The 1,153,433-nt window shown below is 46.8% G+C and overlaps 1 protein-coding gene and 1 long non-coding RNA gene across 7 annotated transcripts; one reads left to right on the top strand and one right to left on the bottom strand.

Annotated features, from left to right (window-relative positions):
• Window positions 1–503,189: 503,189 nt before the first annotated feature.
• LOC147102691 (protein shisa-6-like) lies at window positions 503,190–1,134,775 on the top strand. Its single transcript, XM_085963410.1, has 8 exons — window positions 503,190–503,312; window positions 503,716–504,740; window positions 562,367–562,524; window positions 629,395–629,505; window positions 975,714–975,839; window positions 1,092,162–1,092,224; window positions 1,128,274–1,128,426; window positions 1,131,022–1,134,775. The coding sequence occupies exons 2-8, from the start codon at window positions 504,181–504,183 to the stop codon at window positions 1,131,606–1,131,608; spliced, it is 1,758 nt and encodes a 585-aa protein (XP_085819536.1). The 5' UTR covers window positions 503,190–503,312; window positions 503,716–504,180; the 3' UTR covers window positions 1,131,609–1,134,775.
• On the bottom strand, window positions 733,355–848,561 carry LOC147102692 (uncharacterized). 6 transcript variants are annotated; one of them, XR_015073062.1, is made up of 5 exons: window positions 848,454–848,561; window positions 758,410–758,527; window positions 757,971–758,097; window positions 746,579–746,691; window positions 733,355–733,710 (listed from the first exon to the last, which is right to left on the bottom strand). It is a non-coding gene; the product is annotated as an uncharacterized LOC147102692 (long non-coding RNA). The 6 variants fall into 6 exon arrangements; XR_015073065.1 differs by lacking the exon at window positions 757,971–758,097 and adding an exon at window positions 739,440–739,655; XR_015073060.1 differs by lacking the exon at window positions 757,971–758,097 and having other exon boundaries at window positions 848,454–848,560.
• Window positions 1,134,776–1,153,433: the final 18,658 nt, after the last annotated feature.

The raw sequence follows: 1,153,433 nt of genomic DNA, 5'->3' as shown, positions 1-1,153,433 counted from the left end.
GCATCACTTTCCACTTGAAAAGGGATCTTCTCATCCACGGCACATACCACTGCCTTCTCAATGTCCCGTTTGATATTAAGGAAAGCCTCCTGAGCTTCCGCCGATAGCGGAAAAGATGTCGACATAATAAGAGGTCGGACTTTATCTGAGTAGCTAGCCACCCACTGGGCATAGTACGAGAAGAATCCCAGACACCTTCTTAAAGCTTTTACAGTGTGAGGTAAAGGTAATTCCTTAAGTGGGCGTAATCTTTCAGGGTCTGGCCCGATTACCCCATTCTCCACAACGCAACCAAGAATACACAAACGTGTAGTATTGAAGGTACACTTGTTTTCGTTGTAGGTCAGGTTTAACCTCTTTGCAGTCTCTAGGAACTTCGCGAGATTTTGATCATGCTCCCGTTGGTCACACCCACAGATGGTAACATTGTCCAAGTATGGGAATGTTGCTTCCAACGCGTATTCATCCACCATACGATCCATCTCCCATTGGAAGACGGATACCCCATTCGTGACTCCAAAGGGCACCCGGAGGAATTGGTACAGGCACCCATTAGCTTCGAAGGCCGTATAAGGTCGGTCTTCTATTTTGATGGGGAGTTGATGGTAGGCAGACTTTAAATCAATGGTGGAGGACACGCGGTACTGAGCTATCTGGTTCACCATCTCAGAAATACGAGGCAAAGGATAGGCGTCTAATTGGGTATACAAGTTTATAGTCTGGCTATAATCGACCACAAGTCTTTTCTTCTCATTAGTTTTAACCACCACCACCTGGGCACGCCACGGGCTACCACTGTGTTCGATGATTCCCTCCCGTTGAAGCCTTTCCACTTCCTCTTTTATAAATGTTTTATCTTCTGAACTATACCGTCGACTCTTAGTCGCTATAGGTCTACAATTTGGAGCAAGGTTCGCAAACAAAGAAGGCGGACTTACATTTAAAGTAGAAAGGCCGCAGACTGTGAGTGGAGGCTGGGATCCACCATACTTAAGGGTAACGCTCTCATGCTGACACTGGAAGTCTAAGCCTAATATTAAGTTCACACACAACTGAGGTAATATGAGGAGTTTAAAGTCCTTATACTCCGTATCCTTAACGGTCAATGTGACTTTACAATATCCAGTTACCTCCGAAGTAAGGGATTTGGACGCCATCACAATTTCACTTCGAGTAGGATACACCTTCAATGAACAGGAGTTAACAAGGATCGGGTGTATAAAACTTTCAGTACTGCCACAGTCTATCAAACACCCAGTAGGATGACCATTAATCTTGATGTCCATCATAGATTTTGACAAGGAACACGGTATGGTCTGGTCAACCATAGCCGAGGCTAGAGTAAAATGATAGGCGGCAGCAGAGAAGACCTCGGGTATAGGATTACCCTTACACACTTTACTAAAATGTCCCTGTTTCTTACATTTAAAACAGGTAGCCTCTCTGGCTGGGCAACTTTGCCTGGGGTGTTTAGATTGGCCACAAAAATAACACTTAGACCCATGGGGCACAGCCGCAACAATAGGATTAAGTGGGGGCTCCATTGTGTTATGGATGCCTCCATACTCGGAACACACGAGGCTGAGAGAGATGCATGGGCTGATGCATACACTTCTGAATTCTTCTGGGCTACATCTAACGATCGAGCAGCAGCGACGACCGTTTTTAAAACTAACGAGTCGTTCTCGAGGAGTCTCTGTCTAATATAATTAGATCGGAGGCCAGATATGAAAGAATCGCGGATGGCTTCTTCCTGATACACTGTGGCAGAGACAGCCTTATAGTTGCAACCCTTAGCCAAAGCCTTAAGGTCCTGCAGGAAATCGTCCAGAGATTCCTCGGGTAATTGCCTGCGAGTAGACAGGAGATACGTGGCGTATACTTCGTTAACCGACTTAAGGTACTGGGCTTTAAGAGCTGCGAGGGCCTCTTCATATGTAGTAATACCTTCAATTATAGAGTAAGTTTGATGACTTACCAAGTTGGTTAGAAGACCCAACTTGTTAACCGTCGAATCGAACGATGCAATGAAGTGTTCAAAACATCGCAGCCAATGCGTAAATTTCTTCGACGCATCTGCTGAATGCGGATCGATATCCAGACGCTATCGACCGAGCCCTTGGTAGAACATACCAGAAGAGGGGCGGGGCCAGGGAGGAGCATTAGTGGTTCCCCCCGGTGGAACATTCCAGACATTACAAGTACAACAACAACAACAACAACAATACAAATACCAGAACACAGAGTTATTTCATCACATCCCCAGGGCCTGATAATCTGCATCCTAGTGTACTTAAGGAAGTGGCCCTAGAAATAGTAGACGCATTGCTGGTCATCTTCCAAAATTCGATAGACTCTGGAACAGTTCCTATGGATTGGTGGGTAGCTAATGTTACCCCACTATTCAAAAAAGGTGGTAGAGAGAAAACGGGGAATTATAGACTGGTAAGCCTGACATCGGTAGTGGGGAAAATGCTGGAAACCATTATAAAAGAGCAGAGCACTTGGAAAACAGTGACAGGATCGGACAAAGTCAACATGGATTTACAAAAGGTAAATCGTGCTTGACTAATCTACTGGAATTTTTTGAGGATGTAACTGGTAAAATAGATAAGGGAGAACCAGTGGATGTGGTGTATTTGGACTTTCAGAAGGCTTTCGATAAGGTCCCGCATAAGAGATTAGCGTGTAAAGTTAAGGCACATGGGATTGGGGGCAAGGTACTGACTTGGATAGAGAACTGGTTGGCAGACAGGAAGCAAAGAGTTGGAATAAACAGCTCTTTTTCCGAGTGGCAGGCAGTGACTAGTGGGGTAGCGCAGGGATCGGTCCTAGGCCCCCAGCTATTCACAATATATATAAATGATGATCTAGATGAGGGAACTAGGTGTAATATCTCCAAGTTTGCAGGCGACACAAAGCTGGGTGGGCGGTTGTGCTGTGAGGAGGATGCCGAGAAACTCCAGTATGATTTGGACAGATTGGGTGATTGGGCAGAAGCATGGCAGATGCAGTATAATGTGGATAAATGCAAGGTTATCCACTTTGGTGGCAAAAACAGGAAGGCAGATTATTATCTGAACGGCAATAGATTGGGAGAAGGGGAAGTGCAACGAGACCTGGGTGTCCTTGTGCACCAGTTGCTGAAGGTAAGCATGCAGGTGCAGCAGGCGGTTAAGAGGGCAAATGGCATTTTAGCCTGCGTAGCGAGAGGGTTCGAGTACAAGAATAAGGATGTCTTGCTGCAGTTGGACAGGGCCTTGGTGAGACCACACCTTGAGTATTGTGTGCAGTTTTGGTCGCCTTATCTGAGGAAGGATGTACTTGCCATGGAAGGAGTGCAGCGAAGATTCACCAGACTGATACCTGGGATGGCAGAAATGACGTATGAGGAGAGATTGGGTCGATTGGGCTTATACTTGCTGGAGTTTAGAAGAATGAGAGGTGATCTCATTGAAACTTATAAAATTCTAACAGGACTGGACAGACCGGATGCAGGAAGGTTGTTCCCGATGGCCAGGAAGTCCAGAACCAGGGGTCACAGTCTAAGGATAAGGGGTAAGCCATTTAGGACAGAGATGAGGAGGAATTTCTTCACCTAGAGTGTGGTGAACCTGTGGAATTCTCTACCACAGAAGGCAGTGGAGGCCAATTCATTAAATATATTCAAGAAGGAGTTGGATATATTTCTTAAGGCTAAAGGGATCAAGGGATATGGGGAGAAGGCAGGGACAGGGTACTGAATTTGGATGATCAGCCATGATCTCATTGAATGGCGGAGCTGGCTCAAGGGGCCGAATGCCCTACTCCTACTCCTACCTTCGATGTTTCTATACAATACAAAACTGACTACATTCCACAGATTGGTGGCCACCGTCAAAAAGGCCACAAACATGGATTATGCAGGAAATGAAAGAATTCGCAATGGTGATGCTTTACTAAAGCTGGGTTAAGATACATGATTAAAAGCTCCTCTGATAGGTCAGCAAGTGAGTAGCTAAGCCATACAAACTGGAAAGGATCCTGGTTCGATCCTTGGCCTTGCTGAGTTAGCTGAGCTCACCCATGGTAATGTTAGGAGGACTACACTGGGTCTTAGCCCCCCTGGATTGGGGTTGGATAACAGCCAGGATTCTTACTCCTGATAGCTGCCTAGGAAATATTGCTGGAAGTGTGCGGACAATGGGTCGGGACAGGATGGGGCTCATTTCTGATACCTCCCATGGAAATTGCATGCTGATACTCACTGTTACGGCTCATACATGAATACTGGTCATCTAGGCGCGATACTACAGGGGTCCAAGGAATCATATCCAAGCAAGGATTGAATGCCATAGTTTAGAAGAGGGAGGAAAAGTAAAATAATTATTGTTAGGGCAATGTAATGAGCTTTACACTGCATCTGAGCATGGTATACCTGATACAGGACTACTTGATGCTGGCACTAAAATTAATAATTGTTGAAGACAAAAAAAAATTATAAATTATAAATAAGGTTGCCTCATGATGCCAGGTAAGTATGTCATGATTTTATTTATTATACTTTTGCATCAGACATACCCCCTTCGACATCTCAGGGCCACCACTGCGAAAGACCAAGAGAGGCTAATAATCAGGGTTGGGATAGTTCTGTAGGGCAAAATTCCACCGCAGGCTTAGTGGGACAGGACTCTCACCAGGCACATGGCTGTCCAATTGTCATTCCGAACTTTGCCCACTGAACCCACACTGAAGAGACAAGCAGAATCCCAATAAAATACTTATGCAACACACTTAATTTAAAGGAACACAGGATGGAGCCATCTGCTTCATCTTTCATCTAACAGCGTATCCTCGACAAGCCACAACAAGAATTTTCTGACTTGGAAAATTTTTCAGGTTTGTTCATAAAGGCATGAATAAGAAGAAAACATTACACAGAATTAGAACCGTGAAAATCTTACTTGTTATCCACAGGTTAGGTCAGCGATTCTTGGAAGCCTTGTGCTTATTTTTTTTTGGTTTTGTGGTTATTTCCCAGGCTTGAAATAATAGCTCTAGCTACAAATTCCTAAATTCTCCAATTCTGGCCTCTTGCATATCCCCGATTTTCATCGCTCGGTCACTGGCGGCCGTGCCTCCAGCTGCCTGGGCCCTAAGCTCTGGAATTATCTCCATAAAACCTCTCTACCTCTCTCTCCTCCTTTAAGGTTTCCTTAAAACCTACCTCTTTGACCAAGCTTTTGGTCACTGGTCCTAATATCTCCTTATCTGGCTCGGTCTCAAATGTTGTTTGATAACGCTCCTGCGAAGCACCTTGGGACATTTTACACTGTTAAAGGTGCTATATAAATACAAGTTGTTGTTGTTGAATGCATTCTAACATTTCAGATACCAAAGCATTAGACGCTAATCTTCCACTTTTTCTAGTAAAATGGTTTAATTAGTGTTGTAAGGTTCGCAAAATTTCAAAAAATTTCAACAGCCCCCGAAGATTATTTGATTAAAGAAAACCTGGTTGGAATGTACCTTAAAAACCCAGGGCATCAAAGATGGCTGCCAGGCCTCGTGGCAAAAGAGAAAGACAGCCTATCTGAACATCTCCCATCACTGGCTGAAGTGCTTGAGGTACTTAAACTGTCAATCAACTGCAGTTTAGGAAGTTCAACATTGAACAAAGGATTGTTTGTTTACAAGCTCTCAACAGTGCTGACTCAAGGGCTTAAGTACTTGAAGCTGTCAATCAATTGTGGTGGGACTGCAACCGCAGGACAATGGATTGTTTACAAAGCACTTGAGTACTGTTTACCGAACACTTATGTTTGTTTACCCAGCACTTGAGAAATCAGTGGGACATTTCAAACTGAACAGCTCTATTCACAAACCAGTCAAATGAATGGGAAACGCATTCAAACCCATTACAGTCAATGGGGACAGATTGGCCTCTTTTGTGTGAGCCCAGATACATCCAGATTTGGGCGCGAAGATAAGGGCTCCCAAATGGAGTGTAAAGATAGCCCCTCAGGAAGCCATTCTCTCTCTCTCTGCCACCTCGCCTCCATGCCCTGCTTACCAGAAGAACAGCTCAGCAGCCCGCCCAAAGAAGTGGGATACCAGCAGTTACTTTTGAATTACTGGGGTATCTCTACTTCGGGGCGGTGAAGAATTCAAGGCAGGTCGCAGGGGCATGGAGCAGGCGTTTACTGGTGAGCATAAACTTTCTGGCCCATTACAAGGCAACCTAGATAGGTATAAGGGGTGGGAATTAAAGGGGAATTTTGTTAAAATTGTCATTTTTAGTCAATTTTCCCTCGATGTGTTCGTTTCTCCTCCCCGTTAAGTAAAAGTGTGCTGTATTAAGTAAAGGCATGCTGTGTTAAGTAAAAGTGAGCTGTATTCATAATTATTTTCACTGTACAGCAATTTATTCTTTATTTTTCATAAACGTTGGTCTTCTTTGCACCCAACCACGAGTCTCATTTTGTCTATATCGCTACTGAAATAAGTCCGGCGGTCAGAACCAGAAAGGGAAGCGATTCGAAACCACACTGGGCCTAGAGCAGCTCAGATACGCCTGACTGGCCAGGCAATAACCCCAAAACCAAATACCCCTCCCTTTCTACAAAATGGCGACCACGGCAGGACCGTCGGCGACAGTATGTGATGTAGCAGACAGTGGTCTGGGTCTGGAGAGAGCAGCAGTTATTGGTTTTCTTTTTATCACACTGATCTGTTTGTGGTTAAGTTCCTGCAGGCTTAGGGAAGTTAAAGCAGAGAGTTGGGATAAGGAAATGGAGATTGAAGAATACCAGGCCAAGATAGAGCACCTAGTGGACCAGTTTAGTGAGGGCAAAAGCCACACGAGGTACGAGTTAGAGTACCTGAAGTGCCTAGTTGCAGAGGCCAAGAGTAATGAGATGAGGGTGCGGGAGGAGAACGCCCGCCTCATACAAGAAGGAAGAGAGCAGGAGGAAAAGGTTAGGGAGGTAAAGGCAGCGTATAAGCTGGCCTGCGACCAAGGGTTTGAGGAAGCAGATCATGGCCCATGTAGGGAAGAGATAGAAAGCTTGAATATGGCTTTAAAGAGGGCAAAGGGGATGATATGTCTTATCAGCCCAAAGACAGGTCAGTCGGATTTTACCGGCAACCCAAATAGAACCGTCCCACAGGCAACACCCAGAACAAAGTTGGTCAGGGAATCAGGGGTCCCACGACCGCCACCCACAGCTCCGAGCTTTCAGGAGCTCTGGCAGCGAGGGGGGGTGGAGGATGAGGTTGTAGAGGAAGCACAGCAGGCCCCGCTAGATAGGCCGGGACCAGGACCATTGCACCCCCTCCGACAGCAGAGGTACGGTCTGCCCGTTGATGAAGATGACCCAGGGGCCATCCAGAATCAGTTTGTGGTGCCGTATGGCACCCACCAGCTCAGGGACATGCTTAGCCACATCCCCAAGCTCGCTAAAAAGGGAGACCCCTCACTGCACTTCAGGGAGATAGAACAAGCAGCTTGTGTTAATGACTGCGATGACGCAGAGCAAGCAAAAATGCTGCTGTTTTCCCTGGGAGGTGATCTCCTCCAGGCCCTATCTGGCGAGTGCAAAAGGGGACAGAAGGATTATGAGGATCTGAGGAATGAGATAATGGAGGCCATGGGACTCAATGATGGTAGTCCGTTCGCCCGGGTAGAAAGAACGGTGCAGCTCCCAGGGGAGTCCCCGCAGGCGTTCGCAGACAGGCTGTGGCCAGTCTACCGGAGCGCATGCCCGGGAATGCCAGGGCGGGCAGCACTGAACCCAGTCCAATTGACTCACTGGCTCCGTTGTCTTATGACAAACAGCCTACCCCAGATCCAAGCCCAGGTCGCGGCTTGGTTTGATGCCCGAAACCCCCAGACCACCGAAGAAGCGGTGATCCGCTGGCTCACAGTAGCATTTAGAAACTTGAGGTGTATCGAGATGCCCCAACCCAAGGGAAAAGTCCATGAGGTTAAACCTGGAGGCCCGAATAAGAAAGAGTGGCACCAGGAGGGGAACCGTCCCTCCCAGGCTAAGTTAAATTGTTATGGGTGCGAGAAAGACGGTCACTGGAGAAAAGACTGTAAGAATCCCTGGAAAGATAACAAGGGAAAGGATCCCACAGCCCCAGCCCAAAAGGCAGGGCCAGATATCCCTCCCGCTGCGAATTAGTAATTTTTACAGTCCCTACGATCTCTCCTCCTGGCCAGCCAGGGAAAAATAGCTGCCACCACCGGTGCTGTAGTTCCCTCGGCCCCCTCTGCCGCCACACAATGACTAGAGCCCGCACAACCTGTCTACCTGTGTGACCTCCGGTGTGACGGATGGAAGAGACTGCTTGTACAGATGGAGGTAGAAAGGGTTAAAGGGACCTATCTGCTCGATACGGGAGCATCATGCACCATGATCCATGCAGCTAGTCCCACAACCTCACCTCTGTCTAGCGGGGTTCCATACGCCCTATCGGGGTTCACCGGTAAGGAACAGGCGGGAGTATTCTCCAAGCCGCTCTCAATCCACCTGGGCACGATCCGGACCAAATGGACATGCATCCTGGCAAGGTGGGAGGCGGAGGGAGGGAAGGGGATCCTAGGAGCCGACTTCCTGGTGGGCCACGGGGTCCTCGTGGATCTCCGCAATCATTGCTTTTGGGGAGCCAACACGGGTGAAGAGGGAGGTGTAGTAATCATCCGAAGCAAGGAAGGGAAGGGGACCCTGTGTACTGTGAAGCCTAAAGAAGGTTACGACCTCGGGCTCATGGTCGATGGTGTCCTGGGGGAATTTCAGGCAGTCGTGCAGGCTAATCTAGCTGCGTTTGCCACGCATAAACATGACTGCGGGAGGGTCACAGGGTTTGAGGTTAAAGTGGATGGGGACCCCATGGCCCGGTCCCAGAAGCAGTATAATTTCCCCAAAGAAGCAGAACCCGACATGGAGGCAGCCATGTCCTCTCTAGCACAACAGGGAGTGTTGAGGCCCATAGCCACCCATGTTAACTTTCCGCTTTGGCCGGTCAGAAAACCGGACAATACATGGAGAGCCACGATGGACTATCGGGTGCTTAACAGCAATATCCCAGCCTGTGCACCCACAGTGGCAGCAGTTGCCGACCTGATAGGAAGTATTCCAGCATCCGCGACCACTTTCACGGTGCTGGATATTTCTAACGGGTTTTGGTCCATCTCTTTCAGGAGGGAGGATCAGTACAAGTTTGCTTTTACCTTTAAGGGGCAACAGTACACGTGGAACTGCTTGCCACAAGGTTTTCATAAGAGCCCCAGCATCTTCCACCAGTGTACGGCAGATAGTTAAAAAGATTTTAGCCAGCCCACACAGTTGGTTCAATACGTGGATGACCTGCTCCTGTTCACTGATTCAGGAGGGGAGCACGGCCCACTATTAGCCAAACTGTTGGCGCTGCTCGGGAAAAGGGGTTTCAAGGTAAACCCAAAGAAAGCGCAGTTCGGCCAGCAGGAGGTCAAATTCCTGGGTCTGACTGTCCGCACTGGAGAAAGGGCCATAGATAAAGCTAGGAGGGAAGCGGTACAAGAGTTACCGGTCCCTAACACAGTCAGGGGTGTGAGGTCGTTTCTAGGGCTAACGGGGTACTGCAGAGACTTCATTGAGGACTATGCAGCCACAGCAGCCCCTCTGCTCCGACTCCTACATAAGGGAGTGGAGTGGCTTTGGGATGAGGGTTGCCAGGCAGCGTTTGTTAAACTCAAGGGAGACTTGCAGACCACACCAGCTCTAGGGGCCATAGATGGGGGGAAATAGTTTTTCCTGGAGGTAGCGGCTAGTGGGGATAGCCTGAGTGCTGTGCTGCTCCAAGAGCGGCACGGTAGGCTAAGGCCCGTGGTTTACTCCTCCAGAGTACTCAGTGATGTGGAGAGGAGCTACTCAATATGCGAATGGCCCCTTTTGGCCACGTATTGGGCTGTGAAAAGATCCTTGATCTTCACAGGCACCTCTCCCATCACCCTCCTCATACACCATACACCCACCCAGATGTTTCTGGATGGGAGGATTAAAGATGGGACAGTTAGCAGTGCCCGCATTGCGTGCTGGACCCTCCTCCTCTTGCAGATGGATCTGAGGGTGAGGGGCCTTTGCGAGCCAAAGCTCGTGGCCAATATGGTATATCCTGGAACAGCCCATCAGTGTTCCATAGAAGGGGTATGGGAGGTGAACATAGGTTTACGGGCTGGGATACATCCCTCAGGCCGCGAGATCTATGTAGACGGTTCCAGCATGGTATCTGCTGGCAAACAACTCACAGGTTGTGGAGTCTATGACCCAACGGCAAACATTGCCTTGGCAATCAAGCTCCCCAGTACCACGAGCGCCCAACAGGCTGAACTGTCCGCGGTGATGTACGTGGTTACCCACCCAGAAATCTTCCCTACCCCATACACGATTTGCTCTGACAGCATGTTCACTTGCAACTCATGTATGGAATACCTGGCCATCTGGTCCCATCGTGGGTATACCTCCGCCGACGGGAGGCCCTTAACAGTAAAGCCCCTGCTGGAGAAAATCCTGGCAGCCATGGGGGAGGAAGGCGAGGTCTTCATCCACAAAGTGAAGGCCCATTCCTCCACAGAACCCCGTAGCCAGGGTAACCAGCAAGCCGACATGCTGGCCAAGGAGGGTGCTCACACAGGCACTTTTTGGGACCCGTATGAGTCCGGGCCCGTGGCGGCAGTTAGAGGCAGGGATGGAACCCAAGGGAGCTTAGGGGTAGTGTTAGCCCCGGACCTTAAAACGGTCCAAGCCCAGGACCCTGTCCTGAAAACTGTCATTAGCGCAGTAATGGAGGGCAGGAAGTTAGAAGGCCCTTACGGCGCAGCCCCCCTCTCCATAAGGGAAGGCATGCTGTTCAGAGAGGAACAGTGGGTAGTACCCCAGCAACACCGGAGGGAGTTCCTTCAACTGGCCCATGAGGGTCCGGGAGCGGGACACCCCGGGCCTGAGACCACCTGGCAACGGGTGGAACAGGCGGGATGGTGGCCAGGACTCTGGGAAGACGTCCGCAAGTTCTGTGCTAGCTGTCTTGTGTGCGCCACAAATAACCCCGACCCCCACAGAAGGAAAGTGCCCATGGGACACGTTAGGAGGGTAGAGGGACCATGGCAGTCGATCCAGATCGACTACATCGGGCCCCTGCCCACCGCCCAGGGAGGCTACAAATATTGCCTCGTCCTGGTAGACGTGTTTTCCAAGTGGGTGGAAGCCTTCCCCTGCAAAATGGCCACAGCATTAGGGACTGCAAGGATCTTGGTACGAGAAGTGTTCTCGCGGTGGGGACTACCCCAGTTTGTGGAGTCCGACCAGGGAACCCACTTTACCGGCCAAGTCATGCAGAACACCCTTATGCTGCTTGGCATCAAGGGGAAGTGGCATGTAGCTCACAATCCACAGTCCTCAGGGATTGTGGAGCGCATAAACTGCACCATTAAGGAAAAGTTGAGGAAGGAGACAGTGGAGTCACCCCAAAAATGGGCAGAGGCCCTGCCTCTAGTCCTCATGGGGATCCGGGCCAGCCAGTCCAAGAGTACAGGGTATTCCCCGCACGAACTCATGACCGGTAGGGTTATGAGGACCCCCACCCATGTCTTAGCCCCAGTCCTTACTGAAGGGCAACTTCGAGAAATAAATCAGGACAAATTCGCCCGAGCACTCCTCGAGCACCTAAAACAGATTTATGGGCAGGCAGCAGGTAGTATGGGGAAGCAGCATCGGAATAACCGGTTGCTGCTCGAGCCTAACAAGAGTCATCAGTGGGAGAGAGGGGACCAAGTGATGGTCAGGAACTACGCCCGGGTGGGGAGTTTAGAGCCACTGTACATGGGACCCTATAGTATAGTCGATAGAGCCAGCCCCATGGTTTATGCAATAAAACTGCCCCGGCTCACAAAATGGTTCCATGTGAATCAATGCAAATTGTTTAAGCCGGAGGCAGGGAAACAGGCAGCTGGGATTGAACCTGAGATTAGAAATCCTCAGCCTGCAGCGCGTACCCTCACACAGACTGCACGCGCAGGCGCAGTCATGTGCGTGAAAGGAGAAGTTCCGCAGCACTTGGCCCAAGTGATTCCCCCTCTCTTATGGGACTCCGGGGAGGAGCCTGAACCAGGTTTTAAACCTGTTTACAAGTGCAGTTATTATGAATAACATGACACAGACAACAGAGAGTAACTAAACAGGTCTTTAGTGATTGAGGGTCAGAGCGGGAACTGAGATACATATTACTCCACAGGGTTTATATACCGGTGTGGTCACTACCGGTACTACAATCTATAGGAGCTGTTAAAAAGTAGTCCTTCACCTTAAGGTATCCTCTTAAGGTAGTACAGGTTACATACACTAAAATTCCTCCCCTTTTAGCTTAACAGTGGACACCCCATTAATACAGTACATGAATATATATACATATATACAATTTACACACAATGAATATTCAAAGGTTCAGTCTCTGAGGAGGCTTCCGGATCCGTGCTGGATAACGCCTTTCAGGGATCTCTTGTTCCCGTTGCTGGGGTGACTCATTCAATTGATCTTCTATGGATTCAACATCACCTAATACAACCGAGTCCGAGGTAGATGCTACAGGCTCAATAAATTCTTCAACTGGTGTCTCTGCCAGAGACATGGGGTTGACCCTTGTTCTTGATCCCACAAGTTGGTCAGCATGACGTCGTATTACGTTCTCCCCAGTGTCTACCGTGTACATCAAAGGCCCCTGCCGTGCACAAATTGTTCCAGGTTGCCATTTATCATTTCTATAGTCCCTGGCCAACACTGGTTGTCCTATTTCAAAACTCCGAGTGGCCTTTTCATTTATGTGTTGGAATTGCTTGTGTTCAACTTCCCGTCTCACATTGGGTTTTAACAAATCAAACCAGGACCGCAACCTTCTGTTATAGAACATGATGGCAGGGCTTTGATTTGTCACTGCATGCGTCACGTTTCGATATGCCATTAGGAAATTGTCCACCTTGTGTTGTAGTGGAATATGATCTTCACACATGGCCTTTATTGCCTTTTTGAATATTTGTACAAATCTCTCAGCCAACCCATTTGTAGCCGGATGTTATGGGGCAGATATATAGTGTTTCACCCCATTCTTTTTCATGAATTTCTGGAATTCTTCTGACACGAACTGTGGTCCGTTGTCTGAACAAATTTGCTCGGGCAATCCATTCCTCGCAAATATAGTTCTCAAGACTGCAATCCTCTTCTCAGTGGTAGTGGTCGACATCTTGGTCACTTCTGGCCATTTAGAGTGTGCGTCTACTGCTATCAAAAACATGGAATCCATGAATGGACCTGCAAAGTCAATATGCACGCATTGCCATGGAGCTGAAGGCCATTCCCATGGATGCAGCAGTGCAATTGGAGGTGCATTCTGAACATTTTGACACCCTGAGCAGCTTTTTGTCAGGTCCTCTATTTATTTGTCTATACCTGGCCACCACACATAAGCCCTAGCAAGGCTTTTCATCTTGACTCCCCCCAGATGACCTTCATGCAATTCTTTTAAGACTCTCCCCCGTAATTTAGGAGGAATAACCACCCTTGTTCCATACATCAGTGTTCCTTGACATACGGACAGCTGTTCTCGTCTGGCTGAGAATGCTGGTAACAGTGGTTCGCCATGTGCTGGCCATCCCTTCACCGTCAAATCGTAGACCCGAGACAGTGTCGGGTCATTTCGGGTCTCTCTCTCAATACCCGCATTGGTGACTGGCAAGCATTCGATGATGGTCGCGTGGAATACCTCGACAGGATCAACTGCCGGTGCCTCTTCCGCTGTAGGTAGTGGCAGGCACGACAGCCCATCAGCATTACCATGTTGCTTTGTACCTTTGAACTCAATATCGTATTGATGTGCCCCTAGGAAAAGGGACCATCTCTGAAGCCTCTGCGCCGTCATTACCGGAACACCCTTCTTAGGATTGAATATGGAAACCAATGGTTGATGATCTGTCAGCAGTGTAAACTGTTGTCCGTGCAGGTAGTGGTTAAATTTCTTTACTCCCCACACGAGGCTGAGGGCCTCCCTATCTATCTGAGCATAGTTGTGTTCAGCGGAGGTCAATGATCTGGATGCAAAAGCGACTGGCCTTTCCGAGCCATCTGGAAGCCTATGTGAGAGCACCGCCCCGATACCATAGGGAGATGCATCACAAGCTAAGCGAATAGGCAGCGTTGGGTTAAAGTGAGCCAACACTTCCTTAGACGTGATCAACGCCTTGCTCTTCTGAAAAGCCCGCTTACATTCATCGCTCCACTTTCATGGTATTCCCGTTTGCAAGAGGGTGTTTAGTGGGTGTAACACCGTAGATAAATTTGGTAAAAACTTGTGGTAGTAGTTAACCAGCCCGAGGAACGACCTCAACTGTGACACATTTTCTGGTGCTGGAGCCTTGACTACTGCCTCAATCTTGTCAGGGGACTTATGTAACCCCTCCTTGTCAATAGCGTGGCCGCAGTACGAAATTTGCTTCTGAAAAAACTCGCATTTCTGGCGATTAGCTCTTAGCCCATATTCTTTCAATCTGATGAGCACCTGTTCCAAATTCGCGAGGTGATCACTATCATTATCTCCTGTAACCAGGATGTCATCCAAGTAACACTGTGTCCCTGGAATTCCCTGCAAGACCTGTTCCATGGCCCGTTGCCAAATAGCCGGAGCCGATGCCACTCCAAAAACCAGCCTATTATACTGATATAAGCCCTTATGCGTGTTGATCGTGAGATACTGTCTCGACACTTCATCAACTTCCATCTGCAGGTACGCCTGCGCCAGGTCTATCTTGGTGAAGTGCTTGCCGCCAGATAGCGAAGCGAAGATATCTTCAATCCGCGGAAGCGGATATTGCACTGTGTGAAGAACTGGATTAACAGTGACTTTGAAATCACCACAGATGCGAACCTTCCTAGGTTCACCAGGCGTGTTGTTCAACGATCGCTTCATGACAGGAACAATGGGTGTAGCCCACTCGCTCCAGTCCACTTTGGACAGTACTCCTGAACGTTCTAACCCTTCCAGCTCTGCTTCCACAGCAGGTCGTATCGCATAAGGCACCGGTCTGGCTTTGAAAAATTTTGGGCTTGCATTTTCTTCAACCTTGATGGCTGCAGTAATTCCTTTCAGTGTCCCAAGTCCCTGTTGGAACACCGCCTTAGCATCGTCTAAGATTTTGGACAGTCGTCCAGGTTTGACGTCATCCTCCTTACTGGCATCCACAGTCAGTGTTCGTATGGAATGCCAATCCAGTTGTATTTTCCGGATCCATTCACGTCCTAGTAGTGGCGGACCTCCATCAGGTAACACATATAAGTCAATTTCCTGACTTTCTTTACCATTGTAGACCACGTTTACTTTTATTTTTCCTTTGGGGTATACTTTTTGCCCCGTGTATGTTTTCAATACAATCTTCGTATCCCTCAGGGGAATGTGCGAGAATAACCTTTTGTAGTCTCGCTTATTTATGACCATTAAGGCCGATCCTGTGTCCAATTCCATCTTCACGTGGACTCCTGCTATCTTGAGCATGACCCAGATAGTTTGGTGGTCTGCTGTGTTGCCCACATTATGTATCTTCAGACAACCCAGTTCCTTGCTGCTGGAGTCTGAATCAGTCTTCTGTTCATCCGAACTGTTCTCTGTCACTTTATGTACTTTTTTGTACTTCTCCTGCGGTACTTTTTGCTGTTGGTCTTCTTTCCTGACCGGCAGACTCTCGCTATGTGACCAAGTTTGCCACATTGCCTGCATTCTTTGTCTTTGAACCAGCACTGGTTCTGGTCATGCGTTGTCCTACCACAACGATAGCACTTTACTGCACCCAATGCCATTTCATTGGTGCTGAATTCAGGTGGCTTTTGCTGTATTTCCGCAGCTCCCCGTGCTGCTGCTTCGTATGACACGGCCACGCTGAAAGCCTTGTCCAGTGTCAACTCTTTCTCTGAGAGTAGCCTTTTCTGGGTTCCTTCGCTCAGGAGACCGCAGACGAATTTGTCCCGTAGGGAATCTGCCAGTCCTGCTCCGAACTGACAGTGCTTTGATAGCTTGCGTAATTCCGTAAGGTAATCAGCGTTACTCTCATCTTTATGCTGGTTCCTCTTGTAGAATTTAAATCGTTCTGCTATCAGCAGCGGTGTAGGGTTTAGGTGCTCCTGCAGGATAGCAACAATAGCCGTGAAACATTTTTCTACCGGTTTATCTGGGGTTATCAGGTTCCTCAATAACCCATACGTCTTCACACCCATCAAGTTTCATAGGGTTAGTGCTTTCTTATCATCCGGCACTTCATTCGCTCTACAATAAACTTCGATGCGTTCCACATAAGTGGACCAATCTTCCACATCATTGTCGAATGCAGTAATGTTGCCTGTTTTCGGCATCCTAGCTGAGTTTCTTCTTTCCCTTCGGATATTATTATTATTTTTTTTTAATTTAAGATGGCGGCTCCCGTGCTCGTCTTCTTCTCCGCTGGCTCAAGATGGCGTCTTTTCCCGCGCTGCTGCTGCCCACGCCTCACAGCGGTCCTTCCTGCACTTGTTTTTCCCTGTATGTGCGCTTCCTTGAGCTGCTGTTGTTGTTGTTGTTGTTGCCACGCTGCTTCCTGCGGTCCTCGTGGCAATGGAGCGCCTTTCTGGCTGCTGCGCGTCTCTGCCCCGCGATTGCAGTCTGGCCCCTGACACCGGCTGTGGTCTTGTTCTCTGCCCTCTATGCTTTCCTCCCCTTCTCCCTCCGACAAGCTCGGCCGTCTTCCCCCGCACCGCTCGATCGGGCTTACCCACCGCTGCCTTAGAAGGGTTGCGCACTACCTGTAGCCAGCCCTTATGCTGGACTTCGTGGCCAGGAAACCAAGCCCGGTTCTCGATGGCCTCCCTTGCGATGCACCACTCTGCAGGATGCTGAGGGCAGATGCCCTTGGTCAGCGCCCGTGTTCCAGGACGCAGCCTCCTTCCAATGTACCCCAGATTCAGTACTGGGGGAGGTGATGCAAAACTGCTGCTAGGTTCGATCAGACTCGTCGCCACTGTTGAGTCTGTGTTTACAAGTGCAGTTATTATGAATAACATGACACAGACAACAGAGAGTAACTAAACAGGTCTTTAGTGATTGAGGGTCAGAGCGGGAACTGAGATACATATTACTCCACAGGGTTTATATACCGGTGTGGTCACTAGCGGTACTACAATGTACAGGAGCTGTTAAAAAGTAGTCCTTCACCTTAAGGTATCCTCTTAAGGTAGTACAGGTTACATACACTACAAAGGGGAAGACTCTCAGCCACCGGCAGCCGGTGGCAAGGGATTGCCCATCCCCAGCCTAGGTTTGGGAAGGGAGGGACCCAAGGGAGAAGGTCCCCAGCCAGCAAGGACTGTGACCCGAGCTAAGGGTCCGCCCGCCAGGGTACCCCCACCAGCGACACTCCCTAGGAGGTCTCTTCGGGTACCCCAGCCCAAGAAAGTATGGTCACCCACTTTCTAGTGGAATAGGGCGGACTCCTGAGTCAGGGGGAAGCCAAAAGACAGAAGTCCCCTATAAAGTATGTGCCTATACTTAATGCAATAATGACGAGACAGCTTGGAAGATTCAACGTAGGTCTTTACTTAATACCAACAGGCGGGAAAGTGAGGGGAGATCAGTACCCACAGTACTATTTATACCCCTATGGCCAGGAGTGGTACTATGGTATCACTACGCCCTACAAAGTAGTGCTGCCCTGGCCATAGGTTTAAAGTAACATACCTATTACATACACAACATTCCTCCCCTTTTAATTAAAACGTACCCGTGCAATTAAGTCAAATAGATGCCCCATAACTAGGGCTAATAACATTTGGTAACACAATATACATAACATATTTACATCAAGAGTTGTCTACTTATATATATATAAACAGAAACATGTTATAGATTCAGTCTCTGAGGAGGCCTCCTGTCTCGACTAGGATAACGTCTTTCTCTAGTCGGTCTCGGTGTAGGCGGTGGTACTTCCATCACCCCTTCATCGCTGGACTCGTCGGTGTCTGATGGCACACCCTGTGCCGTGGAGATCACTGGAGTGCTGAACTCCTCGCAATCCTGAGACCTCTGTAACGACGAGCTGGGCCATGATTCCGCTGTAACAATGTGCTGAGACGTTTGAGGTAGTGAATCAGTTGGGTTTCTGGACTCCACAAGTTGATCAGCATGTCGTCTGATTATGCCTTCCCCTGTCTCAACTGTGTACATCAAGGGTCCCTGACGGGCCTTTATCGTACCAGACCGCCACTTTTCATTTCTATAATCACGGGCCAACACTTGCTGCCCCACCTCGAAGCTCCGTGTCTGTCTGTCAGGAGCCCTACGAAATACTCGGTTTTCCACATCTCTCCGAATGTTTGGTCTGAGCAATTCAAGGCGAGACCTTAACCTGCTATTAAAGAACATGACGGCGGGGGCCTGGTTGGTCACCGTATGTGCAGCATTACGGTATGCGAATAGGAAGTTGTCCACCTTGTGTTGTAGTGGCAACCTTTCCTCCCCCATTGCCTTGATGGCCTTTTTAAAAGTCTGCACAAATCGCTCTGCCAGCCCATTTGTAGCCGGATGATATGGTGCGGACGTATAATGTCGCACTCCATTCCTTTTTAGGAATGCTTGAAATTCTTCTGCCACAAATTGTGGCCCATTGTCCGAACAGACTTGCTCGGGCACCCTGTTTCAGGCAAAAATGGTCCTTAAGACTGCGACCGTCTTTTCGGCTGTCGTTGATGACATCTTTATGACCTCCGGCCATTTTGAATGGGCGTCCACTACAATAAGGAACATCGCATCCAGGAAGGGGCCAGCGAAGTCCACGTGGATCCTTTGCTACGGCATTGAGGGCCACTCCCACGGATGTAGTGGGGCTTGTGGTGGTACGTTCTGTACCATCTGGCACCCTTGACACACTTTTGCTACTTCCTCAATGTCCCTGTCAATGCCGGGCCACCAGACGTAGGCTCTGGTGAGGCTTTTCATTTTGACACCCCCCAGATGACCTTCGTGTAAGTCCTGCAACACTTTATGTTGTAATTTTTGAGGGACCACCACCCTGGCTCCGCACATCAATGTGCCCCGGCAGACGGACAACTGGTCCTTCCTTGCCGAAAACGCCGGCAATGATGCGTCACCCTGCGCCGGCCAGCCTTTCACGGTTAATTCGTAAACCCTTGCCAATGTCGGGTCGTTCCGTGTTTCCCGCTCGATACATTGGCTGGTGATGGGCAAGTGTTCCATAACAGCCGTATGATATATTTCCACGGGGTCCTGTACTATCTCTTCGATCTCGGCAGGCAAGGGTAGCCGCGACAGGCCATCCGCATTGCCATGTTGTTTGGTACCCTTATATTCGATAAGGTACTGGTGTGCTCCTAAGAACAGTGACCATCTCTGTAACCTTTGGGCCGTCATCAGGGGCACCCCTTTTGTTGGATTAAATATCGACACCAACGGTTGATGATCCGTCAGTAGTGTGAAACGTTGCCCATGCAGGTAGTGGTGGAATTTTTTTACACCCCACACCAGACTGAGGGCCACCCTGTCGATTTGCGCATAGTTTCTTTCGGCTGTAGTTAACGACCTTGAGGCAAATGCTATTGGCCTCTCCGTCCTGTTGGGAAATTTGTGTGACAACACTGCCCCTATACCGTACGGGGAGGCGTCACATGCCAACCTCATTGGCATTTTTGGGTCAAAGTGTGCGAGCACTTCCTTGGATGTAATGAGTTGTTTACCCTTTTTAAAAGCAGCCTCACACGCTTCGTCCCAATTCCAGGAGACTCCCTTTTGCAGCAATGAATTTAGTGGATGTAAAATGGACGATAAGTTCGGGAGGAACTTACGGTAATAGTTTATAAGGCCTAAGAATGATCGTAACTGAGATACATTCTCAGGGGGCGGGGCTTTCACTACTGCCTCGATCTTTTCCGGGGACTTATGCAGGCCTTCCTTATCTATAATGTGACCACAGTATGAGATACGTTCCTGGAAAAACTCACATTTCTGCTTGTTCGCCCTGAGTCTGTATTGTTGTAACCGCAGAAGTACTCGCTCCAGGTTAGCGAGGTGGTCGTTATCCGTTTGTCCTGTCACCAGGATGTCATCCAGATAACATTGCGTTCCTGGAATGCCCTGTAGGACCTGTTCCATGGTCCTCTGCCATATTGCCGGGGCGGACGCCACACCAAATACCAGGCGATTGTACTGGTACAATCCCTTGTATGTGTTAATCGTTAGGAGCTTTTTTGAGTCCTGCTCCACCTCCATCTGTAAATAAGCTTGACAAAGGTCAATCTTTGTAAAGTGTCTACCCCCAGCTAATGATGCGAAGATGTCCTCTATCCGCGGCAGCGGATACTGTACCGTGTGCAGGACTGGGTTAATAGTTATCTTAAAATCCCTGCAAATGCGAACCTTCTTTGGTTCCCCCGGTGTGTTATTTGCAGATTTCTTTATAACTGGGATGATGGGCGTGGCCCACTCGCTCCACTCAATCTTTGTAAGGACACCTGCACTCTCTAAGGCATCCAGTTCTGCTTCCACCGCTGGCCGAATGGCATAAGGCACCGGTCTGGCCTTACAAAACTTGGGGTTTGCATCTTGAGCAATAGTTATTTTTGCACTAATGTCCTTTAAGGTCCCCAGCCCTTGTTGGAAGACCTCTGGCGTTTTTGCCAATAGTTTCGACAACCTGCTTGTAATGGTTGTATCATCCGTGGTGGTCTCTACTTTTAACTCGTGTATCGACTTCCAGTCGAAATGGATTTTTCTTATCCATTCCCTACCCAAAAATGGTGGTCCACCGTTTGGTAGGACGTATAAATAAAGTCCTGGCACTTTTCTGCCGTTGTATTTAATTGTTACTTGCATTTTTCCCTTCGGGTAAACTTTTTGTCCCGTATATGTTTTTAATTTAATTTCCGTATCCTTTAAGGGAATGCGTTTGAACAGCCTATTATAATCTTGTTCATTAATTACTGATAGGGCTGAACCCGTGTCCAGCTCCATATTAACTTCGACGCCTGCTACCTTCATTTTAACCCACATTGTGCTGTGGTCCTCCGTTTTGTCTACACCATATAACTTGAGACATCCCAGACCTTTAGGCTCTGCTTTTGTGCCTTCCTGTGACTCGTCTGAGCTACTGTCAGACATCTTATGTACTTTTGTCCTTGCCTTGGTACTGCTCGGATTGCCCCCACAATTGGGTTTCGTACCAGACCGACAAACTTTCGCTATATGCCCATTTTTCCCACACTGCCGGCATATTTTATCATGAAACCAACAATTACTTTGGTCGTGGGTGGTTTTGCCACAATGGTAGCATTTACCTTTGTGAAATGTCACCTCATGGGTGTCATAGCCGGTTGTGTTTTGTCGTATTTGAGCAGCACCCTGTGCTGCTGCTTCGTGGTCCGATACTATTTCAATCGCCTGATCTAGGCTGAGCTGTTTCTTGGCTAGCAACCATTTACGTGTATTCTCATTTAACATGCCACAGACAAATCTGTCTCTGATCGCGTCCGCCAATATGGCTCCAAACTGGCAATGTTTGGACAACCTTCTGAGCTCAGCTAAATAGGCTGCCTGTGACTCATCATTCCTTTGGTCACGTCTGTAGAAGTGGTACCTTTCCGCTATAAATGGTGGCTTAGGGTTTAAATGTTCCCTTAACGTATCAACAATTTGGGCGTACGTTTTGTCTGCTGGCTTTTCTGGAGTAAGAAGATTCCTCAGCAGACCGTATGTTTTTGCCCCCATAAAATTTAATAAGGTTGCTACCTTTTGGTCATCTTCCACCTTGTTTACTATGCAATAAAGTTCATGCCTTTCGATATAGGCATCCCACTCTTCGGTGTCCTCAACAAATGCTGACAACGAACCTTCTTTAGCCATTTTAAACTTTTGAAGAGAAAAATAAAACTTTTCCCACTTTCTCCACTAGATGACGTTTTTACCGCCTTTTCTCCCTCTGCTGTCAATGACCTCTCTCCAGCATCATTATTTTTGGCCCTTGCAGCTCCCGTTATTGCCACTGCCGCTATTAACAATGACCTTCCCCTCTCGTGGCCCGCTAGTCCTTGTGGCTCCATTTGTTCCCCAGATCGCCTGCCCGTTCTGGCCCTTGCAGCTCCCGTTCCCCGGGAAGGATTTCAGTTTACCTGGCCTTGGGTGGACTTTTGCCCCGTGGCTGGAGCACCCGTTCAGCCTCTTCTCTCAACTGCCGCAGCCTCCGCTGGAAACCTCTCTCTCTCGCTCCGTTGCTGGCGCTCCTCCCAAACCCGGAGTGCTGGGCGGCCTCCTTCGGTTGACGCTGGACCCTGCAATCTGGCTGGTAAGAAGCCTCTCTCCGTACTGCTACCATTCCTTTGTTGCACCGTGTACTGGTGAGTTCGAACCTTACTCGTCGCCAGTATAAAGTATGTGTCTATACTTAATGCAATAATGACGAGACAGCTTGGAAGATTCAACATAGGTCTTTACTTAATACCAACAGGCGGGAAACTGAGGGGAGATCAGTACCCACAGTACTATTTATACCCCTATGGCCAGGAGTGGTACTATGGTATCACTATGCCCTACAAAGTAGTGCTGCCCTGGCCATAGGTTTAAAGTAACATACCTATTACATACACAACATCCCCAACCAGCAGCCATAAGCTGCGAGGGACTTAAAGTTGGGATCTGTCCAGCTTCGCTGCAGGCAGTAGCCTGCAACAGTCCAAACAGGGATTAGGCTGGCCACCCGGAGATGGGCGGCGCTTGTATATAGCTTTGTTCAAGTAATGTGTATAGAGGATTAAGTTAGAATGTGTTAATTTTAATTTTATATTGCAATTCGGTAGTGTTAAGTATTAGAGTATAAGTTTTAAGTATGGTACCGTTCCAGAGTGTTGCCTATGTGAGCCGAGGTTGCGGGACCCGATCACATTCCCCCGAGCCAGGGAACCTGGCTAGAAGTTTTTTTTAAAGTCTTTTTCAGAGTTTCGGAAGGTGCAGAGAACCATCGTGTCTTTGGACGCTCGGGGAAGAGAGCACCCCTAGCCCACGAAGGGAGGGGTCTGCAGGAGGCAGATGCCCACGAGGGGAGCTGGCCAGGATGACTGGGATCCAAGGCAACCCAGTATTCTAGTGAGACCAGATTCACGTATGGGGAGGCCTCCCTCCAGTGCCCGAGGATACGAACCGTCACCCCAAGAAAGATGTTTCAGGAATTCTGTAAATTTGACTTTTCAGAGGTCAATAAGACCGAATTGTAACTAATCATGGGTGATGGCAGACGCTATCCATGAGGAGTAATTTAAATTTTCTATTCAGTTTCACACACTAGAACACATTGATTGACGTGTAGAATGTGTAACAATACTTGGCACATTATTGTTCACAGCAATTAAACTGTTATTGGAAATCCAGATTAAGATTAAGAGTTTACAAAGGGCTTGTTAATTATTTTATATTTGTATTATGTACTGGTCCCAACTCCAAAGGAAATAATGTGTGAATTTGGTTCCTAATTGTGAGATTGTACTATTTGTCTGGAGTCAATTGAACAAATTGCATATGCTTGTGGATTGTTGTGTTTGTACATTGTGGAAGTTTGAAATACATTTATGACTGAAGAATGGTGCCATTTATTAAAGTGTCAGGCAATTGCATTATAAAAAAAAGAGAAAAGGAAAAGGGGAAGCTCGCTTTCTTCGGTTTTGTATTTTTAACATATGTTTTGGCTTGGTGGTAATCTCATTAAGGATGTTGTATTGTGTTAAAACTATGTCACAAGTGGTGCAGGGGCATTGGTCCCCTCCATGCTTGAATTATTGTAAATACTCAGTGGTGCACGGGCATTGGACCCCTCCATGCTTGAATTATTGTAACTAATCATGTTTTTCTATCGATAGATGCCTACCGTGCACTGCGATGCTCTCTGAGGAAGAGGGATGGAGGTGTTAAGGGATCAGAGATAGATATAGATAAGTATAAGGGAAGGTTGTTTGTGGGGGGTCAGAAATTCTGGCTCACCTTTAAACAGGATACTACAAGCAAGTTTTAGTATCCTGGGGGGACTGTAAGGTTCGCAAAATTTCAAAAAATTTCGACAGCCCCCGAAGATTATTTGATTAAAGAAAACCTGGTTGGAATGTACCTTAAAAACCCAGGGCATCAAGGATGGCTGCCAGGCCTCATGGCAAAAGAGAAAGACAGCCTATCTGAACATCTCCCATCACTGGCTGAAGTGCTTGAGGTACTTAAACTGTCAATCAACTGCGGTTTAGGAAGTTCAACATCGAACAAAGGATTGTTTGTTTACAAGCTCTCAACAGTGTTGACTCAAGGGCTTAAGCACTTGAAGCTGTCAATCAATTGCGGTGGGACTGCAACCGCAGGACAATGGATTGTTTACAAAGCACTTGAGTACTGTTTACCGAACACTTAAGGTTTGTTTACCCAGCACTTGAGAAATCAGTGGGACATTTCAAACTGAACAGCTCTATTCACAAACCAGTCAAACGAATGGGAAACGCATTCAAACCCATTACAGTCACTGGGGACAGATTGGTCCCTTTTGTGTGAGCCCAGATACATCCAGATTTGGGTGCGAAGATAAGGGCTCCCAAATGGGGCATAAAGATAGCCCCTCAGGAAGCCATTCTCTCTCTCTCTGCCACCTCGTCTCCATGCCCTGCTTACCGGAGGAACAGCTCAGCAGCCCTCCCAAAGAAGTGGGATACCAGCAGTTACTTTTGAATTACTGGGGTATCTCTACTTCGGGATGGTGAAGAATTCAAGGCAGGTTGCAGGGGCATGGAGCAGGCATTTACTGGTGAGCATAAACTTTCTAGCCCATTACAAGGCAACCTAGATAGGTATAAGGGGTGGGAATTAAAGGGGAATTTCGTTAAAATTGTCATTTTAGTTAATTTTCCCTCGATGTGTCCGTTTCTCCTCCCTATTAAGTAAAGGTGTGCTGTATTAAATAAAGGCATGCTGTGTTAAGTAACAGTGAGCTGTATTCATAATTATTTTCACTGTACAGCAATTTATTCTTTATTTTTAATAAACATTGGTCTTCTTTGCACCCAACCACGAGTCTCGTTTTGTCTATATCGCTACTGAAATAAGTCCGGCGGTCAGAACCAGAAAGGGAAGCGATTCGAAACCGCACGGGGCCTGGAGCAGCTCAGATATGCCTGACTGGCCAGACAATAACCACAAAACCAAATACCCCTCCCTTTCTACAGTGTGACGTATTTATTCCTGGTGTTTTAGAGCATCACTGTGCCGAAATGAGGACATTTAGTACAAACTTAGAATGACGGCAGTAAGCGTGTGTCGCCCACACAGTGGTGTTTAAAACAGCAGTTGGGGGAGGTAAGCTGGGAAAAGCACTAAATATTGAAAGTGCCTCAGTAATTGATACAAAAGCGATGTATCTGCTTTGATAAGAATATTAGTGAAGGTGGGACCATTTGCAATGATCTTTCATATTTATGACTCCATTACTTTATTAGGCTGTCTTACTTGATTGACAGAAACAGCACTTCCCAATATTTTGCGAGAGACATTAGTTACTAAACTACCACTTAGTCAAGTCACATGATGAGAGCTTAGGTCATTTAAATTCAGTTGAACTGTGAGTATTATATGTGTTTTCTTTGAATGTAAGGAAATGGAAGGTGTCGTCGACAGTGCTATCAAGCAACACTTACTCACCAATAACCTGCTCACCGATGCTCAGTTTGGGTTCAGCGATACACCACTCGGCTCCAGACTTCATTACAACCTTGGTCGAAACATGGACAAATGAGCTGAATTCCAGAGGTGAGGTGAGAGTGACTGCCCTTGACATCATGGCAGCATTTGACCAAGTGTGGCATCAATGAGCCCTAGTAAAATTGAAGCCAATGGGGATTAGAGGGAAAGCTCTCCACTGGCTGTAGTCATAACTAACACATAGGAAGATGGTTCTGGTTGTTGGAGGTCAATCATCTCAGCTCCAGGACATCACTGCAGGAGTTCCTCAGGGCAGTGTCCTAGGCCCAACCACCTTCATCTGCTTCACCAATGACCTTCCCTCCATCATAAGATCAGAAGTGAGGATGTTCACTGATGATTGCACAGTGTTCAGTTCCATTTGCAACTCCTCAGATAATGAAGCATTACGTGGACGCATGCAGCAGGACCTGGACAACATTCAGGCTTGGGCTGATAAGTGGCAAGTAACATTTGCGCCACACAAGTCTCAGGTAATGACTATCGCCAGCAAGAGAGTCTAACTACCGCCCCTTGACATTCAACGGGATTACCATCGCCAACTCCCTTACCATCAATATACTGGCGGTCATCACTGACTGGAAACTTAACTGGACCAGCCGCTTAAATACTGTGGCTACAAGAGCAGGTCAAAAGCTAGGTATTCTGTGGCGAGTGTCTCAACTCCTGACTCTCCAAAGCCTCTCCGCCATCTACAAGGCACAAGTCAGGAGTGTGATGGAAATCTCTCCACTTGCCTGGATGAGTGCAGCTCCAACAACACTCAAGGAGCTCAACACCATCCAGGAAAAAGCAGCTCACTTGATTGGCACCCTATCCGCCACCTTAAACATTCACTCCATCCACCACTGGCATACCGTGGCTGCAGTGTGCACCATCTACAAAATGCACTGCAGCAACTCACCAAGCATTCTTCAACAGCACCTCGCTAACCCATGGCCTCGACCAGCTAGAAGGACAAGGGCAGCAGGCACATGGGAACACCACCACCTCCAAGTTCTCCTCCAAGTCACATACTATCCTGACCTGGAAATATATCGCCATTCCTTCATCGTTGCTGGGTCAAAATCCTGGAAATCCCTCCCTAACAGCACTGTGGGAGAACCTTCACTACACGGAATGCAGCAGTTCAAGAAGGCGCTCACCACCACCTTCTCAAGGGCAAATAGGGAAGAGCAATAAATGCTGGCCTTGCCAGCAATGCCCACATTCCAGACTGATTAGATGAAAGTCTTCTGTCTATTGGCTGTAATAGTTTAACATGAATTGTGTTTGGGCATTTTTAATTCCAATTCCTGGTTAACCTTGGCCCACAATACAAAACTGACTACATTCCACAGATTGGTGGCCACAGTCAAAAAGGCCACAAACATGGATGATGCGGGAAATTAAAGAATTCACAATGGTGATGCTTTACTGAGGCTGGGTTAAGATACATGATTAAAAGCTCCTATGATAGGTCAGCAAGTGAGTAGCTAAGCTATACAAACTGGAAATGGTCCAGGTTCGATCCCTGGCCTTGCTGAGTTAGCTGAGCTCACCCATGTTACTGTTAGGTGGACTACAATGGGCCTTAGCCCACCTGGATTGGAGTTGGATAACAGCCAGGATTCTTACTCCTGATAGCTGCCCAGGAACCATTGCTGGAAGTGTGCGGACAATGGGTCAGGACATGATGGGGCTCAGTTCTGATACCTCCCATGGAAATTGCTTGCTGATACTCACTTTCAAGGCTCATACATGAATACTGGTCATCTAGGCGTGATACTACAGGGGTCCAAGGAATCATATCCAAGCAATGAGTGAATGCCGTAGCTTAGAAGTGGTGGGAAAAGTAAAATAAATATTGTTAGGGCAATGTAATGAGCTTTACACTGCATCTGAGCATGGTATACCTGATACAGGACTATTTGATGCTGTCAATAAAATTAATAATTGTTGAAGACAAAAAAAAATTATAAATTACAAATAAGGTTGCCTCATGATACCAGTTAAGAATGTCATGATTTTATTTATTATACATTTACATCAGACATACCCCCTTCGTCATCTCAGAGCAGCCACTGCGAAAGACCAAGAGATGCGAAAAATCAGGGGTGGGATAGTCCTGTAGGGCAGAATTGCACCGCAGGTTTAGTGGGACAGGACTCCCACCAGGCACATGGCTGTTCAATTGTCATTCCAAACTTGGCCCACTGAACCCACACTGAAGACACAAGCAGAATCCCAATAAAATACTTATGCAACATACTTAATTTGAATTTACACAGGATGGAGCCACCAGTCTTCATCTTTCATCTAACAATGTATCCTCGACAAGCCACAACAAGAATTTTCTGACTTGGAAAATTTTTCAGGTTTGTTCATAAAGGCATGAATAAGAAGAAAACATTACACAGAATTAGAAACGTGAAAATCTTACTTGTTATCCACAGGTTAGGTCAGTGATTCTTGGAAGCCTTGTACTTATTTTTTTTTGGTTTTGTGGTTATTACCCAGACTTGAAATAATAGCTGTAACTACAAATTCCCAAATTCTCCAATTCTGGCCTCTTGCACATCCCCGATTTTCATCGCTCGGTCACTGGCGGCCATGCCTCCAGCTGCCTGGGCCCTAAGCTCTGGAATTCTCTCCATAAAACCTCTCTACCTCTCTCTCCTCCTTTAAGGTCTCCTTAAAACCTACCTCTTCGACCAAGCTTTTGGTCACCGGTCCTAATATCTCCTTATCTGGCTCGGTCTCAAATGTTGTTTGAATACGCTCCTGTGAAGAACCTTGGGACATTTTACTCTGTTAAAGGTGCTATATAAATACAAGTTGTTGTTATTGAATGCATTCTAACATTTCAGATACCAAAGTATTAGACGCTAATCTTCCACTTTTTCTAGTAAAATGGTTTAATTAGTGTGACGTATTTATTCCTGGTGTTTTAGAGCATCACTGTGCCGAAATGAGAACGTTTAGTACAAACTTAGAATGGCGGCAGTAAGCGTGTGTCGCCCACACAGTGGTGTTTAAAACAGCAGTTGGGGGAGGTAAGCTGGGAAAAGCACTAAATATTGAAAGTGCCTCAGTAATTGATACAAAAAGCGATGTATCTGCTTTGATAAGAATAGTAGTGAAGGTGGGACCATTTGCAATGATCTTTCATATTTATGACTCCATTACTTTATTAGGCTGTCTTACTTGATTGACAGAAACAGCACTTCCCAATATTTTGCGAGAGACATTAGTTATTAAACTACCACTTAGTCAAGTCACATGGTGAGAGTTTAGGTCATTTAAATTCAGTTAAACTGAGTGTATTATATGTGTTTTCTTTGAATGTAAGGAAATGGAAAGTGTCGTCGACAGTGCTATCAAGCGACACTCACTCACCAATAACCTGCTCACCGATGCTCAGTTTGGGTTCTGCCATATGTTAGATCCGTGGTTCAGTGGATAAAGAATTACACGGATGCTGTACATAAACAAACAACAGGTCTTTACTGGAGGAGGGTCATCTCTAGACTGGAGTACAGAGGCATGCGCACAGCTTATATACCGGTGTGGTTACTGCCGGTACTACAGTATACAGGAGCTGTAAAAAGTAGTTCTGACTTAAAGCACATACGCTACAATTCCTCCCTTTTTAGATTAATAATACCCCCTTAATATTCAAATAACAATTACATTTTTACATGTACATTCAATAACAAAAAGTCCATTTATAGATTCAGTCTTTGGGGTGGCTTCCTGACCCTTTCGGGATAGCGCCTTTCCAGAGGTTCTTGTTCTTGGTGCAGAGGCGATTCTGACCCCTTTTCATCGGGTAGTTCATCGGGTTCCACTGCTACTGTGTCTGAAGTAGATGCTACCGGTATGTCGGGTTCATCCCCAGGTACTCGAGACATGGGGTTGACGCCTTCCTGTGATGCTAAGATCTGATCGACGTGGCGTCTCACAATGTTCTCCCCGACATCCACTGTGTACATTAATGGCCCCTGCCTTGTACATATCGTTCCGGGTTGCCACTTCTCTGTTCGATAGTCACGGGCCAAGACTGGTTGCCCTACATTGAAGCTCCTTGTCGGCTTCTCGCTGATGTGCTGGAATTGTTTGTCCTCAACATTTCTTCGCACATTTGGTCTGAGCAAGTCCAGACGAGATCTCAACCTTCAGTTAAAGAACATCATGGCCGGGGTCTGGTTGGTAACTGCATGTGTCGCGTTTCGGTAGGCTAATAAGAAATTGTCCATCTTATGCTGTAGTGGAATTTCCTCGTCGCACATGGCATTTATCGCCTTCTTAAAGGTTTGTATGAACCTCTCAGCCAATCCATTGGTGGCTGGATGATACGGGGCAGATGTGTAATGCCTTGCCCCATTCCTTTTCATGAATTTTTGGAACTCGTCGGACACAAACTGTGGTCCATTATCAGAGCAGATCTGCTCTGGCAAACCGTTTCTGGCAAATATGGTCCGTAGGACTGCAATCATTTTCTCTGTAGTGGTCGAAGACATCTTTATCACCTCAGGCCACTTTGAATGAGCACTCACTGCTATTAAGAACATTGAGTCCATGAATGGACCAGCGACATCAATGTGCACCCGTTGCCATGGAGAGGAGGGCCAATCCCATGGGTGTAGAGGGGCATGTGGTGGTGCATTTTGGACCTTCTGGCATCCTAAGCAGCTCTTAGTTAGGTCTTCGATTTGTTGATCGATTCCCGGCCACCACACATAAGCCCTAGCAAGGCTTTTTATTTTCACTCCCCCCAGATGACCTTCATGTAGCTCCTTTAGCACTCTCTCCCTTAACTTGGGTGGAATCACCACTCTGGATCCACACATCACTGTCCCCTGGCATACTGACAGCTGTTCTCTTCTGGATGAGAATGCTGGCAACAGTGAGTCACCATGTGTTGGCCACACCTCACCGTCAATTCATATACCCGTGACAGCGTCGGATCATTGCGGGTCTCCTTCTCTATATCCGCATTTGTTACTGGCAATCATTCAATTATTGATGAATAAAATATCTCGATAGGGTCCACTGCTGGTGCTTCCTCCACCGTAGGCAGTGGCAGGCGCAATAGCCCATCAGCGTTCCCATGCTGTTTCGTGCCTTTATATTCTATTTCATATTGATTCGCCCCTAGAAATAGGGACCATCTTTGTAACCGCTGTGCAGTCATTACTGGCACGCCCTTCTTAGGATTAAAGATGGAGACAAGTGGTTGGTGGTCGGTCAGCAAGGTGAACTTCTGCCCATGCAGATAATGGTTGAATTTTTTTACTCCCCATACTAGGCTGAGGGCCTCCCTGTCAATCTGGGCTTGGTTGCGCTCGGCTGAGGTTAGTGACCGAGACGCAAAGGCCACTGGCCTCTCCAACCCGTCTGGGAATTTGTGCGACAGCACCGCTCCAATGCCGTAGGGTGATGCATCACATGCCAAACGAATTGGTAGTGCTGGGTTGAAATGGGCCAACACCTCTTTTGATGTGATCAACTCTTTACACTTCTGGAAAGCTCATCTACGTTCGTCATCCCACTCGCATGGTACCCCTGTTTGCAGTAGGGTGTTCAGTGGGTGTAGTACCGTAGACAAATTTGGTAAGAACTTGTGGTAATAGTTTACCAGCCCGAGGAACGACCTCAGTTGTGACACATTTTCCGGTGCTGGAGCCTTGACTACTGCCTCAATCTTGTCAGTGGACTTATGTAGCCCCTCTTCATCAATGACGTGGCCGCAATACGAGATCTGCTTCTGGAAAAACTCACAATTGTGGCGATTAGCTCGTAGCCCATATTCCTTTAATCTGGCGAGCACCTTCTCCAAGTTAGCGAGGTGATCACCGTCATTTTCGCCCGTGACCAAGGTGTCGTCCAAATAACACTGGGTCCCTGGAATCCCTTGCAGGACCTGATCCATCGCCCTTTGCCAGATAGCCGGAGCCGAGGCTACTCCAAACACCAGCCGGTTGTATTGATAGAGACCTTTATGAGTGTTGATCGTAAGGTAATGTTTCGAAGCTTCTTCTACCTCCATTTGCAAGTACGCCTGGGCTAGATCAATTTTGGTGAAGCGTTTACCACCAGATAGCGAGGCGAAAATATCCCCAATTCGTGGAAGCAGATATTGCACCGTGTGAAGGACTGGGTTCACTGACACCTTAAAATCCCCACAGATGCGGACCTTCTTTGGTTCCCCAGGCGTATTACTCAATGACCTCTTCATTACAGGGACGATGGGTGTAGCCCACTCGCTCCAGTCCACTTTGTACAGTACTCCTGAACATTCCAACCCTTCCAGCTCTGCTTCAACCGCTGGTCTGATCGCATAAGGCACTGGTCTGGCCTTCAGAAACTTTGGGCTTGCATTATCCTCTATTTTAATTGTTGCTGTTATTCCTTTTAGTGTTCCTAGTCCCTCCTGGAACACTTCTTTTGCGTCAGATATCATTTTTGACAGTCGTCCAGGTGTGACGTCGTCATCCTTTTTGGCCTCCACCTTCAGTGCCTGTATGGAATGTCAATCTAAATGTATCTTCCAGATCCACTCATGTCCTAGCAGTGGTGGTCCTCCATTTGGTAATACATATATATCCATTTTAGGTATTTTCTGACCTTTATATGTCACTTTCACCCTTATTTTTCCTTTGGGGTAGACTTTTTGCCCCGTATATGTCTTCAAGACAATCTCTGTAGCTTTCAAGGGTATGTGTGAAAATAGCCGCTTGTAGTCTCTTTGATTTATGACTGTTAGAGCTGACCCTGTGTCCAATTCCATTTCCACTTGGACTCCGTCTATCTTGAGTGTAACCCAGATATTCTGGTGATCCTCTATTTCGGTTACATTATGTAGTTTCAGACAACCCAGCTCCTTGCTTCCGGAGTCTGTGTCACTTTTCTGTTCGTCTGAACCACTGTCCATTACCTGGTGTACCTTTTTGTACTTCTCCTGTGGAGATTTCTTACTGTTGGTTTTCTTCCCAGACCTGCAGACTCTTGCTATGTGTCCTGCTTTCCCACACTGTCTGCACACTTGGTCCTTGAACCAACAATCTTTCTGGTCATGTGTTGTTCTGCCGCAGCGATAGCACTTCCCTGTTCCATAGGTCATTTTGTTGGTGCCATATTCTTGCGGTCTCCGTTGTATCTCTGCAGCGCCCCTTGCGGCTGCTTCATGTGATACTGCCATATTGAAAGCTTTGTCCAGCGTAAGGTCCTTTTCTGATAGAAGCCGTTTCTGGGTTCCTTCACTTTGTAGCCCACACACAAACCTGTCCCTTAACGTGTCTGCTAGTCCCGCTCCAAACTGGCAGTATTTCGATAGCTTGCGCAGTTCCGTTAGGTACTCAGCATTGCTTTCGTCTTTGTGTTGGTTCCTTTTATGGAACTTAAATCGTTCTGCTATCAGCAGCGGTGTGGGGCTTAAGTGGTCCTGTAGGATTTCTACTATGCTTACAAAATCCTTGTTTACCGGCTTCTCTGGGGTTATTAGATTTCGCAGTAACCCATAATATTTTGCACCCATGGAATTTAACAGAACCAGTGCTTTATTAGCATCTGGCACTTCATTCGCCCTGCAGTACACCTCAATACGTTCCACATATGTCGCCCAATCTTCGACTTCATTGTCGAACGTAGAGATACTGCCACTCTTCGGCATCCTTGGTTGTGCGTTAACTATCCCCAATGGCGCCTCCCGCGCTTCCCCTTCTTCTCCGCTGGCACAAAACGGTGTCTCCCGCGCTTTCCTTCCTTCCCGCGCTCGCCCGTCTTCTCCGCTGCGGCTTCGCAAAATGGCATCTCCCGCGCTCTTCCTTCTTCTCCGCGGCTCAATGGCGCCTCCCATGCTCTCCCTGCTTCTCCGCGGCTCAATGGCGTCTCCCCTTGCTTCGCCCCGCGGACCCTGATCAGCCCGTGATCCCTGGCTGTGTCTGTGCATTCTTCTCTTGATATTTGTCGACGCTGCTCAGTCTAGAACCCGGCTGTTTCTTACCCTCTCTCTCTCCGGTTTGCAGTATTTTTCCTCAACGCCGCTCGGTGATCAATCCCCGGCTGCGCCCTGCTCTCTTCACCCTCTTTCTTACCCCGTCGACGCTGCCCGGCTCTCTCTCTCTGCCGTCGGTCGGCTCCAGCCGCCGCTGCTCGGGAAGGGTCTGCTCTGGACCTGTCGTCGGTCTCTTACTGCTCGTTGTGGCTGGGGAACCAAGCCCGGCTCTCCACAGCCTCCCCAGTGAAGTTGGATCTCTGCCTGACTGCTGGGCGGTTGCTCGTCCCTGGACTCGACTATTTTTTTTTTATGCTGCAGGTAGATTCGCATCAACACTCGTCGCCGCTGTTAGATCCGTGGTTCAGTGGATAAAGAATTACATGGATGCTGTACATAAACAAACAACAGGTCTTTACTGGAGGAGGGTCATCTCTAGACTGGAGTACAGAGGCATGCGCACAGCTTATATACCGGTGTGGTTACTGCCGGTACTACAGTATACAGGAGCTGTAAAAAGTAGTTCTGACTTAAAGCACATACACTACACCATACACCACTCGGCTCCAGACCTCATTACAACCTTGGTCCAAACATGGACAAATGAGCTGAATTCCAGAGGTGAGGTGAGAGTGACTGCCCTTGACATCACGGCAGCATTTGACCAAGTGTGGCATCAATGAGCCCTAGTAAAATTGAAGCCAATGGGGATCAGAGGGAAAGCTCTCTACTGGCTGTAGTCATAACTAACACAAAGGAAAATTGTTGTGGTTGTTGGAGGCTAATCATCTCAGCCCCAGGACATCGCTGCAGGAGTTCCTCAGGGCAGTGTCCTAGGCCCAACCATCTTCATCTGCTTCACCAATGACCTTCCCTCCATCATAAGATCAGAAGTGAGGATGTTCGCTGATGATTGCAAAATGTTCAGTTCCATTTGCAACTCCTCAGATAATGAAGCATTACGTGCCCACATGCAGCAGGTACTGGACAACATTCAGGCTTGGGCAGAAAAGTGGCAAGTAACATTTGCACCACACAAGTCTCAGGTAATGACTATCGCCAGCAAGAGAGAGTCTAACTACCGCCCCTTGACATTCAACAGGATTACCATCACCAAACCCCTTACCATCAATACACAGGCAGCCATCTCTGACTGGAAACTTAACTGGACCAGCCACTTAAATACTGTGTCTACAAGAGCAGGTCAAAAGCTGGGTATTCTGCGGCGAGTGTCTCAACTCCTGACTCCCAAAGCCTCTCCACCATCTACAAGGCAGAAGTCAGGAGTGTGATGGAATACTACCCACTTGCCTGAATGAGTGCAGCTCCAACAACACTCAAGGAGCTCAACACCATCCAGGAAAAAGCAGCTCACTTGATTGGCACATCATCCGCCACCTTTAACATTCACTCTCTCCACCACTGGCGTACCGTGGCTGCAGTGTGCACCATCTACAAGATGCACTGCAGCAATTTGCCAAGGCTTCTTCAACAGCACCTCTCAAATCCGCAACCTCTTCCACTTAGAAGGACAAGGGAAGCAGGCGCATGGGAACACCACCACCTCTAAGTTCTCCTCCAAGTCACATACTATCCTGACCTGGAAATATATCGCCGTTCCTTCATCGTCGCTGGGTCAAAATCCTGGAACTCCCTCCCTAACAGCACTGTGGGAGAACCTTCACGACATGGGCAGCAGCGGTTCAAGAAGGTGCTCACCACCACCTTCTCAAGGGCAATAAATGCTGGCCTTGCCAGCGATGCCCACATTCCAGACTAATTAGATGAAAGTCTTCTGTCCATTGGCTGTAATAGTTTAACATGAAATGTGTTTGGGCAGTGTCAATTCCAATTCCTGGTTAACCTCGGCCCACAGTACAAAACTGACTACATTCCACAGATTGGTGGCCACAGTCAAAAAGGCCACAAACATGGATGATATGGGAAATTGCAATGGTGATGCTTTACTGAGGCTGGATTAAGATACATGATTAAAAGCTCCTATGATAGGTCAGCAAGTGAGTAGCTAAGCCATACAAACTGGAAAGGACCCAGGTTCGATCCCTGGCCTTGCTGAGTTAGCTGAGCTCACGCATGGTACTGTTAGGAGGACTACAGTGGGCCTTAGCCCACCTGGATTGGGGTTGGATAACAGCCAGGATTCTTACTCCTGATAGCTGCCCAGGAACCATTGCTGGAAGTGTGCGGACAATGTGTCGGGACAGGATGGGGCTCAGTTGTGATACCTCCTGTGGAATTTGCTTGTTGATACTCACTGTTACGGCTCATACATGAATACTGGTCATCTAGACGCGATACTACAGGGGTCCAAGGAATCATACCCAAGCAAGGAGTGAATGCCATAGTTTAGAAGAGGGAGAAAAAGTAAAATAATTATTGTTAGGGCACCTCAGCCCCAGGACATCGCTGCAGGAGTTCCTCAGGGCAGTGTCCTAGGCCCAACCATCTTCATCTGCTTCACCAATGACCTTCCATCCTTCATAAGATCAGAAGTGGCGATGTTCACTGATGATTGCAGTGTTCAGTGTTATTCGCAACTCCTCAGATAATGAAGCAGTCTAATTCCGAATGCAGCAAGACCTGGGCAACATTCAGGCTTGGGCTGATAAAAGGCAAGTAACATTTGCGCCACACAAGTCTCAGGCAATGACTGTTGCCAACAAGAGTGTCTAACCACCGTCCTTTGACATTCAATGGCATTACCATCGCCAAATCCCTTACCATCAATATACTGGCGGTCATGACTGACTGGAAACTTAACTGGACCAGCCACGTAAATACTGTGGCTACAAGAGCAGGTCAAAAGCTGGGTATTCAGCAGCGAGTGTCTCAGCTCCTGACTCCCCAAAGACTCTCCACCATCTACAAGGCACAAGGCAGGAGTGTGATGGAATACTCTCCACTTGCTTGGATGAGTGCAGCTCCAACAACACTCAAGGAGCTCAACACCATCCAGGAAAAAACAGCTCACTTGATTGGCACCCCATCTGCAGCCTTAAACATTCACTCCCTCCACCACTGGCGTACCGTGGCTGCAGTGTGCACCATCTACAAGATACACAGCAGCACTTCACCAAGACTTCTCCAACAGCACCTCCCAAACCCATGGCCTCAACCACCAAGAAAGTCAAGGGCAGCAGGCGCATGGGAACACCACCAGCTCCAATAACGCATCCAAGTCACACACCATCCTGAGCTGGAAATATATCGCCATTCCTTCATCGTTGCTGGGTCAAAATCCTGGAAATCCCTCCCTAACAGCATTGTGGGAGAACGTTCACTACATGGACTGCAGCGGTTCAAGAAGGCGCTCACCACCACCTTCTCAAGTGCAAATAGGGAAAGGCAATAAATGCTGGCCTTACCAGCGATGCCCACATCCCAGACTGATTAGATGAAAGTCTTTTGTCCATTGGCTGCAATAGTTTAACATTAATTGTGTTTGGGCAGTCTCAATTCCAATTCCTGGTTAACCTCGGCCCACAATACAAAACTGCCTACATTCCACAGATTGGTGGCCACAGTCAAAAAGGCCACAAACATGGATGATGCGAGAAATTGCAGAATTCGCAATGGTGATGCTTTAATGAGGCTGGGTTAAGAAACATGATTAAAAGCTCCTATGATAGGTCAGCAAGTGAATAGCTAAGCCATACATACTTGAAATGATTCAGGTTCGATCCCTGGCCTTGCTGAGCTAGCTGAGCTCACCCATGGTACTGTTAGGAGGACTACAGTGGGCCTTAGCCTGCCTGGATTGGGGTTTGATAACAGCCAGGATTCTTACTCCTGATAGCTACCCAGGAACCATTGCTGGAAGAGTCCGGACATTGTGTTGGGACAGGATGGGGCTCAGCTGTGATACCTCCTGGGTGCCCTTGTGCACCAGTCGCTGAAGGTAAGCATGCAGGTGCAGCAGGTGGTTAAGAAGGCAAATGGTATGTTGGCCTTCGTAGCGAGAGGGTTTGAGTACAGGAACAAGGATGTCTTGCTGCAGTTGTACAGGGCCTTGGTGAGACCACATCTTGAGTATTGTGTGCAGTTTTGGTCGCCTTATCTGAGGAAGGATGTTCTTGCCATGGAAGGAGTTCAGCGAAGATTCACCAGACTGATACCTGGGATGGCAGGAGTGACGTATGAGGAGAGATTGGGTCGATTGGGCTTGTACTCGCTGGAGTTTAGAAGAATGAGAGGTGATCTCATTGAAACTTATAAAATTCTGACAGGACTGAACAGACTAGATGCAGAAAGGATGTTCCCGATGGTCGGGGAGTCCAGAACCAGGGGACACAGTCTAAAGATAAAGGGTAGGCCATTTAGGACAGAAATGAGGAGGAATTTCTTCACCCAGAGAGTGGTGAACCTGTGGAACTCTCTACCACAGAAGGCGGTGGAGGCCAGTTCATTAAATATATTCAAGAAGGAGTTGGATATATTTCTTAAGGCTAAAGGGATCAAGGGGTATGGAGAGAAAGCAGGGACCGGGTACTGAATTTGGATGACCAGCCATGATCTCATTGAATGGCGGAGCAGGCTCGAGTGGACAGTACCTTATCCCCAAACCCGTGTGCTTTAATTTTGCACGCTAATCTCTTATGCGGGGCCTTATCGAAAGCCTTCTGAAATTCCAAATACACCACATCCACTGGTACTCCTTTATCTATTCTACCAGTTACATCCTCAAAAAATTCCAGTAGATTAGTCAAGCATGATTTACCTTCTGTAAATCCATGTTGACTTTTTCCGATCCTGTCACTGTTTTCCAAATGCTCTGCTGTTACATCTTTTATAATGGACTCTAGCATTTTCCCCACTACCGATGTCAGACTTACCGGTCTGTAATTCCCCATTTTCTCTCTACCACCTTTTTTAAATAGTGGGGTTGCATTAGCTATCCTCCAATCCACGGGAACTGTTCCAGAATCTATAGAATTTTGGAAGATGACCAGCATTGCATCTAATATTTCTAGGGCCACTTCCTTAAGTACCCTAGGATGTAGATGATCAGGCCCTTTAATCTCGTCAATTTCCCTAACACCATTTCCCTACAAATACTGATTTCATTCAATTCCTCCCTCTCATTAGACCCTATGTTCCCTGACATCTCTGGGAGGTTATTTGTGTCCTCCTTTGTGAAGACAGAACCAAAGCATGTATTTAATTGGTCTGCCATTTCTTTGTTCCCCATTATAAATCCCCCTGATTCTGCCTGCAAGGGACCTACACTTGACATCACCAATCTTTTTCTCTTCACATATCTATAGAAGCTTTTACAGTCAGTTTTTATGTTCCCTGCAAGCTCACTCTCATAATCTATTTTCCCCCTTTTAATTAATCCCTTTGTTCTCCTTTGCTGAATCTTAAATTGCTCCCAATACTCAGGTTTGCTGCTTTTTCTGGCCATATTATATGTCCTCTCCTTGGATTTTATGCTATCCCTAATTTCCCTTGTTAGCCACGGTTGAGTCATTTTTTTTTGTTTTATTTTTATGCCAAACAGAGATGAACAAATTCTGTAGTTCATCCATGCGCGCTTTAAATGTTTGCCATTGCCTATCCACCGTCAACCCTTTAAGTAACATTCCCCAATCCATCCTAGCCAACTCGTGCCTCATATCATCATAGTTTCCTTTATTTAAATTCAGGACCCTAGTCTCTGAGTCAACTACTTCATTCTCCATTTTAAAGAAGAATTCTATCATATTATGATCGCTGCTCCCCAAGGGGCCTCGCACAAGATTGCTAATTAATCCTTTCTCATTACATAATACCCAGTCTAAGATGGCCTGATCTCTAGTTGGTTCCTTGACATTTTGGTCCAGGAAACCATCCCGTATACACTCTAGGAATTCCTCTTCCATGGTATTGTTACTAATTTGGTTAGCCCAATCTGTATGGAGATTAAAGTCACCCATGATAACTGCTGTGCCCTTATTGCACACGTCTCTTATTTCCCATTTAATGCCATCCCCAACCTCAGCATTACTGTTTGGGGGTCTGTATACAACTCCCACTAACATTTTCTGCCCGTTGGTATTTCTCAGCTCTGCCCATACAGATTCCATATCATCAGAGCTAATATCCTTCCTTACTATTGTGTTAATCTCCTCTTTAACCAGCAATGCTACCCCACCTCCTTATTCTTTTTTCCTGTCCTTCCTGAATATTGAATACCCCTGGATGTTGAATTCCCAGACTTGGTCATCCTGGAGCCATGTCTCCATAATCCCAATTATATCATATCCGTTTACCTCTATTTGCACAGCTAATTCATCCACCTTATTACTAATGCTCCTCGCATTAAGACACAAAGCCTTCAGGTTTGATATTTTAACACTCTTAGTCCTTTTAGAATCATTATTTACTGTGGCCTGTTTGATTTACACCCTTGATTTCTCCGCCTTCCACTTTTGCTTTTCTCCTTCCTCTCTTTTGTTTCTATCCTTGCTTCCCTTTCCTCTGTCTCCCTGCACAGGTTCCCAACCCCCTGCAATGCAATGCACTCAGAACTAACACAAATTACAATGCAGTGAAAAAAATGCAGCTTTCAGCCCTTACTGCCTTTCAATAAAAAAATTGCCATTAGAAAGAAGTCTGAAATGGGATTGTTCAGCATCTAAAGCTGAATTCACTTCCGACCCAAAAAGAATGGGAAAATTGCTTCAGCACTAACACAAATGGCTCAGCAAACCAGGGAAGGGGCACCCCGTGTCTCGCACACAGCACTGCAGCTTTGTTGTGGGGGTCAACACTGCAAGAGAAGTCCTCTACCTACAGGGGCCAGGAGGCCCTCCAGAAAGAATGATGTGGGACAACATGACCGAGGCCGCCACTGCCAGCAGTGTCACCCCTCCACCACCTGGCTCCAGTGCCCAAAGAAGCTTCATGACCTCAGACCAATGGTCAAGGTCAGTGAATACATCTTTAAAAGCCATCGCCTACCAACTGCACCACTAGCCTCATGCACACTGCTCAATGCATGACTTCCCCCCAAATCACTCACCTACCAACCATCTGTGCCAATCGTGAGGCACATCTGCCATTCCTAGCCTCACCTCACCCCCTTGGAGGAGAGGGTGCAGGCCATTCTTGGCAGGGGCATAGCTGAGTCCTTGGCCAGTGAAATGCAGCCTGCTCAGCCAATAGGTGGACCAGCAAGGCCATTTGCACTGTCCCCCACTGAAAGTCAGCAGCGTTCCACCAATTATGCTGCAGCCACCGGGGTAGCACTGTTTGACATCAGCAGGATAGGCAAAGGCATACACAAGACAGTCACTAAGATAATGCGTAAGGGTGATGAGTTGATTTCTTGATGTCATATTGGATGGATAAATGTATAAAGTTAGATTGGAAAGTTTGCTCAGTGGTGGCTTTTATTTCAGCATCGTAGCCAGGAGAACACTGTGATGGTCAGTAACAGAGGGAAGGTAAGGTGTGGGACTAAGGTTGAAAAGGGAATTGGGGTTGTGATCACTGGGACCGCAAGCGGATGATTTCATCCCGGATATCCCGGCCACAATGGGGCTGTCTGGGATGCATCCTTCTGTCTGCTTTCTCCTCTTCCGCTTCCTCCCCTTCTGCTTCTTCCTCTTCTGCGTCTTCCTCTTCTCTCTTCGAGCGGATGTTGAAAATCTTAAATGACAGCATAAATGCTGGAAATACTCAGCAGCTCAGGCAGCATCTCGACCTGAGACTTGAACGCTCTTTCTCTCTCCATGGATGTTGCCTGACTTGTTGAGTATTTGCAGAATTTTCTGTTTTCTCAGAGGCCTTCCTTTGCCATCCGTGGCCTTGAAAGCATCCAGCAGCAGCCCCTACACACTTAGAAAACTTTTAACATCTATTGCAGCAAGTCATTACTTCAATAAAATAAAAAAAAACAGCCCAAAAGCTTAAAAGCAAACTTACCTGAAAGATGTGTGTGTCCCTGTAAGAGGTGCTGACAGCGCCTCTGTCAGTCTCTTTACATGCTGGGTTTCCCTGGCATGATTATGACCCAGCATAGAACTCAGCGCTAGGGTTGGCCGTGGTGACATTAAGTAGGCATTGCATGCCGACTGATCTCACCAATTGGCCATTCTTTTTTTAATGGGCGATACCTGTTACCGGCAGCGCTATGGGGGGGATCAAAATGGAGGACACCGTGTGACCTGGCACTAGCTGGTGGATGAGTAGCCGCCGCCGCTCTTTTGCCATTTTTTGACGGTATGGGTGGCGTAAAACCCCCAAATTTTTGCACTAGAAATCAGGGGTGGATAGTCCTGTCGGGCAGAATTCCACCACAGATTTAGTGGGACAGGACTCCCACCGGGCACATGGCTGTTCAATTGTCATTCCGAACTTGGCCCACTGAACCCACACTGAAGACACAAGCAGAATCCCAATAAAATACTTATGCAACACACTTAATTTGAATTTACACAGGATGGAGCCACCAGTCTTCATCTTTCATCTAACAGTGTATCCTCGACAAGCCACAACAAGAATTTTCTGACTTGGAAAATTTTTCAGGTTTGTTCATAAAGGCATGAATAAGAAGAAAACATTAAACAGAATTAGAAACGAGAAAATCTTACTTGTTATCCATAGGTTAGGTCAGTGATTCTTGGAAGCCTTGTGCTTATTTAAATTTTTTTTGGTTTTGTGGTTATTCCCCAGACTTGAAATATTGGCCAAAACTTCGGGTCCCCATGGGTGAGTACGCGCTGGGTACTCACGCGTAGGCCCAACAAAAGTGCCGGTTTCGTGCATACACTGCGCATGCACGGGAAACTGGAACTTCCATTCCCTTAAAGGAAGGGGTTCACAGGTCAAACGCGTGCGCTGGAGAGGCAGCGCGTTCGCCTGGAACTTCCATTTTTTTTGCAGGTTTCTCCGGGAGGGTAAGTCTCCAGCAGCTACGCTTGTAAAAAGCAGTCGCAGGGCCTGCTTTTAACAAGGTAAGTGGTGAATTAAGTTAAATTAAAACATTTTTTCCACAGGTTTATTATTTTTAAATACTTTAAAGAAAGTTAAGTTTATTTTTAGCCCCGTTAGAAACTGTAATTAATTTTTTCAAAAATTAAAATTTTTGTTTAAAATACTGTAGTTATTTTATGTAATTTATAGTTATTTTAAAAATGTGATATATTTTTTAATTTATTTGAAGTTTTAGTGATGTTTTGGGGCTGAATTTTATTCATAGATTTGACAGCTCTTCCTGTCAAAACTATGAATACAGATTCCCTGCTACCATTGGCTCTCCATGGCCCACGTGATCCCAGGGGACGCTTCGAACTAACTGCGCCCCTGGGATACGCAAACACAGCGTGCTGGCAGTTGGAGCAGGCCCAGGATTGGAATCCCACGCGGGCCCACAGCACAACGGCTGGGGCGCTAGGTAAGTGCAGGTCGGAGGCTTGCACCCGCGGGAAGCCTCCGACCCGAATTTTTGGCCCGGGGGGAAAAATTCGGTTGCTTCAGGGGGCGGTAACGGGCTGCGAAGGAACTAGTGCCCGGGCGCAGCACCGCTGATGCCCCCCACGAAATTCAGCGGGAGGTTAATGGCGGTGTTAGCTGGTAGCGCCCCGCGGCGCTGCACCTCCGGCGATGACGTCATCGCCGTGGGAAGCGCCACACTCACGCCCTGGCCACAAACTTGGCTCGCGCACCCTGACCTACCGCCGGATGCTATGTCCGACTGTTAACCCCTCGCTTCTGTGAGGAGGATTTACCCCTAAATTGGGGTATCAGGGTTCGCTGCTTTAGGAGACTCAACACGCTGGTCAGTCTATCACTTCCTCAGTAATACACAAAGTCAGAAACTGTAAAATAAGTAAAGTTTTATTAAGGTACCTGGACTTCACTCTGAGAAACCCAATTGTGTTTGCACACAAGTATGCCTCCCAAAGAGTGCGCCCCGAGACTCACGGGGCTACAATATTTATACATTTTCATAAATTGCAAGTCATATGAAAACAGAAAACTAGGCAATCACGCGCTCCACAAGTCACTTGTTTTTTACAGAGTTTTGTTTAAAATTCACTTTAGCTTTCAACAAAATTTGGCCCTGAGACTGTCTCTACTCTGTTCTATAAACATTCTGTTTCGTCCTTTATCTATGTGTATTGCATTCCCACAGTCCTGTATCAGCTTTTTACATTTAAACCATTCACTGCATGTCAAGTAGTCCATCATGCTTTGCGAATCATTGATAAGGCTGTATGGGATTAATCCAGCTTAACATTCCCTCCTTTTATCATTACATGATAACCTCGACCTTTTCTCTACATGCTGGGCAGGGTGTCAACTATTCCATACATACATTACATATTCAAAGATTATATTTTTATCCTTTATAGTTTCCTCCGAACATATACAACATATATGGTTATCCGAGTCAATAGCCCTACTTCAGTTGGGAATTAAATGCAATATACAATATGAAAGACAAATTTAGCATGCAATCAAGCAAAGGTAACCCGTTATCAATGTCCAGGGGTTGGGTCCATTCTTGTCCCATTTTATCTTAGTATTATGCCGAATCTTCGTAAATGCTATCACCTTCCTCTAATTCTTGCAGCTCTTCCATGTTAATCCTAGTCCAGTCCTGTGTGACATTGACACTTCCTTGAGGTTTATTGATTATAATCATCTGCTTTTCACCTCCTGATCCATACTTAATCAGTCTGTTAATTATCACCGAGACTAGTACGTATGAGACAACCAGACAAATGACCCATTCCAATATTGTTCTAAACAGTCCTCCAAATAGTCCATCTAATAAACACAACGGCCCCCATCCACAATTTCCCGTTGTGTGATCAATGTCTCCGGCCTCCTTTCCCTTTCTTTCAATTTCATCAGTTTCATTTTGGATCTGCTTTGAGAAATCACTAATGTCCGTACAACATTCTGCTCCGATAACTGCGCATGCTCCTCCTTGTGCATGTAAAACATAATCTAGTGCCATCCTGTTTTGTAGGGCAAACATTCTTATTTGGCACATTTCCTTATTGATCAGTTTCAACGCCATGGCTATGTCTCTGGCAATATCCTCCACATCCTGTGCCAAATTTCTTATTGCATCTAATGCCATCATTACTCCATAAGATGGTACTAAAGCTCCTAGGAGTCGGCTCCACCAGGTTTGGTGGTGTGTTTTGAAAGGATCTGAGCCCAAGAGTTTGCACATGGCGAAATTAGTCCCATAATTTATTTTTTTCCATTGACTGTAGGTTGGGTCTTCACTCGGAATTTCATCTTCAAGTCTGAAGGCTGGAACAATAAATGCTATAGCACATCTTCCTTTAAAACTATTTGGTAAATATGGGTATCCAGTATGATTGCACACTCACATAGTCCCTTCAAGTGCTGTTAAAGAACACTGGTATGATCGTCTGGCTAGGTTCTCTAGATCCCATTCTGAAGTTTGCAGACAATTAGTAGTTCCTTTTGATTTATCGTGGGGTTTGGTAGGCCACATAGTTTAATTGTGTTGTCCCTCTCTTTTTCCATTTATGGAGATGATGGTGGCACAAAATGTGGGGAAAAGCGCCCCTACCTCCACTTCACCAATTTTTGATTCTATACACCATTCGAAATGCGGTACGATTGTTATTGCTATACCTTCTACTTTGGTACATTTCTTGCAGTTATCGGTTCCGGTGCAATGTTCTTCAGACCAGGGTTGTATTCTGTGCCTTGTCAAGTTGCACTTTTTATAAGAAGCATATGTAAGTTTGGCTTGTTTATGCATTAAGTCGCATATCAGACAGTCGTCAGATGTGACTGCCATCAATGGAAAACCTCACGGCGTTCCTACTGGCCTTGGAGTACATAGTTTTGATTTATTCTTCCATGGGTGGTTTTCTATAGTTTGTGCCTTTTTGGAGATATTTTGTATCCACTCGAGCCACTTCTGGTATAGATTTTCTCCTTGAGATGCCAGGAGTTTCCTTCCTCCTCTTTTTATGAGGGCACCGTTTATATCTATTAGTGCCGATAACTGTACTCGATTCTGACCATGACAGCACTCATTTACGTGGGTTTGATCATAAACGTATACATCCTTATGGGACCAATTTCTTCCGGGATCATACATATTCTGCCACCCTGGGAAATTATAAGAATTTTTCCATCTTGGTTTATGTACAGTGATGTTACATCGGCTATCATACTGGCCTTCGTGGTTTCCAGTTTTATTTAAAGAGTGTTCGGTAAAATTACATAGACACCAGTGTGTTCCCGGTACATTTACACACGTCTGGCCTGTAAAATTTGAGTGATGTGATAACACCACCTGAAAGGGATCAAGTGGGCATATAGTTGTATTTTTACATCCGCAAGAAAATTCAGTGCACCCATGCTGTTTGGAGCGGCGATTGATGCATTGTCCCTCTGTCGCTGTTGAGGTTATGTCCATTATGACAAGAGCAGTGATGACAACTTGTAGTGTGAAGCGTGAATCCATTTTGTCTTTCCTTCCACCTTCACTGCGGTATGTGTGGTTAACAGTACTTGATAGGGTCCCTTCCACCTGGGTTCTAATCCTTTTCGATAGAAGTTCTTTACGAAGACATAATCACCCGGTTTGAGTCGATGACAGGCATCCTCTGGTGTTGGTTTAGTCACGGCTGTTACCTATTAATGAGACAACTTTAAAGCAGAGGTTAGTGACATACAATAAGACATCATCTGATTGTTCATTACATGAATATCTATTTGTCTGTCGTCTTGGATGGGAGCCGAGAACGGGGTTCTTAAAAGTTTTCCGAAGATAATTTCTGCTGGTGCTAATCCTGTCTTTCATTGGTAATACTTCTGGCCATTTTAATTTGGTTTCTACACAAAGTTTGGCCAATTTTAGTTTTAAGGCTCCATTAGCCCTTTCCACCAGTCCTACTGATTGTGGATAGAGCGAGCAATGTAAATGCTGTCTAATATTGAGAACATTGCAAAGTTCAGCATTAATTTCTGCAACAAAATGTGGTCCGTTGTCAGAACTCAATTGTATTGGCACTCCGAACCTTGGCACAATATCTTTCAGTATTATTTTGCACACAGTCTTTGCGGTATTGTTCCTTGTTGGGAAGGCTTCTATCCATTTACTAAATACATCAATGATAACTAGTACATATTTATATCCATAAGCTGATTCTAATTGTACAAAATCTAACTGTAGTATTTGAAAAGGGACCGTCTGGGATAGGAGTTGTTGCTGTTACTGTTGGTTTGGCTTTTCCTGGGTTGTGTTGCTGACATATCAGACAGTGATCAATTGTCTGCTGTGCCACTTTTTCCCAATTTGGGTTGTACCAAGAATTTTCCAATTTGGAGCAACTATCCTTCCCTTTGGGTCGGCATATAGTTGTGTCAAAGGATCCTTTTTACAATTTTCTTTTATCCACTTTTGTTTTTCAATTTCAGGAGCGTCCTCCTGGTGCTTTTTGAACATCTTCCAACGATGGCGCACAGGAGGGATACTTCCCTCCCTCCTTTTGTTCCAACTGGGGCATTTGTTTTTGGTCCATATACATAGCGGCATATTTTGCTGCTTCATCTGCCTCATCTGCCAATCTATTCCCCTCGGCAACCTGTGTATGTAACCGTGTGTGTGCCTGGCATTTTACTATGGCTAATTCCCTGGGTAGTAATACTGCCTGCGTCAATCTTTCTACCTGTACTTGGTTCGATATGGGAGTTCCAGATGTGGTCAGAAAACCCCTCCTTTTCCATATTATTCTGAAATCATGCGTTACTCCGAAGGCATAGCTCGAGTCCATATAAATATTTACTGTCATCCCTTCTGATAATTCGTATGCTCTTGCTAGTGCGTGTAATTTTGCTTTCTGTGCTGACCAATGATTTGGAAGTTTACCTGATTCTACCACATTTGGTGATTCTATAATTGCGTATCCTATCTGTCCTTCACCTGTATCTGATCTAGAGGCCGATCCGTCCACAAAGTACTCATGGTCTGGGGTATTCAAAGGCACGTCCTTTAAATCAGGTCTGATTATTGTTTGAGTCTCAATTTTCGTTACACAGTCATGTATTGGTTCTCCTACATGTTCTGTGGGTAGTTGTAAGAATTCAGCTGGGTTTATGTTTTTTGCAAAGTTGAAAGTCAACAAGGGATTCTGTATTAACTTGATCTCGTATCTACTTATCCTTGCCGACGTCATGTGTTGTGTGGATAATTTGTTCAGTAATGATTGTAAGGCGTGACTACTATAAATTTCCACTTTTGAGTGTAAGGTAATATTTTCTGCTGAGGTCACTGCATGATAGGCTGAGGCTATGTCCTGTAGACATCTAGGGAGGGCTCTCTCTACTGGGTCTAGGTTAGTGGCGAAGTATGCCACCGGTCTCTGCCTATCTCCATGTTCCTGAGTTAGGACCGAATGTGAACATCCATCGGTAGTAGTCACATACAACCTAAATGGCCTATCATACATTGGTCTTCCTAAGGGCGGGGCCTCTCTTAAGGCTTGTTTTAAAGAATTAAACGCATCTCTTTGTGCTTCTGATAGAACGAACGGTTCTCTAACCTGTGATCCTGTTAGTATAGTTAGGGGCCTCGTATGTTTAGTGATTTCTGGTATCCATCTGTCCTGCAGAAATTTATTAATCCTAAAAATGCTCGTATTCCTCTTTTAGTGGTAGGTTCCGGATGTTGGGATATTGTTTGGGTCCTTTCTGAGAGCAGGACTTTTTCATCTGGTGTCAGAATGTGCCCTAAGTATGTTACATGCTTTTTGCAAAATTGAATCTTTGCTTTTGATACTACATACCCTTCCCTTGACAAATGGTTCAAAATGAATTTTGCATCTATTTGACAATCCATCGCTGTTGCCGGGACTGAGCTGAAGCCAATAATCCCCCCAATCTCACCAACGTTTGAGTGATAGTTTCATCATTCTCTGATGCTTCATCGTATGGCAATTGTTCAAAAGCTTGTTTCGTAATTAACATATCCTGCTCTACTTTATCCACAGCTGCCTTCGCGTCTTTAGCCGATTTCTCAGCCATCGGGTACATTCTCATTTCGTAGTTCATTGCACATTGAACATTAGTTAACATACACACGCACCATGCAACTTCAATCACAACTTCTAGCCGCAGTCATGATCGCGAGAGAGAAAGAGAGAGAGAGAGAGAGAGAGAGAAAACGCGCAGCCTGTGACCTCGAAGAGGGAATCACAGGCTTTTAAAGGGACAGCACACTGAAGATGAATGAGCACACACTCGGCAGGTTTTTTTATTATTCTTAACTACATCTTACACTCTCAATCACTTTCCTTTAATTACCATACATATCTCATTCATGAGTCCTGGAGGAACCTTACTGTCCAGTACAATATTTAAGATCGAAAACATAGATCAAACGTTCTCACTTGATCCAAGTTATTAACACTTTTTTATTTATCATTATTTTAGAGGATATTTTATTTTCCCAAAAGTAACCCAATATATAGTGCCTGAGTCCATTTCGTCATTTCAAAATTATCCCAAAATCCAAACAGCAGTATTATTGTACCGGCAGGTTTTGTCAATGTTCAATTTCATTTCTATCAATTTATCCTCCATTTCCAATTTCAGAAACAAGTAATTCTCAGGCTAGGTAGCTTACACAGTGTTTTAACATTAGTGACAGAAGTGCTGCAATTAGTTTACAAGGTAACTTCCATATAACAAAAGAAAGAAGAGACTCCATTGTGACTCTGCTTAGAGCCCAAGGTTAAGTTATCAAATCATAAATTCCTTCTGTCACTGGGGAAATATTAACTTAAAATTAAGAAACTTAAATTATTTAACGTCCAATATTTTTAAACTTCATACTAAAGTTGGGTTAACTCCTTTGCAGGATTCTAAGAAGGTGGAGCAAAACATTATCAAATGCACGTCATTACGTTACTTCACGTAAACTTAAAAAAACTTTCCCGATTGAAAAAGACAGTTGTGTTTTTACACTTTAACCAAACATGAACACGGAGGTAATATGGACAAAGACGGGATTGAGCAAAATTCACAAGCTAAGTATTATTCAATGCGGTCTACACAAATTCACACCAACCAGAATGGCCCACGTGATCCCAGGGGACGCTTCGAACTAACTGCGCCCCTGGGATACGCAAACACTGCATGCCGGCAGTTGGAGCAGGCCCAGGATTGGAATCCCACGCGGGCCCACAGCACAACGGCCGGCGCGCTAGGTAAGTGCAGGTCGGAGGCTTGCACCCGCGGGAAGCCTCCGACCCGAATTTTTGGCCCGGGGGGAAAAATTCGGTTGCTTCAGGGGGCGGTAACGGGCTGCGAAGGAACTAGTGCCAGGGCGCAGCACCGCTGACGCCCCCCACGAAATTCAGCGGGAGGTTAATGGCGGTGGTAGCCGGTAGTGCCCCGCGGCGCTGCACCTCCGGCGATGATGTCATCGCCGTGGGAAGCGCCACACTCACGCCCTGGCCACAAACTTGGCTCGCGCACCCTGACCTACCGCCGGATGCTATGTCCGACAGGGTCAGGGGGGCGTTTTTGCAGCTGGGGCGACGATAATTAAAGGGCAGGTGCCGGGCGGCCATTTTCTTTTGGGCCGCCCTGCCAGCACCTAGCCCCTCTCTCCTCCTCCTGCGGGGTACCGGCCACGATCCATCAGCTCGGCACTCGTCTTGAGTGCCGGGCTCTTTTGCCAGCACCCCGCTCCCTGGTGGCCCAGTAGGGCCCCGGTGCGCGCAACGCTGGGCCACTCTGCTTTAACCAGGGGACAGTGGCCTGCAGTACCGTGGTGTTGCTGCACGTAGCGCCGCGATATTCAATGGAAGCACCCCAAGAAGGAGGGGGAGCATTTCCAGTAGCGCCCCGCCTCCTGCTTGGGGCACTACCATTGAATTTCTGGCGTGGGGGCGCTAACTTTATCGGGGCACTAAAAGTAGCACCCGGTTACGTTATCGCCCCAAAGGGGGCGCAAGCCAATCTCCCCTCTCCAGCTGGTGTTTTAGAGGAACACTGTCCCCGAAATGAGGAAATTTAGTACAAACTTAGAATGACGGCAGTAAGCGTGTGTCGCCCACACAGTGGTGTTTAAAACAGCAGTTGGGGGAGGTAAGCTGGGAAAAGCACTAAATATTGAAAGTGCCTCAGTAATTGATACAAAAAGCGATGTATCTGCTTTGATAAGAATAGTAGTGAAGGTGGGACCATTTGCAATGATCTTTCATATTTATGACTCCATTACTTTATTAGCCTGTCTTACTTGAATGACAGAAACAGCACTTCCCAATATTTTGTGAGGGCTATTAGTTACTAAACTACCACTTAGTCAAGTCACATGATGAGAGTTTAGGTCATTTAAATTCAGTTGATCGGAGTGTATTATATGTGTTTTCTTTGTATGTAAGGAGATGGAAGGTGTCGTCGACAATGCTATCAAGCAGCACTCACTCACCAATAATCTGCTCACCAATGCTCAGTTTGGGTTCCGCCAGGACCACTCGGCTCCAGACCTCATTACAACCTTGGTCCAAACATGGACAAATGCGCTGAACTCCAGAGGTGAGGTGAGAGTGGCTGCCAAGGCTGCAGGAGCCAATGGGAATCAGGGGGAAAACTCTCCACTGGCTGGAGTCATACCGAGCACAAAGGAAGATGGCTGTGGTGGTTGGAGGTCAATCATCACAGCCCCAGGCCATCACTGCAGTAGTTCCTCAGGGCAGTGTCCCAGGTCCAACCATCTTCAGCTGCTTCATTAATGACCATAATAAGGTCAGAAGTGGGGATGTTCGCTGATGATTGCACAGTGTTGAGTTCTATTCGCAACTCCTCAGATAATGAAGCAGTCTATTTCCGAATGTGTTAAATCCGTGAATTTTGATGTATGGTGTCCTTCAATAAATCGACAGAGACTGCAGAGGAACAATCAACAGGTGTTTAGTGGATGAAGGTTGCTCTAAAACTAAAGTACAGATCCCTACTCAGGGTTTATATACAGGTGTGGTCACTGCCGGTACTACAGTATACAGGAGCTGTAAAAAGTAGTTCTCCCCTTAAAGGTACATACACTATAATTCCTCCCCTTTTAGATTAAGAGTACCATAACATTCATTTAACAATTAACACTTTTAACATGCAACATTAACTGCAAATAGTCCATATATAAATTCAATCTTTGGGGCGGCTTCCTGATCCTTTCCGGATAGCGCCTTTCCTGAGTGTCTTGCTCTTGGTGCGGAGGCGATTCTGGCCCCTTGTTGTCGGTTGGTTCATCAGCTCCCGATGCTACTGTTTCTGGGGTAGATGCTACCTGTATGTCGGGTTCATCACCAGGTACGCGAGACCTGGGGTTGACTCGTTCCTCTGACTCTAGGATCTGGTCAACATGGCGTCTCACAATGTTCTCCCCAACATCCACTGTGTACATTAGTGGCCCCTGCCGTGTGCATATCGTTCCTGGTTGCCATTTCTCTGTTCGGTAGTCGTGGGCCAAGACTGGTTGCCCTACATTGAAGCTCCTTGTCGGCTTCTCATTGATGTGCTGGAATTGCTCATTCTCGACATCTCTTCATACATTTGGTCTGAGCAAATCCAGACGAGATCTCAACCTTCGGTTAAAGAACATCATGGCCGGGGTCTGGTTGGTGACTGCATGTGTCACATTTCTGTAGGCTAACAGGAAATTGTCCATCTTATGCTGCAGTGGAATGTCATCATCGCACATGGCCCTTACTGTTTTTTTAAAGGTTTGTACGAACCTCTCAGCCAATCCATTTGTGGCTGGATGATACGGGGCGGATGTGTAATGCCTTACCCCATTCCTTTTCATAAATCTTCGAAACTCGTCGGACACAAACTGTGGTCCGTTATCAGAGCAAATCTGCTCTGGCAAGCCATTCCTGGCAAATATGGTCCGTAGGACTGCAATAGTTTTCTCCGTGGTGGTGGAGGACATTTTGATCACCTCAGGCCATTTCGAGTGCGCATCCATGGCTATTAAAAATATTGAGTCCATGAATGGACCAGCAAAATCAATATGCACCCATTGCCATGGAGATGAGGGCCACTCTCATGGGTGTAGAGGGGCATGTGGTGGTGCATTTTGGACCTTCTGGCATCCTGAGCAGCTCTTTGTCAGGTCCTCGATTTGCTGATCGATCCCCGGCCACCACACATAAGCCCTAGCAAGGCTTTTCATTTTCACCCCTCCCAGATGGCCTTCGTGAAGCTCATTGAGCACTCTCTCCCTTAACTTGGGTGGAATTACCACTCGGGATCCACACATCAAGGTCCCCTGGCATACTGACAGCTGTTCTCTTCTGGATGAGAATGCTGGCAACAGTGAGTCGCCATGTACTGGCCATCCCTTCACCGTCAAGTCATATAACCGAGACAGTGTCGGGTCATTTCGGGTCTCCTTCTCTATACCAGCGTTAGTTACTGGCAAGCATTCAATTATAGTCAAATGAAATATTTCGACAGGATCCACTGCTGGTGCTTCCTCCGCAGTAGGCAGTGGCAGGCGTGATAGCCCATCAGAGTTTCCATGCTGTTTCGTGCCCTTATACTCGATATCATATTGGTGCCCCCTAGAAAAAGGGACCATCTTTGTAGCCGTTGCGCAGTCATCACCGGAACGCCCTTCTTTGGATTAAAGATGGAGACAAGTGGTTGGTGGTCAGTCAGCAAGGTGAACTTCTGCCCGTGCAGATAGTGATTGAACTTTTTCACTCCCCACACTAGGCTGAGGGCCTCCCTGTCAATCTGGGCGTAGTTACGCTCGGCTGAGGTTAGTGACCGAGACGCAAAGGCTACTGGCCTCTCCGAGCCATCCGGGAATTTGTGCGACAGCACCGCTCCAATGCCATAGGGTGATGCATCACACGCCAGCCGAATTGGCAGTGCTGGGTTGAAATGAGCCAACACCTCTTTTGATGTGATCAATTCTTTGCACTTCTGGAAAGCTCATTTACATTCGTCATTCCACTTCCATGGTACCCCTGTTTGCAGTAGGGTGTTCAGTGGGTGTAGTACAGTAGACAAATTCGGCAAGAACTTATGGTAGTAGTTCACCAACCCGAGGAACGACCTCAGTTGTGAAACATTTTTCGGTGCTGGAGCCTTGACTACTGCCTCAATCTTTTCAGGGGACTTATGTAACCCCTCTTCATCAATAACGTGGCCACAATACGAGATCTGCTTCTGCAAAAACTCGCATTTGTGGTGATTAGCTCGGAGCCCATAATCCTTCAATCTAGTGAGCAACTGCTCCAGGTTGGCGAGGTGATCACTGTCATTTTCGCCCGTGACCAGGATGTCATCCAAATAACACTGGGTCCCTGGAATCCCTTGCAGGACTTGATCCATTGCCCTTTGCCAAATAGCCGGAGTTGATGCTACCCCGAACACCAGCCGGTTGTATTGGTAGAGACCTTTATGAGTGTTGATCGTGAAGTACTTTTTCGAGGCTTCTTCTACCTCCATTTGCAGGTACGCCTGGGCCAGATCAATCTTAGTGAAGCGTTTCCCTCCAGATAGCGAGGCGAAAATATGTTCAATCCGCAGAAGCGGATATTGTACAGTGTGAAGGACTGGGTTCACTGTCACCTTAAAGTCCCCACAGATGCGAACCTTCTTTGATTCCCCAGGCGTATTACTCAATGACCTCTTCATTACAGGAATGATGGGTGTAGCCCACTCGCTCCAGTCCACTTGGGATAGTACTCCTGAACGTTCCAAACCTTCCAGCTCTGCTTCGACGGCTGGGCATTAAAAAACTTTGGGCTTGCATTTTCCTCTATTTTGATCATTGCTGTTATGCCTTTTAGTGTTCCGAGTGCCTCCTGGAACACTTCTTGTGCGTCAGTTAACATTTTTGACAGTCGTCCAGGTGTGACGTCGTCATTCTTTTTGGCATCTACAGTCAGTGCTTGTATGGAATGCCAATCTAGCTGTATCTTCTGGATCCATTCATGCCCTAGTAGTGGTGGTCCTCCATCTGGCAATACATATATTGTGGCGTACCGATCACAGAATGGACACAATCCGCTTTCCGGTCTGTAGACTATAAATCAGGCGTCATGCCTTTAAGAAGGATCACACCTTTAAGAAACTTGATCTGCAACATAGTTAAGCCCAGAGCGGGGGAGGGGCAGTCGAAGCTGTGCACTGATGAAAGAGAGTTGTACTTTGTGTAGTCTCTGACTCCATTTTGTGTTCAGCATGCAGCCTCAACAATTAAACCTTTTCTGTTGAACCTCTCCGAGTTCAGTATTTTTTGCTAGGAGTACAAAGACTCCTACATTGGTGACCCCGACGCTCAGGATGACTCCTAAGCATAACCATGGCTGACACAAACGCAGTTTCTGTGAAGCTACCGGAGTTCTGGGAGAACCTGGCCACCGCCTGGTTCCTTCAAGCCGAATCGCAATTCCGACTCCGCGGCATCACCGCCGACGCAATGATGTACGACTTCCTCCTCGCCTCCCTGGGCAGCTCCACAATCACAAAAGTCTGGACAACACTACAAAACCCTCCGGAGGAAGGCAAGTACGCACATCTCAAGGCCGCGCTAATTAAAAAATTCACAGCCTCCCAATTCGTGCGCAACTGCCACCTCCTCGACCTCCCGGGCCTCGGTGACTCCACGCCGTCAGACTTGCTCTCACACATGCTTGCTCTGACCGACGAGAAACCGCCCGGCTCCCTCTTCCGCACGCTCTTTATCCGCCAACTACCTCCCAGCATCCGCCCGGCGATCGTGGCATCCAGCCTCACGGACCTCGAGGCCCTGGCCGATGAAGCCGATAAGCTCCTGTCCGCCAGCTCCAACCACACCGTCACCCCCGACCTGGCCTCTGCAGCGTCAGCGCGCGCTCCACCCTCTATCGCGTGGCCACACAGCTCAGCCACGAGGCCCCCCAGGCCCCCACGTCCCCCATGCACTCCGACCCAGGGCTACTGCTACTTCCATACCTGGTTCGGCGCACGGGCACGCCGCTGCAGCCATCCCTGCACGTTTCCAACCGCCCCCACACCGGCCTAGACGATGGCCGTGGGGCAAGCAGGCACGCTGCTGTACGTTACAGACAGCGCCTCCAGACGCCGTTTCCTATGCGACACGGGCGCGCAGCGCAGCATCATCCCCGCATCCACCCTCGAGATCCAGCGAAGCGGCCACGGCACCGACATCCGGACGTATGGCACCCGCACCGTCACCATCAACCTCGCAGGCCACCGCTACCACTGGGAGTTTATCACCGCCAAGGCGCTCTCCCCGCTCCTCGGTGCAGATTTCCTGTGCGCCCACGGCCTGTTGGTCGAAATGCCTCAGCGCCGCCGCGTGGACATGAACGCCATGTCACCTGTCCTGGGTGCCATGGTCCCCCCACAACCCGCCAAAATGGCATGGCAGTGCCGCGCCCGCTCAACGGATGACTACTCAGCACTCCTGGCTGATTTCTCAGCACTCACCAACCCGACCTTCTCTGCGAAGGTTGCTAAGCACGGGGTAGAAAACTTCATCCCCACCACAGGCCCACCGGTGTATGCCCACGCTCGCAGGCTGGACCCGGCCAAGCTGCAGATCGCGCGGGCCGAGTTCGCCACAATGGAACAGCTCGGCATCATCCGCCGCTCCAACAGCCCCTGGGCCTCCCTACTCCACATCGTCACCAAACCCGACGGGGGATGGCGCCCCTGTGGGGACTACCGGCGCCTAAACAACGCCACCACGCCGGATCGGTACCCCATACCGCACATTCAAGACTTCTTGGCTAGACTGGCCGGCCGCTCAGTCTTCTCCAAAGTCGACCTGATGCGCGGTTACCATCAGGTGCCAGTCCACCCCACGGACGTTCCCAAGACGGCCATAATCACCCCTTTTGGGCTATTCGAGTTCCTCCGAATGCCCTTCGGCCTCAAAAACATGGCCCAGGCCTTCCAGCGGCTCATGGACTCGGTCCTCCGGGACCTGAAGTTCCTCTTTGCCTACCTGGATGACATCCTGGTAGCTAGTTCCTCCAAGCAGGAACGCATCGAGCACCTCCGCACCCTGTTCCAGCGGCTCAGTGAGCACAGGCTCATCCTCAGCCCAGCCAAGTGCCAATTCGGCCTCAGCAGGATCGAATTCCTCGGCCACCACATCACGCAGGACGGAGCCATTCCCCTGCCCGCCAAGGTGCAAGCCGTCCAGCAATTCCCCCGGCCTACCACCATCAAAGGCCTCCAGGAGTTCTTGGGGATGATCAACTTTTACAACCGCTTCATTCCCGGAGTGGCCTCCCTCATGCGGCCCCTATATGAAGCCCTCCGGGGTAAGAAAGACAGAATGGCGATCGAGTGGTCAGCGGACATGTTGACCGCTTTCGACTCGACCAAAAAGGCGTTCGCCGACGCCACCATGCTCGCTCACCCACAGCCCAACGCCAGGCTGGCCATCACCACGGACGCCTCCGACCTCGCGGTCGGTGCCGTGTACGAACAGTGGGTCGACGGGGCCTGGCAACCGCTGGCCTTTCTCAGCCACCAACTGCGCCCCCCGGAGGCCAAATACAGCGCCTTTGACCGCGAGCTCCTCGCACTGTACCTGGCAGTCCGCCATTTTAGATTTCTTCTGGAGGGCCGCCCCTTCGCCGCGTTTGTCGACCACAAACCCCTGACATTCGCGATGGCGAAATCTGTGGACCCATGGTCAGCCAGGCAACAACGCCAGCTCGCCGCGGTGTCCGAATTCACCACGGACATCCGGCACGTCTCCGGTCGAGACAACGTGGTGGCCGACTGCATATCACGCCCCGCCGTCCACGGCGCCCACCTGGCAGTGGACTATGCTCAACTGGCAGTGGAGCAACACAACGACCCCGATCTGCTCTCCGCGCCCACAACCCTCCCAGGGCTGCGACTGACCGACATCGCCTGCGGCCCGTCCGCCGTCACAGTCAAATGCGACAGCTCCTTGGCACAACCCCGCCCCGTAGTCCCGGCGTCCTGGCGAAAACGGGTGTTCGATATCGTCCACGGCCTCTCACACCCCGGCACCCACGCGTCCATTAGACTGGTGGCCAACCGATTTGTCTGGCGCGGCCTGTGCAAAGATGTGCGTGTCTGGGCCAGATCCTGCATAGCTTGCCAGCATGCCAAAATCCACCAACACGTCAAAGCCCCACTCGAGGAGTTCACCGTGCCAGAAAGAAGGTTCGACCACGTCCACATCGACCTCGTCGGCCCCCTGCCGCCATCACAAGATCACACGCACCTGCTGACAATCATGGACCGTACCACCCGCAGTCCCGAGGCCATTCCACTGACGTCCACCACCACTGCCGATATTGCGAGGGCGTTCATCGGTACCTGGGTCGCTCGCTTCGGCGTCCCCTCCAACATGACGTCGGATAGAGGCCCGCAGTTCACCTCTGATCTGTGGGCCGCCATCGCCCGAAACCTCGGGGTGGCCATTCACTGCACCACGGCTTACCACCCCCAAGCCAACGGACTGTGCGAGCGATTCCACAGGTCCATGAAGGCGTCCCTCCGCGTCAGCCTCGAGGACGAGGCTTGGATCAACCGTCTCCCGTGGGTGCTACTCGGCCTACGCTCCGCGGTCAAGGAAGACCTGTGAGCCTCGGCGGTGGAACTCATGTACGGCCAGCCACTGCGCGTACCCGGAGAGTTCCTGCCCACCACTACGACCCCCTGGTCGGCTGATCAGCAATGCCGCGCTTTCGCCAACCGAGCACAACAGTTCGCTCTGGTACCCACCGGCCGGCATGGTGAACCAGCAACCCGCGTACCACCTAGCCTGCAAATGACCAAATTTGTTTTCGTGCACCATGACGCCCACCGAGGACCTCTACGGCCCCCATACGATGGACCCTACAAGGTACTCCAGACGGGGAACAAGTTCTTCCTCCTCGAAGTGGGCGGCAGAACTGACAAGGTGTCGGTCGACCGGCTCAAGCTGGCGCACCTAGAGCCCGACGAACCCGTTCAAGTGGGCCAACCCCCACCGCGGGGCAGACCGCCTAAGAGCCTGACGCGTCCGACCACCCCGCTCCCGACACCAACCGCCAAGAGCCGTTCTGGCCGTGCCATCAAGCCGCCACGCCGGTTCATACACTCCCTACTAGCGGATTCTGGGGGGAGCTGTGTGGCGTACCGATCACAGAATGGACACAATCCGCTTTCCGGTCCGTAGCCTATAAATCAGGCGTCATGCCTTTAAGAAGGATCACACCTTTAAGAAACTCGATCTGCAACATAGTTAAGCCCAGAGCGGGGGAGGGGCAGTCGAAGCTGTGCACTGATGAAAGAGAGTTGTACTTTGTGTAGTCTCTGACTCCATTTTGTGTTCAGCATGCAGCCGCAACAAATAAACCTTTTCTGTTGAACCTCTCCGAGTTCAGTATTTTTTGCTAGGAGTACGTAGACTCCTACAATATGTCCATTTTTGGTGTTTCCTTGCCATTGTATATCACGTTCACCCTTATTTTTCCTTTAGGGTAGACTTTTTGCCCCGTGTACGTCTTCAAGACAATCTCTGTATCTCTCAAGGGTATATGTGAGAATAGCCGCTTGTAGTCCCTTCGGTTTATGACTGTTAGGGCTGATCCTGTGTCCAATTCCATTTTCACTTGGACTCCGTCTATCTTGAGCGTGACCCAGATAGTTTGGTGATCCTCCATTTTGATTACATGATGTAGTTTCAGACAACCCAGCTCCTTGCTTCTGGAGTCTGTATCACTTTTCTGTTCGTCTGAACTACTCTCCGTCACCTTATGTACCTTTTTGTACTTCTCCTGTGGAGATTTCTTGCTGCTGGTTTTCTTTCCCGACCTGCAGACACTTGCTATGTGTCCTACTTTTCCACACTGTCTGCACACTTGGTCCTTGAACCAACAATCCTTATGCTCGTGTGTTGTTCTGCCGCAACGATAACACTTCACTGCTCCATATGACATTTCATTTGTGCCATATTCTTGCGATCTCCGTTGTATCTCTGCAGCGCCCTGTGCGGCTGCTTCGTGTGATACTGCCATGCTGAAAGCCTTGTCCAGTGCAAGATCCTTTTCTGATAGAAGCCGTTTCTGGGTTCCTTCACTTTGAAGCCCACACACAAACTTGTCCCTTAAGTATCTGCTAGTCCCGTTCCAAACTGGCAGTGTTTCGATAGTTTGCGCAGTTCCGTTAAATACTCAGCATTACTTTCGTCTTTATGCTGGTTCCTTTTGTGAAACTTAAATCTTTCTGCTATCAGCAGCGGTGTGGGGTTTAAGTGGTCCTGTAGGATTGCCACTATGCTTTCAAAATCCTTTTCCACTGGCTTCTCAGGGGTTACTAGGTTTTGCAGTAAGCCGTACGTTTTTGCACCCATGGAATTCAACAATACCAGTGCTTTCCTGGCATTTGGCTCTTCATTCGCCTTGCAGTACACTTCTACGCGTTCTATATATGTTGCCCAATCTTTGACTTCATTGTCGAATGCTGTGACACTGCCACTCTTCTGCATCCCTGAGTGTGGTTAGACTGGCTAAAAATGGCGTCTCCCGCGCTCTCCCTTCTTCTCCGCTGGCTCAAAATGGCATCTCCCACACTTCCTTTCTTCCCCCGTGGACGCTGCTCAGCCCTTGAAACCCCGGCCGCGCTCTGCGCGTTTTCCCTTCTCTCGTTGACGCCGCTCAGTCTTCAACCCCGGCTGCGCCCTGTGCGCTTTACCCTCTCTCTTACCCCATCGACGCTGCTCGGCCTTTTTCTGTGCTGTCGGTCGGCTCCAGCCGCCGCTGTCCGGGAAGGATCTGCGCCGTACCTGCTGCCAGTCCGCTGCGCTGGATCGTCGCGACTGGGGAACCAAGCCCAGCTCTCCACAGCCTCCTCTGCGATGTTCAAGTCCTCTCCAGATGGTCGATGCCCGCACTGGTGGAATCGGCCTTCATCTACAGAGTTGCAGGTAGGTTCGAAACGACTCGTCGCCACTGTTAAATCCGTGAATTTTGATGTATGGTGTCCTTCAATAAATCGACAGAGACTGCAGAGGAACAATCAACAGGTGTTTACTGGATGAAGGTTACTCTAAAACTAAAGTACAGATCCCTACTCAGGGTTTATATATAGGTGTGGTCACTGCCGGTACTACAGTATACAGGAGCTGTAAAAAGTAGTTCTCCCCTTAAAGGTACATACACTACAGAATGAAGCAAGACGTAGATGACATTTAGGCTTGGGCTGATAAGTTGCAAGTAACATTTGCACCACACAAGTGCCAGGTAATGACTATCTCATATAAGAGAGAGTCTGACCACTGCCCCTTGACATTCAACGGCGTTACCATCGCCGAATCCCTCACCATCAACATCCTGAGGGTTATCTTAGGCCGGAAACTTAACTGAACCTGCCACATAAATACTGTGGCAACAACTGCGGGTCAGAGGCTGGGTATGTTGCGACGAGTGTCTCACCTCCTGACTCCACAAAGCCTTACCACCACCTACAAGGCACAAGTAAGGAGTGTGATGGAATACTCTCCACTTGCCTGGATAAGTGCAGCTCCAGCAACATAGAAGAAGCTCGATGCCATCTAGGTAAAGCAGCCCGCTTGATTGGCACCCCATCCACCACCTTAAAGATTCACTCCATCCACCACCGGCCACCATGGCTGCAGTGTGTACCATCTACAAGTTGTACTGCAGCAACTCGCCAAGGCTTCTTCAGCAGCACCTCCCAAACCCGTGACCTCTTCCACCTAGAAGGACAAGGGCAGCAGGTGCATGGGAGCACCATCACCTCCAAGTTCCCCTCCAAGTCACACATCATCCTGACTTGGAAATATATCGCCGTTCCTTCATCGTCGCTGGGTCAAAATCCTGGAACTCCCTCCCTAGCAGCACTGTGAGAGTAACTTCACCACACGGACTGCAGCGGTTCAAGAAGGTGGCTCACCACGACCTTCTCAAGGGCAATTCAGAATGGGCAATAAATGCTGGCCTTGCCAGCGATGCCCACATCCCAGGAACATTTAAAAAAAAGGTGACATCATGGACTAGCACACTGTCATATCACTTGTGTTTATATCCATTCCAGACTGATTAGATGAAAGTCTTCTGTCCATTGGCTGTAATAGTTTAACATGAATTGGGTTTGGGCAGTCTCAATTCCAATTCCTGGTTAACCTCGGCCCACAATACAAAACTGCCTACATTCCACAGATTGGTGGCTACAGTCAAAAAGGCCACAAACATGGATGATGTGGGAAATTGCAGAATTCGCAATGGTGATGCTTTACTGAGGCTGGATTAAGAAACATGATTAAAAGCTCCTCTGACAGGTCAGCAAGTGAGTAGCTAAGCCATACAAACTGGAAATGATCCAGGTTCGACCCCTGGCCTTGCTGAGTTAGCTGAACTCACCCATGGTACTGTTAGGAGGACTACAGTGGGCCTTAGCCTGCCTGGATTGGGGTTGGATAACAGCCAGGATTCTCACTCCTGATAGCTACCCAGGAACCATTGCTGGAAGACTGTGGACATTGGGTCAGGACAGGATGGGGCTCAGTTGTAATACCTCCTGTGGAAATTGCTTGCTGATACTCACCGTCAAGGCTCATACATAAATACTGGTCATCTAGACGCGATACTACAGGGGTTCAAGGAATCATACCTGTAATGTATGTACCTTTAAGGGGAGAACTAATTTTTATAGCTCCTGTATACTGTAGTACCGGCAGTGACCACACCTGTACATAAACCCTGAGTAGTGATCTGTACAGTCAGTTGCAGTTTGAACCCTCATTCAGTAAACACCTGTTGATCGTTCCCTGCAGTCTTTTGTCTGATTATTGAAGGACACAACATTAAGATACACGGATCTAACATTGGCGACGAGGTAGATTCGAACCTACCTAAAACTCTGCATCACCTCCCAGGGATTCGCTCCTGGAGAACAGTGGAAGGAGGTCGAGTCCAGAAGCACGGGCGTCGACCACGGGCAACCGCCCAGTCATCCAGCGGAGATTTGAGCATCGCAGGGGAGGCTGTCAAGAGCCAGGCTTGGCTTTCCAGTCACGGAGGTCCAGCGAAACGGGCTGGCAACAGGTGCTGCGCAGACCCTTCCCGGACAGCGGCGCCGAGAGCCGACCGAACGGCACAGAAAAAGGCCGAGCAGCATCGACGGGGGAGAGAGAGAGGGCAGAGCGCATAGGGCACAGCCGGTGTTCAGGACCGAGTGGCGTCAACGGGAGAGAGAGACAAGAGAGAGCAGAGCGCAGCCGGTGTTCAAGGGCCGAGCGGCATCAGCGGGGGAGAGAGACGAGAGAGAGCGGAGTGCGGCCCGTGTTCAAGGGCTGAGCAGCGTCAACGGGGGAGAGAGGCGCGCAGGAAAATGCGAGGCGCTTCCATTGCCACGAGAACCGCAGAGAGCGGCGTTGGCAGCAGCGCAGGAGCAGCGCATGAAACCCACAGGGCATTGCCATTTGCCACGAGGACCACCAAGAGCGGCGTTGGCAGCAGCGCGGGAGACGCCATTTTAAGCCACAGCGGGGAAGAAAGGAAAGCGCGGGAGATGCCATTTTAAGCCGCAGCGGGGAAGAAAGGAAAGCGCGGGAGACGCCATTTTAAGCCAGTCTAACAACACCCAAAAATGCCGAAGAGTGGCAGTATCACAGCATTCGACAATGAAGTTGAAGGTTGGACGACATATGTTGAACGCATAGAAGTATACTGCAAGGTGAATGAAGTGCCAGATGACAAGAAAGCGCTGGTATTGTTGAATTCAATGGGTGCAAAAACGTATGGCTTACTACGAAACCTAGTAACCCCAGAGAAGCCAGTAGAAAAGGATTTTGAAAACATAGTGTCAATCCTACAGGACCACTTGAACACCACACCGCTGCTGATAGCAGAAAGATTTAAGTTTCACAAAAGGAACCAGCATAAAGATGAAAGTAATGCTGAGTATTTAACGGAACTGCGCAAGCTATCGAAACACTGCCAGTTTGGAACGGGACTAGCAGATACTTTAAGGGACAAGTTTGTGTGTGGGCTTCAAAGTGAAGGAACCCAGAAACGGCTTCTAGCAGAAAAGGATCTTACGCTGGACAAGGCTTTCAGCATTGCAGTATCACACGAAGCAGCAGCACGGGGAGCTGCAGAGATACAGCGGAGACCGCAAGAATATGGCACAAATGAAATGTCATACGGAACAGTGAAGTGCTATCGCTGCGGCAGAACAACACACAACCATAATGATTGCTGGTTCAAGGACAAAGTGTGCAGACAGTGTGGAAAAGTAGGACACATAGCAAGAGTCTGCCGGTCGGGAAAGAAAACCAGCAGCAAGAAATCTCCACAGGAGAAGTACATAAGGTGACGGAGAGTAGTTCAGACGAACAGAAGAGTGATACAGACTCCGGAAGCAAGAAGCTGGGTTGTCTGAAACTACATAATGTGATCAAAATGGAGGATCACCAAACTATCTGGGTCACGCTCAAGATAGCAGGAGTCCAAGTGAAAATGGAATTGGACACAGGATCAGCCCTAACAGTCATAAACCGAAGGGACTACAAGCGGCTATTCTCACATATACCCTTGCGAGATACAGAGATTGTCTTGACGACGTACACGGGGCAAAAAGTCTACCCCAAAGGAAAAATAAGGGTGAACGTTATATATAACGGCAAGGACACACCAAAAATGGACCTATATGTATTGCCAGATGGAGGACCACCACTACTAGGACGTGAATGGATCCGGAAGATACAGCTAGATTGACATTCCATACAGGCACTGACTGTGGCTGACAAAAAGAATGACGACGTCACACCTGGACGACTGTCAAAGATCCTAACTGACGCGAAAGAAGTGTTCCAGCAAGGACTCGGAACACTAAAAGGCATGACAGCGATGATTAAAATTGAAGAAAACGCAAGCCCAACATTTTTTAAGGCCAGACCGGTACCTTATGCGATCCGCCCAGCCGTTGAAGCAGAGCTGGAGAGTCTGGAATGTTCAGGTGTACTGTCCAAGGTAGACTGGAGCGAGTGGGCTACACCCATCGTCCCTGTGATGAAAAAGTCATTGAGCAGCACGCCTGGGGAACCAAGGAAGGTTCGCATCTGTGGGGACTTTAAGGTAACAGTGAACCCGGTCCTTCACACCGTACAATATCCACTTCCGCGGATTGAAGATATTTTCGCCTCACTATCTGGAGGGAAACGCTTCACTAAGATTGATCTGGCCCAGGCGTATCTGCAAATGGAGGTAAAAGAAGCATCAAATAAATACCTCACAATCAACACCCATAAAGGTCTCTACCAATACAACCGGCTGGTATTCGGGGTAGCATCAGCTCCGGCTATTTGGCAGAGGGCAATGGAACAAGTCCTGCAAGGGATCCCAGGGACCCAGTGTTATTTGGACGACATCCTGGTCACGGGCAAAAGTGACAGTGATCACCTTGCCAACCTGGAGCTGGTGCTCAGTAGATTGCAGGAATATGGGCTCCGAGCTAACAGCCCCAAATGCGAGTTTTTTAGAAAACAGATCTCGTATTGTGGCCACGTTATCGATAAAGAGGGGTTACATAAGTCTCCAGAGAAGATTGAGGCAGTAGTCAAGGCTCCAGCACCGGAAAATGTGTCACAACTGAGGTCGTTCCTCGGGCTGGTAAACTACTACCATAAGTTCTTGCCAAATTTGTCTACAATACTACACCCACTGAACACTCTACTGCAAACTGGGGTGCCATGGAAGTGGAGTGACGAATGTAGATGAGCTTTCCAGAAGAGCAAAACACTAATCACATCGAAAGAGGTATTGGCCCATTACAACCCGGCATTACCAATTCGGTTGGCATGTGATGCGTCACCCTACGGCTTTGGAGTGGTGCTGTCGCACAAATTCTCGGACGGCTCAGAAAGGCCAATAGCCTTTGCGTCACTATCACTAACCTCAGCCCAGATTGACAGGGAGGCCCTCAGCCTAGTGTGGGTTGTGAAAAAGTTCAATCACTATCTGCACGGACAGAAGTTCACCTTGCTGACTGACCACCAACCACTTGTCTCCATCTTTAATCCAAAGAAGGGCGTTCCGGTGATGACTGCGCAACGGCTACAAAGATGGTCCCTTTTTCTAGGGGCGCACCAATATGAAATCGAGTATAAGGGCACGAAACAGCATGGAAACGCTGATGGGCTATCACGCCTGCCACTGCCTACTGCGGAGGAAGCACCAGCAGTGGATCCTGTCGAAATATTTCATTTGACTATAATTGAATGCTTGCCAGTAACTAACGCTGGTATAGAGAAGGAGACCCGAAATGACCCGACACTGTCTCGGGTATATGATTTGACGGTGAAGGGATGGTCAGCACATGGCGACTCACTGTTGCCAGCATTCTCATCCAGAAGAGAACAGCTGTCAGTATGCCAGGGGACCTTGATGTGTGGATCCCGAGTGGTAATTCCACCCAAGTTAAGGGAGAGAGTGCTCAATGAGCTTCACGAAGGTCATCTGGGAGGGGTGAAAATGAAAAGCCTTGCTAGGGCTTATGTGTGGTGGCCGGGGATCGATCAGCAAATCGAGGACCTGACAAAGAGCTGCTCAGGATGCCAGAAAGTCCAAAATGCACCACCACATGCCCCTCTACACCCATGGGAGTGGCCCTCATCTCCATGGCAACAGGTGCATATTGATTTTGCTGGTCCATTCATGGACTCAATGTTTTTAATAGCCGTGGATGCGCACTCGAAATGGCTTGAGGTGATCAAAATGTCCACCACCACCACGGAGAAAACTGTTGCAATCCTACGGACCATTTTTGCCAGGAACAGCTTGCCAGTGTAGATTTGCTCTGATAACGGACCACAGTTTGTGTCCGAAGAGTTTCGAAGATTTATGAAAAGGAATGGGGTAAGGCATTACACATCTGCCCCGTATCATCCAGCCACAAATGGATTGGCTGAGAGGTTCGTACAAACCTTTAAGAAGGCAATAAAGGCTATGTACAATGACAACATTCCGCTGCAGCACAAGGTGGACAATTTCCTGTTCGCCTACCGGAATGCGACACATGCAGTCACCAACCAGGCCCCAGCCATGATGTTCTTTAACCAAAGGTTAAGATCTCGCCTGGATTTGCTCAGACCAAACATACGAAGAGATGTTGAGAGTAAGCAATTCCAGCACATCCATGAGAAGCCAACAAGGAGCTTCAATGTAGGGCAACAATCTTGGCCCGCGACTACCGAACAGAAAAATGGCAGCCAGGAACGATATGCACACGGCAGGGCCCACTAATGTACACAGTGGACGTTGGGGAGAGCATCATGAGACGCCATGCTGACCAGATCCTAGAGTCACAGGAACAAGTCAACCCCATGCCTCGCCCATACGTACCTGGTGATGAACCCGACGTACAGGTAGCATCTACCCCAGAAACAGTAGCATCGGAAGCTGATGAACCAACCGACGACAGGGGGCCAGAATCGCCTCCGCACCAAGAGCAAGACACTCGGGAAAGGCGCTATCCAGAAAGGATCAGGAAGCCTCCCCAAAGACTGAATTTATAAATAGACTATTTTCAGCTAATGTTGCATGTTAAATGAGTGTTATGGTACTGTTAATCTAAAAGGGGAGGAATTGTAATGTATGTACCTTTAAGGGGAGAACTACTTTTTACAGCTTCTGTGTACTGTAGTACCGGCAGTGACCACACCTGTATATAAACCCTGAGTAGTGATCTGTACAGTCAGTTGCAGTTTGAACCCTCATTCAGTAAACACCTGTTGATCGTTCCCTGCAGTCTTTTGTCTGATTATTGAAGGACACAACATTAAGATACCCGGATCTAACAATACCCAAGCAAGGAGTGTATGCCGTCTGGTGAGGAGAATGTAGAGGAGGGAGAAAAATTAAAACAATTATTGTTCGGGCAGTGTAATGAGCTTTACTCTGCATCTGAGCATGGTATACCTGAACTGAGTGTATTGCATGTGTTCTCTTTGAATGTAAGGAGATAAGCCGTACATTTCTGCACTGTCAGGAATGACTTGCTCTACAGGCAAAAGCTGTCTTGACACCCACAATGACAATTTTTAAAAATAAGTTGGTTGTTTTGTACTCTGAAGTTACTTTCCTTTAACACATGAGAACTTAAACTAGAAAAGCCAGATAAATAAGCAAAGTTTTAATGATTTTTAAAAAAATCACAATTGCTGGAAATTTGAAATACAGTATAAAATAATGCACAGAAGGCCTGTCAGCACCTGAACAAAAAAGAAAAGGCGGGGCAATATTTTGGTTGTGATCCTTTTTCAGAGTTCTGAAGTTTTAAAGTGCAATACAGATACGTACTTGCTTTCGCTGTGCTGTGCAAACCAGATTAGGTCACAATCCATGTGAATAGTTTGGGTTGGGATTGACCATTCACTGGCCTCGGGAGCACTGAAATCTAATCTGATAGCAGAGACAAAGTAGTATCAGAAATAATGGCCATCCTTCTGGGGAGTGTTTGTGCCCCCAGACACAACTTAGGAGCAATCAGCCCAAACAAAATTGATGTCTTTCGTTCCAAGAGTATTCAGTACAACAAAATATAAGAGTATTTTACCTTATCTTGTAAATTATGTAATTCCCTAACTGTTTATAGGGTAAAGCTGAGTTACTGTGGGGTTCAGGATGTTTGGGGGTTAAATTGTGTATCGTCCCGTCTGGGGCGCTAACTTTTGAAAATTTAGCGCCAGGCGATAAGGATTCCGAACTTCTACTAAATTAAGTGTTAGCGCCCCAGGAAGGAAGTGGGGTGCTAAATCAAGCACTAATGACCTCAGTGGGGCGCTACAGGGCCGCTACCAGCAGAGGACTAATGAATTTCAGATGCAATGCATTCAGCAATGATCCTTCACACTGGTTCCTTCCAGCTCTTAAAGGGGAGGTTGCATCATTGTGCAGATCCTCATTATCAGCATTGCTGGCTTTGAGGCGACCTGCAAGCAACTGAATTCCCTGATGGCTATGGCTATTCCCACTCCCAGGGAGAGAGCTCGTCGGTTCACAGACATGGCATTGGAGGCTGGAGTGGAACGAAGGAGGGCAGTGCTGTTCCCATCGCCTCAGGTGTTCAGGGCAATGTGGAGGGAAGTGGCCCAGGAGGTCTCAGCCAGTAGTGTGGTGAAACGCAGCCTGACACAGTGCCGCAAGAAATTCAATGACCTCAGTCAGGTGGTCAAGGTGAGTACATGCTTCAACAGCTCTTACATACCAGCATCTGAACCTCAGTCTGTGCACACTGTGCAACCAACCACACCGCCACCACTCACCCACCAAACATCTTCACCTACTCAAACTCACATCCACATCTCACGCCTTGCCTACAATCACAGCTATTCAACGACGGCAGGCATATCTCCCAAACACATAGCTGCACTCTGACTCAAACACATTTGTTTCTCCTGCCAAGATGGCCCACAATAGGAGGGAGCAGCAGAGAACAGGCGGGGGTGATGCGCAGCTCCAGCAGCTCTCAGGCCTGGAGGAGTGAGTGCTGTGACTCATTGGGCAGCAGGTGATGGGCGTCATGGCCATCGGCGACGTCGGCCCCACTGGGGGCAAAAACGGTATCTTTTGCCCCCTCCTTCTCTTATCCCACTTCCCCCTCACACCACAAACCTTTCCCACTTTCCACCTCCTGATACTGTCTGCATTCCTTGCTCCATTCCTGAACCCCTGCCCTCTCCTTAACGCGAGTCTTGTGCCTTTATGCTTTCAGATAATCAGCAACTGGATGACCAGCCTGTCCCTGAGCCCCCCACTGAGAGTGAGGAAGGAGAAGAGGAGGATGAGCAAAGCACCACGTCACTGCATCTCTCACCCGCAGGCACCACCTCAGATACTGGCACTATGCGATCTTTAGAGGCAACTTTAGTAGAAGGGTCTGCACTGGGTGATGCACTGGGGATGGGGGTGAGGGGGGGCTGCAGCAAGGCCAGAGGGAAAGGGTGGCTTGGGAGCCAGCTCCCCGGAGGGCGAGTTCACGCGCGAGTTCTGCGGCACAGGACTCAGGTGAGGACTCAATGGGGAGGCATTCACAAGAAGGGTGATGGGCATGCACACGGAGATGATAGGTGCAATGGCAAGGGTGCCCGAGCGTGGAGGAGTCCATCTCCAACATTGCACAGAGTTCTGCGCACACCATGGAGCCCATCATTTCCACTGTGCAGAGGATAGTGGACTCCCAGAGAGACCGTGCAGATCCAAACCTCAAGACGCATGTCATGGCTGATGTAGCAGCTTCCAGTGCAGCACAAGCAGAAGCGATGCAATGTCTTAGTGCTGTAATGCAGTCCATGGTTGCTGCCATCAAGTCTCAGACTGCTCACATGCAGTCTCAGCTTGATGCCACAAAAGCTCTGACTGTTGCTATCGTCATTGGGTCCACCACAGTCCACCAGGGATCTCACGGTGTCGCAGCAGGCCAGCAATCTGTGCTCCAGCAGGTTGGTAGGGATGCTGAGATGCTGCCCTGGGGGAGTGGCAGTGGGTCAGTGGAGCAAGAGCCTGCTGTCCTCTCTCAGGATGACAGCATTCCTGATCCCGCCACTGCCACTCCACCATTGCTCTTGTCGCTGCCTGTCATCCAGCCAGCCCAGACTGCCGCCGCCCAGCCTGAGGTGGTGCAATCTACAACCGGGCCTTCCAGGCCCAGAGCTGGTCGAGGGCATCCTGCAAGGCCCTCTGTAGTCCCTGGCACCGACACTCAGTAGCCTTCCACCAGCCCTGCTGCAGCCACTGAGGAGACACTACGTAGGAGCACTAGATTAGGAAAGGGGATTGTAAAGAGGGGAGGCAAGGGTTTGCCCAAGGGGGATTAGTCAATATTGTTGTTGTATATATGTGGTTAATGGCTTTTGATAAATTTATTACTGGAATGTTGCAGATTTGGTGCTGTGTCTCATTTCAGTTCTGGGGTGTGGTACGGAATCACAAAGTGATGGAATGATGGCGACGAGCTCAGCAACCGGAACGAGGACTCGAAGTCACTGGAAACGAAGTCTGATGAGGCGATCACGGACCGACCTTGCAGAACACCGACTGAGTGGCGGCCTCCTCCGTCGCTGCTGTTCGTGCTCCTGTTCATCCTCCTCCTCCTCCACCTCGTCTCCCTCTTCCTCCTCCTGAGGTGGTGCGGCGATGCCTGGTGGCAATGGCTGCGCCCTCATGATGGCCAAGTTGTGCAGCATTAAAGAGATGAGGATAAAAAGTGACACCCGCTCAGCAGAGTACTGGAGGGCTCCTCCCTAGTGGTCAAGGCAGTGGAACCGTTGCTTGAGCACTCCGATGGTCTGCTCAATGACGTTCCTGGTGGCAGCATGGCTCTCATTGTATGAGTGCTGGGCACGAGTGTTGGGGTTGTGGTGGGGAGTCATGAGCCAGGTGGAGAGCGGATAGCCCTCGTCTCCCAGCAGCCAGCCACGAGCTTGATGTGGTGGCTGGAAGAGTGCTGGCACACTGGTCTGGCGCAGGTTATGGCATCATGGCTGCTGCCAGGATAGTGGGCATTGATGGTCAGGATTCACCGTGTGTGGTCGCACACCAACTGCACATTAAGTGAGTGGTAGCCTTTGTGGTTATGGAATACCTCAGGATTGTTATGAGGTGCCTGCAAAGTGACGTGAGTGTGTAGGATTCGCAAAATTGAACTTTATATTATAAAAGGGTCAAATGGCAGAAGAGGCCATGATTTTAAAGACTGTTTTAAAAGAAGCCCAGAAAAAGTGGCATACAAAATGGCCACCATACCACGTGACCGGCTTATTGGGACATTTTAAAATGGTTCCTGCGAATCCTCAGACAGCTTTGTGGATTCAACCCACAGTAAGTTCTGGAAGCCGTTTCTGAGAAAGCGAAACCAGACCCCCACATATACATATGGATTAGATGCAGATCCAGTCAAGATCGGCCTGGAGACAGAGGCCATCTAAATGTTGACCCAGACAAAAGGGGACAATTTCATATTCATGAGAACAGCACCAAGGACTAGATAATGAGATCAGCAGGACATTAAAAACAATGAAGGTCATTCCAGACCAGAGATGGGCCTTTACCGGCCATCTAAAATATTTTAAAATATAATAACTACCCCGCTGTGCTCCCAGCCCGCCAAAAGTTAAACAAAGACTAACCTGATTTTGGGCGGGAAGTGGAAGCTTCTGAAGGAAAAGTATAATTGGAGGAGTTGAAGTTGTTAGAGAGTGGAATTCGACAGTTGCTGAGTTGAGTTGGAGTGGAGTTGAAGCTTCTTCGGAGTGGTGGGGTGAGCCTCAGCTTTTTGAGCTCAGCCCTGGAGCGTTGGCAGCCGGTCCAGCTTTTGAGCTGGGTAAAGAGGAGCTGGTTTGGGAGAAGATCAGCGAACTCCTCTCCACCATCGGAGGAAGAAGAAGACTAAGCCGCCATCAAGAAGACCGTTCGAGCCGGCATCCCGCCCCGGGGTCAAACATCGGGAGATCATCGACCAACCCCGGGCCGTTGACGAAAAACGAGTGGCCCTCTCCCGACTCGGGAGAAGAGACAAAAACAAATGGCAGAACCAGCCGGTGTCCAGCCGCCCCCGACCCCCACCTCAGGAGAGGTGTGGCGCAGCTCGCTGGGGCTCCACGATCCACGTGGAGACTGTTAAGTCTGTGTGTGTTAAGTCTGTGTGTTATAGTGAGAATTACTACACAGACCACAAGAGTAAATTTTAACAGGTCTTTACTAGTCGAAGGTCAGGGCGGAACTGCCCAATAAATCATTACACAGCACTTATATACCGGTGTGGTCACCACCGGTATTACAGTATACAGCAGCCAAGATAAAGTAGTGCAACTCTTAAAATAGTTCTCCTAAAGGTGGAACGGTTACATACACCACAATCCTCCCTTTTTAGCTTAACAGTATATATTCCCCATTAAACATAACATACTAACATATATACACAACTTCATGTAAAAACAGTTCACAGATTCAGTCTCTGAGGAGGCCTCCTGACTCGGTCCGGATAACGCCTCGGTGGTGTAGTAGTTTTCGGTGGTGTAGTAGGTTCTCGTTGCTGGGGTGACTCATCTAATAGTCCTTCACTGGACTTAACAGCTTGAACTTTCGTAACTTCAGAACCAGCATTGCTGACTTCTAAAGGCTCGAGTACCTTGGGAAGTTTTTCTACTTCCAGACTGATTTGGCTCAGTTCGGAGGGACCACGTGCGTGACCTGGTAGGGGTGATAATGGTTCAGATGAGTCATCATCTTCTGCTTCTTCTCTATTGTCTTCTATTTCCTCCATCACTTCAGCTTTTGCCTCTGCCACCAATTCCCTGAGTGGCTTATTACTGCTGACACTGCTCACAAAAGGGTGCTCTTTCTTCTTAGCTTTCAACTGATCGATGAATTTGACATATTCCCTTTCTTGCTCAGCTTTGATTCATTTGGCCTCATCGCGCAGACGGTTTGTGTGTTCCTGATCCATTTTCTCAATCAGCTGCTTCTGCTGTCTTCCCAGATTCTCCAACTCTGTGTCAAAGAACTTTTTCTTTGCATTCATCTCTTGCTCAAAACGGCGAATCATTTGTTCTAATTGCTGTTGTAGTTTGAAATTGAGTTGAGTTCGAGCCTCAGAAATGTGCATGTCTGTAGACTGGACAGACTCAGAATTCTCTGTCAAACTATGTTGTTGTTGTTCAGTGGAATTCTGTTCTGATACTTTGTTCTCTTCTGAAGCATTTATGCACTCCTTCGCTTTTCCATCATTAGTCTGCAAGTCCATTTTAGACTTGTCTTTTGCACATGGGCTGGTCTTACCATCATCAGTTCCAGAGTCTGAGCTGATTGTCTTCACCGAGTTCTCACTCTCTGCTTTGTCACTGTCACTGCTGCATATGCCCTCATCCAATATTCTGGACAATCGTTCAGGTTTGACATCTTTTTTTCCGGTCGAGTTCTCCGCCCTTATATCCTCCGTTTTTCCCTCCCCTACTTCACAGCCAACGTGGCCGACTTGCTGCTCGTCGCTGATCGGCTTACCCACCACCGTGATAGAAGGGATGATCACTGCCTGTTGCTGATGGAAGGCTTCGTGTCAGAATTCTTCCTTTGCTCTGCAGACCCGAGTCTTTTCTCAGCAGAATGATGAGGGCGGATGCCTCTTCTCGACGCCCGTTAAACTGCCTTGGATGTATCTCTGCCGCAGGGTAAGATCGTACTCGTCGCCACTGTTAAGTCTGTGTGTTATAGTGAGAATTACTACACAGACCACAAGAGTAAATTTTAACAGGTCTTTACTAGTCGAAGGTCAGGGCGGAACTGCCCAATAAATCATTACACAGCACTTATATACCGGTGTGGTCACCACCGGTATTACAGTATACAGCAGCCAAGATAAAGTAGTGCAACTCTTAAAATAGTTCTCTTAAAGGTGGAACGGTTACATACACCACAGAGACGGGACGCCTGAAAGGATCAAACGCAGACTGGTTCAAAACCTTGCACTTCCTAGTTGGATTGGTGAGCATGTTTCTGGCCCTTCACAATCAGATCTAGATAGTTTTAAGGGGGTGGATTTAAGGGTACAATTAACATGAGTTGTTGTCCCTCGATGTTCCGTGTGTTTCCTTATTTCATGATGATTTTTGTAGAGTATAAGATGCCTGTATTTGTCTTAGTTAGTATTGTGTCGTTATGATTTGTTTGTGTTTTTCCCTCCCATGTACTCTCTTATCTGCTTGCATTTGATTTATTTTTCCTTATGCAATAACATTTCATTTCGTTTCATCAAACTTGGTCTACAAGAGTTTTCTCTACATTGTAGTTCCTGCCCCAAGGACCAGAGTATAGAATCTAAGGGGTGAGTGGGTCGAACCACTCAAGGTTTTACTATGCAAGAGAGAGAGGCCTCTAGAGAGAGAAACCTCTGCGATCTAAAACCCCTTACAGGTGCAGTCAAATGGCGCCCTGCACCATGGGGAAGCCCGCTATCCTGGTAAAGCCACATGCACACTCACGCTGCTTCTATCTGGTCATGGGGAAGGAAATGTAATCCCTTCTCCTTCTGTACAGAGCATCTGTGACCTGGCGAATGCAGCAATGGACGGCAAACTTGGAGATGACGCCTGTTGCACACTGGAATGATCCGCTGGCATAGAAATTGAGGGCGACGGTGACCTTGACTGCCACTGAGAGAGCTGTGGTGGTCCTGATCTCAGGCTGGAGGTCTGGCTGCAGGAGGTGGCAGAGCTCTGTGACCACGTCCTTGCTGAAGCAGAGCCTTCTAACACACTGGTCCTCAATGAAATTCATGTAGGAGAACTGCTGCTGGAATACCCTGGGTGGGTAAGGCCTCCTGTTGAGAGCCCTGTTGGCCCTCCTACCTCTGGCCACATTTTGCACTCTTTCTCTGTGCCTCAGTTGCCTCCGATGTTGATGCTGGAGGGCGAGGTCCAGTGCCATTACAGCCCCCATGATAGGATCCAAATATTGTACTTTCAAATCTCCCCTCAATGAAACTGAAGAATCTTTATGTCCTAGAACACTCGCTAAAATGCAAAACATGCAAATTGGTCAAAAGGCCTCTTTGCCGATGTGAAACTAACAATGCAGCATTGTTGGCTGACGAAAACTAAACTGGATGTGGACGCCTTTAAACAGCGCTCCCCCCGGGAACATCCGACTAAAAGCCGCCTCCTCTAACCCCCCCCCGCCACCCCCGGAGGCGCTAACAGGAGGCGCAAAGCAGCCCAATTTCTAGCCCTTTATGTCTGCATGAGTGATGTTGCCTGGATTAAAAACTACTGGACTCAAAACACAGATGAATTTTGAACTTATTATTGGAGAAAATAACATTGAGAGCAGACGCAAACTGAATTTATAAAGTGCTGAAGGGCATGGACAGTTTATATAAGCAGGCTTTTCAACTTAAACTAAGATTTGCAGGACTTGGAGAACATGAGTACAAAATTTTCAAGTGTTAAGCAAGACCAGATAATTGTGAGGCATGGGGAGGAGGGCGAGAGGTGGATCACCCTGTGAGGGGACAGTAAGGGATGTTTGGGCATTAATATATCAATACAGCACATACCTACCACTGAGCCACAACTAGCATGTCACCATCTCCTTATAGAAGCTCACTACCAGTGGTAACTCAACTCTTCCAATGGCATAGTATAATCTTTACATAATATAATCTTGGAATTAACCTTTACATTCCAAGCTGTCAGCAGCCCCAGCTTCAGAGGCAGTGCTGTAGTGTCGGTGTAGTGAAGTTTCTGCTGCCGGACGAATCGATGTTCCACTGCTTCTGCCAAGTTGAGAGATTGAAAGTTGCGACTGTAGCCATCAAACAGCTGCAGGAGAAATAGTTCTGGTTGCTTTGCATAGCGCCACTGTAAATGCCCTGAAAGTGAACGTGCTCACGATCGGCGCAATTCTTCCCCCTCTGCAGGTGCCGATTTAGGAATGGGCAGGTGTTTTTGTTAATCTATTGGCTCTTCCGCAGTGTGAATGGAGTAGAACGCACAGCATTGGCAGCCCCAACATATCATAAAACTACTTCCGCTTGAAGAAACACTAATAAGGAGCATTAGACGAACTGATGTTAATTTGCAACCTTAACAGCTTCTGAGGAGCCACAGAATTGTTTTGACATGGAGAATAATGTGTATCAGATAGCACCTAAACACTGGGTTTCAGGGATGTGTAATTCTCATCACACAAGTGGCCATTATTTCTAATGCTACTTTGCCATTGCTATTGGATTTGATTTCATTGCTCCTGAGTCCTGTATCTTGTTAGTCCTTACCCAATCTAGTTAATACAGGATAGTGAAGGCAAATATTTCTATTTGTTGGGAACCCAAATATCAACAACATTTTGGCCCTCAAAATGGCTGCGTTAGCATAGCCCAAAAGATAAACAAGTTATCCAAAATTACCACAGATTTTAGACACCAGACAGAGGAAGCCCATGCTCTGAGTGAGTGTCATCAGTTAGTCATTTTATGCGTTGGTTTCAGCACCATGATGGTTTATTTTGTGTCCCCCTTGTTAGGTACCCATCTGCATTGTTGCCCATGTTATAGCACAGAGCCAGCTTTAAAAGTTTTCCTCTCTGCCTTAGCTTTGTTAGTGAGCAATAAATGATAAATGTGCAAATATTTTCTGGATTTACTTCACTTGAGCAGCGCACTAATGTGTGAGGAGAGGCACATGGGGCAGGGGCATGCAGGGAGCATGGGTGATGATGTGATAATTATGTTGTGCCAGTGCGATGGGCCTCTGCAATCAAATGAGCTGATGGTGCTGAATAAAGCCTGGTTGACCATTGACATAGTTTTCTGCCATGCTTGGTGTGTCACTCACGATGCGCTGGGAGTGTCAAAGCAGGATATTTTCACAAGCAATGCAACATCCTCTTCAGCGCACAGGCACTGCAGTCGCCTCATTTAAATGAAAATCAGCTTGTCCATAGCTCCTAAACCCCTTTGTCCACATTTTGGGGCACCGGGTGCCTCAGGCGTACTATAGGCCTCTGGGTCCCATTTTCTGGGGACCCAATGCACTGAAGTACATTGGGTGCCTGCCATTGTATTTTTTTTTATTCGTTCATGGGGTGTGGGCATCGCTGGCAAGGCCAGCATTTATTGCCCATCCCTAGTTGCCCTTGAGAAGGTGGTGGTGAGCCGCCTTCTTGAACCGCTGCAGTCCGTGTGAAGGAGCTCCCACAGTGCTGTGAGGGAGGGAGTTCCAGGATTTTGACCCAGCGACGATGAAGGATCGGCGATGTATTTCCAAGTCAGGATGGTGTGTGACTTGGAGGGGAACTTGCAGGTGGTGGTGTTCCCATGTGCCTGCTGCCCTTGTCCTTCAAGGTGGTAGAGGGTCGTGGGTTTGGGAAGTGCTGCCGAAGAAGCCTTTGTATTATCAGCCCCAGTGCGTCATAAGAATGGATCTCACCAGCATGCAATCAAACATTAGTGTCATCTCCTGGAACTAGATCCATAGCCAAGGAGAAGAACCTGAACGGCATTAGACTCATCAGTCACCTGAGAACTCATTTTTAATGTGGAAACAAGTCATCCTCGGTTCCGAGGGACTGCCTAAGAGGAAGAAGAAGAAGATTGCCTTGTAGGCATAAATCCTCACACCTAGAAACATAGAAACATAGAAGATACGAGCAGGAGTAGGCCATTCGGCCCCTCGAGCCTGCTACACCATTCAGTGAGATCATGGCTGATCATCCAAACTCAGTACCCTGTCCCTGCCTTCTCCCCATATCCCTTGATCCCTTTAGCATTAAGAAATATATCTACCTCCTTCTTGAATATGTTAATGGCCCAGAAATTCGGGTCTCCACGGGTGAGTACGCATGGGGTACTCACCTGTAAGCCCAATGGAAGTGACGGTTTCGTGCATGCACTGCGCATGCATCGGAAACCGGCATTTCCGTTCCCCCGAACGAAGGGGTTGAGAGGTGGAATGCGTGCGCCGGAGAGGCAGCGCATGCGCATTGAACTTACGTTTTTTTTCCAGGTTTTTCCGGGAGGGTAAGTCTCCAGGAGTTACATTTTTAAAAAGCAGGTAAGTGGTGAATTAATTAAAATTAAATTAAAACATTTTTTCCAGAGGTTTATTATTTTTAAATACATTAAAGAAAGGTAAGTTTATTTTTAGCCCCGTTAGAAAATGTAATTAATTTTTTCAAAAATTTAAATTATTGTTTAAAATAGTTATTTCATGTAATTTATAGTTATTTTAAAAATGTGATTAAAAAAAAATTGATTTGAAGATTTAGTGATGTTTTGGGGCTTATAGTATTTATAGGTTTGACAGGTCATCCTGTCAAAATTATGAATGAAGCATTCCCTGCTACCATTGGCTCTCCATGGCCCACATGATCCCAGGGGACGCATCGAACTAACTGCGCCCCTGGGATACGCAAGCACTGCGCGCCAGCAGTTGGAGAAGGCCCAGGATCGGAATCCCACGTGGGCCCACAGCTCAACGGCCGGCGCGGTAGGTAAGTGCAGGTCGGAGGCATGCACCTGCGGGAAGCCCCCGACCCGAATTTCTGGGCCATTGAATTGGCCTCAACTGCCTTCTGTGGTAGAGAATTCCACAGGTTCACCACTCTCTGGGTGAAGAAATTTCTCCTCATTTCTGTCCTAAATGGCTTACCCCTTATCCTTAGACTGTGACCCCTGGTTCTGGACTCCCCAGCCATCAGGAACATCTTTCCTGCATCTAGTCTGTCTAGTCCTGTTAGAATTTTATAAGTTTCAATGAGATACCCTCTCATTCTTCTAAACTTCAGCGAGTATAAGCCCAATCGACCAATCTCTTCTCATACGTCATTCCTGCCATCCCAGGTATCAGTCTGGTGAATGTTCGCTGAACTCCTTCCATGGCAAGAACATCCTTCCTCAGATAAGGCGACCAAAACTGCACACAATATTAAAGGTGTGACCTCACCAAGGCCCTGTACAACTGCAGCAAGACACCCTTGTTCCTGTACTTGAACCCTCTCGCTACGAAGGCCAACATACCATTTGCCTTCTTAACCGCCTGCTGCACCTGCATGCTTACCTTCAGCGACTGGTGCACAAGGACACCCAGGTCTCATTGCACTTCCCCTTCTCCCAATCTATTACCCTTCAGATAATAATCTGCCTTCCTGTTTTTGCCGCCAAAGTGGATAACCTCGCATTTATCCACATTATACTGCATCTGCCATGCATCTGCCCAATCACCCAAACTGTCCAAATCATACTGGAGTTTCTCGGCATCCTCCTCACAGCACACACGCCCACCCAGCTTTGTGTCATCTGCAAACTTGGAGATATTACATCTAGTTCCCTCGTCTAGATCATTAATATATATTGTGAATAGCTGGGGTCCAAGGACCGACCCCTGCGATTCCCCACTAGTCACTGCCTGCCACTCGGAAAAAGCCCCGTTTATTCTAATTCTTTGCTTCCTGTCTGCCAACTAGTTCTCTATCCAAGTCAGTACCATACCCCCAATCCCATGTGCCTTAACTTTACACGCTAATCTCTTATGCGGGACCTTATCGAAAGTCTTCTGAAAGTCCAAATACACCACATCCACTGGTTCTCCCTTATCTATTCTACCAGTTACATCCTCAAAAAATTCCAGTAGATTAGTCAAGCATGATTTTCCTCTCACAAAAGGAAATTTTACACGCAATTGCAAGGCAGAAATCTAATACAGAGGGAAGTTTTGGCTTTTAAAGCATTTTTTGATATTTAAATTTGTCAGAAAGTGCCTTAGAAGGCAGAATAATTGTAGTGTGTTGCAAGATGGATGCTTGCGGAAAAGGAGCAGCAACAAGCTAGGCACCAGGCGGAGCAGCTAGTCACCAATGGATGGATCAGCCTTTCATCAAGGAATTTTAAGACCTGCACAGGTCCCTCAAGGAAATGCAAAAAACAGAATTCAGAGCATCGTAAATAAATGTAACCTTAAGTTGATCCTTGGTCTCCATTATTTGAATGTTTTATTTTTCCCACAATTCTAAATATTTTTGAAGTTAATTAAAAATAAAGCAATGGGGGTAACTTTCCGCTTTGGGCGCAGACACGAAATTGGGTGCAAATTGCACTTGAAATGGCACTGGTTTGATTACAGTTCAAGTTTCCACTAAATTATCCATTTGCACAATCACGAACATGATATCTTCCCCGAACCAGAGCAATCGGTCAGCGTAATAGAACATAATCTTCTTTTTCTTTGCATCAAAAAATATTAATTGATGTGTTTAAGAGTGGCAACCTGGTGCAGTCTTATTAATACAGCTGAAAAATGGGTTTATCACAAAAAATAAGCAATAAAAAGAAGAGAGTCTCGTCCTCCACCTGTGAGGAGACTGATTTCAAATCACTGAAAACGACTCAAAAACTACACTGAACCACTTATTAGTTTCATTGGTGTGCACTAGTCAGTTTCTTAGTAAATGAAATATTTTAAAATTTGTAACAACTTTTAAAACCTGCCGACTAGTGCCTGTGCGCCTAAGAAAATGAGCTCAATGTGACGGCCCTCCTCGAACAGCCGCAAACGGGTGTAATCGGCGGAAACTCGCCGTGCTCGTTATTTCATTCTGGGGGCGTAGCCAGTTTTGTGGACTGGGCCGGCTTCGGGCTAAACGATTTTTAAACCAGCGTCAAAGATCGCGGAAACTCGATTTACGCTTCACGTAACTTATATTTAAAATTCCCCGATACTTTCGCTGGTTGTGCTGATTTCACTTGATTGTGCTGGTAAAACTACCGCAAAATTAACGGAAACTCTAACCCCGTAGGTTCAAACTTTAGTGCTAAGTGTTAAGTCCGTGAATGATTGAGACACGGACCAGCAGGAGTGAAAATAAACAGATCTTTACTGGTGGAAGTCAATAACGAAACTAAACAACAGAGGCTCTCTAGCGCCTTTTATACAGGGGTGGTCACTGCCGGTACTGCAGTCTGAGACCAGTTATTCTCTTAAAGGTACATACACAACAATTCCTCCCCTTTTAGATAAACAGTACATAACATGCATTTAACAACGAATGATAACGAATTACAATCACAATTACTGTTGCTAGATACATTGGTTAAGTTTAAGCAATTATAAGTTCAGTCTTTGAGGAGGCTTCCTGATTCTGTCTGGATAACGCCTCTTTGGGGTATCAGGTTCTTCTGGCAATGTTGAGTCGGAATCAATGTCGTTGTTTGGTTCATCTGCTTCCAATATTACCGGTTCTGTGGTAGCTGCAATTGGAACGTCGATTTCATTACCAGGTGTATCAGATCGTGGTGTGGAGTTGACGTTTTCCAGTGACTCTAGAATCTGGTCAGCATGGCGTCTTACAATGCTCTCCCCAACGTCCACGGTATACATGAGAGGTCCTTGTCATGTACAAATCGTTCCTGGCTGCCATTTCTCAGTGCGGTAGTCCCGGGCCAAAACTGGTTGACCTATCTTAAAACTCCTGGTCGGCCTTTCATTCATATTCTGAAACTGCCTGTTCTCCACATCTCTTCGGACGTTTGGCTTAACCAAATCCAAGCGGCATCGTAGTCTTCGATTGAAGAACATCATGGCTGGCGTTTGGTTGGTAACCGCATGTGTCGCATTCCGGTAGGCAAACAAGAAGTTGTCCACCTTGTGTTGTAGGGGTATATCTTCATTACACATTGCCTTGATAGCCTTCTTGAATGTTTGGACAAACCTCTCGGCCAATCCATTAGTGGCTGGATGATATGGGGCAGATGTGTAATGCTTAACACCATTGTTCTTTAAGAACCTCCGGAACTCTTCAGACACAAACTGTGGTCCATTGTCAGAGCAAATCTGTTCAGGCAGCCCATTCCTGGCGAATATGGTTCGTAAAACTGTGATAGTTTTTTCCGTGGTGGTTGAGGACATTTTTATTACCTCTGGCCACTTTGAATGTGCATCCACCGCAATTAAAAACATCGAGTCCATGAAGGGACCAGCAAAATCAATGTGCACCCTTTGCCATGGAGATGAGGGCCACTCCCATGGATGCAGAGGAGCTTGTGGTGGGGCGTTTTGGACCTTCTGGCATCCTGCACAGCTCTTGGTCATCTCTTCAATTTCTCTATCGATTCCCAGCCACCACACAAACGCTCTGGCTAAGCTTTTCATTTTTACCCCACCCAGATGACACTCATGAAGCTCATTGAGCACTCCATCCGTCAACTTAGGTGGAATTACTACTCTGGATCCACACATCAAGGTTCCTCTGCACACTGACAGCTGTTCTCTTCTCGGTGAGAATGCTGGCAGCAGTGGTTCGCCATGTGCTGGCCATCCCTTCACCATTAAATCATAGACCCATGATAGTGTCGGGTCATTCCGTGTTTCCTTTTCTATGTTTGCATTCGTCACAGGGAGACATTCGACTATGGTCGAGTGGAATAACTCCATTGGATCCACTGCAAGGTCTTCTTCTTCCACCGTCGGCAACGGTAGACGTGACAATGCATCAGCATTTCCATGCTGTTTAGTTCCTTTGTACTTGATGTCATATTGGTGTGCCCCTTGGAAAAGGGACCATCTCTGCAGCCGTTGTGCTGTCATTATCGGTACGCCCTTCTGAGGGTTGAAAATGGAGACAAGAGGTTGATGATCGGTTAGTAGAGTAAATTTTTGACCGTGCAGATAGTGATTGAACTTCTTCACCCCCCACACTAGGCTAAGGGCCTCTCTGTCAATCTGGGCGTAGTTACGCTCGGCAGAAGTTAACGAGCGTGACGCAAAAGCTATCGACCTCTCCAAACCATCAAGGAATTTATGTGACAGTACCGCCTCAATGCCGTAGGGAGACGCATCACACGCCAACCTGATTGGCAGTGCTGGGTTGTAGTGAGCCAATACTTCCTTTGAAGTGATTAAGTCCTTACTATTCTGAAAAGCACGCTTACAATCATCGCTCCATTTCCATGCTACCCCCGTTCGTAGCAGGGCGTTCAGTGGGTGCAGAATTGTCGACAAATTCGGCAAAAACTTATGATAGTAATTCACCAATCCGAGGAATGACCTCAGTTGCGACACATTTTCAGGCGCTGGGGCCTTAACAACCGCTTCAATTTTGTCAGGGGACTTATGTAACACCTTTTCATCAATCACGTGGCCACAATACGATATCTGTTTCTTAAAAAATTCGCACTTGGGGCGGTTGGCTCGCAGCCCATGTTCCCGTAGTCTAGTGAGCACCTGTTCTAGGTTGTTAAGGTGTTCACTGTCATCTTCACCTGTTACAAGGATGTCGTCCAAGTAACACTGAGTCCCCGGAATCCCTTGCAGGACTTGTTCCATCGCTCTTTGCCATATCGCCGGAGCCGATGCTACTCCGAATACCAATCGATGATACTGGTAAAGACCTTTGTGAGTGTTTATCGTGAGATACTTCCTAGAGGACTCTTCAACCTCCATCTGCAAATATGCTTGTGCTAGGTCAATTTTTGTAAAACGCTTCCCTCCAGTGAGGCGAAGATGTCTTCTATCCTTGGAAGAGGATATTGTACTGTGTGAAGGACTGGGTTCACCGTCACCTTGAAATCCCCACAGATGCGATTCTTCCTTGGCTCCCCGGACTTATTGCTTAACGTTTTCTTCATGACAGGAACGATGGGTGTCGCCCACTCGCTCCAGTCGACCTTAGACAACACGCCCGCCTTCTCCAGATTCTCCAGCTCTGCCTCGACGGCTGGGCGAATTGCATATGGTACCGGTCTTGCTTTGAAAAACTTGGGAACTGCATTCTCTTCTATTTTTATCGAGGCGGTTACGCCTTTAAGCGTGCCCAGTTCTTGTTGAAATACTTCTTTGGCATTAGCTAAGATTGTTGACAATCGTCCAGGAGTGACGTCTTCATCTTTTTTACCGTCCACCATCATTGCATGAGTGGAATGCCAATCTAAGTTTATCTTCCTGATCCATTCCCGTCCCAATAACGGTGGTCCACCATTTGGCAGTATGTAGAGATACAATTTCCGTATTTTCTTGCCGTTGTATTCGACAGGCACCCTTATTTTTCCTCTGGGGTATACTTTTTGCCCCGTATACGTCGTCAAGACGATGGATGTCTCTCTCAAGGGTATGTGTGAAAATAGCTGCTTGTAGTCTCGTCGATTCATGACGGGTGGCGCTGATCCTGTATCCAATTCCATTTTAACTTGGGACCCTGCTATCGTGAGAGTGACCCAAATGGTTCGGTGATCCTCTTTTGCGATTACATTGTGAAGTTTGAGACAGCTTAGTCTCCTGTTTCCGGATTCACTATCGCTCATCTGGTCTTTGGAACTACTGTCCGTCATCTTTTGTACTTTCTTGTACGGTTCCTTAGTAGCCTTTTTGTTGTCACTGGTCTTCTTCCCAGACCTACAAACTCGTGCAATGTGTCCAATCTTCCCGCATTGTCTGCATATTTTGTCTTTGGACCAGCAGTCCTTCTGGTCATGGTTAGTTCTGCCGCAGCGATAACATTTTGGAAATCCCCGTGTCATTTCGTGGGTGCCGTATTCCTGTGGTTTTTGTTGAATTTCTGCAGCTCCCCTGGCTGCTGCTTCATACGATACTGCCACGCTGAAAGCCTTATCTAGCGTCAGCTCTTTTTCTGAGAGTAATATCTTCTGTGTTCCTTCACTCAGGAGTCCACAGACAAATTTGTCCCGTAGGGTATCTGCCAGTCCTGCTCCGAACTGGCAGTGCTTTGATAGCTTGCGTAGTTCCGTAAGATACTCAGCATTGCTCTCATCTTTGTGCTGAGTTCTCCTGTGGAATTTAAATCTTTCTGCTATCAACAGCGGTGCAGGGTTTAAGTGTTCCTGTAGGACAGCAACAATTTCGTTAAAACTCTTCGCCTTCGGTTTGGCTGGAGTAATCAGGTCCCGCAATAGGCCGTACGTTCTAGCGCCCATTAAGTTTAGCAATATCGATGCCTTTTTCCTCTCCGCTATATCGTTTGCCTCGAAATAAACCTCGACTCTTTCCACATACGTGGTCCAGTCCTCTAATGTATTATCAAAAGCAGTGATACAGCCAGTCTTCGGCATCTTGCAAATCTAAAATGGCACCTCCCGCGCTTTGCCTTCTTCCCCGATTTAACAAAATGGCGCCTCCCGCGCTTTGCCTTCTTCCCCGCTGTTGTTAGCGCTGCTTTCCATGGTTTCTTGCGCGTATTTTTTTTCTTTTATTATTTTCCCGTCATGGAGCGGACCCTCTGGGACACTTCCCTCCCTCTTCTGAGGTCCGAACGCTGCCCGGCTTCGAAACACCGGCCGCGCCCTGTGTGCTCCACCCTCTCTCTCTCTCTTTGCTTCCCGACTCGCTGCCCGGCCCCGTTGAAAAGCCACCCGATCGAGCTTCAGCCCGCTGCAGCCCAGGAAGGATCAGAGCACTACCTGCCACCAGCCCGATTAGCTGGGAAACCACGGACCGAGGAACCCAGCCTGGCTCTGGAAAGTCGCTCCTGCAAGTTTTTAACCCGATGATTGACGGTCGACGCCCGTTTCTCGAGTTTCAATGGACTCTTTTTTTTTCTTTCTTATGGCTCCGACCTTCAACAATAGCGTCGGAGCTGCTGCCGAGTTGCAGGTAAGTACGTTTCTTACTCGTCGCCAGTGTTAAGTCCGTGAATGATTGCGACACGGACCAGCAGGAGTGAAAACAAACAGATCTTTACTGGTGGAAGTCAATAATGAAACTAAACAACAGAGGCTCTCTAGCGCCTTTTATACAGGGGTGGTCACTGCCGGTACTGCAGTCTGAGACCAGTTATTCTCTTAAAGGTACATACACAACACTAAGCAGTGACTTTTATTGATGTAAGAGTATATCCCCTGGCACTCTACTTTCTCCCAACCTATGGCATCCATTATAGAAACATAGAAGATAGTAGCAGGAGTAGGCCATTCGGTCCCTCGAGCCTGCTCTGCCATTCAATGAGATCATGGCTGATCATCCAAACTCAGTACCCTGTCCCTGCCTCCTCCCCATATCCCTTGATTATGGCTTTATTGCAGTAGGTAAGAGGCTTCACACTAAGTTAGGAGGCATAGATGGGGGCAGGAAGTTACAAAGGGATGCAAAGCATTACACCAAAACTGATGTGCAAGAGGGCCACGCAAAATTGGTCTTCTTGCATCATCAGGACGAGATCGGCGTGCTAAGGTTGCCAGTTGCACCCCAAAGGGCACTGCTCCTGAAGAAGATAAAGATCGGTTGACCAGGATGCTGGCACCAGACCTACGGTGAGTTCAGGAGAGGGGGAGAGGAGATTTGTGGCTGGGGAAGGGGACGCGAGCAGTTACAGCCTCCAATGGTCCCTTTAAAGACCTCTAATTTGGTTGCTATTCGCCTGAGAAAACTGACCGCAGTATGCAGGGCATGTGCTGCGGTCAATCGCCAACCAGATTCACAGAGGGTTTTAAACAGGTGTTAGCCCCACGAGCGGGCGTCCTGGGATACTGCAGGGCGCCCTAAACAATATGGCATGTAGAGCATACCTGGCATGGAATGAGCAGACCATATTGGAGCCTTCAACACCAATCTTTTTGCCTGAAAAAACAGTGCTGCCTAGTCCAATATCTAGGCTTTATTTTTCTGCAAAGAAACAATTGTATATATTACAGGTGTGGAGGTTTTACAGAAGCCACGGGAGGCCGCAGTGCAGTGTGTATGTTGTGAGGCATAATTGTATAAAATTCTAAGGCCTAGAAATTGGCCTCCTTAGCGCCTCCCGTTATCACCTTCAGGGGGCGACAATGGGGTGCCAAGCATTTACCGACCGGGCGTGGCGAAAAGATTGACTCCTGCTATATTCGGCGGGAGGTTTGTGGCTGCGGTATGGCGTTGTGCCCTGATCTCCTTCGCCCGGAGATCGTGACGTCATCGCCGTGCGCATTGCCCCGGTAGCGCCCCGGACCCAAACTTCGATTCCGCCCCCTACAGCATCGCGGGGCAAAAATACCGGCAGCTGCAGGAAACGTTCATCGGGCAGCCAGGCGCTTCGGGGGTGACACTTAAAGGTGAGGTGGCCGAGGTAAGTAACAAAAATTCTGAAATTCTCTTTCTCTCTTTTTTTCATGTTTCTACTCCAGTGACCGATCAGCCCGGCACTCTGCTGCAGTGCATCGGGCTGATCGGGCCGGATCATGGCTGCTGTCAGGAACAGGTAACTTTTCCCCTTGCAGAGCCTGCAGCGATGGTGTAGTGTATGCACCCGTCTACCTTTAAGAGAACTATTGTATGTAACTGTCCACCTTTAAGAGAAATACTTTAGGTGTTGCACTACTTTGTTGGCTTCTGTATACTGTAATACCGACGGTGACCACACCGGTATATAAGTGCTGTGTCAGGATTTATTGGGCAGATTCGCCCTGACCTTCGAATAGTAAAGTCCTGTTTTAAGTTACTCTGGTAGTCTGTGTATTAATTAACTAAACAACCCACAGACTTTACAGTGGCGACGAGTCCGATCGTACCCTGCGGCAACAATACTTCCGAAGCAGTTAACGAGCGTCGAGAAGAGGCAACCGCCCTCGTCATTCTGCTGGGAGAAAACTCGAGTCTGCAGAGCTGGAAAGGAGGAAGAATTCAGAGACAAAGACTTCCATCAGCAACAGGCACTGACTGTCCCTTCTGCCACAGTGAGGAGTGAACCGATCAGCACGAGAAGCAAGCCGGCCACGGTGACTGTGAGTAAGGGAAAAGTAAAAAGAATAACCGGAGGATAAGGGCGGTGCACTCGACCACGGTCGAGGGGGAAAGGAGCCGGACAGAAGTCGGGCCCAGAGGCGCTGAGACTGGGGCAGCGTGGAGCAAGGAAGCTGCGGTACAGACAGGCTGGGGACGCAACGGCGTCGTGAGACAGCTAGACTGCGACCGGCGAAAAAGGCCGGGCAGCGACCGAAGCCACGAAGCGCTGCGACCGGGAGCGTAGGCGCGGGAAGATATAAAAACTCAGCCGCAGCCGGGGAGGGAAGCACCGGACTGCGAGAGGGCTGGGAGGCGTGATTGGGAGCCGAGCGAGCGGGAGAGAGACAGAGCCCGAGCAAGGGGAACTGAGCGAGAGCCAGCCCAGCGGCTGAAACTGTTCACCGTCAACGGGGTGTACCCAGCACCGGTTGCCCTGCCGAGAAAAGGGAAAGCACTGAAGCCGACGCGCAGGCTGTGAACCTGAAAGCCAGCGGCCGTCGCCCGTGGGGAAAGTGTACCCCTCCCGCCAGGGGAAGAAACGCGGGAAGCCGCCATTAGGTGGAGAAGAAGACAGAAGCGGGGAACCGCCATTGAAGTGGGCGGGGAGAGAAGATAAGCGCGGGAAACCGCCATTTTTGCGGGAACCGCCATCCTGAAAAAAAAAAAGAAGAAAATTTAAAGAAATAATCCGTTGTGTTATCAGGAAGAGAGGAAGATGCCTAAGCGTGGTAACATCAACGATTTTAATTCCGAGGTAGAAGACTGGGCCACGTATGTGGAACGCATTGAGATCTATGGTGAGGCCAATAAAATAGAAGAAGATGACAAAGCTATAACTTTGCTAAACTCGATGGGCGCGAAGACATACGGGCTCTTGAAGCATCTACTAGCACCAGCTAAACCGGCGGATCAGACTTTCGATGATATTGTTGCTGTCCTGAAGGATCATTTTAACCCCGCACCACTGATGTTAGTGGAACGATCCAAATTTTACGCGAGAACGCAACGGAAAGAGGAAAGCAACGCGGAGTACCTGATTGAACTGCGTAGGCTAGCGAAACACTGTCAGTTTAGGGAAAATCTGGCAGAGGCACTCAGAGACAAATTCGTGTGCGGAATGTCGAAGGAAGAAACACAAAAACGACTGCTCGAAGAGAACGATCTTACACTTGATAAGGCTGTCCTTATTGCTGCATCGAACGAAGCCGCAGCGAAAGGAACGGCGGAAATGCAGCTAAAGGCAGCGGCACTCAGTGTGCAGCAAATTACTTCGGGTACAACGAAATGCTATCGTTGTGGGAAGACAACACACGACCAGAACCAATGCTGGTTTAAATACCAGGAATGTAGGAAATGTGGCAAGCTCGGTCACATAGCTAAGGTATGCCGGTCAGGAAAGAAGACCAACAATAATGAGTCACCACAAAAGAGGTACAGAAAGGTACATGAGGTGACTAGGAAGAGTCCGGAAGAACAGAATTCGGACTCACACTCCAACTGCAAGGAACTGGATAGTCTGAGAATTCACAATGTGAGTAATGAAGCTGACCGACAAGCTATCTGGATCACACTACAGATTGCAAAAGTCGAAGTGAAAATGGAAGTGGACACCGGATCGGCGTTGATGGTCATGAATAAGCATGATTGTAAAAAGTTATTCAAGCATATTCCCCTACGGGATACGGAACTAGTATTGCAGACATACACAGGGCACAAAGTATACCCCATCGGAAAGATAGAAGTTAAGGTGAGATACAAGGACAAAGATCACCAAAGGATGGACCTGTATGTGTTGCCTGAGGGAGGTCCACCACTTCTGGGACGGGAGTGGATCAGGAAAATAAAGATAGACTGGCATTCACTAAACACCATGACGGTAGATTCCGGAAAGGAAGATGTCAAACCTGAACGGTTGTCCAGAATATTGGACGAAGCTAAAGAGGTATTCCAGCAAGGACTGGGAACACTGCGAGGAATTAAAGCAAAGGTTAAGATTGCAGAACATGCAAGCCCAAAATTTTTCAAAGCCAGATCGGTACCTTACGCGATACGACCTGCTGTGGAGGCAGAACTGGAAGAACTTGAACGATCAGGGGTACTGTCAAAAGTGGACTGGAGTGAGTGGGCCACGCCCATTGTTCCCGTCATGAAGTCTTCACCAAGTAACAAGCCAGGGGGACCGGGGAAGGTCCGCATCTGCGGAGACTTCAAGATCACAGTGAATCCGGTGCTTCACACGGTACAATACCCGCTTCCGCGGATTGAAGATATCTTTGCTTCGTTGGCTGGAGGGAAACACTTCACCAAGATAGACCTGGCACAGCCATACTTACAAATGGAAGCCGAGGAAGAGTCGCGTCAGTACCTCACCATCAACACACACAGAGGCTTGTATCGTTATAATAGACTGGTTTTTGGGGTAGCTTCGGCTCCAGCAATTTGGCAGAGGGCCATGGAGCAGGTATTACAAGGAATTCCAAGCACGCAGTGTTACTTAGACGATATCCTGATTACGGGAGAAGACGAGGAAGAACACCTCACAAATTTGAAACTGGTGCTCACTAGGTTGAAGGAATATGGCCTTCGAGTTAATCGCAAGAAATGTGAGTTCTTCCAAAAACGGATCTCGTACTGCGGTCATGTCATTGACTGAGAGGGGCTGCACAAGTCACCTGACAAGATAGAAGCTGTCGTGAAGGCCCCCGCTCCGGAAAACGTATCACAGTTAAGATCATTCTTGGGGTTGATTAATTATTATCACAAGTTTCTGCCGAATCTATCCACGGTGCTGCATCCGCTGAATGCTCTGTTGCGGAAAGAAGTACCATGGAAGTGGAGTGAGGAATGTAAAAAGGCCTTTCGCAGAAGCAAGGCGTTGATTACCTCTGAAGAAGTGTTGGCTCATTTCAACCCAACGTTACCTCTTCGTCTAGCTTGTGATGCTTCCCCCTATGGAATTGGAGCAGTACTTTCACACAAGTTACCAAATGGCTCGGAAAGGCCAGTGGCATTCGTGTCCCGATCATTGACCTCCGCGGAGCGAAATTATACTCAAATAGATAGGGAGGCCCTCAGCCTTGTGTGGGGCGTAAAGAAATTCAATCATTACCTGCAGGGCAAGAAGTTCACATTACTGACAGACCATCAGCCGTTGGTGTCCATATTCAACCCTAACAAGGCCGTTTCCACCATGACAGCGCAAAGGTTACAGAGGTGGTCCGTGTTACTTGGGGCACACCAATATGACATCGAATACAAAAGGTCCAAACTGCATGGGAATGCTGATGGGTTATCGCGCTTGCCATTGCCGATAGTAGAAGAAGCGACTACAGTGGACCCGGTAGAGATGTTCCACTCATCCATAGTGGAATGTCTACCAGTAACAAATTCGATGATAGAAAACGAAACAAGAAATGACCCGACTCTCTCACGAGTCTATGATTTAACGGTGGAGGGATGGCCAGCACAGAGCGAACCAACGCTGCCAGCATTTTCGCAGAGAAAAGAACAGCTGTCAGTGTGTCGAGGAACCCTGATGTGTGGATCTAGAGTGGTGATTCCACCCAAACTTCAACAGAAGGTGTTAAAGGAGCTGCACGAGGGACATCTGGGTGGAGTGAAAATGAAGAACCTAGCAAGAGCGTTTGTGTGGTGGCCAGGCATTGATGGGGACATCGAAGAAACCACTAAGAGCTGTCTAGGATGCCAGAAGGTCCAAAACGCGCCACCACAGGCTCCTCTGCATCCATGGGAGTGGCCCTCATCTCCTTGGCAAAGGGTACACATCGACTTTGCTGGTCCATTTATGGACTCAATGTTTCTAATAGCGGTGGATGCACACTCCAAGTGGCCGGAGGTAATAAAGATGTCCACCACCACCACGGAAAAAACCATCACAGTGTTAAGGACCATGTTTGCTAGGAATGGGCTGCCGGAACAGATCTGTTCTGATAATGGACCGCAATTTGTGTCCGAAGAATTCAAGAAATTCTTAAAGAGCAATGGGGTTAAGCACTACACGTCAGCCCCATACCATCCCGCCTCCAATGGATTGGCTGAAAGGTTTGTCCAGACCTTCAAGAAGGCCATAAAGGCCATGGGTAATGAAGCCATTAACTTACAACATAAGGTGGATAGCTTCTTGTTGGCGTACAGGAATGCAACACATGCGGTCACAAATCAAACTCCCGCCATGATGTTTTTTAATAGACGACTAAGATGCCGGCTGGATTTGCTTAAGCCAAACGTCAGAAGGGACGTAGAGAACCGGCAATTCCAGGGCATGAATGAAAGGCCAACTAGATCTTTTCAGATAGGTCAACAAGTGTTGGCCCGGGACTACCGTACCGAGAAATGGCAGCCTGGAACTATTGGAAAAAGGCTAGGGCCGTTGATGTATACGGTGGACATTGGGGACAGTATAATAAGGCGCCATGTTGACCAGATCATAGGGTCAGCCACAAATGGCCAACCTACTCCACCACCTTACACGGTTAATGTTGAGACAGAGATACCCAGAACACCTACCTCCGATCTGGTAATACTGGAATCAGATGAACCTGACACTGTCCTTCAAGCCGAATCGACCTTGCCAGAAGCACCTACTACCCCGCCGGGAGTTACGACACCACCGAGGCGTTATCCGGACAGAGTCCGGAACCCTCCAGAGAGACTGAATCTGTGAACTGTCTTGCATAAAGTTGTATATATGTTATAATGTATGTTTAATGGGGAATCAGTATGTTGTAAGCTAAAAAGGGAGGATTGTAGTGTATGTACCCGTCTACCTTTAAGAGAACTATTGTATGTAACCGTCCACCTTTAAGAGAACTACTTTAGGTGTTGCACTACTTTGTTGGCTTCTGTATACTGTAATACCGACGGTGGCCACACCGGTATATAAGTGCTGTGTCAGGATTTATTGGGCAGATTCGCCCTGACCTTCGAATAGTAAAGTCCTGTTTTAAGTTACTCTGGTAGCCTGTGTATTAATTAACTAAACAACCCACAGACTTTACAGATGGCCCTTCCCTTTAAGGGAGGGAAGGAGCCTTTGAACGCGGCAGCGCTGCACGGCCCAGTGTGCAGCACTGCTGAAGTCTCCGCCTGGCCTGCTGCCAAATGCGCCCCAGGAATGAAGTGGAGCTTGATTTAATGTTCCACTTCCTTCCTGGAGCGCAAACCCCAAATTTTTTAAAAGTTGTAAAACATTCGTGCCTGGCGCTAATTTTTTCAACTTTTAAAAGTTTGCGTCCCAAACTGGACGGTACCGAATTTCTCCCCTAAGTACAATAGCAAACTATTGCGGATGCTGGAAATCTGAAATAGCAACAGAAAATGCTGGAAAGACTCAGCAAGTCAGGCAGCATCTGTGGAGAGAGAAACAGAGTTAACGTTTCAGGTCTGTGACCCTTCGTCAGAACTGGAAAAAGTTAGAGATGTAACAGGTTTTAAGCAGGTGCAGAGGCAGGGAAAGGGGGAGGGGAAGAAAGAACAAAAGGGACGGTCTGTGATAGGGTGGAAGGCAGGAGAGATTAAATGTTGCAAATGGGGATGGCAGAATCATCAACAGCTGCCGCCTGAAAAAATAGGGGCAGAGGTGATGGTCTGAAATGGTTCAACCCGATGTTGAGTCCAGAAGGCTGTAAAGTGCCCAATAGAAAGATGAGGTGCTGTTCCTCGAGCTTACGTTGAGCTTCATTAGTGAAAGAGGCGGAGGACAGAGAGGTCAGAGTGGGAGTGGAGTGGAGAATTAAAGTGACAAACGACCGGAAGCTCGGGGTCACACTTATGGACCGAACGGAGGTGTTCCACAAAGCGGTCACATAATCTACGTTTGGTCTCCCAAATGTAGAGGAAGACCACCTTCCATCCTATCACAGACCTTCCTTTATGTTCTTTCCTCCCCTCCCCTTTCCCTGCCCCTGCACTTGCTTAAAATCTGTTACATCTCTAACTTTTTCCAGTTCTCTGATGAAGGGTCACAGACCTGAAATGTTGGCTGCGAATTTAATTGCGCTGAGGGGGTGGGTTTGGAGGTGGGACCACTGTCAAAGTCGCAAAGATTGACAGCCAATAGGAAACCCGCTGTCTCCCAGGTGTCGGGTCTATCAGCGGAGAACTGACCCGACACCAAGCGGTGGGGGAAACAATTCAGCTACTTAAATGGCTTGTTGGGAAGCGACAATTTCAGAGTATTTTGAGGCTTACTTGTAATTTTACCTTCTCTCACATGGGTTACCCGCTGCTCGGGGAACTCGCCAGCTCAACCTGCCGTGTTTTGAGTCTGCTCTGATGTTTGTGAAAAGCTGACAGTTGCAGAAGATGTGTCAAGGATGCTATGCTACAGATGGTGAGTTTCAGAGCAAAGCAAATGTTGGTTACTGCATTTTTAATACATTTACAGATTTCTTTAGCTTACAAGTTTTTAGATCCAACTGTATGTCCAGTGCCACCTCATTGGGAGTACCTCTCTCACCAGTGACAGATCGCTTCTGTCATCTCACCTGCAGCTGCCATCTATTCCAGCAACATTGGAGCCAATGAAACAATCAGACCTTGGTCCTCCGAATCCTTCCACGATCAGCCCCAACACCAACATCACCAGGCACACCAACATCACCAACAACATCACCAACCTCATCACCAACCTTCGCCACCATCACCTGATGCTGCACTGGACACAGGGCACCAGCCCCTGACAACATTGCTGCCCAGGAGTGTAATGATCAGTAACCTGTCATTCTGGAATGGTACACTAGGTGGTGCTGTATGTATATAAGAGTGGGCTACCCACGATGCACTCGGCTACCCTGCTCGCAGCGCCAGGCCTCTACAGATACTGTACCTAGTCCACATGTGCTCAATAAAGTGTCTAGCAAAAGCTAGCTGTTCTTAATAAAAACGACTAGTTATTAATGAACATAACATGGTACCAGGATTGGTAAGATCTGCTGAATATTGTGCAACGCGACATGGAGAATTTGAAGCCACCAGAGCGTTTGAAACTCACAGGAAATGTCGGCTACAATTGGCAGACTTTTAAACAACAATTCGAACTCTACATTGCTGCCATCGGGTACGGTACGAAGCCAGACGCAAGGAAAATAGCGTTGCTGCTCATGGTTGCAGGCCCACAGGCGATAGAGGTATTTAATACATTTGTATTTAATCCAGAGGAGAACAGAGAAAAATTAGACAATGTGCTAAAGAAGTTTGATACACATTGTTCTCCCAAAAAGAATGAAACCTATGAGAGGTACATCTTTCGTTCTCAGACACAGCAGCAAAATGAGACTTTTGATAGCTTTTTGACTGATCTGAAACTGAAAGCACAGACATGTAATTTCTCTGAGCTGAAAGCATCCATGATTCGTGACCAGATTGTGTTTGGTATTCATATTAAAAAAAGTCAGGGAACGTCTGTTGAGAGAAACCAAATTAACATTGGAAATTGCTGTGAAAATATGCCAAGCTAGCGAGCTAGCTCAAAAGCATGCCAAGACTTTCAGTGAAATCAATGATGATGCGATTGCAGTAAGTGCTGCTGTCAGTGCTGTGTCCTACAAGGGGAAGAAACATGGGCAGAACAGAAGTCAAAAGCAATCAGAGGAAGGAATTTTTAATTGTAAATGCTGTGGTTACAAACACCAGTTAAAACAATGTCCAGCATTTGGAAAAATGTGCACAAAATGTCATGGAAAGAATCACTTTGCCAAACAATGCTTTTCAAAAGTAAAAACTAGGAAAGGGCAACGAGTTAATGTAATTGAGGACACTGATTTAAGTGAGACATGTTTTGTAGGGATGGTGTCATGTGACAATATCAAAAAGGATACAGAAAATGTGCAGCCCTCAGGAATTAACAATGCTGAACATAAAGTTAATGCAGTAAAAGAGGACAAATGGATGATCCCACTGCATGTAAATGGAGCATTAGTTACATTGAAACTAGACACTGGGGCAAAAGCAAACTTAATCAGTATGAGTGACATTAACAATAAGAAAGAAAAGCCCAAAATACAGAAAAAATCAGTACTACTGAAGGACTATAATGGACAGAAAATAGATAGCTTAGGTGTATGCAGCACATTGTGACTTTCAACACATCACATCCAGTCCTTTGTATGCTCAGTTGAATGGTAAGGCAGAGAAAGGTATTGAAGTTCTCAAGCAGCTACTGAAGAAAGCGACAGAAAGCAAGTCTGATCCTTATCTCGCCCTGCTGAGCTACCGAGCCTCACCTTTAGACTCTGGTTCTTCACCTGCTGAACTCCTAATGGGTCGCAAGTTGCGTACCACGCTACCCTGCTGTGAAAAAGAAAAGCAGAGTAAGGAACTGAGACAGAGACTTCAACTGTTAAAGCTGAAACAGAAATCATACTATGACAAGTCACCCAAAACTCTGAAACCATTGACAAGGGATGATGTTGTCAGGATTGAGGATCCAGATGCATGGAACAGGAAAGCTACAGTTCTTGAGGAAGTAGGACCAAGGTCATACACTGTTAGAACTGAGGAAGGACAGATCCTCAGGAGGAACCGCCGTTCCCTCCTAAAAACACAAGAGACTATCAAAGAGCAAATCGATGACAATGCCGCAACTGAATCTTGTCACTCACCACCAGAACAATCTAACACAAATACACATACAGGCTTTCATGAAAACACATCAGACTTACCTGTGCTGAGAAGATCCACACGTGAAGCAAAAAAGCCTGATAGATTTAATCTTTGAGTACAAAGAAAACTACATTGAAAATGTATTGACTGTTGAAGATGTTTATGTTGTTATTGATTGATATTGATTGATACTGATTTTGTTTAACTTCAAAGAAAGGGAGATGTACTGATCAGTAACCTGTCATTCTGGAATGGTACACTAGGTGGTGCTGTATGTATATAAGAGTGGGCTACCCATGATGCACTAGGCTACCCACAAGGCAGCAGTCAAGATAGAGGCCTCTACAGATACTGTACCTAGTCCACATGTGCTCAATAAAGTGTCTAGCAAAAGCTAGCTGTTCTTAATAAATATGACTAGTTATTAATGAACATAACAAGGAGGCCAGCGATGGCATCACCATGGCCAGATTTTCTTCACTTGATGCTGTAAACCCTGGCTGCCACATGATGCACCAGGTTGACACCATCCCACACCAGCACTGTGAAGCATCCCTTTAATGTCCAAGCCATTCCATGCACACACATCACTATAGCAGGGGGAAGTTATGACTGAACAATCGCCGGAACTCAGTAAGACATTTCTCAAGGTGCGCTCAGATCTGTCCAATAAGGGCCACTTTTTGAAAAAGAGATTTCACTGTCTGACAACACTTTACCAGAAACTTCACATGGAATTGGCTAAAGCTCTCACGTGCCTACCCTTGTGTGTTGTTAGTTGGTATGCTTGCAGTAGGATGAGGGTGAGTGTGAGGGGTGGCTAGTGAGATGGGGAAGTGATAAAGTAGATAGAGAGGGTTGGGTGGAGGTGCAAGGTAAGTTTGGTGTCCTGGGGAGGTCTCTTCTGCCCTTGGAAGGGAAGAGAACCTCCCTGCGTGCTGTGACTCCCACCATAAGCATATGGAGGGAGTCATTGTAGAGCCTGGGTGAAAGCGTTCACCTTTGTGCAGTGATTGTCAGTGTTTGCAGCACCTCAATGCTGTCAAACACTGAAAGAACAACTGTCAAACTCCATGTGGACGTGGTCCCTTTAAGGAAACCGGCTGATGACGTGTCATCAAATGACGTCATCAGACCCGCTTTCTGTCAATTGGCCGGGAAGCCTGCAGGGCGGGCTTAACAAGGCCAATCAAGGAAAAAATCACATCTGCAGAGTGGAGGCAGCTGGGAGAGGGACCGGAACCTGGAAACCAGCTGACCCACCCCCATCCCGCCTCCTCCATTAAATTCATAGCCGTTAACTCTGTTTCTCTCTCCACGGATGCTGCCTGACCTGCTGAGTGTTTCCAGCATTTTATGTTGTTCTCCCCCTAAGTACCTTGTTAGCAGTTCGTAGAGCCAAGTGACTGTTTCTGTATTTTTAGTTCTATCTGTGCTTAACAATAGTTAATCATTAATCTTTCTCACATGAAGCTGCATGTTTCCCTATTGTGACATGTTTTAATTTGTGACCATTTCTAATGCTTCTGAAATACCTTTCTTTTGTGTTCCTCTTCCAACACATTACTAGATAAATTCATGTTAACAATGCTCTTTTATGAAACTAATTCGGAAAACCTTTTTGGATATTCTTACATGATAAGATGGCGGAATTGTCCCCTTGTTAAATATAGATACGGGAGCCAATTTCCCCCCACTTTGCACCCAGGAATGCTTGTTTCCCAGGTAAAAAGCAGAGGATAGAAACCCTACATACTTCCAGGGGTTTCCCTGAAGCGGGTCACAATGCTTGGCTTAAAATGGGCACTAGCATTGCAGTTAGATGCTAATCAGTTGGGAGTGACAGCACCACGACTCCCACTTTATTTTCCTGAGTCTCCACTCAGCGGAGGCCCAAGTCTAGGGCACCCACAAGCAGTGATCCTTGCTGCTTTTGCCCAGCCCCCTCGGATCAGAGGATCAGAGAGGGAGCTAAGCCCTGGAAGCCGACAAAAAGGCAGCTACTTTATTTTTTCATCGGGTCAGCGGTACATCCAACAGGGCTGGAGACCTTCGAACTGCAGCAGCCATTGCTTCCTGCCCAGGTCTGTCCCTGTGCCGGGGTACACTGGACCTCTACAGGTGGTCTGAACCAGGAGAAACAGGCGGGTTCTGATCAGGGTAGAATAGATGTATTTTGGGTGCCCCTGGGAGGGGGGAGGGGAGGGGAATCAGCTCCATTATGTTTACAATCCTGCAGAAACTCTTCAGTACCCAATAAATCTTTCAGTATCCCACAAGTTTCCTTCCAAGTCTCCTTCAGGACCTAAAACATCAACCATCTGATGACCGGGGGATTTGGTATTTTTAACTTATGGATAGCTTTTTATATTGGCCCAGAAATTCGGGTCTCCATGGGTGAGTACGCACGGGGTACTCACCCGTAGGCCCAATGGAAGTGCCGGTTTCCTGCATGCACTGCACATGCGCGGGAAACTGGCACTTCCGTTCCCTTGAAAGCAGGGGTTCAGAGGTCAAACGCGTGCGCGGGGGAGGCTGCGCGTGCGCATCGAACTTCGTTTTTTTTTACAGGTTTTCCCGGGAAGGTAAGCCTGCAGAATTTAGAAATGTAAAAAGCAGGCGTAAGGCCTGCTTTTTACAAGGTAAGTGGTGAATTAATTAAAATTAAAACATTTTTTCCACAGGTTTATTATTTTTAAATACATTAAAGAAAGGTAAGTTTATTTTTAGCCCCGTTAGAAAATAAAATTATTTTTTTCAAAATTTAAATTATTGTTTAAAATAGTTATTTCATTTAATTTATAGTTTATTTAAAAAATGTGATTTAAAAAAAAAATTATTTGAAGATTTAGTGATGTTTTGGGGCCGTAGTATTTCTAAGTTTGACAGCACTTCCTGTCAGACTTATGAATGGAGCATTCCCTGCTCCGATTGGCTCCCCATGGCCCACGTGATCCCAGGGGACGCATCGAACTAACTGTGCCCCTGGGATACGCAAGCACTGTGCGTCGGCAGTTGGACCAGGTCCAGGAACGGAATTCCACGGGGGCCCACAGCTCAACGGCCGGCGCGCAAGGTAAGTGCAGGTCGGGGGCTTGCACCCGCGGGAAGCCCCCGACCCGAATTTCTGGGCCATTAGCCTCCCACTTCTATACTGTGCCCTCTCCAATATCACCGTAAGTATTCCATTTTTGTTGGGGGCTTTCTCCTTTGGATATTTTTCCCCAACCGATTCCTCTCTGTTTCAATGGGCACACCTTTATAAATCAACTAATCTGACATTTTAATATTCCTTGTTCCGACTCATGTCACGACATCAAATGTAATGACCTTCTGATTCCTGGAACACAGTTTTTGCCCAAACTCTAAACTTTCCACAATCTTGGCGTTGCTGTTTCCTTGTCCCTGCTTTAACATGTGTCAAGCAGTGGCCCTGAGTTAGCTCCATGAGTTGCCCATCCCTTTGCTGAGAATTCCGCTGTAATTCCATTTTTAATTTCGAGTCATTGAAATCCCTCATAATTCTTCTGATGCCCGCTGTACGTGGATCAATAATTTGACATTGACTTCTTCCTTCTGCACCCACTCCGATCCCTCATTATTAGAAGCTAAGGGGGAGAAATTGACTGTAGCCCCGTTTGGGGCGCCAGCCTCGCCAGGGCACTAAAAGTAGCGCCCCGGAAGCATTCGCAGCCGCCCGCCGGAAATTCAGTGGCAGCGCCCCAAAGGGAAGCGCCGCGCTACTGGAGGCACCCTGCATCCCTCTTGGGGCGCTGTGACTGAATATCGTTGCGCAACGTGCTGCAGCGCCACACGCTGCGGCATGTCGCGCTGCGGTATTGCAGGCCTTCCTCCCCTTCTTAAAGGGGAGGGACCTTGTGCAGTGTGATCTGGAGCCCAGCTGGGCCCCCGAGGATCGCGAGTGCTGGCAAAAGAGCCCGGCACTGAGGAGAAGTGCCGGGCTCTTGCAACACAGCCAGCACTCTGCGGCGGCGGGGGGGGGCGGTTCAGGAGGCCGGGGACGGGAGCGCAGGCAGGTGCTGGCAGGCGGCCAACAACAAAAATAGCCGCCCCACACCTATACTTTAATTTGCTCCTCCCCGGCCGCAGGTAGGCCCCCCTGAACCGGTCGGACATAGCGTCCGGCGGTAAATCAGGGGGCGCTTCCAAATATCGCGGCCGGGGCGTCAGCGGGGCACTGCACACACCGATGACGTCATCGGTAGCGGCGCAGCGCTAACGGCTAGTGCCACCACTAGCGTCCCGCGGAATTTAGCGGGAGGCGCGGGCAGTGGCTTGCGACCCACTTAGCGCCCTCTTAAGGCGCTAACGGGTGGTGCCGCCAACTGAATTTCTCCCCCTAAATCTCATCTTCCAATAACTTTCAAATACTCCGTTTTTTGTGATGCTGGTCATTTCCCAAATTCTTATAACCTTTGTAAGTATTTTAACTCCCGTTATAAGAAACTTAGCTGTAAGGAGAATGGATTGAAGAATAAAATGATACACAATGGAGTCTCAACATATTGAAGTTGAAGGGACCAAGGGAAAATATCACTATCAAATCTTTAAAATGTGATAAATCTCAGTGCATCAAAAGGTTGAACTATCACAGCTTTGTTCGGGTATTTTCCCCATATTGTACATTTGTACTGTCATGTTATCAATAAACTACTAAAAGGTGTATTTTTTTAAAAACTCGTTTCAGTCTAACAAAATAAACAGCTTTATTTTAATAGTTTTACAGCAAATTATACCTGGTTTATCTAAAGTGATTTAAACAGTGAATAACTGTATAATAAAATAGCAACAGAATAAAGTAACAGATTAAACAGGTTTCAACAGTTACAATGTGTTACAGTAAGTAAGGCGCTAATCAAAATAGTCAATTATCTTTGCTTGCCTTCTGGCAGTCACTTTTCTTGTTCAATTATTCTTTGCACAGACTGCAGTGAACTGAGGCATGTTCCGTAATTTAACGTTAAGAGAAAATCTGAACGGTTTGGTCACTATTGCCAACCTCTCACTTGAGTTGATGATCAGCTCGTCTCCATTTGTTATTGTCCTCTCCTTCAGTTTTAAACCTTGGAACGGTGACAGCAGATACGAGTTTTGTGTTTTGTCAGCGCAGCACAGGCCTTGACATCACCGGCCAATGTATGTAGATGACAAAATCAATGTTTTCTGCAACTCTCATGTCCTCATAGCACATAGTATTTTGTCCTTGTACGAGATTGGTCAGGCCTCAGTTGGATTAATGTGTCCAGTTTTGTTCTTCTTACATGGTGGGTGATATTGAGGCTTTGGAAAAGGTGCAGAGGAGGGCCACTAGTCTAATTCCAAGTTTAAAGCATCTTGGTCATCAAGATCAGCTAAAAGAGCTGGGACGCTACACTTTAGGAAAGCGTAGACTTAGGGGTGATCTGTTCCTTTGTAAGGGAATAGATTGTGTTCGAGTTGACAGTTTGCTCCAATTAGGTTAGGGAGGACCAGGGGTCATAATTTCAAGTTATATAAAGTCGGATCTAGGTTAGATGTCAGGAACAATGTTCCCTGGAATTTCTTTTTGGGTCGTGCAGCCCCTTTGACGGGATGCGTGGCCCATTGAAAATTCCGTGTATGCGTGGTTTTTACAATTTAAAAGCCGGCTCACTGACTGCTCGGGATCCCTGGAGCTCTGTGCGGCCATGCGGCCATGCAGCTTAAAAGGAGCATTGGTCAGGAGGTGGCGCTTTTCCCAGAGAATAGTGGACCTCTGGAACAGGCTGCCAGCTCGTGTGATGAACGCCGATTCGCTGAATTCCTTTAAACGAGAGCTGGACCTGTTTCTGACTGGGGTAGATATCACCCATTACAGAAGGTAGGTATTTCAGGGAATTATAAGGATCGGAGAGATCTCCTGGACTAGTTCCGGTCACCTAGGAGGGTTGGAGAGGAATTTATCAAATTATTCCCCCAAAATTGGCCTGGATTTTTATCTTTTTTTTGCCTCTCCCAGGAGATCACATGATTTTGGGTGGGGTGGAAAGTGTAGATATTGTGATACACAAAGATTTACAATTGTGTCCGACAGGTTGGATGGACCAGAGGGTCTTTTCCTCTCCATCACTGTTCATAGTTACATCACCTGCAGGAGCAGGCTCTTCCATAGTCGTTTCATTCATGAAGTGATGGCCTACTCAATCCATCTTTCAGAAGAGACGTTAAAATGAGAAACTCTCTGCCCTCTCAGGTGGACGTAAAAGATCCCTCCTATTTCTCATCTACATGCTGCCCCTCGGCGACATTATCCAAAAACAGGTCAGGTTCCGCATGTACACTGATGACACCCAGCACTACCTCACCACCTCCCTCAACCCCTCCACTGTCTCTAATTTGTCAGTCTGCTTGCTTAACGTCCAGCACTGGATGAGCAGAAATTTCCACCTAATATAGGGAAGACAGAAGCCATTGTCTTCGGTCTCTGCCAGAACCTCTATTCCCTAGCCACCGACTCCATCCCTATCCCTGGCAACTGGCACCAAATCCGCTCCATCACCAAGACCGCCTACTTCCACCTTCGTAACATCGTCCGATGCCGCCCCCGCCTCAGCTCATCTACTGCTGAAACCCTCATCCATGCCTTTGTTACCTCGAGACTTGACTATTCCAATGTACTCCTGGCTGGCTTCCCATCTTCCACACTCCATAAACTTGAGCTAATCCAAAACTCTGCTGCCCGTATCCTAACTCATACCAAGTCCCATTCACCCATCACCCCTGTGCTTGCTGACCTACATTGACTCCCAGTCTGCCAATGCCTCAATTTTAAAATTCTCATCCTTACTTTCAAATCCCTCCATGGCCTCGCCCGTCCCTATCTCTGTAACTTCATCCAGCCCTACAACCCTCTGAGATCTCTGTGCTCCTCCAGTTCTGGCCTCTTGTGCATCCCCGATAATCACTCTACCATCGGTGGCCGTACCTTCAGCTGCCTAGGTCCTAAACTCTGGAATTCCCTCCCTAAGCCTCTCCGCATCTCTACCTCTCTCTCCTCCTTTAAGATGCTCCTTAAAACCTACCTCTTTGACCAAGTTTCTGTCCTAATATCTCCTTATGTGGCTCGGTGTCCAATTTTGTTTGATCACACTCCTGTGAAGCACCTTTGGACATTTTACTACGTTAACAGCGCTATATAAATACAAGTTGTTGTTGGCAATATTTCAAAGAAGAGCTAGAGATTTCTCCCCAGTGTTTTGGCCCATATTCATCCCTCAACCAACATCACAACCTCGGGCCTTCGCAAAGTGCTTTACAGCCAATGAAGTACATTTAAAGTGTAGTCACTCTTGTAATGTAGGAAATGTGACACGCAATTTGTGGACAGCAAGGTCCCGCAAACAGCAATGTGATAATGACCAGATCATCTGTTTTAGTGATGTTGGTTGAGGGATAAATATTGACCAGGACAACGAGGAGAACTCCCAAGCTCTTCTTCAAAATAGTGCTGTGGGATCTTTAACGCCTACCTGAGATGAAATATCGTCCTCGGTTTAACATCTCACCTGAAAGACGGAAGGCAGGGAAATCAGCCAGTTTCCCTAGGCCCGTCCCCTGCCATCATATCAATGCAGTGGGGCTATCAAGGGTTTGGTGGCCACGATCCTTGCTGTGGGATGGGGGAATAAGTGTGCAGGAGGAAATTTCCGCATACCAATTTCAAGTGGCCCGGTGGCATAGTGGTTAGCACTGTTGCCTCACAGCGCCAGTGACCCGGGTTCGAATCCGGCCTCGGGCGACTGTCTGTGTGGAGTTTGCACATTCTCCCCGTGTTTGCGTGGGTTTCCTCCGGGTGCTCCGGTTTCCTCCCACAGTCCAAAGATGTGCGGGTTAGGTTGATTGGCTATGATAAAAATTGACCCTTAGTGTTAGGGGGATTAAATACGTGGGGTTACGGGGATAGGGTGGGATATGTGTTGGTGTAGGGGTTACGGGGATCGGGTGGGATATGTGTCAGTGCAGGCTCGATGGGCCGAAATGGCCTCTATCTGCACTGTGGGGTTTCTGTGATCTGTGATCTGTGATCTGTGAAGTGGGATAGGTCTCCTGGACCCATTTTCCCTCCTCTGCCATCACTAGCAGGGGAAAATCCAGCCCTAAAAGTGAAGCAGGGCAATAATTGATGGTTACATTTCTCTTTTGTATGGCCTCGCCTTGGTCAAATTCCTGGAGACAATTTGCAAAAAGCTGTGCCTCCATTCAAACCCTCTTGTTGCTTTTTGTATATCATTTGTGATGTGTAGAGTCTTGAAATGTCGAGGATTTTCAAATTTGCCAAAGTTCATTGACAACCCATTTCTCATCACTCATGCTGCCACAGGCCATGATCTCAGGGCATTACTTTATGTTTATCCCACCTGAGCATTTGTCCCCTGAGAAGAAGACAAGCTCCTCCTTAAAGACATCCTTTGGGAAACACAAAAATATGTGGAGAGTTTGGTATGATGCAATCTTCAGTTATTTTCAGTGTGGTTGGTTGGACTAACCCTAATCATTCTAAACAGCCAGTGTGTTACCTGGGGCTTGCAACAGTGCCAAGGCTTTGATGTATCACAATTTTCAGTGTTTAATATATGGGGTCGCCACTACAGAAAGCATTTTGGTTGAGCGTTACCTGTAAGGGAGTGCAAGAAGTAGAACATAAGAACATAAGAAATAGGAGCAGGAGTCGGCCATTCGGCCTTTCGAGCCTGTTCCGCCATTCAATAAGATCATGGCTGACCTTCTACCTCAACTCCACTTTCCTGCACTATCCCCATATATCTTGATTCCCTTAATATTCAAAAATCTATCGATCTCTGTCTTGCATATACTCAACGACTGAGCTTCCACAGCCCTCTGGGGTAGAGAATTCCAAAGATTCACCGCCCTCTGAGTGAAGAAATTTCTCCTCATCTCAGTCCTAAATGGCCGGCACCTTATTCTGAGACTGTGACCCCTGGTTCTAGACTCCCCAGCCAGGGGAGACATCCTCCCTGCATCTACCTTATGAGAATTTTGTATGTTTCAATGAGATCACCTCTCATTTTTCTAAACTCTAGAGAATATAGGCCTAGTCTACTCAATCTCTCCTCATACGACAATCCCCCCATCCCAGGAATCAGTCTGGTGAACCTTTGTTGCACTCCCTCTATGGCAAGTATATCCTTCCTTAGGTAAGGAGACCAAAACTGTACACAATACTCCAGGTGTGGTCTCACCAGGGCCCTGATAGGTTCAGCTTGATGCATAGAGAAGGTAGCAGAGCTCTCTCTCTCTCTCTCTATATATATATATATCTATATATATATAAATTACAGTTAGTACTGGGAAAAATATAAAATATAACTATACAGTACTGTTAACTCTTTTTCCAGATGAAGGTGCTCTCACATACCTTGGATTTAGACAATATTGTTGAGGCAAGTAGTTTCCACAGTTGGAGATTCTTTAACAATCCCAGGAATTTCTACACTTAACAACAACAACAACATGCATTTATATAGCGCCTTTAGCACAATAAAACATCCCAAGGTGCTTCACAGGAGTGTAATCAGACAAAAATTGATACCAGGCCAAAGAAGGTGACATAGGATGGGTGACTACGAGCTTGGTCAAAGAGGTAGGTCTTAAGGAACGTCTTAAAGAAGGAGAGAGAGGTGAAGGGGCAGAGAGGTTTAGGGAACGAATTCTAGAGCTTCGGGATTTGATGGCTGAAGGCACGGCCGTCAATGGTGGAACGAAGGAGGTGGGAATGCACATGAGGCCAGAATTGGAGGAACGGGTATTCTCACAAGGTTATAGGTCTGGAGGAGGTTACAGATTTAGGGAGAGGCGAGGCCATGGAGGGATTTGAACGCAAAGATGTGAATTTTATAATCGAGGCGTTGGTGGACCGGGAGCCAATATAGGTCAGCAAGGACAGGGGTGATGGGTGAATGGGACTTAGCCCTGCAGGCAGCAGAGTTTTGGATGTGCTCAAGTTTATGGAGGGTAGACAAAGAGAGGCTGGCCAGGAGAGCATTGGAATAGTCGAGTCTGGAGGTAATAAAGGCATGGATGAGGGTTATGGCAACAGATGGGCTGAGGCAGGGGCAGAGACAGGGCAATGTTATGGAGGTGGAAGCAAGGTTTTTGGTAATCACGTGTTTGCAATGTGCTGTCCAATAATTGCAACTTTGTAAAAACAAGGACAAAGAAAATGGTAGTTTGTGACTGGATCTGAGTGATAAAAAATTATTTCTTCTAAGTATTTTGTATTCCTCTCTGAAGTTTGTGAACTCAGTTCAACCTTGGGCATTTGGCACGTTTTTGAAATATAGGTATGTAGACTTTGACCTTGTGCGATGGTGTAAGACGGATGATAACGAATCGACAGCCCGTTTTACTTCTCTCCCCATTTTTATTTCTATTGACTTCAATGGAAATAAAATCATGAGAGATGTAAAACAGGCTGCCAATTCGTTATCACCCATGTTACACTATAGCACAGTGTCAAAATCTACCCCATACAGTCAACTGGGAGAAATACAACGAACTAGTCACTTGGGAAAAATTCTACTTACCTTCACAATGTCACCATTCCTCTTTCTAGTTATGATTGTATAGAATTAAGGATTTATGTACACTGATCAATAATAATCTTAATTATTAACTTGTTCTTAATATTTCATAAAGTAGAATTTAATTTTATTTGTTCGTCTAATCTCACATCATCCCTTTTGGGGATGGTTGAAATAATTAATACGTCAATTACCTCAGAGAAGATGTTCTTGTAGGAATTAGCGAATTCCTACGAATAACTGAGATCGACACCAGAGAACGATTAAACAGGTCTTTACTCAACGGAGATGCCACGAGGACTGACTGGGCAGTCCCATGGTTTGCGACGTGACGTCATCGCGTTTGCCCGCATTTTCCCACGCTCTTAAAGGGGCCACGCCCCGTACATGCAAACTCTATATACAAAACACAGTAATGCCTAACACAATGGTACAGGTTTAGGCTGGTGTTAGAACCTCGTTAAAGAGAATTATATACAGTTAGCCAGAGTCATTCAGTGGCTCTGCCACATGCACCCCCCCAGAATTCGCTTTAATGGACAAAGTCAAACGGTGAGGGGGTCTGACAAGCCTGTCAGAACGACTCCTGTACTCTCGAGGCGGAGGCTGCTGGGCGGCTGGCGGTCTGGCGGGCGGTCGCACTTGGTCTGCCGTAACGACGACGGGTGGCCGACCCCGTCTCGGCGGTTGTGTTATCTCGACGGGGCGGTCGAGGTCCAAATGGCGGATGGCCAGAAAAAGGGCGAGCAACTCCCGGTCGAACGTGCTGTATGCTCTCTCGTTCTGCTGTAGTTGACAGCTGAAGAATGCCAACGGCTGCCACGTCCCGTTCAGCCACTGCTGTTGCACGGCACTGACTGCATTGTCCGACGCGTCGGTGGTGAGGGCGATGGTGGCTCCTGGCAGCGGGTGCGCCAGCATAGTCGTGTTGGCTAAGGCGCTTTTGGTGTCGGCGAACGCTCGGGCCATGTCATCCGTCCAGTCTACCGGGTTCTTGCCAGTCCTGCCCTTGAGGGCCTCGTACAGGGGCTGCATGAGTAGTGCCGCCTTAGGCACGAAACGGTGGTAAAAATTTACCATGCCTAGGAATTCCTGCATGGCCTTTATGTTCTGCGGGCATGGAAAGGATGTCACCGCCTCTACCTTCGAAGGTAAAGGAACCGCTCCCTCTGAGGTGATGCGATGCCCCAGGAAGTCAATTTGGTGCAGGCCAAACTGACACTTGGCCGGGTTGATAATCAGGCCGTGTTGGCTGAGGCGTCGAAAAAGGGTGCGTAGGTGACAGGTATGTTCTTCCTTAGTAGGACTGGCAATTAGAATATCGTCCAGGTAGACGAAGAGGAACTTGAGGTCCCGCAGCACGGAGTCCATCAGGCGTTGGAAAGCCTGGGCGGCGTTCTTCAACCCAAATGGCATCCGTATAAACTCGAAGAGGCCGAATGGGGTGATGACTGCGGTCTTCTGGACGTCTTGTGGATGAACTGGGACCTAGTGGTAGCCCCGGACGAGATCGACTTTTGAGAACACGGTGTTCCCTGCCAAATGGGCAAAGAAATCCTGGATATGGGGGATCGGGTACCGATCAGGAGTGGTGGCGTTATTTAGTCATCGATAGTCGCCGCATGGCCGCCATCCGCCACCAGGCTTCGGGACGATATGGAGGGGTGAAGACCAGGGACTATTCGACCGGCGAATAATCCCTAACCGTTCCATGGTTGCGAACTCCGCCTTTGCGACCGCCAGCTTGCCAGGTTCTAGGTGCCGGGCCCGCGCGTAGACCGGGGGGCCTTTGGTGGTGATGTGGTGTTCCACACCATGTTTTGTGGCTGTGGAGGAGAACGTGGGTCTTGTCAGGTCGGGGAATTCGCTGAGCAGGCGAGCGAACTCATCAGGAGTCGGGAACGCACAGGAGACGGTGCGTGACGTAGTGTTACTACGGTAACACAGAAGATAATTAAAAGTTGCTGCGTTGATCAGCCGCCGGTTTCTAACGTCCACCAGGAGGCTGTTGGCGCACAGGAAAACCGCGCCGAGGAGGGGCTGGGAAACTTTGGCCGTAAAAAACTCCCAGTGAAAACGCTGCCCCCCGAGGCACAACTCCACTCGCTGTCTGCCGAAGGTCCGAATTGTGCCGCCATTGGCCACTTCAAGGGCGGGGCCATGATTCCCCGTCTGCACATCGAGGGCGGACGCGGGTAAAATGCTGCACTGCGCTCCGGTGTTACACAGAAAACGACGACCGGAGAGAGTATCGGTGATGAAAAGCAATTTTTTCGCATTGTCGATCGCCATCGCAGCCGCGGGGTGCCCGTTAGACCCATTCCTCGGTGGCCACAGTGTCAGATGATGCTGGGTTTTTTGGGGGGGAAAACTGCAGGGAGGGCGGCAACGCTTCGCTTTCACGCCGAACTGCGCGTGGTAGAAACACAGCCCAGCAGGCGGACGAGCTGGGGCGGTGTCTGCGGGGGATGGGTGCCTCGTGGCGGCACAGTACTGCCGAGTTACAGCAAAAATGTTGTCAGCCTCTGCAGCGAGTGTTGCGCAGTCTTCAACTTCAGATCTGGCTAGGGCAGTGTTGTGTATGTACCTTTAAGAGAATAACTGGTCTCAGACTGCAGTACCAGCAGTGACCACCCCGTATAAAAGGCGCTAGTAAGCCTCTGTAGTTTCAGTTTTTCCCGATTGACTCCTTTCAGTAAAGACTTGTTTTGTTCAACTCCTGCTGTCCGTGTCTCAATCATACACGGACATAATACTGGCGACGAGCAGATACGAACTTACCTACAGTCTGCACCACCTCCTGGGATCCATTCCTGCAGCAATGTGAGCAAGGTCGAGGCCAGAAGGAAGAAAGAAGCAGTAGAAACAGGCGTCGACCGTGGGCATCCACCCCTGTGTTAGCGGAGTTGAAGATTGCAGGAGAAGCTGTCGAAAGCGGGGCCTGGTTCCTGTCGACGGTGCTTCAGCTAATCGGGCTGGTGGCAGGTAGTACACTGATCATTCCTGGGCTGCGGCGGTCGGGAACTCGAGCGGGTTGCTTGCAACGGGGCCGAGCAGCGTTGTCGGGAAGAGGAGAGAGAGAGGGTGGAGCACACAGGGCGCGGCCGATGCTACGAAGCCGGGCTGCGTATAGACCCGAGAAGAGGGAGGCAAGAGTCCCACAGGGTTGTTCCACGACGGGAAAATAACAAAAAAAAGAAATATTAAGTGCGCAGGAAACCGCGAGGAGCTGCAGGTTGCAACGGAAACCATGGAAAGCAGCGCTAGCAACAGCGGGGAAGAAGGCAAAAGCGCGGGAGACGCCATCTTAATCAGCGGGGAAGAAGGCAAAGCACGGGAGGCGCCATTTTGTTAAATCGGGGAAGAAGGCAAAGTGCGGGAGGTGCCATTTTAGATTTTCAAGATGCCGAAGACTGGCTGTATCACTGCCTTTGAAAGTACAATAGAGGACTGGACCATGTATGTGGAAAGAGTCGAGGTATATTGCGAGGCAAACGAAATAGCCGATGAGAAAAAGGCATCGGTATTGCTAAACTTAATGGGCGCTAGAATGTACGGCCTATTGCGGGACCTGATTACTCCAGCCAAACCGAAGGTGAAGAGCTTTAATGAAATTGTTGCTGTCCTACAGGAACACCTAAACCCTGCACCGCTGTTGATAGCCGAAAGATTTAAATTCCACAGGAGAACTCAGCATAAAGATGAGAGCAATGCTGAGTATCTTACGGAACTACGCAAGCTATCAAAGCACTGCCAGTTCGGAGCACGACTGGCAGATACACTACGGGACAAATTTGTCTGTGGACTCCTGAGTGAAGGAACACAGAAGAAGTTACTCTCAGAGAAAGAGCTGACGTTAGATAAGGCTTTCAGCGTGGCAGTATCGTACGAAGCAGCAGCCAGGGGAGCTGCGGAAATTCAACAAAAGCCACAGGAATACGGCACCCACGAAATGACACGGGGATTTGCAAAATGTTATCGCTGCGGCAGAACTAACCATGACCAGAAGGACTGCTGGTCCAAGGACAAAATATGTAGGCAATGCGGAAAGATGGGACACATTGCACGAGTTTGCAGGTCTGGGAAGAAGACCAGCAACAACAAAAAGGCTACTAAGGAACTGTACAAGAAAGTACAAAAGATGACGGACAGTAGTTCCGAAGACCATATGAGCGATAGTGAATCCGGGAACAGGAGACTAAGCTGTCTCAAACTTCACAATGTAATCGCAAAACAGGATCACTGAACCATTTGGGTCACCCTCACGATAGCAGGGTCCCAACTTAAAATAGAATTGGATACAGGATCAGCGCTAACCGTCATGAATCGACAAGACTACGAGCGGCTATTCTCACACATACCCTTGAGAGAGACATCCATTGTCTTGACGGCGTATACGGGGCAAAAAGTATACCCCAGAGGAAAAATAAGGGTGCCTGTCAAATACAACGGCAAGAAAATACGGAAATTGTATCTCTACATACTGCAAAATGGTGGACCACCGTTATTGGGACGTGAATGGATCAGGAAGATAAGCTTAGATTGGCACTCCATTCATGCAATGACGGTGGACAGTAAAAAAGATGAAGACGTCACTCCTGGACGATTGTCAACAATCTTAGCTAACGCCAAAGACGTATTTCAACAAGAACTGGGCACTCTTAAAGGCGTAACCGCCTCGATAAAAATAGAAGAGAATGCAATTCCCAAGTTTTTCAAAGCAAGTCCGGTCCCATATGCAATTCGCCCAGCTGTCAAGGCAGAGCTGGAGAATCTGGAGAAGGCAGGCGTGTTGTCTAAGGTCGACTGGAGCGAGTGGGCGACACCCATCGTTCCTGTCATGAAGAAAACGTTAAGCAATAAGTCTGAGGAGCCAAGGAAGGTTCGCATCTGTGGGGATTTCAAGGTGACGGTGAACCCAGTCCTTCACACAGTACAATATCCTCTTCCAAGGATAGAAGACATCTTCGCCTCACTGTCTGGAGGGAAGCGTTTTACAAAAATTGACCTAGCACAAGCATATTTGCAGATGGAGTTTGAAGAATCCTCCAGGAAGTATCTCACGATAAACACTCACAAAGGTCTTTACCAGTATCATCGATTGGTATTCGGAGTAGCATCAGCTCCGGCGATATGGCAAAGAGCGATGGAACAAGTCCTGCAAGGGATTCCGGGGACTCAGTGTTACTTGGACGACATCCTTGTGACAGGTGAAGATGACAGTGAACACCTTAACAACCTAGAACATGTGCTCACTAGACTACGGGAACATGGGCTACGAGCCAACCGCCCCAAGTGCAAGTTTTTTAAGAAACAGATATCGTATTGTGGCCACGTGATTGATGAAGAGGGGTTACATAAGTCCCCTGACAAAATTGAAGTGGTTGTTAAGGCCCCAGCGCCTGAAAATGTGTCGCAACTGAGGTCATTCCTCGGATTGGTGAATTACTACAATAAGTTTTTGCCGAACTTGTCGACAATCCTGCACCCACTGAACGCCCTGCTACGAACGGGAGTAGCATGGAAATGGAGCAATGACTGTAAGCGGGCCTTTCAGAAGAGTAAGGACTTAATCACTTCAAGAGAAGTATTGGCTCACTACAACCCAGCACTGCCGATCAGACTGGCGTGTGATGTGTCTCCCTACGGCATTGGGGCGGTACTGTCACATAAATTCCTTGATGGTTTAGAGAGGCCGATAGCTTTTGCGTCACGCTCGTTAACTTCTGCCGAGCGTAACTATGCCCAGATTGACAGAGAGGCCCTCAGCCTAGTGTGGGGGGTGAAGAGGTTCAATCACTACCTGCACGGTCAAAAATTTACTCTACTAACCGATCATCAACCTCTTGTCTCCATTTTCAACCCTCAGAAGGGCGTACCGATAATGACAGCGCAACAGCTGCAGAGGTGGTCCCTTTTCCTAGGGGCACACCAATATGACATCGAGTACAAAGGAACTAAACAGCATGGGAATGCTGATGGATTGTCACGCCTACCGTTGTCGATGGTGGAAGAAGAAGACCTTGCAGTGGATCCAATGGAGTTATTCCACTCGACCATAGTCGAATGTCTCCCTGTGACGAATGCAAACATAGAAAAGGAAACACGGAATGACCCGACACTATCACGGGTCTATGATTTAATGGTGAAGGGATGGCCAGCACATGGCGAACCACTGCTGCCAGCATTCTCGCCGAGAAGAGAACAGCTGTCAGTGTGCAGAGGAACCTTGATGTGTGGATCCAGAGTTGTAATTCCACCTAAGTTGACGGATAGAGTGCTCCATGAGCTTCATGAGGGTCATCTGGGTGGGGTAAAAATGAAGAACTTAGCCAGAGCGTTTGTGTGGTGGCCGGGAATCGATAGAGAAATCGAAGAGATGACCAAGACCTGTGCAGGATGACAGAAGGTCCAAAACGCCCCACCACAAGCTCCTCTACATCCATGGGAGTGGCCCTCGTCTCCATGGCAAAGGGTGCACATTGATTTTGCTGGTCCCTTCATGGACTCGATGTTTTTAATTGCGGTGGATGCACATTCAAAGTGGCCAGAGGTAATAAAAATGTCCTCAACCACCACGGAAAAAACTATCACAGTTTTACGAACCATATTCGCCAGGAATGGGCTGCCTGAACAGATTTGCTCTGACAATGGACCACAGTTTGTGTCTGAAGAGTTCCGGAGGTTCTTAAAGAACAATGGTGTTAAGCATTACACATCTGCCCCATGTCATCCAGCCACTAATGGATTGGCCGAGAGGTTTGTTCAAACATTCAAGAAGGCTATCAAGGCAATGTGTAATGAATATATACCCCTACAACACAAGGTGGACAACTTCTTGTTTGCCTACCGGAATGCGACACATGCGGTTACCAACCAAACTCCAGCCATGATGTTCTTCAATCGAAGACTACGATGCCGCTTGGATTTGGTTAAGCCAAACGTCCGAAGAGATGTGGAGAACAGGCAGTTTCAGAATATGAATGAAAGGCCGACCAGGAGTTTTAAGATAGGTCAACCAGTTTTGGCCCGGGACTACCGCACTGAGAAATGGCAGCCAGGAACGATTTGTACACGGCAAGGACCTCTCATGTATACCGTGGACGTTGGAGAGAGCATTGTAAGACGCCATGCTGACCAGATTCTAGAGTCACTGGAAAACGTCAACTCCACACCACGATCTGATACACCTGGTAATGAAATCGACGTACCAATTGCAGCTACCGCAGAATCGATGATATTGGAAGCAGATGAACCAAACAACGACATTGATCCCGACTCAACCTTGCCAGAGGAACCTGATACCCCAAAGAGGCGTTATCCAGACAGAATCAGGGAGCCTCCTCAAAGACTGAACTTATAATTGCTTAAACTTAACCAATGTATCTAGCAACCGTAATTGTGATTGTAATTAGTTATCATTTAGTTGTTAAATGAATGTTATGTATTGTTTATCTAAAAGGGGAGGAATTGTTGTGTATGTACCTTTAAGAGAATAACTGGTCTCAGACTGCAGTACCGGCAGTGACCACCCCTGTATAAAAGGCACTAGTAAGCCTCTGTAGTTTCAGTTTTTCCCGATTGACTCCTTTCAGTAAAGACTTGTTTTGTTCAACTCCTGCTGTCCGTGTCTCAATCATACACGGACATAATAGGCAGTTTGGACCTATTCAGGCAGTTGGCTGAGGAAAATCTCGCGGAATAGGAAACATTCCCGTTCTGAGCCCAGGAGTGTGAGCATTTGGCTCATCAACTCTGAAGGCTTGGAGTCCCCGAGCTCGGGCTTAGCGAGTAATCGACGGGCGCGCTCCGATTTTGTGAGCCCGAAAACCTGCAGTAACCGTGCCTTGAGGGTTTCATACTTGCGCTCCGTTGGGGGGTTTTCGAGGATGCTGACGATCCGAGAGGCGGTAGAGCTGTTGAGTGCGGAGACCATGTAAAGATACTTGGTCTGATCCACATCGATGTTCCTCAGGGCGAACTGGGCCTCGACCTGAATAAACCACGAGGGCGCTTGCTGCTCCCAGAACTGCGGTAGCTTTAGGGAAACGGCGTTCACTTCCATGCTGTGCTCTTCTTTTGTGAAAACAAAAACGGGGTCACCAATGTAGGAATTAGTGAATTCCTACAAATAACTGAGATTAACACCAGAGAACGATTAAACAGGTCTTTACTCAACGGAGATGCCACGAGGACTGACTGGGCAGTCCCGTGGTTTGTGACGTGACGTCATCGCGTTTGCCCGTGTTTTCCCACGCTCTTAAAGGGGCCATGCCCCGTACATGCAAACTCTATATACAAAACACAGTAATGCCTAACACAATGGTACAGGTTTAGGCTGGTGTTAGAACCTCGTTAAAGAGAATTATATACAGTTAGCCAGAGTCATTCAGTGGCTCTGCCACATTCTCACATTGCTTTCTTCATGATCTCCTCCAGTAATATTTAAAATAATGTAATCATTTGAATCATTTTGATCGAGAACAAATAGTTACATAAGAACATAAGAAGTAGGAGCAGGAGTAGGCCATACGGCCCCTCGGGCCTGCTCCGCCTTTCAATAGGATCATGGCTGATCCGAACCTAGACTCACGTCCACTTCCCTGTCCGCTCCCCGTAACCCCTAATTCCCTTATCAGCTAGGAAACTGTCTATCTCCGTTTTAAATTTATTTAATGTCGCAGCTTCCACAGCTCTCTGAGGTAGCAAATTCCATAGATTTACTACCCTCTGAGTGAAGAAGTTTCTCCTCATCTCAGTTTTGAAACGGCAGCCCCTTATTCTAAGATTATGCCCCCTAGTTCTAGTCTCACCCATCAGTGGAAACATCCTCCCCGCATCCACCCGATCAAGCCCCCTCACAATCTTATATGTTTCGATAAGATCGCCTCTCATTCTTCTGAATTCCAATGAGTAGAGGCCCAACCTACTCAACCTTTCTTCATAAGTCAACCCCCTCATCTCTGGAATCAACGGAGTGAACCTTCTCTGAACTGCCTCGAGAGCAAGTATATCTTTTCTTAAATATGGAAACCAAAACTCTACGCAATATTCCAGGTGTGGCCTCACCAGTACCCTGTATAACTGAAGCAAGACTTCCCTGCTTTTATACTCCATCCCCTTTGCAATAAAAGCCAAGATTCCATTGGCCTTCCTGATCACCTGCTGTACCTGCATACTAACCTTCTGTGTTTCATGCACCAGGACCCCCAGATCCCTTTGTACTGTAGCACTTTGCAGTTTCTCTCCATTTAGATAATAACTTGCTCTTTGAATTTTTTTGCCAAAGTGCATAACCTCACACTTTCCAACATTATATTCCATCTGCCAAACTTCTGCCCACTCACCTAGCCTGTCTATGTCCTTTTGCAGGTTTTTTATGTCCTCCTCACTCACTGCTTTCCCTCCCATCTTTGTATCATCGGCAAACTTGGATATGTTGCACTTGGTCCCCTCCTCCAAATCGTTAATATAGATTGTAAAGAGCCGGGGTCCCAGCACTGACCCCTGCGGAACACCACTAGTCACTGATTGCCAACCCGAGAATGAACCATTTACCCCAACTCTCTGTTTTCTGTTAGATAGCCAATCTTCCACCCATGCCAGTATATTACCCCCAATCCCGTGATTTTTTATCTTGTGCAGTAATCTTTTGTGTGGCACCTTGTCAAATGCCTTTTGGAAGTCCAAATACACCACATCCACTGGTTCCCCTTTATCCACCCTGTTTGTTACATCCTCAAAGAATTCGAGCAAATTTGTCAAACATGACTTCCCCTTCATAAAACCATGCTGACTCTGTCCGATTAAATTATGCTTATCCAAATGTCCTGTTACTGCTTCCTTAATAATGGACTCCAACATTTTACCAACCACAGATGTTAGGCTAACTGGTCTATAGTTTCCAGCCTTTTGTCTACCTCCCTTTTTAAATAAGGGTGTTACATTAGCAGTTTTCCAATCTGCTGGGACCTTTCCTGAATCCAGGGAGTTTTGGAAAATTACCACCAATGCATCCGCAATCCCTACCGCTACTTCTCTCAAGACCCTTGGATGTAAATTTGTCATTTAAATATGTTAAAATTGCAAGGAAATATAAAACGTCAGCTGATACATCCTGGATTCAGGTACATTTTAAATCATTTATGCTGAAATACCTCTTTACCTCTGTTCAAAGTGTAGTACGGGAAACTCTCTTTTTACCGGCACCTAAAAAAACCGGAAATCTCTCTTAACCGGCAAAGTTCAGGAGTAGTTTCAGGTAAGTTTTACTTCATATTAGTAGCCGTGTAACCGGGGTTCCTGGATTTGTGGCCGTGTAACTGGGGTTCCTGCACCTGTTGCCATGCAACAGGGACGCCTGGATCTGTGGCCGTGTACGCGGCTCTCGTACCTTAGTAAGTATACCTCTCTGTAATCTCTGTAATCTGGACTTTTTGATCAACCGGCACCACGCCGGTCCCGTTGGTGCCGGATAAAAAAGAGTTTCCTGTAACAACCAAATGTGACCGACTTGTATGGAGTATATTATATGTATTACTTTACAGGACAGTCATTTCAGTCAAGCAAGACAATCCTGTATTCGCTACTAATAAGATGAAACACACTTCCCCCAGCTCTCCCAGATTTTTTTTTTGTGGGTAATCTCAGAGGATGAAGTTCATCAATAGCCTTATATCTAAAGAGACAACAGCATTATGAAAGTATGCAGCTTCTGTAATAACCAATTAGGCTATCTTAACCAGTATCTATCGAAACAATTTGTCAGACTCACAGCCTATGCATTTCCAACTGCGTTATAGGTTGAGATATGTCCACATCGGCCTTCATCACCAGACTGGAATGTTTTCTTGAGAAGATTAAAACGGGAGACTCCATGATTCGAAAAAACTGATAGCCGGACTAGACCGACAAGAATTCTCACTGGCCTATGATCCAAAGACTTTGACATGACAGGTCTTTTCACAGAAATCACAGAAACCCCACAGTGCAGATAGAGGCCATTTCAGCCCATCGAGCCTGCACCGACACATATCCCACCCAATTCCCCACAACCCCTACACGAACACATATCCCACCCTATCCCCGTAACCCCACGTATTTAATCCCCCTAACACTAAGGGTCAATTTATCATAGCCAATCAACCTAACCCGCACATCTTTGGACTGTGGGAGGAAACCGGAGCACCCGGAGAAAACCCACGCAAACACGGGGAGAATGTGCAAACTCCACACAGACAGTCACCTGAGGCCGGATTCGAACCCGGGTCCCTGGCGCTGTGAGGCAACAGTGCTAACCACTATTGGCTGATGAATAATAACCTGTCAAGTTTTAGGTTTAGAGGAGAGGCAATCGCAGAGGTTATGGGATCATAATGTATGAGATGGGAAAAGGCCATTCAACCCAATCATGATAACAAGCCACATACTGTTTGCACAGCCATAAACTTATTTAATATCTGAGGGAGGTGAATAACCAGAGGTAAAATTTCCAAGTAGATAAGACTGTGTGCAGCTTCTTCCTGATCCCTGAAGGTAATTGAATGAAAAATCCCAGAGTGCAATCTAAAATTGCAATCTACGTTATTCAGTTTTGATTGGTTACCTTTTGCAGATTATACTCTCATTGTTCTGCTGAAAGCAACACACCAAATGCCTTTTCGCGTCACACACTTTCTTACATTTTTAAGTATTTGGGTCTAGGGTTGACTATCGCCCAAGTCCAGGATCTGATTCATAGTTGTCTATCTACCAAAACAGTTGCCATGTCAACAAAACTAGAACCATAGTTTTCTACAGAATGTTTGATTACATACAGCTGTACTTCAATTCCTTCTGTAGCTAGCTATTCATCTACCTCCTTTATAATGGAGTTAATCACAGCATTGCTTTTGATGCGTCTATTATATGAATCTATCACTCAATGGAAAAAAACATTTCTTCCGATCTTTAGTCCTAGTGCGACCTGTCAATTCTGTATTCATGTTCTTTTAGTTCTGCAATAATACTGTAGCTTAAGTTAAAAAAATACTACTTATATTTCGGTTACCTATATACGTCAGCATTTTGAAGTCATGAATTATGTCTCCTCGCAATCGTTTTACCAATGAAAACAAATTAAATTTGGAGAACTTTTCCTCATAACTTAAGAGTTTTAAATCATGGACTTATTCCAGTTACTCCTTTCTGAATCTTGCCAAATGCAGGGGACCCGACACTGTACAGAATATTCCAATCGTGGTCTTACCGCTGAGTTTCCCCTGTTCTGACATACAATCGAATTCCATTGAAATGTATCTGAGTACTTAGAACCATAGAGGTTTACAGCTCATAAGGAGGCCAATTAGCCCATAGTGTCTGCTGTTTCTTTTCTGGAGCAATCCAAAACTAATCTTGCTGTCTTCACATAGCCCTGTACCTTCCTCAAATATTAAATCAATTTTCCCTTACAAGATGTAGTGGTCCTTTTCTCAACTATTCCTGTGTCAAAACATTCCAGGGTCCAACAAGCTGTCTGCTCACTATCTTAATAACAATTTTAAATTGATGACCCCTCGTTACTGACTCTCGAACCAGAGGAGAATTTGTTAATGACAGGATATTTTCAGTGAAAGCCCAATAATCAGATCCAAATAATTTTGGCTTGTCATCCTTGGCAATGGACACACATCAATTAAGTACATGTTCCAAGTTTCCTGCAACAACCCAATTGCCATTGGCCTACCTGACAATTTAATATGACCAAATCCATTGAAGTGCTATCAATCTGTCATTCACTTGTTACCTGACTCAGGCTCATTGAGTTACAACTGTTGAACTGATCTTATCTCTTCACAAGCTATAATATATGGACTGGATAGGTCTTCAAAGAGTCACTATAAGGTTACTGTTATAGGTTTCGGGTTTCAGGAGTTACACCTTAGGTACTGACTCAGGTACAGAGGTGTGGACAACTCCCATAAGCACTCTGAGTGTCATATGCCCAGGAATGTTCCCGTACTGCCCAGTATCTAATTACAAAACCCTTGTGCTCCAACCTGGACATTGTACCTTTTGCATATCCGCTTATGTGCAATTCTCCAATCTTTTCCAGTCAAAGCAAATTCCACTCCTTGAACTGAATTTCATTTATCTCAATGAGAAATAGGAGACAATAATAAACGGGAATGGTAGTATAGTGGTAATGTTACTGGTCAAGTAATCCAGAGGCCTGGACTAATGATCCAAAGATATGAGTTCAAATCCCACCATGACAGCTGGGGAATTTAAATTCAGTTAATTAAATAAGTTTGGAAATGTAAAAAAAAGCTAGTATCAGTAATGGTAACCATGAAACTATCGGATTGTTGTAAAAACCCATCGGGTTCACGAATATCCTTTAGGGAAGGAAATCTGTCCTATATGTGACTCCAGACGCACAGCAATGTGGTTGACTCTTAACTGCCCTCTGAAATGGCCCAGCAAGCCACTCAGTTGTAACAAACCGCTACGAAACAAAATAATAAGAATGAAACCAGATGGAGCACTTGGCTCTGGCTACTGACAACAGCACACCCAGCCCAGTCAACCCTGCAAAGACCTCCTGACTTAAGCCAAAATTGGGAGAGCTGTCCCACAGACTAGTCAAGCTCACAGTCGTACTCACAGAATCATACCTTTCAACCAATGGCCCAAACTCCTCCATCACCATCCCTGGGTATGTCCTGTGCCAGGGGTGGTGACTGTTATGTATTATGTGTTCTATTGTGTGTTCTCCTCCCACCTGTGGTGGTGCTGTCACAGGAGATAAATGGTTGGGTGTTCTCTGTTAAGTTTAGCTCTTTTTGTTCGGAACTTTCCAGAACTTCCTTTCCTTCCAATAAAGCACTTCATGTTTGAATCTCTGAGTTCTGAGTCCTAAATTGTGTCTAGGTAGAAAGGTACCGACACAACAAGTAGCAACGAGGAGCGGATGAATCTGCATACGTTACGGGTGCAGTAAGTAAACAGAAAATTTAATTTGAAACGTGAGATGGCTACTATATTAGGAAACATCGGTGATTTTGATGAAAATGTGGAGCAATGGAGCACTTATACAGAACGTTTTGACTATTTTGTATTGGCGAATGCGGTGGCAAATGAAAAGGTCATGCCTACCTTTTTGAGTGTAATCGGGCCGAAGACATTCAATTTACTTCGCAGCCTCGTGCAACCAGATAAGCCAGGAACTAAAACATATAAGCAACTAGTGGAAATTCTTGGAGCACATTTTTCACCAAAATCTCTGGTTATTGCTGAGAGATTTAGATTTCACAAACGGAATCAAGAGGAGGGGGAATCAGTGACGATGTTTATTGCTGCTTTAAAAAGGTTGTCAAAACACTGCGAGTTCAAGGAGGTGCTGAATGACACCATTAGAGACAGACTTGTGTGGTCTGCAAAATGCAGCCACACAGAAGCGCCTTCTTACTGAGGACAACCTTACTCTTGAAAAAGCCATTGAAGTTAGTGTCTCCATGGAGATGGCGGAAAAGGAGGCTCACCAGTTGAGTTCAACAGGGAGAGTTCACAAGGTGTCGTCTGAGCCTAAAGGTGCGTGGAACGGCACATGTTACTGTTGTGGGAAAACGGGCCATCACGCTTAATGACTGCTGGTGTACGGAGCTGGAATGCCGAAATTGTGGCAAAAAGGGTCACATTGAATGCGCCTGTAGAGGTAAAAAAAGAACAGACAGAGCTGGGAAGCATGGAAGCAAAATGTCTGTATTTGGACAAGAGAGGGAAAAGAGTGTTCATTCAGTGCAGTATGATGGAACAAGCAAAACAGAGGGGAGCGACACCTCTGAGGAGGAAGAGCTGCACATACTGATGGTTGCAGGTGATTTAAATGGCTACTGGGTGTCACCACTGGTGGAGGGACAATCAGTGCGGATGGAGGTGGACACAGGCGCGGCTGTGTCCCTTGTTTCAGACACTGTCTACAACAAAATGCTAAAGCATCTTACCCTTCAGCCAACAAACATTGTGCTAAAGACGTATACCGGCGAACCTGTGGCCATGAGAGGCGTAATTGAGGTGACAGTTAAATTGAACGGACAGACTGCAAAACTGCCACTATATGTGGTAAAGGGAAATTACCCATCGCTACTGGGATGTGCGTGGCTAGAGAAAATCACGCTGGACTGGCCTGCAGTCTGCATGATGTCAAAAGGGGAGTCAGGTCAGACTGCAGTGTTAAACAAACATGCAGAATTCTTCAATGGGGAACTTGGGAGCATGAAAAAGATCAGCGTGAGACTGGACATTAAACCTGACAGCAAGCCGAAGTTTCACAAAGCCCGACCTGTACCCTATGCAATTAGGCCAAAGGTTGAGGCTAACTTGGAGGCCTTAGTCGAGAATGGAGTCCTGGAGCCTGTGAGCGTGAGCAAATGGGCCACACCCATTGTTCCTGTCCTGAAAAAGGATGGATCTGTTCGAATCTGCGGGGATTTTAAAGTGACTATTAACCCGGTGCTGTCTGCGGAACAGTACCCTCTTCCCCTCATTGATGATCTTTTTACGGGCCTGGCCGGAGGGCAAAAGTTCAGCAAAATAGACTTATGCCAGGCTTATCTACAAATGCATGTTGATGACAAATCAAAGGAGCTGCTGACAATTGTGACACACAAGGGGCTATACAGGTACTGCCGCCTTCCGTTTGGAATTACGTCGGCCCCTGCTCTAGTCCAAAGGGCAATGGATCAGATTTTGAGTGGACTGCCAGGAGTCCAGTGCTACCTGGACGACATCCTTGTCACTGGGACAAATGAGGAGGATCACCTTCTGAACTTGGATGCGACACTACAACGACTGAAAGAGTACGGACTCAGAGTTCGTAAAGACAAATGTGAATTCTTTCAGTCTTCAGTTGAGTACCTGGGGCATGTGATTGACGCTACTGGCCTGCATAAGGCGCCGTCAAAGGTCAAGGCGATCGTGGAGGCCCCAGCACCCCAGAATATGAGCCAGTTACGTTCATTTCTGGGGCTACTTAACTACTATGGGAAGTTTATTCCAGACTTAGCAACATTGCTGAAGCCGTTACATCAGTTGCTATGTCAAGGGAAAACATGGAAATGGACTGAACTGTGCAACGAAGCTTTCGCCCAAGCAAAGAAAGCATTGCTGAAATCGGAGGTCCTGACACACTTCGACCCAAAGCTACCCGTGCAGCTAGCATGTGATGCATCACCATATGGTGTGGGAGCAGTCATATCCCACATCATGCCTTCAGGTGAAGAGAAACCTATCGCCTTCGCATCATGCACCTTGAACAAGGCCGAGAGTAACTATGCGCAGATCGAGCGCGAGGCCTTGGGAATCGTTTTTGGAATTCGAAAATTTCATCAGTACCTCTTTGGGAGAAGGTTCACACTCCTGACGGACCACCGTCCATTGACTTCAATCTTCGGGCCCCACACCGGAATTCCATCTCTCGCTGCAAGCAGGATGCAAAGGTGGGCTTTACTGTTGTCAGGACACACATACGACATCAAATATCGCAAATCAGACTTGCACGGCAACGCAGACGGTCTCTCAAGGCTACCCTTGCCTGTTACTCCCCCAGAGCCTCGTCAGATAGACATCTTCTACTTTAGACAAGTGGAGGGAGCACCTGTCACTGCAGTTCAGGTGCGAAGGTACACCCGCAATGATCCAGTCCTGTCTGAGGTAATGGACGATGTCATTCAAGGGAGAGCTATAGGATATTCTCCTAGTTTGAAACCTTATGTTTCAAAAAGAAATGAGCTCTCCGTCCAGGCAAGTTGTCTTCTTTGGGGGTGCCGGGTCATCATTCCGCCACCTCTGAGGGAACCTATACTGCAACAATTTCATACAGGCCACAGTGGGATGGTTCGGATGAAGGAAATGGCAAGAAGCTACTTCTGGTGGCCAGGTCTCAATGGGAATATTGAGGAGAAAGCCAAAACATGTTCCCCATGTCAAAGGGTCCGGAATGTTCCACAGCTGGCAACCCTATACCCCTGGGATTGGCCTGCAGAAGTGTGGCAGCGAGTACATGTGGACTTCGCCGGTCCTTTCGAAGAGAAGATGTTTATGGTGGTTGTGGACGCTCGTAGCAAGTGGCCGGAGGTCGCTGTGATGAGGTCTACCACGGCAGAGAAAACAATTGAGAAACTTGGTAAGATGTTCAGCCGTTATGGCTCACCGGAACAACTCGTAAGTGACAACGGTCCACAATTTGTATCACAGGAGTTTGCAACCTTCCTGCATGTGAATGGTGTCCAACACATCAGGTCTGCGCCCTATCATCCCTCTACTAACGGCCAGGCAGAAAGGTTTGTGCAAACTTTGAAGCACGCCTTGAAGGCATCGCCAGGTCAGGGCTCAATCCACCAACGTCTGAACAGCTTCCTGCTTTCCTACAGGAACGAGCCGCATGCCACAACCAAAACTTCCCCCGCTTCGCTCATGATGAAGAGGCAGTTGCGGACAAGTTTTGACTTACTCAAACCTCCAAGGGCAGAACAGGTTGTCCATCATCAACAACAAGCTCAAGTTGAAAAGAGAGAGAACAGAGCCAAGGAGAGACGGTTTCACCCTGGAGAGCACGTCCTAGCTCGAAACTACAACACTGGACCGAAATGGGTTCCTGCTACGGTGATCGCGCAGACGGGCCCTGTGTCTTACACGGTTGAGACTGCTGAGGACGTCATCTGGAGAAGACACACATATCAACTGTTGCTAGGAGCAGAGACAGCCACAGAGGCTCCAACGGCTGGTTGGCCTGAACTGTTTCCGGATGATACCGCAAACCAGCATCCTTTGCCACAGTGCTCTTCTCCAACACAGGAAGTCAAAGAGACTGTTCCACCTGTGCAAACTCCTGACTTTCGACTGACACAGGCACCTTCTCCATCCAGGCCTGTGTCAATGCCTACTGCTGTAGAATCCAGCGATGACCGCCGGTATCGTGTCAGAGAGCGGCGGCCTCCAAGACGCTTGGATCTGTAGGCTTAGTGACTTACCCACAAGACTGGGGCAGAATAAACCCCAGGGTAAATTCAGGGTTTGAGGCAGTCTACCTCTACCCTAGGTTCATTGAGTGCATTGAAAGTAACTTACCTGTTGAGGAATAATGTGGACCTTCCATTTAAGAGGGGAGGAAATGTTATGTATTGTGTGTTCTATTGTATGTTCACCTCCCACCTGTGGTGGCGCTGTCACAGGAGATAAATGGTTGGGTTTTCTCTGTTAAGTTTAGCTCTCTTTGTTCGGAACTTTCCAGAACTTCCTTTCCTTCCAATAAAGCACTTCATGTTTGAATCTCTGAGGTCTGAGTCCTAACAAAGAGAGCTAAACTTAACAGTGACACAGTGGTATACAGTCGGGTAGGGGTGGCCCTGGGAGTCCTCAACATTGACTCCAGACCCCATGAAGTCTCATGGCTTCAGGTCAAGCATGGGTAAGGAAACCTCCTGCTGATTACCACCTACTGCCCTCCCTCAGCTAATGAATCAGTACTCCTCCATGTTGAACACCACTTGGAAGAGCACTGAGAGTAGCAAGGGCACAGAATGTACTCTGGGTGGGGGACTTCAATGTCCATCACCAAGAGTGGCTCGGTAGCGCCACTACTGACTGAGCTAGCTGAATCCTGAAGGACATAACTGCCAGTCTGGGCCTGCGACAGGGGGTAAGAGAACCAACTCAAGGGAAAAACCTACTTGACCTCGTCCTCACCAATCTACCTGTTGCAGATGCATCTGTCCATGACAGTATTGGTAGCAGTGACCACCACACAGTCATTGTAGAGACGAAGTCCCGTCTTCACACTGAGGACACCATCTACTGTGTTGTGTGGCACTACCACCGTACTAAATGGGATAGATTCAGAACAGATCTAGCAGCTCAAAACTGGGCATCCATGAGACGCTGTGGGCCATCAGCAGCAGTATTGTATTCCACCACAATCTGTAACCTCATGGCCCGGCATATCCCTCACTCTACCATGACTGTTAGATCCGTGTATCTTGATGTTGTGTGCCCTTCAATAATTAGACAAGAGACTGCAGGGAACAATCAACAGGTGTTTACTGGATGAGGGTTACTTTAAAACTAACTGTACAGATCCCTACTCAGGGTTATATACAGGTGTGGTCACTGCCGGTACTACAGTATACAGGAGCTGTAAAAAGTAGTTCTCCCCTTAAAGGTACATACACTACAATTCCTCCCCTTTTAGATTAACAGTACCATAACATTTTGATCACCTCAGGCCATTTCAAGTGCGCATCCACGGCTATTAAAAACATTGAGTCCATGAATGGACCAGCAAAATCAATATGCACCCATTGCCATGGAGATGAGGGCCACTCCCATGGGTGTAGAGGGGCATGTGGTGGTGCATTTTGGACCTTCTGGCATCCTGAGCAGCTCTTTGTCAGGTCCTCGATTTGCTGATCGATCCCCGGCCACCACACATAAGCCCTAGCAAGGCTTTTCATTTTCACCCCTCCCAGATGGCCTTCGTGAAGCTCATTGAGCACTCTCTCCCTTAACTTGGGTGGAATTACCACTCGGGATCCACACATCAAGGTCCCCTGGCATACTGACAGCTGTTCTCTTCTGGATGAGGATGCTGGCAACAGTGAGTCGCCATGTGTTGGCCATCCCTTCACCGTCAAGTCATATACCCGAGACAGTGTCGGGTCATTTCGGGTCTCCTTCTCTATATCAGCGTTAGTTACTGGCAAGCGTTCAATTATAGTCGAATAAAATATTTCGACAGGGTCCACTGCTGGTGCTTCCTCCGCAGTAGGCAGTGGCAGGCGTGATAGCCCATCAGCATTTCCATGCTGTTTCGTGCCCTTATACTCGATTTCATATTGGTTCGCCCCTAGAAAGAGGGACCATCTTTGTAGCCGTTGCGCAGTCATCACCGGAACGTCCTTCTTTGGATTAAAGATGGAGACAAGTGGTTGGTGGTCAGTCAGCAAGGTGAACTTCTGCCCGTGCAGATAGTGGTTGAACTTTTTCACTCCCCACACTAGGCTGAGGGCCTCCCTGTCAATCTGGGCGTAGTTCCGCTCGGCTGAGGTTAGTGACCGAGACGCAAAGGCTACTGGCCTCTCCGAGCTGTCCGGGAATTTGTGCAACAGCACCGCTCCAATGCCATAGGGTGATGCATCACACGCCAACCGAATTGGTAGTGCTGGGTTGAAATGAGCCAACACCTCTTTTGATGTGATCAAATCTTTGCACTTCTGGAAAGCTCATTTACATTCGTCATTCCACTTCCATGGTACCCCCATTTGCAGTAAGGTGTTCAGTGGGTGTAGTACTGTAGACAAATTCGGCAAGAACTTATGGTAGTAGTTCACCAGCCCGAGGAACGACCTCAGTTGTGACACATTTTCCGGTGTTGGAGCCTTGACTACTGCCTCAATCTTTTCAGGGGACTTATGTAACCCCTCTTCATCAATAACGTGGCCACAATACGAGATCTGCTTCTGGAAAAACTCGCATTTGTGGCGATTAGCTCGGAGCCCATATTCCTTCAATCTAGTGAGCACCTGTTCCAGGTTGGCGAGGTGATCACTGTCATTTTCGCCCGTGACCAGGATGTCGTCCAAATAACACTGGGTCCCTGGAATCCCTTGCAGGACTTGATCCATTGCACTTTGCCAAATAGCCGGAGCTGATGCTACCCCGAACACCAGCCGGTTGTATTGGTAGAGACTTTTATGAGTGTTGATCGTGAGGTACTGTTTCAAGGCTTCTTCTACCTTCATTTGCAGGTATGCCTGGGCCAGATCAATCTTAGTGAAGCATTTCCCTCCAGATAGCGAGGCGAAAATATCTTCAGTCCGTGGAAGCGGATATTGTACAGTGTGAAGGGCTGGGTTCACTGTCACCTTAAAGTCCCCACAGATGCAAACCTTCTTTGGTTCCCCAGGCGTATTACTCAATGACCTCTTCATTACAGGAACGATTGGTGTAGCCCACTCGCTCCAGTCCACTTTGGACAGTACTCCTGAATGTTCCAAACCTTCCAGCTCTGCTTCGACAGCTGGGCGGATCACATAAGGTACCGGTCTGGCCTTAAAAAGCTTTGGGCTTCCATTTACCTCTATTTTGATCGTCGCTGTTATGCCTTTTAGTGATCCGAGTCCCTCCTGGAACACTTCTTGTGCGTCAGATAGCATTTTTGACAGTCGTCCAGGTGTGACGTCATCATCCTTTTTGGCATCTACAGTCAGTGCTTGTATGGAATGCCAATCTAGCTGTATCTTCCAGATCCATTCACATCCTAGTAGTGGTGGTCCTCCATCTGGCAATACATATAGGTCCATTTTTGATGTTTCCTTGCCGTTATATATAACGTTCACCCTTATTGTTCCTTTGGGGTAGACTTTTTGCCCCGTGTACGTCTTCAAGACAATCTCTGTATCTCTCAAGTATATATGTGAGAATAGCCGCTTGTAGTCCCTTCGGTTTATGACTGTTAGGGCTGATCCGTGTCCAATTCCATTTTCACTTGGACTCTGGCTATCTTGAGCGTGACCCAGATAGTTTGGTGATCCTCCGTTTTGATCACATTATGTAGTTTCAGACAACCCAGCTCCTTGCTTCCAGAGTCTGTATCACTTTGCTGTTCGTCTGCACTACTCTCCGTCACCTTATGTACCTTCTTGTATTTCTCCTGTGGGGATTTCTTGCTGCTGGTTTTCTTTTCTGACCTGCAGACTCTTGCTATGTGTCCTACTTTTCCACACTGTCTGCACACTTGGTCCTTGAACCAGCAATCCTTATGGTCGTGTGTTGTTCTGCCGCAGCGATAGCACTTCACTCTTCCGTATGACATTTCATTTGTGCCATATTCTTGCGGTCTCCGTTGTATCTCTGCCACACCCCATGCTGCTGCTTCATGTGATACTGCCATGCTGAAAGCCTTGTCCAGCGTAAGATCCTTTTCTGATAGAAGCCGTTTCTGGGTTCCTTCACTTTGAAGCCCACACACAAACTTGTCCCTTAACGTATCTGCTAGTCCCGTTCCAAACTGGCAGTGTTTCGATAGCTTGCGCAGTTCCGTTAAAAACTCAGCATTACTTTCATCTTTATGCTGGTTCCTTTTGTGAAACTTAAATCTTTCCGCTATCAGCAACGGTGTGGGGTCTAAGTGGTCCTGTAGGATTGACACTATGTTTTCAAAATCCTTTTCCACTGGCTTCTCTGGGGTTACTAGGCTTCGCAGTAAGCCATACGTTTTTGCACCTGTAGTGTATGTACCTTTAAGGGGAGAACTACTTTTCACAGCTCCTGTATACTGTAGTACCAGCAGTGACCACACGTGTATATAACCCTGAGTAGGGATCTGTACACTTAGTTTTAGAGTAACCCTCATCCAGTAAACACCTGTTGATTGTTCCCTGCAGTCTCTTGTCAAATTATTGAAGGACACACAACATCAAGATACACGGATTTAACATTGGCGACGAGAAGATTCGAACCTACCTGCAACTCTGCAGAAGGAAATTCCATCATTGCTCTGAATTCTGTTGTAAACGGCTCTTTGCCAAGGTGATAGTGAAGAAAATACTGCTATTTCTTCAGAGAGTCCAGAAGCACGGGCGTCGACCATCCAATGGAGACTCCAGCGAAACGGGCTGGCAACAGGTATGGCGCAGACCCTTCCCGCACAGCAGCGGCTAGAGCCGACCGACGGCACAGAAAATGGCCGAGCAGCATCGACAGGAGAAGAGAGAGGGTAGAGCGCACAGGGCGCAGCCGGTGTTCAGGACCGAGCAGCGTCGACGGGAAAAGAGAAAGGGTAGAGCGCACAGGGCGCAGCCGCTGTTCAGGACCGAGCGGCATCAACGAGAGAGAGAGGCGAGCAGGAAAGCACGGGAGACGCCATTTTGAGCCACAGCGGAGAAGAAGGGAGAGCGTGGGAGACGCCATTTTGAGCCGCAGCGGAGAAAAAGGGAGAGCGCGGTAGACGCCATTTTGAGCCAGTCTAACCACACCCAGGGATGCCGAAGAGTGGCAGTGTCACAGCGTTCGACAATGAAGTCGAAGCTTGGACGACATATGTCGAACGCATAGAAGTATACTGCAAGGCGAATGAAGTGCCAGATGACAAGAAAGTGCTGGTATTGTTGAATTCAATGGGTGCAAAAAACATATGGCTTACTGCGAAACCTAGTAACCCCAGAGAAGCCAGTGGAAAAGGATTTTGAAAACATAGTGTCAATCCTACAGGACCACTTAGACCCCACACCGTTGCTGATAGCGGAAAGATTTAAGTTTCACAAAAGGAACCAGCATAAAGATGAAAGTAATGCTGAGTTTTTAACGGAACTGCGCAAGCTATCGAAACACTGACAGTTTGGAACGGGACTAGCAGATACTTTAAGGGACAAGTTTGTGTGTGGGCTTCAAAGTGAAGGAACCCAGAAACGGCTTCTATCAGAAAAGGATCTTACGCTGGACAAGGCTTTCAGCATGGCAGTATCACACGAAGCAGCAGCATGGGGCGCGGCAGAGATACAACGGAGACCGCAAGAATATGGCACAAATGAAATGTCACATGGAGCAGTGAAGTGCTATCGCTGCGGCAGAACAACACACGACCATAAGGATTGCTGGTTCAAGGGCCAAGTGTGCAGACAGTGTGGAAAAGTAGGACACACAGCAAGAGTCTGCAGGTTGGAAAAGAAAACCAGCAGCAAGAAATCCCCACAGGAGAAGTACAAGAAGGTACATAAGGTAACGGAGAGTAGTGCAGACGAACAGCAAAGTGATACAGACTCTGGAAGCAAGGAGCTGGGTTGTCTGAAACTACATAATGTGATCAAAACGGAGGATCACCAAACTATCTGGGTCACGCTCAAGATAGCTGGAGTCCCAGTGAAAATGGAATTGGACACAGGATCAGCCCTAACAGTCATAAACCGAAGGGACTACAAGTGGCTATTCTCACATATACCCTTGAGAGATACAGAGATTGTCTTGAATACATACACGGGGCAAAAAGTCTACCCCAAAGGAACAATAAGGGTGAACGTTATATATAATGGCAAGGAAACACCAAAAATGGACCTATATGTATTGCCAGATGGAGGACCACAACTACTAGGACGTGAATGAATCCGGAAGATACAGCTAGATTGGCATTCCATACAAGCATTGACTGTAGATGCCAAAAAGGATGACGACGTCACACCTGGACTACTGTCAAAAATGCTAACTGACGCACAAGAAGTGTTCCAGGAGGGACTTGGAACACGAAAAGGCATAACAGCGACGATCAAAATAGAGGAAAATGCAAGCCCAAAGCTTTTTAAGGCCAGACCTTATGCGATCCGCCCAGCTGTCGAAGCAGAGCTGGAAGGCTTGGAATGTTCAGGACTACTGTCCAAAGTGGACTGGAGCAAGTGGGCTACACCAGTCGTTCCTGTAATGAAGAGGTCGTTGAGTAATACGCCTGGGGAACCAAAGAAGGTTCGCATCTGTGGGGACTTTAAGGTGACAGTGAACCCAGTCCTTCACACTGTACAATATCCGCTTCTGCGGATTGAAGGTATTTTCGCCTGGCTTTCTGGAGGGAAATGCTTCACTAAAATTGATCTGGCCCAGGTGTACCTGCAAATGGAGGTAGAAGAAGCCTTGAAACAGTACCTCACGATCAACACACATGAAAGTCTTTACCAATACAACCGGCTGGTGTTCGGGGTAGCATCAGCTCCGGCTATTTGGCAAAGGGCAATGGATCAAGTCCTGCAAGGGATTCCAGGGACCCAGTGTTATTTGGACGACATCCTGGTCACGGGCAAAAATGACAGTGATCACCTCGCCAACCTGGAGCAGGTGCTCACTAGATTGAAGGAATATGGGCTCCGAGCTAATCGCCACAAATGCAAGTTTTTCCAGAAGCAGATCTCGTATTGTGGCCACGTTATTGATGAAGAGGGGTTACATAAGTCCCCTGAAAAGATTGAGGCAGTAGTCAAGGCTCCAGCACCGGAAAATGTGTCACAACTGAGGTCGTTCCTCGGGCTGGTGAACTACTACCATAAGTTCTTGCCGAATTTGTCTACAGTACTACACCCACTGAACACCCTACTGCAAATGGGGGTACCATGGAAGTGGAATGATGAATGTAAATGAGCTTTCCAGAAGTGCAAAGAATTGATCACATCAAAAGAGGTATTGGTTCATTTCAACCCAGCACTACCAATTCGGTTGACGTGTGATGCATCACCCTATGGCATTGGAGCGGTGCTGTAACACAAATTCCCGGACGGCTCGGAGAGGCCAGTAGCCTTTGCGTCTCGGTCACTAACCTCAGCCGAGCGTAACTACGCCCAGATTGACAGGGAGGCCCTCAGCCTAGTGTGGGGAGTGAAAAAGTTCAACCACTACCTGCACGGGCAGAAGTTCACCTTGCTGACTGACCACCAACCACTTGTCTCCATCTTTAATCCAAAGAAGGGCGTTCCGGTGATGACTGCGCAACGGCTACAAAGATGGTCCCTTTTTCTAGGGGCAAACCAATATGAAATCGAGTATAAGGGCACGAAACAGCATGGAAACGCTGATGGGCTATCACGCCTGCCACTGCCTATTGCGGAGGAAGCACCAGCAGTGGACCCTGTCGAAATATTTTATTCGACTATAATTGAACGCTTGCCAGTAACTAACGCTGATATAGAGAAGGAGACCCGAAATGACCCAACACTGTCTCGGGTATATGATTTGACGGTGAAGGGATGGCCAACACATGGCGACTCACTGTTGCCAGCATTCTCATCCAGAAGAGAACAGCTGTCAGTATGCCAGGGGACCTTGATGTGTGGATCCCGAGTGGTAATTCCACCCAAGTTAAGGGAGAGAGTGCTCAATGAGCTTCACGAAGGCCATCTGGGAGGGGTGAAAATGAAAAGCCTTGCTAGGGCTTATGTGTGGTGGCCGGGGATCGATCAGCAAATCGAGGACCTGAAAAGAGCTGCTCAGGATGCCAGAAGGTCCAAAATGCACCACCACATGCCCCTCTACACCCATGGGAGTGGCCCTCATCTCCATGGCAACGGGTGCATATTGATTTTGCTGGTCCATTCATGGACTCAATGTTTTTAATAGCCGTGGATGCGCACTCGAAATGGCCTGAGGTGATCAAAATGTCCTCCACCACCATGGAGAAAACTATTGCAGTCCTACGGACCATCTTTGCCAGGAACGGCTTGCCAGAGCAGATTTGCTCTGATAACGGACCACAGTTTTTGTCCGAAGAGTTTCAAAGATTTATGAAAAGGAATGGGGTAAGGCATTACACATCCGCCCCGTATCATCCAGCCACAAATGGATTGGCGGAGAGGTTCGTACAAACCTTTAATAAAGCAGTAAGGGCCATGTGCGATGACGATATTCCACTGCAGCATAAGTAGGACAATTTCCTGTTAGCCTACAGAAATGCGACGCATGCAGTCACCAACCAGACCCCGGCCATGATGTTCTTTAACCGAAGGTTGAGATCTCGTCTGGATTTGCTCAGACCAAATGTACGAAGAGATGTTGAGAATAAGCAATTCCAGCGCATCAGTGAGAAGCCGACAAGGAGCTTCAATGTAGGGCAACCAGTCTTGGCCGGCGACTACCTAACAGAGAAATGGCAACCAGGAACGATATGCACACGGCAGGGGCCACTAATGTCCACAGTGGATGTTGGAGAGAACATTGTGAGACGCCATGTTGACCAGATCCTAGAGTCACAGGAACGAGTCAACCCCATGTCTCGCGTACCTGGTGATGAACCCGACATACAGGTAGCATCTACCCCAGAAACAATAGCATCGGAAGCTGATGAACCAACCGACGACAGGGGGCCAGAATCGCCTCCGCACCAAGAGCAAGACACTCAGGAAAGGCGCTATCCAGAAAGGATCAGGAAGCCTCCCCAAAGACTGAATTTATAAATAGACTATTTTCAGTTAATGTTGCATGTTAAAAGTGTTAATTGTAATTAGTTGATATTTAATTGTTAAATGAATGTTATGGTACTGTTAATCTAAAAGGGGAGGAATTGTAGTGTATGTACCTTTAAGGGGAGAACTACTTTTTACAGCTCCTGTATACTGTAGTACCGGCAGTGACCACATCTGTATATAACCCTGAGTAGGGATCTGTACAGTTAGTTTTAGAGTAACCCTCATCCAGTAAACACCTGTTGATTGTTCCCTGCAGTCTCTTGTCAAATTATTGAAGGACACACAACATCAAGATACACGGATTTAGCAACACCCATTGAATTCAACAATACCAGCGCTTTCCTGTCATCTGGCACTTCATTCGCCTTGCAGTACACTTCTATGCGTTTGACATATGTCGTCCAATCTTCAACTTCATTGTCGAACGCTGTGACACTGCCACTCTTCGGCATCCTTGGGTGTGGTTAGACTGGCTCAAAATGGCGTCTCCTGCGCTTTCCTTTCTTCCCCGCTGACGCTGCTCGGCCCTTGAACACCGGCTGCGCTCTGCGCGTTTTCCTGCACGCCTCTCTCTCTTCTCGCGTCGACGCTGCTCGGTCCTGAACATCGGCTGCGCCCTGTGCGCTCTACCCTCTCTCTCTTCTCCCGTCGATGCCGCTCGGTCCCGAACACCGGCTGCGCCCTGTGCGCTCTACCCTCTCTCTTCTCCCGTCGACGCTGCTCGGCCTTTTTCTGTGCCGTCAGTCGGCTCCAGCCGCCGCTGTCCGGGAAGGGTCTGCGCCGTACCTGTTGCCAGCCTGTTTCGCTGGAGTCTCTGCTGGATGGTCGACGCCCGTGCTTCTGGACTCGGCCTTCTTCTTTCACTGTTCTCCAGGAGCGAATCCCTGGGAGGCGATGCAGAGTTGCAGGTTGGTTTGAATCTTCTCGTCGCCAATGTTAGGTCCGTGTATCTTGATGTTGTGTGTTCTTCAGTAATTAGACAAGAAACTGCAGGGAACAATCACCAGGTGTTTACTGGATGAGGGTTACTCTAAAACTAACAGTGCAGATCCCTACTCAGGGTTATATACAGGTGTGATCACTGCCGGTACTACAGTATACAGGAGCTGTAAAAAGTCGTTCTCCCCTTAAAGGTACATACACTACAATTACCATCAAGCCAGGGGACCAACCCTGGTTCAATAAGGAGTGTAGAATAGCATGCCAGGTGCAGCAACAGGCGTACCTATAAATGAGGTGCCAAATTGGGGAAGCTGTAACACAGGACTACATGCATGCTAAAAAGCAAAAGTAGCATGCTATAGACAGGGCTAAGCGGTCCCACAATCAATGGATCAGATCAAAGCCCTGCAGTCCTGCCACATCCAGTCGTGAATGGTGGTGGACCATTAAACAGCTAAAGGGAGGAGGAGGCTCCATAAATATCCCCATCCTCAATGATGGTGGAGCCCAGCACGTGAGTGCAAAAGACAAGGCTGAAGCGTTTGCAACCATCTTCAGCCAGAAGTGCTGAGTGGATGATCCATATCGGCCTGCTCCTGAGGTCCCCACCATTACAGAAGCTAGTCTTCAGACAATTCGATTCACTCCACATGATATCAAGAAACGGCTGAGCGCACTGGATACAGTAAAGGCAATGGGACCTGACAACATCCCGGCTGTCATGCTGATAAATCATGCACATGTAAGGAGTGTGATGGAATACTCTCCACTTCCCTGGATGAGTGCAGCTCCAACAACATGCAAGAAGCTTGACACCATCCAGGACAAAGCAGCCCGCTTGATTGGCACCCCATCCACTACCTTAAACAATCACTCCCTCCACCACCGGCGTACCGTGGCTGCTGTATGTACCATCTACAAGATGCACTGCAGCAACTCACCAATGCTTCTACGGCAGCACCTCTCAAATCCGCAACCTCTTCCACCTAGAAGGACAAGGACAGCAGGTGCATGGGAACACCACCACCTCCAAGTTCCCCTCCAACTAACCCACCACCCTGACTTAGAAATATATTGCTGTTCCTTCATCGTGGCTGGGTCAAAATCCTGGAACTCCCTCCCCAACAGCACTGTGGGATTACCTTCACCACATGGACTGCAGCGGTTCAAGAAGATGGCTCACCACCACCTTCTCAAGGGCAATTAGGGCTGGGCAATAAATGCTGGCCTTGCCAGTGATGCCCACATCCCATAAACGAATAAAAAATAAATAAAAGTAAACCACGTGCCTTGTCCATTTCATGTTTTTTTAGCATACCTTTCTCTCATTAAATTCTAAGTTGTGGCGTACCGATCACAGAACGGACGCAATCCGCTTTCCGGTCCGTAGACTATAAATCAGGCGTCATGCCTTTAAGAAGGATCACACCTTTAACAAACTCGATCTGCAACATAGTTAAGCCCAGAGCGGGGGAGGGGCAGTCGAAGCTGTGCACTGATGAAAGGCAGTCGTACTTTCTGTAGTCTCTGACTCCATTTTGAGTTCAGCATGCAGCCTCAACAATTAAACCTTTTCTGTTGAACCTCTCCGAGTTCAGTATTTTTTGCTAGGAGTACGTAGACTCCTACATTGGTGACCCCGATGCTCAGGACGACTCCTAAGCGTAACCATGGCTGACACAAACACAGTTTCTGTGAAGCTGCCGGAGTTCTGGGAGAACCTGGCCACCGCCTGGTTCCTTCAAGCCGAATCGCAAATCCGACTCCGCGGCATCACCGCCGAGGCAACGATGTACGACTACCTCCTCGCCTCCCTGGGCAGCTCCACAATCACGAAAGTCTGGACAACACTACAAAACCCTCCGGAGGAAGGCAAGTACGCACATCTCAAGGCCGCGCTCATTAAAAAATTCACAGCCTCCCAATTCTTGCGCAACTGCCACCTCCTCGACCTCCCGGGCCTCGGTGACTCCACGCCGTCAGACTTGCTCTCACACATGCTTGCTCTGACCGACGAGAAACCGCCCGGCTCCCTCTTCCGCATGCTCTTTATCCGCCAACTACCTCCTAGCATCCGCCCGGCGATCGTGGCTTCCAGCCTCACGGACCTCGAGGTTCTGGCCGACGAAGCCGATAAGCTCCTGTCCGCCAGCTCCAACCACGCCGTCACCCCCGACCTGGCCTCCGCAGCGTCGGCGCGCGTTCCACCCTCTATCGCGCGGCCACACAGCTCGGCCACGAGGCCCCCCAGGCCCCCACGTCCCCCAAGCCCTCCGACCCAGGGCTACTGCTACTTCCATACCCGGTTCGGCGCACGGGCACGCCGCTGCAGCCATCCCTGCACGTTTCCAACCGCCCCCACACCGGCCTACACGATGGCCGTGGGGCAAGCAGGCGCGCTGCTGTACGTTACGGACAGCGCCTCCGGACGCCGTTTCCTATGCGACACGGGCGCGCAGCGCAGCATCATCCCCGCGTCCGCCCTCGAGATCCAGCGAGGCGGCCGCGGCCCTGCGCTGGCTGCCGCCAACGGCACCGACATCCGGACGTATGGCACCCGCACCGTCACCATCGACCTCGCAGGCCGCCGCTACTACTGGGAGTTTATCACCACCAAGGTGCTCTCCCCGCTCCTCGGTGCGGATTTCCTGTGCGCCCACGGCCTGTTGGTCGACATGCCTCGGCGGCGCCTCGTGGACATGAACACCATGTCACCTATCCTGGGCGCCATGGCCTCCCCCCAACCCGCCAAAATGGCGTGGCAGTGCCGCGCCCGCTCAACGGACGACTACTCAGCACTCCTGGCTGAGTTCCCAGCCCTCACCAACCCGAAATTCTCCGCGAAGGTTGCTAAGCATGGGGTAGAACACTTCATCCCCACCACAGGCCCACCGGTGTATGCCCATGCCCGCAGGCTGGACCCGGCCAAGCTGCAGATCGCGCGGGCCGAGTTCGCCACAATGGAACAGCTCGGCATCATCCGCCACTCCAACAGCCCCTGGGCCTCCCCACGCCACATCATCACCAAACCCGACGGGGGATGGCGCCCCTGCGGGGACTACCGGCGCCTAAACGACGCCACCACACCGGATCGGTACCCCATACCGCACATTCAAGACTTCTCGGCTAGACTGGCCGGCCGCTCAGTCTTCTCCAAAGTTGACCTGGTGCGCAGTTACCATCAGGTGCCAGTCCACCCCACGGACGTTCCCAAGACGGCCATAATCACCCCTTTTGGGCTATTCGAGTTCCTCCGAATGCCTTTCGGCCTCAAAAACGTGGCCCAGGCCTTCCATCGGCTCATGGACTCGGTCCTCCGGGACCTGAAGTTCCTCTTTGTCTACCTGGATGACATCCTGGTAGCTAGTTCCTCCAAGCAGGAACACATTGAGCACCTCCGCACCCTGTTCCAGCGGCTCAGTGAGCACGGGCTCATCATCAGCCCAGCCAAGTGCCAATTCGGCCTCAGCTGGATCGAATTCCTCAGCCACCACATCACGCAGGACGGAGCCATTCCCCTGCCCGCCAAGGTGCAAGCCGTCCAGCAGTTCCCCCGGCCTACCACCATCAAAGGCCTCCAGGAGTTCTTGGGGATGATCAACTTTTACAACCGCTTCATTCCCGGAGCGGCCTCCCTCATGCGGCCCCTATACGAAGCCCTCCGGGGTAAGAACGACAGAATGGCGATCGAGTGGTCGGCGTTCATCTTGACCGCTTTCGACTCAACGAAAAAGATGCTCGCCGACGCCACCATGCTCACTCACCCACAGCCCAATGCTAGGGTGGCCCTCACCATGGATGCCTCCGACCACGCGGTCGGCGCCGTGTACGAACAGTGGGTCGCCGGGGCCTGGCAACCGCTGGCCTTTTTCAGCTGCCAACTGCGCCCCCCGGAGGCCAAATACATCGCCTTTGACCGCGAGCTCCTCGCACTGTACCTGGCAGTCCGCCATTTCAGATTTCTTCTGGAGGGCCGCCCCTTCACCGTGTTTGTCGACCACAAACACCTGACATTCGCGATGGCGAAATCTGCAGACCCATGGTCAGCCAGGCAACAACGTCAGCTCGCCGCGGTGTCCGAATTCACCATGGACATTCGGCACATCTCCGGTTGAGACAACGTGGTGGCCGACTGCCTATCCCGCCCCGCCGTCCACGGTGCCCACCTGGCAGTGGACTATGCTCAACTGGCAGCGGAGCAAAGCAGCGACCCCGATCTGCTCTCCGCGCCCACAACCCTCCCAGGGCTGCGACTGACCAACATCGCCTACGGCCCGTCCGCCGTCACAGTCAAATGTGACACCTCCTTGGCGCAACCCCGCCCCGTAGTCCCGGCGTCCTGGCGAAAACGGGTGTTCGACATCGTCCACGGCCTCTCACACCCCGGCACCCGCGCGTCCATTAGACTGGTGGCCAACCGATTTGTCTGGCGCGGCCTGTGCAAAGATGTGCACGTCTGGTCCAGATCCTGCATAGCCTGCCAGCGTGCCAAAATCCACCAGCACGTCAAAGCCCCACTCGAGGAGTTCACCGTGCCAGAAAGAAGGTTCGACCACGTCCACATCGACCTCGTCGGCCCCCTGCCGCCATCACAAGGTCACACGCACCTGCTGACAATCGTGGACCGTACCACCCGCTGGCCCGATGCCATTCCACTGACGTCCACCACCACCACCGACATCGTGAGGGCGTTCATCGGTACCTGGGTCGCTCGGTTTGGCGTCCCCTCCGACATGATGTCGGATAGAGGCCCGCAGTTCACCTCTGATCTGTGGGCCGCCATCGCCCGAAACCTCGGGGTGGCCAGTCACCGCACCACGGCTTACCACCCCCAAGCCAACGGACTGTGCGAGCGATTCCACAGGTCCATGAAGGCGTCCCTCCGCGCCAGCCTCGAGGACGAGGCTTGGATCGACCGCCTCCCGTGGGTGCTACTCGGCCTACGCTCCGCAGTCAAGAAAGACCTGCAAGCCTCGGCGGCGGAACTCGTGTACGGCCAGCCGCTGCGCGTACCCGGAGAGTTCCTGCCCACCGCCACGACCCCCTGGTCGGCTGACCAGCAACGCCGCGCTTTCGCCAACCGAGCACAACAGTTCGCTCTGGTACCCACCGGCCAGCACGGCGAACCAGCAACCCGCATACCACCTAGTCTGCACATGTCCAAATTTGTTTTTGTGCGCCATGACGCCCACCGAGGACCTCTACGGCCCCCATACGACGGACCCTACAAGGTACTCCAGGCGGGGAACAAGTTCTTCCTCCTCGAAGTGGGCGGCAGAACTGACAAGGTGTCGGTCGACCGGCTCAAGCTAGCGCACCTAGAGCCCGATGAACCCGTTCAAGTGGGCCAACCCCCACCGTGGGGCAGACCGCCTAAGAGCCCGACGCGTCCGACCGCCCCGCTCCCGACACCAACCGCCAAGAGCCGTTCCGGCCATGCCATCAAGCCGCCATGCCGGTTCGTACACTCCCTACTAGCGGATTCTGGGGGGAGCTGTGTGGCGTACCGATCACAGGACGGACGCAATCCGCTTTCCGGTCCGTAGACTATAAATCAGGCGTCATGCCTTTAAGAAGGATCACACCTTTAAGAAACTCGATCTGCAACATAGTTAAGCCCAGAGCGGGGGAGGGGCAGTCGAAGCTGTGCACTGATGAAAGGCAGTCGTACTTTGTGTAGTCTCTGACTCCATTTTGAGTTCAGCATGCAGCCTCAACAATTAAACCTTTTCTGTTGAACATCTCCGAGTTCAGTAATTTTTGCTAGGAGTACGTAGACTCCTACAAAGTTCGAGACCTGACCTGCATTTTCAGCTTCCAGCTCCAGGCCAGGAGTTGTGTCTTGCAGTCCTTTGTTCAAAAACTGACTGGTCTTGAGTCCTTTTAGTGGGCAGTGATAATGACTTCCTCTCTACTAGTAATTTGTCTGTGGGCATAACAATAAAACCGAGTTGAACTGCTCCTCCTTGGGTGTGAGTTTAGAAAGAAAGAAAGATTTGCATTTATATTGTGCCTTTCATGACCACAGAATGTCCCAAGCACTTTACACCAACACTTTTGAAGTATAGTCACTGTTGTAATGTGGGAAATGCGGCAGCCAATTTGCGCACAGTGCAAGATTCGCAAAATTTCTACATTTCCCCAAAGGTTATTAATAAGAAAAGGGACCCTGCATGGACATTTTAATGAAAAAGGGTACCCAAGATGGCGTCCGCGCCACGTGGCAGAAAGCCTGTGAGATTTTTAAAACTTGGACTCTGTGGCACAGGCAGCTCATGGAGAAATCGAAACCAAAGCTGCAGGTTCTGTGAGGAGAGACTTTGCATTTTGAAAACCAGACAGGACTTTGAATTATGTAGTAGACCAAATTGGAGACAGATCAAAACCCAGTTAGCCCTAAAGTTAAGACCATCAAGCAGTTTGCAAAGATAATCGGGAACAGCTTAAGGAAGCCATCAAGGCTGGACAGGCCTTTTAAGATGTATTAATAACAAAACAAGTCAATTATCAGGCCAGTAGATGCAATTACCGGCCATCTAAAAACAGTTAGAGTAGATTGCTACCATTATTTAAAATAGCCCGCCAAGATTGGGACAAAGAACTAATCTGATTTGGCGCGCAGATAAGGGCCATCTGAAGGAGTATAATTGTAGGCCCACTGGCAACCTTCTCTCTCTGCTCTCAGCCTTTGCTCCGGCTCTGGCCCCTCACCCTCGTGGCTACTGCTCTTCCCCCTCCCGCGCTTACCGCCCGGCCACTGCCCGTGCCTTCCCCATTCCATCAGGGACGCCCGGCATCGCGCCAGGCGGACACGGACAAACCAGGCCAGGCGAGGCGGGATGCAACGAGGCGAGGTGGTGAAGAAGACGAATGGAAAGACGATTGAAGAAAAGCTTCGAATAATCAGGCCTTCAATCCAGCTCACCTCCGACTATCTTCATGCAAACTCCAACTGCCGGCCGAGGAAGAGGAACCATCATCCCTGCGAGGTAAAGTACCCAAGCAGAGACTTTAACTTTGGGGTACTTGTACCTGGACAACGCCCTTGCGGCACCCTGAGGCCACGTGATGACGGCAGGCTCCAGAGGGCACAAAGAGCGAACCCCAAACCCCACCGCTGTTTTGAATTCAGCAGGTCTTTTGGATTGGTGAGCATGAATTCTGACCCCTCATAGCTTAACCTAGTTAGGTATAGGGAGTGGGATAAGGATAAGGGGATTGTTAAGATAATTGTTTGCCCTCGATGTGCCGTGTGTTCCCCATTCCCTGTATAAGTATAGTTATTTTGTATTTTGCCAGTAACAGTTTATACTAGTAATTTTTTTCCATAAGATTGTGTTAATTTCTTTTTCAATAAAAATCTTGGTTTTGCTTACATCCAACCACCTGTCTACTCAAGTCTTTTCTGCACTGCCGCCTTGTACCTAAGTCCGGTGTCTAGAACCCAGGGGCGTGGGAACGATTCGAACCGCTCATAAACAGTCAGAGGCATAACTGACTGGGCGTACGCGCCACCCCCTACAACAGCAAGCTCCCACAAACAGCAATTTGATAATGACCAGATAATCTGTTTTATCTATGTTGGTTGAGGGATAAATATTGACCGGGGACACCCTGATCTTCTTCAAAGTAGTGCTATGGGATCTTTTATATCCACTGGAGAGGGAAGACGGGGCCTCGGTTTAACATCTCATTCGAAAGACAGCGCTGGAGTGTCAGCCTAAATTTTACGCTCAAGCCTCTGGAGTGGGACTTGAACCCACAACTTTCAGAGGTGAGAGTGTTACCACTGAGCCATGGTTGGCTCATTTAAAGAGAACGTCTTCTGCTGCTTTTATTATGAACGGAGGACACCCTAGCAAATAGATGTGGGATGAGGCAATTGATCCTCACTGCTGTGAATTTCACAAAATGGCCCATCTGGCTTCAATGACTGGAGCCTGTGACTTTCTTTTTAACCCGCATGAACACCTGCACAAAATTCAGTCCTAAAATCCTTTCTGTGAAGAATAAAATTATCAGAAATTCTGAAACATGACAGTTACCAATGCAAATAATGAGCATGAACTCAAGCACTGGTGCCATTGGATCCACGTCAATAACTGCTGCTGCTCTCACAACATCATTATCTTCAATAGAATTCAAACCCACTTCCTCAATTAAGCCATTAGAAATGACAAAAGATCAGGTTTATTCGACATCATCTGTAGTGGTTCTCAAACAAATTATTTTATTAAAATGAAAGCTATTGATCCTTATTATAGAGATAGTGATGCACACACAGATGGATGTGGGCCCAGTAAGTGCACACTAAGAACAGAAACTATCAAATTATATCAAATGATATTGTTCTGATTTTTTGTTAGGCTGAGGCATGTAGGACTTATTTCATTTGGGAACCTTTGAGCCCATCTCGGGGAGATTACATTTGTAATCCACCCTCAAGCTGGCTCCACATCCTGATAAGCGGACAGTGCTTTCTCATCATGTTTCACGAAACGGAGCAGATTTTAGTGAGTTTTCTAATTATGGCTTGTAAATGAAAAATCAATGAAAATGGCTTAACTTCAGACTTAGCATTGGATAGTAATTAAGAATGCGTTAGTACTAATTATGAGCTGTCAGACAGTGGGATGCATTCTAATACTATCAACGTGTTGCTGATCCTAGCTGCAGGAGCCTGACAAATAAAGTGAAAAGTGTCTCAACTGCGCCGCAGGATATCTGTTCCGACATACCCAAGCATGTCAAATCTCAAGGACAGTCTTTTATTTCCGAGATAATAAATGGCATATAGATGTACAGCTGAGATGCAGCATCACGGACTTGATTTACTGCTCATGCATTTCCTTATAATGGCAAACTGATGCCACTCAAGGGATAATGCTTTGCAAAGATATGAAACTGCACGCTTCATGTGAACAGAATATTATGAAGGGGTAACGTGTAAGGTATACCCAGGTAGCACTCACAATACAAGTATGATGAGGAAACAACCTCTTTGGTACTGTGTTTTGTCTTATCATCAGGCATAATAGGAAGATAAAGGGGTGTTATGTGACAGGGAGAAGAATGGCTTATCAGTTGCAATGTGTTATAAGTATGCTCCAATGTATTTTAAGAACATGGTTACACATGATTTTTCATTTTAGAGTTGGATTTTTTGCTGCTTTATTCAAGTTGCATAATTTCTGATTACGAAGTTTGTCAGCCCAATTATCTAGCTCATAAATAATATATTTGAAAAGCAATTCCATTATGGAAATGCTAATTTATCTGTAACTTCATGCTTAGGTTATAAGGTAAAATGCATTAAGCATCTAAATAGGTCACCTATATGTATTAGAAGTGGAAGTGTGACTGCAAAATCTGCAGCCCAGGTTTGCAGAGGTCAGGATCTGATTGAATCACTCCTAGATTTGACAGAACCTACGTTAAAGAATTACTGTCACCATCATTAAGTGATGACTAACGGCATGCATTGTGTATGTGTCATGATAGTGACTGTCGTTCTATGTGCCTACATATGCTTAGCCCATTGATAGTGCCACTAACTAGGGGAATCAGGGGATCAAGAGTATGAAGCAAGTCTAATTCAGTAATCATAGAATCATAGAAAGTTACAGCACAGAAGGAGTCCATTTTGGCCCATTGTGTCCGCGCTGGCTGGCCAACAAAGAGCTATCCAGCTTGATCCCACTTCCCAGCTCTTGGTCCGTAGCCCTGCAGGTTACAGCATCCCAAGTGCACATCCAAGTACTTTTTAAATGTGGTTAGGGTTCCTGCCTCTACCACCCTTTCAGGCAGTGAGTTCCAGACCCCCACAACCCTCTGGGTGAAGAAATTTCCCCTCAAATCCCCTTCCACCAATTACTTTAAATCTGTGCCCCCTGGTTTTTGCACCCTCTGCTAAGGGAAATAGGTTGTTTCTATCCACTTTATCTAGGCCCCTCATAATTTTATACACCTCAATAAGGTCTCCCCTCAACCTCCTCTTTTCCAAGGAAAACAAACCCAGCCTATCCAGTCTTTCCTCATAGCTAAGATTCTCTACTCCCGGCAACATCCTTGTAAATCTCCTCTGTACCCTCTCTAGTGCAATCACATCTTTCCCGTAATGTGGTGACCAGAACTGCATGCAGTACTCTAGCTGAGGCCTAACTAGTGTTTTATACAGTTGAAGCATAACCCCCCCTGCTCTTGTATTCTATACCATGGCTAATAAAGGCAAGCATTCCATATGCCTTCTTAACCACCTTATCTACCTGGCCTGCTACCTTCAGGGATCTGTGGACATGTACTCCAAGGTCCCTTTGTTCCTCTACACTACTCAGTGTCCTACCATTTAATGTGTATTCCCTTTCCTTGTTAGCCTTCCCCAAATGCATTACCTCACACTTCTCCGGATTGAATTCCATTTGCCACTGTTCTGCCCACCTGACTAATTTATTGATATCTTCCTGCAGTCTACAGCTTCCTTCTTCAGTATCAACCACACAGCCGATTTTAGTATCATCTGCAAACTTCTTAATCATACCCCCTATATTCAAGTCTAGATCATTGATATATACCACAAAAAGCAAGGGACCTAGTACTGAGCCCTGCGGAACCCCACTGGAAACAGCCTTCCAGTTACAAAAACACCCATCAACCAATGCCCTCTGCTTTCTGCCTCCGAGCCAGTTTTGAATCCAACTTGACACTTTGCCCTGGATCCCATGGGCTTTTAACTTCGTGACCAGTCTGCCATGTGGAACCTTATCAAAAGCCTTGCTAAAGTCCATATACACTACATCAAATGCACTACCCTCATCTACCCTCCGTATTACCTCCTCAAAAAATTCAATCAAATTTGTCAGACACGACCTTCCTTTAACAAATCCGTGCTGACTATCCTTGATTAATCCGTGTCTTTCTAAATGAAGATTTATCCTGTCCTTCAGAATTCTTTCCAATAATTTTCCCACCACCAAGGTTAGGCTGACTGGCCTATAATTACTTGGTCTATCCTTTTCTCCCTTTTTAAACAAGGGTACCACATTAGCAGTCCTCCAGTCCTCCGGCACCACACCTGAATCCAGAGAGGATTGGAAAATGATGGTTAGGGCCTCTGCTATTTCCTCTTTTGCTTCGCTTAACAGCCTGGGATACATTTCATCCGGGCCTGGGGAATTATCCACTTTTAAAGCTGCTAAACCCCTTAGTACTTCCTCTCTCACTATGTTTATTTCATCTAATATTTCACACTCCTCCTCCCTAATTGCAATGTCTGCTTCACCCCTCTCCTTTGTGAAAACAGACGCAAAGTATTCATTGAGAACCCTACCGATGTCTCCCGCCTGCACATACAGATTACTCTCATGATCTCTAATAGGCCCTACCCTTTCTTTAGTTATCCTCTTACTCTTAATATATTTATAAAACATCTTTGGGTTTTCCTTGATTTTACTTGCCAAGAATTTTTCATGCTCTCTCTTTGCTTTCCTACTATCCTTTTTAACTGTACCCCTGCACTTTCTATACTGCTCTAAAGATTCTGGAGTATTTAGTCCTCGGTATCTGTCATATGCCTCCCTTTTTTCTTTATCCTACCCTGTATGTCCCTAGACATCCAGGGGGCTCTAGATTTGTTAGTCCCACCTTTTTTCTTTAAGGGCACATATTTGGTCTGAATCCTTCAGATCTCCTCCTTGAATGCCTCCCACTGCTCTGACACTGATTTACCTTCAAGTAACTGTTTCCAGTCCACTATGGCTAAATCCCCTCTGAGCTTAGCAAAATTTGCTTTTCCCCATTTTGGAATTTTTATTCCTGGTCTATCCTTGTCCTTTTCCATAACTACCTTAAATCTAACTGAATTATGGTCACTAGCACCAAAATGCTCCCCTACTGATATGCCTTCTACCTGCCCAGCTTCATTCCCTAAAACTAAGTCCAGAACCACCCCCTCCCTTGTTGGGTTTGCTACATACTGGCTAAAAAAGTTCTCCTGGATGCATTTTAGGAATTCCGCACCCTTTATACCCTTCACACTAATTTTATCCCAGTTAATATTGGGTTAGTTGAAATTCTCTACTATTACTGCCCTATAGTTTTTGCACTTCTCAGAGATTTGTCTACATATTTGCTCTTCTATCTCCCTCTCATTGTTTGGGGGTCTATAGTACACTCCCAGCAGTGTTATCGCCCCTTTTTTGTTTTTCAATTCGACCCATATGGCCTCGTTTGATGATCCCTCCAACATATCATCCCTCCTCACAGCTGTTATAGTTTCTTTAATCAATACCGTGACCCCCCCTCCCTCTTTACCTCCCTCTCTATCCCATCAGAAAATCCTGTAACCAGGAATGTTGAGCTGCCATACCTGCCCCTCTTTCAGCCACGTCTCTGTAATGGCTATAATATCATAGTCCCAAGTACCTACCTGTGTCCTCAGCTCATCTGCCTTGTTCGCTATACTCCTTGCATTGAAGTATATACCATTTAGTACAGGCAAACCTCCTTGATTCCTCTGTCCTTCCAATTTACTTTCTACATTTTTGTTTCACATGCCTGAAACCGGCACCTGCGAGGTCCCTATGGGTGTGTACACACCTCGTACACACCCGTAGGAATCGTAAAATTTGGGCCATTATCACTACTCCTCATGTAAAATTGGACCAGATATGATATTAATCCACTGCAAACCCATCACCTTGTGGTGGTCTTGCTCCTGCCAGCCCAGTGAAGAGCAAATAGGTTGATTGTTGTTTTTGAGTGCCATATTTGCAATAATATGAACATTAATATGAACATAGGAACAGAAGTAGGCCAATCAGCTCCTTAAACTTGTTCCGTTATTCTATTAGATCATATCTGATCTGTACCTCAATTCAATTTACCCACCTTTGATCCATATCCCTTGATACCCTTACCTAACATAACTCTATTGAGCTCAGTTTTGAAAATTTCAATTGACCCAGCATCCACAGGATTTTAGGGGCGAGGGTGCCAGATTTCCACTACCCTTTGCCTGTTTCCTGATTTCACTCCTAAATGGCCTAGGCCCAATTTTACATTACGTTCCCTTGTTCTGAATGCCCCCACCAGATGAAATAGTCTCTCTGCATCTAATCTACTGTAATCCTTTATCATTTTAAAGAACTCGATCAGATCTTCACTCTAACCATGAGAAAGCTTGGCATCTCCCCAATAAGAAACAGTTGCCAATCTAGAGAAACTTCCAACAACAATATTTAGTCTCCAATTGACCTCAGCACCTTTATTTACCACTTCCCCAGAGCGAGGGCTTAAGCTGTGGCCTTTAAAAGATGGATCTGGTTAGCAGCTAGATTTCATAACTGTGCTCCAGAACTCAGACTATCTGCCAGCAAAACTACAGATCAGCTCGTTTCTTTTGAGATATACCATCCTTGGCAATTCTCATCAGTATATGTATTGAAAGATGACTCGCACAGAATTCAACCTCAAACATGCATTTTAAACAATAGCAAACCCAAACCTCTGTGCCCCATACCTTTCAAAATTCCCCCAGGCCACACACCAGGGTGGTAGAACATGGACTGTTCATGGATTCCCAATGCACTGAGTTCCACCAGTCACAATGGGGGTGATTATATCCTAACTCACCGGCGGTTGACCCACAGGATCAGGACGACCGCCGGTTTTACACGCCGCCCAATATTACTTTCCAGTGTATTCAATGGAGAGTAAAATCAGGCGGGGTGTAAAATTAATGGTGCTCCCGGTCCCGTCATTTCCCGATGTGCGGGTTAGACTAAAATTGTCCCCAATGTCTTTCAATGTGAACAATAACAAAAATAAAATTAAACTTGGAGTTCAATTTTGGTGTCAATTAAATAAAGCATTAAAAATGTATGAAAATGGCACAGCTGTTGCATATCAAACCAATTGAATAATTTTCACCGTGAATAGAATGGGAGACCACTGGAAACGTAAGAAAAGTGGTAACACTGAAAAAAGTCTAATCTGGAGTATTCATTATTACATGCAGGGATAATCACCTCCAGGAAAGAACTAAACTTCTGTGAAGAGTCAAGATGACAAAGGATCTGTTTAATCAGGCACCACGTTCTTGTGAATGCAACAGATGGGTTGCGTATATTTGCAAAACTACTTTAAGTTTTCCAAATTATCTCTCCTCCTCTTTAAAGGTGACTGGGGCAGTTTCTCAAATGAGCTGAATAAATGTTGCGCAAGTGTTGACATGCATTTTTAAAAGCAGCTCACCGCCCAAAGTCTTTTGAACTGTTTCTGTGAGAATATATTTATTCAAAGAGGAAATGCTAATGATATCATCCGGGAGTTTGCGTGGGGGAGTTTGCATGGGGAGTGTTATCCCACCTCAACAGGGAGAGAGAAGCAAAAGTGGGGGAGAGTGAGAGAGAAAAAAACAGCAACATTGAAATGATAAGACAGGTAAGACAGCCTCTGTGTGCTCGGACTCACTGTGAATAATCTTGTAAGGGGTGGTGTGTGCGGTCAGCTTTACCTCTGACTCCCTGAGCGGTTCGAATCACTCCCACTCCCTTGGTTCTAGACTTTGGACTTATTTGGGGGTTGTAATGAAATTGCAACAGACACCTGAGTTGGTCAAAAGAATTGAGATTTTTATTTTGAGACAGGAAAATATACAACACAATAAATCTTATACTCTAAAAGGGGGAACACTTTGGAATATGCGAGGGAGAATTACAATGGACAAAAATACCTTACCCTCCCAATCCCACTATCCTAAATAGGTTGAATTCCAGAGGACCAGGAAATGCTCACCAAACGACTTTCTTGACAGATTGTAGAGGTTCGCGATTTCGGGGTTCTCTTTAGTTGTGGCGGTTGGGGACTGCCATAACCCAGACGTGGTGGAAGACTGCATCTGCATTGGGTTTTCAGTCTTCGCCTGTCCACTGATGCTGTTAGATGCATAGTTGGATTTATCGGGTGAGTACCCAATTTCCTTTGGTTAGGTATCGTTTTTAGGGTCTTTTGTGTCAAATCTTACCCAGGGGTAAGTCAGGCTAGCCTAGAGTGGAAACAAGTTTGTGGATTTTCGACTTCTTGGTGGTTGGTTTCTTGTTGGTTGCGGTGGCCCACTATTACCTGGTTGGTGGTAATATTGTTCGTTGTTGGTTTCTTAAGGCCTTTGGTTGCTGCGATTTCCTTTTCCTTCTGTTTCGTTCTTCTTTCCTCAAGTCTCTGATCCTCCGACTAAGTACGGTGATGATGATATCTTTTCTGAACCGTACTTTCTCTCTCCTGTACTGAACTTGAACCTTCTGGAGCTGTGTCCTCAACTATGACTGTGCTGTGCTAGCAGGCCTTAATTATACTGTTTTGAGACCTGGCTTATCTGACCACCAAATCTCTGGTCCTTTGTTAATTTTGGCGGGCTCATTATTTTTAATATGTTTAAATTCTCATCGAGTTTCGGGGATGGTCCCATCTATTTTGAATTGGCTTTTAACTGGTTTCGGGATTGCCTTAAAATCAGTTAAAAAGGTGCAAAGTGTTTTGGAAATCTTTCTGAGTGGTTTCAAACTGTTGTTTGATTGTTTTCTTCCTGCTGGGGCCATGGTCTCTTTTTCCAACTAGTGGCATGTATTGTATTATTCATGTTCTTTGTGGCCCTGTGAGTTTCGGCAGGAACAGTCTTTTCCGGGGGCTTATTGTCTTTATGTAGAATGGCTGGGATGGCCCAGAACATTCCCAGATGATCTGGCCTTTCCAATACTCAAACTGTCTGTCCCACCCATTCCTTTCGTGGCAGCTTTTTCCACAGGCCTGAACATGCCTTTTAAACTAGCCAAATCTTCCTGGGGTTTTGACTTTAGGTCCCCTTTGGCCCAATATTATTTCGAACAGTCCAATACCTCTTCTTTTCTTACTCTGGGGGAATTTGTGTAATTTTGTGAGCCTTACAATCTACAGGAGGTTCACATGTAATAAAAGTCTTGCAACTAGCACATAGGTTACCATGAGCGACGCCATGGGATATCCGCTGGTCAAACAAAGTTATTCAAACAGAATCAACATAAATAGACCAAAAGGATGTTGCAATTCATCAAAATTATTGGGAACTGATTGGGAAGTTCTTTTGTTACGCTACAATAATAGTTTTAAACCTTTCCCTTGGATCCTGAAAGAAATATTGCATTTTTATTTGTTTTAAACAGATGTTTGTGATAATTAGGGAGGATGATTGGTAGTAAATTCTGATATTTAAATAAATAAAAGTTATGACCATTTTTTTCCCCTGGCTTTTGAAATCGCATGTTATGATACGTAAAGGTCGCAGAATGGAGAAAAGTGGAATATCTGATGAGTGAGTCAGACCTGAGAAGCAGTTATGAAGATCTCCCAATGTATAAATCGGTTTTCTTTTTTGTAATTCATGATCCAACCTCAAGCCTTATCATACACCATCGCACATCTGTTATTTTCTATCCTATAATAACAGCAGTAATCTTTGGGTATTCTTATGAAAGCATCACAGAATCTTTGATTTTATTCAGCACAATAGAAGACAATTCAGCCCATTGTGCCTGTGCTGGTTCTCTGAAAGACCCATCGACCTAGTCCCATTCCCCTGTCCTTTCTCCGTATCCTCTTCCATTTCTTTTTCAAATATTTATCTACTTCCCTTTTAAAAGCTAATATGGATTCTGCAGGACATTCTATGTGCTAACAATCTCCTATGCAATAAAGGTTCTCCTAGCCTCTCATTTTACTTTTTTTTTCATTTGTTTTCAGGATGTGGGCAAGGCTGCATTTATTGGCCAACTCTAGTTGCCCATAGGCATTGAGATTCAACCAAGCAATGCGGAACTGGAGTCACACATAGACCAGACCAGGTTCCCTTCCCTGAAGCGCATTAGTAAACCAGTTGGGTTGTTAAGACAATCTGACCTCTGAGTTGCTAGAACAGTTCCATAATCACTAGGCTACTGTTAAGTCTGTGTGTTCCAGTTGTATTAAGATCAATTACTGACACAGACTACAAGAATAAAGTTTCAACAGGTCTTTACTAGTTGGAGGTCAGGACTATACTAAATACAATATCACTACACAGTACTTATATACCGGTGGTCACCACCAGTATTACGTATACAGCAGCCAAAGAAAGTAGTACATCTCTTAAGGTGGAACAGGCTTAAGTTCTCTTAAGGTGGAACAGGTTACATACACCACAATCCTCCCTTTTTAGCTTAACAGTCATATCCCCATTTAACATAACATAATAACATATATATATATATAACTTCAGGTATAAACAGTTCAAAGGTTCAGTCTCTCAGGAGGCCTTCTGATTCGGTTTGGATAACGCCTTTCAGTGGTCTCTGATTCTTGTTGCTGAGGTGACTCTTCTTGTTGGTTTCTTATGTATTGGATGTCATCATCAGGTACAGTCCCTGCCGAGGTAGATGCTTCAGGTTCATTAACGTCTTCCACAGTTGTCTCTGTCGCAACCATGGGTTCGACCCTTGCTCTTGATTCTACCAGTTGATCCGCATGACGCCTTATCACATTGTTACCAATATCTACTGTGTACATCAGAGGTCCTTGTCTGGCCCGAACTGTTCCGGACTGCCATTTTTCGTTTCCATAGCCCCTTGCCAACACTAGTTGTCCTACGTCGAAACTTCGAGTGGACTTGTTATTAATATGCCGGAACTGTTTGTTTTCCACTTCCCTCCGCACATTTGGTTTTAACAAGTCCAACCTGGACCGCAACCTCCTGTTATAAAACATCATGGCAGGACTTTGGTTAGTCACTGCATGAGCGGCGTTCCGATATGCCATTAGGAAATTGTCCACCTTGTGTTGTAACGGAATCTGATCATCGTTCATGGCCTTTATTGCCTTTTTGAATGTTTGGACAAATCTCTCGGTCAACCCGTTTGTCGCCGGATGATATGGGGCAGAGGTATAATGTTTCACCCCATTCTTCTTTAAGAATTTTTGGAATTCTTCCGACACGAACTGTGGTCCGTTGTCCGAACGTATCTGTTCTGGCAATCCGTTCCTTGTGAATATTGTTCTTAACACTGCAATTGTCTTCTCTGAAGTAGTGGTATTCATCTTGATCACTTCTGGCCATTTGGAATGTGCGTCCACCGCAATTAGGAACATGGAGTCCATGAATGGACCAGCAAAGTCAATATGTACGCGTTGCCATGGGGCTGAAGGCCATTCCCATGGGTGTAGTGGTGCGATCGGAGGTGCATTTTGCACTTTTTGGCACCCAGCGCAGCTTTTTGTCAACTCCTCTATCTGTTGGTCAATGCCCGGCCACCATACATAAGCCCTAGCAAGACTTTTCATCTTAACTCCCCCCAGATGACCTTCATGCAGTTCCTTTAGAACTCTTTCCCGTAACTTGGGAGGAATAATCACTCTTGTCCCGTACATCAAAGTACCATGGCAGACGGACAGCTGGTCTCGCCTTGCCGAGAATGCCGGTAACAAAGGATCACCATGTGTTGGCCATCCCTTCACTGTCACCTCGTAAACTCGGGACAGTGTCGGGTCGTTCCTGGTTTCTCTTTCAATACTTGCATTGGTGACTGGTAAACACTCGATGATGGTCGAATGAAATAACTCAACAGGGTCAACTTTCATCGTCTCTTCCGCTTCAGGTAGTGGCAGGCGCGACAGCCCATCAGCATTGCCATGCTGCTTTGTACCTTTGAATTCTATTTGATATTGATGTGCCCCTAGGAAAAGGGACCATCTCTGGAGTCGTTGTGCTGTCATCACCGAAACACCCTTCTTAGGGTTAAAAATGGATAGCAACGGCTGATGGTCTGTCAGAAGTGTGAATTTTTGGCCCTGCAGGTAATGATTAAACTTCTTCACTCCCCATACAAGGCTGAGAGCCTCCCTATCGATCTGCGCATAGTTGCGCTCAGCGGAGGTCAATGATCTGGATGCAAACGCGACTGGCCTTTCCGTGCCATTTGGCAACTTGTGTGAGAGTACTGCCCCAATACCATATGGAGAAGCATCACAAGCCAACCGAATAGGCAGTGTTGGGTTGAAGTGAGCCAACACTTCCTCTGAGGTGATCAATTCTTTGCTTTTGCGAAATGCCTTCTTACAGTTTTCGCTCCATTCCCATGGTACCCCCTTCTGTAAAAGAGCGTTCAGCGGGTGCAGTACCGTGGATAGATTCGATAGAAACTTATGGTAATAGTTAATCAATCCCAGAAACGACCTCAACTGAGAGACATTATCCAGAGCGGGAGCCTTTACAACTGCCTCTATCTTGTCAGGAGACTTATGAAGCCCCTCCCGGTCAATGACATGACCACAGTACGAGATCCACTTCTGAAAGAACTCACATTTCTGCCGATTGACTCTAAGTCCATACTCTTTCAGTCTGTTGAGCACCAGTTCCAAGTTTGCGAGGTGTTCTTCATCACCATCACCTGTAATCAGAATATCGTCCAGGTAACATTGTGTGCCTGGAATTCCCTGTAATACCTGCTCCATGGCCCTCTGCCAAATTGCCGGAGCCGATGCAACTCCAAAAACCAGCCTATTATACCGGTACAAACCTCTATGCGTGTTGATCGTGAGGTACTGGCGTGACTCTTCTTCAACCTCCATCTGCAAGTACGCCTGCGCCAGGTCTATCTTGGTGAAGTGTTTCCCGCCAGACAACGAAGCAAAAATATCCTCAATCCGCGGAAGCGGATACTGCACCGTGTGAAGCACCGGATTAACGGTGATCTTGAAATCTCCACAGATGCGAACCTTCCCTGGTTCTCCTGGCTTGTTGCTCGAAGGACGTTTCATAACGGGAACAATGGGCGTAGCCCACTCACTCCAATCTACCTTAGACAGTACACCTGAACGGTCTAGCGCTTCCAGTTCCGCTTCTACAGTAGGTCGTATTGCATAGGGTACCGGTCTGGCTTTGAAAAATTTTGGTTGTGCATGTTCATCAATCTTGATGTTTGCCGTAATTCCTTTCAGTGTTCCCAGACCTTGCTGGAACACCTCTTTAGCATCATCCAATATTTTGGACAATCGTTTAGGTTTGACATCTGTTTCCCCGGAATCTACCGTTAGTGCTTTTAAGGAGTGCCAGTCCATATTCATTTTCCTAATCCACTCCCATCCCAGTAGTGGTGGACCTCCTTCAGGTAGCACATATAAGTCCATTACTTGGCTTTCTTCGCCCTTGTGGACCACTTTTACCTCTATCTTTCCGATGGGGTACACTCTTTGCCCCGTGTATGTTTTCAATATAATCTCCGTATCCCGTAGGGGAATAGGTTGGAATAACCTTTTGTAATCTTTCTTATTCATGACCGTCAATGCCGATCCAGTGTCCAATTCCATCTTTACTTGGACTCCTGCTATCTGAAGAGTGACCCAAATTGTCTGGAGATCTGCATCCTTACCAACGTTGTGTACTCTTAAGCTACCCAGTTCATTACTGCTAGCGTCTGAATCTGACTTCTGTTCGTTCGAACTGGTCTTTGTCACCTTGTGCACCTTTATGTATTTTCCTTGCGGTGACTTTTTGTTGCTGGTCTTCTTTCCTGACCGGCATACTTTAGCTATGTGGCCAAGCCTGCTACACGTTCTGCATTCTTGGTTTTTAAACCAACACTGGTTCTGATCGTGTGTTGTCTTTCCACAACGATAACATTTTACAGTACTCAAACCCAATTTATTTGTACTGAGTTCCGGTGACCGTAGCTGCATTACTGCCGTGCCTCTCGCTGCGGCTTCGTGTGCTGCTGCCATAGTGACCGCTTTCTCAAGTGTCAGCTCATTCTCCTCGAGCAGTCACTTTTGTGTATCTTCTTTTAATAATCCACACACAAATTTATCTCTTAGCGTGTCTGTTAGTCCCGTTCCAAACTGACAGTACTTTGCTAGCTTACGCAATTCCATTAAATATTCAGCATTGCTTTCATCCTTCAGCTGCCTTCTGCTGTAAAATTTAAATCGTTCCGCTAGCATCAGCGGCGTGGGGTTTAGATGATTTTTCAGGACAGTAACAATCTCCTCGAACGTCTTATCCGCCGATTCATCTGGTGATAAAAGGTGTTTCAATTGCCCGTATGTCTTCGCACCCATTAAGTTCAATAAAGTTAGTGCTTTCTCTGCATCTGGGATTTTATTTGCTTTACAATAATTTTGTATGCGTTCTACATACATGACCCAATCTTCGATGTCGCTATTAAAGGTATTAATGTTCCCATGTTTAGGCATCGTTGCAATTTATTTTATTATTTAAAATTTTTTTTTTTATCCCAAGATGGCGGCTTCCCGCTCTTGTCTTCGTCCTCCGCCTACAAAATGGCGGTTTTCCCGCGCTTGGCGGTCTTCACCCACTGGCTGCAATGGCGTTTGGCGTGCCGCTGCTGCTCCCCTTTCCCAGCGGTTAGTAACTCCCCCGACGCTGTCTCCGTTTCACCGCGGCTCCCTCGGGCATTCGCGCTTCCCCGATGTCGCGCCTCGCAGCCCTTCTTGCAGCCCGGTTATTAGCACCGGCTGCGTTCACCTTCACCGCGGCTCTCGCGCCTTCAGTCACCCCAGACGCTGCGCCTTTTTGGCCCGAAAGCGGCCCGGCCCTTATCACCAGCCGCGATCGATGTCCCCACGCTGCGCCCTTCGGCCCGAATGCGGCCCGGCCCTTATCTCCGGTCGCGATCGATCTCACCGCCCTTATTCCTCCGTCTTCCTCCCCCCGTCTGTACAGCCAACGCGGCCGACTTTCTGCTCGCGTCGCTGACCGGCTTACCCACCACCGAGGTAGAAAGAAGATAGCTGACTGCCGCTGATGGAGGCTTCGAGTTCAGGATGTCTTCTGCACTCCGCGTTCCTCGATGCCTGCCGCGCGACGTGTCTTCCAGCAGGGTGATGAGGGTGGATGCCTCTCTTCGACGCCCGTTCTGTGGACGAAGCCGCCGTGGATATAAACTGCCGCAGGGTAAGAATCGGACTCGTCGCCACTGTTAAGTCTGTGTGTTCCAGTTGTATTAAGATCAATTACTGACACAGACTACAAGAATAAAGCTTCAACAGGTCTTTACTAGTTGGAGGTCAGGACTATACTAAATATAATATCACTACACAGTACTTATATACCGGTGGTCACCACCGGTATTACGTATACAGCAGCCAGAGAAAGTAGTACATCTCTTAAGGTGGAACAGGCTTAAGTTCTCTTAAGGTGGAACAGGTTACATACACCAGAGCTACCATTATCCTTATGATCTTAAATTTATTACCAATTCACCGAGTAGTAAAAAACATTTTTTTTCTGATTTATCTTATTAATAACCTTGATCATTTTGACCACCTATAGTAGGTCGCCTCTTAAACTTCTTTGGTCCAATTCTCCAGCCTCTTATCGTACTAAATTCTCTCATCAGCCTAGAATTTCTGCTAGTTTGCACTCATTTTATCAACAGAATCTGGGTGAAATTGTCCGAACCAGTGCAAAAGATAACGGAAACTCAAGCGTAAGCTATGTCAAGCGTAAATCGAGTTTCCGCAATCTTTAACGCTGGCCACACCTCCAGATCGAAATAACCAGGTTGGTGAGTTTCCACTGATTGAGCCCATTTGTAGCTGTTCAACGAGGGTTGTCACATTGAGCTCATTTCCTTAGGCGCACAGGCACTAGTCGGCAGGTTTTCAAAGTTTTTACATGTCAAAAAATATTTAATTTACTAACATGCATGCTAAAAAGCAGAAGCAGCATACTATAGACAGTGCTAAGCGATCCCACAATCAACGGATCAGATCAAAGCTCAGCAGTCCTGCCACATTCAGTCATGAATGGTGGTGGACCATTAAACAACTAACAGGGGGAAGAGGCTCCATGAATATCCCCATCCTCAATGATGGTGGAGCCCAGCACATGAGTGCAAAAGACAAGGCTGAAGCGTTTGCAACCATCTTCAGCCAGAAGTGCTGAGTGGATGATTCATATCGGCCTACTCCTGAGGTCGCCACCATCACAGAAGTCAGTCTTCAGCCAATTCGATTCACTACACGTGATATCAAGAAACGACTGAGCGCACTGGATACAGCAAAGGCTATGGGCCCCGACAACATCCCGGCTGTCGTGGCTGAAGACAAGTGCTCCAGAACTAGCCGCACCTCTAGCCAAGCTGTTCCAGTACAGCTAAAACACCGGCATCTATTCGGCATTGTGGAAAACTGCCCAGGTATGTCCTGTCCACAAAAAGCAGGACAAATCCAACCCAGCCAATTACCGCCCCATCAGTCTACTCTCAATCAATAGCAAAGTGATGGAAGGTGGCATCGACAGTGCTATCATGCGGCACTTACTCACCAATAACCTGCTCACTGATGCCCAGTTTGAGTTCCACCAAGACCACTCAGCTCCAGACCTCATTACAGCCTTGGTCCAAACATGGACAAAGGAGCTGAATTCCAGAGGTGAGGTGAGAGTGAATGCCCTTGACATCAAGGTAGCATTTGACCGAGTGTGGCATCAAGGAGCCCTAGTAAAACTGAAGTCAATGGGAATCAGGAGGAAAACTCTCCACTGGCTGGAGTCATACCTAGCACAAAGGAAGATGGTTATGGTGGTTGAAGGTCAATCATCACAGCCCCAGGACATCGCTGCAGGAGTTTCTCAGGGCAGTGTCCTAGGCCCAAACATCTTCGGCCGCATCATCAATGACCTTCCCTCTAACATAAAGTCAGAAATGGGGATGTTCGCTGATGACTGCACAGTGTTCAGTGCCATTCACAACTCCTCAGATAATGAAGCAGTCCATGCCCACATGCAACAAGACCTGGACGATGTTCAGGCTTGGGCTGATAAGTGGCAGGTAACATTCGCGCCACACAAGTGCCAGGCAAACACTATCTCCAACAAGCGAGAGTCTAACCACCACCCCTTGACATTCAACGACATTACCATCGCCGAATCCCCCACCATCACATCCTGGGGGTCACCATTGACCAGAAACTTAAGTGGACCAGCCACATAAATACTGTGGCAACAAGAACAGGTCAGAGGCTGGGTATTCTGCGGTGAGTGTCTGACCTCCTGACTCCCCAAAGCCTTTCCACTATCTACAAGGCACAAGTCAGGAGTGTGATGGAATAATCTCCACTTGCCTGGATGAGTGCAGCTCCAACAACACTCAAGAAGCTCAACACCATCCAGGACAAAGCAGCCCGCTTGATTGACACCCCATCCACCACCTTAAACATTCACTCCCTCCACCACCGGTGCACCGTGGCTATAGTGTGTACCATCTACAAGATGCACTGCAGCAACTCGCCAAGGCTTCTTCGACAGCACCTCCCAAACCCGTGACCTCTTCCACCTAGAAGGAGAAGGGCAGCAGGCGCCTGGGAACACCACCACCTCCAAGTTCCCCTCCAAGTCACACACCATCCTGACTTAAAAGTATATCGCTGTTCCTTCATCGTCGCTGGGTCAAAATCCTGGAACTCCCTGCCTAACAGCGCTGTGGGAGTCCCTTCACCACACGGACTGCAGCGGTTCAAGAAGGCAGCTCACCACCACCTTCTCAAGGGCAATTAGGGATGGGCAATAAATGCTGGCCTTGCCAGCAATGCCCACATCCCATAAACTTATATAAAAAAAGAAACTGACTAGCGCACACCAATGAAACTATTAAATGCTTTAGTATAGTTTTTTAAGTAATTTTCAGTGATTTTAAAATCGGGTTACTCACAGGTGGTGGACTAGACACTCTTACTAAAAATGCTTTTTTTTTCCTGATGAACCCATTTTCAGCCGTATTAATAAAACTTCACCATATTACCACTCTTAGATAAATATATCAATAAATATTTTTTAACGCAAAGGAAAAGTAAATGATTACGTTCTATTACGCTGACCGATTGCGCTGGTTCATGGAAGATTTTACGTTAGTGATTATGCAAATTCATTTTAGCAGAAACTTGAACTGTAACCTAACCAGTGCAATTTCAAGCGCAATTTCAAGCGCAATTTCCCGCTTGCGCCCAAAGCGGAAACTCTACCCAGCATGTGTAAAATCTTAGTGAATCTCGTCTGCACCCACGCCATGATGTTGACATCCTTCCTAAAGTACAGCACCCAAGAGCAGTGCTATTTTTTTTAATAAAGTATACAAACAATTTTCCAATGCTTTTTTCATATCACGGTAATTGTAATTTATTTCCCCCCGATGACTGCCTTTTATGCCCAGCCATCCCATGTTTACTCCTTTCTGGCAACATAAGAAGTGTACGCAGCAGAAAATATTCTTTGACCCATCAGCTTGTTTCTTTAAACGTCAGATTTTGAATGGTGGCTTCATCTGTTTTGAAGTCTTGCCCATTATTTTAAGGACTTGGTTATACGGAGTGCAGTTGTAAAGAAAAAAAGACTTACATTTCTATCGCGCTTTTCACAGCCACCAGATGTCTCAAAGCACTTTACAGCCAATGAAGTACTTTTTTGAAGTGGAGTCACTGTTGTAATGTGGTAAAAGGCAACCTTCTGTTCTTTATGACCATGACAGTAAGCATAACACAGCACTTAAGCCATTTTTAAGGCCTCTTAGTGTTTGTGAATATCTCCTCCAATAACATGGGGCATATTTTCTACTGGGTGCAGATTGGAACAAAAAGGTAGCTGTGAGTTACAGATGAGTCAGAGCAGTAACAAGCAGAAATGGGCTATCAAATCCATTTCGAGCACTACTCATTATGTTGCTCCCATTGTCTAAGGTTGAAAGACAGTTAAGAAAAGAAAGCTTTTTCAGGACTTTAAATAACCGTGAAGACCTTGTTAAAGAGCAATCACTATTAAATCATGCAACCTTCTGAAACAGGGAATAGAAGTGAACAGTCAGCCACAAGTTCATTCACTGCAGTGTGTATTACTTCATTCAGCTGCTTAAAACGCTAACACTTGTGATGTCACCTCTTGTGTTTGTCCTTGCTCTCTATTTAAGATGACTGACAACATCTGTAAACTCATTCCTTTGAGTGTTTGAGGGTATAGACTGGGGTTTCCAGCTGCGGTCAGATCGGGTTAGGAATGCCAGCTGGAGTAGGCTGGGTCAGGTTAGGTTGGGGCTCCCAGCTGCAGCCAGATCGGGTGGCGGGAGTGTTGCCAGTGAGAATGGAGCAGGATTAGCCAGGCAGGTCAGGGCAGATTGCATTTTGGTCATTATTAGGGATAACATAATGGCAGTAGAAAAAAGTGACACAGCTATCAGCAAAACAAAAATAGAATCCGTATGGATAGAGATAAAATATAATAAAGGAACAATCACACTAATATGGGGTAGTCTACAGACCACCAAATAGTGGAAGGGAGGTGGAGGAAGAAATATGCAAACAAATAAGGGAAATGAGTAAAAGACATAGGGGGAGAAATTCCCCTTGAGCCCCATTTGGGGCGCTATATCAGAAAAGCTGGAAACGTCACCTCTTCCAGCCTCCAAATTTTAATTTGATTTGTTAAGTTTTAGTTGAACTTTTGTTTACAGTCCAATTTGGGTTTTTTGGGTACAAACAAAAGAGTTACCTCTTCCAGCCTCTCTGAAATTCCCATTTTTTGCTCCAAGAGGGAAGTGGAGCACTAAATCAAGTGCTCCACTTCCTTCTTGGAGCGCAAGAGGAGGGGAAGTTTGCGACCCGGGGCGCACCCAGGGCAATGTGCTCATCAGCTCCACAAGTGGCCAAGCGTTGCACTGCCACGTTGCATGGGCTCATCCCTGAATTAAAGGGAAGGGCCCCACGCTGCGAACTCTGCAGTTTTTGTAAACTTACCTGGACCACCGGGGAGCAGATGTGTGGCGCGATCAGCCCGGCGCTCAAGCAGAGTGCTGGGCTGACTGATCACGGCACAGACCCTGCGTCCAGAGGCGCAAAAAAATTTTTTTTAATCGGACTTTTTTTCATGGCGGCCGGCCACCTCACCTTTAACATCCGCCCCCGCTAGCGGCCAGCAGCCCTGCTCGCATGCCCTGCAGCAGTCGTTGCCATCACCCGGCACTGCTGCAGGGGGCGAAGGGGAATTTTTGTGCTGTGGCGCTAGCAGGGTGATATGTCTGGAGATGACATCACGATGTCTGGGCGGATGAGATCGGGGCGCAACCCTGTAGCGCCGCTGCTAACCTCCCGTGGAATTTGGTGGGAGGCACGGTCCGTGCCACGACCCGGTGAAAAGGTCTTTGCGCCCCATTAGCGCCCCCCACGGGAGGCACAAAGGAGGGGAATTTCTCCCGCATAGAATAATAAGCATGGGGGATTTCAACTCCCCTGATATTAATTGGACAGAAGAGGTAGGTAAAGGGGATAAGGGAATGGAGTTCTAGCAATGTGTACAGGACTCCTTTCTAACCCAATATGTAAAAAAGCCCAACAAGGGAGGATTCATTATTGGATCTAATAATGGGGAATGAACCAGAGCAGATATGAGAAGTAAAAGTAGGGGAACATCTAAGCAACAGTGACCATACCATAATATGCTTTAAGATAATAATTGAGAAAGACATAGTATGACAAAGACCAGGGTAATAGATTGGAGAAAAGCTGATTTTGAGGGACTGAGAATAGAATTTGGGAAAATAAAATGGGCAACAATATTGGCAAACAGTGACATAGAACAACAATGGGAAACATTTAAAACGGTGTTCAACAGAGTCTTGGAAAAATATAATCCACTAAAAAACAAAAACAAGCTAAACACTAATGAGACACCGTGGATGAATAAAGCCATAAGGGAAAACTTGAGCGTAAGGACAGAAGCATACTCTAAGTACATGGGCAGCAAGGGAGAGCATGACAAGAGAGAATATGAAGAGATTAGGAGGGAAATCAAAAAAACAATCAGGAAGGCAAAGAGGAACTATGAAATTAAATTATCAAGGAACATAAAACAAAATAGTAAAATATTTTATAGGCACATGAATAAAACAATGAAGGTCGGGATGAGAACAGGGCCACTAAGGGATGGACAGGACAATACCACAGGCAACGATAGAGAGATGGCAGAGATATTTAATAATTACTTTGCTTCAGTATTTACCAGGGAGATAGAACAGGTGGCGATGACATTGGATGATGAGACCAGTAACAAGATAACTGTTTTTAAAATAAAACGAGGAGATATATTAAATAAACTAATGAAACTCAAAGAGGATAAAATCCGTGGTCTGGACGATTACATCCACGCATTTTAAAAGAATCTAGGGAAGAGATAGCAGAGGCATTACGACACATATTTAGTAATTCGTTAGAAAAAGGTGTAATGCCAGAGGACTGGCGGATAGTTAACATAATACCGATATTTAAGAAGGGAGATAGAACATGTCCAGGGAACTATAGACCAGACAGCTAAACATTGGTGGTAGGAAAAATAATGGAATCCCTACTAAAGGAGAAAATGGAAGAAAATCTAGAAACCAAAAATATAATAATAAATAGTCAGCATGGATTTCAAAAGGGAAAGTCTTGCTTGACCAACCTAATTGAATTTTTTGAAGAGGTAACAGAGAGAGTAGACAATGGTAATGCAATAGATCTAATTTATCTAGGTTTTCAAAAGGCCTTCGATAAGGTACCCCATAATAGACTAACAAATAAGGTCCGAGAATGCGGAGTCAGGGGACAAGTAGCAGAATGGATAGCTGGCTGGCTTCAGGACAGAAAGCAGAGAGTAGGGGTAAAGAGTGGCTATTCAGAATGGCAGAAGGTGGGAAGTGGTGTTCCACAAGGATCAGTGCTGGGACCACTGTTGTTCACAATTTATATTAATGATTTAGACTTTGGAATCAAAAACACAATTTCTAAATTTTGCGGACGACACCAAATTGTGGGGGGATAGTCAATACTGAGAAGGACTGCAACAAATTACAACAAGACATTGGCCCAGAAATTCATGTCGGGGGCTTCCTGCGGGTACAAGCCCCCGACCTACACTTACATTGCGCGCCGACAGTTGAGGCCTGGCCCTGCGTGGATTTCCTGTCTGTGGCTCGGTCCAGCTCCCGGGGCGCTGTGCTTGCGTGATCCAGCGGCGTAGTTAGTGCGATGCGTCGGCTGGGATCACGTGAGCACTGGGCAACCAATCGGAGGAGGGAAAAGTCCATTCATGAGTTTGACATAAGACCTGTCAAATTCATGAAAACTCTGGGCGCCCAAAACAGTACATAACCTTCAAATAATTTTTTTTTTAAATCACACTATTTAAATCAACTATAAATAACATTAAATAACCATTTTAAACAATAATTTAAATTTTTGAAAAAAATAATTTTATAAAAAATCGGAGCTAAAAATACACTTACCTTACTGTAAAGTATTTAAAAATAATAAACCTGTGGAAAAAATGTTCTAATTTTAATTAATTGACCACTTACCTTTTAAAACGAAGTCCTTACGTCTGCTTTTTTAATGTGTAAAAAGTGGTGGTCTTCACGCACGGGCAAACCTGACAAAAAAAAGAAAGTTCAACGCGCACGCTGCCTCATACGTCGCACGCGTTTCACCTCTTAACCCCTGCTTTCAGGGGACCGGAAGTGCCATTTTCCCGCGCATGCGCTGTGCATGCAAGAAACCGGCACTTCCATTGGGTCCACGCGTGAGTACCCCGTGCGTACTCACGCGTTGGGACCCGAATTACTGGGCCATTAATAAACTTGCAGAATGGGCATATAATTGGCAAATGAAATTCAACACAGATAAATGTGAGGTATTACATTTTGGTAAGAAAAATAGGGAGGTCACATATTATTTGGAATATAAGAATCTCAGTGGGGTAGAGGAGCTGAAGGGATAATTACAAGTCCTAGCCCTTTCAGGCTACCCCAGATCAGATGTATTCCCCAGACGTTCACCTTCAACTTAAGTTAGAGATAGCCGAATTCCATAAGACACTTAAATGTGTCTAAAGGTTCAGGCTATCTCTCCCTAAAGGAAAGGAATGACTGAAGATGTTACCGTCCTCCAGATAGCACTTTTAATAAGTTTAACTAGACTATAACCTTCCGGATATTATGAAGGTCCGGAATAACCCCCAGAATTCTGCAACTCTTTACAAAAGAGTGTACAGAAATTGGGTTCGCGAGTTTATACAGAATTACTCTTTGAGACAATTCTAAAAATATAGTTTTATTTAAGAGCCGACATTCATTTAACAGCTGTTGAATCAGTCGCAACATTAACAATTCAAACTACAGATAGCTTACATTTCTTATTTCTCAGAGATCCTTATTTTCAAATCTTTACTTCGTTACATTTCTACATTCCTTACTTATTTCTAAATCCAGAACATCCACCAAAATGAATTACTTTGATTTCCCGAGACGCATAGTTAAAAACTTACAGAGCATGCCTGTGAAGTTGAGAAATGCTTGGCCTGTTCAGCAAGTTCTGACTTTCTGTTTGAAAAGCTCTTATTCTTATACCCCTCTTGCAGTGGTTTATTCTTTGAAGTTCTCTGCTGATGTCAGCTAATTGTCTTTATTGAGACCTCTGTTGAATGCTTTCTATTCTTACTGTCAATTGCATGCATAATTATGTCTCTACCTTTAGGTGTTTCAAAAACCATCATAAAAACAATATGACAGCTATGGTTTCTGTTTGATGTCATTCTTACAAAATTCTTTCATTCAATTCTTAATATTGGCTTTATTGTTATTTTGCAGACATTGTGACTCTGTTGTGTTCCAAGTTCAATATAAACACAATATAATTGCTTGGTGCATCTATTGAAGTCATATCTTCAAAGTGTTCTTGTTGGTATCATATTTACTATGTATATATTAAAGACACTTCAACTAGGGTGTTTCATGCATTTCTAGCTATCTCAATTGGTTGCATATTTAATCATGTTTCTAGTCTTCCAAGTTTAACATAAAAACTATTTGACCAGCAGGTGTTTCTTTTACTTGATGTCATCTTTTCAAAGGCACTTGCCTCTTTTAATGTTTGTGTTTCTGTTCAATGTGTTGGCTGGTAACAGCTTAAACGGGGCATTTTCATTGTGTTCCCTCCAAACTCTAGACCTTTCGGAAGCGCCAAACTGCCACTTCAATGGGGTAATTGTTTTAGTATATTTAACTAATTCCCATTTCAAAGCTTGTTTGGTTTTTACAACTTTGTTAAACAACTGATTTTTATCTCCGAAGCCTGTATTTCTGTTTACAGCTTATGTCTCTGTGGTTTTTTAGATTTTTAAACCCAGTTTCTCATGTATTAATATCTTAATATTGGCTTATTCCTTCACAGAGCAAAGGGATCTCGGAGTACAAATACACAGATCACTAAAAGTATCGACACAGATTAACAAAGCCATTAAAAAAGCAAACCAAGCACTAGGGTTTATTTCTAGTGGGACAGAATTAAAAAGTAGTGATGTTATGCTAAACTTGTATCGAACCATACTTGGAGTACTGCATCATATAGTTGAAAAGGATATAGAGGCACTGGAGAAGGTGCAGAGAAGATTTACAAGGATGATACCAGAAATGCGAGGCTATACCTATCAGGAAAGGATGAACAGGCTGGGTCTTTCTTCTCTTGAAAAAAGGCTGAGGGGTGACCTAATAAACGTCTTTAAAATCATGAAAGGTTTGATAGAGTAGATACAGAGAGAATGTTTCCACTTGTGGGGAAGAGCATAGCTAGATGCCATCAATATAAGATAGTCACCAAGAAATCAAATAGGGAGTTCAGAAGAAACTTCTTTACCCAGTGAGTGGTGAGAACGTGGAACTCGCTACCACAGGGAGTGGTTGAAGCGAATAGTATAGATGCATTTAAGGGGTGGTTAGATAAGCATATGAGGGAGAAGGGAATAGAGGGTTATGCTGATAGAGTTAGATGTGGAAAGTCGAGAGGAGGTTCGAGTGGAGCATAAACATGCGGCGTGGACTAGTTGGGCCGAATGGCCTGCTTCTGTGCTGTATCCTATGTAATCCTATGTAATGACATCTTACAGGACCTCTATGTTGTGTTCTTAAAAAACAAATGAGAATTGCAAAATTAATTCAGCAAACATTTTGAATACTTCACAGCTGGAAAAATAAAATATTCAGCATTGGGGTCAGTCACATCCTAATTGCGAAGAGTCTCAGATGCCTCAGGATTGGCCAGTTTCCTGCTTCTTCCATTTTAAAATTTGTGTTGGGCAAAAGCAACCAAAGTAAAGTCGAGACACTGGCCACCAATAAACACAGCCAAAACATTAACTTGGAATAAAAGGGGAGCATACATCCAATAATCTTTCTGTTGTGAAGTCATGCTTGAGAGTCACTTTTCATTTACAAATACATATTTTATATTTTTAATGTGTACTTTTCATAGAATCCCACATCATTGTAAAATCAACTGTCTGTACATAGAGCAAGACAAAGATTGAGACAGATGTAGGATTTTGGCATAGTGGAGACATTCTTTTAAAAATTTGAACAAATGGAAGGTTTAATTATTGGGATAAGTCCTCACAATGCAGAAGCTAATCCATTTTTACAGGTTGGTACCATATTAAATTCCTGCAGTGTATTTAGACAGAATTAAATAAATCTGCTTTGTAGATAGAGTTCAATTAAAATATAAAATAGGTCCAATTAAATACTTTTAAGCATGCCAGCACTATTTTGTGATACACTGTTGTGGAGCTTGAAAATGCAACTTAATCTATCTGTGATGCAGAGCAGTGCACCTTGAATACATATTGGGCCATATTTTCCGATCAGAGGCTTCCCGCATGCGGAGGCCTCCGATCTGGAAAAAATCTACACATTTACCTGAGGGCTCCCGAGGTGCATATAGTTCCGATCTTGGGCCTCTCCAACTCCAAGTGCACAGGGCCCACGTATCCCAGAGGCGCAGGCGGTTCGCAAGCGTCCCTGGGATCACGTGGGCCATGGGGAGCCAATCAAAGACGGCAATCTCCCTTCATACACCTGACAGATAGAACTGTCAAATATATGAATGGAGATCAATGAAAAAACATAGTAAAACTTTAAAAACATTTTTTTTAAATCACCTTTTTAAAATTAGTTGAAATTACAATAAATTAAATATTTTAAACAAAAATTTAAATTTTTTGAAAAAAATAATTGAAGTTTTATAAGGGGCTAAAAATAAACTTAACTTTCTTTAAAGTATTTTTAAATGATAAATCAGTGAAACATTTTTTTTAACTTTTTCAACTCTTTCTTTCTGGTAAAAGCAGGCCTTACGCCTGCTTTTACCAGGCATAAGATTTCTAAGGGTTTCCTGCGGGCGGAGGTTCTCCAGAAAGCGGAACTCTCCACCCGCAGAGGCCCTTCTCCAGGGCAGGCGTCCAATCTGTCAAGAGCATTCTTGACAGATCGGAAAGGCCGGTTTTCACTGCATGCGCTGTACATGCCTGAAACCAGCATTTCTGATGTCCCTATGGGTGGGTAAACAGCGCGTACACACCCGTAGGGATCGGAATATACGGCCCATTATGTTATAGTCTATGTTTGAGCTAAATTTTCTGTTTGGAGTTAAAGAGGAAAAAACCCCACAAATGCCGGAAATCTGAAATAAAATCAGTAGGAGCAGCAGTATGGTCTACATCTGAAACAGGAAGATAGATCAACCCTTCAGGTGGCTTCTTCAGCACTGACATGACTACATAGGCAAGGCCTATCATGGGATAGACCATAATAAAGGCGGGAGGAGGAAAGGGGAAGAATACCACAAGGAGGTCCAAAATTCAGAACTGTTAACTACTTTCACAAAGAAGCTGCAAATGGGTTTAATGCTCTGTAAATAGACTTTAAAAAGCAGGACTGGTTGGCTGAAACTTGAGAGGTGTGAGGCAGTCCATCCGATTCGGGCATCCTTCATACACACCCAAACCACCTCTTATGGTTAGAAAGAGACCACAAAATAATGGTCCCCTCCCAGCATCGTACTCATGGCAGTGACCGTACTCTGTAGGTGGACAGGGCCCCTGATATCCCCTTGATTCAGCTAAACCCCCAAGGACTCATCATATCATTCTGATCACCAATCAATGCATAGTTCCCAAAACTCCAACAATCTTCAATGTACTAAATGTATTCTACAGGATATGCTGCGTGACAAAATTATACAGTGATTTTGTCAAATATATGCAATAGGACAGATTTTCTGCTGCTTGTGCTTGGGCGTGAAGAATTACCTGGGTGTAGTACATTGAGGGAAGTCAGGCAAGGAGGATCACACACTTATAAACACCCGATTATCAGTCTATTTAAGAAACAAAGTATTTGCATTTATATAGTGCTTTTCACGACCTCAGGATGTCTCAAAGCGCTTTACAGCCAATGGTGTACTTGTGAAGTATGGTCACTGTTAGAATGTAGGAAACGCAGCAGCTAATTTGCACACAGCAAGCTCCCACAAACAGCAATGCGGTAATGACCAGATAATCTGTTTTTTTTAGTGCGGTTGGTTGAGGGATAAATATTGGCCAGGACACAGGAGAAAACCCTTGTGCTCTTCTTCAAAATAATACCTTGGGATCTTTTACATCCCCCTGAGAGAGCAGACGGGGCCTCGGCTTAACATCTCATCCGAAGGGTGGCACCTCTGACAGTGCAGCACTCCCTCAGTACTGCACAGGGAGTGTCAGCCTAGGTTATGTGCTAGGTATTTTGTATTACAAGTCAGCCTTTATGAATTTGATTGCAGAAAAATAAAACAGAAACTGCAAACTTTCATGTTACTCATAAGTAGTTAGAAACAATAAATTTTTTAAAAAGGAACTTAATAACCAATTTCTTGCCTTTCCTTGGCTTATTTCTTTTGCCAAACACTCTTTATTTTACAAAAGAGAACATTTGTAAAATGCCTTGTCATATCTCACAGTGTTTCACATACAATGAACTACCTTAAATAGGGGGTTGTTATGTAAGCAGAAGTGGCAGCCATTTTGTGCACAAAAAGCTGCAACAAGATGAATGGCCAATTGATTTGTTTTCTGGTGTTGAGTGACACATGAATACCGGTCAGTGCAGTTATCTGAATGAGCAGACAGGTCCTTAGTTTAACATCTCATTCAAAGGACATGTCTCCTGATGATTCAGCACTCTCTGGACCACACTGATGTATCAGCAAAGATAGTGCTCAAATCCTGAAGTCGGGTTTGAACCCACGACCTTTTGATTTAGAGATGAGCAAATGTGGCATCAAGGGCAGTCTAGAAGAGTGCAAAAATCCTGGAGAAAATGGTACATTTTCAATCATCTCAAAACAAACTCTTGTGTTAGGGGGAAATCTATGGGTGCAGAGCAATGTAGGCATTTTCCTAAATATGGAATACCAAAGTTTAGGGCTATTGTGTTATGCCAATTATAATAAAATAATAATTTATACAGAGCCATTCCTCTATGGATGCCAATATACTAATAGTGCAACATTACCAAGTGGTAGTGGCATCTGTTATCATACAGAATTATTTATGTGTTGGCATAGAGCAAACAGTATTTTACACTGGCAAAAAAATCAGCTTAAATTGGGCCGAATAAATCTAAAAAAAAAATTTTTGTTTCTACATCTGAAAAAGCACAGACACGTAGGGAGCGAGTTTCTCAGCCCTGAGGAGGTGGGTATGGAGGCGGGACTGCCGGGAAAATGGCAGAAAGTGGCAAACCCGCCCCCAACCCGCCTCCATGCCATCTTCCCAGGAGGCGGGTTGCCGTCCCGCGCTGGGTCCCATCTCCTTGGAGGTGGGAAGGGATTAAAGCCTATTAACTGCCTGTTAACAGGTAGTTAACAGGCAGAAAATAGGATTATCCTGTTTTTGCCCTCACAAGTGCGGGCTTCTCGATGGCACCAAAACCCGCCAGGGTCACTGAGGTGCGTAGTGGGTCTGCGGGGGTCAGTGGGGTGCAAAGGTGTGGTGTGAAGGTAACTGATGGATGCAAGTGTGGAGAGGTGAGTATCTGAGGTAAGTCCTAAGTGTTTTTAAAAGTGTACTTCCTGCAGGCTTCAGTCGGTTTCTATGCCGATATTCTTGCACCTCCGTGTTGGAGATGAGAGATGTCCGTTGCATTCTCAGATGCAACATGCACCTCAATTCTGTAAAAGAAAGAAGGTTGATGAGTTCTTGTATGCAAGACCTCATCAAACTGCAGAGATTGTCACTGTGTGACAGCTTCACAGAGCTGTCAAACGATGACAATTCATCTGTCAAAATTTTTGACAGATGACATGTCATACGTTGATGTCCTCTGCAACCGGCTTTCCCTTAATTGGCCTGCTAAACCCACTGGACAAGATCAATCAGGGGAAAATAGCGTGGGTTGGCCACAACTCAATGGAGGTGACTGAAACCCGACAAGCAGCAGTCCCGCCTCCAAGCCGCCTCCATTCACAAAATGGCCCCCTTAGACTGCAATTTTGCCATCGGAGGCAGGATCGCGATGGGAGAGGTTGTTGGCAGGTCCCAGTCCCGCTCCTGGCTCCAGCCGCTCTGTGAAAAGGATTTTCTCCTGATTGGGCTTGTTAAGCCCGCCCTGCGAGGTTCCCGACCAATTAAAAGGAAGCGGGTCTGATGACGTCATTTGCTGACGCGTCATCAGCCAGTTTCTTTAAAGGGTCCATGGCCGCATTCATTTTGACAGTTGTGCTGTCAGTGTTCTACAGCATTGAGGTGCTGCAAACACTGACAATAACTGCACAAAGGTACAGGGCTGCACCCAGGCTCCCACATGACTCCCTCCATATGCTTATGGAGGGAGTCACAGCACGCAGGGAGGTTCTCTTGCCTTCCAAGGGCAGAAGAGACCTCCCCAGGACACCAACGCAGCCTGATTGCACATTGCACAGGAGGACACAAGCAGGGATCAACCCTTCAGGTGGCTTCTTCAGCACTGACATGACTACATAGGCAAGGCCTATCATGGGATAGACCATAATAAAGGCGGGAGGAGGAAAGGGGAAGAATACCACAAGGAGGTCCAAAATTCAGAACTGTTAACTACTTTCACAAAGAAGCTGCAAATGGGTTTAATGCTCTGTAAATAGACTTTAAAAAGCAGGACTGGTTGGCTGAAACTTGAGAGGTGTGAGGCAGTCCATCCGATTCGGGCATCCTTCATACACACCCAAACCACCTCTTATGGTTAGAAAGAGACCACAAAATAATGGTCCCCTCCCAGCATCGTACTCATGGCAGTGACCGTACTCTGTAGGTGGACAGGGCCCCTGATATCCCTTTGATTCAGCTAAACCCCCAAGGACTCATCATATCATTCTGATCACCAATCAATGCATAGTTCCCAAAACTCCAACAATCTTCAATGTACTAAATGTATTCTACAGGATATGCTGCGTGACAAAATTATACAGTGATTTTGTCAAATATATGCAATAGGACAGATTTTCTGCTGCTTGTGCTTGGGCGTGAAGAATTACCTGGGTGTAGTACATTGAGGGAAGTCAGGCAAGGAGGATCACACACTTATAAACACCCGATTATCAGTCTATTTAAGAAACAAAGTATTTGCATTTATATAGTGCTTTTCACGACCTCAGGATGTCTCAAAGCGCTTTACAGCCAATGGTGTACTTGTGAAGTATGGTCACTGTTAGAATGTAGGAAACGCAGCAGCTAATTTGCACACAGCAAGCTCCCACAAACAGCAATGCGGTAATGACCAGATAATCTGTTTTTTTTAGTGCGGTTGGTTGAGGGATAAATATTGGCCAGGACACAGGAGAAAACTCTTGTGCTCTTCTTCAAAATAATACCTTGGGATCTTTTACATCCCCCTGAGAGAGCAGACGGGGCCTCGGCTTAACATCTCATCCGAAGGGTGGCACCTCTGACAGTGCAGCACTCCCTCAGTACTGCACAGGGAGTGTCAGCCTAGGTTATGTGCTAGGTATTTTGTATTACAAGTCAGCCTTTATGAATTTGATTGCAGAAAAATAAAACAGAAACTGCAAACTTTCATGTTACTCATAAGTAGTTAGAAACAATAAATTTTTTAAAAAGGAACTTAATAACCAATTTCTTGCCTTTCCTTGGCTTATTTCTTTTGCCAAACACTCTTTATTTTACAAAAGAGAACATTTGTAAAATGCCTTGTCATATCTCACAGTGTTTCACATACAATGAACTACCTTAAATAGGGGGTTGTTATGTAAGCAGAAGTGGCAGCCATTTTGTGCACAAAAAGCTGCAACAAGATGAATGGCCAATTGATTTGTTTTCTGGTGTTGAGTGACACATGAATACCGGTCAGTGCAGTTATCTGAATGAGCAGACAGGTCCTTAGTTTAACATCTCATTCAAAGGACATGTCTCCTGATGATTCAGCACTCTCTGGACCACACTGATGTATCAGCAAAGATAGTGCTCAAATCCTGAAGTCGGGTTTGAACCCACGACCTTTTGATTTAGAGATGAGCAAATGTGGCATCAAGGGCAGTCTAGAAGAGTGCAAAAATCCTGGAGAAAATGGTACATTTTCAATCATCTCAAAACAAACTCTTGTGTTAGGGGGAAATCTATGGGTGCAGAGCAATGTAGGCATTTTCCTAAATATGGAATACCAAAGTTTAGGGCTATTGTGTTATGCCAATTATAATAAAATAATAATTTATACAGAGCCATTCCTCTATGGATGCCAATATACTAATAGTGCAACATTACCAAGTGGTAGTGGCATCTGTTATCATACAGAATTATTTATGTGTTGGCATAGAGCAAACAGTATTTTACACTGGCAAAAAAATCAGCTTAAATTGGGCCGAATAAATCTAAAAAAAAAATTTTTGTTTCTACATCTGAAAAAGCACAGACACGTAGGGAGCGAGTTTCTCAGCCCTGAGGAGGCGGGTATGGAGGCGGGACTGCCGGGAAAATGGCAGAAAGTGGCAAACCCGCCCCCAACCTGCCTCCATGCCATCTTCCCAGGAGGCGGGTTGCCGTCCCGCGCTGGGTCCCATCTCCTTGGAGGTGGGAAGGGATTAAAGCCTATTAACTGCCTGTTAACAGGTAGTTAACAGGCAGAAAATAGGATTATCCTGTTTTTGCCCTCACAAGTGCGGGCTTCTCGATGGCACCAAAACCCGCCAGGGTCACTGAGGTGCGTAGTGGGTCTGCGGGGGTCAGTGGGGTGCAAAGGTGTGGTGTGAAGGTAACTGATGGATGCAAGTGTGGAGAGGTGAGTATCTGAGGTAAGTCCTAAGTGTTTTTAAAAGTGTACTTCCTGCAGGCTTCAGTCGGTTTCTATGCCGATATTCTTGCACCTCCGTGTTGGAGATGAGAGATGTCCGTTGCATTCTCAGATGCAACATGCACCTCAATTCTGTAAAAGAAAGAAGGTTGATGAGTTCTTGTATGCAAGACCTCATCAAACTGCAGAGATTGTCACTGTGTGACAGCTTCACAGAGCTGTCAAACGATGACAATTCATCTGTCAAAATTTTTGACAGATGACATGTCATACGTTGATGTCCTCTGCAACCGGCTTTCCCTTAATTGGCCTGCTAAACCCACTGGACAAGATCAATCAGGGGAAAATAGCGTGGGTTGGCCACAACTCAATGGAGGTGACTGAAACCCGACAAGCAGCAGTCCCGCCTCCAAGCCGCCTCCATTCACAAAATGGCCCCCTTAGACTGCAATTTTGCCATCGGAGGCAGGATCGCGATGGGAGAGGTTGTTGGCAGGTCCCAGTCCCGCTCCTGGCTCCAGCCGCTCTGTGAAAAGGATTTTCTCCTGATTGGGCTTGTTAAGCCCGCCCTGCGAGGTTCCCGACCAATTAAAAGGAAGCGGGTCTGATGACGTCATTTGCTGACGCGTCATCAGCCAGTTTCTTTAAAGGGTCCATGGCCGCATTCATTTTGACAGTTGTGCTGTCAGTGTTCTACAGCATTGAGGTGCTGCAAACACTGACAATAACTGCACAAAGGTACAGGGCTGCACCCAGGCTCCCACATGACTCCCTCCATATGCTTATGGAGGGAGTCACAGCACGCAGGGAGGTTCTCTTGCCTTCCAAGGGCAGAAGAGACCTCCCCAAGACACCAACGCAGCCTGATTGCACATTGCACAGGAGGACACAAGCAGGGATGTCGTCAGAAGGACCAGGCTGCAGTGGCGCAAACCTTTCATTGATCTCAGTAGATCATGAAACGTTACTGCAAATCCATACCTAACCTCATCCTGCTGAGCCATTCATCATATCCCCATCACTCTGCCTCCCCTACAGTACTCCTGCACATCCTTACTCACACCAACTTATCTTGCACCTCCACCCATCCCTCTCTATCTACATTATCACATCCCCATCTCAGTAGTGTAAGCCATTCTCTTACTATTGCTCGGACCGCGAGAATTACAAAAAGTGTAACAATGACAGATAAGTATGTGATCAATAAAATTGGTCTTTATTCACACTACAGTTCAAAATTCAAGTGTACATAGAAGCATTATCTCGCAATCAATATGCTCCCAGTTTACCGTACATAAACGGTATTCCCAGCAACTTATATGCAAATTCCTAGCGATTTATATCCCAAGCCAACTATATATAAAAGTACTCTTTAACAATATCTAAGCTCTATGTCTGACTTTCATATATACTCCTTTATCGCTGGGTGATCGGTCCAGAAAAGTCATGGGTTGCAAACATAATCTGGCAGCTTTCTTTGTTCTTCTTTTCTTCCTCTGCTTCCTTCTTTCTGAATTTCCCGCCTCTGGGTCACCAATGTAGGTGTCTTCACACTACTACGAAAATACTGCGGTTGAAACTGACAGTTAAACAAACGTGGTTTAATGTACTGAAACAGTTATAAACAAAAGAACACAGGAGAAACTCCAAACAGGTCTATACACAAGCTGGATCCACGAGGACTGATTAGAAACGCCCTACCCCCCTGACGTCATGACATCATCACGTTTCCCGCCGTTGGGAACGTCACGTGACCCGCGTGATGACGTCATCGCGTCAGATCGCGATTTTATCGATCCTGCGCTGTTTAAACAGCGCACACACTTAAAGGTAACAACTATGATTAAAGACAATTATAAACATTACTGCAAGAGTCTCTTGATGGCTTTGCCACATACGCCCCCCCAGAATTGTCTTTAACAAGGAACGTCAATCGCAGAGGAGGTCGGACAAGCCTGTTTGACCGACTCCTAAATTCCCGGAGAGGAAAACGCTGAGCAGGTGGCGAACTGGCAGGTAGCACGGTGTGGGTAGGTGCGGCGGTAGCTGGCAGCCGGCCCCGGCACGGGGGCTGAGCAGGTTCGACTGGCTGTTCGAGGTCCAGGTGCGCAGGCTTGAGGCGATCGACGGAGATGTGCTCCGGCTTGTCACCGAAGTCGATCACGAAACTCTTGTCCCTGGCCTGTAGAACCTGGAACGGACCCGCATATGGAGGTGCGAGCGGGGTGCGATGGGCGTCTTGGCGTACAAAGACGAATTTGGCCTTTGACAGCTCCACGGGGACATTGGAGGAAGGCAAACTGTGCTGTGAGGTCAGAACAGGTCTGAAGCACCGAGCCGCATCCCGGTGGGCCTCCCGCTGACCGGCTGCAGACCACGGCCGCGTAGGTGACGGCAGGAATTCACCCGGAACCCGAAGTGGCTGGCCGTAAACCATTTCCTCGGCAGAAGACTGTAAATCCTCCTTCGGCGCTTTGCGCAGTCCCAGCATAACCCACGGCAGTTTATCAACCCATGCCGCATCCAGAAGGCTGGCCCTGAGCGACGCCTTCAATGAACGGTGGAACTGCTCGCACAACCCGTTTGCCTGCGGGTGGTAGGCCGTTGTGCGATGGAGTTTAGTGCCGAATGCGGAGGCCACCGCATTCCATAGTTCTGACGAGAATTGCGGCCCGCGGTTGGACGAAATATCCGCCGGAACACCGAAACGGGCTACCCATGATGAAATGAAGGCTCGAGCGACATCCGCAGAGGTGGTAGACGTCAGGGGAACTGCCTCTGGCCACCTCGTGGTGCGGTCCACCATCGTCAGAAGGTGTGTAAAACCACGGGACGGTGGAAGTGGACCCACTAGGTCGACGTGAATGTGGTCGAACCGCCGCTCTGGCACCGCGAAGGTGGCCAGAGGGGCCCTGACATGCAGTTGCACTTTGGCCCGCTGACAAACCACACAAGTGTTCGCCCAGTCACGGACATCTTTGCGTATGCCTCTCCATACGAATTTGGAGACCAGCAGCTTCTGCGGCGCACGCACCCCGGGATGCGACAGCCCGTGAATGGTGTCGAAAACGTCTCGGCGCCAGGTCGACGGAACAATCGGACGTGGATCCCCCAAGGAGACGTCGCAGAGGACAGTGGTACCTGCCGAATGGAATGGTACATCTCTCGGCTGAAGGCTGGTGGGGTCAGAACGAAAAGCTTGAGTCTCCGGGTCGGCAGCCTGGTCAGCTGCCATTCTCGCATAATCAATGCCTAATTGAATGGCCTGGACGGTGGCACGGGAGAGGCAATCCGCTACGACGTTGTCCTTGCCAGCCACGTGCCGGACATCGGTGGTGAATTCGGATATGTAGGTCAACTGTCTTTGCTGACGAGCCGACCACGGTTCGGCAGTCTTGGCCATCGCGAACGTCAGTGGTTTGTAGTCGACAAACACAGTGAAGCGGCGCCCTTCGAGGAGGAATCGGAAGTGGCAGATGGCCAAAAACAAAGCTAATAGCTCTCTGTTAAAGGTACTGTACCGGCGTTCGTGCCGCCGCAGCTGGCGGCTAAAAAATGTCAGTGGCTGCCACGCACCGTCGACCCATTGCTCCTGGACAGCCCCAACGGCATAGTCCGACGCGCCCGTTGTGAGGGCGATAGTAACTCCCGGCAGGGGATGTGCCAACATTGTCGCGTTCGCGAGCGCGGCCTTCGTATCCCCGAAGGCGCAATCCATTTCTTGCGACCAACCCACGGGCTCCCTTCCCGTCTTGCCCCTGAGGGCCTCGTAAAGCGGCCGCATGAGTTGTGCGGCCCTGGGGACGAACCGATGGTAGAAGTTAACCATCCCCAGGAACTCCTGTAAGGCTTTCACGGATTGCGGCTTCGGGAATGCCGTGATCGCCTCCACCTTAGCTCGAAGCGGCGTCGCTTCCTCGGAAGTTATGCGGTGTCCTAAAATGTTGAGTTGCGACAGGCCGAAACGGCATTTGGCCGGGTTTACAATGGGGCCGTGCTGCTGAAGACGACAAAAAAGAACACGGCGATGCTCGAGGTGTTCCTCCATTGTGGTGCTGGCAATCAGAATGTCATCCAAGTAGATGAACAAAAAATCGAAATCCCGCAGAACCGAATCCATAAGGCGCTGGAACGCCTGCGCCGCGTTTTTAAGCCCAAAGGGCATGCGGAGGAACTCAAACAGTCCAAAAAGGGTGATGACGGCCGTCTTTTGGACATCCTGGGAATGCACCGGTACCTGATGGTACCCATGGACGAGGTCGACCTTAGAGAAGATCGACTTCCCCGCCAAATGCGCGGAGAAGTCTTGTATGTGCGGGATGGGGTAACGGTCGGGCGTCGTTATATCATTGAGGCGACGATAGTCGCCATAGGGCCGCCATCCCTCGCCCGGCTTGGGGACGATGTGGAGCGGTGAAGACCAGGGACTACTGGACCGGCGAATAATCCCCATCCTCTCCATCACGGTGAACTCCACCTTCGCCGCCGTGAGCTTGCTGGACTCTAAACGTCATGCCCTGGCGTAGACGGGAGAGCCAGTCATCGAAATATGGTGCTCCACCTGATGCTTGGCGGTCGAAGCTGAAAAGGTGGGCTTGGTCAGTTCGGGGAAATCCCCGAGAAGGCGGGAGAAGTCGTCGGGAGGTGGCTGAGCGCAGGAGACCGAGTGCGGCGCGGCCGTGCTGCGCGCACATGAAATTCCGTCGAGCGTGGTGGCGCTAACGAGGCGATGATTCTTCACATCCACCAACAGGCCGTTGGCGCCGAAAAAGTCGGCACCCAAGAGAGCCTGCGAAATTTGAGCGGTGACGAAATCCCAGCTAAAACGTTGGCCACCAAAACAGACTTGTACCTGTCGGTTCCCGAAAGTGCTAATCGCATCCCCGTCTGCCGGACTGAAGGTCGAGGACCGAGGCGGGAAGTATGCTGCACTGTGCCCCCGTGTCGCACAAAAAACGACGGCCCGAGGTGGAGTCGGTTAAATACAGAAGATTCCCGGAATCGCCGATCGCCATCGTGGCCGCGGGTCACGCCCCGGTTCCGGTGTTCTTGACTCGCGGCGGTCTGTTTGACGGTTTGGGCGCGAAACTGCAAGGCGGGCGGCAGCAGCGGGCTTTCAGGCCAAAACGAGCGTGGTAATAACAGTAACCGGTCGTTGGAGGTGTCGAGGCGGGGCACTTCGGGGCTGGGCGTTGCGCAATGGCGCGGTATGGCTGTCGGACCACATATATTTTATCCGCCTCTTCGGCGAGCGCGATGCAATCACCGGCGTCCAACCTGGCGAGGGCTGCTTGGACCTGTTCGGGAAGCTGACTAAGAAACAGCTTGCGAAACAGGAAACATTGGGGTTTGGACCCCAGGAGCGTTAGCATGTGGCCCATTAGTTCCGAGGGTTTGGAGTCACCTAACCCGGGTAGTGTAAGTAGACAGCGAGCGCGCTCCGCCTTTGTAAGGCCAAATACCTGCAGCAGCTGTGTCTTGATGGCGACATACTTGTCAGCGGTTGGGAGGTTCTCCAGAAGGCTGATGATCCTCGATGCCGTCGAGCTATCGAGGGCGGAGACCACGCACAAATATCGGAGCTGGTCCTGCACGATGTTGCGGAGCTCAAATTGTGCCTCAGCCTGCACAAACCAGGAGGCCGCCTGTTGTTCCCAGAATTGGGGGAGCTTCAAAGCCATTGCATTGGCTTCCATCATTGGCCTGCGTTCCGTGTCCACCACGAAAAACGTTCGCGAGGTTTTGGGGTCACCAATGTAGGTGTCTTCACACTACTACGAAAATACTGCGGTTGAAACTGACAGTTAAACAAACGTGGTTTAACGTACTGAAACAGTTATAAACAAAAGAACGCAGGAGAAACTCCAAACAGGTCTATACACAAGCTGGATCCACGAGGACTGACTAGAAACGCCCTACCCCCCTGACGTCATGACGTCATCACGTTTCCCGCCGTTGGGAACGTCATGTGACCCGCGTGATGACGTCATCGCGTTAGATCGCGATTTTATCGATCCTACTGTAGGAGTCTACGTACTCCTAGCAAAAAATACTGAACTCGGAGAGGTTCAACAGAAAAGGTTTAATTGTTGAGACTGCATGTTGAACACAAAATTGGCGTCAGAGACTACACCAAGTCCGACTGCCTTTCATCAGTCCACAGCTTCGACTGCTCCTCCCCCGCTCTGGGCTTAACTATGTTGCAGATCGAGTTTCTTAAAGGTGTGATCCTTCTTAAAGGCATGACGCCTGATTTATAGTCTACGGACCGAAAAGCGGATTGTGTCCTTTCTGTGATCGGTACGCCACACAGCTCCCCCCAGAATCCGCTAGTAGGGAGCGTACAAACCGGCATGGCGGCTTGATGGCACAGCCGGAACGGCTCTTGGCAGTTGGTGTCGGGAGCGGGGCGGTCGGACGCGTCGGGCTCTTAGGCAGTCTGCCCCGCGGTGGGGGTTGGCCCACTTGAGCGGGTTCATCGGGCTCTAGGTGCGCCAGCTTGAGCCGGTCGACCGACACCTTGTCAGTTCTGCCGCCCACTTCGAGGAGGAAGAACTTGTTCCCCGCCTGGAGTACCTTGTAGGGTCCGTCGTATGGGGGCCGTAGAGGTCCTCGGTGGGCGTCATGGCGCACGAAAACAAATTTGGCCATGTGCAGGCCAGGTGGTACGCGGGTTGCTGGTTCGCCGTGCCAGCCGGTGGGTACCGGAGCGAACTGTTGTGTTCGGTTGGCGAAAGCGCGGCGTTGCTGGTCAGCCGACCAGGGGGTCGTGGCGGTGGGCAGGAACTCTCCGGGTACGCGCAGCGGCTGGCCGTACACGAGTTCCGCCGCCGAGGCTTGCAGGTCTTCCTTGACCGCGGAGCGTAGGCCAAGTAGCACCCATGGGAGGCAGTCGATCCAAGCCTCGTCCTCGAGGCTGGCGCGGAGGGACGCCTTCATGGACCTGTGGAATCGCTCGCACAGTCCGTTGGCTTGGGGGTGGTAAGCCGTGGTGTGGTGAACGGCCACCCCGAGGTTTTGGGCGATGGCGGCCCACAGATCAGAGGTGAACTGTGGGCCTCCATCCGACGTCATGTCGGAGGGGACGCCGAACCGAGCGACCCAGGTACCGATGAACGCCCTCGCGATGTCGGCGGTGGTGGTGGACGTCAGTGGAATGGCCTCGGGCCAGCGGGTGGTACGGTCCACGATTGTCAGCAGGCGCGTGTGACCTTGTGATGGCGGCAGGGGGCCGACGAGGTCGATGTGGACGTGGTCAAATCTTCTTTCTGGCACGGTGAACTCCTCGAGTGGGGCTTTGACGTGCTGGTGGATTTTGGCATGCTGGCAAGCTATGCAGGATCTGGACCAGACGCGCACATCTTTGCGCAGGCCGCGCCAGACAAATCGGTTGGCCACTAATCTAATGGATGCGCGGGTGCCGGGGTGTGAGAGGCCGTGGACGATGTCGAACACCCGTTTTCGCCAGGACGCCGGGACTACAGGGCGGGGTTGCGCCAAGGAGGTGTCGCATTTGATTGTGATGGCGGACGGGCCGCAGGCGACGTCGGTCAGTCGCAACCCTGGGAGGGTTGTGGGCGCGGAGAGCAGATCGGGGTCGGTGCGTTGCTCCGCTGCCAGTTGAGCATAGTCCACTGCTAGGTGGGTGCCGTGGACGGCGGGGCGGTATAGGCAGTCGGCCACCACGTTGTCTCGACCGGAGACGTGCCGGATGTCCGTGGTGAATTCGGACACCGCGGTGAGCTGGCGTTGTTGCCTGGCTGACCACGGGTCCACAGATTTTGCCATCGCGAATATCAGGGGTTTGTGGTCGACAAACGCGGTGAAGGGGCGGCCCTCCAGAAGAAATCTGAAATGGCGGACTGCCAGGTACAGTGCGAGGAGCTCGCGGTCAAAGGCACTGTATTTGGTCTCCGGGGGGCGCAGTTGGCGGCTGAAAAAGGCCAGCGGTTGCCTGGCCCCGTCGACCCACTGTTCGTACACGGAGCCGACCGCGTGGTCGGAGGCGTCCATGGTGAGGGCCACCCTGGCATTGGGCTGTGGGTGAGCGAGCATGGTGGTGTCGGCGAGCACCTTTTTGGTCGAGTCGAAACCGGTCAACATGTCCGCCGACCACTCGATCGCCATTCTGTCTTTCTTACCCCAGAGGGCTTTGTATAGGGGCCGCATGAGGGAGGCCGCTCCGGGAATGAAGCGGTTGTAAAAGTTGATCATCCCCAAGAACTCCTGGAGGCCTTTGATGGTGGTAGGCCGGGGGAACTGCTGGACGGCTTGCACATTGGCGGGCAGGGGAATGTCTCCGTCCTGCGTGATGTGGTGGCCAAGGAATTCGATCCTGCTGAGGCCGAATTGGCACTTGGCTGGGCTGATGATGAGCCCGTGCTCACTGAGCCGCTGGAACAGGGTGCGGAGGTGCTCAATGTGTTCCTGCTTGGAGGAACTAGCTACCAGGATGTCATCCAGGTAGACAAAGAGGAACTTCAGGTCCCGGAGGACCAAGTCCATGAGCCACTGGAAGGCCTGGGCCGCGTTTTTGAGGCCGAAGGGCATTCGGAGGAACTCGAATAGCCCAAAAGGGGTGATTATGGCCGTCTTGGGAACGTCCGTGGGGTGGACTGGCACCTGATGGTAACCGCGCACCAGGTCGACTTTGGAGAAGACTGAGCGGCCGGCCAGTCTAGCCGAGAACTCTTGAATGTGCGGTATGGGGTACCGATCCGGCGTGGTGACGTCCTTTAGGCACCGGTAGTCCCCGCAGGGGCGCCATCCCCTGTCGGGTTTGGTGACGATGTGGAGTGGATAGGCCCAGGGGCTGTTGGAGCGGCGGATGATGCTGAGCTGTTCCATTGTGGCGAACTCGGCCCGCGCGATCTCCAGCTTGGCCGGGTCCAGCCTGCGGGCGTGGGCATACACCGGTGGGCCTGTGGTGGGGATGAAGTGTTCTACCCCGTGCTTAGCAACTTTCGCGGAGAAGGTCGGGTTGGTGAGGGCTGGGAACTCAGCCAGGAGTGCTGAGTAGTCGTCCGTCGAGCGGGCGCGGCACTGCCATGCCATTTTGGCGGGTTGGGGGGGGCCATGGCTCCCGGGATAGGTGATATGGTGTTCATGTCCACGAGGTGGCGCTGAGGCATGTCGACCAACAGGCCGTGGGCGCACAGGAAATCCGCACCGAGGAGCGGGGAGAACACCTTGGCGGTGATAAACTCCCAGTGGTAGCGGCGGCCTGCGAGGTCGATGGTGACAGTGCGGGTGCCGTACGTCCGGATGTCGGTGCCGTTGGCGGCAGCCAGCGCAGGGCCGCGGCCGCCTCGCTGGATCTCGAGGGCGGACGCGGGGATGATGCTGCGCTGCGCGCCTGTGTCGCATAGGAAATGGCGTCCAGAGGCGCTGTCCATAACGTACAGCAGCGCGCCTGCTTGCCCCACGGCCATCGTGTAGGCCGATGTGGGGGTGGTTGGAAACGTGCAGGGATGGCTGCAGCGGCGTGCCCGTGCGCCGAACTGGGTATGGAAGTAGCAGTAGCCCTGGGTCGAATGGCTTGGGGGGTGTGGGGGCCTGGGGGGCCTCTTGGCCAAGCTGTGTGGCCGCGCGATAGAGGGTGGAGTGCACGCCGACGCTGCAGAGGCCAGGTCGGGGGTGACGGCGTGGTTGGAGCTGGCGGACAGGAGCTTATCGGCTTCGTCGGCCAGGGCCTCGAGGTCCGTAAGGCTGGACGCCACGATCGCCAGGCGGATGCTGGGAGGTAGTTGGCGGATAAAGAGCGTGCGGAAGAGGGAGCCGGGCGGTTTCTTGTCGGTCAGAGCAAACATGTGTGAGAGCAAGTCTGACGGCGTGGAGTCACCGAGGCCCGGGAGGTCGAGGAGGTGGCAGTTGCGCAAAAATTGGGAGGCTGTGAATTTTTTAAGGAGCGCGGCCCTGAGATGTGCGTACTTGCCTTCCTCCGAAGGGTTTTGTAGTGTTGTCCAGACTTTCGTGATTGTGGAGCTGCCCAGGGAGGCGAGGAGGTAGTCGTACATCATTGCGTCGGCGGTGATGCCGCGGAGCCGGAATTGTGATTCGGCTTGAAGGAACTAGGCGGTGGCTAGATTCTCCCAGAACTCCGGCAGCTTCACAGAAACTGCATTTGTGTCAGCCATGGTTACGCTTAGGAGTCGTCCTGAGCGTCGGGGTCACCAATGTAGGAGTCTTCGTACTCCTAGCAAAAAATACTGAACTCGGAGAGGTTCAACAGAAAAGGTTTAATTGTTGAGACTGCATGTTGAACACAAAAATGGCGTCAGAGACTACACCAAGTCCGACTGTCTTTCATCAGTCCACAGCTTCGACTGCTCCTCCCCCGCTCTGGGCTTAACTATGTTGCAGATCGAGTTTCTTAAAGGTGTGATCCTTCTTAAAGGCATGACGCCTGATTTATAGTCTACGGACCGAAAAGCGGATTGTGTCCTTTCTGTGATCGGTACGCCACACTACGCTGTTTAAACAGCGCACACACTTAAAGGTAACAACTATGATTAAAGACAATTATAAACGTTACTGCAAGAGTCTCTTGATGGCTTTGCCACAATTTCTTTATAGTGCCTTTCTGCCGGCCTCCCTCGTATATCACCATCTGTCTGCCTCTGATAGGTCAGATTCACTCCAAACCTTCCTTGATAGGAGCTCCTTCTGCATGACACGTTCATGTTCCTGTGATGTGTGTGCGGGCGGGACTTCCTCTTCACCCGGTGTTTCTCTTTCCTGTCCATGTAGTCTCACAAACAAAGGACCATATGCTGACCATCAGGCGGACCAATTTGTTCACAATTTCCAATCGGCACACGGTAGCAGCGGTTTTATTACGGTTTTTAGAATCTTACAGTAGCCACCCCTCGCACTCACCCTCATCCTCATCCTAGTGCAATCATATCAACTAACAACATACAAGGGTAGGCACGTGGCTGTTTTAGCCAATGTTCATGTAAATTTTCTGTTACTGTGTTGTCAAACATTCAAATCTATATTTTCAACACTTTACCTTATTGGACAGATCTGTGCTCACCTTTGGAAGTGTCTTAGTGAGTTCCAGTGAATGTTGAGACATAACTTTCCCATCTCCTCAATTTTGTGAGTGTGAAAGGAATGGCTTTGACATTTTAGGGGTGCTTTATGTTGCTGGTGTGGGGTGGTGTCAACCTGGCGCATCATGTGGCAGCCAGGGTGTACAGCATCAAGTGAACTAAATTTGGCCATGGTGATGCCATCGCTGGCCTCCCGGGCAGCAATGTTGTCGGGTGCTGATGCCTTGTGTCCTGTGCAGCATCAGGTGATTGCGGAGAAGGTTGGTGTTGTTGTTGGCGTGCCTGGTGCTGTTGGTGTTGGGGCTGATCGTGGAGGGATTCAGAGGACCAAGGTGAGATTTTTTCAAGGGCACTGATGTTGTTGGAATAGATGGCAGCTGAAGTTGAGATGACAGAAGCGGTCTATCAATGGTGAGAGAGCTTGCTCCAAGGAGGTGACAGTGGATAGAGCATTTACTCCAAACACTTCCAAACTGCATACAGCTCAAAAGTGTCTTCCAAGTCCTGAAGGCTCAAGTTTCTGACATTGGAAAGTGATCAGCTGTGAAATGGTAGCTTTCATTCCACTTTTGCAGCTGTCGCCTATTCACAGCAATGGGGAGACATAGAGAACCCGACCTACTTACCTGACGTGATCTCCAAACAACGTGGACCTCGTTAAAAAAGTGGTAAAATAGAAATAGGCTGGCAAAATAATAGTAAACAAGCACTTAACAAGCATTTAACTATCTTAAATGCCTCCCCCACCACTTGGTGTCGGGTCTGTTCTGAAATCGCAGACCCGACACTTTGGAAACTTAAAATGGAGGCGGGTTCGGAGCGGGCTCCCAACCCGCTGTCAATCATTTCGATTTTGACTGTGGACCCGCCTCCAAACCTGCACTCTGAGTGCCGGCAAAATTCAGCCTTTAGCTCTGTTTCTTGAATTACAATGGGAAACAGATGGTTGCTTGCTGAAACATGACATGGCTTCCCAGTGCACAGCTCCCACTGTTCCAGTGCTGCAGTTTCAAAATCACGACCAGGATCCCTGCTACCAGTGACATGAGAACAGGAGCAATGGAAAGCTGCATTTGTGAAAGGTGGTCGTCTCCAGTTAATGCCAAGCCGGCGCGATTGCACTGCTAAGCAACCCCATATCTTCAATAACCCACAGCCCCAGGTGAAAATCAGATATAGTAAAATGAAGTAAAATCAGTCCTCCGTTAATTAATCTCCATTAAGATGTGTTTTGGTTAATCACCAAATTTACACAGGTCAGTGTGACAGCAGTAAAAAACACAATTCAAAGCTTTTGTTTTTAACTCCAGAAAATGTCTTTCTTTCTCCCCCCTCCTCCTAAAGACTCTGAGATGGTAATGGCGTCACAAAGGTTGTCCTTTGCTACCTTGGCCAAATGGCCACTCTTCAATTGCAGTGGGTGCCGGCAGGGTGCTTGATCATGAGAGGGTATTATGGCAGAATCTGATCCTGTCCTCACACAATGACCTCACGTGCACAGTTTCCAGCAAGATTCAGTAGATTTAAGTCAAGAGGGGCAACCCTAGCTGACTTCACCACTCCCTAGACAGGGGACATGGGCAACCAATAGTAGCACTTCAGCTGGAGTTAGCTACCTCAGCACAGACTGGGGATCAAGCCTGGGGCCTCCCTGGTCTGTATGGCTCAGTCCTGCACTGGGCAGTCGTTTTATCTGTTGAACCACTGGGGCATTTGTCAAGTTTTTTTCTTAAGGGACTTATTTTTGTGATTGTACACTGCACCATTTAAAGATTTAGTAAGATTGGGAAAGTTTTTAAGTGTATTACATGTCAAGTAAACAATAGGCAAAAAAATTGGTATATCCAAGTACTCTCACAGACATTCCTACCTATTGGGAATTTGCATTTACTTGCTACACTTATAAATGCTGTATTCGTGAACTAAAAAATATCATGGTGGATGGGGAGTAAGTCCATGAACAGTTCAGAATTTGACTGATTTTTAAAAGACTTAGCCAAATGGAACTGTCAACCTGATCTTTAATGGAGATCAACCGATATGGAGTTTCTTAATTATAAATGTCAGGCTGAATTGAGAACCTATTTATATTCAAGCTGCTAATTTACTTTGGTGGTGAACTAGCAGCTGTGAATTTGTAGTGGTCGTCAAAAGGCAATATGTTCATGAGCTGCAAGTCAAAACCTAGGGTGCAAATCTACTCTTGGTTCCTCAGTTGTCATTTGATCAATTTTCCAATTTCCATCCCTAGCTGAAGACATTGACTCATGCTACTGTATGGTTCTGTGGACCTGCACCCCTCGCGTACCTCTTCAGGGGACCATTCTCTATGTGGGAGCCCAAACAGCAAGTGTTGGGAGTGTAACATTTAAAAAGGAGGGAGGGGGAAGACACACATCACAGTTGAGCCCAATTCAGGAATGAGAGTATGAGAATTTATAGTCATTTGCTTGACACCATTTAGTTTTCAAGTGTAGATTAAGCATGATATGTCAGTCTGATAGTAATAAAAGATACAATTAAAGGGGTATTCTCTTTACAAACTACAGAACACCCATGTTTTATGCTCTCTTCCCCTAAAGGCTCTGACGTATGGTTGCACAGGTGCCTGCTGCTCTTGGTCAAACGGTGATTTGTCAAACGCAGAGAGTGCTGGTGGACTGTTTGATCACAGGAGGGTTTTACAACGGAGCCTGCTCCTGTCCTCAACCAATGCCCACCTATGCAGTTTCCGCCAGGAGTCAATGGATAGCAGTCAAGAGGAGTACTTGAGCAGACATTTCCATTCTCTACACCAGGTAACACCATGACTAAGGCTTCATTACCTTCAGGTTTTAACGCAAGAGCGTGACAATTAGTGGAATGAGAACAGCCCATCCTAACTAGTTACAGTGAGTTGGTAGGTTCAGCCACAATGATTGTTAGTCCATAGTGATCCTCAAAATGAAACTAACCTCTCAGCCCCTCACCTAATTTGCATTATTTCTAATTCCGTATATTTGCCTGTATTATGTCCGCGTATAATTGAGACACGGACTGCAGGAGTTGATTATAACAAGTCTTTACTGAATGGAGACAACCTGGAAACTGAAACTACAGAAGCCTGCTAGGGCCTTTTATACAGGGGTGGTGACTGCCGGTACTGCAGTCTGAGACCAGTTATTCCCTTAAAGGTACATACACAACAATTCCTCCCCTTTTAGATAAACAGTACATAACATTCATTTAACAACTAAATAATAACTAATTACAATTACGGTTGCTAGATACATTGGTTGAAGTTAAGCAATTATAAGTTCAGTCTTTGAGGAGGCTTCCTGATTCTGTCTGGATAATGCCTCTTTGGGATATCAGGTTCTTCTGGCAAGGTTGAGTCGGGATCAATGTCGTTGTTTGGTTCGGCTGCTTCCAATATCACCGATTCTGCGGTAGATGCAATTGGTACTTTGGTTTCATCGCCAGGTGTATCAGATCGTGGTGTGGAGTTGACGTTTTCCAGTGACTCTAGAATCTGGTCAGCATGGCGCCTTACAATGCTCTCTCCAACGTCCACGGTGTACATTAGAGGTCCTTGCCGTGTACAGATCGTTCCTGGCTGCCATTTCTCTGTGCGGTAGTCCCGGGCCAAAACTGGTTGACCTATCTTAAAACTCCTGGTCGGCCTTTCATTCATATTCTGAAACTGCCTGTTCTCCACATCTCTTCTGACGTTTGGTTTAACCAAATCCAAGCGGCATCGTAGTCTTCGATTGAAGAACATCATGGCTGGAGTTTGGTTGGTAACCGCATGTGTCGCATTCCGGTAGGCAAACAAGAAGTTATCCACCTTGTGTTGTAGGGGTATATCTTCATTACACATTGCCTTGATAGCCTTCTTGAATGTTTGAACAAACCTCTCGGCCAATCCATTAGTGGCTGGATGATATGGGGCGGATGTGTAATGCTTAACACCATTGTTCTTTAAGAACCTCCGGAACTCTTCAGACACAAACTGTGGTCCATTGTCAGAGCAAATCTGTTCAGGCAGCCCATTCCTGGCGAATATGGTTCATAAGACTGTGATAGTTTTTTCTGTGGTGGTTGAGGACATTTTAATTACCTCTGGCCACTTTGAATGTGCATCCACCGCAATTAAAAACATCAAGTCCATAAAGGGACCAGCAAAATCAATGTGCACCCTTTGCCATGGAGATGAGGGCCACTCCCATGGATGTAGAGGGGCTTGTGGTGGGGCGTTTTGGACCTTCTGGCATCCTGTACAGCTCTTGGTCATCTCTTCGATTTCTGTATCGATTCCTGGCCACCACACAAACGCTCTGGCTAAGTTCTTCATTTTTACCCCTCCCAGATGACCCTCATGAAGCTCATTGAGCACTCTATCCTTCAATTTGGGTGGAATTACTACTCTGGATCCACACATCAAGGTTCCTCTGCACACTGACAGCTGTTCTCTTCTCGGCGAGAATGCTGGCAGCAGTGGTTCGCCATGTGCTGGCCATCCATTCACCGTTAAATCATAGACCCAGGAGAGTGTCGGGTCATTTTGTGTTTCCTTTTCTATGTTTGCATTCGTCACAGGGAGACATTCGACTATAGTCGAGTGGAATAAGTCCACTGGATTCACTGCCAGTTCTTCTTCCACCGTCGGCAACGGTAGGCGCGACAATCCATCAGCATTCCCATGCTGTTTAGTTCCTTTGTACTCGATGTCATATTGGCGTGCCCCTAGGAAAAGGGACCACCTCTGTAGCCGTTGTGCCGTCATTATCGGTACACCCTTCTGAGGGTTGAAAATGGAGACGAGAGGTTGATGATCAGTTAGTAGAGTAAATTTCTGACCATGCAGGTAGTGATTGAACTTCTTCACCCCCCACACCAGGCTGAGGGCCTCTCTGTCAATCTGGGCGTAGTTACGCTCGGCTGAAGTTAACGAGCGTGACGCAAAAGCTATCAGCCTCTCTGAACCATCAAGGAATTTATGTGACAGTACCGCCCCAACAGCGTAGGGAGACGCATCACACGCCAGTCTTATCGGTAGTGATGGGTTGTAGTGAGCCAATACTTCTCTTGAAGTGATTAGGTCCTTACTCTTCTGAAAGGCCCACTTACATTCATCGCTCCATTTCCATGCTACTCCCGTTCGTAGTAGGGCATTCAGTGGATGCAGGATTGTGGACAAATTCGGCAAAAACTTATGGTAGTAATTCACCAATCCGAGGAATGACCTCAGTTGCGACACATTTTCAGGCGCTGGAGCCTTACCTGCCACTTCAATTTTGTCAGGGGACTTATGCAACCCCTCTTCATCAATCATGTGGCCACAATACGATATCTGTTTCTTAAAAAACTCGCACTTAGGGCGATTGGCTCGTAGCCCATGTTCATGTAGTCTAGTGAGCACCTGCTCTAGGTTGGCAAGGTGTTCACTGTCATCTTCACCTGTCACTAGGATGTCGTCCAAGTAACACTGAGTCCCCGGAATCCCTTGCAGGACTTGTTCCATCGCTCTTTGCCATATCACCAGAGCTGATGCTACTCCGAAAACCAGTCGATTATACTGGTAAAGACCTTTGTGAGTGTTTATCGTGAGATACTTCCTAGAGGATTCTTCAACCTCCATCTGCAAATATGCTTGTGCTAGGTCAATTTTTGTAAAACGCTTCCCTCCAGATAGTGAGGCGAAGATATCTTCTATCCTTGGAAGAGGATATTGTACTGTGTGAAGGACTGGGTTCACCGTCACCTTGAAGTCCCCACAGATGCGAACCTTCCTTGGCTCCTCAGACTTATTGTTTAATGTTTTCTTCATGACAGGAACGATGGGTGTCGCCCACTCGCTCCAGTCTACCTTAGATAGCACGCCTGCCTTCTCCAGATTCTTCAGCTCTGCCTCGACGGCTGGGCGAATTGCATATGGTACCGGTCTTGCTTTGAAAAACTTGGGAATTGCATTCTCCTCTATTTTTATCGAGGCGGTTACGCCTTTAAGAGTGCCCAGTTCTTGCTGAAATACCTCTTTGGCGTCAGCTAAGATTGTTGACAATCGGCCAGGAGTGACATCGTCATCCTTTTTACCAGCCACCGTCAGTGCCTGAATGGAGTGCCAGTCTAAACTTATCTTTCTGATCCATTCACGTCCCAATAACGGTGGTCCACCATCTTGCAGAATGTAGAGATACAATTTCCGTATTTTCTTGCCGTTGTATTCGACAGGCACCCTTATTTTTCCTCTGGGGTATACTTTTTGCCCCGTATACATCCTCAAGACAATGGATGTCTCTCTCAAGGGTATGTGTGAGAATAGCCGCTCGTAGTCTCGTCGATTCATGATGGTTAGAGCTGATCCTGTATCCAATTCCATTTTGACTTGGGACCCTGCTATCGTGAGGGTGACCCAAATGGTTCGGTGATCCTCTTTTGCGATTACGTTGTGAAGTTTGAGACAGCTTAGTCTCTTGTTCCCAGATTCACTATCGCTCATCTGGTCTTCGGAACTACTGTCCGTCATCTTTTGTACTTTCCTGTATGGTTCCTTAGTAGCCTTTTTGTTGTCGTTGGTCTTCTTCCCAGACCTGCAAACTCGTGCAATGTGTCCCATCTTTCCGCATTGCCTGCATATTTTTTCCTTGGACCAGCAGTCCTTCTGGTCATGGTTTGTTCTGCCGCAGCGATAACATTTTGCAAATCCCCGTGTCATTTCGTGGGTGCCGTATTCCTGTGGCTTTTGTTGTATTTCCGCAGCTCCCCTTGCTGCTGCTTCGTACGATACTGCCACGCTGAAAGCCTTATCTAGCGTCAGCTCTTTCTCTGAGAGTAACCTCTTCTGGGTTCCTTCACTCAGGAGTCCACAGACAAATTTGTCCTGTAAGGTATCTGCCAGTCCTGCTCCGAACTGGCAGTGCTTTGATAGCTTGCATAGTTCCGTAAGGTAATCAGCATTGCTCTCATTTTTATGCTGATTTCTCCTGTGGAATTTAAATCTTTCTGCTATCAGCAGCGGTGTAGGATTTAGGTGTTCCTGTAGGTTAGCAACAATTTCATTAAAACTCTTCGCCTTCGGTTTGGCTGGAGTAATCAGGTCCCGCAATAGGCCGTACATTCTTGCGCCCATTAAATTTAGCAATACCGATGCCTTTTTCTCATCGGCTATTTCGTTTGCCTCGCAATATACCTCGACTCTTTCCACATACGTGGTCCAGTCTTCTATTGCATTATCGAAGGCAGTGATATCGCCAGTCTTTGGCATCTTGAAAATCTAAGATGGCACCTCCCGTGCTTTGCCTTCGTCCCCGATGGATCAAAATGGCGCCTCCCGCGCTTTTCCTTCTTCCCCGCCAAGTTAAGATGGTGCCTCCCGCGCTTTCCCGCAGCTGCCGTTGCTGCCAACGCCGTTGCTGGCGATTATATTTATTTTACTATCCTGTAATGGCGACGCCCTATGGTCTTCGCGCCTCCCCGATCGCTGTTGCCAACACTGCTCTCCGCGGTATTTTTATTTTTCTATCGCGCTTCAATATTTGCTCCATTAATTGAAGAACCGTTCCCGTCGTGGAGCGGACCCTTTGGGACACTTCCCTCCCTCTTCTTAGGTCCGAACGCTGCCCGGCTGCGAAGCACCGGCCGTGCCCTGTGTGCTCCACCCTCTCTCTCTCTCTTTGCCTCCCGACTCGCTGCCCGGCCCCCGTTGCAGAGCCACCCGATCGAGCTCGAGCCCGCCGCAGCCCAGGAAGGATCAGTGCACTACCTGCCACCAGCCCGATTAGCTGGGAAACCACAGACTGGAGACCAAGCCTGGCTCTCAACAGTCTCTCCTGCACTTTTCAATTCGATGATTTGGTGGGCGGTTGCCCACGGTCGACGCCCGTTTCTCGAGTTTCTTTGGATTTTTTTTTTTTTCTTTCTTCTGGCTTCGACCTTCAATAATGTCGTCTGTTCGTTTCTTACTCGTCGCCAGTATTATGTCCGTGTATAATTGAGACACGGACAGCAGGAGTTGATTATAACAAGTCTTTACTGAATGGAGACAACTTGGAAACTGAAACTACAGAAGCTAGCCTTTTATACAGGGGTGGTGACTGCCGGTACTGCAGTCTGAGACCAGTTATTCCCTTAAAGGTACATACACAACAGCCTGTACCAGAAACCTGCAAAGCTCCCTTTTAAGGGAAACTACCAGCACAACACTAACCATATTAGACTGGACTCTGTTCCACATACTGATCAGTCCATGCAGAAACCTACTTTTCCACAACTTATCTTAAAATTTCCCAGACCTCCAGAACTCCAGTCCTGTTTCTAAGGCTTAATTGAAAGAATTTTGGAATCAAATCAATGGGCACCTTTATTATTATATTACTTTAAGAATGGGAGTCTTTCGATCCCACAGTTTCTTTCCCCTAATGTTTATGATTTGAGCTCCCTGAGTCTGGTAATCACTTTGTTAATCCATTTTGCACACTGTCAATCACATTGAAAACTACACTCCTCGTACAAGCTAACTGTTTACGCATATCTGGTAACTTACAGGTTATATATAATTTTTTTTAGTCAGCCTCCTGTATATGTGTGATATGCCTGTATATATTGAATGTGTATCATAGCAGCTGAACTCTTTATAATAGGACAGTAAGAGCCTAGAGATAGAATCATAGAATCATACTGCACAGAAGGAGGCCATTCAGCCCATTGTGCCTGTGCCGGCTCTTTGAAAGAGCGATCCAATTAGTCCCACTGCCCTGCTCTTTCCCCATAGCCCTGACAGTATCTCCTTTTCAAGTGTTCATCCAATTCCCTTTTAAAAGTTACCATTGAATCTGCTTTCACCACCATTCCAGAACTTAACAACTTGTTGCGTAAAAGAAAATCCTCCTCATCTCCCCCCTGATTCTTTTGCCAATTATCTTAAATATATCAGATGTAGGAGCTGATAGTTACTTGTGCAGAATTCCGGAGACAGCAGCCATGTAAATAGTGTGCATCTCCTGCAAAATGATCTCCAGCTCCAGTTCACACCAGAGTCAGCATTAACGTGCAACACTTCAACCGGAAAACTAATAAGTATACCTTAGCTGCTTGATTTACATTAGATTTATTTCATTTTAATCTGCTGATGGCTGACAGGATTCAATCTGACCCTGAATTTAAAGTATAAGAATGGAGGCTGAGGTATTTCCTTATGTTTAACTCTGGAAACCTAGATTTCAATTCAGCCTCCAAATAAAATCACTTCTACCCAATGGCTACTGAAGATCAAAAGCGAACTCACAACCGGGCATCATGGGGGCGTAAATAACTGGCAGACAAAAGTGTCCAGAACTAGGGGGCATAGTCTCAGGATAAGGGGTAGGCCATTTAAGACTGAGATGAGGAGGAATTTCTTCACTCAGAGGGTGGTCAATCTTTGGAATTCTCTGCCCCAGAGGGCTGTGAATGCTGAGCCTTTGAGTATATTCAAGGCTGAGATAGATAGATTTTTGGACTCTAGGGGAATCAAGGGATATGGAGATTGGGCGGGAAAGTGGAGTTGAGGTTGAAGATCAGCCGTGATCTTATTGAATGGCGGAGCAGACTCGAGGAGCCATATGGCCGACTCCTGCTCTTATTTCTTATGTTCTTACCTGAATTCATAAAAAAAGTGTGCTGAGCCAGGTGTTAGCTGCCAGCTGGAATAGCGATGGAATGGGATGCTTCTGAGGCCGTCATTCACTTGCTCATTAAATTCCAGTGCAACAGGAAAATTAATGGCTGCAAACGATCTGCAAACAGGCAAGGTGCACATATAAAGGGACACATGCATTTGTAGATTTTGAAAACACGTTTTTTTTTAAAAGGTACAGAACACATCATATTTTAAATGGGCAATAAATGGCGGGTATACAGCTTTATCTAGTTTGCCGTATGTCCAACAGGAGTTGACACGAATATTGTGTTACTAGCCTGGTTAACGTGAACAAGGTACATTAAATGATGTTCGCTTTAACTGGCCAGGTTTTATTTCCTGTGCACTTTCAAGTGTCCTCTGCAACTTGGAGAACCACCGGTATGTGCAGACACATGCATGGACTGCATTCTGCATGTACCTAGCGATGCAAAGTGGCGCTCTAAGTTTCGGATGAGGTCCACATGCTCGGTGTACCCAGCCTGTATAATCTGTGCAATTGTATCTACCTAATATTGCATCATCTACCAGCTGAAGGGGTCGGACTTGCATTGTAGGTATCGGATGGCTCACAATGCATTCCATGACATTGTGATGACGTGATACATGTTGCAGTCAGGGTAATGTATCAGCATTAAATGTTATGGTGGAGGTGACATAATGGTCGAAATGTTGCTGGAGTGGGGCATGCCCTGTTAGACTTTTTCCCTTCAGATCGAAAATTCTTTGCACCATAACTTGCTGGAAAGGCAACGGGGCTTCTGGGATGTCAGTGAATGGTGGGAACAACAGATTTAAGGATTGAGAATGAAACAGAGGAATGAGGCAGAAGGAAAATGGGTGAATTAGAATCAAATCAGGTATAGAAAGAGAAATAAAGAGAAGGAAAGAAAGATTGAATTAAGAGAGAGAAAAAAGAGACAGAAAGGAAAAATAAGAAAAAAAAATTAAAAAATTAAAATTTCTAAGAAAAATTTACTACATGCAGGAATGAGACTGAACAGTTTAAAATGTTCCCTTTCTGGACCAGGGAGGTTGATTGGCATTGCATTAACAATTGTCATGTTGTTAAAAAGGTACTTACGCACTTAAATACCAGCCCTAACTTTCTGCAGTGAGTTTAATGAGCAATTAATGTGCAAGTCCAGCAAATTCTTAAAAATAATGGGGAGGCTAAGGATGAGATGCTGTTTGTGCGAAGCGAAAAGTGGAGCGGCGTAAATCGACCAGCAAATTCGGGGGATTCACACCTCACGGTGCATCTCTTAATCCCCTGAATTTGCTGGCCAATTTGTGCCTTAAAGAAAGAAAGAAAGACTTGCATTTATATAGTACCTTTGATGACTACTGGACATCCCAAAGTGCTTTACAGCCAATGCAGTACTTTTTGAAGTGTAGTCACTGTTGTAATGTAACGTCCTGAGCCTCCCCATTATTTTTAAGAGCTTGCACGTCGTTAAAGCGCCGTTATTTTTCCAGCAAGGTGTCGCCTAATGTTACTCCATTATTCAGACTATGACTGGGACTAAATCTCAATGAGAGTTGCGCAGCAGCAGAACAGATACAACACAGTAGATTTTAGCTATCCAGCAGCTGACCAGCAGAGCACACTGGTTGGCCGTCCGATTGTGCCGATGGCCAGCCTGGTCCATTTTGAGGGCCGGGCCTCATTACCATATGGCTGATGGGCTGCGGCCCCAAATGAGCGCCCCAGCCCCCAGTACCAGGCTGGCGCAATATTGAGCAGCCCAGCAAAAGTGACCCAGGAAACTATAGACCCATCAGTTTGATGTCCATTGTGGGTAAAGTTATGGACACCCTTACTACAGATAAGATGTTTGGCTAAATTTGCTGTTGATACAAAGCTAATGAAGGCGGTAGACTCCAAAGCTGAACAGGGTAAGCTACAGGAGCATTTGAATATACTTGGGAATTGGGCACACAGGCGGCAAATGAAAGTCAACATAGAGAAATGCAAAGTGCTTCACATGGGGACAAAAAAATCCAGGAAGGGATGATTCATTAAATGGAAAGAAAATAATATGCATGGAAAATGAAAGCAATCTAGGGGATCCTGAATGACAATAAATTGAAATGATCGCAACAATGCTCGGTGGCAGTGAGTAAAGCAAATCAGATGTTGGGATGTATTAAAAGGTGAATTTTGAGCCGAAATAGTGAGGTAATCCTGCCTCTTTATAAATCATTAGCTGCAATATCCTTCTTGAACTGTGGCGACCACACTTAGAGTACAGGTAGACTATCCTTTATCCGAAAACCTCGGGACCAGCCGAGTTTCGGATAAAGGAGAATTTCGGATTTCGGAAGGTGGGTCGGCGGGGGTCCGCGGGGGGGGGTCGGCGGGGGGTCGTGCGCACGACTTACGCTGACGCTCAGCGTAAGTCGGTCGGGGCCGGCGGGGTACGCGGGGGGGGGGGGGGGGTCGGCGGTTGTCGGGGCTGGCGGGGTCGGCGGTTGTCGGGGCCGGCGGGGTCCGCGGTTGTCGGGGCCGGCGGGGTCCGCGGGGGGGGTCGGCGGCTGGCGGGGTCCGCGGGGGGGTCGGCGGTTGTCGGGGCTGGCGGGGTCCGCGGGGGGGTCGGCGGTTGTCGGGGCTGGCGGGGTCGGCGGTTGTCGGGGCTGGCGGGGTCGGCGGGGGGGTCGGCGGTTGTCGGGGCTGGCGGGGTCGGCGGTTGTCGGGGCCGGCGGGTCCGCGGGGGGGTCGGCGGTTGTCGGGGCCGGCGGTTGTCGGGGGGGTCGGCGGGGGGTCGTGCGCACGACTTACCCTTTATCCTAACTTCCGCAACCGGAACCCTCTAAAAACCGAAGGTTTTTTCGTTCAGCGTAAGTCGTACGCACGACTTACGCTGAACGAAAAAACCGAAGGTTTTTAGAGGGTTTCGGTTTTCGGAAGTCCGGATAAAGGGTAGTCTACCTGTACTATGTACCGTTCTGGTCGCCACAGTTCAAGAAGGATATTGCAGCTATTGACAGGACACAGAAGAAAGCAATTGGAATGACTGAGGGGATGGAGGGATTGGATTATCAGGAGCAATTATGTAACTTGGCCATTTTCTTACTGGAAAAGTAAAGGTTGGGAGGTGATACGATTGCTGCTTTTAGGATTCTAAAGGGACAAGATCATGTAGACCATGAGAAATTATTTCACCTTGTCCAGAACAATAGAACCAGAGAACAGGGTCTGCGCTTGAAGGGGGGTAAATTCAATACCAATCTGCAGAAACATTATCTCAGTAAGCAAGTGGTAAATCTATGAAACAGGCTCCCTGGAGATGGTGGAAGCAGTTAGTATTGATTCATTCAAATGAAAATTAGATAGATTTCTTTTCAAAAATAGTATTTTGGAATATAGTGTATGAGTAATTTGCGACATGACGGCCTAGAAATTCAGTGCCCTTAGCACCGATTTTGCGGCGCTAGAGGGCCTAGTGCTGCAATTGGCGCCGGTTCCTAAATTGCCTGGCGCCCTTCCGCGGCGGTAGACCGGTAGCGCTGCGCCGGCACCGATGACGTCATCGGTGTGCGCAGCGTCCCGGTTGCCGTGGTAACCCGGCCCCAAGCCGAAATTCAGTTGCGGCCGCCTCGCCAGTGGCAGCCGCAACTAAGACTCCGGCAAACGAGTGTTGCCGGAGTCTGCGCCGGCGCTTTAAGGAGGCGCGGCGGCCGGCTGCTTTCCCGCCGGCCGCCTGCCCGCAGCTCCCTCCCCGGACTTCTCCCCCCCCCCGGAACAGATGCAAGCCCGGCACTTGTCCGAGGTGCCGGGCTCATTTTTGAAGAGATTTGCGCGGGCCGCGGCCGGGTGCAGGCAGCTCCTCCTTAACGGAAGGAGGAGGCCTGCACTTCCCGAGCCTGCCGCACCGCAGCGGGCGCCGCAGCACCGGAATAGCGCCACAATGCGGCGCGTTGCGCCAGTTTTCAGGCGCTAAAACCCTTCAGTAGCGCCGGCAGCCGTTTGGGTGCGGCGCTACTGAATTTTTGGCGCGCGCAAAGGGACTTAGCGCCGGCGCTAACTTCCGGCGCTAAAGCCCTGGCGCAGCGCAAACTCAATTTCTAGGCCGACATTTGGTAAGTGTAGCATGCTTGGGAGGAACAGATAACTTTGGACCTATGGTTCCCAAAGCTCTCCACCACCGGAGGTTTCCTCACCTCATGTCTGGGTCTGTTGTAGACTAATTCATAGAGATTGATTGCTATGGTTAGTCAACAACTCCATTATCATTGTATCTTGCAACTACCAGGATGGTAGAAGCCGAATTAGATGGGCCTTGGTCATTATTCGTCTAACATTTTTGATGTTTCTATGTTCCAACCCAGCCAGCATCAAGGTAGGACCAAGTGGGAGGGGAGTCGTTAATGGAAGGAGGGAGAACTGGGTGCAGCAGTGGTCCATATTATTTTAATGGAGCCCAGAGGAGCACCCGGAGGAGATCATTAAACATTTACCGTTTTGGTTCCCCTTCGGCTGGACCATCAGGTAAGCACTGCACACGTTCTGCCCAGTTGTGTCTCAACGTGGCAACCAGAGTTCTATGTCTGTCACAGGTCCCCGATTTGCATAGTAAAAGGGCCCACCACCTGCATCAGGTGGGCGCTCCGGCCACCCAGTGATAGGCTCTTCTGAAGTTGGTGTCGGGAGCGGGAACAGGGCGCCAAGCTTCTCCCCACCATTTTGGGACTGCTGCCACCCTGTTTTCGCTCAGCAGTGCCCGTGAAAATCTACCCCAATGTCATCATACATTACGTGTGGTGCATTTCTGCTGCACTTGGCATCAATTTGACATGCAATTCAGGGTACAAGAAAGACCTTAATCTGTACAGAAACTATTGAGTACCAAATGGAAATGAACGGTCAGCTTGCATTGTGGGCTGTAAAATGGTGAAGTGTGGTCTTTGACCAAGCCAACAGCACCGGTCCAATATTTCAAGAATTAACGTGAGAAAGATGCACTGATAACAATTATCTGGCATTCTTTATCCACTATCGCAATTCCTCTCACTGAGCTGTCTGAATCCTCAGACTGAGACCCTCAAGAGTTATGGGGTTTATGACTGCTCAAATGCCCCGTGAGTCCTGCTACAAATTGCTTTCTGCCACGCACTAAAGATCTGTGTTCCGCAGGATATTTGCATATAATTCTATGTTGGCTTGACACAAAACAAGGTGGAAAAAGAACCCCAGGATTGCTCAGAGACTGACAGGAACAGCATTGGTCTCTGTTGTAGCATGAGGTACTTTATAATGGTACATCTGCAGGAAGTAAATTAGCTCCCAAGTGACTTCTGTTTTCTATCTTGCTATGGCCTGCAGCCATATTTCATACAGATAGTGACTTTTTAACTCCATAGATTGCTTTGGGAACGAGTGCTGCTTCACCTATGTAGGCAAAGAACAGCATTCTTCTGAAAAGCTGAGATGATTTTGTCTACCATATTAAAATAACAAATCAGCGAGAGGTGTGATGCTTTTATGCCGAGTATGATGCCTTAGTGTTGAAAACATTCACTATTAAAACTGCCACTAAGATACCATTTCTTCCACAATCGACCTGATCCAGCCTGACTGATTCATTTGCCAGATGGTATCTAGGGACCAGCAACCACAGTCGCCATGATGCCAAATGGTATTATTAGCAGTGACTGGCCGAGAAGTTCGATTGCGCCCAAGGGTACAGGAGAATTACGCACATTCCATGCCAGAAGTGCACCATCTGCAATAATGGATCAGGTTACCCAGTGGGTGCCCAGGGCGCGTGCTTGAAGCTGGTGTTCGGCTCATAGAAAAGTCAAGGCTGTAGAGCAGAGGAGCGATTTGGGTAAAATCAAGCAGATTGTGTCAGGAAGGGACAGAGGGGGAGAAATTGGGTGAGTAGCGCCACCTGTTAGTGCCTAAAGAGGCAGTCAATGACTGCATCGCCACTGGCTGCGCCTCCCGCGATATTCAGCAGGAGCACTAATGGTGGCATTAGCCTTTAGCGCTGCGCCGCCACCGATGATGTCATTGGTGTGTGCAGCGCCCCATTCACGCCCCGATCGTGATATTTGGTAGCGAACGCCGCTGTAGCGCCGTTCGCTACCTGTGCCCAGTTCACGGGGCCTTGCTGCGCCGGCAGAGGCGCAAGTTAAGGTGGAGGTGCGGGGCGGCCGCTTTTTTGGCGGCCGCCTGCCAGCACCTCCGTCCCCGGCCTCCTGGTCACCCCCCCGCGGCATTGCTGGCTGTTTCCCGAGAGCCCGGCACTTCTCCTTGGTGCCGGGCTCTTTTGCCGGCACTCGCGATCGGGGCTCGCGCTGCTGCAGGCCCCTCCCCTTAACAGTGGGAGGAAGGCCTGCAGTACCGCAGCGTGCCGTGCCGCAGCGTGTGGCGCTGCGGCACGTAGTGCTGCGAAATTCACTTGGCCTCGAGCCACGCCCCGTCTCCCTCTAGGGGCACTTCAACTGAATTTGCGGCGATCGTTAATGCAGCAATCGCGGCGCAAATTCCAGTGCCCAGGCGAACTTTGTGCTACTTGGGCGCCTCAGGCCAATTTCTAGGCCAGAGAGTTTAATAATGGCAATAGGGCATTAGGGACTAAGGCCACATCAGGGGAAAATAGTAAAAATTTAAAATTAAAGGCACTGTATCTGAAAGTACAAACAAGAGAGATGAATTAATGGCACATTTAGAGATAAATGGGTTTGATCTAGTAGCCATTACTTAGACGTGGTTGCAGGGTGACCAAGGTTGGGAACCAAATATTCCAGGGTACTTGACTTTCAGAAAAGATAGGCAAAATGGAAAAGGAGGTGGGGTAGCCCTGATAATAAAGGATGAGATAAAGGCAGTAGGGAGAAAGGATCTTAGCCCAGAAAATCAGGATGTAGAATCAGTATGGGTGGAACTAACAAATAACAAAACAAAGTACTGTGTACAGCTTTGGTCTCCTTACCTAAGGAAGAATATACTTGCCTCAGAGGGGGGTGCAACAATGGTTTACTAGATTGATTCCTGGGATGAGAAGGCTGTCCTATGAGAAGAGATTGAGTAGAATGGGCCTATATTAATTGGAGTTTAGAAGAATGAGAGGCGATCTCATTGAAACATACATTCTAGAGGGCTTGACAGGGTAGATGCTGCAAGGCTGTTTACACTGAATGAATAGTTTAGAACTACGAGTTATAGTCTCAGGATAAGGGGTCGGCCATTTAGGGCTGAGATGAGGCGAAATATCTTTATTCAGAGGGTTGTGAATCTTTGGCATTCTCTACCCCAGAGGGCTGTAGCTGCTAAGTCAATGAGTATATTCAAGACTGAGATCAATAGATTTTTGGGCACTAAGAGAATCAAGGGATATGGGAATAGGGTGGGAAAATTGAGTTGATGTAGAAGATCAGCCATGATCTTACTGAATGGCGGAGCAGGCTCGATGGGCCATGTGACCTATTCCTGCTCCTGTTTCTTACGTCCTTATGTTCTTATGTTTCAGGCTCCTTTGAGAAATGGCTTGCGGAAGGGCCCAGCTGAGGATGACCACCAGAGTCAATCCATGCATGGGATCATGATCCTTAGTTGGGAGGCCAAATGCAGGAGAATTACTGAGCCCAAAGGTTTTTGTTGAATCCGTGATTCTTTAAGTATGATTTTCCCAATAACTAGACGGAGGCTGTAACTTAACAATCAACAGGTGTTTACTGGAGGAGGGTAGTCTAAAGACTAACAGTACAGAGGCATGCTCAAGGCTTATATACAGGTGTGGTCACTGCCGGTACTACAGTATACAGGAGCTGTAAAAGTAGTTCTCTCTTAAAGGTACATACACTACAATTCCTCCCATTTTAGATTAACAGTACCCATAACATTCAAATAACAGTTAACACTTTAACATGCACATTAAACTGAAATAGTCCATTTATAGATTCAGTCTTTGGGGCGGCTTCCTGATCCTTTCTGGATAGCGCCTTTCCTGAGGTTCTTGTTCTTGGTGCAGAGGCGATTCTGGCCCCCTTTCGTCGGTTAGTTCATCAGTTTCCGCTGCTACTGTTTCTGAGGTAGATGCTACCGGTATGTTAGGTTCATCCCCAGGTACGCGAGACATGGGGTTGACTCGTTCCTGTGACGCTAGGATCTGGTCGACGTGGCGTCTCACAAGATTCTCCCCGACATCCACTGTGTACATTAATGGCCCCTGCCGTGTGCATATTGTTCCGGGTTGCCATTTCTCTGTTCGGTAGTCGCGGGCCAAGACTGGTTGTCCTACATTGAAGCTCCTTGTCGGCTTCTGATTGATGTGCTGGAATTGCTTATCCTCAACATTTCTTCGCACATTTGGTCTGAGCAAATCCAGACGAGATCTCAACCTTCGGTTAACGAACATCATGGCTGGGGTCTGGTTGGTAACTGCATGTGTCGCATTTCTGTAGGCTAACAGGAAATTGTCCACTTTATGCTGTAGTGGAATTTCATCATCGCACATGGCCCTTATCGCCTTTTTAAAGGTTTGTGTTGTGTATGTAATATGTGTACTACTTTGAACCTATGGACAGGACTGCACTACTTGTAGGGCGTAGTGATACGCAGTACCACTCCTGGCCATAGGGGTATAAATAGTACTGTGGGTACTGATCTCCCCTCAGTTCCCGCCTGTGGGCATGAAGTAAAGACCTACGTATAGTCCCTACCTCCAACCAGTAAAGACCTGTTTGAGTTATACGTTTAAGTCTTTGTGTTAATTGTTCAATACAATACACATACTTAACACTGGCGACGAGTCAGGTTCTTACCCTGCGGCAGTTGAAGAGAGGTTTCAAACATCACCACCCCACTAGAAGCGACAGGCTTTAGGACTCTGAAGCCTCCATCAGCGACTGAGCACTGGAGTGCAGCAGCCATCCTGACAGCTTCCAGCGACTGACAGAAGTCTTTCTGCAGTTTCCTTGTTCAACCTAGGTGGTGGGGTAAGCCGTGCAGCGTAGGCTGCAAAGACAGGGCTGGGGAAGTTGGAGAAGATAAGGGCGATCGCAATCCCTGATAAGAGCCGCGGTGAAACGCGCGAGCGGGTAAGCCAGAGCCCGGGAGGGAGCGAGCAAGAGCCACGCGAGCGGGTGAGCCAGAGGCCGGGAGCCGCTTCAAGTGCGAGGCGCAGCGCGGGCCAGCGATCGGGACCAAAGATAAGGGCCGCACTCGGACTGAAAGGCGCGGCGGCTGCAGAAGCTCAAGGTGCGAGAGCCGCGGTGCACAGCGCGGGCTATCGATCGCGGCGAAGATAAGGGCCGAGAGCCGCTTCGGTCGGGAGCCACTTCGCGATCCAGCGATCGCATCCGCTGATAAGGGCCGCACTCGGGCGATCGCGGCGGAGATAAGGGCCGCACTCGGGGGCTGAAGGGAGACGGCGTCGGGGGACGGGTGAAGACCGCCAAGCGCGGGAAAACCGCCATTTTGTGGGCGGAGGACGATGGCAAGAGCGGGAAGCCGCCATCTTTGATAACAAGTAAAGAAAATAAAATCTGAGAAATTGCAAATCTACAATGCCTAAACACAGGAATATTAGCACCTTTGATAGTGACCTCGAAGATTGGGCCATATATGTTGAAAGAGTAAAAAATTATTGTAAGGCCAATAAAATTCGTGACCAAGATAAAGCTCTAACATTATTAAATTTAATGGGTGCGAAGACATACGGGCAATTGAAACACCTGTTATCACCAGATGAACCGGCGGATAAGACGTTCGATGAGATTGTTACTGTCCTGAAAGATCATCTAAACCCCACGCCGCTGATGCTAGCGGAACGATTTAAATTTTACGACAGAAGGCAGCTACAGCATGAAAGCAATGCTGAATATTTGCTGGAATTGCGTAAATTAGCGAAATATTGCCAGTTTGGAACGGGACTGACAGATGCACTACGAGACAAATTTGTGTGTGGTTTATTTAAACAGGATACACAAAAGCGACTGCTCGAGGAGAATGAGCTGACGCTTGAGAAGGCGGTCACTATGGCAGCAGCACACGAAGCCGCAGCGAGAGGCACGGCAGTAATGCAGCTACGGTCACCGGAGCTCAGTGCACACAAATTGGGTGTGAGTTCTGGCAAATGTTATCGTTGTGGAAAGACAACGCATGATCAGAACCAGCGTTGGTTTAAAAACCAAGAATGTAGAACTTGTGGTAGGCTTGGACATATAGCTAGAGTATGCAGGTCAGGGAAGAAGACCAGCAACAAGAAGTCACCGCAAGGAAAATACGCAAAGGTACACAAGGTGACCGAACAGGAGTCCGATTCAGACGCTAGCAGTAATGAACTGGCTAGCTTAAGCTGTAATGAACTGGCTAGCTTAAGAGTACTCAACGCTGGTAAGGGTGCAGACCTCCAGACAATTTGGGTCACTCTTCAGATAGAAGGAGTCCAAGTAAAACTGGAATTGGACACTGGATCGGCATTGACGGTCATAAATAAGAAAGATTACGGAAAGTTATTCCAACATATTCCCCTACAGGATACGGGGATTATATTGAAAACATACACGGGGCAAAGAGTGTACCCCATCGGGAAAATAGAGGTTGCAGTGGTCCACAAGGGCGAAGACAGTCAAATAATGGACTTATATGTGATATCTGAAGGAGGTTCTCCACTACTAGGACGGGAGTGGATTAGAAAAATGAATATGGACTGGCATTTCCTACAAACAATAACGAGTGAGAACTCGGTGAAGATAGTCGGCCCAGACTCTGGAACGGATGATGGTAAGCCCAACTCAGGTGCAAAAGACAAAGTTTCAGCACAGAATTCCACTGAGCAACAACAACATAGTTTAACTGTGGATTCTGAGTCTGGCAAGTCTACTGATGTGCCCATTTCTGAGGGACACCGGGCTCGAACTCAACTCCATTTCAAACTACAACAGCAATTAGAACAAATGCTTCGCCGTTTTGAGCAAGAGTTGAATGCAACGAAAGAGTTCTTTGATATAGAGTTGGAGAATCTGGAAAGACAACAGAAGCAGCTGATGGAGAAAATGGAGCAGGAGCACACAAAACGTCTGATGTCAGAGGAGTTAACGGTCAGCCAACTCCTGCATATGCTGAAGGACAGGACTCTGAAATGGGAAAAACTTGAACACGAACTTCAATATTCAAACAAAAGGGGTTCGGAGCTCTCAAAGGTTATTGGAAGAGCTGAGGTGGCAACACAGACTGAGATGACTGCAACAGAGCAGCCCTTGGATGCCAAAAGTACGCTGACTCACGTCAACGTAGAACAACAGACCGCTGAAACAGCTGCTCCGGTAGAGGGATTGAATAGTCCGATCAATCAATCTCCAAAAGAAGTTGAAGTAGTAAAATCTCAAATGAGGTCATTAGTAAACGACTTGCTGAAAGCCCAGAAAAAGCTGGATGAAGAGGTACGCATGAAGAAGTCTCTTCAGGAAAGATGTCTGGACTTGGAACAAAAGCTGGGTATGGAGGAAATAGAAGACCCTCTCGCTGGCCTAGATCAGGACGACACCGAATATTACTATGTCCTGTCCTGCCCAACTTGTAACTTCGACTCCCACCATACAGAAATCATGGAGGAGCACCGAAAGTCTACGGAACATCGGGAGAAGGTGGCTCTACTACGGAAAAAGGAGGAAGAGAAGGAGGAACTGCGCATGCAGCTGGCAGCTGACAGTGGAGCCCAGAGAGTCTCCAAGAAGCAGAAAAGGAAAAGTCGAAACAGAAGATGACCCATCTGAACCATTATTACCTCTACCAGATCACACACGTGGTCCCTCCGAACGGAGCCAATTCAGTTCGGAAGTTCAAACTGTTAAATCCATGGAAGGACTATTGAATGAGTCACTCCAGCAACGTGAACCGACTACACCACAGAGATTGAATCTGTGAACTGTTTTCCGCAGAGACTGAATCTGTGATCTGTTTTGACATGAAGTTATCTATGTATCGATGTTATTCTGTTATGTAAACCTGAAGTTATATATGTATATATGTTATTACGTTATGTTAAATGGGGAGATGACTGTAAAGCTAGGAAGGGAGGAATGTTGTGTATGTAATATGTGTGCTACTTTGAACCTATGGACAGGACTGCACTACTTGTAGGGCGTAGTGATACGCAGTACCACTCCTGGCCATAGGGGTATAAATAGTACTGTGGGTACTGATCTCCCCTCAGTTCCCGCCTGTGGGCATGAAGTAAAGACCTACGTATAGTCCCTACCTCCAACCAGTAAAGACCTGTTTGAGTTATACGTTTAAGTCTTTGTGTTAATTGTTCAATACAATACACATACTTAACAGTTTGTACGAACCTCTCAGCCAATCCATTTGTGGCTGGATGATACGGGGCGGATGTGTAATGCCTTACTCCATTCCTTCTCATAATTTTCCGAAACTCTCCGGACACAAACTGAGGTCCGTTATCAGAGCAAATCTGCTCTGGCAAGCCATTCCTGGCAAATATGGTCCGTAGGACTGCAATCGTGGTTGAGGACATTTTGATCACCTCAGGGCAATTCGAGTGCACATCCACTGCTATTAAGAACATTGAGTCCATGAATGGACCAGCAAAATCAATATGCACCCGTTGCCATGGAGAGGAGGGCCACTCCCATGGGTGTAGAGGGGCATGTGGTGGTGCATTTTGGAACTTCTGGCATTATGAGCAGCTCTTTGTTAGGTCCTCGATTTGTTGATCGATCCCCGGCCACCACACATAAGCCCTAGCAAGGCTTTTCATTTTCACCCCTCCAAGATGACCTTCATGAAGCTCATTGAGCACTCTCTCCCTTAACTTGGGTGGAATTACCACTCGGGATCCACACATCACTGTCCCCTGGCATACTGACAGCTGTTCTCTTCTGGATGAGAATGCTGGCAACAGTGAGTCACCATGTGTTGGCCATCCCTTCACCGTCAAATCATATACCCGAGACAGTGTCGGATCATTGCGGGTCTCCTTCTCTATATCCGCGTTAGTTACTGGCAATCGTTCAATTATCGACAAATAAAATATTTCGATAGGGTCCACTGCTGGTGCTTCCTCCACTGCAGGCAGCGGCAGGCGTGATAGCCCATCAGCGTTTCCATGCTGTTTCATGCCCTTATACTCTATTTCATATTGGTTCACCCCTAGAAAAAGTGACCATCTTTGTAGCCGTTGTGCAGTCATCACTGGAACACCCTTCTTTGGATTAAAGATGGAGACAAGTGGTTGGTGGTCAGTCAGCAAGGTGAACTTCTGCCCATGCAGATAGTGGTTGAATTTTTTTACTCCCCATACTAGGCTGAGGGCCTCCCTGTCGATCTGGGCGTAGTTGCGCTCGGCTGAGGTTAGTGACCGAGATGCAAAGGCTACTGGCCTCTCCAACCCGTCTGGGAATTTGTGCGACAACACCGCTCCAATACCATAGGGTGATGCATCACATGCCAACCGAATTGGTAGTGCTGGGTTGAAATGGGCCAACACCTCTTTTGATGTGATCAATTCTTTGCACTTCTGGAAAGCTCGTTTACATTCGTCATTCCACTTCCATGGTATCCCCGTTTGCAGTAGGGTGTTCAGTGGGTGTAATACTGTAGACAAATTTGGTAAGAACTTATGGTAGTAGTTCACCAGCCCGAGGAACGACCTCAGTTGTGACACATTTTCCGGTGCTGGAGCCTTGACTACTGCCTCAATCTTTTCAGGGGACTTATGTAACCCCTCTTCATCAATAATGTGGCCACAATACGAGATCTGCTCCTGGAAAAACTCGCACTTGTGGCGATTAGCTCGTAGCCCATATTCCTTTAATCTAGTGAGCACCTTCTCCAGGTTGGCGAGGTGATCACTGTCATTTTCGCCCGTGACCAGGATGTCATCCAAATAACACTGGGTCCCTGGAATCCCTTGCAGGACTTGATCCATCGCCCTTTGCCAAATAGCCGGAGCCGATGCTACCCCGAACACCAGCCGGTTGTATTGGTAGAGACCTTTATGAGTGTTGATCGTGAGGTATTGTTTCGAGGCTTCTTCTACCTGCATTTGCAAGTACGCCTGGGCTAGATCAATTTTGGTGAAGCGTTTACCTCCAGATAGCGAGGCGAAAATATCCTCAATCCGTGGAAGCGGATATTGTACCATGTGAAGGATTGGGTGCACTGTCACCTTAAAATCCCCACAAATGCGGACCTTCTTTGGTTCCCCAGGCGTATTACTCAATGACCTCTTCATTACAGGAACGATGGGTGTAGCCCACTCGCTCCAGTCTACTTTGGACAGTACTCCTGAACGTTCCAACCCTTCCAGCTCTGCTTCGACGGCTGGTCGGATCGCATAAGGCACCGGTCTGGCCTTAAAAAACTTTAGGCTTGCATTTTCCTCTATTTTAATCATCGCTGTTATGCCTTTTAGTGTTCCGAGTCCCTCCTGGAACACTTCTTGTGCGTCAGTTTGCATTTTTTGACAGCCATCCAGGTGTGACGTCGTCATCCTTTTTGGTCTCAACCTTCAGTGCCTGTATGGAATGCCAATCTAATTGTATCTTTCGGATCCATTCACGTCCTAGTAGTGGTGGTCCTCCATCTGGCAATACATATAGGTCCATTTTAGCTATTTCCTGGCCTTTGTATATCACGTTCACCCTTATTTTTCCTTTGGGGTAGACTTTTTGCCCCGTGTACGTCTTCAAGACAATCTCTGTAGCTTTCAAGGGTATATGTGAAAATAGCCGCATGTAGTCCCTTTGGTTTATGACTGTTAGGGCTGATCCTGTGTCCAATTCCATTTTCACTTGGACTCCGTCTATCTTGAGCGTGACCCAGATAGTCTGGTGATCCTCCATTTTGATTACCTTATGTATTTTCAGACACCCCAGCTCCTTGCTTCCGGAGTCTGTATCACTTTTCTGTTCGTCTGAACTACTGTCCATCACCTTGTGTACCTTTTTGTACTTCTCCTGTGGAGATTTCTTGCTGCTGGTTTTCTTCCCTGACCTGCAGACTCTTGCTATGTGTCCTGCTTTTCCACACTGCACACTTGGTCCTTGAACCAACAATCCTTCTGGTCGTGTGTTGTTCTGCCACAGCAATAACACTTCCCTGCTCCATATGACATTTCATTGGTGCCATATTCTTGTGGTCTCTGTTGTATCTCTGCAGCGCCCCGTGCGGCTGCTTCATGTGAAAGTGCCATGCTGAAAGCCTTGTCCAGCGTAAGATCCTTTTCTGATAGAAGCCATTTCTGGGTTCCTTCACTTTGAAGCCCACACACAAACTTGTCCCTTAACATATCTGCTAGTCCCAATCCAAACTGGCAGTGTTTCGATAGCTTGCGCAGTTCCGTTAAGTACTCAGCATTACTTTCGTCTTTATGCTGGTTCCTTTTGTGGAACTTAAATCTTTCTGCTATCAGCAGCGGTGTGGGGTTTAAGTGGTCCTGTAGGATTTCCACTATGCTTTCGAAATTCTTATCCACTGGCTTCTCTGTGGTTATTAGGTTTCGCAGTAAGCCATAAGTTTTTGCACCCATGGAATTTAACAAAACCAGTGCTTTCCTAGCATCTGGCACTTCATTCGCCCTGCAGTACACCTCAATGCGTTCCACATATGTCGCCCAATCTTCGACTTCCTTGTCGAATGCAGTGATACTGCCGCTCTTCGGCATCCCTGGGTGTGATTAAACTGTCTAAAATGGCGTCTCCTGCGCTCTCCCTTCTTCTCCGCTGGCCCAAAATGGTGTCTCCCACACTTTCCTTTCTTCCCGCGCTCGCCCTTCTTCTCCGCTGCGGCTTCTAAAATGGCATCTCTCGCGCTCTCCCTTCTTCTCCGCGGCTCAATGGCATCTCCCGCGCTTCCTTTCTTTCCCCCGCGGACGCTGTTCAGCCCTTGAGCCCTGGCTGTGCTCTGCGCGTTCTCCTGTGCGCCTCTCCCGTTGCCGCCGCTCGGTCCTGAACCCGGCTGCTGCTTTACCCTCTCTCTTTTTTTGTTTTTCCTCGACGCCGCTCGGTTTTCAACCCTCGGCTGCACCCTGTGCGCTTCACCCTCTCTCTTACCCCGTCGACGCTGCTCGGCCTTTTCTGTGCCGTCGGTTGGCTCCAGCCGCCGCTGTCCGGGAAGTGTCTGCGCTGTACCTGTTGCCAGTCTGTTGCTGGATCATCGTGGCTGGGGAACCAAGCCCGGCTCTCAACAGCCTCCCCTGCGATGTTCACTCTCTGCCGGATGACTGGGCGGTTGCTCGTGGTCGACGCCCGTGCTTCTGGCCTCGGCTTTCTTCCACCGCCCTCCCGGAGCGAATCCTTGAAAGGAAATGCAGAGTTACAGGTAGATTCGGATCGACCTCGTCGCCACTGTTGAATCCGTGATTCTTTAAGTATGATGTTTTCCAATAACTAGACGGAGGCTGTAACTTAACAATCAACAGGTGTTTACTGGAGGAGGGTAGTCTAAAGACTAACAGTACAGAGGCATGCTCAAGGCTTATATACAGGTGTGGTCACTGCCGGTACTACAGTATACAGGAGCTGTAAAAGTAGTTCTCTCTTAAAGGTACATACACTACAGTTTTCACCACTTTTCTTGAGAGTGTAATTTTGGGACAGGGAAGAAATGACTCCTCAGGAAGTCTTCTTGGTTATGCTTATTGAGCAATCATGTGAAAAGATGAAGATACACACTCTAGGGAATTCTGAGTAAGCTCTCTAAAAAGAAAACAAGATCATTAGTTGACCAGGTTGTCACCTCGATTCTCATAGACCATCAAATTAAATTCATTTATTCTATTTATGCTTTTCATTGTTTTATTTAAAATAATAATGGAACGTGAAGGTGTCATTCTTATAGCTTAGTTGTTGTGCAATTTACTATGAATCTATATCTTCATGGTCCAGAATCCAGGGGTACGCTATGATATACCTATCAATTCATCCAATGAAAAGCGACGAGTTAAGAAAGTAACTATAGGTTTTTATTGGCTAAATAACAGAGCCCACCCTCGTGGGTGATCGGATACAACAAGGAGGAATGCCAGCCAGTCGACTACCTTTATACCTGGGCAGGTAGGTGGAGTCATGGGCGGAGTCAGCAGTGGTCAGCCCAGGTATAGCAGCGTGACAAGAGGCGACCTCGTATAGTGATACAACAGTGTGAACAGTGATAACCATAGAGTAACGATATAACAGTGATAACTATAGTGTAACGATAGTGAACGATAAAAGTGGTTTACCACATTCACCCCTTGTTTAGATTTGAGTCCGGCGGGGTGAAGTGTACTACCAGTTCTGGTATGTCAGTCTGTCCGGAGGCCTCGTAAGCCTTTCTGATCGTCGCAGCGGCGGTGTTGCATTATCCGGTGTTAATGCTGGTGTCTGCGTGGTCGGCGAAGGCTCGTGGGGTTCCGGCATGCCGTCTACCTGGTCTGGAATTGGGGGGGTGGTGTGGGGGGGTGAAGGTGGTGTCTCCGGAGTGCCCGAGGGTGCGAGGTCTCGTAAGGAGACTGTGTCCTCCCGCCCGTCTGGGTATGCCACATAGGCGTACTGGGGGTTGGCGTGCAGGAGGTCCACCCTCTCGACCAGGGGGTCCATTTTATGGGCCCTCACGTGCTTTCGCAGCAAGATGGGCCCCGGAGAGGTCAGCCAGGTTGGTAGCGTGGTTCCCGTAGTCGACTTCCTGGGGAAAGCAAACATTCGTTCATGGGGGGTGGCGTTGATGGCAGTGCAAAGTAGTGACCGGGTGGAATGCAGCGCTGCCGGGAGGACTTCCTGCCAGCGGGAGGTTGGGAGGCCCTTAGACTTTAAGGCTAAGAGGACGGCCTTCCATACCGTCGCGTTCTCTCTTTCTACCTGGCCGTTCCCTCGGGGGTTGTAGCTGGTGGTCCTGCTTGCAGCAATACCTCTCGCTAGTAGGAACTGACGGAGTTCCTCGCTCATGAAGGAGGAGCCCCGGTCACTATGTATATAGTTTGGGAACCCAAACAAGGCGAAGAGGTCGTTCAGGCATTTAATGACCGTGGTACTGGTCATGTCTGGGCAGGGGAAGGCAAAGGGGAAACGGGAGTACTCATCAACAATGTTGAGGAAGTACACATTACGGTCAGAGGACGGGAGGGGCCCCTTAAAGTCGATGCTCAGGCGCTCGAAGGGGCGGGTGGCCTTGATCAGGCTTGCTCTGTCCGGCCTAAAGAAGTGCGGTTTGCACTCGGCACAGGTCTGGCAGTTCCTGGTCATGGTCCTGACCTCCTCGATGGAGTAGGGCAGGTTGCGGGCCTTAATGAAGTGGTAAAGTCTGGTGACCCCGGGGTGGCAGAGGTCGTTGTGGAGGGTCTGAAGTCTATCACTTTGCGCGCTGGCGCATGTAATTCGTGACAGAGCATTGGGGGGTTCGTTCAGCTTACCTGGCCGGTACAAGATATCATAATCGTAGGTGGAGAGCTCGATTCTCCACCTCAAGATCTTGTCATTCTTGATTTTGCCCCTCAGCTTGTTATTAAACATAAAAGCGACCGAACGTTGGTCGGTAAGGAGGGTAAATCGTTTGCCTGCCAGGTAGTGCCTCCAGCGTCGTACCGCCTCCACAATCGCCTGGGCCTCCTTCTCGACCGACGAGTGTCGGATCTCAGGGCCCTGTAGGGTCCTTGAGAAGAAGGCCACCGGTCTCCCCTCCTGGTTAAGGGTGGCGGCTAGGGCGAAGTCGGATGCATCGCTCTCGACTTGGAAGGGGATGGACTCATCCACTGCGTGCATAGTGGCCTTGGCAATGTCTCCCTTAATGAGGGAGAAGGCTGCGCACGCTTCCTCCGTAAGGGGGAAGGATGTGGACTTCATGAGGGGTCTGGCTTTGTCCGCATAATTGGGCACCCATTGGGCATAGTAGGCGAATAGCCCCAGGGTTCTCTTCAGTGCCTTTGGACAGTGGGGGAGGGGTAGCTCCATGAGGGGGCGCATTCTTTCGGGGTCGGGGCCGATGACTCCGTTCTCTACTACACAGCCGAGGATGGCAATGCGCGAGGTGTTAAACACACATTTATCCTTATTGTAGGTGAGGTTCAGCCGTTGGGCCGTACGGAGGAATCTCTCCAGATTAACATCGTGGTCCTGCCAGTCGCGGCCGCAGATGGTGACGTTACCTAGATAGGGGAACGTGGCGTGCAGCCCGTTCTGGTCAACCATCCGGTCCATCTCCCTTTGGAAGACCGAAACCCCATTGGTGACGCCGAAGGGAACCCTAAGGAAGTGGTAGAGGCGGCCGTTCGCCTCGAAGGCTGTATACTGGCGGTCCTCAGGGCGGATAGGGAGTTGGTGATAGGCCGACTTAAGGTCGATGGTGGAGAATACCCGGTACTGCGCAATCTGATTGACCATATCAGATATGCGGGGAAGGGGGTATGCGTCCAGCTGGGTGTACCTGTTTATGGTCTGGCTGTAGTCGATGACCAGGCGGTTTTTATTGCCGGTCTTAACGACCACGACCTGGGCACGCCAGGGGCTGGTGCTCCCCTCGATGATGCCCTCCTTCAGGAGACGCTGCACCTCAGAGCTAATGAAAGCTCTGTCCCCGGCGCTGTACCGCCTGCTCTTGGTAGCGACGGGTTTGCAGTCGGGGGTGAGGTTAGCGAACAGGGAAGGTGGCAGGACCTTGAGGGTGGATAGGCCGCAGGTGTTACGCGGTGGGCGGTTTAAAATCTGCTGGTTGTCAACTGTGAGTGGGGGGAGGGGTCCGCCGTATGCTAGCGTGACGCTTTGGAGGTGGGATTGGAAGTCTAGGCCTAGTAGGACGGCAGCGCATAGCTGGGGCAGGACGAGGAGTTTAAAATTTTTATACTCCGTACCCTTAACCGACAGGGTCACAACACAGTAGCCGCTGATGTCTGTGGCGTGTGACCTCGATGCCATCGAGATCCGGTTGCGCGTTGGCAGGACAGGGAGGGAGTAGTGGCTCACCGTGTCTGGGTGGATGAAGCTCTCCGTGCTTCCACTGTCGAACAGGCAGGTCGTGGCGTGGCCGTTTACTTTGATGTCCATCATCGACTTGGACAGGTGATGTGGGCGGGCCTGGTCCAGTGTGACGGAGGCTAGTGTATAGCTGAGCGAGTTGTTGTAGTCTGCGGTTGAGGCGGTAGTCGGGTCTAGAGGCACGGTGGCGGTCGGGCGTGGTGGGTAAAATGGCGTCTCCCACGAGGTTGGACAAAATGGCGGAGAAGATGGCTGCCCCCATAACTCACATGAGGCACTGCTGGTGTCGGTTGCCTGTATCAAAGATGGCCACCCCATGACTCACATGTGGGGATGCTGGCCTCTGTTGCCTTGAAGGAAGATGGCCGCCCCCACAGCTCGCATGAGGCACTGCTGGCCTCTGATGATCCACCTCTGCAGGCCTTAGCGAAGTGGCCTTTCTTCATGCAGTTTGAGCAGGTAGAGTTCCTGGCTGGGCAGCGCGACCTCGGGTGTTTCGCCTGGCCGCAGAAGAAGCAGCCGGCGGCCCGATCGCGGGGGTCCGATGTCGGATCCGGTACCGGGGGTGGCGGTCTCGATCGGGTCCGGGACGCCGACACTGAGGTAGGTCCCAGGTGGGTTGGTGCGGGGGGTATCGCGGTCGGGGTCGGTCCCAAGTCCCAGGGTCGCGAGTTACAGTACCTTGAGTATGCCTCGAGGTCCCGATGGGCCACCTCTAGAGAGAGAGCGAGGGCTGCAGCTTTGTCCAGGTTGAGGTCCCTTGCTTCCAGTAGTCTTTGCCGTGAGTAGTCGGACCGCAGGCCTTTCACGAAGGCATCGCGGACATTGTCTTCAGTATTTTCTGCCGCCGTTACCGCTTTAAAGTTACAGTCTCTGCCGAGTGCTTGTAGCACCCGTAAAAATTCCTCCACGGGCTCTCCTGGCTGTTGCGGGCGGGATCTTAGGAGGTGTCTGGCATACATGGAATTTACCGGGGTTTGGTACTGTCTTTTCAGCCGGTTGATGGCGTCCTCGTATGTTTTAAGGTCCCGGATGAGTGCGAATACTTTAGGGCTCACTTGGGCGTTCAGAACTCTTAGCATGGATTTCTGAGGCACGCCGGATTCTCCCAGGTAGGCTTCGAAGCAGCTCAGCCAGTGTTTGAAGTCGAGGGCTGAGTTTGCTGCCTGTGGGTTTAGATCCAGGTACGGTGGTCTGAGGGCTCGCAGCCAGGCCGGCTGCTGTGGCTGTTGTAGCTGGGCGTCTGGCTGGTCGCTTGGCTGGTCGTTTGACTGCTCAGGTGTCGACATTTTAAAATTTAGCCAATAAAATTGATATACCTATCAATTCATCCAATGAAAAGCGACGAGTTAAGAAAGTAACTATAGGTTTTTATTGGCTAAATAACAGAGCCCACCCTCGTGGGTGATCGGATACAACAAGGAGGAATGCCAGCCAGTCGACTACCTTTATACCTGGGCAGGTAGGTGGAGTCATGGGCGGAGTCAGCAGTGGTCAGCCCAGGTATAGCAGCGTGACAAGAGGCGACCTCGTATAGTGATACAACAGTGTGAACAGTGATAACCATAGAGTAACGATATAACAGTGATAACTATAGTGTAACGATAGTGAACGATAAAAGTGGTTTACCACACGCTAATATTGTGGTTAAGTACGGGACTAGTAATCCAGAGAATGTGATTTCAAATCATGGCAGTTTGAGAATTTAAATTCCAATTCTGGAAATAAAATGTTGGTATCAGTAAAAGTGAGCACGAAGCTGTCAGATTGTCGTAAAAACCCAACTGTTTCATTAAAGTCCTTCCTTTAGGGAAGGAAACCTGCTGTGAAGTACTTTTGAAGTGTAGTCACTGTTGTAACAAAAGGCAGCAGCCAATTTGTGCACAGCAAGGTCCCACAAACAGCAATGTGATAATGACCAGATAATCTGTTTAAGTGATGTTGGTTGAGAAACAAATATTGGCCAGGATACTGGGCAATCCTCCCCAATAGTGCCTGAGATTTTTTTTCTCCACTTGAGAGTGCAGACAGGGCTTTGGTTTAACATCCGAGCTGAAAGACCACACCTCCGACAGTGCAGCACTCCCTCAGCTTCAATTTTGTGCTCAAGTCTCTGGAGCGGGACTATGAACCCATGATTATCTGACTCACAGGCGAGATTGCTACCACTGAGCCACAGCAGACAACTACAGGGCATTGTTTCTAAGAATCCATGTAGTTATGGAACAAAATACCCAGAAAAGGTACAAGAAACAATATTTCAATAGTATGTCAGCTTTTGTTTGCTAGTAGCTTCATGTTATGAGGAGATGCTGTCTGCTTAGATCAGTACCTTCTCTCTCCCCTTCTATAGAAGGCCCATGCCATGGACATTTCTAAGGCAAGGGGTAGGATTTTCATTGGGCTGTGGAGGCGGGATTGGAGGCGTGTGGTGGGTTAAAATTGCAAAAACTAGCGGGCCTCCATTCCGCCTCCAAGCAATTTTCAATAATTCGTGTCTAATGGTCCCACCTCCGTCCTGCCTCCAAGAGGCGGGATAGGCCGTTAAGGCCCTTAACAAGCACTAAATTGCCTCTATAATGCCATTTTGAAAGGCCTTTGCTATTTTAACCCTTTTCCCATGTGAAACATGCCTGTTCTGAAACACGATGGTGAAACCTGGCGGGAGCACAATTGGATTGCTGACTCTCAGCTGCAGGTCAACCATTAAATAGAAGATTTGATCAGCCATCATTTGCAGGTGGCAGGACTTTGTTGTCTCAGGTCTGGGGGAAATTTTAGAAGGCATAACCACAGCTGTGGAAGTTTGGAGCCTGACACCCATCTCCAGTGTGACCTCCTGGGAAACCCCTCTCACCACCTTGACTGAGCGCTTCCTCAACTGAGGCATATACCAGAAGCATGGGAGCCATTTATTTCCTTCCCTTCTGGACATTAGATGAGGATGAACACCAGCCGCGGTACCGGCAGAACCAGGAACAACAGCAGCACCAACAGCAGCAGCACCAACAGCAGCAACAACAGGAGCGCCAAGCTGCTGCTCACCCACCTGCAGCTGCACAGGCCAGAAGGGGCCAGTGCATGTGTAGTGTATGTACCCGTCTACCTTTAAGGGAACTATTGAATGTAACCGTTCACCTTTAAGGGAACTACTTTAGGTGTGGCACTATTTGTTTGGCTTCTGTATACTGTAATACCGATAGTGACCACACCAGTATATAAGTGTTGTAGCAGGATTTCTGGGGCAGATTCGCCCGGACCTTCGAATAGTAAAGACCTGTTTTGTTTGTTACTTCTGAAGTCTGTGTATTTATTAACTGCACAAACCACAGACTTTACAGTGGCGACGAGTCCGATCGTACCCTGCGGCAAGATTACCAAAGCAAGAAGAGCGTCGAAGAGAGGCAACCGCCCTCGTCGTGCTGCTGGAAGAAAACACGAGGCTGCAGCAGGAGAAAGGTGGAAGACTTTAGCAACAAAAGCTTCCGTCTGCAACAGGCACTGACTACCCTTCTACCACGGTGCGGAGTGGGCCGATCAGCAGGGAACAAGGCGGCCGAAGAGACTGTGAGTAGGGGAAGGTGTAGAAGTATCCGGAGGATAAGGGCAGAGCACTCGACCTCGGTCGAGGGGGAGCTGTGCCGGCCAAAAGTCGGGTCCAACGGCGTCGGGTGACAGCCGGACCGCGATCGGCGGGAAAAATCCGGGCAGCGGCCGCAGCCACGAAGCGCTGAGCCTGCGAGTAGGCGCGGGAAGAGAAACCCAGCTGCAGCCGGGGAGGGAAACACCGGTCTGCAAGAGGGCTGGGGGAGGCGAACGGGAACCGTGCGGGTGAGAGCCGGGTGCGGAGAGAGAGACTGCGAGGAGCCAGTCCAGCGGCTGAGCTGTTCTCCACCAACGGGGTACTCAAAGCCGGCAAAACCGAACGTGCGGGAGTGGGTGAGAGACACAGCCGAAAACGGGGTGAGAGACTGCGCGAGAGCCAGTCCAGCGGCTGAACTGTTCTCCACCAACGGGGTACCCAGGGCCGGTAGCACCGAACGTGCGGGTGAGAGAGCGACAGAGCCGGGTACGGAGAGAGAGACTGCGCGAGAGCCAGTCCAGCGGCTGAACTGTCCTCCGTTAACGGGGTGTACCCAGCGCCGGTAGAGCCGTGCGGGCGGGAGGAAAAGACATAGCCGAGTAAGGGGAGCTGTGCGGAAGCCAGCCAGCGGCTGAACCTGTCCGCTGTGGGGGAAGCGTACCCCTTCCACCGGGAAGAAACGCGGGAAGCCGCCATTAGGCGGAGAAGATGCCAGAAGCGGGAAACCGCCATTGAAGTGGGCGGGGCGAGAAAGGAAGCGCGGGACACCGCCATTTTCGCGGGAAAACCGCCATCTTAGAAACAAACAAATAAATAAGAATACTTAAAGAAATACTGGTGCTGCTCCCAAGGGAAGAAAAATGCCTAAGCGAGGGAATATTAACGACTTTAATTCTGAAATAGAAGACTGGGCCACGTACGTGGAACGCATCGAGATCTATTGTGAAGCCAACAAAATAGAGGAAGACGACAAGGCGATAACATTGTTAAACTCGATGGGCGCAAAGACATACGGGCTCTTGAAGGATTTACTAGCACCAGCTAAACCGGCGGATCAGTCTTTCGAAGAGATTGTGGTTGTTCTGAAGGACCACTTGAACCCCAAACCGTTGATGTTGGCTGAACGATTCAAATTCTATGCAAGAACACAACGGAAAGACGAAAACAACGCAGAATACTTGGTCGAACTGCGTAGGCTAGCGAAATACTGCCAGTTCGGAGGGAATCTGACAGAGGCACTGCGAGACAAGTTCGTAGGCGGATTGTCCAAGGAAGGGACGCAAAAGCGCCTACTAGAAGAGAACGACCTTACACTTGACAGGGCTGTCCTTATAGCCGCATCACACGAAGCCGCAGCGAAAGGAACGGCGGAAATGCAACTAAAGGCGGCGGCGCTCGGGGTGGACCAAATTACCTCGAGTACAACAAAATGCTATCGTTGTGGGAAGACAACACACGACCAGAATCAATGCTGGTTTAAGAACCAAGAATGTAGGAAATGTGGCAAACTGGGTCACATCGCTAAGGTATGCCGGTCAGGGAAGAAGACCAACAACCAAAGGAAGCCATCACAAGAAAAGTACAACAAGGTATACAAGGGGGCTGAGAAGAGTTCAGACGAACAGAATCCAGACTCAGATCCAAACGGCCAGGAGCTGGGTAGTCTGAGTATCCACCATGTGAGTAAGGAAGCTGACCTACAAACTATCTGGGTCATGCTAAAAATAGCTGGAGTCCAAGTGAAAATGGAGTTGGACACTGGATCAGCTGTATCAGTCATAAATCGAGGGGATTACCACCGGCTATTCTCACACATACCCTTAAGAGATACCAAGTTCGTATTGCAGACATACATGGGGCATAAAGTATACCCCATGGGAAAAATAAGAGTCAAGGTGAGAGATAGGAGTAAAGAACACCCAAGAATGAACTTGTATGTACTACATGAGGGAGGACCACCACTTCTAGGACGGGAGTGGATCAAGAAAATAGACATGGAATGGCACTACCAACAAGCAATGACGAGTGAGGACTCGGTGCAGACAAGCAGCTCAGACTCTGAGCCGGAAGACGATAAGTCCAGCCCACGTATGAAAAACAAGGTTAACATGAACTCACTGACTAAGGTTGGAAAAACGATGGCGTGCATAAAGACAGAGAATTCTGAGTCTGTTCAAGTCACAGACATATGCATTACGGAGGAACACCGAGCTCGAACTCAACGTTATTTCAAAGTACGACAACAATTCGAACAATTAAGTTACCGTCTCGCACAGGAGATGAAAACAATGAAAAAGTTCTATGACACCGAATGGGAGAGTCTGGAAAGACAACAGAACCTGCTGGCTCAAGCAGAGAGCGACCATAGAGCCATCGTGACCAATTACCGATCACACCTCCCTTATGATGTTCAGGAGTTAGAATATTTGCATGATCTAGAGATACAGCATAAAGGCAAACCACGCTACACTGAGGATTTTGTTCTGCAATTGGAGACGGAGCTAGTGCAGGCAAGGTTGAGAGAAGCTGAATCGCAGTGTGCACTTAGAGATGCAGAAAAAAATCTTGGACATGGAAAAGAGAAATGCTTCTTTACCTGATGTGAATAATGTGGCCATGTTGCAAGAGGAGCTTATCACTCAGTTAAATGAAAATAAAGGGAAAATGACTGAGATAGACTGCAAGAATAAAGAAGATTTGATGGCAGTGAGACTTCAAGAGGCAGATAGCATAGCAGCCTTGGCTGAACTCCAACAGGAAATTGCGAAAGAAGCAAATGAAGAGGAATCTTCAGGAAGCCGGGATCTTATTCCAGTTCTTCTCTACGACTCCTTACAAGCAGAGTGTGAGAAGTGGAAAGAACAGTATGAACAGGCCCAGGCTACAATTCTGGAGGGGATTAACTCGGCAACCTCCGAAAAGCTAGTTTCAGTAGAAGTATATGAACAACTAAAGGTTGAACATGAGCAAGAAGTCCAAAGGCTGCAGGAAATTCTTGATGAGCTCAAGGCCAAGACAGACTCATCGGTAGAAGTTCCATCCATAGATGAGAATTTAGCGGTGAAAGACATGGCAGAACATGAAAGACAAGATGCCCAAGAACTCATAAAAATATTGGAGGAAACCCAAGACAAATATGAGGCGGCAATGACCGAGGTTCAACGACTTGAAGAGCAGAGTCAACTGGGAATCCTTTCAGTGGAAGGGAAGGAAACTGTAAGAAACACAGAGACTGTAAGAATGGGCTCTGAACATGAGCTTGGGAGCATCAAGGCGCAACTTCTTCGAGCGCTTGAAACCAAAGTACAAGAGGAAAGGAAGGTGAAAGCATTGGAGGGAAAGGTGGATGAAATGGTGAAGACTCTGATCCACAGAGTCCCCGTGGAAGAGTTAACGGTCAGCCAACTCCTTCACATGCTGAGAGACAAGACTCCACAATGGGAACACGAGCTTCAATCTGCAAAGGGAAGGAATTCGGAGCTCCCAAAAGTTACAGAAATAACTGAGGTGGCAACACAGATTTTGTGTTACAGTTTACTCTATGAAGAGTTCGTTGAATCACGTCAATGTGAACAGAAGAATGTTGAAACAGCTGCTTCAGTAGAAGGATTAAATAGCCTGATACCGCAATCCCCGGTGGAAGGGAAGGTATTGAACTCACAAATGAGGTCAATAGTGAAGGAATGGCAGACAACCCAGGAAGAGCGGGATGAATATGAATGCATGAAGAAGTCTTTTCAAGAAAGATGTCTAGGGAAGGAACCACCGTCAGCTAACGTCCAGACGGGTGAGGAGGAAGAAGAAGGCTCTCTCGCTGGCTTAACTCAGGACGAACCCGAATATTACCATGACCTGTTGAGTGACACTGAATATTACGAGGATGTGGTCTGCCCAGCTTGTGATGAAAACTCCCAAAGTGCTGAAATCCGGAGGAAGCACTTAAGGTCTAAGGAACATAGAGAGTTGGTGGCGCTACAGCTGGCAGCCGAGAAAGGAGCCCCGAGAGTTTCAAAAAGGCAGAAAAGAAAAAGAAGAAGCAGAAGATAATAACTGTCTAAAATATTAGCACTTCTACCATCTCAGGCGGAACACTACGAAAGGAGCTAAATTCGTTGAAAAACTGGAAAATGTCAAGACAGCCAGTTGGTTGTAAAAGTCCGCACTGCTGGTTCAACAGGACGAAAGTTCAAGCTGCTACGTCAAGAAAAAGGCTATGGAGGAGTCACGCTAGCCAGGTGAACCGGCTACCCCATAGAAATGTTGTTCGGAACGAGTCAAGATCAGAGACTGAATCTATGAACTGTTTCCGCAGAGACTGAACCTGTGAACTGTTTCCACCGAGCTTATATTTGTAAATTGTTTTATATGACATTGACTCCACCAAGATTATAGCTGTAATTTGTTTTATAGGAAGTTGAAGATATGTATGTTTAATGGGGACTCTGTAAGTAATAAGCTAAAAAGGGAGGATTGTAGTGTATGTACCCGTCTACCTTTAAGGGAACTATTGAATGTAACCGTTCACCTTTAAGGGAACTACTTTAGGTGTGGCACTATTTGTTTGGCTTCTGTATACTGTAATACCGATAGTGACCACACCAGTATATAAGTGTTGTAGCAGGATTTCTGGGGCAGATTCGCCCGGACCTTCGAATAGTAAAGACCTGTTTTGTTTGTTACTTCTGAAGTCTGTGTATTTATTAACTGCACAAACCACAGACTTTACAGCATGGAAGCCCGTCGGCACAGGAGATACCTCCAAACAGGGTCTACAGACACAGGGTCAACTACCTCAACATATCTGAGCAGCAGTGCCAAAGGCGGCTCTGACTTTCACGAGAGGTAGTGGGTGACACCTGCGCAATGCTACAACAAGACCTGCAGGCCAGAGGACCAGGTGGACAACCCTTACCAGTGGCCGTCAAAGTCACCACCGCACTCAACATTTTTGCCTCAGGCTCATTCCAGGGATCAGCAGCAGACATCAGCGGCATCTCCCAGGCGGCCGCACACACTTGCATCATGCAGGTAACCGATGCCCTCTGCCATCGCGCACAATCACATCCATTTTACCAAGGATCGAGCAAGTGTCACGGCGCGTGCGGTTGGATTAGCTAATCTGGCAGGCTTTCCAAGGGTGCAGGATGTCGTTCACTGCACACATGTGGCCCTTAAGGCACCCCATCGCAATCCAGGTATTTTTGTCAACCACAAGGGCTTCCACTCCCTTAATGTTCAGCTGGTGTGAGACCATAAGAAGGAATTTTTGCATATTTGTGCCAAGTAACCTGGCAGTTGCCATGACTCCTTCATACTGCACCAGTCTAGTGTGCCTCCACTATTCAGTCTGCCAGACCAACTTAACGGATGGCTACTTGGAGACAGGGGCTATCCCCTGAGGACATGGCTAATGACGCCGTTGAGGAGCCCACCCAATGAAGCTGAGGAGAGCTACAACTCCAGCCACATGTCCACCAGAGCCATAATCAAGCAAACCATCGGTTTGCTGAAGATGTGCTTCAGATGCCTGGATAGATCAATTTTAATTTTAATTCAATTTTATTTAATTTAAATTTAATTTTAATTCAATTTTTTATTTGTCATATATGCAGCAGATGTGTGTACTGCACAATGAAATGTTGATTTTTACAAGTCCTCCCAACATTGGAATAAATATGGCATAACAATGATAAAAATACTAATAGATCAGGTGGAGCCCTGCAGTAATCAGCAGTCAGGGTCTCCAGAACCATCGTGGTTTGCTGCGCACTTCACAACATGGCACAGCGTCGTGGCTTGCAGATTCCTGAGGACCAAGTGGCTCCTCACATATCCTCCTCAGATGAGGAGGAGGAGGAGGAGAGCGAAAACGAACATCTTGCAGAGGCCCATCAACCAGCGGCAGCAGTACATGAGAACATTGCTGCCCAGGATGCAAGGAACGCACTCATCTTGGCCAGATTTGCTTAGCCTAGCCAATCAAGCACTTTTGCCTCGCAGCTTCTTACCTGAGCATCGACAATGGCCAAGGACCAGCGGATTCCTTGCAATTTGGCCCCCATACTGACAATTGCAAGTAATCCTAAGCCCTCAATGTGAAAATCCGATTCGCGAAATGACACATGCCACAACTACAGCAGTAGCCATCAGATTTTTTATTTACATTATTCATCTGATGGCTTTTTCACAGAAAACTTCAAATTTCACCCAAGTGACTATTTGTGCAGTATCTTTCTCTTACGCGTGCTCCTACGTGGTGCTTCCCCTGTGGCTTCAGCAGATGTGGAGGCCCCTTGCTCGCTTTCCTGCTGCTCCTGTCTCGACACCTTTGGTGGGCGTCCTCTGAGGTTGTGAACCTGTGAGGGTTCATCAACAGTCTGCTGCTCCTGCGGCTGTGCAGGGGTTGAGATGCCGATCTCAGTTGGGTGAGGACTCTGGTGGGGCTCTGACAGAGGTCTCTACAGTGGCATGGAGGTGTGAGTGCTTGGAGAAGACCCCCCACTTCCTTGATGTCTGCCACTAACTTCCCTCTCATGGGTCAGGTCCCCCTCAGCGCTTGAAAGTGGCTTGAGAGCACCTTGCTGCACATCAGGGGGGCCGTGGGGACCCATATCTGCACTGGCAGTCCTACTCAGAAGGACTTCCATGAAGGTCTGGTTTCTATGTTCAATAGGTGCCCATCGCTGCTCCAGCGATGTCATTCTATTCTGATCACTCACCATGTTTTCTACACTCTGGCGACTTATCACCTCCATGGAGGTTGCCATCCTTTCCATGGTGATGCGTTCATGCGCCAATGACTCCACAAAGGCTATGCTCATGTTCGCCATGGACTCCTCTATTCGCTCCACACTCACAGCGACCCTGGAGACAAAACCTGCCAGAGACTCCTGCATCCGTTCCTGGAGTTCCAGCACTGCTGATCTTATGGATGGACCCAGAGGCAGAGGTTCGACATGCAGCTGAGCCAAGCTGGCAGAGTCCTGCACCCTCCGACTAGGACTCTCCACTGCTGTCCCTGTCTCCACAATCTGCTGATGCTCACTTGTGAGCTGTGATACACCAGGTGACCACTACTCTATGTCCCGAAGGTCCCACCGAGCTGTGAGTGTCTGCGCTGGTGCTGGGTGCGCTGAATTCTGCTGATGCTGCGCCCTCAGAGGTTGCAGCTTCCTCTGAGGAGTCTAGAGGCTCAGGCTGTTCCTCCTGGCTAGTGGGGATGGGTGCTTGCGATGGTCCTGTGAGGGAGTAAAGGAAAGAGTCAGAGATGTGATGCCAAGGTTACATGCACATTGCATATTGAAGATGTTCATAAGTCCATCTGTTAGAGCTTCAGAATCATTATGAGTGACTCATGTAATGTCAGTGAGAGAGATGGAAAACTATTCTGTCACCAGCTTGCTGTGATGCACCCGTCTGTCCGTCCCCCACGTGCGCATCTTCCTCCACTCCTACGATCTAAGGACTGCCTCCTCCCAGGGGGTGAGGTGGGCTATTGAGGGTGGCCCTCCTCCTGTCTTCACTCTTTCTCACTTATTGTGAGCTCTCTTTTCCTGCAATGAGGGAGACAAGTGGAGGTTGAAAGAGAATGAAGGAGTAAGTGTAGAGATTCCATAGCCTAGATACTTAGGAGACAAAGATGGAGTGAGGTGGCAAGACCAAGGGCCCTCCCTGTGTGTTGTCAGTTGTTTTCATAGCATCACAGTGATAGGGAGTGTGAGGGCTGCATAGTCGAATAGTTAGGTGAATGTGACCATAGAGAGGGAGGGAATGGGTAAGGGTGCATGGATGTCAGTGTCAAGTGGGATGTGGAGGAAGAGATTGCAAAAGCTGAATGCTGGTGAGGAAAGGCAATGGGGGTCAGATTGAGGGTGATGGGAAATTCATACTCACATTTCCAGTGTGCAGAAGGTCATGAAATCTCTTCCTGCACTGAATCCAGGTTCTGCGGGATACTGATAAGGAGTTGACCTCCTCTGCCACCTGAACCTACACAGCCTTGGTCTCCTGGGGAGGCTTCTTCCTCCCTGAAGAAGGGAAGAGCACCTCTTTATGAGCTCTTGCTCCCTCAACTAAAGCCTGCAGGGCAACGTCGTCAAATCTTGGAGCAGACCTTGGTCTTTCACAGGCCATTCTGCTTCCAGGTCCCTGTAGCATGAAAGGACAAAAGGTTGGCAGTGTGCAGAAGAAGCAAGGCTTCTTGCAGACCTTAAATGCAGCAGCAATGATGACATCATCGGAGGCGACTTTCAGACTGGAAAAACTCATTTGCCATGGGTTCCCACACGCTGGAACTCAATTGGCCAATTTAAGTTAAATTCGCATCAATCTCCCACATCGATTTAGATTCGGGTGGATAACACGAAATGTGGATTACACGACCCCAACCCGCCCCTGAATTAAAATCCAGCCCGAGGAGTCAGTGCTACCCTTTGATTTCCAGGAGAGCGTTAGATGTATCAGATCCTCAAGATGGTAACTATTCATTTCCATGTAGTGCTCCACCTAACATCATGAGAGGGAACTGAACAAAACTCATCCGGCTGCCAGGCAGCGCTGGAACTCATCGAGATCATTTGTGGTTGGTGGTCAGGCACTCAATGCTTCTTTCACAATGTGTTTTTTTGAGAAGCAACGTGATTGGTGTAACACGATAGCAAAATACTGCAGATGCTGGAAATCCGAAAAAACAGCAGAAAATGCTGGAAAAACTCAGCAGGCCAGGCAACATCCGTGGAGAGAAATTAGAGTTGACGTTTCGGATCAAAATCCTTTATCAAGCCTAAAGAGGCACAGGGAATGAAATAGATTAAGAGGCCGGGCTGGGAGAGAACAAAAGAGAAGAGACATTAAGAGGTATTCAAAACGAGACGAGAGGGTGATAGGACTAGTGGAGACAAAAGACAGCTCTAGATTAGATAGTCGTCGTTGTTGAAGGATTTCTGGCCGCGATTAACGCTCCTTCCGTGACCGTAACCATCTTTGTACCAGCCATTAGGGTGGTTAGTCCTATGGCAGGAGGGTTTTACGGGCTCCCACAACCCATACGAGGGGGGGGCCACCCACACCCATGGACGCAAGTATCCCGCTGGATGTTAACCCAGAATTTAGAGCTGGAGCTCCGACTCCACTTGCCGGGACTGTCTGGAGTGGGGTTCGAAACCCTACACCTTCTGGCCCAGGGGTGGGGATGCTACCGCTACGCCAAAGGCCCACTCCCGATTAGATAGTGATGGTGTAACACAATGGCACTTCAACGCACTGTGCTGTGCAACACTGGGGGACGGATTCACATCTATAATTTCCTTCATGGAAACTTCTGCATGACACTTAAATGTATGCACGTTGAAGCCAAGTGTTCTTCACTGTGAAATAGGAAATTCAGAGTTAGAGTCATCCCATATTACTCTCAAACACTTCTTAGATATTGGTAATAGAGAAACAAAGGCAGGAGTTTGGTAAAAAAAATCAATCTTTCAGTTGAGGAGAAACCCAATGGGGAGAAATAAAGCATTATTGTGAATCTTAACTTTTTGAAACCTTTGATTATTCTGCGGGAAACAAGAATTGTAGCTACTAAAGCTTCAATGAAGGCAATAAAATTTAAAATACTGTGCCATAAAAATGTATGCAAATGACATAGTATTGCTTCTGCAACATTTATGCAGGGTGGTTCAGCATCCAAGCACAAAGATCAGTTGCGGCCATGCACAATTCACACCTCAAGGTTTGTGTCTCAGAAACATGCATCAAGCTGTGACTTATGTATCTGTTGTCAAGATACTTATTTTGAAAATAAATGTAGTCATTTTCCCTCCTTTCTGCAGCAATTTACTCCCCTCCCCTCTCCGCCCCCTCAGCTCTTCCTATATTGAAGATATTAATTCCATGGTTTCACAGACATGTGTTGCCCTCTGGTGTTTCTCCCCAATGGCCGTCCTTCATGTGTGAGCCTAGACGGTGACTGTCAGCAAGCTGTTGCACTGAGCAAGGCATCGCAGCTGAGCCTGATCCTGGCCTCACAGATGTCCGTAAACATGGACCTCCAGCAGGGGGTCACAAGGTAGCAATTAGCAACTTTCTTCCCTTAGGCCAGAGGGGCCGAGAGCAATTGTAGTGCTCCAGCACCACCCGCAGCCAACATGCATAAACTCAACACATAGAGTCATAACATACTAAACCTAAGATCGTCCTGATCTGTAGGACTCAGCTATTGTCTTCCCCAGCTGAACCATTGGGGGAGAATTAATTTTTACCCCTAATATATACTTGCAGTTATTATATCACAGTCATTAATTCTACAGTGCACATCAACAACAGGGAGTGAAACAGCTGTTTTACTGTTGGAACAAAGCTGGAACCAAAATATATTAAAATCACCCTTAAAAGTTCAGAGTATACGGAGTATTAAATACAGTAGTGCTATTTCAAGGATGTAATCTCATCACAGGATTCTGATGACACTTACAGACCTCTTGAGCCTTGCTGTCGTGGCTTATAGTGTCACCCAACATCCCTAATGAGATTACTGCCTTATAATGCCTCCAAGGTATCAACTATTCTCTATTAAAATGATAGCCCTTCGAATCAGTGAAGATTGAGTTACGAAATGACATTCACTATATTACTTCACCTGTGCGGAGACAATGACAGAGATGGCCAGGTTCTACAAAAATCAAAAGGAAACCTAAGTATATCTCCCAATGCAACCATCTCTCACTGCGTTCTCTATTAAAACAAGTATTGGAGGACAAATGCAAGTTATTTTTCGGTTGACTTCTGGGGATTGTCTTTTTTCAAAGGACTTTTATTTCAGAAAATGCTTGTCTCTGGTGCAACTAAATATACCAGCAATTTCTGAGCAATCAGTCTCAGAAAGAATTCCTGCTTCCCGACAACTGCTGAGAGTTTTCTATTCAAACAAGACTTGGGCACAACCAGGAGGTTGGAATAGAATGAATAATCATTGACATTTGTCATCATGAAAACACCCAATGGTTAATAGACATAGCAGAAATTCATTAAAAGCATTGCATTGGTCTGTGGGCCAATGATATCACTGTTCGAGGTTTGTGACTTTGAACAATCTGGATGAATTAATCTGGTACTCTTAATGCCTTCACATATCAAGCATAGCGAAAAAGGTACAATCTTAATGTGAAACTTCTCACAGCAAAAGAATTACTCCCAAAATTATGGGACTGTGTAGATTTATTGTGTGGTTGACTATGCTGATCTCAGCTCCTGGTTAATTAAATGATCAATTAAAGGGGGGTGAGAGAGAGAGAGAAACAGAGAGGGAGAGAGAGAGGGAGGTTTGTGATAATAGTTCGACATGTGTAAGGGGTCTTTTTAACGAGCTTGTGGTGTGCGAGATCGATTCTTGATTTCACACTGCTCATGAGCGGTTTCGAAGCGCTCCCCCCTCACTGATTCTAGACACTGGACTTATTGCCAGACTACCTTGATGTGTTGGCCCAACTTGTGACTCGGAAGACAAATGGCTCAGGTGAGACAAGGTAAGTTTTAAAATTAATGGTTTCTTTATTTATAAGGAGAATAAAAACACAGGGAACAAAGAAACAACACAGACAAAATCATTAACACGCCTCCCAATGGGAACTAAAATTTAACACACAAGAATTACTTTGACTATCTTAAAATACATCAATTCATTAGCTGCGGTATAATAAAACAGGGGTGGGGAAAGCGCGCGGTACAACGAAGGATAAATAACACTCCCGATTACAAAGCCCTTAATATTAAAACCCTCCCGTCTCTAAAGTATCCCTCTACTAGGTCAGCTAGGTGGAGTTGGGCCTCTATGCTCACCAGGGTTTTAAAACTGTCCTCGACCTTGGTGCTCCTGTAGCTTCCGGGATCCCAATTGATCTTCCTTCTGGGACGGGCTCCTGAACCTGCTCTCCTGCTCAAACTTGTAGAACCTCCGTGCTCCTCGAACCGTAATCGAACCTCCTAATCGGACCTCTCCACTCGAACCGTTCAACTTAACCTTAACCTCTCGTTGTTCTCTGCCTCCGATCGTACCTTCTGCCCGTCGATTTTCCCCCAACAGTTATACCGTTTCCTTGCCCTTATCTTTGGCACCAAATCAGGGGTTTTCTTTTGTCAAAGTTTTGGGCCGGCTACTTTGACAAAAGCTGGTACTTTAGTTTAACGACTTTAATCGTGGCCGAAACCAAACTGATGGGTTATGTCCCGTGTCCCGCTGAGTTTGATGCAGATAATGGGTCTTGTCTGTGCTCTGTGATTTCAGTGATGGGTTTACGTTTATCTGGCGATTAACATGACCTTTTCAAGTGCAAGTCCTTTGTTTTTGACTTCGGTACTGCTGCTACCTTTATTACCATATCAATTGCAGTCAGTCTGGAATTTTCCAATCGGTGGTGACTCAGGTTTCTTTAAGGTATTGCAGTGGTATGTCCTTCTGAAATGAGTCATATGATCTGCCGACTCCATCTTGTGCTCTTAAAAATGTGGCCATTTCAGGGGTTTTAAAATGTAGGCTGTATTTTCCTGGATTTTGCGAATCCTACAGTCCCCCCATGATACAATGGACATCTCGAATCGTCTTTTTGTATCATGAATGTTTTAGGGTGAGCATAAATCCATTCCCTCCCCAGCTGACCTTCCCCGTAGTTTGCCTGACTATGGAGTGTACCTTGCACACGCACTTTCCTCATCCCGAAAACGGAGTTGAGTAGATATCCCCCACCGGAGAAACATTTATATTACATGCAGACTCGCATTAGAGTCATAACCCGACGCAACACAATCTTTATTATAATACACAAAAAAAACAGATGGGAAAATAAGGTAGTTACACGGGCGAGTCCCCGTTTATGCTGACATAGTGGTCCCGCTAAGTCTGCTGACTAGGGAACTCCCTGTTGTGTCCCTTCCTCCTGCACTGGACACAGACCAGGTACAGAACGATCCCTATCTGGCCCACCACTAAAACGTGTGAAGCCAGTCTGACCCATGATGGGATCTCTATATTAACAAAGAGGTCCCACCACGGTGGAACCACTATGTCTAGGATTTTTGCCCCTATGTCGATGGTCTTCTGCTCTAAAGTATAGAAGTGCTTTTGGGAGACAGTAACTGCTTTCAGCAGTTCGGTTAGATGTTCTGGGAGAGGGGGAATTATGAAACCAAAGTGGGCCACGTACTTCTGGAGATCGATGAAGTTCTCCTTGACAGTGAGGTGAACAGTGGATGGCTCAGGGATCGGGATAATCCGCAGCTGTGCCACTTGAACTACTGCCTTGGGTTTGAAACAGAAGCTGCTTTCACTGACCGCGCACCAGCCGTGCTGTCCGTGCCGGTAGTGGGATGCTGCAGTGGCGACACAGTATGTCCCACCTCCTATGTATGCCACCTGTGGGGGAACATGGCCCTGTGCCATGGCTTCCATGGTGCAATTGATAGGGTTAGCGTCAGCAGAACTGAACCCGCACTGTGGTGTTGAATAGGCATTCAAGTGCTGGGGACACAGGATTATGTGTGCTCCCCGGCTACGGCACCCCGAGAGGTCAGTACCCGTCGTAGCATGCTCCCACTTAATGACGTAGGGTGGGACCGCTGCGAAACGGACGTGTGCTCCCCCCCGAATGACTCCAATGTTCACCACCCTATACACCGGCGCAGGTCGGGCCGCCCTACTCATTACTGGGATCCGCACGACGGCCCCCATGATGGTGTGGTTGGAGCGACCACAGTCCACGGGGACTGGGTAGGCCCCAGAAGCGAGCCGGAGCTGGCACGGACTCAACGCATTCTCAAAGGGGCGGAGGGCTGCGAGGTGCTTGTTGCTGATCCAGGAGGGGACCAAACCCTGTTTTAAGTCCTCCAGATTGCTGCGGCCCTCGCCCAGCAACCATGCCCCATACAGTACGCACACCTCATTCTGGGCAGCCTGATCTGAGGCGTTCCTGTCCTCCCTAATGAGAGCGTTGACCGTCCGAGCCTGCTTCTCCAGCTCTGCTATGGTCTCCTTTAAATGGAGAGTCATAGCCTGATCCTCATGGAGCTCCGAACCCACCACCCGGTTTTCGTCCGTGATGATCCCCTTCAACTGGGTCTTTAACCCGTTAACCTGCCATTGTAATTCGATGTCGTCCATACTATTTATGATGGATGACCCAGTGTTGAACCCTGTGAACCAGTCGTTCACGGCGCCCCTTCTTTGTCTCCCCACTTGCTCCCATTCCTTGTGGCCCTCGGTGTACAGTTCGGTTCTATTGACCCCCGCGAAGTCAAACTCATAAAACTTCTGCAGGGTCTCTTTCAGCAGGGCCTGATACAGCCTTGCCGTTTCTACAGGGCACCATTCCGGCAGGTGCACCTCGGTCAGGTTGAGGATGACCGAGGCCACCGCGTAATGGACCCCCTGATAGGCCATTTGGTCAGTGGGAACTAATACTAACCTGTTCCCTGGTCCCTTGGTGGTGGTGGGGCATCCCTCTGCTACCGTCCGTGGTGTCTGGGTCGTGGGCAGGGGCTGTCGGGGGCGGGTCACTAGCTCAGTGGCATTAACCGCGATTGGGGAGTAGGGGACCACGCATGCGTCCAAGCGCGATTCCCAGTCTATCCCCCTCCCGTTATCTTGCCACTGGCTGTGGAAAATGATGGAAACACCTGTGGGGCAGACTTTCTCTGAACCCCACATACACACGTAAATCCCCTGATCGGGTTCCCACCATTTATCCCAGCACACTGTCAACCCTCCCTGGGTCCCTGTGATAGTCCGGTGAGTGTCGTTCCCTAACCTTTCCCACTTTACTCTGGGGTTCCCCATGTCCCTGCTCAGCTTCCTGAGCCACCACCACCTATCCAGGGGGACGTTCCCCCTGCAGGTTAGGCAAATACGCTTCCCCGCGGTCACACTAATCCGCGTGGCCTGGATCTTGATCCGAGGACACGACAGAGAGACCTCTCCGTAGGCGAAGCCGGTCTCGCTCGAATATTTCGTGGAGTTCGACCCCAGCCATCCGGGCCAGTTGCCCTCGTGGGTGTACCCAGCGACTTCCTCTGCTTCGCGCAGGCCCTGCCCGTCGTGGGCCAGAGGCGCAGTTTCCCCGGAGCAGCCAAAGATACGGTGATCCTCCGTCTCTCCCCTCCAGGCGACGTTGAGGCCCACCAGGGCCGCGAGGATGATGCCTCCTACTGGCATCACCTTGTTACTGTCTGGCGGAGAGATAAAAAAAGGTTTCGAGCCGGTCTCCCTGGGCTCCTCGGCTTGGGTGCGGGGTGAGTGGGTCCCGCAACCCTAGCTCACCTAAAACTTGCCACATTCTATCGCTCCAAAGTGCTACCATACTTCCAGAAGACCACTTACTTATTTACCAATATTACAATTAAACTAACCTTATTACCCCAAAACTATATATATATATATACATCTGCCGCCCGTCTCCGGACGGCCAGCTTATAACTTGTGGGGACCATCGCAGGCCTCCCCCTGCTGCGTTCCCACATCGGTCTCAGCTGCTGGTCCCTGGCCGCCCGTGGCTGCTGGCTGTGGACCGTTTAAACTTCCCGCAGCTTTCTTCCGGGGGGTCCCTTTTGTGGAAGCCGGCGACCAAACCTTCCTCGGTTGCGGTTTCCTATTTGACCGTCTGAGGGTCACCACATGTGAAGCTTCCTTGTGGGTCGGACCCTTGGCTGGAGCTTTGGCCCTGGCTGCAGTTCGTGGCTTCCCCACGACTGCCGGCTGTGGGCTTCCTCCCGTAGGCTCCGCCTCCCTAGGCTCTGGGTCAGCGGCAGGCACCTCTCCGCTACCTGGGACTCCAGGTCGAGAGTCTCCGCCCCCAGACGCCACCTCTCTGATGCTGTACTCAGGGGCAAGACCTAAGACCTCCGGCTCCTCCCGTTCACGGCAGTCGGGGGCGGGACCTTCGTCCTCCGACTCGGCTTCCTTCCTAAAAACCGGGGCGGGACCTAACCTTGCTGGCTCCCCCCCTCTCCCGTGACCAGGGACAGGACCTAGGACCTCTGGCTCCTCCCCTCTCCTGTGACCAGGGACAGGACCTAGGACCTCCGGCTCCTCCCCTCTCCTGTGACCAGGGACAGGACCTACGACCTCCAGCTCCTCCCCTTCTGGGTCCCAGAACAATGGGGGAGTCTCCCGTGTGGACAGGACAACTCCTCCCCTCACGCAGGCTGCTCGTCCTGCCTGTGTGACCTGCGGCTGCAGCCCCCCTGCAGTTTTAAACTCTCTGCTGCCTTTTCCAGCCCCCGCTGCCTGCTTCCCTGCCTCTGGCTTAAACAGTTTGCACTGATTGATGTGAAACCATTTTGTGCGCTGGGGCAGTTTCACAGCATACACCATGGGGCTGGCTTGATCTATGATGCTGTAGGGACCCATGTAAAGTGGCTCAAGACTCCCCACACGGGCGTAGTTCCTTACCATCACTAGATCCCCTACCTCCCAGCGATGGGTTTTACTGGGCTCCAGCAGCATCCTATTTCCCCTGGTGCTGCCTCCCCATGTTACCTGCGGCCCCCTCATAGACCCTTTGGAGGCGTTCAAGGAGCGTGCGGGCGAATTTATCCCGATTCACCTCCCTTAGCTGCCCTTCCGTTAGAACTGGGGCCAGGACATGGGTGGGGGTTCTCATGACCCTTCCGGTCATGAGCTCATGCGGAGAGTACCCCGTACTCTTCAATTGGCTGGCGCGGATCCCCATGAGGACAAGAGGCAGGACTTCTGCTCACCCTTGGGGCGAACCCATTATCTCTTTCCTCAATTTTTCTTTTAAGGTGCGGTTCATCCGCTCCACAATCCCAGATGACTGTGGATTGTGGGCCACGTGCCATTTCCCCTGAATGCCCAGCAGCATCAGGGTGTTCTGCATTACTTGGCCGGTAAACTGGCTTCCCTGATCGGTCTCCACGATCTCGAGAACACCTCCCGCACCAAGATTCTCGCAGTCCCTAACGCTGTGGCTGTTCGGCAGGGGAAGGCTTCAACCCATTTGGAGAACACGTCCACCAGAACGAGGCAGTACTTATAGCCTCCCTGGGTGGCGGGTAAGGGTCCGATATAGTCGATTTGGATTGACTGCCATGGTCCCTCTACCCTCCTAACGTGTCCCATCGGCACCTTCCTCCTGTGGGGGTCGGGGTTATTTGCCGCGCACACTAGACAGTTCGCGCAAAACTCCCGGACGTCCTCCCGGAGTCCTGGCCACCATCCTGCTTGTTCCACCCGCTGCCAGGTGACCTCAGGCCCGGGGTGCCCTGCTCCCGGTCCCTCATGGGCCAGTTGAAGGAATTCCCTCCGGTGCTGCTGAGGCACCACCCACTGCTCTTCCTTAAACAGCATCCCCTCTCTTATGGACAGGGATGCTGCACTATACGGGCCTTCCACTTTCTTCCCCTCGCTAACTGCGTTAAATACCCCTCTCAGAGCAGGGTCCTGAGAGTGGACCGATTTGAGGTCCGGGGCTAGCGCTACCCCTACACTCTCCTGGATCCCACCCCTGCCTCTTACAGCTGTCACTGGTCCGGACCCGTAGGGGTCCCAGAAAATGCCGGTCTGGGCACCCTCTCTCGCCAGTACATCAGCTCGCTGGTTCCCCTGACCGCGAGGTTCTGTGGAGGAGTGAGCCTTCACCTTGTGGATGAAGACCTCACCCTTCTCCCCCACGGCTGCCAGAATCTTCTCCAGCAGGGGCTTTACCACCAAGGGTCTCCCATCCGCGGAAGTGAATCCGCGACGGGACCAGATGGCCAGGTATTCGGTACACGAATTGCATGTGAACATGCTGTCTGAGCAAATCGTGTACGGGGTAGGGAAAACTTCGGGATGGGTAACCACATACACCACAGCAGACAGTTCTGCCTGCTGGGCGCTCATGGTACTGGGGAGTTTAATCGCCAACGCATTGTCTGCCGTTGGGTCATAAACCCCGAACCCCGTGAGCCGCTTTCCAGCGGATACTGTGCTGGAACCATCTACGTAAATCTCTCGGCCGGTGGGATGTATCCCAGCCCGGAGACCAACGTTGACCTCCCATACCCCTTCAATGGAACATTGATGGGCTGTTCCAGGGTAAGCCAGGTTGGCGGCTAATTTGGGCTCGCACAGGCCTCTTACCCGCAGATCCATTTGTGCGAGGAGTAGGGTCCAGTGCGCAATGCGGGCACTGCTTACTGTCCCATCCTTAATCCTCCCATCCAAAAGCATCTGGGTGGGTGTGTGGTGTGTGAGGAGGGTGATGGGGGAGGTGCCTGTGAAGATGGCGGATCTCTTCACAGCCCAGTGTGTGGCCAAGAGGTGCCGCTCACAGACCGAGTAGCTCCTCTCCACGTCGGTGAGCACCCTGCAGGAGTAAACCACGGGTCTCAGCCTGCCATGTCGCTCCTGGAGCAACACAGCACTCAGACTGTCCCCGCTGGCCGCCGCCTCCAGGAAGAACTCCCTTCCCCCATCTATCACTCCCAGGGCCGGTGCGGTCTGCAGCTTCCTTTTCAGGAGCTCGAACGCGGCCTGGCATCCTTCATCCCACGACCACTCCACTCCCTTGTGCAGGAGTCGGAGTAGTGGGGCTGCCGTGGCCGCATAGTCCTCCATGAAGTCTCTGCAGTACCCGGTTAGCCCTAGAAATGACCTCACACCCCTTATGGTGACGGGGACCGGTAACTCCTGTACCGCCTCCCTCCTAGCCCTATCGATGGCCGTTTCTCCGGCGCGGACGGTCAGACCCAGGAATTTGACTTCCTGTTGACCGATCGGCGCTTTCTTTGGGTTCACTTTGAACCCTCTTCTGGTCAGTAGTTCCAACAGTTCAGCCAGCAGTGGGCCGTGCTCCCCGACCATGACGGTAAACAGGAGCAGGTCGTCCACGTACTGTACTAGCTGAAGGGGCTGACTGAACTCCTTCAGGCTGTCCGCCATGCATTGGTGGAAAATGCTGGGACTATTATGGAAGCCTTGTGGCAAGCAATTCCATGTATACTGTTGCCCTTTGAAAGTAAAGGCAAATTTATACTGGTCCTCCCTCCGCACAGGGATCGACCAGAACCCATTGGAAATATCCAGCACCGTGAACGTGGTCGCGGATGCAGGGATACTCCCAATGAGGTCGGCCACTGCTGCCACTGTGGGGGCACATGCGGGGATGTTGCTGTTCAATACCCGATAGTCGACCGTGGCTCTCCAGGAATTATCCGGTTTCTTAACCGGCCAGAGCGGAGAGTTCACATGGGTGGCGATAGGCCTCAGCACCCCCTGCTGTACCAGCGCTGATATGGCCACCTCCATATCAGCCTCTGCTTCCTTTGGGAAGTTGTACTGCTTTTGAGGCCAGGCCATGGGATCCCCATCTACCCTAACCTCAAAGCTCGCAACCCTCCCACAGTCGTGTTTGTGCGTGGCGAACGCACCTAACTGAGCCTGCACCGCGGCTCTAAATTCTTCTGGGATACCCTCCATCATTTCACCGAGATCGTAACTCCCTTTCGGCTTCATGGTACACAGGGTTCCCTTCCCATCCTTTCCCGGGATTACCACCATTCCACTTTCCCTTCCGGTGTTGGCCCCCCAAAGGCAATGGTTCCTGAGGTCCACGAGGATCCCATGGCCCACGATGAAGTCGGCCCCTAGGATCCCCTTCCCTCCCTCCGCTTCCCATCTCGCCAGGACACATGTCCACTTTGTCTGGAGTGTGCCCAGGCGGATCGAGAGTGGCCTGGAGAACGCACCCGTCTGCTACGCCCCGGTGAACCCCGATAGGACGTATGGAACCCCGTTAGACAGAGGTGAAGTGGTGGGATTCTCCGTATGGATCACGGTGCATGAAGCTCCCGTGTCCAACAGATAAGTCCCCGTTTCCTTCTCTACCTCCATCTGCACGAGCGGTCTCTTCCATCCGTTGTACCGAAGCGCACATAGGTAGACGGGCTGTGCAGGCTCCAGTCATTGCTGGCCACTTTGGGAAGGGGCTGGGGGAAACGCCGGACCGGTGGTAGCTGCTACTTTTCCCTTGGTGAGGACAAACGATCTCACCGAAGCCAGCAGCGCCTCCAGCAGCTCTGGAGGAACAGTTGACTCCGTCTCTCTCTCTGGGGCAGGGGTCGGGGGTGTGGCCTGGGCTTGGGCTGGGGCTGTGGGGACCTTTCCCCTTGTGTCCTTCCAGGGATTCTTACAGTCCCTGCGCCAATGCCCCTCCTTCCCGCAACCGTAGCACGTTTGTCTGCCTTGGTTGGGACGGCTCCCTTCCTGGCGCCACTCTTTACGGGGCTGGTCACCAGGCCTGACCTCACAAACCTTCCCTTTTTGCTGGGGTGTCTCACTATCCCTCCCGTTTCTAAAGGTGACGGTGAGTTGGCGGATCACCGTCCCCTCTGTGGTCTGAGGGTTTCGGGGGTCGAACCAGGCCATTGCCTGCGTTCGAACGCGGGGCAGTGAGTTATTCATCAGGCACCTGAGCCAGTGGACTAACTGGTCCCTGTTCAGGTGCTCTCGCGCCGGCATTCCAAGGCACGCACCCCGGTAGACTGGCCACAGCCTGTCCGCGAACGCCTGCGGGGATTCCCCGGGGAGCTGGACTGTTTTCTCCACCCGGGTGAACGGACTCCCTTCGTTCATCCCCATGGCATCCAGGATCTCGTCTCTCAGCCCCTTATAATTTTCCTGACCCCTCTTACACCCATCGGGTAGCGTCTGGAGGAGATTGCTACCCAGGGAGAACAACAGCATCTTGGCCTGCTCTGCCTCGTCGCAGTCGTTAACACAGGCCGCCTGTTCTATCTCCCTAAAGTGAAGATGTTAAGTCTGTGTGCTATAGTGATAATTACTACACAGACTACAAGAGTAAATTCAACAGGTCTTTACTGGTTGGAGGTCGGGACTATACTGAATACAATATTACTACACAGTGCTTATATACCGGTGTGGTCACCACCGGTATTACGTATACAGCAGCCAGAGAAAGTAGTACATCTCTTAAGGTGGAACAGGCTTAAGTTCTCTTAAGGTGGAACAGGTTACATACACCACAATCCTCCCTTTTTAGCTTAACAGTCATATCCCCATTTAACATAACATAATAACATATATACATATATAACTTCAGGTATAACAGTTCAAAGGTTCAGTCTCTCAGGAGGCTTTCTGATGCGGCTTGGATAACGCCTCTCAGTAGTCTCTGATTCTTGTTGTTGAGGTGCCTCCTCTATTTGGTTTCCAATGTATTGGGTGTCATCATCATCAAGTACATTCCCTGCCGAGGTAGATGCCTCAGGTTCATTAACGTCTTCCACAGTTGTCTCTGTCACAACCATGGGTTCGACCCTTGCTCTCGACTCTACCAGTTGATCCGCATGACGCCTTATCACATTATGACCAATATCTACTGTGTACATCAGAGGTCCTTGTCTGGCCCGAATTGTTCCGGACTGCCATTTTTCGTTTCCATAGCCCCTTGCCAACATTGGTTGTCCTACGTCGAAAGTTCGAGTGGTCTTGTTGTTAATATGCCGAAACTGTTTGTTTTCCACTTCCCTCCGCACATTTGGTTTTAACAAGTCCAACTTCGACCGCAACCTCCTGTTATAAAACATCATGGCAGGACTTTGGTTAGTCACTGCATGATCGGCGTTTCGATATGACATCAGGAACTTGTCGACCTTGTGTTGCAGCGGAATCTGATCATCGTTCATGGCCTTAATTGCCTTTTTGAATGTCTGGACAAATCTTTCAGCCAACCCGTTTGTCGCCGGATGATATGGGGCAGAGGTATAATGTTTTACTCCATTCTTCTTTAAGAATTGTCGGAATTCTTCCGATACAAACTGTGGTCCGTTGTCCGAACAGATCTGTTCTGGCAATCCGTTCCTTGCGAATATTGTTCTTAACACCGCAATTGTCTTTTCTGAAGTAGTGGTATTCATCTTGATGACTTCTGGCCATTTGGAATGTGCGTCCACCGTGATTAGGAACATGGAGTCCATGAATGGACCAGCAAAGTCAATGTGTACGCGTTGCCATGGGGCTGAAGGCCATTCCCATGGGTGTAGCGGTGCTATCGGAGGTGCATTTTGCACTTTTTGGCACCCAGCGCAGCTTTTCGTTAACTCCTCAATCTGTTGGTCAATACCCGGCCACCATACATAAGCCCTAGCAAGACTTTTCATTTTAACTCCCCCCAGATGACCTTCATGCAGTTCGTTTAAAACTCTTTCCCTTAACTTGGGAGGAATAATCACTCTTGTCCCGTACATCAAGGTACCATGGCAGACGGACAGCTGGTCTCGCCTTGCCGAAAATGCCAGTAACAGAGGATCACCCCGTGTTGGCCATCCTTTCACTGTCACCTCGTAGACTCTGGACAGTGTCGGGTCGTTCCTGGTTTCTCTTTCAATACTTGCATTGGTGACTGGTAAACACTCGATGATGGTCGAATGAAATAACTCAACAGGGTCAACTTTCGTCGTGTCTTCTTCTTCAGGTAGTGGCAGGCGCGACAGCCCATCAGCATTGCCATGCTGTTTCGTACCTTTGAATTCTATTTGATATTGATGTGCCCCTAGGAAAAGAGACCATCTCTGGAGACGCTGCGCTGTCATCACCGAAACACCCTTCTTAGGGTTAAAAATGGATACCAACGGTTGATGGTCTGTCAGAAGTGTGAATTTTTGGCCCTGCAGGTAATGATTAAACTTCTTCACTCCCCATACAAGGCTAAGAGCCTCCCTATCGATCTGCGCATAGTTGCGCTCAGCGGAGGTCAATGATCTGGATGCAAAAGCGACTGGCCTTTCCATGCCATTTGGCAACTTGTGTGAGAGTACTGCCCCAATACCATATGGAGAAGCATCACAAGCCAACCGAATAGGCAGTGTCGGGTTGAAGTGAGCCAACACTTCCTCTGAGGTGATCAATTCTTTGCTTTTGCGAAATGCCTTCTTACAGTTTTCACCCCATTCCCATGGTACCCCTTTCTGTAAAAGAGCGTTTAACGGGTGCAGTACCGTGGATAGACTTGGCAGAAATTTATGGTAATAGTTAATTAATCCTAGAAACGACCTCAACTGAGAGACATTCTCCAGAGCGGGAGCCTTTACAACTGCCTCAATCTTGTCAGGAGACTTATGAAGCCCCTCCCGGTCAATGACATGACCACAGTACGAGATCCGCTTCTGGAAGAACTCACATTTCTGCCGATTTACTCTAAGTCCATACTCTTTCAGTCTGTTGAGCACCAGTTCCAAGTTTGCGAGATGTTGTTCATCACCATCACCTGTGATCAGAATATCGTCCAGGTAACATTGTGTGCCTGGAATTCCCTGTAATACCTGCTCCATGGCCCTTTGCCAAATTGCTGGAGCCGATGCCACTCCAAAAACCAGCCTATTGCACCGGTACAACCCTCGATGCGTGTTGATCGTGAGGTATTGGCGTGACTCTTCCTCAACCTCCATCTGCAAGTACGCCTGCGCCAGGTCTATCTTGGTGAAGTGTTTCCCGCCAGACAATGAAGCGAAAATATCCTCAATCCGTGGAAGCGGATACTGCACCGTGTGAAGCACCGGATTAACGGTGATTTTGAAGTCTCCACAGATACGAACCTTCCCTGGATCTCCTGGCTTGTTGCTCGCAGGACGTTTCATAACGGGAACAATGGGCGTAGCCCACTCACTCCAATCTACCTTAGACAGTACACCTGAACGTTCTAGTGCTTCCAGTTCCGCTTCAACAGTAGGTCGTATTGCATAGGGTACCAGTCTGGCTTTAAAAAATTTTGGTTGTGCATGTTCATCAATCTTGATGTTTGCCGTAATTCCTCTCAGTGTTCCCAGTCCCTGCTGGAACACCTCTTTAGCATCATCCAATATTCTGGACAATCGTTCAGGTTTGACATCTGTTTCCCCAGAATCTACCGTTAGTGCCTTCAAGGAGTGCCAGTCCATATTCATTTTCCTAATCCACTCCCGTCCTAGTAGTGGTGGACCTCCTTCAGGTAGCACATATAAGTCCATTACTTGGCTTTCTTCGCCCTTGTGGACCACTTCTACCTCTATTTTTCCGATGGGGTACACTCTTTGCCCCGTGTATGTTTTCAATATAATCTCCATATCCTGTAGGGGAATATGTTGGAATAACCTTCTGTAATCTTTCTTATTCATGACCGTCAATGCCGATCCAGTGTCCAATTCCATTTTTACTTGGACTCCTGCTTTCTGAAGAGTGACCCAAATTGTCTGGAGATCTGCATCCTTACCAACATTGTGTACTCTTAAGCTATCCAGTTCATTACTGCTAGCGTCTGAATCTGACTTCTGTTCGGTCAAACTGTTCTTTGTCACCTTGTGTACCTTTGCGTATTTTCCTGGCGGTGACTTTTTGTTGCTGGTCTTCTTTCCTGACCGGCATACTTTAGCTATGTGGCCAAGCCTGCCACACGTTCTGCATTCTTGGTTTTTAAACCAACACTGGTTCTGATCGTGCGTTGTCTTTCCACAACGATAACATTTGACAGAACTCAAACCCAATTTGTTTGTACCGAGTTCCGGTGACCGTAGCTGCATTACTGCCGTGCCTCTCGCTGCGGCTTCGTGTGCTGCTGCCATAGTGACCGCCTTCTCAAGCGTCAGCTCATTCTCCTCGAGCAGTCGCTTTTGTGTATCCTGTTTAAATAAACCACACGCAAATTTATCTCGGAGTGCCTCTGTCAGTCCCGTTCCAAACTGCCAATATTTTGCTAGCTTACGTAATTCCATCAAATATTCAGCATTGCTTTCATTCTGCAGCTGCCTTCTGTCGTAAAATTTAAATCGTTCCGCTAGCATCAGCGGCGTGGGGTTTAGATGATTTTTCAGGACAGTGACAATCTCATCGAACGTCTTATCCGCCGGTTCATCTGGTGATAACAGATGTTTCAATTGCCCGTATGTCTTCGCACCCATTAAATTTAATAATGTTAGTGCTTTATCTGCATCAGGAATTTTATTTGCCTTACAATAATTTTGTATGCGTTCTACATACATGGCCCAATCTTCGATGTCACTATCAAAGGTATTAATGTTCCCATGTTTAGGCATCGTTGCAATTTATTGTATTTTTATGTTATCCAAGGTGGCGGCTTCCCGCTCTTGTCGTCGTCCTCCGCCCACAAAATGGTGGTTTTCCCGCGCTTGGCGGTCTTCAACCGTCCCCCGACGCTGTCTCCGCTTCACCGCGGCTCTCGCGCCTTCAGTTTCCCCAGACGCTGCGCCTTTTAGCCCGAACGCGGCCCTTATCTCCGGTCGCGATCGATGTCCCCGCGCTGCGCCTCTCGCTCGAAAGCGGCCCGGCCCTTATCTCCGGTCGCGATTTATCTCACCGCACTTATTCCTCCGTCTTCCCAGCCCCGTCTGTACAGCCAACGCGGTTGACTTTCTGTCGCGTCGCTGCCCGGCTTACCCACCACCGAGGTAGAAAAGAAGAAAGTTGACAGTCGCTGATGGAGGCTTCGAGGTCAGGATGTCTTCTGCACGCCGGTTTCTCGATGCCTGCCGCTCGACGTGTCTTCCAGTAGGGTGATGAGGGTGGAAACCTCTCTTCGACGTCCTGTCTGTGGACGAAGCCGCCGTGGAAATAACTGCCGCAGGGTAAGAATCGGACTCGTCGCCACTGTTAAGTCTGGGTGTTATAGTGATAATTACTACACAGACTACAAGAGTAAATTCAACAGGTCTTTACTGGTTGGAGGTCGGGACTATACTGAATACAATATTAATACACAGTGCTTATATACCGATGTGGTCACCACCGGTATTACGTATACAGCAGCCAGAGAAAGTAGTACATCTTTTAAGGTGGAACAGGCTTAAGTTCTCTTAAGGTGGAACAGGTTACATACACCACAGAAGAGAAGGGTCCCCCTTCATGGTGAGCTTGGGGATGTAGCTCACCATGGAGCGCAACTGTTGCGCACTGTGTGGCACCAGGAATTGGTTCTGGAGGTCCCCAGGTTCCCCGTCCTCACCGGGTGGTCCGTACCTTCGTTGTGTCACGGGGTACACCGGTCCCGGTCCCTGATTCTCTCTCGGGCTATCCTGGTCTACCTTGAAGTCTTCATCCTCCACCCCCTCCTTATCCCAGACCTCTGGAAAACTAGGGGCGATGGGTGGTAGCTGTGAAACCTCTGGTTCCCTAACCCGTGTTGCTCTGGGGGCTGCCTGCAGGACTTCCCTGCTTGGGTTGCCGTTGAACTCAGCCTGGCCGACCTTGGGGCTAATGAGGCATATCACCCCCTTTGCCCTGGCCAACGCCATATTCAGGCTTTCTATTTCCTGCCTACAGGGGCCGTGGTCTGCCTCCTCAAACCCCCGAGCGCAGGCCAGCTTATAGGCTGCTTTTACTTCGCCTACCTTTTCCTTCTGTGCCTTTAGTTCCCCCGTGAGGTGGCTAATCTCCGTCTTTAATCACCTCTCTTTCCCCCTGGATTCTCTTGCCTGATATGCTACGTGTTCTGCCCTGAACCTAGCGCTCCCCTCCAGCTCAGCTATCTTGCCCTCCAGCCTTTCTACCCTGGCCTGGTGCTCACGCTGCACTTCAGCGGCCTGGCTTTCCATGTGCTCTACCTTCCCCCGATGGTCCCGGACCATCGCTGCCCTCTCCTGGCTTACAGCCTCCCGGGCCACTAGCACCTTCCCTTCCACTGCAACTTTTTCCTGAAGCTCCCGGGACAAATGCCTTATTTTAGTTTCCTTACTGGCCACTGCTTGGTCCAGTATCAGAACCTGCTTTTTATATAACACATAAGCCATACCGCTTTTTCAATGCCTTTGCGGCGCTCTTTACTAGCCGTCCACTGGGCGGCTGCCTCTAGGGGACGCTCGGCCCCTAACAGGTCGCATACCCATTTTTTTGCAACGTTTACTTTACCACACACGTAGGAGGATAACCTGTCCTCCATCACATCTGTCTCACCCGAGTCTTTGCCCACCACACAAGGGGTCTGTAGCCAGTGTCCTGCCGTGGTCGCCAGTCTGTAAGGGGTCTTTTTAACGAGCTTGTGGTGTGCGAGATCGATTCTTGATTTCACAATGCTCGTGAGCGGTTTCGAAGCGCTCCCCCCTCACTGATTCTAGACACTGGACTTATTGCCAGACTACCTTGATGTGTTGGCCCAACTTGTGACTCGGAAGACAAATGGCTCAGGTGAGACAAGGTAAGTTTTAAAATTAATGGTTTCTTTATTTATAAGGAGAATAAAAACACAGGGAACAAAGAAACAACACAGACAAAATCATTAACACGCCTCCCAATGGGAACTAAAATTTAACACACAAGAATTACTTTGACTATCTTAAAATACATCAATTCATTAGCTGCGGTATAATAAAACGGGGGTGGGGAAAGCGCGCGGTACAACGAAGGATAAATAACACTCCCGATTACAAAGCCCTTAATATTAAAACCCTCCCGCCTCTAAAGTATCCCTCTACTAGGTCAGCTAGGTGGAGTTGGGCCTCTATGCTCACCAGGGTTTTAAAACTGTCCTCAACCTTGGTGCTCCTGTAGCTTCCGGGATTCCCGATTGATCTTCCTTCTGGGACGGGCTCCTGAACCTGCTCTCCTGCTCGAACTTGTAGAACCTCCGTGCTCCTCGAACCGTAATCGAACCTCCTAATCGGACCTCTCCACTCGAACCGTTCAACTTAACCTTAACCTCTCGTTGTTCTCTGCCTCCGATCGTACCTTCTGCCCGTCGATTTTCCCCCAACGGTTATACCGTTTCCTTGCCCTTATCTTTGGCGCCAAATCAGGGATTTTCTATTGTCAAAGTTTTGGGCCAGCTACTTTGACAAAAGCTGGTACTTTAGTTTAACGACTTTAATCGTGGCCGAAACCAAACTGATGGGTTATGTCCCGTGTCCCACTGAGTTTGATGCAGATAATGGGTCTTGTCTGTGCTCTGTGATTTCAGTGATGGGTTTACGTTTATCTGGCGATTAACATGACCTTTTCAAGTGCAAGTCCTTTGTTTTTGACTTCGGTACTGCTGCTACCTTTATTACCATATCAATTGCAGTCAGTCTGGAATTTTCCAATCGGTGGTGACTCAGGTTTCTTTAAGGTATTGCAGTGGTATGTCCTTCTGAAATGAGTCATGTGATCTGCCGACTCCATCTTGTGCTCTTAAAAATGTGGCCATTTCAGGGGTTTTAAAATGTAGGTTTTTTTTCCTGGATTTTGCGAATCCTACACATGGACAGACTACATTATTATGTCCGTGTATAATTGAGACACGGACTGCAGGAGTTGATTATAACAAGTCTTTACTGAATGGAGACAACCTGGAAACTGAAACTACAGAAGCCTGCTAGGGCCTTTTATACAGGGGTGGTCACTGCCAGTACTGCAGTCTGAGACCAGTTATTCCCTTAAAGGTACATACACAACAATTCCTCCCCTTTTAGATAAACAGTACATAACATTCATTTAACAACTAAATAATAACTAATTACAATTACGGTTGCTAGATACATTGGTTGAAGTTTTCCAGTGACTCTAGAATCTGGTCAGCATGGCGTCTTACAATGCTCTCTCCAACGTCCACGGTATACATTAGAGGTCCTTGCCGTGTACAGATCGTTCCTGGCTGCCATTTCTCTGTGCGGTAGTCCCGGGCCAAAACTGGTTGACCTATCTTAAAACTCCTGGTCGGCCTTTCATTCATATTCTGAAACTGCCTGTTCTCCACATCTCTTCTGACGTTTGGCTTAACCAAATCCAAGCGGCATCGTAGTCTTCGATTGAAGAACATCATGGCTGGAGTTTGGTTGGTAACCGCATGTGTCGCATTCCGGTAGGCAAACAAGAAGTTATCCACCTTGTGTTGTAGGGGTATATCTTCATTACACATTGCCTTGATAGCCTTCTTGAATGTTTGAACAAACCTCTCGGCCAATCCATTAGTGGCTGGATGATATGGGGCGGATGTGTAATGCTTAACACCATTGTTCTTTAAGAACCTCCGGAACTCTTCAGACACAAACTGTGGTCCATTGTCAGAGCAAATCTGTTCAGGCAGCCCATTCCTGGCGAATATGGTTCGTAAGACTGTGATAGTTTTTTATGTTGTGGTTGAGGACATTTTTATTACCTCTGGCCACTTTGAATGTGCATCCACCGCAATTAAAAACATCGAGTCCATAAAGGGACCAGCAAAATCAATGTGCACCCTTTGCCATGGAGATGAGGGCCACTCCCATGGATGTAGAGGGGCTTGTGGTGGGGCGTTTTGGACCTTCCGTCTTCCTGTACAGCTCTTGGTCATCTCTTCGATTTCTCTATCGATTCCCAGCCACCACACAAACGCTCTGGCTAAGTTCTTCATTTTTACCCCTCCCAGATGACCCTCATGAAGCTCATTGAGCACTCTATCCTTCAATTTGGGTGGAATTACTACTCTGGATCCACACATCAAGGTTCCTCTGCACACTGACAGCTGTTCTCTTCTCGGCAAGAATGCTGGCAGCAGTGGTTCGCCATGTGCTGGCCATCCCTTCACCGGTAAATCATAGACCCAGGAGAGTGTCGGGTCATTTCGTGTTTCCTTTTCTATGTTTGCATTTGTCACAGGGAGACATTTGACTATAGTCGAGTGGAATAACTCCACTGGATCCACTGCCAGTTCTTCTTCCACTGTCGGCAATGGTGGGCGCGACAATCCATCAGCATTCCCATGCTGTTTAGTTCCTTTGTACTCGATGTCATATTGGTGTGCCCCTAGGAAAAGGGACCACCTCTGTAGCCGTTGTGCCATCATTATCGGTGTAGTGTATGTGCCTTTAAGAGCCCCATGTGTACTGTAACGCCGGTAATGGCCACTCGGGCTATATAAGCCTGTATATTGTGTTGTATCAGTTAGTTCCCCTCCAGACTTTGTTTAGTAAACACCTATGAAACCAACTCCTGTCTTCAGAGTCTCTATCAACACACAGACACAACAGTGGCGACGAATTGGAAACGGACTTACCTGCAATTCGGCAGCACCTCAAGGACATCGATTCCTCTGGCGTCCAAAGCTGAAGGAAAATCAAGAAAAAGAAAAAGCTGTGGTTTCCCTAGCTAGCCAAGCTGGTGGCAGGTACTGCAATAATCCTTCCTGGGCGTCGGGCTGGGGCTCCAGCGGCTGGCTCTACAGCTAGGCCAAGCAGCAGCGGAAGCAAGCAGTAACAGATGGGGAGGGAGCACTCGGGAGACGGCCGGCGCTGCAAGCAGGTCGGCGTTCAGGCCTAGAGAGAGAGTCCGGCGGGAACGAGTCGCCAAATGTAAATAAATAAATGAAAAGAATGGAAACCGCGGGAAACAGCGTTGTCATCGGCAGCATCGGCGGGGAAGCGCGGGAAGCACCATATTGGCACCATATCTTTTCTGCAGAAAAGAAGCAAAAGCGCGGGAAGCGCCATTTTATTTCTAGGATGCCTAAGTCTGGCAATATTGATGCTTTTGATAACGAGATAGAGGATTGGACCACATATGTGGAAAGAGTGGAGATATATTGCACCGCAAATGGAATAGAAGATGAAAAAAAAGCTTCAGTACTGCTAAATCTAATGGGCGCAAAGACATACGTGCTGTTACGAAATGTAATCACTCCAGCCAAACCAAAGGACAAGAATTTTAAAGAAATTGTTGATACCCTACAGGAGCACTTAAACCCAACACCGCTGCTGCTAGCGGAACGATTCAAATTCTTCAAGAGAAATCAACACAAGAATGAAAGTAACGCTGATTACCTCACCGAATTAAGAAAGCTATCAAAACACTGCCAATTCGGGGCAGGACTAGCAGATTATATTCGAGACAAATTCGTCTGCAGTCTCTTAAGTGAAGGAACACAGAAAAGGCTGCTTTCTGAAAAAGATTTAACACTGGACAAGGCTTTCAGTATGGCCGTATCATACGAAGCAGCCGCAAGAGGAGCTGCAGAGATACAACAAAAGACACAGGACTTTGGCACCCATGAAATGACACAGGGTTTTGAGAGATGTTATCGCTGCGGCAGATCCACCCATGACCAGAGGGACTGCTGGTTCAAGGACAAAGCATGCAGGCAATGCGGAAAGATTGGACACATTGCACAGGTATGCCGATCTGGACAAAAAAAATCTACAGACAGGAAAAAAAAATCAAAAAAGAAAAGTACAGAAAGGTACAAATGATGACGGACAGTAGCTCCGAAGACCAGAAGAGCGATAGCGACTCCGAAAACAAGAGACTAAGCTGTCTCAAATTACATAATGTAATTGCCAAAGAGAATTACCAGACCATTTGGGTTACCCTCACGATAGCAGGGTCCCCAGTTAAAATGGAGCTAGATACAGGATCAGCTCTGACCATCATAAATTGATGGGATTATGAGCGGCTATTTCCGCATATACCTTTAAAAGACACATCCATTATCTTGAAAACATATACGGGGCAGAAAGTATACCCCAAAGGAAAAATAAGGGTGCCTGCTGTATACAACGGCAAGGAAATACAAAAGTTGTATGTATACATTCTACAAGATGGTGGTCCACCGCTGTTGGGACGTGAATGGATCAGGAAAATACGTTTAGACTGGCACTCCATTCAGGCACTGACGGTGACCAGTAAGAAAAGAAACGATGATGACGTCATACCTGAACGATTAAAAGACATCTTGGCCAACGCCAAAGAAGTGTTTCAAGAGAAACTAGGAACCTTGAAAGGCATCACCGCCTCAATAAAAGTGGAAGATGCAGCAATTCCCAAGATTTTTAAGGCAAGACCGGTGCCATACGCAATTCGTCCAGCAGTCGAGGCAGAGCTGGAGAATTTGGAAAAGGCAGGCGTATTATCCAAAATAGATTGGAGCGAATGGGCAACACCCATCGTTCCAGTCATGAAGAAAGCATTGAATAATGATAAATCTGAAGAACAGAGAAAAATTCGCATCTGTGGAGACTTCAAGGTGACTGTAAACCCGGTCCTTCACACGGTACAGTATCCTCTTCTGAGGATAGAAGATATTTTCGCCTCACTATCCGGAGGGAAACGTTTCACCAAAATTGACTTGGCACAGGCATATCTACAGATGGAGGTTGAAGAAGCCTCTAAAAAATATCTCACGATAAATACACACAAAGGTCTGTACCAGTACAATCGACTGGTTTTTGGAGTAGCATCCGCTCCAGCTATCTGGCAAAGAGCTATGGAGCAAGTCCTCCAAGGGATTCCGGGGACTCAATGCCACCTAGACGACATCCTTGTAACAAGAGAAAACGACAACGAGCACCTTGCCAACTTGGAGCAGGAGCTCACTAGGCTAAGAGAACGGGGCCTACGAGCAAATCGCCCCAAGTGCGAATTTTTCCAAAATCAAATATCATATTGTGGCCACATAATTAATAAGGAAGGGTTGCATAAGTCACCTGAAAAAATTGAAGCGGTCATAAAAGCCCCAGCACCTGAAAATGTTTCACAATTAAGGTCGTTCCTGGGATTAATAAATTACTATCATAAATTTTTACCGAACTTATCAACTCTTCTACGCCCTCTTAATGAACTGCTACAAACAGGAGTAATTTGGAAATGGAGCGAAGACTGTAAACGTGCCTTCCATAAATGCAAAGACTTAATCACGTCCAAAGAAGTTTTGGCTCATTACAACCCATCACTGCCAATCAGAATGGCGTGCGATGCATCCCCTTACGGCATAGGAGCAGTGTTATCGCATAAATTCCCTGATGGGTCGGAACGGCTGATAGCTTTTGCGTCATGCTCATTGAACTCAGCTGAGCGTAACTATGCCCAAATCGACAGGGAAGCACTCAGCCTGGTATGGGGAGTGAAGAAATTCAACCATTACCTACACGGACAAAAATTTACCTTGTTGACTGACCATCAACCCCACATCTCCATATTCAACCCTAAAAAGGGTGTTCCCATTATGACAGCGCAAAGGCTACAGAGGTGGTCCCTTTTTCTAGGGGCACACCAATACAACATAGAATACAAAGGATCAAAACAGCATGGGAATGCTGACGGGTTATCGCGCCTACCGTTGCCAACGGTAGAAGAAGCACCTACCGTAGACCCAGTGGAGATTTTCCACTCTACCATAGTCGAATGTCTACCAGTAACAAATTCTGCCATTGAAAGGGAAACTAGAAATGACCCGACTCTCTCACGGGTCTACGATTTAACAGTGAAGGGATGGCCTGCACATGGCGAACCACTGTTGCCAGCATTCTCGCAAAGAAGAGAACAGCTGTCAGTGTGCCAAGGAACCTTGATGTGTGGATCCAGAGTGGTGATTCCACCCAAACTCCAGGATAAAGTTCTAAAGGAGCTTCACGAGGGGCATCTGGGTGGAGTGAAAATGAAGAACCTAGCCAGGGCGTTTGTATGGTGGCCAGGTATCGATGGAGACATCGAAGAAATGACCAAGAGCTGCCTAGGATGCCAGAAGGTCCAAAACGCTCCACCCCAAGCCCCTCTGCATCCCTCATCTCCCTGGTAAAGGGTACACATCGACTTTGCTGGTCCAATTATGGACTCAATGTTCTTAATCGCGGTTGATGCACACTCCAAGTGGCCGGAGGTAATAAAGATGTCCTCCACCACCACGGAAAAAACCATCACAGTATTAAGGACCATATTTGCCAGGAATGGGCTGCCGGAACAGATCTGTTCTGATAATGGACCGAGTCAGGAAGCCTCCAGAGAGACTGACTTATAATTAATTAACTGCAGCAATGTGTAGATTATTTTTCTTGTAACATGTAATTAATAATTACTTAAAATATTATGTACTGGTTGGCTAAAGGGGAGGAATTGTAGTGTATGTGCCTTTAAGAGCCCCATGTGTACTGTAATGCCGGTAATGGCCACTCGGGCTATATAAGCCTGTATATTGTGTTGTATCAGTTAGTTCCCCTCCAGACTTTGTTTAGTAAACACCTATGAAACCAACTCCTGTCTTCAGTGTCTCTATTGACACACAGACACAACAATCGGTACGCCCTTCTGAGGGTTGAAAATGGAGACGAGAGGTTGATGATCAGTTAGTAGAGTAAATTTCTGACTGTGCAGGTAGTGATTGAACTTCTTCACCCCCCACACCAGGCTGAGGGCCTCTTTGTCAATCTGGGCGTAGTTACGCTCGGCTGAAGTTAATGAGCGTGATGCAAAAGCTATCGGCCTCTCTGAACCATCAAGGAATTTATGTGACAGTACCGCCCCAACACCGTAGGGAGATGCATCACACGCCAGTCTTATCGGTAGTGATGGGTTGTAGTGAGCCAATACTTCTCTTGAAGTGATTAGGTCCTTACTCTTCTGAAAGGCCCGCTTACATTCATCGCTCCATTTCCATGCTACTCCCGTTCGTAGTAGGGTGTTCAGTGGATGCAGAATTATGGACAAATTCGGCAAAAACTTACGGTAGTAATTCACCAATCCGAGGAATGACCTCAGTTGCGACACATTTTCAGGCGCTGGAGCCTTAACTACCGCTTCAATTTTGTCAGGGGACTTATGCAACCCCTCTTCATCAATCACGTGGCCACAATACGATATCTGTTTCTTAAAAAACTCGCACTTAGGGCGATTGGCTCGTAGCCCATGTTCACGTAGTCTAGTGAGCACCTGCTCTAGGTTGGCAAGGTGTTCACTGTCATCTTCACCTGTCACTAGGATGTCGTCCAAGTAACACTGAGTCCCCGGAATCCCTTGCAGGACTTGTTCCATCGCTCTTTGCCATATCGCCGGAGCTGATGCTACTCCGAATACCAGTCGATTATACTGGTAAAGACCTTTGTGAGTGTTTATCGTGAGATACTTCCTGGAGGATTCTTCAACCTCCATCTGCAAATATGCTTGTGCTAGGTCAATTTTTGTAAAACGCTTCCCTCCAGATAGCGAGGCGAAGATATCTTCTATCCTTGGAAGAGGATATTGTACTGTGTGAAGGACTGGGTTCACCGTCACCTTGAAGTCCCCACAGATGCGAAGCTTCCTTGGCTCCTCAGACTTATTGTTTAATGTTTTCTTCATGACAGGAACGATGGGTGTCGCCCACTCGCTCCAGTCTACCTTAGATAACACGCCTGCCTTCTCCAGGTTCTCCAGCTCTGCCTCGACGGCTGGGCGAATTGCATGTGGTACCGGGCTTGCTTTGAAAAACTTGGGAATTTCATTCTCCTCTATTTTTATCGAGGCGGTTAAGCCTTTAAGAGTGCCCAGTTCTTGTTGAAATACCTCTTTGGCGTCAGCTAAGATTGTTGACAATCGTCCAGGAGCGACGTCGTCATCCTTTTTACCAGCCACCGTCAGTGCCTGAATGGAGTGCCAGTCTAAACTTATCTTTCTGATCCATTCACGTCCCAATAACGGTGGTCCACCATCTTGCAGAATGTAGAGATACAATTTCTGTATTTTCTTGCCGTTGTATTCGACAGGCACCCTTATTTTTCCTCTGGGGTATACTTTTTGCCCCGTATACGTCCTCAAGACAATGGATGTCTCTCTCAAGGGTATGTGTGAGAATAGCCGCTCGTAGTCTTGTCGATACATGACGGTTAGAGCTGATCCTGTATCCAATTCCATTTTGACTTGGGACCCTGCTATCGTGAGGGTGACCCAAATGGTTCGGTGATCCTCTTTTGCGATTACGTTGTCAAGTTTGAGACAGCTTAGTCTCTTGTTCCCGGATTCACTATCGCTCATCTGGTCTTCGGAACTACTGTCCGTCATCTTTTGTGCTTTCCTGTATGGTTCCTTAGTAGCCTTTTTGTTGTCGTTGGTCTTCTTCCCAGACCTGCAAACTCGTGCAATGTGTCCCATCTTTCTGCATTGCCTGCATATTTTGTCCTTCGACCAGCAGTCCTTCTGGTCATGGTTTGTTCTGCCGCAGCGATAACATTTTGCAAATCCCCGTGTCATTTCGTGGGTGCCGTATTCCTGTGGCTTTTGTTGTATTTCCGCAGCTCCCCTTGCTGCTGCTTCGCACAATACTGCCACGCTGAAAGCCTTATCTAGCGTCAGCTCTTTCTCTGAGAGTAACCTCTTCTGGGTTCCTTCATTCAGGAGTCCACAGACAAATTTGTCCCGTAAGGTATCTGCCAGTCCTGCTCCGAACTGGCAGTGCTTTGATAGCTTGCGTAGTTCCATAAGGTAATCAGCATTGCTCTCATTTTTATGCTGATTTCTCCTGTGGAATTTAAATCTTTCTGCTATCAGCAGCGGTGTAGGATTTAGGTGTTCCTGTAGGATAGCAACAATTTCGTTAAAACTCTTCGCCTTTGGTTTGGCTGGAGTAATCAGGTCCCGCAATAGGCCATACGTTCTTGCGCCCATTAAATTTAGCAATACCGATGCCTTTTTCTCATCGGCTATTTCGTTTGCCTCGCAATATACCTCGACTCTTTCCACATACGTGGTCCAGTCTTCTATTGCATTATCGAAGGCAGTGATATCGCCAGTCTTTGGCATCTTGAAAATCTAAGATGGCGCCTCCCGTGCTTTGCCTTCGTCCCCGATGGATCAAAATGGCGCCTCCCGCGCTTTTCCTTCTTCCCCACCGAGTTAAGATGGCACCTCCCACGCTTTCCCACCGCTGCCGCTGCTGCCAACGCTGTTGCTGGCGATTATATTTATTTTACTATCCTGTAATGGTGACGCCCTATGGTCTTCGCGCCTCCCCGATCGCTGCTGCCAACGCCGCTCTCAGCGGTATTTTTATTTTTCTATCGCGCTTCAATATTTGCTCCGTTAATTGAAGAACCGTTCCCGTCATGGAGCGGACCCTCTGGGACACTTCCCTCCCTCTTCTTAGGTCTGAACGCTGCCCGGCTGCGAAGCACCGGCCGTGCCCTGTGTGCTCCACCCTCTCTCTCTCTCTTGCTTCCCGACTCGCTGCCCGGCCCCGTTGCAGAGCCACCCGATCGAGCTCTAGCCCGCCGCAGCCCAGGAAGGATCAGTGCACTACCTGCCACCAGCCCGATTAGCTGGGAAACCACAGTCTGGAGACCAAGCCTGGCTCTCGACAGTCTCTCCTGCACTTTTCAATTCGATGATTTGGAGGGCGGTTGCCCCCGGTCGACGCCCGTTTCTCGAGTTTCTTTGGATTATTATTTTTTTCTTTCTTCTGGCTTCGACCTTCAATAACGTTGTCTGAGGTGCTGCCGAGTTGCAGGTAAGTTCGTTTCTTACTCGTCGCCAGTATTATGTCCGTGTATAATTGAGACACGGACTGCAGGAGTTGATTATAACAAGTCTTTTCTGAATGGAGACAACCTGGAAACTGAAATTACAGAAGCCTGCTAGGGCATTTTATGCAGGGGTGGTCACTGCCGGTACTGCAGTCTGAGACCAGTTATTCCCTTAAAGGTACATACACAACACACAAAAGGCCTTCGATAAGGTCCCACATAAAAGATTAGCATGGAAAATTGAGGCTCATGGGATAAAGGGGAAAGTTTTGGCGTGGATAGGGAACTGGCTGTCAGATAGAAAACAGAGAGTTGGAATAAACGGCTCATTTTCTGAATGGCAGGCAGTAACAAGTGGGGTACCACAGGGATCTGTCCTGGGCCCCCAGCTGTTCACAATTTACATTAATGACCTGGATCAGGGAGTCGGATGCAGCATTTCCAAATTTGCAGACGACACTAAACTAGGAGGTGGGGTGGGCTCAGAGGAAGAGACCAGGAAGCTCCAGAGCGATTTGGACAGACTGGGCGATTGGGCGGATAAATGGCAGATGCACTATAATGTGGACAAGTGCGAAGTTATCCACCTTGGGTGCAGGAACGGGAGGGCAAATTATTATTTAAATGGCAATAGATTGGGAGAGGGGGAAGTACAGAGAGACCTGGGTGTTCTTGTACACCAGTCACTGAAGGCGAGCATGCAGGTGCAACAGGCGGTCAAGAAGGCAAACGGTATGCTGGCCTTCATAGCAAAAGGGTTAGAATACAGGAACAGGGATACCTTGCTGCAGCTGTACAGGGCACTGGTGAGACCACACCTCGAGTACTGTGTACAGTTTTGGTCGCCTCATCTGAGGAAGGATGTTCTTGCCATGGAGGGGGTGCAGCGGCGATTCACCAGGCTGATACCAGGAATGGCGGGAATGACCTATGAGGAGAGACTATGTAGTTTAGGGATGTACACACTGGAGTTTAGAAGATTGAGAGGGGACATCATAGAAGTGTATAAAATTCTGACAGGTCTAGACAGACTGGATGCAGAAGGAATGTTTCCCTTGGCGGGTGAGAACAGAACTAGAGGACATAATTTAAGGATAAGGGCTAAACCATTTAGGACAGAGATGAGGGGGAATTTCTTCACTCAGAGAGTGGTGAACCTGTGGAACTCATTGCCACAGAGGGCAGTGTACGCCAGCTCATTAAATATATTTAAGAGGGAATTAGATATATTTCTACGGGCAAAAGGGGTTAAGGGTTACGGAGAGAAGGCGGGGACGGGATACTGAATTAAAGGATCAGCCATGATCTCATTAAATGGCGGAGCAGGCACGAAGGGCCGAATGGCCTACTCCTGCTCCTATCTTCTATGTATCTATGTATCTATGTATACATCATAATAAGCGTGATCAGGATTTTAAACTGATCATTTAAATCTTCCACATAGTTCTGGTCTCCATATTATAAAAATGATATCGAGGCACTGGAGAAGGTGCACAAACAGATACTAGAACTGAGTGGTGGGCATGTGGTTCCCACTCGGGTGGCTAGCTTTACCCTGGGGCACTCTCATGCTCCTCGTAGAAGCTGCATATAGAGTTGGAAACTGACCCCTTCCCGTTTCCCATCCTCTCGGGCAGTGATGGTGTGTGGTACAAGGAGATGAAAAGGGCGAAACAGAAAATAAACACCTAATACAAAGAAAAACTATTTGCTATAAAACAGTGAATCATTCTAATGTAATCAATTCTACTTTTCTAACAGACCTCCTTAACAATAGACACAGTGGTAGACTTGTCAGTTAAATAATACTTGTAAACAAATCACATCCACTAAGGAGAAACTCATTTGGACAAATTACAATCCTGCAGCTATTGCTGGATCAAAGTCTGCTGTGAGGAAATCTTTAGTGAATCTTGCTGAAATTTCCGGCCTCTTCTCGCAATCTAACCCTCAGAGCACGAATCATTCAATGTGATTATTTCATTCGAGTATATACAAACCCTGCAACGCACTGGCACTTGTCATCTGATGTTATCTTTCCCATTACAAATCTGTGATTCTCACGAAAGGCAAATTTGTTTGACAGTAGAAATGACCGTCAAAGTTCACACGAAAAAAAATGAGCGTAACATTTGTACCATCGCAAAAAGATCACGCTTGTCTGTTATGTCGCATTATTAGTAGTGTTGTGTATGTGCCTTTAAGAGAAGAACTGATTCTATACTGTAGTACCGGCAGTGACCACCCCTGTATATAAAGCCATAGCAGGCTTCTGTATTTCAGTCTTGAATTACTCTCTGTTCAGTAAATAACTGTTTTATTGTTCTCCTGCAGTCTGAGTATTATTTATACTCGGACATTACACTGGTGACGGGCAGGTTCGAACTCACCTGCAGTACTGCATCACCTCACGGGGATCTTTACCCTGAAGAGAAGCTTCTTGGAGGTCGAAGTCAGAACGGCGGGCGTCGACCGCGGGCAACTACCCAGGGATCCATCGGAGAGTTGCAGGGGAGGCTGTGGAGAGCTGGGCCTGGCTCCCCAGTCGAGGTGTTCCAGCAAGTCGTGCTGGTAGCAGGTAGTGCGCTGACCCTTCCGGACTGCGGCGGGCTCGGGCTCGATCGAGCGGCTCTGCAAAGGGGCCGTGCAGCGTTGTCGGGAGGAAGAGAGAGAGAGAGGGTGGAGCGCACAGGGCGCGGTCGGTGCTCAAGAACAGGGCAGCGTGGAGAGGATAGAACGCGGGGAAGGAAAAGTGATACGCGCCGAAGCCGCGGGTCACTGCCATTACCCTGTAGAATGCCAGGAGCAGCGTGGCAGCAAGGGGAAGAAGGAAAAGCATGGGAGGTGCCATTTTATTCCATTGGGGAAGAAGGAAAAGCACGGGAGGCGCCATTTTATTCCATTGGGGAAGAAGAAAAAGCGCGGGAGGTGCCATTTTAAATCACTCAATGTAGTGTATGTACCTTTAAGAGCCCCTGTGTACTGTAATACCAGTAGTGACCACTCGGGTATATAAGCCTGTATAGCGTCTTGTATCTTTTAGTTCACCTCCAGACTTTGTTCAGTAAACACCTGTTAAATCAACTCCTGCATTCCATGTCTCCATTAACACATGGATACAACAGTGGCGACGAATTGGAAACGGACTTACCTGCAATTCGGCAGCACCTCAAGGAGATCGATTCCTCAGACGAAGGTGAAAGAGAAAAAAAAAATAAAAAACTGTGATTTCACCAGCTAGCTGGGCTGGTGGCAGGTACTGCACTAATCCTTCCTGGGTGGCGGGCTGGGGCTCGATCGGCTGTCTCTGCAGCAGTGCCGAGCAGCGAGTCGGAAGGCGCAGGCAAACAGAGACGGAGGGTGGAGCACTCGGGATACAGCCGGCGCTGCAAAGCAGGTTGGCGTTCGGACCAAGCAGAGGGAGGGAAAAGTCCCAGAGAGTCCGGCGGGAATGAATCTCCAACTATTAAAAATATCTGTGTAAATAAAAACCACGGAGAACAGCGTTGTCAGCAGCGGCAGCTGCGGGAAAGCGCGGGAGGCGCCATTTTTTTCTCGGCAGGGAAGAAAAGAAAGCGCGGGAGGCGCCATTTTTGATTTTCAGGATGCCTAAGACTGGCAATATTACTGCTTTTGATAGTAATATAGAGGATTGGACCACATATGTGGAAAGAGTGGAGGTATATTGCACAGCGAATGAAGTAGAGGATGATAAAAAGGCATCGGTACTGCTAAATCTGATGGGCGCAAGGACATACGGGCTGTTACGAAACTTAATCACTCCAGCCAAACCGATAGACAAGAATTTTAAGGAGATTGTTGATAACCTACAGGAGCACTTAAACCCAACACCGCTGCTGATAGCGGAACGATTCAAATTATTCAGGAGGAATCAGCACAAGAATGAAAGTAACGCTGATTACCTCACCGAATTAAGAAAGCTGTCAAAGCACTGCCAATTCGGGGCAGGACTGGCAGATTCTCTACGAGACAAATTCGTCTGCGGCCTCCTAAGTGAAGGAACACAGAAAAGGCTACTTTCTGAGAAAGATTTGACACTGGACAAGGCTTTCAGTGTGGCTGTATCATACGAAGCAGCAGCAAGAGGAGCTGCAGAGATACAGCAAAAGCCACAGGACTTCGGCACCCATGAAATGACACAGGGTTTCGAGAGATGTTATTGCTGCGGCAGATCCACCCATGACCAGAGGGACTTCTGGTTCAAGGACAAAGCATGCAGGCAATGCGGAAAGATGGGACACATTGCACGTGTATGCCGATCTGGAAACAAAAAATCCACTGACAGAAAAAAAAATCAATAAGGAAAAGTACAGAAAGGTACAAATGATGATGGACAGTAGCTCCGAAGACCAGAAGAGCGATAGCGACTCCGGAAACAAGAGACTAAGCTGTCTCAAATTACATAATGTAATTGCCAAAGAAGATTACCAGACCATTTGGGTTACCCTCATGATGGCGGGGTCCCCAGTTAAAATTGAGCTAGATACAGGACCAGCTCTGACCGTCATAAGTCGACGGGATTACGAGCGGCTATTTCCGCATATACCTTTGAAAGACACATCCATTATCTTGAAGACAGAAAGTATACCCCAGAGGGAAAATAAGGGTGCCTGTTGTATACAATGGCAAGGAAATACAGAAGTTGTATTTATGCCTTCTGCAAGATGGTGGTCCACCGCTGTTGGGACGTGAATGGATCAGGAAGATACGTTTAGACTGGCACTCCATTCAGGCACTGACGGTGACCAGTAAGAAAAAAAATGATGATGACGTCATACCTGAATGATTAAAAGACATCTTGGCCAACGCCAAAGAAGTGTTTCAACAGGAACTAGGAACCTTGAAAGGCGTCACCGCCTCAATAAAAGTGGAAGATGCGGCAATTCCCAAGTTTTTTAAGGCAAGGCCAGTGCCATACGCAATTCGTCCAGCAGTCGAGGCAGAGCTGGAGAATTTGGAAAAGGCAGGCGTGTTATCCAAGGTAGATTGGAGCGAGTGGGCAACACCCATCGTCCCGGTCATGAAGAAAACGTTGAATAATGATAAATCTGAAGAACAGAGAAAAATTCGCACCTGTGGGGACTTCAAGGTGACTGTAAACCCGGTCCTTCACATGGTACAGTATCCTCTTCCGAGGATAGAAGATATTTTCGCCTCACTATCCGGAGGGAAACGTTTCACCAAAATTGACTTGGCACAGGCATATCTACAGATGGAGGTTGAGGAGGCCTCTAAAAAGTATCTCACGATAAACACACACAAAGGCCTGTACCAGTACAATCGACTGGTTTTCGGAGTAGCATCAGCTCCAGCTATCTGGCAAAGAGCTATGGAGCAAGTCCTGCAAGGGATTCCGGGGACTCAATGCTACCTAGACGACATCCTTGTAACAGGAGAAAACGACAACGAGCACCTTGCCAATTTGGAGCAGGTGCTAACTAGGCTGAAAGAACGGGGCCTACGAGCAAATCGCCCCAAGTGCGAATTTTTCCAGAAACAAATATCATATTGTGGCCACATAATTAACGAGGAAGGGTTGCATAAGTCACCTGAAAAAATTGAAGCGGTCATAAAAGCCCCAGCACCTGAAAATGTCTCACAATTAAGGTCGTTCCTGGGATTGATAAATTACTATCATAAATTTTTACCGAACGTATCAACTCTTCTGCACCCTCTTAATGAATTGCTACAAACAGGAGTAATTTGGAAATGGAGCGAAGACTGTAAACGTGCCTTCCATAAATGCAAAGACTTAATCACGTCCAAGGAAGTTTTGGCTCATTACAGCCCATCACTGCCAATCAGACTGGCGTTCGATGCATCCCCTTACGGCGTAGGAGCGGTATTATCGCATAGATTCCCTGATGGCTCGGAGCGGCCAATAGCTTTTGCGTCACGCTCATTGAACTCAGCTGAGCGTAACTATGCCCAGATCGACAGGGAAGCACTCAACCTGGTGTGGGGAGTGAAGAAATTTAACCATTACCTACACGGACAGAAATTTACCTTGTTGACTGACCATCAACCCCTCGTCTCCATATTCAACCCTAAAAAGGGCGTTCCCATGATGACAGCGCTAAGGCTACAGAGGTGGTCCCTTTCCCTAGGGGCACGCCAATATGACATAGAATACAAAGGATCAAAACAGCATGGGAATGTTGACGGTTTATCACGCCTACCGTTGCCAACGGCAGAAGAGACACCTACAGTGGACCCAGTGGAGATGTTCCACTCAACCATAGTGGAATGTCTACCAGTAACAAATTCTACCATTGAAAAGGAAACGAGAAATGACCCGAATCTCTCACGAGTCTACGATTTAACAGTGAAGGGATGGCCAGCACATGGCGAACCACTGTTGCCAGCATTCTCGCAAAGAAGAGAACAGTTGTCAGTGTGCCGAGTAACCTTGATGTGTGGATCCAGAGTGGTGATTCCACCCAATCTCCAGGATAAAGTGCTAAAGGAGCTTCACGAGGGGCATCTGGGTGGAGTGAAAATGAAGAACCTAGCCAGAGCGTTTGCGTGGTGGCCAGGTATCGATGGAGACATCGAAGAAATGACCAAGAGCTGTCTAGGATGCCAGAAGGTCGAAAATGCCCCACCACAAGCCCCTCTACATCCATGGGAGTGGCCCTCATCTCCATGGCAAAGGGTACATATCGACTTTGCTGGTCCATTTATGGACTCAATGTTCTTAATCGCGGTTGATGCACACTCCAAGTGGCCGGAGGTAATAAAGATGTCCTCCACCACCATGGAAAAAACCATCACAGTATTAAGGACCATATTTGCCAGGAATGGGCTGCCTGAACAGATCTGTTCTGATAATGGACCGCAATTTGTGTCCGAAGAAATCAGGAAGTTCTTAAAAAACAATGGGGTTAAGCACTACACGTCCGCCCCATACCATCCCGCCACCAATGGATTAGCTGAAAGGTTTGTCCAGACCTTCAAGAAGGCCATAAAGGCCATGGGTAATGAAGACATAAATCTACAATATAAGGTAGATAACTTCTTGTTTGCGTACAGGAATGCAACACATGTGGTTACAAACCAAACTCCCGCCATGATGTTTTTCAATAGAAGACTAAGATGCCGGCTGGATTTGATCAAGCCAAACATCAGAAGGGACGTAGAGAACCGGCAATTTCAACGCATGAATGAAAGGCCAACTAGAACCTTCCAGATAGGTCAACAAATTTTGGCCCGGGACTACCGTACCGAGAAATGGCAACCTGGAACTATTTGCACACGACTAGGACCGCTGATGTATACCGTGGACATTGGAGAAAGCATAATAAGGCACAATGCTGACCAGATCATAGAGTCATCCAAAAAGGGACAACCTACACCACAACTCTATACGCCTAATGATGAAGCAGAGATACCCATAGTATCTACCTCCGATCCGGTGATACTGGAACCAGATGAACCCGACACTGGCGTTCAAGCCGAATCGACCTTGCCAAAGAGCCTACTACACCACCGAAAACTACTACACCACCGAGGCGTTATCTGGACCGAGTCAGGAAGCCTCCAGAGAGACTGACTTATAATTGATTAACTGCAGCAAATGTGTAGATTATTGTTCTTGTAAACATGTTAATTAATGATTACTTAAAATGTTATGTACTAATTATCTAAAAGGGGAGGAATTGTAGTGTATGTACCTTTAAGAGCCCCTGTGTACTGTAATACCGGTAGTGACCACTCGGGTATATAAGCCTGTATAGCGTCTTGTATCTTTTAGTTCACCTCCAGACTTTGTTCAGTAAACACCTGTTAAACCAACTCCTGCATTCCGTGTCTCCATTAACACACGGATACAACACTCAAGATGCCGAAGAGTGGCAGTATCACTGCTTTTGACAACGAGGTAGAAGACTGGACCACATATGTGGAAAGAATTGAAGTGTACTGCAAGGCAAATGAGCTGGCCGATGGAAAGAAGGCGTCGGTATTATTAAATTTGATGGGCGCGAGAACGTACGGCCTATTGCGGAATTTAATTACCCCAGCTAAACCAATGGAGAAAAGTTTTGAAGAGATTGTTAATAGCTTACAGGAACACCTAAACCCTACACCGCTGCTGATAGCAGAAAGATTCAAGTTCCATAAAAGAAACCAGCATAAAGATGAGAGCAATGCTGACTTTCTTACGGAACTACGCAAGTTATCGAAGCACTGCCAGTTCGGAGCAGGACTGGCAGACACCTTGCGGGATAAGTTTGTCTGCGGGCTCCAGAATGAAGGAACCCAGAAACGACTACTTTCGGAAAAGGACCTGACGCTAGAACAGGCTTTCAGCGTGGCAGTATCCTACGAAGCAGCAGCACGGGGAGCTGCGGAAATACAACAGAAACCACAGGAATACAGCGCTAACGAAATGGCGTATGGAGCAGAAAAGTGCTATCGCTGCAGCAGAATAACCCATGATCAGAAGGACTGCTGGGTTAAGGACAAAGTATGCAGGCAATGTGGGAAAATGGGATACATAGCAAGAGTCTGCAGGTCGGGAAAGAAAACCAACACCACAAGAACTACTAAGGAAAAGTACAAGAAAGTAAAGAAATTGACAGACAGTAGTTCGGAAGATCAGGAGAGTGATAAGGACTCCGGGAGCAGGAGACTAAGTTGTCTAAAGTTACACAACGTGATCGCAAAGGAGGATCACCGAACCATTTGGGTCACCCTCATGATAGCAGGGTCCCCAGTAAAGATGGAATTGGACACAGGATCAGTCCTAACTGTCATGAATCGACGAGACTATGAGCGGCTGTTCTCACACATACCCTTGAAGGACACGTCCATTGTATTGAAGACATACACGGGGCAAAAAGTCTACCCCAGAGGAAAAATAAGGGTGCCAGTTGAATACAACGGCAAGGAGACACAGAAACTGTATTTATATATACTAACAGATGGAGGACCACCATTATTGGGACGTGAATGGATCCGAAAAATACAATTGGATAGGCATTCCATTCAGGCGCTAACTGTGACTGATAAAAAGGATGATGACGTCACACCTGGATGACTGTCAAAAATTCTAACTGACGTGAAAGAGGTGTTCCAGCAAGGGCTTGGGACTCTAAAAGGAGTAACGGCAACGATAAAAATCAAAGATAACACAAACCCAAAATTTTTTACGGCCAGACCGGTATCTTACGCGATCCGCCCAGCCGTTGAAGCAGAGCTGGAGAGTCTGGAGCGTTCGGGTGTGCTGTCCAAGGTGGACTGGAGTGAGTGAGCCACACCCATCGTTCCTGTAATGAAGAAATCATTGAGCAGCACGCCTGGGGAACCGAAGAAGGTTCGCATCTGTGGGGACTTCAAGGTAACTGTGAACCCAGTCCTGCACACAGTACAATATCCACTTCCACAGGTAGAAGATATTTTCGCCTCACTATCTAGAGGGAAACGCTTTACAAAGATTGATCTGGCCCAAGCATATCTACAAATGGAGGTGGAAGAAGCGTCTAGGAAATACCTCACGATAAACACTCACAAAGGCCTTCACCAGTACAATCGACTGGTATTCGGGGTAGCATCAGCCCCGGCTATTTGGCAGAGGGTGATGGAACAAGTCCTGCAAGGGATCCCGGGGACCCAGTGTTATTTGGACGACATCCTGGTTATGGGCAAAAATGACAGTGAACACCTTGCCAACCTGGAGCAGGTGCTCACGAGATTACAGGAATATGGGCTACAAGCCAACCGCCCCAAATGCGAGTTCTTCAGGAGACAAATCTCGTATTGTGGCCACATGATTGATGAGGAAGGGTTGCATAAGTCGCCGGACAAGATTGAGGCTGTAGTCAAGGCTCCAGCACCGGAAAATGTGTCGCAACTGAGGTCGTTCCTCGGGTTGGTGAACTACTACCATAAGTTCTTGCCGAATTTATCCACAATTCTGCACCCACTGAACGCCCTACTGCAAACTGGAGTAACATGGAAATGGAGTGATGAGTGTAAGCGTGCCTATCAGAAATGTAAATGCCTAATCACTTCAAAAGAAGTATTGGCCCACTACAATCCAACACTAACGATTCGGTTAGCATGTGATGCGTCTCCCTATGGCATCGGAGCAGTGCTGTCACACAAATTCCCTGACGGTTCAGAGAGGCCAATAGCCTTTGCGTCGCGCTCGTTAACCTCAGCCGAGCGTAACTATGCCCAGATTGACAGGGAGGCCCTCAGCCTGGTGTGGGGGGTGGTGAAGAAGTTCAATCACTATCTGCACGAGCAGAAATTCACCCTACTGACTGATCATCAGCCCCTGGTCTCCATTTTTAACCCAAAGAAGGGCGTTCCGGTGATGACAGCGCAACGGCTGCAAAGATGGTCACTTTTTCTAGGGGCACATCAGTATGACATAGAGTACAAGGGTACGAAACAGCATGGAAATGCTGATGGGCTGTCGCGCCTACCGTTGCCTACGGTAGAGGAAGCACCTGCAGTGGACCCTGTTGAGATATTCCATGTGACCATAGTCGAATGTCTACCTGTTACAAACTCAAGTATAGAGAAGGAAACCCGAAATGACCCAACACTCTCTCGGGTCTATGATTTGACGGTGAAGGGATGGCCAGCACATGGCGACTCACTGTTGCCAGCATTCTCGTCAAGGAGAGAACAGCTGTCAGTGTGCCGGGGGACCTTGATGTGTGGATCCCGAGTGGTAATTCCACCCAAGTTGAGAGATAGAGTGCTCAATGAGCTTCATGAGGGTCATCTGGGAGGGGTAAAAATGAAGAGCCTAGCCAGGGCGTTTGTGTGGTGGCCGGGAATCGATAAAGAAATTGAGAATATGACCAAGAGATGCACAGGATGCCAGAAGGTCCAAAACACTCCACCACAGGCCCCGCTACATCCATGGGAGTGGCCCTCATCTCCATGGCAACGGGTACACATTGATTTTGCTGGTCCATTTATGGACTCAATGTTCCTAATCGCTGTGGACACCCATTCAAAATGGCCAGAGGTCATCAAAATGTCCTCCACCACCACGGAGAAAACTATTGCAGTCCTACGGACCATCTTCGCCAGGAATGGCTTGCCAGAACAGATTTGCTCCGACAATGGGCCACAGTTTGTGTCAGAGGATTTCCGGAGGTTTCTGAGGAATAATGGGGTGAAGCATTACACATCTGCCCCATATCATCCAGCCACAAATGGATTGGCTGAGAGGTTTGTTCAGACCTTTAAAAAGGCCATAAAGGCAATGCATAATGATGACATACCACTACAACACAAGGTGGATAATTTCTTGTTTGCTTACCGGAATGCGACACATGCAGTCACCAACCAAGCTCCAGCCATAATGTTCTTCAACCGAAGGCTAAGATGTCACCTGGATTTGCTCAAACCAAACATAAGACGAGATGTTGAGGATAAGCAATTCCAGCACATAAATGAGAAGCCAACCAGGAGCTTCAAGATAGGGCAACCAGTCTTGGCCCGCGACTACCGAACAGAAAAATGGCAGCCAGGAACGATATGCACACAGCAGGGACCACTAATGTACACAGTTGGAGAGAGCATCATGAGATGCCATGCTGACCAGATTCTAGTCACAGGAACAAGCCAAACCCATACCACGAGCAGGTGCACCTGGTAATCAACCCGAAGTACAGATTGCATCTACCTCAGAAGCAGTGGTATTGGAAGCTGACGAACCAACCAATGACAATGAGCCAGAATCAACTCCGCCGCAAGAACAGGATACTCGAGAAAGGCGCTATCCAGTCAGGATCAGGAAGCCTCCTCAAAGACTGAACTTATAAATGATTATTTCAGTTGATGTATATAGTACAGAGAAAATTGTAATTGTAATTAGTTATTATTTAGTTGTTAAATGATTGTTATGTACTGTTTATCTAAAAGGGGAGGAATTGTTGTGTATGTGCCTTTAAGAGGAGAACTGATTCTATACTGCAGTACCGGCAGTGACCACCCCTGTATATAAAGCCATAGCAGGCTTCTGTATTTCAGTCTTGAATTACTCTCTGTTCAGTAAATACCTGTTTTATTGTTCTCCTGCAGTCTGAGTATTATTTATACTGGGACATTACAAGTAGTGTTGTACTTTTACTACTTCCACTGACAGCCTGCTACTTCTACAATTGCCCCGCTTGTGACACTCCTGGTAACGCAAGATTTCACCCATGCCATTTACAGTCCTTACATGCCTCACCGAAGGAACTGCTGAGAGACTCAAAGAATTACCAGCATTCCATGACTTGAACATGCCATCTTCCGCCAAATGATACTCAACAGTGAACTGCTTTGTAGCACTTCAGGAGAAATGTCTTTATCGAGAGAGTGGTTAGAATAGGGAACTCGCTACCACAAGAGGTAGTTGAGGTGAATAGCATAGATACATTTAAGGGGCAGCTAGATAAACACACGAGGGAGAAAGAAATAAAGGGTTAAGCTGATAGGGTTAGATGAAATGGGGTGGGATGTGGCTTGTGTGGAGTATAAACACTGGCATGGACCACTTGGGCCGAATGGCCTGTCTCTATGCTATAAATTCTATGTAACTTCCTACAACTGTCTTCATTAGGAACAGCCAGGAGCAGCATTGACTAAGGTCTTCATATGAGGACTATGTGGCATAAAGCTGTTAAATAAGTTGCTTAATACATGAATAAAGGTAACAAGCATATACTTGGCAAACAATAATGCACCAATCTCCCCCATTGGGGTAGAATCAGAGGCCATCCATTTAAATTGAGAAAGCGGGGCATAAAGTTGGATGTGTGGAAGTTTTATTTTCTTCAGTATGAATTTTTGTAATTATCTGAAATTTGTGCCCTTTCATTACCTTCTCACCAACCATTATGAATTTCACACTTCATATAAAACACCAACAAATCATAATTGAGCAATTTTAAAAAAAGTATACATGAGAAGAAATGAAATGAGTCCCTGCTGTTTTGTTCGCCCCGAGATAACTGGGAAAGTTGTTAAGAAAACAAGTAGCTGCTTATAAAGCAGCTTCCAACAATAACAATAATTAGCATCTAATCAGGACAGATTTATTCACTTCTGCACAGGCAGTAGCTCAATAACCTGCCTAAAGAAACATCACAACTGACTCCAGACTACCTGCAATGAATTCCTTAGGAGACCTACTATCCTTATGAAAGACCATGCTGAGAGATAATGCTGCATCAGAGCTTCTGTAAAAGCATCTAAAAATTATGGCCCAGATTCTGCAGTCAGCAATGAAGGAACAGTGCACACTGCACACTGCGCTGACAGCTACCCACAGAGATTTTGCGGGCTTTTGAGCAGAGACTTGCTGTCATTGGGCATCTGATTCAGCGCGGTGCCCTCTACAGGGGATCTGTGGCATCTGTGAGCAGGTCAAGCAACAGCGAGGCTCTTCAACCAATCAGATTGAAGAATCCTCACTGAGACACGCATGGCAGAATTTTGCGGGGGGCCAGCGGGCGTGATCGGTGTTGGGCGGGTGGGAAAATGTTTTTTTTTTGACAGCAGGTTGGGACCCCGCTGTCAACTCGCCACCACGCACCTTTCCCAAATGTCGGGACTGCCAGCACTGAGCAGACCCGACATGCAGCGGCGGGGGAGGCAATTGAAATCATTAGTGGCTTGTTTACAGCCACTTAACAATGCTTTCCCCCCCGCCAGCTTTTTGATTTTGACAGGTCGCCCACTGGTTTCCCGTTGAGCCTAGACTTCGGCAGTGAAGCTGGGGCAGGAGGTCAGTGGCCATTGAATCAGCTGATGAGTTGACAGCTTCAAATGTCAAGTCAAAGCTCCCAGCTGAATCAGATATCTCCTCTTAGCCACTAGCTTCTCTAAACTTCAATTTCCACTACAGATTCAGAATGCTGCAAGTCATTACACAAGTCTCCATCCAGTCTGACCTCATTGCCTCTCCCACCATTGACAGATCGCTTAATCTCTACTTCACCTGCCATCTATTCCATCAGAATCGGTGCCCTTGAAACTATCTCACCTTGGTCCTCAGAATCCCACCACAATCAGCCCCAACACCAGCAGCACCAAGCACACCAGCAGCACCAACAAAAACACCAACCTTCTCCGCAATCACCTGATGCTGCACAGGACAGAAGGCATCAGCACCCGACCACATTGCTGCCTGGGAGGCCAGGGATGGCCTCGCCATGGGCAGATTTACTTCACTTGACGTTGTACAACCTGGCTGCCACATGATGTGCCAGGTTGGCACCACCCCACACCAATACCATAAGGCATTCCGACAAAGCCCAAGCCATTCCTTTCACCCTCATGACCATTACGGGGATGGAGTGGGGGGGGGGGGTTGGGGTACCGTTATGTCTCACCATTCACTGCAACTCACTAAGCCACTTCCAAAGGTGTACAAAATCTGTCCAAGAACGCAAAGGCCTAGAAATTCAGTATCGCCATGTTTGGGGCGCTGCAGCTGGGCGTTCGCTAAATTTAGCGCCCGGCGCAACTTAGCGCCACCTTCGCTGAAATTGAGTTGCATCGCCCCAAGAGGTTGCTGCTGCGCTAAAGTAGGCGGTGCACGACTATCATAAGGCGCTAAGCCGGCGAGCCGAGATGCTACCAGCGAGGGCGGGCGCAGCGCAGGTGCGGTGAGTTATCGATTGAAGGCAAACACGCTGGCGCCGGTCAGCTCTTAAAGGGGGAGGGTCGATTTGGTTTGCAGCCACGCCCTGCACACTGCAGCCCTGAATCTAGGCCTGGACAGACCTGCTTCGACAACGCCACGCCCACGACCATGGAGAAGGCCAGGGAGTGAGCACAGCGCTTTAGTGAGGGTGCCCTGAAGGTTCTGGTTGGCGCAGTGGAGCGCAGGCGACCTGTCCTCTTCCCTGACAGTGGCAGGAGGCCGCTGCCCAGCGAGTACAGGAAAGCTTGGAGGGAGGTGGCAAACAGAGTGACCTCCAGCAGCATGGTCCCTAGGACACCCACGCAATGCAGAAAGAAGTTCAACGACCTCACTCGGGTTGTATGGGTGAGTACCCTTTCCAGTATCCTCTTCATCCCTGCATGTGCACATCACTTTATGGCCAAAGGGTCCTGAAAGCCCCAATGCCCAGCCCTCATCCAACACCTATGGCACTCTCATGAAAATCACATGCACATTCACCACTTTACACACTGTCAGGGCTATTCCACCATGGGAGGCAGTGCAGGCAAGATCAGGGCTTGAAACTGTCAGGGCTATTCCATCATGGGAGGCAGTGCAGGCAAGATCAGGGCTTGACACTGTACTCAGAGCCCGTCCTTTCTCTTGCAGGGCAAGCTGGCGCACAACAGGAGGCAGCAGCTACGGACCGGGGGAGGCCGTCCTGAACTTAAAGACTTCAGCGACCTGGAGCAGCGAGTGGAGCGGATTATGGGAGGCCGGCTGATTGGCCCCGTCGCCACTGGAGATGCTGACCCCGTTCTGGACAGCAATGGTAAGGTCACCACCTTTTTGACCTCTCTCTTTCCACTTGCGCCTCACACCAGCATCCTTTGCCACTCTCGAACCAATGCAGTGCATTGCAGCACTCATGCCTCCATCACTGCCGCCCTGTCCTCACTCTAAAGCAACTCTTGTGCCTCCCTGCTTTCAGATGCTGATTCGCCAGGTGAGGAGGCGGGCCCTCAAGCTGGCACTGTGAGTGAATCGGAAGGCGAGGAGGAGGAAGAGGAAGCCGGACCATCAGTGCCACTCTCAGCTGAGGCAGCCCATGGCCATGATGGGGACACGTCTTCCCTGGAGGGGAGCAGGGGGGAAGGGTCTGATGAGGGTGAAGCTCCGGGGCCCAGCGGGCTGCAGCAACGCGGGAGGGGTAGGGAAGCTCGGTGGCCTTCTCCCCAGAGGGTGAGTTTGGTCTCCAGTTCTGCTACAGTGAGCACAGAGGAGGAGCGGCCCCTTGGTGAAATGGTGCCAAGGCTGAGCGCAGGCACATTGAGCTCATGGCTGCAGTGGCAAGGATGCCTGACTGCATAGAGTCACTGGCAAGGAGTGTGCAGGAATTCAGGGCAGCACAGGCCAGAAGTCTGCAGGAATTCGGGGCATCACAGGCCAGGAGTCTGCAGGACGTCACTGCATCACAGGCCAGGAGTCAGCAGGACGTCGCTGCATAACCTGCGGCTTTCAGCCAAGTGCTCAGTCATGCCATGCATTCACTGGCTGGTCTGATGCAGACACAGATCAGGGCCACATGGGCACTAACTGCTGCCACCCTCGCTGGATCGGCCAGGAATCACCGGGGCCCTCGCCATGCCGCAGCAGCCCAGCAGTCTGTGCTTCAGCAGATTGCTGCGCATGCTTCAGTGCTGGCCCGTGCGAGTGCCAGTGTCTCGGCCGACCAGGGAGTGCCTGTGCTCTGTCAGGTTGGCAGCATTCCTGCAGCCAACACTGTCACTCCTCCACTGCAGCTGCCACCACCCGTAGGACAGACTGCTGCCGCCCAAGCAGAGTTGGAGCAGTCAGCAGCCGGGCCCTCCAGGCCCAGAGCTGGTCCAGGCCGTCCCCCAAGGGCATCTGCCGACTCACTAACTGACCCTCAGCAGCCTTCCCCCAGCCTTGCTGCAGCCACTGGGGTTCCATTGAGGAGGAGCTGCAGGGCGGGAAGGGGCCAATCATGCAAGCGAGGCGGATCACCCTCGCAGGCCTAAAAGTAGGAGGTGTGGCAAAATGTTGAGTTTTTTATGAAGGCCGAGAATGTTGTGTTTGTTTGTTATGAAGGCCGAGAATGTTGTGTTTGTTTTTTATGAAGGCCGAGAATGTTGTGTTTGTTTTTGTGAAGGCCGAGGATCATGGTCATTTTTGTTTAACTGTTCTGTTTATTTTCTCCAGGTTGTGAGAGCCAGTTATGTGTCTGACTGTTTTTTGGGGGGTTTCTCTGTATTTGGTTGTCATGCGGGAAGGGCACAGAGTTTGTTAAATAAAAAATTGTCTTTATTCAGATTGTCCATGTTTGCACTTTGAACTATTTGTTGCCTTGACCGCCTCAGGGTTTGCGGAGCAGCTCCATTCATGTTCTTTCAATGGCACAAGCCATTCCCTGAGAGGGGGCCTAGAACCGACTTGCAATAAGCCGCTGACGGATGGCCCTTGCACTTTGTGCCTCCCTCCCGTCTTGGTGCTCCTCCTCCTCCTCCTCCTCCTCCTCTGGTGGTCCTCCAATGTCTGCTGGCAGTTGCTGAGTCCTGAGGAGAGCCAGGTTGTGCAGCATGCAGCACACTACAACGAAATGGGAGACTCGCTCAGGTGAGTACTGTAGGGCTTCCCCGGAATGGTCCAGACAGCGGAACCATTGCTTCAGCACGCCGATTGTGTGCTCAATGATGTTCCTGGTCGCTTGATGGCTGTCATTGTATCGCTCTTCAGCAGGGGTGGTGGGCGCATGGAGAGGGGTCATCAGCCAGGTGCACAAAGGATAGCCCTTGTCCTCGATAAGCCAGCCTCCTGGGTGAGCCGGGGCTTCGAAAATGTCTCCCACAGAAGTCTGGTGCAGGATGAAGGCGTCGTGGCTGCTGCCTGGAAAGCGGGCATTGACAGCTAGTATGAGCTGCCTGTGGTCACACACCAACTGCACGTTCAGCGAATGGTAGCCCTTCCGGTTGCGGTAATCCTCGGCATTCTCTAGAGGCGCGCGCAAAGCCACATGCATGCAGTCAATGGCGCCCTGGACCATGGGGAAGCCCGCTCTTCTTGCAAATCCCATTGCACGCTCTTGCTGCTTGTCCAGGGTCATGGGGAAGGAAATGTACTGACGTCTCCTTCTGAAGAGGGCATTCGTGACCTGGCGGATGCAGCAATGCACCGCAAACTGGGATATATTGGCAATGTCCCCAGTAGCGGATTGGAAGGAGCCGGTGGCATAGAAGTTGAAAGCCACTGTCACCTTCACCGCCACCGACAGAGACATCCTGTGTAATGTATATACCTTTAAGGGGGGAACTACTTTTTACAGCTCATGTATACTGTGGTACCAGCAGTGATCACACCTGTATATAGCACTGAGTAGTAATCTGTACAGTTCAGTTCCAGAGTGAGCCACGTTGAGTAAACACCTGTTGTACCGTTCTCCTGCAGTCTTGTGTCTTACTACTGACGGACGCAACATCCTGCTCCTCAGCTGAGGCTGCAGATCTCTATGAAGCAGGCTGCAGATCTCAGTGACCACCTCCCTTCTGAATCGAAGCCTTCGAATGCACTGCTCCTCAGACATGTTGAGGTAGGAGAAGTGCTGGTGGTATACTCTTGGAGGGTAAGGCCTCCTGTGCCGACACCTGTTGGCCCTTCTCCATCTGGCCATGATTGGCACTCTCTCTCGGCCTCTCTGAGCCCTTTCAATGCAATGCAGAAACCCAACGTTTCCACCCATTGCAGCCCCCATTATATGTGACCACTCAAGGCTATGGCACTGAAAATAAATCCAACTGCAAAGCTCTGGCCTGAAGCCAGAAGTACCTGTGTGAGCGCTGAGTCAAAGCAGAAAGCTCTCTCCCTTTGTCTCTCTCCAAATCTCTCTCTCTCACACAGAAGGAGTGAAACAAAATGGCTGCCACCAAGAATGCAGGAAGAGTCCCCTTTAAATAGCGTCCCCCCCCAGCCCCACAGCGACTGGGAGCCGTTCCACTCAACCAGTCGCTGGGCGCGCCAGACGCAAAGAAGGGGTCGCCACTGAAGTTCCGGTTCGGGGTGCACCAAGGGCGTTGCACCATGAAATGACGTCAGGATCTGCGCGCGCAGCTGAGCGGATGCTGCGGTTTTGCGCCGCCGCTAATTCTTGACTCAAGTTCACAAGAGGCGCAGATCGTGCCGCGCCCAGGCGCTAGCCACTTCGCGCCCCACTTCTCGCCCTCTTAAGGCGCTAGCGGCTGGCGCTAACAACTGAATTTCTAGGCCAAAGTGTTCAAAATATAGATTTCAATGTGTGACACCACATTAACAGAAACTTTACCTGAACATTGGCTAAAACACCCAAGTGTCTACCCTTGTATGTTGTTAGTTGGTAAGATTGGACTAGGATGAGGGTGAGTGTGAGGGGTGATTAGTGAGATGGGGAAGTGACAATATAGGTAGAGAGGGATGGGTGGAGGTGCAAGGCAAGTTGGTGTGAGGAAGGATGTGCAGGAGTAGGGTAGGGAAGGCAGAGTGATGGGGATGTGATGAGTGGCACAGCAGGATGAGGTTGAGTGTGGCTTTGCAGTAACATTTCGTGATCTACTGAGATCATTGAAAGGTTTGTGCCACTGCAGCCTGGTCCTCCTGACGACATCCCTGCTTGTGTCCTCCTGTGCAATGTGCAACCAGGCTGCGTTGGTGTCCTCGGGAGGTGTCCTCCGCCTATTAGAAGGGAAGATGGCCTCCCTGCATGCTATGACTCCCTCCATAAGCATATGGAGGGAGTCATGGGAGAGCCTGGGTGCAGCCGTGCATCTTTGTGCAGTGCTTGTCAGTGTCTGCAGCACCCCAGTGCTGTAGAACACTGACAGCACAACTGTCAAAATCAATTTGCATACGGTCCCTTTAAGGAAATCGGCTGATGACGCGTCGTCAAGTGATGTAATCAGACCTGCTTTGTTCAATTGGCCGGCAAACGCGCTGGGTGGGCTTAACAAGCCGAATCCAGAAAAAATTATTTTGGACAGCGGGCTGGAGCGGGCAGTGAGGCTGGGAGCCACCACCGACATCACCCACCACGGACCCACCGAGTTTGGTAAAATCCAGCCTGCAGAGTCTAAACCTGGAAGTATAAACCAGGAATAAGAAATTAGATTTAAATCATGTACACAAAGCAAAATAAAGATTGAGAAAGAAAGATGGGATTAAGGGAGAGAGACAAAAGAGACAGACAGAAAAAAATTTTTAAAAATTGTTCATATCTCCAACATTAATTCTGAAGGAATGAGACTCCACACTTGTAAAATTAAAGTTTCAAGTGCAGAGAGGTTGGTTGGCAGTAATTAGGACTGATCACACCTTTAAAAATTTACTTACACCTGAATGCACCAGCCCTAACCTCTTCTGGCATGTTTAAAAGAAAGAAAGACTTGCATTTATATAGCGCCTTTCACGACCACTGGATGTCCCAAACCTTTTTACAGCCAATGAGGTGCTTTATCAAGTGTAGTCATTGTTGTAATGTAGGAAACGCCGCAGCCAATTTGCGCATAGCAAACTCCCACAAACAGCAATGTGAAAATGACTAGATAATCTGTTTTAGTGTTATTGATTGAGGGCTAAATATTGTCCAGGACACCGGGGATAACTCCCCTGTGTTGTGTCTGTGTATAATAAGACACAGACTGCAGGAGAACAGTACAACAGGTGTTTACTCAACGTGCTCACACTGGAACTGATCTGAACAGATTACTACTCAGTACTATATACAGGTGTGGTCACTGCCGGTACTGCAGTATACAGGAGCTGTAAAAGATAGTTCGCCCCTTAAAGGTATATACATTACAATTCCTCCCCTTTTAGATTAACAGTACCATAACACTCATTTAACAATTAAATATCAAACTAATTACAATTAACACTTTTAACATGCAACATTAGCTGAAAATAGTCTATTTATATATTCAGTCTTTGGGGAGGCTTCCTGATCCTTTCTGGATAGCGCCTTTCCCGAGTGTCTTGCTCTTGGTGTGGAGGCGATTCTAACACCCTGTCGTCGGTTGGGTCATCAGCTTCCGATGCGACTGTTTCTGGGGTAGATGCGACCTGTACGTTGGGTTCATCACCAGGTATGTATGCGTGAGGCATGGGGTTGACTTGTTCCTGTGACTCTAGGAACTGGTCAGCATGGCGTCTCACGATGCTCTCCCCAACGTCCACTGTGTACATTAGTGGGCCCTGCCGTGTGCATATCGTTCCTGGCTGCCATTTTTCTGTTCGGTAGTCGCGGGCCAAGACTGGTTGCCCTACATTGAAGCTCCTTGTTGGCTTCTCATGGATGTGCTGGAATTGCTTACTCTCAACATCTCTTCGTACTTTTGGTCTGAGCAAATCCAGGCGAGATCTTAACCTTCGGCTAAAGAACAACATGGCTGGGGCCTGGTTGGTGACTGCATGTGTCGCATTCCGGTGGGCGAACAGGAAATTGTCCACCTTGTGCTGCAGCGGAATGTTGTCATTGTACATAGTCTTTATTGCCTTCTTAAAGGTTTGTACGAACCTCTCAGCCAATCCATTTGTGGCTGGATGATACGGGGCGGATGTGTAATGCCTTACCCCATTCTTTTTCAAGAACCTCCGGAACTCTTCGGACACAAACTGTGGTCCGTTGTCGGAGCAAATCTGTTCTGGCAAGCCATTCCTGGCAAAAATGGTCCGTAGGACTGCAATAGTTTTCCCCGTGGTGGTGGAGGACATTTTGATGACCTCAGGCCATTTCGAGTGCGCATCCACGGCTATTAAAAACATTGAGTCCATGAATGGACCAGCAAAATCAATATGCACCCGTTGCCATGGAGATGAGGGCCACTCCCATGGGTGTAGAGGGGCCTGTGGTGGTGCATTTTGGACTATCTGGCATCCTGAGCAGCTCTTGGTCAGGTCCTCGATTTGTTTATCGATTCCCGGCCACCACACATAAGCCCTGGCTAGGCTTTTCATTTTTACCCCTCCCAGATGACCCTCATGAAGCTCATTGAGCACTCTATCCCTTAACTTGGGTGGAATTACCACTCGGGATCCACACATCAAGGTCCCCCGGCACACTGACAGCTGTTCTCTCCTTGTCGAGAATGCTGGCAACAGTGAGTCGCCATGTGCTGGCCATCCCTTCATCGTCAACTCATATACAGGAATTCGGGCAGGAATTTGGACATGAGTTTAGGTGCGGATCGGTCATGGCCCTGTGGGTAGCGGGGCGGGCCCAGGGGCCGTGTAGCCTGATCCTGCTCCTGTTTCGTGTGTCTAATTCTGTTAGATTCAGGAGATAGTCCTGTCATAGTGGATTGGCGGTTAGGATCAGATCAGCCATGATCTTATTGAATGGCGGAGCAGGCTCGAGGGGCCAATTGGCCTACTCCTGCTCCTATTTCTTATGTTCTTATGTTCTTATACCCGAGACAGTGTTGGGTCATTTTGGGTTTCCTTTTCGATACAAGCGTTAGTTACCGGTAGGTATTCAACTATAGTCGAATGGAATATTTCGACAGGATCCACTGCTGGTGCTTCCTCCGCAGTAGGCAGTGGCAGGCGTGATAGCCCATCAGCATTTCCATGCTGTTTCGTGCCCTTATATTCAATCTCATAGTGGTCCGCCCCTAGAAAAAGTGATCATCTTTTTAGTCGTTGCGCAGTCATCACTGGAACGCCCTTCTGCAGATTAAAAATGGAGACAAGAGGCTGGTGATCAGTCAGCAAGGTGAATTTCTGCCCATGCAGATAGTGATTGAACTTTTTTACTCCCCACACTAGGCTGAGGGCCTCCCTGTCAATCTGGGCATAGTTACGCTCGGCTGAGGTTAGTGATCGTGACGCAAAGGCTATTGGCCTCTCTGAGCCGTCTGAGAATTTGTGCGACAGCACTGCTCCAATGCCGTAGGGTGAGGCATCACATGCCAACCGAATTGGTAATGCCGGGTTGTAATGGGCCAATACCTCTTTCGATGTGATTAGTGCTTTGCTCTTCTGGAAAGCTCATCTACATTCGTCACTCCACTTCCATGGCACCCCAGTTTGCAGTAGGGTGTTCAGTGGGTGTAGTATTGTAGACAAATTTGGCAAGAACTTATGGTAGTAGTTTACCAGCCCGAGGAACGACCTCAGTTGTGACACATTTTCCGGTGCTGGAGCCTTGACTACTGCCTCAATCTTCTCTGGGGACTTATGTAACCCCTCTTTATCGATAACGTGGCCACAATACTGTTGTGTATGTACCTTTAAGAGAATAACTGGTCTCAGACTGCAGATTATTATCTAAATGGCAATAGATTGGGAGATGGGGAAGTGCAGAGGGACCTGGGTGTTCTTGTGCACCAGTCACTGAAGGAGAGCATGCAGGTGCAACAGGCGATTAAGAGGGCAAATGGTATGTTGGCCTTCATATCAAGGGGGTTCGAGTATAGGAATAGGGATACCTTACTACAGCTGTACAAGGTGCTGGTGAGACCGCATCTGGAGTATTGTGTACAGTTTTGGTCGCCCCATCTGCGGAAGGATGTTCTTGCCATGGAAAGAGTGCAACGGCGATTCACCAGGCTGATACCTGGAATGGCGGGAATGACCTACGAGGAGAGATTAAATAGTTTGGGCTTGTACTCACTGGAGTTTAGAAGATTGAGAGGGGATCTCATCGAAACATATAAAATTATGGCAGGCCTGGACAGGCTGAATTCAGAGAGAATGTTTCCAATGGCCGGGGAGCACAGAACCAGGGGCCACAGTCTAAAAATAGCAGGCAAATCATTTAAAACAGAGATGAGGAAGAATTTCTTCACTCAAAGAGTGGTGAGCCTGTGGAATTCCCTGCCACAGAGGGCTGTGAAGGCTAATTCAATAAATATTTTCAAGAGAGAATTGGATATATTTCTGAAGGCTAAGCGGATTAAGGGTTACGGAGAAAAGGCGGGGACGGGGTACTGAACTGGTAAGATCAGCTATGATCTCAGACGAAGATCAGCCATGATCTCATTGAATGGCGGAGCAGGCTCGAAGGGCCGAATGGCCTACTCCTGTTCCTATCTCTATGTTTCTATGTTTCTATGTACCGGCAGTGACCACCCCTGTATAAAAGGTGCTAGAGAGCCTCTGTTTGTTAGTTTCACTATTGACTTCCACCAGTAAAGACTTGTTTGTTTTCACTCCTGCTGGTCCGTGTCTCAATCATTCACGGACTTAACACTGGCGATGAGTAAGAAACGAACTTACCTGCAACTCGGCAGCACCTCAGACGACATTGTTGAAGGTCGGAGCCAGAAGAAAAAAAAAAGAGTCCAAAGAAACTCGAGAAACGGGCGTCGACCGTCAATCATCGGTTTGAAAACTTGCAGGAGAGACTGTCCAGAGCCAGGCTGGGTTCCTCGGTCTGTGGTTTCCCAGCTAATCGGGCTGGTGGCAGGTAGTGCTCTGATCCTTCCTGGGCTGCGGCGGGCTGAAGCTCGATCGGGTGGCTTTTCAACGGGGCCGGTGCTTCAAAGCCGGGCAGCGTTCGGACCTAAGAAGAGGGAGGGAAGTGCCCCAGAGGGTCCGCTCCACGACGGGAAAATAATAAAAGAAAAAGAATCAATATTTAACGTGCAAGAAACCATGGAAAGCAGCGCTAACAACAGCGGGGAAGAAGGCAAAGCGCGGGAGGCGCCATTTTGTTAAATCGGGGAAGAAGGCAAAGCGCGGGAGGTGCCATTTTGTTAAATCGGGGAAGAAGGCAAAGCGCGGGAGGTGCCATTTTAGATTTGCAAGATGCCGAAGACTGGCTGTATCATTGCTTTTGATAATACATTAGAGGACTGGACCACGTATGTGGAAAGAGTCGAGGTATATTTCGAGGCAAACGAAATAGCGGAGGGGAAAAAGGCATCGATATTGCTAAACTTAATGGGCGCTAGAACGTACGGCCTATTGCGGGACCTGATTACTCCAGCCAAACCGAAGGTGAAGAGCTTTAAGGAAATTGTTGCTGTCCTACAGGAACACTTAAACCCTGCACCGCTGTTGATAGCAGAAAGATTTAAATTCCACAGGAGAACTCAGCACAAAGATGAGAGCAATGCTGAGTATCTTACGGAACTACGCAAACTACCAAAGCACTGCCAGTTCGGAGCAGGACTGGCAGATACCCTACGGGACAAATTTGTCTGTGGACTCCTGAGTGAAGGAACACAGAAGAAGTTACTCTCAGAAAAAGAGCTGACGCTAGATAAGGCTTTCAGCGTGGCAGTATCGTATGAAGCAGCAGCCAGGGGAGCTGCAGAAATTCAACAAAAACCACAGGAATACGGCACCCAAGAAATGACTTGGGGATTTGCAAAATGTTATCGCTGCGGCAGAACTAACCATGACCAGAAGGACTGCTGGTCCAAAGACAAAATATGCAGACAATGCGGGAAGATTGGACACATTGCACGAGTTTGCAGGCCTGGGAAGAAGACCAGCGGCAACAAAAAGGCTACTAAGGAACCGTACAACAAAGTACAAAAGATGACGGACAGTAGTTCCGAAGACCAGATGAGCGATAGTGAATCCGGAAACAGGAGACTAAGCTGTCTCAAACTTCACAATGTAATCGCAAAAGAGGATCACTGAACCATTTGGGTCACCCTCACGATAGCAGGGTCCCAAGTTAAAATGGAATTGGATACAGGATCAGCGCTAACCGTCATGAATCGACGAGACTACGAGCGGCTATTTTCACACATACACTTGAGCGAGACATCCATCGTCTTGACGATGTATACGCGGCAAAAAGTATACCCCAGAGGAAAAATAAGGGTGCCTGTCGAATACAATGGCAAGAAAATACGGAAATTGTATCTCTACATGCTACCATTATTGGGACGGGAATGGATCAGGAAGATAAACTTAGATTGGCATTCCATTCATGCAATGACGGTGGACGGTAAAAAAGATGAAGACGTCACTCCTGGACGATTGTCAACAATCTTAGCTAACGCCAAAGTGGTATTTCAACAAGAACTGGGCACGCTTAAAGGCGTAACCGCCTCGATAAAAATAGAAGAGAATGCAGTTCCCAAGTTTTTCAAAGCAAGAATTCACCCAGCCGTCGAGGCAGAGCTGGAGAATCTGGAGAAGGCGGGCGTGTTGTCTAAGGTCGACTGGAGCGAGTGGGCAACACCCATCGTTCCTGTCATGAAGAAAACGTTAAGTAATAAGTCCGGAGGGCCAAGGAAGATTCGCATCTGTGGGGATTTCAAGGTGATGGTGAACCCTGTCCTTCACACAGTACAATATCCTCTTCCAAGGATAGAAGACATCTTCGCCTCACTGTCTGGAGGGAAGCGTTTTACAAAAATTGACCTAGCACAAGCATATTTGCAGATGGAGGTTGAAGAGTCCTCTAGGAAGTATCTCACGATAAACACTCACAAAGGTCTTTACCAGTATCATCGATTGGTATTCGGAGTAGCATCGGCTCCGACGATATGGCAAAGAGCGATGGAACAAGTCCTGCAAGGGATTCCGGGGATTCAGTGTTACTTGGACGACATCCTTGTAACAGGTGAAGATGACAGTGAACACCTTAACAACCTAGAACAGGTGCTCACTAGACTACGGGAACATGGGCTGCGAGCCAACCGCCCCAAGTGCAAATTTTTTAAGAAACAGATATCGTATTGTGGTCACGTGATTGATAAAGAGGGGTTACATAAGTCCCCTGACAAAATTGAAGTGGTTGTTAAGGCCCCAGCGCCTGAAAATGTGTCGCAACTGAGGTCATTCCTCGGGTTGGTGAATTACTATCATAAGTTTTTGCCGAATTTGTCGACAATTCTGCACCCACTGAACGCCCTGCTACGAATGTGGGTAGCATGGAAATGGAACGATGATTGTAAGCGTGCTTTTCAGAAGAGTAAGGACTTAATCACTTCAAGGGAAGTATTGGCTCACTACAACCCAGCACTGCCAATCAGGCGGGCGTGTGATTCGTCTCCCTACGGCATTGGGGCGGTACTGTCACATAAATTCCTTGATGGTTTAGAGAGGCCGATAGCTTTTGCGTCACGCTCGTTAACTTCTGCCGAGCGTAACTACGCCCAGATTGACAGAGAGGCCCTCAGCCTAGTGTGGGGGGTGAAGTAGTTCAATCACTATCTGCACGGTGAAAAATTTACTCTACTAACCGATCATCAACCACTTGTCTCCATTTTCAACCCTCAGAAGGGTGCACCGATAATGACGGCACAACGGCTGCAGAGATGGTCCCTTTTCCTAGGGGCACATCAATATGACATCGAGTACAAAGGAACTAAACAGCATGGAAATGCTGATGGATTGTCACGCCTACCGTTGCCGACGGTGGAAGAAGAAGACCTTGCAGTGGATCCAATGGAGTTATTCCACTCGACCATAGTCGAATGTCTCCCTGTGACGAATGCAAACATAGAAAAGGAAACACGGAATGACCCGACACTATCACGGGTCTATGATTTAACGGTGAAGGGATGGCCAGCACATGGCAAACCACTGCTGCCAGCATTCTCGCCGAGAAGAGAACAGCTATCAGTGTGCAGAGGAACCTTGATGTGTGGATCCAGAGTAGTAATTGCACCTAAGTTGACGGATAGAGTACTCAATGAGCTTCATGAGGGTCATCTGGGTGGGGTAAAAATGAAGAACTTAGCCAGAACGTTTGTGTGGTGGCCGGGAATCGATAGAGAAATCGAAGAGATGACCAAGAGCTGTGCAGGATGCCAGAAGGTCCAAAACGCCCCTCCACAAGCTCCTCTGCATCCATGGGAGTGGCCCTCATCTCCATGGCAACGGGTGCACATTGATTTTGCTGGTCCCTTCATGGACTCGATATTTTTAATTGCGGTGGATGCACATTCAAAGTGGCCAGAGGTAATAAAAATGTCCTCAACCACCACGGAAAAACTATCACAGTTTTGCGAACCATATTCGCCAGGAATGGGCTGCCTGAACAGATTTGCTCTGACAATGGACCACAGTTTGTGTCTGAAGAGTTCCGGAGGTTCTTAAAGAACAATGGCGTTAAGCATTACACATCTGCCCCATATCACCCAGCCACTAATGGATTGGCCGAGAGGTTTGTCCAAACATTCAAGAAGGCTATCAAGGCAATGTGTAATGAAGATATACCCCTACAACACAAGGTGGACAACTTCTTGTTTGCCTACCGGAATGCGACACATGCGGTTACCAACCAAACTCCAGCCATGATGTTCTTCAGTTGAAGACTACGATGCCGCTTGGATTTGGTTAAGCCAAACGTCCGAAGAGATGTGGAGAACAGGCAGTTTCAGAATAGGAATGAAAGGTTGACCAGGAGTTTTAAGATAGGTCAACCAATTTTGGCCCGGGACTACCGCACTGAGAAATGGCAGCCAGGAACGATTTGTACACGACAAGGACCTCTCATGTATACCGTGGATGTTGGGGAGAGCATTGTAAGATGCCATGCTGACCAGATTCTAGAGTCACTGGAAAACGTCAACTCCACACCACGATCTGATACACCTGGTAATGAAATTGACGTTCCAATTGCAGCTACCGCAGAACCGGTAATATTGGAAGCAGATGAACCAAACAAAGACATTGATCCCAACGCAACATTGCCAGAAGAACCTGATACCCCAAAGAGGCATTATCCAAACAGAATCAGGAAGCCTCCTCAAAGACTGAACTTATAATTGCTTAAACTTAACCAATGTATCTAGCAACAGTAATTGTGATTGTAATTCGTTATCATTTAGTTGTTAAATGAATGTTATGTACTGTTTATCTAAAAGGGGAGGAATTGTTGTGTATGTACCTTTAAGAGAATAACTGGTCTCAGACTGCAGTACCGGCAGTGACCACCCATGTATAAAAGGCGCTAGAGAGCCTCTGTTTGTTAGTTTCACTATTGACTTCCACCAGTAAAGACTTGTTTGTTTTCACTCCTGCTGGTCCGTGTCTCAATCATTCACGGACTTAACAAATACGAGGTCTGTTTTCTAAAAAACTCGCATTTGGGGCGGTTAGCTCGGAGCCCATATTCCTGCAATCTAGTGAGCACCTGCTCCAGGTTGGCAAGGTGATCACTGTCATTTTCGTCCGTGACCAGGATGTCGCCCAAATAACACTGGGTCCCTGGGATCCCTTGCAGGACTTGTTCCATTGCCCTCTGCCAAATAGGGGGAGCTGATGCTACCCCGAATACCAGCCGGTTGTATTGGTAGAGACCTTTATGAGTGTTGATTGTGAGGCATTTTTTTGATGCTTCTTCTACCTCCATTTGCAGATACGCCTGGGCCAGATCAATCTTAGTGAAGCGTTTCCCTCCAGATAGCGAGGTGAAAATATCTTCAATCCGCGGAAGTGGATATTGTACAGTGTGAAGGACCGGGTTCACTGTTACCTTAAAGTCCCCACAGATGCGAACCTTCCTTGGTTCCCCAGGCGTGCTGCTCAACGACTTTTTCATCACAGGGACGATGGGTGTAGCCCACTCGCTCCAGTCTACCTTGGACAGTACACCGGAACGTTCCAGAGTCTCCAGCTCTGCTTCGACGGCTGGGCGGATCACATAAGGTACCGGTCTGGCCTTAAAAAATGTTGGGCTTGCGTTTTCTTCCATTTTAATCGTCGCTGTCATGCCTTTTTGTGTTCCGAGTCCTTGCTGGAACACTTCTTTCGCGTCAGTTAGGATCTTTGACAGTCGCCCAGGTGTGACGTCGTCATCCTTTTTGTCAGCCACAGTCAGTGCCTGTATGGAATGCCAATCCAGTTGTATTTTCCGGATCAATTCACGTCCCAGTAATGGTGGTCCTCCATCTTACAATACATACAGGTCTAGTTTTGGTGTTTCCTTACCGTTATATATAACGGTCACCCTTATTTTTCCTTTGGGGTAGACTTTTTGCCCCGTGTACATCTTCAAAATAATTTTTGTGTCTCTCAAGGGTATGTGTGAGAATAGCCACTCGTAGTCCCGTCGGCTTATGACTGTTAGGGCTGATCCTGTGTCCAATTCCATCTTTACCTGGACTCCTGCTATCTTGAGAGTGACCCAAATGGTTCGGTGATCCTCCGTTGTGATCACATTATGTAGTTTCAGACAACTCAGTTCCCTGCTTTCGGAGTCGTTATCACTCTTTTGTTCGTCTGAACTATTCTCCGTCATCTTATGTACCTTCTTGTACTTTTCTTTGGTAGGTTTCTAATTGCTGGCTTTCTTTCCAGACCTGCAGACTCGTGCTATGTGTCCTACTTTTCCACACTGTCTGCACACTTTGTCTTTGAACCAGCTATCATTCTGGTCGTGTGTTGTTCTGCCGCAGTGATAGCACTTCTCTGTTCTATATGACATTTCCTTTGTGCCATATTATTGCGGTCTCTGTTGTATCTCTGCAGCGCCCCGTGCTGCTTCTTCATATGATACCGCAATGCTGAAAGCCTTTTCCAGCGTAAGGTCCTTTTCAGATAAAAGCCGTTTCTGGGTTCCTTCACTTTGAAGCCCACACACAAACTTGTCCCTTAAGGTATCTGCCAGTCCCGCTCCAAACTGGCAGTGTTTCGATAGTTTGCGCAGTTCTGTTAAATAATCAGCATTGCTTTCATCCCTATGCTGGTTCCGTTTGTGAAACTTGAATCTTTCTGCTATCATCAGCGGTGTGGGTTTAAATGTTCCTGTAGTATCGTTACTATGTCTTCAAAACTCTTTTCCATTGGCTTCGTTGGGGTTACTAGATTTCGTAATAAACCATACGTCTTTGCACCCATTAAATTTAACAATACCGACGCTTTCTTGTCATCTGACACCTCATTTGCCTTGCAGTATACCTCTATTCGTTCGACATATGTAGTCCAATCTTCGACTTCATTGTCAAATGCGGTGATACTGCCACTCTTCGGCATTTTGGGTGTGGTTTAAAATGGCGTCTCCCAATGGCTTAAAATGGCATCTCCCGCGCTTTCCTTCCTCCCCCGCTGCTGCCAATGCCGCTCCCGGCGGTTCTCGTGGCAATGGCGGTGCCCTGTAGGTTTCACGCGCTTCTCCTGCTCTGCTGCCAACGCCGCTCTCGGCGGTCCTCGTGGCAATGGCGGCGCCTCGCGGGTTTCTGCGCGTCTCTCTCTCCCTCTCTTCGACGCTGCTCGGCCCCTGAACACCGGCTGCGCCCTGTGCGCTCTGCCCTCTCTCTCTCTCCCCTGTCGACGCTGCTCGGCCCTTTGCTGTGCCGCTCGGTCGGGCTCTAGCCCGCCGCTGTCCGGGAAGGGTCTGCGCACTACCTGTTGCCAGCCCGTTTCGCTGGACCACCTCGACTTGAAAGCCAAGCCTAGCTCTCGACAGCCTCCCCCGCAATTCTCGAGTCTCTGCTGGATGACTGGGCGGTTGCCCGTGGTCGACGCCCGAGTCTCTGGCCTTGACCTCCAATCCACTGATCTCCAGGAACGAATCCCCGGGACGTGATGCAGAGTTGCAGGTAGGTTCGAACTTGCCTTGTCGCCAATCTTGTGTCTGTGTATAATAAGACACAGAGTGCAGGAGAACGGTACAAGAGGTGTTTACTCAACGTGCTCACACTGGAACTGATCTGTACAGATTACTACTCAGTACTATATACAGATGTGGTCACTGCCGGTACTGCAGTATACATGAGCTGTAAACGATAGTTCCCCCCTTAAAGGTATATACATTACACCCTGCTCTTGTTCGAAATAGTGCCATGGGATCTTTTACGTCCACCTGAGAGGGTAGACGGGGCCTCAGTTGAACGTCTCATCCGAAAGACGGCACCCGCAGCACTGCACTGGAGTGTCAGCCTAGCTTTGTGTGCTCAAGTCCCTGGAGTGGGACTTGAACCCACAACCTTCTGACTCAGGGGCTAGAGTGCTACCCAAATGCTATAAGAAAGCATGTACGGAAAGCAGGAAGCAGCTACATAGACGGAAAGAAAATAACTTGCGTTATTTATGGCCTTTTACGTCCATCTGTGAGAGCAGACGGGGCCTCAGTTTAACGTCTCATCCAAAAGACGGCACCTCCGACAGTGCAGCACTCCCTCAGTACTGCACTGGAGTGTCAGCCTAGATTTTTGTGCTCAAGTCCCTGATGTAGGTAACTAGGAGGTAGCTAGTGGGTAAGTAACTCAACTTTACACCCTTACATTGATTTCAATGCCAAGTCAATCAGCGAGGTACTGTTATAGTGCAGCTTGTGGAGGAACAGGGTAACTCAACCCGCAACCTCCGGATTTCTGTGTTTAATTGCGCATAAGCATACTCTGGAGGTTGCTGTCCGATTTATTCCTTAATAATGGTGAGCGCTGTTCACCTCACCGTTATTCTCAATGCAAAATCCGGGCCGAACTATTAAATTTGGTGTATGGCCACAGGTTTCATTGAAAACTCATTGGAAGTACCTGCTACTTCTGTAAATGGTGCTGTGATAAATGTTTTCAATGTTAAAGGTATTACACACATTGTATGCTATTTTATAATGAGAGTATCTCACCTGTGATTGCACAAACTGGCAACCAGCTTCCCACAAATCACTCAAATGCTTTCTAAAACATTTTTCATTCTCCATTTTTTCTCAATAACTGTAATTTTTAATATACAAAATAATGATTTAAACAAAATCAACAATTCAGAAAATTGCACTTTTCCATTGAATTGTCTTTTGTGTTTTTTTTAATGCATTTATTAAGGTGTGCACTTTTAGGCCTCAAACTCTCCCAAGAGTCTGTGTTTGGCTGTGGTATTTTTAACTTTCATTTGATCACTCCTTCTCTCCCGCAACCTCTGCATCAAGCTACTTCTCATCCTTGGTAACTTCAACCTCCATCTAAACTCACCTTGCTCTCTCTGCTCTAAGTTCACAGCCTTCCTGCCCTCCTTTAACCTATCCTTCCATATAAATTCCTCTACCAATATTCATGGCCTACCCTTGCCATATCAGGTGGCCCCTTATTGTCTCAATCACAGGCAAGACTATCTTTGATCTCTTCTTTACTGGTCACATACCCCTTTCAACCCCACATCCTTCTGCATCTGCTGCTGGAAATAACTCTCCCAATCACTTACAATGGCCTTTCCAAACTCCCAACTGTCAAGCCTGTGGCCCTCAATTCACCACAAAAGCTCTGTAGCGATCGAACTGCTCAATCACACCCAGACTTCCACCTTTGTGCTCTTGTCCCCAGTAAAACCCTTAGGGGGGAAATTCAGTATCGCCCTGTTTGAGGCACAATTATCAACTGGACGCAAAGTTTAGCGCCTGGCGGTAATTATCGCCTCCGACTGCAAACTTGGCTTCTATCGCCGTTGGAGGTGATTGGAGCACTAAATCAGGCGCTACACACCTCTCTTAACGTGCTAACGCCGAGGAGTGAGGCACTACCTCAGAGCGCTGGCGAAGCTCATGTCAGTTAGAAATGGAACACAGACACACTGGCGCCGGCCAGTTCTTAAAGGGGAGGGTCGATCTTGCTCTCCATCCACACCCTGCTCATTGCAGCCTTGAATCTCGGCCTGGAGAGACCTGTACATCAAATCTGTTGGAAAGAACAAAGGAGAGGCCCAGGGAAAGAGCTCAGAGTGCAGCCCCCAGAGTTTCTTCTAAATCGATGCAAGGAAGATCAAATCAAAATGAACCTGCAAAGTGCTGCTCAGTACCCAAAACTCCTTCAAACAGCGTTGAATCTCTCCAGAATCTCTCTCTCTCTCTCAGAATGTGTGGTGCAAAAATGTCACCGACAAAAAAAGGCAGGAAGCGGTCACCTTTAAATAACGCTCCCCCAGTTCCTTCCCGACTACAAAATGTTCCCCTCAACCTGTCGTTGCTAGCGGCAGGCAGTAAGACCAATATCCGGTCCGGGGCACTACCGGGGCTCGACTGATGTCACGATCTGCGGGCGCAGGAGATCATGGCGGTAGTGTTTAGCGCCGTCGCAAAATGTCTGGTCAATTTCGCGAGCCGTGCCCAGGCGCTAGTTGCTTTGCACCCCATTAGCGCCCGCTTAGGCTCATGGACTTCTTTGTCACTAAGATTAAAACCACCCAGTCAGCTGTCTCTGTTGCATCCCTCCCTTCCCCTTGCCCACTAACCAAAGCATTCCCCTAGGTTCCCCCCGTCCTAGCCCTGAACCCATACCTTTCTCTAGTTTTTCTCCTATCTCTCCTCATGCTCTCGCCGAGCTCACCTTGTCTATGGGCCCCACCTCCTGCTCGCTTGACATTATTCCGATCCTTGTGTTCAAATCCCTCCAAGGCCCCGCCCCTCCCAATCTCTGTAACCTCCTCCAGCCCTACAATGCTCCAAGAACTCTGTGCTCCTCCAACTGAGCTTCTCAAGCACGCGACGCAGCATTTAAATCTGGCGACGCGGCGGCTTACAGTGCAGCTAGGACCAACCTAAAAAAGGGGAGCATGACTGCCAAAAGGAAACAGACACTGCGGATAGAGGATCATTTCCACAACAACTCGGACCCCCGGCGCATGTGGCAAGGCATCCAGTCCATCACTGACTACAAGGGCAAAAACACCAGCCCCCCGGTTAGCGATGCCTCCCTTCCGGAGGAGCTTAACAACTTCTACGCTCGCTTCGACAGGGAAAACAGGGAGCCGGCTACCAAAACCTTGCCACCCCCGGAAGACCAGGTGCTCACTCTGTCGACCTCCGACGTAAGGGGTGTTCTACGTGGAGTGAACACACGAAAGGCTGCTGGACCGGATAGCATCCCTGGATGGGTACTCAAGGAATGTGCTGATCAGCTGGCTGATGTCTTCACCGCCATCTTCAATCTGTCATTGGCCCAGGCAGTAGTCCCTACATGCTTCAAGACCGCTACCATTATTCCTGTGCCAAAACAAACGGCTGTGACGTGCCTGAACGACTATCGACCTGTCGCACTCACACCCATCATAATGAAGTGTTTCGAGAGACTGGTCCTGGCTCACATCAAAGCCAGTGTTCCCGCCTCTCTTGACCAACACCAGTTTGCCTATCGTGCAAACAGATCAACGGAGGATGCAATCACAACTGCTCTACACTCGGCACTGAATCATTTAGATGGTAAGGAGACCTACATCAGAATGCTGTTCATAGACTACAGCTCAGCATTCAACACTATCGTCCCCAACAAGCTGGCCACCAAACTCCAAACTCTTGGCCTGAACACTTCCCTCTGCAACTGGACCCTGGACTTCCTAACAAACAGACCCCAGTCTGTCAAATTAGGTAACCACACCTCCCCCCCCCCGACCCTGAACACGGGGGCCCCACAAGGATGTGTGCTGAGCCCCCTCCTCTACTTCCTCTTCACCCACGACTGTGTTGCTGTTCATGGTTCCAACACCATCATCAAGTTTGCGGATGATACCACGGTAGTAGGCCAGATCACCAACAACGATGAGTCAGCCTACAGGGAGGAGGTCCAGCATCTCGTGAAGTGGTGCGCCGATAACAACCTGGCCCTTAACATCAAGAAAACCAAAGAAATCATTGTGGACTTCAGGAAGTCTAAAGGCGGAAGTCACACCCCCATCCACATCAATGGGGCTGTGGTGGAAAGGGTGGACAGCTTTAAGTTCCTCGGAGTCCACATCACGGAAGACCTCTCCTGGTCCCTCAATACCTCCTCTCTGGTGAAGAAGGCCCAGCAGCGCCTATATTTCCTAAGGAGGCTGAAGGGATGTAACCTGTCACCCCTGATCCTCTCTAACTTTTACCACTACACAATAGAGAGCATCCTGACAAACTGTATCACAGTATGGTATGGCAGCTGTAGCTACTATGACCGGAAAGCCCTGCAGCGGGTAGTCAAAACTGCCCAACGCATTACCGGCACCCGGCTACCGACCATAGAGCACATATACCAGAAACGCTGTTTACGGAGGTCACGGTCCATCATCAAAGACCCTACCCACCCCAGCCACAGTCTGTTCACCCTCCTGCCATCTGGGAGACGCTACAGATGCATTCGCACCCGTACGACCAGATTTAGGAACAGCTTCTTTCCCAGGGCTGTCATCCTACTGAACATCCTACTGAACTCCACAAATAAACTCTAAAGCCTGCACATCTGCCAATGCACTTTATTATGGTTATATTTATGTTAATGTATTACAAGCCAAATGTATGTTGAATGTTTAAATGTCTTAACCTAAATGTACACTCTCGGGAGCCGCAAGCCTACATTTCGTTGTACTGCACTTGTGCACTAACAATGACAATAAAAGTTGATTTGATTTGATTTTGATTTGAACTCTGGCCTCTGGTGCATCCCCATTCCCTTCACCCCAAAATTGGTGGACTTGTCTTTAGCCATTTAGGCCCTAACATTGGGAATTCCCTTCCTAAACCTCTCCACCTCTCTACCTCGCTCTTCTTCTTTAAGACGCTCCTTAGAACCTACCTCTTTGACCAAGCTTTTATTCACCTGCCCTAAAATCTCCTTCTTTGGCTTGGTGTCAATTTTTGTCTGATTTCTTTCCTATCAAGTGCCTTGGGATGTTTTCCCATCAAAGATGCTATATAAATGCAAATTGTTCTTGCAAAATTTTCAGTATGTTACAGCTACTGTTCCACTTCTTCTTGAGTGTTGAATACATTGTGTGGCTGTTAAAACCTAAGTTACAGTCGAGCGAAGTGAATATTCTACCACATTATAAAGTCAAGGAAAATCACTGAGGGTGTGTGAAAAAACAGAGAGCTAAAATAAAATGAGGAGGATGACCGTTTCGATCCCTGGGCATGGTGCACATTTACTGAGATATATCAGTGTGTAACATATTTAGAAAAAATAGAGCAGGAAGGGTTGGTGGAATAGCTGTTTTAATCAGAAGTAACATAATGGCAGTAGCAAGAAAGGAGATAACTAACAAAGAGATAGAACAGAATCTATATAGATTGAGATAAAAGATAGGAAAGGATTGGTCACACTATTAAGGGTCTGCTACAAACCACCAAATTGTAGAAATGAAGTGGAGGGAGAAATATGTAGACAAATATATAAAATAAGTAAAAAATGTAAAATCATAATCCATGGGGATTTCAATTGCTCTCAAGGAGAAGGGGTAGAGTTTTTACATTGTGTAAGACCCCTTTCTGACCCAATATGTAAGAAGCACAACAAGGGAGGAAGACCTAATAATGGGAAATTAAACAGAGCAGATAAGAGAAGGAAGCATAGGTGTTAATGATTAATGTTAATCTAGGGATTAATGATCACAATACACTACGGTTTAAGATAATGTTTGAGAGAGATGTAGTACAAAGATCAAAGTAATAGATTGGAAAGAATGCCAAAATGAGGGAAACTAAACAGGAAAAAAATATTAACAGGCAAAGAGGTAGAACAACAGTGGGCAATATTTAAAGGAGAGATTGATAGAGTTCAGGAGAAATAAATTCCACTAAGAAATTAGAACAAACTAGCAAAGAATGAGATGCCATAAATGGGTGAGGGTAAAATTGAATCTAAAGAATAAGGCATGTGCAAAGTACATAAACAATAACAAACAATAACAACTTGCATTTATATAGTGGCTTTAACGTAGTGAAACATCCCAAGGCGTTTCACAGGAGCGTTATCAAACAAAGTTTGACACCAAGCCACACAAGGAGATAATAGGGCAGGTGACCAAAAGTTTGGTCAAAGAGGCAGGTTTTAAGGAGCGTCTTAAAGGAGAAAAGAGAGGTTGAGAGATGGAAATGTTTAGGCAGGGAATTCCAGAGCTTGGGCGCAGATATCTCAACAACAACAACAACTTGTATTCATATAGCGCCTTTAACATAGTAAAACGTCCCAAGGCGCTGCACAGGGGTATTTTAAGACAAGAAATTTGACACCGAGCCACATAAGGATAAATTAGGGCAGGTGACCAAAAGCTTGGTCAAAGAGGTAGGTTTTAAGGAGCGTCTTAAAGAAGGAAAGAGAGGTAGCGAGGCGGAGAGGTTTAGGCAGGGAATTCCAGAGCTTAGGATCTAGGCAACAGAAGGCACGGTCACCAATGATTGAGCGATTATAATCAGGGATGCTCAAGAGGGCAGAATTAGAGGAGCGCATATATCTTGGGGGGTTGTGGGGCTGAAGGAGATTACAGAGATAGGGAGGGGTAAGGCCATGGAGGGATTTGAAAACAAGGATGAGAATTTTGAAATCGAGACATTGCAAAATCGGGGGCCAATGTAGGTCAGCGAGCACAGGGGTGATGGGTGAACGGGACTTGATGCGAGGTAGGACACAGGCAGCCGAGTTTTGGGGTTTATCTTTGCATTCCAGAATGATTCTGGAATAGTGAGCAATTTTGGCAGACGAGAGCAGGACCCGATAATGCTTTATGTGGTCCAGCCAGATCTGGCAGTGAATGGCTAAACCAGTTGTCTGCCATATCTGTTCAAGTCTGCACCCCATGCAGAGGAGAGGATAATGAAAGGGAATATGAAATGCTTACAAAAGAGATTAAAAAAAGACAATTCAGAAGGCAAAGAGGAAAGATGAAATGAAAATATTAAAGAATATAAAAAGAAATCGTGAAGTATTTTATAGGTACATAAGTAACAAAAGGAGAATTAAAATACAGAAAGTATTAGGAGACATCGGTAGAATAGGGTTAATATATATTTTAAAAGAACAGCAAAGAATCCCATGCATTTGTCTTCTCTACTGAAGTACTCAGTGGGCCTCTGCTTATCATGCTTGAGACTCTGATAGAGAAATCACTAATTGTATCATTGGCGACTCGCCCATTGAAGGCTGGTCAGGCGACCTTGGGAAGAACAAGCTAAGAGGACTGAGAAACTGAAGAAAAACAGAATAGTGGAATGTGAGATCATCCTGTAGTTAGAAGTCTGTGTAATTGGCCATATATGGAACTGGTAGCTAAGAAAGGTATAAAAAGGTGGCAAATTGTAACAAGAATTTGGATTTGACCTGGGAAGTTTGAGTTCAAGAGTTGTATACTCAATAAACATTGTTTCCCCAACTAAGGTACCTTGATATCTTAGTTGTAGATACTTTACCTTATTCGAAGGATTAAACCTTGAGAAAGTGAAACTTGGCTTGAATGCATATTGTCTTACTGTCATCAATTGAACTCACATAAATATAGCTAGCTAACAATAGATAACAATTAATCATGCTCTCTCTCCTCTGAGTTCACGAGCCTCCTATCCTCCCTTAATCTCTCCCTCCATGTAAACTCTGTAATTCATATTCACGGCCAGCCCCCGACCTTGCCATCTCTCATGGCCTCGCTACTCCCATCGTGTCAATCGCAGATAAGGCCATCTCTGACCACTTCTTCGTATCACTCTCCACCCACATCCCCCTTCCACACTGCCCACCAACCCTACTTCCTTCTGTGTCTGCCCCTGAAAAAACTCTCTCCCAACTCTCTTACAACTGCACTTACGAAACCCCAACTGTCCAGCCTCTGGCCCTCCATTCACCATGACATTTCTGCAGCTACTGATCTGCTCAACCACACCCTCACCACCACCTTTGATGCCCTAGTCCCTATTAAAACAATTACTCTCTCTCACCCTGGCCGTTCCCCCTGGTTCAGCCCTCATCTTCGTTCCCTTAAGTCCAAGGGGCGCAGACTTGAACAGATATGATGGACAACTGGTGTAGCCATTCACCGCCAGATCTCTCTGGACCACATAAAGCATTATCGGGTCCTGCTCTCGTCTGCCAAAATTGCTCAATATTCCAGAATCATTATGGAATGTAAAGATAAACCCGGCTCCTATTCTCTACTGCTAACCATCTTCTTAAACCCCTCTCCCCTGTCTCCTCCACCCACACCTCCGACAACAAGTGTGAGGAGCTGATGGACTTCTTTGTCTCTAAGATTGATACCATCTATTCAGCTGCCTCTGCCACTTCCCTTCCTTCCCCTAACCCATCAGGCCACACTTCCTCTAAGGTTCCCCCCTGCCCTAGCCCTGAACTCACATCTTTCTCCAGTTTCTCTCCGATCTCCCCTTATGACCTCTTCGCGCTCATTTTGTCCATGAGACTCACTTCCTGCTCTCTCGACCCTATTGCCACCATACTGCTGACAACCCAACTTCTTTTTCTGGCTCCCATGTTTGTTAACAGTTCTGTCTCCTCTGGTACTGTCCCCCTCTCCCTCAAATCTGCCGTCATCACCCCTCGCCTCAAAAAATAACCCTTGACCCCTCCGTCCTTGCAAACTACTGCCCCATCTCTAAAATCCCTTTCCTCGTCAAAGCCCTTGAACGTATTTTCACCTCTCAAATCTGTGCCCATCATTCCCGCAATTCCATGTTTGAATCCCGCCAGTCAGGTCTCCACCCTTGCCACTGTACCAAAATGGCTCTCATCAAAGTAAAAAATGACATCCTTTGTGACTGTGACAAAGGTAAACTGTCCCTCCTCATCCTTCTTGACTTGTCTTCAGCCTTTGACATGGTTGACCACTCCATCATTTTCCAACGCCTCTCCACCGTCGGCCAGCTGGGTGGGACTGCACTCGCCTGGTTCCATTCTTATTTATCTAATCGTAGCCAGAGAATCACCTGCAACAGCTTCTCTTCCCACTTCTGCATCGTTACCTCTGGTGTCCCCCAAGGATCTATCCTTGGCCCCTTCTTATTTCTCATCTACATGTTGCCCCTTGGCAACTTCATCCAAAAATACAGCATCAATTTCCACATGTACGCTGACAACACCCAGCTCTACCTCACGACCACTTCTCTCTACCTCTCCACGGTCACTAAGTTGTCAGACTGCTTGTCCGACATCCAGTTCTGGGTCAGCAGAAATTTTCTCCAATTAAATCATGGGAAGACCAAAGCCATTGTTTTCGGTCCCCGCCACAAACTCCGTTCCCCAGCCACTGACTCCATCCCTCTCCCTAACATCTGTCTGAGGCTGAACCAGACTGTTCATAACCTTGGTGTCATATTTGATCCTGAAATGAGCTTCTGACCACATATCCGCAGTATAACTAAGATCGCCTTTTTCCACCTCCATAACATCGCCCGTCTCCACCCTGCCTCAGCTCATCCGCTGCTGAAACCCTCATCCATGCCTTTGTTACCTCTAGACTTGACTAGTCCAATGCACTCCTGGCTGGCCTCCCACATCCTACCCTGTGCAAACTTGAGGTCATCCAAAACTCGGCTGCCCGTGTCCTAACTCGCACCAAGTCCCATTCACCCATCAATCCCTGTGCTCGCTGACCTACATTGGCTCCCGGTTAAGCAACTCCCTGATTTTAAAATTCTCACCCTTGTTTTCAAATCCCTCCATAGCCTCGCCCCTCCCTATCTCTGTCTCTTCTTCTCCTTCTTAGGCAGTCCCTCGGAACTGAGGATGACTTGCTTCCACATTAAAAATGAGTTTGCAGGTGACTAATGAGTCCATTGCGGGACCTACAGGCTCTGTCACAGGTGGGGCAGACGGTGGTTGAAGGGGCGGGTGGGTGGGGTGCTTGGGTTGACGTGCGCTCCTTGCGCTGCCTGCGCTTGGCTTCCGCTTGCTCCCGGCGAAGAGACTCGAGGTGTTTGGCGCCTTCCCGGATGCTTCTCCTTCACTTTGTGCGGTCTTGGGCCAGGGATTCCCAGGTGTCGATGGGGATGTTACACTTTTTCAAGGAGGCTTTGAGGGTGTCTTTGAAGTATTTCCTCTGCCCACCTGGGGCTCTCTTGCCGTGCCGGTGCTCCGAGTAGAGAGCTTGTTTTGGGAGTCTCATATTGGACATACGGACAATGTGACCCGTCCATCGGAGCTGATTGAGTCATAGAGTCATAGGGCTAGATTTTCAGTATAGACAGCTTTGGGGCGCTAACCTTAGCGCCCGCCCGAAGTTAGCGCCCGCCCCAAAGTAGCGCCCCGTTGCCGGAAATTCAGTGGCTTCGCCCTAAGAGATTGGTGGAGCGCTAAAAGAGGCGTTCCACTCCTATCTTTAGGCGCTAAGCCGGCGGTCCAGAGGGATAGCGCCCAGGCGGGGCGCAGCGCGAGTGCGGTCATTTTTGGACTGACAGCAGACCCCGTGGCGCCGACCAGCTCTTAAAGGGGGAAGGGACGAATTGGTCTGCTGCCACGCCCTGCACACTGCAGCCTTGCAAAGAGGCCTCAACACTGCTGCTCAGCCCCAGGGAGTCATGGCAATGCCAGAGAAGGCCCGTCAACGTGCCCTGCGCTTCTCAGAGGGTGATCTGGACATAATGGTCACAGCTCTGGAGGTGAGGCGCAAGATCTTGTTCCCAGAGAGTGGGAGGAGTCCAACCCACCACGACTACACCAAAGCCTGGAAGCAGATCGCCCAGAGGGTGACGTTCACCGGCGATGCCCCCAGGACCCACAAACAATGTCGTAAAAAATACAACGATCTGACCAGGATTGTGAAGGTGAGTAGCCTTTCCAGTCTCCTCCTCATTCTTGCATGTACACCTGACATGATGGGCAAAGGGAGCTGAAAGTCCTATTGGCCAGCCCTCAGCCAGCAGCATTGGGACAGTCATGAGCATCACATGGCCATTCGGCACTCTACACTTTGTCCACGCTATTCCACCATGGGAGGCAGTGCACACTACATCAGGGCTTCACTCTGTCCACGCTATTCCACCATGGGAGGCAGTGCACACTACATCAGGGCTTCACTGCGCACTTACAGCCCGTCCTTTCTCTTGCAGGCTAAAGTAGCGTTTAATCGCCAGGCGCGTGCCAGGGGTGGCCGTGCCAAGCTGCAGAAGCTCACTCGGCTGGAGGAGCGCGTGTGTGTGCTCATGGGAGCCCGTGTGATTGTCCCCACAGCGTGCGGAGTATCCGACCCTCCACTGCCCGGCAATGGTAAGGACCTCGCCTTTTGGCCCTCTCGCGTCGCACTGGCCCATCCGAGCTACCTCCTTTGCCACTGTCCCACCAAGGCGCTGAATGCCACCAGTCCTAACTCCCTCGCTGACGCCGTCTCCTCACTCTGAAGCTACTCTTGTGCATTCCTGCTTTCAGCTGGTGACGACCAGGACCCTGAAGCTGCCAGTGACAGCACCTCCGACCAGGAGGAGGAGGAGGAGCAAGCCGGACCTTCGGGGGAACAGTCACGTCCCGCAGGAGAGGAGGAAATGCTTGACACCTCCTCACTGGACGAGTGCCTGGAGGAACTGCCGCAGGGCAATGCAGCTTCTGGGACCAGTGGCGTCCAGCCACCCAGGAGCCGTGCGCGTGGCCCGCGGCCTTCCCCCCAAAGGGGGGAAGGATCAGAGGGTAGTGCTGCTGTTCGGCACACTCGCCGCCACCAACGCGGCAAGGGTCCCCTAGTTCGGCCCCCTCTTCCCCAGCGGGAGAGTCGCGACTCCAGTCCGGACACCTTCACCTCGGAGGAGGTGCGGAAGCTGGATAAGATGGCCGAGGATTCGGACCGGCGCCACACGGAGCTCATGAGCGTGGTGGGGCGCATGCCTGAGGCCATCGAGTCGCTGGCGACCACTGTGCGCGAGTTCGGGGCAGCAACTGCCGCGAGTGGCCGCATGCTGACTGATGCCGTCAAGACCCTGACGGCTGTGATGCGCGCGCACACCAGGACCACAGGGGCACTCACTGCTGCCACACGCGCTGTCTCAGGCAGGCATCGCCAGGGCAGCCGCCGCGCTGGACCATCCCAGCATGCCGCCCCTCGGCTGATTGTTGCGGATCCTGCAGTGCGGGCCCGGCCGAGTGCCACCGCGCCACAGCACCAGCCAGCGCATCCCACACGCCAGCTGGCCCACATTGCGCCATCCGTCGCCGCCATTCCCCCACTGGGGCATCAAGGGCAAGCGGCTGCAGCTGATGGTGGCCAGGCTCAGGTGCGCCACTCAGCAGGCGGCCCCTCGAGGCCCAAACGCCGTGTAGGCCGCCCCCCAGCAGCATCTGGCGGAAGGGCATCTGAGCCTCAGGCACCTTCCCCCAGCCTCGCAGCAGCCACTGGGCAGAGCTTGCGAAGGAGCAGCAGGCCGAGCAGGGGAGGCAAAAGGCTGGGCAAGGTCTCGCCCTCGCGGGCCACTCAGTAGAGGGTGTGCGCAGCTTTCCTTTTATATGGCGGTGGCCATCTTTATTTTGCCCATGGTTGTGTTGTTGGAGGGCTTATTTTTTGCGTTAGGCCGACGTTGAGGCCCGGTTTGAAGAAAGGTGGAGTGACTCCTCCCCAGTTTGTGGGAGTGAGTCGTTTGTTGGGCTTTTTGTGGGGCCCGTTTATTGTTTTTGGGGATTCATGTGGGAAGGGCTTTTCATTTTTGTGTAATAAAAAATTATCTTTATTCATGCAGTCTCCATGGTTGTTCTTCTTCGTGTTTGTTGGCTTCGCCGGCTGAGGGGTTGCGGAGCAGCTGCATTCATCTTCCCTCATGGCCCCTGGCCATTCCCTGACAGGGGGCTTAGAAGTACCGTGTAATAAGGTGGCGTCATGCGGCCCTTGGCCCTGGTCGCTCCCTCCTGGGAACGTACTCCTGCTCCTCCTCCTCCTCCTCCTCATGCTCCTCCTGCTCCTCCTCCTGAGGTGCTGGTCCAACGTCAGGTGGCAGTGCCTGAGTCCTGTGGATAGCCAGGTTGTGTAGCATGCTGCAAACCACCACAAATTGGGAGACCCGGTCCGGCGAATACCGGAGAGCTCCTCCGGAGTGATCAAGGCAGCGGAACCGCTGCTTGAGGACCCCAATAGTTAGCTCGATGATGTTGCGGGTAGTTTGATGGCTCTCGTTGTAGGCCTCTTCAGCAGCGGTCCTGGGCGCGCGGAGCGGGGTCATGAGCCAGGTACACAAAGGATAGCCTTTGTCCCCGAGTAGCCATCCTCTTGGGGGAGGCTGTGCCTGGAACATGTCATGCACAGTACTCTGCCGCAGGATAAAGGCATCGTGGCTGCTGCCTGGGAAGCTGGCATTGACTGCCATGATGCGCTGCTTGTGGTCACAGACCAGCTGCACATTCAGAGAATGGTAGCCCTTCCTGTTGCGATACTGCTCGCCATGCTCCAGAGGGGCCCGCAAAGCCACATGCGTACAGTCAATGGCGCCCTGCACCAAGGGGAATTCCCCGAGTCTGGAAAATCCCAATGCGCGCTGATGCTGGCTCTCCAGGGCCATGGGGAAGGAGATGAATTGGCTTCTCCTTCTGAACAGTGCTTCGGTCACCTGGCGGATGCAGCGATGCGCGCCGTACTGGGAGATGTTTGCTATGTCCCCAGCAGCGTATTGGAAGGAGCCGGTGGCATAGAAGTTCAATGCCACCGTCACCTTCACTTCCACCGACAGAGACGTCCTGCACCTGAGCTTTGGCCGCAGATCTCGGCGAAGCAGGTGGCAGATCTCTGCAATCACCTCCTTTCGGAATCGGAGCTTTTTAACACATCGCGCGGCACTCATGTTTAGGTAGGAGCGCTGCTGGCGGTATAGCCTGACTGGGTAAGGCCTACGTGGCCGACGCCTGTAGCCCCCTCTGCCTCTAGCCAGGGCTGCCCCTCTCACAATGCGTCTGCGAGCCCTACGGACATGGAGCTGCAGCTCCGCGTTGGCACCCCATGCAACCCCCATCAAATCCTGGCAAACACTCTAATTTCCAAAAGGCCACTTGCAGCGCTCTGGCCTGAGTCCAAAAATACCTGAGCTCTTGCTGCTTGAAACCAGTTAGCTATCCTCCTTGTTGTGTCTCCAGAAATGCGTTGCACAAGAGTGTTTTCTGAAAAAAGGCTGGCCTTTATACTGGAGAGTACGTCCCCTTTAATTTGCGCCCCCCGGGGCCCGCGCTGGTTGTGTTACGTTCCTTTTTCCAAACGCTCTGGCCGCCAGCCGCACAATGGGGCGGTCCGACTGAAGTTTGGAATCGGGGCGCACAAAGGGCGTTGCACGAGGATGTGACGTCATTTTCTGCGCGCGCATCCGGGCGGGCGCTAAACTTTGCGCCGGCGCTAACGGGCAACTTAATTTGGGGCGGGGCGCAAACTGCGCTGCGCCCGGGCGCTACACGCCTAGCGCCTGAAAAACACTTCTCTTAAGGCGCTAACTGCTGGCGCAAGCGACTGAAAATCTAGCCCAAAGAGTTATACAGCACAGAAAGAGGCCCTTCGGCCCATCGCGTCCGCGCCGGCCATCAAGCCCTGTCTAATCTAATCCCATTTTCCAGCATTTGGTCTGTAGCCTTGTATGCTATGGCATTTCAAGTGCTCATCCAAATGCTTCTTGAATGTTGTGAGGGTTCCTGCCTCTACCACCCTTTCAGGCAGTGGGTTCCAGATTCCAACCACCTTCTGGGTGAAAAAGTTCTTCCTCAAATCCCCTCTAAACCTCCTGCCCCTTACCTTGAATCTATGCCCCCTTGTTATTGACCCCTCTACTAAGGGAAAAAGTTCCTTTCTATCTACCCTATCTATGCCCCTCATAATTTTGTATACCTCAATCAGGTCCCCTCTCAGCCTTCTCTGCTCCAAGGAAAACAACCCCAGCCTGTCCAGTCTTTCTTCATAGCTGAAGCGCTCCAGCCGAGGTAACATCCTGGTGAATCTCCTCTGCACCCTCTCCAAAGCAATCACATCCTTCCTATAGTGTGGCGACCAGAACTGCACACAGTATTCCAGCTGTGGCCTAACCAGCGTTTTGTACAGCTCCATCATAACCTCCCTGCTCTTATATTCTATGCCTCGGCTAATGAAGGCAAGTATCCCATATGCCTTTTCAACCACCTTATCCACCTGTTCTGCTGCCTTCAGGGATCTATGTACATGCACACCAAGGTCCCTCTGATCCTCTGTCTTTCCTAGGGTCTTACCATTCATTGTGTATTCCCTTGTCTTGTTAGTCCCTCCAAAATGCATCACCTCACACTTTTCAGGGTTAAATTCTATTTGCCACTGTTCCGCCCATCTGACCAACCCATCTATATCGTCCTGCAGGCTGAGGCTACCCTCCTCGCTATTTACCACCCCACCAATTTTCGTGTCATCTGCGAACTTACTGATCATACCTTTTACATTCACATCCAAATCATTAATGTAGACCACAAACAGCAAGGGACCCAGCACCGATCCCTGCGGTATCCCACTGGACACAGGCTTCCAGTCACAAAAACAACCTTCGACCATCACCCTCTGCCTTCTGCCACTAAGCCAGTTTTGAATCCAATGTGCCAAGGCACCCTGGATCCCATGGGCTCTTACCATCTTGACCAGTCTCCTGTGCGGGACTTTATCGAAAGCCTTACTGAAATCCATGTAAACCACATCCACTGCACTACCCTCATCCACACACCTAATCACCCCCTCGAAAAATTCAATCAAATTGGTCAGACATGATCTTCCCTTGACAAAGCCATGCTGACTATCCCTGATTAATCCTTGCCTCTCCAAGTGGAGACTAATTCTGTCCCTCAGAATTTTTTCCAATAATTTCCCTACCACTGATGTTAGGCTCATTGACCTGTAATTCCCTGGTTTATCCCTACTACCCTTCTTGAATAATGGTACTACATTAGCTGTTCTCCAGTCCCCTGGCACATCCCCTGTGACCAGAGAGGTTTTGAAAATTTGTGTCAGAGCCCCTGCAATCTCCTCCTTTGCCTCACACAGCAGCCTGGGATACATTTCGTCCGGGCCTGGGGATTTATCCACTTTTAAGCCTGCTAAAACCGCTAGTACCTCCTCCCTCTCGATGCTAATATGTTCAAGTATATCACAGTCCCCCTGCCCGATTTCTATGTCTACATCGTCCTTCTCCATAGTGAACACAGATGCAAAAAATTCATTTAAAACCCCACCTACATCTTCTGGCTCCACAAACAGATTGCCACTTTGGTCCCTAATGGGCCCTACTCTTTCCCTGGTTATCCTCTTGCCCTTAATATACTTATAAAACACCTTAGGATTTTCCTTTATTTTGCTCACCATTGTTATTTCATGGCCCCTCCTTGCTCTCCTAATTTCTTTTTTAAGTACCCCCCTGCACTTTTTATACTCCTCTAGGGCTTCCTCTGTCTTTAGTCCTTTGTATCTGCCAAAAGCCCCCCTTTTTTTCCTAATCCATTCTCGTATATCCCTTGACATCCAAGGTTCCCTGGGCTTCTTGGTCCCACCCTTGACCTTTACGGGAACATGTTGCCATTGTACTCTCTCAATTTCCTTTCTGAAAGACTCCCATTGCTCCGATGTGGATTTTCCTACATGTAGCTGATCCCAGTCCACTTTGGCCAGATCCTGCCTTATCATATTAAAATCGGCCTTCCCCCAATTTAGAACCTTTATTTCCGGTCCATCTCTGTCCTTTTCCATGACTACCTTAAATCTCACCGAATTATGGTCACTGTCACCAAAGTGCTCACCTACTAACCCTTCTACCACTTGCCCGGCCACATTCCCTAGAATTAGGTCCAGTACCACCCCCTCTCTTGTAGGACTTTCTACATGCTGGCTCAAAAAGCTCTCCTGGATGCACTTTAAGAATTCTGCACCCTCTAAGCCTTTCACACTCTGACTATCCCAGTTAATATTGGGGAAGTTGAAATCCCCCACTATTATTACCCTATTATTTGCACATTCCTCTGAGATTTGCCTACATATCTGTTCCTCTATCTCCCCCTGACTGTTTGGGGGCCTATAGTACACTCCCTGCAAAGTGCTTGCCCCCTTTTTGTTTTTAAGTTCTACCCATATGGCCTCATTAGAGGAACCTGTTAATATATCATCCCTCCTTACAGCAGTAATTGACTCCTTAATTAATATTGCGACACCCCCTCCTCTTTTACCCCCCCCCCTGTCTCGCCTGAAGATTCTATACCCCGGAATATTGAGCTGCCAGTCTTGCCCCTCCCTCAACCATGTCTCCGTGATAGCAACAATATCATACTCCCATGTGTTCATCAACACCTTCAGTTCATCCACCTTATTCGCAAGACTCCTTGCATTAAAATAAATGCCATCCAGCCTTGCCCTACTCCCTTGTGCTGTTACATATTTGCTCTGCCTTCCAAGCTGACTTGTTTTTTCCTCTATATTTGGCCGTACATCACCCCCTATTATAGCTCCACTCTGTATCCCATCCCCCTGCCAAGTTAGTTTAAACCCCCCCCCCCCCCAACAGTGCTAGCAAACCTCCCCGCAAGGATATTTGTCCCGTTCTGGTTCAGGTGCAACCCGTCTGTGGTCAAAGCTTCAATGCTGGGGATGTTGGCCTGAGCAAGAACACTGACTTTGGTGTGCTTATCCTGCCAATGAACACTCTCTTCCTCAGACGACCAAAGGCTGCACTGGCACACTGAAGGCGGTGTTGGACTTCATCATCGACGTCTGCCCTTGTAGGCTCCCGAGGTATGGAAAGTGGTCCACGTTGCCCAAGGCCTTGTCATGGATTTTGATAATTGGGGGGCAGTACTGTGTGGCGGGGGCAGGTTGGTAGAGGACCTTTGTCTTACGGATGTTTAGTGTAAGGCCCATGCTCTCGTACGCTTCGGTGAAGATGTTGATGATGGTTTGGAGTTCGATCTCCGAGTGAGCGCAGACGCAAGTATTGTCTGCATACTGTAATTCGATGACAGAGGATGGGACGACCTTGGATCTGGACTGGAGGCGATGGAGGTTGAACAGTTTCCCGTTTGTTCTGTAAATTAGCTCCACTCCAGTGGGGAGCTTACTAAGGGTGAGATGGAGCATTGCAGCAAGGAAGATCGAGAAGAGCGTTGGTGCAATGATACAGCCTTGTTTGACACCGGTTCATACGTGAATTGGGTCTGTGGTGGAACCGTTGGTCAGGATCACGGCTTGCATGTCATCGTGAAGCAGGCGGAGGATGGTGACAAACTTTTGAGGGCAGCCGAATTTGAGGGGGACACTCCATAATCCCTCATGGTTGATGGTGTCGAAGGCTCTTGTGAGGCCAAAGAAGGCCATGTCCAGCAGTTGGCACTGTTCCCTGCATTTCTCTTGTAATTGACGTGCGGTGAAGATCATGTCCATTGTGCCCCTCAGTGGGCGGAATCTGCATTGTGACTCTGGGAGGAGCTCTTCGGCCACTGGGAGAAGGTGATTGAGGAGGATTCTTGTGATTACTTTCCCGGTGGCAGACAGCAGGGAAACTCCTCTGTAATTACCGCAATCAGACTTGTCACCTTTCTTGAAGATGGTCACAATTATGACATCTCTGAGATCCCCTGGCATGCTCTCCTCCTTCCAGATAAGAGAAATGAATTCATGAATTCGCACCAGTAGTGCTTCTCTGCCATGCTTTAGTGCCTCGGTGGGAATTCCATCTGCTCCTGAGGCCATGTTTTTCTTCAGTTGTCAGATGGCCTTTTCAACCTCATGCCGGGCTGGGGTTGTGCTGAGATGGTGGCGGGTAGCATGCTGTGGGATGGAGTTGAGGACACTCGCATCGAAGACAGAATTGCAGTTAAGGAGATCTTCGAAGTGCTCCTTCTAGCGGGCACTGACTGCCTCTCTATCCTTGATGAGTACCTCTCCATTCTTGGCTCGCAGTGGGGTAGGGCCCTGGGTGCTTGGGCCATAGATGGTCTTGACTGCGCTAAAGAATCCACGCACGTCGTGGTTGTCGGCTAGCTGCTGGATCTCCTGCGCTTTCTCCACCCACCATCTGTTCTTTAGGTCGCGAGTTTTTTGTTGGACCTCGGCCTTCAGGCTTTTGTAGAGCTGCTTTCTTGCTCTCGAATTCTGTTGCTGTTTCCAGATCAGGAATGCCTTGCGCTTGCGGCTTATGAGCGCCTGGATCTCCTGGTCGTTCTCGTCGAACCAGTCTTGGTGTTTCCTGGTCGAGTGACCGAGCGTCTCTTCACAGGTGCTGATTATGGAGGCCTTGAGTGCAGACCAGGCTCTGTGGGCACTCTGTGACTCTGCATCACTGGGAGTCATCATGACTCTTCGGCTCACCCTAGCCCGGAACCAGTGCGCAGTGGTCATCAGTGCGTACGCCCCAACACTGAAAGCCACAGACGAGACCAAAGAGGAATTCTACTCCAGCCTCGAACAATCCCTGTCCCGAGTGCCAACGGGCAACAAGCTGATCCTCCTTGGCGACTTTAACGCCAGAGTTGGAAAGGACACAGACCTCTGGGGAGGTGTGATCGGCAGAGAGGGGGTAGGGAAAGCCAACTCCAATGGTACCCTCCTCCTGGCGAAATGCTTAGAACATGGCCTTGTCATAACCAACACCTTGTTCCATCAGAGAGACAAGTACAAGGCTTCATGGCAGCACCCTCGCTCCAAGCACTGGCATCTGCTGGACTACGTCATCGTCCGAGCGAGGGACCGCAAGGGCGTCCGCATCACCCACGCCATGACAGGAGCTGACGACTGCTGGACAGACCACCGCCTAATCCACTCTGTCATCTTCATCAATGTAGCCCCAAAACAGCAGTGGCAACAGAAACAATGCCACAGGAAAATTAATGCTGGAGCACTCAATGACCCAGCTAAGAAAGCCCTATCTCTGTAATCTCCTTCAGACTCACAACCCCCTGAGATATCTGCGCTCCTCTAATTCTGCCCTCTTGAGCATCCCTGATTATAATCGCTCCACCGAAGGCTGTGCCTTCTGTTGCCTAGACCCTAAACTCTGGAATTCCCTGCCTAAACTCTCTGCCTCGCTACCTCTCTTTCCTCCTTTCAGACACTCCTTAAAACCTACATCTTTGACCTAGTTTTTGGTCACCTGCCCTAATTTCTCCTTATGTGGCTCGGTGTCAAATTTTTGTCTTTTAATACTCCTGTGAAGCGCCTTGGGACATTTTGCTACTCTAAAGGTGCTATATAAATACAAGTTGTTGTTGTAGGGCCATGAAAGGATGAGCAAGATAAGCTAATATTGAATTACCAGGGACAATGAATAGATACTTTGTAGTAAGCAGTGTTGAAGCTGCAGAGCCGGAGTCTGGGGACTCTGGTCCCCAAGCCAAGACTCCCACCCCCGAGGCCGCGGCCTACTGCTCAGGCCTGCACCTGTGAGCCTTCCCTACAACTTTTCCTGCTGCTGAGTCCTGAGCCCTCCAGCCTGCCTCCCAGATCACTAGCGATGGGAGGACAAGGGCCCTCTGGTGCGCATGCGCAGAAGGACGCAGGAGTCCGTGCAAATAATCACACTGATCATCTGTAACTTACAGCATTTTAAACACAAATTGGGCTTCATTTAACTACTGCTTCTTGATTTATCCAATCTCTGCTACACTTTTCAATCTTAGTGGTGTGCTGCATTGTAGCATTTAGCCCATTGCCTAGGTTTGTCAATAATGAAGAAAATCAATGCTAGTGACAGTAGCATCTTGGCTTTCAAGTTCCACGCTATGAATCATTAGTGAGCATCACAGGCCAATCTAATTATGCATTCAGAAGCACACAACACAGAAGACAAAAATGGGTGGTGTATTTTAAGTACTTTTAACAATTTTCCTGTGGTCAAGGAGAGGTCCTCAGCTTATTAGATGAATCATCATTCCTAATTGAGCCAGCATATCTTACAATTCTGTATCCCAAATATGTGCAATATGAAGTATCAAGGTGAAGTATGTGCTGTTCAAGATCTTCATTTGTGTCAGTTCAAGCCTTGAATTTTACAAGACAAGTTTAATTCCTTTGCAAATGGCTTTCCACTTTCTTTGAGAGCTGTTCAATTTAAAATCAGTGATCCAAAGTGAGATCAAGCGATTAACTATAGATGAGTTCAATTTCACCCAGAATGTGTCTACTTTGGAAACTTGATGAAACTCCTCAGAGACAACTTCAAGGAATCACTCTCTTGTCCATTTCCACAGCTCTCGGCCAGATGTGTGAGAAGGATATTCTTTAAATGCAAGAATTGTGTCCAAAATATTTCCTGATATTAATGCACGTCAATTTTTATTAAAAGAGACAAAGACCGAGCCCCCAAACCTCCCTGACACGTCTCCCATTCATCCAGACCGACTTAAATCTAAACTTCCTTTTTTTTAAAGAAATGATGCAAAATAGGTACTTCCATTGCACCTTATTGAACATTTATTTTGTAGCCGCTTGGTTTCCTGCCTTTTTCGATCCCCCTATGCTTTTCTGTGAATTTGGATAAAAGATTAGTCTTGTAGTGATGATTTATTTGCCTTTATTCGTGTTTCAGAATCATGTTGCATTTTAACATTGAAAAGCGAGTGATTTACTTCAGTTCAGATTTGGCATTGGTGAGGTTGATGAAAAGGATAGATTTCAAAGCATCATTAAAGGAGTGACAGAAGTGAACTGTACAGAGGAGCTTTCTCCCCTAGGGTATGGATGCAGTGTCTTAGTAGGTATATTTCAGTGGAACAGGAGAAGGAGGGCAAAGCTGGGAGCGTAGATGACATAAGAGCACCTGACTCAGAGCAGGTACTACCCCAGGTGGCAGGTGCAGCGTAACAGACCGAGCTACCTGGGAATAGTGGAGAGGAAGAGGAGGCTCAGATGATTAGTAAATCTGCTATTAAGAACTGCAGGGGTGAGTCAGCTATCTGCCATCTGTCTACAACTACCTACAACTGTACAGGGTGCTGGTGAGACCACACCTGGAGTACTGCGTGCAGTTTTGGTCTCCTTATTTAAGGAGGGATATAGTTGCATTGGAGGCAGTTCAGAGAAGGTTCGCTAGGTTAATTCCTGAGATGAAGGGGTTGTCTTATGAAGAAAGGTTGAGCAGGTTGGGCCTATACTCTTTGGAGTTTGGAAGAATGAGAGGTGATCTTATTGAAACATATAAGATTCTGAGGGGGCTTGACAGGGTAGATGCAGAGAGGATGTTTTCCCTCGTGGGGGAATCATAGTTTCAGAATAAAGGGTCGCCCATTTAAAACGGAGATGAGGAGGAATTTTTTCTCTCTGAGGGTCGTAAATCTGTGGAATTCTCTACCCCAAAGAGCTGTGGAGGTGGAGTAATTGAATATATTCAAGGCAGAGATGGACAGATATTTGAGCTACAGGGAAGTCAAGGGTTATGGGGAGCGGGCAGGAAAGTGGACTTGAGGCCAAGATCAGGTCAGCCATGATCTTATTGAATGGCGGAGCAGGCTCGAGGGGCCAAATGGCCTACTCCTGCTCCTATTTCTTACGTTCTTATTGTTAAATCCATGTATCTTGATGTATGGTGTCCTTCAATAAATAGACAGAGACTGCAGATAACAAACAACAGGTGTTTACTGGATGAGGGTTACTCTAAAACTACAGAACAGATCCCTACTCAGGGTTTATATACAGGTGTGGTCACTGCCGGTACTACAGTATACAGGAGCTGTAAAAAGTAGTTCTCCCCTTAAAGGTACATACACTACAATTCCTCCCCTTTTAGATTAACAGTACTATAACATTCATTTAACAATTAACACTTTTAACATGCAACATTAACTGCAAATAGTCCATTTATAAATTCAGCCTTTGGGGCGGCTTCCTGATCCGTTCTGGATAGCGCCTTTCCTGAGTGTCTTGCTCTTGATGCGGAGGCGATTCTGGCCCCCTGTCGTCGGTTGGTTCATCAGCTTCCGATGTTACTGTTTCTGGGGTAGATGCTACCTGTATGTCGGGTTCCTCATCAGGTACATGAGACCTGGGGTTGACTCGTTCCTGTGACTCTAGGATCTGGTCAACATGGCGTCTCACAATGTTCTCCCCAACATCCACTGTGTACATTAGTGGCCCCTGCCGTGTGCATATCATTCCTGGTTGCCATTTCTCTGTTCGGTAGTCGTGGGCCAAGACTGGTTGCCCTACATTGAAGCTCCTTGTCGGCTTCTCATTGATGTGCTGGAATTGCTTATTCTCAGCATCTCTTCGTACATTTGGTCTGAGCAAATCCAGATGAAATCTCAACCTTCAGTTAAAGAACATCATGGCCGGGGTCTGGTTGGTGACTGCATGTGTCGCATTTCTGTAGGCTAACAGGACATTGTCCACCCTATGCTGCAGTGGAATGTCGTCATCGCACATGGCCCTTACTGCTTTTTTAAAGGTTTGTACGAATCTCTCAGCCAATCCATTTGTGGCTGGATGATACGGGACGGATGTGTAATGCCTTACCCCATTCCTTTTCATAAATCTTCAAAACTCTTCGGACACAAACTGTGTTCCGTTATCAGAGCAAATCTGCTCTGGCAAGCCGTTCCTGGCAAATATGGTCCGTAGGACTGCAATAGTTTTCTCCGTGGTGGTGGAGGACATTTTGATGACCTCAGGCCATTTCGAGTGCGCATCCACGGCTATTAAAAACATTGAGTCCATGAATGGACCAGCAAAATCAATATGCACCCGTTGCCATGGAGATAAAGGCCACTCCCATGGGTGTAGAGGGGCATGTGATGGTGCATTTTGGACCTTCTGGCATCCTGAGCAGCTCTTTGTCAGGTCCTTGATTTGCTGATCGATCCCCGGCCACCACACATAAGCCCTAGCAAGGCTTTTCATTTTCACCCCTCCCAGATGGCCTTCGTGAAGCTCATTGAGCACTCTCTCCCTTAACTTGGGTGGAATTACCACTCGGGATCCACACATCAAGATCCCCTGGCATACTGACAGCTATTCTCTTCTGGATGAGAATGCTGGCAACAATGAGTCGCCATGTGTTGGCCATCCCTTCACCGTCAAGTCATATACCCGAGACAGTGTCGGGTCATTTCGGGTCTCCTTCTCTATATCAGCATTAGTTACTGGCAAGCGTTCAATCATAGTTAAATAAAATATTTCGACAGGGTCCACTGCTGGTGCTTCCTCTGCAGTAGGCAGTGGCAGGCGTGATAGCCCATCAGCGTTTCCATGCTGCTTCGTGCCCTTATAATCTATTTCATATTGGTTCGCCCCTAGAAAAAGGGACCATCTTTGTAGCCGTTGCGCAGTCATCACCGGAATCCCCTTCTTTGGATTAAAGATGGAGACAAGTGGTTGGTGGTCAGTCAGCAAGGTAAACTTTTGCCCGTGCAGATAGTGGTTGAAATTTTTTACTCCCCACACTAGGCTGAGGGCCTCCCTGTCAATCTGAGCATAGTTACGCTCGGCTGAGATTAGTGACCGAGATGCAAAGGCTACTGGCCTCTCCGAGCCGTCCGGGAATTTGTGCGACAGCACCGCTCCAATGCCATAGGGTGCTGCATCACACGCCAACCGAATTGGTAGTGCTGGGTTGAAATGAGCCAACACCTCTTTTGATGTGATCAATTCTTTGCACTTCTGGAAAGCTCGTTTACATTCGTCATTCCACTTCCATGGTACCCCCGTTTGCAGTCGGGTGTTCAGTGGGTGTAGTACTGTAGACAAATTCGGCAAGAACTTATGGTAGTAGTTCACCAACCCGAGGAACGACCTCAGTTGTGAAACATTTTCTGGTGCTGGAGCCTTGACTTCTGCCTCAATCTTTTCAGGGGACTTATGTAACCCCTCTTCATCAATAACGTGGCCACAATACGAGATCTGCTTCTGGAAAAACTCGCATTTGTGGCGATTAGCTCGGAGCCCATAATCCTTCCATCCAGTGAGCAGCTGCTCCAAGTTGGCGAGGTGATCACTGTCATTTTCGCCCGTGACCAGGATGTCGTCCAAATAACACTGGGTCCCTGGAATCCCTTGCAGGGCTTGTTCCATTGCCCTTTGCCAAATAGCCGGAGCTGATGCTACCCCGAACACCAGCCAGTTGTATTGGTAGAGACCTTTATGAGTGTTGATTGTGAGGTACTGTTTCGAGGCTTTTTCTACCTCCATTTACAGGTATGCCTGGGCCAGATCAATCTTAGTGAAGCATTTCCCTCCAGATAGCGAGGCGAAAATATTTTCAATCCGCGGAAGCGGATATTGTACAGTGTGAAGGACTGGGTTCACTGTCACCTTAAAGTCCCCACAGATGCGAACCTTCTTTGGTTCCCCAGGCGTATTACTCAATGACCTCTTCATTACAGGAACGATGGGTGTAGCACACTCGCTCCAGTCCACTTTGGACAGTACTCCTGAACGTTCCAAACCTTCCAGCTCTGCTTCGACGGCTGGGCGGATCGCATAAGGTACCGGTCTGGCCTTAAAAAACTTTGGGCTTGCCTTTTCCTCTATTTTGATCGTCGCTGCTATGCTTTTTAGTGTTCCGAGTCCCTCCTGGAACACTTCTTGTGCGTCAGTTAGCATTTTTGACAGTCGTCCAGGTGTGACGTCGTCATCCTTTTTGGCTTCTACAGTCAGTGCTTGTATGGAATGCCAATCTAGCTGTATCTTCCGGATCCATTCACGCCCTAGTAGTGGTGGTCCTCCATCTGGCAATACATATAGGTCCATTTTTGGTGTTTCCTTGCCGTTATGTATAACGTTCACCCTTATTTTTCCTTTGGGTAGACTTTTTGCCCCGTGTACGTCTTCAAGACAATCTCCGTATCTCTCAAGGGTATATGTGAGAATAGCCGCTTGTAGTCCCTTCGGTTTATGACTGTTAGGGCTGATCCTGTGTCCAATTCCATTTTCACTTGGACTCCGGCTATCTTGAGCGTGACCCAGATAGTTTGGTGATCCTCTGGTTTGATCACATTATGTAGTTTCAGACAACCCAGCTCCTTGCTTCCGGAGTCTGTGTCACTCTGCAGTTCGTCTGAACTACTCACCGTCACCTTATGTACCTTCTTGTACTTCTCCTGTGGGGATTTCTTGCTGCTGGTTTTCTTTTCCGACCTGCAGACTCTTGCTATGTGTCCTACTTTTCCACACTGCCTGCACACTTGGTCCTTGAACCAGCAATCCTTATGTTCATGTGTTGTTCTGCCGCAGCGATAGCACTTTACTGTTCCGTATGACATTTCATTTGTGCCATATTCTTGCGGTCTCCGTTGTATCTCTGCTGCGCCCCGTGCTGCTGCTTCGTGTGATACTGCCATGCTGAAAGCCTTGTCCAGCGTCAGATCCTTTTCTGATAGAAGCCGTTTCTGGGTTCCTTCACTTTGAAGCCCACACACAAACTTGTCCCTTAACGTATCTGCTAGTCCCGTTCCAAACTGGCAGTGTTTTGATAGCTTGCGCTGTTCCGTTAAAAACTCAGCATTACTTTCATCTTTATGCTGGTTCCTTTTGTGAAACTTAAATCTTTCCGCTTTCAGCAGCGGCGTGGGGTCTAAGTGGTCCTGTAGGATTGACACTATGTTTTCAAAATCCTTTTCCACTGGCTTCTCTGGGGTTACTATGTTTCGCAGCAAGCCATACATTTTTGCACCCATTGAATTCAACAATACCAGCGCTTTCCTGTCATCTGGCACTTCATTCGCCTTGCAGTACACTTCTATGCGTTCGACATATGTCGTCCAATCTTCGACTTCACTGACGAACGCTGTGACACTGTCACTCTTCGGCATCCCTGGGTGTGGTTAGACTGGCTCAAAATGGCGTCTCCTGCACTCTCCCTTCTGCTCCGCTGCGGCTCAAACAAAATGGCATCTCCCACGCTCTCCCTTCTTCTCCGCTGCGGCTCAAACAAAATGGCGTCTCCCGCGCTCTCCCTTCTTCTCCGCTGCGGCTCAGATGGCGTCTCCCGCTCTTACCTTTCTTCTCCGCGGACGCTGCTCGGCCCTTGATCACTGACTGCGCTCTGCGCGTTTTCCTGCGCGCCTCTCTCATTGACGCCTCTCGGTCCCGAACCCCGGCTGCGCCCTGTGCGCTTTACCCTCTCTCTCTCTTTTTTTGTTTTGTTTTCGTCGACGCCGCTCGGTCTTCAACCCCGGCTGCGCCCTGTGTGCTTTACCCTCTCTCTTACCCCGTCGACGCTGCTCGGCCTTTATCTGTGCCGTCGCTGTCCGGGAAGGGTCTGCGCCGTACCTGTTGCCAGCCCGTTGCGCTGGATCGTCGTGACTGGAGAACAAAGCCCAGCTCTTAACAGCCTCCTCTGCGATGCTCAAGTCTTCTCTGGATGGTCGACGCCCGTATTTCTGGACTCGGCCTTCTTTTTTTTTCTTCTTTACTGTTCTCCAGGAGCGAGTCCCTGGGAGGTGATGCAGAGTTGCAGGTAGGTTTGAATCCACTTCTCATCGCCACTGTTAAATCCGTGTATCTTGATGTATGGTGTCCTTCAATAAATAGACAGAGACTGCAGATAACAAACAACAGGTGTTTACTGGATGAGGGTTACTCTAAAACTAACAGTACAGAGCCCTACTCAGGGTTTATATACAGGTGTGGTCACTGCCGGTACTGCAGTATACAGGAGCTGTAAAAAGTAATTCTCCCCTTAAAGGTACATACACTACACTTATGTTCTTATGCCATGTATTACAATACCTACTGCACTACTTCATTCAGTTACACGGTGCTAGAGGTGTAAATGTAAGTTTTGCTGTAAGTCATGAACCTATCTGTGATGGATATGAGTGTGTTGTAATTCTAAGCACTTCCTCAGCTGAAGCAATAAGACAGAACCTGCATTTATGTAGCATCTGTCACATCCTCAGGGCATTCCAAAGTGCTTCAGAGCCAAGGAAGTATTTTTGAAGCGTAGTCACTGTTGTAATGTAGGAAAATCCAGCAGCCAAATTGCATGCAGCAAGGTCCCACAAACAGCAATGAGACAAATGATCAGATCATCTGTTTCAATGCTGTTGGTTGAGGGATAAATGTTGGCCAAGACAACTTCAAATCTTCAAATAAAGCCAGGGGGCCTTTTACATCCACATGAGTTTTACATCACATGTGGAAAAACAGCACCTCTGACAGTGCAGCACTCTTTCAGTATTGCACTGAAGTATGAGTCTAAATTCTGTGCTCAAGTCTGGAGGGTGGGGCTTGAACTCACAACCTTCTGACTGAGAGGCAAGTGTGTTACCAACTGATGCAAGGATGACAGTAGTAGTGGTGAAGGATGGCTGCATAGTTAACTGGTGAGCTGCAGGAGATGGAAGAAGGTAACTTGGACAACAAAGGAGCTTTGGTTTGTGTTTGGGGCATTTAATTTGCCTTCATTGGTATCTTGACTGTAGCTCTTTTCCCTGTTCCTCACTGAGTTTTTGAGTTCTGGTAAAGGGTCTACACCTGTAAATTAATCTTCTGTTTGAAGGATGCTAACAAACCTACTGTGTATTTTCAGCAATTTCTTTTCTTAAAGCAGTACTTCATTAAACTGCCAATAAATCTTTACAGTTTGCTTAAAATAAAAAGATAATCCCAATTCTTTTGCTGATAGTTCATAAAATATGTGTTTTTTTTATATGAGTGAGGATTGAAATGATTCCTATGACATATGGTAGCTTTAGCACATTTTTATGCAGGGTCCAGGCTGCTAGTGCAGCACACCTCCAACATTAAGTTGAGTAGGAGAGAAGATGTAGTATATCAATAATTATTCTTGGGTGATGCCAAGTCTGTGTTTTAAAATCTGTATATTGTAAGCGGAATAAAAGATTGAGAAGTTCCACATTTTCAAACTTCTGGGGAAAAAAATGACCTCAAGTAGGAGACTATGCAGTGAGTTTTGATTTAAGTAGAGAGGCTACAGCAAGGAGGAGTGTAGGTCGGTCAATTTATTCAAGAAAGACAAATTGGAGCATTGTCTCAGTGGTGAGAAACGAAGCTGTTGAGGAGCAAAGGGAATTAGGTGACCATGTACACAAAGTAGTGAAAGCTAGGGGACTAGTACAATCAAATAGACGGATAGCATATTGGCTTTTATCGCAAGGGGGTTGGAATTCTAAGGGGAGGAAGTTATGCTTCAGTTGCATCAAGCCTTGGTCACACCTCATCTGGAGTACTGCCTTCAATTCTGAGCACCGCACCTCAGGAAGAATATACTGGCCTTGGAGTGGGTACAGCACAGATTCACCAGAATGATACCAGGGCTTAAATGGTTAAATTATGAGGACAGGTTGCAAAAACTTGGCTTGTATTCCCTTGAGTATAGATGATTGAGGGGTGATCTAATCAAGGTGTTTAAAATGATAAAATGATCCAATAGGCTAGATACAGAGGCCGTGATTTCCCCAACCTCGGCGGGTCCATGGTGGGCGACGTCGGTGGCGGGTCCCGGCCTTACAAAATGATTTTCCCCTGATTGGGCTTGTTAAGCCTGCCCAGCGTGTTTCCCGGCCAATTGAAGGAAGCGGGTCTGATGACATCATGCGTCATCAGCCGGTTTCCTTAAAGGGACCGTGCACAAATTGATTTTGACGGTTGTGCTGTCAGTGTTCTACAGCTTTGAAGTGCTGCAAACACTGACCAGCACTGCACAGAGGTGCAGGGCTGCACCCAGGCTCTCCCGTGACTACCTCTATATGCTTATGGAGGGAGTCAAAGCACACAGGGAGGTTCCCTTCCCTTCCCATGGGCGGAAGAGACCTCCCCAGGAGACCAATGCAGCCTGGTTGCACATTGCACAGGAGGACACAAGCAGGGATGTCGTCAGGAGGACCAGGCTGCAGTGTTGCAAACCTTTCAATGATCTCAGTAGATCTCAAAATGTTAGTACAAAGCTACACTCAACCTCATCCTGCTGTGCCACTTATCACATCCCCATCACTCTGCCTTCCCTACCCTACTCCTGCACATCTTTACTCACACCAACTTACCTTGCACCTCCACCCATCCCCCTCTATCTATATTATAATTTCCCCATCTCACTAGCCATCCCTCACACTCACCCTCATCCTAGTCCAATCATACCAACTAACAACACTTGGGTGTTTTAGCCAATGTTCATGTAAAGTTGCTGTTAATGTGGTGTCAAACATTGAAACCTTTATTTTCTACACTTTGCCTTCTTGGACAGATCTGTGTGCACCTTTGGAAGTGGCTCAGTGAGTTGCAGTGAATGGTAAAACATAACAGTACCGCCCCCCCCCCCAACACGGAACCCGCCCCCCCCCCCGCAATGGACATGAGTGTGAAAGGAATGGCTTGGGCATTGTAGGGATGCTTTATGGTGTTGGTGTGTGGTGGTGCCAACCTGGTGCATCATGTGGAAGCCAGGGTGTAACAACACACATGGGTAGGTGCTTGGGTGTTTCAGCCAATGTTCATGTAAACTTTCTGCTAATGTGTTATCAAGCATTGAAATCCTTATTGTCATCACTTTGCCTTCTTGGACAGATTTGTGTGCACCTTTGGAAGTGTCTTAGTGAGTTCCAGTGAATGGTGAGACATAACGGTACCCCCCAACCCCCATCTCCCCCCCCCCTCCCTCAGCCCAATGGTCATGAGTGTGAAAGGAATGGCTTGGGCATTGTAGGGATGCTTTATGATGTTGGTGTGTGGTGGTGTCAACCTGGTGCATCATGGGGTAGCCAGGGTGTACAGTGTCAAGTGAAGTAAATCTGGCCATGGTGAGGCCATCCCTGGCGTCCCGGGCAGCAATGTGGTCGGGTCCTGATTCCCTCTGTCCTGTGCAGCATGGGTGATTGCAGAGAAGGTTGGTGTTGTTGTTGGTGCTGCTGGTATATCTGGTGCTGCTGGTGTTGGGGCTGATTGTGTTGGGATTCTGAGGACTAAGCTGAGATACTTTCAAGAGCACCAATGCTGATGTAATAGATGGAAGGTGAAGTTGAGATGACAGAAGCAATCTGACAATGGTGAGAGAGGATGTTCCAATGAGGTGACACTAGTTAGAGAGTTTACTCCAAACACTTGCAACCTGCATAAAGCTCGATCTGTCTTCCAAATGCAGTAGCAACAGCTTCTGATATTGGAAAGTGAACAGCTGTGAGATGGGAGCTTTTATAGCACATTTTCAGCTGCCAAGTAATGAGATGATCCCATGGTCATACAACTCCCGACCTGCTTACCTGACATGATCCCCGAGCAGCGTGGACCCCATGGGCGACCTCATAAAATGTAAACATGAGTTCAAAATACTTCTTAATGGGCTGTTAACAAGGTCATAATGACCTGAATTGCCTCCCCCGCCGCTGCGTGTTGTGTCTGTTCAGCGCTGACAGACCCGACATCTGGGAAAGGCGCGTGGTGGTGGGTTGACAGCTGGGTCCCGACCCGTTGCCAAAAGAAATGTTTTTCCCACCCGACCCACCACCGAACGTGCCCACTGACCGTCCAAAAATTTCCCCCCAGAGAAATGATCTCCCCTAGTGGGAGAATCCACAACAAGAAGGCACAATCTGAAAATTACAGCCAGGCCATTCCGGAGTGAAATCAGGAAACACTTCTTCACACAAAGGGTAATAGAAATGTGGAACTCACTCCCCCAAAATGCTGTGGATTTCTGGGCCAATTGAAACTTTCAAGACTGAGATCGATAGATTTTTGATAGGTAAGGGTACGAGCACGAATAATAAACATGGTTTCAGTATATTTAATATTGGGGTCACTAATCAGTGCATCACTGAACTGCATACAGTACCTTTGATTTTTAAAAAAGGTAAAAAAATCCCTTAATGCCAGGACAATTGGATATTTCAAGACTGAGATAGATAGATTTTTGTTAGGTAAGGTTATCAAGGGATATGCAACAAAGGTGGGTAAGTGGAGTTGAGGTACAGATCAGCCATGATCTAATTGAATGGCAGAACAAGCTCGAGGGGCTGAATGTTCTACTCCCATTCCTATGTTCCTATTCAGCACGCCTGGCGTACACCTTTGTGGAACGGCAGCAGACACGGGAAATCTGAATGCTGATCAGCATGCTGTGCACCAATTTCTGTCCATGGATTTTAATGGATAGAAAATCACGTGGGGTGAAATGATCGCAGCACCTGAGTTGCTGTAATGCAATCCCACTCACGAAGCTCTGCACATGGAGCACTAATTCATAAAATCTACCTCCATTATTCTACAATATCCAGATGAATGAGTAAATTGGCAAGTTATAAAAATGATAAATGCATTCAAAGCACACTTTGCTGTCTATAAAATCACAACAGATAACATTAAAGAGTCTTTTAATTATGTCTCGTGTAGCTAGGTAGACATCAAACAACATAAAGCTTACAGAATTAATAATTGGCACTCTCCTTACATGGAATTCTCTGTGCAAAATTAAAGCCAATTTCTTTTACTAAATTGTTGTTAGATTATAATACACCCCAGTTTTTAAAAAAGTAGTTCTCCAACACAGCATAATTGCAAAGTGGATGTTCTCCATTTACAGGAATTTTGGCTGCGATTTCGCCAGCCGTGGCGAGTCCGGTGCGGCCAGATTAAGCAGCGGCCTCAAACTCCGCACTCATCTTCATCCCGCCTTCGCCAAGTGATTTTCCCCTGATTGGGCTTGTTAAACTCGCACTGCGAGGTTCCCGGCCAATTGAAGGAAGTAGGTCTGATGACGTCACTTGATGACGTGTCATCAGCCGGTTTCCTTAAAGGGACCGTGCACAAATTGATTTTGACAGTTGTGCTGTCAGTGTTCTACAGCACTGAGGTGCTGCAAACACTGACAAGCACTGCACAGAGGTGCACGGCTGCACCGAGGCTCTCCCATGACTCCCTCCATATGCTTATGGAGAGAGTCACAGCACACAGGGAGGTTCTCTTCCCTTCTCATGGGTGGAAGAGACCTCCCCAGGGCACCAACACAGCCTGGTTGCACATTGCATAGGAGGGCAGAAGAAGGGATGACATCAGGAGGACCTGGCTGCAGTGGCGCAAACCTTTCAATGATCTCAGTAGATCACGATACGTTACTACAAAGCCACACTCAACCTCATCCTGCTGTGCCGCTCATCACATCCCCATCACTCTGCCTTCCCTACCCTACTCCTGCACATCCTTACTCACGCCAACTTACCTTACACCTCCACCCATCCCTCTCTATCTACATTATCACTTCCCCATCTCACTAGCCACCCCTCACACTCACCCTCATCCTAGTGCAATCATACCAACTAACAACACACAAGTGTAGGCACTTGGGTGTTTTAAACAATGCTCTTGTAAACTTTCTGTTAATGTGTTGTCAAGCATTGAAATCCTTATTGTCACCACTTTGCCTTCTTGGACAGATTTATGTGCACCTTTGAAAGTGACTTAGTGAGTTCCAGTGAATGGTGAGACATAACGCACCCCCTCCCCCCCAATGGTGATGAGTGTGAAAGGAATGGCTTGGATATTGTAGGGATGCTTTATGGTGTTGGTGTGGGGTGGTGCCAACCTGGTGCATCATGTGGCAGCCAGGGTGTACAGTGTTAAGTGAAGTAAATCTGGACATGGTGAGGCCATCGCTGGCATCCCGGGCAGCAATGTGCACGGGTGGTGATACCCTGTGTCCAGAGCAGCATCAGTTGATTACCGAGAAGGTTGGTGTGGATGTTGGTGCTGCTTGTGTGGCCGCTGATGCTGGTGTTGGGGCTGATCGTGTTGGGATTCTGAGGACCAAGGTAAGATTTTTTCAAGGGCACCGATGCTGATGGAATAGATGACAGGTGAGGTTGAGATGACAGAAGTGATCTGTCAATGTTGAGAGAGGTTGTTCCAAGGAAGTGACAGTGGATAGAGAGATTACTCCAAACACTACAAAAGTGCATAAAGCTCAAAAGTGGGTTCCAAATCATTAATACTCCAGCTTCTGAGATTGGAAACTGACCAGCTGTGAAATGGTAGCTTTTATATCACTTTTGCAGCTTTCACCTCTTCAAAGAAATGGAGAGTTGCTCAGAACCCAACATACTTGCCTGGTATGATCCCCGAGCAACGTGAGCCTCGTGGAAAACTTGGGAAAATGGTTTGTACCTGATAAAATGCTGAATAAATTGCTTTAAACACCCTCTTAACGATCTCAATTGCATGACCCGTCGCTTAGTGCCGGGTCTGCAAAGCGCATCAGAGCCGGCACTAGGGAAACTCACAAGGAGGTGGGTTTAGAGCGGGATACCGCCCCGCGGTCAATCTTTGTGATTTTGACAGCAGACCCGCCTCCAAACCCACAATCTGAGCACCGGCAAAATTCAGCCCTTTGTGTTCCCCATATATTTTATTCAGAATGCTGTTGATGATGCCTCAAATGAAGCCATTGTCTTCGGGCCACACCATAAACTCCGTTCCCTCACGACCAATTCCATCCCCCCCGCCCACCAGCCAATCTCTCTGGCTGAACCAGACTGTTTGCAACCTCGGTGTCCTATCTGACTCTGAGCTGAGCTTGTAATCCCACATCTTCTCCATCACCAAGTCTCCTAGTTCTACCTCCATAATATCGCCCGAATCGGCCCCTGCCTCAGCACCATCCGTTGCTCAAACCTCATCCATGTTTTTGTTGCATGCAGACTCGACTGTTCCAATGTTCTCCTGGCTGACGTCCCAATTTGCCATCCTTCATAAACTTCAGCTCATACAAAACTCTGCTGCCTGTATCCTAATTCGCAACAAATCCCACCCACCCACCATGCCTCCTTCTGTGCTGTATGATTCTATGATAAGCGCCTTAAAACCTACCCCTTTGGCCAAGCTTTAGGTCATCTGTTCTAATGTCTCCTTCTTTGGCTCTGTGTCAATTTCTGTTTGATAATGCTCCTGTGAAGCGTTTGGGGACATTTTGCTACTTTAAAGGCACTATACAAATGTAAACTGTTGTTTTTGTTTTACTCTTCAAAGTTGTCAATGGCTTCCATCAGGAAACAGCTACAAGGGGATATCACATTTGCATTTATTATTGAGCATTAATTAGTTTAAATTATGTGGGATCCATAGCAATTATTTAATGTTTTGAGTTTACTTCAATATTGGTTGTTCATGGTCTGTCAAGCGTTTCTCTAGCCACATACTCTACAAGCATTAATTGCAAAGAATGTGCGATGAAAAACTGTGCACTGAAAGTTGTAGAGGACAGGAAGTATTCTTAAATAAACTGACGCGCTCATTAATTAGATAAAAATTCACAACCATTGTCAACAGGAATAAAAATTGCAGCGGAGGAGCATGGAGCTGAGTATATATTTGGCCAAAGTCCAAATAGGACACTAATTGGAAGCTTCTTGCAACTGAAATATCAATTCATACATTTGTCATATCTAAAATAACCATTACCTACCTTTCTTTTGCATTTTTTGCAATCAAGAGCAAATATGAATAACCCTTTTTAGAGGCTAATTTTCCATCTTACGTAACTTGAGTTCTGAAAATAGAATTTTAGTGTGGGTTGTTTTTAGTTATTCATCTTTGCTGACGTTTTCTCCTCTTTCACAGAGAGTAGGAAAGAAACAGAGAGAAATTCCACCCATAGAACAAAGAGCCGATCTTATGAATGCCAGCTATCGGCAGGGAGTTGAAAGAATTCAAATGTTGAATTGTAAATGATAACATTTATTTTAAATATTAGATTTAAAAATTCACAAATATACTTTCTAAATTAAACCAACAATTTTTTTTGGTCTCAAATTTATATCTTTCAGAATTTCAAAATGTATCAATGAATGGTTGAGTTTAGTTGTTGATTTTGGTAAATGTACTGTTCAGTGTGAAGCTGAGTCTACAGACTACGGCGCTCACAGGTTCGATCTTTAGTGTGTGCTGAGTTAGATGATTGTACGTGAGTGGAAGTAGAGGCGTTACATTGGCCATGGATCACTGGGTTAGGCAGGTGCCGTCTTTCAGATGAGACATTAAACCGAGGCCCCATCTGCCCTCTCAGGTGGACGTAAAAGATCCCATGACACTATTTCGAAGAAGAGTAGGGGAATTATCCCCGGTGTCCTGGCCAATATTTATCCTTCAACCAACATCACTAAAACAGATTATCCGGTCATTATCACATTGCTGTTTGTGGGAGCTTGCTGTGCGCAAATTGGCTGCTGCGTTTCCTACATTAAAACAGTGACCACACTTCAAAAAGTACTTCATTGGCTGTAAAGCACGTTGGGACATCTGGTGGTCGTGAAAGGCGCTACATAAATGCAAGTCTTTCTTTTTCCTTTTCTTAATGAAAAGTATGTGAGTGGACATTGGATGAGTGCAGGAATGAGGTCAGCTCTGCCATCTCTCACCATCAAATAGTCTGCTGATGCTCACTCTCTCAGCTCACAGGTGAAGAAGGGGGCACATGGGGAAGGTATCGGAGATTGGCCAACACCCATGGAACTGCATGCGTACATGGCTCAGAGTCTTCAGGAGACCGGCGAAGAAAAGTGGGCCGGAGAATTTAAAAAAGCAATTGGTTTGTGATTTAACAGGCAAATTTGCTAATTAATTTTGCATTTTAAGATAATGAATGATTGAATTGTAGGACTGAAATTGCCCCATTAGTAGGAGCAGAAGGCAGCAGCAATGAATACATTTCTTACCAGTACTTTACAGTGCTTAGGATCATCAATTGCGGCAGCAACCCTGTTTCAAAAAAATTGTTAGACTTTTAAAAGATGTTGACTGTGTAATTTGGCTCCATGGGTTATATTTTCCTACTGACAAGAGCAATTCAGCTCCTTAATAACAGCCTAGTCAATGTCTTCCTCTCGTTATAGAGAGGAATTGAATGGAATGGAATTAAAATTGACCAATAAAACCAATGACAATGACTTTCAATGAAAATATATGCTTGCAAGACATTCTTTAAATGTCTTGGCCCATGACCCTCTATTCAGAGACTGGCTGAGAGGATCAGTACTACTAGTATCTTCTCTTCTTAGGCAGTCCCTCGGAACCGAGGATGACTTGCTTCCACATTAAAAATGAGTTCTCAGGTGACTGATGAGCCCAATGCGGGACCTACAGTCTCTGTCACAGGTGGGGCAGACGGTGGTTGAAGGGGCGGGTGGGTGGGGTGCTTGGGATGATGTGCGCTGCTTGCACTTGGCTTCCGCTTGCTCCCGGCGAAGAGACTCGAGGTGTTCAGCGCCTTCCCAGATGCTTCTCCTCCACTTTGTGCGGTCTTGGGCCAGGGATTCCCAGGTGTCAGTGGGGATGCTGCACTTTTTCAAGGAGGCTTTGAGAGTGTCCTTGAAGCGTTTCCTTTGCCCACATGGGGCTCTCTTTCTGTGTCGGAGCTCCAAGTAGAGCGCTTGTTTTGGGAGTCTCGTATCGGGCATGCGGACGATGTGACCTGTCCGTGGTCAAAGCTTCGATGCTGGGGATGTTGACCTGAGCGAGAACACTGCGTTGGTGCTCCTATCCTGCCAATGGATTTGCAGGATCTTGCGGAGGCAGCGTTGGTGGTACCTCTCCAGTGCTTTGAGGTGCCTGCTGTACATGGTCCATGTCTCTGAGGCATACAGCAGGGCGGGTATCACTGCTGCTCTGTAGACCATGAGCTTAGTGCCAGGTTTGAGGTCCTGGTCTTCAAACACTCTCTTCCACAGGCGGCCGAAGGCTGCACTGGCACACTGGTGTTGGTGTTGAACTACTAGTATACTAGCATACTAGTATACTACTAGAACGTCTATACATGCTTCAGGACATTGAGGCAGCTGAGTGACAAATACTAAAATTAGGGAATCATGAGCAATGCTCTCTTTAAGCTGCGCGGCTGCGCAGAGCTCCAGGGGTCCCGCGCAGCATGTGAGCCGGCTTTTAAATTGAAAAGAAAACGCACATGCATGGAATTTTGAATTGGCCGCGTGGCCCCTTTAAAATTCCAAGGAGCATTGATCACAAGTGGTGGGAATTGGTCTATAATGTGGGAACACACCTGTGGTATCGAATAATCTTCATGTGCTTTGTAATAGTGCAAGCTCCTGATCACATTAAACGCCTGGGCTGAGAGTGAGACATCCCACATTCTTCTAATAAGCCAAAAGGAAAGGAAGGTTAACTTGATCAGTCAAGTCAGAAAGCAGACAGTATACACACTGCCTGATAAGAGAAGGCAAAACTAGGAAGCTGTTAACCACGACAGTTTTGATGGTCTGCGGGTCGTGTGACTGAAAGGGGGTATAACAACACAGAGGAAGCGGCTTCTAGTTGTAGAGGTCGCGATGTCGCACTGCAAGGGGCAGCTGGACTACGTGCTCTATCCAGAGGAGGAATGGGGTAATACTGTATTACTTATCTGTAAATTACTGCTTAAATACTGACATGCATTAATACTCGCTTGTGCTTGAACTAAAGGACTGCCGTACCCAATTTGGTGTCACCTCGGAATCTATGACAGCAGCTCAGCCTCCAACAGGCCTCCTGAAATTAAAATCAGCCTAAACGATCACCCGTATAAGGTCAAATGGTGGTTTATTTCCATTACTGAGTTGACTGCACAACCTGGAGCCAGTGATGTCACGAGTGACTTATGGTCAGTCTCAAACAGTAGATAAAAGAAGAATCACATGTATTGCTGAACAGTTTACTGTCTATAGTGCTTGTGTTATTTATTTTGCTGAGACAGATAAAGGAGGTAAAGTTGTAATTTATTCACCAGTACATGTTTGTTTTAGGCTAGGAAATCATATGGTGGCAATCGTAACTTTGTTGGAATGCCACTCACATGGAAATAGGATGCCCATGGGAGTGTTACATTCGGACTCACAGACTGACAAATAGTGTGGTTCGGTGAAGTCCCGGGTTTTGTACCCTACATTACAGCACTGTAACATGACGTACAGTGGGTATAGTTACCTATTCAGTGCAGAATTTCTCCCTGCTATGAGCCACTCTCCAACACACAGTTTTCCTGAAATCAGCAGTTGGATATCGTGTGTGATAAATTGGGTGATGCCCTGTATGAAGGAAAATCGCATTGAGATGCCCACCTGGACTGGAGGTGGTCTCACTCGAGTCACCAATATTGGGAGTTGGCTGGTATTGGGCACATTATACTGCATTTTTTTGACATCAATCTTAGCATAACCTGAAATATATAATGGAGCACAAGTCAACCTGCCCTTTAAAAGGATTATGTGCCGTGCAAAATGTCTCCAAATTGAATACAAAACTTCAGCAGATATTGCTAACAGATTAATAAACTATGGCCTGGATTTTGCTTTGAGAATAACGGTGAGGCTAACACAGCTCACCATTATAATGGAGTAAATCTGACAGCAACTTCCAGAGTGCGCACACATGCGCAGTTAAACGCGGAAATCTGGAAGTTGTTGTCTGAGTTACCCTGCTCCTCCACAAGCTGCACGATAACCATACCTTGCCGATAGACATGGCATTGAAATCCATATAAGGGCGTGAAGTTGCTGTACTTACCCACGAAACACACCAGGGAAAGTTAAAGCTGGTGCATTCAGGTGTAAGTGAATTTTTAATGGTGTGATAAGTCATAATTACTGCCAAACAACCTCTCTGGCACTGAAAATTTAATTTTTTAAGTGTGGAGTCTCATTCATTCAGAATTTAATTACTGTTGGTGATTTTTAAAAAATGTTAAAATTTTTTTTTACTTTTTCTGTTTGTCTCTTTTATCTCTCTCTCTTAATCCCATTTTTGTTTCTCAATCTTTATTTTGCTTCCTGTACATGATTTAAATCTAATTTATAATTCCTGGTTTATACTTCCTGGTTTAGACCCCGCAGGGGAGAAATTTGATATAACCCCGTTTGGAGCACTAACACTTTAAAAGTTGATAAAAAATTAGCGCCAGGCGCTAATGTTTCTAAAGTTTAAAAAAATTTGGTTTTGCGCTCCGGGAAGGAAGTGGAATGCTAAATCAAGCTCCACTTCCTTCTTGGAGCACAATCATCAGCAGGTGGGGCGGAGACTTCAGCAGCGCTGCACACTGGGCCATGCAGCGCTGCCACGTTCAAAGGCTCCTTTCCTCCCTTAAAGGGAAGGGCCATCAATGCAGGCTCTGCAATAGAAAAATTACCAACCTGGACCACCAAGGCAGCCGCGATCCCGCGCGATCAACCCAGCACTCAAGCAGAGTGCCGGGCTGATCGATCACGGGCAGGAACCCGCGAAAAAATCTTCAACCAGAAATGTAAGTTTTTTTTTACTTACCTCGGCCACCTCACCTTTAATCATTGCCCTCAAAGTGGCCGGCCACCTGATGCATGCCTCCTGCAGCTGGCGGTGTTATCGACTGGCGCTGCTGCAGGGGACGAAAGTCAATTTCGGGTCCGGGGTGCTACCGGGGTGATGCGCATGGCGATGACATCACGATCTCCGGGATGAAGGAGGCGCAAAGCCACCCATTTTCTCGCTCTGCCTGGCTCAGTGAGGATTCTTCAATCTGATTGGTTGCAGAGCCTTGCTGTTGTTTTTCCTCCTCATACACGCCACAGATCCCCTGTTGAGGGCACCGCGCTGGATTAGACACTCAATGACACCCAATGACAGTAAGTTTCTGCTCAAAAGCCCACAAAAAATCTGTGGGCAACTGTCAGCGTAGTGAATGGCGAGCGCTGTTCCTTTGCCGCTGACCGCAAAATCCGGGCCATTGTTTTAAAAACTACTGTTTTTATTTCAAGGGCACTAACTGAGATAGAGCAAGATCCTTCTATCCATTCATAGTCAATAAGCAGGAAACACAGCATTAAACATAGGCTGATTACATTCCTAAGTGAAGAAACAGCATTGGGTTCATCCTTAACAGTAGGTGCTGATTATACTAATTGCATGGATAGAATCTGAATGGGATGTATTTAGTTATTTTGTTACCTGATTAGCAATTATACCTGACAATTGAATTAAATTACAAACTGTGACATATACAATGGTAACCAATTACTGCCAAAATCAAAAGTGATTTGTTTGATGGTTACCATGACCGCAATACAAATACTGAATGAAGAATGGTGTACTATTATTGCTGAGGGGAATGTCCAAGCCTAAAATTCCACTGCTAACCAAAATGTGTCAAAAACACCTGTAATAACCTAACGCCACCACCGAAAAGAGAAAATCAAGCAGCTGGCCAACCTTTCCGTGACTCCTGGAAGACTAGCATCCTTCCTACTCCAAGCTTCCATAGGTTGTCTTTAGCAAACATTCAAGCCTCAGTTTCCCAAATGGCAGCTCCAGGCATCCCCCAGGCCTTTGTACACTCCTTCAGCTTCTTTCTACAACAACTCAAAGCTCCTAACTTACAGTTTCAGGTTTCCTCTATCGAAGACTAGAGGTTTTCCTGTGAGCGTACTCCAAGATCTATTCAATGGCTCCAAACTTCTCTGCTCAGAGAGTCTGGCCCGCTCACACTCACCTGATTTGACTTAAAGGGACCATAACCAATTTGGTGTCTTGTTCTTCCTAAGAGGCGGATTATTGTATTAGATCTTGATCAGGGTTCCAAAAATGTAAAGTATGAATATTTTAACCAAATAATGCACCCTGATATTGTAATAATCCCTTTAAACTGCTTCTTGTACAGTGTATAGATTTTTGTACTTTGTTTCTTGAAAATGGAGATTCCCAGTTTCCTTCCAGGATACAGAGCTTCCATAAATCTCTGTGTGGAAGACTTGACATAAGAACATAAGAAATAGGAGCAGGAGTAGGTCATTTGGCCCTTCGAGCCTGCTCGCCATTCAATGAGATCATGGCTGATCTTCTACCTCATCTCCACTTTCCTGAACTATCCCCACATCCCTTGATTCCCTTAATATTCAAAAATCTATCGATCTCTGTCTTGAATACACTCATCGACTGAGCCTCCAAATCATTGATGCAGATTGTGAATAGCTGAGGCCCAAGCACTGATCCTTGTAGCCTGCCAACCTGAAAATGACCCATTTATTCTTACTCTCTGTTTTCTGTCCATTAACCAATCCTCAATCCATGCTAGTATATTACCCCTAATCCCATGAGCCCTAATTTTATTTAATAACCTCTTGTGTGGCACCTTATCGAATGCCTTCTGAAAATCCAAATACATCACACCCACTGGTTCCTCCTTATCTATTCTGCTAGTTGCAACCTCAAAAATTCTAACAGATTTGTCAAACATGATTTCCCTTTCATACATCCGTGTTGACTCTGCCCAACCCTATTATTATTTTCTAAGTGCCCTGTTACCATGTCCTTAATAATAGATTGTAGCATTTTCCCTACTACTGATGTCAGGCTAACTGGTCTGTAGTTCCCAGTTTTCTCTCTCTGTCCTTTCTTAAATAGTGGGGTTACATTTGCTACCTTCCAATCTGCAGGAACCATTCTAGAATCTATGGTATTTTGGAAAATGACAACCAATGCATCCACTATCTCTATAGCCAACTCTTTCAAAACCCTACGATGTAGGCCATCAGGTCCAGGGGATTTATTGGCTTTCAGTCCCATTAATTTCTCCAGTACTACTTTTTTACTAATACTAATTTCTTTCAGTTCCTCATTCTTGCTAGAGAATGGTTCTCCACTATTTTTGGGTCTTCTTCTGTGAAGACAGACACAAAGGGTTGATTTTATCAATGGAGGCGTGTAGGAGGCAGGACTCCCACTTTTGGGGTTGTAGTTCCGCCTCCATCGAGTTGTGGCCAACCCACTCGATTTTCCCCTGATTGACCTTGTTGAGCCCGCCCAGCGGGTTCAGCAGGCCAATTTAAGGCCACCTGGCAACAGGTGATGTCACAGATTGACATTTCATCTGTCAAGAGCTTTTGACAGATGAAATATCAGCGTTTGACAGCTCTTTGAAGCTGTCAAACACTGACAATCTGTACTCTAAGTTAATTCCTTCCTCTCAGGCTGATTTAGAGATCTCTCCAGAACAGAAAGCAGAGGCTGCAGATTTTGACAGCTCGCAGCCATTCTGCTTTCAGTGCTGGTGAGATGAGGGACTCCCGAGACCTGAAGGAAGGAAGGCTGCATTATTAAGTAAAGGTAAGTAAAACTTATTTAAACACTTTACACACACCAAACACACTTACCTCTGCACTCATGCACCCATCACTCACCTGAACACCGGACATCTCGAACCCTCCAAGCCCTTCAGCCCGACGGTCCACCTCGCTAACTTGGCATGGATTGGAACTGTCGGGAAGCCCACACTTCAGGGATAAAAATAGGGATTAGGTTAAAAACTGCCTGTTAACTATCTGTTAACAGGCAGTTAATTGGCACTAATCCCCTTCCCACCTCGGGGAGGCGGCTCCCAGCACAGGTCGGGTACCCACCTCCTGTGAAACGGGCATGGAGGAGGGTTGGGGGCGTGATGGGTTCGTGCCCCCCGTTTTTGTGATTTTAACCCCCCACACACCTCCAATCCCGCCTCAACGGCCCGATGAAATTCGAGCCCAAAGTATTTTTTAAATTTCACTGCCATTTTCTTATTCCGCATTATAATTTCTCCTGTCTCAGCCTGTAAGGGACCCACATTTACTTTCGCTAATCTTTTCCTTTTTATATACCTATTGAAGCTTTTACAGTCTGTTTTTATGTCTCTCGCTAGTTTACTCTCATATTTTATTTTCCCTTTCTTTATCAATTTCTTTCTCCTCCTTTGCTGAATTCTAAAATCTTCCCAATCCTCAGGCTTACTACTCTTTTTGGCAACATTATAAGCCACTTCCTTTGATCTAATACTATCTTTAACTTCTCTTGTTAGCCACAGTTGGACCACTTTTCCTGTGGGTTTTTTGTGCCTTAAAGGAATATATATTTGTTGTAAGTTATGTATTAATTCTTTAATTGCTAGCCATTGCTTGTCTACCATCATACCTTTTAATGTAATTTCCCAATCTACCTTAGCCAACTCGCCCCTCATACCTATGTAGTTTGCTTTATTTAGATTTACGACCTTAGTTTCGGATTTAACGAAATCACTTTCAAACTCAATATGAAATTCTATCATATTATGGTCACTGTTCCCTAAAGGCCCCTTTACTACAAGGTTATTAATTAACCCTTTCTCATTGCACAATACTAGATCTAAAATAACCTGTTCCCTAGTTAATTCCTCAACATTCTGATCTAGAAAACTATCTTGCATACATTCCATGAATTCGTCCTCCACACTATTACTGCAAATTTGGTTTGCCCAGTCAACATGTAGATTAAAGTCCCCCATGATTACTGTATTATGCTTGTTACATGCGCCTCTAATTTCCTGATTTATTCTCTGCCCTACATTACAACTACTGTTTGCGGGCCTATAAACAACTCCCACATCCATGAGAGCAGATTGTTGTCATATTGCTGTAAGTAAGGGCAATCTTATTTTTAACATAGCTGTTAGTTTGTATTTCTTCTAATGGTGACTTACTCAGTTATTTGTTACCTTTTATATAGCAAATGACTTAGAACATAAGAACATAAGAAACAAGAGCAGGAGTAGGCCATACGGCCCCTCGATCCTGCTCCGCCATTCAATAAGATCATGGCTGATCTTCTACCTCATCTCCACTTTCCCGCCCTATCCCCTTATCACTTGATTCCCTTAGTATCCAAAAATCTATCGATCTCTGTCTTGAATATACTCAACGACTGAGCATCCACAGCCCTCTGGGGTAGAGAATTCCAAAAATTCACAACCCTCTGAGTGAAGAAATTTCTCCTCATCTCAGTCCTAAATGGCCGGCCCCTTATCAAGAGACAATGACCCCTAGTTCTAGACTCTCCAGCCAGGGGAAACAGTTTCTCAGCATTTACCCTGTAAGAATTTTATACATTTCAATGAGCTCACATCTCATTCTTCGAAACTCCAGAGAATATAGGCCCATTCTATTCAATCTCATAGGACAACCCCCTCATCCCAGGAAGCAATCTAGTGAATCTTCATGGCACACACTCTAAGGCAAGTATATCCTTCCTTAGGTAAGGAGACCAAAACTGTACACAGTAATCCTGGTGTGGTTTCACCAAAGCCCTATATAATTGCAGCAAGACTTCTTTACTCTTATACTCCAGCCCTCTTGCAATACAATTCTCCTTCCTAATTGCTTGCTGTACCTGCATGTTAACTTTCTGTGATTCTGTAAGATTTGATCAAGAGTCACAGATTACCCAAATGGGTGGAGGAGTCACAAGTGGTTTACTGAGGATCGACGGTTCAAATACAACACATAATCAGGATAGACACAGTAGACATATGACCCGTAATAGATGAGAATGGTTTACCGGGCCCGGATCAGATGGACAGACAGATGAGGCAGGACGACTTGATCTTTGCAGCCTACGGTAACGATCTCTTCTTCTTCGGACATCTCTCAAGCTGGCTGAGGTGTTACGCTGAAGCTAGCATGGATCCACCTCGGGGAACTCTCCTCCATCTGCCCTTTTTTCCCTTCTCGACTGCCCGTTTATATACCTTATTTTAGGGGCTGGTGGATACCTCATGTCAATCATTCGTTTAATTACCTTTACCCATTCCATTGTTCAATCACAGGGGAATAGACACCCAAGGCGGACCCCTCCTAACATTGGCTCCAGTCCCATGAGATCATTCCTTCGCTTATCTCTTGCATGGACATTTTGTTACCTTCTCCCAGACAGTTTGGCCACGATTTTCTGGTTCAAGGCGGCTTGGGAGCAGGTCAGCCGCCTTCCCGGTTCCAGTTCCGCCCCAAACAACATCCGGCCCACAGGCGTAATTTTGCATGAATTGGCCTTGTTAAGCCCACCCTGCAGGCTTGTTGGCCAATTAGGAGGAAGCCAGTGTTAGATGACGTCATTTGATGACATCATTTGATGACGCGTCATCTGCCGGTTTTCTTAAAGGGGCCATGCACAATTTTTTTTGACAGCTGATTTTTCCGTGTTTGACAGCATTGAGGTGCTGCAAACACTGACAATCACTGCACAATGGTGAGCTCTTGCACCCAGGCTCTCCAGTGACTCCCTCCTTAGGTTAGAACAGATGGCAGCTGCAGGTGAGGTCACAGAAGCAATCTGTCACTGGTGAGAGAGGTTCTCCCAATGAGGTGGGACTATACATACAATTCAAAACTTGTTAACTACAGAAAAGTCTAAATACATTAAAAATTAATTTCCCAACATTTTCTTACCTCTGAAACTCACCAGTGCACCATTGGATCCTTCACACCACTTCTGCAGCTGTCATCAATGCACAAACATTACAGTAGACCCATAGCACGTTACACTTACCTGGTGTGGTGTCCAGGCATCGGGAAGCCCGCAGTAGAGGTGTCAAAATTGGAAAAAGCCTGTTAACTGCCTGTTAACAACCTGTCAACAAACAGTTAAGTGGCTATAATCCTCTTCCCGCTGCTAGGTGTCGGGTCCCCATGCAAATCGGGGACCCGACACTTAGGAAGATTGATTGGAGGCAGGTTGACAGCAGGTTTCCGTCCCACTGTCAATCTTTGCGATTTTGCCGGATGTCCCGCCTCCAACCCCGCCCCCTGAGTGCCGGCAAGATTCCGGCCTTTGTTTTAGATACGCAGGTCTGGAGGCTCCTTCCCCAACTTCTTATCAGGCCCAGTCATGCCTACACAAAGGCCAGTTTCTACATTACGTCCTTGGCCTCATAACGAGCCCTTGTGAAAACTCCTGTCTAACATGATTAACATTGTTCTGTGTCAGCTCAGGCAGACTGCTGAAGAGTTTCCCCTAACTAGAGAAGTCTATTTCTTATGATTCTATAGGACCACTATTTCTTACAATTTGTGTATAAGAACACACAAATCCTCTGAATACTACATTTACTAGTTTAAAAAAAACCTTAAATAAAATATTCTGCTTTTCTGTTCTTCCTACCAAAGTTATTTCACATTTAATAACCTCACATTTCCCCACATTATACTCCATCTGCCACCTTCTTACCCACTCACTTAACCTGTCTATATCTCTTTGCAGGCTCTTTGCATCTTCCTCACAACTTAGTTTTGTAGTGTATGTGCCTTTAAGAGCCCCATGTGTACTGTAATGCTGGTAATGGCCACTCGGGCTATATAAGCCTGTATATTGTGTTGTATCAGTTAGTTCCCCTCCAGACTTTGTTCAGTAAACACCTATGAAACCAACTCCTGTCTTCAGTGTCTCTATCAACACACAGACACAACAGTGGCGATGAATTGGAAACGGACTTACCTGCAATTCGGCAGCACCTCAAGGACATCGATTCCTCTGGCATCCAAAGTTCAAGAAAAATCAAGAAAAAGAAAAAGCTGTGGTTTCACCAGCTAGCAAAGCTGGTGGCAGGTACTGCAATAATCCTTCCTGGGCATCGGGCTGGGGCTCCAGCGGCTGGCTCTACAGCTAGGCCAAGCAGCGAAAGCAGAGGCAAGCAGTAACAGACGGGGAGGGAGCACTCGGGAGACGGCCGACGCTGCAAGCAGGTCGGCATTCGGACCTAGAGAGAGAGTCCGGCGGGAACGAGTCTCCAACTGTAAATAAATAAATAAAAAGAACGGAAACCGCGGGAAACAGCGTTGTCATCGGCAGCAGCAGCGGGGAAGCGCGGGAAGCACCATGGCCTAGAAATTCATTATAGCCACTTTTGGGGCGGTAAAGTCGGGCGGCCGCTAAAGTTTGCGCCCGGCGCAAATTCGAGGCCACTTCTCCGATATTCATTAGCTTCGCCCTAAGAGTTTGCTCGAGCGCTAAAACTGGTGATGCACGCCTCTCTTTAGGCGCTAAGCCGGAGGTGCTGAGCGAGAGCGCCGAGGCCGGGCACAGCGCAGGTGCGGCCATTTCTTGATTGACAGCAGACACCCTGGCGCCGGCCAGCTCTTACGGGGGAAGGGTCGACTTGGTCTGCTGCCACGCCCTGGATAGTGGAGCCCTGCAGCTAGGCCTGAACACTGCTGCTGGACCCAAATAGCGCCTGAAACCATGGAGAAGGCCCGTGAACGAGCGCAGCGCTTCTCAGAGCTTGATCTGAGGGTGCTGGTTGGTGCTGTGGAGAAGAGACGCCATATTTTGTTTCCGGACAATGGCAGGAAGCCGCCGGCCCGCGTCTACCGGAGAGCCTGGAGGCATGTCGCCACCAAGGTGTCATCCAACAGCGAGGTCCCCAGGAGCGGTGTCCAATGCCGCAAAAAGCTGAATGACCTCGCCAGGATTGTCAGGGTGAGTACCCTTTCCAGTGTCCTCCTTATCCTTGCATGTGCACCTCACATTATGGGCAAAGGGACCTGAAAGCCCTAATGGCCAGCCCTCATGCAGCAGCTATGGGACACTCATGAACATCAATTGCACATTGTGCACTTAACACACTGGCCAGGCTATTCAACCATGGGAGGCAGTGCACACAAGATCAGGGCTACACACTGGCCAGGCTATTCCACCATGGGAGGCAGTGCACACAAGATCAGGGCTACACACTGTACTTAGAGGCCATCCTTTCTCTTGCAGGCCAAGCTGGCCAATAATAAGAGGAGCCCGAATGTGACCGGGGGAGGCGGACCTCAGATCCAGCCGCTCACCGAGCTGCAACATCGCGTGGAGCGCATCATGGGTGCCCGGGTGATTGGCTCCGTTGCATCTGGAGATGCCGACCCTGTTCTGGGCACCAATGGTAAGGACATCACCTTTTGGACCTCTCTCGTCCCACTTGCGCATCAGATCTACATCCTTTGCCACTGTCCGACCAATGCGCTGAATGCCACCACTCATGCATCCCTCGCTGATGCCCTCTCCTCACTCTAAAGCTACTCTTGTGCCTTCCTGCTTTCAGATGGTGAGGAGGAGGTCCCTGAAGTTGCCAGTGACAGCCCCTCAGAAGAGGAGGAGGAGGAGGAGCAAGAGGAAGGCGGCCCATCAGGGGAACCCTCAGCCGCGCCAACCCATGCCAATGTAGGGGACACGTCATCCCTGGAGGGGAGCGTGGGGGAAGTGTCGGAGGGGAGGGTAGCTCCTGGGACCAGCGGCCTGCATAAACACGGGAGGGGGGTGGAAGCTCAGCGGCCTTCTCCCCAGAGGGGGGAAGGGTCGGAGGGGAGTCCAATTGCTGGGCCCAGCGGCGTCCAGCAACGCAGGAAGGGTCGGCCAGCTCGGCGGCCTTCTCCCCAGAGGGAGAGTCTGGCCTCCAGTCCGGAGACGGCCAACGCCGAGGAGATGCGCCGCCTCGAGGACTTGTCCGCGGACTCGGAGCGCCGGCACACGGAGCTCATGGGGGTAGTGGCACGGTTGCCTGAGGCCATCAAGTCCCTGTCTCGGAGAGTGACCGAGTTCGGGGCCTCACAGGCCACCAGTCGGGCGGAATTCGGGGCAGCTCAGGCAGCGAGTGGCCAGGTGATCAGTGGTGCCGTGCAGTCACTGGGTGCTCTGATGCGGTCACTGAACAGGTCAACACGGGCACTCACTGCTGCCACACTCGCTGTGTCAGCCAGGCATCGCCAGGGCACCCGGCGCGCTGCAGCAGCACAGCGGTCTGTCCCTCGGCAGATTGGTGCGCATGCTGCAGTGCTGGCCCGGCCGAGTGCCAGTGTCTCAGGTGACCAGCGAGCACCTGCCATCCGCCAGCTTGCCCCCATTCCTCCAGCCGCCACTGCCACTCCCCCAGTGGAGCTGCCAGGAGCTGCTGCAGCGACTGATGCTGGCCAGCCACAGCTGCAGCATTCACCAGCCGGCCCCTCGACGGCCAGACCTCGTCTAGGCCGACCCCCAAGGGCATCTGCCGTCACGACATGTGCCCCTCAGGAGCCTGCCCCCAGCCTTGCAGCAGCCAATGGTCTCACTTTGAGGAGGAGCAGCAGGGCGTGCAGGGGCCGCCAAAGTTTGCAGAAGGCATCGCCCTCGCGGGCCACTAAGTAGAGGGTGTGTCCAAATGTTGTGTTTTCTGGAATGTGTGTTTTGTGAAGGCCGAGGATGAAGGCCATTTTTGTTTACATCTTTTGTTAATGCTCCCCAGGTTGTGGGAGTGAGTCATGTGTGTGAGTGTTTTTTGGGGGGTTTCGTCTGTTTTTGGTTTTCATGTGGGAAGGGCCCTGAGTTTGTACAATAAAGCATTTTATTTTTTCACATTGTCCATGTTTGATCTTTGAAGTGTTTGTTGCCTTAACCGGCTGACGGCTTGCGGAGCGGCTGCAATCATGTTGTTTCATTGGCACAAGCCATTCCCTGACAGGGGGCCTAGAAGTGACGGTCAATAAGCCGCCGACGGGCGGCCCTTGGACCTTCTGCCTCCCTCCTGGGCTGGTACTCCTCATCCTCCTCCTCCTCCTGCTCCTCCTCCTGAGGTGGTGGTCCAACGTGAGGTGGCAGTGCCTGAGTCCTGCGGATAGCCAGGTTGTGCAGCATGCAGCAAACGACGACGAATTGGGAGACTCGCTCCTGCGAATACTGGAGGGCTCCCCCGGAGCGATCCAGACAGCGGAACCGTTGCTTGAGGACACCGATTGTTTGTTCTATGATGGTCCTAGTCGCTTGATGGCTCTCGTTGTATGCCTCTTCAGCAGGGGTCGTGGGCGCGCGGAGCGGGGTCATGAGCCAGGTACACAAAGGATAGCCTTTGTCCCCGATAAGCCATCCTCTTGGGTGAGGCTGTGCCTGGAACATGTCAGCCACAGTTGTCTGTCGCAGGATAAAGGCATCGTGGCTGCTGCCTGGAAAGCGGGCATTGACAGCTAGGATGCGCTGCCTGTGGTCACACACCAGCTGTACGTTGAGGGAATGGTAGCCCTTCCGGTTGCGGTAATCCTCGGCATGCTCCAGAGGTGCCCGCAAAGCCACATGCATGTAGTCAATGGCGCCCTGCACCATGGGGAAGCCCGCTATTCTTGCAAATCCCACTGCACGCTACTGCTGCATGCCCAGGGTCATGGGGAAGGAGATGAATTGACGTCTCCTTCTGAAAAGGGCATTGGTCACCTGGCGGATGCAGCAATGCACGGCAAACTGGGAGATGTTAGCGATGTCCCCAGCAGCGGATTGGAAGGAGCCGGTGGCATAGAAGTTGAGAGCCACCGTCACCTTCACTGCCACCGACAGAGACGTCCTGCGCATCAGCTGTGGACGCAGATCTCTGCAGCAGCTGGCAGATGTCTGCAACCACCTCCCTTCTGAATCGCAGCCTCCTAACACACTGCGCGGCAGACATGGTCAGATAGGAGGACTGCTGGCGGTATACCCTGGGTGGGTAAGGCCTCACTTGGCGACGCCTGTTGCCCCCTCTGCGTCTAGCCAGGGCTGCCACTCTCTCACGGCGTCTGTAAGCCCTTCCGGCATAAGGCTGAAACTCAGCGTTGGCACCCAATGCAGCCCCCATTATATGCTGGCAAACACTGAGATCTCAATGAAGGCAAAGATAATTGCTAAGCTCTGGCCTGAGCCAAAAATACCTGTCCTAGTGTTGGGCCAAAGCAGTAAGCTCTCCTCCTTGGTCTCTCTCCAAAAAACCGTTGCACAAGAGTGAATGCTGCAAAATGGCTGGCCTTTATAATGCAGGGTAAGTGCCCTTTAGTTTGCGCTCCCCGCGGCCCGCCTCGGCTGTGTACCGTTCCACTTCACAGTTGTTAGGGCCGCCCGGTGCACAATGGGGCGGCGCGAGTGAAGTTCCGGTTCCGGGCACACAAAGGGCGTTGCACGACGAAATGACGTCATGATCTGCGCGCGCAGCAGGGCGCGCGCTAAGACTTTGCGCCGGCGCTAAATGTCTGCTGAAGTTGGGGCGAGGCACAGATCGCGCTGCGCCCGGGCGCTAAGCACCTAGCGCTCGAGATCTACTCCTCCTAAGGCGCTAATGGCTGGCGCGCCCAACTGAATTTCTAGGCCCATATCTTTTCGGCAGTAAAGAAAGAAAAGCGCGGGAAGCGCCATTTTATTTCTAGGATGCCTAAGTCTGGCAATATTGATGCTTTTGATAACGAGATAGAGGATTGGACCACATATGTGGAAAGAGTGGAGGTATATTGCACCGCAAATGGAATAGAAGATGAAAAAAAAGCTTCAGTACTGCTAAATCTAATGGGCGCAAAGACATACGTTGTTACGAAATTTAATCACTCCAGCCAAACCAAAGGACAAGAATTTTAAAGAAATTGTTGATACCCTACAGGAGCATTTAAACCCAGCACCGCTGCTGATAGCGGAACGATTCAAATTCTTCAAGAGAAATCAACACAAGAATGAAAGTAACGCTGATTACCTCACCGAATTAAGAAAGCTATCAAAACACTGCCAATTCGGGGCAGGACTAGCAGATTATCTTCGAGACAAATTCGTCTGTGGTCTCTTAAGTGAAGGAACACAGAAAAGGCTGCTTTTTGAAAAAGATTTAACACTGAACAAGGCTTTCAGTATGGCTGTATCATACGAAGCAGCCGCAAGAGGAGCTGCAGAGATACAACAAAAGACACAGGACTTCGGCACCCATGAAATGACACAGGGTTTCGAGAGATGTTATCGCTGCGGCAGATCCACCCATGACCAGAGGGACTGCTGGTTCAAGGACAAAGCATGCAGGCAATGCGGAAAGATTGGACACATTGCACGGGTATGCCAATCTGGACAAAAAAAATCCACGGACAGGAAAAAAAAAATCAATAAAGAAAAGTACAGAAAGGTACAAATGATGACGGACAGTAGCTCCGAAGACCAGAAGAGCGATAGCGACTCCGAAAACAAGAGACTAAGCTGTCTCAAATGACATAATGTAATTGCCAAAGATGATTACCAGACCATTTGGGTTACCCTCACAATAGCAGGGTCCCCAGTTAAAATGGAGCTAGATACAGGATCAGCTCTGACCGTCATAAATCGACGGGATTACGAGCGGCTATTTCCGCATATACCTTTAAAAGACACATCCATTATCTTGAAAACATATACGGGGCAGAAAGTATACCCCAAAGGAAAAATAAGGGTGCCTGTTGTATACAACAGCAAGGAAATACAAAAGTTGTATTTATACATTCTACAAGATGGTGGCCCACCGCTGTTGGGACGTGAATGGATCAGGAAAATACGTTTAGACTGGCACTCCATTCAGGCACTGACAGTGACCAGTAAGAAAAAAAACGATGATGACGTCATACCTGAACGATTAACAGACATCTTGGCCAACGCCAAAGAAGTGTTTCAAGAGAAACTAGGAACCTTGAAAGGTATCACCGCCTCAATAAAAGTGGAAGATGCAGCAATTCCCAAGTTTTTTAAGGCAAGACCGGTGCCATACGCAATTCGTCCAGCAGTCGAGGCAGAGCTGGAGAACTTGGAAAAGGCAGGCGTATTATCCAAAATAGATTGGAGCGAGTGGGCAACATCCATCGTTCCAGTCATGAAGAAAGCATTGAATAATGATAAATCTGAAGAACAGAGAAAAATTCGCATCTGTGGAGACTTCAAGGTGACTGTAAACCCGGTCCTTCACACGGTACAGTATCCTCTTCCGAGGATAGAAGGTATTTTCGCCTCACTATCCGGAGGGAAACGTTTCACCAAAATTGACTTGGCACAGGCATATCTACAGATGGAGGTTGAAGAGGCCTCTAAAAAATATCTCACGATAAATACACACAAAGGTCTGTACCAGTACAATCGACTGGTTTTCGGAGTAGCATCCGCTTCAGCTATCTGGCAAAGAGCTATGGAGCAAGTCCTCCAAGGGATTCCGGGGACTCAATGCTACCTAGACGACATCCTTGTAACAGGAGAAAACGACAATGAGCACCTTGCCAATTTGGAGCAGGTGCTCACTAGGCTGAGAGAACGGGGCCTACGAGCAAATCGCCCCAAGTGCGAATTTTTCCAAAATCAAATATATTGTGGCCACATAATTAATAAGGAAGGGTTGCATAAGTCACCTGAAAAAATTGAAGCGGTCATAAAAGCCCCAGCACCTGAAAATGTTTCACAATTAAGGTCGTTCCTGGGATTAATAAATTACTATCATAAATTTTTACCGAACTTAGCAACTCTTCTACACCCTCTTAATGAACTTCTACAAACAGGAGTAATTTGGAAATGGAGCGAAGACTGTAAACGTGCCTTTCATAAATGCAAAGACTTAATCACGTCCAAAGAAGTTTTGGCTCATTACAACCCATCACTGCCAATCAGACTGGCGTGCGATGCATCCCCTTACGGCGTAGGAGCAGTATTATCGCATAAATTCCCTGATGGCTCCGAACGGCCGATAGCTTTTGCGTCACGCTCACTGAACTCAGCTGAGCGTAACTATGCCCAAATCGACAGGGAAGCACTCAGCCTGGTATGGGGAGTGAAGAAATTCAACCATTACCTACACGGACAAAAATTTACCTTGTTGACTGACCATCAACCCCACATCTCCATATTCAACCCTAAAAAGGGTGTTCCCATTATGACAGCGCAAAGGCTACAGAGGTGGTCCCTTTTTCTAGGGGCACACCAATACAACATAGAATACAAAGGATCAAAACAGCATGGGAATGCTGACGGGTTATCGTGCCTACCATTGCCAACGGTAGAAGAAGCACCTACCGTAGACCCAGTGGAGATTTTCCACTCTACCATAGTCGAATGTCTACCAGTAACAAATTCTGCCATTGAAAGGGAAACTAGAAATGACCCGACTCTCTCACGAGTCTACGATTTAACAGTGAAGGGATGGCCAGCACATGGCGAACCACTGTTGCCAGCATTCTCGCAAAGAAGAGAACAGCTGTCAGTGTGCCGAGGAACCTTGATGTGTGGATCTAGAGTGGTGATTCCACCCAAACTCCAGGATAAAGTTCTAAAGGAGCTTCACGAGGGGCATCTGGGTGGAGTGAAAATGAAGAACCTAGCCAGGGTGTTTGTATGGTGGCCAGGTATCGATGGAGACATCGAAGAAATGACCAAGAGCTGCCTAGGATGCCAGAAGGTCCAAAACGCTGCACCCCAAGCCCCTCTACATCCATGGGAGTGGCCCTCATCTCCCTGGCAAAGGGTACACATCGACTTTGCTGGTCCATTTATGGACTCAATGTTCTTAATCGCGGTTGATGCACACTCCAAGTGGCCGGAGGTAATAAAGATGTCCTCCACCACCACGGAAAAAACCATCACAGTATTAAGGACCATATTTGCCAGGAATGGGCTGCCGGAACAGATCTGTTCTGATAATGGACTGCAATTTGTGTCCGAAGAATTCAGGAAGTTCTTAAAAAACAATGGGGTTAAGCACTACACGTCCGCCCCATACCATTCCGCCACCAATGGATTGGCTGAAAGGTTTGTCGAGACCTTCAAGAAGGCCATAAAGGCCATGGGTAATGAAGACATAAAACTTCAGCACAAGGTGGATAACTTCTTGTTCGCATACAGGAATGCAACACATATGGTTACAAACCAAACTCCCGCCATGATGTTCTTCAATAGAAGCCTAAGATGCCGGCTGGATTTGATCAAGTCCAACATCAGAAGGGACATGGAGAACCGGCAATTTCAAGGCATGAATGAAAGGCCAACTAGAACCTTCCAGATAGGTCAGCAAGTTTTGGCCCGGGACTACCGTACCGAGAAATGGCAGCCTGGAACTATCTGCACACGAAGGACCGCTGATGTATACCGTGGACATCGGAGAAAGCATAATAAGGCGCCATGCTGACCAAATCATAGAGTCATCCGAAAAGGGACAACCTATACCACAACTTTATACGCCTAACGATGAAGTAGAGATACCCATATCTACCTCCGATCCGGTGATACTGGAACCCGATGAACCCAACACTGGCATTCAAGCCGAATCAGCCTTGCCAAAAGAACCTACTACACCACCAGAAACTACTACACCACCGAGGCGTTACCCGGACCGAGTCAGGAAGCCTCCAGAGAGACTGACTTATAATTAATTAACTGCAGCAATGTGTAGATTATTTTTCTTGTAACGTAATTAATAATTACTTAAAATATTATGTACTGGTTGGCTAAAAGGGGAGGAATTGTAGTGTATGTGCCTTTAAGAGCCCCATGTGTACTGTAATGCCGGTAATGGCCACTCGGGCTATATAAGCCTGTATATTGTGTTGTATCAGTTAGTTCCCCTCCAGACCTTGTTTAGTAAACACCTATGAAACCAACTCCTGTCTTCAGTGTCTCTATCAACACACAGACACAACAAGTTTCCTACCTAGCTTTGTATCATCAGCAAACTTGGATACATTACACTTGGTTCCCTCATCTAAGTTTTTGATACAGATTGTAAATAGCTGAGGCCCAATAGCCGCATTGATCCTTGCAGCACCCCACTAGTTACAACTTGCCAACCCGAAAATGACCCGTTTCTTCCTACTCTCTGTTTTCTGTCCATTAGCCAATCCTCAATCCATGCTACAGGAAACTTTCTGGTATCCGGCATGGATGGGACCGGCGTGGTGCCGGTTCATCAAAAATTCCGGCTAACCGAACGCTATAGTACAAGATACGGAGCTGAGAGCTCCGTATAAAGCAACAAACCCTGTTGCTTAGCACCAGCTTCAGAACAATCGGCACAAGTTGCGAGCATCTCTGTAGCTTAGCAACAGCTGCAGCTGCACCCTTGGACAGCAACAAATGGAGTAAAGAAAGTAATAAAAGTTACCTGAGCCTACTCCTGAATTTTGCCGGTTAACCGACATTTCCGGTTATTTAGGGGCCGGTTAATCGAAAGTTTCCTGTAATATATTACCCCCAGTCCCATTATCCCTAATCTTGTGTTACAACCTTTTGTGCGGCACCTTATCGAACGCCTTTCGAAAATCCAAATATACTACATCCACTGGTTCCCCCTTATTACACCCTTGTTACACCCTCAAAAACCTCTAATAGATTTGTCAAGCCCAATTTCCCTTTCATAAAACTGTGTTGATTCTGCCCAATCATATTAGACTTTCCAATATGTCTGGAAGAAATACAACAAAACATCCAGTGAGGGCTATTAAACCAATATAAAATTACACCTCTTTGAGCATTCACAAAATTACAGGACGTATATTACAGTTAACGGCTCCTTGAAGGTTGGTATCTTATGTAAACAAAAAGCAGATGTTATGTAAGGAACTAATTTGAATACTAAGCATAATCAAGATCAGCTGTCAGTCAGAAAACAGCTGTTCTATAATTCCTCTGGAAGATCTGCCTGGGATCAAATTTGACCTGGCCTCACTTCTAATAGAAGCTATTGCAAAAAGGAATATCTCTGCTGTTAGCTTTGGTAAACAAGATTTAGGTAATGAATATTTTTATGACATTTATCATACAAGAAACATCATTCTGATTTGCTCCTTTTAACAAATTAGATACTTTATTCTTGAAATGGGGCTGTGAACAAATCACATTTTACTTATTTATATACAACATGGCCAGAGGCAAAAGTAGAGATCTTTTGAACAAACAATTCCTTTAAGCAGGGTTATGAGGTTAGTGTTTGCATTTTTAGAGGTTCTTAATGTGTTATTGCTTTTCCGCCTCAATGTTTTTCTCTCCTCTCCTGAAGGCAATGACTCCTTTCTGGGGCACAGTTCTACGTGCACCTGATGCCCTTCAGTCCCTTGCACAACTGATCATTTCTCAAAATAACAACAGAAAATGCTGGAAAAACTCAGCAGGTCAGGCAACATCCGTGGAGAGAAATTTGAGTTGACGTTTCGGGTTGGACCCTTCTTCAAAACTGGAAAGAAAAGAAACTAGATCGAAGGCAGGGCTGCGATCGGACAAAAGAATAAAAGAAACAAAAGAAGTAAAAGAGATTAGAAGCTAGACGAGATGGTCATAGGCTGGGATTAGGTGTAAAGTGTACTGGCAGGGCAAAAGATAGCTGCCAGGTGTGAGAGAGAAACAAAAGGAAAGGGAGGGGGGGGGAAAGGAGTGGAACAATTACAAGAGAAAATGAAATAGGGGCCGAGCTTATGATCTGAAATTGTTGAACTCGATATTGAGTCCGGAAGGCTGCAGACTGCCTAATCGGAAGCTGAGGTGCTGTTCCTCGAGTTTACGTTGAGCTTCCGTGGAACAATACAAGAGGCCAAGGACGGTGAGGTCCGAGTGGGAATGGAGCGGTGAATTAAAATGACAGGTGACCGGAAGCTCGGGGTCACCCTTACGGACTGAACGGAGGTGTTCCGCAAAGCGGTCACCCAATCTGCGTTTGGTCTCCCCAATGTAGAGGAGACCGCATCGTGAGCAGCGAATACAGTATACTAGATTGCGAGAAGTACAAGTAAATCGCTGTTTCACCTGGAAGGGGTGTTTGGGGCCCTGGACAGTGGGAAGCGGGGAGGTATAGGGGCAGGTGTTACATCTCCTCCGCTTGCACGGGAAGGTGCCAGGCGAAGAGGAAGGGCTGTTTGGGGTGATAGAGGAGTGGACTAGGGTGTCTCGGAGGGAGCAGTCCCTGCGGAATGCTGAAAGGGGAGGGGAGGGGAAGATACGTTTGGTGGTGGGATCACTTTGGAGGTAGCGGAAATGCCGGAGGATGATCCGTTGAATGTGGAGGCTGGTGGGGTGAAAGGTGAGGACAAGGGGAACCCTATCGTGGTTCCGGGAGGGAGGGGCAGGGGTGAGGGCAGAAGTGCGGGAGATAGAACTGACACGGTCGAGGGCAGTGTCAACCACAGTAGAGGGGAATCCTCGGTTGCGGAAAAAGGAAGACATGTCTGAAGCACTGGTGTGTTCTCATGTGTTGCAGCAAAGGTTGACAGGCCGGTTGGCCATCGGAGCTAAGCACAATCCCACCCTCACCTGGCGCCCACACCTGTACACTTTCCAGGGAGCGTCACTGGCTCAGGAAGGGAAGCCCCACCTGATAATACCTTTCCCTAGCTAATTTTAGCTCCTCAACTGCTGCCCCGGCCCAGATCAGCTAACTCAGCACAGACCAAGGGCTGTACCTTGGTCTATGAAATAGGATACACTAAAAATTGAGAGATGAGGTGTGATTGAGGTGTAAGGTGTGGAAAAAGAACCTGAGGGAAGATGAGGTTTTTTTTTAAACGCAGCGAGTGGTTATGATCTGGAATGCTCTGCCTGAAAGCGTGGTGGAGGCCGATTCAATAGTAACTTCCAAAAGGGAATTGGATAAATACTTGAAAAGGAAATATTTGCAGGGCTATGGGGAAAGAGCAGGGATAATTGGATAGCTCTACCAAAGAGCCGGCATAGGGATGACAGGCTGAATGGCCTCCTTCTGTGCTGTATGATTCTATGTGCCTGGGACTTTTCAGTAGTGTGTCTGAATATCACATCATATTCACCCACAGAGCCTCAGAAGCTGCCTTTTTAACCGTATGAAGCACTGATTTGTTCATAATCTTATTAGAGACATTTCCTTTGTCACTTTTTTACATTTCGAAAGCATGCTGTTCATGTGCTACTGACATGTTATTATACAGGAAAGCTACGTGTTGTGGTAGGAAAAGTGCCGTTGAAGGAATTGGCATCACTGTTTTGGAATAGCTGCTGGTGTAAAAAAAAATCACTTATCAAAATAAACCTCATAACCAAATGGTTCTTGTTTGCTTCAGGCTTTAGCAAAAGATAATCAAGTTTCCTCACGCATGCTTGCAGATCTGATATTCCTTTTCCTTCTAAAGTAATTAACTTTTGCTGCAGTTACTGCAGACAGGGTTCAAGTATTTATTTACTGTTAATTATAATAATATTAAGTAATAGGCACGGCAAGAGAGCCCCAGGTGGGCAGAGGAAACGCTTCAAGGGCACCCTCAAAGCCTCCTTGAAAAAGTGTAACATCCCCATCAACACCTGGGAATCCCTGGCCCAAGACCGCACAAAGTGGAGGAGAAGCATCCGGGAAGGCGCCGAACACCTCGAGTCTCTTCGCCGGGAGTAAGCGGAAGCCAAGTGCAGGCAGCGCAAGGAGCGCACGTCAACCCAAGCACCCCACCCGCCTGCCCCTTCAACCACCGTCTGACCCACCTGTGACAGAGGCTGTAGGTCCCGCATTGGACTCATCAGTCACCTGAGAACTCATTTTTAATGTGGAAGCAAGTCATCCTCGGTTCCGAGGGACTGCCTAAGAGAGAGAGAGAAGTAATAGTTCTAAATTCCAAGTCTCACTTGCGCCGTTGAGGTGAGTTGCTGAGCATAGTCCTGTCCTGCAGGGAGGACAAATCAGCACAGGGCACGCTTGCTCAGTTCCTGGTGATGAGTTATAGCACAAAAAACATTAAAAATTCAAATGTTACAAAAACAGAACTAAAAGTAAAAAATCCTAGAAGTGCACAACAATCTCATCCAAAAAAACGATAGGGCTGTTTCAGACAGCAATCCTTTGCCAGAATTGCTTATAATGTAATTTTGGCACAGCCTCTGAACAGGTTGCATCTAATTTGCTCCAAACTTGGGAGATGGTTGACGTGGTCACGGATACCAATATTATAAAAGTTTTCTGCTCACCAACACTAACATTCCTCATATTGATAAGCACATTATTTATCAGTAGATTTCTAAATAACCATTTAAATATTCCATGACATTCAACTGTAATTTATTTACAAAAATCCTTCTTTATTGCACATTACTTCAAGACCAATGCCACAACTGGTGATAAAAGGCCCAAATAATTAACATGGCATTGTGTTTTTGCAGCATTCATGTAGAGTGCCGCAAGGAATTCGGAAGTAGGGAAATATTTAATTTGATGGTGTTGCAGGTATTTGACTTCTGTGGTAATCTAATGGTTGTTTATCTGGGATGTGCTTTTCTTGGTCGCCCTGGGAGATCAGGTTCCCTGCCCATCTAACTGCAGTAGTGATCTATAAGGAACAAAGGCAACAGAGGAAGAAGCAGTGAAAGGTCAGAGTTGGAGGGAGAGACGCAATGGGGTAACTTGCAAGCTGGCGCATTATTTTGTCTTGTTTTGCATACTGAACTTAGACAGTCACTTAGTAAAAAGGATTTCTAGTCCTTCAGAATAGTGGGGGAAATTAGCGCACTGTGTCGGCTAGTCTCCCTGGTCTATTGGTTATGTGTTTCCTGAGTGGCCTAGACTGTCTCTTGACTTGTCTCTTGTCTCTGTTTTTCTTAACACCTGTGCTGCACTACGTTACACTGATTGATATCAAAACTATTTTTGCCAGATACACAAACAAAATATTATATCTATACAACTCAGTTAATATATTAAAGTTAAATATTTTAGATATTTTTAATAGGCATTTCATATTACCTTCTATTTAACTTTCTTGTTTGTATAGTGGAAGATATTAAATCAGATTGATCCCAGTTGTGTGATGTCATTCAGGGTATTTCAAGAACTAGTTAAGTAATGGATTAACATCATTATTTGTAGACCTATCTAAAAGAAATCACACTACACCATTTCCCCCACAGACAAATGACACTGGATTTCCTGAACACAAAGATGTCTTGGGTTTGTTGAGAAATATTTATCATGTCACAATTGCAAACTAATCAACAAAAAGTAATTGTAGTTCTGACGAAGGGTTTCTACCCAAATCTTAACCTGTCTTCTCCTTTCATATGCTGGTGGATTTGCTGTGTATTTAATTTCAGATTTTCACCATTTGCAGTTTATTTCACCTCTCTCCTCACATTCCAATCTTTTGTTTTAGTTACAGATCGGAACCTGTGACAAATTAATCAATGCTATTTTGATATTAGTGAAGAAACCGGAACATTAAAACAGCATCTTCTGACAGGAATATTTCACTCATTTATGGGGTCGCAATGAATAGAACGCCCAGGAGAAGCTAGCAGTCAGCTGCATAGCTTTGGGTCATAGGTTCAATTCTTGTTGGAGATCTTGTTTACTTTCATGATTTCACAGCTCATTTAACCACATTATTTACCATATCCTCTACCTGAGGGAGGCCTGGTCCTTGCAGGGAACATCATCACCTCCAAGTTCCCCTCCAAGTCACACACCATCCTGACTTGGAAGTATATCGCTGTTCCTTCATCGTCGCTGGGTCAAAATCCTGGAAATCCCTACCAAACAGCACTGTGGGAGTACCTTCACCACGTGGACTGCAGCGGTTCAAGAAGGCGGCTCACCACCACCTTCTCAAGGGCAACTAGGGATGGGCAATAAATGCTGGCCTTGCCAGTGCTGCCCACATCCCGTGAATGAATAACAAAAAACATTTTAAATTGTACCATTTTGTTTATATTGCCTCTCCTTATTCTTCTTTCCAAAATGCAACACTTCACACTTCTCTACATTAAATTTCATCTGCTGTGTGAGTGTCCATTTCACAAGTCTGCTTACATCCTCCTGAAGTCTGTTACCATTCTCCTCACTGTTTACTACATTTCCGAGTTTTGTGTCATCTGCAAACTTTGAAATTATGCCCTGTATACCCAAGTGCAGGTCATTAATATATATCAAACAAAGCAGTGGTCCTAATACCAACAACAACAACCTGTATTTATATAACGCCTTTAAAGTAATAAAACGTCCCATGGTGCTTCACAGGAGTGTTAAAAGACAAAAGATTTGACACCGAGCCACAGAAGGCGAAATTAGGACAGACGACCAAAAACTTGGTCAAAGAGGTAGGTTTTAAGGAGCGTCTTAAAGGAGGAGAGATGTAGCGAGGCGGAGAGGTTTAGGCAGGGAATTCCAGAGCTTAGGCCTAGGCAACAGATGGCATGGCCACCAAAGGTTGAGCGATTATAATCAGGATGCTCAAGAGGGCAGAATTAGAGGAGCGCAGATATCTCTCGGTGGGTTGTGGGGCTGGAGGAGATTAGAGAGATAGGGAGGGGTGAGGCCCTGGAGGGATTTGGAAACAAGGATGAGAATTTTGAAATCGAGGCGCTGCTTAACCGGGAGCCAATGTAGGTCAGTCGAGCACAGGAGTGATGGGTGAATGGGACTTGGTGCAATTTAGGGCATGGGCAGCCGAGTTTTGGATGAACTCAAGTTTACGTAGTGTAGAATGTGGGAGGCCAGCCAGGAGTGCATTGGAATAGTCAAGTCTAGAGGTAACAAAGGCATGGATGAGGATTTCAGCAGCGGATGAGCTGAGGCAAGGACGGAGATGGGCGATGTTATGGAGGTGGAAATAGGCGGTCTTGGTTATACTGCGGATATGTGGTCAGAAGCACATTTCAGGGTCAAATATGACACCAAAGTTGCGAACAGTTTGGTTCAGCCTCAGACAGATGTTAGGGAGAGGGATGGAGTCAGTGGCTAGGGAACGGAGTTTGTGGCGGGGACTGAAAACAATGGCGAAGGTGCTCCCACAGTGCTGTTAGGGAGGGAGTTCCAGGATTTTGACCCAGCGATGATGAACGGCGATATACTTCCAAGTGAGGATGGTGTGTAACTTGAGGGGAACTTGGAGGTGATGATGTTCCCATGCATCTGCTGCCCTTGTCCTTCTAGGTGGTAGAGCTCGTGGGTTTGGGAGGTGCTGCCGAAGAAGCCTTGGCGAGTTGCTGCAGTGCATCTTGTAGATGGTACACACTGCAGCCACGGTGCACCATTGGTGGAGGGAGTGAATGTTTAAGGTGGTGGATGGGGTGCCAATCAAGCGGGCTGCTTTGTCCTGGCTGGTGGCGAGCTTCTTGAGTGTTGTTGGAGCTGCACTCATCCAGGCAAGTGGTGTGAAGGAACAAGCCATATAACTTATTCAGAAAAATACACCATTCTATGAAAGAATTCTGGCCTTATTACAACATGACAAACTGGGTCTGGAAATCTAGAAACCGAACGATGAAAAAATTGTGAAAGCATTGTGGCATTAGAGATAAGATAGTTGTTGACACTGAATCAATAACCTTATTGAAACAGAAGGTTAAAGGCTCCGGTAGGCTGAACCTTTCGGAATCAAACAATGGTTCACCCTGGACAAGGTGTTCTAATTTACACTTTGTAAAGAAGCACATAAAAGTAAGAAACATCTGCCTTCGTAAAAATGACATCAAGTAAAACACACCTGCCATTACACCGTTTTTTATGGTAATCTTAGAACACCTAGAGAAGAGACATAATTCTGTAATGCTACCAGCTGAGGTGACTGTAAGAATTGCAGGGGTCAGCAGAAAAATGACTAGAGATAATTAGCTTACATCAGCAGAAAACCTTAAAGGAAATACCACTGGAAAAGGGTATAAATATTGAACTCTCAAATGGGATAGTAGACTCACTTTAAAGGGGCAAAGTGATTCTCGGCTCTGTAAGTCTCCAACTCTATGTACCTCGGGGATCAAAGGTATTTGATTTTGGTGGCTATCCTGTAGAACACTAAGAACTGTAAAACTGTAGCAAAGTTAAGATTTGAGAGTAAGGTTCACTGATAATAGGGTTGTAAGCTTTCTATTTTTGAAACTGTTAATGTTGCGATTGACTCACCAACTGTAAACTGCATGTTGGTTCTTTAATAAATCTATATATTTTTAGAATTGTCTCACATAAGACTTCTGTATCAAACTTGCAAACTCAATTTCTGTACACCCTTTGGTGAGGAGTTCTGGGGGAGTTTTCCAGACCCTCATAATATCCAGAACATTACAGTCTAGCTAAATGTATTAAAAGTGCTATCTGGAGGATAGTAACATCTTCAGGTTGTTCCTTTCCTTTAGGGAGAGATAGTCCAGACCTTTAGACCCAATTAAGCATCTTTAGGATTCAGCTACCTCAAACTTTAGTTGAAAGTGAATGTCTGAGGAATACGACTGATCAGGGGTTGCCCTAAAGGGGCTAGGACTGGTAATTATCCCTTCAGTGGAGAGTATTCCATCACACTCCTAACTTGTGCCTTGTAGGTGGGGAATCAGGAGGTGAGAAACTCACCTCAGAATATCAACCTCTGACCTGCTGTTGCAGCCACAATATTTATGTGGCTGGTCCAGTTAAGTTACTGGTCAATGGTGACCCCCAGAATGTTGATGGTGGGGGGTTTGACGATGCTAATGCCATTGAATGTAAAGGGGCAGTGGTTAGACTCTTCACAGAATCACAGAAACCCCACAGTGCAGATAGAGGCCATTTCGGCCCATCGAGCCTGCACCGACACATATCCCACCCGATCCCCGTAACCCCTACACCAACACATATCCCACCCTATCCCCGTAACCCCATGTATTTAATCCCCCTAACACTAAGGGTCAATTTATCATAGCCAATCAACCTAACCTTGCCTGATACTTGTGTGGTGCGAATGTTACTTGCCACTTATCAGCCCAAGCCTGGATGTTGTCCAGGTCTTGCTGCATGTGGGTATGAACTGCTTCATCAGCTGAGTAATTACAAGTGGAATAGAACACTGTGCAATCATCAGCAAACATCCCCTTCTGATCTTATGATGGAGGGATGGTCATTGATGAAGCAGCTGAAGATGGTTGGGCCTAGGACACTGCCCTGAAGAACACCTGCAGCAATGTCCTGGGGCTGAGATGATTGGCCTCCAACAACTACAACCATCTTCCTTTGTTGTTTGTATGACTCCAGCCAGTCAAGAGTTCTCCCCCTGATTCCCATTAACTTCAATTTAACTAGGACTCCTTGGAATTCAGCTCCTTTGTCCATGTTTAGACCAAGGCCGTAATGAGGTCTGCAGCCGAGTGATCCTGGCAGAACCCAAACTGGCCAACAGTTAGCAGGTTTTTGGTCAGTAAATGTCACTTGATAGCAATGTCAATGACACCTTCCCTCACTTTGCTGATGATTGAGAGTAGGCTGATGGGGCGGTAATTGGCTGGATTGGATTTGTTCTGCTTTTTGCGGACAGGACATACCTGGGCAACTTTCCACTTTGTCAGGTAAATGCCAGTGTTGTAGCTGTATTGGAACAGCTTGGCTAGAGGTCCAGCTAGTTCTGGAGCACAAGTCTTCAGCACTACAGCTGGGATGTTGTCAGGGCCCATAGCCTTTGCCATATACAGTGTGCTCAGCCATTTCTTGATATCATGTGGAGTGAATGGAATTAGCTGAAAACTGGCTTCTGTGATGGTGGGGACCTGAGGAGGAGGTCGAGATGGATCATCCACTCAGGACTTCTGGCTGAAGGTGGTTGCAACTGCTTCAACCTTGTCTTTTGCACTCTCATGCTGGGCTCCGCCATCATTGAGGATGGGGGTGTTCATGATGCCTCCTCCTCCCTTAGTTGTTTAATTGTCCACCACCAGTCACAACTGAATGTGACAGGACTGGAGCACTTTGATCTGATCTGTTGATTGTGGGATCGCTTAGCCCTGTCTATAACATGCTGCTTCCACTGTTTAGCATGCATGTAGCCCTGTGTTGCAGCTTCCCCAGGTTGGAATCTCATTTTTAACTACGCCTGGTGCTGCTCCTGGCATACTCTTCTGCACTCCTCAATGAACCAGGGTCGGTCGCCTGACTTGATGGTAATGGTAGAGTGAGGGATATGCCGGGCCATGAGGTTACAGATTGTGGTGGAATACAATTCTGCTGCTGCTGATGGCCCACAGCACCTCATGGATGCCCAGTTTTGAGCTGCTAGATCTGTTCTGAATCGATTCCATTTAGCACGGTGGTAGTGCCACACAACACGATGGAGGGTGTCCTCAGTGTGAAGACGGGACTTCGTCTCCACAATGACTGTGCGGTGGTCACTGCTAGCAGTACTATCATGGACAGATGCATCTGCGACAGGTAGATTGGTGAGGACGAGGTCAAGTATGTTTTTCCCTTGTGTTTGTTCTCTCACCACCTGTCGCAGGCCCAGTTTGGCGGCTATGTCTTTTTATGACTTGGTCAGTAGTGATGTTACCGAGCCACTCTCAGTGATGGACACTGAAGTTGGGTTTACATACACAAAGCTTTGAAGGTGGCAGGACAAGTTGATAAGGCAGTTAAAAAGACATATTCTGGGTTCTTGGCTTTATAAATAAAGGCAAGGAAGTAATGCTAAACCTTTAAAAATCACAGGTTAGACCTCAGCTGGAGTATTGTGTTCATTTCTAGGCACCACACTTTAGGAAGGATGTCAAGACCTTGGAGAGGTTGCAGAGGAGATTTACTAGAACTGGAGAGACTAGAGAAACTGGTGTTGTTCTCCTTAGAGCACAGAAGGTTAAGGTGTTCAAAATTATGAAGGGATTTTGATAGAGTAAATAGGGAGAATCTGTTTCCACTGGTATGAGGGTCGGTAACCAGAGGACACAGATTTAAGATAATTTGCAAAAAAAACAGAAGGGAGATGAAGAGAATGTTTTTTACGCAACAAGTTGTTACGATGTGGAATGTACTCCCCAAAAGGGTGGTCGAAGAGGATTCAATAGTAACCTTCAAAAGGGAATTGGATGTATACTTGTAAGGAAAAAATTGCAGGGCTGTGGGGAAAGAACAGGAAAGTGGGATTACGATAGCAAAATACTGCGGATGTTGGAAATCCGAAATAACAACAGAAAATGCTGGAAAAACTCAGCAGGTCAGGCAACATCCATGGACAGAAATTTGAGTTGACGTTTTGGGTCGAACCCTTTTTCAAAACTGGAAAGAAAAGATAGATTGGAGGCAGGGCTGTGATCGGACAAAAGAATAAAAGAAACAAAAGAAGTAAAAAAGAGACAATAAAAGGTATTAGAAGCTAGACGAGATGGTAATAGGCTGATATTAGGTGTAAAGTGTACTGGCAGGGCAAGAGATAGCTGCCAGGTGTGAGAGAGAAACAAAAGGAAAGGGGGGGGGGGGAAAAGAAGTGGAAAAATTACAAGAAAAAATGAAATAGGGGCCAAGGTTATGATCTGAAATTGTTGAACTCGATATTGAGTCCGGAAGGCTGCAGAGTGCCTAATCGGAAGATGAGGTGCTGTTCCTCGAGTTTACATTGAGCTTCCGTGGAACAATACAAGAGGCCAAGGACAGTGAGGTCCGAGTGGGAATGGGGCGGTGAATTAAAATGACAGGTGACCGGAAGCTCGGGGTCACCCTTACGGACTGAACGGAGGTGTTCCGCAAAGCGGTCACCCAATTAATTGGATAGCTGATTCAAAGAGCCAACACAGGCACGATGGGCTGAATGGCCTCCTTCTGTGCTGTATGATTCTATCCTGTTTGTTTCAGTGGCTTTCCCTGGTACCTTATTTTACAGGTCTGTGGCCATTTGATTGGGCATGCAGATCCTATACCCCTTTGAATGGGCAAGCGGGGCATATGGCAATGGGGGATCAGAAAATGGTTAATATTACAAATGAGTTCTGCACTTCAGTCTCCATAATTGATGATGGTGAACAGTAAAGTTAGCTGTAGAATGTATAAAGGATGTGGTTAATTATGCTTGTGTTGTAAACAAACTCAAAGCAATAAATGTTTATATGCCACCTCGACCAGATGGGATACACCCTAGAGTCATTAAGGAATTGAGTGATGAAATACATGAGCTAGTTAAATTTTCAAGAGTTCTATATATTCTTGGGATGTACCCAAGCACTGGACGGTTGCCTAAATAGTTCCAATGTACAGAAAAGGACGGAGGCATAAATTGGGTAATTATAGGCCTGACGCCTGTTGTTGAGAAAATGTTTGAGGGTCTTTTTCAAGATGTTACTGATATTCATCTAAATATTAGTGAAACCAGAAGAGGATGTCAGTGTGGTTTCAGAAGCAGTAGGTTGTGCCTCAAACATCTACTGGAATTCTCTGAGGAGACCAAATTGGGGAATGAGAGCTATCCAGTGATTTTAATGGACTTTCTTAAGGCAATTGATAAGGTTGCACATTTGAGGCTTTTAAAGAGGACAGAAGCACATACTTTTACTGGTAAATGGAGCAGACACAGTCTGGAGGCAAGTGACAATTTGAGATCCACTGCAGTCTGTTTGGGTGTGCTTTGGTTTACACTGTTCACAAATGATATGGAAACCGGTATCAATAGTGATGCTATGAAATTTGCTAATGACACCCAGCTGTGTGGTTCTGTGTAGAGGAGATAGAAAATATTTAATTAGACCTGAAGCAGTTATGAAGGCAGTCTAAGGAATTGAAAATTGAGCTTATTGCAAAGGAGTGTAAGGTGGTGCATATTGATGCAGGGAACAATGATGACATGTATACGATGGATGGGTTTCCATTAACAAGAATGGGAAAGGAGACAGGATTGTCCTGTGATTGTTGATCACACACTGAAAGCATCTGGTCAATGTGAGGCTGTCGTTAATGAGGGAACTCAGGATTGAGAATGTGTCTCTGGGGCATCTGATAACAGATCACCGGAGCTTATTTTAACTCTCTACAACTCATTATTGAGGTCACATTTGGAGTATCAGATCTATATTTTGGCACCTTATCTTCAAAAAGACATTCATACCTTAGAAAGGATCCAGCGAAGAAAGAATAGGATGATTATGAAACCTGAAACTCGAAATTTTAAAGATAAACTGAAGAGACTGAATTTGTTTTTTGTACTGGAAAAGAAGATTAAGATGAGACATGATTCAAGTCTTCAAAATGATGAAAAAAATGAATTTTATAAATGTAAGTAAGTTTCACATGACCAGAGAACATAGCTTCAAGATAGTCAAACCTGATTCAGGGCTAGAATTCCACAGGAAATTCTTTTTTCAGAGTGATTTAGGTGTGGAATGGACTTTCTCCCAATGTTGTCCCTTCTAGTTCACTGAGTTCCTTTAAAAAGAAGTTGGATGGTTACCTGGCAGAACACTGGAACTGAAGATTAGAGGGATGAATTTAAGTGTCATTAAATTGCTATTAAACATGACGGTAGATGATTTAGTACATAGTAAAAATGCATGGACAAAGCTTGTTGTGGCTCTTTGAAAGTTTTACCTGGTACAAGTCATCTTCAATGGGAATTTTGGATTCTGTTAGCTTAAGGGTGTGAGAACGTGGCTGTATATGGTACGCTGGAGGAAATAAGCTTGATGGGCATTTCCCAATCAATGGTTTCTTATGCTCTTATAAGTTAAAAAAAAAGCCTGATTTCCTTTCTTAATGCTAATTTCTAACTTCTGTCCTTAGTATTTGAACCCTTACCATAATGGAACATTTACCTCGATCAACTTCATTAGTTTCCTTCATAATCTTGAAAACCTCAATTGGTTCAACTCAAAGTCTCCTCTTTTCCAAAGAAATCAAGACCTACATCCTCAATTTCAATTTCAATTTCAATTTTATTTGTCGCGTAACCAAATACAACAAGTGAAATCCAGTCAGTGAAATGCTTTTTTCTTAACGAGCCGAGCGCACCAATTAATCTCTATTTGTGATCTATAACTCAATCAGTCAATCAATATCCAGTTGAACCATGTTAATCCTCCACTCAGGAAGGATTCCAAGAAACTATCATTCCCAATAATCATTTTCCCTTTCAAAGATAGTGACGAGATTATATGATCATCACAAATTCTTTTTTGCTGACAGCCATTAATTTTCATGATTGATTATAATTATTAATATTAATGATTAATTGCAAACAAAGCTCAGGAAAAAATCATGATGGCCTCATAACTAGGTTTGATTAAAACCTAGAAATTCACAGAAACCCCACAGTGCAGATAGAGGCCATTTCGGCCCATCGAGCCTGCACCGACACATATCCCACCCGATCCCCGTAACCCCTACACCAACACATATCCCACCCTATCCCCGTAACCCCACGTATTTAATCCCCCTAACACTAAGGGTCAATTTATCATAGCCAATCAACCTAACCCGCACATCTTTGGACTGTGGGAGGAAACCGGAGCACCCGGAGGAAACCCACGCAAACACGGGGAGAATGTGCAAACTCCACACAGACAGTCGCCCGAGGCTGGATTCGAACCCGGGTCCCTGGCGCTGTGAGGCAACAGTGCTAACCACTATGCCACCATGCTGCCCCGCGGTGCCCCGCGGGTTAGGTTGATTGGCTATGATAAATTGACCCTTAGTGTTAGGGGGATTAAATACGTGGGGTTACGGGGATAGGGTGGGATATGTGTTGGTGTAGGGGTTACGGGGATCGGGTGGGATATGTGTCGGTGCAGGCTCGATGTGCGGGTTAGGTTGATTGGCTATGATAAATTGACCCTTAGTGTTAGGGGGATTAAATACATGGGGTTACGGGGATAGGGTGGGATATGTGTTGGTGTAGGGGTTACGGGGACCGGGTGGGATATGTGTCGGTGCAGGCTCGATGGACCGAAATGGCCTCTATCTGCATTGTGGGGTTTCTGTGATTCTGTGATTCTGTGAAATTGGATGAATGCTCATTGGACATTCCTTTGTCTGATCTTTTAAATTAAAAGCATGAAGAGGAATGACAAAGGGAATAAGCATTTATCCTTTAATATCAACTCAAATCTTTCCTTTGTGTAATAAATGTCATTAAAAATAAGAGTATAACCAGGCAACGATAACAAGAACTGATGTATTATGAATCCTGGTGGTTGCTGGTAGAATAGTAGGACTAGGAGAAATAGTTGTAGGTACTAACAGGCAAGTCAGAGATTTCTGGTTGCCTAAAGGACTCTCTAATAAACATGGGTACGTCTAACCATGGTGAGACTAATATTTCGAAGTCTTTGATTATCCCTGGACCCGTTTACTTTGGAGCATTGATGCCAAAGGCAGTCCTAACTTTGGCAGCAGTACTGTAAAACAGTTGTGGTGGTGCTTCTCACTCTCGAGGTGCAAAGACCCACTTACAGAGGTATATCCACCAGTGTCACTGGAGGCAGTAGTGTTCACCATGGGTGGCAAATACACTGCTGGGGGAGGGAAAGGCTGCCACCTTTTCAGGCTCTGCAGGTGGGCAGAGAACTTAGCCTCTTCTTCAGGGCAGAGATTCAGTAAGGAAGAAAGGACTTGCATTGTTCTCATGCCCTTCATGTCCTCAGCATTTAAATACTTTTGAAGTAGTTACTGTTGTAATGCAAAGAAATGCAGCAGACAATTTGTGCACAACAAGGTCTCACAAACTGCAATAAGATAAATAATCAGATAATGTATTTTAGTGATATTGGCTGATGGTTAGTCAGGATACATGGGGAACTCCCTCACTTTTCTATAATTAGTGCCAAGGGATCTTTTACGTCCATTGGAGAGGGCAAGTAAGGCCATGGTTTAAAATGAGGTGTCAACCTGGATTATGTGCTCCAGTCTCTGGAGTGGGGCTTGATCCCAAACTCTTCCGGCTCAGAGGTAAGAGTGTTACCACTGAGTCAAGGCTGACCTCTCACTATCAAACTGGCACAGATGCAGCTGCTTGTGGAATCTGCGCTGCAATGTAAAATAAGCAGATTTTGCAGCAATGAACTCTGCTCCTTTTTCACTGCAAGACAGGTTACAGAACCATTTGGTGAAGTGGCTATGGATGAACATACATGTCAACGTATGAAAAGGGTGGTAAACGACCATCTGGTCCATCAGCTCGCTCCATCTAAACATGGTGCAGCCACATACAGCATCAATTGGAGCCCGCTAGTCATACAATCTCCTGGGAGACGTTAAAAGAGACAGAAAAAAAAACTGCTGGCCAATTTAAGAAAATCTGGGAAATTCCTCACCCCACACCCTAAGGTGATCAAGAAAGGTCCAAGATACTGCAATACCTCATGAATCTCACTATTACCAGCTACCCCATCCCATCACTTACCCTTTATATCTTGTAATGTCCAACCCGCTCAGGAACTTGTCCAGCTGCATTTTGAAGGATTATGAGGAACCCACAGGACTGAATTTTGCCAGGCCCGAGGAGGCGGGTTTGGAGGCGTGTGAGGTGTTAAAATTGCAAAAAATGGCAGGCGGCTCCGATCCCACCTCCAGCCCGCCTCCAAGCAATTTTCCCAAACGCGGCCTTTCAGACCCCATTTCGATCCCGCCTCCAAGAGGTGGGATAGGCCCTTAATGCCCTTAACAAGCACTTTATTGCCTCTGTAATGCCATTTTGAGAGGCCTTTCTAACTTTAACACATTTCCCCCATGCTGCACGTCTCCTCTGGAACACGCCAGTTAATCCTGGTGGCCTCACAAGTAGATGGCTTACTAACAGCTGTAACTCCACCATTAAAAAGGAATTTTCAATAATGATCATTTGCAGGTGGCAGAACTTTGTTGTCTCAGGTCTGGGGGAACTTTTAGTAGGCCTACTCATTGTGGAAGTTTTGAGGCTCAGATCCATCTCCAGTGTGACCTCCTGGGAAACCCCTCTCCCCACCTTGACTGAGCACTTCCTCAACTGAGGTATATACCAGAAGCATGGGAACCATTTATTTCCTTTCCTCCTGGACATCAGATTTGGAAGAAGACCAGCTGCGGCAACAGCAGCACCCAGAACAACAGCAGCACCAACAGTAGGAGGAACAACAGGAGCGCCAAGCTGCTGCTCACCCACCTGAAGCTGCACAGGCCAGAAGGCGTCAGTGCATGGTAGCACGTCGCCGCAGGAGATACCCCCAAAACAGGGTTTATAGAGAGAGGATGAGCTACCTCAACATGACTGAGCAGCAGTGCCAAAGGAGGCTCAGACTTTCGCGAGAGGTAGTGGGTGACAACTGCGCAATGCTGCAGCAAGGCCTGTGTAGTGTATGTACCTTTAAGAGGAACTATATTTTTGAAGCCCCTGTATACTGTAGTACCAGTAGTGACCACTCGGGTATATAAGCCTGTATAGCATCTTGTGTAGTTAGTTCACCTCCAGACTTTGTTCAGTAAACACTTGTTAAATCAACTCCAGCATTCCATGTCTCCATTAACACACGGATCTAACAGTGGCGACGAGTTAGAAACGAACTTACCTGCAATTCGGCAGCACCTCAAGGAGATCGATTCCTCAGACGAAGGTCGAAGCCAGAAGCAAGAAAAAAAAAACAAAAAAAACTGTGGTTTCACCAGCTAAACGGGCTGGTGGCAGGTAGTGCACTGATCCTTCCTTGGCTGCGGCGGGCTAGAGCTTGATCGGATGGCTCTGCAATGGGGCCGGGCAGCGAGTCGGGAAGCAGAAGCAAAGAGAGAGAGAGGGTGGAGCACTCAGGGCGCGGCCGGTGCTGCAAAGCAGGTCGGCGTTCAGACCGAGCAGAGGGAGGGGAAAGTCCCAGAGGGTCCGCTCCACGACGGGAACGGTTCTCCAAGTAACGGAGAAACTATTGAAGCGATATATATAAAAAAAAATAGAAATACCGCGAAAAGCTGCAGGTCGCAACGGGAACCGTAGAGAACAGCGTTGGCAGCAGCGGCAGCGGCGGGAAAGCGCGGGAGGCGCCATCTTAACTCGGCGGGGAAGAAAGAAAAGCACGGGAGGCACCATTTTGATCCATCGGGGACGGAGGAAAAGCGCGGGAAGCGCCATTTTAGATTTTCAAGATGCCGAAGACTGGCAATATTACTGCTTTCGATAGTGATATAGAAGATTGGACCATATATGTGGAAAGAGTGGAGGTATATTGCAAGGTGAATGAAGCAGCGGATGATAAAAAGGCATCGGTACTTCTAAATCTGATGGGCGCAAGGACATACGGGCTCTTACGAAACTTGATCACTCCAGCCAAACCGATGGACAAGAATTTTAAGGAGATTGTTGATACCTTACAGGAGCACTTAAACCCAACACCGTTGCTGATAGCGGAACGATTCAAATTCTTCAGGAGGAATCACCACAAGAATGAAAGTAACGCTGATTACCTCACCGAATTACGAAAGCTGTCAAAGCACTGCCAATTCGGGGCAGGACTGGCAGATTCTCTACGAGACAAATTCGTCTGCGGTCTCCTAAGTGAAGGAACACAGAAAAGACTACTTTCTGAGAAAGATTTGACACTGGACAAGGCTTTCAGTGTGGCTGTATCATACGAAGCAGCAGCAAGAGGAGCTGCAGAGATACAGCAAAAGCCACAGGACTTCGGCACCCATGAAATGACACGGGGTTTCGAGAGATGTTATCGCTGCGGCAGATCCACCCATGACCAGAAGGACTGCTGGTTCAAGGACAAAGCATGCAGGCAATGCGGAAAGATGGGACACATTGCACGTGTATGCAGATCTGGAAAGAAATCCGCTGACAGTAAAAAGGTCAATAAGGAAAAGTACAGAAAGGTACAAATGATGACGGACAGTAGCTCTGAAGACCAGAAGAGCGATAGCGACTCCGGAAACAAGAGACTAAGCTGTCTCAAATTATATAATGTAATTGCCAAAGAAGATTACCAGACCATTTGGGTTACCCTCACGATAGCGGGGTCCCCAGTCAAAATGGAGCTAGATACAGGATCAGCTCTGACCGTCATGAGTCGACGGGATTACGAGCGGCTATTTCCGCATATACCTTTGAAAGACACATCCATTATCTTGAAGACATATACGGGGCAGAAAGTATACCCCAGGGGGAAAATAAGGGTGCCTGTTGTATACAACGGCAAGGAAATACAGAAGTTGTATTTATACGTTCTGCAAGATGGTGGTCCACCGTTGTTGGGACGTGAATGGATCAGAAAGATACGTTTAGACTGGCACTCCATTCAGGCACTGACGGTGACCAGTAAGAAAAAAAACGATGATGACATCATACCTGGACGATTAAAAGAAATCTTGGCTAACGCCAAAGAAGTGTTTCAACAGGAACTAGGAACCCTGAAAGGCGCCACTGCCTCAATAAAAGTGGAAGATGCAGCAATTCCCAAGTTTTTTAAGGCAAGGCCGGTGCCATACGCAATTCGTCCAGCAGTAGAGGCAGAGCTGGAGAATTTGGAAAAAGCAGGCGTGTTATCCAAGGTAGATTGGAGCGAGTGGGCAACACCCATCGTCCCGGTCATGAAGAAAACGTTGAATAATGATAAATCTGAAGAACAGAGAAAAGTTCGCATCTGTGGGGACTTCAAGGTGACTGTAAACCCGGTTCTTCACACGGTACAGTATCCTCTTCCGAGGATAGAAGATATTTTCGCCTCACTATCCGGAGGGAAACGTTTCACCAAAATTGACTTAGCACAGGCATATCTACAGATGGAGGTTGAGGAGGCCTCTAAAAAGTATCTCACGATAAACACACACAAAGGCCTGTACCAGTACAATCGACTTGTTTTCGGAGTGGCATCAGCTCCGGCTATCTGGCAAAGAGCTATGGAGCAAGTCCTGCAAGGGATTCCGGGGACTCAATGCTACCTAGACGACATCCTTGTAGCAGGAGAAAATGACAACGAGCACCTTGCCAACTTGGAGCAGGTGCTCACGAGGCTGAGAGAATGGGGCCTACGAGCAAATCGCCCCAAGTGCGAATTTTTCCAGAAGCAAATATCATATTGTGGCCATGTCATTAACGAAGAAGGGTTGCATAAGTCACCTGAAAAAATTGAAACGGTCGTAAAGGCCCCAGCGCCTGAAAATGTCTCACAATTAAGGTCGTTCCTGGGATTAGTAAATTACTATCATAAATTTTTACCAAACTTGTCGATGGTTCTGCACCCTCTTAACGCACTGCTACAAACGGGAGTAGTTTGGAAATGGAGCAAAGACTGTAAACGTGCCTTCCATAAATGCAAAGGCTTGATCACATCCAAGGAAGTGTTGGCTCATTACAACCCATCACTGCCAATCAGACTGGTGTGCGATGCATCCCCTTACGGCGTGGGAGCGGTATTATCGCATAGATTCCCTGATGGCTCGGAGCGGCCGATAGCTTTTGCGTCACACTCATTGAACTCAGCTGAGCGTAACTATGCCCAGATCGACAGGGAGGCACTCAGCCTGGTGTGGGGGGTGAAGAAATTCAACCATTACCTACACGGACAAAAATTTACCTTGTTGACTGACCATCAACCCCTCGTCTCCATATTCAACCCTAAAAAGGGCGTTCCCATTATGACAGCGCAAAGGCTACAGAGGTGGTCCCTTTTCCTAGGGGCACACCAATATGACATAGAATACAAAGGATCAAAACAGCATGGGAATGCTGACGGGTTATCGCGCCTACCGTTGCCAACGGTGGAAGAGGCGCCTACAGTGGACCCAGTGCAGATGTTCCACTCGACCATAGTGGAATGTCTACCGGTGACAAATTCTACCATTGAAAAGTAAACGCAAAATGACCCGACTCTCTCACGAGTCTACGATTTAACGGTGAAGGGATGGCCAGCACATGGCGAACCACTGTTGCCAGCATTCTCGCAAAGAAGAGAACAGCTGTCAGTGTGCCGAGAAACCTTGATGTGTGGATCCAGAGTGGTGATTCCACCCAAACTCAAGGATAGAGTGCTAAAGGAGCTTCACGAGGGCATCTGGGTGGAGTGAAAATGAAGAACTTAGCCAGAGCATTTGTGTGGTGGCCAGGTATCGATGGAGACATCGAAAAAATGACCAAGAGCTGTCTAGAATGCCAGAAGGTCCAAAACGCCCCACCACAAGCCCCTCTACATCCATGGGAGTGGCCCACATCTCCATGGCAAAGGGTACATATCGACTTTGCTGGTCCATTTATGGGCTCAATGTTCTTAATCGCGGTGGATGCACACTCCAAGTGGCCGGAGGTAATAAAGATGTCCTCCACCACCAAGGAAAAAACCATCACAGTATTAAGGACCATATTCGCCAGGAATGGGCTGCCTGAACAGATCTGTTCTGATAATGGACCGCAATTTGTATCCGAAGAATTCAGGAAGTTCTTAAAAAAACAATGGGGTTAAGCACTACACGTCCGCCCCATACCATCCCGCCACCAATGGATTGGCTGAAAGGTTTGTCCAGACCTTCAAGAAGGCCATAAAGGCCATGGGTAATGAAGACATAAATCTACAACATAAGGTAGATAACTTCTTGTTTGCGTACAGGAATGCAACACATGTGGTTACTAACCAAACCCCCGCCATGATGTTTTTCAATAGAAGCCTAAGATGCCGGCTGGATTTGGTCAAGCCAAACGTCAGAAGGGACGTAGAGAACCGGCAATTTCAAAGCATGAATGAAAGGCCAACTAGAACCTTCCAGATAGGTCAACCAGTTTTGGCCCGGGACTACCGTACCGAGAAATGGCAGCCTGGAACTATTTGCACACGACTAGGACCGTTGATGTATACCGTGGACATTGGAGAAAGCATAATAAGGTGCCATGCTGACCAGATCATAGAGTCATCCGAAAAAGGACAACCTACACCACAACTCTATACGCCTAGTGATGAAGCAGAGATACCCATAGTATCTACCTCCGATCCGGTGATACTGGAACCAGATGAACCTGACACTGGCATTGAAGCCGAATCAACCTTGCCAAAAGAACCTACTACACCACCGAGGCGTTATGCGGACCGAGTCAGGAAGCCTCCAGAGAGACTGAATTTGTAATTGATTAACTTCAGCAAATGTGAATATTATTGTTCTTGTAAAAATGTTATTTAATGATTACTTAAAATGTTATGTACTATTTATCTAAAAAGGGAGGAATTGTAGTGTATGTACCTTTAAGAGGAACTCTGTTTTTGAAGCCCCTGTATACTGTAGTACCAGTAGTGACCACTCGGGTATATAAGCCTGTATAGCGTCTTGTGTAGTTAGTTCACCTCCAGACTTTGTTCAGTAAACACTTGTTAAATCAACTCCTGCATTCCGTGTCTCCATTAACACATGGATCTAACAGTCTGGAGCCCAGAGGAGCGGTTGGACACCCCTTACCAGTGGCCGTCAAAGTCACCACAACACTCAACCTTTTTGCTTCAGGCACATTCCAGGGATCAACAGCAGACATCAGCGGCATCTCCCAGGCGGCCATACACACTTGCATCACGCAGGTAACCGATGCCTTCTGGGCCATCACACACAATTACATCAACTTCTCCAAGGATCAAGCAAGTGTAACAGCGCGTGTGGTTGGATTTGCTAATCTGGCAGGCTTTCCAAGGGTTTAGGGTGTCGTTGACTGCACACATGTGACCCTTAAGGCACCCCATCAGAATACAGATATTTTTGTCAACCACAAGGGCTTCCACTCCCTCAACGTGCAGCTGGTGTGTGACCACAAGAAGGACATTTTGCATGTTTGCACCAAATACCCTGGCAGTTGCCATGACTCCTTTATCCTGCGCCAGTCTAGTGTGCCTCTGCACTTCGGTCCGCCAGACCAACTTTTCGGATGGCCACTTGGAGACAAGGGCTATCCCCTGAAGACGTGACTAATGACACTGTTGAGGAGGCCATCCAACGAAGCTGAGAAGAGCTACAACTCAAGCCACATGTCCACCAGATCCATAATCGAGCAAACCATCGGCTTGCTGAAGATGCGTTTCAGATGCCTTAATAGATCAGGTGGAGCCCTGCAATACTCAGTAGCCAGGGTCTCCAGAATCGTCGTGGTCTGCTGTGCACTTCACAACATGGCACAGCATCGTGGCTTGCAGCTGCCTGAGGTACAAGTGGCTCATGGCATAGCCTCCTCAGAGGAGGATGAGGATGATGATGAGGAGGAGGAGGAGGAGGAGGCGGAGAGTGACAAGAAACAGCTTGCGGAGGCGCATCAACCAACGGCAGCAGCACGTGAGCACATTGCTGCCCGGGATGCAAGGGATGCACTCATCTTGGCCAGATTTGCTTAGCCTGCCCAGTCAAACACTTTTGCCTCGCACCTTCTTACCAGAGCATCGACAATGGCCAAGAACCTGCAGATTCCTATCACTCTGACCACCATACTGACAATTGCAAGTCACCCTAAGTCCTCAATGTGGAAGTTATAGTGTCCGAGGATCAATAATACTCAGACTGCAGGAGAACAATAAAACAGGTATTTACTGAACAGGGAGTAATTCAAGACTGAAATACAGAAGCCTGCTATGGCTTTATATACAGGGGTGGTCACTGCCGGTACTGCAGTATAGAATCAGTTCTTCTCTTAAAGGCACATACACAACAGAAGTCCCATTTGCGAAATGACACAGCCCACAACTTCAACAGTTTGCCATCAAGTTTTTTTATCACATAAAGTCACGGATGGCTTTTCAAAACTAAACACAACAGAACATCCAAGTGACTACACTTGTGACTACATGTGCTTTATCTCCCTCTTACGCGTGCTCCTACGTGGTTCTTCCCCTGTGGATTCAGCAGATGTGGAGGCCCCTTGCTCACTTTCTTGCTGCTCCTGCCTCGACATTTTTGGCGGGCGTCCTCTGGGGTTGTGAATCTGTGAGGGCTCGGCAACATTCTGCTGCTCCTGCGGCTGTGCAGGGGCTGAGACGTTGATCTCAGTTGGGTGAGGACTCTGGTTGGGCTCTGACCGAGGGCTCTGCAGTGGCATGGGAGTGTGAGCGCTTGGAGAGGAGCCCCCACTTCCTTGTTCTCTGCCACCAATATCCCTCTCATGGGTCAGCCCCACTTCAGAGCTAGCAAGTAGTTTGACAGCACCTTGCTGCACTTCAGGGGGGCCATGAGTTTCTGCACTGGAAGTCCTACTCCAGAGGACTTCCATGAAGGTCTGGCTTCTCTGCTCAATAGCTGAACATCGCTCCTCAAGAGATGTCAGTCTATTCTGAACAATGACCATGTTTTCAAGACCCTGGCGACTAAGCTTCTCCATGGCTGTGGCCATCCGCTCCTCTATGGTAGCCATCCTCTCCTCTACAGTAGCCAGCCTTACCACGGAGGTTGCCATCCTTTCCGTGGTGATGCATTCATGCGCCAATGTCTCCACAAAGGCTCTGCTCATGTTAACGATGGACTCCTCCATTTGCTCCACACTCACAGCGACCCTAGAGACAAAACCTGCCAGAGACTCCTTCACTTGTTCCTGGAGTTCCAGCACCGCTCTCCTTCTGGAAGGACCCGGAGGCACAGGGTCGACATGCAGCTGAGCCAAGCTGGGAGAGTCCTGCGCCCTCTGACGAGGACTCTCCACTGCTGTCCCTGTCTCCACCATCTGCTAATGCTCACTTGTGAGCTGTGATACACCAGGTGACAACACTACTCTATCTCGCGAAGGTCCCACCGATGTGTGAGTGTCGGCACTGGTGTTGGGTGCACTGAATTCTGCTGACGCTGTGCCCTCAGAGGTTGCAGCTTCCTCTGAGGAGTCTGGAGGCTCAGGCTGTTCTTCCTGGACAGTGGGGAGGGGGGCTGTCGATGGTCCTGTGGGGGAGTAAAGGAAAGAGTTAGACATATGAGATAAACGTTGCATGCACATTGAATTGTGTAGATGATCATAAGTCAATCTGCTATAGCATTAGAATCAATATCACTCACTCATGCAATGTCAATGAGAGAGATGAAAAACTATTCTGTCACCAGCTTGCTCTGATGCGCCCGTCTGTCCGTCCCCCACTTACGCATCCTCCTCGACTCCCACGATCTCCAGGTCCACCTCCTCTGCAGTGGTGAGCTGGGTATTGAGGGTGGCCCTCCTCCTGTCCTCACCCTCTCCCTCTTATTGTGGGCTCTCTTTTCCTGCAATGAGGGACACAAGTGGAGTTTGAGTGAGAATGAAGGAGTGAGTGTAGAGAATCCATAGCATAGATGCTTAGAAGGACACAAAGATGGAGTGAGGTGCCAAAACCAAGGGCCCTCCCTGTGTGTTGTAAGTTGTTGTCATTGCATCACAGTGATAGTTGAATAGTTAAGTGAATGTGAACATGCAGAGAGAGGGAACGGTTAAGGGTCCAGGGATGTAAGGGTCAAGTGGGATGTGGAGGAGAATGTTGACAAAGCAGAGTGCTGGTGATGAGAGGCGATGGGGATCAGATTGAGGGTCATGTGGATGGAATACTCACTTTTCCTGTGTGGAGAAGGTCATGAAACCTCTTTCTGCACTGCAGCCAGGTTCTGCTACACATTGATATGGCATTCACCTCCTGGGCCACATGCAGCCACACAACTTTGGTCTGTTGGGGAGGCTTTTTCCTCCCTGAAGAAGGAAACATCACTTCCTTATTCGCTCTTGCTCCCTCCACCAGAGCTTGGAGGCAGTTCTCATCAAAACAGGGTGCACACTTTGGTCTGCTGCTTGACATGGTTGGAGCACAAATCGCTCAGAAGTATAATGCAAAAGTTGTAAGGCACAAAAAGAACCAAGGCTGCTTGCAGGCTTTAAATGCAGCTGCATAGATGACATCATCAGAGGTGAGTTTCAAGACCAAAAGACTCATTGGGCCAGGGGGTCCCACACGCTGGAAATCAAGTGCCCAATTAGGGGAAAATCGGTCAATTGTCACGCCTCACATCGGAGGCGGGGTCGTGAACCGCCGACCACTTGACAAGCCCCCAGCCCGCCCCCAATGACAAAATCCAGCCCACAGTCTTCATGCTTCAGTAATCTTTTCCAGAGTGCAATGACTCTGTTTGAAAATAAATACTTCCTAACGTCTAACCTAACTCTTTGTTTACATAATTTATATATATATATACCCACTATTTCACCCATTCCTACCATCTCCAACTAGACAGAATCTAACTTTTAAAAAATTCATCCTTTAAAAAATATCAATCTTATCTCTTGAAACCTACGATTCTCTAATGAAAACAGCCCCAACTCTTCAAGCCTTTCCTGATAACTAAAAGCCCTCAGACTGGGTATCAGTTTTTTTCCCCTCCATACCATCTCAGGTCCTTAATATCTGGGGTCCAAAACTGTACACAATGCTCCCAAGTGCAGCCCCAACAGGGCCTTGTACAACTTAAATATTCTACTTGTACTGTCCTAGCAATTTAACCTAAAATTATATTTGCTTTTCAATGGCTTCATCACACTGCTTCAATGCTTAATCAACTATAAGCCCCAGATATCTCTCCTGCTCTGCTAACCTTTGATGGGTACTCCTGCAATTTCTAGGTATGTCCAGAGTTTCCCCAGACCCAAAAGCACTTATCAAAAACAATAAACTTATCCACATTGAAGGATATCTGCCACACACAGGTTCATTCTCCTAACGCATCTAAATCAGCCTATAACCTCATTATTTGATCTAAATTCCCAATGCCCATGCACATTTTTCTGTCATCTTCAAACTTGTGAATAGTCCTAACAATCATTTATGAAGATAATAAACTACAATTGTCCCAACACGGAGCCCTGCAGAACTCCACTCATGACTGGCCCCAAAAAGAGCGACTTCAATTGATGATGACCCTCTTCCCATGGGAATTGCAAACAATTTCCAGTCCAATCTCACATGATGTAATCTTACCTAATAGCCTTCTATGCAGTACTTTATCCCCGGGTGTCTAATGTAATCATATGTCAAATTAACATTCTTCTAGCCACCCGGAAAATAAAGGTGGCGTTGAGGGCAGAAAGTGCTATCTAATCTCAGGACCCCATTGTAAGATTGGAAGGTCAATCATGGTACTTGGAGATGCCTTTGGTACCTTTACTGAGGTTAGAATGGGTGTGCCTCTGTGTCTGTTAGCTATGCCGAAAACTGAGTACGGCACTGAGATACTCAGACAGCAGTACGAACAAGGACAGCACAGAATATAGTACAAGCGGCTCAACAAACAGAAGTCAAAATCTAGAAATACATCAACGTCAAAGGAAAGTAACAAAGTAATGGTTTTGTTTTTGCCTTGTCTACATATTTAAGGAGAAATGACAGCCTCTTGTGCTTTTCCTTACTTTCGAAAATTAGTGCAAACTTTAGTGTTAAGTTCAGTTTTAATCAATAAAGGAACATTATTCCTGCTTAAAAGTGACAGCATTGTCAAAATAGATATCTGGAAAGTGTTTTTGTAATCTTATAAGTTGACAGTGTATCAGTGAAAGGGTTCCCTTTAAAGTGAATGATGGATGACCAGGTACCTCCCCAATTATACTTCACTGCTTCGTACCAACTAATTTGAACAAACTCTGTAAGTATGTTAAATGGCTGGGGGAATATTCATTGACATATGACTAAGGTAGGTTTTCTTTGCCTGTTGATTGTCTTATTCCAAAAATGAAATGCATCTCCCACTATTTTCTTTTGTTTTTCTCAATTCTCTCCTGCAGACACTAATTTGAAAGGATAATTACTAGTCCTAGCCCCTTCAGGGCTACCCCGGATCAGGTGTATTCCTCAGACGTTCACTTTCAACTAAAGTTTGAGGTAGCTGAATCCTAAAGACGCTTAATTGGGTCTAAAGGTCCAGACTACCTCTCCCTAAAGGAAAGGAACAACCTGAAAATGTTACCATCCTCCAGATAGCACTTTTAATAAGTTTAGCTAGACTGTAACCTTCCGGATATTATGAGGGTCCGGAAAACTCTCCCAGAATTCTGCAACAGAGCATACAGAGATTGAGTTCACGAGTTTGATACAGAGGTATTATGTGAGACAATTCTAAAAATATATAGATTTATTAAAGAACCGACATGTAATTACAGTAGGTGTTTCAATCACAACATTAACAGTTCTAAAAACAGTAATCTTACAATTCTATTATCAGAGATCCTTATTCTCAAATCTTAACTTTGCTACATTTTTACAGTTCTTAGTTTATTCCAGGATATCCACCAAAATCAAATACCTTTGATCCCCAAGGTACAAAGAGGTGTAGACTTACAGAGCCTGCCTCTGAAGCCAAAAATTGCTTTGCCCCTTCAAGTGAGTCAATCATCCCATTTGAAAGTTCAATGTTTATATCCTTTCTCAGTGGTATTTCCTTTGAAGTTTTCTGCTGATGTAAGCTAATTATCTCTAGTCATTTTTCTGCTGACCCCTGCTATTATTACAGTTTGATCAGCTGGTAGCATTAAGAATTATGTCTCTAACTCAGGTGTAACCAGCAGGTGCATCTATTTAATGTCATTTTTACCAAGGTCTTCTGTTTGTGTCTTTTTACGATGTGTAAATTAAAACTCCTCAACTAGGGTGATCTATGCAATTCTTATTTACCTCAGCTGTTTGCAACACAGAATCGTGTCTCCTGTGTCTCATTTGATGTCATTTTTACGAAGGCATATGTTTCTTAATTTTCTGTGTTTCTTTCCGAAGTGTAATTTAGGACACCTTAACAGGGTGTACCATTGTGTTCTTTCCACGGCTGCAGAATTCAGGAGCCTCCAACCTCCTGTTTCAATAAGGTTATTGATTCAGTGTCAACAACTTATCTTATCTCAATAGCCTGCAATGCTGTTTACAGCTTTAGATTGTTGATTTCCAGACCTAGTTTGTCATGTTTTAATAAGGCTAGAATTCTTTCATAGAATGGTGTATTTTTCTCAATATGGCTTATTCCTTCATATATTCATGTTGGGATATGGTACGAGACACCGACCAGTCGCTTGACCAATGGTCATTTTTCATATGTGATTAACATCAGTAAATGTTGGCAGAACGTTAGTAGTTACAGAAGTTCCCCCCACATAGATGAGTTTGAAAACTACTAATCAGCATTTCTGAGCCCCAAAATCAGACAGGGGGTGGGGCGGGGGGCAGTGGGGGATGGTAAAGGGACAGCGGTGCAGTCATTGCTCAAGATCTGAGATTTGTTGTGCTGATAAGAACATAAGAACATAAGAAATAGGAGCAGGAGTCGGCCAATCGGCCCCTCGAGCCTGCTCCGCCATTCAATAAGATCATGGCTGATCTGATCCTAACCGCCAATCCACTATCACAGAACCATCTCCTGAATCTAACAGAATTAGTCACACGAAATAGGAGCAGGATCAGGCTACACGGCCCCTGGGCCCGCTCCGCTACCCACAGGGCCATGTCCGATCCGAACCTAGACTCATGTCCAAATTCCTGCCCACTCCCCGTAACCCTTAATTCCCTTTACTTCTAGGAAACTGTCTATTTCTGTTTTAAATTTATATAATGATGTAGCTTCTACAGCTTTTTGGGGCAGCATATTCCATGGACCTACCACCCTCTGAGTGAAGTAGTTCCTCCTCATCTCAGTTTTGAAAGAGCAGCCCCTTATTCTAAGACTATGCCCCCTAGTTCTAGTTTCACCCATCATCGGGAACATCCTCCCCGCATCCACCCGATCCAACCCCTTCACAATCTTATATGTTTCAATAAGATCGCCTCTCATTCTTCTGAACTCCAATGAGTAGAGTCCCAATCTACTCAACCTCTCCTCATATGTCCATCCCCTCATCCCCGGGATTAACCGAGTGAACCTTCTTTGTACTGACTCGAGAGCAAGTATGTCTTTTCTTAAGTATGGACACCAAAACTGTATGCAGTATTCCAGGTGCGGTCTCACCAATACCTTGTACAACTGAAGCAATACCTCCCTTCTGCGCTCCTTATTGAACCAGGGTTGGTCCCCTTGCTTGATGGTAATGGTAGAGTGAGGGATATGCCGGGCCATGAGGTTATAGATTGTGGTCTCCCCAAAGACTATGCGGTGGTCACTGCTACCAATGCTGTCATGGACAGATGTATCTGCAACAGGGTAGATTGGTGAGGACGAGGTCAAGTAGGTTTTTCCCTCGTGTTGGTCTCTCACTACCTGTCGCAGGCCCAGACTGGCAGTTATGTCCTTCAGGACTCGGCCAGCTCGGTCAGTAGTGGTGCTACCGAGCCACTCTTGGTGATGGACATTGAAGTCCCCCACCCAGAGTATATTCTGTGCTCTTGCTACTCTCAGTGCTTCTTCCAAGTGGTGTTCATCATGGAGGAGTAATGATTCATCAGCTGAGGGCGGTAGGTGGTATTCAGCAGGAGGTTTCTTGTCCATGCTTGACCTGAAGCCATGAGACTTCATGGGGTCTGGAGTCAATGTTGAGGATTCCCAGTGCCACTCCTTCCCGACTGTCGTGTAGTGGTAATGCCGGTGGGACAGGACATACCCAGGGATGGTGAATGCAGTTTGGGACATTGGCTGAAAGGTATGATTCTGTGAGTATGACTATGTCAGTCTGTTGCTTGACTAGTCTGTGGGACAGCTCTCCCAATTTTGGCACAAGTCACAGAATCACAGAATCACAGAAACCCCACAATGCAGATAGAGGCCATTTCGGCCCATCGAGCCTGCACCGACACATATCCCACCCGATCCCCGTAACCCCTACACCAACACATATCCCACCCTATCCCCCTAACAAAGTCCCCAGATGTTGGTGAGGAAGACTTTGCAGGGTTGACTGGGCTGAGTATGCCGTTGCCGTGTCCGTAGCTGGTGCCGAGGTTGTCCGTCTGGTTTCATTCTTATTATTGTGTTTTGTAGCGGTTTGTTCCAATTGAGTGGCTTGCTAGGCCATTTCAGAGGGCAGTTAAAAGACATTGCTGTCGGTCTGGAGTCACATGCAGGCCAGACTGGGTAAGGATGGCAGATTTCCTTCCCTAAAGGACATTAGTGAACCAGATGGGTTTTTACAATCCGATAGTTTCGTGGTTACCATTACTGATACTACTGTCAACGTAGAACAACAGACCGCTGAAACAGCTGCTCCGGTAGAGGGATTGAATAGTCCGATCAATCAATCTCCAAAAGAAGTTGAAGTAGTAAAATCTCAAATGAGGTCATTAGTAAACGACTTGCTGAAAGCCCAGAAAAAGCTGGATGAAGAGGTACGCATGAAGAAGTCTCTTCAGGAAAGATGTCTGGACTTGGAACAAAAGCTGGCTAACGCCCAGCTGGGTATGGAGGAAATAGAAGACCCTCTCGCTGGCCTAGATCAGGACGACACCAAATATTACTATGTCCTGTCCTGCCCAACTTGTAACTTCGACTCCCACCATACAGAAATCATGGAGGAGCACCGAAAGTCTACGGAACATCGGGAGAAGGTGGCTCTACTACGGAAAAAGGAGGAAGAGAAGGAGGAACTGCGCATGCAGCTGGCAGCTGACAGTGGAGCCCAGAGAGTCTCCAAGAAGCAGAAAAGGAAAAGTCAAAACAGAAGATGACCCATCTGAACCATTATTACCTCTACCAGATCACACACGTGGTCCCTCCGAACGGAGCCAATTCAGTTCGGAAGTTCAAACTGTTAAATCCATGGAAGGACTATTGAATGAGTCACTCCAGCAACGTGAACCGACTACACCACAGAGATTGAATCTGTGAACTGTTTTCCGCAGAGACTGAATCTGTGATCTGTTTTGACATGAAGTTATCTATGTATCTATGTTATTCTGTTATGTAAACCTGAAGTTATATATGTATATAGGTTATTACGTTATGTTAAATGGGGAGATGACTGTAAAGCTAAGAAGGGAGGAATGTTGTGTATGTAATATGTGTGCTACTTTGAACCTATGGACAGGACTGCACTACTTGTAGGGCGTAGTGATACGCAGTACCACTCCTGGCCATGGGGTATAAATAGTACTGTGGGTACTGATCTCCCCTCAGTTCCCGCCTGTGGGCATGAAGTAAAGACCTACGTATAGTCCCTACCTCCAACCAGTAAAGACCTGTTTTATTGTTACTGATTAAGTCTGAGTATTAATTACTTGAACAACTCACAGATTTAACAGTTGTGTTAGGTTATTATTCATTCCCAACTTTCCAACGTTACCATTTCTTGTTAAAAAGGGGACGTGCCATTCTGTTGAAGCTATGGTAACTGACCCCAGAGGTTTTGCTAACAAGAGGGATCGGAGAGTTAATTAAACAGAGTGAATATTGACACCACTGGTTGTGGTTGTGGTGGCTGGAGGCCAAGCATCTCAGCCCCAGGACATCACTGCAAGAGTTACTCAGGGCAGTGTCCTAGGCCCAACCATCTCCAGTTGCTTCATCAACTCCTCAGATAATGGGGCAGTAATTCCTCCCCAAACGCGTGAGTACGGAAGGGGTACTCACGCGTCTGGCCGGAGGAAATGCCGGTTTTCAGCATGCACAGCGCATGCACTGAAAACCGACATTTCCTCTCCTCTAACCCAAGAGGTGAAGAGGCTAGCGCGTGCGCTGTAGGGGGCAGCGCGTGCATCTTGGATTTTCTCTGTTTTGGGGGATTTGCAGGTAAGTGGTGTTTTAGTGCAATTTAGAATTTTTTTTCCCACAGGTTTATTATTTTAAAGAATCTACAATAAGGTAAGTTTAGTTTTAGACCCTTTTTATTAAAAAATTATTTTTTCAAAAAAAAGAATTATTGTTTAAATTATTTCTTTTAACTTATTTATACTTAATTTAATGATTGGGGTGTTTTTTAAATTTTTATTTAAAGTTTAAATAGTGTTTTGGGCCCCCGTAGTTTTCATGAGTTTGACAGCTCTTACTGTCACACTCATGAATAAGTTTCCCCTCCCCTGATTGGCTGCACAGTGCTCACCTGATCCCAGTCGGCACATCGCACTAACTACGCCGCTGGATCAGGTTAGCACAGCGCGCTGACAGCTGAACTGGGCCTGTGAAAGGAAATGCAAGCAAGCCCGGGCTTCAGATGTCGGTGCGCAGGGTGAGTGCAGATCGGGGGCTTGCACGCACGGCAAGCCCCCGATCTAATTTCAGGGCCAATGAAGCAGGCCGTGCCCACTTGCAGCAAGACCTGGACGACATTCAGGTTTGGGCTGATAAATGGCAAGTAACATTCGTGCCAGGCAATGACCATCTCCAAAAAGCGAGAGTCCAACCACCGCCCCTTGACATTCAACGGCATTACCATCGCCGAATCCCCCACCATCAATATCCTGGGGGGTCACCATTGATCAGAAACTTAACTGGACCAACCACATAAATACTGTGCCTCCAACAGCAGGTCAGAGGCTGGGTATTCTAAGAACATAAGAACATAAGAAATAGGAGCAGGAGTAGGCCATACAGCCCCTCGAGCCTGCTCTGCCATTCAATGAGATCATGGCTGATCATCAACTTCAACTCCACTTTCCCGCCCGATCTCCATATCCCTTGATTCCCCTAGAGTCCAAAAATCTATCGCTCTCAGCCTTGAATATACTCAAAGACTCAGCACTAACAGCCCTCTGGGGCAGAGAATTCCAAAGATTCACAACCCTCTGATTGAAGAAATTCCTCCTCATCTCAGTCTTAAATGACCTACCCCTTACCCTGAGACTATGCCCCCTAGTTCTAGGCAGGGGAAACAACCTCTCAGCATCTGCTTTGTCAATCCCTTTCAGAATTTTGTATGTTTCAATCAGATCACCCCTCATTCTTCTAAACTCCAGAGAGTATAGGCCCATTCTACACAATCTCTCATCATAGGACAGCCCTCTCATCCCAGAAATCAATCTAGTGAACCTTCGCTGCACCGCCTCCAAGGCAAGTATATTCTTCCTTAGATAAGGAGACCAAAACTGTGCACAGTACTCCAGGTGTGGTCTCACCAAGGCCCTGTACAATTTTAGCAAGACTTCCTTATGCTTATACTCCAACCTCCTTGCAATAAAGGCCAACATGCTATTTGCCTTTCTTATTGCTTGCTGAACCTGCATGCTAGCTTTCTGTGTTTCTTGCACGAGGACACCCAAATCTCTCTGAACACCAACATTTGAAAGTTTCTCACAATTTAAAAAATATTCAGTTTTTCTATTCTTCCTACCAAAGTGAATAACTTCACATTTCCCTACATTATACTCCATCTGCCACCTTACTGCCCACTCACTTAGTCTATCTATATCCCTTTGCAAACTCTTTGGCCTAGAAATTCGGTGGGCTGCGCCACCAGTTAGCGCCTAAAAAGGGTACTCAGTGGCTTTAGCGCCACTGGCCGCGCCTCCCGCGATATTTAGCGGGGCGCTAATGGCGGCGTTAGCCTGTAGTGCTGCGCCGCCACCCATGATGTCATCGGTGTGCGCAGTGCCCCGCTACCGCCCCGATCGCGATATTTGGTCGCGCCTGCCTCTGTAAAGCCGGTCGCAAATCGTGCCCGGTTCACGGGGCCTACCTGTGGCAGTAGTGCCACAAATTAAGGTGGAGGTGCGGGGCGGCCACTTTTTCCGGTGGCCGCCTGCCAGCACCTCCATCCCTGACTTCCTGATCCCCCCCCACCCGGGCAGTGGTAAAATAGAAGGGAGAACCAGTGGATGTGGTGTATTTGGACTTTCAGAAGGCTTTCGATAAGGTCCCGCATAAGAGATTAGCGTGCAAAATTAAGGCACATGGGATTGGGGGCAAGGTATTGATTGGATAGAGAACTGGTTGGCGGACAGAAAGCAAAGAGTTGGAATAAACGGGTCGTTTTCCGAGTGGCAGGCAGTGACTAGTGGGGTACCGCAAGGATCGGTCCTAGGACCCCAGCTGTTCACAATATATATTAATGATCTGGATGAGGGAATTGGATGTAATATCTCCAAATTTGCAGATGACACAAAGCTGGGTGGGAGGGTATGCTGTGAGGAGTATGTCATGAAACTCCAGTACGATTTGGACAGGTTAGGTGATTGGGCAGAAACATGGCAAATGCACTATAATGTGGATAAATGTGAGGTTATCCACTTTGGAGGCAAAAACAGGAAGGCAGATTATTATTTGAATGGCAATAGATTGGGTGAAGGGGAAGTGCAAAGAGACCTGGGTGTTCTTGTGCACCAGTCGCTGAAGGTAAGCATGCAGGTGCAGCAGGTGGTTAAGAAGGCAAATGGTATGTTGGCCTTCATAGCAAGAGGGTTAGAGTACAGGAATAAGGATGTCTTGCTACAGTTGTACAGGGCCTTGGTGAGACCGCACCTTGAGTATTGTGTGCAGTTTTGGTCGCCTTATCTGAGGAAGGACGTTCTTGCCATGGAAGGAGTGCAGCGAAGATTCACCAGGCTGATATCTGGGATGGCAGGAATGACGTATGAGGAGAGATTGCGTCGATTGGGCTTATACTCACTGGAGTTTAGAAGATTGAGAGGGGATCTCATAGAAACCTATAAAATTCTGTCAGGCCTGGACAGACTAGATGCTGGAAGGATGTTCCCGATGGTCGGGGAGTCCAGGACCAGGGGTCATAGTCTAAGGATAAGGGGTAAGCCATTTAGGACTGAAATGAGGAGGAATTTCTTCACCCAGAGATTGGTGAACCTGTGGAATTCTCTGCCACAGAGGGCGGTGGAGGCCAGTTCATTAAATATATTCAAGAAAGAGTTGGATATATTTCTTAAGGCTAAAGGGATCAAGGGATATGGGGAGAAGGCAGGGACAGGGTACTGAATTTGGATGATCAGCCATGATCTCATTGAATGGCGGAGCAGGCTCGAAGGGCCGAATGGCCTACTCCTGCTCCTATCTTCTATGTTTCTATGTTTCTATGTGCCGGCTGTGTCCCAAGAGCCCGGCACTTCTCCTCGGTGCCAGGCTCTTTTGCTGGCACTCGCGATCGGTCATCGCGCTGGTGCAGGCGCCTCCCCCTTAAGAAGGGGAGGAAGGCCTGCAGTATCGCAGCACGCCGTGCCGCAGCGTGTAGCGCTGCGGCACGTTGCACTGCGATATTCAGTTTGAGCACCCCAAGAGGGACACGGGGCGCCTCGAGCAGCGCCCCGCGTCCCTCTTGGGGCACTCAAACTGAATTTCCGGCGGGCGCAATGGCTCCGTTCGCAGTGGTAATTCCGGCGCCCAGGCAAGCTTGGCGCCCCGTTTGGGGCTCCACCGAATTTCTAGGCCTTTGTGTTCTCCTCACAGCTTACTGTCCCACCTAGCTTTGTAATGTCAGCAATCTTGGATACATTACACTCGGTCTCTTCATCTAGGTCATTAATATAGATTGTAAATAGCTGAGGCCCCAACACTGATCCTTGCGGCACCCCAACAGTTACAGCTTGCCAACCTGAAATTGACCTGCTTATCCCTACTCTCTGTTTTCTGTCTGTTAACCAATCCTCTATCCATGCTACTATATTACCCCCATCCCCATGAGCCCTAATCTTGTGTAATAACCTTTTATGTGGCACCTTATCGAATGCCTTTTGGAAATTCAAATATACTACACCCACTGGTTCCCCTTTATCTACCCTGCTAGTTACAGCCTCAAAAACTCTAATAAATTTGTCAAACATGATTTCCCTTTCATAAAACCATGTTGACTCTGCCTAATCATGTTACTCTGCGGTGAGTGTCTCATCTCCTGACTCCCCAAAGCCTTGCCACCATCTACAAGGCACAAGTCATGAGTGTGATGGAATATTCTCCACTTGCCTGGATGAGTGCAGCTCCAACAACACTCTAGAAGCGCGACACTATCCAGGACAAAGCAGCCCACTTGATTGGCACCCCATCCACCACCTTAAATATTCACTCGCTCCACCACCGGCGCACTGTGGCTGTAGTGTGTTCCATCTACAAGATGCACTGCAGCAACTCGCCAAGGCTTCTTCAGCAGCACCTCCCAAACCCACGACCTCTACCACCTAGAAGGACAAGGGCAGCAGGCACATGGGAACACCATCACCTGCAAGCTCCCCTCCAAGTCACACACCATCCTGACTTAGAAGTATATCGCCGATCCTTCATCGTCGCTGGGTCAAAATCCTGGAACTCCTCCCTAACAGCATTGTGGGAGTACCTTCACCGCACGGACTACAGCGGTTCAAAAAGGTGGCTCACCACCACCTTCTCAAGGGCAATTAGGGATGGGCAATAAATGCTGGCCTTGCCAGCGACGCCCACATCCTGTGAACGAATGAAAAAAACCTACTGTGTCAGCCAATGAGTTGAAGGAGAGGCAGAGCGGGGCTGGGCGGGACTTGAGTCTCCGAACTCATGACAGAAATTACAGTAGATAGAGTCTCCCGAGTACAGCAGGATTATTTCTCCTGCAAGATGCAGTGAGTGGAGGGTTGTTACATAATACAGATTTTGTTCATGAAATCAACCCAGTTACTTACAGCAGTGCAGTCTTCAGGCATGATTGACAGGGGGAATTACCCAATCACCTCCATTCTGGCCGGGACTTGTGGTGTCACTATGCGCAGCCTTAATTAAAACACAACGTGAGATCCAGCTGCTTCACTCAACCCAAGGCCGCCGGTTCCAGGATGGAAGCTGCAGCTGCAGTCACTGTAGTCTCAGCACAACAATGCCCGCACTGCACTGAAAACTGTAACCATGGGAATTGAAAGCTAATAGCCACCTAAGATCCAAGTGCAACCAGAATCCACTTACCCACCCAAGGCATGTTCATAATGTTTCTCATTATTACATTTATTGTAGCTGTAACAAAGTCAGCTCAGCCCACCAACTGTTCTGACTTCCAGCTAGACTTTATTCAAAAAGTATAGGGCACAGCACCAACAATGCTTAACATCGCAATTTAATTAGAACCTCTTCCTCTTTCGGCTATCTTCTATATGTGCAGCTTACTGTCTATTTTTTTTAATACCACTGCCTGTACTACATTTCCCCTTTCACAATGTTTGCCATTAACCCTTTTACCTTTCCATAGCAATACTGCATTATATCAACACTTTCGTTCCTCAGTTTTGCTGCTCACGGGGATGTGGAATTTATCAGTGGAATGCTTTGGTCTGATTTTGCTCTTTTAGGAGGAATTTAAACATTTTGAAGTGCATTTTTTTCCGGGGAGTATGGAAATATTTTTCGTATCTCTATCCTTGTAATGCCACGTAAACAAGTCTGTTAAAAGAAAAGGTGAGTGCAAGAAGCAGCTAAGGAAAGTGAGAGAGGGAAAGGCAGAATAGGGGAAGACAGCGAGCATGAGAGATGTATGGGCAGTGGAGTAATGATGGAGGAGGGCAGTGAGCAAGAGGGGAGTGCAGTGAGTGGGGGGGTGGGTGGGGGTGAAGGGAGTAAGTATAGGAGAAGGTAGAGGAGTAAGTGTGAAGGGGAGGGCACAGAACTTGACACTTAGTGCAATGAGCCTGGAATGGGAGTGCTGGGGGAGTCAGCAGTGAACATGAGAGGGAGTGGGTGGTGAACATGAGAGACAGAGAGAGGAAATAAGCATAGAGGGGGTGTGAGCACAAGAGATGGGATTGCGGTGAGCGTGAGAGGACACTGAGCCCAAGAGGGAGGAGAAGCTGAAGACTGTGGCCTGGAATTTACGGTCGGGATGACGGCGAACTGGCAGCGTTCACTGCCATTCCGCCTTTGAAACTGACCGTAACAGCGGGATTGGCGCATCCCGAAGTTGCGGTCTGTCATTGACATAGACGGGACACCAGTGGAAGTCGACAGTTGCTTCCGATTCCTGGGACTGCAGATCTCTGATGACCTGGCCTGGAACCATAATAATGAGGCTATGCTGAAGAAGGCACACCAGTGCCTCTACCCTCTACGGTGCCTGAGGAAATGCGGCATAAGCACACAGTGGCTTGTGAGCTTTTACCGCGGCACCATAGAGAGTGTCCTGACGAGTGGTGTTAATGTGTGGTATGGTAACACCACTGCACAGAACAAGAAAGCCATCCAGAGAGTTGTGAATACGGCAGAAAAGATCATCGGGTGTGCACTTCCGTCCATCGAGGAGATCTTCCAGACCAGGTGCCGGAACAAGGCCCGCTCCATCATCTAGGACCCCAATCACCCTGGGCACAAACTGTTCTCCCTCCTGCGGTCCGGACGTCGGTACCGCAGCATCCAAACCAGGACCAGCAGGTTTAAGAACAGTTTCTATCCACAGGCAGTGCGCCTACTGAACTGCTAACCGCACTGCCCCATATATTATAGTTATATGTTTATGTAAATATATATATTATACTTATATTACCATATATTTATCATATTACATTACTATTATTTCCAGTGGTAATTGAGGCTTTTTTGCACTATTCATCATATCCTGCAACTTGGACTGTTATTGCTATACTTTCTGCTTATTTGCTTATTGTTTTTATTTGTACTTGTTTTTATTTTTTGCTTTTATATTTATATGCTTGTATTGTGGGAGTGAGTGGGGAGTAAGCATTCCATTGTACTAGTTACATATGGCACTAAAATGATCTTGAATCTTGAATCTTGAAAGCTCCGAAACAGGCTGCACTGTCACCCCTCCCCCCAACAAAGCCGGCAATCTGTGTAATCACCAAATCATTGAAACTGACGAAACATTCGGCTCTTCAGTAAGTGCCCTGTTAAATTCCCTGCTAAAAGTTAGACCTAAAGAGATTAGGTGTAACTGGGGTTTTGACAGCGGTATTACTGCTAAACTATTTTTTTTTAATGTTTTAAGTTTGTCCATCTTTATTTCCGTTTTGCCTTTTCCTCACGTGAGAGCCCCAATCTTTGTTTTGCTCGCTCTAACATTCTTTAAAACTTAGAATTTTAAGAGCTTACTCACTTCCTTATTTGCTGTCTGTGGGAATTCTGCCTTTTGATTGGCTGCTTAGACAGAAAATAATAAGAAAAATAAGAAAATAAGAAATAGGAGCAGGAGTAGGCCAATCGGCCCCTCGAGCCTGCTCCGCCATTCAATAAGATCATGGCTGATCTGATCCTAACCGCCAATCTACTATCACAGAACCATCTCCTGAATCTAACAGAATTAGACACACGAAATAGCAGCAGGATCAGGCTACACGGCCCCTGGGCCCGCTCCGCTACCCACAGGGCCATGTCCGATCCGAACCTAGACTCATGTCCAAACTCCTGCCCGCTCCCCATAACCCTTAATTCCCTTTACTTCTAGGAAACTGTCTATTTCTGTTTTAAATTTATGTAATGATGTAGCTTCTACAGCTTTTTGGGGCAGCATATTCCATGGACCTACCACCCTCTGAGTGAAGTAGTTCCTCCTCATCTCAGTTTTGAAAGAGCAGCCCCTTATTCTAAGACTATGCCCCCTAGTTCTAGTTTCACCCATCATTGGGAACATCCTCCCCGCATCCACCCGATCCAACCCCTTCACAAGCCTGTTGACATCACAGCAGTTCGCACAAAAGAATCCCCATTAACTTCCCTTGATTTGAATTGAAGGTCGGAAAACCTGAAGTTCTCAACACAGGGATCGCGAGATCTTTGTGTGAAGTGTACTTCGAGGCCAACACCGAACACCTTCGCTTCACTACTGATCGCAAATTCCGGGCCAATGTGTAGGACCATGGCACAGAACAAAGAGAGAAGGTCCGATATTCTGTCCAAGAAGGTGCTGCCACAGGGACAAAGATCACTGTTAGCAACATCTCAGTGCAAGGTGAGTAACTAGCCAATGGCCAGCAACTACAGGGAGAGCTAGTGAGCCCAAGAATGCTGGTCAGTTGAGTTGAGGCGAGTCTCCACTCAATGCTTGATGAACACAAAAGAAGTGGGTCAAGGTGCCCATGAGGCAGATGAGCACAGGAGCAGAAACGGTTAAGTATTGCAGTACGAGGCATGCATAAGCCAGCGATTGACTACAGCAAGTCTTGGGTGAGTGTTGGTCAAGACAGGTTATAGTCAGCAATGAGTTAAAGAGTGCCTTGAGAGATAAGGGCTAGCTGAACCCATGTACTCAATGTAACTAGTGAATGAAGAGAGTTCTGATAAACTTAGAATCAGCCAGCAACCAACTGTTAGGAAACTGAAAGTTCATCAGTACTTTTACACATTTCAAGTGATTAGAGAATATATAAAAACCTGTTGGGAGACAACAGCTGCAGAACCCTATGTGGATTTAACACAACTTACCTCAAACACCAGGAACAAGTAATTTGACAACAATTTACTAACCTTGGATACAATTTATGGTACTGAATGATTCAACACTAAATAGAATCATGCATCTGTGTAAAATGATATCCTATTATTATGCAAATACATAATATCTAGTTCGATGAGTAATAAAGTATGTGTCATACAAAGTACCTTTTCTTAACAGTTAACCAGCTAAAAAAGCACAATTACTGAATAAGTGGCAGGTTTACAAGTGCAAAGTAAGCTATTAAAGTATTCATTGTAATGAATAAACTAGATGCTTTAAAGTCTTTCGCTTAATTGTTGAGATCCTTCCTTGTAATTATAAAAGTTTCTTGTGTCATCTGCTTTCCTAATTGCAAGCAAGTAAATGGTTTTAGTAAGCAGCACTGCTGTGTGTGTGGACTCAATTTAAGTCACTATTTCTATTTGAAACTGTCAGCAGTTTTCTCGGTTTTTCTTGCAGAAGCAACACTGGACCCAAATAATCTACAGGATGCTGTGTTATTACGAGGATTTCAGTAAAGTGTGCTTCAGAGTTAAAATTTTCAGCTAAGAGTACAATTATAGACTTTGAACTTCCGAACTTGGGTTGTACCTTGAGAGAGCATTTTGAACTACATTATACTAGGGTGAAGTGCTGGTGGTTACTGTTCAATTTGAGATGAAAAATGAAGTCTGCCTCACAGCATTGGTGCATAATGGCTTAAGTGCAATTTTCCCTTTAGTGTATTGTTACTAATAAATATGGACATGACATCACTGCGTGCTAGCTGAACCAACCAAAAGACACTCATCTCTTACAATGTTTGCCGGTTATAAATTAGATGCAAAAGTTCAGACTCAGCACTGTTCCCCCCTGCCCCTGCCCCCACTACTCTCCTTCCAACACCCAACAAAGTATACTGGCTTATTTTCTCTAAAAGTCTCCTGCCAGCATGAAGATCAGATATGGATGTAGCAATGTGAATCACTTGTGTGATGAAACAAACGTACAGTGAGAGAATGATCGGCTTGTGCGTTGATGCATGCAAACAGGTTACAGTTGTATGTTTATGATTGTTGGAGTAGCCATTTCAAGTAATAAGATGACACAGAGCAATAGTCCGAGATTCAGTTACCTGACATGGAGGTGGGCTATATAAAAGCGATATTTTTTTTTAAATTCATTCACGGGATTTATTGCCCATCTCTAGTTGCCCTTGAGAAGGTGGTGGTGGGCTGCCTTCTTGAACCGCTGCAGTCCGTGTGGTGAAGGTACTCCCACAGTGCTGTTAGGGAGGGAGTTCCAGGATTTTGACCCAGCGACGATGAAGGAACGGCGATATATTTCCAAGTCAGGATGGTGTGTGACTTGGAGGGGAACCTGGAGGTGGTGGTGTTTCCACTTCCACTGACAGCTAAGATTTTTATAATGACACTGATCTAAAATTTCTGTTTGAGTGATTTCCGATGAAAGATGCAAAGTATATTGGAAGGCAAGAGGAATTAAACTGTTCCTGTTCACCAACGAATAAAAATGTTCCGCTTCATCAACAATTAAGTGAAATTTTAACTAAAAGACTTTTATGAAGTGGAGGAGACTGAACTAGCTTTTCTAAAATATATTTCACCCATTGGTTAAAACATTTACATTCTAAACTTTTTACTTCCCTTGTAATGAAAACTTGCTCACCAAAATATTTCCCTTAATAATTAGGAGGTTGAGAGGACCTTCCTGAGGGTTTAGTGAATAAATGAACTGCCCGGTGTAGTATCAAGGCATATAGGACGGCAAATCCAAGATCTGATGCTCAGTCTGTGCTGAGTTAGCAGGTCTGAGCCAGGACAGCAGCAAGATACTCAAATTGGCCACGGCACCACTGGTCTGGGCTAGGAAGGGGAATGTGCGCATGGGCAGTGAGTGACGGCTGGATCTGGCTTGGCTGCGATAACCTTCACATTCAAAGACTCACCATCTGGGCTCACAGACAAAGATTGGCTACGTGCACATGAGCTACTAAAGGGCTGCCAGCGGTCATGGAACAATACTTCACATGAGTCAGCATCTTCAAAAGAGCGGAAAAATGAACGACTTGCTTTTATATACAGAAACAGCCCAAAGTTTTTCATGTGCAATTAATTACTCTGAAGTGCAGTGACTGTTGTTGTGTAGGCAAATGCAGCAGAAATCAGGTGAATGACTACTTAAACAATTTCTGGTGGTATTGGTTGAGGGAGGAATGTTGATCAGATACCAGGAAAAGTCTCAGCTCTCCTTTGATTAGGAGCATGGTATCCTAACTGCCTACACAGAAGGGACCTTGGTTTAATGTCTCATCTGAAAGGCAACATCTCTCTCAGCGCTGCACTGAAAGGCCAGCCTCCAACATGTGCTCCATCCTCGAGTGTGGATGAAACCTGCAACACCAATAACTTGCACTTTAACATAGTAAAACATCCCAAGGCACTTCACGGGAGTGGTATCAAACACCGAGCCACATAAGAAGATATTAGGACAGGTGACCAAAAACTTGGTCAAAGAGGTAGGTTTTAAGTAGCATCTTAAAGGAGGAGAGGTAGAGAGGCGGAGAGGCTTAGGGAGGGAATTCCAGAGATTAGGGCCCAGATGGCTGAAGGCAATGGTGGAGAGATTAAAAGCGGGGATGCGCAAGAGGCCACAATTAGAAGAGTGGAGAGATCTCGGGGAGTTGTAGGGCTGGGGGCAGTTACAGAGAGCGGGAGGGGCCTTTGCCGGACCGGGAACCAATATAGGTCAGTGAGTACAGGGATGATGGGTGAACGGGGCATTGTGCGAGTTAGGATATGGGCAGCCGAGATTTGGATGAATTCAAGTCTAAGGAGGGTGGGAATAACCTTCTGATTCAGAAGAGGAAGTGTTATTAATGAAGCTGAGGTGAAAACTGGGAAGAAGAAACAGTAGATGAAAAGAAAATAGTCATACTTGATATGTGTTAGGCTACACACATCGGATTTCTGATGCTGAGGGTCGAGCTGGAGATCCAGTCATATTTACTGCACTTTGTGTTTTCTGCTTAGTGAAGTAATTCATAACCCATCTTCTTCATTCTCTTAAGATTATTTTGTTGTTTTTCAAACAAGCTAATGGTGTTAATTGCTTTCCATTTGCCCAGGAGATGATATTTTGCTCTAAAGTTTAAGTAAGATTTAAATGTACTATTGATGAGGTGATATTAGTGGCATCTGCTGTATTTTGTAGAAGACATCCACGACTTCTGGCTGTATGTTTCCTGCCCTTTGTTGCGTGCCGCACTGAATGATTCATTACAGGCCAGCTGTCCAACAACTACTGAAGATGGTGTGAATCATAATACATTTCAAACTATTATAGACTACTGGTGAAGAATGTGCAATGATGTTCAGCTGCAGGAGTGCATTGAATATGATTTTAATAAGTGAGTAAAGATCATAACGTTTAAGAGAATCTTAAAACAGTTCCAAAATTAAAAATTGATAAATAAAAAGCAAACAAAGAGACATATTTAACTAATCTTATTGTGTTCTTTTTAATATTAGGTATGATTTTCAACTAAATTGCCAAACAGTGTATGATATATAGGTTAATATTTTGACAAACTATCATGAACCACTCTCTTATTCCAATGTTTGGATGGGAATCAATGTCCACAGTAGGGTACTGGGAAAAAGCTTGTCCACCGCCCTACAAAATCCCAGGTACAGCCTGAATTTCCTGATCCACTGTATTATTTTAAGCTCAGTGGTGACTTTATCTCACTGAACATGAGTGAAACCAATTTCACAGTGCATGAGCCATAGATTCACGAGTGGGTTGCATCTGGTTGAATCCGTGATCTGTGTAAATGTGGCATCATGTTTATTGCAGCACTTAAGCTCCCTGCTGGTGAGTCCACAGGTTACAGGCACTGGGCAATACAGACCTTAGGTTCAGTCCTTGGTCTTTGCTGAGTTAGTCAATCTCAGCCACTGCTATAACAGTGGGGGGGTTCAAGATCTCTGAGCCAAGAACTAGTAAAATCAGTCAAGGTGTTTGCTCCTGATTGCTATCCAAAGAAAGAACTTGCTTTTATGTAGTGCCTTTCACAACCTCAGGACATCCCCAAGCACTTTACAGCCAATTAACTCATTTTGAAGTGTAGTCACTGTTATAATGTAGGGAACGCAGCAGCCAATTTGAGCACAGCAGGGTCCAACAAACATCAATGTGATCTGGACCAGATAATCTGTTTTGGTGATGTGGATTGAAGGATTAGCCAGGACACTAGGAAGAACTCCCCTGCTCTGCTTCAAAATTGTGCCATGTCATCATTTATATCCATCTGAGAGGGCAGACAGGACTTCGGTATAACATCTTATCTGAAAGATGGCACATCCAACAGCGCGCACTCCCTCGGTACTGCACTGAGCTGTCATCCTGGATTGCGTGCTCCAATCTCTGGAGGGAGGCTTGAACCCACACCCTTCTGTATCAGAGGCACGAGTGCTACCACTGAGCCACGACTGACACTAATACTACACCCTCCTGGAAAGTGTATGCTTGTGGTCATCGGGTGAGTGCAGGATCAGGCTCAGTTCTGATAACCCCCGTGACTGAATAGCTAAATGACAGTTCCAGCTCAAATATGAAGAATAGCTGTTTGGGTTGAAGTGCTGCGGGCCTGTGGAATTGTACCTCAGTACGAGCTGCCATCTTCAGGAGGGGAGGAGAAGGTGCAGCAAATTGGAAGGAAAAGTGGAGCAAAAAGGAAAAATTCTTACAGGGCTTGACAGGGTAGATGCTGAGAGGCTGTTCCTCCCTGGCTGGAGAGTCTAGAACTTGGGGTCATAGTCTCAGGGTAAGGGGTCGGCCATTTAGAACTGAGATGAGGAGAAATTGCTTCACTCAAAGGGTGGTGAATCTTTGGAATTCTCTGCCCCAGAGAGCTGTGGATGTTCAGTCGATGAGTATATTCAAGGCTGAGATCAATAGACGTTTTGGGCACTAAGGGAATCAAGGGATGTGGAGATTGGGTGTGAAAGTGGAGTTGATGTAAAAGTTCAGCCATGATCTTATTGAATGGCAGAGTAGGTTCAAGGGGCCGAATGGCCTACTCCTGTTCCTATTTCATATGTTCTTAGGGACAAAAAACATGGCAACATGTCAGTATTTGTGGGCTATCATGTTTAATGGACAAATGTACACTTGCCATGCAATGTCAAGAATATATTCAGAGTTGTCCTTGATAGTCTGCACGGCAGCCATAATTATCAGGTCACATTTTCCACTAACTGTGATATAACCACATTAATTCAAATGCTTGGTATAATAATGAGCCTCTTCAGGTCACAATGAGGGAGTGCAACTGGGAAAACAATTAAAATCTTTGGCGATTTCTAACACTTATCAAAGTGCTTTTTGGAAAGTGCAAAATGCCCTTGAATGAGCACTATAATAGCATACACTGAAGCACATTCCACTCCCTGAGCTGATATATGAAAACTACAGTCCAAATATCCTAACACCTGTGACAAATCTACACATTTGTTTGAATATGGCTTGTTGGGCATAAATATCTCAGATAGAAGCCGAGTTAGATGTCATGTCACCAACACAAAAAGACATGCACATTTTCTAATGAATAAAACACAAAACAACAGCAGATTCTGCAGCAAAGCAGGTTATGTCTGTAGGTCTCAATCTTCTCCATTTATACAAACCAATTTGGTGCATTTAAAGCTCCTGGTATTGAAAGTACCCTCAGTTCTTTTTAGTACAATGTCTCAATGGGCTTGGTCTGTCTGCTACCATGACCACTGTCATAAGAACATAAGAATTAGGGGCAGGGGTAGTCCGTACGGCCCCTCGAGCCTGCTCCGCCATTCAATAAGATCATGGCTGATCTTCGACCTCAATTCCACGTTCCCGCCCGATCCCCATATCCCTTGATTCCCCTAGAGTCCAAAAAGCTATCATCTCAGCCTTAAAAGGCCGGCCCCTTATACTGAGACTATGCCCCCTAGTTCTCGACTCTCCAGCCAGGGGAAAGAATCGCTCAGCATTTATCCTGTCAATCCCCCTCAGAATCCTATATGTTTCAATGAGATCACCTCTCATTCTTCTAAACTCCAGGGAGTATAGGCCCATTCTACTCAATCTCTCCTCATAGGACAACCCTCTCATCCCAGGAATCAATCTAGTGAACCTTCGTTGTACCGGCTCTAAGGCAAGTATATCCTTCCTTAAATAAGGAGACCAAAACTGTGCAGTCACTAAGTGAATATCAATGCCATGGCAAACATGCCTTTAGTCACCCAACAGTTCTGCAATTGTTATATAGAATTTGTGTTTCTATGCTTCACTGCATATAGCTGTCCCTATGTATCTCCAGTAACTACAGCAGTTATGTAGAAAGCCTGACTACAGAATAGAGTAATATGCTATTTTTTCAATGGCAGTGCAATCACGGAATTATTGGATGAGTCACACTGTACCAAATCTTGTGTAAACAGCACCTGATATTGTACTTCATTGATATAATTAGACTGTTATTAGAACAGGTTCTAGTCTTAAAAACAAACAAGGTGGAAAGTGTATATTGGAGCCTTTACCCTGCTATTGATTAGTTTTAGATTTATGAATCTTAAAAGTCCATGCAAACTCTCACTTTCAATTTACTATAATGGATTCACGCAGTCAAGTTAGGATAAAAAAGCTGGCAAAGCTATGAAGATTTTCCCCAAGAGACCTTCTATAATAGAAATACTGTAGTCGTTACTAAATGTGTTAGTGACACCTAGTGGCAGATCATTGATCTTGCATCAATCTTCAACTGACAGGCTGTCCAATTTGAATATTTTTGATTGTGCCTATTGTAATATATGTGGGTAGAACAAGTGAAGGACACGATGAGTTGCTCGTCCATGTGCTTGCTTTACTAGGCCAGAGCGAACTGAGCATGCTCATACTAAACCATGTGATAAACCATGTGATAATACATTATACATGTACCTATAGTATCCAACTCAAATACCAAATATCCACTCATAATTTGGGCACATGGCTGGACATAACAATGGGTGTAACCACACAGTTCCATTACCCTTTCTCACATTGTCAGAGGTGCCGTCTTTCAGATGAGATGTTAAACTGAGCTCTCAGGTTAAGGCAAAAGACCCCATGGCACTATTCGAAAAAGAGCAGGGGAGTTCTCCTGGTGTCCTGACAAACATTCATCCCTCAACCAACATCACTAAAAACCAGATGATCTGGTCATCATCACATTGCTGTTTGTGCAAATTGGCTGCCGCGTTTCCCACATTACAACAGCGACTACACACCAAAAGTATCTTATTCATTGTGAAGCGCTTTGGGATGTCTTGAGATTGTGAAAGGGACTGTATAAATTCAAGTTCATTCTTTTCTTTATTGTGAATGAGTTTACTGGTCTGACTGCAGCCTTTCCTGATTTTTGCAATCTAATGTGTCAGGGACTGTCCTGCTCATATCTATGATACAACCGTATCTATTTACAAAGTTTAAATCCTGATTTCTTGAAAAAACAAGTCTTCTGAGTCAATATTACACCAATCAGAATCCTGTTCTTTTGCATTTTGCTCCTCCCTCTAAACTTGATAGTGCGAATCTGAAAGAGGCAACAAGGCAAGAAATGTGTTTAAGAGTTAAAGGCCTAGAAATTCGGTTGGTTGTGCCAGCGATTAGCGCCTAAAGAGCCCGAGATTTGGGGCGTTACCCAATTTTTGAATGTGCACAGTGATCCTAGCGCATCCTGCCATATTGAGTAGCCTGTTAGCACCGGTGCTAAGTCTTTGCGCCCGCTTGCGGGTGCAGCCAGATAATGACGTCATTTCATTGTGCAACGCCTTTTTGGCGCCCCGTACCAGAAATTCAGTGGCGCCCCCCTCCGTTCCGCCTGGCGCTATTAGTGACAGTTGGATGGAACGTTACCAGGTCCTTCTCGGACTCGGAGGGCGCTCTTTAAAGGGGACAGCACTAGTATAAAAGTGGCAGCCATTTTGGCCTGGCCATACTGCTCGCTGCTGGAGAGAGTTGCAGACCTTCAGTTACACAGATTTGTTCTTATTGAGCCAGAGGAGCCTTGGGACCTTCAGCCCTGTCCAGAACAGTTGGATCCAGAAAGCTGACTGCATCTTACTCGTCGGCCAGAACAATGGGAGCTGCTTTGGAGGGGAACGTCATCCTGGCTGAACGACTGGCAAGGGCACAGAGACGGAGGGAGAGAGGGCTGGGATTGGCCAGAACTGGAGGGCCAATGGACGTCGCCAAATCCGACCATACGCTGCCAGGGTTTTCAGGCAGCAGGTCTCCTACCTTACCATGTCGGAGGAGCAGTGTCTGCGAAGGCTCAGATTTGGTAAGGATGTTGTCACTGAGCTGTGCCACCTGCTTGCTGAGGATCTGCAGCCGTGGATACGGTGCAGGACCTCTCTGTCGGTGGCCGTGAAAGTCACTGTTGCGCTCAACTTTTACGCCAGCGGATCGTTTCAGGCAGCAGCTGGGGACATATCAAATATCTCTCAATTTGCAGTGCATGGCTGCATCCGGCAAGTGACAGCTGCCCTCTACAAAAGGAGGCGCGGTTTAATCACCTTCCCTGTGACCCTGGAGAAGCAGGGGGAGCGCGCACAGGGCTTCGCGGCTATTGCAGACTTCCCCATGGTGCAGGGGGCCATTGATTGCACACACGTGGCTTTGCGGGCGCCATTACAGAATCCGGAGGAGTTCCACAACCGCAAGGGGTTCCACTCCCTCAATGTGCAGCTGGTCTGTGATCACCGGCAGATGATCATGGCGGTGAACGCACAATTCCCTGGCAGCAGCCATGACGCATTCATTCTGCGGCAGACCTCAGTGGCTGACCTTTTTGAGGCCCCGGCTCGCCCATGAGGCTGGCTTCTGGGCGACAAGGGCTATCCTCTCTGCCCATGGCTCATGACCCCGCTCTGTTTGCCCAGCACCCCGGCAGAAGAGCATTACAATAACAGCCATCAGGTCACCAGGAACATTGTGGAGCACACAATTGGTGTGCTGAAGCAGCGTTTCCGTTGTCTAGACCATTCGGGGGGCGCCCTACAGTACTCGCCGGAGCATGTGGCACGCATCGTTGTTGTCTGCTGCATGCTCCACAACCTGGCCATTCGACGCACCCAGCCAATGCCAGCCGACCCTCAAGGTCCAGCAGAGCAGGCGGACGAGGAGGAGGAGGAGGAGGAGGAGGAGGAGGAGGAGCATGCGGGCGAGAAGTATCAGGAGGAGGAGGAGGAGAAGGAAGATGGGAGGGCTCCAGAAACTGGAAGGGCCGTTCGTCAGAGGCTCATAAGGACTCGGTTCTAGGCCCCTCGGACGGCATGGTGGCTGTGAATCGAACAGCGCCCTCCGGTTCACTGTAAGCCTATGAAGGCCTCGATGATTGTAAATAGTGTACAGCTTGATTGTAAATAAAAAGTTTTCTTTATTTTCAAACAAGTGCTTCCTTCCAGCATGACAACGTAATGGTAACAGAAATCATAACTAACAAACTAACAGATAACTGTCTGGCAACCTGGCGAAAATAACCAAACCATAACAAACAAACACAGCAGGTGTGGACGGCCTTAAATCTGGAAAAAGAGACGTCTTAGCACCTCCCTCTACTGGTGACCCCTTGATGGAGACCGACTCCTCTTACGAGGTCGGCCCCTTCCCTCCCTGCAGCTCCTCCGTAATTGGACCCCAGTGGCTGCGTCAAGGCTGGGGGACGCCTGCTGAGTGTCTGGAAGCGCTGAAGCCCCTGAGGGACGGCCTGGACGACCTCTGGGCTTGGAGGTCCCGCAAGCAGGCTGCTCCAACTGCGCATGTCTGCTAGCAGTGTGCCGCGCAGGTGGTGGCAGCTGCTCTGCTGACGTGCCAGCGGTGGCATCAGGACTGCTCACATGCAGAGAGAGGACACCTGCACCGTGGTCAGCCGAAACACTAGCACTCTGACGGGGCCGCACAGGATCATACGCCACAATCGACTGCTCCACAGATTCATGGCCTGCTGTGGTGCTGCAAGGGCCTGGGGTGATCCTGCCTGATGCAGCTAGGGTGGCAGCAGAGAGTGTTCGCGTGGCCTCAATTTGCGTGTGGACGAGGCCAGCAAGTGACTGCGTGGCAGCAGTGAGGACCTGCGTGGCAGGTGCCAGTGCTTCGGATAAGCCATGGACAGTCCTTTCCACTGCTTCGGACAAGCCCTGGACAGATCTTTCCATTGCTGGGCCGAAGCCCTGGACAGTCCTTTCCTTTGCTGCCCCAAAGTCCAGCACACTCTTTGCCAGTGTGTCGATCGACTCAGGCATCCTCCCCACTGCAGCCATCAGCTCAGTGTGCCTGAGCCGGGCCTGGGCGCTCATTTCCGCAAGGCTACGCACCTCCTCTGCACTCTGTGCAGCAGTCATGGTGGCCTGCCTCACCCTCCGGGGAGACGGCCTCCGAGCATCCCTACCCCCCGCGCGTTGCTGCAGGCCGCTGGTCCCTGCAACTGGCTCCTCATCAGAGCACCCCCCCCCCTCCCCTCAAGGGAACTACTATCCCCAGTCTCCAGATGCGGTGGCTTCCCTGAGGCTGGCACGGATGGTCCGGCTTCCTCCTGGTCGTCGCCTCCGGAGGCACTGGCAGCTTGAGGGGCCGGCTCCCAAGCTGGTGATGCAGCATCTGAAAGCAGGGAGGTTGAAGAGTGGCTTTAGCAAAAGGACAGTTTGGCAGCAAGGGATGCAACAGTGCGGCAATGCTATGACATGGCTCCGCATTGAGAAAGCATGCTGGCGGGGGAAACAACTGGAAGGTGACAGCTGTAATAGTAGAGAACCTTACCATCACTGTGGACAATGGGGTCGGCAGCTGCAGTGGTGACAGGACCACTCAGATGTCCTCCCACAATCTGGTGGACTCTCTCCTCGAGATCCGTCAGAGGCTACAGTTGAGGATGGCCTCCTCCAGTGCGAAGCTGGTCCTTGCGGTTTCTCGCCAGCTTGGCCTGCAGGGCAAAGGACGGGACGTGATGTTACATGATGCCCTGAATGATGATCTCATGCCCCCCATGGTGGAACAGCCCTTACATGATGCCCTGGGTTATCATCTCATGCCCCCCATGGTGGACCAGCCCTTACATGATGCCCTGAGTCAAATGTGCATGTGTGTGACCAGAAAGGGCCATGGGTGCTTGCTGACAGATGGCCAGTGGGGCATAGCACACCCTGTAGCCATAAAGTCAGGTGCTAATGGAGGGATGCATAAGTTTACATTAACTCCACTCACCCTCACGACCCGAGTGAGGTCGTTTGTAGTGATCAATAGCATGTCATTCTATAGTGGACACTAGGTGGAGCCGTAGAGCTGTATATAGCTGTATGTATATAAGACTACACTACCCAGCTGTATAGATATTAAGACTACATTACCCATGAGGCACTAGGCTACCCACAAGGCAACAGTCAAGATGGCAGCCTGCACACAGGAGCACACGTGCGGCATCTCTACAGCTACTGTACCTATAGAACATGTACTGAATAAATGACTAGCTAGAAGCTAGCTGTGTTCATAATAAGAATGTCTTTTTATTAATGAACATAACAGTTGAAGTTCTTCCTGCACTGCACAGGGCTCCTGGTCGCCACGCTGCTGGAGTTGACCCTCTGAGAAACATCCCTCCAAGCTCGTCGGTAGTCCTTATGATTAGGCCTCCTGCCATTGTCGGGGTAGAGGACATCTCGCCGGCGCTCCACTGCGGCCATCAATTCCTCCAGAGACTCATTGGTGAAGCGCTCCGCTCTCTGCCTCACCCTCTCCATATGCTCCAATTTTTGCGCCAGAGAAGGGCCTGCGCCGATTTGCAGGCCTACAAGGCGCAGAGTGTGGATGCTGGAGCTGCCTGACCCACCCCTTTAAGAGCTGGCCGGCGCCTGGAAGTCTCGTGGTCATGGGTAATTGAGAGCACCTGCGCTGCGGCTGGATGCCCCGATATTGGGTTGCGCCGGCATGTTAGCGCCTTAGGTGCCCCGTGTAACGCTTGAACTCGCGCCTCAATCACCTTTGGGGTGCTGCAACCCAATATCGCATGAGGTGTCGCTAAGTTGCGTCTGGCTATAAAATTTGCGCTCTGCCAATTCTAATGCCCCAAGCGGGGCTATACCCAATTTCTAGGCCAAAGCTTCTGTAAATAAAAGCTAAGAGCAGATCGATTATAGTTAGGGTAGATAGGAAAAAGAAAATATACACTGAATTCATAAAATAGGGGCGCGCAGAGGGAAGAAATGATAAATAGAAGTAAAGAATTTACTTGTTTTAAATGTTTGAAGTATTTATTTTTCTTGTACAGGGTTAATATTGCAGTAACTGAGCTACTCTTACATCTGAATAGCTTTACTACTGTAATATTAGTGTTTGTTTTAGAGTCAATATTGTGTAAGATGAAGTCTGGCCTAGAGAGATGGTCATTTCCCTGGACCCACGAGCAATCTAAGGGTTAAAAGGAAGTAACTGCAGCATCTAAAGACACTAATAGATGAGCACCACTACTGGTTTCCCACCATTCCTTACTGCACTATGCCCACTGAGATACTGCCACACTCATTTATAAAGATTATTAAGAGGCTCCATTCCAACTCAATGGGTGAACGAATGAGCTTGTTTTTCAACTTCCATGGCTATAAACACACAAAACAAGGACATGAAAAGACCAGTTGGTCCATCGAGCCTGCCACATCCACCGTCAAAACCCATCACTCTCCCTCGACTGCTCCCAGCCCCCTTCCTGCCCACAATCTCCTGGAAGAGGCAAAAAAGCCAGGGTTAAAAAAAACATTAGGCCAGGTTAGAGGAAAAAAAACACTTCAGGAAATTCTTCTGCAACCTCTGCAGGTAATCAAGCAAGCTCTAGAAGATCTCGGTGGTTGATGCCCCTGTCCAGTCCACCTGGCACTACCTTCTGTAATTCGAGATGTCTCACTCACGAGAATTCTCTTTTAGAATGCTCGCAGTGAATCCACACCAACCGCAATGAGTCTCTGCAAAAAGAACCTCTTGCCATGCTTTTGAGGTTGATACTGATATTCCCTAGTTCTCCTCTGCTTATCTAACTCAAGTAACCTATCATCCTGGACAGAATATATTCTTTCCATAATTTTGAAGACCTCAATCATATCCTCTCGAAGTCTACGCTTTTTCCGAGGTAAAATAGTCCCAGTTCGCTAAGCCTTTCCTGATAACTGAGGGAGCTTAAACTAGTGGCTCAATCAAGTGGCCCTCCTTTGGACCTTTTCCAAGGTCTCAATATCCCCCACCACTAGAGGACCAAAACTAGCCACAGTATTCTGGATGCGACATGACCAGGACCTTGTACAAGGTAAGGATCGTATTTATAGTCGTATTTTTAGGTGCCCTCGCTATGCGCCCGAACAGCTGAATTGTTTTCACGGCAGCCTTGTGATAGTGGTCAACGATTAACGAGCTACAACCTCCAAGTCGTTTTTCCACTTAGTTGTCTTGAGCGTGCAACCCTGCATGGTGTAAAATTGCTTGGAATTGCCGTTACCCAAGTGCATCTTGCTTCCTTTGTCAACATTAAAATAAATCTGCCAGACACAGGCCCATTCCCTCATTACATCCAAATCTGACTGCCTTCTATCTCTCTCACCGAGAGTCCTTGCACATATCTTGCTGTCATCCACAAACGCGCAGATTGTTCCCCGATGCGCTCATCCAGAATACGATGGAGTGATGTGACGATCCTAGCACTGACTGCAGAGGGACTCCACCCAATGCATTGAAAAAGGCACAGTGAGTGAGACTCACGTAGATCATAATTAAAATATATTACAAAATGGCAACAACTTCTTTTAGTCCAGTATACAGCAAGCACCCATAGAGCCAACAGTCAAGTGGTGACAGTTACCTATTGTTATCCTCCTCCTCATCTACTTGCTGATGTACAGTTGAATTTATTTCTCTGAGCAGTTGTACAGTATCCTGCTGGTAGAAAATCCAACATCAATTTGGAATCAACATTGGAATTTGTCACTGAATACTGTGAGTACTTGTTCTATCACTCCACCTCCTCATTAGGAGCCTAACCAGCTTTTAGTCAGTCCTATGGTTCGCCTTACTACAAGTCATCAGTGGTAAGCGAGTAGTCAAGCCATGTGCTGTTTTATACCTCAGGAAACACTCCTGCCTCCAAAAGTAGCACTGCGACATGTCTTAATGTTCTTGAGGTGGTGTAAATGTGGCATTAATGTAATATATATGATGTGATGTAAATGCAATATACATGAACTGCTATAAAAAAAATCTTCATTCATGGGATGTGGGTGTCACTGGCAAGGCCAGCATTTATTACCCATCACTAACTGCCCTTGAGAAGGTGGTGGTGAGCCGCCTTCTTGAACCACTGCAGTCCGTGTGGTGAAGGTACTCCCATGGTGCTGTTAGGGAGGGAGTTCCAGGATTTTGACCCAGCGACGATGAAGGATCGGCAATATACTTCCAAGTCAGGATGGTGTGTGACTTGGAGGGGAACTTGAAGGTGGTGGTGTTCCCATGCGCCTTGTCTTTGTCCTCCTAAGTGGTAGAAGTCATGGGTTTAGGAGGTGCTGTCGAAGAAATTTAATATACATGGGATGGTGTAAATGTAATATACATGGGTGGTGCAACTACAATATATAAATGAAGTGGCATAAATATGATATATATGATGTGATGTAAATGTAATAGCCCATAATTTGCTGTCAAAATAATGTTGAGGCTAATAGCGCTTTCCGTTATTTATGCACAAATGCGGCAGCAACTTCAAGCGAGGGCAGATGCGCGATTAAACGAGGAAATCCTAAAGTTGGTGTCTGAGGTGCCATTAGCATCGCGAAAATGACATTGCACTGTCTGGCTCACTATTGAAATGCATTGAGCGGCGTGAAGTTGCTGTACCTGCACGGTAGATATGAACTAAACTTGCCACAGAAAGTCGGTGCTGGTCTGAAGTGACGCAAAGAGCCTGTTTTGGACCCATTTAATGTCCGTGCATATTAAATTAAGCTTTTCTTTTAACATTGTGCTAATGGTTAATTACTGCCAATGAACCTCTCTGGCACTGAAAAATAACTATTACAAGTGTAGAGTCATTCCTTCAGGCTTTAATTGTTGGAGATTTTTAAAATGAAAAATTTAAAATGAAAACTTTTCTTTTACTTTTCCTTCTGTCTCTTTTTACTCTCTCTCTCTCTCTGAGTCCAATCTTTCTTTCCCTCTCTTTATTTCTCTTTCTGTACATGATTTGACATTGAATTGGATCAGCCATGATCTCATTGAATGGCGGAGCAGGCTCGAGGGGCCGATTGGCCTACTCCTGCTCCTATTTCTTATGTTCCTGTTTCTTATGTTCTTATGAATTCACCCACTCTAATTCACCCTCCTTCTCAGTCCACAGTTTATTTCACAATCCTTCAATCCGATTGGTTCGGGAGATACACAGTTGCTTGCCCTGTTGACCCAAGCCCCAGATGTCCAGTTTCCCTCGCTGGAACATTATCAGCTCGCACTTTCAGCAATTTGCGGCGCGAAATATCGACGCAGTGAAACAGGCAAGGGCAAGTCTGACTAACGGCAGATGACATTAGATTCACTACTACAGCAAACCTGCCCACCTCCCTCTCCTCTGAAACAAGCCTCCTTAAAACCCACTTCTTTGGCTAAACTTTTGGTAATGCTTCCTAATATTCTTTGACATTTATGTTTGATTGCGCCTCTGTGCAGTGCCATGGGACATTTCTATATCTCAGAGGCGCTATATAAATGCAAATTATTGTTATTGATTTAACACAATCACACTCATAACTCATTCTTGCTGTTTCTTTAAATAATACAATTTGGGAATTCATCATAATTTTAACAAATATAGGTGCCTGTCATGAGTTTTAAATAGTCTGTAACTTAGAACATTCCATATTTTTGACAAAACCCGTTAACCATTTTGCTGTAACGTGTGTAGAATGTTAGGGGGAGAAATTTATTATAGCCCAAGAATGGACGGTAACCTTAGAAAAGTTTGAGATTTAGCACCAAGCGCTAAAGAATCACGCTGCATGCAAAATTCAGTCTCATTGCACAAAGAAAGGATTGGAGCGCTAAATTAAGTGCTACTGGCCCAGCTCAGTGGTGCTACACGCAAAGTGCTAACCAATATCAGGTGCAGTCTAATCACAAGTCATCATTGCCACAGGCTCATTCCAGTTCTTAAAGGGGAGGTTCATTGATGCTGCAAAACCTCATTCTCAGCATTGCTAGCTGTGAACCTGTGCCAGCAGGCAGGAGCAGGCCAAGCCCAAGGGGCCGGACAACTCAAGCAGGTGTCATGATGGCAGATCCACACCCCAGGGAGAGAGCCCGCAGATTTTCAGACCAAGCATTGGAGGAGTTGGTGTCCACTGTGGAGAGACGGAGGCGGTTCTCTACCTGGCAAGTGGCAGGAGGCCCTCGCCGCAATCTTCTGTGCCATGTGGAGGGCGGTTGCCCAGCATGTCTCAGGCAGCACTGTGGTCCCCAGGACCCACACACAGTGCAGGACGAAATTTAACTACCTCACTTGGGTGGTCAGGGTGAGTCAATGCCTCAAGAAAGGTTACATACCACCATCTGAACCACAGTCTGCACACACTGGCCAAAGCACCACACCCCCAGCACTCACCCACCAACAATCTCTACCTACCAACACTCACACCCACATCTCACACCTTGCACACAATGACAGCTATTCAACTATGGCAGGCACATCACCCAATCACATTGCTCCACACTCACTCACACACTTTCCTTTCTCTTGCAGGCCAAGGTGGCTCACAACAGGAGGGAGCAGGAGCACACAGGCGGGGGATACGCCAACATCCAACCACTGTCTGCGCTGGAAAATAGAGTGCTGGAGATTATTGGGTGCCAGGTGGTTGACCCCCTTGGGGACAACAACGGTATGTTCATCCCTATTCCTTCTTCTCACATCCCACTTCCTCCTCACCCCACAAGCCTTTCGCACTTTCCAGCTAATCGTGCATTATGCATGCATTTCTCCCTTCCTGCCCCCCTCCCCTCACCTTAACCCGACTCTCGTGCCTTTATGCTTTCAGTTAATCCGCAAGCACCTAAGCAGCCTGTCCCTGAGGGCACTGTTGAGAGCGAGGCGGGAGAAGAGGAGGAGGAAGAACACATCGTGTCGCTGCATGACTCACCCGCAGGGACCAGCTCAGATACAGGCACTACGTGTCCTTTAGAGGCTAGTATGGTAGCGGGATCTGCACAGGGTGATGCACCGGGGACGAGCGGGCTGCAGCTAGGCCAGGGGGAAAGGGTAGCTCAGGGGCCAGCTCCCTGGTGAGCGAGTTTGTGCATTAGTTCTGCTGCACAGGACTCAGATGAGGACCTCGATGGGGATGCCTTTAGAAGAAGGGTGATGAGCATGCACACGGAGATGATAGGTGCCATGGCAAGGGTGCCCGAGAGCCTGTCGGCAATGGTAAGGAGCGTGGAGGAGTCCACCTCCAACATTGCACAAGGCTCTGTGCACACCATGGAGCCCATCATTTCCAGTCTGGAAAGGATGGTAGACTCCCAGAGAGACCATGACGACCCAGACCTGATGCCGCGTGTGATGGGCGATCTGGCAGCTTCCATAGCAGCTCAGGCAGAAGCCACGCAACATCTTAGTGCTGTAATGCAGTCTATGGTTGGTGCCATTCAATCTCAGACTGCTCCCATGCAGTTTCAGTTTGTGCCTCACAAGCTCTGACTGCTGCCATTGTGGCTGGGTCTACCACCATCAACTGGAGCTTTCACGGTGTCACAGCAGGCCAGCAATCTGTGCTGCAACAGATTGGTAGGGATGCGGAGGTGTTGCCCCGAGGGAGTGGCAGTGGGTCAGTGGAGCAGGAAGCTGCTGTCCTCTCTCAGGATGACAGCATTCCTGCTCCCACCACTGCCACTCCACCATGGCCCTTGTCGCTGCCTGTCATCCAGCCAGCCCAGACTGCTGCCGCCCAGCCTGAGGTGGTGCAGTCTACAGCCGGGCCTTCCAGGCCCACAGTTGGTCGAGGGCGTCCTGCAAGGCCATCTGAAGTCTCCCGCATGGACACTCAGCAGCCTTCCACCAGCTCTGCTGCAGCCACTGGGCCAACACTTTGTAGGAGCACGAGAGTAGGGTGCTGAATTTGGCATGCGGCGCTGGATTCGCCTCGCCGCGGCGCTACTGCCTCAGCAACCCGTTAGCGTCCCCGCCAGGCACTAACTGGAGGCGCTATGGTACTGAATTTCTCCTCCTTATATTCTTAAATTACTCCTTAACAGTTATTGCTGCTGTAGTGTTTAATATACATGAATCATAAACTAACTCAAAATATCATACAGAAGACCAAGTTGGAAATTTGCTTATGCAGACGCCCCCACCACTATCAATAATTACAAAAATTCAGATGGTGAATCATTGAAGGTAAGATGTTATCTCATTGCTTCATTTGTAAGTTAACTGTCAGCCATTGTTTCCTGTGACAGGGTATTTTGGTTCCCATTCCAAATCCTTTTATTTCTCCCACTCTACTATCTACATGCAACCACTTGCTCACCAAGAAGGTAGGTAGGCAGCCTAATCATAGACTTCTGTCAGCATTTGTCTTCAATCATCTGTCAAGTGCACAAAAGTAGGGTGAGGTGACTTACCTGCTCATTTTCCTTTGCCTTGGCACCTCTTCCTAATGGCATGTATTGGCAGGATTGGGAACTCACCAAGTAGACAATTGTAGGAATGAGTTCCACACCTTTCTGCTGCATGCCGCAATATATTTGCATATATCCAACTTGGCCTCCTCCTGAGGTCCCCACCACCATAGAAGCCAGTCTTCAGCCAATTCAATTCACTCCACGTGATATGAAGAAACGGCTGAGTGCACTGGATACAGCAAAGGCTGAGGCCCTGACAACGTCCCAGCTGTCGTGCTGAAGACTTGTGCTCTAGAATTAGCCACACCTCTAGCCAAGCTGTTCCAGTACAGCGACAACACTGGCATCTACCCGACAATGTGGAAAATTGTCCAGGTATGTCCTGTCCACAAAAAGCAAGACAAAACCAATTCAACCAATTACCGCCCCATCAGTCTACTCTCAATCATCAGCAAAGTGATGGAAGGTGTCATCGACAGTGCTATCAAGCGGCACTTACTCACTAATAACCTGCTCACTGATGCCCAGTTTGGGTTCCGCCAGGACCACCTGGCTCCAGACCTCATTACAACCTTGGTCCAAACATGGATAAATGAGCTGAATTCCAGAGCTGAGGTGAGAGTGACTGCCCTTGACATCAAGGCAGCATTTGACCGAGTGTGGCATCAAAGAGCCCTAGTAAAACTGAAGTCAATGGGAATCAAGGGGAAATCTCTCCACTGCTGGAGTCGTACCTGTTAAGTATGTGTATTGTATTGAACAATTAACACAAAGACTTAAACGTATAACTCAAACAGGTCTTTACTGGTTGGAGGTAGGGACTACACGTAGATCTTTACTTCATGCCCACAGGCGGGAACTGAGGGGAGATCAGTACCCACAGTACTATTTATACCCCTATGGCCAGGAGTGGTACTGCGTATCACTACGCCCTACAAGTAGTGCAGTCCTGTCCATAGGTTCAAAGTAGCACACATATTACATACACAACATTCCTCCCTTCCTAGCTTTACAGTCATCTCCCCATTTAACATAACGTAATAACATATATACATATATAACTTCAGGTTTACATAACAGAATAACATAGATACATAGATAACTTCATGTCAAAACAGATCACAGATTCAGTCTCTGCGGAAAACAGTTCACAGATTCAATCTCTGTGGTGTAGTCGGTTCACGTTGCTGGAGTGACTCATTCAATAGTCCTTCCATGGATTTAACAGTTTGAACTTCCGAACTGAATTTGCTCCGTTCGGAGGGACCACGTGTGTGATCTGGTAGAGGTAATAATGGTTCAGATGGGTCATCTTCTGTTTCGACTTTTCCTTTTCTGCTTCTTGGAGACTCTCTGGGCTCCGTCAGCTGCCAGCTGCATGCGCAGTTCCTCCTTCTCTTCCTCCTTTTTCCGTAGTAGAGCCACCTTCTCCCGATGTTCTGTAGACTTTCGGTGCTCCTCCATGATTTCTGTATGGTGGGAGTCGAAGTTACAAGTTGGGCAGGATAGGACATAGTAATATTCGGTGTCGTCCTGATCTAGGCCAGCGAGAGGGTCTTCTATTTCCTCCATACCCAGCTGGGCGTTAGCCAGCTTTTGTTCCAAGTCCAGACATCTTTCCTGAAGAGACTTCTTCATGCGTACCTCTTCATCCAGCTTTTTCTGGGCTTTCAGCAAGTCGTTTACTAATGACCTCATTTGAGATTTTACTACTTCAACTTCTTTTGGAGATTGATTGATCGGACTATTCAATCCCTCTACCGGAGCAGCTGTTTCAGCGGTCTGTTGTTCTACGTTGACGTGAGTCAGCGTACTTTTGGCATCCAAGGGCTGCTCTGTTGCAGTCATCTCAGTCTGTGTTGCCACCTCAGCTCTTCCAATAACCTTTGAGAGCTCCGAACCCCTTTCGTTTGAATATTGAAGTTCGTGTTCAAGTTTTTCCCATTTCAGAGTCCTGTCCTTCAGCATATGCAGGAGTTGGCTGACCGTTAACTCCTCTGACATCAGACGTTTTGTGTGCTCCTGCTCCATTTTCTCCATCAGCTGCTTCTGTTGTCTTTCCAGATTCTCCAACTCTATATCAAAGAACTCTTTCGTTGCATTCAACTCTTGCTCAAAACGGCGAAGCATTTGTTCTAATTGCTGTTGTAGTTTGAAATGGAGTTGAGTTCGAGCCCGGTGTCCCTCAGAAATGGGCGCATCAGTAGACTTGCCAGACTCAGAATCCACAGTTAAACTATGTTGTTGTTGCTCAGTGGAATTCTGTGCTGAAACTTTGTCTTTTGCACCTGAGTTGGGCTTACCATCATCCGTTCCAGAGTCTGGGCCGACTATCTTCACCGAGTTCTCACTCGTTATTGTTTGTAGGAAATGCCAGTCCATATTCATTTTCCTAATCCACTCCCGTCCTAGTAGTGGAGGACCTCCTTCAGATATCACATATAAGTCCATTATTTGACTGTCTTCGCCCTTGTGGACCACTGCAACCTCTATTTTCCCGATGGGGTACACTCTTTGCCCCGTGTATGTTTTCAATATAATCCCCGTATCCTGTAGGGGAATATGTTGGAATAACTTTCCGTAATCTTTCTTATTTATGACCGTCAATGCCGATCCAGTGTCCAATTCCAGTTTTACTTGGACTCCTTCTATCTGAAGAGTGACCCAAATTGTCTGGAGGTCTGCACCCTTACCAGCGTTGAGTACTCTTAAGCTAGCCAGTTCATTACAGCTTAAGCCAGCCAGTTCATTACTGCTAGCGTCTGAATCGGACTCCTGTTCGGTCACCTTGTGTACCTTTGCGTATTTTCCTTGCGGTGACTTCTTGTTGCTGGTCTTCTTCCCTGACCTGCATACTCTAGCTATATGTCCAAGCCTACCACAAGTTCTACATTCTTGGTTTTTAAACCAACACTGGTTCTGATCATGCGTTGTCTTTCCACAACGATAACATTTGCCAGAACCCACACCCAATTTGTGTGCACTGAGCTCCGGTGACCGTAGCTGCATTACTGCCGTGCCTCTCGCTGCGGCTTCGTGTGCTGCTGCCATAGTGACCGTCTTCTCAAGCGTCAGCTCATTCTCCTCGAGCAGTCGCTTTTGTGTATCCTGTTTAAATAAACCACACACAAATTTGTCTCGTAGTGCATCTGTCAGTCCCGTTCGAAACTGGCAATATTTCGCTAATTTACGCAATTCCAGCAAATATTCAGCATTGCTTTCATGCTGTAGCTGCCTTCTGTCGTAAAATTTAAATCGTTCCGCTAGCATCAGCGGCGTGGGGTTTAGATGATCTTTCAGGACAGTAACAATCTCATCGAACGTCTTATCCGCCGGTTCATCTGGTGATAACAGGTGTTTCAATTGCCCGTATGTCTTCGCACCCATTAAATTTAATAATGTTAGAGCTTTATCTTGGTCACGAATTTTATTGGCCTTACAATAATTTTTTACTCTTTCAACATATATGGCCCAATCTTCGAGGTCACTATCAAAGGTGCTAATATTCCCGTGTTTAGGCATTGTAGATTTGCAATTTCTCAGATTTTATTTTGTTTACCAAAGATGGCGGCTTCCCGCTCTTGCCGTCGTCCTCCGCCCACAAAATGGCGGTTTTCCCGCGCTTGGCGGTCTTCTCCAACTTCCCCAGCCCTGTCTTTGCAGCCAACACTGCACGGCTTACCCCACCACCTAGGTTGAACAAGGAAACTGCAGAAAGACTTCTGTCAGTCGCTGGAAGCTGTCAGGATGGCTGCTGCATTCCAGTGCTCAGTCGCTGATGGAGGCTTCAGAGTCCTAAAGCCTGTCGCTTCTAGTGGGGTGGTGATGTTTGAAACCTCTCTTCAACTGCCGCAGGGTAAGAACCTGACTCGTCGCCAGTGTTAAGTATGTGTATTGTATTGAACAATTAACACAAAGACTTAAACGTATAACTCAAACAGGTCTTTACTGGTTGGAGGTAGGGACTACACGTAGATCTTTACTTCATGCCCACAGGCGGAAACTGAGGGGAGATCAGTACCCACAGTACTATTTATACCCCTATGGCCAGGAGTGGTACTGCGTATCACTACGCCCTACAAGTAGTGCAGTCCTGTCCATAGGTTCAAAGTAGCACACATATTACATACACAACAGTACCTAACACAAAGGAAGATGGTTGTGTTTTTGGAAGCCAATCATCTCAGCCCCAGGACATCGCTGCAGGAGTTTCTCAGGGCAGTGTCCTAGGCCCAACCATCTTCAGCTGCTTCATCAATGACCTTCCCTCCATCATAATATCAGAAGTGGGGATGTTTGCTGATGATTGCACAGTGTTCAGTTCCATTCGCAACTCCTCAGATAATGCAGCAGTCCATGCCCAAATGCAGCAAGACCTGGACGACATTCAGGCTTGGGCTGATAAGTGGCAGGTAACATTTGCGCTACACAAGTGCCAGGCGATGACCATCTCCAACAAGAGAGAGTCTAACCATCGTCTCTTGACATTTAATGGCATTACCATCGCTGAATCCCCCACCATCAACATCCATTGATCAGATACTTAACTGAACCAGCCATATAAATACTGTGGCAATAAGAGCAGTTCAGAGGCTGGGTATTCTGCGGTGAGTGACTCATTTCACTCCCCAACGCCTTTCCACCATCTACAATGCAGAAGTCAGGATTGTGATGAAATACTCTCCACTTGCCTGGATGAGTGCAGCTCCAACAACACTCAAGAAGCTCGACACCATCCATGACAAAGCAGCCCACTTGATCGGCACCTCATCCACCACCTTAAACATTCACTCCCTCCACCACTGGCGTACCGTGGCTGCAGTGTGTACCATCTACAAGATACACTGCAGCAACTCACCAAGGCTTCTTCAGCAGCACCTCCCAAACCTGGAATCTCTTCCACCTAGAAGGACAAGGGCAGCAGGCGCATGGGAACACCACCACCTCCAAGTTCCCCTCCAAGTCACACACCATCCTGACTTAGAAGTATATTGCCGATCCTTCATCATCGCTGGGGTCAAAATCCTGGAACTCCCTACCTAACAGCACTGTGGGAGTACCTTCACCACACGGACTGCAGCAGTTCAAGAAGGCGGCTCACCACCACCTTCTCAAGGGCAACTAGAGATGGGCAATAAATGCTGCCCTTGCTAGCGATGCCCGCATCCCATGAACAAATAAAAAAAATGTAGAATTATAGAATGATACAGCACAAAAGGAGGCCCTCATGCCTGTGCTGGCTCGTTGGTAGAGTTATCCTCTCTCCCCTGCTCTTTCCTCGTAGCCGTGTAATTTTTTTCCCTTCACGTATTTATCCAATTCCCGTTTGAAAGTTGCTATTGAATCTGCTTCCACCACCCATTCAGGCAGTACATTCCAGATCACAACTCACTGCGTAATTTTTTTTTTCCTCACGTCGCCTCTGGTTCACATTTAATCTGTGTCCTCTGGTTACCGACCATTCTGCCACTGGAAACAGTTTCTTCTTATTTTCTCTATCAAAACGGTTCATTATTTTGAACATCTTTATCAAAACTCCTCTTAACCTTCTCTGCTTTAAGGAGAACAACCCCAGCTTCTCCAGTCTCTCCACCTAGCTGAAGTCCCTCGTCCCTGGTACTATGCATCTGCGGTGACCCTACCACCATCCCACAGCAGCTTATAATGTGCTTCTGCTACATATATGTCCAACTACATTAGAAGGTGTTAAAGGCACCTCTCAGGTTTTGCACTGGAGGTCCAATTTGCAAGTGGGCTGTTTGGAAATGTAAACCAGGCACCCAAAGGCCTGATTTCAAGGTGAAAGTCTATTTTTATTTCTTGGAGACATTACTTGTTGAAGACTTCAATTAGTTTTCATCAGTAGCAAAGAAAACATCAGAACTTAAGCCTGATCCTCAACCCGTCCCTTGACTCCACATTGTTTCACAATAGGTTTAAGAACAGGCACTTCATAGAATTCTCTTTTAGAAAATTGAAGCATCGTTGTCCATAACATAAAGTTACTATTATATTCATATTGCTAATCCTGTTGCATTATTGAGGGAATTTAAAGAAAGTTTTCTCTGCATATTTTACACATTTGAAGAAAATCCCAATATTTCGACTTTCAACGCATAAAGCAGTAAAGTGATGAATATTCTGATGACTCTTGATGAAGTGATTATAAATAGTACTGCGTAAAAAGGGAAGCAGTAACCATGGTTTTGTTTCGAGAGGCCTAGTAAATCTGTTGCGGGGTAATTCAGTGACAATGAAGCGCTTTGGGACATCCTGAGGACATGATGAGGTGCAATATAAAGGCAAGTCCGTCCTTTAACCGCGTTCACTCCATCAGCGAAAAAGAAAAAAATGCTGGAAATCTGAACTAAAATAGAAACACACACCAGGCCGCCCAATACCTGATTGAGGCGTTGACAGACCTGCTGTGCGTATCTCGCATCTTCTGCTCAGTTAATCTTTTGCGTGTAAATCCTTCACCGTTTCCAATGAAGAGACTTGCGGGCGTGGTTCTTGTCTTTACCACCTGGGAAGTAAGCTGGAGCAGCAGCTCACCCACCTGTTCTGGAAAGAGCCCGAAGTTCATTCTGTTGAAATCAATGGAACGGAAATTGGGCGGGTTATACAAAGGGCGGGCAATCTGGCAAATTACCATCCAGGCGGTTAAGACGAAAATCGACCCCCTACGTCTGAAATGCCAGGCTATTTTCGATTCTCTTTCTTATGCTGACAGATTTGGGGGGAAAATTCAGTTGCTTTGCGCATCCCGTTAGAGGGTGCTAACGGGGCGCAAAGAAACTAGTGCCCGGGTGCGGCACCACCAACGCCTCCTGCGAAATTCAGCGGGAGGTTAACGGTGGCAGTAACCGTTAGCGCCCTGCGGCGTTGCGCTGCCGCCAATGATGTCATCACCGTGCGCAGCACCCCGCTCGCGCCCTGGCCGCGATCTTCAGTAGCGCCCCTGACTTACCGCCAGACGCTATGTCTGTCGGGGTCAGGAGGGCCTACCTGCAGCCAGGGCGGCGCTATTTAAAGGCGAGGTGCCGGGCAGCTATTTTTGTTGCTGGCCACCTGCCAGCACCTGCCTCCACTCCCGTCCCTGGCCTCCTGACCCACCCCCCGCCCCCGTGGAGTGCCGGCTGTGCTCCATAAGCCCGGCACTTCTCTTGAGTGCTGGGCTCTTTTGCTGGCACTCTGATCTCCGGTATCCCAGCTGGGCCCCGGGTCGCGCTGTGCAATGCCCCTCCCCTTTAAGAAGGGGAGCAAGGCCTGCAATACTGCGGCGTGATGTGCCGCATCGCCAGCGCTGCAATATTCCTCGCAGCACCCCAAGAGGGAGGCAGGGTGCTTCCAGTAGCGCCCCGCTTCCCTCTTGGGGCGCTACCACCCAATTTTGGCTGCGGGAGCGCTAATTATTCTGAAAATAGCGCCCCGGCGATGTTAGTGCCTCAAAGGCAACTCAATTTCTCCCCCTTGCTGTGTTTTTCCAGAGTTTTTGCTTCTGAAGTTGAATTAATTCTGAAAGTCTAATTCTAAAATGCTATGTTTCCTGTGTGAACTGGGCAATAAAAAATGTTCTTACTGGGAGTAAATGCCTCAGCCTGTGGTCTAGCACAGGAGGTGTATGGTGCTTCAAGCACTTTGGACAAACAGAAGTTATTGTTTAATAGTAAAGATGCTTTACCAAACTCCCAGTAATTTATGCTAAAAAATAATCCAATTAGTCCCTTTGCTCAACCACGTGAAAATAATATTTTACATTAAAGATGTCTCAGTGTGTTACTGCACCTTATTGATGACACTGAGGCAATAAGTGGATATCCTATCTATCACTATTGTAGCTAAACAGCTGATGAACATAGAATCTGCTAAATTTCTCATACCACAAATTATGGCTGTAATGGCTCAGTGATTTACTTTATTTTAATTTAATGGCTCCAGTAATTTCATTTTATAATTCAATTTTTTTGTAAATGTAATTGCTTTTACAGATTGTGTTTCAGTGACTGGGCTCCATTGATGCACATAAAGCATTCCAGCTTCACTCTTGCAGTTTTAGGTCCCTCACCCACTTAACTGAGTGACAACTCTCTCCCCAGCATCCACCACTCTGTGTCAGTAAGGGAATAATCGCAACATGAACTTAATGAAGTTATTGAGTGATATACAGTGAACGACGGACCACAATCCAATCAGAATGCAGGAATTCACTTGCTAATAATTTATTAGAACACAGAGCTGTGCCTTGTGTTAAAATCAGCTCAAGGTTTCCCATTTCCGCTTAAACCACACTGAAATGATCTTTACTAATATTTGTAGATTGTCATCATTTTGGGATTGCCAGCACTTTATTAAGCAATAAACCCTGCAGACTTGGGCAATGGTATTGTTCGTTTTGTTTAATATATCCACCAATTATACATAAAGGAACGCTGATAAAGAAAGTAATGTATGCAACTTTTTTCTGACTTTCTTTTATACACCGTCCTCTGCTGTGCCACACATCAAGCGGGCAGAGCACGTGATCTGTTCAAAGGCATCTGCCGAAGCTGATCTTGAGCAAGATGGACACTAGGGGCTGAATTTTGCTGGCGCTTTGAGTGCGGGTTTGGAGGCGGGTCCGCTGTCAAAATCACAAAGATTGACAGCGGGTCGGTATCCCGCTGTAAACCTGCCACCTTGTCAGTTTCCCACATGTCGGGCCTGTCATCCCTGAACAGACCCGACACCAAGTGGCGGGTCAGCCAATTTAAATAGTTAAAATAACAACAGAAAATGCTGGAAAAACTCAGCAGGCCAGGCAACATCCGTGGAGAGAAATTAGAGTCGACATTTCGGGTCTAACCCTTTTTTCAAAACTGGAAAGGAAATGAAATAGATCGAAAGGCAGGGCTGGGAGAGAACAAAAGAAGTGGAGAGACATTAAGAGGTATTCAAAATGAGACGAGATGGTGATAGGACTAGTGGAGACAAAAGATGGCTCAGATTAGGTGTGAAATGTTCTGGCAGAATGAGAGGCAGCTGCCATGTGGGAGAAACTGAACTGGACCAGCCATATAAATACTGTGGCTACAAGAGCAGGCCAGAGGCTGGGAATTCTGCGGCGAGTGTCTTACCTCCTGACTCCCCAAAGCCTTTCCACCATCTACAAGGCACAAGTCAGGAGTGTGATGGAATACTCTCCACTTGCCTGGATGAGTGCAGCTCCAACAACACTCAAGAAGCTCGGCACCATCCAGGACAAAGCAGCCCGCTTGATTGGCACCCCATCCACCACCTTCAACATTCACTCCCTCCACCACCGGCGCACTGTGGCTGCAGTGTGTACCATCTACAAGATGCACTGCAGCAACTCGCCAAAGCTCCTTCAACAGCACCTTCCAAACCCGCGACCTCTACCACTTAGAAGGACAAGGGCAGCAGACGCATGGGAACATCACCACCTACAAGTTCCCCTCCAAGCCACACACCATCCTGACTTGGACCTGTATCGCCGTTCCTTCACTGTCGCTGGGCCAAAATCCTGGAACTCCCTTCCTAACAGCATTGTGGGTGTACCTACACCATATGGACTGCAGCGGTTCAAGAAGGCGGCTCACCACCATCTTCTCAAGGGCAATTAGGGATGGGCACTAAATGCAGGCCTAGCCAGCGACACCCACATCCCATCAATGAATTTTTAAAAAGGTAGTTAAGAACCATTTTCCCATGTACTTACCATTTTACCAGGTTTTCAACGAGGTTCCCAGAGAGCAGCTATCATGTCAGGTTCTCAATGACTGTGGATTGTTGTGAATAGGTGAAAGCTGCAAAAATGGTATAAAACCTATCATTTCACAGCTGGTCACTTCCCAATCTTAGAAGCTGGTGCATTAATGATTTGAAATCCACTTTTGAGCTTTATGCACTTTTGAAGTGTTTGGAGTAATCTCTCTATCCACTGTCACCTCCTTGGAACAACCGATCGCAACATTGACAGATTACTTCTGTCATCTCAACCTCACCTGCCATCTATTCCATCAGCATCGGTGCCCTTGAAAAAATCTCACTTTGGTCCTCAGAATCCCAACACTTTCAGCCCCAACACCAGCAGCACCGGGCACATCAGCAGCACCAAAATCCACACCAACCTTCTCCGCAATCAACTGATGCTGCACTGGACACAGGGCATCATCACCTGGGCACATTGATGCCTGGGACGCCAGTGATGGCTTCACCATGTCCAGATTTGCTTTACTTAACACTGTACATCCTGACTGCCACATGATGCACCAGGTTGGCACCACCTGCGTGCTTTGACTCCCTCCATAAGCATATGGAGGGAGTCATGGGAGAGCCTGGGTGCAGCCGTGTACCTCTGTGCAGTGCTTTTCTGTGTTTGCAGCACCTCAAATGCTGTAGAACACTGACCGCACAACTGTCAAAATCAATTTGGACATGGCCCCTTTAAGGAAACCGGCTGATGACGCGTCTTCAAATGACGTCATCAGACCCGCTTCCTCTTAATTGGCCAGGAATCATGCAGGGCGGGCTTAAGAAGCCCTATTAATGTAAAATCTTGTTGGAGGCCGGGATCGAGACAGATGCGAGGTTGCCACACGCCACGGACGTCGCCCGCCCCAGACCCGCCGAGGTTGGAAAAATCCAGCCCTAGGAGACACAAGGAGTGATTTCCCCTCCTTCCTTGTGATGTATCACCCATATTTTCCTAGGGGTTCCATCTTACAGATGGGTACAAACTTGCACCTTACTGCCACTGTGCTACTACACGTGTGAGGTACTCTATAAAGGCAAGTTATTTTCTTTAAAAGTCAACAAATTGTAAATGAACTTCAAATTTTGAATAATCAGGCACATAGCTATGGTTACATTTTTTTCCATTAATTTAAGGTAATTCTGTAGCGCAATTCAAATTTCAGGGTCAAAACCAAAATCTGTCTATAATCCAGTGAACATGAAGCAGCAACCCCAAACTACCCCTTCTTTGGTTAGCGATGCTGTTAGCTTTAAGGGACACATTGGTGGTTAGCTGGTTTGGTGGCGCCATGCACCAACCCTGAAGTGTGCCAGCAAGTTACAAATCACTCGTGCGCAATGTCAGCTTGCACCCTGATGAGCATAAAGAAAAATAATAAGCCAAGATATAGTGGAAGTATTAGTGTTTTGCAAAAGAAATGTCTCTCCAGGTTTCTGAGTTAAGCTGACTTTGCCTATCAGGCACTTTAAGTCGGTCATGAATTTATTAATTATGTACTACTGTACTGAAAAGGGCGCTAAGATACAAAACGGGCCATTAATGTGTTTGCACAGTCCTGCATTCAGAATTGTACTGTTAAAGCAATTCACTGGGCATTGTCTGTCTCTATAAATCTTTGTGCTCACCAGTAACAAGCTGGTGACGTTATGCCATGTGCTGATTATTCTAAAATTATTTCTGAGTGTTGCTTTAATTTCTTTTTAATCACTGGTAGTTCTTTTAAGTTGCATCCCACTTATGATTATTCCATTCACTGAAGTCTCACAGGTGTAACATTTCATTGTTTAAAGCATGTGGAGCGTATTTTGTGCCTAAATATAGGTTTGTGTTGCTGAAAGAACAAACAGTTTTAGTTACATAATTATCTTGTACATCTTTCCCCAGTTTCCTCCTTTCCTCTCCTGATGGCGTTGGCTCTTGCTGGGATATGGTTCCCTTGTCTTTGGCCTGGAATTTACAATCGGGATGTCGGCAAACCGGCAGCGTTCGCCCTCATTCCGCCTTTGAACCTGTCTGCAATTTCGGGATTTGGCGCAGGCGGAAATCCAGAAATTGCATTCTGTCATTGACAGCTCCGAAACAGGCTGCGCTGTGCCCACCCCCTCACCCCCACCCCACCGCCCCCCCCCCCCGCCACCCCCCAACAGAGCCAACAATCTGTGTAATCACCAAAATCAGGGAAACTGATGAAAGCTTCGGCTCTTCCACAGTACTTATGCTTAAATGCCCCACTAAAAGTTAGACCCAAAGGGATTCGGTGTAACTGGAGTTTTAACAACATTATTACTGCTAAACAAATAGTACGGGCCTGGAAAACTAATTTAAATTTTGTGCAGTGTGAAATTTGTCTATTTTAATAAAAATTTAAATTTTTAAGAAACTTTTCAAAAAATTAAAATATATATATTTTTTTAAATCCATCTTTATTTCAGATTTGCCTTTTCCCCATGTGAGAGCCCCAATCTTTGATTTGCTCTCTCTAACATTTTTAAAAAGTTAGAATTTTAAGAGCTTACTCACTTCCTTGTTTGCTGCCTGTGAGAATTCTGTCTTTTGATTGGCTGCTTAGATAGCCTGCTGACATCACGGCAGTTTGCACAAGGGAATCCCCATTAAGTTCCGTTGATTTGAATGGAAGGTCGGAAAACCCAAAGTTCTCAACACAGGGATCGTGAGATCCTTGTGCGGAGCGTATTTCGGGGCCAGCGGCGGAAGCTTTCGCTTTGCTGCTAACCACAAATTCCAGGTCATTGTCTTTAGCTGTGAGCTCATTTGGGGAATGGATGGGTTTCACCTTTTAATTCTTAATGAACTTTTTTTTTCTGCTAGTGGTGGAGCAATCATTTGGAAATCGCAGAATCAATGCGCACTGTATTTTAAAAGGAAAATGCCGATGTTTATTAAAATCTAAAATGCTGACATATTAGTGAAGAGGAACTTTACAACCTGGAAAGGAAGGCTTGTGTCATTAAAGGAATAAAACAGCTTCAGAAACTGGTAGGACTAGTCACTATATTTATTAATGACTTAGATAACACAATAGAGAGCCATATATCCAAGTTTGCCAATGACACAAAGATTGGTAGCATAATAAGTAGTGTAGATTGGTGCATAACATTACAAAGAGACATCGATAGATTAAGTGAGTGAGTGAAAATGTGGCAGATGGATTTCAGTGTAGGCGAGTGTGAGGTCATCCATTTTGGACCAAAAAAGGATAGATCCGAGTATTTTTGTAAAGGGTGAAAAGCTTGGAACAGTGGAGGTCCAAAGGGATTTAGGGGTCCATGTATACAGACCATTAAATTGCAGTAGTCAGGTATAAAAAATAATTAAACAGGCTAATGGAATGTTAGCCTTATAACTAGAAGTGCTAGAATATAAAGGGGAGCAGGTTTTGCTACAGCTATACATAAAGATCTTGCATTTATACAGCGCTTTTTCTGACTTCAGGACGTCCCAAAGCACTTCACAGCCAATTAAAGACTTTTGAAGTGTAGTCACTTTTCTAATGTGGAGAAACGCGGCAGCCAATTTGAGCACAGCAAGACCCCACAAACAACAATGAGAATAAATGATCACATAATCTGTTTTAGTAATGTTGGTTGAAAGATAAAAGTTGGCCAAGACATCAGAAGAACTCTACATTGGGAAGACCAAACGCAGATTGGGTGACCGCTTTGCGGAACACCTCCGTTCAGTCCGTAAGCTTCCGGTGGCCTGTCACTTTAATTCACCGCTCCATTCCCACTCAGACCTCACCGTCTGTGACCTTTTGCATTGTTCCAAGGAAGCTCACCGTAAACTCGAGGAACAGCACTTTACAGCCTTCCAGACTCAATATCGGGTTCAACAACTTCAGATCATAATCTCGGCCCCTACTACATTTTTATATTTTTTATCCACACTTTTGATTTGTGACTTTTCCTTTTGTCTCTCTCTCTCCCACATGGCAGCTGTCTCTCACTCTGCCGACGCATTTCACACTTCATCTAGAGCCATTGTCTGTTTCTTTACCTGTCCTATTACCATCTCATCTCACCTTGAATATCTCTTAATGTCTCTTCTTTCATTTCCCTGCCCCCAAACTGCCTTTTGTTTCATTTCCTGCCTTTTCTCTCAGTTCTGTAGAAAGGTTTCGACCCGAAACATTGACTCTATTTCTCTCTCCACGGATGTTGCCTGGCCTGCTGAGTTTTTCCAGCATTTTCTGATGTTATTATCAGGAGAACGCTCCTGCTCTTCAACAACAACAACAACAACTTGCATTTATATAGCACTTTTCACATAGTAAAACGTCTCGAGGCGCTGAAATTTGAATAGTGCCATGGGATTTCTTTACATCCACCTGAGAGGGCGGATGGGGCCTTAGTTTAACGTCACAACCAAAAGATAACACCTCTGACAATCCAATACTTGCTCAGTACTGCACTAAAGTGTCAACGTAGATGTGTCCTCAAGTCTCTGGAGTGGTTCTTGAACCCATGACCTTCTGACTCAAAGGCAAAAGTGGTACCACTGAGCCAAGGCTGATATCAAAGGGAGCACAGTACCAAAGGACCTATAATCTGTACTGTTCTGACATGACACTGAAGTATGTGAAGAAACAGCTTCCAAGGATACCGTGCAACCTGCCTGTGCCCAGATTGTAGGATACATTTGGGGTTTGCCCAATTCCTGTCTGTAGCTGGGATTGAGCTGTTGCTTGCCTCTCACAGTACTCCAGGGAAGAAGTTCAACCTTGAATTAAATTTGCCTGGTTAAACTGTATTAGGTATTATAATGGGGCTGTTTCCCATGCAGATCACTGCCAAATGCCATATGACCAAAATGCAATGTGCCAGAGCACAGAGAGTATCAATGGTGAGTACTGATAATCCTATGGACAGGCGACGTGCAAGGTGTTACTGGTTCACATGTAGCAGGTAGGGCAACAATGATGGAATCGGTACTGCTGCCTGAGCAATAGCATCTCTTTAATTTGGAAGAACACAATTCCTTTTAGACCTGGGACTTCTTTTGCTGGGAGACTGAGCTTTGTGGGTAAATTGTTATTTTCTATATTTTCATGGGACCATTCCCTTCAAATTTTGGCAATTGCACAGCCAGATTACAGAAATGTTTATCAACAACAACAGTGAAGTGGTAATGAGATACTTCAGGAGTGTGGGTCCAGAATGATCAGTTTTCTTTCTTTCCTGTTGATTTGTATTGCGTGAACAGCATCCACAGCAAGATACACACTCGTCGTTTTGATCCGGGTCTGTTAAAACCAATGACACAGCGCGGGTAACACTACATAGACAAAGGGAGGAAGGTGTACCTCCTGCTTCTTCCAAAAAATTGTAAGTAACCGTAGGACTAAACTATAATTCTTAAATAGGAGAGCAGACAGGATGAAGAAAGCCGAGTTCAAGTTAGAAACTAACACAGTCCAGCTCTCTTGCAGAGACTAGTAGCTATGCCTTCTACGTGCGTAGGCACATCTGTACCTGGTACAGTCATCAATACCAAGCCCCTTATTTTCAAATCAACACAATTTAACTAAAATCACAGCATGAAAATATTCAATTATAAAATTAACAAGTTTATTTGTCCAAATCATCAATCATTTGAATCTTGGAAAGTCAATACTTTCCGAGAGGGTTCAGTACGATTGCTGATTATGCAATGCATTTTAATTCTTTCTCTCCTGAGTGCTTTACTTCATCATGGCTATAAAAGCAAGATTACTGTAGGTGTTTAAATTTGCTGTTCTGCAGTCAGGTTGCCCAAGATTTGTGGTTGTGATATTCACTTCAATTAGATGACTGGAGGTCCTTCAAGATTGATATCACCCAGCAGGTCCTCGCTGTAATAAGTTATTTTGTGAATGTGTGTACAGAATAAGATCATTTTAGGGCAGTATAATTAACTAGTAACTAAATTACAGTGTCAGCTTTCTCAGTAACGGTGTGCATTTTCAGCCGACATAGCACAAAGCCAACAAATTATTGCTGTGCTTTGGATTTTTTTAAAGGTATTTTTCAGAATGCAGAGAAGGTATTTCAAATATTAAAGAACAGTAATTAACAAATCGCCTTGCAATGGAAATCAGCATTCACCTCATCTCGAGCGCCACTATAATTTGTTGATCAATTATTGAACATAGGAACAGGAGGAGGCCATTCAGCCACCAGGGCCTGTTCCACCATTCAGTTAGATCATGGCTGATCTGCGCTCCAATTCCATTTTCCAATCTTTGCTCCATATCCCTTGATACCGTTACCTAACAAGAATCTATCGAGCTCAGTCTTGAAAGCTCCAATTGTCCCGGCATTGAGAGATGTTTCTGCTTTTAAAAAAACAATCAAAGGTCCTGTATCCAGTTCAGTGAAGCAGTGATTAGTGGCTCCAATTTGATAGACACTGAAAACGGTGTTACTTGTATTCATGCTTATCAGTCCTTGCGCTGCCTTCCTTTAGGAATTTATGTTAGTTTTCCAGTTAATTCAGGGGTTTGAGTAATTTGGGTAGATTTCCATTGTGTGCCACCACCTAGTGGATATTTGGTACATAGCAAGTGCAGTAAAGTGCAGTAAAGTAAACTGTATATCACAGACCTGCAGCTCGACACATGGTCTGGGAAGTTATTTTCTTGTCACGCTCCGGCCTTGGACACTATTTGTCTGTAAGTACTTGAGAATGTTATAGATGATTAGTGTACACTATATTTTGCAGAAAATGTTTAGTTTGTAACTTTTCTCTGTAAGCAAACTTACACAGCTAGCCGTGAAGTGCTCGCTCTCTGTCTAGCTGGTTAACTTGTAGCTGTATTTTGATGCACTATGTACAGGGCTAATTTAAAGTGAATGTAAGAGAATGCCTTTCAGTTTGCTAAATGTATATTCACAGTAAGCTGTGTTTCCACGTGTTTTGGTAAGTTACATGCCAAACGTACTGTGTTGCTCAGGCTTACCTAAATTTGTGTATGCATATCAGTTATGTGCTTGTATACTAATGTGTGCTTCCATTTCTGTATTGTATTTCAGTTTCACAATAAGAATCTTTCAGTAAAGTTTACAAGAAAAGTCAAGCCTTGTGATTTTTATGGGAAGATATCAAGTTGTTAGCTACCTGTCTAGCTCTGCATAGGAACGCACTGCAAGGGCAGAATTGTGAAAAGACAACAGCACAGCGGGCTCAAGCACAAGAAGATACCACTCAGCTACCATGAGTCTACGCTCAGGAAGACAATATACCATAGAGGACATCGACCAGCCAACCGAGAAGCATGAGCCTCTTCGAGCAAATGATGCCAAGTCACAGTCCTCTAAAGCATCCTCTAGATCATCTCGGCGGTCCAGCTGACCGTCGTCATCGACAGCTTCTGCAGCCGCCAAAGCACATGCCAAGGCAAAAGCTGCCCAGGCTCAATTGTCCTTCGCTGAAAAAGAAGCTAGTGTGATGAAGCAGAGAGCCGACCTCGACACTAGTGTGATGAAGCAGAAAGCTGACCTCGACGCCAGTCTTCACATTCTCCAAAGCCAGAGAGCTGCCGCTGCCGCTGAAGCTGAAGCTGCAGCTTATGAAGAAGGTGAGGAGAACGAAGGCGGGGAGCACAGCCATGAACCATATGTTCCAGAACAGCCCCTCAGTCCAGTGCAACGTACAAGTGAGTATGCCCAACAACACTCCAAATTGTTCTTCAAGGAAACATCCAGGTATCTCGACGCAGAACCAGCTACTCACCACAGTAACAAACAGCCTGTTTTCGGAGACACTGAGCTTAAAAGAGAAGAAACAAGTAAGACTTACCTGCAGAGACCTCCACAGCACTCGGCCAATCCAGCCAAGCAGTCCTCACCTGAGCCACAAGGTGCACAAGACCTCGCTAGGTACCTCATCCGCCGAGAATTGTTAAGTTCAGGTCTTCTAGAATTTGATGACCGTCCTGAAAATTATTGGTCATGGAAAGCATCCTTCCTGAGTACCACCAAGGACTTGAATCTGTCAGCCAAAGAAGAACTAGATTTGATGACAAAGTGGCTTGGAGCTGAGTCGTCAGAACAGGCGAGGAGAATTCGCTCAGCGCACGTCCGCAATCCCACAGCACCTGGTTTGGCGACGTCTCGAAGACTGTTATGGGACACCAGAAGTCATTGAACACGCACTGCTTAAGAAGATTGAGGACTTTCCGAAGCTAACCAACAAAGATAATGTCGAGCTTCGAGAACTGGGTGACATTCTCCTCGAACTGGAGTGTGCTAAGGGAGAAGGTTACCTGACAGGCCTCTCGTATTTCGATACAGCTCATGGGGTAAACCCAATAGTGGAAAAGCTTCCCTACAACCTTCAAGAGAAATGGATAGCTAAGGGATCCAAGTACAAGGAAGACTATGGAGTAGCATTCCCTCCCTTCTCTCTCTTCTCCAGGTTCGTCCAACAACAGGCAAAGGTGAGGAATGATTTAAGTTTCACTTTCTCCACCTCCAGCAGTTACGCTCCTTCAAGAACAGAGAAACCCATAAAGTACAGCAACAAAGCCTCTGTGAGTGTGCACAAAACAGATGTTCCAGCCGAACCCTCAGTCAACCAATCCAGTTCTGCTGGGAATAAAGTGGATGACCCAGATCGTCAGTGTCCAATACACAAGAAGCCCCACCCACTCAAAAAGTGTCGAAGCTTTAGAGGCAAGCCTATTGATGAGCGCAAATCATACCTGAAAGAGAATCGCATCTGCTTCAGGTGTCGTGGGTCGACTATGCACATGGCAAAAGACTGCAAGGCGACAATCAAGTGCTTCGAGTGCAACAGTGAAAAACACATCGCAGCCCTGCATCCAGGTCCTCCTCCTTCGACCACCGAGAGTGCTGCAGTTGACAAAGAGGATAGCGGGGAGCAAAGCGAAAGCGCATCTTCTTCAGTCACCTCCAAGTGTACAGAGGTTTGTGGAAATGCAAGCAGCCCACGCTCATGCTCCAAAATCTGCTTGGTTAAAGCATATCCTGCAGGGAGAAAGGAGAAGGCAATCAAGATGTACGCAGTGCTTGATGAGCAAAGTAACAAGTCTCTAGCGAAGACAGAATTCTTCAATCTCTTTGAAGTCAAGGCCAGCGCAGCTCCGTACACGCTAAAAACCTGTTCAGGGACAACAGAGACTACGGGTAGGAGAGTCGGCAACTTCATGATCGAGTCCATGGATGGGAAACTACAGCTTCCCCTCCCCACCTTAATTGAGTGTGACATGATGCCAGATGATAGGATGGAAATTCCCTCCCCAGAGGTCACACGCCATCAGCCCCACCTACAGCCAGCTGCCAACAAGATTCCAGCTGTGGACCCGGACGCTCCAATCCTCCTGCTCTTGGGAAGAGACATCTTAAGGGTGCACAAGGTGCATGAGCAAATCAACGGGCCCCACAATGCTCCTTATGCGCAGCGGCTTGACCTGGGATGGGTCCTCATGGGTGGAGTTTGCCTGGGAACAGTCCACAAACCAGCGGATGTCAACGTCTATAAAGCAAACGTGTTGCACAACGGTCGCACATCCTGTCTCAGCCCATGCCCAAACAGGATCCAGGTAAAGGAAGACTACGATGGCATGACGCAGCATCATAGGTCAACCTCCTCTGCCTGTGAGAAAGAGGCAGGCCTCACTGTGAACACAGACAGCCTAGGATGCTCAGTGTTTGAAAGGTCCAAGGATGATGACAAGCCAGCACTATCCGTGGACGACAAAGCTTTCCCAACCATCATGGAGAGGCTCATCAGTGTTGCCAGGCGTATTCTGGGTGCTATGCTGCTTTGGACGGAACCCACTCATCTCACACACAACATCTTGAGCACTCTCATGGCTGAAGTCATGGCGATCATGAATGCAAGACCCCTGGTGCCGGTGTCCACCGACCCAGACATGCCTGCAGTCCTCACCCCAGCGATGCTCCTGACTCAAAAGATGAGTGCTATTTCAGCCCCCTCTGGAAACTTCGACATGGCTGAGCTGCACGGGAAGCAGTGGAAGCAAGTCCAGTGTCTTGCAGACACTTTTTGGAAGAGATGGAGAGGAGAGTATTTGTCCACCCTACAGAGCCGTAGGAAATGGACAGAAGACAAGCCAAATGTCAAAGTGGGAGATGTTGTCTTGCTGAAAGACAGCCAAGCACACAGAAATGAATGGCCAGTGGGACTGGTTGTCAAAACTCTGCCGAGCAGGGACAAGAGGGTCCACAAGGTGGAGGTGAAGATTGTCAAGGAGGGTACTGTCAAAGTGTTTCTGAGGCCAGTCTCAGAGATCGTAGTCCTCCTTTCTGAAGATACCTAGAGAAAGGATTCTGAGTATGTTTGCAGCCAAAGGACGTTTTCTTTAGGTTTTATTTTGTATCTGTAGTGGTACCAAGCGGGGAGTGTGCTGCCTTCCTTTAGGAATTTATGTTAGTTTTCCAGTTAATTCAGGGGTTTGAGTAATTTGGGTCGATTTCCATTGTGTGCCGCCACCTAGTGGATATTTGGTACCTAGCAAGTGCAGTAAAGTGCAGTAAAGCGCAGTAAAGTGCAGTAAAGTAAACTCTATATCACAGACCTGCAGCTCGATACATGGTCTGGGAAGTTATTTTCTTGTCACGCTCCGCCCTTGGACACTATTTGTCTGTAAGTACTTGAGAATGTTATAGATGATTAGTGTACACGGTGGCATAGTGGTTAGCACTGTTGCCTCACAGCGCCAGGGACCCGGGTTCGAATCCGGCCTCGGGTGACTGTCTGTGTGGAGTTTGCACATTCTCCCCGTGTTTGCGTGGGTTTCCTCCGGGTGCTCCGGTTTCCTCCCACAGTCCAAAGATGTGCGGGTTAGGTTGATTGGCTATGATAAAATTGACCCTTAGTGTTAGGGGGATTAAATACGTGGGGTTACGGGGATAGGGTGGGATATGTGTTGGTGTAGGGGTTACGGGGATCGGGTGGGATATGTGTCGGTGCAGGCTCGATGGGCCGAAATGGCCTCTATCTGCACTGTGGGGTTTCTGTGATTTCTGTTCTGTGATTTTGCAGAAAATGTTTAGTTTGTAACTTTTCTCTGTAAGCAAACTTACACAGCTAGCCGTGAAGTGCTCGCTCTCTGTCTAGCTGGTTAACTTGTAGCTGTATTTTGATGCACTATGTACAGGGCTAATTTAAAGTGAATGTTTCAGTTTGCTAAATGTATATTCACAGTAAGCTGTGTTTCCATGTGTTTTGGTAAGTTACATGCCAAACGTACTGTGTTGCTCAGGCTTACCTAAATTTGTGTATGCATATCAGTTATGTGCTTGTATACTAATGTGTGCTTCCATTTCTGTATTGTATTTCAGTTTCACAATAAGAATCTTTCAGTAAAGTTTACAAGAAAAGTCAAGCCTTGTGATTTTTATGGGAAGATATCAAGTTGTTAGCTACCTGTCTAGCTCTGCATAGGAACGCACTGCAAGGGCAGAATAGTCCTTATTGTAACACATTTTACCCAAATTTTAGCTAGGCTATTAGGAGGGATGAGTACTTCCTCCTTGCGAGAAAAAGAATCCAACGGTACATGCTTGTGGGAAGAACGAAGTATATGAATTGTTCTTGCTTCTTTTATGCAAACCTGGGTTGTTGTCTATCCTTTGACTGAAACTAGTATTTTCAGATGGGTTAATGATAAATTTCAGTCCATGGTAATGCCCTGTTAATTCAGGGAACAGAATCAAGGTCAGGATCAGCTTAATTCAGTGTGCCAGCTTGGATCAGTTGGTAGCAGGCCAGAAGGTTGCAGGTTCAACCCCGAGATAGGAGCTTCAGCTAATAATCTAGGCCAACTCTCCAGTGCAGTAATGAAGGGTTGTAATCTTGTCGGAAGTGCCACCTTTCAAATAAGATGTTAAACTGGAGCTCCCATCTGCCCGTTGAGGTGGATGTTAGAGACCCCCCATGTCAGGGAGTTCCGACATCCTACTCAACATTCCTTCCTCAGCTTATACAGTTTGGGGAAAAAATTCGGTAGCGACCATTTTGGGGCGCTAACATCGCCTGGGCATTAACTTTAGCACCCGACGCTAATTAGCGTTGGTGAACACAAAATTGAGTTTTAGCGCCCCGAGGGAGGTGGAGCGCTAAATCTCTTAGGGCGCTAATGTCGCAGAGTGGGGCGCTACCGCAGAGCGCTAGTCAACTTCCGGCGCTGTCAATTAGAGAGTCCTCAGACAGACTGGTGCCTTCCAGTTCTTAAAGGGGAGGTTCCATCATGCTGCACAGCCTCACTCTGATCATTGCTGCTTGTGAACTGGGCCTGCAAGGAGCTGCAAGCCTTCATTCAAGCAAGTGATGGCTGATCAGTGGCCCAGAGAGAGAGAGAGCCAGTTCAACGACCAGGCATTGGAGGCTCTGGTTGTGGCTATGGAATGCAGACGGGCAGTGCTGTTCCTGGACACTGGCAGGAGGCCATTGCCGCGGGAGTTCAGAAGGATGTGGAGGGAGGTGGCCCAGTATGTCTCGGCCAGAAGTGTGGTCCCCAGAACTCCCACCCAGTGCCACAAGAAGTTCAATGACCTCACTTGGGTGGTCAGGGTGAGTACATGCTTCAAAAACCTCTACATCCCACCATCTCAACCTCACTCTGTGCACAGATGGTATAAACCGCCAAATCCCCAACACTCACCCACCAACTATGCCCATCTACTAAAAGTGACATGCATATCTCACACCTTGCATACATTAACAGCTATTCAACTATGGTAGGCACATATGCCAAACACACAGCTGCACACTCACTCACACGCTTTCCTCCTTGCAGGCCAAGCTTGCCCATAACAGGAGGGAGCAGGTACGATTGGGAGGAGGTGAGGCGGACCTGCACCCACTTACAGACCTGAAGGAGCGAGTGGTCCGCATCATTGCTGTGGCCGTCGGAGATGTCGACCCCCTTGGAGACAACAACGGTATGATCATCACCTCTCCCTCTTCTCTCATACCACTTCTCCCTCACACCACAAGTCTTTCCCACTTTCCATCTAAGTATACTGTCTCCATTCCTTGCTCCCTTCCTGCCCCGCTCCCTTGACCTTAACCCCACTCTTGTACCTTAATGCTTTCAGATAATCAGCCGCCACATGACCAGCCCATCCCTCAGCCTCCCAGTGGCAGCGACGCGGGAGAGGAGGAGGAAGAACAAGCTGGAACCTCACTGCGTGTTTCTCCCGAAGGCGCTAGTTCCAATAATGGGCCGACGCGGTTGCTGGAGTGGAGCCTAGTACATGGGCCTGATGTGGGTGAAGCTCTGGGACCCAGCGGGCTGCAGCAACGCCACGGGGAAAAGGAAGCTCAGGGGCACATCTCCCCGGTGTAAGATTCTAAAAACCGTAATAAAACCGCTGTCACCGTGTGGAGATTGAAGTTCAGAACGAATTGTGAAATGGTTACGGACAGATTCAGAATGTAGGAAGTCAGCACGTGTTCTTTGTTTGTGAGGACACAAAATGGTGGGAGTCAGCAGGAGGTCTTTTGCCTGGTGGTCAGCACGGTCCTCTGTTTGAAAGGCCACATGGACAGGAAGGAGAAGCATGAGTGACAAGGAAGACCTCCCCCCCCCCCCACACCTCACAAGAACATGAACGTGTCATGCAGAAGGAACTCCAATCAGGGAAGGTTTGGAGTGAAACTGACCTATCAGAGGGAGGCAGACAGTGATATATGAGAGTGGCTGGCAAAAAGGCCCTCTAACAGAAGTGACCCAGAAGCGGGGAATTCAGAACACAGAAGAACAAAGAAAGAATAACGGAAGACCAGAAGAACAAAGAAAGCTGGCCAGTCTATGTTTCGACTTATGACTCTCCCTGGACCGATCACCCAGAGATAAAGGAGTATGTATAAAAGTCAGACATAGAACTTAGATATTGTTAAAGGGTACTTTTAGGTACTGTTGTAGGGGCTGGCGTGTGGTGGTGTTTGGCGCGTACGCCCAGTCAGTTATGCCGCTGACTGTTTATGAGCGGTTCGAATCGCTCCCACGCCCCTGGGTTCTAGACACCGGACTTAGGTACAGGCGGCGATACAGAAAAGACTCGAGTAGACAGGTGGTTTGGATGTAAGCAAAACTCAAGATTTTATTAAACAGAAAAAATAACAGTCTTGTGAGAAATTGCCAGTATAAAAATTACAGGCAAAAACAAATAACTATACTTATACAGGGAATGGGGAACACACGGCACATCAAGGGAAAACAACTATCTTAACAATCCCCTTATCCTTATCCCACCCCCTATACCTAACTAGATTAAGCTATGAGGGGCCAGAATTTATGCTCACCAATCAAAAGGGTCTGCTGAACTCAAAACAGCGGTGGAGTTCGGGGTTCGCTCTTGGTGCTCTCTGGAGCCTGCCGTCGTCACATGGTCTCCGGGTGCTGCAAGGGCATTGTCCAGGTTCGAGTACCCCAAAGTTAAAGTCTCTGTTTGGGTACTTTACCTTGCAGGGATGATGGTTCCTCTTCCTCGGCCGACAGTTTGAGTTTGCATAAAGATAGTCGCAGGGCAGCTGAGACTGAAGGCCCGATGATTCGAAGCCTATCTTCAGTCGTCTTCCTCAGTTCGTCTCCTCAGTTGTCTTCCTCAGTTGTCTTCCTCAGTCTTGCTTCCTCAGTTCATCTTGCTTCCTCGCCTTTGTCGCGTCCCGCCTCACCTGGCCTGAATTGTTCGTGTTTGCCCGATGCAGTGCCTGGGCGATTCCAGATGGAGTGGGGAAAGGCACGGGCAAAGGCCAGGGGGTAAGCGCGGGACGGGGAAAGAGCAACAGCCACGAGGGCGAGGAGCAGGGAGAGGCCAGAGAGAAGAGAAGAGCAGAGAGCGATTGCTACCCGGGGCCTTCGATTATACTCCTTTCGAAAACCCTTATCTGCGCGCCAAATCAGGTTAGTTCTTTGTCTTAATCTTGGCGGGCTAATTTAAATAATGGTAGCAATCTATACTAACTGTTTTTAGATGGCCGGTAATCGCATCTCCTGTCCCGATAATTGACTTGTTTTGTTATGACTGCACCATGATGGGCCTGTCCAGCCTCGATGGCTTCCTTAATCTGTTGCTGATTATTTATGCAAACTGCTTGATGGCCTTAACTATAGGCCTAACCAGGTTTAGATTTGTCTCCAATTTGATCTAATACATAACTCAAAGTCCTGTCTGGTTTTCAAAATGCAAAGTCTCTCTTCACAGAAACTGCAGCTTTGGTTTCGATCTCTTCACAAGCTGCCTGCGCTGCAGAGTCCAAGTTTTAAAATCTCACAGGCTTTCTGCCACGAGGCGCGGATGCCATCTTGGGTACCCTTTTTGATTTCAAATGTCCACGCAGGGTCCCTTTTATTAATAACCTTTGGGGAAATGTAGAAATTTTGCAAATCTTACACTGTTGACTTGGGACATAAATCGTCCGGAGGTAGCATGTAAGTTGCTGGGAAGTACTTTTATGTACGGGTAAATTGGGAGCATATTGATTGCAAATGTACACTTGAATTTTGAACTGTAGTGTGAATAAAGACCAATGTTATTGATCACATACTTATCTGTCATTGTTATGCTTATTCGTAATTCTCGAATCCGAACAGTAGTAAGAGAAAGGCTTACACTGGAGGGTGAGTTCGCCTGCGCCTTCTGCTGCACAGGACTCAGATGAGGACCTTGATGTGGAGGCGATGACCAGATGTCGATGGGCATGTACACTGAGCTCATGGGTACAATGGCAAGGATGCCCGAGAGCATGGGTGCACTAGCTAGGAGCATGGAGAAGTCCGCCTCCAACATTGCACTCATCTCTGCGCACACCATCGAGCCCATCCTTGGCAGTTTGCAAAGGATGGTCGATTTGCAGAGAGACCGTGGGGACCTAGAACTCATGCCGCATGTCATGGGTGAGGTGGCAGCAGCTATTGCAGCACAGGCCAAAGCAATGCAATGGCTTAGTGCTGTAATGGAGTCAGTGGTTGGTGGCATCCAATCTCAGACTGCTCTCATGCAGTCTTAGATTGATGCCACGCAAGCGCTGACTGCTGCCATCCTCGTAGGGTCGCCCACAGTCCACTGGGAGTCTCACGGTGCCGCAGCAGGCCAGCAATCTGTGCTCGAGCAGATTGCTCCGAATGCTGAGGTTCTGCCCTGGTGGAGTGGCAGTGTGTTGGTCGAGCAGGAAGATGCTGTCCTCTCTCAGGATGACAGCATTCCTGCTCCCACCACTGCTACTTCGCCATTGCACTTGTCGCAGCCTGTAACCCAGCCAGCCCAGACTGCTGCCGCCCATGCTGAGGTGGTACAGTCTGCAGGCAGGCTTTCCAGGCCCAGAGCTGGTTGAGGTCATCCTGCAAGGCCATCTGCAGTCTCTGGCTCCCAGACTCAGCAGCCTTCCACCAGCCTTGCTGCAGCCACTGGGCCTCATTACGGAGGAGCAGTAGGGCTGGGAGGGGGAAAACTCCAAAGGAGAGGGTAATCATTGAAGAAGGGAGAGTAAAGAATACTTTATTAGCAAATGGGGGTAGTGTGTGTTAATAAGTTGATGTGTTTGTAAATATATTGTTGCGTTTCTTTATAAATAATTGTGTTTCATAAGAGAGAGTTGTGTTCGATATTAAATTGTTAATTTGACGTTGCACATTTGAGCTTTGCTCGGTGTTAGGGACTGCGAGCTGGATGTAATGACATGGTTGTGCTGCGCGAACGCCATGCACTATATCATTTATTGGAAGCGCTGTGTAATGAGGTGCTCACGAACGGCCCTTGCCGAAGCAACATTGAGTGGCTCCCTCCTACATTGGTGCTGCTCCTCCTCCTCTTCATCCTCCTCCTCTTCATCCTCCTCCTCCTGTCCCTCTTCCTCCTCCCAAGTTGGACCTGCAATCCCTGGTGGCAATGGCTGGGCCCTCAGAATGGCCAGGTTGTGCAGCATGCAGCACACAATGATGAAAAGGGAGACTCAATCAGGGGAGTATTGCAGGGTTCCTCCAGAGCGGTCAAGGCACCGGAACCATTGCTTTAGCACCCCGATAGTTTGTACGATCAGGTTCCTGGTGGCGCTATGGCTCTCATTGTATGCTTGCTGAGCAGGAGTGCTGGATTTGCGGAGGGGTGTCACCAGCCAGGTGGCGGGTGGATAACCCTTGTCTCCGTGCAGCCAGCTGCGAGCTACATGTGGTGGGTGAAACAGTGCTGGGACACCAGTCTCATGCAGGATAAATGCATCGTGGCTGCTGCTAGGACAACAAGCATTGACGGCGAGGATGCGCTGTATGTGGTCGCACACCAACTGCACGTTCAGAGAGTGGTAGCCTTTGCAGTTACGGAACACCACTGCATTGTGATGAGCTGCCTGCAATGCCACGTGGGTGCAGTCAATGGTGCCCTGAACCATGGGAAAGCCGGCTCTCCTTGAAAAGCCACATGAGCGTTCATCCTGTTTTTCTCTGGTCATGGGGAATGAGATGTACTTCTCCTTCTGTAGAGAGCGTCTGTCAACTCCCGGATGCAACAATGGATGGTGAACTGCGAAATGTTTGCAATATCCCCTGTTGAAGCCTGGAAGGAGCTACTGGCATAGAAATTGAGAGCGACTGTGACCTTAACTGCCACTGAGAGAGATGTCCTGGTCCTGAGTTGACGCTGGAGGTCTGGCTGCAGGAGGTGGCAAATCTCTGTGACCACGTCCTTGCTGAAGTGGAGCCTTCTAAGGCACTGCTCCTCTGAGAGATGAATGTAGGAGAAATACTGCCGTAATACCCTGGGAGGACAAGGCCTCCTGTTGAGAGCCCTGTTTGCCCTCCTTCCTCTGGCTGCATTTTGCAATCTTTCTCTCTACCTCCGCTGCCTCCGACGGTGAAGCTGGAGGGCGAGGTCCAGTGCCAGTACAGCCCCCATTAAATGATGGAAATGTTGCAGTGTCAAATGTAACCCAAGTGAAAGTGATAAATTTTTCTCAGCCAGAAAGTTGAAAACAGTCACATGGGTCAAAACGCCTGTCTGCTTGCGTCAAACTGACAAGGCAGCATTGTTAACCAATAAAAAAAACCGGAAGTTTGACCCCTTTAAATAATGCTTCTCCAGCGCTCATCCGACTGCAAACTGCCTCCCTGTACCTGTCGCTCAGGCAGGGGGCGAGAGTGAATTTCTGAGCCGGGGTGCTGTGCACCCGGATAACGTCATGATCTCCGGGCGCAGGAGGTCATGGCGCTAGTGGTTACCGTCGCCGCAAACCTCCAGCTCAATCTCGCGGCCGTCAGAACTATCGTCGCGCCCGGCAGTACCCCGTTTGCGCCCCCGGAGGCGCTAACGGGAGGTGCAGAGGCACTCAATTTCTCCCCCTTTAACTACTAATGGAGAGTTGCCAACATAATGATCACTACACATCAAAATGTACTTCATGGTGTGAAGTGCTTTTAGATGTTTCAATGTGATCTGATGTGATATTAAGCCACGTATTACATTATATATTCTATTAACTTCAATTTTGCTTTATTTTGCTTTAGATACATCGGTTCTATAGGATTTTCTTTTATTAGTTTGCCAGAGGATTTTCCTTCTTTTTACTGTTTGCTCTCATTTTGCTGAAAGCAGCATTAAAATAATACTATTATGTGTACTCCCTCTAAAGACCAAACAACTGAGGCACTTTATTCCCAACCCAAATATTGCAAAGAATACCAAGTGCATGTACACGACAACTCACTACCTTCAGTGGTTAGTAAAGAAAAAGAAAGACTTGCATTTATATAGTGCCTTTCACGACCACCACAATGAAGTAGAGTTACAGTTGCAATGTGGGAAACGCGGCAGCTAATTTCAGCACAGCAAACTCCCACAAACTGCACTGTGATAATGACCAGATAATTTTTATTTCCATTATGTCAGTTGAGGGAATAATGCCATGGGATCTTTTATGGCCACCTGAAAGAGCAGACAGAGCCTCAGTTTAACATCTCTTCTGAAAGACGGCACCTCCAACAGTGCCACCTTGACTCAGTGCTGCAGTGTCAGCCTAGCTTTATGTGCTCAAGTCCCTGGAGTGGGACTTGAACCCACAACCTTCTGACTCAGAAATGAGTGTGCTACCAACTTTTTTTTTATTATACTTTATTGAACATTAAGAACATTTACAACATCGTGATCATTACATTGTATGATACAAATCAATTCCACCACCCTGCACAGCCATTCCGCCACCACATTTTAACATCAAAACCTGAAGTTTAATTTGTCACCTGTAACATATATTAATCGATTGTACTTTAAAAATTGGTTGTAAAATACTGTCCTTAAATTCCTTTCTGAATAAAACATCCACAGAGCCTTATAATGATCTTTTAGCTTATATTTAAAATACTCTTAGAATGATTCTCCTCCCCTTAAAAAACAGAGCATTCCTTCTTTGCACAATCACGAATCTAGCCAAACTGAACATTAAATTAATTGCTGCTCCGCTAGACTCGGGCAGACTCTCCCGCAATCCCCATCTCAAAATTGAGTCCCACGGGATTCCCATTCTCACTGTTCGGTCCCCACCCAGCAAAAAAGCTTCACACAACTGTCGAACATAGTACTTAAAGTCATTTAACTGCGGACATAACACCAGTAAATGGGACAGAGCCTCATCCTGAGTCCCACACATTGGGCAAGTTGCCGCCTCCACTCGTCCAATCTTGCACAAGACCGTCATGGTAAAAATCCGGTTATGAGCCAATTTGAAATCCAGTTCAATCCATTCTGGGCATTTAAAATTCGCCCACACTCCCTTCCAAATCCTGTTGAAGTCCAGCTGTGGGTATATACTCTGCCAAAACTCCTGACCAGCAGGTGTCTTGAATCTCCATGCTCTGAATACCTCATAGAAATCTCGAGTATTACAGTTGTCAAATTGGACTAACTCTCCCCCTTTCTCCAGTACAAAGCTTGGAAAAGCAGGACGCATTTTACTTCCTTTGGAGATTTCCGCATTTATTTCTTCCATCCAATCCTGTGGCAATGCCCTCACAATCTTCTCATACATGATTCCTATTGCTTTTCCTTCTACCTCCTGATCCTCCTCCCACACCATGTCCCTCACTATCGCTTCCGGCAACCAACCTGGAATCACCTCGTATAATACATCTTTCACCGATATAATCCCAGCTTTTATAAAAGCTTGATTAAATAAAACCTCTCCTTCGATGTTGACCCACCTGTTCAAAAATAAGGGCTGTTCTAAAAATTCCTCAGCCCCCTTGGCCATAAACTGCACCCTTTTTAAAAATTGAGCCCAAGTCTCTACAACCCCCTTATAAAACCTAGGGAGAAGCTTAATCGATTTCAAAAACATATTATTGTATTCCATATACAATATCCCCTGCCCTCCTATCCCACTTTGTTTTAAAAAATGCTCAAAACAACTCTTCCAAAAACTTGAATTTGACTTCTGAAGAAATCTCTTCACCCATTTGATTCTAAAGGATTTTTTCTTCAAATCAACATCTGGGAAGTTGAGTCCTCCCTGATTTCTCCGTCCAATGATGGTATTGTAAGCCACCAAGGCTGGTTTCCCTTCCCATAAAAACCTCACACAAGCCTCTCGGATGGACTTTTCTGCCCACTCAGGAATATCCTCCACCGTCAATAAGTACCATAGCTTAGATAGCAGGAGAGCAGACACCACTGTCGCTCTTCCTTGCACTTTCAACCACCTTCTTTCCCATCTTCCCAAAATCTTTTTAATTTTCATAACCTTCGGTTCCCAATTTAATCGATCCCTGTCTTTCTTGCACCCCATATGCACCCCCAGAAATTCCAAAACCTCCACCACCTTAAAGGGACATTCCCCCAACCATTCCCCCCTACCCCTCCCTGCAACCAGGCATTGGGACTTACTATAATTCACTCTGGCACCTGAAGCTCTACAATATTCCTCCACTACCTCCATAGCTTTCCTCACTGACTCCCCATTTCTCAATGTTAAGGTTGTGTCATCTGCATATTGGTGTATCACCGAAACCAGCCCGGAACTGGGTACCACAATCCCAACTACTCCTGGCTTCTTTCGCATCATGTAACCTAATGGTTCTGCTACCAATGTGTACAGCAGTGGGGACAGGGGACAACCCTGTCTCACTCACCTCTGTATCAGAAAATACTTGGATAAAAACCATTACATTTAACACAGCTAAATATGTTTCAATAAAAAATCCTTATCCACTGAATGAAATTTTCCTTGAAACCAAATGCTTCCAAAACCTTCAATAAAAACTCATGAGAGACCCTATCAAAGGCTTTCTCTTGATCTATCTTTAATACATAAGCCTCCCTCCCACTCTCTTCCATGAGTTCTATCGCATCTCGGATTGAGACCACAGAGTCTGCGATGTCCCGGCCTATGACTCCATAGGACTGAGAGGGCCAAACTATCTCCGGTAACACCTCCTTCAAACGATTTGCCATAACCCTCGCCAAGATCTTATAATCCACATTTAATAGTGTGATGGGCCTCCAATTCTTCAGATCCCGTCTATCCCCTTTATTTTTATAAGCTAAGCTTATGATACCTCTCCTCATAGATGGGGCCAGGCTTCCCTCAATTTTAATTTCCTTAAAAACTTCTAAGAGCAATGGACTTAAAATCTCAAAAAATTCCTCATAAAATTCTGCACTTAGTCCATCGGACCCTGGGCTTTTCCCCCCCTTCATTCCACTTATTGCTATTTTTATTTCCGCTAATCCTACTTCTTTATCACACATGCTTCTCTCATCCTCCTTTAAACCCTTTTCAATAAAAGCAGTAACCTGTTCCATCTCCAAATTGGAAATGTCTTCTTTTGTATATAGCTCTTGATAAAAGCTGCTAGCTGCCTCCAAAATCTCCTCACTTTCATGAATGATCTTATCCCCAACCTTCAACTCTTCAATTAACGATAATCTCTGTTGCAGCTTCTCTTGCTCTAGAAAATATCTAGTGCATCTTTCGCCCTCCAATGCATCTCTAGCCTTTGCACGGAGAATGGCCCCCTTGCATTTTTCAGCTTGCAATAATTCCCACTCTTCCTTTAGCACCCGGAACTTAGTCTCAGCTCCCTTATCCCCTCCGTCAACTGCTTTACAGACATCCGTAAACCTTTTGTTTATATTCTCTTCTCGATGCCGGTTAGCTGCCGCCCTCTTTTTCCCATAACGTACCGAAAAAACTTTTACCTCATATTTGAAATTGTCCCACCAAACTCTTCTTTCTTTCAAGAACAAAAGTTCCTTCTGAGCATTCTTTATTATATTTATAATCCCTTCTTTATAAGCACTTTCCTTCAGGTATTGATTGTTTAAAATCCACACCCCTGAACCGATCTTAACTCTGCTGTTCCTAATTCTAAGAACCAAAGCTGAGTGATCACTAAAAAATACTTTTTTATAATAAATCTCCATCACCTCCGAACTTAACCCTTCCCGCATTAGCACCAAATCTATTCGGCTCTGTTTTAAAACATCACCCACCCAACCTGCTCTGGAGAACTCCCTTTTTATGGGGTTCTGGTCCCTCCATAAGTCTCTCAAATTTAAATTTGCCATCATTTTTATAATCATCCCTCTGGAGTTATCCTCTTTAAAGGTCATCTGGGCTGAAATGTCCATCCAAGATAAAAATACATTAAAATCCCCCACTAGACAAGGATTTTCCACCTCTGCCACTTCAGTGAATAACCCCCGAAAAAACTCGCGACGCTTGCAATGGTCGTTCGGTGCATAGATATTAAAAAGATCACAATTAAATCCCTCCAATTTTACCCTTAGCCGTAAAAATCTCCCCTCAGTGTCCTTGTCCACCAAGGCAACATTCTCTTCTATGGACGGACTCACCAAAACAGCCACCCCTCTACGGTTATTGTTTGCACAACTTGCAAACACCTCTCCCTTCCAAACCTTCTGAACTCTTTCTAGAATATCCTCATCCCAAAAGGTTTCTTGCAGACACAACAAGTCCGTGCCTTTAAAACCCTGCAACAACTGCTGCAATTTCTTCTCACCCCTCAGTCCATTCACATTGATCGAGACCAATGTAATCATGGCTCCAAAGAAGGGAAGTATGCCCAATAATCTCCCCATCATTTAATCTCTGGCTCTTCCCTCCTCTCATGCTCCTTCTCAACTTTTCGGGCAGCTGTTGCTTTTTCCTGCAGCCTCCGGCTCTTTTTCCCCTCCTGTTTGACCCCTCCCTGCTGTTTCAGCCTCTTCCTTGCCTTAACTTTGGACCCAGGAGTTGCCCTTTCTCCTTCCTTCTGCCCCTCACTAACCTTTCCCTTTCCACATGATGCCACCCCATCCCCGACTTCCATGTCTCTATCCCCCTCTAATTCCTCACACTCAAGCTCTTCTGCAACCCCTTGTGCCTGCTCCCCGTCAGATACTTCATCTCCCATAGAGAGTCTTCCTGCTATCGCAGTTTCTCCCACTGTGCCGCCCCCTTCGACCACGTCTCTACCTCTGACCCTTGCACCTTGTTCCCTCACTCCATGGGACAATGGCGCACCTAAATTGTTCCCTTCTGACGTCTCTATCTCGCCGATCCCATTCTGCTGTCCCTTTAAGGCTCCTGCCTCTTGCACCCTCTCCCCGCCCTGCCCCCTCCCACTCACCAAAATATCCGACTCCCCACCTTTCCCCGGAGCACTCACTTCCACCACACACCCCGCTCCTGCCTCCTCTCCCCCCGCAGACACCAGACTCCCCAGGGGGAGCCGAACTGCACTAAGGCTCGAGTCTGCACTCGACCCTTGCTGCCCGCTGCTGTCTTTGTTCCCCTCCACAGCACTCGCCGTGTTTTCCGCCATCTCCATCTCGATCTCCGCTCCGCCAACCTCTGCCTCTTCCTGTGCTCCTTTTTCCTTCATTTTACCCGCTGTGTCCTCCGACTGCACCACACCTCTGGCCATTCCACACTCCTCTCCTGCTCCTTCTCCCATCTCATCACTCATTTCGTTCCCTTCTGCCACACACTCACAGCGGGCGGGGCCTTTACGACACACCCCACAGCTCTACGCCTTGCAGCTCCGCGCGATATGTCCCGACTCACCGCAATTGTAACAATACAAATCAGGACAGTTTCTCACGAGATGGTCATGTCCCAGACAATAGTAACACACCTTTACTTGGTTATCGTGCAGCGCACGAAAGTATTGTACTCCTTCCAGTGTCTCGAACTTCATACTGTAAGGCAAAGACCTCACCCCCTCTGGGAACCGCGCCTTGACATACCGGGTTCCGTCTGCTACCCGTGTTCCCGGATAGTACCTCCTCTTTATTTCGGAACAGATTTTAATGTCCCACGACTCCAACTTTTTGCTCAGCACTTCGTCCTCGATGTACACAGGCAAGTTCCAAAATGAAACCACCACCTCCTCTGAATATAGCAGAGTCACCTCCAAAAATTTCTCCCCAACTTTCAGACTGAGCAGCAGTTTTTCCACCTCCTCACGGCCACTGACCGTCACCTCAAATCCCACATTTGGTTTTGGTCGGCAGGCAAAACAGCTTCCCTCACCACAGTCCTGATGAACCGCCTGGATTATATCCCAGGCTCGAATCTTCTTATCTTCACATTGCACCACCACCATATTTTCTTTACCAAACCTCCTGAGGTCACGGGCCAAATCTTTGGGCCTTTTTTTTCCCCTTCCCACCACAGTTTCTTCCCTAATAAAATTCCTCTCGGGAATATTGTCCTCTGAGGGGCCCGGCACTCCGGACCCCTCAGCAGCCATCTGGCTGTTTTTTGTGGGCCAAAAAGGCCCTAAAACCTGAAAACAACACCCCAAAACCCTCCACCAACTTTTTACAAAACTTCCTCCAACACCCAGCTGCAATTAGGCAACCAGTCACACCTGGCTCACTCCTAGCCCCTCCCACCTAGAGAGTGCTGCCCACTGAGCCACAGCTGACATTGGGGTAACCCATTATGGGGTTGTTAGTAGCCCACTCTGAAACATTTCAGAGAAATGCACTTTCATATGCTTCTCATTTCTAGTGTCCAACATCTCTCCATTGCAATCATTCTTGTCTTTCTCTTTTTTATTCATAACACAGACTTATTGCTCCTTTGAGCTTTCTTCTCTTATTCCTTGTAAGCTCCATTGTAAACCCATTATTCCTCTTCTCTGCAAACTGTGGAAATTATCACCCTGCACAGCCTTCTCTTCCTCTTACAATCCAATATGTCTGCCATGTTTGTCTACATAACAATAGTGACTGCACTTCAAATGATTGGCACCCCATCCACCACCTTAAACATTCACTCCCTCCACCACCAGCGTACCGTGGCTGCAGTATGTACCATCTACAAGATGCACTGCAGCAACTCGCCAAGGCTTCTTCGGCAGCACCTCCCAAACCCGCAACTTCTTCCACCGAGAAGGACAATGGCAGCAGGCGCATGGGAACACCATCACCTCCAAGTTCCACCCCAAGTCACACACCATCCTGACTTGGAAGTATATCGCCGATCCTTCATCGTCGCTGGGTCAAAATCCTGGAACTCCCTACCTAACAGCACTGTGGGAGTACCTTCACCACACGGACTGCAGCAGTTCAAGAAGGCGGCTCACCACCACCTTCTCAAGGGCAGTTAGGGATGGGCAATAAATGCTGGCCTTGCCAGTGACACCCACATCCCATAAACGAAGAAATAAAAAGGTAATTCACTGTATGTGAATTATGAGAGGACATTAAATACATGTAAATGCTTCTTTCTTTTCAGGCTTTTAAAACCAAACCTTGGTTTTACCCAACCACAACTTTGTAGTGTATTCGTGTTCACCTAGGTAGGTATTGGACGAATGCCTACTAAATAATCGAGTTCGACTTCAGGAGAAACAATCAAGAAGTTCTTTAATGCAGGAACAGATGAAATATGGCAGGTAAGAGAGATGGATGCAGGAGAGCCTTGGAGTAGGTCTTTCCCCAGCGGGGACGCCACGAGGACTGAGTCCGCAGTCCCATGGATTGCGTGATGACGACATCACGCTCGGCCGCGTTTTCCCGCGCTTCGGTGGTCACGTGACCTGCGTCGTGATGTCGACGCGTTTGCCCGCGCTTGGGCGGTCACGTGACCCGCGTCGCAATGTCGGCGCGTTTACCCGGTACTGTGGCTGGCCGTTGCGGCCGAAGCCGCGAGAGCGAGAGGCACCCGGCACTGCGGTTGGCCAATGCGGCCGTCGAGGGAGCGGATGGCTGAACGCGGCCGACACGTTTTGGTGAGTCACGTGATGCGTGACGTGACGTCAGTGCGTTAGGTCGCGTTCTTAAAGGGGCAACGGCCCAAACAGGTAAGTAATATACATACATAGTTAAGTTAAAGTGAATTATGTACATTATAAGTAAGGGACACTCGGCAGTACCGCCACAACTTCTTGATTTATTTTGTCATCTCTCCCACACTTTTCATTCTTGCCGATGTCCTATACTATGGGCCCTGGCCATTCACCTAGGTTCCTAAATAAAATAAATTAGACACAGGCCAGTCAACTCAATTCAGTTATTGATCAGTAATGGGGTGGTATTGCTGACAGCTGCCGAAAAGTCCACAGCCAAGAATATCCTAGCTTCCCACCAGAGCAAAGAAAAACACATAAATAAAAGAAGTGGAGGTCATTTTCAACTTCATTGCCCGGGTGGCAAGATGGCAGCATTACTGCCCAGGTGGTGAAGATAAAATAACCCCCAATGTGTTTTAAATTCTACCAATCCTTCTTGGCCATCAAGGCTTTTTGTCTTGAGAAGATAACTCAAAATGGAGGGCATTTTCACAACCAATGTACCATTGCCACACCGTCTTCAGCTTAAAAGAAACAACTTCCTCTCAGCGAGATGGGTACTGTACATTTCAAGATGCTTTGCTTCTTTTAGTTCCATAATACCCAACATATCGACAGCAATCTTGTGCAACAGCCAATGCTTAGTCTTGTCCCCATTAACAAGCCTTAATTTTGGTTTGTAAATTAGGCCACGTGGTGTTGTCATGGTGAAATTGGGTGAAATACTCATTTTTTTTGGTGAATACAACATTGTGTGCCTTCTACAGATAACTGTTACTTTTTAATATAAATGAGTCATTTTTGTTTGCTTAAAAATGTTATTGTGCGCATTAAAAAAATTAGGGATGAAATTATAATATTTCTTTAAATAAGTCTCACCTAGAATCTCGCAAGGGGAGACTGAATGTTGAATGATGTTACCATGTTTCACAAAATGCCAAATCTGTGGGTGAATTTTAATTAAAATTAAATCTGTCAGCATCATTTACATAGATTCAGAGCAGCTGTTACTTAATCACAATTGACTTTCCATCGAACAGGTCTATTGAAAAAGAAAGAAAGACTTGCATTTCTATAGCGCCTTTCATGACCTTAGGACATTCCAAAGCGCTTTACAGCCAATTAAGTACTTTTGAATTGTTGTCACTGTTGTAATGTAGGAAACGCAGAAGCCAATTTGCACACAGCAAGATCCCACATACAGCAACATGATAATGACCAGATAATCTATTGAAGTGATGTTGGTTGAAGGATAAATATTGGCCAGGACACCAGGGAGAACCTGCTCTTTTTCGAAATAATGTCCGCCTAAGAGGGCAGATGGGGCCTCGGTTTAACGTCTCATCCAAAAGACGGCACCTCCAACAGTGCAGCACTTCCCTCAGTACTGCACTGGAGTGTCAGCCTAGATTTTGTGCTGAAGTCTCTGGAATGGGACCCACAACATTCTGACTCAGAGGCGAGGGTGCTACCAGCAAAGCCACAGTTGACAATCCATTCCCTTCCTCTGCCAGGTGTACTATTGGCTGCTCCTTCTTCAGTGGCCGCATGTAAATGCTGATGGGGATGGGGCCTGGCTTATTTGTCCATTTTTGCTCCCTACCGCCCTTCTCGCCATTGCTCCCTACCGCCCTTCTCGCCATTGCTCCCTACCGCCCTTCTCGCCATTGCTCCCTACCGCCCTTCTCGCCATTGCTCCCTACAGCCCTTCTCGCCATTGCTCCCTACTGCCCTTCTCGCCATTGCTCCCTACTGCCCTTCTCGCCATTGCTCCCTACCGCCCTTCTCGCCATTGCTCCCTACCGCCCTTCTCGCCATTGCTCCCTACCGCCCTTCTCGCCATTGCTCCCTACTGCCCTTCTCGCCATTGTTCCCTACCGCCCTTCTCGCCATTGCTCCCTACTGCCCTTCTCACCATTGTTCCCTACCGCCCTTCTCGCCATTGCTCCCTACTGCCCTTCTCACCATTGCTCCCTACCGCCCTTCTCGCCATTGCTCCCTACCGCCCTTCTCACCATTGCTCCCTACTGCCCTTCTCACCATTGCTCCCTACCGCCCTTCTCACCATTGCTCCCTACCGCCCTTCTCGCCATTGCTCCCTACTGCCCTTCTCACCATTGCTCCCTACCACCCTTCTCGCCATTGCTCCCTACCGCCCTTCTCACCATTGCTCCCTACCGCCCTTCTCGCCATTGCTCCCTACCGCCCTTCTCACCATTGCTCCATAACACAACACATCAGCGCACTGATTATTTGAATATAACAGCTTCTCATATTTGAAATGCCACAGGCTATTCCCATTCTAGGATTGAGTCCTGGCCTTAATGACGGGGGTCCTGAATCTTCCCGTTGGTAATAAAATTGCAATGATAATAAAACTCGCATTCTGAACAGACTCTCTTCATATAAACTAATACTGACACATAGCAGTGGTTCTGCAATGCTGGGGAACACTGGAGTAGACCGTTCAGCTCCTCGAGCTTGTTCCGCCATTCAATTAGATCATGGCTGATCTGTAACTTAACTCCATTGACCCGCCTTGATTCCATAACCCTTAATACCGTTGCCTAATCAATCTCAGTTTTTGACATTTTCAATTGACTTAAGCTCAACAGCTTTTGGGGGAAGAGAGTTCCAGATTTCCACTACACTTTGTTTGAAGAAATGCTTCCTGACATCACCCCTGAAGGGCCTAGCTCTAATTTTAAGATTATGTCCCCTTCTCTAGACTCCCTCACCAGAGGAAATAGGGTAGATAGAGAAAAAACTATCAACTCCTTTTAATCATCTTAAACACCTCAATTAGATCAACCCTTAATCTTCTATACTCAAGGGAATTCAAGCCTTGCCTATGGAACCTGTTCTCATAATTTAACCCTTTTAGCCAGGCGGATCAATTTGTCTTTTTGTTAACATTTGTTACCCTTTATTCTGATGAGCAGTTCAAACATCCTTTTAATTACATGTGTGAGTAGAATCTATCAACCTCACAGTTTGCTCATTGAGTTAATAGCTGTAATTCCAGTTGAAACTGTAGAGTGGGTCTAATTGTGTAAAATTAGGGTAGCAGCAAACTAGACCACATGTGCTAGCAATGGTGTTTGAATACTTATATATGTTGATTGCAGGTATGATTCCACAGTATAAGGACTGCCCCCTTTGACACTCAACGGATTATTTTTATTATTCAGTCTCTCTAAGGTTTTGTGACAGAGTCGTGCTTATCGAACATTGGTATCAATGGTCTGAAGCAATGTCGCTGAGAATGACAGATATTGCATCAGTCATTGGGAGAATTCTTAATCTACTCTTATCGTTAATCTGCTCTAAATTTCCTAGTTTCAAAGTTCTCACTATGTGGTTCAATTCTATATTGTCTGATCTCTAATCTTGAAATGCCCCACCCCACCCCACCCCCCACACCACCACCACCATCCTAGTTTAAATCCATCACCACTCTTCTACTTATCCTCTCTGCCAGTATATTGGTGCTAGTACAATTCAGGTAAAGGCTGTCCGGATTGTATATCCTCTCCCTGTGCCAGAACTCACCCCATGCCCCATAAATCAGCAACTTTCTCTCCTACACCATCTCGAGCCACGCATTCCCCTCTCCAATCCTATCCTGTCCATACCATCTAGCATGTGTCACCAGAGATTATTACCCTAAAGACCCTTTCCTTTAATCTAGCACCTAGCTCCTAAAACTCTGAATAAAGGACCTCCAACCTAACTTTGCTTACGTCATTGGTTCCAACATGAACCCAACTACTAGCTGCTCCCTCCCCCTTGGCAGAAATGTATTTAATGATGCGATGGCAAAATACTGCAGATGCTGGAAATCCGAAATAACAACAGAAAATGCTGGAAAAACTCAGCAGGCCAGGCAACATCCGTGGAGAGAAATTAGAGTCAATGTTTTGGGTCAAAACCCTTTATCAAGACTAAAGAGGCACATGGAATGAAATAGATTAAGAGGCCAGGCTGGGAGAGAACAAAAGAGAAGAGACATTGCGAGGTATCCAAAACGAGACACGATGGTGATAGGACTAATGGAGACAAAAGACAGCTCTAGATTAGGTGTGAAATGCGCTGGCACATGGCAGCTGACTCCTATGTTCGTGGCATGGTCGTGTGAGCACTTGGAGAGGAGCCTCCACTTCCTTGTTGTCTGCCACCAACATCTCTCTCATGGGTCAGCCCCACTTCAGAGGTAGCAAGTGGCTTGACAGCACCTTGCTGCACTGCAGGGGGGCCATGAGGACCCATTTCTGCACTGGAAGTCCTACTCCAGAGGATGCATGAAGGCCTGCTTTGTTTGCCCAATAGCTGACCATCGCTCCTCAAGAGATGTCATTCTATTCTGAACAATGACTATGTTTTCAATACCCATGTGACTAAGTTCCTCCATGGACCATGGAAGGAGTGAGTGTAGTGAATGCATAGCATAGATGCTTAGAAGGATACAAAGGACCCACCCTGTATGTTGTAAGCAGTTGTTGTCATGGCATCACAGTGATAGGAAGTGTGAGGGCTGCATGGTCGAATAGTTAAGTGAATGTGACCATAGAGAGAGATGGAATGGGTAAGGGTGCAGGGATGTAAGTGTCAAGTGGGATGTGGAGGAAGAGGTTGGCAAAACAGAGTGCTGGTGAGGAGAGGCGATGGGGATCAGATTGCGGGTGATGGGAAAGTCATACTCACTTTTCCAGTGCGGAGAAGGTCATGAAACCTCTTCCTGCATTGCAGCCAGGTACTGTGGTTCATTGAAATGGAGTTGACAACCTGGGCCACTTGTAGCCACACAGCTTTTGTCTGCTGGGGTGGCTTTTTCTCCCTGAGGAAAGGAACAGCACCTCCTTATTACAGCTGGCTCCATACACCAGAGCTTGGAGGGAGGGCTCATCAAACCGAGGAGCACACTTTTGCTTGATCGTTGACATTTTCCACAATTCAACTCCTTCGTATAAATTGCAGAGCCTTTGCAGTCGCCAGGAGAATCAAGGCTGCTTGCAGGCCTTAAATCCAACAGCATTGATGACGTCATCGGAGGCGACTTTCTGTATGAAAAGACTAATTGGGCCAGTGGTTCCCATACGCAGGAAATCAATTGGCCAATTAGGGAAAAAAATCGCACTTTTTCAACACTTCACTTCGGAGTCGGGGTCCTGACACGATTTCCACCTGACATTCCCCAGCCCGCCCAGACTGACAAAATCCAACCCCTTGTCTCTCAGATGTTGCAGAGTCTAGAACCGATCCTCAAGCTCACCAATCTTATGCTTGAGAGGTTTTATCCTTTGGTACCTGATGCAGATATGTCTCCTTGATACCTTGTTGATCCTCACATTTTACATTCCACACATATCCTGATGGTCCACTTGTAATGTTGTGAGAACAACTGAAAACATTTCCTTGCTAACCGTCTCTCAGCTGAACGCCTCACATATAATTTTGGGCCAGCTGCACTCAAGGATGAACTCTAACTCAAGCTAAACTCCACATTCCACTTCTCCATTGCACTCCATTGATTTCTCACTGTTCAAGACTCTTCAACATAATGGTTTCCTGCACTCCATCCAGATGTGAGACCCCAGTCTATTTTTGTGTGCTACCCAGCACTTTAATTTGATTGATTTCAGGACAAAATAAGCAGTCTGTTAAGTGGTTTCTACTTGCTTTGCAATCAAAATGTATTTGCGCAGGGATAAAGTCTTTGAGACAACATTGTGTGCACCAGACAGCTATGTGCACCTTTAACAAGAGTAAAACAAGTTAGCAATAACCAAATTTAAATTGACCAACCACATCTCAGAAACAGACAAAATTTGTTAAGGCCCGAAAACAGGCGGGGGCACCGGGTGGGGGGGTGGGGGGGTGGCGAGATTTGCTCGTGCCCATTTAGAAAGCGTGTGCAGCACGTAAATTTGGTGCTGCCTGCTAATTTAAATGATTTTAGCGCACAGCCCAGCGACTATCGCGTTGCTACAGGCTGTGCGCTCAGCAGGAGGCCCAATGTTGCGTTGCTGTAGCGATGTTGCATTTTCTTAAAGGAAGGCTGTCAGTTTTGAAAGCAGTCACGAGCCCTTAAAGGTGAACTGCCTTCTGAAAAAAAAATTGAAACTCATTCAAAAACAGGCAGTCTCGATCCCTTAAAGGTGAACTGCCTTCTTCAAAAAAAAATTAAAAATCATTCCAAACTAAGCAGTCTGCAGCTCTTAAAGCTTCTGCATTTATAAATGGTAAAAGTGCTTCAGCACGAACACAAATGGCTCAGCAGGCCAGGGAAAGGGCACCCAGGGTCTAGAGGGCACCTAGAGGGCCTCTACCCACAGTGAGTCAGGAGGTCCGCCACAAAGAAGGATGTGAGACCAGATCGCCAAGGCCGCCACTGCCAGCAGTGTCACCCCAAGGACCTGGCTCCGGTGCCCAAAGAAATTTCATGATCTCAGACGAGTATTCAAGGTCAGTGAATGCATCTCCAAAAGTGATCTCTTACCAACTGCACCACTAGCCTCACACACTGCTCAATGCATGACTCCAGCACCCACCACACCCCCATCACTGACCTATCAACAATCTCCACCTCACTCTCTTGGAGGAGATGGTGCTGGCCATTCTTGGCAGGGGCATGGCTGAGCCCTTGGCTAGTGGCAGGGCTGAAAGAATACAAGATGCCGGAATCCTCATACATTATCCTCTTTCTCACATCACACTTCCCTCTCATCACACAATCTCTTCTGATATACAATCTGCACATGTTGCTTTCCCAGCCTCCCCTCATCATACCCCTACCCTTGTGCCTTCCTCATTTCAGGCACCCAAGAAATCCAGCCTGCCAGAAAAAGAAGAAACAACACTGCCACTCGATTTCACACTCCCAGCCACCAGCTCCTTGAGATCGTCCTGCAAGGCCATCTGCAGTGTCCCCCACTGAAAGTCGGCAGCCCTCCACCAGCCATGCTGCAGTCACTGAGGTACCACTACATAAGAGCACTAGGATAGGCGAAGGCACACACAAGACAGTCACTAAGGGAATGCAAAAGAGTAATTAGTTGATGTTTTGTGATGTAATATTGGATGCATATATGGATAAAGTTGGATTGGAAAGTTTGCTTTGTGGTGGTTTTTATTTCAGCATTGTGGCCAAGTGGATGCTGTGATAGTCAGTAATAGAGGGAAGGGAAGGTGTGGGACAAATTTTGAAAGTGGAATTGGGGTTGTGTTCAGTGGTACCGCAGGTGGATGATTCGATCCCGGATATCCCAGCCAGAAAGGGGCTGTCTGGGTTGCCTCCTTCTTCCACTTCCTCCTCTTCTGCTTCTTCCTCTTCCTCTGTGACCAGCCTAAGGGGGACTGTAGCTCGAGCCCTTCCTTTAACATCCAAAGCCTTGCAAGTGTCCAGCAGCACTCCCTGCACACTTTAACAACTTTTTTAATGTATTGCACCAAGCCACTACTCCAATAAAATGTAAAAAAAACTCCAAAAGCTGAAATCGTTACTTTCCTGAAAGATGTGTGTGTCCTTTTGAGAAGCGCTGACAGCGTCTCTGTACAATTGCTGCATGCACGTTCTTCCATGCGTGGTTAGGAGAGGGTGGTATGGAGAGCGGCAAAGTCCAAAATCGCAGTCGTGCGTCAATTCAGGCGTTGCACGCCGATTGAGGTCACGACCTGCATATTTACATGGGAGAGACGAGCGCAGGCAATGACAGCACTGTCGACCTCTCCAAAATGGAAGCCGCTGTGTTCCACGTCGGAAGCGGGCGGAAGCGAGATGGCCACCATTTTTTCAACAAAACCAGCCTTAACGGCCGGCGCTACGGCCCCAAGTTTCACGGCCATTGACTTTTAATTGTGACAGAACTCTTATTGGGCACAGTGAACACACACACACACACTTTCCAGCGTATGGCACTGAATTGCAATTAAGAGCAAGACAGTGGCTGATTTTCCTCTTGAGACCCAAGGGCTGAGGCCGAAGGTAGTAGCCTTACTGACATCCCAGCTGAGATGAGCAGACTTGATATGGACCAGGGACTGAAATTGTGGCCTCGTAGTTTAGTTACATAATGGCTTTATCAACTGAGCATCAAGCTTACTTCAATTGGTTAGCCTGCATTGTGATCTAAGGAGTATTCCTGTATATAGACAAGTGAGCTGCCAGTAGACTATTCCTCACAGGTGGAAAGGAGGATTCATAAAGATTTTGTACTTTTAAAATAACACAAAGACTGCCACTGCCAATGAGTCGATTATGAAGCCAAGAATCGAGGTTTCAAATGTATACTTCACAAACTGAGAAGAGGAGGGTTTCGTCTGTACATAAATGTAATTTAAATTGGCTAAGCCGTTCAGAATCTGTGAAGGTCAGTGAGATCCTCCTATGTAGCAAGCTATTTGCATTTCATGCCCTCTGTGTAGTGTTGATTATATCCAATGAAAAAATATGCAGTGATCTTTCCACTGATAGTTTACAAAATGTTTCTTTGACAATTTTTCTTGATATTCATACAGAATTTATTTGGGACTTTGACTAGCACAGCATAATAATGTTTTCCATTAACTCAGTTTGTTATTCTGTAGTTTAAATTTCTTTTTGTATAATGACCTATCTATAATTCATGAAGGTACGAACCAGGATACAGGATAAAGTTAAAGGCTTAAAAAAAATGCAAAAATGGTAAAAATGGAAAGGTTTCTTGTTTTCCCATTTCCACCAGCTAATTGAATCCTCATTTTTTTGTGTTACTTTCTTTCTCTGAACTGCTTGCTCTGAATTCCATCTATCATCTTTACTACCAGGTCATTACCACCTCATTCCTTCGAGCAAAACAGAAACTTCTGAAAAGTAAACCTTTTTTTAACACTCTTATTTTTACAGGCCACCCATTCCCAGTCCTAATGCACTTGAAACCGATATCCAGACGTCCAATTTCTACTATGGTGCATATCCCAACTACATCAGTCTCACTTCATCAATAAAGTGGTGCCAGGGTTGTTCTTACTAAAGATGGTTAGCAGCTCCTTTCTCCTTGTTCTTCAGAAGTGTGGTAAATGTGTGTACAGCTTTATACTTTAATCTGGGTTGCCCTAAATCATTAAGACAGGCAGGACAGTTATTTATGTTCAGTGGAAAATGCAATCTAGGGCAACCCCTTCTAAGAAAGCAATTGCCAAATTAGGTAACTGGAAATGTTCAGTCATTTAACTGGGGCAATTCCACAAACTGGACTAGTTTCAGATATTCCCACATGGGAGAAAGCATCTTCGAAGCTGATACAGAACATTACTGTAAAATGAGTCGTTGTTTTCCAGAAATATATATATTTTTTTAGTTAAGGAATCTTTTCCTCTTGAACGTTCTCTTCAGGAATGATTAGCTAAAGGGTCCTTTAAAGGGGTACTGCTGTGGGCCTCAAGGAGACAAGACAGGAAGGAAGAAGTTTCTTTTCAAAGCCCCATTCTCACAAATATTGGTCTCCTCCACAAAACTATTTCACTTCCTACTCCCCACTTGGTTTGTGGGATGGGAAGATGCAAGTTAGCTCTGATCAAACCAAAACAAAACAAATGGAATGCACAGTGCATGGGATGGGGAAAGAATGTTGCTTTAATTGTGAGATCTTCAAAGTGCTACTACACAATACTTAAAGGAATAGTTATACAGTTATACAGGGCCTTGGTGAGACCACACCTGGAGTACTGTGTGCAGTTTTGGTCTCCTTACCTAAGAAAGGATATACTTGCCATAGAGGGAGTGCAGCAAAGGTTCACCAGACTGATACCTGGGATGGCAGGACTGCCGTATGAGGAGAGATTGGGTCGACCAGGCCTGTATTCACTAGAGTTTAGAAGAATGAGAGGGGAATCTCATTGAAACGTATAAAATTCTGACAGGGCTAGACAGACTGGATGCAGGGAGGATGTTTCCCCTGGCTGGGGGGATCTAGAACGAGGGGTCACAGTCTCAGGATACAGGGTAGGACATTTAGGACTGAGAGGAGAAATTTCTTCACCCAGAGGGTGGTGAACCTGTGGAATTCTCTACCACAGAAGGCTGTGGAGGCCAAGTCACTGAATATATTTAAGAAGGAAATAGATAGATTTCTAGACTCAAAAGTCATCAAGGGGTATGGGGAGAGAGCGGGAATATGGTATTGAGATAAAGGATCAGCCAGGATCATATTGAATGGCGGCGCAGGCTCGAAGGGCCGAATGGCCTACTCCTGCTCCTGTTTTTCTATGTTTCTATGGTCTATGAACAGAGGCACAGGTTATCTCCCAAACTTTGTCCAAGGTGAGTCTGACCCATAGGGATAAACTTGTGCCTTCACTGCATGGGCAGCAATCTGATGGAGCAGATCAGGTAACCGACCCATTACAGAATATTGAAATTGGATTGAAAATCGGATGGATTCCATCACGGGGTGAGGCTGGTAGGGGCGATCTGCTCCACTGGGTTACTGCCCATGTGGTGAAAATGAAAATTTACCAAATAGTGTAACAAGAGCTTTCTTTGGAGAATAAGATCATTTGCAGCACTATTATTAATCTGCCTTTTCAATTATTAACATTCTGACATTGCTGCGCTATATTTCTGTAAAAGTTTACTTTGATATTATGGCCTCAACTTTCATTACATAATACTACATTTGATGTTTTTGCGTTGTGTGTGTCTAAAAATACTGCCCATTTTTAGAGCACCTTTAAGCCTTTAAATGCTGCTGGATTAATGTTTATGGAGGTCAGTCTTCTAGCCCTCTGTTACAAAGACCCAGATTTTGCGGTAAAATAATGGTGAGGCTATCAGCGCTCACCTTTATTAAAGAATAAATCAGACAGCAACTTCCGGCGACCACACATGTGCAGTTGAATGCAGAAATCAGGAGGTTGCTGTCCGAGTTGCCCTGCTCCTCCAGAAGCTGCGCTATACCGGTATCTCGTCGAGAGATTTGGCATTGAAACACATGGAACAGCGTGAAGTTGTGGTACTTCCATGATAGATACCCACTAAACTCGCTAGAAAAAGTTAGGGCTTGTCCATTCAAGTGTAAGTGAATATTTAATTGCTGCCAAACAACCTCTCTGGCACTGAAAATGCACTTTTACAAGTGATGAATCTCGTTCCTTCAGATTTTAATTATTGATGGAGATTTTAAAAAGTTAGAAAATTGATATTAGAAAATTTTGGTTTTACTTTTCTTTCCTTCTCTTTTATCTCTCTCTTAAACCAATCTTTCTTTCCCTCTCTTTATTCCGCTTTCTCTACATGATTAGGCATTGAATTAACTTACACTTCCTGGTTCAGACTCTGCATGGCTCAGTAAGGATTCTTCAATCTGATTGGTTAAGAAGTTACACCGTTGCTTGCCCAGTTCACACAGGTCCCAGATTCCCTGTAGCGGGCGCCGCGCTGTTTTGGATGTCGAATAACCGCAAGTTCCAGTGCAAAAGCCCGTAGGAAGTCTGTGGGCAAGTGTAAGTGTAATAAATGGTTCCCACCATTCACCGCTGACCGCAAAATCCAGGCCAATATTATTCAAACAACTTTTCAGATATTTAATACTTCACAAAATGAAACATCAAAGGATTTTTCTATTAGCATAAAGCAGTGTAACTTGTATACCCTTTATATTGAATCATAGGGGTCGATTTTCATTAAGCTGTCGGGAAGGAGGCGGGACTACAACTTTCGGGTTTTAATCCCGCCTACATCGACGTCCGGCCAATCCATGCGATTTTCCCTTGATTGATCTTGTTGAGCCCGCCCAGTGGGCTCAGCAGGCCAATTAAGGGCCACCTGGCAACAGGTGACATCACAGACTGAAATTTCATCTGTCAAGAGGTCTTGGCAGATGAAATATCAGTGTTTCACAGCTGTTTGAAGCTGTCAAACACTGACAGTCTGACTTCTAACCTGAGTCCTTCTACACAGACTCAGTTAGAACTCACACCGGCACTAAAAGCTGAAAGCTGTCACTTTTGACAGATCGCAGCCATTCAGCTTTCAGTGCCAGCTGAGTGATGGACTCCCGACGTCTACAGGAAGAAAGGCTGTTAAGGTAAGTACAGGTAAATTAAACTTCTTTACACACTTTAGACACACCAAACACACTTACCTTTGCACTCATGCACCCATCACTCACCTGAACACCGACATCGCGACCCCTCCAAGTCCTTCAACCCGATGGCCCGCCTGCTCTAACCTGGCATGGATTGGAGCCGTCGGGAATCCCACACGACACCCCTCAAAATAGAGATTAGGCTAAAAACTGCCTGTTAACTACCTGTTAACAGGCAGTTAATTGGCACTAATCCCTTCCCGCCTCGGGTCAGCGGGTCCCAGTGCGGGGCGGGTACCCGCCTCCTCTGAAACTTACGTGGAGGCGGGTTTTGGGCAGGATGTTGTCGGGACCCCCGAATTCGCGATTTTCAACCCCCGCCCGCCTGAAACCCCGCCTGACGGCTCCAGGAAAATCGGGGCCATAGAATTTTACAACACAGAAGGAAATGATTTAGGCCTGCACCTGATTTTTGAAAGAGTGATCTTCTTAGATCCATTCTGCTGCCCAGTTTTGTCCTATTTTCCTATTCAGACATGTTGCGACACATACTTAGCTTTGATTGGGATACGGCACATGGGATTTCAAGAAATGAAGGCAACATTTTTAAATAAAGGAAAATATAAAAACTAAAATATGATTCTATAACTTCCAGTACTAAATATTGGAAAGAAGAATTTGAAAAATTCACAGAACAGCAAAATATACTTAAATACTTCAATATTTACCATTTTGTTTTTGATGTCAGCACAGTAATTTTACTCAAAAAATTATTACTACTATATAAAATTTATTGCAAGCTTCCTGACTCAGCAACTCAGTCAAATTCCTCTTATTTGATCCTGTGCATTGGTTTTATAGGCGAGCTTCATAGTCTCTTTGTTTCATTACTCATCTTATCAAATCATAAGTATTACTGTGCTGACCCAGAAAAGACAATTTTGTCAATACACTCACATTATTCTGTTTCACAAATGCATAGCTCAGTGGCTGGTTAATGTTTGACTACAGACTGGCAAACTTCAGCACTAATAACTTGCTGGCACAATTAATTTCAAGACTCAATAAAACAGCACAATTAGATCAGAGAGCCTGGAAGATCGTAGACCAATAAACTGGCTATAAACAAAGGCTTCAAAACCAAAGAGAGCATGCTGCTCTCCTGAAGATCGAGGGCATTTACTGCCATGATGAAACCATTTTTTACCTGGGCAAGTGTCTATGTCTACAAAGCGAAGAACAACATTCGAGTCATTTGGGGTAAAGTGACCTGTGCTCATGGAAACAGTGGCATGTTCGGTGCCAATTTCAGCAGTAACCTGCCCATTAAGGTTATTGGGCTCAGGATTCGTGTGATGCTGTACCCATCAAGCACAGCTGTACATAAATTGACAAGAAATAGTAAAATGGTCTAAAACAAAATAAAGTCCAACCGCAGGAGCACTCAGTGTAATTGTAAGAGTGTTACTGTGCTGCAGTTAAAGGGCATCACTTACTTTCTAGGCTACTTGAGTTGACTTTCTTCTTCATTGTTCCATATATTTCTGTGATTCCTTCACTTTCTGTTTCTGATTTTACTCCCAAGGACTTCCGGAGAGGGAAATGGATCAGTTCGACTGCATTTGCCACTCAACATAGTTCTGACAGAAAAGTCAATCCATATTAGTTGCCCGAGTTTAATCAAGTGTCAGTTTAAATCATGTACCAGTTTACTCAGGTACCAGTTTACTCATGTACCAGTTTACTCATGTACCTGCTTAATCATGTAGCAGAATAGATCCTCTTAGATCCACTCTGCTACCCCTTTTTGTGTTATTTACCTCTTCAGACGTGATTTGACACATGGTTAGCTTTCATTGGGGAACGGCATGTGGGATGGGTGGGGCTTCAAGGAATGAAGACAACATTTTTCAATGAAGGAAAATATAAAAACTAAAATATGATTCTATAACTCTGTTTGATATTTTACCATTTATTTATCATTTAAATGTACCATCGTTAGCCACCATACAAGGACAGTTTTCTCCGTATCACCCTAAGATGTCTCACAAGTATAGGGAACTGGTCATGTTTGGTTTAAAATGTTTTGATGCCAACATGGCGTGCTGCAGTGGAGTATTAGAACAGGCTCGTCATGGAAGTGAGCCTACCTGAAAACTTCTGAGATGATAACTCATTGAAGTGAAAGGAGAATATATAAACCTGAAAGCATTTATAAATCTTCCTGAGGTAGGAAAGGAGTGGAACTGTGACCCTTCAAGTCCTAACCCAATTTCAACTCTACAAAAGACAATACACAGAAAATCCTCTTCATAACATGTGAAAGTTTCTGTTGTTTTTCAGTAAACGTGATTCTTTTCATGTGTATAACCTTCAATTACACAAAATCCAGCTCCACCTGTTTGTACAGGCTCCTTTCAAGTGACTGTAATTATCACTATAACAGAAAAAGCAGAATGTTTTGTTATTTATTTTTCTGTTAACGGATATATTCCAAATTTATTACAGACAAAGCAGGCAGGTAATTGACCAAAGTAATGAGAACTAGAAATAGCTCATTTTAAAAGCTTTGAAAGATATAATTATTACTTTGTGAACTGCAACTGCAGCCTATTCCATTGTAAATTGACTCTGTACCAATAGGAATTCAAACTCTTTTGCCCATTGCATTTCTTTCAGCTTATAGTCTTGGAGAAGTTAACCATTGAAAACTCCACCTGAGGGGACAAGCAAGGGACATCATGATTCAAGCACAAAGGTAAAAAAACAAAGCTTCGAGATGGTAAGTATAAAATAGAGATGGTCCTATAGCACAAACTGCAATTGATCATAGCCTTCATTTATCTATAATACAAATTATGATGTAGACAGCATATGTATGATTTATCCCTGATAAAAATGCTGTGTTGTTTCTCAGTGAAATGGTTTTTTCCAGTCAGTTTTGCCATGATGTTGTCACATGGCAAAACTCAAGAGCCCAAGTGGCAGTCGCCAGGGTACAATCTCAGTGGCAATGGAAAGCACAAAATCCAATCGTAAATTCTGAACAAGAAATCTCCAAAACAGTTTTTTAAAGTAAACTGCATAGATATTAATTTTTTAAATTGCAAAGCAGTTTTTGCGCACACTCACGGATATAAATTACTCAGTCTTTGCTACTATGGTTAATGATATTATCCAGGCTCCTAAGATGTGCTGCAGCTTTGAACGCACATTTAGCCATCTGTTATTCTTTATATAAATGATCATGACACTGATTAATATGACACCATGTGTATACAGCCATCATCTGGCATTTACTGTAAAGGTAAAGCAGGAGTGCTTTGTGCATTGAGTGCTGTTGGAGTTTTGCTAAGTGGGAGAAAAATCATTTAAGTGTATTTTGTGAATTTTAGTGTGTTAAGAAGTCAATTATTTGAAGTAAGTTTAATTTTTTAAGGGTTTTTTAAACTCTTGGGCAGTTTAAACAGGAAGTAGAATCCGGGTATAAAAGGGGAGGGGCTAGTGCAGTGCACGGAGTGCTTTGTGCATTGAGTGCTGTTGGAGTTTTGCTAAGTGGGAGAGTTCGGATAAGTGGGAGGTGAGGGTGTGTTTTTTGCTCTGTTTTATTCCCCACTCCCAGGCTTAGACAGCACTGCGGAGGCGGAGCAGCGAGACGAGTCAACCAAACAGGCTCCACAGACAGTATTCAAGGAGGAGGTTGGTGATCAGCTGGTTGGTTGGTTTTCTTCCTTCTCTTCTCTTTCATACCTTTAAGTTGGTAAGTCCTATTGAATAGTGGTGTGATATTATCATATATAGCCGGGCAGGGTCTTCATAACTAATAATAAGAAATTAAATTAATTATATAGAATGGAGCAGGTGATGTGTTACTGTTGCGAGATGTGGGAGCCGTTGAACCCCATTGAGGCTAATGGTGATTACATCTGCGACAAGTGTTTGCTGCTAGAGGAACTCAAGTTCCATGTTATGGAGCTTGAGACTGAGCTTCGGACACTGCGACACATCAGGGAGGGGGAGAAGTTCCTGGACTCTATGTTTCAGGAGATGGTCACACCTATGAAGTTAATTACTGCAGATGTAGTCCGTGGTCAGGGACAGGACGGTGTGACTACGAGTGAGGAAGGTACAGGGATCCAGGATGTAGTGTTGAAGGAGACACAGCCCTTGTTCTTGTCCAGCAGGATCGAGGTTCTTACTCCCTGTGAGGGCGGGAGCGGGGACTGCAGGGAGGATGAGCAACCTGGCCACAGCACCGTGGTACAGGGGGCCATTCAAGTGGAGGGAGTAAAAAGAAATGTTGTAGTGGTAGGGGATAGTATCATTAGGGGGATAGATAGGGTTCTCTGCAGTCAAGAGCGGGAGTCCCGAAGGCTGTGTTGCCTGCCTGGTGCCAGGGTTAAGGACATCTCTTCTGGGCTGGAAAGAAACTTGCAGTGGGAGGGGGAGGATCCAGTTGTCGTGGTCCATGTTGGTACAAACGACGTAGATAGGACAAGGAAGACGGTTCTGTTAAAGGAGTATGAGCAGCTAGGGGTCAAATTAAAAAACAGAACCTCAAGGGTAATAATCTCTGGGTTATTACCTGAGCCACGAGCGAATTTGGCTAGGATAAATAAAATTAAAGAGTTAAATGCGTGGCTCAAAGACTGGTGTGGGAGAAATGGGTTTTGCTTCTTGGGACACTGGCACCAGTACTGGGACAGGAGGGAGCTGTTCTGTTGGGACGGACTCCACTTGGCCAGTGCTGGGACTAGAGTCCTGGCGAATCATATAACTAGGGCTGTAGAGAGGGCTTTAAACTAATTAGTGGGGGGGAGGTTTCTAGAGAGCAAATAATAGAAATGACAACAGAGAAGGTCATAGACTTAGGTAGCAGTGGGGGAATTAAAAAACAGCATGTGTCAGGAAGGGACAGAAGGTATGGAGTAAAAAGTAAAGTACTAAAAAGGGAAAAAACAGGAACTAAGTGTTACAAAACATATTTGAAAGTTCTTTATCTGAATGCACGTAGCATTCGTAACAAAATGAATGAGTTAACGGCACAAATAATGACATATGGGTATGATCTTGTGGCCATTACAGAAACATGGCTGCAGGGTGACCATGACTGGGAATTAAACATACCAAGTTATTTAACAATCAGGAAGGACAGGCAGGAAGGGAGAGGAGGTGGGGTGGCTATGTTAATAAAGGAAGGAATCACTATAATACAGAGAAATGATATTGGGTCAAAGGAGCAGGATAGTGAAACAGTTTGGGTGGAGGTAAGGAATAATAAGGGGAAAAAAACACTAGTGGGTGTAGTCTATAGGCCTCCGAACAGTTGCAACTCTGTTGGACGGAGTATTAATCAGGAAATAGTTGAGGCTTGTAATAAGGGAACATCTATAATTATGGGGGATTTTAATTATCATATTAACTGGACAAATCAAATTGGGCAGAGCAGCCTTGAGGAAGAGTTCATTGAGTGTATTAGGGATGGGTTTCTTGAGCAGTATGCAACTGAACCGACCAGGGGGCAAGCAACCTTAGATTTGGTCCTGTGTAATGAGACAGGATTAATTAAAAATGTCCTAGTAAAGGATCCCCTTGGAATGAGTGACCATAACATGGTTGAGTTCCATATTCAATTAGAGGGTGAGAAGGTTGGATCTCAAACAAGCGTGCTGAGCTTGAATAAAGGAGACTATGAAGGTATGAGAGCGGAATTAATTAGAGTGGACTGGGAAAATAGATTAAAGGGTAAGACGGTACATGACCAGTGGTGTACATTTAAGGAGTTATTTTACAACTTCCAAAAAATATATATTCCACTGAGGAAAAAAGGGTGTAAAAGAAAAGATAGCCATCCGTGGCTAAGTAAAGTAATTAAGGATAGTATCCGACTAAAAACAAGGGCATATAAGGTAGCCAAATCTAGTGGGAGGATGGAAGATTGGGAAGTCTTTAAAAGACAGCAAAAAATAACAAAAAGATTGATTAAGAAAGGGAAGATAGATTATGAAAGTAAATTAGCAAAAAATATAAAAACAGACAGTAAAAGTTTCTATAGTTATATAAAAAAAAAAAGGGTGGCTAAAGTAAATGTTGGTCCCTTAGAGGATGAGACCGGGAAATTAATGGTGGGAAACATGGAGATGGCAAAAACACTGAACAATTATTTTGTATCAGTCTTTACAGTAGAGGACACTAAGAATATCCCAACACTGGACAAACAGGGGGCTCTAGGGGGGGAGGAACTAAATACAATTAAAATCACTAAGGAAGTGGTACTTGGTAAAATAATGGGACTCAAGGCGGATAAATCCCCTGGACCTGATGGCTTGCATCCCAGGGTCTTGAGGGAAGTAGCGGTAGGGATTGTGGATGCATTGGTAATAATTTTCCAAAACTCACTGGACTCAGCAAAGGTCCCGGCAGATTGGAAAACTGCTAATGTAACACCCTTATTTAAAAAGGGTAGTAGGCAGAAGGCTGGAAACTATAGACCTGTTAGCCTAACATCTGTGGTTGGTAAAATGTTAGAGTCCATTATTAAGGAGACAGTAATGGGACATTTGGATAAACATAATTTAATAGGACAAACTCAGCATGGTTTCATGAAGGGGAAGTCATGTTTAACAAATTTGCTTGAGTTTTTTGAGGAAGTAACATACAGGGTGGATAAAGGGGAACCAGTGGACGTAGTGTATTTAGACTTCCAAAAGGCATTTGACAAGGTGCCACACAAAAGATTATTGCTCAAGATAAAAAATCACGGGATTGGGGGTAATATTCTGGCGTGGGTGGAGGATTGGCTCTCTAACAGAAAGCAGAGAGTTGGGATAAATGGTTCGTTCTCAGATTGGCAACCAGTAACTAGTGGTGTTCCGCAGGGGTCAGTGCTGGGTCCCCAACTCTTTACAATCTATATTAACGATTTGGAGGAGGGGACCGAGTGTAACATATCAAAGTTTGCAGATGATACAAAGATGGGACGGAAAGTAGTGAGTGAGGAGGACTTAAAAAACTTGCAAAGGGACATAGACAGGCTAAGTAAGTGGGCAGAGATTTGGCAGATGGAATACAATACTGGAAAGTGCACTTTGGCAGGAAAAATCATAGAGGAAGTTATTATCTTAATGGCAAGAAACTGGAAAGTACTGTAGTACAAAGGGATCTGGGGGTCCTGGTGCACGAAACTCAAAAAGTTAGTATGCAGGTGCAGCAAGTGATTAAGAAGGCCAATGGAATGAATGTTGGCTTTTATTGCTAGGGGGTTGGAATATAAAAACAGGGAGGTATTGCTGCAGTTGTACAAGGTATTGGTGAGGCCGCACCTGGAATACTGCATACAGTTTTGGTGTCCATACTTAAGAAAAGACATACTTGCTCTCGAGTCAGTACAAAGAAGGTTCACTCGGTTAATCCCGGGGATGAGGGGGTGGTCATATGAGGAGAGGTTGAGTAGATTGGGACTCTACTCATTGGAGTTCAGAAGAATGAGAGGCGATCTTATTGAAACATATAAGATTGTGAAGGGGCTTGATCGGGTGGATGCGGTGAGGATGTTCCCAATGATGGGTGAAACTAGAACTAGGGGGCATAATCTTAAAATAAGGGGCTGCTCATTCAAAACTGAGATGAGGAGAAACTTCTTCACTCAGAGGGTGGTAGGTTTGTGGAATTTGCTGCCCCAGAAAGCTGTGGAAGCTACATCATTAAATAAATTTAAAACAGAAATAGATAGTTTCCTAGAAGTAAAGGGAATTAAGGGTTACGGGGAGCGGGCAGGAAATTGGACATGAGTCTGGGTTCGGAATGGTCATGGCCCTGTGGGTAGTGGAGCGGGCCCAGGGGCCGTGTAGCCTTGTTCTGCTCCTACTGTGTTCTAATTCTGTTAGATTTCAGGAGATGGTTTTATTCCTGTTCCTGGCTGGGGTGGAGATCGCCTTTACAGAAGGTAAGTACTGTAGAAAATATAGGGACAGAGTGATCTCCTGGAAGAATTTCGATCGCCTCGATGGGTCGGAGAGGAATTTCCCAGATTTTTTTCTCCCAAATTGGCCATTGGGTCTTTATCTGGTTTTTCGCCTCTCCCGGGAGATCACATGGGTTCGGGTGGATGCAGAGTGATAGAAGATTTGAGGTTAGGATCAGATCAGCCATGATCTTATTGAATGGTGGAGCAGGCTCGAGGGGCCGATTGGCCTACTCCTGCTCCTATTTCTTATGTTCTTATGACTGGCTCCCCCAGGAGGGAGCAGGATTCACATGGAAAAATGGAGGAGGGGTGGGCAATAATACCCCATTCATGAAAGCGCTCGGGAAACCTCCTGATATCCAACAAGGCCAGTCTGTCCCTGAGTACAAGCCATATTTTTCTGCATTTTTCAATCTCCTCTAAGTACAGAAATGTAAGAAGTCACACAACACCAGGTTATAGTCCAACAGTTTTATTTGAAATCACAAGCTTTCGGAGCACTGTTCCTTCGTCAGGTGAAGTGAAGAAATGCATAAAGACACAGCTTATATAGTCACACCTTTGATTGCTGTGATTATCTCTCTGTCGAGGTGTGATAAATGGCAGTTGGAAAGATTACCTGTCACCATCTGACATTATTCTCTGACTATATAAGTTGTGTCTTTATGCATTTCTCCACTTCACCTGACAAAGGAGCAGCGCTCCGAAAGCTTGTGATTTCAAATAAAGCTGTTGGACTATAACCTGGTGTTGTGTGACTTTTTACATTTGTCCACCCCAGTCCAACTCCGGCATCTCCACACCATAAGTACAGAAAAGCAAACTCTACACCTGTATAATTTAAAGGGTCTTCTTTAATCGAAATATCAACCGTTCCTCCTAAGTTGCAAGTTTGTTAGGCTACACACTCTTCCACCTCACTGCACTCTCACTGTGTTGAAATCAAATTTGATCTCTCTGTCCCGTAATCTGTCTCACTTTACCTCTCTCGGCTTTTTCTACCTTGTACAACCTTCAGATTTTTAAAATCCAAGCTTGGCATCACTTAATCACTGCTTTAATTCTGATTCACCCTGTCTTTCCTTCCACTATTTTCAAACTTGGTCCTGTCCCACATTTTGAACTTTCACCATTGATCCAGCTTTAAAAAAACAATACCAGTACAAGAGGGCAGTGATGTATACACAGGATTCTATGGTACTTGATTAGAAAGATGGAAAACTCCATCACCTTCCACTGGTACCACTGTGGCACTATTCAGCCTCCAATATATATAAATGATCTAGACGAGGGAACTAGATGTAATATCTCCAAGTTTGCAGACAACACAAAGCTGGGTGGGCGTGTGTGCTGTGAGGAAGATGCAGAGAAACTCCAGTATGATTTGGACAGGTTGGGTGATTGGGCAGATGCATGGCAAATGCAGTATAATGTGGATAAATGCGAGGTTATCCACTTTGGTGGCAAAAACAGGAAGACAGATTATTATCTGAACGACAATAGATTGGGAAAAGGGGAAGTGCAACGAGACTTGGGTGTCCTTGTGCACCAGTCGCTGAAGGTAAGCATGCAGGTGCAGCAGGCGGTTAAGAAGGCAAATGATATGTTGGCCTTCATAGCGAGAGGATTCGAGTACAGGAGGAAGGATGTCTTGCTGCAGTTGTACAGGGCCTTGGTGAGACCACACTTTGAGTATTGTGTGCAGTTTTGGTCACCTTATCTGAGGAAGGATGTTCTTGCCATGGAGAGAGTGCAGCGAAGATTCACCAGACTTGTAGTGTATGTAACTGTCTACCTTTAAGAGAACTATTGTATGTAACCGTCCACCTTTAAGAGAACTATTTTAGGTGTGGCACTACTTTATCCTGGCTGCTGTATACTGTAATACCGACGGTGACCACACCGGTATATAAGTGCTGTGGCAGAATTTATTGTGCAGATTCGCCCTGACCTTCGAATAGTAAAGTCCTGTTTTAAGTTACTCTGGTAGTCTGTGTATTAATTAACTAAACAACCCACAGACTTTACAATGGCGACGAGTCCGATCGTACCCTGCGGCAACAATACTTCCGAAGCAGTTAACGAGCGTCGAGAAGAGGCAACCACCCTCGTCGTTCTGCTGGGAGAAAACTCAAGGCTGCAGAACTAGAAAGGAAGAAGAAGTTAGAGACAAAGACTTCCATCAGCAACAGGCACTGACTGTCCCTTCTGCCACGGTGAGGAGTGAGCCGATCAGCACGAGAAGCAAGGTGGCCACGGTGACTGTGAGTAAGGGAAAGTAAAAAGAATAACCGGAGGATAAGGGCGGTGCACTCGACCACGGTCGAGGGGGAAAGGAGCCGGACAGAAGTCGGGTCCAGAGGCGCTGAGACTGGGGCAGCGTGGAGCAAGGAAGCCACGGTACAGACAGGCTGGGGGACGCAACGGCGTCGTGAGACAGCTAGACCGCGACCGGCGAAAAAGGCCGGGCAGCGACCGAAGCCACGAAGCGCTGCGACCGGGAGCGTAGGCGCGGGAAGAGATAAACTCAGCCGCAGCCGGGGAGGGAAGCACCGGACTGCGAGAGGGCTGGGAGGCACGATTGGGAGCCGAGTGAGCGGGAGAGGCAGAGCCGACCAAGGGGGAACTGAGCGAGAGCCAGTCCAGCGGCTGAAACTGTTCTCCGTCAACGGGGTGTACCCAGCACCGGTAGAGCCGAGCGAGCGGGAGAGAGGCAGAGCCCGAGCAAGGGGAACCGAGCGAGAGCCAGCCCAGCAGCTGAAACTGTTCGCCGTCAACGGGGTGTACCCAGCGCCGGTTGCCCTGCTGAGAAAAGGGAAAGCCCTGAAGCCGATGCGCAGGCTGTGAACCTGAAAGCCAGCGGCCGTCGCCCGTGGGGAAAGTGTACCCCTCCCACTAGGGAAGAAACGCGGGAAGCCGCCATTAGGCGGGGAAGAAGACAGAAGCGGGAAACCGCCATTGAAGTGGGCGGGGAGAGAAGATAAGCGCGGGAAACCGCCATTTTCGCGGGAACCGCCATCTTGGAAAAAAAAATAAAAGAAAATTTAAAGAAATAATTCGTGGTGTTATCAGGAAGAGAGGAAGATGCCTAAGCATGGTAACATCAACGATTTTAATTCCGAGGTAGAAGACTGGGCCACGTATGTGGAACGCATTGAGATCTATTGTGAGGTCAATAAAATAGAAGAAGATGACAAAGCTATAACCTTGCTAAACTCGATGGGCGCGAAGACATACGGGCTCTTGAAGCATCTACTAGCACCAGCTAAACCGGCGGATCAGACTTTCGATGATATTGTGACTGTTCTGAAGGATCACTTGAACCCCACACCGTTGATGTTGGCGGAACGATTCAAATTCTATGCGAGAACGCAAAGGAAAGACGAAAGCAATGCAGAATACTTGGTCGAACTGCGTAGACTAGCGAAACACTGCCAGTTTGGAGGGAATCTGACAGAGGCATTGCGAGACAAGTTCGTGTGCGGGTTGTCAAAGGAAGGAACGCAAAAGCGACTACTCGAAGAGAACGACCTTACACTTGACAGGGCTGTCCTTATTGCAGCATCGCACGAAGCTGCAGCGAAGGGAACTGCGGAAATGCAGCTAAAGTCAGCAGCACTCAGTGTGGATCAAATTACCTCGAGTACAACAAAATGCTATCGTTGTGGGAAGACAACACACGACCAGAACCAATGCTGGTTTAAGAACCAGGAATGTAGGAAATGTGGCAAACTGGGTCACATAGCTAAGGTATGCCGGTCAGGGAAGAAGACCAACAACCAAAGGAAGCCATCACAGGAAAAGTGCAACAAGGTACACAAGGTGGCTGAGAAGAGTTCAGACGAACAGAATTTGGACTCAGACCCAAACGGCCAGGAGCTGGGCAGTCTGAGAATTCACAATGTGAGTAAGGAAGCTGACCTACAAACTATCTGGGTCATGCTAAAAATAGCTGGAGTCCAAGTGAAAATGGAGTTGGACACTGGATCAGCTCTATCAGTCATAAATCGAAGGGATTACCACCGGCTATTCTCACATATACCCTTAAGAGATACCAAGTTTGTATTGCAGACATACACGGGGCATAAAGTATACCCCATGGGGAAGATAAGAGTCAAGGTGAGAGATGGGGGTAAAGAACACCCAAGAATGAACTTATACGTACTACCTGAGGGAGGACCACCACTTCTGGGACGGGAGTGGATCAAGAAAATAGACACGGAATGGCACTATCTAAAAGCCATAACGAGTGAGGACTCGGTGCAGACAATCAGCTCAGATTCTGAAACGGATGACGATAAGACCAACCCAAATATGAAAGACAAGGCTAAAATGGACTTGCCGACTAAGGTTGGAAGAACGAAGGCATACATAAAGGCTTATGCTCCAGAGAAGAACAAAGTTTCAGAACAGAACTCCACCGAACAACGACAACATAGTTTGACAGAGAATTCTGAGTCTGTTCAGTTTACGGACATATCCATGACTGACGAACACCGAGCTCGGACTCAACTTTATTTCAAATTACGACAGCAAGTAGAACAAGTGAGTTACCGTCTCGAACAAGAGATGAAAACAATGAAAAAGTTCTATGACACCGAATGGGAGAATCTGGAAAGACAGCAGAAGCAGCTAGCTCAAGCAGAGAGCGACCATAGAGCCATTGTGACCAATTACCGATCACATCTCCCTTATGCTGTTCAGGAGTTAGAATATTTGCAGGAAGGAGCAAATGAAGAGGAATCTTCAGGAAGCCAGGATTTTATTCCCGTTCTTCTCTACGACTCCTTACAAGCAGAGTTTGAGAAGTTGAAGGAACAGTATGAACAGGCCCAGGCTACAATCCTGGAGGGGATTAACTCGGCAACCTCCGAAAAGCTAGTTTCAGCAGAAACATATGAGCAACTAAAGGTTGAACATGAGCAAGAAGTCCAAAGGCTGCAGGAAATTCTTGATGAGCTCAAGGCCAAGACAGACTCATCGGTAGAAGTTCCATCCATAGATGAGAAATTAGAGGTGAAAGACATGGCAGAACATGAAAGACAAGATGTCCAAGGACTCATAAAAATATTGAAGGAAACCCAAGACAAATATGAGGCGGCAATGACCGAGGTTCAACAACTTGAAGAACAGATTCAACTGGGAATCCTTTCAGTGGAAGAAAAGGAAACTGTAAGAAACACAGAGACTGTAAGAATGGCCCCTGAACATGAGCTAGAGAGCATCAAGGTGCAACTTCTCCGAGCGCTGAAAGCCAAAGTACAAGAGGAAAAGAAGGTGAAAGCATTGGAGGAAAAGGTGGATGAAATGGAGAAGACTCTGATCCACAGTGTTCCCGTGGAAGAGTTAACGGTCAGCCAACTCCTTCATATGCTGAGGGACAAGACTCTGCAATGGGAACAATCTGAACACGAGCTTCAATCTTCAAAGGGAAGGAGTTCGGAGCTCTCAAAAGTTATGGAAATAGCTGAGGTTGCAACACAGATTTTACTGGGATGCCAAAAGTACACTGAATCACGTCTATGTGAACAACAGAATGTTGAAACAGCTGCTCCAGTAGAAGGATTGAATAGCCCGATCAATCAAACCCCGATGGAAGGGGAAGTGTTGAAATCACAAATGAGGTCATTAGTGAAGGATTTGCAGGAAACCCAGGAAGAGCGGGATGAATATGAACGCATGAAGAAGTCTCTTCAGGAAAGATGTCTAGGGAGGGAACAACAGTCGGCTAACGTCCAGTTGGGTAAGGAAGAAGTAGCAGGCCCTCTCGCTAGACTAGTTCAGGACGACACCGAATATTACCATGACCTGTTGAGTGACACGGAATATTACGAGGACTTGGTCTGCCCAGCTTGTGATGAAAACTCCCAAAGTGCAGAAATCAGGATGAAGCACTTAAAGTCTAAGGAACATAGGGAGATGGTGGCGCTACAGCTGGCAGCTGATAAGGGAGCCCCGAGAGTCTCCAAGAAGCAGAAAAGAAAAAGACGAAGCAGAAGGTGATAACCATCTAAATCATTATCACTTCTACCAGATCATGTACGTGGGCCCTACGAAGGGAGCCAAATCAGTTGGCAAGTAGGAAAAATTACCAAGGCAGTCCAGCTGTTTGTAAAAGTCAGCACTGCTGGTTCAGCAGGATGGAAGTTCAAGCTGTTAAGTCAAGGGAAAGACTATTGGATGAGTCACGCTAGCAATGTGAACCGGCTACACCACAGAGATGTTGTTCGGACCGAGTCAAGACCAGAGACTGAACCTGTGAACTGTTCCTGCAGAGACTGAATCTGTAAACTGTTTCCCGCATAGATTATACCTGTGAATGGTTTTACATGAAGTTGAATATATGTTATGTTTAATGGGGGACTAAGTATGTTGTAAGCTAAAAAGGGAGGATTGTAGTGTATGTATCCATCTACCTTTAAGAAAACCATTGTATGTAACCGTTCACCTTTAAGAGAACTATTTTAGGTGTGGCACTACTTTGTTGGCTTCTGTATACTGTAATACCGACGGTGACCACACCGGTATATAAGTGCTGTGTCAGGATTTATTTGGCAGATTCGCCCTGACCTTCGAATAGTAAAGTCCTGTTTTAAGTTACTCTGGTAGTCTGTGTATTAATTAACTAAACAACCCACAGACTTTACAAGACTGATACCTGGGATGACAGGAATGATGTATGAGGAGAGATTGGGTCGATTAGGCTTATACTCGCTAGAGTTTAGAAGAATGAGAGGGGATCTCATTGAAACTTATAAAATTTTAACAGGACAGACTAGATGCAGGAAGGATGTTCCCGATGGCGGGGGAGTCCAGAACCAGGGGTCACAGTCTAAGGATAAGGGGTAAGCCATTTAGGACTGAAATGAGGAGGAATTTCTTCACCCAGAGAGTGGTGAACCTGTGGAATTCTCTACCACACAAGGCAGTTGAGGCCAATTCATTAAATATATTCAAGAAGGAGTTAGATAGATTTCTTAAAGCTAAAGGGATCAAGGGATATGGGGAGAAAGCAGGGACAAGGTACTGAATTTGGATGATCAGCCATGATCTCATTAAATGGCGGAACAGGCTTGAGGGGCCGAATGGCCTACTCCTGCTCCTATCTTCTATGTTTCTATGTTTCTATTGAGTGTCCTAATTGTTGCTTCTAGTGCGAGTCATTTTAATGATTCTGTAAGCCAGTTAAAGCAAGGTGTTAGCTTCATTGTAGCAACAGACAATTGAAAATTAATTTCTGGGTCTCCATGCTTTAACCTTGTGTATGAGAAATCGGCTTTCAGGAAAAAAAATAATCCCAGTGCTTGTTCTAAAACATCGCTGTTGTTGAATGACTTTCTTGTGCCTTTTGCACAGCTTCATTCAAACCTAGATACAGGTAAAAGTACAAACTCATTTGATTTGTTAATTTAAATTTTGATTAACTTTTGCTAAAACATGTGTATCTCATGGACGATAACATTGTACTGTTGAAATATTTTCATAGAAACTCCATGTAAACAATCAATCACATTACATTGTTTTTCAATATTTTTTAAGGAAAGAGAATACATATTCGGTAAAACTACTGTACAGATTTATCACGCGCTACATACATGAGAATACACTGACAAATTTAGGATTGTTGGTGAGGTCGTGCACAAGTTGGACAATTATTTCTGATGTATTAGAGTTAATTATAGAGGTTGCATGTGGCACAGACTAGCTAATGTGCACTCTCTTAATGGGAACATCCAATTAAAAGGAGAATATATTCATTACAGATTTAACTGTACATAATATGCAAAAGAAAATGATCTAGTTTATGGAAACAGATTCAGATGGAATTACTGTTTTATAGCGAAAATATTAAACATGTTTTGTAACAGATTCATATCATTTCAATAGCTATGCTTCATTGGCTTTGAGACATCCGGTGGTCGTGAAAGGTGCTATATAAATGCAAGTCTTTCTTTATAAGCACTTAGAAAACATTACAATGTCATTAGTAGAGTTTGGGACCCTTTAAAGTGAGTGCAGATGAGATCTTTCAGGCCCCTTTAGTACAAAGAAAGAAAAACTTGCATTTATATAGCGTCTTTCATGACTACCAGATTTGAAGTGTAGTCACTGTTGTAATGTAGGAAATGCAGCAGCCAAATTGCGCACAGCAAGCTCCCACAAACAGCAATGTGGTAATGACCAGATCATCTGTTTTTTACTGATGTTGATTGAGGGATAACTATTAACCAGGACACCGGGGATAACTCCCCAAGCTCTTCTTTGAAATAGTGCCATGGGATCTTTTGCGTCCAGCTGAGAGAGTAGACGGGGCCTCTCTCATCCAAAAGATGCCACCTCAGACAGTGCAGCACTCTCTCAGTACTGCACTGGAATGTCGGCCTAGATTTTTGTGCTCAATCTTTGGAGCGGGACTATGAACCCACGACCCTCTGACTCAGAGGCGAGGGTGCTACTGACGGAGCCATGGCTGACAGAGTAGAACTATTGCTATTTGAAGTGGTTGTATCATGTGCTGGGGCTCCTGTTGCTCTGTAGTTGCAGAGTGGGATTCGGAATCCAGGCAGTAACTGAGAAAGAACTGCAGGCCAAGTGCTCAGTCTGGTCATGGACCAGTGCTGAGCACAGCAGCTGTTTATCTCCTAAAGGGATTCTTGGCCTTCCACTGCCTAAGCCCTAAACTCTGGAATTCCGTCTCTAATCCTCTCCGCCTCACTACCTCTCTCTTCCTTTAAGATGCTCCTTAAAACCTTTTTCTTTGACCAATCTTATGGTCGCCTGCCCTAATATCTCCTTATGAGGCTTGGTGTGAAATTTTGCCTGATAACACGCCTGTGAAGTGCCTAAAGACCTTTTGCTACGTTAAAGGCGCTATATAAATGCAAGTTGTTGTTGTTCTGGTGCCAGTGGCATCATCTCATTTACATTACATCACTGCCATTGATGGGAGGCCTGAAATATGGGAGAGGGAAATTGCACTGATGAAGTAACGCCAGCACAACTGAGGAGATTTTAAATTACTTCCTGCTGCAGGAAGATTTACATTACTTTTATCACGTATTGAAAGCATGAATGATTCAACTTCTAGGGCATTACACAGGACAATATTAAATTTAAAATGATTGGATAAAATGAATGGTTTTCTTTCACCACATTTGTTTTAAAGCTGGCTTTATATTGTGTGAGACCTGTGTAGTGCTGATGGCTCCCAATGGATGGGTGCCATCTCCCAACAGCTGTGTCTTTCTAGACACCAGCCTTCGCGAATCCATCAAGTTTACTTGGACATTGCCACTGGCTGCGTGAGACCCACACATCAGGAATCAGCAGCACGAATGTGGCGGTTAAACCAATAACAGCGCAGCTCTTGAATGTTTGTTTTGTAAACTGAAGTCCAATTAAAAAAAGAAAACATAGTTGTAGCTCTTTGGCTGGTCATGGTTACATTTATAAGATTACGAGTAAAATAATTGGGAAAAAGACACAGTGTCTTTACTGCCTGGGTACCAATTACTTTATGGGAACAATGATTGGCTCCGAAAGGATACCAAGCAGTTGCTAAGCACAATGTAATATATGTTTTCTAATTAAAGTGCTTGTTAGGATTATGCATCTGACACCTCACTACCAAACCGATTTTATTTGAAACTTAAATTTGAACAAGTTAATCTCAGTTTCCTATTTATAACAATTATTATAGCTGAGTTTGTGGCATCCATTGTCACTGTTGTTCAGTAATTGACGTTGCCGTGGTGTTATAAAGCCTCATCGCTATAAATGTAATGACAAGATTCTCTTGTTGCATTTCTGCTTCATTTTTTGATGAAATCAAATTTGCATAATGGAATGTTAATAACTGTATATACGTCTCATTCCTCTGCCTGCAGATTAAAATGTCTTCTTTATGACAAACCCTACTGTTACGTTGTAGGAGGCCAAGAGATAAATCCTTGCCCCCCTGTGAATTGTTTCAAATGGTTTGTGTGGGATTGCCTAGAAATTGATCCTGGGGGAATTGTGCATGTTCTGCATCTTAGCAACATGCCCTTTTAATGTATAGTAACTTGAAAGATTATGTTTTACCAAGATAGTAATTTATTAGGTTGTGGAGATAATATGCAATACAGAAAATTGAAATATATATATATTATATATATAATTTTGAAGTACAATTTGGCAGTAACTGGGCTGTAATGTGCATATTTCAAGCAAAATGCAACAATAATGTCTCTCAGTTTGGGAACTACAAAAACTAATCATGTTAATTGATTTATTGCAGTATCCCAAATGGCATTTGCAAAAAAGCACAAGGAATGTGATCCATCACAAGAATTCCCAAAGGTGCTGGCCATTTATTTTAAGTAAGCATATGTTTTGTACATGTACACTCGTACTGTGCTTAGAAGCTTAATGCCCTCCAAAAATAATTACAATATTTTTGAGACACAAAGAGGTAAGAGGTATTAGAAATTACATTTAAAATTGATTAGCAGAAGCTTGAAAATCTTTATCCATATCTGCATAAGGCTGCCTGCATTAAGTATTTACAGGTAAATATTTGTTGAAGCCATTCTGAAATATTAGATTAACATAATCAAGATTCTAATTTATGACCAAATTTTATTCAGCTGAGTCAAGATGACAGGCTTGTTACTCAGAGTTATAGGTGCCATCCCTTAACTTCAGGAGAGTCATGGCCTGTACCCACGCCACAATTCTTTTAAAATGTGTCTCTGCTCATGCTGGGGGTCTGGGCGGTACAAATTTGTTGCTGTAAGTGGATCATAACCAGTTCTGTATTATTAACCATTTGCAGAGACATTTCCTGTGCCGCGTTAATCTGCAAAAGAAGTAGATAGCATTGTGATCGTAACTATTTTTTAACAGTTTGGGATGTCAGAAACCCTCAATTGTATGTTCTATGATAGCGCAGTAAGCTCCGCTGTTACCTGGTATCCTTTGTCTCCAATTTTAGGCCCTGCTATCTATTCCTCTTTCCCTTCCAACTGCAACATCACCTAAACATAAAATGCCACCAAATTACTTCCATTAAACAAACAATAAAAATACCCTGGGTAGATTTTCAACTTGCCACTCAGGCACAAAAGTGGCATCGAGGATCATCTGCCTGTTATAGAAACCATATGATTAAAAAACCGAGCAGTTTCTCTAAGGGGCGACCGATCCACAATGCCAGTTTTGCACCCGGGTGACAAATTGAAAATCTACCCCCCCCCCCCATCCCCCACCTCGCATCCCCCCACCACCACCTCCAAAGGGCAGCGGCCAACACCCATTCCCTACTCCAGGTCCCTTGATGGAGGTTGGAAAACCTTCTGCAAGTATCGCCTCTTCCCATCCTGCAAGTCTCTCTCACCAGCACTTCTTCACACTAATGCCAAAAGATACTGTCTGCAGCAGGAGGTGATTCACTGGGACAGTTTGCCACTGTCCTGATTCATCTGAATAGTTTCCACAGTTCACTACAACTACACTGCCCATAAACCTTGACTATGACACCGTGTTGCACATAGTGAAATATTTAACTCATCTGCAAATGCTATAAAGGAAATTGCAGTACTCAAAGAACTCTATGTTCTTTATTACATAAAAATCATAATTTGCAATTCTTTCTACATTACAGTATTATAGTTTGGGGCTTTATTGTTGGATTACAGGGATTTCAGTAATGTTACTCTCTTAATGGTTTAACATTGGTTCCGATAAGTGGTCCTTATCCACTTACAATGCAGAAAATGGACCTTTCTGTACTCTGCCCTCATAGAAGTGCATACTCGATTGGTTGCTGTCCATGTCAATTGTGGCAAGCCTCTTCAATTTGGCTCCAAATTCAGCTGAAAAAAATTGGCCTAGAAATTCAGTGGGCTTTGCGCCCAGTTACCGCCCAAATAGGGTTTCTGCGCCAGTGTAAGAGGGTGCGCTGATATTCAGCGCTGCGGTAATGGCGGCGGTAGCCGGTAGCGCTGCGCCGACACCGATGACATCATCGGTGTGCGCAGTGCCCCGGTTCCGCCCCGCTTCCGGCCCAAACCCCATATTTGGTTGCGGCCGCCTCTTCTGCAGCGGCCGCAAACAGCGATTGAAAAACGGGGCCGTACTGCTGCGCTACTGGGGCGCTTTAAGGTGGAGGTGCGGCCGGCCGCTTTTTCGGCGGCCGCCTGCCCGCACCTCCTTCCCCGGCCTCCTCCACCCCCCCCCCCCCGCGGCATTGCCGGCTGCTTTCCGCGAGCCCGGCACTTCTCCGTGGTGCCGGGCTCATTTGCCGGCACAATCCAGCGGCGATCTCGCTGTTGCAGGCACCTCCCCCTTAAGAGAAGGAGGAGGCCTGCAGTACCGCAGCCTGCCGCTCCGCAGCGGGTGGCGCTGCGGCACCTAGCGCGCCGATATTCAGTTTCAGCGCCCCAAGCGGGGGTGCCGAAACCCTTGAATAGCGGCCGCCTTCGAGTTGGGGCGCTGAAACTGAATTTCCGGCGGGCGCAAGTGGCTCCGCGCGCAGCGCTAACTTTTGGGCGTTAGCCTGCTGGCGGGCCTTAACTGAATTTCTAGGCCATTGTCTTCTAAGAAATAGAGCAAACCATTTTGGAGGCTTGAAAGTTTTTTTGTATAAAAACGCAAGCTGTATAGGCAATCAACTCAAGTATCTTATGAGGTAATTGTTTTAGTTACAGAAATTTATGTTTATTAAAGACTATGGAAGTCAGCAAACATGCTAATTATTCATTAAATGCTTAAGAACAGGGCTCTGCCTCCAATGGGGAAAGCCTAAGGGAGAGGTGCCGGATGGGCCAAAAAAGTCCAAGGGCACTTTGGGAAAGAAGCAGACAGATAAGAATGGGCTAAGAATAGTTGGGATCTTATTCTCGTGGGCTCCCTAGCCTCTCAAAGCTACTAGACCATGCACCCCAAAAATCTGCTAGACGCCCACAACCCTCAATACTACCAAGATTGTGACCATTCCAATTTTGTCAGAACGATCTTCCCAATTCTCTTCATCCCTAGTATTGCCTCCTCATTCCTTCTGCCCAACTCCAAGATCCCTGGAACTGCCAGAATTCCCCCAATACGCCCAGTCCCTGAGAATACCCCTAGTACAGCCAGACCTTGGGATTCCATCCCACCCAGTACCCCTGATCTCAGGCACCTAATGTTCCCAGTCAGTGGGACTTACTCCCTAAAGTTCTCAGATCTCAGGACCCTTTGCCGAGTGATCCCTGATCCCAGAACTTGATCCAGAGCTACCAGAACCATAATCCACCGCGCTCCTGAACCCCAGGGCCCCCACCATCCCCCCAACTCCACAGTATTCCCATCACCCAAGAACCACTTCTCAAACTATAGTTAGGTGCATGGACCCTCTCCCAGTACTGATAGACCTCTGACCCCTAACCAGTACTCCCAGATTCATGGGCTGATAAACCAATGTCCTTGCTAATACCACTTGGCAGAACATCCCTGTTCTTCTAAAATCTCATACTCACTGTGAGCAATGCCACCAGACATATATATTATTAAAACAGTGCAGAAAAATAAACTTTGTTTCCATTGTGTGGATTCAAAATGTAATATGGAAAAGACCCAATCCTCTATTTCTGAGGTGAAAACTCTCAATGCAATACACAGATAAGTTTAACAAGTGTATTTTCTTTCATTGCTTTAACTGCTCATGGAATCAGGTAGTAATAGCAGAGCACTTGGAAAACAGTGACAGGATCGGACAAAGTCAACATGGATTTACAAAAGGTAAATCGTGCTTGACTAATCTACTGGAATTTTTTGAGGATGTAACTAGTAAAATAGATAAGGGAGAACCAGTGGATGTGGTGTATTTGGACTTTCAGAAGGCTTTCGATAAGTTCCCACATAAGAGATTAGCATGTAAAGTTAAGGCACATGGGATTGGGGGCAAGGTACTGACTTGGATAGAGAACTGGTTGGCAGATAGAAAGCAAAGAGTTGGAATAAACGGGTTTTTTCCGAGTGGCAGGCAGTGACTAGTGGGGTACCGCAGGGATCGGTCCTTGGACCCCAGCTATTCACAATATATATTAATGATCTAGACAAGGGAACTAGATGTAATATCTCCAAATTTGCAGATGACACAAAGCTGGGTGGGCGTGTGTGCTGTGAGGAGGATGCCGAGAAACTACAGGATGATTTGGACAGGTTGGGTGATTGGGCAGAAGCATGGCAGATGCAATATAACGTGGATAAATGCGAGGTTATCCACTTTGGTGTCAAAAACAGGAAGGCAGATTATTATCTGAACGGCAATAGATTGGGAGAAGGGGAAGTGCAATGAGACCTGGGTGTCCTTGTGCACCAGTCGCTGAAGGTAAGCATGCAGGTGCAGCAGGCGGTTAAGAAGGCAAATGGTATGTTGGCCTTCATAGCGAGAGGGTTTGAGCACAAGAACAAGGATGTCCTGCTGCAGTTGTACAGGGCCTTGGTGAGACCACATCTTGAGTATTGCGTGCAGTTTTGGTCGCCTTATCTGAGGAAGGATATTCTTGCCATGGAAGGATTTCAGCGAAGATTCACCAGACTGATACCTGGGATGGCAGGAATGACGTATGAGGAGAGATTGGGGCGATTGGGCTTGTACTCGCTGAAGTTTAGAAGAATGAGAGGGGATCTCATTGAAACTTATAAAATTCTGGCAGGACTGGACAGACTAGATGCAGGGAGGATGTTCCCGATGGTCAGGGAATCCAGAACCAGGGGTCACAGTCTAAGGATAAGGGGTAGGCCTTTTAGGACAGAAATTAGGAGAAATTTCTTCACCCAGAGAGTGGTGAACCTGTGGAATTCTCTACCACAGAATGCAGTAGAGGCCAATTCATTAAATATATTCAAGAAGGAGTTGGATATATTTCTTAAGGCTAAAGGGATCAAGGGGTATGGGGAGAAAGCAGGGACCGGGTACTGAACTTGGATGATCAGCCATGATCGCATTAAATGGCGGAGCAGGCTAGAGGGGCTGAATCATAGAGTCATAGAGTTTTACAGCACAGAAAGAGGCCCTTCGGCCCATCGTGTCTGCGCCGCCCATCCATCCCTGTCCAGTCTAATCCCATTTTCCAGCATTTGGTCCATAGCCTTGTATGCAATGGCATTTCAAGTGCTCATCCAAATGCTTCTTGAATGTTGTGAGGGTTCCTGCCTCCACCACCCTTTCAGGCATTGAGTTCCACATTCCAACCACCCTCTGGGTGAAAAAGTTCCTCCTCAAATCCCCTCTAAATCTCCTGCCCCTTACCCTGAATCTATGCCCCCTTGTTATTGACCCCCCCACTAAGGGGAAAAGTTCCTCTTTATCTACCCTATCTATGCCCCTCATTATTTTGTACACCTCAATCAGGTCCCCCCTCAGCCTTCTCTGCTCCAAGGAAAACAACTCCAGCCTGTCCAGCCTCTCTTCATAGCTGAGGCGCTCCATCCCAGGTAACATCCTGGTGAATCTTCTCTGCACCCTCTCCAAAGCAATCACATCCTTCCTATAGTGAGGCGACCAGAACTGCACACAGTACTCCAGCTGTGGCCTCACCAGCGTTTTGTACAGCTCCATCATAACCTCCCTGCTCTTATATTCTATGCCTCGGCTAATGAAGGCAAGTATCCCATATGCCTTTTTAACCACCTTATCTACCTGCTCCGCTGCCTTCAGGGATCTATGTACATGTACACCAAGGTCCCTCTGACCCTCTGTACTTCCTAGGGTCCTACCACTCATTGTGTATTCCCTTGCCTTATTTGTCCGTCCAAAATGCATCACCTCGCACTTTTCAGGGTTAAATTCCATTTGCCACTTTTCCGCCCATCTGACCAACCCGTTTATATCGTCCTGTAGCCGGAGGCTTTCCTCCTCGCAATTTACCACCCCACCAATTTTCGTGTCATCTGCGAACTTACTGATCATACCTTTTACATTCTCATCCAAATCATTTATGTAGATCACAAACAATAAGGGACCCAGCACCGATCCCTGAGGTACCCCACTGGACACAGGCTTCCAGTCACAAAAGCAACCTTCGACCATCACCCTCTGCCTCCTGCCACTCAGCCAGTTTAGGATCCAACGCGCCAAGGCACCCTGGATCCCATGGGCTCTTACCTTCTTGACCAGTCTCCTATGCGGGACTTTGTCAAAAGCTTTACTGAAGTCCATGTAAACCACATCCACAGCATTTCCCTCATCCACCCCACTAGTCACCCCCTCGAAAAATTCAATCAGATTTGTTAGACATGATTTACCCTTGACAAAGCCATGCTGACTATCCCCGATTAATCCTTGCCTCTCCAAGTGGAGATTAATTTTGTCCCTCAGAATTTTTTCCAATAATTTCCCCACCACAGATGTTAGACTCACTGGCCTGTAATTCCCTGGTTTATCCCTGCTACCCTTCTTGAATAATGGTACTACGTTAGCTGTTCTCCAGTCCTCTGGTACATCCCCTGTGGCCAGAGAGGTTCTGAAAATTAGCGTCAGAGCCCCTGCAATCTCCTCCCTTGCCTCCCACAGCAGCCTGGGATACATCTCGTCCGGGCCTGGGGATTTATCCACTTTTTGGCCCGCTAAAACCGCTAGCACCTCCTCCCTCTCGATGCTAATATGTTCAAGTATGTCACAGTCCCCTTGCCCGATTTCTATGTCTGCATCGTCTTTCTCCATAGTGAACACAGATGCAAAAAATTCATTTAAAACCCCACCTACATCCTCTGGCTCTACACACAGATTGCCACTTTGGTCCCTAATGGGCCCTACCCTTTCCCTGGTTATCCTCTTGCCCTTAATATACTTATAAAACATCTTAGGATTTTCCTTTATTTTGCTCGCCAGTGTTATTTCATGGCCCCTCCTCGCCCTCCTAATTTCTTTTTTAAGTATGCCCCTGCACTTTTTATACTCCTCTAGGGCTTCTTCTGTCTTTTGTCTTTTGTAACTGCCAAAAGCCCCCCTTTTATTTCTAATGCATTTTTGTATATCCCTTGTCATCCAAGGTTCCCTTTGCTTGTTGGTCCCACCCTTGACCTTTACAGGAACATGTTGGCGTTGTACTCTCTCTATTTCCCTTCTGAACGTCTCCCACTGTTTTGATGTGGATTTTCCTATAAGCAGCTGCTCCCAGTCCACTTTGGCCAGATCCTGCCTTATCATATTAAAATCGGCCTTCCCCCAATTTAGAACCCTTATTTCCGGGCCGTCTTTGTCTTTTTCCATGACCACCTTAAATCTCACCGAATTATGGTCACTGTCGCCAAAATGCTCTCCTACTGACACTTCCACCACTTGCCCGGCTACATTCCCCAGAATTAGGTCCAGTACCGCCCCCTCTCTTGTAGGACTTTCTACATGTTGGCTCAAAAAGCTCTCCTGGATGCACTTTAAGAATTCTGCACCCTCTAAGCCTTTCACACTCTGACTGTCCCAATTTATATTGGGGAAGTTGAAATCCCCCACTATTATTACCCTATTATTTTCGCACTTCTCTGAGATTTGCCTACATATCTGTTCCTCTATCTCCCCCTGACTGTTTGGGGGCCTATAGTACACTCCCAGCAAAGTGCTTGCCCCCTTTTTGTTTTTAAGTTCTACCCATATGGCCTCATTAGAGGAACCCGCTAATATATCATCCCTCCTTACAGCAGTAATTGACTCCTTAATTAATATTGCAACACCCCCTCCCTTTTACACCCCCCTCTGTCTCGCCTGAAGATTCTATACCCCGGAATATTGAGCTGCCAGTCCTGACCCTCCCTCAACCATGTCTCCGTGATAGCAACAATATCGTACTCCCATGTGTTCAACAACAACTTCAGTTCATCCACCTTATTTGCAAGACTCCTTGCATTAAAATAAATGCCTTCCAGCCCTGCCATATTCTCTTTTGCCTTCACATATTTGCTCTGCCTTCCCAGCTGACTCGTTTTTCCCTCTGTATTTGGCCGTAAATCACCCCCTACTATAGCTCCACTCTGTACCCCAACCCCCTGCCAAGTTAGTTTAAACCCTCCCCAGCAGTGCTAGCAAACCTCCCCGCAAGGATATTGGTTCCCCCCTGGTTCAGGTGTAAACCGTCCGACTTGTACAAGTCCCACCTTTCCCAGAAGCAGACCCAGTGATCCAGGAAACTAAAGCCCTCCCCCCTGCACCATCCCTTTAGCCACGCATTCATCTGTTCTATCTTCCTATTCCTATACTTACTAGCACGTGGCACCGGGAGTAATCCAGAGATTACAACCTTTGAGGTCCTGCTCCTTAATCCTTCACCTAGCTCCCTAAATTCCTGCTGCAGGACCTCATCCCTCTTTTTACCTATGTCGTTGGTACCAATGTGGACCACGACCACTGGCTGTTCTCCCTCCCCCTCCAGAATGCCCTGCAGCCGCTCAGTGACATCCTTGACCCTGGCACCAGGGAGGCAACAAACCATCCTGGATTCATGTCTACGGCCACAGAAACGCCTATCTATTCCCCTTACTATAGAATCCCCTACCACTATTGCTCTCCCACTCTTTTTCCCCCCTTCCTGGGCAGCAGGAGCACCCCCAGTGCCAGGAAGTTGGCCGCTGCTGCCTTCCCCTGGTGAGTCATCCCCCTCAACAGTATCCAAAGCGGTATACTTGTTTGAAAGGGGGATGTCCGCAGGGGTTCCCTGCACTACCTGCCTGCCTTTGTTGCTCCGCCTGATGGTCACCCCCTGTGCTGCCCTACCCTGAGGCGTGCACAACTCACTAAACGTGTTATCCACGAGCCTTTCAGCATCGCGCATGCTCCAAAATTCATCCACCCGCAGCTCGAGCGCCGCAATGCGGTCTACAAGTAGCTGCAGCTGGATGCATTTCCCGCACACATGGTCGTCAGGGACACTGGCAGCATCCCTGACTTCCCACATAGAGCAGGAGGAGCAGAGCACGGGTCTGAACTCTCCTGCCATGACTTACCCCTTTAATTACTTAAAAAAATTTATTCAATACCCCAGTTACAGGTATGCTCTAGGGCGCTTTATTTACCAACTATCCCCACTACACCACAGAAATTTAACACCACAGAATTCAAGCTTGTATTGAAAAAAGAGAAATACTCACCAACCAATCACCTACCTGCTCCCTGGTGACGTCACACACTGATTACTTTTTACCTCTCTCCCCGCTGCTGAGTTGGTAAGCCTCGCCTCTCTCCGGTTTTTATACCGGTCTCACCACGCTGCTCCCGACTGGTCTCGGGCCTCGCTGGTCGCCGGGTTTTCTCCCGAGCTCCTCCTCGCTGCTCCCGACTGGTCTCGGGCCTCGCCTCTCTCCGGTTTTTATACCGGTCTCACCACGCTGCTCCCGACTGGTCTCGGGCCTCGCTGGTCGCCGGGTTTTCTCCCGAGCTCCTCCTCGCTGCTCCCGCTGGTCCCGACTGGTCTCGGGCCTCGCCTCTCTCCGGTTTTTATACCGGTCTCACCACGCTGCTCCCGACTGGTCTCGGGCCTCGCTGGTCGCCGGGTTTTCTCCCGAGCTCCTCCTCGCTGCTCCCGCTGGTCCCGACTGGTCTCGGGCCTCGCCTCTCTCCGGTTTTTATACCGGTCTCACCACGCTGCTCCCGACTGGTCTCGGGCCTCGCTGGTCGCCGGGTTTTCTCCCGAGCTCCTCCTCACTGCTCCCGCTGGTCCCGACTGGTCTCGGGCCTCGCCTCTCTCCGGTTTTTATACCGGTCTCACCACGCTGCTCCCGACTGGTCTCGGGCCTCGCTGGTCGCCGGGTTTTCTCCCGAGCTCCTCCTCGCTGCTCCCGCTGGTCCCGACTGGTCTCGGGCCTCGCCTCTCTCCGGTTTTTATACCGGTCTCACCACGCTGCTCCCGACTGGTCTCGGGCCTCGCTGGTCGCCGGGTTTTCTCCCGAGCTCCTCCTCGCTGCTCCCGCTGGTCCCGACTGGAGGCCTACTCCTGCTCCTATCTTCTATGTTTTATGTTTGCAATTGACAATGTAATGCAGAGGTCATAGCTCTGACTCTCTCACTTATTATTCCACAATTTCAGGAAAGTGCTGTAATTGTCTCCCATCCAAGAGGAAAAAATTCACCTTTGTAATCATCGCAGCTTAATGTGTCTTCCAATTTTTTTTTGATACATAGGTTTGCTTACAAAATAGTAACTGTGCATGAAAACGTCATCCATTGGTTGTAAAGTGCTTTGGGACAACCCAAGGATGAAATAAAGACACTATATAAATGCAAGTTGTTATAAATCTCATCATCATGAAGAAACGACTCATAAAATAACACTGGACGGCCAGCTGGTGGCGCCGTCCAAGGAGTATAAATACTCGGGCGTGGGCTCAGCTTGCCCAGGGACATTTTGTAAGACAAGGAACTAGTGAAGTACAACTAGACCTCCATGTTCTGAAACAAGTTGATTAAAGCCTTGCTTTATACTCGAACCAAGTGCGCAGTGAGTTTTATTACGTCACAAGTATTTCTTTATCATAAATGTTAGGTCTGCAAAGAATCATGGGATACAAACCAGTATGGACAAACCCATTAGCGGTTTCAATTTATCCTGGAAGCAATTCCACAAAAGAATGCAGGCAGCTAGAAATTGGTTTTAACCCCGTCAAAAAAAATCAAACAGGTTACAACCTATTTTCTGAATTATGGAAATGGGGCACAAGTCCCACACCACAATCCACTGTCTATTTAAATAGCTTCAACATGATCTGTATTCCAAATTCAGCATCACTGAACTAATGGAGAAGTGGGAACAGAGCTTCAATTTTGACCACATCATTAGACATAGTCTGATAATTCCCCACCTAGTGCATTAAAGAGATTCAGGCTCAAAATACTGTTGGAATCAAGTGACAGTTAAAGCAAAAGCATTAAACACACAGATAGGCCGGAATTTTCCTGTTGCCGAGCGTGCAGGCTTGGGGGCGGGTCGGCAGTAAAATTCACGGCAATAGCGAGTGCGTCGGGAACCCGCCGTCATCCCGGCACCTCACGCATTTAACTCGGGCGGCTTTGAAGGTGGGACATGGACCCGATTGAAATCATTAAGTGCTTGTTTACAAATGCTTAACAGTGATTTTAACGCCAACTTTTGACTTTAACTGCAGGAGCACGGGATTCACGGTGCTCTGGTACCTCGCCTGTGAAGGGGAGGAGGAAGCTTAGTGAACATTGGCGAGTTCATTCATTGAGAGCTGGGAAAAGCACATGAATACTGTAACATTACACTGTAGGAATGGCTAGATTCCTAACTAAAGGACTGAGGTCGAGTCAGTCTATCAAACAAACGATGTTTAATACTAATCAACAGAGTTTAAAACAAAAACACAGGAGAACTACATTTCAGGTCTGTACTCTTTGCTGGCTCCACGAAGACTGGCTAGGGCGGCTCCCCAGCCTGACGTCATGACGGCATCACGTTTTCCCACTGCTGGAGGATCACGTGATCAACGTGATGACGTCATCGCGTTTGGTCTCATTCTTAAAGGGACCGCGCTATGTACATGCAATGATATGAACAAAGATACAGATTCATTCTGTAGCTAATAATTTGTTAAAGATAATTATGTACATTAGATCAAAGTCCCCCTGGTGGCTCCGCCACATGCGCCCCCCCAGAATTGTCTTTAACAGTAAAAGTCAATCAACTAGGAGGTCTGACAAGCCTGTCAGAGCGACTCCTGTATTCTTGGAGTGGACGTTGTTGAACAGCGGGCGGGCTGGCGGATGGAAGCCTTCGGTCTGGCGTGGATGCAGCGGGAGGTCGACCACGTCGCTGTGGCTGTTCAGTCTCTACTGGCCGGTCGATGTCCAGGTGTGCCGGTTTGAGATGGTCAATGGATATGTGGTCGGGTTTACCACCGATGTCTACAGAGAAACTCTTGTCGCCTGTCTCCAGTACGCGAAAAGGGCCTGTGTAAGGGGCCTTGAGCGGATCCCTATGGGCATCATGACGAGTGAATACAAATTAAGCATTCTTCAGCTCTGCTGGTACGTGTGAAGATGGAAGGCTGTGATGCGAAGTTGGGATAGGCGCAAAAGCCCTGACTGTTTTCCGGTGGCTGCTGAGTTGTGCGGCTGCGGACCACGGCTCAGTTGGAAGCGGCAGGAAATCTCCCAGTACGCGGAGTGGCTGGCCGTACACGAGCACCACGGCGGACGATTGCAGGTCCTCTTTGGGTGTCGTGCGGAGACCCAACATGACCCAAGGAAGCTTATCCACCCATCCGGTGCCTTGGAGGCTGGCCCTCAGCGATGCCTTTAACGATCTGTGGAAACGTTCACACAAACCATTTGCTTGTGGATGATAGGCCATGGTGCGGTGAAGCTTGGTGCCAAGACCCTGGGCCACAGCGTTCCAGAGCTCGGAAGAGAACTGTGGACCGCGGTCGGAAGAAATGTCCACCGGAACACCGAAACGCGTGACCCACGAGGAGAGGAATGCTCTGGCGACATCAGCGGACGTAGTAGACGCCAGAGGAACTGCCTCTGGCCATCTGGTAGTATGATCGACCACGGTGAGGATGTGTGTGAACCCCTGCGACGGTGGAAGCGGCCCGATGAGGTCCACGTTGACATGGTCGAATCGACGTTCTGATACTGCGAACGTGGCCAATGGGGCCTTAACGTGACGTTGCACCTTAGACGTTTGACAGATGATGCAGGTGTTAGCCCAGTCGCGGATATCCTTACGCATTCCTCTCCAGACGAACTTAGCCGACATTAATTTTTGAGATGCCTTCACGCCAGGATGCGAATGCCCATGTATGGCGTCGAAAACTTTGCGGCGCCAGGCGACTGGAACGATCGGGCGGGGATCTCCCATGGAGACATCGCAGAGTAACGAGGTGCCTGGAGCGTGGAATTGCACATCGGTCGGTTGGAGGCTAGAGGTGTCGGTGCGATACGCCTGTGTTTCAGGGTCGGATGCCTGATCGGTAACCATGAGGGCATAATCGATGCCCAGCTGGACCGCCCGTACGGTCGCACGAGAAAGGCAATCAGCTACCAAGTTGTCCTTGCCAGCTACATGTTGGACGTCTGTCGTGAATTCTGAAATGAAAGTTAGCTGTCGCTGCTGTCGAGCCGACCACGGTTCGGCAGTCTTGGCCATGGCGAAGGTCAGTGGTTTGTGATCTACAAACGCAGTGAAGGGACGTCCTTCTAACAAAAAACGGAAATGGTGGATAGCCAGGAACAGCGCCAGCAACTCCCGGTCGAAAGTGCTGTATTTGCGTTCATTGCACCGGAGTTGGCGGCTGAAAAATGCCAGTGGTGGCCATGTCCCATTGACCCACTGTTCCTACACAGTGCCTATGGCATAGTCGGAAGCGTCGGTGGTAAGGGCGATGGTGGCACCTGGCAGAGGGTGCGCCAACATAGTTGCATTGGCTAGAGCGGTTTTTGTGTTGTCGAAAGCGTTGTCCATTTCGACCGTCCAGGCTATTGTATCCTTTCTGGCCTTGCCTTTGAGGGCCTCATAGAGGGGCTGCATGAGTCGTGCTGCCTTGGGCACAAAGCGGTGGTAGAAATTCACCATGCCCAGGAATTCTTGAAGAGCCTTGGTGGACTGCAGCCTTGGGAATGCCGTAATTGCTTCGACCTTCGACTGCAGCGGAATTGCGCCTTCCGAAGTAATGCGGTGGCCCAAGAAGTCAATCTGTTGTAGGCCGAACTGACACTTGGCCGGGTTGATTATGAGGCCATGTTGGCTGAGGCGCCGAAAGAGGGTGCAGAGATGGCAGACGTGTTCCTCTTTGGTAGAGCTGGCTATCAGGATGTCGTCAAGGTAGACAAATAAAAAGGGAAGATCCCGCAGGACCGAGTCCATTAGTCGTTGAAAAGCCTGTGCGGCGTTCTTGAGCCCAAATGGCATCCGTAGAAACTCGAACAGTCCAAAGGGAGTGATGACAGCCGTTTTCTGGACGTCCTGCGGGTGTACGGGAACTTGGTGGTAGCCACGGACGAGGTCGACCTTGGAGAAGATTGAGTTTCCCGCCAAATGGGTGGAGAAATCCTGTATATGCGGGATCGGGTACCGATTGGGAGTAGTGGCGTCATTAAGGCGTTGGTAGTCCCCGCATGGCCGCCATCCACCGCCGGGCTTCGGGACGATGTGGAGAGGCAAGGACCAGGGACTATTCGACCGGCAAATAATCCCCAGCCGTTCCATCGTGGCAAACTCTGCCTTCGCCCACGAGCTTGCCGGGTTCCAGGCGCCGAGCTCACGCGTAAACCAGAGAGCCCGTCATAGTAATGTGGTGTTCGACACCATGCTTAGTGGCCGAGGAGGAGAAAGTGGGCTTGGTCAGCTCCAGGAATTCACCTAATAGGCGAGTGAACTCGTCCGGCGAGGGCAACGCGCAGGAGACAGTGTGCGACGTTGCGGAACTGCGGAAGCAAGGGATGGAGTGGAAGGTGGCCACATTGACCAATTGACGATTTCTTACATCCACCAAGAAGCTGTTGGCACATAAGAAATCCGCGCCGAGGATGGCTTGCGAAACCTTGGCTGTAATAAATTTCCACTGAAACCGTTGCCCGCCGAAACACACCTGGACCCGCCATTTGCCAAAAGAACGAATGGCCCCGCCATTAGCTGCCACGAGGGAGGGGCCGTGCATCCCAAACTGAATATCGAGTGCTGAGGCAGGAAGGATGCTGCACTGCACCCCGGTGTCGCATAAAAAGTGCCGGCCTGAGAGGGAATCTGTAATGTAGAGGAACATCCCGGAATTTCCAATCGCCATCGCGGCCACGGAACATCCCTCAGACTCAGTCCTCCTTTTCTGGAGTTGCTGCTGGTGTTGATGTTGGGTTTTTTTTAGGCGCGAAACTGCATGGAGGGCGGCAGCCTCTGGCTTTCGCACCGAAACAGGCGTGGTAAAAACACAAGCCGGGGGATGGAGGCGTCGGGGCGGCGTTCGTGGGGGAGGGGTGCCTCGTGGTGGCGCAGGATTGCTGCGTGACCGCATAAATCGTATCTGCTTCTGCAGCAAGTGCTGCGCAATCTGTGGCTTCCGATCTGGCGAGGGCAGCCTAAACCTGCTCAGGTAGTTGACTCAGGAATAACTCCCGAAAGAGGAAACATTGTGGTTCTGAGCCAAGGAGCATGAGCATCTGGCTCATTAACTCAGATGGCTTGGAATCGCCAAGCCCAGGCAAAGCGAGTAGCCGGCGAGCACGCTCCGCCTTCGTGAGCCCGAAGACCTGTATTAACCGTGCTTTGAGAGTATTATACTTGCTGTCAACTGGGGGGTTTTCGAGCAGGCTGATGATCCATGAGGCCGTGGAGCTGTCGAGTGCGGAGACCACGTAAAGGTAACGGGTCTGATCCGCAACGATGTTTCGGAGATCGAATTGTACTTCTGCTTGGACGAACCAGGAGGCCACCTGTTGTTCCCAAAACTGTGGGAGCTTCAAAGCCACGGAGTTCACATCCATGTTTCGTCGCGCTTCGCTTTTCCCGTGAAAATTGTTCACGAAAATTCGGGGTCACTACTGTAGGAATGGCTAGAATCCTAACTAAAGGACTGAGGTCGAGTCAGTCTATCAAGCAAACGATGTTTAATACTAATCAACAGAGTTTAAAACGAAAACACAGGAGAACTACATTACAGGTCTGTACTCTTTGCTGGCTCCACGAGAACTGGCTAGGGCGGCTCCCCAGCCTGACATCATGACATCATCACGTTTTCCCGTCGCTGGAGGATCACGTGATCAACGTGATGACATCATCGCGTTTGGTCTCATTCTTAAAGGGGCCGCGCTATGTACATGCAATGATATGAACAAAGATACAGATTCATTCTGTAGCTAATAATTTGTTAAAGATAATTATGTACATTAGATCAAAGTCCCCCTGGTGGCTCCGCCACAACACCTCATTACTTGCCTTATGGAAAGGTTCTTGCTCACTCCATTTTGTCCACAGATTTGGGTGTCAGCAGTTTGCAGGTCATTTCTGAAACCTCAGAAGCCACACTCACCAAATTGCTACTCGCTATCACAACATTGAAGGATTGGCCCTCTGATCTCCACTTTACCTGCATTTACTACATCAGCATGGGTGCCACTTATACTGTCTCACCTTGATCCTCAGAATCTGACCAAGACGAGCCCCACCACCAACAACACCAGCCACACCAGCAGCAGCAGCAGCAACCACAACAGCAGCCTTCCCCTCGATGCCCTGATGCTCCATAGGCGAGAGGGGGACACCGCAGGGCTGCACCGTGCCGGAGGCGATACCCCTAACACAGGATATACAGGCAGAGGATGAGATTCCTCAACATGACTGAGCAGCAGTGCCAAAGGAGGCTCAGGCTAGCGTGCCAGGTCATCGCAGGCATTTGTAGTTTGCTGGAACAAGACCTGCTGCCCAGACGTCCTGGTGGACACTCCTTACCAGTGGCTGTCAAAGTCCCCACCACCCTCAACTTCTTCGCCTTAGGCTCCTTCCAGGGATCTGCAGCAGACATTTGCAGGATTTCGCAGTCAGCCGCCCACAGATGCATCATCAAGGTGACCATCACCATGTTTCACAAGTCAACCAATTATATCCATTTTGCCACTGATGAAGCCAGTGTGACTGAGCGGGCGCTCGGCTTTGCCACTCTGGCTAGCTTCCCACGGGTGCAGGGTGCCATCGACTGCACACATGTGGCCATGAGGGCACCCCATCATCACCAAGGAGTCTTTGTGAACCACGAGGGCTTCCACTCCCTTAATGTGCAGCTCATCTGCAACCATAAAAAGATCATCATTCATGTGTGCACCAGATTCCCTGGCAGCTGCCATGACTCATTCTGCACCAGTCCACCTTCCCTCAGCTCTTCGCTCCTCCAAACAGACTTTCCGGCTGGCTGCTTGAAGACAAGGGCTATCCAGTGAAGATGTGGCTCGTGACACCCTTGAGGACGGTAAGTATTGAGGTCGAGGAGTGTTATACTGAGAGCCACATGTCCACCAGACGTGTTATAGAGCAAACAATAGGCATGCTGAAAATGCGCTTCAGATGGCTTGACAGACCTGGAGGAGCCTTACAGTACGCACCAGCCAGGGTCTCCAGAATCATCGTGGTTTGCTGCGCGCTGCACAACATAGCGCAGCAGCGAGGATTGGAGCTGCAGGAGGAGCAAAGCACACAGCTTCAGAGGAGGAGGAGGAGGAGCAAGTGGAAAATGAGGAGGAGGAGGAGGATGAACCTGAGGTGGAGATGGCACTAGCAGCTGTCCGGGAGGCCCGGGGTGGCCTCATCATGGCCAGATTTACTTAACTTGCTCCAATACACTGATATGGCTGCCACATGCTGTACTAAGTTCCCCCCACAACAACACCATAAAGCATCCCTACAATGACCAAGCCATTCCTCTCTCCCAAAGCCCCAGTGCTTGAGGATAAGTAATGCCTCACCAAGTGACAAAGCCACTTCCAAGGTTTGAGACAAAAATGGACAAGACCAGAAAGAGGTGCAAAGCAAAACATTTTATGTGTGTCATCAAAATAACAGAAAGTTAACACTAGCATTTGTTCATACACCCACGTGCATACCCGTGTGCATCTACTTTTGTGCCATTTTTCTTTTCTGAGTGCTTCTACGAGGTGCAACCCCTGTGGCTTCAGCAGAGGTAGAGACAGGCTCACTTCCCTGCTGCGACTTGTTAGACACTTATGGCGAATGTCCTCTGGGTTTTGGAGCACGTGGTGGGCCCGCCAAAGTCTGCTCCTCCTGCAACTGTGCAGGGGCAACCTCAGCCATCGGGATCCAAGGATGCATGTGAGTTTCTGACTGAGGGGGAGGTAAGGGGGAAGATGTGGGAGTACTTTGAGAAGAGTCCCCGTTTTCATGTCCCCTCGCACCATCATCCCTCTCATGGGCCACCCGCACTTCCCTGCTAGCATGGAGCTGGAGAGCACCTTGCTGTTCAGCAGTGGGGCGATGAACGTCCAAGTCTACGCTTATATCCCTCCTATAGAGGAGTTCTATGAGGGCCTGTCATCTGTTGTCCACAGCGAGCATGTGCTCACGTGACTGGCGCATTAGCTGCTCCATGCAGGTGGCCGTCCTTTCCATGGAACAGCACATCGCTGCCTTCGCCTGCGACATGGTGGTGCTCATGTTGGAGATGAACTCTTCCATTCTCTGAACATTTGCAGACATAGCGGCTGCAAAAGCTGCCAGAGCCTCGTGCAATTGTTGTTGCCCCTCCAAGATCACCCTCTTTCTCGATGGCCCCCGAGGTTCAGCATCCACATGCAGCTCAGCAGAGTTTGGAGCACCATGCACCCTCCGGCAAGGAGTCTTCACTGCTGTCCCTGTCAACACCACCTGCTCTTGCTCACTTGTAAATTGTGAGACACCAGGTGACAACTCTACTCAATGGCGCACAGGATCCACCGAGGCGTGCGTTTCTGCGCTGGTACTGGGTGTGCTTTGGTCTGCTGACGGTGCACCCTCAAAAGCTGGAGGTTCCTCTGAGGAGTCGTCTTCCTCTTCCAGCTGAACAGTGTTGCGGGGTGGGGGGAGGGGGGGCACTTGATGGACCTGTGGGAGAGTAAAGAGATGAATTAAAAGTGTTATAATAAGAATGTGTAATGTTACCATTATGCACATGATGGCATTTCACTAGCTGCTGACATCAGTCACCATATGAGTGATTGTTGTATGCCATGTGGCTTTGAGATATGATTCTGTCACCAGGTTACTGGGATGTCCCCCTCTCTCCATCTCCCACTGCCAGCATCTCTCCAACTCTTGAGATCTCCAGGGCCCCCTTCTCTGCTGGTGTTAGTTGGGTGAAGACTGGAGGGCCACTTCCTGTTCTCTGTATCTCCCGTGTGTTCTGGGCTATTTTCTCCTGCAAGGAGGGAATGAAGAGAGGTTTGAATGAGAGTGATGGGATGAGTGTAAGGAATGGATGGGTTACATCTGTAGAGGGTGACTATGAGGGAGTGGGTTTTCAATTCCAAATGGCCTCCTTCTGTGGTGTTTCTTGCTATGATTGCATTCAGATGAGGGTGAGTGTGAGGGGTGGTTAGTCAGATGGGGATGTGAGTATGTATATAGATAGATATAGACGGGCAGACATGGAAGGTAGGCTGGTGTGAGGAATGATGTGCAGGAGTAGGCTTGGGGAGGCAGAGTGATGGGGATGTGGTGACAGACACATCAGGATGAAGGTGAGTGTGGCTTTGTACTAACCTTTCCTGACCTCATGAGATCATTGAGTCATTTCCTGCACTGGATCCAGGTTCTCCTCACCACATCCCTACTGCTGACCTCCTCAGCTATATCCAGCCAGGCTTGTTTGGTCTCTTGTGGAGGTCTCCTTCACCTATCAGCAGGGTAGAGGTCCTCCCTGCATGCTCTGACTGCCTCCACCAGTGTATGCAGGGATGCGTCTGTAAACCGTGGTGCAGCCCCCTGCCTTTGGCTATCCATCCTTGCTGCTTTATAAGAATATACTCAGGCCTTTATACTGCTCTATAATGTATTGCAGTCATGGCATCATCCACATAACTCATTCATGACCATAACAAGTCTTGGTGATGAATATTAGGTTAATTTGTAGAATATTTTCCAGGTCTCAAAACTAACATACATTACCACCATTTTGTTTTTCACCAACTTTCTACTGAAGTTAATGATTCCTTGCTGTCACAGATGCTTGTCTCCTTCTGGTACTGTGCTCAAGAGGCCATTGTGACTAAATGAAGCATTTGTGGTTCTGATGTATCATGCTATTGGCTTCTTTCTTTGTGTAGCGATATGTATTTGGTGTTTAAAAAACAAATACACTCAGACAATAACTGAATTTCTTGTGGTACACCATAGCCTCAGAGGAGATGTTACATCTGCGACTAATAACTGAGGGAGGGGGCCAAGCTACTCAACTCAAAAACAAATGTCCTGTGGGTTTTGTTTGAATACATGTTTAATTGACAGCTCTATTTGGGTTCAAGGGATACATATTTAAATTTCCTTTCTCCCCATCAAATTTTGAAGAATGTAGCCCAGTGGATCTTGTTCCATTTGAGTAGCCCATCTGAAACCATCAGAGAAATACAGGCAGGTCAGAGAAACTCCATGGATAGTCAGCAAAAATGTCCTTCTAAGGTTAATATTTGGGACCCCCAGTTCGCGTTGAGATTTCGCACAGCAATGCAAGTGTTATTTTCTATCTTCTGTGGAACAATAGCTATGCTTGTAACTATTGTAAAGCTACAGTGTGTCATTGCTTCTGTTCACTTATCCCTTCACCGTTTCATAAGTCTGTAAGCTGAAATACAATGACAGGGGTTTTCTGTTCAACCCCTGGGCTCCCTGGAAATTACCTAGGTATTGATCAGGTAAAGGTACATTCCAGCTCATAGGGAGTGAAGGCTTGTCTACTGGACTGGTCTGATATATTAAAGCTGAGAAAAATATCTGGACTAATACCCTCAAAACTTAAAAGTCATTGTGCATGTGTGAGCCTTGACAGTGTATCTCATCAGGCTAGTTAACAATGGGGGAGCATTAGAGTAAAGCCTGATTCTGTCCTCATCTGATAGCCATAACACATGCACTTTCACCATTCAGCATGGGCTGCCAGATAGCAATCGGGAGCAGGAATCCTGGATGGGTTTTGTTTCCCTAATTCTAGAACAATGAAGTCAACCGTACACTCCCTGCCACCCCTGGCTGACATCTGCTGACTCATCGTAGAGCAAGGATTAAATCTGGGACCTTCCTGGACTGTGTGGCTCAGAGGCTCACTGCTTAGCCATTGCGGAAAGCCAGCATCTGTTTTTGTTTGTCTGGATTAAATTATTTCCAGTCAGGCTCGGTTGATATCACATTGGGAAATGCAATTTTTATCTTACTGGTCTTTTTCTACCTGACTGTTCAAAAACCTCAACAAATACTAGAAAATATCAAAAAACGTTGGATAATTCTCTGATTTTAATACACAGAAGTGCAAATGGATGTTAATTTAAAAATAAGTTGTGAAAAGAAGCATAACATCTGCCAAGACTTCACCTACAGTCTCTTTTTCACCAGCAGTACTTGCTCCATATGCAACATAACAACAGCAATTATAAAACAGAACAGGTTACAGGAACACCATAAATAAAACCACAGAAACAAATATTTATGTTACCATTAAATTATAGGATTGGTTGTTAAAATAAAATGGGGTTGTTAATCTCACAATGCATCTGTGGCAGTTATGCTTTGACACTTACCACAAGCTAAACATTAAAAAGATCACCGTATAAAATGGTCAGAGCTGAAATTTTCACGACTATTACTTAAATTCATTAATCCTCATCATGAACAACAGCCCTCCTTAAATAGGATTTTAGTTAGAGTAGGTGCCAAAAATCCCAAAGAGAAGCTCAGAATTTTTTGACATTTTGTAATGAAGCTAACTGGCTTCCTGCCCATTATCTTGATGCCTCATCTGATGATTCTGTCACATATCAGTTTGCTGGAGAGGGACATATGAAGTAGAGACTCACCAGACATGGAAAGACAGAGACAAAGCGGGTTACATGATTTGGGAGACATGGAGGAGTAAGGGAATTGCAGGAGTATGCACTAAACCCAAGGATGAGGGCACTGAATATCTTGGAGGCACGAGCAGGGAGAGGCAACTGAGAGACATAGACCAGGCAGGGAATCTTGAGACACAGAGAGGGAAAGTGATCTTGAGATGCAGGGCAAGAAATTGCAGTCTGGGCTAATCATGAGCTGGTTTTGTCTCGCTGTTGCTGATTATGGATGCAGTCTGTTGCTATCATCAACGTTAACTTCAGGAAATATTAAGATATAACCAGCATATGCCAATGTGTACCAACTTGTTAACCATTTCTAAGTAGACTTGCTCCATTTATTTTCATTCACGGGATGTGGGCATCGCCGGCAAGGCCAGCATTTATTGCCCATCCCTAATTGCCCTTGAGAAGGTGGTGGTGAGTCGCCTTCTTGACAACTGAATGGCTTGCTAGGCCATTTCAAAGGGCTGTTAAGAGTCAACCACATTGCTGTGGGTCTGGATATAGGCCAGAGCGGGTAAGGATGGCAGATGTTGTTCCCTAAAGGACATTAATGAATCAGATGGGTTTTTATGACAGTAGTAACTATTACTGATACTAGCTTTTTATTCCAGATTTATTTAACTGAATTTAAATTCCCCAGCTGCTGTGGTGGGATTTGAACTCACGTCTCACAGATTATTAGCCCAGGCCTCTGGATTATTAGTCCAGTAACATAACCACTATTGAACCGTTCCTGGTTCTGAACATTCATAACTGAATGATTCATCTCTGTGGAATTCGCCATGAAGAAACAGGCAAAGAAGTGGAGTTACTGTGACCAGCCAATCAGTGTGCATGCTAACTGTGAAAATGGCTACTGGTTCTTTCACCATTTTAGTTTTAACAATGCACATGCTGATTATTTGGGCAGCTCGGACTCAGAAAATATAATTTAACAAGTGCAAAGTGGAAGGAACAAAGAGAAACAAAGTGGAGAAATAGTAAAAAAAGGAAGAAAAAGTACTGAAGAAATGAACTAATATATTCCAACAGAAGAGGAACAAATAGCAGGAAAAGAAAAACATAAATTACAAAAAGGAAATAGGAGTGAGGGGAAAACCAACAAGGCATCTGAGAAGAGTAATAAGAGAGTAAAAGATATATATATAAATATTACAGCATGACCTTATAACATCATCGGTTCAATCACCAGCTAGTGCTGAGTTCATTTATCTTAGCCATACAGCAGTTGAGTATAAATTGTGTCATACCCTTAGTTAGACATGGGGAAAATAAGCTGGGGTTCCCATTCTGAACACTAACCAGTGTATCCTAAGTGTGGAAATGCTGGATGAGGACAGGATTCAGCTGTGTTGCCTTCCATGGTCATTTGGCCTCTGGAACACTTAGGGGGATAAATTTGGTATCGCCCCGCTTGGAGCGCTAGTATTGGCGGTACGCAAAGTTTAACGCCAGGCGCAACTTATCGTCACCTCGAGCGATATTGGGTTGCAGCGCCCCTGAAGGTGATTGCGGCGCTAAATCAGGCGGCTGCACGGTACTCTTAAGGCACTAACCCGGCGGCGCTACTCAATTTCTCGGCGGCCGGGCACAGCGCAGGTGCTGTCAATAATCGATTTCCCCAAGACACGCTGGCGCCGGCCAGCTATTAAAGGGGCGGGTCAATTAACATCAGCAGCCACACTCTACGCCTTGTAGGCCTCAAAATCGGCAGTGACCTACCTGTGGCGTTCAAAACTTCCAAGACATGGAGAGGGTCAGGCAGAGAGCGGAGCGCTTTAGCGATGGGGCATTGGATGATCTGGTTGGCGCAGTGGAGCGCCGGCGAGCTGTGCTGTACCCCAAGAATGGCAGGAGGCCTCATCAGAGCGAATACCGCAGAGCTTGGAGGGATGTTGCCCAAAGAGTCACCTCCAGCAGCGTGGTGCCCAGGACTCCTGTGCAATGCAGGAAGAAGTTCAACGACCTCACTCGGGTCGTTAGGATGAGTGCCTTTTTCACATTCGTCTTCATCCCTCCATCTGCACCTGACTTTATGGCCAGAGGGTGTGCGAAGTCCCAATGGCCATCTGCCAGCCAGCACCCATGGCCCTTTCTGGAAACACACACGCACATTCAGCTCAGTGCATAATGTAAGGGTTATTCTACCATGGGGGGCATGTAATGTCAGCTCAGGGCAGCATGTTTCATCACTTTCCATCCTTTCTCCTGCAGGCCAAGCTGGCCAGGAACCGTAGGGAGCAGCTTCGTACCGGAGGAGGCCGGCCTCACCTGCAGACCCTCACAGACCTCGAGGAGCGAGTCCACCAGATTGTTGGAAGCCGGATGAGTGGTCCTGTCACCTCTGGAGCTGCCGACCCCATTGTGCACAGTGATGGTAAGGTCATCACCTTTTTGAGCTCTCTCCTTCCACTTGTTCCCCCACCAGCATGCTTTTTCACTTTGGACCCAAGTCAGTGCATTGCAGCACTCATGCATGCCTTGCTGCCACCCTGTCCTTTCGCTAAAGCCACTCTTCAACCTCCCTGCTTTCAGATGCTGCATCACCAGCTCGGGAGCCGGGCCCTCAAGCTGCCACTGCCACTGACTCCAGAGGCGACGAGCAGAAGGAAGCCGGACCATCCCTACCACCCTCAGGCGAGCCAGCCCCTCTGCAGACTGGGGAGACTACTTCCCTGGAGGGGAGCGGGGGGGAATGCTCTGAGGAGGAACCAGTTCCAGGAACCAGCGGGTTGCAGCAACGCAAGGGGGGTAGGGAAGCTCGGGGGCTGTCTCCCTGGAGGGCGAGTCAGGCCGCGAGTGCTGCTGCACAGAGCGCAGAAGAGGTGCGTGCCCTCGCAGAAATGAGCGCCCAGGCTGGGCTGAGGCACACTGAGCTCATGGCTGCAGTGGCAAGGATGCCTGAATCCATCGAGACACTGGCAAGGAGTGTCCAAGACTTCGGCGCAGCACAGGCAAGGAGTCTCCAAGACTTCGGCGCAGCACAGGCAAGGAGTCTCCAGGGCTTCGGGACAGCACTGGAAAGGACTGTCCAGGGCCTCGGGACAGCAGTGGAAAGGACTGTCCAGGGCCTCGGGACAGCACTGGAAAAGACTGTCCAGGGCTTCACCGAAGCACTGGCACCTGCCACGCAACTGCTGAGTGCTGCCACACAGTCACTCGCTGGTCTAATGCAGACGCAGATTGAGGCCACGCGACCACTGACTGCTGCCACCCTCGCTGGATCAGGCAGGATTACCCGGGGCCCTTGCAGCACCACAGCAGGCCAGCAATCTGTGGACCATCCGATTGCTGCGCATGCTGCGGTGCTGCCCCGTCAGGGTGCCAGTGTGTCGGCCGACCAGGGAGCTGCTGTCCGCTCTCAGGATGACAGCATTCCTGATGCCACCACTGGCACGTCTCCACTGCAGCTGCCACCACCTGCAGGACAGACTGCTTCCACCCATGCACAGTTGGAGCAGTCAGCAGCCAGGCCCTCCAGGCCCAGAGGTCATCCAGGCCGTCCCTCAGGGGCATCTGCACTTTCAGACAGTCAGCAGGCCTCCCCCAGCCTTGCTGCAGCCACTGGGGTCCCATTACGGAGGAGCTGCAGGGAGGGAAGGGGCCAATCTCGCAAGAGAAGCAGATCACCATCAAGGGGGAAAGAGTAGAAGGTGCTGCTGAAACGTCTTATTTGTAGAAATCAAGGCCGAGGATGCTGGTCTGAATGTTAGTTATGTTCTGGACAGTCTCCCAGGTGTGCGAGTCACTTATGTGTCAGTGTGTTAGTTTTGCTTTCAGTTGCCATTGCTTTGTCTTGTTGGAAGGAAGCACATTTTGTACAATAAAAAACTTTCTTTATTTACAATGGCCATGTCTGCTATTTACATGCATTTTGCCCTTCACAGGCTTTGGGGTGTCAGAACGGTTCCATTCGTCTTCTTGGAATGTCAGCATGCATTCCGTGAGAGGGGCCTAGAAGCGACTTCTGATCAGCCTCTGACAGACGGCCCTTCCAGTTTGTGCCTCCCTCCCATCATGGTCCTGCTCCTCCTCCACCTCCTCCTCCTCCTCCTCCTCTGCTGGTGCTTCAATGTCTGGTGGCATTGGCTGGGTCCATAGGATAGCGAGGTTATGGAGCATGCAACATACAACCACGAAGTGAAAGACTCGCTCATGTGAGTACTGCAGGGCTCCTCCAGAATGGTCCAGACAGTGGAACCGCTGCTTCAGCACGCCGATTGTGTGCTCCACAATGTTCCTCGTCACCTGAAGGCTCGCATTGTAGTGTTCTTCAGCAGGGGTGCTGGGCGAACGGAGCGGGGTCATCAGCCACGGGCACAGAGGATAGCCCTTGTCCCCGAGAAGCCAGCCTCCTGGGTGAGCCGGGGCCTCGAAAAGGTCTACAACAGAAGTCTGGTGCAGGATGAAGGCATCGTGGCTGCTGCCTGGGAACTGCGCATTCACTGCGAGGATCAGCTGTTGGTGGTCACAGACCAGCTGGACATTCAAGAAATGGAACCCCTTGCGGTTGCGGAACTCTTCCGGATTCAATACAGGCGCCCACAAAGCCACGTGCGTGCAGTCAATGGCACCCTGCACCATGGGGAAGTCCGCTATTGCTGCGAAGCCCTCTGCACGCTCCCGCTGCTTGTCCGGGGTCATTGGGAAGGAGATGTACTGCCGCCTCCTTTTAAACAGGGCATCAGTCACTTGACGGATGCAGCAATGCACCGCAAACTGTGAGATGTTGGCTATGTCCCCAGTTGCGGCCTGAAAGGAGCCGCTTGCGTAGAAATTTAGGGCAACAGTCATCTTCACAGCCACCGACAGAGATGTCCTGCACCTTACCTGAGGCTGCAGATCTGGCTGAAGCAGGTGGCACAGCTCAGTCACCACCTCCTTTCTAAAGCACAGCCTTCTGATACACTGCTCCTCTGACATGTTCAAGTAGGAAAGCTGCTGTCGGAAAACCCTGGCAGTGTAAGGTCTGGTGTGGCGACGTCTGTTGGCCCTCCTCCGTCTGGCCATGCCTGCCCCTCTCTCCCTGCGTCTCTGTGCCCTTTCCAGATGATTTAGCAGCAGGACGTTCCCCTCCATGCAGCCCCCATAATAAGTGCACACAGAAAGTCTCCCCATTTGATATGCTCACCAACAGCAAGGTGATGGTCAGAAGGCTGAAGTTCTTCTGCCAGCGCTGGCTCAGTGGTGAAATGGCTCTCAGTGTGCAACTCAGCAACTCTCTCTAACTCGCAAAGAAGTTGTGCTCCAAAAATGGCTGCCGCTTTTATACCACAGCAGTCCCCTTTAAAGAATGCCCCCCCCCCCCAGCCCCACAGCGACTGGGGAACATTCCAGGTAAGCTGTCCTTATTAGCGCCAGGTGGAACGGAGGGGCACACCACTGAATTTCCAGTCTGGGGCGCCCAAAAGGCGTTGCACACTGAAATGACGTCATGATCTGCCTGCGCCCGTGAGCGGGCGCTATGTTTTAGTGCCGGCGCAAAATGTCCACTCAATATGGGAGGAGGCGCAAGGTTCGCTGCGCCCGGGCGCTAGTTGGTTACCGCCCCACTTCTCGGCCTCTTTAGGCGCTAATGGGTGGCGCAACAAACCGAATTTCTCCCTCTTAATCTTTAGGAAAACAAATGAAGAATGACCATCTGGCTAAGACGTCAGAGATTTTCCAGCAATATATTCTAGTATGAGTCAGTGCTATTAATGGGGGCCAAAAAAACTAAATAAACATTCTGTGTGTTTTTTCTTTTTTTTTATTTGTTTATGGGATCTGGGCGTCACTGGCAAGGCCAGCATTTATTGTCATTCCCTAACTGCCCTTGAGAAGGTGGTGGTGAGCCACCTTCTTGAACTGCTGCAGACCATGTGGTGATGGTACTCCCACAGTGCTGTTAGGGAGGGAGTTCCAAGATTTTGACCCAACGACGATGAAGGATCAGCAATATACTTCTAAGTCAGGATGGTGTGTGACTTGGAGGGGAACTTGGTGGTGTTCCCGTGCGTCTGCTGCCCTTGTCCTTCTAGGTGAAAGAGGTCGCGGGTTTGGGAGGTGCTGCCGAAGAAGCCTTGGCGAGTTGCTGCAGTCCATCTTGTAGATGGTACACACTGCAGCCACGGTATACCGGTGGTGGAGGGAGTGAATGTTTAAGGTGGTGGATGGGGTGCCAATCAAGCGGGCTGCTTTGTCCTGGATTGTGTCGAGCTTCTTGAGTGTTGTTGGAGCTGCACTCATCCAGGTAAGTGGCGAGTATTCCATCACACTCCTTACTGGTGCCTTGTAGATGGTGGAAAGGCTTTGGGGAGTCAGGAGGTGGGACACTCGCCGCAGAATACCTAGCCTCTGACCTGCTCTTGTTGCCACAGTATTTATGTGGCTGGTCCAGTTACGTTTCTGGTTAATGGTGACCCCCAGGATGTTGATAGTGGGGGATTCGGCAATGGTAATGCCATTGAATGTCAAGGGGAGGTGGTTAGACTCTCGCTTGTTGGAGATAGTCATTGCCTGGCACTTCTCTGGCACGAATGTTACCTGCCACTTATCAGCCCAAGCCTGAATGGCGTCCAGGTCTTGTTGCATGTGGGCATGGACTGCTTCATTATCTGAGGAGTTGTGAATGGCGCTGAACAATGTGCAGTCATCAGCAAACATCGCCATTTCTGACCTTATGTTGGAAGGAAGGTCATTGATGAAGCAGCTGAAGATGGTTGGGCCTAGGACACTGCCCTGAGGAACTCCTGCAGCGATATCCTGGGGCTGTGATGATTGACCTTCAACCACCACAACCATCTTCCTTTGTGCTAGGTATGACTCCAGCCAGTGGAGCATTTTCCCCCTGATTCCCATTGACTTCAGTTTTACTAGGGCGCCTTGATGCCACACTTGGTCAAATGCTGCCTTGATGTCGAGGGCAGTCACTCTCACCTCACCTCTGGAATTCAGCTCCTTTGTCCATGTTTGGACCAAGGCTGTAATGAGGTCGGGAGCTGAGTGGTCTTGGCGGAACCCACACTGGGCATCAGTGAGCAAGTTGTTGGTAAGTAAGTGCCGCTTCATAGCAATGTCAATGACACCTTCCATCACTTTGCTGATGATTGTAGACTGATGGTAATTGGCCGGGTTGGATTTGTCCTGCTTTTTGTGGACAGGACATACCATTCATGTGTACATGAATGAAAAGGCAAATTAAAACAGTAAAAGAAATATAGTAACATTTCATCTTTCCTCATACGTGAATACAAAAAAGGAATGAGAAAAACAGATGGAAAAGTTTGGGGATAAAAGAGAAGAATGAGAAATTCAGATTTATTCATGGTATGGAAGCACTTTCATTTATTTAAATTGCTGTGTTATCCATTCTTTATATCTTAACATCATAAAGAAAAGTTGTTTCTAAATATAATCTTCTGTCATCCTGCAAATTCAATCTGGATTGATTCTACTTTGATTAGACCACGGGCCCAGGAATGGGTTGAATTTATAGAACTCTTGTATGCAGATAAGAAAAGGGAAGTGGGTACAGTAATATCATTATTAGTAACCTGGCAACAGGTTACAGTGATCTTAAACCTGGGATATGACGGACTGCATGAAACAGGGCAGACAGGAAATGCACTTCCTCAATTGCAATACGCCGGGTCAGTGCGATACCTCGATAAGAATCATGAGAAACTATTGTAGGTAGTTACCATTCAACAAACTGGGAGAGTCATTTTCCCAGTGTTTGGAGGTTTCAAGGAAGTAATTCGTATGCTTACAGGATATCATGGCATGCTGTGAGCACACGAATATCCAAAGTAAAATTATTAAGGATAAGCACTATTTATTCCAGTGTTCCCAATGTATGGCCAAACATTGTCCAGCAGATGCTCAACAAACTGGGAGAATAGTTTCAGTTTTCCATAATGCTTCTTGTGAAATTGTCGCCATGGTGAAGATTGTGACACCCCGAGCCTGCTGGACAATGTTTGGTCGTAAATTGGGAGAATTGGGATAAGTAGTGATGATCATTAATAGTTTTACTTTGGATATTCGTGTGCTCACAGCCTGTTGTGATAAAGTGCAAGCATACGAATGAATTAAAGTCTGCTCGTTAACACTTCTTGAAAGCTCCAGACACTGGAGAAAGGTCTATAGCTGCTGACAGTATCAACCCCTCCGATCAAAAGCTGCAATAAGCACTATTGTGATCAAAGATATTCAACTTGTTGCATAATCAGGTTGTCCAATGATACTTACAGTGCATATATATGTATTTGTATAAGTTTTATAAGTATACCTCTATGTGGGTTAACTGCGCGCACCTATCTACCAGTATTGTTATATACAACAATATATATATGTATTGGCGCGAATCCTGTGGCCATCCATATATCATGATGATCCAGATATGTTTCACTCTGCAGATAAAAAGAATATATAAAATGGTATTTCATTCTTTTTTTTGTCCAGGCGGCGCTAAAAAAAAACCTAATCACCAAAGTTGCCAAATGATTTACTGAGGAAAGAGAAGGGTGATAAAGATGGGAGAGAGTAGGACATTTTCAAGATTGGTATCTGTAATGGGGGATCATTCAGAAGACAAAAAGGACCTTAAAATAATAAATCAGAAGCGGCGGCCAAACTCTGTACAACAGAGCTGTCTCTGTTTAAAGGATGACGCGGATACCCCCCTCCCTATTCACACAGTGCTTGTCCTTTTAATAACGTGGGCTGGATAGTGCTGTCTCATCTGAGCTGAGCTGATCCGCATGGGGGATTGGGAGTGTGTCTGCCGCCTCCCGCTGTCCGTTTCACCGCCGTGTCCATTTCACTCCGGCTCTGCTCGGGGCCGGGCTCTGCCCCAGCAGGGAGGGGGCAAGCAGCCAGCGCGGCGGCTCTCACACACACACACACACACAAAACACCCTCAATCGGCGCTACCGTCTCTCCAGAAGCGAAGACAATCAAATGAAAATTAAATAAAAGGAAACCCGAGAATCCGCTGCTAACTTCGATGCTCTCCCGTTGCTCGGCAACAGGGACTTTTTCGGATCCAAATCTTCCCACTTTGCCCTGATCTTTAAAGATGTCTTTAACTGGGAGAACAGCGCAGGGCAGTGTCAGATTAACGAGTCAGGGAAGAAAGGCTCGGCTAAATGCAGCGCCGTTCACGCCCCAGTTACAAAATACTCAAGGCAGATTCATTATTCAGGGCTCTAGTTAGGAGAATTCCTATTGGATTCGAACCCATTTCCCAGCGCATCCCTTGGAGAGACTCGCTCGTTAATTCCCAATGACTGGACCATGCCCGCACCAAACGAAATCAACCCTTTCAATGCGGATTGTCTCCCCCAACCAATCTAGCCGGAGATATGTCTCGAAGCAGAACATGTAAATTGACAATAAATTATTTTCAAATAAAGCGACTGCACACACACGGGACGCCAGTGTATGAGGCTGGGTGATAGCAGGCACCCATGTTAAACCAGGAGTGGCGAACCAGGCTCTTCTGAACAGTTAACTTGAAACAATGCCACAGACTCACAATTTCAAGCACTGCTGTGAAGACGCCGCTTTGCCAGGGAAACACGTCTTCAATGGCGAATCGTTGATGGGAAATCGTCCAAATACTGTGTGGGTTGCAACATCCAGTTTCATGACTTAGTCATAATCTGAGCGGATTCAATTGCTTAATGCAGTGGTTTGATACACAATTAAAACACACACTCACACATCTCCAACAGAGTTGGATATGCAAAAGCAAAATACTGTGGGTGCTGGAAATCCAAATTAAAAGCAGAAAATGCTGGAAATACTCAGCAGGTCAGGCAGCATCTGTGGAGAGAGAAACAGAGTTAACGTTTCAGGTCGAAAGGTAATTGAGCTGAAATGTTAATTCTGTTTCTCTCTCCGCAGATGCTGCCTGACCTGCTGAGTGTTTCCAGCATTTTCTGTTTCTGTTTCAGAGTTGGATAAGCATCGGGTCGAGTAGCACATCCACGTGACAGTGTACACTTAACTCAGTCTCCACACCATGTACACTTAACTCAGTCACTTCATTCAAATTATCCCGCAATGCAAAGTTTTTTTTTATCGTCGAATTCCCACTTTGTTCTGGTATTGATGCTGCTTCATTCAAATTATTGGACAATTCAAAACATTTTAGAGCAAAATGTATTTTGAATTATAAGGAGTAGACTGGAGCGCACCCCCCCCATCCAAACACAGAATCACAGAAACCCCACAGTGCAGATAGAGGCCATTTCGGCCCATCGAGCCTGCACAGACACATATCCCACCCGATCCCCGTAACCCCTACACCATCACATATCCCACCCTATCCCCGTAACACCACGTATTTAATCCCCCTAACACTAAGGGTCAATTTATCATAGCCAATCAACCTAACCCGCACATCTTTGGACTGTGGGAGGAAACCGGAGCACCCGGAGGAAACCCACGCAAACACGGGGAGAATGTGCAAACTCCACACAGTCACCCGAGGCCTTGAAATTTAACCTGCTGCAATATGTTTATCCCAACTGATGATTTCAGGGATTTCAGGGAAGAGGAACGAGTGGGAGGGAACAGATCAAAGTATTTGGGAACATATAACAAGGCTTGATCTGGTCAGTACTTACGGTTGGTAGCACGGGTATGAAATAAAAACCATTAATGGGAGCAGTAACACTGCCACTTAGTGTCACAGTTATTCCGGTATAGGTGCTGTGTACAGATCTGGATATAAATAAGCATTTGGTCTGTTCAGCCCTTATCTTCAAAATAACCCTCATTCTGGTTTTGTCAAAACTAATAATATATATATAATTATTAATTCACGGGATGTCGGCGTCGCTGGCAAGGCCAGCATTTATTGCCCATCCCTAATTGCCATTGAGAAGGTGGTGGTGAGCCGCCTTCTTGAACCGCTGCAGTCCGAGTGGTGAAGGGACTCCCACATATTAATATAATACCATGGACACAAGGTGATACCATGCAACGCCATGAGACCAAGAATCGCGCACACCTAATGGGGAAGAATTTTACTGATTGCAATGTACCCAAATCCTCTCTACAAATCGCCACCACAGCAAGTCTTCCCCATTGGAAATCGGGTAAAGGAGACTGCGTTCGACATTTGCAATCTAGTGCCAGAGTACATTCTAGATAGGGTGGAACAATGGTGGCATCCCCACCCCCCATGGTCGCTACTTGTAGCGACATGTACATTTTAAAAAAAGAACGTGTTTACCATGTCGCTACAAATAGTGACCAGAACAATTCCTCCTCCTCCTCTCCCCCATTGTTCCACCTCTCCCAAAGTATGTTCTGCCACTGAAGTGCTCGGTGTCTCAATACGCCCACGCTTTCACCAAGGTGCTAGGAATTGGATTGCTCTGCAACATCTACAGGAGCTGGACTCCCGACCAGGGCTCAGTGTGTCTAACTCCAATCCCAGACCGGCCTTCTGCCACCACAGAGGAGCAGGTGCCATGGCCGAAGAAACCGGTCCAGGGAGTTGATGCAGTGAGATGGCGAATTGGCTTGGCACATGTTTTGAGAAACCTATTTGGTCCCTCTTGTTCACGAGCAACCTGATGTTTTAAAAGATACAAAGGCACCAACCTGAAGTGAGGTAACATTTCGATATCAATCACTGAACCTGTTTGTTTCACTGGATTTAATATGGGTTCGTCACTTACTCAAATGGGGACACATACTCAATTTGTTTCACCAAGTTAATATAAGCTGATGTGTCAATTACTTGTATTCATTTCCAGCAGGTTCAATGCAACAAATTCGCAGTGACTGTTGAAAAGAACCTTGTAGACATTGACCCTCACGCCCATTCTGTACAACAAACAGATTGTGCATTGGGTTTTCTAAGCTGTGGCAGTTTGAAGTACACGTTTTCTAGTTCCCCATAAACCAAGTCTCCCCAGCCGCCCCGTTCCTCAGTTCCAAATAGAGCTTAAATAAAAAACAGAAAGTACTGGAAACACTCAGCAGGTCAGGCAGCATCTGTGGAGAGAGAAACCGAGTTAACATTTCAGGTAGAGCGCTTGCTCTCCAATCCCCATGTCGATACCCAACGCATTTATCTAACCGTAGGTAGATTCGGAACAGTTCACGCCCCACGTACATAGTTTAAAAACCAAAACAGGAGATTACTTCATGTGCTAACTGCTTAACGTCAACTCCGAATTCCTTTTCAGTAAAGTTTTGCTTTGACTAATGGTCAGATTCTAAAGAGAGCCAGGAGCACAGCGATCCTTGACAAATAGTTCCATCAATTCTGACCAGCTTTTAACCAGACACAGACTATACATTAGATAGGAGCTTGATCGATCAAGGATCGACTTAGTCTTATTTAGTTATTGATTGGACACAAACTGTTTAAACCCAACCCCCAGCTCCAGAATTGAGAAGACACTGCCTATTCTGTCTAACCACACGGTACCACCCCCCACATATATCTCAGCATGTGGCAGATAGACAGGGAATGGCACACGTCAGTGGTGCGGAGCTGTTGTTTATTTATTTTCTCTCTCTCTAAGTCTTTTCTTCTTTGGAGCAGGATCTTTAAGTAGAAGGCAGTGTCTGAGGCGGTGACGTTGGCTGTCTGGGTGAGCAGTGCGTGGGCTGCACTGCCGGGGGTGGTGAGGGTGGGGGCGGGCTCAGCGCCTCTCAGCTTCACTCACTCACTCACTCTCTCTCTCTCTCAGCTCTGTGCCAATGTGAGTGCCATCAGGAGCGAGCGGAGCCAGCCGTGTAACGCGGTAAGTGTTGGGTCTCGCCACCAACGATTAACAAGAGCAATCGGCCACGGCGCTCGGTGTCAACTCACCGTGGAGCCCAGAACAGCCCAGCACTCGCTCAACCAGCGGTGATTCCAATCAACTTAAGTGCCCGTCCTCCCCCTTTAATCTCTCTAAACGATGTCACTATTCGGAGCAGCTCTTCACGCTGTTCTATATCCCGGTCCTTGCCTCACAGTCTCTGAGTGAGTGTTTTTTAGTAATGCTCTATCTGGTTGAGTTGGCTGCGCCGTACAGTTTCCGCACTGAGTTGCTGTTCAGTATGTAGATAGCCGTATCTTTCCACCTGACACTGCTATAACCAGCCTTTGTTTTTGTTCTTTTTGTTCCCCCGCCCTCCCCATTGTTCTTTTGCACCCAGCAGGGCAGCCTGGGCTAGTGGACATTGAGAAGTGAGATTCAATCGCCTCCAAGATCTGATGCTGGATGGGAGGAAAAATGCTCTTCAAAACTTCCACATTCCGGCAGAAAGGAAGGAATTTTCGCCTGCAATCGAGTGATGGGATGTCGTACAATCCCCGTCCTGATTTAGATTAAAAAAAGCTAAGGACTTTGTTTCCTTCCTCCTTGAGAACAGATTGCCCAATTTGCCGCAGTGGAGAGCGACTCCGTTTGATTTATACCTGTGTATATCTATTGAAGTAGATATCTGAAGCCATTTGTTTCCTCCGCCGATTGAAGGAAATGGTCCTGGCGAGCTCATGGACCATGGGCATGTAGCGGAGGTATCTGGGAGCAGGGCAGGAGAAGCCACCGTTAGTTGTGCTTGGAGAGATCGCAGGAGAGGACAGAGGAGCGTCAGAAGCAGGCAGCCCGATTGCAGAAAGAGATGCAGCACCTTCTACTCTTCCTCGTCTACATGGACCCCTTGAACCTGCTGCTCTGCGCAGCGAGGACTCGGAACAACAGGACCCTGGCGTCTCCCCGACGCCAAGGGGGCTACCCTTCGAAGGGGCAACAGATCAACACAACCGTCGTCGTGCCCGTCCTGCAGATCAACAGGATGAAGCCCCTTGTCCTGCAACACTCGGAGAAGTGCCGGGGTCATTACGACGTGGCCGGCCAGTGGGACCCCGATTTCGAATGCAACAAGACTTCCTACAATTACTGTTGTGGCACTTGCTACATGCGCTACTGTTGCCAGGACAAGAACTACCGGCTGGTGCAAAGCGAATGCAACAACTACGTGACACCGAAAGTGGAAATTCAAGTCACCACCGACCCGGATACGGGCGACTCGAAGAACGTGTACGATCCCAGCAAGGACAAGACGAACAGCACCGTCTACATCACCTGCGGGGTGATCGCCTTTGTGATTATCGCTGGTGTTTTTGCTAAAGTTGCCTACGATAAAGCGACTCGACCTCCCCGTGAAATGAACGTGTCCAGGTAAGATCCCTGATTTGATTTGATTTTTCGATTGAGAAGGTAGCTTGCCAGTGGTTTTCAAACGTGTGTGTGTGTGTGTGTGTGTGTGAGAGACCTCTTGTAAATGCCCACACATTCCATCACCCCATCAGCCCAACTTCCCATAGACACCGTCAGCTACCCAGAGGAAACCGCTGTCACTGCAAAAAAATATATTTTTAAATATACAGTAATGGAAATGTGCTAATAAGAACAATGCAGAAAAAAGTACAGAAATGTGATAAGAGATGGACAGGAATCTATATGATGAGCTCGGGGCTGTCTGGGATCCCACCTCCCACGCTGAAAACCCATCTTGTGCTATGTAAAATATCTCCCACCCTCCCGTATGCAAAGGTGAAATGTCCCGCTTTAAATATGTTGATCAGTATTCGATTGTCTTAGCGTCTCCGATGAGAAAACAGTGAAAGCATCAGGTGAGGCGAAGTTAGGGTTCTCTGAGATGAACACTGTGCTTGGAGCTCACACAAGGAGGGGAAACTGACCAAAACATGGAAAGGTCTCCAGCATAAAACAACAAACACACAATAACACCCCCCTCGCCCCCAGAAAAAAAGGCTAAGAATCTATAAAAACAAAAAAAGGTGAGACATAAATTTATTTTAATGTGTTGTAAGAACATTTTAAAAGCATGCTTCAAAATATAGGAACAAAATGTGACATACCCTGTTTTGAACTTGGTAATATACTGCAGACAATACAAAATGCTGCCCCATGACTATGTTATACTTTTTTTTTGCCAAACTGTACAAATAAAGTTTCAGGAGAATAGTCCAATGATTAAAATCATCTGTATCAACGCAGTTATAAAATTGCTGTAGTCCCCCAGAAATATGCATTTATAAATTCCCTTTAATTTAATTTAATACTTCAAGTTTTAAGCACAAACACATAAACAGGACAGACACTATATTCCTCTTACATTAGGCACTAGTTTATCACCTAATATTTTAGGTGTTCAAGCAAGGTGAATTTTCACTCGATAATCCCGACACCACCTTTATTGCCTATGGTCTTGGGTGCTAACTAAAGCATTAAACTAAAGAGAATTTACAAATGAATATCATTGGAATATACTTTACAACAAATAGACAGACATTTCAGACCTTGGAATTTTTTTTTATAATTTGCTAATTTCTAGTCCTGGTGAAACACCAATATAATATAATCAGGCAGCATCATGAATCATTTGCAATGAATGAATGTGTTTGTTGCTATTTCAGAAGTGTGATGTTATTTTCAATATGAAATCACAATTCCTTTTATTTTGCTGCTTTTAAAAAGACTGTCATAGAACTTTTTGTACATTACAATGTGTACGACTGTTGCAAAGAGGGACTTCGATAACTATAACATACGCTTTACCTTCATCTGCCCAGCCTCTTACGCAAAAAATACAGCATAAACATCTGACATTACTATAGAATTAGACTGCAGTTATACCGCCACTTTCACATTGATGCAATCAGGTTTCACATGCACATTGGTGTTAAAGCCGCAGTACACCTTGGGAGCCGGTCAGTCTCTGAGCACACTGGGCAGAGATGTGAGATCACCTTGAGTAGATTGTCTCACACTGCGTGGACTGCGTATCATGTGTAGTATAACTCTAACCAGGTACAAAACTGCAGCCAGTATCCTGGGTATACTATGAAATATACAAACTTATGTTTTAATGCTTTTAACGTCTGGAGAAACCTGAAACTACTGCTCCTATTTTCCTAACATCAAAAATATCGCTGAACATTTGTATAAGTATGCTTTGTTACTAAGCACACTTGGGGTGCAGCCAGCATTATAATCTAGGGCAGCCATCTGTAACATCAAACTTTACAGGTACTGGCCTGAAACTAGTTGCTGTTGTATACAGCCTTAATTTCACCATCTTTACCACTCTTCCCTTTATTTTCCCAATATGTACACCATTTGCAAACTTCACACTCCAACAGCAGAAGATGCAGCAAGTGTCAGAAATCACATTCAAACTAGCTATAATGATAAGTGTCACCTTGTATATTTTATAATGAATGAAATATGGCTGGCAGAGATATGAAGCAGTAATTGAATCACAGAGTTCTGTTGATGATTAAAACTCATTGAGCTTTGCTCTTGCAGTACTAGCACCATCAGAGTCCCTCGGTTTAACTGCTGCCTTGTATCTCACTATCAGTTATCTATGACCTACATTTATTTTCATGTATGAATACAGAGTCGGTGCACTCTTGGATAGTAAGTACGCATGTATATTGTGTGCCAACAGTGCAAAATAAATAGCACCGGTGTTCCAAAAACCACACAATTCGCATCCCTTTTTATTCCAGCAAGGCATATAGGAATATAATTTGGGGCTTTATTTACTAAAGCTAACAGCTTACAAATGATCGTATATATTCTTTTGCTCCAGAAAAGGTGTTTTTAGCAGTAACTTATTATGGAGGCAAACTATAAGTATGAATGCTAGAATTTGTGTAGTTTCCCAACACAATTTGAAAGCAACAGTCTTCATCATGATTTGGTTTGTTTCAGTTGAATTCAGTAAATTTTCATTTTTTTAAATTTCGTACATGATATTAAAAGCTGCTCATGTCTACACAACCTTTAGGCGGTAAACTGAGTTTGTTTTCAAAACAAAATTGGAGAAGCAAAGAATAAAGAAAGGAGAAAGTAACAAACTTTAAAATCATGAAAAGAAATTCTATTTTATTGTTTATGGAATTCATTCACAAACTGAAACCCTTCCTCCTCCTATTGCATCAGCTGGGGGACAGAAGCATCAGGAAGCCTAGTATACAGCCAGTGTAGTAAACAATGATCACAGCATCAGGAAGCCTAGTATACCGCCAGTGTAGTATACAATGATCACAGCATCAGGAAGCCGAGTATAACGCCAGTGTAGTGTACAATGATCACAGCATCAGGAAACCTAGTATACCGCCAGTGTAGTGTACAATGATCACAGCATCAGGAAACCTAGTATACCATCAGTATAGCATACAATGATCACAGCATCAGGAAGTCTAGTATACAGCCAGTGTAGTATACAATGATCACAGCATCAGGAAGCCTAGTATACCACCAGTGTAGTATACAACGATCACAGCATCAGGAAGCCTAGTATACCACCAGTGTAGTATACAACGATCACAGCATTAGGTATCCTAGTATACCAGCAGTGTAGTATACAACGATCACAGCATCAGATAGCCTAGTATACAGCCAGTGTAGTATACAACGATCACAGCATCAGGAAGCCTAGTATACTGCCAGTGTAGTATACAACGATCACAGCATCAGGAAGCCTAGTATACAGCCAGTGTAGTATATAATGATCACAGCATCAGGAAGCCTAGTATACTGCCAGTGTAGTTTACATTAATCACAGCATCAGGAAGCCTAGTATACCGCCAATGTAGTATACAATGATCACAACATCAGGAAGCCTAGTATACCGCCAGTGTAGTATACAATGATCACAACATCAGGATGCCTAGTATACTGCCAGTGTAGTATACAATGATCACAGCACCAGGAAGCCTAGTATACTGCCAGTGTAGTATATAATGATCACAGCATCTGGAAGCCTAGTATACCATCAGTGTAGTATACAATGATCACAGCATCTGGAAGCCTAGTATACCATCAGTGTAGTATACAATGATCACAGCATCAGGAAGCCTAGTATACTGCCAGTGTAGTATACAATGATCACAGCATCAGGAAGCCTAGTATACCATCAGTGTAGTATACAATGATCACAGCTTCAGGAAGCCTAGTATACCGCCAGTGTAGTATACAATGACAGAAGCATCAGGAAGCCTAGTATAATGCCAGTGCAGTTTACATTAATCACAGCATCAGGAAGCCTAGTATACCGCCAGTGTAGTATACAATGATCACAGCATCAGGAAGCCTAGTTTACCGCCAGTGTAGTATACAATGATCACAGCATCAGGAAGCCTAGTATACCACCAGTGTAGTATACAATGACCACAGCATCAGGAAGCCTAGTATAACGCCAGTGTAGTATACAATGGTGTCAGCATCAAGAAGCCTAGTATACCGCCAGTGTAGTATACAATGATCACAGCATCAGGAAACCTAGTATACCACCAGTGTAGTATACAATGATCACAGCATCAGGAAGCCTAGTATACAGCCAGTGTAGTATACAATGATGTCAGCATCAAGAAGCCTAGTATACTGCCAGTGTAGTATACAATGATCACAGCATCAGGAAACCTAGTATACCACCAGTGTAGTATACAATGATCACAGCATCAGGAAGCCTAGTATACAGCCAGTGTAGTATACAATGATGTCAGCATCAAGAAGCCTAGTATACTGCCAGTGTAGTATACAATGATCACAGCATCAGGAAACCTAGTGTACCGCCAGTGTAGTATACGATGATCACAGCATCAGGAAGCCTAGTTTACCGCCAGTGTAGTATACAATGATCACAGCATCAGGAAGCCTAGTATACCACCAGTGTAGTATACAATGATCACAGCATCAGGAAGCCTAGTATAACGCCAGTGTAATATACAATAATCACAGCTTCAGGAAGCCTAGTATTCTGCCAGTGTAGTATACAATGGTGTCAGCATCAAGAAGCCTAGTATACCGCCAGTGTAGTATACAATGATCACAGCATCAGGAAACCTAGTATACCACCAGTGTAGTATACAATGATCACAGCATCAAGAAGCCTAGTATACAGCCAGTGTAGTATACAATGATGTCAGCATCAAGAAGCCTAGTATACTGCCAGTGTAGTATACAATGACAGAGCGTCAGGTGTATAAAATTATGAGAGGCCTTGATAAATTGGATAGGAAGGGCCTATTTTCCTTAGCAGAGAGGTCAATAAGCAGGGGGCCATAGATTTAAATTAATTGGTAGAAGGATTAGAGAGGAGTTGAGGGGAACTTTTTTCACCCAGAGGGTGGTGGGGGTCTGGAATGCACTGCCTGAAAGTGTGGTCGAGGCAGAAACCCTCATCGCATTTAAAAAGTACTTGGATATGCACTTGAAGTGCCGTAACCTGCAAGGCTACGAACCAAGAGCTGTAAAGTAAGATTAGGCTGGATCAGACACGATGGGCCTAATGGCATCTTTCTGTGCCGTAACTATCTATGTTTCTAAGCCTAGTATACCGTCAGTGTAGTGTACAATGACTGGATAGGAGCAGCATGCTCAACCTTGGGAGGGTAGCAGAAGTGTGACTCCACTTTTAATTCATTAAAATACAAGAGAGTTTCTGTATGTGCTCCAATCTCAGTGCAGCCAATTGTACTAACCGAAATGGCAAATTAATACATACAGCTTGTTTAACTTAATTACTTTCATATGATTATTGGGCTAAAAAATATTTCAACAGTTTGAGCAATCTTATGGTTATTAATTCTGAGAGAACCAGCTGTGAAAGTCCAGGTTGCAGAATGATGGTGATAGAACAGGCTATAAGGATGTTGTGAGCACTGATAGACAGAGGCTGAAAGAAGCATGGTGTAATAATTTCACCAGTAAAAACTACCAAAACAATAATAGAGCACTGTGTACTGAGCTGTTTGAGTTCAATCTGGAAACCAGTTAAGAGAAGCAATCAGGCCTTGCAGACACCATCTAAATGAGAACAGATTGCATAACACACGTCCATTGGAAAGAATAGAGTTCAAAACTGATCAATAAACCCTCAGACTGATCAGCTTGAAACTTCCGTTCGCTCCCACACAGCAGATGATCCTCTGAGCTGCCAGCCAGGGAACACAATAGAGCCTCTGCTATTTGAAGTAAAACTATTAAGTCACTCAAAAACCTAAAACCTCAAGAAAATACATTCTCTATTAGGTGCCACCAACACATTACTGAATCTGCAACCTTTAGCTACTAAACTCCACACAGCCAAGCTTATAAATCCCGTACAATGCAACACCAGTTGCAATGGGGCACAAAGGCACTAACTGATAGAGCTCTATAACTGGTGATAATATCAATGTTATGGCTTATAGAATAATTGATGTAGGCGGTAGCTCAGCTTATAGCTTAGTTGGTAAATACAACCTCTGGTACAGTACTAAGCCACACAGACCAGGGAGGTTACAGTTCTATCCCTGGTCTGTGCTGAATTGGGAGAGGGACAATAGAGATGCCAAGGAGGGAAATACAATGGCAGCCTGTTCCAGACGATTCTTCAGTGAGCCCTGTTGGAAAGTGTGCATGTGTGGACATTGGATGAGAACAAATTAGGGCATGGCTGTAATACCTGACACTTGAATAGCCTTCCGACACGGACTGTCCAGGCTCATGGTGATTTCTTACTTGAACAAGGTACCAGAGTGCTACAAGCACTTGTGCAATTGCATCCATTGCCTTCAGGAGATGGGGGAGATAACAGGGGAGCGGGGGGAGGAAACCCCCAGCTTCCAAAATAACCCCACAAGTACAAAGCCACCAGAACCTCAGGATTAGGTTACAACTTTTGAATTGCTCTGAACTGGTCATTTTCTACAACACATAGGATGTTTTGGCAGAGTCCTTTGGATTTTTGACACTTTGGGGAGCCAATGGATCTGTCCGTACAGTGACAAATGATATCCCAGAGGCTACTGTACCCCTTTGAGAGGTTGCTATAGGTTTATGAGAAAATAATTTGCTTGTAGCAAATCACAGGAAAAGGATGTACGCATCACAGTAAACCAGCATCATAATAACTTCCTTGAGAGTTCAAGTAGCCCATTTTATGAGGAAGTTTAGAGTAAGAATCCTGTGGTTCATCACAGCTGATCTCAGCTAGCCTATTACATCAAAAATATTTAAAATTCAGTGAAGTCTTCTTTACGTTATTCGGAATCTGTGATAGTGTCTTCTTATCTTCTAAAAATCTATCCTGGAAAATTCCTCTCTCCTCGTGACTTTAACTATTACTCGCTCTGATTTGACCTGTAAAATCTGGCCTACTAAGTTATTCCCCTCAGCTGTGTTTCTGGTTCTGTCCCACTTCTCTGTCTCTGCAGTCTTTCAAATGTTCTCTGCTCCCAATATCACCATCTCAACATTAACAACAACAACTTGCAGTTACATTAGTAACGTTAACAGAGAAATATGTCCCAAAGTGCTTCACAGAGGCATAATCAGACAAAAATAGACACTGAGACAAATAAGGAGATATCAGGAGGGGTCAAGCTTAGTCAGAGAGATGGGTGTTTAATGATCGTTATGGAGGAGGTGGAGAGGTGGAAGGGTTTAGGGAGGGAATTCCAGAGCTGGGGTCCAAGCAGCTGAAGGCATGGCTGCCAATAGTGGGACAAAGGGGGTGGGGGGGGTGGCGGCGGTGGGGGGTGCACAAAAGCCCAGAGTCAGAGCAACAGTGACTTTAGGGTTTTGGGGTGGGGTGGGGGGAGTGGGGTGTTGTGGGCTGGAGGAGGTTAAAGAGATAGAAAGAAGCAAGCCAATGAAGACATTAAAAACAAGGGTGATCATTCTAAATCTGAGACATCTCCCTCTCTGTCTGCTGTGGTTCCAGTTTTGTTTTTTATCCGTATCCCCGTCTCTTCAGCTCTGCCGTGTTTCTTGTTCTTTCCCACTTAGCCCCCGTCTAATCATTCCTTCAGGTATTCTGCAAAGGTTGAGACAGCAGGGTTTTATACACGTAGGTTTCATTATATACATTTCATTTCTAGCAAGAACATGTAGCCTTTTGCAATTGGATTCAAAACATTCTGAATAACCACCGCATCAGTGTAGTCGCTGAAAGGCCACATCCATAACTCTAAGCACTGGCCGAGGTGACTGCCAGCCTCACCCAATTTGAAGCTGAATTCATACTAATCAGCACAGAGAACATTAGTGGTTGTACTCAGTTCAACATTTTCATGGCTCCTGGTTCTTTCCTTTGGCGATTGGGAGCTATATAACTGCAACATTATAACCACGACTGTACTATTGGAAGGAAGGCCGTAACAGACAGCATTTGTGCATATTGTACAGAGAATGAAAGATAGATCTTTAATATTATTTTTATAAAGTACATATAATCTTCTCCTTTTGTAGTTGCATTTTCCTGTACTTGACGTCACTGTTCAAGTATTGTGAGTTTTGCTTCGTAGCTTCATGTCACACAGCAAGAATAGCTTTGGTTTTTGAACAATACCACATACAGCCTCACACATGTCATGAAGGGGCAGTTTTATTGAATGATAAAACAGTATATGTCAACAAGGTATTGACCCTTGTGCATATATCATACAAAGGATAAAAGATAATTGTGAGTGTATTTGAAGGCTGAAAAACACGGTTGAGAAAATTCGATAATAGCAGGGAAACGTGGTTACAATATATAGCTCCAGTTAAGCAGCAAGAACTAGGTCAGACGCGATAGGCCAAAAGGTCTCCTGTGATGTAATTTTTATGATAGCACGAGCAAATGCAACATGTTACACATGTGTCATACATTTAAACACAATCTGTGCCCCTTTTTTGCAATATATGCACATTTCCCATCTCCAAGTTTTGAGTTAGTATTTATTATGCATTAAGGCTGCTGAATTGTGCTGAATATCAAAGCAGCGATTTGAAGGTTATGATGCTAAAACTTCTTGCATTTTTTAAAACTGCGATATTAAAAATAGCTGCTTTGCATTGGTCTGCACTACTGATGATGATGCTGGATTGCAAATAATAAAACATGGGGTTAATGAGATATTTGAAAATGCTGTGGTTGCTGTGGACATAGTCCTTGCTAGAATTGGCAATCTTAAAATGGACTGAACTGCTGGCCTTGTTGGAATTCACCCTAGGGTGCCCAAATAAATAGTGGCTGGGCTTTGCGATCCCCTTGCTCATATATTTAACAGCTCGCTGTGGTCTAGGATTGTTCCCATGGATTGGAGAGAGGCCCACAAGGTACCAATAAGGGCAAAAATTCAGAACTAAGAAACTATAGGCCTATTAGTTTGACTTCAGTTGTAGGCAAGTTACTAGAAGGTATCACTACCGACGTACTATATGACCAACTTGACAGAGAAGAGGTTATTAGGGAATCTTAGCACGGCTTCTAGAAAAGAAGATCCTGTTTCACTCACTTGGTTGAGGTTTTTGAGGAGGATACAAAATTAGTAGATGATGGAAGCCTTTTCGACGTTGTTTATCTGGACTTTCAAAAAGTCTTTGACAAAGTGCCACACAAAAGGCTACGAAGCAAGATTGAGTCTTGTGGGATTTGTGGGCAGATTTTGGATTGGATAAGGAACTGGTTGTATTCATATCGGCAGATGGTAGTTATCAATAGTAGTAGTTCTGCATAAGAGTTGCTCACTAGTGGTGTCCCGCAGGGATCAATGTTAGGCCTGTTGCTCTTTGCCATCTTTATCAATGATCTGGATGAAGGCATCAAAAGAGCTATCCGCAAGTTTGCAGATGATATAAAGATATGTGTGGGTGAAAGGACCTTAGATGAAAAAAATGGATTCCAGGCAGACCTGGATGCAATGGGGGAATGGGCCTGTGTCTGGCAGATGCCATTTAATATAGATAAATTTAGCATAAATCACTTGAGTAGGGAAAACTCCAAGCATGTGTACACTGTCCAGAGTTGGGACAGGCTTGATGGACCAGCTGCTTTTGTCTTTTTTCATAGGACAGTGGTCTTATTACAATCTACATGCTTTTAAAACGCAAGATTGGTGTCACCTAACCACTACTTCTTGATTCATTTCCAACCTTGGTGGTGACGTGCACTATCGGCCTTGGCCTATCATTGATGTTTCCCAATAAAAACTGGAAAGGAAGAGTATTACTGAAAATGGCACATAGTGGCAAGTTTACTCCTGCATGTGTTTCATCCATTAAACAGCTCTCAAAAAAGCAAATTCATTTCAAATTTTACAATTTGATTTCTAGTTTATTTGAAGTAATGATAAATATATGACAAAATTGTACTTTGGTAACACGAACACTGATACAAGTTAACTTTAATGTGGGGTACGAACAGAATATATTATATATACATACATAGTGGCCCAGAAATTCAGGTCGGGGTTTCCGGCGGGTGCAAGTCCCCAACCTGCACTTACCTAGCACGCCGGCCGTTGAGCTGTGGGCCCCCGTGGAATTCCGATCCGGGGCCTGGTCCAGCTGCCGGCGCGCAGTGCTTGCGTATCCCAGGGGCGCAGTTAGTTCGATGCGTCCCCTGGGATCACGTGGGCCATGGGGAGCCAATCAGAGCAGGGAATGCTCCATTCATAAGTCTGACAGGAAGTGCTGTCAAACTTAGAAATACTACGGGCCCCAAAACATCACTAAATCTTCAAATAATTTTTTTTTTAAATCACATTTTTAAAATAAACTCTAAATTACATGAAATAACTATTTTAAACAATAATTTAAATTTTTGAAAAAAATAATTTTATTTTCTAACATGGCTAAAAATAAACTTACCTTGCTTTAAAGTATTTAAAAATAATAAACCTGTGGAAAAAATGTTTTAATTTTAATTAATTCACCACTTACCTTATAAAAAGCAGGCCTTACGCCTGCTTTTTAAATGTGTAAATTCTGGAGACTTACCCTCCCGGGAAAAGCTGCAAAAAAACTGCAAGTTCGATGCGCACGCGCAGCCTCCCCCACGCATGCATACAACCTCTTAACCCCTGCTTTCAGGGGAACGGAAGTGCCGGTTTCCCACGCATGCGCAGTGTATGCAGGAAACCGGCACTTCCATTGGGCTTACGGGTAAGTACCCTGTGCGTACTCACTCACCCGTGGAGACCCGAATTTCTGGGCCATTATGTATGTTTAGATATACATACAGAGGTCTATATACACATGCAGACACACACACATGCACACTAAATTACTTTAGTAATTAATTGGCTGTGAAGCCCTTTGGTGCATCCTGAGAATGTGAAATTTCTTCTTTCCTTCAAAGGTACATGTAATGATAGTCACTGAATACTGGCAGCTCTGCTGTAATGTTTTCAGAGACATTATTGCTAGCTGATGTGAGAATTGAGACTGCCTACAAACACCCCACTTATGTAACAACATGTCTTTAAATTTGTGTATTATATGAATACAAGTACAGACGCGTTCATTTTGTGTATCTGTGAAATGTGTCACTCCCATCTCCAACAGATGCCGTGTTTAGTCATAGCTGTCAAGATCAGGGAGCTGTTACGAGTGAGATTTATGATCCAAGAGTGAGACTGATCACAAATTCATTTAAACATATGGAGCTGGGCTTACTTTTAAGTGTTAGAAACATCGAAAGGGGTTACATTTTTAAATCAAATGATTGAGACTCATTTCAGATGAGAGAGGCTTGGTAGGTATGACTACTGTTACCACAGGTGGGCTCAAATTGGGGACAATGGTTTCCTTAAGATTCACCTTTCTACTTGGCTTCAATTCAGAGGTGAGTCTTGGAATTAAGAATTCTTGGACTAAATAGTGCTGGAGTAAATCACCATATATGGGCATTTGTTGGCCTCATGATGTCAGATACCCATAAAAGATCTTTACAATTTTATCTCCCCTTGCAAGCAGCCCCAGAACTCCCAACACATGACATCAGGAAAAAACCCAGAAGGGCTATGCTGAACAGGGCATTAAAGGATGTGACAGAACAGAGTATGGGGACAGTTTGTGCTGATGAAATGATTATTTATTTAAGTGTCCTGGTGTTGCACAATCAGAAGTTAAATGGCAATCCATTTTCCTTAAGGATACAGAGATGTCTGGCTATTTGTTGCTTGTTGCTGATTCAGAGTGCTAAATTGATGACTTGTGAGTGGAAATTTCCAGGGCGGAATTAACTGTCCACAGCTTTATTTTGTGAACTCCTCTTAGCTGGAACACGGATTATCCGTTATTGTGTCCCAGATCGTCATGAAGATGTTTTTAGAAAATATCAAGAGATTGGCATCACAGCTATTGAGGCTGCAGCCTTCAATCCCTTCTATTTTGCTACCTATGCTTAATAAATATCATCTTATTGCCCACAAATGCTTATCTTATCAGTGTTGAGAGGAAACACGATACGCGAGAAAAGACCATATTAGTGAGTTGATATATCAACAGCTCAATTTCCTGGCAGTGAGATGTCATCAAAGTTGTAACAACTACAATGAGCTGGGCATGTAGGCATTACAGTACTTATATTATCATTGGTTTTTAAGAACTTATATAACAGTGCTCCAGTGTTCAATCTTAACCAAGCTAATCAAAAATATGTCTATTTGGTGCTTTTCCTTTTGTTATTTAGCTCTCTCTGTGGCGCACTACTACTCTCTGACAGAGAGCACCAGCAAGTGATCTGCTTCTCAGCCTTTGCCATTGTGTATTATATGAATACAAGTACAGACGCGTTCATTTTGTGTATCTGTGAAATGTGTCACTCCCATCTCCAACAGATGCCGTGTTTAGTCATAGCTGTCAAGATCAGGGAGCTGTTACGAGTGAGATTTATGATCCAAGAGTGAGACTGATCACAAATTCATTTAAACATATGGAGCTGGGCTTACTTTTAAGTGTTAGAAACATCGAAAGGGGTTACATTTTTAAATCAAATGATTGAGACTCATTTCAGATGAGAGAGGCTTGGTAGGTATGACTACTGTTACCACAGGTGGGCTCAAATTGGGGACAATGGTTTCCTTAAGATTCACCTTTCTACTTGGCTTCAATTCAGAGGTGAGTCTTGGAATTAAGAATTCTTGGACTAAATAGTGCTGGAGTAAATCACCATATATGGGCATTTGTTGGCCTCATGATGTCAGATACCCATAAAAGATCTTTACAATTTTATCTCCCCTTGCAAGCAGCCCCAGAACTCCCAACACATGACATCAGGAAAAAACCCAGAAGGGCTATGCTGAACAGGGCATTAAAGGATGTGACAGAACAGAGTATGGGGACAGTTTGTGCTGATGAAATGATTATTTATTTAAGTGTCCTGGTGTTGCACAATCAGAAGTTAAATGGCAATCCATTTTCCTTAAGGATACAGAGATGTCTGGCTATTTGTTGCTTGTTGCTGATTCAGAGTGCTAAATTGATGACTTGTGAGTGGAAATTTCCAGGGCGGAATTAACTGTCCACAGCTTTATTTTGTGAACTCCTCTTAGCTGGAACACGGATTATCCGTTATTGTGTCCCAGATCGTCATGAAGATGTTTTTAGAAAATATCAAGAGATTGGCATCACAGCTATTGAGGCTGCAGCCTTCAATCCCTTCTATTTTGCTACCTATGCTTAATAAATATCATCTTATTGCCCACAAATGCTTATCTTATCAGTGTTGAGAGGAAACACGATACGCGAGAAAAGACCATATTAGTGAGTTGATATATCAACAGCTCAATTTCCTGGCAGTGAGATGTCATCAAAGTTGTAACAACTACAATGAGCTGGGCATGTAGGCATTACAGTACTTATATTATCATTGGTTTTTAAGAACTTATATAACAGTGCTCCAGTGTTCAATCTTAACCAAGCTAATCAAAAATATGTCTATTTGGTGCTTTTCCTTTTGTTATTTAGCTCTCTCTGTGGCGCACTACTACTCTCTGACAGAGAGCACCAGCAAGTGATCTGCTTCTCAGCCTTTGCCATTGGGTCTTTCAGCTGAGACACTAAATCATGGCCAAGTCTGCCCTCTCAGGTGAATGTAAAAGCACCCACGGCACTATCCAAAGAAAAGCGGAGTAGTTCTCCCAGTGTCCTGGCCAATATTTATCCCTCAACCAACATCACTAAAACTTTCCACAGATGCTACCTGGCCTGCTGAGTATTTCCAGCATTTCCTGTTTATATTTCAGTTTTCCAGTATTCGCAGTATTTTGCCTTTGTGTCACTAAAGCAGATCATCTGGTCATTTTTTTCATTACTGCTTGTGGGGCCTTGCTGTACGTAAATTGGTTGCTGCGTTTCCTACGTTACAACACTGTGACTACACTTTAAAAGTACTTAATTGGCTGTAAGGTACTGTGTGATGTCCTGAAAGGTGCTATACTTATGCAAGTTCGTTCTTTCTCAGTAACCACCAGAAGAAGTGTGGATAACAACCTGCAGTGACTTGTCTACTGTTTCTTGTTCTCTCCTGAAATGGTGCTTGAGGGTATTGTGATAGTGGGGGGTGGAGGGGGGAGGTATTTGGCAGTATTGGGCTTCTAATCAGTACCTCCCCTAATAGAACCACCAAAGTTAGGAAGTTGCCATGTTGGAGCGGGGGAAGTGGAGGAGGGAGTAAAATCATGAGAGCTGACGTAAGAAAACTACTAGGCACTTGGTCTAAGCATTAAACAAAGCTTTAATCAACTGTTTTACAACATGGAGGTCTCGTTGTGTCCTTCACTAGTTCCTGTTAAGAATGTCCTGCACAAGCTGGGCCCATGCCCGAGTATTTATACTCTCCCTGGACAGCGCCACCCACAGGCCGCTCAGTATTATTTCATAAGTCTTTCTTTCATGAATGACTGATTCATGTCAATAGCAACGCCAGATCCTACCACTAAATGGTACAGCACGCCATGCACTGTGCCATCACACTGCTCTAAAGCCATCTTTTTAATAGGATCGAACTCAACTCTTATTACTTAAAGCGGACTAGCACCCTCCCCAATCATTTGGCCATGTCACTTCCAGCTCCTGCAATTCATTCCTGTAATTACTTTTTTAAAGGTCACCTACAGAAACCCAGCACAACTGATCCATCGGACTACATTACAAGGGAAACAGTTGCTCCTATGTTATTTAATAAAGTTTTGCTAGATTTTAATTGCATTTGATATTAAATGTAATACATTTTGATTGCCTTCGTTCAAAGTACACTGCACATAGAGCTGAAATATCAAGACCCAGGGCTGCTACTTTTGGGCTTATATTGGTATTTAATGGTAAAGACAGATTTTAAAATAATAGGCGATCTGACACAGCTTGCGGTTGATTGATGGTCTCATGGCTATACTTGTGACCAGAATATATTGCTGAACATCCTGACCATGAATTGAAAACTCGTTACAGAAATAAACATGACTCGCATCATCGAAAACAGAGGCTTTAAGAGAGGAAATTAACAAAAAAATGGAATTTCAAAAAAAGCAGGAAGAACCAATGTCACAGCGGGTTGTCCTTTCTAACTGAGGAGAATATTCTTAACATTTAAAGCAATCGAATTTTGCGATGTCAAATAATGGTAAGCTTTAATTATTGATTGATGGGAAAAAAATCATTCGGAGATTGTAGCTACCCCAGTTAAACATTGTCTGCACACCAGCTACACTGCGCATATAAATGGTTTAACTTCACCTATTGCGATGTTTTAAGGGTTTCAAATTTACATACCTCATTATCAGTTGAGAACAAAGTCCAAAGCTACTGCTGGGTTTGAGGCCCAGTACATTTCCTTCTCTGTGGTACACAGCACATACGTCAGACAAGAGTTTGACAATGCCACACATGGCTTGCTTTGGAGAGATGGTGCAACGTAAACACAAGGGACATGGAATTTAGCTTGGATCAATGCTTTCCAATCTGAGTTTGATCACCCATATAAATACATCAAAAACACATTCCCTGTTCTCTGGCTGCATTGACTTATCGAGGTCGTTGATCACGAACATGCTGGGAAAATGTAACCTTTAATTTTCATGTTTTGATGAAATAAACCCCAAAACAATTCAAAAGTTGCTTTATAGGAAACTTGCTTTGACTTAAAGCACTGGATCTTACCATGACAAAGCACAGAAGATAAACTGATGGTGTATTCCATGAACTAGCTAAGGGTGAAGTTAAAAAAGATCAAGGACTGTTAGTTGGCTTGGCACTTAACATAGCAACGCATGGGAACAGTAGCGTAGTGGCAATGTCACTGGGCTAGTAATCCAGAGGCCTGGATTAATGATCCAGTAGAGGTGAGTTCAAATCCCACCATGGCAGCTGGGGAATTTAAATTCAGTTAATTAAATAAACCTGAAATTTAAAAAGCCAGTAATGGTAACCATGAAACTATCAGATTGTCGTAAAAACCCATCTGGTTCACTAATGTCCTTTAGGGAAGGAAATCTGCCGTCCTTACCTGGTCTGGCCTATATGTGACTCCAGACCCACAGCAATGTGGTTGACTCTTAACTGCCCGCTGAAATAGCCAAACAAACCACTACAAAAATATACAATAATAAGATAAGATTGAAAATGGACGGTCCACCGTGGCAGTGGCTATGGACACGGCACACCCAGCCCAGTCAACCCTGCAAAGTCCTTCTCGCCAACATCTGGGGACTTGTGCCAAAATTGGAAGAGCTGTCCCACAGACTAGTCAAGCAACAGCCTGACAGAATCAGACGAAGTCCTGTCTTCACACTGAGGATCCCCTCCATCATGTGTGGCACTACCACTGTGCTAAATGAGATAGATCTAGCAGCTTAAAACTAGGCATCCATGAGGCACTGTAGGCCATCAGCAGCAGACTTGTATTCCACCACAATCTATAACCTCATGGCCCAGCATATTCCTCACTCTACCATTACTATCAAGCCAGCGGACCAACTCTGGTTCAATAAGAAGTGTAGAAGAGCATGCCAGGAGCAGCAGCAGGCATACCTGAAAATGAGGTGGGAAGCTGCAACACAGCACTGTATGCATGCTAAAAAGCGGAAACAGCATGTTATAGACAGGGCTAAGCGATCCCACAATCAATGGATCAGATCAAAGCTCTGCAGTCCTGCCACATCCAATCGTGAATGGTGGTGGACCATTAAACAACTAACGGCAGGAGGAGACTCCAAGAATATCCCCTTCCTCAATGATGGTGGAGCCCAGCTCGTGAGTGCAAAGGACAAGGCTGAAGCGTTTGCAACCACCTTCAGCCAGAATTGCCGAGCAGATGATCCATATCGGCCTACTCCTAAGGTCCTCATCATCACAGAAGCCAGTCTTCAGCCAATTAGATTCACTCCACGTGGTATCAAGAAACGGCTGAGCGCACTGGATACAGCAAAGGCTATGGGCCCTGATAACATTGTGCTCCAGAACTAGCCACGCCTCTACAACACTGGCATCTATCCGACAATGTGGAAAACTGCCCAGGTATCACCTGTCCACAAAAGCAGGACAAATCCAATCTGGCCAATTACTGTCCCATCAGTCTACTCTCAATCATCAGCGAAGTGATGGAAAGTGTCGTCAACACTGCCATCAAGCGGCACTTACTCACCAATAACCTGCTCACTGAGTTTGGGTTCTGCCAAGACCACTCCTGACCTCATTACAGCCTTGGTCCAAACATGCACAAATGAGCTGAATTCCAGAAATGAGGTGAGATGAGAGTGACTGCCCTTGACATCAAGGCAGCATTTGACCGAGTGTGGAATCAAGGAGCCCTCGTAAAACTGAAGTCAATGGGAATCAGGGGGAAAACACTCCACTGGCTGGAGTCACACCTAGCACAAAGGAAGATGGTTGTGGTGATTGAAGGTCAATCATCACAGCCCCAGGACATCGCTGCAGGAGTTCCTCAGGGCAGTATCTGAGGCCCAACCATCTTCAGCTGCTTCATCAATGACCTTCCCTCCAACATAAGGTCAGAAATGGGGATGTTCGCTCATGACTGCACAGTGTTCAGTGCCATTTACAACTCCTCAGATAATGAAGCAGTCTATGCCTGCATGCAACAACACCTGAATGACGTTTGTGCTTGGGCTGATAAGTGGCAGGTAACATTCGCACCACTGAAGTGAGAGGCATTAACTATATCCAACAAGCGAGAGTCTAACCACTGCCCCTTGACATTCAACGGTATTACCATCACAGAATCCCCTACCATCAACATACTGGGGGTCACCATTGACCAGAAACTTAACTGGACCAGCTACATAAATACTGTGGCAACAAGAGCAGGCCAGAGGCTAGGTATTCTGCGGCAAGTGTCTCACCTCCTGACTCCCCAAAGCCTTTCCACCATCTACAAGGCACCAGTAAGGAGTGTGATGGAATACTCTCCACTTGCCTGGATGAGTGCAGCTCCAACAGCATTTAGGAAGCTCAACACCATCCAGGACAAAGCAGCCCGCTTGATTGGCACCCTATCCACCACCTTAAACATTCACTCCCTCCACCACCGGTAAACCATGGCAGCAGTGTGTACCATCTACAAGATGCATTGCAGCAACTCGCCAAGGCTTCTTCGGTAGCACCTACCAAACCCGCGACCTTCACCACCTCGAAGGACAAGGGCAGCAGACGCACGGGAACATCACCACCTCCAAGTTCCCCTTCAAGTCACACACCATCCTGACATGGAAGTATATCGCCGATCCTTCATTGTCACTGGGTCAAAATCCTGGAACTCCCTCCCTGACAGCACTGTGGGAGTACCTTCACCACATGGGCTGTAGCGATTCAAGAAGGCGGCTCACCACCATCTTCTCAAGGGCAACAAGAATGGGCAATAAATGCTGGCCTTGCCAGCGATGCCCACATCCCATAAACGAATAGAAACAAATGCCAGCCATTGGCATTTCATGCCCACAGTTATGCTCTCCTGGCCAGCCTCTCATCTTGCACCGTCCATAAACTTCTGCTCATTCAAAGCTCTACTGCCCGTATCCTGACTCACACCAAGTCCCGTTCACCCCTCACTCCTGTGCTCGCTGAATTATATTGGCTCCTGGTCCAGCAATGCCTCAAATGTAAAATTCTCATCCTCGTGTTTAAATCCCTCCATGGCCTCACTCCTCCCTATCTCTGTAACCTCCTCCAGCCCTATAGCCCTCTGAAAGTTCTGCAGTCATCCAATTCTGGCCTCTCATGCGTCCCTGAATTCTCCAAAGATATGGGTGTATGAATGGAGAGAAGAAAGAATCAACAAGTAAATCAACCTATGTTGTACTTTAGCACATGGTGGGTGAAGGGGAGGGGCGGGGACAGGAGGAGGGGGATAGAGAGTGCCAGCATAAAATGAAAAAAAAAGTGCTAGAATGAACCAGAATGGGGGATCAGATAAGAATGCCAGCATGAACTTGGTGCAGGGCACCACCAAGCCTAAATGGCACAAGGTACAGGGACACCTGAAAAGGAGGTGAGGAATAACTAGAAATGAGAATCAGAATATATTTTTTCCTCTCTAACTTTCTCCCCTCCTTTCCTGAAAGTGTTGACTCAATGCTACAATTTTGTTCCACAGATATCTTCTAGAAACCTCCCCAAATGTCCGTTACTCATATGTGAACTGACAAATGAGTATTGACAGACCGTTCTTCTGCTGGGGGATGGGGTGAAAATGATCAGCTTGATATGTGATACGAGGATGGGATAAAATGAGCACCTTCTGAAGTGGGGGTGAGACAGGAGAGTGTCTTCCTGCCATTTTGACTACTGTACAAACACTTTGGCTATCATGTTTAGTAGCAGAGTTCAAGTACATATTCACAAATGGCGTGCCATTTCTCTGCAAAATATGAGGGCAGAGTCTTTATTTTCACCACAATCTTCCACTACACAAGTGATTGAATGTTGGGTGTGCCTGCACCCTATGCTTTTTGACAGGCATGATCCACACTCCACTTTCGGTGTAAATCCATGCCCTAGGCCGGGAATTTCCTCAGAGCTGCCGTAACTTCGCCGGAAGTGTGGCAGAAAACTCATTGCCACATGTACATAGGGGTTCCGCCGCATTCCCGGTGAAGTCACAGCAGCAAAGCCGAGGAAATTCCCGGCCATAGGCTTATTTCCCGGGCTATTTATGAAACGTCAGTTTTTTGTGAGGCTGTGTTAGTGTGCAGGTCAGAGGATGTTATGCTGAACTGTGTAGTACTCTGGTTAGGCCACACCCTGAGAGCTGTAGGCATTTTCGGACACTGAGGAGGGAATTTTGCCAGCCCTGGGGAAGCAGGTTTGGAGGCGGGACTGCCAGGAAAATGGCAGAATCTGGGGGCGGGTGCCCAAACCACCCCCAACCCATCTCCCTGTCATCTTCCCAGGAAGCGGGTAGCCAACCCGCGCTGGGAGCCGCCTCCCCGAGGCAGGAAGGGGATTACAGCCACTTAACTGCCTGTTAACAGGTAGTTAACAGGCAGTTAAAAGGATTATCCCCATTTTACCCCTGCAAGTGCGGGCTTCCCGATGTCGGGAAACCCCGCCAGGGTCACCGAGGCGAGCAGTGGGTCTGTGGGGGTCGGAGGGGTCCAAAAGTGCGCTGTAGAGGTGAGTGATGGGAACAAGTGTGGAGAGGTAAGTATGTGAGGTGAGTGTAAAGTGATAGAAAATGTTTACTTACCTTTGTTTTTTCCTGCAGGCTTCAACAGTTGGGGATCCGGAGGCTCCGGCATCGCACCAGCAGGGATGACAGAATGGCTGCTGCATTCTCTGATGCAACAGCCAAATAATTTCTGCTCAGCAGATAGGTTTGATGAGGCTTGAATACAAGGACTCATTAAACAGCGGAGAATGTCAGTGTTTGACAGCTTCACAGAGCTGTCAAACGATGACAATTCATCTGTCAAAAATTTTTGACAGATGAAATGTCATACGCTGACATTCTCTGTCACCGGCTTTCCCTTAATTGGCCTGCTAAACCCACTGGGTGGGCTTAACAAGGTCAATCAAAGGAAAATAGCGTGGGTTGGCCACAAGTCGATGGAGGCGGGACTAAAACCTGACAAGTGGGAGCCCCGCCTCCAAAAGCTTCCCATTGGCAAAATCCAGCCCTGAGACACAAGGACACATCTTTGCCCTAGAGGCAGTGTAGGAAAGAACCATGAGGCTGGTCCCTAATTTTGGAGGATTGAAGCATCAGGAAAGATGGGAGAAATGTCAGCTTTTCCACCTTGAAAGAAGCAGAAAGAAATGTGATCTTGCAGAAGTAAGGTGGTAAATGATATAGAAATGGTAAATCTAGAGCATACATTAAAGTATGCCACAAAAGTAGGGCACAGTCAGAGGTTCAGCCTGATGCAAGACAAATTTAAGACCAACACCATGAAGTTGTTCCCACAAATAATGAGAATTCCTACATTACAACAGTGACTACACTACAAAAAGTACTTCACTGGCTGTAAAGCACTTTGGACGTCTGGTGGTCGTGAAAGGTGCTATATAAATGCAAGTCTTTCTTTTCTTTCTGGGTAGAGTAGTGGAGGCAACAGCCTTGGAGTGATTTTATTAAATTAAAAAGCAGGAACTCGAGGGTAATAATATTACCTGAGCCACGTGCAAATTGGCGTAGAAACAGTCAGATCAGGAGAATTAACACGTGGCTAAAGGGATGTTGTGGGAAAGAGGGGTTCTTTTTCATGGGACACTGTGAGCTGTACAGATGGGATGGGCTCCACCTGAACCGGGATGGGACCTGTGTCTTAGTGGAAAAGGTAAATAGGGAGGTGGCAAAGGCTTTAAATGAGTAAGACGGGGGGAGGGATCTACAAGAAATTAAACCAGTCGAAATATAAACAAAACAGGAAAGAAGAGTGTAGGAAAGAGCAAAGTAAGGGAGGATATTGATGGCCAGGGAATAAATAGAGTTATAGAACAGGAATTTAAAAATATTGTTAAAAATAAAGTGCGAGGAACTGCTATTAAAAATGAGTTCATCTGCCTGTACAGCATGCACACAGTGTCCTTAATAAAACAGGGGAGCTGGAGGCAATCATGCATTGCAAGGAACCAAATATAGTAGGGATTACTGCGACATGGCTACAGAAAAATCAGGACTGGGAATTAAACATTGCAGGGTATAACATATTTAGAAAAGATAGAGAGGGAAAAAGGGGAGGTTGAGTAGCTATACCTAATGAAGAAAACATAAAGGCAGTAGAAAAAAGTGACGCAACTATCAGCAAAACAGAAATAGAATCCATGTGGATAGAGATAAAAGATAATAAAGGATCAATCACACTAATAGGGGTAGTCTACAGACCACCTAATAGTGGAAGGGAGATGGAAGAATAAATATGCAAACAAATTAGGGAAATGAGTAAAAAACATAGAATAGTAATCATGGGGGATTTCAACTACCCAGATATTAATTGGACAGAAGAGGTTGGTAAAGGAGATAAGGGAATGGAGTTCCTACAATCTGTACAAGACTCCTTTCTAACCCAATATGTAAAAAACCCAACGAGGGAGAATTCGCTATTGGATCTAGTAATGGGGAATGAACCAGAGCAGATAAGAGAAGTAAAAGTAGGGGACCATCTAGGCAATAGTGACCATAATATAATACACTTTAAGATAATAATTGAGAAAGACATAGTATGACAAAAACCAGGGTAATAGATTTTGAGGGGCTGAGAATAGAACTTGGGAAAATAAAATGGACAACAATATTGGCAAACAGTGATGTAGAACAACAATAGGAAACATTTAAAACGGTGTTCAACAGAGTCCAGGAAAAATATATTCCGCTAATAAACAAGAACAAGCTAAAAACTAATGAGACACCGTGGATGAATAAAGCCATAAGGGAAAATTGAGAGTAAGGAAAGAGGCACACCTTAAGTACATGGACAGCAGGGGAGAGCATGATAAGAGAGAATATGAAGAGATTAGGAGAGAAGTCAAAAAAAAATTAGGATGGCAAAGAGTAAATATGAAATTAAATGATCAAGGAACATAAAACAAAATAGTAAAATATTTTACAGGCATGTAGATAAGAAAAGGAAGGTCAGGATGGGAATAGGGCCACTAAGGGATGGATAGGATAATACCACAGGCAGCGATAGAGAGATGGCAGGGATATTAAGTAATTACTTTGCTTCAGTATTTACCAGGGGGATAGAATAGGTGGAGATGACATTGGATGATGAGATTAGTAATGAGATAACTGCATTTAAAATAAAACAAGGAGATATATTAAATAAACTAATGAAATTCAAAGAGGATAAAACCCCTGGTCCGGTCGGATTACATCCATGCATTTTAAAAGAATCTAGGGAAGAGATAGCAGAGGCATTACTACACATATTTAGTAATTCATTAGAAAAAGGTGTAATGCCAGAGGACTGGCGGATAGCTAATGTAATAATACCTATATTTAAGAAGGGAGATAGAACATGTCCAGGGAATTATAGACCAGTCAGCTTAACATCGGTGGTAAGAAAAATAATGGAATCCCTACTAAAGGAGAAAATGGAATAACATCTAGAAACCAAAAATTTAATAATAAATAGTCAGCATGGATTTCAAAGGGGAAAGTCTTGCTTGACCAATCTAATTGAATTTTTGAAGAGGTAACAGGGAGAGTAGACAGAGTTAATGCAGTAGATGTAATTTATCTAGATTTGCAAAAGGCCTTCGATAAGGTACCCCATAATAGACTAATGAATAAGGTCAGGGAATGTGGAGTCAGGGGACAAGTAGCAGAATAGATAGTTAGCTGGCTTCAAGACAGAAAGCAGAGAGATGGGGTAAAGGGGAGCTATTCACTGTGGCAGGTGGGAAGTGATGTTCCACAAGGATCAGTGCTGGGACCACTGTTGTTCACAACTCATATTAACAATTTAGACATTGGCATCAAAAACACAATTTCTAAATTTGTGCATGACACCAAAATGGGGGGGGGGGGGATAGTCAATACTGAGAAGGACTGGAACAAATTACAAGAAGACATTAATAAACTTGCAGATGAGGCATATAATTGGCAAATGAAATTCAACACAAATAAATGTGAGGTATTCATTTTGGTAAGAAAAATAGGGAGGTCACATATTACTTGGAAAATAAGAATCTAAATGGGGTAGAGGGGCAAAGGGATCTCGGTGTACAAATACACAAATCACTAAAAGTATCGACGCAGATTAATAAGGCCATAAAAAAAGCAAACCAAGCACTAGGGTTTATTTCTAGAGGGATAGAATTGAAAAGTAGGGAAGTTATGCTAAACTTGTATTGAACCTTGGTTAGACCACAATTGTGTACAATTCTGTTCGCCATATAAAAAGGATATAAAGGCACTGGAGAGGGTGCAGAGAAGATTTACAATGACAATACCAGAAATGCGAGGTTACACCTATCAGGAAGGGATGAACAGGCTGGGTCTCTTTTCTCTTGAAAAGAGAAGGCTGAGGGGTGACCTAATAGAGGTCTTTAAAATCATGAAAGGTTTTGACAGAGTGGATACAGAGAGAATGTTTCCACTTGTGGGGAAGAGCATAACTAGAGGCCATCAATATAAGATAGTCACCAAGAAATCCAATAGGGAATTCAGAAGAAACTTCTTTACCCAAAGAGTGGTGAGAATGTGGAACTCACTACCACAGGGAGTGGGTGAAGCGAATAATATAGATTCATTTAAGGGGCAGTTAGATAAGCATATGAGGGAGAAGGAAATAGAGGGTTATGCTGATAGATTTAGATGAGCAAAGACAGGAGGAGGCTTGAGTGGAGCATAAACACCGGCATGGACTGGTTGGGCCGAATGGCCTGTTTCTGTGCCATATATCCTGTGTAATCCGATGTGATTTAAGAGACAGTTTGTTGTTATGGTGGGGAGCAATAGGTTTTCTTCGATGGAAGAGGCAAGATAGGCTCGTGTGTATTTACCTTATTATTTCCTGTTTAATGAAACATTTGATAATGTCACAAATTTATCTGAATATCCAAAATAGAGGCATATTAGCAAATGCATCATTTTAAAGGTAAATAGGACAACATCCCTAGAATACAATTGGAAGTGTCAGGTTTTACTGCAGGACCAGGGTATTATGTTCTGTCTGATTTGATTTGTGTTTTGCTACAAAACAGCAGCATTTCTTTTGTTGAAAATGTTGGTGTGTTACAAAGAATGTTCAAATAACTCATTGACAAATCCTGGTTATAAGTTGACCTGTTTAATAGTCACTCTCCTGTTTTTATGATTCCCATTTTATTATAAAGGAAACAAATGAGGTTTGGATCAGTTTGTAAATCACTCTCCTAAAAGAAGATATTAAAGGATCTCTTTCCATGGCCCAGCTGGTAAGGTCTTGTGTGCAAGTTTGCCACAAAACAAGTGGGTCCCAGGTTTGATTTTTGCTCTGAGCTGAGCTTGGTGAGCTCATCCAGGGTAGTCTTAGAGTTGCTACTTTTGACCCCAGCATTGCCCAAATAGGCAAGGAAAAACCAGTGAGGTCCTGATTACTACTCAGTGATCTCTTCTGGGAAGCGAAAGCATGTGGGAATGTCAGGTGAGGAGAATGGGCCTGGCTGTAATGTTCCTCATGGGTGAATAAGCCACCAACGCTCATGTTGTAGTCGAAGAATGACGACTTGTGTTGGCCCCTGAGATTGGGGCCCATTGGTTGCTGATGTATATCAACAGCTGGAATTCCTGATTACCTCTCAACATCCTAGGGAGCGGGGGGTTAAAAGTCAAAGTTTAACTTGCCCCTCCGTCTCTGCCTTGGCAGTCCTGCAGAATGAGGTGAGAGGATGGGGACACCCTCTTGCATGGGGACAATCGGCCTACACCTAATGCAAACGTGGACACAGCTCTGCACTCTCCCTCCCCAACCCCCCTAGAAATCCCAGGGCAATGTAAAAGAGGCTGAGATTCATTTCACTGATCTCCACCGCCTTTACCTGACCTTTGCACCTGGGAAAAAAGCTGTTCCCTGGGGCAAAGTAAGGAAAATCAGTCCTGTGCTCTATGTACTTGCTGCTGACCAGAAACAAAACAAATACAAATGCGATACCGTTCTCTTAGTATTTACAACGTGACAGGGAACAATCTGGTTTACATTGTGAAATCTGATATAGCAGTTGTCTCTGTGATAAATCTGCTATATCAGATATCCTATAGGGGGAGAAATTCATTAGAGCCCCATTTGGGGCGCTAACTTTTAAAAGTTGAGAAAATTAGCGCCACTGCAGCAGATTGCCGGGCTGATCGATGGCTGGCAACAAAACAAAAAAGAAACCATAAACAGCATTTCAGATTTCTTTTTAGCCTACCTCGGCCACCTCGCTTTTAAGTATCGCTCCCGAAGCGCCCGGCCTCCCGATCAACGCCTCCTGCAACTGTTGGCGTCATCGCCTGACGATGTTGCAGGGGGCGGAAATTAATTTCTGTTTCGGGGTGCTACAGGGGCAATGCGCAGCCGGATGACGTCGTGATGTCCGGGTGCAGTAGATCGTTGCGCTAGGGGTTACCGCCATCACAAACCGCCAGGTGAATTTCGCGGGTGGTGGTAACATCACCGTGCCGAGACGGTAAGTCCTTAGTGCCCCGTTATCGCCACCCCCCCCCCCCCCAGAAGCGCTAACGGGAGGCACTAAGTCACTGAATTTCTAGCCCATATGTACCGGCCGTATTATTACATTTTCCACTTGAGGTAAAACCATATTATAAAAAGCTTAATACGTCATGTAATGCTCTTGTAGCAATCAGTGCAAAACACGCCCCAATTTTTGGCAGATAATTTATTCACATTTCAATGACCTCCCCCAATTTCGGCGTATCCCCCTGTACGCACAAAATGTTCTTCCTCTATCTTTTGCTGAAACCCTTGATTGTTTTCTTGCAAATGCACAATACCAAAAAATGCACCACAGAGAAGTATGGGAACAATGAAATCGCCTTTGGTGACATTTTCCGAAAACGGTTAGCGAAGAGGGGAAAAAACCCAGCCTCAGGCTGTGAGGCTAATGTGAGTGGTGCAAGCAGGGCTTAGCACCATTTTAGATTCTGTAATGCACAAGGTGTCCATTTTGGAACCAGACAAAAAATAACGGGGGGCCTCGGGCGCCATTGATTTTTGTCAGTTTTGCTGCTTTACATCCTGTATATAATTTCAACTTGTTTCGTTTCTGTAAAGTGCAGGGATCCCTCTAGACATGGGAGTGATGACTTGGGCAGTTTTTCTGATGCGGGTTTTTTATTCCATGAAAGATAGCAAAAGCTTCGGCCAAAAGAAAACACAGGTTTCTTCTAATAATTTACAGTCCGGTACATGCTCCCTGTTCATTTCGGTGAGGCTGCAGTTTCACTGTGCAGTAGTGAGTGGTGCGGTGCTCTTTAATGAAATTGGTATCTCTATTTGATTCAATTGTGTCACACTGAACAGTGATATCTTTATTAATAAAGAAATGGAATTATTGGCGCAACATTAAATCCGTCCATTGTGCATCATTGATTACCCATTTTAAAACTCCGGCTATATGTTTCGGAAAAGGACTCAGTTCAAATAAATCTAAATAATTGAGTCATTTACATATGAAACTGATTGTAAAAAACTCTCCACTGTAGTTTATAGGTAGGTATTCATCAGTCAAGAGGCTGACATTTCAGGGTAGTACGTATTTGGTGAGGAGAAGGGTTAATGTAGTGTCCTCGGCACTCTTGTTTCAAATTAATCAGCTTGCGTTAGTGCTTTGAGGATTGCAGCATGACTCTGCGGCAAAATCAAAACTGGAACAAAATTTCAATATATTTTGCATATTCGATGGCTCTCTACATTTTTTAATTCCATGTGATAGGAAATGCTTTCTGAAGCACATCAGTATTTTCAAAGCTGGCAACATCTTTAAAGGAATAATAATCCAGGCAGAATGCGGAAAAATTAGCTAAGAAATGGCCAGTTGTGTGGAGTCACCTGAATCCGCATTTAGATCATTTTTGAAGCCAGTAGGTCTGAGTTGTCCAAGATATAATAACCAAAATACTGTTGAATGACATTCCAGCATTTGCAATTACTTTCGCACTAACTGGAGACAGGGGACATCACTAGCCTGTCACCTGTAGCCATTTTGAGTGTGAATTTCAGGACAGCTGGACTAAATAGCAATGCCAATCTAGATGTGATTTACCCTGGTGCGCCTTCAGTAGGGCTTCTTTATTGGTGAGGAAAAGCTAAACAAGTCAGGGTTTTGAGGAAATCGAACATCACTGGAAAGTTCTGCACAACTAACTTTCAACAATCTGACTGGAGTGTTGCTTTTGCTGTTCAGCGGATTGGTGCATTTGGGAAATTTGTTTATTGGAGAGAATCTTTAAAGAGCTGCATTCTGACATTGCATGTGTTTCAATATGGTCAGTGGGAGTGACTTGTAACCTCAGACTCTTAAGATAATGGCCCTGAAATTGCGGTAGGAGGCTTCCTGCGGGGAAATGCCTCCGATCCGCAAATAAAATCCACGCCTACCTGGTGGTCAGGGAGGTACAGAGACTCGTGGTCCTGGGCCTCACCGGGTACCCACGGGCAGAGGCCCACGTATCCCAGGGCCGCAGGCGGTTTGCAAGCACCCCGAGATCACGTGGGCCGGCCCAACAAATGACAGAAGGGAATCCCCGTTCATTCTTATCGGATTAAGTATGAGTGGGAATACGCCAAAAAATATATCTACACTTCAAATACATTTTTAAAAAACACATATCATAAATTAATTGAAATGGCATTTAATTAAATATTTGAAACAATAATTATTTTTTGAAAAATAAATTTGCATGTTTTAAAGGGGCTAAAAATAAACTTACCTTATTTCACAGGCTTTTAAATGTATTGCTAAAATTTTATTTTTATTTCTTTTAAAACTCTTACGCTGGTAAAAGCCGGCCTTACGCCTGCTTTTACCAGGCATAAGAATTTCACGGGCTTTCACTGGGCAGAATAGCCCAACTCTCTGCCCGCGGAAGCCCTTTTCCCGGGGATGTGGATGATCTGTCAAGAAAATTCTTGACAGATTGCAAGTTCCGGGTTTTAGCGCATGTGCAGCGCATGCCTGAACCCAGAACTTGCGCGGCCCCTATGGGCACGTGCGCACCTCATACTCACTCGTAGGGGCCGCACATTACGGCCCCCTTGTGTACAAAGCAGATTTATTTGTGAAACCACTGGTGATTTTTTTTTTATTCAGTGGCACTTAACAGTCTGCTATGACTGTGTCATGTTGACAGATGATTACTGACAGGCAGGCATTTGATATTCTTAATTAACTGTCGACCACATCTTCTTAGGAAGGTCAGGGTCAAGATGAGATCCGCAGTTGAGATTAGCATTGGGTTGATTTCCAATCCCAGTGATCACAGATACCGGTTAATGGCAAAGACATACCATACATCCATTTGTGAATATCAGCAGAAATCAAGTATTTGCCTTGTTGCCCATGACTTTCGACGCCAGGTTTGGGCACCCAAACTCTGGGGTGGATGTGGGGGAGAGGGGGGTGTGTGGTGGAATTCTGAATATTTCAACCAGAGCTGGTCAGAGTGCAAGAGTTAGGCCTAAGGAGAGTTGGAAAGTATACACTGCTCTAAATAGAATTTACATTAAAATAACTTTTTTCTTTTCCGACCTGTAAAAAATGCAGTGGAAATTTGATCATCTAAAATTTACTTCAGTTGGGATGGTTTTGCACACTATGCCCCTGCCTCCCCCCTTAAAAAAATGCCACTCAATCTAACAGTTCCTTGATTGGTAAAGTAAAAGAACAAAGACAGACTTGCCTTTATATAGCGCCTTTCACAACTTTAAGACATCCCAAAGTGCTTTACAGCCAGTGAAGTACCTTTTGAAGTATAGTCAGAAAATAAGCCAGGGCTTGATTCTTGATGAAAACCTTGCTGTGGTGCTACTTATAAAAGTTCCAGAAAAACACACCTCATCAGACCTTTTTTCCATGTTGGAACTCATCTATCATTGACGTAGGCAACACTGTTTCCAAAGATGAAAGACCATCCATTCTGTGACAGATACTGCAGCACAAGGCTTATCTGCTCTCAAACCCCTGCAGGAGAACAATGCAAAATGATACTGATAATCAGATACTGATAAAGATACCGAAAATCAGAGCCCCTTTGTCTGGCCAGTCCAATGTCTAGTTTAGATCATATTGTAATTAGGCCTAAACTGTCTCATCCCGAGAGTGAAAAAAACCAGTGCTGCATTTTCAGCCCCTTTAACACGAGTGGATAATGGAGCTATCCTGCCAAGTTAGACTTATTAGCAGTCCAACCGCAAACCCAACACTTCCATCGCTAACTTGTAAAAACACACTGTACTTTATGGTTTTGCAAAAATCTCACTTAAAAAAAATAGAATTATGAGAAGCCGAGGAATACTGCCTGTCCTCGTAGCAGGCCTGGAATCCTGGAACCGAGCCAATGTTAGGAACTGTATCGGTGGATTTACACTGGAGGGTCAGAGGTAGGCTAATTAAATGTTTAAATTTCATCATTCCCTTCCCCTACTTCTTGCTGGGTGGATAGAAAACATAGCAGCAAAAAACAAACGCCCTTTGCTACAACACGCACAGTGATGTGCAAATCATTCACGCTTTATGCAATGTCCAGTATTGCCCAGACCTTGAGCTTCGCCCTGGGCTATTCTAGCACTGTCTGTTACTTGCAGGAAGGAGGAAGGGAGAGCTTCCCATATGCATCCCCCTGCCACCCCCCACCAGGAGATTGAGTTTAAAGCACCTTCTGCGAAGAATTCAGCACCATACCAGTAACCTCTCTCCCACATGCAATGTTTGACTTTGGTCAGCCCACCCGTTGGTTTTGTCTTTTTATTTTTGCGTTATCTGTCAAACCATAGCTCTGAAATATCTGCACCAAGTTTCTTTGAAATACAGTAGATGTATGTTATGTAGAGAAAATGATTTACCAAAAATCACTGTCTAAATGGTCACAGACTGACCGGCGTGGCAATGTCATGTTAAATCACCTCAAATTTTTTTTTTTTTTTAAATGAGTCTTGTTCTCCCAAAAACAACACTACTTTCCATTCCTATAGCACCCCTCACATAGAAGAACATCTCAGAGCACTTTACAGGGAGGAGGGGAACACCCTGAACAGGAGACAGAAATTAATGTGCCTTCAGTCCCTCCCTTAATTCTAAGGTAAGGAGGTTTTCAAAGGGATAAAAAGGTCGCAGGCAAGCAATGGCTGAAGGAGCCACCTCTGATGGAGGAGCAGAGTGAGAGTGCGCTGTTCAATAATCTATCCTTAATACAATAACGATGTTAAAATAAAGTAAAATTCATGATCTGGAGGGCTAGACAGACTGGATACAGGGAGGATGTTTCCCCTGGCTGGGGGGTCTAGAACGAGGGGTCACAGTCTCAGGATACAGGGTAGGACATTTGGGACTGAGATGAGAAATTTCTTCACTCAGAGGTTGGTGAACCTGTGGAATTCTCTACCACAGAAGGCTGTGGAGGCCAAGTCACTGAATATATTTAAGAAGGAGTTAGATAGATTTCTAGACACAAAAGTCATCAAGGGGTATGGGGAGAGCGCGGGAATATGGTATTGAGATAAAGGATCAGCCATGATCAGATTGAATGGCGGAGCAGGCTCGAAGGGCCGAATGGCCGACTCCTGCTCCTGTTTTTCTATGTTTCTATGGTCTATGAACAGAGGCACAGGTTATCTCCCAAACTTTGTCCAAGGCGAGTCTGACCCATAGGGATAAACTTGTGTCTTCACTGCATGGGCAGCAATCTGATGGAGCAGAGCAGGTAACCGACCCATTACAGAACATTGAAACTGGAGTTTCCGCTAGGTTGTGTTGTTTTTTTCAGCGCAATTCGCCCGAAATTGGCCAAACCAGAATAAAGGATCACGGAATTTCAAGCACAAGTTACGTCCAGCACAGCTCGAGTTACCGCTATCTTTTGCGCTGGTTTAAAAAACATTGCGTTAGAAGACGGCCCTGCCCACAAAACTGGCCACACCCCCAGATCGAATTAATCACCATTGGGAGTTTCTGCTAATCGCGCCTGTTTGCGGACCTTCAAGGAGGCTCTTAACATTGTGCTTTTTTTTTAGGCGCAAGGGCACTAATGGGCACCTTTTACAAGCTTTTAAATATTAAAAGATTTTTAATTTACTAAGAAACAGACTACTGCACACCAATGAAATGAGTAAATGGCTCTGTCTAGTTTTTAAAGTCATTTTCAGTTGTTTAAAATTAGGTTACTTGTAGGTGGTGGACTAGACACTCTGATTAAAAATGCTTATTCTTGTGATAAACCCATTTGCAGCTGTATTAATAAAACCAATTTACCACTCTTAAACATATCAAGGAATATATTTCAATGCAAAAAAAAAAAAAATTACGTTCTCAAACGCTGCCCTATTGGGCTGACTCATGGAAGATTTAATGTTCGGTGATTTGCAAATGAGTTTGAGCGGAAAATTGAGTTAAAAAACTGACTTCTGAAAACGAGTGCAACTTTGGGCACAGTTTGCGCTGGATTGCCGATTGCACCCAAAGTGGAAACCTAAGGGGCAGGCTTTTAACTTGGAGGTGGGGAGTGAGGGGCTGACCCGGGACAACAGGCTTCGCTCAGGCCTTGCAGAATTTAATGTTTTTTTTATGTTTTCCACCGTCCGTCCCCCCGCCTCCCCCGTAGCCAGCCAGTTTGTGAGGCTGTCTGGCTGTCGGGTGAGTTAGCTTGCAGCACCGGGCTGCAGCCAGGGAACAGAGAGGAGGGAGGGAGGGATTGGAGGCCGGTGTCAGGGAGGTGGGGGATGGTCAGAGATCAGCAGGGGTCGAAAGGCCGTGATCTGGTTGGGGGCGGGGGAGCGGTTGGTGGGAAGGTCAGATTGGAGGGGGCCAGTAACGGAGGGTGTTGGAGAAAGGGTGTTGGGGTGGTTGGAAGGCCAGGATCAGAAGGCCGGTGGGGGGGGCGGGTGGGGGGGAGGTCAGAGGCCGGGGATCTCGGAGGCCGGGGGCAGGGGGTGGGTAGAGTCAAGGGCCATGGATCGGAGACTGGAGGGGATCAGGGACCGGGGCTGGGGATCAGTGGTCGGAGGGGGAGTCAAAGGCCAGGGATCAGAGATCGGAGTCCCCATTGGGGGTGTGGGGAGGTGGATCAGAGGCCTTGTCATAGAGGTGGGGAGGAGATCAGAAAAGTGGGGAGGGGGTGGTGTCCGATCATGGGGGGTTGACAGGGCAAGGATGCTGAATGCATTTAACTCCTGAATCCAGCTTTCCTCAACTTCCTTTAGCTGTCGGGTTCCCCGAGGCCTGGGAAACCCGGCTGCCCAGAGTTAAATTGGAAATGAAAATTCGAAATGAGGCACGCAGCCTCATTATAATATTTGACGTGCCAACCCACCTCCTGGGAGTGGGTTGGCCTCCCGATCCCCGTCCCGTCCCATTAAAGCCAGAAGTGGGCGGGTTGGGTCGGGATTCAGATTTCGACCACTTTAACCTCCCACCCGACCCAAACCTGCCCATTCTTGGGGGTTATAATTCCCCCCCTTAAGGTGTTTAATTCCCCCATATCAGTTTAGTTGCTGCCTTCTGTATCCTCTCTAAAGCCAGAATGTTCTCAGTGTAGTACACTGACCAGAACTGGTTGTACAACCTAAGCTACAATCTTGCTTGCCTTCTTTACTGCTACCACACACTGCACCATTTCACTGAGCTCCCCACCAGTCCCCCAGACCTTTCTCTTGTGTTGTGTCCTGTATTGCACTTTCACCTTGTATCTACTGCTTATTCTTCTGCAATAGTCTCTTCACCTTGCATTTATTTCACTGAACAGATTCTTCCTTGTGAGACGAATCTCCAAATCTATCCAGATCCCTCTCTTGGTCCAGTTGTTTCATTAGTTGCAGACCTCTCCAGTTGGTACTGTCAGCAAACATAGATAAATTCATTTCTGTCCCCACTTCCAAACAATGGTCCGAGGACTGATTCTTGAAGCGCCTCAATAACCACCTTCTTCCACTCTGATACAGCTCCACATAAAATGACCCTTTGCTTCCTCTGTTGAAGCCTGTTTCTGATCCATTTCAGAAGATTCCCCTCTATTCCATGCCTATGGACTATTATTATGTGCAGCCCTGTGTCAAATATGTTGTTTAAATCTAAATATATAACATGTAGTGAGTTCCCTTCTTCCACTAGGCATGTTATCTGCTCAAAGAATCCCAATAGATTTGTCAGACATGGCCTCTATCTCTAGATGGTTCAATATTTCCTCCTTCATTATGCCCTCTAATGTTTTGACTAGTACAGATGTTAGACTCTGGCTCATAGCTCCCAGGGTTATCTTTACGACAATTTTTATAAATGTTATACATTTGCTCTTCTTCAATCCTTGGGCAGTATTTTTCTGTTTCTAATGCATCCTTAAAACTGTTTGCCATCTGTGCTGGTTGCTTTGTCCTCTTTTATGCCCTCAGCCTATTCGTTATTTGCAATTTCTAACATTCTTAATATTTGCTCATCCCTCCCTGGCAATTGCACCCCTCTCTACTGGAAAGGCCTCCCATGGTTTCCTCGGAGAATACTGATACAAAGACGTCACTGTGCATAACTGTCATCCCTTGGTCACTTGATACTGTTATTCCCGGGATCGTTCAAGAGTTCCACAACTTCACTGGCCACCGTTTGCTCTGAATGTATTGTTAATACTTTACATGCGAACTCCTGTGGACGTTCAGTGAGGCAAGGCATAAACCACCGTACACACCACTCATCTTAACGACACAACTTGCATAAAATGAAATGCGAATGAAGTCCTCATTACTCGTCATAGGACCAATAATGTGATTAGCACATAGAATTAAGCTTCTCTATTCTAGCTAATCTGTGGATCAACGACGTTTCCCTTATCTTGAAACTGGACTTTGGTCTCCTTTAAGGAAAGATAGCTTCCATTTTAACTGTAGGTATTTCTAAGACACATACATCTACAGTCATAAGAAATGTTATATAGTGGTCTTCCAAGTCATTACTGGGCTATGTGTGTCCAAAGAGAACTATGTCCCACACTTTATTTCTAGAATTATATCTGAAATCACATATAAAGGTTTTCTTAGGCAAATAAATTAAAACCAATTGCTTGCCTACTTAGCAGCCAGATTACAGAAATTAATGTAGAGCCCAGGAGGATTTTCCTTATTGCACAGTTTTAATGAAATCTGTCTTCCATTGTGGGAGTTGTCATTTAAATAGTCTAATTTTAAAATAATGAACTCAAGTAATTTCAAGAGAAAAGAACACTCTTAAGCAGAAAACAAATTTCCCTTGAATAATAAAAGAATAGACTGGTTAATCAGATAAATTATTGTAAAGGTGAAGTGATCTGCACAGTTGATAGTGTGATGTTGAAAAGTAAAATTGAAACATGACCGTCTAAAGTGGAAGACATTGACTAATGGACAAGAAAGAGGATATTACATAAGAATATAAAAACATAAGAAATAGGAGCAGGAGTAGGCCATACGGCCCCTCGAGCCTGCTCCGCCATTCAATAAGATCATGGCTGCCCTTCGACCTCAACTCCACTTTCCTGCCTGATCCCCATATCCCTTGATTTTCTTAGAGTCCAAAAATCTATCGATCTCAGTCTTGAATACACTCAACGACTGAGCATCCACAGCCCACTGGGGTAGAGAATTTCAAAGATTCACAATCCTCTGAGTGAAGAAATTTCTCCTCATCTCAGTCCTAAATGGCCGACCCCTAACCCTAGTTCTAAGACTCTCCAGCCAGGGGAAACAGCCTCTCAGCACCTACCCAATTACAAAGCAGCAATACAGTGATAAAGCCACAAGAGTGACTCAGCCACATTGAGCACTGAGAGTGTGCTACTCTCCAGAACGACCACCTATTTGTTTGTTTTTTAATGATGTGAACATTTTATTTGTGAGTTGAGCATTTGTGGTGAGTCGCTACAATTCAAAGCTCCTCCGACTGTACTCCGAGTGTATCCCATAAGCACTGGGTTGCCTACAGAAGTGATGCGATTGATAGGTATTTACAGTGTAGATTCATGGCAGTTAGATACAGGATTATTTGCTGTCTTACATAGGTGTCAGATGTCCTGAGGTTGTGAAAGGTGCTATATAAATGCAAGTCTTTCTTTCTTTTATAATGCTGTACTCAGATTTATAGACTATCAGTTTGAATTAGGAAACTAGTAAAATGTTGAACGACAGCATGATAAAATGTGGACGCAACTCCCAAAAAGTTGACAATTCAAGAATGGCTGACATGTGAAAACAAGTAGTTACAGGGGCTTTGTGACTTTAGCAGTAGGTATATACAGCATTCCTTCACTAATATTGGAGGAAGGATAAAATAAAAATGTATGAAAGATGGAAGGGGGCATCCAGATGTTGGAGACGAAATTCATGCTGAAATTGTGCAGGATCCAGGGTATATTTCCCTAGAAGATTTTGAATTTTTACACAATGCATTTTGGTTTATTATTAGCACTATTATACTTCAAAATTACTAGATTTTTAATGTAAGTGGCATTTGGACTTTCAACTAGTCCATCATTTCCCCCAAAATTATCTCAACAGTCACTCTCCCACATCCAATCTCCTACAATTCTAGTTCATGCTATCCCCCCTATACCCTGTTCACAAAGACACTGTACCCCATCCACACCCTCAGTTCATACTGATATTCTTCTCCTTCTGCTTATCAATTTAACCTGGCACTCTCCTTCCCCTCCAACTCAGTTAAGCAGGTCTTCTACTCCCACAGTTCAAGGTGGCATTTTTTGCTTTTCCAAAGTTCATGCTCCCCTTCAATTACCATCCATTTTATCCCTTTCAATGCCATCCATTTGTTCCCTTCAACAGCCATCCATTTGATTCCATTCAATTAACATCCATTTGCTCCCCTCATTTGGATTAATTTGCCCCTCTTCCTCACTCAGTCCTGCTCCTACCCGAGTCTGGCTGCTAGTATACTGGGCCCGGTTGCTCGCTCCTTTCTGTCCCACTGCGAGCATTAGGGTAGTGGTTGCTAGGTCTTGTATATTGTGGGCAAAAGCTCCTGTTCTCATGAGAGTTCCAGCCTGCAGTATACACAGACCTGGCAATTGCTGCCCTAGTGTAGAGAGGAGAGCATGTTCTGGTCCAATGCATTAGTAGCTGGACTCAGGTAGAAGTGGAAGTGGGGTGCGGGGGGGGGGGGGGGAAGGGGTTGGGTTTTGTTGATTTTTGTCATGGTGGCCAAACCCCAAAATATTGACATTAGGCATGAAATGTTGAAGATTGGTAGGTATACTAAAGTGTGTACACTTTGGGAGTTTGGCTGCCACCAGTGCTCTCTTTGGGTACCTGTTGGGTGGCATGCAATAACAACTAATCAATGACAGCCCCCTATATCTGCCCTATTTTTAAAACTTGTCCTGCACATAGCGAACACCTTCCTGCTCAAATATAAACAGAAAATGCTGGAAATACTCAGCAGGTCAGGCAGCATCTGTAGAGAGAGAAACAGAGTTAACGTTGCAGGGCGATGACCTTTCATCAGAACTCCTGCCGATGGCAGTTCTGGGAAAGACAGCACCTCCAATCACTGCAGTGGGTCAACCCAGATTATTTTGTTCAGGTCCTGGAGTGTGGAACATTTTCAGTTAGAGACAAGAGTACTACCAACTGAGCCGGGTTGATATGGTGTACCCAAACAGTGCCTCCATGGTTCATTGTAGACCACTGCTCATTTCCATCCTTATAATTGCCAATCTCTTAATTGTGCATATAAAAATGGGTCAACTTAAGACCCCATTATTCAGAGCTTAGCCAATGTGAATACCATGCTCTAAACTCTAAATTGCCCATTATTTCTACATGTGAAATGCCTTTTTTCTTATTGAATCAGTTTTCGTACTATACCATACTTTAGGTGCATCCACATTAAAAAGGTGCAAAATACTTAGAGGTTTAAGAGTGGCATCTTTTATTCTGAGCCTTTTTCTGATAGTTTGGATGAAGAATTAAACCATTGTTTGACAACATTTAATTACCAGCGAGTTTCCACAAGCAATTATTTCTGCACTTGTCATGTGTACAATTGTTGTGTGACCCCTGATGTTATAGAATACAAGACTAATTACTGGCCTCACAAGCATTTTAAAGAGGTGCTGCCCTTTTTTTTGCTGGCGAGAGCCACCAGAATACTGCGGTCTCATTCACATCATGGGGTCAATTGTAACTTGCCAAAAATCAGCAACTAACAATGGCCTCCAAATGAAGTTAGAAGATTTACCGCCCAGTTAAGACCGACAATCAACCAACTCTTACTTTAGAATCATAGAATGATTTCACAGGGGCCTACTGCTGAAGCCTGTTTCAGACGGTAGGCCCCTTTCAATATGGAAGTCAGGGTCCTGTGATGTACGTAGGACCCTGATTGCCATTTTAGGATCGAATTGGCCGATACAGCTGAAGAGGCCCCGAGAAAAGTAAGTTGCAAATGAATGTTGTGGGGCCAGGAGGAGATAAAAATAATATGGGCCACTGCTGACCATAGGTTCCCCCCCACCCCCCCACCCTCTCCAGTGATCACAACCCCTGCCCGCCTGGACTCACCTTGCTGCCCAACAATGCTAGACTGAATCCAGCGAGCTGCATCGGGTCACCAGTTTTGGCGCCCGCAGCTCTCTGGCTCGATTTAAACGAGGCCTAGGGCTTCAAAATGGCTCCAGCCTCTCGGCCGCTCGGAAGTTGAAATTGCTCCCCACGTGCGAGGGGGCGGAATGGCACCTCTGTGATGCAGTGACATGTTTCCTCACAAAGTGCCCCAGTGCACTGGGTCTTTGGCAAACTCAGAAGACTGGCAAGCTTTAACACTTTTTAATGAAGATGCTCCCTCTTTAAGGCGGACTGCAAATTGAAATAACATTTCCTAACAAGTCTTAAAAGGACCTTCATTTCCAAAGCACTCCGTGTTTAGTTCTGGCTAGCCATGGCTTACGAATGGCTACCTCACTCACACCCCCAGTCATTAATAACTGTTATGGTAAAATGGCGATCGCAGCACCTCGTGGGTGTCCTGTTGCAGTAAAGGTTCTGTGTTTTTTTTAAATATGCAATTTTAAAAAGCTTGTATATCCTTACCAATCCATATATTTTGGGCTCACAAAATAACACAATGTTAGATTCGTGGCAAAGATTCTAATAAATTTTCGGTTTGCATTTATGCATCCATTTTGCTAACCTTTCGATGCTTTGCAGCATACAAATCCCACCGGTGATTCTGACTTCCCTGCACTTTGTAATAGTGTTGACTTCTTCAGCAGCAGTTGCCTCCCACACATTCCAGAAAGATCATAACATTACTTTGCTGACATCACACTTCTCAGAGGGACATCGGAATTGCTAGACGAGAAAAGTCCAAGATCCAATTAGTTCGCCTTTTATCATCCTGGTAGTCACATTATACAACGATAACAGAGTTACTGACTAATTGTGGCCATCAATCCCTATGAATTAGTCTACAAAAGACCCAGACATGAAGGGAGGAAACCCCTGGTGGTGGAGTGCTTTGGGATCCATAGGTCCAAAGTCACCTGTTCTTCCCATGCATGCTACACTTACCATATGTCATGCCTCAAACCACTAACATTTTGTATCCCTGCATTATTTTCTGAAAGAAATCTATCTAATTTGCATTTGAATGGATCAATGCGAACTGCTTCCACCGTCTCCTCAGGGAGCCTGTTCCATAGATTTACCACTCGCTCACTGAAATAATGTTTTCACAGATTTGTTTTGAATTTACACCCTTCGAGCGCAGGCTGTGTCCTCTGGTTCTACTATGCTGGAAATGTGATACAGCTTGTCATGGTCTATATTATTTACTCCCTTTAGATTCCTAAAAAACAGCAATCATATCACCTCTCAACCATCTCTTTTCCAGTGAGAACATGCCCAATTTACATAATCGTTCCTGATAATACAATCCCTCCATCCCCTCAATCATTCTGGTTGTTCTCTGTGTCCTTTCAATAGCTGCAATACCCTTTTGTACTGTTGCGACCAGAAGTGTACACAGTATTCTAAGTATGGTCACACCAATGATTCATAAAGTAGCAGGATCACCCCACTATTTCAACAAAATATTTACCTTTTAATACATCCCAATATCTGATTTACTTTACTCACTGCCACTGAGCATTGTTGCGATAGCTTCAATTTGTTGTCAATCAGGATTGCCAGATCTCTTTCATTTTTCATGCATATATTTTCTTTCCATTTAAGTAATAGTCCTTTCCTGGAATTTTTGTTCCAATGTGAAGCACTTTGCATTTCTCTACATTGACTTTCATCTGCCACCTGTCAACTCGATTCCCAAGTATATTCAGATCCTCCTGTAGTTTATCCTGTTCAGCTTTGAAGTCTACTACCTTCATTAGCTTGGTATCAGCTGGAAATTTAGCCATTGTGTTCATGACTCCGAGTTCCAGATCATTTATGAAGATATTAAAGAAAAGAGGTTCCAAAAGAGGCCACTGTGGGACCCCACGAGTATCATTCTCCCAGGCTGATGACAGTCCCTGTATTACCATCCTCTGGGCTCTATTGGTCAACCAGTTACGTATCCATTGTAAAATATTTCCACTGATTCCTGCTTTCTTCATTTATAGTACCAGTCTTTCCAGAGGAACTGTATCAAAGGCCTAACTGATATCCAAGAGCATCACATCCACTGCCTTACCCCAGCAAGTCCCTTTGTCACACCCTCAAAGAAAACCAAAGTTAGATTGACAAGACTTTCCCTTCATGAACCGATATTAGCTATCTTTTATGATTTTATTTCTATCCAGATACTCCACAATTTTATCTTTAATAAAGGTTTCTATAACATTACCCACAGTGGATGTCAAACTCACTGGACTGCAGTTTCCCGGATCACTTTCGCTACTATTTTTTTTTTTAAATGAGTAACATCTGCTTTCTCCCGTCCCCAGGCACCTCTCCAGTATTCAGTGATTTCTGGAAGATTTGTGCCCGAGTTCCTGCAATGTGTCCCTTATTTCCTTAAGGATCCTCTGATGTATCTTATCTGGCCCCTGAGATTTATTTACCTTTAGGTTGTACAGCTGTTCGGCAACCATGTTGGGAATAATGTGAATACAGTAATGTCTCAACTTACCTCTGCAATACCCTCTAGTTCCTTTTCCAGATCAAATAAGTTAACTGTCTCCTCCTTGGTCAAAATTCAGGAAAAAAATGTATTGAGCACTTTTGTAGCTTGTGTTGTATCAGTTGTCATAGCCTCAGCTGAACCCAGATTCAGTGGTCCCACTCCACCCTCGTTTTTTGGAATCTCTTGCCATATTCAATTCAAAATTTTTCTTTGCCATTTTGATGCCCTTTTTATACTCCAGCCATGCCTTTTGGTATTGAATCCGTTTTAATTCTGCGCCATTTTCCTTATCGGCCTTAAAATATTTATTTTCTTCTTTGAGTTGTTTGGTAGTTCCATTCATCCAGACAGGAGTGCCTTTACAATAGCAAAATACTGCGGATGCTGGAAATCAGAAATAACAACAGAAACATGCAGGAAGCACTCAGCAGGCCAGGCAGCATCCGTGGAGAGAGAAACAGAGTTAACGTTTCAGGTCTGTGACCCTTCGTCAGAACTGGAAAAGGTTAGAGATGTAACAGGTTTTAAGCAGGAGCAGAGGTAGGGAAAGGGGGAGGGGAGGGAAGGAAGGAACTGAAGGACCAGTCTGTGATAGGGTGGGAGGCAGGAAGGATTAAATGGTGCAAAAGGGGATGGCAGAATCATCAACAGCCTGAAAAATGGGGGCAGGGGTTATAGTCTGAAATTGTTGAACTCAATGTTGAGTCCAGAAGGCTGTAAAGTGCCTAGCTTGGTACCTTTATTTTGCATCAGTACACATTGGTTCATTGCATTCAGAATCACCTTTTTGAAGTAACTCCATAGTTCTTCCACACTCCTAGACATATTCAAACCTTCCAGGCCTATTCTAACAAGACTTCTCAACACATAAAGTTGATCCTCTTAAACTATGTCTGGGTGAAGTGCTGTGATATTTAATGTTTATCCTACCATTCAGGTTTTCTCTTTTAGGTGAATATTATAATGTGATTTCCCTAAATCTTGAGATGGAAGGTCTCTGCGTAGTATACTGAATATAAATATATTTGCCATCATAAAGTGTTAGATAAGTCTAATTAACAGCTCTGCACCTCTTTATTTTTTGAGAAGGATTGTATTTATGGTCATTTAAGCAACCAAGAATGAGGCAGCAGAAATGAACTGATGATAAAGAAAGGGTATTGTGGCGGGGGGTAATTCTAAATCTTTGAAGGTTCAGTGACATTTTCCTGTGAATATAATTGCAAGTCGCATAAGCCCCAATCTTAAACATGGTTAAAGCTTGGACAGGTGGGGTCACGTTGTATTTGACATAACAAGCAAAATAAACCAATGGGTGTATAAAGGGGTGAATCTGGCAGTTTTAAGGTTTGACGCCCTGACAGAGAGGTGGATATGGGAGAACTGGATGACTGACACCAAGAGGAGCTGCAAGATTCTGTTTATCTTACCTATATACTTCATAGTAACTGTAAAATGAATAGGGGCTAAAAGTCAGATTATAAAAATGACAGTAAGCGCTGTTGAATTTGGACAGATGTCACTCAGCAACATGCCTAGAATGAATGTGGAAACTAGGGAAGTGTCCACTTTTAACATGAATTGGTCAAGATAGAGAGACCTTGCAAAATAAAGTGGTTCTAAGAATAGTAATAGATTCCTCATCCATTGCGAGCATTGTGCAGCTTTCCTTACCTTTTAGCTCCTTGACAAGGTGAACAGAGGGAAATCATATCAGCTGGGAGCATGAGGAGGTTAACAGGTGTATGTCTGATGAATAATAGTTGGGTTCGAGGAATGCTCCCAAAGGAGGCAAAGTAATCAATGGCAATGACAAGTAATAAGATGGGATGCATTGTAAATTTCTGTCTAGTAATGTCAGTGGGAACGAACAACCCACCACTGAATTTAACAGAAAAACGTTTTCCAAACTCAAAAGTCATTGCATAAGCCAATTTCTCTATTTCTCCTGGCTGCTCGAAGATCTACAATCACTTCTGCTGGAGATCATAAAGGAACACTTACCTTCTCCTGGAAACAAAGACATGTTGTGAAAACCTTCCCAGGAAGGGAAGCTGAGACTGCACACAGCAGAAACTCCTGTTTATTATTCTTCACCCCCACTCATAAGGTCAACCATGTGCCTATAATACACACAGAGCAAAGGAAGTACTTAAATCAGGAACAAGAGAGAAAATGAAGAAAGACTTACATTTATATCGTGCCTTTCACAAGAGAGCACGTGTCAATGTGAGATCCCACCAAGCAATGGGAAGAAGAAGCAAGCAAGACTCGAGAGAGTAGAAGGGACTGACTATCAATTCTAAAAGTATGAGAAAGAAATGATCCCAACAACTTGAAAAGGAGGGATGACAGAATTCTCCCTCTCCCAGTCAGAAAGATTACATAAGATTGCATAGGATATACGGCACAGAAACAGGCCAGTCAGCCCAACCAGTCCATGCCGGCGTTTATCCTCCCGTCTTTCCTCATCTAAATCTATCAGCGTAACCCTCTATTCCCTTCTCCCTCATATGCTTGTCCAGCCTCCCCTTAAATGCATCTATACTATTCACTTCAACCACTCCCTGTGGTAGCGAGTTCCACATTCTCACCACTCTTTGGGTAAATAAGTTTCTTCTGAATTCCCTATTGGATTTCTTGGTAACTATCTTATATTGATGGCCTTTAGTTATGCTCTTCCCCACAAGTGGAAATATTCTCTCTGTATCCACTCTATCAACATTTTTCATAATTTTAAAGACCTCTATTAGGTCACCCCTCAGCCTTCTTTTTTCAAGAGAAAAGAGATCTAACCTGTTCATCCTTTCCTGATAGGTATACCCTCGCATTTCTGGTATTATCCTTGTAAATCTTCTCTGCACCCTCTGCAGTGCCTCTATATCCTTTTTAATATGGCGACCAGAACTCTACGTAGTACTCTTAGTGTGGTATAACCAAGGTTTGATACAGGTTTAGTGTAAGTTCCCTACTTTTCAATTCTATCCCTCCAGAAATAAACCCCAGTACTTGGTTTGCATTTTTCATGGTCTTGCTAACCTGTCTCGCAACTTTTAGTGATTTGTGCATTTGTACTCCGAGATCTCTTTGTTCATCTACGCCACCTAGACTCGCACCCTCCAAGTGATAAGTGACCTCCCTATTCTTCCTACCAAAATGTAATACCTCCCATTTATCTGTGTTGAACTTCATTTGCCAATTATATGCCCATTCTGCAAGTTTATTAATGAAATGCTGTAACTTGTTGCAGTCCTCCTCAGTATTGACTATCCCCCCAATTTGGTGTCATCTGCAAATTTAGAAATTGTGTTTTTGATTCCTAAGTCTAAATTGTTAACGTAAATTGTGAACAGCAGTGATCCCAGCACTGATCCTTGTGGAACACCACTACCCACCTTCTGCCACTGTGAATAGCTACCCTTTACTCTCTGCTTTCTGTCCTGAAGCCAGCCAGCAATCCATTCTGCTACTTGTCCCCTGACTCCGCATTCTCTGACCTTGTTCATCAGTCTATTATGGGGCACCTTATCGAAGGCCTATTGAAAATCCAGCTAAATTACATCTACTGCATTACCACTGTCTACTCTCTCTGTTATCTCTTCAAAAAATCCAATAAGGTTGGTCAAGCAAGACTTTCCCTTTTGAAATCCATGTTGACTATTCATTATTATATTTTTGGTTTCTAGATGTTCATCTATTTTCTCCTTTAGTAGGGATTCCATTATATTTCCTAAATTCATAGCTGACTGGTCTATAATTCCCTGGACATGTTCTATCCCCCTTCTTAAATATAGGTATTACATTAGCTATCTGCCAGTCCTCTGGCACTACACCTTTTTCTACTGAATTACTAAATAAGCGTAGTAATGCCTCTGCTATCTCTTCCCTAGATTCTTTTAAAATGCGTGGATGCAATCCATCTGGACCAGTGGTTTTCTCCTCTTTGAGTTTGATTAATATATTTAATATATCCCCTTTTTTATTTTAAATGCACTTATCTCATTACTAATCTCATCATCCAATGTCATGTCCATCTGTTATATCTCCCTGGTAAATACTGATGCAAAATAATTAATTAATATTTCTGCCATCTCTATCGTTACCTGTGGTATTATCCTGACTATCCCTTAATGGCCGTATTCCCATCCCAACCTTCCTTTTTTTATTGATGTGCCTATAAAGTATATTACTATTTTAGATACCAACTATTAAAACAGGAGTGGGGGGGGATGGAAGGCCGGGGAAACAAATAGAAGCACTTCAACAAGTTAGTCTGAGTAAGGGCAACAATTTAATAGGGATGAACCTAACAAACGAGATTAGATAATTCTCTATCAAGATACAACTGCAAATGAAGAAAAATCTAGTCAGCGTATTGGAACAGCTTCCAGGATGTACAACCTCCTCAAGACATGCTCCCAGCTGATCAGATCTTGCTCTGTTCACCTTGTCAATGAGTTAAAAGGCAAGGAAAGATACACAAAGCTCTCAATGATGAGGAATAACACTAAATTGGGAAAAGGTCCTGTTGAAATAATGCCACTATATAACTCAAGTGGCTGTAAGAGTGAACTTGAAATTCATAGCTGAGAATGGAAGACCTGAGACAGGAAACAAGTGTCAGCTGAATAACCAGAAGTAAGATGCAGCGAAGGAAAAGGCCGTTACTGTCAGAGTCGAGAAATGCCAGTTGATAGGAAAAGATGGAGGGGGTTACAACGAGGAAGAGATAAAGGAATGGCAACCTGGAATATCATCTGTTCCCATATAATAGAGATGGAATGAGCTGTGTTTTCTCTGTGCAGGTAGAAAGGAGAAGACACAGACCAGAGTACATGCACCTGGCAGGATGCGATCAGACAACTGACAGCAAGATGCCCTGTAGGGGAATAGGTGTAGTACAAGAGGACACATCAATGTACAAGCAGAAACCTGATCATTTACTAGAAAGATAAAAACAATTTAGCCAGAGAGCAAAGACACAACTACTGTGGTGGTGCATTCCATCAATAACACGCTAGGTAGATTAAACTGAACAGATCTAGAGGGTGAGAGAGATTGGATCTGAAACCAGGTGTAAATTGGGCAGGAATTTTAATAAGGGAAAAGAAAGGACAGACTCCACTTATCCTCCAAGACCTGCTGGTGAGTTGGAGCACAGCAAATTCCACTGGGTGACGATGTTAACGGAGATCCAAAAGCGTGAAAGGGGTGTGGCACACAAAGTTTTGTTCAACTTTCTTAACAAAATCAAGTTTTCCTGTCCTGCTCATGCCTCTTTGCAAATGATTTGCAGACACCACAGCTGCATGAACAAAATACGCCACTTCTGCTGGTGAAGTGACAAAGTAGCTGCTTGAAAAGTGTGAAGCAGGCATTATTAAAGATGCAATACAAACAGGAAATGCTGGAAATACTCAGTTCTGACCAAGGGTCATCGGCCTGAAATGTTACATAAGAACATAAGAACATAAGAAATAGGAGCAGGAGTCGGCCAATCGGCCCCTCGAGCCTGCTCCGCCATTCAATAAGATCATGGCTGATCTGATCCTAACTGCCAATCCACTATCACAGAACCATCTCCTGAATCTAACAGAATTAGACACACGAAATAGGAGCAGGATCAGGCTACACGGCCCCTGGGCCCGCTCCGCTACCCACAGGGCCATGACCGATCCGAACCTAGACTCATGTCCAAATTCCTGCCCGCTCCCCGTAACCCTTAATTCCCTTTACTTCTAGGAAACTGTCTATTTCTGTTTTAAATTTATGTAATGATGTAGCTTCTACATCTTTTTGGGGCAGCATATTCCATGGACCTACCACCCTCTGAGTGAAGTAGTTCCTCCTCATCTCAGTTTTGAAAGAGCAGCCCCTTATTCTAAGACTATGCCCCCTAGTTCTAGTTTCACCCATCATCGGGAACATCTTCCCTGCATCCACCCGATCCAACCCCTTCACAATCTTATATGTTTCAATAAGATCGCCTCTCATTCTTCTGAACTCCAATGAGTAGAGTCCCAATCTACTCAACCTCTCCTCATATGTCCATCCCCTCATCCCCGGGATTAACCGAGTGAACCTTCTTTGTACTGACTCGAGAGCAAGTATGTCCTTTCTTAAGTATGGACACCAAAACTGTACGCAGTATTCCAGGTGCGGTCTCACCAATACCTTGTACAACTGAAGCAATACCTCACTATTTTTATATTCTATCCCCCTAGCAATGAAAGCCAACATTCCATTGGCCTTCTTAATCACTTGCTGCACCTGCATACTAACCTTTTGAGTTTCGTGCACCAGGACCCCCAGATCCCTTTGTACTTCAGTACTTTCCAGTTTCTTGCCATTAAGGTAATAACTTGCTCTACGATTTTTCCTGCCAAAGTGCATAACCTCACACTTTCCAGTATTGTATTCCATCTGCCAAATCTCTGCCCACTTACTTAGCCTGTCTATGTCCCCTTGCAGGTTTTTTATGTCCTCCTCACTCACTACTTTCCCCCCCATCTTAGTATCATCTGCAAACTTTGATATGTTACACTCGGTCCCCTCCTCCAAATCGTTAATATAGATTGTAAAGAGTTGGGGACCCAGCACTGACCCCTGCGGAACACCACTAGTTACTGATTGCCAGTCTGAGAATGAACCATTTATCCCAACTCTCTGCCTTCTGTTAGATAGCCAATCCTCTATCCATGCCAGAATATTACCCCCAATCCCGTGATTTTTTATCTTAAGCAATAATCTTTTGTGTGGCACCTTGTCAAATGCCTTTTGGAAGTCTAAATACACTACGTCCACTGGGTCCCCTTTATCCACCCTATATGTTACTTCCTCAAAGAACTCCAGCAAATTTGTCAAACATGACTTCCCCTTCATAAAACCATGCTGACTTTGTCCTATTAAATTATGATTATCCAAATGTCCTGTTACTGTCTCCTTAATAATGGACTCCAAAATTTTACCTACCACAGATGTTAGGCTAACCGATCTATAGTTTCCAGCCTTCTGTCTACTGCCCTTTTTAAATAAGGGTGTTACATTAGCAGTTTTCCAGTCTGCCGGGACCATTGCCGAGTCCAGGGAGTTTTGGAAAATTATTACCAATGCATCCATAATCCCTACCGCCACTTCCCTCAAGACCCTAGGATGTAAGCCATCAGGTCCAGGTGATTTATCCGCCTTGAGTCCCATTATTTTACCGAGTACCACTTCCTTAGTGATTTTGATCGTGTTTAGCTCCTCCCCCCCTTTAGCCCCCTGTTTGTCCAGTGTTGGGATATTCTTAGTGTCTTCTACTGTAAAGACTGATGTAAAATATTCTTTCAGTGTTTTTGCCATCTCCATATTCCCCACCATTAATTTCCCGGTCTCATCCTCTAAGGGACCAACATTTACTTTAGCCACCCTTTTTCTTTTTATATAACTATAAAAACTCTTACTATCTGTTTTTATATTTTTTGCTAATTTACTTTCATAATCTATCTTCCCTTTCTTAATCAATCTTTTTGTTATTTTTTGCTGTCTTTTAAAGTTTTCCCAATCCTCTATCCTCCCACTAGATTTGGCTACCTTATATGCCCTTGTTTTTAGTCGAATACTATCCTTAATTTCTTTACTTAGCCACGGATGGCTGTCTTTTCTTTTACACCCTTTTCTTCTCAGTGGAATATATATTTTTTTGGAAGTTGTAAAATAACTCCTTAAATGTACACCACTGATCATGTATTGTCTTACCCTTTAATCTATTTTCCCAGTCCACTCTACTCAATTCCGCTCTCATACCTTCATAGTCTCCTTTATTCAAGCTTAGCACGCTTGTTTGAGATCCAACCTTCTCACCCTCTAATTGAATATGGAATTCAACCATGTTATGGTCACTCATTCCAAGGGGATCCTTTACTGGGACATTTTTAATTAATCCTGTCTCATTAGACAGGACCAGATCTAAGGTTGCTTGCCCCCTGGTCGGTTCAGTTACATACTGCTCAAGAACCCATCCCTAATACACTCAATGAACTCATCCTCAAGGCAGTCCTGCCCAATTTGATTTCTCCAATTAATATGATAGTTAAAATCCCCCATAATTATAGATGTTCCCTTATTACAAGCCTCAACTATTTTAACTCTGTTTCTCTCTCTGCAGATGCTGCCTGACCTGCTGAGTGTTTCCAGCATTTTCTGTTGTGTGCTACACTGTTGTTTTTAATCACAATTATTATTAAATGGCTACTCAGAACCCTTACGGTTATTCTTCTCATGTTATATAGATGTACATATTTTGCGTCAGTTGTGTTACATCCGTGTATAAGACACAGACTGCGGAGAACGGTACAATAGGTGTTTACTCAACGTGGCTCATACTGCAACTGATCTGTACAGATTACTACTCAGCATTATATACAGGTGTGGTCACTGCCGGTACTACAGTATACATGAGCTGTAAAAAGTAGTTCCCCCTTAAAGGTACATACATTACAGTTCCTCCCCTTTTAGATTAACAGTACCATAACACTCATTTAACAATTAAATATCAAACTAATTACAAGTAACACTTTTAACATGCAACATTAGCTGAAAATAGTCTATTTATAAATTCAGTCTTTGGGGAGGCTCCCTGATCCTTTCTGGATAGTGCCTTTCCTGAGTGTCTTGCTCTTGGTGCGGAGGCGATTCTGGCCCCCTGTCGTCGGTTGGTTCATCAGCTTCCGATGCTACTGTTTCTGGGGTAGATGCTACCTGTACGTCGGGTTCATCACCAGGTACGTATGGGCGAGGCATGGGGTTGACTTGTTCCTGTGACTCTAGGATCTGGTCAGCATGGCGTCTCACAATGCTCTCCCCAACGTCCACTGTGTACATTAGTGGGCCCTGCCGTGTGCCTATCGTTCCTGGCTGCCATTTTTCTGTTCGGTAGTCGCGGGCCAAGACTGGTTGCCCTACATTGAAGCTCCTTGTTGGCTTCTCATGGATGTGCTGGAATTGCTTACTCTCAACATCTCTTCGTACGTTTGGTCTGAGCAAATCCAGGTGAGATCTTAACCTTCGGTTAAAGAACATCATGGCTGGGGCCTGGTTGGTGACTGCATGTGACGCATTCCGGTAGGCGAACAGGAAATTGTCCACCTTGTGCTGCAGCAGAATGTTGTCATTGTACATAGCCTTTATTGCCTTCTTAAAGGTTTGTACGAACCTCTCAGCCAATCCATTTGTGGCTGGATGATACGGGGCGGATGTGTAATGCCTTACCCCATTCTTTTTCAAAAACCTCCGGAACTCTTCGGACACAAACTGTGGTCCGTTGTCGGAGCAAACCTGTTCTGGCAAGCCATTCCTGGCAAAAATGGTCCGTAGGACTGCAATAGTTTTCTCCGTGGTTGTGGAGGACATTTTGATGACCTCAGGCCATTTCAAGTGCGCATCCACAGCTATTAAAAACATTGAGTCCATGAATGGACTAGCAAAATCAATATGCACCCGTTGCCATGGAGATGAGGGCCACTCCCATGGGTGTAGAGGGGCCTGTGGTGGTGCATTTTGGACTTTGTGGCATCCTGAGCAGCTCTTGGTCAGGTCCTCGATTTGTTTATCGATTCCCGGCCACCACACATAAGCCCTGGCTAGGCTTTTCATTTTTACCCCTCCCAGATGACCCTCATGAAGCTCATTGAGCACTCTATCCCTTAACTTGGGTGGAATTACCACTCGGGATCCACACATCAAGGTCCCCCGGCACACTGACAGCTGTTCTCTCCTTGTCGAGAATGCTGGCAACAGTGAGTCGCCATGTGCTGGCCATCCTTTCACCGTCAAATCATATACCTGAGACAGTGTCGGGTCATTTCGGGTTTCCTTTTTGATACAAGCGTTAGTTACCGGTAGGTAGTCAACTATAGTCGAATGCAATATTTCGACAGGATCCACTGCTGGTGCTTCCTCCGCAGTAGGCAGTGGCAGGCGTGATAGCCCATCAGCATTTCCATGCTGTTTCGTGCCCTTATATTCAATCTCATAGTAGTGCGCCCCTAGAAAAAGTGACCATCTTTGTAGTCGTTGTGCAGTCATCACCGGAACGCCCTTCTTCGGATTAAAAATGGAGACAAGAGGCTGGTGATCAGTCAGCAAGGTGAATTTCTGCCCGTGCAGATAGTGATTGAACTTTTTCACTCCCCACACTAGGCTGAGGGCCTCCCTGTCAATCTGGGCGTAGTTACGCTCGGCTGAGGTTAGTGATCATGACGCAATGGCTATTGGCCTCTCTGAGCCGTCCGAGAATTTGTGCGACAGCACCGCTCCAATGCCGTAGGGTGACGCATCACATGCCAACTGAATTGGTAATGCTGGGTTGTAATGGGCCAATACCTCTTTCGATGTGATTAGTGTTTTGGTCTTCTGGAACGCTCGTCTACATTCGGCACTCCACTTCCATGGCACCCCAGTTTGCATTAAGGTGTTCAGTGGGTGTAGTATTGTAGACAAATTTGGCAAGAACTTATGGTAGTAGTTTACTAGCCCGAGGAACGACCTCAGTTGTGACACATTTTCCGGTGCTGGAGCCTTGACTACTGCCTCAATCTTCTCTGGGGACTTATGTAACCCCTCTTTATCGATAACGTGGCCACAATACGAGACCTGTTTTCTAAAAAACTCGCATTTGGGGCGGTTAGCTCGGAGCCCATATTCCTGCAATCTAGTGAGCACCTGCTCCAGGTTGGCAAGGTGATCACTGTCATTTTCGCCCGTGACCAGGATGTCGTCCAAATAACACTGGGTCCCTGGGATCCCTTGCAGGACTTGTTCCATTGCCCTCTGCCAAATAGCCGGAGCTGATGCTACCCCGAATACCAGCTGGTTGTGTTGGTAGAGACCTTTATGGGTGTTGATTGTGAGGTATTTTTTTGATGCTTCTTCTACCTCCATTTGCAGATATGCTTGGGCCAGATCAATCTTAGTGAAGCGTTTCCCTCCAGATAGCGAGGCGAAAATATCTTCAATCCGCGGAAGTGGATATTTTACGGTGTGAAGGACCGGGTTCACTGTTACCTTAAAGTCCCCACAGATGCGAACCTTCTTTGGTTCCCCAGGCGTGCTGCTCAACGACTTTTTCATCACAGGGACGATGGGTGTAGCCCACTCGCTCCAGTCTACCTTGAACAGTACACCTGAACGTTCCAGACTCTCCAGCTCTGCTTCGACGGCTGGGCAGATCACATAAGGTAACAGTCTGGCCTTAAAAAATTTTGGGCTTGCGTTTTCTCCAATTTTAATCGTCACTGTCATGCCTTTTAGTGTTCCGAGTCCTTGCTGGAACACTTCTTTTGCGTCAGTTAGGATCTTTGACAGTCGCCCAGGTGTGACGTCATCATCCTTTTTGTCAGCCACAGTCAGTGCCTGTATGGAATGCCAATCCAGTTGTATTTTCCGGATCCATTCACGTGCCAGTAATGGTGGTCCTCCATCTTGCAATACGTACAGGTCTAGTTTTGGTGTTTCCTTACCGTTATATATAACGGTCACCCTTATTTTTCCTTTGGGGTAGACTTTTTGCCCCGTATACGTCTTCAAAATAATTTTTGTGTCTCTCAAGAGTATGTGTGAGAATAGCCGCTCGTAGTCCCGTCGGTTTATAACTGTTAGGGCTGATCCTGTGTCCAATTCCATCTTTAACTGGACTCCTGCTATCTTGAGAGTGACCCAAATGGTTCGGTGATCCTCCGTTGTGATCACATTATGTAGTTTCAGACAACTGAGTTCCCTGCTTTCGGAGTCGTTATCACTCTTTTGTTCATCTGAACTATTCTCCGTCATCTTATGTACCTTCTGGTACTTTCCTTTGGTAGGTTTCTTATTGCTGGTTTTCTTTCCAGACCTGCAGACTCGTGCTATGTGTCCTACTTTTCCACACTGTCTGCACACTTTGTCTTTGAACCAGCAATCATTTTGGTCGTGTGTTGTTCTGCCGCAGCGATAGCACTTCTCTGTTCCATATGACATTTCGTTTGTGCCATATTCTTGCGGTCTCTGTTGTATGTCTGCAGCGCCCCGTGCTGCTGCTTCATATGATACCGCAATGCTGAAAGCCTTTTCTAGCGTAAGGTCCTTTTCAGATAAAAGCCGTTTCTGGGTTCCTTCACTTTGAAGCCCACACACAAACTTGTCCCTTAAGGCATCTGTCAGTCCCGCTCCAAACTGGCAGTGTTTCGATAGTTTGCGCAGTTCTGTTAAATAATCAGCATTGCTTTCATCCTTATGCTGGTTCCGTTTGTGAAACTTGAATCTTTCTGCTATCAGCAGCGGTGTGGGGTTTAAATGTTCCTTTAGTATCGTTACTATGTCTTCAAACTCTTTTCCATTGGCTTCGTTGGGGTTACTAGATTTCGTAATAAACCATACGTCTTTGCACCCATTAAATTTAACAATACCAACGCTTTCTTGTCATCTGACACCTCATTTGCCTTGCAGTACACCTCTATTCATTCGACATATGTAGTCCAATCTTCGACTTCATTGTCAAATGCAGTGATACTGCCACTCTTCGGCATTTTGGGTGTGGTTTAAAATGGCGTCTCCCAATGGCTTAAAATGGCGTCTCCCGCGCTTTCCTTCCTCCCCCGCTGCTGCCGACGCCGCTCCCGGCGGTTCTCGTGGCAATGGCGGCACCCTGTAGGTTTCACACGCTTCTCCTGCACTGCTGCCAACGCCGCTCTTGGCGGTCCTCGTGGCAATGGCGGCGTCTCGCGGGTTTCTGCGCGTCTCTCTCTCCCTCTCTCCGACGCTGCTCGGCCCCTGAACACCGGCTGCGCCCTGTGCGCTGTGCGCTCTGCCCTCTCTCTCTCTCCCCCGTCAACGCTGCTCGGCCCTTTGCTGTGCCGCTCGGTCGGGCTCTATCCCGCCGCTGTCCGGGAAGGGTCTGCGCACTACCTGTTGCCAGCCCGTTTCGCTGGACCACCTCGACTGGAATGCCAAGCCTGGCTCTCGACAGCCTCCCCCGCAATTCTCGAGTCTCTGCTGGATGACTGGGCGGTTGCCCGTGGTCGACGCCAGAGTCTCTGGCCTTGACCTCCAATCCACTGATCTCCAGAAACGAATCCCCGGGAGGTGATGCAGAGTTGCAGGTAGGTTCGAACTTGCCTCATCGCCAATGTTACGTCCGTGTATAAGAAGACACAGACTGCGGAGAACGGTACAATAGATGTTTACTCAACGTGACTCAGACTGCAACTGATCTGTACAGATTACTACTCAGCGTTGTGGTCACTGCCGGTACTACAGTATACATGAGCTGTAAAAAGTAGTTCCCCCCTTAAAGGTACATACATTACAAGTTGACTAGAAAAATACCTCACGCACTACTTGGGTAAAATTCTATTGAACCAGCAAACTGGACTATAAGCTTTCAGGATCGTGCGTTCTGTCAACATATGAGGTACCAGCAGCTGCTGAACTGCTCGAATAAAAAGCAAACCGTTGTGATTTGGAATACTGCATTTTTTTTATTGTTTAAAAAAGGAAACATAAACTCGTTTTAAATTGGAATGTATGTACATAGTAGCTGCAAGATTTAAAACCATAATATTGGTGGTAGACTGAATTGCTTCATCGCTATAATTGGTTTTACTCATAGAATATAAAAGCCAAAGTAGAATCACTGACAGAACACATGAAAAGTATTTCAAAGGGGAAAATTAGTACATGAGGTGATAATGAAGGTGACACTGTGTACAGACTGTCACACCTGACATTGTTTTGACACAAGGTAGAGTTTAGCAGTAACACAAAGATGGCTATGATTAAAAAAAACAAGTGCAATGTGAAGAAGCAGACAGTAACCCACCCAACTACATGACACTCAGGAAGAGTCAAATAGTAAGGGGGTACTACACAAGTGTACGTCTTTGGAAAACTTCTCCTCCTCCGTTCCCCCCCCCACCCCCCCGGCCCCTACCCAGAGTATATGCTAATGCATGGTGCCCATGTGAGGGATGCCCAATCTTTTAAAGCTGTGAGTTAGATATACATGTTGAGAGCAGTAACCAGGCTGCATATGGTTATACAGAAGTGCGAGCCCCCATACACAAAAAATGAGACCCCTCCATGCCCATCCTCCCCTCCCCTTTCCCTTTTCTCATCTCCCCCTCTGCCTCTCATCTCACCTCACTACCCTCCATCCTGCAACCTTCCCCCTTTCCCAGAGCTTAAAGACTTGGAAGTTTCAACTCTGAAAGTTCCTGGGGTTGGAGGACTGGTAAAGTCTGATACCTGATTGGTACAAGAAGGCTACTTCCTAACAAAATCCTTAAAAGTGAGATCAAGCTTTTTCACTCTTCCAAATTGGGATGTTTAAATAGCTTAAAAGGACCCAGCAAGGTCTTCGTGGGCCAGATCTAAGGAGCACACGGGCCACATTTGTCTTGGACATTTGTTGATCTACACCATCTGCATGTTACCCACAACCATGCACCATTGGTCAAAGTGTGCAATGCGTAATCCATACAGCAAGGACCTGGAACTCACTGCCGACGGAGGTGGTGGAAACGGAGACACTCGGGGTGATTTTCATTCAGAAGTCGGGAAGGAGGCGGGACTACAACTTTCGGGGTTGTAGTCCCGCCTCCATCGAGATGCGGCCAATCCACGCGATTTTAACTTGATTGACCTTGTTGAGCCTGCCCAGCGGGCTCAGCAGGCCAATTAAGGGCCACCCAGCAACAGGTGACGTCACAGACTGAAATTTCATCTGTCAAGATGTTTTGACAGATGAAATATCAGCGTTTCACAGCTGTTTGAAGCTGTCAAACACTGACAGTCTTACTTCTAACCTGAGTCCTTCTCCACAGACTCAGTTAGAAATCTCACCGGCACAGAAAGCTGCAGGCTGTCACTTTTGACAGATCGCAGCCATTCTGCTTTCTGTGCCGATTGGATGATGGACTCCCGAAACCTAGAGGAAGGAAGGCTAAAAAGGTAAGTACAGGTAATTTAAACTTCTTTACACACTTTAGACACACCAAACACACTTACCTTTGCAATCATGCACACATCACTCACCTGAACACTGACATCTCGACCCCTCCAAGTCCTTCAACCCGACGGCCCGACTCCTCTAACTTGGCGTGGTTTGGAGCTGTCGGGAATCCCTCACTTCAAGCTTTAAAATGGGGATTAGGCTAAAAACTACCTGTTAACTACCTGTTAACAGGCAGTTAATTAGCACTAATCCCTTCCCGCCTCAGGTAGGCGGGTCCCAGTGCGGGGTGGGTACCCGCCTCCTTTGAAACTTACATGGAGGCGGGTTGGGGGCGGGATGGTGTCGGGACCCCCGAATTCGGGACTTTAACCCCCTGCACGCCTCCAATCCTGACTCCACGGGTCAATGAAAATCGACCCCTCAATGTTTTCAAAGGAGACTGGATAGGCACTTGAGGGAAATAAACTTGCAGGGCTACGGGGATAGAGTGGGGGAATGGGACTGACTGGACTGCTCCACAGAGAGCTGGCATGGACTCAATGGGCCAAATGGCCTCCTTCTGTGCCGTTATCATTCTATGAGGGCTAAATTCATTTGATTTGTGCCTCCAATTAGCACCCTAAGAGGACACTAATGGAGCGCAAATCAACTAGCGACTGGGCGCGGCGCCGCCAACGCCTCCCGTGAAGTTCAGCGGGAGGTTAGTGGCGGCGGTAACCGTTAGTGTCGCGCGGCGCTGTACCGCCGGCAATGACATAATCGCCGTGCGCAGCGCCCCACTCGCACCCCAGTTGTAATATTGGTTGGCGCCCCCCGACTTACCGCCGGACGCTATGTCGGCTGGGTTTAGGGGGGCCTACCTGCGGCTGGGGCGGCGCTAGTTAAAGGGGAGGTGGTGGGCGGCCATTTTTGTTGCTGGCCACCCACCAGCACCTGGCCCCGTTGCTGTGCCCGGCCCCCGTGAAGCTCCCCCCCGGGGTGCCGGCTGCTCTCCGGAGCCCGGCACTCCTCTTGAGTGCCGGGCTCATTTGCCAGCACTCCCGATCCCTGGTGGCCCAGCTGGGCGCCGGAATGCGCTGCACCAGGCACCTCCCCTTTAATAAGGGGAGGAAGGCCTGCAGTACCGTGATTGCCCTTTCGGGGCGCTACCTGGGAAAATTGGCCGTGGGGGCGGTAACTTTTTTGGCACGCTAATTTTGACAGATGAAATGTCATACGCTGATGCTCTCTGCAACCAGATTTCTCTTAATTGGCCTGCTATGGGCTTAACAAGGTCAATCAAGGGAAAATAGCGTGGGTTGGCCACAAGTCGATGGAGGCAGGACTGAAACCCGACAAGTTGAGAAAACCACCCCCTATGACTCTATATCAATACATTGTACTTTGTATACTATATATGGTGTATCATTGTCACTCTATAATTGTACCCATGCAAAATAAAAATTAAAAAAGCCACATCTGCAAGTTGATCGCTGTCAGTTACCACCACTGTATTACAGCGTTGCTAAATATTACACCGATACTTGTTGATTAAAATGGACATTAAATTTTTATGAATTGCACCTGCTGGTGATACAGCAAGCATTGACTACAAATGACTATACCAGTAGTTATACAATGGTGTTTCAGCCAATTACAGCCTTAAGTTTGAATACTTACTATTCAACCAATCAGCAAATATTGATCCAGGCAATTCTATCTGAAAAAACCCAGAAACACTGGGACACGAATAGCAAATGACGTATATACCCTGTACTTTGTTTCAAACCTTATTTTCTGTGACATTTCACAGGGCCTTGGCAGACATTTTACGAAACCAGGGACCGATTCCAGTACCACACTACGAGAGAGAGAATGTGACTGCAATAGATGGATCGCCCAAGGATAGCTCGCCTATTAGAACCTCCAAAAACCACTTTACACCAGTGCGAACATCCAAGGGCAATCACGGTAAGCAGGATTTCATCCAGAAACTGAGTTCTTATTTGTGTTTCGTGATTTCTATCATTCATTGAAATAATAGATTTCTGCTAAAGTATTTACTACAGTGTCTCAACAAGGTAGTAGTGAATGGAAAGCTGTGGTTCACACGCCTTGTAATACACTTGGCACGGATTTAGAGCGAGACAAGCTAAGGTGTAAATCAGACCTTGGTGCACTAAAACCTGGACAAATACACACATTTGAGTTTGAGTTTATTGTCATTATTACTATTGTTTATTCTGTAAGAACATTTTTGAATTTATTTTCAATTAGGCTGCAGAAACTGATAACTGAGACAGATCTTGACAAAGGAGCACTACACATGTGTGCTTGGACTCGTGTGCAGCGCTCTGTTCCCCAGTAGCTAATTTTTCATGTTTGGAGAGGGTGGTCAGTGATGTCCATTTTCTTAATCACACCAAAACGATTGAAACGTAAAATTCTAAAGTTTCTCGGAGGTTGAGCGAACCACCTGGGTACTTTCAACGTGTACCTTTGCTCCCTGTGCAGAACTAAATGAGCCTCAGTCTGCCTGCTGGAGATTGTCTTGAGGCTTCAGTGCATCTGGGATCCAGGCTGGGAACTGACTTCCACGATACAATGTCACTTTCTCGTTGATGCACAACCAAAACTACTCTGCTCTAACATGAAGGTGACAGTTTAGCTGTAACCTTATTGTACTTTGGTGCAGTGCAATAAAATGTTTGGAGGCTGGATGAAACTGCCCATCAGGGGTTAACAACAATTCTTAATCAGGATACATCTCAGTTGTTATCTTTCATTAGCAGCCACAATTTACAGTAAGCCATAGCCGCATATTAACAAAATACAAGTCAGGCTATTAATAACTCCCATTTAATATTTCAGAACTGCTTCTACTCTGCAACAGTTGTCCACAATTTGAAGAATCAATGATACATCTCCTTGTCAACTCTTCCTTAGTGATTACGGTCTTTCTCTCTTCCCCCCCCCCCATTCCAAAAATAAAACTGTGTCAGTCTAACAATTGTCTTCAGTTCTCAATGTTCCATACCTGTAATTCCAAATATTAACCTCCATGGGAATATGAAACAGGCAGCACCTGAAGTAAAAGGAAAACAAAAAAAATAAAATAATTGGGTTATAACACTGTCATTGTACTTCAGGGATCTGAGTTCAAATCCAGTCTGGACTCTTGGGATGAAAGCTTTTTTACTTTCTGCTGCCTCTAAAAGTCCTAAGTGTTAACCCAGTTTGTAGTCACGCCGAGTTAACAGCACAAAGCTATCCATCATTCAGCACTAGGTTATCGCTAAATTGGCTATTTTGATCCGGGAGCAAGCAGGATGGCTGGGGTGGGAAATGGCAGTGTGCCACTGGCACAGTACCAGTGCTGCTACGAGAATGGAGTTAAGGTGCATTGTTGAGGCAATGTGGGATGAAGATTTATTCTGTATCAGGCCTGTACCTTATCTAAGCTCATCTGTTTAAGATCATAATCTTGGTTAAAAAGTTCAAATTTGAATTATGCTTGGATTCTTAAGAAATGGAAAGCAGATGTTAAAAACTTTTTTTTAATAAAAGAAATCGCATATATTTATGTACAAATATCCATTCAAATAGGATGGTCCATAAGCTCTTCGGAGGTTGTGCTTCGCTCAGCACTGTTAACTTCAACGTTACTTGAAGATATATAAGATTTATTACAGGTGTTCTGCAAGATGTCAATATAATAATGTATATAAAATCTTGTTTCTTTCATAAGGTCTTATAGGGTTGCATCAGAACAGAAGTTGGCCATTCAGGCCCTCGAGCCGGTTCCGCTATTCAATTAAATCATGGCCGATCGGTACCTCAACTCCATTTACCCACTTTTGCTTCATATCCTTTGGTAGTCTTACCTAACAAAAGCTATCGATCTCAGTCTTGAAAAGTTCAATTGACCCAGCCTTTTCGGGAAGATTTCTATTACCCTTTGTGCAAAAAAGTGCTTCCTGATTTGATTCCTGAATGGCCTTGTTCTAATTTTAAGTTTATGACCCCTTGTTCTGGATTCCCCCATCAGAGGAAATAGTTTCTCTCTATTTACCCTATCAAATCATTGTATCATTTTAAAGACCTCAATTAAATCACCTCTCAACCTTCTTAACTCAAGGGAATAAAAACCAAGTTTATGCAACTTCTCCTCATGATTTATCCCTTTAAGCTCTGGTATCATTCTGGTGTACCTTCTCCAAGGCCAATATATCCTTCCTGAACGATAGCAAAATACTGCAGATGTTGGCAATCCGAAATAACAACAGAAAATGCTGGAAAAACTCAGCAGGTCAGGCAACATCCGTGGAGAGAAATTTGAGTTGACGTTTCAGGTCGAACCCTTCTTCAAACCCTTGAAGAAGGGTTCGACCCGAAATGTCAACTCAAATTTCTCTCCACGGATGTTGCCTGACCTGCTGAGTTTTTCCAGCATTTTCTGTTGTTATATCCTTCCTGAAGTCCGGTGCCCAAAACTGAATGCAGTACTCCAGATGGGGGTCTGACCAAGCCTTTGTCAACTGATGCATAACTTGCTTCCCTTTGTATTCCAGACCCCTTGAGATAAAGCCTTTTTGATTATTTTATGTACCTGGACACCCAAATCCCTTTGCATCTCCAGAGCAACTAATCTCTCACCATTAAGAAAATAGTCTGATTTGTCTTTCTCAAATTCAAAGCGGATGACCTCGCACTTCATCACGCTGAACTCCATCTGCCATAGTTTTGCGCACTTACTTAGCCTGTCTATGTAAATTCCCACTCCCATCTGCCCAACTTACTGTGCCTGTTAACTTAGGCCACGATCTTACCTTTCAGTGCGAGTTGGGAGCGGGTCAGCTGACTTCCGGGTTCCGATCCCGTCTCCAACGACGCCCGACACACAGATGTAATTTTACATCAATTGGCCTTGTTAAGCCCACCCTCCGGGCTTGCCGGCCAATTAAGAGAAAGCCCGTGTCAAATGACATCAGTTGATGACGCGTCATCTGCCGGTTTTCTTAAAGGGGACACGCACATTCTTTTTTGACAGATGATTTTTCAGTGTTTGACAGCATTGAGGTGCTGCAAACACTGCCAATCACTGTACAAAGGTGAGCCCTTGCACTCAGGCTCTCCAGTGACTCTCTCCTTAGGATAAAACAGATGGCAGCTGCAGGTGAGGTTACAGAAGCGATCTGTCACTGGTGAGAGAAGTTCACTCAATCAGGTGGGACTACACGAACACTTCAAACCTTGTTACCTACAGAAAAGTCTAAATACATTAAAAATGATTTCCCCAACATTTTCTTACCTCTGAAACCCACTAGTGTACCATTGGATCCTTCACACCTGTCAAAATTGAAAAAAAGCCTCTTAACTGCCTGTTAACAACCTGTTAACAGGCAGTTAAGTGCCTATATTCCTCTTCACACCGCTAGGTGTCGGATCCCTGTGCAGATCAGGGACCCGACACTTGGGAAGATTGTATGGAGGCAGGTTGACAGCGGGTTCAGGACCCGCTGTCAATCTTTGCAATTTTGCCAGCGGTCCCGCCTCTAAACCCACCCCCTGAGCGCCAGCAACATTCCCCCCTTAGTGTCATCAACAAACTTGGATATACAACTCTCTATTCCTTCATCCAAGTTATTAATATTGCAAAGCTAAGGCCCCAGTACAGATGCCTAGGGAACACCACATCTGTTCAATCAAAGAATGTTCTCTTTATCTCTACTCTCTGTTTCCTACTTCCCAACCAATTACCAACAGGTCACCAGGTCCAATTCAGAGTGCTTTTGTTTTTGCTAATAATTTCTTGTGGGGAACCTTATCAAATACCTTTGGAAGTCCATATAGACAACATCCATTAACACTCACCTATCCACCATGTGAATGACCTCCTCAAACATGACATGACCAACCTTTCACAATTCCATGCTGACTCCCTTTGATCAACACATACTTGTCCCAAGTGCTCAGTCACTCTGACTGCGATTTTCTCGATCAATGCGGTTTGTGAGCGGGTCAGGTGGCTTCCGGGTTCCAGGCTCTCCAGTGACTCCCTCCTTAGGCTAGAACAGATGGCAGCTGCAGGTGAGGTTACAGAAGCGATCTGTCACTGGTGAGAGAGGTTCTCCCAATGAGGTGGGACTAGACATACAATTCAAAATGTGTTGCCTACAGAAAAGTCTAAATGCATTAAAAATTAATTTCCCAACATTCTCTTACCTCTGAAACTCACCCGTGCACCATTGGATCCTTCACACCACTTCTGCAGCTGTCATCAATACAGAAACATTACAGCAGACTCACAACACACCACACTTACCTGGCGCGGTGTCTAAATGTCAGGAAGCCCAAAGTAGAAGTGTCAAAATTGAAAAAGAGCCTGTTAACTGCCTGTTAACAACCTTTAACAGGCAGTTAAGTGGCTATAATCCCCTTCCCGCCGCTAGGTGTCGGGTCCATGTGCAAATCGGGGACCCGACACTTGGGAAGATTGATTGGAGGTGGCTTGATAGCGGGTTTCCTGCCCGCTGTCAATCTTTGCGATTTTGCCGGAGGTCCCGCCCCCTGAGCGCCGGCAAAATTCCGGCCTCTGTCTCTGATGCTAGATTCCAATAATTTCCCCACGATTTAGCACTCCAGAACTTAAGTAGAATTCTATGACCCATTTATTAGTTACGCTCTTAATATATTACAGAAATGGGTCATAGAATTCTACTTAATAAGTTCTGAAGATCTAAAAGTCATCAAATGTAGTGTACAGGGTTTAATATAACTAAAAGAAAGGCGGTATTTTGTTAAGTGCAGTGTATCACCAAGTCACATTTTTAGGTGTTTATAATAGAATTTAAAACGTGCTTCTAATTTGGTGACTTAAGATGGCAAATAAAGATAAGCTGCAGCATAAGAACATAAGAACATAAGAACATAAGCATATATCAAGAATTCAATTATAAGTATAAATCATGTGAAAATTGACTTTTTCAAAATAGACTAGTGAGTAAAAAAAATACATAATCTTTCTAAAGGAAAAGTGGGACACTGGTTCCCCATGGGTTGTCAATTTCAGGGATATAGTGTAGTGAACACAAGACACTCGTTAAACCAATGGGATGTGCACATCCTTTTTGCCTTTGAATTAGAAAGAAAATGGGTCAGAGAAATGCACAGGCATACCTGGGAAACACAACGCCTGCAGTCTATCTGCTCCGCTTCTCGGTCATGGTTTCCTGTTTCTGAGGATATTAAACTCCATAACTGGTGCCCGAGAGTAACAGGGTGTTAAAGCGACTGTAAGCGTGGGAATGTAAGTGTTACTTCACAAAGTTTTAAAACTGTGAAGAGGCTAAGAATATTCAATAAAGGCATTTTAGGTACAGAAGATGAAATGGCACGTAGTACTGTACAAGGCAATTAGGTCATATTTGCTTAACACAGTCCTGTCCATAATGGGAATACACTAAGATTCTATTATAAGATATTAATTTCATCTGCATTTGGAGAGAAGCTAAAGGACACCCCCCCACCACCACCTCCAACCCCCCCCGCCCCCAATTACTTCTTGTAATGCAGATAATATATCAACACAACAGCATGCCTGGTAATACGATGCATCTAAGAGCAGATTTACACTCTCCAGTGCTAGACAGGAGCACTGCATCACTCAGACCTGCAGTTGTATGCTGACTGTTGGAGATCAGGGCCTCCTGAATGCCTATAGAGATTAGACCTGGACAGCCTTGGAGGGACTCAAATGTCCCCCCTAAAAAATGCCTACCGTGTCTTTGGTCTGTCTTTGGTACCCCCATGGACTCTCGGGTTGATGGGGGCTTGGGGGCAGGTCAGGGTGTTATATTTTCACCCAACTCCTGGAAAGCCTTGAAAATATGGTACAATGTAAAAGGGGCAGAGACGTGTTGAGCCAGGCCTCTGCATTTTTTTCTGGCCTTTGCCCCATGGGAAATGGCACTCCCTGGGGATAAGGGTCAGGAAACTTATCCCTCTGGTTTAAAGATTCATAAGTTTTTGTAAAGGTTCATAATTGTTCTCTTTACTTTTAGGAGATTATTATTTGATTGCATATAGAGTTCTGTGAAACAAGACATCCCTGCAATGGTGGATTTAGATGCTTCATTGTCACTGTCCTATAAATCACAATCGTTAACAAAGACCTAGCACCTCATAGCAGTTGCTGAGGTGGTAAATCAGTGTGATTTTGTTAAATTAACACTGAATAGCTTAAGTTACTGCCAGTGAAGTTTCTGTATGAGAATGAGGACAATAAGCACGGTGGCATAGTGGTTAGCACTGTTGCCTCACAGCGCCAGAGACCCGGGTTCGAATCCGGCCTCGGGCGACTGTCTGTGTGGAGTTTGCACATTCTCCCCGTGTTTGCGTGGGTTTTCTCCGGGTGCTCCGGTTTCCTCCCACAGTCCAAAGATGTGCGGGTTAGGTTGATTGGCTATGATAAATTGACCCTTAGTGTTAGGGGGATTAAATACGTGGGGTTACAGGGATAGGGTGGGATATGTGTTGGTGTAGGGGTTACGGGGATCGGGTGGGATATGTGTCGGTGCAGGCTCGATGGGCCAAATTGGCCTCTATCTGCACTGTGGGGTTTCTGTGATTCTGTGAATAACCGTACCTACAGTTCACACACATATAACCCCATGCAGGGTAATTCCTTCAAAGTTCTTATGCCTGGCCTTATTTTAAATTATTTGGATACTATGCCCCGGCCTCACAGATTTACTCAATTAAAACTCTGACTTTATAAGTTCGATGCTTCACTGATGAATGGATCCTGTGTTCTGAATTATATGTTGCTGTGTTATATAATTACATTTAAAATATAAACCCACTCACCTCTGAATCAGAAGTTGTGGGTTCAAGTTTCACTCCAGGGACATGAGCACACAAAGCTAGGCTGACACTCCAGTGCAGTGCTGAGGGAGTGCGGCACTGTCGGAGGTGCCGTCTTTCGGATGAGATGTTAAACCGAGGCCCCGTCTGCTCTCTCAGGTGGACGTAAAAGATCCCATGGCACTATTTCGAAGAAGAGCAGGGGAGTTTTCCCCGGTGTCCTGACCAATATTTATCCCTCAACAGTGGTTATTTACAACAGTGACTCCACTTCAAAAAGTACTTCATTGGCTGTAAAGCACTTTGAGACGTCCGGTGGTTGTGAAAGGTGCTATATAAATGCAAGTCTTTCTTTTCTTTCTCAACTAACATAACAAAAACAGATTATCTGGTCATTATTACATTGCTGTTTGTGGGAGCTTGCTGTGCACAAATTGGCTGCCACGTTTCCCACATTACAACAGTGCTTCATTGGCTGTGGAGCACTTTGAGATGTCCGGTGGTCGTGAAAGGCTCTATATAAATGTAAGTCTTTCTTTATTTGCCACAGAGAGATGTTACTGCCACTTCACCCTGCAAGTTGTGTGTGGGGTGACATTGAGGCTGCCTTGTATTCTAAAGCTGCTCTTTTTCATTTAGAAATATGGGTTAATACACGGAACAGCTATTAATTGAGTCAAAGTTTTTGGAAGCACTACAATGCAAACAAGCTGGCTGCAGTTATTTATTTCCCAGAATGTATTGCACAAAGGGTAGGTTTTGGTGTCCAGCAGGGGATATGAAAACTAGAAGGTCACTCTCAGATTTCACATCAGCCCATTGCAAAGCGCAAAGCCACTTGGAAGATGGTTCTGTTTACGAGTAAATGAATTTTTTTTTTCCAAAAAGGAGAACGCTCCTATTTATTAGTTTGTATTTCACAACTGGAATCTGACTCGGTGAATCTGGACTCGGTGCTGGTGTTGATATTTTGCCAACAAATGTATAAATAAATGAAACAGAAGTGCAGCTTTTCTCCTTCTGCTTTAAACAGACCTTGACTGCAGAACAGAAGGTCAGTAATGCTGGGCTGCTTGGGGTGTACCTGCTGTGAGGTGGGACGTGTGGGCTGTATTCAGAAGTCCAGAACCATTATCCCTACTGACGAAAAGTTGATAACATATTGCCCTGCCAACAACTGCAAAAATGCCATCAGAAGTAGCACTGAATAATTAATATAATACTGCCCCCAGAAAAGAATCGGAAGACTGGGGGCTCAATTTTAACTCAGCCGTCAGGCGGGCTTTGAGGCGTGTGGGGGGTTAAAATCGCAAAACCTGGGGGTCGGGACCCCCCCGCCTGGTTCCCGACACCTAGCCATTTTAACCCAGGCGTGTCTGATGGTCCCGAATCAGTCCCGCCTGCAACAGGCGGGACTGGTCTTTAGGGCCCTTAAACAGCACTAATTGGCCTTTATAATCCCATTTTAACAGACCCTTGCCTGTTTAACCCTTTTCCCACGTAAAACACGCCTGGTGGGGATCATGCCTGTGAAACCTGGCGTGAGCACTATTGGCTTTCTGACTATCAGCTGCAGGTCAACCATTAAAGAGGAGATTTGATCAGTCATCATTTGCAGGTGGCAGGACTTTGTTGTCTCAGGCCTGGGGCAACTTTTACCAGGCTTAACCACACCTGTGGAAGGTTGGAGCCTCACACACTTCTCCAGTGTGACCTCCTGCGAAACCCCTCTCGCCACCCTCACTGAGCACTTCTTCAACTGAGGCATCTACCAGAAGTATGGGAGGCCTTTTTTTCCTTCCCTTCTTGGCATTATAGGACCTCCAGCACCAGGCGTGGCAGCAGCAGAACCAGGAACAACAGCAGCACCAGCAACGGCAGCAGCAGCAGGAGCGACAGGCTGCTGCTCACCCACCTGAGGCAGCACAGGCCAGAAGGGGCCAGCGCATGGAAGCCCATCGGCGCAAGAGTTAACCCCCAAACAGGGTCTACAGACACAGGGTCAGCTACCTCAACATGACTGAGCAGCAGTGCCAAAGACACTTTCGTGACAGGTAGTGACTGACATCTGCGCAATGATACAGCAAGACCTGCTGCCCAGAGGACCAGGTGGACACTCCTTACCAGTGGCCATCAAAGTCACCACCGCACTCAACCTTTTTGCCTCCGGCTCATTCCAGGGATGATCAGCAGACATCAGCGGCATCTCCCAGTCGGCCGCACACACTTGCATCACGCAGGTAACCGATGCCCTCTTTGCCCTCGCGCACAATCACATCCATTTCACCAGGGATCGCGCAAATGTGACGGCGCGAGCGGTTGGATTAGCTCATCTGGCAGAGTTTCCAAGGGTGCAGGGCATCATTGACGACACACATGTGGCCCTTAGGGCAACCCATCACAATCCAGGTATTTTTGTCAACCGCAAGGGCTTCCACTCCCTTAACGTTCAGCTGGTGTGTGACCACAAGAAAGAGATTTTGCATGTTTGTGCCAAGTACCCTGGCAGTTGCCATGACTCTTTCATACTGCACCACTCTAGTGTGCCTCCGCTATTCAGTCCACCAGACCAACTTCATGGATGGCTACTTGGAGACAAGGGCTATCCTCTGAGGACTTGGCTAATGACGCCGTTGAGGAGGCCAGCCAATGAAGCTGAGGAGCGCTACAACTCCAGCCACATTTCCACCAGATCCATAATCGAGCAAACCATCGGCTTGCTGAAGAAGCGCTTCAGATGTCTGGATAGATCAGGTGGAGCCCTACAGTACTCAGCAGCCAGGGTCTCCAGAATCGTCGTGGTTTGCTGTGCACTTCACAACATGGCACAGCGTCGTGGCTTGCAGATTCCTGAGGACCAAGTGGCTCCTCACATACCCTCCTCAGATGATGATGATGAGGAGGAGGAGGAGGGCGAAAACGAGCATCCTGCAGAGGCCCATCAACCAGCGGCAGCATTACGCGAGAACATTGCTGCCCAGGATGCAAGGAACGCACTCATCCTGGCCAGATTTGCTTAGCCTAGTAAATCAAACTTACCTGAGCATCGACAATGACCAAACCCTGTGGATTCCAAGCTATTTGACCAGCATCCTGACAACTGCAAGTAATCCTAAGCCCTCAATGTGAAAGCCCCATTCGCGAAATGACACACGCCAGAACTGCAGCAGTTGCCATCAGAATTTTTATGCAAAACAAACAACTGATGGCATTTTTACAAAATACACATTTCACCCAAGTGACTACCCTTGTGACTATTTGTGCTTTATTTTCCTCTTACACGTGCTCCTACGTAGTGGTTCCCCTGTGGCTTCAGCAGATGTGGAGGCCCCTTGCTCACTTTCCTGCTGCTCCTGTCTCGACACTTTGGCGGGCGTCCTCTGGGGTGGTGAGCTTGTGAGGACTCGTCAGCAGTCTGCGGCTGTGCAGGAGTTGAGACGTCTATCTCAGTTGGGTGTGGACTCTGGCGGGGCTCTGACCGAGGGCTCTGCAGTGGCATGGAAGTGTGAGCGCTTGGAGAGGAGCCCCCACTTCTTTGAGGTCTGCCACCAACCTCCGTCTCATGGGTCAGGCCCCCCTCAGTGCCTGCAAGTGGCTTGAGAGCACCTTGCTGCACATCAGGGAGGCCATGGGGACCCGTATCTGCAATGGCAGACCTACTCAGAAGGACTTCCATGAAGGTCTGGTTTCTCTGTTCAATAGATGCCCATCGCTCCTCAAGAGATGTCATTCTATTCTGAACACTCACCATGTTTTCCATACCCTGGCAACTAACCTCCTCCATGGCCATAGCCCTCCTCTCCTCTACCATAGCCCTCCTCTCCTCTACCGTAGCCATCCTCTCCTCTACCGTAGCCAGCCTTACCACGGAGGCAGCAATCATTTCCACGTAGGTAGCCATCCTTTCTGTGTTGATGCGTTCATGCGCCACTGACTCCACAAAGGCTCTGCTCATGTTCACTATAGACTCCTCCATTCACTCCACACTCGCAGCGACCCTGGAGACAAAACCTGCCAGAGACTCCTGCATCTGTGCATGGAGTTCTATCACCTCTGATCTTACGGATGGACCCAGAGCCAGAGGGTCGACATGCAGCTGAGCCGAGCTGGCAGAGTCCTGCACCCTCCGACGAGGACTCTCCACTGCTGTCCCTGTCTCCACAATCTGCTGATGCTCACTTGTGAGCTGTGATACACCAGGTGACAACTCTACTCTATGTCCCGAAGGTCCCACCGAGGTGTGAGTGTCTGCGCTGGTGCTGGGTGCGCTTATTTCTGCTGACGCTGCACCCTCAAAGGTTGCAGATTCCTCTGAGGAGTCTGGCATCCCAGGCTCTTCCTCCTGCACACTGAGGACGGGGGCTCTTGATGGTCCTGTGGGGGAGTCAAGGAAAAAGTTAGAGATGTGATGCCAAGGTTACATGCACATTGCATTTTGCAGATGATCATAAGTCCATATGATGTAGCTTCAGAATCATTATCAGCGACTCATGCAATGCCAATGAGAGAGATGGAAAACTATTCTGTCACCAGCTTGCGGGGGTGCACCTGTCTGTCCTTCCCCAACTTCTGCATCTCTGTCAGCCCGACAATCTCCAGGATGGCTTCCTCCCAGGGGGTGAGCTGGGCTAATGAGGGTGGCCCTCCTCCTGCCCTGGCTCGCTCTCTCCTGTTGTGAGCTCTCTTCGCCTGCAATGAGGGAGACAAGTGGAGGTTGAGTGAGAATGAAGGAGTGAGTGTAGAGATTGCATAGCATATATACTTAGAAGGAGACAAAGATGGAGTGAGGTTGCAAGACCAGGGGCCCTCCCTGTGTGTTGTCAGTTGTGTTCAAAGCATCAGAGTGAGAGGGAGTGTGAGGGCTGCATGGTCGAATAGTTAGGTGAATGTGAGCATAGAGAGAGAGGGAATGGCTAAGGTTGCATGGATGTGAGTGTCAAGTGGGATGTGGAGGAAGAGATTGCTAAAGCTGAGTGCTGGTGAGGAAAGGCAATGGGGATCAGATTGAGGGTGATGGAAACTTCATTCTTACTTTTCCAGTACGATGAAGGTCATGGAATCTTTTCCTGCACTGCATCCAGGTGCACCGTGTGAGCCCCAAGGTGTTGACTTCCCCAGCCACCTGTAGCCACACAGCCTTGGTCTGACTGGGAGACCTCTTCCTCCCTGAAGAAGGGAACAGGACCTCCCTGTGGGCCCTAGCACCATCCAGCAATGCCTGGAGTGAAGCCTCATCAAATTTTGGGGCAGCTCTTGCCCTCCCGCTGGCCATTGCTCCTGCAGGCTCCCGTGCCATCTTAATGGTAAAGTTTGGAAGCCTGCAGAAGGTGCAAGGCTTGCTGTGGACCTTAAAAGCAGCAGCAATGATGACATCATATTCTGCGACATTCTGACTGGAAATACTCAATTGCAAAGGGTTCCCACACGTTGGAAATCAATTGGCCAATTGAGTTAAAATTGCATCAATCTCACAGACCCATTTAGATTCATGTGGGAAACACTAAATTCGGGGAACCCGACAATTCCCCGCACCTGAGTTAAAATTGACCCCTGGGTCTCCTCACGTAGACTGGTTTAAAATTATACTGATTTGAATGAGCTGCCGTCTTTCCTTAGTCACGAGGGGGGGAATAACGCAAGTAAATTATAGTTTCTAACATTAGTAAAAGCGTTTAATGATGACCCAATCATAAAACATTATACCATTTAAGTCTTTGAACCTCCCTAAACATCTCTGCCTCTCTACCTCTCCCTCCTCCTTTAAGACGCTCCTTAAAACCGATCTCTTTCATCAGTCCTAATATCTCCTTTTGTTTGATAACGCTCCTGTGAAGCGCTTTGAGACATTTTACTATGTTAAAGGCACTATATAAATACAAGTTATTGTTGTTGTTGACTGTATACTGAAGATTTTACAGCATTGCACGAGTTTTGCTTTTTTTTTTGACGTTTTGAAGTTGTGAACTTTCTTAAAATTAGAACAGAGAGTAAAAACAAGTAACGGTTGCGGCGATAAAATAGCCAGTTCACATAACTGTTAGGTTTATCCCATTGTGCCATTTTCTAAGCAAACTGAAATGGAAGTGGTTCACAGCTGAATGGAAGTGATGGAATTGCTCTGGTTGCCCATAGCAACATTACTACCTGCAAAGTTCACATTCAAAAAACGTAGTGCAATCAAGTAAGGACTTAAAATAGACTAATTGAAAAGTAATGTTACAGGAGAACCAAAAAGTAGAATTATAATAATGCAACATAGTGACACATCTATAATGACCACAGTGGGAGACTCACTTTAAGAGCATTGTGGGCTTTCCTAATGTAGGTGTAAGTCAGAATTATTAATTGAGGTGACCTGGACATTTTGAAGATCAAACTGAGCACAGAATGAGTCACAATGCTGGTTGGGGTCTTTGAGGGGGGAAAAAACTCAAGCTGAGATCATTTGAAAATAAGTTTGAACTGTTGTATACTCTTTTGTATGAACTATGAGCTGGATTTGTGTAGTGTTTTCTTTTGTATGAACTGTTAGGCAGAGCTCTGTTGTGCCCTTTTTATATAAAGTGTGGTGGAGAGCTCGATCTATGCCTGAAGATTACCTTCCCTACACCTCCACTAACCTACATATTGCTTTGGTTATTATAAGTAGGCCAAGGTGTTAAAGATTGAAAGTTCAGTCAAGATCTCCACTGTGATAGTAATATGATTGGATTTGGGTAGAGTGATTCACATATATTTCATAAATTCTCAAGTCCCTCATAATAACATTGATATATTACAACCCCGCATTCCTTACAAGATTCCCTTAATAAAAAATGGTGTGATATATAAAAGAAGATCCCTCTGTATCATCCCATAATAAAATCACAATATCACCAGCCCTAATCAGTAAATTTGCTGTATTACAGCAAATGGTGAACCATTGTTGTGTTCTGATCGCAGCAGGACTGCGATAAAGATCAGAAAGTGCTCTCCAGGTTACCAGCTACCTGTGAGCAATGCCACAGGAGATCTGCTAGGAATTATACAAAGAATAACACACTTCAGTGTGTGTTCCAAGACAACGTACCTCTGTGTCTCAGTGGGAGGTTCTCGCGATTTGTGATGTCATCTCATGCCTTCGATGTATTGTTACCAAATACCACATTTCGGACAATGGGTTGTCCTGTACATCAAAGGACACTTTCTTGGCATCCATTCACTGGCGCCCATTTTTCTGTATGCGTCCCAAACTTTATGGAATGGATTTGCTGCACAGGTTTATGAAGCACATTCTCACCAGGTGTCAGTATAAATGGAGCAAGTGTCAGCCATGGCTGAATGGTAGCACTCTCGTCTCTGAGTTAGAAGGTTGTGGGTTCAAGTCCCACTCCAGAGACTTGAGCAGAAAAATCCATGCTGGCACTCCAGTGCAGTGCTGAGGAAGTGCTACGCTGTTGGAGGTACCGTCTTTCGGACGAGACGTTAAACCGAGGCCCTGTCTGCTCTCTCAGGTGGACATAAAAGATCCCATGGCACTCTTTTGAAGAAGAGCAGGAGAGTTCTCCCTAGTGTCCTGGCCAATATTTGTCTCTCAATCAACACCACAAAGAACAGAATACGGTATCTGGTCATTATCACATTGCTGTTTGTGGGAGCTTGATGTGCGCAAATTGGCTGCCGCGTTTCCTACATTACAACAGAGACTGACCTTCGAAAGTATTTCATTGGCTGTAAAGCACTTTGGGACGTCCTGAGGTTGTGAAAGGTGCTATATAAATGCAAGTCTTTTCTTTTTCAAATTCGACAGCATCAGGAGCGAACACATGCAGAACTGTTGTTTGAAGTGCTTCCGAATAGTATAAAATGCACCATGAGCCTGCTAGTATTGGGGACCTATAATAAAGCACACAGTTGCAGCAGAGACCCACCTGGGTTAATGAATCTCCCGGCTATGACATTTAAAAAAAATCCTTTCAACTAGGAAGTTTTAGGAAGTCACTTATTAAGCCACTTCTTGTCTCACCTGTACTGAATACATACAACAGTAATTATGTTAATTAGAGCAGGTTGGCTAGATTGATAGTTCAAGGTCATGCACAACACATTGCAACAAAGCTATATAAAAAAGAAAACGCTGAATACAGCATTCGCACAAAAGCAAGTGTCTCTAGGTAATGTCAGTTTTGACTTCCAATCATTATTTGTTTCTCACAGAAATTTTACTTTTCCATTGGGGTTAATTAACGGAGCCCATTTAATTTGTTTCTTTTATAAGATGCTTATTACATTGGGAAGACTTCAAACTGTCAGCAAAAATCACTGCATTTACTGAAAAATACACAAGGTCTATGTAAAGCAAACCTTACGACAACAACTTGCATTTATACAGGGCCTTTGATGTAGAAACACCTCTTACAGCGCTTTACCAAGGTATAGAATAGAAATAATACTAACGGGCAGGGTTGATACAAAAAACAGAAGTCTTCAATTGTCTGGAAAGACAAATTTCCAACGAACTTTTCCTTTCTATGCGATTAATTGCTGTAACTGCACTTATTTCATTTGCAACCTTGTTATTCAAATCATTAAGGTATACCTGCATCTTTAATTTACCACAAGTCTGTGTCCCTCTGCACTTTCAGTCATAAGGTCTATATTCAAGGCTGGTTTTGAGCTGTTGGTCAACTTTCACTAGATTTCTAGGTTTGGCGTCCATGCAAATCTCTGAATATTACTGATGACCTTTTATGATCTTAACACTGGTGTCTGCAGCTGTGAACTCATGCTTTTTGCGATGGCTATCAGCAAACTAATGATTCAACCAAATAAACTGCACAGAGGAATAATCCCAGAGATACATCATCAGCATCTGCTGTTTCTGGATGGCATATTCTCACTTACACATAACATTATAATAACAGGTGGTTACAAAAGAGGCAGACCTTGAGATAAGCATCAGAAACCCAGCAGTGACAATTTGTACTGGCGCTTGCTGTGCGAACAGTCAGTATCTCCAAGGGAGTTTAGACCTAATCAGAGATGGGTTTCTAAAGCCTTCTTGTGAAAAGCAGAATCAACTATATTATACTAAAAGCTACAGCATTGTTTGTTTACCTTTCAGGTAATTGAATCTATTGACCAACTGAGCACCAAAAAATATTTTTTTGTTTGAATTCACTTCTTCCCATTCTCTCTCTCAGTCCTCCTCCCCACGAACCCTCTAAATATTTTATCTCTCCCCATTAGAATCAGCACTTCACCTTCGCTCCTCCTCTCAGGAATTCATCATGTTGAAATCTATGTCCCACACCAATCATCTGAAACACCAGTCTGCTTGTACCTGAAGATGCCTGCTTGCAAACAATGCATCCTATCGAGTGGTAGAAAATGTTTTGCACCATAAGGCCATGAGTTAGAAACTTGGGCAAGAAATTTCAGTGGACTAGCTCCGAGATCAAAGCTTGAGTAATGTACAATAAACTATGGCAATTTGCTTTTGTTAGGAGGACAACTTCACAGTTTGTTTGGAAGCATTAACTATTGCAATTAATTGAAGTTTCATTTAACGTGCCTATTTTATGGCACTCTGTAGGTGGATGCTTTCGAAGTAGAAAGAAGCTCTGCTTGCTGGTTGGCAAATAATTGAACGCCTTACTCTAAAATCTAAGGATACATCCAATAATCAGACTGTTAGAAACCAGAGAGGCAGAGAAAGACACATAAAGATATTGAGCAGGGACTGAGTGGATTTGAACCTCACTGAGCATATTGAGATCATGGTTTCCTTTCTCTGTTGGCTGTCATGGTTAGGCAGACTCAATTCCATTCCTAGTGGGCACAAAATGGACATCTAATATTGAGCCATTGATATATTTGGCCTGGCAATAGTTAATGCAGCACCAAGAGCAGAGATCACCTGTCTCCTCCCCTTCCCCCAACATCGCAGAGGGAAAAATAAGAAATGTATTGAGAATGTCAGGGAATTGCAGTTAAATCAGAAAATATTAGCCTATAAGTAAACAAACAAACAAACTGCATGAGAGAATGAGAAATAGGTAACAGTGGGAAGTGAATAAGGAAACCTATACAGGCAATGATTGGGAATTTTCCGTGGGTAAATTTTGTCACAAACTAAGGGCCAGAAATTCGGGTCTCCACGGGTGAGTACGCACGGGGTACTCACCCGTAGGCCCAATGGAAGTGCCGGTTGCCTGCATGCACTGCGCATGCGTGGGAAACCGGCACTTCTGTTCCCCTGAATGAAGGGGTTCAGAGGTCGAACGCGTGCGTGGGAGAGGCAGCGCATGCGCATTGAACTTCGTTTTTTTTTACAGCTTTTCCCGGGAGGGTAAGTCTCCAGAAGTTAGACATGTAAAAAGCAGGCGTAAGGCCTGCTTTTTACAAGGTAAGTGGTGAATTAATTAAAATTAAAACATTTTTTCCACAGGTTTATTATTTTTAAATACTTTAAAGAAAGGTAAGTTTATTTTTAGCCCCATTAGAAAATAAAATTATTTTTTTCAAAAATTTAAATTATTGTTTAAAATAGTTATTTCTTGTAATTTATAGTTTATTTTAAAAATGTGATTTAAAAAAAAAAATTATTTGACGATTTAGTGATGTTTTGGGGCTGTAGTATTTCTAAGTTTGACAGCACTTCCTGTCAGACTTATGAATGGAGCATTCCCTGCTCCGATTGGCTCCCCATGGCCCACGTGATCCCAGGGGACGCATCGAACTAACTGCGCCCCTGGGATACGCAAGCACTGCGTGCCGGCAGCTGGACCAGGCCCCAGATCGGAATTCCACGGGGGCCCACAGCTCAACGGCCGGCGCGCAAGTTAAGTGCAGGTCGGGGGCTTGCACCCGCGGGAAGCCCCCGACCCGAATTTCTGGACCTATGTCTTTATGAAATGTCAGGTTACCCAGAAATACTCTATAAAGTTTACAGTACTATGATGGACATTTGCAACATGTTTATTGGTAAATAATTTTAGTGTTTATGTTTCAAAAATGCAACGTTGGGGATTCAAGGAACATTTTCCCTAATTCAACCTCAGTTACAGTAATATTGACATGGTAAATGCCACCATAGACCTGATGCATATTTCTGCAACATTCCTGTTAGGAGTCTCATTCTCATGCTCTACACTTTCAGTTGTGTATTCTGTATTCAAACTCATTAATAGTCTATTCCTGCAATTTACCCTTTAGAGGAGCCTAAAGTACTTGTGTGCTACGAGCTCCTTGCTTGAATGTATATGTCTTGTGGAGCTGGAAGAAGCACCTCAGTGTGCAAGAGGAACGACTGGTGATTAAGTGTCTCATCTTCAAATGATCTACTCTGTACATTTATATTTACTTTTCCTACTGTTATAAAATTTGGGGTATTTTTATGCTCAAATATCATCATTAGGAATTGAAAACTTTCCTGCTTTGGACTCTCTGGGGGAAATTTTTCGGGGGGGTCAGTGGGTGCGTTTGGTGGCGGGGCGGGTGGGAATTTTTTTATGTCAACCCACCTCCATGCTAGACTCTCATATGTCAGGCCTGTCATCGCTGAACAGACCCGACACCAAGCGGTGGGGGAGGCAATTTAGATTTTTAAAAGCTTGTTAACAGGCACCTAAAAACTATTTTAAGCTCAGCTTTAGATTTTAAGAGTTCGCCCATGGCTTCCCCACTGCTCGGGGATCACGTCAGGTAAGGAGGTTGGGAGTTCTGTCAGCATGGGATGATTTCTTAACTTGACAGCTGCAAATAGTGTATAAAAGCTTCCATTTCATTGCTGCCTGGGACGCCAGGGATGGCCTCACCATGCCCAGATTTACTTCACTTGACGCTGTACACCCTGGCTGCCACATGATGCGCTAGGTTGGCACCACCCCATACCAACACCATAAAGCATCCCTACAATGCCCAAGCCATTCCTTTCAAACTCATCACCATTGCGGGGGTTACCGTTAGGTCTCACCATTCACTGTAACTCACTAAGCCACTTCCAAAGGTGCACACAAATCTGTCTAAGAATGCAAAGTGTTGAAAATAAAGATTTCAATGTTTGACAGCACATTACCAGAAACTTCACATGTACCCTTGTGTGTTGTTATTTGTTATGATTGGACTAGGATGAGGGTGAGTGTGAGGGGTGGCTAATGGGATGGGGAAGTGATAATGTAGATAGAGAGGGATGGGTGGAGCTGTAAGGTAAGTTGGTGTGAGTAAGGATGAGTAAGGGAAGGCAGAGTGATGGGGATGTGATGAGTGGCACTGCAGGATGAGGTTGAGTGTTGCTTTGCAGTAACGTTTCATGATTTACTGAGATAATTGAAAGGTTTGCACCACTGCAGCCTGGTCCTCCTGACGACGTCCCTGCTTGTGTCCTCCTGTGCAATGTGCAACTAGGCTGCATTGGTCTCTTGGGGAGGTCTCTTACGCCCATTGGAAGGGAAGAGGACCTCCCTGTGTGCTGTGCTTCCCTCCATAAGCATATGGAGGGAGTCCTGGGAGAGCCTGGGTGCAGCCGTGCACCTCCGCGCAGTGATTGTCAGCGTTTGCAGAACCTCAATGCTGTAGAACACTGACAGCACAACTGTCAAAATCAATTTGTGCATGGTCCCTTTAAGGAAACGGGATTGGGGGTAAGGTACTGACTTGGATAGAGAACTGGTTGGCAGACAGGAAGCAAAGAGTTGGAATAAACGGGTCTTTTTCCGAGTGGCAGGCAGTGACTAGTGGGGTACCGCAGGGATCGGTGCTAGGACGCCAGCTATTCACAATATATATAAATGATCTAGACGAGGGAACTAGATGTAATATCTCCAAGTTTGCAGACGACACAAAGCTGGGTGGGCGTGTGTGCTGTGAGGAGGATGCAGAGAAACTCCAGTATGATTTGGACAGGTTGGGTGATTGGGCAGATGCATGGCAAATGCAGTATAATGTGGATAAATGCGAGGTTATCCACTTCAGTGGCAAAAACAGGAAGGCAGATTATTATCTGAACGGCAATAGATTGGGAAAAGGGGAAGTGCAACAAGACCTGGGTGTGCTTGTGCACCAGTCGCTGAAGGTAAGCATGCAGGTGCAGCAGGTGGTTAAGAAGGCAAATGTTATGTTGGCCTTCATAGCGAGAGGATTCGAGTACACGAACAAGGATCTCTTGCTGCAGTTGTACAGGGCTTTGGTGAGACTACACCTTGAGTATTGCGTGCAGTTTTGGTCGCCTTATCTGAGGAAGGATGTTCTTGCCATGGAGAGAGTGCAGTGAAGATTCACCAGGCTGATACCTGGGATGGCAGGAATGACGTATGAGGAGAGATTGGGTCGATTAGGCTTATATTTGCTCGAGTTTAGAAGAATGAGAGGGGATCTCATTGAAACTTATAAAATTCTAACAGGACTAGAGAGACTAGATGCAGGAAGGATGTTCCCGATGGCGGGGGAGTCCAGAACCAGGGGTCACAGTCTAAGGATAAGGGGTAAGCCATTTAGGACTGAGATGAGGAGGAATTTCTTCATCCAGAGAGTGGTGAACCTGTGGAATTCTCTACCACAGAAGGCAGTTGAGGCCAATTCATTAAATATATTCAAGAAGGAGTTGGATATATTTCTTAAGGCTAAAGGGATCAAGGGGTATGGGGAGAAAGCAGGGACAGGGTACTGAATTTGAATGATCAGCCACGATCTCATTAAATGGCAGAACAGGCTCGAGGGGTCGAATGGCCTACTCCTGCTCCTATCTTCTATGTTTCTATGTTTAAACCGGCTAATGACGCGTCATCAAGTGACGTCATCAGACCTGCTTCCTTCAATCGGCTGCGAAACGCACTGGGCGGGGCTTAACAAGCTCAATCAGCGAAAAATCATTTCACAGAGCGGGCTGGAGCCAGCAGCGGGGTCGCACTCTGGCACTGACTCCGGCCGCACTGGACCCATTGAGGTAGGGGAAATCGCGGCCTCTATGTCACAATCAAATAGCCACAAGTTAGACACAGCCAAGCCAGATAAAGAGCAAAAGCTCCCTTTTCTTTGCACCAACAAGAATAAACCTTAGACAAGCCCCTGGACTATAGCAGTGTGAATTTTTCTTTTCCTGCACCAGTTGTCCACATGGCCTGTCTGGTCAAGGGTACCAATTTGTGGCCAGCTTTCTGGCGTGGACTCAGGTCCATTAGAAACTGGATTGAGACTGGCAACATCCATTTCACCTAGGACCACTGAAGCTCGCAGAGAGAGGAGAGTTCTCTCTAATCATTTGGCAGCAACAGCTACAGTTAGGCTCAATGGGCTAGATCTTGATTTTGTGCAAGAATAAAGTGGGTGATAACGAGTCAGCAGCCCGTTTTACAACTCTCCCAATTTTTATTTCCAATTGAAGTTAATGGAAATAACAATTGGGAGAGATATAAAATGGGCTGCCAACTTGCTATTGCCCGTTTCACACTATCGCACAAAGTCAATATTTACCCCAATGTCTCTGAGCTAGAAAGAGGAAAACTGGCCAGGGCTTCTGCCCATTTTTGCAGCGTGCAGATGTTGGATAAGGACTCAATTGTGCTCATCTGTTGTGGCCTCCATTGCCTAACACCCCGCCAGCACTAATCTTGACACATACATGAAGGATTGCTTCTTGGCTTAGGTAGTGGAGGGCAGCCCATTATGGAAATGAATGACTCATTGACTTAGAGAGGATGGGTGAGGGAGGTGTAAAAACAACAAGAACTGAAAATAGTCCCAGAGAACCTAACAGCATCTGTTTTTTAAAAATTGATTTTAGGGATGTGGGCGTCGCTGGCAAGGCCAGCATTTATTACCCATCCCTAATTGCCCTTGAGAAGGTGGTGGTGAGCAGTCTGTGTGGTGTAGGTGCTCCCATATTTCTGAGAGATAGGAAGTTCCAGGATTTTGACCCAGCGACGATGAAGGAACAACGATATACTTCCAAGTCAGGATGGTGTGTGACTTGGAGGGGAACTTGGAGGTGGTGGTGCTCCCATTCGCCTGCTGCCCTTGTCCTTCTAGGTGGTAGAGGTCGTGGGTTTGGGAGGTGCTGTCGAAAAAGCTATGGTGTGTTGCTGCAGTGCATCTTGTAGATGGTACACACTGCAGTCACGTTCTGCCGGTGGTGAAGGGAATGAATGTTTAAGATGGTGGATGGGGTTCCAGTCAAGCGGGCTGCTTTGTCCTGGATGGTGTTGAGCTTCTTGAGTGTTGTTGGAGCTGCACTCATCCAGGCAAGTGGAGAGTATTCCATTAAACTCCTGACTTGTGCCTTGTAGGTGGTGGAAAGGCTTCGGGGAGTCAGGAGGTGAGTCACTCGCTGCAGAATATCCAACCTCTGACCTGCTCTTGTAGCCACAGTATTTATGTGGCTGGTCCAGTTAAGTTTCTTTTCAATGGTGACCCCCCCAGGATGTTGAAGGTGGCGGATTCGACAGTGGTAATGATGATGGTAATGCAGGGATCTTACATTATTTCCTCTCCAATCTATTCAACCACACCAATAACACTTCTTTCCACCAGTTTCAGATTTTCCATTTTGCTGCCTTCAGTACTTTAAGGACTCTAATTGTTTTCTTGCCTCACAGCTGCTTGCCTCTGTCAGGTTTCCTTTAGTGGGGTGCAGACAATGAATGGGCCGTGGGCTTGTTCACAGTTTATCCATTGCATCGCTCAAATGACAGGAGGCACATTCATCAGAGCCAAAGCGACAGCATTTCCCCAGGGTAGGATGTGTGATGTAGGGTTTAAGTGAAGTCTGGGTGGTTGAGTACACTGGAAAACTCTTTCAGCTCTATTAGGACTTCAGATACACAAGATAAAAATCTCCTATAGCTATTAACTGTTATAGTTCTGAATCAAATACAGCTGGGCAGTCTCACTCCAGCGTCTAGTGGACACAAATTACCCCTAACTCTGCACTCATTTGTCAAAACAAGGTATTTTCACTGCAAGAGGACATAGAAGGCACTGGTTTAAGAAATGGAACTGATATGCTGGTGCAGTACATAGAGCACTTCTGTAGCTTGGGCTCATATCTATCTTTGACATGGTATATCGGCTTCCGCCACCCTTTCAGGTAATGTATTCCTTATCATAACAACTCACTGCAAAAGGAACATTCTCCTCATCTCCCCGCTGGTTCTTTTGCCAATTATCTTAAATCTGTGTCCTCAGGTTATCGACCCTCCCGCAGTAGAAACAGTTTTTCCTTATTTACACTATCAAAACCCTTCACAATTTTGAACACCTCTATTAAATCTCCCTTAACCTTCTCTAAGAAGAACAATCCCAGTTTTTCTAGTCTCTCCTTAGTCCGTCATCCCTGATATTGTGCTAGTAAATCTGCTCTGCATCCTCTCCAAGGCTATGTGAACCCTCAGGTCCCTCTGTTCCTGCATCTTTAAAATTGTTCCATGTGAATTGTATTCATGTGAACATTTGAATAAAATGCCTTTGTCTGCTGTTTTCAAATAAAAGGGTTAACACCTCTGGTAAGCAGGTGTCTTATGAGGCAAAAGATCATATGAACATATTACAGGAAACTTTCGATTAACCGGCCCCTAAATAACCGGAAATGTCGGTTAACCGGCAAAATTCAGGAGTCGGTTTCAGCTAACTTTTATTACTTTTATTACTTGCACAGCAACAAATTGAGGAAGGCAAGGGTTTGGCTGCAGCTGTTGCTAAGCTACAGAGACACTTGCAACTTGTGGACGTTCTTCTGAAGCACAGGGTTTGTTGCTTCATACAGAGCTCTAAGGTCCGTATCTTTCACTATAGCGTTCGGTTATCCGGAATTGTTGCTGACACGGCACCACGTCGGTCCCGTCCGTGCCGGATACCAGAAAGTTTCCTGTAATCATTTGTACACTAACATCAGCCAACATATTGGCCCGGAATTTGCTGTCAATGGCAAAGTGACGCCGATCACTGCTGACCTCGAAATAAGCTGCCTACAGAGATCTCGTGATCTCTGTGGTGAAACCTTCAGCTTTCTCAACCTCAATTTGATTGTAGTGCTATCAAAAGGAGATCCCCAGCGTACAGCAGCAGTGGTGTTATCAAGCTGTCGAAGCAGCCAATTATATTGAAGAATTCTCACACACAGCAAACCAGGAAATAAAAAGCAGCTTTTATTATTCACTTTAAAAAAAATTTACAGTGAGCAAAATAAAGATTGGGGCATACATATGGGGTTAAGGTAGAAGCTAAAATATTGTAAATTTAAAAAAAAATTATTTAAAAAATTGAGTAATTTTTATCATAATGGAGAAATTTGACATTGCACAAATATAAAATTAGTTTTTCAGGACCAGAACAGTTGTTCAGCAGTCAACAAGGCATTAAAGCCCCAGTTACACCTCTTTAAACAAGACTTAACTTTTTATGGGGTGTTTAACAGTGATATTAGAGCAGAAAAGGAGAAGTTTTCATCAGTTCAAGTGATTTCACTGATTACCAGTTCCATAGTGTTCCATAGTGCAGCCTATGGTGGAGCAGGGAATGACTGACCGCAACTTCAAGGGGCAGTGGTTAGAGTCTCTCTTGTTGGAAATGGTCCTGAAACTTGTGTGGCGCGAAAGTCACTTGCCACTTATCAGCCCAAGCCTGAATGACGTCCAGGTCTTGCTGTATGTGGGCACGGACTGCTTCATTATCTGAGGAGTTGCGAATGGAACTGAACATTGTGCAGTCATCAGTGAACATCCCCACTTCTGACCTTATGATGACGGGAAGGTCATTAAAGAAGCAGCTGGAGATGGTTGGGCCAAGGACACTACCCTGAGGAACTACTGCAGCGATGTCCTGGGGCTGAGATGATTGGCCTCCAACAACCATAACCATCTTCCTTTGTGCTAGATATGACTCCAGCCGGTGGAGACTTTTCCCCCTGAATCCCATTGACTTCAATTTTGCTAGGGCTCCTTGATGTCACACTCGGTCAAATGATGCCTTGATATCAAGAGCTATCACTCTTACTTCACAACTAGAATTCAGCTTTGTTGCCCATGTCCAGTGTCAGCTGTGGCTCAGTTGGTAGCACTCTTGCCTCTGAGTCAGAAGGTTGTGGGTTCAAGTCCCACTGTAGAGACTGGAGCACAAAAATCTAGGCTGACCCTTCAGTGCAGTACTGAGGGAGTGCTGAACTGTCAGAGGTGCTGTCTCTGTGATGAGATGTTAATCCAAGGCCCTGTCTGCTCTCTCAGGTGGATGTAAAAGGCCCAATGGCACTATATTCGAAGAAGATCAGGGGAGTTAGTCCTGGTCAATATTTATCCCTCAATCAATATCACTAAAAAAAAACACAAATTATCTTGTCATTATCACATTACTGTTTGTGGGAGCTTGCTGTGCACAAATTGGCTGCTTGTTTCCTACCTTACAACAATGACTACACTTCAAGAAGTACTTCATTGGCTGTAAAGCACTTTGGAATGTCCTGTGGTCGTGAAAGGCACTGTATAAATGTAAGTCTTTCTTTCTTTTTATGGTTGGACCAAGGCTGTAATGAGGTCTGGAGCCAAGTGGTCCTGGCAAAACCCAAACTGAGCATTGGTGAGCAGGTTATTGGTGAGCAAGTGCTGCTTAATAGCACTGTTGACGACACCTTCCTTCACTTTGCTCATGATTGAGAGTAGGCTGATGGGGCAGTAATTGGCCGGATTGTATTTGTCCTTTTTATGGACAGGACATACCTGGGCAATTTTCCACTTTGACAGGTAAATGCCAGTATTGTAGCTGTACTGGAACAGCTTGGTTAGTGGCGTGGTGAGTTCTGAAGCACAAGTCTTCAGCACTGCAGCCGAGATGTTGTCGGGGCTCTCAGCCATTTCCTGATATCGCGTGGAGTGAATTGAATTGGCTGAAGACTGGCTTCTGTCATGGTGGGGACCTCAGGAGGAAGCCGAGATGGATCATCAGTGGTAGTGAATGCTTCAGCCTTGTCTTCTGCACTCACGTGCTGGGCTTGGCCATCATTGAGGATGGGGATGTTCATGGAGCCTCCTCCTCCTGTTAGTTGTTTAATGGTCCACCACTATTCATGACTGGATGTGGCAAGCCTACAGAGCTTTGATCTGATCCATTGGCTGTGGGATCGCTTTGCTCTGTCCATAGTATGCTGCTTCCGCTGTTAGCATGCATGTAGTCCAGTGTTGTAGCTTCACCAGGTTGGCACCTCATTTTTAGATATGCCTGGTGCTGCTCCTGGCATCATCTTCTACACTCCTCATTGAACCAGGGTTTGTCCCCTGGCTTAATGGTAATGGTAGAGTGCGGGATATGCCGGGCCATGAGATTATAGATTGTGGTGGAATACAATTCTGCTGCTGCTGATGGCACACAGCGCCTCATGGATGCCCAGTTTTGAGCTGCAAGATCTGTTCTGAACCTAACCCATTTAGCATAGTGGTAGTGCCACACAACACGATGGAGGGTGTCCTCAGTGTGAAGATGGAATTTCATCTCTACAAGAACTGTGCGGTGGTCACTGCTACCAATGCTGTCATGGACAGATGCATCTGCGACAGATAGATTGGTGAGGACGAGGTCAAGTAGGTTTTCCCCTCATGTAGGTTTTCTCAACAGCCGCAGGCCTTGCAGGACTTGGCCAGCTCAGTCAATAGTGGTGCTACTGAACCACTCTTGGTGATTGACATTGAGGTTCCCCACCCAACGTGCATTCTGTGCTCTTGCTACATTCAATGCTTCTTCCAAGTGGTGTTCAACATGGAGGAGTACTGATAAATCAGCTGAGGGGGAGCAGTAGGTGAAAACCAGCAGGAGGTTTCCTTGGCCATTTATGACCTGATGCCATGAGACTTCATCGAGTCTGGAGTCATTGTTGAAGACTGCCAGGGCCACTCCTTCCCGACTGTATATCACTGTGCCACCACTTCTGGTGGGTCTGTCCTGCCGGTGGGACAGGACATGCCCAGGGATGGTGATGGAGGAATCTGGGACATTGGCTGAAAGGTATGATTCTGTGAGTATGACTATGTCAGGCTGTTGCTTGACTAGTCTGTGGGACAGCTCTCCCAATTTTGGCACAAGTCCCCAGATGTTAGCAAGGCGGACTTTGCAGAGTCGACTGGGCTGGGTGTGCCTTTGTCATGTCCGAATCCGGTGCCTAGTTCAATGCTGGGTGATCCGTCCAGTTTTATTCTTATTATTGTTTTTCATAGTGGTTTGTTACAACGGAGTGACTTGCTAGGCCATTTCAGAGGGCAGTTAAGAGTCAAACACATTGCTGTGGGTCTGGAGTCATGTATAGGCCAGGCCGGGACCAGAGTGGGCAAAACTGTGGCAGATGGATTTCAACACAGACAAAAAAGGATAGATTCAAGAATTTTTTAAATGGTGAATAGCTAAGAACAGTGGAGGTCCAAAGAGATTTAGGGGTGCATGTAGACAGATCAATAAAATGTAGTAGTCAGGTACAAAAAATCATCAAAAAGGCTAATGGAATTTTAGCCTTTATAACTAGAGGGCTAGAATATAAAAGGCAGGAAGTTTTGCCACAGCTGTACAAAGCCCTGGTTAGACCACATCTGGAGTACTGTGTACAGTTCTGGCCACTGCACCTTAGAAAGGATATATTGGCCTTGGAGTGCAGTGCAGATTCACCAGAATGTTACTGGGGTTCCAACGGTTAAATTATGAGGAGAGATTACATAAACTAGGCTTGTATGTTTTGGAAAATAGGAGGTTAAAAGGTGATTTGATTGAACTTTTTAGGATTCTGAAAAGACGGAGAACCTTTTTCCACTGGCCGGGGAGTCTAGGACAAGGGGACGTAACATTAAAATCAGAGCCAGGCCATTCAGGAGCTAAGTTAGGAAACACTTCTTCATGCAAAGGCTGGTAGAATTGTGGCACTCGCACCCACTAAAAGCAATAGATGCTAGCTCAATTCATAATAAATCTGGGGTCGATAGATTTTTGCTAGCCAAGGTTTTAAGGGATATGGAGCCAAGGCAGGTGGATGGAGTTAGGATACAGATCAGCCACGATCTCATTGAATGGCAGAACAGGCTTGAGGAGCTGAATGGCCTCTTCCTGTTCCTATGTTCCTAAATCATAAGACACTGCCGTGCTCAGAAATGCTTCCACGTAACGTTGTCGTACCTTACAAATCTGATTTGTTTTATGATTGTGGTAAATTGCTTTTGTCTGTGAAAAGTGAGAAACATCATAATAGTTCAATAACCTACATTCCAGCGCAGTGTTGGTAGAAAAGGATGTTCCTGATGATTATCATTACCCAGGGAGGAGCTGCTTTGGTTTACTGAGGGTCAAGTCACCGGATTCCTTAAGATTGATTTTTCTCCAATTTTCTGATCTGAAGTTGCTGATTCACGCCGGGGGGGTATGGTTTCGCATGTGTTGGTTGCCGTTTGCCTTTGTACAAGGGGCCATTGTTTTGAGCACGCGTGGGAAGTGTCAGCAGGCTGTTTGACCATGGGGACCACCTGAGCTAATCTCAGCCAGAGCCAGAGTGGGGCCCACCAATCAGCCTCGGCATTATATATATCCCTCTCTCAGTGTCCAAGAAACCGGTCTTTTACTCACGGTCAGGCTCACATATTTAGAATGCGCACCTGAGCAAAATATTGGATGAGGGAAAAGAGAGGGGGAAATTGGGAAAAAATAAAAGTAATCAGAATAATTTGGTTGGTACTCCCAGATTTAGGAGCTGTAGCAAATTCTCAGTGGGAGCTCCTGATATAATTAGCTGAGTAACGAGCCTCAATGTGGACTGGAGTTGTTTTAATGTACGCGCAGTAAACTGTACAATAGAATTCTATTTTCTTCTCCTCTGATATATCATAAAAGTAATAGCACATTGCACTGATAGTCTGCTCTGAAGAATACTTGTAGAAGCCCCGATTAGGAATCTCATTTCAATAGGACAGTACAGCTCCACCACATGAGCGAAGAAACAGTATCCAGACTGGCAAGAAAAGCAGGAAAATTCCTGGTGCACCAATGGTGTTGCGTACGAGTCTACCGTAGCTCCTTTGTAAAGCCTTCTCTCCCTTTCCCACCTCGCCCATCACTGGCCAGTCGGTTGCATATTTCTTCAACCCTTCAACTAATCCTTTTATAATCCCCGTTTGTTTCTTTTCTTCTTGTGTACTTTTGATTCTGTTATCTTATCAGTCAGGTCAGTGCTTTTACAGGTACTGCAACTTTGCTATTCAGAATGATTATAGCTACACATCTATCGCCTGTCTCTGAGCCGAGGTGAGTGTAACCAGCAGAGATTTCATCTATTCTAGATCAATGTGACTTGAATTGAATCTAATCTTCAATATAAGTGAGGCAGCAGTGTTTGTATTTTCTTTTAATCCTGGGTTTTAAAGAATACTTTGTGAGAAAAAACAGGAGGATTTTAGGAGTATACAATTTGATATTGGAGTTTAAGGAGGTAAGGGGGTTCAGTATAAGACGCAAAGGCAAATACTGGTCACAGTGAGCAGAATTGCTTTTTTATGGAGAAGCTTATCTGGAGAGTCAAGTTCTCTAGTGTAGGGCACTACCAAGACTGAAGAGTAGGAGAGATCAGATCAATGACATAGTGGTTAGTTTAACACCGAGATTTTCTTTTGTATGCTTTGCAATAGAGCAGACTACCTCAACTAATGTTTCCCTACTTTTCAGCAACAGTGGTAAGGAGCTGATGCCACGGCTCAGAGAAGGCAGCAGAGTGCTCCAGAAGATAACAGCAAGAGGGGTTTTACTCTTTGGTTCTCACTGTCATTAGTAGGGATTAGACCAGGTACAATCTAGTGTGATGGTTGCCATGTTCACTCTTCCTTAGATCTCCTGATGGAAAGTCTGCACATGTAGACTCAAGATGAGGTCCGAATTGTGCTCGTCTGCGATGCCTGCCTCATTAAACAGACACTCATTGTCTAGGCGCATGTATAAAGAACGGCTACTTCACTAAGGAACAGTTACAGCTGTATCTGACAAGATTTGTTCTATGATTGTGGTAAATTGCTTTTGTCTGTGAAAAGTAAGAAACCTCGTAATAGTTCAATAACCCACACACAGGAACGGTGCGCATAGTGGTTATGTTACTGGACCAGTAATCCAGAGGCCTGGACTAATAATCCAGAGACATGAGTTCAAATCTTTAAATTCAGTTAATTAATTCAAAAAGTTAGTATCAGTAATGGTGACCATAAAACTACAGGATGGTTGTAAAACCTATCTGGTTCACTAATGTCCTTTAAGGAAGGAAATCTGCCACTGTTACCTGGTCTGGCTGGACTCCATACCCACAGCAATGTGGTTGACTCTTAACTACCCTCTGAAATGGCCTAGCAAGCTACTCAGTTGTCAACCTTCTCAAGGGGTCATTAGGGATGGGCTAAAAATGCTGGCTTTGCCAGCGACACCGACATCCTGTGAATAAAAAAAAAAATTCCAGTTCAGTATTTGTAGAAAAGGACAGTTTCTGATGACTATCATTACCCAGGGAGTAGTTGGGAGGAGCTGTTTTAGTTTACTGAGGGTGAAGTCACAGGATTCCTTAAAAATGATTTTTCTCCAATTTGCTGAAGTTGCTGACTCACGTTTGGGGTATGGTTTCGCATGTGCTGGTTGCCATTTGCCTTGCACAAGTGGCCATTGTTTCGAGCTTGCGTGGATGGTGTCAGCAGGAGGGAAAAGGAAAAACATTGAGGTGTCATGAATGGGATTTGTTAATGGATTGAAAACGCAATCAGAATTTAGTTGCAAAAACAACCTTTCTCTGTACTTCTGCTAATTACCTCATTGTAATCCAAGTCAGTGAGCATCCTGTAGGGAAAAAAGAAAAGGGGCTCAAATCTTCCTCCGCATATTCCAGGGTTCTTGGAGTGATTGCAAGGCAGCAATCTAATCAAGGAGAGCCGACTTCATAAATTGCAAGATTGAAGCTTGAGTAGTTTCCAACTGGCATGTGAAAACCTTTGAAAAGGTTACTGTCTTATACTCACTCCAGGGTATCTCTTTATTTTAAAACTAAATAAGGTGAATATTTTATGGGTGATTTTATTCAGATTTTGGTCTACTTTGTCATGATGGCCGTGGCTGTCAGTATGATCATTGGCATTTGATAGTAGAGGGACAACTATCCCTGGGTTCGGAAGAGCAAAATTAGGCGATCCTAACGGCTCTCTAATGATGCTCACTGAAAATCATGTGAGGATACAACTGGGCTGCACTGGATGGCCAAGCCTTCAATGTTGAATAGCTGTCCTCTACTTACTCTCTGGGCTCCCATACTAAAGGACAACTGGTCCCCAGGGAACGATACTCCAGCAAAGAGCAAATGCCTTAAGAAGGTGAGTGGAGGAGAGAAAATTGGTAAGAGGAAAAATAATGCTGTACCATTTGGAGTCTACGATGTGTGAATCACAATGTACTTTTCTGATTCAGTGCACAACCTATTATAAAGCATGGGACCAGAGTCACAGTTCAATCAACCACAGGCTATACCAGTGTTAAAAGCAGCAACATATTGTTAACTTAAAGCCCAGTGCTTTTCATGAAGATGTCTCACATTTCAGTTAAGTCTCTCAGGCACAAATGTTGTTTATCATAATTCTGGAGCCTGCAACCATCCACAAGGCATTGGAAGGATACAAAGACAGCACCGAAACCAAAGTAGCTGTAGGCTGTATGCAGGAACTGGCTCTTCAAATTAATACAGGAAAAAGAATGCAGCTGCAACAAGAATTTATACTTAAAATAGACGTTGAAAACGTGTAATTGTTTATGAGTTTAGATAATTTATTAAATATGTGTTTAAACCATTGAAATTTGTGAGCTCTCCAGGTTACATTTTGCTGATTTTGCTCTTATTTATATTCATGTAGAATTCACCTATCAGGTTGTGTAACTAAAGGAACAGATTTTTTTAGTCTTCTAACCTATTCTTTTCAGCCTTGGAGGTGACTTGTACTATGGGCCTTGGCCCTTTACTTAGATTTCTCAGTTTAAATAAAAACAGCTTTTCTAAGTCTCACATGATAAGTGCTAGAGACCCATCACAATGTGGCTGTGAGCAAAAATTAATATCATGAAGTTCACAAAAGGATACTTCCATTGGGGCTATATAATTACTTTGAAAAAATAATCTATGCCTTAAAATTGTGCATTAGAGAGACAGCAAGAACAATCATTAAGCTCTTCTGTGCTGTGAAACACATGTGATATTGCACATCATGAATGCAGGATTGAAGAGGCTGCCGTCAGAAGTAAATAAATATGTAACAATACCATTATAGGATTCGATCTTTGAGGGTACGAAAGGTCAAGTATCAAGTGAGACACTGTAGCTACTTGACTAACTCTAAAGAATTTTATTTGACATTCAGCCACGACAGTTTTACCAGAAAGAAAACAGCAACTTCTCATACAACCTTATTCTGGTGAGCACAACTCAGGAACGAAGGAGTGATCAAGTCCTTGTACTGGGAGATGAGAAGGTTCCTCTCCTACACTGTTTTCCTCAAGTGTTGCACGTGGCTCTCCTGAAAATCCTTGCAGGCTTGAATGGTTTATCCTTTTTACTTCTCCAGGTCTGTTACTGAGCAGAATACCACTGTTGTAGGAAAAATGATTCCTCGGAAACTAGACTTTGAGTAAGAGAGACAACTTTATTAAATGACAGAGCTCTGGGAGAAGCGTCTGCAACCACGCGGTCTGTGAGAGCACCTTCTCCCCGATTGTAGTACGTGCCGAGCTTATATACAATTCCAAGAAGTTGGTTTTAGATCATTTACATTCATCCAATCAATTTGTTTATTAGCGCATATCGTTATTTTCCTCCAGTCAGGAGTTTACACACTTGTGTTGCCAATTCTGCCTCTTCAGGTCTTCGTTCCGTCTTGTTCCCCGGCGGAATGTGATTAGTTCGATAATAGGATACAAGTGATTAGTTCGATGATAGGATACCAGTGAACCTTGTTAGTCCTCAGTGATTCAATTAGTCCCAGTCAGGACACGAGATGAACTTTGTTCCAGCCATGCGTAAGCGTGGCATGTCTCACTGTGCAGTGATTCAATTAGTCCCAGTCAGTGAATTTGTTGTTTGTGTCTTTTCCAGCAAAATCTTGTCCAGCAATCTTGTCCAGCAATCTTGTCCAGCAAAATTTTATTCTAACAATCCCTCCTCTTGGTCCTGGAGCACGATTCATTTGCTCCCAGATGACCATCCTCGGTCCCCCTTTCGTCGGTGCTTACAGCCACTGGCTTATGTCCGGGGGTTCGGTTGTTCCTTCGACAGTGTCGTATTGGTGTTCTTCGTCCCTTGGTAGCAGGTTGGTGTGTTCCTCCTCGATAGAGGCGATCGGCATCACGGTTTTCATAGCAGTTTGGCAACACAACTTTATAAGGCTCAGCGCACAACACATCAACATACAAATTTCAACTATTATTATCATCCCTTGCATCATCCACGCTCCCCACCCGGTTTTCCCTAGCAACCAATCAAGCCACCCTGTGCTTGTAGGTTGATGGAGCTTCTTTATTTCTTCTTGGAAATGATTTGCTAGGCTTGTGATATTCTCGGAGCTATCTGGGACATATGTACAGCAGTCTGTCCCGATCAGGGCACAGGTGCCTCCTTGCGCCGCCAACAGATAATCTAGGGCTATCCTATTCTGTAAGGCGGTGATCCAGATCGCCACCATTTCGGCACTCATTTCTCTCAGGGACTCAGCCGTATCGTTGGCTATTTGTTCGAGCACTGCTGCCATGTTTATGGATTCCCTTGCTATTTTTCCTGTTCCGTACCAGGGGAATGCTATAGCCCAGAATCTTTCGATTTCCGTAATAGTTCTCTTAACATGCTTGGCTGGTTGCCATAACGACTGGTACCCGTAGTGGTGGGTTAGGGAGGATAAATAATGGATGTATGGTACTACGTATCCTATATAACATGACCCAGTCCAGGTTCGTGGAAGCCATGGATACGCCTTATATCCGCAAATGAAATAGGTATTATTATAGGCCTCAAATTTGTTCCAAAGTTGGTACATGATCCCAGGTATTCCCCTCCAGGGTAGATTGCTAGTCCGGTTTAGCACTTCAGATAAATTAAACATTCCCACGTAGGGCCATTCTAGGGCACCTGGTGGTTTAGTACTGGTTTTGGTTAAAGTGTAATTATACTTGCACTTACTCCATCCAACCACTAACCCTGTCTCATCATAGTTTACCAAGCAGACTTCCCCCTCTGCATTGTTTAGATTTCCCCCTGTGCTGACTAATAGCTCTTCTGGATACCTTCGATTATCGTACTGGGGATGAAACCATCCTTTAAAGTTCGTGGGGTTATACCCTGCCTGTTTCCACTCATGTTCCAGCTGATCTGGATTCAAGCTATTTTGGGTTTGTATGGTATCCTCCTTATTCCAGGTGGTATTAGAGTATAATAACCACCCTACCATCTCCTCTACCTTAAAGGGGATAGGCCTTAGTGGGATTCCTCCCCCCGTATGGGTGGGCACATGGGCGCACACCCAGCAGGAGCTTTGGCCCATTTTTTTTCGCATAGACATATGACATATACAGAAAGGTATTTACATGCAATCCTCTCTCTTTACGTAAATGGGGTACCGTGCTTCCCGTGACAATATGAAATAACGCCATTACCCATAATACTCTAAACATGATTAATATATCACTACAGTCCAGTCTTTACAGGAATTTTATGACAAAGGGTATGCAGATCACCTGTAAAACAGATTCAGAAAGTAGCCAGTCAGTTGTCTTTATACACTTTCAATTGTGTCCAATGCTTCCATACTCCTTTACCCCTTATGTCTAGACAGGCACAGGTATCCCCACTGATTATGATTTCATATGGCCCACTCCATTTTGGGGCGAACCCTGGTTTGCTGGGCAGAGTTTTCACCATGACTTTACTACCCGCTGAGGGAACATAAGCCGTCATTGTGAGCTCTTGTGCCCGATCCTTGTCCTCCTGATTATCGCGGACATTCTTTCGCATCTCCTTTAATTGAGTGCTAAGTTCCGTATCGTTTTAGTCTATCTTTTAAAGGGCCTACGTCGGCCCCACCTGTTATGATGCCTTCTGGCAATTGCATCGCCCTTCCTGTCATCAATTCATAAGGGGTCAAGCCTGTCGTTCGGTTTTCAGTGGCTCGCAGCTTCATTAGGATAATGGGCAATACTTCAGTCCAGGTTTTCCCCGACGTCTGCATTGCCTTTGCCAATGCATTTTTAAGGGTTCGGTTCATTCGTTCCACCATGCCCGAACTTTGAGGGTGGTGTGGGATGTGGAATTTTTGTTTAATTCCCATTAATTGGCATACCGTTTTTATGACACTCCCGGTAAAGTGGGTACCTTGATCAGAGTCCATTTGAATTGGTATTCCCCACCTGGGGATTACTTCTTCAGCTAAGACTCTGGCAACCGTCAAAGCTGTGCAATTTCGTGTGGGGAAAGCCTCTACCCAGCGGGTGAATTGGTCTATGACCACGAGGCAGTATGTTTTGCCGTGTGACGGTGGAAGGGGACCTGTGAAGTCTATTTGTATATGCTCCCAGGGCCCTCGTGGCCTTGGTTGATGTCCCATTTTGACCTTTATGGGTCGCCCGGGGTTATACTGCGCACAGGTGATACATCGATGGCAGTATCTCGCGATATCTCTTCCCATCCCCTTCCACCACCATTCTTTGCTGAGGCTTCCCATCATCGCTTCTCTCCCTGAGTGTACAAGCCCATGGTGGAGTTCTAATAGCGTATTTTGAATGCACTTGGGGGCCATTACCCTGTTATCCTTTTGCCAGACATTATCGCTTCCCCGCTTTGCGCCTTGTTCTTCCCACGTACCTTTTTCGACGTCGGGGGTGTCCTCATGGAGTTCGTCAATACTTATCTCATCCTCGGAGCTGCTCACAGCGGCTATTGGTACTTCTTCGATCCTTTCTTGCTCTAGCGCCCTTTGTGCTGCTTGGTCCGCAGCCTGGTTCCCCTGGTGATTTAACCAGTCCGGGCTAGTCCGGTCCGGTTCCCTCTGATGTGCCTTAATCTTAATTACTGCTACCTGTTGGGGTTTGTCGCTAGCTTCTAGGAGGGCTTCTATCCTCAGCTGGTGTTTTATGGGATTGCCTCCCGTAGTAATGAATCCCCTCCTACCCCATGCAGTCATATAATCGTGGACCACCCCAAAGGCATACCTACTATCTGTGTAAATGTTCACGATTTTATTCTCTGACAACTCTAGTGCCCTGGTGAGAGCCACTAGCTCTGCCACTTGGGCCGATAGGCCTCCATCAATCCGTCCTGACTCTACGGTTTTTAATTCGCCATTAACCACCGCCCACCCCGTTCGGGGCAGCCCATCTATATACTTGCGTGAACCATCTACGTACAACGTCTCTTCCGCTGTCGCTAAAGGGGTGTCTTTTATCCTATCTTCTTCCAGGTTCATATCTACATCCCCACAGTTGTGGGGCTCCCCAGTTCCCAGTATTCCTTCTGCCGGGTTCTCCCCTGTGTCTCTAACAATGGTTACTGCTTTACTCGGAGGGAGGAGGATGGCCTCCCACTTGGCACGTCTCATGTTCGAGACGGATCTTAATTTCCCGGTATTCAGCATCTCTACCAGAGTGTGTTTAGTGTGCAATATAATGTTTCCTGTCATTACTATCGGCTCACTAACCTTTACTGCCCAAGCCGCACAATCCAATGCAGCTATGCACTGGGAGAGCCCTGTGACTACCGGTCCCTCCGCTGTGGAATAGTAGGCGACGGGCCTTCTTTTATCCCCATGATCCTGTGTAACTACTGCTGTGTAAAACCCTTCTTCATTGTTGCAATGTATGTGGAAGTCCTTACTCATATCTGGCAGTCCTAGCCCTGGGGCTGATACTAGCTCAGACTTTAGTTGAGTATAAGCTTCCTCTTGTTCCGGTCCCCAATCTATCGGTTCCAACGCGGGTTTAGCCCCTTTCACTAATCTTTGTATAGGTTCTGCTAATTTAGCGAACCCCGGGATAAAATTTCGACTGTAATTAAAGAGCCCCAGTACCTTCCTGACTCCGTGTACTGTTACGGGTCTCGGCATGCCCTGGACAGCGTGTTTCCTGTCCTGTGGCATTTCTTTAAGTCCTTGGGAGATTAGATGTCTCAGGTATAGGACCTGAGTTTTTCCTATCTGTGCTTTTTTAGGGCTTACCTTGAGGCCAGCCGTCTCTAGGGCCCTTAGTACTAAATATAGGGTTGCCAGATGGTCTGCCTTCGTTTCCGAGGCTATTAGTATGTCATCGACGTACTGCAAAATAGTGCTTCCTTTAGGTACTTCTATCTGTTTTAGGATATCACTCATGACGCGGTGAAAAATAGCTGGGCTATTATGGAATCCCTGTGGCAATCGGGTCCACATATATTGTTTATCCCCTACTGTGAATGCAAATTTCTCTTGTGATTCCGGATCTAATGGGAGTGCCCAGAATCCATTAGCTATGTCTAAAACGGTGAATATCTTCTGTTCAGGGGATAGCCCATTCAAAATTGTTGAGGGGCTGGCAACAATGGGGTGTAATTTAGGAGTGACCCTGTTGAGGGCCGTATAGTCTATAGTCAACCTATAGCTCCCATCAGGTTTCTCTACTGGCCATGTGGGGGAATTAGTAGTGCTCGTGGTTTCCCTCAGGATACCCCTTTCTACTAGCCCCTTCACTATGTCCACGACTGCCTTCCTGGCCTCCGCCTTTATTGGGTACTGGCGGTGGGATTAGCCAATGTCCCGCCCCGACTCACAGGAGCCATCTCGACTATTTCAACGTCCCCCTCGCCTGCAGGGGCTGTTGGTTCTGCACTGTAATATGGGGGAAGGGAGGTGGTGTCTGGACAGGTCCCCATTCGCCGCCCCTCGTATACCTTACACTCTAATTCCTTTATAATCTTTGCTTGACATTTCGCCTTTGTCTCTAGTTCCATAACCATCTGTACTTTGTCTTGTGCAACTTTCTTTATTACGTTTACTTGTTCAATGAGTCCTGCTAGTTGGTGTACTAATAACACTCCTGCCTTCTTGGTTTTATCCTTTGTCTGTTTAGTCAACCAGCTTCTCTGGAGTTCTAAAGTCTGTGACACATCCCACCCGTCTTTCTGCATCTTCTTAATTAACGACTGTCAGTTTGTCATATAAGAATATGTGAGGGAGCCCGAAGGTCCCCTCTTAACTTCCTCACCTGACATCGCCGCTGCTTCACCGATCGTTCCTTCGTGTCTGGAGATCTGTTCCTTAGAGAGCCCCCCTATTCTTTCTTTCCAAGAATACCCGAGCTTCTTGTCGCACTCTATGCCAGCGTTCTCAGAGGTCCGGGTTTGTCTTTCTCTCAAAACTGCCCGGACGTGTAACGCTTGCTTGTTGGACGGGGTTTCTACCCCTCCCCGGTGTCTGTTTACCTGATCAGGGTCCTACAACACCGACACTAATAATCTCCTAGTTCACTTAGCAACATGATATAATGCAGAAAAATGTTAACCATACTCGACTAGTATCATGACTTTAGAACACCTTGGAGTCTCGAGTCTCGGCACCTACTTCATGGTCCTGGCCTTTGCGTGGGGCATTTGCCCTCTTAACGACTGAGGCTAGGTATCTGAGACAAGTGTCCTCCTGATCCGAGGTTTTTCTTAGTTACTTAGTTACTATTACACAAATACAAATACACACATACAAATCAAGTAGTGTCTCTTACCCACTCAGTCTGTGTCCCAGATTCGTTTTGGTGCCGCTTCGCCGTTCAGTCGCCTTGTCAAGTGTCTCTGATTTATGGGCGGTCAAAAATCTGACTACTCACCCTGGTCACTGATTCGAACGACTGTTCAGCTCCGTGGCACCCTGCTCGCAGCGCCAATTTGTTGTAGGAAAAATGATTCCTCGGAAACTAGACTTTGAGTAAGAGAGACAACTTTATTAAATGACAGAGCTCTGGGAGAAGCGTCTGCAACCACGCGGTCTGCGAGAGCACCTTCTCCCCGATTGTAGTATGTGCCGAGCTTATATACAATTCCAAGAAGTTGGTTTTAGATCATTTACATTCATCCAATCAATTCGTTTATTAGCGCATATCGTTATTTTCCTCCAGTCAGGAGTTTACACACTTGTGTTGCCAATTCTGCCTCTTCAGGTCTTCGTTCCGTCTTGTTCCCCGGTGGAATGTGATTAGTTCGATAATAGGATACAAGTGATTAGTTCGATGATAGGATACCAGTGAACCTTGTTAGTCCTCAGTGATTCATTTAGTCCCAGTCAGGACACGAGATGAACTTTGTTCCAGCCATGCGTAAGCGTGGCATGTCTCACTGTGCAGTGATTCAATTAGTCCCAGTCAGCGAATTTGTTGTTTGTGTCTTTTCCAGCAAAATCTTGTCCAGCAATCTTGTCCAGCAAAATTTTATTCTAACACCACATTTAGGCTTGTTTGCAATTCAGCAACTTTCTTATCAGTTCCCTGTGCCTTGTTCATTATCCCTGCAACTGTCAGCATTTTTTAGCAAGTTTCGGCCTTGGGGCTCAACAGGGCTCCAGCCAATCCTGCTTACACATTCTTTTCTTTCCAAACAGCCTGGACAGGAAGCAAGAACCATGCTGCGCTCTGATTTTGGCCAAGCTGACAATTCTATGTTCTTCCTTTGCTGTTCATACTCGAAGTCATGTTGAAAACAAGTCCGTTCAGTCCGTACGGGTGACCCTGAGCTTCCGGTTGCCTGTCACTTTAATTCACCGCTTCACTCCCACTCTGATCTCTCTGTCCTCGGGCTATTGCATTGTTCCAATGAAGCTCAATGTAAGCTCGAGGAACAGCACCTCATCTTTCGATTGGGCACTTTGCAGACTGCCGGACTCAACATTGAGTTCAACAATTTCAGATAATTATCCCTGCCCCCATTTTTCATGCAGTATTATTTTTGCCATTACCATTTGCAACATTTTATCTTTCCTGCCTCTTACAAAAGTACAGGATGTTCTTTCTATTTCTTCCTCCCCTCCTAACCCCCCCCCCTCCCTGTCTCTGCACCTGCTTAATATCTGTTACATCTCCAGCTTTTTCCAGTTCTGATGAAGGGTCCCAGACCTGAAACGTTAACTCTGTTTCTCTCTCCATGGATGCTGCCTGGCCTGCTGAGTATTTCCAGCATTTTCTGTTGTTATTTCAGATTTCCAGCATCTGCAGTATTTTGCAATTATATTCCAGAATCCTTCAGTTCTTCCTCAAATGTCAAAATGGAAAGTAGAATCAAGTCAACCCACTGCACTAGACTCAGTAATTCAGTATGGGAATGGTAGCGTAGTGGTAATGTCACTGGGCTACCATTCCCAGAAGCTTGGATGCAATAATCCAGAAATATGAGTTCAAATACCTACCACAACAGCTGAGAAATTTAAATTCAGTTAATTAAATAAATCTGGCATAATTACTAGTATCAGTAATGGTAACCACGAAACTGTCGGATTGCCGTAAAAACCCATTTAGGGAAAGAAATCTGCTGGTCTGGCCTTTATGTGACTCCAAACCCACAGCAATGTGGTTGACTCTTAACTGCCCTCTGAAATGGCCTAGCAAGCCACTCAGTTATAACAAACCACTACGAAACACAATAATAAGAATGAAACCGGATGGACCACCTCAGCTATGGACATAGGCAACGGCCCAGTCAAATACCTTTCAGCCAAATTCCTCATCACCATCCCTGGGTATGTCCTGTCCCACTGACAGGTGGTGAGGGAAAAACCTACGTGACCGCGTCCTCACCAATCTACCTGTCGCAGATGCATCTGTCCATGACAGTATTGGTAGCAGTGACCACCGCACAGTCATTGTGGAGACGAAGTCCTGTCTTCACACTGAGGCCACCCTCCATCGTGTTGTGTGGCACTACCACCATGCTAAATGGGATAGATTCAGAACAGATCTAGCAGCTCAAAACTGGGCAGTTGTGGGTGATCAGCAGCAGCAGAATTGTATTCCACCAAAATCTTTAACCTCATGGCCTGGCATATCTCTCAATCTACCATTGCCATCAAGCCAGGGGACCAACCCTGGTTCAATCAGGAGTGTAGAAGAGCATGCCAGGAGTAACTAAAAATGAGATGCCAACATGGGGAAGCTGCAACATGCATGCTAAAAAGCGGAAGCAACATGCTATAGACAGAGCTAAGCGATCCCACAATCAACGGATCAGATCAAAGCTCTGCAGTCCTGCCACATCCAGTCATGAATGAATCTCCCCATCCTCAATGATGGTAGAGCCCAGCACGTGAGTGCAAAAGACAAGGCTGAAGTGTTTGCAGCCAGAAGTACCAAGTGGATGATCCATATTGGCCTACTCCTGAGGTCCCCACCATCACAGAAGCCAGTCTTCAGCCAATTCGATTCACTCCACGTGATATCAAGAAACGGTTGAGTGCACTGGATACAGCAAAGGCGATGGGACCTAACAACATCCCGGCTATCGTACTGAAGACTTGTGCTCCAGTACTAGCCAAGCTGTTCCAGTACAGCTGCAACACTGGCATCTATCAGACAATGTGGAAAACAGCCCAAGTATGTCCTGTCCACAAAAACCAGGACAAATCCAACCCAGCCAATTATCGCCCCATCAGTCTACTTTCAATCATCAGCAAAGTGATGGAAGGTGTCATCGAAAGTGCTATCAAGCGGCAATTACTCACCAATAACCTGCTCACAGACGCCCAGTTTGGGTTCTGCCAAGACCACTTGGCTCCCGACCTCATTACAGCCTTGGTCCAAACATGGACAAATGAGCTGAATTCCAGAGGTGAGGTGAGGTGAGGTGAGGTGAGGTGAGGTGAGAGTGACTGCCCTTGACATCAAGGCAGCATTTGACCAAATGTAGAATCAAGGAGCCCTAGTAAAACTGAAGTCAATGGGAATCGGCGACGGGGGGGAGCGCTCCACTGGCTGGAGTCATACCTAGCACAAAGGAAGATGGTTGTGGTGGTTGAAGGTCAATCATCACAGCCCCAGGACATCGCTGCAGGAGTTCCTCAGGGAAGTGTCCTAGGCCCAACCATCTTCAGCTGCTTCATCAATGACCTTCCCTCCAACATAAGGTCAGAAATGGGTATGTTCGCTGATGACTGCACAGTGTTCAGCGCCATTCACAACTCCTCAGATAATGAAGCAATCCATGCCCACATACAACAAGACCTGGACAACATTCAGACTTGGGCTGATAAGTGGCAGGTAACATTCGCACCACAGAACATAAGAAATAGGAGCAGGAGTAGGCCATTCAGCCCTTCATGCCTGCTCTGTCATTCAGTGAGATCATGGCTGATCTTCTGCCTCAACTCCATTCATCGGACCTATCGCCATATCCCTTGATGCCCTCACTAGTCAGAAATCTATCGACTTCCTGTTTTGAATATGCCCAATGACTGAGCCGCCACAGCCCTCTGGGGTGGAGAATTCCAAAGATTCACCACCCTCTGTGTGAAGAAATTTCTTCTCATCTCAGTCCTGAATGGCCTACCCTTTATCCTAAGGCTGTGGCCCCTGGTTCTAGACTCTCCAGCCAAGGGAAACATTCTCCCAGCATCCACCCTATCATGCCCTGTAATAATTTTGTATGCTTCAATGAGATCCCCTCTCATTCTTCTGAATTCAAGAGAATACAGGCCTAGTTTACTCAATCTCTTCTCACACAACAGTCCCACCATCCCAGGAATCAATCTCGTGAACCTTTGTTGCACTCCCTCTATGGCAAGTATATCCTTCCTTAGGTAAGGAGACCAACATTGTACACAGTACTCCAGGTGTGGTCTCACCAAGGCCCTATATAATTGGAGTAAGACTTCTTTACTCCTGTACTCAAATCCTCTTGTAATGAAGGCCAGCATACCATTTGCCTTCCTAATGGCTTGCTGCACCTGCACATTCACTTTCAGTGATTCATGTACAAGGACACCCAGGTCCCTTTGAGCATCTGCATTCCCCAATCTTTCACCATTTAGGAAATACTCTGCCTTTCTGCTTTTTCTACCAAAGTGGATAACTTCACATTTATCCACATTATATTCCATTTGCCATGTTCTCGCCTGTCGAGATCCCTTTGAAGCCTCTTCACATCCTCTTCACAACTGCCACTGCCACCTAACTTTGTAGCATCAGCAAATTTGGAAATGTTACATTTAGTCCCCTTCATGCCTGCTCTGCCATTCAGTGATATAGATTGTGAATAGCTGGGGCCCAAGCACCGATCCTTGCGGTACCCCATGAGTCACAGCCTGCCATCCTGAAAAAGACCCGTTTATCCCTACTCTTTGTTTTCTGTCTGTTAACCAATTCTCAATCCGCTAGTATATTACCCCCAATTCCATGTGCCCTAATTTTGTTCACCAACCTCTTGTGTGGGACCTTATCAAAGGCCTTTTGAAAATCCAGATACACCACATCTACCGGTTCCCCTTTGTCTGCTCTACTAGTTACATCCTCAAAGAACTCCAATAGGTTTGTCAAACAGGATTTCCCTTTCATAAATCCATGTTGACTCTGCCCAATCTTACTATTAGTTTCTAAGTGCCCAGTTATTGCATCCTTTATAATAGATTCCAGCATTTTCCCAACTACTGATGTGAGGCTAATAGGTCTGTAGTTCCCTGTTTTCTCTCTCCCTCCTTTCTTAAATAGTGGGATTACATTTGCTATCCTCCAATCTGTAGGAACCATTCCAGAATCTATAGAATTTTGGAAGATGACAACCAATGCATCCACTATCCCAATGGCCACCTCTTTCAAAACCCTAGGATGTAGACCATCCAGTCCTTGGGATTTATTGACTTTTAGCCCCATTAATTTTGCTAGTACTGTTTTTTTACTATTAATAATTTCTTTAAGTTCCTCATTCTCCCCACACCCTTGGTTTTCTCGTATTTCTGGGAGGTTTTTTGTGTCTTCCTCCGTGAAGACAGGAACAGTATTTATTTAATTTCTCTGCCACTTCCTCATTCCCCATTATAAATTCTCCCGTCTCTGACTGAAAAGGACCTACATTTATCTTCGCCAGTCTATTCCTTTTCACATAACTATTGAAGCTTTTATAATCCATTTGCCAGGCAATGACTACCTCCAACAAGCGAGAGTCTAACCATCTCCCCTTGACATTAAATGGTATTACCATCACCGAATCCCCCACCATCAACATCCTGGGGTCACCATTGACCAGAAACTTAAGTGGACCAGCCACATAAATACTGTGGCAACAAGAGCAGGCCAGAGGCTGCGTATTCTGCGGCGAGTGTCTCACCTCCTGACTCCCCAAAGCCTTTCCACCATCTACAAGGCACAAGTTAGGAGTGTGATGGAATACTCTCCACTTGCCTGGATGAGTGCAGCTCCAATAACACTCAAGAAGCTCGACACCATCCAGGACAAAGCAGCCCACTTGATTGGCACCCCATCAACCACATTAAACATTCACTCACTCCACCACCGGTGCACCGTGGCTGCAGTGTGTACCATCTACAAGATGCACTACAGCAACTCGCCAAGGCTTCTTTGGCAGCACCTCCCAAACCCGTGACCTCTTCCACCTAGAAGGACAAGGGCAGCAGGCACATGGGAACATCGCCACCTCCAAGTTCCCCTCCAAGTCGCACACCATCCTGACTTAGAAGTATATCGCTGATCCTTCATCGTTGCTGGGTCAAAATCCTGGAACTCCCTCCCGAACAGCACTGTGGGAGTACCTTCAACGCACGGACTGCAGGGATGGGCAATAAATGCTGGCCTTGCCAGCGACGCACACATCACATATTCGAATTTTTTTTACAAACCAGCAGGGCAGGTCTGCAGTGGTTCAGGGAGTTAGTAATGATTGAACTAGAGACTGAGATCAGCACAGACTGGAGATTGAACAAGAGACTGAGATTAGTGCAGACTGGAGATTGAACTAGAGACTGAGATTAGCACAGACTGGAGATTGAACTCGAGGCTGAGATCAGTACAGACTGGAGTTTGAACTAGAGACTGAGATTAGCACAGACTGGGGATTGAACTAGAGGCTGAGATCAGCACAGACTGGAGATTGAATTGGAGACTGAGATCAGCACAGACTGGAGATTGAACTGGAGACTGAGATCAGCACAGACTGGAGATTGAACGAGAGACTGAGATTAGCACAGACTGCGGATTGAACTAGAGGCTGAGATCAGCACAGACTGGAGATTGAACTGGAGACTGAGATCAGCACAGACTGGAGATTGAATTAGAGACTCAGATTAGCACAGACTGGAGATTGAACTAGAGACTGAGATCAACACAGACTGGAGATTGAACTAGAGACTGAGATCAGCACAGACTGGAGATTGAACTAGAGACTGAGATCAGCACAGACTGGAGATTGAACTAGAGACTGAGATCAGCACAGACTGGGGATTGAACTAGAGACTGAGATCAGCACAGACTGGAGATTGAACTAGAGACTGAGATCAGCACAGACTGGGGATTGAACTAGAGACTGAGATCAGTACAGACTGGGGATTGAACTAGAGACTGAGATCAGCACAGACTGGAGATTGAACTAGAGACTGAGATCAGCACAGACTGGAGATTGAACTAGAGACTGAGATCAGTACAGACTGGAGATTGAACTAGAGACTGAGATCAGCACAGACTGGGGATTGAACTAGAGACTGAGATCAGCACAGACTGGGAATTGAACTGGAGACTGAGATCAGCACAGACTGGAGATTGAACTAGAGGCTGAGATCAGTACAGACTGGAGATTGAACTAGAGACTGAGATCAGCACAGACTGGGGATTGAACTAGAGACTGAGATCAGCACAGACTGGGAATTGAACTAGAGACTGAGATCAGCACAGACTGGGGATTGAACTAGAGACTGAGATCAGCACAGACTGGAGATTGAACTAGAGACCGAGATCAGCACAGACTGTGGATTGAACTTGAGACTGAGATCAGCGCAGACTGGAGATTGAACTAGAGACCGAGATCAGCACAGACTGGGGATTGAACTAGAGACTGAGATCAGCACAGACTGGAGTTGAACTAGAGACTGAGATCAGCACAGACTGGGGATTGAACTAGAGACTGAGATCAGCACAGACTGGAGATTGAACTAGAGACCGAGATCAGCACAGACTGGAGATTGAACTTGAGACTGAGATCAGCGCAGACTGGAGATTGAACTAGAGACCGAGATCAGCACAGACTGGAGGTTGAACTAGAGACTGAGATCAGCACAGACTGGAGATTGAACTAGAGACTGAGATTAGCACAGACTGGAGATTGAACTAGAGACTGAGATCAACACAGACTGGAGATTGAACTAGAGACTGAGATCAGCACAGACTGGAGATTGAACTAGAGACTGAGATCAGCACAGACTGGAGATTGAACTAGAGACTGAGATCAGTACAGACTGGAGATTGAACTAGAGACTGAGATCAGCACAGACTGGAGATTGAACTCGAGACTGAGATCAGCACAAACTGGAGATTGAACTAGAGACTAAGATCAGCACAGACTGGAGATTGAACTACAGACTGAGATCAGCACAGACTGGGGATTGAACTAGAGACTGAGATCAGCACAGACTGGAGATTGAACTAGAGACCGAGATCAGCACAGACTGGGGATTGAACTTGAGACTGAGATAAGTACAGACTGGGGATTGAACTAGAGGCTGAGATCAGCACAGACTGGAGATTGAACTAGAGACTGAGATCAGCACAGACTGGAGATTGAACTAATGACTGACATCAGCACAGACTGGAGATTGAACTTGAGACTGAGATCAGCACAAACTGGAGATTGAACTAGAGACTGAGATCAGCACAGACTGGAGATTGAACTAGAGGCTGAGATCAGCACAGACTGGAGATTGAACTAGAGACTGAGATCAGCACAGACTGGGGATTGAACTAGAGACTGAGACCAGCACAGACTGGAGATTGAACTAGAGACTGAGATCAGCACAGACTGGAGATTGAACTAGAGACTGAGATCAGCACAGACTGGAGATTGAACTGGAGACTGAGATCAGCACAGACTGGAGATTGAACTAGAGACTGAGATCAGTACAGACTGGAGATTGAACTAGAGACCGAGATCAGCACAGACTGGAGATTGAACTAGAGACTGAGATCAGCACAGACTGGAGATTGAACGAGAGACTGAGATTAGCACAGACTGCGGATTCAACTAGAGGCTGAGATCAGCACAGACTGGAGATTGAACTAGAGACTGAGATCAGCACAGACTGGAGATTGAATTAGAGACTGAGATTAGCACAGACTGGAGATTGAACTGGAGACTGAGATCAACACAGACTGGAGATTGAACTAGAGACTGAGATCAGCACAGACTGGAGATTGAACTAGAGACTGAGATCAGCACAGACTGGAGATTGAACTAGAGACTGAGATCAGTACAGACTGGAGATTGAACTAGAGACTGAGATCAGCACAGACTGGAGATTGAACTAGAGACTGAGATCAGCACAGACTGGAGATTGCACTAGAGACTGAGATCAGCACAGACTGGAGATTGAACTAGAGACTGAGATCAGCACAGACTGGGGATTGAACTAGAGACTGAGATCAGCACAGACTGGAGATTGAACTCGAGGATGAGATCAGTACAGACTGGAGATTGAACTCGAGACTGAGATCAGCACAGACTGGGGATTGAACTAGAGACTGAGATCAGCACAGACTGGGGATTGAACTAGAGACTGAGATCAGCACAGACTGGGGATTGAACTAGAGACTGAGATCAGCACAGACTGGGGATTGAACTAGAGACTGAGATCTGTACAGACTGGAGATTGAACTAAAGGCTGAGATCAGCACAGACTGGAGATTGTACTTGAGACTGAGATCAGTCTCGAGTTCATTAATGGGACTTGGAAGGGTAGACCAGTAACTGGTAAATGGGATTTTTACCATTCAACTCCAGATAACCCTGCCAACCAGTACCCTAGTGGGTCCCAGCTGGGCAGGCAGCATAAAGCTCATGGTGCTCTATGTTGGAAAGCTGTGTGGTTTTAGCAGGTTAGACTCAAGCAGTACCCAGGCATGCATTTTGAGGTCACGAAGCCTTGTCTGTTGCCTATCATTGCCTAAGCTCTTTGGACTTAGGTAAGTGAGGTGCATCCTTGGAGGAGGAGAGTGTACATCTTGGCAAAAATGAACATGAACTCTACCTGCGTGGATTTTTCATTAGCTGAGTTTGGAGATGCTTGATGGGTTACCAAGTGCTAAGGCACCCGGTTCACTTAAAAAAAAATGACCTTCCCAATAAATCATCCACTAGGTTATATACATGAATTTGTTCATTGAAAAAGTTGACTTCCATTTATATAGAATATTTCACATCTTCAGGGTGACCTCACAACAATTAATGATTTTCGGAGAGTACTTGCTGTTGTTTTGCAAGCAAACACAGCAGCCAATTTGTGAATAGTAAGATTCCACAAACAGATGAATGGGAAAAGTTATCAGTCAACCTGGTCTAGGTGTTGGTTGAGGGATGGATGTTGGCCAGGACAGCAGAAGAAATCCCTGTTCTTCTTTGAAAAAGTATCATGGGATTGTCTACACCCACCTGAACAGGCAAACAGGACCTCAGTTAAATGTCTCATCCGAGAGACGGGGCCTCTGATAATGCAACACTCTCTCACTGAGGTAGCAGCCTACATTATGTGAACTCCTGGAGTAGGTCCAATAGCAACTAATCTGCCACTAATATTCCTGAGCGATCGTCTACATCTAAAAGTCATGGAAAGCCAGGATTCTTTTTGAATTGGTTAGTAATGTGCAAAAACTAGGTGACATAACAAAAACTAGGCAACAAGTATAGTTGCCAAAAAATAGGGGGGTATTTTGGCGGCACTCAGGGGACAGGTTTGGAGGCGGGACCGATGGCAAAATTGCAAAGACTGACAGCAGGTCCTGAACCCGCTGTCAACCCGTCTCCAAACAATCTTCCCGGGTGTCGGGTCCCCAATTTGCGCATGGACCCGACACCTAGCGGCGGGAAGAGGATTATAGGCACTTAACTGCTTGTTAACAGGTTGTTAACAGGCAGTTAAGAGGCTTTTTCCAATTTTGACAGGTCTCTTGCGGGCTTCCCAACATCCGGACACCACGCCAGGGTAAGTGTGGTGTGCTGTGGGTCTACTGTAATGTTTGTGCATTGATGACAGATGCAGAAGTGGTGTGAAGGATCCAATGGTGCACTGGTGAGTTTCAGAGGTAAGAAAATGTTGGGGAAATCATTTTTAATGTATTTAGACTTTTCTGTAGGTAACAAGTTTTGAAGTGTTTGTATCACCCCACCTCATTGGGAGAACCTCTCTCACCAGTGTCAGATCGCTTCTGTAACCTCACCTGCAGCTGCCATCTGTTCTAGCCTAAGGAGGGAGTCACTGGAGAGCCTGGGTTCAAGGGCTCACCTTTGTACAGTGATTGTCAGTGTTTGCAACCCCTCAATGCTGTCAACCACTGAAAAATCACCTGTCAAAATCACCTGTGTGTGGTGGCCCTTTTAAGATAACCGGCAGATGATACGTCATCAACTGACGTCATCTGACACCGGCTTTCTCTTAATTGGCCGGCAAGCCCGCAGGGCGGGCTTAACAAGGTCAATTGATGCAAAATAGCGTCTGTGTGTTGGACGTCGTTGGGGGCGGGATCAGAACCCAGAAGGCTGATGTCCCACCCCCAAGCTGTATCGAAAGGTAAAATCCAGCCCTATGAACCCACAGCCTTCTGACTCAGAGGCAAGAGTGCCACCACTAAGCCAAGCTGACACTTTTCTGCCATCTTGTTATCACCCAGAGTGTACCTTTAACTGACGTCTGTTTTGGTTGACCCCTTTACCACAGATGACATTCTCAGATGATTCCATTCCTTTGGTCAATTCAACTGTCTCGGTCACTCTGGAGTGTAACAGTCACACGCCCAGTAATTATGCCTAACCAGCTGGCAGAAATGTTAAGTCACAACCACATCTGCAGGTCAGAAATACAAAGTATAAAGAAAGATGTGACGTGTACACCAGATTTTACGGTATGCTTGGTTCACAAGTTTCTGGTTCATTTTAGAATTCTGTAACACTCACAAAGAACAGGCCAATTACTCAGCAGTTGTTCTTCACAGTTCTAGAGACCTTCAAAGAGCATGACATAAATCAATGAGCCATCACTTTCAGTCAAGCATATGGCTATGTATTTAGATGGAGAAATTCTGTTATCGTTCAATTACTTTATATTGTCCAGATCGAGTATTTTGTGACAACTATGAGGGCGATTTTCTCAGCCCCGAGGAGGTGGGTATGGAGGCGAGTCTGCCGGGAAAATGGCAGAATTTGTGTGCGGGTGCCCAACCCGCCCCCAACCCGCCTCCGTGCCCTCTTGCCAGGAGGCGGGAAGCCGTCCCGTGCCGGGTCCCGTCTCCTTGGAGGCTGGAAGGGATTAAAGCCTATTAACAGGTAGTTAACAGGATTATCCCCATTTTGTGCCCTGAAGTGCGGGCTTCCTGACCTGGGGGAACCCTGCCAGGGTGTAGGAGGCAAGCAGTGGGTCTGCGGGGGTCGCAGGTGTCTGAATGTGTGCTGTAGAGGTGAGTGATGGGTGCAAGTGTGGAGTGGTAAGTATGTGAGGCGAGTGTAAAGTGTTAGAAAATGTTAACTTACCTTTGTTTCTTCCTGCAGCCTTCAGCCGCTGTGGAGCTGGAGTCCCCGACATCTCCATTGTAGCGATCACAGACTGGCTGCTGCATCCTCTGATGCAACAGTCATCTGATTTCTGCAAAGTAGAAAGGTTTGATGAGTCCTGAACACAAGGACTCATCAAACTACACAGGATGTCAGTGTTTGACAGCTTCATAGAGCTGTCAAACGATGACATTTCTAATTTCAAAAGTTCTTGACAGCTGTCACATCATACGTTGACGTGCTCTGTCACTGACTTCCCCCTAATAGGCCTGCTAAGCCCGCCTGGCGTTGCTTAACAAGGTCAATCAGGGGAAAATCCCGCTGGTTGGCCAGAAGCTGATGGAGGCGGGACTGAAACCCGACAAGTAGGAGTCCCGCCTCCAAAAGCTTCCCATTGAGAAAATCACCCCCTATAACTGTTGCTTAGCTTTTGTGATTTAGCCTCATTTTTAGACGCCACTACCCAATTAAAAGGGAATCTTTGCTTTGCCATCACATGGAATCAGCAATTTACGGCATAGAAGGAGGCCATTCGGCCCATGGTGTCTGCGCAAGTTTGAAGTAGACCATAGTCCAGGAAAATTGGGTGGCAGACGAGTTGCTATTGGATTTGCCATTCATTCATGTGAGTAGGGCCAATGCTTCTCAATTACAGAAGTCAAACCAGCTAGCATCAACCAACACTCATCTTAAAACAATCTACTTGACAACGCATCACTGTATCGGTGTATGTGCTGCATGCACTGGCTATCTTTCCGTTTATGCTGCATATAGAATGTGAGCGTCATACAGCCCGTCTGGTTCATTCATTGAATATAAATATATTATAAACTTAAAGAAAGCTTTGATTTTTGTTGTTGTTATTTTTGGGACCTGGCGCAGCTAGAGGAAGTTGTTCGTTAATCAGATTCATGGATTCTTTCTTCGCAAATGTTTCAGATAATAATCAGGGATTATGAGTCAACCAGCTGGGAAGAGCACAAAATATCATCTTCATATATAAAAATCTTGTGTCTAGCTTGAATCCATTACACTTCAGATATTTCACTTCAAAGTGTCATAAAGTATTTTTTTTTAAATGAGAAAGAAAGGTCATCGTTTCATGCTGGTTTCTCCTGACTTGGAACCAGAAATTTACAAGTCCCTACCATTCTGCAACCCTCCCTCACTAACAAGTGACATCTAATTTACTTCAGAATGTGCCTGCTTATAGAGATTGATGGCCTTTCCAGTGGCTGAAGGGTCGATAACAAGAGGGCACAGATTTAAGATGATTGGCAAAAGAACCAGAGGTGACGTGAGGGAAAACTTTTTTACGCAACGAGTGGTTAGTGTTTGGAATGCACTGCCTGATAGGATGGTGGATATGGATTCAATAGTAGCCCAAATACTTGAAGAAAAAATTGCGGGTATATGGGGAAAGAATGGAGAATTGGGACTAACTGGATTGCTCTTCGAAAGAGTCTGCGCAGACTCAATGGGCTGAATTGACTCCTTCTGTGCTGTATTATTCTATGATCTATGATCTTAAAGTGACATGCCAGGTTAAATAAGGCTCAGGCTTAGTAGCAGAATAATACACTGTGCATTACATGGAATAACACTCCTGTCACTATAACAATGTATCGTCCAGCTTACCGTGAGTTACATGACAGGATAGCCAATAGTTGTAATCAATAGACATGTAAAACGAGAGATTTTTAAGTCACTTCCTCATTCGGTAATTAATGTAAACAAAGAACCTGGACTAACTCAAAAACAGAATTGAGAAGAATTGTTTCAGGGGTACAAAAGCACTTGAGCTCTGAAGTTAGCCCTTGAAAGGCCAATGCTATTTTAGCAGAGGTGGCAACCCATTTAAATTAAATGAGTTAATAGTATCCCATAGCATAATTTCAGGCCTTTCATTTTTAGTTATGGGTTTCATTTCTTTTTAAAGTAAACAAATACAAGACTGGCTGGCACAGTGGATGAGTAAAATGCCCTTTCACCTTTGCAATGAGGGTTGAAATTCAATAAAAAGTGGTAAATTAGTTCAGCGCTGTCTCGATCCACATTCAAGCAGGTGCAAGTCTACAGCACAAAACTGTCTATAATTTGGAACTAATTAGCACTAAATTGGAATCTCACTCAGAGATGTCACAAGGACAGCTGGTGTAGAAAAGAGAAAAATGAATACGGACATTCATTAAGCATTTGCTGACATATATTACTTGGGCTTTGCTCTAGTGGTTTATGATTTCATTAGAAGTGTTCAACTATAGCATTGTCTTTAACTCACTAGCAGCCATCTTCCATTAGATGTTTGTATACATTGCGTGCACTGCAATTTGTAGGTTACTTCTGCTCCGAGTTTATAGCTACAATAAACGACTGTATTTACTATATTACTATGTTTCCACAGTACTTTGAATAATTTCTCCAATCAATAATGTAGTGGAAATTTTATGTAACAATGTGATTCGCATTCTCAATAAATTCAACTCACTCTTAAGAGGAATCATCTATACACTTAACTAGCGTATTCTGCCCCTGTTGCCATGATCCCCAACTGATCATTAATGGTCACTGGAGCTTGAAATTAACGTTTGACAATCACAGGATCGACAGCTGACAAAAGTATCCCAAAAAGATGCACAATAAAACTGTATTTGCCTTTTATTCACAGTTGCCCCATCAAGAGGTAATTTATTCAAAACTGTACAGGAGCTTCCTGCATGTTACATGCACTACACTTCTATGAATCCACTGCTATATTGGATCAGTCATTCCAATACTGTTCTTGGCCATGGTCTCATGGACCAAAGCTCACTCGAGTCCTGGAAAATTTTCAAACAAAATAATAGCCGCAAAAGAGTGGCTGCAGTCAACCAAGGATTAGTCAACGATGACTCACAAGAAGAAAAACAGATGGTGCTCATCAAGGTGAGGGATGTAAATGTTGCCAAGTAGAAATTTGTTCCATTTTTGCCACCCAGCACTCCCAAGTCACGCATAGCACTGACCAGATGCAAAGTAAAGCTACTTCTGCTCTGGTACAACAAGGCGCTTCAACCTAGTGGCCACCAAGACCAGGGTTGATACTGGCTTAACTCATTTCACAATGGATTCGGATAGCTAGCAGAGAGGGCACATTATCATCTCACCACTAATGATTTCTTTCAATAAGAAATCACAGGAAAAATTGCTTATTTAGCAATTAGACAATATGATGCTCTAATTAGCATTAAGCAGATTCTAAATAAAAGTAGCAAAATGATTAATGCAATGCGACTGTCAATATTTTACCTTTACAAGCTGTGTGGTGAAATTTCTGAAGTATATAACGGATTTGACAAGAATCCAAATGTGATAGTTAACATGGTGCAGGCTTATGTAGGGATGCAGATGTAAGAGGGAAATATACATAGCGCAGGTTTCAGGAAATAAGCAGAGAGAGAAAAAGTAATGCGAACTAAATCATCAAGGTACATGGATTATAAGCAGTCAGAAGGGCACTGCATAAGAAGGAACTTCAAAGTCTATTGTTAATGAAAGAACAATTTATTTTATTAGAAAGACTGTCATTTGATGAGTAATCGCTGCCACCATTAGCCTCCACCTTCTCGTGTCTCAGACTATTAATGGTCTGCGGCCATCTGAGCTTTCCTTTCTTGTTTCCTCAACACTGCAAATGCTTCACCTGACACGGTGGTCCTCCTCCCTGCAACTTTGCTGTGTTTAAATTAAGACACATACATCGCCTTCAACTGCAAACTGGAGCTCCTTAGCCCTTAATGTCTACAACCAGTAGACCTTTAAAACCCAACTTCTTGATTTATTTCAGCTTCTCTCCTACCCTTTCCAACTCTAGTGGTATCATCCACTCTGCGATTTGGCTCCTTATCTGGGTTCCTCAAAAAAAAATTTTACAAATTATGTAATATCAATGATACCAATGGAAAACTTCAATAAAAAGAGTTTAAAAAAATATATAAACCCAATATCTGTGCCAAAGGGTCAGATGCCCACTCCCTGTCATTATTCCTATGAGTCCATTGTATGGGATGGTGTTCTCAATGCATACTATAGATAGTTTCGATTAGTATTCCACTCATATCAATGAGTGCAGAACATAAGATCATAAGAAATAGGAGCAGGCCATTCGGCCCATTGAGCCTGCTCCGCCATTCAATGAGATCCAATTTTGGCCTCAACTCCACTTTCCTGCCCGCTCTCCATAAACCTTGACTCCCCTGCTGCTCAAAAATCTGTCTATCTCAGCCTTGAATATATTCAATGACTCAGCTTCCACAGCTCTCTGGGGTAAAGAATTCCAAAGATTTACGACCCTCTGAGAGAAGAAATTCCCCCTCATCTCCGTCTTAAATGGGTGACCCCTTATTCTGAGATGATGCCCCCTAGTTCTAGATTCCCTGACGAGGAGAAACATCCTCTCAGCATCTACCCTGTCCAACCCCCTCAGAATCTTATATGTTTTAATAAGATCACCTTTCATTCTTCTAAACTCCAATGAGTATAGGCCCAACCTGCTCAACCTTTCCTCATAATACAACCCTTCCATCCCAGGAATCAACCTAGTGAACATTCTCTGAACTGCCTCCAATGCAAGTATATCCCTCCTTAAATAAGGGGGCCAAAACTGTATGCAGTACTCTAGGTGTGGTCTCACCGGCACCCTGTACAGTTGTAGCAAGACTTCCCTACTTTTATCCTCTATCCCCCTTGAAATAAAGGCCAACATTCCATTTGTCTTCCTATTTACTTGCTGCACCTGCATGTTAAGTTTTTGTGTTTCATGTACGAGGACAACCAAATCCCTCTGTACCGCTGCATTCTGTAGTCTTTCTCCATTTAAATAATATTTTTCTTTTCTATTCTTCCTACCAAAGTGGATAACTTCACATTTTCCCACATTATACTCCATCTGCCAAATTCTTGTCCACTCACTTAGCCGATCTGCATCCCTTTGCAGACTCTTTGGGCTGGATTTTGTCAGCGCCGAGGAGGCGGGTATGGAGGCGGCTCTGCCGGTAAAGTTGCAGAAAGTGGGGGCGGATGGCAAAGCCACCCCCATCCCGCCTCCGTGCCCTTTTGCCAGGAGGCAGGAAGCTGTCCTGCCCCGGGTCCCGTCTCCTCGGGCAGGAAAGGGATTAAATCCTATTAACTGCCTGTTAACAGGTAGTAAACAGGCAGAAAAAAGGATTAGTCCCATTTTACCTTTTCGGGTGAAGGCTTCCCAACCTCGGAGAACCCCGCCAGGTTGGAGGAGTCGATTAGGAGGTCTGTGGGGGTCGGAGGGGCCTGAAAGTGAGATGTAGAGGTGAGTGATGGATGCAAGTGTGGAGTGGTAAGTATGTGAGGTGAGTGTTAAGTGTTATAAAATATTCACTTACCTTTGTTTCTGCCTACAGTCTTCAGCCGCGGTGGTTCCGGAGTCCCAACATCTTCATTGTAGATTTCACAGACTGGCTGTTGGATCCTCCAAACCAACAGTCATCTGCTTTCTACAAAGTTGAAAGGTTTGATGAGTTCTGAACACAAGGTCTCATCAAACTACACAGAATGTCAATATTTGACAGCTTCACAGAGCTGTTAAACGCTGACATTTCATCTTTCAAGAAGTCTTGACAGATGGCATGTCAGACGTTGACGTGCTCTGTCAGTGACTTCCTCCCTAATTGGCCTGCTGAGCCCGCAGGGCGGGCTTAATAAGGTCAATCAGGGGAAAATCCCACTGGTTGGCCAGAACATGATGGAGGCGGGATTAGACCTGACAAGCAGCAGTCCCAGTTTCCAGCACATCTCCATTCACAAAATCCAGCCCTTTATGTCCTCCTCACAACTTGCTTTTCCACCTATCTTTGTATTGTCCGCAAATTTTGGCTACAATACACTCGCTTCCTTCATCCAAATCATTAATATAGATTGAAAATAGTTGAGGTCCCAGCACTGGTCCCTGTGGCACCCCACTAGTTACAGATTGCCATCCTGAAAATGACCCATTTATCTCTGTTTTCTGTTAGTTAGCCAATCCTCTATCCAATCTAATATATTACCCCCAATGCCATGAGCTCTTATCTTATACAGTAACCTTTTATGTGGCACCTTGTCGAATGCCTTTTGGAAATCCAAACACAACACATCTACTGGTTCCCCTTTATCCACCCTGCTCATTACCTTCTCAAAGAACTCTAATAGATTTGTCAAACATGATTTCCCTTTCATAAAACCATGTTGAATCTGTTTGATTGCATTATGATTTTCTAAATGCCCTGCTACTACTTCCTTAATAATGGATTCGAGCATGTTGCCAATGACAGATGTTAGGCTAACTGGCCTATAGTTTCCTGCTTTCTGTCTCCTTCCTTTTTTGAATAAGGGCGTTACATTTGCAGTTTTCCAATGTGCTGGGACTTTTCCAGAGTCAAGGGAATTTTGGAAGATTACAATCAATGCATCCACTATCTCTGTAGGCACTTCTTTTAAGACCCTAGGATGCAGGCCATCAGGTCCAGGGGACTTGTCAGCCTTTAGACCCATAAGTTTGCCGAGCACCTTTTCTCTAGTGATAGTGAATGTTTTAAGTTCCTCCCTCCCTTTTGCCCCTTGATTTTCTACTATTACTGGGATTTTTTAGTGTTCTCTACTGTGAAGACAGATACAAAATATTTGTTCAATGCCTCTGCCATTTCTTTGTTTCCCATTATTTCCCCAGTCTCGTCCTCTAAAGACTAACATTTACTTTAGCTACTCTCTTCCTTTTTATATACTTGTAGAAGCTCTTACTGTCAGTTTTTATATTTCTTGCTAGTTTACTCTCATAAGCTATTTTCTCCCTCTTTATTATTTTTTAGTCATCTTTTGCTGGTTTCTAAAATTTCCCACGGCAGACATTTCGGCAAGGACAAAATCAAGCAGGTGCTTAATGCTAGGCTTGATGTATGTACAGTGACAGCGATACAAAAGGCTTTTAACATTTTATTTTTCCATATACAGTATAAATTTTATGGCTATTAAGATGTCTGTGTTGTGGAATGGAATTAGTTGCACTTTTTACAGTGGTGTCAGGTACAGCTCAAGTGACATGCGGGGTAACATTTTACCTTACTGAGCTACAACAACGTGCAAACTCAGAATCATAATCCTGACTGCACCCGTGTAGGGTTCCTATTTCCCATGCCAGCCACCCTGCTGGGTTTTCTGAGTGAGACTCACAATACAGTACAAATCTGTCAGAGTTTTTCCTGTCGACTGGTGGTCAGTCAGACCTTGTTTGAGACAGATGAAGATCACAGAAAGAGGTGACTTTCACCTCGATAGTCTGGGCTTGGCCTGGAAAAGGACCCCAGTAGTGAAAGCATACTGTGCTGACCCACCGCTCTACCCAGCCCTCTATATATTGATGTTAACAACATTTAAAAAGTAATTTCAATCAACATTGTCCGGGAAATGAATAGATTGAACAGGCTGGGGCTCTATTCTCTAGAAATGAAAAGACTGAGGGGTGACCTGATAGAGGTCTTTAAGATTATGGAAGGGTTTTATAGGGTAGATGTGGAGAAGATGTTTCCACTTGCGGGTGAGACCAGAACTAGGAGCCATAAATATAAGATAGTCACTAATAAATCCAATAGGGAATTCATGAGAAACCCAGAGAGTGGTTAGAATGTGGAACTCGCTACCACACAGCGTAGTTGAGGTGACTAGCATAGATGCATTTAAGGGGAAACTAGATAAGCACATGAGGGAGAAGGATATGTTGATGGGGTTAGATGAAGAAAGGTGGGAGCATAAACACTGGCATAGACTTGTTCGGCTGAATGGCCTGTTTCTGTGCTGTAAATCCTTTGCAATACTTTAAAATGCTAAAACAATGGCAAGTGAATCCAGTGATTGAGGATGAGCTGGTTTTAGAATGTCCTGAATTTTCTTGTAGGTTCTTGTGGGGCGTAGGTTCTCCTAGACTCATTCAGTAATTAGATATATTCATCTTTTTCAAAACCAGGCATATTTTTCCCCTCCTATTGAAGCCAGTGACTCATGCTGGAGTACAGTTCCATAGACACCAGGGGCCATCCAGTACTTCACTCAAGTGACCATTTTTCATCTGTGAGTCTGGACAGTGAGTGTTGGAAAGCTATGTCATAATGGGACCATCGTACCCGAGCCCAAATCTATTCTCATCTTACATCCGCACATGTACACTTTCCAATTGAATAGAAAGCCGGAGCAGAAATCTGATAGATCTTTCCCTTCACTGGCCTGGCGATGATGGAGCCAATTTTAGTGCTACCCAACAGAGATCAGTTAAACAACATGGACCAAGGATCAAACCCAAGACTTCTCTACCTGTATGGCTCAGCACTTCACACACAGTCTATTTATCCATCAAGCCATCAAGGATCACCATATTTAAATTTATTTTTTACAATTGACTGTCTATTTTTTCCCCAAGTCTAAGAAAGGTTCAAAGATAACATGGTGAATCTGCTGCCTTTGTGGAATTTCCCCTTGTTTTCTCTAAATGTGTTTTCCATCAAAGCAGAAGTTCATGCCTGAACTGATGAGGAGACACTGTGTTGGCCCACCTATTTGTTGTGTTATACCTTCACTGAATCACACAACCCAGAGAAATCTACTGATGAAAAAATGCCGCAACCCGAGTGTAGCAGGCAAACAATGACTCAGTGGGCTGATATGAGTCACGGACCCCGTCCAGGGTTGGCATTTAATGCTGACTGATTATCCCTCGTATTCCCCTTTGGGCCCTGGTGCTGATACAACTCCAAATCAACCACTAGGAGGCTTACAGGGATGAGTCTCCCTCCCTCCCCTGCGGTGACCCACCAGCTCGGTGATTGAGAATTGGGTGGCATGGGGGGGGAATGGTCCATAGCCCCGACATACCATATCACCTGCTCACTTCAACACCCGATAAACAAAAACCAAGGTCAATCCATTAGTGTATTCTTACAAAATAACTACAGAAAATGCTGGAAAAACTCAGCAGGCCAGGGCAGCATCCGTGGAGAGAGAAACAGAGTTAACGTTTCAGGTCGAAGACCCTTCGTCAGAACTGGAAAAAAAGCAGGAAAAGGGATAGATTTTAAAGCAAGTGGGGGCTGGGAAAAGGGGGGAGGATGAAAGAACAATAGGGAAGGTCAGTGATAGGATAGAAAGCAGGAGAGATTAAGAGACTGAGAGACATGAAGAAATATTCAAGGAATAAAGGATGGCTCTAGATGAAGTGTGAATGGCCCTGGCAGAATGAAGGACAGCTGCCACATCAATATTATGTGCAATGGTATTTCTCTGATTTAAAATAATAGGTTGAGCATCTCTAGCAGCATAATTGTTAACATTGTAATCTAACCATGAACAATCCAACAATTAATATATAACATGTACTGCTAATATTATTTTCCTGGAAGGCAATTGTTCATTTTGCCTTGTAAACTACAATGACTGCACTACAATCATTAATCTTTCATGGCGGAAATTATGTGAAACAGACCCGCAACTGAATAAAACAAACCCCCCATAAAGCTCCTTGATGTTTTGGTGGGTACAGTAAATGCAACACCGGAGCTAGTACCGAGCCACACAGACTAGTTTCATTTCCAGTCTGTGCTGAATAATCTGATTTAAGCCATGTAGGGATCGGGGCATAAAATTGATATCAGCACCTATGGGCTAAAAAGAGAACAAAAAACAAAGTCAGCCAAGGTTCCTGCTCTTGATTGCTATGCAGTGACTTGTGCTGGAAAATGCATGTATGTGGACACAGAGTAAGGATGGAATTACGTTCAGCTATAATGCATCCCATGGTCAAACAGCCTCATCAAACTGTTTGCATTTGGCTTCCTCCACAGCCCTCAATGAAAATATTGTTTAGTCAAATAAATTGTTTCTTCCTGTTTCTTGGACGTCTAACCAGCATCTATCTCTTAACATTCTTAGCCTGACTGTCTCCTTCGAGCTCGTATGGAACTCCTACTTCTCCTTCACTGTGAAAGCTGCCTCCGAGAAGCTTGGTTTTGTCTTTCTGTCAAACATTTATTTTCCCTTCAACAACTGTTAACTTTATAAAGTCCAAAATCTGAAGACTCCTGCCATATCTGAGCAAGCTCTTAACTATCTCTTAATGCTAAGAGCTTTACTGAACTTTCCAGCCTTCTACCTGCCTTCACTCCAAATAAGCTGTCCTTCTCACTCTCCTTTCATATTGTATTCTCACTGCATTTAAATCAAGATTCACAGCACTATCTCCAACTTCAATTAATTTTTCCTCAGGACTTCCAAATGGTGCAACTCTGTACCTGCCTCACTCTTTCCTTCTATAATCTTAAGGCACACCTACTTCATAATTTACTTCTTCTGTTTCACTCTTGTCAACGGTCGTATTATCTAGCACTATGGGCTTTGACCCAACACTTTGGTATCTCAATTATGATGAATGGTCACTTGGGTGAGGTACTTGCAGCCTTCCAGCATCTGTTGAACCATAGCCCACCATGAGTCAGAGTCTTTGGGAGATGAGAGGAGAAAAACCGGGAAAGAAATTTAAAAACTTATAAAAATCACATATACTAGTAAATTGCCCGTCATATTGCCCACAGTCAATTGATGAATATAAGGTTTTACTTATATACAAGATGGTGATAGAGTTAGGAGACAGAATTCAGAAATTCACCTAGTGCCCAATGCTTGCAACTACATTGTGACAATTAACACAGCAATTGAATGGGGGATGTTCACATATCAATTTATAATGGTAAATGGCAGAAAAGTGTTCTGACAATTTGTGACAACAGGAAGTAAGGTTTGGAGACACAATGGGAGCATAATTTCAAACTTTGCAGATGACACAAAACTTGGAAATGTAGTAAACAGTGAGGAGGATAGTAACAGACTTCAGGAGAACACAGAGAGACTGGTGAAATGGGCAGACACGTGGCAGATGAAATTTAATACAGAGAAGTGTGAAGTGATACATTTTGGAAGGAAGAATGAATTGTGGCAATATGAACCAAATGGTAAAATTTTAAAGGGAGTGCAGGAACAGAGAGACCTGGGGGTTCAAAGACACACATCTTTGAATGCGGCAGGACAAGATAAGGCTGTTGAAAAAGCATACGGGATACCGGGAATTATAAATAGAGGCACAAAAGCCAGGAAGTTAAGCTAAACTTTTGTAAATTACTGGTTAGGCCTCAGCTGGAGTACTGTGTCCATTTCTGGGCACCACAGTTTAGGAAGAATGTCATGGCCTTGGAGAGGGTGCAGAGGAGATTTACTAGATTGGGGATGAGGGATTTCAGTTATATGGAGAGACTAGAGAATCTGGGATTGTTCTCCTTAGAGCAGAAAAGGCTAAGGTGGGATTTGATAGAGGTGTTTGAAATTATGAAGGCTTTTTATAGAGTAAATAAGGAGAAACTGTTTCCACTGGTGGGAGGGTCAGTAACCAGAAGACACAGATTTAAGATAGAAACATAGAAAAATAGGAGCAGGAGTAGGCCATTCGACCCTTTGAGCCTGCTCCACCATTCAATATGATCATGGCTGATCCTCTATCTCAATACCATATTCCCGCTCTCTCCCCATAACCTTTGATGCTGTGTTTGTCTAGAAGATAATTGACAAAAGAACCAGGGGGAGATGAGTCTTTTTTTTACGCAGTGAGTGGTTATGATCTGGAATGCACTGCCTAAAAGGGTGGTGGGAGCAGATTCAATAGTAACTTTCAAAAGGGAATTGGGTATATACTTGAAAAGGAAAAAACTGCAGAATGATGGGGAAAGAGCAGGGGAATGGGACTAATTAGATAGCTCTTTCAAAGAACCAGCACAGGCACGATGGGCCGAATGGCCTCCATCTGTGCTGTATCACTCTATGCACTTTCAACTTTATGCGGGGGCATAAAATGAGCAGTAGTGGCTCGACCACCCGTTATACACCCCGCACGATTCCCCCGAATGGAAAGCCAATCCGCTAACATCCATTTTATGCCCCGTCGAAGTTGAAAGTTCCAACTAATGTGTGCAAGCTTTTTAATAATATGTGAAAATATAGATACCCTGCAGTGATTACAAAGTTAAAATTTCATCTCAGGGTTTAAATGATAGTTATAAACAGTGCGAGTTGTGCTATCATGGATCGTGATAATATCAGAATTCCTCTCGTGTTGCTGCCTTTTACTCATTCCCTACTTACCACCATTTTCGATTTAAAAAAAAAACAAGTTTGTAATTAAAATTAACATGGGCGGGCTGTACAGAGTGTAATTGCATGTTGCTGCCTACACAAACAATAATCCCATTCGCCCAGTGCTACAGTGGCGATCTCGCTGGTTACAATGATGTGCAACATTGCAGCCGATGTGATGGGAGGCGGATCTGCCTGGACCAAGGGTCAAGCTGTCTGCAGCAAGTTGTGACGAGCTAATCACCACAATACAAAAAACCGGACTTCGAGGGAGAGGTGACGGTTCATCAAAACCTTGGTGGGAAAATAAGTTTGATCCAAATTCCTTTATCTTATCCTTCTCAGAAGTGACTGATAAAGGCTTCTCTTTTTGCAGAACTGTGTGAGGCCACAATTCATTTGCAAGTGAAGGTTTAAATGTTAAGGTACAGCTGTGAAACGTGTGTATGTGTGTGTGTGTAGGCATCGCATGAGCACGGGCCTAGCATAGCATGGCAGTGCCAGTGCTAGTGCCAGTTTCTGTCGCTTTTTATTATTCTATATTATTCCCATTATCTTCTTTCTAGGCCCTAAAGCCCCAGACCGTCCTCCCAAGCTGAGAGGATTACCAGGTGATCTTCCCCAAAACTACCACCTGTGCTGCCCTACTGGCTGCAAGGAGCTGCCCGAAAGCAGCGTCAAAGTGACGTTTTAACAGATTTTCTCACCCTGCCAGTTGGAAAGTGCATGGCACTTCCCAGATCGGAAGCTCGACAACAGTATTCAATATTTAGTATGACTTCTGACTGCACGACTTTTGAAACAGACATATAGGCCAGTAATTTCCACGGGAATTCTCCGATCTCCTGCTGTAACTTTGGCAGAAAGTCAGTGGAAACTCGCTTAGAAAATTTACAAGGATGATTCCAGAACTGAGAAGTTATAACTATTAGGAAAGACTGAACAGGCTGGGGCTCTTTTCACCAGTAAAAAGAAGTCTGAGTGGTGACCTAATAGAGGTCTTTAAAATTATGAAGGAGTTCGATAAGGTAGACCGAGAGATGTTTCCTCTTTTGGGGGGTTGTCCAGAACTAGGGGGCATAAATATAAGATCGTCATGAATGAATTCAATAACGAATTCAGGAGAAACTTCTTTACATAGAGAGTGATTAGAATGCACAGCCTGCCACCACATGGAGGTGAATAGCAGAGATGCATTTAAGGGGAAGCTAGATAATGACATGAGGGGGAAGGGAATAGATGGATATGCAGATAGGGTGAGATGAAATAAGATGGGAGGAGGCTCGTGTGGAGCATAAACACTGGGATAGACCTGTGGGACCGAATAAAAACATAAGAACATAAGAAATAGGAGCAGGAGTAGGCCATTTGGCCCTTCGAGCCTGCTCCGCCTTTCAGTAAGATCATGGCTGATCTTCTACCTCATCTCCACTTTCCTGCACTATCCCCATAGCCCTTGATTCCCTTAATAATCAAAAATCTATCGACCTCTATCTTGAATATACTCAACGAATGGCCTGTTTCTGTGGTGTAAATTCTATGTAAATAGCTAGTTGCACTGTTTCTCTGGCATTTTCTCCAATCTTCTGTTGAAGTTACGCTGGGAGAACAGGCACCCCCTGCGGAAATTCTACCTCATTCAGTTACGTATGAGTTTTAAAGAGGTTATGGTAACCGAGTTAATATTTGATGATTATTTTGGCAGAAAACAAGTATTGGGCTGAGTACCCAATCATGCATTCCCAATGAAAAGGGGCACATGCAGGAAGTTCTGGTCAGGAAATAGCTGGCCCAGAACCCAGATTTTCTATCCACTAATTTAAATGGATAGAAAGGCAGGCCATGATTGCGAGCCCATGATCAGGGCTCTCAGTGGGCACCTGATCAGCCACTCAGTCTTAAAGTGCTGCCGCACTTTTTTGGGTTAGATGTTGGGGAGCACTTTGACGAGAAAGTCGTCCCTCCAGATTTTTAGGCCTCTTCAAGTCATACCAATTAATTATGCCACTGTCTTTTAATCAGAACACTTTAAAATACACATGAGAATTCAATTTCTGCAGTGTGTTTCGTGACAATTTGTAAATCTGTGAAGAATCGGCCTTTTCATCTTTCTGGGGACTTGCGACAACTTTCTGTCCTACGTCATTACAATACCACTCGCTTCTTAGAGCCGTTATAGCTCTTGTACATTTAAAACAAGTAAGGGAATACTTCACATACCCAAGCTATTTGAAATTTGTTGCCATTTCAGAGCATTGTGTACAAGATGCAGAGCCATCGGAAGGTTTTGCAGGTTTGGAATATACTGTGTGAAGATATCAAAGTGTTAAATGCTAAGGGCCTAAATATTTCAGCAGTACCTGGAAACAAGAAGCTTAGGGCTGGATTTTCATTGGGCCGTGGAATTGGGATTGGAGGCGTGTGGGGGTTTAAAATCCCGAAATCAAGGGTCCCGACCCCATCCCACCCCCAACCCGCCTCCATGCCAGTTTCAAAGGAGGCGAGTACCTGCCCCGCACTGGGACCCGCCTCCCCGAGGCGGGAAGGGGATTAGTGCCAATTAACTGCCTATTAACAGGTAGTTAACAGGCAGTTTTTAGCCTAATCCCTATTTTCATTGTTGAAATGTGGGATTCCCGACGGCTCCAAACCACGCCAAGTTAGCGAGGCGGGCTGTCGGGATGAAGGGCTTGGAGGGGTCGAGATGTCCGGTGTTCAGGTGAGTGATGGGTGTATGAGTGCAGAGGTAAGTGTGTTTGGTCTGTGTAAAGTGTTTAAAGAAGTTCTACTAACCTTTACTTACCTTTACAGCCTTCCTTCCTTCAGGTCTCGGGAGTCCCTCATCTCATCGGCACAGAAAGCAGAATGGCCGCCAGCTGTCAAAATCTGCAGCCTCTGCTTTCTGTTCCGGGGAGATCTCTAAATCATCCCAAGAGGAAGGAATTAACTTAAAGTACAGATTGTCAGTGTTTGACAGCTTCAAACAGCTGTGAAACGCTGATATTTCATCTGTCAAAAGGTCTTGACAGATGAAATTTCAATCTGTGATGTTACCTGTTGCCGGGTGGCCCTTAATTGGCCCGCTGAGCCTGCTGGGCAGGCTCAATAAGGTCAATCAAGTCAAAATCGAGTGGGTTGGCTAGAACTCGATGGAGGCGGGACTACAACCCCAAAAGTTGTAGTCCCGCCTCCTACCCGACTCCTCAATGAAAATCCAGCCCTTATAGTCCAACATTATGCCAGTTACTGTTCTAATACACTGAGCACAACTGTTACCTTCCTAAAAGGAAATTGTTAAAATAATGTAGAATATTTGAGGCATGCTGGTTCACGAGATGTCTGGATTGTAAATTGATGACTACACATTCTATGCACTGATTTGTCCAAACATGACATTATAGGCATGAGTCCCAAAAAATCAAAATCACAAGTGTTTTTACCCCCTAATTTCTCCAAAGATGGAGAGCTGGCAATTCCGACCCTGGCACTTTGTTGACTTGAACTGCTAATGGCATCATAGGAACAGCCAATAAGTAAAACAAATGACACAATTTTATCATCCATCCAACAAAAGGTTGGCATTTATTGTTCTGGTGACTCGCTATGACGGCATGGCTGAGACTGCTGTAGGCAACAGCTGGTATGAGTCCACATTCTACCAATCTAACACCTCCAGACCCCAATGTGGTGCCCGAGCATGGGGCCATTTTTCTCTGCTTTTCCCTCCCATTATTTCTTGCTGTTATCACACACTGAACACTGATGGCATCACCGTGACACTCATTTGGGGCCTAACCCTGGGCCAGTTGAGAGCCAGTTTAATGCTATCCAGTCAATGCATAATTATTGATGTTTTGCCATTCTCTTTGGGCATAGCCTATGAAAACAGAAGGCATCCTAATTCTCTAATAAAGAACTGCAGATGATAAATAAGTAATGATTAGTCATTACTGTGTACAAATGCATCCAGATGCCAGTTAATTCAAAGCTTTTCATGTAGTGGAAAATGTGAACACTGTTCCTCTTGCCAACAGGGCTGTATGGGAAGGATTCAAGCTCCAGTCATGGCTATCGTAGTGGAGGACCAGACTTGCATAACTTCATCTCTTCAGGATTTGTGACACTAGGACGAGGACATCTCAAGGGTACAGTAGAAACCACTTCTTTGCAAAAAGTGCTTCATGCTTATGATCTGCCATCCAAATTCCCCCATGATGCAATGCTTGTGTGCCCATTAGAAGGGAAGGGAATTTTAGTGTAGGCTTTTGGAGGCACAGGACAATTAAAATGATAATTTGAACACATATTCAGTAATAAATCTAATTTAGCTCCTTGTGTTGTGATTACAAAGCATGGGATTTGTTCATTATGCTACTGGGCTTTGCATCAATAAGCCCATCCAAACAGAAGACAATGTTTTGCGGGAGTGCAGCCATCATGTAGAAATGCAGTTGCCTGTTTGTATTAAAACTGACATGTTGATGCAAAAAAAATGTAATTTGCTATGTTACACTGTGAGGTAATAAATATATGTGTTAAGAATTTCCAAAGAGAAAGGTATGAGGACTTCCAGGATGTGGCTGTGCTGTCAGGGATGAGGTGTCAGGCACAGGCCAGGCACTTCTCTCGTGTAATGGTAGCTGTTTTCACATATCTCCTAGTCATTGACAACAGGAGTTAAAAACAGGAGGGCAGAAATCTTAAAAAAAAGAGAAATTCATGCACGCTGCTCTGTGCATTGCAACAACCCAACCCCATTCAGGTGTTGCAATCTCCAATTCTGCTTTAGCACGCTCCCAAAGTATAATTGTCCTGGGCATCCCCTGTCCCTGCCCATTCCAGTGGTTCACAGGGCCGTATGTCATCACCTGTCCCTGCCCATTCCAGTGGTTCCCAGAGCCGTATGTCATCCCCTGTCCCTGCCCATTCCAGTGGTTCCCAGGGCCGTATGTCATCCCCTGCCCCTGCCCATTCCAGTGGTTCCCAGGGCCGTATGTCATCCCCTGCCCCTGCCCATTCCAGTGGTTCCCAGGGCCATATGTCATCCCCTGCCCCTGCCCATCTCAGTGGTTCCCAGGGCCATATGTCACCCCCTGTCCCTGCCCATTCCAGTGGTTCCCAGAGCCGTATGTCATCCCCTGTCTCTGCCCATCCCAGTGGTTCCCAGAGCCGTATGTCATCCCCTGTCTCTGCCCATCCCAGTGGTTCCCAGGGCCGTATGTCACCCCCTGTCCCTGCCCACTCCAGTGGTTCCCAGGGCCGTATGTCACCCCCTGCCCCTGCCCATTCCAGTGGTTCCCAGAGCCGTATGTCACCCCCTGTCCCTGCCCATTCCGGTGGTTCCCAGGGCCGTATGTCACCCCCTGCCCCTGCCCATTCCAGTGGTTCCCAGGGCCGTATGTCACCCCCTGTCCCTGCCCATTCCAGTGGTTCCCAGGGCCGTATGTCACCCTCTGCCCCTGCCCATTCCAGTGGTTCCCAGGGCCGTATGTCACCCCCTGTCCCTGCCCATTCCAGTGGTTCCCAGGGCCGTATGTCACCCCCTGCCCCTGCCTATTCCAGTGGTTCCCAGGGCCGTATGTCACCCCCTGCCCCTGCCCATTCCAGTGGTTCCCAGGGCCATATGTCATCCCCTGCCCCTGCCCATCTCAGTGGTTCCCAGGGCCATATGTCATCCCCTGCCCCTGCCCATCTCAGTGGTTCCCAGGGCCGTATGTCACCCCCTGCCCCTGCCCATCTCAGTGGTTCCCAGGGCCATATGTCATCCCCTGCCCCTGCCCATCTCAGTGGTTCCCAGGGCCGTATGTCACCCCCTGTCCCTGCCCACTCCAGTGGTTCCCAGAGCCGTATGTCACCCCCTGTCTCTGCCTACTCCAGTGGTTCCCAGAGCCATATGTCACCCCCTGTCCCTGCCCATCTCAGTGGTTCCCAGGGCCATATGTCACCCCCTGTCCCTGCCCACTCCAGTGGTTCCCAAGGCCGTATGTCACCCCCTGTCCCTGCCCATCTCAGTGGTTCCCAGAGCCATATGTCATCCCCTGCCCCTGCCCATCTCAGTGGTTCCCAGAGCCGTATGTCATCCCCTGCCCCTGCCCATCTCAGTGGTTCCCAGGGCCGTATGTCACCCCGTCCCTGCCCATCTCAGTGGTTCCCAGGGCCGTATGTCACCCCCTGTCCCTGCCCATCTCAGTGGTTCCCAGGGCCGTATGTCACCCCCTGCCCCTGCCCATCTCAGTGGTTCCCAGGGCCGTATGTCATCCCCTGTCCCTGCCCACTCCGGTGGGGTTGAGATTCCCAACCACTTCCACGTGATGCCTACACTTTGTGCTAGTGACCCTGGATACACCTTTGTAGTATTGATGGGGCAACATTAAGTCAATACCTAAACTAAAGCAAAAATGAAAAACCGTCAGCAAGAGCTTAATTAGCATTTGGAATTGATTTGGTTCCGAATTAAGTTGTTTCATTTCCTTGTTCTACCACACATTATCTCATCTGTAAGTTCACAAACTCATATATATATATATAAATAAAATATGTTAAAACATATACACAGACATATATATTCAAATGGTTCCATATACATTTTATCCAACAGTTCATTCACCATTTACAAGCGGTGTGTTTATTGTGGTAGAGAGTTCAGTGCATTGCAGTTTCTACATTTATTGAGCTCTTGTAGGCAGATATCATGACAAATGTTCTGTGCATGGTTGCTACCAGTGAATCTTCCTCTTGCCCTGTGGGTCATCATATTACAAACGACAGTGCTGTGTTGATGAAAGCACATTTCCCGAAAGAGTGTTTTTATGAGCTGTTTAAATGTCTATTAGAGCGCTGCGATTTGCTTGATTAATTGTGGACACAGTGAATGGACAATCAATTAAAGGCAGAAGCCCAGGTTTCCATTTCTCTTCTGCCATTTGCACTGTTAATCCTTTACCTTATCTGATCTAACATGACTTCAGCCTTCTGTGCAAAACACTGGACACTATAATGTAGAGATTTTGTTGAGCGAATGTTTCAGAATTTCTTACAGCCCATATTACAGATTTAGAAAACTGAAAAGGCAGAAATGCGATTTGAAAAATACTTCAAAAGGCTTCAGCTGGCTGCATTGTCACATCAATTTTCTTGCACGCCAATGCTCATTAGTTCAGCATTACAAAAGGACAGTGGACAAAAAAAAATACTCAAATGTTCACAAAGCATAACTCTTCCAGTTCCAATAAAGAAGCATTTGGCATCTATTTAACATCACCGTGAAGAAGCAGAAAGCATTTCGCTATCAATGCAGTGGACCACAGAAGTCTGCTTGTTCTGTCAGCCTGACTAGAAATTAGCATCTCCAGAATCGGCATTTTACAGAAGGGGAGAACTGCAAGTATCAATTTGCACAGGGACCTTTAAAATGTACGTTGGATGATATGTATTAATGTAGCTGGTGCTGGCTACAACTGATTGGGCCTTTGCTGGGAAAGTGAAAGCACTAATTGAAGTAGTGGCATTTATATATCTATATAATTGTGCTGGTACCAGGGCAAGTGGGTCAGAATAGTTTTCATACAGATATTTCCACTAATTGTCCATTACAAGTGTTTCCTCATTGTCACAGAATGTAGCATCCCTTTGAAAGCTTGTTTTCACAGCCATAGTAAAAGAGTTTGTAAACGGGCTGTTTATAGCATTCGTCAATTAGTAAAAGCAGCCATCAATCAGAAGCCTTGAGATGTAAGAGAGCATTATTGCAGAGCTTTTCCAGCCCTGTGGGCCAATTTACTGTTGGGCTGTAGGTGCTATCAGTGAGTGTATTCATCACCAGCCTTTTGCTCCTTCAGATCCGGAGGACAGGAATGAGGATTGACAAGGATATGTCTGTGACATGGTCCAGTCCAGTCAATTCTCAGGTCATGTCCAATCTGATTGGCTGAAACATGGGCTCCAAAGGTCAGATTTTAATGGCAACATTTGTAACAACAACAACTTGCATTTATATAGCGCCTTTAATGTAGTAAAATGTCCCACGGCGCTTCACAGGAGTGTTATCAAAATAAAATTTCGCACCGAGCCATATAAGATGTTAGGGCAGCTGACCAAAAGTTTGGTCAAAGAGGTAAGCTTTAAGGAACGACTTAAAGGAGGAAAGAGAGGTAGAGAGGCTGACGGGTTTAGGGAGGGAATTCCAGAGCTTAGGACCTTGGCAGCTGAAGGCACGGCTGCCAAAGGTGAAGCGATTAAAATCGGGGATGTTAAAGAGGCCAGAATTGGCGGAGCACAGAGCTCTCGGGGATTGTAGGGCTGGAGGAGATCACAGAATCACAGAAACCCCACAGTGCAGATAGAGGCCATTTCGGCCCATCGAGCCTGCACCGACACATATCCCACCCGATCCCCGTAACCCCTACACCAACACATATCCCACCCTATCCCCATGTATTTAATCCCCCTAACACTAAGGGTCAATTTATCATAGCCAATCAACCTAACCTGCACATCTTTGGACTGTGGGAGGAAACCGGAGCACCCGGAGGAAACCCACGCAAACACGGGGAGAATGTGCAAACTCCACACAGACAGTCACCCGAGGCCGGATTCGAACCCGGATCCCTGGCGCTGTGAGGCAACAGTGCTAACCACTATGCCACCGTGACGTTGATCCCACCTCTAAAATGGGACAGTGGGGAAACAAAATAAAACGGGTAAGGAAAATATAATAGGGGACAAAAAGGTTATAACAGAGTACAATCGTTAGAAGTGAGCAAAATGTTAAGTTAAAAATAAAAAATAAGGCCGAGAGAGGAAACAGGGAAGAAGTGTGAGCATCACATGAGCACAGGGCTGGGCTTTATCATCAGATTCTCCTGCCATATAGTCTGCTGACACTCATTGTCAAAACTCACGCATGAATAATGGCCACATGGGTAGGGTACTGGCGGGAGATTCGTACCATCTGTACACCAGCAAAGGATCAGGAGAGGAGGGGAGAAAAGAAAGAGCTGTGATTCAACTGTGTGGTTGTTCCAACACTGGGACCAAGAATCGAACAAGAATATTTATCAAGGGTACTGACAAATTCTTATCCCTTTCACCTTAACACCTCGTCAAGGATCAGTTTGGAGCTGACTACTGGTCTGTGCCTAGGAGTGAATGATGCCTAAATCTGGCCCGCCAAACTTTCTTGTATGAACCAGATCGGATGATATTATCATTTGCACTAGGATTCTGCCATCAGGATCCACACAAGCTACTGAGTGAACGAGTTCGTCCTTTCTTGCCAATTATCAAAAGAGCGGTCAGACAGCAAAGCCATGAGCTAACCATTGTTTGTTAACCTCAGAGTCATAGTTAGCAGCACTTAAACTTAAAGATTGAGTGGGCAAATAATCAGTAGATACGGTTCATCGACAAAATAACAAAGGTTTCAAAGTTATGTCACGGCAATTCAGCATCAACTGTTTGCTAATTATAAACTCACAGTAGAGATCAGTGTCTTATTTGGGGGGCTCAGAATTTTCTGGAAAGTTTTGGTGTAACTAGGGGACAAAAGTGGCTATGCTCCGTTTATTGCAAGAAAATTAGCCTGTGACCAATTTCCGCCGGTTTTATGCTGAAACGTACACACGCGTGAATTTCCTTGACCGTTTGCGCTTCTTCCAGGGCACATCCGCCGAATCCCTCTGCTGCTCATTTACATAGCCCCGCCCCTACGCAATAGATCAGCTCAGGTGAGTTTCCTGGATTTACACGAGTAAATTTACACCCAAAAACTTAGGCACAGCACAACTGGACATCGCCTGATGTAAGCGTAACAGATTGTTGGAGTTTGACAGTGATTTCATTCCCAATAGTTTTACATTTTTTTCTTACTGTGACCTGCATTATACTTAAGCAAAGTGCGGTCAGTCTCAGTGAACCCGAAACATTCTTGGCCCCATCCGCCCTGCCAGAAGGAATAAGCAGCTGGAATAGCCTTCCCAATGGACATCCCCAAAGACGCCTTTCTACAGATACTAGACAATGAACGTCTACAGTTTCTACTACAAAGACTATTACAAAAAGAAATAAAAACTAAGGACTGAAGAGTGAAAGTTAATGTCAAAAACAGCATCTTATATATCCTTACTTTCCAAAGAAACCTCCTTTATTTATTGACCAATCTGAGTGATCTATGTGTTAGAAGAGTTCAGGCCTTTTTCTGTCAATCACCTCACACAGCCATGTTGGTACCCCTGATGACCTCTAAATCAATGAAGTACCAGTACCTAGACATGCCAGGTTGCCCATTTACTCCCTAGCGTCTTAGTTCTTTGTTCACAAGGGTTTCACACAGGCCCAATTAGGCAAGACATCTTTACATCTCCCTTAAGGAGCCATCTCTGAGACTGTAGTCTTGATTGCTTGTCTTCTATCCCTGTTGAGGAATGTTTTATTTGTATATAAGCTTTCATGGTTAATTAGCATTGGCTTTTTCCTTTCCTACCATTCAGTCTGCCTATCGACTCCATTTTGAAGACTCATTTAAGGCAATTCTTTGGGGACTTCTTCTATTATGTGGCTACGGCAGCACAAACATATCTGCAAGAGTGGCTTTTAGCAAGAGCGCCAAATATTATGGATGGAATTTTAATCGGGAGGCGGGTTGGGAGTGGAGGGCGGCGGAAGGCGGGCTTAAAGCCGAATTTAATGACAGGGCATGATTTGCCTTTGAAAACTCTGTTTCCCACCCGCAGCCAAGCAGATGGAGAGGTTGGCTGGCTGCAGGCAAGTAGGCCGCAGAGAAGAGGGATCGGGTGGGGCCGGGGAGTGCTTGGGGCCTGGACTCGAGCATCGGGGGGGAGGGAGAATACATCGGGAGCCAGAGGATGGTCGTGGAGTCGGGGGGGGGGGGAAGGGAGAGAACATCGGGGCCGGCTTGAGGATCGTCAGTGGTGGGAGGGGAGATGCCGGGAAGGCAATTGAAGGACTCATTGGGGGGGAGACCGGGAAAGCGATCAGAGGCCTGCAGGGGGGGGCGATCGGAGGCCTGGTGGGGGTGTCTCCGATCGTGGGGGCTGGGTTAGGCAGGGATGCTGGATCCAGGAGGTCAGTGTAAAGGCACTTACTTCCTGGATCCAGCAGTCCTCGCCTTCCATTAGCTGTCGGGTTTCCCAAGGCCTGAAAAACCCGACCAGTTAAATTTGAAATGCTGGTTAAATCTGAGGCATACCAGCCTCATTATAATATTTAAATGGACGGCCCACCTCCTGTGAGCGGGTTGGCTGCCCGCCCCTCATCCCCTCTCCATTAATAACGGAAGTGGACGGGTTGGAGGCGGGTTCTGGTCGGGATTCAATTTTTTAACACTAGCTTCCCACCCAACCCCAACCCACCCATTTTTTGGGGTTAAAATTCCCCCCTATATTTCTTTAAATGAAACTAGAGGACGATTTTTAGAACTGAATTAAAATTAGAGCAAAAAAATTAAACCTGGCTCATGGTGCTAGAAAGGAGCCGAACTGAAGCCAAATCTGAATGATTTGAGCCTCGTCAATAATTGAAACGCTCACAAAGCTATTTGAACGAAATATAGCCTGCCATTTTGATTGGCTTTATTTATATGTCCTGTCAATGGAAACACAGATAAGCTCCCCAGTCTAACTTGTGACAGTAAAGAAACATGCAGAATGGCTTCCTGCTAGAGTCCAGCATGTGGCTTTAACGGGACTTGCAATGAGTTGGGTTCTTCTCCTCATCGTTGTAAATGGAGCTGAAAATCTGGATTCTTTCTTTGAAAACTACGCATGCATGGTCTCATAGGAAATCATTTCCTCACTTTTGCAAGCTCCCTTTTACACTGATAAGATGAGTCCAATTAATTATAAATCCTCTTAAATCAGTGGCAGGGAGGGTGGGAGGCTGACAGCCATGATTTCTCACCAGCACCGCTATAAATCTTCACAGCAGTGAAGCCAGCCACAGGAAGTGCTGCCTCTAAACTCTCAGACCGTGATTCCAAAAACACAGCTCTGAGTACAAATGATTGAATTCCCTGTCCTTCTTCCCACAATTACAGTAACGTGTTAAATCATTCATAAATAGTGTCATTAAGTTCTTTTGTAACATCATTACCACTTTTAATTAGTTAACAATAGCAAAACAAACAAATATGTTGCCTAGTGCTTTGCTAATCCTTACATGGAGGTGTTAAAGGGCCCTATCCACCAACATTTGGCAGTTTTCAGCTAGTGCTCTACAAACCTGGTCAACACTGCTACCAAAGGAAGCAGAGCTCTTATGTGGAGAAGCTCAACGTCACCATCTGTTTAATATCTTGATGTAGAGAACTAGTGGCCTGATTAATCTCGCACGCTACTTATCAGCAGAGTTGCCAGTAATACACAGAGATTCTATTGTCTATTTTAGCACACTCACCCCTCTACTTCTTTTTGTGGAAATTTTCTAGCTGTAAATTTATACTTTTTAAAGTTTTCTTTTGCTTCCTCCAACAATTTCGGTGCTAATGGCAACCCCCACTGCAGGACTCCGAGAGGTCCTGGGATCGACCACCAGTCTGGGCTCTCAGCTGATCTCAGCCAGGATGGTCACAGGTGTGCTTAAAATAGGCCTCAAAACCCCAGGCTATAGAGGTGGTGATTTGAGGGTGGGGGGGCAATAAAAAATAAATCAGCCAGCGCTTCTGTTCAGGTTATTGCCTAATGGTTACTGATACACGCGTTGTGTGCGAATAGGGTGTGGACAGGATGCGGTTCAGATATGACGCCTCCTGTGGAAATAGCTTGCTGGCTGTCACTTTCTACGCTCCCTCATAAAGATTGGCCACCTAGATGAGCTACCTGAGTGTAGTTGGCAGCCATGCACTCCAGCATCAATCAACGTTTTCAGAAGAATGGGGAAAAAAATTGGAGAGGGAAAAGCAGAAAAAAAGTCCTCTGTGCTTTTTCTACAATGGATCGTCCTGCGCAATGCGGGAGGGACTCGGTGAAAGCCCAGCAGCTGGGTACCACTTGTGTGGCTTGTGGACAACCCATGTTTGCCAGTTGCTGAAACATTATGAAAAAAACCCTCATTTGAAAACCTACGTTTTAACACATCAAAAAGAGTTGGTCAACTGTGTGATCTCTCCACCACCTCCAATTCCACAGTTGGTGACAAAGCCTCAGACATTACCCTCTGGAATTTCTGCATAAAACTCTCCACCTCTCTTCCCACCTTCAACGTGCTTCTCAAAACCTGTTTCTTCGATGCCACTCCTGTAACCTTTTCTGAACTCCTCTGATCCCCCTGTGGAGCTCCTTGGGACACTTGTTACATGAAAGTTGTTAATATCTACCCATCGGCACCTGATTCACACAATGATTTAATAAAGAGGGAGGTGCAATGCCTCACAACTGTTACTAGATGTCTTTACCAGGCTGTGACATCCTCCACAGAATAGTGTTCAGCAAGCAAATACAGGAAACTCTCGATTTACTGGCACCTAAATTAACCGGAAATTTCTGTTAACCGGCAAAATTCAGGAGTAGGTTCAGGTAAGTTTTACCTCATATTAGTGGCCGTTCCTGGATCTGTGGCCGTGTAACCGGGGTTCCTGCACCTGTTGCTATGCAATAGGGATGCCTGGATCTGTGGCCGGGGTTCCTGCATCTGTTGCCATGCAACAGGGACGCCTGGATCTGTGGCCGTGTACGGGGCTCTCGTACCTTTTACTATACCTCTCTGTAATCCAGACTTTTTGATAAACCGGCACCACGCCAGTCCCATCGGTGCCAGATAAAAAAGAGTTTCCTGTAAATGACTTCCGGTGGGGGAATTCTGCACTAATGTTTGTTGTCCTTTTCCTGGCAAAGGTTTAGAAAGCTCTGCAAAGCAGATATGCAACTTCTGGTGTGCAGTGGCAGAATGAGGACTTTGTTGAGCTGAGTTCCCAATCTCCACTACATTGCCATCAAAGGATGGAGGGAATAATCAGAGGTCACTGCTCCTGCAAACTTTCTGCTGGCTGTTTTGAGAAGTCTGGAAATAGGTCACCTTCTGGGAGCGCTGAAACTCACAGGTGGAGAAATATAAAAGATGAAAATAAAACACCATCTTATAAAATGAAAAATGCTTAAAATCAGATTTTTTCTTTTGAAAATAACTGATCTTAAAGGAGCTGTCCCTTTGAACTAGACTTACGTATGCACTGGTTAGAACTCCGAACACGGTATGTATATAAAACGGAATGATAAGCTACTGCAACAACACTTTTCCTTTTGCCGCTCTCTTCTCTCTCCCTTCACAGAACCTTCAGGATGTCTTTTATAGCCAGTTACCCCCCAACTCCCCCCCCACCTCCCCACCGCTCGCCCCCACCCCACATCCTTCCCTTCTCCAGCGATGAGAGGAGCCACAATTCCACCTTCCCACAGCCCAGCCCTTGGGATCATTGCACTTTGTTGGAATTACGACTCTGCTGCCAACAATTCGTTATTGCTGAAAATCTTTGAACTACTTAATCAGGAAGTGGGGAAGTGGTCCTGCTATTTATTTTTTGGGGAAATGATGGATCTGTGGCTTTATGTTTCTGCCAACCTGCCGACCAACCCACACAGTGGGAGCCTGACGCGATGGGTTCAGGGTCATATTTGCCACTAATCCTGATAGCACAGAGCAAAGTGGGACTGGTCAGATTCAGGCTGCAAAAATTGTTTAAAGATTACTTTTAAAAATAAATTCATTTAAAAAAAACTAAGTATGTCTCTCCTTTTAAGGGTGTTTCAATTGTATTAGGCACTCAAAACAGGCACAATGGGTGGAACTTCTTTCTGTGCTGATATTTCTAGGATTCTACATGGTGTATTTATGAGCTACTGTGTGAAGTGATTGGATGCTGGCCTCCCCTCTGAGACTCTTCAGTCAATGAATCCTTAAACTAAACCAGGCCATTTCCTCACAAGGAGAGAACATATAGTGAGAATCAGAGGAAGGTTAAACCCCAGTCATTTTATTATGTCTCCTAGCAACCAACTCAACAGCAACATAGATTGGGAATCAGGGTCGCTGCCTGCTCACCTCAATGGGTGGCCAGTATTGGGTGGGGGGGGGGCGGAGGGATGAAAATCCTAAAGGGGGCAAAACTGATTTAAAAATTGAAATGAAAATAAAAATAAAGGTGAGAGTAACTGCCTTTGACTTCAATGCAGCACTTGACTGAGTAGGCAACAAGGAGCCCTAACAAAATAGGCCAAGGGAAAACCTGCCAGTGACTGGAGTCATACCTAACACAAAGGAAGATGGTCATGTTTGGTGGAGGCCAATCATTGCAGCCCCAGGATATCGCTGCAGGAGTCCCTCAGGGCACTGTCCTCGGCCCAACCATCTTCAGCTGCTTTATTTCTGACCTCCCCTCCATCATAAGATCAAGAGTGGTGCTGTTCATTTACGATTCCATAGTGTTCAGCATCATTCAAAACTCCTCCGATAATGATGCAACCCATGCCAACTACAGCAGGATTTGGACAGCATTCCACCTTGGGCAGACAAGTGGCAGGTAACATTCATACCACAGAAGTGCCAGGTAATGATCACCTTGAACAAGTAAAGACCTAACCATCGCCCCTTGACCTCCAACTGCACCATCATTGCCAAGTCCCCAATCATTAACATCCTGGGGGTCACCATGGACTGGTCATATCAACAGTGTGGCTACAGGAGCAAGGCAGAGGCTGAGTACTCTGTGATGAACGGCTCACTTCCTGGCCCCTCAAAGGCCGTTCACATCTGTAAAGCTCAATTCAGGAGTATGATGTAATGCTCATCACTTGCCTGGATGAGTGCTGCTCCAATAACACTCAAGAAGCTCAAAAATATCCAGTACAGAGCAGTCTACCTGATTGGCATCCCTGCCACTGGACTGAATAACTACCCCCTCCACTACTAGCGTACTGTGGCTGTAGTATTTACGATTCGCAGGATGCACTGCAGCAACTAATCAAGGCTAATATAACAGCACATCCCAAGCTGGTGACCTCTACCACAAAGAAGAACAAAAGCAACAAGATCATGGGAGCACCATCAGTTCCAAGTTACCGTCTGAGCAACACACCATCTGACTTTGACATATATCACTGTTCCTTCATTGTCGCTGATTGAACATTTGGAATTCCCGACCCAACATTATTGTGCGAGCCCCATCACCACAAAGACGGCTGCAGTTGAAGGTGGCCCACCAGCACCAACACATTCTCAGGGCATCTAGGGATGGGCAGTTAATGCTGCCTTGCCAGCATCGCCCACAGAGAACAAGTGATTTTTAAAAAATTGAAAACTTTGATTTTCATCTCTCACATGTAGGAAAAAACAGGATCAGGCAGTATTTCATTCTTTACATCTGCTGCAGTCTCCTGAATTTTGATTATAATGCAGCGTTAAGTTAAACCTTGTAAAGCTCACTGAACTTGGAATACATAAGTCCTGAGAGAGCAGCAGCACTGACTCCAGCATGACCCAAGAGGAGACTCACAGGAGGCAATAAAAGTTAATGGGGTGGAATATAAATGCAGAATCTCAAATCAATCAAGCAGTCACCGAGCAGTGCAGCCGTTGTGATTTACGGTGGATCACAGGCTCAGAGGGACAAATCCGAACCAGCTTGACTATGACAAAAAGAAAATACTGCAGATGCTGGAAATCTGAAATAAAAACAGAAAATGCTGGAGATACTCAGCAGGTCAGGCAGCATCTGTGAAGAGAGAAACAGAGTTAACGCTTCAAGTCGATGACCTTTCATCAGAACTGGAAAAAAGCAGGAAATGGAACAGATTTTTAGGCAAGTGTAGGGGCTGGGAAAGGGGGGAGGGGATGAAAGAACAAAAGGGAAGGTCTGTGATAGGATAGAAGGCAGGAGAGGTTAAGAGACATTAAGAGATATTCAAGGCAAAAGGAGATGGTAATGGGACAGGTTAAGAAACAAAGGATGGCTCTAAATGAATTGTAAATTGCGTTGGCAGAATGGAAGACAGCTGCCATGTGGGAGAGAAGAAAAGACACAAACAAAATGTGTGGATAAAAATATATATATGATAGGAGCCAAGGTTATGATCTGAAATTGTTGAACTCGATGTTGAGTCCAGAAGGCTGTAAAGTGCCTAATCGAAAGATGAGGTGCTGTTCCTCGAGCTTCCGCTGAGCTTCAGTGGAACAATGCAAGAGGCCAAGGATGGTGAGGTCTGAGTGGGAGTGGAGCGGTGAATTAAAGTGACAGGCAACCGGAAGCTCGGAGTCCTCCTTACGGACTGAACGGAGGTGTTCCGCAAAGCGATCAGCCAATCTACGTTTGGTCTCCCCAATGTAGAGGAGACCGCACCGGTTCCATTTCCTGCTTTTTTCCAGTTCTGGCGAAAGGTCATCGACCTGAAACGTTAACTCTGTTTCTCTCTTCACAGATGCTGCCTGACCTGCTGAGTATCTCCAGCATTTTCTGTTTTTATTCCAGTCTGACTATTGGCGTTTTGCAGTGGGTTCATCGAATAGAAGAGGAGACAGGTGGGAGTGCCAGATGCATTGCCTTCAGCTTCATGGCTGGCTCGCAGCATTCTTTCCAGCTTTCAAAGACATCGGACTCTGGTAAAAGTCATATATTGATAGTATACTGCTGAACGCATTACAATGGGAAGTGGATCAATTGAATTTTAAGTGGAGCACCTCTGTTCCACTGAGCCCAATGGCTGAAAATGGCCACAAGTATTGCGCTGTTATTTAGAGCCGTCCGTTTTATTAAAATGGATGGGAGCTGGAATCTCATTCATTTCTTGCGCTGTCTGAATGTTGAAATCCTGCTGCAGTCAAGCTCTACCACTATCTCTGGCTATCGAGATTTGCTGGAAGCGCTGTCAGGACACAGTAATTTATAGAATGCATCATTTATTAATCAATTTTATTCTAACTGTTCTACCCCCCCTCCCCCCCACCCCCCAGCCCCCAGCCCCCAGTCTAAAACAGTGTGCACATCATGGAATTAGTTCTGGTGATTTAATCCTCTGAGTATGGACTCTTATTTGCAGCATTTAAAAAAAAATAATCTAAACATTTGCTAAATTATTTTTTTTGCTAAATATCATGCTGCCAAATTAGTCTAGATTGGACGGACTAATTATTTCTTAAAAGGGCAGTGTTTGTGGAAGGGGAAAAAGTTCTGCATTTTCACTGGCCCTTATTTTCTGGTGCTGAATGCCCATTAAATTTTTTACGCCTGCTTTTACCAGTGTAAGAGTTTAAATGAATATAAAAATAATTTTTTTTCAATTATTTAAACATTAAAACACCTGTAAAATAAGTTCAGATTATTTTTAGCCCTTTTAAAACATTTAACTTTCTTTTTCAAAAAATTAAATTTTTGTTTTAAATGTTTAATTAAATTGTATTTTAATTAATTTTAAATATGTAATTTTTTTTATTTATTTGGTGTGTAAATGTGTTTTTTATGTGATCCCCATTCATGCTTATGGGGAATCCATACGTACGGAAACCCCATAAGCATGAATGTGGATCCCCCCTGCGCCCCTGAGGTATGTGGGCCTCTACCCGCGGGTACCCGGAGAGGCCCAGGAGCGCGAGTCTCCGTGGATCCCGAGGCAGAAGATAGGCAGAGATTGGATTTGCGGATCGGAGGCATTTCCCCGCGGGAAGCCTCCGATCCGCAAATTCAGGCCCATTAAATTGTCACAAGCAATGATGTGTTGGTGCAATTGAAGTGGCCGCACTGAGCATTTGAACATTTACAAAAGGTTTGCCAAACAACACAAAGGTGAAGCCTCTTCGGTGTGCAATGGTGTCTGAGGGCATCACAAAATATATCTTACATTGCCATAAAATGTATTCAAATGTCTCTTTAGTTCTTATTGCTATGGAAACGGTTGCAGGGCACACTTCACACCTGTGGTGCTCATATCATTAGGATTGGATTGGATGGTCCTTCACCTGAGGGTGTGATAGTCTTAGTTATTTATTGGAAATGTATTTGTTAAGGACCTTTCGTTGCTGATGCAATCGCACGAGTTTTTCCATTTTTATTTTTAGCATCGAAAGCTGTGAGAAAATTAGTGTTTTTTAAAATTTTGAACATTACTAAACCTCAAGAAAACAAGCAAGAGATTAACAGTGCATAGCTAAGCTAAATGACAACCCACAATTATTTACACAGTTCACAAGACACCAAAAGTTCTGGCAAGTGTACACTCACAGCAGTTGTGTCAAACTATGTAGTCGCCAAATGTGGGGGGCGATTTTAACCCTCCTCGCTCAGCAGAAATCTGGTGGGTGGGCAGTTAAAATCACCCTGCCTCTTACCTGTCCGAAAGCCACCATGATCGCAGCATCTGCAATTTTAACCTGCTCTCCTGAGCAGGCAGCAAGGACACGTGCCCGGAGCCAACAGGGTCCTTCTTTACACGTGCATGTTACGGCTCGATGACATCATTGAGACCCGACTGTAATTTTAACTCGGGCCTGAGTGGGGAATCCGCCTGGAGTTAAAAGTGGAGCCATAGGTGCAGGGATAAACCTAAACATTCCTAGTTTTCCAGGCCTTGTTAACCAGTTTGATACATGTGAAGTGAGATTTCATGACGCCAACAATTCAGCTTCAATCCTGCCAACCTGTGAGACTTTCCAGAGTGCTTGGGAACACAGATGAATCATGATTATGCCATTAAGGAAAAATAATGTGTGCTGATCCACAGCCATTAGGGATTAGACACCATCACCTGTTGCAAAAACAATAATGTGCATTTACACAGCCCCTTTATTGTAGAGAAACATCCCAAGGCACTTTGCAGAATCGCAAGATAAAAAAAAGCTGAACCAAAGAAAGAGATATTAGGAGAGGTCAAAAGCTTGGTCATAGAAGTTGGTTTTAAGAGGTCTTAAAGGAGTGACAGATGGGCTTTAGGAAGGGAATTCCAGAGTGTGTAGTCTAGATGGCTGAAGGCATGACTATCAATGGTTAGATGAAGAGATAGGGAGTAGAATGCACAAAAGGCAGAGGAACAGACTTCAGAAGGCTATAGCACTGGAGGATAACGAGTAAGAGATGGGTGAGGCCATGGAGGGATTTAAATACAAGGATAAGAATTTTACATTTGAGGTGCAGGGTAACCCAGAGCCAATGTAGGTCAATGAGGTGATGGGTGAGCGGTTCTTGGTGCACGCTAGGATATGGACAACAGAGTTTCTAAAGAGCTGAAGTTTGCAGTGGGTGGCGACATACATCTTCACGCATTGTAACTGATGTCACTAGTGTGACCTACAGGCACCTCGAGATCCACTAACAGCGGGGAGAATTCCTCTTTGCAGGTTGCAATCAGACAGAAATTGCTACGAACCCGGAAAACTCCAATTCGGTAAAAAAAAATTTTTTTTGGCAGTATACAAGAAGCATACTTTTATATAAAACAAAAGGAAAAAAAGTTGTTTTAGATTTACAATAAGATAAGGGATATATATCTAAAAATCATTTGTGATCGGTGAGCTTTTGATTATTGAATTTGTGATTTTTAAGATTATTTTTACCTAGTTAGTCTCAGTTCCTAGCGCTCTCCTCAGAATGACAACTTATGGGGAAGCTAGATAAGTACGTGAGGGAGAAAGAAATAGAAGTATATGGTGATCGGGGGAGATGATGAGAGGTCAGAGGAGGCTTGTGTGGAGCATAAACACCAGCATAGGCAGTATTGCCAACTCTCACAAATCCAACAACAACAACAACTTGTATTTATATAGCGCCTTTAACGTAGTAAAATATCCCAAGGCGCTTCACAGGAGTATTATAAGACAAAAAAAAATTGGCACCGAGCCACATAAGGAGAAATTAGGGCAGATGACCAAAAGCTTGGTCAAAGAGGTAGATTTTAAGGAGCGTCTTAAAGGAGGAAAGAGGTGTAGAGAGGCGGAGAGGTTTAAGCAGGGAATTCCAGAGCTTAGAGCCTAGGCAGCTGAAGGCACGACAACCAATGGTTGAGCGATTATAATCAAGGATGCTCAAGAGGGCAGAATTAGAGGACCGCAGATATCTCGGGGGGTTGTGGGGCTGGAGGAGATTACAGAGATAGGGAGGGATGAGGCCATGGAGGGATTTGAAAACAAGGATGAGAATTTTAAAATCGAAGCATTGCTTAACCGGGAGCCACTGTAGGTCAGTTAGCACAGGGGTGATGGGTGAACAGGACTTGGTGCGAGTTAGGACATGGGCAGCCGAGTTTTGGATGACCTCAAGTTTACGTAGGGTAGAACGAGGGAGGCCAGCCAGGAGTGTGCTGGAATAGTCAAGTCTAGAGGTAACAAAGGCATGGATGAGGGTTTCAGCAGCGAATGAGCTGAGGCAAGGACGGAGACGGGCGATGTTACGGAGGTGGAAATAGGCGGTCTTAGTTATGCTGCGGATATGTGGTCGGAAGTTCATTTCAAGGCCAAATATGACACCAAGATTGTGAACAGCGTGGTTCAGCCTCAGACAGATGTTAGGTAGAGGGATGGAGTCGGTGGCTAGGGAACGGAGTTTCTGACGGGGACCGAAAACAATGGCTTCGGTCTTCCCAATATTTAATTGGAGAAAATTTCTGCTTATCCAGTAGTGGATGTCGGACAAGCAGTTAGAGACTGTGGAGGGGTCGAGAGAAGTGGTGGTGAGGTAGAGCTGGTTGTCGTTAGCGTACATGTGGAAACTGACGCTGTATTTTCAGATGATGTTGCCAAGTGGCAGCATGTAGATGAGAAATAGGAGGGGACCAAGGATAAATCCTAGGGGGACCACAGAGGTAACAATGTGGGAGCAGGAAGCGAAGCCATTGCTGGTGATTCTCTGGCTGCAATTAGATAGATAAGAATGGAACCAGGCAAGTGCCGTCCCACCCAGCTGGACAATGGTGGAGAGGCGTTGGAGGAAGATGGAGTGGTCAACTGTTTCAAAGGCTGCAGACAAGTCAAGAAGGATGAGGAGTGATAGTTTACCTTTGTCACAGTCACAAAGGATGTCATTTGTGATTTTGATGAGAGCCGTTTCGGTACTGTGGCAGGGGCGGAAACCTGATTGGAGGGATTCAAACATGGAGTTGTGGGAAAGATGGGCATGGATTTGGGAGGCGACAACACGTTCAAGGACTTTGGAGAGGAAAGGGACGTTGGAGATGGGGCAGAAGTTTGCAAGGACGGAGGGGTCAAGGGTTGTTTTTTTGAGGAGAGGGATGATGATGGCAGGTTTGAGGGAGAGGGGGACAGTACCTGAGGAGAGAGAACTGTTAACAATGTCAGCTAACATGGGAGCCAGAAAAGGAAGTTGGGTGGTCAGCAGTTTGGTGGGAATAGGGTCAAGGGAGCAGGAAGTGGGTCTCAGGGACAAGATGAGCGCGGCGAGGTCATGAGGAGAGATCAGAGAGAAACTGGAGAAAGATACGAGTTCAGGGCTAGGGCAGGGGGGAACCTTAGAGGAAGTTTGGTCTGGCAGGCTATGGGAAGGAAGGAAAGTGGCAGAAGCAGCTGAACAGATGGTCTCAATTTTAGCGACAAAGAAGTGCATGAGCTCCTCATACTTGTTGTCGGAAGTGAGGGTGGAGGAGACAGGGGAGAGGGGTTTAAGAAGACGGTTAGCAGTATAGAATAGAAGCCGGAGTTTATCTTTGCATTCAGGAATGATTCTGGAATAGTGAGCAATTTTGGAAGACGAGAACAGGGCCCAATAGTGCTTTATGTGGTCCAGCCAGATCTGGTGGTGAATGGCTAAACCAGTTGTCCGCCATATCCATTCAAGTCTGCGTCTCTTGGACTTAAGGGAGCGAAGATGAGGGTCGTACCACGGGGAACGGCCAGGGTGAGAGAGAGTAATTGTCTTAATAGGGACTAGGGCATCAAAGGTGGTGGTGAGGGTGTTTGAGCAGATCGGTTTAAAATTCGTTCATGGGATGTGGGTGTCGTTGGCAAGGCCAGCTTTTATTGCCCATCCCTAATTGCCCTTGAGAAGGTGGTGGTGAATCCCCTTCTTGAATTGCTGCAGCCCGTGTGGTGAAGGGACTCCCACAGTGCTGTTACGGAGTGAGTTCCAGGATTTTGACCCAGCAACGATGAAGGAATGACGATATACTTCCAAGTCAGGGTGGTGTGTAACTTGGAGGGGAACTTGCAGGTGGTGGTGTTCCCATACGCCTGCTGCCCTTGTCCTTCTAGTTGGTAGAGGTCGCGGGTTTGGGAGGTGCTGCTGAAGAAGCCTTGGTGAGTTGCTGCAGTGCATCTTTTAGATGTTACACACTGCAGCCATGGTGCGCCAGTGGTGGAGGGACTGAATGTTTATGGTGGTGGATGGGGTGCTAATCAAGTGGGCTGCATTTTCTTGGATGGTGTCGTGCTTCTTAAGTGTTGTTGGAGCTGCACTCATCCAGACAAGTGGAGAATATTCCATCACATTCTGACTTGTGCCTTGTAGATGGTGGAAAGTGTTTGGGGAGTCAGGAGGTGAGACACTCGCTGCAGAATACCCAGTCTCTGACCTGCTCTTGTTGCCACAGTATTTATATGGCTGGTCCAGCTAAGTTTCTGGTCAATGGTGATCCCCAGGATGTTGATGGTGGGGGATTCAGCAATGGTAATGCCGTTGAATGTCAAAGGGCAGTGGTTAGACTCTTGCTTGCTGGAGATAGTCATTGCCTGGCACTTGTTTGGCACGAATGTTACTTGCCACTTAACAGCCCAAGCCTAAATGTCGTCCAGGTCTTGTTGCATGTGGGCATGGACTGGTGGTAAATGGAGGGCCAAAGCCTGGCCAAAGTTGGGATTTCATAAGTGCAGTTGTAAGAGAGTTGGGAGAGAGTTTTTTCCAGGGGCGGACAGAGAAGGAAGTAGGGTTGGGGGCGAGCGGGGGGTGGGGAGGAGGATGTGGGTGGAGCACGATACGAGGAAGTGGTCAGAGATGGCCTTATCTGCGATTGACACGATGGGAGTAGCGAGGCCACGAGAAATGGCAAGGTCAAGGGGGCGCCCGTGAATATGGGTTGGGGAGTTTTCATGGAGGGAGAGATTAAGGGAGGATAGGAGGCTCATGAACGTAAGGGAGAGAGAGCATGATGAGTTGAGATGGAGTTTGAAATCACCAAGGATGAGAAGTTGCTCTGTGCATAGGCTGAGGAAGGAAAGCAGAGAAGATATCTCGGTAATAAAATTTTTATGGTACTTGGGTGGGCGGTAGAGAACGAGAATTTTAATTTGGAGGTGAGGGGGTGGAATAAGGTGAGATGCTCAAAGGAGGACCATAGCGAGAGACGCAACTTCAGGGTGAAATATAGCTTTACTCACAATCTCACAATGGAATGCCTAAATCTCGGGACTTTTTTCTTTTTAAAAAGAATGCCGAACTGCGCATGCGCCGCTGGGCGCCTCTGATATCGATTGGGGACAATCCGCTGCATGGTGCATTCTGGGTACAGACAGCCGCCATTGGAGCTCTGGTCAGAAAGTCAGTTTCACTGATGGGATTGAGAATGGGGGCGGGGAAAAGCGCTTTTGAAGCAGCTGAGGTTGGAAATTACTGAAATAAACCTAAACCTGAGAGCCTGGGGCATGTTAGGTAATGGTGGCCGCTGTTAAACCGTCACAAGCACTCACAGCGCAGGTGAATGCTTTTAGAAAACTTTGAAATACTTTTTTGTGAAACTTATTAATTTAGTTTAGTTAAATATTGTAACTGAGGGGCTAGATTGTTGTTTATTTTTCAACTGCAGATCAGGGCGGTCTGTCTCACCTTTAACCTGGCCCGGGTGATTGACCTGAGCTCCGGACCAACAGGAAGAGCGGGGTGGGCTGGAGGATCGAGCAGGCGGTTGGTCCCCCGACCAATCGGAGTCTGTGAGAGGCGGGGCTTGTGGCACGGAGTGGGCGGGTCTGATCTCAGGTGTCCCTCGTTGTCTGAAACTGTGCATCAGGTCTGAACTCCAGGAGAAAACTGGACCTTTCTGTTGGAGCTCTAAACAGAAGGAATCATGTGGTGTGGAGCAAACATTTCAACATTTGTTAGTGAAATGGATTATTTCAGGACAGGCATCAGGGATTATTTGAGGAAATCAGTAATCGGTTAGGGACGGCTGAATGCGCTTCCTGTCTGGGAACAAAGGTCGCAGAATGCGCTTCCTGTCTGGAAGCAAAGGTCAGCGAGGGGTCAGGTTGGGAAAAAAATAGCAACTCATGATTTCTATACCAAATCTCATGATTTTTAAGAGTTTGGGCTAGAAATTGCGGAGCACCCCATTTGGGGCGATAACTTTTCAGGGAGTGCAAAAGTATCACCGGGCAAACTAGATTTGCTGCAGCCGGGAACTTCCGCCTTAGCGCTCCAAGAGGGAGGTGAAACGTTAAGTCAAGCACTACCACTTCCCTTAGCACTAAAGGGAGTGAGGGGGGTGGTATCGGCAGAGCGCTGCGCAATGTTCCGCGCAGCACTGCCAGTTTTACAGGCTCCTTCCCTCCCTTAAAGGGAAGGGCCAATGCTGCGTTGAAGGAATCGTCAGGCTGTGTCCGTTGGGCGACGACTCCTGCGCAACGCGCAAAAGCAGCCCCAAACACTCTAAGAGTGCAGGGCTGAGCAATCGCGGTGGCAAAAGAAAGCAGGAGGCACCAGAATGGGGACATAAATACATTTTGGCCTACCTGACCACCATTGCCTTTAATTAGCGCTCCCCAAGCAGCCAGCCGAGGTGACAATGCCTCCTGCAGCTGCCATTGTTGACGCCCGGCGATGCTGCAGGGGCCGGAAGTGAATATCACTTCCGGGGCGCTAACGGGGCACTGCGCACCGGATGATGTCACAATCTTTGGGGCGCAAGAGAGCAAGTTGGTAAGTCTTAGCGCCAGTGCAAATCCGCCAGGGAAATTCACGGCGTTGGTGAATTCGCCGCGCCCGGTCGGTAACCCCTTAGCGCTCCATTACCGCCCCCGCAGGCGCTAACGGGAGGCGCAAACCAGGGGAATTCCTCTCCCCTCGTCTCCTGATTTATGAGGCGGTGGGGTGGGCAATACTGCATAGACCTGTTGAGCCGAATGGCCTGTTTCTGTGTTGTAAATTCTATGTATTTCTATGTAATAATTGGAGTCCATCACCTCAGAGAGATTTCTGAGAGCAGGGCCAGCAGGCAGCCGAGGTTATACGGCCCACTTGCACTGCTCTTCCATCAGGGCTGAACAGAGCTCCATGGACATTTCTTTAAATGCACGCATAGACAACTGTTTCGCACCCTCCAGCTGCCAGTGAAATTCCCGATGTCAGGACAGAGTGGATTTCACAATATTGGAAATTTACAAGCAGTTCTGCTGAGGGCCCCAGTTCTCTTTTAAAGTTTACAGCGTTGGCTTCACGTGGGCTCTAGTTCCACTGGCTGGACTCCAGTGGTTAGTGAATAATGAGCTGTTAAACCCGTCCGTTTAGATAAACATTCAAAACATTAGCATTTCTGAAGGTGGGAATTACTGCTATTAATCTAGTGTTTGAGTGCATTATGTGAATGGACTACAAAATTATACAAAGAATGGATATTATTCATATTAATATTCAGTTAACAACACAGGCGACGATAGAAATAATAGACAAACATTCTGAAAGCTTTTGCTTTTTTAATGAACTCCTTGATTATCAAATTAAGGGATATTCATACTCAGGAACATTCATTTTCCAATCCAGGCACCCAGTGTCAGAATCAATCACATCCAGGTTGAGTATAGCATGGCTAGATGCCATGTATAGCTGCCCCTAGCTCAGTAGAGCAACCACTACTGTACCAGTGCAACTGTTTTGAATTCCCTGCACCAGTCATCTTGACTCCCAATTTAGTGCCAATTGTATCAAAGCAACACTGTGTGCTGTGTGGCACTTGTTCACTTGGAACTGGATGGAGACTGCTCAAAATCATTTAATGCAAGAATGTCATCAGCACTTAACCCTTTTACTACCACCTTCAATTATGTAGCTCTCAGATAGCATTGTGATCTGGCAGGCTTGAATGTTCTGTTCTCCTCTTCCATTTTGCCAAAGTCCTTATTCTGCAAGGAGAATGGATCCAATTCAGTGTTACACAGGTGTAAAATGTTACAGCTTAGAAAGAAATGGAGATAGCCATGCAAAAAAGTGCAGGTAAATCCTGGCAGAACAGGCTGCTCAAACAAATTTTGTGAAAGTGAAAAGGGTTAACAGCTGTATATTTAACGGGGTCAAAATGTCACATAACGTTACACAGAAAGGTATCTATAGATCAACAACTTACGTTATCCTTTTTTAACCGTGTTTTTTGCTTAAAAATGTAGATTAGAACAGATCTAGCTTTCCCCTCTTCTGAAGGCACTGACTGGGTCTATAGATGCCTACTGCCCTCCAGTACGTTGTCCATGTGGTCAGTCTTCATATCAGAGCCTAGACAGTTAGTGCCACCAGTGAGAGAACATCACAGCCAGGTCCCATTCTGTCCTTACCCAATGTCTACACATGCACACTCTTCCAGCAGGGGCCTTTCAATATCAACCAGTGGCCAGACCCTGGTTGCTTTTTTCTCCCCTCCCTAGACCAAGGCATTTAATCATTAAGTAGCACACTTTCTACTGCCTTGGCTGAGATCAACCAACTGAGCGCAGATCAGGCACCAAATCTCACACTTTCCTGATCTTTATGGCTCAGTTCCATACTGGGCAGCACATGTCGAGCAAATGGGAACAGATATTTTAAGTAAAACTCACCTGGTCTGACGTGAAAGTCCACTTCAGTGACACCATGGATGAGAATAGAGAGCTATCAGCCCCACCTTTGATTCATGATATTAATCACGAAAGCTCACAGTAACTTCAAGTGGAGTAGACAGTATTATGACTGAAACCCTTAGAACTCTATACTGTAAGAGCCTAAGAAAGTATGCAATGAGTCAAAGCTACTTGTCTGTCAAGCCTCCTCTTTCCACAAACTGTATACAATCTGCCATGAATTCCATCCTATTTAATTTTCTGAGGGGAACATTCTGCAATGTGTCTCCCTGACTCCAGAGTTAATGGAGTAAAAACTTCATCACATCTATCCAATCAAACAGCCTTCAAGGTAGCAGCTTCTGAGTCATAAGAACATAAGAACATCAGAACATAAGAAATAGGAGCAGGAGTAGGCCAATCGGCCCCTCGAGCCTGCTCCACCATTCAATAAGATCATGGCTGATCTGATCCTAACCGCCAATCCACTATCACAGAACCATCTCCTGAATCTAACAGAATTAGACACACGAAATAGGAGCAGGATCAGGCTACACGGCCCCTGGGCCCGCTCCGCTAACCACAGGGCCATGACCGATCCGAACCTAGACTCATGTCCAAATTCCTGCCCGCTCCCCGTAACCCTTAATTCCCTTTACTTCTAGGAAACTGTCTATTTCTGTTTTAAATTTATGTAATGATGTAGCTTCTACAGTTTTTTGGGGCAGCATATTCCATGGACCTACCACCCTCTGAGTGAAGTAGTTCCTCCTCATCTCAGTTTTGAAAGAGCAGCCCCTTATTCTAAGACTATGCCCCCTAGTTCTAGTTTCACCCATCATCGGGATCATCTTCCCTGCATCCACCCGATCCAACCCCTTCACAATCTTATATGTTTCAATAAGATCGCCTCTCATTCTTCTGAACTCCAATGAGTAGAGTCCCAATCTACTCAACCTCTCCTCATATGTCCATCCCCTCATCCCCGGGATTAACCGAGTGAACCTTCTTTGTACTGACTCAAGAGCAAGTATGTCCTTTCTTAAGTATGGACACCAAAACTGTACGCAGTATTCCAGGTGTGGTCTCACCAATACCTTGTACAACTGAAGCAATACCTCCCTATTTTTATATTCTATCCCCCTAGCAATGAAAGCCAACATTCCATTGGCCTTCTTAATCACTTGCTGCACCTGCATACTAACCTTTTGAGTTTCGTGCACCAGGACCCCCAGATCCCTTTGTGCTTCAGTACTTTCCAGTTTCTTGACATTAAGATAATAACTTGCTCTACGATTTTTCCTGCCAAAGTGCATAACCTCACACTTTCCAGTATTGTATTCCATCTGCCAAATATCTGCCCACTTACTTAGCCTGTCTATGTCCCCTTGAAGGTTTTTTATGTCCTCCTCACTCACTACTTTCCCCCCCCATCTTAGTATCATCTGCAAACTTTGATATGTTACACTCGGTCCCCTCCTCCAAATCGTTAATATAGATTGTAAAGAGTTGGGGACCCAGCACTGACCCCTGCGGAACACCACTAGTTACTGATTGCCAGTCTGAGAATGAACCATTTATCCCAACTCTCTGCCTTCTGTTAGATAGCCAATCCTCTATCCATGCCAGAATATTACCCCCAATCCCGTGATTTTTTATCTTAAGCAATAATCTTTTGTGTGGCACCTTGTCAAATGCCTTTTGGAAGTCTAAATACACTACGTCCACTGGTTCCCCTTTATCCACCCTATATGTTACTTCCTCAAAGAACTCCAGCAAATTTGTCAAACATGACTTCCCCTTCATAAAACCATGCTGACTTTGTCCTATTAAATTATGATTATCCAAATGTCCTGTTACTGTCTCCTTAATAATGGACTCCAAAATTTTACCTACCACAGATGTTAGGCTAACCGGTCTATAGTTTCCAGCCTTCTGTCTACTGCCCTTTTTAAATAAGGGTGTTACATTAGCAGTTTTCCAGTCTGCCGGGACCATTGCCGAGTCCAAGGAGTTTTGGAAAATTATTACCAATGCATCCACAATCCCTACCGCCACTTCCCTCAAGACCCTAGGATGTAAGCCATCAGGTCCAGGTGATTTATCAGCCTCGAGTCCCATTATTTTACCGAGTACCACTTCCTTAGTGATTTTGATCGTGTTTAGCTCCTCCTCCCCTTTAGCCCCCTGTTTGTCCAGTGTTGGGATATTCTTAGTGTCTTCTACTGTAAAGACTGATGTAAAATATTCATTCAGTGTTTTTGCCATCTCCATATTTCCCACCATTAATTTCCCGGTCTCATCCTCTAAGGGACCAACATTTACTTTAGCCACCCTTTTTCTTTTTATATAACTATAAAAACTCTTACTATCTGTTTTTATATTTTTTGCTAATTTACTTTCATAATCTATCTTCCCTTTCTTAATCAATCTTTTTGTTATTTTTTGCTGTCTTTTAAAGTTTTCCCAATCCTCTATCCTCCCACTAGATTTGGCTACCTTATATGCCCTTGTTTTTAGTCGAATACTATCCTTAATTTCTTTACTTAGCCACGGATGGCTGTCTTTTCTTTTACACCCTTTTCTTCTCAGTGGAATATATACTTTTTGGAAGTTGTAAAATAACTCCTTAAATGTACACCACTGATCATGTATCGTCTTACCCTTTAATCTATTTTCCCAGTCCACTCTACTCAATTCCGCTCTCATACCTTCATAGTTTCCTTTATTCAAGCTTAGCACGCTTGTTTGAGATCCAACCTTCTCACCCTCTAATTGAATATGGAATTCAACCATGTTATGGTCACTCATTCCAAGGGGATCCTTTACTAGGACATTTTTAATTAATCCTGTCTCGTTACACAGGACCAGATCTAAGGTTGCCTGCCCCCTGGTTGGTTCAGTTACATACTGCTCAAGAAACCCATCCCTAATACACTCAATGAACTCATCCTCAAGGCAGCCCTGCCCAATTTGATTTGTCCAATTAATATGATAGTTAAAATCCCCCATAATTATAGATGTTCCCTTATTACAAGCCTCAACTATTTCCTGATTGATACTCCGTCCAACAGAGTTGCCACAGTTCGGAAGCCTATAGACTACGCCCACTAATGTTTTTTTCCCCTTATTACTCCTTACCTCCACCCAAACTGTTTCATTATCCTGATCTTTTGACCCAATATCATTTCTCTGTATTACAGTGATTCCTTCCTTTATTAACATAGCCACCCCACCTCCCCTTCCTTCCTGCCTGTCCTTCCTGATCATTAAATAACCTGGTATGTTTAATTTCCAGGCATTGTCACCCTGCAGCCATGTTTCTGTAATGGCCACAAGATCATACCCATATGTAGTTATTTGTGCCATTAACTCATCTATTTTGTTACGAATGCTACGTGCATTCAGATAGAGAACTTTCAAAGATGTTTTGTGACACTTAGTTCCTGCTTTTGCCCTTTTTATTACTTTACCTTTTACTCCATACCTTCTGCCGCTTCCTGACATGCTCTGGTTTTTAATTTCCCCACTGCTACCTAAGTCTATGACCTTCTCTGTTGTCATTTGTATTATTTGCTCTCTAGGAACCTCCCCCCCACTAGTTAGTTTAAAGCCCTCTCTACAGCCCTAGTTATATGATCCGCCAGGACTCTAGTCCCAGCACTGGCCAAGTGAAGCCCGTCCCAACGGAACAGCTCCCTCCTGCCCCAGTACTGGTGCCAGTGTCCCAGGAAGCAAAACCCATTTCTCCCACACCAGTCTTTGAGCCACGCATTTAAATCTCTAATTTTATTTGTCCTAGCCAAATTCGCTCGTGGCTCAGGTAATAATCCAGAGATTATTACCCTTGTGGTTCTGCTTTTTAATTTGGCCCCTAGCTGCTCAAACTCCCAGAAAGTTGTGGGTTCTGACCCCACTTCAGGACATGAGCACATGGCCTACGTAACTGTAAACCTGAGGGAGTACTGCATTGTTGAGGTATTGTGTCACCCCTGCCTATACCGACTCCACTAATAATCAATCCCATTCCCAACCAGAATATTTATCCAGAGCACAAGTGTGAACATGCCAAAAGAAAGAATGAAAACAGTGACCCGCATATCAAATTTAAATATACACTGGATACACAGAGGGGACAACATCGGGAGAAAACAGGAAAACTATAACATAAGGAAATTATGATTATACTGGTAGATCATGAATAGATGGCATTGCTCGTGATGAATTTTGTAGTTTTTTTGTAACAATGAAAGTGTTACCAATAAATTATGATGGGGAGATTATAGGCAGCACATGTTAGAGGAATTGTATACAAAGTACAAAAGTTTTAATGGCCCAGAAATTCGGGTAGGGGGCTTCCCACGGGTGCAAGCCCCCGACCTGCACTTACCTAGCGCGCCGGCTGTTGAGCTGTGGGCCCGCGTGGGATTCCGATCCTGGGCCTCCTCCCACAGCCGGCGCGCAGTGCTTGCGTATCCCAGGGGCGCAGTTAGTTCGATGCATCCCCTGGGATCACGTGGGCCATGGAGAGCCAATGGTAGCAGGGAATGCTTCATTCATAAGTTTGACAGGAAGAGCTGTCAAACCTATAAATACTATAAGCCCCAAAACATCACTAAATCTTCAAATAAATTTTAAAGAAACATCACATTTTTAAATTGACTACAAATTACATGAAATAACTATTTTAAACAATCATTTAAATTTTTGAAAAAATTAATTACAGTTTCTAACGGGGCTAAAAATAAACTTACCTTTCTTTAAAGTATTTAAAAATAATAAACCTGTGAAAAAAATGTTTTAATTTTAATTAATTCACCACTTACCTTGTTAAAAGCAGGCCTTGCGCCTGCTTTTTAAAAGTGTAACTCCTGGAGACTTACCCTCCCGGAGAAACCTGCGGAAAAAAACGCAAGTTCGATGCGCACGCACTGCCTCTCCGGCGCACGCGTTCCACCTCTCAACCCCTTCTTTCAGGGGTACGGAAGTGCCGGTTTCCCGTGCATGCGCAGTGCATGCACGAAACCGGCACTTCCATTGGGCTTACGGGTGAGTACCCCATGCGTACTTATCCATGGAGACCCGAATTTCTGGGCCAATATATTATGTGGTGTTACTAATAATAAGTTGGAGGATATAAAAGGGAATTGGATATATGAAAAGGAGACATTTACAGGGCTGTGGGGAAAGGGCAGGGCAGTGGGACTAATTGGATAGTTCTTTCAAAGAGTTGGCACAGGCACGATGGGCCGAATGGCCTCCTTCTGTGCTATATCATTCGATGATATGTTGTGTTGTTTGTGTTGTACTTGTGTTGCAATGTGTTCTTTTTCTGTTGTTTTTTCCTCTATTTTTGATTTGTTTCTAACTGCCTTTTCTCTTTCTGTAAGTGTCATGTTGTTCTTTCTGTTTTCTATATGTCTTTGTTGTTGTGTTCTGTCTGGTGTATTTGAGTGGCGATGGGGTCCTTTGTTCCCCATTGCATGTCTTATCATAGGTTAATCTTCCTGCTGCAACTTTTTATGCTTGTATTGTACTTTCCTTTCTGTTTTGTCTTTGCTATGTTGGTACCATGTTCTGCTCCCATTTCCTTGTCTTCTTGAATGCCTCTTATCCCTAATGTGTGGTGTTGATACTGACACTTTCCTATCTCTGTCCCTCACCTCAATATTGCCCCTTCTTTTTTCATTTCAAATTCATCTGTTACACCTGAACCTTTTATGTTCCTGTAAACCTTACACCTTTGGATTCCTGCTCAGTTCTGGTCCACTATTGCTCTGTCCTCGTTCTTCTGTCCCACTTATTGCTTACTCCTCTTAATGTCCTGTATGTACCCTGTACCCCCTGCTTCACCCTCCCCCACCTATATGTTCCCTCAGGCTTTCTGCTCAACTCCCGCAGCCCTTGCCCTCTGCTGTTTCACCTTTGTAGTTACTAGTCCCACTCATAGAGTCATAGAGTCATAGATTTATACAGCACAGAAAGAGGCCCTTTGGCTCTACGGCCCCTCGGGCCTGCTCTGCATTCAATAGGATCATGGCTGATCCAAACCTAGACTCACGTCCACTTCCCTGCCCGCTCCCCGTAACCCCTAATTCCCTTATCTGCTAGGAAACTGTCTATCTCCGTTTTAAATTAATTAGTGTCGCAGCTTCCACAGCTCTCTGAGGTAGCAAATTCCATAGATTTACTACCTTCTGAGTGAAGAAGTTTCTCCTCATCTCAGTTTTGAAAGGGCAGCCCCTTATTCTAAGATTATGCCCCTTAGTTCTAGTCTCACCCATCATGTCTTCTTGTGAGTAAACAAGCTGAAAAGTCCCACGGCCTTCCTCCTCTTTCTGTCCTGTTCCATAATCTGATGCTTACCCCTGCCCTCACTCACCCTCTTCCCACCATTTCCATTCTTCAGCCCTCCTTGAGCTGGGAAAACTGCCTTCTGTTCCTTAATCTGATGCTTTTCTGTACCCTCACCCTCTCTCCTCCCTTCATCCTTCTGCTTCTCCTCAACTTCCACTCTAGATACTACAGCATTGCACATCAAAAAGAAAACAACAGGCCTCCTCAGCCTTTACCTACCCTGAACTGGTTAAACCGGCCAAACACATGACTTTTATATGACTAATGTGGAAGTCCCGCTAACTAGGTAATCTAACACTAAACTCAGATGGGATTGTATACAACATTTATGCAACATTTGACACATTTTTATTCTTGAGGTGAGGCAGGTCACTTATTAGAATTGCGCCTGATGAAACTAGAGTTTCAATTCTATTCAACTTGTAAAAGTGGTGAAAATCCAGTTCTAAATTGGATTTCAAGCACTTTATTGAAAGTTGAAACAGTTGTTCAGAAAAACCTCATTTGACTCTCAGCTACAAAACTTAATTTGATCTACGGGATCTGATACTTGCATCGCTCCTTGTGTGATGGAATAACCGAAAATGTAATTTCTGACTGCTGTCACATGTTACTAGAATCTGGTTTGAAACACAGGGAAGAAAATATAACCAATGTTCCATTCTTTACTAAGGTGTTAGATCAGTATCTCATTCCACACTATGAGGGAGAAATTCATTATAGCCCCGTTTGGGGCACTAACTTTTAAAAGTTGAAAAAATTTGCATCAGGCACTAATGTTTCTCAACTTTATAAAAAAATTCGGTTTTGCACTCCAGGAAGGAAGTGGAACGCTAAATCAAGCACTCCACTTCATTCCTGGAGTGCAACAGGCAGCAGGCGGGGCGGTAGGTGAGCAGCTCTGCACACTGGGCCGTGCAGCACTGCCGCGTTGGAAGGCTCCTTCCCTCCCTTAAAGGGAAGGGCCATCGCTGCAGGCTCTGCAAGGACAAAACTTACCTGATCCCCGACGGCAGTCACAATCCGGTCCGACCAGCCCGATGCACTGCAGCAGAGTGCCGGGCTGATCGAGTGCCAAGGAGAAAAGGAAAAAACCCCAGAAAACGAGCATTTGATTATTTTTTTCCCTACCTCGGGCACCTCGACTTTAAGTCTCGCCCCCGAAGCGCCCGGCCTCCCGATGAACGCCTCCTGCAGGTGTCAGTGTTGTCACCCGGCGATGCTGCAGGGGGGGGGGTGGAACCAAAGTTCGGGTCCGGGGTGCAACCAGGGCGATGCACACGCCGATGACGTCACGATCTCCGGGCGAAGGAGATCGGGGCGCAACGCCATACTGCCGCCGCAAACCCCCCGCCGAATATAACGGGAGTCGATCTTCTCGCCGCGCCCGGGCGGTAAGTGATTAGCGCCCCGTTATCGCCCCACGGAGTCAATAACAGGAGGCACAAAGGTACTCAATTTCTCCCCCCCCAAAATGTTGTTTCTTTAACCTGAGCAAGATAATATTCTCAGGTGGGTTATTCTGAAGTAGATAAATGCCCAGAGCGAATGAACCTTGGCGCTGTGGCATCTAAGCATTGTCTTCAATTCATTGAAAAATGGCAATGTTTCATCTTGAAACACCTCTGCCGTCGTTATAAAAACTGATTACCATTGGTAAAGCATTTAGAATAAGTCAGACACTTAAAATGAAGCAAACACATAATGGAAATCAGTCAACATCTGAAGGAGATACAGGTTAACATTTTGGGTGGAGCCTTCATTAGAACTGAACTACATTACAATACAATATGAAAAATGAAATATGGAATGAGAAAAGGCCAGTTTATCGGTTGCTGAGTTCTGAAGAACTTGAAATGCTATCACTCTCGTAGCTCAGTTGAAAGCATTTGTGCCTTTGACCTTTGTGGGTTCAAGAGCTACTCCAGGATTTCAGCACCTGTTCTGGGCTGACTGTCCAGTGCAATACTGAGGGGGTGCTGCTTTGCCACATGTGCTGTTCTCCCGGTGTCACGGTAAACATTCCTTCCTCAACCAGCATCAACAAAAACAGATTAGTAGTCTTTCAACTCATTGCACTTTGTGGGATCTTGCAGAATAATGACTACTTGCATCACAAAGCATATAAAGTGCTTTGTTTCTCACAGCCATGAAAAATACGTCTTTCACTCACAGAATTTTCCTTTTTTAATTTCTGATTTTCAACATTCAACATTTTTACCTGTCCTTAGAATGGCCATTTTACAGTAGTTCCATGGGTGATGTTTATCGTGGCAAAACATGTTACCTAACGTTACGGGACACTTGTGCATTGGCTATGAATCTGCAGTTAAACTCCATTGAAACATTACCATTATAATTAACTATTATGTTATTATAACAGGTTTATTGTTGAACAGTTGCTAATTATTGTGGTGTTACAGTATCCCCTTTGACAGTTATGTTGATCATTAAGTTCACAGCAATTGTTCTATGACCTCACTCCACCTTACCGAAATGATCTTCTCCAGCATATGTCTCAGTTTACACCTCCGCTCCTCTGACCCTGGATTACTGTTTATTCCATTACGGTTTTTCAGCCACTGCCCCCTGCCCTTGGGAACTCTCTCCTGAAACCAATCCAGCCGGCTGCCTTTAAAAGCTTCCTAAAATTGTGAGATTGCTACAGATGGAAGCTCAACCAGCTGACTGGTGAGCCAGGAATCAACCAGCAAACTGGCATAAACACCAACCAACCATCCGATAACAGTCAAAAGTCAACATGCCAATCAGACATCCAGCCATCTGAAAAAAACAGACGACACATCAGCCAGGCAGCCAACCAACAAGCCCAGATAACCAGCCAGCTTATCAATTTTTCATATGCGTGGAAGGTTTTGGATAATATTTAAAAATATATATATAAAATTCCTTTTCTTTCAACAGATCGGCCTTCTACATCTCATCATAAACACCTCACTAGACCGTGAACCTGCTTCCTGTGATCTGTGCTTCACTGTAGAGTCGTGGCCAATTTATTACCAAGAGCCACAGACAAAGGTTCATTTTCTAGAATTTTGCAGCAGTGCCCCACCGAGCACTTTAATAACTAGTAGCACGAGCAATGACTTAAAAATGCAATCCTAATATTAGTAACTGGACCACGGAATATGCAGTTCCAACCTGGTAATGTCATACATCTCTTACTCTGCTGGGCACTGCCCTAATTGGTAAGGAGAAGAGATACAGATAACACTGCCTTTGATTGAATTAACCATTTAGAGACAGGAAATATTTTCAAATGTTTGTACCGTTATGTCCTCTTCATGGTCACCAACGATTCCAATTTCAGCTGGATTGTCGTTTAAAAAAAATTCATTCTTGGGATATGGGCGTCGCTGGCAAGGCCAGCATTTATTGACGTGTTTATTCGCAACACCAATACCTCCGATTGGTCCCCTCGGATGACAAGTCCTGATTGCTGATTGGTCACTTTGGAGGATAAGACACACCCAGCAGTTTCTCTGGAATGTGTAATTAGATCCTCCCTGCCTATGTCATCAGTTACTTTGCAAAGTGTATTTCGAGCCATTCTGACTGCCTACTCCAGACAGAGCAGAGCTCACTTGGAACAGACAGGGCTCACCCTCGCGGGTTAAAACCTTCTCCCACCTGCAAACAAGTTCCTGCCTCCCCCCCGCCCAAGTTCCTGACCTTACCCCCCTCCCTCCCCCCCCCCCCACAACCTGGCCCAAGTTTCTGACCTCCTCCTCCCTCCCGCCTGAGTTTCTGACTTTCTCCCTCACACCCTGGCTTCCTGACCTTCTCCCCTTGCCCAAGCTCTTCCCTCCCAAGTTCATGACCTTCTCCCCAAAAAGTTCCTGATGTTCCCCCAGCCCCCACCCGCCCCACCCATAGATGGGGCATTGTGTGTGGATCACGGATTGTTAACAGATTTATTGGGGATGAAGTGAATAGTGACTGTGTTGTGACTTCCAGATTTCATCCAGTCCAATGATATCACTTGCCACACACACACACCGAGCTTTCCAAGAAATCAACCAGGCCTAGGGGGAGGAGTGGGAGAACGTGGTGGAGGTGTAAAGTGGGTGGAGTTGGAAGAACGTGATCCATTTTACCATCTGGATCTCGTTCTTGCTCTCACTTCCCCCCCCCCGCCTTTAGACCTGGATTATGTTCTTCCCCCAACCCCACTGTGCTCTCCGTGCTCTTTATCTCCCCACCCACCATCCCCGAGTTCCTGACCTCTCTCTCCCCCTCCGATTCTCTCTTTCTCCCCCCTCTGATTCTCTCACTCTCTCCCCTCCGATTCCCCTCTCTCTCCCCCCTACGATTCCCTCTCTCTCCCTCCCGATTCTCTCTCCATCTCTGATTCCCTCTCTCTCTCTCTTTCTCTCTCTCTCCCCCTTCCGATTCCCTCGCTCGCTCCCTCAAATTCTTTCTCCCCCACTCTCTTTTCCCCCTCTCTCTCTTCCTCTGATACTCTCTCTCTCTCCCCCTCTCTTTTTCCCCCTCTCTCCCTTCCGATTCCCTCTCCCTCCCCCTCCCTCTCTCCCCTCCGATTCTCTCTCCCTTCCCCCTCTCTCTCTCCCCCCTCCGATTCCATCTCTTTTCCACTCTCTTTCCCCCTCCGATTCTCTCTCCCTTGCTCGCTCTCTCCCTCCCCGATTCCCTCCCCGTCTCTCTCTCCACCCTCCAATTCCCTCTCTCCCCCTCTGATTCGCTCTCTCTCTCCCCCCTCCGATTCTCTCTCTCTCTCCCCTCCGAGTCCCTCTCTCTCTCTCGTGCAGATAATCACTTTGAGCATTTATTGCCCATCCCTAATTACACTCGAGAAGGTGGTGGTGAGCTGCCTTCTTGAACTGCTGCAGTCCGTGTGGTGAAGGTACTCCCACAGTGCTGTTCGGGAGGGAGTTCCAGGATTTTGACCCAGCGACGATGAAGGAACGGTAATATACTTCCAAGTTAGGATGGTGTGTGACTTGGAGGGGAACTTGGAGGTGGTGGTGTTCCCATGCACCTGCTGCCCTTGTCCTTCTAGGTGGTAGAGGTCGCGAGTTTGGGAGGTGCTGTCGAAGAAGCCTTGGTGAGTTGCTGCAGTGCATCTTGTAGATGGTATGCACTGCAGACACGGTGCACCAGTGGCAGTCATGACATCAATTTTATGATTTTGGATTATCAATTAATAATTAGATTATTTTATTATTCTGGCAAACATGCTGTGAATTGCCTATCCCCAAATACCACCCACCACATCAAATAACCCCAAAACACAGCCCTTTTCGTTTATAAGTTATTTTTATTTTGCTATTACCCCTCACCACTGACCTCAGCTAAGCTCTGTTCATGCCCCAATTTTCATTTTGTGTGCATCAGAAATGCAGAGAGAAGTGTGCAAAGAATCTTTAAGAAAAAATGAATAAACTTTTTTTAACTGCGTATTTTTACACGTCCTGTTCGGCTAGCTTTTTGTTTGTACATTAGGTGGTGTAACAGCAGGTTGCACTGTAGGCATCCATAACTGGGGCAGTTGTCTCCTGAAATTGACCTTGGCGGTTGCTGAGTACATAAACAGACCGAGGGGTTGAAGTCCCGCTGCGCAATATTAGTAACGAGCATGATTTCAGCTGACTGAAGAACTGTGTTAGGATGGCTTCCTGTGCACCAGAGCGTGCTGAGGCTGAGCAGTTGATATTACAATCACAGCATCTGAATATCTGCAGAAAGGGAACAAGAGTTCCATGTGATGGATCCATCTGGGAAAGAGGTCCACAGGCTTGAGAAGCAGCTTGTCAAAGTTCACCACTGATGCAGCAGATGCAATTTCTGAATTGAATGCAGAATGCTGAGCTATCGCTACTCAGGAGGCACACGGTGGTAGTATAACCATATGGCGAACATTGTGCCTTTAAAAAAAAAAATGTCTTCTTTTGATGTGGCCGATGCTGACAGGGTTGCATTTATTGAGCATCCCTAGTTGCCCTGAAGCGGTGGTGACGGGCCTTCTTGAACTGCTGCAGTCCTTGGCCCAGATTTCCTGCAGCGCGAGATCAGCGACGCTCCCCGTTCATTTAGCCGATCTGGCTGTCCATAAAGTTCCTCCATATTTTCCTGCATTCCGAATCAGAATGTGCTACAGTGAGGGCGGCGGCGAATTGGAAGTGATTTTCTGCCAGCGTTTCGATGAATATACAAACAGGGCAGCGATGCAAACTCTTGAAAGCGGCTTTTATGCAAAGCGGAAGTGTAGCTCACCCACCAGAAGCGCTGCTCGCACCAGGCCAGTCTCTTCTCAGTGCTTCCATTTAGACCACATTGTTAAAGTGTACGCAGCATCCACGGGCGTGCGGAGTCTGTTCTCTTGTCTCGGACCGGCCCATGTTTAATTGTGCGAGCGATTTAAAAAAAAAATGATCCATCAGCACCATTATTTTTAAGTCTTAAGTGGCAGTGGTGTGAAAACTGGTGAGAATCCAGCAATTGTCATTGTTTTCTTGCCGGGGGGTTGGGGGGGGCGGAGGGGGGGCAGCTACGAAAACTCTTTTTGGCAAGGGGTGACTGCGGAGTGGCACAAAAGACCAAGGAAAAGTGGAGCACCATAAATGATGACGTAAGTCACTTACTCCATAATTTCCTCTCTCTTGCATCATTCAAGCGTCCCAACGATGTAGATAATGTGCCATTATAACGGAGCAAATCCTGAGGAAAATGTGGACCAATGTCTCACCCAACTGTGCAGAAAAAACTTTTATAAAGAGACAGGCCAAGCTGAATCCAAACTGGGCAAAATTCAAGCATTTGTGCAGTGACCCGAATAATTGAGCTCAGTTCAATGACTTCTCCTGGTATATCTGTCCAATGGTCACTTCTGTGAATACTTTAACTGGCACCAGCTTATATTTAGACTTGAAGAAACCATGCAACAATAAGTTACTTTTGTCTTTATGGGCCAGCTTTGCTGCTTCTGCTCAAAGAGTACCGTCTTACAACCACACAGGAGTCTGTACATGACGTAGATATAGTTCATTAAGAATCTGAGTTAAAATTAATAGATAATTATCAGTAATTAAGAGACAAAAGTCAATATTCATTGAGGTAACCAGATGACAGCTGAAATAATGTGCCATGTTGAAAGCATCTTCACAGTGAAAGCTAATGATTGCATACGTCAGTGAATAAAGTATCTGTGACCTGCAATGTTTGTGGTTCCAGAATATCACCCCAGGACTTTCATGGACTTGCCCTTTTGATAGCATACAGCAAACAGATATTTATTCTTAATAAATGAATAATGCAGTTTTGTTGCTTCATATGAATGTAGGTCAGTCATGATGTGAAGAAATGAATAATGGACATTTACTGCCAATTTTTTTGTGGGGGGAAGGGGGGGCATGGTGGAAGGGATCAGGTGAAAATATGGCAATACAATACCACAGAATTTACCCTTTTTTTCCCCAAACAACTATTTTTTGACCTCTATTCCGCCATCTTCCTTCTCCTCTCCTGAAGCTGCCAATTCCCATTAAGGTATGCTTCTCTGAGCATTGGTTGTCCTCTGGTACTTCTCCCAAATGTCCTTGTGTGTCAGCAGGTTATTCAAACAAATTGTTAGGACCAGGAATCTTAGCTGATTTTTCCCATCCCAGCCTAGGGGCACTGCAGCCGATTGTAACACCCCCTCCTTGCATTGCAATTGAGATCAAGTAACTCGATGTACATTGGGCAACAGAGCAACACCTTGTGACCCATAGTTATGTAAAGTAATTGGTAGAAGGATTAGAGGGGAGTTAAGGAGAACATTTTTCACCCAGAGGGTGGTGGGGGGGTCTGGAACTCACTGCCTGAAAGGGTGGTAAAGGCAGAAATCCTTATCGCATTCAAAAAGTACTTGGATATGCACTTGAAGTGCTGTTACCTACAAGGCTACGGACCAAGAGCTGGAAAGTGGGATTAAGCTGGATAGCTCTTTTTTGGCCAGCATGACACAATGGGCTGAATGGCCTCCTTCTGTGTTGTAAATTTCTATGATTCTATGATATACTGCCTTTGCACCAAGTCATTGAGAAAGTTACGTTAGGTTTGGTTAAAGGCCCTACCTTGCTTCCAGCAACAAGTTTGGTACTAAAATACTAGAAAATCTGGCAACAGAAGAGACTTTTGCCAGTTACTGAATACGTTACGTGCGAACCAGAAAGAAAAGCACCAGTGGTGTAACAATGGTGATATTGATAAAGCACATCACAATTTCTGATGTAAATTATTATAAAGTCTGGTAACTACAATTTGGGATGCAATTGGGCATCTGATGATCAAGTAACTTCATGTCAACTAACAGCAAATTTGCTCTCCCCAGTTTGTTGGCTGATGGATTTGTTTTGATGACTGGAGTTTATGATGTGGTGGCAGAGAATGGTTCATTCACTAATTTGATGACATTTGCCAACATATCCTAAACCCAGTTACTGAACTGATTGTCAGATTTTATTTGAAACCACTAATAATTGTTTGCTTTTCTGGTTTCATGAATACTCCTGTTGTTCAAAAAGTCCAGAAAAGTTTACGAGCAGATCTCCCCGGCACTGCTCACCGCAAGTTGGAGAACATGTTTTTTAAGGAAAGGAACACTGTATCATGTGACACACACCTAGCCAATCCCTTTGAGGTCACAAGGTATAAATAGGCACATCTTCAACTCAATTAGAGGCAAATTCCTCTTAGGTACATCCTGAAATCAATTACAGGATGATTGGTGCCAAACCCCAGAGAAACAATAATTTTCTTTTCAAGATTATTTTATCTGTAACACATCTCCCTTGGCATTACTCATGGCTAGTTAGATGATGTGCAGTTTTATATGGATAATAATCTAGGCTGACATTTCAGTGTAGTACTGAGGAAGTGCTGCACTTTCAGAAGTGGCACATTCCAGATGAAAGGTTAAACCCAGGCCCCTCCTAACCTCTCCCTCTTTTTATTTGAACCCCAAAAAAAACCCAATTAGACTGTAAATAAACAAAAGTTCAACTAATCCTTAACAAATCAAATTAAAATTTGGTTTCCCTCCTAACCTCTCAGGTAGGTATAAAAGATCCCATGGCACTCAAGCACCAATCATCCTCCAACTGACTTCCTGATGTACCGAAGAGGAATTGGCTTCTAATTGAACTGAAGATGTGCCTACTCATACTTTGTGACCTCAAACGGTGTGTGTCACATGATATAGTGTTCCTTTCCTCATAAAACAGCATGTTCTCCAAGTTGCAGTGTGACCTGCTAGAAGAAATGAAGACTGGTTCTGGACTTTTTGAACAACAGAAGAATACATGAAGCCAGAAGAGAGCAGGGGAGTCCTCCCAGTGTCCTGGCCCACATTTATCCCACAACCAGCTCCACTCTTGCTTGGTCATTTATCCCATTGCTGTTTGTGGGTCCTTGCTGTGTGCAGATTGACTGCTGCATTTCCCTGCATTACATCAGTGACTACACTTCAAAAGCACTTAATTGGCTGTGAATCACTTTTTGTAATGTCCGAGGGTCATGAAAATGCAAGATTTTCTTCCTATGGGAGTATGCACTGTGTAGTGCACAGTGTATTATTATGCTGCTGCAGTAAAATGGTTTGCTTTTAAGGACTAATTGCAGCTAACTGGGGTCAGAGTAGTTACTCTTCATGCTGCAGCTCAAAATCCAAGATAAAATGACTGGCTTTCTTTCTCTTTTTGTTAATGGTATTGTAAGATCACAGATCTCCTGATTCCTGTGTCAATATACATTCCAAATGACTGACTTTCTTTACATATTTTTAAAAACCTTTATATGACATTGTAATTTGCCCATGTGGTACCTGAACTGTGACAGATAGACATGTAATAAATGTACTGTTTCTATTATATTAAAATGTGTATATATAATATAGATACAGATGTAGGTAATAAGTCAACATGACTGATCCATGCTACAACATACCTTTCACTTAATCACCAGGAAAGGCTGGCAGAATGACATTAGAGACTTCTCTTCCAAAGAGAGTTTGAGATTATAGAATTTTTTCCTCAAATATATAAGAACGAAGAATCTTCTAAATGTCTACACCTCAGTTTGGTTTTGAATTTCAAAAGCATCTTTACGTCTCAGCTGTCAATTAGAGACCAGAAGTAAAATGAAAGGTAAACTGTATGTTACAATCCAACTGTCATTAAAAAAAAATGATCAGAAGTGGAGTTAAATTTTAGTAAAGCACATCAGGGACTATAAATAATTCAAATTACCAAAACTATAAAGCCATTGCTGTGCTTGTTCTACTTGTTAGAAATTTACTGATTACCTAATGCACTTGTTGTGCATTATCCCAGACAGTGAACTAATTACACCATGTAATTAAGGAAAATACAGAGCCACATCCTCATGAATGGTGCTGTTTAACCTTACGTACTTGAGTGATGAGCTTTCAAGTTTAATGTGGGTGTGGCTGCCAGTGCTCATTGTTAGTGAGAAATCAATTAGAAAAGTGATGTTTCTTAAGACAAAACAAGTGTGGGTGGGGTGGGGCCGCAGGAGTGACAGATTACAGCAAATATAGCTGAAAAATGTGGCAACACTACCAGCTGAGAATGCGATAGGATCCACCTTCCAATAATGCCAGCTTAGTTTTACAAATTGAATCATCTATGATATTTTGTGTGTGGGATGGATGCACATGTGCCCCTGTTGTGGGAGTAGATGTACATGTGTCCCTGTTGTGGGAGTGGATGTACATGTGCCCTGTTGTGGGAGTGGATGTACATGTGTCCCTGTTGTGGGAGTGGATGTACATGTGCCCCTGTTGTGGGAGTGGATGTACATGTGCCCCTGTTGTGGGAGTGGATGTACATGTGCCCCTGTTGTGGGAGTGGATGTACATGTGCCCCTGTTGTGGGAGTGGATGTACATGTGCCCCTGTTGTGGGAGTGGATGTACATGTGCCCCTGTTGTGGGAGTGGATGTACATGTGCCCCTGTTGTGGGAGTGGATGTACATGTGTCCCTGTTGTGGGAGTGGATGTACATGTGTCCCTGTTGTGGGAGTGGATGTACATGTGTCCCTGTTGTGGGAGTGGATGTACATGTGCCCCTGTTGTGGGAGTAGATGTACATGTGTCCCTGTTGTGGGAGTGGATGTACATGTGTAACTGTTGTGGGAGTGGATGTACATGTGTCCCTGTTGTGGGAGTGGATGTACATGTGTCCCTGTTGTGGGAGTGGATGTACATGTGTAACTGTTGTGGGAGTGGATGTACATGTGCCCCTGTTGTGGGAGTGGATGTACATGTGCCCCTGTTGTGGGAGTGGATGTACATGTGTCCCTGTTGTGGGAGTGGATGTACATGTGTCCCTGTTGTGGGAGTGGATGTACATGTGTCCCTGTTGTGGGAGTGGATGTACATGTGTCCCTGTTGTGGGAGTGGATGTACATGTGCCCCTGTTGTGGGAGTGGATGTACATGTGTCCCTGTTGTGGGAGTGGATGTACATGTGTCCCTGTTGTGGGAGTGGATGTACATGTGTCCCTGTTGTGGGAGTGGATGTACATGTGCCCCTGTTGTGGGAGTGGATGTACATGTGTCCCTGTTGTGGGAGTGGATGTACATGTGTCCCTGTTGTGGGAGTGGATGTACATGTGTCCCTGTTGTGGGAGTGGATGTACATGTGCCCTGTTGTGGGAGTGGATGTACATGTGCCCCTGTTGTGGGAGTGGATGTACATGTGCCCCTGTTGTGGGAGTGGATGTACATGTGCCCTGTTGTGGGAGTGGATGTACATGTGTCCCTGTTGTGGGAGTGGATGTACATGTGTCCCTGTTGTGGGAGTGGATGTACATGTGTCCCTGTTGTGGGAGTGGATGTACATGTGCCCTGTTGTGGGAGTGGATGTACATGTGCCCCTGTTGTGGGAGTGGATGTACATGTGCCCCTGTTGTGGGAGTGGATGTACATGTGCCCTGTTGTGGGAGTGGATGTACATGTGTCCCTGTTGTGGGAGTGGATGTACATGTGTCCCTGTTGTGGGAGTGGATGTACATGTGTCCCTGTTGTGGGAGCGGATGTACATGTGTCCCTGTTGTGGGAGCGGATGTACATGTGTCCCTGTTGTGGGAGTGGATGTACATGTGCCCCTGTTGTGGGAGTGGATGTACATGTGCCCCTGTTGTGGGAGTGGATGTACATGTGCCCTGTTGTGGGAGTGGATGTACATGTGTCCCTGTTGTGGGAGTGGATGTACATGTGTCCCTGTTGTGGGAGTGGATGTACATGTGTCCCTGTTGTGGGAGTGGATGTACATGTGCCCTGTTGTGGGAGTGGATGTACATGTGCCCCTGTTGTGGGAGTGGATGTACATGTGCCCCTGTTGTGGGAGTGGATGTACATGTGCCCTGTTGTGGGAGTGGATGTACATGTGTCCCTGTTGTGGGAGTGGATGTACATGTGCCCTGTTGTGGGAGTGGATGTACATGTGCCCTGTGAGCTCACTGCAGGCTGCTTCATGGATACTGGCAGGCAGGAAAGAAAGGTGAGTAACGTTTCTATCGGGATGGAAGGGGGCGAGCGAATCTCTTTCCTGTCTTCCCTACTCCCCCCCCACTCTTTGTCAATCCATTATTCAGCAGCCCAGAGGAGTTTGATGGCTCACTGATTTTAAGTCGCTGTTTCATTTAATTAGGAGCGTTGTACAGAGACTGAAAACCATCGTGCTCGTCACCCATTTAGACAGCTGGTTAAACCACCCGTCATTTTGTGGGAGTTTTGATCTTTTGTATCTTCACGGAAAGGGTTGTAGAATTGAATTATGCGTAAGGATTGAGTTTTAAAACAAAAACTAATTTGCACAGGTTTAAATAAAAGGTCACAGGCTGCAGGTATTGAATATGTGTGTTGAAGAGAGAGGCCAGTTTGTGGAATTCAAAACTGTTACAATGAGAGCTAATTGTCTCATCGAAGGCTCATTAGCCAAGATGGCCCCACAATCACATTCAGAAGAGCAGGAGGCTTTCTCTCCTCTAATCCTTCTAGTAAATACTTTAAATCTATGCCCCCTGGTTATTGACCTCTCCACTAAGGGAAATAGGTCCTTCCTTTCCACTCTATCTAGGCCCCTCCTAATTTTATACACCTCAATTAAATCTCCCCTCAGCCTCCTCTATTCGAAAGAAAACAACTCCAGCCTTTCCAATCTTTCCCATAGCTAAAATTCTCCAGTCCTGGCAACATCCTCATAAATCTCCTTTGTACCCTCTCTAGTGCAATTACATCTTTCCTATAATGTGGTGACCAGAACTGTACGCAGTACTCTAGCTGTGGCCTAACTAGTGCTTTATACAGTTCAAGCATAACCTTCCTGCTCTTATATTCTAAGATGTGGAGATGCCGGTGTTGGACTGGGGTGGACAAATGTAGGAAGTCACACAACACCAGGTTATAGTCCAACAGCTTTATTTGAAATCACAAGCTTTCGGAGCGCTGCTCCTTTGTCACCTGACGAAGGAGCAGCGCTCCGAAAGCTTGTGATTTCAAATAAAGCTGTTGGACTATAACCTGGTGTTGTGTGACTTCCTACACTTATATTCTAAGCCTCAGCTAATAAAGAAAAGTATCCCGTATGCCTCCTTAACCACCTTATCTACCTGTCCTGTTACCTTCAAGGATCTGTGGACATGCACTCCAAGGTCCCTCTGTTCCTCTACATTTCTCAGTATCCTACCATTTATTGTTTCTTCCCTTGCCTTTTTAGCCCTCTCCAAATGCATTACCTCACACTTCTCCAGCACATTTCTGCCCACCTGACCAGTCCATTGATATCTTCCTGCAGTCTACAGCTTTCTTCCTCATTGTCAACTACACGGCCAATTTTTGTATCATCTGCAAACTTCTTAATCATGCCCCCTACATCGAAGTCAAAATCATTGATATATACCACAAAAAGCAATGGACCTAGTACTGAACCCTGTGGAACCCCACTGGAAACAGCCTTCCATTCACAAGAACACCTGTCGACTATTATCCTTTGCTTCCTGCCACTGAGCCAATTTTGGATCCAACTTGCCACTTTGCCTTGGATCCCATGGGCATTTACTTTTCTGACCAGTCTGCCACGTGGGACCTTGTCAAAAGCCTTGCTAAAATCCATGTAGACTACATCAAACACGCTACCCTCATCAATCCTCCTTGCTTGTTACCTCCTCAAAAAGTTCAATCAAGTTAGTCAGACACAACCTTCCCTTAACAAATCCATGCTGACTGTCCTTGATTAATCCGTGCCTTTCTAAATGAGAATTAATACTATCCCTCAGAATTCTTTCCAATAATTTGCCCACCACTGAGTTTAAGCTGACTGGCCTGCAATTACTCAGTCTATCCCTTTCTCCCTTTTTAAACATGGTTAAAGGGACACTTTTAGCTTGGCTGCAGGTCAGTAAGAACGAGTGTAAAATGAATGGCTTTCTTCCTTTTTTCTTATACCTGTAGTATACCTTTCACACTTTGAAATGTCACTGGAAGTATGACGAACACACATGGGATGATAAATATAGACACTACAAAAAAAGCACCGTTTATGTTGCCTCAGTGTGTGTCTCAGGTGCAGCTTTCAGTCTAAGCGACCAGGCAGCAAAAGATCAATCACACTGGTACTTAAGTCACACCCCACTTTTATAAGTTTTAAGAATCTGGTTGAATGTGAAACTTCTGGACTGGATTTTATTGCTAGGCAAATATGGATTTAAGCCATCAAATTATCGTCAGCAAATTTTGCAGATGAACGCTGCACCATTCGTGCAATGGTCCTATGTCCACTGTTTTAATGAGAACATCAAAAGGGGTACAGATTTGTTGGGCCGAATGGCCTTGCCATCATCCGAAAAACTCTCATGTTCTTACGTTACTCACGGTCCTACAACATGTTGCTCATCAGTAAAATTATGACCATCAAGATGCAACTGCAAAGATAAAACGTATTTTACAAGAAAAAGCTTTTCTGCGCGCACTGTCTGCCAGTGAGTTTACGACAAAAATCCACTCTCAGCTCTCCGACGACAAACGTGAACTGCTCATTGTTTATGAACTCCTTCAATTGGATTAGCGTTGTGTAATTCACTGGGAGGGGTGCTTGCAGGTGGTGAGGGGACTATTCAGACGTAGACAGTAAAGCACAGCTGAGCAACATTTCTTACCGTACAAGCACCTGCTTGGAAAAAAAATGCAGAATTTTGTAACAATTTATTAGATCTACTTGTCAAAATACTGCCAGAGCCCTTCAAATACACTTTAATCACTGCATTGCCTGTTATGTAATGTCATTATTCTTTAATTGAGCTGAGGAATCTTGTACAAGTTGAAGTTCTTCTGAGCACAATTATGGTGAAACTGTCCCTTTTTTTGTTCTTTTGTTCTTTTAACACAATAGAGCAGATGGTTTAGTGGGTAAATCACTGCCTGGTTTGGCATGCAGTCCCAGGGAAGGTCCTAGTATGGTCCTTGGTCTGTGCTGAGTTAGCTGACCTCAATAGGACACTACACTAGGTTAGATCCACCGGCATGCTCGAGGCCTTCCGCGACCGGTGGGTTCCGCAGGGACTGGCGTGCATCGTCACCCCCGGCAACCAAATTTTAATTTAAGTTGTTAAGTTTTCTTTAGTGGGTTTTTTATTTACAGTTTATTTGTTTTGGTGTGCACCAAAAAGAGTGCACTAGGTTAGAGTTTCCTGGGGACTGTCGGGTCGCCAGCTCTGATTGGACGCATCCCTGGAGGTTTCATCACGTGACCCCCTGCCTCCAACTGCCCCACCCGGTCAAGCGGCCTTTGTTCACATCGCTAATACTTTATAACTAATAAACAAAAGTGTGTCACAGAAAGTGAAAAACAATGCATTCGATGCATTTAAGGGGAAGCGAGACAAGCGCATGAGGAGGATAGGTTGATAGGGTGAGATGAAATAAGGTGGGAAGAGGGCTCAAGTGGAGCGTAAACACCAGCATAGGCTGAATGGCCTGTTTCTGCGCTGTTAATTCTATACACACTTAATTTTTTTTAATGCCCCTATAATTTTTTTCCGGGTTGCTCGCAGCAGTGTCTAGGATATTAATCAATTCCTGGAGACTTCAGGACAATCCTGGAGAATTGGCAACCATAATGGACTTCTTCTTCTTAGGCAGTCCCTCGGAACCGAGGATGACTTGCTTTCACGCTAAAAATGAGTTCTCAGGTGATTGGTGAGTCCAATGCGGGACCTACAGTCTCTGTCACAGGTGGGGAAGATGGTGGTTGAAGGGGTGGGTGGGTGGGGTGCTTGGGTTGATGTGTGTTCCTTCCGCTGTTTGTGCTTGGCTTCTGCTTGCTCCCGGTGAAGAGACTCGAGGTGTTCGGCGCCCTCCCGGATGCTTCTCCTCCACTTTGTGCGGTCTTGAGCCAGGGACTCCCAGGTGTCGGTGGGGATGTTGCACTTTTTCAAGGAGGCTTTGAGGGTGTCCTTGAAGCGTTTCCTCTGCCCACCTGGGGCTCTCTTGCCGTGTCAGAGCTCCGAGTAGAGCACTTGTTTCAGGAGTCTTGTATTGGGTATGCAGGCGATGTGGCCTGTCCATCGGAGCTGATTGAGCGTGGTCAAAGCTTCGATGCTGGGGATGTTGGCCTGAGCGAGAACCCTGACGTTGGTGCGCCTATCCTGCCAATGGATTTGCAGGATCTTGCGGAGGCAGCATTGGTGGTACCTCTCCAGTGCTTTGAGGTGTCTGTTGTACATGGTCCATGTCTCTGAAACTAGGGAGGGAAAAAAAGGCTGCTGGTATTATTGCACGGATTAAACAATATATTGGCCCAGAAATTCGGGTCGGGGGCTTCCCGCGGGTGTAAGCCCCCGACCTGCACTTACCTTGCACGCCGGCAGTTGAGCTGTAGGGCCCCGTGGAATTCCGCTCCGGGGCCTGGCCCAGCTGCCGGCGCGCTGTGCTTGCGTGTCCCAGGGGCGTAGTTAGTGCAATGCGTCCCCTGGGATCACGTGAGCCATGGGCAGCCAATCGGAGGAGGGAAAAGCCCATTCATAAGATTGACAGGTAGACCTGTCAAAACTTATAAATACTACGGGCCCCAAAATAGCAGTAAATCTTCAAATAATTTTTTTTTTAAATCATACTTTTTAAATAAACTATAAATTACATTAAATAACTATTTTAAACAATAATTTAAATTTAAAATTTTTTTTTTTTTATATTATAACGGGGCTAAAAATAAACTTACCTTGCTTTAAAGTATTTAAAAATAATAAACCTGTGGAAAAAATGTTTTAATTTGAATTAATTGACCACTTACCTTGCAAAAAGCAGGCCTTACGCCTGGTTTTTAAATGTGTAAATCCTGCAGGCTTACCCGCCCGGGAAAACCTGTAAAAAAAACCTAAGTTCAAAGCGCACGCGCAGCCTCCCCTGCGCACGCGTTCGACCTCTGAACCTCTTCGTTCAGAGGATCGGAAGTGCCGGTTTCCCGCGCATGCACAGTGCATGCAGGAAACCGGCAATTCCATTCGGCCTACGGGTGAGTACCCCGTGCGTACTCACCCGGGGAGAGCCGAATTTCTGGGCCATTAATAGAAATTGCGGAAGGTATGGAAATTTGAGTAGAAGCGGTCAGAAAGGTAGGTAAGCCCAAATGCTTTATTGGCTAAAATATCTCTGACTAAGTGGGTCATATATATGCCTGCAAGCATAGATTTAATCTAGAACGCAATAATGTCTAACCGAAAAGAACATTGAGTAACAGCTACCCATACATAAGAAAGACAGAACGCATTTGTATCGTGCCTTTCACGACCTCAGGATGTCCTAAAGCACTTTAAAAGCAATGAAGTACTTTTGAAGTGTAGTCACTGTTGTAACGTGGCCACCAATATGCACTCAGCAAGGTCCCACAAACAGCAACAAAATTAATGACCAAATCATCTGGTTTTTTTTAAATATTGTTTGAGGGATAAATATTGACAAGTACACCAGGGAGAATGCCCCATCTGTTCTTCAAATTGTGCCACAGGGTTTACGTCCACCTGAGAGGTAACGTCTCATCTGAAAGACAACACCTCTGACAGTGCAGCACTCCCTCAGCCCTGCACTTGAGTGTCAGAGTAGATTTATGTGCTAACAAGCCTCTGGAGTGGGACTTGAACCCACAACCTGCATGATTCAGAGACAAGAGTGCTATCACTGAGCTAAGGCTGAATCAGCAACAATTAAGGCCAGATTGGGAAAGAAGCTCTACATACCCAGCCTGTCTTGCTGAGAGTGAACTGGGCAGATCAGGGAGCACCTCCTGAGGATTACGTAAAAGTCACAAAGCTTCTTCACCGAGGGAAATTTAGACATCAAGACAAGTGCAATGAACCTGAGGCTGCATTCCTGCAGGCATTCTGTGAGTCAGCACTAAAGAAACAGTCAATTGGAATCTGGAGCTAGCAATCAGACCCAATTAGTAAACTCCCTAAAGATTCTGTCATCAGATCTGTTACTGGTTGTTTCTCTGGTTGCCCAAAAAGCACAGCTTCCTTCGCAAGTTTGATTTACAAGGTAAGTCCCTTGAGATACAACATCAGGCAAGCTGGGGATGTAATGTGGCTGACCTGCAAAGGGAGGAGATCTCACATACTGTTAACCAGCAGAAGGGCTGGAAGTACAGAACAAACCCAATTAATTGGGCTCTCTGTTAACCTCTCAACCAAACCTGTGACTGTTCTGTTCCTTTGTTTCTTTGCACTGAAGTCATAACTAACTGTGTGATTTATTGCCAATTACTTGGTAATTTATAACGGAAAATGACTAAAGGTGGCGATTAATATTAATTCCTGTGTAATCAGCCCTAGTAAAATTGGCACAACCTGACTGATGATATTAAGCAGTGAGCTGAGGCCATTGCACGTGGCTGTTTACGAAAGAAAACTGAAAAGTTAAAAAATCTGTCGTTTGGGGGGAAAAAGTATTTACTACGTCAAAGAAAAGGACTGACTTTTTCAACTGTGATAATTCAGCCATGGGAATGGTGAGATATTGCGGGGTGTGGTGGTGTCGTAGCTACAGGGATGAATTATCAGTTTCAGTTGTGGGATGGCTCGGAGCAGAAGCTAGGCCATTCCCGGGGGAGTAGGAAACAATTATATTCAATTTCTGTGGTGCAAAAGCACTTCCAATTGAATAATACACACCCTGATTCTGTTTGTCACTGTTGCCATGGTTTCAGTCCCACTTGCATTGCAGAGTGGATGCCATAGCCCCAGCAGTAATTTAAAATTCAACTGTGCGTGGACAAGCTTGCGCACACACACACACGGTCGCAATCACGACTTTTGTTTCCGGGTGTGCCTTCCCTCTGTTGCCTGGGCAAGGTGGAGGCGAGCCAGCAAAGTGTAAACCACGTCACTCTATGGGTGAGCAAAGTGGTCAGCCCACTAATGGGCAGCAAAGAATGGAGGGTAAAAGTGGCCATTTACGTTGCCAAACCAGGCGAGTGGGAGCTGCTGTAAAGTCCGCGCCTCAATAATACACGGACTTCGGGAGAACAGTTTAACAGGTACTTTACTGAACTGAAATACAGAAGCCTGCTAGGGCCTTTTATACAGGGGTGGTCACTGCCAGTACTGCAGTCTAAAACCAGTTCTTCCCTTAAAGGTACATACACAACAATTCCTCCCCTTTTAGATAAACAGTACTTAACATTCATTTAACAACTAAATAATAACTAATTACAATTTTCTGGGTACTATATACATCAACTGAAATAATCATTTATAAGTTCAGTCTTTGAGGAGGCTTCCTGATCCTGACTGGATAGCGCCTTTCTCGAGTATCCTGTTCTTGCGGCGGAGTTGATTCTGGTTCATTGTCATTGGTTGGTTTGTCAGCTTCCAATACCACTGCTTCTGAGGTAGACGCAATCTGTACTTCGTGTTGATTACCAGGTGCACCTGCTCGTGGTATGGGTTTGGCTTGTTCCTGTGACTCTAGAATCTGGTCAGCATGGCGTCTCACGATGCTCTCTCCAATGTCCACTGTGTACATTAGTGGTCCCTGCTGTGTGCATATCGTTCCTGGCTGCCATTTTTCTGTTTGGTAGTCGCGGGCCAAGACTGGTTGCCCTATCTTGAAGCTCCTGGTTGGCTTCTCATTTATGTGCTGGAATTGCTTATCCTCAACATCTCATCTTATGTTTGGTTTGAGCAAATCCAGGCGACATCTTAGCCTTCGGTTGAAGAACAGTACGGCTGGAGCTTGGTTGGTGACTGCATGTGTTGCATTCCGTTAAGCAAACAAGAAATTATCCACCTTGTGTTGTAGTGGTATGTCGTCATTATACATTGCCTTTATGGCCTTTTTAAAGGTCTGAACAAACCTCTCAGCCAATCCATTTGTGGCTGGATGATATGGGGCAGATGTGTAATGTTTCACCCCATTATTCCTCAGAAACTTCCGGAAATCCTCAGACACAAACTGTGGCCCATTGTCGGAGCAAATCTGTTCTGGCAACCCATTCCCGGCGAAGATGGTCCTTAGGATTGCAATAGTTTTCTCCGTGGTGGTGGAGGACATTTTAATGACCTCTGGCCATTTCGAATGGGCGTCCACAGCGATTAGAAACATTGAGTCCATAAATGGACCAGCAAAATCAATGTGTACCCGTTGCCATGGAGATGAGGGCCACTCCCATGGATGTAGCGGGGCCTGTGGTGGAGCGTTTTGAACCTTCTGGCATCCTGTGCATCTCTTGGTCATATCCTCGATTTCTTTATCGATTCCCGGCCACCACACAAATGCCCTGGCTAGGCTCTTCATTTTTACCCCTCCCAGATGACCCTCATGAAGCTCATTGAGCACTCTATCCCTCAACTTGGGAGGAATTACCACTCGGGATCCACACATCAAGGTCCCCCGGCACACTGACAGCTGTTCTCTCCTTGGCGAGAATGCTGGCATCAGTGAGTCACCATATGCTGGCCATCCCTTCACCATCAAATCATAGACCCGAGAGAGTGTCGGGTCATTTCGGGTTTCCTTCTCTATACTTGAGTTTGTAACAGGCAAACATTCGACTATGGTCACATGGAATATCTCAACAGGGTCCACTGCAGGTGCTTCTTCTACCGTAGGCAACGGTAGGCGCGACAGCCCATCAGCGTTTCCATGCTGTTTCATACCCTTGTACTCTATGTCGTACTGATGTGCCCCTAGAAAAAGTGACCATCTTTGCAGCCGTTGCGCCGTCATCACCGGAACGCCCTTCTTTGGGTTAAAAATGGAGACCAGGCGCTGATGATCAGTCAGTAGGGTGAATTTCTGCCCGTGCAGATAGTGATTGAACTTCTTCACCCCCCACACCAGGCTGAGGGCCTCCCTGTCAATCTGGGCGTAATTACGCTCGGCTGAGGTTAGCGAGCGCGACGCAAAGGCTATTGGCCTCTCTGAACCGTCAAGGAATTTGTGTAACAGCACCGCTCCAATGCCGTAGGGTGACGCATCACATGCCAACCGAATCGGTAGTGTTGGGTTGTAGTGGGCCAATACTTCTTTTGAAGTGATTCGGCATTTACATTCCTGAAAGGCACGCTTACACTCATCACTCCATTTCCATGTTACTCTAGTTTGCAGCAGGGCGTTCAGTGGGTGCAGAATTGTAGATAAATTCGGCAAGAACTTATGGTAGTAGTTCACCAACCTGAGGAACGACCTCAGTTGTGACACATTTTCCGGTGCTGGAGCCTTGACTACAGCCTCAATCTTGTCCGGCGACTTATGCAACCCTTCCTCATCAATCATGTGGCCACAATACGAGATTTGTCTCCTGAAGAACTCGCATTTGGGGCGGTTGGCTCGTAGCCCATATTCCTGTAATCTCGTGAGCACCTGCTCCAGGTTGGCAAGGTGTTCACTGTCATTTTCGCCCGTAACCAGGATGTCGTCCAAATAACACTGGGTCCCCGGGATCCCTTGCAGGACTTGTTCCATCACCCTCTGCCAAATAGCCGGGGCTGATGCTACCCCGAATACCAGTCGATTGTACTGGTAAAGGCCTTTGTGAGTGTTTATCGTGAGGTATTTTCTAGATGCTTCTTCCACCTCCATTTGTAGATACGCTTGGGCCAGATCAATCTTTGTAAAATGTTTCCCTCCAGATAGTGAGGCGAAAATATCTTCTATTCGCGGAAGTGGATATTGTACTGTGTGCAGGACTGGGTTCACAGTCACCTTGAAGTCCCCACAGATGCGAACCTTCTTCGGCTCCCCAGGCGTGCTGCTCAATGCTTTCTTCATTACAGGAACAATGGGTGTGGCCCACTCGCTCCAGTCCACCTTGGACAGCACACCCGAATGCTCCAGACTCTCCAGTTCAGCTTCAACGGCTGGGCGGATCGCGTATGGCACCAGTCTGGCCTTAAAAATTTTTGGGTTTGCGTTATCTTCAATCTTTATCGTTGCCTTTACTCCTTTTAGAGTCCCAAGTCCTTGTTGGAACACCTCTTCCGCGTCAGATAGAATTTGTGACAGACGTCCAGGTGCGACATCATCATCCTTTTTGTCAGTCACAGTTAGCGCCTGAATGGAATGCCAATCCAATTGTATTTTTCGGATCCATTTACGTCCCAATAATGGTGGTCCTCCATCTCGTAGTATATACATATATAGTTTCTGTGTTTCCTTGCCGTTATATTTAACTGGTACCCTTATTTTTCCTCTGGGGTAGACCTTTTGCCCCGTGTATGTCTTCAATACAATGGACGTGTCCTTTAAGGGTATGTGTGAGAATAGCCGCTCATAGTCTCATCGATTCATGACAGTTAGGGCTGATCCTGTGTCCAATTCCATCTTTACTGGGGACCCTGCTATCATGAGGCTGACCCAAATGGTTCGGTGATCCTCCTTTGCGATCACGTTGTGTAACTTTGGACAACTTAGTCTCCTGCTCCCGGAGTCCTTATCACTCTCCTGATCTTCCGAACTACTGTCTCAATTTCTTTACTTTCTTGTACTGTTCCTTAGTAGTTCTTGTCGTGTTGGTTTTCTTTCCCGACTGACAGACTCTTGCTGTATGTCCCATTTTTCCGCATTGCCTGCATACTTTGTTCTTAAACCAGCAGTCCTTCTGCTCATGGGTTGTTCTGCCGCAGCGATAGCACTTTTCTGCTCCATACGCCATTTCGTTAGCGCTGTATTCTTGTGGTTTCTGTTGTATTTCCGCAGCTCCCCGTGCTGCTGCTTCGTAGGATACTGCCACGCTGAAAGCCTGTTCTAGCGTCAGGTCCTTTTTTGAAAGTAGTCGTTTCTGGGTTCCTTCACTCTGGAGCCCGCAGACAAACTTATCCCGTAAGGTGTCTGTCAGTCCTGCTCCGAACTGGCAGTGCTTCGATAACTTGCGTAGTTCCGTAAGATAGTCAGCATTGCTCTCATCTTTGTGCTGGTTTCTTTTATGGAACTTGAATCTTTCTGCTATCAGCAGCAGTGTAGGGTTTAGGTGTTCCTGTAAGATATTAACAATCTCCTCAAAACTTTTCTCCATTGGTTTAGCTAGGGTAATTAAATTCCGCAATAGGCCGTACGTACTCGCGCCCATCAAATTTAATAATACCGACGCCATCTTTCCATCGGCCACCTCATTTGCCTTGCAGTACACTTCAATTCTTTCCACATACGTGGTCCAGTCTTCTACCTCGTTGTTGAAAGCAGTGATACTGCCACTTTTCGGCATCTTGGGTGATTTAAAATGGCGCCTCCCGCACTTTTTCTTCTTCCCCAATGGAATAAAATGGCGCCTCCCGCGCTTTTCCTTCTTCCCCAACGGGATAAAATGGCGCCTCCCGCGCTTTTCCTTCTTCCCCTTGCTGCCACGCTGCTCCTAGCATTCTACAGGGTAATGGCAGCGACCCGCGGCTTTAGTGCATCTCACTTTCCTTCCCCCCGTTTATTTTCTCTCCGCTGCCCGGTTCTTGAGCACCGACCGCGCCCTGTGCGCTCCACCCTCTCTCTCTCTTTTGTTTTCTTTTCCCGGCGACGCTGCGCGGCCCGTTTTGTAGAGCCGCTCGATCGAGCTTGAGCCCGCCGCAGTCCGGAAGGGTCAGCGCACTACCTGCTACCAGCAGGATTTGCTGGAACACCTTAACTGGGGAGCCAAGCTCAGCTCTCAACAGCCTCTCCCGCAATTCTCCGAACACCGATGAATCCTTTGGGCGGTTGCCTGCTGTCGACGCCCGTTGCTCAGACTACGACCTCCAAGAAACCTCCTCTCAGGGTGAGATCCCCGTGAGATGATGCAACACTGCAGGTGAGTTCGAACTTACTCGTCGCCACTGTAAAGTCCGCGCCTCAATAATACACGGACTTCGGGAGAACAGTTTAACAGGTACTTGACAATACAGAAGCCTGCTTGGGCCTTTTATACAGGGGTGGTCACTGCCGGTACTGCAGTCTAAAACCAGTTCTTCCATTACATACACAACAGCCGCCACCTCTTAAAAGTGGCGCGTTACATGGCCCATGGCAGCAGAGCAACTTCATTCATGCCTGAAGCTTGCTCCAGCCCAGTAAAGGAAATGCAGCATCAGAAGGAAAAGTCGCCCGTGTCATCCTTATGTATATCCTAGCAGATGGTGTCCCTACAGTATTAGGGAACGTCTTGGAATCACTAGCTTGCCATCCAACCAGCAGAGCAAGGCGATGGAAGAAACGGGATGAGGAGAAAATCCCCTAAAAGAGGGAGTCTGACAAATATATTCTTATCCGACGAGAATCAATATCAGCAATATGCCGCTTAGATGCTCATGCCATTGATCCCCATTATGTGTCTTTGGGTTTTTATTAATCACAATGATCACCAAAAAATGCCTGATTACGAGGACAGTAGTGAAGGAAAGAAAGACAGAACGTGCTTTTCTATAGCGCCTTTCATGACCGCAGAATGTCTCAAAGTGCTTTACAGCCAATGAAGTACTTTTGAAGCTCTGTCAAGTGTGATGAAGGCGAAATTTTATCCAACACGATTTAAAGTTGCCTTGTTTATTTTATTTGACTTGATGCAATTCTGAACAAAAGCCTAAGCCAAGTCCAGGGGTCCCTCTGAACACATTTTGAACCAGGTTTGCCTCCTTCTGGGTGTCATATATCACTACTGCCCTGACTGGAGTTGTAGTGCAATTTAGTGTTAAAAACTGCTTTGCAGCAATATCAAGTCCACGCACCTCTGGGCTATAAGCAATAAATCAGCCAGGGTTCCCACCCCTCAGTGCTATCCAGTGACTCCTAATAGAAAGTTCAGGTGTGGAGATTGGGCAAGTGTAAAATCTGGTTTGTTTGCAGTGAGCTCCTTGGGTCAATAGTGTATTGACATTCAGGCATGAAGAAATGCCACTTGGGGACGGTACTGGTAGGAATCTGCTACCGACGGAACTGCATCCCAGTATGAGTCTATGCTTTCCTTGGTAATGTACTTACAGCCTGAGAGCAGATAACTTAGTTCCAATTTGGGATCCAGCCAACAACTATCCTGGCAACTGCTTTTTTGAAAGGGATCTCGTCTTATTCCACGCTTACCTATCCAGTCGTAGCTCCTGCCATGGCTTCTCTTCCCCACCCCGCACCATTATTATTGGAGTCCCCAAGGATTTATCCGTGGCCCCCTCCTATTTCTCATCTACATGCAGCCCGTCTCTGCCACCGCCTCATCCATGCTTTTGTTACCTCCAGACTCGACTATTCCAATGCTCTATTGGCCGGCCTCCTTTCTTCCACCCTCCATAAACTTGACCTCATCCAAAGTTCTCCTGCTCATCTTTTAATTTTAATGAGCTCATCCTCATGTTTATATCCCTCCATGACCTCACCCCACCCTCCACCCTCTGTAACCTCCTCCAACTCTACAACACACCGAGGACTCTTGTGTTCCTCCAAATCGGGCCTCTTGTGCATCCCTCACATCCTTTGCCCCACCATTGGCGGCCGTGCCTTCAGCCATCTAGGCCCTAAGCTCTGGAATTCGCTCCCTAAATCTCGCCGTCTCCCGCTCCTCCATTAAGATGCTTCTTAAAACCTACCTCTTTAATCAAGTTTTTATATCTCCTTCTTTGGCTCTGTGTCAGCCTTTGTCTGATTACGCTGCTGTAAATCACCTTGGATGTTTTACTACATTTAAGGCGCTATATTAATGCAAGTTGTTGTTTTTGCATCACCGTTCTAGCCCTAAGGGATGCGCTTGAGATAAAAGCTTTCTCCCTTCACTAGAGTAGGGATCCTAATTCCGGAAATGATTCAGGAGTTTGAACCTAGTTCCTAGTGGAGTTGCACTCACCCACTCAGCACAAAACTGCACATATTTACACTCAATTAAAGAGGCCAGAAGGCAGCCATTACAGTTGTGCACGAGAAGATATATTTCTGTACCTGAAGTTAAAGCACATCCTTGAGGCAATGCAGAAATAGCTTTATCTGCATTTAACCAGTGCTATAACTAAAATGTGAGCACTTGGTGCCATGAGACAGAAAACATTGATGCAACTTAGAGTGCCCGGGCCTCTCCCTCAGTGCCCGGGTCTCTCCCTCAGTGCCCGGGTCTCTCCCTCAGTGCCCGGGTCTCTCCCTCAGTGCCACGGTCTCTCCCTCAGTGCCCGGGTCTCTCCCTCAGTGCCCGGGTCTCTCCCTCAGTGCCCGGGTCTCTCCCTCAGTGCCACGGTCTCTCCCTCAGTGCCCGGGTCTCTCCCTCAGTGCCCGGGTCTCTCCCTCAGTGCCCGGGTCTCTCCCTCAGTGTCTGGGCCTCTCCCTCAGTGCCCGGGTCTCTCCCTCAGTGCCCGGGTCTCTCCCTCAGTGCCCAGGTCTCTCCCTCAGTGCCAGGGCCTTTCCCTCAGTGCCTGGGTCTCTCCCTCAGTGCCCGGGCCTCTCCCTCAGTGCCACGGTCTCTCCCTCAGTGCCACGGTCTCTCCCTCAGTGCCACGGTCTCTCCCTCAGTGCCCGGGCCTCTCCCTCAGTGCCCGGGCCTCTCCCTCAGTGTCCGGGCCTCTCCCTCAGTGCCACGGTCTCTCCCTCAGTGCCCGAGCCTCTCCCTCAGTGCCAGGGCCTTTCCCTCAGTGCCTGGGTCTCTCCCTCAGTGCCACGGCCTTTCCCTCAGTGCGCGGGTCTCTCCCTCAGTGCCCAGGTCTCTCCCTCAGTGTCTGGGCCTCTCCCTCAGTGTCTGGGCCTCTCCCTCAGTGCCCGGGCCTCTCCCTCAGTGCCACGGTCTCTCCCTCAGTGCCCGGGCCTCTCCCTCAGTGCCTGGGTCTCTCCCTCAGTGCCCGGGCCTCTCCCTCAGTGCCACGGTCTCTCCCTCAGTGCCCGGGCCTCTCCCTCAGTGCCAGGGTCTCTCCCTCAGTGCCCGGGCCTCTCCCTCAGTGCCCGGGCCTCTCCCTCAGTGCCCGGGTCTCTCCCTCAGTGCCACGGCCTTTCCCTCAGTGCCCGGGTCTCTCCCTCAGTGCCCGGGTCCCTCCCTCAGTGCCCGGGCCGCTCCCTCAGTGCCCGGGCCGCTCCCTCAGTGCCTGGGCCGCTCCCTCAGTGCCAGATTCTCTCTCCCTCAGTGCCAGCATCTCTCCCTCAGTGCTCGGGCCTCTCCCTCAGTGCCACGGTCTCTCCCTCAGTGCCAGGGCCTCTCGCTCAGTGCCCGGGCCTCTCCCTCAGTGCCAGGGTCTCTCCCTCAGTGCCCGGGTCTCTCCCTCAGTGCCCTGGCCTCTCCCTCAGTGTCACGGTCTCTCCCTCAGTGCCCGGACCTCTCCCTCAGTGCCCGGGCCTCTCCCTCAGTGTCCGGGCCTCTCCCTCAGTGCCACGGCCTTTCCCTCAGTGCGCGGGTCTCTCCCTCAGTGCCCGGGCCTCTCTCTCAGTGCCAGGGCCTTTCACTCAGTGCCCGGGTCTCTCCCTCAGTGCCCGGGTCTCTCCCTCAGTGCCCGGGCCGCTCCCTCAGTGCCCGGGCCGCTCCCTCAGTGCCTGGGCCGCTCCCTCAGTGCCAGATTCTCTCTCCCTCAGTGCCAGCATCTCTCCCTCAGTGCCCGGGCCTCTCCCTCAGTGCCACGGTCTCTCCCTCAGTGCCAGGGCCTCTCGCTCAGTGCCCGGGCCTCTCCCTCAGTGCCAGAGTCTCTCCCTCAGTGCCCTGGCCTCTCCCTCAGCGCCCTGGCCTCTCCCTCAGTGCCCTGGCCTCTCCCTCAGTGTCACGGTCTCTCCCTCAGTGCCCGGACCTCTCCCTCAGTGCCCGGGCCTCTCCCTCAGTGCCCGGACCTCTCCCTCAGTGCCCGGGCCTCTCCCTCAGTGTCCGGGCCTCTCCCTCAGTGCCACGGCCTTTCCCTCAGTGCCCGGGCCTCTCCCTCAGTGCCCGGGCCTCTCCCTCAGTGCCCGGGCCTCTCCCTCAGTGCCCTGGCTCTCCCTCAGTGCCAGATTCTCTTTCCCTCAGTGCCTGGGTCTCTCCCTCAGTGCCCGGGCTCTGCCTCAGTGCCTGGGCCTCTCCCTCAATGCCACGGTCTCTCCCTCAGTGCCCGGGCTCTCCCTCAGTGCCTGGGCCTCTCCCTCAGTGCCACGGTCTCTCCCTCAGTGCCAGATTCTCTCTCCCTCAGTGCCAGGGCCTCTCCCCCAGTGCCCGGGCCTCTCCCTCAGTGCCCTGGCTCTCCCTCAGTGCCAGATTCTCTTTCCCTCAGTGCCTGGGTCTCTCCCTCAATGCCACGGTCTCTCCCTCAGTGCCCGGGCTCTCCCTCAGTGCCTGGGCCTCTCCCTCAGTGCCACGGTCTCTCCCTCAGTGCCAGATTCTCTCTCCCTCAGTGCCAGATTCTCTCTCCCTCAGTGCCAGGGCCTCTCCCTCAGTGCCCAGGCTCTCCCTCAGTGCCAGGGCCTCTCCCTCAGTGCCCGGTCTCTCCCTCAGTGCCAGATTCTCTCTCCCTCAGTGCCAGGGCCTCTCCCTCAGTGCCCGGTCTCTCCCTCAGTGCCAGATTCTCTCTCCCTCAGTGCCCGGGCCTCTCCCTCAGTGCCCGGGCCTCTCCCTCAGTGCCAGATTCTCTCTCCCTCAGTGCCCGGGCCTCTCCCTCAGTGCCCGGGCCTCTCCCTCAATGCCCGGGCCTCTCCCTCAGTGCCCGGGCCTCTCCCTCAGTGCCAGATTCTCTCTCCCTCAGTGCCAGGGCCTCTCCCTCAGTGCCCGGGCCTCTCCCTCAGTGCCAGATTCTCTCTCCCTCAGTGCCCGGGCCTCTCCCTCAGTGCCCGGGCCTCTCCCTCAGTGCCCGGGCCTCTCCCTCAGTGCCAGGGCCTCTCCCTCAGTGCCAGATTCTCTCTCCCTCAGTGCCCGGGCCTCTCCCTCAGTGCCAGGGCCTCTCCCTCAGTGCCCGGGCCTCTCCCTCAGTGCCCGGGCCTCTCACTCAGTGTGACTTACAGTATGAACTCCACTGCCTCCAACCCACTGTGAGGTATGTATCAAATATTACAATGCATTAAGATATCACAGCCGCCTTTTCTAAATCCTAGGGTGCACACCAAAATGACAAGTCAAGATGTACTGGGCCAGGCGGAGGAACCAGCATTGGGCGGACAGAGGATCTGTTCATGTTTTCCTGTGGTGAGAGGTTGGTTGCTGAGGGAAGAACAACATTGCTAGGTATGGGGCGGCAGAGGCTGCCACAGGCAGATAGCAGGAACTCCAGAGGCTGCAGCAGCGAGGGGCAGTTTGATGGAGGCCGTGGAGGTGAGGAAAGTCCCTGAAGGTTCAATGGCCGAATTATTTGTCCTACTGAACTCATCCATGAGTTGCTTGGCAAGTATATGCATCACATGACTTGTGGTTCCCATGGACCAATCATTGCTGATTTGGCAGTGGCCATGTGATTCCCATTAGCCAAAGTGCCAGACGAGAGTATCCGCCTGACAACAAGCAAAAATGTGCTCTGAGTATGAAAAAAAAGTATAACCAAGAGCTTGTGATTGGGGGCTGCAGTGGGGTGGGGGCGGGGGGGCAGGGACAAAGATTCATTTTATTGGAAGTGAGGACAATTGCATCAAAACAGTTTATATACAGTACAATAATCTGAAACTCCATCTGTACTGACTGTGCTCCTCACCTTTCAGCACATTTTATATCCTGTTGGGTTAGAAGGGTTTGACAATATCCAACCTTTATTGAACTAAACCTAAGGGTAATATTCTTACATTAAGTCTGCACTAAAACATTGAGAAATTTGCATTATTTGAATTGATAAAATAGGGATATTTTAAGTTCACAATAAATTATTGATAAATTAATGGGGGAACGAGAGAGAATGAATGAGAATGAATATTTTGGAATCAGGACATTGAATAAAATTCCCCAATCATTTGTGTAAACACATTGGCCTAGAAATTCAGTTGGTTGCGCCAGCCGCTAGCGCCTTAGGGGGAGTAGATGTCGGGCGCTAGGCGGCTAGCGCCCGGGCGCAGCGCGATCTGCGCCTCGCCCCAACTTCAGTAGAGATTTAGTGGCGGTGCAAAGTCTTTGCGCACGCTCAGCTGCGCGCGCAGATCATGACGTCATTTCATCGTGCAACACCCTTTGTGCGCCCCAAACCGGAACTTCAGTGGCGCCGCCCTTCTTTGCGCCTGGCGGCCCCAGCGACTGGTAGAGGGGAACGGTTCCCAGTCGCTGCGGGGTGTGGGGGGCGCTATTTAAAGGGGACTCCTCCTGCCGTATAAGTGGCAGACATTTTGTGCCAATCCCTCTGTGTGAGAGACGGATATTTGGAGAGAGACAAAGGCAGAGAGCTTTCTGCTTTGACTCAGCGCTCGCACAGGTACTTGTGGCTTCAGGCCAGAGCTTTGCACTTGGATTTCACTTTCAGTGCCATAGCCTTGAGTGGCCACATATAATGGGGGCTGCAATGGGTGGAAACGTTGGCTTTCTGCATTGCATTCAAAGGGATCAGAGACGCCGTGAGAGAGTGCCAGTCATGGCCAGACGGAGATTGGCCAACAGGCGTCGGCACAGGAGGCCTTACCCACCCAGGGTATACCGCCAGCAGTTCTCATATCTGACCATGTCTGAGGAGCAGTGTGTTTGGAGGATGCGATTCAGAAGGGAGGTGGTCACTGAGATCTGCCACCTGCTTCGCAGAGATCTGCAGCCACAGCTGAGGAGCAGGACGTCTCTGTCAGTGGCAGTGAAGGTGACGGTGGCTCTCAACTTCGATGCCACTGGCTCCTTCCAATCCGCTACTGGGGACATTGCCAACATCTCCCAGTTCGCGTAACATTGCTGCATCCGCCAGGTGAACAATGCCCTTTTCAGAAGGAGACGTCAGTACATCTCCTTCCCCATGACCCTGGACAAGCAGCAAGAGCATGCAATGGGATTTGGAAGAATAGCGGGCTTCCCCATGGTTGAGGGCGTGGAACTGATGAACCAGCAATGGTCAGGCCTTGCTTCAGGGCTGCAGTGTGCAGGGCATGGCAGCCAAACAAGTCGACCCTTCCACTTTAAGAGCTGACCGGCGCCAGCGTGTCTGCCTTCATTGAGCAAGTTGCCGCACCTGCGCTGCGCCCGTCCTCGGTGTTAGCGCCCCGGATCGCCGGCTTAGCGCCTAATGATAGTCGTGCATCGCCTGTTTTAGCGCAGCAGCAACCTCTTGGGGCGATGCGACTGAATATCGGCGAAGGTGGCGCAAACTTTAGCGGCCGCCCGACTTTACCGCCCCAAAAGTGGCTATACTGAATTTCTAGGCCATTGAATGCAGTAAGTAGACAGCATCTGGAGTCCTCCCATTGGGACTGATTTCGACCTTTTTAATCATGAGCTCATCGCCTTTTTCGTTTTAACGATGATGCTGAAATTTCCAGTGGGCATATTTTCTTTCAATAAAGTTAATAAAGGTGGTGAGATCTTGCACAATTTTGATAGAAAAATTGAAATATCAAAGTATGACAGGAAAATACTCAATCTTTCATGAGTGCTATGATGCGTGAGTGATTAAATATAAGTCAATTCTGATGAGTCACTGCTACAGCACCATAAAATGAAGCAAGTCATTTTGTAACATTAGTATTCCACTGAGCCATATAATTTACCCCTAAATTAAACCGTAGACTAGTTTCTGCAAAAACAGATATTGATTTCTGCTCCACAGCCAGACTGAGTTAAGTTGACAGAAACAAAGTTGATGACAAAATTACGCAGCGCTGTGTAATTATACAGTGTCTTATAATTCAAATGCTAATTTCAAAAGGTGATATCTTTTGGCATACTTGACCTATCTTAAGTTAGCTCATGGAATTCACAGTATAGTTGAGTGGAAGCTCTGTAAGAATCCCTTGAATATTCGTAGAGTACTTGGAAAATGTGCTATGCACCTATGATTTCCCACATCGATACTGATTTCAGCCGAGCCACTATCGGGCTGGTGAGGGGAGGCCAGCACTTTCCCACAAGGAGACACACAAGACTGTGGATCACCTAACAGTTGGTCATAGAGAAGGACAGGAAAAGACCTGGAAGCAGGGAATGCGCCTCCTCCTTGGTTAGGCATGCTGTGTGGCACAGGGAGATCATAACGGGAACAGGAGGAAATAATAAACACCTTGAAAAATGCTTGTGGCCGTTTTCTATCCTCCATCTGTCCTGCAGCTGACCTGTTTGCAGGCCTCCACAGTGCCACTTTGAACTGGCTGCCAAGAGAACTGGGAATAACTGTCTCCTTGACAGTTTTTCCCTTCCCATCTCTGATGAAGTCTCTGCACTGGGACGCAGCTTAATTCAGCAGGTCAGTAGTGTGGGGGAATTAAGTGTGTTTCTCTTCTACGTTGTCTAGTGTTGCTGTGTATGCACCATCTTACAAACCCATAAAACGTTTGCAAAAATGGAAGAAATAAATTCATGTAAACATCCTGAATGAAATCTTTAGAAAGGGGGCTCAACAAAAAAGTGGCTCAATATCTTATAAGGCAATGTTTTCTTTTCCATATTGCACTTTGCATCTGAATTTTTCAGTGTCCTAAATCAGTGCTGACCACCCTTTCAAAGGGCTATAGATCATAGTTAAATTATAGTTTCCTGTTTTGGTTGTTCCCTGAAAGCACAAAACACAGATCATACTTATCCCACTCTTCCAACGTATCACCAATGTAACATAATCATGCAAGAGCCCCATCATTGCACACCTTCACGTTGCACTGTGATACTGATGCACAATAGTTGGAGTAGGCTTTTCCAGGAAATGGGCGCAGAAACACCTCCAACACCCGGTAATGTCTCTTTAACGAAGCCAGAAGTGAGAAGCACCATCAGGAGAAACAATTGAAGAGTGGGAAGATATGTTTCAGGAAAAACTCCATGCAGATTGGAGGAACGTAATGGATTTGTATTAGCGAGAATCTCACCCTTTGCCATGGGGAAGGAACAACTCACTGAAGGAACATGGATTGGAATTGTTTTTTTAGGTAACTATCATTTCAGTTGCTCCTTTAAATGCCCTGGGTGGTGGAATAATTTGTAACTGGGGATTAAAAAGCTCAATTATGGGGCAATATTTGGCTAACTTGCACAGTTCTAATCAAGGTAAAGTGCTGTAAGCCTTATCTTGCTCTGAAAAAGATTGTGGAAAATTCAAATTGGAAATATATTCGAGCACCATAAAATTCTGATATGTTATTACTCATTAGCTGGCTGGGCCCCAAATATCCAGACTTTTGAATAGGATTGATTGGAAATTATCTATTATCATTGAACAACTTATCTCTTTATGTCCAAGATTCTGTAATCTGGGGAGACTCACGGCCCCAAGTAGCAATGAGGATTTTAAAGTAGATAATTGGAATCAGAGAATGTGTAGTCTATATAATATTGGCAATGTTGGCTGCTGCATATAATCTTGTTAGATCATACCTCATACTGGAAATCAGGAAGACATCAGCTATAATGATAATAATCACACATTGCAACATCCGACAGGAGAAACTTATACCAGCTGGGAATCTAAATCCCAACTGATAACCCCTAATCCCAGTGGTGTTAAATACCTTGTCATTATTATAGTAATATACATCAGCTATCAACTTTGGCTCAGTGGTAGCAATTTTGCCTCTGAATCATGGAGGTTATAGGTTCAAGCCCCACTCCAGGACTGAGTGTACATTATCTCAGTTGGCATGCTAGTGCAGTACAGAGGGAGTGCTGCACTGTCTGAGATGCCATCTTTTCGATGAGATGTTAAATCAAGTTCTCGGCTGCCCTGTGGACTTAATAGATCCCATGGCACTATACAAAGAAGAGCAGGGGAGTTCTCCCAGTGTCCTGGCCAATGATTATTCCTCAATCAATACCACTAAAATGGTTTAATTGGACATTTATCTCATCACTGTTGGTAGGACCTTTCTATGTGCAAATTGGTTGCTGTGTTTCCCCACATTACAACAGTGACTATACTTCAAAAATACTTCATTGGCTGTGAAGCACTGTCATGAAAGGTACTATATAATGCACGTTCCTTCTTTCTGTCAGGGTTCAGATGCCATTTAGAAAATGTTTCACATTTGCTCTAATATTAAAAACAATAAAATCTCATGATGAAATTACTTCCTGGTAATTGTTGCCAAGTATTCATTATTCTCTGTGTGCTATGTGTTAGTAAATCTTTCTTTAATCTATAGCTAGAGGTAACTTTGAAATATTGTAATGCCCGGACAAGTCATCTAATATATCTTACGTTCTAAATCATTCAGTGGATAAAACTGTTTGTGTCTCATCATAGATCATTACATTTATCTTCTAGTGCCATTGGAAATCTTTCGTATCAACAAATAGACTGACAGATCACATCATAGCAGTTTTGTAAAAAAATTGAAAAAAGAAAACCTTATCTCTAAATGAATTTAAGGCACTAATCCTTTTGAGGATTAGCTGTCGTGGCTTGAGGTCTCATCTTAGCCCTTTGATCGGATTACTGTCTGGTAATTTACTTAGAAGGATCTGTTAAGTTTCAGCATAAAGGCAGCTGGCAAACCAGCACAAAGAATCAATGTATGTTGGAGGAAGGTCTCTACCTATTATATAGTTCACTCCCAGAGAGTGGTTAGAATGTGGAACTTGCTATCACAGGGAGTAGTTGAGGTGAATAGTATAGATGCATTTAAGCTAGATAAGTACATGAGGGTGAAAGGAATGGAAGGTTATGCTGATAGGGTTAGATGAAGTAGGGTGGGGGAAGGCTTGCATGGAGGAGAAACACCGGCAGAGACCCATTGGGCCGAATGGCCTGTTTCTGTGCTGTAAATTCTATGTTACCTCTGGTTGAAGGGATTATTATTAGTCCTAGCCCCTTTAGGGCTACCCCGGATCAGGCGTATTCCCCAGACGTTCGCTTTCAACTAAAGTTTGAGGTAGCCGAATCCTAAAGACGCTTAATTGGGTCTAAAGGTCTGGACCATCTCTCCCTAAAGGAAAGGAACAACCTGAAGATGTTACCGTCCTCCAGATAGCACTTTTAATAAGATTAGCTAGACTGTAACATTCCGCATATTATGAGGGTCCAGAAAACGCCCCCGGAATTCTGCAACTCCTCACCAAAGAGTGTACAGAGATTGAGTTCGCAAGTTTGATACAGAAGTATTGAAGGGATAATTACTAGTCCTAGCCCTTTTTGGGCTACCCCGGATCAGGCATACTCTCCAGACGTTCACCTTCAACTAAAGTTAGAGATAGCCGAATCCTATAAGACGCTTAATTGGGTCTAAAGGTCCAGACTATCTCTCCCTAAAGGAAAGGAATGACCTGAAGATGTTACCATCCTCCGGATAGCACTTTTAATATGTTTAGCTAGACTGTAACCTTCCGGATATTATGAGGGTCCGGAAAACTCCCCCAGAATTCTGCAACTCCTCACCAAAGAGTGTACAGAGATTGAGTTCGCGAGTTTGATACAGAAGTACTATGTGAGACAATTCTAAAAATATATAGATTTATTAAAGAATCAACATGCAGTTAACAGCTTGTGAGTCAATCACAACTTTAACAGTTCGAAATACAAATAGCTTACAATTTTTATTCTCAGAGATCCTTATTCTCAAATCTTAACTTCATTACATTTTTACATTTCTTACTTATTTCTAATCCAGGATATCCACCAAAGTCAAATACCTTTGATTACCCGAGTCTCAAAGAGATGTAGGCTTACAGAGTGGTTCTGAAGCCGAGAATCGCTTTGCCCCTTCCAGCGACTTTTGTCTTCCTATTTGAAAGTTCTATATTTTATACCCTTTTTTCAGTGGTATGTCCTTTGAAGTTTTCTGCTGATGTAAGCTAATTATCTCTATTTATCGTTCTGTTGACTTCTTTCTATTCTTACTGTCAATTCAGCTGTTAGCTTGCAGCATTCTGTCTGCTGTGTAGGTGTTCAAAACTTATCATAAACGGTTATAATAGACGTATCTATTTGATGCCATTCTTACGAAGGTCTTCTATTTATATCTTTTACAGCATGTAAATTAAAAAACACTTCAACTGAGTACATGATTGTCTTCCTAGCCACCTCAGTTGGTTGTATTACAGACTTATGTCTCCTGTCTTTCATTTGATGTCATATTTATGAAGGCATATGGTTCTTTAATGTTCTCTGTTTCTGTTTCCCGAAGTGTTGGTTTATGACACCTTAACATTATACCATTGTGCTCTTTCATGTGCCTGTTTACAAAGTGTTGGTTTAAAACAATTTAACCGGGTTATTGTATTGTGTTCGTCCCAAAGCTCAGACTTTCTGGAAGCTCTAGCCCTTTGCTTGAATAGGGCCATTGTTTCAGTGTCAACAACTGATTCCCATTTCAAAAGCCTGTATGGTGTTTACAGCTTTGTTTTAACAACCCATCTTATCTCAAAAGCCTGTATTCTGTTTACAGCTTTGTGTTGTTGAGGCTTTTAGATTTTTAAACCCAGTTTGTCATGTTTTAATAAAGTCAGAATTCTGTTCCTAGGATGGTGTATTTTTCTGAATAGGTATGGCTCATTCCTTTACAGTATTATGTGAGACAATTCTAAAAATATATTGATTTATTAAAGAACTGACATGCAGTTTACAGTTGGTGATTCAATCGCAACATTAACAGTTCCAAATACAAAAAGCTTACAATTCTATTATCAGAGATCCTTATTCTCAAATCTTAACTTCACTAGTTTTACAGTTCTTAGTTTTATTCAGAAAATCCACCAAAATCAAATACAGTACAATACCTTGATCCCTGAGATAAAAGAGTTGGAGACTTACAGAACTAGTTCTGAAGCCGAGAATCGCTTTGCCCCTTCAAGCGAGTCTATCTTCTCATTTGAAAGTTCAATATTTATATCATTTTTCTGTGGCATATCCTTTGAAGTTTTCTGCTGATGTAAGCTAATTATCTCTAGTAAGTTTTCTGCTGACCCCTGCTATTCTTACAGTCAGATCAGCTGGTAGCATTAAGAATTATGTCTCAACCTCAGGTGTTTGAAGCTTATCATAAAAAACGGTGTAACAGCGGGTGCATTTATTTGATGTAATTTTTACCATGGTCTTCTGTTTGTGTCTTTTTACGACGTGTAAATTAAAACACCTCAACCAGGGTGATCTATGCAATTCTTATTTACCTCAGCTGGTTGTAACACAGAATTGTGTCTCCTGTGTTTCATTTGATGTCATTTTTATGAAGGCATATGTTTCTTAATTTTTTGTGTTTCTTTCCAAAGTGTAATTTAGGACACGTTAACAGAGTGTACCATTGTGTTCTTTCCAAAGCTGCAAGCTTCAGGAGCCTCCAACCTCCTGTTTCAATAAGGTTATTGATTCAGTGTCAACAACTTATCTTATCTCAATAGCCTGTATGCTGTTAACAATACAGCTTTTCATAGCCAGGTTTCTAGATTTCCAGACCTAGTTTATCATGTTTTAATAAGACCAGAATTCTTTCATAGAATGGTGTATTTTTCTGAATATGGCTTGTTCCTTCACATGGTGTCCCCCAAAGATTTATCCTTGGCCCCCTTCTATTTCTCATCTATATGCTGACACTCGGCGACATCATCCAAAAACACAGCATCAGTTCCTTCACGTATGCTGATGACCCCCAGCTCTACGTCACCACCACCTCTCTCGACCCGCTGTTTCTAAATTGTCCAACTACTTGTCCGACAGCCAGTAGAGATGAGCAGAAACTTCCTCCAACTAAATATTGGGAAGACCGAAACAAGTGTCTTCAACCCACTCCACAAACTCCATTCCCTAGCCACCAACTCCATTTCTCTCCCTGGCAACTGTCTGAGGCTGAACCAGACTGTTCGCAAACTTGTCGCATTTGAAAGAAAAAAAAAAATTACTTGCATTTATATAGCGCCTTTCACAACCACCGGGCGTCCCAAAGCACTTTACAGCCAATGAAGTACTTCTGAAGTGTAGTCACTGTTGTAATGTAGGAAACGTGGCAGCCAATTTGCGCACAGCCAGCTCCCACAAACAGCAATGTGATAATGAGCAGATAATCTGTTTTCAGTGATGTTGATTGAGGAATAAATATTGGTCAGGACTTAGGGGATAATTCCCCTGCTCTTCCTCAAAATAGTGCCATGGGATCTTTTACGTCCACCTGAGAGGGCAGATGGGGCCTCAGTTTAACATCTCATCTGAAAGACGGCACCTTTGACAGTGCAGTACTCCCTCAGTACTGCACTGGAGCGTTAGCGTAGGTTTATTTTGTGCTCAAATCTCTGGAGTGGGGCTTGAACCCACAACCTTCTGACTCAGAGGCGAGGGTGCTACCCACTGAGCCACAACTGATCCCGATATGAGCTTCCGACCACATATTCGCACCATCACTAAGACCACCTATTTCCATCTCCGTAACATTGCCCAACTCCGCCCCTGCATCAGCTCATCTGCTGCTGAAACCCTTATTCATGTCTTTGTTACCTCTAGACCACTATTCCAACGCACTCCTGGCCGGCCTCCTATCTTTGACCCTCTGTAAACTTGAGGTCATCTAAAACTCTGCTGCCCGTGTCTTAACTCGCACCAAGTTATGTTCAACCATCACCCCTGTGTTCGCTGACCTACATTGGGTCCCAGATAAGCAACACCTCTTCCTTGTTTTCAAATCCCTCCATGGCCTCACTCCTCCCTTTCTCTGTAACCTCCTCCAACCCTACAACACTTCGAGATATCAGCGCTCCTCCAATTCTGGCCTCTTGTGCATACCTGATTTTAATCACTCCACCATTGGTGGCCGTGCCTTCAGCTGCCAAGACCCTAAGCTCTGATGTTCCCTCCTTGAACCTCTCTACCTCCCTTTCCTCCTGTAAGACATTGCTTAACACTTACCTCTTTGGTCATCTATTCTAATAACTCCTTATGTGGCTCGGTGTCAAATTTTGTTTGATAATGTTCCTCTGAAGTGCCTTGGGACGTTTTACTACGTTAATGTGATATCTTGAGATACAGCATATATATACAACAGCAAAACATGGCTTCCGGTAAGAACTGTACTGCACATGGCTTTATTATTATGTACATCAGTAGTCCACCAGGTGGCTCTATTACACTTCTCCCTCCTTATTGAAGAAGTTAATCATGCCAAATAATCAGTGTACATGACTTGCATGGTATACATTTCTCAAATGGAACCCATTCTACTATAGAATTTTGTAACACAAACAAAAGATATGAACTTATTTTTCATATGTACAGATTAAACTTAACCACTGGTTTTCTGTTTCGAAGAGGATACCTTCTTTCTTGAACAGAACTTTCAAATCTTGTTGTAGGACTTTGACTCATTCTAGGTTGAGCCTGTGGAGAATTTTTCTCCAAGAGCTGACATTGATCTACATTTGGACTCTCGACACTTTCAGACTGTTTGTCTGCCTGATTCGGGCTCAGACTTAAATTCTGACTTTGTCTTGGACTTGTTTCTGGTACGTCTGATGTAGGATTTGCTACTGGTGCTCTACTTGTAACAAGACTATCTGACTCATCAGAATAAATTGAATCATCCCGGCTTTCAACTCCTTCCACATCTGTAGGTAAAATATGATCAACGTGAACAAATCTAACCTTTCCATGATCAAACATCTTAACCAAATATGTGCGAGGGCCACACATCTTCACTACTCTTCCTGGTAACCACTTTAACCATTTATGGTGATGGTTCTTCACTCTAAACTCCTGGTTCAACTTCACACTTCTCTCTCTAACTCTACCTTTATCATGACTCCCTTTCTGCCATGATCGTTTCTCTTCTATGGAGCATGCCAAGTTTGGCTTTAACAATGAGAACCTGGTTCATGGCTGTCGTTTGAGAAACAACTCTGCTGGTTTTCTACCAGTAGTGGTATGAGGAGTATTCCGATAGGTAATCAGAAAATTTGCCAGTTTGTAGTCCAACGACAACTGACGTTTCTTTGGATTTGGATCCAATATTTGCTTGATGAGGGCACGTTTTACAATTTGTACTGTGCGCTCTACTGCACCATTTGAAGCAGGGTGGTACGGTGGAACTTTGCTATGTTTCACACCATTTCTGCTCATGAACTGAGTGAACTCTTCTGAACAAAATTGCGGCCCATTATCAGACACAATTTCTTCTGGAAGGCCATATGAAGAAAACAACCTTCGCAAATTGTCTAGTGTTTTGCTTGTTGTTATTATCCGCATCGGAAACACCTCTACCCACTTCGAGTGACTATCACTATGAACAATTGCTGTCCTTCCAGCTCAGCAAAATCTACATGTAGCCTTTGCTACACTCTGGGAGGCCATTTCCATGGCTGTAATGGTACTGATGGTGGTTTCTTGCTCACTGATTGACATGTTGTACGCTGACTGACTATGTACTCTATCTCTTTATCTAAACCTGGCCACCATAAGTAACTGCGTGCAAAGCTCTTGGTCAAGCACCTTCCCAGGTGCTGGTCATGAAGATCTCCTAACAATTTAGACTTGAACCTATTTGGGATAACCACTCTTGCTCCCCACGTGATACAATCTTTATCCCCTGACAATTCATTCCTACGAACGAAGTATGGATGGATATCTTCCTCTGATACCTGGTTTGGCCATCCATTTGCTATGTAATCATACACCTTTGCCATAATTGGGTCACATTTGGTTGCCCTACCAATTTCTTCAGCTGTGACTGGCAGCTCATCAATGTATGTATTGTATTGGGTGTAACTGGTGAGGGGGATGGCAACCTGGACATAGCATCAGCATTATTGCGATCAGCTGATCGTCTGTACTCACGGACAAAATCAAAGCCTATCTCTGCATTCGGGCTGCAGCTGAGGTTGAAACTGCGGGCTTTGGATGGAGGATTGTTGTCAGGGGCTTATGGTCAGTAACTATGGTAAACTTACAACCAAACAAGTATTTGTGAAACTTCTTGACCCCAAAAATCAATGACAAAGCTTCCCTTTCGATCTGCGCATAATTCCGCTCACTGGCACTGAGAGTGCGTGAAACAAAAGCAATTGGTCTCTCCTCCCCACTATCTAGTACATGAGAGATCACTGCCCCAACTCCGTACGGAGAGGCATCACACGCTAGCTTGATCTCCTTAGATACATCATAGTGAACTAACATGGTACTCTCTACTAACTGGCTTTTACACTCTTTGAATACTGTGTCACATTCTTTTGACCAATTCCAAGGGACCTGTTTTCTCAACAGCCCATTCAGTGAATGTAACAGTGTAGCCAAGTTTGGGAGGAATTTTCCGTAATAATTCTAAAGACGCAAAAATGATCGAAGTTCAGAGACATTCTTGGGAGTGGGTGCATTTCTGATTGCATCCAGCTTTCCCTTGGTTGGATGTAAACCATCTTTGTCTACTCTGAGCCCCAAGTACTCCACTGAGTCTTGAAACAACTGACACTTGTGAGCTGTCACTCATACTCTGTGCTTCTCGAGACATTTGAGCACTTCATTCAACACCTCATCGTGGATTTGCCTGTTTGGTGCTGAAATGAGTATGTCATCCAAATAACGCACTACCCCTTCAGTCCCTTGCAAAATTTGATTCACCACCTCCTGGAATATGTCGGGGGCAGAAGACACTCCAAATGGTAGCCTATTGAACTGATATAGGCCTCAGTGAGTATTTATAGTCAAGCATGACTTGGACTCTTCATCTAACTCAAGTTGTAGGTAGACGTTTGTTAGATCTAACTTCGAAAAGATCTGGCCACCTGTCAGCGTTGTGAACAAATCTTCCACATTTGGCAACATATTGGGCAGATTACACTCTAGAACCTGGTTTATGGTTACCTTATAATCACCACACAACCATACCTTATCATCTGACTTAGGTACAACAACAATGGGTGTAGCCCAATTACTCAGATCTACCTTAGAGATAATGTTCTCAGTTTCAAATCTTTTGAGTTCTTGCTCAACTTTCTCCTTGAGTGCGTATGGTACAGGACATGGCTTGCAGTAAGCTGGTCTTGCGTCCTTCTGCACTCTGACACTCGCCTTGCAGTCTTGGATCGGACTGCCCGTTTCACTGAACACCTTCGGATACTGCTTGATGACATCATCTTTTGATGCAAATTTCACTTCCACACGAAAAATCTCATTCCAATCCAGCTTCAGTGATCCCAACCAATTTCTACCCATCAATGCAAGCCTGTCTCCTGCCACTACTATGAGAGGCAAGCTCTGAAACTGATCCTTGTATTTCACTGGTATGGTGACACTTCCTACTACAGGGATTTGCTCTCTTGAGTAGCCTCGCAGCTCTACCTTCAATTTCTCTAGTAGATAATCACACAATTTGTCGCGATAGTGATTCCGGTACTACATTCATGGGTGTATCAGTTGATTTCCATGGGTATACTGGTTCCTGCGATGTCTACTTGGATGACGATACCGATACCTATCTCCAGAAACTCCTCGTCCTGCTGCTTCTTTTCAACGGTATGTAGTGTCTGGCGATTTCTACTTCTAGCATTGCCAGTCGGTTTACTCTTCTGTCAGCACGCCTTTGCAAGATGCCCAGTTTTCTTGCAGTACAAACACTCTACCTTCACATATGGATAGCTTTGAGCGATGTGTTGCCCCAGGCACCGATAACACGTTGTCCATGACGAGGTCTTGGACAATATGGACCACTTTCCATACCTTGGGAGCCTACTGTCAACAAGGGCAGACATCGATGACGAAGTCCAACACCGCTTTCAGTGTGCCAGTGCAGCCTTCGGTCGCCTGAGGAAGAGAGTGTTTGAAGACCAGGACCTCAAACCCAGCACCAAGCTCATGGTTTACAGGGCAGCAGTGATACCTGCCCTGCTGTATGCCTCAGAGACATGGACCATGTACAGCAGGCACCTCAAAGCACTGGCGAGGTACCACCAATGCTGCCTCCGCAAGATCCTGCAAATCCATTGGCAGGATAGGCGCACCAACGTCAGTGTTCTCGCTCAGGCCAACATCCCCAGCATCGAAGCTTTGACCACGCTCGATCAGCTCCGATGGACGGGCCACATCGTCCGCATGCCCGATACAAGACTCCCAAAACAAGCACTCTACTTGGAGCTCCGACACGGCAAGAGTGCCCCAGGTGGGCAAAGGAAACGCTTCAAGGACACCCTCAAAGCCTCCTTGAAAAAGTGCAACATCCCCACCGACACCTGGGAATCCCTGGCCCAAGACCATCACAAAGTGGAGGAGAAGCAACCGGGAAGGCGCCGAACACCTCGAGTCTCTTCACCGGGAGCAAGCGGAAGCCAAGCGCAAACAGCAGAAGGAGTGCACGTCAACCCAAGCACCCCACCCACCCGCCCCTTCAACCACAGTCTGCCCCACCTGTGACAGAGACTGTAGGTCCCGCATTGGACTCATCAGTCACCTGAGAACTCATTTTTAGTGTGGAAGCAAGTCATCCTCAGTTCCGAGGGACTGCCTAAGAAGAGCACGACTTCAATGCACTGTTACCTTGGCCAGTTGCTGAGGCCTTGGGGCCCAACTGCCTTTTACTTTTAGCTTGCAGCCGATTCACCTTGGTTGTCTGAAGACTGGAAATGGCATCGAACTCTTGGGAGTATCAGTCAGCCATATCATCGACATAGCTGTCTGACAAGCTAAGTCAAAAGTCAAGTTAGGGGTCGTCAACAATTTACTTCTGATACGTTCATTTTTCACCCACAAACAAAACGGTCACACAAAGCTCAGTCCTGAAAGTTTCTGAAATGACAGTGAATTGTTAGCTTTTTTAAAGCTACAATGTACTCACTGATACCCTTGTCATTTAATTGATCACGTGTTCCAAAACAATAACTTTCAGCAATTTCTAGGGGATCAGGACTGTAGTGCTGTTCTAACTTGGTTAGTATCTCCTTCAGTGGTGTGTCCTTCAGCTTGGCAGGAACAAGCACATTTTTCAGGGTTTCATACACCTCGGGGCCTGCTTCAGTCAAAAAAATAACCCGTTTCATTTCTAAAACCGCCTGGTTACGGTTTACATCATCAGGAACTTCGATGATACTATTCGCGGTGAAAAACATTTCTAGCCGCTCCACATACGCTCCGAAAGTCTCTTGGTCACAATGGCACTCACCCAAGCGCCCTATTATTCCCATAGGCACAGCCATCTGGACTCTGGCAATGTCAACAGTTCAGCTACATGTGCTCAAAATTTACCTCGAATTTTTACGTTTTTCTGCAAAATGAAGAACCTCTAACAGTCCCTCCATCGGCTGGCAGGATTAACCTCCAACAAAAATTTTGGCTAGGGAACCTGCAGTCGCATCCTCATTGCCAATTCTGTGATATCTTGAGACACAGCATATATACACAACAGCAGAAGTGTACTGCACGTGGCTTTATTATTATATACATCAGTAGTCCACCAGGTGGCTCTATTACAGTTAAAAGGTGCTATATAAATACCAATTGTTGTAATTTTGTTAGTTATTTAAATAAGGTGGCATAGTTTACAAACTCATTTGTCTATTTGCAGTAGGTCTACATGCTAGGGTGGTTAACCCATTCATGAATTTATTATTCAGAAGTTGTCTAGTGATCTTTGCAAGCACAGTGCGGTCCAACTATGTTACAAACTTGTTGCTACAAGCTCATGGGGTCTCCAGGAGCAGTTCTTTTCACCAAAGGGTTGTCTTGGCAAGGTTTGAGTCCAGTTCCAATTTGACTGGAATGGAGATCAAATTCCTACACCTGTCCATCAGCCTCTCCCTTTTTAAGACCTTCCTTAAAACCTATCTCTATGACCAAGTCAGCCTTCCGAACATCATCTTAGACGTAGTGTTGAATTTTGTCTGGTTACATCTCTCTTAAGCACCTTGGCATATTTTTCTATGTTAAAGGTGCTGCACAAATGCAAGATGTTGTTGACTCATTCATCACCAGCTCCTGGAAAAAATCAACTGTTTCATCCCATTTTCAACTGTCTTAGGTGTGCCGGAGCCTCATGCAGGGAATGCTGGCAGTGGTGGATGTTAAGCCATTGCTGTTGTGCAGCTGGTTATGAAAGTTGAATACCTCCCCTAATGGTTAACGGATAGTATCAGGTAGGACTGAGGAGAAGATGCTCAACCTCTAGTTTGTGTCGAATTAGTTAATCGCAGTATAGGCAGCGGCTGGGGCTCCTCAATTTTTGAAAAGCTGATGTACCATCAACATTGCTTCCAGGTTAAAAAATAATTCGTGGGAATAAAAGGCCATCACAATGTAAAAACAGGAATCTCCCTAAGTGGAGTTACATAGGGGGTGAAATTGGGTGCCTTTAAGCCTTCCATGAACAAATGGCTTTGCGACCGGGCGCGACGCTGACATCGACTCCCGCCATATTCGACTGGAGTTTTGCGGTGGCACTACAGCGTTGCGCCCCGATCTCCTTCGCCCAGTGATCATGACGTCATCGCCGTGCGCATCGCCCCGGTACCGAAATGAACTTCCGCCCCCTGCAGCAGCGCCGGGCAAAAACCCCGACAGCTGCAGGAGGTGCGCATCGGGCGGCCGGCCGCTTTGGGGATGATGATTAAAGACGAGGTGGCCGAGGTAAGTAAAAAAAAAACTTACCATGTTCCGCTTTCTTTCGCGGGTTCCTGCCCGCGATCGATCAGCCGGGCATTCTGCTTGAGTTCCGGGCTGATCGCGTGGGATCGCGGCTGCTTTGGTGGTCCAGGTTGGTCATTTTCTATTGCAGAGCCTGCAGCGATGACCCTTCCCTTTAAGGGAGCGAGGGAGCCTTTGAACGCGGCAGCGCTGCACGGCCCAGCAAACGGGGCTATAATGAATTTTTCCCCCATAGAATTTACAGCACAGAAAGAGGCCATTTGGCCTAAAAGGCCTATGCCGGAGTTTATGCTCCACACGATACTCCTCGCACCCTGCTTCATCTCACCCCATCAACATATCCTTTGATTCCTTTCTCCCTCATATACTTATCTAGCTTCGAATGTTCTATATGTATTGATCCATTTTATCAGCATGCATGCCTCCTCTCCCTCACCGTTCCTTTTTTCCTACAATCAGCATGCTTTGAAATCCTGCAAGTTTGATGTTCCTGCTACTAGATTAACTTATGTTGTCTCCTAGGGCTGGATTTTCTCAATGGAGACGTGTTGGAGGCGGGACTTCTGGTTTCCGGGTTTCAGTCCCACCCCCAGCGACGTCTGACCAACCCACGCTGTTTTCCCTTGATTGATCTTGTTGAGCCCACCCTGCGGGCTTACCGGCCAATTAAGGGAAAGCCGGTGACAGATGACATCAGTGTATGACGCTTCATCTGTTGAAAATTTTTTGACAGATGAATTGTCAGCGTTTGACAGCTTTGAGAAGCTGTCAAACACTGACAATCTCCGTTCTAAGGTGAGCCCTTGCACACAGGCTGACCAAGACCTCTCTCCTCAGCAGAAAGCAGATGGCTGCTGCATCTGAGAATGCAGCAGCCCATTCTGTCATCTCTGCCATGGAGATGAGGCACCTCAGGATCCTCAAAGGTTGAAGCCTGGTGGAAGAAGCAAAGGTAAGGAAACTTTTTCCAACACTTTACACTCACCTCTCATAATTACCTGTCCACACTTGCACCCACCACTCACCTATACAGCGGACATTTCGACCCCTCTCACCCCCGCAGACCCAGCGCTTGCCTCGCTGATCTTGGCGGGGTTTCCCGACATCAGGAAGCCCGCATCAGCAGGCGTAAAATGGTGAAAAGCCTCTTAACTGCCTGTTAACTACCTGTTAACAGGCAGTTAATTGGCTCTAATCCCCTTCCGCCTCGAGGAGACGGGTCCCTGCGCAAGTCGGGGACCCGCCTCCCGGGAAGATGGTTCGGAGGCAGGTTGGGATCAGGGTTGGGACCCGCTCCCAATTTTTCCCATTTTCCCAGCAGTCCCGCCTCCTCAGGGCTGGTAAAATCCAGCCCCTAGTCTCTTTCACTGAGTTTCTTCAGCTAGGTTTTCTCGCAAGAGAAAAAAATATCAAATCACAGGCTTTAACCGCAGCTCATTGAGTCGCCTTCATCAGACTTGATCTCAATTATTTTTTAAAATATTTCTTGTTGCTTTCAGGCATACGCTGAGGGAGATGGAACTTGCATCCCTGCTGGGTGTCTTTCACTAACCAGAGGCACCTTGACCTTTAAAATGTATTATTCACTTGCATCCAGTTTAAAATCATATCTTTGAGTCAAAGTAGATCGTGCTGCAAATTGGTCCAGGGAATAATGCTTGTATCTAGGTTGTTGGTTATTTGCATACACCAATTAGTCTGTGCAATTTAAAAAATATATGTACATATAACTAAACTGCTAATAGCTTGTCACACAGGTTAATCTTTGGGTATAATTAAGCAGTAACCCCAGGGAGCAGAGTGCATTTGAGTCAATATGCGTCTTGCACATGCTGAACAAATGCCAGCGCCAACATATTCAGTGATTATTCAACGTGAGGGAAATGCTATTTGTATTTATAATATGCTCCACAAAGGTTACGCTAAAGAATGAAGATTTGTGCATAAAGGGAGGGAAATTGTTATTACCTTTCAAAAGCCCAAGTAAACAGAAACATTTTTCAGCCTTCGGGAATGTTCAATATTGCTTCTAAGGCAGAATAGGTGAAGTGTTTAATTATGGCTCTTTACAAAAATAATGATTATTCCATTGGATAAAATGTAAGTGGTCTTGTGGCATGCTTTGCTATTTCTCACTTTAGTTCAGAGCTGAAATTGTCTCTCTTTCTCCTTCCCCATGACTGCTCAATCAGACCTTCAAGTGCCAGGCTCAATTCAGAGTCTATTCCAATTCAACTGGTCGCAGCTGGGGCAGTGGTAGGGGTACTATAACTGGCTTTAGTACCCTTGTGTTGTGAGAATCAGCTCACAACCACACTCCAGATTGCTATACAGTCACTCCTACAGTCACTGTGCATGTAGACATCAGGTAGCACAGGATTAGGGTCAGTTGTGATATCATGATGGTCAGTTAGCCTGCTAACATTCACAGCCAAGGACGTACAATCCCTCTGCACCTCCATCCCCCACCAGGATGGCCTGAGGGTGCTCCGCTTCTTCCTTGAACAGAGGCCCGACCAGTCCCCATCCACCACCACCCTCCTTCGCCTGGCTGAACTTGTTCTCACATTGAACAACTTCTCCTTTAACTCCACTCATTTCCTCCAAATCAAAGGTGTTGCCATGGGTACCCGCATGGGTCCTAGCTATGCCTGCCTTTTCGTGGGCTATGTGGAACAATCTTTGTTCCAGTCCTACTCGGGTCCCCTCCCTCACCTCTTTTTCCGATACATTGATGACTGTATCGGTGCCGTTTCCTGCTCTCGTCCTGAACTTGACAATTTCATTCACTTTGCCTCCAATTTCCACCCTTCCCTCACCTTCACATGGTCCATCTCTGAATCTTCCCTTCCCTTCCTCGACTTCTCCGTCTCCATCTCTGGGGATAGGTTATCGACCAATATTCACTACAAGCCCACTGACTCCCACAGCTACCTGGACTACACTTCCTCCCACCCCGCTTCCTGTAAGGACTCTATTCCATTCTCCCAGTTTCTCTGTCTCCGCCGTATCAGCTCCGACGATGCCACCTTCCACACCAGTGCTTCAGACATGTCTTCCTTTTTCCGCAACCGAGGATTCCCCTCTACCGTGATTGACACTGCCCTCGACCGTGTCAGTTCTATCTCCTGCACTTCTGCCCTCACCCCTGCCCCTCCCTCCCGGAACCACGATAGGGTTCCCCTTGTCCTCACCTTTCACCCCACCAGCCTCCACATTCAACGGATCATCCTCCGGCATTTCCGCTACCTCCAAAGTGATCCCACCACCAAACGTATCTTCCCCTCCCCTCCCCTTTCAGCATTCCGCAGGGACCGCTCCCTCCGAGACACCCTAGTCCACTCCTCTATCACCCCAAACAGCCCTTCCCCTTCGCCTGGCACCTTCCCGTGCAAGCGGAGGAGATGTAACACCTGCCCCTATACCTCCCCCCTTCCCACTGTCCAGGGCCCCAAACACCCCTTCCAGGTGAAACAGCGATTTACTTGTACTTCTCGCAATCTAGTATACTGTACTCGCTGCTCACGATGCGGTCTCCTCTACATTGGGGAGACCAAACGCAGATTGGGTGACCGCTTTGCGGAACACCTCCGTTCAGTCCGTAAGGGTGACCCCGAGCTTCCGGTCGCCTGTCATTTTAATTCAACACTCCATTCCCACTCGGACCTCACCATCCTTGGCCTCTTGTATTGTTCCACAGAAGCTCAACGTAAACTCGAGGAACAGCACCTCATCTTCCGATTAGGCACTCTGTAGCCTTCCGGACTCAATATCGAGTTCAACAATTTCAGATCATAACCTTGGCCCTTATTTCATTTTTTCTTGTAATTTTTCCACTCCTTTCCCCCCCCCCCCCGCTTTACTTTTGTTTCGCTCTCACACCTGGCAGCTATCCCTTGCCCTGCCAGTACACTTTACATCCAATCTCAGCCTATTACCATCTCGTCTAGCTTCTAACACCTTTTATTGTCTCTTTTTTACTTCTTTTGTTTATTTTATTCTTTTGTCCGATCGCAGCCCTGCCTCCGATCTATCTTTTCTTTCCAGTTTTGAAGAAGGGTTCGACCCGAAACGTCAACTCAAATTTCTGTCCACGGATGTTGCCTGACCTGCTGAGTTTTTCCAGCATTTTCTGTTGTTATCTCGTATATGAATAATGGCCTGAGGTACCTAATGGTGCCCAGTGCCTGTGGAACTGTAACCGAGCAACGAGTGTAGGCCTTCAGGCCAGCCAGAGAGGAGAAAATCATTTTTCTCTTTTTTAAAGTGCAGGATGCTAGACCTGGGGAATGGAACTTTGCTCACTTCAGGCACCCAGGGGAAGAAACTCCTTTAGGCCCATTTTCAGGCCTGAAATGGGTGCCGCACACCGAGCACACGCCCCCAATTATTTGGGCAAGCTGCTGGTGCCTGCCACGCCTCCACAGCCAGCTGTCTCATTTTACAAAAGTGGTAAGTCCCAGGAGGGTGGGGGGCTTGGAGCGGCAACAATGGTGGCATCAGTCAGGGTGTTGTGGAGTTCGGGGAGCATTCCTGCTGCTCCTGGCTCCACATGGAATGCTTTACAAAAAAATTATTTGAAAAAAACTCACCTTTTGTTGCTGGCTGCTGAAGTTTGCGGTCCGGAGTGAAGCGGAACGGGTCCAGCTCGTGCGCCTTTTGTGCGATGTCTAATTTCCCAGAAGCGGCCTAAAACTCTAACACCAGGGCCACAGGCTACCAGGGACACCTGAAAAATGGCACAACCAAATATTGGATGTCCTTTGGGCGTGGGATATCATTCCACAAAATTGACATTCTTTGCACCCAATTTGCGCCCGTTAAAGGGGTGCAATGAGGTCCTAATTCTGCCCCCGCATAACATATTGCATTCCTCGCTCAGGATGAGCACAGCCAGATGCAGAGTAAATCACCCTCTATGTCGCCCTAGCAACGTGCCTCAGCCCCAACCTCAAAAGAGCAGCCTGTACTGGACTAATGTGGTATGTTTTCGAATTTTCACTCCAGCTATGCTACAACAACAACTTGCATTTATATAGTGCCTTTAACGTAGCAAACCCTCCCAAGGTGCTTCACAGCAGCATAATCAGACACCGAGCCAAAGAAGGAGAAATTAGGACGGGTGACCAAATGCTTAATTAAAGAGGTAGGTTTTAATGAGGGTCTTAAAGGAGGGGAGAGAGAAATGGAGAGGTTTAGGGAGGGAATTCCAGCATTTAGGCCCTAGATGGCTGAAGGCACGGCCGACAATGATGGGATGAACAGAGTGGGGATGTGCAAGAGGCCAGCGTTAGAGGAGCACAGAATTCTTGAAGGGTTGTAGGGGTGGAGGATGTCACAGAGATCAGGAAGGGTGAGGCCATGGAGGGATAAAATACAAGGATGAGAATTTTAAAATCAAGGAGTTGATGGACCAGGAGCCAACGTATGTCAGCGAGCACAGACATGATGGGCAATGTTCCTGTTTAGCTGCGCGGCCACGCAAGTGTCTGAAGCTGCCGCGCTGGCCGCTTGCCAGATTCTCAAAGGAAAAACCGCGCATGCGCGGAAGTTTGAATGGGTCACGCAGCCCCTTAAAGGGGTCATGCAGCCACTTAAAGGGGTCGCGCACCCAAAAAAAATTAGAGGGTACATTAGTGATGGGTGAATGAGACTTGATGCGAGTTAGATGCGGGCAGCAGAGCTTTGGATGAGCTCAAGTTAACGGAGGGTGAAAGATGGAATTGTGTCCTTTCTGAGTGAGATTGCCAATCAGTGCCAAACTTGGGATTTTTTGTGCTATAGGCCGATTCTCAACAAGAACTGGATTGAGACCACCCAAACTCAAAATGGTTAAATTATTTTAACATTGAAATAATTCAATGATGTACAGACTAAGGCCTAGAAATTCGGTGGGCTGCGCCACCAGTTAGCGCCTAAAGAGGGCACTCAGTGGCTTTATCGCCACTGGCCACGCCTCCCACGATATTTAGCGGGGCGCTAATGGCGGCGTTAGCCTGTAGCGCTGCGCCACCACCGATGACGTCATCGGTGTGCGCAGCGCCCCGCTACCGCCCCAAGCGCAATATTGGGTCGCGCCCCCCCCTGTAGCGCCGGTCGCAAATCGCAACCAGTTCACGGGGCCTACCTGTGGCGGTAGTGGCGCAAATTAAGGTGGAGGTGCGGGGCGGCCATTTTTTCGGTGGCCGCCTGCCAGCACCTGCTCACGCCGCTCCCCCCGGGCAGTGCCGGCTGTGTCCCGAGTGCCCGGCACTTCTCCTCGGTGCCGGGCTCTTTTGCCGGCACTCGCGATCGGTGATCGCGCTGGTGCAGGCCCCTCCCGCTTAAGAAGGGGAGGAAGGCCTGCAGTACCGCAGCGTGCCGTGCCACAGCATGTGGCGCTGTGGCACGTAGCACTGCGATATTCAGTTTGAGCGCCCCAAGCGGGACACGGGGAGCCTTGAGCAGCGCCCCGAGTCCCTCTTGGGGCACTCCAACTGAATATCGGGAGGGCGCAAGCGGCTCCGCCCGGAGCGCAAATTCCAGCGCCCAGGCGAGCTTGGCGCCCCAAACGCGGTGCCACCCAATTTTTAGCCCTAAGTTTCTACAGCTTTAGGCACAGATTAAGGGCTAAAAATTGGGTGGCACCGCGTTTGGGGCGCCAAGCTCGCCTGGGCGCCAGAATTTGCACTCCGGGTGGAGCCCCTTGCGCCCTCCCGATATTCAATTGGAGCGTCCCAAGAGGGACTCGGGGCGCTGCTCGAGGCTTCCCGCGTCCCGCTTGGGGTGCTCAAACTGAATATCACAGCGCTACGTGCCGCAGCGCCACATGCTGCGGCATGGCGCGCTGCGGTACTGCAGGCCTTCCTCCCCTTCTTAAGGGGGAGGGGCCTGCACCAGCGCGATCACTGATCGCGAGTGCCGGCAAAAGAGCCCGGCATCGAGGAGAAGTGCCGGGCACTCGGGACACAGCTGGCACTGCCCGGGGGGGGGGTGATCAGGAGGCCAGGGAGGGCGGCGCGAGGAGGTGCTGGCAGGCGGCCACCGAAAAAAATGGCCGCCCCGCACTTCCACCTTAATTTGCGCCACTACCGCCACAGGTAGGCCCCGTGAACCGGTCGCGATTTGCGACCGGCGCTACAGGGGGGCGCGATGCAATATTGCGCTCGGGGCGGTAGCGGGGCACTGCGCACACCGATGACATCATCGGTGGCGGCGCAGCGCTACAGGCTAATGCCGCTATTACCGCCCCGCTAAATATCGCGGGAGGCGTGGCCAGTGGCGCTAAAGCCACTGAGTGCCCTCTTCAGGCACTAACTGGTGGCGCAGCCCACCGAATTTCTAGGCCTAAAAAGGACATTTGAGTTAATAAAAAAAAGGAAACAAATATGAATTTCTGCCTAAAGTGAGAACATAATGTTCCTGAATACAACCAAAGTAACGTTATGAGCACATTGAAATATACGGACTAGGTGTCCTATATATACACACATACATATTTTCAAATAATCATAATTCAATTTAAGTTCCTTCACTTATAAGATATCCAGCCTTCTCGAGAAGTATATTACACTTTTCATCGAAAACTGCATTTTCTACAGATCTTGAAAGAAGTGTTAACTTCAATTTTGCCATATCTTTACACAGGGAGTGGCTGAATGTGCTCTTATACAGAAAGTGGTGAGAGTGTGGAACTCGCTGCCCCAGGGAGTGGCAGAATGTGCTCTTATATACAGAGAATGGTGAGAGTGTGGAACTCGCTGCCCCAGGGAGTGGCTGAATGTACTCTTATATACAGAGAATGGTGAGAGTGTGGAACTCGCTGCCCCAGGGAGTGGCTGAAGCAGAGAGCATTGACGCATTTAAGGGGAGGCTTGTTGCAAACCTGAGGGAGAATGGAATAGAGGGACACGGGGGGGGCAGGGTTGGGAGAGGTAATTAGAGTGGAAGGAGGCTCATGTGGAGCATAAACAGCATAGGTCAGTTGGGCCGAATGGTCTGTTCTTGTGCTCTAAATTCTATGTAATGTGTTGTCAGCTGTGGCTCAGTGGGTAGCACCGTCGCCTCTGAGTCAGAAGGTTGTGGGTTCACAGTCCCACTCCGCAGATTTCAGCACATAAAGCTAGGCTGACACTCCAGTGCAGTGTTGAGGGAGTGCTGCACTGTCGGAGGTGCCGTCTTTCAGATGAGACGTTAAACCGAGGTCCTGTCCGCCCTCTCTTGCTGGACATAAAAGACCCCATGACACTATTTCGAAGAAGAGCAGGGGAGTTATCCCCAGTGTCCTGGCCAATATTTATCCCTCAATCAACATAACAAAAGCAGATTATCTAGTCATTATCACATTGCTGTTTGTGGGAGCTTGCTGAGCGCCAATTGGCTGCCGCATTTCCTACATTACAACAGTGCCTACACTCCAAAAGTACTTCATTGGCTGTAAAACTCTTTGAGATGTCTGGTGGTCATGAAAGGCGCTATATAAATGCAAGTCTTTCTTTCTTTCTAAGTAATTACTGATGCACCATTGTGGCACGTTTTCCAGTTCCCCTGATAGCCATCCTGTTGCAATCTCTCTCATAGTGGTCACAGATGGCTAGTGTGGGAATTGGAAAACACATGCCAGTGGTGTGGTAGAGGGCATTCTTCTGATATTGGGGCTGAGGGATGTTGTTGGAGTGGAGCAGAGGGAGATTTGCTCTGCCTTTGGCTATGCTAAATCGGGAGTGCCTGATGCTGACATTGGGTGCCTGAAATGGGAGCTCGGGCAGTACTTTGTGCAGTTGCTAACCTGCCGACCAGATACTAGAGGGACAAGAAGGGATGGCACACAAAGGCTACATTTATTATTGAAAAACTGCAAGACATGTACAAATTAAATAAGCAATAACTGAATATGCCAAACCTAACCTCTTAGGGAAGGAATATACTTGGATCATCACAGATATTGTTTAACCAGTAACGTGGGTGCAGCCCAATGCAGAGTGAAGGTCTCTCTACTCTGTCTCAACCTCTGAAGAGGACGCACACCCCACTGCACCTTTAAGACACGTTTTACAATTCCCACCCTATGGCTTCTCAGAGGGAGACTGCAGGATGGGAAGGCGGAGCGGGGGGGTGGGGGTGGCAGGGATAGTTGAGGGGCAAAGGTCCTGTATAAGATGGGTGAGTGTTATTTTGCATCTCCCGCCTGAGTTTTAAGGCGATCCTCACATATGTTTGTTGAAGTCCCCGACATTATTGCTCTCTATATGGCTTACCCCAAAATGGCTCTGTTCTTGTCCAGCCCAGTAGACTTCTAACCCTTCTTCATTGTGCACTGCTCTAGCTACCGGTAAACAACTCAACTTCTAATTACCCAAGTGACCACCTTCCCGAGCAGAGTCCACCAAACCTCAGTTTGAATCCTTGTCTCAGCTATTTTCTTTGGTTTTCTAGTTACCTCCTATACTAAGGCTTGGTTTCCTTCCACATCATTGGACAGTGCCTGGTATCTGTTCATTATTATAATCACTGGAGTAGTTTTGCAGGCTTTCAGAGCTTTTCTACTATTTTTTCCAATCTCAATCCATCCACTATCCTCGTTTTCTTGATTTCCCTGCGTGCTTCTCCCCTTTTTCCAGGCAACCTTTTACCTTGTTGTACTGGCCTCCGTCTGCCTGAAGACTCACTTAAGTGCCAGCCCATCCATTTTATTGACGATTCACTTATCAAGCCTACCATTATCTAATAGCCTTTGTATACCTCCTTGCTTTTGTCTGCCCCTGCAGCCTCACCTCTAAGGCCATAACCCTTTCCTTAAGCTCTTTGATCAACACTCTCTGCCTCTCTTCTTCCATCTCTAATCTCGGGCTTTCTAGTTTATAAACATCCCACTGTCCTAAATATACTTCTCCCAGGAGATTCCTTTTAATTTTCTCTCTCTCAGGTGTCCCCCCTTTTAACTTAACTTCCTTCAGATGCTCCCCTTTTATTTTTTTCCTCCGCATAATGTTTTCCTTTTAATTCTTTCATTCCTCTTTGAAGTTACCTGGTGCGCCTCTTATAAGTTATAAGCTGCATTTCCTTGGTTTAACGCTTGCTCCCAATATGTGGGTCCCACGCAACCAATGGGAACACCAAAATAAACTTGCTGGCAGTAATACGGCAGCGATATAATAGCAGCTATTGAGAGAGCAGTTCATATGACTTCTTGAGGGAGCCATAAATAATGCATATTGCATAAAAAGGCTGGTTTTGTGTGTGTGTGTGTGGGGGGGTGGTGCACATCAGTAATAGGCCTCTATGGAATTGTTATGCTTTTTAGTTTTATTTTCAAGAACAATGACATAAGAACATAAGAAATAAGAGCAGGAGTCGGCCATTTGGCTCCTCGGGCCTGCTCCGCCATTCAATAAGATCATGGCTGATCTTTGACCTCAACTTCACTTTCCTGAACTATTCCCATATCCCTTGATTCCCTTAATATCCAAAAATCTATCGATCTCTGTCTTGAATATACTCAACGACTGAGCCTCCACAGCCCTCTGGGGTAGAGAATTCCAAAGATTCACCACCCTCTGAGTGAAGAAATTTCTCCTCATCTCAGTCCTAAATGGCCAACCCCTTACTCTGAGACTGTGATCCCTGGTTCTAGACTCCCCAGCCAGGGGAAACATCCTCCCTGCATCTACCCTGTCAAGCCCTGTAAGAATTTTGTATGTTTCAATGAGATCACCTCTCATTCTTTGAAACTCTAGAGAATATAGGCCTAGTCTACTCAATCTCTCCTCATAGGACAATCCCCCCATCCCAGGAACCAGCCTGGTGAACCATGGTAACAGGATGAAAGACTTCAGTTACATGAGACTAGAGAAACTGGAGTTGTTCTCTGTTGAGCAGGGAAAGTTAAGGGAAGATTTGATAGAGGTGTTCAAAATCATGAATGGTTCTGATAGAGTAAATAAGGAGAAACTATTTCCAGTGGCAGAAGGGTCGGTAACCAGAGGACACGGATTTCAGCTAATTGGCAAAAGAGCCAGAGGTGACATGAGGACATTTTTTTTTTTACGCAGCGAGTTGCTATATTCTGGAATGCGCTGCCTGAAAGGGTGCTGGAAGCAGATTCAATAGTAACTTTCCAAAGGGAATTGGAGAAATAGTTGAAGTGGAAAACATTGCAGGGCTATGGGGCAAGAGCAGGGGAGTGGGACTAATTGGATAGCTCTTTCAAAGAGCCAGCACGGGCAAGATGGGCCGAATAGCCTCCTTCTGTGTTGTATGATTCTATGATTCTATGACTTCCAAAGGCAGGTGGATTCACTTAATATGGCCTGATATAGGTAGTTAGCGAATTGCAGGAAAGTTCACTGTCTGCAATATGTTACACTACTGCTACTGGTTTCACAGTAATAGCCTCTTGCAATGATAAAAGACCAAATGGATTTGACTTATACCACCAGCTCCGCATCATTCTTTTCCCATGTAAGGTGGGACTCCATACATAAATGTTCACATGTACACGCAGAGCTCTGCTCACCAGCATCCGAGCACCTGCTCGTTTTATTTTTTGTGCGTTTCTTTGAACAGGACAGTCTTCTCTTTTAAACAGTTTGAAATTAATTTGTGGGGAAAAAAAAGTTCCCTGGTGGTCCAACTGACCACCTGGGAATATTCAAATCCTGGCTTTGTACCATCTGCAGTGATACTGCAGCCAGCCTGACGGTGAAGAGGTGAGAGATTATCTCCTCAAAGGGATTACACCACTTGGCAGAATTCAGTCTGGCTGAATCCACGGTGATACAGTTTGTGTTAGTGCTTAGCTACAATTGGGCTGCTTAATGCAAATTATGTCGTATAACTGGCTTTCCATGGTCTTTTATTTCCCCCATTGTCTTATTGTTTCAAGGACTTACAGCACTGTGTTTCCACCCTTGGTTCACCCAGCGCTTACAGAAATCAAAAATTAACAAGCAAATTATTTGAGATTGGCAACTACAGCTTTAAGCAAGCATGTTGGGAACTTAATTCGCATTCCATTGGGACACGGCCGTAAACTAGTTCAAATCCTGACATGTATGATAACTCGCACAGACTAAGAATATTGTGCGAACAGAAACAGAAAGATTTGTACTTTTCCTTCTCACTGAACACTGGGACCTGGCCGTCAATAGTCGTAGCTCATGGGCTTTTAATTAGGATGTGATAAGAATTGAATATAACTACTGAGTATAAGCAGATTTCACTGACTGAGGCAGAGTGACCAGTTAGGTCAGACGGTTAAAGCTTAATGTTCAGTGATGCATGCCGATTGAGGCAAATTGCATGTAGTTCCAGCCATGGAAAAATACTCTATGGAGCAACGCTATTTACATGCTGCTGCAATTACTGAGAGCTGTGCTGCTATTATTGAAGTCAAAGTGTTTGAGTTGGATTAAATGAAAGTTAAGTGCACCATGAAATAGGAGATAAAAGTTTTATGAGTTGAAGTTGATATGTTGAGTGGCACAGTGGTGTAGCACGTTTGAGCTCTTTACACTTCCAGTGCCACAAGAGCAGGTGAGCCCAGGCATACCACCATTGGGAAGGCATTGAGCGGAGGCCTTGGGGAGAAAGGGAGACTTGCGGACTAGAGGTAGGAGGGTGAAAGAGAGTTAGCGGTGGCCACTCGTGCCCTCCGTCCTGCCCTCTTGACATTGTGGCCCTACTGTCAAGAAATCAGGATATTCATTTCATATCAGGGAGAGCTGACATTTGCAAAATACTGGCATGAAAGTGTTCTGGAACTGATAGGGGTTCATATCAGCTGGCTTCACATTACAAGCCTTGGAACCATAGCGGCCTGTGCGACTCTCGGTCTGGTGGAATGGTTAGTGGAAACATGGGGGGAAAAATTAGGTTGGCTTGCGTATCTCATTAGCGCCCCAGGGGGCTAACGGGGCGCAAATCCCTAGCGCCCGGGCGTGGTGCCGCTAACAACTCCCGTGAATTTCAGCAGGAGGTTAGTGGTGGCGGTAGCCGGTAGCGCCCCGCGGCACCAGCAATGACTTTATCTCTGAGTGACACAACCCTTTAGCGTCCTGCTGTGGCCCCTTACCACCCCATGGCAGAAATTTGGCTGTGCCCCGCGAAGCTGCCACGGGTAATGTCAGTGACAGCCTTGCGGGTCGCGAACTGGGCCGACCTCCGCTCGCGAGGCGGTAATTAAAGGGGAAGCCCGGCTGCGCCCCGCACCACCATTTCAATGTTTTGGCCGACCCCCAGGTCGGCCCCTCGTGGCGGCCCTTGGCGTGGGCCGTGGCCACCATCGCGCAGCCCGGCACCACGTCTCTGTGGTCACGGCGTCACGCCGCCCTGGTGGGCTAGTGGAGGACATCAAACGCACTGCAGAGTGCGCAGTGTCCCGCCCCTTTAACAAAAGGGGAGTAGGCGGTGATTTCGTCAGTGCTACGTGGAGCAGCCACGTAGTGCTCCGCCGCTACCGCACTTTGCGCCCTAGATACTGCCCCAAGAGGAAGCGGAGCGCCCGAGATAACGCTCTGCTTCCTTGCTGGGGCGGTAAGCCCAATTTAGCGGCTGGGGCGGTACTCCCGTGCCGGGCACTAAATGGCTGCCGCTAATTCGGTTACCGCCCCCAAACAGGGCGTAACCGAATTTCTCCCCTGTGGTTTTTAAGTCACAACCTTCCCAATGGCCTGATGATCAAGACTGGTGTGCTGCAGAGCTAAACAGACCAGAAAGGTCCCAAGTTTAATTGCTGGGTTCTGCTGAGTTAGCTGATCTCGGCCAAGGTCAATCGGCCTCCAGAGCTCTGGGTTTGGGAGAGAATAAATCAGCAAGGAGTCCTGCGCTGGATGCGAAACAGTGACTCCACAGTGAATGCACAGCTGGATTAGGCTTGGTTGTGATGCAGCGATTGTTGAATAGCCTTGTCAGTACTCGTGTTGTACACTCGTACATAAAGAATTGCCAGCTGGAGGCGATATCGGGGCATCTGGTGGATAGACCAAGTAATTACAGGCCAGTCAGCCTAACCTCGGTGGTGGGAAAATTATTGGAAAAAATTCTGAGGGACAGGATAAATCTTCATTTAGAAAGACACAGATTGATCAGGGTCAGTCAGCATGGATTTGTTAATGGAAGGTCGTGTCTGACTAACTTGATTGAATTTTTTGAGGAGGTAACAAGGAGGGTCGATGAGGGCAGTGCGTTTGATGTAGTGTATATGGATTTTAGCAAAGGTTTTGATAAGGTCCCGCATGGCAGACTGGTCACGAAAGTAAAAGCCCATGGGATCCAAGGCAAAGTGGCAAGTTGGATCAAAATTGGCTCAGAGGCAGGAAACAAAGGGTAATGGTCGAAGGGTGTTTTTGTGACTGGAAGGCTGTTTCCAGTGAGGTTCCGCAGGGCTCAGTACTGGGTCCTTTGCTTTTTGTGGTATATATCAATGATTTGGACTTGAACGTAGGAAGTATGATTAAGAAGTTTGCAGACGATACAAAAATTGCCGTGTTGTTGATAATGAAGAAGCTGTACACTGCAGGAAGATATCAATGGACTGGTCAGGTGGGCAGAACAGTGGCAAATGGAATTCAATCCGGAAAAGTGTGAGGTAATGCATTTGGGGAGGGCTAACAAGGCAAGGGAATACACAATAAATCGTAGGACACTGAGTAGTGTAGAGGAACAAAGGGACCTTGGAGTGCATGTCCACAGATCCCTGAAGGTAGCAGAACAGGTAGATAAGGTGGTTAAGAAGGCATACGGGATATTTTCCTTTATTAGCCGAGGCATAGAATATAAGAGCAGGGAGGTTATGCTTGAACTGTATAAAACACCAGTTAGGCCGCAGCTAGAGTACTGTGTACAGTTCTGGTCACCACATTACAGGAAGGATGTGATTGCACTAGAGAGGGTGCAGAGGAGATTTACGAGGATGTTACCTGGGCTGGGGAATTTTAGCTATGTGGAAAGATTGGATAGGCTGCGGTTGTTTTCTTTGGAACAGAGGAGGCTAAGGGGAGACCTTATTGAGGTGTATAAAATTATGAGGGGCCTAGATTGAGTGGATAGGAAGAGGACCTTAATTTAATTTAAAGTAATTGGTAGGAGGTTTAGAGCGGATTTGAGGTGAATTTTTTCACCCAGAGGGTGGTGGGGGTCTGGAACTCACTGCCTGAAAGGGTGGTAGAGGCAGGAACCCTAATCACATTTAAAAAGTGGTTGGATATGCACTTGAAGTGCCGTAACCTACAAAGCTATGGATCAAGTGCTGGAAAGTGGGATTAGGGTGGATAGCTCTTTGTCGGCCAGCACAGACAAGGTGGGCCAAATGGCCTCCTTCTGTGCTGTAAATTTCTATGATTCTATGGTGCCCATGGAACTAAAAGAAAAACAATTGTAGTTTCTGCTCTCTAGAAAGCTAGGTGGGAATGTAAGTTGTGAGGAGGATGCAAAGAGGCTTCAAGGAGTTATAGGCAGGCTAAGTGAATGGGCAAGAACATGGCAAATGTAATATAATGTGGAGAAATGTGAAGTTATCCACTTTGGTAGGAAAAATAGAAAAGCAAAGGATTTTTTAAATGGTGAGAGATTGGGAAATGTTGGTGTTCAGAGGGACCTGAGTGTGCTTGTACACGAATCACTGAAAGTTAACATGCAGGTACAGTAAGCAATTAGGAAAGCAAATGGTATGTTGGCCTTTATTGCAAGAGGATTTGAGTATAAGAGTAAAGACGTCTTACTGCAATTATATAGGGCCCTGGTGAGACCACACCTGGGGGGAGAAATTCAGTATTGCCCATTTGGGGCGCAATTATCGGCCGGGCGCAAAGAGTAGCGCCTGGCGCTAATTATCGCCTCCGACTGCAAACTTGGCTTTTATCGCCCCTGGAGTTGATTGGAGCACTAAATCAGGTGCTACACACCTATCTTAAGGCACAAAGGCCGAGGAGCGAGGCGCTACCTCAGAGCGCTGGCGAAGCTCATGTGATGTCAGTCAGCAATGGAACTCAGACACACTGGCGCAAGCCAGTACTTAAAGGGGAGGGTTGATCTTGCTCTCCATCCACATCCTGCTCATTGCAGCCTTGAATCTCAGCCTGGAGAGACCTGTACATCAAATCTGCTGGAAAGAACAATGGAGAGGCCCAGGAAAAGAGTTCAGTGTGAAGCCCCCATAGTCTCTTCTAAATTGATATAAGGAAGGGCAAATCAAAATGAACTGCAAAGTGCTGCTCAGTACCCAAAACTCCTTCACACAGCATTGAATCTCTCCAGAAGTCTCTCTCTCTCTCTCTCAGAATGCGTGGTGCAAAAATGTCACCAACAAAAAAAGGCAGGAAGCGGTCGCCTTTAAATAGTGCTCCCCCAGTCCCTTCCTGACTGCAAAACACTCCCCTCAACCTGCCGTTGCTAGCGGCAGATGGAAAGGCAGGGGGCGCCACTCAATATCTGATCCGGGGTGCTACTGGGGCGTTGTACACTCGACTGACGTCACGATCTGCCGGCGCAGGAGATCGTGGCAGTAGTGTTTAGTGCTGCCGCAAAATGTCTGGTCAATTTCGTGAGCGGCGCAAGCATCACCGCGCACGGGCGCAAGTTGCTTTGTGCCCCATTAGCGCCCTCTTAAGGTGCTAACAGGAGGCGCAAACCAACTGAATTTCCCCCCCCTGGAGTATTGTGTACAGATCTGGTCTGCTTACCGAAGGAAGGACTTAGTTACCATAGAGGGAGTGCAACGAAAGTTCACCAGATTGATTCCTGGGATGGGGGGATTGTCCTATGAGGAGAGACTGAGTAGAGTAGGCCTATATTCTCTAGAGTTTAGAAGAATGAGAGGTGATTGCATTGAAACATACAAAAACAGGGTAGATGCAGGGAGGATGTTTCCCCTGGCTAGGGAGTCTAGAACCAGGGTTCACAGTCTCAGGATAAGGGGCCGGCCATTTAGGACTGAGATGAGGAGAAATTTCTTCATTCAGAGGGTGGTGAATCTTTGGAATTCTCTACCCCAGAGGGCTGTGGAGGCTCAGTCATTGAGTATATTCAAGACAGAGATTGATAGATTTTTGGATATTAAGGGAATCAAGGGTTATGGGGAGCGGGCAGGAAAGTGGAGTTGAGGTAGAAGATCAGCCATGACCTTATTGAATTGCGGAGCAGGCTCGAAGGGCTGAATGGCCGACTCCTGCACCTATTTCTTATGTTCTTATGATGGCTCCGTGCATTTATCCACTGAGCTGATGAGGTATACGGGCCCAAAAGGACCTGGGTATTGATCTCAGTTTGTGCTGAGGTAGGAGGTCTCACCTGTAGTAGTGCCAGAGCACAAACATTGGCCGAAGGGTCCCCAAGTTATAAAGGGGAAAATCATCCAGCGTTCCAACATCTGGTGACTATCAAGCAACCTCTACTGGAATTGCATGTCTGGATATCAGGTAAGGACAGGATTGGGTTTGTCTGTGACACCATGACCAAATAGACTGCTGACCCTCATGATCATAGCTCGCTCAGGTGGAGCATCTGCTTGGGCAAGGTACCAAAGGATGCCCAGTAGCCAGGGCATCGTTCCCCAGTGAGGAGTCGATGCTTCCTGAAGGGTAAGAAACTGATGGGGGTGGGTGGTGGGTGAGGAAAAGCTACCTAGCTTTAATTTGTTTTCAATTTCACTGCAGCACATTAACTGGAACCATCAGTGTCGGACAATAATGAGGACTTTGTCTCAGTAATATCGTAAAAAGAATTTGTAATTGCTGCGCAGCCAATGCTTGAGTTAAGCTGCTGCTACATGACAGCTTCCCTGGGTACCAGTGGTGAAGACTAAAACAATGGTCATTAATGCTAGTCGCCGTCACAATTCACAGACTGCACTCTGGCTGCGCTTCCTCAACAACGATTGACAGCACAGCTAGCTGGAGTCATTTTGCTTTCCCTGTAGGAGCATAATTCAACAGCTCTCAGTTGCAGTGTGCATCAAGATTTAAATGGTCCTAGAAATCTGATTAATTCCGCTGAAGGTACTGGTGAATTGTGCGGCTTTTTATGCTTCCCATCTCTTGTGCTGCTGAAGATTGATGGATTAAAATTCCAAATCAGATTTAGAGGTACAAGGTGGCCGAAACAGCAGCAATTTGTAAGGACAGGCTGTGCCCATCCATCGCGGGTCTCATCAGAATGGGGCGAAGCTGAATACACGAGGGACCAACGATTCCCCCTAAGCGGCACAGGCGCGCAGCGATCGGGAGGTCCCACGCAGGCCGCTCGCCAGCTGGAGAAGATACCGCTCATGCGCGGCCAAGCAGCAAATTTAAAGGGGCCGCGCACCAAAATTAAATTGGAGGGAACATTGAAGTGACCTACTGTGGGAGGCCAACTAGAACGGGGCACTGGATCTGTGGGAAGGAGGAGAATAGATAATGACAACACCATGAAGTAAGAACATAAGAAATAGGAGCAGGAATAGGCCACTCAGCCCCTCGAGCATGCTCCGCCATTCAATAAGATCATGGCTGATCTTGGGCTCAAAGCCACTTCCCCGCCCGCTCCCCATAACCCTTCACTCCCTTATCTTGCAAAAATCTGTCTATCTCCACCTTAAATGTATTCAATGACCTGGCCTCCACGGCTCTCTGGGGCAGAGAATTCCACAGATTTACGACCCTCTGAGAGAAGAAATTCCTCCTCATCTCAGTTCTAAAAGGGCGACCCTTTATTCTGAAACGATGCCCCTGAGTTCTAGATTTCCCCATGAGGGGAAACATTCTCTCTGCATCTACCCTGTCGAGCCCCCTCAGTATCTTATGCTTCAATAAGATCACCTCTCATTCTCCTAAATTCCAATGAGTATAGGCCCAACCTGCTCAACCTTTCTTCATAAGTCAACCCCCTCATCTCTGGAATCAACCGCGTGAATCGTCTCTGAACTGCCTCCAATGCAAGTACATCCTTTCTTAAATAAGGAGACCAAAACTGTACGCAGTACTCAAGGTGTGGTCTCACCAATACCCTGTACAGTTGTAGCAGGACTTCCCTGCTTTTATACTCCAACCCTCTTGCAATAAAGGCCAACATTCCATTTGCCTTTTGATTACTTGCTGTACCTGCATGCTAACGTTTTGTGTTTCATGTACAAGGACCCCCAGGTCCCTCTGAACTGTAGCATTTTGTAATCTCTCTCCATTTAAATAATGGTTTGCTTGTTTATTTTTCCTGCCAAAGTGTATAACCTCGCACTTTCCCACATTATACTCCATCTGCCAAATGTTTGCCCACTCACTTAGCCTGTCTACCCTTTGCAGATTCTTTGAGTCCTCTGCACAACTTGCTTTCCCACCCATCATTGTATCATCCTCAAACTTGGCAACATTACACCCAGTCCCTTTACCCAAGTCATTAATGTAGATTGTAAATAGCTGAGGCCCCAGCACCGATCCCTGTGGCACCCCACTAGTTACCGTTTACCAACCGGAAAATGGCCCATTGATGCCGACTCTCTGCTTTCTGTTAGTTATCCAATTCTCTATCCCAGCTAATATATTACCCCCAATTCCGTGAGCTCTTATCTTATGCAGTAACCTTTTATGTGACACTTTACCGAATGCCTTCTGGAAATCCAAATACTGTACACCACATCCACTGGTTCACCCTTATCCACCCTGCTCGTTACATCCTCAAAGAACTCCAGCAAATTTGTTAAACATGATTTCCTTTTCATAAAACCATGCTGACTCTGAGTAACTCAAGAACTGTATTCTGCAGTATTAAAAAATGCCAAATAAACAAAGATTCAAAGCTAATTAGGTGTCCCCTTTTCCCTTCTCTGAGAAAATGGACATTAAGAAAGGTTTTACTTTTCCTCTTTGAAAGTCATCTAAGCATAAAATCTATTTTTTTTTCTATCAATACTCTGTCAACTATGTTAATTTGGCTTCTTATATTCACAATTTAAATCGGTGCTAATGTCCTCAAATTAGGCTACAATGAAGGCTAAAACTGTTGCTAATGTTATTAGAGTGGTTTTGTGCTTCCAGCTCATAGAGAGCATAGCTTGGAGGCAGAGATAGGACACTGTAATCCCGATTCCTTAACCCTCACTCACCATAAGAATGGCTTCCAGTTGAAAGTGGAGGGTCGCAGAACATTGTACAAACATTTAGCACACTTGTATCAAACTTCTCTCCCCAGTATTTCAACCTGAAGGGGGAGCAGGGTTAACACCTCTGGGGATTCACATCAGCACCAGCACTTTCCAAGCTATTGTACTCTAAGCTGTCCCATTATAAATTCAGAACATTTTTGGTTGCCTGATCCTCAGAAGGATATCATTACTCTTGAGGCTGTATAGCAGTACAACAAGGATGATTCTGGCTGACAGCTATTTAAGTTAGGACGAACAGTTAAGGAAATTGGACTTGTTTGAAAAAGAGATGACTTTGCAACATCTTAATGGAAGTTTCCAAGGTTGGGAAGGCATTGGCAAAGCTGATTCAGGGATTATAGCAAAGGGTTCGAATAACGGGGTGTAAGAATTTTTTTTAATTAAGGAGGTTAGGCCGAACCTTTTAACCCAAAGAGTAATAGTTTTGTGGAATTAGAGAAAGAAGAAAGAAAGAACTTGCTTTTATATAGTGCCTTGCACGACCTCAGGACATCTCAAAGCGCTTTACATTCAATGATGAGAAGGCTCATGAGATGTGTTTCTAGAAAGAAAAGGGATTGGGGGATATACTGCAAAGCCAGGCAAGTATACCCCTCAAAGTATGATTAATTGATTGATCAAAGGTGGATGGGGTATGTTGATCTTACAGGGCTTCTCCTATTCCTAAAAATTCTTATGCATCACTTCCTTGTCCATCAACCATGGCTATCACCCCCAACTAGTATCCTGCCATTAGCAAGTGACATTTGTACATCGCCTCCCTACATTCTCTTCAGTGCAGAAGAATTGTGTGTATTCAGTTGTGCACTTCAGAGCACTGCACTGTGCAAAGACATAGCAACTAATTTATTTAACAAATAGACCGTATACATGTTTTTGAAATAATAAAATATAGTTGAAGCAACCAGCAGCCTTGAATGGCAAGTAGCTCGTTGTACTGACAGGATCTCCCCACTTTGTTCGACCACCTCTGACGTTATATGGGATGACTCATTTATATTGAATTTCTTCTGTAGCCCGAGCCCAAGTGAAGGCTGATAACTGATTTCATCGCAATGTTGCTGAGCTTCTGTTTTAGATTAGATTGTAACCAAGTGTTCAACTTCTGTTTGCCTTGACCACACTGTCTCTCCATCATGTGAAACAATGAGCCACATCAGGCTATAACTGCTGATGGAATGGAGGATACCATCGCGTCTTGTTTTTTTTTAAAACTCAGACGCTTTCCTCTAAGCTGAGACACAAAGACCACTCAGTGAGCTCTTGCTCCCTACATGTCAGCCTTGGCTCAGTGGTCGCACTCTCACCACTGAGTCTGAAGGGTGTGGCTTCAAGTCCCACGCCAGGGACTTGAGCATATAATCCAGGCCGGCACTTCAGTGCCGTACTGAGGGAGTGTTGCACTGTCAGAGGCACCGCCTTTCAAATCAGACGTTAAACTGAGGCCCAGTCTCCCCTCTCAGGTGGACGTAAAAGATCCCAAGGCACTATTTCGAAGAAGAGCAGGAGAGTTCTCTCCGGTGTCCTGGCCAATATTTATCCCTCAACCAACATAACAAAAACAGATTATCTAGTTATTTATGTCATTTCTACTTCTGGGACCTTGCTGTGCGCAAATGGCAGCCACGTTCCCTACACTATAACAATGACTACGCTTCAAAAGTACTTTATTGTTTGTAAAGCGCTTTGGATCAACCTGAGGTCACTAAAGGCGCTATATAAATGCAAGTCTTTCTTTTCTTTACCAACTGAACTGTTTATATGTCCAATATCTAGCCATGTAGCAAGCCCTGGGTCAAACAGAATTTCTTGTCACTATATTTAGCTTAATGGACTTTGCAAAGTGGTAGAATAATAATTGAATCAGAACATGGATCAGGCTACAAACCATTAAAAGATTTATTAAAAGTAACAGATATACAGCAGAAAAGACAATATAGCAATTTTATGGGATTTACAAAACTATCTATTTCTCCCCACATACAGAGACTCTTTGCTAATAGTGCTAATAATAACCTTATGTGAGGTGCTTCGGGAACTCCCCCCTCCTCCCCGCTATCCGAGTTGTTCCACTCCGCTGTTAGCTTCGCGAAAACGGCATCTCGCTATCTGGCTCAGCATTGAAATGCATTGAATGCGTGAAGTTGCTGCATTTGCATGGTAGATACGAACTAAACTCGCCACAGAATGTTAAGTCTTGTTCATTTCAGTCTAAGTACCCTTTTAACGAAGTGATTAAATGTTAATTACTACCAGTCAACCTCTGGCTCGGAATATTAAGTGTAGAGTCTCATTCCTTCAGGTTTTAATTGTCATTGGAAATTTTAAAAAGGTAAAATAACTTATTTTTAATTTTACTTTTCCTTTCTTTCTCTTTTATCGCTGTCTCTTAATCCAATCTCTCTTTCCTGTTCTTTATTTCTCTTTCTGTACCTGATTTGACATTGAATTCACCCACTCTAATTTACACTTCCTTCTCAGTCCTTGCGCTGCTAATGTCACAATCCAATCTGATTGGTTAAGGAGATACACAGTTGCTTGTCCTGTTCACTCTGATCCCAAGTGCCCTGTTTCCCCTCACTGTGATCCTATCAGCTCACACTTTCAGCAACTAGCCACGCAAATTTAAAAAAAAATCTAAACGTGGAAGGGCAAGTCTGACTAATGTCAAATACCGTTAGATGCCCTGCTACAGCAAAAATACACCATTGCTATCTAGTTGGAATCACAAATTGTCTAAATATCACATCATGCTGGTAACCATAGGATACACTATTTATACACTGGAAGTGCCGAGAAGTGTCAGAATCTACACTGTACAAAAAATGTCTTTTACACAACTTTTTAAATATAGTGTGGGTACCTGATTCCTTTTTGGTAGCGGAACAGTACAAAGAGGTGGTTTGTACTGTTGCTGTGGCACTTGGCCAAGATGCTTTGCGCTACTGCAAGAATTATTAGACCAGCTACATTGCATAAATTATTTACAGCACCGACTATAATTCCACCTGTGCTAACTCTAAAGTCTCTCAGTGTCAGGAAATAACACTTTCTTTGTGTATATGCTATTTAGGTTGAATAAACGGTCTCTTATGTTTTATCGAGAATCAGCATTGCTGCCATGGGTAGAATGGCATGGTCGCAACAAAATATAGAAAATTGGTGGTGGCTATATCAGACTTAAGCTCGATATCTTTTTATTTTTAGGAGATCTTATTCCTCCCCTCTAAAACTAATTCTAAAGTAAAGTACTGTATTGAGACATCTGACCTTTGCTATATTTCCCAAAATGAACCCTTTCTATTTAAAGCCTATTAAATACAAATCATCTTCTTCAATTCAATTTATTTAATTGTTCATGGGATGTGGGCATCGCTGGCAAAGCCAGCATTTATTGCCCATCCCTAAATGCCCTTGAGAACTGAGTGGCTTGCTCGGCCATTTCAGAGGGCAGTTAAGAGTCAACCACATTGCTGTGGATCTAGAGTCACATATAGGCCAGACTGGGTAATGGTGGCAGATTTCCTCCCCTAAAAGATATTAGTGAACCAGATGGGTTTTTACAATAATCCAGTAGTTTCATGGTCATCATTACGGATACAAGCTTTATATTCCAGATTGTTATTTAATTAACTGAATTGAAATTCCCCAGCTGCCGTGATGGGATTTGAACTCATGTTTCTGGATTATTAGTCCAGGCCTCTGAATCGCTAGTCCAGTAACATAACCACTATGCTACCGTACCCCTATCATTCATAAGCCATATAGCTCAGGATCCAGATTTTACTGACCAAGCCTCCCTCTCATTGGCTTAACTGACCAGGCATCTCTCTCAATGATTTCCCCACCCAGTTAACAAGCCCCATCCTCACCCATCCCAGCTTTCACGAGTAGATCTCCCTGTTGGCCCTTAGCAACCAGTTCTCCTGTGTGGTCCTCATAACAACTACCCTCTCAGTGACCTGGCCAATGGTGACTTTCTTAACTAGGAATTAATCTTCTGATGGCTTCCAGAAAGACAACTCTCCCCACCATCTTATATTGCAGCAATAAGATTTCAGCAGTATTCTGATGGTGTTGCAGTAAGCTTGTGACATACAACCAGATTTATCTGTTTAAACTAACTAATAATGACACCGATTTTGTCTGAGGGAGCTGAAATCCAAGCTTTAAAGCAAATGGTAGCACTCATTCTTAAGCTCCACTTGGGTTTTTGAGGATTTGTTTCATTTTGGAAGATCTTCAGTATGACTGGGAACATGATCAAATATTTCTGACTTTAACTTGGGAAGTCAATTTGGAACAGTATATAAATTCTGGAGAAAAACTCTCCAGGGAATACGGGCATGAAAAGATATGAAGTTCAACATTTTATATCATTATTTGCTATCAGGATTCAATATGTATGATTTGGAGTTACTTCGTTACATGTGTTGTGGTGTAGATACAGACTTCAGAATTCGGCTTGGCAGATGACAGTGGAAATATGGGATGTTTCTTCTGCATTTTAACGCAGTCCCTGATCTCAGCAAAGAACAGAAATATTTTATCTGCAGTCTCAGGATACGGGGTAGGACATTTAGGACTGAGATGAGGAGAAATTTCTTCACTCAGAGGGTGGTGAACCTGTGGAATTCTCTACCACAGACAGCTGTGGAGGCCAAGTCACTGAATATATTTAAGAAGGAGATAGATAGATTTCTAGATGCAAAAGGCATCAAGGGGTATGGGGAGAGAGCGGGAATAAGGTATTGAGACAGAGGACAGCCATGATCATATTGAATGGCGGAGCAGGCTCGAAGGGCCGAATGGCCTACTCCTGCTCCTATTTTTCTATGTTTCTGTTTTAACAGACTTGATATTGGGAAACTGGAAAATCCCTTTCCTTTAATGGCTCACTGGTTGGGGAAGTGTAGGATCATGAAAGTATTTAGCATGGAAGCTGATCTTTCAAACACTTTGCAACACTTCTCACTTGTGCTGGGTCTCCAGTTCTGGTGTAACAAAGCTGGTTATTTACACAATTCCATTATTTGTGAATGGACTTGGAATGGAAATCACATCGCTAAATAATAGGGGCAGAATGGAAATGACTTGCAATACAAGACCATTACAACCATGTTATCCACTCGGGGGAAATGGTGACAAAAATACATTTACTGTGGCAGTTGTAATTGGAGCAATCCTTTCTGAAGCCCCATAGACAGGTCACCGGACCCCCAGGGAGTTTTTATGGATGGTAGCTAGGGCAGCTCAACCTTCAATCACACAGCCGTAATCAAACGTGACAGTCCCTAGTAATGGGTTCAATCCATCATGAATGATTAATCACAGCCTCTTGTTGTAAAGGGGTCTGAAAATAGGGGCTTCAGTATATCTCTATTCCCCACTTTGAACCCTAGACTTATGGAAATGCTACAGAGATGAAAATATGTCACACGGCTGGATTCTGATATCCCTAGGTAGAAATTCGTCGGCGTCCAATTTCGGGCGCGAAGGCAGTGATGTGGCCCCAATGCACACTCATACTGGGGGCCTCCCCGAAGCCAGCCCGAACTTGGTCCTAGAGCCTTATCTGAATAAGCTGTCGCATCACCACAGGCAGCTCACTTGACTGGTGAATCGAATTTGGGCCACTGTCCTCGCCGGCAGCGGCCCTCGGGGTGGGTCGCAGTAGCGGGGGCACAGAGCACTGCGAGCGGGTGGCCAATTGCGGGGCCGGGAACACTTACCTTTCACTGGCAGCCGCTGCTTAGGCCACAAGGCTGCTGAAGAATCCTGAGCTGGGCAAGCCTGACGTCCACCCTGACTCCAATATCTGATTCCAAGAGAGCCATCGTTCTCAAACTTACTGCCTGTACTAACAGCGAGTGTTTTGCCAGTAAAGGGGGTGCCTATTCGTCTGTGTATTGGAGCTAAATGTGTATTACAGGGCAGTGATTTTATGTATAATCATTAACAGAGCATTAGCTAATTTTTAGCCACATTCCTAAAATTCCTCCCAAGACCAATTCAGTTCAATGCAGATTAATGCACAGATATCCCACGGTACTAAAGGCTTTTTAAACTCCGGGTTCAAACACCAAAGTCCTAACATTCCTCCCTTAGCAAAAACCACCAAGAACAGTTTAACCGCTCATTTGTCTCATTGCTGTTTGAGGATCTTGAAAGTCTTTCTTCCTTTTCAAGTCATAGGGAAAATGCAAATTTCCAGCATACTGCTCTTAAATAATTAAGACAATGGAAAGCCACTGAAAGTAAGAACTCCACTGTCTCAGTCCACATAATAGCATGGGTCACGTTTTACTGCACATATCGGGGGGAAATGACAATGAGGTAAGAGAGGGATCCAAGGCCATAGGGTGAGAACTACCAGGATCCACTATTACCCGAGGTAATGTGTGTATTACCAATATTGATCCAACCAAAAGATACTGTGCGAGGAGGCTTTCTCTCACCAAGGAAGCCATAGATGATTTGAGCCATCTCTTGAAAGCAGTACAACATGCTACCAGTCTTAACAGTGATGTCAAGGATTCAACTATTTTGTCGTATGCACCTTCCAGACAACGGCAGAAACTTGCCAAGGATCAGTCGTTCATTGCTGCATTACTGATGTAAAAGATGCTCTGTTTTGACATGCTGGTCATTGCATTAAGATCAGTTAAAGGATGCAACAGCAGCAGGAAAGGCTGACAAGGTTTTGCAAAAAGATGCAGCATTGCAAAGATACAGGAATTAGCACCCATGTGGCCATTCAAGCCTCTGTGCAATATTCTATGGCTTTCAGTAACAGAAAAGGAAATCACACAAAGAATGTCCAAATGGTTTGTGACCACCACCAAAGAATTTTCCACATGATTGAGCGATTTGTAGGGAGTGCCAATGACACCTATATCTTAAGGGAATCATATTCCAAGGTAAATGTGCTTCACGGCAAGTCTTTCATTGAAAGGTACGGGCCTGGCTTGTCAAGAGTTAAGGGTTGTCTGCTTGAAATCTGTCTCGCCACTCTGCTACACATCCTCCATACCCTCCCACAAAAGACTTAGTGAAGCAGATTCAAGAGGTAGGATTCATTGTACAGGCATGTAGCATGCCCAAGCAATCGTTTCAATGCTCTAGAGGTGTTGTATAATGTCAGAGAGTTGGCAGAATAATAGCAGTGTGCTGCATGAAAAAGGGGGGCCTTGAATGCTTTTTGATTTTGCATAAAGTTTAAAAACTTATCTCAAAGCACGACACTCAAATCTCCCACCGCGTTACGGGAAGGGACATTTCCAGGAGGGAATCACAATCGGGACTATTATTTTACAGTAATGGAATGAGTCAAATTACATTTTTAGTACATGGAATTCCAAGGTTTGAAAGCAGTATTTTGGTGATCGTAATCCATGATTCCATTCATTTATAACTAGGACCATCAGATTATGGTGACTGAATAAGTCCATCCTGTATTCCGTGGGCTTCTGTGATTCTTAATAGTGTTTTGGGAATCACATTCCATAATTGTGTCCATTGTTCCATGAAATTGTCAAATTGATTACAATCGGACAATTCTGGCATATTACTGGAAGAGTCAAGCATCAATTTTTGTTGTAATGATGGTACATGTGCAAGTGATGCAATGTCATGTGTGATACTTTCATGATGCAACTGATGTACAGAGGATAATGCTGATAACATGCATAAAGCTCTGACAATTACTTTGCATGTACATTAGTACCCCCTAAAATAGCACATTACTCCAGGTAAGTTTTTATTGCTCATTTAGTAAAGATTTTAAACAGATCATTTTTTGGTTGTGATGTATTAAAAAACATTTTTTTTTTCTGAGGATACTAACTGGGTGCTTCATCATCACCATCTACTTTTCACAAGAACACTCTTTATGCAGCAAGACACCGGCTCACAACCAAAACTGCAAACAAAGTAAGTTCCTGTGTTCATCCAAAACCACCCATGCTTCGCGAACAAGAGGGATGGAGCAGCTGTGCTGCACCTGCGAGCAATTCATTGCACAGTAATATGGGGGAAGAGACTGGGAATGAGAGAGTCAAACTGTTCCCTCCAGCAACAAATGGTGCGAGACACAATGGAGCCTAAAAGCAAGGAGAAAACTATTAATTACAAAGCAAAAATAGAACGTTCTTGGGATTCAGCATGCTAATTCGGGTATTTTAAAGTAAAGCACAAACCCCAAAATAAATTCCTTAATTCTGTTCAGTCAAAATTTTGCAAATCATGTTCTAATACTTTGAAAACCATCTATTTTTCATTTATCAGAGGTTTCTAACATGAAAACAGTCTATAACTTCAGTTATGTCTGAAGGTGTCTGATTTCCAGTAAATGAGTCATGGCTTATGCGTTTGGTTTCAGTACAATGCATCGATGTGGATTATAGTTACAGTGAGCGAGATACTCAGAGCGTCGGTTCAATATTTTTCTGTAACAGCCAATACTTCCTGCACTCAGGTGTTTCATTTGACCTGCGTAATTGCTTTGACCTACCGATAATTCCAGTAAGATTCTGCAATGTTCAGTATTGCATGCATTCCGGATTCACACAGCAGTGTGGAGTTTAAGCTGCATTGTATTACTCGGCCTAAGAATTGTGATACAGTGAACGAGTAACAAAAGATGTCATTGATGGATAAAGGCTCGCGCGGGCAATAAAATGTTACACTATTGAAAGACGTTCACAACTAATCCACTTGAGAGCAAGTAAAAGCAGGGTAACATCTTAAGATATTGGCACTACAAGTGGTTAATGTACCAGTCAGCTCGAAGAGCCAGCTTGATTAACATCCACCAAAGTGGCAACTTTCAATGAAGCATAAATATAAAAGGTTTGTCAGGAAACATCTTGGGGAAACATCTCAAGACCAGACTGGTGAAAAGCTAGTTTCCATGGCTGAAGCTCTAAAATACTTTTGGCACTATCAAGCTTTTAAAAATGCATCAAAATTGTTCTCACGACACCAGCATCCAATTGACGCTGCTGAGCTGTGTCTGGAATGAATCAATCGGTTTATATGTAATCTAGATCTCCAAAGTCCCTATTCAATCCGCAATGTCCTTGGTCAAATGAGGTGGGTAATGCTGCATTTTGGTGTCATTAAAACTTAACAGCATCGGTGCCAAACCCAGGACACTAGCAATCAACAGCTTGAACAAAAAAAACTGACGCAGCCCCCAAAAAGCCTGACCACTCAAAAGCAGCTCCGTAAATAAATCAACAACATATGAAGACAAGGAGTTGGACTGAAAGTGCAGTGGGACATGGGCTTGGCAGAATCTGTGCTGCAGAAATACCCAACCTTCCATCACTTTAATTGCAGTAGACTAAAATTGTTAGCAACAGTGGCAGAGGGGTTTGCAAGTGCTGAGGGCATGAGATATATTTTCTGGGAGCATGGGGGCCCGCATGCCTCTCCCCCAAGAACACTTGGGGGGCAATTTTGCCAATGTGGGCGTGTTGGAGGCGGGACTGCTGCTTGTCGGGTCATTGTCCCACCTCCATCGACTTGTGGCCAACCCACGCTATTTTCCTTTGATTGACCTTGTTAAGCCCGCCCTTAGCAGGCTTAGCAGGCCAATTAAGGGGAAGCCAGTTACGGAGAACGTCAGCGTATGACGTTTCATCTGTCAAAAATTTGACAGATGAATTGTCATCGTTTGACAGCTCTGTGAAGCTGTCAAACACTGACATTCTATGTTGTTTGATGAGTCCATGTATTCAAGACTCATCAAACCACTTTTTTTAGTAGAAATTAGATGGTTGTTGCATCGGAGAATGCAGCAGCCATCTGTCATCTCTGCCGGCGAGATGCGAGAGTCTCCGCATCCCCAACTGTTGAAGCCGGCAGGAAGAAACAAAGGTAAGTAAACATTTTCTATCACTTTTCACTCACCTCACATACTTACCTCTCCACACTTGCACCCAGCACTTAGCTTCACACTGCACTTTTGCACCCCTCCAACCCCCGCAGACCCACTGCTCGCCTCGGTTTCCCGATGGCGGAAAGCCCGCGCCTCTGTTGGAAAAATGGGGATAATCCTCTTAACTGCCTATTAACTACCTGTTAATAAGCAGTTAAGTGGCTGTAATCCCCTTCCCGCCTCGAGGAGACAGGATCCGGCGTGGGTTGGGTACCCGCCTCCTGGGAAGATGGCATGGAGGCGGGTTGGGGGCGGGATGGGCACCCGCCCCCAGATTCTGCCATTTTCCCGGCACGGTGGCATAGTGGTTAGCACTGTTGCCTCACAGCACCAGGGACCTGGGTTCGAATCCGGCCTCGGGCGACTGTCTGTGTGGAGTTTGCACATTCTCCCCGTGTTTGCGTGGGTTTCCTCCGGGTGTTCCGGTTTCCTCCCACAGTCCAAAGATGTGCAGGTTAGGTTGATTGGCTATGATAAAAAAAAAAAAAAAATTGACCCTTAGCGTTAGGGGGATTAAATACGTGGGGTTACGGGGATAGGGTGGGATATGTGTTGGTGTAGGGGTTACAGGGATCGGGTGGGATATGTGTCGGTGCAGGCTCGATGGGCCGAAATGGCCTCTATCTGCATTGTGGGGTTTCTGTGATTTCTGTGAGTCCCGCCTCCCCAAGACTGGCAAGATCACGCCCTTAGATTTTGACACCTGATTTTGCGCATTCATTGGCATTTTGGAGCCAACTGTAATTCTCAGTGTGAATCTTGGCATAATGGTTTAATAAAGCAAAACAGATCACTCCAACCCCATTTCCTTTTTCATTTCCAATCCGCGGCAATTCCACAAGTACCATGACAGGTCTTGTCAAATAAAACCGGTTAATAAATGCATACTGGAGAACATCCAGTTTCCCTAAACAAAAAGCTGCAACCGGTCATTAAAAAGATGAACCTTCGCGTATGACAACAGTCAGATATTCACAAGAACATTCACTTTGAGGAACCGAAGAAGCTTTTTAGAAGTTCCAGCTTATTTATTATGTATAACTTATTTGGGAACAAATTCCAAATGAACTGGGACTCTCAGAAAACCAACAACTCATTTAAATTTTTTCCCTCAAGTTTGTGGACGACAGACAATGGGAGAAAGTAACCCGTGACTGATCCCAGTCCTGTCCTCAAACCTATCTGCTTCTCACGGGCTCCAGGCCCACCTTCCAAATAATCTGATTAGTTGCTACTGACTGCCTCCAGTGCAAATGAAACACGCTGATTAATCTTGTGAAATGCGGACAAGCTGACACAAGGTGAGGGGGAACAGCTGACTCTCTATTTTTGTTGTTTGTTGTGCGACTGGGAATGTTGATATTCTAATTCAGCACTGCAGAAACATCGAAACAGTCCAGTAGATACTTGGACATCTATCGAAATTAAAATGAATGAACATTCTGGTTTCACCAGCAGAGTCCCACTTTTTACTGACAAGCTGGGTGACATGACGTCTTGCTTAATGTCCCAGTTTTCTTTTGCTCTCAATTTATTTCCTACAGTCTCACCTGCTAATATGTTCCTGAAAGAGGCTATCATTAAAGCACTAAAGTCTCCATTGTTGTGGAGCTGTATACAGGAAACTTTCGATTAACCGGCCCCTAAATAACCGGAACGCTCTATCCACCGGCAAAATTCAGGAGTCGGTTCAGGTAATTTTTTTAACTTTTAGTTACTGTTTTTTTCTCCATTTGTTGCTGTGCAACGGTGTAGCTGAAGCTGTTGCTAAGCTACAGAGACGCTTGCAACTTGTGCCGATTGCAGGGTTTGTTGCTTTATACGGAGCTCTCAGCTCCGTATCTTTTACTATAGCGTTCGGTTATCCGGAATTGTTGATGAACCGGCAACACGTCGGTTCCGTCCGTGCCGGATACCAGAAAGTTTCCTGTATACCATTTACATTTGTTGTTTTCATATGTAAAATGTTGCAGTGCAGTTAATGTCCTGAATACATTAACCATATAAAGTCAGATATATCTGTAGATTTAATCCAACCAAGAGTATGGTTAATCCCGTGAACCTGCATTCTGCACAGGGAGTGCGATTCGAAGAATTTGGAGATAACGGGCTGGATTTTCATTGAGGAGGCGGGTAGGAGGCAGGACTACAACTTTCGGGGTTGTAGTCCCGCCTCCAACGATTTGTGGCCAACCCACGCGATTTTGACTTGATTGATCTTGTTGAGCCTGCCCAGTGGGCTCAGCAGGCCAATTAAGGGCCACCCAGCAACAGGTGATGTCACAGATTGATATTTCATCTGTCAAGACCTTTTGACAGATGAAATATCAGCGTTTCACAGCTGTTTGAAGCTGTCAAACACTGACAATCTGTACTCCAGGTTAATTCCTTCCTCTCAGGATGATTTAGAGATTCCCCAGAACAGAAAGCTGAATGCTGCAATTTTTGACAGATCGTGACCATTCTGCTTTCTGTGCCGGTGAGATGAGGGGCTCCTGAGACCTGAAGGAAGGAAGGCTGTAAAGGTAAGTACATGTAAGTAAAAGTTCTTTAAACACTTTACACACACCAAACACACTTATTTCTTCACTCATGCACCCATCACTCACCTGAACACCGGACATCTCGACCCCTCCAAGCCCTTAATCCCGACGGTCCGCCTCGCTAACTTGGCGTGGTTTGGAGCTGTCGGGAATCCCACATTTCACCAATGAAAATAGGGATTAGGCTAAAAACTGCCTGTTAACTACCTGTTAACAGGCAGTTAATTGGCACTAATCCCCTTCCTGCCTCGGGGAGGCGGGTCGGGTACCCACCTCCTTTGAAACTGGCATGGAGGCGGGTTGGGGGCGGGATGGGTTTGTGCCCCCCCGAATTCGGGATTTTAACGCCCCGCACACCTCCAATCCCGCCTCCACGGCCCAATGAAAATCCTGCCCAACGTGTTTTACCTCGACCTCCAATCCATGCTATCTTTGAGTACAGTCTCCCGACTGGGAGCATCAGATCATGGAGTTATCCCTAGTATCTTCAAACCCAAATATAAGTTTATACTTAGCAACACAGTAATTAGGGACCCTTTCTACTCCTCAGTTCACATGGAGGGATTTCTGGTGGTAATGGCCCTGAATCCAAAGTAGAAAAACATTTTTGATTGACATCTGCTCTGGGCAACATCACCTTCAATTTGAGATATGAGATATGAAGAATGCAATGACTAGATTGGAAGTACAGAACGTTCTGTTCTCTGATGGGCTAATTATTGGCCAGCCAGCTATCTGCAGTTCTGTAGATGCAGTTGATGGAATAGCATTGATTGTGTTGCTGGCCATTAAACATCATCAAAAGGGAAACCTTTTCACCCACTACTGCCAAGTCTTTTGGATGGTTATCACAGACTATAGTTTAATTGGAGGGACTGAAACACTATTAGGAAAGAAAAGGAACAAAGATACATTGATGGTGAATAACAAGTCAGGAGAAAGGACCATTTAAAGGTAAACTTGGCGGGTGCGGGGGGGGGGGGTGGGCGCAGTTTCAACTTCTGACCATAACGCGCATGAAGTCAGCGGAGTAGCAGCATCACCCGCCCGGAACCATTTGCAGCTGTGGGAGACCGAATGGGTGGTCCACTGCAGCTTGCCCGCTGGTTGTGGAAGGGCGGGCAATCAGTCAGCTCCTACGTCGAGTCATCTGGCAGGACAGGCGTGGCTGGTGGAGGGGTGGGGCAGGTGGTGAACACAGGTTGGCAGTGGGACTGCAGTACAATAATTTAAGACAAAAGAGGTGTGAGGCCCCTTTGCGGAGCAGCCACCAGCAGCCCCTTTAAGGACCGTGGTTTGGCCCTCACCGACCATTTGTACTTCAAAACAGCAATTGAGTACCTACCAAGTCGGAGCATTTTTGCATATTTAAACAGCCTCCCACCCAGGCCTGTCTGATGATTGTATCAGGTGGGCCTTAGATATCCATAGGGTGGCCGAGGATCCGTCCCGATTTTTCTCTGCTGGCTGCCCGTTTTTCAGGTAAGAAGCGGGTGGATGACAGTTGAAAATCGTCCTCATAAGGTGAGGGGTAAAAATGCTGACTGATTTTAATGGGAATCTAGAATTAAAAGTTGGGATCAATATAAGTAACTTTTAACAAATGAACTTATTTCTATCTTGAAATAACAACAGAAAACGCTGGAAAAGCTCAGCAGGCCAGGCAACATCCGTGGAGAGAGAAACAGAGTCAACGTTTCGGGTCGAAACCCTTCGTCAGAACTGAGGAAAAAAAGGCAGGAAATGAAAAGATTAAAAGGCAGTTTGGGGGCTGGGAAATGGGGGAGGGGATGAACGAAGAGACATTAAGAGATATTCAAGGTGAGACGAGATAGTAATAGGACAGGTAAAGAAACAAACAATGGCTCGAGATGAAGTGTGAAATGCGCTGGCAGAGTGAGAGACAGCTGCCATGTGGGAGAGAGAAAAAAAAAGGGAAAAGGCAAAAACCAAAAGTGTGGATAAAAAATATAATAGGGGCCGAGGTTATGATCTGAAATTGTTGAACTCGATATTGAGTCCAGAAGGCTGTAAAGTGCCTAATCGGAAGATGAGGTGCTGTTCCTCGACTGTGCACTGAGCTTCCATGGAACAATGTAAGAGGCCGAGGACGGTGAGGTCTGAGTGGGAATGGAGCGGTGAATTGAAGTGACAGGCGACCGGAAGCTCGGGGTCCCCCTTACGGACTGAACGGAGGTGTTCCGCAAAGCGGTCACCCAATCTGTGTTTGGTCTCTCCAATGTAGAGGAGACCACATCGTGAGCAGCGAATACAGTATACTAAATTGCAAGAAGTACAAGTAAATCGCTGTTTCACCTGGAAGGAGTGTTTGGGGCCCTGGACAGTGGGAAGGGGGTAGGTATATGGGCAGGTGTTGCATCTCCTGCGCTTGCACGGGAAGGTGCCAGGCGAAGGGGAAGGGGTGCTGGGGCTGATAGAGGAGTGGACTAGGGTGTCTTGGTATTTCTGTCTTGGTTCAGTGAAGATCCTATCAGTTTCCAATTTGTAGGCATTGGGAGTGAACTTGACAATTTTCATTCAGCTCTCAACCTTACTGGTTGAGAAGGAACAGTTGTTCATGGGATGGGGAAACTAAGCAGCAACATGGTATGTTGACGACCTCCAATCCACTGTCCTAACCCACTTCCGTCCAACAATTAAAAGAGCCACACTTTCAAATGTGGGGGGAGTAATAGAAATAGTGGGGCAGAAATTCCTTTCCCTATGGGTGTGTACATGCTGTGTACTCACCCGAGATCGAAGGGTCTCCAAAAAACACTCTCCACCCGCAGAGGCCCTGCTCCAGCGCTGAAAACCGGCATTTCCGATCTGTCAAGAAAGCTCTTCACAGATCCTCCAGCTGCGCTGGAGCAGGGCCTCTGCGGGTGGAGAGTTCCGCTTTTTGGAGACCCTCCGCCCGCAGAAAACACTTAGGGGGAAAAATTGGGTGAGTAGCGCCACCTGTTAGCGCCTAAAGAGGCAGTCGGTGGCTGTAGCGCCACTGGCTGCGCCTCCCGCGATATTCAGCAGGGGCGCTAATGGTGGCATTAGCCTTATGCACTGCGCCGCCACCGATGACGTCATCGGTGTGCGCAGCACCCCATTCGTGCCCCGATCGCGATATTTGGTAGCGAACGCCGCTGTAGCGCCGTTCGCTACCCGTGCCCGGTTCACGGGGCCTTACTGTGCCGGCAGAGGCGCAAGTTAAGGTGGAGGTGCGGGGCGGCCGCTTTTTCGGCGGCCGCCTGCCAGCACCTCCGTCCCCGGCCTCCTGGTCCCCCCCCCCGCGGCATTGCCGGCTGTTTCCCGAGCGCCCGGCACTTCTCCTTGGTGCCGGGCTCTTTTGCCGGCACTCGCGATCGGGGCTCACGCTGTTGCAGGCCCCTCCCCCTTAACAGTGGGAGGAAGGCCTGCAGTACCGCAGCGTGCCGTGCCGCAGCGTGTGGCGCTGCAGCACGTAGCGCTGCGAAATTCACTTTCAGCGCCCTAAGAGGGACGCGGAGCGCCTCGAGCCGCGCCCCGTCTCCCTCTAGGGGCACTTCAACTGAATTTGCGGTGATCGCTAATGCGACGATCGCGGCGCAAATTCCAGCGCCCAGGCGAACTTTGCGCCGGGCGCCTCAGGCCAATTTCTAGGCCTTACAATTCTTGCACCTGGTAAAAGCAGTTGAAAAAAAGTAAAAAAAAAAAAAAATTTCCACTGATTTATCATTTAAAAATACTTTAAAGAAAGGTAAGTTTATTTTTAGCCCCATTAAAAACTTTAATTATTTTTTTCAAAAAATAAAATTTTTGTTTAAAATTTATGTAATTGAAAGACATTTTAAAAATGTGATTTAAAAAAAAATTATTTAAAGTTTTACTATGTTTTGGGGGTGATCTCCATTCATATATTTGACAGGTCTTTCTGTCAAATGTATGAAGGGAGATTCCCTTCTCTGATTGGCTCCCCATGGCCCACATGATCCCAGGGACGCTGCGAACCGCCTGTGCCTCTGGGATACGTGGGCCCTGCGCACCGGCAGTTTGGACAGGCCCAGCAATGGAACTCTGCGCCTCCCGGGAGCCCCCCGGTCCAGGCGCAGATTTTTCCAGATCGCAGCCCTCTGCCTGCGGGAGGCCTGCGAACGGAATTTCTGGGCCTATCGCAGGTCCATTTCTGTAACGTGGCGAGTGGAGTATTAGCTGTTAAAGAGAACTAGGATGACCCTCCTCTGAACACAGATAGCGGAAGTGTTTGAATGTGCAGGGTGGGAGGAGAGCTCTTAGAATGACTTTACTTGCATTGCACCGCATGTGCTCTTGAAATAATCAATAAATCTGTTTAATTGAAGTGATTAGGAGTCTGACTGAGTCTTTATACAGAGACTAGATTAGATTTTGACTGCTTTGAACTACTGGATTGGTTGTCCTTAAAGCAACAATCTAAAAATTCCATTGAACTTGATCCATAAATATAATGAAAATTCTCTAGGGTATGGTTTTCAGTTGGATGCCTTATAGTTGCAAATGTGCAACTTCTTGGTTACTGTTTATACCATTTCTCTGAGGTTTCTGCTCATCTTTCGCCAAAGTTACAGTTGGAGAACCCCACGGGACTTCTACCCCTGGATGTCCAATTCGCCAATGTGCCTGGCAGAACAAAGTAAAAGTGTTGCATCTGCACAGCCATGAATTGAAAATTGACTAAACATGGAGGCTTATGCTGGGAGGGCGAACTTCATCTCTGCACTCTCGTGAAACAGTCTCAGGGACCATTAACATGGGGATTGCAGCTCGTTGAATATTGGCACCACTTGGGCTTCCATCCAGTCCATGGGAGCAATTTCAGAGCCCAGTGAGCTGTTAAATATATGTAGGATGATGGAACACAGTCCCCATTTCTTTGAGCACCCTTGGGTGCATGCCATCAGGACCAGCAGCCTGATCTATTTTGAGACCCCCTTATTCTATCAGGATTATATCTGCACCCACTTTGACACAACTGTAGACTCAACTATACATTGCGTTATTGGTAACTGAACATTTTCTCAAGTAATTATACCATTGCTACTGCAGTTATCAAATCAAATCAATTTTATTTGCCATATGTATTACTACAATGGAATGTTTTTACTCCCCGATCACTTCCACAATAAGCTGTGGGCGCTCACAGAGACACGTCGCTATTCTACAGCGCCATGTTCAGTAAAAGTCAATTCAATTGCGTCCAATGGCAGTGGGAACACGATGTCCATCAGCCGCTCCGTCTCCGCGGACTCCTCCTCCCTGTTGCCGGCTCCACAATATGGTGTCCTTCTTCTCACGCTCACCGTCTGGCCTCAGGTCTCCATGCCCGGCTCTCCCTCCTTCCCCTCGAACTGCGAGCTTCCCGCACTGTCGCCGGTTCAAATTTGCAACGGCCCGGGGCCTGCCTCTCACGCTCACGTCCGGCCTCCAACCGCCATGCCCGGCTCCCCTCCTCCTAGTCCGAAACAGAAATTCATGACGAGCTGCCGGGCGACGTGCCGAAGCGGGTCTTCGTGGCTGCTGCTGCCGCTTCCCGCTGCTGCGCTGCCTCCGCCCGACTCGCCGAACACATCGCTCCGGCATCGGGAGCAGGCGGCGGGGGGTGCGGGCCGTCCGAAGCAGGAGAGCGCTTAGCTCCGGACCGCCTCGGTTGCCATCTTGAATCGCACATATCCAATATCTTGTTTTACAACGACTCTTTGGCTGCTCTGATATGAGCTTTTGCTGCCTTTAGCAGTTCTCGATACCCACCCTGGTTCTCTTGTGAGGTATTTTCTTTTGGGCTATGAAAGTGTTTTTGCCTAAGTCTCATCTGTCCTTACACATGGTCAGTTAGCCACTTTAGCTCTGTTTTACCACCTGTCTTTCTTTTGATTCTAAGGGGGTGCTACCTCCGCGTGGGCGCTACTTTTACCTCCCCGAAATAATTAGCGCCCCCCCCCCGTGGCCGAAATTGAGTGGTAGCGCCCCAAAAGGGAAGCGGGGCACTACTAGAAGCCCCTCGCCTCCCTCTTGGGGCGCTGCGAGGGAATATCGCGGCACATCGTGCTGCGGTACTGCAGGCCTTCCTCCCCTTCTTAAAGGGGAGGGGCCTGGCGCAGTGTGTCCTGGCACCCAACTGGTCACCAGGGATCGGGAGTGCCGGCAAACGAGCCTGGCACTCAAGAGGAGTGCCGGGCTCACGGAGAGCAGCCGGCACCCCACAGGGGGTCTTCATGGGAGCCGGGGACGGCAACAGGGGCAGGTGTTGGCAGGTGGCCAGCAACAAAAATGGCCGCCCGCCTCCTCCCCTTTAACTAGCACTACCCCGGCTGCAGGTAGGCCCCCCTGACCCCGTCGGACATAGCATTCGGTGGTAAGTCGGGGGGCGCCACCGAAGATCGCGGCCAGGGCGCTGCGCACAGCGATGATGTCACCGCCTGCAGCGCAGCACCACGGGGCGCTAACGGTTACCGCCGCCACTAACCTCCCACTGAATTTCGCGGGAGGCGCTGGTGGCACCGCACCCGGGTGCTAGTTGCTTTGCGCCAACAGAAGGCGCAAAGGAAACACATTTTTCCCCCTAAGAACATACATGATTGTATGGCAAGTAATGTTTCTACTAACATATAGATACTAGACAGCTGGCCTGCCCATTACAGAGAGCACTAGAATAATTTCTTCCAGCATCCCTTGTGCACATTCAGACATTTCTTGGGATCCATAATATAGGCTGGTTGTTAGCAGGACCATTAGTTGACATTACTTACCAATATTGAGAAAAAGAAAGTTCCTAAAACATACTGTGAAATTGATTTGTTGTAAAGTAGTACTTGGACACAGATTTAGAAAAACACACTTCTTCCTTTTTACTACTCGCGTTCATTTGATCAGATAAAGTTTCAGTCAACTCATGAATTTCATGCTAATAATATGTACTCATGAATAATTACAATACATGTCCTCTTATTTTCAACAAATGAGGGTTGGCATAATTTGGAAAATTCAACCGTAGGATGGCCAGTCTCTTTTAAGTTGTCCCTTTTTCATTACATAACTATGTAGGAGCAGAAACTGCCATCAAGCTTATTCCCTGCACACACCATGTACAATTGTGGAATCCACCCAACTCATTGAAATCTGATTTAGATGGCCAACCCGGAGGTAAAGCTTGCGTGAAGATCAAGCTCCTAGGAAATTCCTCTCAACAATCAAAAGTGATCAAGGTAAATCCTAGGATATCAACCTCAATTTACAACCCGCATTATTCAACTCCGGCCAGTTGCATTCTACAGATGACACCTTCCATTGTCTCAATAGCACAAGAGTGTTTGATCATCTATATCCGTGAAGCATGAGCAACTGTTTGTGAGACAGTTCTAAATGCACCACTGCACTCTTTAGCTAACCATTGATTGTATCTTGTTAAATGCTCAGCACTGATAATGTCAGGCAAACTGGACTATAATTCCTGATTTGTGTCTCAGCTTTGCAGAATATCAGGATTAAAATTTGCATTCCTCGCGTACAGTCCTTTATTTATAGGGCATCTCAAAATATTAACCATTGCATCACCTATTTCCCTGAAGGTTCTCAGCTGCATCCACCTAATTCCTTGAATTCCTTAATAACACATGCTTTATTGCCCTATATATTCCTGAACCTGAATCAAGTTGACTGAATCTGGTAGTTGTCTACACCCTTCATTTGGGAAGAATGATATTAAGAAATCATTTAACATATCCGACATCTCACGATCATCAATAATAGTTCTACTGAATGAATCCCTTAAAATAGAAGGGCAATGTAAAGGGAGTATTTGATGTTACTCATGGATTTTTCAAAGATTCACATACAGAAAATAGCAAAACACAATCATTCAGTCAACAAGCATTAAGGGGTTATGACAACATAGGAACCCGTCAAAAGGGTGAAGAAGGTATAGTTTATGTAAAGTCTGAAAGCAGAGCGAGGTTACATTAGGCATCATCTCAATCCAGCAGATATGAAATGGAGGAAATCGGCCAGGGGTGTTGCACACGCTTGGGTACCAAGTAAAATAAACAGACATCCAGCCTATATCATGGATGAAAGCTACTAGAGCAGGACACAACGCATCGATAAAATATTGGATATGAATATGGGCACAAGCAGAAATGATAAAGAGGGAGAAAAATTGTTTAAGAAGCAGAACTGATTTAAAGAAAAATATAAACGCTATGAGGAATAAGACTAGCATCAGATCTGGAGACTCAGGGCTGGATTTTATCAATGGGGATGCGCTGGGGGTGGGACTGCTGGTTGTCGGGTTTCAGTCCTGCCCGCAACGACGTCCGGCCAACCCATGTTATTTTCCCTTGAGTGATCTTGTTAAACCCACCCAGTGGGCTTCGCCAGCCAATTAAGGGAAAGCCAGTGACAGAGGATGTCAGCATATGACGTTTCATCTGTCAAGAATTCTCTGTTCTAAGGTGACCCCTTGCACAGAAGACTCACCAAACCGCTTTCCTCAGCAGAAATCAGATGGCTGCCGCATCTGAGACTGCAGCAGCCATTCTGTCATCTCTGCCGTTCAGATGAGGCACCTCCGGATCCCCAAGGGTTGAAGCCTGCAGGAAGAAACAAAGGTAAGTAAACTTTTTCTAACACTTTACACTCACCTCTCATGCTTACCTCTCCATACTTGCACCCATCACTCACCTCCACAGCGGACCTTTCGATCCCTCTCACCCCCGCAAACCCACTGCTCGCCTCACTGACCCTGGTGAGGTTCGCAGCTGTCGGGGAGCCCTCACTTGCAGGGGTAAAATGGGGATAAGCCTTTTAACTGCCTGTTAACAGGCAGTTAAATGGCTGTAATCCCCTTCCCGCCTCGAGGAAATGGGTCCCTGTGCGAGTCGGGGACCCACCTCCCAGGAAGATGGCACGGAGGCGGGTTGGGAGCGGGTTCGATACCTGCTCCCAGTTTCTGCCATTTTCTCGGCAGTCCCGCCTCCATACCCGCCTCCCCAGGGCTGGCAAAATTCCCCCCTCTCAGTTAGACAATGATGTGTGCACAAAGCCACCTGACTACAACACAATTGCAAATCATTAACAGACACACTTGCACAATAATTCAAAATATTGGAACCAAACCTTTGAAAATTTACCCTAGGATAATTCATTGTACCCTCAAAATTAGCTATTAGCCAGAACTTTCCTGACCAGTCAGATCAGAGAGGTAAACATACACAATGTAGGAAAGTCAGGAAGCAGTGATAGGTTGCCAAAAAGTTAGTTACAGAAACTCCCCATGCTGGGGTCCAGGGGGAGACTTTAACCAGGGATCTCAAAATGTAAAAATGTAAATTGGGCTCAAGTGTGTTACCCATTATGGACCAAAACCACAGCTCAATACATTTGAACCTTAGGACCTGTCTATAGAATTGGGAACGGTAGCATTGTGGTTATGTCACTGGACTAGTAATCCAGAGGCCTGGACTAATGATCCGGAGATGTGAGCTAAAATCCCACCACGGTAGCTGGGGGAATTTAAATTCAGTTAATTAAATAAATCTGGAATAAAAAACTAGTATCAGTAATGGCGACCATGAAAATATCGGATTGTCGTAAAAACCCATCTGGTTCACGAATATCCTTTAGGGAAGGAAATCTGCCGTCCTTACCCGGTCTGGTAACTCCAGACCCACAGCAATGTGGTTGACTCTTAACTGCCTGCTGAAATGTCACTCAGTTGTCAAGAAGGCGGCTCACCACTACCTTCTCTAGGGCAATTAGGGATGGGCAATAAATGCTGGCTTTCTCAGTGACGCCCACATCCCACGAATGGGAAAAAAATTGACAAATGGGTATCAGCTCCTTCACACCCCCTCCAACATAATTCAGAATTCCCAGGTTGTCAGTATTGGAGTCTCCCTGGCATGCAGCATAAATGTTATTTCTAGTTTTTTCATTAGCCTTGGCACTGTTTGTAGAAGATCCCCCTACCCCACATCTTCAATGGAAAGACTTAGATTGGCTACCCATACCTTATGCAATTGATACAGACTCAGTGGCCTGCAAATAATTGCTCTGCCAGCATAAGTATGGTGCAGTGAAACCACCATCTTACTTGCCCGATGCCAGTGACCTTGTCCCAAATATGAGCAGCAGAGTTTTGGATGAGCTGAAGTTAATGGAGGCAAGAAGTTTTTGAGATAGAAGTAGGCAGTCTTTTTGAGGCAGAGGATTTGCCTAGAAATGTGCAGTATCAAAAACTTTACACTATTGGACTTGAACTTCCAGATGAGGCCACCATCCTTCAGTTTAAACGGCTAACCAGAAAATTCTTGTGGGAAAATGCAGTAAATGTGCAGGCCCTGGGACGTCGGTACCACGGCGGCTGAAGATTGTCGGGTAGGAGTGCGGGAAAGGCAGAGCGAGGCGCGAGCGGACCCTATTGTGATGGCGCCGATGAAGATGGCTGCCGTCCTTGCGGGCTCCGTGCGTACCGGGCAGCTAAGTGTCCTTTGCTGCTTGGTGCGCTCGGCTCGTTAAGAAAAAAGCATTTCACTGACTGGATTTCACTTGTTGTATTTGGTTATGTGACAAATAAAATTGAAATTGAAATTGATAGAGTTGGAAGCTCAGCTCAGGGATTAATGGGACACTGAGATTGCAGAAGCAGTAACAGATTATGGAAGGTTTTACAATATTTATTGTAAAGCAATACAACAGAAACAACAACTCGTACAGATATAGTGCCTCGAATGTAGCAAAATGTCCCAAGGCACTTTATAGAACAGGAGTAGTGGACACTGAGCAGGAGTTGGAAGGAATGTCAGGCAAAGTGACTGAAGGTATGAGGAAGAAGTAGATTTTGAGGAAGCTTTCAAAAGTGTGAAGTCATGTAGTAAAGCAGCAGGACTTTAGTAAAGGGAGTACCAGAGGGCTTAATGACTAAAGGCTCTGCCATTGATGGTGGAACGCTGGGAGAGGGGAAACACTGAAGGCCAGAGTTGAAAGAGGACAAATAGGGAAATGGGGCTGGAGAATGTAGCAGAGTGGGTCAAGGCCATGGAGGGATTTATAGTAAGCACAAGGATTTTGAAATCTATGTGCTGGAGGTAGGTTGCCAACGCTGATTTGGCATATTCCTGAAGATTTGATCATGTGACATCTGATCACATGGAATTCAATCATGTGACACTGCTCATGTGATGCTCAATCACATGACATTTGATCACATGGCATTTTCCCACTGTTTGCAATTGTTATTGCATTTACCTTAGTTGAGTGTCTCAAGATCACGAAGCCCCGAATAAAATTTGACTTTTTGTTTTATAGTGAAATGAATAACATAATTTATAAATCAAAGAAAGATTTAAGGATGAGTAATGTTTAACTAAAAACTACTTTGGTGATATTTCTATAGTATCAACCGTGATTACTAATTCAACAAAAACATCAGAGATAAGTAATACAAAAGAAAAATACTGCGGATTCTGGAAATCTGAAATAAAAACAGAAAATGCTGGACATACTCAGCAGGTCAGGCAGCATCTGTGGAGAGAGAAACAGAGTTAACATTTCAGGTCAATAACCCTTCGTCAGAACTGGAAAAAGCTGGAGATGGAACAGGTTTTTAAGCAAGAGATAAGTAACTTCTACCTAAAGTTTTCGTGCAATTTTATGACTTTTTACAATACACAGCAAATTATGAAAATAATAAATAAAACCAAATTCAATTCACTGACTCCCACAACCCCATCACGGAAACCCAGCTATGGGGAGGTGAGGCTCAGTCCCCAGGGAGCAGCACCAAAGCTGCCTGACTCCCATAATAAAACACATTATACAACAGCCCACATCACAGAGATGAACTTTCCCTCCCCAAGTTTGTGTTTCTCTCCTTCTCTCTCCCAGTTCGTGTTTCTCACTCCCTCTTTCCCAGTTTGTTTCTCCCCCTCTCTCCCAGTTTGTGTTGCTCTCTCTCCCTCCTTAGTTTGTGTTTCTCTCTCTCTCTCCCTCCCTCCCCACCGTTTGTGTTTTTCTCTCCCTCTCTCCCAGTTTGTTTTTCTTTCCCTCCCTCTCCCAGTTTGTTTCTCTCCCCTAGTTTGTGTTTTTTGCTCCCTCCCTCCCTCTCCAGTTTGTGTTTCTCCCTCTCCCAGTTTTTTCTCTCTCCCTTCCTCTCCCAGTTTGTTTCTCTCCCCCACTTTGTGTTGCTCTCTCCCTCCCTAGTTTGTGTTTCTCTCTCTCCCTCCCCCAGTTTCTCTCTCAGGACTCATGGAGTTTCCATGCAATTTTCATTGACCCCGATGCCGCCATCCTCACAACCGGTGTGTTTCCGAATAGCGGGTGACCAACAGGGCTCAGACAACGCAGTTTGGTTGCACGTCACGACTGTGCATGCGTGAACCACGCACACAGGGTATGTTTCTCCCGAGTGGCCAGCAGCAGCTCCTGGGAGACCAATCGCCCATTCCGATAGAATCCCACCCAGGGTTGGGAACCGTAGCTGGCGGATGGAAGCCAGTGATGATCATACAGGGCAGGAGTGATGGGATGTGGATTTGGGACAGGATGTGGACAATGTCATTCTGGCTGAGTTAGGGTTTGTGTAGGGTAAAATAACAACAAAAAGTGCTGGAAACACTTGGCAGGTCAGGCAGCATCGAGGAGAAGAGTTTGACCCGAAACGTTGACTCTGTTTCTCTCTCCTTGATGCTGCCTGACCTGCTGAGTGTTTCCAGCACTTTCTGTTGTTATTTCAGATTTCCAGCATCCGCAGTATTTGGCTATTGTATTTGTGTAAGGTGGACCTTGGTCAGTGATGAGACCATGGGAGACGTTGATCCAGAGGTGAAGGAAGTTTCAAAAATGACAACAAATTTAATCTTTTATATTTTTCAAACCAAAGCCCCAGGATGAGTAGCATATACAAGGTACACACAGGGCTAGCAGTGAATTATAGAAAATGAACCACATGTGGTGCTCATGAGTCAGATGGCCCCCTGCAAATCAGTGGTTCATTATCCAGAAACTACCACTACAAACTGAAGTGCATTAAACGTTGTAACAGATATTTATTTATTTCCTGAATTGGGCTCTGTTATATAAAAATGCATCTGCTGATCTGTACCTAATTAAATATTTAATAACTGTGTACTTAAGGATAACCACTAATCCCATCCTTCTAGTCCAAACTAAGGCTGTATCTACACTACTGAATGTGTGTGCCCGGATTTCCCTACTGTTCTCTCTCTGATGTGTGCAGCTGCATCTTTAAAACTCCTAAAGTGGAACTCTTGCCATTTTCATGTGCATTTAGTCGATCCTAAATTCCACACTGTGGAGGCTGTGCAGTCACATGGTTATGACCAGCAATAATAATAGACAACCATCGAGATAAAAATCTTTGAAAAGCCCCCGTTGCACTCCACGTGCAAATTTCTGTGTCACGCTTAAAAAAAAAGTATTGACAAAATAGGAAGAGGCAATTCTAATCTACGGAGAAACAAAAAGTAGCTTCTAATTATCTTCAGGCGTCACACTTAAAAATGCAAGTCTGACATTTAATTCATCTGAGGATCTGCCTAAGAGCAATTAGCCTCTAACTGACCTGAAGAAGGCACAGCGATTGTACCTTGTCATGTTACAGAAACAATTTCTGTTACACACAGCTGCAGTTCATCAGTACAATAATACATTTTGCATTAGTGTACATGGTATAAACGTCCTGTCCTTTTAAACAGCACATCCTCTAACTTATTGCATGCTACTGAAATAATAAAAAAGCGCCGAGCCCTAGTTGAAGTAATACATTGTGCCATGCCTCTCGATATGCAGCATTGTATTTATGGTGTAGCCCTCTCTCCAGAGGCAGGGTTGCAGCATAAACGAGTCAGCTCTCATCCTGCTCATGTAAACCAGCAATTTGAATTTCCATAAGACTCCATAAGCAAGCTGAGTTTGAAGTGGTGCTTGAAGTTTTGGAATAATTTTGTGCAAAGTTCCAAGATTGCTGCCAGTGTTCTGAGTGTGTCGTGAAGTATAAATGAGGCAAATTATAGAACACTAGCAGTCCCATCACAGGAGGTCCTGCAGTAAAACTGGGGCTAACACCGTCAATTCTGTTGTACAAATTGCATACATGGGTAGTAGCATTCTATGCCATGTATACTAAGAACAAAAGAAATAGGAGCAGGAGTAGACCTTCGAGCCTGCTCCACCATTCTATAAGATCATGGCTAACCTTCGACCTCAACTCCACTTTCCTGCCCGATCCCCATATCCCTTGATTCCCCTAGAGTCCAAAAATCTTTCAATCTCAGCCTTGAATATACTCAACGATTTAGCATCCACAGCCCTCTAGGGCAAAGAATTCCAAAGATTCATAACCCTGAGTGAAGAACTTTCTCCTCATCTCAGTCCTAAATGGCCGACCCCTTATTCTGAGACTATGCCCCCTACTTCTAGACTCTCCAGCTCGGAGAAATAGCCTTTCAGCATCTACCTGTCAAGCTCTCTAGAATTTTGTACATTTCAATGAGATCACCTCTCATTCTTCTAAACTCCAGAGAGTATAGGCCCTCTTGTATATTTTATAAATAAGTGGTGAGGGGGGAGGGGTGATGGAGGGAAGAGAGGGGAGAAAGGAAGGAGGGGGAGGAGGGATGAGGAGGGGAGAAAGGAAGGAGGGGGAGGAGGGATGGGGGAGGGGAGGGGTGGAGGGAAAGGGGGAGGAGGGATAGGGGGGAGAGGAGGGGGGAGGAGGGGGAGGGGAGAGAGGGGGGAGGGGAGAGAGGGAGAGGGGGGAGGGGAGAGAGGGAGAGGGGGGAGGGGAGAGAGGGAGAGGGGGGAGGGGAGAGAGGGAGAGAGGGAGAGGGGGGAGGGGAGAGAGGGAGAGGGGGGAGGGGAGAGGAGGGAGGGGGAGGAGGGAGGGGAGAGAGGGAGAGAGGGGGAGGGGAGAGAGGAGGGGGGAGAGGAGAGGGGAGAGAGGGAGGAGGGCAACGGGAGAGAGGGAGGAGGGCAACGGGAGAGAGGGAGGAGCGCAACGGGGGAGGGGGAGGGGAGAGGGGGAGGAGGGAGAGGGGGAGGGGGAGAGGGAGAGGGGGAGGGGGAGAGGGGGAGGGGGAGAGGGGGAGGGGAGCGAGGGAGGAGGGCAAGGGGAGGGGGGAGGGGAGAGAGAGGGAGCAGGGGGAGAGGGAGGGGGCAGGGGGAGAGGGAGGGGGCAGGGGGAGGGGCGGGGAGAGAGGGAGGGGAGAGGGAGGAGGGGCGGGGAGAGAGGGAGGGGAGAGGGAGGAGGGCGAGGTGAGGGGTGGGAGGGGAGAGGGAGGAAGGGGAGAGGGAGGAGGGCAAGGGGAGAAGGGTGGGAGGGGAGAGGGGGAGGAGGGAGGGGGGAGGAGGGGGAGGGGGGAGGGGAGAGAGGGAGAGGGGGGAGGGGAGAGGAGGGAGGGGGAGGGGGAGGAGGGAGGGGAGAGAGGGAGAGGAGAGAGGAGGGGGGAGAGGAGAGGGGAGAGAGGGAGGAGGGCAACGGGAGAGAGGGAGGAGGGCAACGGGAGAGAGGGAGGAGCGCAACGGGGGAGGGAGAGGGGGAGGGGGAGAGGGGGAGTGGGAGGGGAAGGAGGGGGAGAGAGGGAGGGGAGCGAGGGAGGAGGGCAAGGGGAGGAGGGCAAGGGGAGAGGGGGAGGGGAGAGAGAGGGAGCAGGGGGAGGGGGAGGGGAGAGGGGGAGGAGAGGGAGAGGGGGAGGAGAGGGGGAGGGGAGAGAGAGGGAGCAGGGGGAGGGGCGGGGAGAGAGGGAGGGGAGAGGGAGGAGGGGCGGGGAGAGGGAGGAGGGCGAGGTGAGGGGTGGGAGGGGAGAGGGAGGAAGGGGAGAGGGAGGAGGGCAAGGGGAGAAGGGTGGGAGGGGAGAGAGGGAGGAGGGGAGCGGAGAGAGGGAGGGGAGGGGAGAGGGGGATGGGAGGGGAGAGGGGGGAGGGGAGAGGGAGGAGGGGAGAGAGAGAGGAGGGGAGAGAGGAAGGAGGGGAGAGGAGAGGGGGAAAGGAGAGGGAGGAGGGGAGGGGAGAGGAGAGGGAGGATGAAGGGTAGAGGGGAGGGGGCAGGGGAGATGGGGAGGGAGAGGGGGAGAGGGGAGGGGGAGGGAGATGAGGAGGCGGGGAGAGGGAGGGGGAGAGGGAGGAGAGCGAGGGAGAGGGTAAGAGGGAAGAGAGGGGATGGGGAGAGGGGGAGAGAGGGCGGGGAGAGAGAGGGAGGAGGAGGGGAGAGGGGGAAGGGAGGAGAGAGAGAGAGGGGGAAGGGAGGAGAGAGAGGAAGGAGGGGAGGGAGGAGGGGAGGGGAGAGGGGAGAGAGGGAGGGGAGGGGGGAGGGAGGAGGGGAGAGGGAGGAGGATGAAGGGTAGAGGGGAGGGGGCAGGGGAAATGGAGAGGACAGGGGAGGGGAGAGGGAGAGGGAGATGGGGAGGGGAGATGGGGAGGGGAGAGGGGGAGGGGAGAGGTGAGAGGGTGATGGGGAGGGAGATGGGGAGGGGAGAGGGAGGAGGGAGGCGATGGGGAGGGGAAGAGGAGGCGGGAGGAGGGAGATGGGGAGGGGAGAGGGAGATGGGGAGGGGAGAGGGAGGGGAGGGAGATGAGGAGGGGAGAGGGAGGAGGGAGATGAGGAGGAGGAGGAGGCGGAGGGGGCGGGGGAGATGGGGAGGGGAGAGGGAGGAGGGAGGCGATGGGGAGGGGAAGAGGAGGCGGGGAGAGGGAGGAGGGAGATGGGGAGGGGAGAGGGAGATGGGGAGGCGGAGGGAGATGGGGAGGGGAGAGGGAGGGGAGGGAGATGAGGAGGGGAGAGGGAGGGGAGGGAGATGAGGAGGAGAGGGAGATGAGGAGGGGAGAGGAGGAGGAGGGGGAGGGGGAGATGGGGAGGGGAGAGGAGGAGGAGGCGGAGGGAGATGGGGAGGGGAGAGGGAGATGAGGAGAGGAGGAGGAGGCGGAGGGGAGGAGGAGGCGGAGGGAGATGGGGAGGGGAGAGGAGGAGGAGGCGGAGGGGGAGATGGGGAGGGGAGAGGGAGGAGGGAGATGAGGAGAGGAGGAGGAGGAGGGAGAGGGAGATGAGGAGAGGAGGAGGAGGGGGAATGGGCAATTTGAAACTTTGCACAAGCCGATTACACACACTTTTAGCAGCTTTTGTCCTGTGACATCTTGTGGCTCGTTAAAGATTGCCCATAATGAATACACACTATGAGACAATGATGCATTCGACACCAAAACACCTCTCTGCAGGCTTGCCGAGTTCCACAGCACAACTCCTACACTGCAAGGTCCCAATCTGAATTTGGACCTCAATAGAAAATGAGAAATAAGTACTACTGTGCTAATAAAAAAATATTGCAATTATTCCTTTACCTGCGTTTAACTGAATGTTGCCCCCAGGATTTCCTTTCTTTAATGCCAACATTTTGTTCATTCTTATTCCTCACAGCTCAGGGGTAAATGTCGACCATTAACAGCAGAGTAAACAAGTGGGATTACAGAACAGAAGTCAGTAAAGAAGCAGGTCTCCAGAGAATGACGTGCAAATTGTGGCTTTAATGTACTCTATATGAATTAGATCAAATAACCGATTTCACAGTAATGATGAAATGACAAGAGTCTGACACATCCTGTACTCAGTAGAATGCAGAAACAGGGTCAGCAGAGTGGATTTTCAACCATCAAAACAGGGAAAATATGTATCAGGCTTCTAACAGAGTAATGCACTGCAGTGTTTAATAAAGACCACACAGTCACACAAACACGACAACATTTCAAGGGAAGCTCAGACATCAGCACATAAAAGGATCAAAGACAGAAAATGCTCCAAATCAGGAAATAATTCTTAAGCATCTTGCAAAAGTTCACTGAATTCAAATGGATTCTGAAAATTATTTTTATTTCTTGCCATGATTTCACTGCCCCCTGTCCATCTGCTTGTGTTTGGCTAGGAAGGGGCTTCATCTTCCTTCCTTTACCAGCTCGATTCCATATCTAAGCAGCAAACTCTGGCGAGGTATTGCTATTGTATCATTTCACGACATTACTTTGTAACACCTTAACCTGGCAGGAGTGTCCGTCCCAGATAAAATGTATCTAACCAGACAGATGTGTTAATATGAACTACAATGGGACCCCCAGTGGCTGCCACAGTGGAGAACTCCACTTATGGATGATGGAAGAGGGTGAATAATGGAGAGTTCCCAAACTTTTCAGACTCTTTGGGGGAAAAATTCGGCATCGCCCCATATGGGGCGCTATTATTGGCGGAGCGCAAAGTTTAGCACCTGGCGCTAATTATCGCCTCCGACAGCAAACTTGGCTTTTATCGCCCCTGGAGGTGATTGGAGCACTAAATCAGGCGCTTCACACCTCTCTTAAGGCGCTAAGGCCGAGGAGCGAGGCGCTACCTCACAGCGCTGGCGAAGCTCATGTGATGTCAGTCAGCAATGGAGCACAGACACAATGGCACCAGCCAGTTCTTAAAGGGGAGTTCTGACGAATGGTCATCGACCTGAAACGTTAAATCTGTTTCTTTCTTCACAGATGCTGCTTGGCCTGCTGAGTTTCTCCTGCATTTTCTGTTTTTATCTTAAAGGGGAGGGTTGATCTTGCTCTCCACCCACATCCTGCTCATTGCAGCCTTGAATCTCGGCCTGAATCTCGGCCTGGAGAGACCTGTACATCAATTCTGCTGGAAAGAACAATGGAGAGACCCAGGGAAAGAGCTCAGAGGGCAGCCCCCATAGTCTCTTCTAAATCGATACAAGGAAGGGCAAATCAAAACCAACCTGCAAAGTGCTGCTCAGTACCCAGAACTCCTTCACACAGCATTGAATCTCTCCAGAAGTCTCTCTCTCTCCGAATGCGTGGTGCAAAAATGTCACCGACAAAAAAAGGCAGGAAGTGGTCGCCTTTAAATAGCGCTCCCCCAGTCCCTTTCTGACAGCATAATGCTCCCCTCAACCTGTCGTTGCTAGCGGCAGGCGGTAAGGCAGGGGGCACCACTCAATTTCCGGTCCGGGGCGCTACCGGGGCGTTGCGCACTCGACTGACGTCACGATCTGCTGGCGCAGGAGATCGTGGCGGTATTGTTTAGCGCCGCCGCAAAATGTCCGGTCAATTTTGCGAGAGGTGCAGATATCGCCGCGCCTGGGCGCTAGTTGCTTTGCGCCCCACTTAGCGCCCTCTTAAGGTGCTAATGGGTGGCGCTACCAACTGAATTTTTCCCCTTTTGTATAGTATAGTGTAGTAATAACTCGGCATGTGAAAGAGGACAACTGTAATATAGAAACAGATCAAATTTAATCTTTAATAAAAACAGAAAATTCTGGAAATACTCAGCAGGTCAGGCAGCACCTGTGAAGAGAGAAACAGAGTTAACATTTCCTGTTAACTCTATTTCTCTCTCCACAGATGCTGCCTGACCTGCTGAGTCTTGCCAGCATTTCCTGTTTTTATTTCAGAATTCCAGCATCTGCAGTATTTTGCTTTTGAATATAATCTTTGTTGGGCTGTGATTTGTGTCAGACAGCAAGAAATTGGTATTCGCAGACTGTTTAGTGAGGCAACACTGATGAAAGGCTTTGGTCCTGTGAAAATTCTGGCAAGTGATAAGGCAAAAATGAATGGATGACTAGATTTTCATCTACACTCACTTCCAGATGAAAGGAATTTATAACATAATTAAAAATCAGTAGGAATTTTTAACTTTTATGTCCATTCCCTCTGCATATACCACCTTTGTTTTTAAAAAAAAAAAACTTTGCCAAGTTCTTCAAAACAGTCTCTACTGACTTGATTTGCAGACCAGCCATTTTGGAAGCAGCTCTCCAAACCGTTAAGAGCTTTCATTCATATATTACAAAGAATTAAAAAAATTCACTAATACCTTAAGTGTAAGTATCCTCAGGTAGGCCAAAATTACAGCTACAGCTCCTTTAAATGCTTACAGAATGCAGATTATCAAGAATGGTAGGCCAGTGTAATTTTAACAGTTTCTAGACGGATCAGTTAGCCTGGTTGGAATAGAAAGTTTTTTTTTGTTTAGCACCTTGTTAATACCTTGTTTTATTGTCACAATATCATTTGCAACTTGGTGGCATCATTAAAGTAAAAAAAAAAATTGTTTTAAAGACTAAGGACTGTGTTCAAAAATGTATTATTAAACAAGCCTGTTCACAGCATTGTGAGTCACTTTGACCCAGAATTCTATTTGCAAAACTGCTTTAATTCTTTTCACAGTAGTTTGAAAAAAACACTTAAGGCAAAATCCTCCTGAGGTCAAAATATTCCAGGTATTATGTGTTCTTGGAACAGTTCTGCTTTACCTTTCAGATGTTTTGTTGCCAGGATTCAGTCTCCTCTTAAACACAGTGTGTAGTGGACCTGGCTGGAGCTCAGCAATGGCTTCCAGGTGCTGCTGGTTCTAGATGAGGCCACGGTCTCCTACATTTCAAATGAAAAAAACAGAACAAAAACAAAAGTAAAGAACATTGGCCCCACTTTAGCACCCCACGTTCACCCTCAATAACACCTACACTTTCATCGAGACAATTACTCAACCCTTTCTAGCTGAAACAGCCTAATGGTGCATACACAATGCTCTTAATGCTGAGCGACTCCTCCGCTTATTCTTTTACCAGCGCCCCCCCCTCCACACCATTCTACAATGAATGGCTGTTGGTGACAAACCACTACAAGGATTAGTAACTGTCAGGGCTCTTCTCAAATATCTCAATGTAACCAGTCAGCCTTTTGAGAAGACCGCTGCAAAAAGGAACGTTTAAAAAAACATAGAACTAACAGTCACTGAGATGGGCATTGTTTCTAACTGTTAGAATATTAAGTTATTTGAAAACAACAATTAGATTCATTTGATTCCAATGTCAGTTCAATCTCTTGAGGATTTAAAAAATGAGATTGCATTATTTAATTTGTTCAAAAAATATCCTGTGAATCATAAGAATTGCTCGAATATATTATCTTGTGAGAAATGCCCAGAATGGGGGTTTACTGATGGCGGCATTGGGTAAAGGTACTCCTTAGTGTGGAATTAAGCCATATAAACCAGAAAGCAGTCAGGTTTGACCACCTTACTGATGGTGCTCAGGCTCATGAGGGGTCATCAATCAGTATTCCTCCTTTTGTTTGCTTTCCAGTCTGCTGCATGTGGACATTGGGTAGGGACAGGATTGGGCTCAGTTTGATGTTCATCCCATGGTTGAAGAGTCTGGCAACATTCACTGCTCGGGTTCCTGTGTCAAATTGATACTAGGGCAATGCACTGGACAGATGCCAGATACCATGGAGTCAGACCCCATCAAGAGTCACCCTCTTCAAGAGAGATGGGGTGAACACTGAAGGGAGGAAAATGGACAAAAAGTAAACTGGAAAAATGGAGATTGTGCCATATAGAAAACAGTAATAGATAAGAAGCCAATGGCAATGCAACAACCGCAGGCATTCAGATGGCAGGTGAAACATTGGAGCTTTGCTCTTTTATGACAATTTCTGAACTCCCTCAAATGCATTACTAAATTAAAACACTTCCTAGCCCGCCATTATCCCGTAGGTACAGAAACAATTTTCAGGGGGAAAAAACTCAATAAACTATATATAGAATTTCCTTACAGTAACCTAGTGCAAGTCAAAAAAAAATTGCGCATGAAATGATTTAATATGCAGTATATTCACCAATAAATCTTAAGTCAATTATCTGAGTTAGAAAATATGTATTTTGTTTTAATTGTTAATGTGCGAGTCACAGTACTTGTTATGCAAGTTGGCCATATTTATCCAGCAGGAGATTGATTAATACTTTGACATTAATTGGCACTAATTGTGGTCATTCAGAAAGTGTTAATGTGCCGTGCTGCAAATTGCCAGCCCGTTAGCAGTTACCGAATGCCTCAAGTTGGGCAAGACACCAATCAGCAAAGAGGCAAAAGTCATAGAACCTCTGTTGTAAATGCAGTCTTTTGTAGGGGCAGAAATGTAATCTCCACAGGATTAAAGACAACTGTACTATGAATTTCTCAGGCTAGACTGAAAAATGCACCAACACACAGATAAATGGCCAAATGAATACTTGTTCTCAAAAAGGTTGATCTTTAACTTGTAAATCAGTCTAAATGTGCTGCTTCTCAACATTACAGTTGGGAATTTTAGCCAGGTGTATGATGGAGGGATGTGGGGCATTGCAGTGTAGATTGCAGTGTGGGCTGATGGTATTATTGAATTGCCGGAATGATGATGTGTAAATCAGTGAACACTTTATATAGTGCACAGTGCTTTTAGAGAAAATAGTATTATCCATTCAAACTCTTCAACAGTGGAAATAAAGTGTTTAGGGATAGGGCAGGATTTATCTTATTGAAAGTGCAGATTGATTTGTACTCATTGACTATTCTGCGCTATCTAGTTTCTAATTGTTATGGTGGCACGGGTGATAAGCGAATGTAATAAAAAGGCAAGAAAAATGTTTTTCGTTCCAAAGCTTTGATCTGTATTCTTTTCTTCAAAGATAATTTTAAAGCTGCCTTTTGTGGTGATGACATGTGTGTCAGTTTTCTTCAGGGCAGATGTAATGGCAGTCGGTCCTATTCCTGAAATCACTCCCGACAACAGGGGGCAATTTTAACCGAACCCGCCAGTCGGGAAACTGCCGAGATCAGGTGCAACTCTGGTCTTACACCCTGCCAGATAGTAATCTCTATTGAAGTCAAGAGAGAGTAATACTGGGAGGGGTATAAAACCAGTGTTCCTCCCGATCCCATGGGTTTCCTGCCCATCGAGATAGGTTAAAATTACCCCCATGTATGTTCGGCTGGAGTCCGATTTGGAAACAGTACTGAGGGTTTAACCTCAAATAAAGAATTTATATTTTGATGAGACCTCATCAAGAGCATTTTATCATTTTATTTCCGAATTTCACATTCCTTTCTTGCATTTTGCCAATAAACGAGTAGCAACTTGAGAATGACTGAGCGGTACAACGCGGGGCTCGCAGCAGTGATTTCCCATCTTTTAGTTGCTATTGGGACTGTTGGAGAGGTACCACGTGCCCATGTGCTGTGGAACTCCTCACCTCCCTCAATCTCCTATGGTTCACAAGTTTTGAGAACCAAAGCCGCACATCATTTAACCATTACCTGACATTCCATCTTTTCTCTCTTCTACACTTTTCACCTTGGTGGTGTCCTGCACTATTTTTTGTTGAAGAAAATCTTCGAAGAATATTTTCCCCAGTTTTCTGCCATCTTCCCCTGAAGGTGTTGACTCATCCATCTGCTATCTCTCCTGAATTCCTTTCATGATGCAAAAACCCAGACAGTGATTGCTGGTAGGTGATTCAATCACAGTAGGTGTTAGAGCTGAACCCCAGCCTGTATTCAATGGGCATGCTCGCTCTGCAGGAATAGAAAGCATAGCTCTCTTTTTTAAATGTTTCCTAGCCTGGGTAAAGTGAGGCAAATTATAATTCCAGCTATAATCACTGAATAGGGTAGTGTAGAGATAATGGCACTCAACTACCAACCCAGTGGTTGAGAGTTCAAATCCCGTCATGACAAATTATAAAACTGAGTTTAATAAATCTGTTTTGAACTTATTAAATGGTAACCATAAGGAAAAACCCAATGAATTAGCTGGCTAATAATGCATAACTGTAAGATAAGTATCAAAATGTCAGTGAGCATTTCCTTGAGGCCATTTCAGAATGTTCTACTGGATGCTGAACCCAAAGATAAGCAAGATGATTACGTAGGATTACGTAGGATATATGGCACAGAAACAGGCCTATCGGCCCAACCAGTCCATGCCGGCATTTATGCTCCACTCGAGCCTTCTCCCGACTTTCCTCATCTAAATCTATCAGCATTGCCCTCTATTCCCTTCTCCCTCATATGCTTGTCTAATCTCCCCTTAAATGCATCTATACTTTTCGCTTCACCCACTCCCTGTGGTAGTGAGTTCCACATTCTCACCACTCTTTGGGTAAAGAAGTTTCTTCTGAATTCCCTATTGGATTTCTTGGTGACTATCTTATATTGATGGCTTCTAGTTATGCTCTTCCCCACAAGTGGAAACATTCTCTCTGTATCCACTCCATCAACATTTTTCATAATTTTAAAGACCTCTATTAGGTCACCCCTCAGCCTTCTCTTTTCAAAAGAAAAGAGACCCAGCCTGTTCATCCTTTCCTGATATGTATACCCTCACATTTCTGGTATCATCCTTGTAAATCTTCTCTGCACCCTCTCCAGTGCCTCTATATCCTTTTTATAATATGGCAACCAGAATTGTACACAGTACTCCAAGTGTGGTCTAACCAAGGTTCGATACAGGTTTAGCATAACTTCCCTACTTTTCAATTTTATCCCTCTAGAAATAAATCCTAGTGCATGGTTTGCTTTTTTTATGGCCTTGCTAACCTATGTTTCAACTTCTAGTGATTTGTCTATTTGTACTCCGAGATCTCTTTGTTTCTCTACCCCACCTAAATTTGCCAATTATATAACATTCTGCAAGTTTATTAATGTCCTCCTGTAATTTGTTGCAGTCCTCCTCAGTATTGACTATCACCCCCCCCCCCCACCAATTTGGTGTTATCCGCAAATTTAAAAATTGTGTTTTTGATTCCAGAGTCTAAATCGTTAATGTAAATTGTGAACAACAGTGGTCCCAGCACTGATCCTTGTGGAACACCACTACCCACCTTCTGCAACTGTGAATAGCTACCCTTTACCCCTACTCTCTGCTTTCTTTCTTGACCCAGCTAGCTATCCATTCTGTGACTTGGCCCTGACTCTGCATTCTCTGACCTTGTTCATCGGTCTATTATGGGATAGCTTATCGATGGCCTTTTGAAAATCAAGATAAATTACATATATTGCATTACCATTGTCTACTCTCTCTGTTACCTCTTCAAAAAATTCACTGAGTTTGATCAAGCAGCCTTTGCCCTTGCCCAACAGGTATGAGGTTCTTGCTGCCTGTGTGGATGAGGAAAAAGCCTGCAGGATGGATGAGCAAGCTGACCATGGCACCATGGTGTAGGAGGCTATTCAAGTGGGTGGAATGAAAGGGAATGTACTTGTGGTAGTCAGGGGGATAGATACTTTTCTCTGCAACCGCGACCGAGAGTTCCGAAGGTTGTGTTGCCTGCCCGGTGCCAGGGTTAAAGACATCTCCTCATGGCTGGAGAAGAACTTGGAGTGGGAGAGGAGCATAAGAACATAAGAAATAGGAGCAGGAGTAGGCCAATCGGCCCCTCGAGCCTGCTCCACCATTCAATAAGATCATGGCTGATCTGATCCTAACCTCAAATCTTCTATCACTCTGCATCCACCCGAACCCATGTGATCTCCCGGGAGAGGCGAAAAACCAGATAAAGACCCAATGGCCAATTTGGGAGAAAAAAATCTGGGAAATTCCTCTCCGACCCATCTAGGCGATCGAAATTCTTCCAGGAGATCACTCTGTCCCTATATTTTCTACAGTACTTACCTTCTGTAAAGGCGATCTCCACCCCAGCCAGGAACAGGAATAAAACCATCTCCTGAAATCTAACACAGAATTAGAACACAGTAGGAGCAGAACCAGGCTACACGGCCCCTGGGCCCACTCCACTACCCACAGGGCCATGACCATTCCGAACCTAGACTCATGTCCAATTTCCTGCCCGCTCCCCGTAACCCTTAATTCCCTTTACTTCTAGGAAACTATCTATTTCTGTTTTAAATTTATTTAATGATGTAGCTTCCACAGCTTTCTGGGGCAGCAAATTCCACAAACCTACCACCCTCTGAGTGAAGAAGTTTCTCCTTATCCCTCTAGAAATAAATCCTAGTGCATGGTTTGCTTTTTTTATGGCCTTGCTAACCTATGTTGCAACTTCTAGTGATTTGTCTATTTGTACTCCGAGATCCCTTTGTTTCTCTACCCCACCCCATGTCGTGGTCCACATAGGAACCAACAACATAGGTAGAACTAGGAATGAGGTTCTGCTGAGGGAGTTTGTGGATCTAGTATCTAAATTAAAAAGCAGAACCTCAAAGGTAATAATCTTTGGATTGTTACCTGAGCCACGCGCAAATTGGCATAGGGACAAACAGATTAGAGGTTTAAATGCGTGGCTCAAAGAGTGGTGTGGGAGGAAGGGGTTTCAGTTCATGGGTCACTGGCACCAGGACTGAGGAAAGAGTGAGCAGTTCCGTTGGGGCGGGCCCCACTTAAACCGGGCTGGGACCAGTGTCCTGGCAAACCGAATAACTAGGGCAGTAGACAGGGCTTTAAGCTAATGAAGGGGGGGGGGGCGGTGGGAGGATTCAGGACAGAGTAAATTTAAAAACAGCGAGAAAAATATCAAGGCTCTAGGGCAGAGTAGAGTTCTGGGTAAAAATAAGCAGAGTGTGTCAGGAAGGGACAGAGAGAGTAACAAAAGTAATAAGGCATCAGTGACTAAGGTGACATCAGGGTGAAATAGAAATAAGTCAAAGCTAAAGGCACTATAACTGAATGCGCGAAGCATTCACAACAAAATAGATGAATAGCGCAAATATAAATGAACAGATTTGATCTAACAGCCACAACGGAGAGGTGGTTGCAAAGTGGCCAAGGTTGGGAACTAAATATTCCAGGATGCTTGATTTATAGAAGAGATAGGCAAAATGGAAAAGAGGGGTAGCCCTGATAATAAAGGATGGGATAAAGACAGTAGAGAGAAAGGACCTTAGCTCTGAAAATCAAGAAGTAGAATCAGTTTGGGTGGAGCTAAGAAACAGCAAGGGGCAGAAAACATTGGTGGGAGTTGTTTATAGGCCCCCAAACAGTAGTTGTAATGTAGGGCAGGGTATAAATCAGGAAATTAGAGGTGCATGTAACAAGGGTAATACAGTAATCATGGGAGACTTTAATCTACATATAGACTGGGCAAACCAAATTTGCAGTAATAGTGTGGAGGACAAATTCATAGAATGTTTTTACAGATAGTTTTCTGGATCAGTGTGTTGAGGAACCAACTAGGGAACAGGCTATTTTAGATCTAGTATTGCGCAATGAGAAAGGGTTAATTAATAACCTTGTAGTAAAGGGGCCGTTAGGGAAGAGTGACCATAATATGATAGAATTTCATATTGAGTTTGAAAGTGATTTAATTAAATCCGAAACTAGGGTCTAAAATCTAAACAAAGCAAACTACGTAGAGGAGGGGTGAGTTGGTTAAAGTAGATTGGGAAACTACTTTAAAAGGTATGATGATAAGCAATGGCTGGCATTTAAATAATTAATACATAATTTACAACAAAAGTACATTCCTTTAAGGCACAAAAACCCCACAGGAAAAGTGGTCCAACCGTGGCTAACAAGAGAAGTTAGATAGTATTACATCAAAGGATGAGGCTTATAATGTTGCCAAACAGAGTAGTAAGCCTGAGGATTGGGAGGATTTTAGAATTCAGCAAAGGAGGACCAAGAAATTGATAAAGAAAGGGAAAATAGAATATGAGAGTAAACTAGCAAGAGATATAAAAATAGATTGTAAAAGCTGCTATAGGTTTGTAAAAATAAAAAGATTAGCAAAAATAAATGTGGGTTCCTTACAGGCTGAGACAGGAGAAATTGTAATGGGGAATAAGGAAATGGCTGAGAAATTAAAAAAATACTTTGGGGGGAATTTTGCCAGCCCTGGAGAGGCAGGTTTGGAGGCGGGACAGCCGGGAAAATGGCAGAAGCTGGGAGCGGGTACCGAACCCAGCGGGGATCCGTCTCCGTGCCATCTTCCCGGGAGGTGGGTCCCCGACTCGTGCAGGAACCCATCTCCTAGAGGCGGGAAGGGCATTACAGCCACTGTTAACAGGCAGTTAAGAGGCTTATCCCCATTTTACCAACACAAGTGCGGATTTTCCAATGTCAGGAAACCCCGCCAGGGTCAGTGAGGTGAGCAGTGGGTCTGCGGGGGTGAGAGGGGTTGAAAAGTGCATTGTGGAGGTGAGTGATGGGTGCAACTGTGGAGCGGTAAGTATGGGAGGTGAGTGAAAAGTGTTAGAAAAAGTTTCTTTACCTTTGTTTCTTCCAGCAGGCTTCAACATTTTTGGACTCCAGGGGAAGCAAGGGATATGCAGATCGAGCGGGAAAGTGGAGTTGAGGTCGAAGATCAGCCATGATCTTATTGAATGGCGGAGCAGGCTCGAGGGGCCGTATGGCCAACTCCTGCTCCTATTTCTTATGTTCTTATGTTCTTATTCTCAGCCCCTTAAAATCAGCTTTTCTCCAATCTATTAACCTGGTTTTTGTCATACTTATGTCCTTCTCAAATATCATCTTAAAGCATATTATATTATGGTCACTAGTGCCTAGATATTTCCCTACTTTTACTTCACTTACCTGCACTGGTTCATTCCTAATTACTAGATCCAATAGTGAATCCTCCCTTGTTGGGCTTTTCCATATTGGGTTAGAAAGGAGTCCTGTACACATTGTAGGAACTCCATTCCCTTATCCCCTTTACCTACCTCTTCTGTCCAATTAATATTGGGGTAGTGGAAATCTCCCATGATTATTATTCTTTTACTAATTTCCTTAATTTGTCTGCATATTTCTTCCTCCACCTCCCTTTCACTATTAGGTGGTCTGTAAACTATGCCTATTAGTGTGATTGATCCTTTATTATCTTTTATCTCAATCATATGGATTCTATTTTTGTCTTGCGTTACTTTTTTCTACTGCCATTATGTTACCCCTAATAAGTACAGCTACTCCACCGCCCCTTTTTCCATCTCTTTCTTTTCTAAATATGTTACACCCTGCAATGTTTAATTCCCAGTCCTGATTTTTCTGTAGCCATGTCTCAGTAATCCCTAATATGTCTGGTTCCTCACAATGCATGATTGCCTCCAGCTCCCCTGTTTTTTTACGGACACTGTGTGCATTGCTGTACAGACAGTTTAACTCATTTTTAATAGGGTTTCATCTCACTTTATGTTTAACCATCTTTTTAGACTCCTGTTCTATAACTCTATTTATTCCCTTGCCATCAATGACCTCCCTTACTTTATTCTTTCCTATATTCCTATTCTTTCCTAGGACACGGGTCCCATCCCGGTTCAGGTGGCGCCTGTCCCATTGGTACAGCTCCTTCCTGTTCCAGAACTGGTGCCAGTGTCCCATGAAAAGGAACTCCCCTTTCCCACACCAGCCCTTTAGCCACGTATTAATTCTCCTGATCTGTCTGCTGCTATGCCAGTTTGCACGTGGCTCGGGCAATAATCCAGAGATTATTACCCTCGAGGTCCTGCTTTTTAATTTAGAGCCTAACTCCTAATACTCTTTCAGCAGAACCTCCTCCCTGTTCCTACCTATGGCATTTGTTCCAACATGGACCACGACAACTGGATTTAGCCCCTCCCTTTCCAAATTCCTCTCTAGCCACCATGAGATATCCCTTACCCTGGCACTGGTTAGGCAACACACCCTTCGGGATTCTTGTTCTTGGCAGCAGAGGACACTATCTATCCCCCTAATAATAGAGTCCCGTATCACTACCACATTTCTATTCTGCTCTTTTCCTCCTTGGACAGCCTTCTGAGCCACGGTGCCTTGGTCTGCATTGTGACTGTCCTTCCTGCAGTCTTTCTCCTTGTCCTCACAGGTAGCGAGTACATTGTACCTGTTGGACAGGACCAGTGTCTGCGGGACCTCCTTCTCAACCTCTTGTAAATCCCCGCTACCCATCTCCCTAACAGTCACACCCTCCCCTTCCTGAACCTGTGCTTTCCTCTGGGGTGTGACTGTATTCTGGATAAAACTGTCCAGAAATACCTCCTCCCCCCCTTATGTGTCAGAGTGTCTCCAACTCGCACTCCAGCTCAATGACTCTGAGCCGGAGAGATTCGACCTGCAGACATGTTTGCTTGGGATAGTCTCACTGTCGACAGACTCCCACATACTGCAGTCCAGACACACAACCTGCCCTGCCATATCTTAGACTAGCCTTATTTTATTTATTTAATAAGTTAAAGTTCTCATTAAATGATTATTTATGTTATATTAATTAGTTTAACTAGTTTAGCTATAAATTTAATACAGTACAATATAGTTTCCCGGTCCTAATTTAAACCACTGCCCTAGGTTAGAGAGAAAAAAACCTTATTATTCACCAACCAATCACCTACCTGCTGTCCTGTGACATCACTCCGTGATTTTTGTTTGCTCTCTCTCCTCCGCTCCCGCTCCTTTTCTCCCTGCCGCTCTCGCTGGTCCCGCTCTCACTCTGGTCGCCGCTCCTTTTATCCCCACCGCTCTTGCTGGTCCCACTCTCGCTCTGGTCTCAGGCCTCGGGTCCCCGCTCCTTTTATCCCCGCCGCTCTCGCTGGTCCCACTCTCGCTCTGGTCTCGAGTCGCTGCTCCTTTTATCCCCACCGCTCTCGCTGGTCCGGCTCTCGCTCGGGTCCCCGCTCCTTTTATCCCGACCGCTCTCGCTGGTCCGGCTCTCGCTCTGGTTGCCGCTCCTTTTATCCCCATCGCTCTCACTGGTCCCGCTCTCTCTGGTCTGATCTAAAGGTTCCCAACACTAAACAACAAGTTACAGTAAATGCTGTCAAAAAATGTTACCGACTGATACTGATGTGAATGGCTGAGATTAAAGATGCACTCACTCCGATCCAGAATGGGTGAACAATCAGATGCAACATCACACACACCTAGGATAAATACACCAGGTTAGTTTTGCTGTCTAGCATAAAATACAGTGCCATCCATATAATGGTAGCAAAAATTAGAGTGGGGAGAGAGGATTTTCCGTGTAAAAATATACCAGATTGATGCCACAGCTGATGAATGTGTAAATGCCTCAAGGTATATCAGCAGAGCCAGTGTTTTCTATTGTGACTGAATCACTCAAATTTTGTATTTTATTACTTGGAGTTCTGACATTTTTACCAGTGTTCTGAGGAACATATTTCACAATTCTGTCCATTTGTGTGTAAATAATGTGAACCAGTAGCTTTGATCATCAGCAACTGTGGAAACTGCTGTTGTCAATCGTGCGGATATGGGTTAGAAGGGTGGGGTGGAAAACATTGGCTCAAATTGGCACCAGAGGTGTAGGATTCGGGACAGCAAAAGTGAGGCAGATTTTAGGATCCTGCAGCTTAATAATTGTAATTTAAGTGATACCTTTGCCTGTAGCTAAGATCACCTCTGGCCGGGTTATGCTCACTGCAGGCACGGGGCATCTCAGTGTCATCTGAAACGCAAGCCGCCTTGTACATATAGATACTGCATCTGGTGATGCAAAAAAACATGCGGCAGCTTTGAGTTTTGGAAGAACCTCGAGCAGTCAACGAGTATAATTTAATTGTGCAAATATATTGACCAACAAGGCTACCCGTCCCAGGAATCAGATTTGCTTGTGGCCGGACATGCAACTGAATTCTGTGTGTGGTGTGGGCTGTGGTTGTTAGACTAGATCTGACAGAGCACCACTGTATTACTGAACCCTGGGGGATGTGGAGGTGGTGCATTTGAATCAGTGAGATTCAGGTACAAGTACTCCAAATTGTGATTTACATGCCAAATTAAATTTGATGGAAAAATAGTAAAACCAGTGCCTCAAATCAACGAACAAACAGGGACACAGCTGTAAAACGAAGACATTAGAAATTGGCAACTAAAGCCTTTTGGGAGCATGTTCTGTATGCCTTGGTATCGAATATCATTTTAGTTGAAATACGGGGCAAGCAAAAATTAACCAGGGCCAGTGCCTTCTCAGGAACATCTGAACATGATTGGCTCCACTGCAGACATTGTGCTTTGTTCTCTCTTTGTCTTCCCTAATAGTTTTCTTGGCAGGTCAGTTGTGGCATCAATCTGGTATATTTTGCACAGATAATCCTCCCTCCCCGTTCTAATTTTTGCCACATGCATTACACGGATGGCACTGTACTTTGTGCCAGATATCAAAACAAACCTGGTCTACTTATCGAACCTGGTCTACTTATCGAAGTTGGTCTACTTATCGAAGCTGGTCTACTTATCGAAGCTGGTCTACTTATCCTAGGAACAGATGATGTTGCATCTTATTTTTATTACCCATTCTGGATAGGAGTGAGTGTGTGAAGGAATGAGCCATACCTATTCAGAAAAATACACCATCCTATGAAATATTCTCACTTTATTAAAACATGACAAACTGGGCTTGAAAATCTGGAAGCCTTAACAATCTAAAGCTGTAAACAGCATACAGGCTTTTGAGATAAGATAAGTTGTTGACACTGAATCAGTAGCCTTAATGAAACAGAAGGTTAGAGGTTACAGAAAGTCTGAATCCTTGGAAAGAACACAATACCATACCCCGTTAAAGTGTCTTAAACCAACACTTTGGAAAGAATCACATAAATTAAAGAAACATATGCCTTCGTAAATATGACATCAAATGAAACACGGAGACACGAGTCTGTAATAGAACCAGCTGAGGTAACTGAGAAGACAATGGTGCAACCAGCTGAGGTGTTCTAAATGCAAAAGGTACAAACAAGACCTTCATAAGAATGACATCAAATAGATGCACAGCCATCACATTGTTTTTATGATAAGCTTCGAACACCTAAAGGTAGAGACACAAGTCTGCTTGCTACTAGCTGAACTGACTATAAGAATAGCAGGGGTCAACAGAAAAATGACTAGAGATAATTAGCTTACATCAGCAGAAAACTTCAAAGGATATACCACTGAGAAAGGGTATAACAATTGGACTTTCAAATGGGAAGACAGATTCGCTGTAAAGGGGCAAAGCGATTCTCAGGCTTCAGAGGCAAGCTCTATAAGTCTTCAACTCTTTGTATCTCGGGATCAAGGTACTTGTATTTGATTTTGGTGGATATCCTGGAATAAGACTGAGAAATGTAAAAATGTAATGAAGTTATGATTTAAGAATAAGAATCTCTGATAATAAGAATTGTAAGCTTTTTATATTTGGAACTGTTAATGTTGCGTTTGAAACACCTATTGTAATTACATGTCGGTTCTTTAATAAATATATATTTTAAAAAAACAAAAAAAACTGAAGGAATTATTGCTAGTCCTAGCCCCTTTCAGGCTATCCCAGATCAGGCGTATTCCCCAGACGTTCACTTTCAACCAAAGTTAGAGGTAGCTGAATCTTAAAGACGCTTAATTGGGTCTAAAGGTCCAGACTATCTCTCCCTAAAGGAAAGGAACGACCTGAAGATGTTACCGTCCTCCAGATAGCACTTTTAATAAGTTTAACTAGACTGTAACCTTCCGGATATTATGAGGGTCCGGAAAACTCCCCCAGAATTCTGCAACTCCTCACCAAAGAGCTTACAGAGATTGAATTTGAGAGTTTGATACAGAAGTATTATGTGAGACAATTCTAAAAAATATATATTTATTAAAGAACCGACATGTAATTACAGTAGGTGTTTCAATCGCGACATTAACAGTTCCAAATACAAAAAGCTTACAATTCTTATCAGAGATCCTTATTCTCAAATCTTAACTTCATTACATTTTTACATTTCTTAGTCTTATTCCAGGATATCCACCAAAATGAAGTACAAGTACCTTGATCCCCGAGATACATAGAGTTGAAGACTAACAGAGCTTGCCTCTGGAGCCTGAGAATCGCTTTGCCCCTTTACAGCGAATCTGTCTTCCCATTTGAAAGTCCAATTTTTATACCCTTTCTCAGTGGTATATCCTTTGAAGTTTTCTGCTGATGTAAGCTAATTATCTCTAGTCATTTTTCTGTTGACCCCTGCTATTCTTATAGTCAGTTCAGCTAGTAGCAAGCAGACTTGTGTCTCTACCTTTAGGTGTTTGAAGCTTATCATAAAAACAATGTGATGGCTGTGCATCTATTTGATGTCATTCTTATGAAGGTCTTCTGTTTGTATCTTTTGCATTTAGAACACCTCAGCTAGTTGCACCATTGTCTTCTCAGTTACCTCAACTGGTTCTATTACAGACTCGTGCCTCCATGTTTCATTTGATGTCATATTTACGAAGGCATATGTTTCTTTAATTTATGTGATTCTTTCCAAAGTGTTGGTTTAAGGCACTTTAACAGGGTATGGTATTGTGTTCTTTCCAAGGATTCAGACTTTCCGTAACCTCTAACCTTCTGTTTCATTAAGGTTATTGCTTCAGTGTCAACAACTTATCTTATCTCAAAAGCCTGTATGCTGTTTACAGCTTTAGATTGTTAAGGCTTCCAGATTTTCAAGCCCAGTTTGTCATGTTTTAATAAAGTGAGAATATTTCATAGGATGGTGTATTTTTCTGAATAGGTATGGCTCATTCCTTCACAAGTGCATCTTTAATCTCACTCATTCACATCTGTATCAGTCGGTAACATTTTTTGACAGTATGTACTGTAAATTGTTGATTAGTGCTGGGACCCTTTAGATCATCTTGCTTATCTCTGGGTTCAGCATGCAGAAGAACATTCTGAAACAGCCTCTAGGAAATGCTCATTGACATGCTGATACTTACTTTACAGTTATGCTTTATTAGCCGGCTAATTCGTTAGGGGGTTCCTCCAGCTATCCAGTATCAGCCTGGCTCAGTTAGTAGAAATCTCACTGAGTAAGAAGCTTAATGGCGAAACCCTAGAGGCATTATACTGCTGCCCGGTCTACCTGCTGTAGTAATTCAGGTGGGCATTAACAATCTCACAGCACTAAATCAAGAAGGACAGGCAGCTCTTCCAAAGGCCAACCTTCTTCCTTCAACCAATACCACCAAGAACAGGTTCAATGGTCATTCAACAACAACAACAACTTGCATTTATATAGCACCTTTAACATAGTAAAATGTCCCAAGGCGCTTCACAGGAGTGTTATAAAACAAAATTTGACACCGAGTCACATCAGGAAATATTAGGGCAGATGAAAGAAGCAGGTTTTAAGGAGCGTCTTAAAGGAAGAGAGAGAGGTAGCAAGGCGTAGAGGTTTAAGAAGGGAATTATAAAAGTCTATGAGCAGCACACAATTTAAATAAATGACGTCCTCTCATTAATATTACTTTAAAATACCCAGCTGGAACAGGAGTTGTTCAACATCCCTGCATTATTGTAGCAAAAATAAACAAGTTGGAAAAACTCCCACATAATCAAGTCCATAAGGTATTGTGGTTCAAATAACAAACTTCAAACGGTAACGGTGTGAGCTAATCTATTTATTCCATCAAAACAAATGAGAATCCAATCTTATGGTTGAAACTGGCGCACTTTGGGGAATTGACACAACTAAGTCAATTTGATTGCAGGTGTATTACGTGTAGTGTCTGAAGCCGTTTACTGAACACTGAGCTGATAAGGTGAAGGATGAAGGGTGAAGGGTGAAAGGGTTCAGTTTTTTCTCTCGTCAGTGCACTGGTCCTCGCTGAGGTAGATTCCACTGATACTGCTGCCCTCTACAACTTCCTCCAAGTAACGATCCTTTACATTTCAACTTAGATAACAAGTGTCGGCATGTTCTTTATCGACAGCCGTGAACTTCTCTGATCAACCCTTCTAAGTAATTATTCTGAACTTCAGATATTTTGAATTTTGCATCCCAGTTGAGCCCAGTTTTCATCTCACCTGATGTCCCCACACTCGCACATAGGACAGAATTTTCTTTACCTTGGCGGGTCTGGTACGGGCGGTGTCCATGGCGGGTCGCGACCCCGCTGCTGGCTCCATCCCGCTGTAGAAAATGAACTTACCTTAATGGGGCCTATCAAGCCCACCCAGCACATTACCCGCCCCAATGAGATGGAGCGGGTCTGGTGACGTCACGCATGATGCTTTTTCAGCTGGGATCCTTAAAGGGACCCTGGCCATATTAGATTCTAAGTTTAATTAAAATAGTGAGTGATGAATCTTTACTCTACAATAATATAATAAAAGTTATATAGGAGTGACAAAGACATATTTAAATATTATCATTAAGTAATATGATGCCATATACATAATTTAAAAAGTACATTAATTGGGAAGTTATTGGTGCTTTAGTCACAAATCTATAGATTTTTGAATCAGTAACTGGTACAAATAAAAGATGTGTGTATAGGTAATATATAAAATTAAGTTGATTTTAAATGTAATCGTAAAGGGATGGATTTACAATATTATGCAAGTTCAGCGGAAGAGCTGCGGAATCCCTGACAAACAGTGTAAGTGGTGCTTCTGTGTTTCTGGGATTTCTGCAGCTCTTCTGTTGAAGTTAACAATGGACAAGTGAGAGAACCTCTGCAGAAATTCACCCCCAAAGTTTCAGACTGAAAAATGAAATTAGTTATATTCAGGGACTGAAAGCAAATTGAATCAGTGGAATGAGTGATGCAAATGAAATTGTTACGGTTGATGGCTTGATTTAAACTGTAACTGGACAATCACAGTATACTGTGAGAAAAACCTGACCAGAAACAACACAAACATTTATTTAAATGGTATTTTTTATAATGCAGATCAATTAATTGCAATTACTGTTGAGTTGGAAGGCAACAGCCGAGAATGGCCAATGAAAAATGTATTTCCCTCACCATCCAGGGTAGCACTTACATCCCTTCAGGAATTTCTGAATTAACATTTACCAGTAGCTTTTCAAGTTAACAGAATCTCCATCAATCTGTTAGCTGATGTAATCAACATTCTTTTATTTTTGGGTTTGACCCGAAACGTTGACTCTGTTTCTTTCTCCTCGATGCTGCCCGACTTGCTGAGTATTTCCAGAACTTTCTGTTGCTTTTCAGATTTCCAGCATCCACAGCATATTGCTATTGTATTAATGTTTTTATTTTGGTTTGTTTTCCATGATGTCAAGTAATCAGCTGCAGCAATGGCCACGGGACTCAAGCCTCAGGTTGACAGACGTGGTTCCCGAGCTGCGTGAATCCCGTGGCCATGCAGGAATATTTAAAAAGTAGGGGGGAAAAGGCTCTGAATGCTTGTCAACTACATGATAATGGTCTCAATTGGGTGGTCCCCCCCCCACCCCCACCCCCCGCCAGCTCCACCAGGACAGACACGCCTGGGGGAAAGGCGCGTGGGAGCAAGATAAAAATTTAAATAACAACTTTCCACCTGACCCGCCACCGATTGCGCCCACTATCACCCTGGAAAATTCAGCCCGTTGTTTCCAGCAGGAGTCAGTGGTTAACGACAAGGATTGGGAACCCCCGGATGTTTCCTCTTCCTGATCCAGGAGCCTGCAGCCCAATTATAGCCCATGCGGATGGCAGCAACGTCAGCACCCATTGGGAACGAAACCTCGGACCTTCTGATCTGTTAGTACCACATCAGGCTGTGCCATGACCCAATGCGCAATTGGGCAGTGAGCTGCTGCCCAGGATGTTCCAGGAATCTTGCCCGATCGGTGCTGTGGCAGTCATTGCGCCCGCCCAACTCAGAACTAGCATCAGGATAAGGGGTCAGCCGTTTAGGATTGAGATGAGGAGAAACTTCTTCACTCAGAGGGTTGTGAATCTTTGGAATTCTCTACCCCAGTGGGCTGTGGATGCTCAGTCATTGAGTATATTCAAGGCTGAGATTGATAGATTTTTGGATACTAAGTGAATCAAGTGCTATGGGGATAGGGTGGAAAAGTGGAGTTGATGTAGAAGTTCAGCCATGATCTTATTGTATGGGGGAGCAAGCTCGATAGACCATATGGCCTACTCCTGCTCCTATTTCTTATGTTCTTGTGTTCACCCGGACACTGGCATTTCGTCTGGCATCAGGCTAATTATAATAATTGTAACAGGCTTCTGCCAGTGTTTCCAGTCCTGTCAGAACACTCACCTCAGATTGAAAGTGTGTGGGGGGGGAGGGAAATCGCTGTGGCACCATCCAGTTCAACAGTGAAAAATCAATTTACTTTTTGGAAATTATTTACATTCTTCCAGTTACTGTAGAGCAATTGATCACTCTGCAATCAACGGCATTGGTCTGTAGCTCCCTTTAAACCTAAACACCCCCTCCGTTAATTAGCAACACTCGATGCCAGGCACACACGCGGAGTGTCTGAAACTATTAAATGAACAATTGAATCAATAGGGTGAGAGGCTCTCATGCACCGAATTTGCTGAGGCGATGATGGAAAATATGTTGGATAACGTATTACCATCCCTGGCATTTAATTTGGTGTATTCAGCCCCCAACATCACTTCTAGAAGGAAATCCTGGAAGAGGCAGTAAAGACCAGGGTGTCAGTGGAACCACTCCCGGTGAATTTACCTCAATCACCCGACAAAAGCCACCCAGATAGCTCATAAAATCCAGGCCATTGTTTTCAGAGGCACTGAAAATTATATTAAAGTAACATTGTAATACTTTAAAAAAAAATCTGCAATAGTTAAGTAAATGGATTCAAAAATCATCTCGGTTTCTGAGCTTTTGTTTGGATTAAAAGGTAGAATGCCATCTGGCAAAGTCTCCTGAATATTTTTTTTAATCCACATTTTCGTCTGGGATTTTTTCTTCCCTCCCACAAGGCAGCTGCCCTTCATTCTGCCAGGGCCATTCACACTTCATCTAGAGCCATCCTTTATTCCTTGAATATCCCTCAATGTCTCTCAATGTCTCAATCTCTCCTGCTTTCTATCCTATCTCTGACCTTCCCTTTTGTTCTTTCATCCCCTCCCCCTTTTCCCAGCCCCCACTTGCTTTAAAATCTATCCCTTTTCCTGCTTTTTTCCAGTTCTGACGAAGGGTCTTCGACCTGAAATGTTAACTCTGTTTCTCTCTCCATGGATGCTGCCCTGGCCTGCTGAGTTTTTCCAGCGTTTTCTGTTGTTACCTCCTGAATATTATATCATCCAACTTCTTAACACAGGATATGCACAATAGCACTTTGATTCCACTACTCCATTCATTGAATCTCCCCAACAGATTTTAAAGTGGAGCTATTTTTCAGCACGCTATATTGCTGGCTGAGTCTAGAATAAATGGTTCCCTGAACTCCCCAGTACACAATCACCCCTTTCAGTTTGCTTAAAGTAGTAACAGAGAGCACCCCCATTGGCTCAGTGAGTGTATTCACTGCGTTGCTGAGCCAGTAGGGGTCCTGGTACAATCCCTAGTCTGATCTTAAGAGAAGCAAGGGACGTTCAAGGCGGCGGCTCACCACCATCTTAGGGACGGGCACTAAATGCAGGCCTAGCCAGTGACGCCCACATCCCATCAATGAATAAAAATAAATAAATAAATAGTGGAGGCTCTGACCATCATTTTCCCATCCTCTCTGTGGCGCTGGAGGACTGCTAATGTTGTACCATTGTTTAAAAAGGGAGAAAGGAATAGACCGAGTAATTAAAGGCCAGTCAGCCTAACCTCGATGGTGGGCAAATTATTGAAAACATTTCTGAGGGACAGTATTAATCATCATTTAGAAAGGCACGGATTAATCAAGGCCAGTCAGCAGGGATTTGTTAAGGGAAGTTCATGTCTGACTAACTTGATTGAATTTTTTGAGGAGGTAACAAGGAGGGTCGATGAGGGTAGTGCGTTTAATATAGTCTACATGGATTTTGACAAGGTCCCACATGGCAGACAGGTAGAAAAGTCAAAGCCCATGGGATCCAAGGGAAAGTGGCATATAAGAAAGAATATAAGAGCAGAGAAGTTATGCTTGAACTGTATAAAACACTAGTTAGGCCACAGCCAGATTACTGCATACAGTTCTGGTCACCACATTACAGGAAGGATGTGATTGGACTAGAGAGGGTACAGAGGAGATTTATGAGGATGTTGCCAGGACTGGAGAATTTTAGCTATGAGGAAAGATTGGATAGGCTGGAGCTGTTTTCTTTGGAACAGAGGACGCTGAGGGGAGACCTTATTGAGGTGTATAAAATGATGAATTGCCTAGATAGAGTGGATAGGAAACAGAAACATAGAAAATAGGAGCAGGAGTAGGCCATTCGGCCCCTCGAGCCTGCTCCGCCATTCAATGAGATCATGGCTGATCATCCAAATTCAGTACCCTGTCCCTGCTTTCTCCCCATAACCCTGGATCCCTTTAGCCTTAAGAAATATATCTAACTCCTTCTTGAATATATTTAATGAATTGGCCTCAACTGCCTTCTGTGGTAGAGAATTCCACAGGTTCACCACTCTCTGGGTGAAGAAATTCCTCCTCATCTCAGTACTAAATGGCTTACCCCTTATCTTTAGACTGTGACCCCCGGTTCTGGACTCCCCCGCCATTGGGAACATCCTTCCTGCATCTAGTCTGTCTAGTCCCGTTAGAATTTTATAACTTTCAATGAGATCCCCTCTCATTCTTTTAAACTCCAGCGAGTATAATCCCAATCGACCCAATCTCTCCTCATACGTCATTCCTTCCATCCCAGGTATCAGTCTGGTGAATCTTCGCTGCACTCCCTCCATGACAAGAACATCCTTCCTCAGAAAAGGCGACCAAAACTGCACACAATACTCAAGGTGTGGTCTCACCATGGCCCTGTACAACTGCAGCAAGACATCCTTGCTCCTGTACTCGAATCCTCTCGCTACAAAGGCCAACATAACATTTGCCTTCTTAACCGCCTGCTGCACCTGCATGCTTACCTTCAGCGACTGGTGCACAAGGACACCCAGGTCTCATTGCACTTCCCCTTCTCCCAATCTATTGCCGTTCAGATAATAATCTGCCTTCCTGTTTTTGCCACCAAAGTGGATAACCTCACATTTATCCACATTATACTGCATCTGCCATGCATCTGCCCAATCATCCAACCTGTCCAAATCATACTGGAATTTCTCTGCATCCTCCTCAAAGCACACATGCCCACCCAGCTTTGTGTCATCTGCAAACTTGGAGATATTACATCTAGTTCCCTCGTCTAGATCATTAATATATATTGTGAATAGCTGGGGTCCTAGCACCGATCCCTGCGGTACCCCACTAGTCACTGCCTGCCACTCGGAAAAAGATCAGTTTATTCCAACTCTTTGCTTCCTGTCTGCCAACCAGTTCTCTATCCAAGTCAGTACCTTACCCCCAATCCCATGTGCTTTAACTTTACACGCTAATCTCTTATGTGGGACCTTATCAAAAGCCTTCTGAAAGTCCAAATACACCACATCCACTGGTTCTCCCTTATCTATTCTACCAGTTACATCCTCAAAAAATTCTAGTAGATTAGTCAAGCATAATTTACCTTTTCTAAATCCATGTTGACTTTGTCCGATCCTGTCACTGTTTTCCAAGTGCTCTGCTATTACATCTTTTATAATGGACTTGAGCATTTTCCCCACTACCGATGTCAGGCTTACCGGTCTATAATTTCCCATTTTCTCTCTACCACCTTTTTTGAATAGTGGGGTAATATTAGCTACCCTCCAATCCATGGGAACTGTTCCAGAATCTATAGAATTTTGGAAGATGACCAGCAATGCAGCTACTATATCTCGGGCCACTTCCTTAAGTACCCTAGGATGTAGGTTATCAGGCCCTGGGGATTTATCGGCCTTCAATCCTATCAGTTTCCCTAACACCATTTCCCAACAAATACTGATTTCATTCAGTTCCTCCCTCTCATTAGACCCTATGTTCCCCGACATCTCTGGGAGGTTATTTGTGTCCACCTTTGTGAAGACAGCACCAAAGTATGGCCTAGAAATTGAGTGGGCTTAGCGCCCATTTTGCGGCGCTAGAGGGCATTGCGCTGGACTTACAGCCGGTTTTGAAATTGACTAGGGCCCAACATCGGCGTTACACCGGTAGCGCTGCGCCGGCACCGATGACGTCATCGGTGTGCGCAGCGTCCCGGTTGCCGTGGTGACGGGCCCCAGCGCCGAAATTCAGTTGCGGCCGCCTCGCCCGTGGCAGCCGCAACTAAGACTCTGGCAACAGAGTCTTACACGACTTTGCGCCGGCGCATAAAGGTGGAGCGGCGGCCGGCCGCTTTCCCGCCGGCCGCCTGCCCGCACCTCCCTCCCCGGACTCCCCCACCCCCCCCCCCCCCGCGGAACAGATGCTTCTCGGCTGCGAGCCCGGCACTTCCCCGAGGTGCCGGGCTCATTTTTGTGGCGATTTAACCGGCCAGCGGGCGGGTGCAGGCAGCTCCTCCTTAACTGAAGGAGGAGGCCTGCACTTCCCGAGCCTGCCACACCGCATCGGGCGCCGCAGCGCCGGAATAGCGCCGCAATGCGGCGCGTAGCGCCAGTTTTCAGGCGCAAACAGCCTTCAGTAGCGCCGGCAGCCGTTTGGGCGCGGCGCTACTGAATTTTCGGCGCACACAGCGCGACTTAGCACCGGCGCTAAATTTCCGGCGTTAAGCCCCGGCGCAGCGCAAACTCAATTTCTAGGCCTATGTGTTCAATTGGTCAACCATTTCTTTGTTCCCCATTATAAATTCCCCTGATTCTGACTGCGAGGGACCTACGCTTGACTTCACCAATCTTTTTCTCGTCACATATCTATGGAAGTTTTTACAGTCAGTTTTTATGTTCCCTGCAAGCTTACTCTCATACTCTATTTTCCCCCTCTTAATTAATCCCTTTGTCCTCCTTTGCTGAATCCTAAACTGCTCCCAGTCCTCAGGTTTGCTGCTTTTTCTGGTGAATTTATATGTCCTCTCCTTGGATCTTATGCTATCCCTAATTTCCCTTGTTAGCCACGGTTGAGTCACCTCTTTTTAATTTTTATGCCAAACAGGGATGAACAAATTCTATAGTTCATCCATGCGATCTTTAAATGTTTGCCAATGCCTATCCACCATCAACCCTTTAAGTAATGTTCCCCAATCCATCCTAGCCAACTCACGCCTCATACCATCATAGTTTCCTTTATTTAAATTCAGTACCCTAGTCTCTGAGTCAAATACTTCACTCTCCATCTTAATGAAGAATTCTATCATATTGTGATCGCTCCGCCCCAAGGGGCCTCGCACAACAAGATTGCTAATTAATCCTTTCTCATTACATAATACCCAGTCTAAGATGGCCTGATCCCTAGTTGGTTCCTCGACATATTGGTCCAGGAAACCATCCCGTATACACTCCAGGAATTCCTCCTTCACAGTATTGTTACTAATTTGGTTAGGCCAATCTATATGTAAATTACAGTCACCCATGATAACTGCTGTGCCCTTATTGCACACATCTCTAATTTCCCGTTTAATGCCATCCCCAACCTCAGCATTACTGTTTGGGGGTCTGTATACAACTCCCACTAATGTTTTCTGCCCCTTGGTATTTCTCAGCTCTACCCATACAGATTCCATATTATCAGAGCTAATATCCTTCCTTACTATTGTGTTTATCTCCCCTTTGACCAGCAATGCTACCCCACCTCCTTTTCCTTTTTGCCTGTCTTTCCTGAATATTGAACACCCCTGGATGTTGAGTTCCCAGCCTTGGTCACCCTGGAGCCATGTCTCCGTAATCCCAATTATATCATATCCGTTTACATCTATTTGTGCAGCTAATTCATCCACCTTATTACGAATGCTCCTCGCATTAAGACACAAAGCCTTCAGGCTTGTTTTTTTAACACTCTTAGACCTTTTAGAATTATTATTTACTGTGGCCATGTTTGATTTAAACCCTTGATTTCTCTGACTGCCACTTTTGCTTTTCTCCTTCCTGTCTTTTGCTTCTATCCTTGCTTCCCTTTCCTCTGTCTCCCTGCACAGGTTCCCAACCCCCTGCCATTTTAGTTTAAACCCTCCCCAACAGCACTAGCAAACACTCCCCCTAGGACATCGGTCCCGGTCCTGCCCAGGTGCAAACCGTCCAGTTTGTACTGGTCCCACCACCCCCAGAACCGGTTCCAATGTCCCAGGAATTTGAATCCCTCCCCCTTGCACCATTCCTCTAGCCACGTATTCATCTGAAATATCCTTCTGTTTCTACTCCGACTAGCACGTGGCACTGATAGCAATCCTGAGATTACTACCTTTGAGGTCCTATTTTTTAATTTACCTCCTAACTCCCTATATTCAGCTTTTCGGGCCTCATCCCGGTTTTTACCTGTATAGGAAGGACCTACATCCCTCAGCAGAGAAGTTAATAACCAGGGGCCATAGATTTAAAGTAGCTGGTAGAAGGATTACATAAGAACACAAGAAATAGGAGCAGGAGTAGGCCAATCGGCCCCTCGAGCCTGCTCCACCATTCAATAAGATCATAGCTGATCTGATCCTAACCTCAAATCTTCTATCACTCTGCATCCACCCGAACCCATGTGATCTCCCGGGAGAGGCGAAAAACCAGATGAAGTCCCAATGGCCAATTTGGGAGAAAAAAATCTGGGAAATTCCTCTCCGACCCATCTAAGCGATCGAAATTCTTCCAGGAGATCACTCTGTCCCTATATTTTCTACAGTACTTACCTTCTGTAAAGGCGATCTCCACCCCAGCCAGGAACAGGAATAAAACCATCTCCTGAAATCTAACACAGAATTAGAACACAGTAGGAGCAGAACAAGGCTACACGGCCCCTGGGCCCACTCCACTACCCACAGGGCCATGACCATTCCGAACCTAGACTCATGTCCAATTTCCTGCCCGCTCCCCGTAACCCTTAATTCCCTTTACTTCTAGGAAACTATCTATTTCTGTTTTAAATTTATTTAATGATGTAGCTTCCACAGCTTTCTGGGGCAGCAAATTCCACAAACCTACCACCCTCTGAGTGAAGAAGTTTCTCCTCATTTCAGTTTTGAATGAGCAGCCCCTTATTTTAAGATTATGCCCCCTAGTTCTAGTTTCACCCATCATTGGGAACATCCTCACCGCATCCACCTGATCAAGCCCCTTCACAATCTTATATGTTTCAATAAGATCGCCTCTCATTCTTCTGAACTCCAATGAGTAGAGTCCCAATCTACTCAACCTCTCCTCATATGACCACCCCCTCATCCCCGGGATTAACCGAGTGAACCTTCTTTGTACTGACTCGAGGGGGGTTGAGGAGAATTTGTTTCACCCAGAGGATGGTGGGGGTCTGGACCTCACTGGCTGAAAGATGGTAGAGGCAGAAACTCTCATCACATTAAAAAATTATTTGGATATGCACTTGAAGTGCTGCAACCTACAGGGCTACCGACCAAGAGCTGGAAAGTGGGATTAGGCTGGATAGCTGTTTTTCGGCCAGCACAGACACGATGGGCCATAAATTTCTATGATTCTATGATCTCAGGCAGGGTCGCAATAAGGGTGCAACAATTGGCCTTTATGGCCCTCAATTAGAAAGTGGAAAATTCTAATCGCTATCCTGCAACCCCTGCTGTCAGTGCATGTTTGGAGATCGGTTGAGGATAGCCCACGGACACAGTCAAGGGTCAGATGTGAATAATAGTGGCCACTGGGGGAGGTACTGGAGGATGATTGGCATCATAAGCCAGAAGAGGAGAGAACGTTGCAGAAGAAAAATTGAAGAGTAAATCAGAAAGCAGTAATACATGGCAGACTGTATTGTAGAGTGGCTGCATGGCCTGCAATCTGCCTGCGGACACTTGGATTGTCAACTCTATGCAGGTGGAGTCCATTCATTAATGCTGGAATATCATGCTATTCGATCATATTTTCAAATAGATTGGAGGTAATCGGTTTTCATCTTTCCCTGTGTTTGTCTGATCTGTTTCCATCTGTTGTTGCCGTAGGGACTGTCTCCCTGCAGAGACAGCTCCAGAGGCTATATATTGTGTCACCACAGAGGGCCCTGGAGAGAGTGCGCGTGCGGTGCACGTATGCACATGCATGTAGGTGTTGGGGTGCTGGGGTAGGTTTGCTCCCTTTGCCAAGTCCAAAACTGTACAAGGAAATCATATGGGTGTGGCAAATTAAGTTCTGTTTGTTTTGCTGGTGAAAATTAATTGAAAATCGAAGTAATTAAAACCTTCACAATTGTTTAAAAGAATTCTCTCTCGGATGACTGGCTGTGTTTCTTTCTCTCCAACGAGCCCAGACTGGATGCTATACTGAGAACCCTTTAAGCCCAGATTCACTCTGAGTTGGGATAAAGATTGTCACACAAGATATCTTCAGTCAGTTATCAAATTCCAGCATTCCGCCAGTGTATGAGCCCTGTGCTCTCCAGAACTGTCAACAGACAAAAATGGCTCATGATTCATCCACAAAAAAGAACATATTTTGGACTATCAAAAATCCAATGATTAAATCAACTGTTAAACTGTAATTACAAAGTGCGCACATAATACACATCAGGAAATGAGCAATTTTTCAATGTGAATTTCCCATTTCCATCGATTTCAACAGGACACACAGCAGCTTATTTTACAGAGCTGGAACAAAACAAGTTTTAAAAATAAAAATTACTTTGCACTTCAGCTCATCTCATGAAAAGAACGTCAGAACTTAATTCTTCCAAAGCTGCAACTTTTAATCAAATCCATAATTCTCCTTCAATTCTGCTTTAAATATTCCAGTTAATTACCTGATTCGATTGTGTCACTGATGTAAATCATTGGATGTCTTTGGTCATGGGCGAAGTTTTGGGTTTGCAATTTGTACTTGAATAGCAATAAAATGGCAGCTCAACATAACGACACTCTCCCGGAGCAGAAGATTGACCCTTGCATTAATTAATTTGATGAACTTTTCCCAGACAGTTCTCCGTCACTCTTCAACTAACTGTTGCAGCCTTAACAAACGGAACTGGGGCCTTAATGCTACAGCCACTCTCAGCTTTCCTAGAAAAACCAGCCCTCCCAAAGCCAGTGCACATCACAATACATTAACAATGCTCTGTATCCAAGCACAAGTTACACCTGCTGCACCAGGAGGGGGATGGTGCACATAATATAAAGCTAAGAAAAAGGGATAAGAGCAAAGGCCAGAGTTTTTTTTAATTCATTCATGGGGTGTGGGCGTCGCTGGCAAGGCCAGTATTTATTGCCCATCCCGAACTGCCCTCGAGAAGGTGGTGGTGAGCCATCTTCTTGAACCATGCAGTGAAGGTACTCCCACAGTGCTGTTAGGTAGGGAGTTCCAGGATTTTGACCCAGCAACGATGAAGGATCGGCGATATATTTCCAAGTCAGGATGGTGTGCGACTTGGGGGAGAACGTGCAGGTGGTGGTGTTCCCATGCGTCTGCTGCCCTTGTCCTTCAAGGTGGAAGAGGTCACAAGTTTGGGAGGTGCAGCTGAAGAAGCCTTGACAAGTTGCTGCAATGCATCTTGTAGATGGTACACACTACAGCCACGGTGCGCCGGTGGTGGAGGGAGTGAGGCCTAGAAATTTGGTGGGCTGCGCCACCAGTTAACGCCTAAAGAGGGCACTCAGTGGCTTTAGCGCCACTGGCCACGCCTCCCGCGATATTTAACGGGGTGCTAATGGCGGCGTTAGCCTGTAGCGATGCGCCGCCACCGATGACGTCATCGGTGTGTGCAGCATCCCGTTACCGCCCCGAGCGCAATATTGGGTCGCGCCCCCCCTGTAGTGCCGGTCGCAAATCATGACCGGTTCACGGGGCCTACCTGTGGTGGTAGTGGCGCAAATTAAGGTGGAGGTGTGGGGAGGCCATTTTTTTCGGTGGCTGCCTGCCAGCACCTCCTCGCGCCACCCTCCCCGGCCTCCTGATCCCCCCCCCCCCCCCCCGGGCAGTGCCAGCTGTGTCCCGAGAGCCCGGCACATCTCCTCGGTGCTGGGCTCTTTTGCCAGCACTCGCGATCGTTGATCGTGCTGGTGCAGGCCCCTCCCCCTTAAGAAGGGGAGGAAGGCCTGCAGTACCGCAGCGCACCATGCCGCAGCATGTGGCGCTGCGGCACGTAGCGCTGCGATATTCAGTTTGAGCGCCCCAAGAGGGACGCGGGGCGCCTCGAGCAGCGCCCCGAGTCCCTCTTGGGGCACTCCAACTGAATATCGGGAGGGCACAAGCGGCTCCACCCGGAGCGCAAATTCCGGCACCCAGGCGAGCTTGGCGCCCCAAATGCGGCGCCGCTGAATTTTTAGCCCTGAATGTTTAAGATGGTGGATGGGGTGCCAATCAAGTGGGCTGCTTTGTCCTGGATGGTGTCGAGCTGCTTGAGTGTTGTTGGAGCTGCACTCATCCAGGCAAGTGGAGAGTATTCCATCACACTCCTGACTTTGTGTCTTGTAGATGGTGGAAAGGCATTGGGGAGTCAGGAGGTGAGTCACTCACCGCAGAATATCCAGCCTCTGACTTGCTTGTGTAGCCACAGTATTTACGTGGCTGGTCCAGTTAAGTTTCTGATCAATGGTGACCCCCAGGATATTGATGGTGGGAATTCAATGATGGTAATGTCATTGAATGTCCAGGGGAGGAGCTTAGACTCTCTCTTGTTGGAGATAGTCATTGCCTGGCAATTGTGTGGCACGAATGTTACTTGCCACTTATCAGCCCAAGGCTGAATGTGGTCCAGGTCTTGCTGCATGCAGGCATGGACTGCTTCATTATCTGAGCAGTTGCGAATGGAACTGAACACTGTGTAGTCATCAGCGAACATCCCCACAATGGAGGGAAGATCATTGATGAAGCAGCTGAAGATGGTTGGGCCCAGGACACTGCCCTGGGGAACTCCTGCAGCGATGTCCTGGGGCTGAGATGATTGGCCTCCAACAACCACAACCACCTTCCTTTGTGCTAGGTCTGACTCAAACCAGTGGAAAGTTTTCCCCTGATTCCCAGTGATTTCAATTTTACTAGGGTTCCTTGATGCCACACTCGGTCAAATGTCAAGGGCAATCACTCTCCCCTCACCTCTGGAATTCAGCTCTTTTGCCCATGTTTGATCCAAGGCTGTACTGAGGTCTGGAGACAAGTGGTCCTGGCAGAACCCAAGCTGAGCATCGGTGAGCAGGTTATTGGCGAGTCAGTGCTGAATTGAATTGGCTGAAGACTGGCTTCTGTGATGGTGGGGACCTCAGGAGGAGGCCGAGATGGATCAATCCACTCGGCACTTCTGGCTGAAGGTGTTTGCAAACGCATCAGCCTTTTACTTTGCACTCACGTGCTGGGCTCCGCTATCATTGAGGATGGGGATGTTCATGGCTCCTCCTCCTCCTGTTAGTTGTTTAATTGTCCACCACCATTCACGACTGCATGTGGCAGGACTGCAGAGCTTTGATCTGATCTGTTGGTTGTGGGATCACTTAGCTCTGTCTGTAGCATGCTGCCTCCATTGTTTAGCATGCATGTAGTCCTGTGTTGTAGCTTCACCATGATGGAACTATCAGCAAAGTTTAAGCAGGCTGGGGTTCTTTTCTCTAGAGCAGAGAAAACCAAGAGGAGGCCAGATAGAGGTTGTTAAAATTATGAAGGGGTTTGATAGTGTGGATGTGGAGAAACCGTTTCCACTTGTTAGTGAGTTCAGAACATGGGGGCAAAATATAAGATTGCTACTAACAGATCAAATAAAGAATTTAGGAGGAATTTCTTTAGAGAGTGGTGAGAATGTGGAACTCGCTGCCACAGGGAGTGGTTGAAGCAGAGAGCATTGATGCATTTAAGGGGAGGCTTGATGCATACATGAGGGAAAAGGGAATAGAGGGATACGGTTGCAGGATGGGAAGAGGTAATTAAAGTAGGAAGAGGCTCCTGTGGAGCATAAATACCAGCAGAGACCAGTTGGACTGAATGGTTTGTTTCTGTGCTGTAAATTCTATGGGCTGGATTTTCAGACCCCCACGGGTGCGTATGAGGTGTGTACGCACCCATAGGGGCCGCACAAGAGTCGGGTTTAGGCATGTGAAGAATCCTTTTGACAGATCCTCCGCCTGCCTGGGAGAAGGACCTCCGCAGACGGGGAGTTCCGCTTTCTGCAGAACCTCCGCCCGCTGAAAACCGTTAAAAATCTTACGCCTGGTAAAAGCCTGCGTAAGGCCTGCTTTTACCAGCATAAGAGTTTAAAAACATTTTTTTTATTTTTCACTGATTAATAATTTTAAAATACTTTAAAAAAAGTAAGTTTATTTTTAGCCCCGTAAAAAACTTTAATTATATTTTTCAAAAAATTTAAATTTTGTTTAAAATATTTAATTTAATGTCATTTTAATTGATTTTAAATATGTGATTTCAAAAAAATATATATTTAATGTTTTACTGTGTTTTTAAGTGATCCCCATTCATACTTTTGACAGATCTGTGCGTAGAGACCTGTCAAAAGTGTGAAGGGGGATTCCCTTCTTTGATTGGTTCACCACGGCCCACGTGCGAACCGCCTGCGCCCCTGGGATACCTGGGCCTCTGCGCATTTCGTACAGCAGAGGCCCAGGATCGCAAGCCTCGGGACCTGCGGAACCAGCAGGTAAGTTCGTAGATTCTTTCCGATCGGAGGCACCCGCCCGCACGAAGCCTCCGATCGGAAATTCAGGCCCTATATAATTATATGTAATGCCCCATTTGCAACTAAAATGGTATTAAGGTGCATAGAACAGAATCACAAAAATCGTAACTGTTGGTGTCCCAATTCCAAAAGCTTACAATCCCTATTCCCAAAGCTTTTACAGACCAGTAGGACAGTTCTTTTCAGTTTTTCTGCATTTTCATGTTGTTTTTTCAGGGGAGCCTAATCAATGAACTGAATGCTACAATTTTTTCCAGAGCCACAGAAATAAATATGCCTGTGCTAGTCATTAATTTGCAAATCGCCAAAAAAGTTTGTCCTGTGCAGAGGGTTAAACCACCCGAGTTTCAATGTGCTGTTATGAATGGTTGCAGTTTCATATGGAACTGATTACTTTTCTGACAGCATAGCTTCTCTTTGATTAGTACCCATGACAAGGTGGGAACATTGCGAACACCTCATACTCTCCCTGCTGGGTATTAAGTCCCAGGAAGCTTTTCTGGTGTAGTCAGACACCCAGCTAGTCAGGAAGGATGTGCTCAGTGAGATAGTGCTCGTGATGAGCTCAATGTTATCCCGAGTCTATCACTGCCAACAGATAATGATCACACCTTCATTTGTCTTCTTCGCCTTTAAGTGCTCTTCTCAGAACAGGAAGCAGGGGAACATAGCAGGGGTCCAGTTTGCACTGTGTCTCACCTTAAATTTATATGGTGGATCTGAAGCTGTTCTGTTATATGTTAGGTTGCTGAATTCACAAGGTTTACATTATAGGGTGGCTTTTAAGCATGAGCAGGAACAATGAAGGGACTGCTTGCTCCTGTACAAGATGTTGTTGCAAAGTTGGAACTGCGGCATTAAGTATCTGGCTGTAGACCTTGCTCGATGTCGAGACGATCGGTGTAGGGCAAAACCCACACTGCTGGCCTCTGCATGAGAGAGTAATGCTCAATTGGGGCTCCCTTCAGTCATATAAAATTATAATCTAAATGTAGCATCAGGGGAAAGATGCTTCCATTTGGTGAGGAGGACCTGATGTTTAGTTGAATAATTATCACCTGCTTTAAAGATAATAATGGCAACAGATTAATTTTAATATTGAGGTTTTGTCCTCATCACTTCCTGAAGGTAGAAAGATGACTACAATGGTGAAAGGGTGCAGCTTGCTTGGTAGTAAAGGTCAAGCTTTCTTAATGAGTGATTATCATATCTGACCTGACCCAATAGCTGTGTTTGTTAATAATAAAGAAGTGTACTGGTTTTAAGGTCTATTGATTTCTGTATATCTGGGATGAATAATAGGTCTTTTTGACCATACTTGCAGCACAGCGACAAGAGGATGCAGATAGGTGGATAGGACCAGATCCTAATTTCACCCATCTGATTGTCAACAATAAGCATTTGCATTTATATAGCACCTTTAATATAGCAAAGTGCCCCAAGGCCCGTTATGGGATGGGGAGGGTGGAGAGAAATCGGATACTGGGCAGAATGGGAGAAGTTGGGATAGGCGAATGAAGGCGTGGTTGCAGAATTAAGTTTTGAGGAGGCTTTTGAAGATGGGAAGAGGTGTAGTAAGCTAAAGGGAAATGTGATGGATGAAGGCTCAGCCAGTTATGTGGCAGTGGAGAGATGGGGACACAAGAAGGGTCCAGATTCAGAAAAAAGGAAGGCTGAAGCTAAGCTTAAGTTAGAGAAGGTTATGTCAGATAGTGGAGGCTATGGAGCGATTTGTAAAGGATGATGGAGAAGTTAATGTACTGGGAGAGGAGAGCCAATGTAAATTGTTGAGCACAGGACAAGCCTTAACTGGTCCAGCCATACAAATACTGTGGCTATAAGAGCAGGTCAGAGACTGGGTATTCTATGGCGAGTGTCTCACCTCCTGACTCCCCAAAGCCTTTCCACCATCTACAAGACACAAGTCAGGAGTGCGATGGAATACTCTCTACTTGCCTGGATTAGTGCAGCTCCAACAGCACTTGAGAAGCTTGACAGCATCCAGGATAAAGCAGTTCGCTTCATCGACACCCCGTCCACTACCTTAAACATTAACTCCCTCCACCACCAGTGCAACGTGGCTGCAGTGCGTACCATCTACAAGATGCACTGCAGCAACTTGCCAAGGCTTCTCCAACAACACCTCCCAAACTCGCGCCCTTACCACCGAGAAAGATAAGGGCAGCAAGCGCATGGGAACACCACCACCTCCAAGTCACACACCATCCTAACCGTGACATATATCGCTGTTTCCTCATCATCACTGGGTCAAGATCCTGGAACTCCCTACCAAACAGTGCTGTGGGAATACCTTCACCACACAGACTGCAGCGGTTCAAGAAGGCTGCTCACCACCACCTTCTCAAGGGCAACTAGGGATGGGCAATAAATGGTGGCCTTTCCAGCAATGCCCACATCCCGTGAATTAATAAATTAAAAGAAATTAAAAACAGGCCTGATATGCGAGGAAGACTCAAAATGGGTCTGAATGTAAACAGTGGAGTTTTGAATGAGTTGGGGTTTCTGCAGGGTAGAACTAGTGAGGAGAGTGTTGAAGGAGTTCAGCGAAGATTCACCAGGCTGATACCTGGGATGGCAGGAATGACGTATGAGGAGAGATTGTGTCGATTGGGCTTATACTCACTGGAGTTTAGAAGATTGAGAGGGGATCTCATCGAAACCTATAAAATTCTGTCAGGCCTGGACAGACTAGATGCAGGAAGGATGTTTATGATGGCCGAGGAGTCCAGAACCAGGGGTCATAGTCTAAGGATGAGGGGTAAGCCATTTAGGACTGAAATGAGGAGGAATTTCTTCACCCAGAGAGTGGTGAACCTGTGGAATTCTCTGCCACAGAGGGCGGTGGAGGCCAGTTCATTAAATATATTCAAAAAAGAGTTGGATATATTTCTTAAGGCTAAAGGGATCAAGGGATATGGGGAGAAGGCAGGGACAGGGTACTGAACTTGGATGATCAGCCATGATCTCATTGAATGGCGGAGCAGGCTCGAGGGGCCGAATGGCCTACTCCTGCTCCTATCTTCTATGTTTCTATGTCAGAAGGCAACAAAGGTGTGGAAGATGGTTTTCAGCAGCAGTGGTAGTGAGGTAGTAGTAGAGGCAGTGACTATTTTGGAGAGGAAGTTAGATAGCCTTGTTGATGGACCAGGTGCAGGATTTGAATGTTCAAGTCAGGAATAAGCAGAACACCAAGGTTGCATACCTTTGTGCTCAGCCTGATCAAGCAGTCCAGAAGGGAAACTGTAATTGATTGTAAAACTGGTCCAATATTAAATGAGATATATGAGAACAACCAATTTATTTGAGAAATAGGAGGGCAACTAAATTAATCAGAAATCTTTTAAGTCTGTTTTAAAAACGAATTTAAAGTAAAATAGTATTCAATGGTCATGGTAATTGAATTTGGATGGTGTTTTTGAGGGGGGGGAGGGAAATCTAGTAACCAGAAAAAATCTACCAACTGGCTCTTGTATATGGTCACATGACTGGGTTATGGGCTGACGTCAGTCAAGTTACAATGTAGAATCGAGCACGGAATGTCATTTCTCTGTCTTTATTTGGTTAATGGTGATCTAACGTAAAAGAGTTGACTTGTCAAATTCAGATTCCATATTTTCAGTGTAGTCTTGTTGGTCAACAATGAGGGCCTCAAGCTTTCAGGGGATATGTTGTAGTAGGAGTCTGAAGGCAATCATTTACTTCTAGGAAGCTCTGGGTTCAACAACAGAGCCACAATTTTAAAACCAGGGAGAAACTCAATTTGGAGCTTTACAAAGCTTTTTCATTGACATCATGGTCTCGATTTTAACTGACCCGTGGAGTCGGGATTGGAGGCATGCGGGGGGTTAAAGCCCCGAATTCGGGGGTCCTGACACCATCCCGCCCAAAACTTGCCTCCATGTAAGTTTCAAAGGAGGCAGGTACCTGCCCCGCACTGGGACCCGCCTACCCGAGGCGGGAAGGGATTAGTGACAATTAACTGCCTGTTAACAGGTAGTTAACAGGCAGTTTTTATCCTAATCCCTATTTTTAATCTTGAACTGTGGGATTCCCGACGGCTCCAAACCACGTCAGGTTAGAGGAGTCGGGCCGTCGGGTTGAAGGACTTGGAGGGGTCGAGATGTCGGTGTTCAGGTCAGTGATGGGCACATGAGTGCAAAGGTAAGTGTGTTTGGTGTGTCTAAAGTGTGTAAAGAAGTTTAAATTACCTGTACTTACCTTTTTAGCCTTCCTTCCTCTAGGTTTCAGGAGTCCATCATCTAACCGGCACAGAAAGCAGAACGGCTGCGAATTGTCAAAAGTGACAGCTTGCAGCTTTCTGTGCTGGTGAGATTTCTAACTGAGTCTGTGTAGAAGGACTCAGGTTAGAAGTAAGACTGTCAGTGTTTGACAGCTTCAAACAGCTGTGAAACACTGATATTTCATCTGTCAAAACGTCTTGACAGATGAAATTTCAGTCTGTGACGTCACCTGTTGCCAGGTGGCCCTTAATTGACCTGCTGAGCCCGCTGGGCGGGCTCAACAAGATCAATCAAGTGGATTGGCCGCATCTCGATGGAGGCGGGACTACAACCCCGAGAGTTGCAGTCCCGCCTCCTTCCCGACTTCTGAGTGAAAATCACCCCCCAAATGTCCATGATTCATTGGGCTGGGTTCCTTTGAAAAACAAATGTTCTACTCACCGGGCCTGGTCACAAAATTATCTCCTTCATTCTATGGTTCGCAACAACACGTTTCGAGTAAGCACGAGGCACTTCATATTGTAGTATATGGAACAGAATTCATTGATATGCAGTACAGGTGATCAGCCTAACTGTATACAGAGAGTGGCTTTTCAGTTTCAATTCTATCTTTCGAGCCCTCCATGGTCCTTTATAAACCAATATTTTGCTTACATCATAGGTAAATGTCACAGGTATGACTTCATGACTTATCTATTCTCAAATCCTTTGAAGACAGACTATTGATATAAACACATGTAGTTTTTTACTCCAAAACTACTTCCCCATAACAAGAATTCCTAACGTAACAGTTACTAATATCTTGGAAGAACAAGCTTTATCAACCGTTATCTTTCCATAATATAGCTAATGGATACCTCCTTCCTATGTTTATTACCATAGCTATGTTTATTACCCTAAAGTTATACTTTAATCACTCATGGCTGACATCATTACCGTCATGTATTTTTCTATTTTTTAAAACTCTTATGCTGGTAAAAGCAGGCCTTATCCTGCTTTTACCAGGCGTAAGAATTTCACAGGCATTCATCGGGCGGAAGTTGGGCAAATAGTGCAACTCTCCACCAGCGGAGGCCCTTTTCCCGGGGATGCGGATGATCTGTCAAGAGAATTCTTGACAGATCACAAGATCTGGGTTTTCGCGCATGCACTTCGCATGCCTAAACCTGGAACTTGTATGGCCCTTATGGGCACGTACACACCTCGCACGCACCCATGGGGGTCGCAAATTATGGCCCATTATTTTCTTAATTAAGAATGTTTCTTTGACAGAAATGTACTAGTTATGTTTAGAGGCATGTGTCATAGCAAAAGCGCACCTTCAATTCTGACTAAACAAAATAGGTTTATTTAATTTACTTGTCAATCTCCCAATGCCGTGCACATGATAAATCTCAGAATATGTCTCTGATGTATTGGTGTTGCTGTTTCTTTTCCTGTCACTCTTTTGTCTCTCCTTAACTCTCCTTTTGTTTCCCTCTCTGTCCTCATGCACTTCTCTCTCTGTGTTTTTCTTCTTTCCCTTCAGCTAGAAGGTGATGGGTGGTATGGGAAAAGAGCCACCACCAGCTGCAGGCTGCATTTGGGGTGGGGATTGCGGGGAAAATGTGGCACTAAGTGGCTATCTTCTTATTCCCTCCCTCATTCATTTGTGTTGCTCCCATCACTTCCCCCACCTCTTCACCTTCCTGCTACCCATTCCATTTATTATCACCCTTCTCGCTTATCTCTAGCCCTACCTCTTCCCCTCTGAACTATTCGTTCAACCATTGTATCCACCCCTTCATTGCTCCGCTGTCATCAACTCACGCTAAACACTCCCACTTGCTTCCCCCGCAAAGGTTGGGCATCAAAAGGCCCTCAACCAGTGTCTCTATCCTTCCTTTCTGTTTCCCCCTGATGCGCTATCAATTACTCATAAAAGACTGAGAGTTAAGAGAGTAACTAAAGGCTTTTATTAACAAAAGAATGAAGGTCTGCCTCGAGTGGTCGACCGGTCCAGAAATACAAAGGGCTGGGGAGCAGTCACCTTTATACTAGGACTTGTGGGAGGAGTCAGCCGAGGCATGTCCAGGCATGTACACAGTGGAATACAAACAGTGGTTTACCACACCCCCCAGAATCCTTTTGTTGCTTTCAAGATTCATCAACTCTATAAAAAGAAAGAACAAGGAGAGAAACTGCCCAGCTCCCTTTCCATTTCTCTTACTCTCTCTCTGCTGTTAAAAATGAGAATATCTACAGGAGTAGGCAATTCACATTGACCCTTTCTGTCAACAAAACACAATTAAAGGTAATTAGTTGACTTCAAAATTCAGCTGGCGTCTTAATTGAAAACTGAAGTAACTTTAAATGAAGGAAGGCACAATCTCTCTTTAGCCAATTCCGGATATTCTCTCACCCCTCTTTCTCTCAGTTTAATAAACTTTTAAAATTGTACAAAACACAAGACTAAAAGCTACAATAAGTCTGTATTCACAATGCTTTCATTCTTTTCTCTTACACACTCTCTCTATTTTGGAAAAATAAACAGAAATTTTATCTCAGTAAAGTTTTTGAAATTAGTCCTCTTGTTTTTCAAAACTGATTGAAGAAAAGCAATTGGGCAGAGAGTGCGAGCAGCTAAAAAAGAATCTCATCAGTCGAGCCGACGTCTCCTGGGTCATGAGGCACGTGCTCAAACTGCACAATCCAAATTCTGCTCGAAGCACAACAGCTCTGGGCAAAATACCAAGTTCAAGCATAGGCTTCTGGGAGAGGCTGAGGCCATCAAGTAAAAGTTTAATGAAGATATTAAAAGATGCAAAAGGACAATCCAATGGATAATTTTAATCATGTTACTGAAAAATATATATTTTAAAAATTTTGGATACATAGGAAAAAAATGGTGGGTGAAAAAAATTCAAAAAGAATTTTAAGTGATTTCTCACAGGGAGATAGACTCTCACCATAAAATAGCAGCTATTGTGTATTGTAAAGTGTGACACCTTTCACATCCTATGTAGCTGTGACGTGGTAAACTATCCCTCCTCATCCTTCTCGACAACAACATCCCCTCGGTGACATCGTCCGGAAACACACTGTTGGTCCCTCAGCCTCTAAGGGCCCATTAGCATGATGACAGGTGCAATTAAAATGGGGTATAAGGAAATGGCGGAGACTTTAAACAAATATTTTGTATCTGTCTTCATAGTAGAATACACAAAAAGCGTATCAAAAATAATGGGGCACCAAGGGGCTAATAAGAGTGAGGAACTTTAAGTAATTATTATCAGTAGAGAAAAAGTACTTGAGAAACTAATGGGACTAAAAGTCGACAAATCCCCTGGACCTGATGGCCTACATCCTAGGGTTCTAAAAGAGGTGGCTGTAGAGACAGTTGATGCATTGGCTGTGATCTTCCAAAATTCCCTAGAGGCTAGAATGGTCCCAGCAGATTGGAAGGTAGTAAATGGAACCCCGCTATTCAAGAAAGGAGGGAGAGAGAGAAAACAGGGAATTACAGGCCAGTTAGCCTGACATCAGTCGTTGAGAAAATGCTGGAATCCATTTGTTCTCCTCTTAGGCAGTCCCTCGGAACCGAAGATGACTTGCTTCCATGTTAAAAAAGAGTTCTCAGGTGACTGATGGAGTCCAATGCGGGACCTACAGTCTCTGTCACAGGTGGGGCAGACGGTGGTTGAAGGGGCGGGTGGGTGGGGTGCTTGGGTTGACGTGCGCTCCTTCCGCTGTTTGTGTTTGGCTTCCGCTTGCACCTGGCGAAGAGGCTCGAGGTATTCGGTACCTTCCCGGATGCTTCTCCTCCATATTGTATGGTCTTGGGCCAAGGATTCCCAGGTGTCGGTGGGGATGTTGCACTTTTTCAAGGAGGCTTTGAGGGTGTCCTTGAAGCGTTTCCTCTGCCCACCTGGGGTTCTCTTGCCGTGTCGGAGCCCCGAGTAGAGCGCTTGTTTTGGGAGTCTCATATCGGGCATGCGGACGATGTGGCCTGTCCATCGGAGCTGATCGAGCGTGGTCAAAGCTTTGATGCTGGGGATGTTGGCCTGAGCGAGAACACTGATGTTGGTGCGCCTATCCTGCCAATGGATTTGCAGGATCTTGCAGAGGCAGCGTTGGTGGTACCTCTCCAGTGCTTTGAGGTGCCTGCTGTACGTGGTCCATGTCTCTGTGGCATACAGCAGGGCGGGTATCACTGCTGCTCTGTAGACCATGAGCTTAGTGCCGGGTTTGAGGTCCTGGTCTTTAAACACTCTCTTTCTCAGGCGACCGAAGGCTGCACTGGCACACTGAAGGCGGTGTTGGACTTCGTCATCGACGTCTGCCCTTGTTGACAGTAGGCTCCCGAGGTATGGAAAGTGGTCCACGTTGTCCAAGGCCTTGTTATGGATTTTGATAATCGCAGGCCAGTACTGTGTGGCGGGGGCAAGTTGGTAGAGGACCTTTGTCTTACGTATGTTTAATGTTATGCCCACGCTCTCGTACCCTTCGGTGAAGGTGTTAACGATGGTTTGGAGTTCGACCTCCGAGTGAGCGCAGACACAAGCGTCGTCTGCATACTGTAATTCGACGACAGAGGAAGGGACGACCTTGGATCTGGACTGGAGGCGACGGAGGTTGAAAAGTTTCCCATTTGTTCTGTAAAGTAGCTCCATTCCAGTGGGGAGCTTACTGAGGGTGAGATGGAGCATTGCCGCAAGGAAGATCAAGAAGAGCGTTGGTGCGATGACACAGCCTTGCTTGACCCCAGTCCGTACATGAATTGTGTCTGTGGTGGAACCATTGGTCAGGATCACGGCTTCCATGTCATCGTGAAGCAGGCGGAGGATGGTGACAAACTTTTGAGGGCAGCCGAGTTTGAGGAGGACACTCCATAATCCCTCACGATTGACAGTGACAAAGGCCTTTGTGAGATCAAAGAAGGCCATGTACAGCGGTTGGCGCTGTTCACTGCATTTCTGTTGTAATTGGCGCGTGGTGAAGATCATGTCCATTGTGCCCCTTAGTGGGCGGAATCCGCATTGCAACTCTGGGAGGAGCTCTTCAGCCACTGGGAGAAGGCGATTGAGGAGGATTCTTGCAATGACTTTCCCTGTGGCAGACAGCAGGGAATCTCCTCTGTAATTACTGCAATCGGACTTGTCACCTTTCTTGAAGATGGTCACAATTACAGCGTCTCTGAGATCCCCTGGCATGCTCTCCTCCTTCCAGATAAGAGAAATTAGTTCATGAATTTGCGCCAGTAGTGCTTCTCCGCTATGCTTTAGCGCCTCGACAGGGATTCCATCTGCTCCTGAGGCCTTGTTGTTCTTCAGTTGTCGGATGGCCTTTTCAACCTCATGCCGGGCTGGGGTTGTGCTGAGATGGTGCCGGGTAGCATGCTGCGGGATGGAGTTGAGGACACTCGCGTCGAAGTCAGAGTCTCGGTTAAGGAGATCTTCGAAGTGCTCCTTCCAACCGGCACTAACTGCCTCCCTGTCCTTGATGAGTACCTCTCCATTCTTGGCCCACAGTGAGGTAGGACCTTGGGTGCTTGAGCTGTAGGCGGTCTTGACTGCGCTAAAGAATCGTGGTTGTCGGCTAGCTGCTGGATCTCCTGCACTTTCTCCACCCACCATCTGGTCTTTAGGTCACGAGTTTTTTGTTGGACCTCGGCCTTCAGGAATCCATTATTAAGGAAGTGGTAACAGGTCACTTAGAAAATCATATAATTAGGCAGAGTCAACATGGTTTTATGAAAGGGAAATCATGCATAACAAATTTATTAGAGTTTTTTGAGGATGTAACTAGCAGGGTAGATAAAGGGGAACCACTGGATGTAGTATATTTAAATTTCCAAAAGGGATTCGATAAGGTGCCACATAAAAGGTTGCTATGCAAGATAAGGGCTCATGGAAGTTGGGGATAATATATTAGCATGGGTAGAAGATTGGTTAATGGACAGAAAACAGAGAGTAGTGATAAATGGGTCATTTTCCGGTTGGCAGATTGCAACTAGTGGGGTGCTGCAAGGATCAGTGTTGGGGCCTCAGCTATATACAATCTATATTAATGACCTAGATGAAGGGACCGAGTGCAATGTAGCCACGTTTGCTGAAGATACAAAGTTAGGTGGGAAAGTAAGTGTGAGGAGGACACAAAGAGCCTGCAAAGGGATATAGACAGGTTAAGTGAATGGGCAATAAAGTGGCAGATGGCGTATAATGTGGGGAAACGTGAGGTTATTAACTTTTGTGGGAAGAATAGAAAAACAGAATATTTTTTAAATGGTGAGAAACTAGCAAATGTTGGTGTTCAGAGCGATTTAGGGCTGGATTTTCATTCAGGAGTCGGGAAGGAGGCGGGACTATGACTTTCGGGGTGGTAGTCCCGCCTCCATCGAGATGCAGCCAATCCACGCAATTTTAACTTGATTGACCTTGTTGAGCCCGCCCAGCGGGCTCAGCAGGCCAATTAAGGTCCACCCAGCAACAGGTGATGTCACAGACTGAAATTTCATATGTCAAGAGATTTTGACAGATGAAACATCAGCATTTCACAGCTGTTTGAAGCTGTCAAACACTGACAGTCTTACTTCTAACCTGAGTCCTTCTCCACAGACTCAGTTAGAAATCTCTCCTGCACAGAAATCTGCAGGTTGTCACTTTTGACAGTTCGCAGCCATTCTGATTTCTGTGCTGGTGAGATGACGGACTCCCGGGACCTAAAGGAAGGAAGGCTGTAAAGGTAAGAAAAGGTAATTTACACTTCTTTAATGACTTTAGACACACCAAACATACTTACCTTTACACTCATGCACACATCACTCACCTGAACACCGACATCTCGACCCCTCCAAGCCCTTCAACCCGACACCTCTAACTTGGTTTGGAGCCATCAGGAATCCCACACTTCAACCTTCAAAATAGGGATTAGGCTAAAAACTACCTGTTAACAGGCAGTTAATTGGCACTAATCCCTTCCCGCCTCGGGTAGGCGGGTCCCAGTGCGGGGCGGGTACCCGCCACCTTTGAAACTGTCATGGAGGCGGGTTGGGGGCGGGATGGTGTCGGGACCCCTGATTTCGGGATTTTAACCCCCCGCACGCCTCCAATCCCAACTCCACGGCACAATGAAAATCCTGCCCTTAGGGTCTAAAAATGCGGTTGCTTTGCGCCTCCCGTTAGCGCTGCTGATGCCTCCCGTGAAATTCAGTGGGAAGTTAGTGGCAGCGGTAGCCGGTAGTGCCCCGTGGCGCTGCACCTCTGGTGATGACGTCATCGCCGTTCGCAGCGCCCTGGCCACAAACTTCGGACGCGCTCCCTGACGTACCGCCGGACACATGTCCGACAGGGTCAGGGGGGTGTACGCACGGTGATATTTAAAGGGGAGGTGCCAGGTGGCCATTTTTTTTGCTGGCCGCCTGCCAGCACCTGCCCCCTCTGCCGTCCCCCCGCCAGCACCTGCCCCCTCTGCCGTCCCCCCGCAGGGTGCCAGCCGCGATCAGGCAGCCCAGCACTCCTCTTGAGTGCCGGGTTCTTTTGCCGGCTCTCCGATCCCTGGTGGCCCAGCAGGGCCCTGGGTCGCACTGTGCAAGGCCCCTCCCCTTTAATAATTTAATGATTTGGATGAGAATGTAAAAGGTATGATCAGTAAGTTCGCAGATGACACGAAAATTGGTGGGGTGGTAAATTGTGAGGAGGAAAGCCTCAGGCTACAGGACGATATAAACGGGTTGGTCAGATGGGCGGAAAAGTGGCAAATGGAATTTAACCCTGAAAAGTGCGAGGTGATGCATTTTGGACAGACAAATAAGGCAAGGGAATACACAATGAGTGGTAGGACCCTAGGAAGTACAGAGGGTCAGAGGGACCTTGGTGTACATGTACATAGATCCCTGAAGGCAGCGGAACAGGTAGATAAGGTGGTTAAAAAGGCATATGGGATACTTGCCTTCATTAGCCGAGGCATAGAATATAAGAGCAGGGAGGTTATGATGGAACTGTACAAAACGCTGGTGAGGCCACAGCTGGAGTACTGTGTGCAGTTCTGGTCGCCTCACTATAGGAAGGATGTGATTGCTTTGGAGAGGGTGCAGAGAAGATTCACCAGGATGTTACCTGGGATGGAGCGCCTCAGCTATGAAGAGAGGCTGGACAGGCTGGGGTTGTTTTCCTTGGAGCAAAGAAGGCTGAGGGGGGACCTGATTGAGGTGTACAAAATGATGAGGGGCATAGATAGGGTAGACAAAGAGGAACTTTTCCCCTTAGGGGGGTCAATAACAAGGGGGCATAGATTCAGGGTAAGGGGCAGGAGATTTAGAGGGGATTTGAGGAGGAACTTTTTCACCCAGAGGGTGGTTGGAATGTGGAACTCAATGCCTGAAAGGGTGGTAGAGGCAGGAACCCTCACAACATTCAAGAAGCATTTGGATGAGCACTTGAAATGCCATTGCATACAAGGCTATGGACCAAATGCTGGAAAATGGGATTAGACTGGACAGGGATGGATGGGCGGCGCAGACACGATGGGCCGAAGGGCCTCTTTCTGTGCTGTAAAACTCTATGACTCTATGACTCTATGAGTACCACGGCGTGACGTGCCGGCGCACGTTGTGCTACAGCATGTAGTGCCGCAATATTGGGCTGGAGCACCCCAACCAGTAGCACCCAGTCTCCTGCTTGGGGCGCTACCATCGAATTTCTGGCGCAGGGACGGTAACTTTTTCGGTGCGCTAAAAGTTTTGCCCCGGTGAAGTTAACGGGGGGGGGGGGGGGGGGGGGTGACCCAATTTTTGCCCCTAATCTTTATTTATGTACTGTCTGTAAAACAAATTCCAGGGAATGTCAGTTTATTTCTTGATAAATCTGCAGTGATGATCTCACAAACCAGATTGATTATTACTATAGCTCCTCATGTAGTGTATTAAGCTATACCAACCAGGTGGTCCCAAGTTCGATCCATGGTCTGTGTTGAGTTAGCTAATCTCAGCTGGGGAAGAAGTTGGGTTGCTGCAATTGACCTTGTATCAGCTTATACAGAGAGGGTAAAAACTATCCAGCCTTCCCTCACCCGATAGCTATCTAGTGGCCCCTAATGGAAAGTGTGTAAGTGCAGGAAGAGGACAGAATTGGAATGTGAATTTGCTGGTGTTAGAAAGTATTTTGTCCGCATAGTGGGGGATGGGATGGAATCACCATGTGGTGAGTACATATACTACAACAACAACAACAATTTGTATTTATATAGCACCTTTACCACAGTAAAATGTTCCAAGACGCTTCACGGGAGCATTATAAAACATTTGACACTGAGCCACATAAGGAGATATTAGAGCAGATGACTAAAAGCTTGGTCAAAGAGAGAAGTTTTAAGGAGCCTCTTAAATGAGGAAAGAGAGGTAGAGAAGCGGAGAGGTTTAGGAAGGGAATTCCAGAGCTTAGGGCCATGGCAGCTGAAGGCACGGCCGCCAATGGTGGAGCGATTAAAATTGGGGATGCTCAAGAGGCCAGAATTAGAGAAGCGCAGAGATCTCGGGGGGTTGTTGGGCTGCAGAAGATTGCAGAGATAGGAATGGATGAGGATATGGAGGGATTTGAAAACAAGGATGAGAATTTTAAAGTCCAGGCGTTGCTTAACCGAGAACCAATGTAGGTCAGCGAGCACAGGGGTGACGGGCGAACGGGACTTAGGACATGGGCAGCAGAGTTTTGGATGACCTCAAGTTTACGGAGGGTTGAATGTGAGAGGCCGGCCAGGAGTGCGTTGGAATAGTCAGGTCTCGAGGTAGCAAAGGCACGGCTAAGGGTCTCACCAGCAGGTGAGCTGAGGCAGGGGCGGAGTCAAGTGATATTCCGGAGATGGAAATTGGCGGTCTTAGTGATGGCGCGGATGTATGGTCAGAAGCTCACCTCAGGGTCAAATATGACACCAAGGTTGAGAACAGTGTGGTTCAGCCTCAGACTGTTGCACGGAGAGGGATGGAGTAGGTGGCTAGGGAACGGAGTTTGTGGCGGAGACCGAAGAAAGTATCGTATGCCTGAATGTTATTCAGCTTTTCTTACTCTTACGCAGTGGACACAACAAAGATAGTCCAACATAGGTGAAAGGCTAATTAATCTTGGTAGTGCTGTAGGACAAGGAGATGTGGTACAATGTGAGGTTTTTTTTTGTACGTTGAATTTATTTTCAGCAGCAGAGTCCTGGGAAATGAATTACGCACTGCGTTTTGCATCTAATTTCAATTCAGATTTTAAACCATCAGTCACATCATGGACCTAGTGCAAGCTCACATTCTAATCAGCTGTTGTTATTTCAATCTCAAACAACAAAGGGATGCTCAGGCTAAAACATGAGTTCTGCAGATTTACCTTAGAGGGTCAAAATTGATTTTTCTGATCCAAGAGCAAAATAGCGAGACAACTACTGCTCTTGATTTCAGTTGCTGATTCTCGCACTGCACTCACAAGAGATGTACTGTATTCATTTCCTAGATTAGAGTCTTCTGGATTTGCTCTCTATTTCCAGAGTCTTTCACTTGTCTCTGTTTTTTTAACCTTTTCATTTTCTATTTCTATCTCTTTTAAATTGTATTTCGTTAGATTAAATGTCATTCATTTCAATTGCAAGTCAATTCAATTATTATTAGAGGGATTATCATTTTGACCACTTTGCTAAGAAAGTCTAAATTGCATCAGATTGGACATCTACTCTACTCTCAACTATTATGGAGCAATTTGTTTTTCCTCAGGCTATCTTGGTAATATTTAACAAACTTTAAAAAATATATAATTTATTTTTACAGACACAACAACAACTTGCATCTATATAGCACCTTTAATGTAGAGAAAAATCTCAACTTGCTTCAGAGAAAATTGTTTTGAAAAGGAAGTGGACAATACATGTGAAGAGGGAACCATTTACAGTACAATGTCAGCTCGCATAGGGAACAGGATGGGAAGTTGTGTATTCAGCAGTTTAGTGGAATGGGGTTCAGGGAGCAGGAGGTGGGTCAAATGGTCAAGATGTAATCGGAGCGCGCATGAGGGGAGATTGGAGAGAAACTAAAAGTTCAGGGTTATGGCAGGCAAGGGGAAGGGTGGGGGACATGTGGCAGAGCCAACTGATTGGATGGTCTCAATCTTAAGTGACAAAGATGTCCATGAGCACCTCGGACTTGTTGGAGGTGAGTGTGGAGGGGCCGGGGAGGGGGATTTAAGGAGATAGCCAACAGTGGAGAAAAGAAGCCAAGGGTTTATGTTTGCTCTCTAAGATTATCCTAGAGTAATGAGCAGTTTTGGCAGAGGAGAGCGAGCCCTATAATGCTTGATGTAGTCCAGCCAAATGTGGTGATGGATGGCAAAATCAGTTGTGCGCCAGAAACAATCCCTTCTGCAATGCCAGCGTCACATCCCAACTGCAACATTTTATCAAAAAAATTCAGTGAAACAAATGTTTTTATTTTAAAAGTGATAGACCTGAGAATAAGGAAACTTTTTGACTTCTGTATGTATATGGTTCATTTGTCATTTGTATTTTTATATTGATATTCCTTGCACCTTGCTTTCCCTACTGCTCCAGAACTCAATCTATTCCTGTTTTTTTTTGTTAGTTTTCAGTTACTTATCATCCTACTGAATTGATACAGAGTTTCTTCAGCAGACATTTTTGTGGGACCGGACCTCTCTTTCTTCCCCCTTACTCTTTCTCTTCAGTCTGGGGCTAAGATGATGGGCAACCAGTTCACAAACCACCACCAACACCACTCCAACAATGGCCCAGTGGAGACTCTTCTCCTCCCTGTTTTGCTGAATTCCATGGGGAAGTAACTGCCTTCTGCACCTCACTTCTCTGTAGTGAGGCACATTAGATCAGTAACAGGTCCCAAAGCAGAACAAAATTATCTTATCAAGTTACTCCAATTGGCAAACATTTAAAGAAATATTCCAAAATTGTTAATGAATGTACATTCCATTGTGAAATAAAAACTCCACAGGAAACGTGATCCATCCATGGCTAACTAAAGAAGTTAAGGATAGTATTAGATTAAAAGAAGAGGCTTATAATGTTGCCAAGAATAGTAGTAAGCCTGAGGATTGGGAGAGCTTTAGAAACCAGTAAAGGATGACTAAAAAATTGATAAAAAGGCAGAAGATAGAATGAGAGTAAACTAGCAAGAAACAATTAAAAGATTGTAAGAGCTTCTACAAGTATGTAAAAAGGAAGAGAGTAGCAAAAGTAAGCATTGGTCCCTTAGAGGCTCAGACAGGAGAAATTATAATGGGAAACAAGGAAATATCAGAGACTTTAAACAAATATTTTGTATTTGTCTTCACAGTAAAAGACACAAATAGCATACCAAAAATAGGGGGGAACCAAGGGGCTAATGAGAATGAAGAACTTAAAAGTAATGAATATAAGTAGAGAAAAAGTACTTGAGAAACTAATGGGACTGAAAGCCGACAAATCCCCTGGTCCTGGTGGCCTACATCCTAGGGTTCTAAAAGAGGTGGCTGTAGAGACAGTGGATGCATTGGTTGTGATCTTCCAAAATTCCCTAGATTCTGGAACAGTCCCTGCGGATTGGAAGGTAGCAAATGTAACCCTGCTATTCAAGAAAGGAGGGAGAGAGAAAGCAGGGAAGTTTAGGTCAGTCAGCCTGACATCAGTCGTCGGGAAATTTCTGGAATCCATTATTAAGGAAGTGGCCACAGGGCACTTTAAAAAACATAATATGATTATGCAGAGTCAACATGGTTTTATGAAAAGGAAATCATGTTTAACAAATTTATTAGCATTTTTTGAGGATGTAACTAGCAGGGTAGATAAAGGGGAACCAGTGGATGTAGTATATTTGGATTTCCAAAAGGCATTCGATAAGGTGCCACATAAAAGGCTGCTACACAAGATAAGGGCTCATGGGGTTGGGGGTAATATATTAGCATGGATAGAGGATTGGTTAACAGACAGAAAACCGAGAGTAGGGATAAATGGGTAATTTTCCATTTGGCAGGCTGTAACTAGTGGGGTGCTGCAAGAATCCATGCTTGGGCCACAGCTATTTACAATCTATATTAATGACTTAGATGAAGGGACCGAGTGCAATGTTTCCAGGTTTGCTGACGATACAAAGCTAGATGGGAAAGTAAGCTGTGAAGAGGACTCAAAGAGCCTGCAAAGGGATATAGACAGATTAAGTGAGTGGGCAATAAGGAGGCAGATGGAGTATTATGAGGGAAATATGAGGTTATTCACTTTGGTAGGAAGAATAGAAAAACAGAATATTTTTTAAATGGTGAGAAGCTATTAAATGTTGGTGTTCAGAGAGATTTAGGTGGCTTGTACAGGGAACACAGAGCATTAGCATGCAGGTACAGCAAGTAATTAGGAAGGCAAATAGCATGTTGGCCTTTATTGCAAGGGGGTTGTAGTACATAAGAATATAAGAAATAAGAGCAGGAGTAGGCCATATGGCCCCTCGAGCCTGCTCCGCCATTCAATAAGATCATGGCTGATCATCGACCTCAACTCCACTTTCCCGCCCGATCTTCCTATTCCCTTGATTCTCCTAGAGTCCAAAAATCTAGCGATCTCAGATTTGAATATACTCGAGGACTGAGCCTTGAATATACTCGAGGACTCAGCCTTGAATATACTCGAGGACTGAGCCTTGAATATACTCGATCTCAGCTTTGAATATACTCGAGGACTCAGCCTTGAATATACTCGATCTCAGCCTTGAATATACTCGATCTCAGCCTTGAATATACTCGATCTCAGCCTTGAATATACTCGATCTCAGCTTTGAATATACTCGAGGACTCAGCCTTGAATATACTCGATCTCAGCCTTGAATATACTCGATCTCAGCTTTGAATATACTCGAGGACTCAGCCTTGAATATACTCGATCTCAGCCTTGAATATACTCGATCTCAGTCTTGAATATACTCGAGGACTCAGCCTTGAATATACTCGATCTCAGCCTTGAATATACTCGATCTCAGCCTTGAATATACTCGAGGACTGAGCCTTGAATATACTCGAGGACTGAGCCTTGAATATACTCGATCTCAGCCTTGAATATACTCGATCTCAGCCTTGAATATACTCGATCTCAGCCTTGAATATACTCGAGGACACAGCCTTGAATATACTCGATCTCAGTCTTGAATATACTCGAGGACTGAGCCTTGAATATACTCGATCTCAGCCTTGAATATACTCGATCTCAGCCTTGAATATACTCGAGGACTGAGCCTTGAATATACTCGATCTCAGTCTTGAATATACTCGAGGACTCAGCCTTGAATATACTCGAGGACTCAGCCTTGAATATACTCGATCTCAGCCTTGAATATACTCGATCTCAGCCTTGAATATACTCGATCTCAGCCTTGAATATACTCGATCTCAGCCTTGAATATACTCGAGGACTGAGCCTTGAATATACTCGAGGACTGAGCCTTGAATATACTTGATCTCAGTCTTGAATATACTCGAGGACTCAGCCTTGAATATACTCGAGGACTCAGCCTTGAATATACTCGATCTCAGCCTTGAATATACTCGATCTCAGCCTTGAATATACTCGAGGACTGAGCCTTGAATATACTCGAGGACTGAGCCTTGAATATACTCGATCTCAGCCTTGAATATACTCGAGGACTCAGCCTTGAATATACTCGAGGACTCAGCCTTGAATATACTCGATCTCAGCCTTGAATATACTCGATCTCAGCCTTGAATATACTCGATCTCAGCCTTGAATATACTCGATCTCAGCCTTGAATATACTCGAGGACTGAGCCTTGAATATACTCGAGGACTCAGCCTTGAATATATTCGAGGACTCAGCCTTGAATATACTCGATCTCAGCCTTGAATATACTCGAGGACTCAGCCTTGAATATACTCGAGGACTCAGCCTTGAATATACTCGATCTCAGCCTTGAATATACTCGAGGACTGAGCCTTGAATATACTCGAGGACTCAGCCTTGAATATACTCGAGGACTCAGCCTTTAATATACTCGATCTCAGCCTTGAATATACTCGAGGACTCAGCCTTGAATATACTCGATCTCAGCCTTGAATATACTCGAGGACTGAGCCTTGAATATACTCGAGGACTGAGCCTTGAATATACTCGATCTCAGCCTTGAATATACTCGATCTCAGCATTGAATATACTCGAGGACTCAGCCTTGAATATACTCGAGGACTCAGCCTTGAATATACTCGAGGACTGAGCCTTGAATATACTCGATCTCAGCCTTGAATATACTCGAGGACTCAGCCTTGAATATACTCGAGGACTCAGCTTTGAATATACTCGAGGACTGAGCCTTGAATATACTCAATCTCAGCTTTGAATATACTCGAGGACTCAGCCTTGAATATACTCAATCTCAGCTTTGAATATACTCGAGGACTCAGCCTTGAATATACTCGATCTCAGCCTTGAATATACTCGAGGACTCAGCATTCACAGCCCTCTGGAGCAGAGAATTCCAAAGATTCACAATCCTCTGAGTGAAGAAATTCCTCCTCATCTCGGTCTTAAATGGCCTACCCCTTATCCTGAGACGATGCCCCCTAGTTCTAAACACTCCAGCCAGGGGAAACAATCTCTCAGCGTCTACCCTGTCAATCCCCTTCAGTATCTTGTATGTTTCAATGAGATCACCTCTCATTCTTCTAAACTCCAGAGAGTATAGGCCCATTATACACAACCTCTCATCCCAGGAATCAATCTAATGAACCTTTGTTGCACAGCCTCCAAGGCAAATATGTCCTTCCTTAGATAAGGAGGCCAAAACTGTGCACAGTGCTCCAGGTGTGGTCTCACCAAGGCCCTGTACAATTGTAGCAAGGCTTCCTTTCTCTCATACTCCAACCCCCTTGCAATAAATGCCAAAATGCCATTTGCCTTCCTTATTGCTTGCTGTACCTGCATGCTAGCTCTCTGTATTTCTTGCACGAGGACACCCAAAGCTCTCTGAACACCAACATTTAAAAAAGCTTCTCACCATTTAAAAATATTCTGTTTTTCTATTCTTCCTACCAAAGTGAATAACCTCACATTTCCCTACATGAAACTCCATCTGCCACCTTACTGCCCACTCACTTAATCTATCTATATGCCTTTGCAGAAAAGTGTTCGCCTCACAGCTTACTGTCACACCTAGCTTTGTATTGTCAGCAAACTTGGATACATTGCACTCGGTCCATTCATCTAGGTCATTAATGTAGATTGTAAATAGCTGAGGCCCCAACACTGATCCTTGCAGCATCCCACTAGTTACAGCCTGCCAACCTGAAAAAGACCAATTTATCCCTACTCTCTGTTTTCTGTCTGTTAACCAATCCTCTATCCATGCTACTATATTACCCCCAACCCCATGAGCCCTTATCTTGTGTAATAACCTTTTATGTGGCACCTTATTGAATGCCTTTTGGAAATCCAAATATACTACATCCACTGGTTCCCCTTTATCTACCCTGCTAGTTACATCCTCAAAAAACACTAATAAATTTGTTAAACACAATTTCCCTTTCATAAAACCATGTTGACTCTGCCTAATCATGTTATGATTTTCTAAGTGCCCTGATACCACTTCCTTAACTATGGATTCTAGCATTTTCCCGACAACTGATGTAAGGCTAACTGGCCTGTAGTTCCCTGTTTTCTCTCTCTATCTTTCTTGAATAGTGGTGTTACATTTGCTACCTTCCAATCTGCTGGGACCATTCCAGAATCTAAGGAATTTGGAAGATCAAAACCAATGCAGCCACTATCTCTGCAGCCACCTCTTTTAGAACACTAGGATGTAGGCTGTCAGGTCCAGGGGATTTGTCAGCTTTTAGTCCCATTAATTCCTCTAGTACTTTTTCTCTACTTATATTAAGTACATTAAGTTCCTCACCCTTGGTTCCCCACCATTTTTGATTTCCTTTTTGTGTCTTGTACTGTGAAGACAGATACAAAATATTTGTTTAACATTTCTGCCATATACTTATTCCCCATAATAATTACTCCTGTCTCAGCCTCTAAGGGACCAACATTTATGTTTGCTACTCTCTTCCTTTTTACATACATGTAGAAGGTCTTACAATCTGTTTTTATATTTCTTGCTAGTTTTCTCTCTTTTTTTCCCTTTTTTTAATCAATTTTTGGTCATCCTTTGCTGGTTTCTGAAACTCTCCCAATCCTGAGGCTTACTACTATTCTTCGCAACATTATAAGCTTCTTCTTTCAATCTAATGCTATCGTTAACTTCTTTAGTTAACCACAGATGGATCACTTTTCCCATGGAGTTTTTGTTTCTCAATAGAATGTATATTTGTTGAGAATTATGAAATATTTCTTTATATGCTAGCCACTGCTTATCTACCGCCATACCTTTTAATCTATTTTTCCAATCTGCCTTAGCCAACTTGCCCCTCATACCTATGTAATTGACTTTATTTAAGTTTAAGACTCTAGTTTCAGATGTAGGCAAGTCACTCTCAAACTTAACATGAAATTCTATCATATTATGATCACTCTGCCCCAGATGATCCTTCACTATGAGATTGCTAATTAATCCTGTCTCATTACACAATACAAGATCTAAAATAGCCTGTTCCCTGGTTGGTTCCATGACGTATTGTTCTAGAAAACTGTCCCACTTGCATTCCATGAACTCGTCCTCCAGACTACCTTTGCCAAATTGATTTGTCCAGTCTGTATGAAGATTAAAGTCCCCCACTATTATTGCATTACCTTTGTTATATTCTCCTACTATTTCTTGATTAATATTCTGTCCAACGATATAGCTACTTTTAGGGGGCTTATCTACTACTCCCACCAGTGTTTTCTTCAACTTGTACAAGAGTAAGGAAGTTTTGCTACAATTGCACAGGGCTTTGGTGAGATCACACTTGGAGTACTGTGCACAGTTTTGGTCTCCTTATCTGAGGAAGGATATACTTGCCTTAGAGGCGATGCAATGAAGGTTCACTAGATTGAATCCTGGGATGAGAGGGTTGTCTTACGAGGAGTGATTGAGTAGATTGGGCCTATATTCTCTGGAGTCTCGAAGAATGAGAGGTGATCTCATTGAAATATACAAGATACTGTAGGGAATTGATAGGGTAGATGCAGAGAGGTTGTTTCGCCTGGCTGGAGAGTCTAGAACTAGGGGGTATCGTCTCAGGATAAGGGGTCGGCCATTTAAGACTGAGATGAGGAGGAATTTCTTTACTCAGAGGGTTGTGAATATTTGGAATTCTCTACCACAAAGGGCTGCTGATGCTGATTCGCTGAGTTTATTCAAAGCTGAGATCGCTAGATTTTTGGACTCAAGGGGAATCAAGGGATATGAAGGCAGGAGAGTGGAGTTGAAGTTGAAGTTCAACCATGATCTTATTGAATGACGGTGCAGTCTTGAGGGGCTATATGGCCTACTCCTGCTCCTAATTCTTATGTTCTTATTATGGTATTTACAGCACAAAAACAGGCCATTTGGCCCAACAGGTCCATGCCGGTGTTTATACTCCACACGAGCCTCCTCCCACCCCTCTTCATCTAACCCCATCAACATATCCTTCTATTCCTTTCTCCCTCATGTGTTTATCTTGCTTCCCCTTAAATGCATCGATGCTAGTCACCTCAACTACTCCTTGTGGTAGCGCGTTCCACATTCTAACCACTCTCTGGGTAAAGAAGTTTCTCCTGAGTTGCCTATTGTATTTATTAGTGACTCTCGTATATTTATAGTCCCTAGTTCTGGGTCTCCCCTGCAAGTGGAAACATCTTCTCTACATCAATCCTGTCAAACCCTTTCATAATCTCAAAGACCTCAATCTGGTAACCCTTCGGTCTCCTCTTTACTAGAGAAAAGAGCCCCAGCCTGTTCAATCTTTCCCGATAGGTATAACCTCTCAGTTCTGGTATCATTCTAGTAAATCTTTTTTTGCACCTTTGTAGTTCAGCACATTTACCTCGAGGACTTGTACTTGAATGCACCCCAGAATGATGGGTAAATGTCTTCTCACTGTCAGCTCTCACTGTCAGCTGTCAAAGTCCTATTGGTTTGGCAAGCCTCAGCCCAGCTGCATACTTCAACAACTGTCTACAAATTAACACTAAATTGTCAATCTAATTGAAAAAAACCACGAAGATGTGGGAATCCACAGGAGAGCTTGATATTGGCAATTTGCTCCCAGCGAAAGGTAGTCTATAGTTCAGAACAAAAATAAAACTAAACACTCCAGCTTCATTCTGACAGCCGAGAGCCATCTGAGACTTTAATGATACTATATTAATCCCTCCCAGGTGCACACTGTTTCTATGTAATTCTATGTTTCCTATCCAATCACTGTGAAGTGCCCATCATCATCATCTATCTAGTCACTGCCAGGTGCCCATTTTCTTCCATCTACTGGATGAAAGTTGTACAAGTGTCAGATGTCTCCTGCCCAGCTTCTCTAATTTAATATCGCTCTGTTTAAATTCCAGCGATGAAGGAGTCACAGTGAGGTCAGAGTCCACCGCAGTATAAATGCAGTATTTGGACGGTTTATAGTAAGGAACTGAGGAAGCAGCTGAAGATGGTTGGGCTGAGAATGTGTCCCTGCGGAACTCCTGCAGTGATGTCCTGGGGCTGTGGTGACTGGCCTCTAACAGCCACTATCATCACCCCTTGCAGCAGGCGTGACTCTAACCACTGGAGGGTTTTCCGTTGACCACCCATTGTCGTCAGTTTTCCTCGGGCCCCTTTCAGTAACCACTCGTGAATAGTCACAGCTGTTAGCAAAAGAAGTGTACTTAAAATACCCAAATAAAATTAATACCTTATAGTACAACAACCAGAGAGGAGATGATGATTATAAGTCTAAAATGTTATGTCAGGGTTGAAATGGCAGAAATAAATCATCTGGGTGTCACCGATCTTTTCTTATAATTTGACTGCCTCAATTTCAATTGCTGCCTCATAAATACTCCATGATATCCATTATTCAGTAATACATGGTACTAAAAGACACTTTGTATGGCAGCTGTCTCATCATGACCTAATCTTTGGGTTCCCTCTATTAATAGGAACCATCTAGGGAGACTTCAAACTTTCTTTGGGCCTCAAAGGGCTCAGCAGCAGGCACACCTCAGCTTCAATCCAATGTCTTTCGTTGTTGTAGAAATCCCACCTCTACTTTCACCTGCCATAGAATGTACAGCACAGAAACAGGCCACTCTGCCCAACTGGTCTAGGCCAATGTTTATGCTCCACACGAGCCTCCTCCCACACCTCTCATCTAACACTATGAGCATAACCTTCTATTCCTTTCTCCCTCATGTGTTTATCTATGCTATTCACCTCAACTATTCCTGGTGGTAGCGAGTACCAGATTCTAACCACTCTCGAAGTGATTTCTAGAAATTTCTCCTGAATTTCCTATTGGATTTATTAGTGATTAGCTTATATTTCTGGCCCCTAGTTTTGCTTTTCCCCATAAACATGTTCACTACATTTACCCTATCAAACTCTTTCATAATCTTAAAAACTTCTATCAAGTCACTCCTCAACCTTCTCTTTTCTAGAGAAAAGAGCCCCAGCTTTTTCAATCTTTCCTGATAGATATAACCTATCATCCTTGTAAATCTACCAGAAACATGTCGGCATCAAGCCAGTACACAGATCTGCTGATCTCTCTAACTGGCGGGCACCAGCGGTACATCCACTCATGATAAGAAATACACAGCCTTCAATCTGCCACACAGATTCACTGATCTCTTTGAGATACAGCCAAAAGCATCACACCTGTTCCCAATAAAAAACACTTAGCTGTTAAGCTGCCCCACTGAGCTCTCTCACACAGACAGCCACTCCCACTGAGCAACCTGGAGCCAACAAACTGCTTTGCTGATCCACCTACACCCGAGGATCACAGAGCCATCAAGCTGCTCCACTGACATCATCTATACCCCTGATGGTATTACTGCCCTGTGAATCTCTCTCTCGTTCTCTGCTAGCTATCATTCTATGTTAATACATACTAATCGCATAGCTACTTATTTAATCATCATTAAAAAGTGGCTATCCAATGTCTGTAAATATCCTCCCCAATTGAAGCTGGCCATGAGTCACGAGTAACAAGTATGATGACCTTTTGAGTGTGCTGTTGTCATGGGGATGATTACAATCTAACTCTCACACTTGTGCTGGAACTGGAATAAGCATTAAGTGTATTTTTGCACTGTTTAGATGTTTAGACTTTAAGAGAATCCATTGAAGCTGTTTTGTGATGTCACGCCTGTTCCTTTATGTGGCCTTTACTTTCAATGGTATTTCGACAAACAAGCGTTAAAAACACATTTTGGAGAGTTGGAGAGTCACTGCCCAACTCCAAACCTTTCTCAGTTCAGTAAATCTATCACCTTCCCTCTTCTATCTTCTTCCGTCGTGATACATTTACATTGAATTACCTCCACCTGCATGTTTTTATTTTCCTAACCTTATCTACCTTTTTCTTTCCACCCATGTGCTTGCTTTAGTATCATTCTATATTAATATATACTAATCAAGTTCTGCTGCCTCTTACCAAATGGACAAACCATCCGAGTCTTTCTGTTGTAGATCAAAGAATTGACCAGATGTTATTTGGGTCTACTGACTTCCTAGTTTGTCACATGTTGTGCCCAGTGAACCCTCTTCAAGCATCTGCTATTGAAAGCACGCAGTCTCCTCTTGTACCTTGGTCACATTCCAAGTCTCCGTGCTGTGGACACCGAGTGCCAGTCCACTGCTGTCACACAACCTTAATTCAGGCTTCAAGCTTATCTGCTCTTATCTGCCCCTATACTCAGACTTTGAATTGTGCAGTGGCCTTTTTCCATTCAAGCCTTTACTTCCTGTTTTTTTCCCCCATCGACTATTAGCAATCCAATGTGACAGCTTTCCACTTGACAGTTGTACCTCTCATTTTGCACCAATTGTCCTAGCATTGATCTTTACTCAGGCTTTTAATCCAAGCCCATATAAGTCAATGAAAAGATTGGAATGGTCTCTTAAACAGCTGCCTCCTCAGACTTGGATTAAATATTTTTAATCGTTACTCCCCGTGCAGAATTTCAGCAAAAGGTTTCTGAACAGCAAATAATAAAGCATATGCCAGTGAGAAAGACGGCCTGTTCATTGTGTGGCATCCGCGTGGACTCTTCTCTTCATTCTACTCCATTTGTGACATAACAACGGCATCAAATCTCAGCCACTCAAAATGGAAGCTGGCCTCTTTAGAGAGAATCACATATGATAAAACAAAACCCAGACTGCAAATGGCAAGTCAGAGGAGATAAAAAGAGGCACATGCAAGATATATTTTTAAGCACTTTACTTATCTTAAATGAATCCTCATATCAAAGGAGCCTAGCCTTAATCACGAGCCTTCCTTTTTTCAAAGTGGTGCCAGGAATAATAATTCAAACATATTTGATGGCTCAAGTAGAATAAAGGAAAAAATTGTTTTAAGCATTGGAAGGATGATTGTGCCTAGGCACAACACCAAACGTCAAAAAGAATCTGCACGAAGAATGTATCCATGGAAGCTAATATATAGAGATTATTAAAATATCCATTTTAAACGGACACCTAGTAAGAACATGGAAAAGCTCAGTGTAAAAAAACTCGAGGACTGTGGATTGTCGCTACGGTGTCCAATTTATATCACCATTAGTTAGTTGTTGGTTAAGGGGGGAGGGGAACCCAATAAAAATGACGGGAGGAATTCAACTACATTTTTCAACAACAGAAAAATGCCTGGCAAACACAATGGTAAAATAGGGATAAATTGAGAAATAATCAACACTGGTTAATCAGAATCCCCAGTGCATTAGCGTGTAATGTAACTGCTAATGCCCAAAGGAGTGTGGATTTCCCAGAAGTACGGTGAGGGCTTTAATCACAAAGCTTTTAGTGTACAAATGGACAGAAGATGATGTCATTGTTCATTTAACAGCCATGGTAAAATGGACGCATTCTTTGGAGATCGCTTTCACATTTATTTGCCCTTGACAGGCAGTGTCAAGAAGGCGGCACAGTTACCAAAAACGACAGCAGCATTGGGTGTAACTATCAGCCGGCATCGTTCAAAGTAATTGAGGTTAATAAATGAGTAATTGTAAAATAATTGCATATTAATATGAGATCTTAAAATGCAGTTTAATTTTTTGGGGGGGAAAATGTCTTTCTTCACTGAAAGCACTGATTTATGCTGGAGTACAGTTGCATGGGTACCAGGAACTCTCTGGTACGTCCACCTAATGACCAACAGTAAGTTATTGACTGTACGTGATGGCAGTCCATTCAGAAGGCATTATAGCCAAGCCTGAACCTGATCCCACTCAACACACAGAAATGTGTACTTTCCCGTAGCAGGAAATAGATAATGATCAGAATAGGGAACCTTGGTGGATTCTTTTTTCTCCCTACGGAAGGGGTGCTGAGGGCAACTGTAACCCCCGCCCCCCTACAATCACTGTGGCTGCGATTAGCTGATGGAGCACAGACCTGGGACTGAATGTGGGATCTTGTGGAACTCGCGACCACAGGGAGTGGTTGAAGCAAATAGCATCGATGCATTTAAGGGGAGGCTAGACAAGCATATGAGGGAGAAGGGAATAGAGGGTTATGCTGATAGATTTAGATGAGGTAAGACAGGAGGAGGCTCGAGTGGAGCATAAACTGGTAGAGCATAGGTTGGGCCGAATGGCCTGTTTCTGTGACATATATCTTATGTAATCCTATGTCATTTTAACCTAACCTGCTCAGCGGGGACCTGATGGGATCGGGTGCAATGCTGGTTTTATATCCCGCACAATTTTACTCTTCATTGACTTCAATGGAAAGTAAAATCTGGCGGGGTGTATAAATAGCATTGCACCTGATCCCGTCAGCTTGCGGCCAAGCGGGCTGGGTTAAAATGACCCCCTCCCAGTCCTACAGGTCTCAGTCGCACACCGTTAACCAACCCAGCTATCAGGCGAACCAGTTTAAACTTTAACCGCACCTGGCAGTCCACTTTCACATTAAGAATCTGAGGCCTAGAAATTCGCCTCGGGTGGTGGGGCAGAATGGGCGGTATCGGATCGGCCGCCCGTTATACGCTGCCCCTGGTACTGAGTTCTATTGGAGTCAATGGGCAGAATTTTCATTGGGCCATGGAGGCGGGATTGGAGGCGTGTGGGGGGTTAAAATCTCAAAATCGGGGGGGGCAGGAACCCATCCCGCCCCCAACCCGCCTCCATGCCAGTTTCAAAGGAGGCGGGTACCCGACCTGTGCTGGGACCCGCCTCCCCGAGGCGGGAAGGGGATTAGTGCCAATTAACTGCCTGTTAACAGGTAGTTAACAGGCAGTTTTTAGCCTAATCCCTATTTTTATTGCTGAAGTGTGAGATTCCCGACGGCTCCAAACCACGCCAAGTTAGCGAGGTGGACCGTCGGGCTGAAGGGCTTGGAGGGTTCGAGATGTCCGGTGTTCAGGTGAGTGATGGGTGCATGAGTGCAGTGGTAAGTGTGTTTGGTGTGTGTAAAGTGTTTAAAGAAGTTGGCCTAGAAATTGACCATAGCCCCGTTTGGGCGCCAGTCTCGCCAGGGTGCTAAAAGTAGCGCCCCGGAAGCAGTCGCGGCCGCCCACCGGAAATTCAGTTGGAGCGCCCCAAAGGGAAGCGCAGCGCTACTGGAGGCGCCCCGCATCCCTCTTGGGGCGCTGCAACTGAATATCGCTGCGCAATGTGCCGCAGCACCACACACAGCAGCACGTCGCGCTGCGGTACTGCAGGCCTTCCTCCCTTTCTTAAAGGAGAGGGGCCTTGTGCAGTGTGATCTGGGGCCCAACTGGGCCCCCGAGGATCACGAGTGCCGGCAAAAGAGCCCGGCACCGAGGAGAAGTGCCGGGCTCTTGGAACGCAGTTGGCACTCCGCAGGGGGGGGCCTCAGGAGGCCGGGGATGGCAGCACGGAGAGGTACTGGCAGGCAGCCAGCAACAAAAATGGCCGCCCCGCACCTCTCCTTTAATTAGCGCCTCTACCGCCGCAGGTAGGCCCCCCTGAACTGGTCGCACATAGCGTCCGGTGTTAAATCAGGGGGCGCATCTAAATATCGCGATCGGGGCATCAGCGGAGCGCTGCGCACACTGATGACATCATCAGTAGCGGCACAGCACTAATGGCTAGCGCTACCATTAACGTCCTGCTAAATTTAGCAGGAGGCGTGGCCAGTGGCTTCCAATCCACTTAGCGCCCTCTTAAGGCGCTAACAGGTGGTGCAGCCCACTGAATTTCTAGGCCGTTTTACTTACCTTTACAGCCTTCCTTCCTTCAGGTCTCGGGAGTCCCTCATCTCACTGGCACAGAAAGCAGAATGGCCACGAGCTGTCAAAAGTTGCAGCATTCAGCTTTCTGTTCTGGAGAGATCTGTAAATCAGCCTGAGAGAAGGAATTAACTTTGTGTACAGATTGTCAGTGCTTGACAGCTTCAAAAAACTGTCAAATGCTGATATTTCATCTGTCAAAAGGTCTTGACAGATGAAATATCAATCTGTGAGGTCACCTGTTGCCGGGTGGCCCTTAATTGGCCCGCTGAGCCCGCTGGGCAGGCCCAACAATGTCAATCTAGTGAAAATCAAGTAGGTTGACCACAACTCGATGGAGGTGGGACTACAACCCCAAAATTTGTAGTCCCGCCTGCTACACACCTCCAGTACCAAAATCCAGCCCATAGCATCTGAATATCAGGTGCTGTGTAATCCAGCCCATAGCATATCTGAATATCAGGCGCTGTGTAATCCAGCCCATAGCATCTGAATATCAGGCGCTGTGTAATCCAGCCCATAGCATCTGAATATCGTGCGCTGTGTAATCCAGCCCATAGCATCTGAATATCAGGCGCTGTGTAATCCAGCCCATAGCATCTGAATATCGTGCGCTGTGTAATCCAGCCCATAGCATCTGAATATCAGGCGCTGTGTAATCCAGCCCATAGCATCTGAATATCAGGCGCTGTGTAATCCAGCCCATAGCATCTGAATATCAGGCGCTGTGTAATCCAGCCCATAGCATCTGAATATCCGGCGCTGTGTATAACGGGCGGCCGATCCGAGACTGCCCGTTTTACGCCACTGCCCGATACGAATTTCTAGGATCAAAGGAAATATACGGCTGTAAATTCAGTAGCCGTAGCGCCTCATTTGAGGCGCTAGAGGGCCTTGCGCCGGAGTTATGGCCAGTAGTGAAATTCCCTGGGGCCCTAAATCGGCGTTGCTCCGGTAGCGCTGCGCCGGCACCGATGACGTCATCGGTGTGCGCAGCGTCCTGGTTGCCGTGGTAACCCGCCCGAACTCCGAAATTGAGTTGCGGCCGCCTCGCCCGTGGCAGCCGCAACCAGCGTTTTGTCAGAGGTGCCTTACTGCAGTTAGCGCCGGCGCATTAAAGGCCCCGCGGCGGCCGGCCGCTTTCCCGCCGGCCGCCTGCCCGCAGCTCCCTCCCCGGACTTCTCTCCCCCCCCCCCCCCGGAACAGATGCAAGCCCGGCACTTGTCCGAGGTGCCGGGCTCATTTTTAAGCAGATTTGCGCGGGCCGCGGCCGGGTGCAGGCAGCTCCTCCTTAACGGAAGGAGGAGGCCTGCACTTCCCCAGCCTGCCGCACCGCATCGGGTGCCGCAGCGCCGGAATTGCGGCGCGAAACGGCAGTTAGCGCCCTTTTCCAGGCGCTAAGACCCTTCAGTAGCGCCGGCAGCCGTTTGGGCGCGGCGCCACTGAATTTTTGGCGCGCGCAGGGGACTTAGCGCCGGCACTAATTTCCGGCGCTAAAGCCCTGGCTAAGCCAAAACCCAATTTCTAGGCCATAAATTCTAAGCATACATGTAAAGACATTGCGTATTTTTGTTCTAAGTTAAGAAAGTTATTTTAGAAAACCTCCAAGAATACAGAATTCTCAGGACTCAGCAGTCCTTTCAAATGACGATTTTGCCGAGAGCTGGAAAAACAGAAACCAATTCACCTCGGGCTCCTTCTGTGCAGCTTCTAAACAGCTGGGCTGCCAGAGGACTGGCAGCAGCCCGCCTCGCCATCTCCTTTACTGAAATGTTACGGGGGGGGGGGGGGGGCGTTGTTGGGGAGGCCAGAGTACCAGAAAAATAACACGAGATCCTGACCAGGGCTGCGTGCAGGTAGCAACGAGAGCCCATGTTGTCAGCAGTGCGCCGTGGGTGTCATTAGCCAATGTAATTAAAAACAAAGCCGCTCTTTGAAAGGACGCCGCTCAATATGCTTTTGGACCACTCGAGCTCAGAGGAGCGAGAGATTCGCCAGAAAACCAAATCACTTCGGGGACTGTCAAAACGCGAGTGGCAAACCTAAATGCAAGACACAGGAATCCTGTAAAATAAATCCGTGTAAAGAATTAACTGGCTGACAGCAACGTGAAGCAAGGAATGTTAACAGATACCAAGGACAGGGCCATCGTTTTATCGACAAATATCACAAATCACGAGAACCAAGTTTCATTATCTGACCCGCAAATGGCAGTGACTGCCTTTCACTGACTTCACTTGTATTTTATTTTGTAATGAGTTCCATATTTTGTGCATCCATTCGCCTCCTTGTGGTAAATTTATCAGTGTTGTCGGGGTAACAAGCCGTGTATGAAGGTAGTACAGGTTTTGGGATGATGATAAGGTCTGAGCTGGAAGAAAATAAATCATGGTCTGGCAGGTACACTGGTGCCGTATCAGCACATTCCCTGCAAGCAACCAAGCATGTCTTGTATTGTTACTGTGCATGCAGCCAAGAGTCAGACACAGAGTAGGTTTAAAGGGGTGCTGTGATAAGGGATCCTTTAAGATACCACCTCGTTTGTATAATAAGCACTGTGTAACGGTGATGGGTGATGCAGTAAGGTAACTGTGTCACTAATCGAATTTTCTGCTGCAATTTTGTATTTTTAGACAGCGTTGATAAAAATTAAAAAAAAGCAAAACCTACAATACAAAAGGTTGCAATTATGGGAGTGCAGGTTGTGGAGAGATCACTTCACAATTCTGCTCCTCACACTCCTACGTGAAGTTCCATTCCATGAGCTCAGCCTCACTGCATTATCTTTTGCTCTCTGATTTAGCAGAGACTCAGCTCACAGTGTGGTGTTTCACATACTAACATACAAAATTGATGGGCAGGAACAGACCAGCTGGTCCATCAAGCCTGCCCCAAGCCAGTGGTTATGCAGCTAGAGGCATGGCCGCCTGCCTGCTTTAATGTGTGAAAGTTCTTACTTTGGCTAACTTGCCACCAGAAGCACTGCCAGAATATAAATGGGGAAATTAATTGCATGGCTTTTTCTTTTGGTTCATTTCTTTATTTCTGTAACCAGCATGCCCAAAGCTCAACATAAAGTTACAGCGGGAATCAAGGGATGTGGAGATTGGGCAGGAAAGTGGAGTCGAGGTCGATGATCAGCCGTGATCTTATTGAATGGTGGAGCAGGCTCGAGGGGCCGTTTGGCCTACTCCTGCGCTTACTTCTTATGTTCTTATTAGAACGCAAGTTATCTTTGGGCAGTCACCTAGATCTGCAAATTTAATCCTAGAAAGCAAAGAGTAAATGTGCCTACATTAAGGGCTGCAGCCCGACTGAATGTCAACTCATACCTTGGTTCAGTCTATGTCAGACTGTGTTATGTTAGCAAGAGCCCGTCAAACTAGTCATATGCAAGGGTCAATGCTCAGCCAGTTCACTACCCCAGAATGACTGCAATAAGATTGCCCCTGCTATACAGCACTGATGTAGCATGTGTGTGTGAGGCTTTCTTCGAGTCCATTGTCGTAGTATGCGCCTATCCCAATTTCTTGAGTATCATAAACTGGAGATTAACATACTTTGTTGTAAAATGTTGGCACTTGCAATTGACTGGCGCAACAGAAGCTGCTGGCTGAAATGAGACAACAGCTTTTCTCCCAGTGGTACCATTTCTAGGATGTTTAACAACAACACAGAGTCCTAGTAATTAAGGAAAAGGAGGCTGGCAAGTATGGATCCCATGGTTTCGACTGCTCAAGGGTATGTAAGCACGAGTCATTTTGAAAATGCAAAGTATTAAATGCCTGCTCAGTGCAGAATTCGCCTCAGATCAAATTTCTATCCTTTTTAATCAAACAAAGGATGCGATTCATCAAACTTCAGCGTTAACTTACGTGTGGGAAGAGTGTTGTTTCTGCCTGATTCAAAGAAGATCATGCCACCATCTTATGAAGTGAGTGAGGATTTGTCTGAGACATTTTTAAAAATTATTTTTGTGTTTGCCCAACTACTTAACCTCACTTCTATTGATAGTTATTGCAAGTTAGTGGCAGTGTTACCTTTGTCGGATATACATTTTTTTTTACTAATGTTTGCACTGATGGTTTCTATACCAATCAACCATAGAGTGATGGAGGCCTGGGGCAATAATAAAGTAGTAATCTTGACTAGCAGTTCAACTCATGCTATTAACCTTGAAAGAAAAAAAGAAAGCACTTGTATTTATATAGCGCCTTTCATGACCTCAGGACATCCCAAATCGCTTTACAGCCAATACTTTTGAAGTATAGTCATTGTTTTTATGTAGGAAAACATGGCAGCCAATTTGCACACAGGTGGTTTAAAGAAAGAAAGAATTGCATTTATATAGTGCCTTTCACGACCTTAGGACGTCCCGAAGCACTTTACAGCAAATTAAGTACTTTTGAAGTGTAGTCACTGTTGTAATATAGGAAATGTAGCAGCCAATTTGCACACAGCAAGCTCCCACAAACAACAATGTGATAATGACCAGATCATCTGTTTTACTGATGTTGGTTGAGGGGTAACTATTGGCCAGGACACCGGGGAGAACTCCCCTACTCTTCGAAATAGTGCCATGGGATCTTTTATGTCCACCTGAGAGGGCAGACGGGGCCTCGGTTTATTATCTCATCCAAAGGACAGCACCTCTGACAGTGCAGCACTCCCTCAGCACTGCACTGAAGTGTTGCATGAATCTTGAGTGGTACGTAAGCAACATCTTTTTAATTGATGGGCTAGGGCTATAAGTCCACCAAAAGTTGACAAGAGGAGACAAGGTGAATCAAGAAATAATGATTTGGTGATGTCAAGTTGGGCTTTAAAAGAATGTGGATTATGGAAAAAAGAGGTTAAGGAAGACTAAGAAAGTTCTGGCAAAAGTGGCACTGCCACTCACCTGAAGTGAGGAAAAGGAGTTGGGAAAATATAAAGCTAATTATTTTAAGTTTAAAAAATGCCTCAGACACAGCCGGGAGATTAAAATGAAAGGTTGGGGGAGTGTGGAAATGAAAATCCCGGCCAATATCTATCTGGTTATTTAGACGCAGGGAGCACAAATAAGATGGTGCTGCTCGAAGGTACACTGTGAATCTTTTATTCCACTCTCTGGATCCTTTGCCAGTGGTGACAGTGTCCTTAGAGTAACTAACATGTAATGGCATTCTCGTTGAAGTTTTACAACCGTTTGTTACAGTCTGGAAATAACAGGAGGTATGAAATCAGGGTGCGGCATTAGGGGCCTCGAGCGGATCCAATGATGTTCGCCTACTAAAATGTAGGGGCCCAAAATCGAACCCTGAACAGAATAATGGATACCCCGGAGTCATGGCAGAGCAGTAACCTAATCAAACAGCTTCTTCCCTAAGGTTGCTGAAAGTGACATCACAAAGACCACACACTCTAACCATCTGCCGCCAGCCCTACCTCAAACCGAGGCACTGAAACTCTTATACCTATCTTCATCACCTCCAGATTCGACCACTTCAGTGCTCTCTTTGCTGATCTCCCATCCTCTATCCTTCATAAACTCCAATTTGCCCAAAACTTTATTGCACGTAGCCCTTTCCCATTATAAAGAAAGAAAGACTTGCATTTATATAGCGCCTTTCACGACCACCGGAGATCCAAAAGGGCTTTATAGCCAATGAAGTACTTCTGAGGTGCAGTCACTGTTGTAATGTAGGAAATGCTGGCAGCCAATTTGCACACAGCAAGTTCCCACAAACAGCAATGTAATGATCACCAGATAATCTGTTTTTTAGTGATGTTGGGTGAGGGATCAATATTGGCCAGGACACTGGGGATAACTCCCCTGTGCAGCACTCCCTCAGCACTGCACTGGAGTGTCAGCCTAGATTTTTATGCTCAAATCTCTGGAGTGGGACTATGAACCTACAACCTTCTGACTCAGAGGTGAGGGTGTTACCAACTGAGCCATTGGCTGGCCCTATGATTGCTGAACTACACTGGCCCCCCTATGCCTCAAATTTAAACCTTCATCCTCATCTTTAAATCCTTCCGTGGGGTGATCCATCTGCTAACTTTGACCCCAAACTCTCTGTTCCTCTGATTCTGGCCTATTGTGTATCCGCCCGCCGCCAAAGCCTGAGGCAAAGCCTTCAGCTGCCTGTGTCCTATTTGCTGGAATTCTATGCTAAAGGTCTCTGCCTCTCCACCTCGCTCTCTCCTCCTTTGAAAGCCTTCTCAAAATCCATCTCTTCAACCAGGCTTGTAGTCATGCCTCCTAATCTCTCCTGCTCCTTCTTAGCATCTAGTTTCCATATGGCCATTTGTGAAATGCTTTGGGACATTCTTTACAATAAAGGAGTGATATAACTTCAAGCTGCGGCTGTTGTGATAGCATTATAAACCATGAGAGCAATGCTTGGGCAGTTTCTAATCGTTATTTGACCTGAAATGCTTTAAAGTCACTCATCATTATTGTTTATATGCGGTTATAAGATATCTGGCAGTTATTTCTCTGTACTTGACATCTGATTGCCACCTTCCTTTGAAATTTTTAAATTTGAGAGAGTGGTAGGATGAAGAGAAGTAAAAAGTAAGGGAATCAAGGGATATGGGGATCCGGCGGCAAAGTGGAGTTGAAGTAGAAGATCAGCCATGATCTTATTGAATGGCGGAGGAGGCTCGAGGGGTTGTATGGCATACTCCTGCTCCTATTTCTTATGCTCCATAGTATTGAGGTCCCAGGAATGAATCTTGATTTCTTTGCAGTGAGGATGCCAGGGAGGAGGACTTAATAAGCCCCAGTGAATACATTTAAATCACTTATCTTTTGGTGCAGACATCATCATGTTTCAATGACACAGAGCCCACCCGTTGTCAGAGTCTGTCCCTGCAAGCAAAAAGAGACCCGATATAGAATGGAACTAAAACACATGGGGGGAAAAATTAGGGGTGCTAATGGGAGGCGCAAAGCAACTAGCACCTGGGCGCAGCGCCGCTAACATCTCCCGCAAAATTCAGCGGGAGATTACCGGCGGTGGTAGCTGGTAGCACCCCGCGGCGCTGTGCCTCCGACAATGACGTCATCACCGTGCGCAGTGCCCCGCTCGCGCCCCAGCCGCAAACTTGGCTTGCGTCTCCTGACCTACCGCCGGACACTATGTCCAACAGGGTCAGGGTGGCGTTTTTGCGGCCGGGACAGCGATAATTAAAGGGCAGGTGCCGGGCGGCCATTTTTTTTGGGCCACTTGCCAGCACTTGCCCCCGCTCGCCTCCTTCTGCAGGGTGCCGTCCACCTTAAACATTCACCCCCTCCACCACCGGCGCACCGTGGCTGCAGTGTGCACCATCTACAAGATGCATTACAGCAACTCACCAAGGCTTCTTCGGCAGCACCTCCCAAACCCGCGACCTCTACCACCTAGAAGGACAAGGGCAGCAGGCGCATGGGAACACCACAACCTCCAAGTTCCCCTCCTGATGTGGAAGTATATCGCCGATCCTTCATCATTGCTGGCTCAAAATCCTGGAACTCCCTACCTAACAGCACACGGGCTGCAGCGGTTCAAGAAGGCGGCTCACCACCATCTTCTCAAGGGCAATTAGTGATGGGCAATAAATGTTGGCCTTGCCAGTGATGTCCACATCCCAGAAATGAATTTTTTTTAAATCACAGAAAGATTTCTTTATAAAAAAACGAAGAGTGTTTCCAGGTTGTGTTCCGATTTCAGAGTTGTAATATGAGAGAGCTGAAGCCTCTTAATCAGATTTACAGCTTTTGATCAGGCATCCATTTTCCTCTGTTCAATGTTGCATTGGTATTTTCTTCTGGATTGAATCCATTATGATGAAGGCAATACTGGCATCCTCCATCATGTGGCCCATGTCACGAAGAGTGTTGTTCACATAGGTGTCATTTCCACAAACTTGAATGATGTGAAATTTGAACTTTAATTTTAATCTAAACAGTGTCAGCTGTGGCTCAGTGGGTGGCACTCTCGCCTCTGAGTCAGAAGGTTGTGGGTTCCAGTCCCACTCCAGAGACTTGAGCATAAAATCTGGGCTGACACTCCAGTGCAGTAATGAGAGAGCGCTGCGCTGTCGGAGATGCTGTCTTTCAGACGAGATATTCAGCTACCTCTCAGGTGGATGTAAAAGATCCCATGGCCTTATTTCGAAGAAGAGCAGGGGAGTTATCCCCGGTGTCCTGGCCAATATGTATCCCTCAACCAACATAACAAAAACAGATTATCTGGTCATTATCACATTGCTGTTTGTGGGAGCTTGCTGTGCACAAATTGGCTGCCACATTTCCCACATTACAACAGTGACTGCACTTCAAAAGTACTTTAAAGTGCTTTGGAACATCTAAAGGTTGTGAAAGGTGCTATATAAAAGCAACTCTTTCTTTGTAAACCACCTGGTGGGAATGGGGTGTGATTTACTATCCATTAAAGTCAATGGAGCATAAAATCGGGGTTTTGGTGTCTAGTAAATGTTTAAGTGACAATAGTTAAGCAGGGAAACTGAGTATATGTAGGTCAGTCGAAAGGGATAACCGCCTCCAATCAGCCATATATTATTAGTTCTTCAGTACATTACAAGCAGAGTCTGTTACTTACGGCCGAACACAGGTACTTGAGGGACTGTCTTGTTTGTCTCGTCATCTGCAGCTTTGAAAAACCAACCACCAAGTTAACATGAGCTGTCTGCTGCCACTTGGCTGGGGGTGGGGCAGGGAGGGATTGGTTGGCATCCTGTCACATGTTGGAAGATCTCCTGAGGATCTTTCCAATTACGGATGCCGGTCAATAGTTAAGTCTAAATAGTGATTAAATATAGTGCTAGACAGCAAAGAATTCAATGCTTCAGTGCAAAGAAAAATCTAAATCTCTTAAGGTCACAATCAATATGATGCATTTGTCCCAAATGCCCTTACTCACTAACATCACAACACCTAATTTTCACAACTTAAAATCAAACCCGAGCATATGTTAAAAAACTAGAAGAGTGACCAAATGTACCTTATAACCTGGTCGTAACAAGCATGTTGGAAAACCTTAAATGTGTGTTATAATGTGTTGCTGGTTTTACTGAATTGGAAAGACTGAGCAGCAGACTGACCAACTATACTCAAGACTTATCCATGACATCACAAGTTCAGCCATCAACACGTCAAGTACGATATAAACAAGTCATGTCCCCAAAATGTTTAATGCAATTACCACAACTACTTATCGATGCATTGCTGCCTTCATACTAACACTAAAATGTTAATTTCTGTTAAGTGCTGATGATTATTTCTGCGATGTTTCCTGAAATTTGAAACAAATGGCATCTAATTCATTCACAAAGTGCCAAATGGTTGTGAAGTTTTATTGTTCAAACAAACAGAAACCAAGATAAATGTCATCTGCATAATTCACACTTGTGAATGAGTTGAAAGCACTAGAATACAGTAATTGGTATAAATCGCTCATATCTCATCCATTTATACCACCTGAACTCTCTGACTACATTACTACCAAACTTCCTACCACTGCTGATCATTCCTCATGCATAAAGTGCTTCCTATACATCATTAACCAATATTGCTGTCTGCACCAATATTGTTCTGTGGGGGTTAGGGAAAATCATTAGATATAATTTAATCTCTGAGCATCATTAGTAAGTTGAATGCAAATAAAGTCAATATAATTCAATACGAATGTTAGCAGAACATTGAAAGAACAGAGCCTTCTTCCAAATGTTTCAGTATCCTCTTGACTAGATGAAGCAACCTGGGTCACAATAAGTTGTTGCATCAAAAACCATGATCATGTTCCTTATTCAAGATGCCATCATGTCAATAACGATCCAGGCTGTTCTGGCCCTTTATTTTCAGTGTCCCTTTTGGGTTCGAACACAGCAGGAGCACCTGCTTCTTCTGGGCCCACCCAAAAAAAATTACATTCTGGGCCATTTTTTGAGCAACCACCATTGGTTATGGTTCATTGGTTAGGTCACTCAGCACCTGGTACAAATAAGCAGAGCTTGCCTGGTGGAACTCTGCCTATTTCTATCTGAAAATTGCAAACGGGTTCCTACAAACTACATTATGACAGTGACCACAATCCAAACAATACTTCAACAACAACCTGTATTTATATAGCGCCTTTAATGTAGTAAAATGTCCCAAGGTGCTTCACAGGAGCGCCATCAAACAAAATTTGACACTGAACCGCACAAGGAGATATTAGGGCAGTAGGTTTTAAGGAGTGTCTTAAAGAAGGAAAGAGAGGTAGAGAGGTTAGGGAGGGAATTCCAGAACCCAGGGCCTTGGCAGCTGAAGGCATAATGCCAATGGTGGAGTGATTAAAATTGGGGACGCTCAAGAGGGCAGAAGTGGAGGAGAGCAGAGATCTCGGATGGTTGTAGGGCTGGATGAGATTACTGAGATAGGGAGGGGCGGGGCCATGGAGAGATTTGGAAAAAAAGGATGAGAATTTTAAAATTGAGTTAAAAAAAATTGCATTTTAAAATTTAAATAATTGGTTTAAAGTGCTTTGGGACGTCCTGAGGTCATGAAAGGCTCTATATAAAAGTAAGTTTTTTCTTTGCAACTGAAAAATCGCCCCAATTTGTATATTCAAGCAGCCTCTCACCTGCTTCATTTACAGGCCCACCTGAAACTTTCATCGGCGGGTCTTGTGCTTCAATGTGGCAGCTGAGGTGCTCCTCCGATTTCCAATGGCTGGCTGCCGGTTTCTCAGGCGAGAAACAAGTGGCATGCAGTTGAAAATCCTCCCCCCGCCCCCCATCTCTTGTACCGCACAATTGGCTTCTTTCACCAGAAAAACTTAGCCAACTCTGTTGAATTTGCTGACACCATTTGTTTCTGCTGTTTATCTTGATAGTCTATTTTGAAGTTGGTAACATTTCGGTAAGATCTGCTCTGAGGCTTGTCTCCTCTCATATAAATTTTTCCGAGCTTCCTAAGAATCTCTTTGTAGCTCTCATGTCTAAATCCTGGTATCAGTTTATTTGCCTTCCTCTTCACTCGTCCAAAACCAGAAAGTCCCTTCCCATTGTAGTAAGGTGACAAGTAAGTAATAAGAAAGGGCACAATTGAAGCTGCATATCAACTACTTGTAATTATTAACAAAAGTACCTGGAAAGAGAGAATGGAGCATGCTTGTGACCTATCTCAGTTGAGCTACCATGTTTGAGTTGGATAAGCTCAGTTCTGCTGGTTCTAACTCAATGTCTGTATTGATTTAATTTAAATTATTTAAAGGTTAAGTCATGGCAGCAAAGCTCGGCCCCATGGCATGCTCCTCCTGCACTATGTGGGAAATCAGGAACACTTCCTGTGTCCCTGACAACCATGTGTGTGGGAAGTGTATCCTGCTGCAGCTACTGGCAGACCGCATTGCAGCACTGGAGCTGCGAATGGATACATACTGGAGCATTCGCGATGCTGAGGACATTGTGGATATCACGTTTAATCAGTTGGTCACACCGCAGGTAAAGGCTGCACAGGTAGGAAGGGAATGGGTGGCCACCAGGCAGAGTAGTAGGTGCAGGCAGGTAGTGCAGGGGTCCCCTGTGGCCATCCCCCTCTCAAACAGATATACTGCTTTGGATATTATTGGGGAGGATGGCTTATCGGGGGAAAGAAGCAGCAACCAACTTCCTGGCACCATGGGTGGTTCTGCTGCACGGGATGGGAGGAAAAAGAACGGGAGAGCTATTGTGATAGGGGACTCTATTGTAAGGGGAAAAGATAGGCATTTCTGCAGCCGCAACCGAGTCTCCAGGATGGTATGTTGCCTCCCTCGTGCAAGGCTCAAGGATGTCTCAGAGCAGCTGCAGGGCATTCTGGAGGGGGAAGGTGAACAGTCAGTTGTCGTGGTGCATATAGGTACCAACGATATAGGTAAAAAACGGGATGAGGTCCTAAAAGCTGAATATAGGGAGTTAGGAGGTAAATTAAAAAATAGGACCTCAAAGGTAGTAATCTCAGGATTGCTACCAGTGCCACGAGCTAGTCAGAATAGAAATAGAAGGATATTTCAGATGAATACGTGGCTAGAAGAATGGTGCAAGGGGGAGGGATTCAAATTCCTGGGACATTGGAACCGGTTCAGTGGGAGGTGGGACCAGTACAAACTGGACGGTTTGCACCTGGGCAGGACCGGGACAGATGCCCTCGGGGGAGTGTTTGCTAGTGCTGTTGGGGAGGGTTTAAACTAAAATGGCAGGGGGTTGGGAACCTGTGCAGGGAGACAGAGGAAAGGGAAGCAAGTATAGAAGCAAAAGACAGGAAGGAGATAAGCAAAAGTGGAAGTCAGAGAAATCAAGGGTGTAAATCAAACATGGCCATAGTAAACAATAATTCTAAAAGGTCTAAGAGTGTTAAAAAAACAAGCCTGAAGGCTTTGTGTCTTAATGCGAGGAGCATTCGTAATAAGGTGGATGAATTAGCTGCGCACATAGATGTAAATGGATATGATATAATTGGGATTACAGAGACATGGCTCCAGGGTGACCAAGGCTGGGAATTCAACATCCAGGGGTATTCAATATTCAGGAAGGACAGGCAAAAAGGAAACGGCAGTGGGGTAGCATTGCTGGTTAAAGAGGAGATTAACACAATAGTAAGGAAGGATATTAGCTCTGATGATGTGGAATCTATATGGGTAGAGCTGAGAAATACCAAGGGGCAGAAAACATTAGTGGGAGTTGTATAAAGACCCCCAAACAGTAATGCTGAGATTGGGGATGGCACTAAACAAGAAATTAGAGATTTGTGCAATAAGGGCACAGCAGTTATCATGGGTGACTTTAATCTACATATAGATTGATCTAACCAAATTAGTAACAATACTGTGGAAGAGGAATTCCTAGAGTGTATACGGGATGGTTTCCTGGACCAATATGTCGAGGAACCAACTGGAGATCAGGCCATCTTAGACTGGGTATTATGTAATGAGAAAGGATTAATTAGCAATCTTGTTTTGCGAGGCCCCTTGGGGAGGAGCGATCATAATATGATAGAATTCTTCATTAAGATGGAGAGTGAAGTAGTTGATTCAGAGACTTGGGTACTGAATTTAAATAAAGGAAACTACGATGGTATGAGGTGCGAGTTGGCTAGGATGGATTGGGGAATGTTACTTAAAGGGTTGACGGTGAATAAGCTATGGCAAACGTTTAAAGATCGCATGGATGAACTATAGAATTTGTTCATCCCTGTTTGGCATAAAAGAAAACAAAAAAGCTGACTCAACATTGGCTAACAAGGGAAATTAGGGATAGCATAAGATCCAAGGAGAGGACATATAAATTGGTCAGAAAAAGCAGCAAACCTGAGGATTGGGAGCAGTTTAGGATTCAGCAAAGGAGGACAAAGGGATTAATTAAGAGGGGGAAAATAGAGTATGAGAGTAAGCTTGCAGGGAACATAAAAACTGACTGTAAAAGCTTCTATAGATATGTGAAGAGAAAAAGATTGGTAAAGTCAAGCATAGGTCCCTTGCAGTCAGAATCAGGGGAATTTATAATGGGGAACAAAGACATGGCAGGCCAATTAAATACATACTTTGGTTCTGTCATCACAAAGGAGGACACAAATAAACTCCCAGAGATGTCAGGGAACATAGGGTCTAATGAGAGGGAGGAACTGAATGAAATCAGTATTTGTAGGGAAATGGTGTTAGGGAAATTGATGGGATTGAAGGCCAATAAATCCTCAGGGCCTGATAATCTACATCCTAGGGTACTTAAGGAAGTGGCCCTAGAAATAGTAGATGCATTGCTGGTCATCTTCCAAAATTCTATAGACTCTGGAACAGTTCCCATGGATTGGAGGGTAGCTAATGTAACCCCACTATTTAAAAAAGGTGGTAGAGAAAAAACAGGGAATTATAGACCGGTAAGCCTGACATTGGTAGTGGGGAAAATGCTAGAGTCCATTATTATAAAAGATGTAATAGCAGAGCACTTGGAAAACAGTGACAGGATCGGACAAAGTCAACATGGATTTACAAAAGGTAAATCATGCTTGACTAATCTACTGGAATTTTTTGTGGATGTAACTGGTAGAATAGATAAGGGAGAATCAGTGGATGTGGTGTATTTGGACTTTCAGAAGGCTTTCGATAAGGTCCCGCATAAGAGACTAGTGTGCAAAGTTAAAGCACATGGGATTGGGGGTAATGTACTGACTTGGATAGAAAACTGGTTGGCAGACAGGAAGCAAAGAGTTGGAATAAATGGGTCTTTTTCCGAGTGGAAGGCAGTGACTAGTGGGGTACCGCAGGGATCGTTGCTAGGACCCCAGTTATTCACAATATATTTTAATGATCTAGACGAGGGATGTAATATCTCCAAGTTTGCAGATGACACAAAGCTGGGTGGGCGTGTGGGCTGTGAGGAGGATGCAGAGAAACTCCAGTACGATTTGGACAGGTTGTGCGATTGGGCAGATGCATGGCAGATGCAGTATAATGTGGATAAATGCGATATTATCCACTTTGGTGGCAAAAACAGGAAGGCAGCTTATTATCTGATCGGCAATATATTGGGCAAATGGGAATTGCAACGAGACCTGGAACAGGACTAGACATACTAGATGCAGGAAGGCTGTTCCCGATGGCGGGGGAGTCCAGAGCCAGGCGTCACAGTCTAAGAATAAGGGGTAGGCCATTTAGGACTGAGATGAGGTGGAATTTCTTCACCCAGAGAGTGGTGAACCTGTGGAATTCTCTACCACAGAAGACAGTTGAGGCCAATTCATTAAATATATTCAAGAAGGAGTTAGAAATATTTCTTAAGGCTAAGGGAGTCAAGGGATATGGGGAGAAAGCAGGGACAGGGTACTGAATTTGGATGATCAGCCATGATCGCATTGAAAGGCGGAGAAGGCTCGAGGGGCCGAATGGCCTACTCCTGCTCCTATCTTCTATGTTTCTATGTTTCTATGTTAATGTGAATGCTGTACTAATATTGAAGTCAGAAGGTCGTGGGTTCAAGCCCCACTCGAGAGACTTGAGCACAAAAATCTTGGCTGACACTCCAGTGCAGTACTGAGGGAGTGCCGCACTGTCGGAGTTGCCGTCTATCAGATGTGACGTTAAACCGAGGCCATGTCTGCTCCCTCAGGTAGACGTGAAATATCCCATGGCACTATTTCAAAGAAGAGTAGGGTCGTTATCCCTGGTTCCTGGCCAATATTTATCCCTCAACCAACATCACTTAAACAGATTATTTAGTCATTATTACATTGCTGTTTGCGGGACCTTGCTGTGCGCAAATTGGCTGCCGCGTTTCCCACATTACAAGAGTGACTACACTTCAAAAGTACTTCATTGGCTGTGAAATGTTTTGGGACAGCCTGAGGTCATGAAAGGCGCTATATAAATGCAAGTCTTTCTTTTCTTTTTGAAGTGCTCTTACAAACAGAAATTCTGAGTGGATATAGATTGAAATTAATTCTATTTCTATTGCTTCCATAAAAAAGCTCCTTGTGAGATTCTGAGATTCTAAAAAACGATAAAGATAAATTGCCTTCGAATTTCCCTTCAGGAAAGTGCTCCTGACAAAGCAAGTCAAGAATCTTGGAATTCTATTCTCAACCAGAGTGTGTTCTGTGCATTAGCAACCCGACAAGCTGGCAGTTAGCAACGGATGTGTGCTTAAACAAAAAAAAAAGAACTTTTCCAAGCTTATGGTCCATTTCATTTTGAAAATATTGTAAGAAATATTACAAAGGTGCGAAGAGGCTCTTACCTCAGTGGTAACACCTTGCAGTTCTAAGATATGGGAATGAGCTGTGAGGAAGAACTCCCTAGTGTAGCAAGGAGTACAGTGACTCTGTTGCAACCACAAAACAGCTCAATATTGGAGTCAGTGAATTTCAGCATTAATGCTTTTGAGTAGAACTAATCAGTCTTTAAGCATGAGTGGTGCAGACTCTAAAGCCAGCCTACAGTACTAAGCCATACCCACGCGTTCCCTGGAGCCCACTTTCTTGGCAGTTGTATAGTAAAGAGAGAGAAAAAAAAAGCTGTTAATAATTCCCTCACCTATTCTGGCAGAATTGAAATACAGTATCCTAGCTTTGGGGGCTAAATAATTGATTGCACAATTTGTTAATAAATATGCACAAGAAGCATCTGGCAGATATTAACCCTTACTTGTTATAAACTCTAGATCAGCTTCAATTGTTGATCTGAATTTTCCAGTAAATGGCTGTCAAAGGTTTATCATTGGTTTTACATAAACTGTGCTTTTCTGCTGCAAGTCAGGAGTTCTTCCTCCTCTCTGCATCCTCGCTGTGTTGAGATCCAAGACTCATCATTTGTCTCCTACTTTAATTCTTTCTGAGAATCTCAAAATGGCGTAATTCCTCATCTCAGTCTTTCCTTCCTCCCGAAATCCATTGACTATTAAAGTTGAATTTTGGCGTCACTTCTAGACTTACCTCATCTCTCCTGTCCTTTTGGACCTTAGTGTGTGTTTGCACTTTAGGCCTTAGTCCTTCACCTAGATTCTTAATAAAATGTCCTACTGTTGAATATTTAAGCCTCTTGTCAGTGGTAGTCTATTTATTTCTGGCAACTGATGCAAGAATATCATTTATGGAGAGGCAAAACTGGGACCTCTGCCCAGGAAGTAAACAAAGAAAATAGAATAATTTAACTTTTTCAAGGCATACCCAAAAGCCATTGAGTCTCATTCTCACTGAGGATAACACTCCAGATTTGTACTGAGATAAGCCGTTTTAGCAAAGAAAAATGATTTGCCATTTTAGGCTAAGGGCAGCATCTTTGACACCAGTGCTTTGTATCTATATATATAAATCGGTACTTTGTCATTCTGTCTGTCTATCTGTCTATCTGTCTGTCATCGCGTGTGCTTATGGGTATGCACTCGAAAGTTACAGGGCGTACCTACGCGCGCGTTACCTCCAAAGAAAGCTTACGCTTCCGAGACGGTTTTAAGCGTATTTACGTTTCGGCCGGGCTAAAATTGCGCCCGCGGTATCCCAAAAACCTTCAACATTCCGCTCATTAGCATCTCATTATCCGCTCATTAGCGACAGAGTGACCTCGAGCTCGACCAATCGTACGCCGGGTTGCTGGCGTGTGCCGCCGGGCCAATCAGTGCGTGTGTGGCCGGGCTTTATCGTTCTGAACCGAGGTGAGTCGCCGCCATCTTGATTCCAAACTTTTCCTTTCTTTTTCCCGCTTTCTGCGTCTTAAAAAAAAACGTTGCTTTTAAAACACATATTGTTTTTTAAAAAAATGATTTAGAAAGTAATTAACTTATCTAATCTCATTAATTTTCCTACCTTTCCCCGTTTTTCCAGGTAGGCCTAGAAGCCTCGGCGTCTCCTCCGCACCCACGCCCGAGCTAGGCACCTCCCGGCCCCACTCGAAGGCTGGAGGGCCGAGCCTCAGCCCAGCGCCGCTAGGGTGCGCGCGCAGCAGGAGCTGAGACGCGCTGTCTCTCTCTGGCTGGCCGGGGGGCGGGGCTTGCTGAGCGTCCAGCGTTACCCTGGCAACCGGGCCCACGTCTCCCACAGCCGCAATCGGCGGTCTTCACCTCGGGGGGGGCCGCGACCCTGGGGGGGGGGGGGGCGGGGGGGGCCGCGACCCTCGGGCGGGGGGTGGGGGCCGCGCGCGCAGCAGGAGCAGCTGAGACGCGGCGTCTCTCTCTCTGGCTTGGTCAGCGTCACGGTTACCCTGGCAACCGGGCCCGCCGGCCAAGAGAGACGCCGCGTCTCAGCTCCTGCTGCGCGCGCAATCGGCGGTCTTCACCTCGGGGGGGGGGGGCGACCCTCGGGGGGCGGGGGGCGCGCGCAATCGGCGGTCTTCACCTCGGGGGGCGACCCTCGGGGGGGGGGGCGCCCCCCGCCCTCCCTCCACTCCCTTTCCCCCCCCCCCGCCCTCCCCCCTCCCTTCGCCCCCTGCCCTCCCCCCCACTTCCTCCCCCCCGCCCTCCCTTCCCCGCCCTCCCCCTCCCTCCCCCTACCCCCCCGCCCTCCCCTCCCCCCCTCCCCTCCCCCCCGCCCTCCCTTCCCCCCCTCCCTTCCTCCCCCCTCCCCCCCGCCCTCCCTTCCCCGCCCTCCCTCCCCTCCCTCTCCCCCTCCCCTCCCCTCCCCCCCCTCTCTTCCCCCCAGTCGCTCTCTCTCTTCCCCCCAGTCGCTCTCTCTCTTCCCCCCCGTCCCTCTCTCTCTTCCCCCCAGTCACTCTCTCTCATCCCCCCAGTCGCTCTCTCTTCCCCCCAGTCGCTCTCTCTCTCTCTTCCAACAACAACATTCCCTCGAAAAAGCCTCGGCACCGCCGGGCACTTCAGCTAGTTTTAAAAATAAAAGGAAAACTAGCCAAGGATCAGTACTTCTGAAACACTGCCCCTAATTGCCCTCCTCTGCCCATGATGCTGGGTAGTCCATTATATCCAGTGGATGCCAGTGTGTAAATGGTTTTGCTGTCAGGGAAACCTCTCCGGGAAATCAGCAATTGGATTTTCAGGGTAGCGTTTTTATTTGATGTGCAATCGATAGTCATCTGTGTGACATTCTGTGACTGATTACCAGGCATATGAGATACAAATAAATAGTTAACAAATAGAATCGACTCTATTTAAGTCAATACTGCTGGCTAATGGATAGTTTTCAGTCAAGATGTTCCCCGACTCTTCATAGGGGAGCCTTTTCTATTAGGTGCAACTTGTAATGTATGTACCTTTAAGGGGAGAACTACTTTTTACAGCTCCTGTATACTGTAGTACCGGCAGTGACCACACCTGTATATAAACCCTGAGTAGTGATCTGTATAGTTAGTTCTAGGGTAACCCTCATTCAGTAAACACCTGGTGAATCGTTACCTGCAGTCTTGTTGTCTAATTATTGAAGGACACAACATCAAGATACACGGATCTAACATTGGCGACGAGCAGATTCGAACCTACCTGCAACTCTGCATCGCCTCCCAGGGATTCGCTCCTGGAGAACAGTGGAAGAAGGCCGAGTCCAGAAGCACTGGTGTCGACCACGGGCAACCCCCCAGTCATCCAGCAGAGATTTGAGCATCGCAGGGGAGGCTGTCGAGAGCCAGGCTTGGCTTTCCAGTCATGGTGGTCCAGCGAAACGGGCTGGCAACAGGTACTGCGCAGACCCTTCCCGGACAGCGGCGGCTAGAGACGACCGAGCTGCAGAGAAAAAGGCCGAGCAGCGTCAACGGGGGAGAGAGAGAGGGTAGAGCGCATAGGGCGCAGCCGGTGCTCAGGACCGAGCGGCGTCAACGGGGGAGAGAGGCGAGAGAGAGCAGAGCGCAGCCGGTGTTCAAGGGCTGAGCAGCGTCAACGGGGGAGAGAGGCGCGCAGGAAAACGCGCAGAGTGCAGCCGGTGTTCAAGGGCCGAGCAGCGTCAACGGGGGAGAGAGGCGCGCAGGAAAACGCGAGGCGCTGCCATTGCCACGAGGACCGCAGAGAGTGGCATTGGCAGCAGCGCAGGAGCAGCACACGAAACCCACAGGGCGTCGCCATTTGCCACGAGGACCGCCGAGAGCGGCGTTGGCAGCAGCGCGGGAGACGCCATTTTAAGCCGCAGCGGGGAAGAAAGGAAAGCGCAGGAGACGCCATTTTAAGCCGCAGCGGGGAAGAAAGGAAAGCGTGGGAGACGCCATTTTAAGCCGCAGCGGGGAAGGAAGGAAAGTGCGGGAGACGCCATTTTAAGCCAGTCTAACCGCACCCAAAAATGCCGAAGAGTGGCAGTATCACAGCGTTCAACAATGAAGTCGAAGATTGGATGACATATGTCGAACGCATAGAAGTATACTGCAAGGTGAATGAAGTGCCAGATGACAAGAAAGCGCTGGTATTGTTGAATTCAATGGGTGCAAAAACATATGGCTTACTACGAAACCAAGTAACCCCAGAGAAGCCAGTCGAAAAGGATTTTGAAAACATAGTGTCAATCCTACAGGACCACTTAAACCCCACACCGCTGCTGATAGCAGAAAGATTTAAGTTTCACAAAATGAACCAGCATAAAGATGAAAGTAATGCTGAGTATTTAACGGAACTGCGCAAGCTATCGAAACACTGCCAGTTTGGAACGGGACTAGCAGATACTTTAAGGGACAAGTTTGTGTGTGGGCTTCAAAGTGAAGGAACCCAGAAACGGCTTCTATCAGAAAAGGATTTTACGCTGGACAAGGCTTTCAGCATTGCAGTATCACACGAAGCAGCAGCACGGGGCGCGGCAGAGATACAACGGAGACCGCAAGAATATGGCACAAATGAAATGTCATACGGAACAGTGAAGTGCTATTGCTGTGGCAGAACAACACACGACCATAATGATTGCTGGTTCAAGGACAAAGTGTGCAGACAGTGTGGAAAAGTAGGACACATAGCAAGAGTCTGCAGGTCGGGAAAGGAAACCAGCAGCAAGAAATCTCCACAGGAGAAGTACAAGAAGGTACATAAGGTGACGGAGAGTATTTCAGACGAACAGAAAAGTGATACAGATTCCGGAAGCAAGGAGCTGGGTTGTCTGAAACGACATAATGTGATCAAAACGGAGGATCACCAAACTATCTGGGTCACGCTCAAGATAGCAGGAGTCCAAGTGAAAATGGAATTGGACACAGGATCAGCCCTAACAGTCATAAACCGAAGGGACTACAAGCGGCTATTCTCACATATACCCTTGAGAGATACAAAGATTGTCTTGAAGATGTACACGGGGCAAAAAGTCTACCCCAAAGGAAAAATAAGGGTGAACGTTATATATAACGGCAAGGAAACACCAAAAATGGACCTATATGTATTGCCAGATGGAGGACCACCATTACTAGGACGTGAATGGATCCGGAAGATACAGCTAGATTGGCATTCCATACAAGCACTGACTGTAGATGCCAAAAAGGATGACGACGTCACACCTGGACGACTGTCAAAAATGCTAACTGACGCACAAGAAGTGTTCCAGCAGGGACTCGGAACACTAAAAGGCATAACAGCGACGATCAAAATAGAGGAAAATGCAAGCCCAAAGTTTTTTAACGCCAGACCGGTACCTTATGCGATCCGCCCAGCCGTCGAAGCAGAGCTGGAAGGTTTGGAACGTTCAGGAGTACTGTCCAAAGTGGACTGGAGCGAGTGGGCTATACCTATTGTTCCTGTAATGAAGAGGTCATTGAGTAATACGCCTGGGGAACCAAAGAAAGTTCGCATCTGTGGGGACTTTAAGGTGACAGTGAACCCAGTCCTTCACACTGTACAATATCCGCTTCCGCGGATTGAAGATATTTTTGCCTCGCTATTTGGAGGGAAATGCTTCACTAAGATTGATCTGGCCCAGGCGTACCTGCAAATGGAGGTAGAAGAAGCCTCGAAACAGTACCTCACGATCAACACTCATAAAGGTCTCTACCAATACAACCGGCTGGGGTTCGGGGTAGGATCAGCTCTGGCTATTTGGCAAAGACCAATGGAACAAGTCCTGCAAGGGATTCCAGGGACCCAGTGTTATTTGGACGACATCCTGGTCACGGGCGAAAATGACAGTGATCATCACCTCGCCAACCTGGAGCAGGTGCTCACTAGATTGAAGGAATATGGGCTCCGAGCTAATCGCCACAAATGCGAGTTTTTCCAGAAGCAGATCTCGTATTGTGGCCACGTTATTGATAAAGAGGGGTTACATAAGTCCCCTGAAAAGATTGAGGCAGTAGCCAAGGCTCCAGCACCGGAAAATGTGTCACAACTGAGGTCGTTCCTCGGGCTGGTGAACTACTACCATAAGTTCTTGCCAAATTTGTCTACCGTACTACACCCACTGAACACCCTACTGCAAACGGGGGTACCATGGAAGTGGAGTGATGAATGTAAACGAGCTTTCCAGAAGAGCAAAGCATTGATCACATCAAAAGAGGTGTTGGCTCATTTCAACTCAGCACTACCAATTCGGTTGGCGTGTGATGCATCACCCTATGGCATTGGAGCGGTGCTGTCGCACAAATTCCCGGACGGCTCGGAGAGGCCAGTAGCCTTTGCGTCCCAGTCACTAACCTCAGCCGAGCGTAACTACGCCCAGATTGACAGGGAGGCCCTCAGCCTAGTGTGGGGAGTGAAATCACTATCTGCACGGGCAGAAGTTCACCTTGCTGACTGACCACCAACCACTTGTCTCCATCTTTAATCCAAAGAAGGGCGTTCCAGTGATGACTGCGCAACGGCTACAAAGATGGTCCCATTTTCTAGGGGCACACCAATATGAAATAGAGTATAAGGGCACGAAACAGCATGGAAACGCTGATGGGCTATCACGCCTGCCACTGCCTACTGCGGAGGAAGCACCAGCAGTGGATCCTGTCAAAATATTTCATTCGACTATAATTGAATGCTTGCCAGTAACTAATGCTGGTATAGAGAAGGAGACCCGAAATGACCCGACACTGTCTCGGGTATATGATTTGACGGTGAAGGGATGGCCAGCACATGGCGACTCACTGTTGCCAGCATTCTCATCCAGAAGAGAACAGCTGTCAGTATGCCAGGGGACCTTGATGTGTGGATCCTGAGTGGTAATTCCACCCAAGTTAAGGGAGAGAGTGCTCAATGAGCTTCACGAAGGTCATCTGGGAGGGGTGAAAATGAAAAGCCTTGCTAGGGCTTGTGTGTGGTGGCCGGGGATCGATCAGCAAATCAAGGACCTGACAAAGAGCTGCTCAGGATGCCAGAAGGTCCAAAATGCACCACCACATGCCCCTCTACACCCATGGGAGTGGCACTCATCTCCATGGCAATGGGTGCATATTGATTTTGCTGGTCCATTCATGGACTCAATGTTTTTAATAGCCGTGGATGCGCACTCGAAATGGCCTGAGGTGATCAAAATGTCCTCCACCACCACGGAGAAAACTATTGCAGTCCTACGGATCATATTTGCCAGGAACGGCTTGCCAGAGCAGATTTGCTCTGATAACGGACCACAGTTTGTGTCCGAAGAGTTTCGAAGATTTATGAAAAGGAATGGGGTAAGGCATTACACATCCGCCCCGTATCATCCAGCCACAAATGGATTGGCTGAGAGGTTTGTACAAACCTTTAAGAAGGCAATAAAGGCTATGTACAATGACAACATTCCGCTGCAGCACAAGGTGGACAATTTCCTGTTTGCCTACCGGAATGCGATACATGCAGTCACCAACCAGGCCCTGGCCATGATGTTCTTTAACCGAAGGTTGAGATCTCGTCTGGATTTGCTCAGACCAAATGTACGAAGAGATGTTGAGAATAAGCAATTCCAGCACATCAATGAGAAGCCGACAAGGAGTTTCAATGTAGGGCAACCAGTCTTGGCCCGCGACTACCGAACAGAGAAATGGCAACCAGGAACGATATGCACACGGCAGGGGCCACTAATGTACACAGTGGATGTTGGGGAGAACATTGTGAGATGCCATGCTGACCAGATCCTAGAGTCACAAGAATGAGTCAACCCCATGTCTCAGCCATACGTACCTGGTGAGGAACCCGACGTACAGGTCGCATCTACCTCAGAAACAATAGCATTGGAAGCTGATGAATCAACTGACGACAGGGTGTTCGAATCGCCTCCGCACCAAGAGTGAGACACTCGGGAAAGGCGTTATCCAGAAAGAATCAGGATGCCTCCCCAAAGACTGAATTTATAAATAGACTATTTTCAGTTAATGTTGCATGTTAAAAGTGTTAATTGTAATTAGTTTGATATTTAATTGTTAAATGAGTGTTATGGTACTGTTAATCTAAAAGGGGAGGAATTGTAATGTATGTACCTTTAAGGGGAGAACTACTTTTTACAGCTCCTGTATACTGTAGTACCGGCAGTGACCACACCTGTATTTAAACCCTGAGTAGTGATCTGTACAGTTAGTTCTAGAGTAACCCTCATTCAGTAAACACCTGTTGAATCGTTCCCTGCAGTCTTGTTGTCTAATTATTGAAGGACACAACATCAAGATACACGGATCTAACACAACTCAAGAGAATTTATGCAAAAACACTACATCCCAGATCCCATTCTAACCATTATACATGCTAATTTTCTCTAGATCCCAGAGACTAGCAGTGTAAATATACGCTAAGCTCCTTAAGCACCCGTAAACTATCATATTACTGTAACTCCAATACTTCCATGCAAATTGCTTTCTGTACAATAGCTGACTTCCTATCGACCCCTTTTAATCTGTATATATCTACATGAATTTGCGGAAAGTGCGTTGTACATTTAACAAGAGTGCGCTTTACTGGAACAAAACTGTCAGGCACACAAGATATATTTACATGAATAGGGTAGATTCAATTGCTGACTATAGGAATCACTAATTTACCCTATTGGTATGCCATTGATTAGTTGTGACTAGTTGTTAATGTTATTATAATATGTCAACAGATGACAGAAGAATGACTAGTTTTGGACATTTCCAGCCGCTGATGTGTATAAAAATCCACGCCTGCCACAAACAGCCTCAGAGGGTTATTTTTGCAGCTAGCATTCAGAGTTTGTTGACATGACGTAAACAGAAGCAGCTATTTCCTGATAGATTTGAATAATTAGTTCATTGACTCGTTTTGATGATTAGCCAAAGTTTGTCTAATTTTCCAGTCTCATCAGTTACTTGGTAAATACACTTTGTGGAATTGATTGGTTTTATTCACAGACTGAGAAGCCAAAAAAAACATGGTCAACACATTTGCCAACATTAAAGTCTTCTCTCCACTATGACTTTGTGTGAATAGTTCCAAGGCAGTAATTAGGTATCAGCATCAATTAGAATGTTTCAACCATCAGACCACAGCTTCTTGTTCAAACATGGTTATTTGAGCGGGTTTAGTGGGGTGGGAGCAGGGCCGGGGGTGGGTGGGGGGCGAGCGGACCACATGCTAGTAAATACAATGGTGGGGGGGAGGAATTTCCGCATTTATGCCATTTTTCTGGGGTTTCTGCGGATCTTCCACCAAAGTTAAAGTGAATGATAAGGAGAACTGCCATGGATATTCACTTCCAAATGCACCGAAGTACACTGCCTTCAATATTTAAATGACTCCGAGGCTGGACAGTCAGCCAGGGTCACACAAACATCTCTGTGGCTCGCTCGCACCAGAATTATGTTCCCTTTAACTAGGATATCTAGGACACCCGGTCCATTTCTACAGGGACACAGTGATACTGCAGAATGTACTGCCGAGTGATTTAATCAAAGCAAAGGGGATGATTTTGCCAATGGGGTGCTTTTGGAGGCGAGACTCCCACTTGTCGGGTTTTAGTCCCGCCTCCATCAACTTCTGGCCAACCCATGCTATTTTCCCTTGATTGACCTTGTTAAGCCCACCCAGCGGCCTCAGCAGGCCAATTAAGGGAAAGCCGATTGCAGAGAACGTCAACGTATGACATTTCATCTGTCAACATTTTTTGACAGATGAATTATCATCATTTCACAGCTCTGTGAAGCTGTCAAACACTGACATTCTCTGTAGTTTGATGAGCTCTTGAATTCAAGACCTTGTCAAACCTCCTTCTTTTGCAGAAATGAGATGATTGTTGCATTGGAAAATGCAACGGCCATCTGTCATCTCTACCGCGGAGGTGCGAGACTCTTTGCACTTACCTCAGATACTCATCTCTCCACACTTGCACCCATCACTTACCTTCACAGCGCACTTTTGCATCTCTCCGACCCCCCACAGACCCACTACTTGCCTCGGTGACCCTGGCGGGGTTCGGAGACTTTGGGAAGCCCGCACTTGTGTGGGCAAAATGGTGATAAGCCTATTTTCTGCCTGTTAACTACCTGTTAACAGGCAGTTAAGTGGCTGTAATCCCTTCCCGCCTCCAAGGAGATGGGACCTGGTGCGGGACGGCTACCCGCTTCCTGGCAAGATGGCACTGAGGCGGGTTGGGCACCCGCCCCCAAATCCTGCCATTTTCCCGACAGTCCCGCCTCCATACCCGCCTCCCCAGGGCTGGCAAGATCGCACTTTAAGTGTTTTGTGGATTAGTGCCGTGATAGGTATATCAAAGCTTGTTGCATATCTCTTCATAACTTGATCCTCATAGGGTGAGATACAATGGTCCAGTTTGTCGCTTCAATACAAAATGTGCATTATGTGCAGTGCAGAGTCATCAGAAAGATATCAGGGCTAAAACGGTTAAATTATGAGGACAGGTTGCATAGACTAGGATTGTGTTGCCTTGAGTATAGAAGATTAAGGAGTGATCTAATTGAGGTGTTTAAGATGATTAAAGCAATTGATCGAGTAGATAGAGAGAAACTATTTTCTCTGGTGATGGAGTCCAGAACAAGGAGGCATAACCTTAAAATTAGAGCCAGGCCATTCAGGGGTGTTGTCAGGAAGAACTTATTCACACAAAGGGTAGTGGAAATCTGGAATTCTGTCCCCCGAAAAGCTGTTGAGGCTGGGGGTCAATTGAAAATTTCAAAACTGAGATTGATAGAATTTTGTTAGGCAAGGGTATTAAATGTTATGGAACCAAGGCGGGTAGATGGAGTTAAGATAAGATCAGTCATAATCTAATTGAATGACGGAACAGGCTTGAGTGGCTGAATGTCCTACTCCTGTTCCTATGTGGTCATGTAACAATTCCCCCCTCCTCCCCTGACTGTGCTAATTGATATTGGATTGGTTCCATGGCACCAGGGAACCCTCTGGTACCCCACCCAAATGCCCATTCTTCATGCATGAACCAAGACAACAAGCGACATCAAGCTACTTTCCAAGGGTGAGCACATAGCTGAGCTGAACCCCATTCCTACCAATTACCATATAAGCACTTCCCCAAAGGAATATATGAAGCAGGAACCCTGGCTGAATTCTACTTTCTTTAGACTAGCGATACTCAGGCCAACTTTGCTTAGATCAAACAATTGAACACAGACGAGAAACCAGGAAATGCTCTGCTTGATTGAGGATTGTATTCCTGTATAATGTGATAAGGAGGAAGAAACATTTGTGGATGCAGAGGGCTGTTTATTTTATATATTATTCTATGAGTTAATCCTATTAAAAAAGCATAATTTTAAACTTGGTATTGTCATTCACTTGGACTCACAGCCAAAAGTGCTGTGAATTGTACTTTTATTTATGTACCATGGGAGCCATTAGAAGTAGCGCTTTATTTTAAAGTGCTTTTATTTTGCCCGAGCCCCAAGAGAATCCTCGCTGTGCAACATCACATCCTTTTAAAGGGGTATTGTTTTCACGATGACGTGGTTGGCAAACCCTTATTTAGTTACAAATACAAGATAGAAAGGCATCAATCATATTGATATGCATCAGATGAAGAGGGGTGGGAGGAGGCTTGTGTGGAGCATAGACCAGCATGGAGCAGTTGGGCCGAATGGCCTGTTTCTGTGCCGTACATTCTATGTAATTCTAGGGGAAGTCATGGTGAAAATGACTCTGGACTCTTGTCCCTCCACAAATAAACACTTTTTTCAGGACGACCGTGAACCTTTAACAGTTGGGCAACTGAATCAGAGTTAAATGATTCTCATATTTATGGTCTTTTATTTTTTTTCTGGTGCACCATACGCATTCGGGACTGTGCTGAGACTCGCTCAACTCGGTTCACTTGACAGCTGTCAGTGACAGAAGACAACCTTAATTTCTTTTTGCTCATCAAGGTGTGTGCCCAGATTGCAGCGACTAAAATTAGTCTGTTAACCATGCTGTGCCACCTTGCCCTAAAGTCACTATACTGGTCAATCTGCCATTGGATCAAACTGACTAATAGTGAACACCTGCAGGTTTGGTTCTCTGACCCACTTCACTCCATCTCCCTGGATGCCAATAATTTCTTAAGTGCAGTGTATTGAGATTATATAAGTATGGATAAATAATTTCCTATGTGAAATAGATAGTTTTTAAAAAAAAAAAAGAAAATGTTACAAAATGTCTGTGACAATATTTTTAACATGTTGTATGACTTTTGAATTGCCAAATAGTAAAAAGGGCTGAACTGTGGTTATAAAGTGAGTTAGGTCCAGGGACCAGAATTACAATTAGTTTGGGTTTCAATTTGGCTTTGGGCGGTCCCAAATTTGATTGTTCACAAATGTAAACCTGACATGATAGCAAAATGTTCAAATCAGAAAACTGGGGCCATTCTCACCTAATGCAGGTGAAAGGTATTTTAAACCACCTTCAACCTGAAGTTTAATACATGGGTTGAATGAATGCATCACTTGCACGATTGTCTACTTCCTCCCCCCCCGCCCCCCCCCACCACCAACCTTGGTCTGATGGAAGCACCAAGAGCTTGAGGCCACCCGCCTCCTAGATTACCAAACATCAGAGTCGTGCTCTGCCATTGCCATGAGGGATCAGATGGTCTCTACTCGACCATCTGTTAGCCTCCAGCCATGGGCGGCTGTTTATCATTTGCAACGTCCTATCGTGATACAACACTCAGCTGGTTAAGGCGAAGGCATACAGGCCAGGGAGGTCCCAGGTTTAATCCCGAGTCTATCCTGAGTTAGCGGATCTCAAACAGGACAGCTATTGGGAGTATTATAATTTACTTCAGACACTCAGTTTGGAGGGGGAAGGCAGTAAAAAAGAAATCAACCAGTGTTCCCTGTCCTTACAGCTATCCATACCCCATGTGAGGATAGGATCAGGCTTGTGATGCTCTGCAGTCAGATAGCCTACCAACACTCACTGTCTGGGCTCATATCTGAAGAATGGCTACATGGTAGAGTGACAGAAGAGTGTCTGGTTCTCTAGTAAGGAGAGGGGAAGTATTTAGACAGACAAGGCAGCTTCCCCTGCATGGGTTACTGTAGTTTTGACTGACCTATTTAAATTGTTCCTCAATTAAGAATGTTGCCCATCTCAGAACAGTTGTAATACGTGAATAGTATATGTGAATAGTGCCTGTAAAACAGAAACTGAGAAATCAGCACCTGCAATGGAGCCTGTTCACCACATTTGGAACAGAGCAGTTTGAATTATAGATTAACATCTGCTATTCAAAGTTATTAGCGCAATGCGCGAGATTAATTCACTCCCTTTAGGGAAATATGAGTGAATAAAATATACAATGTTATAATACAGAGCTTGCTTTTTTGGCTCCTATTGTTATTGAAGAGAAAAAAGAAACTATGTGACGATGGTTCAGAGAAATACGCAAGTCCTTAAAGCACTCCCAGATTAGCCATTGGAGTTCTCTTAAAGGTGCTCTTGTTTCGAAGACCACTGACTTATAGCAGCTTTGGAGACTCTATACTATACCTAACATCGCTCATACATGTATAGTATAATGGGGATATAAGAAAGGCCACAAAGATGGCTGTTTTGCGAAGAGTACCATATTAGGCAGTAGGAGCTGTTCTTTTGAGGCTGGGGTTAAGGCACATGGTTGGATATGTGAAGGAGTTTTATACTGACCCCGATAGTTACTCAGGGCCATAAAGAGAGTGGGGACGAGGGGTGGGGGGGGGGTTGTTGGTGGGAGGAGTCGGAGATCAGGGGAGTGGAGGGAGACGGAGATCGGGGGAATTGGGGCAGTCGGAGATCAGGGGGGTGTCAGAGATCGGGGAGGGGGTGTCGGAGATCGGGGAGTGGTGTCGAGATTGGGCGGGTGTTGGAGATTGGGTGGGATGGGGGGTTGGAGATTGAGGGGATGGGAGATTGGGTGGGGGGGGTTGTCGGCTGATCGGGAGGGGGATTTACAGGTTTGCTTGTTGAGCCGGGTGAAACACTCCTGCTCCTCCTGACCCACAAGCACTGCTGTAAATTACCTCATGGATCCGGCCCTTCTGCCTCCTTTTATCTGCCCCGGCAAACCCAGCCTCCATGGGTTAAAACTAAATATCTTATTAAAATGGAGGCACACAGCCTCCTTAAAAGCTTTTACTGACCGACGTGCCTCCTGAGAGTGGATTGGCCACCTGCCCCCCGACCTGCTTCTGTTAAAATCGGAAGTGGGCGGGTTGGAGGTGGATTGGGGTCGGGTTTGTGATTTTAAAAATATTGGGCCAGAAATTAGGTTCGGGGGCTTGCGGCGCGTGCAAGCCCCCGATGTGCACTTACCCGGCACGCTGACATTTCAATCCTGGCCCGCATTGCATTTCCTGTCACTGGCCCGCTTCAGGTCCTGCCGCGCTGTGCGTGCGTGACCCAGCGGCGTACTTAGTGCGATGAGCCGGCTGGGATCACGTGAGCACTGGGCAACCAATGGGAGGTTGCAAAAGTTTATTCATGAGTTTGATAGTAAGAACTGTCAAACTCATGAAAACTCCTGGCCCCAAAACACTACTTAAACTTGAAAGAAAATTTTAAAAAACATCGCACTACTTAAATGAACTATAAATAACTGTAAAAAACTGTTTTAAACAATAATTTTAAATTTTGAAAAAAAATTTTATATAAAAAATCGGGGCTAAAAATACACTTACCTTACTGTAAAGTCATCAAAAATAATGAACCTGTGGAAAAATTTTCTAATTTTACTTAATAGACCATTTACCTGTTAAAAGTAAGTACTTACGGCTGCTTTTTTCACATGTAAAAACCGGAGTCTTTTCCCCACGGGCAACTCTTCAAAAAAAAAGGAAGTTCAGCGCGCATGCGCTACCTGAAACCTCGCACGCGTTCCGCCTCTTAACCCCTTGGGTCAGAGGAGAGGAAATGCCGGTTTTCTCCGCATGCGCTGTGCATGCTGAAAACCGGCAATTCCTCCGGACCCACGCGTGAGTACCCCGTCCGTACTGACGCATTGGGACAGGAATTACTGGCCCATTTACTTCCCACCTGCGCCCAACCCACCCGTCCTTGGGTGTTAAAATCCCCCCCCCCCCCCCCCCACTGTATCTAACTCTCATCAGGCTTGATCCAGGAGCGCTCTACTCTACCACGAGATGATCAAAGTCAAGTGTTATGATCACCAGCAGTGACAGGCTTTGCTTTGATCAACACAAAAGTTACAAGAACTCTGATGTAATATCAAACCAGACAAAAGGCAGAGTTGACTTTAACTTTCACACAGATCCGACAAATATCAAACGTAGACTGGATTAAAACAAGTTAAACTTAAAACAAATGACCTACTTGTCGTATAAATCAGGATTGACCCAAAAGATGGTGACCTTCAAGTGTCTCACAGTACCAGGTTTTTTTTTTAGCTACTTTACACAATGATAGCTGCTGTAAATCTATGAATTGGAAATATTCAACCCACTGATCAACAACTGATGATAACTGCAGTCTATTAAAATGAATACGTACCATTAGTTTTCAGGAAGACTGAAGGTTATCAGAGGCCTATGTGCTAGCATTAGTATTCAGAAAAGATCCCTCTGCCACACAATCTAAAGTGAAGGAGCTGATAATGTTGTCCCAGTGCTGTGGCAGAGGAACACTTGCTCTTTGGGTGCTGTGTGCACCTATATGGCTTTGAGCTGACCGTGCTCCTATGTATAATATCGCAGCGCTCCCGGGACACATCACACAAAGCAAAGGGTGGACTATCTGGTGCCAGCGGCTAACGATTACTTTCAAACTGTACTGCTGCCGAGGGGTGGCAATGGCCGCACCAAGACCAGGGGAATGAATGGATCCTCCCAGGGTACAGCTTTGGAGGCCCTACTCTAGGAGGTGCTGGAGAGAAGGGTGCTCCTCTTTGGAGCAGAGAGGCGTCTCCCTCTGCAGGGTGATACAGGGGTAGCCTGAATGGAGGCAGCAGGAGAAGAGAATGCTGCCTCCCCTTGCACCAGATTCTTGGAGGGTAGCTGAGGATGAAATTTGCTCCCAGAAAGGTTGCCACGTTAAACGTGCTCACACTTTGCTCAGTATGACAATATTGCCTGATCTCCACAGCATCTTAAGCTTGGTGGGACATGACAGAGGGAGAATGCATAGCTGTCTGGCAATTGTTCACCTACTTTCCAAATGCATAAGCATGGCCACAGTTTAGCAGCTGCCATGTCAATATGTTTGCCTAGTGCCCATGAAATGTGGCACAGACCAATCACAGAACCAATGCAAGGTACTGCATGCATGCTGCATATTCACAGACTCACCTAAAATGCTGTTGGCTGAGGTGCTCTTCTGCCACTGGTTAGGCAGTTTCTACCCTTCTCCACCTGTTCCAATGGCAATGACCCTTTACGGGCTGCGACTGTGAAAGCTTGCGATCATCTTGGTTACCTTGGCTGACCTGTACTGCACATCTCCTCTGACGCTGCCTTGCCTCCTCCAGAATGAGACAGAGGGGGATGGATAGCAGGATACCCAGGTTCAATTACTGATCCCTCAGCCAACACCCACAGATGACAGATGAGATGTAGCTTTAACATGATGTGAATAGCTGTAGCAGTGAAACCCAAGCAATGAATTTGGTGGGTTATTATACAAGCTCCTTGATGCAACTACCCAGCAAACCTTCCTTTAAGAAATAGGAACAAACATGGTTGAATAGGCCAACCATCCAGCAGCTGCTCGATTCGGGTACTGAGCTCCTACAGCACCTGTTTATGCACTGAGACCACATTATGGGGCAATGAATTCATTACTTTTTTTTGAAGCTTTAATAAGGCTATCACATGCTTGGTGTACAGGTCCACAGTATCACAGGCACTTCCCCACTGCATTATCCCGCACTACATGCAATGGGTGCATAGGAAGCCTCAGCACCCAATAATACGGGTCACCAAACTGCTGAACACCCAACTTCCCTTCTTGCCCCCTGGGTTAGCTGATATAGGGCTGGATTTTGCTCTCAACGGCGCCAGCCATTCATTACACTTGCCCACAGACTTTCTATGGAGTTTAACACTGGAACTTACTGTAAATTAGCGAGCCAAAACAGTGTGGCATCCTTTACAGGGGATCTGGAACCTGTGTGAACAGGGCAAACAATGGTGTGTCTCCTTAACCAATCAGGTTGAAGAATCTTTAATGAGCAGCACAGAGTCTGAACCAGGAAGTATAAGTCAGAGTATTTAATTCAATGTCAAATCAGGCACAGAAAGCAAAATAAAGAAAGGGAAAGAAATGTGGGAATAAGAGAGAGAGAGAGATAAGAGAGACAGGAAGAATTTTTATTCACTTTTTTATTTTTTAAATCTCCAACAATAATTAAAATTTGAAGGAATGAGACTCCACACTTGTAAAAGTTAATTTTTAGTGCCAGAGAGGTTGTTTTACAGTAATTAAGACTTATTATGCAGTCAAAAATGTATTTATACTGGAATGGACAAGCCCTAACTTTTTCTGGTGCCTTTAGTCAGTATCAATCGCATAAGTATAGCAACTTCATACCGTTCCATGTGTTTCAATGCCGAGTCTCTCAGCGAGATACTGTTATAGTGAAGCTATTGAACGAGCAAGGCAACTCAGACAGCAATTTCATGATTTCCACGTTTAACTGAGCATGTGCAGTCCCCGAATGTTGCTGTCCGATTTACATTTTAATAATGGCGAGCACTGTTAGCCTCATCGTTATTTCTACAGCAAAATCCAACCCATTTTTAATGGTTCCCTATCCTCAGATACAGTTCCTCTCCCCTTCAAATCTGCCATCATCAACCCCCCTCCTCAAAAAACTCTGTCCCTGGAGACAATCGCCCCCTCTCCAACCTCCCTTTTCTCTACAAAGTCCTTGGAATGTGTTGTTGCCTCCCAAATCCATGCTCACCTTTCCTGCAACTCTATGTTTGAACCTCTCCAATCAGGTTTCCTCCCCTGCCACAGCACTGATATGGCCCTTATCAAAGTCAGAAATGATATCCGATGTGACCGTGACTGTAGTAAACTATCCCTCATTATCCTTCTCGACCTGTCTGCAGCCTTTGACATGGTTGACACCACCATTCTCCTCCAACACCTCTGCTCCATTATCCAGCTAAATGGGACTGCCATCCTATATATCCAGTCATAGCCAGAGAATCACCTGCAATGGCTTCTCTTCCCACTCCCGCATCATTAACTCTTCTGTCCCCCAAACATCTATCCACGGCCCCCTCCTAATTTTCATCTACATGATGCCCCTCGGCAACATCTTCCAAAAACACATCAGGTTCCACGTGTACGCTGACGAAACCCAGCTCTACCTCACCGCCACCTCTCTTGATCCCTCCATGGCGTTAGATTTGTCATGCTGCTTGCCCGACATCCAGTATTGGATGAGCAGAAAGTTTCTCCAATTAAATATTAGGAAGACCAAAGCCACTGACTCCATCCCTCTGCATGGCCATTGCCTGAAGATGAACCAGGCTATTTGCAACCTTGGTGTCCTATTTGACCCTGAGCTGAGTTTCCGGTCCCATATCCTCTCCATTAACATGACCACCTCCGTAACATTGCCACCTCCGCCCCTGCCTCAGCTCATCTGCTGCTGAAACCCTCATCCATGCCTTTGTTACCTCTAGACTTGACTCTTCCAACGCACTCCTGGCTGGGCTCCCACCTTGCACCCTCTATAAATGTCAACTCATCCAAAACTCCACATATCCTAACTCACACCAAGTCCTGTTCACCCATCACCCCTGTGCTCGCTGACCTACATTGGCTCCCGGTCCAGCAAAACCTCAATTTTAAAATTCTCTTTGTTGTTTTTAAATCCCTCTATGGCCTCGCCCCTCCCTATCTCTGTAACCTCCTCCAACCCTACAATCCTACGAAATCTCTGCGCTCCTGCAATTCTGGCCTCTTCCACATCCCCGATTTTCATCAGCCCACCATTGGCGGCCGTGCCTTCAGCTGCCTAGGCCCTAAGCTCTGGAATTCGCTCCCTAAACCTCATCATCTCTCTACCTCTCTCTCCTCCTTTAAGAGACTCCTTAAAACCTACATCTTTGACCAAGCTTTTGGTCGCCTGTCCTCATATCGCCTTATGTGGCTCAGTGTCAAATTTTATTTGATAATTGCTCCTTTGAAGCGCCTTGGGACATTTTACTACGTTAAAGGCACTATATAAATGCAAGTTGCTGCTGTTGTTATAACACCTTGACTGCTGCCTTTACGGAGACTGGTAAACTGATTACAAATGGCAGATCCTTCCTGATCGGCGCGGACAGTTGCACACTGGACAGTTCCTTTACCAATTGAGCCACTAGAGGTGCAGCAGGATATTTTTGTTGATATATTCACGTTCCATAGCCCGAGCTCCAAAAACCTGTGGCGAGCAGACAGCAGTGCGGTTTTAGTGACTCTGCACCAGTACTAGGTATGCGTGGCACACACCCTTCTGCCAATGCACTGCTTGAGTGAGAGTCAGTGTTATTAGGGGAAGAGAATGTACACAGTGTGAATGTTAAATCTATTTCCTGTTGGCGTTTCACCTTTCAGGAAGGCTTTCTGACAGCAACAACCCCTCTCCCCAAAACAAACTGGAACTCCACATATTAGAGCTGTCAAAACCATCACCGTTATCTACAATTCAAATTTATATTTATCAAATTAATTTTGATGTAGCAGAGGGTTTGAAATTTCTACACGTGGATGTACAGTTCCTAGGTGTTGTATTGCAGTATCAGAGTTACACCGAACACTATATAAAATTGGACACTGGTATGCATAATCACGTAGGAAATGTACGCCACTTGTACAAGAGGGATGCACCATTTAGATAGGAGTCGTACTGCATTCACACCACTGCTATACCCATCTAGAATGCTACACAAATGAATATGAGCTTTTCTATCACCAACGTGACTTGTCCTACTCTTAAAACATCAGCTCCACTGATATGACAGGTATAGAATTACATAGATAGAAATATAGAACATAGAAAAATAGGAGCAGGAGTAGGCCATTTGGCCCTTCGAGCCTGCTCCGCCATTCAATATGATCATGCCTGATCCTCTATCTCAATACCATATTCCCGCTCTTTCCCCATACCCCTTGATGCCTTTTGTGTCTAGAAATCTATCTATCTCCTTCTTAAATATATTCAGTGACTTGGCCTCCACAGCCTTCTGTGGTAGAGAATTCCACAGGTTCACCACCCTCTGAGTGAAGAAATTTCTCCTCATCTCAGTCCTAAATGTCCTAGAAATTACACATAGAAATTACAGCATAGAAACAGGCCATTCGACCCAACTGGTCTGTGCCAATGTTTATGCTCCACACGAGCCTCCTCCCACCCTACTTCATCCAACTCTATCAGCATATCCTTCTATTCCTTTCTCCCACCTGTACTTTTCTAGCTTCCCCTCAAATGCATCTATGCTACTCGCCTCAGCTACTCCGTGTGGTAGCAAGTATACAACTTACCCATTTTACAGCACACGCATAAAGAGGTTGAACTAATACATGCACAAGCCGTGCAGTGCTCAACATGAGAGATATATCCACCTTCACCTGTCGTGAACTGTACAGTGTATTACCATCACCATCTTCCCAAAGCAAAACTAGAATCTCTCTATAAAAATGAAAGAGATCTCTTTTCTTTTTTTTTGCACCTCAGAGAGAGTGGAATGCATGAGGGAACAATGCGTGCTTAGAGTAGAAGGCACTAAGGTAGCTGTCACATTATGCAGCTTTAGCAGCCAGGCACAAATCGCACATACTGGTCTGTCATTGGTAACACATGGGGCACAATCTTACCAGCCCTGGGGAGGCGGGACTGCAGAGAAAATGGCAGAATCTGGGGGCGGGTACCATCTGGGCGGGCTTAACAAGGTCAATCAAGGGAAAATAGCGTGGGTTGGCCAGAAGTCGATGGAGGCGGGACTAACACCCAACAAGCAGCAGTCCCGCCTCCAACGCGTCCCCATTGGCAAAATCATGGTTTTGAATATTAACAGCCACTTTCTTACACTGCAGGAGCCACTGTGCAAATGCTCCATGGTGTTTGAAGTTTTGTGTAGTGTAATTCCTGCTACCTCCCTTTTCCTGAGGGTACAAATTTTCATTCACATTGTCAAGATTTCAGCTACTAACTGTGTATGGTGCTCTCCCGATGATAGCTCTTGAAATTGCTTCCTTGATATCAGTCAAACCATGAGAGTGCATCTCTAGGGCGAATGTTGTATTACACCAGGGTTACAGACCTGGCACAAAGACCACAGTCTGTACTAATAGTGAAAATAATAAATAAAGCCAAGAAGCAGACTCTGCAACAATTGAAACAAAACATATAGTTAGATGTACAAAAAGAAAATTGAAAAATATTTTAGTTATGCTAACTATCATATGTTTAAAATATGGTTGCTGAATTATATTTCTGTGAAATTTGCTTTGAGATTTTAAGTTCTAATACATTAACTACAAGACAATAATTGGCCCGGATTTTGCAGTCAGTGGTGAACAAATGGCGCAGACCATTCATTACACTTACACTTGCCCACAGACTGCCTGCAGGCTTTTGCACTGGAACTTGCGGTTATTAGAAATCGAAAACAGCGTGGCGCCCTCTATAGGGGATCTGGAACTTGTGTAAAGAAGGCAAGCAACTGTGTAACACCTTAACCAGATTGAAGAATCCTTACTGAGCAGTGCGGAGTCTGAACCAGGAAGTATATGTTCGAGTATTTAATTTAATGTCGAATCATGTCCAGAAAGCAAAATAATGAAAGGGAAAGAAAGATGGGATAAAGAGAGAGATAAAAGAGATGGAACGAAAAAGTAAAATAAAATGATTCTTATTTAAATTTTTCAAAATCTCCAATAATAATTCAAATCTGTGGGAATGAGAGTGCACACTTGTAAAAGTTCATTATCAGTGCCAGAATGGTTGTTTGGCAATAATTAAGATTTATCATGATGTCAACATTTTTTTTTAACTGGAATGGGCAAGCCCTAACTTTTTCTGACATGTTTACTGAGTATCTATCACGTAAGTACCACTACTTCATGCCTTTCTATGTATTTAAATGGCGTGTCTCTCAGCGGGATACCAATGTAGTGAAGCTTGTGGAGGGGCCGGGCAACTGGGACAGCAACTTCCTGAAATCCACATTTAGCTGCGCATTTGCGGGCGCCGAAAGTTGCTGCCCGATTTACACTTTAAAAATGCTGATAGCCTCACCGTTATTTCTACCACAAAATCCGGGCCAAGGTATAATTGATATCATTGTACAGTTTACTTAATTTTATGCTTAACTTGTGCATTAGAGTAAAGTGAAAGGACAAAAAAATACCAACAGCAAGATGTATGTTATCGAAAGGTAGCAGTCAATAGCAAGTGTAATGTTTTTACCTCCTGAGTGACTTGTATCAGACTGTCTCCCAGATGAAATAGAAGAGCTGCATACATATCAGTTTTAATGAGAATGGTAAATCTAGGCCTTGAAACAGCTAAAAAGATATTTACGAACTCAATTGGTGGCATCGTCAGAATTTCCACAAAAATCTCTGAACACTTGGCCACCATTTCCAATGGGAACCCTTCTAAACACCTGGCAACTGTTTCCATGGCAATCCCTTTGGCCAGTTGGCCAGTGTTTCCATAGAAACTCCTCTGAACTTTGGCCAGTAATTCCACGGATGACTTTGGCAAAAACCTTGTATTTCCATCCAAGGATTCAAAATGTAGAAAATATAATGGCAATCGTCTCATTTGCAGTTTGAATAGTTATATGTCTTATAGGTTTTAGTTTCCAAACTTTATAAAAAGATGGTATAGTTAAATTTCCCCAAATGAGCCTAGCAGTAGAACCCAGGCTAAATATGGTGTAGACAGTGACGTAATAAAACTCACTACGCACATGGTTCGACTATAAAGCAAGGCTTTAATCAACTTGTTTCAGAACATGGAGGTCTAGTTGTACTTCACTAGTTCCTGTCTTACAAAATGTCCCTGGGCAAGCTGGGCCCACGCCCGAGTATTTATACTCCTTGGATGGCACCACCAGCTGGCCGTCCAGTGTTATTTCATAAGTTGTTTCTTCATGATGATGAGATTTATAACAGACAGTGTATTGTGGGTAATTAGAAGAAACATAAGAAGTAAAAGCAGGAGCAGGCAGTCCAGCCCCTTGAGCCAGCTCCGCTATTCAATAAGATCATGGCTGAACTTCTACATCAGCTCTACTTTCCCGCCCTAACACCATATCCCTTGATTCCCTTAGTGCCCAAAAATCTATCGATCTCCATCTTGAATATACTCATCAACTGAGCATCCACAGCCCTCAGGGGTAGAGAATTCCAAAGATTCACAACCCTCCGAGTGAAGAAATGTCTCCTCATCTCAGTCCTAAATGGGCTACCCCTTATCCTGAGACTATGACCCGTTGTTCTAGACTCTCCAACCAGGGGAAACATCCTCTCAGCATCTACCCTGCCAATCCCCTTCAGAATCTTATATGCTTCAATGAGATCACCTTTCATTCTTCTAAACTCCAGAGAATATAGGCCCATTCTACTCAATCTCTCCTCATCGGACAGCCCTCTCATCCCAGGATGATCCTTTGTAATAATAATCTCTTCAGCACTTTAGACTCTACTGACTGATAGCATTTATAATGCTTGGAGGACTGAGCTGACTGGTCTGAGCTTTTTGATTAAAAAAAAAAAAACTTGTGCTGCTCCAGGATTAATAGTTTACTCCAATTACATTAATACATATTATATACTAGAGTGAATGTAGTTACGTTTTATGGAATAACATGACAAGGGAGACCTGCTTCAAGTGTTACTTAGTTGTGGAGTTGCAGTCATAATGCAATTAGGGGCCTATCTGTTCAGTCAAATGTACACACTTACAGTGTTTAAGTGCAGCCATGTGCCCCAGTGTGCTCAAGCTGATCAATCTACGGAAAATCATAATGCATGGAAAGAACCCTTCTTCTCACCTTCTGCTGAACTCTTGTTCCTGTAGCCTTCGCAATGCTATTTTGATGTTTTACGCGACTTCTCTAAAATATTCAGAGCAATTTAATAATTACAGGGTTACAGTTCCAGGTTGAGTATCGGCACTTGGTTTGCCTTCGAAAATGCAAGAAGCAGAACAGAAGACTGAGTGAGAACTGCTGTTCAATCTTTGATTACCTCTCTAATTTGTTTTGTTAACTGGTACATGCAACTCCATATCGTTGCATGTACCAGTAGCCTATCAGTTGGCAGAGAGGCAAAGAAATGGACACCCTATTCTCAGACAGACGATTTATTATGTATGCAGTTTGAGGGAACAGTTGGGAGTCACTAAAAGAGCTGGGTTGATTGGGTCCTTTGTCTCCTGTTGCATCTTTGCTGAATTCTGTGTCCAGCTGAGATAGGTGATGAAGGTAAAAAAAGAACAAGAAAATGTGGTGAAAGTAAAGGCTGTTTGGTGCATCATAACCTTCCTTCCAACAAACAAAATACAATTTGTATCTCATCACTCTTAATACTCAATAAAAGTTCCTCCCTGAGCCCCAATGGTAAACATACAAAGGTTAATCAAAACAGCATTAAAACCTACATTAGTCAAAGTTGACCAAATATACATTACCAAGATCCCAGAAAGACAGGCGAATACAAATTATTTTGGGTGGAATTCCAGAATAGTTGTGCTGGTGCTGGTGGTAGTGGACGGGGGGGGGATCCAGTATGGGGCAGAGTGCAGCTCTTCTGCCTGTCCCCCTACATCCTGGCAACAATTTCTGGGCCTGTATGGGGCATTCCCCAGCTACCCCAAGAATTCAGCCCAGCTCACTTCACTCTGGGCTTGGGGTTCCCATGCCAACTGACGGCCTCAAAGAAGTAATGGAACAAAGAGGGATTGATCACCTTCAGAACCTGGTGCTCAATCCCTGCAGGGAATGAAGATTTTTTAATCTTTGGTTCGATATGAGCCATGGGCTCCCTTGGAGCTGCAAAGCGCCGCTCTGACTTTCCTGGTGAGATGGACAGGATGGTGATGCCACTATGGCCACAGGCTGCCTGTCCTCAATATTTAAAATGAGTCCACATTTGGGATTGGGACAGGGTCACCTGCAGGGCAAAGATGAAGTCCATAACTGTTCTAGCCTAAAAGCTATTTGTAAAGTCTGTGGGTTGTATAGCGAAGTAATACACAGACTACAAGAGTAACTTAAACAGGACTTTACTATTCGAAGGTCAGGGCGAATCTGCCCAATAAATTCTGCCACAGCACTTATATACCGGTGTGGTCACCGTCGGTATTACAGTATACAGCAGCCAGGATAAAGTAGTGCCACACCTAAAATAGTTCTCTTAAAGGTGGACGGTTACATAAAATAGTTCTCTTAAAGGTAGAACGGTTACATACACTACACTATTGAATTCCATGTAGTGTTTGATGACACATGTCGTGGTTGCCATTATAACCTCAACCCTGGCATTAATCAGGTATCTGTCCAGTTGAATGTTACTTTTCTCTCCTTAGTTCTTTACAAAGTTCTTCCAGCTCAGGTATAATGCAGCTTGGTTAATGGAGTTGGGTCTGACTACTGATCTAAAGCACAAGAACCAGAGGGGAGATGAGGAGTATTGCTTTTATGCAGTGAGTTGTTGTGATCTGGAATGCACTGCCTGAGAGGGTGCTGGAAGCAGATTCAATAGTAACTTTCAAAAGGGAATTGATAAATACTTGAAAAAGGAAAAAAATCCAGGGCTACGGGGAAAGTGCAGAGTAGTGGAACTAATTGGGTCGCTCTTTCAAAGAGCCAGTACAGGCATGATGGGCTCAATGGCCTCCTTCTGTGCTGTAGGATTTTATAAAAGCAGGGCAGGTTGCTAATCAAGAGTCTTGGTATGGAGCTGCAGCACATTGAATTGCTTATCATTCAGTCTTATGATATCATTAGAATACATCAACCACTGGCATTTTCTGCAATAAAATGACCTATACTTTTGGAGATAGATTCAGCGTTGCAACTCAAATGCCATCAGTGTCCCTACGGATCTTAACATTTGGAGTCTTAATTCAGATACCTATACATATCAGATTTTTGTAGGCCATAGAAGTTATCAGTTGAAGAAATTATCCAGACTAAGGCCTTATCTTCAAAAAAAAATCCATATAATATGCAACTTTTCAAATTATTGTCATGTACTTGTCACACCCGAATAATTACACATGCCCTAGACTCCCAAGTAAATCCATCATTTCCATAATGTGCTCAGATCTGAATATATCTGGATTTGTCTAATCGAATGGTAGAATGTTTCTCAGGGATTCCCTGTAAAGGAAGTATATGAAAATAACTTTAAAAGCTGGACATTGTTGAGCAGGCTGAGAAATGCTCTATTAATCTCTATGGGCAATGAGGAGTATCATGAGCCTGAAGCTAGGCACTAAAGTGTCATGTCTCAGCACCCTATCTTCAGGAGCGATGTGACAGACATGTGAGGCACCATTCGCCTTTCACAAAGATGTTCAGTTTTGATGTGGATAATCCCATAAGTAGGGATTTAGGTGAATCAATGTAAGCTGTTTGAGCCCCAGACATTATAAAATAATAGATGTCTAGTCATGAGATACAAGGCATTAATTAAACTTAAGGAGCCAGAAACCTTGAGAACTAAGCTTGAATAATTTTTAATCAGCAGATTTCCTACATTCATTTATTATTTTATGTCTTTGCTAACTGTATGATGATGGCTAAATTGTTTAACCTAAATCCCTTTTTTAGAGAATTATCAAAATGCAACCTAATTCAGTCACAATGTTTTTCTCTGCCCATTCATAGATTTTAATACTAATTCCATGGAATGAAAAGCCTCATAAGTGGCAGAAAGCATTTGCAATACTCAGTCAACTGTTACCTTCATTTCCCGAGTCAGTCCTCCACCTAAATATGCCGTAAGTGGTAATGTAAATAAAACGAAGAGTTACACACACAACCTTGGGAGACTGACACTTTCAGCAAATGCAGGCACAAATATAACCATAGCATCCATGTCAGGGGATCGAAGCACAGCAAGCAAGTAAGTCAGTGCCTTCTCTGCAAGATTTATTTTGTAATAGATACAGCGTGTACAAAAATGACATAAATTCACCGCTTATGATTCAATACAATAAATCATTTCAAAGCCGCAGCACTTTTTATTTAGGTGACTTGGAATGGTCTCAGAACATTAGAACAGGAACGCAGTAAACCTTTTTTGACTGACACCAGCACAAGCTATTTCAAATACATTTCTGGCATTTGAAACGATGAAGACCTTTGAGCCAATTTTACAAAAGCGCACTCCCAGCAGGGAGCCTCGTCTGCCGGGAGCCTGCATTCATTAAATCTTCCTCACGTGTAAATGATGCGGAAAACGAGCCTGCCACATTTCCATACATTTGTTACTAAATTTCATTCAAGGAACTCTGATGAGATATTACTCTTATGACGAGATGATTTTGTTCATAATGCTCTGGGACCGATTACCTTTGTTCCTTTTCTTCTTTTGAGGCCATCAGTAGGCCCAGAACAATGTATATGCCTACTCTCGGTAGGCATAGGAACCCCAAGGTCTAGCAGAAGTGGGCTGGTCTGAATTCTTGGGATATCCTGGGAATGCCCCCATGCATGCTCAGAAACTGCTGTCGGAACATGGGGGGGAGGGGGGGGGGGCAAGCAGAAGAATCGCGCTCTGCCCAAATTGGATCCCACCACAACTATGCTGGAATTCCACCCCTGAGAATATCTACCCATCTGTCTTTGAGCTGATTTTAAGGCTGGAGATTGAACGAGGGCCTCGGATGATGTCAAATCCACAAGGGCCACACTTGATTGTTTATGGAGGTCAGATAATGTTACAGTTCATAGCACACATACACATACACAATCATTTCTTTGGGGGGGGGGTGTGGGACTACATTTTTTATGTTCATCAAAGTCAAGGGTATCAGTTCTGAGAAATAGAAAATATTTCCACTTTTGACAGCATTGGGTCTCCTGGCAAAGTGCATGGGTTCAAAATAAGATAAAGCTACTCCTCGACATCAAAATATCACCACCTACTTCATCATTGTGACATTTCGGATTCCCACAGCAGACATTTTGAAGTCTATTGTCAGTAAGTTTTATCAGTTTGGTGCACCCATATCCACTGGGAAGATTTGAAACTCTCTAAACTGTTAGGACTGTTAACAACTGGTTGGGGTGGGGGAGGGGAGGGGAGGGGAGTGGGCGGGGGAGGGGAGGGGAGTGGGCGGGGGAGGGGAGTGGGCGGGGGAGGGGAGGGGAGTGGGGGGGGAGGGGAGTGGGCGGGGGAGGGGAGGGGAGTGGGCGGGGGGAGGGGTGGGGAGTGGGCAGGGGAGGGGAGGGGAGGGGAGTGGGCGGGGGAGGGGAGTGGGCGGGGAGAGGGGAGGGGAATGGGCGGGGGGAGGGGTGGGGAGTGGGCGGGGGGAGGGGTGGGGAGTGGGCAGGGGGGGAGGGGTGGGGAGTGGGCGGGGGGAGGGGAGGGGAATGGGCGGGGAGTGGGCGGGGGGAGGGGGCGGGGGGAGGGGTGGGGAGTGGGCGGGGGGAGGGGGCGGGGGGAGGGGTCGGGGGGAGGGGTGGGGAGTGGGCGGGGGGAGGGGTGGGGAGTGGGCGGGGGGAGGGTGGGGGAGTGGGCGGGGGGAGGGGTGGGGAGTGGGCGGGGGGAGGGGTGGGGAGTGGGCGGGGGGAGGGTGGGGGAGTGGGCGGGGGGAGGGGTGGGGAGTGGGCGGGGGGAGGGGTGGGGAGTGGGCGGGGGGGGGGGTGGGGAGTGGGCGGGGGAGGGGAGGGGAGTGGGCGGGGGGAGGGGTGGGGAGTGGGCGGGGGAGGGGTGGGGAGTGGGCGGGGGAGGGGAGGGGAGTGGGGGGTGGGGAGGGGAGGGGAGTGGGCGGGGGGAGGGGAGGGGGCGGCGGGAGGGGAGTGGGCGGGGGGAGGGGGTGGGGAGTGGGCGGGGGGAGGGTGGGGAGTGGGCGAGGGGAGGGGAGGGGAGTGGGCGGGGGGAGGGGAGTGGGCGGGGGAGGGGTGGGGGAGTGGGGGGTGGGGAGGGGAGGGGAGTGGGCGGCGGGAGGGGAGTGGGCGGGGGGAGGGGGTGGGGAGTGGGCGGGGGGAGGGGGTGGGGAGTGGGCGGGGGGAGGGTGGGGAGTGGGCGAGGGGAGGGGAGGGGAGTGGGCGGGGGGAGGGGTGGAGTGACCTTCATTCCATGGGCTAGATTGGAACCCTGGTACCAAAAAGGTCAAAGGACAGTATGCCAATCTACCAAACACACCAGCGTTAATGTTTTATAATACTATAGTTCTCCCAAGGTGTTGCTCAAAGTGAGTCGAGTGGGTCTACTAAGTCCAGACATCAGTCCTCACTCCCACTCCCACCAGAGCCAGAGATGTTGCTACTTCACATCAGGGTATTACACAGTATTTACAGCACAGAAACAGGCCATTTGGTCCAACAGGTCTGTGCCGGAGTTTATACTAAACATGAGCCTCCTCCCACCTTACTTCATCTCACCCTATCAACATATTAAGCAGAGTATATTTCTCTCTTTCTCCACCCCAAAAGGTTCCTTCTCTACACTTCCATAGCAGTGTATCTCTTCTCACTACCCACTCAACAGTCTCTCTCTCTCCCCTTCCCAATGTCTTAACTGTGCGTCTTTCTCTCTGCCTCGCACCAGGGTCCCCAAAAGGCTCTCTCTCCCCGTCCCTTGCCTGTTTCTCATCTCCACCTTTATGTGCAAATATCAGACAGTCAGGCCTATCAATGGTTCTAGGACTTTTTCAAGTCAGAGAATTCTAAGCCTTTTGCAGTTTTCTAGCTATGAATACTAGTAAAACATTTTTTCTGTCTTCATTGATTGGTTTGTCTCCTCATTCACTTTTGTTTCTCACCCTCTCTTCATTCACACCTCTTCCCTCATCCTCTGTTCTCCCCTCATTCAGTTCTCTTCCTCTACCCTCAATCCTTTTTCTTCTTCCCCTCTTTTGTCTGGTTCTCTCCCCCCACCCCCTCATTCATTTGTTTTGCATTCTCTGCCCACTTTCACTTCTATTTACAACTGTCCCTGCCCTCTTTTTCCTCTTACTTTTCACCTCTTCTATTTTTACCTCTCCATCCTGCTAATCTCTGTAATACTTTTTATTCCTTGCAACATTCATACTGCCAGTGGGGCGGGGCCGAAGACGCTCAAGTCTTGAAGACAGTGATTGGGGCTGCTGATGGATCAGAGGGCAGGGGGAAGCTGGTGGAGGTCATGGAGGCAGTAGAGAGAGCCGGATGGAGCACACAGCAAACAATATGGGGCTACTGGTGCAATAGAAAACGCAGATGTGAGCAGGGTGGGTGTACTGTCCTCCCTACGTGTATGTGTCTGTACGCAGTTAGACAGCCAGCCAAACTCCTTTCAATAATGACATGGGAGTCAGGATGTAGCGTCCAAGCTCCAGTGTTTAATAATGCCACACTTGCCTGAGGTCAATGAAACAATACAAATCAGTTGCATTGGGTTGGAGTAAAAAGGCAATGCTTTCGAAGGCGTAACAATATAGGATTACAGCGGATTAACTTGCAGCACGCTCCATGCTGATGTGACCTCTTTGTTTTGCTATCACTATACTACTTCCTGTTGAGTGACCCTACTGGCCATTTCTATTTACTGCCACCTACTGGCGGCAACAAAACGTAAGTCCTGCAATTATAAGGCAGAACACTCCCCGCCTGGCATCTATTAGATGCCACTACTTATAAAACATACAGAACTGTGGAACCAATAACACTCAGTCCTCCTTAGGTAAGAGTACGACCTCTGAGATGGGTCTGAAGAACTTTTTGTCCGTCCCTTGAACAGTGGCCTTCACATCTAGTTCTGGGCTGACGAGCTTGAATGATTCTTGTGCCGTATGGTCAGCTTGGTCAGGTTTGTGTAAGAAAGCTAGCCCGGTAAACCACATTGTACTGGAGAGCTGGGAGGCAGGCACTGACCTGGTGGCGAGGTCAGCTGGATTCAGCTCTATGGGCACATAGTGCCACTGGTCGGGGCATGTTGATTGTCTTATTCGCTGAACTCTGTGGTGTACATATATGAAGAACCTCTTTGACTCATTGGAGATGTAACCGAGCACAACTTTGCTGTCACAGTAGAATTTCACTGCATCAAGCTTGAAATCTATCTCATCCAGGATGAGATCCGCCATCTCCACTGCTAATACTGCAGCGCATAACTCCAGGCGTGGTATGGTGGGCTCTGGCCGGGATGTCAACTTCGCCTTTCCCAGGACAAATCCCACGTTGCTTTGGCCCTCATCATCCAGGGATCTCAGGTAGGCTACCGCGCCGATAGCTTTCTCGGACGCATCTGAGAATACACACAACTCGGTGCATTTGGATTTGGAGAGTGTGTCTGGTGAGTAGGTACGTGGCATATGAAGATTTTTTAGATTTTTGAGAGACTTTCTCCATGTCTCCCATTCTGTTAACCTGCCTTCGGGGAGTGGAGAGTCCCAGTCGCTCGTGTCTGTGCAGAGTTCTCGTAGTAGGGCTCTTCCCTGAATAGTCACAGGCGCCACCATGTCGAGAGGGTCAAAGAGCGAGTTGACCGTTGACAGCACTCCACGGCATGTAAATGGCTTGTCACCTACAGACACTGCAAAGGTGAAGGTGTCAGATTCAATTTCCCAACGTAAACCAAGGCTTAGCTGGGCTGGCATGGTTTTGTCGCTGAGGTCTAAGTCTTTAATGCCCTTGGCAAGATCCTCAGCTGGAAAGGCCTTCATCAATGCTACACTGTTTGAGGCAATTTTGTGCAGCCTCAGGTTGGACTGTGCTAATGAAGCTTGAGTTCGCTTCAGCAGGTTGATGGCTTCTGCTTCTGAAGGTAAGGATATGAGGCCGTCATCAACATAAAAATATCTCTCCACAAACTGTCTTGTGTCTTTTCCATGCTCGTGTTCTCCCTCTTTGGCTGCACTTCTGAGCCCATAGATGGAGACTGCAGGGGAGGGGCTGTTACCAAAAACGTGGACCCGCATCCTGTATTCAGTGATGTCCTTTGACATGTTGTTGTCGCGATACCAGAAGAACCTCAGATAGTTCCTATGGTCCTCTCTCACCACAAAGCAATAGAACATCTGTCCTTTTTACTGTACTGTCCTCCCTACGTGTATGTGTCTGTACGCAGTTAGACAGCCAGCCAAACTCCTTTCAATAACGACATGGGAGTCAGGATGTAGCATCCAAGCTCCGGTGTTTAATAATGCCACACTTGCATGAGGTCAATGAAACAATACAAATCAGTTGCATTGGGTTGGAGTAAAAAGGCAATGCTTTCGAAGGCGTAACAATGTAGGATTACAGCGGATTAACTTGCAGCACGCTCCATGCTGATGTGACCTCTTTGTTTTGCTATCACTATACTACTTCCTGTTGAGTGACCCTACTGGCCATTTCTATTTACTGCCACCTACTGGCGGCAACAAAACGTGACTCCTGCAATTATAAGGCAGAACAGTGGGGCTTCAGCAGCTGCAAGGCCATAACATGAACAAAGAAACAAGTTCACCTGCGTATGCTTTGGAACCCCAGGAGTAAGATGTCTCCTGGGAATTGTCTTTTATAATAAAGCAGACACCTGCAGGGTTGTATTTTTGGTTCTGCACATCAAAAATGTTACACTGAACCTCCAAGCACTGGGAGTCAGCTATTAGGGATGGTGAAGTATGGTAAGAATATACATTAGCCTGCTGCAGTGAATTGTGCTCTTTGAAGAGGAGGGGAGGGGTCAATTATTTGTGCCAAGTTTATGGATAAGTTTGCAGTTGAGTTACAAATTTTATGTGGTATGTGATAAGTTTTATTTATGTATTGATTTATTTATGTTAGTGACCCAGCCCACCAGAAACAGGTTCACCTTGGCCTGAACAGGCAGAGTATACTTCAAATTGGCTCTACCTGTTCAACACCAAGGCAAGGAAGGGGTGTGGGGTGGGGGAAAAGGAGCAACATTCAGGCCTTTTATCTTCCTTTTTCATGGAATTGTTCAACATTCCCATCTTGCTTTTGTTAATATTTTGCATTAACTCTGCCAATTTTTCCCATGCATACTGTACCGTAAATATCAGGGCAGGAATTAAGCATTTTAGCAAAGAATTTTGTGCAGTTTTCTCACGCGAGGGACAGTTTTGCTTGCTCGTAATACGCTGTGTTTTACCAGGATATTTACTATTCTATATACATTCTAAATCAACACAACGTTCAAGGACATCCTCCGTAATGGATGATTTGGGAGAACATGGAGACACTTGCTATTGCAATTCAAGTTTATCAAGATAAAACTAATATTAAATGTGCAATCCCATCTGAACACAAAGCCCTCAGTATTTTAGCTATTTTGAAAACAGGAAATGAAGTAATGGCAGGAGACATTGTTTGAATAAGACAGGCAAAATGGCATGCTTGTGACTGAACAAAATGCAGTTTTTGAAGTGGCCAGCCCTGCTCAGTAACGTAATTAGAATCAATTTGATGTTTGCCTGTCAAAATACGCATACAGCAGACTTCAACAATGATTGTTATACTCAGTACTGAGCAGTTACAACAGTTTTATATTCAGGCAGCACTTAACCGCCACTGCTATGGAGAGAATGTTGGATTTGGTGTTCATTCTCTAACATTATACCACATCACTTACCGTGTAATCATTCCCAGTACAGGTATGTAGAACAATAACTGGAAGAAGAAAAAAATGAAATAGTTTATGCAAGCAAGTCGGAATGTAATTTTTGCTCTTTGGAGCTGCCAAGTACCAAGGCGAGACTCATAAATAGCATTAGCATTCCCTTGAGTATGACTTCACATTCTTATTATTTTACCTCAAAAGAACTTCAACACTCAATGGTTACATGTCTCCTGATCCTTGCTTCCATTTCAAGAGTTGGCGGCAGTCACCAGATTTTCTCCAGATTGATCGCATATATGCACCAACTGTGCCTGTTTCACAGAGAGTTAGCATTGTGGAGTCACTGTCCACTTGTTCATGTATGTAGACAAGAATCAGCACTGCTCTTGCATGTCAGATGCCCCGCTGACCAAGAAAACCATCATGAGGCAATTGTACAAACACAATCGGCCATGTGAAATTAGGGTATTGTGGGAACGGAGGTTCCTACTAAATCACTGAGATCGACTCAGGCAATTAAAGCAACGAACTTTAATGAAACAAGTAACAAACTGCTGGAAGCATCTATAACAGGTCTTCTCTCTATGACTACTCCACGAGGACTGCTGGGCTGGTCCGATTGCGGACGTCATCACGTTCTTCCCGCCGTTGGAGGATCACGTGACTGACGGCATGACGTTGGAACTGTGCTGTGAAAGCAACTAGACATAGTACAGTCAAACAGAGTAATTAAAGGTACAGGCACAGGCAATAATTACATTACTGTTAAAGGCATTATGACTAACTGCTCTGAGTCCTTTGGTGGCTCCACCACAGTATTACTGCAATCTTTGCCACAATCTTCCAGTTTACAAATAAAGGAATGTTACAGCTTTAGTAAGTCAGCAGCTTTAAAAAAAAGACACAACACAGAGATTAGAGGGCAAGTAAGCCATGGCTAACCTCACACACCTCCCAATAGGCAGTTGGAGAGCAGTATTGACAGAAGCCTTGGAGAAAGTCATTGTTCGCTCTCTTAGCTTGGGAACAGTGCTGAGTAAATGCATACTTGATCAAAAGGAAACTGTACTGTGCCCTGATGGGGCTGTACTTGAAGTACTATGTACAGTTCTGGCCAGCATACATAAGAAGGCCACTTGACCGTATAGAGAAAAGCAATGAGGCTGATCCCTGTATCAGAGGGAAGAGCAATGTGGGACAACTTGATTAGTTAGTACTCTTCCCCCTTGAAGAGAGACAGTTGAGAGAGGACCTTAGAGATATCCTCTACTTGACAGGATAGAGTCACACTTTCAGATATGGCAGAGCAGCAAGTATATTAGAAGGCATAGTTTCAGGATTATGTAGGGCAAATTTAGGAAATAGCTCTTTACACAGAAGGTGATCAACAGCTGAAATGGTCGAGATCAGAACAGTAGGTTTATTTAAGAAACAACTAGATGCCATAAAGAAAATGTGGTTATGTCAGTACACTGGAAGGATGTGAGAAACTGGGCAGAAGGGCCTTCTTCATCCAAACCTATCTTGTGGGATAAAATAGTTACTGTGCTTTCTGGAGGTGAGTCTGACTGCTTCCTTGCCGTGCCGAGCTGCGACTAACCTACACGGTATGGTTGATGTCTTGTGTTACCTGTGCTTTTTAAATGGGCAAGAGGCTGGAACAATCTTTCTTTTGGGGGATCTTATTACAGTACCCAAATTGAATTCATGTGCTGCATTGTGAAAAATGTCATTTAATTTAATCACTTTAACGGTACCTCTATTGTTGAAGTCACTCAAAGTTAATCTGCCTTCTAAGGCATCGGGCTGGATTTTGCCAATGGGGAGTTTCTGGAGGCGGGACTCCCACTTGTCGGGTTTCAGTCCCGCCTCCATCGACTTGTGGCCAACCCACGCTATTTTCCCTTGATTGACCTTGTTAAGCCCGCCCAGCGGGCTTAGCAGACCAATTAAGGGGAAGCCGGTTACAGAGAACATCAACTTTTGATGTTTCATCTGTCAAAAATGTTTTGTGAAGCTATCAAACAGTGACATTCTCTGTAGTTTGATGAGTTCTTGAATTCAAGACCTCATCAAACCTCTTTCTTTTGCAGAAATTAGATGGTTGTTGCATTGGAGAATGCAACGGCCATCTGTCATCTCTACCGTGGAGGTGCGAGACTCTCCGCATACCCACTGATTGAAGCCTGCAGGAAGAAACAAAGGTAAGTATACACTTACCTCAGATACTCACCTCTCTACACTTGCACCCATCACTCACCTCCGACCCACTACTCGCCTTCGGGAAGCCCGCACTTCTGTGGGTAAAATAGGGATAATCCTCTTATCTCCTGTTAAAGTTAAGTGGCTGTAACCTCTTCCCGCCTCCAAGGAGATGGGACCCGTCGCGGGACGGCTACCCGCCTCCTGGCAAGATGGCATGGAGGCGGGTTGGGCACCCGCCCCCAGATTCTGCCATTTTCCCGGCAGTCCCGCCTCCAAACCTGCCTCCCCAGGGCTGGCAAAATCCAGCCCATCAAGTCTTATAAGGGCATATAAGGTAGCCAAATCTAGTGGGAGGATAGAAGATTGGGAAGTCTTTAAAAGACAGCAAAAAATAACTAAAAGATTGATTAAGAAAGGGAAGATAGATTATGAAAGTAAATTAGCAAAAAATATAAAAACGGATAGCAAAAGTTTCTATAGTTATATAAAAAGAAAAAGGGTGGCTAAAGTAAATGTTGGTCCCTTAGAGGATGAGACTGGGAAATTAATGGTGGGAAACATGGAGATGGCAATAACGCTGAACAAATATTTTGTATCAGTCTTTACGGTAGAGGACACCAAGAATATCCCAACACTGGACAAACAGGGGGCTCTAGGGGGAGAGGAGCTAAATACGATTAAAATCACTAAGGAAGTGGTACTTGGTAAAATAATGGGACTTAAGCCGGATAAATCCCCTGGACCTGATGGCTTACATCCTAGGGTCTTGAGGGAAGTGGCGGTAGGGATTGTGGATGCATTGGTAATAATTTTCCAAAACTCCCTGGACTCAGCAAAGGTCCCAGCAGATTGGAAAACTGCTAATGTAACACCCTTATTTAAAAAGGGTAGTAGGCAGAAGGCTGGAAACTATAGACCTGTTAGCCTAACATCTGTGGTTGGTAAAATGTTAGAGTCCATTATTAAGGAGACAGTAACGGGACATTTGGATAAAAATAATTTAATAGGACAAACTCAGCATGGTTTCATGAAGGGGAAGTCATGTTTGACAAATTTGCTTGAGTTCTTTGAGGAAGTAACATATAGGGTGGATAAAGGAGAACCAGTGGACGTAGTGTATTTAGACTTCCAAAAGGCATTTGACAAGGTGCCACACAAAAGATTATTGCTCAAGATAAAAAATCACGGGATTGGGGGTAATATTCTGGCGTGGGTGGAGAATTGGCTCTCTAACAGAAAGCAGAGAGTTGGGATAAATGGTTCATTCTCAGACTGGCAATCAGTAACTAGTGGTGTTCCGCAGGGGTCAGTGCTGGGTCCCCAACTCTTTACAATCTATATTAACGATTTGGAGGAGGGGACCGAGTGTAACATATCAAAGTTTGCAGATGATACAAAGATGGGAGGGAAAGTAGTGAGTGAGGAGGACATAAAAAACCTGCAAAGTGACATAGACAGGCTAAGTAAGTGGGCAGAGATTTGGCAGATGGAATACAATACTGGAAAGTGTGAGGTTATGCACTTTGGCAGGAAAAATCATAGAGGAAGTTATTATCTTAATGGCAAGAAACTGGAAAGTACTGTAGTACAAAGGGATCTGGGGGTCCTGGTGCACGAAACTCAACAAGTTAGTATGCAGGTGCAGCAAGTGATCAAGAAGGCCAATGGAATGTTGGTTTTTATTGCATGGGGGATAGAATATAAAAACAGGGAGGTATTGCTGCAGTTATACAAGGTATTGGTGAGACCGCACCTGGAATACTGCATACAGTTTTGGTGTCCACACTTAAGAAAAGACATAATTGCTCTTTAGTCAGTACAAAGAAGGTTCACTCGGTTAATCCCGGGGATGAGGGGGTGGTCATATGAGGAGAGGTTGAGTAGATTGGGACTCTACTCATTGGAGTTCAGAAGAATGAGAGGCGATCTTATTGAAACATATAAGATTGTGAAGGGGCTTGATCGGGTGGATGCGGTGAGGATGTTCCCAATGATGGGTGAAACTAGAACTAGGGGGCATAATCTTAAAATAAGGGGCTGCTCTTTCAAAACTGAGATGAGGAGAAACTTCTTCACTCAGAGGGTGGTAGGTTTGTGGAATTTGCTGCCCCAGAAAGCTGTGGAAGCTACATCATTAAATAAATTTAAAACAGAAATAGATAGTTTCCTAGAAGTAAAGGGAATTAAGGGTTACGGGGAGCGGGCAGGAAATTGGACATGAGTCTAGGTTCGGAATGATCATAGCCCTGTGGGTAGTGGAGCGGGCCCAGGGGCCGTGTAGCCTGGTTCTGCTCCTACTTCTTGTGTTCTAATTCTGTGTTAGATTTCAGGAGATGGTTTTATTCCTGTTCCTGGCTGGGGTGGAGATCGCCTTTACAGAAGGTAGGTACTGTAGAAAATATAGGGACAGAGTGATCTCCTGGAAGAGTTTCGATCGCCTAGATGGGTCGGAGAGGAATTTCCCAGATTTTTTCTCCCAAATTGGCCATTGGGTTTTTTATCTGTTTTTTCGCCTCTCCCGGGAGATCACATGGGTTCGGGTGGGATGGAGAGTGATAGAAGATTTGAGGTTAGGATCAGATCAGCCATGATCTTATTGAATGGTGGAGCAGGCTCGAGGGGCCAATTGGCCTACTCCTGCTCCTATTTCTTATGTTCTTATGTTCTTATGTTCTAAATCCCTTTCTCCGTATTTTATTTTTCTTAACATGCAATATAATCATCTATGTACTTTCTATATTAACCTACTCCCTTGCAAACATTGACTAAAAATAACAGTAAAACCCGTTCCATCTGCATATGAATCAACTTAAATGTTCCTTTGATATATCACTCAAAAGGAAGAACTTTTTTTAAATGGCAGCATCAATGTTGGCAGATTACCGCAGGTATCTCTAAATTATAAATAGGGGCGAGTTCCCATTTAAAGTTATTCTCCACAGTTCATGGCATTTGACAAGCTTTAAAAATTCAAAAGGATGGGGGAAAGGAAATCACCCTCACCCTCAACTGTAGCGTCAGTGGTTTTTGAAGTTTCTGAGGCTGGATGTCGAGTTTCATTTTGTTGCAACAAAATGTACCAAACTCTTAAGGAAATAAATCCATATTTTTGGCAGGAAAATTTCAGAAGCCAGTTCATGGAATCAGCCTCTCGGAGTGATAAAGGTGAGGGCTGAGGCATGAGACTGACATACGCTTTGAATACCTCAGTTCTTTGAAGCTACATTTTACACAAATTAAAACAGTTGATTTTTTTTTTTAAGCGGCCTCTGTTCTCTGAACCACACAGAGACTGAAGTGGTGCCAGAGGATTTAAGATGGTTGATGTGTTTCTAATCCAATCACTAAAATTGTCCACTGAGAAAAAACACAAGTCCATTATAAAGAGAGGAATTCAGAAGCAACCAGCAGGAGTACAGGCAATAAAAAAGCCATAATGGGGAGGTTATAAAATAAGGTTTTACTTTAAAAAAAAGCTGGAATTTTTCAAGGATATAACAGAGTGGTGGATAGCAAATATATTGATCACAAAGCATCCGATAAGGTCTAACAGAGAAAACTTGTGCCTGAACTGAAACCTGATACTGTAAGTTGAACTATTTCTTGAGTTGATCTAGGGACTGGAGGTTAATTAGATATGTTATAGAGCTAACTGGAATAGATTGCTCCACAAAATCCAGTTGTTAGAAATACTTATGCAAGATCTCAACAAAGGTATTGTAACCCTACAACTGAGAATGTAGGTGATACAACGTAGCATGGGAAAACACAGTAGGGTAAATTCACCAAGCCCACACTCCTAGTGGAGTGACTTGCTCAAAGGGAGCTTGGGTCAGAAATGGAGCTACAACATTATCGCGCCATCTCTCTGACCTACGCTCCCTTTGAGAAAGACTCCCTTGTTGGGAATGCAAGATCAGTCAATTTATTCTGGTATTACAAGAAGACAGATATGGTCTTTCCTTCCAACTTCTGAAAGTTACTGTGCACTGCATGTGTAGCAATCCCTGGTGGAAAGTGTGCGTGAGTGAGAACAGGAGTGGACTCAACAGTTATGTCATCACAGGGTCAATTCACTGTCCAGGCTTACACAGGAAAAATGGCCAATTTGGTAAGGTAGAAAGGGGCCGATGGCACCCATGAAATCATACCCAGCATAGGTCACTGCCTTATGCAGAGGAAGGGTGAAACGGGAATGAAAAATGTGGGGAAGAGGAAAGAATAACAACACTCAGGGCAATTTAAACTTTGGTTTCTAATGGTTTTTCTAACTGCAACAGCAGTAACATTAGTGATTTCTTTTTGCCAAATTCTTTTTACTTCTTTTCAAGCAGGCACAATCATTTAAACAGTTGCTAAAAATCTGCATTTACATTGTATTGTATTGGCACTATACAACTTTTTGGTATTTGCACTCGGCAATTTTGAGGGTCCTCTATTCAAAGCCATTGAAGAATGTGATGTTACTTTACTTATGAACAAGCAAACTGGGTGAATCCTTGTACCATTGTTGGCTTACTGTATACTTATTACAATTCCATGTTGAAAAACCTGCTTCAATTTATCATGCACAATCCAATATGTGGCAATCTAATTTGACGTGTACTTTAGTCTGCATTCGCTCGCTTAATTAATCCTTCACACTGCAAGAATATCTGTCTTAGATTATGTCATTAATTGCATTGGGAAAAACAACATTCATGAACGTGTATTGTGTAAAGAACAGTTTTTTTTACACACCTGTGAATGTTCCTTGATTAGATTACATCTCTTTTTCCAATAATCTGCTGGACTCTTATTTTAGTGAAACAGGAATAATAATAATATGATTAAAGACTGACCCCCATGTAACCCACTCCTGACTCCCCCCGCCACGCCCCCCGCCCCCCGCCAACACCACCCCACTGACCGCTGGCACATTCTGTTACCCCAGAGGGCATCACGGAGAAATAATGATGGACCTGACTTAGCAAGCAGTGAGGTAGGATCGATGATGAATATTGGATTTTTTGTCTACCCGTCAGTTTTAATAAATGCCACTACATGTGGCACCATGCCTCTCAATCTTTCAACTGCAAACCTCACTGAATTGGCCCCAAGGTTACTTTTAGAGGCAGTCTCCTTCCATACCCTCTTGTGGGAGGTAGGGCAACATTCACAGTTTGCTACGACATAATATAACACTTAACCTCTGCCTTCCTGAATTTGATGTGTGCTGTCTGCTCTGCTTTATCACCTTTCCTGGATTTTGTGGAATGGTTTGATTTAATGAGCATTCATACGAGTCGATGCAATCATTAGCACACAGTTTGGCATGTTACATGTGTTCATTGAATGAGGGATGTGACTGGCACTTGGTACTGGACTAGAATAGTAAAGATGGTTTCATTGGTTCCACAAAACCTTTTAGATTGCCTACACGCCTGAATATTTTATCTGAAAATAACCCTCTCCAACCATGGAGTATAGTACAGAGCTCATCCTTTCACAAGTACTGTACCTTTTGAACTGATTGATAGAAATAAAGAGCTTAACTTTTCTTTTCTAAAGTCAACTAAAGCTGAACTGGCAGATGATAAATGGTTTTTGACTACAGCCAAACAGGGCTACCACTCCTGCCCGTGTATGCAGCTCATTGAATTCCCACAGAGCTCCTCTTGTTCATGGCAAGTAAGGTCTCTCCCTAGGTGTGGGCCCTTGCTAGTTCAAGCAGTTCAGATAAAATGAAAACGAGCGTGTCAGCTTGTTAAACAGCTTGTGACGGAGACGACCAGCCAGCAACAAGCATTAAGAGCCAAACGCGTGCCTTGGCTCAGCGTGCTTGCGGGAGCCTTCCGAAGGATCTCACTGCAGAGTTTCAATCAAATCGCAGCTTAACATGTCTCCAAATCGGCATGTAAAGGTAGCTGTTGTACATAGCTGTCGACATGGGACAAATCCCAAGTGAGATTCTCCAGCTGCGAACCATACCAGAGATGGTGAATCGTGCCAAAAAAACAGAAAGCATAAAATCAGCAGGTGGCACCTGTCTCATGGAGCACACGGGATGGCCAAATGGTATTAATACAGTCTTCTCTTTATTATACTTTTCTTTCTCTCATTGATTTTCCTTTCCTACTTAACACTTAACAGTCTGCCTAGTAGTGAGATTTGCTAGTGTTTGCTTTCTCCCAAATAATATGAACATCTGAAACTGACGGGCTGGTCCATTGAGCTTGCCCCACACACCATGATGGCTGGAGTATCATGATCAAACACTCTCCTCGCCCCCCCCCACCCACCCCCACCCCAGCCCCCCACTATGTGCAGGACTGTTGATCGGCAAGCTTACACCAGGTCCTTTTTTCCCTCTTCCCAATTTCCGTATTGTTTCCACATCTTTTGTTCTTTATAACATCATCAGAGAGGGCTTTAAACTAACTAGTGGGGGGGGCGGGGGGGGGGGGGTGGTGGAGGTTCCTAGAGAGCAAATAATACAAATGACAACAGAGAAGGTCATAGACTTAGGTAGCAGTGGGGAAATTAAAAACCAGAGCATGTCAGGAAGCGGCAGAAGGTATGGAGTAAAAGGTAAGGTAATAAAAAGGGCAAAAGCAGGAACTAAGTGTCACAAAACATCTTTGAAAGTTCTCTATCTGAATGCACGTAGCATTCGTAACAAAATAGATGAGTTAATGGCACAAATAACTACATATGGGTATGATCTTGTGGCCATTACAGAAACATGGCTGCAGGGTGACAATGCCTGGGAATTAAACATACCAGGTTATTTAACGATCAGGAAGGACAGGCAGGAAGGAAGGGGAGGTGGGGTGGCTATGTTAATAAAGGAAGGAATCACTGTAATACAGAGAAATGATATTGGGTCAAAAGATCAGGACAATGAAACAGTTTGGGTGGAGGTAAGGAATAATAAGGGGAAAAAAACACTAGTGGGCGTAGTCTATAGGCCTCCGAACTGTGGCAAGTCTGTTGGACGGAGTATCAATCAGGAAATAGTTGAGGCTTGTAATAAGGGAACATCTATAATTATGGGGGATTTTAACTATCATATTAATTGGACAAATCAAATTGGGCAGGGCTGCCTTGAGGATGGGTTCATTGAGTGTATTAGGGATGGGTTTCTTGAGCAGTATGTAACTGAACCGACCAGGGGGCAGGCAACCTTAGATCTGGTCCAGTGTAACGAGACAGGATTAATTAAAAATGTCCTAGTAAAGGATCCCCTTGGAATGAGTGACCATAACATGGTTGAATTCCATATTCAATTAGAGGGTGAGAAGGTTGGATCTCAAACAAGCGTGCTAAGCTTGAATAAAGGAGACTATGAAGGTATGAGAGCGGAATTGAGTAGAGTGGACTGGGAAAATAGATTAAAGGGTAAGACGATACATGATCAGTGGTGTACATTTAAGGAGTTAGTTTATAACTTCCAAAAAGTATATATTCCACTGAGAAGAAAAGGGTGTAAAAGAAAAGACAGCCATCCGTGGCTAAGTAAAGAAATTAAGGATAGTATTTGACTAAAACAAGGGCATATAAGATAGCCAAATCTAGTGGGAGGATAGAGGATTGGGAAAACTTTAAAAGACAGCAAAAAATAACAAAAAGATTGATTAAGAAAGGGAAGATAGATTATGAAAGTAAATTAGCAAAATATATAAAAACAGATAGTAAGAGTTTTTATAGTTATATAAAAAGAAAAAGGGTGGCTAAAGTAAATGTTGGTCCCTTAGAGGATGAGACCGGGAAATTAATGGTGGGAAATATGGAGATGGCAAAAACACTGAATGAATATTTTACATCAGTCTTTACAGTAGAAGACACTAAGAATATCCCAACACTGGACAAACAGGGGGTTAAAGGGGGGGGGGAGGAGCTAAACACGATCAAAGTCACTAAGGAAGTGGTACTCGGTAAAATAATGGGACTCAAGGCAGATAAATCACCTGGACCTGATGGCTGACATCCCTGGGTCTTGAGGGAAGTGGCAGTAGGGATTGTGGGTGCATTGGTAATAATTTTCCAAAACTCCCTGGACTCGGCAATGGTCCCGGCAGACTGGAAAACTGCTAATGTAACACCCTTATTTAAAAAGGGCAGTAGACAGAAGGCTGGAAACTATAGACCGGTTAGCCTAACATCTGTGGTAGGTAAAATTTTGGAGTCCATTATTAAGGAGACAGTAACAGGACATTTGGATAATCATAATTTAATAGGACAAAGTCAGCATGGTTTTATGAAGGGGAAGTCATGTTTGACAAATTTGCTGGAGTTCTTAGAGGAAGTAACATATAGGGTGGATAAAGGGGAACCAGTGGACGTAGTGTATTTAGACTTCCAAAAGGCATTTGACAAGGTGCCATACAAAAGATTATTGCTTAAGATAAAAAATCACGGGATTGGGGGTAATATTCTGGCGTGGGTGGAGAATTGGCTCTCTAACAGAAAGCAGAGAGTTGGGATAAATGGTTCATTCTCAGACTGGCAATCAGTAACTAGCGGTGTTCCGCAAGGGTCAGTGCTGGGTCCCCAACTCTTTACAATCTATATTAACGATTTGGAGGAGGGGACCGAGTGTAACATATCAAAGTTTGCAGATGATACTAAGATGGGGGGGAAAGTAGTGAGTGAGGAGGACATAAAAAACCTTCAAGGGGACATAGACAGGCTAAGTAAGTGGGCAGAGATTTGGCAGATGGAATACAATACTGGAAAGTGTGAGGTTATGCACTTTGGCAGGAAAAATCGTAGAGCAACTTATTATCTTAATGGCAAGAAACTGGAAAGTACTGTAGTACAAAGGGATCTGGGGGTCCTGGTGCACGAAACTCAAAAGGTTAGTATACAGGTGCAGCAAGTGATTAAGAAGGCCAATGGAATGTTGGCTTTCATTGCTAGGGGGATAGAATATAAAAATAGGGAGGTATTGCTTCAGTTGTACAAGGTATTGGTGAGACCGCACCTGGAATACTGCATACAGTTTTGGTGCCCATACTTAAGAAAGGACATACTTGCTCTCGAGTCAGTACAAAGAAGGTTCACTCGGTTAATCCCGGGGATGAGGGGATGGACATATGAGGAGAGGTTGAGTAGATTGGGACTCTACTCATTGGAGTTCAGAAGAATGAGAGGCGATCTTATTGAAACATATAAGATTGTGAAGGGGTTGGATCGGGTGGATGCAGGGAAGATGTTCCCGATGATGGGTGAAACTAGAACTAGGGGGCATAGTCTTAGAATAAGGGGCTGCTCTTTCAAAACTGAGATGAGGAGGAACTACTTCACTCAGAGGGTGGTAGGTCCATGGAATATGCTGCCCCAAAAAACTGTAGAAGCTACATCATTACATAAATTTAAAACAGAAATAGACAGTTTCCTAGAAGTAAAGGGAATTAAGGGTTACGGGGAGCGGGCAGGAATTTGGACATGAGTCTAGGTTCGGATCGGTCATGGCCCTGTGGTTAGCGGAGCGGGCCCAGGGGCCGTGTAGCCTGATCCTGCTCCTATTTCGTGTGTCTAATTCTGTTGGATGCAGGAGATGGTTCTGTGATAGTGGATTGGCAGTTAGGATCAGATCAGCCATGATCTTATTGAATGGTGGAGCAGGCTCGAGGGGCCGATTGGCCTACTCCTGCTCCTATTTCTTATGTTCTTATAGTCAAGAGCCAGTGCACTAAATAACCAGTTTGCATTAAAGGCATTACTTCTCATGGAATCACGGCTCCATTCGATTACAATACTTACACAGAATGACAAACACCCAGCCCTATTCAGATTTCATCCTGAAGCTTTGGATGTAAATTGAATACAATTACCTTTTCACAAGAAATTACTAGCGGGTGAAACATAACTGACATGATAGACAGACACTTTTCAGTGCGAAAGTGTCAAAACCAGAAATGAATGGGGGAAAACTTCACACTTGAATCATTTGAATGTTCTGCATGAATCCGTTTTTGTATCGAGAATGATTGAATTCAGTGCTTGGATCGTAAGTGCTTTTATACAAAGCTGGTACTTACTTGATAATAAGGCCATCTGCAAAATAGCTGAATTTATAGAGATTGAAAGGTAATGTTAAAAGGATTAAAGCCATAGGGTGGATTTCTGTCGATCCCATTGCTGTCAGTGCTCATGTAGGTATGTCTAGTGATTTGGTGTGCTCTGCTGCAAAAATTGGTACAGTATTGAGCAGTGGGATAAACCATGGAAGTAAATAGGCAAAATATCATTCCTATGTGATGTCGGAACACATGAAGCATCACAGAGTTAAGATGGCCCAGCCTCCTCTGGTAGCACCAGAACAAGGCAAATGGATCATTTTCAATAGGTGTCTGTTTCTGATGCTATTACATTTATAATTTGTCTGATTAATATTATCTAATAGAAGTTATTGTGTTTACATAGCACATTTCAAGTCCTTGGGATGTCCCAAAGTGCTTCACGGTCAATAAATTACTTTTCAAAGTACCGTTTTTGTCGGGAAACACAGCTGCCAATTTGCACACAGCAAGGATCCACAAAAAGCAAAGAGATAAATGATCAGTTAATCTGTTTTGGTTGGCTTGCTGAGGGACGCATATTGGCCAAGGCACACAAAGAACTCTGCTCTCCTCTTCAAATAGTGCCGTGGGATCTTTTACATCCATTTGATCAGAGAGGAAGGGCCTCAGTTTAATGAGCATGTGGCCAACATCATTGTGCAAAATGAGGCATAGGACAGTTAATCAAGGCAAACTTACATTGGTAAGCAAACATAATTGGGCCAAATTCATTATAACAAGAACTTGCATTTATATAGCGTAGTTAAACGTCTCAAGGCGCTTCACAGGAGCATTATCAAGCAAAATTCGACACTAGCCACACAAGGAGACATTAGGACAGCTTGGTCAAAGAGGTAGGTTTTAAGAAGCGTCTTAAAAGAGGAGATAGATGTAGAGAGATGGAACGGTTTAGGGAGGAAAATCTAGAGCTTAGGGCCTAGGCAGCTGAAGGCACAGCCGCCAGTGGTGGAGCAATTAAAATCCAGGATGCGCAAGAGGCCAGAACTGGAGGAACGCAGAGATTTCGGGGGGGTTGGAGGAGATTACAGAGATAGGGAGGGGGCGAGGCCATGGAGGATTTGAAAACAAGGGTGAGAATTTTAAAATCGAGGTGTTGCCGGACAGGGAGCCAATGTAGGTCAGCGAGCACAGGGGTGATGGGTGAACGGGACTTGGTGCGATTTATAGTGGGGTTCTGACGCTTTGTGCCAGCCCATGTCAGGTGGGAGCTGACAGAGTGCTAAATCGCAGCAAGGCTACCATTTGATTTAGTGGATAAAGGCACTGCCGATTGCAGTCCAGTGCCATACCAGCCAGGAAGGTGCAAAGCTTGATTCCCAGACTGTGCTGAGACCATTGATCATTGTGGCAACATTAGATCCTCCAATTGGCCGTAGCAGCTTTTGGGAAAGGAGGGAAAAGAAAAATCAGACAGAGTTCTTGCTCTGCTTTGCTATTCAGTGACCTCTGCTGGAATTGTGCCAACAAATTTATTTTCAGTTTGTACTGGTACGCATCATCGTGCCGTGAGTACAGCAGTCAGAATTGAGTATAGAAACAGTGACATTGCAATGCCTGTGAGAAATCTTTCCACAGCATTCAACAATGCTGACAATCCTAAGCTGCTAATGGATAGTAAGTAATGTGTTGATGGAATCTTCGATAGTTTGAAGCTAATGTCTCATTATTCAGATTTTATTCACAATACTGATTACCAGGGCCATTAGCATTCAGTAGTGCTCACGTGTTAGTTAGAATCTTCTTCCCAGCATTATCTGCCATCTTTGGTGGGCAAACAGAACCAAGAGAGCACGAGTTTTGACTTCTAAATTTAATTTGGTCCCCAAGTGATTGCAAAGATATTTGCTGTTGGTCTCTGAAGCACTTTGCTATAGGAAGCCTGCCCTAACTTAGTGCAATAATAACAAGAGCTGAATATGTTACTGTCTCAGTGCCACACATGACTAGTTATTCACATTATCAATCACAAGAGGTGTCAAGAGCAGCGGGAGTCTAAACTACATACGAGAGGGGACCGGGCTCCTGGGATTGTGCTGTGCTGACTTTAGTAAGTTTCTGTTTTTCCTCAAAAGTCAGTGAAATTTTATTCATAGAATGATACAGCATTCGGCCCATCGTGCCTGTGCCGGCCCTTTGATAGAGCTATCCAATTAGTCCCACTTCCCTGCTCTTTCCCCATAGCCCTATATTTTTTTCCTTTTCAAGTACTTATCCAATTCCCTTCTGAAAGTTACTATTGAATTTGGTTCCACCACCCTTTCAGTTCACGTTATAATCGTCAGTTTGCCTCTGGTTTCCACCAACACTCAGCAGAGTAACAGAGGCAGTAACCTCACTGTACAGGAAATAGTGGGGCACCTAACTTGTGGTAGTAGCACCACTGCCGCCTACTCCCTCGTCAAGGGTTTGCTTTAACATATAACCACTCCCAACTGTTCCAGATTAAGCAACCATTTAAGAAACACTGTTCATGGCAGATTACCAACTGCTGTACTTAGAATAAATATATTTCTGTTAACACACAGAGCAATGAAGAAAAATAACAACCATAAAGTAACAGTTGTGATTGGTGTGATAAAACATTCAGACTGGAAGCATAAACAAGAAAAACTTAGGGGGAGAAATTGAGTCGTGCCCCCTCTGGGGTGCTAACTTCACCGGGGCGCTATTTTTAGTGCCCCGGAAAAATTAGCACCCCCACAGCCGAAATTGAGTAGTAGTGCCCCAAGAGGGAAGCGGGGCGCTAATGGAAGCACCCCGCCTCCTTCTTGGGGCGCTGCGAGGGAATATCGCGGCGCTGCAGCACGTCGCGCCGTGGTATTGCAGGCCTTCCTCCCCTTCTTAAAGGGGAGGGGCCATGCGCAGCACAACCCGGGACCCAGATGGGACACCGGGGATCGGAATGCTGGCAAAAGAGCCCAGCACTCAAGAGAAGTGCCGGGCTCATGGAGCGCAGCTGGCACTCAGCGGGGGGGCGGGTCAGGAGGTGGGGGACGGCAGTGGAGGCAGGTGCTGGCAGGCGGCCAGCAACAAAAATGGCCGCCCGGCACCTCGCCTTTAGCGCCACCCCGGCCGCAGGTAGGCCCCCTTGACCCCATCGGACATAGCGTCCGGCGATAAATCAGGGGGCGCTACCGAAGATCGCGGCCAGGGCGCAAGTGAGGCGCTAACGGATATCACCGCCGCTAACCTCCCGCTGAATTTTGTGGGAGGCATTAGCGGCGCCGCGCCCGGGCGCTAGTTGCTTTGTGCCACATTAGCGCCCTCTTAGGGCGCTAACGGGAGGTGCAAAGCAACCAAATATTTCCCCCTTAGACCTTAAAGGGAAACCTTAATGCACAGGGCAGTGCTTTCAATGTAGTTATTCACCAGTCAGATCAAAGTTGCATTGAAGTTGGTGCTGAAATCACAGGAAGTGATTCAGAGTTTGTACAGTGCACTGGTTCAGCTCCACCTGGAGTACTTTGTACAATTCTGCTTACTACGGGCTGGATTTTGCCAAGCCTGAGAAGGTGGGAATGGAGGCGTGTGGGGTGTTAAAATTGCAAAAAGTGGCGGGCGGGCCTGACCCCGCCTCCAAGCAATTTTCCCAAATGCATGGTTTCTGATCCCGTCTATGTCCCGCCTCCACGAGGCGGGATAGGCCCTTAAGGCCCTTAACAACCACTAAATTGCCTCTATAATCCCATTTTGAGAGGCCTTTCCGATTTTAACATGTTTCCCACATGATTCACATCTTCTCTGAAACACGACAGTGAAACCTGGCGGGAGCACAATTGGATTGCTGACTATCAGCTGCAGCTCCACCATTAAATAGGAGATTTGATCAGCCATCATTTGCAGGTGGCAGGACTTTGTTGTCTCAGGTCTGGGGGAACATTTAGCAGGCATACTCAGTGTTGTGGAAGTTTGGAGCCTGACACCCATCTCCAGTGTGACCTCCTTGGAAACCCCTCTCCCCACCTTGACTGAGTGCTTCCTCAACTGAGGCATATACCGGAAGCATGGGAACCATTTATTTCCTTTCCTCCTGGACATCAGATTTGGATGAAGACCAGCCGTGGCAGCAGCAGAACCATGAACAACAGCAGCACCAACAGCAGCAGCAACAACAGGAGCGCCAAGCTGATGCTCAGCCACCTGAAGCTGCACAGCCAGAAGGCGCCAGCGTGCGACCACATTGCTGCCCGGGATGCAAGGAACGCACTCATCTTGGCCAGATTTGCTTAGCCTAGCCAATCAAGTACTTTTGCCTCGCAGCTTCTTACCAGTGCATCGACAATGGCCAAGAACCAGAGGATTCCTAGCACTCTGACCACCATACTGACAATTGCAAGTAATCCTAAGTCCTCAATGTGGAAGTCCCATTTGCGAAATGACACACGCCACAACTGCAACAGTTGCCATCTGAATTTTAATTTACAATAACCAAATGATGGCATTTTAAAAATAAACACATTTTACCCAAGTGACTACCCTTGTGACTATTTGTGCAGTATCTTTCTCTTACGTGTGCTCCTTCGTGGTGCTTCCCCTGTGGCTTCAGCAGATGTGGAGGCCCCTTGCTCACTTTCTTGCTCCTGTCTCGACACGTTTGGTGGGCGTCCTCTGGGGCTGCGAACCTGTGAGGGCTCATCAACGGTCTGCTGCTCCTGCGGCTGTGCAGGGGTTGAGACACCGATCTCAGTTGGGTGGGGACTCTGGTGGGGCTCTGACCGAGGGCTCTGCAGTGACATGGAAGTGTGAACGCTTGGAGAGGAGCCCCCACTTCCTTGATATCTGCCACCAACTTCCCTCTCATGGGTCAGGTCCCCCTCAGTGCTTGCAAGTGGCTTGAGAGTACCTTGCTGCACATCAGGGGGGCCATGAGGACCCGTATCTGCACTGGCAGTCCTATTCAGAAGGACTTCCATGAAGCTCTGGTTTCTCTGTTCAATAGCTGACCATCGCTCTTCCAGAGATGTCAGTCTATTCTGAACACTCACCATGTTTTCCTCACTTACTTACTGCCTCCATGGCCGTAGCCAGCCTTTCCATGGAGGTTGCCATCCTTTCCGTGGTGCTGCGTTCATGCGCCAATGACTCCACAAAGGCTCTGCTCATGTTCATGATGGACTCCTCTATTCGCTCCACACTCGCAGTGACCCTGGAGACAAAACCCACCAGAGACTCCTGCACCTGTTCCTGGAGTTCCAGCACCGCTGTTCTTCTGGATGGACCCAGAGGCAGAGGGTCGACATGCAGCTGAGCCGAGCTGGGAGAGTCCTGCGCCCTCCGACTAGGACTCTCCACTGCTGTCCATGTCTCCACAATCTGCTGATGCTCACTTGTGAGCTGTGATACACCAGGTGACAACAGTACTCTATCTCGCGATGGTCCCACCGAGGTGTGAGTGTCTGCGCTGGTGCTGGGTTGGCTGAATTCTGCTGACGCTGCACCCTCAGAGGTTGCAGCTTCCTCTGAGGAGTCTGGAGACTCAGGCTGTTCCTCCTGGATAGTGGGGACGGGTGCTTGTGATGGTCCTGTGGGGGAGTAAAGGAAAGAGTCAGAGATGTGAGGCCAAGGTTACATGCACATTGCATCTTGCAGATGATCATAAGTCCATCTGTTGGAGCTTCAGAATCATTATCAGCAACTCATGCAATGTCAATGAGATAGATGAAAAACTATTCTGTCACCAGCTTTCTCTGATGCACCTGTCTGTCCGTCCCCCCACTTGCGCATCGTCCTCCAGTCCCACAATCCCCAGGACCGCCTCCTGCCAAGGGGTGAGGTGGGCTACTGAGGGTGGCCCTCCTCCTGTCCTCGCTCTTTCCCTCTTATTGTGAGCTCTCTTTTCCTGCAATGAGGGAGACAGGTGGAGTTTGAGTGAGAATGAAGGGGTGAGTGTAGAGAATCCATAGCATAGATGCTTAGAAGGAGACAAAGATGGAGTGAGTTGGCAAGACCAAGGGCCCTCCCTGTGTTTTGTAAGTTGTTTTCATGGCATCACAGTGATAGGGAGTGTGAGGGCTGCATAGTCGAATAGTTAGGTGAATGTGACCATAGAGAGAGAGGGAATGGGTAAGGGTGCAGGGATGTCAGTGTCAAGTGGGATGTGGAGAAAGAGGTTGCTAAAGCTGAGTGCTGGTGAGGAGAGGCAATGGGGATCAGATTGAGGGTGATGGCAAAGTCATACTCACTTTTCCAGTGCGCAGAAGGTCATGAAATCTCTTCCTGCACTGAAGCCAGGTTCTGCGGATGAGGGACAACGAGTTCATCTCCTGGGCCACCTGGACCCACACAGCCTTCGTTTGCTGGGGAGGCTTCTTCCTCCCTGAAGAAGGGAAGAGCACCTCCTTACTAGCTCTTGCTCCCTCCACCAAAGCTTGCAGGGCAACGTCATCAAACCTGGGAGCAGACTTAGGTCTCCAGCTGATCATTCTGCCTCCAGGTCCCTCTCACTGCAAAGGCCAAAAGGCTGGCAGTCTGCAGTAGAAGCAAGGCTTCTTGCAGACCTTAAATGCAGCAGCAATGATGACGTCATTGGAGGCGAGTCTCAGACTGAAAAAACTAATTGGGCCATGGGTTCCTACACGCTGGAACTCAATTGCCCAATTATGTGAAAATCGCATCAATCTCCCACATCGATTTGGAATCGGGTGGATAACACGAAAAGCAGATGACACGACCCCAGCCCGCCCCATGACAAAATCCAGCCCTACATATTGAAAAAGACACATGACAAAAAACATTGGAAAGGGTGCAGTGAAGGACATCTACATTGCCTGCTAGGATTAAGCACCTGAGCTTGGAGGAGAGGCGGCAGAAGTTGGGACTGTTTACACTGGAGAAAAGGCGGCTCAGGGGTGACTTTATTGAAACACTTGGGTTTCCTAAAGGGCCTAAACAAAGTAAATGTCAATATTTTTAAAGTAGTCACAGATTCTACAAGAGGATATATAGAGCCTGAAATATAGGGGGTGATTTGGTTAATGGGGGCGCGTTGGAGGTGGGACTGCTGCTTGTCGGGTTTTAGTCCCGCCTCCATTGATTTGTGGCCAACCCGCCCAGCGGGCTTAGCAAGCCAATTAAGGGAAAGCCAGTTGCAGAGAACCTCAACATATGATGTTTCATCTGTCAAAAATTTTTGACAGATGAATTGTCATTGTTTGATAGCTCTGTGAAGCTGTCAAACAGTGACATTCTCTGTAGTTTGATGAGGTCTTGCATTCAAGACCTCATCAACCTTCTTTCTTTTACAGAAATGAGATGGTTGTTGCATCTGAGAATGCAACAGACATCTCTCATCTGCAACACGGAGGTCCAAGACTCTCCGCATACAAACCGACTGAAGCCTGCAGGAAGAAACAAAGGCAAGTACACTTTTAAAAACACTTTGCACTTACCTCAGATACTCATCTCTATACTCTTGCACCCATCACTGACCTTCACAGCACACTTTTGCACCCCCACTCACCCCCGCAGACCCAGTACTCGCCTCGCTGACCTGGCGGGTTTCGAAGCCTTCGGGAAGCCCGCACTTGTGAGGGCAAAAAGGGGATAATCCTATTTTCTGCCTGTTGGGCACCCACCCCCAAATTCTGCCATTTTCTCGTCAGTCCCGCCTCCCCAGTGCTGGCAAAATCGCCCCCATAGAAGTGGGAGGGTGAAAAGGCCATTTAGATTTAATTACTTTATGCAGAGGGTGGTTAATGATTGGATTGGACTGCCAAGGGAGGCAGTGCAGGCTGATTGTATCAGCAAATTCAAGAGCGAGTTGGATAAGTAGCTGAAAAAACAACTGTAATATCATGGGATATGGTATTCCCAAGACACTGAGACCAGCCAGATGGACCGCGGTGGTCCTTTTTGGTCTGACACATGCCTACATTCCTATGACGTTTAGATGATTGCTCTGGCCTAATGTCCAGCACTGATGAACTTCAGGCCCAAGATGTCAGGTCTCAAAAAGGCTGGAGGAAGATGGATTAAACACGAAATTTCCTCCACCACATTCAAAAAACAAGAAAGCAGCCACTTACAGTAGAGGACTGTGTTATGTCCAAATAAACACTCAAATTGCTATGGTAATAACTAGCAATTTTTGTTTCTAAGACCTCTGGAATATTCCATCAAAAAATAAAGTAATACAAGAGAGACCCTAGAGTGTAATTGCTATTAAATGCTTACTCCCATCAGAGCGCCATCTAGTGTTCAGTAACCAATATGCAAGTACGATACACAACACGTTCAGGATTACAAGATGAAAATAAGTATGAGCCTGGTTAACAGTTAAAAAAATTAAGTAGAGAAGTTCAGCAACTAAATCTTAGTAAAATGTGACTTAAAAAATCATAGCAACCTATCGGTAGCACTTTGGAAAGATGGGTTATGCCAACACTAGAACCATAATGAAACCCACTACACTCTTAACTATCTACAAGTCCAAATAGTCTGTTGGCTCACACAAGTTAAATGTCACTGCTAAAGGCAGTAAGTCACTCATTGTTCTATCCCACGTATCACGCGTGACCCGAAATTCTGCAGGGGCGACTCTGCTGACGATTTAGCCTTGTAAGGCCGAGTGGCCCACAGCTGTCCCACCTGAGAGACTCCCAGGCCCTTCTGGGTCAAACATGAAATTGAAGTTGTGGAGTCAATTAAAATTAGGATCGATTATCTTGATCGAGGGAAGATTTGGGGCTTTTCAAAAGGCCTCAATGGGACTTGCAATAGTTCTCAGCTGGTGTCAAATTTTTTGTCTTATAATACTCCTGTGAAGCGCCATGGCAGCTTTTACTACGTTAAAGGCGCTATATAAATACAAGTTGGTGTTGTTGTTGTGAGCTCTGTTGAGGCCCTTTAAGGGCAAGAAGGATGAAATCCCTGGAGTTGTCCAGAAATTCCCCACCCCGATACACTCCCTTCACATGGGGGGCATGGGTGGAAGACCTGGAAAATAAAAAATCCAACTGGAAAATGACTGCAATTAATCCCCCTGCTCTCCAGACTCGATCCAGGCTGGAATTTCAGGGTCATGACAATGAAAGTAGTCTAAATATCTGAATGGAGACTGTTGGAGCTACAATACAGATAAATGGTCACATCAATTACCGGCTTGTCAAGATTCTGCTGCACAGAAGGGCGGAAAAAAGAGGGATAGGGCTATAGTGATAGGGGATTCAATTGTAAGGGGGATAGATAGGAGTTTCTGTGGCCGAGACCGAGACTCCAAGATGGTATGTTGCCTCCCTGGTGCAAGGGTCAAGGATGTCTCGGAGCGGGTGCAGAGCATTCTGAAGGGGGAGGGGGATCAGCCAGTTGTCGTGGTACATGTAGGTACCAACGATGTAGGTAAAAAGAGGGAGGAGGTCCTACAAGCTGAATTTAGGGAGTTAGGAGCTAAATTGAAAAGTAGGACCTCAAAGGTAGTAATCTCTGGATTGCTACCAGTGCCACGAGCTAATAAGTTTAGAGAGAGTAAGATAGATAAGCTAAATACGTGGCTTGAGCAGTGGTGCAAGGGAGAGGGATTTAAATTCCTGAGGCATTGGAACCAGTTCTTGGGGAGGAGTGACCTGTACCAAGGGGACGGTCTACACCTGAACTGTGAGGGAGCCGATGTCCTCGGGGTAATATTTTCTAGGGCGGTTCGGGAGGATTTAAACTAATTTGGCAGGGGGATGGGAACCTAGGTAGTGGAAAAGAGGGAAGTCATATGAAGTCAGAAATAGATGGTAGAAAGGTGAGAAGCAATAAGCAAAGGAGAGAAACACAAAGGGCCAAACTAATTCATAATGAGAGTGTGAAAAAAGCAAGCCTGAAGGCTTTGTATCTTAATGCTAGAAGCATTAGGAACAAGGTGGATGAATTAGTTGTGGAAATAGAGGTAAACAAGTATGATTTGATTGGGATTACAGAAACGTGGCTGCAGGGTGGGCAAGGCTGGGAACTTAACATCCAGGGATATACAATATTTAGGAAGGATCGGCAAAAAGGTAGGGGAGGTGGGGTAGCATTGCTGGTAAAGGAGGGGATTAATGCAATGGAAAGGAAGGATATTAACTCGGATGAAACGGAATCTGTATGGGTAGAAATGAGAAATAGCAAGGGGAGGAAAACGTTAGTGGGTGTGATATATAGGCCTCCAAATAGTAATATGGAGGTGAGGGAAGGCATAAAAAGGGAAATTAGAGAAGCGTGCGATAAGAGCACAGCTGTCATCATGGGTGACTTTAATTTACATATTGATTGGACTACCCAAATTAGTAAAAATTCTGAGGAGGAGGAATTCCTGGAATGTTTTCGGGACGGTTATCTGGACCAATATGTCGAGGAGCCGACTCGAGATCAGGCCATTTTAGACTGGGTATTGTGCAATGAGAAGGGACTTATCAGCAATCTTCTTGTACGAGGCCCCTTGGGTCAGAGCGATCATAATATGATCGAGCTCTCAGTCGAGATGGAGAGTGAGGAAATTGAATCAGAGACTAAGGTCCAGAACTTAAATAAAGGGAATTACGAGGGTATGAGACGGGAATTGGGTAAGATTGATTGGGTGGTGTTTCTGGGGGGATTGACAGTGGATAGACAATGGCAAGCATTCAAAGATAGAATGGAAGAATTCCAGAACATGTTTATACCGGTTTGGCATAAAAATAAACCTAAAAAGGTGACTCAACCGTGGATAACGAGGGAAATTAGGGACAGCATAAAATCAAAAAAAAGGGCATATCAACTGGCAAAAAAAAAGCACCAGACCGGAAGATTGGGGGCAGTACAGGATACAGCAAAAGAGGACAAAGGGATTAATCAGGAAGGGGAAAATAGAATACGAAAGTAAACTTGCAGCAAACATAAAGACAGACTGCAAAAGCTTTTATCGGTATATCAGGAGGAAAAGACTGGTAAAATCCCAAGTCGGTCCCTTGCAGTCCGATTCGGGAGAATATATAATGGAGAATAAGGAAATGGCAGACCAATTAAACTCATACTTTGGTTCTGTATTCACAAAGGAGGACACAAATAACCTCCCAGGAATATCGGCAAACATAGGGACTAATGAGAGGGAGGAGCTGACAGAAATTAGTATCTCTAGGGATATGGTGTTGGGTAAGTTGAGGGGACTGAAGGCCGACAAATCCCCAGGGCCTGATAAACTACATCCTAGGGTACTTAAGGAGGTGGCCCTGGAGATAGCAGATGCTCTAAGGATCATCTTCCGGAACTCCATTGACTCGGGAACAGTACCCGTGGATTGGAGGGTAGCTAATGTTACCCCAATATTTAAAAAGGGGGGTAGAGAGAAAGCAGGGAATTATAGACCAGTAAGCCTTACATCGGTTGTGGGCAAAATGCTAGAGTCCATTATTAAGGATAAAATAGCGGAGCACTTGACAAATGGGGAAAGGATCGGACAGAGTCAACATGGATTTACAAAGGGTAAATCGTGTTTGACTAATCTGCTGGAATTTTTTGAGGAGGTAACTGGTAGAATAGATGGGGGAGAGCCAGTGGATGTGGTGTACCTTGACTTCCAGAAAGCCTTCGATAAGGTTCCACACAAAAGATTATCATGCAAAATTAAGGCTCATGGGATTGGGGGCAAAGTATTAACGTGGATAGAGAACTGGCTGGCGGATAGAAAACAGAGAGTTGGAATAAACGGCTCGTTTTCGGAGTGGCAGGCAGTGACCAGCGGGGTGCCGCAAGGATCTGTCCTGGGACCCCAGCTGTTCACAATATATATAAATGATCTGGATCAGGGAATTGGATGCAATATTTCCAAATTCGCTGACGACACTAAACTAGGAGGAGGGGTGGGCTCTGATGAGGATGTCAGGAGGCTACAGTGTGATTTGGACAGGTTGGGGGAATGGGCGGATACGTGGCAGATGCACTATAATGTGGATAAATGCGAGGTTATCCACTTTGGGGGTAAAAACAGGAGGGTAGATTATTATCTAAATGGCAATAGATTGGGAGATGGGGAAGTGCAGAGGGACCTGGGTGTTCTTGTGCACCAGTCACTGAAGGAGAGCATGCAGGTGCAACAGGCGATTAAGAAGGCAAATGGTATGTTGGCCTTCATATCAAGGGGGTTCGAGTATAGGAATAGGGATACCTTACTACAGCTGTACAAGGTGCTGGTGAGACCGCATCTGGAGTATTGTGTACAGTTTTGGTCGCCCCATCTGCGGAAGGATGTTCTTGCCATGGAAAGAGTGCAACGGCGATTCACCAGGCTGATACCTGGAATGGCGGGAATGACCTACGAAGAGAGATTAAATAGTTTGGGCTTGTACTCACTGGAGTTTAGAAGATTGAGAGGGGATCTCATCGAAACATATAAAATTATGGCAGGCCTGGACAGGCTGAATTCAGAGAGAATGTTTCCAATGGCCGGGGAGCACAGAACCAGGGGCCACAGTCTAAAAATAGCGGGCAAATCATTTAAAACAGAGATGAGGAAGAATTTCTTCACTCAAAGAGTGGTGAGCCTGTGGAATTCCCTGCCACAGAGGGCTGTGAAGGCTAATTCAATAAATATTTTCAAGAGAGAATTGGATATATTTCTGAAGGCTAAGGGGATTAAGGGTTACGGAGAAAAGGCGGGGACGGGGTACTGAACTGGTAAGATCAGCTATGATCTCAGACGAAGATCAGCCATGATCTCATTGAATGGCGGAGCAGGCTCGAAGGGCCGAATGGCCTACTCCTGTTCCTATCTCTATGAATTCTATGAATCCCATTGCTGATTTTAAAAGGCGCTTGGAAAGACAGTACAGCACCTTTTTTGATGGTGGCAGACTGGAAGTAAAGGATGGATATCCCTCTTTGGCATTGATCGCCAATCCTACTGTGCTACTGTAGGAGTGTAAAAAGAGAACCCATGGGCAAAGTGAAGCCCAGCTTGAGGTGGATCTTACCAACGCTCCTTTTTGTAAATCACCATTCCAATCTGACAAACGGGAGTCCTCCTCTCAGTGGCACAGAGTAGCTCAAGCATGCACCTGACTGTATTCTGCAGATCTGGTTGCAAAGAGTTCACTTCAGCATCCTTTCTACTTTGCGCATCACCACCAGTGAGAAAAATGGACATCCATCAGCCAGGTGGGCACTTCCGGTCGCCTGTTACTTTAATTCTCCTCTCCACTCTCACTCTGACCTCTCCGCCCTCGGCCTCTTACACTGTTCCAACGAAGCTCGAGGAACAGCACCTCATCTTCCTATTAGACACTTTACAGCTTTCTGGACTTAACATCGAGTTCAACAATTTCAGACGATAACCTTGGCCCCTGTATTTCTTTATTTTTTTTAAATTTCTTTCTCTTGTTTCCTCACATGGTAGCTGCTAATGTTGCTGCTATCATCATCCACACCTCATCTAGAGTCATCTTTTGTTTCTTAACTTGTCCCATTACCTCTCCTTTTGCCCTGCACCATCATCCCTTTTGTCAGTCAATCTCTCCTGCCTTCCATCCTGTCACAGACCTTCCCTTTGTTCTTTCCTCCCCTCCTCCCTGCCTCTGCTTAAAAATCTCTCCTCCCTAACCTTTTCCAGTTCTGACGAAGGGTGCCCGACTCGAAACGTTGACTGTTTCTCTCTCCTCGATGCTGCCTGACCTGCGGAGTGTTTCCAACATTTTCTGTCGTTATTTCAGATTTCCAGCCTCCGCAGTATTTTGCTCGTATCAGTATCGAGATGGGTTGGTTACCAAAATGGCCAGAGGTTGTCTGGTGTACTGCCAGTGAAACTGTGGCACCAGATGGCATGTGGAAAGTACAGGCAGGTGCCTAGGGAACCACAGTGAATGATGGGGCAGCTGTCTGGAATTTAATTTTGATGAAAGATTTCTACCCAAAACCTGAACCTATCATTTCTCTTTGCAGATGTCAACTGACCAGCATTTTCTGAAAGTACTTAGTGTCACTTGGCCCCTCTTGTTAAAAGTAAGTCATTTCCTTTAATTTAGGTTTCCTTCGTTGCTGCGTTCCAGCAGAGAGCCCTCACCCTTTAAATCCGTGACTGTCTGTCTGCTTCACTCAGGATGTGGTCTTTGCCTGAAGGTGCCAGCAGTGGTGTCGGTGGGGAAGATAACTGTAAAAAAATAAAGGCTTTCCCTTTAATATGAAAGGGGAAGCAGAATGACTATTTTCAGCGTAGTGCACAGAACAGAAGAGTTTTAAGACATTCCGCAGAAGACTCCATACTTGCAGGTAGATCAGACCCCATTGATCACTGTGGTTCCCCAGGCTGCAGCAAAGATGAATTTAACTGGCTGTAAATCACGGACAAAGGTCCACTGGCAAAAGAGCAACAAAAGAGGTATAGTCCAGAGTACTTTTCCCTTATTGGCCATGAGTTTTTCTCTTTTTTTTTGCTTCTCCCAGGAGATTGCTGCAAGAGGGAGGGGTTGGGAAGTGTCTAGTCATGATGCTCCAGCCCGTCAGGAATGTGGGGCAGGGTTGATGGACCAGCTGGTCTTTCCCTGACTGTCATTTTCATAGGTATGTATGCTCCTAAGTTAGCTCAGATTCAGGTGCCACGCACCCCAATATCAACATTGGGAAAGAACTTGTTGCCCCTGCTTCCCTAACGCAGCACCTGTGGAGTCACATTTAATGGCGGGAAACAGTAATGACCGACACAGAGTCCGGCCTTAGACCGAGGGCAGGTCTGGCCAAGTTGTCAAAGTGAACAAAACCACTTAAAGGTCACAGAGAGTCCAAAATATCATTCTTGTATTTCTTTTGCACAAATGATCAGCTCTACTCTTTCTCTGCCGTTAAGCAAATTTCAAATTTTGTTCTAATGCCTTTAAGTAGCAAGATAATAAATCAATCTCAGGATGAAAACAGAATCCTAACAGTCTCATCAGTCACTTTGAGCAGTTACAACCATGACACTAACATGCAGGACGTATGGATGTAGCTTCACTTTGTTTAAACATGTAAATTCTCATAATAAGATTTTATCGAGTCTGTTGGGCAGGTAGTAAACAATTGGCAGCAGCACATGTAGCATGCTTCAATGCACTGTGGATGCTGTGCCATTGCGATGCACACGTGCTCATTCAATCTTTCACAATACCTGTATTAAGGTCGGAACAAACGGCGCTCCAGATGGAATTAACCTACATTTCTCTTTGCACTGCTAGCTTTGTTTATTTAGTCTGCACCTGCGGGGGACAGTGCGCGAATGAGATACAAATTAACCAGATGCATCTCAACAGGAATTTGAGTAAAATTATAAAATAATTATCAACCATTAGCAGAGGGAAAAAAGAATCCAAGGTAATTCCAAAGCAACTAAAACTCCAACTGTAGAGTTTTTGTATTGCCTTAAGAGACTCTTATTCTAGCACAGCCGATGCAAGCTGAAGTTGCATGTGTTTATCTCATTGAGGTGGTCTTGCCCTGTCTGCCCAAGTTTAATTTGCTTCACTTATATTATATATTTTACATTGACACAAAGTCAAATCTGCTTTGCACTGATATAAAAAGTATATTGTAACTGGCCGATTAATAGTGAACTCTTCTGGAAAGCAGTGAGAATGTGCCACGTACAATGAGCTACAGTACTTTGGAGTACAGTAACTATTACCTGTGCTAAGGTGGTAGCCATTTTATGCATAGCTAGATCCCACGAACAACCATGAGATGAATCACCAGTTAACTATTGGCTGAGGGAGAAATGTTAACCGCAACATTTTGAGAACACCCTGCTCGTCTTCGAATAGTGCCATGAGATCTTTAGTGGTCCTTTTTTTGAATGGATCCTCAGAGGTCAAGTAAATGGTGAGAATTTTGTTGTCATATTCAACCTCTGTGTTAACTCACACTATGTATGCCTTAACTAGCAGTCCTTGTTGGTATATTAAACCCCACTAGACATGCAATACACCCTTCCTCATTCGCTTCTTGTAGGAAAAAGCAGCTCTTTTTTACTTACACTGGATGACGTAGAGACTCCATGAGAGTAAGATCTATGGACAGTTGGCTGAGAGTTAGTATCAGGTGATATGCAGGCAACCTTATAGAACCAGGTTAAGGTGATTTCTTCTAAGATCTTTCATAGCCTTAACCTATGAAAAAGTTCATTTAATACCACGCCTTTTTTATATTATATATAACATTAAATCCCATAGCATTTCATTACAGTTATTGTAGGATAATATCTTAACTGTGTACAGTCACTGAGGCTCATACTCAAATGCATAGACATAAATTCACCAACAAGCTCGATTTTTATTCTTAAACATTACTGCAAAAATGTAAATCATACTTGCTCTACAATAGATTTTTATCAATTATTTACTGGTTGTTGCTTTTTTTGTAATTTCCCTCTCCCCAGTGAATACCCAGATCTAAACTACATTCGTGGGTCAATCGAGCAGGATAGCCAAGCCCTTTAATGTTTTTGCACATCAGACCTAACTCCTGCTCCCTTGATCTCATTCCTACTAAACTAAATTTCCCTTCCTGGTCCCCTCCCTTTCAAAACTAATATCATCATCCCCTTCCTTAAAAAAAACCTTTCAACCACCCCCCACCCCCCGTCCTCATTAACTATCACGCCATCTCTAATCTTCCTCTTCCTCTCCAAGGTCATTGAATGCGTTATTGCCTCCTGGATCCAGGTCCATCTCGGCCGGAGCTCCCAGTTTGAATCACTCCAATCCAACTTCCATTCCTCCCATGGCAGCAAAACGCGTACATCACTCTTGTGATCGTGTCCTCTTTGCAGCCTTTGATCAGTCCACCACACCACCTCTTCCAACAGCTCTCTTCCGTTGTCCAGCTGCATGGGACTGATCTCGTTTGGTTTCTCTGCCTCAGTGCTGTCAGACATCCAGTTAAACACTGGAAAGATTGAAGCCATTGGCCCCAACCATGACTGGGGCTGGTTTTGTGAGCGGGATGGGGGGGAGGAGTTTTGTTCGGGAAACCCGGAAGTCCGGGTGCTGTGTTTCTTTTTCACAGCAGGTTTCCTGCCCAGAAGCCAGCCTGATTGACAGGCTTGGCTCCCTGCTGGGTGGGGAACGCTCCTAATGAAGCCCCGGAGCAGGTAGAGAGCCGGGCTGGGTTAGTGGGAGTGTGGGAGGGGGGGGTTGGAGGGTGGCAGGCAGGGGTTCTGGATATTGGGGGTGTGGTCACCGATCCCGGGGGTTGTCCAATACCGAGGTGGGGGGGTGGTTCTCATCGCGGAGAGAGAGGGGAGGGTGGTCGCCAATTTGGGGGGGTCTAATCTCTGATCACAAGGGGGTGTCCGATCTCTGATCCCGGGAGGTCTCATCGCCGGGGGTTGGGGGGGGGGGGGCTGAGTGGAGTGGGGGGGAGGGGAGGGGAGCCCAATGGTGGGCAGGGAAACAGGTAAGCTTGGGGTGCCGAGGGGAAGTACTCCTGCTCCTCCCAACCCATAAGCAGTGCTGGAAAAATCCTCGCCTCCCTTTAGCTGCCAGGTTTCCCAAGGCCCAGGAAACCTGGTCGGCTAGGGTTAAACCTTGAAGACAGGTTAAATATGAGGCATGTAACCTCATCATAATATTTAAATGGCCAACCCACCTCCTGGGCGTAGGTTGTTTTTCCATGTTAAAGGGGTGATATAAATGTTACATGCTAATAGTGCCACCTTAGTCAAACCAGCAAAATGGAGATACAGGTATGAAAAATAATGTTTCGCGGCCAATTTCCATCCTTCTCCTCCAGACGACTGATTTAAGATTGGAAAACTCTCCTCGACAATTGCACTCCAGTTTTCAAGTCAACTTGACTAAAAACTCGAATGTTATGGCCAAATCCGTTTCCTTTTTCACCTCTGGATAAGGAATTTTATCTAACGCATACACAGTTCAAGTTTGAATTACAATGTGCATTACCTGAACCTCCACCTGTCATTGTATCCTTCATCCAATTAATTTGGCTGCAAACATTTGAAAGTTAACAATCTTCCTTAGTTTAATCAGCTGACCCCATAACTTGGTGTCACCAAATTTTGTCAGTTTGGCTCAGTTGGTAGCACTCGCGCCTCTGAATCAGAAGGTTGTGGGTTCAAGTTCCATCACAGGACATTAGTGCATAATCTAGGCTGTACTGCTGGTGTGCTACATTTCAAAAGTCCCATCCTTTGGTCAGTGATGGAGTAATTTTGAGCTCGGCCTCCATTTTGCCCCAGGAACCTCTGTCACATGTTTTCGGCCCACTGGTTCAGCCTGAAACTCCGTGCGGTTCCCGGCTCGGCCTTCCCACTAGATATGTCGGCATTCCCCAGTTCCCAGCTCGATCCCCATCCTGTCAAGTCTCTAGTTCGACTCCCCCATTGTTGGTCAAACCTAGCTCCGCCACTGCCTTTGGTTGAGACACTAAACTAAGGTCCCATCTATCAGGTGGATGTTAATCCCATGGAACTATTCATAGAAGAGCAGCGAGTTCCACTGACCAATGTTCTTCAACTAACCAATATCACCAAAACTCATCTGATTGATATTTGTGCAATCATGCATTGTGCAAAATGACTGCCATGTTTGCCTACATAAAGCAATTTATTGTATGTGAAGCACTCATTTTCTGAGAGAAATGCTAAGGCACTATATCGATGCAAGTCTTTCTCTTGTTTGCGTTGTTACTACAAGTACTTTCCTTCACACCCTGCTCCATGCCACATCACAATGTAACAATGGGGAACAGACCCCTGACCGCTCCCCCCCCCCCCTGACCGCTCCCCCCCCCCAAGTCTCTTCAGCTTATCACCTCCTTCTGGGTTTCATTCTTAAGTCAGTGTTCCAACAAGTGAACCAGCCTGCTCTCCTTTTTAACTTAAAGTAGTGCTTTTTTGCACTTTAAATCAACTAGTAATTTCCATGTTCCGGGTTACATTTGGAGGCAAATTTTTATTGGACAAATTACTGCAATGATTTTATTTTCCATTACTGAATAATACCCCAATAAAATTTGTGAACTGAACAATAGTTAAAAGCAAAACTCCATTAAATTTTTTATTTCTGCCTTCACACCTGCAGATTCCAAACCGACTTTACCTGTGCTGGATTTTCTGTAATATTTCCAGGCTAATGCACAGTGTCTTCCCACCTCTTCTGAATACAAATGTCTGAGGAAGCTCTTCAGTGGTGACACAGTTGCTTTTTTCCTTAGGATTCCAGTATACCATACCCTGGACTGCAGACGTTTCCATTCATTAAACTAATGAATTTGTACATCACATGGTCCTATTTCACTTTGCCTAACACCTACAGGGTCAGCACTGTGTGACACTGTAGGAATTGCCAAATTCCTATCTGAAGTATTGAGACCAGGCAACTCTGGTAATTAAACGATGTTTAATACAAACTGGTGGAAGTAACAGTTAAAACGCAAGAGAACTAAACAGCAGGTGTTTGCTTAAGGCTGACTCCACGAGGACTGATCCTGGAAGCTTCCCCGCTGACGTCATGACGTCATCACGTTTCCCGCCGTTGGGAATGTCACGTGACCTGCGTGATGACATCATCGCATTCGGTCTACATCTTAAAGGGACCGCGTTATTTACATACAGCAAACAAATACAGGTACCGATTCACTCTGTTAAAGGCAATTATGTACATCCATATAAGAGTCCCTTGGTGGCTCTGCCACATGCGCCCCCCCAGAATTGTCCTTAACAGCGAAAGTCAATCGAAGAGGAGGTCGGACGAGCCTGTTCGAACGACTCCTATATTCCCGGAGAGGAAATTGCTGGGCAGCTGAGGAGTTGACCGGTGGAATGATCCGGTCGGGCGGGGTAGCAGCAGGCGGTCGACCACGACGCGGTGGCTGTGCAATCTCGACTGGTTGCTCGAGATCCAGGTGCGCGGGCTTGAGGCGGTCAATTGAGATGTGGTCGGTTTGCCACCAATGTCAACCAAAAAGCTCTTGGCACCTGCCTGCAATACTCGGAAAGGGCCCGTATAAGGAGGTGTGAGTGGACTGCGATGGGCATCATGACGAACGAAAACGAACCTGGCCTGCATCAACTCCGTTGGAATGTGGGAGGCAAGAAAACCATGATGTGACGTCGGAATTGGCTTGAAACACTGGGCTGCTTCCCGGTGGGTGTCTAGTTGGGCGGCTGCGGACCACGGCTTCGTCGGTGACGGCAAGAACTCGCCTGGCACCTGGAGTGGCTGGCCGTACACAAGTTCCATGGCAGAAGACTGCAAGTCCTCCTTTGGTGCGGTCCACAACCCAAGCATAACCCATGGCAGCCTATCTGCCCATGCGGTGCCCTGGAGGGTGGCCCTCAACAACGCCTTCAATGACCGATGAAAGCGCTCACATAATCCGTTTGCCTGCGGATGGTAGGCCGTGGTGCGATGGAGCTTGGTGCCCAAACCTAAAGCTACAGCGTTCCAAAGTTCGGACGAGAATTGCGGGCCGCGGTCTGAGGAAATATCTGTTGGGACACCGAACCGTGCAACCCATGAGGAAATAAAAGCCCTGGTGATGTCCGCGGAGGTGGTGGACATCAGAGGGACCGCCTCCGGCCATCTTGTGGTGCGGTCGACGATAGTCAGGATGTGTGTGAACCCGTGCGACGGTGGAAGAGGCCCAACGAGGTCGACGTTGACGTGGTCAAAACGGTGCTCCGGTACTTCGAAAGTGGCCAAGGGGGCTTTGACATGGCGTTGCACTTTGGCTCTTTGGCAAATGACGCAGGTGTTAGCCCAGTCGCGGACATCCCTGCGCATTCCTCTCCAGAAGAATTTGGAGGCCAGTAACTTTTGAGACGCCCTCACGCCAGGATATGAAAGTCCATGGATGGCGTCAAAAACTTTCCGCCGCCAAGAAAACGGAACGATCAGGTGGGGATCCCCCAATGAGATGTCGCAGAGCAAGGAGGTGCCTGCCGCGTGGAAATGCACATCCGTTGGCTGGAGGCAAGAGGAGTCGGTACGGAATGCCTGAGTTTCCGGGTCGGCTGCTTGGTCGGCAGCCATGTGTGAATAATCTATTCCCAGCTGGACGGCTCGGACGGTCGCCCGCGAGAGGCAACCAGCCACCATGTTGTCCTTGCCGGCCACGTGCCGGATGTCGGTGGTGAACTCTGAAATAAAGGTGAGTTGCCGCTGTTGTCTAGCTGACCACGATTCGGTAGTCTTGGCCATAGCAAACGTCAATGGTTTGTGGTCCACAAACGCGGTGAAGTGGCGCCCTTCCAACAGAAAACGAAAATGGCGGATGGCCAGGAACAGCGCCAACATCTCCCTGTCGAACGTGCTGTACTTGCGCTCGTTACTGCGCAGTTGGCGACTAAAAAACACCAGCGGCTGCCACGTACCGTTGACCCACTGCTCCTGCATGGCTCCTATGGCGTAGTCCGACGCGTCGGTCGTCAGAGCGATGGTGGCTCCAGGCAGTGGGTGTGCCAACATTGTGGCATTTGCGAGAGCGGCCTTGGTGTCCCCGAAGGCACAAACCATCTCAGACGTCCAAACCAGGTGTTCCTTTCCTGACTTTCTTCGGAGGCTCTCGTAGAGTGGCCGCATGAGTTGCGCGGCCCTGGGAATAAAACAATGATAAAAATTCACCATACCCAGGAACTCCTGGAGGGCCTTGACAGACTGCGGCCGCGGAAATGCTGCAATCGCCTCCACCTTTGACTGAAGTGGCGTCACCCCCTCCATGGTGATGTGGTGGCCCAAGAAGTCCAGCTGCTGTAGCCCGAACTGGCATTTGGCCGGGTTGATTATTAGGCCATGTTGATGGAGGCGGCGAAAGAGGATGCGCAGATGATTGATGTGTTCCTCTTTGGTGGCACTGGCAATCAGGATGTCATCAAGATAAACGAATAAAAATTTAAGATCCCGCAGCACCGAATCCATTAGGCGCTAAAACGCCTGTGCCGCATTTTTGAGCCCGAAAGGCATTTGGAGGAACTCAAATAGGCCGAAGGGGGTAATGACCGCCATCTTTTGGACGTCCTGGGGGTGTACAGGCACTTGATGGTACCCACGAACAAGGTCGACCTTGGAAAAGATCGAAGTTCCCGCCAAATGTGCGGAGAAATCCTGTATATGCGGTATGGGGTACCGATCGGGGGTCGTGACTTCGTTAAGGCGCCGGTAGTCACCGCAGGGCCGCCAGCCACCGCCGGGTTTAGGGACAATATGGAGCGGCGAAGACCAGGGGCTATTCGACAGGCGAATAATCCCCAACCACTCCATTACGGCGAACTCTCCTTTGCGGCCGCGAGTTTGCTGGCTTCCAGTCGCCGAGCCCGTGCGTAGACCGGGGAGCCGGTCATTGTAATATGGTGCTCCATGCCATGCTTGGCGGACGTCACAGAGAAGGTGGGCCTGGTTAGCTCTGGGAACTCGCCGAGAAGGCAGGTGAATTCGTTGAGCTCTGGCAAGGCGCAGGAGACTGCGTGCGACGTGACTGAACCTCGAATGCACGGAATGGAGTTGTAAGTGGCGGCGTTGATCAGTCAATGATTTTTTTAATCTACCCACAAGCCGTTGGCGCATAAAAAGTCCGCGCCGAGGATCGCTTGCGAAATTCTGGCGGTGATGAACTCCCATTGGAAGTGTTGCCCGCCGAAACATACCTTGATCCGCCGACTCCCGAATGTATGAATAGCACTGCTGCTGGCGGCTTGGAGGGGAAGCCCACGCCTCCCAGCCCGGATGTCAAGGGCAGATGCGGGAAGAATGCTGCACTGCGCCCCCGTATCGCACAAAAATCGCCGGCCCGAGATGGAATCGGTGATATAGAGTAACTTCCCAGAGTCACCAATCGCCATCGCAGCCGTGGGGCATACTGCAGGTTCGGTCTTCCTTTCGCGCAGCCGGCGCTGGTAGTTTTTGGTTGCCTTGGGCGTGAAACCACAGGGCGGGCGGCAACATCTGGCCTTCACGCCGAAATGGGCGTGGTAATAACACAAGGCGGATGGTGGGGGCGTCGGGGTGGGTTCCCGTGGGGAAGGATGCCTTGAGGCGGCGCAATGTTGCTGCATGATCGCGTAAATAGTATCAGCTTCGTCCGCAAGCACCACACAATCCGCAGTTTCCGACCGTGTGAGGGCCGCCTGTACCTGCTCGGGCAACTGGCTCAGGAACAACTCCCGAAAGAGAAAACATTGCGGTTCGGACCCGAGGAGCGTGAGCATCCGGCTCATTAACTCCGACGGCTTGGAGTCGCCTAGCCCGAGCAGCGTGAGCAATCATCGTGCACGCTCCGCCTTTGTGAGGCCGAAAACCTGAAGTAGCTGCGCCTTAAGGGTATTATACTTGCTGTCGGCCGGGGGGTTTTCCAGCAGGTTGATGGTCATCGAAGCCGTGGAGCTGTCGAGTGCAGAGACCACGTAGAGATACCGGGTCTGATCCACCACGATATTCCGAAGCTCGAACTGAGCCTCCGCTTGCACAAACCAGGAGGCCGCCTGTTGTTCCCAAAACCGAGGGAGCTTCAAAGTCACTGCGTTCGCATCCATCGTGGCACTGCATCTCGCTTCCTCCGCGAAGATCGTCCGCGAAGATTCGGGGTCACCACTGTAGGAATTGCCAAATTCCTACCTGAAGTATTGAGACCAGGCAACTCTGGTAATTAAATGATGTTTAATACAAACTGGTGGAAGTAACAGATAAAACGCAAGAGAACTAAACAGCAGGTGTTTGCTTAAGGCTGACTCCACGAGGACTGATCCAGGAAGCTTCCCCGCTGACGTCATGACGTCATCACGTTTCCCGCTGTTGGGAACGTCACGTGACCTGCGTGATGACGTCATCACGTTCAGTCTACATCTTAAAGGGACCACGTTATTTACATACAGCAAACAAATACAGGTACCGATTCATTCTGTTAAAGGCAATTATGTACATCCATATAAGAGTCCCTTGGTGGCTCTGCCACAACACAATAATTATAACTTCCATGGATGAAAGGTAAACAGAAATGAAATGGATCAACTGTGTTTGATCAGGGCTCCTGTCAGCATGAACCTTAATCCAGCAGTCAGTCTATTCTAGTGTCCCCTTTCTCTGGTGTGGCTCATATAATTAACATCCATTCAAACTTCATTTCAAGGTTTTTCTTTGTTAATTTTTGTTTTGCTTCCTTTCTTCTCTGTGTTTATTTCACGTTATCGCTCTTCCAAATAGCCAACGTTGTCAAAACAATCACCACTGCGATCTGATTCATAGAAACATAGAAGATAGGAGCAGGAGTAGGCCATTCGGCCCCTCGAGCCTGCTCCGCCATTCAATGCGATCATGGCTGATCATCCAAATTCTGTACCCTGTCCCTGCTTTCTCCCCATATCCCTTGATCCCCTTAAGAAATATATCTAACTCGTTCTTGAATATATTTAATGAATTGGCCTCAACTGCCTTCTGTGGTAGAGAATTTCACATGTTCACGACTCTCTGGGTGAAGAAATTCCTCCTCATCTCAGTCCTAAATGGCTTACCCCTTATCCTTAGACTGTGACCCCTGGTTCAGGACTCCCCCGCCATCGGGAACAGCCTTTCTGCATCTAGTCTGCCTAGTCCTGTTAGAATTTTATAAGTTTCAATGAGATCCCCTCCCATTCTTCTAAACTCTAGCGAATATAAGCCTAATCGACCCAATCTCTCTTCATACGTCATTCCTGCCATCCCAGGTATCAGTCTGGTGAATCTTCCCTGCGCTCCCTCCATGGCAAGAACATCCTTCCTCAGATAAGGTGACCAAAACTGCACACAGTACTCAAGGCGTGGTCTCACCAAGGCCCTGTACAACTGCAGCAAGACATCCTTGCTCCTGTACTCGAATCCTCTCGCTATGAAGGCTAGCATACCATTTGCCTTCTTAACCGCCTGCTGCACCTGCATGCTTAGCTTCAGCGACTGGTGCACAAGGACACCCAGGTCTCGTTGCACTTCCCCTTTTCCCAATCTATTGCCGTTCAGATAATAATCTGCCTTCCTGTTTCTGCCACCAAAGTGGATAACCTCGCATTTATCTACATTATACTGCATCTGCCATGCATCTGCCCAATCACCCAACCTGTCCAAATTGTACTGGAGTTTCTCTGCATCCTTCTCACAGCACACACACCCACCCAGCTTTGTGTCATCTGCAAACTTGGAGATATTACATCTAGTTCCCTTGTCTAGATCATTAATATATATTGTGAATAACTGGGGTCCTAGAACCGATCCCTGCGGTACCCCACGAGTCACTACCTTCCACTCGGAAAAAGACCCGTTTATTCCAACTCTTTGCTTCCTGTCTGCCAACCAGTTCTCTATCCAAGTCAGTACCTTACCCCCAATCCCATGTGCTTTAACTTTGCAAGCTGGCCTCTTATGCGGGACCTTATCAAAAGCCTTCTGAAAGTCCAAAGACACCACATCCACTGGTTCTCCCTTATCTATTCTACCAGTTACATCCTCAAAAAATTCCAATAAATGAGTCAAGCATGATTTAACTTTTATAAATCCATGTTGACTTTGTCCGATCCTGTCACTGTTTTCCAAGTGCTCTGCTATTACATCTTTTATAATGGACTCTAGCATTTTCCCCACTACCAATGTTAGGCTTACGGGTCTATAATTCCCCATTTTTTCTCTACCACCTTTTTTAAATAGTGCGGTTACATTAGCTACCCTCCAATCCATGGGAACTGTTCCAAAGTCTATAGAATTTTGGAAGATGACCAGCAATGCATCTACTATTTCTAGGGCCACTTCCTTAATACCCTAGGATGTAGATTATCAGGCCCTGGGGATTTATCGGCCTTCAATCCCATCAATTTCCCTAACACCATTTCTCTACAAATACTGATTTCATTCAGTTCCTCCCTCTCATTAGACCCTATGTTCCCCGACATCTCTGGGAGTTTACTTGTGTCCTCCTTTGTGAAGACAGAACCAAAGTATGTATTTAATTGGTCTGCCATGTCTTTGTTCCCCATTATAAATTTCCCTGATTCTGACTGCAAGGGACCTACGCTTGAGTTTACCAATCTTTTTCTCTTCACATATCAATAGAAGCTTTTACAGTCAGTTTTTATGTTCCCTGCAAGCTTACTCTCATACTCTATTTTCCCCCTCTTAATTAATCCCTTTGTCCTCCTTTGCTGAATCCTAAACTGCTCCCAATCCTCAGGTTTGCTGCTTTTTCTGGCCAATTTATATGTCCTCTCCTTGGATCTTATGCTATCCCTAATTTCCCTTGTTAGCCAATGTTGAGTCAGCTTTTTTGTTTTATTTTTATGCCAAACAAGGATGAACGAATTCTGTAGTTCATCCATGTGATCTTTAAATGTTTGCCATTGCCTATTCACCGCCAACCCTTTAAGTAACAGTCCCCAATCCATCCTAGCCAACTCGTGCCTCATACCATCGTAGTTTCCTTTATTTAAATTCAGTACCCAAGTCTCTGAATCAACTACTTCACTCTCCATCTTAATGAAGAGTTCTATCATATTATGATTGCTCCTCCCCAAGGGGCCTCGCACAACAAGATTGCTAATTAATCCTTTCTCATTACATAATACCCAGTCTAAGATGGCCTGATCTCTAGTTGGTTCCTTGACATATTGGTCCAGGAAACCATCCCGTATACACTCTAGGAATTCCTCTTCCACAGTATTGTTACTAATTTGGTTAGACCAATCGATATGTAGTTTAAGGTCACCCATGATAACTGCTGTGCCCTTATTGCACGCATCTCTAATTTCCCTCAGCATTACTGTTTGGGGGTCTGTATACAACTCCCACTAATGTTTTCTCCCCCTTGGTATTTCTCAGCTCTACCCATACAGATTCCACATCATCGAATGCTCCTCGCATTAAGACACAAAGCCTTCAGGCTTGTTTATTTAACACTCTTAGACCTTTTAGAATTATTGTTTACTGTGGCCATGTTTGATTTACACCCTTGATTTCTCTGACTTCCACTTTTGCTTTTCTCCTTCCTGTCTATTGCTTCTATCCTTGCTTCCCTTTCCTCTGTCTCCCTGCACAGGTTTCCAACCCCCTGCCATTTTAGTTTAAATTCTCCCTAACAGCACTAGCAAACACTCCCCCTAGGACATCGGCAAAGGGGCCAGATCCTTTTCATTTAAAGGCAGCGGGAATGATTTTGTCTTCATGCTAAAAGTTACAAAGAAACTGCTGTAATGTGTGTATACTACAATACTCCACTATATACTTTCCGAAGCAGTGTAATAATTTATCAAAAAGGCTTTAGTTTTCCACAAGTTATCTCAATTTGGTCTGCATCTGATTACATTAATGCAAATTTGCTTCTTATATAAGGGGTAATTATTTTTCTCTGCTCTTGGCATTGCTCGCTGACCTACAGTGGCTCCCAGTTAAGCAGCGCCTCGATTTTAAAATTCTCATCCTTGTTTTCAAATCCCTCCATGGCCTCGCCCCCTCCCTATCTCTGTAAACTGCTCCAGCCTCACAACCCTATGAGATATCTGTGCTCCACTAATTCTGGCCTCTTGAGCATCCCCGATTTTAATCGGTCCACCATTGGTGGCCGTGCCTTCAGTTGCCAAGGCCCTAAGCTCTGGAATTCCCTGCCTAAACCTGTCTGCCTTTCTTTCCTCTATTAAGATGCTCCTTAAAACTTACCTCTTTGACCAAGCTTTTGGTCATGTGCCCCAATATCTCCTTATGTGGCTCGGTGTCAAATTTTGTTTTTTATTGCTCCTACATAAGAACATAAGAACATAAGAAATACGAGCAGGAGTAGGCCAATCGGCCCCTCGAGCCTGCTCCGCCATTCAATAAGATCATGGCTGATCTGATCCTAACCGCCAATCTACTATCACTGAACCATCCCCTGAATCTAACAGAATTAGACACATGAAATAGGAGCAGGATCAGGCTACATGGCCCCTGGGCCCGCTCCACTACCCACAGGGCCATGACCGATCCGAACCTAGACTCATGTCCAAATTCCTGCCCGCTCCCCGTAACCCTTAATTCCCTTTACTTCTAGGAAACTGTCTATTTCTGTTTTAAATTTATGTAATGATGTAGCTTCTACAGCTTTTTGGGGCAGCATATTCCATGGACCTACCACCCTCTAAGTGAAGTAGTTCCTCCTCATCTCAGTTTTGAAAGAGCAGCCCCTTATTCTAAGACTATGCCCCCTAGTTCTAGTTTCACCCATCATCGGGAACATCCTCCCCGCATCCACCCGATCCAACCCCTTCACAATCTTATATGTTTCAATAAGATCGCCTCTCATTCTTCTGAACTCCAATGAGTAGAGTCCCAATCTACTCAACCTCTCCTCATATGTCCATCCCCTCATCCCCGGGATTAACCGAGTGAACCTTCTTTGTACTGACTCGAGAGCAAGTATGTCTTTTCTTAAGTATGGACACCAAAACTGTATGCAGTATTCCAGGTGCGGTCTCACCAATACCTTGTACAACTGAAGCAATACCTCCCTATTTTTATATTCTATCCCCCTAGCAATGAAAGCCAACATTCCATTGGCCTTCTTAATCACTTGCTGCACCTTTTGAGTTTCGTGCACCAGGACCCCCAGATCCCTTTGTACTTCAGTACTTTCCAGTTTCTTGCCATTAAGATAATAACTTGCTCTACGATTTTTCCTGCCAAAGTGCATAACCTCACACTTTCCAGTATTGTATTCCATCTGCCAAATCTCTGCCCACTTACTTAGCCTGTCTATGTCCCCTTGCAGGTTTTTTATGTCCTCCTCACTCACTACTTTCCCTCCCATCTTAGTATCATCTGCAAACTTTGATATGTTACACTCGGTCCCCTCCTCCAAATCGTTAATATAGATTGTAAAGAGTTGGGGACCCAGCACTGACCCCTGAGGAACACCACTAGTTACTGATTGCCAGTCCAAGAATGAACCATTTATCCCAACTCTCTGCCTTCTGTTAGATAGCCAATCCTCTATCCATGCCAGAATATTACCCCCAATCCCGTGATTTTTTATCTTAAGCAATAATCTTTTGTGTGGCACCTTGTCAAATGCCTTTTGGAAGTCTAAATACACTACGTCCACTGGTTCCCCTTTATCCACCCTATATGTTACTTCCTCAAAGAACTCCAGCAAATTTGTCAAACATGACTTCCCCTTCATAAAACCATGCTGACTTTGTCCTATTAAATTATGATTATCCAAATGTCCTGTTACTGTCTCCTTAATAATGGACACCACTATTTTACCTACCACAGATGTTAGGCTAACCAGTCTATAGTTTCCAGCCTTCTGTCTACTGCCCTTTTTAAATAAGGGCGTTACATTAGCAGTTTTCCAGTCTGCCGGGACCTTTGCTGATTCCAGGGAGTTTTGGAAAATTATTACCAATGCATCCACAATCCCTACCGGCACTTCCCTCAAGACCCTAGGATGTAAGCCATCAGGCCCAGGTGATTTATCTGCCTTGAGTCCCATTATTTTACCGAGTACCACTTCCTTAGTGATTTTGATCGTGTTTAGCTCCTTCCCCCCTATAGCCCCCTGTTTGTCCAGTGTTGGGATATTCTTAGTGTCTTCTACTGTAAAGACTGATACAAAATATTCATTCAGTGTTTTTGCCATCTCCATATTTCCCACCATTAATTTCCCGGTCTCATCCTCTAAGGGACCAACATTTACTTTAGCCACCCTTTTTCTTTTTATATAACTATAAAAACTCTTATTATCTGTTTTTATATTTTTTGCTAATTTACTTTCATAATCTATCTTCCCTTTCTTAATCAATCTTTTTTTTACTTTTTGCTGTCTTTTAAAGTTTTCCCAATCCTCTATCCTCCCACTAGATTTGGCTACCTTATATGCCCTTGTTTTTAGTCGAATACTATCCTTAATATCTTTACTTAGCCACGGATGGCTGTCTTTTCTTTTACACCCTTTTCTTCTCAGTGGAATATATATTTTTTGGAAGTTGTAAAATAGCTCCTTAACTTTACACCACTGATCATGTATCGTCTTACCCTTTAATCTATTTTCCCAATCCACTCTACTCAATTCCGCTCTCATACCTTCATAGTCTCCTTTATTCAAGCTTAGCACGCTTGTTTGAGATCCAACCTTCTCACCCTCTAATTGAATATGGAATTCAACCATGTTATGGTCACTCATTCCAAGGAGATCCTTTACTAGGACATTTTTAATTAATCCTGTCTCGTTACACAGGACCAGATCTAAGGTTGCTTGCCCCCTGGTCGGTTCAGTTACATACTGCTCAAGAAACCCATCCCTAATACACTCAATGAACTCATCCTCAAGGCAGCCCTGCCCAATTTGATTTGTCCAAATAATATGATAGTTAAAATCCCCCATAATTATAGATGTTCCCTTATTACAAGCCTCAACTATTTCCTGATTGATACTCCGTCCAACAGAGTTGCAACTGTTCGGAGGCCTATAGACTACGTCCACTAATGTTTTTTCCCCCTTATTATTCCTTACCTCCACCCAAACTGTTTCATTATCCTGACCTTTTGACCCAATATCATTTCTCTGTATTACAGTGATTCCTGTGAAGTGCCTGTGTTAAAGGCACTATATAAATACAAGTTGTTGTACAGTTCTATGGGCACTGAGTGTGTCCCTTGTTCAAGCAGCAATTGTCTACAAGTGTGCCTGGACAGCCAGCATCAGCAGACTATGTTACCAGAATGGCATCACAGCCAAGCCTGACCCTGTCTTGCCTTATCCTGATCCAGGTGTCAGCTGTGTCAGGTAGTTCTTTCACAGAAACATTTTAAAGAGGCAGGTAGCCCTTTGAATTTCCTGGTTGCTTTACCCAGGCAGTTTAGGAATATTATGCTTCTACATGGATGAGACTATTGATTATCTGGTCATTATCTCATTGCTGTCTGTGGGACCTTGCTTTGCACAAATTGACTGCCATGTTTCCCTACATTCTACACCTCAAAAATACTTATTTGGCTGTGAATTGCTTTGAGGTTGTGAAAGACACTATATAAATTTCTTACCTAACATTCATATACATGTACTTCCAGCAGAAGTCACTGGAGAGTGATCAGGAATAGGAACCCTTCTAATATTTTTCCTCCATAACTTTGGTGTTCTGAGGCATATTGCAGCAATCCCACTCAAATTTCCCTCAAAATTTTCTTTGTACTGGGTGAGCACTACTTTTTTTGTCCATGGGCAGTTTACATTTTAAAAGTCACTGAACTGCCGGGTTGCTACAATTGTATAAGTGAATTGCAAATACCTTACAGTATAGCACGCTAAAAAAGGTGACCTTACTCAAGTGAAAATGTTACACATACGTCGCTAGCTGAAGAAAAAAAATACCAGCAGGGCTAATTTATCAGTTCCACATAATCTGCATTACAACAATAACCACTTCAAGAATATATACAACATTGCACACCAATAAGGATCATATTTATTGAGTCCTAGCGCCAAACCCACTGAGATCAACTAACTCAACACAGCAGGAAATCAAATTTGGGATTTTCCTAGGATTTATGGCGCAGTCTCACACATACCAACTGGGAGAGTTTAGTGTCTGAAATGTTACTTGCTATCTTCAGAAACCCTTGTGTTGAATCTTTACTATATACAAACGTACAGTTGAAGTAGTCTTTTTTAAAAAATGAAAGAGGTATTTCAGTGATGAAGGAGCATAACTCCGTACTTTCACCAGTTTGATCTAAATTCTAGACAGGCTGGATGCAGGGAGGATGTTTCCCCTGGTTGGGGGGCTCTAGAACGAGGGGTCACATTTAGGACTGAGATGAGGAGAAATTTCTTCACTCAGAGGGTGGTGAACCTTTGGAATTCTCTACCCCTTAAGGCTGTGGAGACCAAGGGCTGGATTTTCATTCAGAAGTCGGGAAGGAGGCGGGACTACAACTTTCGGGTTTTAGTCCCGCCTCCATCGAGATGCAGCCAATCCACGCGATTTTCACTTGATTGACCTTGTTGAGCCCGCCCAGCGGGCTCAGCAGGCCAATTAAGGGCCACCCGGCAACAGGTGACGTCACAGACTGAAATTTCAAGCTGTCAAACACTGACAGTCTTACTTCTAACCTGAGTCCTTCTACGCAGACTCAGTTAGAACTCTCGCCTGCACTGAAAACTGCAGGCTGTCACTTTTGACAGATCGCAGCCGGTCTGCTTTCTGTGCCGGCTGAATGATGGACTCCCGAAGCCTAGAGGAAGGAAGGCTTTAAAGGTAAGTACAGGTAATTTAAACTTCTTTACACACTTTAGACACACTCATGCACCCATCACTCACCTGAACACCGACATCTCGCCCCCTCCAAGTCCTTTAACCCAACGGCCCAACTCCTCTAACCTGGCGTGGTTTGGAGCCGTCGGGAATCCCACATGACACCCTTCAAAATAGGAATTACGCTAAAAACTGCCTGTTAACTACCTGTCAACAGGCAGTTAATTGGCACTAATCCCTTCCCGCCTCGGGTCGGCGGGTCCCAGTGCGGGGCGGGTACCCGCCTCCTTTGAAACTTACATGGAGGCGGGTTTTGGGCGGGATGGTATCGGGACCCCCGAATTTGGGATTTTAGCCCCCCGCACGCCTAAAAGCCCGCCTCACGGCACACTGAAAATCGACCCCCAAGTCACTGAATATATTTAAGAAGGAGATAGATAGATTTCTAGACGCAAAAGGCATCAAGTGGTATGGGGAGAGAGCGGGAATATGGTATTGAGATAGAGGATCAGCCATGATCATATTGAATGGTGGAGCAGCCTCGAAGGGCCGAATGGCCAACACCTGCTCCTATTTTTCTATGTTTCTAAATTCAGGTCAGAGTCAGGGAGATGAGTTCAACTATTTTCCTTCTTTTGTTATTAAAAGTAGCATTTTACCAAGGGGGACACTTTGGTTGCAAAAACAGGAAGACAGATTATTATCTGAATGGCAATAGATTGGGAAAAGGGGAAGTGCAACGAGACCTGGATGTCCTTGTGCACCAGTCGCTGAAGCTAAGCATGCAGGTGCAGCAGGCGGTTAAGAAGGCAAATGGTATGTTGGCCTTCATAGCGAGAGGATTCGAGTACAGGAGCAAGGATGTCTTGCTGCAGCTGTACAGGGCCTTGGTGAGACCACACCTTGAGTATTGTGTGTAGTTTTGGTCGCCTTATCTGAGGAAGGATGTTCTTGCCATGGAGGGAGTGCAGCAAAGATTCACCAGACAAACACCTGGAATGGCAGGAATGCCGTATGAAGAGAGATTGGGTTGATTAGGCTTATATTCGCTAGAGTTTAGAAGAATGAGAGGGGATCTCATTGAAACTTATAAAATTCTAACAGGACTAGACAGACTAGATGCAGGAAGGATGTTCCCGATGGCAGGGGAGTCCAGAACCAGGGGTCACAGTCTAAGGATAAGGGGTAAGCCATTTAGGACTGAGATGAGGAGGAATTTCTTCACCCAGAGAGTGGTGAACCTGTGGAATTCTCTATCACAGAAGGCAGTTGAGGCCAATGCATTAAATATATTCAAGAAGGAGTTAGATATATTTCTTAAGGCTAAAGAGATCAAGGGATATGGGGAGAAAGCAGGGACAGGGTACTGAATTTGGATGATCAGCCATGATCTCATTAAATGGCGGAGCAGGCTTGAGGGGCCGAATGGCCTACTCCTGCTCTTATCTTCTATGTTTCTATGTAATGGGCATAAGCGCAGAGACCAGAACATTGCAATCTCACTGGGCTACCCTTAGCGTCCCTGATTTGAGAAATACAACAGGAAGTGCTATGCAATAGGGATTGGTTTTGAGGTTGGGGTTAAATCATATTGTCACATTGAATTCTCTACTGTAGCTGACCTGACTGTGGAGCACTTCATGCTGTCAGTAAGTGCATATTCCACTCCTAGCACTTGATGAGTACAAGTATGCACAAAAGCAAAAATATGGAGCAGCTACCTATGAGCGAGCGACCTCCCTTTGAGGAGCCAGACTGAATGACAGCACTGAAGAGTTAAATTTGAACGGGGATTATGAATGCCACCTCAACCCAAGATGAACTAGAATTGCTGCCTTTAACTTACTCCGAGGGATATTCTTGAGAATACAGTCTGTACACGTTGCTAAATTTACTGGGCTGTTTCTTGCCAGGGAGCAGGGTCTGTTGCTGCTGCCCGCTGGCTGTGAGGGATATCAGCGTGACAGCTTGACAACTATATATTCTGGCAACTCGAAATGGAGACAGGGTTTTTTCAGCAAAGATTTATTGCAGCAAGTGACCTCGAGCTGTTTTATAGCATAATGTAATGATATTTTCCACATTTTAATGGGAAAAAAAAGAAACTTTGATGAAATACTTTTTACCGTCAAAAATTTGCCACATGAAAGATCTGAATTAAATGACCTATGCTGGCGGGTCCACTGTCTGACCACAGAATATCAACAGCTATCAGGTAGAATTGTATTTTTTTTCACTGAGATTAATTATTGGTCGGTAACATGTACAGTACGCACTGGGAACCAGCCAGAGGAGAATCTGGGATGGATCAAACTTGCACTCCTCACGTTATTTCTCTTATCACTTGAATGCGCTCTCATTTTCATTTGTTCTGGTTTGGAAGCAGTTGCATGCATAGAAGGTACAAATTTCCACCTAGTACATGTGCAGTCTGTGTCCTGCCAAAGTATCTGTATCTCTAGCTGAAGCCACAGTAACAAAGATAAATGATCCTTTAATTGTTGCTTTTTCTTTAAGACCTAATGGGCTAAAAATTGAGTAGCGCCCCAATCTAACTTCGCTGGGAGTAGCGCCCCGGAAAAATTAGTGTCCCCGTGCCGAAAATTGAGTGGTTGCACCCCAAGAGGGAAGTGGGGCGCTACTGGAAGTGCGCTGCATCCCTCTTGGGGCGCTGTGAGTCAATATTCTGGCGTTATGTGCCACAGCACCACACGCTGCGACACGTCGCGCCGCGGTATTGCAGGCCTTCCTCCCCTTCTTAAAGGGGAGGGGCCTTGTGCAGCTCGACCTGAGGCCCAGCTGGGCCCCCGGGGATCGGGAGTGCAGGCAAAAGAGCCCGGCAGTCAAAAGAAGTGCCGGGCTCTTGGAGAGCAGCCAGCACTCCGTGGGGGGGGGGGGGGGGGTGGACGTTTCAGGAGGTCTGGGACGGGAGCGCAGGCAGGTGCTGGCAGGCGGCCAGCAACTAAAATGGCCGCCCCGCACCTCGCCTTTAAATTGCGCCTCCCCGGCCGCAGGTATGCCCCTCTGACCCTGTCAGACATAGCGTCCGGCGGTAAGTCAGGGGGCACTCCCGAAGATCATGGCCGGGGCATGAGCGGGGCGCTGCGCACACCAATGACATCATCACCAGCGGCGCAGCGCCGCAGGGCACTACCGGTTAGCGCCACCACTAACCTCCTGCTGAATTTTGCGGGAGGCGTGGGCAGTGCCGCGTCTGGGCGCTAGTTGCGTTGCGTCCCGTTAGCGCCCTCTTAAGGCGCTAATGGGAGGCGCAACCAACTGAATTTTTCCCCCAATGTTCTGGATCAGGGTGGAGTCAAAGGGTGCCCGACTGTCTGATGGTCTGATCCCCAATTACATTCCTTCCAGTGAAAGTGGTTTTGCAATATTTCGAAAAGATTGAGAACTTGAATTCAGTTTCAAAACAAATCTGGAAATAAAAAGCTGGTGTCAGTAAAAGTGACCATGAAGCTGTTGGATTGTTGCAAAAACCCAACTGGTCCAATAATGTCCTTTAGGGAAGGGAACCTGCCGTCTTTGCCCGGTCTGGTCTATATATGTTATCCAGTCCCACAGCAATGTGGTTGACTCTCAATTGCCTTCTGAAGTGGCCCAGCAAGTGACCCAGTTGTATCCAGGGCCAGCGACGCCCACATCCCGAGAATGAATATAAAAAAAAATGACCTGCGTCCCAGTGTGTCACGTTTGCTTTGCGTATACTGTAGGATGCAATTGAAGACCAATGGCAATGTCAGGACAACTGCGAATGCAACTTTGAAGCAGCAGCAGGAGTGATCCATGACTGTGAGCAGTTGCTACAAAGTCGCATTTGTGAATTTACTGTTCTGTCCACACACCAGCCCCAATGTCTAGGGAAGATCAGCAGAGACCAATGATATTAAAATTGCAAAATATGTGCTTAGTCCCCGACACTCAAGTCATTTGTTTCTATATTCCCCAGTAGTCAAGGGAAGGTCATGCTGTGACTCATTCTGCACTTTATTTAATGCTAGTCTGGATACTCCTTGTTACCTCCGCTCCACCATTGAAGGCAAATCACTCAGTTACTTTACCACGGCCCTCTGGAATTCTCTCCCAACATAATTTAGCTTTGCTGCTTTCATTCTCTGGTACAAAAGTCTTCTTAAATCTTCTTTACTGTGCCTTCCACCTATCCCTCTCCTTCTGTCCTTGGTGTCCACCTCACAATGCCATTAAGCACTCAAAGTTGTATTTTTACACAATGTTGTGGCGTACCGATCACAGAACGGACACAATCCGCTTTCCGGTCCATAGACAATAAATCAGGCGTCATGCCTTTAAGAAGGATCACAACTTTAAGAAACTCGATCTGCTACATAGTTAAGCCCAGAGCGGGGGAGGAGCAGTCTAAGCTGTGCACTGATGAAAGAGCATTGTACTTTGTGTAGTCTCTGACTCCATTTTGTGTTCAGCATGCAGCCTCAACAATTAAACCTTTTCTGTTGAACCTCTCCGAGTTCAGTATTTTTTGCTAGGAGTACGTAGACTCCTACATTGGTGACCCCGACGCTCAGGACGACTCCTAAGCGTAACCATGGCTGACACAAACACAGTTTCTGTGAAGCTGCCGGAGTTCTGGGAGATCCTGGCCACCGCCTGGTTCCTTCAAGCCGAATCGCAATTCTGACTCCGCGGCATCACTGCCAACGCAACGATGTACGACTACCTCCTCGCCTCCCTGGGCAGCTCCACAATCACGAAAGTCTGGACAACACTACAAAACCCTCCGGAGGAAGGCAAGTACGCACATCTCAAGGCCGCGCTCATTAAAAAATTCACAGCCTCCCAATTCGTGCGCAACTGCCACCTCCTCGACCTCCCGGGCCTCGGTGACTCCACGCCGTCAGATTGCTCTCACACATGCTTGCTCTGACCGACGAGAAACAGCCCGGCTCCCTCTTCCGCACGCTCTTTATCCACCAACTACCTCCCAGCATCCGCCCGGCGATCGTGGCGTCCAGCCTCACGGACCTCGAGGCCCTGGCTGATGAAGCCGATAAGCTCCTGTCCGCCAGCTCCAACCACGCCGTCACCCCCGACCTGGCCTCTGCAGCGTCGGCGCGCGCTCCACCCTCTATCGCGCGGCCACACAGCTCGGCCACGAGGCCCCCCAGGCCCCCAAGCCCTCCGACCCAGGGCTACTGCTACTTCCATACCCGGTTCGGCGCACGGGCATGCCGCTGCAACCATCCCTGCACGTTTCCAACCGCCCCCACACCGGCCTACAAGATGGCCGTGGGGCAAGAAGGTGCGCTGCTGTACATTACGGACAGCGCCTCCGGACACCGTTTCCTATGCGACATGGGCGCGCAGCGCAGCATCATCCCCGCGTCCGCCCTCGAGATCCAGTGAGGCGGCCGCGGCCCTGCGCTGGCTGCCGCCAACGGCACCGACATCCGGACGTACGGCACCCGCACCGTCACCATCGACCTCGCAGGCCGCCACTACCACTGGGAGTTTATCACCGTCAAGGTGCTCTCCCCGCTCCTCGGTGCCAATTTCCTGTGCGCCCACGGCCTGTTGGTCAACATGCCTCAGCATCTCCTCGTGGACATAAACACCATGTCACCTGTCCCGGGCGCCATGGCCCCCCCCCAACCCGCCGAAATGGCGTGGCAGTGCCGCGCCCGCTCAATGGACAACTACTCAGCACTCCTGGCTGAGTTCCCAGCCCTCACCAACCCGACCTTCTCCGCGAAGGTTGCTAAGCACGGGGTAGAACACTTCATCCCCACCACAGGCCCACCGGTGTATGCCCACGCCCGCAGGCTGGACCCGGCCAAGCTGGAGATCGCGCGGGCCGAGTTCGCCACAATGGAACAGCTCGGCATCATCCGCCGCTCCAACAGCCCCTGGGCCTCCCCACTCCACATCATCACCAAACCCGACGGGGGATGGCGCCCCTGCGGGGACTACCAGTGCCTAAACAACGCCAGCACGCCGGTTCGGTACCCCATACCGCACATTCAAGACTTCTCGGCTAGACTGGCAGGCTGCTCAGTCTTCTCCAAAGTCGACCTGGTGCGCGGTTACCATCAGGTGCCAGTCCACCCCACGGACGTTCCCAAGACGGCCATAATCACCCCTTTTGGGCTATTCGAGTTCCTCCAAATGCCCTTCGGCCTCAAAAACACGGCCCAGGCCTTCCAGCGGCTCATGGACTCGGTCCTCCGGGACCTGAAGTTCCTCTTTGTCTACCTGGATGACATCCTGGTAGCTAGTTCCTCCAAGCAGGAACACATCGAGCACCTCCGCACCCTGTTCCAGCGGCTCAGTGAGCACGGGCTCATCATCAGCCCAGCCAAGTGCCAATTCGGCCTCAGCAGGATTGAATTCCTCGGCCACCACATCACGCAGGACGGAGCCATTCCCCTGCCCGCCAAGGTGCAATCCGTCCAGCAGTTCCCCCGGCCTACCACCATCAAAGGCCTCCAGGAGTTCTTGGGGATGATCAACTTTTACAACCGCTTCATTCCCGGAGCGGCCTCCCTCATGCGGCCCCTATACGAAGCCCTCCGGGGTAAGAAAGACAGAATGGCGATCGAGTGGTCGGCAGACATGTTGACCGCTTTTGACTCGACCAAAAAGGCGCTCGCCGATGCCACCATGCTCGCTCACCCACAGCCCAACGCCAGGGTGGCCCTCACCACGGACGCCTCCGACCACGCGGTCGGCGCCGTGTACGAACAGTGGGTCGACGGGGCCTGGCAACCGCTGGCCTTTTTCAGCCGCCAACTGCGCCCCCCGGAGGCCAAATATAGCGCCTTTGACCGCGAGCTCCTCGCACTGTACCTGGCAGTCCGCCATTTTCGATTTCTTCTGGAGGGCCACCCCTTCACCGCGTTTGTCGACCACAAACCCCTGACATTCGCGATGGCGAAAGCTGCGGACCCGTGGTCAGCCAGGCAACAACGCCAGCTCGCCGCGGTGTCCGAATTCACCACGGACATCCGGCATGTTTCCGGTCGAGACAACGTGGTGGCCGACTGCCTATCCTGCCCCGCCGTCCACGGCGCCCACCTGGCAGTGGACTATGCTCAACTGGCAGCAGACTATGCTCAACTGGCAGCAGAGCAACGCACCGACCCCGATCTGCTCTCTGCGCCCACAACCTTCCCAGGGCTGCGACTGACCGACGTCGCCTGCGGCCCGTTCGCCATCACAGTCAAATGCGACACCTCCTTGGTGCAACCCCGCCCCGTAGTCCCGGCGTCCTGGCGAAAACGGGTGTTCAACATCGTCCACGGCCTCTCACACCCCGGCACCCGCGCGTCCATTAGACTGGTGGCCAACCGATTTGTCTGGCGCGGCCTGCGCAAAGATGTGCACGTCTGGGCCAGATCCTGCATAGCTTGCCAGCATGCCAAAATCCACCAACACGTCAACGCCCCAATCGAGGAGTTCACCGTGCCAGAAAGAAGGTTCGACCACGTCCACATCGACCTCATCGGCCCCCTGCCGCCATCACAAGGTCACACGCACCTACTGACAATCGTGGACCGTACCACCCGCTGGCCCGAGGCCATTCCACTGACGTCCACCACCACCGCCGACATCGCGAGGGCGTTCATCGGCACCTGGGTCGCTCGGTTCGGCGTCCCCTCCGACATAACGTCGGATAGAGGCCTGCAGTTCACCTCTGATCTGTCGGCCGCCATCGCCCGAAACCTCGGGGTGGCCGTTCACCGCACCACGGCTTACCACCCCCAAGCCAACGGACTGTGCGAGCGATTCCACAGGTCCATGAAGGCGTCCCTCCGCGCCAGCCTCGAGGACGAGGCTTGGATCGACCGCCTCCCGTGGGTGCTACTCGGCCTACGCTCCACGGTCAAGGAAGACCTGCAAGCCTTGGTGGCGGAACTCGTGTACGGCCAGCCGCTGCGCGTACCCGGAGAGTTCCTGCCCACCGCCACGACCCCCTGGTCGGCTGACCAGCAACACCGCGCTTTCGCCAACCGAGCACAACAGTTCGCTCTGGTACCCACCGGCCGGCACGGCAAACCAGCAACCCGCGTACCACCTAGCCTGCACATGGCCAAATTTGTTTTCGTGCGCCATGACGCCCACCGAGGACCTCTACGGCCCCCATACGACGGACCCTACAAGGTGCTGCAGACGGGGAACAAGTTCTTCCTCCTCGAAGTGGGCGGCAGAACTGACAAGGTGTCGGTCGACCGGCTCAAGCTGGCGCACCTAGAGCCCGATGAACCCGTTCAAGTGGGCCAACCCCCACCGCGGGGCAGACCGCCTAAGAGCCCGACACCAACCGCCAAGAGCCATTCCGGCCGTGCCATCAAGCCGCCATGCCGGTTCGTACACTCCCTACTAGCGGATTCTGGGGGGAGCTGTGTGGCGTATCGATCACAGAACGGACACAATCCGCTTTCCGGTCCGTAGACTATAAATCAGGCGTCATGCCTTTAAGAAGGATCACACCTTTAAGACACTCGATCTGCTACATAGTTAAGCCCAGAGTGGGGGAGGAGCAGTCGAAGCTGTGCACTGATGAAAGAGAGTTATACTTTGTGTAGTCTCTGATTCCATTTTGTGTTCAGCATGCAGCCTCAACTATTAAACCTTTTCTGTTGAACCTCTCCGTGATCAATATTTTTTGCTAGGAGTACGTAGACTCCTACAATGTTGTTGTTAATTGCACTGTATTCCCCACCATTCTAAGAAGGCGCATGTCTCCATAAGTGGTCAAGTAAAGCTTGTGCACTAGTCACGTTGCATTGTCTCCCCTTGTGGTCAAGTGAGACTCTTGCTTTGGCTGACTACAGCTAAAACCATATTGAAAACTCTCAGTCCTATGGATATACCAATTTTTAACAAAGAAATAGAAAGGAGCCATTCAGCCAAATCTGCAACAGAGTTAGTATTAAATCATACATAGCTAAAAAAAAGTGCATTGTTTGCAGGAGATACTGTTTGGTATGTAAATGACAAGAATCACAATGTATAGGTACTGAAAAAAAAATGAAATTGGAAGCGGCAGGAATTATAACTTCAAGGTACAATAACTGGTAACACTTTACAGATAGTGAATATAATTCTCTACTTAGATGGGTTTAGTCAAGGATTTGATCCCCTTAGGTCTCAAGAGTGCTGCCATCATTTTTATCAGCTTTGTACTCCAGGCCAGCAATTGCTCTTATCTCACTGCCTTCCACTGGTGTACGATCCTGGAGCCTTGAAGTAATTATATGTACATTAATTATTCATGAACTCAGCATCATGAGGGTATCATCTCACAAAAAGACTCCTGCTGTTTCAGACACAACCCTCTTCTGTCGCATGTACTGCAGTTGACAAATGTCACTGGAAAATAATACCTTGTGATGTAGCCTCCCCGAAGAGTGTGATGAAGGTGCGTTCACTCTGGAAGATCTGGAACAGCTTCACTTGTACTGCTGATCCTGTGCAAGATGGTGGGCATCATGTTACTGTCTCAGTAGGTGATCAGTACAGACAAGGGAGCAAAATTAATTTTGGAAAATACTATGATTTTATTCCAAAAACATTCCGATGCCATAATTTAATATGCCTACTGAGCAATTTAAATGGTAATGGCTTTGAGGCTGCAGCAAGGAACTGCAGACCGCGCCATATGGTATTGATCTTCTCTTCACTGTGTCATGGAACAGAATTGGAGAGCTTTGTGCCATTTTCTGTGGCAGGTTCTATACAGCATTGATCTTCTGCCGAACCCAAGAGAGAGATGGGGCCAGATTCAATTACTTTGCGCTGGCATTAACAGATTACAGTATTTGTAATACGCACTCTGGCAAACAGTTTGTTCCACCAGGTTATACAGCCTGCCAATTTTTTTTAGATGTCAGCGCAGATGTTAGATGTTTCAGTTAATGTGTTTGTTTAAGGGATGTATCTTTGTGTGGCCCTTAGAAAAGGAAGAAAGCCAAGGGGGTGGGGGGCATGAGGGGTTAAAACGTAAAGCCCCGTATGTCCAATATATTTTTATTAAAAAAGCATTACCTGGTTGGGGATATTTTTGTTTCAATGATTCATTTTCCATCCCGTCAAAGACCATCATTTCCAGTCTCCCTGCTCCAAGTGTCTCTGAAGAGATATGTTATTAGGGCAGCCTTGGAGTTCTGGAGCTGCTCTATTCAATACTGTTGGAATTGCCACTGTGTACTGCTCTGTACTTACATCCATCTTTCGGATGAGACGTTAGACCGAGGCCCTGTCTGCCCTCTCTGGTGAATGTAAAAGATCCCATGGCTCCATTTTGAAGACGAGCAGTGGAGTTTCTCCCTGGTGTCCTGCTATTTATCCCTCAAACAACATCACTAAAAAACAGATAATTTTGTCAGTATCACATTGCTGTTTGTGGGACTTTGCTTTGCGTAAGTTGACTGCCGCATTTCCTACATTACAATAGTGACCAGACTTCGAAAAAAAAAGTACTTCGTTGTCTGTAAAGCGCTTTGGGATGTCCTGAGGGTTTGAAAGGCGCTGAAGAAATGCAAGTCTTTTTAACTGGTACTACGACTGCAATTTTCTCCTCGGTGTCGGGATGGGGGCGGGTCAGGTGGTTTCCGGGTTCCAGTCCCAACCCCAGCTGCCTCCGCTCTGTAATCGGGATTTTCCCTTGATTGGCCTTGTTAAGCCCGCCCTGCGGATTTACCGGCCAATTAACAGGAAGCCGGTCTGATGACGCCATTTGATGACGCGTCATCTGCCGGTTTCCTTAAAGGGACCATGCACAATTTTATTTTGACAGTTGATTTTTCAGTGTTTGACAGCACTGAGGTGCTGAAAACACTGACAATCACTGCACAAAGGTGAACTTTTGCACCCAGACTCTCCAATGACTCCCTCCATATGCTAATGGAGGGAGTCACAGTACGCAGGGAGGTTCTCTTCCCTTCCAAGGATGGAAGAGACCTCCCCAGGACACCAACTTACCTTGCACCTCCACCCAACCCTCTCTATCTACTTTATCACTTCCGCGCCTCACTGGGCCTGATTGTTTCATTGGCTCTGATGTTGCTAGAATAGATGGCAGCTGCAGGTGAGATGACAGAAGCGATCTGTCACTGGTGAGAGTGGTTCTCCCAATGAAGTGGCACTGGACATATAGTTGGATTTAAAAACTTGTAAGCTAAATAAATCACTATATGTATTAAAAATGCAGTAACCAACAATTTCTTTGGTCTGAAACTCACCATGTGCAACATGGCATCCTTGACACCACTTCTGCAGCTGTCATCTTTTCACAAATATCAGAGCAGACTCACAACACGCCACACTTACCTGGTGTGTTTTCCGGACGTCATGAAACCCGACCCAGAAGCTGGAAAATCAAAAAAAAGAGCCTGAAAACTGCTGACAAGTACCTGGTAATAGGCAGTTTAATTGCCTTTAATCAGTTTCCCGCCGCTAGGTGTCGGGTCCATTCGCAAATCGGGGACCCGACACTTGGGAAGGTTGTGTGGAGGCGGGTTGTGACCCGCCATCAATCAAAATGAATTTAACCTCTGACCCGCCTCCAAACCCGCCCTCTGAGCGCCGGCAAAATCACGGCCTACATTTTTGCAGGTAATAAGGCTGCTCCGGATGTGCTTCCCAGCTGATCCAAAGCACCAACTTCTACATTGGTAAAGAGAGTTACACAAGGGCAAACGTGGATTGCACCAGTATTACACAAAGTGTGAGCACAGACCCAAAATGAGGGCAAGGAACCATTAAATAAACATAACTCCTGACAAGGAAGAAAACTGCCCTACTCTCTGCTCCCCCTATCAATAAACATATGGGAAGTTCTCTATCATGAAAGTATTCCCTTTAGCTTTTGTTTCAATTCAAGTGGGAATTTTGCCACAGATATGGACAGCCTCCAGAAGTGGGAGATACAGAACAGGCACTACACCTTTATAAGTTAATATTTGATACGCAAGTGCTTCACAATTGTCGCAGTCATTTTTATACTGAAAGTAACAGTACCGTTGAACCATTCCTACATGTTTATTCGCATCATTGTTTTTCAGTATGCCTATAGTGTGTAATTATGTAAGTTAACGCTGGAAGATAGGATAAAGCACTGATTCTCATTGAAACTTATAAAGTTCTAACAGGACTGGACAGACTAGATGCAGGAAGGATGTTCCCGATGGTGGGGGAGTCCAGAATCAGGGTTCACAGTCTAAGGATAAGGGGTAAGCCATTTAGGACAGAGATGAGGAGAAATTTCTTCACCCAGAGAGTGGTGAACTTGTGGAATTCTCTACCACAAAAGGCAGTTGAGGCCAATTCATTAAGAACATAAGAACATAAGAAATAGGAGCAGGAGTAGGCCAATCGGCCCCTCGAACCTGCTCCGCCATTCAATAAGATCATGGCTGATCTGATCCTAACCGCCAATCTACTATCACAGAACCATCTCCTAAATCTAACAGAAATAGACACACGAAATAGGAGCAGGATCAGGCTACACGGCCCCTGGGCCCGCTCCGCTACCCACAGGGCCATGTCCGATCCGAACCTAGACTCATGTCCAAATTCCTGCCCGCTCCCCGTAACCCTTAATTCCCTTTACTTCTAGGAAACTGTCTATTTCTGTTTTTAATTTATGTAATGATGTAGCTTCTACAGCTTTTTGGGGCAGCATATTCCATGGACCTACCACCCTCTGAGTGAAGTAGTTCCTCCTCATCTCAGTTTTGAAAGAGCAGCCCCTTATTCTAAGACTATGCCCCCTAGCTCTAGTTTCACCCATCATCGGGAACATCCTCCCCGCATCCACCCGATCCAACCCCTTCACAATCTTATATGTTTCAATAAGATCACCTCTCATTCTTCTGAACTCCAATGAGTAGAGTCCCAATCTACTCAACCTCTCCTCATATGTCCATCCCCTCATCCCCGGGATTAACCGAGTGAACTTTCTTTGTACTGACTCGAGAGCAAGTATGTCTTTTCTTACGTATGGACACCAAAACTGTATGCAGTATTCCAGGTGCGGTCTCACCAATACCTTGTACAACTGAAGCAATACCTCCCTATTTTTATATTCTATCCCCCTAGCAATGAAAGCCAACATTCCATTGGCCTTCTTAATCACTTGCTGCACCTGCATACTAACCTTTTGAGTTTCGTGCATCAGGACCCCCAGATCCCTTTGTACTTCAGTACTTTCCAGTTTCTTGCCATTAAGATAATAACTTGCTCTACGATTTTTCCTGCCAAAGTGCATAACCTCACACTTTCCAGTATTGTATTCCATCTGCCAAATCTCTGCCCACTTTCTTAGCCTGTCGATGTCCCCTTGCAGGTTTTTTATGTCCTCCTCACTCACTACTTTCCCTCCCATCTTAGTATCATCTGCAAACTTTGATATGTTACACTCGGTCCCCTCTTCCAAATCGTTAATATAGCTTGTAAAGAGTTGGGGACCCAGCACTGACCCCTGCGGAACACCACTAGTTACTGATTGCCAGTCTGAGAATGAATCATTTATCCCAACTCTCTGCCTTCTGTTAGATAGCCAATCCTCTATCCATGCCAGAATATTACCCCCAATCCCGTGATTTTTTATCTTAAGCAATAATCTTTTGTGTAGCACCTTGTCAAATGCCTTTTGGAAGTCTAAATACACTATGTCCACTGGTTCCCCTTTATCCACCCTATATGTTACTTCCTCAAAGAACTCCAGCAAATTTGTCAAACATGACTTCCCCTTCATAAAACCATGCTGACTTTGTCCTATTAAATTATGATTATCCAAATGTCCTGTTACTGTCTCCTTAATAATGGACTCCAAAATTTTACCTACCACAGATGTTAGGCTAACCGGCCTATAGTTTCCAGCCTTCTGTCTACTGCCCTTTTTAAATAAGGGTGTTACATTAGCAGTTTTCCAGTCTGCCAGGACCTTTGCTGAGTCCAGGGAGTTTTGGAAAATGATTACCAATGCATCCACAATCCCTACCGCCACTTCCCTCAAGACCCTAGGATGTAAGCCATCAGGTCCAGGTGATTTATCTGCCTTGAGTCCCATTATTTTACCGAGTACCACTTCCTTAGTGATTTTGATCGTGTTTAGCTCCTCCCCCCCTATAGCCCCCTGTTTGTCCAGTGTTGGGGTATTCTTAGTGTCCTCTACTGTAAAGACTGTTTCAAAATATTCATTCATAGTTTTTGCCATCTCCATATTTCCCACCATTAATTTCCCGGTCTCATCTTCTAAGGGACCAACATTTACTTTAGCCACCCTTTTTCTTTTTATATAACAAAAAAACTCTTACTATCTGTTTTTATATTTTTTGCTAATTTACTTTCATAATCAATCTTTTTGTTATTTTTTGCTGTCTTTTAAAGTTTTTCCAATCCTCTATCCTCCCACTAGATTTGGCTACCTTATATGCCCTTGTTTTTAGTCGAATACTATCCTTAATTTCTTTACTTAGCCACGGATGGCTGTCTTTTCTTTTACACCCTTTTCTTCTCAGTGGAATATATTTTTTTTGGAAGTTGTAAAATAACTCCTTAAATGTACACCAATGATCATGCATCGTCTTACCCTTTAATCTATTTTCCCAATCCACTCTACTCAATTCCGCTCTCATACCTTCATAGTCTCCTTTATTCAAGCTTAGCACGCTTGTTTGAGATCCAACCTTCTCACCCTCTAATTGAATATGGAATTCAACCATGTTATGGTCACTCATTCCAAGGGGATCCTTTACTAGGACATTTTTAATTAATCATGTCTCGTTACACAGGACCAGATCTAAGGTTGCTTGCCCCCTGGTCAGTTCAGTTACATACTGCTCAAGAAACCCATCCCTAATACACTCAATGAACTCATCCTCAAGGCAGCCCTGCCCAATTTGATTTGTCCAATTAATATGATAGTTAAAATCCCCCATAATTATAGATGTTCCCTTATTACAAGCCTCAACTATTTCCTGATTGATACTCTGTCCAACAGAGTTGCAACTGTTCGGAGGCCTATAGACTACGCCCACTAGTGTTTTTTTCCCCTTATTATTCCTTACCTCCACCCAAACTGTTTCATTATCCTAATCTTTTGACCCAATATCATTTCTCTGTATTACAGTGATTCCTTCCTTTATCAACATAGCCACCCCACCTCCCCTTCCTTCCTGCCTGTCCTCCCTGATCGTTAAATAACCTGGTATGTTTAATTCCCAGGCATTGTCACCCTGCAGCCATGTTTCTGTAATGGCCACAAGATCATACCCATATGTAGTTATTTGTGCCATTAACTCGTCTATTTTGTTACGAATGCTACGTGCATTCAGATAGAGAACTTTCAAAGATGTTTTGTGACACTTAGTTCCTGCTTTTGCCCTTTTTATTACTTTACCTTTTACTTCATACCTTCTGCCCCTTCCTGACACGCTCTGGTTTTTAATTTCCTCACTGCTACCTAAGTCTATGACCTTCTCTGTTGTCATTTGTATTATTTGCTCTCTAGGAACCTCCCCCCCACTAGTTAGTTTAAAGCCCTCTCTACAGCCCTAGTTATATGATCCACCAGGACTCTAGTCCCAGCACTGGCCAAGTGAAGCCCGTCCCAATGGAACAGCTCCCTCCTGCCCCAGTACTGGTGCCAATGTCCCAGGAAGCAAAACCCATTTCTCCCACACCAGTCTTTGAGCCACGCATTTAACTCTCTAATTTTATTTGTCCTAGCCAAATTCGCTCGTGGCTCAGGTAATACCTTGAGGTTCTGTTTTTTAATTTGACCCCTAGCTGCTCATACTCCTTTAACAGAACCGGCTTCCTAGTCCTATCTACGTCGTTTGTACCAACATGGACCATGACAACTGGATCCACCCCCTCCCACTGCAAGTATCTTTCCAGCCCAGAGGAGATGTCCTTAACCCTGGCACCGGGTAGGCAACACAGCCTTCGGGACTCTCGCTCTCGGCTGCAGAGAACTCTATCTATCCCCCTAATAATACTGTCCCCTACCACTACAACATTTCTATTTACTCCCCCCTCTTGAATGGCCCCCCATTCCACGGTGCTGTGGCCAGGTTGCTCATCCTCCCTGCAGTCCCTGCTCCTGTCCCCACAGGGAGTAAGAACCTCGAACCTGTTGGACAAGAGCAAGGGCTGCGGCTCCTCCAGCTCTACCTCCTGGATCCCCGTACCTGCCTCACTCGTAGTCACACTGTCCTGTCCCTGACCATGGGCTACATCTGAATTAATTAACTTCATAGGTGTGACCACCTCCTGATACACAGAGTCCAGGTACTTCTCCCCCTCCCTGATGTGTCGCAGTGTCTGAAGCTCAGACTCCAGCTCATCAACACGGAGCTGGAGTTCCTGTAGCAGCAGACACTTGTCACAGACGTAATCACTGTGAGCCTCAATGGGGTTCACCGGCTCCCACATCTCGCAACAGTAACACATTACCTGCTCCATTATATGTAATTAATTAAATTTTTTATTGTTAGTTATGGACACCCTCTGTCCGATTTTAGATGCTAGTATCCCCTTTAATTAATTGGATTTAAATTAAATCAATCCTTCTAGTTACACCAGTTAAATGGTTTACCAACAGTCACTCTGCACCAGAAAGGCCTTATTAACTACAACCCACAGAGTTAAAGTTTGAAAAGAGCACCTAACACCCCACTTACCCTAATTCACACTTACCCAAACTCACAGCACTCTTTGATGACCCGCACTCTGTGCTTGCTCGCACTAGGACTGGTCTTTTTATACTGTTTGTTTGTTTACAGCCAAATGAGTCACCCCTGCTGATTGGTTAGAAAACTGGTTTCCACTGCCTGCTTTGCCAATTTACTTATTGCAGTGTAACCTTGTTTTACTCTTCTTAAACCAACAGAATTCCAAATATTTAACTTTTCCCCTTTACTTAAACTGCTTAAGTAATCTTATCAAGAATGATTTAAAGAGAAATAACAATTAAAGAATTCTCACACTTACCCAAACTCACAGCACTCTTTGATGGCTCGCACTCAGTCAAATATATTGAAGAAGGAGTTTGATATATTTCTTAAGGCTAAAGGGATTAAGGGATATGGGGAGAAGGCAGGGACAGGGTACTGAGTTTGGATGATCAGCCATGATCTCATTGAATGGCAGAGCAGACTCGAGGGGCCGAATGGCCTACTCCTGCTCCTATCTTCTATGTTTCTATGTTTCTATGTGTTATGCCCATTCTCTTGGGTATGTCAGAGCATCTAATGTGGGAAAAAATGTATGCCTGCCTCTTGAAGAGTTTTCTACCTTACTCCACCTTAGTTGTTCAATCCTTTCCCTTGAATCAGGATGCTTTGGGAATTGTGATGTTGAACAGGGTCAATTGGAGATCAGGTGGGGCTTCAGTTAAAGGTCAGATGACTATCTCTCTGAGATAGGGAGAAATGCTTATGTCTACATACCTGTCAGTGAGCTGTATTTTGTTGACTACATGGCTGTACTTGATAGTGTTCACAGGTATTCTTTTGTAGCAAATTCTATTTGAGCTGGCTTTGAAGACCATCAATATTATTAGAGCAATCTTGAAATGCATATATGAGTGAGTGTTTATATATATTAGTGAGTGTTTATATAGGAGTACATCCAATTAACAGGATATAGTATTAAGAGAGTTTGCCCTGGATGTCTATCATAGTATTATATAGACAGAAGAAGCAGCAGGCACATTTGCTGCAGATTGATTAGGGCCTTGCAGCTGAAATCAAATGGGTAGAAAATTACAACTCTTAACCTCAGTTTCTTAGGATCACCTGCTTTAATACATTTACCTAGTATTATAGCAAGCTGAAGCTTTGATAGGTAAGGAGAGGCTGGGAACATAGGCCAAGAGTTTCCGCTTTGGCCACAATTGGCGATCCGGGCGCCAATTGCGCCTGTAATTGCACTAGTTTTAAGAAGTGTTTTTTTTTACTTAAGTTTCCGCTCAAACTATTTTGCATATCACCGAGCGTATTGGGCAGTGTTTTAGAATGTTTAAAAAAAGGCAAAGATATTCCTTGATCTTTTTGAGAGTGGTAACCTGGTGCAGTTTGATTAATACAGCTGAAAATGGATTTATCGCAAAAAATAAGCCTTTTTAATCAGCGTGTCTAGTCCAACACCTGTGAGTAATTCAACTTTAAATAATTGTAAATGACTTTAAAAAAACCGATACAGAACCATTTATTAGTTTCATTGGTGTACAGTAGCCAGTTCCGTAGTAAATTATTAAAAAAATATTCAGTATCCTTGTGCCCAAACAAAAGCTTAATTTTAAGAGTCTTTTTGAAGGCCCGAAAATGGGTGCAATGATTAGAAACTCGCCATGGTGATTAATTGGATTTGGGGGCGTGGCCAACTTCCAGCGCAATGTTTTTTAAACGAGTGCAAAAGTTTGCGGAAACTTGATTTGGGCTGGTCGTAACTTACGCATCAAATTCCTCGACCTTTTTGCGCTTTTGGGCGACTTACCAGCACCACCTAGTGGAAACTCCAGGCCATTACCCTTTCGCTGTGAACTGGGCTAGATTTTCCTGGAGCCATCAGGCGGGGTTTCAGGCACGTGGGGGGGGGGGGAAAATCCCGAATTTGGGGTTCCCGACACCATCCCACCCAAAACCCCACCCCATGCAAGTTTCAGGGGTGGCGGGTACCCGCCCCACACAGGGACCTGCCGAAACCAGGCGGGAAGGGATTAGTGCCAATTAACTGCCTGTTAACAGGTAGTTAACAGGCAGTTTTTAGCCTAATCCCTATTTTGAGGGGTTTTGTGTGGGTTTCTCGACGGCTCCAAACCATGCCAGGTTAGAGCAGGCGGGCCGTCGGGTTGAAGGAGTTGGAGGGGTCGCGATGTCGGCGCTCAGGTGAGTGATGGGTGCATGAGTGTAAAGGGAAGTGTGTTTGGTGTGTCTAAAGTGTGTAAAGAACTTTTACTTACCTGTACTTACCTTAACAGCCTTTCTTCCTGTAGCCGTCGGGAGCCCATCACTCAGCCGGCACTTAAAGCTGAACGGCTGCGATCTGTGAAAAGTGACAGCCTTCAGCTTTGAGTGCCGGTAAGAGTTCTAACTGAGTCTGTGCAGAATGACTCATGGTAGAACTCAGACTGTCAGTGTTTGACAGCTTCAAACAGCTGTGAAACACTGATATTTCATCTGTCAAGAACTCTTGACAGATGAAATTGCAGTCTGTGACGTCACCTGTTGCCGGGTGGCCCTTAATTGGCCTGCTGAGCCTGCTGGGCGGGCTCAACAAGGTCAATCAAGGGGAAATCGCGCGGATTGGCCGGACGTCAATGTAGGCGGGTCAAAAACCCGAAAAGGGAAGTCCCACCTTGTTCCCGACAGGTTCGGGAAAATCTACCCCAAGATCTACAATTCGCAGGTTCTGCAACACCACTGTAAGAACCTGAGATTTTCATCCTCACTCATATGAAACTAGTGATATCTCAGGAAAATGATATGGGATTAAATGGTAACAATAGAATGAATTTTCAGTTTGCAGAACACAAATATATTTACTGCACAGTATGAATAAGAGGTTAACATGGTTTGATCATGTCGCCGGAATGTTTGACAAATTCCGTAAGAAACTGTACATATGAGGTGGGACAAAGGAGGCCAAAGCTTTAGGTACAGAACTAGAGTCAACCAAGGACTTAGAACATTGGAATCAATTAGAAGAGTTGCAATCGTTTGGAAGATGCTATGATTTTTACAAAATACAAACACATATTGATCAGAGGAGATGTAAGAATTCCATGTATATTCCATATGATGTATATAATAGTCTATTCAGCGAAGGTCTAAAGTACAGTTACATGAGGGTCTACGAAGCAGTCAAATCAACTTTCATTCATAAATGGAGGATGTATTTGGAAACTTCATGTATTGCAAAGATTTATGAAAAGTAGCTTTTTATAATCCCTTATCTACTTATTGTGCAAGCTTATTCCACATTTAAATCTATGGCGCCTACATTTGTTGGCGCCCCAAACTGGGCGGCATTCCAGCAGCACGCAGCAACGGCGCGCCCGAACCGATAGGCCTGAGGACCGAACTGAATTCATCTTCGGGCCTCATTATCATAATTCGGGCGAGCTGTCCATCAGGCATCTCGATGCAGCTCGCCTCTCTGGGCCTAACCAATTTTGTCCAGTGCTGAGGCCCGCTGGTACGTCTGGGAGGGAAGGGGGTAGAGGCGATCAGATGGGAGGAAGTGGGGGGGGGCGAGGCAGATGACCTAGGAATGTTAATCAGAACTCACGCATTGCAAGCTCCAACTAGCCTAAATGAATTTAGGAATCAGGGTCTGAAATGCGCACAAGACACTCGTTTCACTTCAGGCGGCCACCAGGGCCGCCTAATAAAAGGCCCCAACCAATTGGCAGTGGGCCGAACGCCTGTGCAGATGGGGTGTGGGCCTCTGCCCTGCTAAAATGGTAATTGTTGTGCTCGTTTGACGCCTGTAAAACATGCACAACAATGTTGAATTTAGGCCCTTATGAGTTTATGCAACATTTAGTTCCCAACATGGAAAACAACCAGGAGTATGAGTGACCTAATTGTGTTAGTTAACAAATGATCCTACCCATCGAGCAGTACTTCGAGCAAATCCAACATTTCTGCCTACCCGCAATTCCACACAGTTCAAGCAATTCAGATTCCTGTTTTCTTCCTTGTTGCACAGAAGTTCAAAAGGGTAAGCAAATTCCAGCTCGTGAACGTGACGAGAGCTATTCCTCTGTTGAACGTGCAGACTTGGAGGTCAAAAAAGAACAGAAAATCTGCTCAATTAATTCTAGCAGATGGAAGGCCTCCCACAATACATTAAAATGGTCTCAGTTAGCAGAATGCATTCTACCTGGTTACCAGCTAGTAGAAAGATAGCATCTTTAAGAAGATCAAGGGTACTTAAGCAAGCATGGTAGCCAGTACTGAGGCTAGTTTCAGAAGTGTTCATATGGAGAATGTTCATGATAATGTGTACATACATACACAGGCCTACAGTTATATTTCTAATTCTTATTAACCAAACATCTGTAACATGGCACATAAATTTGTCAAAAACCAACACATGAGGGGTGACTTCAATGGAGAGTAAAATTGGGTGGGTTGTAAAACCAACGTTGAACAAGATCCTGTCAGTTTCCCAACGGGTGGGTTAGAGTAAAATTTCCCAGTGTTGTTTGTTACCTTAATAATCCGGCAACCTTGGCTTCTGATTGTGACAGAAAATACACATTACCAATGTATTCTTTGACTGTAATTTGCTCCTTGACAACCTACATGACATCAACATTCTTCAATGGCAAAGCATTGTGTATATATAGCACAGTTAGCAAAAAATAAGGTCTTGCTGAATGTGCAGAATTACACGAAACAAGGTGCGGAATGGAAAACGTTCAGATTCACAGGTGCTTATGTAGTGTGGAAAGAACAGGTTGGAGGATGTAATATTGTCCTGTGCCTTTCTGTACATTAAGAACTTTTTTAGTATATTGTACAAAGCCTAATGTAGCAGTTGTGAAATGACCCAGAAATGCTTGAAACAGCAAAGGAGGGATTTGTCGGCAGCTGCAGAGGAAGATTTTTTTTTCGATTACAAGTCTGAGAACCCTAAGGCAACACACGTATTAAAGAAGAAATTGGTGGCAAGTACCAACTATCAGGCAAAATCGATGGTAAGTGAGGTTTCATAGTCAATTAAAGAACGCTCTAGTAGCTGAGGAAAAGGACCAAGCTTTGATTGGGAATTGTCAGCGACATGGAGCCGGGAGCCTGGAAGAGCCATGTGTTACATCCACCTCCACCACGACATCACGCGTAAGCGGCGTGATGACGTTTTTGCGACGCGATGACGTTTTTCGACACAAGTTACATCATCACGACGCGAATTACGTCATCGCGTCGCGTGGTTACGAAACGGGAAAGAACCCTGCCTAGCAACAGGGCGATGAATGCCCCCCCCCCCTAAATCCAGAAGGCAACTGAAAAGGAGGACACCCAGGCAGCTTAATATCGTCGAGATCTACACTGTGTTCTTCAATGGCCAAGTTACAAAAGCAAACGAGTTTGAATATTGATTACACTGGCTGCTCCTGTGATTAACTGCTGCTTAAGAAACCACATGGCGTTGGCTTGAAGATGTTACACAGAGAGGCAGCTGGAGCATCGCTGAGTGTAATGTTCCTTGGAATAACCAAGCTGATTCTACGCCTAATAATGTCTACAGTATGGGTGCAATTAGCTTCTCTTTCAATATAAAGATAAATAAGAGCCTGGACACAGTTCCTATACATGGCAGAAAAAAATGGTTCACCGTATGTCAATACAATTGGCATTCTCAAACTGAAAACTCATGACGTGGGAAATGTTTCTCGAGAGAGAGAGAGAGATTAGATGTAGAGTTTCATTTTGTGCCATATTAACAAGACTGGAACACAACTTTTTGCACTGATTAGCTAAAAGATTTTATCATTGAGAAAATTTCACCAGAATTTCAACATTTTTCTCTTAGAGAGAATGCATTAAGTATGCTTGCCTGTACCTGGCTTCTGTCTCATCCTTCCTAACCCAACATGTTATCTCCAAATCATGAGATCATCAGGAATCATAACCTCTTTGGTAATTCGACCTTGCATTGATTGACAAGGATAAAAATGGAATCGCTACGAACAAAGAGATAAAAAAAACTGTTCTTGTAGCAGTGATTCAAGTAGAACTCTGAAAATGGCAGGGATTGAGAGGTGAAAAACAAATCTCAAATCTCTGATGACTGCTGGGCTGTACACTGAGGTAAGAGATATGGAGAGACTGAGGAGAGGTCAGTGGCCTCTCAGACTTGTCTGTAAAACACAAGATGATTCTGACAGTGGGCATGATAATAAGATCTCATGAAATTGTGATAAACCACTTTCCTGCCATTGCCTCCACGAGGCAGAAGAAGCATTTTAGCTTAACACAGAGCTTGATATCAAAGATCTTAAAAGGAGTTTGACAACTGACTAAAAGATTGCATAAACTGGCCAATCCTCATATTAATGGACGATTTTTTTAAAAGCTTTTAAGTCTAGTACAGGTACGGATCAATGTCACCTGTACATGTCAGTGATGAACAATCTTGACAAACTCCTAGAACCACAGGAATGTACAGGACAGAAGAAGAGACCATTGCAATTTATCTGCCACTGCAAGGTTTGAAAAATATCATACGTTTCCCCATAAGGGTAACTCTGCAAGGCTCTACTCCCAGTACGGAGCCTCGCTGGTCAGCGGGTTGGGTGGGGGGTGGGGAAGAAACAGATTGGCTCCATCTCTGGCCTGCGCTCCTGCCTGGCAGAGATTCTCACTCTGGGAACAGAGTCTCACAAAATGACCCTTTATATCTCAACTCCCTCAATTGCTTTCTGTGCCAAATGTCTATACAGTGCCATCTTGAATTTGCCAACTCTTATCAAAATTCCTGCATTATGTATGCTAAGGTACTGAATGTCGGTATCTATACAATGCAGCTGAAGGAGAAGAACGAGAAGCCCATTTATTCTAGAATAGTACACAGGCAAGGATGCAGGCAGAGCACAACTATATAATAAAGCTTTTAGCATGAACTGCTGTGCAGTATTTTAATTGTCTAAAGTTTACTGGCAGTTGAAAAAAGCAAGCTCGGTCTCCTTCAAAGAAACATGCCTGGTGTGAAAGGATTGCTTTCATCTGCCTGCAGTTTGGCAGTGTGGTGTTTTCAGCCTTGAAAAGGCAGGTGGCCACGGTGAGAAAGCTCTGGTGCAAAAACAGCTTGATAAAAAAGGATAATTGTTAATTCTGTGGCACGCTCCAAATGCTCGTGACATGGACAAAGCTGTAAGCTTCAGATCATGGGCGATGGGGGGGAGGGGACGGGGGTCTGCCTACAGAAACTGCATTTGGCCATAAAAACACAAATCAAGCAATTGGGGAGTATGCTTGAATTATAATAAAGGCAAAATGTAACCATCTAGTAACAAAACAAATGTTAATTGTCTTACATGTTAACCTTTACTGCTAATCAAGAAAAAACCCAGAATTCCTGTTATAAAATGTTGTGCGGTGCTGTAGCATGATAATGTGCCAGAGAGAGAGGAATCATCATCAGGCTCGTGAGTCCAGGACATTCGTGTGCACCTCTGAGCAGCATGAGAGGAATTAGCCTGCCTGTTCCCTCCGTGAAGAAATATTGCTTTGAGGGTATCGGGCTGAATGAAGAAATACATGGGCCAGTAAAATCTCTGCGTTGGTTTGCTTCTCAAAGCCTAAAATAATCAAAAATCAATAATTGGTGTCAGCATTTCACAGCCAATGAAGTACCTTTGAAGTGTCATCACTGTTCTAATGGAGACACGGCAGCCAATTTGCACACAGCAAGGTCCAAGAAACAGCAACCTTATCATGATCAGATAATATGGGCTGGATTTTACTTACCGAGATGAGTTGGGGGCGGGACTGCTGCCTTCTGGGTTCTAGTCCCGCCCCCCAGTGACGTCTGACGCACAGACGCTATTTTAACCTGATTGGCCTTGTTAAGCCCATCCCGCAGGCTTGCTGGCCAATTAAGGGTAAAGCCAGTGTCAGTTGACATCAGTTGATGACGGTTCATCTGCCAGTTTTCTGAAACGGACATGAAAGATTTATTTTTGACAGATGATTTGACAGTGTTTGACAGCATTGAGGTGTTGTCAAACACTGACAATCACTGTGCAAAGGTGAGCCCTTGCACCGAGGCTCTCCAATGACTCTCTCCTTAGGATAAAACAGATGGTAGCTGCAGGTGAGGGTACAGAAGCGACCTGTCACTTCTCCCAATGAGGTGAGGCCACATAAACACTTCAAAGCTTGTCACCTGCAGAAAAATCTAAACACATTAAAAATGACTTTCCCAACATTTCCTTATCTCTGATACTCACCAGTGTCCCATTGCATCCTTCACACCACTCCTGCAGCTGTCATCTATACGCAAACATTACAACAGACCCACAGCATGCCTCACTTACCCTGGTGGGGTTCCCTGACATCGGGAAGCCCACAGCAGAAGTTGTAAAATGGGAAAAAGCCTCTTAACCGCCTGTTAACAGGCAGTTAAGTGGCTATAATCCTCTTCCCACCGCTAGGAGTCAGGTCCCTGCGCAAATCGGGGACCCGACTCCTGGGAAGATTGGTTGGAGGCGGGTTGGGAGCAGGTTCGGGACCCGCTCCCATTCTTTTTGATTTTCCCAGCAGTCCTGCCTCCAACCCCGCCTCTTCTCTAGTCTCTCCATGTAACATTTACATTTTCTTGCTGTATGCATTCTTGAGATGTTGGCGTCACTGGCAATGCCAGCATTTATTGCCCATCCTGAGTTGCCTTTGTATGACTGAGTGTCTTGCTAGCAAGCCAGGTCACTTCAGAGGTCAGTTAAGAGTCAACCACTTTAGTGTGGGGCTGGCGTCACATATGTGGCCAGACCGGGTAAGGATGGCAGGTTTCCTTCCCTAAAGGAAATTTACCATTTTAAACCTGTATTATTTTCTAAGCTTTACTTGAAATTAAAATTGTTTCTTATATTTGTTTCATCTGGTCAAAATGTGAATAAAGATGAGGAGGATCAATTAGCCCATCAACTGACCATTGATTAATTCTAAGGTTTTTGCCTCCACTACACTAAACAGCAGTGCAGTCCCCTGTAAGACGAAAAAGGAAGGTTGCAAATGCAGGAAATTGGAAATAAAAACAGAAAATGCTGGAAACACACAGATAATTCAGCATCTGTACAGACATAAGACAAGTTAACATTTCAAGCAGAAGTCTTCTTCAGAACCCATGCAACGAAGGTTCACTAGATTGATTCGTGGGATGAGAGGGCTGTCCTATGATGAGAGATTGTGTAGATTAGGCCTATACTCTCTGGAGTTTAGAAGAATTAGAGGTCACCTCATTGAAACATACAAGTATCTGAATGGGATTGACAGGGTAGATGCTGAGAGGTTGTTTCCCCTGGCTGGTGTGTCCAGAACTAGGGGGCATAGTCTCAGGATAAGGGATAGGCCATTTCAGACTGAGATGAGGAGGAATTTCTTCACTCAAAGGGTTGTGAATCTTTGTAATTCTCTGCCCCAGAGGGCTGTGGATGCTGAGTCTTTGAGTATATTCAAGGCTGAGATAGATAGATTTTTGGACTCTAGGGGAATCAAGGGAGATGGAGATGGGGCGGGAAAGTGGAGTTGAGGTCGATGATCAGCCATGATCTTATTGAATGGTGTGCAGGCTCGAGGGCCGTATGGCCTACTCCTGCTCTTACTTCCTATGTTCTTATGAATTATTTATACAAAAGCAAAATACTGCGGATGCTGGAAATACAAAATAAAAATAACAACAGAAAATGCTGGAAATGCTCAGCAGGTCAGGCAGCTTCTGTAGAGAGAGAAACAGAGTTAACGTTTCAGGTCAATGACGAAGGGTCATCGACGTGAAACATTAACTCTGTTTCTCCCTGCAGATGCTGCCTGACCTGCTGAGTATTTCCAGCATTTTCTGTTTTTATTTTTATTTCATGAATTATTTATGTTGCTTACTTTTTCTTCCTTTGTGCAGTACTTCCTATTTATTTGTATGAAGTTTCATGAATTGCCATTGTTCCTGCCATTTACATATTATGTCCAACTCATAAAAAACTCGGAGAAAATGACCAGCAGCTCAATGTTCCCCCTAATTTTTTTGGAGGTGCGCGGTCCCTTTAATAGGCTGCGCGGCCCATTCAAAATATTGTGCATGCGCGAAATCTCCCATTGAGAAGCAGGTAAGTGGCCTGTGTGGGACCCACAGGCAGTTGTGCAGCAGCGCGGCCATGCAGCTTAGCAGAAATGCTGCAACAGCTTCAAAAAAGCTGATTTAGGCCAAAAATTGTTGACACTTAAAAAAAAAATCACGTGACAGAATGAGGCCTATGACCAAGGCCCCTGCTTCAATTTGGAATCTAACTGAATTTCCATTTAAAGAGACAGTTAATCCTCTGGATCCTTTAACTGGTACCCCACACCACATTTCATTTTCTCCTTGTCCACATTAACTCTAATTTTGGCCTCTTGAGATTTTTCAACTTCTCACAATAGGTAGAGGGGAGCGAGGAGCTCTCGGCTTGGATCAGATCTGATCACTTGCTCTCTTTCTCTCACCCTGCTCACTGGTTAAAAGTAGAACATTGCCCCTGTGGCTGAGAATTGCCCTCACTAATCCCTGGACATTAGGAGAAAGCATTCAGTGAGCTTCTGATGGTGCAAAAAATTGAAAGTAAATTGTGACTTGTACTCCAGAATAATTTCTTTTTCCACTTCAAGTACACTTCAAAATGATAGCAACTACACTGACTGGTTTTGTAGTTCCTGAGTGGCCTGAGTGTTCCTGAGTGAATCCTCAGATTCAGCCACCCCTCCCAGTTTGGCAGTGTCTGTGAACCTAACTAGTTTGAACTGAACTTCTGAATCCAAGTGGCTAATGTAAATGGGAGGGAGCATCACCAATCCCTAGGCACTCCAGTCAGCACCCTTCTTCCCCACATCCTAATGTAACTAATCTAACAAGCGCCTACTGCTTTCTACCTTTCAGTCGGTTTCTTACCCAGTCCCAGAGCTTATGTCAAATCCCCACTGCTTTAAACATAAGTAGTCTTTCATGATTTTTTTATGATTTCCCTAGTATCGAGGGAATAATATTCTATACCAGAGACAGCTATAGAGGATCTATTATATTGTAATATTGCAAGATGCTTATTTTCTATTGTGTATTTTAGAAGCAAATCCCCCATAATAATAAAAAAGCAAAATACTGCGGATGCTGGAAATCTGAAATAATATTTTTTTCCAGTTCACTTCACTGCACCATCTGGACGATGCAGGGAGACTAATTTTTTTTGCAATAACTTAACAGATTGGAATGTTTGCATAATAATACAGAGCCCTGGTTCCTGAGTACATAGGTGTCTGATGGTCAACATTTTCACAGGACATTTGGTGTCAATTGAAGGCATATGGAAATGTGGCCATGAGAAGGAAAGGAGCAATGAATTGGAGAGAATCCAGTGCTGGGGAATGCATTGGATGGAGCTGTAGTCCAATCCCGGCATGGATCAACTATATGTTATAGTTCTAGCAATGAATCCATGAGATGGTCAGGTTGCCAACTTTGGTTGGACATATTTCTGGAGGTTTCCTCACATGACCTCCCACCTCCAACTGCCCCGTCCAGTCAAACAAACTATTATTCCCCATCTCCAATATTTTTGTAACGAATGAATGAAAGCGTTCAAAGAAAATGTTAAAAAAAATTACAATTTATTTTAATTCCTCCATGATTTTTCTCCTGGGTTGCTCACAGCAGTGTCCAGGAGATCAATCTCTAATTCCTGGAGACTCCAGGAGAATCTTGGAGGGTTGGCAACCCTGGTGGCTAACGTGTTACCACACAATGCTTTGTGTTCCTGCCATGCACATTTTACAGGAGCATCGGCATCTTAATGAAGTGACTTGCCCGCCATTTTACCAGGTTTAAATTAGAAATCTACAGCATAGTGTTGATAGGTCCACACCAATTCTCGTGTCACCTAATAAAACTTGTTGTTTTCAGTGTGCAAAGAATAAAAAAGAGAAAAAAAGACTTGCATTTATATAGCACGACCACCGGACATCTCAAAAGTGCTTCACAGCCAATGAAGTACATTTGGAGTGTAGTCACTGTTGTAATGTGGAAAACATGGCAGCCAATTTGCGCACAGCAAGCTCCCACAAACAACAATGTGGTAACGACCAGATAATCCGTTTTTGTTCTGTGGGTTGAGGGATAAATATTGGCCAGGACACCGGGGAGAACTCCCTGCTCTTTAAAATAGTGCCATGGGATCTTTTACAACTACCTGAGAGAGCAGACGGGGCCTCGGTTTAACGTCTCATCTGAAAGACAGCACCTGAGTATCAGCCTAGCTTTATGTGCTCAAGTCCCTGGAGTGGGACTTGAACCCACAACTTTCTGACTCAGAGGCGAGTGTGCTACCCACTGAGCTACAGCTGACACCGAATAATGGAAAAAAATACAATGCAACAGTTCACACTGCCCAGGGTGCTGCAGTGCAGACCCCCAAATGACCCCCAAATGGCCCTCAGTTTCTGGAACAAGCCTCCCTGAACCCACAAACATGTAACTTTAAATAAAGGGTTACTTTTACATATCAAGTAGGTTAACTAAAAAGTACAGGTAAAAGAACAAGTAATTTATGAAAACCATGGGCTGAATTTTGCCAACGCTCAGAGAGTGGGTTTGGAGGCGGGTCTGCTGTCACAATCGAAATGATTGACAGCGGGTTGGGAGCCCGCTCCGACCCCGCCTCCATGTATGTTTCCAGAGTGAGGGGTCTGCGATTTCAGAACAGACCCGACACCAAGCGGCTGGGGAGGCATTTAAGATAGTTAAATGCTTGTTAAACGCTTGTTAACTACTATTTTGCCAGCCTATTTCTATTTTACCACATTTTTAATGAGGTTCACGTCGTTCGGAGATCACATCAGGTAAGTAGGTCGGGATCTCTGTGTCTCCCCATTGCTGTGAATAGGTGACAACTGCAAAACTGGTATGAAAGCTACCATTTCACAGCTGATCACTTTACAATGTCAGAAGGTTGAGCCTTCAGGTCTTGGAAGACACTTTTGAGCTGTATGCAGTTGTCACCTCCTTGGAGCAACCTCTCTCACCATTGACAGATCGCTTCTGTCATCTCAACTTCAGTTGCCACCTATTCCAGAAACATCGGTGCTCTCGAAAAAAATCTCACCTTGGTCCTCTGATTCTCTCCACGATCAGTCCCAACACCAACATCACCAGGAACACCAACATCACCAACAAAACATCAACCTTCTCCACAATCACCTGATGCTGCACAGGGCACAGGGCATCAGCACCCACCAACATTGCTGCTCGGGAGGCCAGTGATGGCCTCACCATGGCCAGATTTACTTCACTTGACGCTGTACACCCTGGCTGCTACATGATGCGCCAGGTTGACACCACCCCACACCAGCACCATAAAGCAGCCCTTCAATGTCCAAGCCATTCCTTTCACACTCATTGAAATTGGGTGGTGGGGGTGGGGCGGGGGAGTGGGGGGGAGTGGGTGGGAGGTATGTCTCAACATTCACTGGAACTCACTAAGATACTTCCAAAGGTGAGCATAGATCTGTCCAATAAGGTAAAGTGTTGAAAATATAGATTTCAATGTTTGACAACACATTAACAGAAACTTTACATGAACGTTGCAAAAAACACCCAAGTGCCTACCCTTGTGTGTTGTTAGTTGGTATGATTGCATTAGGATGAGGGTGAGTGTGAGGGGTGGCTAGTGAGGTGGGGAAGTGATAATGTAGATAGAGAGGGATGGGTGGACTCCCTCTTCACCCATGACTGTGTGGCTGTTAATGGTTCCAACACCATCATCAAGTTTGCAGATGACACCACGGTAGTAGGCCAGATCACCAACAACGATGAGTCAGCCTACAGGGAGGAGGTCCAGCATCTCGTGAAGTGGCGCGCCGACAACAACCTGGCCTTTAACACCAAGAAAACAAAGGAAATAATCGTGGACTTCAGGAAGTCCAAAGGCGGACGTCACACCCCCATCCACATCAATGGGGCGGAGGTGGAAAGGGTGGCCAGCTTTAAGTTCCTCGGAGTCCACATCACGGAAGACCTCTCCTGGTCCCTCAACACCTCCTCTCTGGTGAAGAAGGCCCAGCAGCGCCTATATTTCTTGAGGAGGCTGAAGGGATGTAATCTGTCACCCCCGATCCTCTCTAACTTCTACCGCTGCACTATAGAGAGCATCCTGACAAACTGTATCACGGTATGGTACGGCAGCTGTAGCTCCCATGACCGGAAAGCCCTGCAGCGGGTAGTCAAAACTGCCCAACGCATTACCGGCACCCGGCTACCGACCATAGAACATATATATCAGAAACGCTGCCTACGGAGGGCACGGTCCATCATCAAAGACCCTACCCACCCCAGCCACAGTCTGTTCGCCCTCCTACCATCTGGAAGATGCTACAGATGCATTCGCACCCGTACGACCAGATTTAGGAACAGCTTCTTTCCCAGGGCTGTCATCCTACTGAACTCCACAAATAAACACTAAAGCCTGCACATCTGCCGATGCACTTTATTATGGTCATATTTATGCTAATATATATGTACAAATGTATGTTGAAATGTTTAAGTGTCCTAATCCAAATTGTACACTCTCGGGAGCCGCAAGCCTACATTTCGTTGTACTGCACTTGTGCACTAACAATGACAATAAAAGTTGATTTGATTTGATTTGATTTGATTTGATTTGAAGGTAAGTTGGTGTGAGTAAGGATGTGCAGGAGCACTGTAGGGGAGGCAGAGTGATGGGGATATGATGAGTGGCACAGCAGGATGAGGTTGGGTGTGGCTTTGTAGAAATGTTTTGTGATCTACTGAGATCAATGAAAGGTTTGCGCCACTGCAGCCTGGTCCTCCTGATGACATTCCTGCTTGTGTCCTCCTGTGCAATGTGCAACCAGGCTGCATTGGTGTCCTGGGGAAGTCTCATTCCTCCCTTCGAAGGGAAGAGAACATCCATGTTTGCTGGAGGGAGTTATGGGAGAGCCTGGGTGCAGCCGTGCACCTCTGTGCAGTGCTTGTCAGTGTTTGCCGCACCTCAATGCTGTAGAACACTGACAACACAACTGTCAAAATAAATGTGGGCATGGTCCCTTTAAGGAAACCGGCTGATGATGCGTCATCAAATGACATCATCAGACCTGCTTCCTTTTAATTGGCTGGGAACCTCGCAGGGCAGGCTTAACAAGCCCAATCAGGGGAAAATTCTTTTCACACAGTGGCTGGAGTCGGGAGCGGGATTGGGACCCACCAACGACCTCTCCTGCCGCAATCCCATCTCCGATGGCGAAATTGCGGCCCATATTTTCCAAAAGAAACTGTACCACTAATCTTAATTTAAAGGGAAAGAAAGGTCTAGGAAACAAATACTTCCCCAAATGAATGTCTCCTCGTTGTTAGTGTTGGGGCCTTTAAAAAGAATAAATATTTTGCTTCTAAGTTCATTTTTTGATATAAATGTCAGGAGCAGGTGACACGAGGATATCACGGTAAGGTGATGAGGAACAAGTGTGATGTGTTAAATAAAAACAGAAAATGCTGGAAATACTCAGCAGATCAGGCAGCATCTGTGGAGAGAGAAACAGAGTTAACGTTTCAGGTCGATGACCCTTCGTCAGAACTGGAAAAAAGCTGGAGATGGAACAGGTTTTTAAGCAAGTGCAGGGGCAGAGAAAGGAGGGAGGGGAGGAAAGAACAAAAGGAAGGTCTGTGATAGGGCGGAAGGCAGGAGAGATTAATAGACATTAAGATGGTGCAAAGCAAATGGAGATGGTAATGGGACAAGTTAAGAAATAAAAGATGGCTTGACATGAAGTGTAAATGGCGATGGCAGAATGATCGACAGCTGCCATGTGAGAAAGAGAAAAAAAAATAAATGGAAAAAAAAATAGGGGCAGAGGTTATGGTCTGAAATTGTTGAACTCGATGTTGAGTCCAGAAGGCTGTAAAGTGCCTAATCGAAAAATGAGGTGCTGTTCCTCAAGCTTACGTTGAGCTTTGTTGGAACAGTGTAAGAGGCCAAGGACGGTGAGGTCTGAGTGGGACTGGAGCGGGGAATTAAAGTGACAGGCGACCAGAAGCTCAGTGTGAAGTGTTTCTACCTCAGGCTAAAATCGCACCAACCACCAGCTGTTGACTAAACCTTAGAAGTGTAGTCACTGTTGTAATGTAGGAAATGCAGCAGCCAATTTGTGCTAAAAAGGAGTCAGAAGCAGTTGATTGTTGGAGACATTAATTTGGGATAGTGCTTGTTTCCTCTCCTTCCCTCCCCCTTTGAGCACAGGATACCGTACCTGGTGTGAGCTATCCAGCATGTTCCTTCATTAACTGAATTCCTTTGGAGAGGCGATTATAGTCAGCACAGACTTTATTATTAGCGAGTAGGCTTTAGAAAATGATCACACTAACCTAATAATTCCACTGTGATTCATTAATCAGTGATTACTCTGGCCAGCCTCCACTGTATGCAACAGCTGCAAGTGAATTACAAGGCAGAAGATTGGCCAAGGGATTCCGATGAAATATTTGAGCTGTAATGTTAACAACAGTAGATAAACCTTATGTGTTTCTGTACCGACTGATCAAGCAGGTTTTTTTGCTGGACTGGGAGATAGAAAACTAATTTAATAAAGAGCCGGACTGGAGTGCTTTAATTAGCTGGAGGCCCCCTACTGTAGCATAAACCCTGCAGCCATCAAAATGTGTTCTGGATGAGCTGCTCTTACATTCAGGTGGATGTTTCTGCATGAAACATGACGACTGTGCCATTCAGACCAAATAGCTGTCCAATTTGCAACAGCATCACCAATAGCACAGAGAAAATCTGTGTCCTATTTATTTTTCTCTGTCAATTTTCCACCCCTTCTCTCCTGAAGGTGCTAACTTAACCTGTAGAAATGTTCCATAGGCAATGCAGGAATAAAGAAAGACTTGCATCTATATAGCGACTTTCGCTACCACAGAACGTCCCAAAGGATTTGCAGCCAATGAAGTACAGTCACTATTGTAATGTAGGAAACACAGCAGCCAATTTGTACACAGCAAGCTCCCATAAACAGGAATGTGATAATGATCAGATATGTTCCAGTGATGTTGGTTGAGGAATAGATATAGGGCAGGACCCAAGGGCAGAACTCTCCTGCTTTTCTTCTAAATAATGGCATGGGATTTTTACGTTCGCCTGAGGGGGCAGACGGGGCCTGACGGGGCCTTGGTTTAGCGTCTCATCCGAAAGACGGCATCTTTGACAGTGCAGCACTGCACTGGAGTGCCCTTGATTATTTGCTCAATTCTCTGGTGTGGGACTTGAACCCACAACCTTCAGACTCAGAGGTGAGTGTGGTACCACTGAGCCAAGGCTGACCTGCCCTCCAAACCCTCACCAAGGAGCCATTCTGCATGTGTGAGCCTAAACTTTGAATGTGAGGAAGCTGTTTTTTCCATGGGAAGCATCACAACAGATCCTCATTCTGTTATGAGTTGCAAGTTGTGTTACAGATTTATAAAGCTCTGATTAGACCCCATCTGGTGTACTGCACTAAATTCTGGGCATCGCACCTCAGGAAAGCTATATTGGCCTTGGAGGGAGTGCAGCAGAGATTCACCAGAATGATACTGGGACTAAAAGGATTAAATTATGAGGACAGGTTTCATAGACTAGGCTTGTATTCCCTTGAATATAGAAGATTAAAGGAGTGATCTAATTGAGATGCTTAAGATGATTAAAGGATCTGATAGGCTGGATAGAGAGAAACTATTTCCTCTGGTGGGGGAGTCCGGAACAAGGACTTAACCTTAAAATTAGAGCTAGGCAGTTCCGGGGTGATGTCAGGAAGCATTTCTTCACACAAGGTGTAATGGAAACCTGGAACTCGCTCCCGAAAAAGCTGTTGAGGCTGGGGGTCAATTGAAAATTTCAAAACTGAGACCGATAGATTTTTGTTAGGCGAGGGTATTAAGGGTTATGAAACCAAGGCGGGTAGATGGAGTCAAGATTCAGATCAGCCATGATTTAATTGAATGGCTTAGGGGTAAAATGATTTACTCCTGTTCCTATGTTCTCACTGATGAACACACATGCACTTTCCAGTACGGGCATTACGAACAGGACCAGGAACCACAGTTGACTTGGACCCTTCCCGGCCCACGAGTCCTACAGTCAATTGCAGGAGCACGAATACAATCCCACTTAATGTCAATCAGTTCGGAAACGATCAAGAACCAAAACATAGGACTGCCCTGGTCCGGTGTGGCTCTGTTCCGCACTGAGCACTCCATTTGCCAAGCAAATATTCAAAGAGTGCAGAAACAGCACAGACCTTCACCCAGCAGAACTTACCGAACATTTACTCCAGAGTAGTTCGGTCTGAGGTACAGCACATACTAAAGAGGTATGTCAGTGCCTAGCTTCTACCCATGGTTAAAAGACTTTGAGCTGATTACAACAGGTGGTGCTAGCTGAGTAAATCAATCAGCTTTCTGTTCCTTATCTGTGTGTAGAATTTATTCTGCGGTAAGCTATAGCCTTATTTGAATTTATAGATAACTATTTCTCCACTGTTACTTGACAGAAATCATGAACATCTATGAAGAAAATTCAACGAACCAGAAGTAACATGAGGAAAAAAATTTACACAGCGAGTTGTTGTGATCTGGAATGCGCTGCCTGAAAGGGCATTGGAAGCAGATTCAATAGTAACTTTCAAAAGGGAATTGGATAAATACTTGAAGGGGAAACATTTGTAGTGCTATGGGGAAAGAGCAGAGGAATGGGACTAATTGGTTCTTTCAAAGAACCGGCACAGGCACGATGGGCCGAATGGCCTTCTTCTGTGCTGTATCATTCTATGATTCTATGATTCTATTTAGAATCTCAAGGAATGCCAGTTTGGTGATGTAATGCTTTAAGGATCTGAAGTACTACAAAGTTGTTATTGATGCTGAATGGTAAAATAATTTACTCCAAACCATTTATATTAATCATTGATGAGTTCTGTGACTGTTGCAATAATGAAAGCCATAAGACAGGCTGAGGTGAGGCAGGTCAGTGCTTCGGATGAAAGCCTACTGGGGCTCAGAGTGAAACCATGGATGTCTTTCAGTTTCAATGCAACAAATCTGAGTCACAGTTGATTTCCTCAATCTATTAGGTACAGATTAAAGTTGGTGACATATCACGACATTCTGTAGTTCCTGTAGACTTCCTGTCTGCAGTCAAACAGCTAAACTAATGGGTTCTGCATGATAAGTGCATTCACATTCACACTTTCATAAACATAATAAATCTCTTATGGATTTTCTGATTTTATCCCAATAAACACGTGACTGCCTGAATAAAGGCATTGAAACAGCTCTGATGAGGGGACAAGAGTTTCATAGGCTTCATGGCTCTTTTCATGGAGACTTATTTTTCACATTCACCTTTCAGTATTGACACACGTTGTTAGTTAGGGTGACACTTGGGGTGCCACAATTAGTCTCAGCACTCCAAGTCTGGGGGCGTTGGGGAGGTGGGGTGGGGGGTGTGGGGGGGGGGGGTTGTGGGGTGGGAGGAAATCATCTGGGATTCCTGCTCGTGATCACTATCCAGTGACTCCTGCTGGCAAATGCACATGGATGGTAACTGGCTTGTGCTCAGCTCTGATACCTCCACCCCAACCCCATGAATACTCACTCTACTGACACTCGCTGTCTAAGCTCCTGAATGGAGAATAACCACTTGAGTGAGGTACCAGAGAACTGTAGTAACCAGTTGTAACCAGTAACAACCTAAGGTAGATACAGGAACATACAAAACTGACAGGCAGAAAAAGACCAGCTGGTCCATCAAGTCTGCCCCACACCGTGATGGCCAGGGCATTATGACTAAACACTTCCTTCCTCCCTCCAACCCCGCCCCCCAGCCCCTCGCAGCCATGTAATCTCCTGCGAGAAGCAAAAAAAAAAGGAAAAATCCCAGGGCCAATAAGGGCAAAAATACACTGGAAAATTCCTCTCCCACCCCCTGAGATGATCGAAACCAGTCCAGGAGATCACACGGACCAAGTGTTATCTATCTATCGGATGCGATCTCTGCCCCAGTCAAAAACTGGTCCAGCTCCCTCTTGAAGGCATGCCGAGAGCATGTTATATATGTCAACGATGCCCCTCTATAAGAACTGTTGTGTATGTACCTTTAAGCGAATAACTGGTCTCAGACTGCAGTACTGGCAGTGACCACCCCTGTATAAAAGGCCCTAGCAGGCTTCTGTAGTTTCAGTTTCCAGGTTGTCTCCATTCAGTAAAGACTTGTTATAATCAACTCCTGCAGTCCGTGTCTCAAATATACACGGACATAATACTGGCGACGAGTAAGAAACGAACTTACCTGCAACTCGGCAGCACCTCAGACGACGTTATTGAAGGTCGAAGCCAGAAGAAAAAAAAAATAATCCAAAGAAACTCGAGAAACAGGTGTCGACCGTGGGCAACCGCCCTCCAAATCATCGAATTGAAAAGTGCAGGAGAGACTGTCGAGAGCCAGGCTTGGTTCTCCAGTCTGTGGTTTCCCAGCTAATCGGGCTGGTGGCAGGTAGTGCACTGATCCTTCCTGGGCTGCGGCGGGCTAGAGCTCGATCGGGTGGCTCTGCAACGGGGCCGGGCAGCGAGTCGGGAAGCAAAGAGAGAGAGAGAAGGTGGAGCACACAGGGCACGGCCGGTGCTTCGAAGCCGGGCAGCGTTCGGACCTAAGAAGAGGGAGGGAAGTGTCCCAGAGGGTCCGCTCCACGACGGGAACAGTTCTTCAATTAATGGAGCAAATATTGAAGCGCGATAGAAAAATAAAAATACCGCGGAGCGCGGCATTGGCAGCAGTGATCGGGGAGGCGCGAAGACCATAGGGCGTCGCCATTACAAAATAGTAAAATAAATATAATCGCCAGCAACAGCGTTGGCAGCAGCGGCAGCGGCGGGAAAGCGCGGGAGGCGCCATCTTAACTCGGCGGGGAAGAAGGAAAAGCGCGGGAGGCGCCATTTTGATCCATCGGGGACGAAGGCAAAGCACGGGAGGCGCCATCTTAGATTTTCAAGATGCCAAAGACTGGCGATATCACTGCCTTCGATAATGCAATAGAAGACTGGACCACGTATGTGGAAAGAGTCGAGGTATATTGCGAGGCAAACGAAATAGCCGATGAGAAAAAGGCATCGGTATTGCTAAATTTAATGGGCGCAAGAATGTACGGCCTATTGCGGGACCTGATTACTCCAGCCAAACCGAAGGCGAAGAGTTTTAACGAAATTGTTGCTATCCTACAGGAGCACCTAAATCCTACAACGCTGCTGATAGCAGAAAGATTTAAATTCCACAGGACAAATCAGCATAAAAATGAGAGCAATGCTGATTACTTTACGGAACTACGCAAGCTATCAAAGCACTGCCAGTTCGGAGCAGCACTGGCAGATACCTTACGGGACAAATTTGTCTGTGGACTCCTGAGTTAAGGAACCCAGAAGAGGTTACTCTCAGAGAAAGAGCTGACGCTAGATAAGGCTTTCAGCGTGGCAGTATCGTACGAAGCAACAGCAAGGGGAGCTGCGGAAATACAACAAAAGCCACGGGAATACGGCACCCACGAAATGACACAGGGATTTGCAAAATGTTATCGCTGCGGCAGAACAAACCATGACCAGAAGGACTGCTGGTCCAAGGACAAAGTATGCAGGCAATGCGGAAAGATGGGACACATTGCATGAGTTTGCAGGTCTGGGAAGAAGACCAATGACAACAAAAAGGCTACTAAGGAACCGTACAGGAAAGTACAAAAGATGATGGACAGTAGTTCCGAAGACCAGATGAGCGATAGTGAATCCGGGAACAAGAGACTAAGCTGTCTCAAACTTCACAACATAATCGCAAAAGAGGATCTCCGAACCATTTGGGTCACCCTCACGATAGCAGGGTCCCAAGTCAAAATGGCATTGGATACAGGATCAGCTCTAACCATCATGAATCGACGAGACTACGAGCGGCTATTCTCACACATACCCTTGAGAGAGACATCCATTGTCTTGAGGATGTATACGGGGCAAAAAGTATACCCCAGAGGAAAAATAAGGGTGCCTGTCGAATACAACGGCAAGAAAATACAGAAATTGTATCTCTACATTCTGCAAGATGGTGGACCACCGTTATTGGGACGTGAATGGATCAGAAAGATAAGTTTAGACTGGCACTCCATTCAGGCACTGACAGTGGCTGGTAAAAAGGATGACGACGTCACTCCTGGACGATTGTCAACAATCTTAGCTGACGCCAAAGAGATATTTCAACAAGAACTGGGCACTCTTAAAGACGTAACCGCCTCGATAAAAATAGAGGAGAATGCAATTCCCAAGCCGCTGGAGAATCTGGAGAATGCAGGCGTGTTATCTAAGGTAGACTGGAGCGAGTGGGCGACACCCATCGTTCCTGTCATGAAGAAAACGTTAAACAATAAGTCTGAGGAGCCAAGGAAGGTTCGCATCTGTGGGGACTTCAAGGTGACGGTGAACCCAGTCCTTCACACAGTACAACATCCTCTTCCAAGGATAGAAGATATCTTCGCCTCACTAGCTGGAGGGAAGCGTTTTACAAAAATTGACCTAGCACAAGCATATTTGCAGATGGAGGTTGAAGAATCCTCTAGGAAGTATCTCACGATAAACACTCACAAAGGTCTTTACCAGTATAATCGACTGGTATTCGGAGTAGCATCAGCTCTGGCGATATGGCAAAGAGCGATGGAACAAGTCCTGCAAGGGATTCCGGGGACTCAGTGTTACTTAGACGACATCCTAGTGACAGGTGAAGATGACAGTGAACACCTTGCCAACCTAGAGCAGGTGCTCACTAGACTACGTGAACATGGGCTACGAGCCAATCGCCCCAAGTGCGAGCTTTTTAAGAAACAGATATCGTATTGTGGCCACGTGATTGATGAAGAGGGGTTGCATAAGTCCCTGACAAAATTGAAGCGGTAGTTAAGGCTCCAGCGCCTGAAAATGTGTCGCAACTGAGGTCATTCCTCGGATTGGTGAATTACTACCGTAAGTTTTTGCCGAATTTGTCCACAATTCTGCATCCACTGAACGCCCTACTACGAACGGGAGTAGCATGGAAATGGAGCGATGAATGTAAGCGGGCCTTTCAGAAGAGTAAGGACCTAATCACTTCAAGAGAAGTATTGGCTCACTACAACCCATCACTACCGATAAAACTGGCGTGTGATGCATCTCCCTACGACATTGGGGCGGTATTGTCACATAAATTCCTTGATGGTTCAGAGAGGCCGATAGCTTTTGCGTCACGCTCGTTAATTTGGCCGAGCGTAACTACGCCCAGATTGACAGAGAGGCCCTCAGCCTGGTGTGGGGGGTGAAGAAGTTCAATCACTACCTGCACGGTCAGAAATTTACTCTACTAATTGATCATCAACCTCTCGTCTCCATTTTCAACCCTCAGAAGGGCGTACCGATAATGATGGCACAACGGCTACAGAGGTGGTCCCTTTTCCTAGGGGCACACCAATATGACATCGAGTACAAAGGAACTAAACAGCATGGGAATGCTGATGGATTGTCGCGCCTACCGTTGCCGACGGTGGAAGAAGAACTGGTAGTGGATCCAGTGGAGTTATTCCACTCGACTATAGTCGAATGTCTCCCTGTGACGAATGCAAACATAGAAAAGGAAACACGAAATGACCCGACACTCTCCTGGGTCTATGATTTAATGGTGAAGGGATGGCCAGCACATGGTGAACCACTGCTGCCAGCATTCTCGCCAAGAAGAGAACAGCTGTCAGTGTGCAGAGGAACCTTGATGTGTGGATCCAGAGTAGTAATTCCACCCAAATTGAAGGATAGAGTGCTCAATGAGCTTCATGAGGGTCATCTGGGAGGGGTAAAAATGAAGAACTTAGCCAGAGCCTTTGTGTGGTGGCCGGGAATCGATAGAGAAATCGAAGAGATGACCAAGAGCTGTATGGGATGCCAGAAGGTCCAAAACGCCCCACCACAAGCCCCTCTACATCCATGGGAGTGGCCCTCATCTCCATGGCAAAGGGTGCACATTGATTTTGCTGGTCCCTTTATGGACTTGATGTTTTTAATTGCGGTGGATGCACATTCAAAGTGGCCAGAGGTAATAAAAATGTCCTCAACCACCACAGAAAAAACTATCACAGTCTTACGAACCATATTCACCAGGAATGGGCTGCCTGAACAGATTTGCTCTGACAATGGACCACAGTTTGTGTCTGAAGAGTTCCGGAGGTTCTTAAAGAACAATGGTGTTAAGCATTACACATCTGCCCTATATCATCCAGCCACTAATGGATTGGCCGAGAGGTTTGTTCAAACATTCAAGAAGGCTATCAAGGCAATGTGTAATGAAGATATACCCCTACAACACAAGGTGGATAACTTCTTGTTTGCCTACCGGAATGCGACACATGTGGTTACCAACCAAACTCCAGCCATGATGTTCTTCAATCGAAGACTACGATGCCGCTTGGATTTGGTTAAGCCAAACGTCAGAAGAGATGTGGAGAACAGGCAGTTTCAGAGTATGAATGAAAGGCCGACCAGGAGTTTTAAGATAGGTCAACCAGTTTTGGCCCGGGACTACCGCACAGAGAAATGGCAGCCAGGAACGATCTGTACATGGCAAGGACCTCTAATGTGTACCGTGGACGTTGGAGAGAGCCACGGTAAGACGCCATGCTGACCAGATTCTAGAGTCACTGGAAAACGTCAACTCCACACCACGACCTGATACACCTGGCGATGAAACCGAAGTACCAATTGCATCTACCGCAGAATCGGTGATATTGGAAGCAGACGATCCAAACAACGACATTGATCCCGACGCAACTTTGCCAGAAGAACCTGATATCCCAAAGAGGCGTTATCCAGACAGAATCAGGAAGCCTCCTCAAAGATTGAACTTATAATTGCTTAACTTCAACCAATGTATCTAGCAACCGTAATTGTAATTGTAATTAGTTATTATTTGGTTGTTAAATGAATGTTATGTACTGTTTATCTAAAAGGGGAGGAATTGTTGTGTATGTACCTTTAAGGGAATAACTGGTCTCAGACTGCAGTACCGGCAGTGACCACCCCTGTATAAAAGGCCCTAGCAGGCTTCTGTAGTTTCAGTTTCCAGGTTGTCTCCATTCAGTAAAGACTTGTTATAATCAACTCCTGCAGTCCGTGTCTCAATTATACACGGACATAATAAAAACAAAGTTAAAATGTTCCTCCCCTGGCTTTTCCAGGCTTAACTTTAAAAGAGAATTAGCAAGATACCCAAGATAAATTGCACCATGACTGCCATAATTATCCTGATAGTGGCCTGGCTACTTGGAGACATGGGGCTGGATTTTGTCAGTGGGGGCGCGTTGGGGGCGGGACTGCTGGTTGTCGGGTTTAAGTCCCACCCCCAACGACGTCCAGCCAACCCACGCTATTTTCCCTTGATTGACCTTGTTAAGCCTGCCCTGCTTAGAGAAGCTGTCAAGCACCGACAATCTCTGTTCTATGGTGAGCCGTTGCACTGAAGGCTCACCAAACCTTTTTCCTCAGCAGAAATCAGATGGCTGCTGCATCTGAGAATGCAGCAGCCATTCTGTCATCTCTGCCGTTGAGATAAGGCACCTCTGGATCCCCAAGGGTTGAAGCCTGCAGGAAGAAGCAAAGGTAAGTAAACTTTTTCTAACACTTTACACTCACCTCTCATACTTACCTCTCCACACTTGCACCCATCACTCACCTCCACAGCGGACTTTTCGATCCCTCTCACCCCCGCAGACCCACTGCTCACCTCGCTGACTCTGGCAGGGTTTCCTGACGTCGGGAAGCCTGCACTTGCAGGGGAAAACTGGGGGTAAGCCTCAAAACTGCCTGTTAACAGGCAATTAATTGGCAGTAATCCTCTTCCCACCTCAAGGAGACGGGTCCCTGCGCGAGTCGTGGTCCCGCCTCCCGGGAAGATGGCACGGAGATGGATCCCCGATGGGTTCGGTACAAGTCCAGTCTATTCTGTGCCCAATTTTGACCCCTACACAATATTCCATGAGTGTCATTTATGCAGGTCATAAAACATACCCACTGACCAAAGCCAAGAAGAACAAAAAAAAACACATTTGGTCCTTTTGATTTTTTAATGACTGGTTTATGGAAGCTAATTTTCAAGACTCTGGTAATATAATTAAACATTAAGCTGGTAGTGGTACTTTCAATATTTCCCCTGGGCTTGGATGTAACTGTGACCGCAAAAATGAAGCCCAAACTATGTTTCATTATTTGGATGGAGACAACAATTTGCTTGTTGCCCCTGCCCTTGCAGGAACAGCTGCCTGCAATTCAGAACAGCATTGGCTCAGTGTATTCGGTAGGTTATCATAGAATCATAGAAATTCATGGCACAGAAGGAGGCCATTCGGCCCATTGTGTTTGTGCCAGCTGAAAAAGAGCTATCCAGCCTAATCCCACTTTCCAGCTCTTGGTCCGTAGCCCTGTAGGTTACGGCACTTCAAGTTATATGTTCACAGCTTCTATTGACAGTAACATAGTAAAAGATAAGAATTGCACACAACGGGTGACAAAAACACAGTAAAATGTATGAGGCTCTCAGCACTGTCCCCCACCTGATCAGTTTGTTGTGTGAACTATTTATCCACCCACACCATTTGAATTCTGTAACAGTCCAAGCAGGAAACTGTTGATGTTTATTTCATGTCTGTAAAATGTTTCAAGGGTAAAATCCATTCAGAATCATTTTGGTATCTTAGAGACGTGGATGGGTACTCGCAACTTTCGACCTGTGCAAAATACAAGTTTCATTTACCAGTTAGTCGGCCCTCCTATAAATACCAGCCTGAATTCATTGGAATTTTTCATTCACCAGAGTAGCTTTGCCCGGCAGATTGACATCAACTTGAAGGTGCAGGATAAGGAGCTATCAAGTTGGAACAGTATGGGGCGTTCTGAGAATGGGGACACGTTAGAATTATGGGATAGAAATTCGTCTTGGATGGTAGTGCAAAACAAGAAGTATCGCATCGAGCAATGGTTGTATTCCCCAGCCCGATATTCAGTTCTCTTGTTGTCAATGGAACTGCATATTGGATGGTGGTTCGAGGGGGGGTAAAACAGGCGCCCATTTTATGCTCCCACCCAAGACAAATTTCTACTCCTATATATCCATGTACAAAGGGAAAATATACATTTGGAAAAAACGCTAATACTGATTATAAGCATCCACTGATGGCCTCATAAAATAACTGAGGCTCATTTATTTCTATGAGAAAATCCAGTTCTTGTTCCATCACTGTCAGCATAAAAGTCAATGATTGGAAGATTGATGTCATGTTGCCAACAGCAACAACAGACATGCTGCTATCAAGCAAGAAATTGATCTTGTGTCCATTGATTTTCAGGTGTGCAGCTTGGAAGGAGAGCTGTTGCATTTTCGTGAATTCTTGTGCTCATCAAGGTGAAGCATGTTAATGCTGGGGAAGAAGTGCAGCAGCCAATTTGTGCATAGCAAGATCCTACAGACAGCAATGAGATATTGACCAAATAAACTGTTTTAGTGATGTTGGTTGAGGGATAAATATTTTCCAGGAAACCAGAGAAAACTCCCCTGTTCTTGTTTGAAATAGTGCCATAGGATCTTTTCGGAACATAGAAACAGGAGTAGGCCATTCAGCCCCTCGAGCCTGTTCCACCATTCAATTAGATCATGGCTGATCTATATCCTGACTCCATTTACCCGCCTTGGTTCCATAACCCTTAATAGCCTTGCCGAACAAAAATCTATCAAATTTTCAATTGACCTAGACGCAACAGCTTTTGGGGGAGAGAGTTCTAGATTTCCACTACCCTTTGTGTGAAACATAGAAACATAGAAAAATAGGAGCAGGGGTAGGCCATTCGGCCCTTCGAGCCTGCTCCGCCATTCAATATGATCATGGCTGATCCTCTATCTCAATACCATATTCCCGCTCTCTCCCCATACCCCTTGATGCCTTTTGTGTCTAGAAATCTATCTACTGTATCTCCTTCTTAAATATATTCAGTGACTTTGCCTCCACAGCCTTCTGTGGTAGAGAATTCTACAGGTTCACCACCCTCTGAGTGAAGAAATTTCTCCTCATCTCAGTCCTAAATGTCCTGCCCCGTATCCTGAGACTGTGACCCCCTTGTTCTAGACCCCCCAGCCAGGGGAAACATCCTCCCTGCATCCAGTCTGTCTAGCCCTGTCAGAATTATATACATTTCAATGAGATTCCCTCTCATTCTTCTAAACTCTAGTGAATACAGGCCTAGTCAACTCAATCTCTCCTCCTACGACAGTCCTGCCATCCCAGGAATCAGCCTGGTGAACCTTCGCTGCATTCCCTCTATGGCAAGTATATCCTTTCTTAGGTAAGGAGACCAAATGCTTCCTAACGTAATCCCTGAACGGCCTAGCTCTAATTTTAAGTTTATGGCCCCTTGTTCTGGAATCCTCCACCACAGGAAATTCGTTCTCTCTATCTACCCTACCAATGCCTTTAATCATCTTAAATACCTCAATTACATCACCCCTTAATCTTCTATACTCAAGGGAATACAAGCCTTGTCTATGCAAACTGTCCTCATAATTGAACCTTTTTAGCCTCAGTACCATTTTGGTAAATCTGCGCTGCGCCCCCTCCAAGGCCAATATAACCACCCTGCGGTGCGGTGTCCCGAACTGAATCCATTGGCCTTTTAAATGATCTTTTGCACCTGTCCACTAGCTTGTAGTGATTTCTGTACATGGACCCCTAAATCTTTTTATGTTCACTAGAGAAGGCAGGCGTCTCATTCTAAAGACGGCACCCGCAACAGTGCCGTGCTCTCTCAGCACTGCACTGGAGTGTCAGCCTAGATTTTGTGCTCAAGTCTCTGTAGTGTGACTTGAACCTCCTAACGGGAGGCGAGAGTGCTGCCACTGAGCCAGGGCTGAGCTTGTTTTGTTTCGTACACAGCATTTTTCCCCATCTTTGATGTTTCTAAAGTAAGATAAGACTTAACTTTGTGTCGGTGCACCAGAACAGCCTACTGTGATCTTTCCTCGGCTACAGGAGTCGTTTTTACATGGGGTTACTTGGATCTGAAATTACACTTTCACCATAAAATAATTAACTGTAGATGCAAAGCCCGAATCAATCTTTTCTATTTTAAAGCAGGAATCTAATTCTGGGCTTTGGATGACAGTTTGAAACCAACTCAATCATTGCATCTGTAGTTTATGACATCATTTGAAATGTTTGATCAGATGTCCGTCTTGCAATTGCCCCCAGGAGCCCAATATCTTTTAATGATCTATTGCAAGGATTCAATTTTATGCTGGGAAATGTATTTGATATGCAGGACCATATTGGTAAACAAGTGCCAGAATGCCACTCATGTGGAATGGGATATTGATTCATCTTTCCCCTTGATTAGCATAGAAAAGTAAAGCAAATGAAGGCTTTGCAGACTAATAAAGCATAGACTGTTACCAGCGGTACTGTCACTACCCAGGATGCTTTATTGCCAAGAATAAACAAACTGCATTTGACGGAACAGGCCCTCTGAAGGTAACAGGCTTAGTGGATTTAGAAAATGCTGTCATATTGTTCTTAGCTTTAGAGCAGTTTAGGGATTTATTTAATCCAAGGGATAAATAAACAGAGGACGAGTCTTTGTTGTGAGAAATTGCAACTAAGATGTATTTTAACACAATTATTCTGTCAGTCAATATCACGGCATGAGCTTTTGCATCGTAAATCATCTTGTAACACCAAGATTTTAAAAGGCAGACAGAGAATGCCATTTAGGATGAAAGTAAGAGCTGCAGGCTTATGTAGCTAGAAAAACAATTGATACTAGTCAGGTCAAACTGACATCTTCTGTCCTGCCACATCTCACACTCAACTCAGCCATTGAGCCGCCACCTCCTCGAGCTAAATTGCAAACAGCGACTGAGACCTTTTAACCTGCTAGTGCACCTCCCTTGGCAGAGGATACATTATTTTATATAACAGGAGCATTATGCAGTGTAATACACAAAGTATTATCCTGCTGCAAAATGGAGCTGTGCCCATTTAAGGCCACACGGTCCAATTGCTTTAAATATGTATGTTCTGGGGGTCAGTTAGAGGGGAATTGCTTCTCCGTAGATTAGCAGCTGGTTATTAATCCCAGGAGGCTCCCCAAATCAGAAAGCCCCATAGGGAATGACCGGCTTTCTTTTCTAAGATTGTTTTGAATCTGCAGCAAACTGTGACACCTGAAGTGTGACACATTCAACATATAAAATATATATATACTAGCTGGAGTACCCGGCATTGCCAAGGGAAATGAAGAACCCTCTGCCATGTTTATAAAACTGTTTATAAAACTGTTGGGATTGAAGAACTCTTCCTAAGCACCCAGGAGGTGGTTCTTTAACTTCGTTTTTTGTTAATGGGGATCACCAGTAGCCATATACTCCAGGTTTTACAGTTTTGGGTATGTCTCGCCTGGTCAACAGCTTGCCGTGCCTGAGTCTCGTCAGGAGTCTCTGACTCCCCCCTCCCTTTCCCTCCCCCTGCCTTCCTCACCCTCTCTCCCTCCCTCCCTTCCTCTCCCTCCACCTCTCTCTCCCTCCCTCTCACTCCCTCCCCTTCACTCTCTCCCTCCCTCCCCCCTCTCTCCCCCTCCCCTTCTCTCTCACTCCCTCCCCTTCACTTTCTCCCTCCCTCCCCCTCTCTCTCCCGGGAAGGACTCAGAGCCCGGCCTTGGCGACCCGGAGCCCCCGTGCGCGGTGGCTCCTGCTCCGGACAGCTGCCACCGCTCCCCTGCTCACTGTCGCTCGGGCTTTCGGGCCGCGTGGTTGTAACTGTCTCTGTCGGTGTATGCTCGATGTGTCTCGGGGTCTCGAGCCGCGTGGTTGTCTCAGTCTCTGTCTGCATATCTGTTTTCCCGCTCCTGCACTGACGGCAGGATGAGGCCCCACCCACACACGCCATGAAACTCCCCCCGTGACGCACCACGCTTCCCCCGTAGGATTGGTCAACCATCACGTCACTCAATGCTAATGAGCGGATTTTTACCGTTTCTTGGGTGTTTTTTGAATACTATTGTATCTGTTTTCCCGCTCCCGGACTGATGGCAGGCTGGAGGATCAGGCCCCGCCCAGACAGGCCATGAAATGCCCCCCATGACGCACCACGCTTCCCCCGTAGGATTGGTCAACCATCACGTCCCTCAATGCTAATGAGCGGATTTTGTCCGTGTTTTGAACGTTTTTGGTATACTGTCTGAGCAATTTTTGTCTGACCAAAAAGTAAATATACCTATGACACTCCCCTAATTATAAGCTTTCTTTTGATGTAACATATGTGTAGGCACGCCTCTATAATTTATGAGTTTACCGCGGACATACACACAGACGGATTTTGTCCATTTTTTGAACGTTTTTTGTATACTGTCCGAACAATTTTTGTCTGACCAAAAAGTAAATATGCCTATGACACTCCCCTAATCATAAGCTTTCTTTTGATACAACATATGTGTAGGTACGCTCTATAACTTTTGAGTTAAGCACGGACATACACACAGACAGACCGACAGACAGACAGACGGACAGACGGACAGACTCATTTATATAAATAAAACATAAAGGAGCTGAATTTGCTGAAAAAATAATGGTGTGTGAACAACGCATGACATCAACAATGCACAAATCGTCCAGCAACTTGTGGCGAGGAAGAGAAACCCCGTGAATTGCGAATCGCCACAAGTCGCTGGACGACTTGCGCCGTTCAGCTGTTAGCCTCGCGAAAATGGCATCTCACCCTTAACCTCACCCGTGATTTCCATGAAGTTGCTGCACTTGCACATTAATTACCCATTAAACTCACCACAGATAGCCAAGTCTAGTAATTACTAGCGTAAGTACCCGTTTAACGATGCGATAATTGTTAATGATGCCAATCAACTTCTCTGGCACGGAAAGTAAACAATTAAAAGTGTGAAGTCTCATTCCTTCAGTTAGTGAATTGTTATTGGAGATTTTTTAAATGCCAATTGTTAAATTTTTAAATAATTTTTCTTACTTTTTCTTTCTGTCTCTTTTTTCTTTCTCTTAATCCAATCTTTCTTTCCGTTTCTATATGTTTCTTTCTGTACCTGATTTGACATTGAATTCACCCACTCTAAATCACCTTCCTTCTCAGTCCTTCCTCGTTTTATTTCTCAATCCCTAAATCTCATTTGTTAAGGGGATACACTGTTGGACTCATTGCTCACCAAGGTCCCAGATGCCCTGTTGCCCTTGCTGCACTGTTATCAGCTCGCTATTATAGCAACTTACAGGGCAAATCATTTTTGAGCTGAAGGGTGCAGGGAAGGTCTAACTAACTGGACACACTGCAAGATGCTCTGCTCCAGCAAATTCAAGCCCAATAATGTTTTGGGCACAAAATACCATTGACCCATCTAGTCTACCCTTTCAATAAAGCCATCTGTTTCCTTACAGTGATTCTGGAACTAATAGTCCGGTAGCCCCTTTGCTAACAAGAATTAATTCAGCCCCTTTTTAATCCCTGCCAATGATTTCTGTTCCATCGCTCCAATTGGTATTCGGTTCAGCAATTCTATTATCCTTTTACTAAAAAAAGTTGCCTAAATTTCCTATTACCTTTAACACCTTTAACTTTAAACTGTCTCCCAGTACTTGGATCCTGTGTCTGACTGAGGAACTTCCTGGATTCAAATACTGCACACCTGTGTAAATTTTAAAAGACATTTAAGCAGTCTGCAATGATTCTCTTCTTCTCCACAGAGTAAGCCCCAGGATTAGACAACCTTTCCTCATAGTGCAGCTGTCTAAGTTCAGGACTCGACATTGTAGCTCCCCACTGGACTCCACCCAACATTTTACCGTGGCTTAATTTTGTGTGGCCCAATCCTCAGGCTCATAACTGTCAGCCTGCTTTCAGCATAATGCTGAACTGGGAGGCCCTCAGGTAAGTCCAGGGAGATGGAATAGAATTGGCGGGGGGGGTGGGGTGGGGACGGTAGGTGGCGATCGTGAGCCGGCAGTGGCCTGCAGTAATGCACTCCTGTTCTACCGACTCTACGTTAAAGGAAATGTTTTTTTTAAACAACTTGTTGGCGGCCGCTTGTCAGATTGCGGCAAACTCCTAAAAATCTGAGTGGAGCGTGTTTGGTGCTTGGTGCCTGCTCTGCTCAGCACTGGCGAATTTCTCCAATGGTTCCTTAAACAGGCATTGGGCCTTTCACTAATATTCAAGGCACTTACTGCTTGCTGTGACGGCCGCCAAGGCTACCTAAATAAAAGGGCCCTGACAAATTTAGCAGTAGTCCAATCGCACGTGCGGATCAGGCCCCGGTCGCCACAGTCGCACTGCTAAATGCGTCATTGTTGCACACATTTTATGCTTCACATTCAGCTAAGTATGCAGGCTTTCCTGCCAGTTAGCGGCCATGTTGCACGTGGCGATTGAAGCGCTGGGACAAGCGAAAACTGGTCTTGCCAGACGCACAGGGCAATAATAATTTAAATAAATTATTTTGCACTTAAAAATGTTCCTGACGTGCGCGCCTGCCACCAACACGTCTACCTTATCCAATATGGCGGGAAGCGCACGCATTTTCTGCCCGCAGCATTAGGGCATAGTAGACTGTGTAACACCCAAAAAACGGTTGCTGCGTGGCTGAATTTCTCAGCCCATGTTAGTGCTGCTGTGATGATACAACAGGCCTTGCACAGATGGGAAAAACAGAATCGGAAACATAATTCAACACTTTTGTAATCACAAATAGTTTGCTTTTTATACAGGAAGATAAACAGTATAATACAGCTTGTATCTAAATGCATAAGCACAGTTCTTAATCCAATGGATCAATGAAAAGATTCTTCAGGGGCAAGACCGACTTACTTGTGCTGCAAGCTGACATCACAGATCTCTTCTGCTTACGGCTGCAGAACTGGATTGTGACCAGTCTGTTCTGCCTTTTGGACAGGCAGTCTGTTTTTTGAGCAAACTTTTGGGAAATCAAATAGGTGGCTGCCTAGATTCACACATGAAGAATGGACTCCTGGGTGAGGTATGGCCGGGAAGATAACACCCAAGAAACAGTGCCCCAGGAAGTGTAACCAGCTTCAGGAAAGGACGGGACAAAATTGCAGAACAAAAGAATAAGTAAAATACAAACAGTACAACCAACAAAGGTCCTTTTTGGAAAATATAAAATTATTTTTTTCCCCAACTTATTTCTTGATCTTATGATGTGGCGATGTTGGTTATTAAGACATTTTCATCAACAGCAAAGGAAACATCAGAACTCTAGCCATAGCCACTTCCTGTGCCATCCTTATCCAGGTTTGGGAACTGTATTGTGGAACCCAGGTTTACTCCAAAGTTAACATACAAAGTTATTCAGAAAGTACAACCTACTGCAAATACCTCACAGGGAGACTCATGGCTTAACTTTTGTAAAAAAAAATATTGCTTCTACCATTGTTTTTAAGAAATGCACAGTAACACATTTTACCTAATCAAATGGAAAGGCTGGGCAGTTTTCATGTCCCAAAGAAGGTTACATCACATACTGAAACCAAGGGGTAGATTTTCTTGAACCTGTCGGGAAGAAGGCGGGGCTTCCCCTTTTGGGTTTTTGACCCACCTACTTCGATGTCCGGCCAATCCACGCGATTTTCCCTTGATTGACCTTGTTGAGCCTGCCCAGCGGGCTCAGCAGGCCAATTAAGGGCCACCCGGCAACAGGTGACGTCACAGACTGAAATTTCATCTGTCAAGAGTTTTTGACAGATGAAATATCAGTGTTTCACAGCTGTTTGAAGCTGTCAAACACTGACAGTCTGAGTTCTACCATGAGTCATTCTGCACAGACTCAGATAGAACTCTTACCAGCACTCAAAGCTGAAGGCTGTCACTTTTCACAGATCACAGCCGTTCAGCTTTACGTACCGGCTGAGTGATGCGCTCCCGACGGCTACAGGAAGAAAGGCTGTGAAGGTAAGTACAGGTAAGTAAAAGTTCTTTACACACTTTAGACACACCAAACACACTTACCTTTACACTCATGCACCCATCACTCACCTGAGCGCCAACATCGTGACCCCTCCAACTCCTTCAACCCGACGGCCTGCCTACTCTAACCTGGCGTGGTTTGGAGCCGTCGGGAAACCCACACGAAACCCCTCAAAATAGGGATTAGGCTAAAAACTGCCTGCTAACTACCTGTTAAGAGGCAGTTAATTGGCACTAATCCCTTCCCGCCTGGTTTCAGCGGGTCCCAGTGCGGGGCGGGTACCCGCCGCCCTTGAAACTTACGTGGGGTGGGGTTTTGGGCGGGATGGTATCGGGACCCCCAAATTTGGGATTTCCCCCCCCCCCCCCACATGCCTGAAACCGCGCTTGACGGCTCCACGAAAATCTAGCCCCAAGTCTTCAATTAGCTAAAGTCCCATCATGTAGTTCCAGTTCACGGATACAATAGCAATTGTTAATCCTTACATACTGATTCTCTTTTTAAAGTTATGAGCCAAGAAATTAGCAAGGACTTATGCATCCCTCTGAGCCCCTGTAAAAAATGTGCATTCCGTGGCATAGCAAGCCTGCGGCACCAACCCCTTACCAGTGGTGTCCCTAGGGCACAGTAATAGAACGTCGTTTCAGAGAATAGGGTCATTCAACACAAAATTAGGCAGGACTTTCACAAAAGAAGTTATTTTCTGACATGTACCCATCTAATAAAATACCCAAATGGAAGTGGGAAAACTCCCTATTCTTTCTTCACCTTGAGAGAGTTTATCAGTTCTCCCAGAATTACCTGTCTATAAAGAAGAGGCTGCTATGTGTAACCAGGCCATCCACCAGATTGATATTCAAAAGATGTACTTTAGACTTATCTCTATAACTAGGGAACCTTACTCCATCTTCTAGCCTCAATCTGAACCAAAGCTGATCGTAAGGCTGCTTTCTGTGCCAACACTAGAATTTCCTGCTCGGTATTTTCTCCTATTGTATTCTTCTTTTGTCCCTTCCATTGCTCAGTATTACAAATTTGAGGGCTGCTGTAGATACTGAGTTTAGTGGCAATAGTTGCTCCCATAAATATATCCACATCCCTCACATTCCGCAGTTGACTCATACTACAATGTAACACAGGGTATGTAACATTGTGTCCCCCTTGATATGCAAAGTAGATTATCACGACCTAAAAATTGGACCTCGTTGTATTCGGTTTCTAGGTGTAAAACAAGCGCAACGAGGGCCAATTTTGAAGACCAACACCCTGCGCTCCAAGGACGCCTGAAAGATTGAGTATTACTGAGCCTAAACTATGAGTGTGTGGTCAATGATCACCCTGAATTTTTTCCCATCTCAATTGCCTTTAGCCAACACTCACTCACATAACATTCTACACCAGGATTTTCTTGACCTAAGTGCATAACTGCATACCTGTCTACGTAAAGGACATTTACTAGTGATAGGCTCACTTCCTCATTCTATCCAGTTACATTCAATTTCCTTCTTCTGGGTTAGTATCTCTGTGTCTTCTGAAAAATGTAACATATGTGCTTCCAGTCCTTTCCTCTTGATCATCAATGAATATAATGAACAGAAGAGTCCCAGCACTGAACCCTGGTGCATCCCCCTTGTGACCAGACCCTATTGGGTGGCTACTCCATTTAAAACCATCCTTTGCTTACAGTCCTTTAGCCAATTTTTAATCCATCTTCCCAATTCTCCCCTCATGTGAAGCCTGATTTTGTCACACAAATCCCCATATGGCATTTTACCAAAAGCTTTTTGGAAATTCAAGTAGATGATGTCGACAAGGTCTGCTTAATCCACCATTCTAATGACTTCTTCAATAAACTGGATCAGGTTTGTCAAATATGACCGTTGCTTTCTGAAGCTATGTTGGGAACTCTGTATACTTGCTAGATGTTCTAAATGCTTATTTATAGCATCTCTTATAGTGGCTTCCATTAACTTGCCCAACACTGAGGTGTCTATCACTGGTGTATAGTTTGGTTTGGCTTTAGTCCCTTTTTGAATAGGTGGCCACATGTACTTTCCTCCAAATTATTGGCACTACAACAGATCTCAGCGAGCTATTAACATTTTATCGATGGCATACCAGACCTCTGCCATTTCTTTCAGCAGCCTGGGATGAATTAATTCAGGCCTTGCTGCTTTTTCTACCTTGATCCCTTTTCATATATTTAACACCATCTCCCTTGTTACCTGCAAGAAACCGATTTGGATTTTGCTCCGATCCACTGGGCAAGGGGTACTAGCAATCTTGTCGTAATTAAAAACATGCAAGGAGTCTGTTCAACTCTCCTACCAGGACTTTATCATTATTTATAATCCCTCCCAAGTCAGGCCATAATGGTCCTATTTGTACATTAACTGACCTTTCCCAGTGTCCTATCTATTATCTACCATCCTCCTCTCGAGATTAACTTTAACTTTTCTTTGTTAATGCCAACTGTTTCTGGAACCTTTCTCAATCTGATTGGTTATCTTATTCTATTTATAAATCCTAAAACACCTCTTCAGCTACCAGTTGCTGAATTATCTCCTCATTTAACCAGTGACCTCCTCTCATCATGCATTCTTTCCCTTTTTTTAGGGATATGTGTGGTAAACCACTGTTGTTAGTATTGTTGTTCACTGTTAGTACTGTTGTTCACTCTTGCATATTGTTGTACTTGTCTGTGCATGCCTCAGCTGACTCCGCCCCTGGCTCCACCCTCATGGCTGGGTATAAAGGTCGCTGCTCAGAAGCCTCCGGCCCTTTTGGATACCAGGCAACCACAAGAGGCATGCTCTATTCTTTGGTAATAAAAGCCTGTTTATTACTTTCTCAATCTCCAGTCTTTTGTAGCAATTGATAGTGCATCAATATGTAAGGCTTATTTTCTGGTTGGGACTTTTTTTTAATGTATCCTTTCTTCCGGGTGTTGCAATTATCTGCACGCAGATCCCTCTTCTACTTAACCAATGCTTAAGTGAGAAGTACATTTGTAGAGAAGGGAACAAGTCGAATTAGGATCTGTGGACTGCAAATCTATGTGGTGTATTACAGCTTTGTGGCTTCTGTTGTTTCTCTTGCCTCTTATAAATAGTGATAAGCTTGTGCATTTGAATTGTGTTAATATTAAATGGTTCTGTGCAAAGGAGCATTAAAGAAGTAATATGTTTCAATTAACATTGCTAGTAGTAGAATCACAAATGTACCTCCAACAATCTGACAAAAAATCTAGAACAAAATAATGTTATTTCAAGTCGCGTAACACATGTATTACCCCAGCAGATCCACTGTTCAGAAGCATGAAGGTATATGAAGGAAAGAATGACTCGCATTTGCATAGTATCTTATATCTCTCGAAGCACTTTACACACAACTGAGGCAGAAATTCCGGTCCCTATGGGTGGGTACGTGCTGTGTGCTCACCCGTAGGGCCAACGGAAATGCCGGTTTCAGGCATGCACTGTGCATGTGCTGCAAATTGGCATTTCCGATCTGTCAAGAAAGCTCTTGACAGATCCTCCGGCTGCGCTGGAGAAGGGCCTCTGCGGGTGAAGAGTTCCGCTTTTTGGAGACCCTCCGCCCGCAGAAAACACTTTCAATTCTTGCGCCTGGTAAAAGCAGGCATAAGGCCTGCTTTTACCAGGATAAGAGTTGAAAAAAGTAAAAAAAATGTTCCACTGATTTATCATTTAAAAATACTTGAAAGAAAGGTAAATTTATTTTTAGCCCCATTAAAAACTTCAATTTTTAAAAAAAAATAAATTTTTTGTTTAAAATACTTAATTTATGTAATTTAAAGTCATTTTAAAAATGTGATTAAAAAAAAATTATTTAAAGTTTTACTATGTTTTTGGAGGTGATCTCTATTCATATATTTGACAGGTCTTCCTGTCAAATGTATGAATGGAGATTCCCTTCTGTGATTGGCTCCCCATGGCCCACGTGATCCCAGGGACGCTGCGAACCGCCTGTGCCTCTGGGATACGTGGGCCCTGCGCACCGGCAGTTTGGAGAGGCCCAGCAATGGAACTCTGCGCCTCTCGGGAGCCCTCCGGTCCAGGCGGGAGATTTTTCCAGATCGCAGCCCTCCGCCCGCAGGAGGCCTACGAATGGAATTTCTGGGCCAATGAGTTTTTTAAAGTGCACTGACTGTTGCTATGGAGACAAAGACAGCAGCCATTTTACACACAAGATCCCACAGACAGCATGAGATAAATGACCAGTTAATCTGTTTGGTGGTATTTGGTTGTGAGAGGAATGATGGAAATATATTGGGAGAAATCCCTCCTGTTCTTTGAATACTTCCATGGACTATTTAATATCCGCCCAAACCATCAGAGCAGGCAGACAAAGCCTTGGTTTAATGTCTCATTTGAAGGAAGACATCATTAACAAGTCAGCACTCCCTCAGAATGGCACTGCAGTGTTAGCTGACATTGTGCTCAAATCCTGCTGTGGGGCTTGATTCTACTCCTGTCAGACTCAGAGCTGAGACTGTAACCAAATGAGCCAGGCTAACCTCTAAAGGAGCAGAGATAAAGAATTGGCATTTAAAAAAAAACAAAGTGCATATTGACACTACTGTGTCAGCCAATGAGTTGGAGGTGGGGGCGGGACTTGTAGTTTTAATTTAGAGTCTCCGAACTCATGACCAAAACTACAGCAAACAGTATCCCGATTACAGTAGGATTATTTCTCCAGCAAAATGCAGTGACTGGAGGATAGCTACATAATACAAATAATGTGTGTAAAATCAATCCCAGTCACTTACAGCAGTGCGGGCTCCAGGCATGATTGATGGGGGAATTACCCAATCACCTCCACTCTGGCTGCGACTTGTGGTTACACTATATGCAGCCAAACTGTTGTCGTCTTGTAAATGGGAGCATGGCATCGATTCAACACTATGTATGAGGATAGACTTCACAAATTTGCACTCCAGGGAATTTGGGTGCAGGGCCCCACCAATTTTCTGCCCATTTAAATTAATTCACAAGACCTACTCTATGTACTACAAGGCTGAGTAGCTCCCTTTGTGTTCTCTCCATAACACAAGACAGATACAAGGCAGTTTATCATACAAGGGTTTTTAAGTGAGCCTGGCGCAGCATGTTTTAAAGACTTCGGACTGCTTTTTAACAATAAAACCATTACCACGTGAGAAATTATTTTAACAGCTGCTTGGTGTTTGAGCATTGAATACTGATAATATGAATGGAAAACTGGCATAGGAGAGTTCTACAGCCCAAAAAGGCAACAAACAATTTTGAATATACAGAAGTAAATTGACACAATGACTGAATCAGCCCAACAATAGCAACAACATTTATATAGCGCCTTTAGCACAATAAAACATCTACAGACCACCTAATAATGGAAGGGAGGTGGAGAAAGAAATATGCAAACAAACGAGGGAAATGAGTAAAAGGCATATATATGGGGGAAAATTGGGTTGGTTTGCGCCTCTCATTAGTGCCCCAGGGGGCGCGCTAATGGGGCGCAAATCCCCTCATGCCCGAGCGTGGCACCGCTAACGACTCCCGCGAAATTCAGCAGGAGGTTAGCAGCGGCGGTAGCCGGTAGCGCCCTGCGCCGCTGTGCCGCCGGCGATGACGTCAAACCTCCCTTGCGCCCCCTGACCTATCGCCGGATGATATGTGCGACAGGGTCAGGGGGCGGTTTGGCAGCGGCGGCGGCGTAAGTTAAAAGGGCAGGTGTCGGTCGGCCATTTTAATTTTGGCCGACTGCCAGCGCCTGCCCCCTTTCGCTTTTGTATGTGGGGTGCCGGCCACGATCGCTTAGCCCGGCATTCCTCTTACAGCAAATTCAGTACTGTTGTAATGTGGGAAACGTGGCAGCCAATTTGTGCACAGCAAGGTCCCACAAACAGCAATGTGATAATGACCAGATAATCTGTTTTTGTTATGTTGGTTGAGGGATAAATATTGGCCAGGACCCTTCTCTTCTTCGAAATAGTGCCATGGGATCTTTTACGTCCACCTGAGAGAGCAGACAGGGCCTCGGTTTAACGTCTCATCTGAAAGATGGCACCTCTGACAGTGCAGCACTCCCTCAGCACTGCACTGGAGTGTCAACCTAGCTTTATACTCTCAAGTCCCTGGAATGGGACTTGAACCCACAGCCTTCTGATTCAGGGTAGCTATTCAGAGTGGCAGAAGGTGGGAAGTGGTGTTCCACAAGGATCAGTGCTGGGACCACTGTTGTTCACAATTCATATTAACAATTTAGACTTTGGAATCTAAAACACAATTTCTAAATTTGCGGATGACACCAACTGGGGGCAGGGCAGGGCGGGGGGGTGGGGGGATAGTCAATACTGAGGAGGACTGCAACAAATTACAAGAAGACATTAATAAACTTGCAGAATGGGCATATAATTGGCAAATGAAATTCAACACAGATAAATGTGAGGTATTACATTTTGGTAAGAAAAATAGGGAGGTCACATATTACTTGGAAAATAAGAATCTAAATGGGGTAGAGGAACAAAGGGATCTCGGAGTACAAATACACAAATCACTAAAAGTATCGACACAGATTAAGAAAGCCATTAAAAAAACAAACCAAGCACTAGGGTTTATTTCTAGAGGGATAGAATTGAAAAGTAGAGAAGTTATGCTAAACTTGTATTGAACCTTGGTTAGACCACACTTGGCATACTGCGTACAATTCTGGTCGCCATATTATAAAAAGGATATAGAGGCACTGGAGAGGCTGCAGAGAAGATTTACAAGGATGATACCAAAAATGCGAGGGTATACCTATCAGAAAAGGATGAACAGGCTGGGTCTCGTTTCTCTTGAAAAGAGAAGGCTGAGGGGTGACCTAATAGAGGTCTTTAAAATTATGAAAGGTTTTGATAGAGTAGATACAGAGAGAGTGTTTCCACTTGTGGGGAAGAGCATAACTGGAGGCCATCAATATAAGATAGTCACCAAGAAATCAAATAGAGAATTCAGAAGATACTTCTTTACCCAGAGAGTGGCGAGAGTGTGAAACTTGCTACCAGAGGGAGTGGTTGAAGCAAATAGTATAGATACATTTAAGGGGCTGTTAGATAAGCATATAAGGGAGAAGGAAATAGAGGCCTATGCTGATAGAATTAGATGAAGAAAGACGGGAGGAGGCTCGAGTGGAGCATAAATGCCGGCATGGACTGGTTTGGCCGAATGGCCTGTTTCTGTGCTGCATATCTTATATAATCCTATGCAATCCCATGGCGCTTCAAAGGAGCATTATCAGACAAAATTTGACACTGAGTCACATAAAGAGATACAAGGACAGGTGACCAAAAGCTTGGTCAAAGAGGTAGATTTTAAGGAGCGACTTAAAGGAGGAGAAAGAGGTAGAGAGGTGTGGAGGTTTAGGGAGAGAATTCCAAAGCTTTGGGTATGGAAATCAGGGATGCGCAAGAGGCCAGAATTGGAGGAATACAGAGATCTCAAAGAGTTATAGGGCTGGAGGAGGTTGCAGAGATAGGGAGGTGCCAGGCCATGGAGGGATTTTAATACAAGGATGAGAATTTTAAAATCGAGGCGTTGCCGGAGCCGGTTAATAATTGCGTCTCTAGTGACCTTAACTCTGCTACTTCACTAAAGCTTCCAACCAAGTTCCTGCAGTAATTCCACTGATGTTTAGTAAATTATATCCCAGTGCTGTACAAACATTTTTTTGCCCATTCTGGTTTAATGATTTCCCATGCGGAACATTCAGAAACATATAATGATTTAAATTGAAACTCAACAGGCATTATGGACCATTTCAGGTGGAGAAAGGTTAAAAGTGAAATGACAACAGTTCTAGCAGCCTGAATGTGAGCAGGAACGGTGGACGGTACCTCAGGGAAACTAAAACATTTCCAGAGAGAAACGCAGCTTTAAAAGTCTCCCCACCCCCAAATTATTATTTTAAAATCAATAGTAATCCCAAAATAAATCGTTTTGGTAAAAATCATGAATGAAATTGCTGTTAATATTTTATGTTTTTAAGTGATTTTAGCAACACAGACTGAAGGTTTAAGTATGGCTGACTGGCGATGAACCAATCCACAGTGCTGTACAGCCAAACACATGCACCTCGTTCGTTGTTACTCATGTTTAATACCAATAAGTCTGGCACAAGACCATTCAGAAGCATGTTAACAGCCTCCCCTGTTAAAAGAGGACTTTGAAGTAAAGGAAAACAGGGTGTTGGCACAACTAGAGGCCCGTCAATAAATAATTGACAAAATAAAAGAAATGCATGTTGCAGGCTGTGGGCTCAGTGCGCGAGAGTGCCAGTATCAAAGTTCGCAGTCTATCTTCCTACGAGTATATTTTTTGTTGGAGAGATAACATCTGTCAGTGCAAACATAGAGAAAGAGATCTGTGGCTTCAAGAACTAAAGCCTGAAGCTTACAGAAACAGCAACATGGAGTCTGGGAAACCGTATCTTAAAGCAAGGCTGCTGTGCCTTGAATAATATACAAGATTCAATCTCACTCTCCTTCCCAAGACTATGGAATATAAAACAGGGGATAAAACAGAATGAAAAAAGAGCAAGAAACAGTAGGGTACAGTCTCCCATGCATTGAGCGCACTGCTCACTCAAATAGCAATAAGCTGACCTTCAAGTAGGCTCCAGGATCAGCTGATTTAAAGATTCTTCGAAGCTCTCTGCAAGGATCACGCCTTATGCAGTGAGCCTGCCTAATTGGACCTAGAGGCAGGAATGCTCACGAGCATGCAGTTCTTAAAGGGCTGCAGCTCAAACGTTAAGCAATGTTGCCACTTAAAAGGTAACTGGTGACAAATGGAAGCTACAATGCAACCAGTTTTTATAAACAGTTCGCACCCTTTGCACAGAGGTACAGGGGAGAGGGGGCAGGAAAAAATAAAGTGAGGGAAACATAATGTGGAAACATAAGATGGGATCTGTGGGCAAGTGGTGAAGCCGCACGACATCTGATCCTCTATTTGAAGTGGACATGCTGCTACGTGAGATGGGTGCAAGGAGGCCTGTCCTTTTGCCACACCAGGGTACCCCACCCCAGGGCTGGCAATGCATCATGGCTGACAGGAGGTAGCAGCCAGGCTCAATGCCATGTGCACAACCTGGGAAAAAATGCAAGAGAAGAGAGCATGGCTTAAGGAAACCGGCAAGGTCAGACTACTCAACATTATCAAATATCAGGCAGATGGCCCAAGATTACATGCCACAAAATGTCGTCTGTTAGCTTATTCCACAGTAACTGCTTGGCCTTGCTAAGTTCGCACACAAGCTTACAAATTTTTCCTCCCATTGCATATGCACTCATACCTCAGCAGGTCATGCATTCAAGCTGCAACTTATAATTGAAAGTCTTGCCACACCTATATCTCCAAGGGCTTCACACACATCAAACCACTGGAAGCAGGCTCCAGATTAGGAACACAGGAACAGGAGCAGGCCATTCAGTTCCTCGAGCTTACTCCGCCATTCAATGAGACCATGGCTGATCTATACCTCAACTCCATTCACCTGCCTAAGCTTCATATCCCTCGGTATCCTTGCCTAACAAACATCTATCGATCTTAGTCTTCAAAGCTCCAATTGCCCACAGCCTTTAGAGGGAGAGAATTCCAGATTTCTACTACCCTTTGTGTGAAAAATCTATCAGTACTTGTGTGCTTCTTTAACTTACAACATCTCAAGACTACAGACCCAAACTGGAGCAGAGCTTAGAAATCACAAAACCATGAATCCTTGGAAGAAGCCACCTTGCACATCCTGGCATATGACTGCGTGGCGACAGTGGAGAAAGGTGAAACACCAGGTCTCCTCTAAGCTGAGGGGAAGTACCATCCTGCTCTTATATCTTGTCCCACTTCTCACTCACTCCAACGCAGGCACACGGACAAATATCATGCATCGTATCTTGCAATGCAAACTCTGTGAAGGTGTGGCTGGTGGCAGGCATTCTAACCTTTCTACCTTTTGTGTCATTGTAGGCTTGGAATACCAGCCTCTGAACCCCTGCCAGTGGCTCAAAACAAGGCAGCAGCACACATCACCCGGGTTTGCAAGCACCTGCACAGCCATGCACATCCAGGAGGAGGCACTTAGTGAGCTTGAGGAGATAGCACTTGTTGAGGCAGAAGTGGGGAGGAACAACGTGGTAATGGCAGAAGAGGACCACACACCTGTTGGTCAGGTGGCCACATGGCCACCATCAGCCACCCCGTGTAGTTTCTCATAGCAGCGGTGAAATTGGACAGCTCTGTTACTCTTCAGTGGGAAGGGAGGTGAAAATGCTGCCCACTACTAATGGAGGCATCAGTCACCCATTTGATACGTGTGTAGGCAAAACTTTAGCTGATAGCCTACCAGAGGAAGAAGAGTTTACCATGGTGGTGATCTTGACTACCAGTCACAGTGCTATGCTTATGTTGCAGCTTGGCTGCAGATGGCAAAGCTCTGCAGTTGGCTCCCTGCGCTGTCTAGAGTCTGTACTGGGGGGCGTTAGTCCTTGGGCATTGACACAGATTGTACACAGGTTTGAAGATACAGTTTTCAGCATGATGGCAGCTTCCCCCCGCCAGCCCGCCCCACCTCCTGCCCCCCCACCACCGCCAAGAAAAATGTCAGAAATACACATTATTAATAAAAACTTCAGAATTGTTGAAAAGTTCTGCAAGAAAAACAACACAGTCCTGGAAACATGCTGTAAATCTTGGAACAAAAACAATCTAAAGCTTCTTCCCCTTTAAGAGTTCCATCGCACACACACAGCTTCTTTCGTACCCGTTCAAAATGGGCCAGAAGGCACGAGTGTAAGCCCAGTGCAAACGTCAGGAAATTGCACCAGGTGTTCATTTAAATGTTCTGGAAGAATGCGTTCTGTAGCTTCAATAAAGATCTGCACAAAGTGCAGCCTCGGAAAAATCCCAGGCGGTTGGTATCAGGGGGGCAATATGCCTGATCATAAGAATATAAGAAAAGGAGCAGTAGTAGGCCATACACGCCACCCCCCCCCCCCGCCAACCACCCCCCGATCCTGCTCCGCCATTCAATAAGATCATGGCTGAACTTCTACATTAACCATTTTTTAAACCCTATCCACCTGTTTTGGGCCTGAGCAACCGGCAGAATTGATCAGAAAATCTACCCTAGCATTGCCGTTGACCTTGATTGTGCTCAGCCCCTGCCACCGGCCCCCCTGCTCTTTATTAATCTAGGCCACTCGTGGATGCAAAAATTGTGGTCACCGTGGTAACAGAGGTCACAAACCAGTCTCAGAAGTGCAAATCCAAAATGGCAACTGAAGCTGGAGGCAAAGAACATTCAGCAGAAATCGAACAAATGTATTCGATGCTGAGAAAGAAGCCGATTCAATGGTAACATGAAACGCACAATTGTTTAAAATGACAGCCCCTGTTGAATGGATTGAACGCGCTGGCAGATATGTCATGTCAGGAGCCACGCTACTTCAGCTTGGTGATTTCAGTGATAATCTACTTACGGAAATAATTTTATTGGCCACTATGGAATGTAACCAACACTTTTTCTACTGGATTACACAGGCAGAATAAAATGGTGCACTCGGGTCATATAAAACACAGCCTGTGTCCTTAAATTATAAATGTGTAACAAATCTCAAAGTAGGCTAACAGCCATGTGACCTGGCTCTCGAGCTGATTAATGATGGAACCAGGAAGTGTTCTCAAAGAAAGCATAAATAAACTGTATGGTAATCCCGTAAAGGAAAAGGCGAAAAAAAAACAAGACTGGTGGGTACTCACTGAAAGCTGATCCCACCCTTCCATGATCAGTGAAACAGGAAACTATCTCGCACCTGTATCTGGGGAGAAGGGGAAGGGGAAGGAATTAAGCGTATCCAAATGACGTCTTTTCAAACCAAAGGTTTGATTCTAAATCAGTGCCCATTTTCTGTTGATATATGTGCCAGTCTTTCATGACGGGCAAAATTGACTCCAATCCTTTTCCTCTTTTCTAGACTGTTTCAGAGATCCTTTTCAATATTCCAAACCAACAAGCCATAAGGAACAAATTGCATATCTGGACTGGGAAGCCCAAAACGTTCAGAGGCTTCCCCAAAGATACAGAGAACTTGGATCCCTTGGTATGTCGAATTTCTCAACTTCCATGCCCTGACCTCCTGACCTCCTTTCTTACCCCCACCCACCCCCCCACAAAAACAATGCTCAGAATGTAAAAAGGTGCCAATGATTTTTTTCCCCCACTTCTCCAGCACTGTACAGATTCAAATTCTCTGCCACCACTAACACCTCTAAGAAATGTCATAAAGTACCTTAAATTGCAACAATCTAAGGCCCAAATTCACAAAAGCCTTGTAAATGCCCTGTGCGACAACAGCATTGGAATGGCTAATGTGCTCAACCGAAATTGCTCCCTCTGCTATTTTAACATTTTAACTCATTTAAAGTAAATCAGTTGACGCCTCGGCTAAAATAGATAATAGCAATTTCAGGAAAAGGTGTTAAACGTTATTACGCTATCATCCTGCAGCACAATACCGAAGTCAGAGGTTTGACAGATCTGTTAAAATCAGATCTCTACAATTTGGCTGTAACTGTGGGGTTTTTTTTCTCTCCCAGTAAAATGTCTGCAAGCGAACTGTTGCAGAAAGCTGTTTTCCTTTTTAGCAGATCCACAAGAACTTTATGAGCAGGGGCCTAAGCTTAAAATACACCTTTTCAGATATGCCGAAGCGATAGTCATAGCAGCTTAAAATTAAATGAAAGTAGGTGTGACCTGGTTCACAGAAGTTCTCTAAATGCTTTCTTGGTAAATGCAGAGGGCAGACCTGTGTGGATGTTTGATTTGTCGATATTAGGCTGCCAGTTACTGGTGGCTGTGTTTATATCAAATTTCTCTGTTATTTTGATGGACATATTAAGCATTCATTGGATGTTGTCACCAACAGGAATCTCCAGGCTATAGCAACAAACCCTCACAGATAAAAGGAGTCAAATTTACAAATCCTTAAAATTTTTACAGCGTTTAACAGGCTTTAACCTTTTCCAGAAAATACCACTGCTAATCATTAACTGCGTTCAGTTTAGCCTCATTCCTCTTTCATATACATTTAATGATTTCACATTGTGTCATTTTTTTGTAAACAACTGTCACTGGAAAAGTAAGTATCCTTGTGTGGTACCTAGAAGAACTAAGCCTCAAACTGCCGAAGTAACTCATTAGAGGTGCAGTGGATTCGCACTCTGACCTTTCATTTCTGTGATCTGGAAACCTGGAGTTAACTGCGGCCCAGGCCAATTAGTTGAAGCTCGATTTTCCCTTTGCTGCCAATGATGGTCCTGAATAGAACGAGTCTGGCAGAGTCTTAACTCAGTTCCTGGTGGGTGCAAGTCCATAGCAACCACACTGCCCGCAATTAGGTGTTTATTGGCACTACATGAAGTCTCACTCCGACAGGTCACAAGATGGCTGCTGTGGGAAATGGGACTGGTGCACTTTTGCACACTGGATTAACACAGTTCACAAATTTAGAAGTGGTTAAATATTTGCACGGTGCCACCACTAATTCTGGCACCGGTTGCTGTAAGCCTAAGATAATGGAATAATTTATTACATAAGGGCAGATTTTTGCAGTATGCACTGCTGGCAGGAAGTCTCACTAGCCCTGCCTTTAGCCAAGCAGTGCATGCACTGGTGGGTCAGGCTCCCCGACAGCAGCGCCTACTCAGAAAATTGGCCCCCATGAAGTTTATTTTTTGCTGTGAATTGCAAGTTGCAGTGAGCATGTGACTTACTATCGTATATTGAGATTAAAGCTATCCATGTTAGAAACTGCCCTGCTTGACAGATAACAGAACGGTAAGTTAGGTGCTAGTTCTCTCTTTATCTAACAATTTGAAACAAACTTCTTTGAACGGGAGTGGGAAATAGGACAGCACAGTGGGACAGTGTACCAGAGAACCAGTCTGTAGCAGAGTGGGACAGTGTACCAGAGAACCAGTCTGTAGCAGAGTGGGACAGTGTACCAGAGAACCAGTCTGTAGCAGAGTGGGACAGTGTACCAGAGAACCAGTCTGTAGCACAGTGGGACAGTGTACCAGAGAACCAGTCTGTAGCAGAGTGGGACAGTGTACCAGAGAACCAGTCTGTAGCAGAGTGGGACAGTGTACCAGAGAACCAGTCTGTAGCAGAGTGGGACAGTGTACCAGAGAACCAGTCTGTAGCAGAGTGGGACAGTGTACCAGAGAACCAGTCTGTAGCAGAGTGGGACAGTGTACCAGAGAACCAGTCTGTAGCAGAGTGGGACAGTGTACCAGAGAACCAGTCTGTAGCACAGTGGGACAGTGTACCAGAGAACCAGTCTGTAGCACAGTGGGACAGTGTACCAGAGAACCAGTCTGTAGCACAGTGGGACAGTGTACCAGAGAACCAGTTTGTAGCACAGTGGGACAGTGTATTAGAGAACCAGTCTGTAGCACAGTGGGACAGTGTACTAGAGAACCAGTCTGTAGCACAGTGGGACAGTGTACTAGAGAACCAGTCTGTAGCACAGTGGGACAGTGTACCAGAGAACCAGTCTGTGGCACAGTGTACCAGAAAACCAGTCTGTAGCACAGTGGGACAGTGTACTAGAGAACCAGTTTGTAGCACAGTGGGACAGTGTACTAGAGAACCAGTCTGTAGCACAGTGGGACAGTGTACCAGAAAACCAGTCTGTAGCACAGTGGGACAGTGTACCAGAGAACCAGTCTGTGGCACTGTGGGACAGTGTACCAGAGAACCAGTCTGTAGCACAGTGGGACAGTGTGTTAGAACATAAGAAGTAGGAGCAGGAGAAGGTCATACGGCCCCTCGGGCCTGCTCCGCCATTCAATAGGATCATGGCTGATCCGAATCTAGACTCACGCCCACTTCCCTGCCCTCTCCCCGTAACCCCTAATTCCCTTGTCTGCTAGGAAACTGTCTATCTCTGTTTTAAATTTATTTAATGTTGCAGCTTCCACAGCTCTCTGGGGTAGCAAATTCTATAGATTTACTACCCTCTGAGTGAAGAAGTTTCTCCTCATCTCAGTTTTGAAAGGGCAGCCCCTTATTCTAAGATTATGCCCCCTAGTTCTAGTCTCACCCATCAGTGGAAACATCCTCACTGCATCCACCCGATCAAGCCCCCTCACAATCTTATATGCTTCGAAAAGATTGCCTCTCATTCTTCTGAACTCCAATGAGTAGAGGCCCAACCTACTCAACCTTTCCTCATACGTCAACCTCCTCATCTCCGAATCAACTGAGTGAACCTTCTCTGAACCGCCTCGAGAACAAGTATATCTTTTCTTAAATATGGAAACCAAAACTGCACGCAGTATTCCAGGTGTGGCCTCACCAATACTCTGTATAACTGCAGCAAGACCTCCCTGTTTTTATACTCCATCCCCCTTGCAATAAAAGCCAAGACTCCATTGGCCTTCCTGATCACCTGCTGCACCTGCATACTAACTTTTTGTGTTTCATGCACCAGGACCCCCAGATCCCTTTGTAATGTAGCACTTTGCAGTTTCTCTCCATTTAGATAATAACTTGCTCTTTGATTTTTTCTGCCAAAGTGCATTACCTCACACTTTCCAATATTATATTCCATCTGCCAAATCTCTGCCCACTCACTTAGCCTGTCTATGTCCTTTTGCAGGTTTTTTATGTCCTTCTCACTCACTGCTTTCCCTCCCATCTTTGTATCGTCGGCAAACTTGGTTACGTTGCACTCGGTCCCTTCCACCAAATCGTTAATATAGATTGTAAAGAGTTGGGGTCCCAGCACTGACCCCTGTGGAACACCACTAGTTACTGATTGCCATCCTGAGAATGAACCATTTATCCCAACACTTTGTTTTCTGATAGATAGTCAATCTTCCACCCATGCCAGTATATGACCCCCAATCCTGTGATTTTTTTATCTTGATCAGTAATCTTTTGTGTGTTAGAGAACCAGCCTCTAGCCCAGTGGGACAGTGTACCAGAGAAACAGCCTGTAGCACAGTGGGACAGTGTACAAGAGAACCAGCCTGTAGAACAGTGGGACAGTGTGTCAGAGAACCAGTGTGTAGCACCGTGGGACTGTGTGTTAGAGAACCAGCCTGTATCACAGTGGGACAGTGTACCAGAGAACCAGCCTGTATCACAGTGGGACAGTGTACCATTGAAACAGCCTGTAGCACAGTGGGACGGTGTACCAGAGAACCAGCCTGTAGCACAGTGGGACAGTGTGTTAGAGTGTTTTAGAGAACCAGTCTGTAGCAGAGTGGGAAAGTGTGTTAGAGAACCAGCATGTAACGGCGGCAGCGGCGGACCTGCAGGAGACGAGGCGGCCGAGTGGCGCTGAATTAAAGCAGCGACAAGGACCAGGTAGGCCTCAGAGCGGCGGCCGACCTGCGGGAAGTGAGGTGGCCGAGCGGTGGTGATTTAAAGCACCGACGAGGCTCAGGTAGGCTTACTAATCTCCGAGCTCAGAGGGAGGGAGAGAAGTAAAAAGTAATCGAAGTGTGATGTCACCAGAAAGCAGGTAAGTGATTGGTTGGTGAGTATTTCTCTCTTTTTAAAATTTAACTCTGTGGTCTATAGTTTAGAGGGTCTCTGTGGTGTAGCTGGGACTGTTGGTAAATCAGGGCCCTTAAATATATCATTTAACTGTAGTGTAATTGGTGGGATTGATTTGATTTAATTTAATTTCAATTAATTAAAGGGTAAGTCATTGCAGGAGAGCTTGGCCCCGTGGTATGCTCCTCCTGTGCTATGTGGGAACTCAGGGACACTTCCTGTGTCCCTGACAACCATGTGTGCAGGAAGTGTGTCCAGGTGCAGCTACTGGCAGACCACATTGCTGCGCTGGAGCTGTGACTGGATACATATTGGACCATTCACGATGCTGACGACGTAGATATCACGTTTAAGCAGTTGGTCACACCGCAGGCAAAGGTTGGACAGGCAGAAAGGGAAGGGGTGACCAACAGACAGAGTAGTAGGTGCAGGCAGGTAGTGCAGGAGTCCCCTGTGGACATCCCCCTCTCAAACAGATATACCACTTTGAATACTGTTGAGGGGTTGGCTTATCAGAGGAAGGCAGCAGCAGCCAACTTCCTGGCACCAGGGGTGGCTCTGCTGCACAGGACGGGAGGAAAAAGAGGGGTAGAGCTATAGTAATAGGGGATTCTATTGTATGGGGAATAGATAGGCGTTTCTGCGGCCACAAACGAGACTCCAGGATGGTGTGTTGCCTCCCTGGTGCAAGGGTCAAGGATGTCTCAGAGCGGCTGCAGAACATTTTGGAAGGGGAGGGTGAACAGCCAGTTGTCGTGGTGCATATAGGTACCAACGATATAGGTAAAAAAGCGGGATGAAGTCGTAAAAGCTGAATATAGGGAGTTAGGAGGTAAATTAAAAAATAGGACCTCAAAGTAGTAATCTCAGGATTGCTACCAGTGCCACATGCTCGTCAGAGTAGAAATAGAAGGATATTTCAGATGAATACCTGGCTAAAGGAATGGTGCAAGGGGGAGGGATTCAAATTCCTGGGACATTGGAACTGGTTCTGGGGGAGGTGGGACAAGTACAAACCGGACAGTTTAGACCTGGGCAGGGCTAGGACCGATGTCCTAGGGGGAGTGTTTGCTAGTGCTCTGGGGGAGGGTTTAAACTAAAATGGCAGGGGTTTGGGAACCTGAGCAGGGAGACAGAGAAAAGGGAAACAAGGATAAAAGCAAAAGATAGGAAGGAGAAAAACAAAAGTGGCAGTCAGAGAAATCAATGGTTAAATCAAACATGGCCACAGTAAATAATAATTCTAATAGGTCTAAGAGCGTTAAAAAACAAGCCTGAAGGCTTTGTGTCTTAATGTGAGGAGCATTCGTAATAAGGTGGATGAATTAGCTGCGCAAATAGAGGTAAAGGAATATGATTTGATTGGGATTACGGAAACATGGCTCCAGGGTGGCCAAGGCTGGGAACTCACCATCCAGGGGTATTCAATATTCAGGAAAGATAGGCAAAAAGGAAAGGGAGGTGGGGTAGCATTGATGGTTAAAGAAGGGATTAACACAATTGTAAGGAAGGATATTAGCTCTGATGATGTGGAATCTGTATGGGTAGAACTGAGAAATACCAAGGGGCAGAAAATGTTAGTGGGAGTGGTATATAGACCTCCAAACAGTAATGCTAAGGTTGGGGATGGCATTAAAAGAGAAATTAGAGAAGCGTGCAATAAGGGCACAGCAGTCATCATGGGTGACTTTAATCTACCAAATGGGCTAACCAAATTGGTAACAATACTGCGGAGGAGGAATTCCTGGAGTGTTTACGGGATGGTTTCCTGGACCAACATGTCGAGGAACCAACCAGAGATCAGGCCATCTTAGACTGGGTATTATGTAATGAGAAAGGATTAATTAGCAATCTTGCTGTACGAGGCCCCTTGGGTCGGAGCGATCATAATATGATAGAATTCTTCATTAAGATGGAGAATGAAGTAGTTGACTCAGAGACTAGGGTCCTGAATTTAAATAAAGGAAACTACGATGGTCTGAGGCGCGAGTTGGGTAGGATTGATTGGGGAATGTCACTCAAAGGGTTGATGGTGGATAGGCAATGGCAAACATTCAAAGACCACATGGATGAACTACAGAATTTGTTCATCCCAGTTTGGCATAAAAATTAAACAAAAAAGGTGACTCAACCATGGCTAACAAGGGAAATTAGGGATAGCATAAGATCCAAGGAGAGGACATATAAATTGGCCAGAAAAAGTAGTAAACCTAAGGATTGGGAGCAGTTTAGGTTTCAACAAAGGAGGACTAAGGGATTAATTAAGAAGGGGAAAATAGAATATGAGAGTAAGCTTTCAGTGAACATAAAAACTGACTGTAAACGCTTTTATAGATATGTGAAGAGAAAAAGATTGGTGAAGTCAAGCATAGGTCCCTTGCAGTCAGAATCAGGGGAATTTATAATGGGGAACAAAGAAATGGCGATCAATTAAATACATATTTGGGTTCTGTCTTCACAAAGGAGGACACAAATAACCTCCCAGAGATGTCGGGGAACATAGGGTCTGATGAAAGGGAAGAACTGAAAGAAATCAGTATTTGTAGCGAAATGGTGTTAGGGAAATTGACGGGATTGAAGGCCGATAAATCCCCAGGGCCTGATAATCTACATCCTAGGGTACTTAAGGAAGTGGCCCTAGAAATAGTAGCTGCATTGCTTATCATCTTCCAACATTCAATGGAATCTGGAACAATACCCATGGATTGGAGGGTAGCTAATGTAACCCCACTATTCAAAAAAGTTGGTAGAGAGAAAACGGGGAATTACAGACCGGTAAGCCTGACATCGGTAGTGGGGAAAATGCTGGAGCCCATTATAAAAGATGTAATAGCAGAGCACTTGGAAAACAGTGACAGGATCGGACAAAGTCAACATGGATTTGCAAAAGCTAAATCGTGCTTGACTAATCTACTGGAATTTTTTGAGGATTTAACTGGTAAAATACATAAGGGAGAAACAGTGGATGTGGTGTATTTGGACTTTCAGAAGGCTTTTGATAAGGATCCGCGTAAGAGATTAGCATGTAAAGTTAAGGCACATGGGATTGGGGGCAAGGTATTGACTTGGATAGAGAACTGGTTGGCAGACAGAAAGCAAAGAGTTGCAATAAACGGGTCTTTTTCCGAGTGGCAGGCAGTGACTAGTGGGGTACCGCAGGGATCGGTCCTTGGACCCCAGCTATTCACAATATATATTAATGATCTAGACAAGGGAACTAGATGTAATATCTCCAAGTTTGCAGATGACACAAAGCTGGGTGGGCGTGTGTGCTGTGAGGAGGATGCCGAGAAACATCAGGATGATTTGGACAGGTTGGGTAATTGGGCAGAAGCATGGCAGATGCAATATAACGTGGATAAATGCGAGGTTATCCACTTTGGTGGCAAAAACAGGAAGGCAGATTATTATCTGAATGGCAATAGATTGGGAGAAGGGGAAGTGCAACAAGACCTGGGTGTCCTTGTGCAGCAGTCGCTGAAGGTAAGCATGCAGGTGCAGCAGGCGGTTAAGAAGGCAAATGGTACGTTGGCCTTCGTAGCGAGAGGGTTTGAGTACAGGAACAAGGATGTCTTGCTGCAGTTGTACAGGGGCTTGGTGAGACCACATCTTGAGTATTGTGTGCAGTTTTGGTCACCTTATCTGAGGAAGGATGTTCTTGCCATGAATGGAGTTCAGCGAAGATTCACCAGACTGATACCTGGGATGGCAGGAATGACGTATGAGGAGAGATTAGGTCGATTGGGCTTATACTCGCTGGAGTTTAGAAGAATGAGAGGGGATCTCATTGAAACTTATAAAATTCTGACAGGACTGGACAGACTAGATGCAGAAAGGATGTTCCCGATGGTCGGGGAGTCCAGAACCAGTGGTCACAATCTAAGGATAAGGGGTAAGCCATTTCGGACAAAAATTAGGAGGAATTTCTTCACCCAGAGAGTGGTGAACCTGTGGAATTCTCTACCAGAGAAGGCAGCAGAGGCCAATTCATTAAATATATTCAAGAAGGAGTTGGGTATATTTCTTAAGGCTAAAGGGATCAATGGATATGGGGAGAAAGCAGGGACAGGGTACTGAATTTGGATGATCAGCATTGATCGCATTTTGAATGGCGGAGCAGGCTCGAAGGGCCGAATGGCCTACTCCTGCTCCTATCTTCTATGTTTTGACTCTTGGACAGTGTAGCAGAGAACCAGTCTGAAGCACAGATGGACAGTGTGTTAGAGATCCAGTCTGTAGCACAGTAGGACAGTGTGTTAGAGAACAAGTCTGTCGCACAGTGGGACAGTGTACCAGAGAACCAGCCTGTAGCAATTGTGGGACAGTGTAGCAGAGAACCAGACTGTATCACAGTGGGACAGTGTGCCAGAGAACCAGTCTGAAGCACAGTGTGACAGTGTACCAGAGAACCAGAATGTAGCACAGTGGGACAGTGTGTTAGAAATCAAGCCTGTAGCACAGTGGGACAGAGTACCAGAGAACCAGCATGTAGCACAGTGGGACAGTGTGTTAGAGGACCAGTCTGTAGCACAGTGGGACAGTGTACCAGAGAACCAGCCTGCAGCACAGTGAGACAGTGTACCAGAGAACGAGCCTGTAGCACAGTGGGACAGTGTGTTTGTGCACCAGTCTGTAGCATAATGGCACAGTGTACCAGAGAACCAGCCTGTAGCACATTGGGACAATGTACCACAGAACCAGTCGGTAGCACACAGGGACAGTGTGTTGGAGAACCAGTCTGTAGCACAGTGGGACAGTGTGTTGGAGAACCAGTCTGTAGCACAGTGGGACAGTGTACCAGGGAACCAGCCTGTAGCACAGTGGGACAGTATGTTGGGGAACCCATCTGTAGCACAGTGGGACAGTGTACCAGAGAACCAGAATGTCGCACAGTGGGACAGTGTATCAGAGAACCAGTCTGTAGCACATTGGGACAGTTTACCACAGAACCAGTCTGTAGCACAGTGGGAGAGTGTACCTGAGAATCCGCCTGTAGCACAGTGGGACAGAGAGCCAGCATGTAGTACAGTGGGACAGTGTACCAGAGAACCAGCTTTTATCACAGTGGGACAGTGCACCATAGAACCAGTCTGTAGCACAGTGGGACAGTGTACCAGAGAACCAGCCTGTAGCACAGTGGGACAGTGTTTTAGTGCACCAGTCTGTAGCATAGTGGGACAGTGTACCAGAGAACCAGCATGTAGCAATTGTGGGACAGTATGTTAGAGAGCAGTCTGTGGCACAGTGGGACAGCGTGTTATGGAACCAGACTGTAGCACAGTGGGACAGTGTGCCAGAGAACCAGTCTGTCGCACAGTGGGACATTGAACCAGAGAACCAGTCTGTCGCACAGTGGGACAGTGTACCAGAGAACAAGTCTGTTGCACTGTGAGACAGTGTGTTATGGAACCAGACTGGAGCACAGTGGGGCAGTGTGCCAGAGAACCAGTCTGTCGCACAGTGGGACAGTGTACCAGAGAACCAGTCTGTTGCACTGTGGGACAGTGTGTTATGGAACCAGCCTGTAGCACAGTGGGACAGTGTGCCAGAGAACCAGTCTGTCGCACAGTGGGACAGTGTACCGGAGAACCAGTCTGTCGCACAGTGGGACAGTGTACCAGATGAACAGTTTACAGCACAGTGGGACAGGGTAGCAGAGAACCAGACTGTATCACAGTGGGACAGTTTGTTAGAGAACCAGTCTGTAGTACAGTCATACAGTGTGCCAGAGAACCAGTCTGAAGCACAGTGGGACAGTGTGTTAGAGAACCAGTCTGTAGCACAGTGTGACAGTGTACCAGAAAACCACCTGGTAGCACAGTGGGACAGTGTTTTAGCAAACCAGCCTGTAACACAGTGGGGCAGTGTGTTAGAAAACAAGCCTGTAGCACAGTGGGACTTTCTACCACAGAACCAGCCTGTAGCACTTCTGGGACTGTGTACCAGAGAACTAGTCTGCAGCGCAGCGGGACAATGTACCAGAGAAGCAGCCTGCAGCAGTGGCACAGTGTACCTAAGAACCAGCCTGTAGCACATTGGGACAGTGTGCCAGACAAACAGCCTATAGCACAGTGGGACAGTGTAGCAGAGAACTAGTCTGTAGCAATTGTGGGACAGTGTAGCAGAGAACCAGCCTGTCGCACAGTGTGACAGTGTATTGGAGAACCAGCCTGTAGCACAGTGGGACAGTGTACCAGAGAACCAGCCTGTAGCAATTGTGGGACAGTGTAGCAGAGAACCAGAATGTATCACATTGGGACAGTGTGCCAGAGAACCAGTCTCAAGCACAGTGGGACAGTGTACCAGAGAACCCGCCTGTAGCACAGTGGGACAGTGTACCAGACAACCAGCCTGCAGCACAGTGAGACAGTGTACCAGAGAATGAGCCTGTAGCACAGTGGGACAGTGTGTTTGTGCACCAGTCTGTAGCATAATGGCACAGTGTACCAGAGAACCAGCCTGTAGCACATTGGGACAATGTACCACAGAACCAGTCGGTAGCACACAGGGACAGTGTGTTGAAGAACCAGTCTGTAGCACAGTGGGACAGTGTGTTGGAGAACCAGTCTGTAGCACAGTGGGACAGTGTACCAGGGAACCAGCCTGTAGCACAGTGGGACAGTATGTTGGGGAACCCGTCTGTAGCACAGTGGGACAGTGTACCAGAGAACCAGAATGTCGCACAGTGGGACAGTGTACCAGAGAACCAGTCTGTAGCACATTGGGACAGTTTACCACAGAACCAGTCTGTAGCATAGTGGGAGAGTGTACCTGAGAATCCGCCTGTAGCACAGTGGGACAGAGAGCCAGCATGTAGTACAGTGGGACAGTGTACCAGAGAACCAGCTTTTATCACAGTAGGACAGTGCACCATAGAACCAGTCTGTAGCACAGTGGGACAGTGTACCAGAGAACCAGCCTGTAGCACAGTGGGACAGTGTTTTAGTGCACCAGTCTGTAGCATAGTGGGACAGTGTACCAGAGAACCAGCATGTGGCAATTGTGGGACAGTATGTTAGAGAGCAGTCTGTGGCACAGTGGGACAGCGTGTTATGGAACCAGCCTGTAGCACAGTGGGACAGTGTGCCAGAGAACCAGTTGTAGCACAGTGGGACATTGAACCAGAGAACCAGTCTGTATCACAGTGGGACAGTGTAGTAGAGAAACAGTCTGTTGCACTGTGGGACAGTGTGTTATGCAACCAGACTGTAGCACAGTGGGCAGTGTGCCAGAGAACCAGTCTGTCGCACAGTGGGACAGTGTACCAGAGAACCAGTCTGTTGCACTGTGGGACAGTGTGTTATGGAACCAGACTGTAGCACAGTGGGACAGTGTGCCAGAGAACCAGTCTGTCGCACAGTGGGACAGCATACCAGAGAACCAGTCTGTTGCACTGTGGGACAGTGTGTTATGGAACCAGCCTGTAGCACAGTGGGACAGTGTGCCAGAGAACCAGTCTGTCGCACAGTGGGACAGTGTGCCAGAGAACCAGTCTGTTGCACAGTGGGACAGTGTACCGGAGAACCAGTCTGTCACACAGTGGGACAGTGTACCAGATAAACAGTTTACAGCACAGTGGGACAGTGTAGCAGAGAACCAGACTGTATCACAGTGGGACAGTTTGTTAGAGAACCAGTCTGTAGTACAGCCATACAGTGTGCCAGAGAAACTGTCTGAAGCACAGTGGGACAGTGTGTTAGAGAACCAGTCTGTAGCACAGTGGGACAGTGTACCAGAAAACCACCTGGTAGCACAGTGGGACAGTGTTTTAGCAAACCAGCCTGTAACACAGTGGGGCAGTGTGTTAGAAAACAAGCCTGTAGCACAGTGGGACTTTCTACCACAGAACCAGCCTGTAGCACTTCTGGGACTGTGTACCAGAGAACTAGTCTGCAGCGCAGCGGGACAATGTACCAGAGAACCAGCCTGTAGCAGTGGCACAGTGTACTTAAGAACCAGCCTGTAGCACATTGGGACAGTGTAGCAGAGAACTAGTCTGTAGCAATTGTGGGACAGTGTAGCAGAGAACCAGCCTGTCGCACAGTGCGACAGTGTATTGGAGAACCAGCCTGTAGCACAGTGGGACAGTGTACCAGAGAACCAGCCTTTAGCAATTGTGGGACAGTGTAGCAGAGAACCAGAATGTATCACATTGGGACAGTGTGCCAGAGAACCAGTCTGAAGCACAGTGAGACAGTGTACCAGAGAACCCGCCTGTAGCACAGTGGGACAGTATGTTAGAGAACCAGCCTGTAGCACCGTGGGACAGTTTGTTAGAAAACAAGCCTGTAGCACAGTGGGACAGAGTACCAGAGAACCAGCATGTAGCACAGTGGGACAGTGTACCAGCGAACCAGCCTGTAGCACAGTGGGACAGTGTGTTTGTGCACCAGTCTGTACCATAGTGGCACAGTGTACCAGAGAACGAGCCTGCAGCACATTGGGACAAAGTACCACAGAACCAGTCTGTAGCACACAGGGACAGTGTGCCAGAGAACCACCCTGTAACAATTGTGGGACAGTGTTGCAGAGAACCAGTCTGTAGCACAGTGGGACAGTGTGTTGGAGAACCAGTCTGTAGCACAGTGGGACAGTGTACCAGAGAAACAGTCTGTAGCACAGTGGGACAGTGTACCACAGAACTAGCCTGTAGCACAGTGGGACAGAGAGCCAGCATGTCATACAGTGGGACATTCTACCAGAGAACCAGTCTGTAGCACAGTTACACAGTGTTAGAGAACAAGCCTTTATCTCAATGGGACAGTGCACCAGAGAACCAGTCTGTCACACTGTGGGACAGTGTACCAGAGAACCAGCCTGTAGCACAGTGGGACAGTGTACCAGAGAACCATCCTGTCGCGCAGCGGGACAGTGTGTTAGAGCACCAGTCTGTAGCACAGTGGGACAGTGTACCAGAGAACCAGCATGTAGCACAGCAGGACAGTGTGTTGGATTAACAGTCTGTAGCACAGTGGGATACTGTACCAAAGACCAGCCTGTAGCACAGTGGGACAGTGTACCAGAGAACCAGTCTGTAGCACAGTGCGACCGTGTACCAAAGAACCAGATTGTCGCTCAGTGGGACAGTGTACCAGAGAACCAGCCTGTAGCACAGTGGGACAGTGTACCAGAGAACCAGTCTGTAGCACAGTGGGACAGTGTGCTAGAGAAGCAATCTGTAGCACGGAGGGTCAGATTACCAGAGAACCAGACTGTAGCATAGTGGGACAGTGTGCCAGAGAAACAGTCTGTAGCACTGTGGGACATTGTACCAGAGAACCAGTCTGTAGCACATTGGGACAATGCCAGAGAACCAGTCTGTAGCACAGTGGGACAGAGTACCAGAGAACTAGCCTGTAGCACAGTGGTACAGTATGTTAGAGAGCAGTCTGTGGCACAGTGGGACAGTGTGTTATGGAACCAGCCTGTAGCACAGTGGAACAGTGTGCCAGAGAACCAGTCTGTAGCACAGTGGGACAGTGTACCAGAGAACCAGTCTGTGGCACAGTGGGACAGTGTCGCAGAGAACCAGTCTGTTGCACACAGCGACAGTGTACCAGAGAACCTGCCTGTAGCAGAGTGGGACAGTGTACCAGGGAAACACCCTGTAGCACCTGTGGGACAGTGAACCAGAGAATCTGTCTGTAGCACAGTGGGACAGCGTGCCAGAGAACCAGTCTCTAGCACAGTGGGACAGTGTACTAGAGAACCAGAATGTCACTCATTGGGACAGTGTACCAGAGAGCCAGCCTGTAGCACAGTGGGACAGTGTACCAGAGAACCAGCCTGTAGCACAGTGGAACAGTGTACCAGAGAACCAGCCTGTAGCACAGTGGGACAGTGCACCAGAGAAACAGCCTGTCACACAGTGGGACAGTGTGTTATAGCACCAGTCTGTAGCATAGTGGGACAGTGTACCAGAGAACCAGCATTTAGCACAGCGGGACAGTGTGTTGGATTAACAGTCTGTAGCACAGTGGGACAGTGTACCAGAGAACCAGTCTGTAGCACAGTGGGACCGTATACCAAAGAAACAGAATGTCGCTCAGTGGGACAGTGTACCAGAGAGCCAGCCTGTAGCACAGTGGGACAGTGTACCAGAGAACCAGCCTGTAGCACAGTGGGACAGTGTTTTAGTGCACCAGTCTGTAGCATAGTGGGACAGTGTACCAGAGAACCAGCATGTAGCAATTGTGGGGCAGTATGTTAGAGAGCAGTCTGTGGCACAGTGGGACAGCGTGTTATGGAACCAGCCTGTAGCACAGTGGGACATTGAATAAGAGAACCAGTCTGTATCACAGTGGGACAGTGTAGTAGAGAAACAGTCTGTAGCACAGTGGGACAGTGTGTTAGAGAACCTGCCTGTAGCACAGTGGGCAGTGTGCCAGAGAACCAGTCTGTCGCACAGTGGGACAGTGTACCAGAGAACCAGTCTGTTGCACTGTGGGACAGTGTGTTATGGAACCAGACTGTAGCACAGTGGGACAGTGTGCCAGAGAACCAGTCTGTCGCACAGTGGGACAGCGTACCAGAGAACCAGTCTGTTGCACTGTGGGACAGTGTGTTATGGAACCAGCCTGTAGCACAGTGGGACAGTGTGCCAGAGAACCAGTCTTTCACACAGTGGGACAGTGTACCAGAGAACCAGTCTGTTGCACAGTGGGACAGTGTACCGGAGAACCAGACTGTATCACAGTGGGACAGTTTGTTAGAGAACCAGTCTGTAGTACAGTCATACAGTGTGCCAGAGAACCTGTCTGAATCACAGTGGGACAGTGTGTTAGAGAACCAGTCTGTAGCACAGTGGGACAGTGTACCAGAAAACCACCTGGTAGCACAGTGGGGCAGTGTGTTAGAAAACAAGCCTGTAGCACAGTGGGACTTCTACCACAGAACCAGCCTGTAGCACTTCTGGGACTGTGTACCAGAGAACTAGTCTGCAGTGCAGCGGGACAATGTACCAGAGAACCAGCCTGTAGCAGTGGCACAGTGTACCTAAGAACCAGCCTGTAGCACATTGGGACAGTGTGCCAGAGAAACAGCCTATAGCACAGTGGGACAGTGTAGCAGAGTACTAGTCTGTAGCAATTGTGGGACAGTGTAGCAGAGAACCAGCCTGTCGCACAGTGCGACAGTGTATTGGAGAACCAGCCTGTAGCACAGTGGGACAGTGTACCAGAGAACCAGCCTGTAGCAATTGTGGGACAGTGTAGCAGAGAACCAGAATGTATCACATTGGGACAGTGTGCCAGAGAACCAGTCTGAAGCACAGTGGGACAGTGTACCAGAGAACCCGCCTGTAGCACAGTGGGACAGTATGTTAGAGAACAAGCCTGTATCACAGTCCGACAGTGTACCAGTGAACCAGCAAGTAGCACAGTGGGACAGTGTGTTAGCAAATCAGCCTGTAGCACCGTGGGACAGTTTGTTAGAAAACAAGCCTGTAGCACATTGGGACAGAGTACCAGAGAACCAGCATGTAGCACAGTGGGACAGTGTGTTAGAGGACCAGTCTGTAGCACAGTGGGACAGTGTACCAGAGAACCAGCCTGTAGCACAGTGGGACAGTGTACCAGCGAACCAGCCTGCAGCACAGTGGGACAGTGTGTTTGTGCACCAGTCTGTAGCACAGTGGGACAGTGTACCAGAGAACCAGCATGTAGCACAGTGGGACAGAGAGCCAGCATGTCATACAGTGGGACATTCTACCAGAGAACCAGTCTGTAGCACAGTTACACAGTGTTAGAGAACCAGCCTTTATCTCAATGGGACAGTGCACCAGAGAACCAGTCTGTCGCACAGTGGGACAGTGTACCAGAGAACCAGCCTGTAGCACAGTGGGACAGTGTACCAGAGAACCAGTCTGTAGCACAGTGCGACCGTGTACCAAAGAACCAGATTGTCGCTCAGTGGGACAGTGTACCAGAGAGCCAGCCTGTAGCACAGTGGGACAGTGTACCAGTGTGGTAAACCACTGTTATACCTGTCTGTATGTGTATGTGTATTCCACTAGGTACAGGTCTGGACATGACTCGGCTGACTCCTCCCACTATTCCAGGTATATAAGTGACTACCTCCCAGTCCCTTACTATTCTGGACGGGTCGACCACTCGAGACTAGACCTTCATTCTTTAGTTAATAAAAGCCTGGTTGTTACTCGCTTAACCTCAGTCTTTTGAGTAATTGATGGTGCATCAACCAGAGAGCCAGTCTGTAGCACAGTGGGACAGTGTGCCAGAGAAACAGTCTGTAGCACAGTGGGACATTGTACCAGAGAACCAGTCTGTAGCACAGTGGGACAATACCAGAGAACCAGTCTGTAGCACAGTGGGACAGAGTACCAGAGAACTAGCCTGTAGCACAGTGGGACAGTGTACCAGAGAACCAGAATGTCGCTCATTGGGACAGTGTACCAGAGAGCCAGCCTGTAGCACAGTGAGACAGTGTACCAGAGAACCAGCCTGTAGCACAGTGGAACAGTGTACCAGAGAACCAGCCTGTAGCACAGAGGGACAGTGTACCAGAGAACCAGCCTGTCGCACAGTGGGACAGTGTGTTATAGCACCAGTCTGTAGCATAGTGGGACAGTGTACCAGAGAACCAGCATTTAGCACAGCGGGACAGTGTGTTGGATTAATAGTCTGTAGCACAGTGGGATATTGTACCAGAGACCAGCCTGTAGCACAGTGGGACAGTGTACCAGAGAACCAGTCTGTAGCACAGTGGGACCGTATACCAAAGAACCAGAATGTCGCTCAGTGGGACAGTGTACCAGAGAGCCAGCCTGTAGCACAGTGGGACAGTGTACCAGAGAATCAGTCTGTAGCACAGTGGGACAGTGTGCCAGAGAACCAGCCTGTAGCACAGTGGGACAGTTTACCAGAGAACCAGCCTGTCGCACAGTGGGACAGTGTGTTAGAGCATCAGTCTGTAGCACAGTGGGACAGTGTACCAGAGAACCAGCATGTAGCACAGTGGGACAGTGTGTTAAGAACCAACCTGTAGCACAGTGGGACAGTGTACCAGAGAGCCAGCCTGTAGCACAGTGGGACAGTGTACCAGATAACCAGCCTGTAGCACAGTGGGACAGTGTACCAGATAACCAGCCTGTAGCACAGTGGGACAGTGTACCAGAGAACCAGTCTGTAGCACAGTGGGACCGTATGCCAAAGAACCAGAATATCGCTCAGTGGGACAGTGTACCAGAGAGCCAGCCTGTAGCACAGTTGGACACTGTACCAGAGACCAGCCAGTAGCAAAGTGGGACATTGTTTTGGGGAACGCGTCTGTAGGACAGTGTACCAGAGAACCAGCATGTCACACAGTGAGACAGTGTACCAGAGAGCCAGCCTGTAGCAGAGTGGGACAGTATACCATAGAACCAGCCTGTAGCACAGTGGCACAATGCCGGAGAACTAGTCTGTAGCACAGTGGGACAGAGTACCAATGAACTAGCCTGTAGCACAGTGGGACAGTGTGTTAGAGAAACAGACTGCAGCACAGTGGGACAGATTACCAGAGAACCAGCCTGTAGCACAATGGGACAGTGTGTTAGAAAATCTGTCTGTAGCACAGTGGGACAGTGTACCAGAGAACCAGCCTGTCGCACAGTGGGACAGTGTGTTAGAGCACCAGTCTGTAGCAGAGTGGGACAGTGTACCAGAGAACCAGCATGCAGCACAGCGGGACAGTGTGTTGGATTAACAGTCTGTAGCACAGTGGGATATTGTACCAGAGACCAGCCTGTAGCACAGTGGGACAGTGTACCAGAGAACCAGTCTGTAGCACAGTGGGACCATGTGCCAGAGAACCAGCCTGTAGCACAGTGGGACAGTGTGCCAGAGAAACAGTCTGTAGCACAGTGGGACAGTGTGTTCGAGAACCAGCTTGTAGCACAGTGATACAGTGTGGCAGAGAACCTGTCTGTAGCACAGTGGGACAGTGTACCAGAGAACCAGTCTGTGGCACAGTGGGACAGTGTCACAGCGAACCAGTCTGTAGCACAGAGGGACAGTGTCGCAGAGAACCAGTCTGTAGCACAGTGGGACAGAGTACCAGAGAACTAGCCTTTAGCACAGTGAGACAGTGTTTGAGAACCAGTCTGTAACACAGTGGGACATTGTACCAGAGAACAAGCCTGCAGCACAGTGGGACAATGCCAGAGAACCAGTCTCTAGCACAGTGGGACAGAGTACCAGAGAACTAGCCTGTGGCACAGTGGGACAGTGTGTTAGAGATCCAGTATGTAGCACAGTGGGACAGATTACCAGGTAACCAGCCTGTAGCACAATGGGACAGTGTACCATAGAACCAGCCTGTAGCACAGTGGGACAGTGTGCCAGAGAACCAGTCTGTAGCACAGTGGGCCAGAGAACCGGTCTGTGGCACAGTGGGACAGTGTCGCAGAGAACCAGCCTGTGGCACAGTGGGACAGTGGACCAGAGAACCTGCCTGTAGCACAGTGCGACAGTGTACCAGGGAAACACCCTGTAGTACTTGTGGGACAGTGAACCAGAGAATCAGTCTGTAGCACAGTGGGACAGTGTAACTGAGAACCAGTCTTTAGCACACTGGGACAATGTGCCAGAGAACCAGTCTGTAGCACAGTGGGACAGTGTACTAGAGAACCAGAATGTCGCTCATTGGGACAGTGTACCAGAGAGCCAGCCTGTAGCACAGTGGGACAGTGTACCAGAGAACCAGCCTGTAGCACAGTGGAACAGTGTACCAGAGAACCAGCCTGTAGCACAGTGGGACAGTGTACCAGAGAACCAGCCTGTCGCACAGTGGGACAGTGTGTTATAGCATCAGTCTGTAGCATAGTGGGACAGTGTACCAGAGAACCAGCATTTAGCACAGCGGGACAGTGTGTTGGATTAACAGTCTGTAGCACAGTGGGATATTGTACCAGAGACCAGCCTGTAGCACAGTGGGACAGTGTACCAGAGAACCAGTCTGTAGCACAGTGGGACCGTATACCAAAGAACCAGAATGTCGCTCAGTGGGACAGTGTACCAGAGAGCCAGACTGTAGCACAGTGGGACAGTGTACCAGGGAATCAGTCTGTAGCACAGTGGGACAGTGTGCCAGAGAACCAGTCTCTAGCACAGTGGGACAGTGTGTTAGAGCACCAGTCTGTAGCAGATTGGGACAGTGTCCCAGAGAACCAGTCTGTAGCACAGTGGTACAGTGTGCCAGAGAACCAGTCTGTAGCACAGTGGGACAGTGAGCCAGAGAACCAGAATGTCGCTCATTGGGACAGTGTACCAGAGAGCCAGCCTGTAGCACAGTGCGACAGTGTACCAGAGAACCAGCCTGTAGCACAGTGGGACAGTGTACCAGATAACCAGCCTGTAGCACAGTGGGACAGTGTACCAGAGAACCAGCCTGTCGCACAGTGGGACAGTGTACCAGATAACCAGCCTGTAGCACAGTGGGACAGTGTGCCAGAAAAGCAGTCTGTAGCACAGAGGGTCAGTTTACCAGAGAACCAGACTGTAGCACAGTGGGACAGTGTGCCTGAGAAACAGTCTGTAGCACAGTGGGACAGTGTGTTAGAGAACCAGTCTGTAGCACAGAGGTACAGTGCGCCAGAGAACCAGAATGTCGCTCATTGGGACAGTGTACCAGAGAGCCAACCTGTAGCACAGTGGGACAGTGTACCAGAGAACCAGCCTGTCGCACACTGGGACAGTGTGTTAGAGCACCAGTCTGTAGCACAGTGGGACAGTGTACCAGAGAACCAGCATGTAGCACAGTGGGACAGTGTATTAGAGAACCAGTCTGTCGCAGATTGGGGCAGTGTCCCAGAGAACCAGTCTGTAGTACAGTGGTACCTTGTGCCAGAGAACAAGTCTGTAGCACAGTGGTACAGTGTACTAGAGAACCAGAATGTCGCTCATTGGGACAGTGTACCAGAGAGCCAGCCTTTAGCACAGTGGGATATTGTACCAGAGACCAGCCTGTAGCACAGTGGGACAGTGTACCAGAGAACCAGTCTGTAGCACAGTGGGACCGTATGCCAAAGAACCAGAATGTCGCTCAGTGGGACAGTGTACCAGAGAGCCAGCCTGTAGCACAGTTGGACACTGTACCAGAGACCAGCCAGTAGCAAAGTGGGACAATGTGTTGGGGAACGTGTCTGTAGGACAGTGTACCAGATAACCAGCATGTCACACAGTGAGACAATGTACCAGAGAGCCAGCCTGTAGCAGAGTGGGACAGTATACCATAGAACCAGCCTGTAGCACAGTGGGACAATGCCAGAGAACCAGTCTGTAGCACAGTGGGACAGAGTACCAATGAACTAGCCTGTAGCACAGTGGGACAGTGTACCAGAGAACCAGCCTGTAGCACAGTGGGACAGTGCACCAGAGAAACAGCCTGTCGCACAGTGGGACAGTGTGTTATAGCACCAGTCTGTAGCATAGTGGGACAGTGTACCAGAGAACCAGCATTTAGCACAGCGGGACAGTGTGTTGGATTAACAGTCTGTAGCACAGTGGGATATTGTACCAGAGACCAGCCTGTAGCACAGTGGGACAGTGTACCAGAGAACCAGTCTGTAGCACAGTGGGACCGTATACCAAAGAAACAGAATGTCGCTCAGTGGGACAGTGTACCAGAGAGCCAGCCTGTAGCACAGTGGGACAGTGTACCAGAGAACCAGCCTGTAGCACAGTGGGACAGTGTTTTAGTGCACCAGTCTGTAGCATAGTGGGACAGTGTACCAGAGAACCAGCATGTAGCAATTGTGGGGCAGTATGTTAGAGAGCAGTCTGTGGCACAGTGGGACAGCGTGTTATGGAACCAGCCTGTAGCACAGTGGGACAGTGTGCCAGAGAACCAGTTGTAGCACAGTGGGACATTGAATAAGAGAACCAGTCTGTATCACAGTGGGACAGTGTAGTAGAGAAACAGTCTGTAGCACAGTGGGACAGTGTGCCAGAGAACCAGTCTGTCGCACAGTGGGACAGTGTACCAGAGAACCAGTCTGTTGCACTGTGGGACAGTGTGTTATGGAACCAGACTGTAGCACAGTGGGACAGTGTGCCAGAGAACCAGTCTGTCGCACAGTGGGACAGCGTACCAGAGAACCAGTCTGTTGCACTGTGGGACAGTGTGTTATGGAACCAGCCTGTAGCACAGTGGGACAGTGTGCCAGAGAACCAGTCTGTCGCACAGTGGGACAGTGTACCAGAGAACCAGTCTGTTGCACAGTGGGACAGTGTGCCAGAGAACCAGTCTTTCACACAGTGGGACAGTGTACCAGAGAACCAGTCTGTTGCACAGTGGGACAGTGTACCGGAGAACCAGACTGTATCACAGTGGGACAGTTTGTTAGAGAACCAGTCTGTAGTACAGTCATACAGTGTGCCAGAGAACCTGTCTGAATCACAGTGGGACAGTGTGTTAGAGAACCAGTCTGTAGCACAGTGGGACAGTGTACCAGAAAACCACCTGGTAGCACAGTGGGGCAGTGTGTTAGAAAACAAGCCTGTAGCACAGTGGGACTTCTACCACAGAACCAGCCTGTAGCACTTCTGGGACTGTGTACCAGAGAACTAGTCTGCAGTGCAGCGGGACAATGTACCAGAGAACCAGCCTGTAGCAGTGGCACAGTGTACCTAAGAACCAGCCTGTAGCACATTGGGACAGTGTGCCAGAGAAACAGCCTATAGCACAGTGGGACAGTGTAGCAGAGTACTAGTCTGTAGCAATTGTGGGACAGTGTAGCAGAGAACCAGCCTGTCGCACAGTGCGACAGTGTATTGGAGAACCAGCCTGTAGCACAGTGGGACAGTGTACCAGAGAACCAGCCTGTAGCAATTGTGGGACAGTGTAGCAGAGAACCAGAATGTATCACATTGGGACAGTGTGCCAGAGAACCAGTCTGAAGCACAGTGGGACAGTGTACCAGAGAACCCGCCTGTAGCACAGTGGGACAGTATGTTAGAGAACAAGCCTGTATCACAGTCCGACAGTGTACCAGTGAACCAGCAAGTAGCACAGTGGGACAGTGTGTTAGCAAATCAGCCTGTAGCACCGTGGGACAGTTTGTTAGAAAACAAGCCTGTAGCACATTGGGACAGAGTACCAGAGAACCAGCATGTAGCACAGTGGGACAGTGTGTTAGAGGACCAGTCTGTAGCACAGTGGGACAGTGTACCAGAGAACCAGCCTGTAGCACAGTGGGACAGTGTACCAGCGAACCAGCCTGCAGCACAGTGGGACAGTGTGTTTGTGCACCAGTCTGTAGCACAGTGGGACAGTGTACCAGAGAACCAGCATGTAGCACAGTGGGACAGAGAGCCAGCATGTCATACAGTGGGACATTCTACCAGAGAACCAGTCTGTAGCACAGTTACACAGTGTTAGAGAACCAGCCTTTATCTCAATGGGACAGTGCACCAGAGAACCAGTCTGTCGCACAGTGGGACAGTGTACCAGAGAACCAGCCTGTAGCACAGTGGGACAGTGTACCAGAGAACCAGTCTGTAGCACAGTGCGACCGTGTACCAAAGAACCAGATTGTCGCTCAGTGGGACAGTGTACCAGAGAGCCAGCCTGTAGCACAGTGGGACAGTGTACCAGTGTGGTAAACCACTGTTATACCTGTCTGTATGTGTATGTGTATTCCACTAGGTACAGGTCTGGACATGACTCGGCTGACTCCTCCCACTATTCCAGGTATATAAGTGACTACCTCCCAGTCCCTTACTATTCTGGACGGGTCGACCACTCGAGACTAGACCTTCATTCTTTAGTTAATAAAAGCCTGGTTGTTACTCGCTTAACCTCAGTCTTTTGAGTAATTGATGGTGCATCAACCAGAGAGCCAGTCTGTAGCACAGTGGGACAGTGTGCCAGAGAAACAGTCTGTAGCACAGTGGGACATTGTACCAGAGAACCAGTCTGTAGCACAGTGGGACAATACCAGAGAACCAGTCTGTAGCACAGTGGGACAGAGTACCAGAGAACTAGCCTGTAGCACAGTGGGACAGTGTACCAGAGAACCAGAATGTCGCTCATTGGGACAGTGTACCAGAGAGCCAGCCTGTAGCACAGTGAGACAGTGTACCAGAGAACCAGCCTGTAGCACAGTGGAACAGTGTACCAGAGAACCAGCCTGTAGCACAGAGGGACAGTGTACCAGAGAACCAGCCTGTCGCACAGTGGGACAGTGTGTTATAGCACCAGTCTGTAGCATAGTGGGACAGTGTACCAGAGAACCAGCATTTAGCACAGCGGGACAGTGTGTTGGATTAATAGTCTGTAGCACAGTGGGATATTGTACCAGAGACCAGCCTGTAGCACAGTGGGACAGTGTACCAGAGAACCAGTCTGTAGCACAGTGGGACCGTATACCAAAGAACCAGAATGTCGCTCAGTGGGACAGTGTACCAGAGAGCCAGCCTGTAGCACAGTGGGACAGTGTACCAGAGAATCAGTCTGTAGCACAGTGGGACAGTGTGCCAGAGAACCAGCCTGTAGCACAGTGGGACAGTTTACCAGAGAACCAGCCTGTCGCACAGTGGGACAGTGTGTTAGAGCATCAGTCTGTAGCACAGTGGGACAGTGTACCAGAGAACCAGCATGTAGCACAGTGGGACAGTGTGTTAAGAACCAACCTGTAGCACAGTGGGACAGTGTACCAGAGAGCCAGCCTGTAGCACAGTGGGACAGTGTACCAGATAACCAGCCTGTAGCACAGTGGGACAGTGTACCAGATAACCAGCCTGTAGCACAGTGGGACAGTGTACCAGAGAACCAGTCTGTAGCACAGTGGGACCGTATGCCAAAGAACCAGAATATCGCTCAGTGGGACAGTGTACCAGAGAGCCAGCCTGTAGCACAGTTGGACACTGTACCAGAGACCAGCCAGTAGCAAAGTGGGACATTGTTTTGGGGAACGCGTCTGTAGGACAGTGTACCAGAGAACCAGCATGTCACACAGTGAGACAGTGTACCAGAGAGCCAGCCTGTAGCAGAGTGGGACAGTATACCATAGAACCAGCCTGTAGCACAGTGGCACAATGCCGGAGAACTAGTCTGTAGCACAGTGGGACAGAGTACCAATGAACTAGCCTGTAGCACAGTGGGACAGTGTGTTAGAGAAACAGACTGCAGCACAGTGGGACAGAGTACCAGAGAACCAGCCTGTAGCACAATGGGACAGTGTGTTAGAAAATCTGTCTGTAGCACAGTGGGACAGTGTACCAGAGAACCAGCCTGTCGCACAGTGGGACAGTGTGTTAGAGCACCAGTCTGTAGCAGAGTGGGACAGTGTACCAGAGAACCAGCATGCAGCACAGCGGGACAGTGTGTTGGATTAACAGTCTGTAGCACAGTGGGATATTGTACCAGAGACCAGCCTGTAGCACAGTGGGACAGTGTACCAGAGAACCAGTCTGTAGCACAGTGGGACCATGTGCCAGAGAACCAGCCTGTAGCACAGTGGGACAGTGTGCCAGAGAAACAGTCTGTAGCACAGTGGGACAGTGTGTTCGAGAACCAGCTTGTAGCACAGTGATACAGTGTGGCAGAGAACCTGTCTGTAGCACAGTGGGACAGTGTACCAGAGAACCAGTCTGTGGCACAGTGGGACAGTGTCACAGCGAACCAGTCTGTAGCACAGAGGGACAGTGTCGCAGAGAACCAGTCTGTAGCACAGTGGGACAGAGTACCAGAGAACTAGCCTTTAGCACAGTGAGACAGTGTTTGAGAACCAGTCTGTAACACAGTGGGACATTGTACCAGAGAACAAGCCTGCAGCACAGTGGGACAATGCCAGAGAACCAGTCTCTAGCACAGTGGGACAGAGTACCAGAGAACTAGCCTGTGGCACAGTGGGACAGTGTGTTAGAGATCCAGTATGTAGCACAGTGGGACAGATTACCAGGTAACCAGCCTGTAGCACAATGGGACAGTGTACCATAGAACCAGCCTGTAGCACAGTGGGACAGTGTGCCAGAGAACCAGTCTGTAGCACAGTGGGCCAGAGAACCGGTCTGTGGCACAGTGGGACAGTGTCGCAGAGAACCAGCCTGTGGCACAGTGGGACAGTGGACCAGAGAACCTGCCTGTAGCACAGTGCGACAGTGTACCAGGGAAACACCCTGTAGTACTTGTGGGACAGTGAACCAGAGAATCAGTCTGTAGCACAGTGGGACAGTGTAACTGAGAACCAGTCTTTAGCACACTGGGACAATGTGCCAGAGAACCAGTCTGTAGCACAGTGGGACAGTGTACTAGAGAACCAGAATGTCGCTCATTGGGACAGTGTACCAGAGAGCCAGCCTGTAGCACAGTGGGACAGTGTACCAGAGAACCAGCCTGTAGCACAGTGGAACAGTGTACCAGAGAACCAGCCTGTAGCACAGTGGGACAGTGTACCAGAGAACCAGCCTGTCGCACAGTGGGACAGTGTGTTATAGCATCAGTCTGTAGCATAGTGGGACAGTGTACCAGAGAACCAGCATTTAGCACAGCGGGACAGTGTGTTGGATTAACAGTCTGTAGCACAGTGGGATATTGTACCAGAGACCAGCCTGTAGCACAGTGGGACAGTGTACCAGAGAACCAGTCTGTAGCACAGTGGGACCGTATACCAAAGAACCAGAATGTCGCTCAGTGGGACAGTGTACCAGAGAGCCAGACTGTAGCACAGTGGGACAGTGTACCAGGGAATCAGTCTGTAGCACAGTGGGACAGTGTGCCAGAGAACCAGTCTCTAGCACAGTGGGACAGTGTGTTAGAGCACCAGTCTGTAGCAGATTGGGACAGTGTCCCAGAGAACCAGTCTGTAGCACAGTGGTACAGTGTGCCAGAGAACCAGTCTGTAGCACAGTGGGACAGTGAGCCAGAGAACCAGAATGTCGCTCATTGGGACAGTGTACCAGAGAGCCAGCCTGTAGCACAGTGCGACAGTGTACCAGAGAACCAGCCTGTAGCACAGTGGGACAGTGTACCAGATAACCAGCCTGTAGCACAGTGGGACAGTGTACCAGAGAACCAGCCTGTCGCACAGTGGGACAGTGTACCAGATAACCAGCCTGTAGCACAGTGGGACAGTGTGCCAGAAAAGCAGTCTGTAGCACAGAGGGTCAGTTTACCAGAGAACCAGACTGTAGCACAGTGGGACAGTGTGCCTGAGAAACAGTCTGTAGCACAGTGGGACAGTGTGTTAGAGAACCAGTCTGTAGCACAGAGGTACAGTGCGCCAGAGAACCAGAATGTCGCTCATTGGGACAGTGTACCAGAGAGCCAACCTGTAGCACAGTGGGACAGTGTACCAGAGAACCAGCCTGTCGCACACTGGGACAGTGTGTTAGAGCACCAGTCTGTAGCACAGTGGGACAGTGTACCAGAGAACCAGCATGTAGCACAGTGGGACAGTGTATTAGAGAACCAGTCTGTCGCAGATTGGGGCAGTGTCCCAGAGAACCAGTCTGTAGCACAGTGGTACCTTGTGCCAGAGAACAAGTCTGTAGCACAGTGGTACAGTGTACTAGAGAACCAGAATGTCGCTCATTGGGACAGTGTACCAGAGAGCCAGCCTTTAGCACAGTGGGATATTGTACCAGAGACCAGCCTGTAGCACAGTGGGACAGTGTACCAGAGAACCAGTCTGTAGCACAGTGGGACCGTATGCCAAAGAACCAGAATGTCGCTCAGTGGGACAGTGTACCAGAGAGCCAGCCTGTAGCACAGTTGGACACTGTACCAGAGACCAGCCAGTAGCAAAGTGGGACAATGTGTTGGGGAACGTGTCTGTAGGACAGTGTACCAGATAACCAGCATGTCACACAGTGAGACAATGTACCAGAGAGCCAGCCTGTAGCAGAGTGGGACAGTATACCATAGAACCAGCCTGTAGCACAGTGGGACAATGCCAGAGAACCAGTCTGTAGCACAGTGGGACAGAGTACCAATGAACTAGCCTGTAGCACAGTGGGACAGTGTGTTCGAGAAACAGACTGCAGCACAGTGGGACAGAGTACCAGAGAACCAGCCTGTAGCACAATGGGACAGTGTGTTAGAAAATCTGTCTGTAGCACAGTGGGACAGTGTGTTACAGCACCAGTCTGTAGCAGAGTGGGACAGTGTACCAGAGAACCAGCATGTAGCACAGCGGGACAGTGTGTTGGGTTAACAGTCTGTAGCACAGTGGGATATTGTACCAGAGACCAGCCTGTAGCACAGTGGGACAGTGTACCAGAGAACCAGTCTGTAGCACAGTGGGACCATGTGCCAGAGAACCAGCCTGTAGCACAGTGGGACAGTGTGTTCGAGAACCAGCTTGTAGCACAGTGATACAGTGTGGCAGAGAACCTGTCTGTAGCACAGTGGGACAGTGTACCAGAGAACTAGCCTGTAGCACAGTGAGACAGTGTTAGAGAACCAGTCTGTAACACAGTGGGACATTGTACCAGAGAACCAGCCTGTAGCACAGTGGGACAATGCCAGAGAACCAGTCTCTAGCACAGTGGGACAGAGTACCAGAGAACTAGCCTGTGGCACAGTGGGACAGTGTGTTAGAGATCCAGTATGTAGCACAGTGGGACAGATTACCAGGTAACCAGCCTGTAGCACAATGGGACAATGTACCATAGAACCAGCCTGTAGCACAGTGGGACAGTGTGCCAGAGAACCAGTCTGTAGCACAGTGGGACAGTGTACCAGAGAACCGGTCTGTGGCACAGTGGGACAGTGTCGCAGAGAACCAGCCTGTGGCACAGTGGGACAGTGGACCAGAGAACCTGCCTGTAGCACAGTGCGACAGTGTACCAGGGAAACACCCTGTAGTACTTGTGGGACAGTGAACCAGAGAATCAGTCTGTAGCACAGTGGGACAGTGTGTTAGAGAACCAGTCTCTAGCTCAGTGGGACAGTGTAACTGAGAACCAGCCTTTAGCACACTGGGACAATGTGCCAGAGAACCAGTGTGTAACACATTGGGACAGAGTACCAGAGAATCAGTCTGTAGCACAGTGAGACAGTGTTTTAGAGAATCAATCTGTAGCACAGTGGGAAAGAGTTTGAGAACCTTTCTGTAGCACAGTGGGACAGTGTACCAAAGAACCAGTCTGTAGCACATTGGGTCAGATTACCAGCGAACCAGCCTGTAGCACAGTGGGACAGTGTGTTAGAAAAACTACCTGTAGCACAGTGGGACAGTGTGCCGAGAACCAGCCTGTAGCACAGTGGGACAATGCCAGAGAACCAGCCTGTAGCACATTTGGACAGTGTCCCAGGGAAGCAGCCTGTAGCACAGTGGGAAAGTGTGTTAGAGAACCAGCCTGTAGCACAGTGGGACAGGGTACCAGAGAACCAACCTGTAGTATAGTGAGACAGTTTTAGAGAACAAATCTGTAGCACAGTGGGACAGTGTGTTAGTGAACCAGCCTGTACCACAGTGGGACAGTGTACCAGAGAATCAGCCTTTTGCAGTGGAACAGTGTACCAGTGTCCCCGTGAACCAGTCTGTAGCACAGTGGGACAGTGTACTAGAGAACCAGTCTGTAGCACAGTGGGACAATGTGCCAGAGAACCAGTCTGTAGCAAAGTGAGACAGATTCCCAGAGAAGCAGCCTGTAGCACAGTGGGACAGAGTGCCAGAGAACCAGCCTGTAGCACAATGGGGCAGTGTGTTAGTGAACCAATCTGTAGCACAGTGGGTCAGTGTTCCAGGAAACCAGCCTGTAGCACAGTGGGACAGTGTACCAGAGAACCAGCCTTTTCCACGGTGCGACAGTGTACCAGAGGACCAGCCTTTTGCACGGTGGGACAGTGTACCTGAGAATCACCCTGTAGCACAGTGGGACAGGGTACCAGAGAACCACCCTGTAGCACAGTGGGACAGTGTACCAGGGCAACAGCTTGCAGCACAGTGGGACAGTGTGTTAGAAAATCTGTCTGTAGCACAGTGGGACAGTGTACCAGAGAACTAGCCTGTAACACAATGGGACAGAGTACGAGAGAACCAGCCTGTAGCACAGTGGGTCAGTGTGTTGGAGATCCAGTTTGTAGCACAGTGGGACAGCGTGTTAGTGAACCAGTCTGTAGCACAGTGTGAAAGTGTTTCAGAGAACAAGCCTGTAGCACAGTGGGACAGTGTACCAGTGTACCAGAGAACCAGTCTGTAGCACAGTGGGCAGTGTGTTGCAGACCCAGCCTGTAGCACAGTGGGACATTGTAACAGAGACCAGCCAGTAGCAAAGTGGGACAGTGTGTTGGGGAACCCGTCTGTAGCACAGTGGGACAGTGTTTTGGAGAACCAGTCTGTAGCACAGTGGGAAAGTGTTTCAGAGAACAAGCCTGTAGCAGAGTGGGACAGTGTACCGGTGTACCAGAGAAACAGCCTGTAGCACAGTGGGACAGTGTGTTGCAGACCCAACCTGTAGCACAGTGGGACATTGTACCAGAGACCAGCCAGTAGCAAAGTGGGACAGTGTGTTGGGGAACCCGTCTGTAGGACAGTGTACCAGAGAACCAGCATGTCACACAGTGGAACAGTGTACCAGAGAGCCAGCCTGTAGCAGAGTGGGACAGTATACCAGAGAACCAGTCTGTAGCACAGTGGGACAATGCCAGAGAACCAGTCTGTAGCACAGTGGGACAGAGTACCAATGAACTAGCCTGTAGCAGAGTGGGACAGTGTGTTAGAGAAACAGACTGCAGCACAGTGGGACAGAGTACCAGAGAACCAGCCTGTAGCACAATGGGACAGTGTGTTAGAAAGTCTGTCTGTAGCACAGTGGGACAGTGTACCAGAGAACCAGCCTGTCGCACAGTGGGACAGTGTGTTACAGCACCAGTCTGTAGCACAGTGGGACAGTGTACCAGAGAACCAGCATGTAGCACAGCGGGACAGTGTGTTGGATTAACAGTCTGTAGCACAGTGGGATATTGTACCAGAGACCAGCCTGTAGCACAGTGGGACAGTGTACCAGAGAACCAATCTGTAGCACAGCGGGACCATGTGCCAGAGAACCAGTCTGTAGCACAGTGGGACAGTGTACCAGAGAACCGGTCTGTGGCACAGTGGGACAGTGTCGCAGAGAACCAGCCTGTGGCACAGTGGGACAGTGGACCAGAGAACCTGCCTGTAGCACAGTGCGACAGTGTACCAGGGAAACACCCTATAGTACTTGTGGGACAGTGAACCAGAGAATCAGTCTGTAGCACAGTGGGACAGTGTGTTAGAGAACCAGTCTCTAGCTCAGTGGGACAGTGTAACTGAGAACCAGCCTTTAGCACACTGGGACAATGTGCCAGAGAACCAGTGTGTAACACATTGGGACAGAGTACCAGAGAATCAGTCTGTAGCACAGTGAGACAGTGTTTTAGAGAATCAATCTGTAGCACAGTGGGAAAGAGTTTGAGAACCTTTCTGTAGCACAGTGGGACAGTGTACCAAAGAACCAGTCTGTAGCACATTGGGTCAGATTACCAGCGAACCAGCCTGTAGCACAGTGGGACAGTGTACCAGAGAACCAGCCTGTCGCACACTGGGACAGTGTGTTAGAGCACCAGTCTGTAGCACAGTGGGACAGTGTACCAGAGAACCAGCATGTAGCACAGTGGGACAGTGTATTAGAGAACCAGTCTGTCGCAGATTGGGGCAGTGTCCCAGAGAACCAGTCTGTAGCACAGTGGTACCTTGTGCCAGAGAACAAGTCTGTAGCACAGTGGTACAGTGTACTAGAGAACCAGAATGTCGCTCATTGGGACAGTGTACCAGAGAGCCAGCCTTTAGCACAGTGGGATATTGTACCAGAGACCAGCCTGTAGCACAGTGGGACAGTGTACCAGAGAACCAGTCTGTAGCACAGTGGGACCGTATGCCAAAGAACCAGAATGTCGCTCAGTGGGACAGTGTACCAGAGAGCCAGCCTGTAGCACAGTTGGACACTGTACCAGAGACCAGCCAGTAGCAAAGTGGGACAATGTGTTGGGGAACGTGTCTGTAGGACAGTGTACCAGATAACCAGCATGTCACACAGTGAGACAATGTACCAGAGAGCCAGCCTGTAGCAGAGTGGGACAGTATACCATAGAACCAGCCTGTAGCACAGTGGGACAATGCCAGAGAACCAGTCTGTAGCACAGTGGGACAGAGTACCAATGAACTAGCCTGTAGCACAGTGGGACAGTGTGTTCGAGAAACAGACTGCAGCACAGTGGGACAGAGTACCAGAGAACCAGCCTGTAGCACAATGGGACAGTGTGTTAGAAAATCTGTCTGTAGCACAGTGGGACAGTGTGTTACAGCACCAGTCTGTAGCAGAGTGGGACAGTGTACCAGAGAACCAGCATGTAGCACAGCGGGACAGTGTGTTGGGTTAACAGTCTGTAGCACAGTGGGATATTGTACCAGAGACCAGCCTGTAGCACAGTGGGACAGTGTACCAGAGAACCAGTCTGTAGCACAGTGGGACCATGTGCCAGAGAACCAGCCTGTAGCACAGTGGGACAGTGTGTTCGAGAACCAGCTTGTAGCACAGTGATACAGTGTGGCAGAGAACCTGTCTGTAGCACAGTGGGACAGTGTACCAGAGAACTAGCCTGTAGCACAGTGAGACAGTGTTAGAGAACCAGTCTGTAACACAGTGGGACATTGTACCAGAGAACCAGCCTGTAGCACAGTGGGACAATGCCAGAGAACCAGTCTCTAGCACAGTGGGACAGAGTACCAGAGAACTAGCCTGTGGCACAGTGGGACAGTGTGTTAGAGATCCAGTATGTAGCACAGTGGGACAGATTACCAGGTAACCAGCCTGTAGCACAATGGGACAATGTACCATAGAACCAGCCTGTAGCACAGTGGGACAGTGTGCCAGAGAACCAGTCTGTAGCACAGTGGGACAGTGTACCAGAGAACCGGTCTGTGGCACAGTGGGACAGTGTCGCAGAGAACCAGCCTGTGGCACAGTGGGACAGTGGACCAGAGAACCTGCCTGTAGCACAGTGCGACAGTGTACCAGGGAAACACCCTGTAGTACTTGTGGGACAGTGAACCAGAGAATCAGTCTGTAGCACAGTGGGACAGTGTGTTAGAGAACCAGTCTCTAGCTCAGTGGGACAGTGTAACTGAGAACCAGCCTTTAGCACACTGGGACAATGTGCCAGAGAACCAGTGTGTAACACATTGGGACAGAGTACCAGAGAATCAGTCTGTAGCACAGTGAGACAGTGTTTTAGAGAATCAATCTGTAGCACAGTGGGAAAGAGTTTGAGAACCTTTCTGTAGCACAGTGGGACAGTGTACCAAAGAACCAGTCTGTAGCACATTGGGTCAGATTACCAGCGAACCAGCCTGTAGCACAGTGGGACAGTGTGTTAGAAAAACTACCTGTAGCACAGTGGGACAGTGTGCCGAGAACCAGCCTGTAGCACAGTGGGACAATGCCAGAGAACCAGCCTGTAGCACATTTGGACAGTGTCCCAGGGAAGCAGCCTGTAGCACAGTGGGAAAGTGTGTTAGAGAACCAGCCTGTAGCACAGTGGGACAGGGTACCAGAGAACCAACCTGTAGTATAGTGAGACAGTTTTAGAGAACAAATCTGTAGCACAGTGGGACAGTGTGTTAGTGAACCAGCCTGTACCACAGTGGGACAGTGTACCAGAGAATCAGCCTTTTGCAGTGGAACAGTGTACCAGTGTCCCCGTGAACCAGTCTGTAGCACAGTGGGACAGTGTACTAGAGAACCAGTCTGTAGCACAGTGGGACAATGTGCCAGAGAACCAGTCTGTAGCAAAGTGAGACAGATTCCCAGAGAAGCAGCCTGTAGCACAGTGGGACAGAGTGCCAGAGAACCAGCCTGTAGCACAATGGGGCAGTGTGTTAGTGAACCAATCTGTAGCACAGTGGGTCAGTGTTCCAGGAAACCAGCCTGTAGCACAGTGGGACAGTGTACCAGAGAACCAGCCTTTTCCACGGTGCGACAGTGTACCAGAGGACCAGCCTTTTGCACGGTGGGACAGTGTACCTGAGAATCACCCTGTAGCACAGTGGGACAGGGTACCAGAGAACCACCCTGTAGCACAGTGGGACAGTGTACCAGGGCAACAGCTTGCAGCACAGTGGGACAGTGTGTTAGAAAATCTGTCTGTAGCACAGTGGGACAGTGTACCAGAGAACTAGCCTGTAACACAATGGGACAGAGTACGAGAGAACCAGCCTGTAGCACAGTGGGTCAGTGTGTTGGAGATCCAGTTTGTAGCACAGTGGGACAGCGTGTTAGTGAACCAGTCTGTAGCACAGTGTGAAAGTGTTTCAGAGAACAAGCCTGTAGCACAGTGGGACAGTGTACCAGTGTACCAGAGAACCAGTCTGTAGCACAGTGGGCAGTGTGTTGCAGACCCAGCCTGTAGCACAGTGGGACATTGTAACAGAGACCAGCCAGTAGCAAAGTGGGACAGTGTGTTGGGGAACCCGTCTGTAGCACAGTGGGACAGTGTTTTGGAGAACCAGTCTGTAGCACAGTGGGAAAGTGTTTCAGAGAACAAGCCTGTAGCAGAGTGGGACAGTGTACCGGTGTACCAGAGAAACAGCCTGTAGCACAGTGGGACAGTGTGTTGCAGACCCAACCTGTAGCACAGTGGGACATTGTACCAGAGACCAGCCAGTAGCAAAGTGGGACAGTGTGTTGGGGAACCCGTCTGTAGGACAGTGTACCAGAGAACCAGCATGTCACACAGTGGAACAGTGTACCAGAGAGCCAGCCTGTAGCAGAGTGGGACAGTATACCAGAGAACCAGTCTGTAGCACAGTGGGACAATGCCAGAGAACCAGTCTGTAGCACAGTGGGACAGAGTACCAATGAACTAGCCTGTAGCAGAGTGGGACAGTGTGTTAGAGAAACAGACTGCAGCACAGTGGGACAGAGTACCAGAGAACCAGCCTGTAGCACAATGGGACAGTGTGTTAGAAAGTCTGTCTGTAGCACAGTGGGACAGTGTACCAGAGAACCAGCCTGTCGCACAGTGGGACAGTGTGTTACAGCACCAGTCTGTAGCACAGTGGGACAGTGTACCAGAGAACCAGCATGTAGCACAGCGGGACAGTGTGTTGGATTAACAGTCTGTAGCACAGTGGGATATTGTACCAGAGACCAGCCTGTAGCACAGTGGGACAGTGTACCAGAGAACCAATCTGTAGCACAGCGGGACCATGTGCCAGAGAACCAGTCTGTAGCACAGTGGGACAGTGTACCAGAGAACCGGTCTGTGGCACAGTGGGACAGTGTCGCAGAGAACCAGCCTGTGGCACAGTGGGACAGTGGACCAGAGAACCTGCCTGTAGCACAGTGCGACAGTGTACCAGGGAAACACCCTATAGTACTTGTGGGACAGTGAACCAGAGAATCAGTCTGTAGCACAGTGGGACAGTGTGTTAGAGAACCAGTCTCTAGCTCAGTGGGACAGTGTAACTGAGAACCAGCCTTTAGCACACTGGGACAATGTGCCAGAGAACCAGTGTGTAACACATTGGGACAGAGTACCAGAGAATCAGTCTGTAGCACAGTGAGACAGTGTTTTAGAGAATCAATCTGTAGCACAGTGGGAAAGAGTTTGAGAACCTTTCTGTAGCACAGTGGGACAGTGTACCAAAGAACCAGTCTGTAGCACATTGGGTCAGATTACCAGCGAACCAGCCTGTAGCACAGTGGGACAGTGTGTTAGAAAAACTACCTGTAGCACAGTGGGACAGTGTGCCGAGAACCAGCCTGTAGCACAGTGGGACAATGCCAGAGAACCAGCCTGTAGCACATTTGGACAGTGTCCCAGGGAAGCAGCCTGTAGCACAGTGGGAAAGTGTGTTAGAGAACCAGCCTGTAGCACAGTGGGACAGGGTACCAGAGAACCAACCTGTAGTATAGTGAGACAGTTTTAGAGAACAAATCTGTAGCACAGTGGGACAGTGTGTTAGTGAACCAGCCTGTACCACAGTGGGACAGTGTACCAGAGAATCAGCCTTTTGCAGTGGAACAGTGTACCAGTGTCCCCGTGAACCAGTCTGTAGCACAGTGGGACAGTGTACTAGAGAACCAGTCTGTAGCACAGTGGGACAATGTGCCAGAGAACCAGTCTGTAGCACAGTGGGACAGAGTGCCAGAGAACCAGCCTGTAGCACAATGGGGCAGTGTGTTAGTGAACCAATCTGTAGCACAGTGGGTCAGTGTTCCAGGAAACCAGCCTGTAGCACAGTGGGACAGTGTACCAGAGAACCAGCCTTTTCCACGGTGCGACAGTGTACCAGAGGACCAGCCTTTTGCACGGTGGGACAGTGTACCTGAGAACCACCCTGTAGCACAGTGGGACAGGGTACCAGAGAACCACCCTGTAGCACAGTGGGACAGTGTACCAGGGCAACAGCTTGCAGCACAGTGGGACAGTGTGTTAGAAAACCTGTCTGTAGCACAGTGGGACAGTGTACCAGAGAACTAGCCTGTAACACAATGGGACAGAGTACGAGAGAACCAGCCTGTAGCACAGTGGGTCAGTGTGTTGGAGATCCAGTTTGTAGCACAGTGGGACAGCGTGTTAGTGAACCAGTCTGTAGCACAGTGTGAAAGTGTTTCAGAGAACAAGCCTGTAGCACAGTGGGACAGTGTACCAGTGTACCAGAGAACCAGTCTGTAGCACAGTGGGCAGTGTGTTGCAGACCCAGCCTGTAGCACAGTGGGACATTGTAACAGAGACCAGCCAGTAGCAAAGTGGGACAGTGTGTTGGGGAACCCGTCTGTAGCACAGTGGGACAGTGTTTTGGAGAACCAGTCTGTAGCACAGTGGGAAAGTGTTTCAGAGAACAAGCCTGTAGCAGAGTGGGACAGTGTACCGGTGTACCAGAGAAACAGCCTGTAGCACAGTGGGACAGTGTGTTGCAGACCCAACCTGTAGCACAGTGGGACATTGTACCAGAGACCAGCCAGTAGCAAAGTGGGACAGTGTGTTGGGGAACCCGTCTGTAGGACAGTGTACCAGAGAACCAGCATGTCACACAGTGGAACAGTGTACCAGAGAGCCAGCCTGTAGCAGAGTGGGACAGTATACCAGAGAACCAGTCTGTAGCACAGTGGGACAATGCCAGAGAACCAGTCTGTAGCACAGTGGGACAGAGTACCAATGAACTAGCCTGTAGCAGAGTGGGACAGTGTGTTAGAGAAACAGACTGCAGCACAGTGGGACAGAGTACCAGAGAACCAGCCTGTAGCACAATGGGACAGTGTGTTAGAAAGTCTGTCTGTAGCACAGTGGGACAGTGTACCAGAGAACCAGCCTGTCGCACAGTGGGACAGTGTGTTACAGCACCAGTCTGTAGCACAGTGGGACAGTGTACCAGAGAACCAGCATGTAGCACAGCGGGACAGTGTGTTGGATTAACAGTCTGTAGCACAGTGGGATATTGTACCAGAGACCAGCCTGTAGCACAGTGGGACAGTGTACCAGAGAACCAATCTGTAGCACAGCGGGACCATGTGCCAGAGAACCAGTCTGTAGCACAGTGGGACAGTGCGCCAGAGAAACAGTCTGTAGCACAGTGGGACAGTGTGTTCGAGAACCAGTCTGTAGCACAGTGGGGCAGTGTGTTCAAGAACCAGTCTGTAGCACAGTGGGACAGTGTACCAGAGAACCAGTCTGTAACACAGTGGGACAGAGTACAAGAGAACTAGCCTGTAGCACAGTGGGACAGTGTTAGAGAACCAGTCTGCAGCACAGTGAGACAGAGTACCAGAGAACCAGCCTGTAGCACAATGGGACAGTGTACCATAGAACCAGCTTGTAGCACAGTGATACAGTGTGGCAGAGAACCTATCTGTAGCACAGTGGGACAGTGTACCAGAGAACCAGTCTGTGGGACAGTGTCTCAGAGAACCAGTCTGTAGCACAGAGGGACAGTGTACCAGAGAACCAGTCTGTAGCACAGTGGGACAGAGTACCAGAGAACTAGCCTGTAGCACAGTGGGACAGTGTTAGAGAACGAGTCTGCAGCACAGTGGGACAGAGTACCAGAGAACCAGCCTGTCGCACAATGGGACAGTGTACCATAGAAACAGCTTGTAGCACAGTGATACAGTGTGGCAGAGAAGCTGTCTGTAGCACAGTGGGACAGTGTACCAGAGAACCAATCTGTGGCACAGTGGGACAGTGTCGCAGAGAACCAGTCTGTAGCACAGAGGGACAGTGTACCAGAGAACCTGCCTGTAGCACAGTGGGACAGTGTGCCAGGGAAACCCCCTGTAGCACTTGTGGGACAGTGAACCAGAGAATCAGTCTGTAGCACAGTGGGACAGTGTGTTAGAGAACCAGTCTGTAGCACAGTGGGACAATGCCAGAGAACCAGTCTCTAGCACAGTGGGACAGAGTACCAGAGAACTAGCCTGTGGCACAGTGGGACAGTGTGTTAGAGAAACAGTGTGCAGCACAGTGGGACAGATTTCCAGGTAACCAGCCTGTAGCACAATGGGACAGTGTACCATAGAACCAGCCTGTAGCACAGTGGGACAGTGTGCCAGAGAACCAGTCTGTAGCAGAGTGTGACAGTGTACCAGAGAACCAATCTGTGGCACAGTGGAACAGTGTCACAGAGAACCAGCCTGTGGCACAGTGGGACAGTGGACCAGAGAACCTGCCTGTAGCACAGTGCGACAGTGTACCAGGGAAACACCCTTTAGCACTTGTGGGACAGTGAACCAGAGAATCCGTCTGTAGCACAGTGGGACAGTATGTTAGAGAACCAGTCTGTAGCTCAGTGGGACAGTGTAACTGAGAACCAGTCTTTAGCACACTGGGACAATGTGCCAGAGAACCAGTGTGTAACACATTGGGACAGAATACCAGAGAATCAGTCTGTAGCACAGTAAGACAGTGTTTTAGAGAATCAATCTGTAGCACAGTGGGAAAGAGTTTGAGAACCTGTCTGTAGCACAGTGGGACAGTGTGTTTGAAAAACTACCTGTAGCACAGTGGGACAGTGTGCCGAGAACCAGCCTGTAGCACAGTGGGACAATGCCAGAGAACCAGTCTGTAGCACATTGGGACAGAGTACCAGAGAACTAGCCTGTAGCACAGTTGGACAGTGTGTTAGTGAACCAGCCTGTACCACAGTGGGACAGTGTACCAGAGAATCAGCCTTTTGCAGTGGAACAGTGTACCAGTGTCCCGTGAACCAGTCTGTAGCACAGTGGGACAGTGTACTAGAGAACCAGTCTGTAGCACAGTGGGATAATGTGCCAGAGAACCAGTCTGTAGCAAAGTGGGACAGATTCCCAGAGAAGCAGCCTGTAGCACAGTGGGACAGAGTACCAGAGAACCAACCTGTAGCACAATGGGGCAGTGTGTTAGTGAACCAGTCTGTAGCACAGTGGGTCAGTGTTCCAGAAAACCAGCCTGTAGCACAGTGGGACAGTGTACCAGAGAACCAGCCTGTAGCACAGTGTGACAGTGTGTTAGAGAAGCAGTCTCTAACACAGTTGGACAGTGTACCAGAGGACCAGCCTTTTCCACGGTGGGACAGTGTGTTAGTGAACCAGTCTGTAGCACAGTTGGTCAGTGTTCCAGAAAATCAGCCTGTAGCACAGTGGGACAGTGTGTTAGTGAACCAGTCTGTAGCACAGTGGGAAAGTGTTTCAGAGAACAAGCCTGTAGCACAGTGGGACAGTGTACCAGTGTACCAGGGAAACAGCCTGTAGCACAGTGGGACAGTGTGTTGCAGACCCAGCCTGTAGCACAGTGGGACATTTTACCAGAGACCAGACAGTAGCAAAGTGGGACAGTGTGTTGGGGAACCCGTCTGTAGGTCAGTGTACCAGAGAACCAGCATGTCGCACAGTGGGACAGTGTACCACAGAACCAGTCTGTAGCACAGTGGGACAGAGTACCAGAGAACCAGCCTGTAGCACAATGGGACAGTGTGTTAGAAAATCTGTCTGTAGCACAGTGGGACAGTGTAACAGAGAACCAGTCTGTAGCACAGTGGGACAGTGTACCAGAGAACTAGTCTGTAGCACAGTGGGACCATATGCCAGAGAACCAGTCTGTAGCACAGTGGGACAGTGTGCCAGAGAAACAGTCTGTAGCACAGTGGGACAGTGTGTTCGAGAACCAGTCTGTAGCACAGTGGGACAGTGTGTTCGAGAACCAGTCTGTAGCACAGTGGGACAGTGTACTAGAGAACCTGTCTGTAGCACAGGGTGACAGAGTACCAGAGAACTAGCCTGTAGCACAGTGGGACAGTGTTAGAGAGCCAGTCTGCAGCACAGTGGGACAGTGTACCAGAGAACCTGTCTGTAGCACAGTGGGACAGTGTACCAGAGAACCAGTCTGTGGCACAGTGGGACAGTGTCGAATAGAACCAGCTTGTAGCACAGTGATACAGTGTGGCAGAGAACCAGTCTGTAGCACAGTGGGACAGAGTACCAGAGAACCTGTCTGTAGCACAGTGGGACAGTGTATCAGAGAACCTTCCTGTAGCACAATGGGACAGTGTGCCAGGGAAACCCCCTGTAGCACTTGTGGGACAGTGAACCAGAGAATCAGTCTGTAGCACAGTGGGACAGTGTGTTGGAGACCAGTCTGTAGCAGAGTTGGATAGTGTATCAGAGAACAAACCTGTAGCACAGTGGGACAGTGTACCAGTGTACCAGAGAACCAGCCTGTAGCCCAGTGGGCCGGTTTGTTGCAGACCCAGCCTGTAGCACAGTGGAACATTGTACCAGATACCAGCCAGTAGCAAAGTGGGACAGTGTGTTGGGGAGCCCGTCTGTAGCACAGTGGGACAGTGTACCAGAGAACCAGCCTGTAGCACTGTGGGACAGTGTGCCAGAGAACCAGCCTGTAGCACAGTGAGACAGTGTGTTAGAGCACCAGTCTGAAGCACAGTGGGACCATGTGCAAGAGAACCAGTCTGTAGCACAGTGGGTCAGTTTACCAGAGAACCAGACTGTAGCACAGTGGGACAGTGTGCGAGATAAACAGTCTGTAGCACAGTGGGACAGTGTGTAAGAGAACCAGTCTGTAGCACAGTGGGACAGTGTACCAGAGAACCAGTCTGTAGCACAGTGGGACAATGCCAGAGAACCAGTCTGTAGCACAGTGGGACAGAGTACCAGAGAACCAGCCTGCAGCACAGTGGGACAGTGTGTTAGAGAAGCAGCCTTTACCACAGTGGGACAGTGTGCCAGAGAACCAGTCTGGCACAGTGGGACTCTGTACCAGAGAACCAGCCTGTTGCAGTGTGACAGTGTACCAATGTCCCAGTGAACCAGTCTGTAGCAAAGTGGGACAGTGTACCAGAAAACCAGTCTGTAGCACAGTGGGACAGTGTACCAGAGAATCAGCCTTTTGCAGTGGAACAGTGTACCAGTGACCCTGTGAACCAGTCTGTAGCACAGTGGGATAATGTGCCAGAGAACCAGTCTGTAGCATAGTGGGACAGAGTACCAGAGACCAGCCTGTTGCACAATTGGATAATGTGCCATACAACAAGTCTGTAGCACAGTGTGACAGTGTTAGAGATCCAGTCTGTAGCACAGTGGGACAGAGTACCAAAGAACCAGCCTGTAGCACAATGGGACAGAGTTTTAGAGAAGAAGCCTGTAGCACAGTGGTTCAGTGTTCCAGAGAACCAATCTCTAGCACAGTGGGACAGTGTACCAGAGAACCAGCCTGTCGCATAGTGGGACAGTGTTTTAGAGAAGAAGCCTGTAGCACAGTGGGACAGCGTACCAGGGAAACAGTCTGTAGCACAGTGGGACAGTGTGTTGCAGAACCAGTCTGTAGCACAGTGGGACAGTGTACCAGAGAAACAGTCTGTAGCACAGTGGAACACTGTAGCAGAGAACCAGTCTGTAGCACAGTGGGACAGTGTACCAGAGAACCAGCCTGTAGCACAGTGTGACAGTGTGTTAGAGAACCAGTCTGTAACACAGTGGGACAGTGTACCAGAGGACCAGCCTTTTGCACAGTGGGACTGTGTATTGGAGAAGCAACCTATAGCAAAGTGGGACAGTGTTCCAGAGAAGCAGCCTATGGCACAGTGGGGCAGTGAGGTGCAGAACCAGTCTGTAGCACAGTGGGACAGTGGACCAGAGAACCAGCCTGTAGCACAGTGGGACACTGTACCAGAGAACCAGTCTGTAGCACAGTGCGACATTGTACCAGAGAAGCAGCCTGTAGTACAGTGTGACAGTGTGTTAGACAACCAGTCAGCAACACAGTTGGACAGTGTACCAGAGGACCAGCCTTTTGCATGGTGGGACAGTGTACCAGAGGACCAGCCTTTTGCATGATGGGACAGTGTACCAGAGAACCAGCCTATAGCACAGTGGGACAGTGTGTTAGAGAACCAGCCTGTAGCACAGTGGTAAGGTTTACCAGAGAACCGGCCTGTAGCACAGTGGGACAGTGTGTTGCAGAATCAGTCTGTAGCACAGTGGGACAGTGCACCAGAGAACCACCCTCTAGCACAGTGGGACAGTGTTCCAGAGAACCAGCCTGTCGCACAGTGGGACAGTGTGCCAGAGAACCAGTCTGCAGCACAGTGGGTCAGTGTGCCAGAGAACCAGTCTGGCACAGTGGGACAGTGTAGCAGAGAACCAGCTTGTAACACAGTGTGACAGTGTGTAAGAGAACCAGTCTGTAACACAGTTGGACAGTGTACCAGAGGACCAGCCTTTTGCACGGTGGGACAGTGGACCAGAGAATCAGCCTATAGCCCAGTAGGACAGTGTGTTAGAGAACCAGCCTGTAGCACAGTGGTAAGGATTACCAGAGAACCACCCTGAAGCACAGTGGGACAATGTACCAGGGCAACAGCCTGTAGCACAGTGGGGCAGTTTGTAAGAAAATCTGTCTGTAGAACAGTGGGACAGTGTACCAGAGAATTAGCCTGTAGCACAATGGGACAGTGTACAAGAGAACCAGTCTGTAGCACAGTGGGACAGAGTACCAGAGAACCAGCCTGTAGCACAATGGGACAGTGTACCATAGAACAAGTCTGTAGCACAGTGCGACAGTGTTAGAGATTCAGTCTGTACCACAGTGGGACTGTGTGTTAGTCAACCAGTCTGTAGCACAGTGGGTCAGTGTTCCAGAAAACCAGCCGGTAGCACAGTGGGACAGTGTGTTGGAGAACCAGTCTGTAGCACAGTGGGATAATTTCTCAGAGAACAAGCCTGTAGCACAATGGGATAGTGTACCAGTGTACCATAGAACCAGTCTGTAGCACAATGGGACAGTGTACCAGAGAACCAGTCTGTAGCACAGTGGGACAGTGCATCAGAGAACCAGCCTTTTGCAGAGTGGGACAGTGTACCAGTGTACCATAGAACCAGTCTGTAGCACAATGGGGCAGTGTACCAGAGAACCAGTCTGTAGCACAATGGGACACTGTACCAGAGAACAGGTCTGTAGCACAGTGGAACACTGTACCAGAGAACCAGTCTGTAGCAAAGTGGGCCAGTGTACCAGAGAAACAGCCTGTAGCACAGTGTGACAGTGTGTTGGAGAACCAGTCTGTAACACAGTGTGACAGTGTACCAGAGTACCAGCCTTTTGCACAGTGGGACAGTGTATTGGAGAACCAGCCTATAGCAAAGTGGGACAGATTACCAGAGAAGTAGCCTATAGCACAGTGGGACAGTGTACCAGAGAACCAGTCTGTAGAAGTGTGACAGTGTGTTAGAGAACCAGTCTGTAGCACCGTGGTACAGTGTACCAGAGAAACAGCTTGTTGCACAGTGTGACAGTGTACCAGAGAACCAGTCTGTAGCGCAGTGGGTCAGTGTACAAGAGAACCAGTCTGTAGCACAGTGGTACAGTGTACCAGAGAAACTGCCTGTTGCACAGTGTGACAGTGTACCAGAGAACCAGTCTGTAGCGCAGTGGGACAGTGTACCAGAGAACCAACCTGTAGCACAGTGTGACAGTGTACCAGAGAACCAGTCTGTAGCACAGTGGGTCAGTGTGCCAGAGAACCAGTCTGTATCACAGTGGGGCAGTGTGCCAGAGAACCAGTCTGTAGCACAGTGTGACAGAGTACCAGAGAACTAGCCTGTAGCACAGTGGGACAGTGTGTTAGAGAAACAGCCTGTAGCACAGTGGGAAAGTGTGCTAGTGAACCAGCCTGTAGTACAGTGGGACAGTGTGTTAAGAACCAACCTGCAGCACAGTGGGACAGTGTACCAGAGAATCAGTCTGTAGCACAGTGGGACACTGACAGAGAATCAGTCTGTAGCACAGTGGGACAATGTGTCAGAGAACCAGTCTGTAGCACAGTGGGACAGTGTACCAGGATCCCAGAGAACTGGTCTATAGCACAGTGGGACAGTGTTCCAGAGAACCAGCCTGTAGCACAGTGGGACAGTGTACCAGAGAACCAGTCTGTAGCACAGTGGGACAGTGTAACAGGGAACAAGCCTGTAGCACAGTGGGACAGTGTACCAGTATCCCAGAGAACTGGTCTGTAGCACAGTTGGACAGTGTACCAGAGAACCAGTCTGTAGCACAGTGGGACAGTGTACCAGAGAACCAGTCTGTAGCACAGTGGGACAGTGTACCAGAGAACCAGTCTGTAGCACAGTGGGACAGTGTAACAGGGAACAAGCCTGTAGCACAGTGGGACAGTGTACCAGTATCCCAGAGAACTGGTCTGTAGCACAGTGGGACAGTGTACCAGAGAACCAGTCTGTAGCACAGTGGGACAGTGTGTAGAGAACCACCCTGTAGCACAGTGGGACAGTGTTCCAGAGAACCAGCCTTTAGCACTGTGTGACAGTGTACCAGAGAACCAGCCTGCAGCACAGTGGGACAGTGTTTTGCAGAACCAGTCTGTAGCACAGTGAGACAGTGTACCAGAGAACCAGTCTGTAGGACAGTAGAACACTGTACCAGAGAACCAGACTGCAGCACAGTGGGACAGTGTACCAGCGAACCAGCCTGAAGCACAGTGTGACAGTGTGTTAGAGAACAAGTCTGTAACACAGTGGGACAGTGTACCAGAGGACCAGCCTTTTGCACAGTGGGACAGTGTATTGGAGAGCCAGCCTATAACAAAGTGTGACAATGTACTAGAGAACCAGCCTATAGCACAGTGGGACAGCGTGTTAGCGAACCAGACTGTAGCTCAGTGGGACAGTGTACCAGCAAACCAGCCTGTAGCACAGTGGGACAGTGTACCAGAGAATCAGCCTTTACACAGTGGGACAGTGTGTTGCAGAACCAGTCTGTAGCACAGTGGGACAGTGTACCAGAGAACCAGACTGTAGCACAGTGAGACAGTGTACCAGGGAACCAGCCTGTAGCACAATGTGACATTGTGTTAGAGAACCAGGCTGTAACACAGTGGGACAGCGTACCAGAGGACCAACCTGTAGCACAGTGGGACAGTGTACCAGAGAACCAGTCTGTAGCACGGTGGGTCAGTGTGCCAGAGAACCAGTCTGTATCACCGTGGGACAGTGTGCCAGAGAACCAGTCTGTAGCACAGTGTGACAGAGTACCAGAGAACTAGCCTGTAGCACAGTGGGACAGTGTGTTGGAGAACCAGTCTGTAGCACAGTGGGATAATTTCTCAGAGAACAAGCCTGTAGCACAATGGGATAGTGTACCAGTGTACCATAGAACCAGTCTGTAGCACAATGGGACAGTGTACCAGAGAACCAGTCTGTAGCACAGTGGGACAGTGCATCAGAGAACCAGCCTTTTGCAGAGTGGGACAGTGTACCAGTGTACCATAGAACCAGTCTGTAGCACAATGGGGCAGTGTACCAGAGAACCAGTCTGTAGCACAATGGGACACTGTACCAGAGAACAGGTCTGTAGCACAGTGGAACACTGTACCAGAGAACCAGTCTGTAGCAAAGTGGGCCAGTGTACCAGAGAAACAGCCTGTAGCACAGTGTGACAGTGTGTTGGAGAACCAGTCTGTAACACAGTGTGACAGTGTACCAGAGTACCAGCCTTTTGCACAGTGGGACAGTGTATTGGAGAACCAGCCTATAGCAAAGTGGGACAGATTACCAGAGAAGTAGCCTATAGCACAGTGGGACAGTGTACCAGAGAACCAGTCTGTAGAAGTGTGACAGTGTGTTAGAGAACCAGTCTGTAGCACCGTGGTACAGTGTACCAGAGAAACAGCTTGTTGCACAGTGTGACAGTGTACCAGAGAACCAGCCTGTAGCAGTGTGATAGAGAACCAGTCTGTAGCGCAGTGGTACAGTGTACCAGAGAAACAGCCTGTTGCACAGTGTGACAGTGTACCAGAGAACCAGTCTGTAGCACAGTGGTACAGTGTACCAGAGAAACAGCCTGTTGCACAGTGTGACAGTGTACCAGAGAACCAACCTGTAGCACAGTGGGACAGTGTACCAGAGAACCAGTCTGTAGCACAGTGGTACAGTGTACAAGAGAACCAGTCTGTAGCACAGTGGTACAGTGTACCAGAGAAACAGCCTGTTGCACAGTGTGACAGTGTACCAGAGAACCAGTCTGTAGCGCAGTGGGACAGTGTGATAGAGAACCAGTCTGTAGCGCAGTGGGACAGTGTGCCAGTGAACCAGTCTGTAGCACAGTGGTACAGTGTACAAGAGAACCAGTCTGTAGCACAGTGGTACAGTGTACCAGAGAAACAGCCTGTTGCACAGTGTGACAGTGTACCAGAGAACCAGTCTGTAGCGCAGTGGGACAGTGTACCAGAGAACCAACCTGTAGCACAGTGGGTCAGTGTGCCAGAGAACCACTCTGTATCACAGTGGGGCAGTGTGCCAGAGAACCAGTCTGTAGCACAGTGTGACAGAGTACCAGAGAACTAGCCTGTAGCACAGTGGGACAGTGTGTTAAGAACCAACCTGCAGCACAGTGGGACAGTGTACCAGAGAATCAGTCTGTAGCACAGTGGGACACTGACAGAGAATCAGTCTGTAGCACAGTGGGACAATGTGTCAGAGAACCAGTCTGTAGCACAGTGGGACAGTGTACCAGGATCCCAGAGAACTGGTCTATAGCACAGTGGGACAGTGTTCCAGAGAACCAGCCTGTAGCACAGTGGGACAGTGTACCAGAGAACCAGTCTGTAGCACAGTGGGACAGTGTAACAGGGAACAAGCCTGTAGCACAGTGGGACAGTGTACCAGTATCCCAGAGAACTGGTCTGTAGCACAGTTGGACAGTGTACCAGAGAACCAGTCTGTAGCACAGTGGGACAGTGTACCAGAGAACCAGTCTGTAGCACAGTGGGACAGTGTACCAGAGAACCAGTCTGTAGCACAGTGGGACAGTGTAACAGGGAACAAGCCTGTAGCACAGTGGGACAGTGTACCAGTATCCCAGAGAACTGGTCTGTAGCACAGTGGGACAGTGTACCAGAGAACCAGTCTGTAGCACAGTGGGACAGTGTGTAGAGAACCACCCTGTAGCACAGTGGAACAGTGTTCCAGAGAACCAGCCTTTAGCACTGTGTGACAGTGTACCAGAGAACCAGCCTGCAGCACAGTGGGACAGTGGGACAGTGTTTTGCAGAACCAGTCTGTAGCACAGTGAGACAGTGTACCAGAGAACCAGTCTGTAGGACAGTAGAACACTGTACCAGAGAACCAGACTGCAGCACAGTGGGACAGTGTACCAGCGAACCAGCCTGAAGCACAGTGTGACAGTGTGTTAGAGAACAAGTCTGTAACACAGTGGGACAGTGTACCAGAGGACCAGCCTTTTGCATAGTGGGACAGTGTATTGGAGAGCCAGCCTATAACAAAGTGTGACAGTGTACTAGAGAACCAGCCTATAGCACAGTGGGACAGCGTGTTAGCGAACCAGACTGTAGCTCAGTGGGACAGTGTACCAGCAAACCAGCCTGTAGCACAGTGGGACAGTGTACCAGAGAATCAGCCTTTACACAGTGGGACAGTGTGTTGCAGAACCAGTCTGTAGCACAGTGGGACAGTGTACCAGAGAACCAGACTGTAGCACAGTGGGACAGTGTACCAGGGAACCAGCCTGTAGCACAATGTGACATTGTGTTAGAGAACCAGGCTGTAACACAGTGGGACAGCGTACCAGAGGACCAACCTGTAGCACAGTGGGACAGTGTACCAGAGAACCAGTCTGTAGCACGGTGGGTCAGTGTGCCAGAGAACCAGTCTGTATCACAGTGGGACAGTGTGCCAGAGAACCAGTCTGTAGCACAGTGTGACAGAGTACCAGAGAACTAGCCTGTAGCACAGTGGGACAGTGTGTTAGAGAAACAGTCTGTAGCACAGTGGGAAAGTGTGTTCGTGAACCAGCCTGTAGCACAGTGGGACAGTGTGTTAAGAACCAACCTGCCGCACAGTGGGACAGTGTACCAGAGAATCAGTCTGTAGCACAGTGGGACAATGAGTCAGAGAACCAGTCTGTGGCACAGTGGGACAGTGTAACACGGAACAAGCCTGTAGCACAGTGGGACAGTGTACCAGTATCACAGAGAACCGGTCAGTAGCACAGTGGGACAGTGTACCAGAGAACCAGTCTATAGCACAGTGGGACAGTGTAACAGGGAACAAGCCTGTAGCACAGTGAGACAGTGTACCAGGATCCCAGAGAACTGGTCTGTAGCACAGTGGGACAGTGTACCAGAGAATCAGTCTGTAGCACAGTGGGACAGTGTGTAGAGAACCACCCTGTAGCACAGTGGGACAGTGTTTCAGAGAACCAGCCTGTAGCACAGTGGGACAGTGTGCCAGAGAGCCCGTCTGTAGCACAGTGTGACAGAGTACCAGAGAACTAGCCTGTAGCACAGTGGGACAGTGCAACAGGGAACAAGCCTGTAGCACAGTGGAACAGTGTACCAGGATCCCAGAGAACTGGTCTGTAGCACAGTGGAACACTGTACCAGAGAACCAGTCTGTAGCAAAGTGGGCCAGAGTACCAGAGAAACAGCCTGTAGCACAGTGTGACAGTGTGTTGGAGAACCAGTCTGTAACACAGTGTGACAGTGTACCAGAGTACCAGCCTTTTGCACAGTGGGACAGTGTATTGGAGAACCAGCCTATAGCACAGTGGGACAGTGTACCAGAGAACCAGCCTGTAGAAGTGTGACAGTGTGTTAGAGAACCAGTCTGTAGCGCAGTGGTACAGTGTACCAGAGAAACAGCCTGTTGCACAGTGTGACAGTGTACCAGAGAACCAGTCTGTAGCACAGTGGGACAGTGTGATAGAGAACCAGTCTGTAGTGCAGTGGGACAGTGTGCCAGTGAACCAGTCTGTAGCACAGTGGTACAGTGTACCAGAGAAAGAGCCTGTTGCACAGTGTGACAGTGTACCAGAGAACCAGTCTGTAGCACAGTGGGTCAGTGTGCCAGAGAACCACTCTGTATCACAGTGGGACAGTGTGCCAGAGAACCAGTCTGTAGCACAGTGTGACAGAGTACCAGAGAACTAGCCTGTAGCACAGTGGGACAGTGTGTTAGAGAAACAGCCTGTAGCACAGTGGGAAAGTGTGCTAGTGAACCAGCCTGTAGTACAGTGGGACAGTGTGTTAAGAACCAACCTGCAGCACAGTGGGACAGTGTACCAGAGAATCAGTCTGTAGCACAGTGGGACAATGTGTCAGAGAACCAGTCTGTAGCACAGTGGGACAGTGTACCAGGATCCCAGAGAACTGGTCTATAGCACAGTGGGACAGTGTTCCAGAGAACCAGCCTGTAGCACAGTGGGACAGTGTACCAGAGAACCAGTCTGTAGCACAGTGGGACAGTGTAACAGGGAACAAGCCTGTAGCACAGTGGGACAGTGTACCAGTATCCCAGAGAACTGGTCTGTAGCACAGTTGGACAGTGTACCAGAGAACCAGTCTGTAGCACAGTGGGACAGTGTACCAGAGAACCAGTCTGTAGCACAGTGGGACAGTGTACCAGAGAACCAGTCTGTAGCACAGTGGGACAGTGTAACAGGGAACAAGCCTGTAGCACAGTGGGACAGTGTACCAGTATCCCAGAGAACTGGTCTGTAGCACAGTGGGACAATGTACCAGAGAACCAGTCTGTAGCACAGTGGGACAGTGTGTAGAGAACCACCCTGTAGCACAGTGGGACAGTGTTCCAGAGAACCAGCCTTTAGCACTGTGTGACAGTGTACCAGAGAACCAGCCTGCAGCACAGTGGGACAGTGTTTTGCAGAACCAGTCTGTAGCACAGTGAGACAGTGTACCAGAGAACCAGTCTGTAGCACAGTGGGACAGTGTAACAGGGAACAAGCCTGTAGCACAGTGGGACAGTGTACCAGTATCCCAGAGAACTGGTCTGTAGCACAGTGGGACAGTGTACCAGAGAACCAGTCTGTAGCACAGTGGGACAGTGTACCAGAGAACCAGTCTGTAGCACAGTGGGACAGTGTTCCCGAGAACCAGCCTTTAACACTGTGTGACAGTGTACCAGAGAACCAGCCTGCAGCACAGTGGGACAGTGTTTTGCAGAACCAGTCTGTAGCACAGTGAGACAGTGTACCAGAGAACCAGTCTGTAGGACAGTAGAACACTGTACCAGAGAACCAGACTGCAGCACAGTGGGACAGTGTACCAGCGAACCAGCCTGAAGCACAGTGTGACAGTGTGTTAGAGAACAAGTCTGTAACACAGTGGGACAGTGTACCAGAGGACCAGCCTTTTGCACAGTGGGACAGTGTATTGGAGAGCCAGCCTATAACAAAGTGTGACAGTGTACTAGAGAACCAGCCTATAGCTCAGTGGGACAGTGTACCAGCAAACCAGCCTGTAGCACAGTGGGACAGTGTACCAGAGAATCAGCCTTTACACAGTGGGACAGTGTGTTGCAGAACCAGTCTGTAGCACAGTGGGACAGTGTACCAGAGAACCAGTCTGTAGCACAGTAGAACACTGTACCAGAGAACCAGACTGTAGCACAGTGGGACAGTGTGCCAGGGAACCAGCCTGTAGCACAATGTGACATTGTGTTAGAGAACCAGGCTGTAAACAGTGGGGCAGCGTACCAGAGGACCAACCTGTAGCACAGTGGGACAGTGTGCCAGGGAACCAGCCTGTAGCACAATGTGACATTGTGTTAGAGAACCAGGCTGTAAACAGTGGGACAGCGTACCAGAGGACCAACCTGTAGCACAGTGGGACAGTGTACCAGAGAACCAGTCTGTAGCACAGTGGGTCAGTGTGCCAGAGAACCAGTCTGTAGCACAGTGTAACAGAGTACCAGAGAACTAGCCTGTAGCACAGTGGGACAGTGTGTTAGAGAAACAGCCTGTAGCACAGTGGGACAGTGTACCAGAGAATCATTCTGTAACACAGTGGGACACTGTGACAGAGAATCAGTCTGTAGCACAGTGGGACAATGAGTCAGAGAACCAGTCTGTAGCACAGTGGGACAGTGTAACACGGAACAAGCCTGTAGCACAGTGGGACAGTGTACCAGTATCACAGAGAACCAGTCAGTAGCACAGTGGGACAGTGTACCAGAGAACCAGTCTATAGCACAGTGGGACAGTGTAACAGGGAACAAGCCTGTAGCACAGTGGGACAGTGTACCAGGATCCCAGAGAACTGGTCTGTAGCACAGTTGGACAGTGTACCAGAGAATCAGTCTGTAGCACAGCGGGACAGTGTGTAGAGAACCACCCTGTAGCACAGTGGGACAGTGTTTCAGAGAACCAGCCTGTAGCACAGTGGGACAGTGTGCCAGAGAGCCCGTCTGTAGCACAGTGTGACAGAGTACCAGAGAATCATTCTGTAGCACAGTGGGACACTGTGACAGAGAATCAGTCTGTAGCACAGTGGGACAATGTGTCAGAGAACCAGTCTGTAGCACAGTGGGACAGTGTACCAGAGAACCAGTCTGTAACACAGTGGGACAGTGTAGCAGAGAACCAGTCTGTAGCACAGTGGGACAGTGTAACAGGGAACAAGCCTGTAGCACAGTGGGACAGTGTACCAGTGTCCCAGAGAACTGGTCTGCAGCCCAGTGGGACAGTGTACCAGAGAACCAGTCTGTAGCACAGTGGGACAGTGTGTAGAGAACCACCGTGTAGCACAGTGGGACAGTGTTCCAGAGAACCAGCCTTTAGCACTGTGGGACAGTGTACCAGAGAACCAGCCTGCAGCACAGTGGGACAGTGTGTTGCAGAACCAGCCTGTAGCACAGTGGGACAGTGTACCAGAGAACCAGTCCGTAGCACAGTAGAACACTGTACCAGAGAACCAGACTGTAGCACAGTGGGACAGTGTACCTGTGAACCAGCCTGTAGCACAGTGTGACAGTGTGTTAGAGAACCAGTCTGTAACACAGTGGGACAGTATACCAGAGGACCAGCCTTTTGCACAGTGGGACAGTGTATTGGAGAGCCAGCCTATAACAAAGTGTGAAAGTGTACTAGAGAACCAGCTATAGCACAGTGGGACAGTGTGTTAGGGAACCAGACTGTAGCACAGTGGGACAGTGTACCAGCGAACCAGCCTGTAGCACAGTGGGACAGTGTATTGGAGAGCCAGCCTATAACAAAGTGTGAAAGTGTATTAGAGAACCAGCTATAGCACAGTGGGACAGTGTGTTAGGGAACCAGTCTGTAGCACAGTGGGACAGTGTACCAGCGAACCAGCCTGTAGCACAGTGGGACAGTGTACCAGAGAACCAGCCTTTACACAGTGGGACAGTGTGTTGCAGAACCAGTCTGTAGCACAGTGGGACAGTGTACCAGAGAACCAGCCTGTAGCACAGTGTGACAGTGTGTTAGAGAACCAGGATGTAACACAGTGGGACAGTGTACCAGACGACCAGCCTTTTGCACAGTGGGACAGTGTTTTAGAGAACCAGCCTGTAGCACAGTGGGAAAGCGTGTTAGAGAAACACCCTGTAGCACAGTGGGACAGTGTGTTAGAGAAACAGGCTGTAGCACAGTGGGACAGTGTGTTAGAGCACCAGTCTGTAGCATACAGGGACAGTCTACCAGAGAACCAGCCTTTAGCAGAGTGGGACAGTGTTCCAGAGAACAAGCCTGTAGCACAGTGTGACAGTGCACCAGAGAACCAGTCTGCAGAACAGTGGGACATTGTACCAGGGAAGCAGACTGTAGTGCAGTGGAACAGTGTGTTGCAGAACCAGTCTGTGGCACAGTGGGACAGTGTACCAGAGCACCAGTCTGTAGCACAGTGGGACAGTGTGTACGAGAACCAGCCTTTACCACAGTGGGACAGTGTGCCTGAGATCCAGTCTGTCACACAGTGGGACAGTGTGTTAGAGAACCAATCTGTTGCACATTGGGACAGTGTACCAGAGAACCAGCCTGTAGCACAGCGGGACAGTGTGTTGGATTAACAGTCTGTAGCACAGTGGGACAGCGTGTTGCAGAACCAGTCTGCAGCACAGTGGGACATTGTACCAGAGACCAGCATTTAGCACAGTGGGACAGTGTACCAGAGAACCAGCCTGTACCACAGTGGGACAGTGTGCCAGAGAACCAGTCTGTTGCACAGTGGGACAGAGTACCAGAGACACCACCTGTAGCAAAGTGGGACCGTGTGTTAGAGAACCAGTCTGTAGCACAGTGGGACAGTGTGTTAGAGAACAGGCCTGTAGCAGAATGTGACAGTGTACTAGAGAAACAGCCTGTAGCAGAGTGGGACAGTGTATCACAGAAGCAGTAGGTAACACCGTGGGAAAGTGTGTTGGAGAACTAGCCTGTAGCACAGTGGGACAGAATACCAGAGAACCAGCCTGTAGCACAGCGGGACAGTGTGTTGGATTAACAGTCTGTCGCATAGTCGGACAGTGTGTTGCAGAACCAGTCTGTAGCACAGTGGGACAGAGTACCAGAGAACCAGCCTGTAGCACAATGGGACAGTGTACCATAGAACAAGTCTGTAGCACAATGCGACAGTGTTAGAGATCCAGTCTGTAGCACAGTGGGTCAGTGTTCCAGAAAACCAACCGGTAGCACAGTGGGACAGTGTGTTGGAGAACCAGTCTGTAGCACAGTGGGACAGTGTATCAGAGAACAAGCCTGTAGCACAGTGGAACAGTGTACCAGTGTACCATAGAACCAGTCTGTAGCACAATGGGACAGTGTACCAGAGATCCAGTCTGTAGCACAGTGGGACAGTGTACCAGAGAACCAGCCTTTTGCAGAGTGGGACAGTGTACCATAGAACCAGTCTGTAGCACAATGGGACAGTGTACCAGAGAACCAGTCTGTAGCAGAGTGTGACAGTGTACCAGAGAACCAGTCTGTAGCACAGTGGAACACTGTACCAGAGAACCAGTCTGTAGCACATTGTCCAGTGTACCAGAGAAACAGCCTGTAGCACACTGTGACAGTGTGTTAGAGAACCAGTCTGTAACACAATGTGACAGTGTACCAGAGGACCAGCCTTTTGCACAATGGGACAGTGTATTGGAGAACCAGCCTATAGCAAAGTGGGACAGATTACCAGAGAAGCAGCCTATAGCACAGCAGGACAGTGTACCAGAAAACCAGTCTGTAGCACAGTGGGACAGAGTACCAGAGAACCAGCCTGTAGCAGTGTGACACTGTGCTATTGAACCAGTCTGTAGCACCGTGGTACAGTGTACCAGAGAAACAGCCTGTTGCACATTGTGACAGTGTACCAGAGAACAAGTCTGTAGTACAGTGGGACAGTGTGATAGAGAACCAGTCTGTAGCGCAGTGGGACAGTGTGCCAGCAAACCAGTCTGTAGCACAGTGGTACAGTGTACCAGAGAACCAGTCTGTAGCACAGTGGTACAGTGTACCAGAGAAACAGCCTGTTGCACAGTGTGACAGTGTACCAGAGAACCAGTCTGTAGCACAGTGGGACAGTGTGATAGAGAACCAGTCTGTAGCGCAGTGGGACAGTGTGCCAGAGAAACAGTCTGTAGCACAATGGTACAGTGTACCAGAGAACCAGTCTGTAGCACAGTGTGACAGTGTACCAGAGAACCAGTCTGTATCACAGTGGGACAGCGTGCCAGAGAAACAGTCTGTAGCACAGTGTGAAAGTGTACAAGAGAACTAGCCTGTAGCACAGTGCGACAGTGTGTTAGAGAAACAGCCTGTGGCACAGTGGGACAGAGAACCAGAGAACCAGTCTGTAGCACAGTGGGACAGTGTAACACGGAACAAGCCTGTAGCACAGTGGGACAGTGTACCAGTATCAGAGAGAACCGGTCTGTAGCACAGTGGGACAGAGTACCAGAGAACCAGTCTGTATCACAGTGGGACAGTGTACCAGTATCAGAGAGAACCGGTCTGTAGCACAGTGGGACAGTGTACCAGAGAACCAGTCTGTTGCACAGTGGGACAGAGTACCAGAGACACCACTTGTAGCAAAGTGGGACCGTGTGTTAGAGAACCAGTCTGTAGCACAGTGGGACATTGTACCACAGAAGCAGTATGTAACACCGTGGGAAAGTGTGTTGGAGAACTAGTCTGTAGCACAGTGGGACAGAATACCAGAGAACCAGCCTGTAGCACAGCGGGACAGTGTGTTGGATTAACAGTCTGTAGCATAGTGGGACAGTGTGTTGCAGAACCAGTCTGTAGCACAGTGGGACATTGTTCCAGAGAACCAGCCTGTAGCACAGTGGGACAGTGTGCCAGAGAACCAGTCTGTTGCACAGTGGGACAGAGTTCCAGAGAACCAGCCTGTAGCACAGTGTGATAGTGTGTTAGAGAACCAGTCTGTAACACAGTTGGACAGTGTACCAGAGGACCATCCTTTTCCGCGGTGGGACAGTGTACCAGAGGACCAGCCTTTTGTACAGTGGGACAGTGTACCAGAGAACCAGCCTATAGCACAGTGGGACAGTGTGTAAGAGAACCAGTCTGTTGCACAGTGGGACAGTGTACCAGAGAACCAGTCTGTAGCACAGTAGAACACTGTACCAGAGAAGCAGACTGTAGCACAGTGGGACAGTGTACCAGCGAACCAGCCTGTAGCACAGTGTGACAATGTGTTAGAGAACCAGTCTGTAACACAGTGGGACAGTGTACCAGAGGACCAGCCTTTTGCACAGTGGGACAGTGTATTGGAGAGCCAGCCTATAACAAAGGGTGACAGTGTAGTAGAGAACCAGCCTATAGCACAGTGGAACAGTGTGTTAGCGGATCAGACTGTAGCACAGTGGGACAGTGTACCAGCGAACCAGCCTGTAGCACAGTGGGACAGTGTACCAGAGAACCAGCCTTTACACAGTGCGACAGTGTGTTGCAGAACCAGTCTGTAGCACAGTGGGACAGTGTACCAGAGAACCAGTCTGTAGCACAGTAGAACACTGTACTAGAGAACCAGACTGTAGCACAGTGAGACAGTGTACCAGTGAACCAGCCTGTAGCACAGTGTGACAGTGTGTTAGAGAACCAGTCTGTAACACAGTGGGACAGTGTACCAGAGGACCAGCCTTTTGCATAGTGGGACAGTGTATTGGAGAGCCAGCCGAAAGCTCAGTGGGACAGTGTGTTAGATAACCAGCCTGCAGCACACTGGGACAGTGTGTTAGAGAAACACCCTGTAGCACAGTGGGACAGTGTGTTAGAGAAACAGCCTGTAGCACAGTGGGACAGTGTGTTAGAGTACCAGTCTGTAGCATAGTGGGACAGTCTACCAGAGAACCAGCCTGTAGCACAGTGGGACAGTGTTCCAGAGAACTAGCTTGTAGCACATTGTGACAGTGCACCAGAGAACCAGTCTGCAGAACAGTGGGACATTGTACCAGGGAAGCAGACTGTAGTACAGTGGGACAGTGTGTTGCAGAACCAGTCTGTGGCACAGTGGGACAGTGTATTGGAGAGCCAGCCAAAACAAAGTGTGACAGTGTACTAGAGAACCAGTCTGTAGCACAGTGGGACAGAGTGTTAGCGAACCAGACTGTAGCACAGTGGGACAGTGTACCAGAGCACCAGTCTGTAGCACAGTGGGACAGTGTGCCTGAGAACCAGTCTGTCACACAGTGGGACAGTGTGTTAGAGAACCAGTCTGTCGCACAGTGGGACAGTGTACCAGAGCACGAGTCTGTAGCACAGTGGCACAGTGTGTTACAGAACCAGCCTTTACCATAGTGCGACAGTTTAGTAGAGAACCAACCTATAGCACAGTGGACAGTGTGTTGGAGAACCCATCTGTAGCACAGTTGGACAGAGTACCAGAGAACCAGTCTGTAGCACAGTGGGACAGTGTACCACAGAAACAGCCTGTAGAACAGTGGGACAGTGTGTTAGAGCAACAGTCTGTAGCATTGTGGGACAGTGTACCAGAGAACCAGCCTGTAGCACAGTGGGACAGTGTGCCAGAGAACCAGTCTGTAGCACAGTGGTACAGTGTACCAGAGAACCAGTCTGTAGCACAGTGGGACAGTGTACCAGAGAACCAGTCTGTAGCACAGTGCTTCAGTGTGCCAGAGAACCAGTCTGTATCACAGTGGGACAGTGTGCCAGAGAACCAGTCTGTCGCACAGTGTGACAGAGTACCAGAGAACTAGCCTGTAGCACAGTGGGACAGTGTGTTAGAGAAACAGCCTGTAGCACAGTGGGAAAGTGTGTTAGTGAACCAGCCTGTAGCACAGTGGGACAGTGTACCAGAGAATCAGTCTGTAGCACAGTGGGACACTGTGACAGAGAATCAGTCTGTAGCACAGTGGGACAATGTGTCAGAGAACCAGTCTGTAGCACTGTGGGACAGAGTACCAGAGAACCACCCTGTAGCACAGTGGGACAGTGTTCCAGAGAACCAGCCTGCAGCACAGTGGGACAGTGTTCCAGAGAACCAGCCTGCAGCACATTGTGACAGTGTACCAGAGAACCAGTCTGTAGCACAGTGGGACAGTGTGCCAGTGAACCAGTCTGTAGCACAGTGGTACAGTGTACCAAAGATCCAGTCTGTAGCACAGTGGTACAGTGTACCAGAGAAACAGTCTGTTGCACAGTGTGACAGTGTACCAGAGAACCAGTCTGTAGCACAGTGGGACAGTGTGCTAGAGAACCAGTCTGTAGCGCAGTGGGACAGTGTGCCAGAGAACCAGTCTGTAGCACAGTGTGAAAGTGTGTTAGTGAACCAGCCTGTAGCACAGTGGGACAGTGTGTTAAGAACCAACCTGCAGCACATTAGGACAGTGTACCAGAGAATCAGTCTGTAGCACAGTGGGACACTGTGACAGAGAACCAGTCTGTAGCACAGTGTGACAGAGTACCGGAGAACTAGCCTGTAGCACAGTGGGACAGTGTGTTAGAGAAACAGCCTGTAGCACAGTGGGAAAGTGTGTTAGTGAACCAGCCTGCAGCACAGTAGGACAGTGTACCAGAGAATCAGTCTGTAGCACAGTGGGACAGTGTAACATGGAACAAGCCTGTAGCACAGTGGGACAGTGCACCAGTATCACAGAGAACCAGTCAGTAGCACAGTGGGACAGTGTACCAGAGAACCAGTCTGTCGCACAGTGGGACAGTGTAACAGGGAACAAGCCTGTAGCACAGTGGGATAGTGTACCAGGATCACAGAGAACTGGTCTGTAGCACAGTGGGACAGTGTACCAGAGAATCAGTCTGTAGCACAGTGGGACAGTGTACCAGAGAACCAGTCTGTAGCACAGTGGGACAGTGTAACAGGGAACAAGCCTGTAGCACAGTGGGACAGTGTACCAGAGAACCAGTCTGTAGCACATTGGGACAGTGTAACAGGGAACAAGCCTGTAGCACAGTGGGACAGTGTACCAGTATCCCAGAGAACTGGTCTGTAGCACAGTGGGACAGTGTACCAGAGAACCAGTCTGTAGCACATTGGGACAGTGTAACAGGGAACAAGCCTGTAGCACAGTGGGACAGTGTACCAGTATCCCAGAGAACTGGTCTGTAGCACAGTGGGACAGTGTACCAGAGAACCAGTCTGTAGCACAGAGGGACAGTGTGTAGAGAACCACCCTGTAGCACAGTGGGACAGTGTTCCAGAGAACCAGCCTGTAGCACAGTGGGACAGTGTACCAGAGAACCAGTCTGTAGCACAGTGGGACAGTGTACCAGAGAACCAGTCTGTAGCACATTGGGACAGTGTAACAGGGAACAAGCCTGTCGCACAGTGGGACAGTGTACCAGTATCCCAGAGAACTGGTCTGTAGCACAGTGGGACAGTGCACCAGAGAACCACCCTGTAGCACAGTGGGACAGTGTTCCACAGAACCAGCCTTTAGCACTGTGGGACAGTGTACCAGAGAACCAGCCTTTACACAGTGGGACAGTGTGTTGCAGAACCAGTCTGTAGCACAATGGGACAGTGTACCAGAGAACCAGTCTGTAGCACAGTAGAACACTGTACCAGAGAACCAGACTGTAGCACAGTGGGACACTGTACCAGCGAACCAGCCTGTAGCACAGTGTGACAGTGTGTTAGAGAACCAGTCTGTAACACAGTGGGACAGTGTACCAGAGGACCAGCCTTTTGCACAGTGGGACAGTGTGTTAGAGAAACACCCTGTAGCACAGTGGGACAATGTTTTAGAGAAACAGCCTGTAGCATAGTGGGACAGTGTACCAGAGAACCAGTCTGTAGCACAGTGGGACAGTGTACCAGCGAACCAGCCTGTAGCACAGTGGGACACTGTGCCAGAGAACCAGTCTGTTGCACAGTGGGACAGAGTACCAGAGACACCACTTGTAGCAAAATGGGACCGTGTGTTAGAGAACCAGTCTGTAGCACAGTGGGACATTGTACCACAGAAGCAGTATGTAACACCGTGGGAAAGTGTTTTGGAGAACTAGTCTGTAGCACAGTGGGACAGAATACCAGAGAACCAGCCTGTAGCACAGCGGGACAGTGTGTTGGATTAACAGTCTGTAGCACAGTGGGACATTGTTCCAGAGAACCAGCCTGTAGCACAGTGGGACAGCGTGCCAGAGAACCAACCTGTAGCACAGTGGGACAGTGTTTTAGAAAATCTGTCTGTAGCACAGTGGGACAGTGTAGCAGAGAACCAACCTGTAGCACAGTGGGACAGTGTTTTAGAAAATCTGTCTGTAGCACAGTGGGACAGTGTAGCAGAGAACTAGCCTGCAGCACAATGGGACAGTGTACAAGAGAACCAGTCTGTAGCACAGTGGGCCTGAGTACCAGGGCAACAGCCTGTAGCACAGTGGGACAGTTTGTAAGAAAATCTGTCTGTAGCACAGTGGGACAGTGTACCAGAGAATTAGCCTGTAGCACAATGGGACAGTGTACAAGAGAACCAGTCTGTAGCACAGTGGGACAGAGTACCAGAGAACCAGCCTGTAACACAATGGGACAGTGTACCATAGAACAAGTCTGCAGCACAGTGCGACAGTGTTAGAGATCCAGTCTGCAGCACAGTTGGTCAGTGTTCCAGAAAACCAGTCTGTAGCACAGTGGGACAGTTTATCAGAGAACAAGCCTGTAGCACAATGGGATAGTGCACCAGTGTACCATAGAACCAGTCTGTAGCACAATGGGACAGTGTACCAGAGTACCAGTCTGTAGCACAGTGGGACAGTGTACCAGAGAACCAGCCTGTAGCACAGTGGGACAGTGTACCAGTGTACCATAGAACCAGTCTGTAGCACAATGGGATAGTGTACCAGAGAACCAGTCTGTAGCACAGTGTGACAGTGTACCAGAGTACCAGCCTTTTGCACAGTGGGACAGTGTATTGGCTGAACCAGCCTATAGCAAAGTGGGACAGATTACCAGAGAAGCAGCCTTTAGCACAGTGGGACAGTGTACCAGTGAACCAGTCTGCAGCACAGTGGGACAGTGTGATAGAGAACCAGTCTGTAGCGCAGTGGAACAGTGTGCCAGAGAACCAGTCTGTAGCACAGTGGAACAGTGTGCCAGAGAACCAGTCTGTAGCACAGTGTGACAGAGTACCAGAGAACTAGCCTGTAGCACAGTGGGACAGTGTTAGAGAAACAGCCTGTAGCACAGTGGGAAAGTGTGTTAAGAACCAACCTGCAGCACAGTGGGACAGTGTACCAGAGAATCAGTCTGTAGCACAGTGGGACACTGTGACAGAGAATCAGTCTGTAGCACAGTGGGACAATGTGTCAGAGAACCAGTCTGTAGCACAGTGGGACAGAGTACCAGAGAACCAGTCTGTAGCACAGTGGGACAGTGTAACAGGGAACAAGCCTGTAGCACAGTGGGACAGTGCACCAGTATCACAGAGAACCGGTCAGTAGCACAGTGGGACAGTGTACCAGAGAACCAGTCTGTAGCACACTGGGACAGTGTAACAGGGAACAAGCCTGTAGCACAGTGGGACAGTGTACCAGGATCCCAGAGAACTGGTCTGTAGCACAGTGGGACAGTGTACCAGAGAATCAGTCTGTAGCACAGTGGGACAGTGTGTAGAAAACCACCCTGTAGCACAGTGGGACAGTGTTCCAGAGAACCAGCCTGCAGCACAGTGGGACAGTGTACCAGAGAACCAGTCTGTAGCACAGTGGGACAGTGTGCCAGTGAACCAGTCTGTAGCACAGTGGTACAGTGTACCAAAGATCCAGTCTGTAGCACAGTGGTACAGTGTACCAGAGAAACAGTCTGTTGCACAGTGTGACAGTGTACCAGAGAACCAGTCTGTAGCACAGTGGGACAGTGTGCTAGAGAACCAGTCTGTAGCGCAGTGGGACAGTGTGCCAGAGAACCAGTCTGTAGCACAGTGTGAAAGTGTGTTAGTGAACCAGCCTGTAGCACAGTGGGACAGTGTACCAGAGAATCAGTCTGTAGCACAGTGGGACACTGTGACAGAGAACCAGTCTGTAGCACAGTGTGACAGAGTACCGGAGAACTAGCCTGTAGCACAGTGGGACAGTGTGTTAGAGAAACAGCCTGTAGCACAGTGGGAAAGTGTGTTAGTGAACCAGCCTGTAGCACAGTAGGACAGTGTACCAGAGAATCAGTCTGTAGCACAGTGGGACAGTGTAACATGGAACAAGCCTGTAGCACAGTGGGACAGTGCACCAGTATCACAGAGAACCAGTCAGTAGCACAGTGGGACAGTGTACCAGAGAACCAGTCTGTCGCACAGTGGGACAGTGTAACAGGGAACAAGCCTGTAGCACAGTGGGATAGTGTACCAGGATCACAGAGAACTGGTCTGTAGCACAGTGGGACAGTGTACCAGAGAATCAGTCTGTAGCACAGTGGGACAGTGTACCAGAGAACCAGTCTGTAGCACAGTGGGACAGTGTAACAGGGAACAAGCCTGTAGCACAGTGGGACAGTGTACCAGAGAACCAGTCTGTAGCACATTGGGACAGTGTAACAGGGAACAAGCCTGTAGCACAGTGGGACAGTGTACCAGTATCCCAGAGAACTGGTCTGTAGCACAGTGGGACAGTGTACCAGAGAACCAGTCTGTAGCACATTGGGACAGTGTAACAGGGAACAAGCCTGTAGCACAGTGGGACAGTGTACCAGTATCCCAGAGAACTGGTCTGTAGCACAGTGGGACAGTGTACCAGAGAACCAGTCTGTAGCACAGAGGGACAGTGTGTAGAGAACCACCCTGTAGCACAGTGGGACAGTGTTCCAGAGAACCAGCCTGTAGCACAGTGGGACAGTGTACCAGAGAACCAGTCTGTAGCACAGTGGGACAGTGTACCAGAGAACCAGTCTGTAGCACATTGGGACAGTGTAACAGGGAACAAGCCTGTCGCACAGTGGGACAGTGTACCAGTATCCCAGAGAACTGGTCTGTAGCACAGTGGGACAGTGCACCAGAGAACCACCCTGTAGCACAGTGGGACAGTGTTCCACAGAACCAGCCTTTAGCACTGTGGGACAGTGTACCAGAGAACCAGCCTTTACACAGTGGGACAGTGTGTTGCAGAACCAGTCTGTAGCACAATGGGACAGTGTACCAGAGAACCAGTCTGTAGCACAGTAGAACACTGTACCAGAGAACCAGACTGTAGCACAGTGGGACACTGTACCAGCGAACCAGCCTGTAGCACAGTGTGACAGTGTGTTAGAGAACCAGTCTGTAACACAGTGGGACAGTGTACCAGAGGACCAGCCTTTTGCACAGTGGGACAGTGTGTTAGAGAAACACCCTGTAGCACAGTGGGACAATGTTTTAGAGAAACAGCCTGTAGCATAGTGGGACAGTGTACCAGAGAACCAGTCTGTAGCACAGTGGGACAGTGTACCAGCGAACCAGCCTGTAGCACAGTGGGACACTGTGCCAGAGAACCAGTCTGTTGCACAGTGGGACAGAGTACCAGAGACACCACTTGTAGCAAAATGGGACCGTGTGTTAGAGAACCAGTCTGTAGCACAGTGGGACATTGTACCACAGAAGCAGTATGTAACACCGTGGGAAAGTGTTTTGGAGAACTAGTCTGTAGCACAGTGGGACAGAATACCAGAGAACCAGCCTGTAGCACAGCGGGACAGTGTGTTGGATTAACAGTCTGTAGCATAGTGGGACATTGTGTTGCAGAACCAGTCTGTAGCACAGTGGGACATTGTTCCAGAGAACCAGCCTGTAGCACAGTGGGACAGCGTGCCAGAGAACCAGTCTGTTGCACAGTGGGACAGTGCACCAGAGAACCAACCTGTAGCACAGTGGGACAGTGTTTTAGAAAATCTGTCTGTAGCACAGTGGGACAGTGTAGCAGAGAACTAGCCTGCAGCACAATGGGACAGTGTACAAGAGAACCAGTCTGTAGCACAGTGGGCCAGAGTACCAGGGCAACAGCCTGTAGCACAGTGGGACAGTTTGTAAGAAAATCTGTCTGTAGCACAGTGGGACAGTGTACCAGAGAATTAGCCTGTAGCACAATGGGACAGTGTACAAGAGAACCAGTCTGTAGCACAGTGGGACAGAGTACCAGAGAACCAGCCTGTAACACAATGGGACAGTGTACCATAGAACAAGTCTGCAGCACAGTGCGACAGTGTTAGAGATCCAGTCTGCAGCACAGTTGGTCAGTGTTCCAGAAAACCAGTCTGTAGCACAGTGGGACAGTTTATCAGAGAACAAGCCTGTAGCACAATGGGATAGTGCACCAGTGTACCATAGAACCAGTCTGTAGCACAATGGGACAGTGTACCAGAGTACCAGTCTGTAGCACAGTGGGACAGTGTACCAGAGAACCAGCCTGTAGCACAGTGGGACAGTGTACCAGTGTACCATAGAACCAGTCTGTAGCACAATGGGATAGTGTACCAGAGAACCAGTCTGTAGCACAGTGTGACAGTGTACCAGAGTACCAGCCTTTTGCACAGTGGGACAGTGTATTGGCTGAACCAGCCTATAGCAAAGTGGGACAGATTACCAGAGAAGCAGCCTTTAGCACAGTGGGACAGTGTACCAGTGAACCAGTCTGCAGCACAGTGGGACAGTGTGATAGAGAACCAGTCTGTAGCGCAGTGGGACAGTGTGCCAGAGAACCAGTCTGTAGCACAGTGGAACAGTGTGCCAGAGAACCAGTCTGTAGCACAGTGTGACAGAGTACCAGAGAACTAGCCTGTAGCACAGTGGGACAGTGTTAGAGAAACAGCCTGTAGCACAGTGGGAAAGTGTGTTAGTGAACCAGCCTGTAGCACAGTGGGACAGTGTGTTAAGAACCAACCTGCAGCACAGTGGGACAGTGTACCAGAGAATCAGTCTGTAGCACAGTGGGACACTGTGACAGAGAATCAGTCTGTAGCACAGTGGGACAATGTGTCAGAGAACCAGTCTGTAGCACAGTGGGACAGAGTACCAGAGAACCAGTCTGTAGCACAGTGGGACAGTGTAACAGGGAACAAGCCTGTAGCACAATGGGACAGTGTACCAGGATCCCAGAGAACTGGTCTGTAGCACAGTGGGACAGTGTACCAGAGAATCAGTCTGTTGCACAGTGGGACAGTGTGTAGAGAACCACCCTGTAGCACAGTGGGACAGTGTTCCAGAGAACCAGCCTGTAGCACAGTGGGACAGTGTACCAGAGAACCAGTCTGTAGCACAGTGGGACAGTGTACCAGAGAACCAGCCTTTTGCGGAGTGGGACAGTGTATCAGAGAACAAGCTTGTAGCACAGTGGGACAGTGTACCAGTGTACCATAGAACCAGTCTGTAGCACAATGGGATAGTGTACCAGAGAACCAGTCTATAGCACAGTGGGACACTGTACCAGAGAACCAGTCTGTAGCACAGTGGAACGCTGTACCAGAGAACCAGTCTGTACCACAGTGGGCCAGTGTTCCAGAGAAACAGCGTGCAGCACAGTGTGACAGTGTGTCGGAGAACCAGTCTGTAACACAGTGTGACAGTGTACCAGAGTACCAGCCTTTTGCACAGTGGGACAGTGTATTGGTGAACCAGCCTATAGCAAAGTGGGACAGATTACCAGAGAAGCAGCCTATAGCACAGTGGGACAGTGTACCAGAGAACCAGTCTGTAGCACAGTGGGACAGTGTGCCAGTGAACCAGTCTGTAGCACAGTTGTACAGTGTACCAGAGATCCAGTCTGTAGCACAGTGGTACAGTGTACCAGAGAAACAGCCTGTTGCACAGTGTGACAGTGCACCAGAGAACCAGTCTGTAGCACAGTGGGACAGTGTGATAGAGAACCAGTCTGTAGCGCAGTGGGACAGTGTGCCAGAGAACCAGTCTGTAGCACAGTGTGACAGAGTACCAGAGAACTAGCCTGTAGCACAGTGCGACAGTGTGTTAGGGAAACAGCCTGTAGTCCAGTGGGAAAGTGTGTTAGTGAACCAGCCTGTAGCACAGTGGGACAGTGTGTTAAGAACCAACGTGCAGCACAGTAGGACAGTGTACCAGAGAATCAGTCTGTAGCACAGTGGGACACTGTGACAGAGAACCAGTCTGTAGCACAGTGTGACAGTGTATTAAGAGCCAACCTGCATCACAGTAGGACAGTGTACCAGAGAATCAGTCTGTAGCACAGTGGGAAACTGTGACAGAGAATCAGTCTGTAGCACAGTGGGACAATGTGTCAGAGAAACAGTCTGTAGCACAGTGGGACAGAGTACCAGAGAACCAGTTTGTAGCACAGTGGGACAGTGTGCCAGTGAACCAGTCTGTAGCACAGTGGTACAGTGTACCAGAGATCCATTCTGTAGCACAGTGGTACAGTGTACCAGAGAAACAGCCTGTTGCACAGTGTGACAGTGTAACAGTGAACAAGCCTGTAGCACAGTGGGACAGTGTACCAATATCCCAGAGAACCGGTCTGTAGCACAGTGGGACATTGTACCAGAGAACCAGTCTGTAGCACAGTGGGACAGTGTAACAGGGAACAAGCCTGTAGCACAGTGGGACATTGTACCAGTATCCCAGAGAACTGGTCTGTAGCACAGTAGGACAGTGTACCAGAGAACCAGTCTGTAGCACAGTGGGACAGTGTGTAGAGACAGTGTGTAGAGAGCCACCCTGTAGCACAGTGGGACAGTGTTCCAGAGAACCAGCCTTTAGCACTGTGGGACAGTGTACCAGAGAACCAGCCTGCAGCACAGTAGAACACTGTACCAGTGAACCAGCCTGTAGCACAGTGTGAAAGTGTGTTAGAGAACCAGTCTGTAACACAGTGGGACAGTGTACCAGAGGACCAGCCTTTTGCACAGTGGGACAGTGTATTGGAGAGCCAGCCTATAACAAATTGTGACAGTGTACTAGAGAACCAGCCTATAGCACAGTGGGACAGTGTGTTAGCGAACCAGACTGTAGCACAGTGGGACAGTGTACCAGTGAACCAGCCTGCAGCACAGTGGGACAGTGTACCAGAGAACCAGCCTTTACACAGTGGGACAGTGTGTTGCCGAACCAGTCTGTAGCACAGTGGGACAGTGTACCAGAGAACCAGTCTGTAGCACAGTAGAACACTGTACCAGAGAACCAGACTGTAGCACAGTGGGACGGTGTGTTCGAGAAACACCCTGTAGCACAGTGGGACAGTGTGTTAGAGAAACAGCCTGTAGCACAGTGGGACAGTGTGTTAGAGCTCCAGTCTGTAGCATAGTGGGACAGTCTACCAGAGAGCCAGCCTGTAGCACAGTGGGACAGTGTTCCAGAGAACAAGCCTGTAGCACAGTGTGACAGTGCACCAGAGAACCAGTCTGCAGAACAGTGGAACTTTGTACCAGGGAAGCAGACTGTAGTGCAGTGGGACAGTGTGTTGCAGAACCAGTCTGTGGCACAGAGGGACAGTGTATTGGAGAGCCAGCCTATAACAACGTGTGACAGTGTACTAGAGAACCAGCCTGAAGCACAGTGGGACAGTGTGTTAGCGAACCAGTCTGTACCACAGTGGGACAGTGTGCCTGAGAACCAGTCTGTCACACAGTGGGACAGTGTGTTAGAGAACCAGTCTGTCGCACAGTGGGACAGTGTACCAGAGCACCAGTCTGTAGCACAGTGGCACAGTGTGTTACAGAACCAGCCTTTACCATAGTGCGACAGTGCACTAGAGAACCAGCCTGTAGAACACTGGGACAGTGTGTTAGAGCAACAGTCTGTAGCATTGTGGGACAGTGTACCAGAGAACCAGCCTGTAGCACAGCGGGACAGTGTGTTGGACTAATAGTCTGTAGCAAAGTGGGACAGCGTGTTGCAGAACCAGTCTGCAGCACAGTGGGACATTGTACCAGAGACCAGCATGTAGCACAGTGGGGCAGTGTACCAGAGAACCAGCCTGTAGCACAGTGGGACAGTGTGCCAGAGAACCAGTCTGTTGCACAGTGGGACAGAGTACCAGACACACCACCTGTAGCAAAGTGGGACCGTGTGTTAGTGAACCAGTCTGTAGCACAGTGGGACAGTGTGTTAGAGAACTGGCCTGTAGCAGAATGGGACAGTGTACCAGAGAAAAAGCCTGTAGCACAGTGGGACAGTGTACCACAGAAGCAGTATGTAACACCGTGGGTAAGTGTGTTGGAGAACTAGCCTGTAGCACAGTGGGACAGAATACCAGAGAACCAGCCTGTAGCACAGCGGGACAGTGTGTTGGATTAACAGTCTGTAGCATAGTGGGACAGTGTGTTGCAGAACCAGTCTGTAGCACAGTGGGACAGAGTACCAGAGAACCAGCCTGTAGCACAATGGGACAGTGTACCATAGAACAAGTCTGTAGCACAGTGCAACAGTGTTAGAGATCCAGTCTATAGCACAGTGGGTCAGTGTTCCAGAAAACCAGCCAGTAGCACAATTGGACAGTGTGTTGGAGAACCAGTCTGCAGCACAGTGGGACAGTTTGTCAGAGAACAAGCCTGTAGCACAATGGGATAGTGTACCAGTGTACCATAGAACCAGTCTGTAGCAGAGTGGGACACTGTACCAGAGAACCAGTCTGTAGCAGAGTGGGACACTGTACCAGAGAACCAGTCTGCAGCAGAGTGGGACACTGTACCAGAGAACCAGTCTGTAGCACAGTGGAACACTGTACCAGAGAACCAGTCTGTAGCACAGTGTGACAGTGTACCAGAGAACCAGTCTGTAGCAGAGTGGGACACTGTACCAGAGAACTAGCCTGTAGCACAGTGCGACAGTGTGTTAGGGAAACAGCCTGTAGTCCAGTGGGAAAGTGTGTTAGTGAACCAGCCTGTAGCACAGTGGGACAGTGTGTTAAGAACCAACGTGCAGCACAGTAGGACAGTGTACCAGAGAATCAGTCTGTAGCACAGTGGGACACTGTGACAGAGAACCAGTCTGTAGCACAGTGTGACAGAGTGCCAGAGAACTAGCCTGTAGCACAGTGGGACAGTGTGTTAGTGAACCAGCCTGTAGCACAGTGGGACAGTGTATTAAGAGCCAACCTGCATCACAGTCGGACAGTGTACCAGAGAACCAGTCTGTAGCACAGTGGGAAACTGTGACAGAGAATCAGTCTGTAGCACAGTGGGACAATGTGTCAGAGAAACAGTCTGTAGCACAGTGGGACAGAGTACCAGAGAACCAGTTTGTAGCACAGTGGGACAGTGTGCCAGTGAACCAGTCTGTAGCACAGTGGTACAGTGTACCAGAGATCCATTCTGTAGCACAGTGGTACAGTGTACCAGAGAAACAGCCTGTTGCACAGTGTGACAGTGTAACAGTGAACAAGCCTGTAGCACAGTGGGACAGTGTACCAGTATCCCAGAGAACCGGTCTGTAGCACAGTGGGACATTGTACCAGAGAACCAGTCTGTAGCACAGTGGGACAGTGTAACAGGGAACAAGCCTGTAGCACAGTGGGACATTGTACCAGTATCCCAGAGAACTGGTCTGTAGCACAGTAGGACAGTGTACCAGAGAACCAGTCTGTAGCACAGTGGGACAGTGTGTAGAGACAGTGTGTAGAGAGCCACCCTGTAGCACAGTGGGACAGTGTTCCAGAGAACCAGCCTTTAGCACTGTGGAACAGTGTACCAGAGAACCAGCCTGCAGCACAGTAGAACACTGTACCAGAGAACCAGACTGTAGCACAGTGGGAGAGTGTACCAGTGAACCAGCCTGTAGCACAGTGTGAAAGTGTGTTAGAGAACCAGTCTGTAACACAGTGGGACAGTGTACCAGAGGACCAGCCTTTTGCACAGTGGGACAGTGTATTGGAGAGCCAGCCTATAACAAATTGTGACAGTGTACTAGAGAACCAGCCTATAGCACAGTGGGACAGTGTGTTAGCGAACCAGACTGTAGCACAGTGGGACAGTGTACCAGTGAACCAGCCTGCAGCACAGTGGGACAGTGTACCAGAGAACCAGCCTTTACACAGTGGGACAGTGTGTTGCCGAACCAGTCTGTAGCACAGTGGGACAGTGTACCAGAGAACCAGTCTGTAGCACAGTAGAACACTGTACCAGAGAACCAGACTGTAGCACAGTGGGACGGTGTGTTAGAGAAACACCCTGTAGCACAGTGGGACAGTGTGTTAGAGAAACAGCCTGTAGCACAGTGGGACAGTGTGTTAGAGCTCCAGTCTGTAGCATAGTGGGACAGTCTACCAGAGAGCCAGCCTGTAGCACAGTGGGACAGTGTTCCAGAGAACAAGCCTGTAGCACAGTGTGACAGTGCACCAGAGAACCAGTCTGCAGAACAGTGGAACTTTGTACCAGGGAAGCAGACTGTAGTGCAGTGGGACAGTGTGTTGCAGAACCAGTCTGTGGCACAGAGGGACAGTGTATTGGAGAGCCAGCCTATAACAACGTGTGACAGTGTACTAGAGAACCAGCCTGAAGCACAGTGGGACAGTGTGTTAGCGAACCAGTCTGTACCACAGTGGGACAGTGTGCCTGAGAACCAGTCTGTCACACAGTGGGACAGTGTGTTAGAGAACCAGTCTGTCGCACAGTGGGACAGTGTACCAGAGCACCAGTCTGTAGCACAGTGGCACAGTGTGTTACAGAACCAGCCTTTACCATAGTGCGACAGTGCACTAGAGAACCAGCCTGTAGAACACTGGGACAGTGTGTTAGAGCAACAGTCTGTAGCATTGTGGGACAGTGTACCAGAGAACCAGCCTGTAGCACAGCGGTACAGTGTGTTGGATTAATAGTCTGTAGCAAAGTGGGACAGCGTGTTGCAGAACCAGTCTGCAGCACAGTGGGACATTGTACCAGAGACCAGCATGTAGCACAGTGGGGCAGTGTACCAGAGAACCAGCCTGTAGCACAGTGGGACAGTGTGCCAGAGAACCAGTCTGTTGCACAGTGGGACAGAGTACCAGACACACCACCTGTAGCAAAGTGGGACCGTGTGTTAGTGAACCAGTCTGTAGCACAGTGGGACAGTGTGTTAGAGAACTGGCCTGTAGCAGAATGGGACAGTGTACCAGAGAAAAAGCCTGTAGCACAGTGGGACAGTGTACCACAGAAGCAGTATGTAACACCGTGGGTAGGTGTGTTGGAGAACTAGCCTGTAGCACAGTGGGACAGAATACCAGAGAACCAGCCTGTAGCACAGCGGGACAGTGTGTTGGATTAACAGTCTGTAGCATAGTGGGACAGTGTGTTGCAGAACCAGTCTGTAGCACAGTGGGACAGAGTACCAGAGAACCAGCCTGTAGCACAATGGGACAGTGTACCATAGAACAAGTCTGTAGCACAGTGCGACAGTGTTAGAGATCCAGTCTATAGCACAGTGGGTCAGTGTTCCAGAAAACCAGCCAGTAGCACAATTGGACAGTGTGTTGGAGAACCAGTCTGCAGCACAGTGGGACAGTTTGTCAGAGAACAAGCCTGTAGCACAATGGGATAGTGTACCAGTGTACCATAGAACCAGTCTGTAGCAGAGTGGGACACTGTACCAGAGAACCAGTCTGTAGCAGAGTGGGACACTGTACCAGAGAACCAGTCTGCAGCAGAGTGGGACACTGTACCAGAGAACCAGTCTGTAGCACAGTGGAACACTGTACCAGAGAACCAGTCTGTAGCACAGTGTGACAGTGTACCAGAGAACCAGTCTGTAGCAGAGTGGGACACTGTACCAGAGAACCAGTCTGTAGCACAGTGGAACACTGTACCAGAGAACCAGTCTGTAGCACAGTGGGCCAGTGTACCAGCAAAACAGCGTGTAGCACAGTGTGACAGTGTACCAGAGAACCAGTCTGTAGCACAGTGGGACAGAGTACCAGAGAACCAGCCTGTAGCAGTGTGACAGTGTGCTATTGACCCAGTCTGTAGCAGCGTGGTACAGTGTAACAGAGACCCAGTCTGTAGCACAGTGGTACAGTGCACCAGAGAAGCAGCCTGTTGCACAGTGTGACAGTGTTCCAGGGAACCAGTCTGTAGCACAGTGGGCCAGTGTACCAGCGAAACAGCGTGTAGCACAGTGTGACAGTGTACCAGAGAACCAGTCTGTAGCGCAGTGGGACAGTGTGCCAGCGAACCAGTCTGTAGCACAGTGGTACAGTGTACCAGAGAACAAGTCTGTAGCATAGTGGTACAGTGTACCAGAGAAAAAGCCTGTTGCACAGTGTGACAGTGTTCCAGGGAACCAGTCTGTAGCACAGTGGGACAGTGTGATAGAGAACCAGTCTGTAGCGCAGTGGGACAGGGTGCCAGAGAACCAGTCTGTAGCACAGTGGTACAGTGTACCAGAGAACCAGTCTGTAGCACAGTGTGACAGTGTACCAGAGAACAAGCCTGTAGCACAGTGGGACAGTGTGTAGAGAACCACCCTGTAGCACAGTGGGACAGTGTTCCAGAGAACCAGCCTTTAGCAGAGTGGGACAGTGTACCAGAGAACCAGTCTGTAGCACAGTGGGACAGTGTACCAGAGAACCAGTCTGTAGCACAGTAGAACACTGTACCAGAGAACCAGTCTGTAACACAGTGGGACAGTGTACCAGAGGACCAGCCTTTTGCACAGTGGGACAGTGTATTGGAGAGCCAGCCTACAACAAAGTGTGACAGTGTACTAGAGAATAAGCCTATAGCACAGTGGGACAGTGTGTTAGCGAACCAGACTGTAGCACAGTGGGACAGTGTACCACTGAACCACTCTGTAGCACAGTGGGACAGTGCACCAAATCAACAGCCTGTAGCACAGTGGGACAGTGTATCAGAGAACAAGCCTGTAGCACAGTGGGATAGTGTACCAGTGTACCACAGAACCAGTCTGTAGCACAATGGGACAGTGTACCAGAGAACCAGTCTGTAGCACAGTAGGACAGTGTACCAGAGAACCAGCCTTTTGCATAGTGGGACAGTGTATCAGAGAACAAGCCTGTAGCACAGTGGGACAGTGTACCAGTGTACCATAGAACCAGTCTGTAGCCCAATGGGACAGTGTACCAAAGAACCAGTCTGTAGCACAGTGGGACACTGTACCTGAGAACCAGCCTGTCGCACAGTGGGACAGTGTGTTAGAGAACCAGCGTGTAGCACAGTGGGACAGTGTGCCAGATAACCAGTCTGTAGCACTGTGGGTCAGTGTCCAGAGAACCAGTCTGTAGCACAGTGGGACAGTGTGTTAGAGAACCAGCCTATAGCACAGTGGGTCAGTGTGCCAGAGAACCAGTCTGTAGCACAGTGCTCCAGTGTACCAGAGAAACAGCCTGTTGCACAGTGTGACATTGTGTTAGAGAACCAGTCTGTAACACAGTGGGACAGTGTACCAGAGGACCAGCCTTTTGCACAGTGGGACAGTGTGTTGGAGATCCCGTCTGTAGCACAGTTGGACAGTGTACCAGAGAACCAGTCTGTAGCACAGTGGGACAGTGTACTACAGAACCAGTCTGTAGGACAGTGGGACAGTGTGTTAGAGCATCAGTCTGTAGCATAGTGGGACAGTCTACCAGAGAACCAGCCTGTAGCACAGTGGGACAGTGTTCCAGAGAACTAGCCTGTGGCACAGTGTGACAGTGCACCAGAGAACCAGTCTGCAGAACAGTGGGGCATTGTACCAGGGAAGCAGACTCTAGTACAGTGGGACAGTGTGTTGCAGAACCAGTCTGTGGCACAGAGGGACAGTGTATTGGAGAGCCAGCCTATAACAAAGTGTGACAGTGTACTAGAGAACAAGCCTGTAGCACAGTGGGACAGTGTGTTAGCAAACCAGTCTGTAGCACACCAGTCTGTAGCACAGTGGGACAGTGTGCCAGAGAAACAGTCTGTTGCACAGTGGGACAGAGTAACAGAGAACCAGTCTGTAACACAGTTGAACAGTGTACCAGAGGACCAGCCTTTTCCACGGTGGGACAGTGTACCAGAGGACCAGCCTTTTGTACGGTGGGACAGTGTACCAGAGAACCAGCCTATAGCACAGTGGGACAGTGTGTTAGAGAACCACCCTGTAGCACAGTGGGACAGTGCACCATGGCAACAGCCTGTAGCACATTGGGACAGTGTGTTGGAGAACCAGTCTGAGGCACAGTGAGACAGTGTATCAGAGAACAAGCCTGTAGCACAGTGGATAGTGTACCAGTGTACCAGAGAACCAGTCTGTAGCACAGTAGGACAGTGTAACAGAGAACCAGCCTTCTGCACAGTGGGACAGTGTATCAGAGAACAAGCCTGTAGCACAGTGGAACACTGTACCATAGAACCGGTCTGTAGCACAATGGGACAGTGTACCAAAGAACCAGTCTGTAGCACAGTGGAACACTGTACCAGAGAACCAGTCTGTAGCACAGTAGGCCAGTGTACCAGAGAACCAGCCTGTAGCACAGTGTGACAGTTTTTTAGAGCACCAGTCTGTAGCACAGTGGTACAGTTTACCAGAGAACCACCCTGCAGCACAGTGGGACAGTGCACCAGAGAACCACCCTGCAGCACAGTGGGACAGTGTACCAGTGAACCAGCCTGTCGCACAGTGGGACAGTGTGTTAGAGAACCAGCCTGTAGCACAGTGGGACAGTGTGCCAGATAACCAGTCTGTAGCACAGTGGGTCAGTGTCCAGAGAACCAGTCTGTTGCACAGTGGGACAGTGTGATAGAGAACCAGTCTGTGGCGCAGTGGGACAGTGTGCCAGAGAAACAGCCTGTTGCACAGTGTGACAGTGTACCAGAGAACCAGTCTGTAGCACAGTGGGACAGTGTGATAGAGAACCAGTCTGTGGCGCAGTGGGACAGTGTGCCAGAGAACCAGTCTGTAGCACAGTGGGACAGTGTACCATAGAATAATTCTGTAGCACAGTGCGACAGTGTGCCAGAGAACCAGTCTGTAGCACAGTGGATCAGTGTTCCAGAAAACCAGCCTGCAGCACAGTGGGACAGTGTGTTGGAGAACCAGTCTGTAGCACAGTGGGACAGTGTAACAGGGAATAAGCCTGTGGCACAGTGGGACAGTGTACCAGTATCCAATAGAACCAGTCTGTAGCACAGTGGGGCAGTGTGTAGAGAACCACCCTGTAACACAGTGTGACAGTGCACCAGAGAACCAGTCTTTAGAAATGTGGGACATTGTACCAGGGAACCAGACTGTAGCACAGTGGGACATTGTACCAGAGAACAAGCCTGTAGCACAATGGGACAGTGTATCAAAGAACAATTCTGTAGCACAGTGCGACAATGTGCCAGAGAACCAGTCTAAAGCACAATGGAACAGTGCAACAGGGAACAAGCCTGTAGCACAGTGGGACAGTGTACCAGTATCCCAGAGAAGTAGTCTGTAGCACAGTGGGACACTGTACCAGAGAACCAGTCTGTCGCACAGTGGGACAGTGCGTTAGAGCACCAGTCTGTAGCATAGTGGGACAGTCTACCAGAGAACCAGCCTGTAGCACAGTGGGACAGTGTTCCAGAGAACTAGCCTGTAGCACAGTGTGACAGTGCACCAGAGAACCAGTCTGCAGAACAGTGGGACATTGTACCAGTGAACCAGACTGTAGCACAGTGGGACAGTGTGTCACAGAACCAGTCTGTGGCACAGTGCGACAGTGTATTGGAGAGCCAGCCTATAGCAAACTGTGACAGTGTTCTAGAGAACCATCCTATTGCAGAGTGGGACAGCGTGTTAGCAAACCAGTCTGTAGCACAGTGGGACAGTGTACCAGAGCACCAGTCTGTAGCACAGTGGGACAGTGTGTTAGAGAACCAGCCTTTACCACAGTGGGACAGTGTGCCTGAGAACCAGTCTGTCACACAGTGGGACAGTGTGTTAGAGAACCAGTCTGTAGCACAGTGGGACAGTGTACCAGTGCACCTGTCTGTAGCACAGTGGGACAGTGTGTTAGAGAACCAGCCTTTACCATAGTGCGACAGTGTACTAGAGAACCAACCTATAGCACAGTGGGACAGTGTGTTGGAGAACCTGTCTGTAGCACAGTTGGACAGTGTACCAGAGAACCAGTCTGTAGCACAGTGGGACAGTGTACCAGAGAACCAGTCTGTAGAACAGGGGGACAGTGTGTTGGATTAACAGTCTGTAGCACAGTGGGACAGCGTGTTGCAGAACCAGTCTGTAGCACAGTGGGACAGTGTACCAGAGAACCAGCCTGTAGCCCAGTTGGACAGTGTGTTAGAGAACTGGCCTGTAGCAGAATGGGACAGTGTACCAGAGAAACAGCCTGTAGCACAGTGGGACAGTGTAGCACAGAAGCAATATGTAACACCGTGGGAAAGTGTTTTGGAGAACTAGCCTATAGCACAATGGGACAGAGTACCAGAGACCCGAACTGTAGCAAATTGGGACCATGTGTTAGAGAACCAGTCTGTGACGCAGTGGGACAGTGTACCACAGAAGCAGTATGTAACACCGTGGGAAAGTGTGTTGGAGAACTGGCCTGTAGCACAAAGGGACAGTGTACCAGAGAAGCAGCCTGTAGCACAGTGGGACAGTGTACCACAGAGGCAGTATGTAACACCGTGGGAAAGTGTGTTGGAGAACTAGCCTGTAGCACAATGGGACAGAGTACCAGAGAACCAGCCTGTAGAACAGTGGTACAGTGTGTTAAAGAACAAGCCTATAGCAAAGTGGGACAGTGTGTTAGAGGGCCTGTCTGTAGCGCAGTGTGACAGTGTGTTTGAGGACCTGTCTGTAGCACAGTGTGACAGTGTACCAGAGAAGCAGTCTGTAGCACATTGCGACATTGTGTTAGAGAACCAGCCTGTAGCACAGTGGGACAGTGTGTTAGAGAACCAGCATTTACCACAGTGGGACAGTGTACCAGAGAACCAGCCTGTAGCACAGTGGGACAGTGTGTTAGAGAATTAGGCTGTAGCACAGTGGGACAGTGTACCAGTGTACCAGTGTACCATAGAAGCAGACTGTAACACAATGCGACAGTGTACCAAAGAACCAGTCTGTAGCACAGTGGGACACTGTACCTGAGAACCAGTCTGTAGCACAGTGGAACACTGTACCAGAGAACCAGTCTGTAGCACAGTGGGCCAGTGTACCAGAGAACCAGCCTGTAGCACAGTGTGACTGTGTGTTAGAGAACAAGTCTGTAGCACAGTGGGACAGTGTACCAGAGAACCAGCCTGTCGCACAGTGGGACAGTGTGTTAGAGAACCAGCCTGTAGCAGAGTGGGACAGTGTGCCAGATAACCAGTCTGTAGCACAGTGGGTCAGTGTCCAGAGAACCAGTCTGTAGCACAGTGGTACAGTGTACCAGAGAAACAGCCTGTTGCAAAGTGTGACAGTGTACCAGAGAACCAGTCTGTAGCACAGTGGGTCAGTGTACCAGAGAACCAGTCTGTAGCACAGTGGTATAGTGTACCAGAGAACAAGCCTGTTGCACAGTGGGACACTGTACCAGAGAACCAGTCTGTCGCACAGTGGGACAGTGTGTAGAGAACCACCCTGTAGCACAGTGGGACAGTGTACCAGAGTTGCAGTCTGTAGCACAGTGGGACAGTGTGATAGAGAACCAGTCTGTAGTGCAGTGGGACAGTGTGACAGAGAACCAGTCTGTAGCACAGTGGTATAGTGTACCAGAGAACCAGTCTGTAGCACAGTGGGACACTGTACCAGAGAACCAGTCTGCCGCACAGTGGGACAGTGTGTAGAGAACCACCCTGTATCACAGTGGGACAGTGTACCAGAGTTCCAGCCTGTAGCACAGTGGGGCAGTGTGTAGAGAACTAGCCTGTAGCACAGTGTGACAGTGCACCAGAGAACCAGACTGTAGAACAGTGGGACATTGTACCAGGGAACCAGACTGTAGCACAGTGGGACAGTGTACCAGAGAACAATTCTGTAGCACAGTGCGACAGTGTACCTGAGAACCAGTCTGTAGCACAGTGGGTCAGTGTGTTGGATTATCAGTCTGTAGCACAGTGGGACAGTGTGTAGAGAACCACACTGTAGCACAGTGGGACAGTGTTCCAGAGAACCAGCCTGTAGCACAGTGGGACAGCGTACCAGAGAACCAGCCTGTAGCACAGTGGGACAGTGTGTTGCAGAATCAGTCTGTAGCACAGTGGGACAGTGTACCAGGGAACCAGTCTGTAGCACAGTGGGACAGTGTGTCAGAGAACCGGTCTGTAGCACAGTGGGACAGTGTACCAGAGAACCAGGCTGTAGCACAGTAGAATACTGTACCAGAGAACCAGACTGTAGCACAGTGGGACAGTGTACCAGTGAACCAGCCTGTAGCACAGTGGGAAAGGGTTTTAGAGATCCAGTCTGTAGCACAGTGGGACAGTGTGCCAGAGAACCAGTATGTAGCACAGTGGGACAATGTGTAGAGAACCACCCTGTAGCACAGTGTTCCAGAGAACCAGCCTGTAGCACAGTGGGACAGTGTACCAGAGAACCAGTCTGTAGCACAGTGGGACAGTGTGTTAGAGAACCAGCCTTTAGCACTGTGGGACAATGTACCAGAGAACCAGCCTGTAGCACAGTGGGACAGTGTGTTGCAGAACTAGTCTGTAGCACAGTGGGATAGTGTACCAGCGAACCAGACTGTAGCACAGTGTGACAGTGTGTTAGAGAACCAGTCTGTAACACAGTGGGTCAGTGTACCAGAGAACCAGGCTGTAGCACAGTAGAACACTGTACCAGAGAACCAGACTGTAGCACAGTGGGATAGTGTGTTAGAGAACCAGTCTGTAACACAGTTGGTCAGTGTACCTGAGAACCAGACTGTAGCACAGAGGGACAGTGTGATAGAGAACCAGTCGGTAGCGCAGCGGGACAGTGTGCCAGAGAACCAGTCTGTAGCACAGTGTGACAGTGTACCAGAGAACTAGCCTGTAGCACAATGGGACAGTGTACAAGAGAACCAGTCTGTAGCACAGTGGGACTGTCTGTTAGTGAGCCAGCCTGTAGCACAGTGGGACAGTGTGTTGGAGAACCAGTCTGTAGCACAGTGGGACAGTGTAACAGGGAACAAGCCTGTAGCACAGTGGGACAGTGTACCAGAGAACAAGCCTGTAGCTCAATGGGACAGTGTACCATAGAACAATTCTGTAGCACAGTGCGACATTGTACCTGAGAACCAGTCTGTAGCACAGTGGTAAAGGGTTTTAGAGATCCAGTCTGTTGCACAGTGGGACAGTGTGCCAGAGAACCAGCCTGTAGCTCAATGGGACAGTGTACCATAGAACAATTCTGTAGCACAATGTGACATTGTACCTGAGAACCAGTCTGTAGCACAGTGGGTCAGTGTGTTGGATTGACAGTCTGTAGCACAGTGGGACAGCGTGTTGCAGAATCAGTCTGTAGCACAGTGCGAAAGGGTTTTAGAGATCCAGTCTGTAGCACAGTGGGACAGTGTGCCAGAGAACCAGTATGTAGCACAGTGGGACAGTGTGTAGAGAACCACCCTGTAGCACAGTGGGACAGTGTTCCAGAGAACCAGCCTGTAGCACATGGGACAGTGTACCAGAGAACCAGTCTGTAGCACAGTGGGACAGTGTGTTAGAGAACCAGCCTTTAGCACGGTGGGACAATGTACCAGAGAACCAGCCTGTAGCACAGTGGGACAGAGTGTTGCAGAACCAGTCTGTAGCACAGTGGGATAGTGTACCAGAGAACCAGTCTGTGGCACAGTGGGACAGTGTACCAGAGAATCAGTCTGTAGAACAGTGGGACAGTGTGTTAGAGCACCAGTCTGTAGCATTGTGGGACAGTGTACCAGAGAACCAGCCTGTAGCACAGTGGGACAGTGTGTTGGATTAACAGTCTGTAGCACAGTGGGACAGCGTGTTGCAGAACCACTCTGCAGCACAGTGGGACATTGTACCAGAGACCAGCCTGTAGCACAGTGGGACAGTGTACCAGAGAACCAGCCTGTCGCACAGTGGGACAGCGTGCTAGAGAACCAGCCTGTAGCACAGTGGGAATGTGTGCCAGATAACCAGTCTGTAGCAAAGTGGGTCAGTGTCCAGAGAACCAGTCTGTAGCACAGTGGTACAGTGTACCAGAGAAACAGCCTGTTGCACAGTGTGACAGTGTTCCAGAGAACCAGTCTGTAGCACAGTGGGACTGTCTGTTAGTGAGCCAGCCTGTAGCACAGTGGGACAGTATGCCAGAGAACCAGTCTGTAGCACAGTGGGACAGTGTGTTAGAGAACCAGCCTTTAGCACGGTGGGACAATGTACCAGAGAACCAGCCTGTAGCACAGTGGGACAGTGTGTTGCAGAACCAGTCTGTAGCACAGTGGGATAGTGTGCCAGAGAACCAGTCTGTAGCACAGTAGAACACTGTACCTGAGGACCAGCTTGTAGCACAGTGGGACAGTGTACCAGGAACCAGTCTGTATCACAGTGGGACAGTGTACCAAAGGACCAGCCTTTTGCACAGTGGGACAGTGTATTGGAGAGCCAGCGTATAACAAAGTGTGACAGTGTACCAGAGAACCAGTCTGTAGCACCGGGGGACAGTGTGTTAGAGAACCGGCCTATAGCACAGTGGGTCAGTGTGCCAGAGAACCAGTCTGTAGCACAGTGGTATAGTGTACCAGAGAAACAGCCTGTTGCACAGTGTGACAGTGTACCAGAGAACCAGTCTGTAGCACAGTGGGACAGTGTGATAGAGAACCAGTCTGTAGCGCAGCGGGACAGTGTGCCAGAGAACCAGTCTGTAGCACAGTGGTACAGTGTACCAGAGAACCAGTCTGTAGCACAGTGTGACCGTGTACCAGAGAACTAACCTGTAGCACAATGGGACAATGTACAAGAGAACCAATCTGTAGCACAGTGGGACTGTCTGTTAGTGAGCCAGCCTGTAGCACAGTGGGACAGTATGCCAGAGAACCAGTCTGTAGCACAGTGGGACAGTGTGTTAGAGAACCAGCCTTTAGCACGGTGGGACAATGTACCAGAGAACCAGCCTGTAGCACAGTGGGACAGTGTGTTGCAGAACCAGTCTGTAGCACAGTGGGATAGTGTGCCAGAGAACCAGTCTGTAGCACAGTAGAACACTGTACCTGAGAACCAGACTGTAGCACAGTGGGACAGTGTACCAGCGAACCAGCTTGTAGCACAGTGGGACAGTGTACCAGGAACCAGTCTGTATCACAGTGGGACAGTGTACCAAAGGACCAGCCTTTTGCACAGTGGGACAGTGTATTGGAGAGCCAGCGTATAACAAAGTGTGACAGTGTACCAGAGAACCAGTCTGTAGCACAGTGGGACAGTTTGATTGAGAACCAGTCTGTAGCGCAGCGGGACAGTGTGCCAGAGAACCAGTCTGTAGCACAGTGGTACAGTGTACCAGAGAACCAGTCTGTAGCACAGTGTGACAGTGTACCAGAGAACTAGCCTGTAGCACAATGGGACAATGTACAAGAAAACCAATCTGTAGCACAGTGGGACTCTCTGTTAGTGAGCCAGCCTGTAGCACAGTGGGACAGTGTGCCAGAGAACCAGTCTGTAGCACAGTGGGACAGTGTGCCAGAGAACCAGTCTGTAGCACAGTGGTACAGTGTACCAGAGAACAAGCCTGTAGCACAATGGGGCAGTGTACCCTAGAACAATTCCATAGCACAGTGCGACAGTGTGCCAGAGAACCAGTCTGTAGCACAGTGGATCATGTTCCAGAAAACCAGCCTGTAGCACAGTGGGACAGTGTAACAGGGAACAAGCCTGTAGCACAGTGGGACAGTGTACCAGTATCCCAGAGAACCAGTGTGTAGCACAGTGGGACACTGTACCAGAGAACCAGTCTTTCGCACAGTGGGACAGTGTGTAGAGAACCACCCTGTAGCACAGTGTGACAGTGCACCAGAGAACCAGTCTTTAGAACAGTGGGACATTGTACCAGGGAACCAGACTGTAGCACAGTGGGACAGTGTACCAGAGAACAAGCCTGTAGCTCAATGGGACAGTGTACCATAGAACAATTCTGCAGCACAGTGCGACATTGTACCTGAGAACCAGTCTGTAGCACAGTGGGTCAGTGTGTTGGATTAACAGTCTGTAGCACAGTGGGACAGCGTGTTGCAGAACCAGTCTGTAGCACAGTGGTAAAGGGTTTTAGAGATCCAGTCTGTTGCACAGTGGGACAGTGTGCCAGAGAACCAGTATGTAGCACAGTGGGACAGTGTAGAGAACCACCCTGTAGCACAGTGGGACAGTGTTCCAGAGAACCAGCCTGTCGCACAGTGGGACAGTGTACCAGAGAACCAGTCTGTAGCACAGTGGGACAGTGTGTTAGAGAACCAGCTTTTAGCACTGTGGGACAATGTACCAGAGAACCAGCCTGTAGCACAGTGGGACAGTGTGTTGCAGAACCAGTCTGTAGCACAGTGGGATAGTGTACCAGAGAACCAGTCTGTAGCACAGTAGAACACTGTACCTGAGAACCAGATTTCAGCACAGTGGGACAGTGTACCAGCGAACCAGCCTGTAGCACAGTGTGACAGTGTTTTAGAGAACCAGTCTGTAACACAGTGGGACAGTGTACCAGAGGACCAGCCTTTTGCACAGCGGGTCAGTGTATTGGAGAGCCAGCGTATAACAAAGTGTGACAGTGTACTAGAGAACCAGCCTATAGCACAGTGTGTTAGCGAACCAGACTATAGCACAGTGGGACAGTGTACCAGCGAACCAGCCTGTAGCACAGTGGGACAGTGTACCAGGAACCAGCCTGTCGCACAGTGGGACAGTGTGTTGCACAACCAGTCTCTAGCACAGTGGGACAGTGTACCAGAGAACCAGTCTGTAGCACAGTAGAACACTGTACCAGAGAACCAGACTGTAGCACAGTGGGACAGTGTACCAGCGAACCAGCCTGTAGCTCAGTGTGACAGTGTGTTAGAGAACCAGTCTGTAACACAGTGGGACAGTGTACCAGCGAACCAGCCTTTTGCACAGTGGGACAGTGTATTGGAGAGCCAGCGTATAACAAAGTGTGACAGTGTACTAGAGAACCAGCCTATAGCACAGTGGGACAGTGTGTTAGCGAACCCAACTATAGCACAGTGGGACAGTGGCCTAGAAATTCAGTCGCGTTTGCGCCCACTTATTGGCTAAAGAGTGGTTTGCGCCGCAAGTTTTTTAGTGCCCGAAATTCAGTTGGTCCCTAAAATCGCCGTTAGCCGGTAGCGCTGCGCCGGCTCCGATGACGTCATCGGTGTGCGCAGCGCCCCGGTTCCAAAGCGATTCCGTGCCGACGGCCAAATTCAGTTGCGGCCGCCTCGCCCGTAAGAGAAGGAGGAGGCCTGCAGTACCCCAGCCTGCCGCACCGCATCGGGTGCCGCAGCGGCAGCTGGACGCCTGAAATTGACTTTCATCGCCCCAAGCGAGGCGGCCAAACCCTGCAATAGCGCCCGCTCCGTCTTGGGGCGCCGCAACTGAATTTCAGGCGGGCGCTACGGGAATCCGGGCGAGCGCTAAATTTCGGGCGCTAAAGACCTGGCGCGGCGATAGCGAATTTCTAGGCCAGTGTACCAGCGAACCAGCCTGTAGCACAGTGGGACAGTCTGTTGCACAACCAGCCTGTAGCACAGTGGGACAGTGTACCAGAGAACCAGTCTGTAGCACAGTGTGACAGTGTGTTAGAGAACCAGTCTGTAACACAGTTGGACAGTGTACCAGAGGACCAGCCTTTTGCACAGTGGGACAGTGTATTGGAGAGCCAGCCTATAGCACAGTGGGACAGTGTGTTAGAGAACCAGCCTGTAGCACAGTGGGACAGTGTGTTAGAGAAACAGCCTGTAGCAGAGTGGGACAGTGTGTTAGAGAAACACCATGTAGCACAGTGGGACAGTGTACCGGAGAACCATTCTGTCGCTCACTGGGACAATGTTTTAGCACACCAGTCTGTAGCATAGTGGGATAGTCTATCAGAGAACCAGCCTGTAGCACAGTGGGACAGTGTTCCAGAGAACTAGCCTGTAGCACAGTGTGACAGTGCACCAGAGAACCAGTCTGCAGAACAGTGGGACATTGTACCAGGGAAGCAGACTGTAGTACAGTGGGACAGTGTGTTGGAGAACCAGTCTGTGGCACAGTGGGACAGTGTGTCAGCGAATCAGTCTATAGCACAGTGGGACAGTGTGCCTGAGAACCAGTCTGTAGTACAGTTGGACAGTGTACCAGAGAACCAGTCTGTGACACAGTGGGACAGTGTACCAGAGAACCAGTCTGTAGCACAGTGGGACAGTGTGTCAGAGAACCAGACTTTACCACAGTGGGACAGTGTGCCTGAGAACCAGTCTGTAGCACAGTTGGACAGTGTACCAGAGATCCAGTCTGTGGCACAGTGTACCAGAGAACCAGTCAGTACAACAGTGGGACAGTGTGTTAGAGCACCAGTCTGTAGCATTGTGGGACAGTGTACCAGAGAACCAGCCTCTAGCACAGTGGGACAGTGTGTTGGATTAACAGTCTGTAGCACAGTGGGACAGCGTGTTGCAGAACCAGTCTGCAGCACAGTGGGACATTGTACCACAGACCAGCCTGTAGCAGAATTGGACAGTGTACCAGAGAAACAGCCTGTAGCACAGTGGGACACTGTGCCAGAGAACCAGCCTGTTGCACAGTGGGACAGAGTACCAGAGACACCACCTGTAGAAAAGTGGGACCGTGTGTTAGAGAACCAGTCTGTAGCAGAGTGGGACAGTGTGTTAGAGAACTGGCCTGTAGCTGAATGGGACAGTGTACCAGAGAAACAGCCTGTAGCACAGTGGGACAGTGTACCACAGAAGCAGTATGTAACTCCGTGGGAAAGTGTGTTGGAGAAATAGCCTGTAGCACAGTGGGACAGAGTACCAGAGAACCAGCCTGTAGCACAGCGGGACAGTGTGTTGGATTAACAGTCTGTAGCATAGTGGGACATTGTAACAGAGAACCAGCCTGTAGAACAGAGGGACAGTGTGTTAGAGCACCAGTCTGTCGCATTGTGGGACAGTGTACCAGAGAAAAAGCCTGTAGCACAGTGGGGCAGTGTACCACAGAAGCAGTATGTAACACCGTGGGACAGTGTGTTGGAGAACTAGTCTGTAGCACAATGGGACAGAGTACCAGAGAACCAGCCTGTAGCACAGTGGTACATTGTGCCAGAGAACCAGACTGTAGCACAGTGGGACAGTGTACCTGAGAACCAGTCTGTAGAACAGCGGGACAGTGTGTTGGATTAACAGTCTGTAGCATAGTGGGACAGTGTGTTGCAGAACCACTCTGTCGCACAGTGGGATATTGTACTAGAGAACCAGCCTGTAGCACAGTGGGACAGTGTGCCAGAGAACCAGTCTGTTGCACAGTGGGACAGAGTACCAGAGAACCAGCCTGTAGCACAGCGGGACAGTGTGTTGGATTAACAGTCTGTAGCATAGTGGGACAGTGTACTAGAGAACCAGCCTGTAGCACAGTGGGACAGAGTACCAGAGAACCAGCCTGTAGCACAGTGTGACAGTGTGTTAGAGAATCAATCTGTAACACAGTTGGACAGTGTACCAGAGGACCAGCCTTTTCCACGGTGGGACAGTGTACCAGAGAACCAGCCTATAGCACAGTGGGACAGTGTGTTAGAGAACCAGTCTGTAGCACAGTGGGACAGTGCACCAGAGAACCACGCTGTAGCACAGTGGGACAGTGCACCAGAGAACCAACCTGTAGCACAGTGGGACAGTGTACCAGGGCAACAGACTGTAGCACACTGGGACAGTGTGTTAGAAAATCTGTCTGTAGCACCGTGGGACCGTGGGTCACTGTTCCAGAAAACCAGCCGGTAGCACAGTGGGACAGTGTGTTGGAGAACCAGTCTGTAGCACATTGAGACAGTGTATCAGAGAACAAGCCTGTAGCACAGTGGGATAGTGTACCAGTGTACCATAGAAGCAGTCTGTAACACAATGGGACAGTGTACCAGAGAATCAGTCTGTAGCACATTAGGACAGTGTACCATAGAACCAGTCTGTAGCACAGTGGGACAGTGTACCAGAGAACCAGCCTGTCGCAAAGTGGGACAGTGTGTTAGAGAACCAGCCTGTAGCACAGTGGGTCAGTGTCCAGAGAACCAGTCTGTAGCATAGTGTGACAGTGTACCAGAGAACCAGTCTGTAGCGCAGTGGGACAGTGTGCCAGAGAACCAGTCTGTAGCACAGTCGTACAGTGTACCAGAGAACCCGTCTGTAGCACAGTGTGACAGTGTACCAGAGAACCAGTCTGTAGCACAGTGGGACAGTGTACCAGAGAACAAGCCTGTAGCACAATGGGACAGTGTACCATAGAACAATTCCGGAGCACAGTGCGACAGTGTGCCAGAGAACCAGTCTGTAGCACCGTGGATCATGTTCCAGAAAACCAGCCTGTAGCACAGTGGGTCAGTGTTCCAGAAAACCAGCCGGTAGGACAGTGGGCCAGTGTACCAGTATCCCAGAGAAGCAGTCTGTAGCACAGTGGGACAGTGTGCCAGAGAACCAGTCTGTTGCACAGTGGGACAGAGTACCAGAGAACCAGCCTGTAGCACAGTGTGAGTGTGTTAGAGAATCAATCTGTAACACAGTTGGACAGTGTACCGGAGGACCAGCCTTTTCCACGCTGGGACAGTGTACCAGAGGACCAGCCTTTTGTACGGTGGGACAGTGTACCAGAGAACCAGTCTGTAGCACAGTGGTAAGGTTTACCAGAGAACCACCCTGTAGCACAGTGGGACAGTGTACCAGGGCAACAGCCTGTAGCACAGTGGGACAGTGTGTTAGAAAATCTGTTTGTAGCACCGTGGGACCGTGGGTCAGTGTTCCAGAAAACCAGCCGGTAGCACAGTGGGACAGTGTGTTGGAGAACCAATCTGTAGCACAATGAGACAGTGTATCAGAGAACAAGCCTGTAGCATAGTGGGATAGTGTGCCAGAGAACCAGTCTGTTGCACAGTGGGACAGAGTACCAGAGAACCAGCCTGTAGCACAGTGTGACAATGTGTTAGAGAACCAATCTGTAACACAGTTGGACAGTGTACCAGAGGACCAGCCTTTTGTACGGTGGAACAGTGTACCAGAGAACAAGCCTATAGCACAGTGGGACAGTGTGTTAGAGAACCAGTCTGTAGCACAATGGTAAGGTTTACCAGAGAACCACCCTGTAGCACAGTGGGACAGAGTACCAGGGCAACAGCCTGTAGCACATTGGGACAGTGTGTTAGAAAATCTCTCTGTAGCACCGTGGGACCGTGCGTCAGTGTTCCAGAAAACCAGCCGGTAGCACAGTGGGAGAGTGTGTTGGAGAACCAGCCTGTAACACAGTGAGACAGTGTATCAGAGAACAAGCCTGTAGCACAGTGGGATAGTGTACCAGTGTACCATAGAAGCAGTCTGTAACACAATGGGACAGTGTGTTAGAGAACCAGCCTGTAGCACAGTGGGACAGTGTGCCAGATAATCAGTCTGCAGCACAGTGGGTCAGTGCCCAGAGAACCAGTCTGTAGCACAGTGGTACAGTGTACCAGAGAAACAGCCTGTTGCACAGTGTGACAGTGTACCAGAGAACCAGTCTGTAGCACAGTGGGGCACTGTGTTAGAGAACCAGCCTATAGCACAGTGGGTCAGTGTGCCAGAGAACCAGTCTGTAGCACAGTGGTATGGTGTACCAGAGAAACAGCCTGTTGCACAGTGTGACAGTGTACCAGAGAACCAGTCTGTAGCACAGTGGGACAGTGTACCAGAGAACCAGTCTGTAGCACAGTGTGACAGTGTACCAGAGAACTAGCCTGTAGCACAGTGGGACAGTGTGCCAGAGAACCAGTCTGTAGCACAGTGGGACAGTATCCAGAGAACCAGTCTGTAGCACAGTGGGACAGTGTACCAGGGCACCAGCCTGTAGCACAGTGTGACAGTGTGTTAGAGAATCAATCTGTAACACAGTTGGACAGTGTACCAGAGGACCAGCCTTTTCCACGCTGGGACAGTGTACCAGAGGACCAGCCTTTTGTACGGTGGGACAGTGTACCAGAGAACCAGCCTATAGCACAGTGGGACAGTGTGTTAGAGAACCAGTCTGTAGCACAGTGGTAAGGTTTACCAGAGAACCACGCTGTAGCACAGTGGGACAGTGCACCAGAGAACCACCCTGTAGCACAGTGGGACAGTGTACCAGGGCAACAGTCTGTAGCACAGTGGGACAGTGTGATAGAGAACCGGTCTGTAGCGCAGTAGGACAGTGTGCCAGGGAACCAGTCTGTAGCACAGTCGTACAGTGTACCAGAGAACCAGTCTGTAGCAAAGTGTGACAGTGTACCAGAGAACTAGCCTGTAGCACAATGGGACAATGTACAAGAGAACCAATCTGTAGCACAGTGGGACTGTCTGTTAGTGAACCAGCCTGTAGCACAGTGGGACAGTGTGCCAGAGAACCAGTCTGTAGCACAGTGGGACAGTGTACCAGAGAACAAGCGTGTAGCAGAATGGAACAGTGTGCCAGAGAATCAGTCTGTAGCACAGTGGGACAGTGTGCCAGAGAACCAGTCTGTAGCACAGTGGGACAGTGTACCAGAGAACAAGCCTGTAGCACAATGGGTCAGTGTAACATAGAACAATATAGAGGAACAGATATGTAGGCAAATCTCAGAGAAGTGCGAAAATAATAGGGTAATAATAGTGGGGGATTTCAACTTCCCCAATATAAATTGGGACAGTCAGAGTGTGAAAGGCTTAGAGGGTGCAGAATTCTTAAAGTGCATCCAGGAGAGCTTTTTGAGCCAACATGTAGAAAGTCCTACAAGAGAGGGGGCGGTACTGGACCTAATTCTGGGGAATGTAGCCGGGCAAGTGGTGGAAGTGTCAGTAGGAGAGCATTTTGGCGACAGTGACCATAATTCGGTGAGATTGAAGGTGGTCATGGAAAAAGACAAAGACGGCCCGGAAATAAGGGTTCTAAATTGGGGGAAGGCCGATTTTAATATGATAAGGCAGGATCTGGCCAAAGTGGACTGGGAGCAGCTGCTTATAGGAAAATCCACATCAAAACAGTGGGAGACTTTCAGAAGGGAAATAGAGAGAGTACAACGCCAACATGTTCCTGTAAAGGTCAAGGGTGGGACCAACAAGCAAAGGGAACCTTGGATGACAAGGGATATACAAAAATGCATTAGAAATAAGAGGGGGGCTTTTGGCAGTTACAAAAGACTAAAGACAGAAGAAGCCCTAGAGGAGTATAAAAAGTGCAGGGGCATACTTAAAAAAGAAATTAGGAGGGCGAGGAGGGGCCATGAAATAACACTGGCGAGCAAAATAAAGGAAAATCCTAAGATGTTTTATAAGTATATTAAGGGCAAGAGGATAACCAGGGAAAGGGGAGGGCCCATTAGGGACCAAAGTGGCAATCTGTGTGTAGAGCCAGAGGATGTAGGCGGGGTTTTAAATGAATTTTTTGCATCTGTGTTCACTATGGAGAAAGACGATGCAGACATAGAAATCGGGCAAGGGGACTGTGACATACTTGAACATATTAGCATCGAGAGGGAGGAGGTGCTAGCGGTTTTAGCGGGCCAAAAAGTAGATAAATCCCCAGGCCCGGACGAGATGTATCCCAGGCTGCTGTGGGAGGCAAGGGAGGAGATTGCAGGGGCTCTGACACTAATTTTCAGAACCTCTCTGGCCACAGGGGATGTACCAGAGGACTGGAGAACAGCTAACGTAGTACCATTATTCAAGAAGGGTAGCAGGGATAAACCAGGGAATTACAGGCCAGTGAGTCGAACATCTGTGGTGGGGAAATTATTGGAAAAAATTCTGAGGGACAAAATTAATCTCCACTTGGAGAGGCAAGGATTAATCGGGGATAGTCAGCATGGCTTTGTTAAGGGTAAATCATGTCTAACAAATCTGATCGAATTTTTCGAGGGGGTGACTAGTGGGGTGGATGAGGGAAATGCTGTGGATGTGGTGTACATGGACTTCAGTAAAGCTTTTGACAAAGTCCCGCATAGGAGACTGGTCAAGAAGGTAAGAGCCCATGGGATCCAGGGTGCCTTGGCGCGTTGGATCCTAAACTGGCTGAGTGGCAGGAGGCAGAGGGTGATGGTCGAAGGTTGCTTTTGTGACTGGAAGCCTGTGTCCAGTGGGGTACCTCAGGGATCGGTGCTGGGTCCCTTATTGTTTGTGATCTACATAAATGATTTGGATGAGAATGTAAAAGGTATGATCAGTAAGTTCGCAGATGACACGAAAATTGGTGGGGTGGTAAATTGCGAGGAGGAAAGCCTCCGGCTACAGGACGATATAAACGGGTTGGTCAGATGGGCGGAAAAGTGGCAAATGGAATTTAACCCTGAAAAGTGCGAGGTGATGCATTTTGGACGGACAAATAAGGCAAGGGAATACACAATGAGTGGTAGGACCCTAGGAAGTACAGAGGGTCAGAGGGACCTTGGTGTACATGTACATAGATCCCTGAAGGCAGCGGAGCAGGTAGATAAGGTGGTTAAAAAGGCATATGGGATACTTGCCTTCATTAGCCGAGGCATAGAATATAAGAGCAGGGAGGTTATGATGGAGCTGTACAAAACGCTGGTGAGGCCACAGCTGGAGTACTGTGTGCAGTTCTGGTCGCCTCACTATAGGAAGGATGTGATTGCTTTGGAGAGGGTGCAGAGAAGATTCACCAGGATGTTACCTGGGATGGAGCGCCTCAGCTATGAAGAGAGGCTGGACAGGCTGGAGTTGTTTTCCTTGGAGCAGAGAAGGCTGAGGGGGGACCTGATTGAGGTGTACAAAATAATGAGGGGCATAGATAGGGTAGATAAAGAGGAACTTTTCCCCTTAGTGGGGGGGTCAATAACAAGGGGGCATAGATTCAGGGTAAGGGGCAGGAGATTTAGAGGGGATTTGAGGAGGAACTTTTTCACCCAGAGGGTGGTTGGAATGTGGAACTCAATGCCTGAAAGGGTGGTGGAGGCAGGAACCCTCACAACATTCAAGAAGCATTTGGATGAGCACTTGAAATGCCATTGCATACAAGGCTATGGACCAAATGCTGGAAAATGGGATTAGACTGGACAGGGATGGATGGGCGGCGCAGACACGATGGGCCGAAGGGCCTCTTTCTGTGCTGTAAAACTCTATGACTCTATGACTCTAATTCCGTAGCACAGTGCGACAGTGTGCCAGAGAACCAGTCTGTAGCACCGTGGATCATGTTCCAGAAAACCAGCCTGTAGCACAGTGGGTCAGTGTTCCAGAAAACCAGCCGGTAACACAGTGGGCCAGTGTACCAGTATCCCAGAGAAGCAGTCTGTAGCACAGTGGGACAGTGTGTGGAGAACCACCCTGTAGCACAGTGGGACACTGTACCAGAGAACCACCCTGTAGCACAGTGGGACAGTTTGCCAGATAACCAGTCTGTAGCACAGTGGGACAGTGTGTTAGAGAATCAATCTGTAACACAGTTGGTCAGTGTACCAGAGGACCAGCCTTTTCCACGCTGGGACAGTGTACCAGAGGACCAGCCTTTTGTACGGTGGGACAGTGTACCAGAGAACCAGCCTATAGCACAGTGGGACAGTGTGTTAGAGAACCAGTCTGTAGCACAGTGGTAAGGTTTACCAGAGAACCACGCTGTAGCACAGTGGGACAGTGCACCAGAGAACCACCCAGTAGCACTGTGGGACAGTGTACCAGGGCAACAGCCTGTAGCACAGTGGGACAGTGTGTTAGAAAATCTGTCTGTAGCACCGTGGGACCGCGGGTCAGTGTTCCAGAAAACCAGCCGGTAGCACAGTGGGACAGTGTGCTGGAGAACCAATCTGTAGCACAATGAGACAGTGTATCAGAGAACAAGCCTGTAGCAGAGTGGGATAGTGTACCAGAGAACCAGTCTGTTGCACAGTGGGACAGAGTACCAGAGAACCAGCCTGTAGCACAGCGGGACAGTGTGTTGGATTAACAGTCTGTAGCATAGTGGGACAGTGTGTTGCAGAACCAGTCTGTAGCACAGTGGGACATTATACTAGAGAACCAGCCTGTAGCACAGTGTGACAGTGTGTTAGAGAATCAATCTGTAACACAGTTGGACAGTGTACCAGAGGACCAGTCTTTTCCACGCTGGGACAGTGTACCAGAGGACCAGCCTTTTGTACGGTGGGACAGTGTACCAGAGAACCAGTCTGTAGCACAGTGGGACAGTGTGTTAGAGAACCAGCCTGTAGCACAGTGGGACAGTGTACCAGATAAACAGTCTGCAGCACAGTGGGTCAGTGCCCAGAGAACCAGTCTGTAGCACAGTTGTACAGTGTACCAGAGAAACAGCGTGTTGCACAGTGTGACAGTGTACCAGAGAACCAGTCTGTAGCACAGTGGGTCAGTGTGCCAGAGAACCAGTCTGTAGCACAGTTGTACAGTGTACCAGAGAAACAGCCTGTTGCACAGTGTGACAGTGTACCAGAGAACCAGTCTGTAGCACAGTGGGACAGTGTGATAGAGAACCAGTCTGTAGCACAGTGGGACAGTGTGATAGAGAACCAGTCTGTAGCACAGTGTGACAGTGTACCAGAGAACGAGTCTGTAGCACAATGGGACAATATACAAGAGAACCAATCTGTAGCACAGAGGGACTGTCTGCTAGTGAACCAGCCGGTAGCACAGTGGGACAGTGTGCCAGAGAACCAGTCTGTAGCACAGTGGGACAGTGTACCAAAGAACCAGTCTGTAGCACAGTGGGACACTGTACCTGAGAACCAGTCTGTAGCACAGTGGGACAGTGTACCAGAGAACCAGCCTGTCGCACAGTGGGACAGTGTTTTAGAGAACCAGCCTGTCGCACAGTGGGACAGTGTGTTAGACAACCAGTCTGTAACACAGTGTGACATTGTACCAGAGGACCAGCCTTTTCCACAGTGGGACAGTGTATTGGAGAACCAGCCTGTAGCAAAGTGGGACAGAGTACCAGAGAATCAGCCTATAGCACAGTGGGACAGTGGACCTGGGAAAGAGCCTGTTGCACAGTGTGACAGTGTACCAGAGAACCAGCCTGTAGCAGTGTGACAGTGTGTTAGAGAACCAGTCTATAGCACAGTGGGACTGTGTGATAGAGAACGAGTCTGTAGCACAGTGGGACAGGGTGTTGGAGAACCAGCCTGTAGCACAGTGGGACAGTGTACCAGAGAACCAGCCTGTAGCAGTGTGACAGTGTGTTAGAGAACCAGTCTGTAGCACAGTGGGACAGTGTGTTAGAGAACCAGTCTGTAGCACAGTGGGACAGTGTGTTGGAGAACCAGCCTGTAGCACAGTGGGACAGTGTACCAGAGTACCAGTCTGTAGCACAGTGGGACAGTGCGTTAGGGAAACATTCCATAGCACAGTGGGACAGTGTGTTGGAGAACCGGTCTGTAGCACAGTGGGGCAGTGTACCAGAGTACCAGGCTTTAGCACAGTGGGACAGTGTACCAGAGAATCAGTCTGTAGCAGAGTGGCACAGAGTTTTGGAGAACCGGTCTGTAGCACAGTGGGACAGTGTACCAGAGAACCAGCCTGTAGCACATTGGGACATTGTGTTAGACAACCAGCCTGTTGCACAGTAGGAAACTGTACCAGAGCACCAGCCTGTAGCACAGTCGGGCAGTGTATTAGTGAACTAGCCTGTAGCACAGTGGGACAGTGTGCCAGAGAACCAGGCTTTAGGACAGTGTACCAGGGAATCAGCCTGTAGCACAATGTGACAGTGTAGCAGAAACCAGTCTGTAGCACAGTGGGACAGTGTTCCAGAGAATCAGTCTGTAGCACAGTGGGACAGTGTGTTAGGGAACCAGTCTGTCGCACAGTGGGACAGTGTACCAGAGAACCAGCCTCCAGCGCACTGGGACAGTGAACCAGAGAACCAGCCTGTAGCACAGTGGGACAGTGTGTTAGAAAAACACCCTGTAGTACAGTGGGGCAGTGTACCAGAGAACCAGTATGTAGAATAGTGGGACAGTGTGCCAGAGAACCAGTCTGTAGCGCAGTGGGACAGTGTGTTAGGGAACCACTCTGTAGCACAGTGGGACAATGTGCCAGAGAACCAGTCTGTACCACAGTAGGACAGTGTACCAGAGAACCAGCCTCCAGCAGAGAGGGACAGTGTACCAGAGAACCAGCCTGTAGCACAGTGGGACAGTGTGCCAGAGAACCAGCCTTTAGCACAGTTGGACAGTGTACCAGAGAACCAGTCTGTAGCACAGTGGGACAGTGTACCAGAGAACCAGCCTGTAGCACAGTGGGACAGTGTACCAGAGAACCAGCCTGTAGCACAGTGGGACAGTGTACCAGAGAAACAGGCTTTAGGACAGTGTACCAGGGAATCAGCCTTTAGCACAATGTGACGGTGTAGCAGAAACCAGTCTGTAGCACAGTGGGACAGTGTTCCAGAGAACCAGCCTCCTGCATAGTGGGACAGTGTGTTAGAGAATCAGCCTGTAGCACAGTGGGACAGTGTACCAGAGAACCAGTCTGTAGCACATTGGGACAGTGTACGAGAGAACCAGCCTGTAGCACAGTGGGGCAGTGTACCAGAGAATCAGCCTGTAGCACAGTGGGGCAGTGTGCTGGACAACCAGTCTGTACCACAGTGGGTAAGTGTGTTAGAGAACCAGCCTGTAGCACGGTGGGCCAGTGTACCAGAGAACCAGCCTGTAGCACAGTGGGACAGTATACCAGAGAAACAGCCTGTAGCACAATGGGCCAGTGTACCAGAGAAACAGCCTGTAACAGAATGGGACAGTATACCAGAGAAACAGCCTGTAGCACAGTGGGACAATGTACCAGAGAAACAGCCTGTAGCACATTGGGACAGTGTACCAGAGCACCAGGCTGTAGCACAGTGGGACAGTGTGTTTGAGAGCCAGCCCTTACCACAGTGGGACAGTGTGCCTGTGAACCAGTCTGTCGCACAGTGGGACAGTGTTTTACAGCACCAGTGTGCAGCATAGTGGGACAGTGTGTTGGAGAACCCGCCTGTAGCACAATTGGACAGTGTACCAGAGAACCAGTCTGTAGCACAGTGGGACAGTGTACCAGGGAACTAGTCTGTAGCACAGTGGGACGGTGTACCATCTAACCAGCCTGTAGCAGTGGGGCAGTGTACCTGAGAACCAGTCTGTAGCACAGTGGGTCAGTGTGTTGGATTAACAGTCTGTAGCACAGTGGGACAGCGTGTTGCAGAACCAGTCTGTAGCACAGTGGGACAGGGTTTTAGAGATCCAGTCTGTAGCACAGTGGGACAGTGTGCCAGAGAACCAGTCTGTAGCACAGTGGGACAGAGTACCAGAGAACCAGCCTGTAGGAAAATGGGACAGTGTACCATAGAACAAGTCTGTTGCACAGTGCAACAGTGTGTTAGTCAACCAGTCTGTAGCACAGTGGGTCAGTGTTCCAGAAAACCAGCTGGTTGCACAGTGGGACAGTGTGTTGGAGAACCAGTCTGTAGCACAGTGGGTCAGTGTATCAGAGAACAAGCCTGTAGCACAATGGGATAGTGTACCACAGAAGCAGTATGTAACACTGTGGTAAAGTGTGTTGCAGAACTAGCCTGTAGCACAATGGGACAGAGTACCAGAGAGCCAGCCTGTAGAACAGGGGGACAGTGTGTTAGAGCACCAGTCTGTCGCATTGTGGGACAGTGTACCAGAGAAACAGCCTGTAGCACAGTGGGACAGTGTACCACAGAAGCAGTATGTAACACCATTGGAAATTGTGTTGGAGAACTAGCCTGTAGCACAATGGGACAGAGTACCAGAGAACCAGCCTGTAGCACAGTGGTACATTGTGCCAGAGAACCAGTCTGTAGCACAGTGGGACAGTGTACCTGAGAACCAGTCTGTAGAACAGTGGGACAGTGTGTTAGGGCACTAGTCTGTAGCATTGTGGGACAGTGTACCAGAGAACCAGCCTGTAGCACAGCGGGACAGTGTGTTGGATTAACAGTCTGTAGCATAGTGGGACAGCATGTTGCAGAACCAGTCTGTAGCACAGTGGGACTTTGTACCAGAGAACCAGCCTGTAGCACAGTGGGACCATGTATTAGAGAACCAGTCTGTGGCACAGTGGGACATTGTGTTAGAGAACTGGCCTGTAGCACAAAGGGACAGTGTACCACAGAAGCAGTATGTAACAACGTGGGAAAGTGTGTTGGAGAACTAGCCTGTAGCACAATAGGACAGACTACCAGAGAACCAGCCTGTAGAACAGTGGTACAGTGTGTTGAAGAACCAGCCTATAGCAAAGTGGGACAGTGTGTTAGAGGGCCTGGCTGTAGCACAGTGTGACAGTGTACCAGAGAAGCAGTCTGTAGCACAGTGCGACATTGTGTTAGAGAACCAGCCTGTAGCACAGTAGGACAGTATGTTAGAGAACCAGCCTGTAGCACAGTGGGACTGTGTGTTAGAGAATTAACCTGTAGCACAGTGGGACAGTGTACCAGAGAACAAATCTGTAGCACAGTGGGACAGGGTTTTACAGATCTAGTCTATAGCACAGTGGGTCAGTGTGTTAGAGAACTTGCCTGCAGCACATTGTGGCAGTGTACCAGGGAACCAGTCTGTAGCACTGTGGTTCAGTGTACTAGAGAACCAGCGTGTAGCACAGTGAGACAGTGTACCAGCTAATCAGCCGGAAGCACTGTGGGACAGTGTACCAGAGAAACAGCCTGTAGCACAGTGGGCCAGTGTACCAGAGAAACAGCCTGTAGCACAGTGGGACAATGTACCAGAGAAACAGCCTGTAGCACAGTGGGGCAGTGTACCAGAGCACCAGGCTGTAGCACAGTGGGACAGTGTGTTAGAGAACCAGTCTGTAGCACAGTGGGACAGTGTACCAAAGAACCAGTCTGTAGCACAGTGCGTCATTGTGTTAGAGAACCAGACTGTAGCACAGTTGGACATTGTACCAGAGAACCAGTCTGTAGCACAGTGGCATGGTGTAAGAGAACCAGCCTGTAGCACACTTGGACAGTGCATTAGTGAACTAGCTTGTAGCACAGTGTACCAGAACACCAGCCTGTAGCACAGTGGGACAGTATACCAGAGAACCAGCCTTTAGCACAGTGGGACAGTGTGCCAGAGAAACAGTCTGTGGCACAGATGGACAGTGCACCAGAGAACCAGTCTGGAGCACAGTGGGACAGTGTGTTAGAGAACCAGTCTGTAGCACAGTGGGACACTGTACCAGAGAACCAGTCTGTAGCACAGTGGGACAGTATGTTAGAAAAACAGCCTGTAGCACAGTGGGGCAGTGTGTTAAAAATCCAGTCTGTAGCACAGTGGGACAGCGTGTTAGAGAACCAGACTGTAGCACAATGGGACAGTCTGTTAGAGAAACAGTCTGTAGCACAGTGGGACAGTGTACCAGAGAACCAGCCTGTAGCAGTGTGACAGTGTGTTCGACAACCAGTCTGTAGCACAGTGGGACAGTGTGTTAGAGAACCAGTCTGTAGCACAGTGGGGCAGTGTGTTAGAAATCCAGTCTGTAGCACAGTGGGACAGTGTGTTAGAGAACCAGTCTGTAACACAGTGGGACAGTACACCAGAGAACCAGCCTGTAGCACAGTGGGACCGTGTGATAGAAATCCAGTCTGTAGCACAGTGGGACAGTGTGTTAGAGAACCAGTCTGTAACACAGTGGTACAGTGTACCAGAGAACCAGCCTGTAGCACAGTGGGACAGTGTTAGAGAATTAGCCTGCAGCATAGTGGGACAGTGTACCAGAGAACAAGTCTGTAGCACAGTGGGACAGGGTTTTAGAGATCCAGTCTGTAGCACAGTGGGTCAGTGTGTTAGAGAACTAGCCTACAGCACAATGGGACAGTGTATGAGAGAACCAGTCTGTAGCACAGTGGGACAGTGTACCAGAGAACCAGTCTGTCGCACAGTGGGACAGTGTACCAGAGAACCAGTCTGTTGCACAGTGGGACAGAGTGTTGCAGAAACAGTCTGTAGCACAGTGGGAGAGCGTGTTGCAGAACCAGTTTGTAGCAGAATGGGACAGTGTACCAGAGAACCATTCTGTAGCACAGTGTGACAGTGTACCAGAGAACCAGCCTGTAGCACAATGCTACAGTGTACCAGAGAATGCGCCTGTTGCACTGTGGGACTATGTGCCAGACAACCATTCTGTAGCACAGTGGGACAGTGTAACAGAGAACCAGCCAGTAGCACATTGTACCAGAGAACCAGTCTGTAGCACAGTGGGGCAGTATAGCAGACAACCATTCTGTAGCACAGTGGGACAGTGTCGCAGAGAACCAGCCTGTAGCACAGTGGGACAGTGTGTTCAAGAATCAGTCTGTAGCACAGTGGTGCAGTGTACCCGAGAACCAGCCTGTAGCACATTGGGACAGGCTAACAGAGAACCAGCCAGTAGCACAGTGGGACAGTGTACCAGAGAATCAGCCTGTAGCACAGTGCAGCAGTGTACCAGAGAACCAGCCTGTAGCACAGTGGGACAGTGCGCCAGAGAACCAGCTTTTAGCACAGTCGGACAGTGTGTTACTGAAACATTCTGTAGCACAGTGGGACACTATCAGAAAACCAGTCTGTGGCACAGTGGGACAGTGTACCAGAGAACCAGCCTGTAGCACAGTGGGACAGTGCACCAGAGAACCAGTCTCTATCACCATGGGACAGTGCAGCAGAGAACCAGTCTGTAGCACCGTGGGACAGTGTGTTAGAGGAACAATCTGTAGATCAGTGTAGCAGAGAACCAGTGTGTAGCGCAGTGCGACAGTGTCTTAGAGAACCAGTCTGTAGCACAGAGGGACAGTGTACCAGAGAACCAGTCTGTAGCACAGTGGGACAGTGTACCAGAGAACCAGCTTGTTGTACAGTTGGACAGTGTGTTACAGAACCATTCTGTAGCACAGTGTGACAGTGTAGCAGAATACCAGCCTGTAGCACAGTGGGACAGTCAACCAGTGTACCAGTCTGTAGCACAATGGGACAGTGTGTTAGAGCTCAAACTTCCAACAAGTGATTTGGTGAGACATGGTTCATTGGGAACATCACTGTTGAGTTACTTGTTGAAGGCGGAGAGGAAGCAGCATTCACAGTCAGGATTAACATTACTTTTTTCCCCCCCACATTTCCGTGCGCCTCCTCAATAGAATTATTCACATCACCTCCCTGCCTTATAGTATTTACTGTTGACAGACGTTGCAGATCAGGGATTGAGAGTTTGATGAATTACCTTGATTAGATTAGGACAATTCCTGACTAGACATCAAGTTCAAATATTTAGCCTGGCAAAGTATAACGACATAAATTAGATTTATTTATGGAAGATCATGAATGCATTCAAAAAGTCTTGCATTATTTGAAATTGCAGAAATATTGGATTCCTTCAGCATCTGCACTTGAAGTAGGAGCTAGAGAGAGAGGCGGGCGCAGTTTCAGCCTGATACATTCCACTGTGGGCTTATTTTAACCACAGCCAACGTGAGGATTAAGGTGAATGGTTTTGATAAACAATAGCCCACCATGGCCAAAGTTTTGTGTGCTGCCCAAAAGTTCCCCCTGTTGGCTAGATTAACAGAAGTTCTGTGAGTAACTCCAGTTGCAGTTGCTAAAATACCGTTAAATGGCAATTTGACTTACTTCATGCAAAATTCTTATGATTTCAATGTCCCACATTTTCTGTACTGCAAGACCATATTTAATGCAGTACTGTTGCGGCTGCCGCGGAACACGAATGGAGGCCGAACCGATCTGAGGAACACATGGCTTTTATTACATTCTCTTGAGAGATGGCTGCCCCAGCCTCTCTCTCTGCTAAACCCGAAAACAGACTGAGGGCGACACCCGCGCTTTTGAGTACACACTGAGGGCGACGCCCGCTCCTTTGTCATGCCTTAAAGGCAGCATGCTTCTTAAAGGCAAGGTGCCCGATTTATTGTCCACGGACGGAAAAGTGGATTGCGCCCGTTTAGGTGGCGATCTGCCACACAGCTCCCCCCAGAATCCGCTTAGGAGGTGTGGACGAGACGATGCGGCGGTCTGATGGGCCGGCCGGAGCGGCTCTTGTAGGACGCCGGTGGACGTGGAACGGCCGGGCGTGGAGCAGCCGGGTGTACTGGCTTGAGGGCAGGTCGGCCGCGTGGCGGTGGACGAGCTACTGGGACCTGCTCACCGGGCTCCGAGTGTGCTGGCTTGAGTCGGTCAACCGACACTTTTTCAGTCCTGTCGCCCACTTGCAGGTCGAAAAAATTTTCCCCAGCCTGTAGCACTTTGTAGGGCCCGTCGTACGGGGGTTGAAGGGGTCCGCGGTGGGCATCGTGCCGGACGAAAATGAACCGTGCCTGGTGCAGGCTTAGCGGGACGTGTGAGGTGGATTCGCCGTGCCGGGCAATGGGCACCGGGGCGAACTGTAACGCCGGTGAGGCGAAGTCGTGGCGTTGCTGGTCGGCTGACCAGGGTGTCGTGGCGGTGGGCAGGAACTCGCCGGGTATGCGCAGCGGCTGGCCGTACACGAGCTCTGCTGCCAATGCGTGGAGGTCTTCTTTAACCGCAGAGCGCAGGCCGAGGAGGACCCACGGGAGTCGGTCGGTCCAGGCGCCGTCCTGGAGGCTGGCTCGAAGAGATGCCTTCAAGGATCTGTGGAACCGCTCACACAGTCCGTTGGCTTGGGTGTGGTACGCTGTGGCGCGGTGAATGGTCACCCCGAGATTGCATGCAATGGCGGTCCAGAGTTCAGAGGTAAATTGCGGACCTCTGTCCGACGTCATGTCGGAGGGGACGCCGAACCGTGCGACCCAGGTGCTGACGAAGGCTCTGGCGATGTCGGCGGTGGTGGTAGAGGTCAGTGGAATTGCCTCGGGCCAGCGCGTGGTGCGGTCGACGATCATCAGCAAGTGCGTGTGGCCTTGCGACAGCGGCAGGGGCCCGACGATGTCCACGTGGATGTGGTCGAATCTACGTGAAGGGACGGTGAATTCCTCGAGGGGTGCTTTTGTGTGTTGCTGCACCTTGGCCCGTTGGCAGGCTAGGCAGGAGTTGGCCCAAGTATGCACATCCTTGCGAAGGCTGCGCCAGACAAAACGGTTGGCTACCAATTTGATGGATGCGCGGGCGCCGGGGTGGTAGAGGTTGTGGAGAATCTCGAATACCCGGCGGCGCCAGGACGCTGGGATGACGGGCTGAGGTTGAGATAGGGATATGTCGCACTTGACCGTGACTGCGGTCGGGCCGCAGGCGACGTCGGCCAGGCGTAGCCCTGGTAGGTTGGTAGGTGCGGAGAGCAGATCAGGGTCCGTGAGCTGGTCTGCTGCGAGTTGAGCGTAGTCGACTGCCAGGTGTGCGGCGTGGATGGTGGGGCGGGAGAGGCAGTCGGCTACCACGTTGTCTCGGCCGGAGACATGTTGGATGTCCGTGGTGAACTCGGACACTGCCGCGAGCTGGCGCTGCTGCCTGGCGGACCAGGGGTCGGTTGTCTTTGCCATTGCGAATGTCAGGGGTTTGTGGTCGACAAACGCAGTGAAGGGGTGGCCCTCCAGCAAAAAATGAAAATGGCGGACCACCAGGTACAGCGCGAGGAGCTCGCGGTCGAAGGTGCTGTACTTGACCTCCGGGGGGCGTAGTTGGCGGCTGAAGGAGGCAAGTGGTTGCCAGGCGCCGTCGACCCACTGCTCGTACACGGCGCCGACTGCGTGGTCGGAGGCGTCCGTGGTGAGCGCTACTCTGGCATTGGGCCGTGGGTGCGCGAGCAGGGTGGCGTCGGCGAGCGCGGTCTTGGTGGAGTTGAAGGCGGCTGATACGTCTGCCGTCCATTCGACCGCCATCTTGCCGCTCCTGCCCCGGAGGGCTTCATACAGGGGCCTCATGAGGGACGCCGCTTTGGGGATGAAGCGGTTGTAGAAATTCACCATCCCGAGGATCTCCTGGAGTCCTTTGATGGTGGTGGGACGGGGAAATTGCTGGACGGCCTGCACCTTGGTGGGCAGGGGAATGGCCCCAGCATGGGTGATGTGGTGGCCGAGGAAGTCGATCTTGTCCAGGCCGAACTGGCACTTGGCTGGGCTGAGGATGAGCCCGTGGTCGCTGAGGCGCCCGAACAGGATGCGAAGGTGTTCGATGTGTTCCTGCTTGGAGGAACTGGCTACCAGGATGTCGTCCAGGTAGACGAACAGGAACTTCAGGTCCCGAAGGACCGAGTCCATGAGCCGTTGGAATGTCTGGGCCGCGTTTTTGAGGCCGAAGGGCATCTGCAGGAACTCGAAAAGCCCGAAGGGGGTGATTACGGCCGTCTTGGGGACGTCCGCGGGGTGGACTGGGACTTGGTGGTAGCCGCGCACCAGGTCGACTTTGGAAAAGACTGAGCGGCCGGCCAGTCTAGCCGAGAAGTCCTGAATGTGCGGCACGGGGTACCGATCAGGGGTGGTGGCATCGTTGAGGCGGCGGTAATCCCCGCAGGGGCGCCAACCCCCGCCTGGTTTGGGGGCGATGTGGAGTGGGGAGGCCCAGGGACTGTTGGAGCGGCGGATGATGCCGAGCTGTTCCATAGTGGCAAACTCGGTCCGCGCGATCTCCATTTTGGCCGGGTCCAGCCTGCGGGTGTGGGCGTACACTGGGGGGCCTGTGGTGGGGATGAAGTGTTCCACCCCGTGTTTGGCGACCTCCGAGGAGAAGGTCGGGTTGGTGAGGGCCAGGAATTCGGCCAGGAGTGCCGAGTAGTCATCCGTGGCCCGGGCGTGGCACTGTGACGCCATGTCGGCGGGTTGACGGGGGGCCATGGCGCCCAGGATGGGGGACATGGTGTTCATGTCCACGAGGCGCTTTCGAGGGATGTCTACCAGTAGGCCGTGGGCGCACAGGAAGTCTGCGCCGATGAGAGGGGAGAGTACCTTGGCAGTGATGAACTCCCATCGGTAGCGGCGACCAGCGAGGTCGAGGGTGACTGTGCGGGTGCCGTACGTCCGGATGTCCGAGCCGTTAGCGGCAGCCAGCGCCTGTCCTCGTTCGCCCTTTTGGATGTCGAGGGCGGAGGCCGGGATGATGCTGTGCTGAGCTCCAGTGTCACACAGGAACCGGCGGCCAGTTTTGTCATCCGTGACATACAGCAGGGAGCCCGCGTGGCCCATGGCCATCGCGGGGGCTGGTACGGGGGCGGACTTGAAGGAGCAGGGAGGTGTGCACCGTTGTGCCCTGGCACCGAACCGTGCGTGGTAGTAACAGTAGCCCGGGTTTGTGGGGCGCGAAGGCCCCGTGGGCCCCGTGGCTGGGCCTTGTGGCCGCGTGGTGGCCGGTGAGGGGCGCGCCCAGGCTGTGGCTGCCAGGTCCAGAGCGACGTCGCGGCTGGAGTGAGCGGACAGCAGCTTGTCGGCCTCGTCGGCCAGGGCTTCTAGGTCCGTGAGGCCGGACGCCACGATCGCTGGGCGGATGCTGGGAGGTAGCTGGCGGATGAACAGCGTGCGGAAGAGGGACCCGGGTGGGCTCTCGTCGGTGAGTGAGAGCATGTGGGAGAGGAGGTCTGACGGTGAGGCGTCACCGAGGCCTGGAAGGTCGAGGAGGCGGCAGTTTCGCTGGTATGTCGAGGTCGTAAATTTTTTAAGGAGCGCGGCCATAAGATGTGCATACTTGCCCTCCTCTGGTGAGTTCTGCAGCGCTATCCAGACCTTCGTGACTGTGGAGCTACCGAGTGATGCGACGAGGTAGTCATACTTCGTCCCATCTGTGGTGATGTGTCGCAGCCGGAATCGGGACTCAGCTTGGAGGAACCAGGCTTCGGGCTGGTTTTCCCAAAACTCCGGCAGTTTCACGGAAACTACGTTCGTGTCCGCCATTGCAGTGCTCGGAATACGTTCTGAGCGTCGGGGTCACCAATGTTGCGGCTGCCGCGGAACACGAATGGAGGCCGAACCGATCTGAGGAACACATGGCTTTTATTACATTCTCTTGAGAGATGGCTGCCCCAGCCTCTCTCTCTGCTAAACCCGAAAACAGACTGAGGGCGACACCCGCGCTTTTGAGTACACACTGAGGGCGACGCCCGCTCCTTTGTCATGCCTTAAAGGCAGCATGCTTCTTAAAGGCAAGGTGCCCGATTTATTGTCCACGGACGGAAAAGTGGATTGCGCCCATTTAGGTGGCGATCCGCCACAGTACACTTAATGCATACTTAAGAAAGGACATACTTGCTCTCGAGTCAGTATAAAGAAGGTTCACTCGGTTAATCCCGGTGATGAGGGGATGGACATATGAGGAGAGGTTGAGTAGATTGGGACTCTACTCATTGGAGTTCAGAAGAATGAGAGGCGATCTTATTGAAACATATAAGATTGTGGAGGGGTTGGATCGGGTGGATGCGGGGAAGATGTTCCCGATGATGGGTGAAACTAGAACTAGGGGGCATAGTCTTAGAATAAGGGGCTGCTCTTTCAAAACTGAGATGAGGAGGAACTACTTCACTCAGAGGGTGGTAGGTCCATGAAATATGCTGCCCCAAAAAGCTGTAGAAGCTACATCATTACATAAATTTAAAACAGAAATAGACAGTTTCCTAGAAGTAAAGGGAATTAAGGGTTACGGGGAGCGGGCAGGAATTTGGACATGAGTCTAGGTTCGGATCGGTCATGGCCCTGTGGGTAGCGGAGCGGGCCCAGGAGCCATGTAGCCTGATCCTGCTCCTATTTCATGTGTCTAATTCTGTTAGATTCAGGAGATGGTTCTGTGATAGTGGATTGGCGGTTAGGATCAGATCAGCCATGATCTTATTGAATGGCGGAGCAGGCTCGAGGGGCTGATTGGCCTACTCCTGCTCCTATTTCTTATGTTCTTATGTACTACCTATAGTGTTAGATCATAGAATTGCGCAAATATAATGGAAGTTTGGAGGATACTGAATCATTTTGTCTTCATAGCAGCATGGGTGCTACATATAGAACATCATTACTGAGTTATTTACATAGAATTACATAGAATATATAGCACAAAAACAGGCTCTTCAGCCCAACCAGTCCATGCCGGTGTTTATGCTCCACTCGAGCCTCCTCCCATCCTTCCTCACCTAACTCAATCAGCATAACACTCTATTCCCTTCTCCCTCATATGCTTATCTAACTGCCGCTTAAATGCATCTAGACTAAGACTATTTGCCTCAACCACTCCCTGTGGTGGCGAGTTCCACATTCTCACCACTCTCTGGATAAAGAAGTTTCTTCTGAATTCCTTATTTGGTTTCTCCGTGACTATCTTATATTGATGGCCTCTAGTTTTGCTCTTCCCACAAGCGGAAACACTCTCTCTGTGTCTACTCTATCAAAACATTTCATATCTGTAAAGACCTCTATTCGGTCACCCCTCAGCCTTCTCTTTTCAAGAGAAAAAAGCCCCAGCCTGTTCATCCTTTCCTGATGGGTATAACCTCGCATTTCTGGTATCATTCTTGTAAAACTTTTTTGCACCCTCTCCAGTGCCTCTATATCCTTTTTACAATATGGCGACCAGAACTGTACACAATACTCCAAGTGTAGTCTAACCAAGGATCGATACAAGTTTAGCATAACTTCCCTACTTTTCAATTCTATACCTCTAGAAATAAACCCTAGTGCTTGGTTTGCTTTAATGGCCTTATTAACCTGTGTCACTACTTTTAGTGATTGGTGTATTTATACTCCCTTTGCTCCTCTACCCCACTTAGATTCTTATTTTCCAAGTAATATGTGACCTCTATATCTTTCTTACCAAAATTTAATACCTCACTATGTTGAAATGTATTTGCCAATTATATGCCTATTCTGCAAGTTTATTAATGTCTTCTTGTAATTTATTGCAGTCCTCCTCAGTATTGACTATCCCCTCGCCCCCCAGCAATTTGATGTCATCCACAAATTTAGAAATTTGTTTTTGATTCCAAAGTCTAAATTGTTATTATAAATTATGAACAACAGTGGTCCCAGCACTGATCCTTGTGGGACCCCACTTCCCAACTTCTGCCACTGTGAATAGCTACCCTTTACCCCCACTCTCTGCTTTCTGTCTTGCAGCCAGCTGGCAATCCATTCTGCTACTTGTCCCCTGACTCCGCATTCTCTGACCTCATTCATTAGTCTATTATGTGATGCTTTATCAAAGGCCTTTTGGAAATCCAAATAAATTACATCTACTACATTAACCCTGTTTACCCTCTCTGTTACCTCTTCAAAGAATTCAATGAGTTTGGTTAAGCAAGACTTTCCGTTTTGAATTCCAAGCTGACTATTCATTATTATATTTTTAGTTTCTAGATGTTTTTCTATTTCCTTCTTTAGCAGGGATTCCATTATTTTTCCTACCACCAATGTTAAGCTGACTGGTCTATAGTTCCCTGGAAATGTTCTATCTCCCAATGTTCTATCTCCTTCCCTAAGTACAGGTTGAGCGTCCTGAATCCGGCAACCTCGGGACCGAGGCCGAGCCGGTTTGCGTGTTTTTCCGGACTTCGGAACGCGTTTCTGATGTCCGAAGTCCGGAAATATCGCAAACTGGGCTCGGGCATTTCCGGACTTGGGACATCAGAAACACGTTCCGAGTCCAGAAATGCCTGGGCCCAGGTTGCGATATTTCCGGGTTTTGGACGTCGCCCAGCTGGTGGCGGAAACGGTTTGACAGGGTGTCCGGATTCCGGAACATTTTACGGATTCCGGACGACCCGACCACCAATCGTCCTGGAGGCCGGATTCGGGCAAATTCCGGATTCCGGAAGTCTAGATTTTGGACGCTCAACCTGTATATGTATAACGTTAGCTATCCTCTGGCACTACACCTTGTTCCAATGAATTATTAAATATGTGTAATAATGCCTCTGCTATCTCTTCTCTAGATTCTTTTAAAATGCATGGATGTAATCCGTCTGGACCATGGGATTTATCCTCTTTGAGTTTGATTAGTTTATTTAATATTTCTCCTCTATTTTAAATGCAGTTATCTCATTTCTAATCTCATCATCCTATGTCATGTCCACCTGATCTGTCTCCCTGGTAAATACTGAAGCAAAGTAATTGTTTAATATTTCTTCCATTTTGCTATCGCTGCCTGTGATTTTATCCTGTCCATCCCTTAGTGGCCCTATTCCCATCCTGACTTTCCTTTTTTTATTTATGCGCCTGTAGAATCTTTTACTACTTTGTTTCTTGTTCCTTGATCATTTAACTTCATAGCTCCCCTTTGCCTTCCTAATTGTTTTCTTGACTTCCCTCCTAATCTGTTCATATTCTCTCTTGTCATGCTTTCCCCTGCTATCCATATACTTATTCTATGTCTCTTTCCTTACCCTCCATGTTTCCCTTATGTCTTTATTCATCCTTGGTGTCTCATTTGTGTTTAGTTTGTTCTTGTTTTTTAGCAGAATATATTTTTCCTGGACTCTGTTGACCACCATTTTAAATGTTTCCCATTGCTGTTCTACATCATTGTTTGCCAATATTGTTGTCCATTTTATTTTCCCAAGTTTTATTCTCAGCCCCTCAAAATCAGCGTTTTTCCAATCTGTTACCCTGGTCTTTGTCATGCTTAATTATTATCTTAAAACGTATTATATTATAGTCACTATTGCCTAGATGTTCTGTTACTTTTACTTCTTTTATCTGCTCTGGTTCACTCCCCATCACTAGATCCAGTAGCGAATCCTCTCTTGTTGGGCTTTTTACATACTGGGTTAGAAAAGAGTCTTGTACACATTGTAGGAATTCTATTCCCTTATCCCCTTTACCTACCTCTACTGGCCAATTAATTTCAGTGTCGTTGAAATCCCCCATAATTATTATTCTATGTTTTTTACTCATTTCCCTAATTGGTTTGCATATTTCGTCCTCCTTCTCCCTTCCCTTTAGGTGGTCTGAAGACTACCCCTATTAATGCGATTGATCCTTTATTATCTTTTTTCTCAATCCACATGGATTCTATTTCTGTCTTACTAATAGCTGCGTACTTTTTACTACTGCCATTGTGTTATCTCTAACAAGTACAGCTACTCCACCTCCCCTTTTTCCCTCTCTATATTTTCTAAGTATGTCATACCCTGCAATGTTTAATTCCCAGTCCCTGATTTTTCTGTAGCTATGTCTCAGTAATTGCTACTATATCTGGTTCCTCGCAATGTATTATTTACTCCAGTTCCCCTGTTTTTTACAGACACTGTGTGCATTGCTGTACAGACAGTTTAACTTGTTTTTAATAGCAGTTCCTCTCACTTTATTTTTAACCATCTTTTTACACTCCTGTTCAATAACTCTATTTATTTACTGGCCATTTATGTTTTCCCTTAGCTTAGTCTGTCCTATGCTCTCCTTTCCCATTTTGTTTATATTTAGGCTTGTTTCATTTCTTGTAGACCCCTCCCCGCATCTTATTAGTTTACTATTTGTTTGAAAGAGGCTGTATAGGACCCAACAGTATGTCAGGCAGTGCATGTACCATCCCAGGTGCCACTACCTGGATCTCATCCAGCACACGATGTCTAAGTAAGTTGTATCTTCACAGGGAAGCAATAAATGCTTGAAACAGACCTGCAAACTCAGTGATCCATTAGGTTCGCATTACTGTAGCTGTGAAAATGACCGTGGCCCTCAACTTCCAGACAGCAGTTGGTGATCTACCCAGCATCAGCCAGTTTGCTGCTCACTGCTGCATAAGGGAGTAAGTGGTCGCAGATGCCCATTTCAGACATGCCAACTACACTGTGTTCAGCATTGAACAGCAGCAGGGACCTCTTTCATTATTATGGCTTCCCCATGGCATTGTGAACTGTACCCACATAGCAATTTATGCACCATTCCACCATGCAGTGACCTACAGAAACAGGAAAGGACTGTACTGTACTCTGAAAATGTTCAGTTAGTAGGCGATCATGCATATTAATGCCCATTTCCCAAGGACTTTGCACAAGTACACTTCCTATACAGTGCCCAGATTTTTTGATGGTGGAAGGAGGCTGGAAATTTGGCCCTTGGGAGCCATGTTACCCACTACAGCTGTGGGTAATGACACCAATGTGCAGCCCTACACACCTGCAGACAACCATAACGAGGTGTATGCATGAACAGGAATCCTGACTGAGCAGACGTTTGCAATCGAATGCTTCAGATGTCTCAATTGTTTAGAGGGCTGATTGTGTGTGGATCAGACCAAGCCTCATTAATTGTAGAAGTATGCTGCACAATTCAGTCATAGATGGAGACCTCCCCCCGGAAAATATTGTGGAGCAATATGACGCCAGAGAGGAGGAGAGGATGTATTGGAAGCACAAGCAAAGGCACAGTGAGGGAAAATAAGGATTCTATGGCATTAGGCACCAATTGCCTCTATCTTCCCTTGAATAATAAGGACAGATGTCAGTCTTTCCCACTCCAACAAATTGCATAAACCACATGAAGATTCCTCTCAGTAAGACACATTGCGTACAGCAATTAAGATTCCTCGGAACAATGCAGAACCCACACAATATATCTGCAGAACCCTAATTTGGATCTCCTAATTCTTTGCATATAGTGTTTTCACCCTTTAAATCCATAGTAATAACATTTCTAGTGCTACTGTCTGCTTTCTTGATAAGAACAATAAAAGAAGGAATGACTTAAAACTATCAGCAAAAGTTAAATGCTTTTAATCGTATAATAGTGCATGCAACCAATGAGCTTTATGTTTTGCACAATGGAGCCATCCCCTTGCGCCATGTGATTTGTATGGTGTGACCCACCTTGTGACTTAGTTCTAAGTGAGTTACTGATAGAAGGAGTAAGTGGCTGGCTGCAAAGTTTGTAAGGGGCTCTTCTGGGATTGGGATAATCTATAATCTCCATAGTCTTTCATTGGTGGTAGGAAAGCTGTGCATAATTCTAGCTATTTGAATTTGGAGGCATTAGATTGTCCAGTCACTTGTACAGATGCATGCGACGGCTCAAGTGGTGGGACATCTTGACAGCCAACCACCTGTTCCTGGGATAGTAAATGCATGCCACTGCTTAGGACAGGTATTGAAGGTGGCCACCGACCTGTGTTAGTGTAAACTATTGTCCTTTTGCAAAGTCTCCAAATCCTCATAGTTGCCTTTAACCACTAAGCAGGTGACTGGAAGCTAGCCAGAATGCTCCGAGGAAATTCATGGCCTATGTTTGCAAGGGTCAACACTTGATCACTTTCTCCATTGAAAAGGGGCATCGACAGGACAGAGCACAGAGCTTTCACCCGGTGGCAAGGTTCACTTGATTGCAAGGTATTGAAGACAGCACCTATGTGGACATGAGGGCTCCTCACATCTACACCATAATTTACTTGAACCCAAAGTATTTGCACTCAATTATTGAACAGCTGGTACTTGACCACAGAAACATCATTATGCATGTCAATGCTGGTTACCCAGAGGGTAGCTATGATGCCCTCATTATGCGGCAGGCCACAGTGCCTGTATTATGCAAAGGAGAGGAAACATTGGGAGGATGGCTCTTAGCAGAACTGGGCGATGCTCTGTATACAGTCTGTTGGCTGCATTGGAAGCTCCTCAACAGCAGAGGACCAGCTTGGCCTGGATGCCTCACCATCTGTTTGCTCTTCCTCGACTGCCAGCCCAACTTCAAGGAAAGTGCCTTTTTGCAGCTTTGACATAATGAAACAGTGTGAGCAAAAGGGCAAGGTTTGCCCACAATATTTCACATGTTACCTCCCAGAGGAGGTGGGAATTTCCAACTTATGCTTGTGCCATGGTTGACAGGCCACAGAAGAAATGTGAACAAAAGTGAGAAGTAGAGTTACCTTCACTTTCCATTCTGAAACTAGCAAACGCCTTTCTCATCTGGAGCCAGGCAGCAGGGACCTGAGTGACCGCACTGAGTCAGTCAATGGCCTTCAACCATGCAACTTGCATCCATGCTTTTACTGGTGGCTGGCCTTCAGTCCCATAATGGCCACCCGCCATTTGGTGCATCTCCTGCAGCAGGACCTCCAACCCTTCAGCATCAAGTAGCGATGTTGCCGACATGTCTCCACTGTACCATTGTAAACATCTAGTCAATTTCTCGGCTTGGCCAGATCATTTTTAACATGTTGGCAAACCTCAACACAATTGGTCATTTTCCTTCTGCCGTCAAAGAGGTTCAGCATTGCTCTCGCTTCTGGTCTAATCTGCCTATCAGATTATATACATCAATTAATAAAAAGGTGGGAGTAAAGCTAAAAGCAACAGCTAATACCAGCTGTTTCTACAACACAGGCACCATCTCAAAGTAATTAAAAACCAAGCACAAACTTGCTTTGGGAATTTGTTCAAATTACATTTTGTTGTGATTGGACATTTTAACAGACCGAGAAAACATAGCAGTGATTCGATTCCCTTTCATGCTAAAAGCCTGAAGTAAACTCAAGGCGACCCTGTGTATTTTCAAGCGGAACTGATGCCGATTGATTTGATTCAAACAGTCATTACCTCAGGTTATGTTCGAACAATCCTTTTTTATTTATAACCTGGGGTCAGATTCAGATATGTACCTGCAATTAGTTTTTTGTCGCAATTCATGACCTCACTTCTTAACGAGGATCATCTGTTCTGCAACATTATTGCAAAAAAAATGTTCTTTACTTTCTTGGCCCAATGCAACAATATTCTCTTCTATTTTATTTATTTAATCACTAAGAGTGCATTTCCAAAAATACTCTTAATGCCTCGATTCTTCTATCCTGAGGCATCATCATGGCAAGGTTTAGGTAATATAGGAAACTTGTTAGTCAAAGGTAATAACTGGCCAAATTGCATAATCATTCTATGAGTTACAATATTGGCCTCTCACCTTCTGAAACTGGTGGTGTGGTGTGATAAAAGTCTCTGCTGGCTGTAAGGATTTGAAGTGAAATGATTTTGGACTGGCTCAGACTGTTTGCTGAGGAATGGGAATGTCACACTGGTGCAGTAGGAAATGTTCTTGCAGGGTTGGGATTGAGACATGTTGCTGGGACCGAGTAGAAGAAACTCCACCGTGCATTCAGGTATGCTGTACCTGACCCGGGAGTGCTTGATGCTAACACAGGTTAAAAATGGAAAAGGGCTCCAGCAGACATCCATGTGATGTAACACTGTCTCCTTTCCCATGTGATGTCTCAGTGTTGCACAAGCCAGCAGAGAACTGATAAAACTCATCTAACTGAGGTAAGTGGGTAAGGTTGATGGGTATCGATGGTTCTCACCACCACCTTCTCAAGGGCAATTAGGGATGGGCAATAAATGCTGGCCTTGCCAGCGACGCCCACATCCCATAAACAAATTAAAAAACAATCTTCTGGTTGGATAGCAAGCTTGACGGTCAGTTCTAAAGCTGGCTTCATCTCTTTCAGAATAATAAATTAATCCTTTTGTGTATTAAGCTTGTACTTTGAAAGACTCATGCTCTTAGGCAAAGCCCTGAAGCTGAAGGAATGGAATGTTGTTTCATGCCCGTGCACCCTCATCTGATGAATGCTCCTGACCTCACTGATGCTGCAGGCCAGAGATGCAAAGTAGAGGCCAAGGTGCTTTTCCACAGGGCAGAATGGAAAATTGGAGGGCGAGTTGCCGTTGTCCATTGTGGTGCCCTTCATATGAACACTTTCTGAGTAATGAGAGGCATGTGCTGAAAGAAGAAAGGGGAAAAATACCGTACAACAGAGGGAGCCCCACCCTCACAAAAAGTAACTACAAACTTTGTATTATAAATACGCCTACTGCGGAATGCACTAGTAAACCAATCAGAGCAATGAATCAAAGTCACTTGATCTACATAAAATCACTGACTGTTTCACATTCATTTTACCACAAGCTTACCAAAAGTCTTCATTCTTTATTTGAAAATCTTTCCACACTTTGTACCATCCTGTGTAAGTGATCTTCTCCAACCCTGTGTCCATACCCACACCCATTGCTCCTCTTTCTCTGGATTACCGCTAACCCCCCATTTGCTTCACCATTCGAGGTCGATCTTTTAGACACTGCATCCCCGGCCCCTTGCAATTCTGTCCCAACATCGATTTGTCTTCATACTGTCTTCATACTGCCCTCGCATCCTTCAGAAGCATCTCAAATTTTGACCGTGAATCTTCCCCCAGCCACCAGTGCCCCAACAATTTCCCCCCTTTGCCCACTCAGTATCCACCTCTCCTTCTGTGCAGTGCCTTCTTTTACACAAGGTGTGCGACATCAATGGAAAGAGCTGCTACACAACAGTTATACCCTGACAACACAGCCAGGATAGGGAACCTAACTACATGACACATTTACTTTCAAAAGAAAACTGCAGCAAAACAGGCCCTTTGATATTTTTAATTAAAAATCTGAAATGTGTGGCATGTTGGCAACAAACCTAAAAGTCTTCCAAGTGTATTTGGGAATAAATGACTGTTGTGCGCTGAATAAAAAGCAAGGCCGTGGGCCTACCCATTTATTGAGCGCACTGGAGCCTTTTAATACCTTCTATTCTCAAGGAGCCTATAGGATTTTAGCTTGAATATCTACATAAATGATATTCCGTAAGCCTCGTGTGTGGAGATTGTTGTAGATCATAGATTACTCGATTCAAATCCTTTTCAAAAGATCGGTGGGTAAATGTCTTGCGTGCTGTGGCACTGAGTCATACACACAGGAAAGACTCGGGTTTGATCTTGTCTGTGCTGGGTTCTGCCATCTCAAACAGGGTAACAATGGAGGCAATAGGCTTCAGTGTCCCTGGAGACAAGAAAGGGAGGAGAAAATTGGCCAGGATTCTTACTTCTGTTCGCTACCTAGAAATTCTTTCTGGAAGCATGCATGTGAACACTGGTGACCAGAGCTGGGGAGGAATGAAGGAACAGGAGTAGGCTGTTCAGCCCCTCGAGCCTGCTCTGTACCTCAACTCCATCTACCCAGCTTGACTCTATATCCCTTGATAACCCTACCTAACAAAAAATCCAGTGATCTCAGTCTTGAAAGCGCCAATTGTCCCCCAGCATCCATAGCTTTTTGCGGGAGCGCATTCCAAATTTCTACTCCCCTTTGTATGTAAAAGTGATGCCCCCTTCAGTGAATAATGTGCCAAAATCCCCCGTCCAGATTCACACATGCAGAAAATGAATGCGTGGGTAAGAGGGTGGTGCGGTGGGGGGGGGGGGGGTGAATAGCCATGGAGCCAAATGTCGACACAAGTCACCAGCTACAGGAGAAGGAGGACAAGGGAGAAAAGCATAGGGAGATGGAAGGGGGAAAGGATTTCAGTCTTTGTGTAGTTCAATCTGGTATAAAAATGCGTCCCCAATACTGAAAGAGTATTAACACTCTGAATCCAACCTGGTATACACCTTTTCAACTGGGATGGTTTTGCAGCGCACGCTTTAATTATAGACTTCTTTCTGGTTACTATCAATGTCACAATCAGCAGGAGGTACACTGCTGCAGGGAAGAGCAGGAATCACCTGCTAGATTCTTCTTGACTGATATTATCAGCCACGTTCTCTAGTGGCTTGGCAGAAATGTGTATTGAAGAGGCATGCATTGTCATTTGGCAAAGTATCTTTACAAGGAGGTTATTACAGATGCTTCACTACATTTATGAATGGATGTATGTGCAATTACCCGTTCAATGACCTGAAATATTACCATGTGACCAATCATGTCTGCACTGAATGTGTGTTTCTTACTTTCATAAAAACACATTTCAAAACTGTCCACAGCAGATACAGGTTCTGCTACAGTGTGAACTTAACCCAGCAGCCTACTTAGTAAACTCTCATAGCTAACTATTCTTAGATTTTCATGAAGTGGGCCAGTTTCAAAATTCCCAAATGTAGCAATAATTTGCCTTTAACTGGATCATGTAAGGAAAGATAAAGCAACTTGCAGTGTTAAGAAAGAACGGACAAATTTGCATTTATACCGTGCCTTTTACAATCTCAGGATGTCCTAAAGCACTTCACAGCCAATGAATTTCTTTTAAAGTGCAGTCGCTGTTGTAATGCAAGGAAATACGACAACCAAATTGTACATAGCAAGGTCCCGCAAACGGCATTAAGATTAATAGCCAGATAATCTGTTTTGTGATATTGGTTGAGGAGTAAATGTTGGCCAGGTTGCCTCCTAGGCAACTCTCCTACTCTTCTTCGAATCGAATCCAGAGAGGAAATGCACGGCCGCTATTCTCATCCGAAGGACGGCACCTCCGACAATGCAGCACACCAGTGTCAGCCTCGACAATGTGCTCAAGTCTCTGGAGTGGGGCTTGAACCAACTACCTTCTGGCTCAGAGGTGAGAGTGTTATCACCGAGCCAAGGCTGACACCTTAGGCATCAGCTTGCAGTGTTACTGAAGGATGTCTATCGTCTATTTGTAAAGAAAGACTTGCATTTATATTGCGCCTTTCACGACCACCGGACGTCACCAAGCACTTTACAGCCAATGAAGTACTTTTGAAGTGGAGTCACTGTTGTAATGTGGGAAATGCGGCAGCCAATTTGCGCACAGCAGGGTCCCACAAACAGCAATGTGCTAATGACCAGATAATCTGTTTTTTTTTGTTATGTTGGTTGAGGGATAAATATTGACCAGGACACCAGGGATAACTCCCCTGCTCTTTTTTAAAATAGTGCCATGGGATCTTTTACGTCCACCTGAGAGAGCAGAAAGGTCCTCAGTTTAACGTCTCATCCGAAAAACAGTGCAGCACTCCCTCAGTACTGCACTGGAGTGTCAGCCGAGCTTTATGTGCTCAAGTCCCTGGAGTGGGACTTGAACCCACAACCTTCTGACTCCGAGGTGAGTGTGCTACCAACTAAGCCACAGCTGACAGCATAAATTGTTTTTATTCTGGTGGTTCATGGATCCAGTAAATTCCTACCAGAAATAGCTTATCACCACTGCCACAACTAAGTGCAGGGTCAGGTGGTCGGAACATTGAATATGCCTCAGGGCCAGCCTCATTTCTATTTTGCCTTCATCTTTTCATGGAGGATCTCTTATGCACCTTGTTGTGAATCTTCAATTGAAAAAATTACAACAAAGACAACTTGGCAACAGTGGGAAGAAACAAGACTTTTCAACAGTGTGGAGGTAGGAATCTCATTTTACTGGTGGTTTGCTGGCAAGCAAACAAGGTCAATAATGCCAAACTGTCAAGAGAGCAGCAGAGGTAGAGCTCCGACAACAAGACAGTGAACGCAAGAAGACCAGTGAAGCACTGCTCAACAGTATATTGTCTGAATGATCTGCTGCAGCAGTACCTTCTGAATAACTTGTGTACATAACTGAATCAAAGATGATGACTGGGAGTTGATGTCTCACGTATTATAGCATCGCAGCAAATGCATTTGTTGTGTAAATTTGAAATTTTCAAATTGTGTTATTGGAATGTTGCCATCCTCAATTAATTATATAATTCCCTGTTGTCATTGATGTCATTGCAGAAGTGAGCAGATTTGTAATTGGAAACAGTCTGCTTATTACGACAATCAGTTTGAACAACACACCTCAGTTAAACGATGATTATTCCTCCTCTACTCTATATTCAGTAGCGACTGGTTGGGATGAATTGCTAATGGATGTTGCTGGTCCCTAGTTGTTTTGGGCCTTGTATGTATTCAAGTGGATTTGTAGATATTGGGGTTGCTAAATCTCATGACTTTGTTAATGGATTAGTGAGTTTTGTTATATTGCTTTAATGCGTATGATTCACTGGGATAGCAGGGAGAGAGAAAAGCTGCTATTATACCAGGGCCATTTTAATTCAGATTCTGAGGGAGTAGTGTCTTTGAGCTGGCCACAAATGTTTACACTGCTGAATCTGGCTCTTTTACCCTGGCCGCGGGCTTGCAGACCAAAGTGAAAACTGTTACTCGAATAATCGAAACCCAATTTGGTTACATAAATACTGGGACCTAGTTTACAGATAGTGATCCCCTGCAATCCAAATTAAAATGGCAGCAACACAAGAGCAGCCAGAGAAAGACCATTTTCCTTTCTTTTTGTCTACTGTCGCAATGAATCGCGCACATCACAACAATAATGCACAAATCAATAAATCGGTGACATTACGAGCGTTGGTAGCATTCAGATATGAAAATTCTTGCGCCTCAAAAGGCTCAGTATTTTGTTGCATGAGTGTGCATTTTTTAAACACTCGTATACAATTGAAAGGATGTTTGTAGCGGTATAATTTAGCTTTACCTTAATCCTTGCTTCCTTATGTTGCAGGTAATCATCAACACAATTACAATCATTTGGGATTGATCAGTCCAACTCAAACTCCCACAAATGGTGAGTATAAAGTGTTTGTATTGTTGAGGAAATTCAAAGGGTTACCTACCTTTTTTAAATGTTTATGTGAAGGAAACACACAGGCTCCCTACACCATGTTAATGGTTCTGAGTCCTTATTAAGCTACTCAGATCTGGTGTTATATATGAAGTCCAACTTCATTTGAAAAATAATGATTACTACACCTAGAGATAAGTAACCAGCCTCTGCCTTGCTTTTGTAGCCTCAGTGTTGATATAGCTGGTCCAGTTAAGCTTCTGCTAAGTGATAATGCCCAAGATGTTGCTGGTGAGAGACTCGGTGTTGGTGGTGCCGCTGATGATCACGGGCAGACGCCTGGGCTTTCTTTTGCTTGAGATGGTCATTACCTGATACTTGCGTGGTGCAAATGTCAGTCTGAGCCTGGATGTTATTCCAGGGTATGGGTTGCTTCATTATCGGAGGAGTTGTGAGTGGAGCTGAACACCATGAAATAGTCAGCGAACAGTCCCATTCCTGATTTATGATGGAGGGAAGTTCACTGAAGAGGCAAATGATGATGGTTAGGCTGAGGCCGCTTACCTGAGGATCTCCTGAAGTGATGTCCTAAGGCTTCCTTTGTGTCAGGTATGAATCCAGCCACTCTCGGGATTTTCCTTTGACCCCCATTGACTTCAGTTTTGCGAGGGATTCTTGGTGCCATGCAGAGTCAAATGCTGCCCTCAGGTTGAGGGCAGCTACTGTTGTTTCTCCTCTGGTACACAGCTCCCACATCCATGTCTGGATCTGGCTGCAATTAAATCTAGAGCTGAATCTTTCTGGAGGTACCCGAACTGATCACCTGTGAGAAGGCTATTGGCGAGTAGATGTTGCTTAATGGCAATATTGATAAGTCCTTCTATCACTTTAATGATGACTGGGAGACAATTGGCCGGGTTAGATTTATCCTGTTTTTTGTGGTGAGAACATACCTGGGAGAACTTCCGTATCATCAGTTAGATGCCAGTGTCATAACTATATTGGAACAGCTTGGCTAGGGGAGAGGCTAACACTAGTACACAGGTGTCAGCACTACCATGGAGAATTTATCAAAACCCATTGCCTTTGCTGTGTCCAGTACACCCAGTGCTTGGGCCTCAGCTATTCACAATCTACATCAATGATTTGGAAGAGTCGACCAAATGTAATATATCCAAGTTTGCCGATGATACAAAGCTGGGTGGGAATGTAAGTTGTGAGGAGGATGCAAGGAGGCTTCAAGGGGATATAGAGAGGCTAAGTGAGTGGGCAAGAACATGGCAAATGGAATATAATGTGGAGAAATGTGAAGTTATCCACTTTGGTAGGAAAAATAGAAAAGCAGAGTATTTTTTAAATGGTGAGAGATTGGGAAATGTTGGTGGTCAGAGGGATCTGGGTGTCCTTGTACACGAATCACTGAAAGTTAACATGCAGGTACAGCAAGCAATTAGGAAAGCAAATGGTATGTTGGCCTTTATTACAAGAGGATTTGAGTATAAGAGTAAAGCTATCTTACTGCAATTATATAGGGCCCTGGTGAGACCACATCTGGAGTATTGTGTACAGTTTTGGTCTCCTTACCTAAGGAAGGATATACTTGCCATAGAGGGAGTGCAACAAAGGTTCACCAGACTGGGATGGGAGGGATTGTCCTATGAAGAGAGATTAAGTAGACTAGGCCTATATACTAGGCTGAGGAGTCTAGAACCAGGGGTCACAGTCTCAGAATAATGGGTTGGCCATTTAGGACTGAGATGAGGAGAAAGTTCTTCACTCAGAGGGTAGTGAGTCTTTGGAATCCTCTACCCCAGTGGGCTGTGGAGGCTCAGTCGTTGAGTATATTCAAGACCGAGATCAATAGATTTTTCAATATTAAGGGAATCAAGGGATATGGTGGTAGTGCAGGAAAGTGGAGATGAGGTAGAAGATCAGCCATGATCTTAGTGAATGGCGGAGCAGGCTCGAGGGGCCAAATGGCCTACTCCTGCACCTATTTCTTATGTTCTTATGCTACTTAATGTCACGTGAGTGAACATAATTGGTTGGATACTGGCACCTGTGATGGTAGGGATCTCGGCTGGAGGCCAAGCAGGATCATCCACTTGGCACTTTTTTTTAATATTCATTTTTATGGGATGTGGGCATTGCTGGCAAGGCCAGCATTTATTGCCCATCCCTAATTGCCCTTGAGAAGGTGGTGGTGAGTCACCTTCTTGAACCGCTGCAGTCCGTGTGGTGAAGACTTGTGGCTGAAGACACTTGCAAACATTTCAGCCTTGTCTTTTGCACTCACATACTCGACTCCACCATGGTTGAGGGTGGGAATGTTCATGGAGCCTTCTACTCTGGCTTGTTCACCACCATTCTGATACCTGGGATGGCAGGAATGACGTATGAAGAGAGATTGGGTCGATTAGGCTTATACTCGCTGGAGTTTAGAAGAATGAGAGGGGATCTCATTGAAACTTATAAAATTCTAACAGGACTAGACAGACTGGATGCAGGAAGGATGTTCCCGATGGCCGGGGAGTCCAGAACCAGGGGTCACAGTCTAAGGATAAGGGGTAAGCCATTTAAGACAGAGATGAGGAGGAATTTCTTCACCCAGAGAGAGGTGAACCTGTGGAATTCTCTACCACAGAAGGCTGTGGAGGCCAATTCATTAAATATATTCAAGAAGAAGTTGGATATATTCCTTAAGGCTAAAAGGATCAAGGGATATGGGGAGAAGGCAGGGACAGGGTACTGAATTTGGATGATCAGCCATGATCTCATTGAATGGCGGAGCTGGCTCGAGGGGCCGAATAGCCTACTCCTGCTCCTATCTTCTATGTTTCTATGTTTCTATTCTTGACTGGATGTGGTAGAGCTAAAGAGTTTTTTATGAGCCATTATTCGTGGGATTACTTAGCTCTGTCTATAACCTACTGCTTTTTTGGCACGCAGGTAGTTTCATTACACTGATACCTCAATCTAAGATATGGCTGGTGTTGCTCCTGGAATACTCTTCTACACTCCATACAATGACAGTATGGTGGTCACTTCTATTAATACTATTGTGGACATGTCTGTGATAGGTAGGTTGGTGAGGACAAGGTTACTTTATGTTGGTTCCATTAGCATCTGACCAGGCCCAATCTGGCAGCTATGTCCTTCAGGACTCGAGCAGTTTGGTCGATGGTGGTACTACCTAGCCACTCTTGATGGTGGACATCGACATCTTCCCCCGCCCCAAGAATACAATCTGTGCCCTTGCTTCCTCCATGATGCTCGACACAGAAGGGTACTGATTTGTCAGTTGAGGGGGGATGGTGGATAGTGATCATCAGGAGGTTTGCAAAACTTTGTTTGACCTGAAACAATGAGACTTCATGATGACTGGAGTCAATGATGAGGTCTCCCAGGGACTTTCCAACCTGAGTGTGTACCATTGTCTATCCTGCTGATGGGACAGGTCATATCCAGGGAGGATGAACGGTGATGGAGAAGTCTGGAATGTTGGCTGAACTTGGTCACACATTCTGGAACACTCTCACTAAACTTTTCATTTGCTTCAAAAAAACTCCTCAAAACCTACCTCTTTGACCAATCCTCCAATCACCTTAACTAAGTCTTCTCCCTTCATAGCTCACCATCTGTTTGCTCACCATCTGTTTTCATCTTTGTGAAGCCCTTTGGGATGTTTTGTTCTATTAAAAGGGCTATATAAATACAAGTTATTGTTGTTTTATCGTATTGTTTGACTGCGCATAAGGGAGAAAACAGTTTTCACTTAAACCAGAACCTTGTTTAAGTACTTCAGGGGTGAATTCCCGCGGCTGTTATGCAGCCCATCTGCTGTAACTTCAACAGACGAACTGCAGAAACTCCAGAAAAATGGCGGAAATGCCATTGACACCGTTTTTTCAGGGCCTCCGCAACTTCTTTGCCAAAGTTACACCAAACAAGTAGGGGAACCCCAATGGTTATTCACCCCCACGGTGTTAGGATTCATTCCATATCTATATATATAAAAGGATAGTTCTGTCTGTCTGTCTGTCTGTCTGTCTGTCCAGGCATCACTCAAAAGTTATAGAGCGTACCTACACATATGTTATATCAAAAGAAAGATTATGATTAGGGGAGTCTACTAGGCATCTTTACTTTTTGGACAGACAAAAATTGTTCGGACAGTAGACAAAAAACGTTCAAAAAACGGAAAAATATCCGCTCATTAGCGGTTGACCAATCCTACCGCTCATTAGCATTGAGTGACATGATGGTTGACCAATCCTACAGTTCAGTGACCTGATGGTTGACCAATCGGTGCATCACGGGGGGGCGTTTCATGGCGTTTGTGGGCGGGGCCTAATCCTTCAAACTGCCGTTGCTGAGGTGAGTGGCGGCCATTACAGACCGGCCGGGCCTGAAGCTTAAAAAATTTCTCTCTCTCCTTCACCCCCCCTCTCTCTCTCTCTCCTCTTCCCTCTCTTCTTCCCTTTCTCCTTCCCTCTCTCTCTCTCTCCTTCCCCCTTTCTCTCTTGCCGTGAGTGCGGGACCGGGAAAACCGGGGCTTTCACACGAGCCGTCGCTGACCGATATCGGACATCGGACACGGGACTCTGGAGCGAAAGGCGTTCCACTGTTGCCCGGCCAACCGGGTCCAAAGGCCCGCTGCGTTAACCATGAGGAACCCCGGGCTCGCTTCGGAGCGATGGGCACCCGGACTCCCGGTGTCGGATATACTCCGTTCTAGTACCGTGGTGAGTCGGAGGGAGAGGAGAGGGAGAGAGAGGGAGAGGGGAGGGAGGGAGAGAGAGGGAGGGAGAGAGAGCGGGGAGGGAGGGGGAGAGAGAGAGGGGCAGGCAGAGAGAGGGGCAAGGAGAGAGAGGGGCGGGGAGAGAGAGGGGGAGAGACAGGGGCAGGGAGAGAGAGGGGGCGGGAGAGAGAGGGGGAGGGAGAGAGAGAGGGTGAGGGAACTTCCTGCCGACCTCACAAAATGGCGGCCGCCCTTCTTCACCCACAGTCTCTCTCTCTCTCTCTCCCCCCAGTCTCTCTCTCTCTCTCCCCCCGCAGTCTCTCTCTTCTCCCCCCAGTCTCTCTCTCTCTCTCTCTCTTCCCCCCAGTCCCTCTCTCCTCCCCCAGTCTCTCTCTCTCTCTCTCTCTCCCCCCCCCAGTTGCTCTCTCCCCCCTAGTCTCTCTCTCCCCCCCCATCTCTCTCTTCTCCCCCCAGTCTCTCTCTCGATCCCCGGGCCTCTCTTTTCCCGCCCCCCCCCCCCCCGCCCCAGTCTCTCTCAATTCAATTCAATTCAAATCGCTTTATTGGCATGACAAGGTACATCTTATGTTGCTAAAGCATCGAAAAACATTCATGGTTGTACACAAAAATACAGATCTATCCATACAGTGTATAAACAGATATATCCCTGAGTGTATAAATATACATTCATATAATTTGTATATACTCTTTTCTTATATTTAGTGGTTGTCCCTCTGTTTATGGCAAGCTGTAACATAGTGTGCCGCTAAGGTTACACAATTTCTCTCTTCCCCTAGTAGGTATGGGAGTTTTTGGTCGTCATTCAAATTTCTGAATTCCGGGCATATTTTTGTGAATTTTGGGTAGAAATTCTCCCTTATGCTCTGATATTTTCTACAAGCTGTGAGGAAGTGCATCTCTGTCTCCACCACTCCCTGACTGCAGTGAGAGCATATCCTGTCCTCTCTTAGTAGCCGGGTCTGCCTGTGTCTACCTTTTTCGATCGCCAGGCTATGTTCACTAAGTCTGTACATTGTCAAGGTTTTTCTCAGTTTGCTATCCTTTACCCTGGTCAGGTAATCAGCCATGTTGTATTGTCTGTTTAGGGCCAAGTAGCAATTGAGTTTGCTTTGGGTTTTTGTTGTTTCTGCCCAATATGACAGATATTTTTCCTTTTGCTTAGCGATGATTGTGTTGGGTCGAATTCTTTCTCTCTCTCTCTTTCCCTCTCTCTCTCTCTCCTTCCCACACAGACAGACAGACAGACAAACTCATTTATATATATATAAAAATTATTTCTACTTTTTTCATAACAACATGCCCTCAAAAAACCCTCGGCACCGCCGGGCACTCCAGCAAGTTCGAGATAAATTGATTCCTTTCATTCAAGAGTGAATCTTACTGCTGAGGATCAGATTGGTTCTCCTGAGGATGTGTGCATTCTTTGAAATTCAGATTTTATATGTAAGTCCACCCCTTCAGCTTCAGGAGGGAAATGATCAGGTGCTGTGCCAAAACTTAGAAAGGAGACATTGAAGTTAATTTTCAGACAACTTTATAAAATAGTCTTGGTAAGACAATATGTCATTTTTCTAAATCAGATACTCAGTTCTAACAAATGCAATCAGTTTTTCTGAAAACCAAGGAGCCCAATTACCCCTGGAGAAATGTTATTATGTAATTCAACTGAACGGCCATTAGAAACACAAGTAGGCCATTCAGCCCCTCGAGCCTGATCCGTCATTCAATTAGATCATGGCCGATTGACTCGATATACATACCTTGGTTCCATAACCCTTAACACCCTTACCTAAAAATATCTATTAATCTCAGTTCTGAAGTTAGCACCTACCCTCAACAGCTTTTTGGGGAAGGGAGTTCCAGATTTCCACGACCCCTTGTGTGAAGAAAGGCTTCTTGACATCATCTCCGAACAGCCTAGCTTTAATTTTAATATTAAGGCCGCAAATTTAATTGCGCTGAGGGGGTGGGTTTGGAGGCGGGACCGCTGTCAAAATCACAAAGATTGAAAGCGAGTAGGAAACCCGCTGTCAACCCGCCTCCACATGAGTCTCCCAGGTGTCGGGTCTGTCAGTGCAGAACTGACCCGACACCAAGCGGCAGGGAAACAATTCTGGTACTTAAATGGCTTGTTAAGAGCCAACTTAAGAGTCTTTTGAGGCTTACTTGTAATTTTAGGTTCTCCTCCATGGGTTACCCGCTGTTCAGGGAACATGCCCGCACAACCTGGTGTGTTTTGAGTCTGCTCTGATGTTTGTGAAAAGCTGACAGCTGCAGAAGTGGTGTCAAGGATGCCATATTGCACATGGTGAGTTTCAGAGCAAAGAAAATGTTGGGTACTGCATTTTTAATACATATACAGATTTCTTTAGCTTACAAGTTTTTAAATCCAACTGTATGTCCAGTGCAACCTCATTGGGAGAACCTCTCTCACCAGTGACAGATCGCTTCTGTCATCTCACCTGCAGCTGCCATCTATTCCAGCAACATCGGAGCCAATGAAACAATCAGACCTTGGTCCTCCGAATCTATCCACGATCATCCCCAACACCAACATCACCAACTTCATAACCAACCTTCGCCGCCATCACCTGATGCTGCACTGGACACAGGGCATCAGCCCCTGACAACATTGCTGCCCAGGAGGCCAGCGATGGCATCACCATGGACAGACTTTCTTCATTTGATGCTGTAAACCCTGGCTGCCACATGATGTGCCAGGTTGACACCATCCCACACCAGCACCGTGAAGCATCCCTTTAATGTCCAAGCCATTCCATGCACACTCATCACTATAGCAGGGGGTGGGGGGAGTTATGACTGAACAATCACTAGAACTCAGTAAGACACTTCTCAAGGTGTGCTCAGATCTGTCCAATAAGGGGCACTTTTTGAAAAATAGATTTCACTGTATGACAACACTTATCAGAAACTTCACATGGACATTGGCTAAACCTCTCAAGTGCCCACCCTTGTGTGTTGTTAGTTGGTATGCTTGCAGTAGAATGAGGGTGAGTGTGAGGGGTGGGTAGTGAGATGGGGAAGTGATAAAGTAGATAGAGAGGGATGAGTGGAGGTGCAGGGTAATTTGCTGTCCTGGGGAGGTCTCTTCTGCCCTTGGAAGGGAAGCGAGCCTCCCTGTGTGCTGTGGCTCCCTCCATAAGCATATGGAGGGAGTCATTGGAGAGCCTGGGTGCAAGCGTTCACCTTTGTGCAGTGATTGTCAGTGTTTTCAGCACCTCAATGCATGGTCCCTTTAAGGAAGCCGGCTGATAACGTGTCATCAAATGACATCATCAGACCCGCACCCTGTTAATTGGCCGGGGACGGGCTTAACAAGGCCAACCAAGGGAAAATCACGTCTGCAGAGCGGAGGCAGCTGGGGGGTGGGTCTGGAACTCGGAAACCAATTGACCCGTCCATATAAATAACACCCATAGACACTCCCTTGTCTACCAGGTTAGTTACTTCCTCAAAAATGTCAATTAGGTTCATTTGACATGACTTACTCTTTACAAATCTGATCAGTTCATGTCTGTTCAAGTGCTCAGTCACTCTGTCCCTAATAATAGATTCTACAGGAAACTTTGTGTTATCCGAAGGCTAAATGTCTTGCAAGCTCGAGCCACCGGCAAAAATCGTTTCTTTTCGTTGCTTTTTTCTCAACAGTCAAGCTCTGCAAGGTCTGTAGCTAAGCAACAGCTTCAGCTAGAGACGCTACAGAGACGCTTGCCGACTGTTTAGAAGCTGTTGCTAAGCAACAGTGTTTGTTGATTCACACGGAGCTGAAAATCTCCGTATGTTTCAACATTAGCGCTGGAGTGTCCCGCAGTTTTGAGGGAACGGCAACAGCTCGGTCCCGTCGGTGCCGGATAGCACAAAGTTTCCTGTATTAATTTGACTGTGATGCTCCCATATTTGGCAAACTTGTTTAAATGAATAATTGCGAAGTGAATGTTTCTGCTAAGTGAATAGAAGTTGGACTTCGCACATGGTAAATGCAGCAATATTGTGGCGTGCTTTACATTTTGGAAAAACTTTCAATGCTACTAAAATATATGCAAGAAATTCTGCAATTGAAATTCTTATTAATATTTCAGCGTGAATCCCAGTTTAGTAAATCATCTTAGTAAGTGAATGAAATACATAAAACTGGTTTATTCACTGAGCATGAATTGGCTGTGATATGAAATCTGCTATAATGTACATTATTTATGGCTTCAACGCACCTTCTATTACACATCTCTTGTTGTAGGACACTTTTTGTGCAGCTCCACTGAGAATCTTACGGTGTTTTTACATTGCTGATTCGCAAATATAACAGGGTGGATTCCACATAACTGGAACAATTTATATTAACAATTTAGACTTTGGAATCAAAAACACAATTGCTAAATTTACAGACGACACCAAATTGTGGGGATGGGGGGTGGGGGTGGGGGAGGTGGTGGGGGCGGGGATAGTCAACACGGAGGAGGACTGCAACAAATTACTGTCTATACTTCTGGTCCTGATATTATAAAAAGGATATAGAGGCACTGGAGAGGGTGCAGTAAAGATTTACACGGATGATACCAGAACTGCAAAGTTATACCTATCAGGAAAGGATGAACAGGCTGGGTCTCTTTTCTCTTGAAAAGGGAAGGCTGAGGGGTGACCGAATAGAGGTCTTTAAAATTATGAAAGGTTTTGATAGAGTGGATACAGAGAGAATGTTTCCACTTGTGGGGAAGAGCATAACTAGAGGCCATCAATATAAGATAGTCACCAAGAAATCCAATAGGGAATTCAGAAGAAACTTCTTTACCCAGAGAATGGTGAGAATGTGGAACTCACTACCACAGGGAGTGGTTGAGGCAAATAGTATAGATGCATTTAAGGGGCGGCTAGAATAGAGGGTTACGCTGGTAGAGTTAGAGGAGGAAAGATGGGAGGAGGCTCGAGTGGAGCATAAACGCCGGCATGGACTGGTTGGGCCAAATGGCCTGTTTCTGTGCCATATATTCTATGTAATTCTTTGCAAAACAGAGTCATTCATTGCTGACTTTATTTTTGGCTGCCATATCTTTCCTAAATGCACTGGGGAGCAAAAGATTCCATCAATTACCTGCAGGAGCACAGTCTCTGGAGGCACTGGGCTCAATTTTGCCAGGCCCGAGGAGGTGGGATTGGAGGCGTGTGAGGTGGTAAAATCGCAAAAAATGGCATGCGGGCCTGATCCCGCCTCCGAGCAATTTTCCCAGAATCAGAGTTTCAGACCCTGTTTCCATCCTGCCTCCAAGAGGCGGGATAGGCCCTTAAGGCCCTTAACAACCAGTTAATTGCCTCTATAATCCAATTTTGAGAGGCCTTTCTGATTTTTAGACATTTCCCCCATCCTACACGCCTCCTCTGGAACATGCCAGGTAATCCTGGCGGCCCCACTAGTGGATTGCTTCGTAACAGCTGCAGCTCCACCATTAAAAAGGAGTTTTCAGCAATCATCATTTGCAGGTGGCAGAACTTTGTTGTCTCAGGTCTCGGGAACTTTTAGCAGCCTACCCATTGTTGTGGATGCTTGGACCCATCTCCAGTGTTACCTCCTGGGAAACCCCTCTCCCCACCTTGACTGAGCGCTTCCTCAACTGAGGTATATACCAGAAGCATGGGAACCATTTATTTCCTTTCCTCCTGGACATCACATTCGGACGAAGATCACCCACGGCAGCATCAGAACCCTCAACAGCAGCAGCAACAACGGAAGCGCCAAGCTGCTGCTGACCCACCTGAAACTGCACAGGCCAGATGGCGCCAGCGCGCGACCACATTGCTGCCCGGGATGCAAGGGACGCACTCATCTTGGCCAGATTTGCTTAGCCTGCACAATCAAACACTTTGGCCTTGCACCTTCTTATCAGACCATTGACAATGGCCAAGAACCTATGGATTCTTATCACTGTGACCACCACACTGACAATTGCAAGTCACTCTAAGCCCTCAATGTGGAAGTCCCACTTGCAAAATGATACAGGCCACAACTTCAACAGATTGCCATCAGAAATGTTTATCACAACAAGCAACTGATGGCATTTCAAAAATATACACAACATAACACCCAAGCGACTACCCTAGTGACTACTTGTGCATTAACTTCCTCTTACGTGTGCTCCTACGTGGTGCTTCCCCTGTGGCTTCAGCAGATGTGGAGGTCCCTTGCTCACTTTCTTGCTGCTCCTGTCTCGACACCTTTGGCGGCCGCCCTCTGGGGTTGCGAACCTGTGAGGGCTCGGCAACAGTCTGCTGCTCCTGCGGCTGTGCAGGGTCTGAGACGCCCATCTCAGTTGGGTGAGGACTCTGGTGTGACTCTGACTGAGGGCTTTGCAGTAGCATGGTCGAGTGAGCGCTTGGAGAGGAACCCCCACTTCCTTGTTGTCTGCCACCAACATCCCTCTCATGGGTCAGGCCCACTTCAGAGCTAGCAAGTAGCTTGACAGCACCTTGCTGCACTTCAGGGGGGCCATGAGGACCCATTTCTGCACTGGAAGTCCTACTCCAGAGGACTTCCATGAATGTCTGGTTTCTATGCTCAATATCTGACCATCGCTCCTCAAGAGATGCCAGTCTATTCTGAACAATGACCATATTCAACACTCTTGTGACTTAGCTCCTCCATGGCCGTAACCATCCTCTCCTCTACCATAGCCATCCTTTCCACAAAGGTTGCCATCCTTTCCGTGGTGATGCGTTCATGTGCCAATGCCTCCACAAAGGCTCTGCCCATGTTCGCGATGGACTCCTCCATTCGCTCCACACTCACAGCGACCCTGGAGACAAAACCTGACAGAGGCTCCTGCACCTGTTCCTGGAGTTCCAGCACCGCTCTCCTTCTGGATGGACCCGGAAGCACAGGTTCGACATGCAGCTGAGGCGAGCTGGCAAAGTCCTGCGCCCTCCGACGAGGACTCCCCACTGCTGTCCCTGTCTCCATCATCTGCTGATGCTCACTTGTGAGCCGTGATAAACCAGGTGCCAACACTACCCTATCTTCCGAAGGTCCCACCGAGGTGTGAGGCGCTGGTGCTGGGTGCGCTGAATTCTGCTGACGCTGCGCCCTCAGAGGTTGCAGCTTCCTCTGAGGAAACTGGAAGCTCAGGCTCTTCCTCCTGGACAGTGGGGACGGGGGCATTCGATGGTCCTGTGGGGGAGAAAAGGAAAGAGTTAGAGATGTGAGGTCAAGGTTACATGAACATTGAATAGTGCAGATGATCATAAGTCAATCTGTTAAAGCATCAGATTCATTATCAGTGACTCATGCAATGTCAATGAGAGAGATGCCAAACTATTCTGTCACCAGCTTGCTGTGATGCGCCCATCTGTCCGTCCCCCACTTGGGAATCCTCCTCGATCCCGGCGATTTCCAGGGCCGCCTCCTCCCAGGCGGTGAGCTGGGCTACTGAGGGTGGCCCTCCTCCTGTCATGGCTCTTTCCCTCTTATTGTGGGCTCTCTTTTCCTGCAATGAGGGACACAAGTGGAGTTTGAGTGAGAATGAAGGAGTGAGTGTAGAGAATCCATAGCATAGATGCTTGGAAGGAGACAAAGGGCCCTCCCTGTGTGTTGTAAGTTGATGTTGTTGTTGCATCACAGTGATAGGGAGTGTGAGGGCTATATGGTCGAATAGTTAAGTGAATGTGACCATAGAGAGAGAGGCAATGGGTAAGGGTGCAGGGATGTAAGTGTCAAGTGGGATGTGGAGGAAGAGTTTGGCAAAGCAGAGTGCTGGTGAGGAGAGGCGATGGGGATGAGATTGAGGGTGATGGGAAAGTCATACTCATTTTTCCTGTGCGGAAAAGGTCATGAAACCTCTTCCTGCATTGCAGCCAGGTTCTGCGGCTCATTGATATGGAGTTGACCTCCTCGGCCACTTGCAGCCACACAGCTTTAGCCTGCTGGGGTGGCTTTTTTCTCCCTGAGGAAGGGAAGAGCACCTCCTTATTAGATCTTGCTCCCTGCACCGGAGCTTGGAGGGAGGGCTCATCAAAGTGAGGTGCACACTTTTGTTTGCTGGTGGACATGGTCGGTAAATGAAGTCCTTCATAGAATTTCCAAAGCGCTTCCAGTCTCCAGAAGAAGCAAGGCTGCTTGCAGGCCTTAAATCCAGCAGCACTGATGATGTCATCGGAGGCAACTTTCTGTATGAAAAGACTCATTGGGCCAGGGGTTCCCACACGCTGGAAATCAATTGCCCAATTAGGGGAAAATCGCAATTTTTGAACACTTCACTTCGGAGTCGGGGTTCTGACACGAATGCCACCTGACACGCCTCAGCCCGCCCACACTGACAAAATTGAGCCCACTGTCTCTTTAGGTGGATTCAGGGCTTCCAGAGGTAGCAGCTCAACTATACAACAGCAAAATACTGCGGATGCTGGAAATCTGAAATAACAACAGAAAATGCTGGAAAGACTCAGCAGGTCAGGCAGCATCCATGGAGAGAGAAACAGAGTTAACGTTTCAGGTCTGTGACCTCTCACAGAATCACAGAATCACAGAAACCTCACAGTACAGATAGAGGCCATTTCGGCCCATCGAGCCTGCACCGACACATATCCCACCCGATCCCCGTAACCCCTACACCAACACGTATCCCACCCTATCCCCACGTATTTAATCCCCCTAACACTAAGGGTCAATTTTTATCATAGCCAATCAACCTAACCCGCACATCTTTGGACTGTGGGAGGAAACCGGAGCACCCGGAGAAAACCCACGCAAACACGGGGAGAATGTGCAAACTCCACACAGACAGTCACCCGAGGCCGGATTCGAACCCGGGTCCCTGGCGCTGTGAGGCAACAGTGCTAACCACTATGCCACCGTGCTGCCCTTCGTCAGAACTATGTTTAACATGCAGCAGCAAAAAAGAGCAGTGCTGTAAGAAAGAGCTAACATTTTACGAAGGGCCTTAGCGATGTTAAATTGTAATCTTGTGGTCATTTGCGCTATTTGAGAGATTTTAATCGCATTTTTTCAACACGATGTTTCATACATGCAAGATTGTACTCATTGGTCAATACCATAAGTTATATTGTGAAATGATTTTAGATCCCAGACAAAGATGCCCTGTAAGCTAAATTGAGCATCACGTCAAATTCCTTTTGTCCTTTTTCACTCACTTCTGAGCACGGTCCTGACAACTCATTCATGCAACTCTGGGACTTCCCTGCTGCTGTGGACCTGGTGAGACTGATAAAACAGTCGTTGCCGTGACGTCACTTCCCACGAGTTCCGTCGGGCCTTTCGACCCTTCTGGTGAAACGCCTGCTGAATCCCAACTGACCCAATTTAAATATATTATAATGAGGGTCGATGGTGCTGCAGCTCAGAGGTACACTCGGGGGCGCCCGTGTTGCTTTGCGGGCTGCCACAGATTAGTCCCCTCAACAGGAAGGACTTCCACTCCCTCAGTGTACCGATTGAGTTTGACAGCATGCATACATGTCAATGCACGATTTGCTGGATGTTTTTACACTGGGAATGAACTCGGTGGTGGGGGGAGGAAACGCTTCTCAAAACCAGCGCAATTTTGGCCGCAATTTGTGCGCGGATCGTCGATTCCGCCCAAAGCAGAAATTCTAGCCCAAGGTAACTCAGAGGGAGAATTATAAGCTGCAGCTACTGCTAGCATCGGCTGAGACAGGCAGAGTGAAGAGTTTCTGAGTCTGGAGAGTTTCAGTCGCTGGCAAACACTTTTTACAGCGATGTTTCTTGCCATTCTGCCTGCACACGTCTGGACTTTCTTCTCCCTGTTTCTGGGAGTGTCGGACTACTGGCAGATTTTCGGACCCCTACCCACACCCAGGACTTCACAGGAGCAAGTATGGCATTTGTCATTCCCGATGGGCATACTCTTCTATGCCATTGTCCTGGCAGAGGAGGAGGAGCACAGGATGAAACAAAGGAGAGTCAGGCAGTGTTTAAGGAGGATGCAGCCCATTAGATATGACCACCCCAGCCCCCATAGAACATACAGTAACCACAGGTCATATGAGGACCTTGTGTATAAGATGCACTGCAGCAACTCGCCAAGGCTTCTTCGGCAGCACCTCCCAAACCCGCGACCTCTTCCACCTAGAAGGACAAGGGCAGCAGGCACATGGGAACACCACCACCTCCAAGTTCCCCTTCAAGTCACGCACCATCCTGACTTAGAAGTATATCGCCGATCCTTCATCGTCGCTGGGTCAAAATCCTGGGACTCCCTCCCTAACAGCACTGTGGGAGTACCTTCACCACACGGACTGCAGCGGTTCAAGAAGGCGGCTCACCACCACCTTCTCAAGGGCAATTAGGGATGGGCAATAAATGCTGGCCTTGCCAGCGACGCCCACATTCCATAAACGAATAAAAAAAAATAAGGAGAGTGCATTTCACCAAATAGGCTATAGGACAGCTCTGCCACCCATTGCATGAGGAGCTGCAGTCACAGATATCTGCCATTATCTGCTCTCTGTGGCTTTCGAATGCGCCATCTCAGACTGCATTCAAACCCATTAAGTCACCGTCAATGCTACGGATTAACAGCATGCCAGGGTGAGGTAGTCGGTCCATTTAGCTGCCAGTTTCTTTGGCTTATAATCATGTATTTTTTGTAATCACATTCATAAAAGAAGGCGGTAACAATTGAGTTTTTAAAAATTGTAATCCTATTTAAGACTGTGATGAAATATTCCATTCATCACTGCCTGTGACTGTGGTTGGTTTCAGGTTTCTCCTCACCATTGTATTGTATATCATCACTGCCTGTGACTGTGGTTGGTTTCAGGTTTCTCCTCACCATTGTATTGTATATTGGAATGTATGGAATGGGTTGTGTGTAGGGCTCCGCCCATACCTGGCCTCTATGTAAGCCAGCTCAGTCTGGCCTCATATCCAGTACTGCAGAGCTCCAGATGGAAGATACCTCTCTCCACTGCGTGTTATCTTCTAAGTTAATAAAAGCCTTGTTTTGTTCCGCTAACATCGAGTCTCGGGATTATTGAGGCACATCAATTTTATTAACTTATTTTTCAACACAATGGATCAACTCCTGAAACCCGACCGTTTGGATTTGGATCAGCATGCTCCAGACGCATCAGCACGCTTCGGACACTGGTTTATGTGTATGGAATTCTTCCTGGACAATTCCGCAGCCGTCAAAGACGCTACGGACGCTGCGAGTATGAAACTCGGAATTCTGCGGAATTGGGTAAGCCACCGGGTTTACCCCCTCATCCAAGACGCCGACACGTACCTGGCCGCCTGCGACATCTTAAAGGCGCATTACCAGCAGCCTATGAATGAGGTGTATGCTAGGCATCTGCTCGCCACTCGCGCACAGCGACCTGGGGAATTGGTGGAGGAGTTCCTAGGCACCCTGAAAATGCTTGGCAAAGACTGCAAGTGCCGAGATGTAAAAGCCGCAGTGTACACCGACGAGCTTGTCCGCGATGCCTTTATCACAGGCCTCAGCTCCACTTACATCCGGCAAAGACTGCTGGAAAAAACGGGATTGGACCTGAAACAGGCTGCGGACACCGCGCGATCCCTGGATGTGGCCCAGAGAAACTCGGACGCCTACTCTTCAGCCCGCGCCGTCCACGCCGCCACGTGTGCACCAAGGGCGCCGCCATCTTGGAAGGCATCTTCCCCGCCCGGCAGCCCGACACCGTCGGGGCCCCGCTCTCCCCCCAGAAGCCCTACGACAGCCGCGACGCGTCGGGGACCCAGCTGCTACTTCTGCGGGCAGCCAAAGCACACCAGAAACCTGTGCCCAGCGAAAGGCACCACCTGCTTTAAGTGCGGTAAGAAGGGGCACTTCGGGAAGGTGTGCAGAGGGAACCCTGCCGGAAAACCAAAACCCGCCACCGCCGCGTGTGCGCCGTGGGAGCGGCCATCTTGGACACCATCTTGCCTGACCTCGTGGGGTCCGCCATCTTGTGAGCAGACAGCGTGGACGCCATCTCGTCTCGATCAGGGCCCTACAGTGGCATCGGTCACAGTGGACCAGACCAGGCCCCACCCGCTATCCAAATCAATGGTGGACATCGAGGTAAACGGGTGCGGGGTTAAATGTTTAATTGACAGTGGAAGCACGGAGAGTTTTATCCACCCTGAACTGGCACAACAACTCTCCCTAAAGGTGGTCCCTACTCGGGGTACCATCTCTATGGCTGATAAAACCCAGACATCGACCATTCTGGGTTACTGCACGGTACAATTGTCCGTTAACGGGACTGTATACGATAATTTTAAAGTATTAATCATGAAGAATCTATGCGCGAGCGTGATCTTGGGCCTGGATTTCCAGTGCAACCACCAAAGCATCACGCTCAAGTACGGTGGGTCCCAGCCGCCCCTCACAGTGTGCGGCCTGGCTACCCTGAAGGTAAAGCCGCCTTCGCTATTCGCGAACCTTACCCCTAACTGCCGGCCAATAGCGACCAAAAGCAAGAGGTACAGCTGGGAGGACAGGCGGTTTATCGCGACCGAGGTAGACAGGCTCCTGAAAGAGCGCATTATTGAATGCAGCAATAGCCCGTGGCGCGCCCAAGTGGTGGTGGTAAGGGGTAGCGAGAAGAAACGGATGGTGATCGACTATAGCCAAACGATCAACAGGTACACCCAACTAGACGCCTACCCGCTACCCCGCATATCAGAAATGGTGAACCAAATCGCCCAATACCGGGTGTTCTCCACCATCGACCTCAAGTCAGCGTACCACCAGCTCCCTATCAGACCAGAGGACCGCCCGTACACCGCCTTCGAGGCGAACGGACGCCTCTACCAATTCCTCAGAGTCCCCTTTGGGGTGACGAATGGGGTCTCGGTCTTCCAGAGGGAGATGGATCGCATGGTCGATGACCACCACTTGCAGGCAACCTTCCCCTACCTCGACAACGTCACCATCTGCGGTCACAACCAGCAGGATCACGACTCGAACCTCGAGAGGTTCCTGAAAACCGCAGAAAAACTCAACCTCACCTACAACGAGGACAAGTGCGTTTTCAACACCACGCGCCTCTGCATACTAGGCAGCGTGGTGGAGAATGGGGAAATCGGACCAGACCCCGACCGATTGCGCCCCCTACGGGAGCTGCCCCTGCCCAACACTCCCAAAGCCCTGAAAAGGTGCCTGGGGTTATTTTCTTATTATTCCCAATGGGTCCCCAACTACTCCGACAAAGCCCGCCCCCTCTTGAAAGCATCCTCTTTTCCGCTCTCTGCTGAGGCCCACGCCGCCTTCAAAAGCATTAAGCAGGATATTGAGCGGGCCACGCTACAGGCAGTGGACGAGAACACTCCATTTCAAGTGGAAAGTGATGCGTCTGACTTTGCCTTGGCGGCCACCCTCAACCAGGCGGGGCGGCCCGTAGCTTTCTTCTCGAGGACCCTCCAAGGGCCCGAGATCAGACACTCCTCCATGGAAAAGGAGGCCCAAGCCATCGTGGAGGCAGTGCGCCACTGGCGCCACTACCTAGCCGGCAAACGCTTCACCCTACTTACCGACCAGCGGTCGGTAGCGTTTATGTTCAATAATAAACAGAGGGGGAAGATCAAAAATGATAAGATTCTTAGGTGGCGGATCGAGCTCTCCACCTTCGAGTATGACATCATCTACCGGCCAGGGGCCCTTAACGAATCCCCAGATGCCCTCTCACGAGGGATGTGTGCCAGCGTCACCGGGGATCGGCTACAGACCCTCCACAACGACCTCTGCCACCCAGGGGTCACGCGGCTGTTCCACTTCATAAAGTCCCGCAACTTACCCTACTCGATCGAGGAAGTTCGGTCTCTGACCAGGAACTGCCGCACTTGCGCTGAGTGCAAGCCTCGGTTCTACCACCCTGATAGAGCCCACTTAATCAAAGCTACACGGCCCTTTGAGCGGCTCAGCTTAGATTTCAAGGGCCCCCTCCCGTCCGTCGACCGCAATGTTTACTTCCTGAACATTGTGGACGAATACTCCCGGTTCCCATTCGCCTTCCCCTGCCCAGACATGACCAGCGCCACGGTCATTAAATGCCTCAACAGCCTGTTCTGCCTGTTCGGTATGCCGAGCTACATCCACACAGATAGGGGGGCGTCCTTCATGAGTGAAGAGCTACGCCAGTACATGCTGTCCAGGGGTATCGCCACGAGCCGTACCACCAGCTACAACCCCCGGGGTAACGGTCAAGTGGAGCGAGAGAACGGGACAGTATGGAAAGCAGTCACTCTAGCTCTAAGGACCAAGGGCCTCCCTATCTCCCGCTGGCAGGAAGTCCTCTCAGATGTGCTCCATTCGATACGGTCGCTATTGTGTACTGCCACTAATGCCACGCCTCATGAACGAATGTTTAGCTTTCCCCGGAAATCCACCTCAGGCGTATCCATGCCGTCATGGCTCTCCACCCCAGGTCCGGTATTCGTGCGAAGGCATGTGAGGGGCCATAAGACAGACCCTCTCGTGGAGCCAGTGCACCTACTCCACGCCAACCCCCAATACGCGTATGTCCGGCACGCCGACGGAAGGGAGGACACCGTGTCAATAAAAGACGTCGCCCCAGCCGGTAACGACAACAACCACGACAATAGCAGCAACAACGACCACAGCAACTCTTACCCACCCACTACTCTTTCATCACCCCCGGAAGAACATCGACCAACAGCACCCCCACCAACTACCCCCTCAACAACCCTGGCGGCACCCCCGGCAGAGACCCAGGAGGCCACCGGGGACACCCAGCCGACACCCGCGACACCACAACAGCCACGTCGGTCGCAGAGGACTACCAAACCCCCGAACAGACTAAGGCCTAGAAATTGGGTTTTGGCTTAGCCAGGGCTTTAGCGCCGGAAGTTAGTGCCGGCGCTAAGTCCCCTGCGCGCGCCAAAAATTCAGTGGCGCCGCGCCCAAACGGCTGCCGGCGCTACTGAAGGGTCTTTGCGGCGGTACATCGGCGCTAACTGCCGTTTCGCGCCGCAATTCCGGCGCTGCGGCACCCGATGCGGTGCGGCAGGCTGGGGACGTGCAGGCCTCCTCCTCCCGTTAAGGAGGAGCTGCCTGCACCCGGCCGCGGCCCGCGCAAATCAGCTTAAAAATGAGCCCGGCACCTCGGACAAGTGCCGGGCTTGCATCTGTTCCGGGGGGGGGCGGGGAGAAGTCCGGGGAGGGAGCTGCGGGCAGGCGGCCGGCGGGAAAGTGGCCGGCCGCCGCGGGGCCTTTAATGCGCCGGCGCAAACTGGAGTAAGGCACCTCTGCCAGAACGTTGCTTGCGGCTGCCACGGGCGAGGCGGCCGCAACTCAATTTCGGAGTTCGGGCGGGTTACCACGGCAACCGGGACGCTGCGCACACCGATGACGTCATCGGTGCCGGCGCAGCGCTACCGGTGCAACGCCGATTTAGGGCCCCAGGGAATTTTTAAAATGGCCATAACTCTGGCGCTAGTCCCTCTAGCGCCTCAAAAGCGGCGCTAAGGCTAGTGAATTTCTAGGCCGAAATCTATAGAAGGGGTGAATGTGATGAAATATTCCATTCATCACTGCCTGTGACTGTGGTTGGTTTCAGGTTTCTCCTCACCATTGTATTGTATATCATCACTGCCTGTGACTGTGGTTGGTTTCAGGTTTCTCCTCACCATTGTATTGTATATTGGAATGTATGGAATGTGTTGTGTGTAGGGCTCCGCCCATACCTGGCCTCTATGTAAGCCAGCTCAGTCTGGCCTCATATCCAGTACTGCAGAGCTCCAGATGGAAGATACCTCTCCCCACTGCATGTTATCTTCTAAGTTAATAAAAGCCTTGTTTTGTTCCGCTAACATCGAGTCTCGGGATTATTGAGGCACATCAAAGACAATCAAGCAACTTATCAACAATCAAAGTATCTGGGGGACTGAAATCCCATTGTGTGCAATTTTTAAAATGAACAGGTTAATGACTTAAAACACTGTACACAATAATTTGCATTAACAAAAAACAGGACACAGAGGAACTTCAATTCCTCACGAGGATTGTGCATCTCCAACAACAGCTTGCATTTAAATAGCACCTTTAACAGAGAAAAATGTCCCAAGGTGCATCGGCGCCTGATCAGACAATAATGGATGCCGAGCCAGAGAAGGCGATGTTAGAAAGGCTGACCAAAAATGTGGTCAAAGTGGTGGGTTTTAAGAAGGATCACAATAAAGTCATGGATGGCAAGGGCTTTGTTCACGAATGCATGGACTTTCTGGAAGAAGATGCGGAGAAAGATTTCTCAGCATTCTGAAATGCTTGGCTGATCTCAGCTGTGAGAAGGCAGCCATGTGAAGGACACCACGCGGGATGGCAGGAAAGTCAGAGAGGCAATGCTACATACCTATCACAGCAGCATTGGCAAAGATTGATCAGCAGGTTGTGTGCCAACCTTCTCAGCCACAGGAAATTGAAGACAGGAACTACTGGAATAAAAATTGAGGAACTTCATGCCATTACAAAATTAAAAGGAAGTTGGGTGGAATTAGCTTGTTTTACAGATATATTACAGTTAGAGTTGAATAAACAAGCCCCATTAATACAAATGGAGATTTTCATACACTCTTTGAAGTAGTCATCAGAAGACTCCACATTAGAAATTTTTTATATCAATTATTATGCAGACAGATTGTGTATAGCTTAATGTGGCAGCACGTTGTAAAGACAACTAATTAAGTGTCCATCAGACAGTTTGATTAACACCAAATCACTCATGTAAAAAGCAAGCAATGTATAATTTCCTTTTTAAAGACAGGCCATTAATATTTGTGATTTGAGGTTTACAATAGTTTTGTTGCTGACTAACAAGATTCATTGCCTTTTTCAATACCATGTCAGCTTTAGACAGGACTATTAAAAGCATTTTAGTTCTTTGGTCACAGTTTTGTTGAATTAACTTCATCTTTCGTGCTTCAAAGGACTCAAAGGAAAGCCCGATATCATTTTGAAATTGCATGACACCTCTTAAATGATTAAAGTCTCTAAATTGCATGTAAACACCAACAGCCACTAGCCAGGGTAGAATCATTGCTTTTGATTTTATTGAGAAAGCTCAGTGAAGGGTCAAGGACCATAAGGCAGGACACCACCAAGGTTGGAAATAGTAGGAGAGAAGTGATAGTTAGGTGACATCAAGTCTCATAGAATCAAACAGCACAGAAAGAGGCCATTTGGCCCATTGTGCCTGTGCCGGCTCTTTGAAGGAGCTGTCCAATTAGTCCAACTCTCCTGCTCTACCTCCATAGCTCTTCAAATCTTTCCTTTTCAAGTATATAGCCAATTCCTTTCGAAAGTTACTACTGAATCTGCTTCCACCACCCTTTCAAGCAGTGCATTCCAGATCACAACAACTCGCTGCGTAAAAGAAATTCTCCTCCTCTCCCCCTGGTTCCTTTGTCAATTAACTTAAATCTGTGTTCTCTAGTTACCAACCCTCCTGCCAGTGGAAACAGTTTCTTCCTATTGACTCTATCAAAACACCTCATAATTTTGAACACCCCTATTAAATCTCCCCTTATCTCTGCTCTAAGGAAAACAATCCCAGCTTCTCTAGTCTCTTCACGTAACTGACGTCCCTTATCCCTGGTACCATTCTAATAAATCTCCTCTGAACACACTCCAAGGGCTGGATTTTGCCAATGGGGAGCTTTTGGAGGCGGGACTCCCACTTGTCGGGTTTCAGTCCCGCCTCTATCGACTTCTGGCCCACCCACGCTATTTTCCCTTGATTGACCTTGTTAAGCCTGCCCAGTGGGCTTAGCAGGCCAATTAAGGGGAAACCGGTTACAGAGAACGTCAACCTATGATGTTTCATGAATTGTCATCGTTTGACAGCTCTGTGAAGCTGTCCATCAGAGACATTCTCTGTAGTTTGATGAGTTTTTGTATTCAAGACTCATCAAACCTCTTTCTTTAGCAGAAATTAGATGGTTGTTGCATTGGAGAATGCAGCAGCCATCTGTTATCTCTGCCGGGGAGGTGCGAGACTCTCCGCATCCCCAACGATTGAAGCCTGCAGGAAGAAACAAAGGTAAGTAAACTTTTTCTAACACTTTCCACTTACCTCACATACTCACCTCTCCACACTTGCACCCATTACTTACCTTAACAGCGCACTTTTGCACCCCTCCGGCCCCCGCAGACCCACTACTCGCCTCATTGACCCTGGCGGGGTTCAGAGCCTTCGGGAAGCCTGCACTTGTGTAGGTAAAATGGGGATAATCCTCTTATCTGCCTGTTAACTACCTATTAACAGGCAGTTAAGTGGCTGTAATCCCCTTCCCACCTCCAGGAGACGGGACCCGGCGCAGGCCGGCTACCCGCCTCCTGGCAAGATGGCACGGAGGCGGGTTGGGGGCGGGATTGGCACCCGCCCCCAGATTCTGCCATTTTCCTGGCAGTCCCGCCTCCAAACCCGCCTCCCCAGGGCTGGCAAGATCGCGCCCCAAGTCTATATTCTAAAAATATGTTGATTATTGGAGGAGGCTATAAATAATTCCACTGTTTTAAAGTCCTGGGAAAGAATGAGTTAAAGTTGAGATGGTGCAGTGATTTCAACAGAACAGAGTCAAATTCAAGGTATCTTTGGTTAATTGAAGTGTCATTATGTTAGTTCTCCATGTACCAGCAGGGTTTGAAGTGGGCCCTAATATTTCTCTCCTATGAGCTTGGGAAACACTCAGTTCCCAGGCACAAAGGAGAGGAAGAAGAGACGGATCCCGCAATGCAGGGTCCCTACCCCGCTTTACGCTGCCTCGGGATTTCCAGTGCAGTCCTTGGGGAGGGGGTGGAGTCCTTGGAGGAGTACACAAAGATGTTGACGGTGCCACTTGTGGTGCCCGCACCCACCCACCCCCACCTCTTAAATTGAAGAGCTCGATAGGGGCCGGCAGCAAGTTTTGGGATGCCTCAAAAGCTAAAGTGAAACCCTTGCTTCAGGCCTCCAATTGATCCATGGGCCTGGAGCTCTGGCTGCTGCCTTTGGTCAGCGGCCGGATGGTCCCCACAGCTGGCAGTCATTGCTGCTGCTGCAGGCCTCTCAAGCCTGCAGCTCCAGCTGAATTTCCACCCCACTTCTGGATGCAGGACCCTGTCACGGAGTGGCCACCACCTGGGGAATGTTGGACCTAAACAAATGGCCTGATCGCGGAAATCTAGGCGATATCAGGCAGAGCACTCTTCCTGACCTACATCCAAGCAGAGGAAAGGAGGAAAATCAGGGCCCATATGGATTTCTCAGTCCTGAATTAGAGTAACAAACAGGTTACTGAGAGAATATGGACTGGCGAATGAGGGAACCCAGATATATTAGCGAATTTACAAAAAGGTGTTGGTTTCATTCGTAAGAATCCAGGAAACCATGTTAGAGGAAAGTTCATGTGAGAAAAAAACAAATCATATAAAATGTTATTGGGGGTCATTTTTTTCATGAGTCACAAGCGGTAAACTGGCGGCTGTGGGTCGAATGCCCATTATACATCCCACCCTATTTTCCTTTCCAATCAGGCGGAGTGTGTAATGGACGGCCGTCAGTTTTCCATCCATGCCCAAGTGAAAGTTACCCACCTTGAATCTAATGCTACAACTTTTTTAAGGAAAAAAATAATTTCCCCATTAAACACTTTTCCATCAGTACAGTGTGTTTGGCAAAGATGGAGCTTTGTGCTCATGGAGGCTTTTGATGTGAGTCATCATACATCCTGAGTACAAGATATATTGGCCCTAAATTTGTGGTATGACGCCGTACTCTCAGATTTACTTGTACTTCCTGCAATTCAGTATACTGCATTGGCTGCTCACGATGCGGTCTCCTCTACATTGGGGACAGCAAACGCAGATTGGGTGACTGCTTTGCGGAACACCTCCGTTCAGTCCGTAAGGGTGACCCCGAGCTTCTGGTCGCCTGTCACTTTAATTCTCCCCTCCACTCCCACTCTGACCTCTCTGTTCTCGGCCTCTTACACTGTTCCAACGAAGCTCAACATAAGCTCGAGGAACAGCACCTCATCTTTCGATCAGGCACTTTACAGCCTTCTGGACTCAACATCGAGTTCAACAATTTCAGACCATAACCTCTGCCCCTATTTTTTCACATGGCAGCTGTTGATGATTCTGCCATTCCCATTTACACCTCATCTCGACTCATCTTTTGTTTCTTAACTTGTCCCATTACCATCTCCTTTTGCCTTGCACCATCATCCTTTTTGTCTTTTAATCTCTCCTGCCTTCCACCCTATCACAGACCTTCCCTTTTGTTCTTTCCTCCCATCCCCACTTTCCCTGCCCTTGCCCTTGCTTAAAAATCTGTTACATCTCCAACTTTCTCCAGTTCTGACAAAGTGTCATCAACCTGAAACGCTGGCCGGAATTTTGCCAGCGCTCAGGGGGCGGGACATCTGGCAAAATTGCAAAGATTGACAGCGGGTCGGAAACCCACTGTCAAGCCGCCTCCAAACAATCTTCCCAGGTGTCGGGTCCCCGACTTGCACATGGAACCGAAACCTAGCGGTGGGAAGAGGATTATAGGCTCTTAACAGCTTGTTAACAGGTTGTTAACAGGCAGTTAAGAGGCTTTTTGCAATTTTGACAGGTCTACTGCGGGCTTCCCAACATCCAGACACCATGCCAGGTAAGTGTGGCGTTATGTGGGTCTACCGTAATGTTTCTGCATTGATGACAGTTGCAGAAGTGGTGTGAAGGATCTAATGCTACACTGGTGATTTTCAGAGGTAAGAAAATGTTGGGGAAATCATTTTTAATGCATTTACACTTTTCTGTAGGTGACAAATTTTGGATTGTGTGTGTAGTCCCACCTCATTTGGGAGAACCTCTCTCATCAGTGACAGATCACTTCTGTAACCTCACCTGCAGCTGCCATCTGTTCTAGCCTAAGGAGGGAGTCATTGGAGAGCTTGGGTGAAAGGGTTCACCTTTGTACAGTGATTGTCAGTGTTTGCAGCACCTCAATGCTGTCAAACACTGACAAATCAGCTGTCAAAAAAAATTGAGCCTGGCCCCTTTAAGAAAACTGGCAGATGACGCATCATCAACTGATGTCATCTGACACCAGCTTCCTCTTAATTGGCTGATAAGCCCGCAGGAACAAGGCCAATTGATGCAAAATCGTGTCTGTGTGTCTGATGTCATTGGGGGCAGGACTGGAACCTGGAAGGCAGCTGTCCCACCCCCAAGCCGCATCGATAGGAAAATCGCGGCCGCTAACTCTGTTTCTGTCTCCATAGATGCTGCCTGACCTGCTGAGTGTTTCCGGCATTTCCTGTTTTAATTTCAGATTTCCAGCATCCGCAGTATTTTGCTTTTGTATCTATTAAACAAGGATTAGTCAGAATTTTACATTGATTCTAATCATATTTAGTTTTAATTAATTTGTGATTGAAATGATCTGGTATGTCAATGTTATCTGGGAGGCTGAATTTGTCCCTCATAACGGTTGCTTTCTGAAGTTTTTCACCGTGGTAATAACACTAGATTTGAATGGGTGATGCACACTTCTACAACTGAATGAATGGCTGAATGTCATTTGATAAAATGCTGGAAATTACGCTGTGCTATTACTCTACAAACATCACGCAGTTGCATCAAATTCTGTTGTCTGCATTTTTAACCGAGGTTTTAATTACAGTTGGCGAAACCAGTGGAGAAACATTCAACACTGTCCACTATTTTAACAGAAAGACCTTGCAATTATTTAGTGTCTTTCACAGCCTCAAGGTGTCCCAAAGTACATTACAGCCAATTAATTACTTTTGAAGTGTCATCACTGCTGTTCTGTAGTTAAACACAGCAACCACAGCAAGGTCCCACTAACAATAATGGTATAAATAACCGGATTATCTGTTTTGATTGAGGAATAACTGTTGGCCAAGACACTGGGAGAACTCCCCTGCTCCCTTTCCTTATAGTGCCTGTGGGGATCTTTTACGTGTACCTGAACAGACAAATGGGGCCTCAGTTTAACATCTAATCCAAAAGACAGCACTTTCAACAATGTAGCTCTTCCCTCAGTACTGCACTGAAGTGTATGCCTAGAGGGGGGTTTGAACCCACAACCTTCTGCCACGGGGACAAGTGAGCTACCACTGAGCAAAGCTGACACCGGTAACTTCAATGTAGGACCTGATCCTTCTGCTAAAATAGTGGACAGAGGAATGTTGCGTAAGTGTGATTACCCTTCATCCACTTACATCTGTAGCTGCTAGACTTCAATGTACAGGACTTCACTCCCAATCATAGTATAAAGGTTTGTCCTTCCCAACCGCACTGTAACCTTTGACATTGGGAGGGTTTAATAAAGCTCAACTAGAAGGGCAGAAACTCGGGGAAAAATGTGACACAATAAATAAATAGGAATGTGAGGGAAATGTATAGGGAGGAGATTATAGGACGTTAGAGTGAGAAAGTAAAGTGCAAAAATACTGCAAGAAGCATCAATGGGAAGGAGGTGTGAAGGATTGAAAACGCAGGTGTTAATAATGTTTAAGTGTGTGCTTGTCAGAGTGAGCAGATGAAATTCATTTATAGCCCAGGGAATTCACATTTAGGCTAGCGAGAATACCACTTAAATTAACAATTTTAGCAAGAGCATTTTACTGTAACCTAGAAACATCTCTGTTACAGCGTAAATGGATTGCAATACAATACTTACCAGTTAATGGCAACTCTGCTAATGGATAATTGTTTATTCCCCTTCACATTATATTCAGGTTTTTATTGCACTGTACTGTGGAGAGAGAAAAAGAGTTACCGTTTCGGGTCGATGACCCTTCGTCAGAACAATTTTGCTATTGTAAGGGTTCGTCCTCTGACACACACCATTTTTCAGCCAAGAAAGTTGTTTTTACGTAGAATGACATAGGATATACAGCACAGTAACAGGACATTCGGCTCAACCAGTCCACTCGAGCCTCCTCCCATCCTTCCTCCTCTAACTCTATCGACATAACCCTCTTCCCTTCTCCCTCATACACTTATCCAGCCTCCCCTTAAATGCATTTATACTATTCACTTCAACCACTCCCTGTGGTAGCGAGTTCCACATTCTCAACACTCTTTGGGTAAAGAAGTTTCTTCTAAATTCCCTATTTGATTTCTTGGTGACTATCTTATATTGATGGCCTTTAGTTTTGCTCTTCCCCACAAGTGGAAACACTCTCTCTGTATCTACTCTATCAAAACCTTTCATAAATTTAAAGACCTCTATTAGGTCACCCCTCAGCCTTCTCTTTTCAAGAGAAAAGAGACCCAGCCTGTTCATTCTTTCCTGATAGGTATACCCTCGCAGTTCTGGTATCATCCCTGTAAATCTTTTTTGCACCATCTCCAGTGCCTCTATATCCTTTTTATAATATGGTGACCAGAAATGTACGCAGTACTCCAAGTGTGGTCTAACCAAGATTCGATACAAGATTAGCATAACTTCATTACTTTTCAATTCTATCCTCTAGAAATAAACCCTAGTGCTTGGTTTGTTTTTGTTATGGTCTTATTAACCTATATCACTACATTTAGTAATTTGTGTATTTATACTCCCAGATCCCTTTGTTCCTTTACCCCATTTAGATTCTTAATGCGCAATTTTGCCAGCCCTGGGGAGGCGGGTTTGGAGGCGGGACTACCAGGAAAATGGCAGAATTTGGGGACGGGTGCCCAACCCACCCCCAACCCACCTCCATGCCATCTTGCCAGGAGGTGGGTAGCGGTCCCGCGCTGGGTCCCGTCTCCTTGGAGGTGGGAAGGGATTACAGCCACATAACTGCTTGTTAACATGTAGTTAACAGGCAGAAAATAGCAATCCCCTTTTTGCCCTCACAAGTGTGGGCTTCCCGAAGACTCCAAAACCCGCCAGGGTCACTGAGGTGAGTAGTGAGTCTGCGGGGCTCGGAGGGGTCCAAAAGTGCGCTGTGGAGGTGAGTGATGGGTGCAAGTGTGGAGAGGTGAGTATCTGATGTAAGTGCAAAGTGTTAGAAAAAGTGTACTTACCTTTGTTTCTTCCTGCAGGCTTCAATCAGTGGGTATGTAGAGAGTCTCGCACCTCCGCGGTAGAGATGACAGATGGCCGTTGCATTCTCCAATGCAATAACCATCTCATTTCTGCAAAAGAAAGAGGTTTGATAAGTTCTTGTAGAACTCATCAAACTACATAGAATGTCAATGTTTGACAGCTTCACAGAGCTGTCAAACGATGACAATTCATCTGTCAAAAATTTTTGACAGATGAAACGTCATACATTGACGTTCTCTGTAACCAGCTTTCCCTTAACTGGCCTGCTAAGCCCGCTGGGTCAATCAAGGGGAAGTAGCATGGGTTGGCCAGGAGTTGATGGAGGCGGGACTGAAACCTGACAAGTGGGAGTCCCGCCTCCAAAAGCTCCCCATTGGCAAAATCACCCCTTTATTTTCTAAGTAATATGTGACAGCCTTTTTTTCTTACCAAAATGTATTAACTTGCACTTATCTATGTTGAAATTTATTTGCCAATCATATGCCCATTCTGCCAGTTTATTTTATTGGTGAAACTTAGGGGCAAGGACAAGGCCCAAAGTGCAGGATTATGAAGTTGGAAAAAATAGAAGAGCAGATGAGGTAAATCAGGAAATAATGTTAAGTGATGCCAAACTTGGGTTTTAAGTCTGCAAGTTGAATAAAAGCTCGAGATAGGTCTCTGCCACTCTGCAAATGGTGGCTGGGAGATATGTCAAATCACCCTAAGGTGACGTGGCAGAAAAGTTTTCCCTCCTAGGGTTGCTTTCACTCTGCACCTCTCTCATGATGATCTAGTCAGGATAGAGAACTTGCCATGTGAGCAATCAACAGCAACAACCTGCATTTTTATAGTGCCTTTAAATGAGTAAAATGTCTCAAGGCTCTTCACAGGAGCAGAATCAGAGAGAAATTGGCACCGAACCAAAGAAGGAGACATTAGGACAGGGGTCAAGGAGATAGGTTTTAAGCAGAGTCTTAAATAGGAGAGATTTAGGAAGGGAATTCCAGAGCTTAGGGCCTAGAGGTCTGAAAGCACGACCGCCAATGGTGTGGCAAATCAAAACAACATGCTTCGTTTGAACATTTTGCTTAATGACAAATTGCTTCCCAGAACAGCTTGAGAATATAAGAATCTGTAGCAACAGCAAAAGCCTACTAGGCCGCAACACATCCTTTCTTTATTAGGTTGTTTGGAATTGAAATCTGGTAACTGGTCCTGCTAACTGAAGTGGTCCTCAGGATTGCTTCACAATTAGATGCCTGCTGTACCAAATCCTTCATTGTGAATTATCCCCTGTGTTCTCCGCGTGTGGAAATGGATTCCTAGAGAGATAACAATGTGTTCTCTTTCGGCAGATACTGTTACAATTACACTGTACAGGTGTGTTGATTAAGTGATGAAATTATATTTGCGTTTACATGCTGCTGCAGCAAAATATCTAATTAGTGCATACTGCGACATTCGCCTGCCGTGGAAACGCACACAATCTGTGCAGGATTTTAAGGAGAAGGCATGGACACTATGAATAGTTACTCAAAGCCCGGCTTTCCAGTTGGAATTTATTTGGAGTTTTGTACTGCAGAAAAACTCATGGCAATCAAAAGTATAAACATACTGGAGTGGAACAGTTGCGTATGGCTCAGAGCCAGCTTCTAGTAGTATTGTATTATTGTCTGTAATGAATGCCAGCGGTTTCATACCAGATACCTCACTAGCCAATCAGAAGAAAAGAACGGTGTCACATGACCATGCTGCATCATTGTGCCCTGATTGGCGACTGAAGGTATTAGAGGAGGGTATAGACAACTTAATACGGAGAAAGCAACAGTAAGGTTTCATTAACACTGTTCACTTACTGCTTGTTCAGTGGGAAACTTTGCAAAATGTACTGTTTGTGATATGGGTGGGATGCCATCCATCATCAATGTCTAGGCTCGTGTATAAATAATACCCTCTTGGACGAGGTACCAGTGAGTACCTGGGTTCTGTGGAACCGTACCCCACTATGAGACAACTTCAGGAGAGGATGACAAAATCCACAGGTTGTATATGCGAATCGTTAGCAGACTTCCCATGGTTACGGTCACAACAGAAGTGTTGTTATTCCTGCAACAATAACCTCCACGTGATTCAGTCCCGAGTGGTTTTTAACAACAAGCCTTCATATACATTGACTAATAACAGTATTGTTCTTATACAGCTGTTCTACAGTATTACATTAAATGACAAGCAATTCCTCCATGAAGTTCATGATGATCAGACTTGCACCTCCGTGGGCTACCGTTAAGGCAAATGCACTTCCCACTGTCCAAGAGCTCTAACTTTTGGAAGGAACAGGTGCTACCTTTATACTATTCAGCTACCTTAGGCTACACGTACTCATAACAATATTGTTTTATTATCCCACCAAGCTGACGCCCTGCTGAGCTGGTTACACAGCGTCCTAATCTCCTCGGCCTCCATCTCTGTCTTACAGGCTTGTTAGTATCCTCTGGAATGTGTAGGCTCTATTTGTCAGTGCCTGGTTCTTTACAGTTTGATCCAAAACAAAACCTGTGGTCTGCAAGCTCAGCTAGTATGTCGCAAGGAGATTTTAACTTGCTGTACACAAGGCAGGGTTCGATGGGAAGATGGTCAACGAGTAATGCTCAATATTCAAGCACGAATATTCTGCCATGTTAATGATTGTGTGCGCTACGTATGTGCAGGCATATGTAAGTGCACACATGAATGTGTGAGTGCTGCATATATGTGCACGTGTGCTTTTCCTACTCAGACTATAAAGAAAAGGTCAAGTTACTCCTTGTCAACTTGCACAGTCATTACATTATATAATTATAGTCATTACAGACTATCCTTGTCTTCTTTATATTAAACATATATTAATAACTGGTGCTTTTCCTTTAATTTCCGACTCACTCAACCCTTTGAGGCAATGCAAAGCTAAATCTTGAATTCCTGGAGTGTGGTTTAGCCATGGTAGCTCCTGTTTGTCTGGTCTGCCCTTGACAGTTACCAGTTCCTGCACTTTGATTAAATGTCTCAATGTTTAATCAACTCTGATGCCATTAATTCCCTCGATCTATCTGAAACAGTGGTTTTCAATTTGGATTTGATTTCCTTTTTATATAGCTAGCAGAATACTTTAAAACATTGCCTAGACTTGTCTTGAAGTTTATCTAATCTTAAAGGGGATTTCAACATTGATTAACATGAACAGTGATCTGGGGAAAGAAAGCAGCTACAAGACTAATGTTGACACATGATATGTCTGAGGCTTATTGTTCAGGTCGAGTTTCCTCCTGCGAGCATGGGAATGGCCATCCAATCCAACAGGCGACGAAGATCCCCAGTATAAGCCATCACTTTCAGAAAAAGTAGCCAGCGGGGGGTGGGGAGAAATTCATTAACAAGTAGAAATATTTTCAATACAGATGAAACAGTTTGTACAAGTGTATCTGGTGAAAAACCTATTCAAACCAGTTACATTGTAATGGATGTTGTGATAATGTAATGATGCCCAGGAACAATTACAATCGCTACAGAAGTCATCTCCTGTGACTATGCCACTGATTGTTGGTGAAACATTACATAAAAAGTAGAAAGGGTTCTCCATGTGATCTCCTGGACTGGTTTCGATCGATCAGAGAGGAATTTTCCATTGTCTTTCTTCCCTTATTAGCCCTGGGGTTTACCTCAGTTTTTTTTGGCCTCTCCCAGGAGATTACAAGGTTGCGGGGTGGGGCTGGGAATCGGAAACATCTGGTCATGATGGTCCAGCCATCATGAGTGTGGGGCAGGCTTGATGGACCAGCTGGTCTTTTCCTGCCTGTCATTTTCGTATGTTCATAGTGTAACAATTCTGGATCGGGGCTACGTCACTTCATAATACTTCAACATGAAGGGGACTGCCAACTGGGCTTGCGACAGGCTGCAATTTGTCAAAGTATCCTTCAGGAGGCTTAGCTTCATTATTCAATGGTTGGACTTATGTAGTGTCTTAGTGATGTTTGGAGCATAGCTATATTTGCACAAGAAATGGCAAAGAGCGCATGTCAGAGAATGTGTCGACACACCAACCCTTCAAAATATGGCAATTGTACTTTGATTTCAAAATGGAACTGTTCAAAATGCTATGGGGTGTGTGTGTAATTTGTTAAAATGTTACCACTATTCCACAACCGGAGAGAATTTCAGCAGAACAAAATCTTGAACTGCAACTTGACCATGATTCGAGAGGCATCAGTTTTCCTTTCTTGTAGCTTATTTGCAAGCAAACCACTCCATGGCGGGTAGGGTTGCCAATCCTCAAGGACTGGCCTGGGGTCTCCCGGAATTGATGATTAAGCTCCAGGTCACTGCTGCGAGCATACCCCAGGAGAAAAAACCATAGGGGCTTTAAAAAAGTGTGTTTTATTTAATTTTCTTTGAACTCTTCTGTTTAATAGTTATAAAGATATTGGAGTTGGGGAAGAAAAGGCTGTTTGACTGATCAAGAATCATCCAATTGGGTAGTGAAGAGTTTATTTGCTTTCTAATTGGTGTGGGAAGGCCGTGAGGAAGGAATTGTTGGTCGACCAATGGCGAGAGCCTGGGGGCGGGGCAGTTGGAGGCTGGCGGTCATGTGATGAAAGCTCCAGGAATACATTCAGCCAGAGTGGTCAACCCTAACAGCGGGACATCGACTGCAACCAACAGCTCCCAATCTCAGCCTGACAGGCTCGCATCTGCCTCCCAGCAAAGTGGTTATCAAACAACACAGAGAGACGCCCGAGAATGGGTCTGCCTGCCAGTCTGTCTGTCCTCTCCAGTGCAAAAAGTGTTTTAGGGCTTAGGGATTCTAAAGAGAGAAGAGAGTAACCTCAAATTTACAGTTCAATGTATCCCTCAATTTGTTGAATTATTAGTACAGGTAGACTATCCTTTATCCGAAAACCTCGGGACCAGCCATGTTTCGGTTTTCGGAAAATTTCGGATTTCAGAAGGTATTTTATAAGACTGGGAAATTTGTCGGGGGTGGGGGTCGGCGGGGGGGTCGGCGTCGGCGGGGGGGTCGGGGGCGGGGGTCGGCGTCGGCCGGGGGGTCGGCGGGGGTCGGGGTCGGCGGGGGTCGGGGGTGGGGGTCGGCGGGGGTCGGCGTCGGCGGGGGGGTCGGCGGGGGGTCGGGGGCGGGGGTCGGCGTCGTGCGCACGACTTACGCTGAACGAAAAAACTTTCGGCTTTTAGAGGTTTTCGGTTTTCGGAAGTTCGGATAAAGGATAGTCTACCTGTATAATCCAAACATAGTGGAGCCGATTTTAACTTGGCCAAACAAGGCACTAACAGCCTCACAATTGGGCATCGGTAGACTTGCTGTCCTACTAATGCGGATGTTCCAGGCACTGCCATTTCTAACAGAGTCTACCACTGGCCAACCAAAACATATGCCTGTTTCAAGTGGTAGGTCCTTTTCCTATACAAATCAGGGTCCTGTAACATACATTGGATCCCGACTGCCATTTTGGGAGAATTTTACTGCCCCTACAGCAGAAAAAGACCCAAAAAGATGAGTTTAAAACTATTTTTGTGGGGCCAGGAGCAGTAGACGTTTTCTTCCGGACTGCATCACAAATAATCGAGGCCACTGCCACCCTGGATTACCCCTCCCCCACCCCACCCCACCCCTCCCAGGTTGCTCCCAACCGCCAGACAGCACCCCGGCCCAAATCCAGCAAGTTGCACGGGGCGCCTGTTTGGCACCCGTAGCTTGCCGTTTCTACTTAATGGAGACCCGGGCCTAGAAATGACTTGGACCTCTTCGTTCCCCGGCACGGGCGGGCAGTGGCTGCCCTCTGCCAATCGGCCGACTGATGGGTCAAAATTTATCCTGGTGCCTCCATAATCACCTGCAACCAGTGGAGAGAACTGGGGACGTCAAACTTGTGCACAGCAGTTCTGGCTGATTTCTCCATTGATGCATACAGCTGGGGCTCCACTTCCACTCCCACTATCTAGCCCTAGCCTCATCAGTTTGATTTGCTGTGTGAACCTGTACTGAACGCTGCTGTCACTTTTACTCAATAGTAGCATTAGCATTGGGCGCTGAGCTACATCTGCGAAGATAAGATTACAGCCTCCATCTAATGCAAGGCCTAGTAACAATGGTGTCTCGTGTACATTTTCACCCTGTGCTAACAACATCACAGCTTCCAGCGTTTGAGGAAAGTATTCAGATGTTCCATCTTTTCCTATCTCACCCACACAACCTGAAATTAGTGCCTGCTACACTGCAGGTATTCAGATACAATTTGATTTGGTTTACATCTTAGAAATGGTTGCAATAAATTAGAGTTTTGAAATCCCTCTTGGCCTGATCGTTAAATCCAAAACATGGTGAATTACTAAGCTGTACAGATTTAAAAGTTCCGTGTTTGGTCCCCAGTCTATGGTCGGTTATCTAATTGCAGTGGGGGTAGCAGTGGGGGTGCTATCATTGGCCTCTGTGCCCCTAGACTGAGGGGAGAAAAATCACCTCGGATTCCCATTGCTGGTTGCTATGAAACGTCCCTCACTGGGATGTGTGGAGATGGAGGTCAGATTGACTCTGTGGCCCGTTAGAAAGGTCACTTGAACGAGGTATTAGAGGACTGCCATGGAACCACACTTCCATGGAGGGAGTGCAGCGAAGGTTCACCAGACTGATTCCTGGGATGGTAGGACTGTCGTATGAGGAGAGATTGGGTCGACTAGGCCTGTATTCACTAGAGTTTAGAAGAATGAGAGGGGATCTCATTGAAACATATAAAATTCTGACAGGGCTAGACAGACTGGATGCAGGGAGGATGTTTCCCCTGGCTGGGGGGTCTAGAACGAGTGGTCACAGTCTTAGGATATGGGGTAGGACATTTAGGACTGAGATGAGGAGAAATTTCTTCACTCAGAGGGTGGTGAACCTGTGGAATTCTCTACCACAGAAGGCTGTGGAGGCCAAGCCACTGAATATATCTAAGAAGGAGATAGATAGATTTCTAGACACAAAAGGCATCAAGGGGTATGGGGAGAGAGTGGGAATATGGTATTGAGATAGAGGATCAGCCTTGATCATATTGAACGGCGGAGCAGGATCGAAGGGCCGAATGGCCTACTCCTGCTCCTGCTCCTATCTTTCTATGTTTAGCATGTGCCAGCCCCTTCAAAAGTGGAGTGGAGGAGGGAAAATTGATTTAAAAGCTGTTGGACTCTCACCTTACTTGTTCTGACACAATTCTTCCTTTTTTATCTCCTTTCCCACAGAAAAACCTCGGATGAACAGTATTCTTACTTCTGCGACCGAACCATACGATCTGTCTTTCTCACGATCCTACCAGAGCCTGTCGCACCTTCCACCATCTTATGAATCTGCAGTCAAATCTGACTTAAGCAAGTATTCTTCACTAAAACGATTAAGTAGGTGTCCCATAATTTTCCATTAACATTATTTTGCATCATACCTAGGAACTCGGAGCTGGTAATTTATTTTATTATTAACAGCCGCTACGTTTCAACCGCTTCAGGCTTGCAGTATCCCAGCTGCTGCACAAACAAGAGTGGCAACTGTTCAACTTCATGGTGACCCATCATTCATCGATGGTCCAGCTCTTACTGTTAATAGAACGTCCAATGAACAACTTAGCTCATTGTAGGGGTGGAAAACGTTAACTGTGCTCTTACATAAGAACATAAGATTAGGAGCAGGAATAGGCCACTCGGCCCCTCGAGCCTGCTCCGCCATTCAATAAGATCATGGCTGATCTTGGGCTCAAAGCCACTTCCCCACCCACTCCCCATAACCCTTCACTCCCTTATCTTGTAAAAATCTATCTCCACCTTAAATGTATTTAATGACCCAGCCTCCACAGCTCTCTGGGGCAGAGAATTCCACAGATTTACGACCCTCTGAGAGAAGAAATTACCTCACCTTATGGCCCATTTCCTTACAGCGTGTTGGTTGAGCCCTGACTTTGTTGGCTATGTTGCAAGGCAAAAGAAGTGTAATTGCTTCCTGCAGGGGCACCAAATAAATACCCCTCTTTTGGTGGCTAGCAACAGTGCCCCCAGTGGCAAATATGAACAATACCACCTGAAGCAGAGGCTGGTATTTTTTCAGGCTACAGGTAGGCTAACCCTTCAGCCTGCCCAAAGGGGTCAGTGATGTGGTGTCTTGATTTCAGGCCTGTTCCGACCACTGGGGAAGGCACAATGGTCAGGATACTGCTCTGCTGCTGTGGAGTGCACCCTGCAATGTGAAATGTGAATGGAGCCCATTTCACAGCACCAGGAGTTCCAGGGTATTACAGAACCACCTTTTCTTGAAGTAGTTCTATATGGTAAAGGACATTCATTATGGTAAAGGCCCTGGAGCCTGATACTGTAGCTGCAATAAGAAGTCAGCGTCTGCAAGCCAAGCCTTCCAAAGAAGTCCGGCCACATTAACAAGAACAAGAACAATTCTAAAAATAAAAGTAACATAAATGCTACAAGGGGAAGAAAGAAATTTAACAAAATAAAAATAAAATAACTGAAGACAAAACACACAAAATTGTAGATAGGGAAATGGAACAAAACAAAAGAAAAACAGAAAATACTGAAAAAGCAAAGGAAAAATGATTAAGAATAAAATAAGGGAATAAGGATTGAAGAAAGCACCAATATAATTACATTTTAGGATAGAAAAGGGAAAAGAGCCAAGGTTGGACATATGGAGAAACGATACAAAGTGCAAGATATCAAGAAATGAAAACAGGAATTCTAAAATGCATAAAGAAAATAAGCAAAAGTATTTTGGAAAAAAAAAGCTTAAACCACACTTGTACCTAAAAAGTAGGAATTAAAAAAATGTAAATATAGAGAACTGAAAATAAAAGAAGTAAACAAAGATGGCTGCATTTTGTACTGGATATAAGAAGTCAGCAGGTACTAATGAGCCTAGCAGAGTATAACCTAGCCACTGGGACACGAGGAACCATTAATAACGTAGGGATGGATAACCTGATATTGCCCATCTTTTCCAACCCACAAGAAAATCCAGAGCCTTTTACAGAATTATGGCTTTATTCGCACGTCTTAAAATCACTAAATAAGACTGGCAGATTGAGCTAAAAGAAAAGAAACGTTACTGAAGCGTACAGTCTGTACATGAACCGTGACTCAGTCAGGTCCGCCGCTCAGTGGGGATGAACAGGCACCTGAGGCACGAGTCCAGCAAACTCTGCAGTACAAGTGCGGTCTAACCATGGAACCTGGCACCAAACACCCGGGGAATTGTAACAACTTTGCTGGAAAAATTGGGCAGATCAAGTTTCACATTGGACAGCTGAGCAAAGAGAGATGTATGTACCATGAGAGTTGCAGTTACTCTACTGATGCCTGTCTGCTTCAGCTATGTTTTTCTCATTGATACCTGTCCTCATGGGAGATTTTTCTGTCAGTATTTATCTGTAAGAATGGCAGCTCATGCATCCCACAATCAAATGCATTCAACATTGCACATATGTCTGCATGAATATCTGATGTTTAATTCTGTTTATAACTGAAAACATAAATGATTGCTGTGTACAGTGAAGGCACAAAAGTCATATATGCCATGTATATTATTGAGTGAAGCCTAAGAGCTATTGCAGTTTAATTGCCCTAAATAAAATTGCAATTAGAGCTGCTGTATTTTTAACAAACTGGATGGAGGGTGGGGACAAAGAGGGCAGTGGGATTTTGGCAAGAGCTTTTATGGTTTTTTTTTGCTGCTGCTGAAAATACTGCCAACCAATGCCTCCACGTCGCAAGACACAGCAAGAGGTGAAAAGTACAGAGCTCCTCTTCAGACTATTGGCATCCAGTTTACACTCTAGAGATTGACAGGCATCTCATTTAAAAATTGGACTGCCCGCTCGAAAACCGGCGAAGTGGCAGCCTTAACTGTGATACTGCTACCTTTCAGAAATGTGAAATATTCGGTGGGTGACTTAACAAAGCCATTCTAAAAGGTGTTGTGCATCCTTCCTGCAGGTGAGAAGGAGATCGATGAATACTATATGAAAAGAAGGCACCTGCCAGACTTGGCAGCACGAGGAACCCTGCCTCCCCACGTTATGAAAATGAATCAGGAGCACAGTAACTACAGGGAGAGGCCTAGGCGGCCAGTGCGGGCCATGTCACAGGACAGGGTCCTGTCTCCGGAGAGAGACGTGCCTCAAGAATGTATCATTTCTTATGAGCGCATCCTGTCTGATGAACAACTGTTGTCAGCTGAACGTCTTCAGTCCCAGGATCCTCTGCTCTCTCCGGATAAAGTTATGTCCCTCAAACGCTCTGTGTTCCGAGAAAAGGCCATGTCCAGGGCCTTGTCCCAGTCCCACACAGATGTCTTTGTATCCACTCCCGTCTTAGATCGTTATAAGATGACAAAAATGCACTCGCATCCCAGTGCCTCAAACTCTTCGTACAATACCTTAAATACGAATCAAACGAATCACACTGCTGCTAAGCGACATGCCTTTGCTTCACGTCGGCACAACACGGTGGAGCAGCTCCACTATATCCCAGGACATCACCGTAATTACCATACAGCCAGCAAAACAGAAGTAACTGTTTGATCTTAAAAAAAGCGCGTCACCGATTCCACAATAACAAGAGTCCGGAATATTTGCCAGTCAGCCAGAGGACAATGGCACTGTCAGACCACACTAATTACTCGCGCCCTAATTTCTGACATGTTATCCGAGCAAATGCAATTTGTTTATCTAAACAAAGTGGCATACTACACGAGGCTTCAGTCTTTCCAGAGACACTCAACATCAGTTCCTTGTTTTATTCAAGGTTTTCATTTTAGTTGGTACATTAGCACAATGGATGGTGGCGTACCGTCCAGGTCACCTGACAGTTTCTATCAAAGGAAGCCATGTGACATGGTCGACAATTAAAAGGGCTTAGAGTAACAAAGTCAATGGTTGAATTTCTAGCCAACTGGTATTGCTACTTTTGGAGATTGAAGTTATTTGGTTTGGGGGATGCTGGATAATTAATTTGGTAATTAGTCAGAATTGGTGTGTTTGCTCAACAAAAAAAGGAAGCTTGTACCATATCATCCCAAATTAAACATATAGTATGTTAAAAATTTCCATCTTCTAAGCATGTACAGTAAAACTATAAGTAGACCAATTCACGGGCGACCATTTCTGCACACAAGTTTGGGGCACAGCTGGCTTTCCCTCCATGCATTTCTTCTGCTCCTCTGGATGATGAGATAGTTGTTTCGAATTCTCGGCCTAGGGAGTCAGATGTCTTGGATGGTTTAATCCTAGCGAGAATAAAACTATTTGTTGTCGAGCATACTTCTACCGTTTCCTGTCAGTGGCGAGGAGTTGTGTAGTATTTTTCTCAAGAGAATGAAAGACTCGTTTTTTATTTGCCGAGTGAAAGAATGCCCGAGAACTTTGCAGCATTGACAAGATATTGAGTTTCTTCCGTGGGCATGTGACTCTGCAAAATGGATTTTCGAACCTGTGAGACCAATCCTTTTTTTTTACTTCATGCGCATTTCTATCAAGTTTGCTTCCGACGAATGAAATGCCGGTCACGTGGGCATTGAAATCACCAATCATGCCAATAGGCTAAATTCAGTGACAGTTTGAAGTGAATGAAATGAAAATTTATCAATCGTTAGTTTACGTCAGTCATCTAGAGCTGGTAGCCAAAAACTGTCAGTCATTCTGAAAAATCACTACAAGTTTTAGCAATCCCGTAGAAGGTGCTAGAAGCAGATGTTTGTCCATTTTTGATGCCACTGTTCCCTTGCTCTTTCTTCTTCTATCCACTTTCATTTCTTTCTCTCACTTTGCTTCTCTTATTTGCCTGGCACTGTGACACTTTCCCTCCTTTTTTCAGCATGTTCATTCTTCCTGTCAACATTGATTTTTCTGCTTCCATTTTTGGTAATTTTGTTAAACGCTCAGTTACGCTTTTCCAATGTTCTCTTTCCTTCAATTTTCTAACATGTACCCCTTGCTCTTTTTCATTTTGTTCACCTTCATTCTCCTTTAGCACTGATGATGCTTCTAACACTTCTGATCAGACGGGCGCTACACGAGCCTTGCATGTGCAGTGAAGCTTGATGTGGAGATTTAGGCACTGGCACAATCTGATGATGGAATTTGGCATATTTTAAAAATAGGGGGGTGCACAGGACTTTTAGGAGGTGGGTCTGAAGATTGACGTTCCCACAGATTAGCATGTTAAATATTCAGACTTCTACCGGTCACAAAGCTGGTGGAGTCTCTGGATTTGTAAAACAAAGTTTGTGAAAATTGTGATTTGCAAGTTTGAAATTATATATAAATATTGGACCAGTGCTGGCCTGTTGAGGCATTTATTGTATAGTGGTGAACGATTTTTAAGTCATTTGGCCTTGGGAATGAATGACTTGTGGTGACCTTTCACACAAGTAGAAGAGTTCCTATAGTACAACAATGCTGTGATCTTCTGGATTATATGGGCGGCCTTGAAATGTACTTGGGAATTTCTGTGCAAAATAGGTCATTAAGTGATAATTAACTACAGTTAATATGGATTTTTATCTTCATTAGCAAGTGAAAGTATTACATTATTATTTGAAGCCAGATGTTATTTTAATTATCTAGACACTTTCAAAACTTTATAGGCTCAGGGACTTCTCCTGTCATGATTCCATGGTGACGTGTGTCAAGCCATAAAAGTGTCAGCAACATTATACATTACCCACCAATGTGTGTGAGATCACATTTCACAGCCATACAACCAATTGAGGGTTGAGAACTGAAATCTGCATTGGCTTTAAGACCGAAAGGAAGGATAGCTTACACGCGAGTCAGCAAAGCATGATCATAGTCAAGTAGATCTGGAGGTGGAGATTTGAACTTTCATAGATGGAGGCCATGGTTCAAATCCTGGTTCCCACTGATGTTTAAACTGACATTTTCCATGGATTCAGCTAGGTTGATAGAGAAAGTTGTTCACAACAATGGATCAATACACCTTGGAATGCAGGCAGGCAAAGGAAAAGTCATTACACAATAAGTTAACCTTCTATCACCCAATACAAGGCCATTTTGATGGAATGGCTACAGACATCAATGGTCCAGGCTTTCTGACTCAGAGAGGACATCATTAAGACACTGATATAGTAGCGATAGTGATATAAAAGGGGGAGTTATTTCTTTTATAAGAGGATTGATCCCCAGATGTAATTTCCTCTTCAGTTGGATGCTGCTCAGTAGGCCAAGTGACAATTTTTCTGATACCTTAATTCTTGCGGGTCAAATTAGTCCTGTGGCTGATAGTGTGCGTAGCTAATTGCTTATAACATCACGATACAAGTCAAGTTCTTTGTTGTAGTCATTGCAGTGAAATCGAAGACCAACCATAAAATAAGCCCAACAGAAAGAGCCAATGGTTACAGAGTATCTGTGCAGTCAATTTCCATGCGAAATCTGGTACCTGTGTTGCTGCAGCTATTGAAGATTTTTGCTCAGTACAGATCACGTCAGTCACAAAGCTTAGGAAAGCAAGGACACACCTCAAATCAGTGGCTAACTCATCCGCTGTCCTAGGGAGTGGTGGTATTGGTAAGAATTGCAATGTACGGAGTAGAGGTCAAAATGGGAGAAAGATACAAAGGTGGAAGGGGATTTGTAGTTTTGAAAGGATATAGTACACCACTGTTATACTTTGTATATTATCTGTAAATAACACAGTGACACCAACTAAATAAAAGTGATGCTTTCAAGCTAATGTACATTTTATTGATTAAAGCACAACAGTAGTTACAACTTACTATTTAGAAGATGGTGTTATAGTCTATTTGACAATGTTAAAGTGGTGTTGCAAGTCTTAAATGAAATGTTAAAAGAATTATTTAGGTTGTTGACAGGATATCAAAATATGGAATCTACAAGTAGAGGATTGCAGACAGGGCGCTTGAGAAATTGCATTCCACAGAATAAATTGTCACAAATCTAGCATGTGAGATGGAGATACAGTGATCGTTTGAATATTTCTCAAATAATGCAGTGCTCAACACAATAGTTGATTTGAAAATTGAGTAATTGTCTTATTAATTAGCTGGGATCTCTTACCATCGTAAATCATGTTCTGAGGTAACTGGTGCCAGCAAGGCTTCTGAAATCAGTAGAAGTACCTTCCTGTTGTCATCCCAACAGCGAAGCTTCCTCTCCCAGGAATAATGAGTGAAAAGCCTGACATTAGTTAGCCGCCTCAGCCCACAAGCAGCTATCTTTGACAATTAGCAAGAACTCAAACTGTCTTTGGTGTGAATAACGCCTACCTTTCGATGTTATTGCTGCCTTTGGATGACAGCTACTTTTTAAAATGATTATTATCCATTCCAACTTACTGAGATAATTACAACATTTATCGGGAGTTTAATCTGACTTTCCCCCAGTTGGAATACCTCCAATTTAGCTACAAAACCAACTCGATGTCAGATACCTCCATTACTGGATTGATGTTTTCTTTATTAAGACATTTACATTGTACTCCTGGCTATTTTCTCACTGTGAAACATTATCCTGTCCTTCCCCTGCCCCCATTTTGCATATTGTTTATTCCCATATCCTTCAGTGCAACCCCCGCCACCCCACCCCCTCACCAATGTCAAAGATTCAGTGGGAAGCGGGTGAGTTATTCCCAAGTCTCCAGCTACGGTGCTCTGAATCAAGAATGTACGCACTGATTCAATCCCTGATTTTTGCTTTTCCTCCCTGTTTCAGCTCAGTGACACCCTTGACAACCTGACTGAGATTGGGAGGTCACAGGACTGGGAAAGCAAGCTCGATAGGGGTCAGTGCTTGAGTACACAGTGCAGTTTGGCTGCTCACTTTAATGTTTGTTCCAAATAAATGTATGCGGGGGGTGGGGACGTTGGTGGAGGTTGGGGGGGTGGGGGGTGCCATTATGTAGGACAGATCAGGTCCCAATAAATTCCCCAAGCAGATTGATTGTACCAAAATAGCAGGGAAAAGACATTTCTAAATGTATTAAATTAAAAAAAACTAATACAGTGATCCAAGCACTAAAGATACCAAGCTGTAAGCTTTGAGGCAAGACAAAAGAAACACAAAGGGTTGACCACTGCAAATGGCAGCACATGTTGAAAGGAAAGCCTGTGACAGGAATTAAATGTGAACAAGGAGATAGGTAATCCATCATGACCATAGCCCAAGAGCCCAAACCATTAAATCTTTGCTGTCCAAATGTTACCAGCCAGCATACAGCACCAGAATGAAAACTGGGTGCACAAAGAGAACTAACGCTGTAAGATTTGAACTCATTCAGTACATACTGCACTTATTCTGCAATGATCATTCACCGACCAGGAGTTGCAATGAAAGTAATGAGAAAAATGGCACGTTTTTGCCTGTAACATGTTTTTGGGTGGATGGGGGTGGGTGGGTTGGTTGGTTGGGGCTCGGGGGGGGGTGGTGGGTGGTGATATGTGCCCTGCATCAGGTGACAGGATTCAGCATCCGTGTCAACCCTTCCACTGGTGTTATAACCTCCAGAAATCTAACAGTGCACCATGAACATGGGAGAAAAGTAGTGGAGGATCAACAGAGACAGCAAGGAAAATGAAAAGAAAGGTAAGTGAGCAGGGAATAATACTGATCAATCAAAATATCAGGAGCTGTTAAATAGTGGAATGTGCAACATTGTAACCTGACTGTCAAAGGTTCATTTTTTTTTCGAATTTTATATAAAACTACCAAGTAATCTTTTAGATTAGCAAGCTTGTTTGATAAAGATTTAAATATGTACACCGCAGAAAACAGTAACCTATGTGTCGTGTAACATTGTGGTGGAGGGTGAGGTTTGACTATTAAAGGTTTAAATTGTACTAAAGTACATTGAAAAGGTGCTGTGGATTACACTATAACACTGGATATGCTGAGGAGCAATTAGAGAGCTATTGCTCTAATCGGATACAGTTTAAACCCAGGCGACACATTTTCTTCAAGTCCTGTAATGGATTTGTGGCTTTGTTTGATGGAAACTGTGATATTTACTGCAAAGTGGATGCACCTCCACCTTGGGGAAACCTGTATCACTTTATGTTCACTCTATTTATTATTAATCCGATCCACATGACCCATGAGGTCTGCTACAATAGTCTCATTTTTTTTCCCGCGTACCTCTTCAGTGTAGGATCTGTAGCAGCCGTTCAGCCTTCTCACCATATATAAACTTGGGTGAAGTTTTATATTCACAGTTTTGAACTAGCTTCAGAACCAGTTGCAGTGTAATAGCTAAATATCTTGATTAATAAAAAAAATAATACAGATTAGACGTTTTTTGTAGCAAGTACTTAACTGGCTATGAGACAGACTATTGTTACTATAACATTTTTACTTTAGTATGGAGAAAAACGTATTTGCTAAGACAGAGAGAGAGAGAGGTGGTGATTTTGTGTTTTTGGTCATTTTATGGATTGTTTCTGGTAGTATACATGACAATGTACCTTTGTAACTGTTACTTTGCACAAACTATTGGTTGAAAATTGAGTAAGCTTCAGGACGAGCAGTACTTGACTGTTTCTCTGTAACTTAATTGTTGTTCTAATTACCTGTAAAAGCACATTCTGTATGTACTGTATACAAAACTGTAATGAGTTTAGTAATACTTATATAGTCTTAAGGACATTTTTTCACTTTGTCAGTTACAATTATTTATGGATTCAGTAAAAAAAATTAAACCAATTTAAACAAAAGCAAACTGACTCCATGGTTAAATTGTTCAACTGCTTCTGCCCCCATCGGCCTCTCCTACTTTCAGCACTGTGAGGACTGCTTGCCTCTAATCTCATCTACCCCTTTTCCAGCTGGGAGAATGGGTTCACCCACATATCCATTCAGGCCTCACTATTAAAGTTTCCCTATCTGTTCTTTAACTCACAGGGAAGACCAGCAATAGTTGTGTGCTGGGTGAGGACAGCGCACGGTACGAGGGTTTATAACAAGGTAAAGACTGATCCTTACATCCTAGGTGACCAGTTAAGGCTGTTATTGTGCTGTTACTTTTGCTTCAGAGGGTCACAGCAGGAACATAACTATGGACAATTTTGCTGCCATCATCATTCACACATCATCTAGAGCTATCTTTTATTTCTTAACTTGTCCCATTACCTCTCCTTTTGCCTTGCTCCATCATCCCTTTTGTCAGTCAATCTCTCCTGCCTTCCATCCTATCACAGACCTTCCCTTTGTTCTTTCCTCCCTGCCCCTGCTTAAAAATCTCTCTTCCCTAACCTTTTCCAGTTCTGACGAAGGGTTCGATCCGAAACGTTGACTGTTTCTCTCCTCGATGCTGCCTGACCTGCTGAGTGTTTCCAGCACTTTCTCTTGTTATTTAACATAACTATGAAGTACAGAGCCCGACCTGACTTTGCAGGGGAGCAGCACAAGACCGCCCTGGAGGAGGCAGTCTCACACCACTTGGGTTTGACATCCCATGTTGCAGCTCTCCCGTGCAGTGTCAAGTCAGGCTTTGAAAAAAGTGCTCACAGGCTCCCTCAGGTGTCCTGGGCATTTTCTAAACATTCACAGAATTGTTTTTAAATGTTTTGAAAAAGTTTTAAATTTAATGACCAGGTCAGGAATTCTGCGCATGAGAGAGTTTGATTATGAATCAGGCAGGAGCCAGAGAGTAAAACAAGGTTCTGCCAGACTTGAATCAATTCTGTAGCTACCCTTTCAGGTGAACCCTTAAACTAATTTATCCCATATCTATTTTGAGTTCTGTAAAATCAGCTGGAGTTCACTGAAATTAACATACACAGCAATTAAAATCACGACATTTTCCAGAAGTGATCCAGGTGGGAGCTCTTTGCGAATATAGATTAACACTTTATTCCGTAATGAAAATTTTGATTGCATTTTCCAAAGTGGATTATAGCCTCATTCATGTATTTTCTAATGTCAGTGTCAGCATTGGTCAGTGGTAGCACTTACACCTCTTGAGTCAGAAGGTTGCAGGTTCGAGCCCCACTGTTGACTTGAGCACACAATCTAGGCAGACACCTGAGACACTGAGGGAGTGCTGCATCATTGGACTTGTCGTCTCTCACATGAGATATTAAAACTGAGGCCCTGTAATAGATCCCTTGGCGCTTTTCTTGAAGAAGAGCACAATGCTTCTCCCGATGCCCAGGCCAACATTCATCCCTCAATCAATACCACCAAAACATTTTATAACTGGTCCTTTATCTCATTTGCTGTTTATGAGACTTTGCTGTGCACTAATTGGCTGCTGTGCGTGTCTTCATAACAATAGTGATTGCATTCCCAAAGTAATTTATTGGCCGTGAAGCACTTTGGGATGTCCTGCAGATGTAAGAGGCGCTATATACATGCAAGTTCATTCTTTCTAATGTAAAAACTAGGGGCAGAACGTTGAGCTCCGGTGGGGGCATTTAATCAGATCAGCCGCCCGTTAGACACCCTGCCTGATTTTCGTTTCTATTGACTTCAATAGAAAGAAAAATTTGGCGGGCTGTATAATGGGAAGCCAATCCACTATCACCCGTTACACATCCCCACCAAGTTTGAACATTCCAGCCAGAAAGTCTATTTCAAAAATAAATGAGACCAAACTGTTACTGCTATTTTTATCAAAACTTTGTTGGTTGAATATAACAGATATGAATCATTTTGTACAGCATGGTGTTCCCCATAACTGAATAACTGTAAAATCGCAATGTGTCCTATTGATATATCAGACACTTTCTTATATACATTTATATACACCATTGTAATGAAGCTCCTCACAATATTTGAATGCAACAGTAATTTTTGAGCAACAATTGTGGATCTCGTAATGTAACAGGATATCATAACTGAGCTACCTGGTTGTCTCCAAAGCAGTGATTATGATCTTTAGCAAATTTTGAGCTTTAAATGTCAAGAAACCTGCAGCATGGAAGTGAAGTCAACGCATACATTGATAACATTGCACTGATATAATCAGAAAAATATCAGTGTGACAGGTTGAGAATGACTTCATGCATCACAATTACCTGCACAGTACAGTGAGAGGAAATGGTTGAAACTTGTGCGTCAAGATATGAGATGTCAATGTGTTAATGAAACACTTTACCACTTTTTTGACCCAATGTTGTCAACCGGTCAGATATAGCAAAATCCAGATGCAGACTAAAGCTCTCTCTGTATCAACAATAAAGCTTATCCAGGCTCAGCATTTCCTCTTATACAATTCCCATGCCAGGAAACAAGATTGCCAAATTAGCATGGAGTTATGCCCAATTTTGTGTTAGGGAAACTGTGCCCACCAGATTGAAAGTTCACAAAATAATTTCACACAGGATCCTTACGGCAAATATTTTCATCCATCAGCCTTTGCTGAATGTGATTCCAGGTCATAGAGGCGAACGGATAATAATCATAACCAACTGGCTCATACTGCCCCAATGCTGAATAAATATATTGAAATTAAAACCAAAATATTGTTCTTTTTTTACTTTTAAGTAAAATAGCACAATGTTTTTAGGTTTGCTTCTGTTAGATCATGTGCAATAAAATTATATCTTTAATATATTAAAAACACTGAGCTGTCATAAAATTACAATGGCATTGTGTTTGTAGGTGGCACTTTGAGCATGACATTATGTGAACCATTAAGTACAGTGGGGCACATCTAACGTTATGTGACAGCCCTACTGCACTGAACTCTTCATTAGCAGCCCGATGCAGTAACTACTCATTGGCCAAAGTAAATAGCTGTGTACTCCCGATCTAGATCATTCAGGTGAGGTCAGCCCATATTAAAAATAGTTATAAGTAAAGAAAAGAAAGAGGGTCATGGGTTCAAGTCCCACTCCAGGGGCAGGATTTTCCCTGCGGAGTCGGAATGGCGGCGGGAGATCTGGTTGGCAATGCCGGTCCCGCTCCCATCTGTAGCTGCTCTCTGAAAATGATTTTCCGCAGATTGGCCATTGTTAAGCCCGTCCTGTGGGGTTCCCGGCCAATTACTAGGAAGCGGGTCTGATGACATCATTTGATGATGCATCATCAGCCGATTTCCGTAAAGGGACCATGGCCATATTGATTTTGACATTTGTGCTGTCAGTGTTCTACAGCATTGAGGTGCTGCAAACACTGACAAGCACTGCACGGCTGCACCCAGGCTCACGCATGACTCCCTCCATATGCTTATGGAGGGAGTGACAGCATGCAGGGAGGTTCTCTTCCCTTCCCATGGGCGGAAGGGACCTCCCCAGGACACCATCACAGCCTGGTTGCACATTGCACAGGAGGGCATAAGCAGGGATGACGTCAGGAGGACCAGGCTGCAGTGGTGCAAACCTTTCAATGATCACGAAACGTTACTGCAAAGCCACACTCAATGTCATCCTGCTGTGCCACTCATCACATCCACATAACTCTGCCTTCCCTACCCTACTCCTACACATCCTTACTCACACCAACTTACCTTGCACCTCCACCCATCCCTCTCTATCTACATTATCATTTCCCCATCTCACTAGCCACCCCTCACACGCACCCTCATCCTAGTGCAATCATAGCAACTAACAACACATAATGGTAGGCACTTGGGTATTCTATGCAATGTTCATGTAAATTTTCTGTTAATGTGTTGTCAAACATTTAAATCTTTATTTTCAACACTTTGCCTTATTGTACAGATCTGTGTTCACCTTTGGAAGTGTCTTAGTGAGTTGCAGTGAATGGTTAGACATCACGGTACCCCCTGCAATGGTGATGAGTGTGAAAGGAACGGCTTGGGCATTGTAGGAATGTCTTATGGTGCTGGTGTGGTGTTAACCTGGCACATCATGTGGCAGCCAGGGTGTACAGCGCCAAGTGAAGTAAATCTGGCCATGGTGATGCCTTCGCTGGCCTCCCGGGCAGCAATGTTGTCGGGTGCTGATGCCCTCTGTCCTGAAGCATCAGGTGATTGCGGAGAAGGTTGGTGTTGTTGTGCTGAAGTCGCAGACCTGCCACTTTGGAAACTGGCGAGGAGGCAGGTTCGCGGCGGGTTCCCAGCCCGCCGTCAATCATTTTGAATTTAACAGCTGACCCTGCCTCTGAACCCACCCTCTGAGCGCCATGGGCTTTAGCACATAATCTAGACTGACATTTCAGTGCAATACTGAGGGAGTGCGTCTTTGTAGGAGATCCCAACTTTTGGATGAGATTTTAAACCAAGGCCCTATCTGCCTGTTCAAATGGACATTAAAGCTCCCACAGCACTATTCAAAGAAGAGCAGGGGTGTTGTTCCGATGGCTTGGCCAACATTTATCACTCAACCAGCACCACTAAAAATAGATTCACTCCTCATTTATCTCACTATTTGCTGGACATTGGGGTGTGCAAACTGGCTGTCACAACTGATCGCATAACAACAGTGACTACACTTCTAAAGTAATTCATTGGCTGTATGTAAAGTGCTTTAGGACACCTTGAGGATGCAAAAAGGTGCTTTATAAATGCAAGATTCAACAGCCAATCTAGAACCAGAGACAAGCCTTAATAATAAAAATGCATAATAAAAATCATTCATCGAGCAACTGGAGACCACATGGAATCCGACCTCCACAATCACTGCGCAAATGGCACATATTTTGAAGTGGAACAAATGGTAGGAAAACTTACAAGTGAATTCTGTCATTGTAGGAACATCAACAGTAAAAATCTAGCCTGCTCACCACTGTAACCGGTTTCTGCGGTGGCCAATTTCCTATAGGCCCTGTCGCAATCGCCAATTATTGTAAGTGGTTTCGCCCCGCCCGTAGCGAGCACGCAAACCCCCTTATTACAAGTTCTGGATGATAGGGATTACTGAGGACAGATTGGAACACGGACAGCGTTTTCGGGCCCACCTGTACAGTGTTTATTAAGATTGACAAAACCACTCCACTCGCATACAGTACGAGCAGTGTGAACACAACAGTACAGTTTAAAACAGTACAACCCTGACTTGTCCAACAAGCCCCTACCATGCTGACTTACCATGGCCTAAAAACACCCTCCCGTGAACTAAACTATCACAGGACCCTTTCAACGCTAAAGTCCCTCTGGTTTGGTAGGAACATACAGGCACCCCCTCACACAGCTAAGTGATCTTGTGGGTGTGCAGGCTTGGCAATGCTCACCTAGATTGCCCTTGATCTTGCTTGCAGCTTCCGCCCATATGTCTCGGCTACCTGGTTCCGTACTGGCGTTGCGGCATGCGAGTCCTAGTCTGAGTCGAAGTCTGTCTCGGTTGGAAGAGCAAGGCTCAGCTCCTCTTGAGGTTCCATTGTGGAGAGGGCAGGAGAGAGAGAGAGAGAGGGGGCTATCCAAAATGGCTCTCTGATATACCCCTCCAATGCACAGACCACTGTCTGTGGTTTTAAACATAGAAATATAGAAACATAGAAGATAGGAGCAGGAGTAGGCCATTCGGCCCCTTGAGCCTGCTCCGCCATTCAATGAGAGCATGGCTGATCATCCAAATTCAGTACCCTGTCCCTGCCTTCTCTCCATATCCCTTGATCCCTTTAGCCTTAAGAAATATATCTAACTCCTTCTTGAATATTTAATGAATTGGCCTCTACTGCCTTCTGTGGGAGAGAATTCCACAGGTTCACCACTCTCTGGGTGAAGAAATTCCTCCTCATCTCTGTCCTAAATGGCTTACCCCTTATTCTTAGACTGTGACCCCTGATTCTGGACTCCCCAGCCATCGGGAACATCCTGCATCTAGTCTGTCTAGTCCTGTTAGAATTTTATAAGTTTCAATGAGATCCCCTCTCATTCTTCTAAACTCCAGCGAGTATAAACCCAATTGACCCAATCTCTCTTCATACGTCATTCCTGTCATCCCAGGTATCAGCCTGGTGAATCTTCGCTGCACTCCCTCCATGGCAAGAACATCCTTCCTAAGATAAGGCGACCAAAACTGCACACAATACTCAAGATGTGGTCTCACCAAGGCCCTGTACAACTGCAGCAAGACATCCTTGTTCCTGTACTCGAACCCTCTCGCTACGAAAGCCAACATACCATTTGCCTTCTTAACCACCTGCTGCACCTGCATGCTTACCTTCAGTGACTGGTGCACAAGGACACCCAGGTCTCGTTGCACTTCCCCTTCTCCCAATCTATTGCCATTCAGATAATAATCTGTCTTCCTGTTTTTGACACCAAAGTGGATAACCTCGCATTTATCCACGATATATTGCATCTGCAATGCTTCTGCCCAATCACCCAACCTGTCCAAATCATACTGGAGTTTCTCGGCATCCTCCTCACAGCACACACGCCCACCCAGCTTTGTGTCGTCTGCAAACTTGGAGATATTACATCTAGTTCCCTCGTCTAGATCATTAATATATATATTGTGAATAGCTGGGGTACTAGGACCGATCCCTGCAGTACCCCACTAGTCACTGCCTGCCACTCGGAAAAAGACCCGTTTATTCCAACTCTTTGCTTTCTGTCTGCCAACCAGTTCTCTATCAAAGTCAATACCTTGCCCCCAATCCCATGTGCCTTAACTTTACACGCTAATCTCTTATGCGGGACCTTATCGAAAGCCTTCTGAAAGTCCAAATACACCACATCCATTGGTTCTCCCTTATCTATTTTACCAGTTACATCCTCAAAAAATTCCAGTTGATTAGTCAAGCATGATTTACCTTTTGTAAATCCATGTTGACTTTGTCTGATCCTGTCACTGTTTTCCAAGTGCTCTGCTATTACATCTTTTATAATGGACTCTAGCATTTTCCCCACTACCGATGTCAGGCTTACTGGTCTATAATTCCCCGTTTTCTTTCTACCACCTTTTTTGAATAGTGGGGTAACATTAGCTACCCTCCAATCCATGGGTACTGTTTGATGCGTTTTAATGGACACATGGCCTCAGGGAAATTGTTTCCAGGCCTCCTCCCAGGTTTGGATGGTTTAGATCTCGTTTCGATCTCCCAGCCGATTTAACTTAACGAGCTCATCTTCTTCAGAAACAATGAGTCGCCAGCCTTGTTATTCATGACTTGGGAGTGGGCCTCTTGGGCCATTATTCCCAAGGACAGTCCGTTACCATACAAATGCAACCTGGTTACGTCAGCCACCTTCAGCTTGAGTGTTTATCCACAGCTTCCCCCCCAAACAGCCTGTCCAGTTTTTAATAAGGGTACATGTTCATGATCTAAAAATCCATGGAGTCTGCGCCGACTGCTACAGGCCCCCTTTGATATTTCAACTTTTCCCATACAGAAATATCATCAAAAGTTCTGTCGTCTTCCGCTGCACGAGGCGCACTGTATATCCCAACCAAACCGTACTTCAAATTTTACCCCAGGGTCCTGTATCTCACACTTTATACAACAAATCACATCACAGTTACAGATATATTTTCAAACAGACAGTCAACTCTGGGCTATTCTTTAATCAAAGCTTGCCACTGGTTTCGGATTGTTTTACTTCGCTTTCTGCATGACAACCGGAGAAGGTAAAACACTAACACACATTGAACTACTACATTCACATGAGAAATCACACGAATCCATGGGGGAATCTCGATATTCAGACCGATGTCCCATCATGGCGGAGAAAGCAGTTCTTTTATCTCATTCCCCGTTTCCCTGTTCCGTTGCTCGAGGGTATAGAAATGCTTTTGGGAGAGTTCAACTTCCTTTATTAATTTTGTGAGGTGTTCGGGCAGAGGAGGAATTTCATACCTGAACCATGTTACATATTGCTGCAGGTCCTGTACCGTGTTGTTCACCATGAGGTGGGCTCTGGAATGGCAATGATGCGCTTTTGAGCCACCTGAACTACTGTGTGGGGTTTGAAGCAAAAAGTCTTATCGGTGACCGGGCATCAAGTGTCGTTGTGTACCCGGTACTGGTCCATGCTTGTCGTGATGCAGTACATTCCTCTTCCCGCATATGCTGCCTGGGGTTGAACGTGGCTTTGGGCCATCACCTCCATGGTGCAATTAATGGGCTCCGCACCCTCTAATTCAAACCCGCACACCGGCCGATTAAACACATTCAAATGCTGGGGACACAAAACCACGTGCTTTGGCATCCATTGAGGTCAGTGCCGGTCATGGCGTGCTCCCACTTTACAACAAACGGTGGGGCCCCATGATGTCGCACGTGCACCCCGACCCTTAGGGCGCCAATATTCTCTACTCTGTATACCGGTGCCAGCCGCGGTGACCCGCCCATTACTGGCATCCGGAGTACAATCCCCATTACAGTGTGGTTGGACTGGCCACAGTCAACTGGGACCGGGTATGCCTCTGAGGCCAGTCGGAGTTGGCATGGGCTCATTAAATTTTCGTACGGGCTGAGCGCAGTGAGGTGCCGGTTGCTGACCCATGAAGGGACGCGACCTTGCTGTAGGTCCTCCAAATTACTGCACCCTTCGTTCAGCAGCCACGCATCGTACAACACACACGCATCGTTTTTCGCTGCGTGCGCCGAGGCATTCTGATCCTCCCTGATCAAACTATTGATCATCTGAGCATATGCCTCCTGCTCGGCTATGACTTCCTTTAAATGTATCGTCATAGCCTGGTCCTCCCGTAACTCCGATCCCTCTAGCTCATTACCCTCCCCCAGTATCTTTCACAGCTGGTCCCTTAAGGCGTTGACCTGCATCTGCAACTGTGTATCGTCCATACTCTTGATAATGGACATGCCTGTGCTGAAGGCTGTAGCTGCATCATTAAATACCCCCCGTCTATATCTCCCTGAACCAACGTGATGGTTTACCGTTAAATCGTACAGACTTTCCCGATTCACGTCCCCGTAACTTAATTCATAAAATTGTTGGAACATTTCCTTCAACAGGGCCTCATATAATTTTTCCGTTTCTACCGGACACCACCGGGGCAGCTGTACCCGGGTTAAATTTAGAATGACTGACGCGACTTCGTAGTGAATGTCTTGGTACTAACACTAACCCATTCCTCAGTCCTGGTGCGGTGGCGGGGCAACTAATCTGTGTTTCCTGTACCGGTGGGGCTGTGGGCAGGGGCTTCCTCTTGTGTGCTACCAGTTCCATGGAATTTACTGTGTTGGGCTGGGATCACGCAGGAGTCCCCACTCTGATCCCATCCAATCCCGGTCCCGGAATCCTGCCACTGCCGCAAGAAGGCGACCGACACACCCGCCGGGCAGACCCGTTCCGACCCCCACATACACACGTAAATTCCCTGTTCCTCTTCCCACCATTTATTCCAGCACACCTCTACTCCCCCCTCGCCCCCGTAATCTGTCGGTACGTATCGTCTCCCAGTTTCTCCCAGTCCGCGGATCGGTTACTATTGGTCTGGCCCAACTTCCTTAACCACAACCACCGTCCCAAGGGAATGTGTCTCTCACATCTTAGACAGACGCGTTTCCCCTCGGTCACCCTAACCCGTGTGGCTATGGCCTTCAGTTTGGGACACCGTATGGAAGCTTCTCCATACGTGAAACCCTCGGTGCCGGAGTACCGAGTCGAGTTCGATCCCAGCCACCCTGGCCACCTTCCCTCGTGGAAGTAAGTGGCCATTCCATCCATGTCCCCTGTCCTACCCTCCGTGTCATGGTAGGCCTGTTCGCTGCTGTGCAGCCGTAGAAGAAGGATACCTCGGTGTCTCCTCTTTCCATGCTGCCAGTCCCGATCATCATTAGGAATAGAAGTATGATAAATTTTTTGGCCATATCCCCTTGTTCCTCCGATCTCCTTTGGTTCCCAGCAAAAACAAAAGCAAAACAGTTCCGTTCTGTGAGAGGGTTTTCTTCCATGGATCTGGTTTTGGTTATTTACAAAATATTTACAGTGGTCCCTGCCGCATTAACGGGCGCCCCATTTAAGACCTCTCCCATCGGGGCCTCTTGCGGCTCGTGGTCGGCGAGTAGGGAGGCGCCCACAGCACCCTAGGCCGTGGGACCCAGCTGCTCCTCCTTACCGCCCCGTCCTCCGGGTCATCATCGTCCCACACCATGGGAGGAAGACCCGCGTGCACCAGGCTCATGGCTGTGCCCTGGTGCCTTTTGACCTTTGTTTTCCCCTCCTCGGGGTTAAACAACTTGCACTGGTTTACATGAAGCCATTTCGTGCGTTTCGGGAGTTTTACTGCATATACCATGGGGCTCGCTTTATCCACGATATTATAAGGCCCCATGTACAGTGGCTCGAACGCCCCTACTCGGGTGTAATTACGGACCATTACCTGGTCTCCCACCTCCCACTCGTGGGTTCTCTGGGGCTCTAACAGCAGCCGATTTTTCTGGTGCTGGCTCCCCAGGTTACTGGCTGCTTGCCAGTGAAACTGTTTTAAAGTCTTGTACTGATTCTGGACAAACCTGTCCTGGTTTACCTCCCTGACCTTGTGCTTCGGTGAGGACCGGCGCCAACCCATGGGTTCGGGTGCGCATAATCCTCCCAATCATAAGCTTGTGTGGGGAGTACCCTGTGCTTCTGGAGGGGCTGGCCCGGACACCCATTAAGACTAGAGGTAAGACCTCGTCCCATCTCTGCAGGAATGGGCTTATCTCCTTCCACAGTCTTTCTTTCAGTGTCCGGTTCATGCGCTCCACAATCCCCGATGACTGGAAGTTGTGAGCCACATGCCACTTCCCTTGTATTCCCAAGAGCTTTAAGGTGGCCTGCATCACCTGCCCCGTGAAATGGCTCCCTTGGTCGGACTCCACGACCACCGGGAGAACACTTCCCTCACCAGGATTCTAGCTGTTGCTAGTGCCATGGCTGCTCGGCAGGGGAAGGCTTCCACCCACTTGGAAAATACATCCACCAGGGCTAAACAGTACTTGTTGCCTGCTTTAGTGGTGGGCAGTGGTCCAATTAAATCGACCTGCAGGGACCGCCTCGGCCCCTCTACCCTCCTGGTGTGTCCTATGGGGGCTTTCCTGCGCTGCGGATTGGGGTTATTGGCTGCACACACCAAACAGTGCGCACAAAAAACTCAGGCATCCTCCCTGAGCTGGGGCCACCACCCTGTCTCCTCAAGCCTTTGCCAGGTAGTTTCCGGCCCTGGGTGTCTCGCTCCTGAGCCCCCATGGGCCAACTTGAGGAACTCCTCTCGGTGCTGCGCTGGGACTACCCACCGATCCCCTTTGAAAAGTATCCCCTCTTTGATACGAATGTCCGCTGTCCCGAACGGACCTTCTATGGACCCCCCATTCTCTCTCTTTACCAGGATGGCCTTAAGGACGGCATCCTGGGCTTGGACTTGCTTTAAGTCCGGGGCCAAAGCTACCCACTGTGTGCCTCCCTTGTCCCGGATTGCGGTTACCAGACCTGCTTTGTACGGATCCCAGAATACTCCTTCCCTGGCCCCCTGTTTGGCCAGCTCGTCTGCCTTTTGGTTGTCCTCCCACTTGGACTCTGTCTTTGAATGCACTTTAACTTTGTGAATATAGTGATCTCCCCGGGTGCCTGTGGCCTCCAAAATTTTACCTAGCAGCGGTGCTGTTGCTAGGGGCTTCCCATCTGCGGACTTGAATCCGCACCTGGCCCAGATTGCCAGGTATTCCATGAATGAGTTGCACGTGAACATAGAGTCCGAACAGATGGTGTAGGGGGTAGGGAACTCGTCGGGGTGGGTGACCACGTATGCCACCGCCGCCAGTTCGGCATGCTGAGCGCTCAGGGTGTTGGGGAGTTTAATGGCCTTCGCTATTTTAGTCGTAGGGTCATAGATTCCGCACCTGGTGAGACGCTCCCCCTTCACAACCGAACTGGACCCGTCTATATAGATGTCCCGGCCCGTCGGGTGTATCCCGGCCCGGAATCCTTCATCTACACCCCACACCCCTTCTACCGTACACATGTGGGCCAACCCTGGGTAAATCATGTTGGCTGCTAGCTTTGGCTCGGTCAACCCTAATAAAAGATGTAATAGCAGAGCACTTGGAAAACAGTGACAGGATCGGACAAAGTCAACATGGATTTACAAAAGGTAAATCGTGCTGGACTAATCTACTGGAATTTTTTGAGGATGTAACTGGTAAAATAGATAAGGGAGAACCAGTGGATGTGATGTATTTGGACTTTCAGAAGGCTTTTGATAAGGTCCCACATAAGAGATTAGCCTGTAAAGTTAAGGCACATGGGATTGGGGGCAAGGTATTGACTTGGATAGAGAACTGGTTGGCAGATAGAAAGCAAAGAGTTGGAATAAACGGGTCTTTTTCCGAGTGGCAGGCAGTGACTAGTGGGGTACCGCAGGGATCGGTGCTAGGACCCCAGCTGTTCACAATATATATTAATGATCTAGACAAGGGAACTAGATGTAATATCTCCAAATTTGCAGATGACACAAAGCTGGGTGGGCGTGTGTGCTGTGAGGAGGATGCCGAGAAACTCCAGGATGATTTGGACAGGTTGGGTGATTGGGCAGAAGCATGGCAGATGCAATATAACGTGGATAAATGTGAGGTTATCCACTTTGGTGTCAAAAACAGGAAGGCAGATTATTATCTGAATGGCAATAGATTGGGAGAAGGGGAAGTGCAACGAGAGCTGGGTGTCCTTGTGCACCAGTCACTGAAGGTAAACATGCAGGTGCAGCAGGCGGTTAAGAAGGCAAATGGTATGTTGGCCTTCATAGCGCGAGGGTTTGAGTACAGGAACAAGGATGTCTTGCAGCAGTTGTACAGGGCCTTGGTGAGACCACATCTTGAGTATTGTGTGCAGTTTTGTTCGCCTTATCTGAGGAAGGATATTCTTGCCATGGAAGGATTTCAGCGAAGATTTGCCAGGCTGATACCTGGGATGGCAGGAATGATGTATGAGGAGAGATTGGGTCGATTGGGCTTGTACTTGCTGGAGTTTAGAAGAATGAGAGGGGATCTCATTGAAACTTATAAAATTCTGGCAGGACTGGACAGACTAGATGCAGGGAGGATGTTCCCGATGGTCGGGGAATCCAGAACTAGGGGTCACAGTCTAAGGATAAGGGGTAGGCCTTTTAGGACAGAAATGAGGAGGAATTTCTTCACCCAGAGAGTGGTGAACCTGTGGAATTCTCTACCACAGAAGGCAGTAGAGGCTAATTCATTAAATATTTTCAAGAAGGAGTTGAATATATTTCTTAAGGCTAAAGGGATCAAGGGGTATGGGGAGAAAGCAGGGACCGGGTACTGAACTTGGATGATCAGCCATGATCGCATTGAATGGCGGAGCAGGCTCGAGGGGCCGAATGGCCTACTCCTGCCCCTATCTTCTATGTTTCTATGTAACCCCTGCACTCTCAAGTTCAACTGTGAAAGCAGTAATGTCCAGCGAGCAATGCGGGCAGTGCTCACCGTCCCATCTTTGATTCTCCCATCCAAAAGCATCTGAGTGGCTATGCGGTGGGTCAAGAGAACTATTGGGGATGAACCCGTAAAAAGCTGAGAGCGTTTTACAGCCCAATGCGTGGTTAGAAGGTGCCTCTCGTAGTTGGAATATCCCTGTTCTACCTCGGTGAGAACCCTAGATGAGTAGACCACGGGCCGTAGCTTGCCGTGTCGCTCCTGGAGCAACACCGCGCTCAAGCTATCCCCACTGGCTGCTACCTCTAAGAAGAATTCTTCCCCACCGTTGATGACTCCCAATGCGGGTGCCATCTGCAAATTCCCTTTGAGGCAAGTGAACGCTTCCTGGCAGTTCTGATCCCACTCCCACTCGACTCCCTTGCAGAGGAACCGAAGCAGAGGGGCTGCCGTGGCTGCGTAACCCTCCATGAAGTCCCGGCAGTACCCTGTGAGTCCCAGAAAAGACCTTACCCCGGTCACATTCTTGGGGGCTGTTAGCTCCTGTACTGCCTTCCTCCTAGCCTCATCTATGGCCCTTTCACTCGCCCTTACGGTCAGCCTGAGGAATTTGACTTCCTCCTGGCTGATCTGGGCTTTCTTGGGGTTGACCTTGAACCCCGCCTCCTGCAACAGCTTTAGCAGCTCGTCCAGCAGTGGCCCATGGTTCTCCCCCTCTGCGGAGAACAAAAGCAGGTCATCCACATACTGGATTAACTGGTAGGGTCGGCTGAAGCCTTTTAATGCGTCTGCCATGCATTGGTGGAATATGGAGGGGCTGTTGTGGTACCCCTGGGGAAGGCATGTCCATGTATACTGCTGCCCTTTAAAAGTGAATGCAAACTTCTATTGGTCTTCCCGTCTGAGGGGAATCGACCAAAACCCGTTGGAGATATCCAGCACCGTGAATGTGGTTGCGGTTGCTGGAATGCTCCCTATCAGATCGGCGACAGCTGCGACTGTGGGCGCGCAAGCTGGGATGTTCTTATTGAGGACCCGATAGTCCACGGTGGCTCTCCATGACAGGTCGGGTTTCTTCACCGGCCAGAGTGATGAGTTCACGTGAGTGGCTATTAGTCTCAACACCCCCTGTTTGATCAGGGATCCCAGTGCCGTCTCCAAGTCGGCTTCTGCCTCCCGGGTGAAACTATACTGCTTTTGTGGCGATGTCATGGGGTCCCCTTGCACCCGGACCTCTACCCCGGTCACCCTGCCACAATCGTGTTTATGGGTGGAGAATGCAGCGAGGTTGTCCCGTACATTCACCTGGTACTGGGCTGGGGCGCTACTAACCAACTGTTCCAGGTCATAACTCCCTTTGGGTTTCATGGTGCATACACTACCCCCTCCTCCCTTATCTCTGGGGATCACTATTACCTCCTCTGTCTTGTCCGAGACCACTGCCCCCCACAGGCAGTGATTCCTCAGGTCCACAATGACCTGGTTGGCTAACATGAAATCAGCTCCGAGGACTCCCCACCCTGGTTGCTCCCATTTCATTAGCACGCACTTCCACGTGGTGCGGAGGGACCCTAGCTCTATTCTCAGGGGTTTGGACATTGCCCCCAGCTGCTTGTTCCCTGTGAATCCCATTAGGCTAAATGGGACCTTGGTTAGACCAGGGTGAATTGGTCGGGTCTTCCGAATGGACAACCGTGCTGGAAGCTCCGGTGTCCACCAAATATCTCCCCTGCACCATCTCCACCCCCATCTTAACACAGGGCCTGTCCCACTCATCATATGTGAGCGGACACAGGTACTCATGCTGAGTGCGTTCTAGTCAGAGTGGAGGGGGACATGCGGGTGCGGTCGGCGTTATGCTGCTCACGGCAGCGTCTAGCCTTTCTTTGCCCTTCCCCAGCACCGTGCAAAGGGCAGCCACCAGAACATCAAACGGCTCATTGCTCGCCTCCTTCGCATCGGTGACCTGGGGTTTTCGCACGGGAGGACCCCCTTGGCCTGACCCCCTCTTTCGGGCTGGGCAATCCTGTCTCCAGTGTTCTGCCTTCCCACACTTGAAACAAGTCTTAGACTCGTCGGTGTTACCCCCTTCCTGACGCCATTCCTTCTTATCCCCCTTACTGGCCTTCA

The sequence above is a fragment of the Somniosus microcephalus genome, chromosome 21, assembly GCF_052327205.1.
Source record: "Somniosus microcephalus isolate GS21.2 chromosome 21, FLI_Smic_1.0, whole genome shotgun sequence".
NCBI classification, from domain to species: Eukaryota; Metazoa; Chordata; class Chondrichthyes; order Squaliformes; family Somniosidae; genus Somniosus; species Somniosus microcephalus.
Note: the sequence above shows the minus strand (reverse complement) of the source record. Positions and strands in the feature narration are given on the sequence as shown.

Bases quoted from the DNA above. Each gene is read 5' to 3' on its own strand.
- LOC147102691 (XM_085963410.1), top strand. From the start codon at position 504,181: ATGCAGCACCTTCTACTCTTCCTCGTCTACATGGACCCCTTGAACCTG. The intron at 504,741-562,366 runs GTAAGATCCCTG...GACATTTCACAG, and splicing joins CGTGAAATGAACGTGTCCAG to GGCCTTGGCAGACATTTTAC. The intron at 629,506-975,713 runs GTACAGTAGAAA...CCTCTTTTCTAG, and splicing joins AGGACGAGGACATCTCAAGG to ACTGTTTCAGAGATCCTTTT.